At 47.2% G+C, this 1153433-nt stretch overlaps 4 protein-coding genes, 1 long non-coding RNA gene, 1 other non-coding gene and 1 pseudogene across 10 annotated transcripts; 5 read left to right on the top strand and 2 right to left on the bottom strand.

Annotated features, from left to right (window-relative positions):
* Positions 1-116558: 116558 nt before the first annotated feature.
* Positions 116559-133284, bottom strand: LOC129386682 (uncharacterized). Its single transcript, XR_008613982.1, has 2 exons — positions 133047-133284; positions 116559-119069 (listed from the first exon to the last, which is right to left on the bottom strand). It is a non-coding gene; the product is annotated as an uncharacterized lncRNA (long non-coding RNA).
* A 35018-nt stretch (positions 133285-168302) lies between these two features.
* Positions 168303-175635, top strand: LOC126538377 (uncharacterized; annotated as a pseudogene).
* A 109633-nt stretch (positions 175636-285268) lies between these two features.
* Positions 285269-965648, bottom strand: LOC126538330 (uncharacterized). Its single transcript, XM_072287698.1, has 9 exons — positions 965495-965648; positions 961136-961338; positions 827813-827941; positions 775128-775242; positions 516175-516324; positions 400230-400399; positions 327022-327095; positions 294250-294333; positions 285269-285396 (listed from the first exon to the last, which is right to left on the bottom strand). Exons 1-9 carry the CDS (start codon positions 965646-965648, stop codon positions 285294-285296), a joined length of 1182 nt encoding a protein of 393 aa, XP_072143799.1. The 3' UTR covers positions 285269-285293.
* TRNAS-UGA (transfer RNA serine (anticodon UGA)) lies at positions 316041-316113 on the top strand. The gene has a single exon. It is a non-coding gene; the product is annotated as a tRNA-Ser (tRNA).
* Positions 581049-654858, top strand: LOC126538494 (uncharacterized). Of its 2 annotated transcripts, none has more exons than XM_050185337.3 (3): positions 581049-581513; positions 646843-646992; positions 651743-654858. In XM_050185337.3, the coding sequence occupies exons 1-3, from the start codon at positions 581240-581242 to the stop codon at positions 652003-652005; spliced, it is 687 nt and encodes a 228-aa protein (XP_050041294.1). In that variant the 5' UTR covers positions 581049-581239; the 3' UTR covers positions 652006-654858. The 2 variants fall into 2 exon arrangements, with proteins under 2 accessions (XP_050041294.1, XP_050041295.1); XM_050185338.3 differs by lacking the exon at positions 581049-581513 and adding an exon at positions 644675-645222.
* Positions 687129-731113, top strand: pck (Claudin superfamily protein pickel). Of its 4 annotated transcripts, none has more exons than XM_050185334.2 (5): positions 687129-687247; positions 688873-689195; positions 699553-699702; positions 715227-715446; positions 721038-731113. In XM_050185334.2, the coding sequence occupies exons 2-5, from the start codon at positions 688904-688906 to the stop codon at positions 721102-721104; spliced, it is 729 nt and encodes a 242-aa protein (XP_050041291.1). In that variant the 5' UTR covers positions 687129-687247; positions 688873-688903; the 3' UTR covers positions 721105-731113. The 4 variants fall into 4 exon arrangements, with proteins under 4 accessions (XP_050041291.1, XP_054930778.1, XP_054930777.1 ...); XM_055074803.1 differs by having other exon boundaries at positions 688870-689195; positions 724211-731113; XM_055074802.1 differs by having other exon boundaries at positions 688870-689195.
* A 39449-nt stretch (positions 965649-1005097) lies between the features above and the next one.
* On the top strand, positions 1005098-1031029 carry LOC129386683 (neprilysin-1-like). Its single transcript, XM_055074800.2, has 2 exons — positions 1005098-1007454; positions 1030584-1031029. The coding sequence occupies exons 1-2, from the start codon at positions 1005287-1005289 to the stop codon at positions 1030912-1030914; spliced, it is 2499 nt and encodes an 832-aa protein (XP_054930775.1). The 5' UTR covers positions 1005098-1005286; the 3' UTR covers positions 1030915-1031029.
* Positions 1031030-1153433: the final 122404 nt, after the last annotated feature.

Here is a 1153433-nt window from a genome sequence, read left to right as displayed (position 1 = left end):
TGAAATGGATACATCACAAGTGAGCTATGCCTGGGCTTAAGCTGTGTGAAAATTAGTACATGCAAATATATGACATTGTTAAAGAATATGTGGTATCGAACATGCATGTAATGGCACGTTTAAATCGGGGAGTGTTGCATTCATATGCACAGTCTATAGGTGATACCATTATTAAGCTCATGCCGTTTCCTGTCTTTTCATTGTGAAATACACACACCATTCATCTTGTGGCTAATCAACACCCACTCTATTCTTGTACATAGAAAGAACAAACAGCACAATGACGTATATGCTGCATTAGTGTCTTTTTCATTTACATGGTCCAAGAGTGGCACAGGTTGTCTTACGTTTTTGCCCATTTTGAAGAGACACCAAGTGCATGTTACAAGTGTCCCAATATGCACAGCACAATGTTTACTGCAATAATTTTATTCATGCTCTTGAATAATAAACAAAATAATAAACTGAAAGCTCCTTTATAAGGTGTGTTCTGGGGGCTCGACTGGAGAGCAGTGAGGGCACTGATCCTACTGTTGCAGAGCAGCCCTCTGAACCTTGCCACACTCTCAAGAGCACGTGCCTGGCGCTCGCCTACTGCCACCAGGTGGTTGAGTGCCTCCAGCAGCAGAATGTTTTGCTGCAACAAAAGTGGATTGTTGGAATGAATCAACCGCATATAAACCAATATTTACAAATAAAAATGCTCATTGCACTATTGATATAAATGCCCTTAACTGTGGAAGCCTTTAGTGTATGCATAATAAAACAATTTGTCGGCACAACGTTGCTTTATTTTTCATAACGGGTTGTTTTTTTTCAGAGCCAATTGTAATGTTTACTAGTGTGCCAACAGCTGAGGTGTCCTCGCACCCTCACGAGTCTCTACTGTCAGCACCACAAACCTATTTTTTTTCACTGCAAAACCAATGCCGCTCCCTACAATCCCGTCTTATGCGAGCTGATTGCATCCTATGCCTAGAAACATCATATTTTTGTCCCATTACGCAATTTTCCACCATCCTCGGCTGCAGTTCTTGACATCCATTCTGTCACGCTTATGTAATCACCTGTTATAAATTGGCAACAAGTGATTGAAGACGTGCATGGCCTGCCCGCCGATTCCATTTTTTTTTCTTAATCTCAGCTAGCATATCAGTTGCCACGGTTTACTACGCCACTGTCTTCCTGCCTTAATGCTATCTCCAACAATTTTTGTTACTTCGCTTTCTGCACAGTCCTCGACTTCTCAAGTTTGTTAACCTCCAGGTTTATGTGCCATATTGCATAACCGGTAGAATGCAATGATTCTGAACATTTTTCAAGGATATCGGTAATGTGGCGATCACGATTCGGGAATGCCTCCCATGTGCTGTTCAAACCACGAGAGAAAGAGAGAATGAAGAGGAAAGGCAGGGAGGTTAACCAGATATGAGTCTCCGGTTTGCTACCCTACACTGGGGATGGGGGATAGGGGTTAGAAAGATGACAGAGGAAAACGCAAAAAAAAGAAAAAAAAACACGCACACATGGAGACACACACACACAAAAGGCGTTCCAATTAAAGTCGTTCACACAGGCCGGTAGATCGCAAAAAGCGCAATAGCGCTTGCACGGCCTTCTTCTGTGACAGTAGGTCCTTTCGATGTTGCAGAATTCTTTTTTCGGATAGCGCTTGGTCGTCCAGTTGGTCAAGTTCGTGGCGAAGGCGTGCCCTCTGTGTACTGTACTGCGGGCAGGCACACAAAATATGGCCAATTGATTCTTCATGGCCGCAGTGGTCACAGGTTGGGCTGTCGGTCATCCCTATGCGGAATGCATAGGCTTTAGTAAAGGCAACGCCCAACCAAAGTCGATATAAAAGCGTGGCGTCTCTACGGCGAAGCTGTGATGGCTCTCGAAGACTTAGTGTTGGATCAAGTGAGTACAGTCGCATGTTTCTTAAATGTGGCTCATTCCATTGCGACGCGGTGCACTGCCGAGCAAGTAGGCGGAGCTTCCGTGCTGCGTCAGTTCTAGAATGAGGAATTGGGACGTGGCGCTCCTCAGTATGGGCTGAGCGGGCAGCGTGATCCGCCCGTTCATTGCCGATAATCCCGCAGTGACTTGGAAGCCACTGAAAGGTTATCTCATGGCCTGCTTCACTTATATGTTGCAACGTCTCTGTAATATGGAATATTAGTTGTTCGTGTGGTCCGCGTCGTAAAGGTGACAGTAGAGACTGCAGTGCCGCCTTCGAATCGCAGAATATTGTCCATTTATGTGGTGGTTCATCACCAATGTGATGAAGGGCAGTAAAGAGCGCTGCGAGCTCTGCTGCCGTCGATGTTGTCGCGTGGGTCGTCTTAAATTTGATTGTTGTAGCTTTCGCTGGTATGACGATTGCCGCCGCGGAGCTACTTGGAAGGACAGATCCATCAGTGTAAATATGCGTAGAATCACGATAATTCTCGTACAAATGTAGTAGCGTGAGCTGTCTAAGGGCTGGCGATGATAGATCAGCTTTTTTCGAGATACCAGGTATTGTGAGGTTGATTTTCGGCTGAGCGAGGCACCATGGAGGAATCGAAGGTCTCGCAGCCGGGCTGAAACAAGCTGGCAATGATTCATCATGTGCGGTTATCATCCGGCTGAAAGATGTGTGTGGTCTGTCCGCTGTTAGGGAGGCCAAGTGGTGACGAGGAGTCCTGGTCAGATGCCTTATATGGGTCCTGAGTACTTCAATTTCAATGTGGGTCCTGACAAGATGATCTCCAGCGATTGCTATCGTAGCCACTGTTGAAGCACTCTGAGGCAGGCCTAGACAGATCCGGAGCACTTGACCCTGAAGACTTTGTATTGTGCGTAGATTTGTTTTACCTGTGTTGTTTATTGCTGGCAAGCTGTATCGCAGAAATCCTAGGAAAAGCACCCTGTACAATTGCAACATCGCACTTGGCGACATTCCCCAGGTCTTGCCAGCGAAAAACTTGAAGAGGTGACAGATGCCTGTCAACCGTTTTTTCACGTATGATACGTGTGGGCTCCATGACAAGTCCCTGTCGATTATGACACCTAGGAACTTGTACGATCGGACCCGTCGTATTATTTGGCCATTTATCATTACATTGTAGTTGGCCATGGGTTTGCGCGTAAATGGCACTAGTGCGCATTTCTCTGAGGAAATTTCCAGGCCTCGATTACGAAGGTAGAGAACAGTTTGTGTGGCGGCTCTCTGAATTCTCGCTCGCAACTGTAGGCGTGTTACTACAGACGTCCATATGCAAATGTCATCCGCGTACATTGATAGCCTGACTGTAGTTGGCACGTGCTCAAGGAGAGCAATTAGTGTTAGATTAAATAACACAGGGCTAAGTACACCGCCCTGGGGGACGCCGCGGTAGCTATAATGTAGACAAGTATGGCCTTCTTCGGTGCTTACAAAAAAGGATCGCATGGATAAATAACTCCGTATCCATTTAAACATCCGACCACCCACTCCTACCTCTGCGAGAGCAGAGAGGATGGCTTCATGCGTAACGTTGTCATACGCCCCTTTAACGTCGAGGAATAAGGAAGCGCAGAGACGCTTACGGCATTTCTCATGTTGAATGTAGGTGACCAGGTCGACGACGTTATCGATCGATGATCGACCACGTCGGAAGCCCGCCATGGCGTCTGGGTAGGTGTTGTGGTACTCCAAGTACCACTCCAGGCGTCCTAGGACCAACCTCTCCATTACTTTGCCCACACAGCTCGCCAACGCGATCGGGCGATATGATGAGAGTTCCAACGGCGACTTGCCAGGCTTCAGCAGTGGAACAAGGCGACTTGTCTTCCAGGTTGTTGGTAGTGTGCCATCTCTCCAAGATTCATTGTACACCTCAAGGAGAACTCCTCTCGCTCGCTCACCCAGGTGACACAGAGCTCGGTAGGAAATTCCGTCAGGTCCTGGCGCTGATGTGCGGCTACACAAAGGTAATGCTGCTTTAAGTTCGTGGATCGAGAATGGTAGATCCATCCGGTGATCACGTGGTGGCGGACAGTTATTCGAAGGCGATGGAATGTTGGTAGCTGTGAGTTGGCCGGATAATCTGGCGCAGAAATCCTCTGCCACGTCAATCTCCGATCTCTTTTGAGAGAGGGCAAGCGCCTTGAATGGGAATCGCTGTACGGGGAGTGTCCGGAGACCGCGCACCGTTCTCCATAGTTGCGATAAAGGCTTGCGCGGATCTAGCGACTCACAGAAGGCAGTCCAACGTTGCGATTCGAGCTTGTCTAACCGGCGCTGTATCTTCTCTTGCGTGCGCCTGGCGGTCCGTAAATCGTTCATTGTTTTCGTACGTCGGTATCTTCGTTCAGCACGTCGTCGGATTGCTCGAAGTCGTTCTAGTTCCACATCAAATTCGTTCAGTTTCGAAAAGCATGTGAGAGTGCGCATAGTGTCTTGCACCGCGCTCTTGATTGCCTCTTCCAAGTCGAAAGATGGATTGGCGTCGCAGTGTTCTTCCATAATAGACTGAAATTTAGGCCAGTCCACTCTTTGGATCGTGTCCCGTATTTTGGAAGGGGACAATCCTCTGATCTTGATGTACGTGGGGATATGGTCGCTTCCGTGCGTCTCTATGTCCGCAAACCACCCTGCACGTCTGACAAGGCTTCGTGAGACGAAAGCCAAGTCAAGACAGCTGCTGTAGGTGGAGCCACGTAAGAAGGTAGGACTTCCATCATTCAGCAGCCAAAGTTCATTACTGGAGGCGAAAGATACCAGAGCTCTGCCTCTTGCGTTGATCATCGGACTTCCCCAGAGTGTATGATGGGCGTTGAAATCTCCAGTGATGACCCAGGGATTGGAGGTTGAGGAAAGGATGTCTTGCAGTCTTTTGTAATCAAATCGACTTGACGGAGATAGGTAGGCGCCGACAAAAGTAAATGCCAAATTCCTTTTCCTTACGTTTAGGCATACATATTGATTATTGTCATTAGGTGGTACAGGCTGATGAGTGTAGGTGAGGTCACGGCGAATACACACCAAAACCTTACTGTTTTCATAAACAGTTGACGACATAAATAATTCATATCCAGAAAGCCTGATTGTGTTCGATAAGTTCGGCTCGCAAATGACGATAATGGGAAACATATTGGCGTACACGAAGCGACGGAAATCCGAAAGGCGCGCTCTGAGTCCGCGCGCATTCCACTGAAAAATAGCTGCTTGTCGGACGTCTTCCCTAAACGACCGTGGCTGTGGAGCCATGATCTACTCAAGGGTTGCAAGCACCGGACTCAGAGCGTCCAGTACATGAAGCGCACTTCTGGCAGACGGTGTATGCATGTTGCTTAGCAACACGCGAATGGCATTCATTAAAGGCCTAATAAGTGCTATCACTTGCTCATCTGTTTTCCGTGACTCCTCGGATACAGCACCTTGCTGTACTGGGGGCGGCTTCTTCTGCGGCTCTTCTGGCGGTCGTGTACGTGGAAGTGGCGGCCATTCCTTTGTGGAGAGAGATCTGGCAGTTTTCTCCCTTCCAACATCGGTGTTCGGAGGGCTGGAAACTTCCGCTGGTGATGCTGCTTGACGAGTTGACTGTTCCGGAAAACTTGATGTTTTCCGTCGTGAAGACCTTCGACGGTGACATCGTCTTCGCCGTACTTTCACAGCAGCCTCTTTGTGGGTGGAGTTGTCTCTCACCATTTGTTTAAGAATGGTGATCTCTTTCTTGATCTGGGGACAGTCTTTGGAAGAGGCGCAGTGATCACCCTGACAGTTAGGACACTTCAACTTGATTGCGCTGCAGTTGTCTTCTGAGTGGGGTTCGGCACATCGAGGGCACACGGCCGAATTTCTGCAGACACCCTTCACATGGCCAATCTTCTGACAATTGAAGCATTGCATTGGTCTTGGAATAAATGGTCGAACCTGGTGGCGAAAGTGGCCGACCTTCACGTAGGGTGGAAGGCCGTCGCCTTTGAACGTTAGTCTCACACAACGTGTGTTGCCGAGGCGGCAAACATGCACAATGACGTTGCGTTCACTTGCTGGTTTTATAAGAACTGGGAGGTCTGCATTAGGAATTTCATTGTCAATGTCATAGATGACTCCTGTTATTGTGGCACCATTCGTTGGCATGATGGATTGGACCTTGATGTTTCCCAGCTGCGTTACATGTTGTAGTATGGTCAGCGCGCTCGGGTTCATCACATCGATTGCCAGGATGTTTCGCCTAGTGTTTATCCTGACATCCTTGATCTCGTTTGGCACAGTGTTTTCGAGATACACGGAGAGTGCTTGCCTGTTGAGGACGCGCAGGTTGTCGGTAGCGTTCTGTGGCACAAACAGGATGGAGTGAGGCCATCGTTGAGGCGCTGTTTTCACAGTGTTCGAGCTGGACGCCGAAGATGAGTTGATCATTCTTCGTTTGGCCTTGCGGTACTGGACAAGTCGAAAGCCGTCTTCCGAGGACTCGTCACCTGATGCGGAGTACAGCTCTGTGTCCTCGCTACCACTCGATGTATTTCCTCGCTTCCTCGAACCGATGTCCACGGGTGAATGGGAACCGGGAGGATCCTCAGGGTGTTGCACATCCATCACCGCGATGGAGGGGGCGGTAGACCCCACAGGTGCAGTGAGAAGTCCAGAAAAGCACGGAGACGGGCGAGATGTGTTCCGCAAGAGAAGCACTTCGTCTTCTTCGCATCTCAAACCACGAAATTTTTGTATAAGTTTCCTGCTTTACATCAGTACCTGCTATTGATATTTCACCTGGATAAAGATACTATTCCATAGATTCTGCGGGCTGAATGTCACTGATGAATTTCTGGTATCTCACCAAGTTAGTGAAGGTTACCTTTATCTTTTCCATATTTTCGCGGGCCCACGTACATGTAAAAGCACGAACACTCATTGGTTCTCAATGCCTTTTTTAAACTGCTGGACATTCAGTTCGTTACTACGATAGTGACTTAATCCGTGCACTATTATTATGCTAAATATGAAACAGTAGAAATATACTTATCTGCAGTTTGTCGACGTCTCCTTCACTGTGTTGGTTGCGAGATCCATCATCGGCACCACCTCCTTGTCGCATCTTAGCTATGTCGGCTGTCTTCCTTTAGCACACGCTATGCAATATTCGTGACGCTCGCAGTCACGCAGAGGGGAGGAACTCAGCGCACTCACAGAAGCAGCACCGGATAAGTAAACTTGTTCAGGATTGTGCCGTGAACAGTAGGTGCGCGTTGCGATCTGTAAAATCGCCTAAGCTATTGGCAGTCTTTCGGGGTGCACGGAAATATTGCTCACGGAGGAACAGAACTATCCAAGAAACAGTGGTCATCGTCGAGCCTGATCACTACGACGCGCACTGCAAGCTCGTTGTACGAGTTTGTTTACACTGGGCTTCAATGTTTTGCCGCCATGCTCGCCCGATGAATGTATGTGATGACGCCACCACAGCGTTCCCTCGTGGTATAATGCGAAGCGTACTAAATAACAAATTAGTCGAATACACATTCAGTGTACATCTTGTAAGCTTTAAAATGCTTTTAAACCACGTTCAACTAACTAATAATATTGTACTAAATGCATTTGTTTTATAACTCGCTTGTACGTGTAATGCACTCAGTGGAACGACAAACAAGTGAAAGAAGGCACGACCATGCACCGACGGTATGATCACGTGAGCCCCTGTTTGTCGACCGCCCAGACGGCAACGCCCAAGGAATGATAGCCACCCAGAGTGAATCTAGATAAACCAATGAAACTGGAGGCTTGTGGAAAGATAAACTGTGTCTCGGTGCCATTTGTGCTTTCATCTTGGGGTGTCGCCAGAGCTCGTGAAGATACCGAGTTTCGCCAAACTCGGCGCATCCTGCATAGCACCCTAGGTTCAGTTTTCAAGCTCCCGTGACTGCGTGGACCCACCACCGATCCTCGCATCTCGTGGCGCTGCTGTCGCACTTTGCTCGGTCACCACGGCGCGGACGGGGCGACGAAGCACCGTCCGTTGTTTATCTGTTTTGACACGTTGTATACACATGGTATACACGCGTGTTTTGCTGCAGTCTCGGTGCATTTTTGCGACACTCTTGTGCGTTTTAAATGCCGTGCGCGTTTTGAAGAGTTTACGGGTCGTATCATCCAATTTTATTTGGTGACGCGAATGCATATTTATGCTCCGTTCCTGCAGCGATAACCTACTTTGAATGTGCAAGTCTGCTCGCAAGGGAGCAAAGCTCACGTAGGTTTCAACATTGCACTTGTGAATGCGGTGCTCTGATGAAAGAAATAGTGTTAGCTTCATTTTTTTTCATACCGAAATGAAGTGCCGAGAGTGCGTATATACCGTGTGTCCCAGCTAACTTCAGCCAGAGTTTTAAAATGTGCGAATGCCGCGTAGCTGGTCAAAACCAAGGTAATGTTGTTTGCCGTAGCTTGGAGATATTCAAATTATTTTAAATCCGCCTATTTAGGTAATGCGTAGTTAATTCATGATTAATATGTATATATGTATATATATATATATATATATATATATATATATATATATATATATATAACGAGAAGAAAGGGGGTTAACCGAGGGGCCCGATTATTATTAGTCATATCATGAGAAGCGAACAAACACTGACACCAAGGACAACATAAGGGAAATTACTTGTGCTTAATAAATGTAATGAAGAAACGATAAATTAATGGTAATTAAAGTGGATGAAAAAACAACTTGCCGCAGGTGGGAACCGAACCCACAACCTTCGCATTTCGTGAAGGTTGTGCGAGGTGCTAAGATGCGAGGTAGAGCATCGCACGCGAAATGCGAAGGTTGTGGGTTCGGTTCCCGCCTGCGGCAAGTTGTTTTTTCATCCACTTTAATTACCATTAATTTATCGTTTCTTCATTACATTTATTAAGCACAAGTAATTTCCCCTATGTGGTCCTTGGTGTCAGTGTTTGTTCGCTTCTCATGATATGACTATATATATATATATATATATATATATATATATATAATTATTCAGTTGAGTGTTAGTGAATTACCTAATTTAACCATCAATTGATGAATTCATTTAGTTAAGTCATTCATTGCCACCATCAAAGGTCGAGGCTTCAACTCTCACCAACGACCGCGGGTTCGAGTGTCTTAACTCTACCTTAATTTACTGTGCCTTAATTAACTTCGCCTAATTCACTCTGCCTTAACTGGCGTCGTGAACTGCCTCGATTGGTTCGCTTGGGCTCCCGTGACTTTTTTGGACCATCGTGTGGTCGCGCTATAACATCGCCTCATGAGTCATACCATGCGTTCGCAATAATAATTAATTAGTACTAAGCAGCAACAGCTGATTACAACTACTAATCAGTACTTACATCTACTCATCAGGAACAGCTGATTATTAGAGCGCAGTGGACGACCGGGGCTACTGCGGCCCTCGACTAAGGACTCCACAGCGCATTCTGGGGCAGCGCAGCAGCATTTTCACAGCTACGTAAAATTTTTTTTATCAATCTCCTAAACGAGAGACTATACAAACATTTAAAGAGGCATCGGTGAAAACACTTGCTGAGTACGTAAGTTGCGAAGTCGGAGGACCTGAACCTCTTCGCAAACGCAGAGCTGCGCCCGCGTAGAGCTACCTGCGGTGCTCTCGCCCTCTGGCGGCAAACCAAGAAACGGGGGCATCCGCGATGTACGGCACCTACGGAGAGTTTGACAACTGAACCTAGTCTAGTAACGTTGGGTTGAGGCAACGCGCAGGAGAGGCCCCGTAGCCACTAGCGCCACATTTCCCTCTAGGGTATTTATTTAGAAACTCTATAGTTCCTGTATATGCTCCTTCGGGGAACATGGTTGCGCAGAACTTTTCCACTGCCACTCGCACCGCTATTCGCCGAGTGTTATCGCATGGAGCAAAATGACGTCAAAGGTTTAATTGTGCTACTGCGAAGCTAACTTTACGGGCACAGCGCCGACTCATTTCCCTCAGTGCCATCGAAATCGCAATCAGCGGACCGTCGAGCGCGCGTTGCACAAATCGGCTCCGGGTTTCAGGCACGGTATTCGATTATATTCAAATAATGACTTTGGTGAAGTGATAAAAAACAAATCATTTTGATGCTTGTATTACAGTATGATGGCGTGCAGCGCACCAAACTGCACAAACCGCACGGAAGGTTTACGCGATGCCGTGAGGATGGCCGAGACCTGTCGGTTCCGAAAGGGACCAGGATATGCGAGGAGCGTTCGCCTTGTCTATAGAGGTGAGTTCAGCTTGTTTACACTAAAGCAGCATTTATCTCGAGTAACACTCCTGTACACGCTGAAATGTGTACGCCTGACATGAGATGTCGCTCGCTTGTGCAATTTTTGGCGTAATGTGCCGCGCGACACTAGCGCGGGACAAAAAATGGACGACACGTCCGTGTCGCACTGCACATATACGCCAAGTATATTCACTTACAAACTCGCTTAATTCGCTGTGGTGCTTGCGCGGTTGTTCTGACTATGCGGGTCTAGAACAGTGTGTTCAAAACAGTAAATACTAGCAGATTCAATTTGCGCCCTGCACCCTGCTTTTTCTCTACGGTTCTTTCCTTTTTAAATTTTTGTAGGTGTTCTGATTTTTCATGTAAGAACGATTGATGTGCTGGTGTTCATTGTTTTGTAGTAAGTGAAAACATCGTGCGCTCCCGCTGATGAGACAGCTGTGAGAGCTTCAGTATTTACCGCCCGCAATATGTTCCTTGTTCGATCAGCCTTAGTTGACGTGAGGAATGTAAAATTCTTTTTGTACGTTTAATAAGCGCTGCGTTATAGTAAATTACCCTGAGTAGTATGAAGACATAAAGAGAAATGTGTTGTCATATTACAGTTCGCAATGTATGAATAGTTACTTTGCAAGTTTGCCATCTTATGTGATTAGTGCAATAAAAATAAGCTGTTGTTAGTTTTAATAACTTGTTACCTTTCCAGTGGCTTTCAATTCTGCCCCTCTAGGTTCCAAGAACCAGCACTCATCCCCTGCTGCCACCGGCCATTGCTCATCCATTCCCTTGTACGAAAGAAATTTGATTTAGAAGCTCGTGCATCATGAATCTTTTTCCACTTGCATATTTGCTGCTACGAAGCAGCTGTTAAGTTTGTGGTATTAGGCGTAAAAGTAAGCTTTGCATAAAATGTGCGCATGCAAACATTTGAAATGCGTTTAAATCCACGTGTCCGCACCGCATGTATTGAAAACGTGCAGCTGCTGTGAACGACGGTTAGCGAAGAATGACGCTTTGTTTACTACTGCCATAACGGCAAGCGCAATAATTCACTTGGCGACGATCATTATTCGTCTGGTTTCGGCAGTCAAAATGAGGTCACATAATTGTCCACCAAACGTGTGTAATGTTTTGTTTAAACAACCGGCGTTCGTGTTGTCCACTTCTCTTGTGTCCGTGTCTTCACGCCTTACACTTTTTTGCATTATGAATCCTTCTCGCTCAGATTTCTGTCGTTCTACCCCTTAAAACATTTCTTGCCTTCCGGCCTCCGCGAGAAAACTTCATATGCATGCTGAGAAACGTTGCACCGCTTTCTGTTGCAAGGTAATGCGCGTTTGCACGCAAACTTCGAACTATTCGAGCCATGGGCGTAGTTGGGATTTTATTTCGAGGGATCGAGGGGGTCCTACTTCTATATGCACGTTCGTGCGTGTGTTTGTATATGTGCGTGAATATGCCTACATATAAACTAAAATTTCGGGGGGGTTGCCACCCCTCCGGCTAGGCCAATCCCTTATGAAAATGGTTATGGCCTTTATGTTTACAGTATGTTTCCCGCAGTTCACATGAGGAAATGTCCTTTATGTTTCCTCCATGTTGAAATTTGGCCACTGCTTTTATGTTTCCGTCATGTGTCCTCCCTTTATGTATCCCTTATGTTACCGTACTTTATGTTTCCTCCATGTTGAAATTTGGCCACTGCTTTTACGTTTCCTTCCTGTGTCCTCCCTTTATGTATCCCTTATGTTACCGTACTTTATGTTTCCTCCATGTTGAAATTTGGCCACTGCTTTTATGTTTCCGTCGTGTGTCCTACCTTTATGCATCCTTTATGTGGCCGCAGTGATGAAATCCTGTATTTTACGTAGACATGCATAGATGAAGAGTTCCGTGTGCACATTTTATTTTTATAAACATTTCCTGAGTTAAAAAGTTTTGCATTGGTTTTCATTGTAAGGTTACTGTTCCCTACATGATGCAGCGCACGGATTGGAACTCTGCTATGGCACAGAAATTCATGCCAATTTGTTCTAAAATTACAAAGTAATTAGACTTCATAGATTATTTCAGTATAACACTTGGATTGCCACTGTACGTTCCTCACTGCAGTGCTGCTGTTCTAGTTATGTCTTTGTTACTAATATAAAATGTAATGTTTGGATAGAAAGATCAGGTTGGATCAGTGCTCGCACTTTTAAAAGAAAGTTTTGACTATACTTTGCAAAGGTTTGTCTGAAACTACGAACAGTTTATTGGACTATCTGGATGTTACTGCAATTTGCCACGTCTGCTCACAGCAGACCTCTGAAATGTGGTGCTTGGGACCTGAAAAACAAAACAAAAGATAATCTTTTTCACCAATTCAAAAATATTCATACAAGCAAGAACAGCCTGGCCTGTATGCACATGCACAGCTAAGAAACGTGGAGCAGTCAAAAGCAGCTCATAAAAACATCAGGGCGACACAGAAGCTTTTAACTAATTGTTGTTTGAAACAGACTGAGCTGCCAGTCCACTCAGGTATTAAACTGCTCACAATTTTTTTTAAACATTTCTGCAGCAGCTGCTAAGTAGTACATGACCTTTAGATGTAGGCAACTGGCCAACAAATCTTTGAATGAATGAATGAATTATGGGGTTTTACGTGCCAAAACCACTTTCTGATTATGAGGCACGCCGTAGTGGAGGACTCCGGAAATTTCGACCACCTGGGGTTCTTTAACGTGCACCTAAATCTAAGTACACGGGTGTTTTCGCATTTCGCCCCCATCGAAATGCGGGACAAATCTTTGTGTTCCTGCTTGTACAGATGTCTCGTAGTTATATCTCAAGTGGTTACACCATTATATGGTAAAATTCAGGCGGGAATAAAACCAGCAGCAAACATCAGACTACCTGGGAAATTATCACCAAAACTTAAATATCTAGTAAATCAAACGAACAATCGATTACGAAGGGTCTAAAACCTAGGCCGCAATTTTGTAGCGATCCCTTTTCCGATGCTACTCCTTTTGCTCATTGATCTGACCGACATTCGGCTATCGTTATTAACTAGAACAGCCAGCCATGGAAGGTGGGTTATAAGAGTGGCACACATCGAGCGGAAAGCATCGCAAGAAAATCGCATCCCTTATTAGGCAGTGCTACAAGCCACTGCCTTTAAGAATCGCATGCACTGACATCCTGTTCTTCGGATTAAAATATTAATGAAAGCGAGCGTCTGATTGACATGCCTCGATTAAAAAGAAATTTCGCTGTTGTAATGTCGGTCTATATTTGCCCTACAATATAAAAGACAAATACGCGAGCACGTCGAACACAAACAATGCGTACAAGTTCTCGCGAAGCTGGACTTCAAACTGAACGCCATCAATAAAGTAATCTTCACACAAGCTAATATCTGTTCAAGTGTCACACATCGCAGTCGCGTGCCAACTCGCGATGCCCGTGACACATCGACATGCATTACACACGTAACTTGCGGAAATTCATATCTACGGAAGAATTTCTTGCCGGCAAACTACCGAGAAAACAGTAACTTTCAGCGTTTACGTAAATATTTGCCCATTAAGTCCCAACGATCAGTGGTGGTAGCACATCACTCCATAAAGCAAATAAGCGGTAAGAAATAATAAATTTCACGGAAACTACCCTCGTGAAACGCTTTGCTAAATGTGCACAGCAACATGGTCAACATACGCTCAGAACGTCTTCTGTTGTCGTTCCACAAAGCTTACTACATGAACCAAAAGCTGCGAGAATGCGCGCAAGCGTCAGACCTGCTTACCTTCAATGTGGTCAGCAAACGGCTCCTTCGTCTCGCAGGCAACACGCGACGACGCTCTTTCCGGCGCGAACACTGTCGAATTGCCGATGAACACCAGCGCACGAAAGCACAACTTTCAAAAAATTCTTCCACGCACCATAATTCGAAGCCACAGTACCAGGTATTCCACGAGCGAACGCGGACAGGCGAGAACAAAGGCAGCTCGGACGGGCGCTGTAGTACGCATAAGACACTGGCGTATCACAGGAAACATAAGGCGAACTAATGGCGTTATACGAGTCCAGAGGTTTCCTGATGGTTAATGCACACGGTACGGATCACAGTTTGTTTAGGCACTTCGAAAATATGATTCAATTAACGTGTAACTGCAACGAGTACTCTAACCGCGCACACCAACACAACGTGGCCCAGCTCAACCGTCACACAGCGGCAGCGCCGCACTGCGGTTAACAAGTGAATTTAGCCTCCGAGATCTACATTTTCTTTTAGGGCGGGCATTTTGTAAAAGCACGGCCTTCGAGATTTAAAAAAAGTTGTAGCTGGAAGAAAGGCTGGTATTTAAACACAAATTATTGAGTTTAAAGTGTCTTGGTACGTTGCTTTTTTTTTAAGGTATCTACAGAGATTTCAGACGAGCTATGCGCGAACTTTTGCCGACGGACACGAGCCAATCAGCGCGCATCATGTGCAACTCCGTGTGCTTGGGATGGCGGACGGTGGGCGGGCAGTCGCGATAGCTGTGAGACCCACCGATCAGAAATTCGGAATCACCACACATATACACGCTTCTTATGGCGCCCAGTGGCGTGTTTTTGAGAATGTCAGGCCTTATCTTGAATAGGTGGAACCATATTTCCTCGTAGCGTAAGGAATAAAGACGACAAAATGTGGCGATGGCTGGCTTGCAGCGGCAGCGGAACTTCGGCCAAAGTGAAGCAGGCGTACTGCTGGCATGCTCGCGTAATCAAATACGGCCATACCCCGCACACAACTTTCATACTCAGCCAACTCACAATTATAAATTATTCAGTTGTACGCCCAAGCAAGCATTTACGGGATCCGCGCTGCCTTTCTACGCGTGCTAATATCGACACAGCAGTTACTCGTGCTTGTGGTCAGCGCGAAAGCGACGAGAACAGCTACTTAAATGGTTGTATAATCATATACGCTCACTAGCAGAGCGGCAGATTGGCCGCGGAGGCGTCCGCCTCTTTTGCGGTTCATGTAGCGCAAGCCATCGAACACTGCGCGTCGTGCCACCGCGTCTCCAGCGGCCGCGCAATTGTGTTTTGTCGTGAGGGATTATTCGCTGCATGAGGCTTTCATGTACGTATGTACTGTTGATGGCGCGTGGTGATCAATACGGCCAAGATAGATAGGGAGGGGGAGGTAGGTGCACCCCCCCCATTTTTTTTTACTTTGATACGCCAGTAGTTAAAGTTAATACATCTTTCAGGTAGACAATCCATCTGTAGCATGTGTAAAAAGATAATCACTGAGCGCACTCTATGTTTCCTGGATGTGCACTCGAGGGAGTACACAGCCAGGTAACACAGAGTGCCCACACAGGTAACATAGTGCGCATATATATATATATATATATATATATATATATATATATATATATATATATATATATATATATAAAGTCAGATATATAAAGTAAGTAGATTATTTCCCAAACTGGAGGCGAAGCGGAGCATCTGAAAGGCGCCTGCTATGAGAACCGTCTTAAACACTCAATCAACTATATTTGATAGCCGAGCTGGCGCAAAACTTTCATGAAATTCTTGCATATTAGGTTAAATACTGCAGATTTCTGCATATGACTTGCTACTGGAGAATAGCAGGTTGAAAAATTAAGAAATACTTTATATGTTAAGAGAATGCATGGCATAAATCATTATATACACCATCCTATTTCATGGCATGCTCGATTTTCCGCACAATATAGCCACAATTAGTGCCGGTCGGCATGTCTAGTGCGAGGGGTGCAAGCAGTGCCTTTTCCTTGAATCTGCCAGTGACTAACATACAGCACAGATAGCTCTAACTGTACTATTCGCAAAAGATGCTTACTGTGCACATTCTGTTACCTACATGTGCACTCAAGTGCACATGGAGGTAACATATAAAGAGTGCATGCACCATATATAGATTAATGCTCTATGTTACCTACGTGTGCACTCAAGTGCACACCTAGGTAACATCCCGCCGTAAACACAAAGGGCACATACTACAATAATTATAATAAGGGTTGTTTTCTTGGGGCAAAGGAAAGGATAAGTAGAGATTTAGTACTTACAATGACTCTGCAGAGTGTATCAACGGCTGTCACAAAGTACAGATATATCTGCCTGTATTATATGTACAGACAGTTGTTATGTGCACTCTATGTCACCTACATGTGCACTCAAGTGTACACTCAGGTAACACATAGTACACACCCAGTTAACATCCTGCCGTAAACATAAAGGACACATCCTAGAGGCATAATAAAGGTCACTTCCTCGAGGTATACGTTAGGATGAGTAAACATGTGGTACACACAAAGTTGGCGTCCCGGAGGTCACACAAAGGACAAGGAATCATAAAGGTCACATAGGGCACAAGAAGGAAACATAAAGGAAACATAAAGGCAATGACCATTTTCATAGGGGATCGTTCGAGCTTAGTCTGCATTGAAAAGTGGCATCTCGCTCAGTGCTTGCGAACAACTACCTCATGTAGCTCGCGACGACCGGACAAAAAAAATGACGACGATTACGTAACTTCCTAGTGCGAAATTTAAGCGCAGCTCTTTAATTGCTTCGGCTTTTCGATATGTTGAGGCAAATAATTCGAGCCAGACATGCATGTACAGTTACAGACTTATTCTTCACACAATTCCTTCTTCAAGGAATACTCCACTCCCAGTTGTTGTTGTTATGAAGGAAGCTGCTTTGTGGTCGGAGAAATAAATGGATATATGCTCGACTTGCTGCATCTACGCCTGGTTCTGCATAGCGCACTTCTGAATTCTGGCGGCGACGGTGCTGGGCCTCTGGTCGGGCAGCTCTTTTAGCAGCAGCGGCAGACGAAGGACTTCCACCAGTTCCCTCGCTCATGGCTCAGAAAGGGCTGGCTTAGAATGCACTATCTATGTAGGCGCCGACGGATTATGTTATGATATCAACTTCTGTGAGCCTCGGACAATCCGTCTCGTGCGGAACACTTCGCACCAGTCGCTGCAAGCGAAGCGTAGCTTGGCGCAACTGCCTCGCTTATCGCGACGTCGGGGGAGGCAGCGTGCAGGCGCACAAGAACGTTTCGCGGCGAAGAGATGGCAGCGACTGACTGACGCTGCTGACGCTGCTAGCGAGTCAACTGAAGGTGGCTCTGCGTTGCGGCTTGGGAAGCGCGCACCGTGATCCGCTGTGCCGAATTGGCGCTTCGGCAACCGTAGGGTGCCTCGATGCGCGCGCTCCCCTCCGCCGCCGAGAGGTCGCCCGCATCGAGGCACCCTAGGCAACCTGAGCACACTGCGCCCTCTAGCGCAGTCGCCGCCACAGAGGAGGGGTACACGCAGTGGTGAACGGCGGCGGCTATGCGTTTAGTCTTGTGCAGCAGCACGTCATCGAGATCGGCTGCCACCGAGCTGGCGCTCTGATTGCCGTCCTGAAGGGGTGGCACTGGAGGAGGAGCGAAGAGAGCAAGGAGCACGCCGTGCGCGAGAGATGGCGCCAGGAGCGCGTGCAGCTAGAGCAGCGCGCTCTAAAGTTATCAAGGGGCTTTAGCGCGCTCGGCCCTGCTACGGAGCCGGTTACGGCGAGGGACAAAGGCGAGGCTCGACGGCGATGAGAACGCAAGAACGGGCGCCAAAGAGCTGCGCTCTAAAAAGCAAATGGAACACCGCGTGGAGTGGTGCATTGTATTGTATTTGAATTTGCCTCCTGCGCGAGGAGTGGATTTACCGCAGAGCTGGAACAGAAAGCGGATCTATGTGCAACTGTGTTCTCTATGGGAGCGTATATAGGGACACTACTGCCAGCCTCTCCGCGACCGTGCGGGCGGTCCAGTGACGTTTGCCCTCAATAGTACTAGACAATGGTCGAGTGGGTTGAATGGCGCTCTGCCGCTGAGGCGGCGTGTGAAAAAATAGTGCAAGGGCGCTGCGGCCGAACCTTCGCATTGGGCCGAAAACGCGCTTCGCGGCATATTAAACGTAATTTCGCTGCGGGCTCTGAGACCCTTTGCGCGCGTACGCTCTATAATGGCGATTTATTTCAAGTGGAAATTTATATTGACACCATTTGCTACGTATACTTATTTTAGGCATGGGTTACACAACATGATGTCTTTAATTTTGCTGTCGTTGTCGAGTGCGTTGTCTGCACACTTGACGAGCGCGCGCTCGTTGCGCGGACGTTGGCGAGCGCCCAGTTCTTCTCGCAGAAAGTATGTGCAGTGAAAATTTTTATCGTTTTACTTGCTTTGGCGCGCCCGCGACTCTTGTCGGCCGGTAGGAATTGTAGTTTTAGCCAGGTTAACTGCTATGTTTAGCATTTCTTTGTCTAAACAAACACGTACTTTTTGCTACAGAAGCCGCCTATCTGCCACATGAAGCTGCGCAAAATTTTTTTAAGTATTATGTCATCTTACGCGCGATTCTTATTGATAGAATATTGACCAGGGACACTAACCAAGGAGAACAATATTATAATGAGATAACCCAGCTTTCCTAACTGTGTGGAGCGAAGAGATGCAGATGGCCAATGTACTTCTAGGTAAATGTAAGGGCACATAGACATATATTCATGAAATATAAGAATTACCAAACATTCTAAATGCACTGATTGAGAAAGTGAAAGCTCCCGACTAGAATAAGCGTGTTTCTTTCAAAAGGCGCACCAGCCCCAGTGGAACCAATTGACTTCCCCAGAAAAGGAATCAAGGCAATTATTGGACGTTAACGTGAACAACAATGCTAGGGAAAAAATATTGCCTATGTACACAGACTGGTTTGGGCAGACCGGGAAGTCTTTAACAATATAATATCAATGGCTTGTCTGGCGATCTCCTTCAACATACCAGCAGGCGAAATGAAGTAGAAACATATAATGTAATTGAATGGTATTTGCTATTCAGGTGGTCGTATTCGACTTCAGAAAGTACTATTGACATTTATCTAATATATGTTTCTGTTGGAATACAATGCATAAGAGCACATTTGAAGTCTGGCAGAGTAGAGGCCGATGCGAATCAGGAAATTCCCAATGATTGTACTGCTGGAGAGCCGAGGCGCACCAGCTCCTGAGAGAATTAACCCATGGGTGCTAATCGGTCCTGCTGAGCAAGTTCGTAGCTGTCATTGAACATGAATGTCCCGCTTTGGGGCAGCCTGTAAATCTGTTAACTTGATTCAGGGAAGGAAAACATTGTTTTCAGTGAATCCGTACATTGCAGGTTCTGATGAAGAATGTGTCCGTGGGCAAGAACCCTGTAGGATGAAAAATATATATATATATATATTATAACCTTCTATGTGTCAAGAAAAAAAAAATTAATGTAAGGAAACAGAAAAACAAAAAGAAAAAAAGAAAAAATTTAAAAGCATTAGAAAAAGTAGAAATATAAACAAAATACAAAGCAAAAAACGAAGTTATATGTTTATGCCTTTATTCAACCAATATAGCATAATCACCATATGGAACTTAATATAGCTATTCAACAATACAACTTTGCTGGTCTTCCATCTTCACATAGTCGAAGGGCTCTGAATTTTTGAGCCTCACAATGTCTGCAATCCATTAAAAATGCTTACCCAAGGTGGTATCACACTTATCTTCTTCAAAGAACACGGCAGATTACAAATATCTCTACATGTTTGTGAGGCATGCCGTTCCTTTAATTGCTTCCTTATTTTCATTATCACAGTGCACCGTATAACTGAAAGCAAACGTTTATAGTACAGAAGCTGCTCATTTGAGCGGACATACAGTTGGGAACGGCATTATATTTAAGTACGAAATATAAGATAACCGTAACATGTTTTGCTAAGAAAGCAGACTCGAGAATAATTTCTCTCTTTACACTCCTAGAAAAAAGCCGAAGGACGCAGCTGCCTTCTTTTTTTTTTTTTCTTAAGGAAATTCTGGCATCTTACGTCTGGTGATATGCTTATGGGGCGCGCTGTTCGGGTTCTCACTAACTCGGGTTCTTTAACGTGAACCTAAACGGAAGTACACGAATGTTTTTCCATATCGTTCCCATCGAATTCCACGACCTGGTTTGAACCCGTGCGCTCGAGTTTAGCAGCGCAACGCCATATGCACTATGTACCCACTAATTAAGCTACCGCGCTGCTTTCTTTCCCGTTTCTGGTTAAAACATGGAGCGGACAAAACGTTTAGTACGGCTTACGGGCCAAAGGTTAACATATATACAGGCTACATGAAAGTGTTTTCGGCGCCAGAGGTCCGACTGCAATAAAAGAACCCGCACCAATTACTCCGCATTCTGTTATGCGAGGAAAACGGAAACATGAATACAATGCTGCACTTCACTTTCTATTTTCTTTTGCTATAAGAATACTTTCCGTAAATCTCACTACAGGGCGCGGAACGGGGAAGACATGTTTTATTTGTTTGAAGTGGCAAGCAGGAAGCTTACATATGTTTTTCCGGCTGCGTTTTGCAAGACCTACAGTTGCAAAACTATATGCGCAAGAATACACACGAGAGATACATGCTGCTTGAAGAACAAGAAAAATATTTGGTCTCCAAAGGGAACCGTACAGCAGCACAGTAGAATAAAGGCCAACTCTGCGGCCGGAATGCAGGCGCAATCACCGGGCGGAAGTGAACAAAAAATGAAATAAAGAAGAGAAAGAAAGGCATCTATTTGTAAGGCATAAATACATGTGTTATGCAATTATCAACACCGTCTGAGTGGTCGCAATGCATGTACCAGCGCCCGAACTAGTACGATTGCCCCTCTAAAGAAGTATTGCCAGCAGTTCCAACGACGCGTCTTTGATACGACCCAATCCACTTCGATCGCAGCGCCGCCACAGCATTTTTCGTCGTCGTGCGCCTCACTGCAAAGCACGCGCCGCGGAAGCAACTCGCCCCACTCACCGTATTCTAGCAAACTTCAGGGGCAGAGTTTTGGCAGTGTAGGTACGTCGGCGGCTCGTAGCTTTGTGCGTGCTGTGTGTTGTTGGCGCTCGCTTTTCGTTGAAGCGTCAGACAGCACGAATTTCACTTCGCTCGCTTCTGTTGCCGCATTTCCTCCCGCCAGCGTTTTCACAGCGAGTTTCCGCGGACGTCGAGTCAGGTGTGCTCACGTTTGGTTGTGCGCACGTGACACCATGCCTGTTAATTTAGTGTGCCTATGTCGATAACCTTATACGGCCTGGAAAACGACTATGCTTACTCCGTACAGCTGTCCACTGATTTGTTATCGCAATCGATGCTTCGCCTTTGAGGCTAAACTGCAACTTGTTTATAATTTGATTGATTATGCGTGGTAACATTAAATAAATGCAGTTGAAAACATAAATTACTAAAGCAAACATTCTTTTTCACATTTAGTTCCTACTTTTTAACCCACTGTAAGCTATTTTCATGCGATGGTTCCTCAAGAGGCATGTCAACATAAGCATTTGAGCCATGGCTGAAACCAGACGCACCTTGAAGGGCGCAGAAGTTTTTACTGTGTAAGCAATTCGGCTGTTTGCTAATGGGAAAGAAACATACTAAATACAGGGCTCAAAAGAACACCGAATGGGACAAGTACTGTCGGCCTAGCAAGAAGTGACCATAGTATTTTTTGAGCATAGTGCAAGTGGTCATAGTCAATATCTTCGACGTCGTTGTAGTTAAAGTGAAATGCGTTAATTCTTGTAGCCGACACTGCAATGGAATGTTAGCTATACACAGTGGTCGGAAGAAACAAAATGGAACGAAGGGTTCACCAGATCGCTGGCCGGGCAACATATATATGACAACTTTTATTATTTTAATAATTATATATTATCCTTAATCATTACATTAATTAGACATCGTGCCGAACGTGAGGTCACACTCGCATGCGCGCCATGAATGAGCCTGACCATTTATCCTATCACAAAAATGTCATACCACCCAAAAGGCGCATTGAGCCGCGTTTTATTGGTGGCCTCCAACGAAAGCTTCAATAGGAAAGCCAATAAGCTTACTTCCATACAGGGCTTTGATGATCAAGGAAATAAAGCAATCGAAAATTACGCCTCACTATCATTGGACGCAATAGTTGGCTGAAGCAGGGAGCGGTATAGCCTGCACTGAAAAAGAGTACCCGGCCATCACTACATTTCTAACTGCCTCAGCGGGATCATTAGTGGGCCTGCCTTTGCTCCTTCGGTGGTCCTGAATAGCGGCCCCATATCAAAGATCGTCTTTGCATTGTCCGCGCTGGCTATTACGACCGTTCATACAACGATCATCGAAACGTGTGCGCTACTTCTGAGCGCCTGTAGGACGTTGAAGAGGGTGCACAATATAGACCGACTCAATGGGATACGCATTTGAGCACGCAGTTTGAATGCATTCACGGTTCGACGGTTTTTCTGTGCGTTTCACTCGGCTTAGGAAAATGACCAAGCCGCCTTACTTAACTTACTAGAGCGCCAAATTGCATGATTAATCGCCTTGGATCCCAACAGAAGAGCGCGAAGTATGAATCGTGTGCCACCTGCTATGTATACCCCTCTTGAGGACTGAGCTTCAGATTCCGAAAGCAGTTGGAGAGGAAACAAAATTCTGCGAAACTCTACTCTCTGGAGCCGCAACTCATACTGCCGATAAGCATACCAGTACAGTGAATAGCTTGTGAAAACGAAACTCAAGTGAGCGTATTGCTGATTGAATTTCGTTTACTACGTTACCAGACGCACCCTAGAGATGTTACTTGAGTGGTAGCACATTTATCGGACTTTCTTTCCTTAGGGATATTCTTATACTTGAATCAAAGTGAATAGATCTGAGAAAAAGCATAGCGTGAGAGGTAAGACCAGTTTAGCATTTCACTGTCATTAAAAAGAAATGTAGAAATATGTAGCGCGGTGGCTATCAGGCCCCGCAGATGTAACTACTTTCTGTTGACCCACTGGAGCACGAATGGGCTGGCGCGCATGCAGCGATATGGAGTGATGCGTTATACAAGCTGCAGGAGTGGGAGCCGCAAACCCTGCACGAACAGATTTAAAGATTGAAAGATGAGAGCGGATTCTTGAGCGAGATTGTGTTGCATGTTGTATTTGTTAGTGCTAAAATGGGCAGGAAGTGAGAGAACACACATCGCTACACGGAAGTACTTCTCATCTAGCAACCGTGCTTATAGACGAGCTGCAATTATCTATATTTCAGATCAAATATCAGCTTCCTCTCTTTCAGCGGCATTCATAAAATTCTATTTGTTTTCGCCACAACAGAACTACGCCCAGACACATGCATTTAGTATTTTCACAAGGTATCAGTTTCGCTTACTTTTCTGCCGTCTGCGTTTGTCTTATTCGGATATGATGGCAGGATCGTGTCTAAAGTAGCATAGAACTACAAGCCCGACGGGGCGCTCACAGATTTTGACGTTTTTAACGCATCTCCATAGCAATATCAGTGTCACCGGCACTTTCACAATACGTAAATTACATAATATGACGTATGTTGCGGAATATGTATTTATATATAAAATATGAAAGAACTTGTATAACTCAACGCTAAGGAGCCTAACAATAATATGCGACGATATACACATAGGAAACACCCGATCGTGTGTTATAGATCTGTTTCCGTTAAAGGTTGACATCTCCCATAGAAAAATTCAACCTTACTTTCTTTAGAATTCTTTCTAACTTTCTATCAGCTTTATTAACATCCTATGTACTTTTACTTCCTATTAACGTATGTTACAAGAAATTTGGTAGGCTCCGTTTTTACTTTCGTTTGAAGAAAGTTTGTTAAAAGAAAGTTTTAAAAAGTTGGTAGGCTCTATTCTGACTTTAGTTTAAAGAAAGTTTGTTCAAAGAAAGTTTTACAAAAGTCTGTAGGCTCTCTTCTCACTTACGTTTGAAAAAAGTTGGTTTAAAGAAAGTTGATTGGCGGTGCTCTTTTGTTTGAAAGAAAATTATAACAGTTGTATTTAAATGATTCCTTTGCTCATTTAACACTGCGATAAAGAAGCATAACATGCTAAATAGGTAATACAATAATTAGTAAGAATACCACAGTATCCCTGTAATGATTCCTTCCTGCAGTTTAAAAGAAAGGAACGAGACAGAATAACTTCTTGCTTCGCATGCATATGTAATCAACAGAAGCTAAGATAAAATATATTTGCCTTATCTAGTTAAGTTGTCTGTTCATAATCTTTCTTCTACTCTAAAGAAGAAAGACTTTTACGCATTGGGAATCCCACCTTCTACATGTGAAGCACAGACGCTACCACTGCTCCATCTTAAACAGTTGCACTATTTTATGTTTTGACATATTGTAAGGCTGTTTATTTTTGTTCGCGAAGCTTTTTTTTTGGATCTCGGCTTGTTAAGAAACCTTTCTTATACTATTCTATGTATATTATACACGAAACGTGGTTGTCTCACAAATGCAGTACCTGCACTCACTGTTAGAAGTGCTTTTTCTTTTTCATAACTGCGGGTGATCGCTGTGTTGAGATTGTTGGTCGAAGAGAAGTGCGATAGCACGAATCCCGTAGAATTCTTGCTTGGGTGCACAACTTAATAATTTATGATTGTCTGGCTGAGCACTTTCATTGTTCAGTCAATCATGAAGTGAAGGATTCGTAGTGGTAGATCACTTGAATTTTAGCATTTGGTGATCTGAAAGACCTAAGTTTAATCAGCTTAGCAAAGTAGCTTCCTCTGAGTTAAATATAATCGGGGGGCTTGAGTAATTATGCATGATATACTCCATGCAGGCTCTATAATAATCTAGCCAAATTGTCTTTCTAAGAACCTCGTTCAGATGCATGAGGCGTTCAGACGCGTATATATTTTTTCTTTTCATGATGCAGTTTTATGAAGTAGACTTCTCATACTGTTGCCTGTGTGCCTATATTCTTCCCTCCAATCGGTCCCACTTATGTATTGCATACCACGCTTCATCTTCTAAAACATTTGCACAAAACAAGACACTTCGTTCCTTGTTAGGTAGCGGCTGAATACCTAGTCACAGTATGAGAGTTCACTTCCTCAAGCTTATAACAAATCATTAACCTTTTAATGTTTGAACCTCACTATGAATCCCTAGTGCAGGTTCGCTTCAGGCTGAAAGCCGGTCTCCTTTACACATTACAGAAATTTGAGTTGGCAGCGTGGTGAAAGAGACTGCTGAATCATGGCAATCAGTCAAATGCAGCAGTTGCAAGCCATACCATGACAGCACAGCTGAATGTTGAGCATTCACTTTTACACTGCCATATTTTTTTCTCCATTTCTTTGTCCTTTTTGAGTTGGCGTGGGTTGAAGCTTGTTCTTTGCAGTTACTTATCTTTAATGCGAAGAATTCATTTTATTTTCCCTCTGATTTATCAAGATGTCACAAGGATGCTTGCTTCAAGCGCAAGCTGCCCTGCACTTTATTTTGGAAATATTCACTTTTTAATACAGTGTAATTATGTGTTGCACTCTTAGCGAATTGAGGTTTCGAACTGTGAATAATAGAGCGCCTAGAAAAATGTGCCCGACGGCCTAAATACATGGTTTAGGCAAAAAGTTCTTTATTGCTTTCGCGCAAAAGTTCTATCATTGAGAGCTTGATGGAAGCTTGTCTGGTCGGGATCAAATACGACGAAGAGAGACATAGACTAACGAAATAAAACTTTATACGCTAGGCATATTGGTTTCACATGAAAGCCTTATTCACAGGGGGCAAAAGTAGTAGAAGTGCCTATTTATGTAGGTTTTAGCATGTGGCGCAAGCACTGAGCATAAGACGGGGAGAGGGTTCCTTCGTTTCGATAAGCGTGTGTCCTGTTGATTATATCTAGGGGCCCCACACGTACAGGTGTCACTTCCAGTTTTTTCCTGACCAATTATTCTTGAGTTCATCCAGTCACTGTTGTACTTAATCATTGCTGCGTGCTCTGTCAAAGCATTTGGAGCCACGAGTCACCATTTGCTTCAAGGAAAATGTTTTTCAGCTGCCTGTCTGCCATAGTTCAAGCTAGCCGACCAAAATACAAATTTGCATGCACATTGTACTTTCGCGTATAGGGCAAGTAATTGCGGAACATTACTGTAGAAGTACATATAGATTTAGTTCATGCTGCATTCTGTGAACTTAATTTTTTTCAGTCTACAAGCAAAAAGGTAAATAATTGAGCAAAAAATGATATTGAAATTTGTTCATAACTATATTCAATATGGAGCATTTCTTCTAAATACTTGTTCAGAAGTAATCTGTCAAATAGAATGTAGAACACTCTTTATAAGATACTATGGTTATGGATATTCTATAGCTGAGTAGTCCAGGCAGCTGCATTTATTACTGACGAGTTTACTGTTGCTAAATACAAGAAAATTGTAGCATAGTAATAAGGACTGTTTGAAGGATCTTTCAAGTTTGTAAAGTTGTATATTGCATAAGTGATTTCATCGCATTTATTGACAGTTAGGCACGTCTAGCTGAAGCCGTTCTAAGAAGTTTGAATATCCTTGCTACAACTGATTTATACTGTTGTGTGATTCCCGCATGTAACAGGTGCGTATTCTGTGAAGCCGTACTGCTTCTTTCGCTTTTTGGGCTGTGTTCCAATGCCCACAAGGACGTCGCCAAAAAAGAGGCCTTGGGCCCCAGATGTGTGAGTGCCATTCTAAGCCCGTGTGGTAAGGCAGTCAGTCAAAATATTCCCTTTCATTGTAGGTCATTTAAAGTTCTTGTGCATGACTGCTACATGCTGTTCCGCCCACACAGACTGACAGAATGCATCAGGCTATTGTAACTATTTTTTGCATTTTTCCTCCCTTAGGCTCACAACAAGGCATCTTAATTTCACCACGGAGGTATGAAGAATGAATCATCGTCGCTGCTTGCTTTTGGCTTTGAAGGACATATATGAAAGGGTTGCAAAATAAATGTCAGTGTTTGAAAATATTGTTGTTTTTTTGCCAACAGATGCATTTATATCCCGCTCATGTGCAAGGTTACATCAGAAGAGTACCAGAATACTTCGAAAATTCTGAATAAAGCCGGAAATATCAGCAGGGTGTTTCTGAAACGTACAACAAAGTTGCAAGGATATTTCTATGGTGAGAAACGGAAAGTTGGAAAAACGTTACTGGGAAGTTTCTAGGTGGAGAAATAAAAAGTTGGTAGAATTCTACATTAAAGTTTCTAAAATGTATGAAGATGTTTAGTAAATCATGCTTTTAATGTTTGAAGCATATTCATCCATCGTTTAAAGAAAGTTTGTAAATAAAATTTTTATTCAATATCGGTCGTCAATAGTCGACGGAATGTTGGTATAAAGTTTAAAAACGGTTTGAAAAGATTCAATAAACCGTTGGTAGGTTCTAGTAACATTTGTCTAAAAAAAATTTATTCAAAGTTATGCGAAATTTTTGTAAGGGCTTTCATGTACATAAATATATCATATTGATTCATTACGATGTTATTCACGAAATTGTATTGGGAAATCACCGATCAAGACTATTACACAATGTAATATACATCAAAACATTCATTATTTACACTTACGCAAGAACAGCAGAGGAGTCTAATGTTCAGTAGAAGTATATTTTATAAATACGTTAGGCTCATTAGAGCTAGAGAGGTTCACCTTGATAACTGATAGATTCTTATATTAAAAAATTTAGATACGCTACGTGCTTGAGTATGGGAACCGCATTCCTTTCTACGCTGCAGCAACGTATATACATTTGTGCAAAAGCTGAGACATAAACATTAATAGGCATAAACACCATTCTCGTCTTGTATACCAGTTACGTAAATGTGGTAACATTTATTTATAACATTAAGAGGTTTCATTCCAGAAGCGAAAAAACTTTGCTACGAGGGAAGTCGTGGCGAAATTTTGTGGGCTAGTTTTAGCCACCTGGCGCTTTTTGATACGTATTATCGAGCACTGGTTCAGTGGACGAGAACGAGCTCCTTCTATCATCTCTTTCAAAGACACGATAGCCCACAACCACCAGTGAAACAGGTAATAGAGTGCTGCTGCGCACGCCATTGACACGCCGGCTGACACACGGGCGTTGACACGTGATTGACAGACGGCCCTGTGCCTGGCCTTGTGCACAGCATTTCTTTATTCTCAATTCGACACGCTAACACACCTTTGCTCGTTGACGCACCCACCCGCCTTATGGCCCCTCTCCTTTAGAAGAACCCCACCTATATATATTGCGGCGAGGAAAGAATATGTCGCCTTGAGGAAGACAAGTCCACTTGTCGAAACGTTGGCTCCCGCTTTCACCTTGTTCTCGTTTTGATCACCACCTTTTTGGTATCTCATATTTTTTGATAAAAGAAGTGCTTTGGAGGATTTTCACTAATCCCATTATTGTTCGCGTCGACGTGCGTCCTAGAGCACAAGCGTACTGAACCTGTGTAACATTAGGTGCAGTCACACTTTCTTTGATTGCAGAACCGCCCGTGTAGATGTGAATACATTCCTCGTACTTGTCAAATAGATGGTGTCAATTCTTTCGCCGCTGTTGTGGAACCATCGCATTAAGACCTTCGATTCTTCAAGTCTTGGTAGGAGTGGCTCGGCCTCCCGGTTCCTGGCACACCATCAAGAAAGAACCGCAAAGCTCGCCTTCGTGCATAGCGTTCGCCGCCAGCGTTTCCCGGTAAACGTTACGGTTACGTAAGTTGCAGTTGCCGGGAAGCGTAAGAAGCGCTCAGGGATCTTTGAATGCTATCGCGTTCGCCTCTTAAAGACCAACTACAACAAAATTTTGTACCCCGTAAAAAGCGCAGTTTAAGATAATTTAGACATGCAGTAGCCTCTGCGCAAACTCTTATAACACAGGTCAATGCTGCACAAAGAGTTCGAAAAAATCGATGTTTTTTAAACCAAAGCTGAAAAAAATAACATCGCCATTATCGCTCGGCAAAGGTGACGTACAGTGAAGAATGTGGAGAACCAGCACCCGTGCTGTTTGCTTTCCCCAAGGCGTCCTCGAGAGCTGGCTATGATTTTCCTTACTTGTATTCCTTTCCGGTGTATCAGCAAATAAGTACCGCACGCCTGGAGCTACAGGGTTAGTATACTTTGTTAGGTGCTTCGTGCGCTCTGAAAACGCCGTTGTGCGCCCGTGATGTCTAATGCGAAGTATTGTCCGAATCCAGCCGGTTCACCCTGTCTGGTTGTCTACGTTAAACAGCAGGGCATCGACACGTTCTGCCTACGCTGGAGAGAGAGAGAGAGAGAGAAACTTCATTCTCATGTTCGGTGGCGTGGTCGAAAGGCCCTCAGTCCAGAGCCTCGCTGACGGCATTCTTCAGTGTAGCACTGATAAAAGCCGCAAGGTACCGTGGGTCGTCGGCGGTGGCTGCTTCTGTCAGCCACGCGGCATGGGTTTTAGGGGAAATATTTGTAGGGTCAGGCCGGGATGGTCCTCAGGACCGGAGGATATGGGATGTGCTCGGGTGTTCGCCACAGTATCGGCAGGGTGGGGGATCCTCAGGTAAGAGGCCGCGGAGTAGGTGCATTCGCGCTAGTGTAGGGAGTGTTTCAGTCTGGGCCTGACGATTCAGTACACCCTGCTCATGGGTGAACACTATGCTGAACTTGGGGAACTTGCGCCTTCCTTCTTGATATGGTCGCAGAAGCAGGGGAGCCAACATTTCCGTCTGGGCTTGTCGCGGAATGCAGGGTGCCTGGTTCAAAGTCTCGCAGGCGAGCAGATTAGCTCTATCATTTACCGGCAGCCCGTCATGACCAGGTATCCAGATGATTTCCAAAGGACCCTGAAGGTGCTCTTTAATAAATGTCGAAATGTGGGCCGGGAGCTCGTTGTGCAACAGTTTCCTGCAAGCCGCCATGGAGTCAGTAAATATGATTCTCGGGTAGGTTGAGTTACTAGGGCGCATGTGTTTGATCGCGATTGCGATAGCTGTCAGTTCCGCTAAGGTCGGATTTGTCTCTGGGAGTACCTCCGTATGTACAGTTTGGAGGCCGTTATTCACGACTGCTATAGCGGAGCCCCGTGGACCAACGCTAGCATCAGCGTAGAAGTATATGCCGTCAGGGTGTCTTGCCGTATACCTCTTGAAGTAGGCAACTCGCTGGCGTCGCCTCTCCTTGCCCCGTTCTGGATTCATGTGGCGTGGCAGTAGATCTATGGCTAGGAGTTGGCGTTGTTTCGGGGGTATGGGGCCCATGTACACAAGGGGCGCATCTTCTGGATTATGACCGATGCTGCGGAGGATGTGCGTGTCTTGACACGTGCGCTGCAAACGCAGTTCTTGACAACGACGATGAATACTGACTAGTTCCGCCACCGTGTTATGGCAACCGATGTCAAGGAGGAGCTTAGTGCTGGCACCAAACGGAATGCCCATGGCCAGCTTTGTCGCATTCCGGATGAGCGCATCAAGGCGATTGATATTTTGCTGACTGAGATTGGTATAGGGCAGGTGATAGCGCAGGCGCGACATAATTAATGCGCTTCTTAGTTGAAGCATACCCGCCTCTTTCACTCCAATTGGCTCTGTCGGAGACCCTACGCATCATGTGCAGCACCTGTTCTCCTTGCCTGAGTAGGTGCTGCACCGTCGCATCGGGACCTCCATCTTTCTGGATACGGAGACCGAGTATCTTAATACAGTTTGGTTGGGAAATCGGCGCGCCTTCATTTACAATTTATATGGTGGGCGGTCTCCATCTTTTGTGATGGACCAGTAGCAACTCATATTTTTCCAGCGCACATCTAAGACCAATAGGTTTAGCAGCCTCCTGCACCCTGTTCATAGCCTGTTGGAGAGTTTCTTGCATATGCCCTGGCGGACCCGTGTTGATCCCGATGGTGATATTTTCTGTGTAGGACGCATAGTTGATGTCGGGATGCCTTGTAGCACTCTATGGACTACGCAAATGACATGATTAAAGAGTTCGGGCGAGATCATTGAACCCTGCGGGATACCTCTCTGCGGATGGGGATACGGTTGTGAGGTGATGTCGCCTACTCGTAGCGTGCACGTGCGACTCCGTACAAAGTCTCTGATATAGTTATAAAGCTTGGTTCCGCAGCCAGTAGCTTCGAGCTCTTGCAGCATAGCATCATGGTATACATAGTCAAAAGCTTTCTTGAGGTCGATGGCAAGAGTAGCTTTAAGCTGAGCGCTGCTTGTTTCTTTCATGATTTCTTCGTGTGGCTGCAGCAGAACGTCTTGAGTAGATAAATGATGTCTGTATCTAATCAAATTATGGGGTAGGTGTTGGGATTTCTCAAGGTGACTAAGAAGTCTGTTAAGCACGATGCACTCCATTAGGTTACCGACGCATGATGTTAGCGATATTGGACGCAGATTCCCTATGGCTTGGGGCTTGCCAGGCTTCGGAATGAAAATGATGCTCGCTGTCTTCCACTCTTTTGGCAAGCTGCCCGTGTCCCACACATTGTTAATTTGCTGAAGTAAGAATGCATGATCAGCTTCTGTAAGGTTGCGGAGCTGTGTTGTCGTAATTTGGTCTGGTCCTGGCGCCTTATTCGGCTTTGCTCCTGCTAAGGCACGCTGTGGTTCCGCTTATGTGATGGGGCCGATGAGACCCTGAATTTCTGGTTCTGCATTTTTGTAGTCGGCATACTGTGGTTGTGGTGGATCCGCAATGTGTGTTGTTCTAAGTTCGTTGAATAGGTCGTCGGTATGCTCAAATGTTTCTGGCAGCTTTGGGAGCTTATGTGACGTTTCCGTTTTTGCCTGGGTTGGGTCAATGATTGATCTGATGAGATTACACGCGGAGCTCATGTTCAATGTGTCATTGAACTTGTTGCACGTATCGTACCACTGCTCCCGAGTGAGATGTTCAGTGTAGTGAACGATCTGCTCGTTGAGCTTGTTAATGCGTGAGCGCAGTTTTCGATTGAGCTTATTTCTTTTCCATCTCTCGATGAGGGCATGTCGTGCCTCCCAGAGATGAAGAAGAAGCTTGTCCGTACTTGGTTGCTCCCACTTCTCTATTATAGCCTTCGTGTGTGTCTGGATTCGTTGCCTGACAATCTCTACCCAATCTTTCAGGTGCATGTTTTGGAAATCTCCTACATTTGTCTTGCGGAACTCATTTCAATCCGTGAGGCGATGCTTGCGCTGGCGCTTTGAGAATCCTTTGATTTGCAGAAATATCTGTATGACAGTGTGGTCACTCGTTAAAGTATCGTGCGTGTTAACCCATTGCGCTGACAGTCGTCCTTTAATGAATGCCAGATTGGGCGTGGTATCTCTTTCAACGGAGCTTCCGTGCCGCGTCAGGGATTTGGTCTTGTTAAGGAGAGTTAGCTGGGCCTGTTGCATACGACGTAGTAGTGCGGATCCTTTGGAGGAGTTTTTTGTGTATCCCCATGAAGTGTGTGGCGCGCTGAAGTCGCCTGCTATTAGATGATCAAAATGCTTCGTTGGCCGCATACTCGCAACCTCCTCGAAGAAGTATTCTTTTTGTTTTGGTGGGCTATAAACATTCGTGACAAATAAGTGGGCCTGTGCCTTGCTCTTGACAATTTTAGTTGGAAGGATACGTACAGTGAGGGTCTGCTCCGTGCTGTGGACAGCATTTGCCGCTATATCTGTATGAATAAGAATGACCATTGCCGAATTATGGCTGTACTTTGTATAGCCTGCAAGGTGAGCTGTTTGGTTAGTTTTCTGGAGTAGGGGAATGTCTGGCCGATGATCTTGAGCGGGAATGTACTGCGTGAGAAGGCCCAGTTTTCGAGCAATCGCTCTACAGTTTCACTGCAACACCACCAGAATAGGCGTCATTGTTCTACAGATGATTTTGCGGAGCGCCCGCTGTAGGGTAAGGAGTGGGTCGCGTTACGCTGGTATATCGACGTCCTTTGTGTCGATCGCACTGTTCCTGGCGTCGTAACGCGGCCATCGCAGCCTCTACTTGTGTAGAGACCATCGCCTCTGCCTGGTTGCTGAGTAGCTCGTTGAACAGGGAGTGCATTTGCCTCTTTATTTGTTGAGTGTATGCTTTCAGCGCCGCGTCAACTTGAGCAGCAACCTGTTGTGCTATCATGGCCTCTAGACTGGTTTGCATTTCTTTCGTTTCGTCCCTTAGTTGCTGAAAATCAGCTTCAAGGTTTTGCAGGGCTGTGGTGTGGTATCGTTCCTTTTTCATTGCCGGTTGCAATGACGCTGGTTCTACTTGTACTAAGGCTTGCATTATATCACCTAATGGTATCACTTGAGGTGCCTGTGCCTCTGCTGGTATGTCCATGTCTTCGGCAGGCTCTAGTGATTGTGACGATAGTGTTGACATTTGATTAGGTCTGCGAGTTTGAAGTAGAGCGTTCTTATGATCCTTGGCTACTTTTTGAGCTCGTGTTTGAACTTTAGATGCATAGGTCACGGGGAGGAAAGGGGAAGTGCCGGGTGACATACTCACGTTTCGCTGGTTTGCTGGTTGCTCTTCGTGTTGGCCTCGGGAATGGTTGTGATCGGGAGACTGGCTGCCACCTCCGGGCCGGTTGCAATCCGCGGACTGGCCGCGGCTCCCGTACTGGCCACTGCTGCCGGACTGGCTTTGACTCCAGGCCTGGCTATTGTTCCCGGACTGGCTATGGCCCCCGAAGTGGCCCCGGCCTCTGGAATGGCTGCGGCCCCTAGATCAGCTGCGGCCCCTAGATCAGCTGCGGCCCCTGGATCGGCTCCTGCCTCTGGAGCGGCCGCGGCCCCTGGACAGTTGATGGCTTGTGGAGCTAGTTCTGTCTCTCGATGTGTTGTCGGAGTTGTGTTTTGGGCTTGGGCTTCGGCTTGCCAAGGTGACTGTTTTCGTTTGCGTGTCCTCCTTTCGTTGTTTCATACAATTCAGGTAGGCCGCCTCTCTGACCGCTTTATCAGCGGCTCGTCGAACTTCACAAGTTGGGTCATCGGCCTTGTGGTCCTTGCCACAATTAGGACAGCCTGGTTGGATGTCATGATCCTCTACAGGATCCCCGACAGACTTTCCACATGTTGTGCACCTTTGTTTTCCATAGTCGCGACAAACGTCTCATCGGTGTCCTATGGCAAAGCACGTTGAGCAAAACTGCGTCTTGAATCAGTGAGGGATGCAGTGGTATACATCTCCGCCGAAGATGACCTGGCGAGGTACATGCGAGCAATTGAAAGTTATCATTGCAGTGGCTGTTTTGGCCATCATACGAGCCGGAATAATTTCATAATTTGGGGCTTCGGTTGGGGTGTTCAATTCTTCGGTTGGGGTGTTCAGTTAAACGTTGTGAATCACACCTCTACGCGAGTTCTGGGGCGATGCGATATAGATGTGGACAGGGTAAGTTTCCCCGTTGAGTGTGGTTTCGTTAATGCGCTGGAGCTTTTCTCTCGCCGAGGGGTCATCAGTGGTTATTATAGCCAAGTTTTCTTTTTTGATGTATACTGTAGCGGCACGAGTCTCTGTAGTGCTCATGGCCGCTGAGACGCTTAGCGCGTCGTGAAGCGTTCGTGGGCTCCACTGAGGAAGGAAAAGGCCAGTTGGCGGACGCAAAATGCGCGTTGCAACGTGCTGCGTACCTTCGGAATGTTTTGATACTCGGGTGGTCCATTCCATCAGCGTCGGTGGCGAATTTCGGGGCCATTGCTGCTGCAGGAAGGCAGGCCTTTGGCGTACTTGATGGTAGGCCTACTAGCCTAGCCGATAGGGCTAGCTGAGCTCCCTGCCACGTCCGTGATAAAAGCCCAGAAACTCACAGTACGTTGGTCCGAACACAACAGAAGTTGGCCAGAATGCTCGGATGATGTTCTAGACGAGCCAAGCCGTGTCTGAGGACTGGTCCTTATTGAATAAGTTGGCATTCGGGTGCTTCGTCTGGAGCGATGCGAAGGCATGTATGCTCGGACAGCAGCGACGCCTTAAGAGAGCCCTACGCTGGAAGAAGAGCGAAGTGCAGCCTAACGTGGACGTGATCCACGCGTGGCATAGTAACGCTAAATCGCAGAAAATTGGATGCTCTACAGTCCAGCGTGGCTGGCGCGGGAATAGACCATGTCCTGTCGCACGACGCAGCAACTGGAACACAGTGTATCGCGCGCTAGCTTGGCTGACCAGCAGCATGCTGTTCGGGTTCTCTGAAGCAATCGTGTTGCGTTTGCGCCTTTTACAAACAAAGGGTTCGCTCGCCGCGCAGTTGTCCGTTTGCGCTGCGGCAACACCAGATCGCAGCGCTGTTGCGCGTCACGTTTGAAGCGCACGATAAAATTTTAGCGATATCAGCGTCTCCAGCACGGCGTATCCGTCTTCACCGGCATTTCTGGCACGCTGGAAGTGCCGGACTCCTCCACCGATCAAGACGGATCAGACAGCTACCGCCATAATAAGTAGCTAGGCCATCTATTGCTATCTATTATTATTATTATCAACTAGATTGGTTACGCTAGCTAGTAGATAATAAGCAGCTGAGGCTTGGCACGGCACCAAGCCTCTTGCTTGGTGCTAAGTGTGCGTTAACTCACAGCCAGACAGGCCGGCCTGTGGCCGTGATGAAGATTCGCTTATTTCACTCCAGCGGAATTGCATTCCTACATGGCTTGCCCCATCTACACCATGGCTGCCGCCTCGCGTTCTCCATTTCCTGACAAATGAAGCATGCGATTCCTGCTTGTTCCTGGCGCTGTGCCAGAATGGATTTCGTTCGTCTGTACTTCGACGCGTCCGATGTAGAGACGAACGAAATAATTTGATGATGTACTACCGGAAACATTCGCTCGATAATATCGCCCCTGAATGCAACTTGCCTTTGGTTTTCGTGCGCCATCGCGGCAAATGGTACTTATAGTCAACCCGAGAAAGCGTTTGCCAACCATATCTTGGTGGGTAAGTGACTGTGGTGTTGAAATGTAGCTTGTGCGGCTTCGTCAACTGCAAATTACATGCGCTGTGCTCGTTGGCTCGTCCGCGTCGCACTTGCCTGCTGCGCCATAGGTGCACGCTGTCACTGTGAAAGCTGAGTCAGGAAAGATGTGTACGGACTTCCTCTACTCAGCGTTGCTTACTGCGCAGCCATTGCTCGTATTCGAGTACGCATTCGAGCACCCGATGGCCACGCGACGCATCGGCATTCTTGCAACAGCTCAAATAACGAGCGCGACAGGGAGAACGCACGCCGAGAGAGACGCCCGTCAACTCGCAAATGATGAACGAGCAATGAACCTAGCTGCCTAGGCGCAATGTGGCGTAACTGAGAGGTTGACTTTTACGGCTTTGCAATATTCGCCATATCCGCCTCGCTACCGCTTTGCCGCCAGGTGCACACGTCGTCTGCATAGGCGCTATTTAATGGCTGCTAATACTAAAATTAGGCAATTACCAGGCCAGCGGCTTTGCCAAGATTACTTTGAGAGCATGCGCTCGGCATTGATTGTCAATTTAGCGCAAGTGCAATTTTGTTGCAGTTCGCTTTTAAAGGAGATGCTTAAGCATGCGTCGAATTGTCATGCATCACTGGAAGTCACGTCGCTTTCTTCGGGTATGAGCCACTGCACCACTTCAACGAGCAACTTAAGGTTTTCACCTTAAGGAACGTTTTTACAGCAACCTTGAAGAGCGTCACATACATGCGGCATTGCAGCACAGTCTTCTAATGCATCGGGTTGCTGTCCTTGAGGAACCCTTCTGCCATGGGATTGATTCGACTCAACATCTGATCAACTTTAGAGGAAGCTTTAGCTCAGGGGCTTGTATCTAAACACATGGGAAAGCAGAAACAGTCTTGGAGAAACCAATGGGAGAAAGCAGAAAGCACTGCACCAAATTTGATGAGGTCTGTGGCGTTTAAAGGAACGTTTAAAATATAGTTACTGTTCGTAGCGAATTTCTGATTGAGGCTGTGAATTTTTTTTTCTAAAAAACTGCTGAACATTTGAAATTTTCAACGTTTACACATCTGTAACTCAGCAATGCGAAACGATTCGCAAATGTGTGAATTGCATCTAATAGTACACCTAGAGGGGGCAAATTTGATGTAGTATACATGGTTTTTTAGTATTCCATTAATATGTGAGTAGGAGTTTGCGGAACCGTTTTAACCAACGGAACAAATTCGCGCAAGATATAAATTGATACACTAAATTTGTCCGCTTTGGGTGCTCTAACGGATGAAGTTTACACGACTGCGATATCGCTTTTCGGTGCAGAGCTAGGAATAGGTAAACCTCTTGCTTCTATTTTCTTGAACCCGGCAAATTTTCGAAAGTTATTGAAAAGAGATGCAAGCCCTAAACCAAAATCACACTTCCAAAAGTCATTACAATGTAACTTTTGCTCTCAAAAGAAAGAAATTACATTAATATCAGCCTAGTGGTTATCTCGGAAAAGCGTTTCAGTTTTCTACAATAGATACAGTTGAATAGGCGCCATCGGAGTTGGGCCCGAGCTAAAGCCTCCTTTTAAGCGATTGTTTTCGTCGTAGTGCAGCACATTCCCAGTGGCACATGTCTGGTTATGCAAGTTGGCGTCAAATGCGTTCATTGAAGAGTGACACACACCTACTTGCCGATAACCAGTGCCCCAAGTTGGCATCAAATAGGTTCAACGAAGACTATCATAGACCGAGGGGCCCATACCCAGTACTCATAAAGAGCACATACCCAGTGATATAAAGAGCTCCCGCGCACAGCGGCACCTACCCAGTCCCGCAACCGATGTCACTAGCGGGACTGGGCCACCCAAAATTAATACGCCAAAAATTGCCGGCAAACTTTCCGGAAGGGAGCAGTGAGAGACTTGGCTCGCCAGCGAGGATCGGGAGATGCAACTAGCGCTCCTCGACCAAGCACGGCGGACCGCTCAAGCCAGTGGGGCCCTGGACTAGGGGCTCCACCCACTCGCTTCTGCATTTTTTTTTTAAATAAACGTTTTGATATATATATATATATATATATATATATATATATATATATATATATATATATATATATATATATATATATATATATATATATATATATATATACCCAGTCCCGCGTCTACAGTGACCCATGCCGGCGTGAAAGAGGTTCGTTGAAGAGCCGTACATGTGTAAACATTGCCACATACTCAGTGACCCAAGTTGGTCCGATAGATTGTATCGAATCTGGCTACCTCAGCACAGCAGCCCGATGAGCTACCCATTTGACCACTTACTACCCAATGGCCCAGGACGGCGCAAAATGGGTAGATAACATACGTAGACATAAAAATGCAAACATTGGATGGATGGATGGATGGATGGATGGATGGATGGATGGATGGATGGATGGATGGATGGATGGATGGATGGATGCAAGAACGCCCGTAGGTTGGGTGCACGTTGAAGATCGCCAGGCCGTCAAAACTGATCTCAAGTCCTGCACTATAGCTGATAATCACAGAATTCAATCTTTGTTTTTAATGAGGTGCTACGCCGCACGTGGGGAGAGCCTGCCATAGAACATGTTCTACTGGTCATTTCGAAGCATGCCCAGTAATGGAGCCAAGATGTAGAAAAACAATAAATATCTGCTAGAGCGAACCTCTTTCTGCCTCTTCTTTCATTTCTGCTATACAGCGCTCGTGGCTAGTGTGGCTTCGCTCTGCTGGCATATTGGAGACCTGTGAGATTCCTTTACATTTCTGAAGGCAGCACAGAAACGCCTGCCCAATACCCTCGCGCTACAGATAAATATTGAAGTTATCGACGACTTCTTAAGAGCTTGCGTCGCTACAATGGCGTTGCATCTTTTGGCGAAATGAATCTCGTTTTATTTTTGCCGTTACCTTTTTTGCTGCTAGCAGTAGTAAGAGGCTGCGTGAACACAGAAACATTGTAAGCGGAAGCTTTGTAATCAGATCTGATTCACCTATTATCTGCTGCTGGCTATAAAGTATCTGCCTCTTTCAAACGGCAATCTTCCTTGCTTAAGCTATATATCTCGATAACTAGAACTGGCAAACTGAACTTATTTTGCTGGTGACATTATGATTACTTTTATTACAGTCCACATTTTGGGAAACCGCATAATATAAAGAAAAGAAGGGACGACCTCTATAATATATTTTAATCATCATCATCATTAGCAGCAGCCTACTTTATGTCCACTGCAGGACGAGGACTGCAACTTCTTCTAAATCTTGTTCTCCAACTTGCTCTCAATGTTCTCAAGTTGTAGCGGCGCCGCAGCAGCTGCGCCCTGGCCGGTAACAGGGGTGGCGCAGCGCTGGCACGCTAATGCACACCGCCACCGACTTGTCGCACCTAGATTGTGTACGAGAGGTTAACGACGGAAAACCTTCGACGTCTGTCAGGGTGTTAATCTTTTTAGCGCAAAGAACTGCTAGACACGAGAGAAGGCACACAGGACACAGCACTACTAACAGCGGATGCTTTATTGCACTTGGTCGCAGTATATATAGCACCGTACAAAAATAGACAGAAAGGGGGTGTAAAGTTACCACATCACCACAGATCGCCTAACAGCCTAACAATCCATCGCTACCGTGACAAGAACAGTATCTTCTTCCCTGACAACGCTACGGATGAGCAGCTCACGGAATCTTTATTTCAATTCATTTCAAACGCATCGACGACTTCCCTTGTCAGTTTATCAGAATTCCTGCCCATCACTGTAGTCTTTGTGAACAAAGGTTTGCAGCCACAGTGCTTGCACTGTGCAGCAAAAGGATCGGTTATTGCCAATTTATCAACGCTGTTTGAATGATCTCGTAAGCGAGTGTTCAGACGTCTGCCTGTTTGTCCCAAATATTCCTACCCGCATGACAGTGTAATGCGGTGAACTACACCTTCCACACATGGGCCGTCAAACGGTTCACGATGACTTGTAGCACAAGCATTGCATGTCTGCTTGGGATTATTAACCCTCACGCACAAGCTAGAAAGTTTAAGTGGGGCCGAAAAAACAACGTCCACTGCAATTCTTGCTGCAATCTTCCTGCGATTGTGGTCGACTTTATGTAGATATGGCACCACGCCCACATTTTTACTTCTGTGTGGTTGCAAGGTGGCACCAGGACTATTAGTTCTGCTTTTTCATGCGATGCTGCCAGCCACCGCAATCAGCAATTGCAAAGGGTAGCCAGCGCCGCAGAGTCGCGAAACCTGGGTATCGAAACTTTTTTGCACAACATGCTGGCAGGATTTCAGAAGTGAATATTTAAAACATAGGTTGGCGATGCCCCTCTTAACTAATTTCGAGTGTGCGTTTGGAAGAAGGTACTTCTTCCCTCTTCGGTCATAACACCAACATGTATGGGTGCTTAAAGTTTGAAGGGTGAGGTCTAAGAACCTTATGCGTCCGTCAACGGACTCTTCAATAGTTAACGTGAGAGGTTTTAGGCATTCGCAGAAAACGGGGCAGATTATCGATGTGGCGACTACGGTTACCAAAATTACCAAATAGTTGGCCACGTATCTAAATACTTTTGCAACCGCTGTTTTTTCCAAGTGAGAGCACAGAATTCTGTCATAGTGTGCAAGAAAAAAGTCACTTAAAGTTGGCGTGAGGCAGGACCCTAGGCAAACGCCTTCTTTCTTTATGAACGTTGAACCACCTCAAGCGGCAAATGTAGATTACAAATAAAACTTTAAAAGCTCCGAGAACTGATTAGCTCATAGACCGGTTTGATTCTGAAATCTCACCACACTGTGATTGTCAATGGCGTCCTCCACGCATTGAAACATCCCTTTATGTGGCCAATAGTAAAATAGATCCTTATTCTCAGTCGAAAAGGCACAGAATTTCTGATGAGTGTTGTCTTTCAAAAAACGGAGCACCTCGTCGGTACAACTAATCATAAAATGATCCTCAATAGTTAGACGAAAGCGGGCTTGTAAGAATTGGGTCGAGTGTTCCCGGATTCTGGACAGTATGACGGAGTGGCTCTGGCAGCATTGTTTCCTTAGGTGGCCTTCGCATATAATACCGCCGTGCGAGAAACCATGCGCTTTACACCGTTTCGTCTCCTTTACGGCCGCGAAGTTCAGACGATGCTGCACGCTTTGCTGCCGTAACAAGACGACGAGCGTCTAATTACTGAAGCCGAAGAATTTTCTCAGTGTGCTGAGGAAACTCGCCAGGTTGCGCTGCTGCACATCAGTCAGGAGCAGAACGCAGATGCACGGCGTTATAACATCCGCCACCGACAAGTATGCTACAACCCCGGCGACCAAGTCTGGGTGTGGACTCCCGTTCGCCGCCGGGGCCTTTGTGAAAAGTGCTGCGCCGCATTAGTGACGTTAACTACGAAGTCATTCCGGACAGTACGGCTCAAACACAGCGTAGACAAGACCCTAGCCTGGACGGACGTCGTTCAAGTTGTCTGCACAAAACCATATGTGGCGTCTTCGTGATTATAGCTTTCTTCATTTATTCACTACATATATATGTTGACCAGAGAAATTCTCCAAGCTCCTTTTCAAACGTAAAGAACTTGAGCCATGCGAAACAGTAATCAGACCAAGTATTTAATTTCAACAGTTTCGAACGGTGAACCGGTCTTCATCATGTTGAACCCTGATGAAGGTTTGGCCATCGGTCGACAATGTGGAAATGAAATACTTGTTCTGTTTACCTTGTAGCATCCCTCAAGCTCTCTCTCTCTCTCTCTATGTATGTATGTATATATATATATATATATATATATATATGTGTAGTAGGCAAAGAGGGATTCTTCAGGCTACCTTTCAAACGTAAAGACCTTGAGTGGTGCTACAAAGTAAACAGAACAAGTATTTAATTTCGACAGTTTCGATCGGTGGACCGATCTTCATCAGGGTTTACAAAAAAAATGGCAGTTCTGCCCTGATATATATATATATATATATATATATATATTGCTACGGTACAGCCGCCACAGTGAGGCTGCACTGAGGAGGAAGAAGATGACGTGGGCCCGCTTGATATAGCGTCGCCATTTTGGCCTTCCGTTAGCTTCCCTGTAAATAAATTGTATCTAGTATTGGGCTCCACCTACACGCATCATTAATTTCGTGGAGGTGGGCGTTCCTCGTACCCGTCATGGAGCTTCGCAGCGGTCGCAACGGCGACAGTGCAACTTCGGCTCCGGCTGGCGGCACATCATCTACGCAACCGTCTCCGCCTGCAGCCCCGACCTACGTCGCCGTCTCCCCCCCTCGGGATCCTGGTGTTATCAACGGAGTCGGCAGTCCTGATGTTGACGACTGGCTCCGCTTATACGAACGTGTGAGCACCAGTCACAGGTGGGATCCGACTATTATGCTTGCGAACGTTCTTTTCTACCTCGACGGAGCTCCACTTGCATGGTTCCAGACTCACGAAGAGGAGATCTCGAGCTGGGATCTCTTCAAAGAGAAGCTCCGCGACCTTTTTGGCAATCCGTTCGGTCGCCAAGTCAATGCCAAGAAAGACCTTGCCACACGTGTACAGACGTCGACCGAGTCCTACGTGTCGTACATTCTCGACGTCTTGGCCCTTTGTGCCAAGGCTGACCCGACCATGTCTGAGGACGATAAGGTTAATCACGTCCTGAAAGGCATTGCTGACGACACCTTCAATTTGCTGGTGTTTACGAACGTCACCAGCATCGATGCGATTCTCAAAGAGTGCCGCCGTCTCGAGCATGCTAAAAGCCGCCGGGTATCCCACCACATCACGCGGCTTCCCAACACAGCTGCTACGTCATCCTGCCGTCACGATGTGACAACTTGACCCGCATCATTCGTCGTGAGGTCGAAGCGGCACAACCCTTTCATTCCCGTCACCTGATCATTCTCCGGTGACAATCTCCTTGATCCAGGCCGTCGTCCGTCAAGAGTTGTCCAACGTCGGCCTGCAATCCGCTCGTTCCATACGCTCGGAACCTCTTTCTCCACGCACGTCCCCACCGCGTTCATCTTACTCCTCTTACGGACAGCGCAACCCCTCCGAGGGGCGAACCGTGGACGACAAGCCAATCTGTTTTAACTGCCGATGCATTGGACATGTCTCTCGCCACTGCCGCAGCCACTGGACTTCTCCGATATGCTATTCTCCTGATTACCACCCTTGCCCCTCTAGCACGTCCTTTTCCTTCGTCCCTCCTATGCCCGCGCCATTCTCCCGCTCCTCCCGCTCGCCTTCTCCCTCCCGTCGTCAATCCCGTTCGCCCCCGTCACGCCGTGCTCCTTCTCCGACCTACTCGCCGCACCCCCGACCGGAAAACTAGACAGTGCAGCTTCTGGAGGTGAAGCTGCAAAGACGACATTGGCTCAAAATCCTCGCTTCACCTTATCCACGAACAAGAATCGTTTGGACGTTCTCGTCGACAATGTTCCTGTGTGCACGTTGATTGACACCGGGGCGCATGTGTCTATTATGAGTGCTGCTCTTCGCCGTCGGCTCAAGAAAGTTCTGACGCCCGCCCCGAACCGATTTGTACAAGTCGCCGACGGAGGGACTGTCGCTATTGTTGGTATATGTTCTGCCCGACTCACCATTGCTGAGAGACACACCGTCGTTCTCTTCACCGTCATCGAGCATTTCCCTCACGAACTCATTCTCGGTCTGGATTTTCTTGCCAATCATTCGGCCCTCATTGACTGTTCGACCGGCTCACTTCGCCTTGACTTGCCTCTTCTTGCCGACCCTGTGGACCCGCCTCCAAGCCGTTTGAGCTGCATGGATTTTATTCGCCTACCGCCTCAATCTGTGACGCACGTCGACTTGTTGTCCTCACCAGCTGTACCTGACGGTAATTACGTCGTCGCACCAATTCTGGTAGTTATACTTACACATGGTGTTACCGTGCCGCACACTGTGCTGAAAATTATTGGCAACCGCACCTGCCTTCCCCTTGTCAGTTTCGCGCTAAGCGCGCTAGTTCTGCCTAAGGGGATTTCATTGGCTATAATTAGCGCTTTGCAGGATGATGAGATCGAGTCATTCACAGTGGAAGATCGTCACAGATCAGCCCATACCGTGACGTCATCGCACGGTACTGACGTCGACATTGAGAAGATGATTTCCTCTGACCTTACACCTGTTCAAGCTGAAGCCCTTTGCCGCGTTCTTGACGGCTATCGCGACATTTTGGACTTTGACAATCGACCCTTAGGTCAAACGCCCGTCGTGACCCATCGCATAAACACTGGCGATGCGAACCCTATTCACCGACGTCGATATCGTGTTTCTGCGTCCGAACGAGCTGTTATCCAACAGGAAGTCAAAAAGATGCTTGCAAAGGACAATATCGAGCCTTCCTGTAGTCCCTGGGCATCTCCCGTCGTACTTTTCAAAGAGAAGGATGGAACGTGGCGTTTTTGTGCAGATTATCGCCACCTGAACAAAATCACAAAAAAGGACGTCTACCCTTTGCCACGTATTGATGACGCTCTAGACTGCTTGTACGGTGCCACCTATTTTTCTTCTATCGACTTACGGTCCGGCTACTGGCAGATATCCGTCCATGACATGGACCGAGAAAAGACTGCATTTATTACCCCTCACGGCCTTTATCAGTTCAAGGTGATGCCCTTCGGTCTCTCTAACGCGCCCGCCACCTTCGAACGAATGATGGACTCTTTGCTTCAGGGGTTCAAGTGGTCCACCTGTTTGTGCTATCTGGACGACGTCATCGTTTATTCGCCCACATTTGACACTCATCTAGGCCGTCTTTCAGCGATTCTTAACGTGTTCCGCCGCGCCGGTCTCCAGTTGAATTCGTCAAAATGTCACTTCGCTCGCCGCCAAATCACCGTCCTTGGACACCTCGTTGACGCCAGAGACGTGCGACCTGATCCAGACAAAATTCGCGCCGTTACGAACTTTCCTGTTCCGAAGTCTACCACGGACGTTCGTAGTTTCATAGGGCTATGCCCTTACTTCCGACGCTTTGTGAAGGATTTTGCGACCATCGCACGTCCTCTTACCGACCTCTTGAAGAAAGACGCCCCATTTTCTTGGGGACCTGACCATGCCGCATCTTTTTCGCAGCTCACTACTCTCCTTACCACGCCTCCAATTCTGGCCCACTTTGACCCGTCTGCCTCTACGGAAGTTCGAACTGATGCCAGTGGTCACGGCATAGCAGCAGTGTTCGCACAACGCCAGCGAGGACGTGATCGCGTTATAGCCTATGCCAGTCGACTTCTATCACCCGCTGAGCGCAATTATTCAATCACAGAGCGCGAGTGCCTCGCTCTTGTGTGGGCTGTTGCGAACTTTCGTCCATACTTGTACGGACGCCCCTTCTGTGTCATCACTGATCACCACGCGCTCTGCTGGCTCTCCTCGTTCAAGGACCCCACGGGACGACTCGCTCGATGGACGTTACGCCTGCAAGAATATACCTTCTCCGTGGTATATAAGAGGGGACGCTTGCACCAGGATGCCGATTGTTTGCCTCGCTACCCCGTCGACGAACCGGCTGATGCGGACGCCATTGCTTGCGTTTTCTCTGTGTCCCAGTTGCTTGAAATCGGCAACGAGCAACGTCGCGATCCTTCATTACGAGCCCTCATCGACCATCTGGAGTCAACGCCTGGCGACGCCTCTCTCCTAATGTTTCTCCTTAAGGAGGGGACATTATACCACCGCAATCTCGATCCACATGGCCTTGACCTTCTGCTCGTAATTCCATCACACATGCGTTCGACTGTCCTCCAACAACTTCAGGACGCTCCCTTTGCTGGACACTTGGGCGTCTCGCGCACATACGACCGTGTACGCTGTCGATTCTTTTGGCCGGGTCTCGCCCGCTCCGTGCGGCGCTACGTTGCCGCTTGTGAGCCCTGTCAGCGCCGGAAGAAGCCCTCCACACCTCCAGCTGGATGTCTCCAGCCGATTGACATCCCACCGGAACCCTTTTTCCGTGTTGGTCTAGACCTTCTTGGACCGTTTCCTCTCTCGGGCTCCGGAAATAAATGGGTCGCCGCCGCTACTGATTACGCTACGCGGTACGCAATCACCAGAGCCCTTCCGACAAGTTGTGCTATTGACGTTGCTGACTTTCTGCTCTATGACATCATTTAGTGCACGGTGCTCCGCGCCAATTACTCACCGACCGTGGCTGCAGCTTTCTGTCGGCAGTCGTCGAGGACATCCTCCGCTCCTGCTCGACAAAGCACAAGTTCAGCACGACCTACCACCCACAGACCAAGGGCCTCACGGAGCGCCTCAACCGGACCATCACCGACATGCTTTCAAAGTACGTTGCGACCGACCACCACGACTGAGATCTTCACTTACCATATGTGACGTTTGCGTATAATTCATCGCGTCACGACACCGCCAGCTATTCACCATTCTATCTCCTATATGCCCGAGAACCCGCGTTGCCCTTGGACGCTTTGTTGCCCTCGGCCACTCGTTCAATCACTGAGTACGCCCGCGACGCGATCGCACACGCCGACCACGCGCGCCAGCTCGCCCACAACCGACTCGAGGCCTCACAGGAGCATCAGAGACGCCTCTATGATTGCCACCATCGCGACGGGCTCTTTATTCCGGGTTCTCTGGTCACCCATTCGACGTGTGGGCCTTTCCGAAAAGCTGCTGTCGCGCTACACTGGCCCATATCTGGTGGTGCGACAAGTGACCAATGTCACGTATGAAGTCATCCCGGCCGACTTGTCAGCGTCATCGTCGGCTGCAAATGACACCGTTCACGTGGCGAGACTAAAGCCATACCAGACACCTTTCACCGCGGATGTCTAGATTAAGCACCGGGGCGGTGCTTCTACTGCCGGGGGTGATGCTACGGAACTGCCACTCTGAATCGGCCTGAATTGTATCTTGCGTTTCGGCATAGCTTGTCAACAATGTTATTACGTTGACATAAAAATTGCACGAGAATAAAGCCGTCACCATTGTTGGGCTTAAGCGTAAATCATCAATGGGGCTGTTCCTTGCATGAGATAAAAGTAAACAAAATAGTACGCATCAGTGTTAGTGGTAAAGCATTTCATTAACTGCTTACTAAAGCTTTGCGCCACATAAATTTCAACATATGCGTTGTATGTTCGTGCTTTTTTAAACAATAGCTGCTGAAACAAGCTGCTTCCGCATGCAGGGCATGCCCGCATATTTCCCACAGATGGCCTGTTCATGAATCATACACTGACAAAGAGAAACGAAGAGCGAAAGGTAGTGAGCTTAACCAAGGGCGTGCCCGGTTGGCTACCCTACTCTTTGGGAGGGGGAATGTGGAAGAATATATAAGCAGAGAAAAGAAAAAATATTAGAGTCAGTGATTCATACAGTCAGTTGCCGAGGAGTCTCCGCTGTCACAAGCGTTCGTACAATCCAGTATCCTTCACGAAGTGCAGAAGGGCTCTTGTGGCCTTTTGCATGCAGAAACGCGTAGGCCACGGTCCAAGTATTTTGCGAGAGCGGTCTATAATGCAATAGGTTGAGTTTCTTCGGTAGGAAGACTTGTTCTTGGGCTAGGTGCTGTTTGCTTACCGACGTAATGTAGCGCTAGAATACAATTACACAGAAGAGACATAGCGACTGTAACGTGTTCTGTGTCTCTTCTGCGTAATTGAGTGTTCGCGCTACATTATGTCGGTAAGGTTGAGTTTAGCTTGGAGAGTACGTAATTGAGTGTCATAGGGTGGGCAGTGACAAAGAAGGTGTTCTAGAGCCTCATCGCACCCGCACAAATTGGTGGTCACACTCTTGGCCATTCTTATTAGGAATGAATCCAGGTGGCAGTCCAGGAGTGAGGCGAAGTTACAAGTTGGGGTCGAGAGAATGCAAGCTTACGTTAGGGAAACCCGGTGAATTGCATCATAAAAATGTGATGTGACGAGCAAGTGATTGAAGTTGCCGCTCAGCATCCATTCTTGAGAGTGGTATAGGAACCCGCTGATGTTTTAGAGCGAAAGCTCTACTACACCATGTCTCAAAAGGTCATTCATCGCGTCGTAATGACCTAGAGCCGCCGAAGCGCAAGTGTGGCTGGTGTGATTTCACGCCATATAACCCACTGTGGAGAGGCGTCGCAGCTATGCTCGCGCGGAGCATCGCCGCTGTGGTAGCACGTGAATAGGAGAGGGTATAAGGGCTAAATATAGTCTGACGTAGCGCAATCGCGCGTACACGTTACATCACGTTGGCGAGAACAGCGCCTATTGCTCAAGAAATGGTTCAAGGCACTGGCGCAGCCAACATGCGCTCTGAAGCGCCCGGCGTCAAACGACACTCGCCCGCGCACCCATAACGTCGGTATTAAATGTGCTTCTAACGGCGGCTTCGCCGGCGCTTCGTCGCTGCGTCCTGCCATGGCCGTCTGTGCGCGCGCTTCAGCGCAAGTGACAGGCTGAATCCAATCATCAGGTCGGTATACGCTCATCACACTGCCCAGGCAGCGCGTCCGAGCAGCGATCGTCATCGCCTCTTGCGGCACCTTCCGTCAAAACTAATACTGACGAACCACGCAACTCACGCTGCCCACGTGGATCTCCCAACGGGATCGCATGTTCATGCTTGTTTTGAAGCGAAGAAAAGGCGCAAGCTTTGCTGTTTTGTTTCAGATCAATCTGAAAATTAGACGGTCGGATACTCCCTGCCATTCTTCGTAAAGGGGAAAAGGTCTACGCTGCCGGGCACGTTCACAGCGTGAAAGAAGTCACCGGTGTGACTCTACTGGCGAAGTGTCTCTCCCAGCAAGGCAAAAATAAGCACAGCGTATCTCTGGCCTGAGTACACTCTACTATCATAATATGCTTTGATCAAGCAGCTCGATTGAGCGTGCAGGCATGGCTGAGCTTATTAAGCGTTAGGCGTAAGTGTGCTTATCCAACCATTTCAGTTACCGTAGACAAAACGTGTCCATCCTTTGTGCTGTTTGACACGCTTGAAAAGATTATCCACGGATGATAGGCGCCATCTCTTTTCGAATTACTAAAAGGCTCTTTTAAACAACTTGCACAAAAATTTTATTAGGCTGCTTGCTATGTTATGCCAAGCAACCGCAATACTTTGTTCACAACTGCCAAGCCACCGGCACGACCTTGAGCCGCTCCGGCCGCCAAGACTCGGGTGACCGTATCCAGCAACATGAACTCAAGCAAGCCGCACAGCGTGAAGTGCTCAGCGACTCATGCAAGCCAGAACACCTGCAGCCACCACGCAGTACGCTTCGTACCGCAAAATAAATAGCTTTAAAAGGTATAGAGAATTTACAAAATATGTAAATCGGCTGCCCGGCAAGACTCTTTCTCGACCAAAAACTTCAGTCTACTGACTACAATACTATCTAGTGCGATCCTCCAGGAAGGAAGCGCGAGAACAAAACCATGGCCGGCCAGGAAATCTGTAGAGTCGGATAGCAGGCAGCCCTGCGTGGCCGTTGCAGCCTTTGAGGCAGCAGTACCGCAGTCCCCACGCTTTTTTTCCTCGGCTGTTTTCGATCTCTTGCATATTTGCCATCTTAAAACAGCGGTATGAGAACGTGTACCTGCAGGACGGTGGCGCACGTGGTTCAGAAGTTTCGAATCACACGTGGTCATAACAGCAATACGTGCGTCGCTGGATTCTAAGCCGTCGACTGAAGTTGTATCAGTTCCACAGTAGCGCTTTCGACGCTATAGGTGGCGCGACCGTCGCCGGGACACTACACTCTCGTTAGGTATAGCTAGCTCCACCAGCGTTAGGTATAGCTAGACGGCAAGCTGCGAAATTTCAAGCAAAGGCAACCTTGTCTGCTGAAACGCCGGAGCTAAGGCAGGCCAGATTGGCACGTTTACAGAAGCTTACCAAGCGCGGAAGCGTGCCAAAATCCAAGCTGCTGCAACCGCCGCCGTCGTTCAGCAACACGAACAGCATGTAGAAGGAGACGAAGCCGTGGATACAAGCAACGGCACCCTCAACAAACGTTTGACGAACCACACTATTCGGCTGGCGGCAAGCTCGATTGCGACGGCCAGGTTTCACAGCGACTTCACGGACAACCCGTTCGGCAGCGTGTAACGTGTGTGAAATACGGTGGCCTAATTTTAACTGAACACTATGTGCCATAGTCTTTGAAAAGGAAAACCAAGCCAAACAGACCTTTCACTCGTGATAACTTGGTTTACGAGAGTTAAATAAACCTCAGGCAATTTTTGATCATCCGAACGCGCACCTTCACATGCGCTGTCGTTGCCGATAATACTGCAATGGCTCGGCAATCATTGAAATGCAATGTCGTGTCCTTTCTCGAGGGCGCGATGATAAGGATGCCATATTTCGTACACTAGCTGCTCATGTAACTAATGACGTCGGGCAAACTGCAGTTTGTAGAGCTGCTTTGGAATCGCAGTAAATGGCCCAGTGATTTGGTGGCAGCTTAGACACGTAATTGAGTGCCCCTTTGAGAGCTGCAAATTCTGGTGATGTGAACGTGGTATTGTGCAAATTTTTTAATTTCTAAGAGACGGCGCCCGCAGGAACAACTACGGCTCCGTTGGAATTGGCGGAACCGTCCGTGCAAAATGTGTAGGTGTTCAAAATAAGACTCGTTGAGGAAAATCAGCGACAACTGCTTCGGGGCTAGCGGTGACAAGTCTGCCTTCTTAGTAATCCCATCAACTGAGAGGCACTATTGAAGGGGCCGGAGACACCACAATGCCGATGTTGGGCGTTTCGCAGGCTTGAAGCCAGGTGGTATGGAGTAATGGTATCTAGTCACAATACCACAAAATGTGTCCTGTGGTCTTCTATGAGAATCCGCCAATTTCAGTATCTTTTATTATTTGTACTACCACTTATTTCTGTATTCCGGACATGTTTTTTTTTTTAAATTCTCTAAAGATATTCTGCCCTGTTAGCATACTATGCATGACAGAAGGAGCTTATATGAAACCGCTTCTCCTACGTAATTTTAGCCAAATTAAAAATATATATATACGAATGCCACGCAGCTCTGGACAGAACTAAGGCAACCTTGTTTGTCGAGATGCTCAGACTATTTTTTTGCTTTCCGCCTATTTACCAAATTAGTAGTAATTAGTTAATCAAATTCTGTAATATTATAGTTAGATGATAATTCTCAATGAGGAAATTGTACAGCAAAACGAAAAACACACGATCCAGCTTTTTGTTGTTTCATACGTGCTACATAAGAGGGTTTTTACAAGCTTGAAGAAACCCACGAATACACGAAAAATTGTCGCGCTGCTGGCAGCTCGCAGTACTTTGAGTGCATTCGAGCGCTTCTGTAAGCTTGGAAAAACACTTTTATCTACCACCTATTGAGAACTGCAAACCTGGGTCGACATCCGTACCCAGCCAGCCTCGCGTCTACATTGACCCATGTCGGCGTGAAAGGGGTTCGTTGAAAAGTCGAGCAGGCGCGGCTACTGCTAGCGGGAAACACGAGAGTCCGTGACAGCGCTCCGCTGAGCGCCAGCACTGGCACCTTCTGAAGTCTTGGCCAATGACTGACTATAGCAGACGACTCGCCGGACTTTTCGCCAATCGTTTTGATTGCGTCTGCGCGGCAAGACTTCATGAAACGGTGGTGGTGGGGCACTCGGGGAAGCGATTCTATAGGCTTCGGGTTCGCGCTAGTAATCGTGTACACATTAGCATATACTCAGTGACCCAAGTTGGTCCGATGGTTGGTTTCGAACCCTCTCTCAGCACAGCAGCCCGATGCGCTAACCATTCGAGCACGGACGCGCGAGCGACCCTGGCAGGCGGTATTGCTCATGCATAACTGACGACAGTCATCCCGATGGGTGCTGTCGCAATTTTTTGAATAATAAAACCAATAGGTTCGAATTCTGCTCATCACAGTTCGATAAAAAGTAATGATTACATACGATTTTTCATAAAATTACATAGCATTACATAGTCTTTTCACAGCATCTATGTTTCAATGCTGTTTTGGCCTCAATCCCGAGGCCTGACAGCAGCTTTTTTGTAGCATGTGTGACTTATACTTATCGATCGGCGAAAACAAATGAAGATTTTGGATGCTTTATTCATGTAGAAAGCCCTTATTCTTTCAAAATTCTTTCCATACTCGAACAGTGTCTTCATTCCTACCTTTCGGAATGTCGCATGACGCGCCGCAACGAAGTCGTGATGAGAGTATGACGAAGGTTCTGAAGCAAACGTTTGTTGTTGTTGTTTTTTTTTCGCCAATATGGTGAGCACTGTGGGACCTCTACAAAACTTGGTGATTCTCAAGTCAATCAGTCTCAAACTTCCTGCACAATAGCCCTTCATCAGTGCACTATTTATACATGTGTCGTACTTCTCTATCCACAAATATCTATCAGCATTTTCCCTTTTACTTGCATCATAAACCATCATCGTCGTCGTCGCTCACTTAGCCAACAGCTACAGGTGCCTAGGCTGTGCTGACGTTATCCGTTACTGCTTCTGCCTAGTTAACTGAAGCTAGCCTCTCTTCATTAAGGAAGCAGCATTGCGTTGGATCTCTTTTTTTTAATGTTATTTCACAACGACTCTTCTATCAAGAAATAAGAGTTGAAAAGCGTACATGGCCTGTGGCGCTCAGCAACAGCTTCTAAATTTGGAATGCCGTTTTGGAAGTTTCCACTCAAGTATTTCTTTTCGAACGCAATGTGTCGCTGCTATAACAGTAAAGTTTGCTTCTGCGTACCCTCGAGTGAAATGCTAGTGCACAGATTAAACGAGCAAAAGAAGGAAAGTAGAGAGGAATGAGCCGACCATAGTTGGCCGCTAGGAAGCGAGAGGTAGGTACCGAAACTTGTGGTTGGGCAGAGAAAAAAAAAACGAAGCTTGGTGCTGCTAAGGAAGGCTCACCATGAGATTTCGACGTGAACACAGTTTATCGCAACTACAAAACAGCAATAAGTCGGACGCAGATGGTCAAAATCGAAGATGCCAAACGCACCCATAAGCAGCCGATATAAACAGACCTATGCACAGTTGAGGAAAGCGGGCACTAGAGCCTACAAGAAGTCCAATTATGAAAGCTCCACTTGCGTTCTCCTTGACGCTGAGCGATATCTCATGGTCAGTTGGTCGGCACACTTTACGACGCTATGAGCTTCGACGAGTTTGTGTGCTGTACGAAAAGCGTGAGTTTCAGCGTCAGAGATTTCTTATCCGTTATACTGATTTTGACTTTTCCTTGCGGCAAGCGTTTTTTGTCGAACTAGGTTTTGTTTCCACTACTTCTCTTGTCTTCCCGCTCTGGAGATTGAAGGGCGCCGCAGGAAATGGGCTGGGGCGATCACTCTGAGCACTCAAAATCGCTTGAACGACGACGGTGTTCTTGGCGTCCACGCGAAGAGGATGGTAGGACTCGCTTCCGAGCACCCTAAGGGGGAAGGTGAAAAGAGCCTCTTACAAAATGATCAGGCGAAAAATAAGACAGCATAGTTTCCAAAACGCACAAACATGAAAACGTACTGCGTGAAGAAAGCAAACAGGAAGCTGAGCGAGCTTTCTTCATTTATTCTACTTTGTTCTTTGCCTCTACGGAAGAAGTGATGGGAGGATCACGGTAAAGTAGGAACGTTTCTTTACTTTTTTTTGCAGTTTACTTTGCATGCTTCTCTTTCTTTGCTCCGCATCGGTACCTTACGAATACAGGGCGACATATGTTTCTGAAGGCAACGTGAAAGGAATTCTATAGGGACGAAACTCAAGGTTTTATTTTGATTTGCTTTTGTTGCTCAGACGTTCATGAGTGCGTTATTCATAAAAAGCAGCAATACCCCCCCCCCCAAAAAAAAAAAAAGAAAAAGAACGATAGGTACTATGGCTCCGTGCAACTTATCAAAGCGATATACAAGCCTCGGTTAAACCAGCACTGTACGAGTAAGAGCAGGCTATAGGCTCAGTTTACGGTCACTTCGTGTATGCTAACAGCATGGTGCTAATCTGCCACGTCGAACGTTATTTTTGTGGTTGTGAATAAGCAGCAACATTTTCAGCTTTAGGCTGGATCAAATATTTGGGAAATTGTTGACATGAATTATAAATATGCCTTCCCTCGATTTTATGCATTTCCACTCATGCTTTCTGCATTCAGGCAAATTGCGTCAACAGTGCGAATGTAGATTTCTGTGAGCCCCTGAAGAGGAAAAAAAAAAAAACGTGAGAAGTTTCGCCCAAAATTACGGTTCTTGGTTTTGGCACCTAATACGGTGCGCTTTGTTCGCCAGGCGCATATCGCCATAGTTTGAATCGTGACGGTGAAAGATGACATGGTTGTTTTATTTTATCTGTTATCAAGCTGAATTTCACTTGCTTTCATCATTTTCATGTTTACATGTTATGAAGCGATCATTTCATTCACAGGTCATTTAGAGTCTGCGTGTGTTACTGCCAGCCATGTGGTGAAATTTAACGCTACTTTTTTGGGCTGTGACTTATAGGTTCTTCTTGAGTACAATTGGTGCATAATTGCGGCGTAATAATGTACAAATTAACGCTGGTCTGCTTGCTGGTGGTAGTATGAAGTTCGAAGTGGAAAGGAATAATTCACTTTCATATTTGCCGAAGTTTCACGGCCTCACTAACAGGGACAAAGGACAAGGTGGAGTCGTCCCTAAATGTTTTGGTATCATACATGAGCGTCTTTCGAAGTCCGGCCTCTTTAATAGGTTTAATAAAATGAAGCTTTCTTTGCCAACCCTCGCAGAATATCTCCTCATCAAGGCTGCTGAACGCTTCCCCTGTGTTTTCGAATAGGTCAAACGTAAAGAAAAACAAAGTAATTACGTGCCCGATGATCGATCGATCTCCTCAGACCCCCCGCACAGCAGTCCTACTCTAATCAGTAGGCCACAGTTGCACGTATGATTCTGTTAACGCGAACAAGCGCTTTCAAGTGGTCGCCGAGTGTTTCACGATGCGCAGCACGGGTGGGTGTGCGAAAGCGCATGCGCATTTGCTAATATCGTTTGCCCCAAATCGCAGAAACTACGTGGGCCAATTTGGGTCACATGATTACGCTCTTACATGATTACGTACAGGATTACGTGAAAGCTTCGCTTGACGTAGTATCATCATCATCATCATAATCATTTTTATCCCTTAAGGGCCCTGGATTGGGCATTACATAAGCGGGGGGGGGGGGGGGGGGGGGTTAACAAGAGAAGTATTCACATGGTCATATAATTATAAAGCGAAATAAGAAGGCAGACAGGCAAAGTAACGTTATACATTGTTATGAAACCGTGGTTGAAGGCAAAAACGAAAGAAAAAAGACGAAAATAACACCCATGCAGTTGATCTGCGCATATGTTTGCAATTGAATAAAAAGGTTACAATACAATTCAATATAAAATTCAATTCAATACAGCATCAATTCAATACAAAATAGAATTCAATACATATATATATATACACACAAGTCAAAGCAGAAAATGTGACATATATGTTATGTCCCATCTTAGGGAAGAGCCACAAAGTGATATGCGTTGGATCTGCATAATTTTTATGCAGTAAGTAGTCGCTTAACGTATCTTTTGTAACTGAGGTTTTTAGCGCACGAGAAGGGACGAGAGACAGAGGCAAAACGCGGACACAGCGCTACGTCTGTGTCCGCGCTGTGTCCGCGTCTTGCCTCTGTCTCTCGTCCCTCTTCGTGCGCTAAAAACCTCAGTTATGGAATACCAACACGCCCTAACCTACGCTCTTTCAAGTATCTTTTATGTCTATCACTCAGGCTAAGAGCCAAACAATGATATCTTCCTTACCTGAGTAAGGAAGCCTTCATTGTGGTGAGGCTACCTTATGTCACTCTGAAAGCTTCCTCACTGAGGGGCCCTCGGTGAAGGCTTCCTTGGTGCTTCCTCAGCATAAGGTAGCTCCAAAGCTACCTTCATGCGTCCTTACGCCGCTCCTGGCCCTGAGCGAGCGCTTCGCCTCACTGCTTAACCACGTGACGTTTGTTTGCGCATGCGCGCTGTCGCCCACCTGCGGAGAAGCGCGAGCACGGTACGTCTTGCCAGGCATGTTCGTTTCAGTCACGCGTGCGGCATGAAAGCGTTGCTAGGCGTTACTAGGCGTTGCACGACGCCGGCGTGCCAGCGTTGATGGATCACATCAAGTTTTGCACTGTAATGCGCAACCTTTTTGAACTGTAGTAAACGAAACTAGAAGAAAGCGTCCACGCTTCTCTATGTTATCTCTTCAATTTAAACATTGTGCGACGATACAACATTTTTTTATAGAATGATGGTGTTCGCGTAAAGATTTTAAGAAATGGTCTCGAACCCAGGCATGCGGCAACCGCTCCTTACGTGAGGACGGGTGAAGGGAGCTATCGGAGTACGCCTGCTTCCTCCATCGGTCTTTCGCTGTAAGGAAGCCTCACGTAAGGTTAGGAAGCGCTCGAAGGAAAGGAACGTTTCATTGTTTGGGCCTAACAGCCAATGTCAATGTAGCAGCGTAGTCATAGTGCAGCAGCAGTATATGTAGCAGTGTTTAACTATGCGAACAACGAAAAACTGCGCAAAAAAGAACAAGACAGAGAAAGAACCACACGACACAGGACACATGGCACGACACTGCGCCTGTGTCGTGTGGTTCCTTCTCTGTCTTGTCATTTTTGCGCAATTTTTAGTTGTTCGCATAATGTCATACCAACTAGCCCCTCACCGCACGCTTCTACTGTTTCACGTACCCGAATATTAGTCCTGGGACACTGCTGAATTTTCGATCCCACGTATGAATTGCGGTTACATGTGAAGTGGAAGCGACTTTAGAGCCCCTTATCAGTGCAGATTTCCGACCAAATTCAGCGTGCCTGCGACTCTTGATTGAAAAAACTGAGGAAAATAAAGGAAAGGTCGGCAAAAGAGGAACGAAAATAGTGCTAGCTACGATGGATTTAGCCTTGCGGAAGCATTTAGGTTTAGGACGCTACCACTCGACCATGTTCACCCCATATTCGATGACACTGCCAAGTCCATGAAATAATTGGCGGAGTTAATAATTACTTGCCAAACATTACCACTCCTACAATGGGCTTAAATAATATTTAAAGTTCAGGAGGAGGCGAAGCACCCCTCCCCTGAAAATCCATTAATCTTGCGGGAAGATTCAATTCCTTCGTGTTAGCACGCGGAGCCACTTTAAGTTTTCTCCGTAAACGATAGTTCTGCACTCTTCCACAAGTTCTGAGCATCCTAGCCAATATTATATTATATCATCATGAGGGTGGCAGAACAAAGCCGTCGGTGAGGGCGACATTCCTACCTTGTGTCGCCATGCGGGCATTCTTATTTATTTATTCAAAATGCTCACAGGCTCCAAATAGGAGTATTGTGTGAGGGGCGCATGTACAGGAAATGAAGGATACAAAAAAGCAGCTCATGCATCATTATACAATCGGTAACAGTTTCACAGGATACAAAGAACTAATGAGAAGTATAAAGTTACAAATATAAGGCCAGGAAAATATTGCACAGTATATGCAATCTATGAAGGAACATTGAAATGGCGGCTAAAAGGGTGACTAACGAAGTACAAGGCAGTGAATTAAACAGTTAGGAAAACCAGAGCAGTACTTGGTCTTTGAAGGCTGCAGTGTCATGTAATGCAACGATGCGATCAGGAAGATCATTCCAGTTGCTTATGGCACGTGGAAGCGCCGATGAATTAAAAGCCGTGGTTCGGCCAAATATGCGCCTAAAGCTGTGGCTATTACAAAGACGACGGGATGTAAGATGTGGTTCGGTAAGGGGAAGGGTAGTAGGATGCTGACTATGAATTATTTTGTGGAAGAGACAGAGCAAAGCTACCTTCCTTCGCAGCTCTAGTGTTGGGAGTGATAGCGAGAACTTCAGGTTAGTAACGCTAGTCTGTCGGTCATATATCCTGGTTATAAAACGTACCGCGCGGTTCTGAATTCGTTCAAGTGATTGTGTTAGATAGGCCTGATGCGGTGGCCATATGGGCGAGGCGAATTCTTGCTGGTAGCATACGAACCCGGTGCACTAAAGAGCATTGTTATGGGCCAATGTATTGGTCAAGCAGGATTGGTGAAGCGGAAACACCAAAGAGTGAAAGTGGCACACGCAAGTCGTCTTTCAAGGTGACTGGATGTTCTGATGATGGCGGTTGACCGAGAAGCTACTGCTTCAGCTTCAACGAAAATGTAGGGAAGCGCGGGTAAGCCAGTAACTGCTTAGAAACACAAAAAGTGTAAGCTGTTTAGTTAAATTCTTCAAACAAAATCGTCTGATCCACTGAAATCCTAACGAGCGATTGACGAACCAATTTTTGAAACCTTTATGACCTCAACCTCATATGTTCTTGGAATGGCCCAGCCTTAGGAATCGAATTTCACAATTAAGAATGGTATCTCCCAACGGCGGCAGCGGCCATCACAATGTCCTTATAATTGCTATGGAGACAAATAAATTATTGCGAAGATCATATAAAACTTAAGATGTTTGCAGTAGCATGGGTAGGTTTGACACTTGCAGGAAAGAAAAGAAGCTAGGACGAGAATGTCACGTGACAATCTCGAAGCCTACTGATAAAATATATAAAGGAGACATAGTCCGTGGCCCTGTGAGCGGAAAACCGTAACATCTAGTTGCCTGGATTTGGTTGCGCCTACTTCGGTATATTATATCACGTCGTCATTTCTACGCGCTAACATTTTTTATTATAGCACCCAGATGTGTTTTCACTTAGCGTCATGCTTTTGCGCAGTAGCAAGTCCGGCTAAACACCTTGAATCTGAGCGCGCGTGTTCGTCTACGAACACATGTGCCCTGTTTGGGGATTGAGGGCTGCGGCTATTTTTGTATGACCTAGAATTACGCGCCTGCCCAAATCGTACATAGTGACATGGACAATATGGCTTGTTGTGAGCTATAGCGTCTTCTCCACGTATCACGACGAAGAGATGCATTTTATTTACAGGAAAGAGTGTGCTCTTCCTAACTGAGCAAATAGGAAGGGGTGTGGAATTATGTCATAGATTGGTGATGACGAGAATGAAAGGGTCGAATGCATACGCCATTAAACAGCGGCTCTACTAAAGTCAATCGACCAGTCAGGTGGAAAGCAGGGCAGAACACACAGTAGAAAACGATAAAACTCACGCTCATTTGTCTTCACTTTCTTCTCTAAGCCAACTTACGAAACTACATTTACGTTATTTCTGTTCTAACTCTTTCGCTTACCCGGGCACCAGGCTTATGTGTGTTATATTTTATCGCCTTTATCTTTTCTCAGAATAGACAAGAGGTACAATAGTATTTTTTCAGCGTTCATAAAGGAGTAAAATCTTGCAGCACTTTGATAATGGCGTTTCATATTACGGTCGTTCAGAGCAATCTGAATATATCCTGCGTTAGAGTGAAAACGCTAAAACTGAAAGCACTTTTGCGTTCACTTGTCCAGAATTGACACATGACGGATGATCTCGATAGCGAGCACACTTTAGCGTCGGTATGACAGGATAAGTGCAGCTCTTCATGTGTCAAAATAAGTTCGCTCGTCCTGCTGAAACGAGTGTTACCAGGCGGGAAGGAAATCATTGACTCGGGAACTGCAAATAGTTCGGTGAAGGGACGTGAGCAACCTATGTGTAGGCTTCAAACTGGAAAAGCGCCATGTGACATATGCCGCAGCAAGAAAACGCCATGAAGAACAAGATAAATCGGTGCAACGTTGTTTTTCAGCGGACTTTTCTATGGCTGTAGGTGGACTTTTTGCGTAATGGTGCCTAGCCATGCAATCCAGTAGCACTTTCCCAGTTTAACAAAGGGAATATCTATTACCTCAGCAGTATTAATGCACACAGCGGTGCCTGAGTGGCTATGGCGTCTCGCTGCTGAACACAAGGCCGTGTGTTCGGTTCCCTGTCATTGTGGCCGCATTTGTCGGTGACTGAAATGAAAAGCAGTCTTATGACTATTAAAAAACTCAGCGTATGCATGTCATTTTCGGGATGTTAAAGCACAGAATAATTTAAAGAAGGTTTTTCTTAGTGAGATAACACCACTTTTCTGCATCGGATAAGTTTCTGGCCTCTTATCGAGGGGCATTCTCAGAAAAAGTGCAACCTCAAAATGTGGACCGCTATACGCGGCATGTGCCCCAGCGACAACTGGTGGCCAGCATGTTCCAAATATATATATATATTGACACGTGTGCTTATCTTTATCGGGCAACCACGTTTCGCCGCCTAACAAATGTAATCGCACAGCGTGGGACGCGCCTGCATGTATCCGAAGTTTCTGGAAAGTTATCGATGCTTCTATCCGCTGTCTGTTGTCGCCGAACCTTATGTTATCTGATTTCATCACTTGAAGCGAATCGTGTAGAACTTTGTGGCAGACACGCGGGTCCGAACGATTAGTCTGGAACATTCGACGACTGTTCTTTAAAAGCCGACACGCTTGACCCGCTGATCAGATTTTTCGACGATCGCCGACAGTGTTCGCCGCTTTCGTTGTGTATATATATATATATATATATATATATATATATATATTAAGCCTCCCCGACGGGAGTATTCGAATAGAAGACCCCTAGCATAGCAGCCGATGCTCTAACCATCAAACAACAAGCGCATGCCGGAGCAGACGGAATAGAACAACCTGAAAGGGCCCCTCACTAGGTATGGCCATTTCGAACTGACAAGCGCAGAGCATACTATGCGGGCCAACGATCGTGTTTGCAAAGAATTACATCGCTACCCGCCGTGGAAAGGCCTGAAATTTCAATCCGAATGCAGTTTCCCTCTTCCCTCGCGGTGAATCCGCCCGGAGAGGGACAGTGACGTAGTCGGGATACTGCGCCTACGTAATCGCGTCCGGAGTGTGACGTCGCTCGTGGTGACACGTGACTTCGAAAATTATTCAAGACAACATCTGTTATCTGTAAACATATCGGCTGGTCGTCCGCAGTTCTCCATTCAGCCGGGTTGCGATAATGCTGAGACAAGTGTCGGGGTGGAGTGAAAATAGTTGAAGGGCGTTCGTTAGCTCTGGGATTGGCGACAGCACTGACATAATGTAAGATAATGTTTTCAAGTTCCTGGTGAACGATGGCTTGTACGAGGGTAAATGAAAAAGTGGCAGCATCAGAGCTACGCGAACAGAAAGCTGCGGGCGCCATCGCATCCAGTTCACTTCGAACGATTCGCACCACGCCCTCTGATGGCAACGCATGCTACTGTGCGGGTTGATCTGTACACGTCGACGTTGCGGCAATACTGGGAAGTCTGGCGATTGGTTGAAAGACGCGTCGGCTTTTGTCCTGCTCGAATTGCCGTCACTCTTTAATGATAGCATCAACTGTAGAGCAGGTTTTGCACATGGGCAGATTAAACGTGTCAACAGCAATGCCCTTAAGCACGTGCCCGACCTTCTCAGCTTCTCTAATGTCATGATCGGCTTTACGACAAAGTGCCAGCAGGTCCTTAATGTACGAGACATAGGACTCCGTGGTGGATAGGGCACGGGAGGCCAGATCATGCTTTGCGGCAATTTTACGGCTGGCTGGTTTGCCAAACAACTCTGTCAACGTCTCTTCGCGTTGGTCCCAGCTGGTTAGCTCCTCTTCCTGGTTTTCGTACCACAACTTTGCCGTGCCTCTTAGGCAGAACAACAGATTAGCTAGAATAAGCGTAGGGTCCCATCCGTTGATACCACTTACGCGTTCGTACATGGCCGCCCACTCTTCAACGTCGGCGCCATCGGTCCCGCAGAAAGTTCCAGGATCCTTGGGTTACAAAACGACAACCGAATGTGACAGCGACATGGCTGGTGACGGTGACGTAGGAGGCGGCAACGACATTGATGCCGCAGGCTCACAGTCAATCATGGTGCGGACGGTGATGTGACGTCCACTGCGGAGCTCCGTTTCCAGCCGTGGTAGCCCGCACCTCTCACCAATATGTTACGGGGATGTTGAGAGTGTAGAAAGAGTGTACTTATAATATATATACAAAATGAGTCAGATTAGTTAAGATGGCTGGCCACGAACAACACGGAGCAGCCAGCGTCCCGCATTCTTCTTCTTCCTCTCTCTTCTTTCATCCTACGCAACAATATCAGTGCTAATGAAAGCAAAATCATGCGCATTTGAAGTCCATTAAAAATTCAAAAAATAAACCTGCCAATATTTTCACCCGATGAACATTGTATTGCATTCAAATGTACTGCTAAGAATATGGGGAAACATTCGAATGTCTGGATATAACGTATCACAGCGGCATGTCTTGGCAGCATCACATGACATTTTTATATCTACTTTTCAACATAAAGGGTTTAGTACCTCTGCCAGTCAAGAAAATGATAGTTCACGCACTAGCATATAGTGTGCTGAGGTATGGCATAATGATCGTCGCCTTTTGTTCAGAGCGCTGAAAAAATTTGATTGATAAATTACTAACCAGTATATTTTAAAATGTTGCTTATGGTACTACACTACATTCCAATAATATTTTTCATGAATTGGAATTTTGCACACTCGACGATCTATTTACTCGAACGGTTATTATGCGGCATAGTTGGAGCGCTGAATTCAAAGAGCGTACGTTGCGCCTCGACTGTTAAGAAACGAAAAAAAAAAAACGTTAGAACGTTTTAGAGTACCTCATTCTGCTACTAAGTTTCGAGAAGCGAGAACTGTATTCATTCTAAATATAGTTAATGATTTGGCTGAAGGATTCTTTTTGCAACTTGTAAAAGAAACAGTTGATGAACTTAATGAAGAAATGTAAATTTTAGTTCCCATTCTTAACTTTAGTTATTTATGCTTTCGTCTTTGTTTGCTATGTCATTGTGTGTTAACAGGTAACACTACCAAGTATTCTTCTGAAAGCTGGTAAAAAATGTGTTATGTACCACATCGCTGTACCGACTCTGCCGGGCCTAATCTCACAAGTCCTCGTTGACTTAGACAGGCCCGTTTCCTTGATTTGCTTTCGGATGTGTATAAGGTAACTATTATTATTATTATTATTATTATTATTATTATTACCAGTAGTCGTAGTAGTAGTAATAGTAATAGTACTAGTAGTAGTAGTAGTAGTAGTAATATGAGTGTGACTTCGGTCTTTAATTTCTCAAGCGGAGATTACAAGGGTCTTTACGACTATTATAATAATGCGGACTGATCTTCGGTAGTAGAACTAAGAGACGTTAAGGACCAAGTCACGGCAGTCATGAATGTTCTTCACGCTGGAATTAAGTCCTTTTTTCCACCAAAAAGTGCTAACCGTTCTAAATTTCCCCACTGGTTTCGTGTTGAGGTGGAAACAGCTTCAAAGCTTAAAGACCATGCTCACAGAAAGGCATAGCGTACAAATCAGTAACACTGGCACGTATATTTTAAAATGTACAGGGCACTGTCTAAACGTCTCTAGAAGCGTGATCATTTCATCTATGTAGCACATGTGGACGCTAGCGCTTCTAAAAATTAAAAATCTTTCGGGAGACACGTTCGTGAACAGCCATCCAACAATACGAAACAAGATATATTTCTATTTAGCGGCGATAGCCAGCCTGTTCTAGATGTCACGGACGCCTTCGCCTTACACTTCGGATCTGTCTACGGTGAAGGGTACGCTGATGAACTTAATGAGCTTTCCAATCATGCTACCCTGGAATCAAGTCTATCGGTCTCAGAGGAACTTGTTTTTAAGTGCATTAAAAGCTTAAAAGTTTTTTTCGTTTAGTCCTGATGACATTCCACGTGCTTTGATTAAGACGTAAGAGGCTTTGCTTGTTTCCCTACTTACTTGCATTTTTAATTCTGCTTTAAAGACTAACGCATTCCCAAAGTCTTCGAAAACAGCGCAGGTCGTTCTTGTCTTTAATTCAGGGGTAAAAATTATGGCGGCTAACTACAGGCGTAGTTCTCTCCTATGTGCAGCATCTCAAATATTAGAGCCGATGCTGCATTCAATAATGTTATCTATTAAAGAAACTATCATTCCTCAGCAGCATGGTTTCATGTCGGAGCGCTTCACGACTACCAACCTCGTTAGCTTCATGATGCATGCCTCTCAAGCAGTGTATAAGAAACGAAAGCTACGAAAGAAACGAAAGAAACGATAATATGCCGTGAATTGAGCTCCACGACACACAGGGTGCTCGCAGCTAGATTCATGGGCAAAATCCGTACATGCTTAGTGACGGTACAGGGCCCTCAATGTATCCCAGAACGGTTTTATTACTATGGTTGCATGTTGCGACCTAAACCCTACCTTCCTCGAGCAATATTCTGCTACCGCTGGTTTCAACGTGGACACATGCAGGCATTTTTCCCACAGCGTACTATTGATCCAGAAAAGCTCACACCAGAAGGCCAACCACGATAAGGATGTGGCTTATGTAAATCTGATGAGCACGATATGACAAGCGCAAATTGTCCGATTAAACAGAAGGCCACGATACGGATACGAAAGGCTATACCAAAAACGACTATAGTAACAACACACAATCGTTATGAGGTTCTTGCAGAAGAGCCAGAGATGCTCTTGGCAGAAGAAGAAAAAGCCCCAGAACGACAACTGTATTCTTCTGTTCTTAAACGTGGCAAGCAGTCGCAGACAAAGAAACAGAAATTACCGGAACCTCTGCATCAGTCGGATGATGACCATGATGACATTGACGCTCGGATAGACGCACTGGCCAGAGAGATTGAGCGACTACGCAAACATAAAGAATTGGTAATCCTGCGTCGTCAGAAAATAGGACGGACACGTGACGCATCAACCACTGCGAATGCCACCGTTACGCCTGGATCCCGTCCGGCACCACAGGTCAACCAAGCTGTTTGGACAGCAGTTTTAGATCAACTTGCTCAACTAATGTTGCTCATTCAGAATTGCCTGCATCATGGCTAATTCTCTGCAGCAGCTGTCACAGGATGGAATTCTACAGTGGAATGGTCGGGGCCTAAACTCCAAGTTAGGAGAAATTAAAACCAAGCTTCAATACAATAAGCTACATGTATGGGCACTGCTTATTCAAGAGCATAATAAGCTATGCTCCCTATCCAATTTTAATGGGCATCATAACCCATCCATTAAAGATAGACGTGCTACTACAATGGCTTCAGCTCCGGGAAAAGCTGCAGATTATATATCATCGCATATTGCTCACACAGTGATTGACATGGAGCCATGGTGTAGTGGTAATCAAGAAGTTGTCGGGGTCCTGACACGACCAGTGAAGACTCCTGTCATTCTAGTGTCATTCTACGCCAGACCGCAGCGCACACGTTTGAACTTGGGGTGGATAGCCCATCTCCGGTCTACGTACGCGGGAATTCCTATTCTCGTGGGTGGAGACTTCACTGCCCACATACAGAATGGGGGTACAAGTACAACTCCCGAAGGGGATACCAAGTTAAAAACATCATGAGCGATGCCACTTTTACACTGCTGAACCATCACGCTGTGGCTACCTGTGCTGTACCCACAGTATCTTGAACAAACGCTCCAGACCTCACGTGGTGGTTGGGTCCTGGAATGCCACTGTGGCGGGTGGAACCAGATACATGGGGCAGTGATCATATGCCAATAATGATTGGTTTGCACAGAACGTGCATAAAGAAAATTCGACGACGAGTAACAGCCACGCATTGGGATAAGTTTCGGGAATCATCGATTGATAAAGTACCCTCAGAGCCCTCAGAAATTCTTCCCGCTTTGCAAGAACTGCTACGGAGGAACACCACTGTAACCACAGTTGACGAGGAGCAACCTCAACCGGACCTCACCCTCTTGCAACCTTGGGCAAAGCGACGTCAGGCAGAATTGTATGCGTCGAGGAATCCCGATGCACCAGGTAGCCGTGCACGTGCTAACCATACAGCGGCGAAGGCGCGTCAGCACGAAAAGCAACTTTCTCGACGACGATGGTATGAGTGGTGCGAGAATCTTGGATCGGGCATTGGAAACAGAGCACTTTGGCGTACGTTCCGGTCAATGGAACGCGGTCATAAGCAACCTGACCCGGCAGCGAGCGTTAGGTTAGCGATGCAAAGTTCGCCACATCAATTTGCAGAACACGCTGCAAGAGCGTTTTTCCCGAAATACGATCAAGCGTCACCTATAAACTGCCCCGAAATTGATGAGTCTGACACAACCTCCAAATCCGAAATATCCAGCCCTTTCAGCATGGCCGAACTAATAGCGGCGATTGAAACTTCGAAGCAACGAACAACACCTGGTCCCGATGGAATTCCTTATGAGGTTTTCAAGAACATGGAAGGAGCAGCTCTCGACGCCTTTCTTCAGGCTATTAATAAGGTATGGGAGACTGTAAACGTTCCACCTGATTGGAAGCATTCAATTGTTGTCGCGATTTCGAAACCAGGAAAGTCTCCAAATAGCCTGCAGTCTTTACGCCCAATTTCACTAACCTCAACTGTCTGCAAACTCGCTGAAAAGATGCTGGCCACACGAGTGTCCTGGTGGCTTGAACGCCACGATAAATATCATCCTGCTGAAATTGGATTCCGTTCTTACTTGGGAACTGAAGACGGACTTTCTATGTTATCAGACGATGTTTTACAGGTTTCTCCAGACAGTGACGCTGCGCGCATGGTAGGAGCAACAGACATAACGAAAGCTTATGACAATATAGACCATGAAATCATTATATCCAACCTCATCGACCTGGGACTTCCACCGCGGGTGATAAGATTCACCTACTCATTCCTTCAGAATCGCACATTTGCGATTAGAGTAGATGGAAGGCAAGAAGGATACTTCACATCGAACAGAGGAGTCCCACAAGGTTCGGTTCTGGCTCCTCTTCTCTTCAACGTTGCTCTAATACCTCTAGCCTGCCAACTTCATCGGATTCCAGATGTGAGGTTCTTAATCTATGCGGATGACGTCACTTTGTGGTCCGTGCATAAAGATATATCTAGACAAACTCAACAGCTTCAAGAAGCCCTTGATGTGCTGAACAACTACGCTCGGAAAGCAGGGTTGGACATTTCCGCCCAAAAATCAAGCTATGTTGTCGTGGCCAACAAGAAAGGACGCACAAGAATCACGCAGCACCCATTTACATTTAGACTCGGTGCAGTGACAATCCTTGAGGCTTCTGAGGTCCGCATACTGGGTCTCAATATTCACCAATCCGGCAGTGGTGCACACTGGCTCCGTAAAACCAGACAGAGTTCGACAAAAACACTTCACCTTATTCGTCGCATTGCAGCAAAAGCAGCTGGAGCTCGTACTGACGTAGCTCGACGGTTGGTGCGTGCAGTCTTGCAGCCACAAATTTTATATCAAGCACAATTTCAACGGCTGACTTTGGCACAGCTGGCACAGTTGGAGACGATTAATCGCGATGCTATGCGCACAATCACAGCACTGCCCCGCATCACTCCGATACCAACCTTACAGGAACATGCCCAGCTCAACACAATTGCAGAGCTAATTTTGCAACGTGAAAAAGCACGTGAAATAAAAAAGCAACTTATTCCGGCTGTCGCTGCGTTGCATGCTCATTTTCACCGCGTCTCTCGGATTGACAATCAGCCCTATCCAATGCCTCCCTGGGAATTCACCAGCATCACAACTAATAAGCCAACGAAGTTACGACGCAGCGATACAACAGGTATTATTGACGAACACAACATCGTCGATGCATCATGCGTTAACACCTGCAAAGTCTATACGGATGCTGCCATTCTCCCAGACGGCGGAAGGACATCATTCCTGAGTACTACGCATAATTTCATCAGCGGCCACCAGCGCTATTTATCTACGGAAGCCAGCGCTCTAGTTATGGAACTTCAAGCCATCCACGAAGCTGTGCAAGATGCGACATCTAAGCTGCCTGCCATCAAGCAACTAGATATCTTCACTGATTCTTTAGCGGATATTCAGGAACTCAAGAAGGTTGATAAGGCGATGGAAATCTGCGAGACAATACACACTATGAATAGTAAGACAGCTACTTGCGTCAAGGTACACTGGTTTCAAGGCCATTCAGCGAACCCTCACAACAGTGCTGCTGACCAGCAGGAACACTGCCCTCCTAATCCTGATCCTCCACTTATTCCCCTCCCACCCCAACCCCGCAACTCGCTGCGAGCCCGTAAAAATGTTCTCCGGCAGGACACACGCGCTCTTATCCCACCGTGTGTCTGCTCCCTCCCCCTTCACTTTACTAGGGCGGAGGAAGTTGTGCTTAGGAGGCTTCGGGCCGGGGTGGCCCTTACACAGGCTGTTGTCTCAAGGTGGAACTGGTCTCATTTACCACTGGGTGCTACGTGTCCATACTGCTCCATTCCTGTGGTGGAATCAGATGCATACCACCTAATATGGACATGTACGGTTTTAAAATCGGAACGCTCGCGTCTCCTACTGCAAGCCGGCCTCCGCTACAGTGTGACAACCAGCTATGACCGCTGGATACAGGACAACAGATTCCACGAAACACGGCTTCAATTCATACACAACACAGGCCTCACAGCACACATATTATACCCATATACGCTCCAAGAATTATGCCTTAAGGGCAAGCCTTTATCGCAATTAAAAAAAAAAAAACTACAGGCGTAGTTCTCTCCTATGTGCAGCATCTCAAATATTAGAGCCAATGCTGCAGTCAATAATGTTATCTATTAAAAAAACTATCATTCCTCAGCAGTATGGTTTCATGTCGGAGCGCTCCACGACTACCAACCTCGTTAGCTTCATGATGCATGCCTCTCAAGCAGTGTATACGAAACGAAAGCTGGATGTCCTTTATTTTGACCTCAGTAAGGCATTTGACGTTGTATGCCAAAAAATACTTCTTGAAAAGTTGACACAATTTGATCTGCACCACTCTGTCACAGAGCTCATAGAACCTGCGCAACTGCTACTGCTACGTTAGGGTAAATGATCAGTCGTCAGAAATTTATGCCATTACAAGTGAAATTCCTCAAGGGTCTGTCCTGGGCCCTTTTCTTTTCTCGCTGCTTGTGAATGAGGTTTCGGCAGTCATTCAAAACACTTGATTCTTGTTATACACTGATGACTCGAAACATTGCAAAGTGGTAAAATATTGTTACATAGGAACACGCAGACGAAAAGCTATATACAAGTATATTTACAAGGAAATACGCCACGCTTGGCCAAGTGGCAACAGCCCACGCTACCCTTTAACCGTCGTCGTCATCTTCACCCTGCTCGCCTCTTTGTTATCCCACATACTGTTCCGTAGCACTACCACCGACTGCAAAAGCGCCGTCCCGGAGCGACTAAACGCCGGACTCGGAAGCAGTGTAGTAGGCCTTGAGCCTACTGACGTGTACAACATCACTAGATGCCAGAGTAGAGGACGAGGTTCAACGCACTGGAGAAATTTCGTACGTCACAGGCGTCACCTGGCTCAGCACGCGGTAGGGCCCTGTGTATCGCGAAAGCAGCTTCTCTGAAAGTCCGACGTGAGAAGAGAGCGACCTAAGGAGCCCGAGCGCACCAGGCGAAAACTGTACGTCACGGTGACGGGCGTTGTACTGACGCTGCTGAGTGGTTTGCGACACCGTCAGTCGAGTACGGGCAAGCTGGCGTGCATGATCGGCGAGGGCGATGGCGTCACGCGCATACTCGCTTGTTGAGATCGCAGCAGGAGGAAGTGCCGTGTCAAGGGGCCATGTCGGTTCGCGACCGTACAGTAGATAAAACGGAGAAGATCCGGCGGTGTCATGCCGGGAAAATTATATGCAAATGGAAGGAAGGGCAATGTCCCAGTCGTGGTGATCCTTGAAAACGTGCTTGGACAGCATATCGGTAAGTGTACAGTTTAAGCGCTCTGTCAGGCCATTGGTTTGAGGATGGTATGAGGTAGTCAGCTTGTGTTGAATGGAGCAGGAACGCACAATGTCGGCGACAACTTTTGAGAGGAAGTTACGACCATGGTCAGTAAGCAGCTGTCGCGGGGCGCCATGAAGCAACATAATGTCACGCAAGAGAAAGTCCGCGACGTCACTGGCGCAACTGGTAGGGAGAGCCCGCGTGATAGCGTATCGAGTGGCGTAATCAGTCGCGACGGCTACCCATTTGTTCCCAGAGTATGACGTGGGAAAGAGACCGAGGAGGTCTAATACAACACGACAGAACGGTTCCACAAGGACGGTGATCGGCTGGAGATGACTGGCAGGTAGCACATGAGGTGTTTTCCGACACTGGCAAGGACACAGGCAGCAACATAGCGTCGGACGGAGCGAGCGAGACCAGGCCAATAGAAGCGGCGGCGGACGCGGTCGTAGGTGCGGCTTACCCCAAGATGTCCTGAAGATGTCCTGCAGCGGGCGCGTCATGCATTTCAAAGAGCACAGTCTATCGTAGATGTTTTGGTACGACAAGAAGATCACATCCGTCAGGGACGAAGTTCCTTCGGTACAGAATGCCGCCCTGGAGGACATATCGGCGAACGGATGCGTCGGTAGGTGTAGAGCGTAGACGCTCGATGAGTGCTCGCAGCGATAGGTCTCGGTACTGCTCATCGGCGATGTTAACGAAGGCAGACACAGAGAAAATGCCGTTGGCAGCACTACTGTCGCGTCGTCAGGCTCGTCTACCGGGTAGCGAGACAGGCAGTCAGCGTCCTTGTGTAGTCGGACAGATTTGTAGGTGACAGTATATGAATATTCTTGGAGGCGTATGGCCCAGCGACCAAGTCTTCCTGTAGGATCTTTCAGTGAGCATAACCAGCAAAGCGCGTCATGGTCTGTGACAACGGAAAAGGGTCGGCCATATAAGTATGGCCGGAACTTCGCGACCGCCCAAACTAGGGCCAGACACTCACGCTCAATGAACGACTCGTTGCGCTCCGCGGGTGAGAGGAGCCTGCTGGCGTAAGCGATAACACGGTCGTGGCCGCGCTGGCGTTGTCCCAGTACTGCGCCAATTTCGTGACCGGTGGCATCAGTACGGACTTCGGTAGGCGCAAACGGATCGAAATGGGCCAGAACGGGAGGCGTTGTGACAAGGTCGATTAGATGCGAGCATGCAGAGGCCTCGTTATCGCCCCACTGGTAAGGGTCGTCTTTTCTCAAAACCTCGGTTAGTGGTCGTGCTATGGCCGTAAAATTTTTCACGAAACGGCGGAAGTACGAACAAAGGCCGATGAAACTGCGCACATCCTTGACGCACTTTGGAACAGGGAAGTACGTAACAGCATGTATCTTGCCTGGGTCCGGTTGCACTGTGTTCGCAGCAACGAAATGTCCAAGGACGGCAATCTGGGGACGGCCGAACTGGCACTTCGATGCTTTGAGTTGCAGACCGGCTCGATGAAAACCGTCCAGGACTGCTGAGAGGCGCTCGAGGTGCGTTGCGAACGTTGGGGAGGATACTATAACGTCACCAAGTAGCACAGGCACGTGGACCATTTGAAACCGTGAAGGAGGGAGTCCATCATGCGTTCAAAAGTGGCAGGAGCGTTACATATACCGAACGGCATCACTTTGAATTGATAACGACCGTCGGGTTTTACAAAAGTAGTTTTCTCGCGGTCGAGATTGTTCACGGCAATCTGCCAGTAGCAGGAGCGCAGGTCAATAGAGGAGAAATAGCGAGCACCGTGGAGGGAGTCAAGGGCGTCATCAATCCGAGTTAGGGAATACACGTCCTTTTTTGGTAACCCTGTTAGGATGCCAACAATCCATGCAAAACGCCATGAGCCATCTTTCTTTTTTACCAGTAAAACAGGTGGCGCCCATGGGCTACAGGACGGTTCAATAATGTTCTTAGCAAGCATTTTGTGAACTTTGTCGTGAATAACTTGACGGTCAGCCGGTGACACTCGATACGGGCGGCGATGAATAGGATGAGCATCGTCGGTATTAATGCGATGTTTAAGAGCTGTAGTTTGGGCCAAAGAACGATCGTTAAAGTAAAAAATATCGTGGTAGGAAAACAGAACGCAGTAGAGCTCACCAGCGTGTTCGGACGGCATGTCGGGCGCAATCATTTTCTGTAAGTCGGCGATGGTACAAGTTGCCGACTGCGATGGTAGAGGAGGATCGGCTGAATTGTCGTGTACTGTAATAGATGCTACTGAGTGATCCTCGAATGAGCGAAGCTGGGCCAGAGACATCCCGCGTGGCAGCACTTGTGTCGTCAAGTCAACATTGACCACTGGCAGGCAGACGCAATTCGCCGTAATGTATAAAACTGTATGAGGTAGTGTGATCCCGTGTGTAAGGAGGACGTCTTGCATAGGAGCCGTGATGTGGCCGTGGGGGAGTGGTGGGAATGATACGAAGTCAACGTTAGTCAGTGCCGAAGGTGGCAAGCGAACGAAGTCGACGGAACTGAGGCGATGGAGTGTGGTTCAGCGGGATCCAGAACAGGCAGGTCAAGGCGGAGAGTACGGGCGGAGCAATCCATGAGAGCAGAATGTGCGGAGAGGAAGTCTAAGCCGAGGATGATGTCGTGGGGACAGTGGGCGATGACTGTGAATAACACGATAGTGTAGCGATCGGCGAAGGAGACGCGGGCGGCACACATACCAATTACGGGGGCTGTTCCGCCTTCGGCGACACAGACAACAGGCGTCATGGCGGGCGTGATTATTTTCCTCAGCCGGTTACGAAGGTCAGCGCTCATTACCGACAAATGCGCCCCAGTGTCTATAAGAGCTGATACAGAAACACCGTCGACTTTACGTCAAGAAGGTTCAGATGAGTGGGCAACGTTAGTAGAGAATTTGGCGGCGTAGGGAGCAATGCAGCGTCACCTCGAGGCGCTGCATCGTCTAGTTTTCCGCCTGGGAGCGGCGTCCGAAGGGAGTCCACGAATAGGAGCGACGCGGCTGGGGGGAGTGAGGTTGTGGTGGTTGGGGCGAAGGCGAACGAGAATATGGGCCGTTCGGCGCTGTAGAGTCAGTGGCGGCATTATCGGAGCGGACGGAATAGAGACCGGAAGGGCCATCTGAGGACGAGAGTAGGCAGTATAAGTAGACCGGGTCGAGGAACTCCAGCGACTGCGACAGTGCCAAGAAATGTGCCCGATTCGATGGCAGTGAAAACAAATGGGCTTGTCGTTAGTAGTGCGCCATTCAGATGAGTTGCGGAATCATGGTGGGTAAGAAGATGCGGGACGGGGCGGAATCGAAGAATCCTGTTGGGTATCAGAGCGATGGGCCGAGCAGATCGTGTGAAGACCCATGTTTACGAACTCCTGGTGGACAACTGCCCGGATTAGGGAAACCGTGACTGCAGGTGCGTTGGAGGGGCTGGAGTCGAAGGCAGCCGGATAGGCGGCCTCGATCTCACGCAAGACGATCCTGGTAATATTGTCAGTGTTGTTGGGACGAGGAGCGTCGGCACAGGAAGATTTCGCTGGGGTGTTGGGCAGACGGGCAAATTGCTGGTCAATACGTCAGCTGTTAGCGAGTTCCAGGCGGCGGCACTCTTTTATAACTGCATCCGCTGTCGCCACGTTGTTGAAAACGAGCAAGTTGAAGGCATCATCGGCTATGCCTTTGCGGATGTGGGGAACCTTGTCTGACTCAGTCATGTGTGCGTCAACTTTGCGGCACAGAGCCAAGACGTCCTGAATGTACGTGACGCAGGGCTCTGTTGACGTCTGGACACGGCCGGAGAGCGCCTTCTGCGCGGCAAGTTGGTGACCGTAGGGTTTGCCGAACAAATCTTGGAGCTTTTGCTTATGCGAATCCCAACTGATGAGCTCATCTTCGTGCGTCCGAAACCAAACTCGGCTGACGCGTTCGTACAAGCTGATCCAGTCCTCGACGTCTTCCCCATCTTTGCCCGTGAATACGCCAGGATCACGGGGAGCGGGGAGAGTGATGCAGGTCGTCGAAGTCACAGCAGGTGTCGGAGACGGCGGAGTCAAGTTGTCGTCGCCGGGAGCCATGGAGGAAGACTCCACGTACCGTCCACTGCGGAGCTCCGTGACGTGGTAAAGGGAACGTCCACCTCTACCGGATATATTACGTAGGAAGATGCAGACGAAAAGCCATATACAAGTATATTTACAAGGAAATACGCCGCGCTTGGCCAAGAGACAACAGTCCGCGCTAGCCTCTAATCGTCGTCGTCGTCATCACCCTGCTCGCCTCTTTGTCATCGCAAATACTGTTCCGTAGCAATATGTTAATGACTGTACCACTCTTCAGAAGGACATTGCTAACTGTGCGTCATGGTGCCCTGCCAACAAGCTGGCCATAAACTCATCAAAAAGAAAAATAGTAAACTTCACGCGAAATAATACCAGGATGTTATTTCCTTATAGCGTAAAGGAATTTCTCCTGCCAAGACCTTATGGAACACTCCATGGTCACTGGGCCATTTGTAACTGAGCCATTTGTAATTTCATATAAGCGGCGCATGTCTTCCAGTTCTTCAGTACGCCTCCATTGCTTGGGGCGGCACTTGTAGGTCAAATAGTGAACTTTTCGGAAGTGTGCCAAAAGTTCACATCTATATTTAAATATCGATTCTGTCAAAAGCCTTCCGTATCCATAGACATGGAGACGCTAGGAATCGGATGTCTTTTTCTTCACAAATTAATACGTAAAAAAATATGCTGTTCGCACTTGCTTTCTGATGCCCGCTTTTACATTCTGCAGGAAAGCACAAAGAAACTGTGCGGCTTTCAGCCTTCCGATGTTCTTGCCCCTCAATTTGGCTGCAGGCGTCGTATAAGGCCCATTCACAGTTCCTGGATATCTTCATACCTAAGTTTAATATTTTCCTGAAAGGAGTCGCAGAGCAATTTCAGTAACTGAAGAAAAACTCTCATCTGTTGTGTATTCCGTTATTCCGTAATGCTTGTCTGTTTCTCCAGTTTCGCTTTCTATTCGCTTCGTGTACACATATTGTGCCCTGTTAAAATCTGTATTGGAGAAATTATTATTTGTGTGTGCTCGCGTGTGGGCGTGCACTGTTCCTTCTGTGCATTATTTTGCAGAGTGCACCAGCACGAAGACCGTAGAGGTTGTCCCTGGGCACTTGAATAAACGCCTCTGATTTATTTATTTATTTATTTATTTATTTATAATTATTAGCCAGCATGACACGTAATTGGAAATATTTCTGGACATACTAGCACTCTCACTCTTCTAAAAGAGCGCCGAATATTTATTTCTTGTTGACAAAAATGGTGATGTCGTCTCGACCACTGCTGATGCCTTTGCATGGTCAATCTCTTCAAGCGTGTATGACACGCTCGTCAGTACCATGCGTTCCGCTAGTTCGCAAGTGAAGAGTGTTAGTCACATAGGGTGCATGTATTCTAATCGATTAGATGGCTTGCCAGGTTTAGGTAGTGGCGTCATAATGGAGTCTGTCCACTTTTCTGGCTGGCTACCCGAAATCCAGGTTTCATTGACCGGGGCCACAAGTCTGTTTATCCTGCTCGTAAAAGTTTGGCAGTGCCATCTATGTTATTCCACTTACTCCTGGAGCGCTTCTGACGTTAATAGACTCAAGTGCGGCTTCAAATTAGTATGTTGTGAATGGCACATCCTCTGGTAACGTATATGTTTAGGTGTGTTGAGGTAATAAAACTTCACTATCATCGAGCTGCAATTCTCTAGGTGTCAGGTTTCTTGCGTACAAGTACAGTGAGCGTCACCCTTGTGTGGAACGCGCGAATGGCGGCCGCCGGGGCGCTCCGGAGCCAGCCAGCGATGTCTCACTGTAATGGCTGAGCCTGAGATTTCATGCGTCGGCCGGACGTGCCCACACCCTTATACCGAGCCCAGCAGCTACCATTAGACGTCACTGGCTACATCTGGACCACTCCGGCGTCTGTTCTTCCTCCGCTCTACACAGGGGTGACGCGTGCTGTACAGTGCCTAGTCCATTCCCCGTCTCGATAGTTCCAAACACTTTTTATCTCGTCCAGAGCTTGTGCGTACCGGTCGGTTTGTTGAAAGCGGCGAAGTGCTCGTGCCAGCGTTGGCGAGTTAGTCTCCTTGCTTGCGCTGTTCTGTTCCGTATTTGGTGCAAAAGATGCTTCTACGACAAGTAACTTTCCCTCTCAATGTGGTGTGGTTTGTACGCTATCACTCAATGCACACCTTATTTTCAAGTGTATATATGAAGAGCTGTAAACATTCCCTATCTTGTGGCGCTGAGGGTATGCTCGCCCGCCATCCTGCCCCGGACTGCTTACGACGTGCGGAATCACACTTACCCCTGGTCTAACAAGCATTTTCAACAGTTCGAATCCCTAAAGTACAGTAGGTTGTTTAGCGCTTGGAAGGAAGCATGGGCAGTGCCCGTACAGAAATCACGTGCTGGAAGTGCAGTTACTAACTACCCGCCTTTCTGTATCCTTTGCGATGCGCCAACGTGTTTAAATATCTACTGCGTTCCCTGATTTTTATTAGCACTAAGGACATTTTAATAGATGACATTTTATTAGAGACATTTTATTAGACTTTGCATGAGAGCGCTGCACAACAACAAAATTGGCAATACTTATTTGAATCCCCACGTTTCTGGAAGGTTGACGTTGTCTGCGGGTCTCCCTGAGCGAGTTTACTGGCACTCCATTACGATGTGGCGAGTCGTTTCTGGATTTTTGTTGCATCAGACACATGCCTCATCCTGTGACGCATATTTCATCTGGTATGTTCTTGTGCTCGGGTATGAAGCCCACTCCTCAAATAGCAGGGTAGTGCCCTTTGTGTTATACAGATTTTCCCTCCTGCTTTCACAGTTGCCGTTCTTCTAAATCTCCATGGATTTCTTGTTTCTGTGCTTTGCATCCAGTTTACCGTCTCTCTCTCTCACCTTTCTTATGACTCTTGGTTTTTTATTTGCACTTTGAAGAGCCGTGTTTGCTGAATGCGACAACTGGCGCATCGCATCGCAGCACATCAACTTTCTAGCGCGTCGCATCCATGTAAACGGGGCTAATACGTTAGGAAAGAACGTCGCAGTAATGCGCCAGACTGGGGTGGATTGAGGCGAGTAAGTCGACTTTCGGAGTGCATGCAAACGCAATCGCATCACGTTAGGAATTATGGGAAATGCAATTTTCTGCGGATCTGCGGCGCTCAGCGTGCTGCGGCGTGTAGCAGGAAGGTTTATTTCCTGGGACAAAGAATCGGCCGCTTGATTTCCCTGGATGCTGATGGGGCACTATGGCCACTGTACAGTCAGCTCCACGCCACCTGAAACAAGAACATAAATGTTGCCGCGAGCAGAGCGACGCCAAGGCCGGCGGCCTATGGTCATTGAAGGATTAAGTGTGCGGGTCGCGCCCACGAGGGATTAAAATGAACGCATTCGGTAGGTCTTGCGCCAGGTCTGCGGCCAGATGCCGGCCGAGCACAAATGCACCGGGATCACGCAGGAGGCCACAGCTGATCCCGTGTCCAGAATTATGGAACCGTCTGTCTAGACATGGATGTGTGCATCAAGCTGGTCTTGCGACAAAGAGGCTGATGCATGGTGCATTGCGCACGATGACGACCGACATTTTAAGAAGCTCTCCAGCGCAGTCGACACTTGCATCAGTGAAGAACGTGGCATAGCCAAAGCCGCAGTACCCGGCGCAGAGGAAAGACATCAGCCATGTTATGACCTCCATCAGAGAGGTAGCCACGTGAGGGCGTCTCGGCAGGCCAAAGGATATCTGGATGCTCCAAGCGGTCAAGGCGAGGCCGTTGTAGGGCCACTGTAGGTCGCTCGGAAAGAAGCCTACATTGAGCTTTAAACCTGGGTGTAGCCGCAGTGGCCTAAATGAGAAGACCCCACTTTGCCATGGAGCTAATGCCTCCGAACTACAGACGAGCAACCGCCTGCTGCAATATGAGTACGTGCGCCTTAGCCGTGGTTACCCATGAAAACCAATAAGGAGTGACATAAGACTCATCGTTTGCATTCTCCGGTAAATAAACCGGGCCAGGTCTGAACACAACTATGGGAAAACGCCGCTGGTCACCACGAAACGGTTTTTTATCGGACGCTCCGCCGGTTCACCACGTGCCGGTGTTTGCAAATCGTTGGCGCCTAGGGGGATATGCTCAACGCGACTGGTCTCAACTGAATTTTCGATGCTCGTGCTTGGCGCGTATTGGGATAGCGCAATAATTGCTGAATCGTAACACCGAGCGTAGAAGCTCAACTGGGCTAACAGGTATTAAGGGAATTATGGAATAGGACTTCTTTCGAACAAGCAAGCTGACAAAGGGCGCGAACGGCATGTTATAGGGCCGATCTTGGGGGAGCGGGAGGGGGGCGATGGCACCTACCGCCACGCTCTTGGATCCGCCACTGCATTGGAGGCGTGAGTCCCGCTGGCGCCAAGGTTAGTTGTTCTTCGATCGCTAACTATAGCCGGTATCGCGGACGAGCTTGTTAGGCAGCTTTGCGAACAATTTTTTTTTTTGCGTGTATGCCGTAAAGTCTGTGTCGGTTTGAGATCTGTCGTTAAAAACCGTTTTGCCAACATTTTTCGTACTGCGGCTTTTGTTGATAAGGGCTTTTCACGGGCCCATAAGGAACCCAAGTGGCTTCATCCGAAAATACTACGAACGGTATCACATCCTCGTTGCGACCCTGAAGCCATATAAGTCAAGAGCCTGTCTGCTTGAGAATGCTGCATTTCTTTCTGAAATTTTTTCGTTCAGCAGAGTGATTATCCACGACTAGACCTGTTTTTAGGTACAAAGGTTGCGACAGAAATGTATTGTAACTCTAATTCAGCCTAAGGCTTTCTTGTCTTCTCCCCACTTTGTGGCTGCAGGCAGCTGCCGACAGGCTGCTGCTCTGGCCACAGCATACACTATACATTTTACTACTTGAGTCACAGGAAATGCTCAATTGAGATTGTGTCAATAGATATGCTTCCGAATAGACAACTTGGGGAACTGGGTTTTCTGACAAAGCTTTCCTTGCCTAGTCGCCCCATTTTGGGGGTTTCTGGCTGCTGGCTGCTTGTACATTAGCCGGTACCTGGCATAGTCCGAACAAGCACCGGAGGTAGTGCAAATTGAGGCAGCACGGAGCAGCAGCTGCTTCACGTAAAATCGTGCTTGGGCTCCAACCCCAACACGCTGCCATCGTCAGTTCATCCCATCCGCGCAAATATCCATTCATGAAATTCATGCCAATTACTCTGTCGTCGTTACAGCCTTACAGACTTATATTATCGTCATCACGCTGCTGTCATCGTTATGTCATCGTTGTCATACGTGTCCTATCCGCGATGGTGGTTTCATAATTGTCATTCGGTAGCAGTGATTCTACCGTCACCTCACTGTCATCGTTCTTTTGTTGTCACGACGTCATGGTCATTCCGCTGTCGTCAGATTAAGGTCACACTGCTGTAATACTTCCAGCGTTGTGATCCTCATCGTCGTTATGCCACCATCGTCATATCGAAGCCATTACTGCTTCGTCGTCCACTTATCGTGACGCCACGGCCATACCGTCGCCCAAGTTTAGCATTGCCGTGCCGCTAACATAATACAATTCCTATCATTTTGGCATCATCATCCCATTGTCCTTATTATGTCCTCGTCATATCATCATCATCATTCCATCTTCATTAAACTAATTTGTTCACGCTGTCGTCGTCATACTACCATTCCAGCATCGTCAACCCGTAGACGTCATTGATTACCGTCGTCGCCGCCCCAATGCATTCACTCCAGCGTTGTCTTCCCATGATCATCATGAAATCATCGACAACATCGCCGTAATGATTGCATCCCGACTTGTCGTGCTCCCTTATTTACAAATGGTCACTCAACAAGAGCAGCAGGCTTCGCAACCCTGAATGAAAGCTTCGTTTATACGAATTTTGAGCTTGATTGGCGATGAACAATTTTTTTCTTGAATAGACAACTTGGACCGCTTGATATTTGAAACTGGGCTTGTACCACTAAACATGTTTCTGAATGCACAACATTCGTCACTGGGTACCTGCAGCTAGGAATGTGCCATTGAGTACTCTTCCGAACAGACAAGTAGAACAAGAGTCAAGAAGTGAAGTCGGCAACAAAAAGAAGATGTAGAGAAAGACACATCGATCACTGAGAAATTCATGGACGAATCGAAGAGCATTTCCCGAGACGCCGATGGCTCGGAGTCCGTTGATGATGCCTGTATGAAGCACAGAGTCGTATGCCTTGGCAACGTCCATAAAGATGGCGAGTGTGGAAAGGCCGTCTACGCGATGGTGCTCGATATGGCTTAGTAGATCCAAGACACTGTCCTGGGCACTCAACCGTGGACGAAATCCGGTCATACATGATGGCAGTCTATTTCCTTGCTCAAGATACCATGTTAACCTCGTACATATTAGTCTTTCCATCAACTTTGATACGCATGATGTTAGCGATACTGGCCGATATGAGGTGAGGTTTGCAGGATCCTTTCCGGACTTGAGCACTGGAGCCACCCATGCTGTCTTCCACGCTTCTGGGATCTCTCCTGTGCTCCAGACGTGATTAAATATGTCCAGAAGAGCTCGTTTTCGTTCATATGGCAGATTTGTCAGCATCTGATTGCTGATCGAATCGGGGCCCACAGCACAGCGTCTTCTTAATTTGCTAAGCGCCAAATCCAACTCACGAAAGGTGAACGGCGTATCCATGGTATAGAATGCTTCAGACAACAGAGGGTTCGATACTCCTGCTGATCTGCCAGATGTGTATACGTCTGCAAAATCTTCTGCAAGGGTTTGCAAATCTTTTCCTTGCTTTAAAGCAACTGCTTCGAATGGCCTGTGTAGGCGAATCTTTCCGGATAGGCTATTCATTACTCCCCATATCCTTGTCATGGGAGTAAACGCCGATAAACTCTCACAGAAAGCAGCCCATTGAACTCGTCTTAATCTTTTTGTGTGACGACGGATGACAGCGTTTATCCTGTTGTATTCAGTTTTCGCAGATGGATTTCCCGTTTTTCTCATTAGTTTTCGCTCCGCCCTCCTACGCGCTGCGCAGAGGTTCTTTAGTGTCAAATCAGGAGTAGGGAAATGATCTGGCAGTTTCAACATTGAGGTAGCCACTCTTTTGCTCCGCAGCATATCTGCGAACAGCTCACCAGGGGATTCGTCCAACGCTTCTCTGTATGTGTCCCAGTGGGTCACAGCACAGAATTGTCGCCCAGCAGTGTGAAATCCGGTGATGTTGGTGAAGATCGGAAAGTGGTCACTGCCCATCCTGTCTGGGGCCGTTGTTGACGATACGACAAGGTCTGTAGAATGGATCACGAGGTCTATGGCACTGCATGAATCTGGTGGTCTGAAGAAAGTCGGTTTGCCATCATTCGCGATACACAAGCCAGCAGCTTCCGCGGCTGTGACTAGTTCTTTGCCTCGGGAATCTGCAGTCTTATCTCCCCAAAGCGAATGATGTGCGTTAAAGTCCCCACAGATTATTATAGGAGAGGGGCAACGAATGCAAAGGTCCTTTATGAACGCCTCCATGGAGACCTTCCTGCGCGGACTTATATACACCGACACCACACTGAGTTTTCGTTTTCCTAGGCACACTTGCACAGCGGCGACTTCCAAGAAGGTAGAATAAAGGTCTTGCACTGGTAAGGTGACATGAGGTATTTCTCGCCTGATGTATATCATCGCACTTCCATTTGCAAATGATGGTATACTCGGATTTCCATGTCTGATGTACCCTGGGATCGTCCTTCCATTTGGGAGACCAGCCTCCGAGAGGGCTACAATTGGTATAGGTATGTCTCGAAGAAAAAGGCTGAGTTCAGAAAGACGCTGTAGAATACCGGCGCAGTTAAGCTGGGAAGTATAATGAGTGTCAAGCGACGCATTTCCCTCGGCGTCCCACAAGGAAGTGTCCTATCCCCCTTGCTTTTTAACGTTGCCATGGCGAGCCTTCCAGATGCCCTGAAAGTAGGTCGGACGGCAGTTAAAATGTCCATCTATGCAGATGACATCTGCATTTGGATCTCGGGGTACCAACACAAACGTTTGGCCCGGATAGCCCAGGCCGCAATCTCCACTATCGATCGCCACTTATCGACGCTTGGCCTATCCTTATCAGCAGAAAAATCTGCCTTCATGCTTTTCCCGGGAGTGAGACGCAAGTCAACACGTCTGACGCTGAATATCAGAGGGCATTCAATTCTTCGTGCAACTCATGTTCGATTCTTGGGCGTCACCATCGACAACAAGCTACTATAGACCTCAGACTCTGCCCAGGTGGCGCTGCGAAAAAACCCGTCACCAGCGCCCCCATCGGAGCCTTGGCGCGAACTGAGTAGTGCAAGGAGAGCTGTCCGCAAGCGAAGGTGCATAGACCACAATGGACCCTTCTCTTTCGTTTGTGTTGAGGCACGGTTTCCTAAAAATCAAGGACCTGGAAAGCTTCTTCCGCCCATCCACGCTTCGGAAAGGAAGCTCAGCAGGGCGAAGTACGTGTACAATATAAAATAAAGTCTCAAGTGTTATTTCGGCAAACTACGTGCCTTTTCTGCACGAGATGTCGTGGTGCTGACGGATTCCAAGTCAGCATTACAAAGATTAAATCGGGGCCTACCTCTAGAGAAATTTACAAGGCAGTCTCTGGCACTGATTGACGACCTAACGAGCAAAGGATTTAACATAAGGTTTCAGTGGATTCCATCACACGAAGGAATTGATGGAAACGAGGAAGCTGACGCCCTTGCACGCCTAGCGCTGACATGTGTCCCAAAAGTGAAAGCTCCAAAAGCTTTTCAAAACCCTAAGGATGCAATCCGCCTTCACTTTAGACAGATGCACGAGAATCCACACAAATCCTGTGGGACTCATGGATTTACACGCGAACAAGCGACGCTTTTATACCGCATTAGTACCGACTCCGCATACACCCCAGCTTGGTTATTCAAGACTGGGCTTCGCGCTTCCCCACTCTGTGTTTTCTGTAGTGACATTGGTGACATCGAACATTTCATTTGGCTATGCCCACAGTTTGACACAGAAAGAAAAGCGTTGGTCGACAACCTGCAAAAAAGCGGTCTCACGCACAGGACCTTTGAAAACGTTGTTTTCCCCGGAGGGCCCGCGGTATTCAGGAAGAGAGCGCAACGACTGCTGATAGCCTTCCTGCGAGACACGGGGCTCATCGACACCTGGTGACACACCCCTGATCTCAACTCGAAGGAGGATCAGGTGGAACAATTGCCGGCTATGTATGCCCGGCTAACCCCGCCTGCTTCAACATCACCACCACCACCACCTAGAGAAAGACATGAAAAGAACAAAATTCAGCCAAAGCGCACTTTCGTCGAAAAGCATTGAGCTATAGAGTCGTGAAGAAGAGGGAAAAAAATTGAACGCACTAAGAGAAGGGGAAATAAGTTGATAGGAGAACCAGCATATTTTCCAGGAAGAAGTTAAGGGAATAACATGGAATTTCTGCCATTATAAAACACATCGTCATCATCACTAAGACCTTCATTGAGCGAGAAGCGTTGAGGTACATAAAAAAGAAGTGGAATTACGACAGTTTCGCAAACTTTAGAGAAATATTCGCTCATCGCTAATTCCCCCGTATGCATCGGACTTCCCGATTCTTCAACGTGTTGCGTTGCAAGAGAAGTATTTTATTCTGCCTCATCTTGGAAAACTGAGTGCTAACGAACGCCACTGATATAAAGGAATGCAAAAGACAGACACGGCGCCGTGTTTGAATCACCAACTCCTCAAATTATAGACCTTGCATAACCTCTATGCGTGTTGCATACGAGAGCTGATATGCCCAAGCGCTCACTTTGCCCACGATTTCGCTTTTTTATCTGTCTTATATCCAGTTTCTGTTAAGAATAGCAACTCCAATGGAAAACCAAACAAGAATTTTCTTTGTAATCTTGTAGCCGCGGGTTTCGAATCACAGACCTTAGCCGTAAAGACACAAGAACCGGAATTGGCTTTTGTATTCATGCCGGCACCTCGTAAGGAAAAGACGAAGTTATCAACTAACTGTATATGAGGGTGAGGAATATAGAACGGTCCTTTATGACAGCTGTGCACGTCTATGACGAAACATCTTCTCGTACGTGGGCACGGATGGTTTTCTTGCATTATCAAATATCGGTCTTGCTAGCGGACATGTGGGCATAAAAGGAGATACATCTAAAATACGCTCTCTTGGTATGTTCTCCTAAAACAATTCTTAACCGCTGTTTCCGAGAAATTTCAGCACCCAGACACGTCTAAAAACGGCAGAACATCAAGTGTTTTCTGGTCTTCTGTTTCTACGAGAATCTGCCAAACAATCTTTCACAGCACCTTCTCGTGCCGCGTGTGCATTTGCAAATTTTGCTGCTCGGTGGTCTTTTCTCAAGAGATAAATAATGACGCATTTTAATTCAGCCCTGAACGCCCAACACACACTTGCATTTTAGATCATCGCAACTGTTTTATGTGTGCCTTCATCAAGCGCGATAATGTCGCTTGGGTTTACTTCCTTATTACCACGAAGCATGCAAAAATTTCCCTCCCGAAAGGAACAGCGAGGCAAGATAAGCCTTACTGGTACCAAGCGCACATATTTCATTTCGTCCTTACTTATCTTCCGCACCTCTTAATTTTACTTTAAGTGCCACTTCGTACGATTACATACGCCGCGGTAGATCGCCGCATGATGTTGCATACGGGAACAACAAGGCGCCTCTTTTGTTTCCGTATGGGTTCGCCTGGTAAACAAGACTACTATGACAGAGTGCCCAGGACAACCTGGTCCTGGGAACTTTTTTGCATTCAAGGCAGCAGAGGCACGGCTACAAACATAGCATAGCCCATTACGAAATTGAAACTGGCATGCCACCAGCATGCTTCTGGCGCTCATAAGTCACGAGGTGTCTTTAGTTTGTTGTACGCTGCGTCGACAGCAATACACTACGTTTTACCTCCCCGTGGCTTTATACTTAGCACACGCTAACGCTCTTGTGTCTCACTATATGCCAAGTTCTTCTTATATATGTATGACTGTATAACGTAATAAAAGCTTTTCAGCTCGAACCAGCAATGTGTGCCTCGACTTGCAAACCACCTTTAGTGTTTACAATTAGATTGTAAGGGTACGAACATTTTCCGGCCTTATCTTGCCGCAGGTAATGATTCATTGTTCATCTTACGCGCCATTGCAAAAGTTGAAGATACATCATATACCTGTTGAAAAAAATGACCGGCCTTTCAGAAAACACTAAAAGTCATCTCCCGAAGTATCCCTGCGAAAAAAAGATTTCTCCGGTGCCAACACATTCCAACCTTTACTATAAGCATCAAACTATGCTTGGTAAAAGATATTACTTTAAAGCCTTGTCTTCAGTTTAAAGGCCAGATATCTTGCTCGGGGGAATGGTTCCAGCATTTTCACCTAAAATAGCCTAATGAAATATAAGCCATTCGTCAATTGGACGACAACATTGCGTTTGATTTGCGTGTTTTCATACAACGAAGTCGCCAGCGCCCACTGCTTAGCGACGGATGAGAGTAATGGAGAGAAAACACATGAAAAAAATAGGGCAGATAAAGTTTAAAACTTTATCATGCTAAGGGGCATGATATACAATCTTGATTTCTTGGTTGGCGGTTGACTCGAATTTTGCTATAGCTTGCTATCGTCAGTTGACTGCTCGTATTTTCAATTGTCTATAATAACGTCCGAGGCAATGAATTAAATGTAAGGATACAATAAATAGGGGCTTTATGTTGCTTTGATAAAAAACACGTCATCGAAATGTGCCTTGTATGGTGCCCATTGGCCCTGATAATTAGTGTGCACGGCAAATCTGCAGGAGGCGGGACGATGACCAAGTACCCCGTTTTCTTCTTTCAGGCCGTGTTATTCCTGGTCACAGGCGTACCATCGCCACAACCATAACCCCGGAGCATCCACCGACGCATAAGGGGAATTTTTACGCAGATATTGAAGCAATTTCTAACTTTCCCGTGCGTTGCGTCATTTTTACAGGTGCAACGCCGTCAACGTGGACAGCTACAAAAGCGACAACAGCCAAAGACTTCATCATTGGGCTCAGCAAACCTACAGGAGACGGGCTGATGACCATGCGCCCCGTTTTCTTCTTTCGGTTTGTTACGCCTGTTCACGCAGAGATGATGATAGATTCATTCTTATTTTGCCGAGCCCACGTGCGTTCTTAGCTTTGGTATGCGACTGTCTTCACGTGTGTAAATTGTTGTGTGGTGACGTATAGTAAAACCCGTGTCCTAACACTTTTGAAATGCTGGATGCGCTACGAGGAGGTCAGCATATTATTCGAAAATATCTTGCAGAAATGAACAAGAAGCTTGCCCAGACTAGAAAAACCGACACCGATTTCGGGAACGAATGGAAAAGCTTGAACATGATCTGAACGATATGACGAAAAAAACTTGAATAATTGATGACGTGGGTGACCAAGCAGAAAGGCTTCAAGAATTATTTCGGCTGCAGCGCAGCCAAAATGATAAAGGGAAAACTTCCTTTATTATTTACTTCTCTCCACCTTGCGGCTTTCCGCAGAACTACTACGTCAAACACTTGCCTTTGCTTCGTGTTGTGGACAAATTCGACTTCGCCCTCCCATCTGCTAGCCACCCGGTTAGCTCAGATGGTACATCGGCTTCCCCAGGAAGGCGATGGTCCCGGGTTGGAGTCCCCGACAAGGACGAATTTTTCTTCAACTGTGAGGCTTTTCTTTCGAGGAACTCGTATGGGTTTCCTTTGTAGCAATTGCTACGAACGGGTGTATGTCTGGTTTTCCTTTTTTAACTACTAGAAATGCTATGCTTGACCCATAGCTCGAACGGGTGTCCACGTGAGATTCGCATGCTTTATTTGAATCCAAGAACCATTGTAAATAAAATTGATGCTCTTCGGTTCCTTTTACTTTGTTATGATCCTCGCATAGTTGTAATTACAGAAACTTGGCTTTTATCATGATGATGAAATTTATGACGGTAAGATTGTAACCTCTCATTAAAGAATTTTTAGACAAGATCAGTGTTCCCGTGGAGGGGGAGCAGTAGTGATTGCTAAACCTACAGTTGTTAAACTATTACGTAAAATGGAAGAGCATGAAAGCCTGTTGAACATTGAAATATGTGCATACTCATACTCATTCTTTGTATGGTTGACCGGGTACCTAATGCTGAGGAGTTGTTTCTTCTTCTGCTCTACGATCACTTGAAGGCTTTGAACACTACTAACGTGACAATAACGGGTGACATCAACCTGCCAATAGTTAATTGGATACAATTAGAGTGTGGATACAGTGAAAATTCTTGCATTATGCTTGATGTCAGACACACACTAAATGTTGAGCAAATTTTAAGTGACAGTAAGAGAGAGCGCTATCTTGGATTTTTTTTATTACTGAAGTATTTTTTCATGGTGGCCACTTCTGTTGAATTTGAGATCTCTGATCATAAAGTGTTGTTTTTTCTTTATTATCTAAATCATATACAAACAGGTTGAAATGTGAAGTGTTAACCGTAAAGAATTTTGACCACAGTGATGATCCATCAGTCATCGATTATTTAGAGAAAACATTTAATGTGGATATTACATGTCATAATGTTCACAGCTCATAGAAGAAGCTTAAGTATGTCATTGGTGCTTCTATTGAAAAATTTGTTCCGACAAGAAAAGTAGAACATCGTGAGACTCCGTGAATTAGTAGTCAAATTATGCATTAAGGTGAAGGTATCACTGTCGCCTTCTTGCGTGTAGTTCAGATTCTCCCACCAGGCGACGCTACACAGTCATGTTTTAAAAAAGGGGAAAAAATGTGCTCTTAGCGGTCGCAGCATGCTCTGGTCTGACATGGTTGCCACGCTACGACAGGTGATCTGCTGCAGTTGAGAAAAATGCTCCCGCCTCTCTTATTTTCAGGACGAGTTGTGCCAGGCACCATTCTCGTTTTGTTGTTTCGCGTGGTGGCCTTTTCACAGCTGATGCTTTCAACAGGGCACAGTTGATCCTTTCTATGTGTAAAATGGTAGGTGCCACTGATTGAAAGTGGCTATAGGCGTGGTAAGTGGTTCGTCACTGACGATTTTTGACGCGGCTGTCGTCTAAGTGCGGGCCGCTGCTCCGAAAACCGTCTCGGTAGATGGCCTGCTGAATGCCGTGCTCACTGCCTCGGCGGAACACTACACTAGCTGTAAAAATACAGATCGATTGAGACTGAAATGTACCGAACCTTAAGTAACATTGTTCGTCAAATAGTTTTGTTTCTTCTTCTTCAAGAGACTACTTTATTTCACTATTCTCTAAAGTACAGGCCCGCTAAACGAAGGTTTTAGGCTTCAAATGATAAATATAGCGTTCTGCCTCTGAACAGAGAGATAAATAAAAGAAAAAGAAGGCGCAAAAATTGCTACTGACCACAGTAGCTATATAGCGTCGTCTGCTAACACCTGAACAGCGTTGCGTTCAGCAGCGAGGGAGGGTTGGGGTAAAAAATTAGGGAGGAGGTTAGTATAGAGTAAAAAATAGCTATTTTTACAACAGAGCGACTCAGTAAAAAGAAAAAGAAAGAGAGTTTGTTTTTGCAGTGACTTCTATGAGAAAGTTTGTCACGGGCACTGTTAAGTCCCGTGGAACAGCCGGTTAGCGAGGACCTACTGCTAGACGAAGTCAGTGTGTTTGTAAGCTACCCCGGAACACGTGTACGTGCATTGAAATTAGAGTTGGTTGCACGCTGACACGAGTTTTCTTTCGACTGTAACGTAGCATGGAGGTCGCGCATGTGCCGCGTTACCTGATGCCCATTTCGCTGCTTTCAGAAGCCCCTGGAAGCTCCTTTCCATTACGCCGATGCTAACAATACGCACAGCCGTCTTGCGCGCCTTTCAGAGCGTTAAAGAGGGCGCATTTTAAATGCATGCGCGATGGAAAGCCTTCGCGTATTGCAAAATAAACACTATTAGCTCCATGCATTCCAAAAAAGATGTCGTTTATCTGGGAGCACTGCTTCCGCCCCCCCTTTTTTTACCGAGATGTTTGCAAACTGCGTAAACCTGAATGGGGATTAGGGTGACATCGGCCATGTTCTGGCGCAAGAGTGCCGGCTCCTGCAATCGCCAAAGCTAAGCAGCGTTTACCCCAGCGACTGCATGAGAGGGAGATCACTTCCAGGAACGCCGACTGATGAAAGCTGCGCCTCCCGCAGAGTAGTTTAAATATCCGCTTCGTGCGATACAACTACAGTAATGGCGGTGGGGGATGCCCCTTTCCCCCGCAATGACAATAATTCCTCATCCCCAAGAATGCACCAAAACTCAAGGAAGGCGAGCAGACGCTATACGCACAAAGGTCGGGATAACCGGACGACGCTGCCAAAAAGCCCTCCTATGCCCTCTGTCATGGGTCTGCTTCCCGTCTCGCGTGCGGGGGACGTTGCCTTCTCCCCTTTCGAAGCACTTGTGCTGAGTGGTTTTGGGCGCTCGTCGGCGTGTCGAAGCATGTGGTGAAAGCCGCTGCAACGTTTGCCATCAATATATGGAGTAATCGGGCACTACAATATAGATGTGATAAATAGCCGAGATTTTCTTTCTGTTCAACCTACCGACGAAGCGCAGACGGCAGCCCTCCAGGACATGAAGTCACGGGATGAAATCGGGATTGTGAAATCTTTCGTAACCGAAATACAAGCTGGTTGTAACAATTCATGACAGCACTACCTTCATGAAGGCGCTGCCCTCATGTATGAGGCTGCCTGTCACTTCGTGAGAGATGCAAGTGGGAAGAAATGTTTCCAACCACAGGCTATTGTTTTGACATTTGAGGCTCCGGCTACGTTCAATGATTTTTATTGTTCCTCAATGATGTGCATATTTATTGTTATTTTCCATTTCATTTGAAACACTTCAGAAAACATTGTTTTTCAGGCGTTCGCTGTGCCAGGTGTCTGAAAACCTTCGTACAGGCACCAGCTTCCGTCAGTAATTCGCGGAAAAGACAAGACAGCACCTTATCTCAAGAGAAGAATGAAATCGGAACGTAATCGGGGCACCTGGGTCTTATTCCAATGATGCCATTGGAATCAGACATATGCTGGCGGGGTGGCCCGCGACTCTCCCCAACCTCGTTGAAGAATGGACACAGTGGGAGAAAAGGATTCAAAGCCCATTGTTTCAGGACCAACTAAGGGCCGTCCAGAGGGCCCATGATGTCGCTGAAAGGCTTGGCCTGACAGTGCCAACGTGGGAGCGGCCCGCCTTGGCTTAAGAAGTCGAGCCTCCGGACCTCATTACAATAAATGTTTTCACACACTCACACACCTGGGACGTAGTACACAGTGGCTGCATGATCCTGTCCCAAGTGTCATCTCCTACCCATCTACCTAGTCACCCCGCCCTACCCCTTTTTCTGTCTGATGATGTGGTGCCGTCGCGGCCACAAGGAAGAAGATGACGGGTCGATTCTGCACTCAAGTCTAGCAGCACCTTCGTTGTGTCGCATGACATTCTCAGCGGTTTTACGGTAACTGCCACTTGTGCCGCATGTTGAGACGACCTGAAGAGTACAAGTCCCCGGGTAGTGCTCGCTCTATACTCCACTCGAGATACTGTTCGAGATACTAGTGCGGAGCGCTAAAGAGAATCTTACGCTATGGCGCAGATTCTTTTTTTTTTAGACCTTTGCGCTCGCCACCACTCGACACCTTACCCTGATTTTCGTCAGTAAATGCTGGTTGAAGTTCAAACTGTTCTTTGAGCACTATACCACACACACACACACACACACACACACACACACACACACACACACACACACACACACACATATATATATATATATATATATATATATATATATATATATATATATATATATATATATGAGACGTAACTTTAGCCAAGCTATAAATATGCAAATGCCACGTAGCTGGAAATAACCAAGGTAATGTTGTTTGCCATCGCTTGGACATACTTAGATTATTTTTTTCATTGTGCATAATTACATAATTAGTCCTAATTGAACTTGTTACATATTATAATGAGATAAAAAGCGTCATTAAGAAAACTGTAGAGAAACATGAAAAACTATTGATACGGCTTTCTGTTGCTCAGCACGTGCTACATAAGTCTTTTTTTGCAGCATGAAAGAAGCTCACGAATGCATGCAGACTGCCTCGAGCTGCATGTCGCCCGACAATTTTGCGTGTATTTACGGGCTCTTTCAAGCTCGCAAAAACTTTTATGTAGCGCGTATTGAGCAACAGAAAGCTCAACCAGGAGTTTTTAATGTTCTCTTAAATACAATATTTGAAAAGTTCATGAAATAGGCGGAATTAAAAAAATTTGAGTATCTCCAAGCCAGGGCAAACATTACCGTTCTTCTGCCCAGGTACGCGGCATTTGCATGCTTTCATATTTTGGCTAAGGTTACATGGGGCACCCTGTATATATATATTGTCACGTGGCAATGACGGTTGAAGACACAGCAACAAAACTGAATGGCGAAACTAACTTTATTCGGCGAACCTGTGCCCAGAAAAAACAGGTTAAACTCAGTGCTCACCGATAACGGCGAACGCAGTCGGCGATCGTCGGAAATCTGATCAGCGGGTCCAGCGCGTCGGCTTTTATACATCAGTCGTCGAACGTTCCAGAGTAATCACTGGGACCCGCGTGTCCGCCACAAACTTCTACACTATTGGCGTCGCGCATACATGCAATCAGATTACACACGGTTCGGTGACAGACAGCGAATGGAACCATCGATAGTACTCCAGAAATGTCCGATACATAGCAGGCGCGTCGCGATAACATTTGTTAGACGGTGAAGCGTGGTCGCCCGATAAAGATAAACAAGTACACGCGTCAGTACCCCACTCTTAAAAATCATCGACCCAATGCTGCAAAGAAACTAAAGTAATAAAGAAAAATACCCTAAGCAAAGAAACAGCAAAATACCGAAGTTCGTCAGCGTGTGTGAAAGGGTTTAAGACGCACCACGTGGACCACTTCAGATAGTGCGCGGCGCCGCTGTGAATGCGAAATGCCGTCTGGCGCGACCTCATAGTCCAGTGCGCCAATACCTCGGATGATCTTGTAAGGCCCGAAATAGCGACGCAATGGTTTTTCACTGAGTCCTTGTCGGCATATCGGGGTCCAAACCCAAACACGGTCTCCGGGATGGTACTCGGCGTAGCGTCGTCGGACGTTGCAGTGTCGGCTGTCGGTACGCAGCTCGTTCTTGGTCCGTCCTTTCTCTGGACTAGGACGGCACCGAGGCCTAGGCTACTGGCGTCAGTGCGGATTTGGGTATTCGCGGCCTCGTCAAAGTGCGCAAGTACTGCAAGCGACTGCATGCGTTGTTTGAGTTCTTGAAATGCTCCACCCTGCGGCCTTTCCCACTTGACCTCCACGTCACATTTAGTTAGATGTGTGAGCGGCTCAGCGATGCGTGAAAAGTCCTTAACAAAGCGCCTGTAGTAGGCACACATGCCAAGGAATCGAAGCACTACCTTCTTGTCGATAGGCTGTGGGAACATTGCGATGACAGCAGTCTTCTGCAGGTCGGGGCGGATTCCAGACTTGCTGATGACATGGCCTGGGAACAGAAGGTCATCGTAAGCGAATTGGCACTTTTCTGGCTTCAGAGTGAGTGCTGATAGGTAGCCTCTAGTACTGTCGCAAGCCGTCTGAGATGATCGTCGAAATTTCCGGCGAAGACAACGACGTGATCCAAGTAAACAAGACAGGTCTGTCACTTCAATCCTCCTAACACCATGTCCATGAGGCGCTGAAACGTTCCAGGTGCCGAGCACAGTCTGAATGGCATGACCTTGAACTCGTAGAGGCCGTCTGGCGCGATATCTCTCGTCGACTTCTATTTGCTAGTAGCCAGACTTGAGATCTATCGACGAGAAGTATTAAGCGTTGCAGAGTCGATCTAATGCGTCGTCTATCCGTGGTAGGGGTACACATCCCTCTTTGTGATCTTGTTCAGTGGACGATAAAAGACGCAGAAATGTAAGGTTCCATTTTTTTTCTTCACCAAGACAACAACAGATGCCCGCGGGCTTTTCGATGGCTGGATGACGTCGTCGCGCTGCATTTCGTCAACCTGTTGTCTTATAGCTTCACGTTCTCGCGTCGAAACTCGGCAAGGGTTCTGGCGGAGTTGTCGATCGTACTCTTCGGTGATTATGCAATGCTTTGCAATTGGTGTTTGTCGAATCCCCGATGACGTCGAAAAGCAGTCTTCTTCATCATCATCATCATCATCATGATCTTTATTTTCACCACTGGAGACACAAGGTGAAAAAGGGAGATCCGGAAAAAAAGCCGAAATTTCTTCGGCTTGACAAAGCTCCAGTCTCCCAGGCAGGCACGGTAGCGGCTGGTGTGTCGATACAATCATGCTTGAAGGCATGAAGTGTGGATATAAGAGTATTTGAAACACAAGTACATTACACATGAAGTGGTTATAATGCAGTTGTGTAAAATAACTCCCAGTATACAATTGCAATCTGTTATCTTGCATATTATTATTTGACACACACTCAATCGCATGTATCATAAAAATGCAAAAGCAATATATATATATATATATATATATATATATATATATATATATATATATAGTTACTATCAGGAAATGTTCTTCACTTAGAAATTATTTTACATACTTGCAAATATATATGTGCATATATGTTAAGAAAATAGAAAAAGAAAATCTGCATATAGGGTGCTGCTTTCGCGACAGACACCTCGGCAACGTAGCCCAGGCGTCATCACTTCCTCGAAGTTTACAAACGCGAAGACGTCCTTTGCAGCATCGAGTTCACAACGCAAACCCTGCCGCGCGGCCCGGGCACAATCACTGCAGCGGAAACTTGGTTTCTAGAAATCGCACTTGCAACTGTGAACGTATAAACACAGCGAGAGTACATAATAAATTCTGCGGAACTGTTAGGTCAGGTAACAATACACGTCTATAAGAACAAATCCGGTATTTTAGCTTTGTTTAGAGATAACACATCAACAATTTGTTGGTTGAAATTGTTAAGCAGGAAATATAGTGTATGTTTAAGGCGTTGACAGCCATAATTAGTACCTGAGGAAGGGATCTGCCATGGCGCCTGGCGACGGCATGAATATGTACTTCTTGAACGACAGAAAGCTGAGCTAGTTGGTAAGTATTCATTATGCAAAAATGCTGAGGCTTGCAGACAGGACATAACAGAAGAGAAATAGACAACACGAACGCACATGTTGTCCACTTCTCTTCTCTTGTGTTCTGTCTGCACGCCTCACCTTTTTTGCATAATGAATGTACTTCTATTTTCTTGTAAAGTTGCCAGGAGGTTAGGAATGAATCGAGTTTTCCCAGCAGAGCATTTCTATAGCTTAGTAATGTTTTCAATCTATGTATGTCACGAGCTCTGATTATTCTGTTTTGGTGGAAAAGCTTTTGAGTGTGTTCGAAAAAAGAAACGTTCGCTATCGCCCGAATCGCTTTCTTTTGAAGTATTTCCAGCATTTGAATATTTTGCCCTGTAGTGTTAACTCATATAAATGAACAGTAGCTGAGGTGTGAATGGAAAAGACATGATAAATGAGACGCTTAACTTTAAAAGGTAATACAATTCGATTCCGATTTACCACGCCAACAAATTTTCGTACCTTTGAGCAAATATGACTAACGTGCTCATTCCAGGACATCTGTGCTGTGAATATTACGCCTATGGTTTTTATGGATGAGATAATGTTTATTTTATACGGATCCATAACAATATTATCTGGTAATGTTGTAGAACTTCCCGGAGCATGAAAAAAACGTATTTTGTTTTGGTTTCATTAAGGATGAGGCCGTTTGTCTTAGACTATGCTCGAAGTCTATAACAAACGGAGCTTGTTATGGGCGTTATTTCTTCTAAATCTTTACCTGTAAAGAAAACAGCAGTCATCTCCATACGCGACCAATTTACACATATCACTTACTTGTACAATATCATTAATGTAATACAAGAAAAGTATCGGGCCAAGGATGCTACCTTGAGGCACACCCGCTGTCAAACGTTTTATCTGCGATCTGTTCTGATTAAATTCAACAGACTGATGTCGGCTTTCTAAGTAAGATCGGATAACTTCAAGTGTTATTTCTCGGAAGCCGTATTTTTCCAGCTTTAGCAGCAGCAATTTATAGTTGACTCTATCAAATGCTTTGCTGAAGTCTAAGGATAACCTTAAAGTCAGAAGTTTTATTTACAATGTTCTTTAGAATAAGGTGCTTCTGTATACTTAAAGCAGCTTCAGTAAACCGCTTTTTCTTAAACCCGTGTTGACAGTCGGTTAGCAAGCTATGTTTTTGCGAAAAATTGCCTATACGAAAGTTAAAATAGCACAGGAAGTATAGAAACTGGTCATCATCATCGTCATCATCATTTATTGGACCTTTAGGACCCTTTGCAGGGTATTAAATAAGGGGGCGGGTCATCATCATCATCATCAGCCTGGTTACACCGACTGCAGGGCAAAGGCCTCTCGCATACTTCTCCAAGTACCCCGGTAATGTACTTATTGTGGCCATGTTGTCCCTGCGAACTTCTTAATCTCATCCGCCCACCTAACTTTCTGCCGCCCCCTGCTATGCTTCCCTTCCCTTGGAATCCAGTCCATAAGCCTTAATGACCATCGGTTATCGTCCCTCCTCCCATTTCTTTTTCTTGATTTCAACTAAGATGTCATTACCTCGCGTTTGTTCCATCACCAATCTGCTCTTTTCTTATCCCTTAACGTTACACCTATCATTCTTCTTTCCGCATGATAGACATACACAAGTCAAAGATGTTACAACAAGAATGAATTGAAATAACGCAGGGTAAGTAATACAGCGAAATAAAATAGGAGTACAGGTGACTTCAAATGCAACAACACTTGGAATGAAAAAAGAAATCGTTCAATTCTAATTTCCAAAATGTGAAAGCAATGGCTCTTTAAATTCTTCAGGATCATGCTCCATGGGAATTGCATCTGGAAGTTTATTCCATTCCTGGATTGCTGTGGGTAAAAATGATTTATTAAAGGCAGAAGTTGATGTATACGGGCGCTGTAAAATGAGTGAATTGAACAGGCGTCGTGACGAACATGCTAGTGGTAGAAGAAGTGATTCGCGCAGATGTTGAAAAAGGTAGTACAACTTGTGGAATAAGCAGAGACGTGATATCTTGCGTCGATAGACTAAGGTGGGTAGATTTAGTACTACTGATACTAGTTTTGTAGTCACATTTTGAAGATATGAATCGAGCAGCGCAGTTCTGGACCGATTCTATAGCATTGATGAGATATGTTTGATGTGGACATGAAATCGCGGAAGCATATTAAAGTTTTCTTCGAACAAAAGTTTCGTATGCCGATAATTGCACATATTATTTTTGTCACCTCCTTTATGAGTAACTATTACTCTCGCTACCTGCATATTACGCCGTAAAACTCCAGTTCAGAGGGAAATATTTAAAAATGTGCATTACTGCAGGTGCAAGTAAGTCAATGACGTACATAAATTGCCTAATTTCTAAATCATCTGCGTCACGACTGTGGCGATTTTTCAAGGATGAAAATGTTGTAATCACCTGAGGGTTGCTAGTAAGCTTTAGAAATAAAGATTCTCTTAATGAAGCTGCATGCACTGTATCTTGAATGTCGTCATCTGCGTATCCTACTTTGACAAAGAAATTGTTAAAATGATTCGCAAGTTCAGTACCACCTAGAAAAGTGCCATCACTGTTCAGCGTGTCTGTCCGTGTATCGGCTGACTTTCGATTTAGTGTTTCGTTAATTTTTTTCCATACTTTATCACTTCTGCCCATATTATCATTGTTAAATATACATCTATAGTATTCATTTATAACCTTTTCTATTTCTTTCTTCAATTTATTCCTAAACTGTTTATATTCATTCCCCTTTGACAAGTCCTTCGACTTGATAAAAGATTGAGCAAGCTTATGTTTTGGTTCATTTGCCTAATGAGGTATTTCGAAATCCACGGAATGCGCGACTTTCTTTGACTGCGATAGTTTTCAAGCGGAAATGATTTGAAGTACAACGTTTTGAGTTTGCCCATAAACTTATCATATGACTCATTGGCATCTTCAATGGCAAAAATATCGCTCCAGTTTATTTCACGCACGGCTTCTCTGAATTTATCTAGCGTTTGAGCCAATATCTTGCGGTACGTTGTCTTTTCAGTGCGCAGGCTTTTAACGGTGCCTTTACGTTCTAGAAGAAGATATATAGGCATATAATCGCTGATATCATAGCAATTATAATGAAATTTGCTTGCTCAAAACTAAAAGATAAAATTCTGGCACTAAAATCTAATCTGAAATCCACCGGGGTATCTGTGGGCGAAGATTTTTGCCGAGCAACGCGCCAGTCTAAGAAAAAGCTGTTTGATTTTGCTAAGGCATCGGGCCAGACATACTCAATACGGCTAAATAAGTTATTTTTGAACAAGAAGTGCTACGTTTAGTGTTCTACCACTGACAATGTATGCGAAGTCAACATGCCACGTGCAGCACGCTCTTCTGTTCGGTCGCGTCAAGCTATCGAAGTAAATGGTTCGACATAGCTAGCACATGCGCAATTTAATAACACCATATCTGTTTTTTTCACTAACGTGCGAAGTCTACTAAATAAGCGGGCTGCGGTGTCCTCACAGATTGATTCGTGCGCTGCTGACATAGTATGTCTCACTGAAACATGGCTCTCTGCTCGGATAAAAAATAGCGAAATTTTTTATTGTCAGAAACTGTATTCATGTTATCGCTGCGATCGTGGTGTGCGATCAGGTGGAGGTGTCTTGATTGCAGTTACTGAAACGCTAACTTCGAGCTCAGTTTCCATAGAAACACCACTTGAACTTGTTTGCGGTGCGCGTTGTACTCGACAACAGAGATGCTATTTTTCGCACATGCTATCGCCCTCCAACTGCTTCGACATCATTTTGCGATGACCTTCACGACGCATTGAACAAATTAGTTGTCAGATACCCTAACGCGCCCCTTTTTCTTCTTGGTGACTTCAACTTTCCCGATATCATTTGGCGTAACTACTCGGCAACGTCCCAGTCTTCTGAGAGTACCCAGTTTATAAACACTTGTTTGGACGTCCACTTCACCCAGCTTGTACTGAAACCAACGGGCGTGTCTGCCTCTTCATCTAACATACTAGATCTGATTCTCACTACGAAGCCTGACACAGTTTCCCCAATTCTTTACATAAAAGGCTTAAGTGATCACCTTGCACTTACTTTTCATGTCAACACACGGGCTCCTGTTAAGAAAACTACGAAGGTGATCCGCGATTACAGCAAAGCCGACTTGGCTTCCATTACCGCTGAAATGGAATATTTCGCAGCTTCTTACATCGCTAATTGCGATCAGCGCTGTGTTGAAGAAAACTGGTGCATTTTCAAAAATAAATTGTTGTAACTAATCGAACGTTTCGTACCGCAAAGAACAGTCGCTTGCCAGCCACGGTCCTCCTGGTTCAACCCCTTTTTGAAGCGACTACGTTACAAAAAAAAAAGCGATTGTTTCGTCGCGCAAAAGCTTCATGCAGTGACGTTGCTTGGTCCGCTTACTACATCACTTAAGTGACTACAACGCAGCCGCCGCTAGTGCGAAACAGCATTTTTATTCTGTTACCCTTCCGTCCATCTTGCAAACTAATCCTTGTAAATTCTGGACCATAGTTAACGGTACTCCAAGCAAAATAATCCAAAATTAACATACCCAAATGATCAACCTGTTGCTCCTGAAGAATGCTGTAATGTATTTAATGATGTGTTCTCTTCCCATGTTAGCACAATGCCACGTAGATTACCGCTTGCATCCAATTCTGGTTTTTCGCCCATGGATTCAATCTCTATTGACTGGGTTGGTGTTAGCTGCCTAATTAACAATCAAAAAACGTCCTCCTCTGCCGGCCCAGACTGCCTGAACTCAAAACTTTTGAAGTGTACTAATGTATTTTCTGCTGTTATCTTGTCGCACATTTTCACTCAGTCAACACAGCAGTCTGTTCTTCCACACGACTGGTGCGTGGGAAAGGTGATTCCATTTCATAAATCAGGTAACACACACTTACCCAGAAATTACAGGCCTATCTCACTAACAAGCATTTCACGTAAAATTCTTGAGCATATAATATATTCACATTTGGCTGAGTTTTTAGAATCAAACTGCTTTTTCAACCTCTGTCAACATGGTTTCCGTAAGTTCTTTTCCTGTGAAACACAGCTCTTAACATTTACTAACGATCTCTTTGCAATTTCTGATCTGGGTAGCGACAGTGACTGCGTATTTCTTGATTTTGCCAAAGCCTTTGACTCTGTGACCCATGATTTACTCCTGCTTAAGCTGACTCAACTTAACTTGGACGCAAATGTACTCGAGTGGATAAAAAGCTTTCTTTCTAACAGGACGCAGTTTGTAAACACTAATAACTGAAATTCTCGGTTTTCTAACGTACCAGCAGGTGTTCCTCAAGGTTCAGTCCTGGGTCCACTTCTCTTTCTAATCTATATTAAGGATCTTCTGAACTGCGTTCTTTCCTCTTCCATAAAGCTTTTCGCGGATGACTGTGTTCTTTACCGTAAAATTACTAATCCTTCAGATTCCCAAGAGCTGCAGGACGACCTTAACCGCGTAATTGAGTGGTGTTCTAATTGGTGCATGCAACTCAATTCAAATAAATGCAAGGCCATGCGTATATCTCGTAACACTGCCAAGCATACGTACTTTATTAATGGTGCACCTGTGACGTCAGTTAGCTCTTACAAGTATCTCGGCCTTCACATATCAAATAACCTTTCTTGGCACTCGCATATTGATTATGTTACTAAAAACGCTAATCGCATGCTTGCTTACTTACGCCGTAATTTTAGCTCTGCCCCTTCTTCCCTGAAGCTAACTCTTTATAAAACTTTAGTTCGCTCCAAAGTGGAGTATGCTTCAGCCATTTGGGATCCGACTCAGCCTTCTTTAGTTTCTACTCTTGAAAGTATTCAAAACCGCGGTGCACGCTTTGTCTTATCTAATTATTCTCGCTATGCAAGTATTTCTTCAATGAAACGAACTCTTAACTTACCTGATCTTTCGTCACGCCGCAAATCCTCCTGTCTCTCCCTTTTTCACAAAGTTTTTCACTTGAACCCCCTTTTAAAAGAGACCCTTCTTGCCCCTCCGTCTTATATTTCGGCCCGCACTGACCACAGCCTTAAAATCGGGGTGCCATTGTGCCGTACTAACCGGTACAGTGCCTCATTCATCCCCAGGACAAGCATGTACTGAAATCGCCTTCCCGCCCCAATCGCACTCACCACCGACCCTACATACAAGACCGCCGTTCAGAATGCCCTTTCTTAATATTTTTGGTAATACTTTTTGTTTTCATTTTTTACTGCATTACTTCTTGTTTTGACTCCACTCATTTCAGTAACGCCTTCGGGCCTTGAAAGTACGTGAAATAAATAAATAAAACACCCAATGTCGTGCTATCGATAGTGGAGTTTATTATGAAAGTGCCTAGTAATGATTATGTAGTGACGGTTACATGCGTCGGTGATCTCATGATGCTGCAGAAGTCATTGCTCTAGGATAGATACAAACTGCGCAGTAGGTGCTGAATTAATCATCATATCAATGTGGAAATCCGCGCCCAGTTAAACACATAGCCGATTTCATTTACGTATGACAGAAGGTTATTTGAAACTAAAAAATAAACAGAGTGGATGGCATTAGGGGGTCTATACAAAACCGCAAATACTGTATTTTCTTTCTTTATGCATGAGACTTCATAATTTTCTGTAGCAGCGCTATATTCTCTCAGATTATCATACCCTGTTAGACAAGTTAGAATTGAAACGCCGCCATCTCTGCTTCCCTTGCGGTTCATGAAGAAATTCTCGTATCCTTGAAGTACATAATCTGAGCTGTTGCTGCTTAATCATGGGGAGACTTGGATTTATGTCGAAGTCTGGTTCGGGAACTATGGTCGTCGGCGTAGAGGTGGCTGAATCCTCGAGGACAAACACATGGCCGGTTTCATGAATTTCCTCGGTGTACACGATCGTCATGCCCTTGTCGACGTGCTTGAACTCCTGGCTGAAGTTTGTCAACAACACTTTCGTTTTTCCTCCGTGCACTCGAGTAGTCCCTCTTGCGACGCAAATTTCACGGTCTAGCAGTAGACGTTGGTCACCCTCGATGACGCCTTCTACGTCGGCAGGCGTTTTGTTGCCGACAGAAATGACAATGCTAGAGCAGGGCGGGATGCTGACTTGATCTTCTAGCACACTGAAGGCGTGGTGACTACGACAGCTCTCCGAGTATCGCTCGATCTGCCGGAGAGCGTTATAGACTTCTACTTCAGGTCGATGATTGCACCGTGTTGGCTCACGAAGTCCATGCCGAGAGTGACGGCTCGTGAACACTGTTGGAGGATAACGAAGGTGGCAGGGTGAGTCCGGTCATGAGTAGTAATTCTTGCCGTGCAGATTGCAGTTGGCGTGATGAGGTGTCCTCCAGCGGTCCATAATTTGAGGGCCTTCCCATGCAGTCTTAACTTTCTTCAACTGGGCAGCGATGGGTTTCTGTGTCGCTGGCTGTGTAAGCTGGTATAGGTCGTACCTTACCACTAGGCCCACTAGCATTATTCCTTTGGAGTTCTCTTTGCAATAGCCCCAATTAGAGTGCTGTGCATTAAAGTCTCCCAGAAATATAAGTTTGTCCTTTCCTTTTAGAAGGCCCAATGAGTACACCAGTATATTCTCGAAGTCGGCATGTTTCTCTCTGGAAGGGTTATAAACATCGATTATTGCCGTTTTATGTAGGCAGCGCTTTGGAGGCCAGACCGTGAATACGTGATGTTGGATAGGCTCGTTGCCTGTATAGCTTATACTCAGTGCCACGTCCTTCTTTGCGAAGGTGACTACTCCGGAGGTCTTGTAGCACACATAGCCCATCAGATTTACTGTGTGTTTGCCTACCTCCTGTGCGCATATAAGATCGAGAGGGACTGGAGATGATTCAATAAATTTTGTGAAATTTGCGAGCTTTTTCCGCAGTGAGCAGCACTTCCACTGCCAAGTTTCCAGTTGTTCGGTCTGTTTACTGTTACTCTGTCTAGCCATGATTGGTGTTCTCGTAACCCGGTCCTACTTCTTTAGGTTGTCTGGTAGGAGAACACGGGTTTTTACTATAGTTCTCTTGCGAGGGTTCTGCATCTGGTTTAGGTCGCTAATGCTGCATTCCATCTCTCCTAGTTTGGTAAAGACAAGCTGCATCTGCTGTACGAGGTACGCTAGAGACACTGTTTGCGGTTGCTGCTTTGTCATGGGCTGCACAACGGGTGCTTTCGCTGGGCCTGCCGTGTCGCTCGATTGTTTTAAAAGTAGTGCCTTGAGGCGTGCCATCCTAAACTTAACATCCTCTAATTCTGTTTTGAGTTATCTGTTCTCGTCTACTACGCTTCTGTATTCAGGTTGTTGCGTGATATGTGTTGTAACAGATGTATGTTTGGCAGTGGGAGATACGACTTGCGCCCAGCTTACCTGATTAGCCTGTGGCTTGCTTTGTGTCAGGGATGCCCCAGGTGACTTGCTTCTCGGATGGGCTTTCGCCGTCGTGTTCTCCTGTGTGGTTGGTCATGGCCTCGACGTGGACCTTCGATGCTGCTGCCCTGATTGTCGGAGCTCCGAGCGGTTGCTCGATGGCGTGCGCGTTCTTGAGCGGCTCCTGTTGGACGCACCTCTCCCACACGCCCATTCCGATTCTTCGTCCTCTGAGGAGAACCAGCGAGGTGCTGGATTGTGTGGTTTCTTGGGTGGTTTCGCTGCCTGGTTTCGTAGAGGCTTGAGGCGATTTGGGCAACTCCGGTCTCCAGTTAGATGGTCCCCAGAGGAAATTGCGCATGTCGGGGTACAGTTGTGAGTAACTTCTGGGTTGTGTACCCCGCAGGTACGGCACGGGGGTAAATCTGGTTGCGGGCACACGTCAGTGCGGTGGCCAACTTTCCCACACGCTCGTCTGAATTGGACCATGTTACGAAACGGAATACACTTCTTCTCATCTCCTCTATAGTAAATGTATCTCGGTAGGACGTCACCGAAGAAAGTAAAAAGAGCACTCTGAGAGTCTCCCAACATCCGGGCATCTACCAGCTCCACGCCCTGGGTACGAAAACGGATGCTCGCGTTGAGAGTCTCAGACGGAATGTACGGCTCTATACCGTGGATAACACCTCTCCTGGCTCCTTCGCCTGGCGTGACGTAGACATTGACTAGGTGCGGTTTTCAGTTGATCTTCAAAGACGTGACGCCGCTCATCGCCATTGCGACGGTCGCATCTGGGGTCGACGCTTGTGCTATGTTCGAGCCCGACCAGATGCGGAGAATGAACTAGTCCCACCTGATTTTTCCTTGACAGGCCTCCACTATTGCGTCCGAAAGCGCTTAGGTGGTTACATTCCTCAGTGGCAGTTCCTGGTGAGGTCTAACGGCCACTTTCAGGTCATCCTTAGGTCGTCCCTGCGTCTCGTGGGCCGATCCCGGCGTTTTGGCTGGTTGCCCGCTGTATACTTGCTGTCCGAGGACAAGTCCCCTCCTCGCCATAAATTCTGCTCCTTTGCCTGTTTTTTCCGTGCTCTGAGTGATTGGGATATCTGCTGGATATCTACCGGATAGATGCAGTTTATGGGTCCTCAGACCCTTCGTACATGCGATTTTTCGATGTTCGGAGTGCTACACTTCTTTCCGAAAAAGCTGATGCGGCAAGGACGGGCAACCAATCACAACGTAGATCGTAGACTCGTCACAGTGGCCTTCCTACCAAATTTTTGTTGTGATAAAGATATGTCCACTGCAGGCCTTCGTCCTGCAGTGGACATAGAATAGGATGATGATGATGATGATGATGATGATGATGATGATGATGAAAGTAGCGCGCTCAAAAACAAAAGAACTTTCACGAAAACGGTTTCTCAATTGCTTTATTATGTTCTTAGCGAAACAAGCTGACGCCAAGAATAATTCAGTCATCCGCTAGATGCTCGAAAATGCGAAAATGGCAGCTACCGCGCGGCGCGGATGTGAAATGGCAACCGAAGTTCGCATTTGGGGAAATCGTAGCTGCGAAAAACGCAGTGCAAGGTCGCATCATGTGGGCCGGGATTAAATCTGTTAACTTGATTCTGGCAAATAAACTTTTTTTACAGTGACACCGTGTCTGAAACACAGTAAAGTAGGGTGCCCAATGTGGCGTCCCATTTTATCTTCAACGAATGCAGGAGAGCCACAAATATGTCTACGTGTATGTGAGGCATGCCGTTCCTTTAATTGCTTCAGTATTGTCCTTATGTTAGTGCACCGGATAACTAAATTCCGCCGTTTACAATACAGAAGCTGTTTACTTGAGCGGACGTACATTTCGGAATGGCATTACACTTAGGTATGAAATTTAAGATAAGCGTAACATGTTCTTCTCAGGAATCGCACTCGACAATAATTTCTTCCGTTTACACGTCTAGAAGAAAGCTGAAGGACGCAAGTACCTTTTTTTCATTAAACAAATTTTGGCGTTTTGAGTCTAGCGATATCATTATGAGGCAGTTCTCATCACCTGGGGTTCTTTAACGTCCACCTAAACAGCAATACACGAGTGTTTTTCCGTTTTCTTGCCATCAAATTCCGCGACCTGGTTTAAACCATCGAGCTCGAGTTTAGCAGAGAAACGCCATATCAACTTTGTAGCGAGTGATTATGGTACCACGCCGCTTTCTTGTTCTTTGTTCTTGTTGAGTGTGGACTGGACAAACATTTCACACGGCTTACAGGCCAAAGATTAGCTTATTTAATGCCTTCCTAAAACTGTTTTCAGCGCCCGAGATCCGACCGCAATAAAAGGTCCCCTACCAATTACTCCACATTCTGTTGCGCTAAGAAGGCGGGAGCATGGATGGAATGTTGCACTGCAGTTGTTGTTTTATTTGTTTGAAATGGCAACCAGGAAGCTTACATACATTTTTTCGTCTCTGTTTCGCGAGACCTAATGATGGCAAACTATATGCGCAAAAATACGCACGAGAGATACATGCTGCTTGAACCAGAAAAATATTTGTTCTCCAGAGGGAACCGTTGAGCAACATAGTAGAATAAAACCAGATACTGCGGCCGGAATGCACGCGCAGTGACCGAGCTGCTATAACGAAAATAAGGTGAAATAAATAAAAGAAAGAAACGCATCTATTGCTAAGGTATAAATACGTCATATGCAATTACAAACACCGTTTGAGCAGTGCGAACGCATATAACAGCGCGCGAAATAGCACGAATGACCCTTCCGAGAAGTATCGCCAGCAGTTTACAGTGCTGCTGCTGTGATCAAAGCCACCTTGAAGGGAGAGGGCCCCCGCGCGACCTCCTTTCTTTGACGTCACGCTAGTGAGATGGCTGTGTCGAATGGAAGAGAGCCAAGCCGGGACGCGCACGCTGCGCCGTACACATGCTTATCCTCGTTGGCTTCGCTTAGCTAAGCGTGACTCCTACTGCGTCTACGGCGTTAAAAAAATATGGCAAGGTTGCGCATGGGAACAACTCCTTTTTGTTTGTCCTTCAGTGTTACACTGTTTTCATAATTAAAAATACAAATCCAAGCAAAAAACCCTTTAGTTGGAAATATCACAAGAACTCAGTGCTCTTCCGCTCTGTGAAGAAGTATGACCAGCGAAGCTGTGTATATGGGTCCCTTAATAGCGAACTGCACCTCCGCCGCGGGTCGGCCCGGCATTGCACTATCATCTGGACTTTTCTCTACAGGCGGACACGATAGTGTTCAAAGTACCTCTCAACAGCTTCGCTTGAATATAGATCAAAACATATATAGAGATGCAATCTTCATATCGAGTTCGCACGACAGTTTGGACGAATTTATGTCAGTTGCTGCCAACATTGATTTAGGCGTCCGCGTTCACGTTGAAGGAGACGCACATTTTTGACAACATGGATAAACATAGCGCTTCGTAAGTCGTGCTTACGAAATAGCTGCTGGCTGTTTCTGCGCGAGTCCTCATCGGTTCGTACGCAAGGATTCCTGAATGCTGCTGTGTGCCCGACTGCAAATCAAATTAGGACGGCGATTCAAGTGCCCGAGTGCACAGGTTTTCTACTGAGCCGACGACGCGGGCAGCATGGACCAGAGCTGTTCCCCGGAAAGTCTTCTTCTCAACGAAGTACGCAGTTGTAAGCATTTCTTTTCTATATTGTTTCTCTGTGTTCTCAGACAAAAAGCTTTCTTCGCGCGATATATCCGCTCACGGTTGCAAATGAATGATTTTGGTTACGTACGGCACCATCGTAACGCACGCGTGCCCACTAAATCAGCACATCAAAATATTATTGCCATGTTTTGCTCTCGCGCTGAAAAAGAAAAACGATTTTCTGGCAAAGGCTCGAAGGCCAGGGTGGATACCGGCAGTGGTTGTTTCACTGGAGTGAACGCGGGGGCCATCTTCACTAACGAACACCTTACACCTGACGACAAGACGTTGTTCGCTCAGGCCTTAGCGCTCAAGAAAGAAAAAGGATGGCACTTCCTCTGGACTAGGAATTGCCCTACAACGCACGCATTTGTGAAGACAGACTAGTTCACCGCATTAACTGTGAAGCGGACCTCTCTGTTATCTCTTAACCTGAATCACGTGCGTAATGTCAATCCATCCTCAACAGACCCCTTATGGCTTCATAGTTCACACCGTCCGAACTAGATTCTAAACCTCCTTGCCGATCCCTCGTACACTTTAATGCACGCAGCTTACGGAAACATTTTGATGACATTTATAATTTCTTATCATCGTGTCAACACCACTTCTCGATCATACGACAGGGCACGACAGGGGCACGACAGCGCACCGGCAATGGCACGCTCACGCTGGTTCTTGTTACAGGGCGCTATCACCTGGGCGGTCTGTTCTTGGCTTGTTCACCCAAGCCAGAACTTTGGTGTCAAGCTATCACCACCACTGTCTGCATCACAGCGCTGGAGGCCAGTTCTGGACGAAGCTTGCTACAGCGACTGGCAACCCGGGCGTGCGACGACTACCCTCGACACAGCGTGCCGAAGCCTTAAATGCCAGCCATCAACAGCGCACTTTGGGCACGACAGCGCACCGGGAATGGCACGCTCCCGCTGGTTCTTGTTACAGGTCAGTTACCTGAATAATGCGGCGTATGTTAGGAGCAGTAATTACTGTTTATGTGCGGTGTCGTGCCCTGTAGAGCTTCATGATTTGTTTAAGCAGTTTTTGCTGTGGTATTCCAACATTCACAATGCTTTTTCTGCCCTTCTGCTCATACTTTCTGGAGACGTTGAACCAAATCCTGGTCCAATGTCCAAAACTAATGCTGATGCATTTGCCCAGGCTCTAGAATCCATTCGAAAGCTTGAAAATGGTCACGCTGCTTTAATCGTTGAACTTAAGGAGACGAAAGAAAAGTAAGAGGCAGCAGAAAACGCAATCAAGCTGCTCAGTGCAAAAATCATAAAATTAGAATTCGCCACTTCTTCGCATTCCACAGCTGAAGCCGGGACAAATTCTGATGCTATAAGCAACGTTTCCAAGCAATTGGCAGCCATATCGTCAGGATGTAATGACACTGAAAATAGACTACCCCGCTCGAAGCTCTTGTTTTTTGGAATAGATGATGATCCCAAAGAAGATTGGGCTGCGTCCGAGCAAAAAATTACCAATTTTTGCTCAGAAAAACTTGGCGTTAGCACGACAGCTCAACAATTCGAGCGCGTGCGCCGTTTGGGCAAACATTCGCAAGAAAAACGCAGGCCGATCATACCAAAGGTCACTTTTTTCAAAGACAAAGAGCGTATCTTGGCTTCTGCGCCTAAACTTCAGGGATCGACGTTTTCAATCCGCGAGGATTTTTCTCCCGCAACGCGACAAGCGAGGCGGAAATTAATTAGCTTTGCTAAGAATAATAGCAAGGCATTTAAGTTGCATGTCAACCGGATGCGCATAGACTCTGACACGTACACCTACGATGTCTCAACCGATGCAGTTGTCATGGTCGACAGATAGCTCCGGCACAATACGCGTGTGCGCAATCACCATAAACCAAATCAAACATTTATTTCTTCATTCTTATCATTATTGTTTGCTAACATCCGTTGTATTATGTCAAAGCGCGATCTTGTTTCTTCTTTTCTCGACGATTGCAATTCGGATGCTCTTGCTTTTACCGAAACCTGGTTAAACCCTGGAATAACTGACAAAGAAATTTTCCCGGTAACACAACCTACAACATATACAGGCGCGACCGAGATAAGAAAAGAGGGGATAGTGTCATGATTAGAATTAAAAAGAATATCACATCTTTTGTTGTTCAAACCCATACTAAGCTTGAAATTGTTTGGGTAGCCTGCTCTGTATCAACCGTGACGGTACTGCTCGGTAACTGTTACCGTGCGCCAGATTCTGATTTTTTCTTCGTAACTGCATTATATGACAGTATTAATGAGGTAACTGGTCTGCATCAGGCAGATATGATGTACCTACTCGGAGATTTCAATCTTCCTTTAATCGACTGGGTTAATCTATCTTCTTCGTGTCATATGTGCACAAGCTTTATTTCCTTAACATTAGATTTTAATCTATTTCAAGTAGTTAATCAACCGACTCGTAAATCCAATCTTTTGGATCTCATTTTAACAACTCGAGAAACTGTCACACATATAACTTACTTAGATGGATTCAGTCATTACCAGCTACTCCAAGTGACCATTGATATGCCGTGCGCGTTCACCGGTTCCAGAACAAAGGAAATTAGAGACTGCAATAAAGGTAATTATGATATCATCAATTTAGAACTAGACCACTTTTTTATTGATGTATTGGAGCCATCCTTTTACAGCAGATCTGTCAACGAAAATTGGGTTCTGTTCAGAGATAAGTTGTCTGTATTGATTGAAAAGCAGGCTCCTCTTGTTACTATAACTAACGATAATTCCAACCCATGGTTTACTGAAACTCTTCACAGAATGAGAAACCAGAAAAAACGCCTATATGAAAATACAAAGCGCGTACAAACAACGTTGGCTTGGGATAAATACAAAACCTATCTAAAATAGTACTGCACAGCTTTATTGGTCACCAAGAATAAATATTTTTCAGAAGTCTTACCGGGAATTCTTAAAAGCAATCCAAGAAAATTCGGGAACATAGTTAACGCTACTAATAAGTGCAGTAATATTTCATTGCAGGATAAAACAACGCACCTATTCCTGACAGTGAATGTCCGACAGCATTCAACTCATTTTTCGCATCCGTCTTTACAAGAGACGTTGGAGTTCCTGGAGAAGTATGGGAGAGGCCTTTCCCCTGCAGTGGGCGTAACCAGGCTGATGATGATGATGATGATTACAAGAGAAGATAATTGTAACATACCTTTTGTTCCCGATTTTGATTTCCAGTACATGGCTCCCATCACTATCACTTTAAAAGGCCTAGTCGATCTTATAGATAACCTTAAAATGTCTTCATCCTCTGGCATAGATGGCATAAATTCTAAAATACTAAAAAACACAATACTAGTATCAATCAAAATTCTCCTACACCTATTTAACCAAACCTTTACGACCGGTATGCTTCCTCCAGACTGGAAGATAGCAAAAGTAGTTCCTGTCTTTAAGAAAGGTAACAAGAGTTCTAGTGATAATTAAAGTCCTATATCACTAACATACATTTGCTGCAAAATGTTGGAACACATTATCGCATCCCATATATATTCTCATCTTGAATGTACTAACTTTTTTTACCCGAAACAGCATGGTTTCCGAAAAGCATTTTCTCGCGAAACCCAACTACCAGAATTCACGTCAGACCTACACTTTGATATGAACAGTAATAAACAAATTGACTGCATATTTTTGGATTTCTCGAAAGCATTCGATCGTGTAGCCCATAGTCGCCTGATATCAAAGCTCTCAGCAATTAAACTCGACTCACTAACCCTATCATGGATTCGTAATTTTCTTACTAATCACGAACAGTTCACTGTTGTTGCTAACTTTTCCTCTGGCCTCTCTGACGTCACCTCTGGTGTACCGCAAGGCAGTGTACTTAGACCTCTTCTCTTTTTAATTTACATTAACGACTTACCGAACAATATATCATCTTCTGTATGATTACTTGCTGACGACTGCATTGTATACCGTTCGATTAACTGTCTCTCTGACCACGCGGCACTCCAAAATGATCTTGCACATATCTGTCATTGGTGTGCTACGTGTCTCATGTCCCTAAACGTGTCCAAGTGCAAAGTAGTTTCCTTTTCTCGAAAAACTCTTAACTCTCACTTTTCTTATCATCTGGATTCTTAACATAGTTGACCACACCACAGAATATATGTACTTAGGAGTGCTCCTTACACACAATCTTTCATGGACAAAACTTCCTTTGTTAGGAATATCGCTGAAGTTAATTGGAACCTGGTTATCTCGCAAGATAATGCAGAATCGCCTTCGAATTCTTTTGTAATCTAATTTCTAACGCTACTTCCGAATCAATCACCGTAACCACGAGTAAGAAAAGGTTCGCATTACCTCGTTGTCCGTGAATGACTGACAATCTTCTCAAATGCTTGCGCAGAAAAGATAATCTTTTTAAAAACAAAAAAAAAAATAAGCCATTTAATTTGACCCGGCTGACTCGTTACAAGTGCTACCCAAATATATTGAGTAGGATTTTTAAAAACGCTAATGAAGAGTATTATAAAAAGAAAATTGACCGTGCTGGCAACGATTCTAAAAAACACTGGAAAATTAACAATGCGTTTCTAAATATAACATCGCCAAACCCCGCCATAACTGCTATTCAAGTTGGTGAAGAAACCCTTAATAATCCTTCAGCCATTGACAACGCTTTTGTCGAGTCATTTTGCCCCGACCATCCACGTCTGTCAGTTCACATCGACAAGGCTTATCATCGTCTGCCACATGGTTTTTTCTCTGTCCAGTTTCGCCAGAAGTGCGCATGACCATTCTGAGCTTAAAAAACACGGCAGCTGGTTTAGATAACTTTACCTCCTCTCATGTAAAGCTTATAGCTGATCTTATCAATGACACACTCTCACACATAATAAATATAATTTTCAAAACTGGCGTCTTTCCTAGCTGCTCAAAGATCGCTAAAGCTATTCCTGTTTTCAAGAAGGGTAGCAAAAATACGTTAATAAACTACCGCACCATATCTGTTTTATCATTTTAAGCAATGAAATTGAAACATTATTCGTGGTACGCTTAACTGGCTATTTCACAAAGTTCAGTATTTTGTTATCTAATCAATTTCGCTTTCGATCTGGTTACTCAACTGAATTTGTGCTCATTAGTTTAACTGACCATCTTAAAACAGCCATTCACACAGGTAAATTGGCTTGTACCTTGTTTATTCATTTTTCTAGAGCTTTCGATTCATTAAATTATGACATACTTTTTGCTAAACTAAACGCTGTTGGCGTATGTAGTCCAACACTTTCCCTAATTCGCCGTTATTTACATCATCGAAAACATGTCTCCATTTCTGATACTCCTTCTCGTACCAAACTAACTAATACCCATGTCGTACGGGAAGATTTATTGTGATTCGAATCGAATGGCATTCGTATATAATCCCGCTAATCGGGATTTACACTGGAAAAGGTAATGTCATTCTAATGGAATGACATTTGCCATCGAATGAGTTAGGGGAACTCATTCGCATTCGATTTCGAACCGTACGTATACTCTTGACCCCCAGATAGACAACAGCGACTCACAACGCGAAAAAACAATGCGTGCATCAGCAAAGTCAGAAGATATTTTTTAGACTTATAATAATGAATATTTCGTTTTTCCGCGATGATATTTTCACCATTGGTTGTGCTCAAGGGCTATTATTCTTTGCATCAGGAGTCTCTTACGGTGGTCGGCCATATTGGATGTGTTGATCGAAGTGCTTTTAGTTGTGAATAAACGGCGTCAAAATGTTTTCGTCCGTTTTAAAAGTACTCGCAAAAGTTCTTAAATGCGTTTAATAGGCACAACACTTCTTTGAATTACACTAATTTTGTTCCAGATCGTCATTGCTATCAATTGCGAATGCCATCATATTTTACTGTGTAGCACCGCAAAAGACCGTGCGGCAATCGATGCATCGAATGCCATTCGATTCGAATGACATTAAATCTTCCCGTGCGGCAGGGGTATAACATAGGGGTCCCACAAGGCTCAATACTAGGACCAATCTTATTTCTCGTGAACATCAATGACGTTCTAGAATACATTACACATTCTAGTAGTGTTTTATATGCTGACGACACGACAATTTATACTTGTATGACGTGTATGGAATCGCTACTATCTTGCCTTAATGCTGACGCGGCTAAAATCGTTAATTGTTGCAGAGATTATATGCTCAGTATTAATGCTACTAAATCGAAATTTGTAATTTTTTTCATCCCCGCAAGAAGTGTACAGGAGAAGCCATGACATTGGACCGACTTCGCTTCAAGTTGTTGACCATGCAACATTTCTTGGAGTTGAACTCGACAATCATTTGAAATGTACAACTCACATATCTTTATTAACCCGTAAGCGCATTTACATTCGCTCGCCTGTGCAGCCGGTCGACTGCAGTGCCGCCCCCGCGGCACCAAAGGGAACTATGTATCTAGGTAACTTTTCGCCCTAGGGGAGCCTAGGTCCCTAGTTGTCGTGCAAAAAACGCGCCTAGCTCCTGAAACGCCCTAGTCCCCATGCGCGCGCGCGCGAGGCCCATAGAAGTATGCGCTAGCGCAGGGTTTTTAGTCTTTATTCTATGGCGACAGGGTGCACGCAAGCAGCACGACCACGAACGAAGCGATACAAGGTGGAACAGCGCGTTTTACGGCAATCGAAGCTGTGTGTGTGTGACGAAGGTGTATGCGCAAAATAGCACGACCACGAACGAAGGTGGAACATCGCGTTTTGGCGTTTAGTGTGCGCAGAGCAATCGAGTTGCGTGTGTGACGCGTTTGTTCGCGCAAACAGCACGACCACGAACGAAGCGATACAAGGTGGAACAGCGCGTGTTGCACAATCGAGTTGTGTGTGCGCGTGTGTGACGCGTTTGTTATGCGCAAAGAGCACGACGACGATCGTCTTCTAACTGCGCCAGAGCAAACCGATTGTTGAGTACTACATACGTATTGCGCGGGCGTTAAAACTAGAGAAACACGGGATTGCGACGCGACCAGCCGCAGTGTATAGGACTGTACGTACGTACGTTTTTTAATGTGGCCAATCTTAAAAGGACGATGGCATTTCTGCACCGGCGGAGAAGTGGGAAATCGTGATAAAATTTGGCCGATCATTGTCAAAAGCAAAGGCTTACCCTTAATTAGGGGTTATCCCCTACCTTCTACTGAAACTGCAGCCTCTAGTAGGCTTCATGCACTTTTGTAGTCATGACACCATACGACGATACCCTCTGACGTGGGGCCCAGACTACTGGAGAGCTGGTTGATCAAGCTTGCTCAATATACTTGACCTTTTGTTCTTTCATTATGCTACAGTGCTAGAGCGTGGTTTCTTGCTATTAGTAAACTGGCAAAACAACAAAGCATTGCTACTTTACTCCTCAGTGTTGTGGTTCTTCAGTCAATGACACTAGAGGGGAAAGGAATCGAGATCCAAGCCAAGTGGCAAATTGTGTTTAGTCAGTCTTAAACACCCTTAACTCAATGTTTTAGATGCCTGTGTGGTTGATACCTTGTCTAGTGGAACTTCTTGCCATCCCCAAAATGTGCATAGCACCAGAGGTATAGTTTGACAGCTGTAAGCAGTGCAATTAAGGGAGTGCAGTACCTGTATTGCAGCTTTACACCAGCTAAGATATTGAAGCTTAGGAGTATGTTCATATTTCTCATCTATAGTGTGGCAAGAACTTGTAATCCGCCCTCAAGTTCTGCTGGAGCACAAGCTACTGTTGCTCTTTTGTGCAGCTAGTGTCAGCAGACAAGCTTGCAGTATTGCTAGGTAGAAAAGCACTTAGGCTTCACGACCATCCAAGTCATAAATGAATAAGTGCATGGCTAGAAGTTGTAAATTGCAAGGAACAGTTCAAATGCCATTGAGCATAGTTGCGCTATTGCAATGTATCCTTCGGAGCATTGTACGAGCCATGGTGGTTCCCACATTGTGAAGTGCCACACCAGTGACATATGATAATGATGCCAGCGTAATCCAGTGTGGCTGTACTTTGTTCTATAAAAACTTTTCATGTGTTTTAGATTATATTTAGTGCAGTATCTGAAAGGTTATGCGCAGATGATAGTTGACCTTACAGCCATTTTTTCTATACAGTCCTTCACTTTCCATCAACTTCAGCAAATCATTGAAGCCCCAAAATAACACATTTAATATTGGTATTCAGATTGAACAGTTTCAGTTCTATGTGTATGTTTCAGAGAACTGGACCAAACATCAAGAATGAAAATTTAGCTACCTATTGATGCTGTAGCTTTAGGCTCTGCAGGAACCATTTATCTGCAGCACCCAACTTATCCCGTATTTGATGGATCGTGACAGATGTGTGAAGAAGCACGAGTGTTATGCAGAACAGTTTTCAAGAGGTAATGAACCTCTGCCATATACATAAATAACTGGAAGCCTTCTCCTAAGGAAATGTTCGTGCTCTGCACTGTAATATCGACAAGTCCCTCCCTAAGATAAGGTGATAAAGAGAGCTGGTTTTATGAATCTGTTTTATTTCCACAATTTTAACATGGTATAAGTGAGGCCCAAGGCATAAATGGGACTGTGTGCTGTTCTGTATGCATGCTGCGCTTATTGTACAGATCAATAGTAGCCAATCAATAGCCATTTTATTGAAGATGCAAACTGGATCATATCCTAGGGCCAACTCACTGTCAATGAAAACTGTTATACTGGCTTTCTGCACTGTTTATTGATCATGGACTTCTTTTTGAGGTGCGATTGAAGTCCCTCAAAATCTTACTTAAACTATGAATTGCAACTGGGAGAACGTGTCCGTTCATTAGGACCACACTTTTTGTATTTAGCTCTCATCATTGTAAACAGCTTCATAATGAGAGGAACCTCAGACGAAATGCTTATTTTTTCCTCGCATCCTTCTTCTGCCTTCTTTGTAAGCACAAACTATGGCCATGTAAACTAGGTAATCTTGCATTTATCCTGTCTACAAGTGCCTCTTTTGACATTCATGCCTGTATTGCCTTTTCAGTGCCTAAAAATTCCCTTTTTCCTTCTTTTCTCATGACTCCATTTTGTTAAACAAGAACCACTGAATAGTAATGAATCTGAACAGTAATGACGAAAGCATTGTGCGGAAATATGCAAGGTGATCAGGAAATGTAAAATGAGTCATACACCTGATTGTAGCAAACTGTTACAGAGAAAACCCATGCAGGTTTCTCGGAAATTCTTCACAAACCTACCACATGCTTCAGACTGCTCCTGTGATTCAGATATCTGCGATAATACGTAAAAGTAGGTTCTCACGGGCACATCTATTCTCTAGTTCATGAAGTCTTCATTCCAGAGAGCCTCACCATGCCATAACACTAACCCCCGTATTCAGAAATGCATCTTAACTTGAAGCCCATGCTTGACTCGATTTAAATGACGCCTGTCGTGAACACACCATAAGCAATGCAATGAGCATCTTGGGCACATTCACACCATACGTCATTTATATCAAGTCAAGCACGAGCTTCAAGATGTATTGCTGAATACGGCAGTAAGACTTAATAAAGGTTGCTATTATTTGTCCAATGTTTCAGTTTTCTCAAGAATATCTAGCTTTTTCTGAATGCTACCAATTCTTGCTTCATTCTCCTTTTCACCACATGTGCTTCATGGCAATCTCTTTCATCTTTCCATCCCTTCTCCTTTCCCATGCTGTTGGCCAATGTGCAGGTGTTGTCTATGCGCTAGACAGTTACGATGTGGTCAGCAGGCTTTGCATTTCTCTGTCAACCAATTTCTCTCTTTGCTTTTGTGATCAAGTCCGCCTGACCCTTAGCTTACTGTATACAATGAAAACAAAGCCTTTTTTTTTCATGAAATGGGCAAGCACTTGCATCTCTTGCAAAGGATCTTCTAGTAAAGTTTCTCGTTCCTGCAATCACACTGAACATGCACATCCATCATAATTTTTATGCATCTAAAACGCACCGCCAGAAAGAGTAACAAAAACCAGCTATATTTTCAGATAACACTTGTGGCTAAGAAAGCAAACCAACACCAATTATGGGTGGTCTCCATTTTTTTTTTTTTCAACATGCAAGGAGCATTGTGCACACATTTCTCAAGCATAAATGGAGCACGTATGAGCCATGATGCCTCAATGGCTCCCATGTTTGATCACCCAAAAGAAGGCAGGCCAAACATAAAATTTGTTTTTTGGAAATTCCGTTTATTATAGCTAAAACTATCTTGAAAACACAAAAAGTAGTCTTCATTTCAAGACCGTGCAACCTCTGGCTGTATTTTGCAGAGCATGAAAACATGAAAATATACTAAATTGAAATGGCAACAGCAAAGAAACACTGGCTTCCATCTTCTGCAATGCAGAAGAGAGTGACACTGTACACAGTAATCCAAAGTATGGACCCAACTTGGTCGTAGCATACATGCTCTGTGCTGATGTAACTTTAATTAGAACTGAAGTGTGGCATCCACTACTCGCTTGTGTCGTCAAAGGCCATTTCATGTTGCCACACATTCTTTATCCGCTACCTGAAACGATTACATTACACCATGAGGATGACAAAGCTCACATGCATTAGAGGAAAATTGGTTGGCTATCTTGTCTCCCATACAACTCCGCCAAATACCTGCAATTAGTGTAAGTATGCTAGTTCCTTGCACTGTTTCCCATAACATCTTTGTTGAAGGTACTGGGTAACAATATCTCAATCACTTCACAAACTGCGGATATTATTGTTAATTTTTAAAGCGAACAGCTTTATTTGCCTCTCGACAGCACATGGCATAATTTGTTTAATGTAAAAGGTTGAAGCAATTCATCGGCATGCGCTTCACAATGTGCCTTGCAAAGATTCCTCATTAGCAAATATACTGTTTCGAGAGTTTTCATTTCAGTTTGCTGACACAATGACAAGAGACAGGAGGGAAGCTATGAAGCTGCTTGTCTCTCCACACCAAAAGCCAGCACCTATAGACTCTGCTAAAGATGTACTTCTCAAAATCTGGCTACTCCTTGACCAATCTGTGCAAAAATGTTAAATATGTGAGTCAGAAGCTATGTCAATCAGGCTGCTGCCACTCAAAGGGCAAAGCTCCTTGAAACAGCAAAGCTCAAAAAAGAAGGAAAGAAAAGCACGTGTGAATGTTTCATGCTTCATCATGTAGAATAAAGGTTTCACCAACGCCAGGAATGCCACGCATCAGTGCCAGCGGGAACATCGTCTTGAGAATGGCTCCTTGATTTGGATTACATATTTCAACTAACCATTCTGCTGTATTGATTTATAGGTTGTATTTATGAAATCAGCAGCAATTCTGCTCGTACAGTTTGAGAAATATGCCAAAATTGATGCATGGTTCTTTCACATAAGAATTTGAAGGATAAATTCTAGGAAGCGTTACAAAGGCAGAAACAGTGTTCGAAGGTGTCAGAATGAGGGCCATGAAATGAGGTCCTTGACTAAACGAACAGTGCCGCTGCTGCAGACATTTTAAGCATGAAATGCTTTTAGCTCCTGTTGTCAGCCACCTTCAATGAACCGAAAGCCAGAGTCATTATCCTGTCGCTCAAACCAGCTCATCCGGGCAAACAGTCAAGACTGCAATACATATGCTAGTTACTTCCCAAACATGTTACAAAAAATATTGCTTCTGAGTTCTAAATATTTGCTCACAATATCACTCAAGCTGTAAAAATATTTGCTCACAATATCACTCAAGCTGTAACTTCTAGTACGCTGAAGTTTTATTGGTCACTTCTAATAGCGACGTTCAGAGGCAGATACAAGGCACTGTACACTTGATTGTCATTTTTTGGCACTGAGACACAGTTGCTTGTGCTCTTTTCAATGCCAGCAGTCCGCGAGGTCCACGGCGCATCTGGTGGACCGAGACGAGACTTGCAATGGGGTTCTGTCTTTGACAGGAAACTTGCTTCCATATGGACCAATGTACAGTTGCGTGGTGCAGTGGGGTGGGGTGTGCCGTTGGGAATGTACGCTACACCCATTTTAAGATTGTGGCTAGTATCATCTACAATCAATCTGCTTTGTTGGCAGCCATTTCGTGCTTACATCCACTCTCGATTACAGGAGAGCCAGTATTTTTTAGTGTCACCAGAACAGCCTGAAAATGCTCATACAAAATTCTCCAAAGAGCGCAAGCGCTTCCGAGCTTTTTTAGTCTGTACATTCCAGCTATCTGAAATGAATCCAAGAAAGTAGTGGATGTTAAGGATATGATCATAGAGCTATGGCATATTACTTCGAGGTAGATGAAGTAGTACACGAAGGTGTCTTGTGTATTCTATTTCAGTGATAACATCATAGTGAACTGTTGGATAGTGTTCAGGAGAGATGCCGCACTAGTGCAGCCAGCATCAAGTGCAATCAAAATGTGGCTTTGCTGTTGTTCAAAGCAGATATTACATTCGCCCTACAGCAGAAAGGAAACGAAGCAACACCTTTAAGAAGGCAGTCCCCAAACAGCAAAAAAAAAAAAAGGTTGGAGGACACTTAAGAGTGCCTTTAAGAGTGGAACACGATAGCATTAAAAGATCCCTGGCTGCTTCTCACGCTTCCGGGCAGCTGCAGCTTATGCTTCTGTAATGTTTTCCTGGAAATGCTGGTGGCAAACGCTATGCACGAAGGCGAGCTTTCTGGGGTGTGCCACTCCTAAGACAGACCTGAAATGGCAGCTGGAAAAGGGGTTTGTGTTTGAGTTTCTGCACAACAGAATTATGTTTTCTCGCATATTCAAATTACAATCCAACGCTATCATGTCTCGAGGTTGTGTGCAAGTCATACTTTATGAATTTTTCACACATTCTACTTTGAGAATTTTAATTCGTTCAGTAACGCCTATATGCCACGTGGAGGGCCTGCATGAATCGGGATGCATGGTTTGGGATTAATTTTCTCATGAAAAAGGTCACCAACACCACTGCTGGATTTTCAGCGACATGGGGCCCTGAACGCTACGGCTGTTAATATTGTGAATCAGTTCCGAGCCAACAGCACATGTGCCATGCACAAAAAAAATCAAAGTAGATGCACTTGCGCACTTCCCAAACATTTTTTTACAAGAAAGGCAGAGGAAAAACCTATGCTGCTAAGACATCAGATGAGTAATATGTAAAACATGCAATATAAAGTTTAATTGTACACCCGACAAGGACTATATGGTAACGTAGATTGGAGACGGAGTCTTGCAGAATATACACTTCTCTTTAATGGCGGGCCAGAACAAGAGCGTGCAGCTTACGCACTTCATCGTCTTTAGTGGCACCGACCTTTGCGCGCGCCGTCCTGCGGTGCAGGAGCCCCACATCTTTGTGTCAATTGCCTCCCATGAGAAAAGCGACCGTCTCGGTCGCGTCAAAAGTTATTTCAGTGACATAAGAAATGGAGCTCCTCAGGTGCATCTCGGCATTCACGTATGCGCATAGTATGGTTTCATGCACACTACGTGAACAACTTCAGCGGGAGGACGACGACAGAGTGAACTGGGGTCAGAACTGTAGGGGACCACTTCGTAGGTCATGTCACAGAGGCGGCGTGTAACCTTGTAAGGACCAAAATACCGGCGGATCAACTTTTTTGAAAGTCCACGGCGGCGGACAGGCATCCAGACCCACACGCAGCCGCCGGTATTGTAATGGATGTCGCGTCGACCCTAGTTGTATCGAAGGGTGTCAGGGCTATTATCAGCCAGTGGTAGCATGGCGTCAAGTGTTGACCTGACGTGGCGCCCGTATACAAGTTTGAATGGCGTAAACTGTGTAGTCTCCTGTACAGCAGTGTTATACACGAAAGTCACATAGGGTAAGATCGCGTCCCACGTCTTGTGCTCTATGTCGACATACACGGAGAACAAATCAGCCAGCGTTCTGTTCAGACGTTCCGTTAATCCATTGGTTTGAGGGTGATATGCAGTGCTCTTGTGGTGATAGCTATGCGTCAGCTGGAGAACATCCTGCATAAGTTCCACTGTAAATGCTGTACCGCGGTCAGTGATGAGAACAGACGGTGCACCATGTCGTAGGACGATGTCGCGTACAAAGAACTTGGCCACTTCATATGAATTTGCTTGAGGAATAGCTTCAGTTTCGGCGTACCGGGTTAAGTAGTCGGTAGCGACGACTATCCATCTGTTGCGCGAAGAGGTCACTGGGAACGGTCCAAGTAGATCCATTCTATTTGTTGGAACGGTGCTTGAGGAAGGTCCACAGGATGGAGAAAGCCAGTCGGTTTAACTGGTGCTTTCTTGCGGCGCTGACAGTCGCGGCAGGTCTTCATGTACAGTTGCACAGAGGAATAAAGCCGGGGCCAGTAATACTTCTGTCGTATCCTTGCCTAAAGTCTTGGCAAATCCCAGGTGTCCCGCACATGGCTCATCATGGCAGGCTCGCAAAATGTCGTGGCGTAGTGCCGAGGGCACGACAAGGAGGTACGTATTGGGGCCGCTTCCGCAGTTTTTCCTGTAAAGGACGTTGTTGTACAAGTAGTATGATGATAAGCCGCGCACGAGCGAGCGGGGTAAAACACCTTCAACTCCTTGGAGGTGTTCGATCCGCGGCAGCAGCTCAGCGTCAGCGCGCTGGTGCTCAGCCATCTTTATGGCGTCGATAACGCCGACAAATGGCAAGTCATGGTCCGATGAGGTCGTAGAGAGTGGTGCACGTGACAAACAGTCAGCGTCACTGTGCTTCCTGCCAGATCAGTAGACAACCGTAATATCATACTCTTGTAAGCGCAGGCTCCAATGGGCTAGTCTGCCTGAAGGATCTATTGAGGTTGGCAAGCCAGCACAGGGCGTGGTTGATCGCTGACAGCGTTAAAGGGTTTACCGTACAAGTAGGGTCAGAATTTGCCAATTGCCCACACAACCGCTAAGCATTCCTTTTCAGTAGTTGAGTAGTTTTTCTCAGCCTTGGTGAGACTGCGGCTTGCATAAGCAACGGTGCGTTCCGCACCAGCTTGCCACTGCACAAGTGCCGAGACTCGCATTGCTGGAGTCAGTATGGATTTCAGTGTCAGCGTCTTCGTCGAAATGAGCAAGTATCGGGGCCTCTTGCAAACGCACAATTCATTGAAAGACTGCTGCTGCTCATCCGCCCAAATGAAAGGCGCATCGTCGCATGTAAGCCCTGTCAGAGGCTCAGCAATTCTCGAGAAGCCCTTGACAAAGCGCCCATAATATGCGCACAAACTAAGGAAGCGTTGGACAGCCTTCTTGTCTGTGGGTGGTGAAAACTCAGCGACGGCAGCTAACTTGTCGGGGTCTGGTCGGACGCCTTGAGGACCAACGACATGGAGAAAAAATTTGAGCTCTTGGAACCTGAAGTACCATTTCTCAGGCTTGATGGTGAGGCCGGCAGTATGGATCGCAGTGAGGACACTCTCGAGTCATGTGAGATGTTCGTCAAACGTGCTCGAGAACACGACGACATCGTCCAAGTATACGAGGCAGGTTTGCCGTTTGAGTTCAGCAAGCACGGTATACTGGTGCTATTAAAGGTGGCAGGTGAGGAACAGAGACCGAAGGGGAGAACTCTGAACTCATAAAGCCCATCAGGTGTCACAAATGCTGTTTTTTCACGATCCTGTTCATCCACTTCGATTTGCCAATATCCTGATTTAAGATCCAACAAAGAAAAAAACTTGGCATGTTGTAGACGATCCATTGCGTCGTCGATGTGTGGCAATGAATAAACATCACGCTTAGTGACACGGTTCAACTTTCTGTAATCTACACATAAGCGTAGTGTGTTGTCTTTCTTTCTGACTAACACTGCAGGGGAGGCCCACGGGCTGGTGGATGGCTGGATCACGTCGTCTTGGAGCATCTCTTTCACCTGATGCTTGATCGCTTCCCTTTCCACTGGAGACCCTCTGTAAGGATGCTGACAGACAGGACGTGCAGACTCGTCCGTAATAATGTGGTGCTTTGTGATGGACGTGCGCCGCACTTTGGATGACGTTGAAAAACAGTCCACAAATTCATTCACAAGACTCAGTAGACGGTCTTTCTGATGGTCTGGCAGAGCGGCGTTAAAGTGAATCCGTTCTTTTAGGCTGGGTAACCCAGATTGCTGAGACGATGCGGTTTCCAATGTGGCAATGTCAGTAACGTTAGTGATTTCGCGAGGAAATGAGCTCAGTTCAGCCATTTCGTTCGTCGCGGTACATGCCGATACTTGTTGCTAAAGTTTGTTAGCAAAATGACTGAACATCTGTTTTGCACCCGAAGAAGCCCTCTGGGCTATACAAATGTGGCGCTCAAGAAGCAGGGGCATGTTTGCCTCAGTAATTCCTTCGGCGGCGTCCTCCATGTCGCATCGGACAAGGGTAAGCACGCTACTCTTGGGTGGCAACGTGATGTGATCGTCAGTTACGCAAAGCGCGATGTCACGGTCGTTGTCATTACTGTTCGCCATGGCTTGCGTAGTCGTGAAGCTGACTCTAGACTCTTGCAGGTCGATGATGGCACTGTTCGCCTCAAGGAAATCCATGCCGAGTATAAGGTCCTTTGAACATTCAGGAAGAATGACGAAGTCGCCGATGTACGTGAAGCCCTGCATGTTGACTCGTGCCGTGCACCGACCCATTGGAGTTATGAGATGCCCTCCTGCAGTACGAATCCGAGTTCCGGTCCATTGCGTCGAAACTTTGTTCAGCATACACGCGAGATTCTGGCTCATGACAGACGTGTCTGCACCCATGTCGATTAACGCCGTGACTTCGTGGTCATCTATGGTAACTCGTACGTCGCAGGATACCGACACGGAACTACACTGCTTTCTCTGCATCTCAATTACGTCATATCGCGGTCGTCGTAGTGGAGGATCTTCAGCGTTCGCAACGTCAGCAACCTCACCTGCGCAGGTCGCTGGACTTAGTTTTCCTGGGAGGCAGGGCTGGGTGAGTGACGCCTCGTTGCTCTCGATGTGAGGAGGGGGCTGGAAGACCAGTTTCGGGCGGGTGACGGTGACCGGGGTTTAAGGAATCGTGGAGCAAACAAGGTCCTGGCCTCTGCGAGGTATGCTTCAAACTCCAGGGGGCGTTCACCATTGCACGGGCACGGTGCATTCAGTGAAAATCCAAGGAGCCCAGCTCGACGGTAAGGACACGCCCTGTAGAGGTGATCAGCTTCATCGCAATAAAAATACAAGGGCCTCCGGTCTGCGGTGCGCCATACGTCGCTCTTGCGGGGTGGTCGTGTTTCAGCCATGAATGGCGTGCGGCGAGGCCTGAAGTCGCCAGTTGCTTGTTCAACGGCGTCCACACCATGAAAGTCCGGGACGTCGCTCAAATCGCGAAAAATACGAACTCCACGTTGCTTCCGCATACGACATGCAAGGTTGTGGCTGCCGTACCTCGTGCTGTGGTGTCTCGCTTCACTCTGGGACTTCGACTGACTGCCTGATTTCCTCCCGGACGACCTCAGCCAGATCGAGCCGCTGTACCGATGCTGGAGCCACCTGAAGATTTTGAAGCTACTCTCGAACGATAAACCTAATGAGCTCCTGCAAGGCGTCGGTATTGTCCAGGGGTATAGCGAGAGAGTCATGCGATAGGGTCGACACGTCGCGGTTCTGCCTTGTTCGCTGCTGCAGTGCCTTTTCCATTGATACGGCTTCCGCGAGAAACTCTGCAACAGTCTTTGGTGGGTTGCATATTAGGGCACCGAATAACTCTTGCTTGACACTGCGCATCAAGTTCCTGAGCTTCTTTTCTTCCGGCATGGATAGATCCGCGCGTCGGAAAAGTCGGCATATATCTTCGAGAAACATTGCGACGCTTTCATTCGGCCTCTGTACTCTCGCCTGAATTGCAGATTCAGCTCGCTCCTTGTGATCGAAGCTGGCGTATGTGCCGATTAGCTGTTGTCAGAATTCGTCCCATGTCGATAGGGCCCCGCTTCACGATTCTCAAACCATGTCCACACATAGTCCTTGAGGGCAAAGTAGCCGTTCGGTAGCTTGCGCTCTGGAGTCCAGCCGTTGAATTCTGCAACACGCTCAAAGTGATCGAGCCAGTCCTCTACATCCTCAAAGGTGTCCCCATGAAAGGACGTGGGGATTCGTGGCTGGTTGAGGACGACCTCGGTCGGCGCGGTCGAGGAAGATGGAACCGATGTATTCGTCCTTCTTACTTGACTGCGTAGAGGCTCATGTTCAGGCGGCAGTCTTTGAAGTCGGCAGCTTGTCCGTACTTGCACAGTAGTCAGCTTGACCGGACTTCGTACTGGGTTTGTAGGCGGTGTTCGATCTGGGAGTGGTAGCACGTACCCCGCACCTCCACCAGAAAAATGTAACGCAGATTGGAGACGGAGTCTTGCAAAATATACGCTTCTCTTTAATAGGGGGCCAGAACAAGAGTGTGTAGCTTACGCACTTCGTGTTTCATAGCGCCGACCTTTGCGCGCGCCGTTCTGCGGTGCGGGAGCCCCACATCTTTGTGTCAATATGCACCAATTGCACGCAGAATTGACGTCAACTCAGGGTGAAGGTCGCTTTCCAAGTTCTACCTGGTGTCGTCTACAGGCAACAAACGCACTGCTGAAGAAGCTTACACAAGCATTTTTCATTTTCCTTCACTGTCTTTAGTCTCTGTGTATTTTGTACATTCCCACCAAACCTAAATGTTTTCCCTGGGGTTTTTCATGTTTCATCCCTAACAGTTAATGCTCATTACAGTGTTGAAGATGTTTGCATGCTTTTTTCTTCTATGCACCACACTTAAAGAAGAGCCATCCTGTCAGCCACCTAGGTCTACTCCTTTTGCTCAACTACATTTTGGAGCCCAATGACGAGAAAGACTTCTCTAGCATACCTGAAGGTGATGAAGTAGAACAGGATTAGCGGCTGCGTGAGATATTTGAAGACATAATGATTTTTTTTCCAGACAAGATTTGAAACATGAGTTCCAAATTTATTAGCTTTCTTTTACCATTTTTTATAAGGCTATTGAGTAAAACCATCTTCATCTTCAATTACTGACTGAATTAATCTTTCATATTAGCAACATTCTTGTATCATTTAGCGTGTGTTGATGTTGGGCAGTGTTTTCGCAATAACAGCCTTTAGAGAGTTTTTATCTATGTGTAGCTGTTCGTCAGTCTCCTTCCCAGTAACACCTGCCATACATAGTGGCATGCAGATTGAAGTGTTCGGAACTAGGAATGCTACATTGAGGTTGATGTGGCTTCAGAAATTTACCACCAGACACTCGTGAGCCATGCAGGGGTTGTGGAAGCAAATAAATTACATAGGGTGGTGCCTAATGACATCGTGCCCAAAAAGCTTTACTATGTCACCTAGGGCTGCTTGGCTAAGGCCATAGTCGGATTTTGAGGGTTCTCACTCGTATCACCCCCTACCTCCCGGAGGAACTCAACCACTTGAATGGCACCTTGCCACGGGCATCAGTTATTTCTTTCTGTCAGAGATGATTATTAGACACGATTTCTTGTATCAACCTGAAAACAATGTGGTTCGTGACATTTCAAGAAGGTGGTGATCTCCAAGTGACTGTGGTCACTGTGTAAGGCGACTAGCACAACATCAAGTTCCATCTCGTGCATCAGGCAGAATGCTGCTATTTCCAAATAAATTTGCTATAGGTCACAGAGGTGATTGTGAAGGTGAAGTCGAGCGCTTACAGATTGAGAATGTTAATGGTTAACGGGATTCAAAGCCGCATCCTCAAATACTCTGCGCAGCTTGCATGACAATGTTGAAACTCAAGCCTGCGTCCTTTGGACTAATATTTCACTGTTTTGTATGGCTACTTTTATAGAAGACAAAAGCCAAACTTCTCCAGGTTTAAGATTGGTTTTACGACAGCTATGACAGAGCCAACTCCTTGGTGCACGCTTACGGTAGTGGTGACGAAGCCATCAGGAGCACTCTACACTTTTATGGATTATACAAAAACTGAATAAGCAAGTTCTATGAGCATCATATCCAATTCCTGCAGTAGAGCATACCCTTCAGATACTACGAGTCACAGCTTGGTGTATGAAAAATTGATGCCCAAATTCAGGGTTTTGGCAAATCCCTGAGAAATGACGGAAAGTTCTTGACCACCTTTACAGCACCATTCCATTGGTTTCACTTTAACTGCTCATGCGATTTGGTATCTGGCGTGCCCCAGATCAAATACAATGGTATATGAATGATATTCATCCAAAACACACATATGTTGCTTGTCATATGGTCGAGGTTATCAGTTGATGCTCAACTAAACAGCAACACAACAAACTCTGCAGTACATTTGAGGGCACCCACTGGGCAAGAGCTGCCATCAACAAAGAGAAATGTAAGTTTGGCATCACAATAATATCCTACTTGGGGCATATCATGAACGAAAACAAGCTCAAAGCTGTCACAGACATGCCAAGACCATCCTCCAGAACTACAGCTGCTAATGGGCATGACCACCTATCTAGGTTTATTCGCTCCTAACATGACAAACACTACACCCATTGCCCAGCATGCTGTTTTCAAAGCATGGTTTATCTGGAACCCACACAGGTTCAAGAATTCTCAAAATGGAAAGAAATACTTTCTTCAGATCCAGTGCTTGGCTGGCGCTCCTCAAAATGAGAAACCAGCTGCTAATCACAGCTGATGCTTTGTGCTGTGGTCTAGTTGCAGTGCTCAGCCAAAAGCAAGACGATGGGCAACATGTTACTAGATACGCCTCAAGATATTTTGCAGAGACGGAATGCCTGGCTATGCCTAGATATAGAAAGAAGTGCTTTCTTTCTTGCAAGCTTGAGATAAATTCTATAAATGGGGCAACAATCTGTTTCCCAAATCATAAAATGCACACATGATTGATACATTATGAGGCATAATGTACATCTTAGGCAAAGACTTTCCCGCAGCTGATACACTGTCAAGTTCTCATGTGAAGGAGAATAACAGGCACCAGAAGGGCCTACCAAGATTGAAGGCTATGCATGCTGCCTCTCCCCACCTTCTTTACAAGAACTGAAGAAAGAACAAGTACTAGATTAATGCTGCTGCCAACTTCGCATCTTCACTTGAAAGAGCTGGCCAAGGTGTTGCAAAGTCTGAAAGAATTCTGGCTTCACAAGGACGATGTAGTCCAAGACATGTTGACATTGTGGTAACAAAACCATCGCGCCCAAGAAGCTACAGGAGCTTACCCACCCAGCACTTCTCACTTGAAGGCCACTTTGGAATCAATAAATGCCTAGCAAGACGGCAAAGTACTGCATCATAAATACATACAAACAGCAAATGTCTTCAAGTCATGTCATGCATGCTAGCACCACAGGGCTAAGAGAAGGGTGACACTCCTGCAACTGGGATTCTGAGAAAAGCTGTTACAGAAGTTCACCATGGACATATTTTCTATTGGAGGGGTGCGGTGGCTCATCATAACAAAATACTAGTAAGGGTATCCTGAGCTAGTACTGGCTAGTTTGACAGGACCTGTGGTTGTGACTCAATGCCTCATTGTTTTCACAAGGCGTGCAATAGTGTAGTGGCCGTGAACCACAACAAACTGTAGCTTGGAAAAGGGCGCAGCTCGCTGTTCGCAGAATTCATAAGAATTCCAACAAATGGCATGCAGTCCACACTACCGACACCGCAGTGATCTCACAGAAGCCACTGTAAACTTATCCAAGAACTCCCTTGAGACGTCAGGTGATGCCTACAAGACACGATTATAGACTGAGCCTTCTGAAATATAGCTCCTCGTTAGTGCAAATGCTTACGAGCCGAAGGCTTAGGACTACACTTCAAGCTACTGCAGACAGCTTCTTTCCACAACTCCCGGACCGGAGGAAAATGAAAGTGCATGAGCAAAAGTGCTGGCAGAAACAGAAAACTTACTCTGATGTTGGGCATGGCATGCAAGATCTACCCAATTTGTATCCAGACATTAATGTCCGAGTAGTTGACCTGGAAAATGCAGGCACACTTCAGCAGCCAGGAGATAAGCCCAGGTCATAGTGGATAGAGACGGACAAAAGGACCATTCATCTCAAACAGGACACAACCAGTGCCACTGCCTCTGGCTACATAATCAAGGGTTCGACGAAAGTTCGTCTGATCAGGCATGGAAACGGGAAAAAAAAAAGAAAATGTGATCTAAGAAATAATAGTCACACGACTATTATTTGCCAAACATGCGCAGGAACATAGTCACAAGATTGACTGGGACAATGCCACTGTTGTTGCCAAAGAAAAGAACATGTCATCCCGGCGGCTGCTAGAATCGCTAATCATTCAATCAACGCCAGCTACGATGAACCAGACACCAGGGACTATGCCTGCCATTTACGCATGTTTGTTACGTCACGTGCTGGCTACATAAGTGACGACGATTTCCTGTCAAACTCAGTGAACAAGGAGCCCGTATGCAGTTCCAAAACGTCGGGTTATACATCAGACTTGGTCAGTGACCGTGAACCCCCCTTCACGTCTCTGGCTAAGGGAGAACACAAGCAGCCACAAGACTGTACCAAAGAGGTTCCGTTTTGTAGAGATCCTGGGCATCAACACCATAGAAATGGACAATGCATAACACCAACTAAGCAGTAAGCAACATGACCCTTTTTATACAGGGAAAGATGTGCTACAAAGATGCTCGTACTACTGTAAGGCTAATGTGCATGCTTGTAGAAAATGATCACAATAAAAAACTCACCTCTTGCTTTGTGCTCAATGTTGAGGCTACTATTCTGAATCACAATTACTTTATCCCACCTAGCTAACAGTTTGCCAAATCTCAAAGAGGTTTTAATAAGAATTTTGTCTCGACTACCCGAAACGCCAGTCTGTGTAGTAGTGTTACACAGTGTTGGGTTCAAATCTGCCATAATCATGAATCCGAATGAACTTGCCCACATTTCAGTTATTCTGCAAAAGTATTTGGCATCACTTCGTTGCTTCTATACGCACTGAGGCAATCACAGCTGTGAAACACATTTAGGTCGTACTAAAGATGTTTTCGGATTCCTGATTAATAAGAATACAGCTGGTAACGTAGAGGACTTCTATAGCATTAACGAGAGGGTGGCAGGTCTCGTTGCGACACTTAATAAGAGGTACAAATTGAAGGTCGTACAGGTCTACGCCCCTACATCCAGTCATGATGACCAGGAAGTCGAAAGCTTCTATGAAGACATGGAATCGGCGATGGGTAAAGGCAAAACAAAATACACTATACTGATGGGCGACTTCAATGCCAAGGTAGGCAAGAAGCAGGCTGGAGACAAGTCAGTGGGGGAATATGGCATAGACACTAAATATAGCAGGGGAGAGTTACTAGTAGACTTTGCAGAACAGAATAATATGCGGATAATTAATACCTTCTTCTGCAAGCAGGACAGCCGAAAGTGCACGTGGAGAAGCCAGAATGATGAGACTAGAAATTAAATAGACTTTATACTCTGCGCAAACCCAGGCATCATACAAGATGTGGACGTGCTCGGCAAGGTGCGCTGCAGTGACCATAGGATGGTAAGAACTCGAATTAGCCTAGACTTGAGGAGGAAATGGAAGAAGCTGGTACATAAGAAGCCGATCAATGAGTTAGCGATAAGAGGGAAAATCGAGGAATTCCGGATCAAGCTACAGAACAGGCATTCGGCTTTGACTCAGGAAGAGGACCTTAGTGTTGAAGCAATGAACGACAATCTTGTGGGCATCATTAAAAAGTGTGCAATAGAAGTCTGTGGTAACTCCGTTAGACAGGATACCAGTAAGCTATCGCAGGAGATGAAAGATCTGATCAAGACACGTCAATGTATGAAAGCCTCTCACCCTACAGCTAGAATAGAACTGGCAGAACTTTCGAAGTTAATCAACAAGCATAAGACAGCTGACATAAGGAAGTATAATATGGATAGGATTGAACATGCTCTCAGGAATGGAGGAAGCCTAAAAGCAGTGAAGAAACTAGGAACAGGCAAGAATCAGATGTATGCGTTAAGAGACAAAGCCAGTAATATTACTAATATGGATGAGATAGTTCAAGTGGCAGAGGAGTTCTATAGAGATTTATACAGTACTAGTGGCACCCACAACGATAATGGAAGAGAGAATAGTCTAGAGAAATTTGAAATCCCACAAGTAACGCCGGAAGAAGTAATGCTTTGGGAGCTATGCAAAGGGGGAAGGCAGCTGGGGTGGATTACGTAACAGCAGATTTGTTGAAGGATGGTGGGCAGATTGTTCTAGAAAAACTGGCCACCCTGTACACGCAACGCCTCATGACCTCGAGCGTACCGGAATCTTGGAAGAACGCTAACATAATCCTAACCCATAAGAAATGGGACGCCAAAGACTTTAAAAATTCTAGACCGATAAGCTTACTGTCCGTTGCCTACAAAGTATTTACTAAGGTAATCGCAAATAGAATCTGGAACACCTTAGACTTCTGTCAACCAAAGGACCAGGCAGGATTCCGTAAAGGCTACTCAACAATAGACCACATTCACACTATCAATCAGGTGATAGAGAAATGTGCGGAATATAACCAACCATTATATATAGCTTTCACTGATTACGAGAAAGCGTTTGATTCAATTGAAACCTAAGCAGTCATGGAGGCATTACGGAATCAGGGTGTACACGAGCCGTATGTAAAAATACTGAAAGATATAATGCTTCACATCAACCATGGTCCTCCATAAAGAAAGCAACAAAATCCCAGTAAAGAAAGGATTCAGGCAGGGAGATATGATCGCTCCAATGCTATTCACAGCGTGCTTACAGGAGGTACACAAAGACCTGGATTGGGAAGAATCGGGGATAAGAGTTAATGGAGAATACTTTAGTAACTTGCGATTCGCTGATGATATTGCCTTGCTTAGTAGCTCAGGGGACCAATTGCAATGCATGCTCACTGATCTGGAGAGGCAAAGCAGAAGGGTGGGTCTAAAAATTAATCTGCAGAAAACTGTTTAACAGTCTCGGTAGAGAACAGCAGTTTACAATAGGTTGCGAGGTACTGGAAGTGGTAAGGGAATACATCTACTTAGGGCAGGTAGTGATCGCGGATCCGGATCATGAGACTGAAATAATCAGAAGAATAAGAATGGGCTGGGGTGCGTTTGGCAGACATTCTCAGATCATGAACAGCAGTTTGCCATCATCCCTCAAGAGAAAAGTGTATAACAGCTGTGTCTTACCAGTACTGACGTAGGGGGCAGAAACCTGGAGGCTTACGAAAAGGGTTCTACTTAAATTGAGGACGACGCAACGAGCTATGGAAAGAAGAATGATGGGTATAACGTTAAGGGATAAGAAAAGAGCAGATTGGGTGAGGGAACAAATGCGAGTTAATGACATCTTAGTTGAAATCAAGAAAAAGAAATGGGCATGGGCAGGACATGTAATGAAAAGGGAAGATAACCGATGTTCATCAAGGGTTACGGACTGGATTCCAAGGGAAGGGAAGCGTAGCAGGGGGCGGCAGAAAGTTAGGTGGGCGGATGAGATTAAGAAGTTTGCAGGGACGGCATGGCCACAATTAGTACATGACCGGGGTTGTTGGAGAAGTATGGGAGAGGCCTTTGTCCTGCAGTGGGCGTAACCAGGCTGATGATGATGATGAAGATGTCAAAGGCCATGTAACATATGTGCTGAAAGGAGCAATGACAACTTACGACATTGACAGATGCCATTCAAATGAGCGTTGCTGTGCCAGTCGAAATTGCTGCTTTGACATTGGCTAAACTTGAGACAGAATAGCATGAGGCAAAGTGAAAAGAGAACAAAGGTGCCTTTTTGGAGCTACATCGCCTCATTGCTCCAATGCCCAAGCATTTGATAATTCATTCATACAATGCGACGGCCTACGCAAAGCCACGTTTGGATGAACCAATGTCTGCTTTCAAACAACACAAAATTCCACTTTTTCACGCACTAACCAAGAACTGGCAGGTTTGAGGATTTACGAGTGTCAAGAAATATTGAATCTGTCATTCATATGTGTACACTTTGTCGCATTATCTTCGTATTATCAAGTGTATGCTTGAAAGCGCAGACACTAGTGCTGGCTTGCTAGCTAAACGCACTTTCAAGTGGCAGCTGGTGAAAGAAATCTTCGAGCATTTGTCTATAAAAACGTTCGCGTAGATTTCGCTGTATGCTCATGCGCTTTCACTGCAACGCACTGCGTGACCTCTGCCTGTCAGGCCAAGCAGAAGAGCGCCAAGGGACGAAAATTGTTCATTTGGCACTGTAAATACGTATGTCTCTATTATAGTGTGCCTGTATATATACTTCGGCGACGGCAATGATGCCAGCGCTTGCAACAGTCGGCCAATTTAAAGAGCGTGTCACAGCGTTCGCTCTCCATGTGTACAATCTAACACGGCGAGTCTCTTTTTTCATGCGGAAGCAGCCTTCTGGATCTAAAAACACTGATATCGCGCGCGCAACAGAACAAAGGGGCGGTAGTGCGCATAAGGTTAAAATCGTAGTCCGCAAGATATGGGCTATAAATAACGGCTCAAACACGTTACAGATGGGTGTCAATTTAAGGCGTGCAGAGCATTTAAAGCGTACTTTTAGCGAGGACTTCAGGCGGCGTGAAAAATGATGCCTATTCATGCATAAATAACAAAAAAAAATTATGTGCGCCCCAGATGAGTTGAAAGTGGTCGCAAACAGCTACCTTACCTGTCTATGTGAATGACAGGTGCAGCCTCTGAGCTTCTATACGATCTCTATTCGGTATTCTATTGGGTACAAGAAAGAGTTATTACGCGGAAGGATAAGGAACAGCTTGGGATAACCAAGAAAGCTTAGATGTACCATCGAAGCTCCCATGTTACGCTCACGTCCACGCTCACATCCAATTGACAGGAAGCCGCCATGACACATTTTGACTACCGGAAACAGATGGCGCTTAGAGCCCTAGAATGTTAGAGTTACTTTAAAGACCGTTGAAACAGTTTTTTGTTTAAAACATTTTACGTATTGCTTACTTTAATTGCCAGTTTTCGTTCCCTGTCCAAAGAATTGCCAACAAAAAGTACGATTTACAAACGGTTTATTATCACGAATGGCAGCGAAAACCGAAACCGAAACCAGGGCGACGCACTCGTTGTGGGTACAGTTTTATTAACCTCGATCAATGCCTCGATGATAGTGCAACGAAGCCAGAACATATGTGTACAAGGGCGATGGGTGCTACATTCATAACAACAATATCTCGACATTGGACAATGCTGCATAACATGCTTGTAGCTGTAGTTTTCACACATTTTTTACACATGGTACGCTTCGGTTCTTTTCGGATTTACTCTCGGACACATTTTAAACTGCGCCACTACGCACATGCCAACATTTCGTCACAATTTCTTTAATGCGGCATTTAGTTCATCGAGTACACCGACAAAACTTGCGCGAAAATGCTTTCGAGCACCTGTCTCAGCAATCCCCGCCACCCTCCGCTTCCCCCCCCCCCCCCTTTCTTTTTCTATACCACCGCTAATTAATGCACGTGTGTTAACCTCCGCATACAAATCACTCGTGGTGTGTCCCTTATTCACTCCGAATTAAAAGTCGGTGCTGTAAACTTACGTACGTACAGTCCTATACACTGCGGCTGGTCGCGTCGCAATCCCGTGTTTCTCTAGTTTTAACGCCCGCGCAATACGTATGTAGTACTCAACAATCGGTTTGCTCTGGCGCAGTTAGAAGACGATCGTCGTCGTGCTCTTTGCGCATAACAAACGCGTCACACACACGCACACACACAACTCGATTGTGCAACACGCGCTGTTCCACCTTGTATCGCTTTGTTCGTGGTCGTGCTGTTTGCGCGAACAAACGCGTCACACACGCAACTCGATTGCTCTGCACACACCAAACGCCAAAACGCGATGTTCCACCTTCGTTCGTGGTCGTGCTATTTTGCGCATACACCTTCGTCACACACGCAACTAAATTGCTCTTTGCACACCAAGCGCGTCACACACACACAACTTCGATTGCCGTAAAACGCGCTGTTCCACCTTGTATCGCTTCGTTCGTGGTCGTGTTGCTTGCGTGCAAGCGCAATGAACCGCCCACCCTGTTGCTCCAGCGGGTTAAACCCTGCGCTATGGTATATTTCTATGGGCCCCACGCGCGCGCGCATAGGGACTAGGGCGTTTCAGGAGCTAGGCGCGTTTTTTACACGACAACTGGGGACCTATGCTCCCCTAGGGCGAAAAGTTACCTAGATATATAGTTCCCGTTGGTGCCGCGGGGGCGGCGCTGCAGTCGACCGGCTGCACAGGCGAGCGAATGTAAATGCGCAACCCGTAAAGCGGCCTATGGTATCAGAATAATAATCAATGTCCGCCCCTATTTTGCTGTACGTTATAATAATGTCACTCTATTACGCATTTCTTCACAGCCACATCACTTACTGCAGTTCTTCTTGGGGTAATACCTACGTAACTCATTTGGCGCCCCAGCAGCACACACAAAGCCAAGCTTTGAGAATAATCACTTACAGCCCTTTTTCATCTAGGGCCTTGCCATTACTGCGCACATATAATATTTTGTCAGTAGTGGATTTAAATAAATGTTTACTTGGTGTCTTGACGTATCAATTTTGTCGAGGAGAATTACCGATTTGGTTGATAACAAAAGACCAAACTCCACATTTCACTGGCACTCCATTTTCACACCATAATAACTACCTGCTACCGAAATCAAGAGGTTACTTCGGCAAATTTACTGCGAACTTTTTGGCAACATCAACATCAATATATCAACTCCTTCCATTCATTTATTTCAGAGGAAATTTCGTCACTACTTGTTGGGAAAGTCATTGTTTTTTTTAGTTTACGCTTCTGTATGTGGAATAATACTCCCGGGATCTGCCTTTTGTGTTTATACTTTATTGTTACTACCATGACGACTTCGTTTTCTTAATACTTTTTGTTTCATGGGACTGCTACTGCTGCTAACCGCATTAAGTGTACTTTTTCTATGTATTTATTGTTGGAGGTCCCACCTCAGTCTTTGACTATGGGACCTCCTAGAGTTACTTTTTCTGCAAAAAATTTCGATTGCATCAATAAACTGAAACTGATGATCTTTATTTCTTTCGCTGAGAAACAGGCTCCTTGAACTTGTCGGCACGCTTGTTATTGCCTTCATTTCTCCAGTTTCATGCTCATTTTATATTTTATTTCATGTCTGTGATAAGCATTTCTTACCAACGGATTACGTGAAAACTGCCTACACAGATGTCAAAAGCGGATATGTTGTCGATGTTTCCCTGAAAACCGTTCGCCTGTAACAATCTAGAGTTCCAAAGTTGTTTCTGAGGTGCCCTGTATATTTATCCTGACAACAAGCTACAGTTCCAGAAGCACCAGAAAAGGACGCACTTGGAAGCAGCTTCTTTGTAAGAGGTAATACTTCTTTCGCAGGCGGCTCAAGCTGAAACAGGATAATCGTTTCTTCGGCTTGCTCGACGCCTTACGAAGGCTTCAAAGGGCGGGCAGATTTTCTTGGATTCGGCACTCCATTCTGCTGCTGCAGTCGGTTTGTCGGATTGCATCGTCGGAACTTCGCGTAGAAGTGTTTTTTTGGTGAAAGCCATCTGAGAAAGTGTGGTTATATGCTTGTCCCTGATAGACGGTGTGACCTAAGAGATTTGAAAGCAGTGCTACAGATGATTGAAGAGCTTTAGAGGAGAACCTGCACTGAGCCTTTTCAGAAGATTCTTACTCTTCTGCAGTTGATATTAACGTTAGTGGATGAACTGAGTGATTAACATTTTGCATGCGAATTGCGAGAGCGGCATTTGAAGGTGCTACGCTTTTTGAAAAGGCAAGTTGATCTTGTTTTAAGCAATGCTAACCGATATTCCCAATTTTTTTTTTTTTGCCTGCCTGTTGCACACAATTTCACCTCATACGTACAAGGTTTTGAGAAGTTCTGTGAAACTTAGGTTAGCGCACCCCGACACAATCAGAAGGCTCTCTTCATCATATTGACACGTGTACTTATCTTTATCGGGCGACCACGTTTCGCCGCCTAACAAATATAATCGCACAGCGCGGGACGCGCCGGCATGTATCCGCACCCGCCGTGGTTGCTCAGTGGCTATGGTGTTGGGCTGCTGAGCACGAGGTCGCGGGATCGAATCCCGGCCACGGCGGCCGCATTTCGATGGGGACGAAATGCGAAAACACCCGTGTACTTAGATTTAGGTGCACGTTAAAGAACCTCAGGTGGTCGAAATTTCCGGAGTCTCCCACTACGGCGTGCCTCATAATCAGAAAGTGGTTTTGGCACGTAAAACCCCACAATTTAGTTTTTCTTTTTTGCATGTATCCCAAGTTTCTGGAAAGTTATCGATGCTTCTACCCGGCTGTCTGTTGTCGCCGAACCTTGTGTTATCTGACTTCATCGCGTGACGCGAATGGTGTAGAACTTTGTGGAAGGCACGCGGGTCCGAACGATTAGTCTGGAACATTCGACGACTGCTGTATAAAAGCCGACGCGCTTGACCCGCTGATCAGATTTCCGACGATCGCCGACCGTGTTCGCCGCTATCGTTGTGCTATAAGTGTAGCCTGTTTTTGTGGGCACAGGTTCGCCCAATAAAAGTTGGTTTTGTCTTTCACAGTATTTGCTACTGTGTTCTTCAACGTCACCACCACGTGACATCTGGTGGAGGTGCTTTTCGTTCATGTACCGGACGCCCCCGACAAGCCGTGATCCAAGCCCGAACCGCAAAGAGAACACCAACGTAGTCCCGGAGCATCGAGCAAGCCGCCGTCTTCAACAGCTGCCCCTGGAGCACGGAATTCTACCTGAGAAGACCAAGAAGATTGTGGCCAAGGCAACCCCAATGGCAGCTCCAGCGTCCCCCATCATGCTGCAGCAGCCCAGGGAACCTGCGACGTTCCGCGGATCAACATTCGAGGACCCGGAAACCTGGCTCGAGACGTATGAGAGGGTCGCTACGTTTAACAGTTGGGACAGCGACGACAAGCTGCGGCATGCCTATTTCGCACTGGAAGACGCCGCCAGGACCTGGTTCGAGAATCGAGAAGCTACCTTAACGACGTGGGACCTGTTCCGAAGCGGCTTCTTGCAAACGTTAACAAGCGTCGTGCGAAAAGAGCGAGCCCAAGCACTACTAGAAACCAGAGTGCAGCTGCCAAACGAGACGATCGCGATCTTCACGGAGGAGATGGCCCGTCTTTTCCGGCACGCCGACCCGGAAATGTCAGAGGAGAAAAAAGTCCGCTTCCTGATGCGGGGCGTCAAGCAAGAACTTTTCGCAGGACTTATTCGCAACCCGCCGAAGACCGTAGCTGAGTTTTCTGCAGAGGCATCGACGATCGCGAAAACTCTGGAGATGCGCACCTGGCAATATAACCGCCAGGACCTCACGCCGCAGTACGCCATCCAAGGACTGGATTCCGACGACCTTCAGGAGACCATCAGGGCCATTGTGCGCGAAGAACTGCGCTAGGTCCTGCCTTTGTCGCAGCCACAAGTGGCTTCAATCGCCGACATCGTGAAAGAAGAGGTGCACCGATCGCTTGGAGTTCCCGAGCTGCAACCACGATTACCGCAGCCCCAGCCAGAAGCGATGACATACGCCGCCGTCGCACGCCGTCAAGGTGGTCCGCGACCACGCCAGCGCCCTGCAACGAGGCAATTCCGTCGTCCGCCGCCCGCCGCCAGCATGCCCACCCGTCACCCAGCGCACCTACGCGAGGAAGACGGACATTTGGCGAGCCCCCGACCACCGCCCGCTCTGCTATCACTGCGGAGAAGCCGGCCATGTGTATCGCCGGTGCCCATACCGGGAGATGGGACTGCGAGGTTTCGCCGTCAACGCTCCGCGCCCTTAGCAAAGTGAACGCCCTCGCGATATCGCGGACTACCTCGCCGCTACTCAGTGGAGCTCTCGACAACCGTCGTGTTCGCCATCATCAGGCCGCTACCTCTCGCCGCAGCGCCGACCATACACTGGCCCAGCCCGGGGCCGATCAGCGAGCCCATATCCGGAAAACTAAAAGCAGCAACCGATGGAGGTGCGGTTGCTGTTCGTCGAACTGACGAAGATCCTCCGCCGCCGACGAAGACGCCGAAGAAACTACCTCGACGACATAACGACATGACGCCGTCCCGACGAAGTCTGGAAGCAAAGAATACGACAACCAAAGACGACCTGACGACGCGACGTTCCAGCTTCAGTTCAACACGACGCAGCCGTGATCCGACGCCGAGACCTAACTGCAACGCCAGACAAAGAACCACCGACCTCGACGTGCTTCTCGACGGCCACGCAGTTACCGCCTTAGTGGACGCAGGGGCCGATTACTCCGTAATGAGTGGCCACATCGCCGCCCAGTTGAAGAAGGTTAAGACTGCATGGGAGGGTCCCCAAATTCGAACCGCTGGAGGACACCTCATTACGCCGACAGGAATCTGCACGGCAAGAATAACCGTTCTTGACCGGACTTACCCTGCCAGCTTCGTTATCCTCCAACAGCGTTTACGAGACGTCATTCTCGGCGTGGACTTCCTGAACCAACACGGCGCAATCATAGACCTAATGTCAAAATCGATAACACTGTCGGAAGATCAAGCGATACCGCCGGAGAGCTATCATAGTCACCACGCCTTGAGTTTTCTCGAAGATCAAGTGAGCATCCCGCCTCGCTCGAGCATTGGTATTTCGGTCGGCACCGAAACACCCGCTGACGTAGAAGGCGTCATCGAAGGCGACCAACGTCTACTGCTAGACCGTGAAATTTGCGTCGCAAGAGGGATCGCTCGACTGCATGGAGGTAAAACTAAAGTGTTGCTGACAAACTTCAGCCAAGAGTTCAAGCACATCAACAAGGGCAATTCTGGAAACCAGTAATGCGTTTGTCGTCTGGGATTCCGCCGCATCTACCCCGACGACGATGGTTCCCGAACCAGACTACGACATTAATCCAAGTCTCCCCGTGATTAACCCACCAAAGACCAGCGTGACCATATGGTCACGGTAGTGTGCACAGTGGATTTCAATTAATTAAGATTACCAGAAAGGCACTAAAATCGCCTTTGATGTGCCGGTTGACAGATTAGAGTTCCCTTTATGGATACCAAGTGGCAGCAGCTGTCAGTCGTTTAGTGGGAGCCCCTCGCAAAGGCGGGAATAAGTGTTGCTCTGGGAGTAGCGTTTCCATGCATTGCTCCAAGGGGTAAGCGTGTATTTTTTTCACTACTTCTTTAAGAAATAGTCAGATATCCTTACCTCCGTATTGCTCTTGGAATATGTGACCTTCGATGAGCACTTGTGAAAGATTAATGTTTGATTTATCCATGAACGAGCGTGTTATCTTGCGCGTTGTCATATGGTCACGCTGGGCCTTTAGGCTACCCAACTTTTTATTTTTTTTAAACTGCATTCTCATCTCTTGCACGGCTGCTGGCGCGTTTTCGCAGTGGTTATTTCTTATTTTATTGTCTGAATAGGTTGGTGTTGGAAGAAATAACGAAGATAGTTGTAGAGGAAGATGACGACGTGTCAGTGATCTATATCGAGTCGCCACAGGCTAGCACCTATTCGGATGAATACTCGGCCGATGAAGACTCAGGTGGGCTCATTGACAATCTAAGCAGGAGGCAGCTATGAGCCGGCGCTGAAACTCTTTTCTCTGACGGACGCCGCATTGGTGGATGCGACTCGGACGATGACGACCCCGGCGAGCAAGGTGACGGAACAGGAGATGTTTCTTCTGTAGTTGATGTGGCCATTCCTGCAAAATTATCCACTGCTTCTGAGTGGACGAAGGATCATCTCCAGATAAGCCTTGGCATATTTCCCGACCCAAACTTTGCGGCTTACAAGGACTTTTTACCTGTTGAGTTGTCCGAACTTTTTGACAAAGCCGTCGTGGAGCTGCAAGTCGAACAAACAAGAACGTATGTGTTATTTTTGAATATGCCAAATCCGGAGGTTACGAAAGAAGAATTTAGTTTTCTTGGAGTGCTCGTTTTGTCCGGCTATAACCGCTTGCCAGGGAAAAAGTAATATTGGGATAGCGGCACGGATATGCGAAACACGATGGCCTACAATGCTGTGCGAAGAAATCGCTTCATTAGGATAATGCAATGCCTGCATTGTGCCAAATGCAAGCCTAGCACTTAGTGAGAAGTTGGCAAAGTTGCGTCCATTGATGGCACTGTTGAATGCAAGGTTTCTGGAGGATTTTCAACCTGTGCGTCACCTGAGTTATGACGAACGTATGATCGAGTATTATGGTCGTCATGGCTGTAAACAGTTTATACGCGGAAAGCCTATCCGCTTCGGGTATAAAGTATGGCGCCTAAATGCCAAGAACAGATGCCTTGTAAACTTCAAAGTGTATCAGGCAAGCAGGGGATCCCAGAACATCTGAAAAATATGAAAAGGACTTCGGAAAAGCAGCGCCGCCACTTCTTGAAATGGTGAAAGAACTCGCAGCAGAAACGCATGACTTTCCTTTCTTTTTCTGTTTTGATAATTTATTCACAAGCATGCAGTTACTCAGGCATCTCAAGGCACAAAGCTACGTAGGCACGGGCACAGTGAAGCAGAACCTTGTTCCCAAAAAGTGCCCTATCGCTTGACCAGAATTCGTCAAGCACCAACCTCGTGGGCACGAAGATTCCGTGCTGAGCGAAAATGGGATAATTGTTGTCCGCTGGATGGACAATTCTGTAGTAACGATCATAAGCACCATTCACGGCGTAGAGCCAGTGTCATCTGCAGACAGGTACTCTCGTGTTGAGAAGAAGCGAATAAAGGTGACCCATCCAAACACTGTTGCTCATCAGAAGTTTTATAGGAGGTACGGACCAGATGGATGCAAATGTAGGCGCCTATAGGATTGCAAACCATGGCGAAAAGTGGTGGTGGCCGATTTTCACTTGACTTTGTGATCTATCTATCAGCAACGCTTGGGTGCTAATTCGTAGCACAGGGTTCAACATCACGCAGGTGGAATTCCGCAGGCAAATTGCACAAAGCTACCTGATGCGATGGGACAATAAGCCTAGACGACCTGGTCAACACAGAATCCCAAAGACTGGTGATGTCTTGCCTGGTACACGGTATGACCAAGTGGCCCACTTTGTGGCACCAATACCTAATGGCAAGAGCTGGAGGTGTGCATGAGATAATTGCAACAGCGCAGTACACACACAATGCACAAATTATGACGACGACGGCATGTGTATTCCATGATTCAAACCATATCACACTAAATAAGTACTCGACTATTCACTATGTATGTTTTTGTGATGTTTCACGGCTTGAAATAAATGTTTTTAACTTCGCGAATTTTGTTGTAGCGTAAGGGCCCAGTGTGACCATATGGTCACGGGCTATATTTCAAAAACTAATTAGGCAAGAGTAATATTTTTTTGCATGTGAATTATTAGTATAAAGGTAAGTTAATATATAAGATTTATTTCAAGATAGCAAGAAAGAAAAGAAACAGGTCCCTAATAGGTTAATTAAGCAACAGCAGCTCAGAAGACTGCTCCAACGATACAAAGGCTGCTTTTCGACGTCATCGAGGATTCCCCAAACACCAGTCGCCAAGCATCGCATAATCACCGAGGAGTGCGCTCCACCACTCCGCCAGAGCCCATACCGAGTTTCGCTGCGAGAACGTGCAGCTATAAGAGAACAAGTCGACGAAATGCTGCGCAACGACATCATCCAGCCGTCGCAAAGCCAGTGGGCATCCCCTGTGGTCCTGGTAAAGAAAAAGGACGGAACCCTACGTTTCTGCGTCGATTATCGTCGTCTGAACAAGATTACGAAGAAGGACGTATACCCCCTCCCACGAATAGACGACGCATTGGATCGATTCTGCAGCGCTAAATACTTCTCGTCCATGGACCTCAAGTCTGGCTATTGGCAAACAGAAGTCGACGAAAGAGATCGCGAAAAGACGGCTTTCATCGCCCCAGACGGCCTCTACGAGTTCAAGGTTGTGCCATTCGGACTGTGCTCGGCGCCTGCAACCTTCCAGCGCGTCATGGACACGATGTTAGCAGGATTGAAGTGGCAGACCTGTCTCGTTTATTTGGATGACGTCGTCGTCTTCGCCGGAAATTTCGACGATCTCCTCAGGCAGCTTGCGACAGTACTAGAGGCCATCAAGTCGTCAGGGCTTACTCTGAAGCCGGAAAAATGCCGCTTCGCTTACGATGAGCTTCTGTTCCTAGGCCACGTAATCAGCAAATCTGGTGTCCGTCCAGACCCGCAAAAGACAGCTGCCATCGCAAAATTCCCGCAGCCAACCGACAAGAAGGCAGTGCGTAGATTCCTTGGCATGTGTGCCTACTACAGGCGCTTTGTCAAGGACTTTTCAAGCATCGCCGAGCCGTTGACACGTCTAACTAAATGTGACGTCGAGTTCAAGTGGGAAACGCCGCAGGGCGACGCATTTCAAGAACTCAAACGACGCATGCAGTCGCCGCCGGTACTTGCGCACTTCGACGAGTACGCCGATACAGAAATCCATACTGACGCCAGTAGCCTAGGCCTCGGTGCCATTCTAGTCCAGAGAAGAAACGGAGTCGAGCAGGTGATAGCTTACGCTAGCCGGTCGCTGTCAAAAGCGGAAGGCAACTATTCTACGACCGAAAAGGAATGCCTCGCCATCGTTTGGGCTACAGCAAAATATCGCCCTTATCTTTATGGCAGGCCATTCAAAGTCGTCAGTGACCACCACGCGTTGTGTTGGCTAGCGAATATAAAGGATCCTTCAGGACGACTGGCGCGGTGGAGCCTCAGGCTACAAGAATACGACATCACTGTAACCTACAAGTCCGGACGAAAACACTCCGATGTCGATTGCCTATCACGCGCACCCATTGACGCGCCGCCGCAAGATGACGAGAATGACGACGCGTTCCTTGGAATGAAAGGCGCGGAAGACTTCGCTGAACAGCAACAGGCAGACCCGGAGCTAAAAGGCCTCGTGGAATATTTGGAAGGGCACACCGACGTTGACCCCAGGGCATTTAAGCGCGGATTATCTTCCTTTACACTTCAAAACAATCTACTCGTGAAGAAGAACTTCTCACCAGTCCGCGCCAAGTACCTTCTTGTTGTCCCGTCAGGACTACGTCCAGAAGTGTTGCTCGCCCTACATGACGATCCGACCGCTGGACACCTCCGATTTTCCCGGACACTATCGAGGATACAAGAAAAGTATTATTGGCCGCGCCTGACCGCCGACGTCGCCCGTTATGTCAGAACATGCCGAGACTGTGAGCGACGCAAGACACCGCCGACAAGGCCAGCCGGATTACTACAGCCAATCGAGCCTCCTTGCCGACCATTCCAGCAGATCGGGATGGACTTGCTGGGACCCTTTCCGACGTCAATAACCGGAAATAAGTGCATCGTCGTGGCGACGGACTACCTTACCCGCTTCGCTGAAACAAAAGCACTGCCGAAAGGTAGCGCAGCCGAAGTGGCGAAATTCTTTGTCGAAAACATCCGGCTGCGACATGGCGCCCCAGAAGTCCTCATCACCGACAGAGGAACTTATCCACTGTGTTCTACAGCGGAGCTCAGCCAAGCCATTCTGAAATACAGTCAGACAAGGCACAGGAGGACAACGGCCTACCACCCACAGACGAATGGTCTTACGGAGCGGCTGAATAAGACCCTCGCCGACATGCTAGCGATGTACGTCGACGTCGAACACAAGACCTGGGATGATGTCCTGCCGTACGTAACATTCGCTTACAACACGGCGGTGCAAGAAACAACACAGATCACGCCGTTCAAACTGGTCTACGGCAGGAACCCGACGACGATGCTCGACGCCATGCTGCCGCACGCCACTGACGAGGAGAACCTTGACGTCGCTACCTACCTCCAGCGCGCCGAAGAAGCCCGACAGCTCCCCCGCCTACGGATCAAGAAGCAGCAGAGGACTGACAGCCGACACTACAACCACCGACGACGCTTCGTCGAGCACCAGCCCGGCGACCGAGTTTGGGTATGGAGCCCGATACGCCGACGAGGACTCAGTGAGAAACTACTGCGACGCTATTTCGGACCCTACAAGGTCATCCGACGTATTGGAGCACTGGACTATGAGCTCGTGCCAGACGGCATTTCGCATTCACAGCGGCGCCGCGCATTATCTGAAGTGGTCCACGTGGTGCGCCTTAAACCCTTTTACGGACGCTGACGAACTTCCTTATTTTTGTTTTCTTTGCTACGGGTGTTTTTCTTTATTACTTTCATTTCTATGCAGCATCGGGTCGATGCTTTTTTAAAAGGGGGGTATTGACACGTGTACTTATCTTTATCGGGCGACCACGTTTCGCCGCCTAACAAATGTAATCGGACAGCGCGGGACGCGCCTGCATGTATCCGAAGTTTCTGGAAAGTTATCGATGCTTCTACCCGGCTGTCTGTTGTCGCCGAACCTTGTGTTATCTGATTTCATCGCGTGACGCGAATGGTGTAGAACTTTGTGGAAGGCACGTGGGTCCGAACGATTAGTCTGGAACATTCGACGACTGCTGTATAAAAGCCGACGCGCTTGACCCGCTGATCAGATTTTCGACGATCGCCGACCGTGTTCGCCGCTATCGTTGTGCTATAAGTGTAGCCTGTTTTTGTGGGCACAGGTTCGCCCAATAAAAGTTAGTTTTGTCTTTCACATTATTTGCTACTGTGTTCTTCAACGTCACCACCACGTGACAATAATATGTAAATCCTGCCGCAGAGCAACAGTTATCTTTCTTATGCGAAGCGGGTTGTGAACACCTGCAAAGAACATGAACTGTAACTTTAATGATAGATGAAGTGCAGCTTCAATCATATTTTGATTACAAGGCTGGCTTCGTTACTGGTGGTGCTGCTAACTCACCAAACCCGGCAAAGGCAGCCCACGTCCTTATGATCCGGAGCCTGCTTTCTTCAAACAAAAATGTTGCGCACATCTTACCTATTGCACAAATTGATGCTAGGGTGCTGCATGAGTTTCTTCGGAGGCTTATTATTGATCTTCAGGCATCAGGTTTTAGAATCATAGCCGTGATATATGACAATAACTCCACAAACAAAAAGCGATCTCATTCTTTGCTAAGCCTGCAAGTATCAGCGTTGTGCGCCAGCATCCTGCCAATCTATCACACCCCCTGTGTTTTGCGGTGTACCCGGCTCACTTAAGTTCATTAGGAATAACTGGCTCAATGAGTGCACTATTTAGAAGTGCATGTGCTTTAGTACTCCAAAAGTACTGATGCCCAGCCAAAGATATTTACAGAATCATTGAAAGTTCTGTGTCAGCTGCGCGAAGCTGAGAAAAATGAGCTCTTAAAGCTCATTTTTACGGTAGCGCCAACGCTTAACGCTTACTGTCAAAGCACTGAAGCTTTTGAACATGGAACGCCAGAAGAGTAAACTTGCCCTGAAAATTTTCAACTTATCCACTGTTGCTTCTCTTAAAACAGTTTTGTTCGAGCGTGTACAGGAAGCATCCAAATACATTGACACCATTTGCACGTGGCGGAATGTAGTAAATGTAACAAAAAAAAATTTACCACGCTTCCGCCACTGTGAAGAGGGCTGCAAGTGAATATCGGCATCCGTGGCTCTTCATTGTCGTAATGCCTCGGCTTCGCGCCCCCTTACGGCGAGGTCGGCACGTCGAAGACGAGCCCTTTCTCGAGCCAGTTCTCGGCGACGTTCAGGAAACGTCGCCTGTTCTTCGGCCGAACGTACGACGCGCGGCCCGCTCCCGCAACAGTCCCTTCCACACAGCCTGCTCTTCGGAAGAACGAACCAAACGCGACCTCCTTGTCTGACTGCCGGGCCTGAACTGGCGTGAGGGCGGGTGCGAGGCGAGCGAACACGCGCTCACACGCTTTCCCTTCTACGGAGGGAGGGGACGCCTGTGACTGGCTCGCGCCTTGCGTTGCGCCTTCTTCTTTGTGCACATAAAACCTCGCTTTAAAGGGCGCGTATGATGAACTGACAGTGGCTGAATCAGCACGGTGTTCTCGCAACCCGGAGGTCGGTGGGTCGAATCCGCACCCCGACAAGCAATTCTTATTTTCGCGAGGCTTTAGAGTTTTCGTACGGCAATACCGACGCCGACACGAATGAGGTCATACAAGATTCGCTTGAAAAGGACAGCAGCTTTGAAATTAGGTTCAAGGCCCAATAACATCATCCTTATGTCCTGCGCTCGAACACCTGCGCAGTATTGTTCACTGGCTCAGCCACTGCGCAAGCCTCAATCCTGATGATGGCCGCCTGTCGCGTGAAGCACACTCTGTTTTGAGCCACACTACCCACGCCTTGCACGAACTTCCCATACAGTGTTTGGAAAAACTTCATTTCACTTATGTTCATTTGGGGAAATTTCACACCGATATCCTAGAGCATCGGTTTGGAAAATACCGGCAGTTGCCCGGGGCCAACGACCATGTGTATATTAGTCAAATATGAGTCAAAGGCAAAGTTGTGTTTGCAAAGAGCTACAAATTCCCCCAAGTTGGACATGCTGCAAGCATCTAGTGTGTCAAAGGTAGGCGTGCATTCATTGCAGCATCAATTTTGTGTCTCCGTGACAGATTCTGACATAGAGGCAAAAACTTTTAGGCTGGGAGCGGTAACCTATGCTGCTGGCTATTGCGCTCGTGCTGCTTTGAAGAAACTAACATGCACCTCGTGCATTGAAAGCCTTGTATTACAAGATGTAGACTTAAATAATGCAGAAAATATACACAGGCGGGCAGAAGTTCCTATGAGCCGCTGTTGTAAATGCTGTGCTTTTCACAGAAATGGTCCTGGACAGGCTCAGGGCTTCAGAACCTTCCACACAGTTTTTGAGCTTTCCTAGGCAGAAGGATGCGCTTGTGGGCCTTGTATTTTCAGCCCTTGGACACACTGAAGACCTAGATAAAGTGTGATTTTGGTCACACAGCAGGGCAGGTGATGGAGCTTGTCGTAAGTGCTGCAGCAAATATACTGTTGAATTTGTGCCACAGAAATGATAAATTGTCCCATGCCAAGAATTGACGAAAACAAAAAATTTTGAAGGCTTCAATTTTTTTTGTCATGGAGGGGTTTCTGTGGCTAGGCTTAATGTGGGCGGGCCTGCACTGCAGACTTGAGTTGTATTCGAGAACATCATTGTTTTTTTTTTCTGCACGTGTTAAGAAATTTGCTTTTGCTTATACTGCCTCTTTTTAGGTGTGTTCTAAAACCTGTTTCTTGTTGGGACCTTCTAACCTTCTGTACTTCATTAGTTCACCTCTTTTTAACATTCGTGTATCAAACAACATTTAGTTTGTGGATGTGTATCCTTCAATTTCTCAGTATTTTATGAAATCTCAGAACGCTTGCAAACAAAGCTCATGGAAATGTGGAAGCAGAAATTACTACTGTGAGGTTTTGTTTTGTGGCAACACTTTGTGCATTGCAACTGTGTTTGCTTTTAGCGTGTACACCAGGTTGATTATTTCGTTGCAAACCTTATCGTGCGTGATAGCACTCATATTCAAAGCGAGCCATGCCGACGTGCTGTGTTCAGGGCTGCGGAAGTGACTACAAAAACGATGAGGACCATTCCATGCGTCATTTCTCAAGCCCTCCCAGCTATCAGCATCTCCGTTCGGTGTGGAATAGAGCAATTCCTCGTGCAGATAAACAACTGTCATCAGAGTCCAAGGTAGGTGATCTGCATTTTTACGAGCCAGACCTTCTGAAGAGCTACGTACATGTTATCAATGAACAGACTGCACACATGAAGCGAGGCAAGTGGTCGCTTGCTGAAGGTGCAGTCTCCAATGTTTCTTCGAACCTTCTATCGTACTTGTCTAAACCTCTAGAAAAGAAGCGAGAAAGAAGAATGGATAATATCAAATTCTACAGATCGCACTGAAGTGCCACTTCGTTGAGAGGGTGGCGCGGATGCACGAAATGAGCGAGATACTGATTCTGTTCTTGAAGCTTCGCAAGAATTGAGTGACATGGACTGTGTACTGCTGCCTCCATCGTGGTACAAAGTTGCAGTTTAGGGCAGTGATGGCCCATTTATTGCATTTTTCAAACTTGAACTAGATGGAAGACGGCTGTAAATAAAAAAATGTGTGGCAGTAGGAAGCGAAAAAGCGGCTACGACAAGTTCTTTTGGCTGTGCAGCCACGGAATCCTCAAGCGCGGTCGTTGCCACCGTGGATTGCCTGACATCGCTTATAAGTGCTGTAGACAGGCTTCAACACCTTAAGGATTAAAAATGAAAGGAGAAAACGAAACTTCCATTAACTGCAAAATTCTATATACAGAGCCGACATGTCTGCCGTGCCACACTCAAAAGACAAAGCAGCTGGCATAAACCACTCACAGGTAATAAATGGGGCAAATCAAACAAAATAAATTCAAAGCCTTGCAAAAAAAACATCAGAGCTGCGGCTGCGAGGGCTACGTTTATGCCATTAAGCGCCTCAAGCAGCAACTCACAAACGAACAAGCCCTAGCACTCAGATAAGTAATAAGTGCCCTTCCACAGCTGCAACAGCTGGCATTTGGAACGTCTTTGCAGCAAGTGATAGTGAAAGGCCCTCAAGGCATCAGATACGGTAGTATTATGGGTTATGAATTGCCTGCTTCTTCGCATTGCCAGTCCAAAAACATACAATCTCCTGCGCCACATGAAGTTGCTTCCTCTCCCAACCTGCAGCCGTCTGAATAAAATTCTTGCTGATGTGTCCTGTGAGTAAAGGTACAATCAGATTGCTTTGGAGACAATAAATACCTTTTTTTAAGGATGTGCGTCACATTTAAAGATGTGGCAGACCTGTCCTTGACAAAATTAAGCGCAGGGAGTCAATTGAATTCGGCAAGTAGACATACAAATTCGATGCCTTTCTGGACTTTGGAAATATTCTAGGGCAATAGACACCTGTTGCCGCTGAGCACGCCCTCAATATATACGTTAGGCGTGCAGCCAATTGCCAATAGTTTTGCGACTAGAGGTCCTGCGCCAGGTTTTATGCTAGCAAAGACAGTCATCGAGTCTGTGTTGCAGCTTGAGAAGCATGAGGCGTCTGTTACTGTCGTGAGCGACGATGGAAGCGACTCATCTGGAAGGGTCGAGCCAGCTTTCCGAGCCCATCAACAAGATACGTGATCCATCACTTGAAGGGGGATGCTTTCTGCCCTTCCTGTGTATGTGTCGCGCTTATTTAAGTGCTTGTCGAAATATCTGTCACGCACAGATGGGAAGGTAATGTTCGTCTTCATTCAAGGTTATAAATGTTACTCCTATATAATATTGTGACGTTACTAAGCATTATTGTTTATCACGCTGGCTCTGACTGCATCAACTTTAAGCATTTCCAACTCCTTTACGAGGCCTAGAATGACAAACAGCTGAAAGTTGCGCTGAAGTTGACAGCTTCTCACTTGAATCCAGGAAATCTGGAAAAGATGAATGTGTAACTTGCAACACAGGTACAGAAGCAATATTGTGCTTGCTGTATTATATTGCGCGATCTTTTATAAATGAGAGGGTATCCTATACCAAGAAGGAATAACCAGTTTGGTTTATTTTTAGTTCGTAAAAGGAGTGAAATAATATCTTAACCTACATTTACTTTCTTTGCTTTCAGTTGTTCAGTACAAGTGTTGCCATTGTCTTGAATTTCTACAGAGAACAGCGCAAGGCTGGTTTTGAAGGCGCAGAAGGCACCGAAAGCTTCACTAATTTGATGAACAACCTGTTTGACGCATTAAATAGAAAATGTCCAGCCACCGGAATACGCAAGAACGCATCGCAAATTCAGGTACAAACTATACCCCTTTGTTAAAATACTGTGTATTTTAGCGTGTGTGCGTTAACGTACTAGTCATTTTACATTGTTGCAAATCATCAAAAGCTTCCTGGAAATGCTCAATGCAACAGAATGAAACAGTCTTAAAAACACATATTTGCATCATAAATGGCCACAGAATCCCTACGCCATACACTGATGTCCAATCTGGGTATTATCACTTTGCTCCACGAGAAGGATGTGAGATAGGTACTCACAGCAAAGCTGGACGTACTTGTTGTTTCTTTTTTTTTTTCATGTGATTTTACCTTAAGAGATAACATTTGTTTTTATTTTTTGCCAGGGCTTCTTTGGTGTGGTAAGATGTTTTGGTGGCGATTATGACCACCCTACTATTACGCACTTCAGTCAGACGTTCAAGCTCTTCAGCCTCTAGACTCCTCTGAAGATGGTGACGAAAGGGAGCTGTTCTGGTAATGCAGATCCAATTCTTGTAACCATGGAAGATAGCTTTGATAGGATGAGGTCACAGGCGCTTTCCAGGAAGCAAGCTCGGCAGGTGGAAGTTGTCACAATTGACGGTGGGAGCGATCTTCTCGAAGAGGTCATCGACGGCAAACTTCTGAGTTACACTCAACCTTCCGAGAAAGCTGCCATACTTCATTATCTTGTTGACTATATTGTAAACAAGTTCAAGAAAACAATTTTGGTGACTGCCAGCAGTTCCTAGAGGATACGCATGCTACACCACCAGAGGCCGTCCTTACTGAAGTCTTTTGTGCCTGGTGCATTAAAGAATCCGTCAAGTGCCTGAACTCTATGCTGTCAGGCATCGAGAGTGTAATGAAAAGAAAAACAATGTCGACTAGGGTGTTGGGAGACATGTTCTGCTCAGTAGTATATGAACTGTCTGAAAAGTCCCTCAGTCGCGTTGGGTGCGCAGTGCATTTTGAGGACTTAAGTGCACGCACAATTAAATTTTATCTGACAACACGAATGCATTTTTATCCGAAGTTCTTGCGCCAACACCGCAGTTCTAGCACCCATGTAAGTCGGCGACAAAGCGTGTAATGCTGCTGTAGTTCCCAGTAAGGTTCTTCTCTTGTGCAAAAAATTCCACCCTGCCATTCGTGCTGGTGATTCAGAAATAAAGTCCTGCCCAACCTAAATCAGTCCTGCTTTTATCATTGCAGTATAGAAGTCGTAAATATAATAATCTTTCTAACATTGTAGTGCACTTTCAGTGTCAATTGATATTGGCTGTTACTCTAGTTGTGTGGGGGAGTGGCTATACATATATATAATTACAATAGTACTAACTTTTATTGACAAAGGGAATAACTCAAGGCACTGGCTTACGCCACTATTCTGCCAACCATGTTGCTGTAGACCCTACTTGCTGCCGATAGCATCGTTGTATTCACGCATGCTGGAATGTAATATTCACGTACAGAAAAAAAAAAACGAACATAAAGCTCGGTCGACAAAACTGCTCATGTAGGGCGCAGATCGCGTAGTAACAGCTGTAGCGGAGGCTGCTCCGCAACCGTCCGAGTCTACAGTTGCGTACGATTTTCTTTCGCTTGACAGTACGCAGGTGAGTTCTAATCAAGCTTTTTAGAAAGCTATGTTGGAAAATAAAACGCAGAGCAGACGTAGCATGTCTTGAAGTGCTGGTAAAAAGGGGTGCCTGGCGCAAGCAGAGAATGGGGCGAAGCCGCGGCGAGTTAATTCCCTTAGCTGCGAGGAGCAGGTAGCACCACCTGGCGGCAATTCCAAAACTGGAGACGCCGGCGACAATGAAGAAGGCGGAGAGCATTGTTTGCTAGTAGCACTAAGACGTCCGCATACATCAGTGTGGGGAATTTCTGTTGCATCATTTCTCCAATTGTCAATTTTCCAGTTGTCTTTATATGCCGTTAACATAAAGCGTGAAGAACAGTGTAGTTCAAGAGCATCTTTGCTTCAGTCCTTGGTGAAATTTTACCACTCCAATACAATTTCGGCCTTCCCATGCAATTTTTATTCGGTTTTCTCTGTGTATCTCCCTCAGCAGCTCCACGAAGTCATTATCTTTGCCTTCGTGCTTGGAAATATCACCACTACAGCTCTCTGTCTACTTTATCGTAGGCTCTTTTAAAATCCAGATATGCTATCCATAAAGGTATATTCTAAGCTATTGAAATCTCTATGCACTGAGAAGAAAATATTATCTTCTAAGCGTCGGGCTGGTCAGAACCCATTCTGTAGTTGCCCCAGTACATCATTCGCTTCCGCCCAATTGGAAATTATAATCTTATGGCTTGCATTGCAATTCTATACAGCACCGACGTTACTGTAAGTGGCCTGCGCGAGCTCGGCCTATCCTTACCACCTTTGCATTTGTAGATGAGGCTCATCTTGCTTTCACGCCATCCAACTGGTATTTTCTTCATTTTCATCACTTTTTCGATGGTTTTAGTCAGCAGGGCCTTGCTCATTGAACCGATGTTCTTGATTAGCTGTATTGTTATTTCATCGAGTCCTGCGGCCGTGTTATTCGGGATATTTTCTTCCGCTTTCTTCCAGTAAATGTTTTCTATGGTAAATTTTGCTCTCTCAGGCCACTGTACTGATGCTGCATCTGTTTGGGTCTGAAATAGGCTTCCTATTGTGCCGAAGTTAGCCTTACCCATGTCTGTGATGTACCGCAGCGCATGGTCTCCTGCGAAGATGTTACCGTCTTCATCCCTTATAGCCGTTCGCAAATGTTTAGTTGGAGCTCCTAGTCTTCTCACATGGTTACAGAATTGATTGGTGCGGCTGTGTCTCTTTTGCAAAAGTTATGCACCCAACGTTCACATGTGTATTTAAGTTTCTCTTGCACGAGCTCACTCGCTGCCATTTTCTTTTCCTAGTATTTGTTCCATCTAAGCAGCGCCTCTTCGTGTAATCCTTACGTTTTGGCTTCTCGACGATCCCTAGACGCTTTTTACGTTCTTCTATAGTTTGGTTTATTTGCTTATTCCCCCACTTACGTAGTTTCCTCTCTCCAATGCAAAAGTTTTTATTTCTTGTCTATCTTATCTCCTTCTGCGTAACGTCTATATTGCGTAGGCAGTATCGCCATCTATGGGCAGTCGACATGCCGACTTGGCCAAGTGCTCCCTGCTGTATGCCAGTTATACATACGGTCCGTGGCAATTTCTGGGGGTGGTTGCCGCACTCGCGCTGCCTGTTTAGTATGACGTGGCGTTTTCCACATGAGAAGCAGTTCTGTAAGACGTACTAAACTGATTTAGGACAACATGGCCAGAGTTCCTGCGGCTTGGAGGCGGACAGAGCACCCACTGCGTGTTTGGGCCTACAATAAGCTTCGCAGATTAATGGTTTATTTCTGAAAAAATTGTTTCGCTAATGTTACCTTACAGCAACATTCTTAATGCTGCTCTAATCAATGGTTTGGCAGCAATGAGTAGTTGAGAAACATATGATGATCTTAGCATGGGTACAGTTCTGCTACAAAATACGTATGTTGCGCTCTTTACTTTGACAATATTTCAAATTGTTATGTGTAGATACATTGTGCGACTGCCTTGTTAGTTGGGCGAGGTTTTCGCCCACTAATTAAATTGGTTTGGGAAGTAATAACAGCACCCCATACAGTTTGAACCACACTTGCCTAGTGGCCGAGCGGCGGGCTGTGGACTGAGCGCGCGTCCGAAGTAGTAGTTGTCCAGTCAAAAAGCGCATGGTCGAAGCATGCGGTATAACCACAAGATCTTATCGCGGCGTTAGCTCAGATTTCCTTTGTGTGTGTGTGTGTGCGACAGGAAAAGGTGAAAACTAATTTTCTTTTGGACTTGTGCCAGGCCATCGTCTACGACGCTCTCACCCGTCTTCCGGAAAATATGTCCCCACAAACAGACGTTGCATTTTTTTATGCGATCCCCTTTCGATATTGTGGCATCAGATGGCAAAAGAAAGGGCAATGACGAAGCACAAAGCTCATATGCAGCATACTGGTTTACCAACCACAGTGAACGCTGTGTTAAAGGGAAGCTGAAGAGTCTGTCGAATTCAATAAGACCCTCATATACGGATGCGGAAACCTTATAAACCATGAAGGTAAAATTTTGGGGGGGATTTTTCACTTAGGAGCGACGCAATCGTCGGTTAAAATTGCGCTGTAGCTCCGCCCCCCGTCGAGCGCCGCGCGCTGCTGCTGACGCTGACGATGCGAGCGGAGACCGGAAACGGCGGCGTAGTGACGTCAACACTAGTGTTCCGCTCCTTCGCAGCCTCCGCGACCGTGCTTGACCGGGCTTATTTCTGCGTGCGTGCCGTACTAATCTGCTTCGCTCGACCCTACATTCCTTTATTTGTGTGTATATAGGAGTGGTAGTTGACGTGTGCAGCATCAATTGAACTTGTAGGCCGATCATGCCGGCGTTCTGTGCAGCCTACGCTTGCACGAACACCAGCGGCCGCGACGATGTTCCGATGTTCCATTAGTTCCTGCAAGACAAGAAGCTTTCAGCTAAGTGGGAGGCTGCTGTGAAGCAAAACAACTTCAAGCGCTCAAGAACAAGTGTTGTGCTCTAACCACTTCCGTGACGATTACTACCGGAGTTTATCAATAATGCGTGCTTTGGGTTCTCTTAAAAAAAATAGTTAGCACGCTGAAGGGAAGGTGCATGTTTATCGCCCACCCTTGACGCAAGTTTCATCGCCATGCGCCGCGAATTTTCTATTCGCACGTGTGTTGTGAAACAGCCTGTATGCAGCTACCATAATGCAGTGCAAGCGTAAAGTTTGCATGTGTTGGAAAGCCTGCTCACGCCAAGACGCTGCATTCCCCCTTCTCTGGCACACATAAGAAACCGACCATCTCACGTAGCCGACCGAATTCGCCGGTTACGAGTAGCGTGCGGATGGCGCGCTGATGAAGGTTCTATACTACACGTGCTACAACAGCCGGTAAACTTTTCCCGCGTTTAAACCGTCTGTGTAGATTGCCGACAGCTTTGGGGCAGCGCACAAATGCTGAAGATCGCATCACCGCTTACGTTCTACGAGGAGGCATGCAGGAACATAACACTACAGTTGTTTGCCCGGAAACGTACTCGCCCTAATGATCCTACCGTACGGGTGCTCATCAGCGGCGTTCACACAAACACTGCGGGAGAAGCATGTGGCTCTCATTTCGGCTTCCAGTGAAGTCGACCCACACGTTTTCTCTCCCACGTGCGCCGTGATCGTGCGCCCGCAATGACCTAAGAGCCATTATTTCACCGCGCCGTCCTATCCACAACGTGCGTGCAGATCACGGATGAAAAGCGAAACCAACTTTATACGCAAATCTAAGTAGGACGTGTTCAGTGGTCCGGGATTGACCTAGAAAGCATTCATCTAGCACGATGTCGCGCAGTAGTGCTTGTTCGCTGAGAGAAGATTTCAGATCCAGTGTAGGTCTGCTTCTGTGGTGGGCTATACGATAGAGCCATATGAGGATGCGGAAACTGTCTGATGTATACTGTTTTCTTATCACCATGATATTTCGGAATATACAGACTTATTTAGTTGTATATATGCGTAGCTAACATAGTGCTCTTGCACAGGAGTTCTAAGGCGAGGCGGGCATACTTTGCTGCTAAAAAGTTAGTGTCGGGATACCAACAAAACTTTTTGCTAATAAATTTTGGTTAGAACTATTGGGGGAAGTTCTTTATATGGCAAACTTGGAACCTGTCGCATTTTAATGCATCCCAGTATTAAACTTCTAGAGAATTACACCTACTTCGAGCTATTTCTCATCGAATTCCCATGCTCAATCCAAGCAACACTGAAACTAAATGCGCCGGGAGCGCAGAAAAGGCAGCCCTGTGATTACGTGCAATGTAAATACCCAGTGACGAAGTGCGTGACGAAGTTCAAATCATGTAACGGTGCGGCAAACAATGATACGACACATCGCGGCACATGTTTGCCCGGTGAAACGGCCCGCATCAACGTCTGCCAACACTGGGCGCGACGCTCGGTTTCAAACTTCACCGGACTTTTCGTCGAGGTGACTTCCCGTCTAATACAGGGCGCTGACCCTGCCAAGCCGTCATGGTTTTGTGTCAGTGCCCCCAGCATATGTATGTGCTTTCTTGTGTTAATCCCAAAACAAAATTGAATTGCGTGCCTCGTGCTTAGCAGCGTAGCGCTGCTAAACACGCTGCTAAGCACGAGGCCGTTGGATAAAATCCCGACCGTGGCGTCTGCAATTTGACAGGGCCGAAATGCAAGAATGGCCATGTGCCGTGCATTGGTTGCACGTTAAAGAGCCTCAGGGCGGTTGAAATTAATCGGATTCCCCCATTACGGCATGCCTCATAATCAGATCGTGGTTTTCACACCTGAAACCGCAAATTCAAATCAATAAAATATGTCTGCCAAAACGTTCTCATTCAAAAAATGGTACCAAGGTTCTGTGGAAAAGTTGTTTCACGATTGTATTTTAATTATTTACGTGAAACTTATGCAGTTCTCGGCAAAGTATGTCCTCTAGCCAATAGGAACTCCTCTGCGAAAATGCCACCTTCAAAACGCCACAGTACTTGTTCTTTGTTTTGATTTTACTGTTTTATACGCTGTATGAGAATATGCGATCTTTCCCCGTGTTAATGTGGACGACATTTTGAGCCACGTACTATGGGATTAGTGGACAGCATCGCAGCGTCTATAGGAGTCCAACAGTCGTTAAATCATGGTAGCACAATTCTAAAGCAACACGCGCATAAATATAGACATGGCAATTACCATTCCCAAGTGTGATTCCGCTAATATGCGACTAATTCAGTCAGTAATGCGCGTGGCACAGTGACACGACTCGCAAATCTACCGCATTTAGCTAGCTTGAACATGTGACGCGATCTTACCGTTGATTGCAGGCAAAACAGCAGCACCAAGAAACACTGATAGGCACGGATAAAATCGCTGGCCATTGTACTTTTCGCCCATTGAAACATACTTTGTTCAATGATATTTGATGGATTACTCTAGACGAATCAACGTTGCTTTTAAACCTTTGTGGCACTGTCATATACTTGTATCCTATTCGCTCACCTTCCTAAGGAACCTACTGGGGCAATCGCCATCAATAACAGCCTAATTCTGTTCACATTAAAACTTATGCCGCTCCTATAGTTTAATGACACGCTGGCGCTTAAGCTGGGACGAGTGCCAAGCTCGCTTCAGCCTCCAATGAAAAATGACTGTTGGCGTAGCGATCGAAATGCCAGACGCTAAATAAATTCAAACATTCGCATCAAGCAGCACAAGATCTTGAGGTCATCGTCATTTCCTGTTCTGACGTCACTTCTTTTTTATTATTTTTTGCTTGCTGTTAGTTTTCCCCCCTCCCCCTATACGTAGGTGGCGACAGTCGTAACGAGCCGCCATTTTCTTCACACGTGGGCTTCTTTGAAAGCTTCGCTACCATTTTACACCTACTTGCGGTTGTTTACCTAAGGGAATGCCAGAAACTGAAAGGGCAACATGAGCAGCCTAGCACCCTTCCTGTTATTTTGTCTATGTCGTCCTCATGATATAGCGTGTGGTTTTATTTTCCGTTTGCTGGCGTTCACTTCTGTAAACCTACGCAAACGTTCAAAGAAGAGCAGAGGCGCGAAAACGGCGTGAGCTGTCGTGGCCTTACCGAGCCGAGAGGTAATTATTGTCGGGGACCGACTTCGGAAAAGCACCGGGTAGGCATCAGAAACGCCGTCGCCCGTAGACGCCGACTAAGTACACCTCAGACACTTCCAGGTGCTACCATATTCACTACCGTTATAGGTGTCCGGGCTTCCGGTCTTGTTTTCTTTTGTACTACTCGTTGAAAAAAAACTAATGATGCCTAAATGTTCTCATTGCGCTAAATATACGTAATAAAGACAATACCTCAGTAAAGCAAACTTTTCTAACTTAATCCTGATATTTCTATTTTACTAAACATTATTCATAATCATCATCAGCAACAGCAGGTTGTTTTTATTTCCACTGCAGGAGAAAGGCCTCTCCCAATTGTATTCGCTTAAACCTGCCTAACGTTAAACGGATTCTAACTTGCGCCTGCAACTTTCCTTATTGGATCACCCCACCTAATTTTCTGCCATCCTTCACTGCGCTACACAGCGCTTCACACCCATTCTGTAACTCTAATGGCTGGTCCACGGGTTATGGCCCTACGCATTACGTGCCCTGCCCAGCTCCCGTTTATTTCTCCTAATCTCAACCGCACTACTGGCTATCGCCTGTTTTCTATCTTATTCACAGCATTCTCTTCCTATCTCTCAGCATTATATGCCTCACGTTTTTCGTTCCATTACTCTTTTCGCGGCCCTTAACTTGTGCTCGAGCCCCAGCGTTAACCTCTAAGTTCCTGCCCCACATGTTATCACTAGTAGAAGGCAATGACTGGTAACTTTTCAACGTCAGTGGTATAGCGCCGAGTTTGCAATCTGTCGGGTGGAGGGGAGGGGTGCAATTCGAACCCTCTCTTTCTTCGTTCGTTACCAGCCCCCCATGTACGCTCTTTGGCAAGAGATATACGCAGGAGGAGAGGAAACACATGTAAACAACAGTTTTATCTGTTCCTAAAGTCGAGCGAATATAGAGAGGTGCAGATGAAGAAATTGCGGTCACTGACCAACTCAAGGTGAAAATAATACAGACACGTTTTGGGACAGGTACGGGTTCCTTGATAACACTAAAAGCGGGCGAGAGCCGCAAGTTGTTTTTAGGCCAAAATGTGACGCAGAGAACGGGTGCAGTTGGCAGGCAGATTTCCATCAGTCCTGTTGATACTGTTATCCATAGTTTGAATAAATAAAGATTCTAACTATTGCAGAAGCGCGGGAACTGCATTTAACGGTGATTCGGAGCCTGGAAACATGCCGACATCTCTTCAGAATTTCTACTCGGCATTCTGCACACCCCCTTCTCTCTCTGATAGAGAACCGTCCGTGTGCACAGATACACGCCTTGTTTCAAGAGCATAAATCGCGATTCCCACGATCACTTTTTTGGCACTCCGACCTCTGATACCTACCATGGCTTCTGCAAGCGCCGAAGATAGAAACGTCAATTGAAGGCCTTCAAAATAAAAGCGACGTTTCTACATTACCAGCAAAACAATTAGCGTTACGTCACCTATTTGACAAATACCAGGAAAATATTCACGTCTACACGGACGGTTCTTTAGTGAAAGAAAGTGCGACTGCAGCTTATGTTATACCATCCTTAGAGGTAGAGTACGCTTGTCGACTAGGACACACGTCGTCACCAACGATAGCGGAATTAGTGGCAATTCTCCAAGCCACTCATTTTATCAAAAGATATGAGACACCAACAAAGTGGGTAATTTTTACGGACTCCTTATCGGCTTTAGCATGTCTTGAAAATATTGATGGCAGCCAACCACACGCACAAATAACATGCGCAATACTGAAGAGTTTAACTCAGGCTAATGAAAGGAAACATGAAGCGATATTACAGTGGGTCCCGGGCCATGCTGACATAGCAGGCAACGAACTAGCGGACTCATTGGCAAAATCAGACCGTAAAGATGCAGAAATTGAACTCATCCCTTTATCGCCAATGGACACAAAACAGATCTTGAGAGTAATAAAGAAAGATTTGTGTATGTCAACATGGTTTAATGAAAATACTAAGGAATCAATACTTTACGAAGTAGACCCTGACCTCGAATACCAGCTGGATGTACAACTTTCTAAAAGTACCGAGACACTGATTCATCGACTGCGCCTTGGGACAGCATACACCAAACATTTCCTGCATCGCATCAAACGGGCTCCTTCCACGGCTTGCTCCTGTGGCCACGACGAAGAAGATGTTCGCCAATATACTGCTCGAATGCCCCATATACGAGATACAAAAACAGCAGCTAGAACAAGAGCTACACTCCGTCGATTCTCCCCGGCCTTTCTCACTCGCAAAATTGCTGCGGCCATGACAAATCGAAAATAGCACAGCGAAAAGCATCGAACGCAATTGAACATTTTTATGAAGACACAGGCATCCGGAACAAATACTATGTATTGCATTGAATAATCACACGATGTCACTAAAACATTCTTCTATTATTTGTAATTATTAGGGCTTGTACATTACGTGTTATACATTTTTTGTTATTGTGCGTGAATTATTTTAACACTGTAATTCCTCATCTGTTTATATGGTCATCGAAGTCTACATCATGGCCGTTTGTGTGTATTTGTGACTGTTTACGAACTCATTGTGGTGCAACTTCCATTTGACTTTTACACTGTGATGTTTATAGGCGTATAGGACTGTGCTGTGGCTGTCTCACCCTGTGAAGCAATATTTTTTCATTTTCCAATATATTTTTTATATTGTTCTTTCTGCTATGAGAACAGGAGTAGCCGCCACCATTAAAAGGTGACTACGTGTCTTTCTTTTATTTTCATTTCAATAAAAAAAAAAGATTCTAACAAGAGTCGCGTCATCGGATTCTTTTCCTTAGCTATTATAGTAGCGTTTTCCCAATCAATACGGTGACTGCGATTATCGGCGTATCCGGCAAGGGCGTTCGAGGCTTTTTTCTTGTTGGAGAGGTCCCTTTGGTGCTCTTTTAATATCGTGAATTTGCCGGTTTCACCGATGTAACTGCAGCTGCAGTCTGCGCATGGTACCTTGTAGATGACACCGGGGTAATTCTTGCTTTCAAGCCGATCCTTTACGTTAACAAGCGGATTTCCCGGCTTGTTGGATGGCATGTGTGCTAGTCTAAGATCGTATCTTGAGAATACGCCGCTAAGAGCTTCGCTGACGCCAGGCACATATGGGACGTCAGCGCGTTTCGTGAACGACTTGCCTTGGGACGGCTTTGGAGGGAGGACACGAGCTTCCATTTTGTTAATAATCCTCTTGGGGTACCCGTTCCTGGATAATTTGTGACGAATTGTCTTTGGTTTGTTCTGCATTTCGTGGTCACTTGAGCAGATGCGTGTGGCCCGCGTCACGAGAGATGAGACAACGGATTGCTTGTGGCAATCCGGGTGACATGAATGAAAGTGTAAGCACTGGCCGGTGTGAGTCGCCTTCCTATGCACGGCAAATGAGAGTCTCGTTCCGCTTCGCCGCACGAGGAAGTCAAGGAAGGGGAGTCCATTGTCACACTCGTATTCTGTAGTAAATTGCATGCCTGCGTCTGCTGAGTTGAGAAGACGTAGGAGGCATAAAGCGTCCTGCCTTCGCGCGATGCAGAAGCAGTCGTCTACGTAGCGGATGAAAACCTTTGGCGAAGGAGCGAAGTCAGCGAGGGCCTTCTTTTCAATGACCTCCATGACCAAGTTGGTGGTAGTAACGGAAATGGAAGCACCCATGGCAGTTCCGTTGATCTGCCTGTAAAACGGTTTGTCGTAAGTGAAGTAGGTGTTGCTCAAACAAAAGTCTAAAAGCTCGCAAATGTCCCGTACTTCCAAAGGCGTGCGCTCAGCGAGCGTGTTGTCCGCCAGTAGGACATATCTGCACGTAGCTACGGCCAGGTCAACAGACACTGGAGTGAAGAACGACTTCTCGTCAAATGGCACCATAATGTCTTCTTCATCCAGAGAAATGTCCCGCACTCTCTCCACAAAGGCTGAAGAACTCGAAATATCCGTCGCTGTCTTGCCGGGGTGCGGGCCCAGCACTTGGTGTAGTCAACCTGATAACCGGCGGTAACCTTGTGAAGTCGACAATAGACCGTAGTGGCACACCTGGCTTGTGAACTTTCGGTAATACGTGTATCGCAGGTGCGGACCCGTTAGTACACAAGAGGTGATGGTAGAGTTGCTTTTGCGGCGGTGGTACAAATGTAAAAACCTTAGAGAGGAGCTTCTGGAGTTTTGCTTGCAGGTTTACCGTGGGGTCTTTTCAGATCGCGACGTAGGTTCTGAGAGCAACTCCTTCATTTTCTCGTTGTAGTCAATTCTGTTGAGCAACACAATGGCGTTACCCTTAGCTGCAGGAAGCATGGCAATGGAGGCATAGTTCCGGAGGCCCTCGATGGCTTGTTTCTCAGCAGGTGAAAATGGGACTTGCGGGTTGCGCATCCGCCACTTTGACAAAACACCAATCGCGCGGGTGCGAGCTTCTTCTCTTACTTTGGAAGCAAGTTGAGTGACGGCGCGTTCCACGGCACAGATTACTCTCGCCGGGTTGGGTGAAGCGGCAGTGCTGAAGTTCGAGTCCTTACGCAGAACGGCAGCTTCAGATTCAGTAGGCTTGTAGGAGGATGAGTTGAAGATGACAGCCTTGGTTTGGGTGGGTTCCTTCGCCCTAAGAGCGTCGAGCTTACTTTCTTGCAACTTCCTGCACTGGCGGTCTCTTAACGTCGCCATGAAATTTGCATGGAGCTGTACGTCCAGGAAGTCTTGAAGAATGGCGTGTTCTAGCTGGCGCTTTGCGAAGAACATTTCCGTTTCCAAATCCATAATTTTCTGTCGGCATTCTTTAACCCTTGCTGCCGATAATTTCCTCTCGGTTTGTCGAATAATCTTGTGGGCCCACTCTGATGCAACTGGTGTGTTCAAGTGCAGACTTTTTGGGACAGGCCTTATACTTTGTATGTCTGGTTGAAGGACATGTGGCACTTGAAGGCGGCTATTCTTCACGTAAATGCGACAAACCGGCACATTTTGGTTACGACGTCTTGCCCGTAGTTAGTTCTGTAGGAAATGTAGTCAAGAGTTCGACGAAAGTCCGTCTGTTCAGGTAACATGATGATGAAGAAATTGCGGTCGCTGACCAAGTCAAGCTGAATATAACAGAGACGTTTCAGCACCCGTACTTTCAGCAGTCGTTCCTATGCCAAAATCTGCCTGCCAACTACACCCGTTCTCTACGTCAAGTTTTTGCATAAAAATGACTTGCGCCTCTTGTCCGCTTTTAGTGTGATCAAGGAACCCGTACGCGTGCTGAAACGTCTCTGTGTTATTTTCACCTTGACTTGGTCAGCAACCGCCATTTCTTCATCATCATGTTAACTGACCAGACTAACTTTCATTGAACTCTTGACTAATATAGAGACGTGTACTTGTTTATGTTTTTTGGGTGAGACCGCTTTTCACAAATGTGATCGCTCAGCACGGGACGCGCTCGCATGCGCTGGAAGTTTCTCGAATGTTATCGATGGTTCTTTCCGCTCTCTGTTGTCACCGAAGATTGTGCAATCTGATTTCAAGTGCGACGCGAATTGTGTAGAACTTTCTGGAAGACACGCAGGCACCAGCAATTATTCTGGCATCTTCGATGACTGATGTATAAAAGTCGACGCGCTTGACCAGCATATGAGATTTCGACGATCACTGACTGTGTTCGCCGCTAGCCGTTCTTTAAGTGTAGCCTGTTTTTGTAGGCACAGGTTCTTCCAATAAAAGTTAGTTTCCTCATTTACAGTATTGCTAGTGTGTTCTATATCATCACTACTACGTGACAATAGGCTAGAAAGAATGACCACATGGTTTTAGGATACTAAATAAACAAAGCAAAATAGATGCATAAAATTATTTCATTTTTTGGCAGACATTCATAACGCCCTTAGTCAAAGTGAGCGACAACACTGTGCAACGCGACCGGTTCCTCAACAAGCTAACAATTAACAAGCTAACAAGCTAACACCAACATTTCCACAATAAGTTAAGAATTCAAACATTAAAGAGATATGTTAAGCTCTTCGCGTCTAAGTAACACTGGGCAGTTCAAAGACTTCCACAATAACCTAACGATATGAAATCTAAAGACAAACGATAAACTCTTTGTATTTCAAAAATGTAAACAAACTGCGAAACTCTATACAGAACAAAAAGACTCTCCTAACTCCGCTAAGACTCTCCCTGACGACCTTGTCCATTTTTTCTGCTTCATCAAGCCTCAGTACTGCTTTCTGCAACGCAGTACTTACTGTTTCTCATGGGGTAACACCGGTGCCAGGAGCTTGTGGTTTAAGTACGCGTCGAATTTTGACAGTGCTTAAAAAAATCCACTGGCTTTAGCTCGGCGTCGTTCCATTCTTCTGATAATACGCCATGAAGAAACGAAATCAGGCTTCATTATGGAATAACAGACTCCAGAGTGTGGCCCTTAGCGGTCACCTTGTGAGAAAAAACTTCTGCAAGTTCATGAAATGCCTGGAACATATCTAGGCGCTTTGCAGAGCACGTAACACAGTTTATCAATCCTAATATCATGCCCAAGAAAGCGTGACACACTTGCAGTTTCTGACTCATGTCCTGCAGCACCAGGTGAAGTATGTGCGCAAAACAGTGTACGTACTGTACTCGCGGTTCCTCCTGTTGTAAGAAGGCCTGCAGCCCACCGTGCTGACCGGCCATATTTGCAGTGCTATCATAGCACTGCCCACGACAGTTATCAACGCGAAGATTAAGGCCGGTATCTTGTAGCGATGCCTTTTGCGATTCTATGCTTTTTCAGGCTTTTCGCGCTTGGCCAGTGGTCAAAGCGACGGTCTGCCCACTTTACCAACGGGATCAGGCGGCCGTGTGTGGTAGATGATAAGAATAGCATAGAATAAGGCATAAGGCGTCGCTACAAAATAGCGTCCTAAGACGGGGGAGTACGTCCTTTAGAAGGACAAGATGACTGGCCGTTCTGGTGTCTGCAGTGTTTTAAAATCCACTGAACAGGTCACGTGTTTCGAAGTGCTTTTGGACAAAACGAAAGCAGATCGACACTTGCTTCTTTGCAGATATATCCGCTGTGTCATTGATGACTACGGCATAGTGCCCCGCCTCACGAACCTCCTTATGAGGGATCGGAGAACATCATGAGCCAAAATGTCTAACATTCCGTTTAAAATGTCGCGGAAGAGCCACCTGCACTTGCTTCGAGAAAGCCATGATTGCAGTTCTGGAATGTCATTGGCGCGAACGAAGTCCCTGAAGGTGTTTTAGATTACTTTCTGCATCATCATAACCGCGAACTGCGAGTGTAACAATCGCAGTGCTGGTAACATTCTACGCTGGGGCCTGCAGATAAGATTGCCCCGCTTGCCGCGATGTCGTTTCTTTTTGTTTTGCCACCGCCTGATTGGCTACTTAGCGCACAAAAAGCGCGTCGCTGAAGGAATAAAGGTAACTGTCTTCCTGGCGCTTCGCGGATCGTCTGTTCCTTGGGCCGGTCGTCCTGCCACCCTCGACGTGTAGCTACCGAATACGTAACAGCTGGTGGCAGCAGATGGAGCGCACGACAGCGGTGGCCGTGGCATCGGGTTTTGCTGATAGCACGGCTTACTTGATTTCATTTCATTTCATTTATTGTACCTTCAAGGCCCGAAGGCGTTACAGAAGGGGGCGACACGAAATACAGAGCATGTGCAGATAACAGGGTATAATTAAAAAAATTAGAAAGTGCGGATTAACAAAAGTATTCTTCAATAGTAGTTCTAAAAGCAGATGTACCGGTTATGTTAACAATTGAGGCCGGCAGATGATTCCATTCATTGGATGATTCATTTCATTGGGAGCATTACCGACATTTACTTGGGAGTGGAGACATTTTGACTTTGCAAAATATAAGTAGTACGTGTAAGAGTGGCACTTGCTATCAGCAGTCATGAACCTCACATCGCTAACGAAACCCAACCTAGTGTTGCCAGCTTAAAAGTTAGGTATCCCAGTACTGAAGTCGATGCGCGAGCCTACACTTGTTGAAGCAATATCCGAATGCGGAGCGAACGACAACGAAGTCGAGGAATGTTGGAAAGCAATTTCCCAACAGCTAAACCAACGAGAAGTATCCCTGAAGTGAAAAGAGATGCAGCTGCATAACCTTGACCGAACTGACAGTTTCGGCATTCGCGCATACATGCAACCTTTTACGGCTGATAGTGACATCACTTTGTGCCTTGTTAACTTTGAGAGGACGTGTACTATAGCATCACTTGCAGAAATAATATGGTCGCAACGCCTATTGACATTGCTTCCAAACGAAGCAGCGGACGCAATCGCGAGAATGCCAGATGAAGATGCACGTGACTACAATAAAGTAAAGCTTCAGCTGAGGCGAAGGTACAGCTGTCTACAGAAGCCTTAAAGATGAAGTTTCGTTAGGAGACGAAGTCAAGGGGAGTCATTCTAGGAATTCGCCTATAAATCCATGAGCTTGTTGGAAGAATGGCTTAAGGATGCCAACGCATACGAGAGCAAGCAATGTCTGATTGAAGTCTTTGCGCAAGAGAAATTCTATGCGTCTATTGGCGGATTCAGCACAAGTCAAACGTGGAGACCTTGCAAACGGCAGCTAGTTTAACTGACGAGTGCTGTTCCCGCAGAATGGGAAGTTCGGAAGAACTGCGACAGAAACAGTCGGGAGCATTCACCAAGTTTCAAAAAGAAGCGAGAGAAACGAACCAAGAGAAACCCGACAATGTTCCCGCCCAAGTGCATTCGATCAACTCGAATGAACCAAAAAGTTCCAAATTTGAAGAAAAACGACCGTTGGGCTGTTACAAATGCCAACAACATATCTCAGTAGGGTGCCCACAAGCAAATGTGTCCGTTAATTTGCTAACTGAAGAGAGCGATTTACTCTTGCCTTACACCTGTGACATGACGGTGAACTGCATCAGTTGCAAGGTTCTACGTTGACAGAGGAGCCACATTTGATATCGTCCCCCCGTCGTTTGTTAAGCCCGAGAAATTTACCCGATCGTGTGTATGAGTGCGTCAGGCACTAGAGCCCGACACGAAGTGCTTGCCGGTAGCCAAAGTTGAAATGACGGGCGCCTTCGGCAAACTTCAAACTGAAGCTGCTTTTTCAAGCAAGCTCTCTCAAAAGATTTCCCTATATTTTTTCTAACACATCAATGAGGGACTTGCAAATTGCAGGGATAGAGCTTCACATGAACCCTGTAGTGGCCTTAGCAAGGTACCGCACAACAGCGCAATCTACTAACGCTACTCGTGCCGCCAAAATTCCAGCGCAAATTGATCCGTCACAAGCTGCCGCAACGAGGGAAACCGTTTCAGCCACACCAGCCGTTGCTAACTTCCCGCTCAATTCCGCGCCCGGAAACAAAATAATCAGCCAAGTCAATGAAAATTGTCAACTTCTTGCAAAGGTAGACAAACGCGTTCCCAAAACGAATCAAGCGAACGATGAGTCACTGTAAACGTGCTGGGAAAGATCAAGACGGAACCAAAAGGGGCCAGTATCGTTCACTGTCAAAAACGGCCTCTTGTAGCGAACATTCAAAAAACAAGAAACGCTGCTCTTTCAAACAGCTTCTACTTTCCCAAAAGTATCGTGCTGCACTTCTCGATTTGGTTCACTAGAATAGCTGGGCTGGCCATTTAGGAACAGCCAGAACTAAGGGCAGACTATTCAACTACTACTGCTGGCCGACGCGCTTCAACGAATCTGAGCAATGGGTACGTTCCTACAACGTTTGCCAAAGGACCGGACGGCGAAACTAAAAATTCAAGGCACCTTTGGTCCGCGTGCCTTTGATTGGCGAACCTTTTCGCAGATTGGTACTCGTCAGTATTGGTCCATTACCAGTAACAGCGACGGGTGACAAATACTTGCTAACACTCATTTGCCCTGCAACGAAGTTCCCGGAAGCAGTTGCGTTACAGGAATTAAGCTCCACAGCAGTTGTAAACGCACTACTCGGCGTCTCTGCCAGAATCGGATTTCCCAGTGGAATCCAATGCGACCAAGGTTCTGTGTTAACAAGTACGTTTACCACAACATTCTTGCAGAAATGTGGCATATCCCTTCACCGCACCTCTGTGTACCACCCGGAAAGAAATTCAGTCAAACTAAACTCAGTAATGAAGCGGATTCTGCGCGCGCTCTGCTTCGAGAAGGGCACCGACTGGGATGCGGCAGTTCCCGCAATGCTCGTTGCTCTGCGCTCCGTTCCTCACGAAGCAACTAGATTCACCCCGGTGGAACTTGTTTACGGTCGAGCGCTTCGCTCCTCGCTAACCTTGCTAAAAGTGGGAAGACAAATTTATAGACAAATCAGTGGTCGAGTACGTGCTGACCTTGTTGAAACGCCTACCTGAATCGCAAGAACTGGCGCAGATCAACATGGCGGAAGCGCAGCAACGCACAAAAGTGTACTACGACAGATCTGCACGCACTCGAACATTCAAAAAAGGCGATAAAGTGATGATTGTGAAGTCATCGAAGGCAAGTAAACTGGAAGTAGCATGGGATGCGCCGGTCACGATTAAGCAAAAACATTCCGACACCAATTACTTGGTAACAATGCCCAGTAAACGCAACGACGTGATAAACCAAGAGGAAATATATACCGTTATATACACTAACATTCGTAGTTTTATTCCTAAGCGTGAAATTATTTCTAGCCTTGTTTCGTCATCAAGCAGCAACCTGCTTATACTAACTGAGACTTGGCTGAACAGTGACATGACAGACAACGAAATACTGACTGACCTACCAAACTTTCAAGTTTTTCGGAAAGACCGTAAAGATTCACGAGGAGGGGGCGTACTCATTGCCGTTAGCCAAGATTTATCATGTTCCCTAATACAAGATTCATCTGACCTCGAAATGTTGTGGCTAATTTTTCACGCAGCACCTAACACAGTTTTACTAGGCGTTTGTTATAGGCCGCCACATAGTAGCCAGGATTTTTCCCGTCAGCTTAATAACGTACTAAGTCAACTGTCCGCAAAGCATCCGAATTCACACATCTTCCTCTTCGGCGATTTTAACTTTCCGAATATTGACTGGCATACCCAGCCCGCACCTATAGCTAACAATGGAGAGACAAGGGAATTCCTAGATTTTTGCAATAACATCAACCTTACTCAGGTAATATTTGAACCTACCCGTGTAACACAGAACTGTGCAAATATTTTAGATCTCTTATTAACCAATCACCCAGACAGCGTTCAGCCCATTACATACCTACCTGAAATAAGCGACCACAAAGTAATTCACGCTAACCTTCTCCTTACGCCAAACCGGCGCCGCAAATACCATAAAACCATCCGTCTTTATAACAAAGGAAATTATAACGCCATAAATAATGAACTTAACGCGTTTTTTCAAGTCTTCTCGTCACGTTTTTATTCCCGCAGTGTTCAAGATAATTGGTTACTGTTCAAAGACAAACTCGAAAGTCTAACTAATAGATTCATCCCCCAAATTAGTTTTCACTCTAATTCACAAAAGCCATGGTTTACTAAAACACTGAAACGTTTGGAGAACAAAAAGAAGCGTCTTTACCGTTCAGCCAGGTCTCAGGGGACGCATAGCGCATGGGCGAAATATCACGAAGCTGAACGATCATATCTCGCCGCTATTTCTGATGCCAAGCATACCTTTTTTCACTCGGACTTGCCCAATATGCTAACTAGTAACCCCAGAAAGTTCTGGCAAGTCATCAATCCGCATCACGCACCAGAAATAACCCTCACAGATGAGTCAGGCACAGTCTTCACTGATGCTGAGTGCGCTACTATGTTTAACTCTGCCTTCTCATCCGTATTTACGAAAGAAACTGAAATACCGCCATCATTTTCAGCACCACCCTCAGTGATAAATTATGCTATGCCACCAGTTGTCTTTACGTCATCTGGCATTTCGTCCCTAATCGAAACCATGAAAGTTTCATCTTCATCCGGTATCGACAATATTAACCCAAAGCTTTTGAAGAATAACAAGGATATTTGTGCGCAATTTTTATGCTTACTTTTTTCACAGTCAATGTTAACAGGTCAACTACCACGCGAGTGGAAAAGCGGTAAGGTCGTTCCAGTCTTCAAATCGGGTAAAAAAAATTCACCCCTTAACTACCGTCCCATTTCCCTTACCAGCGTACCCTGCAAACTCATGGAACACGTCATCTACTCCAATGTCATGAGCTTTCTCGATTGTCACAACTTTTTTCATTCTGCGCAACACGGTTTTCGAAAAGGCTTCTCATGTGAAACACAGCTGGCCATTTTTATTCATGATTTGCAGGCTAATCTTGATTCTAACGTACAGACCGATGCTATCTTTCTAGACTATGCAAAAGCGTTTGACAAGGTTCCTCACAAACGCCTACTACTAAAACTTTCATATTTGAACCTTCCCTCTAATATCTTTAAATGGATTGAAGAATTCTTGACTAACCGTTCACAGTACGTCACCGTTAACAACCACAACTCCAATCCTATCCCAGTAACGTCAGGTGTCCCGCAAGGGTCTGTCCTCGGTCCGCTTCTGTTTCTAATTTATATTAACGATTTACCAACACATGTCTCTAGTAATATTCGCATGTTCGCCGATGATTGTGTAATTTATCGCAAGGTTAATAACGCTTCTGACCAAACATCTCTTCAAGACGACCTTAACCGCATTCAGGAATGGTGTGCCAATTGGTTAATGGAACTTAACCCTCAAAAATGCAATATCTTGTCCTTCACGCGTCGCCGTAACCCACTTCATTTCCCATACGTCATAGCTAACGTCCCTGTACAACCGGTTCTATCATACAAGTACTTAGGCATTACCTTGTGTGGCGACTTGTCCTGGAGTACACACGTTACGAACATCATTTCATCCGCTAATAGAACACTTGGATTTTTAAGACGTCATCTCCGCCAAGCCCCTAAACATGTGAAATTATTAGCATACAAATCCCTTGTCAGACCAAAATTAGAATATGCCTCACCCATTTGGAACCCGCACCAAGCTTACCTTATAAATGCACTCGAATCAGTCCAAAACAGAGCAGCCAGATTCATCCATTCATCATATTCTTACGACATCAGTGTGTCAGCTTTGAAAGCTGAATCCGACTTATTGCCCTTATCACTTCGTCGCCGCATTGCCAGCCTTTGCTTGTTTCATAAATTTTTCCATAGTTCACTAGGTCGCCCACCCTACATCGTCCCTCCAGCCCGCATATCTCATCGCACTCGTCATCCGCTTCAAGTTTCCCGACCTCGTGCCCGAACTACCACTTTTGCCGCATCATTTTTCTCCCGTACTGCAGCAGACTGGAACGACCTACCCAACGACATCGCAGCCATCACGTGCTCATCCAACTTTGCCGATAATGTTACCAATCATGTTTCATCGTGTTAACACTCGCTAACCAAAATATATGTACCCACCCCTTATGTAATACCCCTCGTGGGTCTTTAAGGTAATAAAATGAAATGAAATGAAATGAAATAAATGTACCAGTCCCTCAAGTACCAACCCTTTGCTCTTCCCCGTCACCAGAAGAAATACTGGAATCTGTCGCTAAATAAGCTTCTTTAACAATCAAGCAAAGAAATGGGTTAAAAGGGCTTGTACGCAACTTCAGCGATTTGCTAAGTCCCTATCCCGGTAGGACAAACCGTGTGCGACATGACAATAAGTTGACTCTGACCAACCCTTTCGTACGAGGACGCACAGATTTTCGCCACATCATGAGAAATTGTTGAGCGATTCCGTTCAGAACATGTTGACCTTGGGTCTAAGTGTGCCAGGGGAAAGCGGAAACGTAACACCAGTCCCTGGCATGCTAAATACGGCAAAGAAGCTAATGTCGCTATCAGACCTTTCCTTGCGTCTACCACTTCTTTTTGCTTTCTAATTACGCAAGCAGCTGCTACATTCGTCCACCTTTTCACAGTTTCGGTTCCGCTCATGCCCGCACAGTGCATATTCGAGGCCTCACGATTTTAAATCTGATAAGGTGATTCTTCCAGTTAGAAAACCCGTTTTCCACAAATGTCAAGCGAGACTCCTTGTCTCTGGAACTTGAAGTATATGGAGAAATAAATGCGCATCTCACAAGCGGCGCTACCGTTCCAACAAAATACCTTGTCCACTGACGCATCATACAGAAGCTATTTGTTTGATTGTTTCCAAGCTAGTTGGTAATGTCGCTCCTGTTATGGTTTAAAGTAACGAACTGAATCCTCGCCAACAACTTGCACACGTGCGGAGGCAGCGGTTACAATGGCATATGTCGAGCCTGTGCCGCTCAGGTGGACCTCAGTGGGTTTAAAAGTAGACGTCGAAGGTCCCATGACAAGTGGATTGCGTGCCTTTTCATCATCCTCACTGGGAGGTCTGTTCTTCTTGATGAGATATTTGTCATTGTTTTTCCCGGTTTTGTAAAATACAATATGTCATAACTGCAGTGTTCTTCTTATCCATTTCTCAGTTGGAAGTCTACAGCTACACGCGCCAATCTGGTTGCCTATCTTATGTTTTCTTACTTCATTCCCTTCCCCTCCTTCCTTAGCCTGTCTTTATATTCCGACGTGCACTACAAATAAGCGCCCATTCTTCAAGCTTGTCAGCGTGTGTCTGCCTCGCCTGCGTCAAGCGCAGTGTCCGACTTACGATGTAACAGTGGTGACGAGGGTGGTACCCCCAGGGTGGTACCACCCTCATATGGGGAGGTGTGGACGTATCAATGCTTATCGATACGGGTTCCCCGGTGTGCGTCGTGTCCCGACAGCTATTTGAGCAGCACAAAAACACTTGGTCTTCGCTACGGCCTTGACGCACGAAGTTATCATGCTACCTCGGAAAATTGCCAGTTTTTGGAGAGCTCCTCTTGCCGGTATCGTACGACAGTACAACCGTGGAATGCACATTGGTGGTGCTAGATTGCCCCGGTCCAAGCTTATGTGGTCGAGACCTAATTTCCCTCCTGAGCGACGCAGGCTCCCCCGTCCTCAGCCTCTCAGCCAAGCCGCTGACCGCGCAGCCGTCTACCACCGCGCAGGTCACTGCTGACATGTTTGCCGAGTTTCCAGATGTTTTCAGCTCGGCTCTGGGCCTCATCAAAGGACCCGCGGCACACCTACAGCTGAAGGAGGGAGCCACGCCCAAGTTCTGTAAGGCCCAATCTATTCCCTTCGCTCTACGCGACAAGGTATCTGAAGAGCTTGATAGGCTCGTGGCATTAGGCGTCTTGTCACCAGTGCCGCATTCCGAGTGGGCTACGCCCGTTGTACCCGTCCTTAAGAAGGACGGCACCGTTAGGATTTGTGGCGACTTAAAGTCACTTTAAATTCGGCATGTGGGCTGGAGCAGTACCCGTTGCCAGTAATCAATGACATGTTCGCGTCCTTAAGGGGTGGAAAACATTTCAGCACACTGGATTTACGCGACGCATACCAAGTCCCTCTCGATGAGAAATCGCGCCAGTTATGCGTGATTAACACGCATAAAGGTCTTTTATGCTACAACAGATTACCTTTGGCATTACCTCTGCGCCAGCCATTTTTCAACGCAGAATGGAAACAGTTCTACAAGGCTTATCAGGCGCGCAAGCTTCTCTGGACGATGTCTTGGTGTCCGAAAGAGCCGGAAGTGACGACGTGCTAAATGCCGTTCCGCAGCGTTTCCGCCAGAGTGGTGTTAAACTGCGCCTCGACAAATGCAAATTTCGGCAAGTGTCCGTTACATATCTCGGCCATCGAATCGATCAGCAAGAGTTGCACCCAATAGAAAAGAATGTCGAAGCTATCACAGAAGCCCCTAGCCCTGAAAATGTAGCTGAGCTTCGTTCTTTTCTTGGCATGATCACTTTCTACTCAAAATTGTTGCGTAACATATCGTCTCTGCTCGCTCCATTGTATCGGCTGCTGGAAAAGAACAGACATTGGCTCTGTGAACAAGAGCAATAAACGGCGTTCGATAAAGCAAAACCGTGTTTGCAGCAAGCAGGTGTGTTGGTTCACTTCGACCCTTCACAACCGCTGAAACTAGAGTGCGACGCATCGCAAAAAGGTATCGGCGCAGTGCTTTTTCACACGAAAGGGAACGTCAACAAGCCTATCGGATTTCGTTCAAGGACACTGTCGGAAGCAGAAAAAAACTATTCGCAACTTGAACCTGAAGCACTGGCCCTCGTATTTGGAGTAATGAAGTTTCGTGATTATCTTCTAGGCCGAGAATTCATACTGGTCACAGATCACCAGCCGCTCCTGGGCCTGCTGAGACCGGATCGGCCCACTCCGCCTCTGGCTGCTGCTCGCATACAGCGCTGGGCGCTGTATTTGGGAGAATTTCGCTACAAGTTACAGTAATCGCCAGGCAAGCAGCTCCTGAACTCGGACGCACTTGGTAGGTTGCCAGAAGAAACTTTGGAGCCAACCACGGAAGGGGAGCCACCTGACTACGTTCTGGCACTGGCATGTGTCCAGGAGGGGCCGGTCTCGGTAGAAGAACTGCAGGCGCTGACGGCGGGTGACGCAGTACTTTCAAAGGTCGTGCAGTACACAAGAGACGGGTGGCCTCCAAGCTCTAAAGCATTAGAACGAAGCTTACTCCCCTTTTACGACCGCAAACTGGAACTGTCATTGGCCCACCGTTTGCTGTATTGGGGCCGTAGAGTTGTCATTCCAGTTAACGCGCAACATAGAATGTTGCACATGTTGCACGAGACACATCTAGGATCATCGGCGATGAAATCAATCGCTTGGTCAGCTTTTTGGTGGTCAGGAATGGACCACGACATAGAACAACTGTCAGCGGGGTGCACAAGCTGCATCCAAAATCGACCAATGCCGGCATCTGCTCCGCCAGTTAACTGGCCGACCTGTCAGGAGAACTGGTCAAGAGTGCATCTAGATTTCGCGGGGCCAATCAAAGGAAACATGATCCTTGTTCTCGTAGATGCTCACAGCAAATGGATTGAGGCCGTACCAATGAAACAGGCGACCACGTCTTCGACTATTACTTGCCTGCGCAGCCTCTTTAGCAGGTTCGGCATCCCTCGCACCATTATTTCAGATAATGGGACGCAGTTCACTAGCCAAGAATTTACTGATTTTGCGAACAACAATAACATAACCCACCTGCGCACGGTTGCGTTTCATCCACAGTCGAATGGCCTAGCAGAGAGAGCTATCCGAACTGTTAAAGATGGGCTGAAGAAGATGAACCAGGGCAGGTTGGAAGATTGCCTTTGCAGACTACTTTTCAACTACCGGAGAGCACCCCTTGCATCGGGCAAGTCTCCTTCGGAACTTCTTCTTGGCTACGAAATCCGGTCTCGCCTCGACCCATGTCTTCGTCCTTTGGTTACCGGAAGATCGGGAACATCGGATGACCGGACTCTTGCACCAGAAACAAATGTTTACGTCCGTTGCTTTGGTAAAGGGGATAAATGGAAAACGGGCACGGCGAAGTCAGCAGACAGAGCTAGGATGGTGACAGTGGAAACGCCTAAGGGCCTCGTTCGGCGACACGTTGATCAAGTTCACACAAGGAAAGACCCAACGGCTACCCAAGGCCACAAGGAAAGTGAAAGCTCGTCCATCCCGAGAACTCCGGAAGAAACGTTCGGAGCAAAGGCAAAAGCCGAAACTCGTGAAACGTCACCACCACAGCGTTAGTCATCACCCCAACCTCTCGACGCACAAGAGAGAAACGGTGAACCTACAGTGGCCACGGAACTGCGACGCTCAACACTAGAGCGCAGACCTGTGCAGCGTCTTCAGTATTATTGATGGAGAAATGTTATAACTGCAGTGTTCTTCTTATCATTTCTCAGTTGGAAGTCTACAGCTACACGCGCCAATCTGGTTGCCTATCTTATGTTTCCTTACTTCGTTTCCCTTCCCCTCCTTCCTTAACCTGTCTTTATAATCCGACGTGCACTGCAAATAAACGCCTATTCTTCCAGCTTGTCAGCGTGTGTCTGCCTCGCCTGCGTCAAGCGCAGTGTCCGACTTACGATGTAACACAATACCAGGAAGGTAAGACCAGCAAAGAATGGAGTGCTAAAACTTTGTTCCGCTTCTGAAAGAAAGAAAAATGGTGGCCAATCACCTCTGTGAAGGAATAGTACCAGCGAAGCTGTCACTGTGCTCCAAAATACGAAACCCATGCACGGTGTGAACATTGTCGGACAGCAAAATCAAACGAGCACACGAAACAAAACTCGACTGGCCTGTGCGCAGTCCAGTACTAGAGTTTTATCCTAGCAGATAAACATGGAGCTATCGGTTTGCCTCCCATAGAAGCCCATCTATTGGCAGCAGACGGGAATTTCACAACTTTCAACTTCACCGGGAACTACTTAACTATAAAAATAAATGAAACTCATCGTAACCATAGACTCGTCTTAGCGGCCGATTGGCGTATAATTTTTTGCGATAGTTTTGATAAAAGAAGAGTTACAGTCGTTTTCTGTAGAGCATTCGCGGGCACCTGCCGTGGTTGCTAACTGGCTATGGTGTTGTGCTGCTGAGCACGAGGTCGCGGGATCGAATCCCGGCCACAGCGGCCGCATTTCGATGGGGGCGAAAACATCCGTGTACTTATATTTAGGTGCACGTTAAAGAACTGCAGGTCGTGGAAATTTTCGGAGTCTTCCACTACGGCATGCCTCATAATCATAAAGTTGTTTTGGCACGTGAAATCCCATAATTTCATTTTTAGAGCATTCGCAATGAATGTCGCTGCGTAACAAGGCGTCCTTATTAACTACGCAGAAGTTGGCCAGCCCAGATACCCCTCCCCTACGAGAGCACATGGAGGGTAGACAGCTTCGCTTTAAAAACATAAAAAAGTGCGCCAATCGTTTCTTCGTGCTAACAGTGTTGCAGTCTCTACGTACTAAGAACAAATAGATCGAGTAAAGTTTATGTTTCTTCTTTCTACCCTTCAGTACCTACTTCGAGTTGCAGACTGATTTGCCGTTGGAGGTGTCGCGGACAGACTTGCAGACGATTGCCGGACAGCACATAGAGAAACAGAAGAAGTTGATTATTTAGGACTTCCAAAACAGTGCACTAACACACACAGAGAAGCAACAAAAGCTTCGCACTCAGCTACTAAAGCTGACTAAACACTTGTTGCTCAGCCCATAAAGCTGGCACAAGGGTTAACACTTGAGCTCAACTGCTCACAATTCACGACTTCCCCTAAGCCGGGTTTGACTACTTGCCTGCTCGAAACCATGACTTAAAACCAAATATCAACATGCGGCACGCCAAACACGCTCTTGTATAACATTGTCCGAAAATTCTAGGAACAGGCGGTGGCGCTGGCAATAGGAGTAGGCGCCACGGGGCGCGCTACATTCCTTCTCTCTTCCCCTTGTCTCCTTCAAAGATCTCGGGCCTCTTCGAACTGTTTGTCCCCGCACGCGCTCTGTCACGGTCGCCGCAAAAAAGAGTGTCTCGGCCGTGCTCTGGAACGCACTCGCGGGACGCGAACCTTATAACTTTTTCGAGGAAATTCTCATCTTTCTCTTCTTTCTCGAGCGGCCACGCCGAAAATGTCCAGCGTTTCCCATAGCGGTCTTACAGGTGGCTTCTAGCGACAACGTTGTTCTAGGACAACTTACATGGTTCTAGCGACCTCTCAGTGAGCAGAGTAGGAGTGACGTCGATCATTCACTGAACATGTAGCCGCCGCTTGTCGAGTCTGCAGTTTTACTGGCCACGTTGATTCCAGATGTCGATGACACACTCGATTTTTTGTCCCGTGGTAATTGCTATGTCAACAGTTGGCGGCAAGTCTCAATTGAATAACCTGTCAAGCGAACGAGAATTCATGAGCGGTAGTCAGACTCTAGATTGTTTACAAGAGTAAGTTTATCTGAACCAGTGACTCACAGGGAACCCTTACCACGAAACGGAAATTTACAAGGGCTGGCATTGCAAAATTATGACTGGCAGTTCACCGCTGTAGTTGAAAAGAAAACTTAACAGTCATTGCATTTTTCGAGTACTATCATATGGGGCAGAAAATTGCAAGTTGACAGTCAAGCCTTAGAACAAATTAAGGACCGAACAAACAAGTGATGGAACGAAAAACGTTAGGCATAGCGCCAAGAGACCACAAGAGAGCGTGGTGGATGAGAGTGGAAACGGGGGTGCTGGTGGTTAAAATCAAGTGGGGAAATAGGAGCTGGTTAGGCGGTGTACTTCCACGGGCAGATCAATCGGTGGTCCATTAAAAATTCAGATTGGGTGTAGTGGGAAAGGAAACGCTGTCGAGGAGAGCAGGAAAGTAGGTGGAGTAATTAGATTAGGGAAATTTGCCCCCATAACTTGGAATCAGCTAGCGCAGGTACAAGCCAATTAGAAATCCGTATGAGAGGATTTCGTTCTGGAGGGAACATGAAAGTACGCTGTTGACGTTTTATAACATCCAAAATTCGTCGGAAATTTTAACGGGCTGTTACTTTTGAGCCGCAGTTCGCTCCGTATGACGAGCCCGCATTCGCATCTTTACAGAATGGCGTCGCGCGCCGCTTGAATATCGTCACCTCCACATTGGCAAGGTCGACGACTTGAACGGAGTCGATCCGATTTCAGCTAGAATATTGAAACGCTATGTGGTTCGTGTACAATGCTTTGCACTATTTGGACGGGCACTTGAGCGTGTGTTCTTATGAGGTTGATAAATTTATGGCGACGTTGGTGCGTAGCATCGTGGTGATTTTGACTGATTAGCCTTGACTTCCTTGAGGTGCCACATGGGATGTGACAGACAGCGTACTTAGGGACTCCAGGCCCTGACACCACTAACCTATGTTTTATTACCGGTTTTCAAAATTGATGTGGAGGCGCCTTTGTGCATTTCGCCTCTGTCGGACTGCTGTCACCTGAACCTGCAAAACAAACTCTTGGCCTGCGGGAAGCATCATCCTGTTTTATAAGCTGATGAGAGGCCAATTAGACGCGATGAACGCTGATACGAAGTCGAAGTAAGATGGGTAGAGAGACTTGCTGGTGTGGGTGCTATGTATTGAAGTTTTCTGGCATAATTTGTGAGTGTCAACAGGTACGGCTTCTTTCTTCATTTCATTTATATGGCTGCTTTCATAGCTCTCCATGCCCTCGACAGTGATTATATGCGAAGGGAACGCGCGTTCCATCGTCGGTTGGCGGTCAACGGCATCGTCGACCACAATCTGAGATGATACTGGCGGCCGAGGAAGCTGATATTCAGCCTATGCGCGGCAGTAGAACCACACCTCCAACCATGTGCAGTGCGGCCCCATACCATACCTATGAACGCACGTGTGCTGCCTTGATGTCATACCAACTGTGTTGTGTCATACCACGTGTGTTGCCTTGATGTCATACCAACTAGTATATGTTATGGAGCTATTCAGTGCATTTCCGTAATTTGTATCAAAATGAAGATATTTAGTCGCTTTGTAATGCGGTGGTGGTGGTGGTGGTGGTGATGTATACAGGCCGGGTTAGCCTGGCAGACCTGACCAGCTATTGCTCAAACTGAGCATCTCATAATGTGCCAAATATGTCACCATGTGATCATCAGTCCTGTCTCTCACAGAAATGTGAGAAGAATGCCTAACACTCCCACCGCAATTCTTTTGATGGTGGCGCGGTGAATGGGTGAGCACGGTTGCGCTTGTCGGTGCTGTAGCAGACACCCGGAAAAGGAAGCTGTCGAATAAAAATGTGCAGTGATTTGCCGTAAAAATGTAGCCTCAACTACGCCTGCATGTTACTTAAAAACAGTGCTCCCAACACACGACAAATATCGAGAATGGGGACGCACACGGCGCTGAACTTGCAATTACGTTTAAAGGAAAGATATGTTTGCACTTAAAGCCTGCGCGCTTCGTCATTGTCAATAGCAAGAAATTATTCCCAACCATTGTGTCGTGGTTGCGCGTATGATTATGTACGTGCTACGCCCCTATTTAACAAGTCCATCTCTTTCAAAGATAAGGCTACGGAAGGCCGACTAACACAGCCGAAAGCTTTCGCGGTTATATGAAACGCCTCTGTCACTCATGTTGTACTCATATGAGTGTGAACAAACATAATATGCACTCACACCTGAAACAGTGCTTTCCAAGGTTTGTAAACTTCTTTTCTAAAGAATTCTGGTGCTCCAAGAGTCTTGCATTGATCCATCAGATTGTCTGCCCTATGTAAGTACGGCCACAGGACAAAGCGATCTGGCAGGCAACAGCAAGCTTACAGGAAACAAACTTATTGCCATGTTTTATATTACAGTCTGTATTTTTTCCCATTCCTCCCCTCTGTCTATTCACAGCTGCTCGCATCTTCCAACTTTATTAGGCGCTGAAAACATAACTTGGAATTCATATATGTTCCCTACTTTGTTAAATCTGTGTGAAACAAAATGAACGTAGGGCATTGGCGCTACTTTTTTTACTTCTTTCAGTCACATGTTCAGCACCTTGTGTGTGATGAGGAGATCGCTGTAATAAAGCAATATGGAAAGCCCAATCTGCCATTCTTCTACATAAGCACGATGTGCGATCAAGCTATCAGTTGATCGCACTTATTTGACACTTTGCCGTTTGATCCGAGCTTTGCTTCCTCGTTGCTCTCATACGATGCCGTAGGTTAATGCTCTGACACATCGGTTGCACCCTTATCTCAGCGTAAGAACTTTTTGGTTATGACATTGTGTGCGAATAGCACAGCTTAATCAATTCAGCCTAAAATCTAGAGATACGCCTACCACCTAGTTTACCGCTCGCGAACCGATCATGTTACTCAGAATTGCATTTACTAAATCCTTCGGATGAGCTGAATGACAAACCAACCTGCGAACGTAACTGAGATGAGGTATTCACACATGTGTATGTTTTTCTACGCACCCTGTAATGTTGAGAGGCAAGTGACGTGCAGAATAATGGATACTCTGGACAATCGTCCAGTATGCTACCACAAAGTTCTACGCCAGTGCTCCCAGGGAACCTCTACCCAGAAGAGAGTATTTGCGCTGTTCAAGTTCCCGAAGTCTACGGGCTTACATGACAGACTTTAGAAGCGCCGCGTGCTGCTGCAGTATAGAGTATGCGTGCTGTACTTTGTTCGTGCTCTGCTCTCTTCATCTCCCATTGCGCTCCCTATCTTTGTGTACCCGTACCCCATTCCCCTCGCGCAAGGTAGCCAGCCCGAACTACCTCTGGTCACCCTTCGTGCCTTCGTAAACTGTACATCCTTTCTTTTTCATTATTGTAGTATTTGTGACCTTGCAGAACAAAGAATTTCGCCTCTTGGAGCCACGCTCCGAAAATTGAGTCCCAGACAGCCCACCTGCATAAGTATGAATATGAATCACTCCTCCTTTTTCCTCGCCACTGTAAGTTATAAATCCTATTATCGCCCCTTTTATGCGCCTGTATCTCCTCGTCTGCATTCAAGCTGTCGAACAGCAATGCAAGTAAGCACGTAGCCAAAAGCTGCGTTCCCGTATTCGAAGCGGCGGTACAGGTGTTGAAACAGCGAAGAAGAAAGGCTACGAGTTTCCTCGCGGAAGCAAGATTTTGTCAGACACTTTCAAACCGGAACCACGTCTGTATGCTGAGTTCACCGTTTTGCATATTAATATAAGGAAAATTCAGACTTTTGATGGCACACATACTTTTACGACACCAGGCGAATACCAATGGGCAAAGAACTGGACTGATCAAATTACTTGAATATCATGCACCTGCACACGAATGGCAGCTTAGAGTGCACAATATTTTCTATTTTGAGACAATATTGATAATATAGGCAGCCAAATGCAGCAGATAGTCCATATGCCACGCAATGTTCGCTGGGAACATTACAACTTCGTGCAGCGTGTTGAGCCTTTAGGCGGTGTAGCATATGCGGAAAGCTAAGAGATATAGCGATCTTAACCAAACTAGCCTGAATTATTATGCATAGAAATGACTTTAAGCGCGTAAAAGGGGACAGGTAAATGTTAAAAATAAGGTAATGTTAAAAAATATAAAGGTAAGCCTAAAATACTTTATCGAGAAGATATCTCGAAAATTTCGCACACTTCTTAGCGTCAGGCTTTATTCCACTATTGTAACCATACCCTGAATCACGCTTCGTCGTGTGTAATCTATACGCAAGCGATACAGGTAGTACGAAATCGTATTATGAACAAAAGCATTGCATAGCATCTGCTTGTATATACGGCAGTAAAGCATGTGTTCGAAAACGAAGGTGATTACTCAGAGCACTGAAAATTGTATTCGGTAACTGACAGCCGCAATGCTCCCGGAAGGCCATTCCAGTGAATGCTCTGTAAAAAAATTATGTTAAAAATGTAGTCGTGCGCACATTTCCACTGGCAACATGTAAGGGATGGCCAACAGGCTTATATGTGGTTGACGGGGCTCAAATACTTTTTTGTGTTTTTTGTGTAACCAAGCTTCTTCTGCAGCACTGCCTGGACAATGTGCTCGTGAACGTTTTTAATTTCAGAATTGTCTTATTATCAGCAGTACTATAATAGATGGCCTTTGAATATATTTCAAGTCACAATGATTTTGTCAACCATGCATTGGATTGCAAGCTGGGAAAAACAGTTTACTCGAATGCTCGTTTAATAGTGCAGCTTCGTTTCTTTGCTTAAAGATTCGAGCATACCAGCGATTTGTGCATCCAGATCCGGGTGAAAGAGCAGCTTTGACTTAATGAAATTAACGCAAGGAAATAACCCATCAATATGAACTCGCGCATAAGGCGCCAAAGGAACCTCTTCGTAAGAAGCAAATGAACGCCGTGCTCAATAGTTCCTGGGAGTATATGTCCCACAACCAAACCCGCCAGCCTCAAAGTAATTTTGCTTTTAATAACGCCTTTCTTCTTGTGTAGTGCGCATCGTATTAAGAAGAATAAAAGCACGCTGTTCAAGTGTTTCTCTCCGCTCTCACATAAATGGCTCCTCCAAGGAGCAGTAGACGAACATGCTCCGCCCCAAAAGTGTGACAGTGAACTCCCCGATTGGGTCCGCCGTCTCCAAAGAGGCTTAGCTCAGCGTCTGGACGCCGTTCAACGTCAAGCTCGCAAACAGCTTGCTTGGATCAGTGAGCGCAGCTCAGCGTGGCACTCGCTGCTTTTCCAACTTGCTCTATTGAACGAAGGGCTCTAGAGGGCAGACCAAAGTAAATAAAAACATAGACAAGCTGAAGTTTAAAAACAAAGATATACCGAAGAAGTGCAAATCCAACTTTCTTAAAATCTTATCAAGCGATATCTCATTTTGTTTATGTTAATTATTTTATTTTAGAATTACTGTCAGCCTTCGCAGAAGACCTTAGGCAGGAGTGGGACTTAGATCGCAAAATGGCTGAAATGCATCACAGAAAAAAGAAGACCAGCTTAACAAGACTTGAATCAAGCAAAATAGTACATAATACAAGAAAAAAGAACCAGCCTAACGATACGTGAATCAAGCAAATAAGAAAATCAGTCATGATCAGCCCGCTTGGAGAGTTGGCCTGTGGACAAAAAAGTTGGTCGAATGACCTGGACATCGGTACAGTGCTCGTACAGCAAATGTGATTACAGAAAAACAAAAGTTCCACTTATGTAATAAAGTGGAACAGGACGGAACTTTTAATACTATTATTGGGCCCGCACCTTTGCACGACACGGACGACTTCATAAAAAGCGAACGTTGCCGTGACTGCACAACGCTGTCGGGATGGATATTGTAGTCCACTTAATCCTCTTGACGCACGCTCTCATTGAGGCCCATGTAATACCGCAGCACCTCCTCAGACTGCCCGTGTCGTCGAGCTTGCGTCGAAACCTATGCTCCAGCTCCAAATCAACGTGCACAGCAGCGAAAGCTACAGGCCTGCTAAGCCACCACGTGCACCACATAGTCTGCAATGGGGTGTAGTTCTGTGCTTCGGACTCGATTATCTCACAGACAGATAGAAAGAAATACATAGATCCATAGAAGTAATACACATAGAAGAAATACATAAATGTTGGTATTGACACAATGATGTGGGGCACCCGCACCGCGGGACGGCGAGTGGAAAGGTCGGTGCCATGAAAGACGATGAAGCGCTTAAGCTACACGCTCTTCATCTGGCCCACCATTAAAGAGAAGTGTCTATTTTGCAAGACTCCGTCTTCAGTCTACGTTAGCATTTTCTGGTGGAGTTGCAGGGTACATGCTACCACTCCCAGATTAAACACCGCCTAGAAGCCTACCACGAAGTCCGGTCGAGCTGACTCCTGTTCACGTACGGACAAGCAGTTGATTTCAAGGACTGCCACGTGAGCACGAGCAGGCTCTACACAACCGAGTCAGAAGGATAAGTACATCGGTTCCATTTCCTTTTTCAACCGCACCGACCGAGGTCGTCCTTAACCAGCCGCGAATCCCTACGTCCTTCCATGGGGACACTTTCGAGGATGTTGGGCACTGGCTCGATCCCTTTGAGGGTGTTGCAGAATTGAATGGCTAGACTCCAGAGCGCAAGTTACGCAACGCCTACTTTGCTTTCGAGGACTATGCGCGGACATGGCTTGAGAACCTTGAGGAGGCCCTATCGACTTGGGATGAGTTCCGACGGCAGCTAATCAGCACACACGCCAGCCTCGATCGCAAGGAGCGAGCTGAATATGCAATTCAGGCGAGAGTACAGCGGCCGAACGAAAGCGTCGCTATGTTTATCGAAGATATGGGCCGTCCTTTCGGACGCGCGGATCCGTCCATACAACTAAAAAAGAGGCTCAGGAACTTGATGCATGGTGTTCAGCAAGAGTTATTCGGTTGCCCAATATGCAACCCACCAAAGACCGTTGCAGAGTTTCTCGCGGAAGCCATATCAATGGAAAAGGCACTGCAGCAGCGAAGAAGGCAGTACAACCGCGACCTGTCGACCCTATCGCGTGATCCTCTCGCTATACCCTTGGACAATACTGACGTCTTGCGGGAGGTCATTAGGCTTGTTGGTCGAGAAGAGCTCCAAAAACTTCGGGTGGTTCCGGCGTCGGTACCACGACTCGCTCTGGCTGACGTCGTCCGGGAGGAAATCAGGCACGCACTTCAAGTCCCAGAGCGAAGCGAGACAGCACAGCCGAGATACGGTAGCCACAGCCTCGCACGTCATATGCGGAAGCTTGTTTGTTGTCCCTGATTTTTGACAATATGAGCGACGTCCCGGACTTTCATGGTGTGCGCACCGTTGAACAAGCAACTGAGTTCCGGCCTAGCCGCACGCCATTCATGGCTGAAACACGACGACCCCGCAAGAGCGACGTATGGTGCACTGCAGACTGGAGGCCTTCGTGTTTTCATTGCGGTGAAGCCGATCACCTCTACAGGGCGTGTCCTTACAGCTGAGCTGGGCTCCGTGGATTTTCACTGAATGTGCCGTGCCCGCGCAATGGTGAACGCCCCCTGGAGATTGAAGCCTAGCACGCGGACCCCAGGACCTCGTTTTCCCCACGATTCCATGACCCCCGGTCACCGTCACCCGCCCGAAACAGGGCTTCCAGCCCCTTCTTCACGCTGAACGCAACAAAGCGTCGCTCACCCAGCCCTGCCTCCCGGGAAAACGGAGTCCAGCGACCTACGGAAGTGAGGTCGCTGACGTTGCGAACGCTGAAGAGCCTCTACTACGACGACCGCAATATGACGTAATTGAGACGCAGAGAAAGCAGTGTACTTTGGTGTCACTATCTTGCTACGTACGAGTTACCATAGATGACCACGAAGTCACGGCGTTAATCGACGCGGGTGCGGACATATCTGTTATGAGCCAGAATCTCGCGCGTATACTGAACAAAGTTTCGGCGCAATGAACCGAAACTCAGATTCGTACTCATTACTCCAATGAGCCGGTGCACGGCACGAGTCAACATTCGGGGCTTCACGTACATCGGTGATTTCGTCATTCTTCCTGAATGTACAAAGGACCTTATACTCGGCATGGGTTTCCTTCAGGCGAACGGTGCCATCATCGACCTGCAAGAGTCTGGAGTCAGCTTCGCTACTACGAAAGCCATAGCGAACAGCAATGACAACGACCGTGATATCACGCTTCGCGTAGCTGACGATCACGTCACGTTGCCACCCAAGAGCAGCGTCCGATTCGACATGGAGAACGTGGCCGAAGAATTTGCTCAAGCAAACATCTCCCTGCTTTTTGAGCGCCACATTTGCATAGCCAAAGGGCATCTTCATGTGCGAAACAAATGTTCAGTCATTTTGCTAACATACTTTAGCAACGAGTATCGGCATGTGCCGCGAGGAACGACAATCGCATTTCTTCGCGAAATCATTGATATTACTGACATTGCCACATTGGAAATTGCATCGACTCAGCAATCTGAGTTACCTAGCCTAAAAGAACGGATTCACGTCAGCGCTGCTCCTCCAGACCATCAGAAAGACCGTCTACTGAGTCTCGTGAATGAATTTGCGGACCGTTTTTCAACGTCATCCAAAGTACGGAGCACGTCCATCACAAAGCACCGCATTATTACAGACGAGTCCACACGTCCTGTTCGTCAGCATCCTTACAGAGTGTTTGCGGTGGAAAGGGAAGTGATCAAGCATCAGTTGAAAGAGATGCTCCAAGACGACGTGATCCTTCCCCGTCCACAAGCCCGTGGGCCTCCCCTGTAGTGTTAGTCAGAAAGGAAGGCAACCCACTACGCTTCTGTGTAGATACAGAAAGTTGAACCGTGTCACCAAGCGCGATGTTTATCCATTGCCACGCATGAAGGACGCATTGGATGGTCTACAACATGCCAAGTCTTTTTCTTCGTTGGATCTTAAATAAGGGTATTGGCAAATTGAAATTAATGCACAGGATCGTGAAAAAACAGTGCTTGTGACGCCGGACGGGCTGTATGAGTTCAATGTTCTCCACTTGGGTCTCTGTACCGTGCCTGCCATCTTTCAGCGGATGATGGATACCGTGCTTGCTAAACTCAACTGGCAAACCTGCCTCGTATACTTGGACGACATCGTCGTGTTCTCGAGCACGTTTTACGAAATCTCGCACGTCTGGAGAGTTTCTTCGCTGTGATCCGTACTGCCAGCCTTAACTTCAAGCCTGAAAAATGCTACTTCGGGTTCCTAGAGCTCAAATTTCTTCGCCATGTCGTTGGTCCAGCTGGCGTCCGACCAGACCCCGACAAGTTAGCTGTCGTCACCGAGTTTTCACTACCCACAGACAAGACGGCTGTGCAAAGCTTCTGCTAAGAGATTTATTAGAAACAGGCGCGGGAGAATGGGTACCAGTCACAACCGTTCTGGCAAGGACAGCAACGACGAGCTCATACCGGTAGTGATGGTGCTGAGGCGCAGGCAGGCTACTCTTCTTCGTTACAAACCCATTACGCGAACAAGAATTCCTGATCGGCAGTCAGCCTGTGGAGTCAGCCTATAGAGAACAAATAGAGAGCCCAGATCAATAGAAGGGAATTTGCGAACGAATGTGTAGCGGCAGCAGCATCGGCGTCGCATGAGAGTTACGTAGACGCTCGCGTCCACACGATGCACGAGCGGCTGGCACGCTCCGGCACGGGCTAGCGTTCCGAAAGGCTATTGAAAAGAATGCTTTGCTAAGAGATCGAGTGTCGGTTTTTCCTCTCCCGCGAGAGCCGGAGACTTTACCGATCCACGTGCTCGCTAGTCGCCACAGTTTGGTGACCGCGGACGTGATACTGCCATACGCTCCTGTGGTAGAAACGACCATGGACCAGACCTATGCTACGAGAGCTCAAGGCCAGAACCCTTCCGAAGAACGCGGTGAGCCCTCCTGTTCGGCCATCGCTGTCCGCCTCCCACAGTACTGGGACCAGCATCCTTTGGCGTGGTTTCTTCAGGCCGTATCGCAATTTCAAGTCGCTGATATCCGCTCTCAAGCCTCAAAGTTTCATTACGCCGTTGCAGCGCTCTCGTCCGCAGCCATTGAAGAAGTAGCAGATTTGTTGAACTCCCCATTGTCTGCCGCCGCCTATGACAATCTCAAGGCAGCCCTGCTACAGCGCACAGCATGTTCACAGCATTCTCGCATCCAGCAGCTTCTGTCCGCTGAAGAACTCGGCGACCGACACCATAGTCAACTTCGCTGTATGAGGCAGCTGCTCGGAAACAACACGAGATTCATTGACGACGCGCTGATGCGCGAATTTCTTTTGCAACGACTCCCGCGTTACGTGGAGATGGTCCTGGTGACAGCCTCTACCATGGACCTTACCGGACTTGCCGCTTTGGCTGACAAAGTCATGGAAGTAACCACTCCAACCATCTCATCCCCGGAATCGTCTCCAGGTGACAATACAACAGCCCTGCAAACACTTCCCTGCTCTTCCTCAGCACAATCTACGCTCGAATCCTTGCGTGAGCGCCTGGAACGCATCATCTGTGGAGCGGAACATTGCCGCACATCTCTTCGCCCACGCAGGCGTAGTTCCAGCAGATCAACACGCACGGGCATCCGCAATGAAACATCAACTACAACGTCTGGCGTTAGCTACTACAACCTCCGATTTGCAAACAACGCTCGTCACTGTCGGCATCCCTGTGCTTGGCAGGGAAACAGGCGGGCCGACTTCTAACGACGACGAGTGGTCCGGCCCAACACACAAGTCGCCTTTTCTACGTGACGGACAGAATTACGGGACAACGGTTCTTAGTCAACACAGGAGCTGACGTCAGCATTCTCCCAGCCCAGCACTCCGACCGACAAGCGACAGCTGTGTCGTTTTTTCAAGCCGTCAACAGCACCGGGATTCAAGTTTTCTCGTCACGTTCTGCTATGCTAAACCTTGGCCTTCGATGAGGGTTCCGCTGGATTTTCCTGGTTGCTGACGTCCATCGTGCAGTCATTGGAGCAGACTTCTTGCACCACTACGGACTCCTTGTCGACGTCCAACGACGCCATCTCACCGTGTCCGTGACCCAGCTATGCTTTCCAGGCGTCCCGTCATCAGGCACGTCCCATGATCAGGCACATCGCCGATTGCGCGCATTTCTGCGATGTTGTACAAACCTTTCGCCATGCTCCTACGCGAGTTTCCCACTTTGAGGCTCCTGCCGAACTGGACAAAACCGGTGCAACAAGACTTGGGCCATCACAGCGTCACCTCCAGCCCACCCGTCTATTTCCGACCCAGGCGTTTGTCCCGGGAGAAACTCAAGATCCCTCGCGCGGAGTTCGAACACATGCTGCAACTTGGCATCATCCGCCCTTCCTCCAGTAATTGGGCATCACCACTTCACATGGTGCCTAAGAAAACGGAAGACTGGCGCCCATGCGGCGATTACCGGGCACTAAACAACGTTACAGTTCCTGATCTCTACCTACTACCGAACATTCAGGACTTCACGGTAGCGTTGCACGTGCGACGATCTTTTCTAAGATCGATCTCGTTCGCGCCTATCATCAATTACCGGTCGCTGAAGAAGGCATTGCCAAGACCGCCATCACCACACCCTTCGGTCTTTTTTGAATTTCTCCTCATGCCTTTTGGCTTACGGAACGCGGACCAATCCTTTCAGCGTTTCATCGATTCCGTAACCTTAGGCTTTCGTAACCTTAGGATGACGTTGTCGGCGCAAGCTCTTCCGCAAACGTCTTCACCACTTGCAGTTGTTGTTCTCACGCCGTGCCAGTAAAATAATTGTCATCAACGCCGCCAAGAGCGAATTCGGCCTACTCGAACTCGAGTTACTCGGTCATATCGTCGACGCTAACGGCATTCGACCACTGCCGTCCAAGATTCGCGTCATCGAAAACCTTCCCCGACTGACCACACTCACCAAGCTTCGGCAATTTCTCGGATTGGTCAATATCTACCGCCGATTCATTCTCGATGATTATGACTTATGGCTCCGCTATACGCTCTGCTGGTAAACAAACGCAAACAAGTGCTTCAGTGGACTGAAGAGGCCACCGAAGCTTTCGCAAGAGTCAAGTCTTCCCTCGGCGACGCCACGCTGCTTAGCCACCCAAACCCAGACGTGCCCACTGCCATCATGACTGACGCATCAAACACCGCAGTTGGTGCCGTTCTGCAGCAATTCATCGACAATGCATGGCATCCACTCACCTTTTCCTCCAAGGAACTGAAGCCTGCGCAGTCCCGCTACAGTGTGCTCGGCCGTGAATTACTCGCCGTTTACCTGGCTATCAGACATTTTCGCCATTTCCTAGAAGGCCGTGCATTCACTGTCTTGACTAACCACAAGCCCCTTGTGCACGCAATGAATCGTTCAGCTTCCTGTTACTCGCCCCGCGAGATTCGACACCTTTCCTACATCTCCGAGTTTACAACAACGTTCCGCCACATTACGGGCACCGACAACGTTTTAGCTGACGTTCTGAGTCGCGTCAATGCCGTTTCCACGTTGACGACGGCACCTTTCATCACCGATGTCAGTTTACTCGCCAGTCAACTGTGTTACGACACCGAACTTCGTGCACTCCGGAATTCGTGAACGTCCCTGAAAGTGGAGGACGTCATTGCGACCGCGGATGGTACGTCCGTCGTCTGCGACACTCCTACCGACACACCTAGACCATGAAATCCAGCGTCCCTTCGCAGACATCTATTCGAAACCGTGCACAACCTGTCGCATCCTGACATACGTGCGACACAGAAGCTTCTTTCCAGTCGTTTCGTTTGGCCTCGGCTAAACGCGCAAGTTCACGATTGGGTTCGCTGCTGTTTGTCGTTTCAATGCTCAAAGATCCAGCGTCACCCTATTCCTCCTGCCAACTCCTTTTTTCCACCGGATGCTCGTTTTGACACCGTACACCTGGACCTCGTCAGCCCTCTCCGACCTTCGAAAGGTTACTGCTACATACTGATATGCAGCAACCGCTGTACACGGTGGCCAGAAGCTACACCTATATATGACATCTCAGCGCCCACTGTTGCAGCAGCTTTCGTGTCTACATCGATCGCAAGGTTCGGCTGCCCATCCAAAATAATCACCGATCGCGGTCAGCAGCTTGACTCAGCACTCTTTAACGAGCTACTCAAACTACTCGGAACGACACGTTTTCGCAGGACTTCAGTTGATAGTCGGCGTTCGTGTTGTCCACTTCTCTTCTCTTGTGTCCTGTCTGCGCGCCTCACTTTTTTTTGCATAATGAATCCTTACCAACTAGCTCAGCTTTCTGTCGTTCTAAGCTTCACTTCTAGTACTCTGAGCCCTTTTCCATGTTCCCCTACTTATCTGCACAATCCTGCTTCGTTAGCTTCCTTATTTTGTGATATGTATCATCCGCGCTAGAACGATGTCGTGGTTTCCTCGTAATCGTGTCGTCCCATTGGAAGTTCAAATGATGTGCGGCTTCCTTCAACCATCAACTGTACCTGCCAGGAGGATTGGAGCTATTCTTCCCGCTGAAGTATGGCGCCAAGTTAGGTTCTACCAGGAGTGTTTAAAGGTCCGTTGCGCGGCCCTGGGAGACGGTCGCCATTGGAACCGCCTTTACGCCGATTGGGACAGGTTAGCCGTGCAACAAGCGGACTTCCTGTCCAGGATGAAACTTCCTCAGCTTCAACAAAATAACAGGAAACACTTTTCTAATAATTCACCGTCAAATAACATACTGGTTCTTGGAGGCGCCATCGTAAGTGATACCCATAGAAAAACCCTTGCTTTAGGTCCCAAGCACTGTTTTAAGCCTAACATAAAACCCGTTGACGTTTTAAGCATACCACGCTGCATAACCAGGTTCGTCCCTGAAGAAGAACGCTCGCGCTGTATTTCAGAGGGCATTGCAAGCACTAAACAATCAAATTCTCATTTTAAGACGTCTGACCCTGTCCGACCCCTACTTAATTACCTTGCGGAGCACAAACTTAGACCAGTAATATCTGACAAAGAAGGTTATTTCGTAATTATGCCAGAAGACTTGTTTTCAGAAAAAGCGATTTAAGCCATAGAAAAGAATTTACAGTCAGTAAAACTCAACCCTTCGGCAGTTAAGCAACGTGCGGTTGACCTCTTGTCAATACATAATCTTGATAGGGTTGTCTCTAATGTCAAGAAAGGAAAATCCCTCACCTTAGAACTGTTTTTCTTGGCGAAGACCCATAAGCAAGAAATTCCTTTTCGTGCTATAGTGTCAGAGAAAGGGACTTGGCAGGTCTGTTTCGCTAGTTACCTACAGAACTGCTTAGCTTCACTAATTTTTTCAGACCCCATTTGCTTGCGTTATTCCCAGGCACTGGTTCAATATATGAGAGGGAAAAATCCTGGTGATTCTACAGCTTGTAGTGTGGATATCGAAGACCTGTATTACTTCTTGCCGCATGACGGATTGCTAACTTCCGTAAATGACTGCATTAAAGAACAAGTGCAAGAGTCGGCTTTTATAGAAGATGCGGTGTTTCCACGGGAGCTTTGCTAAAAATTCTTTCGATGTACTTAAAGTCGACGCTGATTGGGAGGAGAGATGGCGTATTTCTGCAGAAATCAGGCATTTTTATTGGCTCAAACGCTGCCTCTATGCTTAGCGATATTTACCTCAGTAAGGTTGACAGCTGCTTAGAGAAAGCCTTCGGTGATTGCGTTATCAAGATAGTTCGTTGCGTTGATGATTACCTGATTTTCTGCAATGGGGAAGAATTTGATTCCGCCGCTAGCTAAGTAAGTGAACAATTTAAACTTGATGGTGGAGGATTAAAGTTTACGAAGGAATTTCCCCAGCGACGCGCAATTCAGTTTCTGGACATTTCCTTGGTTTTCGAACAATATCATATTTGCCGGCAGTACTCCCCAAGACCTTTGAAGCTGTTCTTAAACTTTCAATCCAAGCATTCCAAAGTAGTAAAAAACGAAATTGCCATATCGTGCCTTAAGTCTTCCCTCACCAGATGCTCCTTGCACAATATGAGCGCCAGTTTTACTGAACAGGTCCGGCGCCTATTAGAACCAGGCTATCCTAGTGTAGCAGTGGCCACTGTGGCTGCACGCCTAAAGAAGTCGGTTTCGAGGGGGATGGACGTGATCACAGAAAGCAGTAATAGCAAAAAAAGAGTACTGGCTGTTCCGTACATTAATTCAGTATCGCATAGGCTTAAAAAAGTTGCAAGTAGATATGATGTTAATGTTCCTTTCGCTGCTCCCAATAAGCTAGGTAACATATGCGCTACCGGGCAGAGGAAAAAGGAGCAGGTAGAAGGCAAAAAACTGCAGATATTTGTCCAGTGGAGCACAATAAGAACAACAGTTTTACTGAATGTCATATGGGTGTGGTTTATAAAGTTCCCTTTAGCTGTGGCCACTTCTACGTAAGGCAAATGGTGCGGTGTATCAATCAGAGGCTAATGGAACATAAAAGGTCGTTAACCAGTGTGTTTACAGGAGATATTCAGAGACCTGGATTGGGAAGAATTGGGGATAAGAGTTAATGGAGAATACCTTAGTAACTTGCGATTCGCTGATGGTATTGCCTTGCTTAGTAACTGAGGGGACCAACTGCAATGCATGCTCACGGACCTGGAGAGGCAAAGCCGAAGGGTGGGTCTAAAAATTAATCTGCAGCAAACTAAAGTAATGTTTAACAGTCTCGGGATAGAACAGCAGTTTATGATAGGTAGCGAGGCACTGGAAGTGGTAAGGGAATACATCTACTTAGGACGGGTAGTGACTGCGGATCCGGATCAAGATACTGAAATAATCAGAAGAATGAGAATGGGCTGGGGTGTATTTGGCAGGCATTCTCAGATCATGAACAGCAGATTGCCGTTATCGCTCAAGTGAAAAGTATATAACAGCTGTGTCTTACCAGTACCCACGTACGGGGCAGAAACCTGGAGGCTTACGAAAAGGGTTCTACTGAAATTGAGAACTACGCAACGATCTATGGAAAGAAGAATGATAGGTGTAACGTTAAGGGATAAGAAAAGAGCAGATTGGTGAGAGAACAAACTCGAGGTAATGACATCTTAGTTGAAATCAAGAAAAAGAAATGGGCATGGGCAGGACATGTAATGAGGAGGGAAGATAACCGATGGTCATTAAGGGTCACGGACTGGATTCAAAGGAAAGGGAAGCGTAGCAGAGGGCGGCAGAAAGTTAGGTGGGCGGATGAGATCAAGAAGTTTACAGGGACAACATGGCGACAATTAGTACATGACCACGGTAGTTGGAGAAGTATGGAAGAGGCCTTTGCCCTGCAGTGGGCGTAACCAGGCTGATGATGTGATGATGATGATTATGAACCAGTGGATCGCCTTCAAATCTTTCCCTACATTGCCAAGATTGTAACTGCACGCCTAAGTTAGATGAATGCTCGATATTGTAAAGGCACAAGAATGAAGATACGCGTCTTATGGAAGAGGCATGGCATATCTATAATGGTGGAAGTGCGTGTGTGAGTCAGCCTTCGATTACTTTACATAAGGAAGATATTAAGTGCCTTAACAGTTATTTCTCGCCTGCACCGGCACATGTACCCGATTGGCACGTGGTGATACCATTACAGAGCTTGAGCAGATGAGTTTTGTGTCTTCTTTCTTCTTTATTTCGGCTCAATGCTACCTTCAGTTGATAGTCGGCGTTCGTGTTATCCACTTCTCTTCCCTTGTGTCCTGTCTGCACGCCTCACCTTTTGTTGCATAATGGATACCACCCGCAGTCCAATGGACTAGTTGAACATTTTCACCGGCATCCCAAGGCCTCCCTTATGGCGCATGAATCGCCAGAGAAGTGCCTTCTACATTTGCCTCTCGTCTTACTTGGCATCAGAGCCGCACGCAAGAGCAACCTATAGGTTGCTCCTTTGCGCACCTAGTCGACGGCACTCACCTACGCCTTCTGTGGGATTCTTTTGTCGCCACCACCAAAATGCCTATGCCATCACCTGCAGACTACGTTGCCGAACTGCAAACTTTCTTCAGCCAGATACACGTGCCTGCACGTTCACAAGAAGTACGGCCTCCGTATGTTTCTCCCGCACTCGCCTGTGCTACCCACGTTTTCGTGCGTGACAGTGCCGTGCGGAAGCCTTTGCAGCTACACTACTCCGGGTCATATTGTGTTCTCGAGCGTCGTCCGACGACTTTTGTCGTGAATATCAACGGCCGCTCAGACACAATTGTCCTGGAACGCCTCAAACCCGCCAACATTGAAGCGCCCGCGCCATCGGCCCCACCAAATTCAAGACCAACGGCAAGACACGCCGCGTTACGTGGACTTTCCGTCGTTCGTCGAATATTCATCGTCCCTAGGGGGGGGGGGGGGGGGAGCCCTCTGTAGCGGCAGCAACATCGGCGTCGCATGAGAGTTACGTAGACGCTCGCGTCCACACGAGGCCCGAGCGGCTGGCACGCTCCGGCACGGGCTAGCGTTCCGAAAGGGCATTAAAAAGAATGCTTCGCTAAGAGATCGAGTGTCGGTTTTTCCTCTCCCGCGAGAGCCCGAGACTTCGCCGTTCTACGTGGTCGCTCGTCGCCACAAATGAAAATGGGTCGGAGTACATATTCTTACGGTGAAGTGAAGGAAGAAGTTGAATTGGACTAGAGGAATACGAAGTCTGGCAGTTGCCTTAACGCCATATACACCATTTGTAAATATACGTTATTTTACACTCGTGGGCCGGCTTTCCTCCCGCAACATTTTGGTGGAAGGTGCGGGGTACAACCACGGAACTTCGCAGCGGACGTCATCTACCTGCCGCCACAATGGCAAATCAACCGACACAAGCGACAGCACCTCGGCAACCCTGCCAACGGTCATCCTCACTCATCCGCGGGACCCGGGGACATATTGTTGCACAGACAACGCTGACGTCGAGGACTGGCTTACGATGTACGAGCGAGTGCGTGACAACAACAGGTGGGATCCAACAATGATGCTAGCAAACTTGATATTTTATCTGAGAGGAACTGCGAAGCAATGGTACGACACACATGAAGCTGACCTAACGAGCTGGGATGTCTGCAAAGAAAAATGCGAGACTTGTTTGGCACACCTCTCGGTCATCAGCTGGCAGCAAAAAAAGAACTTGCGTGCCGCGCTCAGACGTCCACAGAATCCTATGTCGTGTACATACAGGATGTGCTGGCCCTCTGTCGCAAGGCTGATGACAACATGACCGAGGCAGACAAGATTGGTCATATATTGAAAGGTATTGCAGACGATGCCTTCAATCTCCTGATGTGTAAGGATTGTGCCACGGTGGATGCAATTATCAAAGAGTGCCGGAGCTTCGAACAAGCGAAGGGCCACCGCGTCGCTCCAACTTTCGATCGATTGCCCAATACCGCCGCGACATCTTCTTGCGAAGACCCCCCGCGGTTCGTTCAGCCCACAGGACTCGAAGAAATAACGCCCATCGTTCGCCGTGAGCGTGAGGCCATGGCCCCGGCTCCAGTTCGTTCAGACTGTCGGGAAAGCGTACCCGCTATCTCCCTTATACAAGCGGTCGTTCGGGAGGAAATAGCAAGTTTGGGCATTCCATCTCCCTGCTGGGTCCGCCATACAAACACCTACCAAAGTTCTCCGACCGCTTGCTCCCAGAAGCAAAGCTTTCCGCCACTCCATCGCAACCCAGCTGACTAGCGTACAGCGGATGATAAACCCATCGGTTTTAATTGTTCCGGCATTGGACACATCGCCCTTCATTGCCGCAACCACTGGTCGTCGCCTCCTCGGTGTTCGTCTCCGAGTCACTACCGCCAAGTACCAGACAATCGAACTTTCTCACCCTACACGCCGACTAGGAACATCAACGCTGACAGTGCTCCACCAAGATCTAGCCGCTCCCCGTCTCCGCAAGGTCGTATGTCCCGTTCGCCTCTCATTCGCCGCTCTTCGTCCCCTTCTGCAAGCGGTCGCTTCGCTTCGGGAAACTAGGCGGTGCAGCTCCCGGAGGTGAAGCTGCAACTCCTACCCGGTCCACAAATCCTCAGTTGACCTTGCCTACATGTGGAAACCTACTGGACATTGAAGTTGATGGCGTTCCTGTTAGATCTCTCGTTGATACAGGAGCGCAGCTTTCAGTTATGAGCGCTGCCCTCCACCGAAGGCTCAAAAAGTTTCTGACACCCGCCGTACCGTGCACTGTGCGAGTCGCCGATGGGAGTACGTCACCTGTCCTTGGAATGTGCACAGCACGTGTGACCATTGGGGCCATTATACCGTTGTTCTATTTGTTGTCCTTGAACACTGTACACACGACCTAATTCTCGGCCTCGACTTCCTTTCGAAACACTCTGCCCAAATTGACTCCTCCGCAGGTGTTACACAGTTGGATCTGCCGCTTTCACTTGTGCTTCACACTGGTTATGTTCTGCTGAATTTGCAAGGCTGCCTCCACAGGAAGCTACAAATGTCCTCCTGACGCCCTGTCCTCCCGTATCTGATGGCGAATACGGCGTGTCACCGCTTACTGACGTGGTTTTGTCGCATAATTTTGCCCTACCGAGCACCTTAATCCGGATCCGCAAAAACTGCGCTCACGTGTCCATCCTCAATTTTGGATTTGCGTCACATGTGCTGTCACATGTTATCGCCATAGTGCATATCACTCCTTTGGAAGAATTTCTTATTTCTTTTTTGACCTCTGAATCTTTCCTCAGTACGAACGGACCTCCTCCTTCGTACTCGACGCCTGCGGACAAGGTTTCTAAGATGATCGCCCCTGACCTTCCTTCCGAGCAAACATCAGCTCTTCGTCACTTCTAGTCATCTTATCGAGACATCTTTGATTTAGACGACCGTCCACTTGGCCAGACATCTGTTGTCACCCATCGCATCAACACCGGTGACGCCAGGCCCATGTATAGGTGGCCATATCGTGTCTCCTCAACAGAAAGCGCTATTATAGAGAAAGAGGTAGACAGGATGATGGAAAAGGACATCATTGAACCTTCCAATAGCCCGTGGGCATCACCGGTTGTCTTAGTGAAGAAAAAAGACAACTCGTGGCGCTTCTGCGTTGACTACCGTCACCTCAATCGGATAACAAAGAAGGATGTTTATCCCCTGCCTCGCATTGATGACGCTCTTGACTGCCTTCACGGATCCCAATACTTTTCATCAATTGATCTCCGCTCCGGCTATTGGCAGATTAGAGTCGATGAGATGGACCGCGAGAAAACCGCCTTCGTCACACCGGACGGTCTGTACCAATTTTAAAGTAATGCCGAGTCAAGCCGAGGTGCGGACGTCCCTCACATCGGCTCCGTCGTTTTTGAATCTTTGTGCAGCCATCTTTGCCACCATCATGGATTGAATTACATCACTGGACTTGTGAAGTCACCGCGAATTGGCGGACACCTTTCGTTAAGGTGGGACTTCCATTTTTGGACTTTTACTGGTCTTTCTTGATGCAAGACCCAAGTAGGCCTACTAGTAGGCCCCAATTGCCCGAGGAGCACAGCAAAATCATCATCCGCCCACGAGGAGGTCTCAACCTGAGCAAAATGAGCACCACAGCGATAGGCGCGGCGATTATTGTAGCATCGGGCCTGACTCCGCAACAAGCCCGAGAGGATGTCGTTTGCCCTAACTTCACGCAAAACATCGTGGTGGTTAGTACACCAGATCTCAGTCATGCTGCCAGGTATGTGCGAATCAGGTCAATCATTGTGTTGGAAACCGAATGTGAAGTTAACGCCTACGAGACAGCTCCGCATACCACGTGTAAAGGGGTGATTCGGAGAGTTGACCTCAGAGATAATCAGGCCACAATAACGAAGAACATTGTGCATGACTTTAACCCACTGGCATTGGCAGTCAAACGTATTAAATCTACGGGCTGGGTCATTGTTCTCTTTGATGGACTCAAGGTACCCAATTATGTCAGATACGGGTCGACCCTCGTAAGGTGCTACCTGTATAGGAAGCAGTTTAATGTCTGCTATGCTTGTGGAAAGATTGTACATCGATCAGATGTATGTCCAACACCGGACGTGGTGCAGTGCAGAAGATCTGAAACTCACAACCCGGAGGACAATCACATGTGTGTGCCTAACTGCAAAGTCTGTGGAGGGGACCACCCAACTGGGGACAAGACTTGCCGACAGCGGTACCAAATTCCATACGTGGTGCGAATTCGACGACGAGAACGCAACAGATCTGCATCGGCGGCAACATCAGCTCAGCTGCAATGGGATGCCCAAACGGACACCAGGGGGCGCACGCGCTCAAGGAGCCCCACACGGACAAGACGCCGCACGCCGTCGAAGGGCAGAAGCCACTCCAGATCACGTGAAGTGTAGGTGCGCTTCGAAGGAGGAGGGCAGGCGCCTGGCGACAAGACGACATCTGGAACAGCCTGGGCCGACAAAGTGAAAGGTACTGTGAGGGCTGCGGAGAGCGGTGCTGGGCGGCCGGTCGGAGATAATGATGCCAGGATAGAACAGCTTATTAAAGAAGTAACATATCTGAGAAAGGCAAATGAAGAACTTACTAAGCAGGATGTAGAACTTCGCAAGAACTCGCAGACTAGCTCAAAAGAAGTAGCAATAGCCAATCCGGTGAATAATGAAAAAATCAGGATGAAGAAAGCACACCAGCTGCAAAGAAGCGGGCAATAAGCCCAGTAGAAACAACAGTGTGCTCTGCTTTGAAAGAGATCAAGGAGGCGATTAAACAACTTAGAGAAGCCATGGATAAAACTAACTTCAAAGTTGATAAGTTATGGAAATCGAGACTGACGGCTCAAAAGAGGCTTACCAAAGTAGAAGCGCAAGGCGAGGAAGACGATTACCTACCCTCAGAAGCAGAAAGCATCAGATCGCTCCCTGGCGCGTCGGGGGGTTCTACGAAGCGTTCTCTAGCGGGTAGCAGTAAGGCGGGTTCTACAAGCAATGGCTAGCAGGGGGAGCTTTACCGTGTGGCAATAGAATTGCCACACGGTAAAGCAGCTCACAACAAAGCAGCTCTCATGCAGGTATTAAAAACCTCTGCAGACAAATCGAAAATAATTATGCTGCAGGAAACCTTGGCGGATGAGATCAGCCTATCCGGATACAAAGTGACATGCAGGGGCAAAGAGCCGGGTAGGGGGCTAGCCACGCTCGTAGAAAAGAAAATACCATACATAGAACATGATGTGCGCTTTGGACTAAACAAATTAGAATACTTACTTGTGGAAATAATTTTGAAAAGGAATAGAAGCAAACCGCGAAGCCTCTCTTGTCTCAATGTTTATAGCATCCCTAGCGACATGAAACAGAGTTTTAGGGCACTTCTTTAATAAAACTGTGGCTGTTACTAAGCACGCTCCACTCATTATTGGAGGGGATTTCAACGCACCACATCAAACCTGGGGATATCGCTGGAATACTAAGAAAGGGGATGGACTCTGGCACCTAGCTACAGATCTTAATCTCTCCCTCATTACAGACCCAGCTTATCCCACTAGGTGTGGTACATCTACATGCAGGGACTCCACCCCAGACCTTGCTTTTGTATCAAATTTAGCAAACGCTGGCTGGAATAACTCCAATAGTGACCTGGGTAGTGATCACTACGCATTACAAATACTATTGGAGACAGCCAGTAATGAGATAAAGCACTTTAGCTACATTGACTGGGATATTTTTCGGAAAGCAAGAAAAAGCAAAGCTGAGACAGAGACAGGACAAAAGAAAACACTCCAAACTTCGACCACTCAGGTCAGGGAAGATGTAAAGGCGGCAACGAAGGATATTACCACAGAGGAGGATATCGAAATCATGAACAGAACGCTGGCGCACTTGATTGAAGCCACACAATCTATGTTAAAGAGATGGAAAACGCAACGGCTGAACAGGAGACTCAGGAAGCGCATAGCATTCTTGAATAGGGAGATTGAAGAACACTCCAGAAATTTACACAAACAACGATGGGATGAGCTTTGTAATGCCATAGATGGTCGAAACAAACGTGGTGGAAATTGGAGCTTACTTAGACATTTGCTTCATGAGAACGACACGAAATCTAATAGGAGAACATCAGTAGCACGACTCGTCCATCGTGAGAGTCAGGACACAACGGAGGAGGACATTCTGGATCGGCTCCCAGCTAAGTATTTACCACTTAAGGATAGCAATGAGAGTACCGACCAGCCTGAATATACAGGAGAAGACTATGAGCCTATGGATCAAGACTTCACAGAAAGCGAAGTTCGCGCAGCCCTGTACGACCTTAACAGTAGATCCGCTGCCGGTCCAGATGGCGTTTCCAATAGGCTGTTGAAAAATCTGGACGATGATTCTATAAAATATTTAACAGAGTATTTCAACGAACTCTGGAAAAACGGTGATTACCCGAAGGAATGGAGAATTGCTAACACAATTCTTATTCCCAAACCAGGCAAGTAACCCAATCTAGGTAACCTAAGACCCATATTGTTAACATCATGTCTGGGCAAAACCATGGAGCATGTCATACTCAATAGATTGACTAAGTATGTAGAAAACAGAAATGTTCTTTCGCATAACCTAATTGGTTTCCGTCCTGGACTTTCGACTCAAGATACAATGCTTTTAATCAAACATCACCTTATTCTTGCTAGCCCGTTACATACGAGAGCTCTCCTAGGCCTAGATGTAGAAAAGGCCTTTGATCGCATCAAGCACAGGGCCATATTGGATATCCTTTCGGAGATGGGATTGGGTAAGCGATTGTACAATATAGTTAAAGCCTTTCTCGGGGGCCGTTCTGCTTGTCTCAGGCTAGGCGAACTCCAATCGACAACCCTGGAACTAGGGAATCGACGGACACCACAGGGGTCTGTCCTATCTCCCCTGCTATTTAATTTGGCAATGTCAAAAGTGGCTGGAGGTCTCGCGCAGATTGAGGGTATCCACTTTGTAATATATGCGGATGATGTAACAATCTTGAGTGCCGAAGGTAATATGGGACAAACACAGACCAAACTACAAGAAAGCATTTACGTCGTGGAAACAATACTGGAGGGTATGGGACCGAACTGCTCTGCTAAAAAATCAGAACTATTGGTACTACGGAGCAGTAAGCGTGGGCGCAAGCCGAACGGATATATCCCAGAGGAAGTACCCCGCATTGACCTATACGCCAAGAATGGTTAATCAATCAGGCAGGTGGAGACTATTAGAGTGCTGGGACTTCTTCTGCAAGTGAATGGATCTAATTGAAGGATGATACAACATATCTCTAACAAGTCAGAAGAAGTCATTAGGCTCCTGCGTAGAATTACCAACAAGCATAAGGGGCTAGGATAAGACAGTGCCATAAGATTGGTACATGCATTTGCCTTTTGCCACTTCTCGTACGTGGCAGGCATGCTACAATGGACACAGGCTGATAAGAACAAACTAAACGTTTTAATCAGACGACTTATAAAGACTGCACTAGGGCTTCCCACCAGCACGGCCAATGATAGCTTATTGCGCCTAGGGCTGCATAACACACTAGAATGGATAGCTGAGGCTCAGCAGGTGGCCCACCAGGAGAGACTAATGGGGACACGAGCTGGGAGGGCTCTACTTGAAGAAATTGGCGTAGAAATTAACAACCACACCAACGAAGAAGAATTATTAACAGAATTACAAGCGGGACTACGAGAAACAATAAAGACGACCCCGTTCCCTAGGAACATGCACCCGACACATAACCTCGAGTGACGGAAGGCAAGGGCGTAGGCACACCTTCAAGACATAGATCAACATAAGCAGCAGGCTGTGTTCGTTGACGCTGGCTGGATTAAAAATAAGGATGTTGTTGTAGACACTCAAGGTAACATACGGGATGCCATCACCGTCTATACCAAGGACCCAACAGTAGCAGAACAAGTATAAATCACCTTAGCCATCCGGGCTAATCGGTAGACACATATTTACAGCAACTCTAGAACAGCCATGCGCAACTTTACAAACGGATATGTCACACGGATAGCAACAAGATTACTAGAGAAGGTCAACAGTGAGAGGATTCAAATCCGCTGGTTTCCTACACATCTGGGGGTGGTGGATGGAGCTCGGAGATACCTTAATGAGGAGGCAAATGAAGCAGCACGAGGACTTTCTAGCCGTGCTCTTCAAGACCGAGCAACTTAAACTTCACGCGGGGAACACAGGGATCGATTATTAACATATACCGAAATAACAAAGCACTATTATTTAAGCAGAAGGGAATACCCATTGTCACACGGTAAGCTTTGCAGAGCCCAAGCGGTCACATTACGTTTGCAACAGACAAGAACATACCCAAATCCAGATTTTATTAACAGAATCTATCCGGAGAGGGAAACTCAAACCAACTGTAAAAAGTGCAATGGCATCATTACTCTTGACCACATGCTTTGGCACTGCCCCCGCGGTCTTCACAGACTGTGACAAGGAACAAGAATGGTGGCGGCAAATGCTACATAGTGAATCACTCTCTGACCAATTGCGGGCTGTCCAGAAGGCCCGCGATGTGGCTGAAGGGCTCGGCCTGACAGTCCCAACGTGGGAGCGGCCCGCGTCAACCTAGGGTTGAGCTTCAGCACCCAATAAAGTTATTCATACCATACCTTTGGATTATGCAATGCGCCAGCTACATTCGAGCACATGATGGACTCTCTCTTGCGCGTGTTGAAGTGGTCTACATGCCTGTGTTACCTCGACGATGTGATTGTGTTTTCGCCGAACTTTGAGAGCCACCTGCGGCGCCTCACAACCATACTCTCCGTGTTTCGCAGGGCTGGCCTTCAGCTAAACTCCCCCAAGTGCCATTTCGGTCGCCGTGAAATTAACATGCTTGGCCATCTCGTAAACGCCGCTGGAATCCAACCTGATCCACAGAAAGTTCATGCCATGCGAAATTTTCCTGTACCTTGTTCAACAAACGATGTCCGTAGTTTTCTGGGCTTATGCTCTTATTTCCGGCGATTTGTGAAAAAATTTGGCGAGATCGCTCACCCTCTCACTTACCTTCTTAAGAAAGACGCCTCTTTCTCTTGGGGACCACTACAGGAGAACGCCTTCTCTACCCTGATTGAGCGGATTACAACTTCCCCGATTCTCTCACACTTTGATCCTTCTGCGCCCACTGAAGTACGAACTGACGCGAGTGGTCACGGCATCGGCGCTGTCCTCGCTCAGCGTCAACAGGGCCAAGACCGTGTCATCGCTTACGCTAGCCGCCTTCTTCCCACGACCGAGCGAAATTACTCCATTACTGAGGGAGAATGTCTCGCGCTCGTATGGGCGGTCGTGAAATTTCGACCGTACCTTTTCGGTCGTCGGAGCTTCTGCGCCGTAACCGATCATCACGCCCTCTGCTGACTCTCCTCTTTGAAGGACCCAACTGGACGACTTGCGCGTTGGGCATTGCGTCTACAAGGATATACATTTTCTATTATGTATAAGTCAGGACGCCTGCATAAAGACGCTGACTGCCTGTCCGGCATTCCCGTGGATCAACCGGACGATACCGATGCAGACTCGGACATCAGTGTTCTATCCCTCTCCGACTTCCTTCATATTGGCGACGAGCAGTGCAAGGATCCTGTTTTTCGAACACTTATGGAACGCCTAAGCTCCTCGCCAAATGACCCGTTCCTTCGGATGTTCACCTTGCGCGATGGAACTTTATACCGTCGCAGCGTTCGTCCTGACGGCCCGGCGCTCCTCCTAGTCGTCCCCAAGCACCTTCGACTCGCCGTGCTCCAGCAACTTCACGACGCTCCTACTGCTGGACATATGGGCATCACTCGCACTTACGACCAGCTGCGGCGCCGCTTCTTCTGGCCCGGCTTTTATCGCTCTGTGCGCCGTTATGTCGCTTCTTGCGACCTGTGTCAGCGCCGGAAGACGCCTGCTATGCCTCCCGCTGGTTTGCTTCAACCAATTGATACACCTACAGAGCCCTTCTTCCGCGTGGGCCTCGACCTCCTTGCCCCTTTCCAATTTCCATCAAAGGAAACAAATGGATTGCTGTAGCAACCGAATATGCCACGAGATATGCCATCGCACGAGCGCTGCCAACCAGCTGCGCTACAGATGTCGCCGACTTCTTACTATACGACGTCATCCTGCACCACGGCGCCCCTCGCCAGTTGCTGACGGATCGCGGCCGCTACTTTCTATGGAAGGTCTTCGATGATCTGCTCCGCTCCTGTTCTACAGAACACCAGATTGCTACCGAGTACCGCCCTCAAACGAACGGCCTCACCGAGCGACTCAAGCGCACACTTACTGAAATGCTCGCCATGTACGCTTCCGACGATCACCGCGACTGGGACGTCGCTTTACCATACATCACTTTCGCATACAACTCGTCCCGTCACGACACTGCCGGATTTTCACCATTTTTCCTTTTGTATGGCCGCGACCACACCTTGCCCGTTGACACGTTGCTACCTTCCGCAGTACAGTCACCCAGCACTGGTTACGCTCGCGGTCCTATTGACTTAGCTGCCCAGACCCGAGATGTCGCCCGTCATCGCCTCAAAGTCTCGCAAGCTTCTCAAAAGCGACGCTACGACCTTCGGCACCGAGACCACCATTTTTCACTTGGTTCCCTTGTCCTTCTCTGGACGCCTTCCCGTCGCGTCGGCTTGTCGGAAAAACTACGTTCCCGTTATTCTGGTCTGTACCAGATCTTACGCCAACTGTCCGACGTGACATACGAGATCGCTCCAATCGGTCAGCCTTCAGTGCCTCCCAACGTAACCAGCAATGTTGTTCACGTCACCAGGCTCAAGCCCAATGTCCCTCCATTAAGTGAGGCTGTATAACGTGCACCGGGACGGAGCTACCCCGCCGGGAGGGTGATGTTACGGTGAAGTGAAGGTAGAAGTTGAATTGGACTAGAGGAAGACGAAGTCTGGCAGTTGCCTGGACGCCATATACACCATTTGTAAATGTACGTTATTTTACACTCATAGGCCTGCTTTCTTCCCACAACAATATGGCCGGCATTACTAAATCATGACTGCAAGCTCACTGCAGTAGTTGAAAAGGATAGCCTACAAGCATTCCATTCATTCACTACTATCATGTGCACCAGAAACTTGGAGGTTAACAATAAGTCTTGACAACAAGTTGAAGATCCCTCAAACAAGTGATCGAACGAAAAATGTTAGGGTTAACACTAAGAGGTAGGAAGAGAGCGGTGTGGATGAGAAAGGAAACGGTGGTAGTGGTAATTAAATTTAACAGAAGAAATAGGAGCTCGGCAGGCTGCGTAATTTCTACGGCAATTAATTGATGGGACCATGAGAAACACAGAGTGGGGGCTACCTGTGCTTTTTAAACAAATATGCGATAATACAACTAGCCCCACCTTAATTAAAATAAGCGCTGTCGAGGACTGCAGAAAATTAGTTGGAAAAGAAAGAAAAGAAATTAGTTGGAAAAGAAATTCGCTGACATAACCAGGCCCCCCACACTCTCAAGTTCAGCAAATGGCCACTCAGGGCGAAAAATCAATCGAGGCGCGCTTCAGCGTAAGCGCGCAAGTGTAGCTACTGTAATTTGGTCGCATACTTTAATTTGTGCTTTCTCTGCTAGGAGCGCTGAACATGCTGAATTTTTTTACTTTACACAAACCATTGACATAAACAATCGAGGTGTCTAAGTATGTTTTTTTTTGGTTTGTTGGTTAAATGGGGTTTAATGGCGCAAAAGCAGCTAAGGCTATGCTGCGCCAAACCAGTTTATGAAGGAGAAGACTGTATTAGTAATCTATATTTTATCTAAAAATCCCGTGTCGTCTAGAAATTTGCGGACGTTACATAATGGGACTAGCGGATCATCCCCTAAAATTAGAGCAGGGTGTAAAGGTATGTGTAGTTCATATAATTTGTGCAAAAGTGTTCTTCTGTGTGTTTCAGTCTGCGTACATGTGAGTAATATGTGCATAACTGTTAGTGGCTGTTGACATTTCTCGCCTGTTGGCGTGTCTTCTTTCCTAAGTAAGTAGTTGTGTGTGATGTGTGTGTGCCTAATGCGTAGTCGGCATAAAACTACTTCGATGAACCACTCCTGATGACAACATGACTTCCATTCGCCAACTATGGCTTTCGTGAGATGTAGCTTGTTGTCGGCACAACGGTCCCATTCGCGTTGCCATTTTGCCGTTAAGGCTTTTCTAATTGCACGGATGCTATCATTATATGGGAGTGTCGTGTTTGTAGTGTCTTTGTGCGCTGCCATCAATGCACATCTATCAGCTGCTTCGTTACCCGGTATCCCAACATGGCTTGGGACCCAGCAGAAACGAATTGACAACCCGTATTCGTTAAAAGCCACCATGTTTAAAATGTCTCCAATCAGGGGTTCACACTCAGATTTCAAATGTAGAGCCTTCAGTGTGCTTAAAGAATCTGTGTATATGACTGCATTTTTGTGTTTATCAGCGATAATCTTTTTAACAACACATGTAGCGAAAACTTCGGCCAGAAAAACAGAGGCGTGTTGTGGCAAGCGAATACCTTTTTCCCAATTTCCCGTTACGACCCCCACACCCACGTGTTCTTTCATTTTAGAGCCATCAGTGTAATATTGCATGTTATTTTGATATTTGTCCTGAAGTGCACGAAATTCTTGTGTAATGTGTTCGCGTGGAGTGTCTTTCTTCTTTAAATGTGTTAATGTCCAGTCACACAACGGTTGAAAGTCGTGCCACGGGGGCAAACGCTTTGGCTTTCTGGCAACCTGGAGGACTTCGCCAGGAATGTCATAATCCCGAACATATTCCTCATATCGCAGGACAAGCGGTTTAATCATATTCGGTTTATTTGTATAGTGTAGGCGTGAGTTGCATTGTGTGAGGATGTTGCAGCATATGTGTTGCGGTGATGACTGAATTCTTAGTACGTAGGAAAAAGTGAGTAATGCTCGGCGCTGCTGTAAGGAGGGTTCATTACACTCGACGTATAAACTTTGAATAGGTGAAGTTCCGTAGGCACCACTTGCCAGTCGCAATCGAAGGTTATGTACTGGATCAAGTCGTTGGATGTAGGACTGTCTGGCTGAGCCGTAAACCACGGAGCCGTAGTTTAAAAGGCTACGCACAAGAGACCGGTAAATAGGCAAGAGGCACGTTCGGTCGGAACCCCAGTGCTTATGAGATAAAACTTTCAGGATATTCAATGTTTTATTTCCTTTAATCTTTAGTGTTTTTATGTGTTAGGAAGTTAAGTTTGGTGTCAAAGGTTACTCCTAAAAACTTATGGTCTTGTTTCACCGGCAGTATGATGTTGTTCAATTTTAGGACTGGATCGCTGTGTAGCCCTCGTTTCCGAGAGAACAAAACAGTAACTGTTTTCTGTGTGGAGAAACGGAAACCATTTTCGTTAGCCCATTGTGTAAGTTTATTTATTGTCATTTGAAGTTGCCTTTCACAGGTTGGCAAATTTGAAGCGCGGCAAGCCACTTGGAGATCGTCTACGTAAACAGAGTGCATAAGAGACTACGGTATAATCTTATTAACTGAATTTATCTTTACTATAAACAGCGTCGTGCTGAGAACAGAGCCTTGCGGGACGCCATTTTCCTGTGTAAATGTGTTAGAATGAACTGTACCCAGACGTACCTGAAATGTTCTATTAGACATAAAATCAGTCAGGCAATTCAGCATTTTACCACGGATGCCGAGGTCTGCCCGGTCTCTTAAAATTCCATATCTCCATGTGGTATCATAAGCTTTTTCCAAATCGAAGAAAACTGCAAGACAGTGTTGTTTGTATAAAAATGCATGTCGAATTTCATGTTCTAGACGGACAAGATGGCCGGTAGTTGAACAACCCTTTTTATATCCACACTGGTGATGGTCTATGAGGTTTCTTGATTCTAAAATAAATGAGAGTCTTATATTTATAATGCTTTCATATGATTTTGCCAAACAGCTGGTGAGGGCAATGGGTCTGTAGCTGCTTGCGGATGTTGGGGATTTACCGGCTTTTAGAAAAAGAACTACTATTGCTTTTTTCCACTCTTCGGGCATTATACGTGATTCCCGGATTATGTTGAAAAATTTAAGGAGAGCTTCTACAGATGCCTCCGATAGATGAGCCAGCATGGCGTAGTGAATACGGTCGTGTCCTGGCGGTGTGTTTTTCCCTGCAGAAAGGACTCTGTTTATTTCTTGTTGTGTGAGGGGGGAATTGTATAGTTAATTTAAAGCGCCAGTAGTGGGCAGCTTCTGTTTTTCAGAAGACTGTTTGTACTGTAAAAATTCCTTTGTATAGTTCCCTGAACTGGATACATCACGGAAATGTTCGCCAAGTATATCTGCCTGTTCTTGTATTGTTGTTTGCGTGTCTGGACTTGTAAGTAACGGTATTGTATAAGATGAGTAATCTCCCCGAAACTTTCTAACCTGTTCCCACATGCGTTTAGATGTGACTGAACTGTTTATGGAAGATACGTATTTCTTCCACGATGATTTTTCTGCCGGCCTTCTCATAAATCGTGCCTTGGCTTTGGCCTGTTTAAAGCATAAAAGGTTGGTATAGGTGGGGTGTCTTCGTAACATACCCCAGGCCCTATTTTGAAGCTTCTTTTGTTTCTGTGCACTCAGGAGTCCACCAAGGGAAATGTCTTTTTCGCACAAGGCTGGATACTTGAGGTATTGATTTTTCTGCCGCTGAAATTAATACCGCAGTGAAGTTCTCATTATTGTCATTCACGCTGAGTTCATTTAAAAGGACTTATTCGAGTTTTGCATATTTCATAAAAAGCGGCCAGTTGGCAAGATGTGTTTTCCAGCGACGTGGCTTAGAGTTTATGGTAGGTAATGGGGATGTTAGCTTGATAAATGACGGCAAATGATCACTTCCATATGAAGTGTCCAGGACTTCCCACTTAAAATCGCTAAAAACAGACGGTGAGCAGAAGGCTAAATCTATACAGCTAAATTTGCGTGAGCTTGGTGAGAAATATGTTGGTGAACCCGAGTTTAAAAGACATGCTGTTAGACAAAATAAAATCTTCGATTACTTGCCCTCTTTGGTCTGTTCTATCGCTGCCCCAGAGGCTACAATGGGCATTAAAATTTCCTACAAGAATAAAAGGCTCCGGCAACTGGTGTATTAGATTTTCCAGTTGTCTAGTAGTAAAATGAGTATGGGGTGGGATGTAAAGTGAACAGATGGTGATGGTTTTATGCGATAGAATGGTGACGGCAACAGCCTCGAAAGAAGTATTCAGCTGAACATTTCGTGTAGGGGTGCTGCCCTGAACGACTATGGCGACTCCTCCTGACAACCGGCTAGAGTGTTCGCGGTCCCTTCGGACAACGGTGAAAGCTTTGAGAATGTTACTATTTTTTGGACCAAGATTCGTTTCTTATAGATACACTGCAACTGGCGAAAAAGTGTTGATAATGTCTTTGATGTCACCTATATTGTGCATAAGACTTCTGCAATTCCAGTGCACAATGAAAGCCATGGTTGTAAAATCAAAAATGTACTGATGTTGGCGAACTTCTTAAAAGTTAAAGGTGGCATGCGATATGGGACAGTACACGTTTAATGGGCGGTAACCGTTCAGGTTGCCTGTCCCTTTTTCTGTATAGTTATAAGGACCTTGTCCTTCTTAGAGCGCTCAGAAGAGCGCTGTTCTTTTGGCGTCATTGAAGCCGGGGTTTTGGTATCGACCTCCATCGCCTTCTCTGAGGCGCTGGATGATCGAGAGCCAGGCGCCGAGACACGCGCCTCGGGCCTTGGCGCTCTGTCTGCAGGGCCGTCTGCAGGGCCGTCTGCACGGCCCTGTCTGCGGGGCCGTCTTGGATGATGGTGGAGCAGCACTAGCTACTGCCACCGAGGGGGCGGATAGAGTTGCTACAGGACCACTGACTGTGACCTCTGTAGGCTCCTAAGACCAATGCGGCGCTGCCCCCTGCCGCGCCACACTAGCATAGCTTATTTGAGGTAAGAGTGAGTCTCTTCCTTGCTTCGAAAAATGAAATCTTCTCTTTTACTGTGAGAGCAATCACTTCTTTCTCCTTCTTCCAACAGGGACATGATCGTGAATACGCTGGATGATCCCCTTTGCAGTTCACACAGCGTGGGGGAGCGCTAAATTTTCAGATGGGTGATCGTTGGCGCTGCATTTCGCGCATGCTTCTTTGCCTCTACATGATTGTGGTGCGTGGCCGAATCTGGCACTTGAAACACCGCCTTGGGTTTGGTATGTATGGCCTGACATTTATCTTTAGGTATCCTGCGTCGAGAGAAGTGGGGAGAATGCTAGTACCAAATGTGACGATCACATGTTTGGTGGGTAGTTGTTCATTGTTCCTTCGGATTGCAATTCTTTGAACTTTAATGACATTTTGTTCTTGGAACCCCTCGAGGAGTTCCTCGTCACTCAAGCTGAGAAAATCTCCCTCAGAGATAACGCCCCTGCAAGTGTTTAATGAACGATGGGGAGAAATTGACACTTTGATTTCACCAATACTGGCGAGTTCGGAAAGCTTTTGCACTTGTTCTTTCTTCTTCAATTCAATTAACCGGTCTCCGCTGGTCATTTTCGAGGCTTTGTAGTCTTTTCCCATTTTTTCTATGAGGCATTTCGCCACCAAGAAAGGGGATAGCTTACGCATACTTTGTGTTCCTTCACTATGCCAGACGTGGTAACCTGGAAAGTTGTCTAGGTCGGTTCGGAGGGTAAATTGAAAAGGTGCATCGGTGCGGCCTATTTTCAGAGGCCGATCTGGAAGTCGCGGCAAAGCTTCTGCCATAATATGGTTTCAAAATTCGGCGGCGGTGGTAGCCACCCACCACCGAGCCCAACAAGGCGACGCTACAGGTTGTGAGCAACCTGCACACGCCAGCTATGCACCGCCACTATAACCTAATGCATACAACCAATACTGGATATACTACACACGGTTAACCCTTGCCGCCAGGAAATTTGGAAGTGAGAAGAAGTGAAAAGAAGACAGAAAAGATGAAAAGGCCAGAGAGAAAGACGAAGATTGACGAGGAGGACAGGAAAAGGCGACTGCCGATTTCCTCCAGGTGGGTCAGTCTGGAGGTGCCGTCTGCTTGAAGCAGAGGCCAAAGGGGTGTGTTGCCTCCGCCGGGGGGCCTTAAAGGTCCAAAATACCCGGCATCGGCTCAACCCCCAGGATCCCCTTTTCCACGGACACGGCTAAGCCGCGCATGGCTACGCGCGGGAGGGTGCAACCCTCGTGTGCTCGGGTACGTGGTGTCGCAACGCACCAAACGCCTGCTGACGCAGACGCCCCTGCGGGGAAGGATGTTTTTTTACCTCAGGCAAATAGGCAGTTGTTTTTTTTAAATTTGATTGTTGAAGCTTGCGGTAACCCATGAACATGACAAGCAAGCTATTTCCTTCAGTGCGCATGTGCGCACTTTTTCTGTCACACCTTCCCTCTCCCCTTATCTTTTCTTTATATTTCCGAGCGTGAAATAAACCCGGCCTTCTTCGGCTGGAACGACATTCTCGTTCACTACGGGAGGGGCCTTGCCTCAGCCCGTCAACCATCGCAACAGTGGCGACGAGAACCCCCACGGATACGCAACAGCGACCGGGCACCAGCCACGACACGAAGACGCCCATCAGCCCAGCCGCGACCAATGCCCTCAAGCTTCCGCATTTTATAGAGGACACAGATAAGTGGAACGCATATCTCGTAAAAGTCGACGCTTACTTTGAAGCAAACGAGGTTACAGACGACGCCAAGAAGAGAGCCTTGTTGGTTGCGGCGTTAGGATCTCGGACCGTGGAGATTCTTTGCGGTAGAGTAGCACCTAGAAAACCGAGCTCGCTAAGCTATGAAGAAGTCGTTTCAACCTTGAATGAGCACTATGATCCATCTCCTAACGAGATATCGGAAAGTTTCAAGTTCTTTCATCGAAGCCAACAAGAAGGAGAGTCTATGCAGGCGTTTATCGTAGAGATTCGTAGAATAGCCCATAACTGCAATTTCTCATCGATGTTGCAGCGAATGCTGAGGGATCGCATCGTTTGCGGAGTGCGGTCGAAAAACTTGCAGAAACAGCTACTAGCCAAGAAGGATTTGACTCTTGCGGAAGCCGAAGCACTTGCTCTAGCAGCAGAAAGCGCAGAGCTAGGTTGGCAACAGATAAGCAGTCAAGGTGACGCCATCGATGGGCTCAACTTTCAGGGGAAAGGGGAACCGGCAATATCAAGGAATGAACCGAGTATGTCAGTGCAACAATGTAGCTGCTGTGGCAGACAAGGGCATCAAGCCATTGCGTGCTCGCTGCGAAGGCGCTGGTGTTACAAATGCGGGCGACAAGGTCACTTGGCGCGAGTATGCTCGCGAACAGTTCCCGCCCATCGAACCTTGGCGATAAACGAATGTTCAGCTGACATTGAAGACAGCGGCAGCAATGCATTGCAAATATGGTCAGTAAAAAGTAATGAATGTCTGGTTCCGCCCATACAGAAACTTGTCACGTGGAATGGAATTCCGCTGAAAATGATAATCGACACCGGTTCGCCTGTCTGCGTGGTGCCTAAAGCAATATACGAAGCTCATCATCATAAGTGGCCACCGTTTTGTGAGGCTGCGCTAACCCTTTCATGTTACCTTGGAAAGCTACCAGTGCTGGGCGTTCTGCAAATGCAAGCTTCCTATAAGTCTGCGACAGTTGACTGCAATCTCGTAGTGTTGAACTCCGAAGGCCCTAGCCTTTGTGGCCGTGACTTACTGCAGAAACTCGAAATAAAAGGGGCGCCGCTTCTTCAGATCACGTCGCAGTCAACCGAAGTGAAGCTGGAGAACCTAGGAGCAGCACCTGGGATGGAGCAGTACGCTGACCTTTTCACGGAGGGCTTTGGACTCATCAAGGGGCCACCCGCACGGCTGCATATAAAGGACGGAGCAACACCAAGGTTCTGCAAGGACGAAGCGGACCAGGAGGATGAGGCCCAAATTGTACTGACCATGGACCAGTGGGATCAGCCTGCCATGCCGTTAAAGGAACTCAAGCACTCGCCGTCGCTGATGAGGTACTCTCACAGGTACGCAAGTACACACGGGAAGGTTGGCCGCGCAGTTCTGACATGGAAACGAAAGAGGTGGCAGAGTTCTACAAAAAGCCGCATGAGCTGTCTGTTACTGAAGACGTGCTCTACTGGGGTCATCGCCTTGTAGTGCCGACAAATGCGCGAGGGAAGCTGCTAAAGCTACTACATGCAGCCCACCAAGGCGTGTCCGCTATGAAGGCAAAAGCCAGGTCTTTATTTTGGTGGCCCGGCTTAGACCACGACATCGAGCGCATTGCAGCGACCTGCCACAACTGCGTGCAAACGTTACCGATGCCTCAGGCAAAAGAACCAGTAAGTTCGCGCTATACGCGCGAAAGGTGGTCGCGCTTGCATATCGACTATGCGGTACCAATCAAAGGGAAAATGTTTCTGGTAGTCGTCGATTCACACACAAAGTGGATTGAGGCGGTTCCCATGTCGCAGGCTAACGCTCACAGCACCATTAATGCCCTCAGGACAATATTTAGCCGTTTCGGTATACCGCGAACGGTCGTGTCAGACAACGGGACGCCATTCACAGCATGGGAGTTCGAGCAGTTTATGAAGCGAAATGGAATAGTACATATTCGGGCACCCTCCTATCACCCCCAGAGTAATGGCCTAGCCGAGCGAGCCGTGCGCACCGTCAAAGAAGGCTTGAAGAAGATAGGAGGCAGTTGCATCATAACGTCGTTGGCCCGGCTGTTGTGCAATTATCGAAACGCACCACACCAAGGAGGCCCTTCTCCTTAAGCGACCTGGCCACCACCGGGCTCCCCTGGGGTCGCCATATCGACGCCCAGCTTAACGCGGACACCCCATCGACATGGGCCAAACACGGGGCACAGTTCCCAGTCTCAACCATGGCCCTCAAGCTTCCGGATTTGCAAAGAAACCTGTCGTGCGTTTTGGTTACTGAGGGTGAACAAATGCGGTAACCCATGAACATGACAAGCAAGCTATTTCCTTCAGTGCGCATGTGCGCACTCTGTCACACCGTCAAAGAAGGCTTGAAGAAGATAGCAGGCAGTCGCATCATAACGTCGTTAGCCCGGCTGTTGTGCAATTATCGAAACGCACCACACCAAGGAGGCCCTTCTCCTTCAGAGATGCTATTAGGTTACCGGTTGCGCACAAGACTGGACATGTCTTTTCCTCCCAGAGCCTGCCCTGCTAAAGATGTGAATGACTCAAGCTGGAACTTTGCACCGGGAGACTATCTGTACGTGCGAAATTACGGCGTCGGCGGAAGCTACCTCTGGCGCTCGCCTCCTGGATGCTAAGACTGCGGACGGGTTTGTCCGCCGCCACTTGGATCAAGTTCGTAAGCGGACCACAGATGAGACCCCAGCAGCCGCCGACCTGTCCAGGCTTCCCACAACGGGTTCCCCGGTATTAAAGGAACCAATTACCTCTGAAACACCTGAGAGAATACCAGAAGCGCAACCTCAGGAGCTACGTCGCTCCACACGAACAAAGAAACCTGTCGTGCGTTTTGGTTACTAAGGGTGAAGAAATGCGGTAACCCATGAACATGACAAGCAAGCTATTTCCTTCAGTGCGCATGTGCGCACTCTTTCTGTCACACCTTCCCTCTCCCCTTATCTTTTCTTTATATTTCCGAGCGTGAAATAAACCCGGCGTTCTTCGGCTGGAACGACTGTCTCGTTCACTACGGGAGGGGCCTTGCCTCCGCCCGTCAACCATCGCAACAAAGCTGCTTTTTAGTCATAGCGTCAAGGTTTTTGTACTTGATTAACCACCGACAGCCGACAGCCTATTGGTATCGATCTGTTTCCTGACCGTTGGCATTCGAATACTACGGCGGTAAAACATTTTCGAAAAGCATGCTGGTTGCGTCTGCGAGTAATTACATAGACTTGCTATAAAGAGGTCTACTCTTGGCAAAAAATAGTGCCTCATTTTGTTTAGGCGTTGATTAACATAATGAATGCGACTGAGGTTGATGGAGTCCGCTTGCAGGTGCTTTTTTATGCCGTTGATCTTCATAACACCGTAAGTACGCAAACCGATGTCACAGAACACCCGATGCATCATTGTGTGTTCTTCGTCATCGCTTGTTTGCTGAACGCCTACTAATTCTTCATTTCTTCGTCGAGTGTTGTATCCTCCTTTTGTCCTTGTTCTCTTGTGCTTCACTTACAGCATGTCGTTCAGTCAACTGTAATGCGCAGTTGCAAAACCGATACATGTTTGATAAGACGCAGTGGTTATCATAATTTCACTACACATGTATTAGGCTGGCACATATGGTTCAGATACAGATACCTGTATGCGGACTTGCACGACGTTGATGCGGAGATTAGGATAATTATGACACCCGTAAAGAAGAGGCAGCTGACGGCCGTAAGCTGTTGCGTTCTTTCCGCCAAACTACCCGGCCTGGTAGTGCTGTAAAGATGCTGTATAATAGTGACACGCGGTGACAGGGAAATTATTATACTTAGCAGCCGAACGTACATTTTGTCGCTTAGGTCTTCTTTCTTGTGCGTTTGTGCTACCCTTATTAATGAGCCATTTCTTGACTATGTTCTTGACTATGTAACCGCGTTTGTGTGGATGCGTAGACGTGTGCTTTTTGTTGTACCTGTAAAATGCAAATAAAATATTTTCAGGCTTACTCAATCTTTGGTGTCGTGTGCGTTTATTCCAGTCGAGGCCATCGTGCCACCTGGAAACCGCATTCTGTCAGTAGCCCTACAGGAAATGCAACAGCTGGAGCGCGGCAGCACAACTCGGAGTAACGGCGGCGTAATAAACGAAAAACCACTCGGGATGTCCTCAAAAGTCAGTTCAGAGTGTGCCTTAACTCGATATGACTCAGCGCTACATATATTTATATATGTAGGCGCTACGTTTGCCACACAGCAACCAAACTGGTGGGAGCACGATCGAGGCGCAGCGGCCAGAAACCCAGTAAAACCACAGAACACCTGCGGCCATACTGTGCAAAACTCTGTTTCCGTTTCCTGTTGTACAGCGCCATCTCTGGTCCCATACTTTAGTTCACGACGTCACGGCTACGCTTATTTCCGTTGCACTGTGGAAGGTACAGTTTCCCTTGTCTAAGTTTGCATAGGTGTTCTGTGACATAACTTGGAATCAGCCGGCGCAGGTCAGAGTTAAGAGATCGCTTGGAGAGACCTTTGTCCTACAGTGAACATGCAAATAGGGTAGATGCCGTTTTACAAGATCCAAAACTTGCCCGGAATTTTAACACATTGTTGCTTTTGAGCGACGATTGGCTTCGTACTGGGAGTCTGAATTCGCATGCTTACAGAGCAGTAATTACAACGAAGGCGACAAACAAAACAACGGACGAAGGAAGGAGACACGAGACAACCACGAATTGTGGCATTGTAAGGCTCACAAGTGCATTCCCGATTTTGATAGAATCTGTGTTATGAAATGAGCTGTTGATCAACTGGCAAGGGTAGATATTGGAAGCGCTTGAGGTCAAGAAGCGTGCTGATGATTGTATCAGTGAAGCTACAGTTTCTCTATCGGCAAAGGAACCAGCGTATCTTGGGAGCGGCACTTAGAAGTTGTTTTGTATCGTGGTTTCGTTGTGCAATGCCGAAGACAGCCCTGTTTCTTCTTGCTGTTTTGATCCTTGACAGCAGCTATTTATTCCTGTGTCAAGAACTCAAACACTTAGTTGTTAGTGCGCCTACGTGGTTGTCTCGTGTCTCCTTCCTTCGTCCGTTGTTTCATTTGGCGCCTTCGTTGTAATCATGTATAATCAACTCGCGCGCCGGCACGTGCCCAGTGCACAGAACGGTGCCTGTCGCGCCGCTTGGATACCACCAACCCAAACTTGTCGCCGTACTATATGTACAGTGACTACTCCGAACGAAGTGGAAGAAAGACGACTTGAACACATCGAATCCGAAACCAGAAAGACTGGTACCGTTATCTGCGTCTTGTACATTGCTGTGCGGTAATCTGACGTGCACTTGAACGTATGTTCTTATGAGGCTGGTAAATTTATGACAGCGTGAGTGCAGATGATTGTGGTGGTGTTTACGCATTAGCCTTTCCTTTTACGAGGTGCCACTTGGGCTGTGACATACACAACGTAGGTAGGGGCTGTATGGCCTGACGTCATCAGACTATGGTTTAGTTTGCTGTCATAATTTGGGAGCGTCGGTAGCCACGGCTTCTTTCTGCATTTCTCTATTAGGGCTGCTTTCATAGCTCTCCGTGCCCTCGACACGGATCCTATGCGAAAGTAGGGCGCGTTTCGTTGTCAGTTGGCGCCCGATGGCCTCGTCGACCAGTCCCTTAGACGGTGCCGGCCGCCGAAGAAGCTGATATTGAGCTTATGCGCCGAATAATAATAATAATAATAATAATAATGATAACTCTTTTATTATTTCTATAAAATCTAATATATTCATCAGGCCTGCCAAAGCCACATTGGGCTTGATTAACCACGCCTGACACCGTGTGCAGCGCAATTACATTGCATACCAATGAACATACGAGCGCTGGTCACCTTGCCTTGAGGCCAGATGAAGTATATAATATGCAGCTTTCTATTTTTCTTTTTTTTCCGTAACTAGCATCAAAATAAAGGCATTTATTCGCAGAAATAGACTGAAAGACACAGAGGTTAACTAGTTTTCAGACCGGCTTGCTGCTCTGGACATTTAGTCGCTTAGTAATATGGTGCTGGTGGTAGTGGTGTTGTACAGATGAAGTTAGCCGTGGCGACAGCCTCAAACTAATTCATTTCCATGCCTCGTTTATCTTCACCTCTTCCGCCCCACACAATATCCCTCATACTGTCCCTATCGTGGAGCAAAGCCCACAGTATATCATTGCACCTGGGAGTTCCCACACCCTCCGGGCTACTCCCCTATCCCTTCACCTTCACTTTCCTCCTGGGAGACTGCGCTGACTAGCTCAGACCCGCAAGAGCAGCGTCGGCTGATCCGGCGGGCACGCGGAGTGGCGCGAGCCAATGGGGCCCTGAACCAAGGGCTCCACCCTGCGAGGAAGTTGCCCATCTCATGACAAATAAATGTTTTCTCTCTCTCTCTCTCTCTCTCTTGACTACTTGGCTGGGACTTGCTCCGCTGAGTGCCTTTTCCTGCAGCAAATGAGCAACCATGTGTACATCAGTTCTGCCTCTCGCAGAAATGTAAGAAGAATGTGTGACATTTCCGCTGCTATTCTTTCGAGGGCGGTAGAGTGAATGGGCGAGCATGGTTCCCCTTGTAGGCTTTGTAGCAGGCACCTGGAAAAAGAAGCTGTCCATTAGGCGTGGGTGGGGATTTGCCGTAAGAACATAGCCTCAACTACCGTTGCATCATGTGCGATCATGCTATCAGTTGACCGTGCTTCTTTTACTTTGTTGTCCTTTAATCCGGGTTTTTCTTTCTCTTCTCTCTCATACGACGCCGTAAGTTAAATGCGCTGTCACTTCGGATGCACGCTTATCTTAGCGTAACAACTTTTTGGCTAAGAAAATGCGTACGAACGGCGCAGCTTAGGGAATTTCGCCCCTTGTCCTTATCGCTCTGTTGAAGCCATAAACGTACATCAATATGCCCAATTCTGTGTCCGTCATAAAATAAAAGGTTGGCAGGTGTTACACTCTTGTACCACAAGAAAGCGAAAGCCTGCTTCACATTTGGTAGTACGTGAAGTTATACAATCGGGGCTAGACTTTATGCAATACGTAACGAGCCGCAAGGGGAAGTACACGTGTGACACTAAGGCGGCCTCCTCACTGAGGTGCAGCGGAACGTGCTTCTTCCGCAGTGGCTTACTTGCGCGGGCGTCCTCGCAAGCCGCATGTGTGTGCACTCTCCTCCATCGCTCGCCGGCGCCACTCCGACTGTGACGTCAATGGGCAGAGCACGCGCCTCCGCTTTTACGCGCAACCGCAAACGGCGTGACTGTAATCACGAAAGTTACAATTCGGTAGATACTTAAGACTGCTTACGCGTGGCAGTGCGAAAGCATTGTACCATTTGTAGACCTCGGAACGTCATCACCACGCTAACTTATTCACTCATGACGTGGCGCCACCTCCTCCGCACCGTCACGTGCGTCGCCCGATGACGCGCGCTTTAGTCAGCGAGATGGCTGCGACGTGACGTGTGCAATGAGGCACGCGCTAGCCACACCTTCAGTAAGCCAGAACCGTGGAGCAGCCTTGGCTTCATGGAAGCGTGCTCGTCTCGCACTCCTGAGGGCCGGGTTAGAACTTATTTTGTTTACAGGGACCTCCCTTGGAAGTGTGACGTAAATCCGAGAATTTTATGACGTGTTTTTTTTCTACTGTTTACGGCGACGGCCAATTTTGTACCATGGCGCAGTTTCGCCAAGGTTCCCACCAACGAGAGCTAGGCAGTATCGTGATACCTGAGTATCACAATATTATCTTGCAAATACTTTTGACTATCTGTATTTTTGTAGCGAGACACATTTCAAAAATGTATTTGTATCTCAGTAGTTAAATAATTTTACGATGTGACGATTATACAATACTGGTGCAGGACACGGGTATCTTGTCGCGTTTTTTTTTTTTTTTTTTTTTTGTCGGAAATGGGCTGGCAGGTTCGCAGCACGTGTCATCGCTTTTCTCCTTGACTACCAATTGCAACAGCCAAAGGCACGGCGACACAGCAGACAGAGACCAGGAAGGAGATGCAGATCTAGCTTCGCGTGCACTTGGTGAGCGCAGAGGAATTTTCAACATGCCGCCAAGAGGCCAGAAACCAAATATCAAGAAAAAGGAAGCGCGCACTGTTACCGGGCGACAATCCCCCAATCAGAGGTACAGGGGAGAAGGAAGCGTCTTCGTTCAAAACATAGCGAACATCCCCGAAATAAAAAAAAATGCATTCTAGTATTTGTATTCTTGCATCTGTATTGCTGTATCTGTATACCGGGATACTTATTTCGTCTTCTTGCAAAAGTATCTCCGAAATATCCCGTTACGCCAAAAACAAATATATCTAAGTATCTGTATTTTAGGCTTCCAGCACACGCATTTCGATATCTGTATTCCGGGATACTTTACTGGGTATCTATGCCCAGCCCTGCTACCAACATAAACAACTAAGGCCTTAATAACTGTGTGTAAAGGGATCCATTACTACAGTTCAAGGGGTAGCTTCAAGCGTAACCAAGAAATTAGGCAACGCAGAGCAGGGAACAGCTGGATGGCCTAGTGGCTCACATTCGTGCCAACCACTGGCGATCCGGCTGGCTCTGTGGTTTCACTGCAGGCATCGAATAGATCATCCCGCTGTCAGGGTGGTCTTCTTCATTACAATTATTTCCCGCTGCAAAAGCGGAGCTCTCCTGGCGACTTACGACGTGAAGATGAGCAGGTCATAGAATTGTTTCAGGCGGTAAACGTGAAGAATAACGCATTCACGGCGGCGCCTGTCGGATGTCGGTGTGACCGAGTCTATGACATCGATGACCGAAGAGATGCATTCCACGATGCGGAAGGATTCGTCATACTTCGAAAAAAGTTTTATCGAAAGTCCAGGTGCAGTACAAGGCACGGACAACAAGGCAAGTGTGCCGGGAGCAAATTTCGGGTTGGTAGTGTCGCCATAATGATTGCATGTTTTGGTTGTTGGTCGGCGGAGGTGAAATTTCGGGCTAACTAACGGCATTCCTCGGCATATATGGCAATGGCTAAAACATTCTCACGCGTCTGGTTGATATGGTGAACATTATCAATGGCATGGGAAGGATCGCGACCTTAGAAGATGGGGAAAATGCTGTAGTACTTTGTATAGCCGTATTATATACGTACGTGACAAATCGGAGAAGGTTGTCCCAGTTTGTACGATCCGATGAAACATAAATGGCGAGCATTTCAGCAAGGGTTCGAATGAAACATTCCGTAAGCGCATCAGTTTCAGGATGGTATGCCGTGATGGTTAGCTTAACAGTGCGGCATTCGTCAACCAGTGCTTCAACCACCTGGGACAAAAACACGCGGCCTCTAACGCTCAGCAGTTCCCGAGGTGAGCCATGACGAATAATGAATCGATGGAGCAGAAAAACTGCAACGTCACTGGCGGTGGTTTCGGCATACCGTGTAAGGTGATCAACTACGACAATAATCTATCGTTTTCCAGTAAGTGTTAGCGGTAGCAGCCCATAGAAGTCAATTCCCACACGGTGGAAGGCACGAGCAGGGCACGGAAGCAGCTGTAACAAGCCATGGGTGGCATGAGGCGGATATTTGCGGCGTTGGCATTGCGGGCACGAGCACACAATTTTTTTGAATAAAGCTAAAAACTTTTTACCAGTAGTAACGATGCCTCAGGCGCTCATACGTCATGAAGGTGCCTGCGTGTGCGCATTGTGGATCGGCTTGGAAAGACGCGAACCTATCGGATTGCAAAGTCTTTGGGATAACAAGGAGCAACTTGCGATGACGGGGCTTGTTTTTGCGTCGATATACGAGATCATCCTGCACGGCGAAATGGGTAGCTTGGCGTCACAGGCAACGGAAGATGGGGTATGCAGGCGAGCCAGAAAAGATATCCAAAAGAGAGGCCACCCGAAAGTGAAGGTGTCGAAGGTGCCGATGCGAAGGTGTCGATGTCGACCGACTACACCGCCTTGAAGGTGGAGAGGGAGATGGTGTCGGCTGGCACCGGATAGTCTGACAGAGCATCTGCGTCGGTGTGCTTGAGGCCTGAGCGAACTTGTAGTTTTTATTGCGAACAGCCTAGCGGGCAAGGCGAGAGAATAACCAAGAAAGGTCGTGGTGGTCAGTTATCACATCGATGGGTCGGTCGTATAAAAAAGGGCTAAATTTTCCGAGTGCCCAACGACGGCAAGCATTCTTTTTCTGTGAGGTTATGCCTGCATTCCGCTTTGGTCACTGGCGTAAGCAACGACGTACTGGAAATAGCGAGGCCTGTGCTGCGCAAGGACGGTATCAAGGCTAATACTTGTTGCACCGGGGTGCACTTTTGTTGGAGCGGTGGAGTCGTGGTGTCGCAGAGTGAGACGGCGGAGGCGTGAGGAGATAGCGTAAAGTCACCAACGCCGTGTCGCATGCAGGAGGCCAGGAGGACAGGTCGTTCGCACCATTTAGGAGTTGCGTTATATCATCGTAGCAATACTGCGAACAAAGCGTCTCAAGTAAGAAGACAGGCTGAGGTCGGCTCGGAGTTTTTTAATGTCTTAGGCTTTGGAAACTCTTCCACAGCCCCAAGTTTTGATGGGTCGGTACAGATTTCGTCTTGGGATATGAAGTGACGTAGAATTACGAGCTTGCGCGCTGTGAACTGGCCTTTTTAAGGTTATGTTACAGGCCTGCGTTGTTTAGGATGTCAACACTTGCCTAAGGCAGAGAAGGTGCGTGTTGAAATCGAGGGCGAACGCAACGATGTCGTCAACGTAGCGTAAACACGGGCTTCATTTGAGGTCATGCAAGGTCAACCATTTTAGGTCCATCATTCATTCAAACGTTGCAGGCGCATTGCCTAGTCCAAATGGCATCAGGTTAAATTCGTATAAACCGTCTGCAGTAATGAATGCAATTTTAGGGCGACCAACTGCTCACATCGAGACTTACGAGTAGCCCGAGCGTAAATCAAACAAAGTGAAGAATTCCGAGCCTTGCAAGGTGTCCCGAGCATCGTCAATGCGCTGTAGAGGGTATACGTCTTTTCGTGTTCTCTTATTAAGACGGTGATAATCAACGCAGAAATCAACGCACCATTTTTTTTTACATTTTTTTCGGACGAGAACCACCACTTTTTCCCACAAGCTATTGGAATGTCGAATGACAGCGCGCTGAAGCATGTCATCAACGTACTCAATAATGACCTCACTCTCCTTGACTGAGACACGGTATGGGCGCTGCCGCAATGGCGCGTTGGAGCCAGTATCGATGTGTTGACAGACCCTAGATGTGTGACCCAGAGTAGGCTGAGCGACGTCGAAAGAAGTACGATACTGGGCAAGTGAAGAATCGGGGAGCGTTGCTCGGAATTAAGGCTATCGGCAGTGAAAGGACTGAACACTTCAGGTGATGGCGCAACAGTAGTTGAAAGTGCAAATAATTCAGTGAACTCTGCATGCGAATAATCCCGAATGTCGATAATAATCATCCCAGTAAGTGGCTGAACGCGGCAAGCGGATTGCTACTACGTAGCTGAAACGGAATCAGTACAAAGCGTGGTGAAACGGAGGGGAATACCTTGGTGGGTTGTGAAGGGCTCCGAAGAAGTGAAGAGGACAGGACCTTTGAAGACAGCACCGCAAAAAACGGGAACGACGGTTGACGGGTGCAGCTGTATTGCGCTATCAATCCAATTCAACTCAATTTCAATTCAATTTATTTCACCTATTTCACAGACAGAGGAGCGGCGAATAAAAGCTACCATTCGGCAGCTTGATGAGCCCGCTGCTCCCATTACAATAGTTCACTGCAGCATAGGCATAATTATATATTACAAAACCATACAAAAAATCACATAAAAATTAACAGGTAATTAGAGATCGCGTAGTTAAAGTAAGAATATGGTAAATTTAATCAAAAAGCACAAAGTATCTCTAATAATAAATTTTGCTGTCATATTTACGACTTTCAAGCGCAACTGAGCGTGGAACCGGCGGCATGGCGCGAGCATTTGCCAGTTTTCTTCTGGTTACGCAGGTCGTCACATCGAGCGTATCGCTTGCGGGAGCTCCTTCAGTGCCCACTTCGGATGACGAGGCGTGCTTGATTAATGTGACCGAGGCGCCGCAATGTTCGTCAAGCGAGTATTTCTGGACGCGCCAAGTATCAACCGAATACGGACTTTTTATTATTTCAAGTGTGCAACACTGTGTACCTGACGGCAACGGCGGTGACCACGGCTACAAATTCATCGTAGCGGCACTTCGTCGGCTGGACGTGGAACCGGCGGCATGGTGGGGGCACTTACCAGTTTTCTTCTGGTTATGTAGGTCGTCCTGGATTCCTGGATCCCTGTATCTGGACAGGCCGCCATTGGAATATGAACCTGGCAACGTTTAACGCTAGAACGTTATCTAGTGAGGCGAGTCTAGCAGTGCTATTGGAGGAATTAGAGGGCAGTAAATGGGATATAATAGGGCTCACTGAAGTTAGGAGGACAAAAGACGCACATACAGTTCTAAAAATTGGGTACGTCCTGTGCTACCGGGGCTTAGCGGAGAGATGAGAACTACGAGTCAGATTTCTGATTAATAAGAATATAGCTGGTAACATAGAGGAATTCTATAGCATTAACGAGAAGGTGGCAGGTCTTGTTGTGAAACTTAATAAGAGGAACAAATTGAAGTTCGTACAGGTCTACAGCCCTACATCTAGTCATGATGACCACGAAGTCGAAAGCTTCTATGAAGACGTGGAATTGGCGATGCGCAAAATCAAAACAAACTACACTATACTGATGGATGACTTCAATGCCAAGGTAGGCAAGAAGCAGGCTGGAGACAAGTCAGTGGGGGAATACGGCATAGGCACTAGAAACAGTAGGGGAGAGTTATTAGTAGACTTTGCAGAACAGAATAATATGCGCATAATGAATACCTTCTTCCGCAAGCGGGATAGCCGAAAGCGGGCGTGGAGGAGCCCGAATGGCGAGACTAGAAATGAAATAGACTTTATACTCTGCGCTAACCCTGGCGCATACAAGATGTGGACGTGCTCGGCAAGGTGCGCTGCAGTGACAGTAAGATGGTAAGAGCACCAATTAGCCTAGACCTGAGGAGAGAACGAAAGAAACTGGCACATAGAAGCCGATCAATCAGTTAGCAGTAAGAGGAAAAATAGACGAATTCCCAATCAAGCTACAGAACAGGTATTCTGCTTTAACTCAGGAAGAGGACCGTAGTGTTGAAGCAATGAACGACAATTTTATGGGCATCATTAAGAAGTGTGCAATAGAAGTCGGTGGTAACTCCGTTAGACAGGATACCAGTAAGCTACAGTAACGCCGATGTATGAAAGCCTCTAACACAACAGCTAGAATAGAACTGGCAGAACTTTCAAAGTTAATCAACAAGCGTAAGACAGCTGGCTTAAGGAAGTATGATATGGATAGAATTTAACATGCTCTCAGGAACGGAGGAAGCCTAAAAGCAGTCAAGAGGAAACTAGTAATTGGCAAGAATCAGGTTTATGCGTTAAGAGACAAAGCCGGCAATATCATTACTATTATGGATGAGATAGTTCAAGTGGCCTAGGAATTCTATAGAGATTTAAACAGTACCAGTGGCACCCACGACGATAATGGAAGGGAGAATAGTCTAGAGGATTTTGAAATCGCACAAGTAACGCCGGAAGAAGTAAAGAAAGCCTTGGCAGCTATGCAAAGGGGGAAGGCGGCTGGGGAGGATAAGGTAACAGCACATTTGTTGAAGAATGGTGGGCACATTGTTCTAGAAAAACTGGCCACCCTGTGTACGCAATGCCTCATGACCTCGAGCGTACCGGAATCTTGGAAGAACGCTAACGTAATCCTAATCCAGAAGAAAGGGGACGCCATGGACTTTAAAAATTATAGACCAATCGGCTTACTGTCCGTTGCCTACAAAATATTTACTAAGGTAATCGCAAATAGAAGGAGAAACACCTTAGACTTGTGCGAAGCAAAGGTCCAGGCAGGATTCGGTAAGGGCTACTCAACAATATACTGTATTCACACTATCAATCAGGTGATAGAGAAATGTGCGGAATATAACCAACCCTTATATATAGCTTTCATTGATTACGAGAAAGCGTTTGATTCTGTCGAAACCTCAGCAGTCATGGAGGCATCATGGAATCAGGGTGTAGATGTGCCGTATTTAAAAATACTGAAAAATATCTATAGCGGCTCCACAGCCACCGTAGTCCTCCATAAAGAAAGCAACAAAATCCCAATAAAGAAAGGCGTCAGGCAGGGAGATAAGTTCTCTTCAATTCAATTCACAGCTTGTGTACAGGAAGTATTCAGAGACCTGGATTGGGAAGAATGGGGGATAAGAGTTAATGGAGAATACCTTAGTAACTCGCGCTTCGCTGATGATGTTGCCTTGCTTAGTAACTCAGGGGACCAATTGCAATGCATGCTCACTGACCTGGAAGGACAAAGCAGGAGAGTGGGTCTAAAAGTTAATCTGCAGAAAACTAAAGTAATGTTTATCAGTCTCGGAATAGAACAGCAGTTTACGATAGGTAGCGAGGCACTGGAAGCGGTAAGGGGATACATCACCTAAGGGCAGGTAGTGAACGCGGATCCGGATCATGAGACTGAAATAATCTGAAGAATAAGAATGGGCTGGGGTGCGTTTGGCAGGCATTCTGAGATCATGAACAGCAGGTTGCCATTATCCCTCAAGAGGAAAGTGTATACCAGCTGTGTCTTACCAGTACTCACGTACGAGGCAGAAACCTGGAGGCTTACGAATAGGGATCTACTTAAGTTGAGGACGACGCAACGAGCTATGGAAAGAATGATGATAGGTGTAACGTTAAGGGATCAGAAGAGAACAGATTGGGTGAGGGAACAAACTCCAGGTAATGACATCTTAGTTGAAATCACGAAAAAGAAATTGGCAAGGGCAGGGCATGTAATGAGGAGGGCAGATAACCGGTGTTCATCAAGGGTGACGGATTGGATTCCAAGGGACGGGAAGCGTAGCAGGGGGCGGCAGAAGGTTAGGTGGGCGGATGAGAATAAGAAGTTTGCAGGGACGACATGGCGACAATTAGTACATGACCGGGGAAGTTGGAGGAGTACGGGAGAGGCCTTTGCCCTGCCGTGGGCTTAACCACGCTGATGATGATGATGATGATGATGATGATGATGATGATGATGCAGGTCGTCACATCGAGCGTATCGTTGGCGGGAGCCCCTTCAGTGGCCACTTCGGATGACGAGGCGTGCTTGATAAATGTCACCGAGGCACCGCAATATTGAATTAATCCGGACTGCGGGGTTTCAGTCTATTGTAGTAAGTGTGGGGGTTTGCTCGATTTACAACACATGCCGTGGCGCTGCTTGGCGTTGGCCGGTGATGGCTCTCGAGGTGAACAGTGGTGGCAGCGCATGCTGCACAGTGAAGTGCTGGCGGACCAACTCAGGGCTGTCCAGAGGGCCCGTGTGATGGCAGAGGGGCTCGGCCTCTCTGTACCGACGTGGGAGCGGCCCGCATCAGTCCCAGACTGATCCCTCAGGACCAAAATAAAGTTTTTCATACCATACCATACCGCAATATTCGTCAAGCTAGGATTTCTGGACGTGCCAAGTATCAACCGAATACGGACTTTTTATTATTTTAAGTGTGCAACACTGTGTACCTGGCGGCAACGGCGGTGACTTAAGGCTACAAATTCATCGTAACGGCACTTCGTCAACGGGGCGTGGAACCGGCGGCATGGCGGCAGTGCTTACCAGTTTTCTTCTGGTTACGCAGGTTTGTCCTGTCACGAATTGTCTAAAACGGCAGTACCTTGTTTTGCCGGTTCCACCCCAACCTTTGTTTACCGTACTATGTCCTCCTCGATCCGAAACTGCCCGGACAAAAGCACAAATCACATGAAAAGTTGTTCTTGTTCGCAGCCCCGCCTTCTACCTGCTTCTTATTTAGTGGGTGGAGAGGATATATAATTAAATCCAGGGCCTACTGAGCAGCTGCTTGCGCAGTTGCTTGAAGGGAAAATGCTATCATGGCGAAAATAACCTCCATGGAAGAAAACAGATTAAGCTCACTCTTGATGTAGAATACTTGAAAGCTCGTTTTATTTCTTTGAAACAATAAAGTTGCGAAAATTGATGGCATGAGTACTGCTTTAACAGCTATTGAAGTTCAGCAGCGCCAGGATCACGAGGCACTGGCGACAGTTACCATAAAGATTGGTGACTTTGAAAATAGGGAACGACGCAACAATTTGATATCTTGTGGTTTTGCGGACGCTAGCCGAGACAGCTTTAAAATCTGAGGAACTTGCCGGAAATTTGTGTGCCTCAAAGCTTGAACTTGCTGATGTTAGCATTGAACATGCGCATCGAATAGGGCCGTATCGTGAAGGCATACCGCATCCAATAATTGTTAGATTTTCTTCTTTTCCGGCTCGTCAATCGGTGCTGTCAAGAGCACATAAGTTAAAGGGAACAGACTGTAGCATATCCGAAGATCTTTCGTGTTTCGTTCGTGACAAGAGAAAGAAATAATGGGAGTTTTTAAGGGAAAATAAGCAGCAAGGAAAGAAGGTTACCTTGAAGTTTGATACGCTGCACTTAGACGGCAAACCGTATCACGTAAATAGCGCCACAGGGGGCGTGTTTCAACAAATTACCACTTTGTACGCCTAGACTTGCGTAGCTGTTTACCGTTATGGTTATCAGCTGTCAGAGCATAAAGAACAAAATCGACGATTTTTTTTTTATGGTAGTTCGATCGATACGACCCTCAATCATTTTGGGCACAGAGTCGTGGGTTGATTCTGCAATTGTGGATTCTGAAGTTCTTCCTCCTGCGTATCAATGCTTCCGTCGCAACCGAAGTGCAAGAGGAGGAAGGGTGTTTATACTTGTAAGTTCCGATACACCTAGTATATTGTTAGATTGTTCTGCTGCAGACATTGAATGTGTTTTTGTAGAATTCGGCTGTAGAATGGGAAAGGTGTCGTAGTTGGTTCATATTATAGGCCTCCAAGCACAACGATTGAAGGGAGTCATATTTTGGTCGTGGTCACGTTAACCTTCCACATATTAATTGGTCATGCAGTGAACCAAGGTATAGTGGCGGAGGCCGACTATATGCGACTTTTTTTTATATTCTGGACCAGTACACATTTCAGCAGTACGTCCGTGAGGCATCTCGAAATGTCGGTACAGGTTCTTGACTTGGTTCTTTGTAATATGCCTAATATTTTATCCAATGTTCATCTTTTACCCGGTGTTAGCGACCACAATATAGTTGTGGCTGATGTATATGTTGAAAATATATCTGTTTCCTAAAAAGTTGTCAGAAAAGTATATGCGTATAGTAGAGAAATTTATGACGCAATGAATTCGGCATTTGAAACTTATTTCCCCACTTTTGATACACTAGCAGGCGAACTGAATACTGAGCAGTTATGGAACGTGTTTCAAGAAAAAGATATTTCGCCTGCGTGAAACTTTCGTTCCCATTCGAGTGTTGTGATCTAAACGCACCAGGGATAAACCATGGTTTAACACTCGGCTGCGTACTCTACTGCGACGTATAAGGCGAATGTACAGGAAATGTAAACAAAAATAATTATTTGGAATACAAGTGCGAGCGAACAAGATTGCAACCTAGTTTTCGAAGTCCAACAAACGTTCCTAAGAATTCTTACTTCTCGCGTCTTGGTAAGAGGTCCGTATAGGACTCGAAAAAGTTTTGGAGATACGTTCGTCTCAATCGTAAAAAAAATACATCTATTCGTCCTCTAAAATGTTCTCACGCAATCGTTGACAATTATGCGTCTCAGGCAGCCACCTTTTGCAATTATTTTTCGTCCGTGTTTAGTCAAAGTTGTTCGCGCGTTCTTAACACGGTTTTTTCAACTGAAGCAGAAGTGATGCCTGAGGTCACATTTATAGTACCTGGTATTTGAAAATTGTTAGAAAGTGCGAAACCAGCTAAAGCGTGTGGCTCAGATGATATTCCAGCAGCGATAATAAGGAACTGTTCGGCAACCTTAATTTTGTACTTTCACTGTTTATTTCGGAAGTGCTTAGTTGAGAAAGCCCTACCTCGTGATTGGAAATTAGCTAGTGTTACACCTGTTCCTAAGAATTGACCAAGAAATGACGTTGACAGCTACAGGCCTGTGTCTTTAACTAGATAACATGTAAAATATTGCAACATGTCATATATAGCTGTATTATGACACATTTGGTTAAACATAATCTTCTGCATCCTAGTCAACACGGATTTCGGCAAGGTTTTTCTTTCTCAAAGCAGCTTGTTGAGTTCACGCATGATTTGGCTTTAGCAATAGATAAGCGTAAAGTAGCTGACTGTATTTTCTTGGACTTCAAAAAAGCATTCGATGTTGTTCCTCATTACCTTCTTGTTAGCAAATTACGGGGCTATAAACTGAATGAATCTGTTATTGCATGTATAGCCGAGTATCTCTCTCTAAGACAACAGTCGGTCGTTCTCAACGGTTGTTCTTCCGGATATGTTCCCGTTACCTCAGGAGTTCCTCTGGGCTAGTTCTGGGCCATGTTTTGTTTCTGGTGTATATAAACGATATTACTATTGGCCACAAATCTTCGTTCTGATTCTTCGCAGATGACTGTGTAGTTTACAGGGCTATAGAGAACGAACGTGATTCCGAAAAACTGCAGCATGATTCGAATTTAATAGCGTCCTGGTGTGCCCATTCAGAAATGTCGTTGAATGTTAAAAAGTGTGTTCGCGTCACCTTTACAAGAGAATGTTCATGCCAGTTGAATACGTATACCGTAAATAACGCTGCTTTAAGCACCGCCAGGGAGTATAAATATGTAGGAGTTTATTTGACGAGTGATTTGAGGTGGACTAGGCACGCTCACCATATAAAAGTTAAGGCTGCACGTCTTTTGGGTTTTTTAAGACGAAATTTCAGCAATCTTTCATCTAACTTATAAGAACGGCTGTATTTCACTCATGTGCGCTCATTGTTACAGTACGCACGTGTTTGCTGGGATCCGTATACCAAGGTGTTGGCCGATACACTTGAAAAAAAAATACAGAATAGGGCAGTGCCATTCGTTTTAGGTAATTGGGACCGTCAACATAGTATGAGAGAAATCAAAAGTAAACTTAAATGGGAATATTTGAAAGATCGTAGACGAAACCTCAGGTTGAAATTTTTTCATAATATCTACCATTCGAAAATTGGAATCGATGAGGAGAAATACATCTAAGCGCCGTCCTACTTATCCCAAAGAAGGGACGACAGTCTCAAAGTAAATGAATTTTACTTTAAAGGTGACGTCTTGTGCTATTCATTTTTTGTTAGATCTATACGAGAGTGAAATGATCTTCTGCCTATGATTGTATCCATTGTCTCTAATGACAATTTTGCCGCGCTTTGTGTAATTAGTTCTTTTCTTATTGGTCTCAAATATGATGCTTATTTTTATGTATCCCTTGCTGTAATACCTGCAAAGGCGAAGCAGATATCAAATAAATAAATAAATAAGTAAATAAATAAATAAATAAATAAATAAATTGCTTGAAGCACAGGACAACAAATCGAGATTAATCAATTCGTCGTGATTCGGAATACCAGGCAACGTATAGCCCTACATTCCCGAGTTTAAGCAAGTGGTTGGTACCATACGAATTCTGCTTCTCCTTATCTCATAACCTTGTTTCCCAACGAAACTTATTCAACGAATTTTTCAACGAAATTTAATATCCTTATGTATATTACCTTCTCATAGGGTCTTGGACAAATTGCCAGGACAGATACGGGTCTATAATTTCCTCATTCATCCGCATCACCGTTTTCATACAACACTACCACTTTCGTAATCTGCATTTCAGTAGAGAAAACTGAAGTATCTAAACAGGAATTTTGCATGAGCAGGAGAATTGGTGCTAAAATATGAACGAGTTTCACTGGCCGTATTTGAATACCATCCACGTTACTACTACTGCTGTTAGTCAAGTTTCTCATTATTGGGAAAATCTTAGTTGATGTCATAGGACGAAAGAACAGAGACCGCTCAATTTGTTCTTATAAATAAACGGATAAATCAGGTTAGGTTGTGTCATCTGCTACAGTTATGAAAAAAACTGCTGAAAGCATTGGCCAATTGAGCACCGGAGAGCTGCTTATCATTATTATTCAGACTTAATGTGCTACTCCGTGTCTGACCTGGACTCGGCTAAGTATTTAATCTGTTCACAGCACCTCGCGTCATCCCGTTTTAATATCTAAAAACATTATAGTGTTCTTCTCTTACGGGCTGAAGCTTTTTACTTAACTTATTTCTGTATTGGTAACTACGAAGGGATATAAAACTCCAGTTTAATTGCTCCTTTTCGAAAATCTTGTTGTGTAGCTGAGGTGTTAATCATGGCTCATTTGTCTTATGCATTTTTTCCTACTTAGCTCGTCCGAAAGACGAGCTTAGCGGGAAAGGAAGTCGCGCCGGCCAGGTGCACATCACACAGAGGCGATAGTTCAACTTCAGCATGCGCAAAGTTGAAGTCGGGACTACTTCACGAGCGAAAGCCCCAACCAAGTATAACGTTGCGAGAGCAAGACGGAAGAGCCACAACCTCGACAATGTAGAGAACGCCCTGAATAACAAGTCTTCCTTTGCATGCTCCTGAAGGCTGAACTGGCTGGGCGCTTGCTTTGCGTAGACAAAACCCAGAAAGGGGTGTCGTAACGTTTCGCAGAGCGCGAGAGAGGTCTTTATTTAGTATCCGCACGGCTGCTGCCGTATCAATTAGCGCCATGGTAGGGACGCCGTAAACTGTACGACCGACAGCGTTCAAATGCGGCAATGGAGGCCTTGCACCGGCTGATGACGACGCAGTTGGTGCCTCCTGAACTGCGGCGCTTAGTTTCCCTCTTGAGTAGGCGACGGACGCCGAACCATGGCCGACGGCGAGCAGCGACGCGGGAAAGGGGGATGATGTGTAAGTGACTGGCGCTAGGCTTGTAGCTTGCTCGACTGCTGACTGAAATGAGGGTCGTGTAAAGGTTGCAGGTCGGCGTATGGAGGTGTCTGCATAAAACCATTAGAGTGCATCACGCGACAGCGGCAGAGTCGTCCAGCATGTCCGGGGATTCCGCAGGCATAACATACGGGCATGTTCTCCTGCTGGGGCCGAGGATTTACAAAGGCGGGAGCCTGTCCCTCAACGGGATCATAAACGGCTGGCAGTGGTCATGGATATATCGCAACGAGTGGTTGACGAGGAGCTTGCACGGCGACGGATGCGTAAGTTAGTGCAGCGGCGACAAGATGCTGCTGATACGTCATTGGAAGAGCCTCAGCAACTTGCTCTTCAATAAACCACCGGAGCGTCGGGGCAAGCTGTGTTGGAGGCGGTTGCGGCAGTGGCTGCTATTGGGGCAACTCAGCAGAGGGTATTAGAGAAATTTCACGTGCAACTTCCTCCCGCATGAATGCTTGGATTTCCGTGAGCAGGGGTGACTGATCAAAGAGGACGGCCCTGGCAAAGAGGGCCTCGTCAGCCACTTAGGGGCGCCTGGTCAAATCTCCCTGCCTCCTGAACTCGTCGTAGCTTTGGCACAAGTTTATGAGCTGTACTAAGGTGTGCAGGCTCTTCGCGATCAACACTAGAAAAAGTTCATCGAGAAGACCCCCTTCAACACGTGTTTCACATTGTCATTTTCGGCCGTAGAAGCACCACCTTTGCGCGGGTCCTCTTCAATATAACTGGTGAATGTTTCACCCGGTTGTTGCGCTCGCTTTCGCAACCGTTGCTCGGCGCGCAACTTGTGGACGGTAGAGCGACCGAATACTTAAGCGAAAGGGGTATTGAACGCTGGCGAGGACCATGAGTCGGCTTCGTGATTTTTATACCAAAAGTGAGCCTCGCCCGCAAAGTAGAAGATGACGTTATTTAACTTGGATGTATCGCCCCATCGAGTGTGAAAGCTCACCCGTTCGTATGAAGACCGCCAGTCGTCGGTGTCATGCTCATGCGTACCGCTGAACACCGCTGTGCCGAAAGCCAGCAGAGCAGGCCACGGATGGTGTCGGTGACACTGCTGGATCAAGTCAGGCATGACTTGTGGCAGAGTCCCAGACCGGAGTTCCAGGCTGGAGGTGTTGTTCAAGACCTAGCACCTCCACCATTTACAAGTCGGTGTATTTCACAGTTCAACTAGTAGCGTCAAGCATAACGGACAAGTCAGGCGACGCACCGCACGAACAGCTGGATGGCGGAGTGGTTCTCGTTCGTGCCAAGCACTGGCAATCTGACTGACTCAATGGTTGCACTGCAGGCATCGACCGGCTGGCCTTGTCAATGTGCTCTTCTTTTTCATTACATGTGTAACATATCATTCAAAATCGCGCAATATGCCTGTTACTGCCCATATATTGTCTCAATATAAGGACATGCACTCTCAAATGAGTCGTGACTTAATTCAAAGATAAAGTTCACTTTAAAACTAAAGTCCTGTACTCAATTGCTCTAAGGAAACGAGCAGGTAGGACGCAATGCACCCGAACCCCAACGAACACTAAATGAAGCCATCGCGTACGTTTTAAACAAAAATGCGTCAAATCGTAGAAAAAGCTTAGTGACTGCGTCGCCCCATATTGTGCCAGTAAACTTAGTATGAGACTCTGTGCTGGAATGCCCCAGGATTAAGCAATTTCCATAAATTGCTGCCTCACTACCAACTTTTCGCAGGTTCTGTGCGCCATCATATTTCTGCATAAAAAGTAATACATTTTCTCTAACATGATATCATCTTTTCCAATGATGCAAGTCGAAGACCTACGTCGGAACGTGGGAAGAGTAACAGTGAAATTGGTGCACAATTCAGCGAAAATTTACCGGCTGACTTGCACTACAGAGCCTTTGTTTGGTAATATTTAGCACAATATGCTAATTCAGCTATTTCTAACAAGGTTATATACACGCCGCCACACTTTTCTTATCCAATACAGTGCAATGCATTCATCTCGCGAATCTAAAGTTCGCTTTTTCGCGTCACATTGCGGGAAACTTTTTCCGCTATGCAACACAAATGCGACCACTATTTCTTCGCTCTAGTGTGTTTTTCATTCAATACACAAATCAGTTGATTCTGAAATACCTTTCCAGCGTCCAGTGTATATGAATAATCTCTCATAAGTCCAACCTCAGCCTGTGATTCAATGGAGGCTTGAATTAGATAAGGGCATTATCTCAGGTAGTAAAAAAAAAAAAGACTGGGGCGCCTTAACGTGAAGGTATTCCAAACTTTTCTTTGAATTTTGCAATCACCCTCCACGATTGGCCAAAAAATTTTCGGACCACCCCCACTTCCCCTGTCCGTCAAAAGACGCCAAGAAAACCACGATAGCTCTTTACCTGATATGACGTTTACACACTGATTATGCAGGATCAGAACAAACAAAAGAAAAATAGTTGTTTCTGGTTCGACGCCTTTTTGCCATTAACCCTCTGCTATTGGTAAAAAATTTTCGGGCTGCACCCACTTCAGCTGCCTTTCACACAGCGTCACAAAACCTTAGAAACACACCGCGTCAAGGAGCCGTGTACGCGTAAAAAATGCATTGATATGCCGAACAAAACTGCATTTCTTTCTGAATAGCCGCAGGCTGCCCCGTTCGGAAAGGAATAAAAGATCGCTGCCGCCGATCGCTCAGGCACTTGCTACTCACACAGGCCGGGAGCATGAGTTTATTTGCGTATAATAAAAGGTTTTGCGTGACCGTGTAATGTTTTCAAGCACTTTCGGCGCGTTTACAACGTCGCTCTGCCAACACTTTTATGCCGAGGATTCGTTATAGCGGCAATCTTTACCTTCCATTGCAAGCCACCGCGATTTTCGAGCAGTCACCAAAAATTAAGTAAGGGAAAGCGGGCCAATCGCAGACGCCGGCAGCACCCTATTCATACAGTTATATATGTTCAGCGCGCTGGCTCGGTCCCATTCAAACCCTCTCCCCTTGAGTGTGCTCCTGGACTCATGTCAACCAAATAGATAAGATAAACAAATGTAGGCAATACTGCAGGCAAAATAAATGTAGGCAAGAACAATGTAGGCAACACTATTCACTTTGGAAGCAAGAAAGTTACCCTCTTTAACAAGGAGTGCGTTTGAGTGGGCTTCGAAACACCGCTGCAGGTTACGTAAATATGACGTCAGGACATTGTAATAAAAACAAATTGGAATAGTTTTACCTTATAGGGCCCCTGGATACACAGCATGGCTGCCAGTGTGTCATCTTTGTATGTCGAAATATTTAAAGAGGAGCATGATTCCTATGAGGGCGATTTTGTGCGCGACAGCGATGAGCGATGGCTTCGAGCGACGAAACGGACCATCGCTTGAACAGATCGCTCGGTCTTGTCGCTCGATCGCTCGGTTCTGGAAATCTAGAATTTCTGGCTCGGTGCTCGGAAGTACTATGAACGACTAGCCAATAGCGCGAAGCCGGAACTGCATGCGCATGAGTCAAATACTACCGATTGTCACACGGAACGAGCAAACGGCTGAATTTTATACGTGCAAGAATAAGAGCCTAGTGAAAGACCTTCAGAAAAATTTATGCTGCTTTTTACAGTAAAACATACGTGAACCTAAATTAATAAAGCACGCTTAACGCTAGTTTGCTGCCCTGATACTGGCAACACGGGGGAGACGTCGCTCAAAATCGTCGCTCGCATGGGCTAAACTTGTAGGCGACAAGCGAACGCGACAGCCATCTCCATCGCATCGCTTGTCGCCGCCGCGCGCAAGATCGCTTGCATGGGGTTTATACTTAACGCGTAACACTTCACCAGCAGTGGCCAGGAGAGCCGCCGTCTTCATCGAGTCCTTGTGAAACGCACGCCGAGAGAGTTTACACGTACACTGCGTGCCTGTCGGGGTAGTTTAATTAATGCTGGCCCACGGAACAGCGTCTCGTCTGTAGTGTTTCATTATAGCTTGGTAGGAGCATTTCGTGTAGAAATTTGCACCTGCCACACTTCCAAGCGTTGAGCGTCCTGTTTAACGTGCCGAGGGGGAAATCCTAGAGCAGACTAAACAACGTGCTGCCCGTGCCAGCAAGCATCGCCCGGCACGACAAGCACCATCCCATGGATGTGTCGTGTTCGGGAAACTTGCTTGGCACGTGGAAATGCTGTCAACTGCTCGGTACGCGGAGTCAGCAATTCAACGAAGCCAGAAAATGGATTTTATATTACGCTGCTTGTTTCAAAACGAAAAAAAAAATCAAATCGATGTAAACTAGGTCAACCAAACACCCTTCAGAAATCCCTTTCAACTTAAGGAACAGCAATCAGAAGCTGCTGTAGAAGTCGTGCTGGAATAAAAATGAGAAAACGACGCAGTGATAGCAAAAGGCGCCGTAGGCAAGTAATATTCTGTCTGAGTGTGCTGAATTGCGCGGGTTCGTTCGTGATGAAGGGAATGAGATAACGCGAAGAACAGGAAGAAAACACCCACGACAGATAACACAGATAACCACACTTTATTGCATATTCAGTTGCAACATATAGGAATCCCCATGTGCAGAAAGGTACAAAAATGCATAAAGAGTCTCCCACGTAACTTTAATCAAGCTTTAAAAATATGGGAATGTCAAGTAGTTTCACAGACCAAAGGTAATGTTGTTTGCAGTCGCTCGGAGATACTCAATTAACTGGTTTCACTGTGCATAATTAGACAGTGAGTTTAATTCTTTAATCAGTTTCTAGAATATTTTATTTAGATGAAAAGTGTCAATGAGAAAATTGTAGAACGACAAGAGAAACTCCCGATACAGATAGACTTGAGCATATTTCTTCTATTCTGGGCCCTTTCTTTCAACAAAGGTTTCGCACCGATCGTGCCATTTTGTGCGTCAACCTTATCGCCGTTTCAGCTTGCCAGTCTCGAGTGGTGTCGTATTGCTTGAAGAAAAAAAACTAGTGCCTTTGGAAGTACAGTCTATCTTCGGCGTCTTGGAACCATCTTCTTGGCACGTCAGGAGCGTATGCAAAATACCCAAGTCCGAGTGGTGCCTGCCCTGTCGTTTGTATCTTTCTTCAGTCCTGGTCTCTTGCGCTTTGCCTTTACTCATTCAATGGGATATATAGGCTCCAATTCGTGTAAATGACATGACTTTTTGACATGCAGTTAGACATATTGGTTGCCATGAGTCTCTACCGCGTTAGCGACATACGCGAAGTCCATGCGCATGTAGATGATCACTTTGGGGCGCGCACCGCATGTGGATGAGACGAAAGATTCCTAGCCAGACCGTCTGAGTGGAGTTGATGCATTTGGGTCGCAAATGACCAGTATGGAGAAGCGATTTTAAAAACGAATTAAGGTAAAGTCTGCTATACGGGCATTGAGACCTCTGGCATTCCATCGAAATATCGACACACTTAAGTTCTGTGCCGAATGGAACTATTGGTCGAGCCATAGTGCTTAAACGACGCTAGCAAGCACTGGATTCAGTACAGTCATTATTTGCAGAGCATTTCCAGTTGCTGGTGTTTGCAGCCTTTTCAGTATCATGTGGATTGTATTAATTAGCGATTGCAGCATTACAGCCACCAGCCTGTCCTGGTCGCAGAGATCACCAACAGTAGGCACTGGGGATTGTCCACCAAAAGTTTGCTCCGATTCTGTTCGTGAAAGCTGTCATTTTGGTAGGGCGGGCCAAGATTCAGCCGATGGAGTCTTCCCAGTGGCCTTGTTCTTCGCGGTTCTTTCCACAGTGCTTGGCTTATAGGCGGCAGAGGAGGAGGTGGTGTTGTAGGAAGGGGCAAGCGCGTAGCAGACGCAACAGCTTTGCTTGAGGAGCGTCGGCGACGCGAACGTTGCTCCCTGATTTTATCGGCGGCCTCGCGATGAGATGAATGATCTCTCAGCATCTCTTTTAAAATGGCCATTTCCTTCGTAATATGGGGTCAATCCTTCAAAGAAGCTTCATGTGACCCGTCACAGTTCGAACACTTCGTCACAGTCGCGCCAAATTTATTTGCAGCGTGGGGCTCGGCGCAGCGGGGGCATGCTGCCCGATTTTCGCAGACACTGCTCACATGTCCCAGTTTCATGCATTTGTGGCATTCAAGAGGTTTCAGAATGAAACGCCGCACAGCATGTCTGAAGTGTCCGACCTGAACATGCGAGGGTATATATTTACCCTTGAATGCAATCTTCACGCAGAGTAAACTGCCTTGCCGAGTAACATGAACAATAATGACCTCATCACTTGCTGACTTGGTTAGAATCAGCAAGTCGTTATTAATAATGGCGACATCTACGTCGTAGAAAACGCCGGTGGCTACGTCAGATCCCAGAGGGATGTAAGAGTACACCTGAATGCCATCGATGTCCGTTACGCTTCGTGGAGTGGTTAGAGCGCCCGCATGCTGGGCGTCAACCGTCAGTATATTTTTTCAGTTGTTCACTCGACTGTCCGATATTTAGTTTGGCACCAGGACTTCCAGTGATATCGACACAGATTGCCTGTTAAGTAGCTTCATGTTGACGGTAGTAAGCACGGGCACAAATATGATGGTAATGGCGTCCGGTCTCTAGGTGTGTCTTACTGTTTGCGTACTTCACGATGAAAACGCCCTGGTGTTCCTTCTCTTCGCTCCGTGGCTCTGCACAAGCTGGAAGTCGTCATCGCAAGGGCCCTCGCTGCTGAGAGCGTAAACATGGCTGTCCTCGCTGTCGCTCTGTTGACCGATCCGCTTCCTGGAGGCGGCTGCCGCTAACGCTGCCGTCGCCGGCAGGCGTGTGGGGTGGTCCACTTCCATCACGACTGAGCAGGGAGCGAGGACCAGCGGATGCACTTGGATTTTCACAGGAATAAACCGGAGCTAAAAAGAACAGAACTGTATCAAAAACACTTCGTCGTCTTCTCCGAAAGATGTGAAGCTTTTCTAATACACGAAGATGGTGATTAATATGTAAACATGCCCTCTCTATCTTTACATTGCAGGCAAATGCGCTATTTATGAAATACATGATAAACTGCAAACAGTGCTATGTCACATACATTTTTGTACCTTTCTGCGTATAGAGATTGCTATAAATTGCAAATAAATATGCAATAAAGAGTGGTTGTCAGTCAACACTGTGTACGTCGTCTCCCCTTTCGTCCTGTCCTTCGCGCTGTTTGAACCCCCTTGAATATTGTTTGCTTCTTAGTTTATTCATTAATGCAACTATAGCGTCAAATTCAGCATTAGTGTAAGGCATTCGAAAATTTAATATACACAAATTGCGCCCTTAGATTACGTAATGTACACATAACGACGCAAATTAACACACACCTGAGGAATTTCGATACAGTAATGTATCGATCTAAAGTTAGGAAACAGGAAGGCAAGAACAATGCAATAAAAATGTTTTTGGTTCTTTCCTTTTCTTTTTTCGTGTGTGTGTGTGCGTGTGCGTGTGTTGTAACCTTCATTAGCTTCATTTTGGAAACCATTTACTGAACTGAAAATCAATGCTTGGCGCTCGATTAGTTTGCCTCTGAAAAAAAGAACCTAATTATCTTGACAGTTTTACTGCAAATAATTACTATGATCAACCCCCAGGCTTCTTCGTGTGCCGAATCGTATGGGGTGGCTTAAATCTAGCCGACAACGTAGTGCCAGCGGGCGCACACTCTTCTGCTTCATCAAGTAATAAAGCATTACATAAATCCTCTACTATTAAAGTCAGCTCGAAGGTATCGCTCTCGAGCACACATACCTCTTAGTGCAATGGAGCATTATTCAGGCGCTGATATGATTTTAATGATATTCTTATGCCTGGCCTATTTCATTAGCGGCACGGTGTCGAATCGAACCAAAAGTGAACCGGAGCAGAACCCTTAATTTTGGCTGAACCCGAACCTTTCTCCATCTTGAAGCCAAATTTCGATCACAGCATTTTTGGAAGGACAATTGTAAACTGTTTCGGCTATTGGGAACCCCCGCTACTTGAGCTGGCAACACCTCTGTCCAAATAAACAATGATGGCTATGATATTTAGGTTCACGGCGCCTCTTTCGCGTAGTGCTGTGGTTACATTTCTCTTTTGTGATGACGAATCGATGTGTTTCGTGGAAGCCGAAAATGTCCTTGCTGCCGATCACTTTATTTTAATCGGTCTCAACGATTTTGAACGACTAAACCATTAAAATAATTGCGCTGTGCCCAGCGCAACTATGATGCGGCTTGCCCAGTGAGCCGCATCAGATCTCTTTTTTAAGATAAAGATCTTTTCAAGCTACCCAGAGTTTGAAAACATGAAGTGCTAGTACTTAGCAGGCCTCGGAAAGGTGCAAGCACTTATTCGCGGAGTTCTTCCTCTGGTTTAGGTACGATACCTGACTGTTGTCGACCTTCATAGTCAACTCCACAGCGCGACTCGTGTTGCAGTATATCACATATAGCATCTCACAATACAGAGGCACTGAAGTCTACCGTACTCTCAGAAGCTATATACTGATATTCTGCCCTGATGGAATGAAGCAAAAAACTGTAAAGTTGGCTTGTCAGTGTATCCTGGTGAAGTCCGGAGGTACCTTTTTATAGCTAGGTTATACGTGTGATAGAGTCGTCTGCGTCCGATGACTGGCGCTTTTTCGTTCGCGCACTACAGAGTGTTCGAGGTAGGGCCCCGCCTTGGGAAAAGGGCGGAAACCTGCTAACCATAGAAATGTCAAACCAGAAGCCTGAAGCCTGTAGTTTTACGTTCCAAAAAGACTATCTGATTGTGTGGCACGCTGTAGTGAACGACTGCGCAATAATTTTGAACACCTGAGGACCTTTAGCGTGCCCAGAACGTATGGGACACGGGTGTTTGTTTCATTTCGCCCCCATCGAAATGGAGGCGCCGCGACCCGGATTGGATCCCGGGACCTCGTGCTTAGCAGCGCCACACCATAGCCGCTACGCCACCACAGCCGGCATTCCCAAACCTGGTGGAGCGTGAAAAGTGAATAACAACCAATCGGACCAAGTTGAGTTTCTTTAAGCAGGTTTCGAAAATTTAGCGAGAGTTTTGTTTTCGTAAGATCAGTTGTATTAGTGTAAATGCATGACACCGAAACCAACTTAAGCAGTTGTAATGGAATTAAGCTGTGTGCGCAATGTCGGAAGGCCAACTAGCGGTGCTTTGCGAAGGTCGAACGCTCCAAAGCTGGAACGAGTGCTGTTTGCAGTGCGTTGTAGATTTCTTGCGAAGAATTAAAACTGACAACTCGCCTCGTTGAATGAGAAAACAGCGTCTTCTGCTTGCACCGCTAAATTAAAGTATGTTATGAAAAAGATATGTCGCTTCGCGCCGTAATATATGCCATGAAGAACTTCAGACATTCCGAGGCAGTCATCATTCCTGCTACCCTGCCTGCAGAGAAAAGTACATTAACCAGAATATTCCTAACATTTAAAGCATTAGTAACACTAATGCTAGGAAGGAAAACTATAAACGAACAACAACCAAATGAAGATTAAGCATACATTACTATAAGTTATCAAAGTGCTGCCCGAACAAACTACGCTCCGCGATTTCAAACGCCAGCAAGATATCTAAAATAAACATTAAGAAAGCAGTGGTCTGCTCGCAGGGAATAAGCACAACCCGAGTGAAGTGTTTCGAACAAACCAGTATAGTATCAGTCACCTTTCCTAAAGTAGAAGTTTCTTATCCAAGTCGCTCTCCGATGCACGTCGTCTGCTTCTTTTTAGCAATGATGAAATAATATATTGCTCTATTTCCAATGCTATGACAAACATACACAAGAAAAGTATCTCGACATCCATCTTTTTTTTTCGTTTTCAGGCTTTTACATGGCGCAACCCGACAATTTGAAAACTGCGAGGCATTCAGCGCACGCCGTGATACGACATCCTCTTTTGTTTCGAACCTGAACCTGGATCGGCTGTTTCGCGGCGCGGCCACTGGGTAGCGAGCATTTACTTGGAGTCCCGAATAGGTTCAGCACAGGATTGTTGAAACTCTACCACCATGCATGCCGCAGCGTTGAGGAGAGTGGATAAGGCCCCGTTTGTCAAGTTTGTGCAGTGCGCTCAGTGTTCTGGTGAGGAACAATCACATGGCTCACCACAGTGATCCAATTGGCTCACTCATCAGCAGGAACTCTATGACTGTACGCAATATCAACTCTATAATGGCACGCATGGTTAGCTAAATAATACGTTATGACTGACGCGCTTTTTCTGGGCAGAGGGTCGCCGTGCACATAGAAAAAAAAAATAGGGGGTTTTACGTGCCAACCACTTTCTGATTATGAGGCACGCCATAGTGGAGGACTCCGGAAATTTCGACCCCCTAGGGTTCCTTAACGTGCACCTAAATCTATGTACGCGGGTTTTTTCACATTTCGGGTGTACAAAGAAGACTAGTGCTGCTCGTGTTAAGGAAATCTGTTTGTCAATGAGGGCCCTGATAGAGTCTCGTCTACGTGTTCTGCAGTTTTTTACGGTACCTTCAATGAATGCTGTAGATTCAGCAGCACCAAAGAGGCTTCATTGTAATTGTCCATGGTGTAGGGATGCGCGACTTCCACACGTCCCCTGATATGTTGTTTTCTCGCATAGCTCCCGTCTCCTGTGCCAGCGGCAGTCAGTCTGTTTGAAGCGCATTGCGAGAGATGGCGCGAGTGTTGCTCTGCTAATGCCACCTAACGGCGGGGTTACTTGGGAACAGAAAGGAGAAGGCACTTCCGCTTTGACTCGGTGTCGGAAAGCGGCGCGGACGTTCGGCGCATGTGCCGATCCATGCTTCTGCGAGACCGTCTCGCGACACCTTCCCCGGAATAGACGTACACGATCGTTCAAACGCGCCACCGTTCGCCTGACCGTACGCGCGAACGACCAGGCGTTGGTGTCTTGCATGGGGGCGAACATATTCGCTCGTTATCCAGTAACAGTGAGTCAGACTTCCGCGATTTGTCATTTTTTGACAGCCATATGTTATGGACCGATCACATCGACTTCCTTGGAGGCAAACTTGCGCAGGTCGGTGGGGCGCTCTTCAGTTTAGGACCGCTGCCACGCAAGGTCAAATTTATTTTGTACAACGCTCTCTTCCTGAGTCACGTGCACTACTGCTGTCGCGTGTGGAGTAAGACGTCTGGTACAAACATAAACCGGTTATTCTTGCTTCAAACAAAAGGTAATACGTAGCATCTGTAATACTCCAGTAGACGCTCACACTGGTGCCAAAAAACGTGCACTCGCCAAGAATGAAATAAAAATAAAGAGAAAGAACCGACGTTTTGGGCCCCGTACGGGTCCCTTGATCACAGTGAAGATGTAAGCATGGGCGCGCGGCTATTTATGGGTGAGGTGGCGCAGTGTTCGTGTGTATATCTCGGGAAGATTACCCCGCGTCCTGTTTATCGTGTGTCTAGTTGATTGGATGTGAAATGATTCTAAAAGCAAACGGGCAGATATGTGTTTTTCTTTTGCGATGATGGCTGCCGAGTCCCAGTCAATGATGTGTCCGGTTAGTTCGTGATGCTCCGCCAGGGCGTTCGCGGCTGTGTGGCCCTTGACGACGTCATTCATGTGTTATCTCAGGCGCCGTTTAAAATTTTTGCTCTCGCCGATATACGACACGTCACACTCCTTGCAGGGTATCTTGTAGATCACCCCCGGGTAGTCCGCGTGTTGCAAAGGGTCTTTTGCGCGTACCAGCTGTTGGCCAAGTTTTCGGGAAGGCACGTGGGCGATCTGAACACCGTAGCCCTTAAAAATTCGTGCCAGGGCTTCGCTTGTTCCCACTGTGTAGGGTACCGCTGCGCGCTTCCCTGTTTCTTTCGCCGTTTCATGGCGGGGCTTCGCTGCTTTGCGCTCCTGCGTTCTGAGCAGTTGTCGAGGGTAGCCATTGCTCAGCAGGTCCCTTTTTACAACCTGTAGCTCTTGACGACGTTTCGTGGGGCTAGAGCAGACGCGGAAGGCCCGGGAGAAAAGTGCTGCTGCGACGGATCGTTTTTGCCCAATTGGGTGCGCCGAGTCGTAGCTCAGGTACTTTCCGGTGTGCGTTGGCTTCCTGTAGACACTAGTCTTCAAGCCGCCTGAAGTTCTCTCTACGAGGACATCCAGGAAGGGAATTCGCCCATTGTTTTCCTCTTCAGCCGTGAACTGTATACTCGGCTTAAAGGAATTTAGGTGCTCGAGGAAATGTGCTGCGTGCCGGCGAGGGATAATGCAGAAGCAGTCGTCCACGTATCTTAGAAATAGCTTTGGCCGCGTTCCGAATGAAGATAAGGCGGCACTTTCCAGATCCTCTAGAGCAATGTTCGCGCAAACGACGGAAACAGAGGCTCCCATTGCTGTGCCGAATACTTGCTTGTAATACTGCTTGTTAAAGACGAAGTACGTATTCTCAAGGCAAAATTTTAGAAGGCGGCAAATGTCGTGGGATTCCAATGGCGTGCGTTCAGGCAAAGAAGAGTCAGCCTCGAGAAGTTTCCTGCAGCACTCGACCGCGTACTCAATAGGCACACATGTAAACATTGACTTTACGTCAAAGGAGATCATGACTTCGTCATCGTCAATGCAAGTGCTACTTATTAGCTCAATAAAGTGAGCGGAGTCTTTGACGAAAGTGGGCGTGAGTCCTGAAAGCGGCCTAAGAATACGGTGCAGGTAGCCGGACAGTTCATACAGCGGCGAGCGTGTGTAGTCCACAATCGGTCGTACCGGGACGTCCGGCTTGTGAATTTTAGGCAGTCCGTAGAGCGCGGGAGCCGATCCATTGTGGCAGAGCAACCTGCAGTAGAGATTCTTTCTTTCGGGGGGGACAAAGTTGAAAACTTCAGTAAGCAGCTTCTGGAGCTCCGATTCAACCTTCTTCGTTGGATCCTTAGCCAGTTTGGCATAGGTCGACGTGCCCATGAGCAGCCCATTTATCTTGTTGATGTAGTCCACACGGTCCAAAACCACAGTGGCATTTCCCTTGTCCGCAGGGAGGATGACTATGTTCTCGTTTTCTTGTAACCGTTTCAACGCGCTTGTTTCTGCTGCCGGCAGGGTCGTAGGATTTGTCCTCGCAACCTTCGAGACGACCCCAATTGCACGCGACCGAGCTTCGTCCCGTAGACTGGGCTCAACAAGTCGTACCGCTTGTTCCACGGCGCAAGTCAGCTGGCCGACATTTGGTCGTGTGCCGATGTTGTACTTAAGGCCGCGGCTGAGTAGAGCATGCTCTGCCGGGTCGAGCCTGTAAGAAGATAACTTCCGAACACCTAGTGCGCCTGAACTATCGGCATTTCTTCGTAAAAGGAGGGAGAACTTGGAATCTTGGCACGCTGACCTTTTTTCCCGCGTGGCGGCAGCAGTGCTATTGGCGTGAAGTAGAACATCGTGAAATTCGATGGGCAGCTGGTTTTCGAGCCGACGTTGGGCGAAGAAGATGTCGTTCTCCAGGCGTTTGATTGTTGCCTTTGTTTCGAGGATTCGGGCCTGCAGAAGGTGTCCCTCGGCTTTGGCAATAGTTCGCTTCCCCATGGCAGACTTGACAAGGACCGGGAGCCGCAGGGACCGCGGAATGAGTCCATGCGTCTTGCAGCGCGTGTTGAACTGTAGGTGGCATTGGAACGAGGCAAGTCTCGTTTTCAAATTGACGAACTGACGGATTTGCGTTATGGCCGTAAAAGGTTGTAAAAAGGGACCTGCTGAGCAATGGCTACCCTCGACAACTGCTCAGAACGCAGGAGCGCAAAGCAGCGAAGCCCCGCCGTGAAACGGCGAAAGAAACAGGGAAGCGCGCAGCGGTACCCTACACAGTGGGAACAAGCGAAGCCCTGGCACGAATTTTTAAGGGCTACGGTGTTCAGATCGCCCACGTGCCTTCCCGAAAACTTGGCCAACAGCTGGTACGCGCAAAAGACCCTTTGCAACACGCGGACTACCCGGGGGTGATCTACAAGATACCCTGCAAGGAGTGTGACGTGTCGTATATCGGCGAGAGCAAAAATTTTAAACGGCGCCTGAGACAACACATGAATGACGTCGTCAAGGGCCACACAGCCGCGAACGCCCTGGCGGAGCATCACGAACTAACCGGACACATCATTGACTGGGACTCGGCAGCCATCATCGCAAAAGAAAAACACATATCTGCCCGTTTGCTTTTAGAATCATTTCACATCCAATCAACTAGACACACGATAAACAGGACGCGGGGTAATCTTCCCGAGATATACACACGAACACTGCGCCACCTCACCCATAAATAGCCGCGCGCCCATGCTTACATCTTCACTGTGATCAAGGGACCCGTACGGGGCCCAAAACGTCGGTTCTTTCTTTTTATTTTTATTTCATTCTTGGCGAGTGCACGTTTTTTGGCACCATTATGTTTCCTCGCCAGACGAGTTTTCGTCGAACACTTGACTAAGACGCTCACACTGCACCTCTATTAAAACAGTTGAAATTACTCGCGCTGTATTCTCTGTTTGAGTTTAGGCTGTTACTAGCCTATCGTAAAAAAGTAAAACAAAGCCAGTCATACATCACGTTGTTAGCGCAATTAATTAGAAGCACAACAGAATACCGTACACGGTCACTTGAACACTGGTATGTGCCGCATTCTCGCAATAACCATGCTCTTAAAATGTTGCACCATCACTTACCACACCTGTTAAACACGCTTAAATGTAATAACATAGATGTCACTTCTTGCCTTATATCGCATTTATATGAGCATTTCAGTGGTTTTTGAACATAAATTAATTTGTTGTTTGTGACTGTTTCTGAGGTAGACTGTCGTTACACATCTTCGTTTGATATTAGCCTCTGTCAACGGCTTGATCATGTCTTATTCTTCCCTTACAATGACTACTTGGTTAATGATTCTATCACTGCTTTTCTTGCTCTAGTGTACGCTGTGGATTGCGTGGTTTTTGATGGTTTGTAATGGTTTTTTTTACATTACCTTTCTCTTCGCTGGCACAATGTCTAAGCCAACTTGTAATTTTCTTTGCTTAAGTATTCTTTTTGTCGGTCCTGAATCAGTGCCTGTACCTTCTGCTGCCGCCCTCAGACCGAATTTAAGGCGCGTCAAGTTGCTGCGAGCGACTTTTCCCTTAAATTCCCCATTAATTGTATGTTTATGGAAATAAAGGCATGTTATATATTTGTCGCACTCCCATCGGCATGTTTTGTGGATAGCAACTCGGCTAGCAGGCATTAGTCTATGAATGGTGAATTAAATGCCCTTGTGATTGTTTGCACCACTGTGTTGTCGTTCCTTTGTCCCAAGAGCACGGGTGCAAACCCCACAATGGCAAGCGCAGATGGCAACAATCAAAAAAGTTATGCAGATCTAAAGCACATGTCGGCCTCTGTGTCAAGTGAACCTTTTTTGAAGCAGTCAAATGAGTACTGTACAACTGAATGCGAAGCATATAATTGTGTTGGTGATCATCTTAGGCAACGTGTAATCGCATGTTACGTCTGTGATGAACTACACCGTTAGCAAGTGACAATGAAATCCAAGTGCCAAATCAGGCGAATACGCAATGTGAGACACAGATGGGACGATGTTTCGAAGACGTGGTGTAATGTGCTTGCTGGGAAAAGAATAGTGATAAGGGTTGTATGCACAGAGAAGTAGGACACGTATTTAAATGCATTTAATTAATACATTTAAACATTATGTACCCCCTTGTGCCCCAGTGTCGCATCCCGATTCTGGATAATCGACCAAGATCAGAGAAATGTCCAATCAACCACAGATGGGCACCAAAGTGTAAGTATATTTTTCGAAAATTAAGAAAGCACTAGAATATAATCAGGGTCATCTGTTGTTAGGTATTGTATTTGTTGAAATTCGAGGAGTGTAAATCGGGCGTAATTTTTTAAGAGAAAGAAGGCGGCAGGAATTGGTCGTTTGGTTATCTCGCAGGAAAAACGGAGCGAAAACTGATGCTAAGCTTTCTGGTAGTCCAAGGCTCGGGATATTTTTTGGGTAAGATTTTTAAATTTTTAACACAAGCAGTTGTTTTCTTGCGCACAAAAGCATTCTATATGGACAAGCCAAAAGGCGAAGAGACCTGCTTTCAACTCATGCGATGAACTCATCTGTACAAATCCTCTGATCAGGTAGTATTATTACAGCAAAAAAAAAAGCAAGTGATGACGGATTTGGCGATCATTTTTTCTATTTACTGCATGCGAGAAGATGTCTGTGCCTGTTATACGGCGCCATTTATTCTTCTTCTGTTCATTCTTAGATGAGCTCAAAAAAGACAACCAATAAAAAAACAGAAAATGCTATAGTTACAACAGTTCAAAAGTTCCCTTACACTTAACCACACGCAGAAGACCCACAGGAACACGATATGAGCGAATATGCGAGATATACACGTGCTATCTTGTTTACTTTGTCCTCGGTACATTTTTTTAAATAAAATTACGAAACGTTGTGCATATGAGCATGCTTCGCAGGAGGTGTTGTGCTTTCCCTTATCTTACAAGCTCTTGCTGACGTATCTTGTCATAAGCAGTGGAACCATCTTAGAGCACCGCTCTTAGCGCCCGTTCCTGCGGCGAGCGTCGGCGTCGTACTTCGTAACCGAACGAACAAGTTCAGCAAAAAAATGAGAGCGAACGCGGAGCGCAGCGGGCGATGAAAGACGGCGAAGGCGAAGACAGCTCGAGGAGGAAAGCGCAGGAGGAGGGCGCAGTGGAATCATGGGGCGGAAAGCGGAGGAGGAGGATATGGCGAAGGCGTGCGAAGAAAAGCGTAGTGCCGCGAAAGACGGACTATGGCGACGATAGCTACGAGATGGCGCCAGAGTAGCATGCATCATTAGGGTGCCTCGATGCACTCGTTCGCCTCCGCTCCATTCGGAGGTGCGCGCGCATGGAAGCGCTATTAAGGCACTATACGCGTCGTCTGCAAGACCGTGACATTCCCATAGGGCCAATGGGGCCGATTTTCACAGGCGACGTTAGCGGCACCTGAATTGTAACGGTAGTCGCAGTGATACCAGAAAAAAAAATTTTGTTACTGATAATAGACAATGTTTTGAATATTATTCCCTTACAATCTAAATTTTAAAATCACCGGTGACGTCTGAATAATTTCTAGTTGCTTAGAAAGTGACATGCTTATCGAAAGCGCAATGACGCTTGTGAGGAACACACACACACACATATATATATATATATATATATATATATATATATATATATATATATATATATATATATATATATATATATATATATGCTTATTTAGTACTTAGAATTAGCTTGTCCATTTACCTTTGAAGGTTGGCACTGCTGCATAGGCCGAGAGAAATCACGACGCTAATCACACTAACTTGCTCCCAATAAACCGCTTTATTATAACATCATCGATGGTTACATGAAATAAAAAGCACATGAATAGCGTTTCAAAGATATGCTGGTGCGTAACATGCATAGTTGTTTATGTCCAGAAATATACTACGTAGTCTCGCCACACATTTCTGGTGAACACAAGCTGTCTGCCGCTGAATGAAGAAACACATTCGACCACATAATACCGTCGCACGCTGGTATGTTGCTAAAGTTCCTTCACTTTTGTAGCTGAAGATGTCACGTCACTTCGTTCACAATATTCATAAACTGCAACTTGATTTGAGCCAGTGCTTCCTGTTTGAGCAGAAACACGGACCTTTTACAAGGGCGAATTCTGTCGCGACTGTTCGACTTCTGGTCCAGAATGCCTGCTCTCTCTCTTGCAGTTAACCATTCGAGAAGTCACGTTATACAAATTTTCAGCGTTTAAGCTGAATTCGCTTCGAAAAATTTATAATTTCAGATAGAAATATTTTTCTATACGTGCTGGTTTGATGCGTTGAAAATAAAGTTTACATAATAAAGGCTTAGCTCGTGTTTCGATTACCGCTGCCGGCTGTGCGCTGTCTTCGTTACGATGGTGGCGCCATGCCAAGGCTTGGACGCGAAACACGCCACATGCCACAGGCTTGTCGTCTGTTCACCAAAGCACTGCATGAGCTGAGCTTTTCTGCGGCTGCTGCTGTGAATTGCGCCCACGCGTCATTCACGTGCTGCCTCTCGCAATCTCGCGATTGCCGAGGCAATCGCGCCACACTTCGCTCCACTTGGAACGTGCCGCACGAGGGACATTGTCCCCGCGACTCACGCCCCTCACATCGTTCTACTCGTGATATAAACTGTGCACCCATACACTCATAATACAAAATATTGACACGCATACCATGTATAGAACTGCGCTCAAATTTTGCGTTATGGGGTATCGTAATCTTCGGTGAATTTTTGTGTCCGTGTTACACCTGTCGGGCCTTTTGTCCTTGTCTGTGGTCCTATTGTGGTCGTTCCCAATATACGCTCTTGCAACAAAATTATTTATATATCAATTAGAAAAATAAGCCACCCTTCTCGGAACGTAACGTAGCGTGGGAAACACCCTCTCAAAGTCACAGCTACTAACTGGCTTACATGCATGCGGCGTGCGGGAAAATACAGGCAACAAGCGTTCGTTCATTCCACTACGGTAGGCGCTGAGTATACAGGCTGTTTCACGCAACATAAGCCAAACATTAAAAATATGCAAATACCACGTACCTGGACCGAACCAAGGTAATGATGTTTGCTGTCGCTTGTAGACAGCCGATTATTTTTGGAAATCCGCCTAATTGTATAAATAGCCTTAATTGGTTAATCAACTTCTTAATTATAATTAGATCACAAGTGTCAATGAGAAAATCGTAGAACGACATGAGAAACTCAGGAAATAGCTTTCTGTTGCTCAATACGTGCTGCATAAAAGTGTTTCCCCGAGCATGACAGAAGCCCGCGAATAAGCTCAAAAGTGCCGCGTGTCTGGCCACTGGAGGCACTTTGCGTGTATTCGTGGGCTTCTTTCACGCTCGGAAAAACACTCTTATGTAGCCCGTATTGAGCAATAGAAAGCTGTGGCTTTCTTGTTGTCCTTCTCTGCCCGTAAGTCTTTATTCGCGTGCTGGAACGATGTTTCATAATGTCATTCACAACCAACTAGCCCAGCTGTCCATGTTTAGCTGCATCGGGCGCTATCAAATTGCTCAACAATTTTCTCATTTACACTTTTCATGTAATTGTAATAAATGTGAAATTAAGTAAATAATAAATCTAATTTATCTAGCAATGTATCTAATTAGGCAGAATGGAAAAAAAATAATCGCAGTATCTCTAAGCGACGGCAAACAACGTTACGTGGATTGTGTCCAGCTACCTAGGATATGCATGTTCTTAAAGTTTGCGTCAGTTGAGTGAATCAGCCTGTATTACAATATTATATATTGTCACGGCTCACTGGAGACAAGAGCGGATAGCGGTATTTAATCGAGAAAATTAGCACAAGCGTTCAGTTCGGCCTTCTTCTCTAGCACCTCGCTTGCACACAGGAGGTCGTCGTCTTCGTCGTCAGCGTGGTCGGGCACAGATGGCGTCGCGGCAATTGCCCCCCTCGAGAAGGAGCATGGTCCCGATGCTCGGCGGGTAGAATCCGGTGTCCAGCGAAACAGAGAGCGTCCATGTCATTGAGAAAAATAGGGTTTCATGCGCAGGACGTGCACAGTCTCAGGAAGGTCCTGACTGCGTCTCGAGCAGGATGGGTTGTCAGGAACGACTTCATAGTTGACGTCACTAAGGCGTCATAGAACATTGTACGGTCCGAAGTATCGGCACAGAGGTTTCCCCACGAGGCCTCGGCCGCGTACTGGAGCCCCAACCCAGATTCTTTGGTGGGGCTGGCAGACGACGTATTGATGGTGTTGATTGCAACGTCGGGCATCACGGTCTTGCCGGCTAGCTATCGAACGCGCGCGAGCTGCCTTGCTTCTTCGGCACGCTCTGTAAAATGTGCGGCGTCAGTCTTGAAATCGCTGGAATCATGAGGAAGCATAGCATCCAGCATTGTATTCACTTCTCGACCGTAGAGGAGACTGAATGGCGTCATTCTTTTTCTTTCTTGCCGACCCGTATTATAAGCAAACGTTACGTAGGGTAATCATTGGTCCCAGTTCTAGTGTTCCACATTGATATACATGCACAGCATGTCTGCGAGAGTCTTGTTGAGGCGCTCCGTAAGTCCACTGCTTTGGGGGGGGGGGGGGGGGGGGGGGGAGGCTGTCGTCCCTCTGTGTGCCATGCCACTGAGGGTGAGTACAGTTTGCAAAAGTTCAGTGAACGCGGTTCCCCTGTCGGTTACTATGACCGTTGGAGCACCGTGCCTCAGGACATTTTCGATGGAGAACTGTGCGGCCTTGGGTGCTGTGCTGCTCGGAAGTGACTTGGTTTCAGCATATCGCGTGAGGTAATCTGTCGCAACTATAATACACTTATTTCCGGCAGCAGAGATTGAGAATGGGCCCAAAAGGTCCATCCCGATTTCTGCAAAAGGCGTTTTCGGCACTGGAGCGGTATGTAATTGTCCGGCAGGTTTCGTAGGTGGCGCTTTTTCTCGCTGACAGTCAAGGCACGTTCGAACGTAGTGCTTCACCTGTGCTGCGAACCGTTGCCAGTAGTACTTGTTTTTGATCCGTGCTAATGTTCATGTGTAGCCTAGGTGACCTGAGGTAGCTTCATCGTGACAAACCTGTAAGATTTCATTGCGGAAAGTTTTAGGGACGATTAGTAAATATCTCTTCCCTGTTGAAGAGAAGTTCCTCCTAAAAATAACACTGTTGCGTATGCAGAATGATGGCAGCTGCCTTGAGAACAATCCGGGCTTGTTTGTGGTGCGGGCTTCTGAGAAATAAATTAGTGAAGCGAGCTCCTGGTCCTCTTGCTGTTGTCGAGAGATGGTGGCCGCATCAACAACTCCTAAAAAGCCTGCGGGTTCGTCATCATCTCCGCCTAACGACTCGATCAACGATCTGGAAAGACAGTGAGCGTCTAAGTGTTGCCTTCCCGATTTCTAGATTACTGTCATGTCGTACTTTTGAAGCCGTAGGCTCCAGCGTGCCCAACGTGCAGATGGATCTTTTATGTTTGTCAACCAACAGAGAGATTGGTGGTCACTTATGACTTAAAATGGGTGGCCGTATATGTATGGGCAGAACTTGCTAACTGCCCATACTAGTGCCAAGCATTCCTTCTCTGTGGTGGAGTAGTTCGACTCGGCACGTGACAGTGTTCTACTCGCGTAAGCAATGACTCACTCAGCGCAGTCTTGCCGTTGAACGAGGACGACGCCTTCCCTATGTTGTTGGCATCGGTGTGGATCATTGTCGGCGCATGCATGTCAAAGGGGGCAAGAGCAGACGGACTTTGTGGATGGTGCTGCAACTCATTAAATGCCGCCTCCTGCTCCTCGCCACAGAAACGTGACATCTTGTCTGGTTAAGCAGGTGAGGGGTGAGCCGATGCGTGCAAAACCCGCAATAAATCGCCGGTAATATGCACATAGGCCCAAGAAGCATCTGACTGCCTTCTTGACTGTAGGCCTTGAAACATTGTGACGGCTGCGATTTTCTCAGGATCAGGTTTGACACCTGTGTGACTCATAATGTGGCCCAAGAACTGTACTTCTTCATAGCCAAAGTTGCACTTTTCAGGTTTTAAGGTAAGCCCAGCGGACCGTATGGTTAGAAGAACCGACCGTCTGAGAGGTCCATCAAATGTGGCAGAATAAGCAATGACATCGTCTTGGTAGACTAAGCAAGTCTTCCACTTAAGGTCTGAGAGAACAGTGTCCATTGGCCCTTGGAACGTGGCTGGGGCGGAGCACAAACCAAAAGGGAGAACTTTGAATTCATAGAGCGCATCAGGCGTTACAAAAGCAGCCTTTTCGCGATCCCGCTCACCGACCTCTATTTGCCAGCATCCACTTTTTAAGTCCATCGATGTGAAGTGACGAGCATGCAGTAGCCTGTCGAGGGAATCGCCGATGCGTGGTAAGGGATACACATCTTTTTTTATAACCCGATTGAGCTTGCGATCATCGATACAAAACCGCAGGCGACCATCCTTCTTATTCACGATATATCATAAGAAGCCAACAAACACTGACACCAAGGACAACATAGGGGAAATTACTTGTGCTTAATAAATGAAACAAAGAAACGATAAATTAACGGAAAAAAAAGTGGATGAAAAAACAACTTGCCGTAGATGGGAACCGAACCCACAACCTTCGCATTTAGCGTGCGATGCTCTACCAAGTGAGCTACCGCGGCGCCGCTTTCCCATCCACTTTATTGGGTATTTATGTGTCCAAGTAGAACCCTGGGAGTGTTAGCCAGCGCCACCACTCACAGACCTTGGCGGCGGACGTGGAACGTGCTTTCTGCCGCAGGCGCGACGAGAACGTGATCTTTTTTGGGTGAAGGCAACCGGTCAATAAACCCACATATGCTACCTGAAGGCATCAATGTTGCCGGATTCAAGACCCTCGATATGTAATAAACGAGAAGAAACGGGGTTAACCGAGGGGCCCGATTTTTATTAGTCATATCATCAGAAGCCAAGAAACACTGACACCAAGGACAACATAGGGGAAATTACTTGTGCTTAATAAATGAAACAAAGAAACGATAAATTAATGGAAATTAAAGTGGATTAAAAAATAACTTTCCGCAGGTGGGAACCGAACCTACAACCTTCGCATTTCGCGAGTACCACAGGCGATGCCCAATGGCTTTTTGGCGGCTGGATGGCATCATCTAGCATTTTCTTGATTTGCTGCTGTATTGCATCACACTCTTTCTCAGCCACGCGATACGGATGCTGTCGGATGGATATTGCTGTTTCCTCCGTAATGATGCGGTGTTTCGTCAGTGGTGTTTGACGCACTCGGGACGTTGTAGACAAGCAGTTCTTAATATCGTCAAGCATTTCCCAGTGACTGTTTCTGTTGCGGCGCTAAACCTGGATCAACGTCGACGACGAGTGCCTGTGGCATCGTGTCGGTGGTCGATTCGTATTTTACAGCAGAGCAGTGTTGAACGTGGTCAATTTCATCAAAAATTGCCACAGCGCTGCCTTTACTGATGTGCCGGCGTTCATTGGTTAAATTTGTCAGAAGTTCCTATTGCAAAAATCAGCGTCTTCCAGTGTGAAACCAGCGCGTTTTTTGGCACTGGGTCGCATTGGGTACGCTGGCGCTCGCTGGGACTCACTGGGACACCAGTGAGAACGCTGGAGAAGAGCTGGGTCACACTGGAAGAGACGCTGGTTCTACTGCCATGACGCTGGGGCGCACTGGTTTGTGCTGTACAGGCGCTGGCTCTCGCTGCAGTTCGCTGGTTCGCGCTGGAAACTTCGCTGGTTGTCTCTGTGCCGCGCTGGTTCCAGTACGCAAGGACCAGCGCTGCTGAATATTAAATGCTTTATACTATTTCATCGCTTGATACTAGTCTCTTGTCCTAAATAACGCTATAGCTTGGGGTCATAAAACCCTATTTCGTGTCGCAGCTTGGAATAAAAGTGCGTGGGCTGCCCTGTTTATTCATGGACATCTGACACTGAAGATAACTTTCGTTTTTTTTTTTCATTTTCCCTTTTGACTGGGCGGATAGCTAAATTCTTCAACGAAACCACGCAAACGCGTAGGACGCCGTGTTTTGTGGTAGTTCGCACGTAACATATGACTGGCAGTTGTCGCAGTGTTGTGGAGTGGACATGAAATGCAGAAGTCGTTCAGACGCGCGCGAACGGACCCCGAGTTCGAAGCCTATCGCTGACTGACATTATCGCACTGATAACCAAGCTGAGGTCATTCCTGCGCTTCCACTTTCCCTATTGTACTAAAAAAAAAAGTTATGAGGCTCAAATACATACATTTTAGCTTTCGTCAGCTGCCCGCGTCGAGATCGGTCCCCACCGAAGCTTAGGCCTAGCGTATTCGCTGAGTCCGTCTTCACGCTATCGGCGCGTCTAGGCTCAAGAATCAAGAAGTCTAACAAGGATAAATCACTCTATATTTCAACTTTCGCATCGGCGTTCTTAAATAAACAATTTTTTCATGTCTACAGTGCCAGCACAAGAAGCGATGACCGCCGATTTGACGTGTCATAAACACAGGTATATGTGCTATCGCCGAAGGCTCCAAGCACTAGCGTGCGCTTCTCTGACTTAGATGTATGACTAGACAGACGTGTTGACTGAAAGGCGTCACTGAACTAAGAAAACGTTTCATATCCATCGTGTGAAGAACAAGAAACGGCTATTCAAATCGGCAGTAACAACCCATACAGCGTTCCGGGTCGACGGTTCATTTAGGACTTTTTTCTAAGTTAAAAGAGCGATCGCAGGTGAAAATCGATGTTGTGGCATTTCCGAGCATGCTACTGAATACGGACAGCAAATTTTTCTTTGTAGTACAGGCGTGAGTTTTAGTTGCTGGGCGATAGCGCATCTACCATGTCTGTGCGAGACGTAGCTCTGCGAAACTAACTGCTTCTCGATTTTGACATGGCAAATTATCCGTTTATGTACGTCTGCTGGCGTGGCATTCGTCAAAACTGCAGAACCCCACGTTGTGAAGCCTGCCGACGCTTTGGCCACACAGCTGAAGAATGTGTTGTGACATACGCCGACAAGATACGACACAGGGCAAGGCCTCCGGATGAAAGCTTGCAGGATCACATAATGGATATTACTGAAGTTCTCGACGCGACTGGAGACGTTCTCTCTTAGGCGAATACCAGCTGTGCCAGTAAGGCCTCACTACATGTTAAAGACAATGTCATTACAGAACTGCCCGTGAAAAAGGAAAGTAGAGAAGAGGAAGAAACACCCGTTACCACGCAGCCAGTTGCTGCCCAGCCATCGAATGAGGCAGCCGCTGAGGATTCACCTGCTACACCGAAGCATCTCAACACATGCGCTATGCTGGCAGAGGACCGAGCAAGTAGCGCGGATACGTCAATTCCGAAGCGCCGTGCGACTAACAGATCATAATCAAGCACGGACAGCGAGACGGCCAGTACCATAAGAAAAGCACGTCGCCGCAAATCACCGACACACTCAGGACAGTGCCGGCGATCACGGTCCAGGAGGCCTGGTGAGGGTCCGAGGGAGCCTCACCGTTACTCTCTAGGGCCGACCGCATAGAGAATTAAGTCTAAATAGTGGGTAGTCACCATGGCCCACTTCCAGCAACTTCTCTTCGCAACTTTGAATGTACGAGGCCTTAGGTCTTTGCAGAAACAGGCGCAGCTTCGCCGGCTTTTGTCTAGGAAGCGCCTCGACTTCGTCGCCGTGCAGGAGACGAAGATTGAGAGTGATGACAAGACAGAAAGGGCTTTGCCCTTTTCTGTATGAACATAATGTCTGCGTTTCAGACGCTCTTGGTTTATCCGCGGGCAGTTTCCTGTTTCTGAAAAAGAGCCTACATTGTTCAGCATTTAGTTACCGTGTAGACACTGAAGGTCGATATATATGTTGTGATATTGGGTTGCAGGATGTGCCATGGTGATTAGTCAACGCATTTAATGACGCTGCAAAACGAATTCTCTTATTTGATACTGTGCGTAGTCTAATGGACTGCGATCGTTGCATTGTGTTAATGGGAGATTTCAATTGTGTATGCGATCCGAGCGATCGAAGTGGCATTAACACTCATCGGGACAAGAGGGGTGAAGTTTCGTCTAACGTAATAGAAAATGCAGGGCTCATTGATATAGGAGTGTCGGGACCGGGAGCTCGCTCTTATACACGAATTCAAGGTCGCTCTTACGCCCGCCTTGATCGCATCTATGTTTCTTCATCACTCCTCTCCCGAGGACTGGCCTGTATTACTATCCCAGTTTCGTTCTCTGATCATGCATGGTTATCGCAAAGATTAATGAGAAATCTGTAACTCATTTCCGACCACAGTGAGCCCTCTAGAAGCATAGCTCTGAGCTCCTCAATGATCTGGAATTTATTAATCGCGTGCGCATGGCCCGAAAAATTCTCTTTCTACTGACTTGCCATTATTTGCAGCTTGGGAACTCTTTAAACAAGAGGTTCGTGCAAGAGGTGGCTATAGAAATTGTATCGCTGAAAGTATTCTATAGAAAGAATGAAGAAACAATACTTCTTAAGAGCCTACACAACCTTTATGAGATGGAATGCGAAATGCCAGGCACTTACATTGTTGACATAGAAAATCTTAAATGTGAGTTACAAAAGTATGATGCACTGCGTTACAGTGGTGCGCGAGTTCGATCTCGAAATAAGCGTGCGCTGCAGTCTGAGCAGCCAACACGTCAAGCTTTACTTGACGAACGACGTCACACTGTTTCCAAAGTAATTCCGGAAATATACTCCGAAGGTAGTCTTCTAACAAATACGAATGACATAATTTCTAAGTTCTAAACTTACTACAGTGTGTTGTTTAGTGCCCGGCCCGATGATCCCGATGCAAAAGTCATAGAGAGTTTTGTGTCTCTTGTAAAACCTTTACAGGATGATGACTGTGCATTCATTTTTCAATATTTACGAGGTCATTGATATAAAGATTGAACAAGAGCATTCTGGGTCCCCTCTTGTTCAATCTTTATATCAATGACCTCGTAAATATTGAAAAATCAGCAAAATTTATCATATATGCCGATGACAGTAGCATACTATTTTCTGGGCCAAACATAAATGATCTAGTCCTTCAATGTAATAACACACTTTCAAAGCTTTCCACATGGTCGCGTCTTAACGAAATAAAGATTAATCCTCTAAAAACCAAAATTATTATATTTCGTGCAAGGAGTAAAGTAGTTACACGGTTAAGCCCTATTGTATATGAAGGTCTGAACATAGCTGTAGTAAACGAACACAAGATACTCGGCGTTACGTTTTCCGCTCACCTTAGTTGGAACTCGCATGTGGAAGAACTATGTAGGAAACTGTCATCAACTACTGGAGCATTATCACGATGTCAACGCTTACTCCCCTCAAAGGTAAAACTTCAAGTGTATTACGCACTGTTCGCATCCTATATTAACTACTGTAGTCTAGTCTGGGCTACCACAACTAAACGGAACTTAAATAAAATCTTGCTTTTACAAAAAAAGATTCTTCGCCATGTTGCAAACATTTCCTACCTGGCTTCAACTGAAACGGTGTTTCAGGAATATGGCATCATACGGGTACAGCACTTATACAAATTTCGGATTTTGCGATCCTTCTTCTTTTCAAACACTTATAAAGAATTCCTTGTAACTATATCAAACCTAACACCTAACTACCCTAATAGGCTTACGCGACATACCTTAACATGGTCTGTTCCTCGTTACCGAACCACCTACAACTCACAGGCACTCCACTTCAATTTACCATCTATTCTAAACGAATTTCCTGAACTAACTACTGCTAGACAACGGCAGCTATGTCAGTTCTTCACATCAATGTCGTAAATAGAGGTCGCATAGTTATCTTTGGGATGGCGTGCATGTGTCTTGTTTGCGTGGCTTTTGCCCATCCTGTACTTATTGCATTTTTTTTTTTTTGTCCTGTCATTGTTGCGCGATGTCTGTTATCAGTGCTATTTTTACTCTTTATTGTTTGTGAAACCTGTTCAATAAACAGAATTTTATTTTTATTTACATCTTTTTTTTTTTTTTCCTTGTACGGTCAAAAGTCTTTAAACGATGATGTTTATTTTATGCTGTATAAAACAATTGATGTGAACCCTGCTGCAACTCTGTATGTTAACTTCAAGTGAGCCTTGCGTAAACTTGTTACAGTATTGCTCACATGTTATAATTATGATTTCATATGCATATATGTGCTGTGAACGTCGGATGCTGCCAATGTAAGGGTCTTCAGGGACTCAGTCAAGCTGCCCAGAGCAGCTTTTAGCCCTGAAGACTACCCAGAATTTTCTGGTGAAATAAACTTTTGATTGATTGATTGATTGATTAGTGATACCCTTACGATACTAGAAATTGAGCTAGCTATTGATCAGCTGGCTCTGTTGAAAACACCCGGCCCTGATCGACTTTCCTGCGAATTTTATAAAGCTTTCAAATCAATTATCAGTCCCATATTATTGAACATTTCTATTACAAGTTTAGAGGTAGATGCCCTTCCGCAATCTTTTTGCAAAACCCACACAGTTTTGATTCCCAAAAGTTCAGATAAGGAGGAACTGCATTCTGTTGAAAGCTACCGACCAATCACATTGTCAAACGCGGATTATAATATATTTGCAAAAGTTTTATCGAATAGTTTGCAATTTGCGATGTCAATTCTCATTGGTTCCCATCAGACGTGTGGAATTAGGGGCCGGTCCATTCAAACCAGCATACATATCGCCCGTACACTTCTTCAATACTGTTACGGCTCCACTGAGCAGCTTGCAATGCTCCAGGTAGACCTTGCTAAAGCTTTTGATCGTGTCAGTCACTCCTGTTTATTTTCTCTTCTGGAGCATGCCAATGTTGGCTCCGTTGTGCTTAAAGGCGTTAAGCTTTGCTATACGTGTTGTACTACTCTTTTAGTTATTAATGGCCAACTCCCTAAACCCGTTCCCATTTGCTCTTCAGTAAAACAAGGATGCCCGATGTCCCTATTACTACATTCCCTTTTATGGAACCGCTATGCTTAAGCGTAATTCGGTCGAGTTACATCCATGGCTCCAATATATTGGGTAATGAAGTAAAGTCTTAGCTTACGCAGATGATTTAGTGTTCTTCTGCACGGATAAGTCCAGTATTAAAAACGTAGTATCAACAACAGAGGATTTTGGCAGCGTATCAGGAGCACGAATGAACTACGCAAGAAACTTAGGCTTATGGTTTGGCTCATGGTGCTATACACCAGAACAGTTTGCAGGCGTTAAGTGGACCGATGTCCCGCCAAGGTATCTTGGCGTGCCTCTAGACGCATATGAATTAAGCGCACACTATAGGAAAGAACGGGTTTCGGCCCTGCAAAGTTACGCCCAGACATTCGTTCCACACCAATTTTCTATTTTTGGGAAAGCTGAGGCCTGCAATAAGTTCTTGACAACAAACATTTACTATGCATTGCAAGTTATTTACTGTTCCAGGCTCTACATCCACCGCTTTCACCGAATCTTTGCAACCTTCGTATGGTCTTCAACATTCTAACCAATGAGGCGAGACAATATTTTCAGGCCCGTTAGTCAAGGTGGGCCGGGTTTAGCACATCTTTATGTGCGGCAAATAGTGTCTCATTTCTTTTTTTTTTTTCGAGATACATCACATCCTGTAATTCGGTCATTCATGCAAGTCACACTTGTTAATGCGTTACCTGATTTTATTGTTTCTTCCAATATTTCTTCACGTTTATGCTTGTGGGGGTTCATGCAAGAAGTTTACTCGGCGGTTCGTTTCCTGACAGTTCGGTTTTCCACTGAATACTTGTATTCTGTGTCGCGTAAAACGTTATACAAAGATTTACTGCCTATGCTATTTCCGCCTCCATTTTACCGATCCCTGTACATTCAATGACCAGGTCACAACGTACTAAATCGAGTTCGTAAAATGTATATACCCCCTTGCTGCAAAGCATTCTTTTATAAACTGCATAGTGAAACCATACCGGTAAAAACATGGCTACAGAAAAAGGGTAGCTTTGTCTCTTCTGTTAACCGTCGCCTTTGTGACGTGCCAGAGACGGTTGAACATTGTTGTATTAGCTGCACCGACGCCATACTATTTTGTGATGTCCTCCAACGGACTTTAAAAAAGGACTTTGAGATTAACGCTCATACTGTGCGATACCTGCTGCCGACCTCTGATAATAGTGCACCTTTTGATATGTTTTTTTCTCATCGGAATGCACAGTTTGTGGAAAACGCGAATGATGGACCGAAACACCGAGACCGTTGTACCTACAAGGGTACATTTCATCCAAATAACACTCACCTAAAGCAGGTTTATGATGGACTCTATACACAGCCGGACTCGTACCCCATTTTCGTGAGGTGCCTATCCTTACCACCGTTCTAAAGTGACAACAACATTTGTACCCACAGTATGAGCGATGACATTCTCTGTGCGACTTTCATTGTGCTCTCCACTCTCTGACTATGCACAACTGGTGAATGTCGGGTTGTTGCTACTGTAATAAATACCATGAAAGAAAGAAAGAAAGAAAGAAAGAAAGAAAGAAAGAAAGAAAGAAAGAAAGAAAGAAAAAGCTGGCGTGGCGTAGCGGTAGAATGCCGGGATTGGGATCTGCAGGTGGGACGTTAGAATCCTGGTCGGAGCAGTTTTATTCTTACGTTTCTTTTTCTTTTTGTTTATTGCACTAAAACGCTCTTTGTTGCTTTTTGTATTGAAAAAAATATATGCGGTGTCCAGGTACCGTATATTTAACGCGCTATAGCTGTTCTTCTAACGAGTAGCCTGCGCCTACCCAGCGCCCCAGCATCCAGTGCGCGGCGCTGGGCCCATAATCCGGCGCACTGGGTCCCAGCGACACTGGATTTTGCAATAGGGGTACCTCTGTGCGACCACCGATTAGGCTGACGATACCCCGAGCGATGGCAGCACCCTGATGGAACAGAAGTGCAGTTAATTGTTCGGCTACACCGTCCTTGTTCAACTGTTCTCCGCAACTGACGGAGACAAGACTGCATGATAGTGGTGGTATGCAGACATCGTCGTCGGCGACACGTAACGATGTACGTTGGCGCTCTTCGTCGTGGCTCGGGTCTGTACTAGTTGACACGGTTATCTTGCCGTCCCGTATGTTAATCACGGCGCCGTACTCCCGCAATAAGTCCATTCCAAGGATGAGTTATCTGCAGCACTCTTTTAAAATCATAAAAGTTGCGACAAAAGCTGTATTTTCTACCAGGAATCGTGCAGTACATGTTCCTCTAGGTGTCATTATCTGGCCCCCGGCATTTTGAATATAAAGGCTCATCCACTGCATTTCGACTTTCTTAAGCCAGTCTGCCAACTGCTCACTCATTATGTAAAAGTCTGCGCCAGTATCAACTAATGCTTGCCAGATTTCTTGGCGGACAACTTCAGCGACCGAAGCAACAGTGAACTTCTTCGGTGTCACAGTTTGCTTCGCAATCTGCTCGCGCACAATGTCTCTTATAAGTTGACGCAGCGAGATCTTGTCTGTCACTGTCAGTACTGCGGCTCCTGAAGGCGCATCGTAAGTCAGGCGTTCGTATTGCCGGCAACGCTGCTGCAGCGCCCGCTCAATAGGTGTGGCTTCCTTAATGAATTCTTCCACTGTTGTAGGTGGGTTACGCACGACACCAGCAAATAGCTGTTCTTTGACGCCGCGCATGAGATAGCTCAGCTTCTTCGAATCAGGCATGTTGCTATCCGTGCGGCGAAAAAAATGAGACATGCCCTCGGCGAACATCGAAACACTTTCGTTGGGCTTCTGAATGCGCAACTCGAGAAGGCGCTGTGCATTATCCCGGCGATCGGTGCTTCCGAAGATATCAAGTAGCCGACGGCAAAATTCATCCGACGTTGTCAAGTGTGCCTCGCGGTTTTGGAACCACGTCCTTGCGCTACCTTCAAGAGCGAAGTAGACATTGGAAAGTTTCTGGTTCGGACGCCACTGATTGACCTTAGCTACGCGTTCGTAATGGTCCAGCCAGTGTTCGGCGTCTTCATACGTGTCACCATGGAAGTTTGTGGGGACTAGATTGTTTTTAACAGTCACCTGTGTTGGACTTGCAAGCGCCATTTTTTGAGGCGATGAGGTCGCGGACCAAGCTCCTTGCAAAAGGCGGAATTCCGGGTACAGACCTTGCAGGCGGCGGCTTGCGCGGTGCACAGATGTCTCGAAACGGGATGATGAGGGCTGGATGCAGGGCTACTCGCAGGAGTCGTCCCTATCACTAGGCGATGATGCCATACCCAGCACTTCCACCAGTGTCACGGCTCACTGGAGACAAGAGCGGAGAGTGGTATTTAATCGAGAGAATTAGAACAAGCGCTCAGTTCAGCCTTCGTCTTCTCTAGCGCCTCCCTTCCACACACGAGGTCGTCGTCTTCGTCGTCAGTGTGGTCGGGCACAGATGGCGTCGCGGCAATGTGCCGATTTCCATACGAGTGTTAGACTAAATCTAGGCACCACTAGGCACCAAATCTAGGCACCACCACTCTTTGCTTAGAAGCTATGGCGTTGGGCTGCTGAGCACGAAATCGCGGCATCGAATGCGATGCTGAACATGCAAAGCTGCTGTTGTAAATCGCACCGCTGGCACGAGTTGTTGGAATCTCAGTGCTGACGCCCGTTGTTGCAAATGGGTCGCAAGCCCCAAGGGTAGCGTTGGCCTGGCGGCCTGGGGCACAGCTGGAAGCATCCGAAGGTCCCGGCAAAGCATGAGTCGACTGGTAACAGAACAACTTGTTTATTCTAACATCGCAAAAGAGCGGGCGGTCAGGTCGACCGAAGTGGAGAGACGGGAGAGCACGTAACTCAACAGAAGAAATCGGAGCCTCTCTCTCGGCGTCCGGGGGCAGCTGCTCTTATACTCTCGGAGTTGAGGGCAAGAAGGAACGTCTCGGGATGAGACCACGTGACTCTGGGCCCGGACAGGCTGAGAGACATGTTGAGACGAGTGTAGTGACGCATCGCCGAGCCGGCGCCGATCAGACCTCCTCGCTTCACACTTGGGGAGCTCCTCTCCCCGGCTGCTGCGCTTTGACAAGCGTGGCACACACACACACACGCACACACGAACACACGTGGCACTAAAACACGCCTGGACGCGCTTGGCGGGGAGGCGTATCGGCGGCGCTGAACGGGCCAAAATGTCCGCCGCTTGAACGAAGTCCCGGCGTCCGTTGCATCCGCGCCGGCTATACCGCGCGTTGTAGGCGAAACGTAACACTGCGTAATGTTTTGTATTTTTTTGCACACTGCAAGTAATTAGAGACCAGAGTTTTTATAAATGTAGTGACTGACCGACACAGGCGTACGTTATTATTTTCAATAAAAAATTACAGGGTGTCTTAAGATCTCTCTTAGAGGCGAACGGCGAAAGCCTACTATTCCTCCTCTTATCATTCACATATTTCTCTTTGCCTCTTCTCTTTCTCTTCTTTCTACTCTTTCTTCATTACTAAGCATTATCAGTAAGTTGTAATGAATTGTAGTCGTTAGAAGTTGCCGTTAGACATATTGGCCATTTCGTAGTTATTATTAGTCAGTACAAGTCATTTCAGTCATTATTAGTCATTACTACTCACTACTAAGCATTTTTAGTCATCTTTAATCAATTGTGGTCATTACAAGCCGTCGTTAGGCATGTTGGTCATATTACAGTCATGATTAGTCATTACAAGTTATTTCAGTCGTTATTAGTCATTACTGCTCAGTAGTAAGCATTCTTAGTCATTTGTAATCAATTGTGGTCATTGAAAGCCATCGTAAGACATATTGGTCATTTAGTAGTCATTAGTAGTCATTATAAGTCATCAGTAGTCATTTTAATCATTACTACTCATTACTAGACATTTGTAGTCATTTATAATCAATTGTTGTCACTACAAGCCATGGTTACACATATTGGTTTTTTCGGAGTCAATAGTAGTTATTACAAGTCATTTCAGTCATTTTAATCATTACTACTCATTACTAGACATTTCTAGTAATTTCTAATCAATTGTGGTTATTACAAGCCGTCGTTAGACATATTGGTCATTTTGGAGTCAATAGTAGCCATTACTATTCATTATTAACCTCTACCAATCTCTTTATAACGTTGTGATTCACTAACGATCACTATCAATGATTTTTCATTCTTTAATCTGCCTTTAATCAGTCTTCATATGGCGTGATGACGCTTCGGTGGATACTCCGGCGGTCAGGTCTTCTCACACAAACTTCACCATGAGCCTAGAAAAGCTTTTGCCTTAATAAAGGGGTGTAAAGATTGACGAAACCTCGTGAACATGTATGCCTGTTTTCTATACGCAGCCGCTGAGCGGGCTCAAGCGCTGCATAATGCCGGGTCCCCACAGTCATTTTTCCCGCAATGCGCCACTGTAATGCGGTGAAGCATTCGCAAGGTATTGCGGAGAACATATCAATAGTAAAGGGGTCATTCTCATGGGATATAGTATGATACTCGCGGAGCTCGCTGTAACGTCTTAAGTCGCACTAAAGTCGCAGACACGACTAATAAATGTTCTGGCAGGCCTTCAGAAATACTTCTGACGTGGCTGTGGTGATTCCAGCGCTTGTTTCTCCCACCTAGCACGCCCCGTGCATTAGATCAATCGTGCCGGTAATTAGCTACGCGTTGCCTAATTATATACAAGCGCGCACGCGCTTCAGAAGGACAAAGGACTAGGAATATGCACCACGTAGTCGATCAGTGTTGCTGTACAGCCTTCAGAAGGGTCTATATACGGATATGAAGTATTGCTTGACGACGTTCATTTTTCTTACTTTAGCATACAGGATATACGAAAGGTATTTCGATTCATGGAAGCGTTTTCATAAGCATTGGCGCGGCGTAACGCTTTTCCAGTGTTGCTGTACAGCTGTCACAATGATCTACGGCGATTAAAAAGCACAGCGACGTTCAGCTTTGTTACCTTTGCATAAAGGGTACAAACAGCGCAAGTCATACACTGGTTCCGTTCCCAAGGATATCCTCAAGTGTTGCGGCATGCTCAATAACATATGCATCGTCACGATGTAATGCTTTTTCATAAAGTCATCCGAGAAGACACCTCAGTTCAAAACGTATGCCCCTGTAACCAACAGAATTTAACATGCACCTGTCGCAACAAAATTGCACACACTCACCTCGGACTCGGCCTCATGGTCACGCCAGCCACACTTCATTAGTCAAAAGACTAGCCCAAATAACAGGGACACAGACAGAGAAAACGACAGGACGAGCGCTAAACATCAATTGAGGTGTTACTGCGAGAGAAGGTACATATATACATTTCGGTGGTGCATGCGCACACAGGGTTAAAACTGTACAAGCACAATCTAATCAAAATGTGGCAAACTAATCTGTAAGTACACTTTTTCTTTCTTTTTTGGACAAGGCATGTGATGTCGTGCTGACACAGTTATCACCTTTCCTGTCAATGTGATATGCCCCACAAATCTCGCGCCCCAACCTTGTGCCTCCCCTACCAAGCACACACGTGGTATCAAACGCAGGCACGCACCCGGACCGCTTACAATGATTGGCCAAATGGCCGCCCCCCCCCCCCCCCCCCCCGCTAATGATTCTAGCAGCGTTCGGTGCTGTCGTAGCCGTCCATTTAGGCAGCGGCCAGACTGCCCCACGTAGCATCTACCGCAAGAGAGAGGTATGCGGTATACGACCCCAACAACGCAGAGTACAAGCTTGCATTCATGTTTTATGGCGCAGGCGCAGGCTATACATCAACTGAGTAAAACCTCAGTTGATGTTTAGCACTCGTCCTGTCGTTTTCTCTGTCTGTATGCCTGTTATTTGCGCTAGTCTTTTGATTAATGATGACACACCAACTAGCCCAGCTTTCTGCCTTGATCGCCAGCCGCACATTTTGTAGATTGATTCGATTCTGGGCTGTCAGGTTGGCTAGGGACGATCGGAGCAAGCAACGCTCTTACCCATAGTACCTTTACTCCGTTCTATACACGGCAGTCAATGCTGGGGAAGCTACGCAAGATGTTCAATCAGGAAAAATTACCACTGCGCACGTTCCGCCTATGCTGCGCTGCGCGTGCCGTCCAGACTTCAGTGCGCGCCAACAAGCGTCCGCTTGCGCGAGCATGCACGTGAGGCTTCTCGTGACGGGTTGAAAATAAAAAACACCAGAAGAACAACAACAATAAAAATGATCTAAAACAACACATAGCAGTCTTAAACCACACTGTCTGTTTGTTCCTAAGGATTAACACTTGTTTCATTCGATTACTGAGCATATATAAAAAAACTTTCGAGCACAATTGCGTTCAAAAAACATCTAACTATAGCAAAGTGCTAACCAAGCCACTGCAAGAAGTCTCTATAGCCTCCACAGCCTTGACTGTTATGTATGGAGCAGAGTACAGGCGAAGGCAAATATTCAGGACCGAAAGTCCCCACATGTCTCCGTCGCAACCACTGCTTCTCGTGCACGAGCCGACGAGCTGTTAAATTCAATTTCAATGTGCTCGTCAATTTGCTCTTTCTCTCCCCAGCTCCAGGGCAGACAGGCCGATGCTCTCTCCATGGTGTTGCCTTGGAGATCTGATCAACGGCGGCAGCGCTCGCCGAAGCAGTCCCGATGGTTGCAGCGTACATTTTCTTGAACAGGTGGACAAGCAGCGCAACAGGAGAAATAGACGAAGTAGGCGACGAGGGCTTTCGCTCAGTGCCAGGCTCATCACGCAGGGAACGGAAATCAACCCGTAGAGGACCTATAGCCCCCGCCTGCAACAATAATAATAATATTTGAAAGAAAGGGTTATTAAAATTGGGGGCCACTCCACTCTGTGAAGGTTGAATGTCACCGAGCCTGTCGTTGTGATGCCGAATTCGTCCCCAAGGAGTGGTGTGAACGCGGTTGGTCAACGAAGCCAAACGAGTGCACGAAACAAAACACGTTTGTTTCTAATTAGCGATTGAGCATCCTTCTTAGGTAATTAGGCTAATGAAACTTGCAAGCAGTACAGTTTTATGCTAGCAGATAAACACGGGGCCGTACGTTTCCCTCCCGTAGACGTGTCCAGCTTTTCTGGACACAAGGGTTTAGTTCGCGTGAGTGCCACCACGTGGCGTACTGACCATAAACTTTTCAAACTTCCCGCGGTGATGCGTGATGACGTCAACCAAACAAAAATAAAAACATTAAAAGCTATCCCTGCGCATTGAACTTCGCCACAATGCTTGTCCCGCCGGCGTTATCAGTGTTCTTGATAAAGCGTATTCGCTCGTCGCCTGCAAATTACTCGTCATCCTAAGGGCGTTTAGTCGCGACGAGCAATGGTTGATTCTGGGCTTTTAATGCGGTTCTTCTGTTTTCTTCTATTTCTTTTCTTTTCCTTTCCTTTTTCTTTTTTTTTAATTCTACGGAGTAAAGAAGCTAGCCTAACCGTCAGAAGCACTTCAGGGCAGCCTTTCTTCAGTTGGCACACATTGTTAACGTCCGAACAGCGCACAGCGTCTACTAGAGACGCCATAGTGGACGGATTTTGATTTTCCCGTATCGAGTTCGGTAAGTTGCACACAATGATTTCACTAGCGGCTTTGCAATGCGTACTCATGGGCTACCGCCGCAGCTGCAAATCTAGATGTGCTTAAGTATTAAGACATATACATGGATATGTTGGTGTTTCACCTTGACACAAAAGTCACGACACAAGAGTTGAGCAAACTGTCCCTGTGTCGTCACAGGGTGTGAGACCGGGCTAGTTGGTATTCCATGCTAAAGTGACCAGCGCATGAGTGGACACGGGAAATTAAAGAGGCGACAAGGATAAGCGCAAACTTTCAACTGGGAGCTTGTAGCCTTGTAGCATCTTTAGTGTCCCCTGTCCACTCTTGCTCTAGTCACTTCAGTCTGTGTCGTCGTCCGTTAGCATGCTATGGCCGAAGCTGCTCGCAATATTACGTTACATTTACTGGCCACCAGGCCAGGTACACCCTTGGGTACGACATATACAGTACTTGCAGTTAGTTTCCAAAGTAGTCTCCTATGGCAGTTATCCACGTGCGTGAAGCAAGAATGCTATTTAAAATTATTGTGCAGTAATATTTGCGGGATTTGTATGTTCTCCACATTCTCTACCATGTTGCCGTTCCGCCTTTATTATATAGCCGCAATGTAGACTAGCAGCTATCGAACGCCATAAAGGCTATCCGCATACTCAAGGACCTCGCGAACAACTCCTGACACCTAATTGTATTCAAGAGTTGTGCGACTGCCCAGGACGTCCTTAAGGAATGTTACATAACACATTATGAGGTTTTACTTGCCAAAACCACGATTTCATTATGAGGCACGCCGTAGTGGAGGATTCGGGAATAATTAGGCCACTTGGGATTTTTTAACGTGCGCCTAACCCTAAGTACGCGGGTTTTCGTATTTCACACCCATTGAAATACGGCTGCCGTGGTTGGGATTTGATCCCGAGAACTCGTGATTAGCAGCCAAACCCAATAAAAGCGAAGAAACTACGGAGGGGAAGAAATGTTGGCAGTAGTAGGAAGGTGACAGCCGGCACGTGAGACAATTTGTTCCCAGCCTCATTGCGCGAGAATCGGTACCGTCTGTCGAAGAATGACACCGTAGAATGCACTGTATTCAATGTGATGGAGTCCGCGTGCAATATTTCAGACCCGAATCATACTGTAACTACTGACGATACATCGACAGCATGTCAACTAGCGTGTAATTGATACTCCATTAAGGTCGTTGCGTGTTTGTGTTGCTTCTAGCAGGAGCGAGTAGTGTAAAAGATGACACTGGAGAGAAGGCGGTGAGCGAAGTCCGCGAAAGTAATTGAGGATAGCCATATTGAACGTCTACGCCATGTTGAATAAAGTCTGCAACTTCAGTCGCTCAGCCGCCAGAAAGGCTTCAGTGGTAGCATACCGCTGGGCGTATTTGGTAACCACAGCGATGTTAAGAATGGCCATCTGCGGTGCAAGATTGCCACCCACTTACGACTATAGGCGGCAACATCCCGGCGCTGCTAAGGACGGCGAGCTGCAGTACAAGATTGCCGCCCACTTACGACTATAGGCGGCAACATCCCGGCGCTGCTAAGGACGGCGAGTTGCAGTGTAAGACATGCCACAGCGTGACTAAATCGACTTGGTGACGGGACGAGTTCGGCGGGCCAACTATTGTTCCCAAACTCCCCAACGCGCTACTCGGAACGACTCCGAGTTCTACGGAGCCCTCTGACGTCGGTTCCGGACCTTCGAACTTGTGTGCTTTTGTGTGCGTAGACCGTCCTGCGGGAGGCGGCTGGTTTGTGATGACTAAACGAACGTTCGCCGCATTGTATCGCGGGAAGACCGAGTGTTTAAAAACTGCTGTTGTGCGGATGCTCGACACACTTCTCTTAAGCAGTCATGTTGTACTGACACTCTCTCTCAAGCAGTCATGTTAGACTAATATAAATATTGTAAATAAACCCATATTCCTCCTTCTCGATGAGAAGCAGTTCTTCCCTTCATCAACGTCCTCAGCGTGGATAAGTTGGACGACGGCATGGGCCAGCTACCTTCGAATTCATGCCGGACTCCAATCTTGACAACGTATCACGAGCGACGGGATTGAGCCCCCAATCCTGACAACTGGCTGACAGCGGTGAGATGGACTTTGCGACGTTGTGGTGTATCTGCGGTGAGTGTTTGGTTCTTGCTTTGACTCTCTAGGTTTCATTTTGTGGCTGTTCTGTTTAGAACAGTAGGGAAGCTAGATTGTTGAGTGTTAGCTAGGTTGTGCTTTCCTAGCTAGATTTAGAGAGCAGGATCAAGGCAGTAAAGCAGCAATCATGGAGTTAAGGACACTGCTGAGAGCCGAGTTGTTGATTGTTGGTGAGGAACTTGGCCTAGATGTACGCAAGGAAATGCTAAAATCGGAATTATTGGAGCTAATTTCCGATCAGGCCAGTGAGGAAGAAATTGAAATGGGATTGGAACTTCTCAAAAAGAGGGCGAAACGGGAAAGAGAAAGAGAAGAACGGGAAAGAGAAGAACGGGAGAGAGAGGAACGCGATAAAGATCGCGAGTTAAAAAAAATGCAACTGGAACTTGAAAGCAAACGTTTGGAGTTGTCTCAAGGAAGTGAAGGCGCTCTGGGACGATCAAGTGAGGCTGAATCGTACTGCATGGACAGGCTATTAAAGCCATTTGAGGTCGGGACCGACATAGGCTTGTTCCTAAGCGATTTCGAAAGGACTTGCGAGAAGATGAACTTCGGCCCGAGTACATGGCCACAGCGGTTGCTGTCTATGTTGCCGTGTGAGGCTGCGGAAGTAATCGCCAGACTGAGTGCACACGATGCATATGATTATGCAAAAGTTATGGCTAGTCTCTTGAAGAAGTACCGCCTTTCACCCAAAGCTTTTCGGCAAAGGTTTAGGAGCACAGGCAAGAAAGATAGCGAGGGATATCCGGAGTTTGCATATAGCTTAAAGGCCAACCTAGTCGAGTGGCTTAAAAGCTCGGAAGCGTACGACAGCAGAGACATGGTCATTGAATGCATGTGTCTAGAGCAGTTTTACAAAACCATCCCCCAAGCTGTTAAACTGTGGGTGCAAGACAGAGGGAATGTAAACACTGTGGAAAGGCCGGCCGAATTAGCCGAAGAGTACGCAACCCGTAGAAAGTTGAACGCCTAGGACGGAAACTTGGACGGTCGAAATGGACCGCGGAAGCCATTTCCGTTCAAAAGGGGTGCGCAGACTAGACGATCGCAGCCTGTAGACATGGCGGAAAAGCCCGCAGAAAAGAGCGAGGAGAAACTTAACGGAGAAACCGCACAAAAAGAACAGAAAAGAAAATTCGAATCTTTAAGACCAATTCGCTGTTACAAATGCCACAGACTGGGACATATAGCTGTAAACTGCGGGAATCCTAGCGTAGTTCTCTCCTACGTGGAGGAAAAAGACGAGAATATGGAACATTTAAGTTCATATCTTCACGACCTGCAAGTTAATGGCAAACCATGCCGAGTGCTAAGAGATAGTGCCGCCACGATGGACATTGTCCATCCGTCTTACGTGACGGTAGATGACTTCACCGGAGAAGTAGCATGGATAAAACAGGTTGTAGAACACAGCGTGTGTCTGCCCATGGCCAAAGTCAAAATCAGTGGACCATTCGGGGAGCTAGAGACTGAGGCTGCAGTTTCCAAATTTTTGTCACACCAGTACCCTTACATCTTTTCGAATCGTTCGAATCAGTTATTGCGTGACAAAGGGCTCAAACTGGGAGAGGGCATAGTACAGGCATTGACCCGAGGCCAAGCTCGTAAGATCGCGTCGCTTTCAGCTGAAAATGCACAAGCTCCTCCAGCGGAAGCAGAAAAGGGGATAACTTCAATACCCGAATCCGAGCTAGGCCCGAGGGACAAAAAAAAAACAGTTGAGCAGAGCCTGCCAGCTGACCAGCTCAATGAGAGCATAGCACTAGAGTGTCAAAGTTCTAGCCTGCAGGAAGAGCAAGCTGACGCACTCACAAGCGATACAGGGTCGTTATTATCACCGGCCTCAAAGAACTTTGATCAGCTCTTACGTGTGGATAGAGAGTCACTGGCAGCCGAGCAAAAGAATGATGAGAGCTTAGCTAAATTACATGACACAGCTAAAGAAGGCATTGCTAGGCGCAACGTGACGATACATGAGAGAGGAGGATTGTTGTATCGGCACTATGAGAGAGGAGGATTGTTGTATCGGCACTACAGAGATCGAAAGGGTAGGGTTTTAGGTCAGTTAGTAGTACATACTAAGTACAGGGAGGACCTTTTGAGTCTCTGTCATGGAAATGGGTGGTCCGGCCACCTAGGCATAAACAAATCAAAGGAAAGATTGCTTATGGAATACTACTGGCCTGGCTGTTTCAAAGACGTAGAAAACATTGTTAGATCACGCGACGCCTGCCAGCATTCTGGTAAACCAGGAGAGACATGGAAAGCTCTACTGAAGGTAGTGCCCTTAATAACAGAGCCTTTCCGACGACTTGTACTAGACACGGTAGGGCCTCTTCCAAAAACAAAATCGGGCTACAGGTACTTGTTTACCATGCTGTGTCCGGCTACCAAGTTTCCAGAAGCAACCCCTTTGATAGAGCTCAGCTCCACCGAAGTTGTAGATGCCCTTTTGACAGTGTTTGCACGAGTTGGGTTTCCAGCCGAAATTCAGGCGGATCAAGGGTCAGTATTCACGAGCGCACTGACTTCCTTGGTGCTGGCTGCAAAGGAAAAGTAAAGATGCTCAGCGCGTGCACGAGGCGCAAGCTCGGCGCGCGCAGTGTCGTTCTGGAAGCTCGCCACGTTGGTCGCCGCAGCTGCCGCTCCACTCGCGGCCTTCGCCCTTCTACAAAAATAAATGTTGGAACGACGGCACGGCTCATGAGCCGCCGTGAAAATTCCCTAGAAGCCTAATACTCCGAACAGAAAGTCTATCGATAAGCAAGCTAGCAAATCTGCAACAACATACGGCGGTAAGCGGCTCTGCAAGAAGTAGGAGTGAATACATTTGATATTCCAACACAAATTGAATTATATTTTATTGGCACCATCAAACATATACCGAGCTCCAACGAACAATCTATAAACAAAGATTACAAGGTAGATGATACAGGTGCGTAACCATCAGTAAACTTCTCCCATTCATCCATCGCGTCTGCCGAAAGACGAAGACTGCAGGTACCCAGACCCGAGTTCTCCCGAGCCCTCTGCGTAGACCCCTCGCCCTTCACCACTTCTCGTTTAGGTCACAAAGGCAAAGAAAATGGTCACTAACTAGACAAAAATAAAGAGTTCATAAAACGTGGAGGACGATTTGCACCGTAAGCGAATAACCGAGCACTTCTATAACCGTATTCACTTTATTAATAGTGTGGTGCGCTCGAAGGTGTACATTTGTCGCAGCGAGGATACTCAGGCAGAGTTTGTTGCTGCACTGTATAATTCCGTAGAGAACAGAGCCGTTCACCAGCATATCTGTAGTGGTGGCATAGGTGGCTGCGCATATAAGCTGATTCGACATATGTGTGTGGCGCGACCGCCGGCATGCAAGGCGACCTCCTCACCCGCAGCCGCCACAGGAAGCAGGCGCTAAGCGGACCCCAGGACTCGGTTCCGCAAGGGCACGTGCCCTTCGCACAATTATGGCGGTGAATTTTCGACCACCGCCGAAAACCACGCTAAAGAGCGTTTCGTTTTCTCAGCACATGTTGATCTCAAAATCAATCTCACGTTGCGTTGTATAGCTGGTGTTATATTGTTTTGCATTTCTAGTATTGCTATCGTAGTGTCTTGTGAAATTCATTGTGCTCAAGCTTTTTCAAACGCTGCTAACTCGCCTTGATGGAAATTATGCTTCAGTATTTCCGTGTGAAGGAGTACGTTTACCTAGGTCAATTAATCACAAGGAACCCTGATCACGAGAAGGACATTCACAGAATAAGAACGTGGTGGAGCGCATAGGACAGACATTGTCAGCTGCTGACTGGAAGCTTACCATTATCACTGAAAAGGAAGGTGTAAAATCTGTGCATTCTACCGGTGCTGACATATGGGGCAGAGACGTGCAGACTGACAAAGAAGCTTGAGAACAAGTTAAGGACCGCCCGAAGAGCATTGAAACGAAGAATGCTAGGAATAACGTTAAGAGACAGAAAGAGAGCGGTTTGGATCAGAGAGCAAACGGCTATAGCCGATATTTTAATTTACATTATGAGAAAAAAATTGAGCTGGGCAGGTCATGTACTGCGCAGGTTAGGTAACTGTTGGACCATTAGGGTTACACAATGGGTACCAAGAGAAAGGAAGCGCAGTCGAGGACGGCAGAAGACTAGGTGGGGCGATGAAATTAGGAAATTCGCGGGCGCTAGTCGGAATCGGTTAGCACAGGACAGGGGTTATTGGAGATCGAAGGGAGAGGCCTTCGTCCGGCAGGGGACATGAAATAGGCTAATGATGATGATGATGATGATGATGATGACGATGATGATGAAGGTTTTCGTTCACGAATACTATGACAATTATTGTATATGTACGCACTTTCCTGTCCCACACTGCCTTGTCTGGTCTTTTGGGTCACATATGTAGCTTGCAGCCCAAAATGACCATCCGTCATCTTAACTGCAGAATAAAATTGATTTGGTTAGGTTTGAAAACTATTTGCTTTAAAATGTCCCCTGTCTCTGCATGCTTGCGAGACGCGTGTGCTTGCAGAAAAGCGTAGTCGTGCTATTTCAGTGTACGGCGCAGACGCCAGTGTCTGTCTAATAGCAATGGGTAGTTCTATAGCTGATAAGGTCAAGATAGTTCCAGCAGGTGAAAAACGCGTGAACAAGTAAAATGAAGCAGACGGGACAAAGCTGGACAGGACAACTTTGTCCCGTCTCCTTCGTTTTACTTGTGCTCGCGTTTTCTTCATCGGCTGGAACCATTTGGACCCCATTGTGCACCAACCCACCCGCCAAACTAGTTTGAGCTTTAGCTTAGTTTTACTTAGTTTTACTTAGTTTTAAACTTAGTTTTAGCTGAGCATCGCTTAAAGCTCAACCAACATTCTTTTAACTCGCTCAGACACTGCAGAACAATGCGTTCCTTTCTTATTTTGCAACAAAGCTGTTAGGGAGACCAGAAGCGCTCGAAAACGTTTTATATCAGTTTTCACACTGTTCTCAAAGAACTAAGCCACTCACCGAATTTATATTGATATGGCAGGGGGAAAATTTCGAAGTGTGTGGATCAACGAGGCGCGAAGTTTCACATTGCGAAACCACCGATGGCTGCCTGTTCGGGGGCGTTATTGAGACGCTTACAATGTTTCGCCGCTGGCCTAGGGGTACCAAACGAGGCAGTACTTTCCTGTTTCAGTAAATGGGGCCATTTTATGGCTGACGTGCAGCGGCTTGGCCTGAAAAGGGCGGCGTGCCGGCACATGCCTTCCCCAACCCTAAAATTTCTGTTTCAGGGATATCATGCATGTAACGACGTGCGACAAAAATCACCTGCTCCAGTCGCCCCTGCCTCCCTCCCCTGGTCAATCGCGTGCCTTCCCTCAAAAAAGATTCCTGGCTATGTGACTGGCAACGTGTACCGAAAGTGTGATGTCTGTAGGGTAATTATGAGCTTTGAGGATAATTACTGAGTACTCGTTTTCTCACAATTTGAATGCATTTACTCGTGCCAGGTGTGTAGTTGAGTCTCCCGGTGTCTTTGGCGAAATATGCTGAACACTTTGTTTATGATTCGTTGAAAGTAAGGAAAATTGCACTCTTAAGGGTGTTTTCTCGTGTCCATAACTCACCCCTTACACACGTAAAGAAGGATGTTTAAGTGAATTATTGCGCCCATTTCAAAGGGCGAGTTTCTGGTATTGAACCCTTTCTCCCTTTTTGTGTTTTGCCGAAATACACGCTACGTTTTAATTTTACAGTAATACCTTCTATTCTGTCACTACCATAGTCTTTCGGACGTCCACCGAAAGAATCCCGAAATGTTTCCGAGACGTTTATAAAATAAATAAAGCAAAGAGAAAAGAAGCCATGTAACTGAATTCTAACTATGGGCCTGCAGATTACCAGTAGGAAGCGCAAACTCTGAACGCCTCTGCTTCATCTTCTTTGTTGCCAGGTTTCTGTAACCCAGAAAGTGAATAGCATATACAAACGTGTTTACAAGTAAACGAAACCTAACAGGCATCCCAGACAGGTACCGGCTAAAGCCCCCGTGACATCATCATCATCATCATCAGCCTGGTTACGCCCACTGCAGGGCAAAGGCCTCGCCCATACTTCTCCAACTACCCCGGTCATGTACTAATTGTGGCCATGTCGTGCCTGCAAACTTCTTAATCTCATCCGCCCACCTAACTTTCTGCCGCCCCTTGCTACGCTTCCCTTCCCTTGGAATCCAGTCCGTAAACCTTAATGACTACCGGTTATCTTCCCTCCTCGTTACATGTCTGGCCCATGCCCATTTCTTTTTGTTGATTTCAGCTAAGATGTCATTAACTCGCGTTTGTTCCCTCACCCAATCTGCTCTTTTCTTCTCTCTTAACGTTACACCCATCATTGTTCTTTACATAGCTCGTTGCGTCGTCCTCAATTTGAGTAGAACCCTTTTCGTAAGCCTCCAGGTTTCTGCCCCGTAGGTGAGTACTGGTAAGACACAGCTGTTGTACACTTTTCTCTTGAGGGATGATGACAACCTGCTGTTCATGATCTGAGAATGCCTGCCAAATGCACCCCAATCCATTCTTATTCTTCTGATTATTTCAGTCTCATGATCCGGATCCGCAGTCACTACCTGTCCTAAGTAGATGTATTCCCTTACCACTTCCAGTGCCTCACTACCTATTGTAAACTGCTCTTCCCTTCCGAGACCGTTAAACCTTACTTTAGTTTTCTGCAGATTCATTTTTAGACCCTACCCTTCGGCTTTGCCTCTCCAGATCAGTGAGCATGCATTGCAGTTGGTCCCCTGAGTTACTAAGCAAGACAATATCATCAGCGAATCGCAAGTTACTAAGGCATTCTCCATTAATTCTTATCCCCAATTCTTCCCCCTCCAGGTTTCTGAATACCTCCTATAAACACGCTGTGAATAGCATTGGAAAGATCGTATCTCCCTGCCTGACGCCTTTCTTTATTGGGATTTTGTTGCTTTCTTTATGGAGAACTACGGTGGCTGTGGAGCCGCTATAGATATTTTTCAGTATTTTTACATACGGCTCGTCTACACCCTGATTCCGTAATGCCTCCATGACTGCTGAGGTTTGCCCAGAATCAAACGCTTTCTCCTAATCAATGAAAGCTATATATAAGGGTTGGTTGTATTCCGCACATTTCTCTATCACCTGAATGATAGTGTGAATATGGTCTATTGTTGAGTAGCCTTTACGGAATCCTGCCTGGTCCTTCAGTTGACAGAAGTCTAAGGTGTTCCTGATTCAATTTGCGATTACCTTAGTAAATAGTTTGTAGGCAACTGACAGTAAGCTGATCGGTCTATAATTTTTCAAGTCTTTGGCGTCCCCTTTCTAATAGATTAGGAATATGTTAGCGTTCTTCCAAGATTCCGGTACGCTCGAGGTCATGAGGCATTGCGTATATAGGGTGGCCAGTTTCTCTAGAACAATCTGCCCACCATCCTTCAACAAATCTGCTGTTACCTGATCCTCCCCAGCTGCCTTCCCCCTTTGCGTAGCTCCCAAGGCTTTCTTTACTTCTTCCGGCGTTACCTGTGGGATTTCAAATTCCTCTAGACTATTCTCTCTTCCATTATCCTCGTGGGTGCCACTGGTACTGTATAAATATCTATAGAACTCCTCAGCCACTTGAACTATCTCATCCATATTAGTAATGATATTGCCGGCTGTGTCTCTGAACGCATACATCTGATTCTTGCCAATTCCTAGTCTCTTCTTCACTGCTTTTAGGCTTCCTCTGTTCCTGAGAGCATGTTCAATTCTTTCCATATTATACTTCCTTGTGTGACCTGTCTTACGCTTGTTGATTAACTTCGAAAGTTCTGCCAGTTCTATTCTAGCTGTAGGGTTAAAGGCTTTCATACATTGGCGTTTCTTGATCAGATCTTTCGTCTCCTGCGATAGCTTACTGGTATCCTGTCTAACGGAGTTACCACCGACTTCTATTGCAGACTCATTAATGAAGCCCACAAGATTGTTGTTCATTGCTTCAACACTAAGGTCCTCTTCCTGAGTTGAAGCCGAATATCTGCTCCGCAGCTTGATCTGGAATTCCTCTATTTTCTCGGCTACCACAAACTCATTGATCGGCTTCTTAAGTACCAGTTTCTTCCGTTCCCTCCTTAGGTCTAGGATAATTCGAGTTCTTACCATGATATGGTCACTGCAGCGCACCTTGCTGAGCACGTCCACATCTTGTATGATGCCAGGGTTAGCGCAGAGTATGACATCTATTTCATTTCTAGTCTTGCCGTTCGGGCTCTTCAACGTCCACTTTCGGCTATCCCGCTTGTGGAAGAACGTATTGATTATCCGCATATTATTCTGTTCCGCAAACTCTACTAATAACTCTCCCCTGCTATTCCTGGTGCCTATGCCATATTCCCCCACTGCCTCGTCTCCAGCGTGCTTCTTGCCTACCTTGGCATTGAAGTCGCCCATCAGTATAGTGTATCTTGTTTTTACTCTACCCATCGCCGATTCCACGTCTTCATAGAAGGTTTCGACTTCCTGGGCATCATGGCTGGATGTAGGGGCGTACACCTGTACAACCTTCATTTTGTAGCTCTTATTAAGTTTCGCAACAAGACCTGCCACCCTCTGGTTATTGCTATAGAATTCCTGTATGTTACCAGCTATATTCTTATTGCTCAGGAATCCGACTCCTAGTTCTCGTGTTTCCGCTAAGCCCCGGTAGCACAGGACGTGTCCGCTATTTAGCACTGTATATGCTTCTTTTGGCCTCCTAACTTCACTCAGCCCTATTATATCCCGTTTACTGCCCTCTAATTCCTCCAATAGCATTACTAGACTCGCCTCACTAGATAACGTTCTAGCGTTAAACGTTGCCAGGTTCATATTCCAATGGCGGCCTGTCCGGAGCCAGGGATTCTTAGCACCCTCTGCTGCGTCGCAGGTCTGACCGCCGCCGTGGTCAGTTGCTTCGCAGCTGCTGGGGGCTGAGGGCCGGGGTTTGATTTTTGTGTTCATATAGGAGGTTGTGGCCAAGTACTGCCCCAGGGTGGCCAATCCTGCTCTGGTGAGGCAGTGCGTTACCGGTTCTGGTCACCGGGATCAGGCCACACTGCAGGCCTGTTTATGCAATTTAATCAACACGCAGATTTTTTTTTTAATCCGGTGGAAAATTGCGTGGCACCGGGATTCGAACCACGGACGTCTTGCACGGGAGGCGGCTGTTCTACCTCTACGCCACCGCTGCACCTCTTGCGACTGGCATTGCTATTTAAAATTGTTTTATCGTTGCCAGGGACTCCATCATAACTGGCTGCTATTGCGATCCAGATAGAAGAAGAGCTTGTATGTCTTTCTGAGAGGACGTTAGTCGTTTTATAGATTAAATTAAAACGCAGGATTGTCCTCCGATATGGCCTCCCGACCACTCCGCCGACACTATAACAGGGAATAATACAGCATCTTAGCAGTGCCGTAGTAGCTCTAGCTGCTCTGACCGGCTGATGTCACGCTCTTCAGTGCTTCAATATATGTATAAAACAGCAACAAGATTAGCTAATTTTGGCAATGCTAGTACTAAGTTGGGAAATGAAGGAAGGATAGAAGACAAGTAGTGGTGTCTTTACAACTTACGTCCGGGTCAGACCACCTCCACCAATAACGCTGTGTTCTTACGGGTAGTAGTTTGTCCCCATGCATCTGCGATTGTTTATTCCAACCGATACTGTATGAAACAGTACAAGACTTGCTGCACAAAATATTGTGCTGGCCCCGATACTACACCAAAAAGAACATGCGCCTGAAGAACTCCGATCGGCTGACGCGCTATGTGTCGCTCACACTTGGCAGATGACCTATAAAACAGCACAGAACTCAAACAAGCTAAGTGAAGTGCTTGAGAGCGTTGTACGTGGGCAAGTTATCGAACGAGCTAGTGAGTCTGTGCTTTAATTACAGCCAGGTGAACTTTGTATTGCAAGTGCTCGAATGAAACTGCTTTGCAGGAAATTGAGTTGTGATTTTGCAAGGTTGCACAAGTTTGCTTTTATCTTTTTAGAAAGGCTCTATTTGATCCGTACGCACTACAACTAACATTCATATTTATCATAGACTTCCCGCCATCTTTGCTGAATTTGATCCTGGTGGTTTTTACAGTTGTAGGGCGGCGAGCTAAATTGTGCGTCGTTCGTTGGACACCTACAATACTCTGGACTGCTTGAATAGATAATTTCGGTGACTGGTCATGCCTGTGTTAATTTATCCAATGGAATTCAGAGTATTGGCATGATCCCGCAATGCACGTTTCTCGTCCTTGCCCAATATTAGCCAACATTTTATAGCAAGGCATTATCTCTTACTAATGTATTTCCTGCTTTGCAACTCCCACCTGCAATGCCTTGGGTCCTTTAAGGTACGAATAAATTAAAAAAGAAAAAAGAAGTTCGGTATGCGATTGGGTATGCTACTTTATGCCACCGTTTCTGCCTCTAATAGAAATTTCCTTCCCGTTGTTTCATATTCTTTTCTTTTATCTATCTCCTTCTCTCTGCCCTGTTTCTACACCCAGTTTTGCTCACGCCAGTACGGGTTAAAAACTGGAAACTATCAGCTAGTTAACCTCTCTGCCTTCCCTCGCTATCTTTCTATGTTCTTTATCTGGAAGAACACGTGCTTGGCTTAATGTAAAAATATCATTTGCTTGTGATCGAAATTTTTAATCGCGCCTACGAACGTGTTCCGGCTGCAGTAAGCCGGCATTTGTCTCACAACCGGCATGATTTTTCATTTCTATGCGGCCTAGGTACAAGCTTCCAGAAATGTGCTTACGCAAACATTCTTGGCAAAAATAGGCATGAGCCTAATGTCATGCGATGCGTCAGTTCTTTGAGAATTAGGAATTTTTGCAAGTTTGGTTATACTTTTCATAGCAATCCGAAGGTGATAGCCCGTAATACCCTGCATGGACTGCTAATTTTTAAAATAGCACGTGTGAGTTTTTCCTACTCATGCACTAGTATCGAATGACGCCTCTCAAACAGGTAAGGAATAAGCAGTTGGCACTTTCTCCGAAACACTTTCATCGAGCTTTGCTATCCGTCTTGCAGGCTACGTGTTCATATTCGTCCGCGAACTGCTGGCCACTTGTTTGGCCTTACACAAAATACCGTGCAATGTATCCCATAAAAATCAGCTTGCCCACTCTTTCTTTGTCATCGTATATTTGGAAGATCAAGGAAATACCTTTTTAGCCTGTCGCTCCACCTTTTCATGACTCGTTATGTTAAAAAATACTTTTCCTTCTGTGAATTCGTTACAATTGTGGTCGGCGTTCTATGAAACTGCACATTCATGGCCAAAAGCCAGTATTTGGAAGATCAATTCTAAAACCGGTACAGCGCAACATAGAAAGGAAGAAACAAGCCGAGCCGGCCAAATAAAGGAACAGAGCGCTACTCTTCAGATAAAGAAACAGCGCTCTGTTCTTTTATCTGGCCGGCTCGGCTTGTTTCTTTCTTTCTATGTTGTGCTGTACCAGTTTTATAATGCAATACCAACTCGCACAATCCTCAACCCCAATCGACGATCAATAATGTCCATCGTTCCTAAATTTGCCTTTCTCAACAATGCATCAAAAAAGGTTAATTGGTGCACTTCTGTGACTCTTGCGATGTAGCCCAGGGATGCAGGAAAAAAGATGTTTCACTTGTCTAGTCTTTCTTTTTGCTCGCGACCACCGCCTTGTGTCACGCTAAATTGGCAACGTGTTAAACCGCAAAACCTGGGTTCTTTTTATTCCATACTCAATGAAAATTGCTGCAACCTGCATTTTACAGGGCTTGGCGTAGCTATCAGCGCATTTTCAAAGAACAGAATCACTCTCCTGCTGGCAAGCGTGAAATACGAATTACAATTGTGGCACCACCGCTGAAGCCTTAGAATTATGACAAATAGCGCAGGAACAGAGTATCAAAAATCTCAAGAACTCTCACCAACAATTCCTACATCATATGTAAATGCGATGCTGTGCACCTTAATTGAGGGAGAATACAACAACGATGGTGATCACAACAGTGATTGGTAAAGACAGCATTAGGCTAAGAAATGCAGCGCTCTTCTAAGTAACGCAGTGTCCTACTGTAACAACAGTAGTATCAGCGCTATGTCCTCTTTTTTTAATTTTTCATTACCTGTATTTAAGGAGTCGCTGGTGCCTCTAAATGGCTTCCGTTACTCCTCTTCTCTGACATGATAGTTGTGCTGATAACGGTCATGACAGAAACAAAACTGAGCAAAACAAAACAAAGGACCCCACGTATAAAGTTCGCATAGACATAATTTAAATGTTCGCAAAATGGGAATTGTTTGTGGCGACAAAGGAACGTTTTTGCGGTTCGAGATAACTGTACAACTTGATGACTGCACAGTGGTACCTTCTGAATCATATTAAGAACGCAAATAATTTATTGCGCTATCCCCGGGTTGGTTCGAGATCTATTGGACGAGACGTGGAGACAGCGTCAAGGCAGTCCGGGCCCAGCGTGTTGGGAACTGTGTCCGATGACATCAGAGACCTGCGCCAGAGAAGAAAGTCCTCGTCAACATGGCCACCCTCGGACCCCACCAGTCGAGGCATAGCTTTGATTTACCTTGTCTGCTTCTTACCAAGTGCGCTGTTATATTTTCATTTCTGATAATTCATATTTTATAGTATATTAACTGTGGTTGCAATACTTTTATGGTTGCAATAGTTTAATAAGTCATCGCGTGACTCAGAGTCGGAGGTGCGGCTGAACTCCAATTCTTTAAACCGCGGAAAAATAAGGAATTCCTTCTGATAAGTCTGTTCTTGTCAGTACTGTTGAAAGGAATGGATTGTCTGTGATGCTAAGTCATGTTTTCTCTCGGTATGTTTTCCCCGTGCCTTTGCATACTCAACGGCCAAAAAAAGATTCCTGTAGGAAGGGATTGCTTCCATTGAAAATGTCACTTATTTTCTTTCGTCTCTGCGTTCCTGCTGTTATTTCTCTGTCCTGTGTCGTGCTGATAATTTTCACATTATTATTAACCCTACCTTGTTTAAAATTGTACCTGCAGCTCACGGCTTCTTGACTGTCCTTTGAATTTGGAGCAATATACTTAGCATGGTATGACTCGTGCGAGTCAATAAGTTCTAATTCAATGGCTAACGGCAACGTGCAAGACCCAAGCTACCTGTTAACGAGTTACTAAGCGACATCGAGCTAGATCTGCAGAATACGCATCCCTAATCTTCAATATGCTACTTTAATAAAAGCCGAAAATAACCAGGAAAGTGAGACAGGCGTAAGTGGTGCGGCACCGCGACCTCTATATTTGGGAACAAGGCAACCAACTCAATGACGGCGCTACTCCATAACAAATATTTTTTTCTAAAAGTTGATAATTGCTCTCTTTGACATCCAATCCGTCGATATAGCGGAAGACCCATAGCCAATCTGGATGCTCATTTACTAAACTCAACAACTTGACCCACTCGACGAATTGTTATTTTCTGTGGCGCAAGCTATGAAGGATAAGGATTGACGCCCAAATTTAGCCATTCTGCAATCCTTAACCGACAAACGCAGTACCACACGACGTGTTGTGTTTCAGCGATACACTTACGTGCTCACTGTGTCAGTCGGTGTCTTTGAAGTGAAAAGTGTACGCGCCATTCGCATCATTGCACAGTGCTGTGACGTTGTTGTGCTGCTAACGCGTTTCATTGTTCTGTTAGTTGGTGTGGAGTAGCACGTACGTGCAGCGTGAGCGTACGGAGGCCGCCTTCTCTGGTCTCCTTCTTAGTCTCCATGTGCTCGCGCTGTGCGTACTTCCGTAGCTGTGCTGATTGTGTCAGTGAGGACCTGCTATGACATGGTTCTACACTCACGATTCTTTCTCTATGTGTCATTTATCTTCTGGGACCTACAGGGGTCTAGTGACGAGGGATTCACTTAATGAGCTTGTTATTTTACCTGACTATGCATTTCCTAGTTGCACATCACTGAGAACATATACAGTGCTAAAAAGCGGGCACGTCCTGTGCAACCGCTGCATAGCGGAGAGACGAGAACTATGAGTCGGATTTCTGATTAATAACGATATAGCTGATAACATACAGGAATTCTATAGCATCAACGAGTGGGTGGCAGGTCTTGTTGTGAAACTTACTAAGAGGTACAAATTGAAGGTCGTACAGGTCTACGCCCCTACATCCAGTCATGATGACCAGCAAGTGGAAAGCTTATATGAAGACGTGGAATCGGCGATGGGTAAAGTAAAACAAAATACAATGTACTGATGGGCGAGTTCAATGTCAGGGTAGGCAAGAAGCAGGCTGGAGACAAGTCGGTGGAGGAATATGACATAGGGTCTAGGAATAGCAAGGCAGAGTTATTAGTAAAGTTTCCAGAACGGAATAATATGCGGATAATGAATACTTTCTTCCGCAAGCGGGATACCCGAAAGTGGACGTGTAGGAGCCCGAATGGCGAGACTATGAATGAAATAGACTTCATCCTCTGCACTAACCCTGGCATCATATAAGATGTGGACGTGCTCATAGCGTCCTCGATCACCTTGCCCCGGGATTGCCCCAAAACCAGAATGGTGCGCTTTGCACCGCCGTGGTGGCGCACTGCGGAGGGTCAACATCGAGGACAAAACTGCACCCCGTGCAGGGTGCTTGCATGCAGCGCTACTTTGCCCCTGGCGCGCAAGACGTGCGCGAACACGCGCGCGAACACGCGCGCGCACACGTTATTGTTTGCAGGTGCTGAGCGTCTGCGGCAAGCGCTCGAACCTTGTCAAACTGCGTGCTCCGACATACCTGGTTGCAAGCGAACATCAATGGATTTTATATTTAATCCTGACGACCCGTTCAACGAACCTGGCCACTTTCGGCCGCTCTTCACCACATCGTTTTTGGACGAGGTCGATCAGCATGCTGTCTTCACTGTCAGACGAACTTGAAAAAAGCTCATCGATTGCGGCAATTAGCAGTGCTTCCTTTCTCATTGTCGACATCTCCACTGGCTAACTCCGTCAACTCCGTTGCAACCGCAGCTATCGGGCCAGAGCATCCGCGGTTCTGCAGTCGGCAGCAGTCGTCAGTGCGCGCGCGCGTCCCGCAGTGCTTGCTGGGATTGCACCCCGGCGCACCGCCGATTTTCTCGGTGCGAGACGGGGCAATGGAAAACCGCTCCAACAGGGTGCGCTTCCGGTGATCGAGGATGGTCGGCGCGCACCAGTGCTTCGAGGACGCTATCAGCAAGGTGCGCTGCAGTAACCATAGGATGGTAAGAAGAAGAATTAGCCTAGACTTGAGGTGGGAACGGAAGAAACTGTTACATAAGAAGCCGATCAATGAGTTAGCGCTAAGAAGGAAAATAGAGGAATTCCGGATCAACCTACAGAACAGGTATTCGGCTTTAACTCAGGAAGAGGAGCTTAGTGTTCAAGCAATTAACGACAATCTTATGGAGATCATTAAGGAGCGTGCATTAGAAGTCGATGGTAACTTCGTTAGACAGGATACCAGTAAGCTATAGCAGGAGACGAAAGATCTGATTAAGAAACGTCAATGTATCAAAGCCTCTGACCCTACAGCTAGAACTGGCAGAACTTTCCAAGTTAATCAACAAGCGTAAGACACTTGACACAGGCAAGTATAATAAGGATAGAATTGAACATGCTCTCAGGAACGGAGGAAGCCTAAAAGCAGTGAAGAAGAAACAAAGAATAGGCAAGGCTCAGATGTATGCGTTAAGAGATAAAGCCTGCAATATCATTACTGATAAGGACGACATAGTTCAAGTGGCTGAGGAATTATATAGAAATTTATACAGTACCAGTGGCACCCAGGACGAGAATGGATAAGGGAATAGTCTAGATGAATTTGACATCCCACAAGTAACACTGGAAGAAGTAAAGAAAGCCTAGGGAGCTATGAAAAGGGGGAAGACAGCTGGGAAGGATGAGGTAACAGCCGATTTGTTGAAGGATGGTGGGCAGATTGTTCTAGAAAAACTGACCCTCCTGTATATGCCAATGCCTCGCGACTTCGAGCGTACCGGAATTTTGGAAAAACGCCAACATAATCTTAATCCATAAGAAAGTGGACGCCCAAGATTTGAAAAACTATAGACCGATCAGCTTACTGCCCCTTGCCTACAAAGTATTTACTAAGGTAATCGCCAATAGAATCAGGAACACCTTAGACTTCTGTCAACCAAAGGACCAGGAAAGATTTCCTAAAGGCTACTCAACAATAGACCATATTCACACTATCAATCAGGTGATAGAGAAATGTGCGGAATACAACCAACCCTTATATATAGCTCTCATTGATTACGAGAAACCGTTTGATTCATTCGAAACCTCAGCAGTCATGCAGGCATTACGGAATCAGGGTGCAGACAAGGCGTATGTAAAAATACTGAAAAATATCTATAGCGGCTTCTCAGCCACCATAGTCCTCCATAAAGAAAGCAACAAAATCCCAATAAAGACGGGCGTCAGGCAGGAAGATACGATCTCTCCAATGCGATTCACAGCGTGCTTACAGGAGGTATCCAGAGACCTGGATTGGGAGGAATTGGGGATGAGAGTTAATGGAGAATGCCTTAGTAACTTGCGATTCGCTGACGATATTGCCTTGCTTAGTAAGTCAAGGGACCAATTGCAATGCATGCTCACTGACCTGGAAAGGCAAAGCAGAAGGGTGGGTCTAAAAATTAATCTGCACAAAACTAAAGTAATGTTTAACAGTCTCCGAAGAGAACAGTAGTTTACGATAGGTAGCGAAGAACTGTAAGTGGTAAGGGTAGTGACCGCGGATCCGGATCATGAGATTGAACTAATCAGAACAAAAACAAAGGGCTGGGGCGCGTTTGGCAGGCATTCTCAGATCATGAGCAGCAGGTTGCCATTATCCCTCAAAAGAAAAGTGTATAACAGCTGTGTCTTACCAGTACTCACCTACGGGGCAGAAACCTGGAGGCTTACGAAAAGGGTTCTACTTAAATTGAGGACGACGCAAGGAGCTATGGAAAGAAGAATGATGGGTGCAACATTTAGGGATAAGAAAAGAGCAGATTTGGTAAGGGAAAAAACGCGAGTTAATTACAGCTTAGTTGAAATCAAGGAAATGATATGGGCATGGGCAGGGCATGTAATGAAGAGGGAAGATAACCGATGGTCATTAAGGGTTACAGACTGGATTCCAAGAGAAGGGTAGCGTAACAGGGGGTGGCAGAAAGTTAGGTGGGCGGATGAGATTAAGAAGTTTGCAGGGACAACATGGCCACAATTAGCACATGACCGGGATAGTTGGAGAAGTATAGGAGAGGTCCTTGCCCTGCAGTGGGAGTAGCCGGTCTGATGATGATGATGAAGAACATAGTAACCCAGTTACCAATTTTACTACTAGGTTGCCTAATGTTGGTGTGTGAGTTACAATGCTCCATTACGCAAACACAGATATTTCTTAACACGCGTGTGTGTGTGTGTGTCTGTTTGGGTGTGTATGAACGTATACGTCACATGCGAATGCAAAGCTGTATTGTTTAATCTCGCAGTTAAACACGTTGTGGGGCTAGTTGGTGCATAGCTTCCAAAAATAAAACGCCAGCAGCAACGGCACACTAAGAAGGAACAAAGACGGGACAAAGCGCTACTTGCAACTATTTATTGAAGTCACAGTAGGATATATTATCAGCCACCTTTGACTTCAATAAACAGTTGCAAGTAGCGCCCTCTCCTGTCTTTGCTCCTTCTTAGTGGGCCGTTACTGTTGGCGCTTCATTTATTGAAAAAATTGTTTCATGCTACCTAAAGATCTGTGGCATTTTCCCACCGAAGCGATCGTCTTAACAAAACTAAAAAAGCAATTTCGCTCAGTTAGCGGAAGTATTCTAGACTGTTATGCAATCTTTGGAGTGCGGTAATCAGTTATTTCTAATTAACTCTAATTATTCCAGACACTTCAGTAGTTCAACTTGCGACTAAACTTGTGCTCTTATATCATATCTATAATGAAACTCATGAATTGTGTACTGTATTAGTTTTTCTATCTTTTCTGATTTATTTTCAGTTTCCTCTCCGGTCGCCTCAGTGATTCCTAATTATTTGTAATTATTCTAGACACTACAGTATTTTAACTTGAAACTAAACTTATACTCTGCTATCATATCTGTAATGAATCAGGACAACATCCATTTGGGCTAGATGGTGCATACTTGAATTAGGAAGGAACAGCACCAACTACGACGATCACGAGAGGGAGAACGACACAGGACAAGCGCCAACTTAGGTGGGAGCTTGTCCATTACGCGTGCGATGCTCTACCAATTGAGCGATGCTCTAACAATTGGCAGACGATCGTACGCGTAATGCGAAAGTTGTGGGATCGTTCCCCACCGGTGGCAAGTTGTTCTTTTATCCACTTTCATTTCCGCTAATTTATGGTTTTTTATTTCAATTATTAAGCACAAGTAATTTCCCCTAGGTCATCCTTGGTGTCAGTGTTTGTTGGCTTCTTATGATACGACTAATAAATATCGGGCCTCTCAATTAACCACCTTTCTTCTCATTTTGTCTGAGAAGCGGTAACATAATAGATAAGCGCCGTCGGTGTTTCCTTTTTTTTTCATTACATTTGTGTGTGGGCTGCCGTTCTTAAAATTCCGAGGAATAACTTTGTAAAAAATGAGAGACAAGGTATGAGCAACATTGGTGGTAGGAGAGTGGTTGGGCATGCGTGGTTCGGGATTTAATTAGAAATTCGTCTTGGCAAAGCGACGTCCGACGCTGGACGCCAACACCGAATTTTCTGCGACACGGGATCTTTAACGCTATCGCGTTAAATGTGGTCGCTAGGCTTGGCATAGCGTTCGATGTCCTCGTACAGGCAGGCGACATGTTGGCTTCAGGCAGCAAGCGAGACAGCTCGTCCTGCGCAAAGCCCCGTGGCCGGAAACAAAACTGACAGGATGAGGCACGCTGGCAGCGGTATCGTAGGCGCCACACCGCGGTGGTGCACGAGATGAGAGCAACATAAAACTGCTAAGGTTTGTTAGCGCCCGAAGAAACAGGGAGCCCGTGTGCAGCGTTTACAGCTTATCCAATAAAATGAATAAGCCGAGCTAAGCGTGATGTTTACGATCCATTCTAGGGCGGTTTTCTATGGCGATCCCAGTCGGCGGTAGTTTCACTCTTGCAAGATTTTGCGAGTCGCATGCCCAAAAGAGCCAATGAGCTTCTCTCTCGTGTTCTTCCGAGACTTGCACGCATTTGTCGAGTGTCTACTCACAGGAAATCTCGCGAAATTATGTCCGAAAGTGATCGTCCCGGAATGCGCTCACACCAGTTGTGTGCTTACCACAATGTGGTAAGCACACAGGTGCAGCTCGAACGTCAGCCTGCGCGCTCAGCTCGCGCCAGCAGCAAAAGCCAGAACGTTGCCCTGGCACAACCGCTCGAGTTTTCGCGTCAAGCTGCGTTCACTTGGCATTTTACAGCCAAACGAGCTTCGCGTCTCTGGAAGCCCTCTGTGCCTCCACGCGGTGACAGTGCCTGGATTTACCGTTAAAATTCTATGATAAATATACTCAATGAGGTGCGACTTCCAAGGTTTTTAAAAAGTGAGGGTGCAATAATACACGACTGCCTTCAATTTGCCCAGTTAAATAAACATCTGCCCCCGAGGGATTAATAATAAAAGTTAATTAATGAATTTTTGTTAATCAGTATACTGAAGCTTATGCTGTTAGCGGCAAACTATGTCCACCTCGCCTAGGAACTCCTCTGCAAAAACGCTGCGTTCCCTGCGTTTATAGCCTGTTTCAAAAAGTTTCTGTATAGTCTAAGAAACATTCCTGTGGACGCTTCAGCTTCGCCTTTAAGAGTGGAACGCGACAGATTCCTGAGCTCCCAGACCGCTTGTCAAACTTCCCGGTGGCCGCAGCTTTCTTGCGGATGCGCGGAGCCGAGTGGACCGCGCCGCTCAAAGGCAGTGCGTGGTAAACTCGTTCCTCCTTGGAAACGCGTTCTGGGGTTCCGCAGCAAAGCCTACTAGGGCCACTACTGCTTATTGGTTACGTAAATGACATAACCAGGCTTAATAAACGAGCCAAGTACATCATGTATGCACATGACACTGCCCTATTTTTTCAGTCTACTAACGTTGACGAACTAACTTGCTGAACGAATATTCCACTAGAAGCATTATTACAATGAACTAACATAAGTTACTTAGCAATTATTGCCTCCAAAACTATAGCGCTTTTGTTTACACCTGTGCAAAACCTAATAAATCGTAACTTCAGTCTATACTTAGACTCAGCAAATGTAAAACTTGTTCAGGAGGTCAGGGCATTAGGCCTGATTTTTAATCATCACATGAACGGGACCATAAATGTCAATCATTTGGCAAAATGTTTGGCAATGGCCTGTGGTATACTATGTAAATTTCGGCAAGTATTTCCACCCAAGGTTAAATTGTTCTTTTATATTTCTATGTTTGCCCCTCATATGCAGGGTGTCCCATATAACTTGAGCCAAAAATTTAAAAATGAAAGGCGCGTCGGAAGCGAATTCAAGCGATTCAATTATTGGTTAATTATTGGCTGAGGACCCCAGGTATGATACGCAGATTTGTAGAGCAGCTTCAGAAACCACACATCGAGTTGTTTTCTTTGCCATATGGCTCACGTAGTCCTTCTTTTTCCGGGTTGAAAAGAAAGTCCGCGAAATAAGAAAAAAACCACGTGACGCAGCGTTTGCGCAGTGGCGTCGTGCTGATGTCAAGCGTGCGTTTGGCGAACAAAGTCGGCTGCATCATGACTGGCGACGAGCAAGCCGCAGGGCTCGGTCAGCAGCACGCATTTTCGCCGTCATCCGATGCGAGCCGACCTTGTACACCAAACGCACGCTTGAGAGCAGCACGATACCACAGCGCAAGCTCTCCGTCACGTGGCATTTTTTTATATTTCGCGGGCTTTCATTGCAACCCGGAAAAAAGGACTACGTGAGACATATGGTAAAGAAAACAACTCGATGTGTGGTTTCTGAAGGTGCTCTACAAATTTGCGTGTCATACTTGGGGTATCCAGCCAATAATTAAACTGTAGGGCAATTAAACTTAATTAGTGACTCATGGAGTAAACGAAAAATTGTCTGAGTTACTATAGGCTATAGCGAATAATATGCGTTCGATTCAATTCGCTTCCGACGGGCCTTTCATTTTTGAATTCTTGGCTCAATTTATGTGGGATACCCTGTACATGCCACGCATTGTCTCATTTCGCCTTGTAGTCCTGTCAAAAATTAAATAAAATGTCACTCGTGGGGCCCCCATTGGCTCAGCGAGTATTATTAAGAAACGAAAAGCAAGTCTTCGCCATTACCTGCGTGCAGCCGCCATGCCGATCCCCATGCACCGGTCCCAAGGAAGTCCAAGAAGCAGGCCGCACAAGAATCCTCCAGCAAGGCTGCACGTAACGGGACACACATTCAACGCCAGACTCCGTCGAGACGACTTGGACGCCGGAAGCTTCGTCGTACCGCGGAAACACCACAGTGTGCGTCACTGCAGGCACTTCGCTCAACGTCTCCCTGGCCAGGTCTCATGCACTACGATTAGCTCCGAGATAAGTCGTCCTGCTCGGCACACACCCAGCGCACATTCTGTATTTCTTCTGAATGAACTTTCTCTTGCTCTTCCATGACTTCTTTTGTTTCCCGTTTTACGCTCCTTTACGTAGCATCACGTTGGGAATCTACGCTACAATATCATGTTTTTGTATATTCCGAATAAACAAAATAAAACGCGGAGTCCGAAAGACCGGCAACCTCAATCAGCTACTCCACATGCATGAGCTACCGCAAAAACAGTCGTCGCAAATTAAATTATAAGAAGTGGTGGCGGAAATATAAAGTTTATAACGCAGATGCTGCTTTGTCCGTCAAACAGGTTGCAGAACATTTAAAAACTCTCACCTCTCGTTTCCAATCTTATAGTGGTGGTTTTCCGTAATGAAAAGTCTCATTAAAATAGTGAACAATTATCCTTCACTTCAGTGCGTGCGCATTAGAATCTAAGTTTGGGACAGTGCGAACTAACAAGCTAAGCCACAAAACCTGTTCCCTCCGACTGTTGTGTTCATAAGTTTAGTGCCATCCACAAAGGTCTCGCAATAAATGATGTATGCATGCATGTGGCATAATGTATTAAAGCAGAACATTCTGTATCGGCTCGGTGGCTGTGCCCTTACAAAAATGACTTTAGACTGTCTATAGAAAGTCTATAGACTTTTTATAGACGACCTTTCCTTTCTATAGATTTGGACTTTTGTTGATACAAAGTCTATAGACTGTCTATAGACGAAAGTCGATAAAGTTTCTATTTATTTTTGTCTATACGCAGTCTATAGACAGTCTATAGAAAAAAGTCGATAAGGTGTTTGTTTCTTTTTTGTCTGCTTCCCCTCTATGGACTACCTATAGACGAAAGTGGATACGGTCTCCATCTATTTTTGTCCATACTTTGTCTATAGACTTTCTATAGACGAAAGTCGATAAGGTTTCTATTTCTTTTTGTCTACTCGCAGTCTATAGACAGTCTATAGAAAAAAGTCGATAAGGTGTTTGTTTCTTTTTTGTATCCTTCCCCTCTATGGACTACCTATAGACGAAAGTGGATACGGTCTCTATCTATTTTTGTCCATACTTTGTCTATAGACTTTCTATAGACGAAAGTCGATAAGGTTTCTATTTCTTTTTGTCTACTCGCAGTCTATAGACAGTCTATAGAAAAAAGTCGATGAGGTGTTTGTTTCTTTTTTGTATCCTTCCCCTCTATGGACTACCTATAGACGAAAGTGGATACAGTCTCTATCTATTTTGTCCATACTTTGTCTATAGACTTTCTATAGACGAAAGTCGATAAGGTTTCTATTTCTTTTTGTCTACGCGCAGTCTATATAGACGGTCTAGAAAAAATTCCATTAGGTGTTTGTTTCTTTTTTGTCTACTTCCCCTCTGTATGGACTACCTGTAGACGAAAGCCGATACAGTTTCTATTTATTTTTGTCCATACTTTGTCTATATCTCTATATTAGACAATAATAATAGTCGGCTAATTAAGGTTTCTATTTCTTTTTCTCTACTCCTGGTGTATTTAATGTCTATATAAGAAAGTCGATAATATGTAATGCCGAGTTCCCATACTCCCCGTCCTCTGCGAAGGCGATGATATGGCACTGGTGCATGCACGACCGGCACCGCGTGCAACCCCGGCGCGGTGGACAAACCGTGCAGACTGCTAGTCTGCGTTCAGTGCAGCTGCACCAAACGAGGATCGCGGCGGAGCAGGCAACGTCCGAGTCGGTCTTCCAGGCACCCGAAGGCCCTAAACCTGGCTGCTTCCCGGACGTACACTTCGCGAAGACCAGGTGGTGAAGATCAGATGGTGAAGAGGTGGCAAAGGTGGTGAATTCACCACCTGGTCTGCCTCCGAGTTGTCGTGCACTTGCAGGAACCAAAAGGTCCTAAACTATTCCCGGAGGCACAACTGGCCCTGTCTTCCTCCTCGACCTCGATCGTTCTGACGAGTGCACGCAGCAGGTCGCGGGAAGTAGCAGCCGCCCGCCCGCGCGCGCGCGCTGACATTCTGCCGCACAGAGATAATTAACACGGCACTGCACCATGCACGCAGTTAACAGGAGGTGAAGATCGCAGATGATGATCGTCGCTAGAACGGTGCCGGCTCCACGTACTACCGTTAGCGACTGACCTCAAGCGCCTATGAGGTCCTCGTCGTAGCCGTCGTTGAACTCCTCTTCTTCAGAATAGTCGTCATCGTCGCCTTCGCTGCCGCTGCCACTGGCCGGCGCCGAGCAACCGCCGCCAGAGTCCGAGACTTCGCCCTCCTCGGGCTCAGACGATGGCAACGCGCTGCTCTTGTACTCGGCTTCGCTACCCGAAGAGCGGTTCTTCCGAGCCGCTTTCTTCGACAGCTCGCCTTTGCGTGCCTTGGCGGCTTCGTTACCGTCAACGATCCAGTCGTCGTCACATCTCCGACGTCTCCGAGTCGCTCCGAGCCACGCGTGGTCTCCGTGCTTCGACAAATTGTCGCGTTGATACGGTACTGCATTGCGTTGATGCAGTGACCGCGCCGGCAGGTCCCTTCTTCAACGGTGGCGCCGGCGAGCTTCAGCAGCATGTAGGAGACCGCTCCGCCCCTGTGTCCCATGCCAGACCAGATGACGATGATGGAGAAGACGGCGGAAACGCTGCTCAGCGAACGCCAGAGCTGCAGCTCGCACCGCGGAGATGTTCACGCAGCACGCCAGGCAGGCGTCGCTACTGGTCGTGGAACGGGCGCCGCCCGCCTTCCCCGCGATCATGGTCCGTCCCGGAACGCAGCCAGGGCCCCACGTTACGGGCGCCAATGTGCGAATGGCGCGGTCCTTCAGTACACACCAGCAGACCCCAGTCCTGGCCGGCTGCGCCCAACAGCGCTTGGTTGCTTGCTTGCTCCTTACTTGCGGCCCAACCGAGCCTCGAACCTCCGCTCGTGCTTATGAATCACTTTGTCCTACCCTTCTTCTACTTCTGGCTCCAATGCTGGACTTCCTCCAATACTATGCAATTGGAATTATTGGCCACGATTTCCTATATATCTCCCCTGATGAAGGCTATAGGATGGGATGTCACCAAAGGTTACCGATTGTGCTATAAGGTGTGCTATAAGGTAAAGGACAAGCGCATGCTGTAAAAGTGTTATTGTTTCAGGTTTACTTGCCATCTATAGACTGACTACGGACAAAAGCCGTTAATCTTGACCCAATCAAGGTACGCTGCAATCAAGTGCAGGTACTGGTGGATAATACGGAGCTTGGTTAGAAATAAGCCACTGACGTTATATACTGCTGAGATTGCTTTAAAGCCTTTTTGCAGACTTTAGTATATACACAGTATATACCTCTGCATTTGTTGACATATATAGCTCACCAACTGGCTGTATATATACAAACTTGAATGATGCTTGGTGGTTTTCTGTTACATTATCTTATATTTAAGAAGGGCTTAAATACTGCTCCTAATGTTTAATTTATTGTAACTAGTTCAGCACACATTGCAATGTGATCTTACAGCATGTTGTCTCATCAGTTACTTTTAGTGTATTTTTGCCTCCTGAAATTTGTGCTCAAGTTCGATTTTTGCTACTTAACATAATAATCTTGCTGCATTTCCACCCTAGGAAAATTCCCCATTAGAAGTGCAGTGTAGATAAATGAATAAGTGAATAAAATTTTTAAACAGCTGTGAAAAATTTTCACAAGAGATATTTGTTTATATCCACATTGCCATCGGTTATATATTGCTGGTTATCTCTATCACACTTTTGCATTTTCGAATTCTTGTTTGTTTTATAGCTCCTAAATGTTTCATTTTGTGAAAGCTTTGCAAAAACAGATCTGCACTTGAGCTTGACAGAAAGTGCCTACATGGGCAGACCAAGAACACAAGCAATGTCTTCAAACAACTTCACTTGATGCACTTGTCAAAAATCACACTTGTTTCAGCATACATTGCAAAAACTGCTGTGTATATATATGATACAATTCGTTATGGTAATAATGGGAACAATGCTAGAGAGAAAGCTTTTGAGGCTCCATGTCACACCAGGAGTGTTCTATATGTTGCTGAGCGCCATATCATAGAGGACATCAATTAAAGGCATGTGTAATGAACAGTTTTGCAAATTACATGGGAAGAAAAAATATGCTGGAGATTGCACTGCAGCCATGTTGTGGCCTTACTTCTCTGGGACGCAAAACATTTTTATATTTTTCTCAAAACCACATGTTCGGGGACAAAAGAAACATTTTCTTTGTAAGCACCAAACCTTAATTCAAAAAAAATATTTTTCTGTGGTCTCTAGCATCCGCGTTCTTGGTATGACCATAGAAGCCAACAGAGCTAACTTTACGGCTATCTTCAAGATCCTTCGACAGACCGCTAATACATCCAGACCGCTGAAAGCAAGAAAACCTTCCCCATCCCTCACCGCAAGTTAAACAGAGCACAGGCAACCACCCTTCGCCTGTTACAGACCAATACATACCCCTCCCTCACACGCTATCACACCATATACCCCGACATCTACCCGAGCCAGACGTGCAAGGTCTGTAAAACTCAATCAGCAACACTCCCCCACATGCTATGGGAGTGCAAACATCAATACCCAGACCTTAATCCTGTGACCCTCTCATCGAGATGGCACGCCGCCCTGTGCAGCTCCTATCTCGACGACCAACTCTGGGCGACCCAGCAGGCCTACGAAGCGGCGAAGAGGCAACACCTCGACGTCCCATCGTGGGAGGCCTAGGCCCAGCCGACTAAACTGCTGGTGCTCATTAAAGTTCACTCTCTCTCTCTGCGAGTCGTTCCCAAATATTTCTCACATCTACTGAGCCCAAAGGGAAATGTTTGTTTCAGAACTTTTCCATTTATTAATTAGTTAGTATAAAATAAAAATACTAGTCATAACAAGAGCTTCTATCATGAAAATTTTTCTGAAGGGATTATCATGGCCACAATTCTTGTTTTTGTTCAGACAAAAGCCCGGTGTAGCCAAAATAAGCTGAAAAAATTTCACCGGTGGACATTAAAAATGTTTTTTCGAATACGGTACATTTCTTAACCAAAGCAAGAAAGCCTTGTAATTGACAATATGACACACATTTCGATGTTTCTATGTAATTTTTAGCATTTTACTAGATAGTATAGTCATCAAAAACAGCATAGAAGATTTAAGCGCACATGCTTGAACTTCAGTGAAACTACAGGCAACCATATTTAACATTTTAGATGGCTGTTCACGTTAAAATGGGGACACTTAATTATTTATGAGCAAGGGGGGATTCAAGATGCACCTTTTCACAATATGGAGGATCATATTCAGTTTTTAACCCAACTCTATCATAAAGTTGACAAACCGCCCCGTTCTAAACCGCTATGTTCTAAAACCTTGTGAAAAAATAAATGAACCCACACGTGAACAACAAGTGACGCCAATAGTAACATCCAGCCAGGCGCAGTCAGTAGTAGCAAACCTTCCAGCTGTTGCTTCTGATGTAATATTTTGAAATATGATGGCATGCATAACTGTGCACACACCACCTAAAGGGGTAAATCTAATCAGTAGAGTTCCAAGAATTTCACTTACAAAGATGTGCAAAAATAGAGAAAATCTGCCTCTGAAACATGCAGTTACTGTACACATATTAAAAAGCAAACTATGAGAAATGGTGACAATGGCAGGAACTCATTCCTTAAAATGAAAACATTAAAAATTCAATAGGAAAAGAAAGCAATGAATGACAGATAAATTTACTCATAAATGAACCAAAACCAATCACTTAGTACTGCAATATTTGAAGTAGACATACTTCAGCAGTTAAAAAGACCAGAATGCAACACTGACAAAAACGTTCTATCATTTAAAAACAAGGCAATGCACTTCAACATTTTGTCTGGATTGACAGTGACAGTTTCATGTGTTCTGTCTACTGCAACAAACTTGTGTGGCAATAACTTCAGCACACTACCAGTCATTTGCATTTTCTCACATGCGACTACAATGTTCTTCGTACATGCCTGAGTATGTTGGTGACAATGGCATGTAAGAGCCATGCCCACAATGCGGCAAAACATTTCATCACAAAAAATGAAAGAGTTGACACGGCGAGATTTGTCTGCTGACGCAGCAGTGAACGTTAGACCCGAGTGTGACAGCTTTTTGAAATTCCCAATACTCGTGCTAGACACTTTCTGCATTCCATGAACAACCACGCGTGACTTCAGAGTTAGTGCACTTTTCCGTAGCTTGTAGCCTTTCAGCAAACCTGTGATAAAGTTAGCGACACCTTCTTTAGATAAGCCAGCAGAAAGAGATGACGTGCACAGCTTTGCCACAGCTTTTGTCAAGCAAAATTTTGTTGAAACCTGATTGTGTGCGTACCGTGTACCTTTTACGAGCTTAATCAACATACCATTCATTGCTTCGAATGGGAAAGCAGAGTAGCACCACAATGGTCCCCAATTTTTTACAGTGTCTGCCAGATGGATAAGGAGGTGCGTGTTGTACTTCATTTCTGTTATGCCATAGAGGCTCTGAAACTCTTTAAGAAAGTTAATCAACTTTTGGTGCACTTCGTGAAGCCTATCGAGAGGAATAGATTTAGCAAGCAGGAAATGCATAATGTCAACAAACTCTATCCAATTGGAGAAATATGGATTTGGCAAGAGACCATCTACAACAACAGGTGAATAGAATAGAAGCCAATAGAGCCATTCTGAAGCTTTCCAGTAGGCTCGCTCCTCAAGTGAGCGTGGTAGTCTTCCAATTTCATGCACAGGCTGGAGGGATATCAGCCGTTGGTTCAGCTCCTTAATGTGGATGTTCAAATTAAACTTCTCCTTTCTTTTGGAGCCTAGCCACAGGCAAGTCACAGAGCGCACAAACCCCAGGCAGACTGCATGCATGTAGTCTACTACAAAGTTAGTCGGAAAAACGAAGTGGTTGAGTGTAAAGAGTATATTGGCCCCTTTTATCCCTCGGTTTGGTGTTCCTTGCACATCAGCGTTTCTTGCATGCTTTCTGAAAGATACAGCAGTCCTTTCCTTTGGCTGTCTTTGGTGAAGGGGGTACACTCTGCTATGCCCAGAGCCTTTTGCAACCACAGTTCCTTCACTCTCACACCATGCGCAACCATAGGCACCATTAAACATTGTCATGTTCATGACAAGTGCCCTGGCAACTGTGTCCACTGTCACTGGTCCAGGAAACACCCTTGTGGTTCGTGAAACCTTGTATTCATCTGTCCATGCAAAGCCTGTGCTTGAAAGATGGTTAATTTCTTCCACAAAAGGCCTTAAAAAACAATTAATGTTTGGTTTCTCACGTCCAAACCAGATGGCACCAAGCAGCATATTATCCCATCGTTCATGCTCTGACAACTCATTTACAGCTAGCTCTAAGGGCCACATTGAGTATCCTGAAGATTTGTACATAGGGAAGCCATCTGTGTTAATAGTCAGAGTAACATCATAAGGAGACAGTGGCAGCCTACGATAACAAAGGCTTTGCTGAATGCTTGAAACATCGTAGCTAGTTGATTTGGTTGCTTCAGAGCCCAGTTGCACTTTGGAACACTGAGACTCCAAAATGTTGCGTAATTGCTCCTCAATACTCAGGGCAACAAAAAATGAAGACTTCTTTTGCAGCTCCTCCACTGAGTATGTGGAGTCACATTCCAAGCACTTCAGCCCATTAGCAATGTCTTTGCCAATGTACATTTTGCAGCAGGGACAGTAAAAATGCTGCGATGGCAACAAGAGAAAGCTGCGAAATTGCTTTAAGAGAACAAAGCTTGTTGTTGCTGTGGCTGTGTCACAAGGCAGGTGCAGCTCAACAAGGTGAAGTAAGTCTTCAGTGGCTTCTTTCGAAAGCTTGTGACGAAGGCTGAATGCTGTAATCATCAGGAGGCTTTCCTTTAGACTCAGTTGAGATCCAGGGTACAATGGGGTGCTCTGGAAATATGCACAAGGCAACATTATCTTTAATGAAAGACGAAAACAAACTGATGCTGACAAATGCTTGTCAAGACATGTCCATGCATAGTATAAAATCTTCTAAAGTTAATAGAAGTGTGCAGATATGCATCCCAAAAACATACGAATATATTGGCATGCTGAACACCAACATACTTATAAGTTAGTTGGTGTTAAGTATGCTGCTGTTCAACATATGATTTCCATACAACGCAGAACTTCTACTTGGTGGGATGTGCCTTAATTCAGCCCTAACTGTCCTCCATTCTGCAATTGTAGCACACTCCCTCAAGTAGGTTTGAAATTATTAGAACTTATTTTTTAATTATATGCCTTGCTCTCTCATTTGTTTTGCAAACAGTATCAAGCTATATGTCTGTCCATGCAAGTAAACATCTTAATAGGACACTAGTGAGTTCACCTGCATTAGTAAAGTACCTTCTACACAATAAAAAAAATACCACTCTTACCCCGAGAAGATGCTTTGTAAGCCAGAAAAAGTGCAAAAAGTGAAGCACTGCCTTCAAGTTCTTGCACTAGCTCATCGTGAGTTTATGGATATTGGCAGATTCTGCTAGGACCTGGTTATAGCTTATTTGTAAAAATGGAGCCAAAGCAGCCAAACAGCCAAGCAGCCAAAGCAGCCAAACATTGCATGTGGCAAGTTTCGGGAACTTTTACAGAATCAGCAAGGCCCAATTAAATATGAAAAATACATTGAAACCCGTCGTGTCTCAGCGACATATTGGCACTGAGGTGTTGGCGCGAAATTCTAAAAATTGATCTTTTACGATAGTTTATTTTTATAATCAACCTATTATAGGAAAAATCAATGAATGCATAGTTTCTAAAAGATACTTTATCACTCACAAATGACTTCAAGTTTCTCTTTATAGTGTCCCTTAACAGACGTAATTAGCTGTAGTCAAGTTTAAATAAAGATAAGGGCCAAACAATGAAAGCTTCCTTACCTCAGTAAGGAAGCGTTCATTGTGGTGAGGCTACCTTATGTCACTCAAAGATTCCTTACTGAGGGGCCCTCAGTGAAGGCTTCTTTGGTGCTTCCTCAGTGTAAGGTAGCTCTGAAGCTACCTTCATGCGTCCTTGCGCCACTTCTGGCCCTGAACAAGCGCTTCACCTCACTGTTTGGCCATATGACGTTTGCTGCGCACGTGTGCGACAGACATCTTGCCAGGCATGTTTGTTTCAGCTGCACGTTCAGCATGAATGGCATTGCTAGGCACTGCATGACGCCGGCAGGCCAGTGTTGCTGGAACACATCAAGTTTTGCGCTAGAATGTGGTACTTTTTCACATTTAGTGAACAAAACTAGAAGAAAGCATCAACACATCTCTAAATTAGCACTTCCATTTAAAGATTGTGCGATGGTACTTCTCTTTATTGAATAATGGTGTTCACGTAAACCTTTTAAGAGATGCTCTTCAACCCAGACGTGCGGCAAACGTTCCTTACTAAGCACGAGGTCGCGGGATTGAATCCCACCCACGATGGCTGCATTTCAATAGGGGCAAAATACAAAAACACCCGTGTTCTTAGATTTAGGTGCACATTAAAGAACCCCAGGTGGTCAAAATCTATGGAGTCCCCCACTACAGCGGGCCTCATAACCAGGTCGTGGTTTTGGCATGCAAAACTCCATAATATAATTTTAATTCAACCGTTCCTTACATATGAAGACAGGTGAAGGGAGCTTTCACAGTAGGCTTGCTTCCTTCATCGGCCCTGCACTGTAAGTTGGCCTCACATAAGGTTTCTTGTCGTCGCCATATGTAAGGTTAGGCAGCAGTCGAAGGAAAGGAGCATTTTATTGTTTAGGCCTAAGGGTAAGGATAAAAGACGAAAACACCAGTGCCCAATACTCTACAACTTCGATCACTGGTTTTAATATGTGTGCACTTTTTGGCAAGTACCCCAGCAAAACTAGTCCAGCATGCAAGAAGTGCAACGCCTTGTATCATCTGCACAAAAATATGTAATTTGCGAAGTTATGACGTTAATAGAAATTATGGGGTTTTACGTGCGAAAACCGCAATCTGATTATGAGGCACACTGTAGTGGGGGACTCTGGATTAATTTTGACCACCTACGGTTCTTTAATGTGCACGTAAATCTAAGTACACTTGTGTTTTTGCATTTCACCCCCATCAAGATGCTGCTGCCGTAGCCTGGATTTGATCACGCGATCTCATGCTTAGCAGTAGAACACCAAAACCACTAAGCAACCACAGTGCGTAAGTTATAACATTTAATCGTTATAACAGTAGATGTTTGCCAGCTTATAAGCGATAAGGAACAATCGAAAAAAAAATTAATCGGGTGTCGTATAGTAGGGGTTGGCCAACTAAAATTTATGGGTGGTTCAACCTGAAATTTGGGGATGGCCCAACTTGAACTTTGTGGGTGGGCCAATCTGAAATTTGTGGGTGGGCCAATCGAAATTTGTGGAGTTGGCCAACTTGAAATTTGGGAGTGGGCCAACTTGAAAGTTATAGGTGGGCCAGGTTGAAAGGTGGGGTTGAGCCAACCTGAAATTCGGGTGTGGGCCAGTTGAAATTTCGCCTTGTGCCAACTTGAAATTGTGGGGAGGGGGGGGTGACTTGAAATTTGGGGGCCTGCTTACGCATACTTAGACGACTCCAATGGATAATTTTTCCTTTTTTTCCCTAAAAATAATAAGCAATTACAAATTCCATTGTTTGCAGCATACGTCCGTGCATACAGATACAGATACAGAACATGCACATATCTTTTTACCTGTCTCTCGTCGCATTCCGGTTCGTCGGCATCGCTGTCGTCCGTGTCGCTTGAGGAGGAAAGGCCGCCGTCACTGGATTCTCCGGATGAAAGGCATTCGTTACCATGGTCATCTCCATCGCCACATTCTTCTGTGTCGCTGATGTCATCGCTTAGTGCCAAATCGACGGACGAGCCTTGTGCCGTCCGCGCTACGCCGGAGGTTTCGCCGCACGTTTCCAATACAGCTGACGTAGATGCTTCTGCTCCATCAGCAGAAGCGCTGGAACCTCGCTGTCCAACTGTAGCGCTCTCACGGGGCGGAAAATCAGCGGAGCGAAGTCGCAGCTCAGTACGCACCGGCACCGTTGCATCAACCTCGTACAGGTACTTGCGGCGGCGTTTCGGCATGTTTTTCCGAGTCAGGTGCGCTCATGCGTATCGGACGTAGGATCGGCGAAGGAATTAATATTGTGCGGCCGCGACGCTATATGTGTACGTATCCTTTAACGGATAAGTTGGCAGGCTTTGACTTCTCGTCGTTGCACAGGATAATTGCGTGGCGCACGAGATTCGGTCATGGGGGTGAAGAGAGAGAGAGAGACGTACAAAAAGAGAGAGAAAAACGCTAGGGGTTAGCATGACGTCCCTCAGCCGCAAAACCGATCCTTAACTCATCCGAGGTAGACGCGCCTTACAACCGTTACGAGAGACCCCACGAACAAACTTCGACCCGCCGTCCAAGGCGGCCGGAGGCCCCGATGCATCGCGCATCTGCACGGCAGCCTCGCGCCCCGGGAGTGCCTTTTCCCCAACGGTTCCGTGTTTTCCTGCCTTATACGACCTCAAATTTTGGTAGAAGGATGGCATAGAGTGGTGATTCGCGTCGGCACGCGGATCACCTGCGACCAAGTCTACCCCCGCATAATTCCATGGCTTTCAACACATGTGTGCGGCTTTACATATGTTGTAGTGTAGGTGCTATAACTAAGCAAGTTTCGCCGCATGCATCCTCATTCATCAACCTACGACTCTGCGTTCGGCTGAGACAATTGCTCTTGGATCCTCTCTAGTCTATTCTTTATGAACGGCGCACGAAAAAGTTATGTGCGCTTAAACGCTCCATCTCAAGAGAAAGCACAAACCAATTTGGTAATGCCGCAGAGTTCTGTCACTATGCCCATGAACAGAGATCTTGCGGTCCGTGCGTAGGAACGCGCGGCGTGTGTTTTCACTTAAAAATGCTCTCTGTCGTTCCTTCCGGACCATCCTGAAACCAATTCTGAGCCGTAGGCCAGGACTTTTATTCAGGCCGACCTCTCAGCTTTTCTATCATAATAAATCTGTATCCATTTCGCGATATATAATTCATATATGCTACAGCGGCTGTACGTACCGGTTATTTGGTCACATTTCTCATTTTGTGCAATTCCGCAAACTAAGCAAATTAGTGCAATATGTATTTCCGGACTGCGTGGGTTCATGTCGAAAGCACTTAATCGCTTGGGAAATTTGCAAGGACTTTGTTTCATAATAAATTTTTATAGTAATCATAATTCACATTCTCCGGGCCGAATCCCATCGTGCTCACGAGCGCCGGTAGACCATGCACGATGGCATCCCGAAAAGATACACCGACATCCTAAGCCACTAGACTGGGTTGGAGGACCTACCCATCCCCGCATCCAAAGCTGACCAAAGAGGCGGTGATAATCTGGGAACTATACAGACCGGCACATTCCCGCACGGCACCCTGCTGCTATGTGTCCTACGAACTACACTGACAAGTGCGCCTTCTGCTCTACGTCCATACCCTCTACCTCATGGTAACAAAATGTGGGCACAACTCGTCGATATCACGCATTTCCGGAAAAACCGTCGAGCCTGTGGGAGACCCAGCTGACAAGCCCGAGCCCTGAAGACCAGTATCGTCGGGTGAGCAGGGTCAAGCTATCGGGTCAGGCCCGTGGTGTCCTGGACTAGGAACGCCGGTCACCTTGTACGGTTCCACCGTCAGGTCATTTTTTTTATTTATATATAAATAAAGTTTATTCCTCCTCCTCGATCCTGATTTACTGACATGCTCAGATTTGGTCCCTTCTCGTTCATGATGACGAGGGCAAATATGTTTGCCTCAAATGTACATGTGCACTAATTTAAGGGAAACAGGCTAGCAAAATTTTAAAACTGTACAAGGAGAAAATGATGCGAACTTTGACCAATATCAGTTATGCAATGTTCCGATTTTACATTCCCCTCCCCTCTTCCCATATCATTGCGGTGGTGCTCCGCGATAATATAGTTGCACTGTTACTGACCTATGCAGTCATGTCACTAAATACTTTTACAGTGGCGGTCGTAATACTTTATTATCCCTATATAGAGCAGTTAACGAAAATGTGGATACGGCAAAATCCGCCACCCTCTCGTCCTTGTATGTCTTTGGCACAATATCTTTTCTCAAGCATTATACGAGCCAACTCATGCAACAAGTTTTATAGCTAGTGCTTTTAAGACAATTTGTTCTCGCAAGAACTAAGGTTGATTTTATTGCCCACAGTAGTAGCTCAGACCGCAAAGTATAATTTTTTTATTAAAACTTAAATTGTCACTGGACATTGCCTGAGCAAACTTATTATTACGCATTCTTTTTAACGGCAAAAAAAAGGCAGGCTATGCATACTGATATGGACGTAGATCCGTGCGATAACACAGGAACGCGCAAGCGCCGTACTGCACTGGGGCTTGCACTGCGCGAGCCACATCGGTTTCGGTTTCGCGTCTGCCTGCTGAGTTGCCAACAATTGCGTATATATAAATAAGGGACGTTACGATTCATAATTTACAACGTAAAATATTACATCATGATTTTACGCGAGGTTTTAATTGTGCTACTGGTTCTCGTTACGAACCATAGATTACTGAACGCGATATTCGAAACTTCAGTCATAGAATGCAGTTTAGCTACTTCGTTTGGCGGTTCTTTCAGGTCGTCGCCAAGCTGCATAGTCGCGGTATCGTCGCTTGCTGACCTGTCGCGTGTTTGTAAAGTTACTGCGAAATGACGCATATTCTCGTAAAGTGGGTAAGCATAGACGCGTGGGACGTCTACCCGATCAGAAGTCTTGTGGATGTCGAGGCCGGGCGTCGCCTGATCGAAAATCCCGCCATCGTCGACTGTATGGCGGGAAGAGTGTATCGAGTCCAGTGTGCGCCGGACGTCGAACCGGACGAGGCGTTCATTATCGGAATCGGTGAGTGCCGCAGGGTGCTGTACCTGCTGTTTCTGTTTTACGCCACGTTGTGGCATGATATTAAATAACACTTCCTGCGCTTCTCTGCGAAATATTTATTATTATTAGGATCGGAGAAGTCAATGGAGAAACGCCGCAACGGCATCCCAGCCAACGTCGGTGATATTGGCGGCCGGCTGTTACCCGCAGTAATGGTAAGTTGTAGCGGTGCAGGATGTACGAACTCTTGTCTAAAATGCTATTGTTGCATTTTTGATGATACCAGTTCGATTGATCCCAAGTGGCGGATATTGCGTAATTTTCACTGGGCGTCCGAGGGAAGAAAGCCTAATGAAATTTCTGAATTACTTAACCCCACAAAACCAAAACATATCATTTTTGCTACGCCGAGTTTGATACCATAAAATTATGTAAGCGCCGGAAACCTAACGCAAAGCCCCTAGTAGCGTTTTAGATACACGGCAGCGAGTTTTGAGTTGCATGTCACCAGCTGGTACGAAGAGGAAGATCAACAGAGGAGCTCGATCCTATCTTAATACACGAGTAAAGAGAAATGTTTTTTTTTTTTTCAGCAAACCCTGCAGCAAATTTGGTGTGTTCGTTGGATTTTAATGAAGTTAAATTCTAGTGGCTTTTGGTGGCCAATATTTAAGCCATAGATATTTATATAATTATTGAAAATCGCAAACTTTCATAATACCAAAGTATGAACTTTACTAGTACTCTTTAAAGAGCCCCTCACCGGGCCACATAAAAAAATTTTGGTTATGCGCCAGAAGTTGTTACATGCTCTATGGATCATTTTACCGCAAGAATATTTCAAATTGGTTCATGAATAGTCGAGATAGAGATATTTCAGTGCTGTGAACCGATGACTTCAGGAGGCAAGCGGTCTTCCATACCGGAGCTGGAGGAGGCCACGGATGCCTGCTTCTTTTTTCTCGAGTTTTTTGCTGTGTTTGAACCTATGAAACTATGAACTTCCACAACCAAGTTTTCTGACCCCCTATGGCGAACTCTGCTTTTGTACCACTACGTATTTTTGTCATTCTCCTACTTTTCTTCAACCAATCTTCCAATCGCCTCTTACTAATCTCTATTGCGGACATGTTTACTTTTCCCTTGCTCTCGCTAAACCCAAGAGCTTGAAGGAGGCCAGTGGTGCCTAAATTGACCGCTTGGCAGATGTCTTCACATTCTGATAAAAACATGCACCATCCTTTCCCATCAGTTTGCAGTTGTCAGAAAAAGCTCCAGAAGCATGAACAGGACTGAAGTCTTATTATGGAGTTGCTACGGTGAATATCAGGTGTACTGTGCCTCTGTGCATTTGCACCACTACAGGAAGCAAACATAACAGTAGCCTGGAAAACTGTTAAAGTGCCATTAGTCTGGAGGCACTAGTTGAACAAAGAGCAGTAAACCTTATGGCAAGAAATTTTTGTGTTTATTTTTGCACATGAAATGATAATCCTTCTGATTGTCTCAGAGTTGCTTTAGGAGCAGGTACAATTCTAACAAGTCTTTCTCATAGAAAACAATTATTACTACAAGAACCAGTTCATTCTAAGTGGGCTTAGCTGCATTTCACAATTCGTTCTACAATGAATGAATTGAAGCCGCTAATGTGATTACTAGGTCAACAGCTATCTATTAATGTAGTGAAACCAGAAGTTTGGTGAGAGTACCTTTTAAAATAAATAAACTGCTTTCTTGTTCTTTTCTTAAAAGGGTCCTGATGAGAGCCACCTCACAAAACAAGTGATGGACTTGGAAGCAAAAAACTTGCAACTTGAACTTACGCTTGGTGTGTACTCATCTTCTTACCTTACTAGACTTACCTTCTCCTCTAATCACAACACTGTTCTGTAAGTCATAGGAAACAGATTTACAGCACGTTTCTGTAGTGTCACACATATTTAGTCCACAATTTAATGAATTTCCTTCTTTTGGATTTAGGGCATGAGCGCTTGTTTGAATATAAAGATGCCTGAAGTAGTCATCCAGCTATTATCAGTTTATCATACTTTCTGAGAGTAGAGTGGCCGACAAAGAACTTGACTCTTGGTGCACACTCTTAACTCGAAATATCAATTCGAAATCTGTCCCTCTAGGCTCCTCCCATCGGCTATGAGTGCCAGTTTGGCGTGAATTGTGTGATATCAGGAAGCGTGAAGTCACTGCGGTGTAGACTCTTCAAAACAGTACAAGACCACACTGGGCGTCTTGCTCCATGCGATCTAGCACCTAATGGTGCAGCAAGGCCATTGCTGTTCAGTTCTCTTCAATTCTTTCACTTGCATGATAAGAGCAACAAAAATGAAAGAATTCTTGCAGAAAATATATTGAGCTTTGGCTGAGATGCACATGCGCAAACAAAGCAATGCATGGGGGCCATGACGTATTCATGATTACTGCAATTGCATCCGGCACTTAGAATGCACAAGAACACAGCCTTCAAAATCCGCTTCCATTACTTGGAGAGATCTGTAGCTGGGAATGCAATTCATTTTGTTGGCAGGTAATGTTGCCAGACAGCTGTGTGGTTCAACTAGGATACAAAAAACTAATATACAAATTTTCTGCCACACTGGATGCGCTCAAATTTTGCCTGCTTGCGGTGGGGCGCATACGATTTTACATGCAATGCATAATTCTGGCTCAGAAATTTGGTGTCATGGCCCCTTTATGATCCACATGGAGCATTTATGTGAATTCTTTTGGTGACTGTTTTGTTAATGAAATTAGTTACACTTAACCCCTTGCTGCATGATGTGTTGACACATATATGAGGTATGTGCTATAAGTATGTACGGTATGTTTTAAAAAAATTATATTGCAAACTTTCATGTACAACAATGTGGACACTTTGAAAATGTTCCCCATTAGACAATGCACTGCTTCTCCGTCTTCTTCCATTGTTGGAAGCTTCCTTCGAAGACTTCTGTTAGGCATTTCAGCAGCAACGGCGCTTACTTTTGAAGAGAGCGGTGCTGTTACACCCTTTTCCACTTTTTTGCTGACCCACAGCACAAACATTTGGGCGCAGACCTCGTATATGATACACAGAAAATTTTTTCTAGCATAAGAGAATTGAAAACAAAATTCTACGCATTCATCCGGAATCTATGTCCTCCCTAACAATATATGCACAGTGATTTTACCAATAAGAATAATAAAGATAATTTTTTTAATGTTTCGCAACAGTTTGCCACACAACATGCAAGAAGTTATAAATTAACATGTTGTTTTCACAGTTTCTACACTTGAAGTGAGTGCAAGAAAATATTCGGGTGTTTGTTTACTGTTTATTAGTGCACTGTGATGTGTGGCCAGCTGTGTTGCAAGAGTGATTAATAATGATACCAGCAATAAATAAATCTCGAAAGAAGAGAAAAGTGTTCTCTCAGAAAAAAGGGCAAGGTCTGTGAATGATCCGGCCTAAATATTTAAGCTATCTATTAGTCAATCAGGCATCATCTTGTAAAATTGATATTATAGTTATATTTAGCTGTAGCTGCACAAAGTGCAGGACACTTTTTAAGAGAGACCTTGAAACACTTTTTTAAACATCTAAAAATGCATCCAAGTTAACGTAGACTATTTCGGAAATACTTTGCCCCCAAAACTACTTCAAAAAGTTCACCAAAAATGGAGTTATTGGCATTCGAATATCACCTATGATGCCCTTTCGCACTCTTGCTGATTGTTCAATGCCTTGCACTGGGAAGGTTATGGCAGAGCGAGGCGTGCCTACAATGCTCTAACTACTGAACGTTACCTACTGAATGTCACGCAGTGCAAATTTGACTTTGGATGTTCATGGAGATGCCACTACTTCCAATTTTTGCGCTGACACGCGCCTGAAGCCACACTGCCCAGGGAGACCACTCGGAACACGCAGTTGTCCTCGGCGAGTGGGCTTGTTGCTGCACCCTGCGGCAGCCGCACTGTAGACGCTACACAGCACACACAGCTACATGCAACTGTAATGTGTTAGCTAGGAGTACGACAGCACTAGAGTGCACACTCGTGCTCATGTGCTCTAGTCTGGCCATGCTACATGGTGCAGTATGGCTTTGTCCTCCACCAGCTTGACCAACAGATAGTAGCCACATCTAAATTGTGCATTTAGAACTGCTGTTACATAAAGTGATGTATGTCAAGGCTTCTAGGCAGGAGTTGCCAGTGAGCGCGCACTGGCAAGCGTTGGTGTGGTCTGACCTTAAGTTTTGCATGGTTCGAGATTAGTTGAGTGCTCAGAACTAATTGAAGTTAATGCCACATGATGGCTATGACACATTCCTATGTGGACGGCTGCGGCCGAGCGTGAATAGGCGGTCTGCTTCTTCTGCAAGTACTTAAGTTTTACTGAAAGTCATCCCTTTTAGTAAACTGCATTAATAGATATAGTTGGGTTGCAATAATGCAGAAAGAAGCATCGGGGTGTAGCGAAAATAGTAGAAGGGTGTTCGTTGGCTCTGGGGTTGGGGACAGCACAGACAAAAATGTTTTCAAGTTCCTGGCGAATGGGGGCTTGTAGGAGGATAACTTAAAAAGGGGTAGCATCAGCGCTATGCGAACAGAAAGCTGCGGGTGCCATCGCACCCAGTTCACGTTGAATGATTCACACCACGTCCTCTGATGGCAACGCATTCTGCTGTGCGGGCTGATCTTCACATGTCAACGTTGCGGCAGTATTGGGAAGTCTGGCGAATGGTTGCAGTATGTGTCGGCTTTTGGCCTGCTCGAATTGTCGGCACTCTTTGCTGATAGCATAAACTGTAGAGCAGCTTTTGCACATGAGCAGATGAAAGGCGTTTTCAGCAATTCCCTTGAGCACATGCCCGACCTTCTCAGCTTCTGTCATGTCGCGATTGGCTTTTCGACAAAGCGCCAGCACGTCCTGGAGGTACGAGACATAGGACTCCGTGGCGGATTGGGCATGGGAGGCCAGTTCCTGCTTTGCGGCAATTTTACGGCCGGCTGGCTTGCCAAACAACTCTGTTAACTTGTCTTTGCATTGGTCCCAGCTGGTTAGTTCCTCTTCTTGGTTTTCGTACCACACCTTTGCCCTGCCTCAGGTAGAACAACAGGTTAGCTAGCATAAGCGTAGGGTCCCATCTGTTGATTCCATTCACGCGTTCATACATAGCCACCCACTTTTCAGCGTCGGTGCCATCGGTTCTGCAGAAAGTTCCAGGATCCTTGGGTTGCACAACCACAACCGAAAGGGACAGCGACGTAGCTGGTGACGGTGACATTGGAGGCGGCATTGATGTTGATCCCACATGCTCACCATCATTCATGGTGAGGACGGTAATGTGACGTCCACTGCGGAGCTCCATTTCCAGCCATGGTACCCCGCACCTCCACCAATACGTTACAGGGATGTTGGAAATATAGACAGACGGTATTTACAATATATATGCAAGCAGAGTCAGTGTGGTTAAGATGGCTGACTAGCAACAACATGCAGCAGCCAGCGTCTCGCGATTTTCTTCCTTTCTCTTTTATCCTTCTGTAACAATATCATAACTTTCGTTTTGCACTCATTATGGAACAGCAACCTATCTGCATTCAGAAAAGGTAGATTATCATATTTTGTGGAATTGGATAGCATAAGATACCACTAAACGAGGTAGGAAATACCACAAGGTGTATTAAAGCTCAACTTTATGCTGCTGTGGTAAGATTGTTGCTTGTTTCCTGGTGCCTTTATGTTCTTGATTATCAGCAATGTATGTAAATTATTTTTGCTTAGAAAAAGAAAACTTCATTGTGCCTTACATCTTTTTTATATCAGATGCTGCAAAAATGGTGAAAAGATTACAAAAAATAATCGACAAAGTTGAACGAACACCTACACCTCCAGAATCTCCTGAAGCTGCTGCCCAGGTCTGTTTGCCATACTTTCCTTTCTAGAAGTGAGACACCCTTATGTAACATGAGCATATTTTGTGCACTAGAGAATTCATTTCTGTGTATGAACAGTCTTTCATTTCTTGGTTGTATATTTATTTTAATTGGGGGGGGGGGGGGCTACAAATCATGTTATTTTTAAAGAAATAAATAGGAGTGTTGTTAAGCAGACAAATGTTCACGATTTTCCTTGTAGCTTTTTACAAATGATTAAGCGCTCTCATTTTGGACACAAACATTTTATTTAAACTCGTGAAATCAGTCATGAAACATATAATGGCAAAGGGAGCTGCTCACAAATCATGCAACACTGTACAGATCCTTGGTGGGACATTCAGGCATTACTAGTACATTTAAAAGAAACAACATTAACAAAAACAGCCAATACAGATGTGTTTAGTGATCCCTTGGTTAACTTGCACTTTTTTCTAACAGGAAAGCAGTACAAAAAGTTGTGCACAATGACGTGCTTCACAGGAGGCTTGATGCTTTTCCTCATCTTACAAGCCCTTGTTGGCCTACGTTATCATATGCATTGGGAGTATTTCTGTGTCCATGCTAGACCTGTAGGTTATTTCTTTTGTTTTTCTGGGTCATCTTGCCTTCTTGGCTCTCTATATGTGCTTTTGCAACAACAATAGAATGCCAACTTAATAAATCAGCCACCATTTTGTGAGAGTAATGCACATAAATACTGTAAAACTTAAGGGTCCAGCACCTGCCCATATGGGCTGGGCCCTAGTCATTCGTCCTACCTCGGAGGCCTAATGGTGGATTTAAACGAGAAGTGGGGTTAACAGAGGAGCCCGATTTTTATTAGTCAATCATAAGAAGCCAATAAACACTGACACCGAGGACAACAAAGGGAAATTACTTGTGCTTAATAAATTAAATAAACAAACGAAAAATGAATGAAAATGAAATTGGATGAAAAAACTTGCCGCAGGTAGGGAATGATCCCACAACCTTCACATTTCGCGTGTGATGCTCTACCACTTGAGCTAGTGCGGTGCCATTTCCCCATCTGCTTTCTTGGGTATTTATGTTTCCTAGTAGATCCCTGGTAGTGTTAGCCAGCGCTACCACTCACAAACCTTGGCGGCGGACGTGGAACATCCTTTCTGCTGCAGGCGTCACGAGAACGTGATCTTTTTGGGTGAAGGCAACTGGTCAATAAACCCACACATGCTACCTGAAGACATCGATTTTGCCGGATTCGAGACCCTCGTTATGTAATAAATGAGAAGAAAGGGGGTTAATTGAGGGGCCCAATTTCATTTCCATTCATTTATCGTTTCTTTATTTCATTTATTAAGCACAAGTAATTTCCCCTATGCTGTCCTTGGGGTCAGTGTTTGTCAGCTTCTTATGACATGACTAATAAAAATCGGGCCCCTCGATTAACCCCCTTTCTTCTCGTTTATTACATAACGAGGGTCTCGAATCCGGCAAAATCGATGCCTTCAGGTAGCATGCGTGGGTTTATTGACCAGTTGCCTTCACCCAAAAAGATCACGTTCTCGTGACACCTGCAGCAGAAAGGATGTTCCACGTCCGCCGCCAAGGTTCGTGAGCGGTGGCGCTGGCTAAAACTACCAGGGTTGTACAAGGAAACAAATACCCAAGGAAGTGGATGGGGAAATGGCGCCGCTGTAGCTCAATTGGTAGAGCATCGCACGTGAAATGTGAAGGTTGTGGGTTCGGTTCCCACCTGCGGCAAGTTATTTTTTCATCCACTTTAATTTCCATGAATTTATCGTTTCTTTATTTCATTTATTAAGCACAAGTAATTTCCCCTATGTTCCCCTTGGTGTCAGTGCTTGTTGGCTTCTTATGATATGACTAATGGTGGATTTGTACTATAAACGGATTGGAATAATTTTACCTTGTCCAGGCTGTAATTGGGTAAACATCTGCTGATGTCACAGCTACCTTTCACATTACAGAACAACGTAAGTGCTGTGGTAATTCAGTTGGTAGAGCATTACCACCATTTACATGTATGTGATGTGCGGGATATGGGGTGTTTTGTGCCATGGTTGTAGTCATGTAGATGTGGCTACTGAAAGAGCAACAAGCTTTCATTCCCTTAAGATGGTACTCGCTTGTGTGTTAAGCAGAAACAGGGCATATACAGGGTGTCCCAACTATGATACACCAAGATTTAAAAATATGCAAATGCCATGTAGCTGGGCAGAAGCAAGGCGATGTTTGCACTCGCTTGGAGATACTCTGATTATTTTTTGCATTCTGCCCTATTAGACATTTAGTCTAAATAATTTATTTATTACCTATTATAATTAGATCAGAAGTGTCTGAAAAAATTGTAAAGGAACATGAAAAGCTCCTGATACAGCTTTCTGTTGCGCAATACGTGCTACATAAAAGTGTTTCTCCGACCGTGAAAGAAGCCCACGAATAAATAGTGCCTCGAACAGCCAGTCGTGTGGCAATTCTGCATGTATTCGTGAGCTTCTTTCATGTTCGGAAGAACACTTTCATGTAGCACATATTGAGCAACGGAAAGTTGTATTGGGAGTTTTTCATGTTGCTCTACAATTTTTTCATTGACCGCTTTCATCGAATTATAATACTTGAGTTGATTCATCATCATCATCAGCCTGGTTACGCCCACTGCAGGGCAAAAGCCTCTCCCATACTTCTCCAACTACCCCGGTCATGTACTAATTGTGGCCATGTTGTCCCCGCAAACTTCTTAATCTCATCTGCCCACCTAACCTTCTGCCGCCCCCTGCTACGCTTCCCTTCCCTTGGAATCCAGTCCATAACCCTTAATGACCATCGGTTATCTTCCCTCCTCATTACATGTCCTGCCTATGGCCATTTATTTTTCTTGGTTTCAACTAAGATGTCATTAACTCACGCTTGTTCCCTCACCCAATCTGCTCTTTTCTTATCCCTTAACGTTACACCCATCATTCCTCTTTCCATAGCTCGTTGCGTCGTCCTCAATTTAAGCAGAACCCTTTTCGTAAGCCTCCAGGTTTCTGCCCCGTACGTGAGTACTGGTAAGACACAGCTATTATACACTGTTATTATATTAGTTGATTAATGAAGACTAATTATGTAATTAGGCAGAATAAAGAAATAACCTGAGTATCTCCAAACGAAGGCAAACATTACCTTGGTTCTGCCCAGCTATGTGTCATTTGTATATTTCTTAATCTTGATGCATGATGGTTGGGACACCCTGTATACCGTATCTATATAGTTAACGTGAATAATATCTTAATCTTGATCACTAGCATACAAATGCAAAAAGTGTGCATCATTTATTGTTATTGTAAGACCTGCATTTATTATTATCTATTACGAAAGGGTGAACTGCTGGGAGAAGCAGGGTGTAAACCGATTTTCAAAAATTTAGTTTGGCTTGCACAAAAGTAGGTCTTATCAGCTTTTAGCTAAATATGAAGAACCTTATGTATAAACAGCTTTTATTGCAAACTGCCGTAGCAGCTTAGTGTCTATGGTGTTAGGCTGCTAAGCACGAGGTCGCAGAATCGAATCCTGGCCACAGCGGCTGCATTTTGCTAGGGCCGAAATGCAAAAACACCCATGTACTTTGAGTTAGGTGCACGTTAAAGAAACCCAGGTGGTCTGAATTATTTGGAGCACCCTACTACAGCGTGCCTCATGATGAGATTGTGTTTTGGCAGGGTAAACCCCATCATTTATTTTTTTAGCTGTTATTGCTTACCTATTGTTAAGCCTACATTAAGCTGTATTGTGGGTTTGCTATGCATACATACATATTCATACCTCTTTCCTCCCATGAAGGCCTTTAAAGGATGTTTAATAAGACATCCATAATATTTCATGAGAGTAATTGTAATGCATATATCCGCTTTCTGACGTAGCTGCTTACGGCAAGAAATATGCGCACAAAGTGATAATACGACGACACCAGCAGCGTGGCTCTCTCGATGGGAGCAACCATTCATCAAATATGCCTGGCTATACTGGGTTGGCTCTGCTGCTGTTACTGAACTTTTGAGGACCACTTAATCCTTAATTTAGAACCTCTCTGGGTAAAATCTGATTATGACATTTATGCTTGTTGGTACTGTCAATATTTACTCAGTTATTGTGTAAGAATTATTGTGTAATGAAGTGTGAGGTGCACATAGAAGTTTAGTGTCTCCCCATTTTGATAGAGGAGTAGGAGCGCTGCTTGCTGTAGGTGGACCTATCCTTGCCAGATCTCCCATGTTCATAGTTTTCCCCTTGCTGCTGTCTTCTTGGTCATGGCGTCACTTGCTGCATAAATACATTCCTGGCCAGTACAAAGCCCATTTCTACTTTTGCCTCAGAAAAGAGCACATACCTGTAATCATTATGTTGCATGTTTAAGCTCTAATCCTCAAGTTGTCAATATGAGCTGCCCTGCAAGTTCTTGAAGTTGTAGCTGTGAAGTGCCAGTGCTACAAAAAATGCCAACTGCTCTCAGCAACTGCACTTTCTTTCTAAATTTAGGTGGACATAGGAAATGGCATAACAGTTCCAAGAATCATGCTGCAGAAGTGGAAAGCGATGTGCCCGACCGCACCGAGGTTTGCCAGGGCACTGTTGCGATGTGTCTTCAGTCAAGAGGAACTTAATGGGTCCTCTCTCTATGGACGTCAGTGCAACAACCGCCCTGATGCGATTCCAAAGCCAGCTCTTGATAAAACAAAGGTGGACACAATTATTGGTAAGTTCAAATAATGCCGACTTTACCACATATATATTTCATCTCCTGCTGGCTGATTTTATCTCAGAGGTAAATATTTCGCAGAGATCTGCATGGCTAGGAACATCTGATTTAATTAAAACAGCAAAAACATTAATCAAAATTTAATAAAACCCAACTTTCTGGTTTGGCCCAGCTCATTTTCCAGGGTGAGAGGTGCAGTGGTGCTTATATGCATTCCATACTTGTTCATGGAAGTTTGACAGACATGCTGCAACTTTGCACAGACCTTGGAAATATGTAATGGGAAAAGTTTTTAGTGTGAGACGGGTCGAGGGTACCTGCAAACATTCTGGGGGTAGCGAGAGTAGAAGACAGCAACAGGAGGAGCATTATAAGAAAACCAGGGCCCTTATTCACAAAAAAGTGCATATGCTATGACTGTGTAAGAGCAAAATCAAGTCATTCCTTCTGCTGAACATATTAGTGAATGCGGCCAGCCCATGGCAAAGAGTATTTATGAATGGAAAGCTTTGTGCATTCATCTTCAGGATCTTCTATGAGAAAGAAATGTTGAGAATGCTTTGTTTTAAGTGCTATCATTATGACTGCAGCGTGAAAGGGATGGCGGCACAGAGGACTACAGAGTCCAAGGACTGAAAAGCAACACGCAGTTTATTGCAAACTGCAAATGATAAATACGAAGAGCGTGACTGCATGCGCACCATCATACGACTAGCTTAGACCAAACCTTCCAAGACAGATTTTGCATTCGAGATGGCTGATAAAGTGAACATGAGATGCAAAATTCATGGTTTTTATTTATGTGGAAAGCTTCGATGGTTTCACATGCTTTGTGGTCCATATGGTTACTTATGACACATACCTTTAAAAAAGGGGGGGGGGGGGGGGGGTTACAACCACAGGACTGAATGCAATAACCAATGTGACGCAAGTGCGCCTTTTATGTTGCTGCAGTTGCTGGCGCAATCTCAGACTAAGTGCCAGTTTGACCGATTCACATTTCTCCACAGCTGAATAAAACTTGTTGCTGGGCTAGCTGGCTCATAATGCTAGGAAAAAAATACAATCAGTAGAGGTGTGCAAATAATTATTTTTGAGACCGAATCAAATATGAATTGAATAGTGCCAGGAGCGAATCGAATGAAATCGAATATAGAATGCTTGTCAAATAGGTTTCAAATAATAGCCGTTATCACAAGTAATACAAAACGATGTTCACATTCCAGTATTCTTAAGGTTAGCAAGTTTCTATAATTAAATATAGGATATGAAGCCATGTTCTTTTAAAAAAAGCACAAATGGACAATTAGGAGCAAACCAGTAGTGTAGTCACATGCGTAGGGCACTTCAGAGATGACGAATGATCTCTGTACATCCGTTGAAGTATGGCTACCTATGTGGCTTAGCCTTCTCCACTACACAAGTTGTCATTTCTCATGTCTACACTGTGGCGTGGGGCCGAAAATTTACCATGCTCTTGCTTCAATTTTCTGTTTATTTAGGCACAGTTGACGTTTATAGATATTCGAAAGCTATTCAAAAAATATTTGCATTTACGAATAGTGTGTATTTCATTCGAAGACCGAATTGAATAGGACACTATTTGATTTGTTATTAGAGAGTCCACATCAAATACCTTAGCTATCTTTTTTAAGCTGATATGAGAACCCTTGTACATGAATCACTGCTACTTTATTAGCCCTGTCGGTTTGGCGTTCACATAAACCATGCCGAGATATCGACTGCTTCTATCGTTTACCCAGTCCATCGGAAGCACATGATAAAGTGGAATCTGGCTAACCGGTGTTCTTTAGACGAGATATCTGCTCTTGAAAGCTGTGCCCCATTCTGTGGCAGCAAGACTTTGCTAGGGCAGCATTCTACAGCCAAGTCTGCATCCGAGCTGGGCGTCATTTAGGATGCCTGGCGCGGTTGTGGAAGTTGCATGATTCAATCCCTACCGTTGTGCACCCACCAGTTTATAATAGCAATACAAGCAGACTTCGGCCAGGTGCTCAGTTGTTTGTAGGGGTTGTCATCTTGCTACAGCAATAGTGAAATAGTCTAGCATCCGTGAATGCTGTGGGAGGCAGACGAAGCTGTCGCCAGGTGCATACAGATAAATTAGGTACAGGCGTACTCCTGGCCCAGCGCTCAGTTAACACAAAGGAACATACAGTTGGGAAGGACATCCACCTAGTGGGAAATTGGCGGTGTGATATATAGCAAACGTGGTTTGAGAGTTGCGTGGTGCTTTTTTTCCTTTTCCTGTGGTGCTTTTTTTGTTTTTGTACAACAAGCATAGTGGTCTGTGCAAATATTTCCCGTGCTATCCACCCCTGTAAAGCTGGACGCCTGGCCATGAGGCTGCTTGTAGCTGTCTTATTAGTCTATGCACGTCTGGTGGATGGTAATCGAACGACACACATCACCGCAGAAAAAGACCATAATTTTCAAATTGTGTAGCTTTGGTTTACCATCACTTCTGCCGTATCATATAACCCCTGCAAGCACCAAACTCCTGGATTTAGAGCTGACTTAATTAGCACCGTGTATCTCTTCGGTCATTGTCATGTGTCTGTGTCCTTGTCTTCCATGCTGTGCTCATCTTGCCATGAATTACAAACTTGCCCAAGCCATTGTCAGCTTTATCAAACAAGTAATTTAATTCAGTTAATTGCCATACAAGGTCTCTAGAGAATCTGTCTTAAACATATTTTTAAAGTATTTCACCTCACAAAGGAGATGACAAATTGGTGCCATTTTCAGAACAAAAAAAAAATGAAAGTCAAGCATACTGACATGACATTTCTTACGGAAATTTTCTTGTGTTAACTTAAAGTCGGGAAACTCAAAACCCTAGAAAAGATGTGTATGTTTGTGTAAACGAAAAGTAAAAAAGTTCCCTACCGCGGACTCAGCTAGCTAACCGCGCACTTGGTTAGAAAACTAGCTCTGGTCGACAGCGGCTCGCAAATGTGCCACTGTGGACTAGAAACATGCGATGCAATGTAAGGCACACGCGTACACTCGCCCCAAGCGGCTCCCACACAAGAAGGGCGCCTCGCGAACTTGGGGCAGCCAACAGACACACAACCTTTCTCTTTGAAACGCAACTTTACTCTCTCTGAATGACACAGCTACCGTACACCGCCAGGGTCGTAAGACGCGGGGCTCTAGGCGGAGGGAGATCGGTCAGCGAAGAGGGGTCCAACCGGGGGTGGCGGCGAGGCTGCAGGCATGCAGCCCGCCGCTTGCGGGATTGTCTCCTCAATGTGTTTGAGGCATCTCAGCTTCTGAGAAAAACAGGGCCTGATAGTGACAGCGCCGTGTTCATTGCTTACATTTGAGAGCACCTTAAATAATTTACTGTGATAGCATTCATTCAATTATAGTTTGTTTTGTTTCCCAGGAGGAGCATATGTGTCATGTGATGACACAGAAAGTGCTCACATTGTATTTCTGGTGCTCATGTGGTACACCTAACTTGCAACCATGTCAGCATGACCAAGAGATCTCGTGATCTCTAAGGAACTAAGAAGTGACCATGTATACGCAATCAGTCCATCTGCCTTCTACTGAAGTTATGGCAAATAATGTGTTCATTTAGGAGTATGAGAAAGATATTTAAATGTGTATTAAAGAAAATAAATTACAATCTTTGGCATGATACTATCATTAATCCAGTCACTCTTCTGTGCATATCATTCTACACGGGCATATTTAACTACCAGCCAAAAGAATGTACAGACAGTCCAACTGGGTAACGTTTCAGCAATAAATATAGAGATCATTTGGGATAAGTACGTTAATGCATCATATATGAACTTGTCATAAAAGGGAACATAGTGTTGCTGGCATGAGCAGCAGGTGTGACTGTTTAATTGTTCACCATATCAAAAAATAAAACATTGTATAATGGTACTGATTTGTATTGACAAGCAGCCATTAGTCATAGTTCAACTGCCTTAAGTATTGAGTTTAATGATTTGAGCAAATATATTAATCTGCTTAATGAACATGCAAAGAATACACACTTGTTATTTTTGCCTCATATTGTTGCATCTACTTATTTGCAGCATACACCTGCAGCACATTTGGTACCAGCGACACCAAGGTCAAGGCCAGCCTGGCGACCATGCTTGCGAAGGGGAAGTAAATATTTCATAAGACATTTATTTCATAGTATTTCATAAGACATTTATTTCATAGTATTTCATAAGACATGTATTTTAAGAAATTTTCCTAATATATATCGTGCAATAAAAACAGTTAATTAATTGCCGGTGCACTTGTTTTCTTTCTTGCACTGCATGATTCAGCACTCCAATTCTTTCTGTTTATGCAACATATATGAGAGTACAGCTGGTTCAGGAGCACTATTAATCTACCAACACTAATGCATAAGTGCAGACTATAAGCAACAGGTGCACATGCATAACACATTCAAAATTTTATTGCTACCATATGTAAACAAAAATGTAAACTAACTTGTACATAGCAGATAGCTATGGACTTATGGCATTATGCACTCTTCATAGGCTTGTTTTTCTTTTTTCTCGCGCAGCATATGGGATCGACTTCTTGCAGTAATTATTAAAGCTGTGTGCGTCATTGTCCCACAATTCGTGTTTACAACGCCAACGAACGGGCTCAGTTGGCTTAGTCCACGCGTACTTTAGATACGAAGAAGGAAAAAGACGAAGTGCCATCGCGTGACATTCTTGAAGTCCAGTCATAACAAATATAAAGGATAAGTTCGACGTAGTAGTTCTGCGGCAACCCGCAAGGTGGAGAGAAGTAATTAATATAGGGAAAATCAGATACCTACCCATTCGTAGCGATTGCTACAAAGGAAACCCATATGGGTTCCTCGAAAGAAAAGCCTCAGAGTTCAGCAGAACCTATGGGTTCAGAAAGAAAAGCCTCAGAGTAACTCTGAGGCTTTTCTTTCGAGGAACCCGTATGGGTTTCCTTTGTAGCAATCGCTACGAATGGGTGGATGTCTGATTTTCCCTTTATTAAAGGATAATTTCATGGGAAATACACCCTTACCACATGCTAGGCAAGTGGCATGGAAAGGTATGGTAACCATGTAGGTATACACTTGTCCATAGACATTCTGCAGACAATTGTCTACAAACATAAATTTTAATTAATCCATAGATACTCTATAGACAGTCTATAGACTCAGACTTTTTATAGACTAGTCTATAAAAAGTGTATGGCCATAAGTCTATAGACACTCAATAGACAGTCTATAGACTCAGACTTTTTATAGACTAGTCTATAAAAAGTGTATGACCATAAGTCTATAGATACTCTATAGACAGTCTATAGACTCAGACTTTTTATAGACTAGTCTATAAAAAGTGTATGGCCATAAGTCTATAGACACTCTATAGACATTCTATAGACTCAGACTTTTTATAGACTAGTCTATAAAAAGTGTATGGCCATAAGTCTATAGACTGTCTATAGACAGTGTATAGACAGTCTATAGACTCAGACTTTTTATAGACTAGTCTATAAAAAGTGTATGGCCATAATTCTATAGACTGTCTATAGACTAGTCTAAAGAAATGTCTATAGACAGTCTATAGACTTCATAGACAAATGTCTATAGACTGTCTATGGACTTTCTATAAAAATTTTTGTAAGGGTGGCGTCGACCTGCTTAGCTCGAGGTCGCAAGTTTTATTTGTAGATGCGACGGCCACATTTAGATGGGTAAAGAACGTAAGATTTAGTCAATTTCCGCGCGTTTCAGAAAACCTCAACGGAAGAAAATCCATATCGGAACGTGGAGAAGAGAGACCGTGAAACACGGAGCTGAACTCTCCACCAATCGTCATAGGAAGTTTACGTTGAGTATATGCTATACACTCCAGCTTATATTTACGCATGCGTAAAGGTTTGATGAAAAAGCAAACAGAAGATGACAATAAAGAGAAAGAAATTCAGAGCCTCCTGTTCAAGAAATCAACTTCACCGTCAACGAGCGCTAATATTTAGCGGCATGCTGATACATATATACTTCTTATATAAAGAAAGCCTCCGTCAGTTCGCTTTGACGTGCGACAAAGAGAGCACCAGCAATGATTGCGGCCCTTTGGCTGTTCACATCCAGCCCAACGCCTTAGCAATTGCTTGTGTGCCCCTGTAATTAGTGAGGTATCGATCCTAAAGCACTACACAAGTCAACCCACAGGAGATTTGACAAAGACTTTGTGTATAAGAAAAAAAAAGATATGTGTAACCGCATGCCATCCATCTCCCTCTTTGAATGTGAATTCCATTTCTGTAGCACAAGGTTCTGAATTCCTTTTTGTTATTTCTTTTTCACATTTGTTTCCGTGTTTTCAACATACCTTTACGCACGCGTAATTTTAACCTAGTGTATATTGTTCATCAGCTTCCGGTGCCTTCCACTACCTTTTTCGTGTAAAGGCTCTGAATCCTCTACGCGCAATATACTGCGGCTCTGTCAACTTAATGCTACAAGAAAATATTAATATTATTATCATTTGTTACGACAATATTATTAATAAAGGAGTAATTGATGAGGGGCTGTGCGCGAATGACACCAACTCTCTTGTTTATGCATGTCCTTTAGTTTTGTCAAAACCACTTCTCTATATTTGCAAGTAAATTATCGCGATGTATAACAAAAAATTAACTTCCTCAATCAGTAACTTATGGATTTTAACACTTACGAGGATGTCAAGAAACGACCAATGAAATGGTTTAAAGAATGCTCGTTTTGCACATAGTAATTTTTTAACCACTAAACTAAGCCGGCGCAAGCTATAATGTACTAGCACACGACATCAAATCCGCGCGCCAGAGATTGTAGTGGTTTCAGACGAACACCGACACAGTAAGTATGCTATTAATCAATATTCGCTCACAGACGCAATTTTCTGTTTATTGCCGAACAGCGGTTGTTACAACTCCTAGCAAACACTTCAATCGGGATAGTTGGTAGGAATCCACAGTTATGCATGAGCAGGGCAAGCCCTCGTTTGTCACTTCGTGGCAAATCGCACCTACATACGCACAGGCCCCGGCATTCACGCGCAGTTCTGCGCTGGTCTCACATTCTAGACCGTGTTTATTTGGAACAGCCGTTATGGTGTGAGGATTTTATGCAGGCTACAACAAAGGAACTCGCATCCGACATCCTCCGCACATTTTGATACTTTCTTAAGTATGCTATTCTGCATAAAGACGTCAATTTAGTGACGCTCACTTTTAAGTTATTTCTATTGTTTACTTTTCAAACCATCAATCATAGTTAACAGTTGCATCTAAATATAGTCTTAATTTCGCACCTCAACACCATCTTTCGCAATAACAACAAATATCTCAACATAGCTGAGATTACCCCCATTTCAATAACATCTTTACAAGCGCCTAAGTAGTCATCAGCTGCTTTAGAATGTCCGATGAGAGACTATGAGAGATTTTCACTTCTGGAAACTGCTTTTGATCGACATTCTTTTTGCCTGTTCCTATAGTTTGATGAACTTTTTTTCACCCACAACATTTTCCTTCCGTTCCCGCAATTGAACTATATATATAAAACAGCTCTGCGCGTTAATGACACTTCAACTTGCACCTTAAACATCTTATATCATGGAAAATTTCTGCTCTAGCAAGAGAAGAGGTGTTTCGGGCTCGCAATTATCGTAGAAGCAAAGGAACCACCTCCGATGTAAAAAGAGGCGGTGTCCAAATTCACGCAAGAATAGTGCTCAGAATCACTGGCTTTGAGACCCGCGTGTCTGAAAGCCAGTGATTCTGAGCACTAATGCGCCGGAAGTGATCGCGTAGTCGGAAACGCGTCTTGGCCGGCATGTTTTAGACACCATCTATTTATGCCCTTTGTTAGTGGCCGCAGCGCTCACCAATCTCCTGCTCCTGAGACACTCTGCACTGTCTCGATCTTCGAGGCTGGATAGTGAAGCACCTTGGCGGATCCCTGCAACATTAGATAAAACCATAAGAATCTCGAGTCATCCGAAACAGACTTGCTTAGAGACAGGAGTTCATTTCATCTTCCCAGGACCGCTATATTTGCCGGTGCACTGTCATGAGAATCTCGCAAACGTACATCTATACGTGTACGTAACAAAGTGGATGTAATAATTATTGTAATCAGTTAACTTCCTCGTAATTTTGTATTTGACCTATTACCTTTTTTTTTCTACTCAGTAAGGCTCACCATTATATCAATCACTTTTCTCCAGTGACCAATTAGATGTTACGGGATGATTTATTATAGAGGCAAGCTATAACAGGTGACACACCTTCGAACACTTGAATTTAGCGGGAAATACAGTAGGACGCCCTCGGTGGTGCCACACAGCAGCCTCCCGAATCCGCATGTTCAGATGGGCAAAGCCAGGTGCGTAGCATTTGTCTCCTCATCTCAACGTTCCGAGATGTCGGCGGGGAAATTGAACCGGCGCTAGTATGTCTCCATAGTGATGTCCACTTGGGACATTGACGCCGAGAAATCACAGGTCGACGGTTTTTTTTTTTTTTTCAGCTTCAGCATGGCCCTACCGGGAGCGCCTTCTCCGAGCTCCAACAACAGTGAAGTGCCGGGCACCATACATTAAGTAACCGGACCTGGGCATCGCAGTCTTGAGTAACCACAATCTCGTGCGCGAGGTGTTAGTACGATACAACAGCGCGCTTCTCTCCAGCACGCACATCGAGGAAGCTTTTAGCGACACTGCTGGGTGTATTCACAAGAGAACAAGGGCTGAATAAAATTTTGAAAAGCAATGGTTAGTGACGATAAACAATGAATGAAGGCTGAAGAGGACGCACTGGAAGAGCCTGGCCTGCTCGTTCTATTTACTGGATTTGTGCAATGTTAATGAATGTCGGGAGGAAACTAACGTAAATATAACTGCTTACTTTTCTGCTCAATTAATTTTGGGGGGTAGTCATACGTTTATCTTTTTTACCTGTATTGTTTGATTGGTTTACCTGTTAACCTTTTTAAAATACGTAATTGATATTGTCAACAGTTGCTTTTTGTTAAGTGTCTGTATGCGTACAACTCTACAATTTCGATGTTGACGATGATTATTATTATGACGACAATCATGTTTATTGGTGTCTTCTTCAAAACGGGGTGGCGGTGAATGGCCACGTAACCTGCTTGATATAATGAGGTGTATTACGTCTATAGTAGGTATTGTCACGCAGCAGTGATGGTGAAAAAACACAGCAGCAAAGCAGTCAGTAACCTAACTAAAGTTTTATTGGGCAAACCTGTGCCCCCAAAGCCTAGTTACACTCAAGGTACAACGCTAGCGACAAACACAGTACGCGATCGCCAAAATCTGATCTGCGGATCAAGCGCGTCGGCTTTTATACATGAGTCTGCAGTAATCGTTGGTGGCCGCGTGTCTTTCGGAAAGTGCCACACAATTCTCGGCACATAAATTCAGATTACACAAGCTTCGGCAACAACTGACACAACAGATATAACATCGATATAACAACTGACAACGGATATAACCATCGATAACGTTCGAGAAACTTCCGAGACGTGCAGGCAGGTCCTGCGCTGAGATATAGCGTTTAACATTTGTTAGTCGGTGAAAAGCGGTCATCGGAAAAATATGAACAAGCACACGCCTCAATATCATGATGTGCTGACAAAATCTCCGAATCTGAATTGCAAACTAGACTAGAGATTAATCCCAGAGTCATTGGAAGGCTAGCGTTAGGGGCACATGGGGAAACAACAAATGTAGCAGCGCATGAAGGGAAATATCGGCTGGAAGTCCTTTAATATGCGGCAGTTCCGAAGCAAAATTTCAGAAGACGACCGAGGCACATGAAGAAAAAGCGATGAGCCGCTAAGTGTTGTGCGTACTTATGTAGAAAAAACGTGGCATCGGTGTAGAAAAAGGAAACAAGTAAACTCGCCAGCAGGCATTCCTTAATGGTGAGGACAGTGACAATGAAAAGAGTGTTATAGGCATTGTTTGAGTGGAAGCAGCCGCATACTTGATAGCCGCGACGGAGAAGAAGCGAGTGATGGATATATATCAGACATCAAAGAATAAAATCAATACTGGAAATATGTGTGACAAACCACGCAATAGTGCGGTACGCTGCAATAATGGAGAAAGAGGAAAGACGAAGAATAAAGGCAGTGTTCGGGCGACCATGTTTGTCTCCGTCCACAACCTCCTGCTCGCGTCACACAAGTCGAGAGGATGAACACCTGGCAGCCACCTCATCGGCCTCACATCATCATGCAAGTACTCAACACCACGGCCTGAACCAAGAGCGCACAGCTCCACCACCGACACTGACCACCATCATGACCGCATCACCGCAAGCCTCGGACATACCCAAGTACACTGGATCAGCGGACGACGGGCCCGTGGAAGATTGGTTTCGCCTTTTCGAGTTCCACGCATCCGCTGCATCATGGTCGAAACAGAATATGGTCGCAAATTTCAACAATTACGTCACCGGTGAGGCATTTCGCTTCTACCTAACGCACATATTTAAAGTTTACGACCCCTGCATTATCCACGAGCTGCAGACACTACAACTGGGTCGCCGCTGTCACAAACAGTTTCCACGTAGCGATCATCACTATTCCGAAACAAAGCCCCATATTAGCAGATCCTCGGCGACTTTTCAATGCCATGATTTCCCCACGAAGAGGACGCGCAATCGAACGTTTAGCATGGACTTGACATCCCCAATAAAAGAAAAGCCACTGCGCACTGAACGATCCGCACGCCCAATAGTTCCTTCGAAATCCAACATGCAGCCAGCTTTGACCTCCACATATCAGTCAACAATATGTACATCTTCAGCAAGCTGCAGCGCTGATGTCGTCGTTGAAGCTTGCGACGGATTCCACCGCTCGCCTCGAATGCATGGGCCACTACGCACTTTCAAGTCACACGACTCTTCTATGAACATTAGTCCCCTGTGCGTGCTTTACACGATTGAGCACGGCGCCACCGCACTGCAAACAGACGACCTTTCTTTGAGAGAACATGACCGAGCCGCATCCGCTGCGACATCCTCCAGCACTCAATCACCAGGAATTCGAAACAGCATGGACACAAACTTCTGTATCAGCAACACGAATCGAGAAAATACCCCAACAGTCAGTAATTCTCGCTAAACGCAGCCAAATTGCTTACTGCCAAGACGAAACCAGAATCAAGTACCAGCACCGACGTATGTAACTTTCAAGGCGACGACAATATGGAGCAACGTACATATAAAGATCAAGGTGCTCCACCATTCTCAAGCCTTCTTCTGCATACTACACATCAACAAGCCGCTGACACTTCGGAAGCTTCGCACGCGCCGAGCAGCATCGCACATCGTCAAATGACAAAAGAGTGCATTCGGAATGATGTCGCAATGGGTCTCGAAAGAGTCTTTTGAGAAGCCTGGCACACTGCACTCGCCAGCAGACAAGTCTCACAAAAAGGAACTGTATGCAAGCTACATATTCATCTCCACGTCAATTTGCGCAAGCAGACAAAGGCATATTTCAATAGAGGCGCTGCATCAACAACTGTCGCAACAACATCACAAACATCAACATCAAGAACAGTTACAACGAGGAAAACGTCCGTGCGCAAGTCAACTAAACCCAAAGCCGACTAAACAAACACGACGTTTCGCAAGAAAGAGACATCGTCGAGTACTCCTTCAGAGTACACCTTCAGGTCTGCTCCCACCGCAAGGATACCTGCAACGACGCTGTGCACAAAGACAAAAACAACATGGGAACTTCCCGCGCATACCGGACAAACTAAGATTGCGCCCCCACTACTCATACCACCGAACGCTTGGGCGGGAGACGCCACGTGTCCACAGGACGCGACGAGTAGGCCGACGCCTATTACATTCGAGCACCCACAGCTTCAATGTGTCCAAACCTTCCTTCATCGGGGCATGCATATCGTCACGTGGAGTGAAGTATGAAGAACACAGTATCACTACTGTAAAAGACGAAACTGAGTTTTATTTGGCGAACCTGTGCCCACAAAAACAGGCTACACTTAAAGAACGGCGACAACGGCGAACACAGTCAGCGATCGTCAATATCTGATCAACGGGTAAAGCGCGTCGGCTTTTATACATCGATCGTCGAACGTTCCAGACTAATCGTTGGGACCCACGTGCCTTCCACAAAGTTCTACACCATTCGCGTCAGGTGATGAAATCAGATAACATAAGGTTCAGCGACAACAGACAGTGGATAGAAGCATCGATAACTTTCCAGAAACTTCGGATACACGCAGGCGCGTCCCGCGCTGTACGATAACATTTGTTGGCGGTGAAACGTGTCGCCAGATGAAGACAAGTACACGTGTCAATACCTCCCTCTTTAAAAGCATCGACCCGATGCTGCACAGAAACGAAAGCAATACAGAAGCACTTGTAGTAAGGAAAACAACAAAATAAGGAAAGTTCGTCAGCGTCTATAAAAGGGTTTAAGACGCACCACGTGGACCATTTCAGATAGTGCGCGCCGCCGCTGTGAATGCGAAATGCCGTCTGGCACGACCTCATAGTCCAGTGCGCCAATACGTCGGATGACCTTGTAGGATCCGAAATAGCGTCGCAGTAGTTTCTCACTGAGCCCTCGTCGGCGTGTCGGGGTCCAAACCTAAACACAGTCGCCGGGCTGGTACTCAACGAAGCGTCGTCGGAGGTTGTAGTATCGGCTGTCGGCCCTCTACTGGTTCTTGATCCTCAGGCGGGCGAGCTGTCGGGCTTCTTCGGGGCGCTGGAGATAGGTAGCGACGTCAAGATTTTCCTCGTCAGTGACGTGCGGCAGCATACCGTCGAGCGTCGTCGTCGGGTTCCTGCCGTAAACCAGCTTAAATGGCGTGATCTGAGTTGTTTCTTGCACCGCCGTGTTATACGCGAATGTTACGTACGGCGGGACCGCATCCCACGACTTGTGCTCGACGTCCACGTACATTGCTAGCTTGTCCGCGAGGGACTTGTTCAGGCGTTCCGTGAGACCATTCGTCTGTGGATGGTAGGCAGTTGTCCTCCTGTGACTTGTCTGGCTGTATTGCAGAATGGCTTGCGTGAGCTCTGCTGTAAAAGCCGTTCCTCTGTCGGTGATTAGGACTTCTGGAGCACCATGTCGCAGCAGGATGTTCTCGACAAAAATTTCGCCACTTCGGCTGCGCTGCCTTTCGGTAGAGCTATAGTTTCAGCAAAGCGGGGCCGGTTTTCGTCCGGACTTGTATGTTACAGTGATGTCGTATTATTGTAGAGATAGGCTCCACCATGCCAGCCGTCCTGAAGGGTCCTTTAAGTTAGCTAGCCAACACAACGCGTGATGATCGCTGACCACTTTGAATAGCCTGCCATATAGGTAAGGGCGAAATTTCACTGTAGCCCAAACGATGGCGAGGCATTCCGTTTCAGCTGTAGAATAATTGCCTTCCACTTTTGACAGCGACCGGCTAGCGTAAGCTATCACGTGTTCATGTCCATCTTTTCTCTGGACTAGGACGGTACCGAGGCCTAGGCTACTGGCGTCAGTGTGTATTTCAGTTTCGGCGTGCTCGTTCAAGTGCGCAAGTATGGGCAGCGACTGCATGAGTCGTTTGAGTTCTTGAAATGCGTCGGCCTGCAGCGTTCTGACTTGAACTCGACGTCACATTTAGTTAGCTGTGTCAGCGGCTCAGCGATGCGTGAAAAGTCCTTGACAAATCGCCTGTAGTAGGCACACATGCCAAGAAATCTATGCACTGCCTTCTTGTCGATGGGCGGCGGGTACTTTGCGATGGTAGCTGTATTCTGCGGGTCGGGGTGGACTCCAGACTTGCTGATGACCTGGCCTAGGAAGAGAAGCTCATCGTAAGCGAAGCGACACTGTTCTGGCTTCAGAGTGAGCTCTGATGACTTGATGGCTTCTAGCACTGTTGTAAGCCACCTAAGGTGATCGTCGAAATTTCCGACGAAAACAACGACGTCATCCAAGTAAACAAGACAGGTCTGCCGCTGCAATCCTGCTAAAACCGTGTCCATCACGCTCTGGAACGTTGCAGGCGCCGAGCACAGTCCAAATGGCATAACCTTGAACTTGTAGAGGCCGTCTGGGGTGATGAAGGTGGTCTTTTCGCGATCTCTTTCGTCGACTTCTATTTTCCAATAACCACACTTGAGGTCCATCGACGAGAAGTATTTAGCGTGGCAGAGCCGATCCAATGCTTCGTCTATCCGTGGGAGGGGGTATACGTCCTTCTTCGTGACGATAATCGACGCAGAAACGTAGGGTTCCGTCCTTTTTCTTCACCAGGACAACAGAGGATGCCCAAGGGCTTTTCGACGGCTGGCTCTTATAGCTTCACGTTCTCGCGGCGAAACTCGGTAAGGGCTCTGGCGGAGTGGTCGAGCATACTCCTCGGTGATTATGCGATGCTTGGCGACTGGTGTTTGTCGAATCCTGGATGAGGTCGAAAAGCAGCCTTTGTATCGTCGGAGCAGACTTCTGAGCTGATGTTGCTTAATCACGGGGAGACTTGGATTAATGTCGTAGTCTGGTTCGGGAACCATGGTCATCGGAGTAGATGCGGCGGATCCGAGACGACAAACACATTACTGACTTCCAGAATTTCCTCAATGTACGCGATCGTCGCGCCCATGTTGATGTGCTTGAACTCCTGGCTGAAGTTTGTCGGCAACACTCAGTTTTCCCTCCATGCAGTCGGGCGATCCCTCTTGCGACGCAAATTTCACGGTCTAGCAGTAGACGTTTGTCACCCTTGCTGGAGCCTTCTACGTCGGTAGGTGTTTTGGTGCCGACGGAAATGACAATGCTGAAGCGAGGCGAGATGCTGACTTGACTTTCGAGCACGCTTAAGGCATGCTGACTACTAGTGCTCTCCGGCGGTATCGCTTGATCTTCCGACAGCGTTATCGATTTTGACTTCAGGTCTATGATTGCGCCGTGTTGGTTCAGGAAGTCGTCCATGTCGAGAATGACGTCTCGTGAACACTGTTCGAGGATAGCGAAGGTGGCAGGGCAAGCCCGGTCATGAACGGTTATTTTTGCCGTGCAGATCCCAGTCGGCGTAATGAGGTGTCCTCCAGCGGTTCGAATTTGAGGGCCTTCCCACGCAGTTTTAACTTTCTTCAACTGGGCGGCGATGTGTCCACTCATTGCGGAATAATCGGCCCCTGTGTCCACTAAGGCGGTAACTGCGTGGCCGTCGAGAAGCACGTCGAGGTCGGTGGTTCTTTGTCTGGCGTTGCAGTTACGTCTTGGCGTCGGATCACGGCTGAGTCGTGTTGAACTGAAGCTGGAACGTGGCGTCGTCAGGTAGTCTTTCTTCGTCGTATTCTTTGCTTCCAGACTTCGTCGGGACGGCGGCATGTCGTTATGTCATCGAGTTAGTTTCTTCGGTGTCTTCGTCGGCGGCGGAGGATCTTCGTCAGTTCGACGAACAGCACCCGCACCTCCATCGGTTGCTGCTTTCAGTTTTCCGGATAAGGGCTCGCTGACCGGCCCCGGGCTGGGCCAGTGTATGGTCGGCGCTGCGGCGACAGGTAGCGGCCTGGTGACGGCGAACGGGACGGTCGTCGAGCGCTCCACTGAGTGGCGGCGAGGTAGTCGGCGATATCGCGAGGTCGTTCGCCAAGCTGTGGCCGCGGCGCGTTAACGGCGAACTCTCGCAGTCGCATTTGCCGGTATGGGCATCGGGGGTACACATGGCCGGCTTCCCCGGAGTGGTAGCAGAGCGGGCGGTGGTCAGGAGCGCGCCAAACATCTGTCTTCCTCGCGTAGCTGCGCTGGGCGACGGGTGGGCGTGCTGGTGGCGGCGGCGGTGGTCGATGGAATTGCGGCGCTACAGGGCCCTGGCGCAGTCGTGGAGGGGGACCTTGACGGCGGGCGGCGGCGGCGTAGTTCATGGCTTCTGGCTTGGCTTGCGATGATTGTGGTTGTACCTCGGGAACTCCGAGCGATCGCTGGACTTCCTTGACAATTTCGGCGATTGAGGACACTTGAGGTTGCGATGAGAAGATTCTTTGAAGCTCCTCTCGTACGACTGCCCCGATGGTCTCGCGCAGGTTGTCGGTGGCCATTGATTGAACTCCGGCGTAGCTTGTTGGCTTAGTGCGTCGGTCGAATTGCCGGTTCCGCAATTCCAGTGTCTTCTCGATGCTCGTCGCCTTACGAAGAAACTTGTCGACGGTCTTCGGTGGGCTTCTTACCATTCCGGCGAAAAGTTCCTCTTTCACACCACGCATCAGCAGGCGGACTTTCTTCTCCTCGGACATTTCCTGGTAGGCGTGGCGGAACAGACGGCTCATTTCCTCAATGAAGATCGCGATCGTCTCATTCGGCAGCTGCGCTCTGGTCTCCAGTAGAGCTTGGGCTCGCTCTTTTCGCACGACGCTTGTAAATGTTTGCAGAAATCCGCTTCGGAACACATGCACCCACGCACGCACGCACACACACACGCACACACACACACACACACACATACACACACACACGCACGCACACACACACGCACGCACACACACACACACACACAGACACACACAGACACACACATGTTGTAAGGGTGCATAGCATGAGGCAGTATCAACAGGATGACACTAGAGGTGGATGAGGGCTAACTTTCAACTAAGGTTCATTGTAAAAATGTGGCGAGTTATACAAATTACCAGAAAAAAGAAAGACATCTTTGAAGGCTAGGTAAAAATTGTTGTTTGATGCAGCGAAACATAAATAAAAATGCTACAGAAAGAAAATACAGAAAAATTCCTAGTGCAGGAAAAAAATCATTAAAATTGCCAATCCTGCATGCCCACACCTTTCAAGAAACATTATTCTTATCCCAATACACAGGCTGACAGCTTGCTTATGCAAGCACACTCTCCCAATTCCACGCCATTGGGAAAAAAAAACGAGTTTCTTGGAAGGTAGCCACATGCGCACTTGGGGATCACAATGTTTTTTTCCCTGCACTTGTATCTTCATATGTATTTTCTCCGTTTCCTGTTTTTATGTTTGGTTTCATCAAGCGCTAGTTTTTATCAGGTTTTATTGCTGTGATACGTTCTGGTAACCTTTATAAACCACTGCATTTTCACAATAAACCTCTTAATTAGAATTTAGCGTACCCTGTTCTTACTGCTTCACACTATACATTCTTGCTACATTGGCCAAATAAAAAAAATTTGTAAGGTACACGGAAGCATCATAAGGGCAATTAAAGTGACTTGTTGCAGTCTAAAAAAATAAAGAATAGCCTTGTTGCAAACTGCACCAGAGAACACACAGGATGAACAAGTAAACCGAGATGGTCTAACAAGCAAAAGTTTAATGTACATGCCGAGTAAATGCTGGCTGACAAGCAATAAACCGAACATATACAAAAAGGAGAAGCAAAAATTAATGTGTATTTCCAGGCAGGAAATGCATCCATTTCTAACGGAGGCCATGCTGACAAGATTCTCCCACCGTTTTTAGATCTACAGAATCCATAATTTGCCTAGGCAGCCGATCTGCGCAGAATCCTAGCTTCTTCCTGTACAATGCACGTTCTGATCTCGAGGATGCATTGTAGAGGAAGAAGCTAGCATTCTTTGTAGATTGGCTGCCTAGAGAAATTATGGAAGCTGTAGATGCAAAGACACTGGAAGAACCTTGTGTCAGCAAAGCTTCTGTTACACTTTCAAAGATGGATGCGTTTTTTGTTGGGATCTGTATGAACACACATCAGTTTTTGCTTCTGCTTCTTGTGTGACTTCAATTTATTGCTTGTCAACCAGCATTTACTCGGCATGTTCAATAAACCTTCATTTGTTAGTGCACCTCATGATCGTCTTGGTCTCTAGCAGAAAGGTGTCCATTCTTTTTACAGTGAAGCTGTATATGCATAGGCAAAACACTCATGGTCCGATCACCAAAAACCCTAGCGTGGGGGTATGAGCTATTGCTTAGGGGTGTGTGAGCCATTGCATTCGTCTTACATGACGGATGGAGAAATTTCTTGTTGGGTAGACATAGAAATGGTTATGCAGCTAAAACATATACAATCATCTACGGATTATTGCAGGGAAGCGACACAGAGGGGGACGGGGTTAAGACAAGATCATGATGTCCCAATACCGATACTATCGGCTATACCGGTAGTGATGTCGTTTCTCTTTCGCAGCAGAGCGCGCGTGCAGCAGTCCCTATCCGACTTCCGAATAGGTTCAAAAATATGTCCCTGTATTTAAATAAATGAAATGTGCAGTGCCGGTGTGTCACTTGGTAACTACAGTGCATAACCGCGTCATAAATACTATGATTAACGCATTACATAACACAAATGCATAACATAATTCAGAAAGACTGATGAACCCACTGAATTATTACAATGAACAATTCATTGCACCCTTCATGATGGTGGTTATGCTAAGCTCGATGTGTGGCATTACAAATAAACAATGTGATAAACCCAAGCCAAACATGTGCGTAACCTCATTAAGAAACACAGCCATAACCAATAATATAGAAAGACTTGAATGAACCGTCCGATTTAACCCAGTGATAAACACCGGGGCCGCACATTTCAGCTTCGCTGGTTTACCATCAATACAGGGTGCATGGGTAGTAACTTTTTCTGTTATTATTTGTTAAGTATTGTATAATGTTGTGCCAGTAAAACACGTTGGCTTAGTTGGGGCATTTTATTGGTGCTGCTTCTTTTGCTGGTTTTTTTCTTAATGTTGTGCCCTTCTTCCTTTCGTAACTACTTTTTCATTCCCCCTCACCTAATACTCCAACCTTGCAGCCTGCGAGGTACATAAATAAATAAGTACATAAGCACATGTCATTAATTCATTCATCTGCATACACCTCGCACCATTCCTTGCTCAACAAACGTCACTGTGTTGATGCGTCGCGGTGTGCATCTACATTAACTGCCGTTTGCATTTCGGTATTGTTTGTGAACAGTGTAGTGCATAAAGATTACATGACAATAAGGTTATTACCTATGCAGTGCATAAGCAAACCTTGCAAAAGATGACATGTTGGATTGTTGAAAATAAGACAAACTGTATATATCACAGTTAATTTAACAGCATTTAATTGACCACTTGACAAAAACTTCCCCTCGCATAGATTCCAACAAGTACACTGAATCGGCAGTTCTTTTTTATTAATGCCGTTACTGCATGACCACATTGTAGATTTGAAAGCAAAGTTCAATAAATTTGTTTGTTGGAATATAAAAACATGCGTAGAACACTGAGATTGCAACACCAGAACTTGATACAAACATGAACACTACAGGATGGAGACAAATGTTCACGACAAACTCCAGAATGTTTGCATCCTGATACTTATGAGAGTAAACAGTTTCATTACATGGCTGTCAATGAGAGGGAGAAAGAACTTAATTGTGTTTCTGGAACAAAAACGCACTGATAAGCTTAGAGATATAGTCATTGCTTAACACTTTCGAAATGAATAATTCTAGCTTGCTATCGAAATTAAAGCAGCCTTTTGACAGCAAGAAAAGGAATCAGCTTTTCCAGCTCTGAACATTGATTTGCAGGCAATGCAAGTTAGCATAAAATTCTGCCAATATAATGCGTTTAGGAATACCAAATTGGAGTAAACATTGAGACTTTCATTAGTACTTTCTCTGGCTCAGCAATCTAGTTTGAAATAACTCCCATAAGCATGTCATAGCAATGTTGATCTAATACAGGTTAAATGCATGACTAGCTTAAGAAATCTGGATGATTGCTATAAATTACAGTGAAGAAACTATAATACCTAATAACATTAATAATATAATAATATTTATTTCCACAAAACAGGCTAACCGTGAGCGGCATGCGAGGCTGAGCAGAAAGCTAAAAAACCCTACGGCAAGTGCGCCTGCCGAGGACCTACGATCTTGCATTATGGATAGCACGTATTGATATGGTCTTCTCGTTAGAAGTTCCGAGTATACTACCAGCGCGAGACACAGGACAACAAGGTGAACGAGAAGCGTGTTTTTTAGAATGCTAGGCACAACGTACAGGTTTCTACAAAAGTGACGGTAACTGCCCAAAACGACACGTCGGCTTTTGCGTCTTTAGAAATATTTATAGCGGACTCCCATATATACATTCACAGCACACGCAGGGCGATGCACGAACCAGGCTTGCGCTAAGGTTGACTTTAACAACACAATGTTAATTCCACGTCCAGTAATCACACAGATCATTTAATTAATTATGGGGTTTCACGTGCCAAAACCACTTTCTGATTATGAGGCACGCCGTAGTGGAGGGCTCCGGAAATTTCGACCACCTGTGGTTCCTTAACGTGCACCTAAATCTAAGTACACGGGTGTTTTCGCATTTCGCCCCCATCGAAATGCGGCCGCCGTGGCCGGGATTCCATCCCGCGACCTCGTGCTCAGCAGCCCAACACCATAGCCACTGAGCAACCACGGCGGGTCACAGAACATTTGCGTCTTCGTTCAGGGGCACACGCGGGCTTTCGGTTTGGTGCTTGTTGCGTTTGGCGCAAGAATATGGCTAGGAGCAGGCACCGCATATCGGCAGTCACGAGCAATATACACACATTTCTCCAGAAACTGACGCCGCGCGCGGGTAGCGAGAGGATCTTGTTGGGCTGACACGACCACTTCGTAGCAGCCGAATTCTGAATACTGCATATGCGGTGAGGGTAGCTATATGAACGCGTCGATAGGTCATCTTGTAGATTGTTGTAGCGCAGGCAGAACTAAACGGTCATAGAAGGCAGATGAGACAGCACACAGCGACAAAGCACTGAACCACCTGCGAACAGCTGTTTACGTGCGATATGTCGCACTGAACTTCAGAAACCGCCGTTGCGCACTCCAATACAAATCTTAACTAACACGTTTTTATATTACTAAACGTACATATTATTTGCTTCTAATCAAGAAAAGTCAATAATATTATAATGGAAACGCTTTATTCATTACAATAAAAGAATTATGTAGCGTGTGCCACGAAACCTGGCAATAAGCAACCCTGGGAGTAGCACCAGTCGCATTGTTGAAATCGCAATCATGTGAAATGGAACCCTCTAAAAATCGCATTGCGACGCGTGCGAGTGCACCGATTTTCGTCGTTCAGGTCTCAGCATGTGAAACAGGCTTAAGAGATGACACTGGAGAGAAAGCGCTGAGCGAAGTCCACGGAAAGTACTTGAGGATAGCCATAATAAACGTCAACGCCGTGTTGAAGAAAGCCTGCGACTTTAGTTGCTCCGGTCGCCAGAAAGGCTTGAATGGTATCGTACCGCTGGGCTTATTTGGTAACCACAGTGATAGACACACACTTTGCGGAAATAAACAAAGGAAATGGGCCCACTGAGTTGGACGGCCTTTTGGAGCTCTGGCATAGTTTGAAAAATGAATGTGGCGAAATATGAAGCACAAAATAGTATATGCCAACCCAAATGAATCAGCATGGTCATATTTGCGCGACACGGCAGGGTGGCCTGCCACCAGGCCATCATGAAGTTGCGGCAATGACAGTTGACATTGGCCACTTGAGAATAAAAACGAGCACATTAGAGAGTCCGAGAGACGTTTCTACGGTGCAAGAGCACACTCCCCCCCTCGCCCCCCCACCCCCCTAAATACAAAAATAAGCTTTCGAATAGGGACATAAAATCGAGCACTACAACGCTTGTTGGCCTTTTTCAGGATGACGTCAGCGTTTCATTCAGCCTTTATTTCAGAGAAAATTAGTTAAAGTTACGTTTATTTGCATCACAATGACGGGTGTAATTAGGCAAACTTGAAAGCATTTCATTAGAAGGTGCGTGAGTACTCTGTGGAGATAACGTCCGATAATAATAGCAAGAATACAACATTATTGCAGAATATAGTTCGAAAACAAGTTCGCTTATTAATGCAGTGTAGTAAAAAGAAAGTGCCTCCATCGTCTAGCTGTGGAGAGCGCAAATAATGAACAGGCTGAAAAACAGTCATGTAGGTCTGAAGTGAACTCGATACATCGTTGGCGCCTTGGAGGCAGGATAGGGTTGCTCCTGAACGCAGAAAGTCTAGTGGGCAATTAAGTCGGCCAGTGGGCTCTCGCCGCTTAGAAATTCCGCAAAGGACGCGATGATTCCACGATGACACGCCACTGTACGCCAACAAATGCAGACAACTGTTTTAAAGTGAAGCTTTCTTTGCTTGTTCGTTCGATTTTTCCACTGGTGCTGTTGCTGTCTTGCACGCCGTGTGGGAGGAAGGTTCAGAGCGTACACATACATGAAAAGAGCGTGGAAAAGAGAAAAGGCGGCGCAAGAAACTCGTTTGGACCTTTCCATCGCATCACATGTGCATAGTGCCAGGTGGAGTTACCTGGGCGACGTCACATTAGCCTCTTGACAGCTGTAATTATTCGGGACCCCCCGCAAAAAGCATTGCAGAAACTGCAGTTCCTACTCTTATCCTAACATGCAAGTCCTGAAGAGAGGTATATAGACTGGTAGAGACGGGGCAGGGAGAAGAGGCGGAGAATGGGTAGAACCGGGGTATCCGCGAAACGAGTGAATAACACCCTTGCCATTCTTCGTTCCCAGTTCTCATACAGGGGGGCAGGACGGGACAGGGAAAAGACGACGCGAGAAGCTAACGAAACTCTACTACTATAGACACGACAGCACTTGCTGGCAAAGTGAAGGCAAGGTACTGTACGTTTCTTTTTCATTTCTCAAAAATAAACACCATGCAAATTCGTCAAGTGGACAACTGACGCAGGGCGTAAAGATGCAAAGCCGCCATTAATTACGGTAGGGCATAGGTGACACTACTGAAATAATCGCACGTCAAATCAACGCTTATGTGCTCGCCGCTGTAGCTGGATGGCTATGGCATTGTTCGAGGTCGCTGGTTCGATCCCCACCGAGGGCGCCAGATTTCCGCGGGAGCGAAATGCAAAAACGGTCGTGCACTTCGATTTCGGAGCACGTTAAAAAACACCAGAGTATCAAAGTTAATCCGGAGTACGGCACTATGGCTTGCCTCATAATGCGACAGTGTTTATGCACTGTGCATAAATGCATTATGCGTTTATGCATAATGCTGCCAACACATTTGCCTCGATGCGATGTGCCATGTGAAGCACTGACAATGCTCAACCCTCTCAGAGGGTTAGAAACAATGGTGTACAACAACGCCTCAAGCAAACACGGCTCGTTGTATGTTGTGTACTACGCAGACAAAGAGCAGTATTGCACGCAATGTAACATTAGCCACCAACTCTCGTATAGCACTATACGCAGAAGAAATCATACCTTCGCAGTCAGCATTAACGCTAATTAACGTCAATCAAAACAAAAAACACAGAAAGATTCGCTTACATCAATTGGCACAGTGCGTAGGATGTAGATAATATTTAGACTATGAAATTATATGCTTAAGGATGGCATTCATTAATGCAATATTTTCATTCGCTGTGAGCAAAACCGGCTGTCGTGTCAACGGTAGAATTGATCTAAACGACTTTAATCTCATGGTCATTATATCATTACCAACTTCCGTAGGATCGTAGTCGTCAAAATAGGATACAAGTGACAGGGAAATCAGGAGGTTGATGAACGCCAAGAAGGCAGAAGCTTGCACAAGACCTCAGTAAAATAAAATTGCTTTTTGAGCAAATATGAATAGAGGCCGACAAAAACGTGGGCGTTTTGGGAAAGGTGGAATCACTGGAAATCTCAGGACAGCATTAGCCTAGATATAAAAGCTGACCTAAAAGTAAGAAACCATAATGTTGACAGGGTGGCCTAATTCTGGCACAAATAAATTCGCTGTTGAAGTATTTCGAACGACAGAAAGCTGAGCTAGTTGGTAAGGATTCATTATGCAAAAAAGGAAGTGAGGCGTGCAGAGAGGACACAGGAGTAGAGAAGTGGACAACACGAACGCCGACTATCAACTGAAGGGAGCACTGAGGCGAAAAGAGAAAGAAAACACAAAACTCATCTGCGCATGCTCAGGAATGGTAACACCACGTGTCAGTCGGGTACACGTGCCGGTCTACGTAAGAGATAACTGTTAAGGCATTTCATGTCTTCCTTATGTAAAGTAATCGAAGGCTGCCTCACGCACGCACTTCCACCATTATAGATATGCCATGCCTCTACCATAAGACGCGTATCTTGATTCTTATGCCTGTACAATATCGCGCATTCATTTAACTCTGGCGTGCAGTTACAATCTCGGCAATGTAGCAAAAGATTAGAAGGCCATCCACCGGTTAACGGCCTTTTATGTTCCTTTAACCTCTGATTGATACACCGTCCCGTTTGCCCTACGTAGAACTGGCCACAGCTAAGGTGAATTTTATAAACCACACCCATACGACAGTCAGTAAAACTGTTGTTCTTATTTTGCTTCACTGGACAAATATCTGTTCGTTTCTTGCCTTTTACCCGCTCCTTTTTTCTCTGTACGGCAGCGTATATCTTACCTGGCTTATTGTGAGCAGTGAAAGCAACATTAACATCATGTCTACTTGCATCTTTTTTAAGCCTGTGCGACACTGAATGAATATACGGAATAGCCACTACTGTTTTTTTGCTATTACTGCTTTCTGTAGTCACGTCCGTCCCTCTCGAAACCGACTTCTTTAGGCGCTCAGCCACAGTGGCCACTAATACACTATGATAACCTGCTTCTAATAGGCGCCGGACCCGCGCATTAAAACTGGCGCTCATTTTGTCCATGCAGGATCTAATGAGGGAAGACTTAAGGCACGACATGGCAATTCCGTTTTTTACTACATTGGAATGCCTGGATTGAAAGTTTGGCAACGGCTTCGAAGATCTTGGGGAGTACTGCCAACAAACATAATTTTGTTCGAAGACCAAGGAAGACCAAGGAAACTGAATTACGCGTCGCTGAGGAAATTCCTTGGTAAACTTTAATCCTCCTCCATAAAGTTTAAATTGATCACTTACTGAGGTAGCAGCGGAATCGAATTCTTTCCTATTACAGAAAATCAGGTAATCATCAACGTAACGAAATATCTTGATAACGCTATCACCTAAGGCTTTCTCTAAGCAGTTGTCATCCTTACTTAGGTAAATATTGCTAAGAATAGGGGCAACCTTTGAGCCAATACAAATGCCTGATTTCTGCAGAAAAACGCCGTCTATCCACCCAATCAGCGTCGACTTCAAGTACATTGAAACAATTTCTTCCACCCAATCAGCGTCGACTTCAAGTACATTGAAAGAAGTTCTTCCACCTAATCAGCGTCGACTGATTGGGTGGATTGGGTGGATTAAGCAGTTCGAGGACTATGCCTACGCAACGGGATTGCACCAAGCTACCGACGAACGCTTCTTTGTTGCATGGGTGTTCAAGCTCGACGCGTGCTGGCGTCTGTCAACTTGTCGGCCGAAGAAGTTCAGTCGTACAGCATTGTTAAAAGCAAGTTCACCTCGTATTTTGTGCACACGCTAAACGAAGTTCACGAGAGTTATCGTTTTCACAAGCGGACGCAGCAAGGAGACGAAAGCGTCGATGCTTTCTATTCCGCATTGCGAAACATTGTAAAAAGATGAAACTACGGCTCAGCGTTCATCGAGGACAGGCTCGTTCGAGACAGACTTATCGTTGGTTTGTTGGACAGCAGTTTATCGGAACAACTCTGCCGCACTTCCGGCTGGACGCTTGATAAATCGCTTCTGCATGCACGACTGCACGAAGGTGTCGAATATGAAAGGCCTAACGAGAAAGTCAGTGTCGCCATTGATGTAGCGAAACACTGGCCAACGAGATGGCAGACACGTAATCAAGCGTCGGGATGAAGAGAACGCTGTTTGCCGCGTGCACAGATCGTATTACTTCTGCGAACGAGAAGAGCATCAGCAGAAATTTTGCCCTGCCAACAAAGTTGTTTGCAAGTTTTGCAAAAACAAAGGACACTTCGAATCAGTTTGCTTAGCCAAACAACGCTCGCAAATCTGACAGTCACATGCCATCAAGAAGCATGCTGTCAAGAGCAATCATGAGGCAAATGCTAAGTTTGGTTGGGTCCACGTGAATGGAGTGCCACTAAAGTTCAAGGCGGACTCAGGAGCGGAATTTACCATCGTTCCAACCACTTTTTCAGGAGTACCGTCGTGACTCGAAAACCGGTGGGTCATCTCACCGGTCCAGGAAGTTGTCCTTTGAAAGTAACAGGCCAATTCATAGCCACGTTGAAGCGGAAGAGCCGCAGCTGTGTACTGTCAGTATGCGCATTGCCTTCGCAGTCTCACCTCTACTAGGCTACCCTGCTATCCTCGCATTGGGAGTCGCGAAGTTCATCGACGCCGCACAGAGAACTGAAAAGTAAGCTAGCTCTGCAAACGACGCAACCCCTGGCCAGGACATTTTCGAAGGGCTTGATACCGTAGGGGATGAGTACACTATTCGACTCAAGCCATATTCCAGGCCATTTGCTCTCTGTGTGCCTCGCAGAATTCTCTATTCCTCTGTACAAACAGGTAAAGCAGGAGCTGGGCCAGATGGAAAAACAACGTGTCATCACGCGCATTACGAAGTCGACGCCGCGGTGTGCCGGTCTGGTCGCAGTACCGAAAGCATCAGCCGGCATCCGAATATGTGTGGACTTAACGAAGCTCAACAAGAAAATTCTCTGTGAAAAGCATGTGCTTCCAACAGTACAATGGGTGCTCGGGCAACTGGGCGACGCCAAAGTGTTCTCGAAGCTGGCCGCGACAGCAGGATTTTCCCAAGTGCAATTGTCCCAAGAATTCCAAGAGTATACCACATTCATCACACCATTTGGACGCTGCTGCTACCGTCGTATACCTTTTAGCTTGACTTCAGTGCCGGAATACTTTTAGAGAGAAATGGCTTGAATTCTGGAGGGGCAACCGAACGTCGTCAACATGATAGACGACATCCTGATTTTTGGCAAAGATCGAGAAGAGCAGGACAAGTGACTTGCGGAAGTTCTTGAATGTCTGAACACAGCCGGAGTTAAACTCAACAAGTCAAAATGCTGCTTCGGTCGAGACAAAGTAGAGTTTCTTGGTGTGGTGATCGGCGCCAACGGTATCTCGCCGAGTCCCAGCACACTCGAAGCACTGCGCAACTTGGAGCCACCCAAGGACATTGGTAGAGCTACGCGATTCATCAGCATGGCTAATCATATTGGTCGTTTCCTGCCCAACCTTTCGCAGGCAGCCGCCCCTATTCGAGCCTTGCTAGGCAAGCAGAATGCATGACAATGGGGAGCGCTTCAAGAGACCACTTTTAATCGGGTAAAAGCGATGCTCACCTCGTACATGTGCGTCGCTAAGTATCTTCCGGCTAGTAATACCATTGTCTGATGCGACGCGAGCTCATTTGCATTGGGGACGGTTCTTCTGCAGGGACAATTATCGGGCGAGCGACACGCGCTAGCGTTCGCATCCAGGTCGCTTACTGAAGCACTACAGCCAAACAGAGAAAGAGGTGCTGGCGCTAGCACGGGCAGTGTACCGCTTTGAACAATACGTGCATGGCCTAAACTTCACGGTAGAAACCGATCACCAGCCACTAGTAACACTACTTGGAAACGCTGACTTGGACACGATGCCCTCACGTATTCAAAGATTTCGCATCAGACTTATGCGCTACTAAATTAGCGTGGTCTACATTCCGGGCAAACAGCTAACCACTGCGGATACTCTTTCAAGGGCTCCGGACGAGAAGCCGTTGATCAGTCCGGTGGATGTGGTAGAAAATTGTGTGGAATTTCAAGTTACTACGATCACAGACACGAAGCTGGTTACTGTAAATGATGCTCGCAGGCCACAAGAACTGGACTGGGAATGCAACCAGCTCGTCAAATACTGCACTCAAGGCTCGCCTCGTTGAGACAGGCTTCCGGAGCACATCAAGAAGTACTGGAGCCATCGATGTGATCTCTCTTTGTGCAACGGCGTCCTGCTAAAAGGTAATCACTTTGTCATCCCGGCTTTGCTGCAAAATGATGCACTCGAAATTAGGCATTAAGGCCACCAGGGAATTAACCGATGCCACGTAAGGGCCCAGGATTCCGTGTGGTGATACGGACTTTAGCAGAAAATACGGGACAGAGTCACTCGCTGCAGACACTGTGCAGTCACACGAGAGCAAAGAAGTGAACCATTGGTGATAACGAAGACTCGAGAACAACCGTGCCAAGAAGTAGGATTGCACTGGTTTAGTTACAAGGAACACAACTACCTACTAGTAGTTGATTATCGTTCTCGCTGCCCTGAAGTTATCTACATGTGAAGCACGAGCCCTGAGGCGGACATCAATGCAGTCAAAAGCATTTTTGCTTGTTTTGGCTTACCCGCAGTAGTACGCATTGATAATGAACCGCAATTTGCTTCACATGCCTTTGGACCTTTTGCGAAGCGCTATGGCTTCCAACACATCATCTCAAGTGCAAGCTACCCGCAGTCAAACGGGCAAGTTGAAAGGATGGTGCGTGCTATCAAAGAATTCTTTGCCAAAGCGGACGAGCCTTTCCTGGCTCTTCTGTCGAACGGAGACACTGCAGGCGTCACAGGCTTCAGCCCAGCGCAGCTACTGTTGGGTCGCAGTTTGCAAACCAGGCTTCCCAAGACAGTTGACCGCCTGAAACCAAAGTGGCCTGCGCCAGACGAGGTCACTTGCCAAGATGAAGAGGTGAGAACGCGGCAGAAGAGACTTCGATCGCCGTCATGCCGCAACCGTACTTCCTCTGCTGCAGCCGGGAGAAACGGTGTGGGTTCGAGACATCACGGATACGGCGTGTGTCCACAGCTCAGCCTCCAAGCCACGCTCGTACGTCGTGGAAACACCCAACGCGGTGCTTGTGCGTAATAGGATGCATCTAGTGCCCTATTCAGACCGGACGATGAGCCAGCTCAACGAGCCAGCTCGGAGTGAACACCGCGAGAAGTACGAAGAGCAGACCACGGTAACAGACGCCACGGCAACAGCAACACCACACGTCTCCAGTGATTGTGGAGTGACAGTCAGCAGGTTTGGGCGTCGAGTCAAGACTCCGAGAAGACTTGACTTGTGAAGTGTTTGGTGGTTCTTGTGTGCATATGTTGAGGGAGAGATGTAGAAGGCGCTACGCGCCATGCGTTCTACAAGTGTGTGCGTGTGTGTGTGTGTGCGCGCGCGCGCGTGTGCGTGCGTGCGTGCGTGCGTGTGTGTGTGCGTGCGTGCGTGCGTGCGTGTGCGTGCGTGTGTGTGTGTGTGTGTGTGTGTGTGTGTGTGTGTGTGTGTGTGTGTGTGTGCGTGCGTGCGTGCGTGCGTGCGTGCGTGCGTGCGTGCGTGCGTGCGTGCGTGCGTGCGTGCGTGCGTGTGTGTGTGTGTGTGTGTGTGTGTGTGTGTGTGTGTGTGTGTGTGGTGTGTGTGTTGTCCAACAAAGGTGTGCGCATTTGTTCGGTGCGGAGTGACTTGGATAAACGCGGCTAGCATCTGTCAGCACGATACATCGCACAGTGCCTGCCTCCTTCTGACGCGTTGCCCAGCCCAGAATCAGAAAATCAGCAGCAGACTAAATAGACAAGTTCACTAGGTGGACACTTAAATAATACCCCCTCCCCATCTCCCCCGCGCCTGGACAGCACGGCTTCCCACTCTAAGCCGGACATGTCCAGGACTTGGTGAATGTGAGGTGTGTTGGGCATCATGTGCAATAACGACGCGTGGTGGTGGTGAAAACTTTTAATTTCTGCAAGAGAGTTTGGGAGCCACAGAGTGGCTCCGCTACATGGTCGGCGTCCCTAGTCCGGGACATCGCATGACAATGCCCCGTCTCTCGCCCGTTTCACCAGAGCCCTTTGGGACTCAAGCGAGGAGCAGTTGAGGAGGGCAGTCTCCCATGCCTCTCTGGAAGGGGTAGGGGAAGGGGGGAGGTGGGGATTTTGAGTACATGCCCACACCATGTGGAAGATTTCACAGGTCTCCCCACAGTGCGGGCATCGCCCATCCGTGTTAGGATCGTAATGCTTTAAGATTGCAGGACAGAGCAGAGTACCTGTCTGCAGGCGCCTTAATGTTCGCTCCTCCGTCTTACTCAGCCCCTTGGCAGGGGCTGGGAAAAGGCGGTGGTTGTCGCTATAATGCGTTATTATTTCCCTGAATCGCAGCAGCGGCTGGTTAGTCTCCGAGCCAGAAGAGCTGGGATGAGGAGCCCGGTAAATAAGCGCTCGGGCAGCCGCGTCAGCGGCCTCATTACCTCGTACGCCCTGATGGCCAGGAGCCCAAATGATTCTTTTCGGAGTTGGATCAGTGGCAGTCCGTCTTAGAATGCAAGCAGCTAAGGGGGAGATCTCCCCAGCCAAGTAATGATCACATGCTTTTCGGGAGTCCGTAATGATGATTCTCGAATTGGCGTGGGCGGCAGCAAGTGCTATCGCTACTTCCTCGGCTCGCATTGAATTCGGGGCTCGAAAAGAGAGTCCATCGACGTGCATTTCCTGGTGAACAACAGCGGCCGTGTAAAATCCCGTGGGCGACGGCGCTGCTACGTCTACATAATATACACCGGGTCGGGAGCCGTGTTGTCTCTCAAGAGCCCGAGCCCGCGCTTGTCGTCTGTTTTCGTGCATGTCGGTGTCCATGCTACGGGGGAGTGGCGAGACCCAGAGCATATGGCGCCACAGTACTGGGATACGCTCCGTCTCCTCTGGAGTGCAGTCGTGTTGGATGTGTAAGCGGTTTAGCAGGCGGCGCCCAGGGGCCGTCTGCATGAGCCGCGTGTATTGATTCACGAGGTGGGCCTCCCGCAGCTCCTGGTAGGAGTTTAGCACCCCCAATGCCTTCAGTTTGGCATTAGAGGTAGCCACCGGGAGATCCAGGGCTCGCTTAGTTGCCTTGCGGATGATGGCGTCTATTCGCGCCTCGTCTTGCTTAGTAGTGCGGAGATATGGCACGGCGTAGAGGATCCGGCTAGTCACGAAGGCATAGACGAGCCGAAGTGCGTCCCTGCCCCGCAGACCGCCCCGCTTGTTGGAAACGCGGCGGATCATACGCCCTACCTGTTCGCCTACTCTCTTGAGTTTCACAATGGTGGAGTCCGATCTGAGTCTGTGGTGAATGAAAAGGCCCAGAATACGGAGCTCCTCCACCTCTCTAATAGGACCTCCTGACAGAGAGATGTGAATTGCTGTCCTATCCTTTGGGTTCGCTCTGACATGCAGAAGCTCTGATTTCGCTGGAGCACATTGGAGCCCACAGTCCATAGCATACGCATCGACTATGGAAGCGGCCTGCTGAAGGCGGGCCTCCATGTCCCCCAGGCTCCCCTCAGTGGTCCAAATTGTAATGTCATCTGCATATAACGCGTGTTGAATGCCTTCCACCCGGGCCAGTTGGCTTGGGAGGCGCATCATAGCTATGTTGAACAGGAGCGGTGATAACACCGCTCCCTGAGGGGTACCCCGTGTTCCCATCATGTAAGGGCCGTATTCCTCGCCCTCAGTCCGAAGGAAGGCCTGGCGATTAGTCAAGAAATCTCTTACATACGCGTAGGCCCTAGCCCCGCAATCGGTAGAACTCAAGTTGGGCAGGATGCTTCCGTGTTTGACATTGTCGAAAGCCCCTTTCAGATCAAGGGCGAGGATGGCTTTGTCATTGTGTTGCATAGTTGTGGGTCGTATTACATCCCTGTGCAGCTGGAGAAGGACATCCTGTGCAGACATGTGGGGGCGAAACCCGAACAGGGTGACTGCAAAGAAGCCCTTACTCTCCAGGTATGGAGAGAGGCGATCCCGAACCATCGTCTCCTTAAGCTTGCCCGCACATGAGGTCAGTGATATGGGCCTCAGGTTGTCCGTATTCACGGCCTTACCTGTTTTAGGGATAAACGTCACAAGTGACGTTTTCCACTCGGGAGGGAGTGGACGCCCGTCCCAGATCTGGTTGATGTATTCTAATAAATGGAGGTAGGCTGGGTCCGGTAGGTTCGCCAACAGGTTCACTGTTATGTGATCCCGTCCCGGAGCCGTACCCCGGCGCATTTTTGCTAAGGCCGCCTTAAGGTCGTGCAACTCAAAAGGGGCATCAAGTGTTTCATTAGGCCTGCCAGAGTATATGTACTCAGGCCCAGGCGGGTCCTCCGTACGACAGAGATATCTGTCGCACAGAGTGTCCGCAAGTTGCGCCGTCGTACCTTGATACCCTTGCAGAGCCCGCCGGAGCTGCTTTTGCGTCTCCCCTCTCGTTTGGGAGGGGTCGATTACACTGCGAAAGAGACGCCACGTCCCCTTCGAGCTCATCTGATGAGCTGCGGCGTCGCAGCGTGCTATCCAATTTGAATCTGAGAGTTCGGCAGCATACGCTGCAGCCTGCTCTGTGAGTTTGGCTATGCGGTCGCGTAATTTGCGATTAGTTTTCAGCTTTTTCCACCGTTTAGTTAAGCTCCGGCGCGCCTCCCACAAATGCAGGAGGTGGGTGTCCACTGCGGGGATCTCTTCGGTGGTTTGTAGTGTTGTGACGTGTTGTTTCTGAATGTTGTATATGTGGTTAGCCCACTCCTCGTATCCGCCGGAATATAGTACGGGAGGGATAGTGTGATTTCGGAATTTGTGCCAATCGGTCAGCTTGGCCTGACCCCATTTTTTGCGCGCTGCCTTTGCCATGAGTGTAATCCGGAGAAGGAGGTGATCGCTGCCTAGAGAATCTCCCAAGTTCTCCCAAGCAGCCGCTCTAGCATTTTTAACGAGAGAAAGGTCGGGACACGTGTCACGGGTTACCGAATTCCCCACTCGGGTGGGATACGCCGGGTCCGTGAGCAACGTGAGGCTGAGGGTCGAGATGAACTCCGCCAGCTTACGTCCTCTTGCCTGTTCGAAGTGGTAGCCCCAATGAAGGCTGGGAGCATTGAAGTCTCCAACGATCACTAGAGGCTCTTTGGCTGCCATTTTTATAGCGCGAAGGAAGATTTCATTAAAAGTTACGCGCGGCTTATGCGGAGGGCAGTATATGTTGAGGATATTGACACGTGTACTTATATTTATCGGGCGACCACGTTTCGCCGCCTAACAAATCTTATCGCACAGCGCGGGACGCGCTTGCATGTATCCGAAGTTTCTGGAAAGTTATCGATGCTTCTATCCGCAGTCTGTTGTCGCCGAACCTTGTGTTATCTGATTTATTCGCCTGACGCGAATGGTGCAGAACTTTGTGGAAGGCACGCGGGTCGCAACGATTAGTCTGGAACATTCGACGATCCTGTATAAAAGCCGACGCGCTTGACTCGCTGATCAGATTTTCGACGATCGCCGACTGTGTTCGCCGCTCTCGTTGTGCTTTCAGTGTAGCCTGTTTTGTGGGCACAGGTTCGCCCAATAAAAGCTAGTTTTGCCTTTCAGAGTATTGCTACTGTGTTCTTCAACGTCACCACCACGTGACATCTGGTGGAGGTGCTTTTCGTTCATGTACAGGACGCCCCCGACAAGCCGTGATCCAAGCCCGGACCGCAAAGAGATCACCAACGTAATCCCGTAGTATCGAGCAAGCCGCCGTCTTCAACAACTGCCCCCGGAGCACGGACGTCTACCTGAGAAGACCAAGAAGATTGTGGCCAAGGCAACCCCAATGGCAGCCCCAGCGTCCCCCATGGTGCTGCAGCAGCCCAGGGAACCTCCGACGTTCCGCGGATCAACATTCGAGGACCCGGAAACCTGGCTCGAGACGTTTGAGAGGGTGGCTACGTTTAATAGTTGGGACAGCGACGACAAGCTGCGGCATGTCTATTTCGCACTGGAAGACGCCGCCAGGACCTGGTTCGAGAATCGAGAAGCCACCTTAACGACGTGGGACCTGTTCCGAAGCGGCTTCTTGCAAACATTTACAAGCGTCGTGCGAAAAGAGCGAGCCGAAGCTCTACTGGAGACCAGAACGCAGCTGCCGAATGAGACGATCGCGATCTTCACTGAGGAAATGAGCCGTCTGTTCCGCCACGCCGACCCAGAAATGTCCAAGGAGAAGAAAGTACGCCTACTGATGCGTGGTGTAAAGGAGGAACTTTTCGCCGGAATGTTAAGAAGCCCACCGAAGACCGTCGACGAGTTTCTTCGTGAGGCGACGAGCATCGAGAAGACACTAGGATTGCGGAACTGGCAATTCGACCGACGCACCAAGCCGACAAGCTACGCCGGAATTCAATCACTGGCCACGGACGATCTGTGCGAGACCATCAGGGCCATTGTGCGCGAAGAACTGCGCAAGGTCTTGCCATCGTCGCAGCCTCAAGTGGCCTCGATCGCCGGCATCGTGAAACAAGAGGTGCACCGATCGCTTGGTGTTCCTGAGGTGCAACCACAAGTACCGCAGCCCTAGCCAGAAGCGATGACTTACGCCGCCGTCGCCCGCCGTCAGGGTCCCCCTCCACGACCGCGCCAGGGCCCCGTAACGCCGCGATTCCGTCGACCACCACCGCCGCCACCGCCAGCACGCCCACCCGTCGGCCAGCGCAGCTACCCGAGGAAGACAGACGTTTGGCGCGCTCCTGACCACCGCCCGCTCTGCTACCACTGCGGAGAAGCGGGTCACGTCTCCCGACGGTGCCCATACCGGGAGATGGGACTGCGAGGTTTCGCCGTGAACGCTCCGCGCCCAGAGCAAGGTGAACGCCCTCGCGATATCGCAGATTACCTCGCCGCTACTCAGTGGAGCCCTCGACGGCCGTCCCGTTCGCCGTCACCAGGCCGCTACCTGTCGCCGCAGCGCCGACCATACATTGGCCCAGCCCGGGGCCGGTCAGCGAGCCCGTATCCGGAAAACTAAAAGCAGCAACCGATGGAGGTGCGGTTGCTGTTCGTCGAACTGACGAAGATCCTCCGCCGCCGACGAAGTCGCCCGAAAAGACTACATCGACGACATAACAACGACGTCACACCGCCGTCCCGACGAAGTCTGGCAGGAAAGAACGCGCCGACGAAAGACCACCTGACGACGCCACGTACCAACCACAGGTCAACTCGACGCAGCCGTGATCCGACGCCGAGGCCTAACTGTAACGCAAGACAAAGAACCACCGACCTCGACGTGCTTCTCGACGGCCACGCAGTTACCGCCTTAGTAGACACAGGAGCCGATTACTCCGTCATGAGTGGACCCATCGCAGCCCAATTGAAGAAAATTAAGACTGCATGGGAAGGCCCGTTAATTCGGACCGCTGGAGGACACCTCATCACGCCTAGTGGAATATGCACGGCAAGAATTACCATTCATGACCGGACTTACCCTGCCACCTTCGTTATCCTGCAGCAGTGTTCACGAGACGTCATTCTCGGCATGGACTTCCTGAACCAACACGGCGCAATCATCGACCTGAAGTCAAAGTCAATAACGCTGTCGGAAGGTCAAGCGATACCGCCGGAGAGCCCTCGTAGTCACCACGCCTTGAGTGTGCTCGAAGATCAAGTGAGCATCCCGCCTCGCTCCAGCATTGTTATTTCGGCCGGCACCGAAACACCCGCTGACGTAGAAGGCGTCATCGAAGGCGAGCAACGTTTGCTGCTCGACCGTGAAATTTGCGTCGCAAGAGGGATCACTCGACTGCACGGAGGAAACACGAAAGTGTTGCTGACAAACTTCAGCCAGGACTTCAAGCATATCAACAAGGGCACGACGATCGCATACATCGAGGAAATTCAGGAAACCAGCGATGCCTTTGTCCTCTCGGATTCTGTTGCATCTACTCTGACGACCGTAGTTCCCGAGCCAGACTTCGACATAAATCCAAGTCTCCCCGTGATTAAGCAGCAACAGCTCAGAATTCTGCTTCGACGATACAAAGACTGCTTTTCGACGTCATCGAGGATTCGACAAACACCAGTCGCAAAGCATCGCATAATAACCGAAGAGTGCGCTCGACCACTACGCCGGAGCCCTTACCGAGTTTCGACGCGAGAACGCGAAGCTATGGGACAACAAGTCGACGAAATGCTGCGCGACGACATCATCCAGCCGTCGAAAAGCCCGTGGGCGTCTCCAGTTGTTTTAGTGAAGAAAAAGGACGGAACCCTACGTTTCTGCGTCGATTATCGTCGACTGAACAAAATCACGAAGAAAGACGTATACCCCCTCCCACGGATAGACGACGCATTGGATCGGCTCTGCAATGCTAAATATTTCTCATCGATGGACCTCAAGTCTGGCTACTGGCAAATAGAAGTCGACGAAAGGGATCGCGAAAAGACCGCCTTCATCACGCCAGACGGCCTCTATGAATTCAAGGTTATGCCATTTGGTCTGTGCTCGGCGCCTGCAACGTTTCAGCGCGTGATGGACACAGCTTTAGCAGGATTGAAGTGGCAGACCTGTCTTGTTTACTTGGATGACGTCGTCGTCTTCGCCGGAAATTTCGACGATCACCTTAAGCGGCTTGCGACAGTATTAGAGGCCATCAAGTCATCAGGGCTCACTCTGAAGCCGGAAAAGTGTCGCTTCGCTTACGATGAGCTTCTATTTCTAGGCCACGTAATCAGCAAATCTGGAGTACGCCCCGACCCGCAGAAGACAGCTGCCATCGCAAAGTTCCCGCAGCCAATCGACAAGAAGGCAGTGCGCAGATTCCTTGGCATGTGTGCCTACTATAGGCGCTTTGTCAAGGACTTTTCACGCATCGCGGAGCCGCTAACACATCTAACGAAATGTGATGTCGAGTTCAAGTGGGAAACGCCGCAGGCCGACGCATTTCAAGAACTCAAACGACGCATGCAGTCGCCGTCGGTACTTGCACACTTCGACGAGGACGCCGATACTGAAATCCACACTGACGCCAGTAGCATAGGCCTCGGTGCCGTCCTAGTCCAGAGGAAAGACGGACTTGAACGGGTGATATCTTATGCTAGCCGGTCGCTATCAAAAGCGGAAGGCAATTATTCTACGACTGAAAAGGAATGCCTCGCCATCATTTGGGCTACAGCAAAATTCCGCCCTTACCTCTATGGCAGGCCATTCAAAGTCGTCAGCGATCATCACGCGTTGTGTTGGCTAGCTAACTTAAAGGACCCTTCAGGACGGCTGGCCCGGTGGAGCCTCAGACTACAAGAATATGACGTCACGGTAATATACAAGTCCGGAAGAAAACACTCCGACGCCGACTGCTTATCACGTGCCCCCATCGATCCCCCGCCGCAAGACGACGAGGACGACGACGCCTTCCTTGGAATAATAAGCGCGGAAGACTTCAATAAACAGCAGCGAGCAGACCCGGAGTTAAAAGGCCTCGTCGAGTACTTGGAAGGGAACACCGACGTTGTCCCTAGGGCATTTGAGCGCGGGTTGTCTTCGTTCACGCTACAAAACAACCTGCTCGTGAAGAACTTCTCACCAGTCCGCGCCAGCTACCTTCTTGTTGTACCGTCAGCGCTGCGTCCAGAAGTACTGCACGCCCTACACGACGACCCAACCGCTGGGCACCTCGGGTTCTCCCGGACGCTGTCGAGGATACAGGAAAATTATTACTGGCCGCGTCTCACCGCCGACGTCGCCCGTTACGTCAAGACATGCCGAGACTGTCAGCGGCGCAAGACGCCACCGACAAGGCCAGCAGGATTACTACAGCCGATCGAACTTCCTCGTCGACCATTCCAGCAGATTGGGATGGATTTGTTGGGGCCGTTTCCGACGTCAACATCCGGGAATAAGTGGATCGTCGTAGCGACGGACTACCTCACCCGCTTCGCTGAAACTAAAGCTCTACCAAAAGGCAGCGCAGCCGAAGTGGCGAAATTTTTCGTCGAGCACATCCTGCTGCGACATGGTGCCCCAGAAGTCCTCATCACCGACAGAGGAACGGCTTTTACAGCAGAGCTCACCCAAGTCATTCTGCAATACAGCCAGACAAGTCACAGGAGGACAACTGCCTACCATCCGCAGACGAATGGTCTCACGGAGCGCCTGAACAAAACCCTCGCCGACATGCTAGCAATGTACGTCGATGTCGAACACAAGACCTGGGATGCCGTCCTGCCGTACGTAACATTCGCTTACAACACGGCGGTGCAAGAAACAACACAGATTACGCCGTTTAAGCTGGTTTACGGCAGGAATCCGACGACGACGCTCGACGCCATGCTGCCGCACGTCACTGACGAGGAAAATCTTGACGTCGCTAGCTATCTCCAGCGCGCCGAAGAAGCCCGACAGCTCGCCCGCCAGCGGATCAAGAACCAGCAGAGGACCGACAGCCGACACCACAACCTCCGACGACGCTTTGTCGAGTACCAGCCCGGTGACCGTGATTGGGTTTGGACCCCTATACGCCGACGAGGACTGAGCGAGAAGCTCTTGCGTCGCTATTTCGGACCGTACAAGATCATCCGACGTATTGGCGCACTGGACTATGAGGTCGTGCCAGACGGCATTTCGCTGTCACAGCGGCGCCGCTCACGACCTGAAATTGTCCACGTTGTGCGACTCAAGCCGTACCACCAGCGTTGACGAACTTTGGGACTTCGCGTAACTGACCTTTGGACTTGATTTCTTTTCGTTGTTTTGTTACTTATGTTTAATAAGTATCCTTTTGTGTTTCGTTCTTATATTTGTAGCATCGGGACGATGCTTTTTAGAGGGGGTATTGACACGTGTACTTATATTTATCGGGCGACCACGTTTCGCCGCCTAACAAATCTTATCGCACAGCGCGGGACGCGCTTGCATGTATCCGAAGTTTCTGGAAAGCTATCGATGCTTGTATCCGCAGTCTGTTGTCGCCGAACCTTGTGTTATCTGATTTATTCGCCTGACGCGAATGGTGCAGAACTTTGTGGAAGGCACGCGGGTCCCAACGATTAGTCTGGAACATTCGACGATCCTGTATAAAAGCCGACGCGCTTGACCCGCTGATCAGATTTTCGACGATCGCCGACTTTGTTCGCCGCTCTCGTTGTGCTTTAAGTGTAGCCTGTTTTGTGGGCACAGGTTCGCCCAATAAAAGCTAGTTTTGCCTTTCACAGTATTGCTACTGTGTTCTTCAACGTCACCACCACGTGACAATATGTATTGACGGGTCGCGGCGTCTGAGAGGCAGTACCCGGACCATTGTATATTCTTGCTCGGTACTCAAGTCTAAGTCGACCTGAACCAAGGTTTTTTCAAGGTTTTCAAGGTTTTTATCATTCCTATTAGATCTGCTAGCCATCTTGTTCTATTTATTTAGGGGCGAGTGGACTAGCTGTGGCCGGGAGCCAGCGCAACCCCAGCGAGGGGCCGCACCGACCCACCAGCTGCAGAGCCTGAACCATGTTCCTCCGCTGCCTGGCGGGAGGCTGTCTTACGTTTGAGGTGAGGGGATTCGCAGCTAGTGGCGTTCTTAATTTTGGTGCTGACCCAGGGCTGCACGGCTTTAAGGACCGAGTCAGTGACCTGGGCCATAAGGTCGGGAAGTGCTTGCGTTAAAGCTGCCTTGAACATGTCCTGGATGGACTCGCGGACTGCTGACATGATTTGATTCGGGAGGGCCGCCACCTGCTCCTCCAGTTGCTCGGTTTGGCGCTGCAGTGCCTCTAGGCCGGCGACACGACCAGCAGATCCAACTACCGTGCCCCCGCACTGCCGCGAGACGCTAGTGAGGCAAGATGCTACGGATGATCCGTCATCCTCGTCATCTGGCTCAGCTTCTTGCATTGGTTCGGATGACCCGGCCTGTTTGGCCTTTAATTCTTGAATTTTGCGCGCTAGAATTTGGTTTTGGCGCCTGAGCTCCTCTACGTGCTGCTGTAGGGCGGTTTCGGTAGGGGAGGGACGGGTAGGGGGCCCGGAGACTGCCCTACTCCAACTGCTCACCTGTGGTTGGACGGGTGCCAAGGGCGGGAAGTCCCTGGCGTTGAGGACCGGGGGCACCGCCTGGGTCACGGACCTGACAGGTTTCGATGTGCCGGGTTTGGCCTTGGTTTCCTGATCGGCTGGCGCTTTCTTGGCCTTGGGCGGAGGAGCCTGCTTGGGCCCCGTCTTTGTCTTCGGTTTGGATCCGGATGGGGAGCTCGGTTTGATGGCTTTCCGGAACCGCCCGGCACAGCCAGGAGCTCCGGTAGGGTGGCCGCCTCCGCAGATGAGGCAGCTCGGAACACAGTCATGTTCTGCCGGGCCGTCAGGAGTGGCATCAGGAACCTGGACTCCGCAGCGTTTGCAGCGTCCCGGCTGCGGTCGTGGTCACGCATCGGCCCGATGGCCCACTGTGCCACAGCGGTGGCATGCTGGCACTGTTTTCTTGTACAGGCGAACAGGGAGCCGTTCGTAGCTGTACAACACCGTCCGTGGCATCTTGGTCCCCGCGAAGGTGATCACCGCAACCGGGGTTCCCCCTAGCTTCCCCCTACCACATTTTGTTCCGCACTGAGTTTTCGTTTAACGCTTTCAGACGTTTCGTCTGGCGAAACAGTCACGACGCCTCGACAGAACGCTCCGGAGAGTTTAGGGTGTCCCCGGAACGGTAGCTCGCGTTCCCCTACCGGCAGCACAATATCCCGGAGTAGCTTCTCCGCGGCGTCGACAGATTTCAGTGCACATACAAGGACGTTTTGGTCCCAAACGGGCCACACCTCAAGTCCAGCATTTGCGTCGTCCCCGAGGATGCTGCGGACTGCAGCGCCGGCTCGTCCAGGACCAAAAGTTGCGTTGAGGTCGACCGTGTTTCTTGGTTTCAGCACCACGACGATGTCATCTTTTTCAATGCGCGGCGTGTTCTGCGGCCGCCACCGGAGTTGCTTGGAGCTCGTCGAGGCTGCGTTCAGCGCACTCCCGCCCTGCGTATGCGCAGAGCTAGCCGGCGCCTGTTGCTGGGTGGCACCATCACCAGCGTCCCTCGATGCCGCCGCCGCGTTCTTCTTTCCGCGCCAGACGCGGACCATATCTTGGAGGTAATCGTCCTCGGTTGGTAGAGGATCCTCGCCTTGAGTCGTATCCTCGGATTGATGGTTATCCATTGTTACGATCTGCAAGGACTGCGGGTCGTATCCGGTGACTTGATTTGGAGCCCCCAGAGCCGAGGGATCCCCGACCGGGGCCATCGCAGGCCCCGGCGCCGTTAGGCTTAGCACCACCGCGGCGTGACGAAAGCTTCAAATGACCGAAAAGTGGTCAAAAATTGGCCCCACCTTAACAAACGTGGTGTAGACGGGTGCCGCTGAGGTTCCTGGAGACGATGATACCAGGCTTGCAGGGGGAAAAGTTGGTGTATCGCAATTGATTGCGATCTGTCACGGAGCCGACGCGGTATGCGACCGCTCCTGTCACCGACCCGGCGTCTCTCCCACGACGCGTGCTCCCCGAACTGAGGGCAGCAACGGGAGTAAAGCGCGGGGTACATGAGGTGCACTTTACTGAGGTGCGGGTGCGTGTTCGTCTGGCGTCAAGCCACGGCGTCATCCTCTCACGTGAGCGCCGACTCTGTAGTATTGTATCGCTCTGTATCATAGCGATATCAGATCCTGGTTGGTTAGCGGTGCCCGGATCGTGGGCGCTCGGGCCACAGCGTGTGCGAGCCTATTACCATCATTTCATCATCATTTATTGATCCTTAAAGACCGCTGGAAGGGGCATTACATAAGGGGGGCGGAACATAGAACACAACACCGTAGGTCACTGTTAAACATTGTCACAATCAGTGATCAGCAGGATATATACAGAAGAAAAAGTCCAAAAACGCTTTAAATAAGCATTAACAAGTATAAAAATAGCAACAGTAAAGTAAACAGAGGAAAACAGAAGCAGCCAAGAATTTTCACATCATGTTTTCAAATAGGATGTCAGCAACTGCCAGAACTTATATGGATCGCGTTCTATTACAATATGGCCTGGTAAAGAATTCCATTCTTGAATTGCAACAGGCAGGAATAACTTGCTAAATGCGTTAGAGGAGCCGTGCAGACGTAGAATGCTCATGGAGTTGAAAAGACGGCGTGATGCTCGGAGAGGTGGAAGCAGAAGAGAGTCCCGAAGCGAAGGAAAAGAGAAGTATAGCTTATGAAATAATGACAAACGGGCGATTTTTCGTCTGTGCGTCAGAGGCTCGATGTCAAGCGATAATATTATATTGGTAACACTGGAGTGAGTGTCGTAGTCGGATGGAATATATCGGGCTGCACAGTTTTGAATGGCTTCTAGGCTATCGATTAGGTAAGCCTGATGTGGATTCCAAATTGGGGAGCCAAATTCTAGTTTGGTTCGGAAAAAAGTTTTGTAGGCTTGACTGCGAATATAGGGAGGGGAGAAGATGAGGAGCCGTCTGATGAAACCAAGTGATTTCGATGCATCAGCTGCAATCTCCGTGATGTGCTCGGACCAGGTGAGTTTGCTGGTGATGTGAATTTCAAGATAACGGTAAGATTCAACTTGGGAAAGGGTGGATTGAGTACAACGAATATGCGTAGCTGAGGTTAGTGTGCTTGCGTGTTACCTGCATGTATTTGCACTTTGATACATTCAGCTTCATTAGCCATGTCGAACACCAGTCTTCAATTCTAAGTCATTCTGAAGCAATAACTGATCATTGGATGTGGTTATGCGGCGGTACAAGACGCAGTCATCTGCGAAAAGACGAATGCACGATGAAATGCTGGAAGGAAGATCGTTTATGAAGATTAAAAAGGAAAGTGGGCCGAGCTCCGAGCCTGCGGGACACCAGAAAGAACTTCAGTTGTGGGCGAATGGTCATTATCGATAACAGTGAATTGACAACGACCGGACAGAAAACAACGAATCCATGTTAATATCAGCGGATGAAGACACAAGCATGAAAGTTTGGCTAAAAGGCGCTGATGGGGTACACGATCGAAAGCTTTTGAGAAGTCGCGATATGTGACGTTCGTCTGAAATGAGGAATCTAAATTTACTTGAAGATCGGTTGTGAAATGGAAAAGTTGGGTTTCGCATGAGTAACCGGGTCTGAAGCCATGCTGGTTGGGAAAAAAGAAGCTTTTAGAATCAAGGTGAGATGCAACTTGAGAATATACGCCGGAACTGACGTTTTTTCATCAAAATGTTCGATAACTTCCAAATAAAATAGACGGCTTGACCTTGCTAATCGACACTTTCGGAGTACCGTTTACAGCAATAACGTTAACTGAAACTTGGTTGACGCCCACATCGCACATGTTTCAGCCTCCTGGGTATCAATCGTTTTTCCGAAGTCGTCAGGTTAAGCGTGGGGGCGGTGTCGCGCTTTTACTCAGGGACGATATTGTGGCTAAGTCCGTAGATAAATTCACTGATATAACTTCCGACTACGAAGTGTTAACAATGCAGTCATAGCAATATGTTCTCCGTTGTGTACAGACCACCATCAGGTGACGTAACCCGATTTTTTGTGTTTCTTGATAAACTTTTCAGTTATACATTAGAAGAGAAGATCAATCTGATCTTAGGTGGTGATGTCAATATAAACATGCTTTCTTCTTCCCCGCTACAAAAAGATTTTCAATCTCTTATCACTACCTATGGTTTTTCAAACACAATGGGCGCTATAACGTAAAACTATTCTAAACTTTTCTATTCCTATTCTGCTATCAGCCCTCCACGATTGGTCAAAAACTTTTTTCGACCACCCCCACTTCACCTGTCTGTCACGCGACGTCACGAAAACCGCGATACCTCCCCATCTGATATGATGTGTACACACTGATTATGCATGATTTGACAGAAAAAAGGAAAACAGTTATTTCTGATTCGGCCCCTTTTCGCCATTAGCCCTCGGCTATTGGTAAAAAGTTTTCGGGCTGCACCCACTTCACCTGCCTTTCACGCGACGTCACAAAACCGCAAGAACTCACCGCGTCAAAGTGACGTGTACGCGATAAAGATGCATTAATATGCCGAACAAAACTGAATTTTCTTCGGAATAGCCGCAGGCTGCCCCGTCCAGAAAGGAATAGAAGATTGCTGCCGCCGATGGCTCAGATGCTGGCTACTCGCACCTGCCGGAGAGCATGGGTGTATTTGCGTATAATAAACCTTCTTCCGTGGCCGTGTAACGTTTTCGAGCACTTTCGGCACGTTTACCCCCTCATTCCGCCAACTCTTTTTTGCTGAAGGTCCGTTTTAGCGTCATTTTTGAGCTTCCGTTGCACACCGCCGCGATTTTCGGCCAGCCACCGCAAGCTAAGTAAGGGAAAGCCGACCAATCGTAGACGCCGGCACCACCCTCTTCATCCGGTTATCGACTTTCAGTGCAGTGGCTCGGCGCCATCGAATGCCTCTCCACTTGAGCGTTCTCCTCGCCTCTTGTCAGCCAATTAGATACGACAAGCCGCTCAGTGAAGGCAATGTTATTTGTTTTTCAAGCAAACAAAAGTGACCTCCTATGAACGAGGAGAGCGTTTGATTGGTCTGTTCAAACAACCCTGCGGGTGACCGCCCGGTGCTTGCGTTGGTGGTTACGCAAATTTGACGTCAGGAGATTGGAATAGAAACATATTGGAATAGTTTTACGTTATAGGGCCCAATATCTACTGCAACGCGCGTGGTTATTGAAGGTGCATCCCCATTAGATGTGTTCATTTCAAACATTAATATTGATTCATCAGAGGCCGAAGTTGTGTACACTAATATCAGTGATCATCTGGGTATTATATTACTTGTAAATAGAATTCACTGCATTGCTAGTAAAACTAAAAAACCAGTATTTATTCAATACATTACTTCATCAAATCTTGAATCATTTCGCCAAGCTATTACTCAAGAAGCTTGGAACAGCGTTTATCGAGCAGAAGGTAGTGACACGGCGTATACTGCTTTTATGAGCACTTTCAAAACTGTTTACCATGAACACTTCCCCATGAAAAAAATGGTACGGCCATCCAAAGCACGAAAACCTTGGCTAACACTTGAGCTTCTTGGTATGGTTAAACACAAACACGCCATGTATGCTCGATTTGTGAAATCTAGAAATCCTGCCCTGCACAGAGAGTTTAAGAAATACAGAAATAATCTGACAAATCAGCTTAGGGCTGCTAAGGATGCTTATTACGTGGGAATTTTTAGTGACCCAGCCAATCAAAAAAGTGATGTTCTCTGGCGCAAACTGAATTCTTTACTACAGCCCAATTCAATTTCAGCTATTCCAGATGTTTTGTGTCATAACTGGCAGAAACTTTCCGGAAATGCTATACCAAATGTGTTTAACGAAATCTTCACATTAAAACCACAGTTAAATGACGTTGATGGCCTCAACAACTATACTCAGTTCCTGCCCGTAAACGCGTTTAGTAACACTCTATTTCTTGCCCCAACTTGCCCCTCAGAAGTCTTCTCTTGCATCAGTGATATACGTAACAGCCGGTCCCTGGAAACCGATGGCATTCAGATTTGCCCCATAAAGTATGTGCTTGATATTATATGCTCTGTTCTTACCCATATCTATAACTTAAAAATAACTACAGGCATATTTCCAAAACAGACGCAGACTTCACGCGTTGTTGCAGTCTTCAAGCATGGTGATAAGGGGGCACTTAACAACTATCGACCCATTTCGATAATTCCAGTGCTTTCGAAAGCTATTGAGAAATTAATGCATAACAGATTGCTATCATTTTTTCATCGCCACAATTTGTTGAAAGACTTTCAACATGGGTTTAGGAAGCAACGCTCTACCGAAACAGCCCTCTTGACTCAAAAAGAAATAATTATAGATGCATTCAGTCGCAATCAAATGGCATTAGGCATATAGGTCGATTTTTCCAAGGCATTTGACTTAATTGATCATACCATCCTTCGTAAATTAGAAAACTATGGTGTTCGTGGAACAGCGCATGCGCTTTTAGAACCCTATCTTTCAAACAGGACACAATTCGTAGATACAAACAATAAAACATCTGCAAGGAAGCCGGTCGTTGTTGGTGTGCCACAGGGAAGCATTCTAGGGTCACTCTTATTTTTGATTTACATAAATGATATTGTACACTGCACAGACAACGCAACATTCGTCTCATATGCTGATGACACGACAGTTCTTATTTCAGGGAACTTCGAAACAGAGATAGAAGCGACGGCTAACAAAGCGCTGTCTAACCTAGATGCCTGGGCCACGGTGAATTCTTTAAAAATAAACCCTTCAAAAACACAAGTCATTTTGTACACGCCTAAAGGAAAAACGCTGACAAAGAAGTTTAATTTATTTTGGGGCTCTCAGCAGTTAGAGTTGGTGGATTCTGTTAAAACCCTTGGAATATATTTTTCAAAGCACCTTGCATGGAATGTACATGTCGAAAACCTCCATTCAAAGATGTCGTCTGCAATTGGTGTCCTTGCACGTACGCGATGTATTCTACCTACAAAGGTGAAGATTATGATCTACAATGCGTTAGTGTCCTCTATGTTGCAGTACTACAGCATAGTGTGGTGTACTACTGGCGTAACAAATTTGCGCAAGCTATATTTGCTGCTGAAAAGAGCCATACGACATATTGCTGCTGTACATTATGCTTCTTCTACAAAACTTCTTTTTACAAAGTATGAAATTCTTCCAGTGTTCTGTTCATATAACTATAGGCTGATGCTGTGTTATATAGCTTTTGTTAAGTATGGTACCAATACCATAATTATTCTTGCTAAGTTAAAAGCAAACACAAGTTTTCGTTCAACCAGGCACAAAGAAATGTGGACTGTACCCACCCCTAGAACTTCTTATGATGAACAATCTTTGTCCTATAAGCTACCTTTCCTTGTGAACCTATTAAATCATGGAGATTTTGATCCTTCGTGTAATCAAAATTCTCTTATTAAGCGTTTCGCCCAGTCCATTTATTTTATGGATAGTACATCCTTTCGAATTCTTTTCCCTCTACTTGTCGATCGCTGTTTTCATGTTCATGCCATTTCAAGCCTATGCGATTGGGTTGTATTGTTCTTGCGCTTTGTTAAAAAACTTTTTTGTTGCTGGATGTTATGTAATATTCGTTCATTTATTTGAACTATTTGTGCATGACTGACCGTCATCCTGGTGTTTTGCCAACTGTAAAGGGGTCGGGACCTCGTCAAGCTGCTCAAGCTTTTAGTCCCGTACTCCTCCTATTCCAAGGAAATAAAGCTGATTGATTTATTGATTGATTGATATTATGTGCTCCAGTAGTTTGCAAGCCATGCATGTTAGTGAAATCGGTCGGTAGTTAGGAGGATCAGAACGGTTACTTGCTTCAAAAACCGGTACTACCTTGCTCAGCTTCCAGTCGTGTGGAATGAGCCGGTAGCAATCGATTGCACGAATATTATTTCCAGAAACTGGCTTGATATGTCCTTGGCGCATTTCAGTATCTGAGACGATATATTATCCGGTCGAGGGGCGCTTGAAACTTTAAGCCTTTCAATAAGTTTTATGATACCATGTGTAGTGATGATAACTGGCGGCATCTGTGAGAACGGAAACTTAGATAGGGGAAGGATATCTAAGGTCGGTTCATTAGTAAAAACTGAGGAAAAGTAAGAATTCATTACATGACTGCGTTTGTCTGGTGGAACTTCAGAACCGTTATCGCTGACCAATGAGATATTATGTAATGGCTTAGTGGCGGGAGTTTCCAGAATTTTTTGCATTGGAGCGAACAATGTCCTGTAAATCCAGATGATAAAATTTTCTTTTTGAGCATCGCAAATGTTTTGTGTAATCGCGAAGACAAGAGAAATACCTTTCCCAACGCAAACCAACCGTTAGCCGAATGTTCTGCTGCCCGGAAGAATCGTTTCTTTTTATTTGAAAGTTTTCCGAGGGCATTAGAAAACCTGGGTCTGCTGGCATCGCCTCGAATGCAAACAAGGGGTACATACTATCGGTCAACGAGTGATAACAATTTTTGTTTGAAAAGCAGCCAATTTTCATTTACTGTTCTGGAAGTGGAGGACATGCGGAAGTAATGAAAGAACTTGTCCAGTTCGATGAAAATATTCTGAATGTCAGCCTTCTTATAGTCTCGGATATATTTGACAGATGGTTGACGAGTAGGGATGGGTACGGACGGTTTGAACAATAAGGAGCAATGATCGCTGAAACCGGAAATGCATGATAATGACTGAATGGATTCAGGGTTCGAAGCAAGAACAAGGTCAAGAGCATTGTTTTGGCGTATTGGCATGTCAACTATTTGTGTAAGATTGAAGGTTAGAACTAAATTGATAAACTCTTTCGAGTGGCCACTGTAAGCCGATAAGTCAAGCCAGTTAATGTCAGGTAAGTTGAAATCGCCACAAAGTAAGCACCTCGCGCGGGGATAGCGGGCCTGAAGATCCAGTAGGATTGAATACATTTGGTTAACAAATGAATTGTCGGCGTCCGGGGCACGATAGCATCCAATTAAAATGATTGTACTGGAAGGCAGTGTTAATTTCAGAGCAACAACCTCATGATTACTGATTGGTAAGACACAGAAAGAGGGCACACTCTACCTCACGAAAACAAGCACACCGCCACCCCTCCGCCCCACTCTGTCGCGCCTGTACACCGTGAAAGATCGCACATCGTATAGCAACTCATCATTCGAGATATCAGAAGTTAGCCAGGACTCAGTAAATATTGCTGTCTGTACTGCTATCATTTAGGAAGGCTTCAACAGCGTCTTTCTTCGGCAGATAGCTGCGAATATTGGCTAGAAGAACCGCCAAAGTATGATAAGTCGGTGCGAAGTATTTCACGCAGGGCGACTGCGGCCGGGGAAGTGGCGGCGACCCGCAAGCGGGTGGCGATTGCTATAATTGCACTTCCTCGACAGAATTTGTTTCGGAATTCTATATGAATTGTCTGCCATTGATGGTGAGCTTGTCGAATCTGATGTTAAAGTGAGTGCTCCTTTCTCGGGCGTAAGTGAAAAGCATTTTTCGGTCTGTTCGCACGCGTGTTGAATAATCATCACGAACTGCGTAAGACGTATCTTTAAGCTTGGGTCCCGCTGATGGAATGTTTGATTTACCTTCGAAACACCCGAATTTTACAACTAAAGGGGGCTTTTTGTCTGCCTGGAATCGCCCCAGCCGGTGCGCTCACTCAATGTCGTCAGGATTTACGGTAACGCCAAGTTTCTCTGAGCAAAAGGAAATAATCTGGGTCTCGGACTCTGCCCAGGTTTCGCCTTTATTGTATTTTATTCCGAAAAAAATAAAATTTGAGCGGCGAAGGCGATTCTCGGCGTCATCACATTTGTTGATAAGAGATTCGATTTCCGTGGAGAATTTCTCGATGCTTGTTTTCAAGGCGCAAGAAGACGAGTCGTTCGGTTGATTATTCTTGACAGCTTTTTCCAGTGCGTCGACACGCGAAGACAGGCAGCCGACCAGACCTTGGTAAGTTTGGGCAGTGTGGATTCGCGAATGTTCTGCGAAAATATTGCCGACGAACTCGTGTCCCGGAGTCTCGATCACGTCTACTGTGAGTGGGAGTTCTCACATGCGCGATACGCGTCTTTTCCTGCACGCCGTTAGTGAGTGGTAGATTACCATTACCTGTTAGACACCCAGCGCAGAGACTATGGCCAGGGCGATGGCTGTCTCCTCCACTTCGAGAGCGGGTCTGGTGCATACGGTCAGCGCCGAGCGCTCCTCGAGGCTTGAGTCGACCACGCTGATCGCAGCGGCGTTTCTTGCCGGGTAAGGGGAGGCGACCGTGCATAAGGCTGGTTCGTTGTGCTCCTATCGTCGCTGCAGTGCTTGTGCTTGTGCCTGCCGACGAGCTACATGGCATTCGGGGTGCACGTTGCGTGGTACGGAAACCACGTGTATGTGTTGGCGGAATGTGTTGGCAACGCGGGTGTCGTTTCTTTTCCCCGTATGGGGTATCCTAGGCGTGTCAGTATTGCTCTGCCGGCAGGAGTGAGCGCCAGTCTCTGTCGCTGACTGACGAAATGTGCTTCCACTATCTGCCGGCCGATGTTTCACACACCCAGTGCCATGAGGTTACCCGTCGATGTTCCAGGTGGGACTCCCGGAGCTTGCTTGTGCACTCATCGTAGGTGTACATAGTCTTTTCTAGCCTTGTCTCGTCAAGCGAAGGTATGGCGCCGAGGATGATACGCGGCTGATGCTGACGCCGATGGCTGATGCTGGATGGATGAATGTTATGAGTGTCCCCTTTGCAATGGGGTGGTGGGTTGCGCCACCAAGCTCTTGCTGATTGCCCTGCAACAGCGCCATCACATCCGTCTGATTGAGTCCGCGGTGTCGGGATGTAATGCATCCGATCATTCGCGAGGCTAGTGAGACCGTGTTCTGTATACTTTGAATGGCATGGGCTTCCGCACCATTTCTGTGGAGGTAGACCTTCAGTATACTTGCGGTCCTTGCCGAGAATATTCGCTCCGTTTAGGGGTCGATTGTTCGTCGGCTGCGGGTTTCGCGGTTCGAGCATGCGCAGAACCAAGAGCTATGACTTTTCCGGCGATCACTGCAGACCACAGTTTGACGTGTACTCACGGACGACATCTGCGGGCCTCTGGAGGGCGTCCTGCTCGTGGCCCAGCGACCCTCCAGTGATGAAAATTGGTATGTCGTCTGCGTATGTGTGTTGAATTCCCTCTACGTTACTGGGAGCCTTGCTGGAAGTTTCATCATGGATATGTTAAAAAGGGTCGGGTATAACAGTGCGCCCTGCGGCGCGCCCCTTTTGAACGTCAATAGGAAGTTCAGCCCGATGGTGCCTACGTTTATGGGAAACGTGCTGTCCATCAAGAAACCTTTGACGTATTTGCACGCTTTGCCGCCGCAGTTCGTGGCACTTCGGTTTTCCAGGATAGCTGAGTGCCGTAGGTTGTCTAAAGCATCCCTGATGTAGAGGGTGAGGATGGCTGTCAGTGCATCGGAAGTTGCGCGTTTCAGCACCTATTGCTTAATTTTAAATAGTGCGTCCTGAGCCGAGACGTGCGCCCTGAAGCCGATCATCATGTCTGGTAGCAGGCCCGACGTCCACAGGTGCACGCGGAGGCGGTGTTGCGCGACGTGCTCGATAAGCTTGCTCATGCACGACTTCAGGGGCATGGTTCTAAGATTTGTCAGGCTGGTGCTTGCCCGGTTTCAAAACGAGCGTTACCTTGATTGATGTGTGGTGTTTTATGGCACAAGGGCCAGGTTTGGCCAAAGAGCGCCATGGCAGGTGGTAATGTTGACGATGTATTGTGGATGACGTGCACAATGAACTCATTATGGTAGATGTGCTATGGCGGTAAAAGGGCCTAAAAGCTTCCGCTGTAAGTGGAGTAGAATATATAGGTGCTAAAATAATGACGGTGACTAGGATGTGATGTGGGCTATGACAATGGGATTTCGTTAAAACAAGATGCAATAAAACATAACACTGACACCACAGTTTCAAGAGAGCCCTTGAATGCAGGGCTGTTATTCGTGTGCTAAGAGTTGCCTGGCCAAATGATTTTCAGGGTGTCCATTTCGGCTAAATACTCTAAGACTGCTTGCAGATTAAAAAGCGGTTCATCGCTAAGAAAAAATGCAGGGTGAGGCGGTAAATTCTCGCGATATGCAGCAGGGAAATACTTTTTCCTCTCTGTTTCTATTGCAGGGCACTGAATAAGAACATGGAGGACTGTGAGACTATCGCCGCACTTAAAGGGAAGCTGAAACACTTTTCGAAAAAAATGAGTTCTCTGCGGCATTCTACAGTTTTGAGTCCCCTGAACACGAATATCTGGTTCAAAAAGGGCGGAAACAAACGCAAGCGGCTGTTTTTCCAAGAAAACGCGCACCAGCGCCTCAGGGCATCGCGCGAACGCCGCTGTTGCCCGTGATTGGTCGGGGCCGCTGTGACGTCGTTGGCGGTAGTCGCCGGTCGGCGCCGCCGCATGTCTCCGTTTCAGAGCGTAGCACCATGCCTTTCTCTCTGGTAGCACGCGGTTCTGCTGTTCTGGCTTCATAGCTGAGTTGCAAGATGGAACGTTCTCGCTGTCTCCGACAGCTTGTATTGTCCCCGTACATGTTTGAACCCACAGCCGATACGGAAAACGATGGCGGCAACAGAGTCAACGACGATATTGAGTGTGCCAACAGCGAGAGCGATGTGTGCACCTTCTCGCGCGCTGTAAATCTTAGCTGGTACGTATGTTTTTTTTTTTTTCATGTAGCTGCACGTTGCAATGACGGGAGAAAAAATGCGCTAAAGTGTCACTGGGAACATGCTGCTGGAAGAATGCCGAAGCACTAACTTCTCATTAGATTTACACGGGTGCAATTCCGCGATGTCAAGCACCTTGCCGCTGCTTGTCTAAAGTCCCGTGGTTTTTTCAGCGTTGATACACGATCGCGAACATAAGTGCCGCGTTTCAAAGCGCGCACATGCAGTGCTGTGAGGTACAGTCATGGAAGTTGCTTATCATACACATCCAGAGATGACCAGAGGTATTATATGTGCAATATTCATACTATGGTTCGACGACTTTGCGAGTGGCTCGATCAAGAATCGGTATGCGTGCTCCATGCTAGTGTTGACATAAAGATATTAGGCAGTTTTAGCACCGCCGTGTGGTAAACACGATAACTGAACCGTACGTCGAATGTCACTAGGCAAGCCTACACTCCATTTGATATCTCAGGTGCATCGCTGTGGAAGCTACGCTCGAAGTCCGGTCACCAAAATTTATTACTGCGCGCGTTTCCGTCTATGCTTCGCAGCGTGCCAGCGGCGTTTGCTCGCGCGAGCATGCACGTGAAGCTGCCGCGACGGGCTGCAATTAAAAAATACCGAAAAGAAATTTTCGGTATTCGGCACAGTTGATTTCGTCGGCACGAACTTATCTCTCCTCACCGCACGTACCCACTGCGCTGCAAGCTTCTTTTCCTTCGGGAATTTGTGAAACACCACATCGTCTCGCCCGCCTGTGTTCGCGCAGCCGAATGCTGCACAGAACGAGGGCATGTTGGGCGCCCTTGGCTGTAGGCACTCACGCAGCACAGAAGGAAAGAACAGTTTACGAAAATCGCAAAACAAACGTGAGCGGCGGCGGCGGCGGCGGCGGCGGCAGATCTCTCGTAGCGTCGTTCAGTAAAGCGCAGGACGGAAAGAGGCATGCCAGCACATGTCAGCGCGCCGGTCCGCAGCTCGGTTGGCTCGGTCTCCGCCCATGACGTCACTCTCGCCGGTTCTCTCCTCTGCCAACGTCCTCACCCGGCGCTCCGGGAAGCGATGGGGGCGTGTCCGCGCGGGTGATTTAGAAAGCGATTTCCGCCCGTTATATTAACAAAACGAAAAAAAAAATTTCGGAACCGTAAATTATTAGGTCTGTTCTTCCCAATCCCAGCAATTCATAGAAATTGAAAACCGTTTCAGCTTCCCTTTAACACAGGTTGGAGGATCGCCCCCAGTCAAGAGATGAGAGTGGGTACCGTATGTGTGGCGTATCCTCAATCGGCAAAGGAGATTGAGGATACCTTGCTATTGTACCTTGCTATTTGTACCTTGTACCTTGCTATTTTCCCATTTATCCCATTCCCCAGTTTTGGTTTTATTATTTGAAGCTTATTCATTGCTTGTGTATCCCACTCGCCTTGCCAATTATTCCTCAATTTACTGCGTAGAAAAGGCTTTAGGTCCGCGGCAGGGATGGGGATATTTGAATCTGCATCGCTAAAAGTTACTGACCTAGCGCTTTGGTCAGCAGCTTGTTGCCTTTTATACCTTTGTGACCAGGTACCCAGCATATGACAATCACTTGATTGCACACATATAGGGAGCACAACAGACTGTACAGCTCACTAAAAACTGAGTTTTTATATTTTCTTGGGCTAAGTAGGGCTCTGACTACACTTAATGAATCTGTAAACACAATAGCCCTAGCAAGTTTTGTGAGCCTTATGTTTTGAACAGCCGATAGTATACCATAGGCTTCAGCTGTAAATATACTTGTGTGTGGATTTAGTGCCCCGGATACTGAAAATGAAGGTCCCAGAGCTGCGTATGAAACTGCTTTAGAGGACTTGGAAGCGTCTGTACAGTATTCTGTACAGGAGTACTTCTCCTAAAGTTCAGGGAAATGGAATTGTATATGTGCTTCTGGCGCCCTCTTAGATATTTCTACGAAAGAGACGTCGCATTCAATGGTCTGCCATTCCCATGGTGGGAGCAGGCGAGTGGGTGCCATTAGGACATTCTCTGGGACTAAGACACCTGTTTCTTCTGCCAGTGTTGTCAAACGAAGGCTCAATGGAGCTCTAATAGCTGGACGGTTACGAAATAATCTGGCTGTAGACACCTGATGAATAGATGAGTGACATGGATGCTGCACGTCTGATTTAACCTTGAGAGCATAGGAAAAGGTTAAATATGCCCTTTGGAGATGTAATCACCATTCACTACACTCCACATACAAGCTTTCTATGGGACTTGTCCTAAAAGCGCCTGTAGCCAGGCGTATACCCAAGTAGTGAATGGGACCTAGCATCTTTAAAGCACTAGGCGCCGCAGAGCTATATACTATTGCTCCATAGTCGAGGCACGACCGTAGAAGGCTTTTGTAGATGTTCAAAAGACATCTCCTGTCACTTCCCCAAGATGTGCGGGACAAGAGCCTTAGTAAATTCATTGTCTTCAGACATCTCGCTCTCAGATACTTAAGGTGAGGGACAAATGTGAGTTTAGAGTCTAAGATGATTCCTAAAAATTTTTGTCCGTGGCTAACAGATAGCGGCTGTCCATTAAGTTCGACAACATGGTCAGGTAATATACCTCTCTTTTTAGAGAATAGAACGCATGTGCTTTTTTGGAGGTTTAACTTGAATCCATTCTCGTCAGCCCACTTATATATTTTGTTTAGGCCAAGCTGTATATGTCGCTCACAGATAGAAATATTTCATGATTTACATCCTATCTGTACGTCATCCACATACACTGAATAAAACATTGTTCGTGGTATGACGCTATAGAGGGAAATCACTTTTACGATGAAGAGCGTGCAGCTCAGTACACCACCTTGTGGCACACCTGTTTCTTGCGTAAATTGGCGAGATAGTACTTTACCAGCCCTCACACGGAACGTACGATTAGAGAGGTAGCTTTGCATCAGGTTCAAGAGATTGCCTCTGAGACCCATACAAGCCAGATCACGAAGAATTCCAAAACGCCAGGTTGTGTCGTATGCCTTTTTCATATCTAAAGATACGGCTAATGAAAACTGCTTGTGCACGAAGGCATCTCGGATGTCAGCCTCCACGCGAACAAGGTGATCTGTCGTACACCTAGGGTGCGATCTTGTACGCGTTCCAAAATAGAACGGAGGCGGTTCGTTCTTTACGTCACGAAATAGGCGGTATGTTCCGTTCCGTTCGTCCGATAGCAGACGACACGGAATGATTGACAGCAGATATCACGTCACAAGTGACGTCATGGCGTTCAGCACATTTCAAATTGACGAATCGTATTTGGCTCGGTGGAACGAACCGCCTCCGTTCTATTTTGGAACGCGTACAAGATCGCACCCCTAACCTCCCTAAAACCACACTGCAAGGGGTCTAGTACATTGTTGCTCTCAAGATAATGAATTAGGCGTCTGTTTACCATTTTCTCAAAGAGTTTGCATAGGCAGCTTGTCAGGGCTATAGGCCTGTAGCTGCAGACCGAAGTTGGATCCTTGCCCTCTTTGAGAATAGGAATTACGACTGCTTGCTTCCAGGCAGATGGAATGTAACTGGCAGAGAATATGGAATTAAAGAGTGATAGTAGTGTTTTGTGTGTTTCGGCGTGTAGGTGTTCAATCATCTCATAAACTATTCGATCGCCTCCAGGAGCTGATTTACTGCAACAGTTCAGTGCAGCCTGAAATTCCACCATGTTAAATGGCCGGTTGTAAGGGTCATTTTTATTTCCTTTCCGGTTCAGAGGCTGTCGTTCCGCTTGTCGCTAATATCTTAGAAATGTATCTGAGTAATGGGATGAACTCGAGATGTACTGGAAATGTGCCCCTAGCGAATCAGCTTGGTCCTCAATAGTGTCTCCTTGTGTGTTTACTAAAGGTAAAGGGTGAGTTTCGCGGCCTTTTATTTTGTTGACCCTATTCCAGGGTTTCCGTTCGTCTGTACATGAATTGATGCTACTGATGTATTTTTGCCAACTTTCCCGTTTGGCCCGGCGGCGTGTTCTTCTACCTAGTGACGTTATTTTCTTGAAATTGATAAGATTCTCGGCAGTTGGAGATTCGCGAAGGTGACTCCGAGCCTTATTTTGACTTTTACGAGCTTCTTTGCACTCCGCATTCCACCAGGGAACACGTCGCCTAGTGGGCGATCCATTTGATTCAGGGATACACAGTGACGCCGCATCAACAATAAATGCTGTCAAATATGCCACGGCGTCATCAATAGGAAATGTAGAGATGTCTTCCCAGGTCATGCGGGTGAGTTCTTTATAACGTTTCCAGTCGGCTGACTCGACTATCCAGTGGGGGACGCATGCGGGGCATTGATCATGTTTTGTTGATTTTATGACAATTGGAAAATGGTCACTCCCGTATGGGTTTTTAAGCACGTTCCACTCTATATACGGTACGAGTGTAACAGATGTAATGCTCAAATCGATCGATGAAAATGTTTGCCACGCTATAGAATGTAGGCTCTTTATTATTTAGTAAGCATGCACCTGTAGTGAAGAGGAGGCTTTCTACTAAGCGTCCCCTGGCAACACCACGACGATCTCCCCAAAGGGTGTTGTGTGCATTGAAATCTCCGACGACAATATAAGGCTCGAGCAGTTCATTAACAAAGCTTTGGAATTCTGTTTTTGAAAGATGGCAGTTCTGGGGGATGTATAGTGAGGAAATTGTTACTTGTTTATAAACAGTATCGCACGGACTACAACTGCCTCTAGGGGTGTTTTAAGCTGTAATTGCCGGCAAGCAACACCCTTATCTACAATTATTGCCACACCGCCAGACGAGGCAAGGGCGTCGTTGCGGTCTTTTCGGTATATGGCATACTGCCGGAGAAAGTTCGTGTGTGAAGAATTAAGATGTGTTTCTTGGACACACAGCACCTTTGGACTGTGCTTATGTAAGAGTTCCTTAATGTCGTCTAGGTTGTGGAATAAACCCCTGACATTCCATTGTATTATCTGTGTATCCATAATGTATGTGCTTTGTGCTGTGTGTCTAAGAAATACAGATTAGATTATCTCATGAGACCTTTCCAGGCCCCGTGAAACGAGATCTCTCTATCTTCCGGACGCGCTCGAGGGAGCTGCGTCGTTCCTTGGGCGTCTGAGACGCCAGGTTTGTGCTCGTATCCATCACCTCGTCTGAGGCGGTGGATACTGCCCGCGGAGCGGGCACTTTTGTGGGAGTGGTGGGCCGATCTGCACCGGCAGTGGCCCTGGGTTCAACAGGCCCGGAGGTCTGCTGGCCCTCATTTTCGGGAGACGGAACAGCGCTGGCTGTTCCAGTCACAGGGGCGGATGGCGTGACCGCCGTCACTCTCCGAGTGACTTGGGCGGCCGCCGAACGATGTGACGCTGCCCCCCGGCGCGCCAAATCGGTGTAAGAAGGGCGTGTCTGATTGTTGGAATAGAAACGCTTGCGTGCCTCTGGGAAAGTCAGATTTAGTTTCACCATGAGTTCTATTATTTGTTTTTCTTTTTTCCACGAAGGGCAGGATCGCGAATAAGCAGGGTGGTCTCCTTCACAGTTGGCACAGTGGGTTGCTGAACTGCAAACATCAGAAGTGTGTTCGATGGAGCTACACTTGGCACAAGTAGCACACCCTCTGCAAGTTTGGGACCCGTGCCCAAAACGTTGAAACTTAAAACATCGACGCGGGTTCGGAATGTGTGGCCTGACACGTAGTTTGCAGTAACCGGTCTCGATTGATTCAGGAAGAATGGTTCCAAAAGTTATGATTATATGCCTAGTTGGTATTTCTTTGTCATCTCGTCTTATTTTAACCCTTTGCACTTTGACGACGTTCTGTTCTTGCCATCCTTCAAGTAATTCACTTTCACTAAGTTCGAGAAGGCCATCTTCCGAGATGACCCCGCGCACTGTATTCATCGTCCTGTGTGGGCCTACTGAGACAGGAATGTCCCCAAACGCTACAAGTTTCGAGAGCCTGTCGCATTGTGGCTTGTCGCGAACTTCGAGAAGATCACTGCTTCCAATCTTTGTTACTTTGTAACCTGGGCCTATTGCTTCTGTGAGGGATTTGCCTACAAGAAAAAGTGATATCATTCGGACTGTCTTAGTTTCGTGTTGACTGTGAACAACGTGGTATTTCGGAAAGGACTCTTTTGGTTGCATAAAAAAGCTGAATGGTTGATCGGTGCGCCCCCTCTTCAGGGAGCGATCAGGCAGTGGGCGAAAAAGCGTTTGCCATACAAAGTTTGGAAATTCGGCAGCGATGGTGGCCACTCACCACCGAGCCCAACAAGGGGGCGCTACAAGGTCGGGAAAATACCTGCAGACGCCAGCCATGCATCGCTGCTATAACCTAATATAAAATACCCAAGTTTGGATAATTACACCAGGTTAACCCTTGCCGCCCAGAATACAGAAATGAGAAGAAGTGATAAGGAGACAGGAAAGAAGAAACAGCGAGAGAGAAGCAAAAGAATGTAGAGGGGAAGAGGAAAAGGCGACTGCCGATTTCCTCCAGGTGGGTCAGTCTGGAGGTGCCGTCTATGTGAAGCAGAAGCCAAAGAGGTGTGTTGCCTCCTCCTCCGCCTTGTGGGGATGCGCGAATCTCACGCATCCCCTGATATGCTGTTTTCCCGCACGGCTCGCGTGGCCTGGCGCCCGCGGCGCTCGGAGTGGTACAAGCGCGGTGCGAGAGATGGCGCGACCGTCGCGCCGCGGCGGGGTTACTCGGGCGCCGAGAGACAAGGCGCTGTCTCTTTTCCCGGCGGGCCGGCGAACAGCGTGGACATTCCGCGCGCGCTGCGACCATGCTTCTGCGAGACCGCCTCGCGTGGCCGCCTTCGAACGCACGACCGTTGGCGTGACCGAACACGCGAACGACCAGGCGTTGGGATCCAGCATGGGGCGAACATATTCGCTCGCAATGCGGTCGCGGTAAGTCGGACTTCTAGATTTGTCGCGCGCAAATCGGCATGTTTTGGGGATAGCAACTCGGCTAGCAGGCATTGATCTATGAAAGGTGCAATAAATGCCCTTGTGATTGTTTGCACTACTGTGTTGTCGTTCCTTTGTCCCAAGAGTACGGAGGAGAACCCCGTATCTCCCACATCTGGCTGCCCAACGTGGACCTCTTGGGGCATCGGACGATAGATTTAACAGTTTTGCTTCGTTCGAGACCTTTGTTTGAACTGAAGCGTAGGGCTAGCGTGGATTTTGATCGCTAGCGTTGGCGGCGTGCTTTCTTGAGCGAGGCGGCGGTAGCTGTAGTGTGTTTGAACACGTGAACATGCTAAGCCTTTTCGCAAGTGTTTTCTTTAATGACATTCGTCAGTACGAGAGCCACGTGGTCTTCATCCTGGGAGAGTGAGGCTGAGCGCCCGCGGAGCAGTGGCAAGCCTGAAGCGAGTGAGTACGGAAGCCTCGTGGGTGGTCCGAATTTCTTATGTATATAGCTTCTTCTATCTCTTTCACTCGGATGAAGTCGCGGCTCTGGGATCCGGGTGGCCGCGGGCCACGGGTGCCACGACGGGCTGACTGGTATTGCGGCCTGGCATCGGGCGCTCCGACACCGTCTGGCACGGTGGGCGCCGTCAACTCGGATGCTGTGTGCACCGAGCGGAGTAGGACCACCTCACAGAGCTAACGTCTCCTCGCGGCTGCCTGTTTTGCGCTCATTTTGAGTGTTGTTTTTGGATGCCGGTTGTTGTCAGAGTAGCGACGCTTTAGGCCTAAGGCTTTACGAAGCTGCCTGTCGCACGTGGAGGGACACAACCTGGTGGACCGTGGCGTTGAGGTGTTGCAAGTTGCTTCCCTCATTCTAGTTAGCCTCGCACGAATTGAAATTACTCGTTCGACTCAAGAAAGCGAGCTTCGTTCACGTGAACTTAGCATCTGAGTAGCTGCCCGATCTTTTGCTAGCCGAGTTGAACATCGTACCACGTGGGCGATGCGCATGCAGAATTCCTCTCCCTTGCACTACTTTAGTGTTTGCCGAGTGTTTTGAGTGTACGCAGCGTGATTGGAGTCACCCCTGGCTGGCTGTCACCTGCACATCGTCTGCGCGGCTGCCCCGGACTACGATCGAGTCACCCCGGGCGATGGTGATGCTGTGGCCAGTTCGGCGCAGCGACTTCGGCGGCCTCCTGCATCCAGCTCACAACCCTCGGCGGCGGACAAAGGAGCCAGCGGTCACCGACAGCTACGGCGGCTCCTGCCAGCTGGGCGCGTCGGCGCGAGCGACGCTTGCTCGTACCGACTACTGCGTCGTCGTCTCCGGTGTTCTGGCCTGGGATCGTGCCGTCGAGTCGCAAAGCTGCTGCGGTGACCGACGGACGCCAGCGGTGTACCCCAAGGACAGTCGGCTCGCATGTTATGGACAGCGTGTGACATTTCCCCGGCGCGGCCACTGTTGCATGTACCACATTGTTCGCGAAGCACGTGTTGATGTTAGACTGTGTGAAATGTTTCGCCGGAATATGTAGTGATTTAAGGTTGGGGGGATGTGGGGATGCGCGACTCTCACGCATCCCCTGATATGCTGTTTTCCCGCACGGCTCGCGTGGCCTGGCGCCCGCAGCGCTCGGAGTGGTACAAGCGCGGTGCGAGAGATGGCGCGACCGTCGCGCCGCGGCGGGGTTACTCGGGCGCCGAGGGACAAGGCGCTGTCTCTTTTCCCGGCGGGCCGGCGAACAGCGTGGATATTCCGCGCGCGCTGCGACCATGCTTCTGCGAGACCGCCTCGCGTGGCCGCCTTCGAACGCACGACCGTTGGCGTGACCGAACACGCGAACGACCAGGCGTTGGGATCCAGCATGGGGCGAACATATTCGCTCGCAATGCGGTCGCGGTAAGTCGGACTTCTAGATTTGTCGCGCGCCCATCGGCATGTTTTGGGGATAGCAACTCGGCTAGCAGGCATTGATCTATGAAAGGTGCAATAAATGCCCTTGTGATTGTTTGCACTACTGTGTTGTCGTTCCTTTGTCCCAAGAGTACGGAGGAGCACCCCGTATCTCCCACAGCCTTAAAGGTCCAAACACCCAGCATCGGCTCAACCTCCAGGATCCCCCTTTCGCCACACACGGCTAAGCCGCGCACGGCTACACGCGGGGGGGTCCAACCCTCGTGTGCTCGGGTACGTGGTGTCGCAACACACCAAACGCCTGCTGACGCAGACGCCCCTGCGGGGAACGAGCGTTACCTCCGCGTGTTGCCAATCGGCCGGCAGCGTGTTGCATTCCGAGTGGCGTTAAAGAAATTCGTGAGTGCCTCGATCGACTTGTCTAGATGTCTCAGCGTCATGTTTACGAGTGTGACCATTCCGGGTGTCGGGTTTCACGTGAGTGTTTGCAGTGCCATCTCGACTTCCCACTCCACTATAAGTCGGTCAAGCACCTCGTTCGGTTGGTCTACATAGGGAACTGGAGCCACTGTTTGAGGGTGGTTGGCCTGTGTACTTGTTCTTCAGACCATCTAGTATGCCGTCTTTTGTGCCCGGGAGGAAATGTATGATTCTTCGGAATAGTCTGTTTGCTGACGGTCTTGCTCTGCGTCAGGTCCAGGAGGTGCCGGAGTAGGTGCCAGGCCTTGGCTACTGTTAGCTTGCCCTGGAGTGCATTGCAGCTTTGGCCCCAGTGCTGTCGTGTCAGGGTGTTTGCGTATCGCTCCGCCTCAGCCTTGAGGGCGGCTATTCATTGTTTTAGTTTCCGGTTGTGCTTCTGTCGTTTTCATCTATTTTTGCGGCCTCTTCTGGTGTCCAACAGGTGAAGGTGGGGGGGGAGGTATTCTGCCAAATTTTGGTCCGTCAGAGCTACCATGTTTGATTGTTTGTCGACCGTGCCCTGCAGCTGTTTCGCCCACCTTTGGAAGTCCTCGATCTCTCGCGCGTCGGGCATGTCTGCTTTGAAGGAGTGTCACTTATACGTGTCTGCTTGACTGGCATCCGCTTGGCCAGCTTCGCCTACACCATCGCGGCGGTGGTGCAGTGGTCATATCCAAGCGTCTTCTGGGTGTTTGTCTACGCTGCGTGTCATGCATTTTGCGAGCGTCAAGTCCGGACACGTGTCTCTATTTACGATGTTGCCTATGCGTGTTGGCTTTGCCGGATCGGTAAGGATCGCGATCTTACGAAGGCCAGGAGTTTGGTGCCTCTGAGCGTGCTTTTCGCGCAGCCCCACACCGGGTGCAACGCGTTTCGGTCGCCCACTACGAGCAGGCTGTTTGGGCTATAGAGGCACTTCTCAAAGTGACATCACTCATGCTTCCTCGGACATTACCGACGTATTGTTTCAATGAAGTTGCTGAAAAAGTAACACCGAACGCCTTAACCCAACCCCTCCCGCACAGATTTTTTAGGCCTGCGTGCAAGTATTTGACGTCACAAGCCGTTGGCCGTCCGACCCGTCCGACTAGTTGACGAGTTCGATGACTTTGCATTCCATTTCCTTGTCACCTCACTGACCCTGACGGACACGCGCGTGTCGGCGTCGTTAATGAAGGCACGTTGCACGTGTTTTTGTATCTTTTTGCGCAATTTTATTAATTAGGAGCCGAAGACGACAGTATGAAAATGGCGAACAAGTGTTGCGTTCCGGTATGTTCCGGAAACTACGTCCGGAAGAAAAAGATCCACGTGTATTCATTCCCGAAGGATTAAAACATGCGGCAGAAGTGGATCCGCGCCATCCAAAGGAAAGATTTTCTACCGACGCATTGATGAACGTAGCGAGTTTTTTACGGCTCTTTCTATTTATTTCTCACTTTACGAAAGAGCTTTGCTTTCATAAACCAAAGGCAATGGTTAAAAAGAAAATTCATCGTACCACGTGTTTATTACTAACGTTCGCGTCGCGCGTGTGAACTGCCAGCATACTTTTTTTTTACGGTTACCGTGGGACTCGGGCATATATTTACGTGTGGGAAGGTCTGTGCAGACCATGTCCTCTCGTCCTGCTTGGAGCGAACGACGTCTTACACAGAACCAATAACTGGGAATCTGCCCCAACTGTCATCGCCAGGGCCGCGCCTGCGCCCAGATTCTGTAGCGACAGTATTTCCTAGGTGTACATCGTATTTCGCCAATCAGAGAAAATACACAAGAGAAGCTCCGGAAGCAAAGAGGACGAGAACGGAAGCTGAACAGCTCGCCAATGCGGTCAAGGAATTCGCGGCGCCGTACGAGGCAGAACAGAAAAGGCGCCGCTTCGCGACGCTTGCGGAACCAAATGTGTGCCTGGAAGCAGGCTCAGTGCCCGAGATTTGGGCAGTCCTGTACATAAAGTAGTATACGATCTTGCTTAACATTGTAAGGCAGCTTGAACCACAGCTGCAAGCCTCCGTGACGGTTTGCAAAGACGTGAAAATCAGTAGTTGTTTCCAAGAAGCTTGAAAGAAACTGTTGGGAGAAAGTGTCGTCTCGGACACTGCAAACGACATAGGTGTTTCGATCAAAGTGAGAGGTAGAGAGAAAGGCAGAGGAAAGACAGGGAGGTTAAGCAGAGATTATCTCCAGTTGACTACGCTGTATCGGGGGAGGGGCAAAGGGATGCGATAGGTAAGCGAAAGAAAAAAAATGAAGGAAAGAAGTGAAAAAAAGTGCAAGAAAACGACCACACACACACATACACAATACGGAACTGTTTCTGCAGGCACTGCCACGCCGTTTGATGAAAACTTTAAACGATATTACCCCGCTGCGAAAGCAGGAACAAAGCCGCTATCGCCTGTTGAGCACAATTATTTCTCTTCTCAATAAAGATTATGCTACAATAAGTGAAGCGAAAAAGGAAAGAGTAAATTTCCTTAATGAACAATCAGCTTTGCTACTGAAAGATAAGGCTCAACACAGCCCGCATTCGATTGCAATCGCATGTATACTGTACTCTGTGCAAGCGCGTGCTTACAAATTCTCAAGAAAAAGAAATGCAATCGTGCTGACTCATCTCCAAGCGAGCACAGATATTGAAATGCATCTCCCTCTGTGCAACTGTACCTGCTTTCTGAGCCAGCAGATGAACATTTTCTAAACTACGTTTCTGAAAGATTTCAAAGTTGGTAGACTCATGAGTGCATAGTGTGTTTCATGTTTCATAACAGTCGGGGGTCACTTATTGATACTAAGAGTATTCTGTATGACGTGCGTAGTGTTGCACCCTTTCTTTGTACCTTTAGCGCTTTTTCATTCGTTGCATTGTCTTGTTTGTCGATGCGTTGTATTGAATTGTTCCGCAACGGCAATATTAAATGTGCTACTTTGAGCTAATGTGTCATTAGAAGTTCCCGTACTCAATAAAAATTCCTTTTCGCCATGCATCAATTGCCTCTGTTGTGAGAAAATGTGAAAGCTGAAGAAATTCGTGGCTTCGATAAACGCAGATGTTATTTCACAATGCGCCAGTCTTCTTTGCATTATTAAAAAGAGTAACGTGTTTAGATGCTGCCGATTATCGTACCGCGAAAGACGACCAGCTTTCCAAAAGCTCGAGCCCGAGCTGCACGGCCGGCGAAGGGCGCCGAAATGCCGTTATCATTTCCAAGACGTAATGTCCGCGCTTTCTATCGGTGTCAGCGGTACTCCTCCAAAAAAAATCGTTCGTTGTCAAATTATCCAAACATTCTCCTCGCATTCCAGGAAGATACATGGCAAAGCTGCACGCTGGAATCCGCTTGTGGCGTCAACAAGCGCACACGCGCGCCTCAGTCTTTTGCCCATTGCGCAACTTGCGACAGAGCCTCTGAATTTTCTGGGCGAGTTTTCTGCCCTCTGTAAGCAACGAATAAAAGCGATGCAGTGATAAGCGTTGGACAAAGTCCAATATTATGCATGGTTCTGCCCGTGGCACTATATCATGACGAGGCAGTCTCATCAGGCACCCGTGCGACAGTGTATCCCAATAACGCACGCTATAAAAAGAACGCATACTTTTTTGCTGCGTCGGAGCGTGTGCAATGTCACCAGCAAGCTGTTGCCATCGTACGTCGACCAAAAAATATTTATACTTTCATTCCAGTTAGAAATTTTTTTTCCTGGAAACAAGGCACCACATACGTTTAGAGCCATGTCTCTCAGTTTGCTGGCGCTTGTGAAGTGCGCTTCGTTCTCTAGGCGCTGAGCAACGTAGCACGGAGCAGCGCAGCCTACTCCCCTTTTTTCACTGTTATCCAAGTTAAGAGTAATGCCTAGCGTGTGACGCAGGCATTAGCGGACGCAGTGTTATAATGCCCCCAATGAAACCCCTTGCGCAAGTTGAGCTTTACTGTGCTCGTTTATAATGAGAGTTACCACTCGCTTCAGTAAGGGCCGTGCCACGCATGTTTTGCGGGCGAGTCGTTCGTGTCTGACTGTGCAGGAACTGTGCTCGCTGTTGCGGCATTAAAATGATGCATGTATACGTATGCGGTGCACTCAGTCGTAGTCATTGCAATGATGGCCTTTGTGTGTAATGACGATTTGTATGGCTCAATTAGAATGGGGAGAAAGGTGGAATTGTGGAAGAAAGTGAAGCGCACACGGTGTTAGTGCGAAAACCACTAATAGAGAAGTCGGAACTTCTGTAGGCGTCGTCCCATCGCAATAATCAGAAAGCGACATAGACTGACATAATGACTGCAAGCACACACATCTTGCATTTGCCGATTCGTAATAATTTCTACTGCTTTCGCTTCGTTTACTTTCGCCATTAGTTGCGACTGTTTTCTTAATTCGCTGAATTATTAATTTGTTGATGCGTGTCACTTTCTTGCGCGACAACTTCAACATTTTTCGCAGACCGAATTATCGCTTTGAAACCGAGTTTTTACTACCAGCGCCCACATTTCTGCACCAAATTCATGAAGGACTGTGCGCCTGTATGTGCCGTGAAACGCTCTGAAGCTGGCGTAAATATATAAAAACAATCTAACAGCGCAAAGAACAGGCAGCAAATGGCACTCACGGACATTTGCACATGTCTCCACTTGTTCTCAACTGCATATTGTAGTGTTAGATCGCTTTCAGAAACAAAGCCATACAAACAGAATGCAACTAACCTGGAAGAATTAACAATCAAAGAAGGCGCGTTAACAGAACGGAACTTACATGCACCAAAGCGCCTCCCGCATTCATTTTCTGTTTCCAAGCACTCCTGGTGAGGTGGTATCAGTGATTAATAATTTAGAAATACCCAGTGCGCGTCTGGACAACATGCATCCTGGTGATGTTAATTTAGTTTCTAAATAAGTATCATTTGTTCTGTCTCAAATTCTTAAACTCATGTTTAAAATTGGCACTTTTCCTCGCGAGTTTAAACGTGGTAGGGTGAATCCAGGTTTTAAGAAGGGCGATCGTTCAGTATCATCTAACTATAGGCTAATCTGTGTTTAGCCTTCTTTAGCAAGCTCATGAAGAAGCGCGCGTGATGTCGTCGTCTTTCTTGTCTGTGTTCTTCTGGCGCAAAATCTTTTTAGTATGCAAGATCACCAACTAGCCCAGTAGTTACCACTCCTAAAGTATCATGAAGAAAATTATCGAAAAACAATTGACAGCATACCTAAACCAATTTGATATTCTTTCACCTGACCAATTTTGATTTCGATCCTGTTACTCTACTGATCTAGCACTTCTATGTCTTACTGACCAACTAAAGAAAGCCACTGATGAGGGTAAATATCGCAGGATCCTTATTTGTAGACTTTGCAAAGGCATTTCTGATAGCATTTACAACGACATTCTTAATCTTATACTAGATTCAATAACTATAACGGGTCTTCGTTTACAACTATTACGCAACTGCCTACGAGACAGTTATCAGGTTGTGTTTCCGATCCTTTTTCTAAACCTAAAATGACGAATTTAGGTCTGCCACAAAAGTCCATTCGGGGCCCGTACTCTTTTTTACTTTATATTAATGACCTACCTAACTGCCTCACATGTTCAAAGTGTGAACAATATGCAGATGACACAACGTGTTGCGCTGCTAAGCGCGAGTTCGTGAGATCGAATCCCGGCCGCAGTGGCGAAGGCACTTTTGTCTTTCTTGAAGGTGACTGGCCTATGTGAACGCCTCGCCTGGCCCTCCGCGTGCGTGCGCGAGCTCACCGCGGCTCTCCTCCTCCTCCCTCTCTATCTCATCTTTCTATTCTATCTTTCCTGACCCCAAGAGTAAGCAAGCAAACCACCCGCCGTGGCTGCTTAGAGGCTATGGTGTTGGGCTGCTAAGCACGAGATCGCGAGATCAAATCCCGGCCACGGCAGCCGCATTTCGATGACGTCGAAGTGCGAAAACACCAGTGTACTTATATTTAGGTGCACGTTAAAGAACCCCAGGTGGTTCAAATTTCCGGACTCCCCCACTACGTCGTGCCTCATAATCAGATCGCGGTTTTGGCACGTAAAATTCAATAATTAAATTTTTCAATGACGCAACGCTTACGTATTAATTCTGACAAATGTCTGTCAGGATAGTAGCGATGCTTGATAGTGATCTTCATAACTTGTTAGAATGGTGCAAAATGAGTAGACTTGCCATTGATCCCACTAAAACTAAATTTCACTTATTCTCATCCCAAAATACGTCATCACTATGCATCCCGCCCATTTCTATCCGTAATCATTTAATATGAGCAAGCGAAGAATGCACATACTTGGGTGTTATTATTGACTGTAACCTAAAATTTCAACTCCAGCTAATTCATATGAATAAAGTTCTCACATTCAATACGCATTCTCAATAGGGTACGTCGATTCTTCCCACGGCCTGTGTTGATGCCATTTTATTTCGCGTTTGTACACTCACACATTAATTAGTACATAACCTCCTGGTGTAACAAGTACACTATTCACCTAAAACCACCTCAAACTGTGCAGAACCAGGCAGATAGAATAATCACGTCGAGTCCACACACAGCCAATGCTGAGCAGTTACTAAAATCAAATAACATTTTGGAAGTGGCCGCCCATGTCAATGCAACGTTGCCACTTTTCTTTTCAAACTAGTAAGTGACGAAATATCATTGTCGCTGACTCCTATATACTCTCAAACTAACACTAACTCAACACGATTCGCGCTGCATAATAACTTCGTTCTGCCTAAAGTATGCACTAATAATGGCAAACAAACCGTTCACTTTGCACTCATATCATCCCGGAATATATTACTATTTGTCATAAAACTCCAGAACACTCATAGATATTGCCGTGAATTGAAATTTTTTTGTGTTTGACATAGTGCGCTGTATGATCCCATTTTCGTTTTAGACCTCCCGTTCTTACGTACTTCAGCATGTTTCTTAATAGGAAGCTTTAGCTCGGGTGCTCCTATTTAAATACATGTAAAAGGAGAATTCGTTTTTCTCGGCAACCACTGCACCAAACTTGACGAGGTTTGTTGCATATAAAAGAAAAATTTAATATCTAGTGACTGCTGGCTTCGAATGTTAGATTTAGTTTGTAAATTTTTTACTAAAAAATGGCAAATGTCGCAAATTTTCAGAAAACGAAAACATAACTTTTAGAACTCCGTAACTCAGCAAGGAAAAGGATATCACAATTCTGTGAATCGCATCTAATAAAACATCTAAAGCGGACAAAATTGATATGTTACTCATGAATCTCAAAAGATGTAGTAATATGAAAATACAGCTTTAGCCGAATCTTTGTACACAATGTAACAAATTTGCCTATCATAGAAAATGACATATTCAACTTGTCCGCTTTGAATGATCTAATGGATGCCGCTGACAGAACCGTGATATCTGTTCTTGATGCAGAACTATCAATCTATAACCTTCGTGGGTCTATTTTTTTTTTCAAACTTGCAAATAAATTCTTTTAACGAAATTCGGGCCCTAAATGGAAATTCCGCTACCCACAGTCACTAGAATTTAACGTTCTCTCTAAAATGCAAGAAATTTGAATAAAATCGGTCCGGGGCTCATCTCGGAAAAGCGTTTTTGCATTTTCCGTGTATTTCGATAAGCCGCATCGTAGTTGGGCCCGAGCTAAATCTTCCTCTTAAATTGTCTTTCAATTTCCTTCCTGTGTTACTTTTTTCTTTTCCTCCTCTACAATGTTTGTTTAACCTAGTTTCACTATATTACTTACTGCCGATAAATTGTTGCCTATTAATGTCTTAATTTACTTGCATCTGTATCTCTTTATTTAACTTATTTTGTAATTGTGCTGATTCAGCTGCTGGTATTTCTCCAGTAGCGTTTATGCTAATCATGAACAAGAGGTCCCAATTGAGATTTTACTATGGGACCTCCTTCTTTATACCTCTATCTGTATTCTGCGAAATAATAAAATTGATTGATTGATTGATTGATTGATTGATTGATTGATTGATTGATTGATTGATTGATTGATTGATTGATTGATTGATTGATTGATTGATTGATTGATTGATTGATTGATTGATTGATTGATTGATTTAGTGAGTGAGTGAGTGAGTGAGCGATGGAGTCAGTGACTGATATATACGCTTCAACATATTATATTCGAGAGCGGAGTAGGTTATGCTTGACGGACTTTGTTCTACGAGAGACAAAACTTCCAATGTATTGTTCTCACCATTACAAAGCTTTTCTTGGCAAAATGCCATTAAAGTCTATATAATTTTAAGCTCTTCCTTCTGGGTCGCCGCACACCCGACATCGAATTTCTCAGTGCCTTTGTCGCCACCCCGTAGAGCTGCTGGGCAGCGGGCCGAGGAAACAAAGCCCTAACACGGCTATGAAGTGCGTTCTGCTGCTCCCTATGTCGGCCTTATGTCCGTCGCTTCTGCAATGTCCTTATACGGTAGTCGGTTATCTGCAACCAGAACTTGCTTGTTTTTATGCTACGACTGTTCTTTTTTTTTTTTTTGCCGTTTCTTGGAACATCTATCTTGTCTCATAGTAAACCCTCGGCTGTGAGCGCTCGGTATGCATAGTCATGCCACAAAGTTTTACATATGCAACCTCTCCAAAGAAAAGAAATTACTCTTTTGCCAACTACGAGGAGTGCGCGGACCTCGAATTCCACGACCAAACCCTGGCTGTCCAAAGTGCCCGCGATTGGGCCGTCAAGCTCGGCTTGGCGGTCCCTACGTGTGACTAGCCGGGTGGCGCGGGGTCTCCCCTCCATCGTTCCTAGACTGAAATAAAGTACTTTCATTCACTCGCATAGCTCAGAAAAAGGTCAAACTGAACGAGTTGGTATGTATTCATGTTGTGACTTCAGAGCGAAACGTGGACAAGGACTGAAAGAAAACTGCATGACACGAGCGGTTTTCAACTGAACAACTATTTCGCAGAAGTGTTTTCAATTAAACCAAAATTAACTCAATCGAACGCACATGTGGGATTCTAAGCGAAGTGATGTTTAAGTGAAACGGTAAATACATTTTATGCAAAGAGATACAATGTGAACAACCGTTTCTTTTCATCCTATGCAAAGTGTATAATTTCATGAACCGTTTATCTTTATGAACCGCACACGGAGCAACTAAAACGTCATGGAGGTATTTTACAGCGAAGCTGTATACCTCTACCGTACAAGTAAATTTTCGTGTTGTTCGCGTGGTAAGCAAAAAAACTCCCCATAGTGGGCCGATCCCGGAGATGGTGCTATACCGGCCCGACCCGCGGCGGATTTGAAGCCCGCGTTAAATGGACCCTGAAACAATTTTGACGATTTTGTACAAACGTACCGAGTCGTTAGATTAGGTCCTTCTGATGATTAATTGATGTATCTAAGTGCTCCGCGTAAAGCGTGTAATTTATTATAAGGTTTTAATAACGTACATCGCTGCCAATCGCAGCACATCGCTCGGCTTAAATTTAAGCCGTCTCTACCAATTTGACGTCATTTACCCCAATGATGTTAGTGAGGCGAGCTATCCGATTGGCTGCCCAGGAAACGTCATCATCAATTTTTCCAAATTTATGGTGAAAAAAATGTTCGTAATAGTTGGAATGTTAGTTAATTTGTTTCTATAAAAGGAGAGTAACAGAAAGAGAATGCACGAGAACAATTTCTCACTACACTTAAGCACTTCCGGCACACAGCCAGCGTCATCTGCTTGTATTACAACGTGCTCCATTTTGACGAGAGCTCCGCGGTCAGAGTCGGTCCCAGTCTTTTCGCGAGCCCCATGATTCGACTTTGTTGCGTTGTGGGCTGCAACGTTAGCGATTGGCGATATGTCAAGCTGCAACATCATGTCCCTCTGCAAGGCAGCAGTCGAGCTGCTGTAGCGCATCTGAGTGCCGCTATCCGATCGGCGCCAGGATTTGCGTGTTTGCGGCCGTAACTTTACACCTGAGGATTACTACCGTAATAGCGTATTGCGAGCGCGGTATTCCGGCAAACGCAAGCGCGAAGGTAGAGGGCCTGGCCGTTTGACCGTGCCATTTCACGGGATGAGCAGAAGCGCAGATGTGAATGGTCTGCACGGTGCGGCCACCTGGTGGCACAAAGCTCTACCACACACAGTAGCAGTAACGAAATGTATTCTTCTTTGCTGCTGGTGTAAATATTTCACAAGAGTGTAATCGTTAGCACGTTGTTTTTGTAACTGTTTAAAATGTTTTACACTTGGTTAGAACAATATTAGCGCTTTGCTTGGCTGGTTAAGCTCTGCGCCAACAGGTGGCTGGACCGTGCAGACAGGCCAGTCAGGCCGATCACGTATGTCTACGCTATAGTTCCTTCGTCAGCTTGAATTTATGCCTCCAGCCATCCGTTGAAACGCCCAGCTCGCCTGTCGTTACCGTAATACCAGACACGTTCGGCGCTGCGACAGAATGCTCACAACGCACGCTGCTTCGGTATAGCTTGGGGTCGACTGTCAAGCAGCTGGCGGAGAGGTTGGAGAGGCTTCGCGCGCTCGCTCCTAGAGAACCGGAAGTCGACGGCACGACGTGCCATCATGAGGCAGAGCCAGTGAAGGCGGAGCTTAGCCACGATCACTCGGCGAACGAGTTTAGGATTCAATGCATGGCTATGAAGGACGGTAGTTTGTAATCTTCCGTAGCTCTCTTAATATGAGTCCCTTCACACAAATTGTGGTGCGAATCGTTAACTTTAGCTGTACCCTACGCGCCTACAAAATTTGTCCGAACCGTTTCAGCGGCCCTTCAAGCACTCCTCATACGTGGGCCGATCCCGAAGATGATGCTATACCGGCCCGACCCGCGGTGGACGTGAAGCAGGCGTTAAGCACTCCCCATGCATGGGCCGATCCCGAAGATAATGCAGTGCCGGGCCGAGCGGCGGCGGAGGTGAAGCAGGCGTTAAGCAATGCCCAGACGTGGGCCGATTCCGAACATATATCGGCCCGACCCGCGGCGGAGGTGAAGCAGGCGTTAAGCACTCCCCATACATGGGCCGACGCCGAAGATAGTGCAATACCGGCCCGACGCTGGTCATCCTGGTCATCCTTCTTCACAGAGTGGAAGGGCACTGAGATTTTTTATGCACTAAGTTGTTCCCGAGTTATGCGGAAACGTAAGCACCAAATGAGGCGGATGCACAGTGTGAGACGTCGACGCAGCGCTGTCACAAAGACGAAGGCCATGCATGATGCCTGTGGAATGAAGAATGGCGATGAAGAAGTGTGTTAGCCACAACATCTTCCAGTGGCACTCTCTTCCATGTGCCGTCATTGGGGGGACTGTGCTGTGAATCGGCACGTTAGTAAAACAGTGTCTACAAAATATTCTAAGACACTATTCCCTGTGAAATACAGCGCAGTCTCAATCGCCACCACGCTAGGGTGGGTTGCTCCTGGTGTTGTCTGCATCGTCAACAGTGTGTACACGTGTGTGGAGGGCGACGGTCTTTCGTCGTTGGAGTTCCGTTGTCGTGCCGCACTCACACTGATTTGTCGGCCCTTTCTCGACGACAAACGCAAGCATTTGACCTTCAGCTACTGTGTCTGCGTTGTAATACTGTGTTTGGCTGTGCAGCGCGGGTTGCGCGTTCGGTCACCTGCTCCAATGGCGTGTGACATTCCCACTTTTTTGCTGCCCATACCGTTAAGCATACCACGAAAGACGTTTGATGCCATTCTCAGGAAACTACGTGGTCACTGTTGCCACTAGAGCATGCATTGCTCTAGTGGCATTGCAGCAAACTGTGGTCTGGAACGTCTAATACAATTCTTTTTCTATCAGCCGTTAAGGGCGGATAAAGAAAGTCACAGTTTTGCTTAAAAGGTGAAGCATCGATTGCGATAGAAAATCAGCAGAGAGCTTTACGAAGTAAGGATAGTAGTTTTATCGGCTGTATAAACTGAGAAACATTTGCTTACTAACTGAATTATCATGGTGTCAGCGATCGCAAGCAAACATGAACACATCGCCCTCGATGTCGCTGTCAAGGCGCTGGTGTGAGCAAGCGTGGCAGCAGCAGCGAGTGAAGTGACCTCTGTGCGGTCTATCGCTTCAGCGCAAGAGCCGCGAGAACACAGCGCGCACTAAGGTATGAGCCGTCTGCAGATCCATTTCGAGATACGTCGCGCGACCACGCGTGGCCGTGCCAAGTACGCACGCGTTGGCGGAGCTGAAGCCGGCATCGCAGCCTCTCCGCTTTCCTCCATATACCGCGCGCGAGATAGATTCGCGATCGTCAGTTCCATTGCGTTCCACTCGCGAAATGCGCAGTTGCTGCCGTAGCACAACGCCACCCCCCCCCCCCTCCGTTCCTCTCCCGCCTCTCCACAGCTTTTCGCGCGACGGAATACGGTGCGTTTGCTCTCCGATTTCCACCATCGCGCGCTCTAGATTGAAGAGCAATCGCCTGCTTTTCTCGCGTGCTTGCACTCGCACATATAGCATACGACGAGCGGCGACAATGTTATCGCCTTTGAACTTTTCACGGAACAGCACGGCGAGGGCGACGGTAAAAATGTCTCTGGAGTGCCCATATAATTGCTATCGCAAGAATTTCTGGGGGAAAGCAAAGTTACATGTTCTAGTGCTGCATTTATATCTATGTTTTACATGCGTCACATGATAACCTTATTTAAACTTGGGCACTTTCACTGTGAACAGCTCGCCTCTGCATGTTAGTCGGCTCAGCGTAACCCCTTCGTTTCCATGCTGCTGCCATGGATAGCGAGCACATCGGACGAGGGAGGTTCATCCATCGATAAGAATTATTGCTATGGTGTAAAAAATACAAGCGGCAACCTTTGCTCAGACCACCGTATCCAAGTATTTGCTTCTGTAAACTCGCCATACGCATCTAGAACTGTAACAAGAAAATTAAGACGCTAGGTTTGCTGGTACTTCACCCAACAAGCAGCTGGAGCGCTAAACACATACCCTATTAATACACACCAAACAAAAACACAGAGACAATAAATTGTTTACAGGCTTTTCGGTGTTTTCTTTCTCTTAAAAACATAATATTTTTATAACGCTGTGAAAGTGATGCTTTCGGAGTCGTTGCCGGTAGCGTGAAAGCGTATCGAACAGAAATAGTCTTATTCTAACCTAAACAAACATTTCTTTTTTTTTTGCGCCAGAAACTCGTAATGCGATTTATTTGTAAGAAACTAGTGCAAGGCATGTCTGGCGATTGCAAAGCATGATAGACCATGGTGCACCTATTGATCTGAATAAATTGTTTTTCAGTAAAATATTATATTTTCCTTGTCAGAAAAAGTTTGAGGTTTTAAACACCAAGTGACTAGAATTATTTGCGAAAATCTAAAATTTGTATTCAGCGACCATGCCGCTTAACCGACGCGAATTTTATGAAAGAGCTCTGCGGTTTGGCTTCATTTCCAATTGTGCGTAGAGTCTCATTTACTCGCTCGGCGCAAAGTTTTGTGACTGAGTCACCAGCTTTATGACTCTCGGTGGCCCTCAAGGCTATGGTTAATTTTGGGTTAATTTTAACCAGCTTGGTGTCTTTAACATGTCATCATCGTCATCATCATCAGCCTGGTTGCGCCCACTGCAGGGCAAACGCCTCTCCCATACTTCTCCAACTACCCAGGTCATGTGCTAATTGTGGCCACGTTGTCCCTGAAAACTTCTTTTGAAGTATCTCATCCGCCCACCTAACCTTCTGCCGTCCCCTGCTACGCTTCCCTTCCCTTGAAATCAAGTCCCTAACCCTTAATGACCATCGGTTATCTTCCCTCCTCATTACATGTCCTGCCCATGCCCATTTCTTTTTCTTGGTTTCAACTAAGATGTCATTAACTAGCGTTTGTTCCCTCACCCAATCTGGTCTTTTCTTATCCCTTAACGTTACACCTATCATTATTCTTTCTATAGCTCGTTGCGTCGTCCTCAATTTAAGCAGAACCCTTTTCGTAAGCCTCCAGGTTTCTGCCCCGTACGTGAGTACTGGTAAGACACAGCTGTTATATACTTTTCTCTTGAAGTTTAATGGCAACCTGCTGTTCATGATCTGAGAATGCCTGCCAAACGCACCCCAGCCCATTCTTATTCTTCTGATTACTTCAGTCTCATGATCTGGATCCGCAGTCACTACCTGTCCTAAGTAGATGTATTCCCTTACCACTTCCAGTTCCTCGCTACCTGTCATAAACTGCTGTTCTCTTCCGAGACTGCTAAACATTACTTTAGTTTTCTGCAGATTAATTTTTAGACCCACCCTTCGGTTTTGCCTCTACAGGTCAGTGAGCATGCATTGCAGTTGGTCCCCTAAGTTACTATGCAAGGCCATATCATCAGCGAATCTCAAGTTACTAAGGTATTCTCCATGAACACTTATCCCCAATTCTTCCCAATCCAGGTCTCTGAATACTTCCTGTAAACATGCTGTGAATAGCACTGGAGAAATCGTATCTCCCTGCCTGACGCCTTTCTTTAACATGTATCTAAATCTAAATATATATCAGCGTTTTTGCATTTCGCCCCCTTTGAAATGCGGCCCTTGTCGCATAAGCGACCTCAAACTTGGGAGCGCAACGCCATAGCCACTGAGCTAACATATCTTGCGGTTGACGCCTGTCGTCCACCCAATGCTAACATTTATAAATCTAACGCTAGCAACAAATACAAATAGTAATAGGCGAGCGCCGTTCTAAGCGAGCACGCAGTCAGAACGCAAACGAACGCGTGAAAATGAAGCTATTTTAGCAGAAGCGTAGCAGAAGAGAAAGCCATGTTTTGAGGCAACAACAACAAGAACAAAGGCGAGTCCCCCTCTGACGTCACCGTAGCGCTGTTCGTTCGCAGCGCCGCCATCGGTCGCACACGAGGCTAATACGCAGATAAGTATCACACATCTCTAAATACGTACCCAATGACCCAAGAGGAGGGAAGCACACACAGGCTGTCCCAGCTATCATGCACTGAGCTTTTAAAAAAGAGGGATCATCCTACCCGAATAAGATAGGGCGTATGTTCGGAGTACCGCTCAGAATTTGCCGGCATTTTCTTCATTTCATGACATCCATATATTTGATGACAAGTAATGTGTCACTCTTTAGCTGTCACTGAAAATGTTGAGATGTCAAAAATAGAGTTATAGACCACCGTAACAGATGATAAAATGAGATGCTTCTAGCAATGTACAAATCGCACGTTTATTTTGCTTCGTCAGAGAGACAAATATGAAAAATTCCGTGTAACTTGTACTGCGTTAAATTAACATTATATCGCGCTTCTCCCTCGTTCAGGTTCACATTATATAAATTTCTTTTGGCAATTTTCATTGAATTTAATTCACTTATCGCTCACCCTGCTAGCTCACCCTGCTGCTGGCTCTGCGTGGGATGCGTTCAGCTCTCTCTCAAAGCGAAGCACAAATAATATCTGATCATTCATCACACCAATGAAACTCCGACACCTGATCTGCGGATAACATTCATGCGATAAGATTCAGACAGATCTTATTTGTTCATTGATTACATTTTACTTCGAGCACAGCACCAATATTACCTAAAAGGAAAATAATATCCATCCTGGCATCCTTTCAGCGAGCTTCCGTTATCAAGCACAGCAGTCTAACCACCATACTGCAGCCGCTTTCCTTTCGTGCTACTTGTAAAAGGAAGCAATTTGACATGCCCTGATAAGCACCTGGTAGGCGAACAAGGAGCACTATATATCATGCATACAACGACGCAATGACACAATCATTAGAACATGCGGGCTAGAGACATTCCCAATGGCGGGCATACCTGAACACAGCCAGTGGCCAGCACTAAAAATACTTCCGAGATAATTTAGTTTTTCGAAATGTATATTTCGCCCCCATTTTGTGCCAGGGTGCAAATAATATGTGCAGTGGCCACTGAGAAAGACCAACGGTTTTCGTTCATTGACTTATCGCAGCGTCCGGCCGTGTACACCGCTCAGCGATTGAAGCGCGATACTCGGACTGCATGGTGGCTGCATTTATTGCGCCACAGGTGATGATTCGATTAGGGGCCGAATGCGGCCGCAATGCATTACAAAGGCTATCGCTTTTATGTGACCCAGATATGTATCACCTCGGTGCCCCCAGCGCCCACCGCTGACTTGAAAAGTGCCAGAATTCACGTGCTCCGAGTATTGCGCTTCAATCACTGAGGCCCAAACAATGAAACGTTCCTTTCCTTCGAGCGCTTCCTAACCTTACGTGAGGCGTCCTTACAGCGTAGGACCGATGGAGGAAGCAAGCATACTCCGGAAAGCTCCCTTCGCCCGTCCTCACGTAAGGAGCGGTTGCCGCATGCCTGGGTTTGAGATTGTCTCTTGAAAGCTTTACGCGAACACCATTATTCAATAAAAAAAATGGTGTATCGTTACACAATTTTTAAATTGAAGAGCTAATATAGAGATGCGTGGGTATTATTTTCTAGTTTTGTTCACTAAACGTAAAAAAGTCCCATATTAAAGGGCAAAACTTGATGTGCTTCAGCAACGCTTGCACGCCGGCGTCGTGCGACGCCTAGCAACGCCTAGCAAGACTTTCATGCCGCACGCGTGACCGACACGAACATGCCTGGCAAAACGTACCGTGCTGGCGCTACTCCGCAGGTGGACAACAGCGCACATGCGCAAGGAAACATCACGTGGCTATGCGTTGAGGTGAAGCGCTCGATCAGGGCCAGGAGCGGCGTAAAGACGCATGAAGGTAGCTTCGGAGCTACCTTATGCTGAGGTAGCTTACGCTGAGCTACCTTACACTGACCAAGGAAGCCTTCACCGAGCGCCCCTAATTAAGGGAGCTTTCAGAGTGACATAAGGTGGCCTCACCGCAATGAAGGCTTCCTTACTGAGGTAAGGAAGATTTTATTGTTTGGCCCTGAGCAATATATAGCCGGTTGTTGTTTTATTCATCCATTTATTCAATTTTTCGACAATGCATGACCTTGCCCGCGAGCTAGGACAAAAGGAGGTGATTAACTTTCTGATGGGGTACTGCTCAACCTGCACGTAGGAGCAACAGCTTTCATTTTACAAAAATGCACAAGATTTCACAAATTAGAAAGACAATTCTGTTGCAGAACAATTTCAAACCAAATAATATATCCCAGTTACACAATAACAAAAAGTACTCATAGTAACATTCCGCACATTAGCAAGCACAGCTGACAGAGTGTACAGTCAAATATAAAATAAAGGGCAAAGGAAGCAGAAAACAAAATGCCGAAATGCATGAGAGACTGCAGTAGCTTTAGTTAACCGTAACCAAACTTGTGGCATATCACAGAAGTTGAGAAGCGAACGATCAATTAATTTCTCCAGCACAGGGCCAAATGAATCACTACGAAGAGGAGACACGCGAAAAACTACAACACGAGCACTGACTGACAACTTGTTTATTCCGGACATATTCATCGTGTAACCTGTGCCTTGCGCATGCGCCACACGAATTTCTCTCCCTTCTATGAGAGTGGTACGTCCACCACTCATACAGCGTATTGGCCAAGGATGGAACGCTACTCGGCAATGGCCACTTGGCGGAAGGCTCCTACATTGGTCGTGTGCCGCGAGCACATGCTAGGTACATGCTACGTACGTGATAGGTACTTGCTTCTTCACATTGCAGGAGAGCCTCTTAGCGTTGTCCAGAAGCTTGCCGAAATTCTTGCGTATAGCGCTAGAGTTTACGTAATGTTTACCTCTAGTGTCGGTGGTTCTACCCAGGACCATGTAGGATTCTATAAACAAATCTAGCGATGAGGGGTAAATACGCCGTAATTTATTTGGTAGCACCGAAACGTTAGTCGCTTCTAGCAACTTCTTTTATTTATTAAAGTGTTGTTTTTTTTCTTAGACCTTACCGCAGCTGCATGGCTGCTGTCTTGCCCAACGCGTGGGTCATACTAAATCACGTCATCACGCCATCGTGCTCACACGGTTGTCGTCCCTCCTGGCTGCAGGCCAGTCTTGCACGATTGGCCGGTACCAGACATAGTGCGAATCTAACACCGGACATAGTGAGAGTCGTGACATCTCTTGCTGTATGCGTGGGTAATACTCAAAGTAATGTCCCCATCACGCCATATTCGTCGTACCATAATTTTTTACACGACGGGGCCAATTGCAGATTCACTTAGAAGACGAGCGTTACATGGCCATATATCACTCCGCACAGAAGGGCGACGGAGACGATCTGCTAGCGGCGCGATTCCTTCTAGTTGAGACATGTCACGCTTGTCTACGGACTAAATCAGCGGTCTTTCCGCTCGTGTGAATCCAGCTTAGGGCACTTTCAAGGCTAGTAGTTGGTGTTCCATTAATTCGATTGCGAGGGCGTGCAGCGAGAAGCAGTAGGAAATCACAACAAAGAGAGAACTATATGTATATGGAGAGAGAGATAAAAGAGGTGAAAAATGCAGGCAGGTTAACATAGATATCCAGATTGCTACCCGGCAGTGAGGAATGGGTAAGGAGAGACAAAAAGGTTTTGAAGAAAAGGAAAAAAATGAAAACAAAAGAAAGAATGAAAAATTCACACACATGAGAAAAGCGGCAGGGCGTGAAAAAGAAAAGAAAGAAAAAGAAACAACAGCGAAGCACGAATGGCCCAACAGGTCAAGGATGGACAGAGAATTGCTGAAAATGCGAATGATAATGCATGCAATCATTAGCCTGTAAAATAATAAAAGGCATCACACCATTTGCAAAGCATGCCCATGCGCCCAAACATTTGTTGCTCATTTTCCTCTGTTGAAAAAGATGTGAGAATAACTAAGTAAACAGGCCATCGCAAAACACGTAACAATTCGTCTTTCTTGTTTTTGAGGTGTTCTCAATGTGGATATAAGGCCTGCTAGTCAGCGAGCACTTTTACAGGTAAGTTCGTCGCATGGCTTTCGAATGGGCTCTTCTTGTCGTTAAAGGTTCCTGTGAGTTATTTGGCTTGTTTGGATAACACGTTTGTGTTCAAAAGGGGCAAATTGCTTGGCTTACTAGTTCGAGGAAGTTACAGCAAAATCCAGGATTTTGGGCTGCCACAATAAGAACCCCCATTTACTCCCGGTTTCCGTTTAAAAATAACTCTAGATTTTTACACCGTGAACTTTAACAAACATAAAACCTGAAAACGAAATACCTGATATACGTGATTGCCTGTATGTGTTTCTAATGGACTTTTTTATCTTATTTTCTCGATATTGATCATATTAGGTTTTCGTACGTGTGCTTTTCTGGTCATTATTACAAATTTTTTATATCTTCGTATTATCATTGCCTTGCCTTGATAATAATCACAATATTATCACTATATCACGATCATAATTCAATACCTTAGATTTCTCTTACTCTTTTGATTGCATCTTCGATCTGTTCCATAGTGTCTTCGTTATTTTTTATTTTCATTCATTTTGGTTGATATGTTGGTGACAACGTGCGGGACCTGATTCTGTATACTCTCTATAGTAAAACTGTAATTTTAAGCTAATCAATCATAATTTCAATATGGTCTTACACCAAGAAACGACTTCTGTGGAGAAGCTGTCGATGGCCTGTCGAGGCAAAAAGGACTACACACAGTGGTTCATCTCTTTTTGCTTCCCTGATCGCTTCAAACGAGAAGTAGCGCCTGTGTATGAAGTCGCCAGCATTAATAACATAAAGATAAAGCGTGCGCGTTACCTGGTGACCAGCCGCTTCCTTAGTTGTCCCCGAAGGCATGCACTCGATGAGCAGGGCGCCGTGAACTCCCAAGGTGACGAGCACGACCGGAATGTGACGAGCAAGCCAGCTACCCAGCAAGGCACCTTCCATCACTGGGTCCACAGCCACCGTTGAGGCGGCAGGCCCATCTGCGTGGTATCGGAGGAGAGGGAGCGGACCGAGCTCGTTGGGCAAGTTAACGATTAATCAGCGATGTAGTTCACGAAAATAAATGACTGGTCGATCACTTGAGACAGTTGCGCGCTAAACCTTATAGGAGAAAATGTGGCGCAAGCGAAGAGGGCAACAACAAAGAAGAAAAAACACAGCGCACATTAAGCTCGCAGTTACGAAGAACACAAGGCCAGAAGCAAACCTTTTTTATTTGGCAAGCACATGAGGAAGTTATTATCTCATCCTGTACGGATTCGGTAGTCGGAGGCGCAATCTCTTTTGTTCTATGGATATCTGCACTGGCTCTGTGCGTCCCACAAAAATACACGCAGGATATGGTCACACAAATACGCAGGAATATGGAGGTTTAAAGCCTATAACAGGGGTCGGATGTCATTACTTGTCAGCCACGTCACTTGTTCCACCACTGTTGATGACGGACATACATGGGTGCGCATAAGACACAGCTTTGGGGCCATCTGGTTGATTGCGGCCTCCTGATATTCCTTAGCGTACACCTAAATCTCATTACATGGACGACGCGCTGCAGGCGCTGAATGACTACAGCAATTCGCTCTTGAGCATGAGGCCGCAAGTGCGATATATGACAGCGGTGGCGGCATTCCGGTGCAGGCCGAATAAAAAAGCGCTTGAGCACTTCGTTTAAAGCCACGTTCAATTATAAGGTATGCCGACTCCTTCACTTCAAATTCTCTCCTAGCCCCGCTGTTTCTTTGGGACATCAAATGTTATCAATCAACCAACGAACGGGCGTTTCGCGCATACTACCCTTGTCCGAATGCGGCCTCTGAGACGACTCATCAAAACCGAGACCTGTTGCTCTGCTTCAGAGCTTCCACCGAATTGCAGCTCGGATGTTTCCATATATACAGGTAGGCGATAATGTGGACTGTTGATTCAGCCTTACGCTGTACTACTTCATTATTACAAATGTAGAAGAGTGTTCGAAATAATAACCAGCGCAGATAAGGTGCTTAATCGCTTGCACTCACTAATCAAATGTGTGCTATTAAATTGAGCACAGTTTCGCGGGAGCGTATAAAGGAATGATGGGTGATACAGCAGTTGACGTTGTAGCACTGCTGTCATTCCTTTCGTACGGTTCACGTGTACGGCACCTATAAGAATAACAAGTAAGGATAAGTGAGCACAGCCCTACCAGGAGTCCTTTACCACGTGTCTTTCTACGATAGTAACTAGCCATAGTGCTCGTTTGTCACCTCGCCTGCATCTCGAAGGCGTGCTATACGTATAAGCTTCCAAACCACATTCAACTGTCCACCACACCGATTTACCGTGGAGATTAGCACCGCAATGGATCCGGCTTCTACTTCAAGTCAAACTTCATCATTTCAAATATTTAAAAATAAAACAACAGAGATAGCATGGTTATACTTGAGGCAACACACGAGAGAAGAAAAAGACAGGCGGGGTTCCTGAATTAGCGCTGCTTCACCCATGAAATTCGGTGAGATGTTATCTGGAAGAAAGCGGACAGCGGACATCTTTTCCTCCAAGAAAGGTCACGCCAATATTTCTTTATTACTGCACAGTGGACGCCATATGCTCTTCCGATGGACACTTTGTCTCACCTGCAACTTCAGGAGAGACAGTGATCGTTCCCGCGAAATACGAGAGTATTACATTCAATTGAAATATTGCTACGGAACAGTATTTCCATTGACGAAAAGGCGAGCAGTGAGAAGACGACGACGACGATTGGAGGCTAGCGCCGGCTGTTGCCTCTTGGCTAAGTGCCCTTGTAAATACACTTGTATATAGCTTTTCATCTGCGTCTTCCTACGTTACATATGTTACATTACTTACAGCGCGCACTAAAAACACTAAAATATCGCTCAGCTAGCTACCGTATTACGTTCAAAACACCTCAGCTGACCTCGTGGTCGCCTACAATGGTCACACGCTTCTGTGGTACTCTGGAAATTTTTTTCTGAAATATCAGTAACGTTTCTCATACAGGCTGCTGGTTGGATCCGATCTCGTTGGACACCGGATGCGCCAACGAGGTGTCCCAACACGGTAATCTGACTGCCCCCGAATTGACAGTTCGTGGAGTTCATTTGGAGGTCGGTTTTTCTCAAGTCCGCAAGAATGGCAGCGAGTCGGATAAGGTGGGTGCCGAACGTAGGAGAAAAAACAATAACGTCGTCAAGGTAACAAAGACAGGTGGCCCAATTGTAGCATCGCAGAAAAGAGTCCATCATACGTTCAAATGTCGCAGGAGCATTGCATAGGCCAAAGGGCATCACTTTGCACTGATATAAAACATCCGGCGTGATGAAGGCCGTCTTCTCGCTGTCCATTTCATCAACGGTGTCCTTCTCGCTGTCCATTTCAGTAGCCGGATCGAAGATCGATTGACCAGAAGTATTTAGCTCCGAGCACGCAGTCCAAGGCGTCATCGATGCGTGGCAGTGGATAGACATCTTTTCGCGTGATCTTGTTTAAGTGGCTATAATCGACGCAAAAACGCCAGGTGCCATCTTTCTTTTTCACAAGGATGACAGGCAAATTCCAAGCACTTGCTGATGCCTAGATGACCCATTTCCGGAACCCTTTCTTTTGCATTTTGTCTGATTCTGATTGGATGACTCGACGTACAGCATGTGATACACGATAGGGACGCCGACGAATAGCATTCATGTATCCAGTGTTTATACGGTGCTGAACAGCAGATGAATGGCCTTCGGGCCTGGCGCCGAAATCAAAGATGTCACTGTACGATTCAAGCAGTAGACGTATGTCCGTGGCCTATGCAGAGGTGAGGTCAGGTGCAATCATTTTTGCGAAGTCATCCGCTAAGGAACCAGAGCTGTGAGCTGCAATTGTCTCTAACAAAGCACTCTCTGCATTCAGAACCTCAATGTCAAATTCGGAACCACTATAAATACTGCCCAAGAACATGCCGGCCGGAATCACTTGAGGGCACAGGCTGAATTTCAGAAGCGGTAGAACGACGTCGTTATTAGTAACCGTGAGCGGCGTATGCGGAACAGCAACGTTCCGGTTCAAAAGCACGTCGATGATGGGGCGAAGCACATATTCACGGTCAGGAACCTGTGAGTGTGCGGTCAAAGCGACGAAAGTGACTGCCTCGGGTGACAGACGCACATCGTGAAGTGAGCAAAAGTGCGGTGGGGCAGTGCTGGGAGCATCGGCGAGTTGAGGCAGTTCTAACTGAAAAACGCCGGCTGCCCAGTAGATGAGAGCACAATGAATGGATAAAAAGTCCAATCCAAGGATAACGTCGTCAGCGCAGTTGTCGATCACAGCAAAGAGAACAGAAGTAGGGCGGCCGGCTATTGGCCTCGAGCTCCACCACTGGAAAAGCTGGCGCCACCGTCGGCGTGACGTGCTATTAGGGATCACGTGGACATAGCGTCCGCGTCGGCTGCTTCGGGAGCGCCGAAGCGAGCTGAAAACGAGTTTAAATTCCCTCGTATGCTACGGTTCTCATTTAGTGGCGAGATTTTCCCGCTTCGAGTGTCTCCTTTACAACGCTTGAAAGCATTACAACAGGTAGTGGCAGCCTTTGAAGGCGCGCAACATGGTAAGCTACTGCTCGGTGCCGCAGTGCCGGACGTACGCAACGGAGCCCGGTGTCAGCTTTATATTTACGCGTAGCCGCAGGACAAGAAGCTGCGCGAAGCTTGGCTTGCGAAACATAAAACCGGCAAACAGTCATCGGCTACAACTCGGGTATGCAGCATGCACAGACCCGAGGAAGATATCTGCTACGGCGCCGGGTCTGCGATGTTCGGAAAACGCGCACTGAGATGCTTGCCCGATCCGCTGCCCGACTAATGTCATGACGGTTTGGTCTATGAACTTGTCGATGCTATAGATACTGAAAAGTTTACTGGAGTGGAAAAGGAGCGGTAAGAAGCACATTAAAAAAGAAGCATGGCATATGGTCATGTTTGTGTTATGAATTATTGCACCGGATTACAAAAAAGAAGCAGCTGAAAATCGCACGCTGAGAACACCAATACACATACAGTGCGGCGCAACTCGAGAAATAATATTGAAACGTCCAAGAATTTAGAAGAAAAGATTGAATCGTCGCGACGGCACGTCACAGTCCCCGTTGGCGTCGAAGTCTCTACAATGAAATTATTTTTGAACAGCTCTGATAGCGCCCACGGAACAATGGTTGCTTGTATACTGTCAAATGCTCATATTCTGCGACCTAAAGCTCATGGCACGGTGCGAAAACGCGCACGCGGCGAAAGCCAAACAGTGCGCGGACAAGCATGCAGACGCGCAGTCGGTCGCTGCGAATCTGTGCGATCGCTGCATTGAGGCTTCATGCTATTACGCTCCATTTAGTTATACAAACACTATAAGAACATGTTTCACATAGTTTGCTCTCGGCGTTTACCTACCTTTCACGCAAGAAGCCGGTTCGGGAGACTCCATCGTGGCGACCGCGCGCAGTGGCGTTCACTGTACTTATTCGGTAAAGAGATAGCATCTGTAAACGATTCTGTGCTTTCAGTTTGCCCAAGATTATTATTTAGACAGTAAAAAAAACTTCTCTCGTTTCGAAAGTACTTACAGAAATGTCCGGGAGAGCTCGCGCGCGGTGTTTTCAGTGAGCGCTGACAGCAAAGCCTATGAGGAGCGCGCCGCGGGATCCCTCATACTACGCCAGCGAGGCGCTTCCGCTAGAGGGCGACTCCGTAACTCCTCGTCACCAATACTTAAACGCGCAGTACACATTGCAAGAACAACCAGCACGCCGCCGCCGGCCACACGAAGCACTAGGGCAGCTGCTGGGGTGAGGCGCTTTTTTAAACGTCTAAGTAGGCTAGTACTCATCACAGAACGTGGGCTCCAGTGTCGACGAATGCTTGGCAGGTACACCGTCTATTTTAACGTCAATTATACTTCTCCTTGTGGGCACAGACAGAGCATTTTCTGCAGTAGTCGGCAATGCCGCACCGCCTCCGAGGGCTGCATTTCCTAGTTTTCCGAAAGGGTGCGGACAAAATCCACAGGGGACGAAAGGCGACATGGCTGCGGTGAACGGGAAGATGGGCGACGTGCTTGCGGTGAACGAGACTGCTGTCCGTGCGGCGATGGTGAGCGGCTCTACCACGTGTTCCTAGCAGAGTTGTCGGCGCTGTTTAACTTGGCGGTGGGCTAAACATTGCGGGCATTTCCACCAAAACGGCTCAGGTTGGTCGATGTGCAAGTTGTTGAGGGCCACGAGTTGCGACAGTATCGGGCGACATGACCAATGCGGCAACAGGTGAAACATATTGGCTGGTCGTCTGCGGTTTTCCACTCAGTCGGGTTGCGATAACGCGGAGAGGAACGTCGGGGTGAAGCGAAAATAGTAGAAGGGCGTTCGTTAGCTCTGGGATTGGTGACAGCACACATAGAATGTAAACCAATGTTTTCAAGTTCCTGGTGAACGATCGCTTGTACGAGGAGAACTGCAAATTTTGTGACATCAGAGCTACGTGAACAAAAAGCTGCGGGCGCCATCGCATCCAGTTCGGGTCTAACGACTCGCACCACGTCCTCTGATGGCGACTCATGCTCCTGTGCGGGTTTATCTTCACACGTTGACGTTGCGAAAGTATTGGGAAGTCTGGCGAATGGTTGTCTGCTCGAATTGTCGGCACTCTTTAATGATTTCATCAACTGTAGAGCAGCTTTTGCACATGAGCAGATTAAATTCGTCGTCAGCAATGCCCTTAAGCACGTGCCCACCCTTCGCAGCTTCTGTCATGTCGTGATTGGCCTTATAACAAAGTGCCAGCACGTCCTGGATCTACGAGGCATAGAACTCCGTGGGAGATTGGGCACGGGAGACCATTTCCTGCTTTGGGGCAGTTTTACGGCCGGCTGGTTTGTCAAACAAGTCTCAATTTCCCTTTGCATTGGTGCCAGCTGGTTAGCCCCTCTTCGTGGTTTTCGTACCACACCTTTGCCGTACCTCTTAGGTAGAACAACAGGTTAGCTAGCATAAGCGTAGGGTCCCATCTGTTGATTCCACACCCGCGTTCGTACATGGCCACCCACTCTTCAACGTCGGCGCCATCGGTCCCGCAGAAAGTTCCAGGATTGTTGCGTTGCACAATGACAACCGAAGCTGACAGCGACGTAGCATGCCACCGTCATTCCTGGTGCGGACGGTGATGAGACGTCCACTGCGAAGCTCCGTTTCCAGCCGTGGTACCCCGCACCTCTGACCAATATGTTATGGGGATATTGGGAGTATAGGAGATAATATTTACAATATATATACAAAATGATTCTGAGTAGTTGGCTGACCACCAACAACCCGCAGCAGCCAGCCTGTCGCGAAATTCTTCTTCTCTTCGTTCATCCTCCCGCAACAATATGTACCGGCCTACATGCCATTATTTACAAGCGCGTCAAGCTTTCTCGGCAGCCAGGTGTCTAAAAAAATTCGGCACTGCGAAGTAGAATTTCGGCATTTCGGCACACCATATATAACGGATGCGCCTGTCCTGTCCTTCTCATTCGTACCTTTTAATCCGAATAGCTTTGCTTACTTCAGCCCTTTTAAGCGTATCTATCTATCTATCTATCTATCTATCTATCTATCTATCTATCTATCTATCTATCTATCTATCTATCTATCTATCTATCTATCTATCTATCTATCTCTATCTATCTATCTATCTATCTACCTATCTATCTATCTATCTATCTATCTATCTATCTATCTATCCATCTATACATCTATCTATCTATCCATCTATACATCTATCTGTCTATCTATCTATCTATCTATCTATCTATCCATATATCTATCTATCCATATATCTATCTATCTATCCATCTATATATCTATATATCCATCATCTGTCTATCTATCTATCTATCTATCTATCTATCTATCTATCTATCTATCTATCTATCTATCTATCTATCTATCTATCTGTTTACGCCGACCCAGTGACCCAAGTTGTCTACCTGCTTGCGCCACTATGTATGTGCTGCTTGTCGTAATAGCGTCGTGTTCGTTTCATTGTCTTCATACCAGCTTCTCGATATCTTACTCTCGCAAGCCGTTGCCGTCATGCCTTCTCTCTGGAGCCAAAGGTGGGGCCACTAGGTGTGGACTCGCGGTCGTTGCATCATCGTTATTCCATCTTTGTCCTCCGGCGCTCGTCCAATGCCTCCTTTATTAAATGCTTGCCGCGTGAGCCGAGAAGCAGGTACCTGCCCCTCTCCTCTTTCCTCCTCTCCACCCGGGTCGGTTGCGAGCGCTAGCTGCGGTGGCCACTGCAAACCTAAATCACGTGGCCCTGCCTCCAAGATTTTAGCGGCGTCTCTTGCGATCCCAGAGGCTGGACCCGCGGTCTCTCGTCAAGCCATTGGTTGAGCGCGTGCGAGCACAGCAATCGGCACTTCCTCCGCGACAGTAAGTAGGGTTGGCAGCGAGCGCCGTCTCTCCGCGACTACCCTGAACTACGGGAACCTCCGCTCCAATGGGAAAACTAGCGACGCGGCAGGCATCTAGTAAAGGAGGCATTGGCTCGTCATACCATCGTCGTCATCACATAGTCCATATATACGTCATCGTCTTCACGTTGCCATCGTTATTCCACTGTCGTGATTAAAGAATCGATATCTCATTGTCATCTTTCCGTCGTCGTTGTACGCCTTTGTCGTTCGATCAACATCATTCCTTCTTCGTCATTTCATCCTTACTACGTCGGCGTCATACAGTCGTCGTCATGCCTCTAAGCTGATGGGCGACCTTGGCAAGCGAGTGACATGGCAAAGTGGAACGATATTGAAGTATGCAGCATATAGCCGAACCAGTGAAAGTCGAAGAATTGCCGCTACAAATGTTTAATAAATGTGACCTCAGGCCTATGGTCCATCGCTACACTGCTCGATTGCTATTCTGATTGCCGTCGACAGCCATCCTGAGATGAGTTCTGCCGTATTCTCCTTGCTCTAATCTTGAGCTAAAATCATGAATCAACTGCCCACCAGCGAATGCTAGTCATCGAACGGAGCAGTCCCTGACATAGTACTTTTCTGCCTCTCTACTGATATTGTAATGCGTAAGTTGCCTTGTCTTCCCCCGGTGGCCGTTTTCACCGCATCATCCCTGTTACCAAGCTGTAAACTGTCAATTATATGTAAGCATCGTGGTGTGCGAAAGTTCGTATTATATTTTTTTTATTAAAAACATACGCAGCGTTGACATACGCAGGTGTAGTACCGTTAACTGCATGGCAAGGCAAACAACCTAAGATGCGAAAGGTCTAAACCTGCAAAATCTCTGTAGTTGTTCTCAGGCGCCGGTCCTCTCGTTTGTGTCCTTCTTCAGTCCTTGTCGTTTGCGCCTTGCCTTTACTCATTCGTTGTTCTTGTTGCTTAAATCTTGTGTGTGGCTTTACATGATGCTCGCGGAATTTTTCGCGCGCACGATGCGCACAACCTTGTTCTCCGCTTGTGTATTGCCTTCTGCGGCCTTCGCGATACAAGCTAGCACTGTGTGGAGCACAAGAAACTGCACAGTTTACCAGCGCGAATGTTGCGCGAAAGCGTTAGAGCGTTATAGCTCAGTGAGCCAGTGGGCCCAGTGTAGTAGGCCCACTGGGCCCACTACACAGTGGGCCCACTACGCAGTGGGCCCACTGCGCATGTGGTACCGCGTATGCGCACTGGCGTCTAGGCTGGCCCGCTCAGCTATAACTCTCTAATATCGCTAGCGCATCCCGCCTAAATCCCCACGTGCGCATTCTCGACAGGACTTGAGTTACCGCTGGGGCTGGTAGGCAAAAGTATAAGAGCATATTTGCATGCTCTCGTTACACCTCATAATGAAACTATTCAATGTCACGCGCTATTTTATTAGTGCAACTGCGTGCTTTAGATATACCTCTCAGCCGCCTATTTAAATTGCACAAAACTTCTATCGTGATTTATTAGATTATGCAGGAGAGAGATGCGCTCGCTGGCACTACATTGTGGGGCGAAATTGCGTGCTCTATAAGAGGGTATCGTCACTTTTTTTGGACTGTTTGCAGAGACAGTAAATTCAGTGGCTAATGCTCATAGTTGGGCTAGTTGGCGCGTTTTCCTAAGCTCACGTTTTCATCACCCTGTACGATGAGGGTGAAGCCGAGGATGAGGAGGCAGCTTGGCGACGAATGCACCTTGCCATCGTAATAGAAAGGATGGACGGAGAAAGCAAACCCAACTGACCGCTTTTTACTTCTGCCACAGTAATATTAACGCTAAGACCTCTTTCAAATTTAGATAGGAATATCAAATTTAGGAATATCAAATTTAGGAATATCAAACTTCGCCGTGCTGTCACGGATCGACAAAACCACGCTAACGGTTTTTATTTTTCCGTGCGAACGACAGTCACAAGAGCCGTACTGCTCTGGAACAGAAGCCTATGCCGAGCCTCCTTTCACAACGACCTGCGCTTCGGACATGAGCTAAGTCCCCTAAATACGGCTTATTCACTTTCGAATTTCCGGTTACGCTTCTAAACAGGCTTTGTATTGCAACACCATGGTCCAGGTTCGTTAAGTCTCCAAGAAAGCGCCTCGCACTGTGCGTCACAAAATCGAAGCTCTGGTGTACTAGCGCTGTTGGTCAAAATGATAATAAAGCTCCATGCGCGCAACTAATGAAGAGAGCGGCTGCTCTGTTCACGTTAGGTTCTCGATTCGAGCGTGCGAACCGGAAGTGAGCAAGACCACGCGTGTGCGACATCCCTCTGTCTTTCCAGCCCGCAAATGTGCCTTGCGCGTGTTTTCGCTCGCTCGCGTTGTTGGGCACTTCTCGAACTACTATTGCGGATCCAGCGTGAATCCGTGTTTACAGACACACTGGCTGAAAGCACAGCGTAATAACCTGAGCGACATTGCAAGCGCACTGCTAGCCGCCCTAGTGCGCCTCATCAACACCTTGGGCTGAACAATGAACGCCACAAATGCGAAAGGAAGGTAGAGGTGACGACCGCAAGAGCGATGCAACAAGCACTTTTCGTGGTGCAGCAGCAACAGCTTGGGAATACATGGTGTCGCGCGCGCAGGAATTGTTTGTCGCTAGAGTCGATGCGATGCCATCGGTAGGGGTCGTCGATAAGTGAACCGACGTCATATAGCCGATCTTCAATATTCACTTGATCAATATCGTATATCTTGTGATTTTTTTTATATTTGCTTCAACGAACTTCACTTAGCTGTGCCAACATTTCTGCATATATATTGCTATAACGAATGCTCAGTATGTGCGATTATGCCTGACGTGTCGGAGCGCATCTTGTGTTTCACTATCAAAAGAAGCGCGACTTCCGTAAATATAGCCCTGTCTTGTCACTAGCTTACTTTATCGGGTCTCGAAAAAAAGTAGACGCAAATGTGTGCCGCAACACGCCACGACATGTTTTGTTTCTTTATACCACTAGTAAAGCGCGATCTTTCTAAATCATAACAGCGCGACTTTTCGTCGAGGGCAACCGCGAAGAACTAGCAGGTTTGATCCTTTTCTGCTTTTCTGCTGTGTCTTAGTTCAAAATGCGCTGTTATACTAAGAATCATGCAGAATCAACTAGCCCAATATTTCACTTGATGAAGTTACATAATCTATTTATAGGAGACAACGGAAGTCCTTCACGCATTTCTTCAATAATAAGCACAGAAAGAAACTCCCGGCGTATTCTTGAAAAACTGCAGTGTTCCACGTTAAAAAGATGTTTGGCGCCATACGCTAACCGGACACATTTAAAACAATTTTTTCGGGTGGAAAATAGCGTTGCCCATCACCATTCGCTTAGATAAACAAGAAGTATTACGTGCCTTTACAAAAAATGAACTCGCAGATCATGTCCGCCTTACACTGACCTAATGCACAAATACTCTACACTACAGGTTTTGCAGGAGTTAGTTGCAGGCCATCAGGGAATAGAAGGCAATGAATGAGCTCGTGGCTTATCTCATCATCATCATCAGCAGCAGCAGCAGCAGCAGCAGCAGCAGCCTGGTTACGCCCACTGCAGGGCAAAGGCCTCTCCCATACTTTTCCAACTACCCCTGTCATGTGCTAATTGTGGCCATGTTGACCCTCCAAACTTCCTAATCTCATCTGCCCACCTAACTTACTGTCGCCCCCTGTTACGCTTCCCTTCCCTCGGAATCCAGTCCGTAACCCTTAATGACCATCGTTTATCTTCCCTCCTCATTACATGTCCTGCCCATGCCCTCGCGATCTCGCGATTCGATAAAGCCGGCTTATCTCGCGATTCAATAAAGCCGAGCCACCCAGTGAACTGGCCCGAGATCTGTTGTCCCAGTGGTAACAGAGCCGAACATCACCAACAACTTGCAATGAGCTCAAGACATATGTAAACAACATTTTTTTATCATTGGCGATGGGTGTGCACAGGTCAGAGGAAAACTGTGCTCACATTAAATATTGTCCTGTTGCAAGAAACAACGTTGATGGCTCCCGTGTTGCCTACTTTCTGTCAGCCCTCGTCTCACCGCGCTGTTTCGCACTTCGAAAGCATGAAATGCCAGCTAGCTCAACGTCGATCACTGCTACAAAAATAACAGTTTCCTGTTACCATCCCCTTCCCAAACACACACTGGAGAGCACGCTGTACGGATCTGAACAACGAAACAGCAGTGTAGCTGTGCCGTTCGGCGATCAGTTTAGTTTTACAACTGCCGTAGGTTTACAACGGCGCATGTCGCATTGTGCGATGTCGATAAATAGCGCTTCAGGTATATAGAACACGCCCTTTTCTCAGTTTGCATTTCTGTCACACAAACTTGGATTCACTTACCAGTGTTATCAAAAGCGATCGCGCGACTAAAAAGAGCGCAATCTTATTCTCAAATAAGGTAGGCCTGCCACAGCCTCCGAAAAATTTGACGGTGACCTATATAAACGCTCCAATGCAGGCAGCGCACAAGCGGAGGAGCACTGAGGAAGCGCTGATTAGAGTGAATCATTTCCAGTTTGCCCGCTTCACCATCCGTATACAAACGCTGCCGAGTGCATAACTCACACGCCTGCCTCACGGCGAGCAACGTTAAAATACCGGGACGGTGCCGCCACTTCTATAATGACAGTGCGCCCCCATTCATTTTCAAATGTGGTGGCAGAATTGATCCACCAGTGCAGGCACTGTATAGGCAAAACGCCCCGGAAATAGTAGCCTGCCTGAACCAAAAGATCAATTTTGAATAGTGTCTACGCTGTCGCAAATTATCGCAATGTCCATCGCGGTTCAGTTCCGATGAGCGCAAAAGCTGGATTTTGTTTTATTCTTTTTTTTGCTTTTCTGTGAGTACGGTTTGACACCCAGCAGTAAACCAAGCGGCTGTGACCCGATCGCTCAATTTCTGGCGCACGAACGTGAAGCGTGAAACTGTGCACTATTTCAGGACTTCTCTGCAGTATAACCAGAGCTACGAGGTCTACGATCCCGGATTTTTACGCAGTGAGATGTGCGCCATATTTCGGAACCAATTGCTTCCCCCAGCGGCCTTGATAGTAGTCTCGTCATAACATGTTAGCGTGGTCGCAACATCTTATTAGCATTGCTAATTCTGCTAATCGAGTCCCGGGCTATCTTCGTCAGAACCTCGCCTTGACACCAGTCACCACGAAACTAATGACGTATAATACACTTGTGAGACCATAAGGTGAGTATGCTAACGTCATTTTTGACCCTCATCAACCTAACGTTACAACTATGCTTGAATCCATCCAGAACAATGCCTCCAGATTCATTATCTCTAATTGCTCCAACAACAGTACTATAATTTCTTTAAAATCTCAGCTTGACCTTCCTTCTGTTACTTTTGGTCACAAAATTAAGCGTTTCTGTCTGTATCATAAATATTTCTATTCCTTGTCACCAGGCAATGCATTTGTAGCGGCGCGTCGCCTCCAAAGCAGGCGAGGAAGATGGGCTCACGTGCAGGTAGCGCGAGAATGGAACATGCGCTGGACCAGAGCGGCCGCGGGGTCAGCCCTTTCCAAGGTCCTGCGGCGCCACGGCTCACCGGCGCAAAGAAACCGTGACTGCGGCGGCTCGCGCCGCATCCCACTCCTTCGTCAGACCAACCCTTCGGGCGATGCCATCCTCACTCTGCGTCCCCCGAGCACACCCGGCCTTCCAGAAGTCTTTTTTTTTTTTTTTGTACAGACGGCACAAGACTGGAACGACCTTCCCACCCACGTCGCCATGTTAACTGATTGCGCCCAGTTTAAAGCAGCCATACAGAGTCGCTACTTGGCGTTGTAATTAGGAACAGCTGCATTTTCTTTTCCACCCTTGATGTAATATCTATCTGGCACCCATGAGGTAAGAATAAATGAAATGAATGGAAATAAAACAGTGCAACAGTTCTTCCAAATGTGTTTGGAAACGCTGCTTGAAGCCGTTTGGAGTTTATTTACGACGCTAAGCAAAAACGAGCCTTTTTATATTGTTAGGCATTCTATGTCACCATTACTCATAATGAGATCAAGTATTTGGAGTCAATAGTGGTGCTTACGGTACGTAAGTTATATATATACATCCGCATCTACCGGCACCGTCCCAGTGTATTTCAGAGTAATTTGGGACCTCAGGCGACATATCAGTATTACACAGCACTGTAAGCAATTATGCATCAAAGTCTGTAAGAAGAGAACTCAAGAATACTTCAGATGTCTCATGCTCCCTTCTATTATTTTCACGTAGTAAGCCAAAGCAGGAACAAACACAATCTTCACTGAATACTGCCACTGCCTTTTCCATTACCCACATGGTGGGTTCGGCGTGTAGTTAGTTGAAAAAATTTACTCGATGTCTAAGTCAACTATAGTTGTTATCCGAACTGCATCAGCCGTGCCTTTGCCCGCAATAGTGTTTCATCCACTGAAACGCACAAATTTTCATTTGGCAGATTCATTCTTTGCTAGGGCTCCACCAAGCAGCCGCTTGTTCCGTCGTGTCAGGTGCTCGTTTAGATGAATTGCACTTTCCTTGCCTTCGTAGCTGCGGTCGGTGAAAACAATCTTCCTTTCTTTTTAGATTTTGTGAGCAACGCATTTCGCTTTGTGCGTGACATAAATTGGACAACAGTGTTCAGTTAATTCTTTTTTGGCGTTAATTCTTTTTGGCGTATTGGGACTTTTTGACTGAACATAAACAAACTCGTAATGAGTTAAGCTCTGACATTAAAAAAGCCAGGAATAGTTATTACGAACATAACTTTACAGATATCTGCAACAACCTTAAACAAACAGTAAACAAGCAAATGACCAACAACAAAAGCGACGGCATCGTTGAACTCGTTATAAATGGTGTGCCTTACACAGGGGCGTCGCTTGTTAACAAACTTAATGAGCACTTTCTTATATCAAGGGCTGCAAGTAAACCTCCGGCAAGTAACTGTGATTTTACAACGTATATCACGTCCAACATCCAAAACTCAATCTTCATGTTTCCAACTACAGAATTAGAAACCTGCACAGTAATAAAAAAAACTAAAAAATAACAGTGTATGTGGTGCTGATCACATTAAAGTTCAACCTATAAAATCCATCAGTCACATGATTAGTTCAACAAGTTATAAACATCAGGCTACTAAACTTCTGCAAGCGAATTGATATTGTTACGTGTAGAAAGATACAGACGAAAGAGGCTATTTACAAGCTATTTACAATGGACTGAAGCCAGAGCGCCAGGCCGACATTTTCTCGCGCCCAGGGCACAGGCCCACGTCGTCGTCGTTCTCGCGGTGGCTCGTCTCTCGGGTATCTACCGATAATATCGTAATAATACCCCCCGGCAGCAAAAGCGCCGTCACGGTGCTTTTAAATATCCAAGGCACGTGGAGAGTTGTATGGCTTGAGTCGGGTGACGTGGACAATGTCAATGGTTGTCACACCGGAGGACGTAGTAGGCGTGGCTAGAACAATTTCATAGGTGACATCGGTCACTTGGCGGAGCACGCGATATGGGCCGGTATAACAGGAAAGCAGTATCTCACAAAGGCCAACTTTACGCGATGGTGACCAAAGCAACACGAGGGTGCCTGGCGCAAAATGGACATCACGGTGACGGAGGTCGTAGCGTCGCTTCTGTTTGTCTTGAGAGACTTGTAGACGAACGCGCGCAAGTTGACGAGCATGGACAGCACGGGCGATTGCATCACGGGCATAAGCGCTAGTTGAAACTGTGGTGGACGGAAGCACGGTGTCTAGTAGTAGCGTCGTTTCGCGGCTATACAAGAGGTAAAACGGGGAAAAGCTGGCAGTTTCGAGACGGGAAGAGTTGTATGCAAAGGTAATGTAGGGTAGAGCCAGGTCCCAGTCACGGTGGTCGTCTGAAACGTATTTGGATAGCATGCCTGTGAGGGTGCGGTTCAAACGCTCAGCGAGGCCGTTCGTTTGAGGGTGGTAGGAGGTAGTAAATTTATCCTGAATGGAGCAGGCCCACATGATATCGTCAATGGCTTTCGCCAAAAACATACGGCCACGGTCTGTTAGCAATTGACGCGGAGCACCATGCATCAAAATGATATCATGTAGAAGGAAGTCCGCAACGTCAGTTGCGCAACTGGTCGGAAGAGCGCTGGTTACGGCGTAGCGGGTCGCGTAGTCAGCCGCGACTGCATCCCACTTGTTTCCTGGTGTAGATTCCGGAAATGGGCCGAGAAGGTCTAAGCCAACACGATGGAAGGGCTCGGCAGGGATGTCGAGCGGCTGCATGTAACCAGCGGGGGGCTGGAAAAGCTTCTTGCGTCGTTGGAAAAGTTCACAAGCGGCGACGTAACGTCGTACGGAACGGGCAAGGCCCGGCCAGAAAAAAGGTGACGTACACGGTCATAGGTTCGAGATACGCCGAGGTGTCCTGCCGTTGGTGCGCCGTGGAGCTCTTCTAGAACGGTTGAGCGGAGGTGTTTAGGTATGACAAATAGGAACACAGAGCCGTCCGGATGAAGGTTACGACGGTACAGAGTACCGTCGCGGAGGACGAAGAGGCGTAGAGTGGCGTAGGCCGGAGAGTGTTCAAAACGGTCGATGAGTCCTCTGATGTTGGCGTCACGACGTTGCTCGTCGGCCGAAGGAAGCAGCTGCGACACAGAGAATACGCAAGCAGCCCTGGTAATATTGGAGGAGTCAGGGTCGTCAACAGGGTAACGCGACAGGCTGTCAGCGTCTTGGTGAAGGCGGCCAGACTTGTAGACCACAGAATACGAAAATTCTAGTAGTCTCAAACCCCATCGACCAAGCCGGCCTGTAGGATCTTTTAGGGATGAGAGCCAGCAGAGAGCATGATGGTCAGTGACTACGCAAAAAGGGCGACCCAGACTACAGCAAGGCATTCTCGTTCCGTAATGGAATAGTTGCGCTCCGATGGTGTGAGGAGGCGGCTTGCATAAGCAATAACGCGATACTGGCCACGCTGACGCTGGGCTAAGACGGCACCTACGCCATGACCGCTGGCATCTGTACGCAATTCTGTAGAGGAATCAGGGTCGAAGTGGGCGAGAATGGGTGGTGAGGAGAGAAGAGTGTCGAGACGAGAGGAGGCGGCGGCTTCTGCAGTACCCCATGAGAATTGTACGCCTTTTTTCAAAAGATTAGTGAGGGATCTAGCAATTGCCGCAAAATCTTGAACAAAACGACGAAAGTACGAGCATAGCACGACAAAACTTCGGACGTCTGCGGCTGTCTTCGGAACCGGAAAGTCTCGTACAGCGCGAGTTTTGTCGGGATCAGGCTGTACTCCGGAAGCATCAACGAGGTGGCCCAACAGTAATTTGGCGGTCGCCAAAACGACATTTCGACGAGTTAAGTTGCAGCTTCGCCTTTCGAAATACATCGAGTATAACTGTTAGACGCTCAAGGTGAGTGTCGAACGTGGGCGAGAAGAAGATGACGTCGCCGAGGTAGCAGAGGCATATGGACCATTTGAAACCACGGAGCAAGGAGTCCATCGTACGCTCAAAGGTGGCAGGGGTGTTGCATAATCCAACCAGCATTACTTTAAATTGGTATAGGCCATCAGGTGTGATGAACGCGGTTTTTGCTCTGTCCATATCGTCAACAGCAATCTGGCAGTATGCAGAACGAAGATCGATAGAAGAGAAATAGCTGGAACCGGGGAGGCAGTCAAGGGCGTCGTCTATACGTGGGAGCGGGTAGACGTCCTTCTTAGTAATGTTGTTCAGATGGCGGTAGTCTACACAGCAGCGCCGCGTGCCATCCTTCTTCTTAACCAACACTACAGGTGACGCCCAGGGACTCGAAGAAGGCTCAATGATGTTTTTGTCTAGCATTTGGTTGACTTCGCTTTGAATTGCTCGGCGTTCCGACGCAGAAACTCGATACGGTCGTCGGTGAATAGGAGTAGCATCGCCAGTAAGAATCCGATGCTTTACCGCGAGCGTCTGGCCTAAATGGCGATCGTCGAAGTCGGAAATATCTCTGTAGCACTATAATACTTGGTAAAGGTATTCAGTCGGCGCAGAAGACAGGTCCGTCGCAACCATTTTCTGTATCTTGGGATCGACGGCCGAGGCTGGCACGATGGGCCTGCTAAGCTCGCAAGAAGCATCGGTCGATAAAGCTGCCACGTGATGGTCGCCGAGACAATCAACGTTGGCAAGGCAAATAAATACCTTGCGGTAGAATTTGCTTTGCCAATCCAAAGTTAAAGATAGGTATGCGAGTGCGGTTCGCAGTAATAGTATAGTGTGAGGCACGGTAACGTCATACTGTAGTGGAATGTCGGGCAGAGGAGCGACGAGGTACTCGCCATCAAGGACTGGTGGGGAAGACAAGAGTTCAATATAGGCTATTCATTTTGGCGGCAGGCGAATAAAGCCGGTGGGGCGTAGGCGGCACTGGGGTGCGTCAGAAGGTTCTGCGAGAATCGGCAACTCAAGGCGAAGGGAACTAGCAGAGCAGTCAATAAGGGCAGAATGCGCGGAGAGAAAGTCGAGGCCGAGAATTAGGTGGTGGGGGCAATGAACAATCACAGTGAAGAGGACAGGGATGTGGCGGCCGGCAATGCTGACTCGTGCCGCACACATGCCGATAATAGGCACAGTACCACCATCCGCAACGCGGACGACGCGTGCCGACACTGGGGTGAGGAGCTTTTTGAGTCGTCGTCGGAAGGCAGCACTCATAATAGAAAGATGTGCGCCTGTATCGATGAGTGCAGTGACAGGATAGCCGTCAACGTCAACGTCAAGAAGGTTTTGGCTCGTTGATAACGTGAGCAGAGGATTTGAGGGCAGGGTCGACAACGCAGCTTCACCTCCAGAAACTGCAGTGCCTAGTTTTCCGGCTGGGTCCGGGAGGCCATAGGCGGCGAAGAGAAGCGGCGGGGTTAGGGCGAACGAGACTGATGGCGTCGAGGTGAGGGCAAGCGGCTGAAGGTTCGGAGCAGGGGCATCAGCAACAGTGGGTTCACGGTGGGTGGCATAGGGAACAGGAGGTCCAAAAGTGCGGGCATAAGTGGCCGCGTATGTCCGAGGAGGTGGTGGCCATCGGTTGCGGTAGTGACGAGCGACGTGGCCGATGCGACAGCAGTGGAAGCAGACCGGCCTGTCATCAGGGGTACGCCATTCGGACGGGTTGTGGCGAGATATGGCAGAAGAGGACTGTCGGGGAGGAGGGCCGGTAGAGAACTGGGGAACGTTGGGTTGAGACGTTGTACACACGGAGTTCAGACCCATGTTCTCAAATTCCTGTCTGACTACGGCCTGAATCGTCGCAATCGTGATTGCTGGCGGACTGGGAGGCGTCGCGGCGAAGGCTGGCGGACAGGCGGCCTCGAGCTCGAGGCGAACAATACGGGTGACGTCGTCACAGGTGGTGGTCTGACGTGGTCGGCCCTCACATGTCGACGTAGCAGCAGTGTTGGGTAGCCGCGTGATGTGGTGTGTGATACGGCGGCTCTTAGCCTATTCAAGGCGACGGCATTGTTTAATGATGGCGTCGATTGTCGAGGCGTTGCCGAAAACAAGCAAATTGAAAGCGTCGTCGGTGATGCCTTTTAGGCCTATCAGCTTCAGACATAGAGTCGTCAGCTTTTCGGCATAGAGCCAAGACGTCGAGGATGCATGAAACGTACGGTTCTGTAGATGTCTGAACACGAGACGCAAGAGCCTTTCTCGCGGCTACTTTGCGGCCAATGGGGTCGCCGAACAGTTCCCTGAGCTTTTCTTTGAAATTGTCCCAACTGGTTATCTCGTCGTCATGCGTCTGGTGCCACACGCGTGGGGTGCTGCCTAGATAAAAGATGACATTGGCGAGCATGATCGTTGGGTCGCACCTGTTATTAGCGCTGGTATGTTCAGATAGCTTGATCCATTCGTCAACGTCCTGCCCCTCCAGGCCACAGGATACACCAGGGTCGCGATGTTGGGCAACCGTGGCGACGGGAGCAGTCGGACAAGCCGAAGCCGTTGCAGAGGTGGTCTCGTCACCGGGAGGCATGGTGACAAGCTTGATGTACCGACCACTCCGGAGTTCCGTGGCGAGGGCGGGGATCGCTCACCTCCACCAGAATGCTACGTGTAGAAAGATACAGACAGAAGAGGCTATTTACAAGCTATTTAGACTGGACTGGAGCCAGAGCGCCAGGCCGACATTTTCTCACGCCCAGGGCACAGGCCCACTTCGTCGTCGTTCTCGCGGCACCTCGTCTCTCGGGTATCTCCCGATAATATCGTAATGATATCGTCGCCGAGCAGCAATATGCATTAGACAAAGAGAAATCTACTGAATTGGCGCTAATAAAAATTAAGGGCAAGATAATAGACAATTTGGAGCAGAAAATATATACAATAAGTGTTTTTCTAGACTTTAAAAAGGCATTCGACTCCATTAGGCACCCCATTTTACTCTACAAGGTATAGAAGTATGGCATTAGAGGAAGTATGGCATTATATGGCATTATAGAAGTATGGCATTAAATCGTCACCAGTACATGAATATTACGAATGCAAAGTCCCGCTTAGGTCAGATATATTATGGAGTTCCACAAGGACCAATCCTTGGGCCGCTGTTATTTCTGCTTTATATAAATGATATAATTAACGTGCTCTCTGCACCAGAAATAATACTGTACGCTGATGATACCAATGTATTATTCTACGGAGAAGATCTAGAAGGTCTCCAAGTAGAAACCAATGTATGGCTGGAAAATTTGTCCACGTGGATACACGGTAATGAACTAGAGTTAAAAATTTAATAAACTACGTACTTTATATTCCACGCTCGTAACAAGTGTATAAAACAAGAACTACTTATCCAATTTCGCGATGAATCTATCGAACGGGTAGCAACACATAAATTTCTTGGTGTCATATTTCACGAACATCTTAACTGGTCAGCTCGCATTTAAAAAGTTCGCACTGGTATCTCTAGGTTCTTTTGTATTATGTACAAAATAAGCAACCTCTTGCCTATCTGGCTAAAGAAACAACTATACTACACACTGGTACATCCGCGTTTCCACTATTGTTTTCTTCTCTGGGGAGCAGCACCTAAAACAAGCATAGAAAACATATATTTATTACACAAGAAATTTTAGCGCCTAATAGATAATGCACCATACTTCAGCCAGACTGCTCCATTGTTTAGAAAACATCAACTGCTTACACTGTGGAATGTTATAAACAAAAAGATGGAGTTAGCTAGTTACGTACAAATAGATTCCGATCCTACGGCTTTTTTGCATCAATGTCTAACGAAAACACACACCTACAATACCCGGCACATACGTTATCATAAGGAAAAAATACGTACGAACTACGGCACCCAGAAACTTAGCTACAGAATTTCTAGTTTTTTAAACGAACACAATCCTGCTGTAAACATTATCCAGATAAGAAAATCCTTCAAAGCTTTCAAAAACAGAATCACTGTGTATCTGTTGTCACTGCAGACATGACCACTCCTTTAGTTTTTTTTCTGTTGTTTGTTACAGTATTTTCCCAATTGTACATAAATGTTTAATATGAAATAACTCCAGTTTCAATGTTAACCAACCACTCTGTACTTCCATCTCGATTAGTGTTTATTTTATTCGCTGAATGTCTTGTGATCTCGAATAGGAGCAAGAAGGGCGCAGACTCCTTGTCAGGCATCCACTTGCCTTTTGGTCTGTGCCCTAGGCAACGTTGTCTGAACAAACTCTATGACTTCGACTTTGACACTCTGTGGGAGACATCAATGTCGACGTCAGCATTTATTTATACAACGCGTTCACATTTCTCTCTCTCTCTCTCCCTCTCTCTCTCTCTCTCTCTCTCTTTGACAACGGCAGTTTAGTCAGGTTCCACTGGCTCACCCTTTATTTCGAGATGATTACTCCTTTCGCATTGTTGATGTTCTTCAACTTTTCTTTCAAGCCGCTAGTTTCGGGCTTTCAGTCTCTCGTTCTGTAAAGCTACCGTATAGTTAATAATAATAATGTCTTTATTTGCGTGACACATAGGGTACACGACACTGGAGGCCGGCAGTAAAAGCTGTCATAAGTGACAGCTTGACAAAGCCGCAGGCCCTCATACACTTGCCAGCAGTACAGTGGCATTGCTTATATTAGAAAAAAGAAACAAGCACAATACGCAGTACAATACACAATACACCTTGGTGAATTAATTGCATTTTCCGGAAATGGATAGAAACATAAAATTATCGTGATACAAGCCGCAAAGCAATGACAAAACAAATTCCTTGAACCATAAAGAACGAAAATTCATACGAGTTGTAGCCTACTATGGTAAGAAAGAAAGTACAATTCAAATTACAATGCAAAATACAATACAATTGAAAAATACAAGTCACAAAAACAATTTACTCGTCAGGTGGAAGTAACATCCACACATATACAATAAAAATGAGTAATGCAAACATGGTCACTCGGAATAAGGAGAAAGGGCTTAATTGAAACAGAAGTAGGTTGAGAACAAAAAGTAAAGGAATAAGCAGCAGAAAAAGGAGTAGCGTAATTGAAGACTGTCAGTGGCAGTCAAAGACAATCATTCGGACATATAATATTTTCGGAGTTCTTTAAATGTATATATTTCCAGCTGTATGTTTTCTCTATTCAGTTTATTTAATAATCTCGGCAAATGATTTTCCATTGTCTGAAGACCATATGTTGTGCGACATGTTCTTTTTTTTTTACATTCCAGTATTCGCTGTAACAGGTGGCATTGCAACAAGTGACAGGGGCGTTGGTATGTATGTTCGCTAACTGCTTTAAGAATGTGCCGCCATTTCTTATTTCCTGTTTACAACACTTACTTATTCGGTAATCGTATATCATCACAATAGGCATAACGTTGTATTTTGAAAATATTTCATGTGTGCGAAAACGACTGTGTACATTTTCTACTGTACGAAGAAACCTTTTTTGCCGTATATGGAGCTTTTGTATATTTCCCGTCGTTGTAAACGCCCAACTAATTGACAGTAGTTTAACCTTGAGGAAAACGGTGTTATAGATGACCAGCGTAGCCTTCCGTGACAGAATACTACGGTTGCGATATGTGAGGCCTGTAACTTGAGTGAGTTTTGTTGCTAGATAGAACATATACCGACAAAATATAACCGGGATACCGACGAAAACAACCAGTCGTTTAGGCAACACCTAAAACGCCTACTTAATAAGAAAAAACACCATTATTGGAAAGCTAACTAATAACCGCGTAGCTTGGGATAGGTGCGAACTAAGTGCCAAAGATACATTACGGAATTGAAAGCTTCGAAAAACAATTTTTTTTTCAATTGACCTCTTATCAATCCTTCAGTCTAACCCTCGTCAATTCTTTCAGGTTATCTCCCCGCCTAAGCACCGAACTCAGCTCCAGCTATCAGACGACGACAACGTACTAATTGAAACTGAAAAATTTGCTACAGCCCTGAACAACTTCTTCACAACAGTATTTTCCCTGCTATAAACTTCACTTTTACCGAATTACCATACAACTCGCCGACGACAATGCCCGATATCCAGATTAACGCTGATGGACTAGCTGGGCTAATAGCAAATTACTTAAAAGCACCATTTCCCTCTCAAGCGCAATACTTAGGTTACTTTTCCAACAATCAATCAGTACTGGTGAAGTTCCCCACGATTGGAAAAAGGCTCAAGTCATTCCCGTCCATAAATCTGGTGATCGAACAAAAGCATGTAACTATCGTCCAATTTCTCTAGCCAGTATCCCGTCTAAACTGCTGGAATATATCATAGCAACTAATCTAATGAAATACCTTGAATCAATTACCTTCTTCTATTCATACCAGCATGATTTTAGAAAACTATTGTCCTTCGAAACTCAGCTCTCTGGATTCACCGATAAAATCTTGCAACACATGGATGATCACCTGCAAATTGGCGCCAACTTAGACTTTTCGAAGGCCTTCGACCACGTCCCCCACAATCACCTACTTGCCAAATTATCTACTCTTGGAATCCCCCATCACTGGTTACTTGGATCGAACATTTGTTAAAAGGACGCGTACAATACACATCCGCTAGCTCTCACGGCTCACACCTTTCTGATGTTACATCCACTCTCCTCCAGGGAGCAGGCTCATCCCCCCTGTTATTTTTAATCTATATCAATGAGCTGCCATGTAACACAAAAACCAGACTTCGGCTTTTTGCTCATGACTGCGTCATCTACAACGCCATCCATAACCCTGGTGATTCCATTGACCTACAAAAATACACAGACACTATCGTTTCATGGTGTGAAAAATGGCTCATGCCTCTTAACCTTAATAGGTGCCAATGTATGTCCTTTCCCCGTAAGCGCAGCATCAGAAATTACGTGTACCCTATAAGCGCAACTGAAATACCGCCAACAGACTGCTATAAGTATCTACGTGTTCACTTGACATCGTCATTATCACGGGCTACTCACATTGAAACAATATGCGCAAACGCCTCGCGCGCACTTGTTTTTTTTTTACGTTGCAATCTGAAATCTGCATCGCCCGCTGATAAAAACTGGCATATCATACATGCGTTCGGCTGAAACTGGAGTACGCATCATCTATCTGGCACCCCTCACAAGCATATCTCACCTACGAATTAGAAGCCATTGAGAATCGTGCTGCATGCTTTATGACGTCAAACTAATCAAGCAAAACCAGCATAACTGAACTAAAACGCACACTCGATCTTCCCAGTCTCCAATCACTTCGTATCATCTCGCGTACCGTCTCTCCGTACCGTATCATCTCGCGTACCGATTACCGTTTCTGCATGCTTCACCCTTTCTACCATCACCCAATAGCCAGACACCCTCGACTACAACCCCCGCCTAATATCTCGTCCCGCCTCAACCACAGCTATCCAATTCCGCACATTCAGTGCCGCACGTCTTCGATGAAGGGTTCCTTTTTTTTCCAAATGCAATAGCGCTGACGAACACTCTTCCCGACTGTATTGTTTCTTCCGCCGGCGACATGACTTTCCGTGACAAACTAACAATCCACCTCACCTAGAATGTTTTGTTAAAAACGCATTTGCTACTTCACCCCTGCTAAGTAATTAATTGTTAGTGATGCAGTCTCATGCATAGTATGTATCTAGCAGTATTTATGTAGTATGTATTTAGTTGTATATAGTAGTTTTTTTTTACACAGTGATTTCGATGATAGTGCCACTTGCTCGGTTCCTTCCTGAGCGTTATTTCCTTTTCTATTCTGCGTCTATCTTCCTCCTTTCCCTCCTTTGCGCGATGAAGAGTTCCTCACACTTTGTTTGCCCCCGCCTTAAGGCCGTTAAGGCTTCGATAAATGAAATGAAATATGATGATCCCAAGATAAAGTCTGATAAAAAATTACTCCTAAAGTTATAAACGTAGAAACAATTTCGATCAGAATGGAGTGTAAGGTTATATTTCTATTTACAATGACAGGGGAGAACTCCTCTCGGCAGCCTCGCTGAAGACCTCCTCGGTCGATGTGGCGGAACAGGCTGCTATAGCTCTCGCATTACTGGACTCAAAACGCACTACGGTGTACACGGACTCCCGAGCAGCCGTTAGAGCATTCGCATCGGGATTGATAGCCAAAGAAGCAGCCAGGATTCTAAACGGCGAACACCCCTCTAACATTGTTCACCACATAGTTTAGTTCCCAGCTCACATGGGAGCAGACGTATTACCAGGTCACCTGAACCCCAATCAGATAGCCCACGACCGTGCGCGAGGTTTCGTATGCCGCGACGGGATGGTGTCTCTGGTGAGTTCGGGAGAGCTCGTCGACAGTGATCCGCTAGTTACTTTTCATGAAATCACCTCTCATTACAGAGGGAATAGGCAGAGTTTTCCTTTCCCCCATCATAAGCTCAACAGGCCACAAGCTAGCACGCTCCGCATGCTCCAAACGGGGTCCTACCCCTCCATGGGCTTTCTGAACATGCTCCACTCGGAGATTGACCCACTGTGCCCAGATTATGGCACTGAATTTAGCTCATTAAATCACATGCTGTGGCAGTGCCCTGTGTTACAGGATTCTACCAAAGGAGAAGACTGGACGAAGGCCATCACAGACCCGAGACGGGACGTCCAGCTCCTGGCTGTCCAGAGGGCCCGTGAACGAGCGGAGAGGCATGGCCTCTCTGTTCCGACATGGGACTAGCCAACGGCTGGGTAGGGACCTGCAGGCCCCCGTTTAGCTCCTCGGGACCCCAATAAAGTACTTTACTACTACTACCTATTCCTGTTAGAAAATGCTCGTGTCGTTGGCGTATATAGTCAATTGTGCTCTGGGAGAAATGTTTGTTATATCAATTATATACATATTGAACAAGAATTGGCCTAAAATACTGTCCTGTGGTACGCCGCTAGAAACTCGTATTTGTTCGGAGACAGAGTCAGCTATTTTAACAATTTGTTTCTGATGTTCCAAGTAAGACTGTATTTAACTCAAGGATTTGCCACGAAAACCATACCGCTCAAATTTTCGAAATAATATTTCATGACTGATGAGGTCGACCACTTTGGAAAGCCCAGAAATAATCCAAGTACGAAATTACCTTTCTCGAAATGCGTTAGAATATGTTCCTTTAGTGTAAGAAGGGCAAATTCTGTATTTTGACCTCGCCGAAAGCCACACTCAGCATTAGTTATTACCTTGTGTTTCGCTTCAAATTTGCAAGAGCGGCTTAGTATAACTTTATCGAATGGCCTTAGATAAAATAGGTAAGATAGAAATACGTCTACAATCGTCCATGCCGTTTTTTTGTTTCCCTTTTTATAAACAACAGTCACCCGCGCAAGCTGCATCTTATGCGGAAAGACACCTTGAATAAGAGCAAGATTAAAAATATTGTGACGCAGCAGTTATCACGACATTTATTCCGCGTCAAAGATGCGGCGAACCGACCACGCCCAGAGCGCGGATCACACTCGAGAGCCAGCCCAACAAGCGATGATGAAGAAGAAACCCATATGAACCCTACATGATGATGATCATGTACAGATGACAAAGAATAGCTTATAAATTCCCACACTAATGTCCCCTCGCCGAGCGGCCATCCTGGCCGCAATTCAAAGGGGCGGCGAACGCCTCGTGAAAGGCTTCATACGGGAAACGTGGACAACCTCAGCGGCGCGGCAGCGGCGGTCATTTGGAACAATAACCGGTACCACGTGATAGCTAGCCGGAGAAGTCTACTCCAAAACTTTGCAGGGGCCGATGAACCGAAGCTGAAACTTGTCACACAAGCCAGGAGTACGAACGGATGTCCGGAGTAGCACTTCCTCGCCAGGGCGGAAGCACACGACGCGACGCTCGCGTCGTAATGCTGCTTGCGGTCCTCTTGCAGTGCTTCGGTGTTGATGCGGGCGAGCTGGCGACAACGCAGAATGCGGGACACATTCTTCACAGGAGGATGGACATTGATTGAGAGTTGGCGCGAGGAAAGAGACGTCAAGACAGGAAGAGGGCGAACAACCATAGACAAGGTAGAATGGCGAGTAACCGGTCGTGCGTTGAACGGCGGTATTATACGCAAAAATCACGAATGGCAAAATTGCGTCCCAGTTTCTGTGATCCGGTTCGATGTACATGGCTAGCATGTCTGACAGCGTACGATGAAATCGCTCTGTGAAGCCGTTGGTTGGCGGATGCTAACTGGAGGTAGTCTTGTGGGTGGTTCCGGAGGCTCTGAGTACTTCGTCTAGTAGTTGCGAGAGGAATGCTTTTCCACGGTCGCTCAGGAGGACGCGAGGAGCACTGTGACGCAGTATTAAGGATTGAAGCATGAATGCAGCAACTTCAGAGGCTGAGGCAGAACTCACGCAAGTCGTTTCGGCGTAGCGTGTCAAGTGATCAACGGCTGTCACAATCCATCACTTACCAGTGAGAGTCACAGGAAGAGGACCATACAGGTCAATGCCAATGACTTCAAATGGTTGCGACGGACAAGGAACCGGTTGCAGTCGTCCGCTTGGAGCTGATGTATACGGAGTTTTCGTCGCTGACATAGGGCGCAGGAAGCGACATACCTCGCTACACTGGCGGACAATCCAGGCCAGTAGAAGCGACCTTTGATACGGTCATAGGTTTTCTGGAAACCAAGGTGACCAGCAGTCATGTCGTCGTGAGAAGCCTGCAGGACATGAGCACGTAGAGAGCGTGGCAGGACAGGAACCCAGCGTTGACCGTCAGCGTGATAGACATCACGGTACAGGACGCGGTTGTCCATCTTAAATTGCGTCAGCTGTCGACGTAGACGGGCGTTAGGCGGGCGCGGAGCTCCTTGAAGGTGGTCTATGATGCGCCGACAGTAAGAATCGGCAAGTTGATGAGATTGGAAGAATTTGTTGTCGTGTGGAGGCATCTCGTCGATAGTGGCCAACAAGAAAGCATGTGAGGAGGGATCGTGCGAAAGCTTGTCATGGATGGTAGTTGGAAGCCCATTGCATGGTGTCGCAGGAAGCGGACAGCTAGAAAGCGCGTCTGCATCTTGATGTTTTTTTTCCGCACTTGTAGGTAATAGTAAAGTCGTATTCTTGCAGACGAAGAATCCACCGACCAAGTCGTCCAGACAAGTTCTTCAGCGTTCAAAGCCACCATAATGCATGATGGTCTCTAACAATCGTAACATGGCGGCCGTGAAGATAAGGTCGAAACTTCTGCTCAGACCAAATGATAGCTAGGCATTCCTGCTCCGTGATGGTGTCATTCTTTTCGGCGCTTGTTAGAACGCGACTTGCGTATGCGACGACCCTCTCACCTAAAGTGTCGTCTCGCTGTAGGAGAATGCCACCAATGCTGTGACCACTAGCATCCGTATGAAGGAGGGTAGGAGCAGCTTCATCAATATGTCGTAGTACTGGTTCAGATGTGAGAGAGCGCTTTAGATGGGCGAACGCAGATTCACATTCGGGAGACCACATAAAGGGAACATTAGAACCCAGTAATTTGTGAAGAGGTGACGCTATTGTGGCGAAGCCTCGTATGAATCGGCAAAAATAGGAAGCGATGCCTAGGAAACTACGCAAATCTTTGGTGTTTTCGGGACGAGCGAAGTGCCGAACTGCCAAAACCTTGTCAGGATCAGGACGAATGCCATCTTTGCTCACAATGTGACCTAGTAGCTTAATCGTCTTGCTCGCAAAATGGCATTTCTTGGTGTTTAGTTGAAGTCCAGCGTTGGCAAGGCACGTGACTTCATCCAGACGTTGCAGATGCTGAGAGAAGGTTCACGAGAAAACAACAATATCGTCCAGATAGCACAAGCAAGTCTCCCACTTCAGGCCGCGAAGAACGGTGTCAATCATGCGCTCGAACGTTGCGGGCGCATTGCAGAGGCCGAATGGCATGACATTAAACTCGTCGAGCCCATCTGGTGTTGAAAACGCTGTTTTCTCTTTATCGTCCTCATGCATAGGTATCTGCCAGTAGCCGGAACGCAGATCGATGCTCGAGAAGTACTCGGCACCCTGCAGGAAATCCAAGGCATCGTCTATTCGCGGCATAGGGTATACATCCTTGCGTGTTATCTTGTTAAGTGCTCGGTAGTCGACACAAAATCGAACAGAGCCGCCTTTTTTCCGAACCAGAAGAACGGGGGAAGACCAAGGGCTAGCAGAGGGGCGTACTATGTTTTGTTGGAGCATGTCGGTGACGTTCTCGTCAATGACCTTCCTCTCGGTTAGCGATACGCGATATGGTCTACGGCGCACGATGGATGTACCATCCGTCTCTATTCCATGCGTCGCAATCTAAATCTTTCCCAACGAAGCTGAATGCGCGTCAAACGAAGCTTCATGTTTTGGGACCAAACCACGCAATTGTTGTGACTGCGAAGGTGTCAGGTCGGAACTGATGGTAGCTGCAAGAGCTGAAGGAGATGCGGCCCGTCCGGTACAAGGAACTTGAGAGGAAGCTGGTTTAACGAGAATAACAAATATACACTCCGATTCAATGGCGCAAGCCAATGTAGTGCCTTTAGGGATGAGAATCTTTTCGGATGTCGGCATTGTAGCGTAGAGATGTGCAGAGCAATGATCAAACCGAACCAGCCCTGATGCAAAGGCTCTTGCGAGACAGCGCACAGATGGTAATACGAGCACGTCGCCGCAGTCAATGACGTCAGACGTGATGGTAAAGATGCTTTGATGGCGAGGAGGTTGCTCGGTATCTTCTGCAGCAAGCAAGTGAAGTGGTGCGTCATCTGTATGAAGTGAACAGGTTCTGTCGGTCATGTGGAGAACGCGTTGCCCGCAGCATACGGAGGCGGAGGCCGTAGAAAGAAAATCCAATCCCAATATGAGCTGCTGGGCACACGAACTTAGCACTGCAAATTGTACGTAATGCAGACGTCCATCGATGGAAATACCAGCAGTGCACATGGCGATAGGTCGAATAGCGGCCCCTTGAGCAGCGAGTAGCGTATGTCCATCATAGGGGGTCGTAACTCTCCGAAGTCGCAAACACAATTCACGGTGAATAACTGAAACACTAGCACCAGTGTCTATTAAAGCTTCTACTTGTACACCTTCTACTACAACCAATATCATATTGCACGGACGCGATGGAGGAATTTCTGTCCTGTCGTTCGATGCAGCTTTTCCTCCAAAAGCTGCATAATTCAGTTTTTCGGACGACGCTCGGTGAATTGAGAAGCAGGTCCCAGTGGCGACGTAGAGCGGCGAAGGGGTGATGGCGAGCGGCGTCTCGCAGGACGGTACGTCTGAGCCGTCTCGGATGCTACAGGAGGCGATGGGGAACATCCGCGTGGTGGACCATGAGGACGGCGTTGGTCGTGGAAGCTCCCTAGACGTTGGAAAGTAGCTCCGAGCGAAAAGTCAACCCTTTCGTATACGTCATATCCGCGACGCCAGTCTTGCTGGCGCCTGCGGCAAAAGCGTGCTATTTGGCCACGATAGCTGCAGTAGTAGCAGATGGGACAAGGAGGACGCCAATGCGAATAGCTGGTTTGGGTAGGTGCGCTGGTACTCATGGAAGCCATGTGGGCCGGTGTTGGTTTTGGAGGCATCGGTGGAACGATGACTGGAGGAACTGCAGCTACTTATGCGTACGTTGGTGGGGCCCTGGGGGTTAGAGGGTCCGTGTACGCTGCACCAGCCATGGACGCCGATTCCTCCTTGATAACGTCTCGCAGATTGGTAGCCGAGGCATGAGAAGGCTAAGCCAAGATACTGTAGCTCTTCTCGAATTATTGCGCGAATCATTGCTCGTAACGTAGGGTCGTCGGCGGTAGTGTTTGCAGTGGTGTCTGGCTGCAGCCGTACTGATTCGAGTTCGTCAAGGCGCTGGCAAGTAGCGACGACATCAGCGACGGTATAGCGGGGTTCTTGATGGCTAAAGCATTGAAAGCAATAGCTCCGATGCCTCTGAGGATGTGGCGAACCCTGTCTTATTCGGCCATGGCCGTGTTAACGCGTCGACAAAGAGCAAGCACATCCTCGATGTACGACGTATAAGATTCTTCGAGCTGTTGCTTGTGAGTGTCGAGCGTCTTTTTTTGCGAGGGCGGAACGAACAGCCGGTGTGCCGAAGATTTGGCGGAACTGCTGTTTGAAAGCGCCCCAGTTCGTGAGATCAACCTCATGGCTGAAAAACCAAGTATTCGCTAGTCCTGTCAGATAAACGGCGACGTGACGTAGCTTGGACGCATCGTCCCAACGGTTAGCCGAACTCACTCGGTCGTAGTCGTCTAGCCAATCCTCGACGTCTTCACCGCGAAGTCCAGCACACAGATGGGGATCACGCTGGTGCCCACTGACAACCCAATACGGTGAGGCTGGGGTAGCCGAGGCCGAGTTGGTGGAAGTAGAAGTGCCTGTTGGCTCGTCCTGCGACATGCTGGCGGACAGCTGGCACAATCGGCGACCCGATCAAAGCTCCAGGAGGTTGAGCGGGGAGTCAGAGGACGGAGGACCGAAGAGTCCACTCCACCACTTGTGACGCAGCAGTTATCACGACGTTTATTCCGCGTCAAAGATGCGGCGAACCGAGCACACCCACAGCACGGATCACACTCGGGAGCCAGCCCCACAAGCGATGATGAAGAAGAACCCCATATGAACCCCACATGATTATGATCATGTACAGATGACAAAGAATAGCTTATAAATTCCCACAATATGTGTTAAAAATTAAATTATGGGGTTTTACGTGCCAAAACCACTTTCTGATTATGAGGCACGCCGTAGTGGAGGACTCCGGAAATTTCGACCACCTGGGGTTCTTTACCGTGCACCTAAGTCTAAGCACACGGGTGTTTTCGCATTTCGCCCCCATCGAAATGCGGCCGCCGTGGCCGGGATTCGATCCCGCGACCTCCACAATATGTGTTATAACTGGTGCAAGGAGATCAGCAATATACGTACTTAAGAGTTTTAGTCTTAAAACCATCGATATCTTTGGCATTACAGTTATTTAGGCAAGCTATTGTTGTAAACACTTCAGCCTCACTTGTCGGGTCGAGAAAAATTGTCTCTTTATTCCATTAAAGGTTTTCCAGATTGCTGTGAACGGTATCTTTTACCTTAAGATTGACAAAATATTTATTAAACGCACCTGCAAGTGGTTTCCCAGTTAGTTCGGTACTATTTATAATCAATTTCTGAATCACAATCGCTGGGGCCTTATCATTCAGTAATAAAGCTAATCTCTTCCTTGTGACATCTGTGGATCCTGTTTTAAAATCTAGGAGATTTGCAAATTATTCAAGTTGCGCTTTTGCAAAGTCCTTGTTCAAACGATTTCGATAAACTTTCAAATTTTTATATTTATTCTGATCTTCAGTTTTGATAAAGAGATTGTAAAAGTAATTTTTATTATTCATTGTTAGACTCAGTTCAGCTGTGACCCAAGGTTTTTCTTTTGTTTAACACATACTTCAGGAAAACTGGTTGCATATATAGGCTGCAGTATTTCAAGAAACATATCATAAGCTACAATCACATCGTGACTTTCTAAGACGCTCTTCCAGGATACTTCTATTTTTTTTTTTTGCGAGATATCATAAGGTTGTGTTCTGTAATATGTTGGACTGCCAATGCCTGTCTTGAAAACTTACGGCGTACATATGCTTTAGTGCAAAAAAATATAGGGAAGTGGTCACTCGTGTCGAAAGAAAATACCCCCGACCTAAGTTTATCCTGGTATATATGTAAGAAACATGTCTATAAGGGATTGTGAATTCACAATTACTCTTGTCGAGAGATTAATTACATTTCTGAGGACGCTGGTATTTAACAGGACCTAAAAATGTGTTTTTGTGGTATCATTTTTCATCATATTAATATTGATGTCCCCACCGCAGATAAGCCTCGAGTTATTATTAGGGATACAGGTAAATAGTTTGTCTAAGTAGCTTAAAAAGCGCAACGTTGAACCCGTCGGTGGGCAGTAGCACACAACAAGTGCTCTGTTTTGTAGTTTAACTGTCAGGATTTCATAGTCAGTTGTTATTAACGAACATTCTGAAACTAATTCAAAGTCGTAGTCCTTTCTAACCAAAATACATATCCCGCCACCGCGATCAAAGGGACCATTTAAATAGAATGTTTCGTGTCTCGGAAGTTTGTAGGCATTTGTGTCATCAGGGCTCCACGTTTCGGTTAACATAATGACGTCAAAAGGTTGCCCTATTTGGTCAATAAACAAGCTTACGTCCGATTCTTTTCTGTTAATTGACATCGCCTTAAGGTGAAAGCATATAAAGGACTTGAGAAGCTATTTTCCTATGTAGTTCTCGAAGTATAATGGGAGTAGGTAGGTGACAGTATTGGAACTTGCCCACACTGTATGACTTTAACTGAGTTTCTCAAGATAACGAGGACTTGAGATGACAATTGCCACCGCTCCGCAATTTTTCCTGACTAGAATTCGACCATATGAGTGCCAAGCGTACTTAAAGTTGTTCAGTTTAGCCGGATTGTTTGTCTGAAAAGGTAAGTCGGGGCCTGTTTTGTCCTATTTTCCTGCACATAGACCTTATCGTAATCTTTCCGCAGTTCCTTTCTGCTCTGCCACCACTTGTCTCGGTCAGCTTGTTTTGCAAACCAGCACATTACACCTGGCGTTTTGTCTTTCTTCGCTGGCAGGCAATGAACAGCAACTACATTCTGGTCCGGTAACTGTGGCAGCTCAGTCCGCGCAGCCAGCTCATTTATCTTAGTCAACAGATTTTCGTCCTGCGTTACCGGAATTCCGTGGAACTCAAGGTTCAACTTTCGGCTTCGCCATTCAAGAACAGCAACATTGGCGTTTATCTTGGTTATCTCTGCATCATGTTTTTTTTTCACTTTCTCTAGCCTCTGTTTGACATCTTTTATGTCTTTTTCTTGTGCTGTAGGCGCTAAGAGAGCGTCGTATTTTTCACTCATGAACTGCAACGCCTCAATGCTGTGGATAGATTCCGCCAAGCGCAGAAACTTTAAGTTTGGTACTGATTTCTTGCATCCACAGGCGTACATCTCGTGATCTCGTGAGTCAGATTCTGTATTCAGTTGTTCGGTTGCTTCTACATGAGCTTTTGTGCATCGGCAAGCTGTGTAGCGTCACGCTGTGCGATAGACTTCACCCCTTGCTTTCAACGTGGTGTCTGAGATGCCCGCATTTTCGTGTGTGATATTTACCATCACACTCACAACAGCCAACGACACCAGTTCTGAGCGCCTTGATATCAGTTTCTACTTCTTCATCGCATGTGTCACCACAAAAGTTTAGGCCCTCTTTCAGTGACATTATCTCTGCAGGCACTTCCCGGCAAAGATCAGAAATCAAAGTCGAATAATATTTTACAGTGAAGCTGTTAGCCTCTAGTTTGCTCGGCATTTTTCTTGTCTGCGTCCGTCAGCAGAAATGTAGGCCGATCCCGGCAGCAGTGCAAGCACAGAAGCAGTGGCTCGAACTCCCGTAAGGAAGAGGCATGGCCGCGGATTTTTTTTTCAAAGAAGAGGTTTTATCCAGCAGCCGTAGCAGAGGCTTCAAGCAGTCGCCACAATGAAGCGAAAAGTGTATACACTCTTTGGAATCACGCATACAACGTACAGAATGGCACAGGCTTCAATTAAGTACAAGCATAAAACAATCATCCGTGCTAAGCACGAGGTGGCGGGATCGAATCCCGGCCACCGCGGCCGCATTTCGATGCGGTCGAAATGCGAAAACACCCGTGTACTTAGGTTTAAGTGCACGTTAATGACCCCAAAGTGGTCCAAATTTCCGGAGTTCCCCACTACGACTTTGCTTAAAATCAGATCAGTGGTGTTGGCACGTAAGACCCCATAATTTTTTTTTAACAATCATCCGAACCACATAAGTGACGAAGGCGCTCGTGATAGCAATGCGAACTACGTAGCGCTCCCAGCATACGTTTCCCGTTAAAGCTGTTGCAGCACTGCTATGCCCCCCCCCCCCCCCCCCTGGGCCCCTCCTTGGGTACCTGCCGGTTCGCTGGACAAGCACTTTCACAAGGCCGGGATGGCGAGTCATTTTTTTTTCTCACCCTTACTCATGATGAGCAGTTCGAGCAAATTCCTAGGTAAAGCAGATCGCTGCAAAGTGAACAGTCGAATGTAACAGCAGCAAGCACACATCTTCAGCCGTGCAGCGCGCCGAGTCCATACGGCGGCATGCTGGCGCCGTTGCCAGGACACCACTCCGTTGGTGCTTATAGGGACACTAAAGCGAAACAATAAATCAGTTTCGACTAATGAAGCATCGTTTGAGTACCCTGCAGGCAGTCATATAAAAAAATGGTTTGGTTATTAGATGAGAAAATGAAGGCCCAAGTATTAGTGTTTGAATTTCGCGCCGAAACCCCAGCGCCGGTACGTCAGCGTGACGTCAGGGATTCCAAAGTATGTTTTCGCATTTGGGCCGCGTTGGCTGAATGAAAGTTCCCAAAACTTGCCATGTTTACTATTTGGTCCTTTAGAACACAATGTAGTCAATCTGTACCCCTATATATAATTAGTAGGCCCTAGAAGATGCCATCAAAATCCAAGACGTCACAGCACCCAGGTGTGGGAACTTAAGTAGGCGTCGCCACCCGTATTTCGTTCTTGCGCTTTTTCTGGCTTACCAAACGTCTTATCGTTGTAAGAGTGGTGTTTTTGGTGTTGTAGAACGGTAATTTACTGATGCAGAAGAAATCATTTTTCACTTTAGTGTCCCTTTAAGTCGGTATAGAGAGCTTTAGATTCGGCTGCCCCGGCGTTGGGGGGCGCGAACCGCTAGGTCTACAAAAGAACGTGAAGTGAGCACAAAAGAGCATGAAGGGCCCACAATGGAGTTTGAATTCCCAAATGCTTGCGTGTCACTTGGGTACCCTATTCTGAAGTTCCCTAGTAAGCAAAGCTGTTGAAAATCACGACTGCAACTGCTGAGTGTTTTCCGACTCGAGGCCGGCTTTACACTGCATGCAGTCAGTTCTCCGATGTGGAGCTCACAAACAGCTAACATACGAAATAGTCGAACTTCACCTCGACGTCAGACAGAAAGTCGACGAAATTATTTTCCAGTGGCTACCTGGCCATTGCGGCATCAGTGGAAATGATCAATCAGACAACGCTGCCGGAGAGCCACATCTAGAACAACACAGCATTCTCATTCCTCTTTCCAGGACAGACACTGTAAGGCAGCTTCGTCACCTGGTACGCAAGCTCTCTTTACAGAGTAGAAACCCCCAAATATAAGCCGCACCAGGTTGTACGAACTGAACCTCCACCCTGGCTTCACAGACGTGAGGCATCGCTTCTATAGAGGCTGTGGTTCGGAGTGGCTTTTACGAAGGCGTACACTACTTCGATTGGAATGACCGATAATGTTGCATGCGACCTCTGCGGCGTCGAAGAGAACATCGAACATTTATTGTGCCATCGTCATCGAATTCAGTCGAAAAGACAAACATTATCTATCGCACTGCGACGAGTGGACGATCGGCCATTGTCTTTGCAGATGCTGCACTCTAAAAAAAGTTTACACCCTTTAGGGCTTATCTTGTCCCCAAACAATAATCTTCATCTACCGTGCTTGCGCTTCCTCTCTTGAAAACTAGGCGCTCGCCACTTTCCTGTCGAGAATGCTTTGTCAAGTTGATAACTAGGACTTGCTGGTGAATAGGAAGTACCGGGCTCGCAGCCTTAAAGAAAGGAAGTGCGGGCAAGGCAGATGAAGATTATTGTTTGGGGACAAAATACAACCCAAAGGGTCTAAACTTTTTTTAGAGTGTACTTGAAGACCAACCCCATGGTCCTTCACAAAGTGCCTTCACAGCCGGCCCGCAAAGCTGTGAAGGCACTTTTGTCGTTCTTTAGGGTGACTGGCATATGTGAACGCCTGTGACTCGTCTAGGCCCTCCGTGTGCGTGCGCCAGCTCCACCGCTCTCCTCCGGCTCCCCCCTCTCTCTCTATCTCATCTTTCTATTCCCTCTTCCCGATCCCCACAGTAGCGTAGCAAACCACCCGTCATGGTTGCTTAGTGGCTATGGTGTTGGGCTACTAAGCACAAGGTCGCGGGATCGAATCCCGGCCATGGCGGCCGCATTTGAATGGGGGCGAAATGCGAAAACATCCGTATATTTAGATTTAGGTGCACGTTAAAAAACCCGAGGTGGTCAAAATTTCCGGAGTTGCCCACTACGGCGTGCCTTATAATCGGAAAGTGGTTTTGGCACGCAAATCCCCCTAATTTAATTTTAAGGGTAGCCAACCAGACGCGCTTTCTGGTTAACATCCCTGCCTTGCCTCTTTATTTCCTCCTCCTCCTTAGTAAGCACGTCCTATTTTCAGCCTATTAGCTACCCTCCCCTCACTCACGCACAGCAGCTCACCAGGCAGGACGCATGTGCCGTCAGCTTCCCGACGGCATCTATTTCCACAGCCACGGTGGATGATCTACCAGAATGCCGCCTCTGGTTGGTTCTTTGTCTACTTTTCAGGGGTTTGGCGTCGGATTTCGGTTTTTCGCCTGGTAGGCACGCGAGCAACCGCCCTTGGCCGACAGTGTAGTGCGAGTAAGTGCACTTCTGCCCTGCGTAATCAACTAATAAGTCACGACATAAAAGAAATAGAGAGAGAAAAGAATTAGTAAACAGGCAGGGAAGTTAACCAGACGGGCGTCTGGTTTGCTACCCTACACAGGGGCTGTTGGTACTTTTTGACACACAAACTTTTTTATAGATTAGCGAGTGATTTCTAATGGCTTCTTTTGATGCCAAAGCATCAATTGGGCCAATCAGTGAAAAAGTCAGCTTCTGTAGCAGCGAAACGGCACCTAACTTCCCGCTGACTGTGACGCTACGTTACGAGCGCTCTTCGGCGGAGCAGAGCGGGGGAATCGGAACCCCTCTTGTCCGGCAGTGTGCCAGGTGTTGCGTGAGAGGAGTGGGCATCGCCACGACGCCACGTCACCAGCGCACGTCGACGGAGCACATACGGCGAAGCGACGCCGTGGTGCGAGGGGGAATGTTGATGGCGAGGCACTCGCGTGACGCGCACGTGCGGGTGCCGCCGCCTCGCTCGCGGAAGCCGGTGAGCGGCCCGTATCTCTCTCTCACCCCCACTGGGCTTAGGTGCTGCGCGCGTCTGCTGGCCGCTGCTGCTTCCTCGGTCTCTCGTTGCGCAGGGCGTCGCCGGCATGCGGCGTTAGCACTGTAGGCTGTTTGCTGGCTCGGGCAGCACGTACCGCTATGGTACATTACTCGCAGCGCAAAACTCCAAAGTGTTCAATTGGACATTAATCTTTTCACAATCATAACTGATAAGAAGTGCTTAGGTCTCCTCGGATATTTTTATTTTTCTTAACCCTTTGACGGTCAATGATGTAAATATACGGCGCCGCGAACAAGTCCGAAAATGGTCGATGCCGTATATTTACGGCACCGTCTGTACGTTTAAAAGCGCGTCAATTTTCTAACTTTTTCTTTTTTGTCATGTGCTGCCACTATGTGGGGATACAGGGAATTTTCGGCGTGCGCCTCCCTCTCTCGGTTTTCGTTGCATGGTTTGTTTTAGCGCTAGTTTGCTCCCGCGCGTCTCTGTACCACCGCTCGCGCAATGGCGTGCGCGCAGGCGGGCGGCCGTTTGGATTTCGGCACTGCCCGCGAACAGTGTAGTCAAAGTCAAAGTCAAGGAGTTTATTCAGACAACGTATGGTACAGTTGCCTAGGGCGCAGACCAAAAGGCAAGTGGATGCCTGACAAGGAGTCTGCGCCCTTCTTGCTCCCAATGGAAGCACAAGACATTCAGCGCATAAAAATAAAACACTAAACGAGATAGAAATACATAGTGGTTGGTTAACATTGAAACGGGAGTTATTTCATATTGAACATTTATGTACAATTAGGAAAATGTTGTAAGAAACAACAGAAAAAAAAACTAAAGGAGTGGTCTTGCCTGCATTGACAATAGATACATAGTGATGTTATTTTTGAAAGCTTTGAATGATTTACTTTCCCGGATAATGTTAACAGCCGGATGGTGATCGCTTAAAAAACTGGAAATTCTGTAGCTAAGTTTCTGGGTGCCGTAGTTCGTACGTATTCTTTCCTTATTGTAACATACGTGCCAGGTGTTGTAGGTGTGTGTTTTTGTTAGATACTGATGAAAAAAAGCCGTAGGATCGGAATGCATTTGTACGTAACTAGCTAATGTTATCTTTTTGTTTATAACATTCCACAGTGTAAGCAGTTGATGTTTTCTAAACAATGGAGCAGTCTGGCTAAGGTATGGCGCATTATCTATTAGGCGCAAAAATTTCTTCTGTACTTAATATATGTTTTCTATGCTTGTTTTAAGTGCTGTGCCCCAGACAGGAAGACAATAGTGGAAACGCAGATGTACCAGTGTGTAGGATAGTTGTTTCTTTAGTCATATAGGCAAAAGGTCCCTTATTTTATGCATGATACAATGGACCTAGATATAAAAGTGCGAACTTTTTCAATGTGAGCTGACCAGTCAAGATGCTCGTGAAATATTACACCTAGAAATTTATGTGTTGCTACACATTCGATAGATTCATCGCGAAATTGGATAAGTATTTCTTGTTTCATACACTTGTTACGAGCGCGGAATACAATGTACTTAGTTTTTTTAGTGTTTACCTATAGTTGATTACTGTGGAGCCACGTGGACAAATTTTCCAGCCATAGATTGGTTTTTGTTTGGAGGACTTCTAGGTCTTGTCCGCAGATGAATACATTGGTATCATCAGCGTACAGTATTATATCTGCTGTAGAGGTCACGTTAACTATATCTTTTATATAAAGCAGAAATAACAGCCGCCCAAGGATTGATCCTTGTGGAACTTCATAATACATCTGACCTAAGCTGCACTTTGCATTCGTAATATTCGTGTACTGGTGACGATTTAAGAGGTTATTCTTTAATGTGAGAGCCGTTCCTCTAATGCCATATTTCTATAACTTTTACAGTAAAATAGGGTGCTTAATGGAGTCGAATGCCTTTTTAAAGTCTAGAAAAACACTTATTGTATATATTTTCTGCTCCAAATTGTCTATTATCTTGTCCTTAATTTTTATTAGCGCCATTTCAGTACATTTCTCTTTCTGGAATCCGTATTGCTGCTCGGCGATAATATCGTTTCGCTTGCAGAATTTTAGTAGCCTGATGCTTATAACTTGTTCAACTACTTTCGAGAGAATTGGTAGCACTGAAATTGGCCTATAATTATTTATCTCATTTCTATCACCTTTCTTGAGTATGACAGAGATGTTTGCAATTTTTAATTTATCTGGAAATATTCCGGTACTCAAAATCAGGTTGCATATATGCGTAAGTGGCTGACTAATCATGTGACTGATGGATTTTATAGGTTTAACTTTAATGTCATCAGCACCACATACACTGTTATTTATTAGTTTTTTATTATTGTGCAGATTTCTAATTCTGTAGTTGGAAACATGAAGATTGAGTTTTGGATGTTGGACGTGATATACGTTGTAAAATCATAGTTACTTGCCTGAGATTTACTTGAAGCCCCTGATATAAGAAAGTGCTCATTAAGTTTGTCAGCAAGCGACGCCCCTGTGTAAGGCACTCCATTTAAAACGAGTTCAGCGATGCCGTTTCTTTTGTTGTTGGACATTAGCTTGTTTACTGTATACCATACTTGTTTAGGGTTGTAGCCAGTGGCGTAGCAACAGTGGGGGCCGGGGGGCCGTGGGCCCCGGGTGCACGAGGCCAGTGGAGGGGGGGGTGTCTTATACGTCTGAAGGCACCCCTCTTTCCACCGGCTACACCGGGGGGGGGGGGGGGGGGGGGGGGGGGGGATGACGGAAGACCTATGGGCCCCAGGTGCCAGACGACCTAGGTACGCCACTGGTTGTAGCAGATATCAGTAAACTTATGTTCGTAATAACTAGTACTGGCTTTCTTAATATCAGAGCTTAACTTATTACGAATTTGTTTGTATTCAGTCAAACAGTCCATACTTTTCGTTCTGATGAAACAGGCAAATAGTCTGTCACGTTCTCTAATTCTTTTCAGAAGGTCGGCATTTATGCATGGCTTTCTGGCTTTTTTACACTTTTTTTTAATTCTACGGTAGGGAAGGCTTGATTGTAGAGCTCAGTAATTGTTTTAATAAAGACGTCATATGCTGCGACGGGGTCAGATAGTTGAAGAACATATGCCCAGCTTGTTTCTGCTACTAAGTTTCTAAATATTGTGTCTTAGCTTCATTAATGATTCTGTATGTAATGGGTGCACCTGTTTTGGAATGACTCTATGGTGTACAGTAGGGTTTAAAGAACATAAAAATAGGTAAGTGGTCACTAATATTAGCTATTAGTATACCTGCTTGCACATCATCCTTTTTGTAACTTGTAAAACACACATCTAGTAAAGTATGGCACATGTCTGTCACTCTAGTTGGCATATGTATCACATTTTCACAACCAAACGAGAGGATAATATCAAGCATTCTTTGCTGATTAAAATCAAGTAATTAAAGATCGATGTTGAAATCACCACAAATAACTAGGTGAATGCAGGAGCCTTTAAAAACATTATGAATGTGTTGCGACCAGGTTAGGCGATTGTTGATGGTTACACCGAAGTATTTAAAGGAGTCTGTTTCAGAGACCGCGGATTGATTAATAGTGTATTGATATGCTAGAGGGTGTTTTTTGTTCCTAATGCGCATAAAAACCGTTTTTTCTTCATTAAGTTTCATTTCCCAGGTGTCGCACCAGTCAAAAATCGCAGTAAGACTTTTACTCAGGATCACTTGATCATTGGCATCTTTAATCTCTTTGTAAAGTAAGCAGTCGTCCGCGAACAATTTAATACTCACACTATCGTCTATGCATGCTGTTATGTCATTAATGTATACTAGGAAAAGTAGCGGTCCGAGCGCGCTTCCCTGCGGCACTCCCGAATTTACGGGGAGACATCCAGAATAATATCCCCCGACATCGACGAATTGTCTGCGCATGCTCAAATATGCACAGATCCAGTTTACAACGTTAGGTGCAAACCCATAGTTGCTTAGTTTTGTTATCAAACCAAAATGAGAGACCCTATCGAAGGCTTCGCTGAAATCGAGGAATATAACATCAATCTGGCCGGCTTTATCAAGAACGGAGGCAAAAGCGTAGACGCTGGAGAAAAGCTGAGTAGTGGTAGACAGCCCCTTACGAAAGCCGTGTTGGCACGGGGACAGAATACTACGTTTTTCAAGAAATTCCGTCATGCAATTTGATATAATATGTTCTAAAAGCTTGCAAGATGTAACCTTCAGTCATATACGGCGATAGTTCGATAGTAATATAGGGTCGCCTATCTTTCATACAGGCAAACACGAGCGACCCGCCAGTCTGATGGAACGATGCCACAAGATATGGACGAGCGGAAAATTACGAGAAGAAAATGTGAAAGTCACTCGGCATAGCGACGAAGAAAAGCATTAGAAATGCCATCAGGACCGCATGTCTTTTTTAGATTTAAGAGCATATAAAATATACCCTCGTATGATATAAAATCAAAATTTACGTTTTCCACATGTTCAGCAATCCCCGGAGAGCACTGATTAGACTCAGAGAAGATACAATGGAAGTAATGACTAAATTTCGATGCCTGGTCTTGCTTATCTTGAATTATCTGACCATCAATCTTTAGGTGGTCAAGAGCTTGCCTCTTCTTATAGTTCAAATGTCGACAAAACTTTTCAGGGCCAGTCTTAAGAAATTGGGTGAGCGTGTGGGAGCAATAAAACTGCCTACCTGCTCTATTTTTTTTAGTGAGTGCTTGTTTTAGCTCGTCGAATACTGGGCCAAATTTTTTTTTGCCTTCGGAATCTTTTTACTTTTCTAACGAGGTGGATTATATCTCGATTGATCCAAGGATTTTTTCGGTGCACCTTCTTCATTTTACTAGGGATGAAGTTATCAATACAGAAGTGGCAAATGAATTTCAGCTTTAGCCATAGGTAGTCAACATCGTCGCCAGAGAAGTCTTCCAGCGCTAGTTCAAGGTAATCGATAACGGACTCGTCATTTGCTTTATTATAATTTTTGACGGATTTGCATTCTTCAAGGGCGTTATTGTTTGAACTATCTGTTCGACATGTGAAACACACAAGCCGATGATCTGATATGCCTTCCTCAACGGTTATTTCAACGTCTCGAAGAGATCTGCTGTGAAAAACCAGATCAAGAATAGAAGAAGCAGATCCCTGCACCCGTGTTGGAACGTGAACTGCTTGGTGGAGATCGCAACGTAACATTGCATCGAAGATAATTTGGTCCGCTAGAGTAGGTGACGAAAGTTTCTTCCAATTTATGCTGCGAAGGTTAAAATCGCCAGCCACTATTATGGTCTTTCTGCAATATTTAACAATATGTTCATGAAGTTCGGTTAGGAAATCCGACGTGGTACACGGCGGACGGTACACTGCTACAAGGTTAAACAAGAACCCATACAAGCTGATCTGTAGGAACAAACTTTCATTATCAATTTGTTCTATTAACGATACAGACGTGTTCTTGCTCACAAGAACGGCCACACCCCGCCACGATGAAGAAGATTTGGATTTGGTCATGCATAGCACTGATTATTATTGACCTGTTCATGGGACACGCTGTAAGAATTATTGCCACATGGTTACAAGGAACCAATGTCGTAAGGGTCTTCCGTTACGTGAATGCTTCTCTTGGTTTTGTTGAGGCAAATCATGTAAGCTATGAGCAAGACAACAAGCACATTCTGAAAACGTTTGAAGACGAGCTCCGAGCATTGAGGTTACGCATGAGCTGCCTGAGACGACGTCATCAGCTTCCTTGATTTGAGACTGGTTCTTATGTGACCACATGCCTGCTGGCAGTGTAAGCTCAGAAGCTCTTGCTCCCGTTCTCGTTAGCGGACTCCAAGCTGGTTAACCGGGCGATCACGCACTTAGCATTGCAACATGTCGAACAGATAGTTCAAACAATAACACGCTTAAATATTGGAGATCCCTCAAAAACTATGCTAAAGCAAATGATGAGTCCGTTATCGATTACCTTGAACTAGCACTGGAAGACTTCTCTGGCGATGATGTTGACTACCTATGGCTAAAGCTGAAATTAATTTGCCACTTCTGTATTGATAACTTCATACCTAGTAAAATGAAGAAGGTGCACCGAACAAATCCTTGGATCAATCGAGATATAATCCACCTCGTCAGAAAAGTAAAATGATTCCGAAGGCAAAACAAATTGGGCCCAGTATTCGACGAGCTAAAACAAACGCTCACTAAAAAAATTAGAGAAGGTAGGCAGTTTTATTGCTCCCACACGCTGACCCAATTTCTTAAGACTGACCCTGAAAAATTTTGGCGACATTTGAACTATAAGAAGAGGCAAGCTCTTGATCACCTAAAGATTGATGGTAAGATAATTCAAGATAAGCAACACCAGGCATGCAAATTTAATCATTACTTCAATTCTATCTTCTCTGAGTCCAATCAGTGCTCTCCGGTCATTGCTGAAGTTGTGGAAAACGTAAATTCTGATTTTATAACATACGATGGTATATTTTCTATGCTCTTAAATCTAAACACAAAAAAGACATGCGGTCCTGACGGCATTTCTAATGCTTTTCTTCGTCGCTATGCCGAGTGGCTTTTACACACATTTTCTTCTCGTAATTTTCCGCTCGTCCATATCTTGTGGCATCGTTCCATCAGACTGGCGGGTCGCTCGTGTTGTGCCTGTGTTTAAGAAAGGTGACCCTACATTACTATCAAACTATCGCCCTATATCACTGACGGTTACATCTTGCAAGCTTTTAGAGCATATTATCTCAAATTACATGACGGAAGTTCTTGAAAAACGTGGTATTCTGTCCCCGTGCCAACACGGCTTTCGTAAGGGGTTGTCTACCACTACTCAGCTTTTCTCCAGCGTCTACGCTTTTGCCTCCGTTCTTGATAAAGCCGGCCAGGTTGATGTTATATTCCTCGATTTCAGCAAAGCCTTCGATAGGGTTTCTCATTTTGGTTTGATAACAAAACTAAGCAACTATGGGTTTACACCGAACATTGTAAACTGGATCTGTACATATTTGAGCATGCGCAGACAATTCGTCGATGTTGAGGGCCATTACTCTGTATGTCTCCCCGTAAATTCGGGAGTGCCGCAGGGAAGCGTGCTCGGACCGCTACTTTTCCTAGTATATATTAATGACATAACAGCATGCATAGACAATAGTGTGAGTATTAAATTGTTCGCGGACGACTGCTTACTTTACAAAGAGATTAAAGATGCCAATGATCAAGTGATCCTGAATAAAAGTCTTGCTGCGATTTCTGACTGGTGCGACACCTGGGAAAAGAAACTTAATGATGAAAAAACGGTTTTTATGCGCATTACCAACAAAAAACACCCTCTAACATATCAATACACTATTAATCAATCCGCGGTCTCTGAAACAGACTCCTTTAAATATTTGGGTGTAACCATCAACAATCGTCTAACCTGGTCGCAACACATTGATAATGTTTGTGCGTCTGCTCGACGTAAACTCGGCCTACTGAGACACAAGCTTAAACATTCTCCTCCATCCGTAAAACAATTGGCATTTAACACACTCGTAAGGTCGCGACTAGAATATGCTTGCGTCGTCTGGGACCCATTGACGAAAAAAGATATTAAAAAACTGGAAAACATAAACAGGCTTGCCGTCCGCTACATATATAATTGTTATGGACGTTATGACTCCCCCTCTCAATTGATTAATGAAAATAATATTGCCACCCTAGAATCCCGAAGGAAGGTAGCACGCCTAACATTGCTTTTCCGCCTTTGGAAAAGGGAACTACAACTTGGTCATTCACCCTGTCTCCAGCCGCTACCTGCTAGAGCTACCAGAAATTATCACCCCTACAAAATAACCCCTATTTTCGCGCGCACAAATTGCTTTAAATATTCCTTCTTTCCTAGCAACAATAAATGATTGGAACTCTCTGCCGACCGATGTATTCCTGTCCAATAACATATTACATGCCATTGAAAAACTGCATTTCAAATAAACGTGTGACCACATGAGTGCTTTCATGCGTGTTAGCATGAAAAAAAAAAACTGTGTAAACTGGTACTGTAAATATTTCTCTCCTTTCAATTCAATCCATTGCATTGTATGCTTGTGGAATGTGTTTTTTTTTATGTATTTATATCATCCTTCAATGTACCTCATATAATTCCATGTATTTCATATTTCATATGCACTTCTTTTCTTTGAACGTATTTAATCACATTACTGTATGAACGTATTCCCTCCTGCCTGGGTCACAAGTTGGCCTGCAGTATTCTGTAAATAAATAAATATAAAATAAAATTCACTGCGCCAGTCATGCAACCACAAGGTGGATGACGCGTTTTTTTGCTCAAGTGTTCCGCCTCAAGAATGATGGTTTTCCTGAAAACGTTATGTTGTCAGTTGAGGAGGCTTTGTTGAGGGACGCGAAGGACATTTCACGCAGGGAGCAGCACTCTGCCAAATGGAGGTCCGGGGTAAAATTAAGGTAGCAGTTTTACTTTACGTGTAAATTGTCTCTTATAGACTTGGAAGAGAGAATAAAAAGCTGGATGAGGTTGTGTTCTCTGCACCCGATGAGCTTTCACGGCTGTGCAGGGGAACTACCTTGCAGAACAAAGAGAAAGGCTGTAAGACGGATCACAGGAATCCATTTGTGCCCTGTGTGGGAAGAGTTGTGTACGCAATACCTTTATCCTAGGCCAGACGAAACAGCATCTGATTACCAGCCTTCAAAAAAGTTAGTGGTCAGACAAGTGCCTCCGGCCATCGTGCCATTCATGACCGGCGTTGCGGCTGTACGCCTGTCTTTGAAAACGGCATGGTTCTTTCATGAAGCCCCGACCATACAGTAAGGAAAACAACAGAGTCGGAGGAGATTGTGCGCTGTGGCCAGGCATTCCTGAGCATGCCCTACCTGCACCTATAACATAAATAAGTTTTATATCTGAAACGCTCAAGGTGTGCCTGGATAACGTCATCTGTTGACTTCTTCCTTACTCGTCTATTTGTTTTGCGCGCGTCACGGCTTCCAGTTTCGTATGTTTTCTTTCTCTGTTTCTTGTTTTCTGCATATATAAGCCTGCTGCTGTTGAATAAAATTTGCCTGGAAGATAACGTTGTGTCCTCGTTGCGTTAGTGCTTCTTCTCTCAGTTACTCGCTATTCGCCATGATGGCTTCACTTCACACGTAGCATATTCTATTATTTGCCTTAGATTTGCATAATGTTTCTTTTTCTTTGGTTTCTGTTTTCCTAGATTCCTTAGTCACTGGAGTTCAAGTTTGGTCATTGGGATTGCTGTCCCTTTTTTGACCTATTTTAACAGGATGTCATCATTAGGTAAATAACAATAACGACATGACTACGATGATAATAACGAAGGCGTGACCATTATATGTTTTCGTCCTTCTAAAGCAATTGTTTCAAAGCCTTTACAACACATTGGGCTAAGGTGACACAGCGCGCAGGCGTACTTCACCGCCAAATGCATGAAAGGATTGTGGTTAGATCGACGTCGTCTGTTGTACCAAAGACAGCCAAGGCAACCCACGTCATCGAAGGTGGTTAGGTACGCGAGAGCGCAAGAAAATGTCTATATCCGTTGTCGGGTAACGTAGTTTCTGCATAGATATCTTTCCATAGGAATATTTTGTTCACTTAATTTTTTCATTTCGCCTCCATGCTTGTATAACAGCCGTTCTGAGCTTTCCGAAATAAGTAGTTGTTCATCGGCACCTGTCGTACTTGATGCGCGGATCTTTGCAATTTAATAGCTAATCGAACGGCAGCGCTCGATTTTCAAGATTTCCCGTCCTCCTGGTTCACACTGCTGTAAAAAGAACCCGTGCCGTCGTCAAGCAATTACTATCGGAAACTATTAAAACAAGTTTAACAAAGCGTTTTTTTTTTTTTTTTTGCTATCGAAAAGTGGCCCAATCTAACGCACGCACGAACTTTGTAATCTGGGAACAGAGTGGCGCTTCACGTGCCCTTCCCTCGCTCCCATCTTGAACTTCGATTCGCCGAGTTCGCACTAGTGTTGCCGAGGCAACTCGCTATTTAGCAACTTCCTAAGCTGCGCCAGAGCTCATTAACTCATTTAAACACCTTCATTGGTAACGAGCTGCTGCATTCGGGCTACTCTCCCTCTTACCGTTTCATCGACCCTCATATTCTTCTGCGGCACACGTAAGGGAGCTTTGTTCCCTACCCTTTCCCTCACTGAACACACTCCCTATCTGCATTTTTTTTTCCTACAAAGAGGAACAAAAGCTTATATTTGCTTCTTGTCCGAAACGGCGTTATGTCTGAGTCTCGCTTCAGTCTTGTTTTTCGTTTAGTTACGGCACTTTGCAGACTAGAAAGCCCGTTCCCTTGGCAACCAGATCGCGCACAAAGCGAGGGTGTGGCCGCGAGGCTGCTCGCTGAGCGGCGCAACCCAATTTTCATTATTCAAAGCGTTCTTCTTAAAGGGACCGAGTTCGCGAGCCAAAAACTGCTGCCATTGCTCGGCTTCCTTTTTCTGGTTACTTTTGGTGTTCCCTTTGAAGTGCGCTCCTTCCAATTTGGAAAAAAAGAAACTTCCACCCACTCGAGGAATGCAATTGCCCTTCTCGAGCGAAAGCGGGGACAAGATAGTCTGAAGAACAGCATGCATGGCCCGTCTTAGGAATACCTTCCTTTCTTCTCCTAATGTAGACAACGGCGGCGAAAGCAAAAGTGCGCTGCATGCAGAAAGTGGGCGGAGTTTAGGCTGTTTTTTTTTAGTTGTTAAATAACTTAGAGCTGCGCTATCAGATGTACAAAACAGGCGCTACCGCGTGAAATAACGCAGGTGACAGGAACACGTGCCGCAACAGCTACCATACTGGCTATTTTTTTCCTTTTTTTTTTGCTCTTGTCCAGGTACATACATATCCTATAACTTAGAACAAACCCCTCACACTAAAAATAATAAGAAAGGCAAATTAACAACGAACACCACGAGTTAACTCGCGCTTTATGTAGTTTTTCTTTCTAGTCTTGTTAGAAATGCGCTAAACGAATAGAAAGTGTTCGTATAGGGAGCTCTGCAAAATAAAAATGGAGCAACTGCCGCATCTCGCTCTAGAATAATTTTTGCTTCGTGCTACCAGGGTGGTAGAACAGGAACACACAAACAGGAGACGCCACAAACGCTGCTACGTCTCCTCTTTTTGCCACTTGACATAATAAATGAGTGCCAAAAACAAACGAACCTTGAGTCCCTTTTTTAACGCGCTGGTAGCGCAAATCGAGAATCTCGCGGCCAACTAGCCCGTTTAACAGCACTACTCCAGAAGGAAAGCATTTCCTTTTTCAGCAGCCTTTTGCGACGGTTCAGTAAAAGATAACAGTTTATTGGCACAAGCACCCCACGGGTAAATTCACTCCTCCTCAAGAGCGTTAGCTCCGCGACCCTCTGTCCGAGTGTATATGTGTTTTTTCGCTGCAGTGAGGACATTCTAAAAGCGGCTGATAATGTTTGTTTGCCCTTGATTGAAGGAAAATGTTAATCTAGCAATCTTCATACAAGCCTTCTTGTCTCTCTCTCGCTCCCTTTTTCTCAAAGCTGGGCACCGCGGTGCCTACCAGGAACTCGAATGAGACACCATCCACCTCAACGTCTAATAAGGTTTCTCGTTAACAGAGGATTCCAGCTTACCACAGCGTAAAGTGGGGCGCGTTTGTCCGAGCGCATCGTTGAGTAAAAGGGCAGCAGAGACGAAAGAAGGAGAAGCTGACAGGACAGGCGCTAAGGATCCCTGCCTGAGCCGTCGGCGCGGTATCACCTCCTCCGGGGAATGCAGCTGCTACATTTAATGTACAGAACGACGAGGAAATGAAGCGGTGAACCTACACTGCATGAGATCGAGGGCATACAGTCGATGTAACGATGGGCTGGTCGAAATATGGCAGCTGCGATGTCTGTTTCTGCTCCTACGGCGTTGACGATAACCAGCGGCCTCGACAGTGACGAGTGATATTACTAGTGACGTTCGATGAAGTTGGCTGAATTGAAGACGACGATGCACATTTCCCTCGATATGCTGGCCTTTAATTTAGCCAGTACTTGCTAACAAGGACAGGGCGCCAATGGAATCTGAACCTGGCAACGTTTAACGCTAGAACGTTATCTAGTCAGGCGAGTCTAGCAGTGCTATTGGAGGAATTAGAGGGCAGTAAATGGGATATAATAGGGCTCAGTAAAGTTGGGAGTGCAAAAGAAACATATACAGCGCTAAAAAGCGGGCACGTCCTGTGCTACCGGGGCTTAGCGGAGAGACGAGAACTAGGAGTCGGATTCCTGATTAATAAGGATATAGCTGGTAACATACAGGAATTCTATAGCATTAACGAGAGGGTAGCAGGTCTTGTGAAACTTAATAGGAGGTACAAATTGAAGGTCGTACAGGTCTACGACCCTACATCCAGTCATGATGACCAGGAAGTCGAAAGCTTCTATGAAGACGTGGAATCGGCGATGGGTAAAGTCAAAACAAAATGCACTATACTGATGGGCGACTTCAATGCCAGGGTAGGCAAGAAGCAGGCTGCAGACAAGTCAGTGAGGGAATATGGCAGAGGCTCTAGGAATAGCAGGGGAGAGTTATTAGTAGAGTTTGCAGAACAGAATAATATGCGGAAAATGAATACCTTTTTCCGCAAGCTGGATAGCCGAAAGTGGACGTGGAGGAGTCCGAATGGCGAGTCTATAAATAAAATAGTCTTCATCTTCTGCACTAACCCTGGCATCATACAAGATGTGGATTTGCTCGGCAAGGTGCGCTGCAGTGACCATAGGATGGTAAGAACTCGAATTCGCCTAGACTTGAGGAGGGATCGGAAGAAACTGGTACATAAGAAGACTATCAACGAGTTAGCGGTAAGAGGGAAAATAGAGGAATGCCGGATCAAGCTACAGAACAGGTATTCGGCCTTAACTCAGAAGAGGACCTTAGTGTTGAAGATATGAACGACAATCTTATGGGCATAATTAAGAAATGTGCAATAGAAGTCCGACAGGATGCCAGTAAGCTATCGCAGGAGACAAAAGATCTGATCAAGAAACGCCAATGTATGAAAGCCTCTGACCCTACAGCTAGAATAGAACTTGCAGAACTTTCCAAGTTAATCAACAAGCGTAAGACAGCTGACATAAGGAAGTATATTATGGATAGAATTTAACATGCCCTCAGGAACAGAGGAAGCCTAAAAGCGGTGAAGTACACAATAGAAATAGGCAAGAATCAGATGTATGCGTTAAGAGACAAAGCCGGCTATATCATTAGTAATATGGATGAGATCATTCAAGTGGCTTAGGAGTTCTATAGAGATTTATACAGTACAGGTGGCACCCACGTCGATAATGCAAGAGAGAATAGTCTAGAGGGATTTTAAATCCCACAAGTTACGCCAGAAGAAGTAAAAGCCTTGGGAGCTATGCAAAGGGTGAAGACAGCTGGGGAGGATCAGGCAACTGCAGATTTGTTGAAGGATGGTGGGCAGATTGTTCTAGAAAAACTGGCCGCCCTGTATACGCAATGGCGCATGACTTAGAGCGTACTGCAATCTTGGAAGAACGCTAACATAATCCTAATCCATAAGAAAGGGGACGCCAAAGACTTCAAAAATTACAAACCGATCAGCTTACTGTCTATTGCCTACAAAGTATTTACTAAGGTAATCCCAAATAGAATCCGGAACACATTAGGCTTCTGTTAACAAAAGGATCAGGCAGGATTTCGTAAAGGCTACTCAATAATAGACCATATTCAAACTATCAATCAGGTGATAGAGAAATGTGTAGAATACAACCAATCCTTATATATAGCTATCATTGATTACGAGAAAGCGTTTGATTAAGTCGAAACTTTAACAGTCATGGAGGCATTACGGAATCAAGGTGTAGACGAGCCGTATGTAAAAATCCTGAAAGATATCAATAGCGGCTCCACAGCCACCGTAGTCCTCCATAAAGAAAGCAACAAAATCCCAATAAAGAAAGGCGACAGGCAGGGAGATATGATCTCTCCAATGCTATTCACAGCGTGTTTACAGGAGGTATCCAGAGACCTGGATTGGGAAGAATTGGGGATAAGAATTAATGGAGAATACCTTAGTAACTTCCGATTCGCTGATGATATTGCCTTGCTTAGTAACTCAGGGGACCAATTGCAATGCATGCTCACTGGCTTGGAGAGGCATTAATTAATCTGGAGAAAACTAAAGTAATGTTTAACAGTCTCACAAAAGAACAGCAGTTTACGATAGATAGCGAGGCACTCGAAGTGGTAATGAAATACATCTACTTAGGGCAGGTAGTGACCGCGGATCCGGATCACGAGACTGAAATAATCAGAAGAATAAGAATGGGCTGGGGTGCGTTTGGCAGGCATTCTCTGATCATGAACAGCATGTTGCCATTATCCCTCAAGAGAAAAGTGTACAGCAGCTGTGGCTTACCAGTACTCGTGTACGGGGCAGAAACCTGGAGGCTTACGAAAAGGGTTCTACTCAAATTCAGGACGACGCAACGAGCTATGTAAAGAACAATGATGGGTGGAACGTTAAGAGATAAGAAAAGAGCAGATAAGGTGAGGGAACAAACGCGAGTTAATGACATCTTAGCTGAAATCAACAAAAGGAAATGGGCATGGGCAGGACATGTAATGAGGATGGAAGATAACCGATGGTCATTAAGGGTGACGGACTGGATTCCTAGGGAAGGGAAGCGTAGCAGGGGGCGGCCGAAAGTTAGGTGGACGGATGAGATGAAGAAGTTTGCAGGGACAACATGGCCACAATTAGTACATGACCGGGGTAGTTGGAGAAGTATGGGAAAGGCCTTTGCCCTGCAGTGGGCGAAACCAGGCTGATGATGATGATGATGCTTCATCTCAGGTTTGTGCTTGATGATCTGAAAGCTTCGCTATCAGCTTCGCTCCTTTGACTAAGTTCCTTTGACGACGCCCTATCGGCCTGGTCGAAAGCCTTGCATTTGTTATCGATGACATGCGCTCTCAGCAGAGCAAACCCCCGTGAATTTCTCCGCTTTTGGAGTTCCTCACTGTTCCTGCAACTCTACCGGCATCTAGAGCTCTACGGCCGCGGGCGCATCAGTTTGTTATTCATGGCATACTCCTGCACCGTCGCAATTAGCTTTCTGGTGGTCGGCTATGGTTCCTGGCAATACCACGTCACGTTCGGCCTGATGTATGTGCTCATGTATCGTTTCACATTGATTCCTAATATGCCCACTGGGGGGCGCTAAAGCGCTGCACCCGCCTTCAGCTCCAGTGTACTACTGGCCGGGCATGTACAATTTTGTTCGTAAGTACGACCGCTGCTGTCTCGACGGCCAGCGCCGAAAGTTGGTCCCTAATTATACTGTCGCACCTTTACAGCCGCTTTCTTGTCCGGCCCGCCCCTTCGATGGAGTCGGAATCGACCTTTATGGTCCACTTCCTTTTACCGGTTCTGGCAGCCGCTAAATTATCGCTGCAGTGGAATATTTCACACGCTATGCAGAAACCCCTGCAATTCCATCTGTAACTTCTCAAAATGTGGCATCGTTCATACAGCAACATATTGTTGTTCGTCCCGGAGCCCATCAGGGACTCCATAGCTCTGGAAACCGCGCAATTCTAACCGACGTGGCGTCGCTTCTCAAGGAGTGCTACGCCACTAGCGCATACCATCCGCAGACGAACGGGCTGACGGAGTGTTTCAACCGTACCCTTGGCGACATGCTCGCCATGTACGTCGCGTCCAACCAATCCAACTGGGACGATGTGCTTCGGTTTATCCCGTTCACCTACTGCCACCTACTGCCACCTACTGTTCAATACTGCCACTCATGGCACCACTGGTTTCTCTCCGTTTTTCTTACTTCGAGGCCACGAACCTGTCTGCATGGTCGGTACAATGCTACCCTGACAGCCCTACTCATCGGAATGTGTTCCTTAATCTCAAGCTCCGCAGCATGCTGAAGAATACCGACAGCGTGTCCCTTGCCTTACGACCGCATACCAGACCCATGAAATACATTGTCTAGCTGGCCCTGACCCCCCAAACTTTCCTTCCGTCACTTTGCTTGGGCTCTGGGTTCCATCCGTAACTCCCGGCCTTTCCTCTAAGTTGCTCGTGAGACACCATGGCCCTTACCCTGTGATTGCGCCAACTTTCCTCGTGAACTATGTCTTAGAGCCTACGTCGCCATCTTCTGATCAGCACCGCCGCGCTCGTGAGACTGTTCACGTAGATTGGCTCAAGCAATTCTGCTATCTCTCTATGTTTTCATATGCTTAGATCGCCAGGATGGCGTCTTCTTCTCCAGGGGACAAATATAGCGAAGACCCACCGGTCAACCTTGAGCATCTCCAGCGTTCTAAATGCAACGAAGAAGTGGCGCCAGCCCGGCGCATCATCAGGATTTATGTATGGGGCTTGTGCTGTCTGCTATCGGGGTGAAACCTTCACACCAGTTTCTATATCTCCCTTCTTGCGTACCCTGTAAATAAACACTTTGACAGGTGTAGCAGATATATACCTTCAAATGCATAATTTCTTCATTAAATCGACGCTTTCTACGCCTTCTTTATCGTGTTTTGCTCCTGCCGCTTGGTCGATTTCATGGACATGTTGATGGTCGCTTTAAAATCGCTACGATATGGCGGCTGTCCAGCTGAGCACTGAGCGTGTTTTCCCTTCCGTGTGCTGGCTTACCTCATTCTCACGGCCTGTAGCGGTAACGCTACAACTTAACCACTTCACGAAAGCTCCGCTTCATATATATTTGAAGATGTGCGCTGGATCAGCATAAGTTTTTTATTGCCTCACATTTCTATCTTGCTTTTCTCATTTTACCGCAGGCTTTATTAGAGTTCTTTTAGCCTCTGTGCTTTTAATAGTTAAGCTGCAGAACGTGGCGTCAGCCAATTATGTAAGCTAGAAGCGCAACAACGCTGTCCACAAAGAGTATTTTTGATTTTGTAGCGTCGGCGGAGTGGTTGAGAAATAAACCCTCCGACTATACTACTCTTTGGGACCATGCTCGAATGCACTTGGGGCACTACGCCTTTCATTTAATTTTTTATAAGGTCGCGAGGCTCGTTAGGATTCTTACGACGGACGCCTGAAGACGCCGGTGCTGGCGTTGTTCATCAAAAACTAACGTACGGGATAGCGCAAACGAGCACGCAGCACAAGAGAGCAGGCGAAGACACAGCAACACGAATAAGGAAAACACGCCTCAGAAAATGAGCACATAGCAGTGAAGGAATAAAGACACGGAGGACAACGTGAACAAAGAAATCGGGCTGTAATTAGCCTTTAAAATACGGTATAAGTTCACCAGTAAAAGCACATCGAATATAAAAGAAAGCCCTGAATGGCTGAGCGAGCACCGCTGCGACTGCTCGCAAGAGTCAAAGCACCCAAAGATGGCAAACCAGGAGCGCTGATGGGAAATCGAAGACAACGAAGTCATCGTGGTCTTTCGGAGGTCATTTTTTGTAAATTAGGAAATATTCAGTAATAGAAGGAAAAAAAGGCTATGGTTTCATCTTGAACGCGAAGCACAACAAAGTGGGGACGGCGCCAGACATTTCTTGCCTAATTAAAATTTTAAAGCCGGCAGTTGCCCACACACCCTTTTCAAGGTTGAAGACTCCGCATTTGGCAGGCTGTTCACCAATCCTTAGCCTTATACCCTAGCCGACCAAGCGTATGAGTAGTTTTAAGGATTATTGTACAGAAAACGTTAAATAATGGTGGAAGGTTGACCCAATTGGTATTTCATGTTGAACGAGGACAGCGCAGAAGACGGGGATAAAGAAAGATACACACCGCGCTGACTTCGAACAACGCTCAGTGGTGATGCAGAGAATGTATAGAGGCAGGCATTCGCAGAAAGGAATGGAAAACAATATAAACTTATTATCAGACAAAAGGAAATAATTATGAATTCGAAGGCCACGTGTTAAAGTGCAACTCCGGCAATTTTTTGACCCTGTCAATGTAATACAATATTTAGGTTTCCGAGACCCCCCTGTCACGCGTCTGATAGTTGAATTGTTTCGCTAATTGTAAACTAAATTATCAAGCGGTCTGCTCCAGCAGAGTCATAGAAGACGAGGCAGAGGGAGAATAGGAGGAAGAAGAAGATACCAGGGCAGAAGAGATTAAAATGGGGGACGACACCCGTCTCTTTAAATATGTGTCTAAGTGAATCATTTTAGGATAGCTACATTTTGGCGCAGCCGTCGAAGCGAACATGTGGGGGACTTTCTTGGTTGACACAAAGTCACGACCGGACATATCCTTTAGCCGTTACCAAGTGCAAGGTGAGCCAGCGAAAGACCTAGCCTGGGATGTCGCAACGGCCAACCTCGCCGAAGTGGTGCTGGAAGGACTTTCTATGAGTCGCGAAGAACTTCTGCAGACGGAATCCGTTAAAGTGGACCTGCAGCTGCAGGAGCTTGTGGATCTGGACCTCGAACCTTCGCACCGACGCACCGTTAAGCAGGAAACATCGGCAGAGGTGAGCCTTATTTCGAATGTCATCGAGCAACAGCGACTAGAGATGACGCATCAGAGCGAACTTATGTCAACTCTGCTCAGGTTACATAACCTCGAACGGAACATTATGGAGCCGAATATATTCGAGGAAAGCTCCGCGAGTCCCAACTACTCGCTTTTGTGTTACGAATATGCATGTGAGAAGAATGGGTGGCTCTTTGACGATAAGATTCAGAATACGCGTCGCTACTTCGGTGCCATCGCTGGAAAGTGGTATGACATGCATTTTTTTTATAATCTACCAGTTTGCTGGAACAGTTGGCAAAGAAATTTCTTGGCGGCTTTCCATCAAAACCTTGTTGAAAATTGGGGCGCGGCTCTATGCTTTACATATGTTCACAGCTATAGTCACACATCTAACTAAACAGTACATTTCTCAACGCACCATTACAACTCACACAAGCTCTTCCTGGTACAATTATACATCAAGCGTTTATCCAATAAAAAGAAGCGCTTCTACCGCATCGCAAAGCTTTCCCCCACAATTGAACGCCGGGCATCGTATACTGCGGCGTCAAACGCATATGTGCAAGCGTTCAAAGACGCCAAAAAGCACTTCTATTCACATGTTATCCCTTCTAGGCTTACCACCAATGTTAAAAAATTTGGCGTGCAATTATTCCTTCGACTGACAACAGCCTTGTCTTAACCTACTCTTCCGGTGTTCCAATTCCTTCCGACCTTTCTGCCACTATACTAAAACATACATTTTCATACATTCTTGAAGTTCACAGCACTTTACCTATGTTACCATACCCTCCATAATTGTTGCTCGATCCGTTGTCAGTAAGCTTATTGATGGACTATGCATTCATTCTGCTCCCGGATACGATTGTATTAACGCAAAATTCTTAAAAAAACCTGCAGATTATTCTTCTATTATACTATCCATACTTTCCCAGCAATCCCTTGACCATTGTACGCTACCTAATGAGCGGAATATTGGCAAGGTGATTCCAGTGTATAAATCCGGCAGCAAACCATCCCCTAATAATTATCGTCCAATCTCTCTCACGAATACATGCTGTAAAATGCTCTAACATATTATTTTTGCCAACCTGGTTAATTTCCTTGAATTGAACTCATTTTGTTTTCTTCAGCACAACACGGTTTTCGGGAATCTTACTCCTATGAAACCCAATTAATATCGTTTACACATGCACTACACCATATCCTTGACCTAGAATCACTAGCTGATTGTACATTCTATTTGATTGTATTGGTTGTATATTTTTCTGAAGCACTCGACAAGGTGTGTCACAAACTATTGCTTCGCAAACTAAAACAACTTAACATTGACTGTAACCTTTGGAAATGTATTGAGTGTTTTCTTTTCAACCGCTCGCAATTTATTTGTGCTAACGGCATAAACTCCGGTTTTACAGAGGTTCGTTCAGGTGTTCCACAGGGTTCCGTCCTTGGACCCCTACTGTTTCTAATTTACATTAATGATCTTCCCTCGCTTATCAACTTCCATATATATCTCTTCGCTGATGATTGCGTCATTTTCAGAGAAATTTCCAATGCTAACGATATTGAATTACTTCAGTCGGACCTTACCACTATAGGGGACTGGTGCAATAAATGGTTATTGGAGCTAAGTATTAACATAATGCCAAGTCATGCGTGTGTCTAGGAAAACATCTACCATACCGTCGTACTACATTGACAACATGTCGTTAAAATCAGTTTCTTCATATAAAGATCTTGGTGTTTCAACACTTCTAACCGCTGTTGGTCTCCTCATGCTGAGAACATAATTAAAAACGCTAATAGCATGCTTGGCTGCCTATGTCGCAACTTTTTCAACGTACCTACTAATTTGAAGCTTTTCTTATACAAAACTTTAATTTGACCAAAACTCGAATACGCGACTCTGGCATGGGACCCTGCTCGTGAAAACCTAATCACTGACCTCGAGATTATTCAAAATAATTCTGTATGTTTTATTCTTGCTAACTGCAACCGCACAGCGAGTATAACTAACATGAAATCTAATATTTGCCTCCCATCGCTGGCATCTCGCAGGAACGTGTCTCGTAATGCCCTCTTCCTCAAGTTGTACCATCACCATACTCTACGAGATCACCTCATCCCCCATCCCGTTTATGTAACCCGTCGCATTTATCATCAGTACAAAGTCGGCATGTTGTCATGCAACGCTAAATTTTTCTCACAATCATTCCTGCCGTGAACCTCACGTGATTGGAACCATCTCCCCGCTGAAGTTGTAGGCCTTACTAATTATTAACAGTTCCGTGAAGCCTTAGTTAAGATTCTATATACAGGTGCCATTTAAACACTCATGCAACCAACTGTATTTGTCTTCTTCATTCTTTTGTATTTACCACTCCCCCTCTGTAATGCTCTTGGCCCTGAGGGGTATAATAAATTAAATGAAAATGAAATACCAAAGTGGTTCTTTACTAGAGTACTTCGTCGAAAAACGCCGTTTGTTGTGTGAAGCTGAACCTAAGCTCAGATCGCTGGCCGTTACAGCTTTAATTACACAAGGGCTACCTGTCGATGTACGAAACCAAGTTCAGATAAAAGCACCAGTGAGATTTGAAGACCTTCTACAGTGCATGCAATTCTTGTTACCAACAACGGAATCGGAGCAAGAACTAGAGGCTTGCAGAACAAGAGATAGTCCTAATTCAATTGAGCTGAACGCCAAAGATGGGTTCACCGTCTATCAACGCAGGGTTTCTCCACCCAGCCCAACACATAACCTAAAAGAAAGCTCGTATCCCCTTACCGATTGTATCGAGGGGAGTAGTCAGCATGTCACACTGAAGGTCGATGAAAAGCCTCAAATGTATGATACCTTGTACGTAGTGTCCACTTGCTTGCTTCACGTCCCTGTCAAGGTCGATGGCATTTAAATGAAAGTACTGGAAAGCGAAGCCTCTGTGTCCATAATAAATAAGAGTCTGGTGCACATCAGCCGCATGCACAGTGGCAGGGCCCTGCACGTCCAGGCATACGATGGGACTGTGAGCTCACGTAATGAGTGGGCGAGTGCAGTTCTGAATGTCAAGGTCACAGCATTCAGACAGACGTATTAGTGTTGCCGGATGTAAGTTATGACTAGCTGTTGCCCTGCCCTGATATGAAAAAGTTGAAGATAAACATCTACTCGGACGACAAAGTCTTGATTGAAGACAACTTAACAAGAAAGAACAAGCTAGAGGTACCTGGACACCTAAAATAAATTTGCTGTGAGGATGACATAAAAACGGCCGTACCGGAGCCTTTCTCCAAAGGGAACTACCCATCAGCGATAAAATCTCATGCGGTTCCATTCGACCTCGCCGACAAAGCAGGGGTTAGAAGAACTCCGTATAATGTGTCACGAGAAAAGAAGATATGGTTGAAAGCAGAGCTACACGCGATGGTGGACGCTGGCATCATTCGACCGTCAGTGTCACCATTTGCATCGCCTATGATTATTGCTCCGGAAGAAGACGGAACTTTCCGTCTTTGCACAGATTACCGAGCTCTTAATGAACAAACTGAGCTGATACCTAACCCAATGCCGAGTATTGATGACATAATTGACGAGACCGGTGGTTGTCGTTGGTTTCCAAGGTTAGTCCTTTGCAAGGGCTTCTGGCAAATTCCATTGACTGAAGAAACGAAAAAGTACACTGCGTTCATTACACCAGTTGACTTATATTGATATAATCGATTACCTTTCGGCTGGAAGAACTCCCAAGCGTGGTTTCAGAAAATTATCAATGAAACCCTGAAGCCATATCTGGGCACGTTCTGCATCGTTTACATTGATGGTATCATTGTTTTTTCAAAAACGAAGTAGGAACATCACAAACACCTCTCACAAGTTTTGAACGCTCTCACTCTTGTACATCTCAAAGCGAACTTTAAAAAAAGTGCCGTCCTCCAAGAAAAGATGGTGTTCCTTAGAAACGTTTTTGACGGGTCCACGAAAAGTGCAAAGGAGGAATCGGTTGAAAGAATTTCAAAATTGCTGAAGCCTTATGATATACACTCACTGCGAGTTTTCCTGGGTCTAGTCGAACATTTCAGATCCTTCATCAAAGACTATGCCATTAAGACGAGATGTCTCACACGTTTGACGCAGAAAGGTATAGATTATCAGTGGGATGACAAGTGTGAAACTGCGTACGGTGAACTTGTGAGAATTATATCGTCGGACCCTATCCTACGGATACCATACTTCTCCTTGTCGTTTGTGCTAAATACAGATGGGTCGTATTATGCGACCGGCGCCGTTCTCTACCGGAAATCATCAGAGTCTAACCAGCAAAAGCATTATGTAGTCGGGTACTACAGCTATGCACTGAAGCCAGCTGAAATAAACTACTCTACAACAGAAAAAGAAGCACTGGCTGTCTGGAAAGCTGTGCAGTATTTTCGAACTTGCCTACAAGGCTCAAAATTCACCCTTTTCACGGATCACTGCACTCACTCACTTTCTTGGCATGACACAGCCAAGAGAACGCATCGCTGAATGGGTAAATTATCTCCAACAGTTTGATTTCGCCATTTCCCATCGCCCCGGTCTTCTCCTCACCGATGCTGATGCACTGCCCAGGTTGCTGGTACCGAACACATTTGACTACCCTCAGGAAATTAATAAAATGAAGCTTTGGGAGGGGCCCGAAGAAATGAAGTTTATCGATGGCAAATATCATGTTCCAGCCACAATGGTTCCCAAAATACTGCATCTCTACCATGACACCCAAGAATCCAGTGGGCCTGGTGGCTTCTGGCGCACGTACAATAAGCTGTTCAAGAGATTTACGTGGCCAGGTATGGCACCAGAACCTACATTCGAACGTGCCATCTGTGCCAGACGAATAAAGTCAAGTTCAGGCAGCCCACAGATATAATGATAACCACAGAGCACTCAAGTACACCGTTGGAAGTCTTCATTTGGATTTCGCGGAGCTCAGAAAGAAAGGGGAAGGCGTCAGGAAAACACAAGCTTTCTTGTAGAAGGATGGTTATGGCCAGGGCAAGAAAGGAAGACGCCAACAGCGTCATTGCTCTTCTTAAGGCAAGGTGCGTTAGAGACACAAAGATCTTAGTGTGTGATAATGGACGTGCTTTTTGGAGCAAAAAGCTTGCAAAGTGGGCGGTAGATAAAGGAATGACAATCAAGTTTTGTTCACCCTATCACCCAGCTGCTAATCGCCTCGCCGAACGTGCTATACTAGACAGGAAACAGTACATAACAATGTACCCGAACTTTGCCGGTGGTTGGAAGTGCTGCCTGGAAGCTGCTGTGAGACATCACAACCGTTCTTGCACGAATGGTCTTGGATGCAGCCCTCTTTTCGCTGCTTCAGGGACTGTGCCCATATTTCCAACGGATCGCGAACTGGGCCTTCCTAATAACCAAAAACTTTCGGAGAGCAAGGAAAGCGCGAAACAACGGGCATATAAAGATCGAATGAAGAGAAATTTTGACAGAAGACGCAGCAGCGACGTACTAGACACAACACCCGGCGACCGCGTTCCAGTACGGAAAAGCAGTGGCACTTCCAATGAGAAGTTTTGTGAACCCTTTCAAGTAACCCAGACTACCTCGCAGCGCGGTATCCTGAAGACCATCTGGTACTTGGGAGACTCTGGGCAAACGGAGTACGCCTCCATCAGCATTGTCTTCAAATATTACACCAGGAGCTGTGAACAGTGAAGTCCGGCGGAGTGAATCGGTCTGCTCCAGCAGTCATAGAAGACGAGGAAGGGGGAGAAGAGGAGGAAGAAGAAGTTACTAGGGCAGAGGAGATTAAAGCGGAGGGCGACACCCGTCTCTTTACATACATGTCTAAGTGAATCACTTTAGGAACGTTACAATTTTAAATAAGCAAAAAACGCAAAAACGAAACCGAAATCTGACTAAGCAGCCGAGCGAACCTCTTTGCGTGACCACGCACCTTCAAAAACAGCGAGCGGGAAACTGTCCAAGAAAGACAGGAGGAATTTGAACAGAAAATTGGAGCCAGCATCAAACAGAACGAAATCAAATTTGAAACTGAACTACAACAACTGGAAGTGAGGCTTGAGGCAAAGACAGAGGCGCTAGGAAAGGCGATATTATAGCTAGTGCAAAAAATGATGGTTGACTTCGAAGCGAAACTAGTAATATGGGGACCGCAAGCAAGCAGGGGGTGGGGGGGGACCGGTTAAGACGGCCATCAAGCCGTACACTAGGCCCCCGGTGCCCGCCGAAGGATTGGAGAACCTGTAACGCCGCCATGGACAGATGAAATAGATACATGATTTGCCAATGGATTTGTAGAGGATGCGATCGAAAACGATACATTCTCCAACAACACCTTAATGACAAAGAAAACCAGGGTTTTATAATGATGCAGGAAACGCACGGGCTGGCAAAATTGTCGGCGTACAAATCATTTGGTACGGTCAAAGGGGAGACGAAGGCGCTAACGACATTGGTAAAGCGAAATCACTCGGTCGGGCAACACGACCTGAAGGTTACACCAATCGATCACATTCTTCTAGAACCCAAACCCATGCCGAAAACGAGGGAGAGTCTCTTTGTATTAAATATTTATAGCAGTCCAAAATGCAGACACCATAAAATTCGAACGCTCTTTAAAAAAAAACCTAGTCATAGCGGACAACCGAGTGGTAGTGATCGAAGGCGATTTTAACGCCCAACACGCGGCAGGGGGATACAAAATCGAAACTCAAGAAGGCAGGAACCTCTGGCTAGACGCGCAACAGGAAGACCTGACCCTCGTGACCGACCCATTGGTTCCCGCCAGAATGAGTACCAGCGTTTGCGCGCATACTAGGCCAGATTTAACATTCACCGAGAACATACGGGACAAGCAGTGGACAAATATTCAACACGACTTTGGGAGCGATCACAATTTACTAGAAGTAACGGTAAGGGCAGGACCGCGCAAGACAAAGGGTAGACAACTGAAGGTTGTCGACTGGGACAAATTCAGGAAAATAAGGGAGGAGGCCGACGACACGACACCAGGTACTGAGGAATGGACCGAAAAACTAAAGGAAGATGTGGCGGCAGCTGCAAAGACGGTCCCGCGGAAGGCGCATTTAGAGAAGGTAGACAATACACTTCTACACATGTGGGAAGCTAAGGCAGGGTTGCAACGGAGATGGAAAAAACAAGAACACAACCGGACGCTTCGTAGAAAGATAGCCAAATCGAACAGGGACATAGAACAGTACACCCAGCAGCTATGCAGACATTAGTGGGAGGAAAATGTGACGACATAGGCAGTCAGATAGGAATCGCAAAAACGTCGAACATCCTTCGATATCTGTTAGACCCGGACGGGACCAAGTCGGCACATAGTAAAAAAATAAATTGGCTAATACAAGCGCACCCAGGGACAGAGGAAGACTTCCTCAAGGAAATCGAGAAAATATACATCTCGCAAGCAATGCCCGTCATACACCCTGACTACGCAGGGCAGGTAACTGACGAATTAGACAACAAAATCGGCGAGTCAGAGGTCAGGGAAGCCCTACGGAAACTCAATACCAAGTCGGCACCCGGACTAGGCGGGGTAACGAATAAAACGCTAAGGAACTTGGACGATGAGTCCACAAATAAGTTAACGGAATATATTAACAAATGCTGGAAGGCAGGGCAGATTTCACAGCAATGGAAGACGGCACAAACCGAGTTAATACCTCAACCGGGCAAGCGACTGCAGATTGAGAACTTGAGACCCATATCTCTCCCTTCTTGCGTGGGGAAACTCAGAGCACGTGGTCCTAGCGAGGATAACCACCTACCTCGAGGACTGGGACGCGCTCCCACCCACGATGATAGGATTCAGGAGAAATCTCGCAGTGCAGGACGCACTGTTACAGCTAAATCATCAAATCATAGAAAATTCGGGCAGATCGTCAAAGGCAATTCTCGGGTTGGACCTAAAAAAGGTCTTCGATAACGTAACATATGCAACGTTACTAGATAGAGTAGCAGGAACGTACCCATGATTTTTTTTCAGGCGGGAAAGGGGGGGGGGGGGGGGCCTACCCAAAGTAACTTTTCGATGCAAATGAGGGGGAGTGTACTTTTACTAGTACAAATGTGAATAACGCCCACCATTCCCCATAAGAACGCGTAAACCCACAAGATAAAAATAAAATAAGGTGTATTTTACACGTACGCCTGTGCAATACACCTCTCCTTTACTTGGCAAACAAAGAACCACGTCAAATGGACTCGCGCAGGAGAGAAGCGCAGAAAGAACACTGCTAAGAACATGTAAAGTAGCAAAAGTGTAAAATAAACATTACTTTAATAAAATAGAACTTTAAAAAACAGCAGTTGGCAACAAAGGCACACGGACCGCGCGGAGTTAGGTTAAGGTTACTCCGCCAGCCAATCACAGAAGCAAACAAAATCGTCGTCATGCGGCCTTTTCAAAATGGCGTCACACTTGATAACTCCGGATCGTCCGCTGTTCTTGAAGAGTCTTTTCATCGGCAGAAGCAGTGAGGTGTGCAACAGACATGCACAAAATGTATGGAGTCTTCAAAAGTCTGCGGTGCAGTTCATTTCACTGCTGCACCCGCTTTAATCATGAAACTTCATACACGAGGTACTATGGCGTAAACTACAGACTCGCACTTTTCTATCTCCTGCCTTACGTCACAAAATTCACCCGGGCATATACCCTACTTCAGCCTGCAAGTTTTGTCCTGCTAGCAGAGCGGACCTTAACCACATTATGTGGCAATGCAAGAACCACTCCCCTCCCCCTAACCTTTGTAGAGCTTTAAGTAGTAGGGAGCTGTGGGAGGCTGCCATGCGCAGCTACAACCCCGAACTTCAGGAAGCTATCCTGAGGTGGGCTGAGGTGGTAGAGGAGGCCTACCGCGAGTAGGATAACCTCCCTCGCCTTCTTCCCGCACTTCCTTTCCCTTTAAGATGGGATAAATAAAGTTGTCTCTCTCTCTCTCTCTCACTGCCAACTGAAGTGAAACTTCACAACAAATACTTGTAGTGAAGCAAGCATGTTATTTCAGTTCAATAAAGAATTAGGAATTCGCCATTCCACTATAATAGGCGAGGGAAAAGGTATACAATTACGCGCTGATAATTTTATTCTTGTAGTCACCGCCTTATTTGGGTAACAGAAAATATTTGAAGTACGAATTATTTGCAGCCTCGCGGAGGAACAGTGGCTGGCGGTTATGAGGGCGTGGGCAGGGCTTCATTGCAGACTTAGGTTGTATCCGACTATAGTAGCGTTTTTTTAATTAGCTCTGCAAGAATTATACAGAAATATCTATTTACTGAACAATCACGGTTCTTTCCGATCCCTCGTTTACTGCTCTAACAAGTGCCACAACCGACTCGTATTGTTATTTGGGAAGTTACGTAATGATTCGTGGCCGCCAATCGCGTAGAACCACGTATAGTGCAGGAAGCTGCGATTCTAGACGTACTGCACCCACCGTCAAAAGTTAGAAAAACACCTACATAAGCACAGCAGAGAAGTGGCTACGTTAGGCGGCTCTAATAATAACTGTAGAAGCGTCATTCAGAACACACGGAATTGTCTTCCACTTCCGGCGGCGTTTTCTCTGTTTCCTTTTTAAATGAAGAGATGTTGATCAATAAATATTTTCATAAAGAATGGCTAAATTTGATAATTTTCGCTTTTCGTACCTGTCTGACGGTTGTCTCCGCCCTCTCCCTTAGTAGATCGCTTAATTTCTCAATTCCTTGAGACTCTTCTTTCCAGTTGCCAATTTTGCACGAAAATTGCTGTACAATGAGAGAAATACCAGACGAGTTAACGGGAGACAGTCATAGTGCGTATGATTTTAAGGGTTATTTGCAGGGTTTGATGATGGACGCTGTCTCGCATTATTTTATTTTCCACCTTATCTAAGTCATACCACGAGTATATGGTTCCGAGGATCCGTCAGCGCCGCGGTGAGCCGTCACTCGAGGAAGTAATGAAACAAAAAGAAAAGTTACACGCAATGGGCATTTCCTGTGGCCGCAACTCGTTCTGCGTGCATACAAACCAGCTGACCATGAACTGAATCTCTTTCCTGGTCCCTGGATCAGTCTAGACGAAGAGGGTTGATTTAATGAAGCAACAACGATACGCGTGACCGTTGAATAGACGGTGACAGCTGAATGCATCTCGAGTTAATCGCGCGGGCAACGAATTGATAAGGAAACTTGCATTCACATCCCAGGAGACGCCGATAGCTACCGCTTTCCAAAAGGAGTGAAAAAGGCAACAAAATGTTGACCGCTGAATAGTTCTGAAGCCTCAACATTGATTTGGCGGCGCTTTAGGAATCTGTGTGAGAAGTGGTGGCGTGCGCGGGGAGGGGGGGTGGTACGCGTCTTAATTTAGAGGTGAGGCCCGGGCCCCCTGGGTACGTGCCTGTAGAGTAGGGGAACTAGGACTGGGAAGACGGACGTACGATTACATACGCAATTTCCTAACGGACAGAAAGGCAAAGATCACGCTAGCGGACCTAGTTTCCGAGGAGATCGATATAAGTAGCGCAGATACGCCACAGGGCTCGGTCTTATCACCGTTGCTATTCAATCTGGTGCTAATTGGGTTGCCAGCCAAGCTACAAGAAATCGAGGTACTCAGTCATACCTTATAGGCTGACGATATCACCCTATGGGTGAGAAACGGAAGTGACGGGCAAATAGAACAAACGCTTCAAACAGCGGTCGAAACAATCGAACGATATCTAGAGGGGACAGGGCTAACCTGCTCGGCAGAAAAATCGGAGCTGTTGCTGTACAGACTTACTCGCAGAGGTCGCAAACCAGCCAACTACAGGGTAGATCTCGCCCATAGAGAGGAGATACAGTTAAAGACGGCCGATGGGAAACCCATACCCAAGGTCGACAGTATCAGGATATTAGGGCTCCTCATCGAAGCCAAGAGCAACAATGGAGATACCCTCAGAAGACTGGAGGGAACTGTAGCGCAAATCATGAGGCTAATCAGAAGGATAGCAAACAAACATAGCGGGATGAAGGAGGAAAACACGATCACGTTAATACAGGCCTTCGTAATAAGTAGAATAGTATGCGCAGCGCCGTACTTGAAATGGCAGGTCGCGTAAAAAGACCAAACTGGAATGCCTCATTCGGAAAATATACAAACTATAGCCATAGGGTTACCGATCAGCACCAGCACGGACAAGTTGCTACAATTAGGCCTACACAACACGATGGATGAGCTCATTGAAGCACGGCACAATATGAACTCCTCTCTAAGACTAGATCAGGCAGACACATTCTAGAGAGACTAGACATAGGTTACCACACACAGCACGGTGTCAAGGTGGACATCCAGAGAGAGACGAAGGAAACAATGGTAATACCCCCATACTGAAGCACATGCACCCAGAACACAATAAGGACAGACGAGAGAACAGAGCGAAGCAGATACAGAAGAAATTCGGCAGCGACAAGGGTGCAGTCTTCGTAGACGCGGCTCGATACAGTCGCAGACGGGCGTTTACGGCAGCCGTAATCGATAGCGAGAAACAGTGTAAGACATGCACGATGATACGTACCACAAGTAACGAGACAGTGGAGGAAGTAGCCATAGCGCTCGCAGTAGCTCAGACTAACGCAACGGTGATATACAGAGACTCTCAGAGGGCAATAAGAAACTTGCCAACGGCCGAGTCTCCCGGAGGCACTACGCATTCTTCTTGCAGGAGATCAAGATTCGAAAAGGAAGATGTACATCACATGGACACCCGCTCACACCCTCGCGGAGGACGGCAACAACGAGGCGGCACACGACGCGGCTCGAGCGCTTACGGACCGAGCTGTACTTGCAAGTGACGCCCCGACACCCTCCGGACTTATGGTGCGGTAAATGAGGGGGAGTGGGAGTACAGCATGACCACATATAATGACATCACGAAACACTATAGGTTAAAGAGGGGCATATTCCCGCGACCTCACCCAAAATTGACAAGAAAAGCAGTGTGTCGCATGGCGGCAGTTACAAACTACGACGTGTCCGAATCCTGCGCCCTCGCACATCATATATCCGGATATTGTCACGTGGTAGTGACGTTAAAGAACACAGTAGCAATACTGTGAAAGACAAAACTAAGTTTTATTGGGCGAACCTGTGCCCTCAAAACCAGGCTACAATCAAAGAACGACGATAGCGGCGAACACAATCGGCGATCGTCGAAAATATGATCTGCGGGTTAAGCGCGTCGGCTTTTATACGTCAGTCGTCGAATGTTCCAGAGTAATTGCTGGGACCGGCAGTCCTCCACAAAGTTCTACACTGTTTGCGTCGCGCGTACATGCAATCAGATTACAGAAGGTTCGGTAACAGACGGTGGATGTAACCATCGATAACATTCCAGAAACTTCCGATACATGCAGGCGCGTCCTGCGCTGTGCGATAACATTTGTTTGGCGACGAAACGTGGTCGCCCGATAAAAATAAACAGGTACACGTGTCAATATATATCAAACGGACAAGCGCAACACATGTGAATCCAGAGCCACTCTGGAGCATATATTATGGGAATGCCGAGGGATATGTAACAATAACGGGAACGCGGGCTCCAGCAACAGCCTTCCCACGCGCTGGGCAGCCACGCTGCTCAGCCCGGCCCTCGAGGATCGACTGTGGGCCATCCAGCGGGCCGAAAATGCCGCCAGGACCCACGAACTCCTGGCCGTCACCTAGGCGGGGCCTATGGCCCTCCCCACCAACTCGCAGGGCACGCAATAAAGTTATTTCCTCCTCCTCTTCTTCACAGAGCCAATTGAATGTCTTCCTCAGTCAAAGCATTATAGCAGGCTGAAAACAATAAACTGTTTTTTTTTTGTGTGATGACGAAGTGTATATATTGTGAAAATTACCTGTTTATATATATATTTCCTATATTATGCAAATGAGCTGCCCCTACACATTCGAATAAGCGCTTCAATAGTACGTCTCGGCATAGGGCAGCGAAAGACACCTATAAAACCCTCCGATTCTCAAGCTCGTATTATGTGTCGGTATGTCATTTCATTAAAGTCCAGAAAGACAAACTTGACATGTTGAAAGCAGTTACAATAGACCATGGCATTTACATTGTGAAAATCTTTTTCTAGCAATACACTCAATGTGAAGGCCTCCCAATGCAGTGTTGATACATCAAAACAACCTAGAATAATAAATGAGGTGCTCCATGGGCAAGATTTGACATAATCAAGAATCGGGAGACAAGCTACGAATTACGTAAATTTTAGCTATTATAGATGGTTTCTTTTGTGTGTGTGTGTGAGTGCTACAGGTGTCTGAATTCTTTTTGGCTGATTTTCTCCGAACTCACTTTATCACGTTTCTTTCATGCGCCAACAAGCATAATTATATTGCCACGGATACTTTATCTGTATTCGGTGACCGTATTTCATGGGATACAAAATGTTAAACGTTATCGCTCCGCACGCGATCTCTCGATTAGCGAGGCAGTCGCGTCCCACTTCGTTCCGTTAGCAATGTGCCGCGCGAGACAGGTTGTCCACGCCAGCTACTCTACTCACAGCGTTCTCTTCCAAATATAAACCCTGTACCTATATAATCATAATACATAATATTGGCACGCGAAATGAAAACACGTATAGAGCCACGCTCAAATTTTGGATAAGGGAGTATTGTAATCGTCAGTGAATTTTTATTCTATAGAGGATGCATTGCCAAGAGTCGGCAACACAGGCAGTTTTTGTGTAGCAGCGGTACGTGAGCTTGGTCACACAGATTCATTCTTTTTCTTAATATGCCAGTCACTATTTTTCTAGCCAACTGCTGCACATATCCTCCTCTACCGTTCGGCATTGGGCAACATGAATGGAACAGAGTGAGTTAGCGAACACCCAGTTGGATTTCTCACAGATAATCACTCAGTAGCGGGGCCGAAGCGGTAATGGTTTCTATTCATACGCTTTCGCCGAGGCAACATGCGATATGATGATGATTTATTGGCATCCCCTTTGAAACGGGGTGGGGACAAATCATTACCGAGCCTCCTGGAGCCTCAGGAGGATATCAGGTACGATATCAATGTTCTCACTTTAACATTCTTTTATACAGCTTCTTTTTTTCTATCTACCTTGTACAACTGCCTACGCCTGTAATGGATCCGGCCGTATCAGTCTCTTGCCAGTTTTTTTTTTTTTTTTCACCAATACTTTAAACGTCTCTTGCTTATCTCGAGTGCTGACTGGTTGATACTTCCGTCTACTTCAAATCCAAGCGCTTCTGGAACGTGTACGTTACGTGCTGATCTCGCTGGGTGAGTCCCTTCGCTTTCCATTAGGATGTGCTGAGTTTTCTCCGGATGCTTGCTGCAGCATACACATGCCTCATGTAACTGCGAATATTTGCTCCGGTATATTTTTGTCCTTAGGCAACCAGCTCGAGCCTCAAAGAGCAAGGCACTTCCCCTCGTGTTATCGTGCAGATTTTTCCTTCTGATTTCTTGTTTCTCATTCTTGTAAATGGTCATGGTTTGCATCCAATTCGCATCCATTCTTTGCATTCATTACGGCGGCACGCTGCCTAACGCGCCATATCATTCTTCTAGAGCAAACTGCTCCGCGCAAAGGTCTACAGATCGGGTTATCCTATATAGCGCATGGTCCAAGCATGCAACGTGACCATGCGAGATCTTATTGCGGCATTAGCCTGTTCCCCCTTTTTTTTTTTTCGGAAGAAGTCGGAACCAATTTTTTTTTTCGGTCTCCTTCCATCCTCTATACGAAGCACTCAACCGTCTTATGGTAATTAGCCAACGGATTCTTTTTAATGTGATAGCCGTCGGATATTACTGCTTTACCGGGCAAGAAAGGCAATACCGAAGTATAAAGCTTATATGTATCACGCTTATTTCTCAACCACAATGATCGATGCGTCGAGCAACGCCATCGACCTCATAGTAGACGCTAGCGTAGACATAGCATAATGATTTCATGTGTACTAGACTTGATATGCGTGGGAATTATGCTGATGTCTGACGCAAGTATGTTGCAACGATTGGCGCTTATAATATACAAGTCTAAGGGTCGCATTGGGTTGGGCGCACACGAGCAGGCAGCTGTGTTTCGGGTCCCACGCCACGCGACCACACACCGAGAAGATTTTCCCATTCACGCTGGTAATTCACAGACGCCGCTTCTCTTCGTCGGTTCTATTTGTGAAGTGAACACCGATACAGCGAAGATAGTTCACAACACATAAACATACCGCAGCTGCTGATGAACGTCGCATGTTTGCGCCGCCAAAAGAAATTTCCGCATACTGTAGTGACCGCTGCACCGAAAGGCTACACCGTTGCTCGCCGATGACCTTGTAACAACTGTCGTCAAGTAAATTTCTGGTATAACAACTAGAAACATCTCCAAATCGTTCCGCAGCACGTGACGGCTGCACATACAAGCAGTGCCGCGTCGGCTCGCACAAGCCAGCGAAAAGGAAAGGATCGCATAGCCTCGCAGGGCGAGTGTCAGCCACGCCGCTACTGGATGGATAGATGGATGGATGGAAGCTATGAGCGTCCCCTATGAAAGGGGGCGGTGAGTTAAGCCGCCAAGGTCTTATTATTTTGCCTGATGTCCTACGTATCTCTTTAAAAAAACTCAGTGCCCTTTTACTCTCAGTGCCCTTCTAGAAGGATAACCAGCGAAGCTGTGTATGCGGGCCACTTAGTGGCGAACTGCACCTCGGCCGCGGGTCGGCCCGGTATTGCACTATCTTCGGAATGGACCCACGTATGTTTTGTGTCTATATACGGACATGATACTGGGGGAACTAGCCCTTAACAGCTTCGCTGAAAAATACGTTACGTCATGTTCTATAATTAAATTATTTATTAAATAACTAATGACGACGACGAACGCGGGAGCACTTGCACGAGCGCGCTCACGCGGTAGCGTCGAGCGGCACCAACGAGCCAGCTGTGGAAGAAGACGACGATGATGGAGCCAATCCTGATGATGATAGTTTTGTGTTAACACACGCACACGATCCTGGCGAAAGTAGCCTTTAGCAGCTTTGCTATAAAAGGAATACCCGGCATGAAATTTTCGGAACAACAATTGGGAACATTTTTTCTTTACGCCTCCATTGTTTGATATCTCCCTACTTAACCGCCACCAAACTTCCAATAGCCTCTTGCTAATGTCTACTGCGGATATGTTTCCTTTCCCCGTACTATTCCTGAACCCAAAGGCTTCAAGGAGGCCGGAGGCGCCTAAACTGACCACTGTGCAGATATGTTCACATTTTAATAAAACATGCCCCACCGTTTCCGTAATTTTACCGCAGCAAGCATATGCTTCTTGTTCCTTGTTGCACCTCGCTTTATAAGTACGCGTTCTAAGGCATCCTGATCTCGCTTCGAAAATTAGGGTGCTTCCCTTTGAGTTATTAAACAACATTCCCTGATTTCGTGAGCACGAAAGCATTCGATACCGTCTCGCACCGCTTCGTACTGGAGTCTGTTGCAGGCCTCGGCCTCGGCCAGAGATATCAGGAGTACGTACGCTCCTTCCTGAAAGACAGAGAAGCCCGACTGCGAGTCTTAGAACTTAAGTCGGACCCTTACACGCTGGGCTCCGTCGGAACACCTCAAGGCTCAGTAATCTCTCCATTACTATTTAATATAGTGATGAAGGGACTCGCAAACAAACTGCGAGACATCCCGAACGTAAACTGCGCTTTATACGCAGATGACATCACCATTTGGAGCCCGGGAGGCTCCTTGGCAGACATGGAGCAGGCATTACAGTCTGCCCTAGATGCCACGGACGACTACCTACTAGACACAGGCATGAAACTATCCTCGAAGAAATCGGAACTCTTACTATTTCGCAAGTCTTGCCAAGGAGTCCGCTACCTAACACCTCTAGACGAACTTCCGATCGCACCACACAAGAGACGGACAACAGATTCCGCGAGTCGACCACATACGCATTCTTGGGCTCCTGATCGAAGCCACCGGATGCCACGGACACACTATCAAACATTTAACCGCCAAAACCGAAAACATGATCAGACTCATCCACAGAGTCTCGGGGCGCAGAAAGGGTCTCTGCGAAGATAACCTTTTGCGCGTATACCACGCATTCCTTATGAGCCACATCAATTACGTCGCCTCTGCCCACAACTGGACGAAAATAGAAAAGACGAAACTAAACACACTCATTCGCAAGAGCATCAAACAGGTCTTGGGCATTCCACAAAGAGCAAGTACATCAAAGGTTGACCAGCTAGGCATGCACAACAACATCGACAAAGTGATCGAGGCTCAGACTATGGCGCAAATACTACGCCTATCCTCGTCCAAAGGCGGTAGACTAATCCTAAACGAAGCTAATATCTCCCCATCTCCATATTTCGAGCATGCGATTACCCTACCGAGCGAAATTAGAGCCAACTACAAGGTCTCACCATTTCCTAGAAACGTCCACCCACAACACAACGTGGGCAGGCGCCGGGCCCGCGCCCGCGCGATTCTCGATCGCACCGACGCGGATCGCGAAGCAACCGCATTTGTGGACGCGGCCCAGTACGGCAACACATCCACTTTCGCGATAGCAGTCGTGGACGGTAACGGAACCTTACGATCACCCGCATCGGTTAAAACGACCACCAGCGCTAAAGCAGAACAGATAGCCGTAGCCATCGCCATGGCAGACCCCACATTTACTCATGTCCTCACGGACTCGCGTGCCGCAATTCGGGCCTACGAAAGCGGCAACGTATGTAAAGAAGTGGCGCACATACGACTAGCGAGCTCAAAGGAGAGCAAACGACGCCTCTCCTGGTTCCCCGCTCACATGGGGAAAGACATTCACCCGCGGAAACCAAACCTCAATGAGACGGCCCACGACCGTGCGCGAGAACTTGCCCGCCGCGACGGTCCCATGGCCTCCGAGGGGCTGGACATTCAGTTTAATGACCCGCAACTCACTTATCACGAAATCACCTCATACTATCGAAAAGGCAGAATGAAATATCCGCTCCCGCACTCCAAACTCGAACGCGCACAGGCGGCCGCGTTTCGAATGCTACAAACGGACTCGTATCCGTCACGAGGCCTACTGAGTCATTATAACTCAGACATCCCGGCAAATTGCCCAGACTGCCAAGAACTTTATTGCTCACTCTCGCACATGCTATGGCAATGTACCGCGTTACCAAAGGGCCCTCTCTCTAGTGAGCCCGAATGGGAAAAAGCCCTCAAAAGCCCGGACCTCAAACTCCAGCTCAAGGCCGTCCAGAGGGCCCAAGAACTGGCGGAGCGTCACCACGTTCCCGTCCCGACTTGGGCGTCGCCTACGGTTTCGGCCCGAGGAGCTCCCCGAATGGGATCTCTAACGGCTTAAAACTCCTCAGGACCTCACTGAAGTTCTTGACTGACTGACTGACTGATTTCGTTTTTCCTCCTAGGCAGTTACTCATTGCAGCTGTTGTTTTCCATTGCCACCACCCATGAGCCTCAGCCTCTCTGACATTGCGTTTGACGTTCTTTGTTGCCTTGTTACTTACTATACCAGGGGTATACTTGCTGGTAAGCTCCCTGTACTCCGTTTCGGACATCAGGTGCAACGCTGTGGAAGCTACGTAAGAAGTTGGGTGACGACAATGTGTCACTCCGCGCGCACCATCCTTTCTTCGCTGCGTGCCAACGGCGTTCTTTCGCGCGAGCGTGCACGTGAGGCTGGTGGGACGGGCTGCCAATAAAAATCCTAAAAGAAACGCAATGAAAAACAAGTTGATCTAAAACAACACATTAGATAGCCGTATACGACAGTTTCTTTGTTTCTAAGGTTAAACACTTTCCTTGTTTCAATTATGAGCCTGTATAAACAACAGTTGCGTACTATTACGACCAAGAACATCGAACTGGGCAAATGTGTGCAAGAAGTCTCTCTAGCTTCCACAGCGTTGCACCTGATGTCTGAAACGTAGTATAGTTCTTTTCCTCCGCGGTGAATCAATGTTTTTCCTGTACAAATATTTGAGCATTCTTGCAACCCATTTATTTTCTTCCACATATGTGAACATCTGTGACTATTAATGCAATTTCTATTAGACCACACGCGTCAGCGAACTCCCCCCCCCCCCTTTCTAAGTTACTTCTTTCCTTCCGTCCTCTTTCTCCTTCTCATCATTCAATCAATCAATCTTTATTTTCATTCTGTCAATGATACAGAAAGAAGGACTGTGACAAAAAGCTGTTTTTCAGAACAGCTTGAATAGGCCAGAACCCCTTTGTTTTCCCCTTTCCCATTCACCTGGTATAGGGTAGCCAACCGGATGTTATTCTGGTTAACCTCCCTGCCTTCTACTTTTTTCTATCCTCCCCCTCCACATTCGTCAGTCATTATTCAAAATCACTCTAAACTTCCCTCACTCCGGGAGGAAGAAGAAGACGCCGACTAGTGCGGACGTGGAAAGATCGGCTCCCGCTTTCGTAAATATTTTCGGTCTGCTTTTTGTGTCACCTACCGCGGAAATGCACGCCATTCGACACGGTTTCTTCTGAGGACTTCCTTCGGTGAGTGGCCTTTGCGCGGAAACCGTGGAACTTTTTGTGTAGACCACGCCGCGGCGACGCTAGGCGCGGGTAGGCTTAGGCCTAACCCGACGAAGAGGGGCATTATGCCCGAAGTAGAAATGGTGGTAGGAGAAGAAATCTCCTCCGAAGAAGCCAACAGCCCAGGCTGGACGACAGCGTTGGGCAAGAACAAGAAAGCCCGGCAAGAAACACCAGTTTCAACGAGCAAGAGAGCTCACGTGGGCTCGAAGGGTGGCTGCCGCACGGCTGCCCCGCAAGGCGTGTTGCAACGTCTCGCAGCCTCGTCAAGGCTCCCCAGACTACCTAGGGAGCACATACGAATTATTGTCCGCCCAAGGGGCGGGCTTGACGTCAAAAAGATAAGCCAAATCAAGCTGGCTCAAGCCTTGGCCATGGCGGCTGCACTAGCCCCCACAGAAACTGAGGGCGACGTAATCTGCCCTAATTTCACTCAAAACGTTCTCGTCGTATCCACCCCGGAGAAGAAGAACGCCGCCGCTTATGCAGGAATCCAGCAAATCCGCATAAGCGAAGGACTGTACAAAGTGGCCGCATACATAGCGGCCCCAGACAACACCTGCAAAGGGGTCATACGAGGGGTCGACGCAGACATCAGCGAGGCCCAACTCCAGCGCATGATCGTCAACCATCGTAACCCGAAGGCTCTGGAAGTCAAACGAATTAAGACCACCACCACAGTGGTTGTCCTCTTCGACGGCATGAAAGTGCCTAACTACGTCATGTGCGGCGTCAGCCTTCTGCGCTGCACGCTCTACAAACGCCAAACCGAGGTGTGCTACGCGTGTGGCGGCTTGGGACATCGCGCGGACGTCTGCCCCAACCCCACCAATGTGGATTGCCGGGGCTGCGGACTAAGCTCACCACCCGATGACCACCAGTGTTCGCCGAAGTGCGCCCTTTGCGGAGGCCCGCATCTTACGGCGGACAAAACGTGTAAGCAGCGCTTTCAAGTCCCATACGTCGTACGCAGACGCCGACGGCGCCGTAAGCGCGCCAACAACAAGCACCAGCAGCAACAGCTGGCCAAGGAGAACAGGCCACGTGGCTCCAGCGCGGCGGGAGCCCCCAGGAGGGAGCGCTCCGTCACGCCCTCTGGTCGACAACGCAGCCTCTCCAGAGGGCGCTCTCGTTCCCGAGGGCGCTCTAACTCCCGGGTTCGGATCCAGGAAACGCCAACCTGGGCCGATCGTGTCAAGTCGAAGCAGACGACGCCGGCTTCAAAGGTAACGCAGGTAGCATTGCCGGAGCATAAAGTTGATCCCAGAGTCGCTCAACTCATGCAAGAGAACGCTCGACTCAAAGCAGAAATGCAGCAGATGAGGGCCGACTTTGAGTCTTTCCGTAAGTCGTACCCCTCGCAAGTCGAGAAGCAACAGGTGCCCCCCTCAGGGGAGCCGCAGGCGCGCTCGGGTAAACGTAGGGCCGCACCCCCAGAGGGGGACGCTGACTCTATGGAGACCGAGTCCAATAACAAAGACTTAGAAAGCATGCAGCGGGCAATTCAGCAGCTCGCTGAAAGCGTGACTGTCCTCCTTAAAAGGATGGCGTCCCTGGAAAGTGCACAGGCCGCGTTAGCTACTGCTAGACAGCCTTCGAGGGAGCCCCGTCGGGCACCTTTACCCGCAAGCGCCGTCCCCGTCAACAAGACGGTGGAATGGCCAATCCAAAGCAATCACCATGGCGGTCAATCCCAATAAGTTGGTTGTGTGGCAGTGGAACTGTGCCAGTTTCCAACGGCGCAAAGCTCCGCTGCAGCAATTCGTTTCGGCACAGGCGGTCAAACCGCACGTAATTCTTTTACAAGAAACTCTCGATGACGCGCCCACCTTTCCGGGATACCGGGTTGTATCGATACGGGAGGAAGGAAAGCGGGGTTTAGCAACCTTGGTCGCACGGAAGTGCTCCTTTCAAGTACACAAATTACCAATTGGCAAAACTAGGGCGGAAATCATTATGGTCGAAATTATCCCTAACAATTGGCTTAAGAGCAGTGTCTTCCTTTTAAACATATACAGCTCGCCGTCGGATCAGCGGCAGGCATTCGCCACGATCATGACAAAGGCGGTGGCCCTGAGCAAGGGAGCCCCCATAGTGATAGCGGGTGACTTCAATGCCCCCCACAATGCCTGGGGATACCCCCGCCAATCCACCAAGGGCAATCTCCTTGTCCAGGCAGTTGCTGACTGCTCACTGGAATTGATTACGGATGCTCAATACCCGACGCGAACCGGCACGTCGGTAGTCCGAGACACCACTCCGGACCTGGCGTTCGTCAAGAACGCTCCCGGAGCAGGATGGCAAAATTTGCAAGAGAACCTGGGCAGCGACCACTTCATTGTGGAGATTACCCTAACAATTAGCACAGCCCCTACCAGGGAATTTAAAGTGACGGATTGGGATGCCTTCCGGAAAATACGGAAGGCGGACCAGACCGACTATGATAATCTCGATAGTCTGTTCACAAGACTACAGAAGGACGTACAAGCTGCGACCACGGTGGTTAAGACCGACCTAAAGATAGATCGTATGGACGCGCGCCTTGCGCACCTCCTAGAAGCCAAAAACTCCATCCTGCGCCGCTGGAGAACGCACAGACTCCACCGCCGGCTTCGTAAGAAAATTGCGGAGCTCAATCGTACAATTGAAACTCATTCCATCGAACTGTCCAAACAACAATGGAATGAAGTGTGCTCCTCGGTTGATGGGCAGATGAGAACGGGGGGCAAATGGAACCTGCTCAAACACTTACTCGACGATTCGCAAACCAAAAGCAATCAGAGACTAGCCATCGATCGCATAGTTCATAATCAAAAGGCGGCGGGCGTATTTGAACACGTCCTCTTGCAAGAGTTGGCCGAAAAGTATCTTCCGCTGGGCCACTCCGGTGACGGGGATTATCCTTGCTATCAGGGGGGAGCGGTGGGGGAGCTCGACGCCCCCTTCACGGAATCCGAAATCTGGGAGGTGCTGCAAACGCTCAACGGTCGCTCTGCACCGGGCCCGGATGGCATCTCCAATAAGCTCCTCCGGAACTTGGACGAACAATCAGTTGCGCTGCTCACCGGGGAGGTCAATAAAATTTGGGAAACGGGCCTAGTCCCCGACTCCTGGAAGACAGCCTCAGTGGTGCTCATCCCGAAACCAGGCAAACCTCTTGCGCCGGAGAACATGCGGCCCATCTCGCTCACGTCCTGCGTGGGTAAGGTGGCCGAACATGTCATTCACAACCGTATATCTAGGCATATAGAAAATAATGAGTTATTCCCTCACAACATGGTCGGCTTTCGGCCGGCACTCTCCACACAGGACGTCATGTTACTTATAAAGAGGCAAATCATTGATGTCGACACTACAGACACTCGGGGCATCCTTGCTCTAGACTTGTCCAAGGCTTTTGATAACATCTCGCACCGGTTCGTACTAGACGCCATCTCAGATCTGGGCCTGGGGCCACGATTCCATGCGTACGTTAGCTCCTTCCTCAGGGATCGCAAGGCCACTGTCAAAATAGGGCAAATCAAATCGAAGGAATTTACATTGGGAGCGAGAGGCACCCCGCAAGGTGCGGTCATCTCTCCCCTACTGTTTAACATCGCCATGAAGGGCCTCTCGGACAGACTGGCCACAGTAAGAGGAACGGGTCACGCCCTCTACGCGGATGATATTACCGTGTGGTGCATGGGAGGGTCTGACGCTGCAGTTGAGAGTGCGCTCCAAGAGGCGCTCGACATCACACAACACTTCCTACTAGACACGGGCCTGAGTCTGTCACCAACCAAGTCCGAACTTCTATTGTATAGGCCCACCCGACGGGGGGTTAGGTGCTCCACACCCTTAGATCAAGTTCCCATAGCCCTCTATACGAGGGACGGACAACAAATTCACAGAGTGGATACCATCAGGGTCCTCGGACTCTTGCTGGAATCTCGCGGGGGCAACTCACAGACTATAGCCCGCATTACTTCGAAGACGGAGAATATGCTTCGGCTTATCCTCAGGGTCTCGAACCGCAGAGGGGGTTTAAGCGAGAGCAATCTACTCAGACTCTACCACGCGTTTCTGATGAGCCACGTTAACTATGTAGCCTCCGCGTTGCGCTGGTCTAAACGGGATGAGGCCAAAATCGACGCCCTCATGCGCAAAAGCATCAAGCGCGTGCTGGGTTTACCACTCACTACCAGCACCGCGCGTCTCATGCAACTTGGCATGCACAACACCCTATCAGAGGTGATCGAGGCCCAACGAGTGGCTCAAATAATTCGACTATCATCATCGCGAGCGGGGAGACGCATCCTCGAATCCGTTGGATGCGGTCACCAGGAAATCGCGGAGCGCAACGTGACCCTATCACCCATGGTCCGAGATACGTTCAAGGTAGATCCCATGCCACGTAACGTCCACCCTCAATACAATGTAGGGCGCCGGGTAGCCAGGGCTCGTTCCCTGTTAAAAGCGGCTGCTGCCACTCCGAATCTGGCATGTTTCGTTGACGCCGCCCAGTACGAGTGCTCTGATCACTATGCCGTAGTTTCAGTTGACTCCAATGGCACTCTGATTAATTCAGCATCCGTGCGGAAGGTTTCTTCAACAGTAGCCGAGCAGGTTGCTATAGCTATAGCACTGAAGGACCCTCTACGTTCCAATATCTTTACAGACTCCAGATCGGCAGCCCGAGCTTTCGCCTCCGGCTCGATCTCAAAGGAGGCGGCGGCCATCCTCGGCAGCGAGGGAGCTGCTGGTTTTCATAGTATCAAATGGTTCCCGGCCCATATGGGAATCAATGTACACTCTGAGCTTGTTAACGCCAATGAGTTGGCCCATGACTGTGCGCGAGGTCTTACACACCGCGGCGGTTCAGGTGGACTCACGTGCGGCGACTTAGGGCTGTACAGGGATTCGCTTCTCACCTTCCATGAAATCTTGACACATTATCAACTTGCTCGGCGAGCCTTTCCGCTACCACACCCTAAACTTAATAGACCGCAATCGTCGGCGTTTCGCATGCTTCAAACGGGGTCATTTCCCTCCAGGGGCAGATTCAGTCACTTCGCGCCTAATGTAGAACCCCACTGTCCAGACTGTGGGGAGGCGTACTGCTCCTTGTCTCATATGCTCTGGCAATGCCCTGCGTTACGCAGCTCATCGCTAACCACTCTAACCGACTGGGAGGCAGCCCTTAAGAGCGGCGACCTCTCAGAGCAACTACGGGCTGTCCAGAGGGCCTGCGAGAGGGCGGAGGACCACGATCTTCCGACCCCGACGTGGGTGCGGCCCGCGACGGCTACGGGGACTCCCTGAAAAGGGAGGTACCCTATCGCCGGTTCCTCAGGACCATTAATAAAGTTCTTTGTCTGTCTGTCTGTCCCTCACTCCAAAACTAGTCCAGCCCATATCACCCTGCACAGCTTCATTTGTAGTCTTCCCGTGAGCGCCAAATGCGTGGCGTGCCACTGGCCTTTGGTTGCCATCGAGCCCTGATTGTACCCCTGCCTGCGAGCAAACAACCGCATCTACAAATATAAGTCATAGAACAATTACACCTTTCCACAGACCCTGGAGCACCTCATACCTATTGTATCCCCACAGCGCTTTGTGTTTGATTATGGCCGCATTTCTCTTCCCCTTTCATGTTGTTGTCTTTTCCAGTGTTTCCATATACCTCCTGCATTCGTTTATCCTTATACCAAGGTATATATATTATTTTACCCGAGGTAATTCCTGGCCCTGTATTGACACTGCCTGCAGTGGCGTAGCCAGAAATATCGCTCGGGGGGGGGGGGGGGGGGGGGGGCTCACGTTGGAGCTTGGCCTCCTCACAGAATTTGTCGAGGGATCAAACAGATGAATAATAACTGCCTTGCAATTGCCAAAGATACTGCAAACAAATTCTTGAACGCTACGCACTGTCAAGACAAGTAAAATATGTATTTTTTCACAAAAGAATATGTTCTTATTTCCTAATAATTGTGCCAAAAATAACTGATATCCGTGTTTCCATGTTGTTTGTCTATTTATTAAGAAAGAAAATATCACACGAACTTTAGAACTATATCAGTGCGAAACCAGCAAAGCAGTGCATGCCGCTGATATGATAAATGTAAAGGCCGTGAAATGAACAAGTTGAGGACAAATATCTTAATGATGCTTTGTCATTCGAAAGCCTTGTTTACATTTTTGTACATATGCAACGGCCAGGGAAGAATCTCAGTGATGCTGTCCTTCATTCTAATGTACTGCGCAGGAGCAGCTGTCACCGGTTGCTTATTGTAATTGCACCGAAATCGTAGTCGCAACAGAGATCACATACAAAAAGCAGCAGTTCTGCAAAATATACATTATAAATTCGAAGTACAATGGAATACACAAATGCCAAGGTAAAGATTATTAAAAGGCAAAAACAGTGTCCCTGGAAATTCACTGCATGTATCCACAAAACTCCCAACAAGATATTTAAATATACGTATAAGTAACCAATAAATCTACGTATCTAAGCAAAAGTTACTTTATACCGGGTGTTTCAGCTAATTTTAGCCAGAGTTTAAAAATATGCCGATACACTCTAAGACGACGCGCCCCAGTACATTTTGCGCAATTTTGTACGTAGTGTGTCACGCTATATTTTGTATTTTGCTTAATTAGATTTTTAGTCAAGATTAGTCAACCAACTTCTGATGTAACGAAGTTAGGAAAAGAATTCCATTTAGAAAATTGCAGAGCGCTTTGCAAAGCGTCCGAATAAACAGTTTCTGTCTTTCTATGTATGCATTAGGTATTAGTGTATTTCATGCCCGCGAACTACAAAACTAGCGATATGCCATTTGCGCGTCGTGATTACACTGCTCCCCAACGTTCATCGCACAAACAGCCATAGGCGCGCTACCACTTAAAAGGCGACAGGACAACCACGTACGCGTCGGCTGTGTCGTTTACGCCAGCGATGTGCTCCCCTCGCAAAAGTTCGTTATAGCGATGAGCAGACGCAGCGGTTATCGCTTGTGCTGTCGAAAGCAACAGGTCCGTCATTTCGCGATAGCTGTAAGCAAATTGAACATCCCTAAATAAAAAAAATCTGTTTGCAGAAGGCTGAAAATGGTGGAATAAGACTATCATTAATGACCAGACGCAGTCTTTCACTGAATTTGCGTTTATTTTTCATGCGCATTCACAACAAGCGCTCGAAGAGGTCACCTTCTGCAGCGATAAAACACTGGGACCTTCTGAGAATGCTTGCTGTCGCTGCCTTGAGCACCGTCGGTGGAATTCTGTGGCCGACTTCAATTATCTTCTGTAAGAGTTCTGGAGTCGTCGTTTCCGTCGTGTATACGTGATCCTTAATATAGCCCCAGAAGAAAAAGTCAAGAGGGTTGAGGTCGGATGACATTGCCGGCCACATCACAGGCCCGTTTCTCCCTATCCATTGCCCTGGGAAAGTAACATCACGGCTTGCTCGTGCTTGACTGTCACGATTGATTGGCCCCGTCGTGATGACACCACATTGCGTCAAGCTGGGCTAGTGGCATGTTGCAGCAGAAGTCTTTAACCTCCCCTTTGAGGAACTGACATACCTCTTGCCGGTCAGAGTGTTGTTAAAAACATTGGGCCAATGACTGTGCTGTCATATATTCCGCACCAAACGTTAAAAGACCACTGATATTGATGGCGGGATATTCCTAGCGAGTGGGGATTTCACTGTCTTCTATAGTGTACGTTGGGGATATTTACTTGGCAATTTCAGGAAAAATTCAGCTCGTCAGTCCGGATACCTTGGTGAGAAAGTCCGAATCCTGCTCCTCCTGAATCAATATCCAATTCGCAAAGTCGAGTCTCTCTTGAAGATCCCTTGACTGCAGGCATTGATGCAACTGCAGGTGATAAGGGTACAGGCCAGCTGTTTTCAATATCTTCCAGGCAGTTGAGTTGGACACACCCAGCTGTGGGCTCACGCTGCGCGTGCTAGCGTGTGGATTAGCTGCCATGGAACACAAAACGTTGAAGCGAACCTCATTATTTACAAATCAAGTTCTCTGCCTCTTTCTTGTGAATCTGCCGGTTTGCTTCAGCGACTCGTAGGTGTTGAATATTGTCATCGCGCTCAGTCTTGTGCCCGGGTGCCAGCTTCGAAATATTCTTGCAGACTGCCGTCTCTGTCTGCTTGCAGCTACTAGGGAAAGGACCATGTTTGCTTTTTCCTCGTTGCAAAAAGGCATCACGAAATTGCTCGGGCTTTAGCGGCCCATGCACGATAGTCTGTTTATTGCTCTCTGGAATTACCACCTACAACTACAACCACGTCCATCAGTCGCTTTACAGAGCACAGGAGATAGCGGTTGCTAGCTTAAATCGAACAGCCAACGCTTGCGTCGCTGCTCTGTCGCTCTTTAAGTGGCAGCTAGTGCACCTATGGCTGTTTGTGCGCGGAAAGCTTGGGAGCAGTGCAACCACGACACGCAAGCGGGCATATCACGTTGTGTTTTTTGTATTTCGCGGGAATCCGCTGTGAGCTGAAAAACATTAATACTTAATAGATAGAAAGAAACTGTTTATTCGGACGCTTTGCAAAGCGCTCTGAAACTTTCTAATTGGAATCTTTTTCCTAGCTTCGTTCGCTTCAGAAGTTAGTTAATCAATCTTGACTAATTATCTAATTAAAACAATTGAAAATAGCTACACAATGCATACAAAAGTGAGCAACATGCATTTGGTCGCGTCGTCTTAGAGTGCATCGGCATATTTTTAAACTCTGGCCAAAGTTAGCTAAACCACCCTGTATAATGCGTCAAACAAGGCAAATAAACATGTCGCGCAATCACAGGTTCACAGATCACAGAATCCTAAGGCCCCCACTCCCTCCACTCCCCCGATGCATCGCGCGCGACGCAAGGCGGCGCGCTTTCTTCCCGCTTTTCTCCGTTGCGCACACAAGATTGACCCACCATCATTGGCTCCCCCCTCTACCCGCCCCCCCCCACGCTTTCACTCGCACATACAGCATGCGGCGCGCGCTGACGATGTAATTGCCTCTGGACTTCCTGCAGAACATGACGCCGACGACAGGAATGCGCCTTGAGTGTCCACCTAATTGCTATCGCAATAATATAGCAAGAGTATCCGGCAAGTGAAGAGTCCCATGGCCCATTACTTTTCGCAAAAGTAGTGCCAAAATCGAACTTTCTGCAAGCGACAATTCGCTGCGCGGCAACAATGTCTTTTTGTGTATGTGTGTGTGTGTGTGGCGGGGGGGGGGGGGGATACCGAGATGAAGAAACGAAAAGGAAAGCATCTTGGCCACAATCGAGTGCCTACTTGGAGCACCTAATGTAGCTACCTAAGGAATATCCAAGAAAACGTGAGACGCTTGGTCCACAGAGAACCATATGCATGCTGCTCGTTATCCTACAGTGGCGAAATAAGACTTTCCGTAGACGTTGCGATAACATCGAAACGATCGTGATGCCCTCAAGCGAACGCGTTGCAATCTGTCGTGTACCCGCGATGGTGACGGCGAGCGGCCATTGCTTCTTTTTCTCGTCTGCTAGCCAGAAAGCGTCCAAAACTCTCCGAGGCCAAAATCCGCTCGGCCAGAGAAAAACGAGCGCGCACCGTAGTTCGCCGCACGGTTGTCAGGGCAACACATGAAAAACGCATGACCTCTGGCTGGCTCTGGTAGCACGCGGTTAGCGAGAACAAAAAATAGGAGAGGCTAAATGTGTCCTCGCGAATAAAATTCAAAGTAGAAAAAAAATAAGAACGCAGTTACCTTTGCTGGCTTTAGTGTCTTGACATGCATGGATGCTTTGGCGCAGGTGAAAAAGATGTTGATATTGTTTTCTGTGGCATGATGGCAAATATGAATCATCACAACGCTTCGTCTCATCGGAACTCGCTGCGTGTTTTGCCAACTTGTCTGATAGTGTATTGATTTGACTTGTTTCGTTGTATGGTCCGATGTACGAATTTAGAAAAGTAAATGCATCTTTGGCTTCAAATGTTAATAACAATAAACCTACAAAGATCCGGAAATGAAAATGTAAAGCACGACTTTGGAAATTTCAGTGCACCTCTCGCATCAAAACATTATGTGATCTTTATACCTCTAAAGTTTCTTAATTGAAATCCATGCGCTCCGTAGATTCTGCGGCCTATGCGAGATGCCGCGGTGGGCCCGGTCGCCATCAAAGGTTCTTGATACTTTGTGCTCGGATGGGGATCTTTGCGTTATGTGACTCCAGGTGCATGGGCGTCGCGAAAAAATCCAGCCCGAGTTCACAATCTTCGCGCAGAAATGTTTTTTCGGGAACGAAATATACATTCTAGAAAAAATCCAGAATGATTTCCGGCGCCAGGGGTTGTTTTGGTTGGCGGTGCATTACAGCACGAAAAAATTTCGGGGGGGGGGGGGGGGGCTGAAGCCCCATAAGCCCCCCTGGCTACGCCCCTGACTGCCTGTTCACTATTTTCATTAAATACCATAAAACCTGACTTTTCCCCGCTAAAGTTCCATCCTAAATTCTCACCTTTCTGTACACAGATATTAGCCAGACGTTGCTAATCAGTTTGGCTTGTTAGCTATCAACACAATGTCGGCCGCATAAAATAAGCCTGCAAGCTGCTGCACTACTACTGTGCCCATTTCTTTGTATGAGAGATTAAACCCGATATTACTGCCTTCTAGTGCCCTCTCCATCCTAACCATGTACATCACAGACAGCAGCTGGGATAAAGGGCAGTCCTTTCTCAGTCTCTTGTCCATCGCTCCTCGTACTTTCCCATGCAACGCAAACTGCATTTTTTAGGCAAATCTCTCTCAAAAGCTGCATAGAGTCGTTTCCTAAGCCTTCGCCTTCCAGAATATCCTACGAAATGCTGAGGTCTATGTTATCATGCGCCCCGGAAATGCATAAGAAAGCCATATATAACGATCTCCTTTCTTCTCTAGATAGTTTCTGTAGTTGTGAGGACTGCGAGAGACGGGAGAGAACGGCTGCACTGATGGCGCGTGTTCGCATGTTGTGTTTTTACACGTGTTGCTGCCGCATTTGCTGAGCTATTTCCTTTAGACGTGCTCTTACCGCATCGGGTGAGCGGGATGTAAGCAGGTTATTCGTCCCAGCGGCACTGCGCAGTCGTTGGCTGCACCAACAACTAGCAAGCGGAAGCTGCTCTTCTAAGAGCCCTGCGATCAACGCTCACACAGACACAGGCAGTCTGTGTCTGTGTGGAGCACATTCGGCTGGACAAGCTTCATGCGGCACCTGAAAAACGGCACTGTAGGATAGTGACTTTAAACAGAAAAGACTTCGTGTCCAGCAAGCATGCTCGGGTGGGTATTTGTTTTGTTGTAATCTACGCGATAGTGGGAGTCTTCCCTTCACACGCTTCTGGCATGTAACAACAGCATAACAGTGCCGTTTAAGACCTCTCGGTTTCGTTATTTTGGATCAGCTCCTTCAGCTTCCGGACGGAAAAGCCACGGAGGTCAACCCATACCGAAAACTTCATTTTGGGTACGAAATAAAGGCAAGGAAGCAGTGAAGGGTATTGACTTGGGCATGTTGGTACTTCATGTTAAAATAAGAACAGCGCGAGAGACAGGGACAAACGAAGAAAGACACACATAGCACGGTGTGTCTCTTTCTTTGTTTGCCCCTGTCTCTCGAAAGTCAATTTGAGAGTTTAGCAACTGGGGCCTTTGCGGCGGTTCACCACGCTTTTCTGCGCTGTCTTCTTCTGCAGCTGCAGTGGCGCCGAGGTCATTCAGCAGTGCATGCAGGGACCGTCAGAGAACTTACCTTGAAAGCCATGACGGCGTCCCCCGAGCCAGTGCGCAGATAGCTGACAAAGCACGCGAGGAAAGTGTGTTTCGTGGAAGTGAGTCGTGGCCGCAGGTAATTAATTTCGGGAGGAAGAAAAGCCACATCCAGCGGAATGCTGGATGTGGCTTTTCAGCCCATGTTGCTGCAGAGGACCATAACCGGTAACTGTTTTCTGCAGCGGGCATGACGTGTGGCAACCGGTAGCGAGTAACTGCAAACGTTTGCCAGGTTCGACGAAATGAGTGTTTCCCCTGCAGTCGCGGCTGAAAGCAGATGCAGTCAGTGAATGCATGCGTTTCTGTTGTGGTTCCTTGACCTAACAAGAACGAGCGCTTAAAGAATTGCTGAATCTCCCGCAATTGAGAGTAGATGTAAGCACGAACTGGCGACCGGCAAAGCAGATTGGTTGGAGGTGATCCTAGCTACAATCTGAAAATTGGTGTAGTGCATGTTCGTCACGGCACAACCCACCGCACCACACGGCCCAACCGGCACCACGGCATACTGTGCACTGGTGCATATGGACGCTGTTCAGTTAGAAGAATAAAACCGGCTGAAGGCGGCATGACAGGCAGCGAAAGATGCCATAGAGATAGAGCGCACTGCCCAGCTAGAAGAAGAAATCGTCTGATGGAGGCGCCACGCAGGTTGACGCCATCTCGAGGCTCCGCAACACCCGCGCAGCGGAACTCGCGCACCGCTGGCAATCAAAAGAGCACAGGGCAACCCTGTCTCAGCGCCAGAAGAGGACGATGAAGTGTATGGTGCCCTGTATCTGCCTTTTGAACGTCGGTATTGGAAATGACAACTAAAGCTTCAGCGTACTACAAGCTACAGCTTGAGGGATATTGTAAACAAACATTAGGAAGAACTCGAAACCAATATTTCTTGTAACTTGTTTGGGCAGTAACTGGAGTACGTAATGCAGTCCTGTACAAAGGGTTGATTGCCAGAGAGTGCATTTTCTTAAGTTTTGAATGGTTGCGCGGATGATCTCGTTTTGTTCTCCCATGCGCAAACTACGGGTGATAGTATGGGGTCATCTTGAAGAACAGTTGTTCTAACTCGGTGAAGCCGAGTTCCTTCGCCGCTGGGGTAGGCGGTACCTAACCGTCTACCGAGGCAAAGTCTTCCTACAGCTAAAATAATGGCCAAACTCTGTTTGCCTGAGTAGAAACTGCGTACTTTTATGTACCCTGGGTGTCATTCATCAATTCGAGGCTGACAATAATCCTTTTGAGTGGACGTTGTAATGATGCTTGTGTGTGTGTGTGTGTGTGTGTGTGTGTGTGTGTGTGTGTGTGTGTGTGTGTGTGTGTGTGTGCGTGCGTGCGTGCGTGCGTGCGTGGCAAAGCCAGTGTCAAGCATATACCATTTACTATTTCAATTGCTCATCTGTTTTGTTTATATCAATTCTGATGTATTACATGTGCTATACGTTATATTCTACTTTTCGTTCATACAGCACTTTACGCGAGCCCATGGGTGAATAAATTTTCTTGTCAACTTTCCCGCATGTGCTCGTTTGAGTGCTCGGTTAACTGCTCTGGCTTTTGGCTCAAGGTCACTTGAAGGTCGCCGACAGCGGTAGCTAAAAGCATTCCATGCTTAAAACGTGTGTAGTTACGCAGATCTCGTAGAAAAAACATTGACCAACTGCACTGTGTTGCAACTGCAGTGAAGCACATGACGCTGCAGCTTCGTTGAAGCAGACGGTGCCGCAGGGTGCTCTCGTTAAATTATCTGCGTGGCATATTTCTCTTATTTGAAACGTAATCGCAATAAAGAATACACACCGCAACTCAGAGACGACAAGACGGCTGCTGCGCTTTCGGAGCCAGCCGTCGCAGGCAACTCACAACCGCAAACGCGCTCTGACCAGCTGCAGCTCGCGCAGTTCGCGCAGTCCTAGTGCCATCATCATAACAAAAACATGGCGGCGCCCCACAGGCGCTGGAAATTCTGGTCTTCATCGGGTGTCGGATGCTCTTTATTGACACTTAAAGATAACTCGCAGTCTTCAAGAATAGACCGTACTATGAGGTTTCCAGTATTTAATGACCAAGCTCGGTGATCAGAGCGAAGCTCGTCCCAGTCCGTAACGGCAATTTCGCGGCGCAATTTTTATTGTTTAGTTGGTAATCCATAATGAATAGGGCAATGACCGCTTCGCCACGTGTTCGGCTCAGGTATACAATATGTACTTCCATGATTTCGCGCATCAGCAAGCTTTGTTTTGCCAATACATCAGAACGGTGAAAGAGGGGCACGCAGCCGCTGTAATTCCCAGGTGGCCTTTGACGGTATTGTGAGAAATAATGGGCTGCTCCTTTAAGCGCTCATGTAGGGACAAGGGTCTCCTACAATCGTCTCATATCGATCGCTTTTCTTTAGTCAGCTTAAACGCAATACAGAACTGTACTACAAGGAAATGTACGCCAATCATTGCGGTGAAGCACATCTGTCGAGCAGTGGCGGTGGCACGAGGTGGATGAGCAAGGCGGCGATCATCATCATCATGAGTCTGGTTACGCCCACTGCAGGGCAAAGGTCTCTCCCATACTTCTCGAACTACCCAGGTCATGTACTAACTGTGGCCATGTTGTCCCTGCAAACTTCTTTTGAAGTATCTCATCCGCCCACCTAACTTTCTGCCGTCCCCTGCTACGCTTCCCTTCCCTTGGAATCCAGTCCGTAACCCTTAATGACCATCGGCTATCTTCCTTCCTCATTACATGTCCTGCCCATGCCAATTTCTTTTTCTTAATTTCAACTAAGATATCATTAACTCGCGTTTGTTCTCTCACCCAATCTGCTCTTTTCTTATTCCTTAACGTTCCACCTATGATTCTTCTTTCCAGAGCTCGTTGCTTTCTCGCTCTCGTTGCGTCGTCCTCAATTTAAGTAGAACCCTTTTCGTAAGCCTCCAGGTTTCTGCCCCGTACGTGAGTACTGGTAAGACACAGCTGTTATACACTTTTCTCTTGAGGGATAATGGCAACCTGCTGTTCAGGGGGCGATACTAAGGATTAAATTGCCCGTCACGTCAGAAACAGCTCTGAAGGCCTGCCATCGATACACTTATTAGACGTCTCAGTTCCCGTACTGTGACCGCAGACGACGAGTGTATAATTGACAAACATGCACTGAGCCTGTAACAACGCCCCATTTTTAATCTCCACTGCACGGCAGAGACCCTTCACCCGGATACGTTGTGAATGTTCTGCCGCCTAATAATTCTGTATTGCTGTAAAGGTCACTAAAGAAAATCGATCGTTATCAAACGCATATGAGGCGCTTGTCCATTTAGACACGTAGCAGTTTGCCCAACATATTTCTTCACGCAAGTCAGAGGAAGGAAACACACCACACTGTTATATCCGTTGTTTCACAGAACGCCCTTCCAACAAGCTGCTGGAGCTTTCACGAGCTTGCAAAGCTTGGAAAGGTTTTCTGGTGTACAGAGAAAACTGTAACTTTCCGGTCGGTGGGATACATCGTGTAAATACGAGACTCCATTTGAAAGCAACTGGCTCACCGTGCTCTCGCAAGTGGTAAGAACGTCACCACATAACATTACTACCCTTAGGGCCCACCCATCTTCTTTTCATTATTTGCAAATATTTAAAGCGAAGCTTTCTTCACCTACCATCCCATGGTATGTCCTGTATCTATCGACGATTGCTTGCTCGCTGGTCGCGTTCTCGCCAAGTGGATTAAGCCTTGCTTAATAAAAAAACGCATCCGGTGCCGGAATTCGAACCTCGGCATGCCAGGGCAGCAGCTCGAAGGTCTAACTATTAGACCACAAAGGGTTATTTTTTGTTGTTTCACAATGTTTGTAACAAATGTAAAGTATACCTGCATAAGCTACATAAATAGCGGCCAAAGGAGCCATAACCGCATCTACAATCACAAAGCAAGCACGTCAAAATACAATTATTACTGTCAACGTTTTTTTAAAAGCGAAACAAAAGCGTACACTTCATCAATAATGGCTGCCAGTACGGTTACGAATCTTTGTTGGCACGAGAGAAGTGTGTGTGCGTTTGGCTCCTAATTCTAAGAACATTAGGCCACCAACGCACGCATACTTCTCCCGTGCCAACTCGAACTAGTCCTCCAGATGGTCGCCTCGTGTTGAATTTGATGCTGATTTCCATACTACGTGTGCATACCCACAACGGGGGATTGGCAAAGAAGCGGGCGGCACATATCGTGCAAGCCACTAGCTCTTTTATTATTTTTATTAGATATGTGTCCTCTTTGAAATGACCGCGCGCCGATGATGAGAATGGTTTCCATACTATGGCACATACTCACATAGGAGTAACTACAATGTTTCTTACTATATTACCTAGAGGGAAATCTGGCGCTGCTGCTCTGTGGTATGCATGCGAATGCCGGTATATTGCGACTCCGGCTTAGCATCGTTCTCGGAGAGCCAGGACACCTTGAAGATGAGCCTCGCAAGCCCCGTTCAGTCTGTCACAATTATTCATTTTCAACTAAAACAGAACGTAAAAAGCTGGTTTAGCTTTATCATAATGCAAAAACATGTTTTGTCTATTTATGAGAGCTTCTTATTGCACGTGCAATTATGTGATCTGGCACGAAGCGCATCTCCATGTTGATAATACTGATTATCATTTCCATACTATGGCACATACCCGCAACAAGGGATTGTGCACGAAGCGAATCCGCATGTTGATAATGATGATATTGTAGCGCTCCTAGTTAAAGGACATAATAGACGGAAAGTATTGCTATGGAGCTGGCGTCCATCTTGTCTACCATTTTATTCTCACTTCCTTCTTCTCTTCTCCTGAACCCAGACTCCTGCGCTTCTTCATCTTCTATTCCAAGGCTCATACCGCTTCACCCTTCCAGGTTTCTTTTGCTAACCCCTCCTGGGGTAATACTTGAAAACGTTTCCAATCGAAGCACATTCAACTGAGCCACGTTCGCCAATGTAACACACAGTCTTCAATATTCCTTTCTAAGTGGCTGTCTTTGTCACAGAGTAAGGACCATAAAATTTGGCACTGGATTCTCTTACTCCTTTCCTAACTAGAATGAGGTCGGTGACTTGAATGTCTGGGATATCTGAGCAATGTCTCCTGTCAAATTTTTTTTTTTCATTCGTTTACAGTACCTCTCCTCCTGCGATTTCTGTTTCCTCTCCTCGACGATCTTGAGATTTCCTAACAGCCACAGTTCACGGTACGCCTGAAGAATAGGGGTTTCTCCTGAAGAAGCGAACTGCGGGCTGCATCCCAAGCCACTGGTGTAGGAGCGATTGTGATGTCTTACAGCTGCTTCTAAAGAGCATTTCCAACCACCAGGGAAACTATCGTACATCGTGATGTATTGTTTCACATCTTGTATAGCACGCTCTGCAAGCCCATTCGCTGCGGGAATGTATAGCGCACCGAATTGGATTGATATATTGTGGTCTCTAGCACATCTTGCTAGCTTTTCACTTTTGAACGCTGGACCGTTGTCACATACAATCGTCCTGGTTGTCCTAAACATATCCCGTTCGAGAAGGGCGATGACACTATTCGCATCTTCTTTTCCTGCCCGTGCAGCGACCATCCTGGTGCACTCATCTATAGCCAGAAGAAAAGCTTGCGTTTTTCGGACTCCTTCTCGTTTCTTATTTAGCTCGGTGAAATCCAGGTGTATAACTTCAAAAGGCACGTTCGAGTGGCAAGGTATCATGGCGTCCGTAGGCTGTTTATATTTCACTTTGTTGACTTGACTAATGTGGCATGAACGAACGTATCGATTGACGTCTTCTTTCATGTGAGGCCACGTAAATCTCTTGACTAGCTTGTTGTAGGTGCGCCAAAATCCGTCATCTCCTCCAGATTCTGGACTATCGTGGTACAAATAAAGCACCCTGGAAACCAGCGTTGGCGGGACTTGATAGCGACCTTCCATAAAAATCAATTCAGTGCCTTCCCACAATTTAATTTAATTGATTTCTTCCGATTGTTCGTTGTAGGCCTGTATCATCAGTCTAGACAATGCATCTGCATCAGTCAAAAGGGGTCCAGGTCTGTGGGATATGGTGAAATCGAACTGCTGCAAATAGTTCACCCATCTGGCGATACGTCCCTTAGGCTGGGTCATATTCAAGAGATGAGTGAGGGCCTGGTGATCGGTGAACAAAGTAAACTTCGCACCTTCTAGGTACGTACGGAAGTACTGAATTGCTTTAAGGACTGCAAAAGCTTCCTTTTCAGTAGTGGTGTAGTTGACTTCAGGTGGCTTGAGGGTGTAGCTGTAGTAACCTACTACGTGTCGCTTTTCTCGGCCGGATGCTTCTGGACATTTCTGGTACAAGACTGCACCTATCCCATAGTGTGAGGCGTCGGTATTCAGTTCAAAGGGTAAAGTGAAATCTGGTATGCGTAGAATAGGGTCAGCAGAGATTCTGTGCACTAGATCACGGTAGACTCTCTCACATTCCTCATCCCACTCAAATGGAACTTCTTTCTGCGTTAGGTGCGTGAGGCATCTTCTTTTGATGGCAAAGTCTTTTATGAAGGGTCTGAAATTTCCTTCTAATCCCAAAAACACACGCAATGAGTTTACGTCATATGGTTTTACCATTGGGATATCCTCTCGACGGAGTCTTGTTTCGTGCTTTTGGTAGTCCCATCAAAGACTCTTCCAAGAAACACAACTTTTCTTTGAAAGAACGCACTTCTCTTAAAATTAACCTTGAGGTGTGCCAAGCTCAAGGCATCTAATACCTGGGACAGGTGTTCCTGATGCTCAGCCTCTGTTTTGGAGAAGACGATAATACCGTCTATGTACACGTTACAAAAGACACCTAGGAAAGGCTTCAGGACTTCGTTCATAATCTTCTGGAACCATGCTGGTGAGTTTTTCCAGCCGAAAGGAAGCCGGTTATACTCGTACAGGTCGAAGGGCTTGATGAAAGCAGTATACATTTTTGTTTCTTCGGTTAGCGGGATCTGCCAGAAACCTTTGCACAAGTCAATACGTGAAAAACTTCGGCAACCACCTGTCTCATCTATAATCGTGTCTATCTTCGGCATGGGAAATGATATAAGTTCTGTCTGTCGGTTGAGAACCCTGTAATCTGTGCACAGTCTGAAAGTTCCATCTTCTTTCGGCGCAATAATTATGGGAGAGGCGAAGCGTGACACCGAAGGCCGGATTATATTGGCGTCTAGCATCTCCTGCAATTCCTTCTTCAACCATATCTTGCGCTCTCTTGACATGTTATAAGGTGATTTTCAGATGACGGTCTTGTCGGTTAGTTCGAAAGGCACCTTGTGTGACGTCATCGCTGGTGGATAGCTTCTTATGCATACCAGTTCAGGATAGGTCGTTGCAATATCCTCCACGCACTTGACAACTCACAGGTTATCTTTTCTATCCGGCTGTGTCTCTTGCCTTGATAGTCCTTCCACTAAAACCTCATCGTCCCAGTATATGTTGATTTTTAGTTTCTTTATATCTGGTCTGGATAGCAGAAAGTCATACGTCACCCCCTCAATCACCAGTACTTCACTCTCTATTTCATGACCTTGGAACTCAATGTTTACTGAGGCCCATTGATTATGCATTGTCACTTTTCCATCGTAGCCTTGCACCCGTAGTACTCTTCCACTATGCAGGTGACTTGCATCTACCAGCTTGGCATTTATTATAGACACAGAAGCACCGCTGTCAACCAAAGCCATCATATGTCTGTTTCCCACTTTGACAGGTATGTGAAGTAGGCTAGAGCAAGTTAAATAAACAGTCTCAGTTGTGGTCATCGGGTCGGACTGATCACCCTTGTTTATCAGTTTTTTTGTCGTCGGAGCCTCTTCAGCGTCCGAAAGTAGGGGGACAGGGTCGCTGTCGACGTTATTCACCCAACGTCTGGGAGCGCGCCAACCCAAGTTCTCTGTGCCGCCTGCAAGGCGGCGCGGTTCTAGCTGATTACGGCTTGACCAATCCGCGCCGGACCGTGTGAAGTGACTGCTTGAGCTAGCGCTTATATTTTCTTCTGAAGTAAATGGTATGTCGTAAAGGGACTCCAGGAGCCCGTCTTATAGTTTTAGGTGACCGTATTTGCACTTGCTTCAGGACTTGCGCGTGCAGTCCGTGCATTATTAGTGCTACTACGGCAGAAGGAGGAAGCATAGGCTCGGCCAGCTTTAAAAGGCGGCGCTTGTCAAAGAAATGCTCGACGAGGGAGCCTTGCTTGAATTTGAAATTAAGCGCGGCGTCCCACCTTTGCACTGGGTTGCTTCGGAATGTCGTCAAGAATTTTTCTTTCCACTGATTCCAAGAGTTGCCAGCCTCTTCGTTAATGTGCAAATCATACCACTTCCGTGCAACACCGCTTAAGTAACTACGCATGTTAGTAATCTTGTCCTCATTAGAGTGCCAGTTGTTCTTCCCAGCGGCATATTCATAGAATTCAAGCCAACCTTCTGGACTTGAACACATGCCGTCGAACGCATCGGGTTCTACAAATTTAGTCACCGGCTTCTCAGCGTTTAAAGAGCTTTTAAGCGATGTCACCAGCTGGTTTTGTTGCGAAATCTGTTCTTGTTGTAGCCGAAGAGCTTTCAAAACGAGGCTCACCTCTTCCGTCGACGACTGTGATCCAGAGTCCTTTCGACGCATCGGTTGAAGAACTAATTCGTCGAAGATCGCCAGACGCAAGTTCACTTTCACAGCACCCTTCCGACGTAGTTCATCAGTGTCCATGGAAGCCTTCTCTAAAACCAGGTTCACGAGTTCTGCCGAGTTGAGTTCGTGAGGTAGTTCCACCGCTGGTTCATCTTCAGCTTGGTATCTCGAAAAGATGATCTTCTCTGCGGAGGTCTCCTCAAGGAAAAATGTCACCCACATGTTGGAGTTCGCTGTCAACTGCGCCAAAATAATGTAGCGTTCCTAGTTAAAGGACACAATAAACGGAAAGTATTGCTATGGAACTCGCGTCCATCTTGTCTTGTCTTGTCTTGTGTCCCAGACAGTGGCGCGTACCCACTATGGGGGATTGGCCAAGAAGCAGGCGGTTTTCCGTAAGGTTAGAAGTATAGAGAAACTAGATTTGAATAGTGGAGCGTGGGACGATAGAACTGTAATTTAGACTTGCAATGAAAGTATTGGTAAGAATTTTGCTAAAATAATTTAACGTAAAGGAATTAAGTAATAGAAACTATGGATAATTGTAGAAAATCAGCAAGGTACTCTTTTTGTCTCTCTAATAAAATTGTAAACAGCAAGAAAAGCATCCCTGTGGCTGGTTCCCAGTGAAGTTGCCCCAAAAGAAAGAATGTTTGTCGAGGTTAGTGATAGGCCAAGTTTGGTAAATGAGTATTCTAATATTCTTCTTTGTCTTAGAAAGCGGCGGCATGAGAGAAAATAATGTTCAATAGTTTCAGGTGCACTGCAATAAGAACATAGAGGGGACGTCGCGAGACCAGACCTGTGTAAGTAAAAATTTAGAGGAGGTATACGGCATCTCAATTTTGTAAAAGATACTTCCAATTGCCTTGAAGGACACCAATTAATATTCCATGGGAAGCCAAGATGGTGGAATTCAGAACACGGTGTTAGCATGGATATTGCAGAATTTTGAGATATAGCGAAATTTCTGTACCTTGCCGCGGTGACATAAGCTGATGTCGGCAAAACAGGTATGATAGGGCCGTTAAGGGATGCTCGTGCGAGTGAATCTGCCATTTCATTCAAGTGCAACCCACGATGTCCCGGTACCCAAAGCAAACCTACTTTTCGTAAGTACGGAGGTATGGAACGAAATGTTCTTTGAATTGCTGAATTTAATGATGCAGTTAGTGCGGTGCATACAGATAGCGAGTCGGTCATGATAACAGCTAATGGGTCTTTTTGGGGGAGTTTTCGTAATGCTAATATAATCGCTAATAGTTCTGCCTGAAATATAGGTGTGAAGTCGAGAAGGCGAAGGGAGTAGGACCATTGAAGAGATTCAGAGAAGATCCCCACTCCTGCCTTCTCATTGCAAACAGAAGCGTCAGTAGCTACTACGTTGTCAGTGGTTAGCTGGTGCAGGTGGCCGTGTAAGATATTAATTAAACATTGCCTTGGTAATAGTTTTGCCTGATTAGGAAATATGTCCTCGAACTCAATTTTGAGGTCTGTAAAGGCATCATTTGAATGGTAAACTTGGCGTATGGATACATCCAGTTTTTGTAACTGTGCTTGTACGAATACTATCTGAGGGCTGTGCAATCTCGACCACGATACTTGGAAAAACTCAGCAGGTTCAGTGATAAAGGCATATTGCGTACGTCTTTTTGAAAACTCATAAATTTTTAAAAATGTCTGAACCGTAAGCATGCGGAATCTGCAATCTAGGGTGGGTATATGAGCTTCCTGATATAAAACAGCATTGGCAACAAATCTAGGAAGCCCGAGGCATGACCGTAGTGCTTCTCTTTCCAAAAGTATGAGAGGTTTAATTTTGTAGGCGGGGCCACCGGAAAGTATCACGCAGCCGAATTCTAATATGGGCCGAACATACATTTTATAGATCATCAGTAAGGTATCCCTGCGTAGTCCAGAGCGACGGTGGCTGAGCCGGCGGAGCATAGCTACGGCTCGTTCTGCCTTTGTTTTAATATGTTCAATGTGACTGCGCCAGGTGAGTTTGCCATCGTAAATGACACCAAGGTACTTGACTTCTTGTCTACCATTTTATTCTCACTTCCTTCTTCTCTTCGCCTGAACACAGAATCCTGCGCTTCTTCATCTTCTATTCCAAGGCTCATACCGCTTCAATTATGATTTCCATACCGCGACTTATACCCGCAACAGGGGATCGTGCACGAAGCACATCCGCATGTTGATAATGATGATTATAATTTCAATGCTATGGCAGATACCCACAACAGGGGATTGGGCACGAAGCGCATCCGCATGTTTATAATGATCATTATGATTTCCATACTATCGCACATACGCGCCACAGGGGATCAGGCACGAAGCGCATCCGCATGTTGATAATGATGATTGTAATTTCCATAATATGGCACACGCCCGCAACAGGGGATCGGGCACGAATCAGATCCGCATGTTGATAATGGTGATTTGGTGATTATGGTTTTCATACTATCGCACATACCCGCAACAGGGGATCGGACACGAAGGCATCCACATGTTGATAATGATGATTATGATTTCCATACTATGGCACATACCCACAACAGGGGATCGGGCACGAAGCGCTTCCCCATGTTGATAATTATGATTATGATTTCCATACTATCGCAAATACACACAACAGGGGATCGGTCACAAAGCGCATCCCTAGGTGGATAATGATGATAATGATTTCCATACTATCGCACATACCCGCAATAGGGGATTGGGCACGAAGTGCGTCCGCATGTTGATAATGATGGCTATGATTTCCATACTATCGCACATACCCGCCACAAGGGATCGGGCACGAAGCGCATCCGCATGTTGATAATGATGATCGTGATTTCCATACTATGGCACATACACGCAACAGCGGATCAGGCACGAAGCGCATCCGCATGTTGATAATGATGATTACAATTTTCATGCTATGACACATACCCACAACAGGGGATCGGGCACGAATCGCATCCGCATGTTGATAATGCTGCTGATGATTTTTATACAATGGCACCTATACCCCCAATGGGCGATCGTCCAAGAAGCGGCCGGTACATTTAAAGCTACTAAGAAATGTGAAAATGTAAGCCGATATAATATTTGACACATTTTGTGGCACGGGTGACCGAGAGCTCATGCGCGCGCCAGCTTACGCCAAGCAGGAAGGAATGTAATGGGCATATTTTGTAGCATTTTATTAAACGCTTCATGAAAACCTCACTTCACTTAAATTACAACTCGTGCGTTTGATCTGCATAACCTGTTTTAAAAATTTAGAGTACCAAATTCTCCAAAAGATCCTCAAGTGCATTTGCAGTCGAATTCTCAAACTCGCACACTCCTGCTCTTGCTGCTGCTGCTCCTGCTGCTTCAGGGTTATTCTATGCCAAGTGTCCCAGACGAGTCGCTCGACCATCTCAGATTTTGAGTTAAATAATGATGGCTAATTACTACCTTCATCAGATTGATTTCCCTAGATATTTATTTATTTACAGTTACTGCAGGCCCTTACTCAGGGCTATAGTACGAGTCAAATACGAACATTTACAAATCAAATGTTTTGTACATAGAAAATTGTACATTGAAACACAAGAAGGGACGATAAAATAAGATTAATAACACCAAGAGGTAACAGCATTAACCGCTGAAGATAACATAGATACAAAGTAAAGTATATTACTTACAAACAAAGATATCTCCAATGTGTTTTGTGAAGAAATCAATTGATGAGGATGAAACGGCTTCTTCCGACAGGGAGTTCCATTCTTTGATAGCTCTTGGAGAAAAGCTATACTTGAAACAATCGGTATGAATAACAGGGGGACGAATAAACAATAAATGACGATGTCTAGTGGTTTCACTGGAAAGAATTTCAAGAAAGTCTGTATACCTAATATGAACATGATGATGAATTATTAGGTAAAGATATTTAAGTCTTTCATATTTAGTTCTAGCCTGTAATGTCGGTAGGTCTGCCTGTACACAAAGTTGGGACAAGTGACTGCCAGACGCTGTATACTTTCGATTTTTGATATATTTATAGCAGTGTAAGGGTCCCAGAGAACCTTTGCATATTCAATTATAGGTCTAATTAATGTTTTATAAGCTAGACGTTTTGTTTCTTGAGTTGCGAATGGTAAATTACGCCTCAGACACCAGAACGACTTGTTGGCCTTGGCACACACATAACCTACATGGTGGTTCCAGCGAAGATCAGTTGTCAAAATCATGCCCAGATACTTATGCTGCTCAACTCTTATAAGTCATGATTATTAATAAAATAAGAGTAGTTTAAGTAATTTACCTTTCTAGAGACTTTCATAACTACAGTTTTTAACAGATTTAGCACCATTTGCCATTCATCACACCATTTCTTTATCTTCTGTAAATTTGCGTGTAATTTATCCTTGTCTCCAACTGTAATAATTTTACTGTATATAATGCAGTCATCTGCAAAGAGCCTGATGGAAACGTCTATTTCATTCGGGAGGTCATTTATAAATAAGAGGAATACAAGGGGCCCAAAACACTTCCTTGGGGAACTCCAGGCTTAACACATGAAATCTGAGACCGCGTACGATTAATTTCGACATTTCGCTCGCGAGAAAGAAAATAGGAGAGAACCGTTGTGTAATAGAAGCATTTTTGAACATAATATCAATTTTTCCTAGTCGTTTACGGTGAGACACTTTATCAAATGCCTTCGCAAAGTCCATGAAGAGCATATCCGTCTGTCCTCGAGAGTTAATAGTTGCTGAAAGATCATGGGCTAATTCGATGAGCTGAGATGTGCATAGGCCTTGACGAAAGCCATGTTGGTGGATAGAAACAAGTTATATTCATTAATATAATTTAACAGATGTTTCGAGATAATATGTTCAAGCAACATTGAACAGGTACTGGTAATTGATAACGGGCGATAATTTGCTAAATTGTCAGCACTGCCGCTTCTGAGGATAGGAATCACTTTAGCTTGCTTCCATACTTTTGGTGAAAAACCGCTTTGAAGTGAAGACTGAAAGTTAATGCAAGATATTTAGAATTCCATTCGGCGTAGCGATAAAGAAACTCGTTCGCGATGCCATCAGGTCCAGGGCTTTTCTTTATGTTCAAATGAAGCAAAAGGTTGAGCACACCTTATTCGGAAATTTCAACGTCAGCAATAGGCGGCCTGTGAGATGGAGATGCAATACTCGGCATGATACCGTTATCATCTGTGAACACAGATGCAAAATAATAATTGAAACTCTCAGAAGAAGGATGCTCTAGATTGTGTCGTTGAGCGAGCATTCGATGATGGATTATTATACCTCCAAAATTTACCCGGTGCTTCTTTTACAAATTTTGTGATTGTGATGCCAAAGAAACTTTGTTTGGATGCTTTCACAAGTATCTTAAGATTCCTTCCAAGACGTCGAATAGTGGATTGAGTCTTAGTGCTAGGATTCTTTTTATAATTCTTACGTTTTCGTTTTAATTGTCTCTTTAAGTGTATTATTTCTCTAGTTATCCAAGGGCTTCTATTGCTAGTTTTCTTTATACGCTTAGGTGGGCACGGTGGACCAGGAACTGCCATGACATTGACGGGAGCCTTGTTCTTCGTTGTGCAGGGCTTTCTTGGATTCGCCGTGGTATCAACTTCTGTTCATCAACGTCTCGGCGAACATCCTTTCTGCGATGTGCGCATATGCACCATCGGCGGTGATATCGCACCTCAAATCTCGTCATCTCCAGACGCAACCCTGCTCCTAGCGGCCCCCTTTGAGCGCAGCGCTGTGACGTCATCGGTGGTCACCCGTATAAAAGAAGCGCCGCAGGAATTTTCCTTCTGTGGGCACGGTGGACCAGGAACTGCCATGACATTGACAGGAGCCTTGTTCTTCGTTGTGCAGGTTGGTTCCGATACAAGCTCCTTGAGTAGCGATTATCGTGGTGTTATGGTCCTGCCGTGCCCACGGCGATGCATTGCTATGGCTTATGAATGTCTAGTTGTGTGTAAATTGCTACTTTGCGGTGATGTTGAAGTAAATCCCGGCCCTACACAGACCGAGATGCTTAAGCAGTTATTAGAGGGGCAGGATACTCTTCGTAACGATATACAAGAACTGCAAACGCATTTCTTGAAAACTGAGAAGCTGGTTTTGGAACTTTACAGCATGCTTAACAAAATGCAGACGCAAATCATGCAAACAATTGATACCCCAGCAACAAACACCTATAGCTTACAGTCTATTGAGCACTTGATCAGCTTCCAGGCTAAAAAGCTTACAGATCGTGAGGATCGAAGCCGACGATCAAATCTGATAATTCATGGGATACCTGAAATTCCAAATGAGACAGAAAATGCACTCAAGGATAAAGTTGTTAAGGATGTATTTAAAGAAAAATTGAATGTACAGTGTGATTCTGTCGGTCGGATCCACAGTTTAGGAAAGCAAGGTGACAAGCGACCGGTAATTCTGTATTGTCAGAATTTTAATGAAAAGAAAGAAATACTGCAAAATTAAAAAAAAAACTGAAGGGAACTAGTATTTTCGTCCAGAACGACTACTCGCAATCTACCTTAAAGAAGCGCAAGCTTCAGTGGGAAAGTGCAAGAAACGATAAACTTCAAGGAAAGAAGGTGTCACTTATACACGACAAGCTCAAAGTAGACAGGCATGTTTTCTTTTGGGACGAATCGCAGAACAAACGGGTACAGGTTGCAGATAGTCGCTCTCGGCAAACGCAGTCGTGAAACAATGAACCTTCAAGGAATAAGCAACTGCGATTATTAAATATTAATGCTAGAAGTATTGTAAATAAAGCAGATTCCTTAGAAATACTGTTACTTCAACACGACCCTCACATTACTGTTATTACCGAAACTTGGCTTCGCGAAGAAATTAACGACCAAGACATCTTTCCTCCCTGCTATAGTGTTTATCGCATGGATAGGTCTTCTAGGGGAGGAGGTGTGGCGGTACTAATTAAAGATCCGATAGAGGCTGTCGTTCTGGACATAATACCTACGTTGGAATGCATATGCATAAAGGTATCTCTTTGGGGTTATACCCTCGTTATATTCGCAATCTACAGACCTCCTGACTCCCCTCCTGAATTTTTGCATGAATTACGGTCTTGTATGAATAACTATTTACACAGTAAGATTATCCTATTAGGCGATTTTAATTTGCCCGGTGGAGACTGGATGCGCCTTCAGCCTGGGCCACATCACAGTCAGAATATTAATGTACTCTTTGATATCATGTTAACACATGATCTCAGACAAGTTGTTCTTGAATCAACACGTGTGCAAGGTTCATCTTCAGTTTTGGACCTTGTTTTCCTAGCTCGGAAATTCGATGAATTCACGCAGGTGATCGAGCAGGGGCTATCCGACCACTGTCTTGTTTGTGTTGGCTTACAGCTTGCTTCCTGTGCTAAAACTAAAAAATCATCTGTCCATTTTGTCAAAGATTATTCTCGCGCGAACGACGCATGCGCGATTGATTACTTGGAAAATTGTCTAACTGATTTTGACGAAAATAATGTTAACTTACTTTGGACCCGCTTTAAGGACATGTGTCATTTTTGCCTTGATAAATTCATACCAAATAAGAAAAAACAAGTTCACAAGCAAACACCATGGATCAATCGCAACATCATTCATATGAAACGTAAAATTAAGAGATTAAAGAAGGCCCGTACGCAGCCAAACTTAATATCTGAACTACAAAACAAGCTTGCACTTGCCGTGCGTAAATCAAAGGATTATTATTTTAACTCATCTCTGCCTAATTTTATTACAAACGATCCAAGTAAATTTTGGAATTACATTGCCGAGAAGAAACCAATATCCCAAATGACAATAAATGGACAGATGGTTACGGAGAAGGTTGAACTTGCTCATCACTTTAATATGTTTTTTCACAGTGTCTTCTCAACTCCCAGTAATTGTTCACGTAACTGCCCAGCGTACCAACCATCTGATGTGAATTTTATATCGTATGCTGGTGTACTGTCTATGGTGCTGAACCTAAAACCGAAATGTTCAAGTGGGCCTGATAATATCCCTAATTTGTTTCTCCGTAGATATGTTGTAACCTTATCAAAGTTTCTTGTTATAATATTCCGTGCTTCATTATTGTCGTCTGAGTTACCAAATGACTGGAGAACAGCCCGAATAGCTCCAATTCATAAGAAGAGAGACCGTCTACTTGTAGATAATTACCGTCCTATTTCTTTAACGTCATCATGCTGCAAACTCATCGAACATATCACAGCAAAAAGCATAACCACATATCTAGAAAAACATTCAATTTTAACTAATTTCCAGCACGGGTTCAGAAGAGGGTATTCGACTGTCACACAGCTGGTCACTGTAGTTCATTCGTTTGCATCAACCCTTGACAAGAACGGACAAACAGACATAATTTTCCTTGACTTCCGTAAGGCATTCGATACGGTCCCTCATGATAAATTAATCCTAAAACTTCAAAATGCAGGAATCCCTCAGATGTTTATCTCTTGGATTTCAGCTTATTTGTCTAACCGGAAACAATTCGTTGAGATAAATGGCGAAAAATCGGGCTGCCTTCCGGTCACATCGGGTGTTCCCCAGGGCAGTGTGCTCGGTCCTCTTCTTTTTGTTCTATAGATTAATGATATTGTTACCACGGTTGAAGGTGGTGTGCAGATTCGATTATTTGCCGATGATTGCGTACTCTTTAAAGATATTGTTTCTCTCCATGATCAAACTAGTCTATGTTGTAGTTTAAATAACATTCTTGCACGGTGCGGGTGCTGGGGAATGACACTAAACACAGATAAAAGCGTACTACTGCGAATGACACATAAGAAATCACCCCTGCTTTACACATATAAGTTAGGTCCATCACCTCTTCGTGAAGTCACTAGCTATAAATACCTAGGAGTGACCCTTAACAATTCACTATCATGGAATGATCACATAACTAACACTTGCGCTTCAGCCTTCAGAAAACTATGCCTGCTGAGACACAAACTTAAGAAAGCGCCACCTAACGTTAAAATGCTATGCTACATCTCCCTAATTAGACCTAAGCTCGAATATGCTTGCATAGTTTGGGATCCATACACAAAAACTAATATCAATAGCCTTGAGAGAATTCAGAGAAAAGCGGTCAGATCTATATTTAACAAATTTTCCAGATGTGATTCCCCCACCGAACTTATGAAAATTAACAACCTTGAACCACTCGAACTTAGAAGAAAAAAACAGAGACGAATTCCTTAAACTACTTCACACTAACAATTTATCCCTTGACCCATTTGAACATGTATCGCAGTTATCGACCAGAACTACACGCCACCGCAGACATGATGCATTAACCCCTTACTTTGCAAGAACAAACACATATGTTTTCTTTTTTTCCTCGAACTGTAACCGAATGGAATTGTATAAATTGAATCTACTTCCTAATCTTGTCTTTCATTATTCTGTTTTTGTCAATCTGATTTTCTTTGTATGTACCATATGTCGCCCTCCCTGTTTGGACCACGTGTCCGCAGTATTCAATAAATAAAATAAAATATACAGCTTTATAGAAGACATGACCAAATTAGCAAAGTACTCCCATATTCGTGCTTAAAGAAAATCTTTCCTACCCCGTGAGGTGCTGTCAATGTTTGCTAAAACATGGTTCCGCATAAATATTTATATAAATGTTATTTTCGCGCCTAACGTTTCCCACAACGTCGTCTACTGAATATGAAAAGACTTATCTTGAGTATGCAAACGTGCTTATTGGCAGGTCATTCAGAAAATGACCCTTATGATCTCCGATTTCTTTCAAAAATCATCAAAAGTTACGAATTTTCTCTCACTAAGCTATTGTAATTTGTTTATTGCAATTAGGTTAGAGGACTGCCAGAGAGGTCTATACTACTCTAAAATTATTTAAGCGCCAATACGCTGTATTAAGTTTCTGTATATATGCCAAGCATACAAACATTTCACGTTAAGCCCACTTTCATTCACAATTTTCACATTGCGATAGGTCTCATAAAATTAGTACGCAAGGTTCATTACACGGGCCTGCTTATTGGGGCTCAATTTACGCCATTCTTCCAATTTTAGTTCTTGCTTTAGGCGAGATATGATTTTTTTTAATTTGTCCCCTGCTCCGCTTCCTTCCGGGCTACCACTTCACCGCAAAGCGCAATGGCTGTCTTGCTTCAGACGATCGGCGCGCGCAGTTTGGTAGTGTAGTGCGTGAAGATTCGACTGCGTTGCCCAGTGCCATTAAAATATTGCAATATTTCTCTTCGTGTTTTGTTTTGTTCGCTCCTCCCAGATTGCGCAAGAAGTCGAATGGTCGAGTAGAGTCGAGTCGAGTAGAGCTTTATAGAGTTGACTTATTTTTTTTTCTGACATTAGAAATTACACACCTCTCTGAGATGTTGGAAAAAACGCATGTGGGAGCGCATTAGCGAGAAAGTTTTGTACGAGTGTAACGTTCATTTCGAATTGGCGCCTACATGGTATGAAGATGTGCCTGGAGATCTTCAGCGCACGACTACGATCGCAAGGCGACGAAACGGTGCGTATCGGCAGTTAGGCGAATACCCGTGGGGGCGTTAAACTAACTGCAGAATCGTTGTCATCATCATCATTATTGTTTGCATGCGTTACGTGCACTGTAAGACGAAAGCCTCTCTCAATTTTTTTTTATTTTCTGCTGTCCTGTGCTCAACGAACACAACACTATCATCATCATCATCAGCCTGGTTATGCCCACTGCAGGGCAAAGGCCTCTCCCATACTTCTCCAACTACCCCGGTCATGTACTAATTGTGGCCGTGTTGTGCCTGCAAACTTCTTAATCTCATCCGCCCACCTAACTTTCTCCCGCCCTCTGCTACGCTTTCCTTCCCTTGGAATCCATTCCGTAACTCTTAATGACCATCGGTTATCTTCCCTCCTCATTACGTGTCCTGCCCAGGCCCATTTCTTTTTCTTGATTTCAACTAAGATATCATTAACTCGCGTTTGTTCCCTCTCCCAATTTGCTCTTTTCTTATCCCTTAACGTTACACCTATCATTCTTCTTTCCATAGCTCGTTGCGTCGTCCTCAATTTAAGTAGAACTCTTTTCGTAATCCTCCACGTTTCTGCCCCGTACGTGAGTACTGGTAAGACACGGCTGTTATAAACTTTTCTCTTGAGGTATAATGGCAACCTGCTGTTCATGATCTGAGAATGCCTGCCAAACGCACCCCAGCCCATTCTTATTCTTGTGATTATTTCAGTCTCATGATCCAGATCCGCAGTCACTACCTGTCCTAAGTAGATGTATTCCCTTACCACTTCCAGTGCCTCACTACCTATTGTAAACTGCTGTTCCCTTCCGAGACTGTTAAACATTACTTTAGTTTTCTGCAGATTAATGTTTAGACCCACCCTTCGGCTTTGCCTCTCCAGGTCAGTGAGTATGCATTGCAGTTGGTCCCCTGAGTTACAAGGCAAGGCAATATCATCAGCGAATCGCAAGTTACTAAGGTATTCTTCATTAACTCTTATCCCCAATTCTTCCCAATCCAGGTCTCCGAATACCTCCTGTAAACACGCTGTGAATAGCATCGGAGAGATCGTATCTCCCTGCCTGACGCCTTTCTTTATTGGGATTTTGTTGCTTTCTTTATGGAGGACTACGGTGGCTGTGGAGCCGCTATACATATCTCTCAGTATTTTTACATACGGCTCGTCTACACCCTGATTCCGCAATGCCTCCATGACTGCTGAGGTTTCAACTGAATCAAACGCTTTCTCTTAATCAATGAAAGCTATATATAAAGGTTGGTTATATTCCGCACAATTTTCTATCACCTGATTGATAGTGTGAATATGGTCTATTGTTGAGTAGCCTTTACGGAATCCTGCTTGCTCTTTTGGTGGACGGAAGTCTAAGGTGTTCCTGATTCTATTTGCAATCACCTTAGTAAATACTTTGTAGGCAACGGACAGTAAACTGATCGGTCTATAATTTTGCAAGTCTTTGGCGTCCCCTTTCCTATGGATTAGGATTATGTTAGCGTTTTTCCAAGACTCCGGTACGCTCGAAGTCAAGAGGCATTGCGTATACAGGGTGGCCAGTTTCTCTAGAACAATCTGCCCACCGTCCTTCAACAAATCTGCTGTTACCTGATCCTCCCCAGCTGCCTTCCCCCTTTGCATAGCTCCCAAGGCTTTTCTTACTTCTTCCGGTGTTACCTGTGGGATTTCGAATTCCTCTATACTATTCTCTCTTTCATTATCGTCGTGGGTGCCACTGGTACTGTATAAATCTCTATAGAACTCCTCAGCCACTTGAACTATCTCATCCATATTAGTAATGATATTGCCGGCTGTGTCTCTTAACGCATACATCTGATTCTTGCCAATTCCTAGGTTCTTCTTCACTGCTTTGAAGCTTCCTCCGTTGCTGAGAGCATGTTCAATTCTATCCATATTATTCTTCCTTATGTCAGCTGTCTTACGCTTGTTGATTAACTTCGAAAGTTCTGCCAGTTCTATTCTAGCTGTAGGGTTAGAGGCTTTCATACATTGGCGTTTCTTGATCAGATCTTTCGTCTCCTGTGATAGCTTACTGGTATCCTGTCTAACGGAGTTACCACCGACTTCTATTACACGCTCCTTAATGATGCCCACAAGATTGTCGTTCATTGCTTCAACACTAAGGTTTTCTTCCTGAGTTAAAGCCGAATACCTGTTCTGTAGCTTGATCTGGAATTCCTCTATTTTTCCTCTTGCCGCTAACTCATTGATCGACTTCTTATGTACCAGTTGCTTCCGTTCCCTCCTCAGGTCTAGGCTAATTCGAGTTCTTACCATCCTATGGTCACTGCAGCGCACCTTGCTGAGCACGTCCACATCTTGTATGATGCCAGGGTTAGCGCAGAGTAGCAGGTCTATTTCATTTCTAGTTTCGCCATTCGGGCTCCTCCACGTCCACTTTTGGCTATCTCGTTCGCGGAAGAAGGTATTCATTATCCGCATATTATTTTGTTCCGCAAACTCTACTAATAACTCTCCCCTGCTATTCCTAGTGCCTATGCCATATTCCCCCACTGCCTTGTCTCCAGCCTGCTTCTTGCCTACCTTGGCATTGAAGTCGCCCATCAGTATGCTGTATTTTGTTTTGACTTTACCCATAGCTGATTCCACGTCTTCATAGAAGCTTTCGACTTCCTGGTCATCATGACTGGATGTAGGAGCGTAGACCTGTACAACCTTCAATTTGTACCTCTTATTAAGTTTCACAACAAGACCTGCCACCCTCTCGTTAATGCTATAGAATTCCTGTATGTTACCAGCTATGTTCTTATTAATCACGAATCCGACTCCTAGTTCTCGTCTCTCCGCTAAGCCCCGGTAGCACAGGACGTGCCCGCTTTTTAGCACTGTATATGCTTCTTTTGGCCTCCTAACTTCACTGAGCCCTATTATATCCCATTTACTACCCTCTAATTCCTCCAATAGCACTGCTAGACTCGCCTCACTAGATAACGTTCTAGCGTTAAACGTTGCCAGGTTCATATTCCAATGGCGGCCTGTCCGGAGCCAGGGATTCCCCTGGCTCCGGACAGGCCGCCATTGGAATATGAACCTGGTCACAACACTATAGCGCCTCAAATTATATATTTTATTTGGCCAGTCAAATAAAATATATAACACTTGAAAATCGAAACTCCGCTTGCATTAAAAACGTTTAGCTCATGTAAGCTTTCCCGAAGCGACGTTTTTACTGTGACACCCTATATTCTTCTTTCCCCGTGTCATTTCCACCACTTGAGCCGAAGCCCTTGCCTGTGATTGCGCGTGAACATCTGCGCTACAGCGCCAACTCGGATTCGATTCTTCTTATTGGCCATAGATACACATTATGCTCAATACCAACCTTGATAGGCAGGCTAAGCCAGCCTGTTCCTACAACCCGCCGCCGCCACCACCATCCCCATGTGGTATTCAAGTGGCATATTGAACGAAGGAAAACATTTGGAGGATGCTTAAGCTTCGCCTTTAAGAGTGCAATGCCATAGCATTCAAAGATCCCTGACTCCTCCTCATGCTGCCCGGCAACTCCAGCTCATGTTACCGTAATGTTTATCCGGAAACGCTGGCAGCGAGCGCTATGCACGAAGGTGCGCTTTCTGGTAGAAACGCGGCCTCTTGAGTGCGCCGCGATGCGCCAGAGGCGAGCACCATATGCAGGTGTTGCGAGGAATCGAGCCTCCGAGATTTTTTCGCGCCGGCGCGCGCAAATCTCGGGTGCTGTGGCTGGTCTATGTATGGTAGAAACGCTGGATGGGCTTTGTGTTTGAGTTTCTGCGTAACAGAATTATGTTTTCTCGTATATTCAAATTACGATCCGACTCTATCATACCTGTAGGTTGTGTGTAAGTCGTATTTTACGATTTGTCTGAAGCATTTTACGTTGAGAAATTCAATTCGTTTAGTAACGTCTTTGCACTACACAGAGGGTCTGCGTGGTTGGGTATGCATAGTTGGGTTTGCCTGGTCCGATAGGAATATTTGTCGATACCACGGTCGACGTTGCACGTGGGACGCCGACGCCTGATTTTCTGCGACTCGGGGACCTTAACGCTATTGTGTTATAAACTATGAAAGTGCATTACGTCACGCAGCTGCCCTTGGCAAGCGAACTCTCCATGAAGGCCTTCCCTTCTCTTTTTCCCTAGCATTATTGGCTAAATACTCAGCGTATCGGCAGAGCACGTTTCGTTCCCCGTAGTTTTAATCAATACGCTCTTGCGCGGCTGCTGAGCCGCGGCTCTGCCTGCAGAGTGGAAGCACTAAAAACTTCCGCGGGCTCTGACGTGATGATCACGCGTTGGGCCGTTACGTACTGGTGATGCTATCTCCTAATTTTATTGCGATAGCAGTTATATTGCCACTCCATGTGAATTTCTGCCGCCGTCGTCGCCATGGCGTCACCGTGATGTTCTGTATAAAGTATAAGTCCGATAACACCGCGGCCGCGCCCTATGCTGTAGGTGATCCGCGAGGGTGAGGCAAGTATGGTGGCTTGATGCAGCGATGTCTTCTCGAGTTAGCAAAGGAAGAAGGCGGGGAGGGTGCCCGCCGTCTTCCCGAACGCGCAGGGTGGGGCAGGCGCATCTCCTTTCCTACTCAAGCCGCGGCGGCTGAGCCAATGGCTTAACGCAGCCGCGCATCCTACCTTGGAGGCAATGTGCGCTGGCTTAGTAGGCTAGCCGACCGCAGATAGCCGATGGCTTCGTGAGCGCTGTGTTCTCGCGCACCTAATTCGCGTCGAAGCGAGAGGCAGCACGAAGGGGAATCGGGTCCCCGCTGCGGCCGTTCTTCATCACGCCAGCGTTCTTACAGCGAGTGTCCGCGGTCATCGAGTCAGATGTGTTCGTGTTGGCCTGTGCACTCGTGACAACCTGCTTGTTAATTTAGTTTCTAAGCGAATGTTTACAGCAATTTAAGCAGTTAATAGAACCGCCAAACTTACTCTGTATAACTGTCTAGTAATATGCCATTGGCAACGATGCTTCGCTTGTCGAGCGAAACTGTGACATTTTTTTTTCCTTCCTCCAAGAGTTGCATCGACTATCACGCTTCACGTGGTCACCATCACAGAAGTGGCGCAGCCAAACACTCTTAAAGCGAAGCTTTCTGTGTCTCACTGATTCGTCCGTGAGAGCCGAAAATGCACTGCAGGAAAGCCAACTTACACATCTGCCTAGAACACTACTGTTTGCATTCGCAGTTGTACCGATAAGAGGACTAGGAATTTTGAATAGTAGAAAATAAAATGCCTATATGAAGACATAAGTTGCGGATATTTTACCTAAATATTATTTGATCATCGTTTCTATTTGCCCAGCAGCCTTAGGGAAACGAAGAGCAACTTATGTAGAGATTCCAGGGCACCCATAGAGTTCTTGTAACATAACAGGAGTGCGCATTTCATGACATTGCTTGCTCCATCGGCCGTGCCCGACGCATGCATCGATGGAATGCCACGTCTAGCTCACGTGAAAACATGAATGAAAGTTTACGAAACCAGGGATGTAATCGCTTTCCACAACATAAGTTTCAGTGCGCGGTTATTGACTTCACTGGTTTAGCAATGCTTCGTGCAAACGCGCTAGTGTCGTTGTAAGGGATCGTCCGAGAATACATGACCCGCCGTGGTTGCTCAGTGGCTATGGTGTTGGGCTGCTGAGCACAAGGTCGCGGGATCGAATCCCGGCCTCGGCGGCCGCATTTCCATGGGGGCGAAATGCGAAAACACCCGTGTGCTTAGATTTAGGTGCGCGTTAAAGAACCCCAGGTGGTCGAAATTTCAGGAGTCCTCCACTACGGCGTGCCTCATAATCAGAAAGTGGTTTTGGCACGTAAAACCCCATAATTAATTTTTTTAATTTAGAATACATGCCTATTACGTAAAGCCGGACACTTCTGCTTATATTAAGGCGAAGCTTATGTCCCACTGATTTGTCGGTCAGTGCGGAAAACGCACTGCAAGAAAGCCAACTTACACATCTGCGTAGAACACTACATTTTACATTCGCAGTTGTAGTGATAAGAACAATGTCATACTCTCTCCCAATGGGAAAGCGTCATGCTACCCAGACGAATTCTATATATCTACATTGCATTACACGCGTCACGCAATGCATTGCCGGCCGTCACCATGGGTAGGCCGCGGGTACAGCGCACGGCAGAAGAAGAGGCTGTCATACGCGAACGTAAGCGCGAGCGCGATCGTGCCCGTAAGGCCGATCCCGTGTATCGGCAACGGCGTGCCGAAGCCATGCGTATTCCTCGACAATCCGATCCGAGCGTGCGCATCAACGAGACGGAAGCCAGAAGTAGCCGCCGCGCTGATCCCGATCGGAATGTTCACGATCTGACCCTCGACGCCCTACTTACCGCGAGGGTGTGTCAGGCGCCGGATGCACATGAGCGGCAATCGAGACGCAACCAGTCGCTCTTCCATGGCGTTCAGCTTGGCTAGACCTTGGGGCATCGGAGGGCACACGTAACCGTTCGCAGTGCTGAAGGTAGATAGCTATATTCAGTTTGAATTGCAGTAAAGTTTCGTGCTCAACCATCTTTCCTTAAGGGGCTTTGATTTACGTTTTCTTTTTATTTTTTAGGGGCGCGGACACGCATTTCACCAGGATAGAGGCAGGTGAGTGTTACTGCACGCCATATTATGCAGCACCCCGGTGCACAGAAATTTCGGAGGAGGCCTGTAGCGTCCCCTCACCCTATCATGCTTATGCCCCTGCATCATAGCATTGAGCCGAAATATACGTCCATCGGCATACCGTCTGAAGTGTCGTTCTGGTCTAAGAGGAAAAGAAGACCACTTGTCGGTGAAACTGCGTAGATTCATTGTCTGTTTGGAACACCTCGATGCGGCCTACTGCAACAAACAGGTGCTGGCCTTCTTTTTGGCGCACCTTCTAATTTGCTTTTGATTAGCTGCGCGGTGGCCGGCGCCGCTTTCTACTGCCCCATTCGGAATGAACACCCCACGCCCACTAGTCTTCTGGCACACGCGCGCTCAGGTGTGTGTGTTGAAGTTTCGAAGGCTGGAGTGCGAAGAGCAATGTAGCAAAAAGACGGCATCATCATCACCAACCTATTCATGTCCACTGCAGGACGTAGGCCTCTCCCTGCGATCTCCAATTACCCCTGTCCAGCGCCAACCGATTCCAACTAGCACCCGCAAATTTCCTCATTTCGTCGCACCTACTAGTCTTCTTCCGTCCTCTCCTGCACTTCCCTTCTCTTGGTACCCATTCTGTCACCCTAATGGTCCAACGGTTATCTGGTCTGCGCGTTACATAACCTGCCCAGCGCCATTTCTTTCTCTTAATGTCTATTAGAACATCGTCTATACCCGTTGCTCTCCGATCCCAACCGCTCTCTTTCTGTCTCTTAAAGTTATGCCTAGCATTCTTCGTTCCATCGCTCTTTGCGCGGTCCTTAACTTGTTCTCAAACTTCTTTGTCAGCCTCCAAAGACGGCATAAAAGAAGTCAACTCTAAGAGCTCTCGCCCGATCTCTTGCCTCCTTGCGCACTCTGGGAAGAACGACAAGCACACACCACGGAGAGGAATTTTAATGGTAATTGGGACTCGGCAACGCAGTCCCTCGCGTGCTCAAGGTCGCGTACACTAACAAGCTGTGCGCGCCGATTGTCTGAAGCACGACAGTCACTGCGTTCTGCGGTGAAGAGGTAGCACGGAACTGTGGCGTGCGTTCGGCATTATAGATCGCTAAAAACAAAAATTGAAATTAAATAATGGCGGAACGCCAATAAACAGGCCTACCTAATGCACTCTGTGTCATAATTTTACGAGGAGCACCTAACTGACAAAATTGTGATTGAAACTGGAACAACAGCGAGAGTATTGCTTGTTTGGCAGATTACTTCAGAAAATTCTGAGTCTACTGGCGCCTAATTAATGTTTGTGCGATATAGATCTCTGGGGCAATTCAACAAAATAACTGCAAAAGTAAATCGATAGCAATTTAGCCAGCAAAAATGATCAATTCGGTGATTTTTTCTCACAATTCAGGTCGATCTTAAACGACATTCTCTCTTCGAAGTTACCAGTAAGAACCTTTACATATTGAAGATGACTTCTTGAACGTTCGGTAGGTGAAGTTGTGAAGGTTTAGGCGTTAAAATCAATTTTATATCAGTAAATATAAAAACATATAAAAGTTTCCTGTTACGTGACGCGCTTTGAAAGTTACAGGAAATGTTTTTCAACAAAGGTTTTCTGGGAAATCTCTGTGAGCAAGGTAGTAAATAAGCATGATTTTTAGGCAAAATCTCTCATGGTCGAATGACACGTCTGATACACTTCGCGTTTGCATGACCCATGATACCCAGCGCAACTCGAAGTGCAAGTGGCGCCAACACGCATGCACACGCTCACCTATGGTAGCACTGGTTCCCAATACTTTTCCCAGGGCGGCGTGCATGGCTCTCAGCTCTGCAAGGTTTGGTGATACGATAGACAGATGGCGCCAGGCATCTGACAGGAATGGCTTCACGGCCTTGCGAACATCGGTTGGCTCGAAAAACGCTGCATAGAGACAATATTCTCAGGAGGAGAATCTGAAATGTGGCATCTTCCAAGAAAAGAAGCTTTTTTTGTACCGCAACATATCCGTAACATCTTCGTTCGTCATCAATATTGAAATACCAAAGCTTCTTGATTCATAGCTGCCTTTATTTGTATTTCATTATTTTTCGGGCAGACTTTTAATTCATTTTATATTGTCGATCCTTCTCAGAACTGGCCCGGTTTCTTTATCGTTTTTTTTTTTCTGAAACCACTTCTATTATGTCTCAAGAACACTGGTACGCTATTTGAAAGGGACATGGAAAAACTCAACACTGTGACTTATTTCTTTTAAAAAGTGGGGTAGAAGTGTCACGCCACTTCTTCACATTGCGGTTCACGCATTCTGCAATTTTTTGTGTGTGGGTTGTGTGGGTGCGGGCAAAGGGTGTTTTTCTGCATAGTTAACTTCCTAAAATTGCCTGTGCCCAAGGGCGTAGCCAGGGGGGGTGGAGGGGAGGGGCGCCCTCCACCACCACCCGAATTTTTTTCGTGCTGTCATGCGCCGCCGACCAAACCGCCGGCGCCGGAATTCATGCTGGATTTTGCCTAAAATGTCCTTTTCATGCTCAAAAAAAAAAGAAAAGGCACCCGCCGTGGTTGCTCAGTGGCTATGGTGTTGGGCTGCTGAGCACGAGGTCGCGTGATCGAATCCCGGCCATGGGGGCCGCATTTCGATGGGGGCGGAATGCGAAAACACCCGTGTACTTAGATTTAGGTGCACGTTAAAGAACCCCAGGTGGTCGAAATTTCCGGAGTCCTCCACTACGGCGTGCCTCATAATCAGAAAGTGGTTTTGGCACGTAAAACCCCATAAAAAAAATGCTCAAAAATGCAATTCAGCGCGAACATTGCGAAATCGGGCTGGATTTCGCGGCAACGCCCATGCACCGGGAGCCACATATCGTAACGCAAGGAGCCCCGCGGGCATCCGAGCACAGTTTCAAGGGTGTTTTGATAGAATCACTGGAAAAAATTTCAGAGTACCGCATTCGTTTTCCCCGCGCCGCCGACGCGTTTATTGGCCCAACCGTACCACGTGACTTTGGGGGTGCCGTATACCTTCCAAGCGCCGGGCGGGCCAGCTGTGTTAGAGCGCAGGCAGCGCAGATTTTGAGCTTGTAAGCCGAGGACATGCAATGAACTGAAGTCAGCATACATATTATGTTTTATGTTGAAATGCTACGGTGCATACCCAAATAATGTTGTGCTTAATGCATAACAAGAAATACAAAACAACAGAACACTCAGTAGCATTAGTTTCACTCGGTCAGTGTGCATGTTACATAAACCGCTCTAAAAGCACAATAATTTTATACATCGCCTGTATAGCTTAGAAAAAAAAAGTGCTGCGTCACCAGCCGGCGTTCCTGCTTTTTTTTTACACAGGCAGCAAATCTTGACAGTCCAAGAAAACAGTCATAAATAAGTTGAGAAGAGCAGCCGCTCATAAACGCGCTAGATAGCCGCGTTCATAAATCGCAATGTAGCAAACTCTCGCTCATTATCAGTGTACAGAAGTACATATACGTTGCTGTAATCACGCAAATGGCTCGTATTGGCCTTCCACAAGATTTAGTGCGCAAAATGGTCATTGAAGTTGGCTTTTTACGCCTGGTGTTCACAGATCGTCGTACGATCACCCCCAAACACGGCAGTCGCAGTGTGTCGTGCGTATACGGCGGACGATGTCGCCTGGCAGAAACGAGAACGCGCGGTATCCGTTTACAAACTAAATTAAATGTATCCGATTTAGCTTGTGAAATTATACAATGAACGTACGTGCCTGTGACACTGTCAGGTGTTAGTTTCGTCCTGCTTGGAAACATTTAATAGAAGCCGATGGCGGTCCCCGATGTTCATGCCCAAAAGCACAAGCTTGCCTCATTCCGGCTCGAAGTGACGAAATGTTTCCTTCGTAGCTCGCTCCGCAGAAGGGGGGAAAAAACGCGTGCATAAGCTCCCGATAGCAGCGCTAAGCTGCTGCCCACAATCGTAGCACAGTTTCAGCAGTAAACGCGATCGGTGTGCAAAACAACCACCGGCTGCATTACTTCGCACAAAATAACATTTTATTTTCGTCCTTAGCAACCATTATCACCGGGCACAAAGTATTTGTACTTAAGTAAACACTCAACCCGACGTGTCACCGAATATCAAGCTCTTCCAACACGGCGGCCATCCCGCGACGCAGTCGGCTGGGAAGGTATATGGCGGTGGCCGCTCAGTGTTGCCAGTCAAATCCCGACCTTGCGGTACTCTGAAATTTTTTCCTGTGACTTTATGTTTTGATGGCTCGTCGCGGCATCTCGCGGAGCCCGCGGTATCTACGGAGCGCATGGATTTAAATTCTGAAACTTTATGGGCATAAAGTTATCATAAACTTTTGATACGAAATGTGCATTGGCAGTTCCAAAGTCGCGCTTTAGATTTTCAATTCCGCGACTTCGTGGGTTTAATGCTGTTATAAACATTTGACGCCAAAGGTGCATTGACTCTTCCATTTACCATAGAACGAGATAAGCCAAATAAACACACTGTCAGACAAGCTGACAAAGCACGCAGTGAGGTCCGATGAAACGAAGCGTTGTGGTGGTTCGTTTGTGCCGTCATGTCACAGAAAAGAATATCAACATTTTTTTTTCACCTGCGCCAAAGCATCCATGTCAAGACACTAAAGCCAGCAAAGGTAACTACGTACTTATTTATTTTTATACTTTGATCTTTATTCGCGAAGACACATTCAGCCTCTTCAATTTTCTTTGTCCTCGCTACCCGCGGGCTGCCGGAACCAGCCAGAGTGCACGCGTTTTTCTCCTGTTGCCCCGGCCATCACGCGGCGCACTTCGATGCGCTTTCGTTTTTCTCTGGCCGAGGGGATTTTCACCTGGCAGAGTTTTGGACGCTTTCTGGCTAGCAGACGAGAAAAAGAAACAATGCATTGTCGTTCGCCGCCGTAACTGCGGGGACTCGACGGATTGCAACACGGTCGCTTGAGTGCAGCCTTGCCGGAAAATTTTGTCTCGCCGGTGCATTTGTATGGTTCTCTGTGGACCAAACGTCTCAAGTTCTCTTCTATATTCCTTCGGTAGCCATATTAAACGGACGCTAAAGGGAAACAATAAATCACTTTAGACTGATAAAGCATTGTTTGAGAATCCTGCAGGTCGTCATTTCATAAAAATTGTTTGAATATTAGATGAGAAAATGAAGGTCCAAGTATCAGTATTTGAATTTCGCGACGAAACCCCAGCGCCGGTACGTCAGCGTGACGTCAGGGATTTCAAAGTATATTTCCGCATTTGGGCCGCGTTGGCTGAATAAAGCTTCCCGAAACTTGCCATGTTTAATACTTGGTTCCTTTAGAACACAATGTAGTCAATCTGTACCGCTGTATATAATTAGTAGGCCCTAGAAAATGCCATCAAAATCCAAGACGTCACAGCCCCCAGGTGCGGGAACTTAAGTAGGCGTTGCCACCCGTATTTCGTTCTTGCGCTTTTTCTGGCTTACCAAACGTCTTATCGTTGTAAGAGTGGTGTTTTTGGTGTTGTAGAACGGTAATTTACCGATGCAGAAGAAATCATTTTTCACTTTAGTGTCCCTTTAAGTGCCCACATTAGGCATTCCATTGTGGCCAACATGCTTTCCTTGCGTTTTATTCATTTCCGTGCCCCGCCCCGCAAAAGAAAAAGATATTGTTGGGGCGCAGCAAATTCTCGCATGGTGAAAGATCGATTTCGTTACCTCTTTTGCGGAAAGTAGTGCGCCACGGGACGCTGCAGTTGCCGGATACTCTTATTATATTATTGCGAGAGCAATTAAGTGGACACTCCAGGCGCATTCCTACCGTCGCCGTCATGTTCCGTATAAAGTCCAAGGGCAATAACATCGTGACCGCGCGCTGCATGTTCTATGTGCGGGAGAAAGCGTAGGGGGGGGGGGGGGGAGTGGCATGGGTGAGCATACGATGGTGGCTCAGTCTTATGTGCGCAAAGGAGAGAAGCGAGGAGAAAGCGCGCCACCTGTCGCGCGCGATACATCATGGGGAGTGATGGAAGGGGGTACTGTGATCTGTGAATCTGTGGTTGCGGAACACTTTTATTTGCGTTGCTTGACGCATTATACACAGTTAGCTTTTCTTAGATAAGCAGATTTCTTGGAGACTAATAAGTATATTTAAATATCTTGTTGCGAGGTTATGTGTATACGTGCAGCGAACTTTGCTTTAGTGACACTGTTTGCCCTTTATCAACCTGTGTCTTGGCATTTCTAATGTACGAGGGTGAGTAAAATGGAAGTGAGCCAACCCACCCCGCGCAGTAATGGTTCGGTTCATTATGTGCGAAGCATGCGCGTAGCACAGAGGCATCTCTCATTTACAAAAGTGATGCGCGGGTGTGAGGATAAAGGTTCTTTAATGCTCTCGTACACTGGGATGAACGTGGTTGCGTGACATATTGGTCATTCCAAAAGTAGAACAGCGTGCCGTTGGGAGGTTGTTGACAGCTGAAGGTGTTTTCCAGAAAGAAATTTGTCGCCGTATGGCTGCCGTGTACGTTGAACATTGCATTTCATTGGCCACTGTGAAGCGTTGGAGGAAAAAACGGTTCAAAGAAGGACGTGAAACTTGCAAAGATGATCCGAGACCCGGTCAAAGCCATGGTGCAATCAACCCAACAAGAAAAACAAATAACTGGTCATAGGAAAACGAAAAAAATAATAACAGGTATAGGTTTAAACTGAGTGCAATATTACGTAATCTTGCTAAGAAAAATTGCTTAATAACATCACTTGAATGCTGAAAGGGGTCAAACAATTCTTTGTTTAATTTATTTAATAATACTGGAAGAGTATATGAAAGTGACTGCTCGGTATAATATGCCCTAGGCGTCGGCACTAACCAACTTTTTTTATGTCTAGTCTGCAGGATATGCGTGTTTTTCTAAAGTTTTGCCAGATAACCAATATAATGTTCATCACTTTGTGAAGAGCGTTTATAGATAATTAAAACTCTATAATTCTATAAACTATAGATTGGCGGGATTTCATATTTTAAAAACAAGTCGTGTGGGGGAACAATAAGGAACACCAGCAATGCATCTTACAGCTATTTTTTGAAGAAGGTGAAGCTTGGGTAAATTTGTGACACCCGTAGTGCCCCAAACGGTACAACAATATTGCAAAAGAGAAAGAACTAATGAGTTGTATAGCAATAGCCTAACTTTGACAGGAAGAATACAGCGCAGGCACAACATAACACCGACAGCTGAAGACACTTTTGATCTGATATAGTCAACATGATCATTGCAAGTCAAATGCTTTGAAAATATAACGCCAAGGATTTTAACAGAATCTACAATTTCAACAGTATCAGAGCTTAAGAACACTTTCAACGGCCTAGAAATTATCTTTCCTTATGGAAAGTACTATATTATTTTTGTCTTTTTAAAATTCATCTTCAAACAATTTGATTCTACCCATGTATTTAATGCATTCAGTGTTTTGATTCCTTCTCTTCAATGTCACTTTCTGATCTCCCGGATATGAATACCGAAGTGTCATCAGCGTAGGATACAATCTTTCCATCAGTTACACATTGCACAATATCATTTATATAGATTAAAAATAAGAGCGGTCCCAAAATGCTTCCTTGGAGGACACCTGCATAAATATTTTGTATTGAAGACAACGAATTTTTAAGTTCTACATATTGTGTTCTGTTCGACAAATAAGCTTTCATAAGATCGAGAGCTTTTCCTCGGACACCATAGTTTGCCTGTATATGTAGTAAAATTCTTTCTAGTAATTCTAGTAATTCTAGTAATTAGGGTCATGTTGTGTAATTATCTATGTGAAGAGAAGCTTAGCATTTTGTCGAAGTACACACCAAGATCTTTCATTTCATCAACCCTAAGGAGTGGAGCATCCCGTAGCGTTCATATAAATTTCAGATGGTGTATTTTCCGCGTATAACTTAACGCCATAGTATTGGAAGCATTTAAGAGTACTTATTGTTTCTGCACCAATTTGAGAGTGAAAAAATGTCTTGTTGGAAGTCGATGCAGTGGTGAACACTGTTGACAGTCTCAGATAGCTTTAAGTTGTCGGCACACAAAGTCATGATGTTCATTTATTAAAATGCACTTAGCACTAACAGAAAGCAAGGAATCCAATACCGATTCAAACACTTTTGACGCACTGCAGAGGATAGATATAGGTCGGCAGTTAGTAACTGCACATCTATCACCTGATTTGTGCATGGGAAATGTCTGTGCTACCTTCCGAGTGCTAGAAAACGTACTAGACTTTAGGGAACTATTGAAGATGCTTGTGAGAAGAGGGAACAAGTATTATTCCATACGTCTTAACCATTTCAAATGCCACTTTATCGCATTGATTGAAAAGTTGATTTCACCCCACCTCTTGCATCTCAGAATCATAGAAAGTGTACAGCTGCAGAATAGATTAAGAATTATCAATTGTATAGCGAGTTTTGTCAAGTTTACAAAATTTGACTCCATGCGAAAAGTCACTAAAGGAACAAAAAATATGAGAACATATACTATTTCGTGTTTTGAAAAGCTTAAAAAGCACTTATCCAGCCACTTGAAAATTATGCCTGGTGCATGACATGTTGAAAAACGATGAAAGAAGTGAACCTACTACATACAACACACCGACACAGAGTAAAAACACCCAGCCGTCTACCTTCCCACTCATTTTGCTAAAACATTCTCCATGTTATTCAAAACTGCAGCACAGTTCCAATAATAAGTGTTTCAATATGTATGACACGCAGTTTAAATACCATTACTTTCATCAGTTCTTTTGCTGTTAATGCACTGCCCTGCTTTGCGCAATTGTGTAGACAGCGCCTCAAAGGGGTAAGCTCTGCAGAAGAAATACCATCAGCACCAGAAGAAAGGAAAGGTTTGAGGCACTTCATACACTTGAAAACAATATTTTCATTGACTGATAGCGTACACACAATGCTGGACTGAGAAGGAAGGTTACTTGAAGCATATTTCACACCATATAGCAAACAGAAATGTTCTGCAAAGGCACCAGCAGAGTTCGAGACACCACCATTTTCATCAAGAAGACGTACATCTTTGGCACTCTTTTTAGAAGAGTGAGAGCACACGAAGCTCCAGAAATATATTGAATTATGTGTCACGCTGGCTTCAACACAATCAACGTGGTCGTAGTGATGATTCTAATAATAATAATAATAATAATAATAATAATCTTAGTGGTAACTTGGCACTCTAGGCTAAAAAAAGGCTGATGCCTGTGTGTTAGAGCGTCTGATAGCCAGCCATGTAGAGCAGGAATTTGCCGGGTGCGGAAGACCCCTCCTTCCCCTCCACACACACACGCACACAGTCGACGGGTGCACAACACACAAGAGTGCCAATTCAGTCTGGTCGCAAAGAAGGAGAGTACGAATGGCCAGGGTGGTGGAGAGAAAACTCTGCATGCCAGATATAATCATGGAGTTGTGGTGTAGGGCAGTACAGGCGTGATGAGGGCTCATGCTGTGCTGACCACTTGTTCAGACGAACTGAAGAAGAAAGATTGGTGCTGTCCAAAGATCCGTCAAGCACCCTGCAGCATAGACTAGTGCAATGTTGCGCTAGTACTGCAGGGTGTGCTACTTGGGAGGTTTGAGGCAATCCTCGTAGGCTGACATCAGCAGCTTGCGACAACCGAAAAGACGGGAGTAGAGGGTGCGTGTTGTCCGGTGCTGAACAAGCTTAAGTTTGTTAGCGTCGAGAGTTTGGTACGGGGACTATACTGATGAGCAATACTCAAGTAGTGACAGATTTATAGAAGTGTAGAGTGTAGTATAGTGTCGCCCCCTGTCAGATCTCTGTGTCATTGTACATGTATGTTTTGTAGTTGTTTAGCTAGATGGCGCACCCCCCTTTCGTCATGTGACAAGCTTGGACCAATCGGGAGGTGTCATCTAGCGTGTGAAGCCTTTATAAGTAATAAACAGCCGCGGGTCGGCGAGTCTTCGTTCCGGTTTTCATCGGGAGCAGTTAGCTCCGTGTCTCCTTCACTGCGCCGGCGCTAGCCGCGCGTTCGCCCGTCGGGGCCCCCCGCTTGCCTGCCGCTGCCGACACAACATCTTTTGGCGACGAGGATGGCATTCCCGCAGCGGTTCCGACCGAAGCCCCGGGAAACTAACGAGCTTCGTAAGTGAAGCGACCCTTCCCGTGTCCGCACGGCAGGCAAACGCCGCCGACGCACTCGGCGTCGCGAGGCTTCCGAGCCTAGGCCTTCTCGCCCCCTTTGTTCTTCCTTGCACCATTCCTGCTGCGAGCTCCGGCTTGTTTTCTGCACTGTCTCCTGCACGCTACCGGGCATGGCGTCTTTCACGGTGAACCTTCCCGTTTTTCTGGAATTGCCCGGGCCACCGTTAATCCCTTGGTATCGCTGGAAAAAAATTTTTCAGGCCCACCTCGAAGCGGCCGGCGGTGGCGACTGGACGGACGCGCGACGAGCGTCCGCGCTCGTCAGCGCTCTCGGGCGTGAGGGACAACGGAAGTACTTTGCAGACGAGGAGCAGGAAGCAGCAAGGCAGTTAACCAGCGCAGCGTCAGCTTCAAGCGAAGCAGCAAGGCAGTCGACCGGCGCAGCGTCAACGTCAAGTGATGCGGTCCCGCCAGCGTCAGAGTTTCCGAGACTCTTGCAGCGGCTTGACCGGCTGTTCGCCGCGTCAACAAATGTCCTGGCGGAACGGCACGAATTCACCAGTCGAAAGCAGTTCGAGGGAGAAGGATTCCTGGAATTCGTGACCGCATTGAAGGAGAAGGCGGTACAGTGCAACTTCGGCACAACCTATGACGAGCGCGTCCGAGACCAAATCATACATGGGGTAGCGAACGTCAGCGTTCGCGATAAGTTGCTGGCTCATGGCGAAACCCTGTCCCTGGACAAGGCAGAAGAAATTGGACGCTCGTTAGAAGCCTTGCATCGAGCGAACCGCGCGTTCGGCTCCGAAAATGTTCGAAGAATTGAGGCATCTCAACTTGGCGTTCCGTCGACGGGCCAAGATGGCCGACTTCTTCCGGGGAGCCGCCAAGACGACGGACTTCTTCCGGGAGGCCGCCAAGACGACGGACTTCTTCCGAGAGGCCGCCGAGACGACGGACTTCTTCCGAGAGGCCGCCGAGACGACGGACTTCTTCCGAGAGGCCGCCGAGACGACGGACTTCTTCCGAGAGGCCGCCGAGACGACGGACTTCTTCCGAGAGGCCGCCGAGACGACGGACTTCTTCCGAGAGGCCGCCGAGACGACGGACTTCTTCCGAGAAGCCGCCGAGACGACAGACATTTCGCACATGGCTCCTCCGGGAACCGTGGTGCATGCGATCGCTGTGGCAGCACGAAACATATTGCAACGTACAGGAATTGTCCAGCAAGAAACTGGCGGTGCAACGCCTGCCACACGTTGGGCCATTTTGCATCAGTATGCCGAAAAACCCGTACTGTTCAACACGTCTCTTCCGCAGAGACGCTGTCTTCAACTTCCGCAGGGCAGTCGTCCGCGTCTGTCTTGACGGTAAGCGCTTTTGAAACTAAAAAAGATTTGGAAGTTCCAGTCGTAGTGAACGGCGTCTCCATGCGACTGCCGGTGGATACGGGAGCGTCTGTCTCATTGATGACGGCCGAAGATTTTGGAAAGCACTTTGGTCGACAGCACAGACTGTCACAAACAGTGGACTTGAGGAATTTCTCCAGGCAACGCATCGACATTCAAGGCCTGTTTCAAGCCACTGTCCAGTTTTTCCAAAGGTCATGCTCCGTCACGTTCCACGTAACGACTACAGGAACATCACTGCTGGGTTTAGACGCCATCCAACGCTTGGGCATACAGATCGACGGTACGTCGTTGACATGTCGTCTACCATCGCTTCCTTCAGTACAGAGCCCCACAGGTGTGCCTCCGGTTTTTGATCACCTTTCCAGTGACGAGTTGGGTCTCGTCAACAACTTTGTGCACCGAATTCATCGGCAGCAAGATGCGAAACCAGTATCTTCAAAGTTGCGCCGACTACCCCTGGCCCTCCGTGACCAGGTCACACATGAATTGCGACGTCTCGAGGACTGCGACGTCATCAAGCGCGTCGAGGCTACCGAGTGGGTGTCTCCACTCGTGGTGGTGCGCAAGAAAGATGGAACCATGCGGCTCTGTGTAGATCTACGGGAACAGGACAGTCTTGTGTCTCAAGTTCAAGAAAGGGTCTTGCAGAAACAGTGGCAGACTAAACAGTACGTAGACAAACGTAGAGGGGCTCGGGCAACTCGTATCAAGGTGGGAGACACCGTCAGAATAAGATTTAACAGGAAAGGATTTTTAAATACAGTAAACCTCGTAAAGTCAAGGCCCAGATAGGACCATCTATTTTCGTACTCAGTGATGGAAAGACGTGGCATGTGTCTAAGTTAACCGTAGTGATGAAGGATCCAGCAGGTAGTACATTGTGTACAAGTGATAGAAACTTTTTGTACTCATATTCAAACTTGGATAGTCATTCCGATGACTCGTCTGTAGTGACATCGTCCTTTCATAGGCATCAGTTAAGTAGTTCGTCTGGCTGTGTCACTTCCGAGTCTGCACAGTCAGCAGTCGTCTCTGATTCCGTGGGGGAATCGGTAGCCTCCCAGGACTTGTTGGGACGTCAAGAGGAGCTTCCTGGGCAACCCTCTCCAGCCATGAGCGATAACCACATTCAATTGTCCAACCAGGGGGAGGTAAATAATAGTGGGACGACTGGGTCTTTAAAGTCGACCGATACGCGTCGCAACCCCCAATGTTCTTCTGAGGTACGCACGCGTCCTCATCGTGACAGAAAACGGCCTCCGTGGCTCGATGATGTTGTTTCTGTAGTGTAGTGTATTTCCGTCTTCGAAATGCCACGGCTAAGGGCCTCGTTGTGACATTTAGCAGACAGTCCACATGTTCCATTTACACAGGTATAAAATGTGCTCCTTGTTGCGGTGCAGTGAGTTTTGTGCCGGTTCCTTGTCAGACCTTGTTTGAGTGACTGCCTGTGTTTTGGTGCCCAAGACTGGTGCGCGTGTATGTGAACTTGGGCGGGGATGGATTGAATTTGTTGTGGACTTAAGTGCGTGCTTTGTGTGCGACTGGTACGCGTGTGTGAACGTGGGGGGGGGGGGGGGGACGAACTGAAATTGCCTTTGGACTTAAGTGCGCGTCATGTGTGCGCGTTTCACTGTATGCTTACTTTGTTTCCAGGGGGGGATGATGTAGTATAGTGTCGCCCCCTGTCAGATCTCTGTGTCATTGTACATGTATGTTTTGTAGTTGTTTAGCTAGATGGCGCACCCCCCTTCTGTCATGTGACAAGCTTGGACCAATCGGGAGGTGTCATCTAGCGTGTGAAGCCTTTATAAGTAATAAACAGCCGCGGGTCGGCGAGTCTTCGTTCCGGTTTTCATCGGGAGCAGTTAGCTCCGTGTCTCCTTCACTGCGCCGGCGCTAGCCGCGCGTTCGCCCGTCGGGGCCCCCCGCTTGCCTGCCGCTGCCGACACAACATAGAGTGCTCGGAAAACCTTAGGTCATCAGGGAAGGGAGACACCGGACAGAAACCCAAGAATGGGCGATGCTTAGATACAGTGCTGGTGACATATGCTGAAAAGTTGAGAGAAGAGCTGAATGTTGCACCCAGAATGGGAAGGGCCCGAACAGTCTTTATAGAGGTGCCTCCGAGAAAGTAGGTTGGACACGCAGCAGATTTGTTGTGGCTGATACGCATGGCAGCACTTTTTGCAGGGCTCCTACAAAGTTTGTTATCGTAGGCCCAGTCGTTCACCTTTATGGAACGTATTTATTTCAAGCACATATGCTGTGCATCGGCGGAATGTTGTTGTGGAGAATGTTGTGGGTTAATCAAACACATTCTGCACAGATGCATTAGTAACTTGGTTTTCATTAGATCTTTGTCCTGACTACAATTTATAGTATCGCAGCAAGAAACATTTTAGTAGAAGCTGGAGGGATTCCAACACTTTTAAGCATACCGACTGCACAAAGCACTGATGACACCTTTTCCCCTTCCCCACAATGCACTCAAACCATCTACACTTTCCATAAACAAAAAGTGAGATAAAAAATCAATTACAGCTTCATTGACTCAGTACTTGCTGCTTCTGAAGCAAGCATCGGAGCAATTCTGGTATACGCTGCTACATGCATAGGTCTTGCGTGATGCAGGTCCTGCTATGCACTGCACACGGGGCACACGTTGCAAACAGATCATTTCTTTTTGCAGTGCTCAAGTATAACGACACACTAACTCAAACATGACTGCGGTGTCACGTATGCTTCAGTGCGTCGGTGTTCCTGAGTGCTACACGAGCGATGCTACACTAGCCCAAATATCGCATGCACTTGAAAGAAGTGAGTGAAGGAATACAGTGAACTTGTACTGAACTGGATTCACATGCTGAATAGAAGAGCGCACTGTCAGCTGAAATGGGCGGCATGGCTGATTATGTACGTACTTCCCATTGTTCGGCTACTAGTGTCTTTCGCTTTCGGAAGTTATCTTTGCCACTGGAAACAGCGCAGAGCTTGCCCGTTAAACTTGAGTCACCTGAGACCACATGAAACACGCCGCAGTTGACCACCCCAAGTTCCACACGGTTCATTCACCACATCACACATCGCACGAAGTCAGGAGTGCCATATTTTAAATCACTGCAGCACCAAACGGAACTGAAAATGCATTTTCTTCGACAGAGTTTCTCAGATGGGCTCGTTCACTCGCCAGTTACGAACTCGATGGACGCGCTAGGCCTATACGCGCAACGTAAACAACATCGGCGGTATGTGAGTGCTGATTATCCAGACTTCGGAGCTCGTAAACATGTTTCCTTTCGTTTTGAGCACGACTAAATACACATACAACAAGCACAGGCGTTGCGACAATCGCGATTCGGTTGACTGTTTTAGCAGACGATTGCGTGCGCTGAGCCTGGCAGAACCCCGTGGGTAGGTTGGATTAGTCGGCGTTGTTTGAAGTCACTTCGAGTCCACGTCGCACTTCCACAACCCACGGTCGTCGGTCGTGTCACTGTCGGCCTACTATTACAACACTGTCTTTCAGGAACACTGTCGCGCGCGTCGTGCGTCCCAAGAACTCGGACGATCGTTGGTGCCGGCGCCTTCGCATGGGCGGCCATCATAGGCATAGCAGCCGCAGGCTTCGCAGCCTCCGATTGGTTGACGCCTGCGACGCGTCGCAGCCTCTCATTGGTGCACGCCGGCGCAGCTTCACCTAGCGTCGGCAAACTTCTAGCATCGGCAGTAGACATGAATTATAATCGCTGCTCGTCGTCACGCGTTCCCGACCGACGCTTTTGACGCTTCGGCGTGTACCGAAGCTTTCGGACGCGTGCCTGTGGTTGGGGCATAAGGTCTTGCTGAACAGGGGCCCCAACCTACTCCTGTATTTTGGAGTGCTGTAGATGTTTAAGACAGAGAGGGTGCCGTCCTTCTTGCGTGTCGGTATTATTTATAAGAGGACGTGCTCTATGTTTGATACCGCGGTTTCATGCTGCATCACTGCCTAGTTTCTTTTGACTAGGGTTACGAGTGCTTTTCAGCAGAGGCTCCTTGGGACTTGTACCCCGATAATCTTGCCGGTCCCATTGTCTCCTGAACGGCTATAACATCTGGATCTTCTTTTCATAAGGGGAACTGCTGCGGGTTTCCCTTTTTGCGACTAAACCCTCGGCAGTTTTGTTGCCAGATCAGATATGCGGTGCTATGTTTATTCGGGGCCATCTTTGGCCACCCCCCAGTGGCCATACAGCTTTCCGCTACGGAGGGTTTCCGATATGGTTTCATATTCTTTATAGGTCCCACTAGCGCGAGCCGATTTTCTGACAGGGCGTTCTCTAATGCTGTAGTTCGAACTTCGAATATTTCCATTCTATTTTCGATTGCTTCCATGCGTTGGCCTAGGCTTTTCATTTTCGTATTGAACATTTCGAATTGTTCCTGCATTAGGTATGCTAGACTCGAGATTGGTTCGTCCTTAGTCAGTGGCTGCTCTTCCGCCTTGCGCATCTGCGGTGGGGCCGGCGCGGGAGCACTTACCTGCATTGCTGTGGGGTTGGGCGTGACTGCTCTATCGCTGGCGGATGGGGTGCGGCTTCGACCACGTGTCTTTACTGCTTCTTGCTGTGCTATTTTGGCTGTGAGACCTCTATTCTACTGCAGTACCTGAGCTAGCATCGCCTGAATTTGAGCTAATTGTTGCTTACGGCGGATCTGCCATTATCCAGTTGTTGGGCGGGCGGGAAAACCCTGTCTGCCTAGCTCAGCTTGCTTTGGTCTTGCTGCTGTGGTCTGCCGCTGCCGTGCTGTTGCCGCCGACGACCCGGACCGGTACTTGGACCGGGACATCGATCGCTTACCGCCGTAGCCTTGGTTGCCTCCGTGGTTGCTCTAGGCGCCGGCGTCTGTGGTATTGTGGTTCGCCCTCTCTATCGGGCGGCTCGTCCAGCCTTCAGCGCTGAGTCTCTGCTGTTGTTGCTGGGTTCTCTCCCATTCCTTAGTGGGCATGGAGTCGTGACGATCTCCGTGCATTTCTTGTTACCCGTGATGTGTGCTAGCCGCATAATTGGCAGTTCGGTGTACAACGGTGTTCTTACGCCGGATTGGGTTCGCCACATCCGCGGCATTTCTTGTTGGAATTGAGGCACACGTCCCCCCGGTGGCCGATACACCCGCACTGTGCGCACACTTCGTGTTTCTTCTTGTGCAGTAGGCAGCGGTGTCCAGCGCCTCGGTAGTACACGTAGTGGGGGATGTGTGCCCCTTCAAATACTGTAATGATCCATGCACTATGTATGCACTATCGATTTACTATGTATAACGATGTACTATAACGATCGAGTTTTTACGGCCCATTCATCTCGCATGGACTATAGCTGGCGGTGACCAGGCTCTTTTGGATGACTTCTTGGCTTTCACTCTCGAGTACTATGTGGGTAGCCCCTTTCGAAGAATCCTCCGGCGCCGTTATGTCGCTACTTCAATAGTAGCAAATTTCATTTAACCTTTCTCCACTGCTTCGGCGGAATCAAACCCACGTCATGTATATTCGCGCAAACTTGTCTGAATGCACAGCATTAACACAAGCGCCACGTGCCAACTTCGCGGGGGCGCCGTTGGATGACGCAGCGTATTCAGCAGGAAGTGCCACAAGTGACTCCGGCTGCATACGCACGGCTCTGCGGTGGCAATACGGTTGGTCGCTACACTGCTTCAGTGCCAATTGCATTATCGTCCACATGCATTGTGAGATGAGTTCTGCCAGAATTTCTTTGTGGCGCAAATAATGTACACCTGTTCGAGTAAACCGGATCAAGCAGCACATTTGTGCTGCATAAGCCACAGGTGATTTTTGAAAATCATGATAACGCTAAAAAATACCTACTGTGTTACAAAGGGTCGTAAATTACACTTATCTAGCAATATCGTTCTAGTTCATGTGATTTATTTGTGTGGTTTAGTGCCACTCGGTCTGTGCTGGTCTCCAATGAACCTCTTTAAGGCCAACTTGGGTCACTGAGTATCTGCGAAGGAGTGCGCAGGAAACTAGGGAACAATTATCAGCGTTCGCAAGCACCGGCCTGCCACGCTTCTCGTCTCGAAAGCCACGCGCGCAGTTCTTGGCAGTCCCACTAGATGGCGCAGCCTGTCCAAAAAGAAGCGCGAGCGAAGAGCCCGGTTGCGTCATGGCGTGTTTTTCAGCGTTCGCACGCACCGGTGCGCCATGTTTTTTGGAGGCCACACGCAGGCTTCGCGGCGGCGGCGCTAGATGGCGCCGAGTGTCATTAGGGAAGCGCGAAAAAGGAATCCCGCTGCAGTACTCGCCTCATACATAACCTGTTTCGACGGTGGCAATACGTTGTGTCACTATCTTGATTCAATGCTAACGCATTACCATTAAGAGTCATCGTGAGATGGGTTCTGCCGCAATTTTTTTAATATGATCATTTGTTATGAACATCCTGTCGACTGCGGCAGTTAGGGGTGGCAGTTCATGGTTTGTGGTGGTTGTAGATGGCACCCCTCGATGGCCTGAGTGCACGCTGGCAACGCGAAGGAAGTGCCAGGGTCACGTGGAGCACAGATTTTATTGCCGCAGAAAAACGCAGACAACCCTCTCGTCTCCTCCCGAGCGCCCGTTTTTAAGCGCTCGGTTTAGACATTGCAAAAGGCTACAACAAAGACGCATGCATTCCTTGACTGCATCTGCTTTCACTCGGCCCTTCGGGGGCAACACTCATTTCGTTGAACCCGGCAAGCGTTTCCAGTTACTCGTTGCCTGTTGCCACCTGTCATTACCGCTTGATCAAACAGTTACCGGTTTGTGGTCCTCTGCAGCAACATGGGTTCAAAAGCCATATCCAGCGGAATTTCCTTCCTCCCTAAATTAACAACCCGCCACCACGGTCACTTCCACGAAACACACTTTCCACGCATGCTTTATCATTTCTCTGCGCATTGGCTCGGGGGACGCCGTCACGGCTTTCCACTTAATTTCTTTGATGGCCCCCGTGTGCACTGCTGAATGACCTCGGCGCCATTGCACCTGCATCCAGTATGAAGAAGACTGCTCAGAAAAGCACTGCGAACCGCATCGAAGGCCCCAAATCCTAAACTCTCAAACCGACTGGCCCACACCAATCTTCCTCTAAATAGGGTAAAAAAGATGGATATTGAAAAGTTGCATTGCCATTTGTTGGGCGTGTTGGTAAATTGAAAGCATGTTTAGCGCCAGCAAACAAGGACGGAAGGGAGACGACAACACAATGCGCTAACTTCAACAACTTGATTTTTAGGAAGTACACCTATATAAACCATGCACAGTGGCGCCACCTCATCCAAATCTTATCCATCCAAAAAAGCCGTCTCCTTATCTAACAGGTCGATTGAAGGGGCACTAACACACGTGTCTCTATTCCGCCAGATAGCCTGCGCTTCAATGATCTCTCGCACGTCTTTATCTTTGTGCTTTGCAAGAACCCGACAGGATTCATAGACCGGCGCACAGCCGCATTCTTGACAGTGGGTTGACAGGTGACCGATTTGCTTATTTTTCAGAGTTTGGCAATGCTCCCGTAATCGGTCATTAAGACATCTCCCTGTCTGTCCGATGTATTTCTTCCCACAGGACAGCGGAAGCTCATATACAACACTTTCTGCGCATCCCAGGAAGGAAGGAAGGTAGCGGTAGTGCCCTACCTGCATAGAACGGCACATAAACTTAAGAAAATGGCTAGCCGGGTGGACACAAAAGTGGTCTTTTCCGCACCAGAAAAGCTGGCAAAAATATGTCGATTGACAGACCCGTACCGTAAGCCAGCTGCCGGGTGCTCTACGAATCATCGGAAAGCGCCAGTGGGATGCGCAGAAAGTGTTGTATATGAGCTTCCGCTGTCCTGTGGGAAGAAATACATCGGACAGACAGGGAGATGTCTTAATGACCGATTACGGGAGCATTGCCAAACTCTGAAAAATAAGCAAATCGGTCACCTGTCAACCCACTGTCAAGAATGCGGCTGTGCGCCGGTCTATGAATCCTGTCGGGTTCTTGCAAAGCACAAAGATAAAGACGTGCGAGAGATCATTGAAGCGCAGGCTATCTGGCGGAATAGAGACACGTGTGTTAGTACCCCTTCAATCGACCTGTTAGATAAGGAGACGGCTTTTTTGGATGGATAAGATTTGGATGAGGTGGCGCCACTGTGCATGGTTTATATAGGTGTACTTCCTAAAAATCAAGTTGTTGAAGTTAGCGCATTGTGTTGTCGTCTCCCTTCCGTCCTTGTTTGCTGGCGCTAAACATGCTTTCATTGAAAAGTTGCCTGGCCGCGATCGCAAAATGCATCTAGCGCGTTCAATAGATGGGCTAATAACAGCTTCTTTTTTGGAGCGCAGTTCCTACGTGCCCGTTCCTGCATTGAGTCTCGACGTGCCTCGGCATCGTTCCTCGGCGTATCCGAGCGAACGAGCACAGCGAAAGATGAAAGCGAACGCGGAGCGCAGTGGGATATGAAAGAAGAGAGCGCGAGGAGGAAAGTGGAGGAGGAGGCTACAGTAAAAGCATGAGGTGGCGAGTGGAAGAGGAGAATATGGCGAAAGGGTGAGGAGGAAAGCAGGTCTAGTGAAGAAAAAGAATACGAGATGGCGCTATAGTATTTATAGTCTGATTGTATGCGCGACGCGAATTGTGTAGTACTTTCTGGAAGCCACACGATTACAGTGGAACCTTCGACGAGCCCTGCATAAAAACCGACGCGCTTGACCCACAGATCAGATTTTCGACAATCGCAGACCCTGCTCGCCGCTGTCGTAGAGCTTCAGTGCTGCTTGTTTTGCAGCGTTTCGCTCCAACGTGCCGCATCGTGCCGCAACGGGCGGCGCCAGCCAATATATGGCGAAATGAAAAGACGTACCATATTTTCGCGATTCTAAGCACCCCCGATTCTAAGCACCCCCCTCTATTTTCGCGAAAAAATTCGGAAAAAAGTTTGCATGCGAATCTAAGCACCCCCCTATTTGTTAGGAGGAGCGCGCAGCCAAGGCTAACAAGCGCGCTTGCTCACTCTGTCATCGAGCCGGAGCCGTCGGATAGTCCGAGTTCCGAGGTGGCACGGCGTCCGCGGCGCGAGTACGCCGTACAACCGGACTGTACGGCTGTACGGCGAAAACTGCAGAAAGCGTCCCCATTAACCATCGCAAAGTGGATTTCGGATGCTTGGAAGCGGGTCCAAGTGGACGTTGTGGTCAAATCATTTAAGAAGTGCTCGATCACAAGTCACTTCGACGGAACGGAAGACGGCCTGCTGTGGGACACCGAGAGCGGCGGATCAAGCGGTGCGACGAACTCGAGTGGCAGTGATAGTAACTGAGCATCCGACACAAGCGGTGGGTTGGTTCACTGTCTACACCGATTTTTCTTTTGGATGTTTGCAAAATAAAATTTTATTTCTCGCACCCGTCTCGTCGTGATGTCGCAGCGAAAAGAGGGAGGGGGAGGGGTCGTTCTACATGTTTTTAATCTAAGCACCCCCCCTCACTTTGGGCATCGCGATCGTGAAAAAAGTGGGTGCTTAGAATCGAGTAAATACGGTATATAGCTGCGCTCAAATTTTGCATTAGGGAGTATCGTAATCGTCGGTGAATTTTTTATGTCCGTTTGTCTGCAAGGCCTTGAAGATGCACAGTACCATTAATTACACTCTATATTCACCCCGGTTTCAACTAATTAGCTACTTGAATGATTCAAGTGCGTTTGGTTTTCAATTTCCATGAATTGCTGGGGTTGGGAAGAACAGACCTATTCATTTACGGTTCTGAAATTTTTTTCTTTGTTTTGGTAATATTAGGGGCAGAAATAGCTTTCTAAATCCCCCCCCCCCCCGCGGACACGCCCCCGTCGCTTCCCGGAGCGCCGGGTGAGGGGGTTGCCAGAGGAGAGAACAGGCGAGAGTGACGTCACTCGCGGGGACCGTACTGCCGGACCGGCGTGCTGGCATGCGCTGGCATGTTTCTTCCCGTCCTGCGCTTTACTAAACGACGCTACAAGAGATATGCCGCCGCTGACGTTTGTTTTCTTTTGCGATTTTCGTGAACTGTGCTTCCTTTCTGTGCTGCGTGAGTGCCTACAGCCAAGGGCGCCTAACCTGCCCTCGTTCTGTGCACATTCGGCTGTGCGAACACAGGCGGCCGAGACGATGTGGTGTTTCACATGTTCCCGAAGGACAAGAAACTTGCAGCGCAGTGGGTCTGTGCGGTGAGGAGAGATAATTTCGTGCCGACGAAATCAACTGTGCTGTGGTCGGAGCATTTCCGCGACAGTGGTTATCATCGGAACTTGACAACGATGCGGGCAATCGGTATTCCAATTAAATCGGCGCGACTGAAGCCCGGCGTTGTTTCGTCTATATTCTCCCACATGACAAACACCTCGCCACCTTCAAGAGCGGCCTTCGCCAAGAGGAGAAAGGGTGAGGTAAGGGTTTTAATGTGCACACGGGCAATGTTTTAAACAGATGATCACCTGAGTGCCTTACAGCGGCCTTTGACGAAGCGAGGTGGAGGCACAGCCGGGAATATGCACATGCGTGCAAACAGCTTGCCGTTTTCATCCTGTTTTTCCCCTCCGCTGTGTTACGGAACACTGTACTACGGCTGTTTGTTCTGTGCTGTTTTAATACGGTGAAATAACTGACCGGGGGTACGCTTGTGCATTACGTGATATTTGCTATTCGTCCTACCGCGCGGTGCCCGCAGGTTTAGCTGTTCAGCATTCGTGTTCAAATCGCACGACATGAGGCGTTACGGTAATACCTTCATGCTCGCGATAGAGTAGTTGAACTCGGCGTGTAAAAACTTCGTTCCGTAGATTTCGCACTCACAGCTTGCTACCAGCAGCGAATTGCCGCAATAACAAGCGTCGGCACAGCCGCGCCCGTGGCAAGGCGAACGGGCTCAAATAATGAAGTAACGTTGTGAGGTATTGAACTTGTCAGCGTTCGACGTCGTCTAGCCCAATACAGGCATCGCTGCTGCACAAAAAATGTTTTCTTGCCTTTGTACCTAGAGAACTAGCTATGTATCAGGCATAACAAAATTATTATTTGAAAGTAAATATATTACATTACTCGTTACTTTCTTATTACAATCATCGATTTGAATTACATTACCGATTACCGCTTTCAAAAATGGTATTACTTTACGATTGCTTCCAAAAAGTATTTATGCATACAAGAAGCATAAAGAAAAGTTTAAAGGGACGCCAATCTTTCTTCGAGGTAACATACACTTGCCAACATTTCATGCCCTCCCCCCCCCATGTTCCTCCACGACACCTCACGGCACTACCAACGTTCTGGCACCGTACACAACTTACTGGTGCATATTTAACACAATTAATAAATTACTTCAGTCATGAAATTACAGACACCAAATAATTCACATTACTAAATCACTAGACAACTAATCCATCACATAAATTACTGGAAAAGTATTTCAATTACTGGAAGTAATCCAACTGTTGTCATGTTTGCTGATATCCGTGATATGCTGAAATTCATGACATCCATGCCTTGCACTCTTTCAAGTTCTAGCAGAGCACCTAGAGAACCGAGCCCCTGATGAACCTGTTCCACTACCATCACCAATCGAAGAGTTTGAAGCAGCCAGTGTGACACAGGCAGATAGTGTTGAAGAGTTTGAAGTAGCCAAACGCGGCACTTATGTTCGCGCTCGTGTATCAACACGCAAAAAACCACGGAACTTTAGACAAGCAGTGGCAAGGTGCTTGATATCGCGTAATTGCACCCATGTTTACGATATAATGAGAAGTTAGTGCTTCGGCATTCTTCCAGCAGCAAGTTCCCAGTGACACTTTAGCGCATTTTTTCTCCCGTCATTGAAACGTGCAGCTACACGAAAAAAAAAAACATACGTACCAGCTAACACTTCCAACGTGCGAGAAGGTGCACGCATCGCTCTCGCTGTTGGCGCACTCAACATCGTCGTTGCCGCCATCGTTTTCCGTATCGGCTGTCGGTTCGAACATGTACGGCGAAAACATAAGCTGTCCGAGACAGCGAGAACGTTCCATAATGCTCACAACTCAGCTATAAAGCCAGAACAGAACAGCGTGCTACGCTCTGAAACGGCGGCGCTTACCGGCGACTGCCGCGAATGACGTCACAGCGGCCCCGACCAATCACGGGCAACAGCGGCGTTCGCGCGATGTCCTGAGGCACTGGTGCGCGCTTTCTTGGAAAAACAGCCGCTTGCGTTTGTTTCCGCCCTTTTTGAACCAGATATTCGTGTTCAGGGGACTCAAAATTGTAGAATGCCGCAGAGAACTTATTTTTTTTTGAAAAGTGTTTCAGCTTCCCTTTAAGTCGTTTAGGCTCATAAAACTTGTGTGTGATGTAGTGAGCTTGGGTGTAATAAAGTTGAGGAGCACATTCGCGATCACGGCTCTTGTATACGTTTCTTTTTCTGCATGTCTTCTTTTTCCTTTTTTTTTTTGTGAATCTAGGAGACGGCACCCTTTTGTGTGGGACTTCCTGCGCTAATGTGATCCACTGGATATTAGAATCGACGCAATTCTCACTGTTTCGTTTGGATGGTACGCTTATCACGTGCGAGCTTTCATAAAACTGCGACTGGCTACCGCACCACATGGTTCTCGTCCACTTTACGCAGGACGCAGTGCCACAGGATAAAGGAACGCGGACGGAGAGACGAGCGTCAACGAAGCGAAGCACAGTCGCGCTCCAATGGCCGTGTCAACGAACGGGCGGATTGTCGGGCCGCCCTCCGTCGAGGCGGCGCGGCCCTCGCAGCTGATTTGGCAGGCAGGTTTCGCTGGGCGCTTGTGGCACGCAAGGGCTGTAACGCGTGCCCCTACCAGGGCGTGTTTGCACACGTGCCATACTTGGGCTCACCTCTGCAGGAAAAATTAGGTCTTACGCGCCATAACCACGATATGGTTATGACGAACGCCGTAGCAGGGGACACCGGAATAATTTTTATTACCTGGCGTTCTTTACCGTGCGCCTAACCTAAGTGCACGAAGGTTTTTGCAGTTCAACTCCATCAAAATGTGGCCGGGACCCGAGCTCAGCAGCGCAACGTCATAGACACTGGGCTACAACGCCTCCGCAGCAGTTGTGGTAAGATTGTGGCACGGAAACCAGCCTCGAAGCTCGATGTACTAATCCTTAATAAAGCTCTGTCAATACGAGCATTAATCGAGCAACAGGAAACAACGAAGCCATGGGTACGCAACTCGATGTTTGTCGCGCGTGACGACAATCGCATCACATGGGTCGTTACGGTAAGCGCCATCGTTTGCGCACGTCGTCATTTGTCGACTGGTGTCACCCATAGCTTATTGGTTAAGCGTAAGAACATCGGGAGCAGGGCCCCAAACTGCTACCTTAGACAAATGATAGCCCGAGTCTCGCTAGGAGAAGTAAGATTTGCTTCTTTTTCTTTTTTAGCTGGCGAATATTTGCTAGGCTAGTAGTGCTACAGCTAGGTTTTGGAGTCATCCAGCCATCGGCTGCAATGTGTCCATGTCGTGGTGTTATCGTCCTTTTAGGTACTAATGAATCCGAGGATGAATGTGGTTCTTTTTTTAGATGGACGCAAACACTGTAAATTTAAAGAATATACCAAATGTCTTTCTTATGGCATGTTCTTTTTTTTCGACTAAATTATATTTGAAATGTCGAGTTATAACATAGGCACAGATTATGGGATAACAGCTGCTGTTTGAAATTACCGGAAGAAGCGATGTCTGTTCGTTGCCAATGCCCTTTAAATGTTCGTCAGTCAGGTCAGGATAACAGCACGCCCTAATGATACCAAGGTAGGAAGTGCCGGAAGCGCCGGTGATTGAGCTGGCGTCCGGACCGGGTATTTTTTGCTCGACAATACTTAATTACATAATTGAACATCCATACGCTTTTGGAAAGGCCGCCATTGGAATGTGAACCTGGCAACGTTTAACGTTAGAACGTTATCTAGTGCGGCAAGTGTAGCAGTGTTATTGGAGGAATCAGAGGGTAGTAAATGGGATATAATAGGGCTCAGTGAGGTTAGGAGGACAAAAGAAGCATATGCAGTGCTAAAAAGCGGGCACGTCCTGTGCTACCGTGGCTTAGCGGAGGGACGAGAACTAGGAGTCGGATTCCTGATTAATAAGGATATAGCTGGTAACATCCATACTGAAATCCTCATGAACCCACACAGAAAGGGCCTCAGAAGAAACAGCCTCTTTATCCTCAACGTATACTGCAGCCCCAGCTACCGCAGGGCGAGGGCGAACTCTCTCCTCAAGAGGGCAGTCAGCCTAGCCGGTGGGCACCCCCTTGTCGCCGTCGGGGATTTCAACGCCCCACATACGGTGTGGGGGTACACCCATGACACGCCCAAGGCACGCGAGCTGTGGCAGACTGCGATGGAACTGGACTTGACCCATATCACCGATAAGGATTTCCCCACTAGGAGACGCAACTCCACATGCCTGGACACTACCCCAGACCTCTCTTTTGTCAAGAACGTAGGGGAGGTCAAGTGGGTCAACACGGCTCTAGACCTCGGAAGTGACCACTACGTCATCGAAGTCTCCCTCGCGATTGCCCGCTATAACGAGGAAATTCAAGTTGATCGACTGGGACGTTTTCCGCAAGATAAGAGCTTTAAGCTTGCCCTCGGCTTACCTGCTAGCACCCACACCGAAAACGTCGGGCCAGGGGTACAGCTCTACTCGAGCATGTCCGCAATAACCACATTGAGGCAAGCTCCGTGGATGCCGCGGCATATGTCCAACAAGAGGCATTCGCCGTCTCCATCGTCGACTGCAATTCAAGGCTCACTTGCTGCGCTACGGTGCGCACTTCGAGGCCCGTGGTAGCCGAACAGGTTGCAATCGCGCTGGCTGTGCTCGATGGTCGCAGAGAGACAATATATAGAGATTCCAAGGCGCCATTAAGGCCTACCAAACCGGCATGGTCTCCCCCCAGGCCGTCCGCATTCTCCAAAGCATCAAAAGTATCTCTCCGCATTCTCTCATTTGGTTTCCAGCTCACTTGGGGTCGATTGAGGGTTCTCCCTCTAACCCTAACGAGGGCGCACACGAGGCCGCGCGAGGACTCACTGACCGTGCCGCCTCAGCAGTCCCTCTGCCCCGCGGGGGACCCTTGCTCACGTTTAATGAAATCACCACACACTATCTGTCAACACGGGTATTCCCCCTCCCACACCCCGCCTTATGCAGGGCGCGGGCGGTTACCCTTCGACTTTTACAAGCCCGTGCACACCCTAACCTCGCGGTTCTTCATGCCATATACCATGAAAGATATCCCGGTGCTGCCTGCCCTGCCTGTGGACTAAGGGCAACATTGGACCATGTGTTGTGGGAGTGTGAAGCCATCGGATCCTCCTTCAGCGAGAATAGGTGGGCTGCGCTCTTGGGCATCCCCGAACTCAACGACCAAACCCTGGCCGTCCAGAGTGCCCGCGATCGGGCCGTCAAGGTCGGCTCGGCGGTCCCTACGTGGGACTAGCCGGGTGGCGCGGGGTCTCCCCTGCGTCTTCTCTGGACCGAAATAAAGTTACTCCACTCACTCACTCATCCAGGAATTCTATAGCATTAACGAGAGAGTGGCAGGTCTTGCTGTGAAACTTAATAAGAGGTACAAATAGAAGGTCGTACAGGTCTACGCCCCTACATCCAGTCATGATGACCAGGAAGTCGAAAGCTTTCTATGAGGACGTGAAATCGGCGATGGGTAAAGTAAAAACAAAATACACCATACTGATGGGATACTTCAATGCCAAGGTACGCAAGAAGCAAGCTGGAGACAAGTCAGTGGGGGCATATGGCATAGGCTCTAGGAATAGCAGGGGAGAATTATTAGTAGAGTTTACAGAACAGAATAATATGCGGATAATGAATACCTTCTTCTGCAAGCGGGATAGACGAAAGTGGACGTGGAGGAGCCCGAATGGCGAGACTAGAAATGAAATAGACTTCACACTCTGCGCTAACCCTCGCATCATACAAGATGTGGACGTGCACGGCAAGGTGCGCTGCAGTGACCATAGGATGGTAAGAACTCGAGTTAGACTAGACTTGAGGAGGGAACGGAAGAAACTGGTACATAAGAAGTCAATCAATGAGTTAGCTGTAAGAGGGAAAATACAGGAATTCCGGATCAAGCTACAGAACAGGTATTCGGCTTTAACTCAGGAAGAGGACCTTAGTGTGGAAGCAATGAACTACAATCCTATAGGCATCATTAAGGAGTGTGCAATAGAAGTTGGTGGTAACTCCGTTAGACAGGATACCAATAAGCTATCGCAGGAGACTAAAGATCTGATCAAGAAGCGCCAATGTATGAAAGCCTCTAACCCTACAGCTAGAATAGAACTGGCAGAACTTTCTCAGTTAATCAACTAGCGTAACACAGCTGACATAAGCAAGTATAATATGGATAGAATCGAACATGCTCTAAGGAACGGAGGAAGCCTAAAAGCAGTGAAGAAAAAACCAGGAATAGGCAAGAATCAGATGTATGCGTTAAGAGACAAAGCCGGCAATATCATTACTAATATGGATGAGATAGTTCAAGTGGCTGAGGAGTTCTATAGAGATTTATACAGTACCAGTGGCACCCACGACGATAATGGAAGAGAAAATAGTCTAGAGGAATTCGAAGTCCCAAAGGTAACGCCGGAAGAAGTAAAGAAAGCCTTGGGAGATATGCAAGGGGGGAAGGCAGCTGGGGAGGATCAGGTAACAGCAGATTTGTTGAAGGATGGTGGGCACATTGTTCTAGAAAAACTGGCCACCCTGTATACACAATGCCTAATGACCTCGAGTGCACCGGAATCTTGGAAGAACGCCAACATAATCCTAATCTATAAGAAAGGAGACGCCAAAGACCTGAAAAATTATAGACCGATCAGTTTACTGTCCGTTGCCTACAAAGTATTTACTAAGGTAATCGCAAATCACACCTAAGACTTCTGCCAACCAAAGGACCAGGCAGGATTCCGTTAATGCTGCTCAACAATAGACCATATTCACACTATCAATCAGGTGATAGAGAAATGTGCGGAATATAACCAACCCTTATATATAGCTTTCATTGATTACGAAAAAGCGTTTGATTCAGTCGAAACCTCAGCAGTCATGGAGGCATTACGAAATCAGGGGGTAGACGAGCCATATGTAAATATACTGAAATATCTGTAGTGGCTCCACAGCCACCGTAGTCCTCCATAAAGAAAGCAACAAATCCCAATAAAGAAAGGCGTCAGGCAGGGAGATACGATTTCTCCAATGCTATTCACAGCGTGTTTACAGGAGGTATTCAGAGACCTGGAGTGGGAAGAATTGGGGATAAGAATTAATGGAGAGAATACCTTAGTAACTTGCGATTCGCTGATGATATTGCCTTGCTTAGTAACTCGGGGGACCAATTGCAATGCATGCTCACTGACCTGGAGAGGCAAAGCCGAAGGATGGGTCTAAAAATTAATCTGCAGAAAACTACAGTAATGTTTAACAGTCTCACAAGAGAACAGCAGTTTACGATAGGTAGCGAGGCACTGGAAGTGGTAATGGAATACATCTACTTAGGGCAGGTAGTGATCGCGGATCCGGATCACGAGACTGAAATAATAAGAAGAATAAGAATGGGCTGGGGTGCATTTGGCAGACATTCTCAGATCATCAACAGCAGGTTGCCATTATCCCTCAAGAGAAAAGTGTATAACAACCGTGTCTTACCAGTACTCACGTACGCGGCAGAAACCTGGAGGCTTACGAAAAGGGTTCTACTCAAATTGAGGACGACGCAACGGGCTATGGAAAGAGGAATGATGGGTGTAACCTTAAGGGATAAGAAAAGAGAAGGTTGGGTGAGGGAACAAACGCGAGTAAGTGACATCATGGTTGAAATCAAGAAAAAGAAATGGGCATGGACAGGACATGTAATGAAGAGGGAAGATAACCGATGGTCATTGAGGGTTACGGAGTGGATTCCAAGGGAACGGACGCGTAGCAGGGGGCGGCAGAAAGTTAGGTGGGCGGATGAGATTAAGAAGTTTGCAGGGACAACATGGCCACAATTAGTACATGACAGGGGTAGTTGGAGAAGTATGGGAGAGGCCTTTTCCCTGCAGTGGGCGTAACCAGGCTGATGACAATGATGATGATGATGAAGCTTTTGGTCATTCGAAGATTTCTTAACTCACTATTAGTGCCATAACGGATATCAACACGTTTTCGTGACAAAAATAGGTGCTGTAGTTGCGGCGTTGTAGTCTTTCCTTATATAATAAAGGTTAGCTTTTCCAAACACTGTTTCCTTCTTCTAAACAAAGGCTTGCTTTATGTGCATAAGTTCACCCAGTAAAACTTACCCTCTTTCATTGATTCTTTCTTTCTGGCAGTGTTCCTGCTTTTCCAACGTCACTACACCGCGACAATATGCTATCTTTTCTCTTCGGTTTATGCAGTTCTCAGGCAGTGTTTTAAATGGCAGTGGCTACGTGAAGCATTAGCGCATATGCATTTATTGTAAATGTTATCTGTAACAACAAATATGTGGTGTTCACTTTAGGGAATGAATAACATATGGCATAATCTATAGGAAGAGAATTAATGGTACTAGTGTGGCTAGTTGCTCTATGAATACGCATGAATTGTGATCATTTGCACTCCGGTTAAAGGGCATGAACCATTTGTCGCTCCAAGCTGCAATGAAGTTTTTATATTTAGATTGTCCTGAAGGGCCATTGGAACCTTTAACCAATTAACGGCCCCCCGAAAAATATAGCCGTCAGATTTTGTTGACTCAGGGTAGAGCACAGGAGCATTATGGGGGTTTCGTGAGTTTTGGTTTATAAGATTCCTCTTTCATGCAAGCGTTCTTATATCAGTCAAACGGGGCGGTGCATCAATGACCGCATGCACGAATCTCAAACAAAGTTCAAAAACGAACCAAAGATAGTCAGCACTGCATTGCAATGAATGCGGCTGCAAGCCGCCTTTTAAAGATGTGACCTAGGGTGCTATGCAGGATGCGCCGAGTTTGGCGAAACTCGGGATCTTCACGAGCTCTCGCGACACCCCAAGATGAAAGCACGAATGGTACCGAGACACAGTTTATCTTTCGACAAGCCTCCAGTTTCATTGGTTTATCTAGATTCACTCTGGGTGGCTATCATTCCTTGGGCGTTGCCTTCTGGGCGGTCGACAAACTGGGGCTCACGTGATCATACCGTCGGTGCATGGTCGCGCCTTCTTTCACTTGTTTGTCGTTCCACCGAGTGCATTACACGCACAAGCGAGTTATAAAACAAATGCATTTGATACAATATTATTAGTTAGTTTAACGTGGTTTAAAAGCATTTTAAGGCTTACAAGATGTACACTGAATGTGTATTCGACTAATTTGTAATTTAGTACGCTTCGCATTATACCACGAGGGAACGCTGTGGTGGCGTCATCACATACATTCATCGGGCGAGCATGGCGGCTAAACATCGAAGAAGCCCGGTGTAAACAAGCTCGTACAACGAGCTTGCAGTGCGCGACGTAGTGATCAGGCTCGACGATGACCACTATTTCTTGGATAGTTCTGTTCCTCCGTGAACAATCTTTCCGTGCACCCCGAAAGACTGCGAATAGCTTCGGCGATTTTACAGATCGCAACGCGCACCTACTGTTCACTGCACAATCCTGAACAAACAACTTATCCGGTGCTGCTACTGTGAGTGCGCCGAGTTCCTCCACTCTGCGTGACTGCGAGTGTCACGAATATTGCATAGTGTGTGCAAAAGGAAGACAGCCGATATAGCTACGATGCGACAAGGAGGTGGTGCCGACGATGGATCTCGCAACCAACACAGTGACGGAGGCATCGACAAACTGCAGATAAGTATATTTCTACTGTTTCATATTTAGCGTAATAATAGTGCACGGATTAAGTCACTTTCGTAGTAACGAACTGAATGTCCAGCAGTTTAAGAAAGGCATTGAGAGCCAATGAGTGTTCGTGCTTTTACATGTACGTGGGCCCGCGAAAATATGAAAAAGATAAAGGTAACCTTCACTAACTTCGTGATAAAACAGAAATTCATCAGTGACATTCAGCCCGCAGAATCTATGGAAGAGATCTTTATCCAGGTGAAATATCAATAACAGGTACTGATATAAAGCAGGAAACTTATACAAAAATTTCATGGGTTGAACAGCAGATGGGAGGCATTCCCGAATCGTGATCGCCACGTTACCGACATCCTTGAAAAATGTTTAGAATCGTTGCATTCTACCGGTTATGCAATATGGGACATAAACCTGGAGGTTAACAAAGAAACTTGAGAAGTCGAGGACTGTGCAGAAAGCGAAGTAACAAAAATTGTTGGAGATAGCATTAAGGCAGGAAGACAGTGGCGTAGTAAACCGTGGCAACTGATATGCTAGTTGAGATTAAGAAAAAAAATGGAATCGGTGGGCAGGCCATGCACGTCTTCAATCACTTGTTGCCAATTTATAACAGGTGATTACATAAGCGTGACAGAATGGATGTCAAGGAGAGAGAACTGCAGCCGAGGATGGTAGAAATTGCGTAATGAGACAAAAATATGATGTTTGTAGGCATAGGATGCAATCAGCTCGCATAAGACGGGATCGTAGGGAGCGCCATAAATAGGTTTGTGTAGGGACAAAAATAGGTTTGTGGTGCTGACAGTAGAGACTCGTGAAGGTTTGAGGACACAGCTGTTGGCACACTAACAAACATTACAATTGGCTCTGAAAAAAACAACTCGTTATGAAAAATAAAGCAATGTTGTCCCGACAAATTGTTTTATTATGCATACACTAAAAGCTTCCACAGTTAAGGGCAGTTAGTGCCAATAGTGCAATGAGCATTTTTACTTGTAAATAATGGCTTATATGCGGTTGACTCATTCCAACAATCCACTTTTTTTGCAGCAAAACATTCTGCTGCTGAAGGCACTCAACCGCCTGGTGGCAGTAGGCGAGCGCCAGGCACATGCTCTTGAGAGTGTGGCAAGGTCCAGAGGGCTGCTCTGCAACAGTAGGATCAGTGCACTCACTGCTTTCCAGTCGAGCCCCCAGAACACACCTTATAAAGGAGCTTTCAGTTTATTATTTTGTTTATTATTCAAGAGCATTAATGAAATTATTGCAGTAAACATTGTGCTGTGCATATTGGGACACTTGTAACATGCATTTGATGTCTCTTCAAAATGGGCAAACACGTAAGACAACCTGGACCGTGTATATGGAAAAGACACTAATGCAGCATATACGTCATTGTGCTGTTTGTTCTTTCTATGTGCAAGAATACAGTGGGCGTTGATTAGCCACAAGATGAACGGTGTCTGTATTTCACAATGAAAAGACAGGAAACGGCATGACCTTAATAATGCTATCACCTGTAGACTGTGCACATGAATGCAACACTCCCCGATTTAAACGTGCCATTACATGCATGTTCGATACCACATATTCTTTAACAATGTGATATAGTTGCATGTACTAATTTTCACACAGCTTAAGCCCATGCATAGCTCACTTGTGATGTATCCATTTCATAGGCCAAATAATTGTACACTTTGTCCTTTTGTGTTGTATGAAAAGCGGCATCCGCTAGTCGGATACAACTTCAGAAGACAGGAGAGGCCCCGCCCAGATGACCAAAGCACAGCAGCCGATTGCTTCCACGTCTAAAGAAATAGTCCCTCTCCAATGAGCGGGTATTAGTGCGTCCAGCGGCACGACGTCAGTGTAGAGCGTGTGCCCATTGGTGCAGGCTTGTGTTCACCTGCCATTGAAATGCAGATTCTGCTGCCTCCTAAAGTTGTATCCGACTATAGAATCACGTAATGCCTTGCACTGGTTGCACAGACTTTAGCAACTTGAGAGCCCACAATGACTTCCATTATGAGGGGCTGTAAACAGTTCTCGCCAAATATTCCCATGACATCCTTGAAAAAGAGGTGGTGTTTGGCACTTTAGAATGAAAAACAGATTTCAGTGAATGTTGTGTACCACGTTAAAACAAACTGAGCTTGGTTATCTGCACAGCATGTAATGAAAGCTTGTGCTTCACATAGGAAACAAAGTACTCTGTCCAGTACAATTGTCGAGTTCGCTGTGGCACCTATTATGTTATCAGTGTCAACATACAAATTTTCAAAGGCCATTCATTTCACCATTATTTTTGTATGATGGTTGTTTCAATTAGTGCTTGTATTACATGAGCAGGTGGATTTGAAAGCAAAGCTTTGTTTGCAAACCTTCAGACTTCCATAATTGTGTGGCAAGGCACTGGCATGGTGTCGAATAGCTCACATTTCCTCGGTCCTGCACCAAAGAGGCCCAATGCTCTATTTGAAGTTGGATCGCGCAACAATTCGACGGCACACAAAGAAGAGTAACACACACAGCAGAGCGTTCTGCTGTGTGTATTTCTTTTCCTCGGTTCTGCACCAAAGAGGCCCAATGCTCTATTTGAAGTTGGATCGTGCATCAATTCAACGGCACACAAAGAAGACTAACACACATAGCAGAGCGTTCTGCTGTGTGTATTTCTCTTCTTTGTGTCCCGTTGAATTGTGGTGCAATTCAGCTTCAAGCTTCTATACAGATACGAGTCTTCAACCTCACCAATGATCTAGTTATTAAGCCACAATGGCACATATCTTTGAAATGTCCCAACACGAATTAGCTCTCCAACAAATAACCGCAAGCATAAAATTTTGCTGCACAGGTGTATGCACGTGCCATATTCTGTACCACTAAACTCGCAGGAATCAAAGGGGCAAGCATTAACAAGCCTTACTGCTGCCGTTACCATCATCGTGACACCAATAGAAAGACAGTGCTGCATTTCAGTAAAGGGAGTGCCGGAGGGAAAGGCGCGACAGCGAGGCTTGAGGCTTACAATAAAAATAGCATTTACAAGACATGTTCAATGCCAAAATATGGTGTATATCGCTCATCCTACTTTGGCATTGCGGCAAGCTTTTACACGTTTGAGCATGTCACAGTTCGTGTAATCATTGCTCTAAAGCTGTACAAAAGGTCTATTCACTGTGCAATCTTTATTTTTATCATGGTGGGTTAAAGACCCACTTTTCATGGGCATCTGCACCACATTTCTCCCGATATGTAATTTTGCCTTGGTGGTTCACGACATCTTCAAGCACACCGAGTTCTGCAGAGCATTGGATCTGCATTGTTCTACTGCTGAAGAATTAGAGCCCCATTATGAGACGAAAATATACGATTTGTCCATACAGAATAACGCTGCCCCCCCCAAAATACACTGAACCACTGGCACATGCACCAACAGTGAACACAGCAAACACTCTGAAGTATTTTCTTCATGCAAGCCAGCACACTAAGATCCGCAATGCATTTTCATTTTGCCATAAATGCATAGGCACAACCGGCTTGGCGCGACATCCGCATCTCGCACTGCAACGAATTGTGCAATGCCTTGCTGTTTCATAGTGTGGCCGATAGATGACGCATAACCAAAATTCAGCATTATGCATACTAAGTAACTTGTACTAAGTAATCTCATAAAAAAACCAAGTTCTTTATGAGATTAGCATTCACAGGGTACTTCACACAATTTGTGATATCCATTCATCTATTTATACTTAGTTAACCTCTTTCCCCAAAAAAGTGAGCCATTTGGAAGGCACCCTGATAGACAAGTAGAACAATCGGTAAAAAGTCAGCAACCAGCGAAAAAGTCAGTATCATAGGCTGCCGCGTGTGTGACGTCGGTAATGCAAAATTTAAGTCGGCTACACAGAAGTGACAACTTTGGCAATATGGTGCGTCTAGAAATTGCTTCAATGCTAATCACAGTAACGCTGACATTGAAGGCACCTTAATTCCTACGTACGTTCCGTCGACACACCCGACTACGTTCGTAATGTTTCCGCGAAGTAAGAAGCGTTCTTTTATAAATGCCCGCTCAGCCGCAGTCTTCGGGAAAGCCAGCCACCGCTTCCGCACTGCCGCATCAATAAGCGCATCAGACATCTCTGACACCAAGGCTCACGGTAGTTTGATGACGTCCAATGTAACGCTCGGCGCCGACGCTCCCCTGAAAACTCCCAGTCCCGTAGAAACGGAGGGCGCAGACGACTTGCTCTTCAACGGTGAGCGAATGAAGCCCGCCACGCTGTCTCCACAGACGAGAGTCTTCGCCTAGCTCGTCACACAGCCAGAGCACTGATGTCTTCGACAGGCCAAAATGACGCTGAAACTCCACGGCGGTCATGTACGCGAACGGGTCCAGACGGTCATACTGACGCTTGCTGCCGCTGGCTGCAATAACACAGGCTGTTGCTGCCGCCGCCATGTTCCCGAGTTGAACTCGGAGGGGGTTTCGCGATGTACGAGTTTAGCACGAGTTCGCCTGTCAATGAAAGCGAGAGGTCACGCCCCGCGCGAGGCATGTAACTCTTGTGCGCGCACCCACCATGGTTGGGACACGCCCAACTTATCTTTCGGCAACAGCGACGTGGTGCCGAGCTGAGAGGCATCAACAATGTTCACCACCGACATAAAACACGCACAAGACACTGTCATCGGTGATTTACTGTGCACTACTATCAAAAACAAAGCGTTGACTGTCGCTGGCTTATGCATATATCTTCTCGGGCTGAGATGGCCCCACAGCACGGTTTCATTGCCTGCATTGTGGCGACGTAGCGCACAGTAAATAATTATCGGCACGTCACTGTAGCTGCTTGAAAGGCGTCGATGCGCCGAGGGTGGCGAGGATGCTGAGGAGTGCGTATCGCAGTAGTCGTTTGAGATGGCTGCTCTGTCATCGGTGATGTATCGGAGCCACAACGTCGTAAACACGATCAGCGTCCGAGAATCGCTCGCTTTTCTAGACCCAGTGCAATGGCATTTCTTCATCACAAGCACTGCGCACTCAACAGTTCCAACACTTTCCTCAGTTCGAAGTCTCATTTCATAACGGCCCACAAGAGCCCTCACCTGCCAAAATGCGATTGCTGCGGTGTCGTTACGATATCCTTCTGCGATCGCTGCTGGCTCCAACATAAGTAATCCGCAAGCACCTTGGTGGGCACAAAACACTCATATACTGCGTACATGCGCTCAGAGGCACTTTCACTGGGCAAGCGATGACAAGCGATGAATTGTGTCTATGGGAAGCACGCACTTCTTCGCAATGCATCGCCGAGGCTTCGCGCACAAAGATAAACTGGTACATTTTCACTAAACTGCGTCACTATGGGCCACGGAGGAAGGAAACTAAGGAGAGGCCCTACCCCCTCCGCGCGCTAGGAGAAAAATGTGGCGCAAATGACGTAGTAGGTTCTCATTTTTTTGCTGCTTTTTTATTTATTTTTTTGTTGTATGGCCACGCCTTTTGGGCCACAATGGCGGCGTTGTTATGGTTTTGAGCGCTCACACGTTTTGCTCTGGTAGGTTTCGGGCCGTGGCAAAGGCGCTGAGTGGGCGGGTTTGCGTTAGTCACCGTGTCTTGTTGCGCTGTGTTACCTGCACCGTGCTCTGCCAGATGTTGCGCGCGCTCCGCGCGCGACACCACGCGCAGCGCGGCGTGGTTTCGCGAAAGATGTAAACAAGAGAGGAGGGTGGCCCAAAAGGCGGAGCATCGCCATGAGCAACGCCAAATTCCGGCTTCACTTTTGCTTCACAAAGAGTGACGTCAGGGCCTCTCCTTAGTTTCCTTCCTCCGTGCTACGGGCACTACGGACCGCCATTTTTCAGCGACAGCCGTTGCTCCTGGTTGCTCCCGTTCACTCCCGTATTTATGACTAGTGTGTCGTTTTTAGTTGGTAAAGCGGGGGCCTTAAGGCGTCTGCGATGAACAGCCGTACCACGGCGCTGCGTTTCTATTCTCCTAATACAGAAAGAGTGGTGAACACTGACATTATTGAGAATATTGAGAATAGCACTGTAGCGCCCCTAGGCGACTTCTCACCGTATGAACTGCCTCGTGCGTGCGACCCGCTTTAATGTATCCGCTTCTAAGCTTTCGCCTCACTGTCGCCACTCGCGGCAAGAAGTGCAAAATTTAATAATTTGCTCGATCTCCGTTTGTCATCAGAAATTTCTAGCATTCAAAACGAAAAACAGACACTTAAAAAAATAAAAATGTTCGTTATTTTATTTGTTGTATCATAACGTATTCGTTTGAGCGAAAGCGTAGGTGCAAGAATGCGCCGCATGTACCCTGTTCGCATTCGATGGAGGATAGAAAGATAGTTGCCGAAAGATGAGGCACGCCCTTGACGCGCCCGGGAAAGGCGTGGCAAGCGGCTCACGGCAAGTGTGCAGACAGACAGCGGGACAGTCACGGTATTGCTTAGTTGCGATAATCCATTGATAACAATACGCGGCGCTGGCGCGTTTCGTTGTGCAGCCGTCTGCGCTTGAAACGTGGAAGCAGCGTGCCGCGCAGGGTACGCTCATGTTGTCATACGCGGCTTTTTGTCTACATATTTTTTTGCCTGCAGCCTTTGTGCGTTTCACGCTATCTCCGTTCACTGACTGCCGTCGAGCAAACTCGGGTAAAACTCGGGTGAACGAGAAACTCGGCGCATCCTGCATAGCACCCCTACCTGTCAAAATACCGCAATGACCGTGCACGTCTTAGTTCCGAAGCTTTCCACATTCATGTTAGCGGCGAAGCATGTGTAAGCCTTCCCTCTATTTGTCTCCTTCCGAATGAGATTGCCTTCCTATCGCATTAATTGCATTTTTCTCCCCTGTGCATGCTTAATTCTGTTGATTCTGTGCTTTGAGATAGCGGCAGAGTATATATAAGCTGACTGAAAGAATAAAGACACTTGGTTGTTAGTCAGCGCTGGTGTCTGTGTCCTTCTTCTCGTCTTGTTGTTTAGCGCTGTTTCACTCCTCGTAATCATGAACCAACCAGCCCAAATGCGTACTCTTTTGCTTTAAACGTTACGTGCTGCACCTTACGAAGCGCGCTTCTTGGAACTTATTACCGATTCTTGGAACTTATTAAAACAATGATGCTTAACATGAAAGGTTCAATCACACTTCTCCCAGGCACACTTACTTTCCTGACGGCGAAACAGATACATAGGCGGCAAATTCTCTCTAATAAGTAGGTGTTCTTGTTCGAATGAGTGCGGTATTTAGGGTCGCTTACTGGCGATCGCAGCTTCGAGATGCTTTCCAGGTTCTTCAACATTAGCTCAGTGTCTTGCGTATTAATTCTCAAGCTTTGACATAAATTTGCTAGTTCAAATCCTCTATCGTATTCAGTAAGTCACATCGAGCGTTGCGGAACACGACAGTGTCATTTGGAAACCGCAGGGTTGCTGAGATATTCTCTGCTGGCTCTTTTACATAATTCTGACCAATCTAACAGCTCGAATACTACCTGCGAGCATGCACAGTTAACGTCGGATGTGTGTGTATCCTATACTGCCGCCCTGCTGCCACCCTTCTTAACTGGCGCTTTCCAACTTTTCTTGTGATCTGTTATAATAGCGGTGGAATGTTAGTAGATGTTTCCTAAGGTATTCGCGTATGCTTTCTCTACTGGCTGTAACATGCAATCAGGAGTGCTGGTGCGTCTACAGAAGCCTTTTCCTAGCTCGCACCGCCTTCCGCCACCGCTTTCCACCGGATCAGCCAAACGTTCCTTGCGAACTTCACCGGTTGGGCGCCCAAGAAAGACGCGAGCACCATCCTCAACTGAGGGTGTCGATGAGCCACAATTTGTGTGCAACAAAGTGCTTTCCTCTTTCCCATTACTTCAATAACAGCACGTGCTGAGGTTTTCGTTGTCACATCGGAATAAAACAGCGTCTTAGTGGTCTCACTTACTTCTTTCTTATTGATTGAAGCAGTATGACACACCTCTATCTTGTGAACGAAGTGTGTCACTACTTTTATCTTATTGGGAACCTGACGAACATCACTTCTTTCCGCCTCCTTTCCCCATTTCCCTTACCCCAGTATAAGGTAGCAAACCAGGCGCTCGACTGGCTGACCTCCCTGCCTTTCATCTCCTTGTTTCTTTCTTTCACCGACCGCGTGATGTGAGTACATTCTCATCTCGCAGACCACGTGATGCAAGTGGAACAGCTTATCACGTGATGGCCGGAAGCACGCTGCTTGCTCACGAGGAAATAATGACGGATCTGAGATTCCCGCGCGGCGAAGGCCATTGTGTGCAGACGACGATACGACATTTCGCTTTCAATGGTATCTTAATATCTTGGATAACGCGACAATTGGAAGATAACGATCACGACAGAAAATTGTACAAGTTTTCGGCAATTACATTTAGGGGATGCTCGACCTTGTCCTCGTCAGACATATTCGCGTTTAGATTGCCGCAAAGCTTCAACACAGGAAACCGCACAGGAAACGACACGGGAAACAGCACGGAAAAGCGTACGTAAACCGTACGTTCAGCCCGTTTCTATATTCGAATATATGTCACCAAAGCAACTTGGCGAAGCTCTTAAGAACAAGTTCTCCGAAGTGGCCAGTGCGCTCTCATGATTTTCAAACGAGAGAAGAGCTGTTCCAGTAAGAAAAAGAAAGACCCCTTCTACGTGCTACGCCGCCGTACTCCAATCGTTGCAATGGAGTACTCTTTCATAGGGCTTGACCCAATCGTCCACGTCCGTGTTTTGGCTGTGGTGTCCAGAAGCCTGGTTGCCTACTGGTGGTCCTGGTGGCGATCTAGCCAAGGGTCTCCTTTTTCTGAGGTTTTCTAGAGGGAGGTGGTCCAGAATGATCAATACTCCGTCCCTCCACCAAAGTCGTTAATGAATTTACTTACAGGACGAAGATTGAGGGTACAGAAAAATATATCTGATGTAGCTGTTGGCCAATGCTGTCCTCCATTTTCTTTCGTTCTTGTAATTGCGCTAGTCTGGCGGCGCGTCACAATGCGTTAATAAATGTCGAGTTAAACTTAACCTTAAAAATTTCAGCTCAACTTCTTGCTCGGAATCAGCACGATTAGGCGGCGACCTCCATATGTCGCCTTGGCCGAGAGACATTGAGGCGAGCTTGGATTCGCGAAACATGTTCCTCAAAAGTTATCTCATTCAGATACAGCTATCGTTCATTAAGTGATAAAAGTTGGCCAAGCAACAACGAATGTCACTGAATAAGGTAACAGGTTTTGGCATGTGGGCTATTTATCGTAACAGAGGAAACACAGCGCCATAAGGACAAAGGACAAGTGGAGACAAGACAAGCGCTGATTTTTAGCTAGGGTTTTATCGTGGATCCTGAGGATATATGTTCACCCATCTGAACCTGACAAAGGAAAGAGCAGAGAAGAAGAAGGAAAACTGCCATGTTCCATGTATGCCAAGAATTCAAACTCCTTATTTCATGAAGCCACCGACGCCCAACTGATGCACTGGTCTCCTGCCCGAGCTGCCTCTGTTGGCCTCCACAATTTCCCTGGTCAAGCTGTTGTGGTGGCGGTACGCGACAACAGTGTGGTGGAAAAGAGGATGACAAGGTGGCCGCGCGTCACATTTCTTACGTTGGGCAGCAATGTTGTCCACGTTATTGTTGCACCCTCGCAGGCGCACATTCAAGCACCTGCCGGTATGACCAATGTGGTGTCTTCCACAAGAGAATGGAATTTTGTTAACAACGTATCTTTTGAAGGGGACGTAGGCGTCTTCGTGCTTGCTAGTACAGTCTGCCTCTGGAATAGTACAGTCTGGAATAACAAACTAACAAACACTGAAACGTCAGGTGTCTGATCAAACCTCTCAAGACAGCTTGAATTTGCTTGTGCCATTTGGTTTCGTAATTATCAATATTCAGCCGATATGCTAGAGGCTACCCAAAACAGGGCCAGTTGATTTATTTCAAGCAATTACAGCTTTTAATCATACATAACACCACTTAAACTGGATCTCTCACTTCATCCATTAACAATCCATCGCGACACTGCCCCACTGTCCCTATTTCACAAAGTTCAAATTAATAGGTACCAGGCTGTCCTCGGTCCGTTTTAAACCTTCCGATCGGTCATCGCGCAGATTACGCAGTCACATCAGTCTCGTGCGTATTTAGGGAAATACTGATGCTTTTAACTAATCTACCCTACCAGAAGCCATGCGATTATGGAAGTTTAGACGGAGTCTGAGCACACTGCCTCGATTCCGATATCAAATATTTCTCAGCTAGAAATTTATTTCTAGGCGTACCTTTTTTTTTTTTTTTTTTTGTCATGGTACTAGCGGAACTTTCATATAATACAGGCTCACTTTTTTACTTTTGGCTGTTATCATCGATGAACTGTCTGCGTTCGTTTTCTTTTTTCCGGCTGTATGCGAGTGTTTTAGCAAACTTACTCTCTCATTGATGCTGTTGTACATCTTGCGCCAGGTGATTCTCTCTCTCTCTCATTTTTTTTTTTTTTTTCTATTAGCGCACGCATGAATGTCCCATCCGTGAAATCTGCGAGATCATTTGCGTTGCCGCGACGGAAGCGAGCGCCGGAGGTGGAGGAGAGAATCGCCCGCCGGTGAAAGAGGAACGCGCCAAGTCCGCGCGTAAGACTAGCGGCACTCGTGCTCGCGTGGCCTCTCCTTGTCTCCTCGCTGCTCGCGCTTTCCATCATCGCTCGCCCGCGCGTTCGCTCGTTCGCTCCGGGGCGCGCGGCTTTGCCCAGAGAGTTACGCGAGGTGAGACATTAAAAATTGTTGGATGTTTACGCATGGGTCTTTAGCCATTTTTGCCTATTTTAAGCTCGTTTATTGTGTGCTGTGCTAGGAGCGATGACGCAACGCTATGAAACCTGTAGAAGCAGATGATTTTTCTCGCTTTTTCGTCACAGTAACTGCGCACTTCTCTTGCCGCTTCGCGCTGGCTGCGTGCTTCCGGTTAGCACCCCTTTGATGCTAGTTTCGAGGACAAATTCCTTTTATTGTTAACTCCTAGCACAAAAGTCAGAGATCTTCGTCTCGCCGGTAATCTATACGTAAGGTACACGATGTTCATATACCTGCCAGAGATTTATTTAAGTGTTACCTCGTCCACATCCAGTGTACCTGCAAGCAAGAACACTGTCTCGGCTTGCATAGATCAAGCCGCTTCGCGAGTTAATTATATTGCATTGATCAGATTATTTATGTTGCTATCTAAAGACGCTTGCCCGGCGTAAAAGGGCTGCGATGAAGTCAAGGTTTCGATGGTACACGTGAAAGCCGATTCGTTTTACTGTGTGCTGCACTATGTTGCACTAACTAATTCACCAACCCGGATGTGTTTGCGCTGCTCGAAAGTTTGCACCTGTATATCTGCGTGTAGCCAATCGACTGCCTTGTGTCGAGCTTTTACAGCTTCATAATTTACTCATCTTAGTACCACGATGACGGAATATAAGGTGCGTGACATATTCGCCTGAATAAAATGTGCGCAATCAACGCGGAGCATGTCATCGTCGTTTCGTCCCGACGCTGTCATCTCTGCATGCAGTGAAAGTGGTCATACACTGCAGTGACAAATCGGTGCCGGTGGCTCTCAAGCGCTAACATCACAGTGGAACCTGCACTTAATTTGTAAACAAGGCGTTTGCAAAAACGAAAGCTGCACATAGAAATGGTTTCCATCAATGAGCACCTTACAGATGTCACCCTTGTGCGCTGAACACCGGGGTAAAAGAAGTTAATCAGTTCTCCCTCTTGCGATTGCGCCGCGTATTGCTGCCGCCGGATCCTTAAGGCAACTGTTCAGCGATCTGCCTCAAAACTGATGAACCCCACTTAGAGAGCATTTGCGTCATATTGCTTGACTTCCTGGAACTTGCGCAAAGAAAAAAAAGAAGCAGAAACGCAACTGGACAAACACTTGCGCAGACTATCAACAGGCATATATTTGGAAGACACACGAACATATGTACAAACACAGCGTGCAGAAACGCGAGAACTTCGCGTCGCAGTGAGACAACTATTGCAAAGCTGACCAACGCACTCATGCTCGAAACGTTCACTTTTTCATTTATTCGAACACATGCTACGCGTCTCAGCTGACGGTTTTTTTGCGATTCAAGAGTCAGGACATACATACATACATACATACATACATTTCGAACCACCCGTACCCAGGCTCTCCATGTGGCGCAAGGAAGCTATTGAAATAATTGAATTTCTCAACGTAAAATACGTAAACAAATTGTAAAGTACGACTTACAACCTACAGAGATGATAGCGCCTGACTGTAATTTGACTATATGAAAAAAACATAATTCTGCTACGCGAAAACTCAAAGAAACCCCTTTTCCAGCGTTTCTACGATACAGACCGGCCACGGAGTCCGCCATTTGCGCTCGCCGGCGCGTGCGTACCTCTGGGGCCACAGACTGGCGCGCCTGGTTCCTTGCAATACCTCCAGATGGCGCTCGCCCCCGCCGCATCGCGGCCCACGAAAGGGGCCCCGTTCATATCACAGAGAGAGAAAGAGAGAGTAATAAAGAGAGAATAAACGTTTGTTATAGATCTTTTCATCGGGCGAGGAGGAAAGCGCGCGCAGCGAGCCTTTCCTTCTCTCTGGCTTGTGCGATCCGGCGCCAGCGCTGCTTGAAAGTATTGCTGCCGCGTGTTGTGGAGCGATTTCGAGCTGTTTTAGATCGTACTTTGTGAAATTTACTCAACGTCCGTTCATATAAGCTCGTCAGGGAAGCCTTTCGGTGCATCGGTAACAACAGCACGCGGAAATATGTCTTGGGGGCGAAAACATGTGACGCGCATTATCAGCGGTGTGTGTGTGCGTTGTGAACTATTTTGCGTATATCGGTTTTAATTCAACGTAGAGAAACGGCGTCTCGGTATTACCAGCATGATATGTTAAATCCGCTCACTATCTGATCGCTTGGCGTAGGGACTAAAACATAAAACATAAGAGCACATGCTCGTGTACGGCTAACCTAAGGCAACCACGAAACATCTAAGCGGCAGGCGCTATCAAATATTGTGATACACCGCCATCCTTCTCACGCATTTCAAGTCAGTAGGCTCGAAATCACTATATGTCTACGCTAGCCTTCCCGCATGAGGCCGATGGCGCTGCTCAACACAGCGATCACTGCGGATGGTGAACCAGCATGATACATATGTAAGCTGTGTGTTTCGGCATTGCCTTTTTGCCCTGTAAAACCATAATATATGAGAGGGATTACATACAAAGAATGCGATAGCTATTTTTGAAGCCAAAATTTCCGTATACGTGTGAGTGTGTCGTAGAGAATGGAACGAACACAACCGAAAAAAAGAATTCGTTTATCATCCTCTTTCTCCAAAAAGAAAGAGAAAACGAGCATAGTCACGCCGCACGAAGCTTATAGATCTATAAAGGTTGCAGCCATATGCTTGGGCTATGCGCTATATAGAACAAAGATATCTGCAATCCAGCACCTACCACTGCTTAGGTCGTTCGCGCAGTTCGTAAACTGTCGCTCTATTGAAAGACGACGAAGTGTGGCGACGGGTCGGATGGGCCCCACATCTGCTCCGCACAGAAGCTACATTTTCGGCGAAACCACCTCGGCATCCAGGTTCTACGTAATCATCGTGTGCCTGAAGTCAGCCAGAGCACGTCATCACCGAACTTGAGGGTGTAAGTGCTATATTTTGCATTTTACGGCCACATCAAGTTTCCAAGCGGGCCCGCCCCGCTAAACCCACTTCGCTAGTGGCGAGGCATAGCAAAGGCTTCGGCCGCCGCACCGCTGCAGATGGCGAACGCGCTGCTCAATACAGACGCCGACAAAGCCCACCAATCGTCCACCGGGCCCCTGGAGGAAGAGGACATGGAAATTCGCGAATCCCAAGGACTTCTTCCGGCCCCTGAGGAAAACGAAGAAGACAATGAGCCTTGGATCAATGTTACCAGTCGTGCCCGTCGTCGTCGGCTGCAGACACGCTCGACCACGCCCCAACTTTCCCGGACGCCACCGAAGCCCGTTCTCCGACAAAGCCGACCGGCGATGCGCAAGCCCCGACAACCCCCCCTTCCTGCCGATAATTACAAGTTGGCGGTTCGTCCACGGAACGGCCTGCAGCTCAACAAGGTGAGCCCAGGGAAGTTAATAGACGCCATCACAAATGAGGCAAAGCTACAAATAGGCTCCACCGGATTCAAAATACGCATCGACGAAGACCAAAACATCCTTGTTCTGAGCACTGCCTCAGAAGCTACGGCCTCAGCACTAAGAAATCCAAGAAAAAACTGCGCAAAAAAAGGGACAAGACAAAGAAAGAACCACACGACACGGGCGCAGACTAACAACTGGTTTAATGCACCATCGCCTCTTTCCCACCAACAACAGAACGCATGCGCACCGGCCACAAAGACAAAAGCAGCTGTCAGGTGGTCAAGCCTAGAAACGCCAACTCCTTGACTTGACAACTCAGGCTTGACCACCTGACAGCTGCTTTTGTCTTTGTGGCCGGTGCGCATGCGTTCTGTTGTTGGTGGGAAAGAGGCGATGGTGCATTAAACCAGTTGTTAGTCTGCGCCCGTGTCGTGTGGTTCTTTCTTTGTCTTGTCCCTTTTTTTGCGCAGTTTTTTCTTGGATTTCGTAATGCTATACCAACTAGCCCCTCACCGTACGCTTCTAGACTCAGCACTAAGCAAGATGCAAAAATTTACAATTGATGCAACAACATATGATATTGTATCATACGGAATTTCCCCCGATAACTCTTGCAAAGGGATGATATACAAAGTCGATCACGACACCACGCCCGAAATGTTACTTAAACGCATTGAATCTCCCGGATACGAGGCGCTAACATGTAGAAGACTGGGAAACGCAACCACCATGGTAATCACAGTCCTGGGAAAAATAATATTATATTACATTGAATTTTCCGGCCTTCTTCTGCGGTGCTACCTCTACAAGATAACCGTGCCACATTGCCGAACCTGCAACGAGACAGGCCACAGAGAGGACGTCTGCCCGCGGCCATCCCGCCACACCCAAGTGCAGAGAGTGCGGCACTTCGCTAGCAACGGAGCAGCACGAGTGCCACCCTCGGTGCTCTCTGTGCGGCGGGAATCACCCGACGGCAGCCAAAGCCTGCCCCAACAGATTCCTGCCGCCCGTCAACCGCTGGAAACTGCAGCAGGCCCTGAGAGCAGGCTCCTCGTCTCCGAGGCCACGTGGCGAGCGCTCAGCATCCCGCAAGTCGCGGTCCCCGAAACGACGTGGAGCTGTCCAGGGGAGGAGCAGTTCCAGGCCGCTTTCCGCTTCCGGTTCCAGGCGCAGGACGTCATCGCGACGGCGGACGCCATCCCATGGCAGGACCTCGAGCCGTGGTCGTTCCGCAAGTGGCAAGAGGGGAAGCAAGGGAGCAGCGCAGGTCACGCAGCAGGTGAGCTGGGCACAGGTTGTTTCTCCCAAAGCTCGTCCCCCACCACCCCCTGTTGACACAGAGCTGGCACAGGCACACGCCCAGATTAGGCGTCTGACTAAAGAAAACGCAACACTCTAATCAGAAATCACTAGCGTACACCTTGAATTCGTAGCACCTAAAGATGAATTGCTTGGAAGAAATAGCACTACCCCTACACAAAACACTTCAACCCCACCCCCGGAGAAGCGGAAACGGGAAGAGTAGCCAGCTCCCACAGTCACTTCAAATCCGACACCGCAACGAGCAACCGCGCAGCCCACTGCACCGCAGGGAGACATACCCGTCCAATATGCCACTCTCCAAAAGGTAGAAGAGGTAGTAGCAAAGGCAATTCAGAGCCTTCAGACATCCCTACAAGCTACTATGCAGCAACAACTCACAGCTATACAACAGTCAGCGGCACAACAACAACAATTCGCAACTAAACAACACTCTAACACTCAGTTGGCGGAACGCATCATGAGACTAGAGAAACGCATACTAGCACTGGAAGCTCGTCAAAGCCGGCGCCCCAAGAAAACAGCTCATCAGACCCTACCAGAATTGCCAGATTCTCTGGGCTCCCCAGAACCCCATATTGTGCACGCATCACAACCCCTTCATAACCAAGATGGCTCCTCCTCAACATATATGCAGTAAGCGCGGGGGCTCCCCAGGCGAAACCACGCTGTGGCAGTTGAATTGCCGGGGCTACAAGAACAAGTATGGATCACTGATACAATACATCGCTACATCAACAAGACCACCTGAAATCATCGCACTGCAAGAAATGAACACACACGTACGCCTACCCGGATACGTCACGTATGGCACCGATACAGGCGACAGCCTTCACACCCTCGTCAGTAAGAAGCTAGTGGCCGTTCAACACCATCTCCAGCAATCCGAACCGCTTGCCATTCTGCTCGAAATTATCCCACAGGCAACAAAAAAGAAGAGTCCCATGTTTGTTCTAAACGTCTGCTGTCGGCCGAAAAGCGCGCCATCGGTCCTCAAACTGGTTTTGGAGCAAGCCACGCACGCAGCAGGCAACCATCCGCTTCTAATAGTGGGCGAATTTAATGCAGCCCACCCCCGCTGGGGTTATGCGTACACCAATCGCAGGGGAAACATGCTTCACAAAGTTATTGATGACATAGATCTCACACTCGTCAACGATCCAAGGAATAGCACGAGGCTCGGCACAAGTGTTTAAAGAGACACGAACCCCGACTTAACCCTCACCAGAAGTATCCCCCAAGCTTGCTGGACCAATCTGGAGGAGTACTTAGGCAGCGACCACGCGCTGCTAGCCAACACTCTCCATGGGCTCGAATACAAAGCCAGGATAGGCACCGCTCGCCTCACGGATTGGACAAAGCTGCGGGAGAGAAGAGAAGAAAGAGCTGCGAACGAACAGAGCCAACAGCTTCAGTCAATTTAGGACTGGATCACTCAGCTTCACCAGGATGTGAAGGCGCACACCAAAATGCTTGAAATATCCACCACCACTCCGAGCATCGACGCTCGCTTGCTCCACATGTGGGAAGCCCGGCGTAGCCTGCTGAAGCGTTGGAAAAGGCAAAGAATAAATCGCAAGCTCAAGAGGCGAATAGCACTACTCGCACAAGGGGTTGCGGAATACGCTACCACGCTATGCCGAGAGAATTGGCTATCCTTCTGCGACAGCTTGAGAGGAAGACTTAGTACTCCCAAGACGTGGAAGGTATTGAGGTATTTAATCAACCCGGCCAGCAGCAAAACGGAATCCCACCACAATATGGCCCGAGTAATTCACCAATTTCCTGGAAACGAGGCGGACTTCCTTTTGACTCTCAAAGCCCAGTACTTCCCCACACAGCTATCGGAGCCTCTGCCACCCTACACCGGCACCCTTAATGAGCTCCTAGATGAGGACATTCTTCTACATGAAGTAACAGCGGCGATAATGGGCTTGAGACGCCACACAGCCCCGGGAATGGACCAAATTACCGATAAGGCACTTGTAAATCATGACAGCCCCTCGCTACTAGAGCTTACCGCTCATCTTAACGAAGCATAGAGGGAAGGAAACCTTCCTGAGGACTGGAAAATGGCCGAGGTTCGTCTGATACCGAAGCCAGGCAAGCCACCACCCATTGAGAACCTACGACCGATCTCCCTCACTTCGTGTGTAGGAAAGCTCCTAGAGCACATCGTTCTCAACCGGCTACAACCATTCCTGGAGGACTCCGGGAAACTTTCAACAACGATGACAGGATTCCGTCCAAACCTCTCAGCTCAAGACATCCTACTTCAGCTGAAAGAGGAGGCGATTGTAGCAGCGACACGTAACTCCCCCACTGTTATCCTCGCTTTAGATCTTAAAGGGGCGTTGGATAACGTCAAGCACACAGCAATCTTACGGAGGCTAAACGCGCTGGGCTGTGGCGCCAGGACGTACTCCTATATCAGAAATTTCCTCTCAGACAGAAAAGCCATCCTAAAGGTCGGGGACAAAGCCACAAACCCCTTCCTACTGGGCGGGCGCGGCACACCACAGGACGCAGTGTTATCCCCTCTCTTTTTCAATATCGCCCTAATAGGCCTACCGCCGCTGCTCGATAACATCCCAGGGATCCGGCATGGCCTATATGCCGACGACATTACCATCTGGTCGTCCACAGGGTCCATCGGGGAAATGGAGAACCGCTTGCAGGAAGCTGCAAACGTGGTGAGCGACTATGCTAAGTCATGCGGCCTCAGCTGCGCCCCCCAAAAGTCGGAGCTACTCCTGGTCTCACCGCGAAAGAAGCACACATCCGACTCGCCCACTATCAACATACAACGGGACGGAGACACCATCGTTCCGTCTCAGGGCGTAAAGATATTGGGAATGGTTTTCCAGTCGGATCGCACCAATACAATATTATTTCAATAGCTTAAGAATACAACAGCCCAAGTTACCCACATGATCCGGCGAATAACAACCAAGACAAGAGGCATAGGGGAGGCGGACACGCTTCGGCTTGTCCAAGCCTTCGTCGTGCCTCGAATAACTTACGCTATTCCATACGCGCTTCCATATTTAACGCGCCCCACGGAGCCTGGGGTTATGCAAGGCCAATGCCTAAAGGAGAACGGCTATTGGAGGCAGTCACTATGTGCTCGCTAGAGCTGGTGACCGACCCCCGCTATCCAACTCGACTAGGCACGTCGGTGGCGCGGGACACGACGCCCGACCTGACCTTCGTCAAGAACGTGCGAGGGGCCGGGTGGCGCAACCTGCACGAGAACCTCGGCAGCGACCACTGCATACTGGCGGTGACGATCCCCGTCAAGGCGGCACCACCAAGAGAATTTAAGGTCACCGACTGGGACGCCTTCCGCAAAATAAGGAAGGAAGACAAAAGCGAATATGCGGACCTAGACAGCCTTTTTAGAAGGCTCAAAGAGGACGTTGGTACCGCGACGAGGGTTGTCCAAACTGAACTGAACGTGGAAAGGATGGACGCGAGATTGGCACACCTATTAGAGGCAAAGAATTCTATCACGGCCAGGTGGAAAACGCAAAGACTAAATCGCAGACTGCGAAAGAAAGTAGCGGCACTAAACCGGGAAATCGAAGCGCACTCGATCGAGCTTTCCAAGCAACAGTGGAACGAGGTGTGCGCGTCGGTAGACGGACAAATGAGAACCGGGCGCAAATGGAACCTCCTAAAGAAACTGTTAGACGACAAGCAATCCAAAGGCAATCAGAGATTGGCAATTGATAGGATTTTACACAAACAAAAGGAGCAGGGCAAAACGGAGAGCGAGTTCCTAAAGGAGCTGGCGGAGACGTATCTACCACTGGGCCCGTCAGGCGATGGCGACTATCCACAATACGCCGGCACAGAGGTCGAAGAACTCGACGCGCCCTTCACGGAATCGGAAATTTGGGATGCCTTACAAGGCCTCAACGGACGCTCCGCTACGGGCCCTGATGGGGTCTCGAATAAACTGTTAAGAAACCTAGACGGAAAGTCGGTCGACAAGCTCACCGAAGAAATCAACAGAGCGTGGGAAACGGGACAAGTACCAGAGGCCTGGAAAGAGGCTTCGGTCATATTAATACCGAAACCCGGTAAACCACTTGCGGCGGAGAACATGCGGCCAATATCGCTGACCTCGTGCGTAGGCAAGACGGCGGAACATGCCATACATAACCGAGTATCGCGGTACATAGAGAGAGAGGGCCTCTTCCCACATAACATGGTGGGCTTCAGACCGGGCCTCTCCACACAGGACGTAATGTTACAACTCAAAAGGCACATAATCGACCGCAGAACCAGAGACACCAGGGGCATACTGGCCCTGGACATAACGAAAGCGTTCGACACGGTGAAACACAGATTTCTAATGGAAACGATCTCGGTGATGGGGCTCGGCCGGAAATTCCACTCTTACATAGGCTCCTTCCTCAGAGACAGGAAAGCCACGATCAAAATAGGACAGGCCACGTCCGATTGTTACACGCTGGGCGCGAAGGGCACCCCACAAGGGGCGGTGCTCTCCCCGCTATTATTCAATCTAGCATTGAAAGGGCTCTCAGACCGGCTGACGAGAGTGACCAACGTCAATCACGCCCTGTACGCAGACGATATTACGGTGTGGTGCCCGGGAGGGTCCGACGCAGACGTCGAGCGGGCTCTTCAAGAGGCGCTGGACACAACGGAAGAGTACCTGAAGGAAACGGGACTCCGTCTGTCACCCAGCAAATCGGAACTGTTGCTCTACAGGCCCTCGAAACAAGGCATGAGGAATTTGACGCCGATCGATCAAATACCAATCAAATTACACACGAGTGACGGCCAGCCGATCCCCAGAGTGGACACTATAAGAATCCTGGGGCTGCTAATTGAGGCTAAATGCGGTAACACGCAAACGGTCTTGAGACTCACGTCCAAAACGGAGAACATGCTCCGGCTGATCCTCAGGGTGACCAACCGCAGGGGAGGGCTCAGCGAGAGCAATCTCATCAGACTTTACCACGCCTTCCTTATGAGTCACGTAAATTACGTAGCCTCGGCGCTAAAATGGACCAAGAGAGACGCGGCCAAGATAGACACACTGATGCGCAAAAGCATCAAGAGGGTTCTAGGTCTTCCGATCAGTACAAGCACGGAGCGGCTCGATCGGCTAGGGGTCCACAATACGCTAGCAGAAATCATCGAAGCACAGACCAAGGCACAGGTCGTGCGGCTGTCGACCACCAGGGCCGGCAGACGCATCCTAGAAGAAGCAGGTATAAATGCCGAGGCAGAGTGCAACGCACGCAGCGTCGCGCTCAGCGCGGCGGTCAGGCGCACTTTCAAGGTAGAACCGCTTCCGAGAAACGTCCACCCGCAATTCAACGAGGGGCGCCGAAAGGCAAGGGCCCGAGCACTGCTGAAATCGACCGCCAGCTGTCCGGGACTGGCGGCATTTGTAGACGCGGCCCAGTACGGGCGCAGCGACCGGTATGCGGCCGTCTCGATACGCTGGGATGGTACGATCATCAACGCAGCATCGGTCAAGGGGGTAACGTCCGAGGTGGCCGAACAGGTGGCAATAGCCATGGCAATGAGGGACCCCGAACGTCCATACATATACACAGATTCGCGATCGGCGGCCAGAGCATTCGCCTCGGGCTCGATATCGCGGAAAGCAGCGGCCGTCCTCGGCAGTGAGGGAGCCGCGGGTCATCACATCCTCAAATGGTTTCCAGCCCACATGGGAGCCGACGTGCACCCCGACTTTCCCAACGCCAACGAGCTGGCACACGGACGCGCGCGAGGACTCACGCACCGCGGCGATCGTGGCGAGCGAAGTGACGGGGAGGGAAGGGAGCACCGAGACCCGCTGCTCACCTTCAACGAAATAACAACACATTATCAGCTGTCGAGGAGGACCTTCCCGCTCCCCCACGCTAAACTTACTCGACCACAGTCATCTATATTCAGAATGCTGCAAACAAGGTCGTTCCCCTCGAGAGGCAGAATGAGCCTTTATTCACCGGACGTAGAGCCGCAATGTCCGGATTGCGGCGAATCGTACTGCTCGCTATCGCACATGCTTTGGCAATGCTCCGCGTTAAGCGGCACCGTGTTCAGCAAAGAAGAAGACTGGATGGACGCCCTGCGAAGCGACGACCACCAGACCCAGCTCCGGGCCGTCCAGAGGGCTCACGAAAGGGCGGAGGCTCACGGGCTTCCCGTCCCAACGTGGGTGCGGCCCGCGACCCCTGCCGACCACTAAACCAAGAGTGGGTGGGAAGGGGTTCCTCAGGACCCAATAAAGTTTTTTCCTCCTCCTCCTCCATTCCATACGCACTACTCAACACGACGGAACTCAAGAAAATCAACACAAATATCAGAAAGGCATATAAGCAGGCGATGGGCCTGCCGATCAGTACGTCCACAGAACGCCTACTACGACTAGGTGTGCACAACACGGCGGAGGAGCTGATCGAAGCACATTTATCCAGTCAGCGAACAAGGTTGGCGGTTACGGAAGCGGGGAAGTCCATTCTCTTACACCTGGGGCTCTCTGCCCCTCTGAGCCATCCGCCGCCTCAGACTGTAAGCTTACCCCATGCCATCCGGAGCAACATCACCGTACGTCCTTTACCTCGCAATATGCACCCAGTGCAGCACGCAGAGCGAAGGGAGGCCCGCGCCCTGGCCATACACAAGCGATACGGGACTTCACCCACTACAGCCTACACGGACGTGGCTTCTTACCCCAGACGCGCAGCCACAACAGCCACCGTAGTCGTCAACAAAGAACATCGGAGCAGCATTTCGCTCACACGAAACAATCCCTTCCAAGCCGAGGAAGCGGCCATAGCCCTCGCGCTTTCCCAAACAGAGATTGAAGTCATAGTGACCGACTCCCAACAGGCGTGCCGCAACTTTGCTAGCGGCAGAATTCATACGACTACGCTCTGGATCATCAATCAAAAGCCGCCAACGAGATCAGTCATGATCATCTGAGCGCCAGCTCATCAAGGCATTCCTGGCAACGGGGTCGCCAACCACGTGGCGAGAGATCTGACCCATTGAGCCGACGCCGAGGAATCTGAACCCGAGCGCATGCACCCTTTAATTTCGTACTAAGAAATCTCACAACACTACAAGCTAACCGGCAGAACATATGCACCCCCAGTGGGGGTGCATATGTGCTACCCTGGCATTGCCAGGGTAGTGTTGTGCCATACTACGAGCACCACGTGGGGAACACGAGGCGAAAGAAGCTGCCATACTACATGCACCACGTGGCTACCACGAGGGGACGAGAGCTCGCACCTCTCCGCGACGAATCAAGAATTCAATCAAAAGGACGTGGAGGAGCCCAAATGGCGCGACTAGAAATGAAATAGACTTCATACTCTGCGCTAACCCTGGCATCATACAAGATGTGGACGTGCTCGGCAAGGTGCTCTGCAGTGACCATACGATGGTAAGAACTCGAATTAGTCTAGATTTGAGGAGGGAACGGAAGAAACTGGTACATAAGAAGCCAATGAATGAGTTAGCGGTAAGAGGGAAACTAGAGGAATTCCGGATCAAGTTACAGAACAGGTATTCGGCTTTAACTCAGGAAGAGGACCTTAGTGTTGAAGCAATGAACGACAATCTTATCGGCATCATTAAGGAGTGTGCAATAGAAGTCGGTGGTAACTCCGTTAGACAGGGTATCAGTAAGCCATCACAGGAGACGAAAGATCTGATCAAGAAACGCCAATGTATGAAAGCCTCTAACCCTATAGCTAGAATAGAACTGGCAGAACTTTCTAAGTTAATCAACAAGCGTAAGACAGCTGATATAAGGAACTACAATATGGATAGAATTGAACATGCTCTCAGGAACGGAGGAAGCCTAAAAGCAGTGAAGAAGAAACTAGGAATAAGGAAGAATAAGATGTATGCGTTAAGAGATAAAGCCGGCAATATCGTTACTAATATGGATGAGATAGTTCATGTGGCTGATGAATTCTATAGAGATTTATACAGTACCAGTAGCACCCACGACGATAATGTGAGAGAGGATAGAGGAATTTGAAATCCCACAAGTAACGCCGGAAGAAGTAAAGAACGCTTTGGGAGCTATGCAAAGGGTGAAGGCAGCTGGGGAGGATCAGGTAACAGCAGATTTGTTGAAGGATGGTGGGAACATTGTTCTAGAAAGACTGGCCACCCTATATACACAATGCCTCATGACCTCGAGCGTACCGGAATCTTGGAAGAACGCTAACATAATCCTAATCCATAAGAAAGGGGACGCCAATGACTTGAAAAATTATAGACCGATCAGCTTACTGTCAGTTGCCTACAAACTATTTACTAAGGTAATCGCAAATTGAATCAGGAACACCTTAGACTTCTGTCAACCAAAGGACGAGGCAGGATTCCGTAAAGGCTACTTAACAATAGACCATATTCACACTATCAATCAGGTGATAGAGAAATGTGCGGAATATAACCAACCTTTATATACAGCTTTCATTGATTACGAAAAAGCGTTTGATTCAGTCGAAACCTCAGCACTCATGGAGACATTACGGAATCAGGGTGTAGATGAGCCATACGTAAAAATACTGAAAGATAGCTATAGCGGCTCCACAGCCACCGTAGTGCTCCATAAAGAAAGCAACAAAATCCCAATAAAGAAAGGCGTCAGACAGGGAGATACGATCTCTCCAATGCTATTCACAGCGTGTTTACAGGAGGTATTCAGAGACCTGGAGTGGGAAGAATTAGGGATAAAAGTTGATAGAGAATACCTTAGCAACTTGCGATTCGCTGATGATATTGCCTTGCTTAGTAACTCAGCAGACCAATTGCAATGCATGCTCACTGACCTGGAGAGGCAAAGCTGAAGGGTGGGTCTGAAAATTAATTTGCAGAAAACTAAAGTAATGTTTAACAGTCTCGGAAGAGAACAGCAGTTTACGATAGGTAGCGAGGCACTGGAAGTGGTAAGGGAATACATCTTCTTAGGGCAGGTAGTGACCACGGATTCGGATCATGAGACTGAAATAACCAGAAGAATACGAAAGGGCTGGGGTGCGTTTGGCAGGTATTCTCAAATCATGAACAGCAGGTTGCCACTATCCCCCAAGAGAAAAGTCTATAACAGCTGTGTCTTACCAGTACTCACGTATGGGGCAGAAACCTGGAGGCTTACGAAAAGGGTTCTGCTTAAATTGAGGACGACGCAACGAGCTATGGAAAGAAGAATGATGGGTGTAACGTTAAGGGATAAGAAAAGAGCAGACTGGGTGAGGGAACAAACACAGGTTAATGACATCTTAGTTGAAATCAAGAAAAAGAAGTGGGCATGGGCAGGACATGTAATGAGGAGGGAAGATAACCGATGGTCATTAAGGGTTACGGACTGGATTCCAAGGGAAGGGAAGCGTAGCAGGTGGCGGCAGAAAGTTAGGTGGGCGGATGACATTAAGAAGTTTGCAGGGACAACATGGCCACAATTAGTACATGACCGGGGTAGTTGGAGAAGTATGGGAGAGGCCTTTGCCCTCCAGTGGGCGTAACTAGGGTGATGATGATGATGATGATGAAACGTGAGTGGCCGCAGCGGTACAGCCACCTGATGACGTAGAGTTCAATCAGACAAACTCAGAGCTAAAATTGCAGTAACCCACTATATCCTACTTCGCTGCTGGTGCAAATTTTCGGCAGCGGCGTAATGGTGAACACAATTATGCTGCTGTCAAAAATTTACAACAGCAGCTAAGCAGAATGTAGTAATCGGCCTTGTGTTTGTGTGGTTGAGCTTTGCACGACCAGCTGGCGCCTCCAATCTGGCCGCTCACGTTTACGCCCCAGCTCAACCGGCAACCGTCCGTGCTTGTCGGATTACCACAGAGTCCACGTCTCGCGTGCTTTTTTTACCATGATAATACCAAGACAAGAGGTTACTTTAAGTCACCTTCTGCGGAGCGACGAAATGACAAGTAAACAGTGGCATAAAAAAAACCAGGTAGGTGGCGCCATCTAGTGATGCAGAGTTTACTTAGAGGGGACGCAGAGATTTTATTGCAGTAACTAACTATATTCTGCTTATCCGCTGGTGTAAAGTGTCAGCAGCGGTGCAAATTACAAGAAACAAACCCTTTTTTATGTATTGATTAGATAAGAACACTTATGTAACAAAATGTTTCACGTGTTGCAGGACGAAGTGTCACAAGATGTCGCTACCGGCGTTGTGACTGGCGTTTAAGTTTGGCGTAGCCGGGCATTTCTGTAAAAAATAATGCGCGTATGGACAAGCTAAAGCTTTCTAAAAGTATTCGTCAAAATGAATATTTCGCGATCAGCGCATAATTATTGCATTCTGCAAAGCCCCAATGTTAGCCGCTATCATCATTACCACATTACCGTACGCATCGAGCGGCACACGCAGCTAAAACGTCTTCGGTCATCGCGGTATGTTAGTACGGAACGGTAATACCGTACCGTATACCGCACTTACCGTATCGTAATACGGCACTGCTAAATCTCTCTATTATCTTATAGAGACTTTTAGCGTGTCCGCTATTCCGGCAAACTTGGGCGGTTTGGGGAATTACCGGATAGTCGGGGGCGTAAACGTGAGCGGCCGGAGCGGTGAAGCCGCCTGGTGGTGTAGAGCTCAACCGGACAAACACAGAGCTAAAATTGCAGCAACCTACTTTATTGTGCTTCGCTGCTGGTGCAAATTTCGGCAGTGGCGTAATTGTCTTCACAATTACGCCGCTGTCGAAAACTTACAGCCCAGCTAAGAAGAATATAGTAATTGGCTCTGTGTTTAGGTGGTTGAGTTTTGCGCCACCAGCTGGCGCTACCAATCTGGCCGCTCACGTTTACGCCCCCAACCATCCGGTAATCCGCCCAGACCGCCCCGGGTTGCCGGAATAGTGGACACGCTAAATGTCTCTAATGTTAGTGTGTACGGTTTTCGGCAAGCGCGGGCGGTTTGCCGGTTAAGCGGGGGCGTGAACGTGAGCGGCCAGATTAGTGGCGCCAGCTGGTGGTGCAAAGCTCAACACAAACACATAGACAATTACTATATTCTGCTTAGCTGCTGGTGTAAATTTTCGACAGCAGCGTAATCGTGTTTACAATTACGCCGCTGACGAAAAGTTGCACCAGCAGCGAAGCAGAATACAGTAGGTTACTGCAATTTTAGTTCTGTGTTTGTCTGGTTGAGCTCTATGCCACCAGGCGGCTGCACCACTCCAGCCGCTCATGTTTAAGCCCCCGCCCATCCGGCAATCCGCCCAAACCACCCCCCTTTTTCCGGAATAGCGGACACGCTAAAAGTCTTTGCTGTGAGGAGGCACCCTTACAAAGCGAGGGAGAGACCTTGGATCGCAACCCTCATAGCACTGGAGATGATCCAGCGCTAGGCTTGAGCCGTAGTGCAGGTCAGAAGTGTCTCCCAGTAAGACTCCACCACAGTAGGTGATTGAGGATGGGGGAAGGTGGGGCATGTGAGGAGAGTGTGTTGGAAGTCTCCTGGTTTGCCGCAAAGTTTGCATGATGAGCGGAATTGGCCTGAGTATCAGGAATGTAGTAATATGGGATATGGAGCAGTCCCACTTTGTAGTGGTCGCCAGTTTGTGGCCTACTCTATGGTGAGGAATGGCGCTGGGGGTGTGTGTTCCCTTCGTTTGTCCCAGTAGCACGAGAGAATATCACGGGAGAGAGCAGGCGCTTCCCGGCCTGTAGAGGAGGCTCGACATTTCCTGCCCGGAATGTGAGACCTAGCGCCGAGGAGCGAGCCTCCTCGTTGCCAGGGGGGTCAGCATGTGCTGGCGTCCAGATTAGGATCATGGGGCGCAGAGACTGCCAGAAGCTTAGTAAGTGCGCAGCGATGCGAGATATGTACCCATTGGCATGGCTGAGAATGGCAGATTTGGATTCAATGATAACTGTGGTTGCAGATGTAGATATGAGAGCCAGCGCGATGGCTGCCTCTTCTGCCTCTGAGGTGGAATTGGATGACTGTAGTTGGAGGTTAGAAGCTTAGCTTGATTGTCGCCTACCTCCAGGGCCATACGGGAGCCTTAATTATATACCGTTGCGTCCACGTTGACGTCCTCACGTTCCTTGCTATACTGTTTGTGGAGGCCCCGACCACTTGCTATTCTGGGGTTCCCGTCAGTGGCGTAGCCAGAAATATCGTTAGGGTGGGGGGGCTCACGTTGGAGCTTGGCCTCCTCACAGAATTTGTCGAGGGATCAAATAGATTAATAATAACTGCCTTGCAATTGCCAAAGATGCTGCAAACAAATTCTTGAACGCTACGCACTCTCAAGACAAGTAAAATATGTATTTTTTCATAAAAGAATATGTTCTTATGTCCTAATAATTGTGCCAAAAATAACTGATATCAATGCTTCCATGTTGTTCGTCTATTTATTAAGAAAGAAAATATCACACCAACTTTAGAACTATATCAGTGCGAAACCAGCAAAGCAGTGCATGCCGCTGATATGATAAATGTAAAGGCCGTGAAATGAACAAGTTGAGGACAAATATCTTAATGATACTTTATCATTCGAAAGCCTTGCTTACATTTTTGTACATATGCAACGGCCAGGAAAGAATATCAGTGACGCTGTCCTTCATTCCAATGTACTGCGCAGGAGCAGCTGTCACCGGTTGCGTATTGTTATTGCACCGAAATCGTAGTCGCAACAGAGATCACATATAAAAAGCAGCAGTTCTGCAAAATATACATTAGAAATTTGAAGTACAATGGAATACACGAATGCCAAGATAAAGATTATTAAAAGGCAAAAAAAGCGTCCCTGGAAACAAAATTCACTGCATGTATCCACAAAACCTCCCAACAAGATATTTAAATATACGTATAAGTAACCAATAAATCTACGTATCTAAGCAAAAGTTACTTTATACCGGGTGTTTCAGCTAATTTTAGCCATAGTTTAAAAATATGCCGATACACTCTAAGACGACGCGCCCCAGTGCATTTTGCCCACTTTTGTACGTAGTGTGTCAAGCTACATTTTGTATTTTGCTTTATAAGATTTTTAGTCAAGATTAATAAACCAAATTCTGAAGTAACGAAGTTAGGAAAAGAATTCCACTTAGAAAATTGCAAAGCGGTTTGCAAAGCGTCCGAACAAACAGTTTCTGTCTTTCTAAATATGTATTAGGTATTAGTGTATTTCATGCCCGCGAACTACAAAACTAGCGACATGCCGTTTGCGCGTCGTGATTGCACTGCTCCACAACGTTCATCGCACAAGCAGCCAGAGGCGCGCTACCACTTAAAAGGCGACAGGACAACCACGTACGCGTCGGCTGTGTCGTTTACGCCAGCGATGTGCTCCCCTCGCAAAAGTTCGTTATAGCGATAAGCAGACGCAGCGGTTATCGCTTGTGCTGCCGAAAGCAACAGGTCCGTCATTTCGCGATAGCTATAAGCAAATTTAACATCCCTAAAAAAAATATCAGTTTTCAGAAGGCTGAAAATGGTGGAATAAGAGTATCATTAATGACCAGACGCAGTCTTTCACTGAATTTACGCTTATTTTTCATGCGCTTTCATAACAAGCGCTCGAAGAGGTCACCTTCTGCAGCGATACAACACTGGGACCTTCTGAGAACGCTTGCTGTCGCTGCCTTGAGCACCGTCGGTGGAATTCTGTGGCAGACTTCAGTTATCTTCTATAAGAGTTCTGGAGTCGTCGTTTCCGTCGTGTATGCGTGATCCTTAATATAGCCCCAGAAGAAAAAGTCAGGAGGGTTGAGGTCGGATGACATTGCCGGCCACAGCACAGGCCCGTTTCTCCCTATCCATTGTCCTGGGAAAGCAACATCAAGGCTTGCTCCTGCTTGACTGTCGCGCTTGATTGGCCCCGTCGTGATGACACCACATTGCGTCAAGCTGGGCTAGTGGCATGTTGCAGCAGAAGTCTTTAACCTGCCCTTTGAGGAACTGACATACCTCTTGCCGGTAAGAGTGTTGTTAAAAACATTGGGCCAATGACTGTGCTGTCATGTATTCCGCACCAAACGTTTAAAAACCACTGATGTTGATGGCGGGATATTCCTAGCGAGTGGGGATTTCACTATCTTCTATAGTGTGCGTTGGGGATATTTACTTGGCAATTTCAGGAAAAGTTCAGCTCGTCAGTCCGGATACCTTGGTGAGAAAGTCAGAATCCTGCTCCTCCTGAATCAAAATCCAATTCGCAAAGTCGAGTCTCTTTTGAAGATCCCTTGACTGCAGGCATTGATGCAACTGCAGGTGATAAGTGTGCAGGTCAGCTGTTTTCAATATCATCCAGGCAGTTGAGTTGGACACACCGAGCTGTGCGCTCACGCTGCGCGTGCTAGCGTGTGGATTAGCTGCCATGAAACACAAAACGTTGGAGCGAACCTCATTATTTACAAATCAAGCTCTCTGCCTCTTTCTTGTGAATCTGCCGGTTTGCTTCAGCGACTCGTAGGTGTTGAATATTGTCATCGCGCTCAGTCTTGTGCCCGGGTGCCAGCTTCGAAATATTCTTGCAGACTGCCGTCTCTGTCTGCTTGCAGCTACTAGGGAAAGGACCATGTTTGCTTTTTCCTCGTTGCAAAAAGGCATCACGAAATTGCTCGGGCTTTAGCGGCCCATGCACGATAGTCTGTTTATTGCTCTCTGGAATTACCACCTACAACTACAACCACGTCCATCAGTCGCTTTACAGAGCACAGGACATAGTGGTTGCTAGCTTAAATCGAACAGCCAACGCTTGCGTCGCTGCTCTGTCGCTCTTTAAGTGGCAGCTAGTGCACCTATGGCTGTTTGTGCGCGGAAAGCTTGGGAGCAGTGCAATCACGACACGCAAGCGGGCATTTCACGTTGTCTTTTTTGTATTTCGCGGGAATCCGCTGTGAAACACTAATACTTAATAGATAAAAAGACAGAAACTGTTTATTCGGACGCTTTGCAAAGCGCTCTGAAACTTTCTATTTGGAATCTTTTTCCTAGCTTCGTTCGCTTCAGAAGTTAGTTAATCAATCTTGACTGATTATCTCATTAAAAAAATTGAAAATAGCTACACAATGCATACAAAAGTGAGCAACATGCATTTGGTCGCGTCGTCTTAGAGTGCATCGGCATATTTTTAAACTCTGGCTCAAGTTAGCTAAAACACCCTGTATAATGCGTCAAACAAGGCAAATAAACATGTTGCGCAATCACAGATTCACATATCACAGAATCCTAAGGGCCCCGCCCCCCCTCCTTCCGCTCCCCCGATGCATCGCGCGCGACGCAAGGCGGCGCGCTTCCTTCCCGCTTTTCTCCGTTGCGCACACAAGACTGACCCACCATCATCGGCTCCCCCCTCCACCCGCCCCCCCCCCCCGCTTTCACTCGCACATACAGCATGCGGCGCGCGCTGACGATGTTATCGCCCTTGGACTTCCTACGGAACATGACGCCGACGACAGGAATGCGCCTTGAGTGTCCACCTAATTGCTATCGCAATGATATAGTAAGAGTATCCGGCAAGTGAAGAGTCTCATGGCCCATTACTTTTCGCAAAAGTAGTAAAAAAATCGAACTTTCAGCATGCGACAATTCGCTGCGCGCCAATAATGTCTTTTTGTTTTTTGTGTATGTGTGTGTGGGGGGTAGGGGCGGGGTACCGAAATGAAGAAACGCAAAGGAAAGCATCTTGGCCACAATCGAGTGCCTACTTGGAGCACCTAATGTAGCTAGCTACCTAAGGAATATCCAAGAAAACGTGAGAAGCTTGGTCCACAGAGAACCATATGCATGCTGCTCGTTATCCTAAACTGGCGAGATAAGACTTTCCGTAGACGTTGCGATAACATCGAAACGATGGTGATGCCCTCAAGCGAACGCGTTGCAATCTGTCGTGTACCCGCGATGGTGACGGCGAGCGACCATTGCTTCTTTTTCTCGTCTGCTAGCCAAAAAGCGTCCAAAACTCTCCGAGGCCAAAATCCGCTTGGCCAGAGAAAAACGAACGCGCACCGTAGTTCGCCGCGCGGTTGTCAGGGCAACACATGAAAAACGCATGACCTCTGGCTGGCTCTGGTAGCACGCGGTTAGCGAGAACAAAAAATAGGAAAGGCTAAATGTGTCCTCGCGAATAAAATGCAAAGCAGAAAAAAAATAAGAACGCAGTTACCTTTGCTGGCTTTAGTGTCTTGACATGCATGCATGCTTTGGCGCAGGTGAAAAAGATGTTGATATTGTTTTCTGTGACATGATGGCAAATATGAACCATCACAACGCTTCGTCACATCGGAACTCGCTGCGTGTTTTACCAACTTGTCTCATAGTGTATTGATTTGGCTTGTTTCGTTGTGTGGTCCGGTGTACGACTTTGGAAAAGTAAATGCATCTTTGGCATCAAATGTTATTAACTATAAACCCACAAAGATCCGGAAATGAAAATGTAAAGGATGACTTTGGAAATTTCAATGCACCGTTCGCATCAAAACATTATGTGATCTTTATACCTCTAAAGTTTCTTTACTGAAATCCATGCGCTCCGTAGATTCTGCGGCCTGTGCGAGATGCCGCGGCGGGCCCGGTCGCCATCAAAGGTTCTTGAAACGTTTTGCTCCGATGGGGATCTTTGCGTTATGTGACTCCAGGTGCATGGGCGTCGCCGAGAAATCCAGCCCGAGTTCACAATCTTCGCGCAGAAATGTTGTTTTCGGGAACGAAATGTATACATTCTAGAGAAAATCCAGAATGATTTGCGGCGCCAGGGGTTGTTTTGGTTGGCGGTGCATCACAGCACGAACAAATTTCGGGGGGGGGGGGGCTGAAGACCCATAAGCCCCCCCCCCCCGCCTACGCCCCTGCCTGGCATCGAGGTCTCCAATCAGTATAGTGTATTTTGTTTTGACTTTACCCATTGCCGATTCCACGTCTTCATAGAAGATTTCGACTTGCTGGTCATCACGACTGGATGTAGGGGCGTAGACCTGTACTACCTTCAATTTGTACCTCTTATTAAGTTTCACAAGACCTTCCACCCTCTCGTTAATGCTATAGAATTCCTGTATGTTACCAGCTATATCCTTATTAATCAGGAATCCAACTCCTAGTTCTCGTCTCTCCGCTAAGCCCCGGTAGCACAGTACATGCCCGCTTTTTAGCACTGTAATGCTTCTTTTGTCCTCCTAACCTCACTGAGCCCTATTGTATCCCATTTACTACCTTCTAATTCCTCCAATAACACTGCTAGACTCGCCTCACTAGATAACGTTCTAACGTTAAACGTTGCCAGGTTCAGATTCCAATGGCGGCCTGTTTACGCCCCCGCAAATCCGCCCAAACCGCCCCCGTTTGCCGGAATAGCGGACAGGCTAAAAGTTTCTATTCTCTAGTAAGGGAGCAGTCAAGAGCCGTATAGGGGGCTTCGCCCCCGCCATTCTTGTTATTGGCAGTGAAAGTTTCTACCTCCGTCGCGCGCAAGGCTTTGAGGGGAGGGTAGGGAGGGAGGGGAGCGTGTTTTTCCGGGTGGCCCGAGCGGCCATGCCCTCCCTGCCGGGCTGCTATATCTCGAAAGCCATCTGCGACGGGTACAGAGTCCGCGCTTCGCTGTGTTAGTTCGCGTTGAGCGAGCGGCTGCACAAAGGTCGATTCGCTCGCTGCTGCTGCCGCGTTTCCTCGCTGGAGCGTTTTGACAGCGAGTTTTCGTGGTCATCCAGTGAGCTGTGTTCATGTTTGCCTGTGCGCGCATGACACCACGCTTGTTAATTTAGTTAGTATGCCTATGTTTACAAGCATAGAGAGAGAGAGATAAAGCAAGGACAGGAAAGGCAGGGAGGTCAACCAGAAGAGTATCCGGTTTGCTACCCTACACTGGGGGTGGGGAAAGGGGAATAGAAAAAGGAGAAAGGGAGAGAGTGAGCACTGAATACGTGTGGGCGGGACACTATGCACAGGGACACTATAAACGGTCTCTTAAACCGGTGTACCTCAAGTATTGCAGTAATGCACGATTCGCTTTTCGTGCCAGTGACGGGTGGGGCCACGGTCCGAGTATCTTTGACTCAGTGAAAGGTCGTAAGTCTAGTCGGTGCAAAGTTTCCCGCAGAGGGAGGCGTCGTGCATCGTAGCGGGGGCAGGTACACAATAGGTGCTCGATGGTCTCCTCGCACCCACAGGAATCGCACATCGGGCTCTCGGCCATTCCCAAACGAAAGGAAAATGAGTTTGTGAACGCTACTCCCAGCCACAAGCGGTACAGCAAGGTTGCTTCACCGCGGGAAAGGCTAGATGGCACTTGTAGCCGTAGCGTGGGGTCCAGTTTATATAATCGGCAGTTGAAGGCACCTGACCTCCAGAGATCTTGCGACTTTTTGCGTGCATGTAGGCGAAGTTCTCTGGCAGCGTCCGACCTCGCCAAAGGTATCGAGCGCGTCTGGGTATCTTCGTGGGCAGACCGGGCAGCCTTGTCTGCTAGGTTGTTGCCGACAATGCCACAGTGAGCAGGAACCCATTATATACGGCCGATAAAACTACTATCCTTACTTCCTATCACTAGCTGTTCACTAATTTGCTATCGCAATCGATGCTTCGCCTTTCGTGCGAAACTGCGACATTTTTAAAAAATGGTAAAATGAACATAAAACATAGAAAATAAAAATAAGCCTTGAAAAAGCCGCCAAACTTACACAAAATCAAAACATTTTTAAAACATTCTACGCGCAATGCAGAAAAAGGAAATGGCACCCATACAATTGCGCCTAACTCACGTTCACGACGTGAAATGTTAGTGTTACTTTTATTTCTTTATTTTTATTTTTGGTGACCCCAATAAAGTCGTTTGCTGCTGCTGCTGCTGGTGTCTATTTGTGTGTTTAGAATATACGCTTCTTTGCAGTGTTATGGTAGCTGGATTGTATGCTAACTGCATTTTTATTAGTTTATTTGCTGTTTTCATTTACATTAATTGGTGATACTGCGCTTACATTATTTACGTTTTTTACATCAGGTGTTTTCAGTCATGGTTGGCATGTATACATTTCATGCATCGCTCCCACGCTCCCCTTACTCATAGTATACCCCATTCGGGCGCTGTAAAGTATTTTTATAGTAATAGCGACCAACTGCTTACTCAACCGACGAAATAGATGATGTAACCGTATTGCCCATTCGGCCGGCTCAAGTACCACATCCTCGTAATATGTTCAGGTACCGGGCATCACGTGCCGCTTCTTCTGCAATAAAAGTTGAGGATTCATCACTGGCTTGTTTCCGCTCAGAAGGAGAAACCGGTCGCCAGTTGGCCTGCATGCGACGCCAAAAATAGTGGGGCAACAGAGGCGCAACCAGTGAAGCACTCGCGCCGCGTACGCTACTCGCCCGCTTCGAGTGCGAGCTGGGCATCCCGCTGGTGACAGCGCCGTTTGTGCGCGCTGAAGAAGGAACGTAGCGGGCGTACAACAACAAAGTGGACCCGTTCAAACTCGGTCAGGCGACGAGCGCCCGCAGCAAACGCGCTACGCCACAGCAAGTTTTGCCCGGAGGAGGAGGCGCGCTTGTGTTGGCTTGTTTCTTCGAGCTTCCCTTTCTCCGCAACCGGGCGGCAGCTGGAGATCAGCAGCCGCGCTCTCTCCCTCGCGCCAGCGGCATGCGACGAGTTTTCCCTCAACGGTCGCTTGACGGAGCGCGCAAAAAGCTGCGAAAGCTACGAGTGCGGCGGCTAGCTCGTTGCCGATCTGCGCGACTTCGTGGTGTCGTCCGTGTGACCGTCGTCAGCGCCTTGTGGGGTTCGTGCCGCGAGACAGCATGTCGCTGCGCGACGCTCGGTCCCAGTACACGCTCGCGGGCTGTGCGGCCGCGCTGGTGGCCGTGGTGTTTGTGACGGTGGCCTTCTGCACGCCCTACTGGCTCATCTCGGACGGCCTGAACCCAGGCATCCGCAAGTTCCGCCGGCTCGGCCTCTGGGAGGTGTGCTTCGACTACTTCTTCGAGCAGTACTACCGCTACGACTACGAGTTCCGAGGGTGCCGCTGGATATTCGACCGGGAGTACCGGATTTTGCGGCCCCTGCTCGAACCCCGTGAGTGCCGATTCCTGACGCGCACTTTGAATGTACGCGCGTTTGCAGCAGCCCAAGCGTTAGGTCCAGGCGCTCGAACACGCTCGTTGTCGCGCTGCCTGTTGCAGAAGGGATTGGACAGCGAAGGGGTGCCACGTGATTTGAGTTCCATGTTTTCGGACGATGTACAGCGGAGCAAGCGGCTGTGTGCGAATGGCAGGCGTTCAATCAGCCTGCCCGATGTACTGTGGTGGTTACTTGGTACGTCGTCCAGATAAAAGTTTAGTCCACCAATGTATAACGGGGAAGTATATCCCCGTGGTTATCTTGATCGTGTTTGTTCGGTGACCGTAGCGTTCGCGCTAAACCGCCTTCACTCTGATTTTTACAGCAATCTTTTATGGAAATCGTGTCGGTCGTTCTCGCAGTCTAGTGCGAATGGTATTGTTCAAATGAATGAAGCGTTCTGGAAAGATGAAACCAGCACGGGCAAGGTGCCAGTGTAGCTTAGAATATCTGTCACTAGCAGCATCTCACGTACCGCTTCCCTTTGTATCTTTTACTTCGAGCGCCAATATATGCAGCCATTAATTTGGTGGCGATATTTGTTGAAAGTCTACCGAAAATAGCGCCTGCGGATAGCAGTGTGCGAATGTGGCGCCACACTTCACACCACGCATCCAATTAGTGGAGGCTCTGTTGCGTATTGTAGCTCCAACGAGAATACAAAACTGCCCCATAAGCGAGTCGCCCTCGCAGATGCACATAACGCAATGCCTTTTGCAATTTAAGTGCGCCTAGAAAGTGTTGGTAAAGTTGGAATTCCGCAGGACCCGCGGCAGCATTGTAACCGCTGTGTAACCGCATTGTAGCGCTGCAACCGCTTCTCAAGCGTTGCACGAAACGATCGTGCTTGTCTGTCACGGAGCACGCTAACTGTGGCAACAACGTTCTGCGAACACATTAAAAATTAAATTTTGGTGTTTCACGTTTCAAAACCACGATGTTATTATGAGGCATGCCGCAGTGGGGGTCTCCGGATTAAATTTCGTAACTTGGTGTTCTTAAACGTGCACCCAATGCAAGGTACACGGGTGTTTTTGCATTTCGCCCGCAATGCGGCCCGGATCCGATCCCGCGACCTTGCGCAGTGAAACGCCAAAGCCACCACGGCGGGTTGCGAACATGTGTTCGCAACCCGCCGCAACCCGCTTAACCTAGCGATCCTAGGTTAAGCACAACGTGTCACGAGTATATTTCATCGCGATTCCATAATTGCTGTTGCGGCGGAGCACAAGATGGTCGCGGGCTGGATTGCTGGCGGCGGCTGCCGCATTCATGTGGGCACTGCGAGAACGCGCGTGCCTTATGTTCAACGACGCTCGAGGTTAAGCGGGATGTCTCCACTGCGGCGACTCCGATTATAATCCAGCACGGTTTAAAGAAGAAGAAAGGTAGGACAAAAAAATAACAACAGGTAACCTGATTGAACGAAAACGCACTCGGGATACGCTATGCCTGCAAACTTTCTGGGCTACGGCACTCGTTGAAAGGATGACTAAGCTCCGGGACACGCGCTTGCTCATATTAACGCGACGATAATAGTTATGTTACCTATATATGTACAGGCCAAATGCTTCGTTGCCACCCCTTAATCCACCTGCAGTGTTGATTTGCCCGAAAATCGTGATGTGTGGAAGCGTTCAGATTGGCGTGAGCAAGCCCAGCGGCTACGATGCGTGCGCCTTTCTGTAGTCTGTCTTTCTTGCTATTCGCCTGCCGCATTCTCAGTCTCGGCACAAAATGCGTTGCGATAAGTTTTGATTATTTAATTTCCAGCTATGGGCTTCCGAATGACCACCAATCGAACGTACATAGTGAGCGTACATAGTACATGTACTGCAGCGCCCGTAGCATTAGGACCCATTCTGATGGGTTTAGTAAATAACCGAAAAGAAAAGAAAAATTGTGAGCACACTGAGGAGCCTGTTTCCTTCGGTGGAATAACTCGAAGCATATGGGCTCCGTGATTGGTGACCACCACCGTCGCTTGATCGTGGTCAGAGACCAAACGCGCTGTACAACCTGTTGCGGCCCCCTGCTTGTACATTTCATTTATTTATTTAGTACCCACTGCAGTCCGAAGACCAAGCAGAAGGGGCAAAAGATCAACATAGTGAACGAAATGGAAGAAGTTATACGACAGAATGTGGTAAGCATTACTACTCAAAGGCAAATATAGACTAACTAACAACACTAAAAATTCGTTGCATACGAAAATTGCACGAATTTGTAAAATTACTTTTATGCGCACAAAGAATGCGGAAACACAAGTTAGTTCGTGAGTTGTCAAATGTAGACAAGAGTATGGGGTTATCAACAATGAAGTTTACATGAAATAGTACGTGTGTTTTTCGAAGTGTGGAAGGCCACATTCTGAAAAAAAGAAAACATTTGAAGGCAGTGCGTTTCATTCGCTAATGGTTCGCGGAGAAAACGAGTGTTGAAAAACTTTGTGCGAAGTATTGGGTCCGGTCGTGATTGTGACGTCTGGCCTGCCGGGAAAAATCGTGAGAAAGTTATTTACCAGGATTCATATTAAACTGCCGAGTGTGGAGCAAGAAAAGAAACTTGAGCCTAGCTCTGCGTTGTTCCAAAAGTGGGATGTTGTTACTAGCCGCCAGTTATGAAGGCGAATCAAGATTGTGATAGACGTTACGGATGAATCTTACTGCTCTTTTTTGTACCATCTTTAGGTTATAAACACCTTTTTAAGTACGGGTCCGAGGCCACGCATGAGTGCTCTAGACGGGGTGCAATAAAAGTATTGTATGCAAGAAGTTTGATCTGGGATGGCGTGTTGTTTAGATTGTGTCTAAGAAATCCCATTTTTCTGGAAACAGATGAACAAACATCGTCAATATGGTTACCCCGTGATAGTCGATTGGTAATCTTGACTTCCAAGTATTTAATATTGTCGACTTCTATCAAGGGATTATTATTTAACGTATATTTAGATGTAAATGGACTAATCTTATTTGGAATTCGCATAAAGACTGATTTTCTAATGTTTAATTTCATCGGCCAGGTGTTACACCAATCAGAGAGAGACTTTATGTTGTTCTGCAAGCACTCGTGGTCCTTTCCACTTTTAATTGGCTTGTAAAGAATGCAGTCATATGCAAAAAGTTTTTATTTTATGGCGGAAGTGTCTATTAATGAGACGGTGTCATTGATGAAGATAAGAAACAAGGCAGGGTTAAGGACTCTACCCTGGGCAACTCCCGAGGTTACAGGCAGAACTTCACAGGTGCAACTTCGACCTGGACAAACTCTTCCGGTTGGTGATATAGGAGCGGATTCAATTAATCAGAATGATGGGTAGACCAATGCTAGAAAGCTTCATGAGTAGTCTACCATGGCAGATGCAGTCGAAGGCTTTTCTAAAATCTAAGAAGATAGCATCTATCAGGCCGCCCTTACCAAATGCTATTGCGAAGTCATGAATAGCGGTGACAAGTTAAGTAGTAGTCGACAGGCCTTTCCTAAAACCTTGCTGGCAGAGAGTCAAAACATTGTTTTCTTCTAGAAAAGACATTATGTAATGCGTAATGATATGCTCTGAAAGTTTGCAGGGAGCGGAAGTTATCGATATATTCCGGTAGTTTTCAACATTCAGGTGACGACCTTTCTTCGGAACAGGAATTACGTGCGCCAGTCATCGGGAAGAATTGAATCATTTAACGAAAGACGACAAAGATGGGTGAAGGTGTATGCTTTAGGTTCAGCATACCGCTACAGAAATGCGTTGGGTATACCGTCTGGAGCGACATAAGATTTTGTCTTAAGATTCAGCAACAAAGAAAAGATACCTTCAACAGTTATGAAATCAACAGGTATGATAGGAAGAGAATTATTATTCCTGTCAGAATTATGTTCCTGACTGAAACTGAGTGGAAATGGTTCTTGAACTGGTTTCCTATTTTGTTTGCATCATTGACACTGTGGCCTTCCACTTATATCTCGGTCAGTTTTTTGTGCGTGTCGCTCAAGTACCGTCAGAATCTATCAGGGTTATTCTTCAAATAATAAATATAATTTGAATATAATAAATTTATTTTATAAAGTGCGTTCTCGAAAGCCATTTTCGAAGCAACTTAATCTTAACTTCCAAGTCACTCATATTTCGCCAACTGCTGCCACGCCGCTAAATATGTCGCCGGTCACTGAACAGAACAATCTGTCGTTAACTAAACTAATAAAGTCGCTAAGTCAATCAGCAATTCGCCTAAATGGCAGCACTGCCTGAAAGGGCAAGTATACGTTTTATTTTTCCTTCGTTTTTCCGCATTCGTGTCGTTCTTGTATGCCTTTAAAACAAAGACACACTCCGAGTCAGACGAGACCAGCGATTTCCTTATTCAGCACCACGAGCAACTAGAGAGAGAGGGGGGGAGTGGGAGCTCGCAACCGAGGTGCAAGAAAACCGCCGAGAAAGCGCCTGTGCGACCGCCGACGCGAATTTTTGCACGAAGTGGGCGTTCTCAGAGGCTGTCGAGTCTATTGCCTGAGGATAGCAGAGATTCGGTCTCGTAGCATAGTGCAAGGCAGAGCGAAAACAAAACAGCGACGGAACACGACACCATATTTTCCCTACTTCAACAAATTATTCTATTTAGGTGTGGAGGAATGTCTCATTTTTCGAATACAAGTCATATACGAATGGTAAGTATCGAGTATGGAATCTCATATTTAATGGTCGCAGACGTACATACGTAGATACAGCAGGGATATTTATTTCCGCTTGATTAGGTACCACGTATGTAATTATAGTAGTACTGATAGCTGTCAGGGACAAATAATCATTTTTAAGCACAAGATTACTAATTAACATTAACAATTGCGCAACTGGCTTCTCAACATATTTAGAGCCTCGTTGCAAACAGACTTTCCAAGAATAAGTGGCGGTGGTATGAACTGAACCTTTACAAAAACACTGTATTTGCTTGTAGAAAAAAAATGAGGTTGCGGAAAACAAGAGGCTGCTGCCGTAAATAAATATAGAAGGGTCCGTTGCAAAGAAAACATCACTTGTCCTAGCGGCAAAAAAAAAAAAAAGATAGGTTTACGTGACTAGTAGGCTGCCAGAAATCTTAAATGACAGACTACCAGCAAAACTCACAGCTTACCATGCAGACTTGCGCTGCAGAACCGAAAACAAGATTTGCATTATCTATTTTGTTTTTTGCGTCTATTCGAAGAAAAACATGGTTGTTTCATTTCTGATAATATGCGACACTTCGTATAGCAGGTGGCGAACAATATCAAGACTTTAACAGGAGTCGGTTCTTGCGACATATTTGGTTATATAGTTTCGAATATTCAAAAATGCCGAATAGATGTTTTTCGAATGCGAACACGAATAGTTAATGTTTAATATGAGATTCGTATTCAAAACTTGGAATATTCGCCCACGCGTAGTCTTATTCCAAACAGGGCGCACGTGTACTTAGATGGCGCTCACTATCCCATATATGGGATGAGCACGCTGATCTGCATTTAAAAACGACAACTCTTTTTTACTACTGTATAGTAATCTGGGTGAGGTTGCAAGAACGGCACAGCAAAACTTCACTGTATGATGCAGACAAGGTGTAGCGTACCAAATTTCTCTTCTCTGTGGCAAGTGTAATTTAGGGCAAATATCACTCTGTCTCGATAGCCTCGGGAGAACATAATAGCACTGTTAAAAGTCGTCGGAAGGAGAGATTTACTTTGCATTGCACTATATACGTTTGGTAGTCGACCGCCTCTTCAGAAAAGCTCCGTTCTGTCAAAAAAAAAAAGTCAGTCTTGATATGTCGATGAATAAAGATTAATACACTGGTTACTCACTGCGTGACAGTCCCTTCCCTATATTTATCGAAAAAAGGAAAGGTACCGTCTTTTAATGTGTATTACGTGCGCATGGCAACTATGCTTTTGAGAGTCGTGTATGTGTGTGTGTGTGTGTGTGTGTGTGTGTGTGTGTGTGTGTGTGTGTGTGTGTGTGTGTGTGTGTGTGTGTGTGTGTGTGTGTGTGTGTGTGTGTGTGTGTGTGTGTGTGTGTGTGTGTGCGTGTGTGTGTGTGTGTGTACATACACTTGCATTGCGACCCGTTTCGAGTAAAACTATTTGTTGAAATTGGCGCATGTGTCGTATCCTTCCCCTGTCCACATCTGATCTATGTTGTAACATCAAGTCCAAATGTACCATCTTTAATGTAGTGGAGGGGTCACTTGTCCTGTCGTTTTTCTTGCCTTTGTCACCCTCCCCCCCCCCCCCCCCCCCGCTTTCTTTTTCGTCGGGCTCGTTTTTTCCGCTTTATTGGCGTAATGGAGATCGCGGGTAGTCGCCTTCCTGCTGCAGAGCACATAAAATACCCTCCTGCTGCTGCTGCCGCCGCCGCTGCCGACGACGACGAGGTCGACGTCAGTGTGGCATAGATGCCGAGACAGCGAGAGGAGCATCCTGCTTGACGGAACCGGGCATTGGTGCCACGCGTATATGCACGCGATTCTCCTCGTCCTCAGCCACGCCCACGTGCTTGCCTCACTCCCTGCTCTCACCGGGCTCTCGCCAGCCGCTTCGATGACGAACTTGTTACGAGTGGCCCGAAATGCGCTCGTCCGAATTATTTTGGCCGAACGTAGGCTCGTTGTAGAATAGAGGCTCTCTCCGCCCTTTACGTTCGGCCTCGTCGTCTCGTGCCAGGGCGTCTGCGCGAAGACCCGTTCCCGCGGTGGCGCACGTGATCGAGGTCTTCGACCGCGTCGCTCTGTCTCCCGCGGCGGACTCCGCCGTTTGTTCGGGGCAGCCGCGGCGCGACGCCTTCCGCGCCCCCCTTGCGGCGGCGACCTGGTTTCGAGGGGCCGCGCCAGACACCGCGGCGCGTTATTTGTACCGGACGCGCGGGCCGGTGGGCGCCGTGGCACACGTCGCTGTCACCAGCACTGCTCTGCCGCTTCGACGGCGCAGTGACGCTCCGCCGTGCACCGAGGATTTCCTGGTCTCGCGTCACAGGACGAGCCGAACGTGCTCGTCGCAGCCGCGAAGACGAAAGGCGATTCCTCTGTCGATTCCGCAGGTGGTGCCTACGGAATGCTGCTCGACAAGGATCCAAAGAAAATAGGTGGCCGAAACACAAGGATATCTGTAGCCCAAAAGCGAGGGCACGGAATGGAGGAAGAGGCCAAGAAAAGTTGTCATCCAAGTACGGCGTAAATTAAACAGTAAATGTACAACCAGCAGTCATAAAAAAGAAAGTGAAAAAAAAATGGCGATGGTAAATTGGATGCATTGGATCGAGATAAAAAGGCCGTGTAGATTAAAAAATGCGGCAAGAAAGAAATTGCGAAGGAAAATATGAACGATAACCCAAAGGACAGTGCCACTTGAAGCCCGAGCTGGCTGCCCGAGGACAAAAAGCGTAGCGGAGTAAGTATTCGGCACAGGACGAGGCACGTGCCTGCTGCAGCAAAAGTGCGCAAAAGACTCGGCGCGCATCGTAATGGAGCACCAAAATATCCACCGGGAAAGACCCGTAGGAAACATTCACCTCCCATAAGCCCCGGGATTCAAAGCAGAGCAAAAGCATTAAGTGGTCAACAGTCGAGATAAACAAAATACGTTTACAGTAGTGAAGAAAAGAATACTTGTTGGCCACGTGCATAGCGAAGGCTCCACACCTGTACGCACCCGGCCGGTGTTTTCGAGGAGCCGAAAGGCCCGCGCGGTGTCGGACGTCCCGGTGCGCGCCAGGTTAAGCGCGCGGCGGAGAACGCGGTCTCGTGCGCAGCCATTCCGCCGACGGTCGTGATAGGCCCACGCGGACAGAGTGTTTTGCTGGCTAGAGACGCCGCCGAGGTTTAGAGTGACCTCGCAGTAAAGACCACGCGTCGCGTCGGCGGATCCACTCCCGGGCAACAACCACTTGGATATTGTTTTGAGTGCCGTGAAAAGCCCGCGTGGTGTCGGGTGACGACTTCAGGGTGTCTACCAACCGGGAAAACCGGGAATTCTCAAGGATTTTGCATAGTCTGGAAATACTCGGGGAAACTCGGGGAACTTGTGCTTCTATCGGGGAAAATTAGCTGTAATTTTATTGAAAGCGAACGAAAGTCGCGCTAATGCTGGCTCGAGTAACAGAGAGGAATCGTAACGAATCGTCTTTGACGCCCTGTCGTCGGCTGGATGCTTCAAGTGGTCCGTGGGGCGGACCCGCGGCGGAAGGAACACGAGAACAGAAAGCACCGACGCATTGAGGAATGAACGGGAAAGGAAGCGTGCCGCCGAGATGCAGGCATCAAACTTCGCCCGATCTGAAATGAACGCTTTATAGCAGCGAAACGCAACACTGAGGCTTTGTGCGCGGGCTGATAGTACGTCAGGACAGCTGACGTTGACTTTCCAGCTGCTGAGAGAGAATCTCACTTGTGCCAAAGTTGAGGCCTCATACCAATGAGCTTGCTATCAATTGGTAGAAATAGCTCATATCCGAAAATATTTGCTTCTGTATGCATTCTTATTATTCGTATTTGAAAATGTTCCACTTGATTCGGAATTGGCTTTACCATTTTTTCCGAATATATATTATTCGCTGTGCATTTTATTAACGCCTCCCTTGTGTTTTTTTTTTTTCTTGAATAAAATAAACACTAATCATCATTATTCAAACTATATCAAGACATTTTTAATTTTTAACACGCTTACTAGACTGACACCATCGGGCAACGTGGGATCAGCCCGTGTTGATGCAAATCAAACTTCTGCGCTACGCAGCGAATTTTGCGCAGGCACTCAGAGAAAACCTGAGAAACTCGGGGACTTCGAAAATGTCAGCTTAGTAGACACTCGCAGTGCGTGCCGTAGAGGCGCGGTACGCATTCAGAGAACGCCGTCTTGCAAACACCGAGTTCGGATGCCGCCGACGGTCATAATTTATCCACGTGGACAAACCTCGAGCGGTGCTGCAGTACACGGCGCTGGGGTTCCGGCTTCCGAGTCGTTTGCGGACGAGAGACGCTGTCGAGGTTTCAGATAGCCTAGCAATAAATTGTGCGCGCCTGGCGTGTTTTGCCGAGGCCGTCGCTGACTACGTAGAAATAGGAGAGGGGAACGGCGTTGCAGGAAGAAGGAAAACAATTTTGTTTTCCAAAACGTTTACCCTTAAGAGTAAGCCCATACCTTTGGGTTGTGGCTTAACGAACTGTTATCGCTCATTCGCAATTTAATCTCTGGGATGGGCCAACGTCCCTCGCCCTTTTTTTGTCTGTTTGAGCTGTATTAATCCAGACGATATCCTCGCCGTCAGTGTAGGCTGTAATCACTAAACTGGTACATCAGTAAGACTCCGTACGATGCAACGCTAGTCTGGGCAGTAACCACTTGGTAGTTCAACAGCGAGACTCGGTTAGTATACAATGTGAGGACAGTTGTCCTAGGCTCTAGCTTAGGAAAAAGTATAAGAGTAAGGCGCTATTGCTTGTGTGGTTTTCATCAGTGTTCTTCTGCAAACTGCATTTGACTGCGTAAATATTTTCGTTGCAATATATCTTGTACTTTTGTTACCTTCAACCTGCGTCCTGCTACATCAACGCCGATTACCACCTCGAAGAGATTTCATCAACTTCAACGAGAAAGACCTCTGGGCACACCTCACGTACGCGCAGTGCTCGTGCTGCATGGCTTGCAGCGGCAGCGCCTTCGCTGTCGCTGCTCACGTTGTTGCCGCACAAGCTCTGTTGGTAGGCAACGAGAACGGGGCACAGCTGTCTTTGAGCACAGGCGACACCTTCTCATCACGTTCTTTAGAATATTAATCGCTGCTGAGGCAAAAGATTATCGTGCATGAAGTAACGAAGGCGTTCCTGACAAAACCATAATCCATTCATTCGACAACATGCGCCACAATGAGAGCAGGCAGAAATTCTACACACTTAATCAACAGACTAGACACTCTAAAATCAAAAGACGAAACTCAGAATTGGCCTGTACAGTCTGCACTGGAGGGACTAGGGGAGCGACGCTGCAGCGAAGGAGGGTTCACACGGCGAGGCTTCACGTGCTCCAAGAAGACGCGCCGTAGCGCCCAGGCGAACGTCAGGACTGCAAGGATCTGGCTGCGACGAGTGCGCAGGCACCCAGACCACTTCCACATGGCGGGGCGGGTTTGCGGAGGGTGAGCTGAGAATGCGGAAGGCGGTCTCGTGGACTCGTCCTCGTGCAAAATTTAGGAGTGCGGTTTTTGAGTCGGTAAGGACGTACCGAGCGTCAGTGTGTGTGAGGGCAAGCGCGATCGCCGCTTCTTCCGAGGATTCCGGGGTGGATGCACCAGGAAGGTGGAGAGTTGCGATGGCTGGGAGTGTATTGCCAACGGCTACAGCTGCCGCGTCTTCGCCCGTGCAGGCCGCGGCCCACCCTTACTGCGTCAGCTTCGAAACCGTAGTGTTTGTGTAGAGCTTTTGCACGGGCTTTGCGGCGAGCCGAATGATAGGTGGCGTGGCTGTTCCGAGGGAGGGGTTTTACTATGAGCTGAGCGTGTATGGCGCGGGGAACTGATAGGAGTGTGGGGTCGGCTGCTGGTATGCGAATTCGGAGAGCGTCTAGTATGTAACGTCCTGTGATAGATTGAGCTAAACGAGTGTATTGTGCTTGTCTGTGGGCCTTTATGAGTTCGTGTGTGGTGTTGTGGAGCCCAAGCTGGAGAAGTTTGGTGGTTTGCGTGTTAGGGGGGAAGTGTAGGGCCACCTTGTAGGCCTTACGAAGCATAGCATCTAGGGTGGCGATTTCTTCTTGTCGAAGTCGAAGATATGGGATTGTGTAGAGGAAACGGCTAAGTATGAAGGTGTGAATGAGACGACACAAATCGCGCTCCTTCATGCCATAGTGTTTGCCGGAAACTCTGCAGATGAGGTGCGACAGCGCTTCCGTCACCCGCTTGAGTTTCCGCATAGTGAAAGTGTTCCGGCCGTTGCTCTCGATGTGAAGGCCCAGGATCCGGAGTGTGTCGACCTCCGTGATTGGGTGTCCGGCCAGAGTAACGGTGATGGGGCGGTGGGAAGAGTACGGGGTGAGGGACGCATGAGAAGTATCTGAGACTTTTCCGGGGAACAGGAGACCAATGCTTTGTGAGTGCTGTTGTGTGATGTTTGCGGCGATTGTAAAGTTTCCTCTATGTCACCATCACTACCATGAGTGGTCGACAGAGTGATGTCGTCTGCATAGAGGGTGTGGTGAAGGTGAGGAATATTGTGAAGAGCGTGGGCTAAGGGAATGAGTGTGGAATTGAAGAGAAAGGGGGAAAGGACAGAACCTTGCGGAGTGCCCACTCCGCTGAGCCCATATGAACCTCGGCCGTGCGTCCCGAGAGGAACGCTTGTATGTAGGCGTACATGCGGGTGCCTACATTGAGGGGGGAGAGAACCGCCATGATCGCTTGGTGTTCTACGCGATCAAAGGCCTTGGACAAGTCCAGGGCCAAGACGGCTGTAGTATGAGCGGGTATGAGAGGGTCAAAGATGTCGTGCGTCAATTGAAGCATGGCATCTTGGGCGGAGAGACCTGGGTGGAAGCCCAGCATGCTGTGCGGATATAGGTTGTGGTCGTGCATATACTGATTGAGTCTGTTTAAAGCAACGTGCTCGAGCAGTTTCCCGAGACATGATGTGAGTGACATGGGGCGGAGGTTTGATATGGTGGGGGGTTTGTTCTGTTTCGCGATGAAGATAATTTTGGCATGGCGCTAGGACTGTGGCAGGGTGCCCTCTCTCCAGAATTGATTAAGATATTCTGTAACCTGTGTGATAGATTGATCATCCAGGTTACGGATCATAGTTTGTTATTCTGTCCTTTCCCGATGCAGAGCTTGTGCGGATGTTTTGGAGGGCCAAGCGGACCTCTTGCTCCGAAATATCGGTGTCAAGGGCCTCATTCGCGGCTCCTGTGTAGGGTGATAGAGGGGGGGGACGTGCCTGGTGCCGTCTGTTCTGTCCGGAGTTGGTCCAGAAGGGTGTCTGGGGAGAGCGGGGAGTTGTGAATGAGGCGTGTAATGTGATGTTGTGATGCTGTGCGTGAGTGTGTGGGGTCAACAAGATGCCGTACGAGTTGCCATGTGTTCTTGGTAGAGAGGTTGCCATTTATACTGTTGCACACCTGACCCCAGTTGGAACGGCACAGCTCCTCGGCGTGTGCAGCGATTTGTGTCTGTAGCGTGGCCAGTCTTCGTTTCAACTATTTATTATGTTTTTGGCTTTTCCATCTCTCTAAGGATGGTGTGGTGTGCCTCCCAGAGGTGGGCTAGGCGCGTGTCCAGTGTTGCGGTGTCAGGTGACGTGGTACTGTGTTGTGTGTGTGCGGTTATGTCGTTTAGGAGAGATGCGACCCAGTCATCAATGTCTTGTATCGGGGTGTCTGGGTGTTCTCGTCGTGCGGACCGGATTGCGTCCAATTTAATAAGATTGTGGGTGAGGAGTCGACGGCTGTGTTGTGTGTGAGGTATTTGGATGGGGATAATGTAATGGTCGCTTCCGAGTGTGTGTTGCGTACCTGACCACGAGATACCTTTGAGGCAACGGCTAAGTGTAAGGTCCGGACTAGTATCCATGGTTACACTGTTGCCGATTCGGGTTGGTGCGGCAGTGGACGAGTCTGGAAGAGAGCTGCTTTGGTCGTGGACCGGCTGTCGGGGGAAAGATGCGCGGCGTCTGCAGTGTTTGAAAATGCTCCATTTCACCCTTGGCCTGCCGGCGCTCTTTACGGAAAGATGTCTGGTGGCATTTGAAGTTTACAATAGGGTCGTGATTTCCCCCTCGGCCAGCAGCTCGTCTTACTCGGATTGGTAGGCGGTGTCGATCGTAATCATTCGCCTATTCATGCTGTCATAATGGAATGAGCGCAGAAGTCGGAAGCTGCGGCATTTGACCCCCGAGCAGCGAAAGAAATGTGTTTGCGTGTGTGTACACTTGAGCTAACGTTACCAGTTCCTTTCTTTCGGTAACATGGTTTGTAGCTTTTCTTATACTTAATCGTGTAATTTCACACAGGCCCGCCGTTCACCCTTCCCTTCGTTTAAACGACAGAGACGAGAAGTAGATACAAGCTTCCGCTTCATTGAAGCTGCACTGGCGAAGTAGACAGTTCGTGACATCAAGCGAGTAGACCTCATACGAGCAGGGAGCATACAGCGAAGGGAAACGCGAAAGCTTGCGTCTATATCTGCCGTACGGTTAGACAAGTATTCCTCGCCACACATTGCGTATGGACTTCGAACTCGGACCACCTTGCGGTGACCTCCGCTTTAATACCCCAACACTTGTGGTGTTGTCTGACAATCTTTTGTTCTCATTGGTCTCTTCTGACACGCCTTTTGTCAGGTCTCTCGTTACTTCACTGCTTCAGTGCGATTACTGTGAGTGAGACAACGCTTGCGGCGGTACGTGCACCTACCCAATGCAACGCAAGAAGGTTTGTAAAAGTACGCGCGTTGCTATCGAGCCTTGCAACACCTTCGTCATCGAACGAAACGTCTTGACTCAGGCCTTTAGGTGTCCATGCTTTCCTCGAACAGGAGACGCTGCAGTTTCGGCCGCTCGCGTTATTCGCATTAGGAGCGCTGCCAGTCGCGGCGTTCTCGTCTATTGCCCGCTGCGCGGTTTCTTTCCGGCGTCTTTTTATAAAGTTGCACTGTCTCTAGGGGAAACAAATGTTTATGCGTCCAATATCTGTTCAATCGTAAACTGAACTTAGCGGGTTCTTTTTAGCCCTTTTTGGTGGACCAGAAGACAGAGAGAGAAAAGGAAGAAGACGCCGCTATGACACGTAGATGAAATTAAGCTGCATGTCATAGCCCACGTCGGAAACCTGAGGAGCGTGCAGGAAGGCGGCGCCAGCTCGCCGCTCCCTTGGCAGCCACGCCGTTCATGTCGAGAGACGCCGGCACGTTCCCTCTGGTCGCCGCGTCGTCGTCTTCGGTGCCGCCGTCATCATGCAGGCTTCTGCTGCTTCGGAAAACGAAGACACGCCTGTCCGTCCTTCCCACGCCGCTGCTCCGCAGTGCGTGCGTAAGGTGCGAGGTTCTTTCTCCAAGCGACGGCCGCCATTTCCCGTTTCCTTCTGTGGCAGCACGGAGGAATGAAACGAAACTTGGAGACAGCATTACGTCATGTAGCCTCGCTTCGCAAGAGAACTGTCCGCGAAGCCCTTCCCTTTCGCTTTATCTCCTACAAAAGAATCAGCCCACCACGTGACCTTGCGCTCAGCGGACTCGGCCCAGTGCGCTTGGTTCCCCGTAGTGTGTTTTATGCACGCGGATTTCTTCCGAGTGCTGCGTGAACCACCCTGTGCACACGTTCCCCCGCTACATGCTTGTGCAGCCTTGGTCGTTTATTGCAACGCACACATTTATCTTCTTCGCCGCAACTTGCGAGTGCGGCAGCAGCACGTTGCGGCCGCATTTCGTTGTCGTTTCCAAAGAGCGCGCGCTGAGCGCCGCTGTCCACTGGAAGACTCGCCGCGATCGCGTTCGGGATAGGCTTTTCAGGGCTTCAATTTTATTGCGCGATACTCGCTGCTATTTCTTTCTTTAGTCCATATTCATTACTTATTGTTTATTTATTTCACATGAAAATGCACATACGCACACACAGAGGGAGGGAAATAGGGAAGGAGCAGGCTGGCAGCTGCCACCGAGTGGGGCACAAAGCCTGCCTACAATTTAGGAAGGAGGGCACAGAAACGGAAGTTGAAGATGAGAAGGAAAGTGAAGAAGAAAGAAACAGCAAGATTGCAGGCCACCAAGACGAAAGTAAAGCAAGGCATAAAGTGAGCAGGTAGCAACAGAACATACTCGCAAGAACAGAAAAAAAAAACACGCAGGTTGTTCTAATTACAGAAGGATGTGAGAAATGTACTGCATACAGCTTTGTAGGCAGGGGCAACCTAATCTCAATGTTTGGCACCAAAATTCAATTCTTCCAATACAAGAAATAGTGATACGTGGTATGTTCCGTGGTTTCGTAATAAATATAGCCTACAGTCATTAAAACATAATCTACCACATATTTTAAATACATATAAAGGTACATATACTTCTTCATCCAAGGAACTGCGAATACATTTTGTAAACATGTGATGAGCGATTGTTTATCGTTCTTCAGAGAAAACTGTACGTGTTATGGATTTTGTAACCCAAACACATGTATTTCTATCTTCTGGTGTATCGAATGTTTCTTCATTCTTTTTAGTCTGTATTATCTAGTGTTACGTTTCGCCTACAACGCGCGGTAATGCCGGCGCGGATGCAACGGACGCCGGGGCTTCGCTCAAAGCGGCGGACATTTTGGCCCGTTCGACGCCGCCGCAACGCCTCCCCGCCAAGCGTGTCCAGGCGTGTTTCAGTGCCACGTGTCTTCGTGTGTGCGTGTGTGTGTGTGTGCCCACGCTTGTCAAAGCGCGGCAGCCGGGGAGCGGAGCTCCCCAAGTGAGGAGCCAGGAGGTCTGTCCGTCGGCGGGTTGGCGATGCGTCACTACACTCGTCTCAACATGTCTCTCGGCTCGACCGTGCTCCGCCGTCGCGTGGGCTCATGCTCCGCCGTCGCGTGGGCTCATGCTCCGCCGTCGCGTGGGCTCATGCTCCGCCGTCGCGTGGGCTCATCCCGTGACCTTACTTCTGGCCCGCGACGCCGAGAGTATAAGAGCAGCTGCCCCCGGACGCCAGGAGAGAGGCTCCGATTTCTTCTGTTGAGTTACGTGCTCTCCCGTCTCTCCACTTCGGTCGACCTGACCGGCCGCTCTTTTGCTATGTTAGAATAAACAAGTTGTTCTGTTACCAGTCTACTCTTGCTTTGCCGGGACCTTCGGATGCTTCCAGTGCCCCAGGCCGCCAGGCCAACGCTACCCTTGGGGGCTTGCGACCCATTGGCAATAACGGGCGTCAGCACCGAGACCCCAACAGCTGGTTGCCAGCGGTGAGATCGCGACAACGGAGGCCAGCAGCGAAGAGATGCGGTTGAATGTATGCTGGGCAGCACAACGACCATCCGGGAGCAGTGCAACGAGCCCTGTGTGATGACTGGTTGCCTGCAGCGGAACGACTGCGCTGAATTCTTGGCTGCGAGGTTTAGTGAGTGCGGGACTTTCTTCTTCTGAGTTTTGCCAGGCTTTTGTTAGTGTCAGAAACAGAGCTGGTAATTGTGGTTGTCGTTGCTGCCCGGTTAGTTTGCGGCAAGACAATAGTAGGCAGTAGAGAAAGCAGCATTCAGAGCAGCCATGGATTTGAAGTCGTTGCGCAAACCGAAATTGCTGGAGCTTGCAAGAGAGTTGGGTCTGGATGTCTCAGACAAACTCAGAAAACCAGAACTGCTAAGGGCTATTCTTGAGTTAGAAGCTGAGGATGACGAGCTGTCGGAATGCCTTGAGACCATTGAGGAGAGGGAGACGGCAAAAAGACAGGAGCGCGAACTTAAAGAACAGAAAGAGAGACAGGAGCGTGAACTTAAAGAACAAAAAGAGAAAGAAAAAGAAGAGCGCGACCGTCAACACGCTTTGAAAATGAAGCGTCTCGAGTTAGAGATGGAACGCGCTCGGAATGGAAGTCAGGCACACGGTGCAGGAGAACGAGTATTGTTCAAAATGACTGACCTGATGCGGCCGTTTAAGCTTGGAGAGGACATTGGTTTGTTCCTGGTTAACTTTGAGCGAACGTGCGAGAAGCAGGGGTTCTCTCGGGAAACGTGGCCACAGCGCTTGCTCACTTTGCTACCCGGCGAGGCGGCCGACGTAGTCGCTCGCTTGGAGAGAGAGGAGGCAGAGGATTTCGACAAAGTGAAATCGAGTCTGCTAAAAAAGTACAGGCTGTCAGCGGAGGCGTTCCGTCGGAAGTTTCGGGAAAACGAGAAAGGCAGAAGTGAGTCATATACAGAGTTTGCGTACAGGCTTATGTCAAACATGCAGGAGTGGCTCAAAGAAGAGAAAGCGTTTGGTGACCACGAGAAAGTTCTGCAGTGTTTCGGGCTAGAACAGTTTTATAGTCGGTTACCTGAGAACGTGCGGTACTGGGTCTTGGATAGGCCAGACGTTAGTACGGTGGCTAGAGCCGCTGAGCTAGCCGAGGAGTTTGTGACGCGTCGGGCTCGCGGAGCTAAGGACGGTCAAAAGGGTGAATTTGGCTCCAAGTTTGAGAGGCCGAAGTTTACACCCATGAGAGCAAAGGGGGACACACGTAGTTCGGATGCGAGTGAAAGCAGTCCGACCGAACGTAAGGAGACGGCGGCAACCGAAGCCGAACGCAGAAAGCGGTTCGAGACGAGGCAAGCGCGCGTTTGTTATACGTGCCAGAAGCCGGGTCACTTTTCGGCGCAGTGTCCAGAAACAAAAACAAAAGTCGTGTTTTTGTCTTTATGCAGCACTGACGAGAACATGAAGCTTCTCGAGCCTTACATGCGAGACCTCCTCGTGAACGGGAAAGAGTGCCGAGTGCTTCGCGATTCCGCAGCTACAATGGATGTAGTTCACCCCTCTTACGTAGAACCCGATATGTTCACGGGCGAGTGCGCATGGATCAAGCAAGCAGTGGAAGCTCATAGCGTGTGTCTGCCGGTAGCAAAAGTGCTTATTGAAGGACCTTTCGGAGCACTTGAGACGGAGGCCGCAGTGTCATCTATGCTGCCCCCCCAGTACCCGTACCTATTTTCGAACAGGTCCGATCACCTCCTGCGCGAGAAGGGGCTTTTGTTTGGTGAGGCTAGCGTTCAGGCCTTAACCAGATCGAAGGTTCGGGAGCTCGCTGCAAAGGCGGTAGTTGCGGGACCGACGTTGTCAAACAATGAAAAAGGGTCAGAGGTGCAGCAAGCTGGTATTCAGAGCACGCCCGAACTGAATAAAATTGAGCCTGTAGCGTTAAAGGCACCAGATACTGGAGAGGAAATTCCCGATGCGGGAAAGTTAGAAGAGCTTCCGCTCGAGCTTCCGGGACTAGGCTCAGTGACGAACAGGAAAGACACCGATCAAGTTATTAGTGACTTAATAAGTAAAGCATCGCTGTCGCCTGAGCAGAAAACCGAACTACACCAGCTCTTACAAGAGTTTCAAGGTCTGTTCTCTGAGAGGCCTGGTAGGACTTCTGTCCTTACTCATGACATAGAACTTACCTCCCCAGAGCCAGTACGATCCAAGGCGTACCGGGTGTCACCCCGCCAGAGCGATATTATGGAGGCTGAGGTAAAGAAAATGCTACAGCTCGGTGTTATTGAGGCGGGTGAGAGTGATTATACCTCCCCTTTGATTTTAGTTGAGGTACCGGGCAAGGAACCTCGTCCTTGCGTCGACTACCGCAGGCTTAATTCCATCACTAAGGATCAAATTTATCCGATCCCTAACATCGAGGAGCGCCTTGAGAGAGTGAGTAGCGCTCAGTTTATTTCCACCCTAGATCTTGTCAGGGGTTATTGGCAGGTTCCACTTACAGAAGATGCTAGTAGGTATGCGGCGTTCACTTCACCAATGGGGACATTCCGTCCTAAAGTTTTGAGTTTTGGTTTGAAGAACGCGCCATACTGCTTTTCAAGCCTCATGGATAAAGTGTTGCGGGGACAGCAAGAATTCGCTTTACCGTATCTAGACGACGTAGCGATATTCTCCGCGTCCTGGCCTGAGCATATGGCGCACTTGCGGGCAGTGCTAACCCGCCTGCGCGATGCGGGCTTGACAGTCAAGGCTCCCAAGTGCCAGTTAGCACAGGCCGAGGTTGTCTACCTCGGACACGTGATTGGTCGGGGTCGTCGCCGCCCCTCTGAAATAAAGGTGGCCGCTGTGCGAGACTTCCCGCAACCGCGCACGAAGACCGATATTCGGTCGCTCTTAGGTGTCGCCGGCTACTATCAGAGGTACATCCCCAGGTACTCTGATATCGCGGCTCCCTTGACAGATGCTCTAAGAAAGACAGAGCCGCAAACAGTCGTCTGGGATGAGACAAAGGAAAGAGCTTTTAGCGCCCTAAAGAGCGCCCTAACAAGCCAGCCTGTGCTACGATCGCCCGACTACACAAAAAGGTTCGTTGTTCAGTGTGATGCTAGTGAGCGAGGCATGGGCGTTGTACTGTGCCAACGGGAAAATGGAGAAGTAGAACACCCCGTCCTGTATGCTAGTCGTAAGCTGACGTGTCGTGAGCAGGCGTACAGCGCCACCGAGAAAGAGTGTGCGTGTATCGTGTGGGCCGTTCAGAAATTGTCATGTTACCTAGCTGGCTCGAGGTTTATCATTGAGACGGGTCACTGCCCTCTCCAACGGCTGCAGACCATCTCTCCCAAAAATGGCCGCCTCCTGCGCTGGAGCCTCGCTTTGCAACAATATTCCTTTGAGGTGCGTTACAAAAAGGGGAGTCTCAACGGTAACGCCGATGGCTTAAGTCGAAGCCCCTAACGTGGGAATCAGCCTCAAAATTGCTTGTTACTGATGTTTTTCTTCCTGAGGCAGGATTTTTAACCTATTGCTTTTGTGTAGTGTTTCAAAGTGATGATGTGCTTTCTAGTGCAATTTTCCGATTTGTGGACGCGTTCTGAGTGCTGCTAAACTACTGTAAGGAACTAGGCAGCAGTATAAAAGGGGAAAGAGCCTGGCAGGGCTTAGTGAGGGTTGTGCCGTGCTTGCTGACTGAGCGGTTGACTTTCGGCGTAGTTCTAACGCTTGCCGGAAACGAGAACAAAAATGTCAACTCTCCCGAAGTCACTTTGCAGTGTCCTGTGTGAACCTGAACGTGAAAACGAGGCCTTCTCTGTGCGCTGCGCTCAAGAAACGCCAAAGGACGCCCGACTTCGGTTATGAGCATCATCGAGCGACATCCCTCCGGACAGCGGATGCAGTCCCCTGACCATCGGGATCTCCTTCCCCCGGCGGGGCGGTCTGTTACGTTTCGCCTACAACGCGCGGTAATGCCGGCGCGGATGCAACGGACGCCGGGGCTTCGCTCAAAGCGGCGGACATTTTGGCCCGTTCGACGCCGCCGCAACGCCTCCCCGCCAAGCGTGTCCAGGCGTGTTTCAGTGCCACGTGTCTTCGTGTGTGCGTGTGTGTGTGTGTGCCCACGCTTGTCAAAGCGCGGCAGCCGGGGAGCGGAGCTCCCCAAGTGAGGAGCCAGGAGGTCTGTCCGTCGGCGGGTTGGCGATGCGTCACTACACTCGTCTCAACATGTCTCTCGGCTCGACCGTGCTCCGCCGTCGCGTGGGCTCATGCTCCGCCGTCGCGTGGGCTCATGCTCCGCCGTCGCGTGGGCTCATGCTCCGCCGTCGCGTGGGCTCATCCCGTGACCTTACTTCTGGCCCGCGACGCCAAGAGTATAAGAGCAGCTGCCCCCGGACGCCAGGAGAGAGGCTCCGATTTCTTCTGTTGAGTTACGTGCTCTCCCGTCTCTCCACTTCGGTCGACCTGACCGGCCGCTCTTTTGCTATGTTAGAATAAACAAGTTGTTCTGTTACCAGTCTACTCTTGCTTTGCCGGGACCTTCGGATGCTTCCAGTGCCCCAGGCCGCCAGGCCAACGCTACCCTTGGGGGCTTGCGACCCATTGGCAATAACGGGCGTCAGCACCGAGACCCCAACACTAGTCTCTGTATCAGAGCGAATTGTATTAGCTTTGTTACTAACCCTTACACACATACTTCCATTTTTCTGAAGTATAAAACATGTTTTTTTCTCTTAGTCTCTATATTATTTTCGGTTTTGTTATCGTGTATTTATTTTATCAATTTATTCTGAGTGTCTAACAATGTTACGATTTTGATGCAACCACCATGTATGCCTTGTAACGGACCATAGGCCTAGTCAAGCTGTTTTCCAAGAGTTTTTGCCTTTGGTATCATCCAGAACACTTGTAATTCTGGAAATAAATTGAATTAACTTGAATTGAACTTAATCCCGCACCGATTCTGTCGTCGACCGCTGTATCTCGTCGTCGAGCAAACCGCTGCGGCCCATCCGTCCCTTGTGCATCTATCGGTGAACCGAGATGGTTACTACCGATGGCATTATTGATTGTAGTGTGAAACACACGACCACGCGGGGAAGGCACAAAATAAACGACTGAGTGCGTCGTGAAGAGGTGTGCTGCGAACGCGCATTGTGCGCAGCGGCTCGTATACAAGCAGGTCTGCGCGGAAATCACTCCGCGTTGTGACCGGCGTCTCCCGCACGGCACGCTCAAAGCACCTCCATTTGACCCTTGTTCGGACTAGTCGGTACTAAGAGCGGACGTTGTCACTCACTTGGCGTGTTCAGTGGCGCTGTGTGTCATATTCCAATAAGTCACCCTTCGCGATGCATTCTTTGCTCGCGGTGTACTTAATTGGCGCAAGGAGTCCGGCTTCCTACTACGACATATTGGAATGTGATTGATAGGTGGTAACGTTCAGCGACGGGTTACACCGCATGCAGTTAACCGTGGCTTGAGTAAAACGCAAGGCTGGTCTTAGGGTTGTTACTGGACCTCGTGACCAGTCGCAGACGCTTACACGTTTACGTTCCTTTTTCGACGAGATGTGAAACGCGCCATTTTAGTGCGTCAGTGAAAAGGAAAAGCACGCGTCTTGCGCTCCGCGTTAAACGTGCGCGCATTGCTGGGACGTGAAAGTGCGCGCCGCAGCCGTATCCCGGTGGTGTCCGGCTGCGGGGAACAACGGCCTCGGTTTCCTCTTCCTTGGCGCGGCCCGTTGTCGCGAAACCTTGTACGTGAGCGTTGCTGGCGCCGTTCCGCAGCGTTCTCGTGGCCGCCGTGGAGGCAAATGGTTGCGGCCATTCTCCGTTTGCAAGCTTCAGCCGCTGATGATCGAGAGGGACCCCGGCGCACGAACGCGTGGCGTGACGCTGAAAGCGTGGAAGGCCGCGAAGGACGCTGTCGGTGCCCGCGCGCCTCGGCGTGATGGCGACTGTTCGCTTTCGTGCTGTTCGCAGTGCGTGTCGGTAGCCGAGCAGGCGTGCACACGCCGCCTTCTGGAAAATGTCGCGTCGTTCGGTTGAAGTCTCCGGTGAACTCTCGGGAGCAGGTCAAGGTGTTCTTGACCAAGTGATGAAAGCGCGAGGAGCGCTGAGGTGTACGCTACTTTAGCAATGCTAAATGCACTGTGGCATGAAGAAGGCAGAAAACAGGGAGGAAATTAAAAAATAATAATAATCAAAGTCCCTGCCTTAAAGAAAGATGGTTGAACGCGAAGCTTTCCCCCAATTCAAACTCAATGAAATTCTAAAGCCAACAACCGTGCATTGAACCCAAGGAATGCGGACCGATGCGATGTTATGTACGTGTGATTTGATAGCTTGTTTAAAATTCTGTATATAATGTATATATATATATATATATATATATATATATATATATATATAGTTCGTCTGGTTAGCGTGTTCGTCATACGCGCGTCTGCTTCATTATATATATATATATATATAGTTTGTCTGGGTAGCGTGGCGCTATTACATTGGCCAAGAGTATGACATTGTTCCCATTGTTCTTATCGGTACAACTGCGAATGTAAACTGTAGTGTTCTACGTAGATGAGTAAGTTGGCTTTCCTGCAGCGCGTTTCCAGCACTCACGCACGAATAAGTGCGACACAGAAAGCTTCCCTTTAATAATAAAAGGCGTAGCAACACTTGACACACTCGTGCATACGCATTGATGCCGCAACGTACATGTCCCGGTTATACGAGGCGATCTCCCGAAGCAGCTGCGTTTCCGAAGGTGCCAGTAATGTGCGGTTAGTTGCTCCCTCGCCGAACTCGTCGAGCGATGGCCTTTTGACAATTGCCCTACGGCCTGCCACCTTTGCCCCCCACACGGCCCCCGGTTGTGCTCTGCATGGCCGCGGGCGCCGTGCACGATGCGAGAAAGGGGCACGAGAAGAGCGTGCTGTACACGCAGTGGTCGCCTTCAGTTGCCAGCGACAAATGCAGTATTATTATTACCCGCAGGGATATCTTCCAGGGGGACCATCTCACGTTTCATTCCTTTTAGCGTATTGCTCATTCGGATCTAATTTGCAAGTACGTCCGCCTCTTCACTAGTGAAACTCAAGTAGCAAGATTGCGCTATGCTTTATATCTTTGTCTTGCTTATAGCCGTCTATTACTAGCTACGCTTTGGGGACAGCGGACTCTTCACTAGCCAGACTTTCTACGGGTATTGCCGTAGGTAATACGTGACAAAACTAAATTATTCAAAAGCTTTATAAAAGAATTCAGGTGGTAGCTGTGTTCAACGTGTCAAAATGTATGTGTTTCAAAGTCGTGTGGGCAAATAATTTTCGGTTTCTCTTTCTTTATTTATAAGCTCTTACCAGAGATAAAAATATATATACAGCCACCGTCACCTCGCGAAGGTGCGAAACTACACTACATAATGTTCGCATACTGGAGGTGTCGCTTTCGGCTGTATAGTTGATAACTCATGCACGGTAAGAGCGTTTTCTCTGTCCTTCTATGTCCGAACAGCTTAGCTTGTTACGTTGTTTTGTTGATTCATCTCATCGTTCATCAATTAGTGGTGAACAGAAGAGTGAGCAACCAAATCGCACGCTGCTGGATCGCAGCCGTCTCTGTTGCGCGGTGTGCACACGTTCCGCACAGGCGCCACCCTGACAAGACTGAATGACAAGAATGAGTTTCGACCGAAGGCTCGACATTCGCTTTGGGTGTTTCGCGAGAGCAATGAAGCTTGCGAACACATCGCTCGTCGTCAGCCGTCGCCCTCGAGCAGCCTATAGGGTGCATCCGGCGTCGACCGGTTTGAGCATTCACCGCTTTCGTCGCGCTGCGAGCAACGGCCGCTAGAGCGACGACCTGCTCGTGTCGCCACGCCAGCCGCGATCGAGTGTCGCCTGTCCGTGCGAATCACGGACAGGCGACACTTCAACCACATGCAAACCCCGGGGCGCTGTCGCGTCGCGGAGCAACCACCAGGACGCGACATCGCGAAGCAGCCAATGTCCGAATAAATGCACGCACGTAAAGAAATAGCAGGAGGACAATCTCTTAATCAAGATGCATTTTAGTCAATGCTGCCATCACCAGTGGGAAGGAAAAGGAAGGAAGGAAAAAGTGGAGAAGGAAGGCAGGGAGGTTAACCAGTTTTGCCTAACCGGTTTGCTACCCTACACAAGGGAGGGGGATGGGGGGGATGAAAGATGGGGAGAAGAGATAGAGGGCACATAACACGGCACACACATCGTTGGTTACAGTCTGTCACTCTTGTGTGGTACGTGACATCACTGTCACAGTCGCTTGTCCAAGCCCGTATCCTTCATAAACCGAAGTAGTCCCTTCGTCGCCTTCAGCTGCGATGTCTTCAGTCGGCGATATGTGAAAATGGTTGCAACTGACAATGGTCTACTGTCAAGGTGCGCTAGAACGGACGCCATGGACTGTCTCTGAACATTATATTCAGGACAGTCGCACAGAATGTGTTCCAGCGTCTCCTCGCAAAGACAGGCATTGCAGAGAGCGTTGTCGGCCATTCCAATGCGAAACGAGTAAGATTTCGTGAAGGCCACCCCTAGCCATAAGCGATAAAGCAGGGTGGCCTCACTTCGGCGGAGTCCGGTTGGCATACAGAGATGCATCAAGGAGGGCAGGTCGTGTTGATGATCGCTGCGGTTGGTCTGGCTGCTTGGTGTGCACCATAGAGAGAGCGTGATCTCCTGTGCAAGCACTTGAAGTCTGCTGGCTGCGTCGGAACGTGAAAGCGGTATGGCCTCTTCCTGTGTGTCTTCAAGAGCTCTCCGAGCGGCTTTATCGGCGTCTTCATTTCCGATGACGCCGCAGTGACTTGGCAGCCACTGAAACGTCACGTGATGTCCTTTCTCATGTGATGTATGAAGTAGGCATCTAATATCGAATACGAGCTGTTCAGATGGCCCGCGACGCAGAGCTGATAGTACAGATTGTAGGGCTGCCTTTGAGTCGCTGAAAATTGACCATTGTTGAGGTGGTTCCCGATTGACAAAACAAAGTGCAGCTCGAAGAGCAGCTAGTTCCGCAGATGTAGATGTCGTTGGGTGGTCAGTCCTAAAGCTGATGGTAATACCTCTTTCTGGGACGACTGCAGCACCGGACGAACACTGGATGTTTGTGGAACCGTCAGTGGGAATCCGTTCTATCCTTGTTAAGGTCCCTCTATAATTTTTAAGGTAGCGACATCTGTCGCGCGCGCCACCTAGGAAGTTCCTGCAGCAGACGGCGCCTACGCTGAACCGCGGCATTCGTGAGGTGAAAAAATATCTGCACACGCGCGGCAATAAAACCTACTGGTGCCTGACTGTGGAGAAAAACGAAACAAGGGCCCGAACTGCTAAATCTAGTCCTTTAATTTCAAATGAGCACTGAAAGAAAAACGCTCAAGAGAGCGGAATGAGGGCTTGATCGCCTCGATTCCGCATGTTTACCTTTCGTTCGTTTGCGTTCGTATTAAATTACATTACATGTTCACAGAATAAATTATCAGCATATAATTAAGAAGAGCGTGAAGTGTTGATTTACTTGCATTTCAAAAAATAGTCGAAGCACTTGACAGGTGAACAACACGGAGCCGAAGCCGAAGACAACGCGAGACGTGTTTCGTGCCTATCCGCGCGAGCCTTGGTGATTGCTTCCGCTTAATCCCGTCTGCTCTGTGAATTCTTTTGCTCGTAAGTGTGCTGCGTACACATAGCGGTTACTCTGAATGAAGAATTCGTGTAAGAAAGAAGGCTGACAGCCGCTTGTACCGAAAAATTTTCGACATAACGTCGCTGAAACGTGCGAACCTCACGGCAAATCAACAACATCCTGTGTGTGCCTGTGTGTGCGTGTGTGTGGAAACGAGTGCGCCAATAGTATTCTTGCCGCTGAGTGTGTCTGTCGTGTAGCGATTACACGACGACTGTTGTGTGTTGTGGTTCAGTGCTACGAGCCAGTGCAAATGTCGTGATATTCTGAAGCGGCGGTATATGGATCGTGTCAGCGAGTCTCCTCGATCTTCTTCGGGCTGCCAGCGCGATCTAATCTCGCGGCACACCAACATCGAGCGTAGTGTGTGCGCGTGTGTGAATGCGGTTGACTGTTCTCGTGAACCGTGCGGCGTCGCCACGTACACTTGAATCATGGCGCGCATTGTTGTGTTTAGGCCTTTTCGCCTCCGTGCACCGCTAAAGCCCCGTAAGAATTACAGGGCCCTTATACGAAACGCACGCGGATTGGCCTAGCTATTGCTGCACTGTGTTTTGCTGGCAATCCGTGTATCGCTTCTGGCGTTTTTCTTACGTTAATTTGCAGTTGTGCGTTTTTCATCAGTAAAATGGCATCGTCGATTACTGAAACATCTTCGAGTGTAAGGGAAACTTGGAAGGAACGAGCTCGCAGCTGTATGTATAATGTACTTTGATATGTTGTATTATACTTTATTATCTGATGGCCGGTAGCAGTGGCTATGCAGAGTAATGCAGGCACATAGGAATATATTTATTCACATATGCAATGCACAAAATACTATCACAGCTCGACGCACGCACGTGTATACTTTCTATCGCACCTTCGTATCGCTCTACGTTACTTTTCTCGCATAGTCGTGCAGTTACCGACGGTTCAGTCTTTCCGTCCAAACCTGTGCAACCACGTTTATCTTCTGGTTAGGTTTTGTTTGCCGCGCGGGATGCAAAATAACTTCTTGCCGTCCTCCATCTGATCTCGGCGCCCACCTGCACAGCAACAAGGCATTTCGGTGCTTCGCATCCTAGGACGTACTGAGCTATTCAGCGGGCTCATTACCAACTAAAATAAATAATCTCCACAAACTTCGGCCATCAACATTCATGTGCGCGAGTGAAATACTGTCACAGCTCGAAACACGCACGTGTAAACTTTCTTCGCACCTTTGTATCGTTCTATGTTACTTGCCTCGCATTAGTCGTGCAGTTACCGACGGTTCAAAGTCCTTCCGTCCCAATTCTGTGCAACCATACTTTTCTTCTCGTTAGGTTCTCGTTGCCGCGCGGGATACAAGATAACTTCTTGCCATCCTCCGTCCGGTTTCGGCACCAGACCGCACAGCAACAAGGCATTTCGGCCCTCCCGGAACGAAATTATCGCAGCAATGTGCATAGCACAACAGGCGATACGCGCGCTCTTCGCCCTGCGCGCAGGAACTTTCATGGCGGCAAAGGGGTGGAGCGATGTCACATGTCACCCATCGCTGGCGTCGTCGGCTGGATCAAAGCCTTCCCGTACTTTAAAATTATTGAGGGACTTTAATCCTTGTAAGGGTGTGGGGCCATCTGGTGAGCAAAACTCAAAACACTTTCGCTGCTCTCGGCTCAGGTCTAAAAGCGTCAAAACAAAACAACTGATCATAATAATAACGACAAGACAGCGCCGATACTTTCGCCTCAGCTTGAGATGAAGCGAAACGATGGCTGATTTTACTTTTTTTTTTTTTTTTTTTTTTTTTTTGCTGTCGTGGCATATGCAAGCTTCAAGGGCGAATTCAGATCGAAGCGAGGGGACCAGGGCAGACTGGTTGCTGGCATGTTGTTGCGCAATCACGGTGTTCCCGCTGGAAGTCACCGCGCGGACTTCCGAGTGACAAGCGAAATTTTCTGGCTGGCCAAAAACCGGCGACGCGACAAGCGACAGCGATGGTTCTGCTCCGTGACGGTAAAGCCTGTCGCTCGCTGCCGTCGCTCGAAAATCGCGTGCGTGTTATTGGGCTTCAGAAGAGTGAAATTTGGGCCAGTTGGGGATGCCTATGTGAGTACGGTGAAGCGCGAAAGACATGACTATGCGGGGCGAGACAGACAGGACAAGCGTCTCCTTTTTTTTTTTTTTTTTGTAGCAGGAAAATGCGTGCATGCGCCAATGACACCGCGAAACCAGCAGCAGAGCAGGCGCAAAAGCAAGGAGATACGGCAAAAGTAGCTAACAACGCGTGTACAATCTGTTCGCGAATTGTGAAAAATGAGAAGCGTGTGTACTCTGTCAACTGGGCGCCCAACTAGCACGCCAGGCACAACAGAGAAGAGGCATTAAAAAAGCAATAAGAAAACAAGGCCCATCTAAGCTATCGCTGGTCATGCATCGCCCATTGTTTAAATGTGCCACCGAAGCGAGGCGGCTCGTTCGGGCGACTGTCATATTTCTGTCTTTTACCGTCGCCGGCTTCAGTCAGCGAAGGCCTCGAACCATCGAAGACACAACGTGGTGCTCCGACACGGTGTCATCACGGTGTCATCGCTTTGCCCCGCGCAACAGTCATCGCCGATTGTCTCGAGATGATTAGCGCGCCGGAATCGAAGCTCTGCTTCGACCCTCGCTCTTGGTGTGTAGCCTGCCTTCGTCACAGCCTCCGCCCGGCGAGGGTGTGCTCCATCGCAATGCGATGAGCGACCGCGAGGCCGCTGGCATGCGTGGCCGGGAAGCGTGACTCACCGGTACGCGAACGACGCAGCTCGGACGCTCGAAAAACACGAGGCGGGGACACGGCGCGTGGCTGTTGTTGATATTGAAGTGGTTGTGTCACCGGCCTCCCGAGCAGGTGCCTTCCGCGGTGCTCTTTTAGCGCACCAAAACGGTCGCACTGCAGCTGCCACCCTCGGCCGCTGAATAGCGGTACGGGATAAGCGCGCAAAAGAAATACCTCCGTAAGCGAGCGATCTGTTGGTTGTGACGTGCTCGCCTTACTATGTTTCACTACTCGCCGCTCGAGCTGCGGCAGTTGTGCTCTATCGCTGTGTTTCTGTGCATCCCATCTCCTCCTGGACGTTACTTCGCTACGCTGTGTGCGGGGGCCCGCAGTTCCACTGCGTGTGGCGCGCACTGTGTTGTTCCCCGGTCGCGCTACACCGCGCCCCGTTCGCTCGCTCGTGGCCGGTCTGCCGAAGTTCGGGATGCAGTTTGCGATTATTGCCCGCACAAGATTGCTCCCGTGAGCGTTTGAAACAGTGCTTCGGATTAAAATTTGAAAAACGAAAGAAAAATTACGCGAAAGTAAAGCCGCCCAGAGGAGCTACATTGAATGTCCCCGTCTTCATGCCTGAATGCTCTGTCAATGTCCTGCTAGTGACATGTACAAAGTCGGCCGGCTGGCAAAACTTCTGTCCAAATGCGGCCAACTTTAGCATATTGCAGCCGGGGGATTACAAGGTAACAACGGGTTACCTCTTAGTCCAGGTGCATTTATGGTATACGTGTCGTTGCACCTGTTCAGTGCTACCGAGCATAGAAATAAACGAACGGAGGCCAGAAATCGTGGTTTTGCTTCATGGGGAGCGTCTAAAGATATTAAGGCGAAAGCCTTTCTAGGCTCGTGGTGAAGTTTGTGTCAGCAGACCTGACCGCCGGAGTGTCCGCCAAAGGGTCATCACGCGATATGAAGACCCATTAAGGAATGAAAAATGATCGATTGTGACAGTTAGTGAATGATAACGTTATAATAGAGATTGGTAGAGGTCAACAATGACTAGTAATGACTACTAATGACTTCTAATGACTACTAATGACTCCGAAATGACCAATATGTCTAACGACTGCTTGTAATGACCACAAGTGATTATAAATGACTAAAAATGCTTAGTAGTGAGCAGTAATGACTGATGATGACTGAAATGACTAGTAATGACTACTAATGACCAATATGTCTAACGACGAATTGTAACGTTTACAATTGATTACAAATGACTAAAAATACTTACTAATGAGGCGAATGATAATCGGAAGAAGAGTAGGCTTTAGCCGTTAATTGACCTCTTACAGAGATCTTAAGAGACCCTGTAATTTTTCTGAAAGCGCGTTGGCACGAAATAAGAATAGTAAAAAGAAAGAAAGAAAACGCCTGTCAGCCAAAAGAAGGCTTCTAAAGTACAATTTTGGGCCATTTTAGGCGACTCGTGTATGCGTTAATAAACTCTTCGCCACCGCGCTTGACGCGTCTTCGACGCCGTCGTGGGCTCCTGCAGAGCACCTTAGAAAGTCGATGCCATCTAACATACAGCTTATCTCCGGCACTGAATATTCGGCAGCGCTCGTACCGCTAACATGTTCACTCATCAAGTAGCGAATCGATACGAATGTGGAATGAATACCACCAGGGAATATGTTAAAATGGTAGGCCTGGACCGAAGCTGAATCCGTCTGTTTCTCCCTTTCTTTCTTTCTTTCTTTCTTTCTTTCTTTCTTTCTTTCTTTTAAAATTCCCTAGTATTACGAGTACCTCTAAGGGCATGCACCTATGCATCTTGTACAGCTGCTGCTATATGTCGGTCACCTGGGTCCCGTCAAGTCGTTTCCACGACATTTGGCCTGCGGACCTTCCAGCGTATTGTCTGGTGAATCAAATTTGAATTTAATGGTAGTTGGTTCGTTGGGTGAAAAAAAAAAGGAGGTAAAACCGGTCTCATGAGCTGAGTTGTACGTGAGCCTCTTTGACGCGTGATTTCCTCGCCTTCAGTTTTGCGTTCAGAGCCCGCCCTCCGCAGAGCTCGCGAGCGCCGTCCGATCGACGGTCGGTGCAGCACTGCAAGCAATGCCTGCCGCGGAGGCTTCGTTACGGCGTGAAAGTGCAGCTGCGACACTTGCAGTATTTTATTACTTGGAAACCGATCGAAGTGCGAGTGATACCGCTGAAGCGAATGCGGATCGAGAAGTGTGAAGACACCGAATCGATTAACACGAATCCAGCATGAGCATGCGTGAATGAAACTATAATATGTATTCCGCAAGAATGTGGTGCTACCGGGTACATTGTAAACGTTTCGGATATTGAAAATAGCACTGCTTACCATTTGTAGTTCTTGCTCACTTTTTCGTTAAGGCTAAACCCCATGAGCGCGATTTTGTGCGCGACAGCGACGAGCGACGGCTTCGAGCGACGGATCGGGCCGTCGCTTGAACAGATCGCTCGGTCTTGTCGCGCGACCGCTCGGTTAGCTCGGTTCTGCAAATCTAGAATTCGTCGCTCGTCGCCCGGAAGTGCTATGAGCGACTAGCCAATAGCGCGAAGTAGGAACTGGATGTACATCACTGAAGTACTACCGATTGTGGCACGGAACGAGCAAACGATTAGATTTGATATGCAAGGATAAGAACCTACTGCAAGACACTCAGAAATATTCTGTGCTGCTTTTTACAGTAAAACACATCAACTTAAGTTAATAAAGCATGCGTCACGCTAGTTTCGGCGCCTATATTGCTGCCCTCATACCGGCAACACTGGGGCGACGTCGCTCGAAGTCATCGCTCGCATGGGGTGCGACTCGTAGGCGACGAGCGAACGCGACAGCCATCTCCATCGCGTCGGTTGTCGCTGTCGCGCGCAAGATCGCTTGCATGGGATTTATACTTTAATAATTCGGCAGTGAACCGTCGCTTACTTGATTGAAATCAACTCGTGAACGTTACATCGTTCGTCGATGCCGAATTGTATAAGTACTTAAAGAAAGCCGAAATTTCCAATAGCAGCTAATAAAACTCAGCCGAATAGCTGGTAGCACGTTTGATTCGCTCTTCACGATTTTAAGAGTACGTTCGCACTTCCGCGAAACTGCAGCTGTACACTACGCGCGCGTGGGCTTAAAGAGGCCTGTCCAGCGTTGCGCCCTCTCCGCTTCTGAACGCACTGCGACTGTTTGCCTTGCGGTAATGTTACTTTAGTAGTTTCTGTTATAAGGCTTCGACTGCATGCTTTGAGGACAAGGAATGAACAAACATGAACATGATTCCCGTCGGTACAAAATTGTAAAAAAAAATTACCGTTCCCTCATATTTTATTATTTACGTCGCCATTATATACGCCGTTGAACTTTCCTGGAGGAAATGGAAGCCCTGAACGCGACTCCCAGCGCCACCTCATTATTGGCTTGTTCGAGTTAAAGTGATAAAATACAACAAACTGTACGCGACCGCATCGTCGGTCCAAAATGGCGACCATGTTTCGGCGTCTTCTTTGTGCGGGCACGAGGTTAGCACGCGCCAAGTACTTCTACGGCCGAGCTGAACTGCCTTGCAGACCGGAAATGGCGGCAGCGGAGGCTTCGCATGACCGCGATCCGCTTGGGTTTTCATTCCCACGATGACAGCGAGGTCGGCTTCGCGCTTGCTTCAAGGAGTGGCGTCGCACGCACGTGTAGGTTTTCGTACACAGCGCCAGAAACATTCGCGTGCACAGTCTCGCTGCCATGGCAACCGAGAGTGTGTTCCACTTGTTCGGAAAGAGAAGCATGTGGAGGAGTGTTACTTGTCCGCATATTGGAACAACACCTAGGGCCCTATAACCTAAAGCTAATACAGAATACAGGTATATCCCAATCCACCATCGTCAATTTCCTAACCTTCCTTTTTGTGGGTCCCGCATGTATTGTTGTGGCTATAATGAAATGGTCGCTGCCCAGATCGTCTTGCGTGTTCGGCCACTCGGGGTCCTGTGTGTTCTTTGTGAACGTGAGGTCGGGTATGGTGTCCACGCTCATGCTGTTACCCGTGGGTTGTTGATGATTCGTAATGATGTGAGCCCCTCCTGGGGCCGTATAACGTAAACCTATTCCAATATGTTTCTATTCCAATCTCCTGACGTCAAATTTGCGCGACCGCCGACGCAAGCATTGCGCGGTCACCCGCAGGGTTGTCTGAACAGACCAATCAAACGCTCTCCTCGTTCATAGGAGGTCATTTTTGTTTGCTTTAAAAACGAAGAACATTGCCTCCACTGAGCGGCTTGTCTTATCTAATGGCTGACAAGAAGCGAGGAGCATGCTCAGCGGGAGAGGGATTCGATGGGGCCGAGGCAGTGCATTGAAAATCGATAGACGAATGAAGGGTATAGTGCCGGCGTCTACGATTGGTCCGCTCTCCCTTACTTAGCTTGCGGTGGCTGGTCAAAAATTGCGGCGGCATGCAACGGAAGCTTAATAATGACGCTGAAATGCATCATCAGTAGAGAAGACTTGGCAGAGCGAGGTCGTACACGTGCCGAAAATGCTCGAAAATGCTGCATGGCCACGCAAAAGGTTTTCTTGTACGCAAATAAACCCATGCTCTCCGGCAGGTGCGAGTAGCCAGTGCCTTATCGATCTTTTATTCCTTTCGGAACGGGGCATCCTGCGGCAATTAAAAAAAAAGTTCAGTTTTGTTCGGCATATTAATGCGTCTTTAACGCGGAAACGTCACGTTGACGTGGTGAGTTTTTGACGCGGTGAGTGACGTCGCGTGGCAGGCTGCTGAAGTGGGTGCAGTCCGAAAACTTTTGACCAATAACCGAGGGCTAATGGCGAGAAGACGTTGAATCAGAAATAACTATTTTTCTTTTGTTCGGTATAATCATGCATAATCAGTGTGTACACGTCATATCAGATGGGGAGCTATCGCTGTTTTCGTGACGTCGCGTGACAAACAGGCGAAGTGGGGGTGGTCCAAAAAAAGCTTTCGACCAGTAGCCGAGGGCTGATTGCAGAATTGCAATAGAAAAGTTTGGAATAGTTTTACGTTACAGCGCCCCTGGTTTCAAACAGTTGACCATAGTAAAGCAAAAGCTGATCGCGAAAAAAATATTTTTTAGGAATTTAAAGCACACACATTTTTTTTTTCATTGCTTTTCATTTTAAGCTATGTAGCTCCATATGATGACTCATAATTCGCAGAGTGCGATGTGACGACAGGCGCACTTATCGGTTTTGGAAAACTACGATGTGCCCGCTTTCTCTGTTCAGCTATGTGACCTTTGTCTAAATTTACAGTATTCAGGCATAGGATGCATAAGATGTGGCCACCTTGAGAATGATGCTGCTTTGACAAACAGACCTCGTTTGTTTGAACTCCATAGCGCTGCTTTCCGTCGCACCAGTCGTCTTTGTCGTATCGTCGCTTGGATGGTAAAGTAGCCATCCTTGTTGCAATTTAGACGTCGTCTCGAAGCTCCTTTTCGTTTATTTCACGTGGCCACTATCCGTCAAGGGTGGCAAGCAATTGTCGGTGCCCGCCTAACTTTATTGCTCCTTACTACTCTCGTGGTAGAGGAGGCGTTATACAGAGAGAGTGGGTTGAGATATATAAAAACAAAATTGTTAACATTCTGTGGGAACAGTAGCCGGCCGTAAACTTTATTTTTGAATTATAGAGGATGCGTGATGCATTGAACGGAAGCGAGGGGAGACGGTTCCGCAGTCCGAGGCGCACTTTGGCGCAAATTAATTAATGCTCTGGTCATGCATTTGCGGAATAGGAACTGTTGTGTCGTGATCCCTGCCGCGAGATGAAAAATATGTTGGAGCATGCGTTAGTATTAATACATCTTGTGGAAAGCACATAAGCGAGAAGGGCGACGTCATTGGTGACCTCGTAGTCAGCCTAATGGTGAAGCTTTATATCGGTCTGACGACTAAACAGCAGGCCTCAGCCAAAGCGCGCTGTGTTTTAGGAGCTGAAGCCAATCCGGGACCGAATCCCCGACTTTCGTTAGTCTCAGTGAATAGCGGCCAACGAGGAAGGGCTTTGTGCTTGGCGCACGGAGTTTTCGGTGAATCTAGTGACGGAAGCGGCGACGCGATTCTTTGAAATCACATTATGTTTCAACGACGCCGATTTTTCCATCAGTTAGCAAGCAACAGAGACACTCTCACACTTAGATGTGTTTGCGCTGCTAGTGTCTGCGGACTGCATTTTGGTGGGGCACGCGATATTTCTTACTCGTTTCCCAAAGTGGAAGCGAGAAGGAAAACGCCGCCAGAGAATTTTCGCTCTTCTGTGGGACGTGCTTTCCTCGCCGTGCCGGAATGCGAGAGGAAGCGCTGCGTCGGCTGCAACTCAAGGTGAACTGCGCCGCCTCGGGGAGGAAGGACGCGTGCAGGTGGTACGAGCGAGGCGTCGCCGCCCTCTCCGCCTGCATCGTCGCACGTAGCCAGCGTTGCGGCTACGGTCACAGCGTGCCCCGACAGATATACACTTCGCGAGGACGTCTAAACAGCTCGGACGAGGCAGAGAGATCGCTTGGCACGACGTCTCCGCCCAAGGTCCGCTCGGCACGTCGGGCCCCCAACCAGGGTGCGACTCCTCGAGCCTGTCCTGCAGCGAACTCACAGGAACTGAAAGTTGGGCGCGTTCGCACGATTGGTCTGACGGCGCCAGACAAACAAAGAAAGGAGGCGTCGGGACAAGAAACTTATCCTGTCGTCTTAATTCTATGCTGTCCTTGCCTGCGCTGATCCTGATCTCGCAGATATCCCGCGCTCGCAAAACTGTTACAACGAGCACAACACCATCACATCAATGAAAGACGTGGAAGTAAATTGCAATTGACCTAGATTTGCTATTTTAACGCGAGAGCGTTAAGGAGCCCGTGTCTCAGAAGATCCGGCGTTACACGTCGCTTCGGCAAAAAAAGAATTTCGAACCAAAATTTCGAACCACGCATACCCAACAACTTCTCTACCACCAACGTTGCTCATACCTTGTCTTTGATTGTTTACAAAGTTATCCCTCGGAATTTTGCGAACAGCAGACCACAAACAAGTGTAACGGAAAAAAACACGAGCAGCGCATGTCCTTTATGTTAGTTCTTCTCAGCCTGAAGTGTTAAAATCGCGAAATAATAACGAGATCGACCCACGCAAGAGGCCGCAGTTCAACCAGAAAGCTCGCTTTCGTGCATAGCGTTGTGCTTGTGTGTGCAGCCAGCGTTTCCCGGTAAACGTAAGCATGAAAACCAGTAAGGGATCTTTGAACGGTATCGCGTTGCTCTCTTAAAGGCGAAGCTTAAGCGTCCTCCAAATTTTCGCTGTGTCGGATGGCGCAAATGATGTGGTTGAAAGCACCTTATAGGCTGAGAAAAGAAAGGGGCGAGGAGGATAACCGCGCAATTATATAAGGGATTGGGAATACCCTGGGGAAACAGCACAGTGGGAAGAGCCCAGGGCACAAAATTCACGCAGAATGCAGGCGCTGCGTCTGGATGTCACTCGTCTATAGCTACGAGAGGCGAGCAGACGCTTTGAGGGTCTTGCCTCTTTCGAAACGTCTTGTGTGCAGCAGCTTTCACTGGTGGACGCGTATGGCGTTCGCCGTAGAAGTTCAACGAGTTTCGAGAATGAGCGGATCTCGGTTGGTTATTGGCACGAGCTCCCTGTATACCACCACAGACCGCACCAGCAACTGAAGCCGACGAACAAGAAATAAGAAATGCTGCCTTTCCCGTAATCGAGAGTAGACCTAAGCATAAACTGGCTGCCGGCAACGCAGATTGGTTGCACACGATACTAGCCACAGTCTTAAACTGGTGTAACGCATGTTCGCAAAGGCACACCCCACCGCGCCATACTGAGTGGTCCACATGGTCGCAATAGGTCCCTGTTGCAGACAGAACCTCCTTGCAAGTATCGTCTTGGTCAAGCAGCCATCCCCGGCGCGTCTCACGGACCGCTGGGGTTGATATGAGCTCGTGCCTTTTGAACGTCGCTATTGGAAATGACAAATAATACTTCAGCGTGCTAGAAGTTACAGTTTAAGTGATATTGGGAACAAACATTTGGAAGAACTCGGAAGCAATTTTTTTAACTTGTTTGGGCAGTAACTAGCGTATGTAATGCGGTCCTGTACAAAGACTTGGGCACCAAAAACCGCATTTCTAAGTTTTTCATTGGTTACCCGGATGATCTTGTTTTGCTCTCGGAACGATGTCCGGACGTTCTCGTTCCATTCTCGTTTTGAGTGCCCGGATAATGGCTCAGGCATAGAGTTTTATACAATAATTACTAGAGGGAACTCTGGCGCTGCAGTCGTTGTACCACCGTCGGAATGATGGGAAATACATGGATTATTCTGATCTTCGTGCTTGTGGATTCAGGTGTTCTTGTGGCTTTGTATATTACGCTATATAAATCTTATTGTCTTAAATTTCAGCGCAATCTGTACTCTTCGAAGTGCAGAAGACGCCGCGAACACACCCAATGGCTACTGATTGCAACGATTGAGCTTGTCCAGGTGCCCAAATCGAAACGCGCCAAGCGTCTCAAGGCACTAGCATGCCCGCGATAAGAGCGTTTAAGGACGTTTCATTCGCATGTCGATACTGTTACGTTACAATACAATGTACATTGTTACAATACATGCCCCCGTGCTTAATGGTTTCAATATCAGGTTTCTGTTCCAGAGTTCCTATGTTCGAATCCTGCCGTCGGACAGTTTTAGTGATGTTTGTTTAATTATTTATTACGCTGCACATTGTTGAAAATGACGAGTTTACAAAGCCCTTTGAAGCCAAAAGGATGAAGTTAGTTTAGGCAAACCCATGTACTTCCCATAATTCCCATGCTGGTACAACCGCTCTCATTGCAGCTCCCGTAGAGGCTAGCGCCAGAGTTAGTAATTATTGTATGAAACTCTATGGGCTCCACATCTTGGTTCAAGGTCTCCCGAAGGTGCCGACAACGGGAACTAAAACCCTTTCATGCTTTACAAAAACAAAGAAGAAGACGCGAACGTTGGCGAACGCGTCGCACGTGTGTGCGCGTACACGGAGGCAGGATAGAAACGGAAATGGCGGCGCGAACAACGGAAGCGACCGCCTCCGTGCTCCCCATTGTCCGCGCAATCTTCTCCGCTTGCGTCGTGACGCCGGGGAGACCGGAAACACAGGCGGGCTGCCGTGTGTCGCACTGCCGGTGCAACTCGCGAAAAGCGCATTACGAAAGCTTCTGTCGCCGACGCTCATTTATTAACTGTTTTTTTTTCCTCCTTTTTTTGTCATTATTGCACTGCCTGGACACACGCCATCGCTACGGAATTGGGCATCGTGCGCATAGTGCGACTGTCCGATGACATTTCTCCACAGCTGATTCCCGAACACTTCTAGCCATCCCAGTCGATAAGCCATGAGCAACAATGGCGCGATACCGTATTACAGCACAGCTCTGCTAATAAAAGCATTAAACGTGCGAACGCTGAGCCAAGACGCGTCGTCGCCCTCAGTTCCGTGGCCGAGCTTCTTCATCACCACATTCATTGTGCATTCTTGTACTTTATTTCCACCATACAAGATAGGACAACGTTCGTCACCGCACTTTCAGAGGGAAAGGCGCAGCACACCGCCAGCGGCGGCAATTCAGCGACACACTAAAGTCGCGCGCACTCAAGTCTGTCGCATTCAGGTGCACTTGGCTTAGTGCATGTGAAAGTGCGATCGAGACTCGCGTCTTCTCTCTATTTTTGTTCGTCATCCCATCTCCATGTCTCCCCACGTGTAAGGTAGCAAACTGGACGAACTCTCCTTCCTGCCTCCTCTATCTTTCTGTCTCTCATCGACACATTGCGCGGCTTGCAGTGCGTTTGAGATTCTCGCTGAATCTTAATTGGAAGAGGAAGTTACGAGATACTTCGTTATGCGCACGTAGACAGCCGGTGACTTATGAGAGCAACAGGTTCGACACCAGAGCAGAACAAGTGCACGCGGTGATCATGGACGATAACATGGAATGAGGCGGCACATATTTCAGTGCACGCAATTTGATGCAGTAAGAAACTTGGCGGGACAAACGCTTTTCCGGTAAATTTTGTTTGTCCAAGTTTCTGTTGTAACTGACCTTCTGTACGGTGTCATCTCAATGGTTAGTTTAGTAAGCGCGCAGGCTTTTGGCATGCGTAGCGAAACGTGTGTAATTAATTGGAGAGCAGGGTGGCACGAGTTTGTCCAGATAGCTTGTCCAGAGTTTGGCAGCCTGATCGTGGAAACAATTATATGCTCCACACCTTGTTGATTCGCCCAATTCTGTGATGATTTCTTACATATTGTAAGAGTCTGCTGTGGCCGAGCTTTGATGTTCGTGGCATTCGACACGTCGCACACACTTAAGATGTTGTAGCCAAGTCCACACGCAGCTGCACAATTCCTGGGAAATATTTAGGAAACCTCTCGTTGATCTTAATCGCTCCAGGGGGCGGGATTCTCTCTATTGCCAACACCATGCATGGTGTAGCTCACTACCGTGAGTCCTATATTCTGTGTATCTGACTAGCAAACTTATGAGACATTCATCGATGACCACAGACTTCACTGAGTACTTTTACGTCATGGAGTTTCTGAAGTGCAACGCCGTTAGTCTATAGGAGTGGATAGGTGATACCCTTCGGTGTGAAGGGCATCAAAGTGAAGCTCGGCGCGGTTCATGTGCTCTATGGGATCACATTCACGGATGCTTCTCTGTCAACTGGGAATCTAAAGTTGTTTTTGGTTTGTCTGTTATGAAGAGTGACAAAGATTACACATTTTGCCCCATTAGTCAGGGCGAAAACAACCCGCCGTGGTTGCTTAGTAGCTATGGTGTTGGGATGATAAGCACGAGGTCGCGGGATCGAATCCCGACGACGGCGGCCGCATTTCGATGGAGGCGAAATGCGAAAACACCCGTGTACTTAGATTTAGGCGCACGTTAAAGAACCCCAGGTGGTCGAAATTTCCGGAGTGCCTCATAATCAGAAAGTGGTTTTGGCCCGTAAAACCCCATAATTTGATTTAATTTAAGGGCGAAGACATTTTCCTTAATAGAACTGCTTGTACGAATGTGGCTCTTTTTTTTTTTTCACTGACTGGGCAAAACCATTTTTCTGCGCTCTGGGCAAAAGTGTTAGAATTTCCATAACACCTACATTTTTCACTGGCGTTTTGCTTCCTGGGTCTCGTCATCTCCAGGACAAGCAGAGCGCCCGTGTACTTGCGTGCAGTATCAGTCTTGGTCAGGCTTCTGATTCAACTGTTTTGTCGATGTTTTGTGCACCGTCCAAGCTTTCAAAATGATTTATAGTATTAGATCCTTCAACTTCAGCAGATGCATCCGTGCTTCGTCATTTTTCATGCCTAAAATGGCCGCGTATCATTTTGTCTCGCTTGCCTTCAAAGTTGCAGTCTTTGGCTTTCACTATCCTGACGAAGCTATAAAAAAGGTGCCGCTTGCTAAGGATTTTTCGTGAGCCACTGCTGGGCACTCGGCTGGCCGTAATGCGTAGTGTTGTGTATGTCTAAAGCGCCAGATTACGAGATATTCAGTAGCATTGCAACTTCTTGGTCATTTGACTTGATCTTTTGAACCGGCGGTGAGTATAACTTGAACGGCTGCTTGAAGGACTTCCAATGTGCTAGAGGATACTCTGCAATGAAGCACATTCTTTCTGGTGGCTGGCAACATGTTGCGATTACTTATCAAAACAAAAAATGGTTGACCATTGTCGCAACGTTATCAGACTATGTATTTACGGACATCCACTCACCAGACAAAAAGCTTTTCTTTCACATCTGGGAAGACGGAAAGGCGGTCACAATGATGGACAAGGTCACACGGATACATTCAGATCAAAAATGCTCCTCCGCTGCCACACCACACGCAGAAACAAGGCCATGCGAGGGCACCAACTTGGAAGGATTGCATAGCCTATCGGTGTCAGAGATTCCATACTACATGCCTTATGTGGAGCTGAATCTGAGAAAAACGGTAAGTGAAACTTACCGACAGCTTTCGAAATCGCTATGATGGTTCAGAAATGCGCTGCCATGCTGAAACGCGCGTACATATTAACCGACGTAGTAAAATTACTCGACCTCCACAAGGAAGTCATGGCGGCGTGACTTTTAACTTTCTTACGAATGCCAATGGCTCTTAATCGGGGACAGTCCTAACACCACTCCAACTACTGCATCTCCACTTGCGCTGTGTATGGCACTGAGCACGCTGAATTCTCGCCCATCGCTCGAAGAGTGGACCTCCTAACCGATCAAGGCAAGAAACAGCAACGGGTCGATCACTTGAAACATATTCCACAGGGCACGGCTACCTGCCTCACCATGTCCTTTGGAAACCACATATCAGACAACGCCATTTATTTGAGGCATTTGTTCGCAGACGACTGCAGGGATGATGGCCATCGCAAAAAACATAACCACGCTTCATCAGACGACGGCATTTTTATTCACCGAGGTGGTCGGTGGAACATAATGACGAGGGATGTGTCCCAGTCCGTACACGAGATTTTCTACGAGCACTCCATAAAGCATCGATATCCAGATCACTGTCCAGTGGATACCTTGCCACCGTAGCATAGGAGTGAACGGACACACGTCCTCTTCCGAATCGGAATTGTGGGCTCTCCCTCGGAGTCTTCAGACTCATCCACGCCGAGAGGACTCCAACTACATAAGCGCTAACGACAACTAAAGCACCACGATTAATTGGCACAAACAACAACAGCTGTCTCCTCGAACACCTCTGCGAATCGCATGAAGGAGGGAGACAGACATATATATATATATATGCTGATTCAAACAGGACGGGCTATACAAATTACAACATATCTGTATTACAAACAAACAAACAGAAGAAAACATGACAGCATCCGAGGAAAGAACACGAAGTGATCATCTATTCATACAGTGCGTTATAAGGTTCTCCTAGGCTATTCCATTCAAATACAGAAAGCGCGAAAAAAGGGAAACTCGTAAATACTAGTTCTTGCAATGCAAGAGGTTAGAAAGTGTGTTTGGTAATGTCGAGTAGGTCTTGTAGACAATGGGGAAAGAAATTGCGTGATATCAATAGCCATTTTACCGTTAAGAAGTAAGCTCAAGAAGGTCAGACAAGATATTTTTGTTCTTGATTCAAGCAGTTCGGTGCTGTTAGCTTTCGCGAGTTCAGAAGGAGAATCTTTGCACTTAAATTTAGAACAGATAGACCTGGCTTAAATTTAAATAGCTAGACCTGACAGCTTTTCGCTGAATCCTTTATAACTTTTTAATGTTACGTTTAGAGTGAGCAACCCAAGCAATAGAACAGTTTTCAAGCTGAAGTCGTATGAACGTGAAATAGCCAAGAAGTGTGACCTTAGGAAGAGAATGTGGAAGTTTATGTTTGAAGTAACAAAGTTTCCGGAAAGCTGATGAGCAAATGTTGTCAATGTGCTGATTCCAAATGACCATTAGTGATTGCCACTCCTAGGTGCTTGTAACTGTTAACTTGTGTCAAAGGAAAACATGTCAGGTTATAAGTATATTTAGGTGGAGTTTTCTTAAGCCTAACGCAAAGGTAAACACGTTTATCGTTATTAATAGCCATGCGAAAATCTGCGCACCTCTTAGATACATTAGCAAGATTAGAATTCAACTCAGCCTGATCATGTACACCTCTGATTTCACAAAATAAAATATCATCCACAAATAATCTAATTTGATTTCCAGGTTTAATTACAGTGACAAAGTCACTTATATATAAAAGAAGCAGCAAGGGTCGCAGAACATTTCCTTGAGGCACAGGTGATGTGACAGGAAGACTGCAGGAAACCATCAATTGAAACAAACTGCGTACGGTTATGATCAGAAACGCAAGAGACTAAAATGTCAGGGACGCTAATATTCATGAGCTATTGAGAATTTTTTCATAACTGTCAAACGCTTAGCTGAAGTCTGTAAACATTGCGTCAGTTTATATTGCGCAAATGAATGAGCTGCCGTGACCAATTGTGTCGCTGTAGAAAAATGTCTTCTGCATCCGTGTTGAAAGATTGATAGTGTAGAGTTTTCTTCAAAAAATTTCATTATGCGTTTGGCTATATAATATTACAATAATTTGCAACATGTTAAGCATATTGGGCGATAATTTTCTAATAACGGTCGCCTTTTTTACAGACGGGCATAACTTTAGTAATGTTCCATTCATCAGGCAGCCTCGCAGTTATTAGTGAACGTCGTAACAAAATCACAAGAAATTTAACAACAGTTTCGGCTTAACGACAAAAAAAAAAGTATTGGGTCCACCGTCAGGACCCACAAGCCAATTTTGCTTTCAAATTTAACCGCATCTCGACTACACCGTGGTATGAAAGAAAATCAACTTCGGATGCTAAAAATGCCTCATCGCGCAGATTCACGCGTGTACTTGCTTTAGAAAGCACACTAGTAAAATAAGTATTAGAATACTGAGCAATAACCTGTTAATCTGTAACAGGGTTACCATCAACCGAAATCTGCGTCACGTGCTTCTTGGCATGTTATGGATGCGTGCATGTGTAACGGATACGTGCATTGCGTTAGGCCCAGAGCCATTTACTGCCTGCCGAACATTTCCTTCAGTACATCACTGGCAAAGAGGACACGCCTCAGTGCTATCACTATGGGGACTGACACAAACGCTGTAGATGACCTCGTTATGCGCACCAGTACTGACTCCAACGTTCAACACACCGAGCAAAAAAAAAAGAAATGAAATCCAGATATTGGAGGAATGGTTAACCGACCCCTGACCGGTAAACATGGTTTCATTATAACCAGGCTGTAGCCACAGCCCTCGACCTCACGAAAAACGACGACATAGCCCAGAACAACGAAGACAAGGCAGCAGAAGACGAGGCGGACGTCCAGTCCTATCACTCTTTCTCGTCTTGTACCTCGAGAAGAGCAGACAACAATGAGACTGTGGGCAAAGGTCTTGTGAAAATACTCTCTCACGAGTTTCTTTTTCTTTTTTTTTTTCTTTTCTTTAAATTAGGAGTGTTGCTCGGGGCTTGTAGGAAACTTTCTATTCTGCGGAGGGGAGCAGTCATCGGCTGCTGATGGCGCTTTGGCGTCCCAGCAGCGAGTTGTACGGGCCGGATGACGCGTTGTGCCAGAAAAAAGAAAAGAACAAAATAATACGCCATCGATGCGGAATTCGAATGCAGGGGGCGGATTAAGGCGGCGAACCGTAGCCGGCAGTCGCGCCTCGCTGCCGTCCGGGTATGCTGCCTTTTTTTCCGGACTTGCAGGCGCTTCGAGCCGAGCCCCGTGCAGTCTACCGCAGTCGCTTGGAAACGCAGCGGATGTGGCGCCACGGCGCGACGATGCGGTCGGCATAGCGCCACTGCAGGATTTCTCCTGTCGCCTGTTCGCCGCCCTCCGTCGTCGGTTGGACGTCCACGTCGAGTGACGCGTTATCGAAACTGCGGAGGAACCACGAAATAGGGGCAGGCTGGGTGGTGGGAAGCTGCCGCACCACGTTACGAGGTGCACCGCCTATAGTTTACACGCTGCCAATTTGAGCACTCCCTTGGCAGACTCCGAGTTCGTGGAGTTAATCTCTGCTGTCGCCCGTCTCTCAGCCAGATTGCACCGAGTTGGCCACAGTGAGATGCGTGCATGCAGCGTGATCTGCATCCGGCCTGCTGATTATCGTTCACAGCCATTGATCTTCCCTGATATTGACTAGCGCACAGCCTTTTTTACTCTCGAGTAAGGTTTATTTGCGGGGAAAAAGCCGTAATGATGCTGAGTTGGCAAATTCGGCGATCGCCCCGTAATTGTCTCATAAATGCCCGACTCTCTTTTTGAGCGGCCCGGCCGGTCACGAAGGAGCCACGCAGAAACGATGCGTAATCGTCGGGGTTCGCTTCAAGATCAGATGTTTATCTTACGGGAGGTGTAAGCGTGCAGCAAAGTGCACTTTTACAAAAGTCAAAATACAACCAAGAAAATGCGCAGGGCATGTCCTTCGCACCTCCGCGATACATCGGGGTTCGTCTATGTCGGACGGGCTGCAGTGGTCGGTCGTTCGCCCTGCCAACGGCAACAGGAAACTCCTCACAGCGGCATCACGTTGCGGGTACAGCGGTGGGGGTTAGCGGAGCCCCCTTTTGCAGCATTGCTAAGGACTGCGCAAAATAATACCAGGTTGTCTGCGTAAATCGAGAGTCTGTGTGTGGGACGTTACCGTATGTCTGTGTGACTACAGCAGCACGACAACGACTACGTAGAAAAGAATCGTACGGCGGCAACGGCGTTATTTCTACTGCGGCCGTTTGACGCGAATTTATACATGCCGATTGTTGGTTTCAAGAATCGGCCGAGTTCAACTCAACGGGCGTTGCCGATAGAAACGCGGAACACAATCGTGCGTATGCCTATGCCTATGTCATGAGGCGTAAGGTAAATCTACGATGGCATTGTGGCGGCAGAAATTAATAACTTTGGCGACCATGAAGTCGCTACAACATCGCACAGCTTCTGCGTAGCGTTAGCTGCTACGATACTGGCGAATGGGGGCCAGTCTTGGAGGCCGTTCAGTGTAACGCCACGGCCCCCAAGCGCGAGCTGTCACGAGGAAACTAGGAGCCACGGGACGTACGCGCCGATGGTCTAAAAGAGCGGGCTGTGCCGAGGTATGCGTGGCCGGCAGGAGGTCTGGACCCCGCTTCACGCAGAGTCAGAGACGAGTAGAGCTTTCTCGGCGAAGAATTCTTTATACAATGTTTACATGTTGTCGTGGTTATCAGGAGAGACCAACAGAGCAGCCGCAAGCTGCTTAAATAACACCCCTCAGTCCCCAGATTCCTTAGACAGACTCTAAGGACGAAACAAGGCCGAGAGAGAGAGGGTCCGGGACTCCTCCGTGGTCCTAACGCCGCTCTCAGTGGCCGGCGCTTCCTGGAACCGCGCTGCGTCGTCAGGCCCATCTGGCGGTCGGTCAGAATGATGCGCCGGGCAAGTTTTATGGCCTGGCATAGGACAAAAAGAACCAACTGCAAGGCACGGGGTCGAAACATAGCCTTCCTTTGGAAACCGCCCCAAACACTGCGGGAGTCGCCCGTGGTGCGGGCGCCGCCGGACAAAGGTGGCTGCATTGCTGCCGGCATTGCTGCCGGCTCACGGACTGCCGAATAGCAGTCCGTGAGCCGGCGGCCGCTTCCGTCGTGGACGCCGTGCCGCCGCGAGGAAACCCGAGCCGCGCACGTAGTCGTCGTGTGCCCGAAGCGAGCACCATGCGGGGACGAATGCTGCCTCCACGGTGGACACACCCTATAGCACTGGCCTCCCGTCAGGCAAATCCCAGGGCACAAACAGGGCACGGGAGCAGTGTGCTTGCCATCGCGGCCGAATGGCACCTGCAGCTATACAGTGCTCTTCGGCAGTGGCTTGTTTCCATCTTCTCGTTCGTATATACATTATTTTCTTTCCATTAAAGCGAGGCGAGACAGGAACCTACTTACCAACCGCAAAGTGCCAACAATGAAGCGAAGAATGTCTCGAATGAAAAATTTTCAACATGCACGCGCATTTGGCGGCTGGTGCCGCATGCTGTCATCCACAGTATACTATCTTATAAGGAGCGGTCTCTAATAACTTCTTTCCCGCAGTGGACATTACGGTCTGAACAAACGGAGCTTCCACTTTATCAGTTAAATAGATATAGGTTAAGAACTCGCGTGCTGCTTCCGTCTGCATGTATTCGTTCCTCGGTAGCTTTAGCCAATAAGGACAGTTTACCATACACTTCAATTTCAGTTTATTTCGTTCGTCATAGTGGAACACACCAGGGGCGTAGCCAGGAGGGGGGGGGGCTTATGGGGCTTCAGCCCCCCCCCCCCCCCCCCCCCCGAATTTCTTTCGTGCTGTCTATGCACCGCCCACCGAAGCAATCCCCGGTGCTGGAAATCATTCTGAATTTTGTCTAGAATGTCTTTTTCACGCTCGAAAAGACATTTCACCACGAACATTGCGAACTCGGGCTGGATTTCGCGGCAACGCCCATGCACCGGGAGTCACATAGCGCAAGCAGCCCCATCCGAGCACAAAGTTTCAAGGGCGTTTTGATGGCGAACGGGCTCGCCGCGGCATCTTGCAGAGGCCGCGGAATCTACGGAGCGCATGGATGTCAATTCCGAAATTTATGGGTATAAAGTTGTCATAAACTTTTGATGTGAAAGGTGCATTGACATTTCCAAAGTTGTGCTTTAGATCTTCAATCGCGGAACATTGTGGTTTAATGTTCGTAGGTGCATTGACTTTTCTAAAGCCTTACATCGGACCATACAACGAGACAAGCCAAATAAACACACTATCAGACAAGTTGACAAAGCCAGCAGCGAGGTCCGATGAGATGAATCGTTGTGGTGGTTCATTTGTGCCGTCCTGACACATAAAGAAATATATTTTTTTTCACCTACGCCAAAGCATCCATATCAAGAAACCAAAGCCAGCCAAGGTAACTACGTTCTTATTTATTTTTTCTACTTCGACTTTTATTCGCGAGGATACATTGAGCCTCTTAATTTTTTTTGTCCTCCCTCCCCTACTCGCGGGCTGTCAGAGCCAGCCAGAGCGCATGCGTTTTTCTCGTGTTGCTCTGACCACCGCGCGGTGCACTTCGGTGCGCATTCGCTTTTCCCTTGCTGAGTGGATCTTCGCCTGGCAGAGTTTTTGGGCGCTTTCTGGCTAGCATACGAGAAAAAGAAACTACCGTCGCTCGTCGCCATCACTCTGGGGACTTGACGAATTGCACCGCGTTCGCTTGAGCGCAACCTCGCCGGAAAGTCTTGTCTCGCCAGTGTAGGATACCGAGCACTATGCGTATGGTTCTCGGTGGACCAAGCGTCTCACGTTTTCTTCGATATTCCTTCGGTAGCCACATTAGGTGCCCAAAGTAGGCATTCGATTGTGGCCAACATACTTTGCGCTTTTCCATTGCGCTGCCCCGGCCACACAAAAGAAAAAAAGAAGACATTGTTGTGGCGCAGCGAATTGTCGCATGGTGAAAGTTCGATTTTGTTACTTCTTTTGCGGACAGTAATGGGCCACGGGACGCTTCAGTTACCGGATACTCTTATTATATAGTATTGCGACAGCAATTATATGGACACTCCAGGCCCATTTCTGCCGTCGCCGTCGCCCTCATGTTTCAGTCAAAGGGCGATAACATCGGGACCACGCGCCGCATGCTGTATGTGCGAGTGAAAGCGTAGGGAGGGGGTGGGGGAGCTGGAATGGGTGAGACGACGATGGTGGCTCAGTCTTGTGTGCGCAAAGGAGAAAAGCGGGGAGGAAGCGTGCCGCCTTCCATCGCGCGGGATACGTCGGGGGCAGTGGATGGAATGGGGGCGGGATCTAGGATTCTGTGGATCTCTGATTGCGCAACATGTCTATTTGCCTAGTTTGACGCATCATATACAGTGATTTTTTTAGATACGAAGATTTATTGGAGACTTATACGTATATTTAGATATCTGGTTGCGAGGTTTTGTGTATACGCGTGCAGTGAACTTTGTTTCCAGTGACACTTTTCTGCCTTTTATCAAGCTGTATCTTCGCATTTGTATATTCCATTGCGTCTTCGCATTTCTGATGTACGAAGGCGAGTAAAATGAAAGTGATCCAACCAGCCCCGCGCAATAATGGTTCGGTTCATTATCTTCGAGGCATGCGTGTAGCACACAGGCATCTCTCATTTACAAAAGTGACACGCAGGGGGTTGAGGATAAATTTTTTAATGCTCTCATACACTGGGTTGAACATGGTTGCGTGACGTAATGGATGCTCCAGAAGTTGAGCAGCGTGGTGTCCTGAGGTTTTTGACAGCTGAAGGTATTTCCCAAAAGAAATTAGTCGCCGTATGGCTGCCGTGTACGTTGAACATTGCATTTCATTGGCCACTGTGAAGCGTTCGAGCAAATGGTTCAAAGAAGGACGTGAAACTTGCAAAGACGATCCAAGGCCGGGCCAAAGCCATCGTGCAATCACCCCTAACAAAATTGCAAAGCTTGATGAGCTGATGAGGCAAGAACGGAGGATAAGCATCGATGAACTGGGAGAGCGTGTAAACATCAGTCACGGTTCGGTTCACGCCATAATTCATGAACATCTCGGTTATCGGCTCTTGTGTGCGCAATGGTTGCCCAAGATTTTTGAACTACCGCTAGAAGACAGAGAAGTTCAGTGCTGCCTTGACTCATCTGATCCGGTATCACAATAAGGGTGACGACTTCTTGTCTCCAACTGTGATCGGGGACGAGCCATGGTGCCACTTCTACGAGCCTAAAATACGACGGCAAAGCTTACAGCCGAAACATTCGAATTCACCACCCCTAAGAAAGGAAAGGCCGTCATTACCGCCGGGAAGGTGTTGTTGACTTTTCTTTCTCGATCGTCAGGGGCCATTATGGATAGAATTTGCTAAATCTTGAGAAGTTATCAATTCTTTTCGTTATTGTGAAACGCCAGATCGGCTGTGTGTCACAATCAAGAAGAAACTAGGTGGAAAATTGACAAATGGGGTCATCTTGCTCCACGACAATGCCGTACCCACGTCACTGATGTGGTTAATACAAAACTGGCAATGTTCAAGTGGGAAACGCTGCGACATCCGCCATACAGCTCAGACCTGTCGCCTTGCGACTTCCACATTTTTGGGCAACCGAAAAAAACAGCTCAAGGGAACCAGATTCGTGTCGGACGATGACGTGAAAGAGTCAGTTGCAGACTTTTTGAAGCAGCAACCAAAGGAGTTGAATGAGACTGGAATCACGCGACATCGTTAAACAACGGGACAAATGTCTAAATAATCATGGAGACGGCTTTTAAATAAAGTACCCCGTTTGTCATATATTAGCATTGGCTGACTTTCATTTGACTCGCCCTCGTATATTTTGCAGAACTTCGGCTTTTTATACGTGCTCTCTGTTGCGGCTATAATTTCAGTGCAATTACTCACGATACACGACCGGTGACAGCTGCTCCTGCGTAATACATTAAAACAAATGAAGGCGTCATTGAGATTTTTCACTGGCCGTTTCATATGTACAAGAATGTAAACAAGGATCTTGAACGACAGACAAAGTTTCATTAACATATTTGTCCTCAACTTGTTCATTTCATGGCCTTTACATTTTTCATATCAGCGGCATGCATTGCTTTGCTGGTTTCGAACTGATGTAGTTCTGAAGTTCGTGTGATATTTTCTTTACTTACTAAATAGACAAAAAACATGGAAGCATTGACATCATTTATGTTGGGCACAATTTTTGGCACATACGAGTATAATATTTTATGAAAAATACATATTTTACTTGTTTTGACAGTGCGTAGCGTTCAAGAATTCGTTTGCAGCATCTTTAGCAATGGCAATGAAGTTATTATTCATGTATTTGATCCCCGGACAAATGTTTAAGAGGTAACTTTAGCTCGCGCCCAACTCCAACGCGGCCTATTCAAATACATGTAAAACGCAGAAACGCTTTTCCAGGGTAACCCCAGGATTGCTTTTAATGAAATTTGTTGCATTTGAGAGAGAAAGTTAAATTCTAGTGTCTGTTGGAAGCGGAATTTCGGTTTAGGGAATTTCGATTTTGAAAAACTCGAAAGTAAAAAATAAATAATAGGAGCACGACGTTTACAAGCTAATAGCTCTGCAACAAGCATATATATCGCTGTTCAGTAAACGGCATTTATTATAACAGTGAAATCGGACAAACTTGCTGTGTCATTTCGTATCTTACGTGAATTGGTTACGTTGTGTACAAGGATTCTGCGAAAGCCATATTTCCATAATGCTACATTTCTTGAGATTCATGTGTAACATAGCAATTTTGTCCGCTGTAGATGCACTATTAGGTGCAATTCACCGAATTGTGATATCATTTTTCATTGCTGAGTTACAGAGTTTTAAAAACTTGATGGTTTCGCTATCTGAAAATTTGCGATTTTGGTCAATTTTTAATAAAGAATTGATTACCCAACTGAAAAATTCGAAACCAGCAGTCACTAGAATTTAAGTTTTTCTTTTAAATGCAATAAACCTCGTCAAATTTGGTGCATTGGTAGCCGAGAAAGACGTATTCTCCTTCTACATGTATTTAGGTACGAGCACTCGAGTTAAAGCTTCCTCTTAAGGAGGAAACCGAGCTGCAATGTGAGCCCCCCCCCCCCCCCCCCCCAAACGAAATTTCTGGCTACGCCACTGGAACACACGAATATGTTTTGTGACTTCTAGCTTAACTAGTTCTGCTGTTTTTGCCTTCTTCAACTTGCACTCGCGAATTCCGTCGTACGATAACCTTCCTCTGCGCGCACTCTTCAGGTGCGTTGTTTCTTCCGACGCGTCAGAGTTCTCTTGACGGATCGTGTCGTCGCCCTGTTGCTGTTAATGGCCATTGTAACAATAGAAGGCCACTTTTAGCGTCACCAACTCACCAAACTTCTTGGTGCGACGCACGACTGCAGAGGCGAAAGAAGGCGGACCGATAAACCTTACAGTAAAGGATGAAACGTATGCAAAGTACTAATTTTGCCAGCAAACAATCATACGAAAACGGTTGAACGCTATAGACTCGACCGCCAGTGCTAAAGTTGCCGATTGCGTGGAAACTAACAGCTCAGTGACACGACTGGCTTCCTTGTGGCTTAATTTCGCGCACTATTGTCATTCGATGGTGAGCCTTTAATGCGAAAGCATCACATGCCCCATTACTCGAAAATCCGGCGTTGTAGTCGGCGAAGTGACCGAATGATGGTACCAAAAATGGCCAATGGCAAAGAGTAAAACCACATAAAAAAGATACTCGAATTGACGTCAAATTTCTCGGGGAGGTTCCTGTAAGCCAATTAATGCCTCTCAAAGGAATAGTAGTTAAACTTCTGCATGGGTGGGAACCGAAACCTGGGGTGCCAGACGAGCACCCTTCCCCGACGCCACGGTCGTTCCACGGTTGTGGTTGGCTGAAGGTGTACCCAGTGCGTGTGTCATTGCGCACGTGACGTCGCAGCCATCTAGCTGACTAAACGTGTGACGTAGTACCCGTGCGTCTTTGGGATTGTGGTAGTAATCCTCCGGCATAAAATGATGGCCGCAAACGCGCAAATCCTCGCGCCGATCGGATACCGATAGTCCGATGCGCTGCAGCCACTCCGCTTGTCTGCTGCCTTGCAGAAGGACACGATGTCGCAACTTGTCATATTGCCAGTCGCTACGCTTGCAGCCCGCAACCCAACCAGAGCGAATCGTGGTGCTCGCGGAAATAAATATCGAGACCAGCACTGACTGCGGTGCTTTGATCAACACGGGGCACGTTGCAACACAAGCAGACGACACTTGCTGTGTGCCGGAAGTCTTTAGTGTGGTAATAAAATATCCTTGTGCATCCTCTTCCTGTTACTTTCTTTTTATAGAAACAAATTAACTTTCCAACTGTTACGAACAAGGTTTCTACGCCCTAAAGTGGGAAGAATTATAGATGACACATTCTGGGCAGCCAATGGGATAGCTCGCCCTACTGGCGTCATATGGTCACCTCGCGTGACCTGGGGAGGTATTTTGTAAGAGTCCACCTAGTGGGCATGTCCATTTCGTCTGCTGCTGAAGTGCTGATTGGCTGTGGTGCCTCGCTCCTGCGGAAGCGCAGCCCAACCCACCCAATCAGAACTTCCAACAGCAGACGAAATGGACATGTCCACTAGGTGGACTCTTACAAAATACCTCCCCTGGTCAGTGGTGACTGAAAAGTCAGCCGAGTGGCGTGCTGTGATCGGTAGCGATGTACTTATTTAAAACCTTATAATAAATTACACGCTTTACGCGGAGCACTTGGATGCGTCAATTAATGATTAGAAGGACTAATCCTAACGACTCAGTGCGGTTGCACAAAATCGTCAAAATCGTTTCAGGGTCCCTTTAATAATGCTTCGTTAATTTCCCTCTGGCACTAACCTGTTGTCTCCGTAAAAACCCAGACGCTTCTATTTAATAAAACAATTTCGGCACCACCATAAGTACGACGAAGCTCAATTGCATCTGTTGTTAAATGCACGTATCTCTTATGCGGCCTGTCGCGCGTTGTTTGCCGCGAATGTTTGCCATTGGATTCCGGGTTAACCGCGAAGGGTATGACCCCAGATGTACTGCGCATTTTTTCGAGAATTACCGGCAGCCTGCTTCATCTTTTTGATGAAAATACTGTAATTATGAAACATACAAGAAATAAAAATGATGTGCTCTTGACGTCAAATCGGACGTACGATATAACGCTTAAGCTGTAAGTGAAGCCACCGTTGCTCGATTTCCTCGAAATAAAAGTGCCTTCCTACTGCGCTTCATTCGCCGGCGCTGGTACATACATACTTTGCTCAAGCCTCATGAGAAACTTGATCTGCACATATAAGCGGCGCTCGCGTGAATGTGACACATCGCACTTCGATGGCCCATCGCATCCACGTAAGCGGCGGAGAGTGCGTCGTGTTCAGATGGGGGAAAGTTTGACGTCTGCCGGCCTTCTCCACTCGCCGGAAGCGCTGGCGTGTTTCTGAGCGCGTGTAAACACTGTCGCAGGTTACATTACCGTGATGCTGGAAAGGAAAAATGCCCTACAATGCACACTATTGTATTTATGCAAACGCGACAGCAGACGTGCATTCCGGGCTGCGCACTTGTTGGCCTTAGAAACCAGTGTTGACAAAAGCTGAACAGCAAAACATGCCAGAATGGCGCGGGCCGTTCCTGCAGGCACCGCAACTGCGTTCCCCGCGTCGTGGCTGCGGTCTTTCTTTCGTTCGCGCGAGTGCGCACGTTCGCTTTGCTGCTCGTCACTGACGCACGCTGGCTGTGAACGCGGGACAACGCGCGGAGCCAGAAACGGTTTGCGCTCGTGTTTTGACTCGGGCTTTTCTAAAGCGGCGCTCCCTTTGCGAACTCTTTCTGCTGAACTGCTTACACAGAGGACACAGCACCCGTAACGAGTCGGCTTAAATGTGTATACCCTCTAGACGGGCAGATATGCTCCTTGCCGTCGGCTTTGTCCTCCACGAAATTACGCAGTGAAACAAGAAATGGAAAGTAAATATCATCACCGCAACGCATGCCTTAACTTATCCTAAAGTATTCCTTTATGCAGCTTTATATGCCATCCTTCGCGGCATCCTGCTACGTTGGTTTCTCGCCGAATCATGCAGACCGATCCCGGAGTGAAGCGGCCCGACAGCGTCACAGCAAATCGGGCCGATCCTTTCGTGGCCGATCCTGAAGGCAGTGTAATACGCGGTCGCGTGGTGAGGATCTCTTGCCTGGCATGCGTGTAATCGCAATGCTGCAAAACGCTGTACAGAGGATGAACAGCACCTTGGAATTTAATTAATACTTCAGAAAAGCCTCGCTTCACGTAGATTCCAACGTGTTTATTGGATCCGCGTAGTTTTATAGGTGCGCGGCTCTGCGCGAAATTTGCATAAATTTGCATCGCACATGCTTAGCCCATTCTTCACGTACACCAGACTGCCCATATGTGAGCTGTGTAAGCAGCTTTACTGGTGCACACACCTTGTGAAGCAGTCTTGAACTATTCACGGCTCTTAAGAACACGACTTTGTTCGACATAGCAGCCTATGTAGATGTTCCAGCCGCAGTAGCACCAACACGACCTTCATGAATGCATTGAATATCATCAATGTAAAAGCGAAGAAAGCGCGCCAGCAATGGTTTCGTCTAAGCGACTTGATTAGTGATTACTGACGCGTACAATCTAGCTGTACAGCCCGTATAGCGTATACAGGCGCAATGACCGTCATATGTTGTGCTGAGAAGTTCACAAATCGTGAAGAGTGGAAAGCATTTGGCCGTGTCGAAGGCGTTTGCCGAGATGCATGACCCCCGTCCGCGAACTCCATGCGCGCATCGCTTGCAGTGCGTGCAGAGCGTGACTGCCTCTGCCGTTCCGCCGCGTTCGGTGGCGAGCGACTGCGCGCGTGTTCGGGGTCCCGGAGATGCGCTCGCCCGAGCGGTCGTCGACGCCGCGATTGTTCGCACGCGGAACTGGTCGCACGGCCAGGCTGCTCCGGTGGGTGCCCGCTCTCGCGCTTCCGGTGAAGACGGCAAGGAAGAAACTCCTCCGCGGGTGTGCAGCGCGAATACGTAAGAAAATGATGGTTTGTGTTCTGCAGTTCTCTACTGAATAACAGAGGAATTACACGCGGCTGCACGTACGTTTCACTCTCAACCGAGGATCAATCATGAACGCACTCGTGTAAGCACACTGGTAAGCGAAGAAGGCTTGACGCAGTGCGAGAAAAAGTGCATACGTCTACACGTAAAAAACACCTACACTATCTGAGGATAAAGCATTTTCACTGTTGTTACTAAAGGCGGCCCATGTCAGGCACCATGTAGTTTATGCAAGTTGACGCATGAAACAATTCCGCGCGTTCCTACGGTGGCCCTTTCTTCGGTTATATCGTTATCTAGTTGTGGTTTACGATTCGACTGCCCCAGACCATGGCTGCCCGCAAAATAGGGAACCGTAAAGTTGCAGCTCCGAGAGCCACCCGATCGAGAATCCCGAAACCTCCGTGCGGTACGCGTCGACGAAGCGTGTGTAACTTGTATTCGGCGTATTGGTGATGCGCCCCGCAATACCTTCACGAAAGGTGTCGTCGCTGTCGGGACAAGTTACTCGAGCATAGAAATTCAGCCACTGTAAATGAAATCAGTCCTCACTTGTAATGCTAACCATATTTCCAAATAGCTTCATCAGCTCATCATTCACAGTGAATTAACGAGTTTCGCAGTGCGATGATTCTGCCTTCTCGGAGGCGCTTTTGCCGCGGCGTTAGCGTCCGGTGTCAAATTCCCAGCTTTGCGGGCAAATGCAACGCTTGGACTTGGCTTCACGCACATATCGCGAGCGTTGCCTCCGCGTGCTTTCGCGTTGTGTGCTTTGCGCTGCACAGAAAAGCCTGGTAGTGATGGCGATAGATCGGACGTCCAACTTGCTCAGCAGCACAGCGGCTGTAAGCTGCACCGTGTAGTGGCTCCAGATCAGTGTTCCCTGTCTGGGTTTTCTGACGTAAACCCAAAGCACGGTCGGTACACGGCAGTTTCTGCTTCTCGCCCAGGTTAACTGAATCCACGCCGAAAGGAAACCGCCAGAGCGTTCTTGCAAGCAGCGTGCGCCGTTACGAAATGCGCGCCCAAGAAAGTAAGGGGAGTGCAGTGCAACCGCACAAAACAGGGCCCACTGTTTTACTATTCCTCAAGCCGGTGTCTTGCACGAAGTTAGTTTAACGTTAAGTTAGTTCCTTGCAGAAACTTCGTCGCAGGCAGCTGACTGGTCAACTCCGAGCACGAAAATCAGCTGTGGGCGTGTTGCAATCCTTGATTGCCTTGAAGCAATGCCTATTTCGACAACCAAAGCCAGCTTCGATCCAAATTATTCAAATGCCCCTCTCTGCGACATTAAAAAAAAATTCAAGTACGTTGTACTTATGGTGAAACAAAGTTTGACTATTTCCCCTATGTGCAAGGCTTGTGGCAAGCGAACTTATCCCCAAGCTTCCAGGCAGGCTGCTCGGCCGCCATCTGAATTGTTTGAACAGAGCGAAGTAGGCTGCAACATTTTTGAATTTGATGTTGCTCTCGCGAGGTTGTCTTCTTTGCCGGCTTCGTTAGAACAGGAACAAGACTGAAGCTCACCTAACAGGTGCTTATAGGCTTGTCGGTTATTTGTGACCTAGTTAAAGCAGCGTACCTGAAGAATGCGGACACACGTGTCCGTATAGTCACGAAGAGGTATTTACGCTAGAACTGTTCGTAAGAGCAGATTCCAGCCAAACGAGACGTTGGACATTTTGTTAGCGAAGGGTCAGTGGCAAAGACCATTCGTGAAATAAAAGCTTTGTGAATTCGGCCCTTTGGCACTGGAGTCGCTCGCAATATAACCTAATGTAGAGGTAAACGAAGGTGTCAACAAGGCTGCGTTCGCTATTGTGCACGTCACGACGCGGCGTTACGGCAGGTCGAATGCACTGAAACGCCACACGAGGGCTGCCCCGCGTCGACGTTCGTTGGTTCCAGCGTAAAAAAAGTGTCGAAAGCAACAAGCCTTTCCTCGTAGAAGCTGCAATTTCACATTCATTATTCGCACGTGGCGAGTATAGGATAAAAGGAGCGGGTGGATAGTGGCCGCTATCTACGGGCATTCCTGGCAGGTTCCGTGCAATGCAGCGAACGCTAACAGCCACTCGAGCCAACCAGGAGAAAATATAGCAGGCCGGAAGGGGCTTGTTGCTTGTCCGCTGCTAATTCATCGGATTGAACGGAAGGCTCACACATGCAATAGGGGTACGCAGTCGCTGAATGCTCGAACCTTTAGTATCTCTCCCATACGCGCCACCGCATATCGTTTTTCATTGGCTGACGACGCCACCGTGCCGTGCCGGTGGTGCGAAATCCCAAAGAAGCGGCGTGCGCGGCCGCCGGAGGGTGGGTGCATTTCGGCGACCACCGTCACGTGGCCCGCGATTGCTTCGTCGGGTCAACCGGCGGGAGCCAGTTGTTGCGCCGGTCTGCTCGCATGCCAGGCCGCTGTTCATGGGCTTGCTTTCTTGAGAGGGCGTTCGCGAACGTTTGAATTTCAAATGTCAATCGGATAACCTTTGCTATTCCATTCTAACTCGATCTGAGAGTTGACTGTTCAGATTCCTTTCTGTTCGAATATGATAGCAACACTTTATTATAGTCTGGAGAAATAAACATCCATGCAAGTAGGGATTGTTCCGAATGACTCTGGTGCAACTGCGGTTCATTCGCAGAGGCAGCAGCTCAACGAACGCGTGGAGCAGCTGACTTATCCATAGTCATTTCCAGCCTACCTCAGGGAGCCCACGAAGTTGACTCGATTTAGACAAAGCAGTCTGTTACTTGGTCAGCGCGCTCTACATGTTTCTGGTGACCTGGTTGTCCCGTGTTATATTAATATTGTTCTCCTGACGCACCAAATAACTGGAAGCCAGTTATCTTATATTTACAGGTTCCTCAGTTGTCCAGGGCATTACTTGCATGCATGTATCAGATAATGTAAATAAGTCGTGTCTCATCTCAAACTTTATATTTCACTTTGCTTACGGATACGAAGAGCTTTAAAGGATTCTGAGAAGCGCCGCCCCTTAGGGCGACGCCGCGGGCCGCTCCCACGTAGGGACAGTTAGGCCTAACCTAACCACCGCATTGCAGGCTCTCTGGACAGCCCAAAGCTGACGATGGTATGCCGAGCTCTTGATGGCCGAGTTCCACTTCTGTTCAGTGATGTCCTATACTCTCGTAACGAGGGACACCGCCAGAGCATCTGATATTGCATCCAGATCGACCAGTGAGAAACGCCATTAGAAGAAGTGGTCCCAGCCACCGAGGCTGCTGAAACAGCATGGCCTATGTGATCTATTGCCGCTATGGCACAGTTGAGTTCGGCGTTGTTCTTGCGGACGGCTGCATGCAAGGGTCGCGCGGGGTGGTCGAAAGAGACGCGTGGTTCGACACCAAGACGGCGGCGGAGAGTTATAGCCATCGGGGGTGGGGGACCCGCGGTTTACGAAGAGCGCGTAAGCGGGGTGGCTGTGAGTCAGGCTTCCGCCAGTTGGTTCGCGGACGCAGTGCCCTGGCTTTGAAGTCAACCCCTCGCCGTTGAACCGCACCATGCCAAGACATTCCGCAAACTGTCCAGATGCCCCAACGGGGCGTGGAAGTGCTTTCTTCGGGGAAGTGTGTCTTGCGATGTTGTGAGACAAAAGGGGACTCGTTGCACTGCAAATGATTTGTGGCAACGGCCTGGACGTATTGGAACTCCCGATAGTGTCACCCTGGAGCCCCGTTGTGTGCACACTGCGAGCACCGCAGCGTGATTGGACGGACGACGGGGGGAGGGGGTTGCTGGGGATGCATTTAGGTACGTGCTTGACCGCTGGACGGGGTTTCGGTGGAGATTCGGCCAAGAGAAAGAAGACCAAATTCTGACTTTTGACTCGTAGTTTGATGTCCGTGTAAATACTTTCCATTATATCGCTTGCCTATTCTATCTTAATAAACAGTTAACCCCTTTGCAATCAGCGTCACTGGCTTGCCTACTGTAATGTGACTTCGCGGCATCCGCAGCATCTTCAAGTTTCCCTCACTGACATCGAGGCGAACATCAACTGGCACTTTGCTTAGAAATGAGAAAATATTCGAAGTAAAAATCACAGCGCGAAAAAACGATGACAAAGACAGTCTACGCAACAGGCGAGGATTAGCGCCTGTCCTCTACACGTCTGGCCTGGTCTCTTCGCGCTACGATTTTTACTTCGTTAGAGACCAACTCGCCGAAGGAGACATTTTGCTAAGCGATATTAGAATGTCTTTTTTCTCCGTCTTCTATGTGATTCAGACATTTTTCTCTGTTCAAACATTCCTAGCATACTTTTTTTTTCATTTTCAAATGTACGAACTTGTCCTTTGCTTCCTACATCATCAGTGAATGAGCCTCCTCGCCCCCCCCCCCCCAAAAAAAAAAAATGAGAAGAAGAAGGAAAGAAAAAGAAGCCTTCAATGGTACACTCCAGAGGAATCTTCAATATGCATAGCCGGGTAAAAGAGAATAATTCGGAGCCAATCTAAGGCATTCTATAGACTGCTCGCACCTTCTCAGAGCGGCTTCGTACGAGGTGTCGTACGTAATATACTACCTACCGATTACCATGCACAGCTGCGAGTTTCCCGTTTTGCGACAGATATATATATATATATATATGTGTGTGTGTGTGTGTGTGTGATTATCTTGTACGTATATGCAGCATTTGGACGCCCCTTCTATATATATTTTTTTCACTTTTCACAAACAACGTCGCTCATCGCTCGGAATAAATCTTAATAGAACCTTGGATCTGTAAACGTCCCCACTGAACCACTTATATCATATCAACAACCAAGTATGATCCATTCGTCTACGTCTCGACATACCATCAAAGTGCGTCTTGTTGACATGTACTTTGCAAAATCAAGTAGCCGATGTCTTATTGACATCGATTCTATTTTATTATTAGACTCTTTACGGGCATTACGTACTGACGTCGCAGTGATGTACGCGCTACGTCATATCGACTGCCTGCACTATAGATTTCCTCAAAGATTTAATGAAAGGGCCCCTGAAACGGTTCGGACAAATTTTGTAGACGCGTAGGATACAGCTAAAGTTAATCATTCGGACCACAATTTGCGTAAAGGGACTCATATTAAGAGAGCTACGGACGATTACAAGTTACCCTCCTCCATAGCCATGCATTTTCTCCTCAACTCGTTCGCCGAGTGATCGGGGCGAAGCTCCGCCTTCACTGGCTCTGCGTCATGATGGCACGTCCCGTCGTCGACTTCCGTTTCTCTAGGAGCGAGCGCGCGAAGCCTCTCCAAGCTCTCCGCCATCTGCTTGGCCGTCGACCCCAAGCGAGAGCTATCGAAGCAGCGTGCGTTGCGAACATTCTGTCGCAGTGCCGAACGTGTCTGGTATTCCGGTAACCACAGGCGAGCTGGGCATTTCGAAGGATGGGTGGAGGCATAAACTCAAGCTGATGAAGGAATTTTAGCCTAGGCGTACGGTGAGCGACCTGATTGGTCTGCATGGTCCAACCACCCGTTGGCGCGGAGCTCAACCAGCCAAACAAAGAGCTAATATTGCTCTAACCAAGTGTAAAACATTTTAAACATTTACAAAAACAACGTATTGACGATTACGCTCCTGCGAAAAATTTACACCAGCCGCAAAGAATACACTTCGTTACTGCTACTGTGTTTCGCTGAGCTCTGTGCCACCAGGTGGCTGCAGCGTGCAGACCGTTCACGTTTCCGCTTCTACTCGTCCCGTGAATCGGCACGGTCAGACGGCCAGGCCTTGACCCCTTGCGATTGCGTTTATCTGAATACCGGACTCGCGAAACGCTGTTGTGGTAGTAATCTTCCGGTGTAAAGTGACGGGGGGGGGGGGGGGGGGGGCAAATCCTGGCGCCGATCGGATAGCGGCTGTGCGATGCGCTGCAGTCAGTCCGCTCGTCTGCTGCGTTGCAGAAGGACACGATGTCGCAGCTTGACATGTTGCCAGTCGCTACGTTTGCAGCCCACAACGCAACAAAATCGAATCATGGTGCTCGCGAAAAGACTGAGGCCGACTCTGACCGCCGAGCTCTCGTTGAAATGGAGCACGTTGTAACACAAGCAGACGACGCTTGCTGTGTGCCGGAAGTGCTTAAAGGGACCCTGAAACGATTTTGCACAAATGTACTGAGTCGTTAGAGTAGGTCCTTCTAATCATTAATTGACGCATCTAAGTGCTCCGCGTAAAGCATGTAACTTATTATAAGGTTTTTAAAATGTACATCGCTGCCTATCGCAGCACACTGCTCGGCGGAATTTTCAGCCCCCCCGCTACTCATATAACGCAGATCACCCAATTGACGTCAGTAGGGCGAGCTATCCGATTGGCGGTCCAGGGCGCGTCATCGATAATTTTTCCACCTTTATGGTGAACAAATGATGTTCGTAATAGTTGGAATGTTAGTTTATTTGTTTCTATAAAAAGAAAGTAACAGGAAGAGAATGCACAAGAACAATTTCTCACTACACTCCAGGTTTTTAAGGTGCCGTATCAGTTGGGGGGGGGGGGGGGTAATTGAAGCTTTGTAGTTAAAGTTTATGCAACGTGATCTTTGAAAACGTCAATTCCCCGAGCTTTATCGCGCATGAAATGTCATTCACATTGAATGTGGTACATAAATGTTGCACAAGTACAATGTACAACCCATGCTCAGGTTAGACAGTTAAGGCTCGTCGAAAACTCAGAGGATTTTTGTTATTTATGAGACGTGGCAGCTAGCTGGGCCGTGGCTACGGTGCTTTGCGCCGCTGATCGCACGACGTCTAATGTCTGCTGTCAAAATACATTTTCCGGACCGCACATGAACCGTGAGCTGACTCCTGCGCTTCTCGACGATGACGGCTGGTCGTTCGCCAATAAGACCGCCTTCATTTCGGTGATTGGCGATAGCAAAGGCCCCCTGCGTATGCAGGGTGGGTCACTGATATGCAGAGCCGGCCTGGCCGACTTGGTGGCGCATGCTCCACGGCGGGCGCTCTCGAACACCACAGGCGTAGTGCGGCGCCATCGGCCACATTTCATCGGACCGACTCATCTGCATCATTCTTTGTATGCAGCCAGAGCTGCGCATATATGTTCATCGTGAGAGTCAGAAGAAAAACGCTTCTCTGCTCGTCCTGGTCCCGCTTCCAGCCTCCCGGATTTATTTATATGTTTTTACGTCGTCCCTCCTACGGCGTCTGCTACTCTCCCTCGCCTCCCCGTTCTACATTCTCCGTGTAGATCGCAGCAGTTTCGTTCCGTGGGCGCCGCCGTATTGGGTTGTGATACGCGCATTTCTCGCTGTTGTGTTCGTCCCCGACTAGGTTGAGTATTACAAACCTGCTGTAACGCCGTGCATTGTTTGCTGGCGTCAGAAAATACGCGTGCGTACAACATTCCACGATGACGGCGCTTCCTCAGAATGATCTCCCAGTTAGCCCAGTTATGGTCGCTCATCGGTGCTTTCCTGTCCACCGACCGTCGCCTCCCGCGCGGCGACGTCGCGGTCGTTGCCGGCGAAGCGCGCACATTCTCCCTCGAACCGCTTGACATCACTGGCACCGCTCACGCCGTGGCCTTCGGCCGCGTCCAGTCACCGCCCGTTCAGCCTACCTCCTCACAGTTGGCCCTCGGAATGACTGCACGTAGCGTGTCGCCTTACGTGCAGCAATGACGTACCTGTCTTTCTTGTCCACACTGCTCAGAAGCGGTCGGAATTATCGTCTGAATGATGACGACGGATGTGCACTTGCATATGTATAATCGCGTCGGTTGAGTCACAACTACGTGCTTCGAACCTGAACTCTGCTTTTGTATCAGTGGAATGTTGAGTGTGGTCTTCGTGTCTGCTGGTTCTGCCGTACAGAACGTGAAGACGGCCAGGGCGATCGGTGTGCTGTTGAAACTCTCGCTTTTTCAACGGCTGATGCGTTATTTATACACGGCCGGTATAATGTGAGAGTTCCTTTCGCTGTATTCTCACAGAATCCTTTCTTATCATTTCAAGGACGGCGGGGCGGACCGCCGCTCGATTCACTGGAGAAGGGCGAAAAGGGATAACATTGGAATAGAATCGCATACTGGCCCGCTACAATGGATCACAACCTCCATTCCTCTGCGTGTTTTGCCGTCGTAGCAAGTAGAATTAAAGAACCGCAAAAAAGCACTTCTCTCTGAAATTTTGATGCGTACAATGGCATGGAAACTAATCAGAATCCATGCGCTACGACGCCAGTGAAAACGTATGCGTGTTTAATGATAATCGGTTCATTTAGGAACACCGTGAGAGCGCCATACGTCGTACTTCGAACAACGAAGTCCCCAAGCACGCGAGAGGTTTCTGCGCGAGGCGGCGATAATTCCGTACACGTGATTCATGCATCGCATACGCTACAACACTTGGCGGCGGCATAACCAGGGACCTGTCGCTTTTGCGCTTTATTAACTTGCCCTTCGAGACGCGCGCGCGTGCGGTGAGGAGGAATCGCGCAGGTGAGAGGTTCCGCTCTCTCTCTCTCTTGGCAACTGCGGCGAGGACTGGAATGCCCGCCCGGCACAACCAAGCGATCAGCGGCGCACCTGTGTGTGTTTCGGTTGCGGCGGCTACGCCCGTTCAGAGAGCGGCTCCCGGCGCCATGTTTGTCCGACGTCGGCGGCATCGGTGACGTTCGGCGCGCGTTTGCGGCCGATTTGAAAGAAGTGTGCGCTCGACGGTCTGGTGCCGGTGGTCACTATGGGCTGGTCGCAGCTGTCTCTGGGCCGCAAGGCGGGCTACCTATTCGCCGCCATCAGCCTAGTGCTCGTCTTCATCGCCTTCACGACGCCTTACTGGCTCGCCTCGGACCCACGCGTGTACAGCGCGCAGCTCCTGCAGCTCGGCCTCTGGGAGACGTGCTTCCGCAGCTTCGCCGACCCCAGGGACCTGAACATGGAGAAATACTATGTCGGTTGCCGCTGGATTTTCGCGTATGAGTACAACACGCTGCGGGACTTCATCGAGATCCGTGAGTTGTGGCACCCCGCGCCGTTGTGCTGTGTCGCGCGGTTCCTCGCAGCGTCTGCCGCGCTTGCCCCGCCTTCTTTAAAGGGGTCACGTGTCGCGTGAATAGCGGAAGGCGTTGCTTTCCCTCTAATGGGAAGAAAGGAATTCGCCAACTCAGCCGCACTTATGTCATATCAGTTGACGTTCTGCTGACGCACGTTGATTCCTTTCATACCGGCCGAACAAGTGCTCAAGTGCAACCAGCACGATGGCTACGTCCCGTATCCGTTAGTAGCCGTCTGTTGCCAAAGAGACCAACGAGTAAGGATTGCTTTTTTGGTTGAGTCTCAACTCGTGTAAAGTATAGGTGTAATTGCTACACGCTTTCTGTGGTGGAACGTCGGCGAATGGCAGCCAGTATGCCGGCACGCGCGATTACACGCTTGTATGTACAATTCAGTCGTATATCGTTCTGTCGGTAGTTTATGTGCTTGCCTTGCATCTTCCACATGCTACAACTATGCGCGAAATAAAAATGCGTACATAAGCCATGGAAAGACATCGCATCATTGCACTAGACCTGTTGCATACTGTGTATGTTTGTCCCCAGGAGTTTTCTTCAGAATAGAAACATGCAAGAGTCGTGCTAGTTCCGTGTCCAACTGTTTTGAATAGCTGGCATTAACAGTGGGCAAACTGCTCAGCATGTTACGTACGAGCATGTTTTGTGCATTACCCATTGAGTTCTGCTGTAGTTCTCACTAAATTTCTTACAGGTGCTTTAAGAACTTTTAGGAGATTTCTTAAGCTACTTTGTGTGTTACAGCTTGTCTCATGAATAAAGTAAATGGTTACATGTAATTGGCTACTGAAAAAAGGTAATTGCATTACAGTGAGCATTCGTGTAAAGTAATCAATCATTACAAATCGAAGATTATTTTATTGCAAGTATTTAATTACATGTAAGGGTGCTGCTAGCACTAGCAAGTGACTGGTGAAAACTGTAATGCTGTCAGGCTGTCAGGATTCAATGCATAGTCAGGACAAGACTTTGTGGAAAGCTCTGTAAAAGGGTCAGAGACACAATGATAGTAAAAGCATAGATGCAACAAGATACTTGTATTGAAGTGGTTTATTGCATTGTAGTAAAGGATACAAATGTAACTTGTCATAACTGATTATTGATGAATTTGGAGGTCTCGCAGAATGAACATGTCGTGCTGCCTCCGCAAGCCCTTTCTGCAGTTTTGCTGCACTCTTGTTACCGTCCAGTCATGCTTGGCTAAGCTTGTTTAAAACTCATCTGGACATTAGAGCATATGCAAACTGTAAGTACTGCACACTTCTCCCCACATCTTGTCTTGCCTAACAGAGACTGCGGATATTGGAGAAGAATTGGAAATGAGGCAATGAGTGCACACACTGGTGACACCATCCCTTCTGCCACCCTTTCCTTGCTTCACCCGAGCTTTTGACAGTGCCCCTAGTTAACTTGGTCAGGGCAACTTGATGTGCGGGAAAGCCTGCTTGTGGAATATTGTGTATCTTCCAATGTGCTATAATATTAAACACAATATGGTTAAAGCTGATTTTGTGAGGAAACATTTATGCTGAAGGTGTGCCCCTTTGTTGTTCTGTGCAGCATTCTTTGTGGCAGTTCAAGTGTTCTTCACCATCGGCTTCACGCTGCTGCTGCTCGCCTCTGTCCTGCTGCTGGCCATGCACATTTGCCTGCCTTCAGCGAGAACGCTGCAGTTGCTCAAGGTCGTCATTGCCTTGCTTCTGGCATCAGGTAACATTCTTGAGTGGCTAGAACCATGTGTTTGATATGGGTCAAACATCAAACCACATGCTGATTATCACGAAATTCATCTGTTCGGAGGTATAACATTGTTTATTATGGGTAACTAAACGAAACCAGGCATTTGGGTTGTACATGGCGAATGCAGCATTTCCCACGTTCCCAGTTGCTGCCATGCCTAAGAGAGCCCCAGCACCAATGAAAAACCGAGTGCCTTTCTCCTTGTATGTTTTCATTGATTATAGTAACAGCAATGTTTTATGTTTTAAATAATGGAATACAAAATACCCGTACTGTGACGCCATTAAAGTTAAATCTTTTGACACAGTGCATGAACAGCCAAGCAAATGATCGGAAAATTGATACGGCATATGGCATGCTGTTTTCCATGCAATACTGATGAGGAAAATTGGTGCAACTAGACTACAACAGACACAGAAAGAGAAGAAAAGTCAAGCACTTCCATGCATTAATTTGTGAAAAGCACGGTCATAACTTCAAGCAGAGTGTTAGCCAAGAGCTTGTATTAGCAACATATTGAACTGCAGGGCACATCGACATCGCTTTGTAGTTCTTAAGATCAGTGTGCATTTTCTATTAATTTCTTTTATTTCTTTTGCCGTTCGCCATTAGCTTGGATGCTGTCATTAGCTGGAATCATCCATATGGGATGATAGATGGTACGAAAAGAATGGGAAATGACAATTATTACAAATTATGACTTCAGTCATCACGCGCTTTTGGTGCTTTGAGAGAAAAGTGTCAAACTTGGCTTACTGCTCTGTGCCTTTGAGGTGATTAAACAGTGCAGAGCATAACATAGAAAGAATTAACAGTATTATGCTGGAAGACCGTTCTGTGTTCTTACCCAGTGCCTTTGTTCCTTACGTTGCACTAATTTTATGGTCGTGATTTCTGCAAGTGTTGGCCATTTACAAAAAAAAAAAGTGACAGGCACATACATTGTAGGATACATTAAAAAGTATTTCCCCTTTGCGAAATTGGATAAATGGAGAGATACCATATGATTTTGAGAGCCCAGTACTGCCCTGGAGAGTGAATTATTCAGGGCCTTGAAAGCTTTGGTGTTGTGTTCACCTCAGGTCTTCAGTATTTAATGTACATATTAATTTTAGCGACAGATACGAATAGGATCAAGCTGAGGGCATTATTACTACAGCATACAAGGTTGGTGCTCAGGGTGCTAGGTTGAGTTCGCATATTTTTTATGATCCATTTCATTTACCATTTTCTCGGCAAGAACAGTGCCTCCAAGTAAATGAATAAACGTGGAAATAATGGTGAATGAGATGAAATGGACAGTCACAAAATACAGCTCCTGGACTGTCCCACCACCTCCTGCTCCCGCCATTCCCATCAACAAAATCAACATTCCTTGCAGTATTACTGAAAAAAGTACTATAACAGACAGTATGTGCACACTGCTCCAGCACATTGGATGTGGTTCATACAACTTTCCAATGCTGATACAGTGGACTGGCTTGTACAAAGAATGCAGTTAGAATGTGCAATGCCAATATTCGCAATGCGATACCATCAACCAGTTTCTGCATCATGTGCAACGATAGGCCAATGACAAGTTAGACTGAATATAACAAATGTGCAATTCCCTGCAATGTTTCGAAGCCAAGCAACAAAGATACAGTTGACTCTGTGAGATTATCTTGGCCGCTTGATAAAAAAAAAAGGGTGCCACATGTGCATCAGTGAACGTGACAGCCGTAATTGCATTCTCGGCCACTTGGTGGGGCTGAATGGCGCTAGCTTTCCAAGCACATTCCCGACGCATTTTCTATGCCTATCTCAGACAACAGCCTCCGACTGGTGGTGCCTTGCTACCAGCCAACACTTGTGCATGGTGCGAAAGCGAGGAATACTAAGCGATAGACTGGTGATCCTGACATGCACAAATGAAAAAGCAACTGCATGACGACTTTAAAGTAACCGCGACAGATGTGCTATCAAGGATGTCCAAACCCAGCACAGTGTGCATGCAAGTGACTTCTCGATGCATGAAGCCCAGGACACAGGCAGAACCTGCCGCTATTATCACAGGCACTGAAATAGCAAGTGCAACAACAAGCTAGAACAAGGTTCGCAAATAATCAACAGCACACTGGTTTATCCTGCCACACAACGAGGGAAGACAAAAACAGTGTGTTCTGATTCCCAAATCACTTTCAAAGTCACTATGATGATGCACTCCATGGAGATGCCCTGCCAAAATCTGTCTAAACGATATATTGGCAGAATATAGACCCAGACATGGCAAAACATGCTAGGGATTGTCGGATGTATCAGCAGCAAAACCATCCGATGTGTGATCGACGTGTCAGGTGTGAGAGGCGTTTAGGCAGGCTTCCCCACGTCAACATGATTGCCGTCTTCTCCGAATCAATGACACGCTCTTCCCCGAGCTGACACAAAAGGATGCAAGACAAACCGAAATGCAAGAAGGTGCCCTCCCGCTCTCCACAAGCTGACACAAAAGGAGTGACGAAGCAAGACAAACTAGAAGGCAAGAAGGTGGCCCCCCCCTCCCCCGCTCTCTGCAAGCTGTCGCAGGCACCTGAAGACGATGGTGACGACAGGATCGCCAGTGGTTATTTAAGGCCGTGCTGGCCCACGTGTCAAAAGAGACCGCTTAAGACTCACATGAGAGCCACACCCATGTACCGATGAAGTGAATACAATCTTTTCTACATTTTTTTTTCATCCTCACTATGCCTGGCTTTGTCATCGTTTCCTGATTCCTGCGGGGAAGACCCACCTCACCAGGTCATGATTATATCACCGACCATAGTAGTGCAACCAGCAACACTGAACCCAAGGGAAGTGCTTCGAATGCCCTTTTAGACTGTCAACCACGTAAGACTAATCAAGAGTACTGATGAAAACAAATAAATTAACAGCATGAAAGTCGAAATTGGACACAAGAGAAAGATTAAATGATGATGCTGACTCCTGAATGGTTTATTCTTTTCGAAAAGGACACTTTTTACTATTCACAGTTGACTACTAGAAGAAAAATGGATAAAAAGTTTAAGCAAAGACTGCAACGTGTATGAACGATACCTGCTATGTGAAAGGCACCCAAAAAACAGCAAAACAAATGTATGCATTCTATTTTATGGAATGTTCGAAGTTTAAAAACTTCATTTTTTTTTCAGATAGAACAATTGAAGCCATGCTGATGGATTGGGGGTCACAATGTGCCATCTGAGTTGCTTAAATGATTTTCCTAGTTGTTCTGTTGTTGCTCTTGCCTGCACTTGATGAGAAGTACCTTATTACATTAGTAGATGCCGAAACACAATTCATTGTAACATGGACAGTTCCAAACAGGTCTGATTCAGACATCATTCAGTTCATCAAGGAAAAGATTATCTCAAAAGAGGGAAGTCCATGAGCAGTAACCAGTGACAATGGCAGTGTGTTCACATCAAAAGTAACAAACAACTTTAGGTGTCGTCATATAGAACATGCACTTATAGTGCCATAAGTAATACAGACAAGTGGACTTGTTAAGAGAGCCAAAAGTAGAATTCTTGTGCCTTTTCATAAGAATCGTATGGAGGCAGCACTCGCTGGAGTAAATACCTAGCAAAAGCAACATTTGAAGTCAATGCATCTACATACTGGACTCAAAACATCATTGGTAGAAGTCTTGATTAACCCTTTAACCTAAATTCCGAGTTGTGCTCGTCATGGGAGGTTGTACTAACATCGCCAATGATGAGGCACACTCATTCAGCCCAATATTGTGCTGCTCCCACTGCCAAAGACGAGGTACGGTTGGCATTGAGGGAAAGCTGCCCCCAAGAGCAGCTTCCCTTTTTTTTCATTTGTTTAGTGTGCTCATTCTAACCAGAAATGAATCAACATATTTCATGCCAATGAAATGAAAAATGTATAACTTCATAAAAAAAATTTGGGATATTTGGTACATTCTTCCAGAATTAACTTGGCAGTTAGAGGGTGAACTACACTACATGAAAAATAATGAGCAATTTGGCATGGACAGCCACAAAGAATGTCCACATGCCCAGCAACGAAACATTTGCTAACGTTGAGTGCCTCAAGTAAGCTACCTACTCTGTACAGAGTTGGCAGTCAAAGTAGGATACATGGCTACCATAAAGCGAGGAAATTCATACCATGCTATGATGAATCGTACAGAGAGAATAATATATGTAAATTATGGTTCTAGGATTGTTTAGAGAAGTTGGTAAGGGGAAAGGAAATCAGGCTAAGTATCACCACTTATGGAAGCCTCATATGTGAAGCTCCACATGGTCTGTAGTGAGGTAATATGATTACTCATAAGTAAACAGGAACCTTATCTGTATCAAAGAATAATGATACAGAGGCAGGACCTGCTATACCAATGCAAATAAAGCCCTGTGTCCTTTCCGTAGAATATATTTCTTGTGACATGTTAGTGAAATCTCATAAATCACATCTACATGAAAAGGCCTGGTCAGCTTCTTTTTGCAGGCAGTCAGCTTTTGCTCCCCTGAAACTACCAGGTGCACACATATACCAGGGAGCACCTGTCCTGCGTCCTTTCATCATCGCCATTAGTTTTTTGTCTATTCCTAGCACCCGAAAGCAATCATAGTGTACCTTAATATGCTGGAAAAAAGTATGTTCAGATATTCCACAATTAATTTCACTAGGAGCTTCTGAAAGCTAACCTCATGACCTGTTTCTATTACAGCGGTGTGCAACACAATAGCAGTCATAACATTCGGCGCCCGTGGTGATGGCCGGGACTGGATGCCAGACCCGGACCACAACTTCCTGTCGTGGTCGTTTGCCCTGGGTGTAATTGGGGCTTTCTGCACCTACGTTGCCGCAGTGCTGTTTGCAGTGGACAGTCGACGCATGGCACGCAAACTGGACGAACAAGAGCACCAACAACAAGCCTTTGGCATGAATCCAACACACACCATGGGTGTGCCACCCCAAACCCGTGCCTGAAGCCATCAGTGCATCCCATGACTTTGCTTACATACAATCATGTGAGTGGAAAGAAAAAGGGCCTGGCAACACAGTGTAGCTGCAACCTTTAGCTCTGTGCCGACATCCTTTGTGACACCTAACGAGGACATCTGATCGGTTGGCTTCAAGGCCTCTATGTTTTGCCTCTGTAGCTGAAGTAGTCGAGGCAATCTCCAACTGGATTCTCCGATTCTTCAATTCAATGCAGTCTTCTTGCACTCTGTGTTATTTCATTTACATAACACAACAGGCACATGTAGTAGGGGAGTTAGTTGGACCACACAACTTCATCTTGTCTCGTTCGCAGTAGTTGATGACACCGCCCAACTCGCACCATATGAAGGGCTAGGGATGTACCACAATTTTTTACTGTATTCAGTGGGAGCCTACTCTGAAATAATTCATTCTGAACAAGTCTTTCCTGAACCTAGCCTTTGGTTTAAGCAGCTAAACAAATGTGCATCTATCTCATAGGGAATAGGATATTCAATCTGTCATCATTAAAGCAATTATAGAACGCTTAAACTGACCAAACATACAAGACTGAGTAATATACAATTTTAGAGCCACTTGGATAGCTTGAGGTAGTTTGTGAAGCTGTTGAGCCTGTGAGAACCACAGTAAAGCATAGTCCCATGTAAACTTGCGCTCAAGCAAATTTGCAAAATCCACCTTTCAATTGTGTTGACTGGTACGAATTTGGGGCGGATGTTTAGTATGCTTATTTGTGGCACTTAAATCAAGCTAATGCCTCAGAAAACTTGGTGGTTCATCTCAGATGATTGCTATGAGTGGAGCATAGTTATCTGCTTTTAAGCTGATCAATTCTGTGAGTTATAGATTTGCAAGAAGCCTACAGAAGCCATTTTTAGACGATAGTTATATGGTTAACTGATTATTAGCGTAATTGGGTCAACCAATGCACCACTGTAACTATAGAAGTAATAATTAATGTGACAGGTTTTCAAGTTGGAAGGCTGCAGTAACCTAGCATCATTCCAAAAGGGAACACTCATCTTCAAGAATGGTGATGCAGGAGAGACCGCATCCTGTTTTGTGATTCAACTTTATGATACTACATAATACGTCAAAAGTGGTTTTTGTATGTCAGACATTTTACACAAATGATGTAACATTGTTTTGTCATATTTGTATGGTATGTCATGGAGAACTATACAAAGCATGTCTGAAGGGTACTCATTACATTCTTCCAGACTGCAATTCTTTCATCTAAGCACTTCTGACAAGGAGTACCGTGCCTGGTGCTTACTTGTAACAAATGTTTTTTTGTGAAACTAGGGAGCAGTTTGCCTCGTTGTACACCGACTTGCCAACTTCGAAGTTGAATTGTGTCTGGAAGCAACAGTGTTCAGGTTAATGAGCAAAGCCTTCAAAGAGAATACAATGCTAAGAGTTCTCACTTAATCATCTTCATAATTTGCCTGGAAAGAAATGACAATGGCCTAGTATTGTAGCACATGAAATAAATTAATTTCAGCGTTTGTGCTTTCCTTAACCTACGTCTGCAGGAATGTTCCACGTGAATGAATACTGCAATCTGACAGAAAAAAAAAGCAGATATGTGATTAGTTGTCTTTTTTTTTTTTTGTTGTATGATTGGAAATTTTTTCAAGATAGCATCCAATGCAAGCCGTGTGATTTTAACACTGCTTTGTTCCTGAGTAGTCTGAGAGCCTGTATAAATGTTTATTTAATATGCAGTTGTAATGGGCCTGCACAACTGAATTTCCTGGCCAGCATTCCATCCATCAAAGTATAATGATGCACAGATCTGATTTATTACAGAAGGATGCCTTTGTGTGCACCGGCAGAAAAATAGTGCCCTTCACTAACTTGGCTAGCATCATTACATTCTATTCTTTACATTCCAACTACAAGCTGTTTCAATGGGCATAACTTGTTCTCTATTCTGCAGCATAGCTACAAGTCTTGCACTTTGAACCTTGTAGACTAGATTCCAGTATGACATCTCATTTTCGATGTGAATCTCTAAGTAGTGTGCCATCTGATGCCTTGTCAGGATGCCCGCACACATTGCCACATCTTTAGTTTGCATTTCATCTTACTGGAATGAATTATTATGTGATTTTATCATTTGAATCTCACCCTGATTGTTCCACCCTTGTTCGTGACTAATATTTAATGTTTATGTCATTCCACCTTTGCCTTTTTGAAAACTTATCGCTGGTGTGTTGCCCATGTTTTCGTGAAGTTGTTAGAATATGCCTAATTCAAGAGGAAAAATGTAGTCTTCTTTTTATTGAGAAGGGTAGATTTTGTATTGTTTCACAGAAAGAAAATTGAACAAACAATTCCCACAGGACCTGTGCCTCATTCTCTCATCCGTCCATTGAACTTTGTGTGCCTTCGTATAATCGGAGGCTCTATTTTTTAAGGTGTTCAGAGTGTGTGTGTGTGCCAATGTGCTTTTTATGTAGAGGGTTCTGGCTGGTGCCATGATGATGGAGCTTTTTGTAGGAAAATTATTTACACAAGTCGTGCACCATTCTTGCACAGTGTTTTGTATTATCCCTGCTGTTTTGTTTCTGAGGGAACCATTTGTAAATAAAATAAATATTGCGCCGCTTGTTGTTTTTCTGTTGCAGCCATCTCATATATGTGAAATGCAAGCAGGAGTTAAGCATTGCTCAAAGCAAGAAAGAATGCCCTCATGTCCGCACTGGGTTGTGTCTTGAGATTGCACTTGTCATAAACTTGTATGGCTGTGGTGCTAGTCTCAAATCATTGTGCTGGCACGTGATGGATTTTTTTTCTCCCTGTTTCTGCAGAATAAAGATGTGATGACCAAAAGAGGTTCTTGTATCATCTTTAAGCAGCTATAATAAAAAGGTTAATCATACCTATTATCCAGTTCGTGCTCAAAGGCTCTGATGGTAGTTTGAATGTTCCAAGAACTGAATTAGTGCAGTATCATTTGCAAGCTCCTGAGCTTACTGGATGTTCATTTGTAAACCCACATGTGTCAAATAATGTAAATTGTTTTTATACCAGATGGACTCAAGGCAACCTTTATATTTCACATTGTTTAGAAAATATTTGCTATTTGAATGTAGCTTTTTATAACATTCATAATTCCGAAGTTTCACTATTCAAGCTATCAAAACAAAGCCAACATGATCTGCGAGCTGACAAAAAAAAAAATGCCGCCTGCAAAAGCATATTTACTACTGCAAAAATCCGCTACATCTAGTGGGAAAACTGATTGGTTGCCATCACTGCTTCAATACAATGCAACCAGTGATAACATGGACACCAAACGATACACTTCAAACACACACCTTGACCAGAGAAGACAGGATCACAAGATGATAGACATGATGAACACTGGTCCAAAAGGGGCGTATGTCACTGGAGTTGCCCTGACATAGGCCAATCCTTAACTGAAACGATCGCCTAGGCCAGAGAAGCACTATAGGGGAACTAATTGAGGGGCTCGATTTCTGTGCAAATAGCTTTCGGTCGTTCTCATCGATGGTGATTGGTGGTGGCCGGGCTTCCACCACCGATGCAAATGGTGAAGACGCTTGCTTGGCCGAACGCCAACAAAACCTTGTTGATTTGACCATCGTTAAATCGGATCATACAGACTCGTACTCTGGTCCTGACAGGCGTATACGTACATTATTGAGTGAAATCGAACTCGTTATGCAGAGTTATTTGGCCCAGCGCACGTGAACAGTCACAATTGCCAGCATGCCTTGCAAAGCTAGATCCGCCTACAGCCTACAACGTGCTCCTCCTGTTTTGGGACACTTACTGGAAAAATCCAGCAGGTCCGATTGGACCACTTGGTTGTTCGAACACAAGTGGACTCAACTGGTCTCTCAATTGGATTCGTTAGCTCCAAGATGAAAAACGAAGGAAAGGGAAAAAACCTAGATGGGTCTTAACCTTACTATGACGTGGATATACTTAGAACTCCTTTCGAGAAGCTAATTCACGAATGAACAATTTATGGCAATTCTCTTCAGTGACAACCCACCACTTCACTATGAGAGATGCATGTCAGGTGATGTATGTGCAAGCAAGATTTAGTTGACCACAAGTGGTGCCAGTGAGAAATTGATAACGTTTCCAGAGAGATCTTTAACTTTACAGAAAACTGCTCTCAATTTATCATGCCAAAATACAAATATATTTTTATTTGAAAACACATTATAATTGTGTTGTAGTTATTATGAACGATTTTGTTCACGAGATTACTCATCCAGTGACTTCCGATTGGGTCCACTTGGGATGAATTGGCATACCAAGCTCCAGTGATGTCCAATTGGAACTTGGGCCTCCTTTAACTAGGTTTGGCCGCGTGCCTTCAGAACTACATGGTTGCCATCCGTGATCACGCGGGCAGCGACCGCGGTTTCGTTCACAGCAGTCAACGGCGAAAGCTGTCGAGGATGAAGATTGGTCGACCGTGGGCCACGCGCTGGCATCAAACCCGCCTTCTACGCCTCGATGCTGTTGCTGACACTGGCGAAAAATGACATGCACGCGGTAGTGACACACATGCCTCGCCCTACGTGCGGCCGCACTGCGGAACGAGTCGCGAGGCCTTCGCCGCTGCGAGTGCTAGTCACTCAAGAGATGGCGAAAATTGCTGCTTCTCAACTGTTTCTGTGCAGAATAGTATTTAGTAAAGGGAAAATCAGACATCCACCCGTTCGTAGCGATTGCTACAAAGGAAACCCATACGGGTTCCTCGAAAGATAAGCCTCGCAGTTGAAGAAAAATTCGTCCTGGTCCGGGACTCTAACCCGGGACCAACGCCTTTCCGGGACAGCCGCTCTAACATCTGAGCTAGCCAGGCGGCTAGCAGATATGGCAGGGCGTAGTCGAATTCATCAACAACTCGAAGCAAAGTCAAATGGTAGAGCAGCTTTCCCGCAAAGGCGGTAGTCCCGGGTTCGACCCCCGGACCCAGGACGAATTTTTCTTCAACTGCGAGGCTTATATTTTGAGGAACCCATATGGGTTTTCTTTGTAGCAACTGCTACGAACGGGTGGATGTCTGATTTTTTCTTTATTAATTACTTCTCTCCACCTTGCGGGTTTCCGCCGAACTATTACGTTCTTATTACGTTACTGCTTACCTAAATACCCTGGAAAATATCTACAGAGATTCCACAGCGACCTTAATTCTACACCAGAAAAGTAGGAAGATACCTACAAAGAAAGGGATCAGACAAGGAGACACAATCTCTCCAATGCTATTCACTGCGTGCTTGGAAGAAGTATTCAAGCTATTAAACTGGGAAGGTTTAGGAGTAAGGATCGACGGCGAATACCTCAGCAACCTTCGGTTTGCCGATGACATATGGAGCAACACCGGGGACGAGTTCTAACAAATGATTGAGGACCTTAACAGGGAGAGTATAAGATAGGGGTTGAAGATTAATATGCAGAAGACAAAGATAATGATAAATAACCGGGCAAGGAAAAAGAGTTCAAGATTGCAAGTCAGCCTCTTGAGTCTGTGAAGGACTACGTTTACCTTGGTCAAGTAATCTCAGGGAACCCTGACCATGAGAAGGAAATTCAGAGAAGAATAAAAATGGGTTGGATCGCATGGCAAACATCGAGAGCTCCTGACTGGGAGCTTACCGTTATCATTGAAAAGGAAGGTATACAATCAGTGCATTTTACCGGTGCTGATATATGGAGCAGAGACTTGGAGACTGACAAAGAAGCTTGAGAACATGTTAAGGACTGCGCAAAGAGCGATGGAACGAAGAATGCCTAGCATAACTTTTAAGAGAGAGAAAGAGAGCGGTTTGGATCAGAGAGCAAACGTGTACAGACGATAGTCTAATAGACATTAAGAGAAAAAATGGCGCTGGGCAAGTGATGTAATGCGCAGATTAGATAACCGTTGGGCCATTAGGGTGACAGAATGGATACCAAGAGCAGGGAAGTGCAGTAGAGGACGATAGAAGACTAGGTGGTGCGACGAAATTAGAAAATTTGCGGGTGCTAGTTGGAATCAGTTGGCACAGGACAGGAGTAATTGTAGATCGCAAGGGGAGACCTTCGTCCTGCAGTGGACATAAAGTAGGCTGATGATGATTATGATGATGACGACGTGAAACTCTTTCCTTTGCTTCGAGTTACCGCGAAGGGAACGTGCGAACAGCACACGTCTCCGCGCTCAGGCTGAAAAACGCGCGCTATTTGATTGCTTCGGAACATTTAGCTGAGGCGCGTATGGCTATATCTGTCCACAAATGTGGACACTAGTAGCGAACACGAAGATTTGCGACATCGCTCGCAGGCACATGCCTTTTCTTTTTCTTTATCGGCCACCTCAGCCGAAATATGGCGTCCTCCTTTGGAAGCCGAGTAAACCATGGTCGGGCAGAAATTGTTGCGGGCCTAGTTGGTTCATTCTCGAGGACTGTTACTTACTGAACGAAGCGGGAAACAGGCGACACAAAGAGAAGGAACATGAAGGCTATGGTCCAGGCACGCGATTTCGATGCCTCGCAATTTTTCTATCAGTAGCACCTTTAGAAAAAGTGTCCACTGGATGCGATTCAACGGCGGTTGAAAGACCGTCGCGCATCACGTCACAGCAGGTCATACATAAAGCAGGCCTCAGATGCAGCCCATGTTTTTCTGCATTTGGCGCTAGCTCATGGCACCAGTGGACAACAAATTGTGGGAAAAAAATAATTTGAGGGAAAAGCCCAAGATTCCTCAGCAGCAATAATATAGAATTACAATTACAAATATTTTTTTTTTTTACTTCGGACAGAGCACAAGTGAACAACACGACCCCAGGGGTAGATCAGGTCACGAACGCAATGATTCGCAATCTAAGTGACGACACGCTAAAGAGCTTGACCAAATTCTTTAACGACACGGTCTGGACAGAGAACGGCGTCCTTCCAAAAGAATGGAAGGAAGCAAAAATTATTCTTATTCCAAAACCAGGTAAGCCTCGTAACATCAACAACCTTCGACCCATCTCCCTAACGTCGTGCGCGGGGAAACTCTTTGAAAAGGTTGTGCAGGTCCGGCTCTCGAACCACATAGAGCTAAACAACATGTTCCCCTCCAACATGTTCGGTTTCCGACCCCACGTGTCAGCGCAGGACATTTTTCTACTACTAAAGCACGAGGTCCTGCACCCCAACAGAGGGTCGGAAGATAAATTTGTACTGGCATTGGACATCAAAAAGGCCTTCGACAGCATCTCCCACCACGCTATTCTGGAGGAACTGGAAGCGGTGAACTGCGGATCGCGAATTTATAACTACGTGCGCTCGTTCCTCAGCCACCGCACGGCCACAATCGGATTAGGCTCCACGAGGTCCGACACCTTCAACTGTCCGGACAGAGGTACCCCTCAGGGAGCTATACTCTCTCCACTGCTATTCAATGTAGGGATGAGAAAGCTAGCCCTGGAGCTAGATAAACACCCGAATCTCGGTTGTGCGATATATGCCGATGATATCACGTTCTGGGCTCACCAGGGGTCCTACGGGGACAAACAAGAAACCCTTCAAAAGGCCATAGACGCAGTCGTGGAATACGCGAGGGCGGCGGACATGGCATGCGCACCCGAAAAATCGGAATTCATTCGGGTGCGTGCGAAGTACGCAAGAAAGAAGGACTGGGTGCCGCTCACTCTGACTCTCGATGGGGTGCCAATTCGTGAAGTGGAGACACTCAGAATATTGGGGATGTGGATACAGCAGAATGCTGGAACATCTCACACCCTACAAAAACTAAAGGCGGTCACAGGAAACGTGGCCAGAATGATAAGGAGAGTGGCAAGAAGCAGAGACGGCCTAACTGAGGGAGAGACCATCAGCCTGGTTCACGCATTCGTAATTAGCCGACTCACATACGCCCTTCCGTATCAGGCCTTGACAAACCAAGAGATTAAACAAGCAAACGCAATAATAAGAAAAGCCTTCAAAGCCGCCCTTGGTCTTCCCGAATGCACTAGCACAGAGAGATTCGAGGGACTGGGCCTGCACAATACTTTTGACGAGTACGCAGTCGCGACGTTATATGCCCAGAAAGAAAGACTCTGTTCTTCAACTCAGGGCAGGGAAGTATTGGCGAGGTTAGGCTTTCCCCTGAGACCCCAGTATTGCGGAGAGGAAACGGCACAGATAGACCGCAATGTTCGATCGCACATCGCGGTGGCCCCAATTCCCAAAAACATGCACCCCAAGTACCATCCCGGACGACGCAGAGCAAGGGCAAAGACCCTTCACAAACGTTTCGGCATGGGACCGGGGGTGTATTATACGGATGCCAGTCGAGCCAGCTCAGACACTTTCAGCATAGTCTCTACATGCAACAACAACATAAGAACGGCATCCTTCAAAACCTCCTCGGCATGCGTGGCAGAGGCTGCAGCCATCGCCTTGGCCATTCAGGACGCCGAGCGCCAAACCAATTCGGCTGTCATATTATCCGACTCACAAGCGGCTTGCCGCCTGTTTTTACAAGGAACGGCACCCAAATCAATAATCAAAATTTTAGGCACTCAACTAGAGGGGCACCACACTATCGTCTGGTGTCCGGCACACGAGCGACTGGCAGGAAACGCTAGGGCAGACCGTATTGCTCGAGGTTTGAACATCCGAGCAACGGCATGGCCTAGCGACGTCCTTCCACCGAATTCTCGTGACATCCTCCTACAGCAAAGGCAGGAGCGGAGACGTTTTGGACATCCTCACTCCGATTTAAACAGCGAACAGGAGAGGGACTGGCGTCGTATTCAGACGAATACATACCCCAACCTGCACCACCTACACAGAATACACCCCACGAGGTTCACTGACGAGTGCCCGTGGTGCACAGACACACCCACACTAAAACACATCACATGGGAGTGCCCCAGGAGGCCTCCGCACATAGACAGTCCCATATTACACCAACATCCACTAATGAGGAATAGGCAGTGGGAGGCATGGCTTGCGGACGAGGGTCGGGAGAGCCAATTGGCTCTTCTGGACTAAGCCCAGCGAGCCGCTCGTGCCAGTGGGGCCCTGGAATAGGGGCTCCAACCATCGTGCCTTATTTTATTTAGATTGCATAAAGTTTTACTCTCTCTCTCTCTCTCTACTGGCAGATTCGAGAATTCTGGTCCGAAAGGGACTTGACTTGAAAATGCCCTTTACATGACATTACTATGTTGTCAAGACAACCAAAGAGCAATAGGATTGCTGAGGACGATGCACTACCAAAGAACGATTGAAAAAGTTGGAAAGTCTTCAACTGGGAATATGCGGCCATAGCTTCCTCGGGCTCAGACAGCCGATTGGGACGGTGTGGCAATCCACATCGCCAGTGTGGTAACGAAGCGAGAGGAAAGACGACGACGGCGTTAGAAGCACGAACGTAGCAATAAATGGGCTCCACCCACCTATATAGGGTGCTCAAATTTAAACTTTGTGGTTTTCTTTAAGTTAGGCACTGGGAGGCACGCGAAGACCACCTGTGCGAATATGTGGCCAGGGGGACACAAAGTGAGATGATAATTATTGCTGTCAACAGCCCAATTAACTAAAGTAGAATAATTAACTTTTTGTTGACTGCTGTAACTGGGTATGTTCGTATTGAAAAGTCAGAGGCAGTTGTGTTTCTACACAGTTTCACTTCGAGGATTCTTCTAGCATGTCTGTACTAGGAGATATCCGACTCCAAATTTTAATTGTCGTTCGCATGATTACGCGCGCAAAAGAGTGAGGATCGGCGCAAGGTTCCTCCATGATGTGACGCGGCTGTTGCGTGCGGCGTTTAGTCTGACAACGGAGCGGATCGAGGCATTGGCAAATATGATAACTGTCCCCCTTCCCCTCTCGGTTGGCGAAATAAGAAATCAAAGAATCCGCAACCGCCGTCGTAACACGCGACCGTACAGCCTGTAACGATGGCGGCAGCTGCCATGCCGAGATAATGACGCGAGCGGAGAAGTCGGAGGGCAGTGCGCGTGCGCAATGGTGACTAGACGAGCGGGCATGGTCCTTGCCTGGGCTACGCAAATAATGCGACTGCTGATTTCCAAGTACTGTAAGTTTTATTGAAATCAATAACAACTGCACGGCACACCGCGTTGTCATATCTTGATTTCGCCAGCCGAGAGGGGAAGGAGAACAGTTATATTTGCCAATACTTCGCCCTGTTGTCAGACTAAACGCCGCACCCAACAGCCGCGTCACATCAGGGAGGAGCTTTGCGCCGATCCTCACTCTGTTGCATGCGTAATCATGCAAACGACAATTGAGATTTCGAATCGGATATCTCCTAGTACAGACATGCTTGAAGAATTCTTCCAAGTGAGACTGTGTAGAAACACGAGTGCCTCTAACTTTTCAATACAAACATACACACTTACTGCAGTCAATAAAAAAATTAGTTATTCAACTTTATTTAATTGGGCTGTTGACAGCGATAATTATCATCTCACTTTGTGTCCCCGTGGCCACATAACGTATTTGCGCAGGTGGTCTTCGCGTGCCTCCTAGTGCCTAAATTTAAGAAAACCATAAAGCTTAATTTCGAACACCCGGTATATAGTGAAACCACAGTGAAAACTTCGCAAGATCGACAGCGGCAACCACTTTCAGTTGAAGTCTCACCGTATGCACAGCTAGCATGTGAGGTATGTGTACGTATGAACACACGAATGCGGGACCCTGTATGTGTAGAAGAGGCAGCATTGTATGCAAACGCGTGGCTTCCGGCGCAATCCCACTAGTCAGGACAATGCAATGGTTTTGGGCAAATTATGCATGCGGCGGGGAGAGGTCTGGGAGAGAGCAGCACTGGACAAGTCTTCCATGTTGTTTGTCGCCGACGGTGAGTTGGCTGCGAACCCTTTTGTCCGATGTCGTCACTTCACACATGAACATAGGAGAGCAGGTGCATAGCCAATAAACCCTCGTATGCTATACCTACTCGCATCAAGGCTGCCAAATTCGGGACCCTTGCTATGAATGAAGAAAAAGACGGGAAACAGAGGGGCTTGTTTATCTTTATCATCATCATCATCATCATCATACTATATTTTATGTCCACTGCAGGACGAAGGCCTGCCCCGGCGATCTCAAATTATCCCTCTCTTGCGCTAGCTAATTTTAACTTGCAAATTTCCTAATCTCACCACCCCACCTAATTTTTTACCGACCTCGACTGCGCTCCTGCTCCCTTGGCACCCATTCTATCATTCGAATGGTCCACCGGTTATCTGCCCTACACATCACATGGTCTGCCCAGCTACATTTTTGTTTTCTCTTTATGTCAATTAGAATATCGGCTATCGCCGTTTGAGAAGAACTTCAGTTTGGCCTAGTTGGTGTTTACTGCATATCATATTGACCGCAAATAAAGACGGGGACAGGCGGAAGAGAACACATAAACAACACGGGCGGTACCGCCCGTGTTGTTTGTGTTCTCTACCGCCTGTCCCCGTCTTTATTTGCGGTCATATTACCACCGGTGTTGTTTATGTGTTCTCTTCCGCCTGTCCCCGTCTTTATTTGTGGTCAATATGATATATCGCCGTTTGCTCGCTGATCCACAGCGCTCTCTTCCTGTCTCTTAACGTCGCGCCTAACGTTCCATCGCTCTTTGCGCGGTCTTTAACTTGTTCTCGAGCTTCTTTGTTAACCTCGAAGTTTCTGCCCCATATGTTAGCACCGGTAGAATGCAATCATTGTACACTTTTCCTTTCAACGCCACTGGTAAGCTCCCAGTCAGGATTTGGTAATGCCTGTCATATGCACGTACTCCAACTAATTTTTATTGTTCTCTTAATTTTATTCTCATGATCAGTGACCCCTGAAGTAATTGACCTACATAAACGTAATCCTGTACAGACTAGCGGCTGATTGGCGATCCTGAACTCTTGTTCCCTTGCAAGACTTTTGAAGATTTTCGTTTTCTTCAGTATATTTACGTTCAACCCCACTCTTACTCTTACTCGGTTAAGACCCTCAATCGTTGAGATATTCGCCATTTATCGTCACTCCTATGCTTGCCAGTCTAATAGCTTGAATACGTCGTCTAAGCATGCAGTGAACAGCACTGGATGAATTGTGTCTCCTTGCCTGACCCCTTCCTTGATCGGTAATTTTCTACTTTTCTTGTGGAAAACCAATCAGGACCGTACAACGTCAACAGGCAGTGGAGCCAAGGAAAGCATAGGGGGGCATAGGGTTCAACCTGGGGTTGCAAACCGCCAGCCGCGTATCGCGGTGACGCGTGCGTAACCAGGTAAGTTGAAGCAATAATTTGAGGCAACTTATTACGGTATATAAGGCCCTTTTGAAACGTTTAATACGCGGGACTAGACAAAGATTGGTCTCCATGTCCAGGCTGCGAAGGCGGTGGAAGGCGAAGCTGTAAACTAAAACTAGAACGATTACCCATTCCTACGTAGCTTGAAATTATTCACGTGCAGTTTGCCTAAGTATTAGTCTACGACACTTCAACGGCCAGCGACTTGACTTGCGCCGCAACTTCGTGGACCAGAGAGAAGAGGTTACTTAACTATACACCCTAGCCGCGCCTCGTATGCGCACCGCTATTCAGGAGACCTAACTATACGTAGCGTTCCCATAGCACTGTCACAACACAAATCAATTACTAGGCGGATTATTCTTTTACATACGAAAGTGTACTTACGTCACTCCCTGCTTCGTATGCTACAGTTGGCGCTTCCCGACAAGTGCAGTTATGCAACCGTAATCTTTATCGGGAAAGGCTTGCGGCGAACGCTATGCACGAAGGCTAGCTTTCTGGTTCTTTCTTCTTCTCCCCCCGCACGGCCGACGCGGCCGCTGCCGCGGATGCTTACGGATGCGTAAAGCCCCCTTACGGGATTTAACGGTGATGATGATGACTATTTATTGGCATCCCTTTTCAAATGGGGCGGGGACAAATCGTCACCTAGCCTGCTTGAGTTACTCAGGTGTGCTATCAATGCATTTCCTTCTGGCATTATCGTGTACATCATTTTAATCTTGTCATCGACCTTGCACCGCTGCCTATGCCTGTAATGTATCCGGTCGTACCAGTCTCTTCCCTGCTGTTTTTCCACCAGTACACTAAACGTCTCTTGCTTATCTCGACTGCTGACAGGTTGATGCTTCCGTCTACTTTAAATGCAAGCGCTTCTGGAAGTTGTACGTTGCGTACTGGTCTCGCTGGGTCAATCCCTTCGCATTCAATTAGGATGTGCTGAGTGGTCTCCCGATTTTTGCTGCAGCATACGCATGCCTCATCTAATTGTGAATATTTGATACGGCATGTTTTTCTTCTTAGGCAATCAGCTAGAGCCGCAAATTGCAAGGCTCTTCCTTTCCTTTTATCGTAGAATTTTCCCTTCAAATTTATTTCTTCTCATTCTTGTAAATCTCCATGGTCTTTTTCTTTTCCATTCGTCGCATCCAATTCGTTGTCTCTGTTTCTCTCACTTTCCTTCTGTTTATTCCTGGTTGTCCATCTACACTTTCAATCACCCTGTACTTGGTTGCCAACTTTCTTGACCCCTTCCTCCATTCTGTGCCCACGCCTTTTAGGTACAGATACGTGTGCACTTTAGCCGTCCAGTTATTTTGATCCATGTTGCTGAGCCTTTCTTCAAACTAATTTTGCTCTGCGCTTCTCCGACTTCAAACGAGGCCCAACACATGTCCCCTTGCACTGCCTCATTTGTGGTTTTGCCGCGTGCTCCCAAAGCCAACCGGCTCACTGATCTTTGGTTAACTTCTAACCCCGACAATACATCCGATTTTAAGCATAGAATATCATTTGCTGGCACCATTACTCCTCTCCAGATTCCCCACACTACATCATATTTATTGTGGCCTCAAAGTACCCTGTGCTTCATTATTGTTGCATTCCGCTTCCTTTTTATTTTCAGATTATCTTGGTGGGTGCTTGAGTAAGTCTTTCCTTCATTTAAGTATATGCCGAGGTATTTATATTGTTTGACTATGGGTATGACTTGCTATTGAATCGACACCACTTAGACTCGTCCCTTCATTAAAGGTAATAATTACAGATTTCTCTGTGCTAAATTTAAGGCCTGGATTTGAAGTTGTGTTCCCACACATATTGGCCAGTGTCTGCAAGTGTCTTGCATTGTTTGCTAGTAGCACTATGTCGTCCAGATACATCAGTGCAGGGGACTTCTGTTGCAATATTTGTCCATTACACGTGTATAATAAATCAAATCCTAATTGACTGTTTTCCAGTTGTCTTTCTATGCCGTTAACATAAAGCGTAAACAACAGTAGTTCGAGGGCACTTTTGTTTCAGTCCTTAGTGAATTTTTACCACTCCAAGACAATTTCGGCCTTCTCATACAATTTTGACTCGGTTGTCTTTATGTATCTTCCTCAGCAGCTCCACGAAATCCTTATCTTTGCCTTCGTGCTTGGAAATATCCCATAACAGCTCTCTGTCTACGTTGTCGTAGGCTCTCTTAAAATCTAGAAATGTTCCATAAAGGTATATTCTGAGCTATTGAAATCTCTATGTGCTGAGAAAAAAAAATATATTCTAAGCGTCTGGCTGGTCAGAACCTATTCTGTAGTTATCCCAGTACATCATTTGCTTCCGCCCAATTCGGAAGTTATAATTTTATGGCTTGCATTGCAATTCTATACAGCACCGACTTTACTGTAACTGGCCTGTACACTCTAAGAAGAAAGGGAGGAAATGGGGTATTGAGGTTACTCCTTTAGTGAAGGAACTGATCTGCCACAACCATTCCTCCCTTTAGTGGGTAAATGCGAGGGGACGAACTGCTACTCCCCGTGCGGTTACTCCTTCGAGGACTAACAGTTGCCCTTTTCCGATGCTCTTCAAGGGAATAACGGTCATTCTTTCCGATGCTCCGCAAAGGTGGAACTAATGAAATTACGCACTTATACCCTGATAAAAAAGTTACTGAGCTGAAAAAAAAAGAAAAAGTGCCCAAAAGCAGGATTCGAACTCACGCTCACAGGTCAGGTGCTTTTACCACTTCACCACGGCGGGTCGGTTGGCAGGACAGGATATTGAGACAAGGTTAAGCTTTGGAACACCGGTGCTGCAATGCAAAAGCGACTCGGCATTTTGTGTATGCTGTGCGCGGAGAGTCTAACGTTGAGTTTGCTTGCAACCATAAGCGACTGCAAAAGGAAATGTGCCCGATTATTCTTAGGGTGATTTAAAGTGAGGCACGAAGCGCTGTATACATGCAGCGAGCTCAAACGGGCCGGGCACCCACGACGACAGAGAAGGCGTCGCTTAGCGTGTCCCGTTTGAGCTGCACGTCGCTTCAGTTAAGTTTGTAATCTCCTTGGAACGGAAGGAACGGTACTATTGACCAAGAAAATCTAGCAGTCTCTCAATGACTTGCGCCTTTAACGTGTATCGCTCATTTATGGTGCGCGCACGACGGGCATTGCCTAGGTATGACTCTTCACATTCCAGCTTTTTTTCACGCAGTTTTCTCCCGAAGAGGCAAAGTGCTGCTTTGCATGCAGTTCAACAGACAGTGCACGAGCTTCGAACTATTCACGATTTATAGACAATACCGTTTACGCCGCATCACTCCACGACACGCACGAAAACAGCGGTGTGCATGGGGAGTTACTGTTGTCGTTCGTCCTCCCGTTGCTCTCTTTGCGACCAGGGACTAAACACTTACTCTCTGAAATTTGTACACGGCACGCACATACATGCAGTTAGTCCCTTGAAAGACCAAAGCGCCCTTTTTAGGACTAACTGCCCAGTTACTCCTGTCTTCCCTGGGATTTTTCTTATAGAGTGTAGGAGCTCGTCATATCCTTATAACCTTTGCCTGTGTAGATGAGGCTCATCTTGCTTTCACGCCATCGAACTGGAATTTTCTTCGTTTTAATCACTTGTTCGATGGTTTTAGTCAGCAGGGCCTTGCTCATTGAACCGATGTTCTTGATTTGCTGTATTGTGATTTCATCGAGTCCTGCGGCGGTGTTATTCGGGACATTTTCTTCTGCTTTCTTCCAGTAAAAGTTTTCTATGTTAATTTTGCTCTCGCAGGCCTCTTTGTTGATGCTGCATCTGTTTGTGTCTGAACTAGGCTTTCTATTTTGCCGAAGTTAGCCTTAACCATGTCTGTGATGTACCGCAGCGCATCGTCTCCTGCGAAGATGTTACCTTCTTCATCCCTTATAGCGGTCTGCAAATGTTCAGTTGGAGCTCCTAGTGTTCTCACATGCTTACAGAATTGATTGATGCGACTCTGTCTCTTCTTCAAATGTTATGCACCCAACGTTCAGTGGTGTATTTAATTTTCTCTTGCACGAGCTCACTCGCCACCATTTCTTTTCCTAGTATTTGTTCCATCTAAGCAGCACTTCTTCGTGTAATCCTAATTTCTTGGCTTCTCGACAATCCCCAGACGCCTGCTCACGCTCTTCTATAGATTGCTTTATTTCCTTGTTCCACCACTTAAATGGTGGAACAAGGAAATAAGTGGTTTCCCCTTTCCAATCGAAAAAATTTTCCCCTTGTCTGTCTTATCTGATTCTGCATGACGTCTATCAGTTCCTTAAATTACCATACTGTTGTAGGAAATGCCACCATTTTCTTCTCAATGCCTTTTGCAATTTATTAGTTGATTTTCGTTAATATTTAGAAATTCTGATGCGTTGGTTCGTGTTTTGCTTTAGTATCTCTCCCAAATCATCGTTTGGTCTAGTCGTTCGTAAATACTTTCTGAGGCTAAGGCGTAATCGATACATGACTGCCTATTTCCGTACTGCCGCGTTACTTGTCCATGACACTTATTCTCCCTGTTAACTACTTTAAGGTTCGGTTCAACGCACAGATCCAGCCCTAGAGAACCGTTGTAATCAATATATCCGCATGCACATTCATGTCTCCTGTTAATACCACCTGGCCGGATTTCTTGAACTCATTAATACCTCTTACAACGCAATCAATAAATTCATTATTGTTATGTCTGCTATTGCTACCTGTCCATAGGCAAGCTACCCCCAGCCACGTCTTTTTGCTTTGCCATGTGTCGCTAATCCCTAAATGATCCTTACACATCTCTTTTACTATTTTCCACTTCAAGCCTCGCCTATAGTTACCATGCCTACGCCTCCGCCTTTCCTTGCACCCTTCCGGTATACAAAATTGTCCATACAGGCTGCTTCTCTTAATCTCGCAGATGCGTTTCAGTAAAGGCGTGCACGCTAATCGCTTCGTCATTCAGCTACGTCTGAATTTGCAGTGATTTTTCCTGCTTGTGACCACCCTGCATGTTTATGTAACAGGAAGGTGGCTGGACTAAAAACTGAAGTTTGTTCATGAAAACGACGTCCCCCACGTTCGTACTGAACATGAACAAGACACAAAATATCATATACACGATAATCACTAACTATACACGACGATATCGATCAAGAAATTCAAACTCTTTCTTAGTTAGCGACGCCGATGGCACGCTTACACACTTCTTGGGGCCAAGTTTATAGATGTGATGAGCTCGAACCAGATCTCGTTCTTGCTGAGCCTTCCCCATGGCTGATGCGTTGTCGAAGATGGGAGTGCGGCCGCACTGCTTACAGTGTAGCGGAAGATTACCTCCCGAGCCTGTGGGTACCAGGATATAATACTTACGTATCCGATCGGTTCCGCCAATCGGTTACGCGAAAGCTCACGCACGACGTTCCCCACCTTCGCAACTCGGTTGCCCGCCGAGCACGCGCCTTTTCCCTCGGTGTGCTTCCTCGCCTTACCTCCCGAAAATCCGACAGCCGGCGTATCACCGACCTACCACAAAAAACGGCCGAAACAGAAATTGGGACAGACCATTAGTGCAGGGACTGAATTCACAAAGCTTCTATTTCGTAAGTGCTCTTTGCCATGGGTTGGTCCCCCTTCGTTGAAGGGACTAACAATGGGCCAGAAAGTGTTGTGAGACGTTGATGGAAATGAAATGACCATGATATATAGCGATAGAACCCAGCATGCTGTTCGCGATTTAAGGAGGAATTTTAATTTTAAATTGTCGAAGAAAGTCTCGAAAACCAGTAAGCGGCGAGGCCTGGCAGTGAAACCTTGTTACTTCAGATGTAGTCTAAGCAGATGTAGTCATATGTAGTCTAAACAAACAAAAACCGACCAATCATTGTTAAATTTGCACATTTTAAGACTAAAGAGGAAGTTTTGTCACAGGCATATAAACTGAAGGGCACAGTATCGAATCTCGGAAGACTACTCCCCCAACATACTTAAAGCAAGAAAGCACCTTACTGTATTCGGCAAGGTAAAACAGCAATCTTTTAAACATCGACATGACAAACTCATCATTGGTAACAACCCGTATATTTACGACCACAACAATGAAAAGGTTGTTCCTCGCACTTGAAACGCTTAGGCCCCAGCAGTATTAATCCGAGAAGAAAATAATTTTCGTTTCTATATACGAACGTAAGAAGCATTCTTCCTAAGGCAAAGGCTCTAGAAAACCGAGGTAATACAACAGAATCAGATTTGTTTCCAATCACGGAAACATGGCTTAACCCTGCCATAACTGACTCTGAGATACTACAACTTTTTCCGGAATTCAATATTTTCCGACGTGACCGCACTAACAAACGTGGTGGTGGCGTATTAATACGCAGTCATAAAAGTCGTCAGTGTACCAAAATTAAGACACCCTCGTCTTTAGAAATTATATTTGTTCTCTGTAACGCTTCGTATCTCCGAACGATAATTAGTGTTTGTTATCGCCCTTCTGGTACTGACTCTCTTTTTGCACCCGAATACCATGAGACTCAATTCGCTCTCTAACCAAATCTTATCGACATCTTCCGACACTGCTGTTCGGCGACTTTAATTTTCCGGCAATATCCTGGACCAATTTAGCATGGGTAGCTTCCAAAAACAGGACCGAGAGCGATTTCATCAATTCATGCCTAACCTTTGGACTAACGCAACTCGTCAATGAACCTACGCGCTACAGCGATAATTCTAATATCCTAGATCTTTTTCTTGCCTCTGAGCCCGACAGGGTATCCAAAATTACTTTTTTGCCAGGGCTCAGTGACCATCCAGTAATCCGTGCATTCTACTCATGTCATCTCTCGCATACCACAAAGATAGCTAAAAAAATAACAATGTACAATTATCCTGCAATAAATTATGAGCTCGAAGAATTGACTACTTTTCTTCGAACTGACTTCTCAAAGCGTTCAGTCGAGTCTTACTGGTTACTCTTTAAAACAAAATACTAGATTTGTTTACTAAGCATGTGCCCAACATTATTGTAACCGAAAAGAAGTCCTTCACATGATTCAACGTCACATTGAAGCGGCTGAACAATAAAAAGAAAGGGCTTTTCGTTCCGCAATACGCTCTAATGACGCAGGTGCGTGGAGCAGATACCATGCTATAGAAAAAGAATTTGAAAGGCTTGCAAACAGAGAAAAACATTCCTTTTTTTTTCACAGACACCGCCCGCTATGTTAAAAAGAAATGGAAAACCATTAACCCTAATAACGCCCAACCATTAGCATTGTGCGACGAACAAAACCATTCGATTCCCGATCATGAGGCCGCCGAACAGCTTAACCACTTTCTTTTTCCATGTTTACCGCCGAACCTGCCGACAACTTACCTTCCTTTCCTTATCTCAACTACACCGTGATGCCCGACAACACATTTCGTCCGAACGGCATCGCAAAACTAATCGACTTGTTAAAACTCACATCTTCATGTGGCGTGGACGGTGTCAACGCGAAAATGCTCAAAAACACGAAATCGGCTACTAGGGGGATGCTATGCCACATTTTCCAGCAGTCACTATCAACAGGAGTGGCACCGGTAGACTGGAAAGTGGGAAAGATTGTTCCAGCACCCAAAAAAGGTCCTCCATCCTTGTGCAGCAGTTATCTTCCTATTTCACTTACTTGCATTTGTTCATGAACTAATGGAACTGTGATCTACTCAAACGTTGGCAATTTCTTAGACTGCAATAATTTATTTCATTCTATATAGTCAACACGCCTTTCACGCAGGACTCTCATGTGATACCCAGTTGGCTATATTTTATAACGATATAGTTCCAGCCTTGACTTTAACATACCCGTCGATGCTCTCTTCTTATAGGCTTTGAAAAAGCATTCGACAAAGTTCCGCATCAACGGCTACTCCTAAAGCTTCCTCGACCAAACATTAACACACCTGTATACAACTGGATTCGCAGTTTTCTCGCCAATCGACAACAATTTGTCTATGCTAACACTCATGGGTGTTAGCATTAGTGCACTAATCAAACCCATCCCCCGTAATCTCTCCTGTGCCACAAGGTACAGTACTTGGACCCCTACTTTTTCTTATTTATATTAATCACCTCTCAGCTAGTATCTGTTCTACCATTCGTCTATTCGCAGATGACTGCGTCGTATATCGTTCTATTAGAAATAGTGTAGATATTACTACTCTTCAAAACCGCCTCAACACCTTATTGAGTCATGGTGTAACGCATGGTTAATGTCTTTAAATATTGACACGTCTACCTGTTTATCTTTATCGGGCGACCACGTTTCGCCGCCTAACAAATGTTATCGCATAGCGCAGGACGCGCCTGCATGTATCGGAAGTTTCTGGAATGTTATCGATGGTTCCATGCGCTGTCTGGTGGCCGAACCTTGCGTAACCTGATTGCATGTGCGCGCGACGCGAATAATGTAGAACTTTGTGGAAGGCACGCGGGTCCCAGCGATTACTGTGGAACATTCGACGACTGATGTATAAAAGTCGACACGCCTTACCCGCTGATCAGATCGTTGTTCTTTGAGTATAGCCTGCTTTTGAGGGCACAAGTTCGCCCAATAAAGCTTTAGTTTCGCCATTTACAGTGTTGCTGCTGTGTTCATCCCAGTCACTACCACGTGACAATATAAAGAAAAGTTCGTTAATATATTTCCACCGCAGGACGCATTACCAGCCAGCACAATATATCATTTCCTGCTCCGCAATATCATCCGCTGAATCTTCTAAATATCTTGGCGTATAATTTTCAAGCAATCTCTCCTGGTCAACCCACGTAACAAACATGGCTAACTCCGCGAATCGCGCTTTGGGCTTTCTTCGTAGGCACTTAAGACTCGCTCCCCCATTAGTGAAACTAATAGCTTATCATGCATTTGTTCTCCCAAAGTTAGAATACGCATGTACTGTTTGGGACCCTCATCAATCTAGGCTATCTCGAATCAGTCCATAATAGTGCAGCTTGTTTTATTTACTCTGTTTATTCTTACCATTCTAGCGTTTCCGAGCTTAAATGGACCTAAAACAATTTTGACGCTTTTGTACAAACGTACCGAGTCGTTAGAGTAGGTCCTTCTGATGATTAATTGACGCATCTAAGTGCTCCACGTCAATCGTGTAATTTATTATAAGGTTTTAAAAATGTTCATCGCTGCCGATCGCAGCACATCGCTCGGCTGAATTCTAAACCGCCCCTACCCATTTGACGTCATTTACACCAATGACCTTAGTAGGGCGAGCTATCCGATTGCCTGCCCAGGGCGCCTCATCAGTAATTTTCCCAACATTATGGTGAACAGAGATTAGAGAATGGGGTTTTACGTGCCAGAACCACTTTCTGATTATGAGGCACGCCGTAGTGGTGGACTCCAGAAATTTGGACAACCTGGGGTTCCTTAACGTGTACCTAAATCTAAGTAAACGGGTGTTTTCGCATTTCGCCCCCATCAAAATGCGGCCGCCGTCGCCGGGATTCGATCTCGTGATGTCGTGCTCAGCAGCCCAACACCATAGCCACTGAGCAACCACGGCGAGTATTTATGGTGAACGTTGTTCGTAATAGTTGGAATGTTAGTTAATTTGTTTCTATAAAAGGAAAGTAACAGAAAGAGAATGCACAAGATCAATTTTTCACTACACTTACAGGGACCCTAAAACGATTTTGACGATCTTGTACAAACGTAGTGAATCGTTAGAGTAGGTCCTTCTGATCATTAACTGACGCATCCAAGTGCTCCGCCTAAAGCGTGTAATTTATTATAAGGTTTTAAACATGTTCATCGCTGCCAATCGCAGCAAACCGCTCGGCTGAATTTTGAGCCGTCGCTGCACATTTGACGTCACTTACCCCAATGACGTTAGGGCGAGCTATCCGATTGGCTGCCCAGGGCGCGTCATCAATAATGTTTCCACCTTTATGGTGAACAAATGATGTTCGTAATAGTTGGAATGTTAGTTAATTTGTTTCTGTAAAAAGAAAGTAACACAAAGAGAATGCACAAGAACAATTTCTCGCTACAATTAAGCACTTCCAGCACACAGCAAGCGTCGCTTGTTGTGTTACAACGTGCTCCATTTTGTCGAGAGCTCCGCGGTCAAAGTCGGTCTCAGTCTTTTCGCGAGCACCACGATTCGACTTTGTTGCGTTGTGGGCTGTAAACGTAGCGACTGGCAATATGTCAAGCTGCAACATCGTGTCCCTCTGCAAGGCAGCAGACGAGCGGATTAGCTGCAGCGCATCGGACTGCCGCTATCCGATCGGCGCAAGGATTTGCGCGTTTGCGGCCGTCACTCTACACCGGAGGTTTACTACCGCAATAGCGCTTCGCGAGCCCGGTATTCGGGTAAACGCAAGCGCAAGGGGACATGGGTTGGCCGTTTTTCCGCACGTGCCGTTTAACGGAATGAGCAGACGCGCAAGTCTGAATGGCCTGCACGGTGCAGCCACCTGGCGGCACAGAGCTCAAGCATACACAGTAGGAGTAACGAAATGTATTCTTCTTTGCTGCTGGTGCAAATTTTTCGCAAGAGTGTAATCGTTAGCATGCTGTTTTTGTAAATGGTTAAAATGTTTTACACTTGGTTAGAACAATATTAGCGCTTTGTTTGACTAGTTAAGCTCTGCGCCAACAGGTGGCCGCTCACGTACGTCATATCACCTTGAGTTTATGCCTCCAGCCATCCGTTGAAACGCCCAGCTCGCCTGTGGTTACCGGAATACCAGACTCGTTCGGCACTGCGACAGAATACTCGCTACGCACGCTGCTTCGATAGCTCTCGCTTGGCGTCGACTGCCAAGCAGCTGGCGGAGAGTTTGGAGAGGCTTCGCGCGCTCACTCCTAGAGAACCGGAAGTCGACGACGGGACGTGCCATCATGACGCAGAGCCAGTGAAGGCGGAGCTTCGCCCCGATGACTCGGCGAACGAGTTGAGGAGAAAATGCATGGCTATGGAGGAGGGTAACTTGTAATCGTCCGTAGCTCTCTTAATATGAGTCCCTTCACACAAATTGTGGTGCGAATGATTAACTTTACGCGTCTACAAAATTTGTTCGAGACATTTCAGGTGCCTTTTAAGGTCGCCTTACCAACCCTGAATTGAGACATCACATATCTAGGTTATGCCTTTACCACGAATTGTATAATGCTCCATTCGAAGTTCCAGCTCTCTTGTCAGTTCATCGCTTGTCCAGCCTGCACAAACCCTCCCAGGGTAGTTTACCCTCCCCCAGCGCAAACTACCCCTCATCTTCACTCCTCTTTTGTGGCGACCGCACGGGACTGGGACCATCTACTTGCGATTCCGATCCACACCAATTCAAGGCGGCACTGGAATCACACTTTCACTGGAATTAAACCCATATCGCTCATGTAATACGCCATCATGGGCACTTTGAGGTATAACAAATGAAATGAATTGAGATTACTGTACGTAAGTCGGTTTTAGAGCGCAGCTCTTTGGCGTCCGTTCCTGGGTTTCGCGTCGTCGTCGGCGTTGTCGTCGGCCTCGTAACCAGCTCCGCCCCCCTTTCATCCCCCCAGCGCTAGCAGCGACCGACTGATACCGCTGGATGCCGCTGACGCCGCTAGAGAGTCAAGATAACGTGACTGCATAGAACACCGTCGCCGCCATGCAGAAAGAGGAGGAAAGGGTCCCCCCCCCCTGTTCTTGTGTGGCGGATAGGGTGCTCTTCAGTTGCCGACGCGCCGGTTATTTCCCGTAGGCCCCGGCACGTCGACGAATACGTCACCACCTTCCCACGGCTAGACCTGGTTCTTAGCGCTGCGGAAGCGAGGGTATCATATTGTTTGTGTCGGCATCGGCGGCGTTGTCCCTGAAACCAACTCAGCAGCTGGGGTTGACTCACTATCGGCGTCAGCGGCATCAGTCAGTCGCTGCTATCTCTTCCCTCCTCCCTTTATCGTGTTGTCCGCTTGCTGCGCGCGCTTCTGCCCCCATCGTTTGCCGCTGGGTGTACACGCCGCCCCCCTCCCCCCTCTTCCTGCGAGTCTCCGGTTGTCAAAGCGCCGGCTCGAACTTAATTCCTTTCTTCGCTCCTCCTCCAATGCAACCCCTGTGCGGTGGCAATCAGAGAGCCAGATCGGTGGCGGCGGATCTGTATATGTGCACCGCCCGAGCCGAAATTGCCGCTGCCGTTCGCCCTGTGCGGTGGCAATCAGAGAGCCAGATCGGTGGCGGCGGATCTGTATATGTGCACCGCCCGAGCCGAAATTGCCGCTGCCGTTCGCCACTGCGAAATTATCTGCCAGTTCTTTCTGAGCCATGAGCGAGACGACCGATGGAAGTCCTCCGTCTGCTGCTGCTGCTGCTGCTGCTGCTGCTAAACGAGCTGCCAGAGCAGAGGCCCAGCGCCGTCGCCGTCAGAATCCAGAGGTGCGTGCCGCCGAAGCAGAAGCTTACCGTCGCCGCCGTCGAGATGATCCAGGAGTACTCACGAAAGACGTCGTGCACTTCCTGCAACTCGCATTAACCGTCCATCGATCCACACCGATGTTAGTAGTGGGGGACTTTAATGTTGACATAAAGACAAACAGCAATTTCCTAACACTTATGCGGGAGAACATCCCGTTCCTCTCGCTCGTAACGCGTCCCACGGCTGTGACAGCCTCGCGAGGCACTTGTATAGATCTCGTCTTTGAGAATCAAGCATTGGTGTACCAAGTCGAACATATATCAGTCTATTTCTCCGACCACAAAGCTTCCTTCATGACTGTCAAGAACTGTTAGTGGAGTCTTTGTTAAAGGAATACGTGTGAAAAATAAAAAAAAAATTCTGTGATAGCGCATACATGTGTTGCTCGATTTCTTTGCCTCAATCTATCGAAAAGGTGAAACAGCTTATTTGCTGCGCTCAAATTTCGCATTAGGAAGTAACGTAATCGTCGGTAATTTTTTTATTATAAGCACAACATAATTATTGCTTAAAATTGCAGTTGATATATTATAAGAAATTTGCGCTTTATTATATCCTTCGGAAATGAAAAGCGCACGCATGGCTAGGACAACACGCTGAACTGCTAATCACGTGTAAAAGCGTCGTTTCGTTTTCGATCCGATTAGTTTCCTTTTGACTGGTTAAATACCAAAGCAGTTGGACTGGAAAAGACGAAAAAACGTAGCTACTATTGCAGAAACACTTTAAGACTCCGGAAAATATGAATCGCAGGAACAATGGCTTGATAAGCGAAATAATATTTTCTCACAGTTACGGGCGCACTTGTCTACCTCTCACTAATACTGGCGTATAATCGCTATCGCACGCATCTATCACCGTTTCCAGCATGCCTCCAGTGAACGACTACATGCTGAAGTCAGATCGAAAAATTCTGATGAAAAATGTTCTACGGCGTTTTCCGCATTACCACTTCAGGATTAGACGCGCTAACCTTTCCAATACTATAATAAAATAGATACCCTGAAAATTGGTTGTAAGTCCCTTTAATAACGTGTGCGGCACCATGATTGACTGGCGTTTGGTCCCACAGTTCTAACGTTAGTGCCTTTTTGTGAATTTGGCCCTTGTCTACTCCCTGTGTGCGCAGGCTGGCGTTAGCGCACTTTGCTGGGGCGCTTGTATGTGGTAACCCAGCAGAGTCTCAGTTTTTATCGGCACTCGCTTCTTCTCACGTCCCGCATTTGTGCGCCATTTTGGCGACGTCCGTATGAGAAAAATCATCTCTAACCACGCATCCCGATCCACGCGCACCCTCCGTGTGGCGCATAGGCGTTACCGAACTAATTTCATTTCTCAAAGTAAAATGCGTCAGAATATTCGTAAAGTACGACTTACACACAACCTACAGACATGCTAGCGTCAGATCATAATTTGAATGTACGAGAAAACATAATTATGTTACGCGGAAACTCAAACACGAACTCCTTTTCCAGCTGCCGTTTGAGGTCTGTCTTAGTAGGAGCGTCGAGCCCCGCTCGGTTCCTTGCGACGCCATCGAGATGGCGCTCGGCTGCGCGCATCCGCGGCAGCGCCCGCCGGGCAGGAAACGTAGAACCAGAAATCGCGCCTTCGTGCAGGACGTGCGCCGCCAGCGTTTCGAGGAAAGCATTACGGCTAGATGAGCTGCAGTTGCCGGGAAGCGTCATTGGCAGTCAAGGATCTTTCAATGCTATCGCGTTCCACTTTAATAGGCGAAGTTTAACCGTCCTCCAAAATTTGCTGTTTAAGGACTGAAATAATTAATATGCCATGCTAACGTCCTGCGGCACCTTCTCCTCGAATGGAGACTCGTATGCAGTCCTTTTTATTTCGTTGGGCTTACTACGATTGATATCCTTCCAGTGCTTGAAAATTTGCAGAAGAATGCTTTCCTGATAGGTTTTCCACGTCCTCGGGGTCACACACGACAACCGGCCGCGCGGTGTGCGTCGCCAGCGCGCTGCTCGGAGGTGACAACGCGTGGCAGACCACGCGTCGATTATTTTGGGCGACGTGCACTCATGGCCCGCTGCGGTGCCGCACGCTGGCATCGCCCCGGCAGCGAGCTACAATTGTCGAGCTCTCAGCGTGAGGTTCGCCAAGTGCGAGGGTTTTATTTCGAAAGGAATGATGCGTACGGCTCAGCATGGACGCGAGTGAACGGAATTTATAGCGGCAAAGAGCGAAATGCCTACATGGTCCTAGGCGAGCCACTTTGTCCGCCTAATAAGACATATAATGAATTGTTTTGTTTTGAATGCGACGCATTCTTCGCCTCATGTCAGGCCCATTGTGGTAGGCAGAAAGATAGGTTACTGTCTCGCTTGTTCCAGCTAGGGCATCTTCAATATCTATATTTAAGATAATTCTATGTTGAATCGTACAGTTAGCATAAAGGCCACATAGTTCGATTTATACATAAAAAAATGTACTGTTCCAGTGCAACTAGAAATGGAGAAAGAAAGATTTTGGGAACATATGTCCACTGACCCAAAAAAAGAAAAAACGCGGTGGTACTCATCTCACGATGACTGTCGACGTTCATGCGTTGAGCATTGCGCATTGAATCGTTTTTTTTTTTTTTTTAATTTATTGTACCCTTAGGGACGAAGCGTTACAGAGGGGTGTTTTTTTTTTTTTTTTTTTTTTTTTAGTGGACGAAGCATTATAGGGCAGTGACAAAAAAACACTTCTGTGAAAAGGTAATTGCGGTCAGATTGCACCTAGTGCGCCATACGCTGCAGGTGCGAGGGAACGCGTGCGACGGTAAGCCGATCAGGAAGGTGGCTTGATGCGCGCCCTCTTCCCACGCGCCCAATGTCGGAGGTCACGTGATCAAGTGCGCGCAAAGGCGGGGAGGGCAGTTGAGCGCCTCGCAGCGAGATCAAGCGCGCGCGTTGAGGGAGACTGGTCGCATGTCCTGCTCGAGGCCGCCCTTCGCTGCGCACGGCTGCCCGCTTGCGCGCGCCCTATTTTGGAGGTAACTGCGGAGGGTGAAAAGTTTGGGCGAGTCGAGCTAGCTGGTCGCTTCATGTGTTCTAGCTGGTGTCTTCGCCAAGTGTTAGCGGTCCCGTAACCAGCAAGCGGAGGCACCAGGAGAGCACTTGAGATCATAATAAAGTGGGCCGCGCAGGATCTGCAGGGGACCAGTCGGGGCTCCAGCTTTGGTGTCCCCAATGCCCTTTTGGTGTCCTGGAGGCGCCACTAATATATGCTTAATAATGATATGCTAAGCGCAAAAAAAAAAAAATGTGTGCCAAAAATAAAAAGTCAACCAAGAAATATAAAGCAGCCCGGCAGTGCGGCACCGGCTCGCGCAGCCGCCAATTCGTCGCTAAGTGCAGCGTTAGCCATCGAAAACAATATAAAAATAAGCGTACCAATCGTAATGTGCAGTGAGGACGTAACAAAATGCACAACTTCTTCCGCAGCAATACGCTGATATATCATCATCAATGCTGACAGGTCAAAAACACGTAAAGATGCGTTTAAGCCACCAATTATTCTTACGTCCGCATGCTTTCACTTGAAACATCGTTGTGTAAAATCCACCGTCAACAATTTTTCGTAAGCTTTGACAGTGGCCTCACTTCCTCACTTGAAACTTGCATCCCGAGTCTGTTTTCCTCAAGTTTCGATCAGTGTCTTGTGTACTGTAAAAAAAGATTCGTTGCTTAATGTCGTTGCTCGTCCGCAGCGTTGCCGTCCATGCGTTTACCTTCAGTTCATTCGGTATGGAATCACAATGTATGGGTACACCGGGCACGCTGCCAAAACAGAGTAATTAAATTTCGAGCTATCTTTTGAACACCACTATCCACCATCTTCCGCTCATGAAGAACAACATTGTACTCAAAATACGCGTATTAGCACTACCAGACTACATAGCTTGGTTACTTAGAGCCATCGTTCTAAGAAATTTCGGTTACTGTCCTTATTTTGTGTATCTATTCTCGCTCCCTCGGACCGAAAAGGCTATTGCGTTCCTCGCCGATCGTCAAAACACGGCAAAAGATCGCGCCATTACTGCATCCCGCCTTTTTTAAACCGTCTACGTCTTATCTTTCACGCAACCGCCAAGCAATAACTTAAGAAGCATTCGAATTCGATACACTTGGCAGTGTTTGTTTATGCCCCGTAAAGGTCGAGGTGGTATGTCTGAAATGATAATGCATTCTGCCTTGACTAACGTCTTATCTATGATATTCTCATGCGCTTGCTTTTGTACCTATTGGGGGCGAGGACTTACGGAGTCTCCATCTGTCGGATGCGCCTCCCTTGCATAGTATGAGCGACGACGCGGCGTGCTCCTCATAGGTTTGGCGCTTAATAAAAACCACGCGGCAGCCCTCCTGGAGATTTCTGTAAGTACTCTCAAAACGAGGGAAGCTTTTTACTACCAAAATAATAATCTTAGGCAAACTGAAGGCAGAGAATCGTTTACAGACGATATCTTTTTACCGAATACGCATACAGTGAACGCCACTGCGAGGGGTCGCCACGATCGGCCCGAACCGGCTTCTTGCGTGAAAGGTATAGGCAAATGCTGAGAGTAAACTGTGTGTGAAAGATGTTCATATAGTCGACTCTCTGTATATAACCGAATGGAGAATAACAGAATGAAGTCTCAATGCAGCGATCGCACGGGTACGCAGCGACCGACTGCGCGTCTGCATGCATGTCCGCGCACAATGTTTTGCTTTCGCTGCGAGCGCGTTTTCGCACCGTGCCGCCAGATTTAGGGCGCAGAATATGAGCAGTTGACAGTACACAAGCAACCATTGTTGCGTGGACGCTATCAAAACTGTTCAAAAATAATTTCGTAATAGAGACTTCGACGCCTACGGTGACTGTGATGTGCCGTCGCGACGACTCAATCACTTTTCTTCTTCTTCGAAATTCTTGGACGTTTCAACACTATTTCTCAAGTTGCGTCACACTGTCTGTTTATCGGTCTTCCCAGCGTGCGATTTCCGGCTGCTTCTTTTTCGTAATCCAGTACATTAGTTCATAACACAAACATATGATCATGTGCCGTGCCTTCTTTTAATATGCTTCTTACCACTCCCTTTCCATTCCAGTGAACTTGCCAGAATCTAGCATCAATAAGTTCATGGACCAAAAAAAGCGTCATGACATTAGCCGGGCAGCGGGCGAGCGTCTCAGTGCGCGTTTTCTGCTACTCACCGAACATCGCAGTCCCGACGCCGTAGCAGAAATCTTCCTCGCGTCAGTGCTTGCTGCATACCCGAGTTGTAGCCGATGGCTGTTCACCGGTTATAAGTTTCGCGAGCCAAGCTTCACGCAGCTTCTTGTCTTGCGGCTACGTGTGAATAAGGCTGACACCAGGCTCCGTCAATTCCGTACGTCCGACACTGCGGCACCGCGTAGCCTACCATGCTGCCCGCCTCCAGAAGCAGCCACTACCTATTATAGTGCTTTCAAATGCTGTCGAGCTGATACCCCCCCCCCCCCCCCCCCAAGGCAGGAATAAGCGTACCCAAGGCAGGAAAACCTCGCCACTTAATCAGAACCGCAGCGCAGGTGGGACAAACTTCCGTTTCCAGCTCGCTTCGGCGCTTCCGAAGCAGCCGATGCGGCCGCCGCGTCCACGTGATCCCTCATGCCACGTCACGCCGACGGTGGCGCCAACTTTTGCAGCTTCCCGCTGCCTGCCAGTCTTAGCATTCAAGGTATAGACCGTTTTTTCGTAGGCGCCGCCATATTGTGAGCGCAGTGGCGCCGCCTATGAGCAGCGCCATACTGGCTTGGGTGAAAGCGGTGTTTTGCATGGCAGGTATACGCTTCGCGGTAGGTTTTGGCGTTTGTTCTCGTGGTCGTGCGGTCTGTTTAGTATGACGTGCGTCTTCTACGTGGTAAGCGGTTCTGTGAAACGTGCTGGAGTGGTTTAAGGCGTGATGGCCGGAATTTCTGCTGGCGTTGAGGTGGACGGAACACGCAGCGCAATGTGTGCGCGCATATTTGAGCCTACGATCAGCTTCGGAGATCAATTGTGTATTTCTGAATATTCCAATCACTAATGTTACCTTATTGCAGTATTATCCTGTATTTCTAAGCTGCGGTTTAGGAGCCATGAAACATACGCGACGATCGTTCTGTTACAATAGGAGCTGTGCTGTTATACTTTGACAAGCGTTCAAACTGTTCGCTGCAGGTCACATTGCGTAACTACTTGGTTGGATGGATGAGGTTTCCACCCATGAATAAAATAGTTTTGGCTAGTAATAGCAGCATACCTTACAGTCTGAATTAAGCTTGTCCAGCAAAGCAACCGTTTACGAACTGTGCGAGCGTCCTAAGCAGTAGTAGGTGCTGGATTACAGATATCTCTGTTCTATATAGCGCATGGTCCAAGCATACGGCATCAGCGGGTATATATTTATAAACGTTGTGCCGCGTTAGCCCGTTTTCTCTTGCTTTTTAGAGAAAGAGGATGATAACCGAATTTTTTTTTTTCGGTTGTGTTCGTTCATTTCTCTACCACGCACTGACACTTATTACGGAAATTTTGCGCTCAAAAATAGCCATCGCATTCTTTTTATGCGAGCCCTCTCATATATTATGGCTGTATACAGGCCAAAAAGGCAATGCCGAAGCACACAGCTTATATATGTATCGTGCTGGCTCACCAACCGCAGTGATCGCTATGTTGAGCAGCGCCACGGGCCTCATGCAGCAAGGCTAGCGTAGACATAATTTCAAGCATACTAGACTTGAAATGCGTGAGAACGATGCCAGTGTACCACAAATATTCGATAGCGCCTGCCGCTCAGCTGTTTCGTGGTTGCCTCAGGTTGGCCGTGCAGGAGCATGCGCTCTTATGTTTTATGTTTTACTCCCTACGCCAATCGATCAGACAGTGAGCTGATTTACCATTTAATGCTGGTAATACAGAGACGCCGGTTTTCTTTGTTGAATTAAAATCGATACAAGCAAAATAGTAAACAACACATACACGCACCGCGACTGATAATGCGCGTACACCGCGGCTGATTATGCGCGTCACATTTTTACGCCCCCAAGACATATTTCTGCCCACAGTAGTTACCGATGCACTGAAAGGCTTCCCTGACGACCTTATATGAACGAACATGGCGTAAATTTCACAAAGTACGATCTAAAACATTTCGAAATCGTTCCGCAGCACGCGACAGCAATACTTTCAAGCAGCGCCGCGCCGGATCGCCCAAGCCAGAGAGGAGGAAAGGCTCTCCACGCGCCCTATCCTCCTCGCCCGATGAAACGGTCTATAGTGTGCTTTAGAAAAAAGGGGCCGTTACTCCTCCGAGGCGGAGGCACACGAGCACCCACCAATGGGCGCGCACTCTGGACTAACGTCATCAGCCGGACGGCCGCTGAACACCGGCCGGTGAGCCGTGAGCAGACGGCCGGTGAGCCCGCCGACAGAGAAGATGGCCGCCCGCGCTTCGATCTGGGCGAGGTCGCGACAGCTGTGTGTTTCAGCCCCTCGTCAGAGTGAATTCCAGAACTGTTTGTGGTGGTCTATCATGCCGGAAATATTACTACGAGCTTACGATGCGGCATTTGTGCCGCGTGCGTTTATTCTGAGCCGTGATCCGACGAAGGAACATTGCAGCGAGCATCCCTGGTGCTGCGCTAGCTTTGCCTGAAAACAGGATCCCGCGGCGACCGCTACGAACACACATCTTGCGTGTTTGTTCCATGTTGTTTTATTTCGCTCCCGAGTGAAGTTACGAAGAGAAAAGTTTTCCAAAGACTGGTGCCAACTATTAGCGGCGGGTGTGTTCGTGTAGGGTATCGCTGCGTTTTTCGTCGGACGGGGTGAAGTGATGGAGCAAAACCCTTCTCAGGAGAAATCGGAAAAGTGTGCGCGCATGAAACAAACCTACGAGTGTCTCAACAGAAAATATTTGCAGAAGCCTTCAACGCAAAGATTTGTCGCCGTCAACTTAGCGTGAACGATCATTGTCAGCAGTGAGATAGCCGAGCGTCTAGCGACGGTGTTCGAGCGTTGTGTAGCATCGTCGATTGATTGCTGTCCACCAGTGCTCACTGCACGCGCGAGCTGTAGAATGCGTGCTGTGAAATTGTGAAAACACAAACAAAAAATATAAATTTTCTGCTATATAAAATCAATAGTATTTATTTAAAACGATGAACGAAGCATTTTTGTACCTTCCTGCCTCGACCGTATTCTCGCCCAAGGTTTGTAATGGTTGCGATAAATGCATTGTTTTATGTAAGTACTTTTTCAATAGTAACTGATTCATTTTAAGCTTGGAAAACGCGTAGTAGATACGCCGTGTACATGTGAACAAGCGCAAAAGCCATGCAGCGCTGCTCTTTCTACTTTTGTCACTTGCAATGAAGCTAAAGAGCAGACGACGGGCAGCGTTGCAGAAGGCACGGGGTTATTTTTCTGTCGCTATCCGGCATGCGCTGTAGCACATGAGAGCTCTACTAAACCAGTCATCAAAATACAAAAGTCTTTATTTATACCGAGGATTACGCGTTTCAGGAGCACGATTTTTTTAGTGGGACTATTTTAGTCGCGGAGGCAATCGGCTGTCGCGCTTCGGTCATCTGGGTGGTGCTTCCCCTTTTTTTCTAAAGTTGTATGATGTTATTCTAGTACACTATAATTCAAGGAGTCTAATGTGGCGTTGCCAGACCTGATTTTTTCTCCGTGCTGTGTCCCGTCTTTTTCTTTCGTCGTCCACGTGCTTCTGCGCCACTGTGTAAATAATCTACATCTTTAGTTTAAATCCGCCCAAAAAGTTATTACTGTTGTCGTTTTCACATGACTGCATGTATGTGCATAGGTGGGAAAATGGCTACAAGTAGCAAGAAGTGTACGGTAACATGTTGTGGGAGTGTATAAGCTAAAATGGCAGTAGCTCCGGACGCTCTTGCGTCGACGTGGGCCGGCGCTCTGCGCAGCTCCAACCTCAAGACGCAAGAGTGGGCAGTGCAGCAGACCCGAGAGGCGGCGACGAGGCAAGGCCTCGAAGTCCCCTTATGGGAGACCTGAGCCGTGGTCGTTAAACTTTGCCGCAATTAAAATAAAGTTGTGTAAAATAAAGACACAAGCATACAGAAGGCGGAATGAAGAAAATGCTATCTGTTTTTTTTTTTCATTTGAAAAGCTTCTGTCACTTCACCCGTAAGCCTGTTTGTGTGCCAAAAGACATTGACGTTTCATGGAATAGCAAGCTACGCTCGCACCACAATGATGCTGCAAAAGGAGTTGCAGATAAATCTTCGTAGGTCCTCCTATCGAAACGTTGGCCAGCCGTTCTGGGGCACCTTATCCCTGTTTACAAACTTTATACCACAGTGTGCTGTTCCATCTGTCAGCCCCTTCCTTGGTTTTTGCTCGCAGTTATGTCACTTAACAGGACATGCTCAATTTCACGGACGAGTACGCATCATCATGAGCCTATTTATATGTCCACTGCATGACAAAGGCCTCTCCCAGTGATCCCCAATTATTTCAGTCTTGAGCTAGTTGATTTCAACGTGCACGTGCAAATTTGCTAATTCCATCACCCCGCCTAATTTTCTGGCGTCGGCACAGTACTTCTTGTTTACTTGCCCAGCATGTATAACGGACGCTCGCTCAAGCGTTTAGCGCCTGCTATGGGAGTGCAGCGCGCATTCGCTGACCAGCGTTCCAAGCACCCCGGCTTAGCAGCCGAGCTCGAGGATTGGACCCGACTCCGAGCCACCGAACGCACGGGGAGCCTTCGAGGCGCGCTACGCACACACCAGCGAAACATGCGTCGTCCACCTCCTTAGAGGAGTTCTTGTTTAAAGCTGCTTGATCGACGCTCCCGCGGCTTTTGGTAGGCGGAAAACGTCATGGAGGTGCTTGCCCTGGCTGACAGCCTCGGCATCGGTCGTCGACTCTTCCTCTCTCCTTTGCTCCGATACCCACCTCTTCCCACTTAAGCCGGAGAGCCAGATTTGTATTAATAAATGCTACATTCTGTCACTTTTGTTTTTATTAGGAACTATGGGATGCTTTTGCTGATGCTTTTTCAGCGCTTTCCTACTTGAGACAAACGGAACTTGCAGATGCTTTATGAATTAGACCACTGTCACGAAATGCATTGAGTTCATTAGAAGATCCGTGATAGATGTTCTTGATGTATTAAAAGACAAAGCACTATGTGGTAAGTAATGTAATCGGAAAATTTAAGTACACCGACGCTCTTTGAAAAGCACGCAAAGCGGCGGTAGCAGACGACAATCAAACAAGTTTCTTTGTTGTCACGTGACAGCAACATCCGGTTCTCTCGCGCGCGTCATTTCCCACGCGCGGCAGCACGACAACCAACGGCGGCGGCAAGCGAAGGAGCGGAGCGCAAGCGGTGGCAGAAGCGGCGGCGCGGCGTCTCAGCTGTGCGTCGGTGGTTTGGCTCACAGCAGTTCCCTGTGGTAAGCTCATTTTGGCTTCTTGTTTGCATGCGCCTTCAGTTCGAGCACATTGGAAACCTCCGCTTCCTGTGCGCGCAGTCTGCCCCAGGTCTCGTTTCCCACCCGTGCAATGTGTGCTGCGGCAAGGAAGTGCTTTTGATGCGTCGTTCAAAAAACAGGTTTGTCCCGAAGCGTCTCCGCGTTGCTAGTGTTCAGGGCGGGGCGCGCGCGGTGCGAGCCATTTCGTTGAGTTGGGCGCGTGAAGTTAACAGCGAACTTCAGACGTTTCTGAAATGCATTGCTTCAAACTTTCCAATGGTCTCCCAGGCTGGGCGACGCGTACGTTACACGGCAACGTCTGGTCGTTGGCGCCGCCAGTCACCTTGTATGGAGTAGGCCATGCGTCTGTGATCGCCGCAGCACCTGGCGTCGTCCGGCGATCGCATTGGCCCGTGGCTAATTGCCTGCCGTGTATCGAGACGGGGGGCTCTGCATGCATTCTGAATGAGGTTACGCAGTGCACGCCGCGCGGTCGGAGGGCAGCGTCGCGATTCGGAGCGTCACCGGCTACTATCGCTGGCCCGTGTCTCCCGTGGTGGCCTCTCCTGTGGCTTTTACTCGCACAATGACCCGCAACTCTGTTACTTAAGTAAATGCGCAGATTGGCTTGAAAATGAACGGAAATTGGAATGAGCTCCTTTGCATGTACTGTACACGCTGTGGGTTGGCAGCTCGATTTCCTGGCGTCCGTATTCCCCAAGGTGCTTTTGCAAACTGTCACCGCCGATCTGCCGATACCGGTTAGGCACGTACGTGCGTGTATTGCGTGTTTGCATAGCCCGGGTGTGTGTTCGAATACATCTTAATATTTCTACTATTTCATTGCCTGTACATGGGTCCTCAGTTCTGTCCCAATTTTGATAATACACATAATTTCGGAGTACTATTACATGCCGAAAGTTGACCGTGTTTTCAAGGTGTCTTTCTTTCTTTCGACTGTAATGACTTGTCTGCAGGAGTGCAAGCAGTGAGGGGCCAGACACCGCATTGAAAAAAGAAAAAAAAAAAGGAAAGAAATCTTTGGCCTTTGAGTACATGAATATATTAAAGAAGAGATACAGACTCTACAGTCCCAGGTCAATTACTGTGCTAAGCAGCTTCAATGCTGTGCACTGCTTATTAAGACCTACCCACCGTGCTCATGTGCCTTGACAGACTCAATTAGATAACAGGTTTCATTGGCATGGAAGACTCTTTAACTACCACGAAACTCATTACAAGGTGTTTTTGATGCTTCAAAAAGGTGCCTCACGGCCCCTTTAAACCTTTGTTTCATGTAGATTCAATGTGCATTAGATCTACGTAACCTTTTCGTTCTTTTCGTTTGTGTTTTTGCTTTGCAAAGCCTCTACTTGCAGCAAGACTAACCTATTCACAGTTTCAGAACTGTAATAAGTCAGAGTAGCTGGACTTGGTATTTCCTTTTGGTGCCCTTTAAGTGCTTCTGCTGTCGCTTGTTTTTTCTCCTGGTATCTTTTAATGCTGTTTTCCATATCAGGTTTCATGTAATCCTGTGCTTCTCGCCTGTTGCACTTTCTCACTACAGAGAAGAGAATGTAGCTCTCGGTTGTGTTGAAACTCAGCAGGAGGAGGAGGGGCTGCTAGTGGCTGTCTGCCATGGAGAAGTCTTCGAGTGGCCAGGTGTACCGGTACCCACCAGCCTCGGGCCTTCTGCTGGGTGCGGGCCTGGTGGGCTACTGTGCCACGTTGCTTCTGCTGGTGAGCTTTGCAAGCCCTTACTGGCTTGAGAGCTACCAAGAGGCCAACATGGAGTTTGTCCGGCTGGGCCTGTGGGACGTCTGCTTCCACAACTACCGCCACCCGTCCTACCAGTATGATGAAACCTTCAATGGCTGCCACTGGATTCATTCGTACGCTTACCAGAACATCCGTGACTGGCTCCTGCCTGGTCAGTGACCCCTTGTCCTTCTCAGACCAAAATTAATTCTAGAACAGCATGAACTGACTAAGGTTTCTGATGTTGCCTCTGCACCTTTCTACACAAAAGTTGTCTATGTACAATTGAACTTCAATAAAAAGCACAAGTTATAATGAATTATCAGATAAAATGAAGTAAATCTAAAACCGTATTGCTGATGTCAGTGTGTAACAAGTAGATGCTTATAATGAGTATTGGATGTAACGAAGCTATTTTCCTGTTGGGTGCGACTTCGTTATGATGAGGCCTGACTGTAATTCATCATGCTCCAAACCATACCTAATTGGTTGCCTTTATTAATTTTACCCTCTCTTTCTGTTGGATGCACTACAGTTTCTCCGTATTACTGCATGCATGCATGCGTTTATGATTTATTATGCTGCATTTCTCAGGGCATCTACCAACTGGGAATTCTCAGGGATTTTGAATATTCTGGAAATACTCGGGGAATTTGTGCTTCTATCATTGAAAATGAGGAGTAATGTTGTTGAAAGGAAATGAAAGTCGTGGTAATGCTGGCTCGAGTAACAGAGAGGAATTGTAACGAATCCTCTTTGACACCGTGTCATCCACTAGAAGAATTCCCAAGTGTACCGTCAACGACCGGCTTTCCGTACGCCCAATAATTCAGACAGCACCACCACTTCCCCCATAGAGTCAATGTATCAGAACAAGAATGCTAGGCATAACGTTAAGAGACAGAAAGAGAGCGGTTTGGATCAGAGAGCAAATGGGTATAACCAATATTCTAATTGACATGAACAGAAAAAAATGGAGCTGGGCAGGTCATGTAATGCGCCGGTTAAATAACTGTTGTACCATTAGGGTTACAGAATGGATACCAAGAGAAGCGAAATGCAGTTGAGGACGGCAGAAGACTAGGCGGAGCGACAAAATTAATAAATTCGTGGGCACTAGTTGGAGTCGTTTGGCACAAGACAGGGGTAATTGGAGATCGCAGGGAGTGGCCTTCGGCCTGCAGTGGACATAAAACAGGCTGATGATGATGATGATGAAAGACAGCGTTACGAAAGGTTGAAATGTTCAACTTTCCAAACCCAATGTGGACTCCATGCCCAAACTCTGAAAACTAAGCTTTGATAGCAATATAGGCTATTCCTGAAGCTGCCCAGGTTGTTAATAATCTTATATGAGTATTGACTGCATGACATGTCAGCATCTCATATTAGCAAAATCAGAGATAGTATGAGCAAGTGGACGAAGTACTCTGCAGTATGAGCACCCCCCCTCCTACACTGTTCGCTTTAGGTGTGCACACGCCTTGCCTTTGCTACCCGACGCTTCATCAGGCACCACTACAAATAGCCAGTCCTGGTAGCTGCGAGTATTTACAACCATTGTTTTGTGTTTTTCATTTTTCAGTGATGATGCCTCACTCATGCTGATACATTTACAGTCTTCTATTTTATTGCGTAGCAATTATATGGACACTCCAGGTGCATATCTGCCGTCAGCGTTGCCATGAGGCTCCATATAAAGTCCAAGGGCAATAAAATTGTCACCGCACACTGTATGCTGTATGTGCTAGTGAAAGTGTGTGAGGGTGAGCTTGCGATCGTTGCTCAGTCTCACGCATGCAAGAGAGAAAAGCTCGAAGGAAGCGCGCCATCTTCCATTGCGCGCACAGCTCCGAGCCGGGGGAGGGTCGGGAGTGGGCGCGTGTTCTACTCCAGGTGGCCGCAAGTTGGGCCTCTGTATCTTGAAAGCCATCAGCTTCCAGGACAGAGCGCACTGTGTTTTTGCCACTTAGTTCGTGTTGATGTGAGACGCAGCCCGCAAGTCAATTCGCTCGCGGCTGCTGCCACACTTCCTCACCCTAGCGTTTTGACAGTGAGTTTCCGCGGTCATAGAGTGAGATGTGTTCATGTTTGCTTCTGCGTGCATGACACCGTACTTGTTAATTTAGTTAGTATGCCCATGTTCACAAGTTTATACAGCCAATAAAGCTACTATCTTTACTTTGTATAGCTGTCCACTAATTTGCTATCACAGTTGATGCTTCGGCTCTTAGACGAAACTGAAGATTTTTAAGATCTTAATTCCCTGGTGCATGCATGGGCTCCAGTAATACAAAGGAAAAATGGAATGTGCATTGCAGAAGACACTTTTGAGCTGTATACGTGTTCTCAGACCATTTTTCCGTAAGTGGTACTTCCCGATAACCCTAGCAGGGCATGTGTCCTCCAGAAGGGTACAGCGTAGCAGATGATGCTTGCACCAGAGTGACCTTTGTGCACTTGAGCATACTGCAGTAATACCCCACAATAATGAAATTGATGGGGAAAGAGAAAAAGTCCCTTTTCACGAGAATTTAGTTGTTGCAAAATGAGACAGCACAGACAGAGAATGCGCTGAAAATGAATGTTTACTCTCAAAATTTCATTAGCCCTCCTTGGCAAGCCTTACTTCAGGTTAATCAGAACCACCTTGCCAACAGCAGAAAGTGTGCCTTACAAGTTTTTCCGCAACAGCGGCACTGGCATGGAGCGGCTGTGTGGTTGATGCTTGTGCAATATTATTAAATACTTGGGAGGCTGTACTTATCTTGAAAGCAATCTGCAATGGGGACAGAGTGTGTCAAGTGCTGATGGCTTCGTATGCACTGTGTTCTCGCTGCTTAGTTTGCATTGAAGCGAGAGGCAGCACGAAGCTCAGTTCAGAAGGACAGTCTTGTGGGCTAGTTGGTCTAACATTGTAAACTCCCAAAACAGCGAAAAGAAATATATGTACACATAAAGAAGACAGGAAAATGTGGACAAGCACTTCTACCAACTGTTTATTCCAACTGACACACCCTCCGATTTTATAAAGCGAGCCAAGCACAAGTTTCATGCTGCTTTTTCCCATGCGAAGGTGATAAACATAAGTAAAAACTAAAGAAGGTGAACAAAACTGCTGCCTGCTTTAGATAGCAGAATTCAAGAAGTCCAGTTCAGCGCTGTGCAAAAGCAAAGATGCTTTGCTTACACAGATCGGGGAATCTTTGTGGATATGGAATGCTTCTAAAACCAATCGAGCCATGTGATTTGCAGACTTGCCTAAAATAATTGTCTCGGAAAAAAAGTGCCTCGCAACCACACGCGATGATATGGGCAACCATATATGCATATTTGTCAAAGAAGAACAGTTGGTAGTAGCGCTAGTTCGCATCTTTTTTATGTGTATGTGTATTCTTTTCGCTGTTCTTGGAATTTACAAAGGTCAGTTCGCTTGCTGCTTCTGCTGCTGCACTTTCTCACACCAGCATTTTGACAAGTGTGCAGGGTCATAGAGGGAGAGGTGTTCATGTTTTCTTATGCATTTGTGACACCATGTTTGTTAATTTAGTTAATAAGCGAATGTTTACAAGTTTATACGGCCAACAAAACTACTATCCTTACCTTGCATTGCTGTCTATTAATTCGCAGTCGCAATTGATGCTTCGCCTTTCCGGTGAAACTGCGACTTCTTGTTGTTTTCCTATTGCGTAGTGTTTTAGGACGGGAAACTAGAACGAAATCGAGCTGGTGGTCGGCACCGGATGCGCTCACATCGCGCTGCCAGCAGTAAGGAACTGCGGCGGGCTTGTGTGATTGCCGACTAAAAACATTCAGTACGCTTCCAACGGCACTACGCCCACGCGCTGTAAAACAGATAGATGAAGATGTCTATCGCAATAGGATTGACGACGATAACTGTGAATGCAGCATGTGACGACCCAGGAGGAGATCTTCTGCTCGGCGTTTTCATGCGAGACAGGCTGCTACTGTTCTCAATTGCGCGTTATTCGTGCCTTTTATTGTGTACATGAGATCTAGCGGCCGAAAAGCTTATCGTACGATCGCAATCTGCAGCATAGAACAGCGTGGCATTTGGGTTATTGCCTATTAAACGGCACTGTGCGCTGTGAAACAGTTAGGTGAAGATGCTTATCGCAATGTGGTTGGCGGCAATAGCTGTGAGTGCGGGTGTGCGACGACCCTGGAGAAAATTTGCTGGTACCAAAATAAGAAACTATAAGTGCGCGCCGGTGTAATCACATGAGACGGGTGGGCGAGTATTGCAGCGAAGGTGCCGCGGCGGGCGGCTACTGCTCTCGACCGCGTGTGTCTTGCGTATTTTCTTGTTTACATTGCATGTAGCGGCCGGAAAACTTATCATATGATCGCAGTTTGCTGACGTGCTGAACGTTGGTGCCGAAAGATCATGTATTGTGGGAACGTATAAACCAGTAAAAAATAATCATAACTGTATTGGGTCATTTTTTTGTTCTCAATAGCGAATGTTGCAAATCATACGTAACGGGATCGTATCAACGAGGTTCTGCTGTATTAGCATCTGTAATATGGCCATCGAGTTCGGCACACGTCACAGCTTTACGAAGTGGCAGCATTTCGCGACACCAAGTGGCAAGCATCTGCGTGCGCAAGTGGCTCATGCTCCAGGTTTTCCATGCCTGGAACACAAGAGACCGATGAAGATTATTTTCCCCCAATGCTAGACGCATCTGCTTGGCAAGCTCTGGTGTTTCGAACTGCCACAACCCAGGCACTAAATGCTAGACAAAAAGGAATCTGAGAATGCTTCACAAGTTGGGCACTATTTGTCGCAAGCACACAGAATGCCATTTGGAACAGAGCTTCGAAGAATGTACGTCCAAGGTGACAGCTAAGGCTGCAGAATTTGCTGAAGTGCATGGTCAAAGCCACTTTCACAGATTAGTGCAGAATACAAAAACAGCTCATATATGTTCCAGTGGAGCTGTAGAGGGTATGTGTAAAGTACACAGAGAATAGCAGACTTGAGATTCTCTGAAGGCATTTTTCTATGTTTTGCATTCTTTTTTTCAACACCGTTGATTCTGCAATACAGTAAATAAACCTAGCTTTAGAGAGAGATTTCTGGTGTTAAATTTTATGCAGAATGCTACTGTGGACTCATATTCTTAAGTCCTGCCTTCCTTATAGAAAAATAGATACAAGGTGAAAGTGCAATTAGTGGTGCCAGTTACATATAGTTTTTTTTCTATCAGAACTATTCAAATATGAAAAAGATGGCTCCATGTTAGCATAACTTGGGCCTTTCTAATATTATATAAGGCACCAAAATGCTAAACGTTCTTCTAATTTTGGAGCAGTAATTTTTGTGACTAACCACACTAAAAGGGACATGACGTTTTGACAAATTATTCTAAAACGATAAAATTTGTCACTCAGGTTTGTAGTATTATTCTAAAGAAGTCTTCCAATTCCAGCAACAGAAAATGGATAAAACCAGCAATAACACACGAGAAACTTCAAATAGAGAAAAGTGTGTTTTGTGCTGAGTGATAAATTGTAGCATAGATAGGATAGTAAAAAATGTTAACCGAAAATATAGACAATTTATGCATATGCACACACACACACACAAAAAAACGACTTCGATTTCTTCATCTTTGAGCCCTTTAACTCTGGCAGCACTTACTCTGCTGGCTCCTGCTAAAGCCACAAACTTTGTCCAAGCTGCTGTAGTTCTTTGCAAACCATGCACAATAATAATGATGGCAGCATGGTGATGATGACAACAGCGCAACAGTGACGATGGCAACAATGATGATGTTGACACGATGATGAACTGAGCATGATAACAACACTTTTTTGACTGACATCGAAGACAGCAAAGATGTGCCTTTGCCAGAGGAATATTGAGAATAACTGCTGTGACCATGAACAACTGCCACATTGTGCACCAGCTGTGCTGCGTGAATGTATTGCCTGCTGCTGCCTTCAAAGTGCGTGCATAGACACCCACCACTCTGATTCCATGTCACACATGCTGCAAACCCCACACAAAGTGACAAGTATGTGGGTTGCACCATAGCTCTGTGTTTAACTCTTTTGTTACAGCGAGAAGTGCGCAACATTTTTGTGCTTTTATGTTTTTTAACGTTTACTTCAAGGCCTAGTAGTTGCAACATAAACCACGGTACATAAAATTATAGCCTGATCAGTGGTGTTTTGAATGTATATAGAGCAGTAATAATTACTTGCACAGTTTTGAAAATTTTTATGCGAAACATCAAAAAAGCACCTCAAGGCATACAAATAAAAGTAATAATTTGTTAATTTTAGTATAAGTACTCAAAGTAAAAGAAACCTTAAATATACAATATTTGCACCTGGTTCTAACTTTTGTAAGTCAGGTCGCAAAAAAAAAATTATTATGAAGATTTGTTGGTGTCAGTACTAGCCATCAGTACTTGCCCATGTTTGGCAAGATGTTTTGTACAGGGAGCATTTGTTTTTACTCCATGCAGCAGGCACCTGGTTTGTTTTTTACTGCATTTTTTAGGCCTGCGAAGCAATGGTTGTGAGGTCTGAAAGCATGCAGAAGCCTCCCCATACTTGATTATTGCATTTTATCAGATTTTCAATGCAACCAATAATCCGTAATAACTTGCACATACGCTATCCAAATGCGGATGGGTAAAAGCAACCCACGGGGGTAAGAATAAAATCGCACTTGATAGTAGCCAAACACGATTATCGAAACAACACGCACTCGAGCATCTACCATTGTTTGAGACATCGTTAAAACAGCCTAGACGTTAGATTGGAAAATTAGGCATACCGTGAAAAGCTTGTGTCTTCACTGCTGCTGTCATTTAAGAATAATGTTGCTGAGTCGTTCAAAGCACAAATCTCGCATCATTTTATTTATGAAGTGTTAAGAGCACTGAAGGCTAGCTTTAACAATACTTCCAGTTGAAGTTAAATTTTTCCACACTCCCCAATCAGCCAAAAATAGTCAAATGTGGCTAATAGTTAAAGTTCAGTCTTTTCAGATGGTGCATGACATTGCTTGTAGAAGAATTCCAATAAAAATGTTTAACAGTGCATCAATTTCTGTAAGCACTGTAATGAAAGAGCGAATACATCGGTCTCATAACTGTACATTGCCGCAGTGGCACGAGTTCAATCCTTAGGGGGGGGGGGGGGGGTGCTGTGTGAAGATTTGTTTTTGTTTGCTATATGATGAAAGTGGCACTGAGGATGAGGGGATGGTGAGGAGTTTGCATAATGATGATCACGGCATGTGAACAACATAATGAGAACAACACGGCATAGTCAATGTTGGTTCCACTCTGCCATTTGTGCCATTTCGCTACAATTCGACTTGCCTGATCCTGGCTGCACCTATTTAAGTGCCATTTGCATCAACTGCGCAAAAGTGCAGCGTTATCGCATTTTCATGGCAATGCAGTGTTTTCATTAGGGTTAAGCAACTACAGCCAATGACCGATTTTTCGGACATGCCCGGTAATTTGGACGCCTTCGCGCGGCACCGCCACGGTACCCCATAGAGTCAAAGTATAGGAATGTCTAAAATTTTGGACGCAAATACCTTTCGCGTTCGATTTTCCGGACTTTTTGCCATGATTGCAGCTCCAGAACGCATTGATCGAAGCCACCACTGCTGACATTTTGATATCTCGCCGCCTCGAACAGGCGCTCTCGCACACAGATCTGCCGGCAGCCGTAGCCGCAACTGCAGCAGTGCTAGGCCTTGATACTTAAACGTTCGCTACCAAGATTCTTGCTGTTCAGTTCTTTTCATATAAACAATTCGCTGCTGTCAGCAATGGCACCAACTCCACCTTTGTAATCCTTGCCAATGGATGCGAAGCTCGGACAATGCTTGCATAATACTAGTTTCCGAAAGTCAGCTTCATCCTAATACAGCAGTGTTATGCAGTGAAGCACACCAAGACTAGGAAGAGGCAATTGTCGCGTGACTCGGTATGTATTTCTTAATTACACATGCGTGCACCCGCTGTCTCGTGTCACAGTACGAGCACCGATATGCCTAATAATTGTACTGGCCAGCCTTCAGAGCTATCTCGTATGTGCCTGTGGCAATTTGAGCCCTTGGGGGCAGTAAAAGGTAGTGCTTCGAAAGGTCGGTCAGGTATTGATGACAAAAGTTACGGTTTTATGGCGACTTGCCTTGTATCTATACGCAGAGGCTACACGGCACACGGGAAGCCAACAAACCAACTTGCAACAAAAGCCAGTGTACGGGATGGTACGAACGGTGTGCTCCATCGCCATCATCATCTTTAAAGATTGCGACGTACTGTACGGAGGCATCTCATCTTGGTGCCATTCATAGACGCATTCTAGCATTGTTATTGGGCGCAATGCACATTTTGACTAGTGCGGTAAAGCATATCAAAGCACATCTGTCATTTGGAATGCACATAAGACATTTGCCATCATTTTTTGTCTTGTGCCTGACGAGGCAAATTGTTCTATCTCATTTATAATTTTATGTCCGTCTTGCACCCAGGTGCATGTCCTTGCTCTCATTAGGCTCCAAAATTTTATTTCGTTGTTTACAAAATTAAGTTCCTTGTTTACCCAAATAAAAATGTTTGCAACATACCCTACATGGTATATTGTCTGTGGGAAGGCAAGCTTAATTGGTCCCTGTTAGCTTTGCATCTTGCTTCACTTATTGATCGCACAGTAATAACAAGCTTTGCTAAGTGGCTACAGATTGCTGCTGTACTACTCGCAAGTGTTCCAAAAAGACAAATTTTTCTGCTTCTAAACTGCTCCAGAACAACATTTTTCCTGCTCCAAATCCTAAACTGGCTGGACCACTACTGCATAGTGAGAGAGACTGATAGACGGGGCAAATCCAGTTTTGAGCCTTTAATGGTTGTTGCAGTGATAAAGTACTTGATGTTGATTCAATGTTATAATCGTATAATAGATATTGATTCTGTTCGGTGATCGCTCTGCAGTTTCTCTAAAGCTTGCTTTATTTTCTTTACAAAAATGTCCACGGAGTTCTGCAAACTACACGACCTTTAGAAGCGGGGTTCCCTCATAAGAGTCAGGGGCAACGTATCGAGCTCGAGTATTCCTTGTTTTTGATAGATTCAAGCCCATCACCTCTAATAGATTCAGTGTCATCACCCTCCGACATTATAATATCGGGATCAGTAAGCCACATGGCTTTTGAGAACAATGACAAAATTATTGCGGCTGCATTGAGCAAAATGCCACCTTGATGTAGCAGCTTCATGACATGTGTCAAAGTGAGTGCAGACATCAGCCGTAACATGCACAATCTGAGGGGCTATTGTGGCTATCCTGGGAACTTCAAAGAGCACTGGAGAAGTTGGAAATACCGTGTGGCTCGCACACCAATAAGCCATTTGTAGAAGAATACCAACCAGTGCTACTACAAGAGGACATGTTGGGCCAAATAGTGCCTGCTTAGCGACATCATGTAACGTAAAAAAAGAACAACGACAAAGAAATACATATACATGCCTCAGGCACTTGTGACATGTGTCTGTGTTTGTGCCTTTGTGCTACATGATGTTGCTAAGCAACTGGTGCTGGTCAGGGGTGAGAGCTAGTGCACTTGCAAGCTCTAAAATGGCAAAAAGGAAAAGAAAGCACAGCGCTGTTCTCGCAGAACAATGCCAAATTTAAAGAAGTCCACATGTATAGCTCAGGCATCATTCTCATTGAATGCTAATAAAATACAGATAGAGCTCGATATAACTGAGTCAGTGAAATCAGCAATTTGCTTCGTTATATCGATATTTTGTTATATTGAAATGGGACGTCCTATGCAAATACAGTCGCCGATGGATTTGTCTTCCACGGTAGGGACGTAAAATTTTCCAAAATTTCTAGCAAATGGAAAAAATCCATTTTGTTGAATTTGAGAGTCAGCGTCAAAACTTACGGTTTGCTTTCGTGTTGATGATATCTTCAGATCGGCGGCGCAAAGTCAAGACAGCCATACTGTTTAGGGGCCCGCAGTGGGTAGGACAACGCTATCATGAAAATCACCAGCAACTGGAAGCGAATGCTTCGTCTGCTTCTGTCTCTGACACTCATGATTATGCAACCCGCAGTACTAAATGTGCAGGGGGACAGCGTGCATTATGCCATGCCGTCGTGGCTTGCTCGATCTTTGCACACGTGGCAGATTACCTCTGAAACGGCACACATGTGATAGATTACCTCTGACACACCTGATAGGCATGCGAGTCAAGCTCCAGTGTCTATAGCACTGAATTTTGGCAAACAATGTAGTGCCAGTGAGTGCACTTGTGTTATGCATAATAAAATGATAAATCACACCGTGAAACCGGTACATGTATGGTTGGCTCTGTTAGGATTGGCCAGCGGGGCCAGCGACCTTTAGCGCGCCCCTTTAGCAGTGTTGGTGTGGCGTGGTTTGGCTCATTTTGGCTGAGGAGTTGTTCCATTGTCCAATGGTCTTCTTTGGTTAACCCCTGTGTCTCTTTCCTGTGCAGGATGGCTCATGTTTGTGCAGAGCATGATGACGTTGGCGCTGATGTTTGCCCTGGGTGCCCTGGTGTTGCTGAGTGTCGTGCTGATGCGTTACATGCTGCGCTTTGAGATCATCTTTCTGCTGGGTGCATTCATTCTCGAAGCTATTACAGGTGCCCACCTTTCTCACCTTTGTTTCGTCGTGGCAGCTTAGGGTTGCATTTGTGTAACAATCCTTTTCATGTTACAGTATTGGTGCACACGGATCCAAGCCGTTGGTATTGCTGGAATTGGCCACTCAGTAATACGGATGATAAGAAATTAATAGAATGAGAAAAAAAAGAATCATGTTTAGTGTGTCTACACGTCTCCTTTTGATGCGTGTGCAAATTGAGTCTAGTGTTGATTATGAATATGCACTGTAGATTAATTAATTTACGGATATATGAATGAATCGAATCCAATGCCAGTGTCACGTGAGCATTCCAGAGGCCTTTGAAACGATAGTATATCAACTCAACAGTGAAGTATATGCTGCCCTATGGGTGGTCTCATCGGCCGTCAGATCAGTAGTTTGTAGAGTCGACATTGTTGCACGGAACTCACTTGAAATCTCAAAGGCTTTTGAGCAGTGGATGCGGGCACCCTCGTTAACTGCGCATATAATTTGGCAAGCAATAAGCAATGTGTTTGACAAAAAAAGGATAGCAAAAAAACTGCCTTATCTGTAAAGATAATTTATTTTCTTGCAGCAACAACATGCGCCAGCCCCATGCAAGGACAAGAACACTGCAGCCAGCAGCTCCAATGTTTCCACAGTGCTCATATAAAAGCAACAAAAGTCGCTAGAAAACTCTCAAATTCGACCATTACGTAACTAAAGATAGTACAGTTAAACCCTGATATAACGAAGTTGGTAAAGTCGGCAATTTGCTTCGTTATAAAGAAATGTCATGGTGAAAGTCGACCTTTTATGCAAATAAGTACAGTCGCCGATCGATTATTCTTGCACGGAAAGGGGCCACAGAATTTTCCACGTTATCGGGCAATCGAAAAAAGCAAATTTGAATGAAAGAAAACTTGACTGGCCATCCTGACCCTGTGAAAGTGGATGGCCAGCAAAGCTGTTAGAAAGCTACTCAAATGCCAGTGATGGGGACATGAAATGTTTTATTGTTGTGCCTAGTCTTGGCACGACACTGTTGTTAAGCATTCTGATTTTGCACTCTTCGATGCTCATCATATTCACGCCGCTCTTCGGGAGTCTTAACTTTGTATGGTCTACCCGTAGTGGTCTTGCAATCAACTGAATGGGTTACTGGGCAGGTCTCCATTTTATATATGAAGTTTGGTGACGTCACTCACTGATCCGTGTGCTTCTGTTGCCTCTTTCACATCGGAGGAGCTTATGCAACTGTAATCTTTACTGGGAAACACGCGGGAAGAAGGAACGTACCTTGCATTGTTCACAGGTGTCTTATCATCCATCATGCAGTTTTGATGCTTGTTTTGCGCTTTTCTTTATTGAAATATATACGGAGCTGTGTGTTGTATGCCTTTTTACAAAGGAGATATGCACTTCTTTTGTTTCAGTATTTTTTTGCTGACAGACACGAAAAATCCTAACCAACTAGAGGCTAACAGCGTTGCTGTAAAATTCATTTTGATAAGTTTGGGAGTGGGCGACGAATGATACGGTTTCATGCCATGTACATCAAAGATATCTTCACATCAGTGGTGCGAATTAAGCGAAGCCAACCACGCTTTCGCATGCACTTCGCCCCTGCGGCTGACAGTGTCATCCGCACTAGGGCGACGCTATCTGGAAAAGCGCCGACAGTGGGGAGCGAGTGCTTTGTGCGCCTCTCGCTCTAACGGGTCAGCGAAACTCTAGATTACGCAACCTTCAATACTAAATGCCCGGGAAAACAGCATATACGATGCCATGCCGTTTGGGCACACCCATTCTTCGCACTGGAGACAAGACAGTGGGGGAATATGGCATAGGCACTAGGAATAGCAGGGGAGAGTTATTAGTAGAGTTTGCGGAACAGAATAATATGCATATAATGAATACCTTCTTCCGCAAGCGGGATAGCCGAAAGTGGATGTGGAGGAGCCAGAACGGCGAGACTAGAAATAAAATAGACTTCATACTCTGCGCTAACCCTGGCATCATACAAGATGTGGACGTGCTCGGCAAGGTGCGCTGCAGTGACCATAGGATGGTAAGAAGTCGAATTAGCCTAGACCTGAGGAGGGAACGGAAGAGACTGGTACATAAGAAGCCGGTCAATGAGTTAGCGGTAAGAGGGAAGATAGAGGAATTCCAGATCAAGCTACAGAACAGGTATTCGGCTTTAACTCAGGAACAGGACCTTAGTGTTGAAGCAATGAACGACAATCTTGTGGGCATCATTAAGGAGTGTGCAATAGAAGTCGGTGGTAACTCCGTTAGACAGGATACCAGTAAGCTATCGCAGGAGACGAAAGATCTGATCAAGAAACGCCAATGTATGAAAGCCTCTAACCCTACAGCTAGAATAGAACTGGCACAACTTTCGAAGTTAATCAAGAAACGTAAGACAGCTGACATAAGGAAGTATAATATGGATAGAATTGAACATGCTCTCAGGAACGGAGGAAGCCTAAAAGCAGTGAAGAAGAAACTAGGAATTTGCAAGAATCAGATGTAAGCGTTAAGAGACAAAGCCAGCAATATCATTACTAATATGGATGAGATAGTTCAAGTGGCTGACGAGTTCTATAGAGATTTATGCAGTACCAGTGGCACCCACGACGATAATGGAAGAGAGAATAGTCTAGAGGAATTCGAAATCCCACAAGTAACACCAGAAGAAGTAAAGAAAGCCTTGGGAGCTATGCAAAGGGGGAAGGCAGCTGGGGAGGATCAGATAATAGCAGATTTGTTGAAGGATGGTGGGCAGATTGTTCTAGAGAAACTGGCCACCCTGTATACGCAATGCCTCATGACCTCGAGCGTACCGGAATCTTGGAAGAACGTTAACATAATCCTAATCCATAAGAAAGGGGACGCCAAGGACTTGAAAAATTACAGACCGATCAGCTTACTTACTGTCAGTTGCATACAAACTATTTACTAAGGTAATCGCAAATAGAATCAAGAACACCTTAGACTTCTGTCAAGCAAAGAACCAGGCAAGATTCCGTAAAGGCTACTCAGCAATAGACCATATTCACACTATCAATCAGGTGATAGAGAAATGTGCGGAATATAACCAACCCTTATATATAGCTTCAATCAGGTGATAGAGAAATGTGCGGAATATAACCAACCCTTATATATATAGCTTTCATTGGTTACGAGAAAGCGTTTGATTCTGTCGAAACCTCAGCAGTCATGGAGGCATTACGGAATCAGGGTATACACGAGCCGAATGTAAAAATACTGAAAGATATCTATAGTGGCTCCACAGCCACCGTAGTCCTCCATAAAGAAAGCAACAAAATCCCAATAAAGAAAGGCGTCAGGCAGGGAGATACAATCTCTCCAATGCTATTCACAGTGTGTGTACAGGAGGTATTCAGAGACCTGGATTGGGAAGAATTGGGGATAAAAGTTAATGGAGAATATCTTAGTAATTTGCGATTCGCTGATGATGTTGCCTTGCTTAGTAACTCAGGGGACCAATTGCACTGCATGCTCACTGACCTGGAGAGGCAAAGCAGAAGAGTGGTTCTAAATATTAATCTGCAGAAAACTAAAGTAATGTTTAACAGTCTCGGAAGAGAACAGCAATTTACAATAGGTAGCTAGGCACTGGAAGTGGTAAGGGAATACATCTACTTAGGGCAGGTAGTGGCGGTGGATCCCAATCATGAGACGGAAATAATCAGAAGAATAAGAATGGGCTGGCGTGCGTTTGGCAGGCATTCTCAGATCATGAACAGCAGGTTGCCATTATCCCTCAAAAGGAAAGTGTATAACAGCTTTGTCTTACCAGTACTCACCTACGGGGCAGAAACCTGGAGGCTTATGAAAAGGGTTCTACTTAAATTGAGGACGGCGCAACGAGCTATGGAAAGAAGAATGATAGGTGTAATGTTAAGGGATAAGAAAAGAGCAGATTGGGTGAGGGAACAAACGTGTTTTAATGACATCTTATTTGAAATCAAGAAAAAGAAATGGGCATGGGCAGGACATGTAATGAGGAGGGAAGATAACCGGTGGTCATTAAGGGTTACGGACTGGATTCCAAGGGAAGGGAAGCGTAGCAGGGGTCGGCAGAAAGTTAGGTGGGCGGATGAGATTAAGAAGTTTGCAGGGACGACATGGCCATAATTAGTACATGACCGGGGTTGTTGGAGAAGTATGGGAGAGGCCTTTGCCCTGTAGTGGCCGTAACCAGGCTGATAAGGATGATGATGATTCTTCGCACACGTGGCAGAATATCTCTAAAGCTGTGTATGCGCTCAGCCAAGCTTACAGCCATGCCTTCACGGCCATGCACAGCCATGACTGAGCGTGTGTTAGAAATTGGGACACGCACCAACTTACTCTCGAGCCTGCTTGATCGTGTTACTGCGAGCTCGCTCCCCTCCCCCTCTTTACCTTTGCTTGCATGGGAAGGCATCACTCGTGAAGTCACCATCTTTCTTACCACCATGTTTCTTTCTTGTCTCATAGTTGCACACTTTCATCCGCACCTAAAGCACACAGAGCGCGGGGCGCAATAGGATCTCATCGCACTTGGACTTTATATGGAACATGATGTGGTTCCACTTCAGGGATCGCTCTTGTCGTGTGGTGTGCGATTTGAGAAGTGTGTTTGCAAGCAGCTGCTTGTAATTCAGTCATTTGACCATCTGCATCCATGGAAGTTTCCGTTTATTGTCTCGTCATTTCTTTGTGGTAGCAGTGAAATTTCATTATATTGAAATCTCATACAAACACTTTGTTATATTGAGGTACTAAATACATGGTTTTCTGTGGACAAGAGGTTATGAAATGTTAAATACTTCGTCATATTGAGAATTTCTTTATATTGAACTTTGTCATATCGAGGTCTAACTGTACATGATTTCAGTACATTATTTAAATGCCGTGGGGTGAAGGAAACACTCTTCAGCTATGCAGTAGCCGACAGATCATTTTGGGCTCCAAGAATTCGGACGTAATTGATATTTCAGACTTCACAAATGCACTGTTGGGGTTCCCACAGATCTCATGCATTTGTGCGACTGATTTTTCGGATGAATTTTAGCCCCAAAGTTTGATTTTACGGACTAAATTGCTGATCCTGAGCAACACTACCCGATCTTGTAGGCCTCAATGTTTGATTTTCCGCTGGCTTCGCTTTTGGTGGCCCGCTCTATAGCCTCCAAAATTGGGAGAGTGCATGCCATTCTCACGTCTTAGAGGCCATGCTTGCTCTTCCTTAGCTGACAAAATGCTCCAGGGGATGCCACTTATTGTTTTTCCTTTCGATTTTCAGTCAGCCCTATCTTCATAACCACTCAATACAGGATCAGTTTCCTTTATTTCTTTCCTAATTTTTTAAAGTCTCGTTTGCTATTTTGCACATGGTGTGTCCACAGAGCAGGTGTCTTGGAGACATTGTCGCACCTTTGTGAGTGTTTGTGCGGCTTCGCATTTGTGTGATCAGCACCACCTCCTGTGCCTCCTTCCTGGAGTGCTTGGCTTCACTCGGGCTTGGTGGTTACTACAACGGGCCTTAGCGGAGCAGGCACTCACCTTTTCTGGGCCTTAGTGCTGGCCTTAAATAAAGCTTTATTGCAATAGCAATTATATGGACACTCCAGGCGCATTTCTGCCGTTGCCGTGACGTTCTGCATAAAGCGCAAGGGCGATAAAATCGTTGCTATGCACCGTATGTGCGAGGGAAAGTGGGGAGGAAGCACGCTGTCTTCTGTTGAGCACAAGGCTCCGGGCGGGCAAAGGGGGGGGGGGGGTAGGGAGGGGGTTGCGTTCTACTCTGGGCATTTGTACCTCGAAAGCCATCTGTGACAGGGACAGAGTCAGCCTGTGCGCTGTGTTTGCGCAGCGTAGTTTGCGTTGATGCGAGATGCAGCACGAAGGTCAATTTGCTTGCTGCTGCTGCCATGCTTCCTCACTCGGGTGTTTTCACAGCGAGTTTCTGTGGTCATCGAGTGAGATGTGTTCATGTGCGCATGTAAGACCATGCTTGCTAATTTAGTTACTATGCCTATGTCTACAAGCTTATAGAGCCGCTAAAACCGCTACCCTTACTGATGCAACTGATGCTTCGGCTTTCGGGCGAAACTGCTACTTTTCTTGCTTCCTTCCTGTGCCTTTGCGAGAGGGAAGTGGTGTGAAGTAACGTGGCTTGTGTATTTGATCATGCTCTTGTCAACTGTATAAGGAGACGATGTCTCTCTTGTGAAAATTCAAGCAATTCTGATCGCCTCCAAGCGCAGTATGAGGCAGGGTGTTCTTAGATTTTTTTAAGCAACTTTCAGCCTAATATTGTATTTGCGCAATTCTAGTGCGCCCCGGGGGATTATAACACACAGTCACATTACTGCCCAAATATCCATAAATATTGTCACGTGGTGGTGATGTTGAATAACATAGTAGTAGCAATACTGTGAAAGGTAAAACTACCTTTTTATTGGGCGAACCTGTGCCCACAAAACAGGCTACACTTAAAGCACAACGATAGCAGCGAACACAGTCGGCGATCGTCGAAAATCTGATCAGCGGGTCGAGCGCGTCAGCTTTTATACAGCAGTCGTCGAATGTTCCAGACTAATCGCTTGGACCCACCTGTCTTCCACAAAGTTCTACGCCATTCGCGTCACGCAATGAAATCAGATAACATAAGGTTCGGCGACAACAGACAGCGTATAGAAGCATCGATAACTTTCCAGAAACTTCGGATACATGCAGGCGCGTCACGCGCTGCGCGATAACATTTTTAGGCGGTGAATTGTGTCGCCCACTAAAGTACACATGTCAATACCCCCCTCTTAAAAAGCATCGACCCAATGCTGCAAACAAATGAAAGTAATAAAGAAGCACTCGTAGCAAAGAAAACAACAACATAAAGAAAGTTCGTCAGCGTCCGAAAAAGGCTTTAAGACGCACCACGAGGACCACTTGAGATCGTGCGCGGCGCCGCTGTGAATGCGAAATGCCGTGTGGCACAACCTCATAGTCCAGTGCACCAATACGTCGAATAACCTTGTGGGGTCCGAAATAGTGTCGAAGTAGTTTCTCACTGAGTCCTTGTCGGCGTATCGGGATCCATACCCAAACACGGTCGCCGGGCTGGTACTCGACGAAGCGTCGTCGGAGGTTGTAGTGTCGGCTGTCGGTCCTCTGCTGGTTCTTCATCCGCAGGCGGGCGAGCTGTTGGGCTTCTTCGGCACGCTGGAGATAGGTAGCGACGTCAAGATTCTCTTCGTCAGTGACGTGCGGCAGCATGGCGTTGAGCGTCGTCCTGCCGTAGACCAGCTTAAATGGCGTGATCTGTGTTTTTTCTTGCACCGCCGTGTTGTAAGCGAATGTTACGTACGGCAGGACGGCATCCCAGGTCTTGTTTTCGACGTCGGCATACATCGCTAGCATGTCGGCGAGGGTCTTGTTCAGGTGCTCCGTGAGACGATTCGTCTGCGGGTGGTAGGCAGTTGTCCTCCTGTGCCTTGTCTGACCGTATTGCAGAATGGCTTGGGTGAGCTCTGCTGTAAAAGCCTATCCTCTGTCGGTGATGGGGACTTCTGGAGCACCATGTCGCAGCAGGATGTTCTCGACGAAAAATTTCGCCACTTCGGCTGCGCTGCCTTTTGGTAGAGCTTTAGTTTCAGTGAAGCGGGTGAGATAATCCGTCGCCACGACGATCCATTTATTTCCGGAAGCTGATGTCGGAAATGGTCCCAACAAGTCCATCCCGATCTGAAAAGGTCGGTAAGGAGGTTTGATCGGCTGTAGTAATCCCGCTGGCCTTGTCGGTGGTGTCTTGCGTCGCTGACAGTTGCGGCATGTCTTGACGTAACGGGCGACATCGGCCGTTAGGCGTGGCCAGTAATACCTTTCGTGTATCCTCGATAACGTCCGGCAGAAACCGAGGTGCCCAGCGGTCGGATCGTCATGTAGGGCGTGCAGTACTTCTGGACGCAGCGCTGACGGAACAACAAGAAGGTAGTTGGCGTGGACTGGTGAGTTCTTCACGAGTAGGTTGTTTTGAAGCATGAACGAAGACAGTCCGCGCTTAACCCTTTTGCTGTCGGACCTTTCTGGCCGTGACGCACCCCCAGTGTCGGCTTGGTTTCAGGGAACGAGCATAGCAGGGAATGAACATAGCAATTTATTTTTGATTATGATTGGTATACAAATAACATAGTCAATGCAATATGCACATTTCAGTGTTCTGCAGCTGTTGTTAGCAAACATCATCATCATCATCAGCCTGACTATAAAATCTGTTCAACATCCGAGTCTGACGATGCGGAACCCTCTTCCTCGCATGCGACTCTGTCCGAGTCCGAATCCGAACTCGGCTCGTATTCTGAATCGGAATTCAGCCACCGCTCCAATGAGCAGACGAAGGTCTCGCGCGCTGAGCCATCCGAAAGTAACCGCGCGCAGAGTGGATGCGCTTTCAGTCGCCCACACAACGGAGAGAAATGGGACGTTGCGTGATCAAGAACACAGAGGGAGATGGAAAAAGGCTAAACAAAGTTCGAAGGGGTTTACGTTTACTGCTGCAAGTCGGAAGCGAGGGTGCGGCGAGAGAGCGAAAGCAGCAATCGAGTCACCCTTTTTGGAGAGGCAACGGCACGTGCACCTGAACTTGACGCGCCATAGCAGGCAACAGAAGAAAAATAAAAACCTTCAAACCAGCGGAGATGGCAGAACAACCCTTGAAAGGTCGTCCTGAAAGGTCCTTTAAGTTAGCTAGCCAACACAACGCGTGATGGTCGCTGACGACTTTGAATGGCCTGCCATATATGTAAGGGCGGAATTTCGCTGTTGCCCAAATGATGGCGAGGCATTCCTTTTCAGTCGTAGAATAATTGCCTTCCGCTTTTGACAGCGACTGGCTAGCATAAGATATGACCCGTTTATGGCTGTCTTTCTTCTGGACTAGGACGGCACCAAGACCTAGGCTACTGGCGTCGGTGTGGATTTCGGTATCGGCGTCTTCGTCGAAATGTGCAAGTACCGGCGGCGACTGCATACATTGTTTTAGTTCTTCAAATGCGTCGGCCTGCGGCGTTTGCCACTTGAACTCGGCATCAGATTTGGTTAGATGCGTTAGCGGCTCAGCGATGCGTGAAAAGTCCTTGACAAAGCGCCTGTAGTAGGCACACATGCCATGGAATCTACGCACTGCCTTCTTGTCGGTGGGTTGCGAGAACTTTGCGATGGCAGCTGTTTTCTGCGGGTCGGGGCGTACTCCGGATTTGCTGATGACGTGGCATAGGAACAGAAGCTCATTGTAAGCGAAGCGGCACTTTTCCGGCTTCAGAGTGAGCCCTGATGATTTGATGGCCTCTAATACTGTCGCAAGCCGCCTAAAGTGGTCGTCGAAATTTTCGGCGAAGACAACGACTTCATCCAAGTAAACAAGACACGTCTGCCACTTCAATCCTGCTAACACCGTGTTCATGACGCGCTGAAACATTGCAGGCGCTGAGCACAGTCCGAATGGCATGACCTTGAACTCATAGAGGCCGTGTGGCGTGATGAAGACGGTTTTTTCGTGATCTCTCTCGTTGACTTCTATTGGCCAGTAGCCCGACTTGAGGTCCATCGACGAGAAATATTTAGCGTTGCAGAGCCGATCCAATGCGTCGTCTATCCATGGAAGGGGGTACACATCCTTCTTCGTGATCTTGTTCAGTCGACGATAATCGACGCAGAAGCGTAGGGTTCCGTCCTTTTTCTTTACCAGGACTACAGGAGAGGCCCACGGGCTTTTCGACGGCTGGATGATGTCGTTGCGCAGCATTTCGTCGACTTGTTGCCTAATAGCTTCACATTCTCGCGTCGAAACTCTGTAAGGGCTCTGGCGGAGTGGTCGAGCGCACTCTTCGGTTATGATGCTATGCTTTGCAACTGGTGTTTGTCGAATCCTCGATGACGTCGAAAAGCAGTCTTTGTATCGTCGGAGAACACTTCTGAGCTGTTGCTGCTTGCTCATGGGGAGCCTTGGATTTACGTCGAAGTCTGGTTCGGGGACGATGCTCGGCGGGGTAGATGTGGCAGAATCTGAGAGGACAAAGGCATTGCTCGTTTCCAGAATTTCCTCGATGTATGCGATTGTCGTGCCCTTGCTGATGTGCTTGAACTCTTGGCTGAAGTTGGTTAGCATCACTTCCGCTTTCCCTCCGTGGATTCGAGCGATCCCTCTTGCGACGCAAATTTCACGGTCAAGTAGTAGATGCTGGTCGCCCTCGATGACGCCCTCTATGTCAGCGAGTGTTTCAGTGGCGACAGAAATAACAATGCTGGAGCGCGGCGGTATGCTCACTTGATCTTCGAGCACACTCAAGGTGTTGTGACCACGAAAGCTCTCCGAAGGTATCGCTTGATCTTGCGAAAGCGTTATCGATTTCGACTTCAGGTCGATGATTGCGCCGTGTTGGTTCTAGAAGTCCATGCCAAGAATGACGTCTCGTGAACACTGTTGGAGGATAATGAAGGTGGCAGGGTAAGTCCGGTCATGAACGGTAATTCTTGCCGTACAGATTCCAGTCGGCGTAATTAGGTGTCCTCGAGCAGTCCGAATTTGGGGGCCCTCCCATGCAGTCTTAACCTTCTTCAACTGGGCGGCAATGTGTCCACTCATTACGGAGTAATCGGCCTCTGTGTCGACTAAGGTAGTGACTGCGTGGCCGTCGAGAAGCACATCGAGGTCGGTGGTTCTTTGTCTGCCGTTGCAGTTGGGTCTTGGCGTCCAATCACGGCTGCGTCGTGTTGAACTGAAGCTGGAACGTCGCGTCGTCAAGTCGTCTTTCGTCGGTGTAGTCTTGGCTTCCTGACTTCGTCGGGACGGCGGCATGTCGTCATTAGGTCGTCGAGAGGATTTCTTCGTCGTCTTCGTCGGCGGCGGAGGATCTTCGTCAGTTCAACGAACAGCAACCGCACCTCCATCGGTTGCTGCTTTTAGTTTTCCGGATGTGGGCTCGCAGAGCGGCCCCGGGCGGGGCCGGTGTATGGTCGGCGACAGGTAGCGGCCTGGTGACGGCGAACGGGATGGTCGTCGAGGGCTACATTAAGTAGCGGCGAGGTCGGCGATGTCACGTGGGCACTCTCCAAGCTGTGGACGCGGCACGTTGACGGCGAACCCTCTCAGTCCCAAGTCGCGGTATGGGCATCGGCGATACACATGGCCGGCTTCTCCGCAGTGATAGCAGAGCGGGTGGTGGTCAGGGGCTCGCCAAATGTCCGTCTTCCTCGCGTAGGTGCGCTGGGCGACGGGTGGGCGTGCTGGCGGCGGTGGCGGACGAGATTGCGGCGTTACAGGGCGCGGTCGTGGTGGGGGGCCTTGACGGCGTGCGACGGCGGCGTAGGTCATCGCTCCTGGCTGGGGCTGCGATAACTGAGGTTGCACCTCAGGAACTCATAAGCGATCGCTGAACCTCATCTTTCACGATGTCGGCGATCGAGGCCACTTGAGGCTGCGACAAAGGCAGGACTTTGCGCAGTTCTTCGCGCACAATGGCCCTGATGGTCTCTTGAAGATCGTCGGAACCCAGTCCTTGGATGACGTACTGCGGCGTGAGCCCCTGGCAGTTATATTGCTGGGTGCGCATCTCCAGAGTTTTCTCGATCGTCGATGCCTCTGCAGAAAACTCAGCTACGGTCTTAGGCGGGTTACGAATAAGTCCGGCGAAAAGTTCTTGCTTGACGCGCCGCATCAGGAAGCGGACTTTTTTCTCCTCTGACATTTCCGGGTTGGCGTGCCGGAAAAGACGGGCCATCTCCTCCATGAAGATCGCGATCGTCTCATTTGGCAGCTGCACTCTGGTTTCTAGTAGAGCTTGGGCTTGCTCTTTTCGCACGACGCTTGTAAACGATTGCAAGAAGCCGCTTCGGAACAGGCCCCACGTCATTAAGGTAGCTTCTCGATTCTTGAACCACGTCCTGGCGGCGTCCTGCAATGCGAAATAGACATGCCGCAGGTTCATCGCTGTCTCAACTGTTAAACGTAGCGACCCTCTCATACGTCTCGAGCCAGCTTTCCAGGTCCTCAAATGTGGAACCACGGAAAGTCGGTGGCTCCCTGGGCTGCTGCAGAACTATTGGGGCTGCTCCGGCTGCCATTGGGGCTGTCTTCTTGGTCGTCTCTGGACGAACTTCTCTGACGATCTTCTTGGTCATCTCTGGTAGAATTCTGTGTTCCGGGGGCAGCTGCTGTAGCCGGCGGCTTGCTCGATGTTCCGGGACGGCGCTGGTGTTGTCTTTGCGGTCCGGGCTTAGATTACGGCTTGTCGGGGGCGTCCGGTACATGAACGTAAAGCACCTCCACCAGATGTCACGTGGTGGTGACGTTGAATAACACAGTAGCAATACTGTGAAAGGCAAAACTAGCTTTTTATTGGGCGAACCTGTGCCCACAAAACTGACTACACTTAAAGCACAACGATAGCTGCGAACACAGTCGGCGATTGTCGAAAATCTGATCAGCGGGTCGAGCGCGTTGGCTTTTATACAGCAGTCGTCGAATGTTCCAGACTAATCGCTTGGACCCGCATGTCTTCCACAAAGTTATTGTGGAAGACACGCAGGCGCTCTTCCACAATATTGTATTTGCACAATTCTAGTGCGCCCCGGGGGATTGTAACACACAGTCACATTACTGCCCAAATATCCATAAATATAACTTGCCACCGATTTTGTCGTGCACATTAAGGGGGGACCCTGCGCCTGAAAACTTTTTTTTTTAATTCTTTGTCGATTTTGATGAAACTTGCTGAGTTTATATATTTCAATGTGCTAGTTTTCAATATACATCCAGTTTTCTTGCGGAGTAAATATCTTTCCAGAAATTGAAGAAATTTAGCTTTATTGGATAATTTGCTTGGAGGTAAGCTATCTACCAAACTATACAGGGCATTATAAATATCGATATGATAATGATGTGGAACTAACAAATAGTGCAAATAAGCAAGTATGATGTTCTAACCTAATTTTCGTATCAAATGAGAACATTGCAAACTTCAGTGAAAGAAATCCATCTAACTGTTAAAGAACAAACATTTTAAAGAAATTTTATAATACATACAACAATGTTATCTCGTTTATTTGCACTCTACACAGCTTTGCGTTTCTGGAAAAAAAAGGAATTAGAGGGATAGCACAAGTAGAAGCAGAGATAATGCACCTCCAATACGGCATCATCATCAAAATTGTGGTTTTGAGAAAACAACAAAAAACATTTCACAACTGATATATTGAAAGAAAGCTTGAAAAAACGGCACCAAAGGCCATCAGTAGGCACTGGGTATAATTCATGGCTGTTTGGCCTTGCTGGTCGACGACATAGCATGCACTGCGAGTACGTTCACTTCAAAAGGATTACGCGTTTTCGGGCCCTCAATTCCCCGTGAGCTACTTCCCGATGCAAATTCACTGCAGATCTTGAAAACCGCAGTCAGTTTAGTAGCGAGACTGTAATCCTGATCGTACCGCACCACCTACACAGAACCACCGCAAGTGCTACACGAGAAAACGAAATTGTTCCTGCTGCAAGTCCGACGACACCGTACGGAGTAGTGGGCTTCGCGACCGAGGCTGTTGGACTATCGGCGGTTGGATCTTCAACAAAACACCGAATCTTTCGCTCCGTGGCCGTCGTAGATGCAATCTTGTCGAGCGTAGCTTTCTCACGTGCTCTCATCCACTTCCTCTTCAGTTACGACAGCCATGTTCAATTCTTATACGTGTAACCAGTGTGTGGATATGTGTGATCCGGCAAAGCAGTGAGGCGTCAACGTTCGGTGGCAGTACGTCTTCAGCGGCGAGTTGCCAGGTATCATGTGCCGACTGCGACAACAGAATCGCTTTTGGAAGTTTATTGCGTCTCGTACGTTTCCACCCGTAACGATTCACGGAACGAAACTTTCTTGGACCTCCAGCATATCCAGTGTCGCAGTCGTGAGGCTAAGACAAAATGGCGGCTGTTTTCATCGTTTGAGTGCTCGTGGTCCTTGGAGCCAATCATGACTCGCCATCTTGTTCACATGCTCAAACTGGCCAATAATAGCGTGTGTCGCGAATTTCTTTTTCTGTTTTTTTCATGACCACAGTGCCGGTAACGCTGCCAACCGACGAATAAGAAAGCCAGAATCGTGAGCTTTTGAATCATACCAAAATGGCGCTGGCAGAGGGTGTAGTTATCGAGTTATGTGTGACGATAATTGGGCGCGATTTTTTCCCAATTTAAAGGGCAATGCTTACGGATTCGCACCATTAGATCACGATAACAGAAGAACGATGCAGTATTTTGTAACCAAATGTCTGGGATAGGTGTGCAAATGCATCAGGAACGTGGAAAATAAGAATTGAAAATTGAATTTTGGGCCGATTTTCGGTCCCAAAGACACAGGTAATCCCTTAAGTAACGAAACCTGAGTCGATGCATACTGTGTTGAAACGATGTTATGGAACAACAAAGGCACACAGACACGTACACAGGTGAATCTTGGCAGCTGGTGGTCATCGAGTTCCGACAACACCTTCTTTTCGCCGTGTGCTGGCCTCAGAAAGTCATTTTTAGTACCGTTTAGTGCATTATAAATGCCGAACTTCCGGAGGCTCGTGCAACCATCATCTGCGGGAGGGCATTGCACTCCCTAAGAATCCACGTTGCGATTCCTCCGAGCGTCCCTTTCTTCAGACGGCTTGTTCGATGGCAGTGTGGCTAGCTACGTTGCATTGAGCTTTTTTTTTTTTAGTAAGACTGGGTTTCATTTTTGATTTTGAGTAGGATTAGTTACTATGGTAATGCGCATGCAAATTTGAACACACCTTTTATTAAAAAGAAGTGTGTGTTAGAATTGTGCAAATACGGTGAATTCCATTTTTTTTTACGTGAACAAGTTTTTCAGACTGTTAGATTTTTCGGACTATTTTTCAGTCCCCGCTACATACGAAAAGTCGGTCGGCGACTGTATTTAGAATGATTGCTAAGGCCGATCACTTTTCGGAATGCAGAACCATCGCTCGCCACTTGGTGTCAGGTTGCTTTAAAAATTCGGCAGTTGTCGAGTTTGCTGTGTAGCAGCAATACAACTCCTTTGAGTGGGTAAGTGTAAGAATTTTAACGGCGATCGACTCGATAACCGTGTAAAAGTGCCCGTGTGACCTGGCTCACACGGGCATTGTGAAACAATGCAGGGGAATTGAATTGTGCTGTAGTGGAGTTTGACCACTTGGGGTTCTTTAACGTCCGCCTAAAGCATGGCACACAAGCGTTCTTGCTTTTGGCTCCCGTTGTACGGTGGCTGCCACAGTTCAGCATTTTTCCCCGCAAGTGACCTCGTTTGAGGCCTGCAGACGTGTGGTGCACAATACAACTACATCTGTATTTTTACAAGCTGTTCTACAATTTCTTGCCCATTTTTCGTCACTGTGAGCAACACATTTTGAACTAAGTTGAGTCAGGTATGTGACATAGTTTTTGTTATGATCTGAACACGTAGTGTGGCGCATGTCTATGTGCAGCGGTGCCCGTGTTCCTGTCGGTGGCGGTGTTTGGGGGCATGTGCTTCGACCGCTCCTGGCTACAGTACCCAAACTACAACCACCTGTCGTGGGCTTACGCACTCGCCGTGGTCGCCTTCTTCTTCCACACACTTGCCGCCGTGATGCTGTTGGCAGAGACCTTCAAGGCCCGCGAGCGTCGGCGACGGGCCAACAACCTCATCTACAACATGCAACCCAGGTCCTGAGCTGATGCTGCTACTACCGCACGCTCGTCATCACTGCCGCAGTTTTTTCTTTTGGGGTGGGTGGGGTACGTGGTGGCATCACCATCTGGACTGGGAGCACATTGGCACGTGCATGGGAGCAAGAATTTAACAGCCACCGGTGCTGAGTTTGCTATTAAAAGTGAACCAGTTTCTTTTGTGTAACAGTGCAAAACTATTATAGAAGAGACAAAAGAGGACACGTGCTGCCTTGGGAGTGGTGTGGTTTACCAGACGACGTTGCCTTGACATAAAAAACAAAAGAAATAGCACAGCACGTATGCCCACACTCTCCAAGAACATTGTTTGATGAATTAATGGATAGTTTGTGTATGCGTACACCATCTTGCAATGCCATCTGCACAGCCTCAGTGATTAGGGCTTTAACACTGCATTGTTACACAGAAACAATGCATTAGAACAAACTAGCCAAGTCATTTAGTTAATTTGTTACCAGAGTGTCTGTAACGGTGAGGTTATTGAAGCAAGGGATAAGCAGTCATTCAATGGCTGTCACTGTTGACCCATGCATGTGCCATGGCTGCATCCAACAGGCACAGGCCAAGGTGTCACTAGCACGGGCATATTACCCCTGCCTCGAAAGTGATGTTCACTTGCTAGCACCACTTTCGTGCAAATGTGGTCATTGTATTTGCAGCCATTGAATCAATTTTTAGCAGCATCTATTCTTCCTGTTTGTTGCAATTATTTTGCTGACAGTAACAGGAAGTGTCGTTCTTGGTGCAGGCTGGCTGCACTGCAGATGATCTAGTGGCCTTAGCTAGATTATAAATGATCAATCAGCACAGCAGGGAAGTGCAGGGCTTGTTTAGTTATTTGCATTCAAGAATGTCAAGACTTCTAATATTGATTTGTTGTCACCCGGTGATTTACTGGCACAGGCAACAGTGATTGCAGACACACCCTGCATTGCCGCTGACTGTTAGCAAGTGCCTGTTACAGACGATAGATGCACTGCCAGCCTTGTGACATTTTCACATGTACCCCGTGAAGGTCTGGCTCTATCTGTCATGTTGTCCTTATAATACGAGATGAGTTGTAATAGTCTTGAAGTTGCAATAATGTTGGCTTCTCCGTGAAACATTGAGAACAAAAGGCAGTAAGCAAGATCTGGTTCTTCATTCCAAGAGAACAACTGTGGCACTTAGTGACTATTCTGTTCTATGGTAACCATCATCAGCACTTCCTGATACAGCCGACTTCTATTAATTCAACACTGGTCAGTTTACCTCGTGTATCAATTAATACTGTGGCGGAACTTTTCCCGATCCGTAAATGCGTGCCATGACCCACCGGTAGGTCACCTGCCACATCTGTAGATGGGTCGTAATCCTTTGGCAAATTGTGCTCCTTTGCCAGTTGCTAAATTCAAAAGCGAGTTTTGCATTTGGTGTCTGACAGATGTATTTCAAACATATTCGACTGCTTGGCCTCCTTGCGCACTTGCACAGTCAACCACACTGAACTAATCCATCAGCTAATATTGACGATGCTACTATGAAGCTGTCCGAGCATTTATTGCGCGAAAACAGACATGAGGCTGAGCTCAATGCTTCAGATACGATGTCTTGAAGTTATTTTAAATTTCAGCCAGGATTGCTGTGGAATATTGAACATTTTGTAGAGAAGCATTCATACTTGACTCTGTCGGATAAACTGTGCGCGCATTCGTACTCGTGCAGGTCACACTTGTCAGTGCATGAAGTTGAGCACCTGCTTCCTAGTACAGGGTGCTGACCACTACCGCAGAATATTTGTAGCACATAAAATTCTATTTCACTGCAAATCTTGAACTCGCATTTAAATTGAAACAGGACATTTCAAAGTTCTTGCATGTCCCAGTAAGCTTTAAGTAATGGAAGTTGACTGTATTTAAACTGTGGTAAACATCTGTTCTTTTACACATGAAAGCCATTGAACAAGATAGCCTTATACTGAAGTCATAGGAGTATTTGCTACTGATGGACAGTGAGGCATAACTGCAAGGTATTTTTGTGGAAAGCACAACACAAAATAATATGACGCTTTGCTTTCTTTCCAATTTTACTAAGTGCCTTGAGCATAATTTTTAGTACTTTTAGCACCTTAAGCATTGCCATTGTAGCATAGCATTGCAATGAGGCATTAGGCCATCTCGTATATCTCTACCACATGTACACCTTAAGTAGCATTTAATAAATATCACTGCACTTAAATATATGTATAGCCAAGTTATATATGAGTTTACATACAAACTGTAGAGAAGGCAATGAAAGCCACTTTCACCTTTCAACTGCAATTTTCATCACTTGGGTTTCTTTCTAATATTTACCCAGTCGAACCTTGTTACTGTGTGGCTATAAAGGGACACTAAAGGGGAGAAAAACATTTTTAGCCTTTGCCCTTCTACAAAACCATAAAACCAGGAACGATGCAAGCAAGAAAAATAGGTGGTGACACTGCCTTGAAGCATTAGCTTGCCATGTGTTGTGACAGCATCTGAATATTTTAGCAGTAAAGATAGACTACATCATATTCTAAGAGAGCCAAAGACAGAAATCTGCAATCTTTGAAAACTCTTACTGAGCTACAACGGTGTGAATGTTAAAATGTATTTTAAGTTCCATGATGTCAGACTGACATAACCACTGCAATTTCAACATTTACCCATTGCATTCACCCGGTTGAACCTTGTAGTGAAGGGTTAAAATGAAGATACAAAAATGACTTTGTTATACCTGAAATTTGTTGTAGGCATACATGCTGGTACCGGCGAAAAAAGTTTGCTTATTTTAAATTTACTTTGTCAAAGGGACCCTGAAACACCAGTCGAACATAGTAGAAAAAAGGTTCTAAAAAAAGTATCTAAAACATTGTAAAATGATCTGTCATAGAGACTGCTTCAAACTAGTGAGCCAAATAGTATTGCACTGCATGCAGCATAGAATTTAGAATTTTGTGTCTATAACGGTGAAAAATCCCTCGCTCTCACCTGCACTGTGTCGTCGTAACAAGCAATGAAGCCCACCAACAGCTACCGGCCAATTTCATGCATGATCGCAAGAGCATCCTCAGTAATACGCAATTGCTAATTTTGAGTTAAATAGCTCAAAACATTAACATCTGTGCAATCTCAAAAGGACAGGAAAATAATTGCGTCTTTGCACTGCCACTCTGCGCATAACAATTGCACTTGGCTGCGTCTGCAGCTCGTGGCCTCCGAGACAATGCGCTGCGTAGCGCAGTCTGCCGCAGATGCGACCGGGTGCCGTGGCCTTTTGCTGTTGCAGCACTCGACTGTTGGGCGGGGCTTCTCCGCTGTTTAGCTTTCAGCTTGCTAGCGGAGAGAGAGACAAGGCCTGGTATCGGTGCGATAACTCCACTTATAGTAGAAGGATTTGAACACTTTTTGCGAAATCGGATTCGTGAGAGGTCCTTTAGTAGTTAGGCCATTTTATGAGTAGTTACAAATATGTTTCGGGGCCCTTGTAAATCTGACAATTCGTTATATCTATGTTGAATTATACCGAGGTTCGATTGTACGTGAGCACATTTTGCATTCCCCTCGCATCAAAATGCAGCAACTGCAGTTGGGAATCAGACCCATGACCTTGTGCTCCGCAGCAGACAGCCACAGCAATGGAAAAAGATAATTTTTGCTGCCAGTTTTCTGTGCTAATATTTGGGCTTTTTTTGCTGCAAGAGAACCTTGGAAATGATACTGAAACAGTCTAAGATTATGTGATGCTTCACTTTAGTGTTCCTCTAGCGAGTCTGCCTGATCAATATTGTGCCACAATTCAAGCCATGTGTGTGTGTCTGCTGCAAAGTGTGCCACAGCTGTTGCGAACTTTTGTGCAATAACAGCTCTTCACTGCCTTCGAACTCTGCCCAGTAAGAAGGGAGAACGGGCTTGAAAGTCATTGCGAGTTGGGTTATGGATACTTAGCACAGAGAGCATGTACAAAATGGCATTTGTCACCAAAAGTAAGTAGAATAAGGTTATGCAATGATAGTGTGTTGTCATGCTACCATCTGAAACTTAAGAGGCAAATAATGGATGCCTACTGACACATTAGTTGAGCAGTTGCAGTGAGCGCCGTGCAGCCAGACGCCACTGGTTGCGTGACTGTGCCATGGCTAAGACAACAGGCACAGTCGCAAAAAGATGGGCGTGGGAAATGTCTGACTGAAATTTTGATTGGGCATAGCACATTCTCACTGTACACTAAGCGAGCAGTAAAGTTGTGTTTAATAGAATCAAACAAAAGTGATGTTAAATGTCTCAGAAGGCAAGCAATAAGAAAAGTGACCAATTTTAGTTATGTAGTTGTTCTTATGTGTTTCAGTCCCCTTACCTAAGGAGTACAAAGGCGGTCTGTAATAGTATATGACTCGGCCATGGGAACAAGGCTTGTATAAGCATGCAGCTAGTATATACATTTTTTTGACGAAAGGCGACTTCTTTAATTATCACAGAATTTCATTGTCATTTCAGCATTGTCAATATTGTGCCCTCATTTTGTCCATTATTTCTGTTACTCGCGTAAATAAAAGCCATGTGTGACACTCAATGAGATTTGAGCCAACGCTCATGCTTCATGCAACAAACGATTGAAGTAGAAAATAAAGAAGGCATCAAACAGTTATTAAGCAATGGTATCTTTTCCATCCAACTTGTGCACTCCTGTCTGACTACAGAAAGCACTAGATTTTATGGATGAGTAGGTTTTCAATAAAATGCACATACTGCTCCCTCTTCATTCATATATATATATATATATATATATATATGTTTGAAGAAACAAAGGAGCACACTTGCGAAAATTGTATCTTTTCATGTTTTAACGTTTCCATCGTGGCGCGACCTGAGAAAGGCCGTGCCACGGCCTAAACGTTGAAACATTAAAAGATACAATTTTTGCAAGTGCCCTCCTTCGTTTCTTCCACTACCTATGCACCGGACCTACAGAACTTTTCCTTAAATAAATAAAAAAAAAATGTATATATATATATATATTCGTCTTGCCTTGTATGTGTTATGTTCTCATGTGAAATTGTCATGTTGATGCAGTATCATGTCCATGCCTAAACTTTTCCTTTCTTTGGTTGCTCCTGTGGGCTTGCCTCTGTGCTCTCCATTCTCGCTAAGCCAAAAATGCTTGGAGACTTCATGGTTCGTAGCAGTCTTTGAAAACACTTGAAAATCCAAGGTCTTGAAATTCATATGCCTCAGTTTTATTTAAGTGCTTAAATATCCTTGAACTTCATCTTTCATTAAGCTTACAAAATTTTGCTTGGATCAAGAGGATCCAATTAGCAGCTGTGCGCTGGTCGATGGTGGAATTAATGTGCAAGAAATTTTGCTTGTTGTTGATGGCACTGTATATTCTTTTGCCTTCGAGCTATATAACGCCTTCTTTGAATCATCAAAGATGCTTTGTCAGAGCTTTGTAATCCTTTGGAATTATTTTTTACTACAAAGACTGCCACGAACCCCAACTAACCCATTTCTGACTAACAGCTGCTCCCATCTCCTCCCTTCTGTGACCTGTCCCTAACACAGGCCTGGAACTTCCCTCTCTCTGCTTGAAGCCACACCTGTGGAAAAGCCATCCACTCCAGCTGAGTAGCCGTCCCAATACCATCGGAAACACAGAGGGGGATAGCCTATGGGTGGGATATCCCAAGCCTTCGTCACCTGGAAGTTTCCAAAGCAACAGCGCGGGTCGTCTGATGAGGTCTCAAAATTGTCAGCAAGCCGTGCTGGAGACACGTTCGTAGGAAGGCCATGTGAAATGACAGAATTGCTGCTTTTAATTGGCAAGCACTTTGTACATTTCTTATGGCTCCAACATGGTCATTGTGGGCCCCTAATGAGTCTCCAGTAAGTGGAATGCGGGAAAAAAAGGCTGTCAGGTGTAGGGAAGAAAACTGAAAATTTATGGCTGCTGTAATGTTGTGAAATTTGCTGAATTGCGAAAGTAGGCTTTTGATGTGCAGGCAGTGCAGACGAGGCCGCATTGAACAGTTCGGGGCACTTTGTTGCGATGAGCCAGGCCATGAATGGACACAGCTCCACTTCATGTTTTGTGGAAATATGTGCCTGTGCAGATAACAAATTACCTCAGTGAAATTCTTGTGAATTGTTGTTAAGTGTCCCAGCGGTCTCTCATAAACTCGCATAGATGGTGACGCCATAATTTTCTGTAGGCAGTATTCAAAGAAGCTCTGTGACTGTTGCTAAAACTTTATAATTCACTAAAGATTATGTGCAGCTCAGCAGCATTACATCTCGGTCTCGGTTATTTACAGAAACCTTCCTTATTCTCAGGCTGAATGAAGCATATGCTGCTGTAACTTGTTCTTGAACTGTAGCTTGTTTGCATAAAGTGCATAAAAAGCTTGCCATTGCAGTACTCTTGCCAAGATATTTCTGTTTGTGGCAGCAATGTCATAAGTCCATCAGGACAGGCTGTGTTGATCAGAAGTGTTGCCAACTTCCGGATCCAATTTGCTCCAAGGAAAAAAAAAATTCCCTTCATTTTTCAACCAACATGTGGACATCGAATTGGAAGCCGATTATTGCAGTGGTAAACGTATGTTGAGCTTTGTTTAATATGATGGCAAATTCTATATTTAATTTTTTCTAAACTCCTTTTAGGGCATTTGAATTGCGTAGTCATTGCTTTTAAATTCGGAGATGCTGTCATGCCAATTGTGCTTTCAAAAGTATTTATTTACGGAAAGATGAAGTGAAGCCAAAGTTAAATGGAAGGCATTTTCTGTGCTTTCAGTGTGTGGAAAAAGTTTTGTTCTGTAAGCGCTTTTTCTATATTGAGCAAAGGTGATGTGGTACAAAATATATTAACATGTATAACACAAAGAATATCAATGCCTTCAATAGTATTCGTTTCACAGTTAGTCGCTGATGCTGGGAAGTCTGGCATAAAATTAGCAATACCCCTTCGAGGATTGTAGCAGCAGTACTTATGGAACATGGACACAGAAAGAATGAATAGACGTGGACGCAACTGTTAAAAAATGCATAGAAAATCCTTTCTATGTTCTTTGTTCTGTTCTGTGTTCTTTCCAAGTTCCTTCTGTGTCCGTGTTCCATAAGTTCTTCTGCTACAATCCTCGAAGAATGGACCAGCTAGCTGAATCAAACACCTTTTTTAGCAATACTCAAAAGCCCTTGATTTAGGGAGAAGTTTCTAGAGTTGGCAGCACTTAGGTACTCGTATAACTTAACCTTCTCCTCATGAAAGCCTGCTTCAAGTGGTAACAGTCAAATCCACAAGTCTCATCCGTCTTGACTTTAGCATGTTTTAGAGCACAGCTGTTAGGCACCCGTTCCTGTGGCAAGGCTCGCTGTCCCTCATAAACCAGCGAATGAGCACAACGAAGGACAAAAGAGCAAACGCGGAGTGAAGCAGGGGATCAAACACTGCGATAGTAAAAAGAGCGTGAGGAGAAAAGCGGAGGAGGGGGTTGCGGCAGAACCGTGAGGTGCAAAACAGACTAGGAGGGTATGGCGAAAGCATGAGAAGAAAAGCGTAGTGCCATCCAAGACGGACTCTGTGGGGACAATAGCCATGAGATGGCGCCACAGTAGCACGTGTTGTCTGTTCACCACCGACGCCACTGATACCATATGTGGAAACAAAGTGCTGCCTGAGTAGAGGTCTGTCTGCAGCGGCTGCTGTGAATTGCGCCCATGCATCACCCATGCGCTGCCTCTCACGATCTCCTGGTTAGCGAGGCAGTCGCCCCACAGTCTTCTCCGTTAAAACGGACCGCACGAGACAGATTGTCTGCATGAGCCAATATATCGCGAAATGAAAGCACATATAGAGCTGCACTCAGATTTCTCATTAGGGAGCATCGTAATTGTCGGTGAATTTTCTTCGCGCTTAGTATCCACGTTGTGTGTATTGTAACGATGGACGTACAGTTGAAATTAGGTGCCTTTGTGTGCTCACTGAAGTCTTTGTTCTAGTTCATCGTGTCTTCTTCGTGATGCACTCTATTACTTTAACGTGTCTTAACCATGAGCTATCACCATTAAAGCCATTCTGAGATGTCTTACTGTTGTATGGGTGCTTGAGCTGCTGTCTGGATGCACTGGCATGGAATTAATAACCTTCCTCATAACACGCCTTTTCATGGCAGCTTTTTTTATCCCATGGCCTCACAGCACATTCATTACAGCTACTCACTGTAATTTATAATTCTAACGATCACGTTTGCTGCGCCGGCTTGCCGTTGTAAATTGTGCAGTTGGAAAATGTTTGATGATATGGCCACCACCAAAGTGTAGCGGGCACATTAAAGGCACTGGTACACAGTTCGAGTGGTTAACCAAAGTATTCTGTGGCAGAAAGCATGTTTGTGCTTTCTTTAATGCATAGCGCAGGAATAGTGGAGATGTAAAGCAGCATTATAAATGTCTAAAAAGATGTTCCAACGGATTCATTTTTATGCTCTGTAATCTATAGCAAAGTTTGTCCTTTCATTTGGCTTTTCTATGCCGAGTGCTCGCATAGTTTTCAATGCCAGAAAACTGTTGTAGGGACAGCATTCACGCTGGGCATAAGTAAGGCTCGTATCTAAGTGACTAGCTGGGGCTTCGTTGTGTGATGTAACAGACTGGATGCAGCAACGCCTTTTGAGAGATGATCCCCATTGGTGCACCCTGACTGTCGCTCTCTGTCCTCCTCTCTCTCCCTCGTTAAGGATGGCGCCGGCTGATCCGGCAACGCGCCTTTACCTTTTCCCTGCCGACGGCACCTCAGTCTGAGGAGAGAGCACCCATGGCTGACAGGCACAACCCCCTCTCCTCTGTCGCCTGACTAACTGCGACCTTGATGGGGCAGCAAACCGTGGCCCTCTTGTCTGCTGGTCAGGCCACTGGTGATAGCGTAGGTGCTGGGCCCAGCGTAAGCTGCAATCACACTCCCCATCCGCACTTCACGTGCTGCTTCCTTCATCACACCATTGCCTGAGAGAGGACGATAACAGCTGGTGAAAGTGGGTAAACAGGCTGCAGTAACGAGGCTTTGTAGTGGAAAAAAGAAAAGTGTAGCAAAAGAATGAGCCCTAACAGAACACATAAGAGCCCCTTCACGGCACGTGCATCCGTGATTGTCACTGGAGGCATCACTTTTTCGTGACTATTTTGATTCTGAGCAAGTGATTCCAAGAGGGAGAAGCCACTGGTACTCAGATGTTGCACACGAACAACGACTGCTAGAGGGGTAAATGATAGGGCTCGCGCCATGAATAGCTGCTGCCTGGTCATTGCTGTGTGTTTCTCAGTGATCGGTGAGCTCAGTGATGAACGTACGAGTTGCACGAAGCAATGAAATGTGATAAGACCAAGTAGTACTGACTTGCCCTCTTTGCATCATGTGCCCAGGAGCAATATAAGTATCATGTCTTGAACTAGGAGTGCCTCCAGTAGAGGGCTCTGATGTGCAGCCAAGCACACTGCCTGTGCTGACAAGAGAGTCGAGGGCTGCTCTAGATCTAGTATATGGCATGCATTGTGTATGCCACACAACCCAAATCTAGATAATAGTGAATAGCATCTCTGATAATAAAAATCACATTTTATTTTTTCTGCTCTCGTTTTCATGGTTGGGACATTAATTGGGTGTTCCAGCAGTGACTGTCTCCAATTAGTATACCCAGGGTCTGAGAAAATTATTTCGATCAAAATTTATAGCAGTAGTGGATGTCTATATTAGTGTTATAATTGCCAGTGCAGTCAGTAACTAATCTTGCTTTTTAACTTTTTATATATTTATGAGATAAGGAAAGCCAATATGGCAAGGTTGACCATTTGCTGGAAACTGGGCCTAGCAGTAGTTTAGAAAAAAGAATGGATGTAAAATTTGTGGGGAAATGCATAGCTGTCCCAGGTAATGTTCTCCCACATTGCACAAAAGTTATGTGGAGGAATTCGTAAACTGTACCACCGATATCCCAACACGGTGTGTTCTGAGCTTGCTTTTCTTGAGGCTAGTGCAAGGCAGCGTTCCTGCTAAGTACTTGTGGTTTGCATACTCCTGCAATTCTAATATGTCCCTGAAGTTGTTAATTAAAAGTTGGTAAAAATCAGTTACTTAAATATTCCATTGCTTATTATTAGACAAATTCTGGGGTCCTCCAACTCTCGGTTAGCAAAAAGAAAAAAGAAGCCCCCCGTCTTCATTCTGCCCTGTAAAAGTGGATGTACAGCGAAGCTGTTGCCGACATTAGGCGACGTTACGCAAGCACCACCACCACAAGCAACATACGTCGTGCACGTCTGCAGAAGTGCAGCATAGATCCTCGTTCTTCTAGGCCTACTATGTACAAGTGCATGGTTGAACTGAATGATTATTTAATGGTAAATTCCATCAGAAAATGTGTGAAGTACAACTTACACACAAGCTGCAGACATGGTAGCTTTGGATTGCTATTCGAATATACGGGACAACATAAATCGCGGGAACTCAAAGGCCCTTTCCCTGTTGCCATCTGTCTGAGTGGTGGAGGTATTGTTAGCATAGCATACATCCTCATTCTTGTAGGCCGTCTGCCTAGCACGATGGTTTTATAGAACTAATTGAACTTCTCAAAGTAAAATGCATTAGAAAGTACGACTTACACACAACCTGCAGACATGATAGCATCAGATTATAATTCCAATATATGAAGTTTGAGTTCATATATAAACTGAAACATGAAGCCTTCCAGCTGCCGTTTGTTTTTGGCCGAGCATGCCACGAGAAATCCCGACCAACTAGAGGCTAACAGCTTCGCTGTGAAACTTTTTCTCGAATCTCATATTTTATTAATGAGACATAATCGTAGCAGAAACGCATGGCATAGTGGCAGCCTATATGTTCATATTCTCATTTTTGTGCATATATGCCTATTTATCCCATAGTTTCTGACTGATGTTTTGCTAAGTAACAGGCCAGCCATTGGGCAGCCACAAATTCTGTGCAGTTCTTTTCCCTCCTCTTTGCCTGTCGTGCTTTTGTTGCAGTGACCTGCTGGCAATTGGTGTCTCTCACTATTCACACACAATTGCGTAGTGGTCGGAATGGCTGCGAAACCTGTGATGTGCATGACTGGTGTGCATGGCAACCTTGCATGCATCCTTTAAGCCTTTGTCTCGTGTCATTTCCTATTGCAGTGAGATAATTCAGAATATGTGAGCTTGCAGGCATATTTGCTGTACATATATTGTGCGAGTATGGTTTCAGCGCTTAAATGCTAATGCTTTGTGGGTCACCATGTTTATGCAATGCCTCGCATACAGTGATCCGCATTTTTACTCTGCAGTCACCTTGAGTTTTTTACTGTCAGTTTGCAGTCAGATTTTGCAACAAGATTGCATTCATTGGTCCACATTGTGACATTGAAAAGTCGGCATCGTTGCCTCCGTAATCCATCTGGACCTTTAATTGGCAACAGGCAGCAGAATCAGTCCACATGTTCTGAAACACACTTATGCAATGTTGATGGGGCTCGTGGCATGATGGATTTTCATTTTTTTCTGAATGAACCAGGGAACGAAGATAGTAAGCACATTATTGGACAATGTGTGGCAAAAGTTTAGCAATAGCAAAGTAGAAGTAGGTGGAAAATTCTTTTAGTACTGTTAGAATAAAGGTGCGACTCACTGTATGCTACCACTGAAAGTTGATCCACAGAGGAGTGTGCCTCTGTCGACGACAAGCTCTGTTATTGCGAGCAATAATAACCAGTGTTGTTTACTGGAGTTTGTCAGTGCACTAGTGTGCTGCGATGCGAGATAACCTTTTTCAGCACATTCATTGCTTGCAGTCTGTAGACCTACTTTGTTTGTGAGAATTTGTGAAAGATGCACTTGGACTAGCATAATTAATTTGCCAGCACTGCTATTCCTTCTCTATTGCAAACTAGCTTCAAGGAAATTGTGCATTTTTGTTGTTTCCATCACTCATTTCACTTTACAAGGTTGTGAAAAAAACATTTTAAAGAGTTTCGTGCAAATATAACAAACAGCACCAGCATTGCTAGGTTTGCCAAAGGTTGAAATAGAATTATCAATTTACCAACTTGCACATGCAACTGGGTCAACAAGGAGCCTGGCAAAATAAAGAATTTGTACATTGGCAATCCCAAAAATTTTTTACATATAATATGTGAGTGTGGACAAGTAACATTCTCTGTTAGAATGCAGCGTAGATATTTAGCTTAAATTGCTGCTGGGTATTCATAAGGCCATTTCATTTGTATGAATTCTTGGTACATGGTTGGTACAGCTAGTTCACTTCTTGTGTTTGCCGTGGATGGCGCTTTTGAAAGGTACATTGTGGCCAAAACTTTGCAGTCGTCTGGCCATGTATTCTCCTAGTGACCAACCATCCAGAAAGGTCACTTGTATCAAATTCTGTATAAATATTGAACTCCAGGCATGCATTAAGTTTCTGGGTAAACTGTGGGCTTGTTCACAGTTGAGTTGTGCAGAGGTGGCATAGCTCAATTCCTGCAGTAAAGGGACACTAAAAGCAAATATTAAGTCAAGCTAAAGTGATAGATTAGCACTTAAGAATTTCTAAGGCATCAATATTATCGCAAATAGAGCCTTAATAATCGAGAAATTGAGGTAAATGCACGACATGATTAGAGACTCCCCCGGGACATTCAAGTACTTGTCCGATGACGAAAGCACTCCTCAGTTAAATTCTGTGACTAGTACTAAACCACTCATTGCAAAAAACATCCTTGTATTGTATTATAAGACGAAATAAAATGCTACTTGTCCAGTTCTATTGCATTTTTAGAAAAAAGAACTCATTGAAATTACCCTTGACAATGACGCGGGCGGTCGGAAGGTTTCGTTTTCGCTCGACTCCGCGCCGCCCATGCTTTCGCATTTCAGTAGTTTCGTTATTGAGTACTGCTGCGCTGGTTCTGCTGGCTCACGAAACTCGGACAAACTGCGAGTAGCAGAGAATTCAACTTCCATGGGATGTCGCGGTATGCCCGAACGGTCTACATCACTTGACCAAAAAGCAGCTGCCGCGGCGAATCCACCACTCTGTTATGGCTCGGTACCGCCGTCTGTCGGGTGCCACTTTACTCACCGACGACAGCAAAGGGTGGTGATAGCACATGCAACGTCACCACTGCCCCAGTTGGGTGCCAGGAGATTTGAATTTCGAAAAAGTATTCGGACCTTTCAGATGCAATTTTCTTTTAAACTAACTCTTTTCTTGACACGAAACAAGCGTTGCGAGGTTTCTGGAATGGCGTTTGAACAGTCCACGTCGACTTAGCATTTGCCTTTATTGTCCCTTTAATACCATGCCTAGGCACATCACTTCCATGTTTGATACAGAATAAATCAAGTATCCATCACCTGCAGCAATTCCAGATGCAAAGATGCAATTGATCTTGCTGCAAGAAAGTGGTGGAGCCATCTGTCACTGACAGGCTCCGTCACCGTTCCTGAGATCTGCATGTCGTACATCTGATGCATCTGGTTAATTCAAGATGGAACAGGGAAGTAATGCCTGCAAACATGGTATTAAGTTGCATGCTTTGAGCAGTGCCACCTGTGCACAAGATTCAAGCACAAACAAGTCAACAGTTCAGCTAGAAGAACCATGTACACTCTGAACTATTATTTACACAGCATTCAGTGTATGGTCCATTGATATGGATCTGAGACTGCTTAATGTGATGCCAGATAGTACCAAATATGCCGTACAGTAATCACATGGAATGCATTTTCTACATGTTATTGCCATCCATTTCCTGACATCTGTGCATTCATGTTTAATAATTATACAATATGTTTTTACCATGACTGGATTGCTTTTCAGGGTGTTTGTCGGTAACCGTGCATTACATGCATATCTGCAGCGATTGCAATGTGGTGATTGCACTGCTTAAAATAAACTCGCTGATGTCAGGTGGCACCACGCTGAATATGCCAGAAATACATTCCATATGATTTTCACTTGGGGTGAGGCATCTGAAGAAATCATCAGACCTGCGATGAGATTAGGAAGTTTGCAGGTATAGGATGGAGTCGGTAATGCAAGGCAAGGTTAAATGAAGGTCACTGGCAGAGAAGTTCATCATGCTCTGGACATAATAGGATGATGACAATGACAGCCATAATAAAAGATTGTTGAAATAGAGCATGGCAATCCTCACTTTTATTTAATATGTTATTGAGCAATGTAGTCCCTACTTTATCAAGCTCAATAACAACCGTGTAGTGCTGCCCGTGGAAACTGCAATAATCTGGTGCTGTTTGAAAAGTTTCATAATTTGTGCAGTGTGACTGTGCTGCTTTCTTATTTCTTTGTGCACTGCACTATCCACATGTCCTGTCTACCACATGTGCATTGTATTTTACTGATGTCCATCTGTACTTCACGAGTGTAGTGTTGTAGTTCACAAAATATGATGCCCTTTTTTTCCTCAGTCCAATGCATGTCACTATTGCATAATTGATTGACCTGCTTGGTTGGCATATGACACTTGGGTTTGAGTGTGAGCAGCTTTGAATTTTGGCAGGGTATAAAGTGCACTGTCATACAGTGAGCCATTGCTTCCAAAGCCCACCAAAGTGCGTGGTCCTTAAAAGCCATTAAAAGCTTTTATGTGCTGCCTTTTACTTACTTCCCTGACTGTAACATTTTGATGGGCATTCTGAATGGTGCCAATCAACTCCATTTGGCAAGCAACAGTATTTTGTGATTTTTATCTGTAGCTGAAATGGCAGTTTTTTACTTTACTGGCTAGCTACAGTGACAGTGTGATTTAATGCCCAGTTTTGTCTGGTTATTGGCCCATTTTTACTGAATGCATTGATTTTTGTTTGTTACATGCGGTAGTTGTCACAGGTAACTTTTTTGTGCAAGTTACGTCACTTTGTGCTGAAACTAATTAGTAGTGTGGGCAAGTGGTTAAGAGAAACAAAATTTGGCCTTGTAGATTAGACTCACCTTTTGTATTCGTACTTTTCCTTTGTCTTTTGTATGGAATTTTTGGCTGCTGGCATGTTTAGTTTATGTGCTGAAATGTGACAGAATTTTTATCTTTGTTCCACTTTGTACAACATTATTGACTGTTGGCACGATTGGTTCAGCTGTTGGTATGTGAAACGAGATACACCAGGAGGATGCAGTAAACCTTAAAGCAGAATATAAATGCTACTGAAGTGTCCTTAACTGTGGTGCTAATTATAATGGACTGCCCAAAGTTTCCAGTGTACCACATTTTTGTATAAGACTGCATCTAGTCATGCTTATATTTTTTTTATATTACCCACATGGTCATGGCATCTCATAACCGACAACGGCCATGCTTTACACATACGAGGTGTGACATTTTTGTTTTGTTATGTCGCATGTAATCACTCTTGGTCTTTATTTTTGTGCTTCTGTTTCTTATACTTGTGGTTTTGCAGGGAAAAGTTGGCGCTTCCATGACAGCTAAAAGCACTGATTATTTTCTTTTTCACTTATATTGCTCGCTAAATTTTATGCCTTTGACTTTTTCAATACGAACAAGGTCCCTATGTGGACATTTTACCTTATGTCTGTATTCAAGGGAAATAAACCCATTTTTAACATTACTGTATTCAGGCTGTCCATTTTTGCTTTGTCTGACTGCCATGGTGCTCAAAGCCAGAACACTGTTTCACGGTCCTCCTGTGACAGGAGTGAAAAACTTTATGTTCGCAATGTGGAAATAGCACTTGGTGGTTAGCGTGTCAGGCACCTAGTCACACCTGGATCCTGTGGTGTGGTTTTAATTCGCACTGCTGCATATCGCCACAGTTTTCGATTGCACTGCCCTAGGGCTTTTGTGAATCGACAGTACAACCTTGTTAATTTGAATTTCATGGGACTGCAAGCAATGTCTGAATTAACTGAATGTCGAATTATTGAGGGTATCAAGAAAACAATAAGCAAATGCTTACTAAGTCAACATGCTCTTGTTTACTTAATCAGCAAATCCTGTTTCTAGTTTGCACAAGAACAGTTTGGAAGCTGCAGTTGTGGGAAGGTTTTATCCATTCCAAACCCCACTCAGCCCATTACCCTCACATAGCCATGAAGAATCCACCCTCTCCCACCTCAGCAACACAAGAATGATGACAGAATGCTCTCCACACAGCGAAACCCCCTTAGCCGAACACTTGGAAGACGCCGACCATTCGAACGAACCGAAATTTTTACAATTGAGATGAACCAACAAAGACGACCGTCTAAACCGCTCCCTGGAAACCTGCATTCAGATTATATTCAAGATAAGTACAGAACCATCCCTGACTGCGCCCGGCCTATCTCCCTGAAGTACCCAAGAAGGATTTAACGCCGCCTCCTGTTGTGCCTCGACATCTCCGTCGTCATCCCCCCCTGAGGAAAGAGTTGTTTCCTAAACGTCGGGGAATAAAGAACTTAGCTTTTGGTTGGAGCAACTTGAAAGTCATAACTATCCAGTTTTGCTAAATGTTTCTGTTGACCTTCCATAACTGGTGGAATTTTGCGGCTGCCATGGCTTCAATGACAAGATTGGAGCCAAGCTCACTTAACTGCAAAACCATATGCATTGTGGCTTCCCATGCAGGTCGTATTGCAGTATGCCTGTTGATCCATTAATCAGGCTATCGGGAACATCCACATTGAGAGTGAGCATGTATTGTTTGCCAATGCAAGGCATTAGCTGGCAAGTTTCCAAATTCGACTTTGGGTAGTGTTGTTACCTTGCCCAGTGCCTCTCTCTCTTGTGTAGACCCAATGATTGCACCCTGTGACATGCATGCTACAGCATTATCCTTGGCTCCTATGGCCATGCTTGTACTGTAGTAATCGGAGTCCTTGTTGGAATAGAACAAGCGGATGCCAGAGGGACAAGAAGCTTGTGCTTCCTGCTGCGTGACAAACCAACTCACGATCACTGCGATTTCCTTGGGGTCTAATTCGACACCCGTCTCCAATTTTCTTATGTATGGTGGAGAACCTGAGATCGTTTTGCTGTACGACCTTCGTGAGTGGAAAATATGAGATGGTGCCATGCAATTTTCATGTTAAATACAGGCTCGCTAGTCAGTTCTCTGAAGTATGTCAGCAGAGATTATACTAACTTCATTGATAATGCCACATTTAACATTCCTGAATACATAGTGGAAGGTGTTCAACTCGTCCCCGAGTCTGCGGTCCCTTTTGAGGCTAGGCATGAACAGTGCTGCATGTACAGCTGCGTGTACAGTTACTCTGCCGAGTGCCACAGCCGCATTTCCTCTTGCACAGGCCACATAGGCGTTCACATTGTCTTAGCCAGCAGGGTTACAGTGACTGTTGTAGACGTCCATGAAAAGGCGCAGTGCAAATGTCTTGCCAGATTCAGTTACTTCCGTGAAGAAGATTTGCAACAGTGGTGAGTCCGGGGTGGTTATTTGGTGCAAGACCTCACACTGCTCTTCATTTGTGTTCTGCATGGTGTCCAAGTACTGATCTCTGATCGTGACATTTTGGTGCCTGCACACAGCGGGGTATTGCTTAAACGGGGCAATGGAGTCGACTGCACCGATGGCTAGACGATCAGAGTCGTCATTTTCCACAGTTGGCAGATGCAGTCTCGCATCAGAAAGTTCAGTAGTTGTGCCCCATTTCTAGTTATTTTGTGGGAGTAGGGAATTGCAAACCACACGGAGTTTGTCAATGCTTGCATCACTCTGGCAGCGAAATTTATGCTCTCGAATGAAGTCTGTTTTTCTTATAGATTCGCTCGAAACAGTTTTGATCTAAGATGTCTGCCTTCTTACGGAACAAATGAGCAGGACATGTTCTCTCTTAAAGTTAACTGGATCGTTGATGGAGATATCGTGGCAGGTAAGTATCACTCACTGAATTCTCTTGCAAGTGTAGATGTAGTCTGTAGCAAACTTGGGCACAGTGACACAGTGAGTCAGGGGTGCGGTATTCTTATCACTTGATCACTGTTCTTTTCTAAACATCCATGCTAGATTTGTCAAAGCCTTCCTCGACCATTTGAGTATTAGTCTCCGGATGTGCGTCCTTTGCTCATGCTAGGCAGTGTTTTACAAAGACAATTTGGCAACTCATTTCCGACACGTCCTGCTTGAGCAAACACCAGACGGCTTCCTGTGCGGAGAGCTCTATTGCATTGAGCGTCTTCACACCCAGATGTATCAGTGCCCGTGTATAATCCACGTCGCTCTTCTCTTTGACAATTTCTTGCATTGCCCAGTTCAGATTGTACACACCTCGGTTGGCCTTATTTACATACTCCAGCACGTAAGCGGCACATGTGTAGGTGTCAAGCACACTCTAAAGATCCATGTTTGAATCTAGGATGGACACCTCCCATTGGTTAAAGTAATTCACCTACTTTTATTGCACGGTACATAGCATGAGGTTGGAACGAGGGCTACTCGTTCGGAGAATCTAAATGTACTCTGCCTTGTCCGTGATGCTTTGATGTTCCCAGAACTGCTTCACTGAATCATTGTTGATCGTTTCGAGGGCCTGGTGCATTGCTTGATTCTTGTTTCGGAGGTTCTCAATGTCTTCTGTGCCTCACGCTCCACGCTGTGCCTCACTCTCCTCACTCTCCACACTACGACCATGGGTTCATCAGTGGACATGAAGTTAAAGCGTCACTCGGGACTATTGTGCTTGTAGCAGGTGTGGGTGTGTTGGTGCACCTACGTTCACTCCCTCTTCAAGTACCCGGTGTCAGGGGAAAGCAGAGTGGCAGTACTTTCCAGAGTTTGTGGCATGTGGACAGCGAGCTCCTCGTTTAAGGCATTATCAAGCCAGAGAAGAATGTGCGCATGTGCCCACCTGCAGTGCTGAAATTCTATGTACTGAGAGTAGTCGACCACTACATAAGGCCTGAAGGCGGATATCCAGGTGTTGCAGAGGATGTTGAGAATGACGCACCAGTCGATCGAAGATGATGACACAGATTATGGGATCGTCATTCACCAGCTGAGCGTGATAAATGCTGTTCATTTCCTCCACGGCCACTCCAGTCTCACCAGAGTTTAGGCAGTGCGTTCAGGCACTGAAAGAACTGTAACAGGTCAGGCCAATGCATCTCTTGAGGCAGAGAGAGATGCAATAGGCTTACCCAACTGGTGGATCATAGCAAGGATGGCTTTCTCGCACTTCATCCAGTTCTGCACAGAGTTGGGTATGCATGCATGAAGGCCATGTTTTGCTCGACTGCCTCCTGCACAAAGTCCTTGTCGTTGAGCAACTGTTGCTTCATTAGCATATCCACTGTTTTGATGTAGTGGAAGACCACTGACATGTCGGTGGCTACTTGGTGCCAAAACACTTCCGTGGCCATGTACAGTATGTGTTGTGGGGTGGCACCTCAGCGGTCAGACCTGCGGATCTCGCTTATGGCATGTGTGAAGACGGTTGGTTTGGCACTTGCGTCCACTCTGCACGGGTCACAGAAATAAATCTGCGAAAACGAAAGCTCCTCTACATGTTCGTTGTAAAGGATGCTCAGCGACTTACTTTTCCTCACTCAACCGGGTGCAGTCACGAGAAACTTGTCCTAGTCCCATATCAGTGTGTGTTAAGCCAGCGTCTTGGCTTTGGCCACCTGGATTGAATCGTTCAAGTCCGTGCATTCTGGGAGCGACTCTATTTCATCCTGCTCATTCACTTCCACAATATCACCCAAACGGAAAGTTGCACTTGATGTTGTAGTGCTTTATAGGGCGCTATTACAGAGCACCTTGAGCCATGGCAGCAGATCACATTTTCTCACTGCCGCCGCCAAGTACTTAATCTTCGGTAGCACATGCCACTTCAGATGCACATTGAGGGTGCGGTCTTGTTCGATGGCACGAAGGAACAATGTTACCATTTCATCCACGTCAACGCAAACATTCACAATGGGGTAACGCCGTATTGGCCTCTGCCGTACATCAGTCACCACAGTTGCATGATGGGATTTGTGGAGATGTGAGTCTCTCAGTCACCGCATTGAGTTGTGGGAGGTGCGCTGGCTTTGGGGGATATATGTATCCGTTGGTTGTGCAAAGATGAGGAATGTCACCCATCTGCAAAAATTGCATTTTCATTTTCCTGTGCTGCCCTCTGTCGCAGGCCACTGGAAACATTTTGGAAGGGTGCAGGGGCTTTTGCCGGTTGATTTGTGTACCTGCACCCATGTGAGTGCATGTCGGTTGTGCATTTTGTGGATAGCAAATATTAATGGCTTCTCCGGTGTAGCGTGTCATTCCTGGAAGCCATGTAGCACTCACCGACTACTGAATGAGCAGGCCTGAGTGTGCTGTTGTGCCAGCAGTGTGGCCGATAAAGGCACGCTGAGTTCCATCTGGCGATGTGGCTGCCTTAGAGTTTCTTGTTGCCGATTTCTGCACTTGCACATCGTTTTTTGTATTCTTTTTACACATTCTTTAGACATTTCACATATTCGAGAAGTGTTTGAGCCCGGCCTTCTGCATCGGATTTCCCAAAGTGCTGCACTTGTTTGCATCGACATCTACAGCCACAGATCATTGTTAGCATCAAACATTAAGGAAAAGGTGCATCACTTATATGAAATAATGTTAAAACGTAGCAAAACATGCATATCTGCGTATATAAGCTGCCTTCTTCCACCCTAAGGTGAGTGAATATGAGCGGCCGCGTCACTTAACAATGGCAACTGTGATCCAGATACATATATTATGGACTGTTACTTCATTACCCAGGTAGCACACACAGTCTTAAAAACGTTGATTTCAGGGATGCATAGAACAAAATGGATTTATGACTATTTTTGATGTCTTAAAGATGCCACAGACTAGTCACATATTATATCTCATCATTAGATTGCTTACTGATCATTTCCAAAAATACTATTTCTATCATCTTCCTGAAACCCTATTAAAGCCATGTTCTTGGCAGGAAAGCTTGTTTTTCTTTTCTACTTTTCTATTTTTTCTTTTTCACGGCTGAGTCGTGCTTTCTCTGCAGCTGTTAATGGGTCGCGGTCGACAAGGCAGTTACAGCGCGGGAGGCCAAGCAGCGAGCTGCCCGAGTGCTGCCTGCCGTATTACAAATTGCGTCAAGCGGACAAAAGAACTTGGAATACTGCGTGGATTCTCCACTTACTGTGAACCTTTTGGCGGGTACATGGTGAATTCGTTGTTTCTAGTTGTTAGCATATATCTGAATTTGGGAGCAATTGCAGAAATAAGTCGGGAAGGCTGTTGCTAATTGTACCAGGTTGTCGGCAAGTTTTGGAAGTGGCGTCTACGTGCACGCTGCTGTACAATCGCTGACAGGCCCGAAGTTACTCTGATGTCTTCTCACATCTGTGGGAGACAGAACATGTCTTTTACTGCAAGGAGGGGAAACCGGCACAAAAAGCTTTCGCGAGGAGCTACTGAAGGGGAGTAGCGTGTATGTAACTGTCCATGGGCTTGCTTTTTATTTATCAGTTACAAATTAAGAATAGTGATAAATGCGCCTTATGAATTTGTTCACATACATTTGTTTCCTTCTGAGGCAAATAGCTCGCATTAAAAAGTGAGGAATCCCCTATTTACTTTGACTTTTTGTGTAACTATATCATGTAAAGTAAGCTTGTGTGCAAGTTCTTAATGTGAATAGCTTTCTTTGGCTCTTTGGCCGTTTTCGTGGTAAGTCGGTGGTACGATGGTAGGTGGGACTTGTGGAAGGGGCGAGGAAATGCATCAAGGTAAAGGGCGAGAGGGGAAAATGGAAGGGGGAGAAGAGGGTGTCGTGGGCGAGCTTTCGCGGCGAGGAGGGTGTTACGGTTCACTGTGTGTGGCGATGAATGGAATGGATGCCAAGTGCCTGAGACTCGACGTGCCTAATCGTCGCACTCGTCATAGACTGGTCTGTTGGGTGTGTGTGACGGTATTATGCACCAGTGCAAATCCTACTCTCCTTTGTTTTACGTTTGCCCCCTCTACGCCAGGGAGCGGTCTCTTTCCGAATTCCTCTGTGTGGGTTGACCAGTGTGCTGACCCGGCGGGACCTACGCTCACCACCTCTATGCCAGTGAGTGGTTTCTCTCTGAATTCCTCTGTGTGGGCCGACCAATATGCTAACAAGGCCATCTACCAGGGAGCAAGAGAGAATGAGGTTGCTCGGATAGTGGAGGGTAAAGAAAACGAGCGAGCCGCCATGTGGAGCAACATCTTCTGTGCCCTTGAGTGCAGGAGCACGCACGCTGAACGTTTCTGCACTTTTTCTCTTGGAGCGCACCGCTCATCCGTAATGATGTAATAAACTTCCGTAATTTGTTTTTGCATCATCTCGTCTTCCTTGTCAGACCCTCTCCAATGGTCAATCTGGTTCGAGCTCCAGGCAGACGCTGTTGAAGTTCGTCGGAACCTCGTCCCCATACAAACTGCTACCAGCCCATAATAAGGGGCACGAAGGAGGGAAGGTGGGAGCGCACGATTGCTCATTCAGGCTTTGCTCTTTCGCAGGTGAGTGGCGGGGAGGAACCGGAAGAGAAAGGTATGCCGTCACGGGCTCGTTCATCGCCCATCTCACTGGTCGTTTAGCGGTGACCTGCCGAGCGTGGATGACGGGGCTGACGAGAATCCATAGTGGATTCTAACCCACAAAAAATACACTGCAGGTGCAGGCAAGCGTTTCGTTGAACTCTGTTGCCGTTGACACTGACACACTATGTAGAGCAATAAGTGGACGCGTTTACTCTTCACGACTGTCACAAAGGAGCTACGGGAAGGCACCGAGGGAAAAGGCACGTAACGGAGTTGCGGTGATGGTGGAAAGGAGGAACGGGTGGGGGGGGGGGGTATTGTCGCTCGTTTCTCATTCTTTTGGACTACTCGCTTACATTGACAATCGTTGTCGGTGGTTTCTGCATAATATTTTTGAAGGTGTAGAACAACACGCGAGATGATGTGCCAACAACATATTTATTCGTGATGTTTCTTCGCTGAAATAGAACTCATTTGATAGTAGCACCCAGTCTGCGTTGTCAATTTTTTTTTGCAAGCGATAAGTTCGCATATGCCAAAAAGAGAAAGAAACCCAAATAACCAGGAGTGCTGCTAGTATGAATGCAGTTGCATGTTTGCTAATGCTGCTAAGGACTAAGTTTCCTTTCAGATTACTGTAAAGCAATAAAACTATGGCGTCTGCTGAAAGACTGTTGCATTGAGGTGTCTGTTGTGCCGCTAGTTTGGGTCTGCGGTTCATCATTCAGCTTTCTTGCACAGTCTTATGAGTACACATCAGGTTGCGCTTTTACTTGTTCAATGAAAAGGACGTGCGTGTCTCCCCAGAAAGATTCGGTCCCGTCCACTTGACCACTCATCCTATTACTGCACGAAGAAAGAGAAATGGGGACAAGGGGGGAAGTGCACAGACACGTAGACTTGCAACTGTTTCATTGTGAAAGTTGCTACAAATAAATAGTTGACCAAGGTAAATGTGTCATCATATCTAAGGTGGAGCGAACGGGCAAAGAAAATATTACTACACGTCACAAAACAATATTTTCCATGTATCGGCATTCAAGATATTGTGCTACAGAGACACGAAAACTCCTCATCTGTGAGGGCTATTGATGGTTGGCTCATAGATTCTTTGTAACTCTCTAATACAAAATGCTTCCGCTACCTTGCATTTCAATTGTTATCGTTTCCTTTGGAGGGTCCGTGCTCTTGAAAACGTTGGGGTGCATCCACAGGCTCGGAAAATGTACAGCCAGGTTGGACATAGCTGCGTTTTTCAGGGACAGTTGATGTTCTCGGAGGCGTGTGTTGACGCACCTTCTACTTTGCCACACATAATATTTTCGGTGTGACAGGGGTATCCGGTAAACTGTACCTGCATTACAAAGAACATAGGAGCAAGTATACTTCACTTGGAATACACCTTGATGTGCAGAAGAGGCAGTTTCACTCCTTTTTCACACTTGGATGCAGGCTTTTGAAAGCTTTCTGGGGCCGAGAATACAATTTGCACTCCGTACTGCAAGGCTTTATCCTGTAGCCCGTGTAGTAATAGGTGCACATGCGGAATGACGGCGAGCTTTTTCTTGTGTCTTTTGATGGTTCGCGCAAATTGACGGTTGCTGTTAGTCAGTTAAATGCGCTGATAATGAGATTGCTGGATACGTTTTCTGAGCAGATTATCAGGCTGGGGAAAAGCATGCAACTTTACAGAGGCGAATCCATTATCGCACGGCTTAAAGAATGTAGGCTAAGGGTACGAAGTGCAAACTGCACTCTCGGCCCTGGAAAACGTTCAAAAGCCTGCACCCAGGTAGGAAAAAAGGAGCAGAACTACCTCTTCTTCACGTCAGACTTATGCCAAGCGAAGCACATTTGTTCCTACGCTTCTGGTGATGTGTGGTGTTTTTTAGCGCAAGGACTAGGTATGGCCAAAGAGTGCCTGTTCCTACGTGTCTTGTAATGCAGATACCCTGGTAGTGTTGTTATCGTTACTGTATTTGGTATTGTGTGCCAGATACCCTTGTGGGGAAAATCTTGCCTAGGACTTGTCCCGGACTGTACAAGACTGTCCGATATATGTTTCACATGCAACGCTCATTCACTGAAGTCAAAGTTTCGGGCAGTCCGGAACGGTCATGGACGGATAATTTGACAAGCCCAAGCAGCTCCCTCTGTGTAACGGAAATTAACCAATCTTAAAGAAAATACCTTTGCGTCCTTCATACGACGGAAGCAATAGGTGGTGTCCTAATATTGCCGCGACAAACTTGGTGACATTAAAGTTGCGCGCTCTTTGTATTGGACAGTGTGCACGCCGTACCGTGGTATTGTTCAGCAACAACATGCAGCGATCTTCGTGGCACAGCCAGCCAGTTGGACCCGGCTCGCATGCGCCACGCGCACGAGTTGTCACGCGATGAGAAAGATGAAGACGGTTCGAGGCCAGTTTTGAGAACGCGACTGCCGGGGATTTCTTCACGACCGCAGTGACTTTTACTTGTGGGCACAAGTTCGCCCTTAATAAATATCGTTGTTTTATTAACATCGTTACATTTCTGGTGGAGGTGCAGGGTATGAGTCGAAGCCCCACGAACGAAAGTCAGCGTAGCCCCGACAACTAGCGAGTCCATCGCGTGGAACTGACACCTGTACACCAGCGGACCAGCCGCCGTCTTCGAGGTGACTCGCCCGAATTCGGCCCTCTTCTCTTCATGCCAAGGGAAACTCAGACAACGGACGCCGCCACAATGACTACCCAGGTAACACTGGCACAGCTAGTCGTAAGCCAACATCGCAAGTCGCCAACATTCCATGGTGACTCGTTCGAAGACGTGGAAGATTGGTTGGAACTGTTCGAGAGAGTGGCGAGCTTTAATGAATGGAATGAGAGACAGAAGCTCCGTAACGTATATTTCGCTTTGGAGGACTTCTCAAAAACGTGGTATGAAAACCACGAACCCTCTTTGTCCTCTTGGGAGGAATTTCGACGACAACTGCTAGCAACGTACGCTAGCACGGATCGTAAAGAAAACGCAGAAATTGCACTTCAAGCCAGGAACCAGCTCACAAACGAGAACGTGGCGATGTACATCGAGGACATGTCCCGCCTGTTCAAGCGTGCTGATCCCACCATGAGTGAAGATAAGAAGCTGCGCCATCTCATGCGTGGAGTAAAGCAGGAACTCTTCGCAGTTCTCGTCCACAACCCACCGCGCACGGTCGCCGAGTTCAGATGCGAAGCAACGACCATTGAAAAGACGCTGGAACAGCGGGCTCGGCAGTATAACCGTGAGGCAAGCTGCGCACCTGCCCATATCTTCCCTGGAGGCCTGCCAAACGACCTGGAAGCCCTGCGGGAGCTCGTCCGGTCAGTGATCAGGGAAGAGCTCAACAAGCTGCAGACACCTCAGGCTCCAAGTGCACTATTTATCGTCGACGTTGTCCGGGACGAACTGAGGAATGTCATACAGGATCCAGAGCGTGAGCCACAGACGACGCGGCGCACCCCAACGTACGCCGACGTACTCAGGCAACCCGCGGTACACAGTAGTGGAGCAGTTGCGACGACCGTTCCCTACCCGCCGACAGTACGCAGTGCTCCTCGTCTACTGGAACCACCGGCTGCCTAGCCGCCTTCAGCACGTAGTGCACCTCGTTTTGTGAAACAAAGGCCCAGGAAAAGCGACGTCTGGCGTGACCACGAGCGCAGGCCTAGTATTTTCACTGCGGAGAAGCGGGTCACCTGTATAGGTTCTGCCCGTACCGTCAAGCTGCATTAAGGGGTTTTCCGTTAAGTGCACCATGCCCCCGAAACGGTGAACGGCCAGCAGAGATCGAAGAATACTTGTCCACGCGCCAAAGCCCCACTGCTCCACGGTCACCGTCACCCATGCGCTACCGATCGCCTAGCCCACGCGCGTCTTCAAGATTGCTTAGGTGTCGTTCACCAAGCCCACACCAGGAAAACTGAAGCAAGCGACCTGTGGAGGTGAGGCCGCTGATAACCAGAGTTACGAAGATCCTCCAACGCGGTTCCAGTGCGATGACGAGAGGAACGAAACATTTACATCAGACTTGCGGTTGATAATAGATGGATGCGAGCTGAATGCCTTAGTCGACACCGGCGCTGATTATTCGGTAATAAGCTTCAAGGTGGCGAAACACCTGAAAAAGTTGTGACACAGTGGACTGGAGCACAGATGCGCACGGCAGGCGGTCATCTTATTAAGCCCCTTGGCCGATGCACCGCAAGACTTACGATAAAAGGCTTCACTTAGGTTTCTGACTTTACTGTACTGCCAGAATGTTCACGGGAACTTATATTCTACAAGCTAACGGCGCCATAATTAACCTACGTAGGTCCAGTGTGTCTTTCTCGACAGAACAAGCTATACCTGTGGAAGCATTGGAGGAGCGACGTCTTGCTGCACTGCGCGTCGTTGATGATGATGTAACTGTGCCGCCACGCTGCAGTGTAATGGTTCTTGTGGAGAATGAAACATTTTACGACCGCGAAGGCATAGCGGATGGAAACATAGAGCTCCTCTTCAACAAAGGTATTTGCGTGGCTCGGGGGCTTGTTCACTTAAGCGATGGCCGTGCAAATGTCGCACTTACGAATTTCGGAAATGAATTCCAACACATCGCAAAAGGAACAGCTATTGCCTATTTCCACGAGTTCTGTGTAGCGACCGAATTATGCAGCCTAACGACAACGTCAACTGCCCTGCCAGGGACCTGCATTGTCGACAGATCAATTATCGTCAACCCGAGACTCCTGGAAGCCCTAAAGAAACAGATATATGCCCTGATAAAGGATTTTTCCGACTGCTTCTCCACTTCCTCGAAGGTACGGCGCACGTCTGTTGCAAAGCACAGAATTATAACAGAGGACGCCACCAGACCGCTATGCCAGCACCCGTATCGAGTTTCACCAAAAGAAAGGGAGATAATCAAGAAGCAAGTAGATGAGATGCTTTCTGATGACGTTATTCAGCCTTCCAGCAGTCCATGAGCGTCTCCCGTAGTGCTCGTTAAGAAAAAAAAAAAAACACACACTTCGATTCTGCGTCGACTACCGTAAATTGAACAGCGTAACTAAGCGGGATGTGTACCCCCTTCCGCGTATCGACGATACGTTAGATCGGCTCCGATGTGCAAAGTTTCTCTCGTCCCTGGATCTCAAGAGTGGATATTGGCAAATAGAGGTGGATGAACCTGACCGTGAAAAGACAGCATTCGTAACTCCTGATGGCCTGTACGAATTTAAAGCACTTCCATTCGGCCTCTGTTCCGCGCCCGCAACGTTCCGGCGAATGATGGACTCTTGTGCTCGCAGGATTGAAATGGCAGTCATGCTTAGTGTATTTGGATGATGTGGTCGTATTTTACACCGAATATGACCAACATCTAGAGCGTCTGCGACTAGTATTAGAAGCTATTCGCGCAGCAGACTTGACAATTAAGCCGGAAAAATGTCAATTCGGCTTCGATGAACTTCGGTTTCTCGGACACGTCATCAGTGCTGAAGGCGTTCGGCCAGATCCCGAAATGACAGCAGCTATTGCGAGGTTCCCGACACCCACAGTCAAAAAGTCAGTGTGACGTTTCTTGGGTTTATGCGCATACTACAGAAGATTTGTGGAAAACTTTTCAAAGATTGCTGAGCCCCTTACAACATTGACAAGAGAAGATAAACCTTTCATGTGGAAAAGCGAACAACAAGACGCCTTTGACGAGTTAAGGAAACGCCTGCAAGCTTCTCCAATCGTTGCCCATTTTGATGAGACAGCCGACACTGAAGTTCATACCGATGCGAGTAACGTCGGCCTCGGCGCCATACTAGTGCAGTGGAATAACGGCCAGGAGAAAGTAATTGCTTATGCCAGCCGTAAGCTCTCGAAAGCAGAGGCAAACTACTCCACAACCGAGAAAGAGTGTCTTGCAGTCATTTGGGCAATATGTAAATTTCGGCCCTACGTCTATGGCAGACCATTCAGAGCAGTCAGTGATCACCATTCGATTTGCTGGCTGGCGAATCTCAAGGATCCACCCGGACGACTAGCAAGATGGAGCCTTAGGCTTCAAGAGTATGACATTACTGTCGTATACCGTTCCGGGAGGAAACACAGCGATGCAGACAGCTTGTCACGCGCACCCGTCGAGACAACCGTGTCAGAAGAAGAGGATTTCCCGTTCTTTGGTATTGTTGACTCGTGACAAGTTGCTCAACAACAACGAGATGACCCGGAATCGCTTCCACTTACACAGCGCCTGGAGGGACGTTCAACTCCCGCGTATTTTCTCTAGACGGCAATCCTCGTTCTGTCTGCGAGGAAGTGTCCTCTACAAGAGAAACTTCGAGAACAGCGAGACAAAGTTTTTGCTTGTCGCACCCACATCTATGCGAGAAGAAATTCTGCATGCATGTCACGATGAACCGACGTCTGGACACATGGGCGTGAGCCGTACAGTGGCCATGATTAGTCTGAAATACTACTGACCCAAGTTATTAGCATCAGTGCAGCACTATTTCAAGACTTGTCGCGAGTGTAAAAGGCGCAAGACTCCATCCGTAAAACCGGCAGGCCTCCTCCAGCCAATAGAGCCACTAAAAGCCCCATTCCAATAAGTCGGTATGGACCTCCTTGGACCCTTCCCAACATCATCTTTAGGCAAAAAGTGGATAGTTGTGGCCACGGACTATCTGACTCGTTACGCAGAAACTGATTCCCTGTACAGTGCAACGGCTGTCGAAGTTGCAAAATTCTTTGTCCACAATATCGTGCTCATGCATGGCGCTCCCGCAGTTGTTATTACCGAGCGGGGAACGGCCTTTACTGCGGACCTAATGAAACGCTTGTTGCAAATGACACATACTGATCATAGGAGAACTACGGCGTACCACCCTCAGACAAACATGCTTTCAATGTATGTCGACGTTGAACATAGGCTGTGGGACGAAATTTTGCCGTATATCATCTTCGCATATAATACGGCCGTTCAAGAAACAACACGAGTCGCCCCGTTTGAGCTTGTATACGGCCGAGCAGTAACCACAACTTTAGATGCTATGTTGCCGTTAGATGAAGAAAACAATCTAATCTGACCTAGACGATTTCTTGCAACGAGCCGAGTAGGCACGACAGATTGCAAGGTACCGAATACGCCGCCAACAACGCATCGACTCCAGCCAGTACAACCAGCGCCGTAGTGAAGCTCATTACCAGCCCGGTGACAAGGTGTGGGTATGGACTCCAGTGCGACGCTGTGGACTGTTTAACAAGCTTCTGTGCCGCTACTTCGTCCCTTACAAAATACTTCGTCGTATAAGCGACGTCACTTACGAAGTGAAATCCGCTGGACACGAGAGCCGAAGACGGCGCAACTCCACGGAAGTTGTGCATGCTGTCCGCATGAAACCCTACCAGGAGAGGTCATGAACAAAAAAAAAAAAAAGTGAGAGTCCGCAGGAACCCCTACTCCCTCTCACGCATCGGGCCTATGCGGTAAGGAGGGGGATAATGCCGCGACAAACTTGGTGTCATTCAAGTTGCGCGCTCTGTGTATTGGACACTGTGCACGCCGTACCGTGGTGTTGTTCAGCAACAACAGGCAGCGATCTTCGTCGCACGGGCAGCCAGTTGGACCCTGCTCGCATGCGCCACGCGCACGAGGTGTCACGCGAGGAGAAGAGGAAGACGGTTCGAGGCCAGTTTGGAGAACGCGACTGCCGGGGTTTTCTTCACGACCGCAGTGACTTTTACTTGTGGGCACAAGTTCGCCCTTAATAAATATCTGAGGTTTTTTAGCGCGTGAAAAGGGACGAGAGACAGTGGTAAGACGCGGACACAGACGCTGTCTTGCCACTGTCTGTCGTCCCTTTTCATGCGCTAAAAACCTCAGTTATGGAATACCAACATGCCCTAACCTACACTCTTTAATAAATATCGCTGTTTTATTAACATCGTTACAATATCATCCCCTGCGATGGTTACCTATATAAAGAACCTCGAAGGCCATGGTTGTTGGCGCTAGAAATGACTGCAAACGAAAATGCGTCATGGCAGCCATGACATTACAGGTGTCAATGTCTGTGTGACTATGTGGCTGCCTACCAGGGATTGATTGATTGATGGATTGAAAACTTTACTGTTCCACCGAGCTGGGGTGCCCGCCTCTTAACCTACACGTAGGTAGGGGGGGAGGACGAAACAGTCCCCGCGCGTTGAGGACAGTGAGTCTTCACGGCCTCAACGGGAGTGTGCTGGCTCCCCAGGGGCCAAGGAAAACACTGACAGTAGAGAAGCCTGGGAGGCCTACCAGGGAGAGGAGTGTGCGACGTCGCACAATTCGCACGGGAATGTATGAAGTGAAGTAATAGTGGTGCAAGGATGGCATGTAACGAGTTTATTGCACTGAAACTGGCGACACCGCTTCAGCTATGAAAAAGCACGCAAGTGGGCAGTGCAAATGATCAGAGAATGTCAGCTGTTCATTATGGTAAATTATGACACACTAATATGTGAAAACATTTGTTTTGTTCTGTTATCTTTACTATCAGTGAAGCAGGCAACTACAGGTATTTGTTGTTTTTTCTTCATTATTTTCGCGTCAAAAATTGGCAATTGTTGGTTTCTTGCACCGTGGCAACTTTTTTGGCTACTTTTCTGAACTTTTCGGCTACTTTTTCTTCTGAAGACGTGGCAGCCTTGGTGGAGCGGCTGTGTGCGACTTTTTCGTGCTGGGTTCCCGTGTTGGGGTTTCTGCACTGGCATGGATTGGTGCATTGGAACAACCTTGTTGTACAATATAGTGAAATATGGCATGTTGCAAAGGGTTACTTGTGCCGAATACTACACAAATAATAATGGTAGAAATGGGCCAAGCGAATTATTGATTGCATTTTGCTTGCTCCAATTTTGCACCTCAGCTGGAGAGATTGTTTGCTAAACATACTCAATGAATATATTGTGGCCATTTATAAGCTATTCTTTGTCATCTGTACACGATCATCATCATGTGGGGTTCATGTGCGGTTCTTCTCCATTATCGCTTGTGGGGCTGGCTCTCGAGTGTGATCCGCGCTGTGGGCGGGGTCGGTTCGCCGCATCTTCGACTTGGAATAAACGTCGTGGTAACTGCTGCGTCACAAGTGGGGGAGTGGGCTCTTCGGTCTTCCGTCCTCTGACTCCCCGCTCAACCTCCTGGAGCTTCGATCGGGTCGCCGATTGTGCCAGCTGTCCGCCAGCATGTCGCAGGACGAGCCAACAGGCACTTCTACTTCCACCATCTCGGCCTCGGCTACCCCAGCCTCTCTGTCTTGGTTTGTCAGTGGGCACCAGCGTGATCCCTATCTGTTTGCTGGACTTCGTGGTGAAGACGTCGAGGATTGGCTGGACGACTACGACCGAGTGAGTTCGGCTAACCGTCGGGACGATGCGTCCAAGCTACGTCACGTCGCCTTTTATTTGACAGGAGTAGCGAAGACTTGGTTTTTCAACCATGGGGTTGATTTCACGAACTGGGGCGCTTTCAAACAGCAGCTCCGCCAAATCTTCGGCACACCGGCTGTTCGTTCCGCCCTCGCAAAAAACACGCTCGACACTCGCAAGCAGCAACTCGGGGAATCTTATACGTCGTACATAGAGGATGAGCTTTCTCTTTGTCGACGCGTGAACACGGCCATGACCGAATCAGACAGGGTTCGCCACATCCTCAAAGGCATCGGAGCTATTGCTTTCAATGCTTTAGCCATCAAGAACCCCACTATACCGTCGCTGATATCGTCGCTACTTGCCAGCGCCTTGACGAACTCGAATCAGTACGGTTGCAGCCGGACACCACTGCAAACACTAGCGCCGACGACCCTACGTTACGAGCAATGATACGCGCAATAATTCGAGAAGAGCTACAGTATCTTGGCTTAGCCGCAGGGCCTATGCCTTCGCATGCCTCGGCTACCAATCTGCGAGACGTTATCAAGGAGGAATTGGCGTCCATGGCTGGTGCAGCGTACACGGACCCTCTAACCCCTAGGGCCCCACCAACGTACGCACAAGTAGCCACGGTTACTCCAGTCATCGTTCCACCGATGCCTCCAAAACCAACACCGGCCTACATCGCTTCCATGACTACCAGCGCACCTACCCAAACCAGCTATCTGCAGTGGCGTCCCCCTCGTCCCATCTGCTACTACTGCGGCTATCGTGGCCACATAGCACGTTTTTGCCGCAAGCGCCAGCAAGACGAGCGTCGCGGATATGACGTATACGAACTGGATGACTTTTCGCCCGGAGCTACTTTCCAACGTCTAGGGAGCTTCTATGAACAACGCCGTCCTTATGGTCCACCGCGCGGCCACTCCATCGCCTGCTGTAGCATCCGAGACGGCTCAGACGTACCGTCCTGCGAGACGCCGCTCGCCGTCACCCCTTCGCCGCTCTACGTTCCTACTGAGACCTGCTTCTCAATTCGCCGAGCGTCATCCGGAAAATTGAATTATGCAGCTTTTGGAGGAAAAGCTCCATCGAACGACAGGACAGAAATTCCTCCATCGCGTCCGTGCAATACGATATTGGTTGTAGTAGAAGGTGTACAAGTAGAAGCTTTGATAGACACTGGTGCTAGTGTTTCAGTTATTCACCGTGAATTGTGTTCGCGACTTCGGAAAGTTACGACCCCCTATGATGGACATACGCTACTCGCTGCTCAAGGCGCCGCCATTCGACCTATCGCCATGTGCACTGCTCGTATTTCCATCTATGGACTTCTGCATTACGTACAATTTGCAGTGCTAAGTTCGTGTGCCCAGCAGCTCATATTGGGATTGGATTTTCTTTCTACGGCCTCCGCCTCCATCTGCTGTGGGCAACGCGTTCTCCACATGTACGACACGGCCTATTCACTTCATGCAGATGACGCAGCACTTCACTTGCTTGCTGCAGAAGATACTGCGCTACCTCCTCGCCATCAAAGCATCGTTACCATCACGTCTGACGTCATTGACTGCGGCGACGTGCTCGTATTACACCTGCACGCTGTCTTGCAAGAGGGATAGCCTTTGCATCAGGGCTGGTTCGGTTTGATCATGGCTCTGCACTTCTCTACGCTACAAACCCGACATCCGAAAAGATTCTCATCCCTAAAGGCACTACATTGGCTTGCGCCGCTGAATCAGAGTATATATCTGTTGTTTCCGTTAAACCAGCTTCCTCTGAAGTTCCTTGTACCGGACAGGCCGCATCTCCTTCAGCTCTTGCAGCTGCCATCAGTTCCAACCTGACACCTTCGCAGTCACAATAATTGCTTGCTTTGCTCCAAAAACATGAAGCTTCGTTGGGAAAGACTTCGATTACGACGCATCGGGTAGAGACCGATGGTACATCCATCGTGCGCCGTAGACCATATCGCGTATCGTTAGCCGAGAGGAAATTCATTGACAAGAACGTCACTGACGTGCTCCAAAGGAACATAATACGCCCCTCTGCTAGCCCTTGGTCTTCGCCCGTTGTTTTGGTTCGAAAAAAAGACGGCTCTGTTCGATTTTGTGTCGACTACCTAGCACTTAACAAGATCACTCGCAAGGATGTATACCCTACGCCGCTGACAGACGATGCCTTGGATTCCCTGCTGGGTGCCGAGTACTTCTCCAGCATCGATCTGCGTTCCGGCTACTGGCAGATACCTATGCATGAGGACGATAAGGAGAAAACAGCGTTTTCAACACCAGATGGGCTCTACGAGTTTAATGTTATGCCATTCGGCCTTTGCAATGCGCCCGCCACGTTCGAGCGCACGATTGACACCGTTCTTCGTGGCCTGAAGTGGAAGACTTGCCTGTGCTATCTGGACGATATTGTTGTTTTCTCGTCAACCTTCTCTCAGCAGCTGCAACGTCTGGATGAAGTTCTCACGTGCCTTGCCAACGCTGGACTTCAGCTAAACATAAAGAAATGCCATTTTGCGAGCAAGACGATCAAGGTACAAGGTCACATTGTGAGCAAATATGGCATTCGTTCTGATCCTGACAAGGTTTCGGCAGTTCGGCACTTCCCTCGTCCCGAAAAGACCAAAGATTTGCGTAGTTTCCTAGGCCTCGCTTCCTTTTTTCGCCGATTCATACGAGGCTTTGCCTCAATAGCGTCACCTCTGCACAGATTACTGGGTTCTAATGTTCCCTTTGTGTGGTATCCCGAATGTGAATCTGCGTTCGCCTATCTGAAGCGCGCTCTCACATCTGAACAAGTACTACGACATTTTGATGAAGCTGCTCCTACCCTCCTGCATACGGAGGCTAGTGGTCACGGCATTGGTGGCATTCTCCTACAGCGAGACGACACTTTAGGTGAGAGGGTCGTCGCGTACGCAAGTCGCGTTCTGACAAACGCCGAAAAGAATTACACCATCACGGAGCAGGAATGCCTAGCAATCATTTCGTCTGTGCAGAAGTTTCGACCTTATTTTCACGGCCGCCATTTTACGATCGTTACAGAGCATCATGCATTATGCTGGCTTTCAACGCTGAAGAACTTGTCTGGACGACTTGGTCGGTGGCTTCTTCGTCTGCAAGAATACGACTTTACCATTACCTACAAGCGCGGGAAAAAAACACCAAGATGCAGACGCGCTTTCTCGCTGCAATGGACCTCGCTGCAATGGACACCGTGAAATGGACCTCCGACTACTATCCGTGACATGCTTTCGCACGATCCCTCTTGACATGCTTTTTTGTTGGCCACTGTCGACGAGATGCCTCCACACGACAACAAATTCTTCCAATCTCATCAACTTGCCGACTCTTACTGTCGGCGCATCACAGACCACCTTCAAGGAGCTTCGCGCCCGCCTAACGCCCGCCTTCGTCGACAGCTGGCGCAATTTAAGATTGACAACCGCGTCCTGTACCGTCATGTCTATCACCCTGACGGTCAACGCTGAGTTCCTGTCCTACCACGCTCTCTACGTGCTCATGTCCTGTAGGCTTCTCACGACGACATGACTGCTGGTCACCTTGGTTTCCAGAAAACCTATGACCGCATGAAAGGTCACTTCTACTGGCCTGGATTGTCCGCCAGTGTAGCGAAGTATGTCGCTTCCTGCGCCCTATGTCAGCGTCGAAAGCTCCCTACATCACCTACAAGCGGATAACTGCAACCGGTTCCTTGTCCGTCGCAGCCATTTGAAATCGTTGGCATTGACCTGTATGGTCCTCTTCCTGTGACTCACACTGGTAAACAATGGATTGTGACAGCCGTTGATCACTTGACACGCTACGCTGAAACAACTTGTGTGAGTTCTGCCTAAGCCTCTGAAGCTGCTGCATTCATGCTTCAATCCTTAATACTGCGCCACGGTGCTCCTCGCGTCCTTCTGAGCGACCGTGGAAAAGCACTCCTCTCGCAACTAGTAGACGAAGTACTCGGAGCCTCCGGAACCACCCACAAGACTACCTCCAGTTACCATCCGCAAACCAACGTCCTCATAGAGCAATTTCATCGTACGCTGTCAGATATGCTAGCCATGTACATCGAACCGGATCACAGAAACTGGGACGCAATTTTGCCATTCGTGACTTTTGCGTATAATACCGCCGTTCAACGCACGACCGGTTACTCGCCATTCTACCTTGTCTATGGTCGTTCGCACTCTTCCTGTCTTGACGTCTCTTTCTTCCCGCCAACTGTCAATGTCCATCCTCCTGTGAAGAATGTGTCCCGCATTCTGCATTGTCGCCAGCTCGCCCGCATCGACACCAAAGCACGGCAACAGGACCGCAAGCAGCATTACGACACCTCTCATCGCGTCGTGTGCTTCCGCCCTGGCGAGGAAGTGCTATTCCGGACACCAGTTCGTACTCCTGGCTTGTTTGACAAGTTCCAGCTCCGCTTCATCGGCCCCTGTAAAGTCTTGGAGCAGGCTTCTCCGGTTAACTATCGCGTGGTACCAGTTATTGTTCCAAATGACCGCCGCTTCCATTATCGCTTGTGGGGCTGGCTCTCGAGTGTGATCCGCGCTGTAGGCGGTGTTACGTTTCGCCTACGACGCGCGGTATAGCCGGCGCGGATGCAACGGACGCCGGGGCTTCGTTCAAAGCGGCGGACATTTTGGCCCGTTCAGCGCCGCCGATACGCCTCCCCGCCAAGCGCGTCCAGGCGTGTTTCAGTGCCACGTGTCTTCGTGTGTGCGTGTGTGTGTGTGTGCCACGCTTGTCAAAGCGCAGCAGCCGGGGAGAGGAGCTCCCCAAGTGTGAAGCGAGGAGGTCTGATCGGCGCCGGCTCGGCGATGCGTCACTACACTCGTCTCAACATGTCTCTCAGCCTGTCCGGGCCCAGAGTCACGTGGTCTCATCCCGAGACGTTCCTTCTTGCCCTCAACTCCGAGAGTATAAGAGCAGCTGCCCCCGGACGCCAAGAGAGAGGCTCCGATTTCTTCTGTTGAGCAACGTGCACTCCCGTCTCTCCACTTCGGTCGACCTGACCGGCCGCTCTTTTGCGATGTTAGAATAAACAAGTTGTTCTGTTACCAGTTGACTCATGCTTTGCCGGGACCTTCGGATGCTTCCAGTGCCCCAGGCCGCCAGGCCAACGCTACCCTTGGGGGCTTGCGACCCATTTGCAACAACGGGCGTCAGCACTGAGATTCCAACAACTCGTGCCAGCGGTGCGATTACAACAGCTGGTGGCAGCGGTGGGATCGCGACAACGGAGGCCAGCAGCGAAGATATGCGGTTGACTGTATGCTGAGCAGCACAACGACCATCCGGGAGCAGTGCAACGAGCCCTGTGTGATGACTGGTTGCCTGCAGCGGAACGACTGCGCTGAATTCTTGGCTGCGAGGTTTGGTGAGTGCGGGACTTTCTTCTTCTGAGTTTTGCCAGGCTTTTGTTAGTGTCAGAAACAGAGCTGGTAATTGTGGTTGTCGTTGCTGCCGGGTTAGTTTGCGGCAAGACAATAGTAGGCAGTAGAGAAAGCAGCGTTCAGAGCAGCCATGGATTTGAAGTCGTTGCGCAAACCGAAATTGCTGGAGCTTGCAAGAGAGTTGGGTCTGGATGTCTCAGACAAACTCAGAAAACCAGAACTGCTGAGGGCTATTCTTGAGTTAGAAGCTGAGGATGACGAGCTGTCGGAATGCCTTGAGACCATTGAGGAGCGGGCAAAAAGACAGGAGCGCGAACTTAAAGAACGGAAAGAGAAAGATGAGTGCGAACGAAAAGAACAGAAAGAAAAAGAAGAGCGTGAACGTAAAGAACAGATAGAGCGAGAGCAACAAGAAAAAAAAGAAGAGCGCGACCGTCAACACGCTTTGGAAATGAAGCGTCTCGAGGTAGAGATGGAACGCGCTCGTAATGGAAGTCAGGCACACGGTGCAGGAGAACGAGTATTGTTCAAAATGACTGACCTGATGCGGCCGTTTAAGCTTGGAGAGGACATTGGTTTGTTCCTGGTTAACTTTGAGCGAACGTGCGAGAAGCAGGGGTTCTCTCGGGAAACGTGGCCACAGCGCTTGCTCACTTTGCTACCCGGCGAGGCGGCCGACGTAGTCGCTCGCTTGGAGAGAGAGGAGGCAGAGGATTTCGACAAAGTGAAATCGAGTCTGCTAAAAAAGTACAGGCTGTCAGCGGAGGCGTTCCGTCGGAAGTTTCGGGAAAATGAGAAAGGTAAAAGTGAGTCATATACAGAGTTTGCCTACAGGCTTATGTCAAACATGCAGGAGTGGCTCAAAGAAGAGAAAGCGTTTGGTGACCACAAGAAAGTTCTGCAGTGTTTCGGGTTGGAACAGTTTTATAGTCGGTTACCTGAGAACGTGCGGTACTGGGTCTTGGATAGGCCAGACGGTAGTACGGTGGCTAGAGCCGCTGAGCTAGCCGAAGAGTTTGTGACGCGTCGGGCTCGCGGAGCTAAGGACGGTCAAAAGGGTGAATTTGGCTCCAGGTTTGAGAGGCCGAAGTTCACACCCATGAGAGCAAGGGGGAACACACGTAGTGCGGATGCGAGTGAAAGCAGTCCGACCGAACCTAAGGAGACGGCGGCAGTCGAAGCCGAACGCAGAAAGCGGTTCGAGACAAGGCAAGCGCGCCTGTGGTATACGTGCCAGAAGCCGGGTCACTTTTCGGCGCAGTGTCCGACCGAACGTAAGGAGACGGCGGCAGCCGAAGCCGAACGCAGAAAGCGGTTCGAGACGAGGCAAGTGCGCGTGTGTTATACGTGTCAGAAGCCGGGTCACTTTTCGGCGCAGTGTCCAGAAACAAAAACAAAAGTCGTGTTTTTGTCATTATGCAGCACTGACGAGAACATGAAGCTTCTCGAGCCTTACATGCGAGACCTCCTCGTGAACGGGAAAGAGTGCCGAGTGCTTCGCGATTCCGCAGCCACGATGGATGTAGTTCACCCCTCTTACGTAGAACCCGATATGTTCACGGGCGAGTGCGCATGGATCAAGCAAGCCGTGGAAGCTCATAGCGTGTGTCTGCCCGTAGCAAAAGTGCTTATTGAAGGACCTTTCGGAGCGCTTGAGACGGAGGCCGCAGTGTCATCTATGCTGCCCCCCCAGTACCCGTACCTATTTTCGAACAGGTCCGATCACCTCCTGCGCGAGAAGGGGCTTTGTTTGGTGAGGCTAGCGTTCAGGCCTTAACCAGATCGAAGGTTTGGGAGCTCGCTGCAAAGGCGGTAGTTGCGGGGCCGACGTTGTCGAACAATGAGAAAGGGTCAGAGGCGCAGCAAGCTGATATTCAGAGCACGCCCGAACTGAATAAAATTGAGCCTGTAGCGTTAAAGGCACCAGATACTGGAGAGGAAATTCCCGATGCGGGAAAGTTAGAAGAGCTATCTGCAGATTTGCTCATCGCGCCTACGTCAGACGGACTTAATAGGTTGCTAAAAGTCAGCCGGTCGGCTTTGATAGCCGAGCAAAAGAAGGATGGCAGCCTAGAAAACATACGCTGCATTGTCAAGGAAGGTATCGCCAAGAAAAATGCTCGCTTTGTGGAAAGAGGTGGGGTCCTGTACCGGAAGTATCTAGACCGCAGGGGAGTGGAGTTCGATCAGCTGATCGTGCCTCAATGCTATCGTCAGAATCTGTTGCGCTTGTCGCATGGGGGTTCGTGGTCCGGACACCTAGGAGTTAAGAAAACTAAGGATCGTCTCTTGCAAGAGTACTATTGGCCAGGGTGTTTTCGGGACGCAGACCACTTTGTGAAGACATGTGACACCTGTCAGCGGGTGGGCAAACCAGGGGACAAATCGAGGGCGCCGTTGAAGTTGGTACCTATCATTACGGAGCCTTTTAGACGGCTCGTTATTGATACAGTGGGACCTCTGCCGGTAACAGCCACGGGGTACAGACACATTTTGACTGTGATCTGCCCAGCGACAAAGTTCCCTGAAGCAGTGCCGCTTAAAGAATTAAGCTCAGTTGAGATAGTCAATGCACTACTGTCCATATTTGCGCGAGTTGGTTTTCCTGCGGAAATCCAATCAGATCAGGGCACAGAGTTTACTAGCGCTTTGACGACAGCCTTTCTCGAAAGGTGCGGGGTAAAGCTGTTACACTGCTCAGTGCACCACCCCCAGTCGAATTCCGTTGAGAAGCTCCACTCCGTCATGAAGCGCGTGTTGAGAGCATTGTGGTTTGAACAACAAACTGACTGGGAGCTGGGTCTGCCTGGGGTGACGTTGGCATTAAAGACCGCGCCGCATGCGGCTACGGGGTTTTCGCCAGCTGAGCTAGTGTACGGTCGCTCGCTGCGATCTCCGCTTCGCATGCTTCGAGACGGATCACTGCCCTCTCCAAAGGCTGCAGACTATCACTTCCACAAATGGCCGCCTCCTGCACTGGAGCCTCGCTTTGCACCAATATTCCTTTGAGGTGCGTTACAAAAAGGGGAGTCTCAACGGTAACGCCGATGGCTTAAGTCGAAGCCCCTAACGTGGGAATCAGCCTCAAAATTGTTTGTTACTGATGTTTTTCTTCCTGAGGCAGGATTTTTAACCTATTGCTTTTGTGTAGTGTTTCAAAGTGATGATGTGCTTTCTAGTGCAATTTTCCGATTTGTGGACGCGTTCTGAGTGCTGCTAAACTACTGTAAGGAACTAGGCAGTAGTATAAAAGGGGAAAGAGCCTGGCAGGGCTTAGTGAGGGTTGTGCCGTGCTTGCTGACTGAGCGGTTGACTTTTGGCGTAGTTCTAACGCTTGCCGGGAACGAGAACAAAAATGTCAACTCTCCCGAAGTCACTTTGCAGTGTCCTGTGTGAACCTGAACGAGAGAACGAGGCCTTCTCTGTGCGCTGCGCTCAGGAAACGCCGAAGGACGACCGACTTCGGTTATGAGCATCATCAAGCGACATCCCTCCGGACAGCGGATGCAGTCCCCTGACCATCGGGATCTCCTTCCCCCGGCGGGGCGGTCTGTTACGTTTCGCCTACGACGCGCGGTATAGCCGGCGCGGATGCAACGGACGCCGGGGCTTCGTTCAAAGCGGCGGACATTTTGGCCCGTTCAGCGCCGCCGATACGCCTCCCCGCCAAGCGCGTCCAGGCGTGTTTCAGTGCCACGTGTCTTCGTGTGTGCGTGTGTGTGTGTGTGCCACGCTTGTCAAAGCGCAGCAGCCGGGGAGAGGAGCTCCCCAAGTGTGAAGCGAGGAGGTCTGATCGGCGCCGGCTCGGCGATGCGTCACTACACTCGTCTCAACATGTCTCTCAGCCTGTCCGGGCCCAGAGTCACGTGGTCTCATCCCGAGACGTTCCTTCTTGCCCTCAACTCCGAGAGTATAAGAGCAGCTGCCCCCGGACGCCAAGAGAGAGGCTCCGATTTCTTCTGTTGAGCAACGTGCACTCCCGTCTCTCCACTTCGGTCGACCTGACCGGCCGCTCTTTTGCGATGTTAGAATAAACAAGTTGTTCTGTTACCAGTTGACTCATGCTTTGCCGGGACCTTCGGATGCTTCCAGTGCCCCAGGCCGCCAGGCCAACGCTACCCTTGGGGGCTTGCGACCCATTTGCAACAACGGGCGTCAGCACTGAGATTCCAACAACTCGTGCCAGCGGTGCGATTACAACAGCGGGGTCGGTTCGCCGCGTCTTCGACTCGGAATAAACGTCGTGATAACTGCTGCGTCACAATATATTCACTTGTGACAATGCTAATTAAGTTCTTTGGGTGCTTTCTAAGCAACGACACATCGCGCCGGCTGGTTTTATTATGATGAAATCATTGATACATCAGAGTTGCGATTGAGGTTGCTCCAAGAATTCACCCAACCATATTCGCACTTAGTAAACACGGCAAAGGGGCCTTTTAGGTTCCTACCATATTGTATCGCAAATTAAGGATTAAGAACTGGAGACTATTTACAAAGTATATTTACAAAGGATACCTGCAGCGCTGACCAGTTCAGCCGACAGCTCGAGAGCCAGAGAGTGTTCGTCGTCTTCGTCGGAGCGCCCGCGTGCATCATCCACAAGAAACACGTAATAGGGATGTATCATTATCCCCGGTGCGTCTAAATATCGCTGAGAAGAGGAGAGAAGTATGGTTTGAGGCGTGCGACATGCACAACGTCCGTGGAATGCAGGGCAGATGAGGCACTGGTACTGACTGGGGCGATTTCAGACGTTACTGGAGTCATGGTATGCAGCACTTGTTATGCACATGTGTATCGAGACAGGAGTTTTTCGGACAGGCCAACGTGACGAGTCAGGGACCACAGGAGTACGAGAGAACCAGGCAAAAAGTGGATGTCTTTGTTTTGGCGATCGTACGAATGCCGTTGCTTCTCTTAGGAGGTCAGGAGGCGAGCGCGGGCAATTTCGCATGCTTGGGCTGCCAGGGTGATGGCGTCAAGTGCATACTGGCTGGCCTCTGCTACGGCGGATGGAAGGAATGCGTCCAGTGGCAATGTGAGTTATTGGCCGAACTACAGAAAGAACGGGGAATAACTGGCAGTGTCGTGACGCGAAGAATTATATGTAAAAGTGACATAGGGTAGTGGAAGGTCCCAATCAGTATGGTCGGATGAGACATACTTTGCAAGCACGTCTGTTAGGGTGCAATTCAGACGCTGCATGTGACCATTAGTCTGTGAATGGTAAGGCGTCGTCAGCTTGTGCTTCGTTGAGCAGGACGGCACAATGTCGGCGATGACTTTAGAAAGAAATGTCCGACCACGGTCAGTGAGCCGTTGATGTGGAGCACCATGCTGCAGAATCACGTCGCGTAAAAAAAAGATCGGTGACATCTGTGGCGCAGCTTGTTGAAAGCGCTCTGGTGATGGTGTAGTGCGAGGCGTAATCTGTCACCACAGCGACCCACTAGTTGCCAGACGTGCATAGAGGGAAAGGGCCAAGTAAGTTCAAGCTAACGCAAAAGGATGGATTCAAAGGAATGTCGAGCGGTTGAAGGCACCGAGCAGAGAGCGTCGATGGTGTGTTTTGGCGCTGGCATTTCTCACATGCCGCAACGTATTTCCGGACGGAGCGGGCAACCCCTGGCCAAAAGAAGTGTTGACGAATCCGGTCATAGGTGCGGGTGATGCCAAGTTGACCTGCCGTTGGTAAATGGGGAAGTTCTTGGAGAACAGCTGACTAGAGGTGCTAAGGAATGACGAGTAGGGCAGGACCGCCGGGGCGTACATTGTGGTGGTATAACACATCATCCTGGAGAACAAACAGGTAAAGGGACGAATCAGAAGGCGAAGATTCCAAGCCATCAATGATAGCGTGCAAGGTGGTATCATGGCGTTGCTCGTTGGCAACGTGTAGCAGCTGAGAGACGGAGAAAACGCAAGCTTCGCTATCGGGGTGAGGGTCGGCGAGTGGTTCGTCCACTAGATAGCATGATAAACAGTCTGCGTCTTGATGTGATCGGCCTGACTTGTACACTACTGCATAGGAATATTCTTGCAGCCGCAGAGCCCAGCGACCAATCCGGCCGGTATGATCCTCATCAGAGCGCATGGTGGTCCGTGATTACATAGAAGTGTGTGCCATACAAGTACGGGCGGAATTTGAAAACTGCCCAGATGAAAGCCACGCATTCACGATCTGTAATCGAATAGTTGTGCTTCGGTGCTGTGAGGAGGCGGCTAGCGTAGGCGATTACACGATCTTGACCTTGTTGGCGCTGGGCTAAGATGGCTCCGATACCGTGAACACCGGCATTGGTACGCACCTCTGTAGGAGAGGACGGATCAAAGTGGGCCAGTATAGGGTGTGTGTGTGAATGTTGGTGAGGTGGGCAAATGCAGCAGTTTGAGCGTGGCCCCACATAAACGGCACATCCTTTTTCAGAAGATCAGGTCGGGAAATTGCTACAGAAGTAGGAGCAGAGTCCTACAAAACTTCGACGTCTTTGACAGACGGAAATACAGGAAAAGACGTGACAGCACGAATTTTCTCTGGGTTTGTTGAATACCGGAAGCGTCGACGAGGTGGCCCAGCACTGTAATATGCCGACGACCGAAGTGACACTTCGATGAATTTAGTTGGAGCCCAGCCTCCCGGAAGACTTGAAGAACAGCTGGTAAGCGCTCAAGGTGTGACTCAAATGTAGGCAAAAATACGGGAACGTCGTCTAGGCAGCAGAGACATGTTGACCATTTGAAGCCTTGAAGCAAAGAGTCCATCATACGTTTGAACGTTGCTGGGGCGTTGCATAGACCGAACGGCATAACTTTGAATTGATCTAGACAATCAGGGGTGATGAACGCGGTCTTCTCTTGGTCTTTTTCATCCACAGAAATTTGCCAATAACCAGACCAAAGGCCTATTTATTAAAGTAGTTGGCACCGAGGAGATGGAGACAATCGAGGGTGTCGTCAATGCGAGGCAAGGGATAGACGTCTATCTTGGTAATGTGGTCCGGACGTCCGGGCAGGCTGTCATCTTGCTGTTATGCCAACTTACAAGGGGTCGGGACCTCGTAAAGCTGTCCAAGCTTTTAGTCCTGTACTCCTCCTTTTTTAAGGAAATATAATGATTGATTGATTGAGATGACGATAACATACGCAGAAACGCCATGTGCCACCTTTCCTCGGCTCCAGAAACACCTGGGCTCGGGTATCTAGTAACGCTGTCAAAGGGACACCCGTCGACGTGAACATCAAGTAAGTTCTGGTTCGTTGGGAGCGTCAATGAAGGACTTCGACATGTCGAAGATAATGCAGTGCTACCCCAGGTGCTGCATGGACTAATTTTCCTTCCAGGAGGGTCCATAATTGGTCGGCGACGAATTGTGGCGTGTTTGAGGCGACGGGGACTGACGGCGCTGAGGAGACGGCGAGCGAGCAGAACGACTGTCATCGACGGATACGTGAGAGGTTGGAGGCATACGGTGAGGCGAGTAATGACGCGGGTTGGCATATGGGCGAGGAGACGGGGAAAAGGAGCTCGAATACGGTGACGTCCAGGAGGTGGGGCAGGGGCGAGCGACGTGGCCATTGCGAAGGCAACGGATGCACATGGGCTTGTCGTCCGGAGTTCTCCACCCGGCAGGGTTGCGGTGTCTGGGAGGGGAATACAGATCGCTGTGAGGCGTAGGTGTCGGCACCGGCCGGGCATCAGGTCGGGAGACGGAGCAGGCATCAAGAAAACCGAGGTTTGCAAATTCTTGCCGCACGACTGCCTGAATGAGAGAGATCGCTGGGGCTGGTTGGTCAATGGTGGAGTCAAGTTGGCGTGGATGGAACGGCGCAGGACTTGTAGTCTCGAGCGATTAATACGTGTGACGTGCTCATTTAAGGGCGGTGAAGCGGTAAGGTCGACGCAAGACGACGTCGCAGCCGTGTTAAGCCGAGACCACATGTACGCTTGCAGACGCGCGCAAGCTCGCGTCCGCGCGCCTTGCGCCTGCGCGCCTCGCGAGGAATGGCGGTTTGCATCCACGAAGACGCGCGACAGCGCGCCATAAGCGCGCGCTCACTGGGCTCACTCACAGACGCCTTGGCAGACGCCGATTCGTACTTTGTTATTGACTGTTTCAAAATGCTTCGATATCTATAAACATTATTGTTATATTTTTGTAGCTGTTAGATCAGCACAAAAAGGAAAGAATAAGCACTTTCTTGCATGATATAAATATGCTTCACTGAGAGTTGAACGTTCCGCGCCGTAGCTGCGTAGCTAGGCGCGCCGACGGGAAGCAACCCAAGCGCGCGAGAGGAGCTGTTCCCTGAGATCACACCGCGTTTCGACGCGTACGAGCCATACGCACCGTCTGCGCATGCGTGGGCGCGCGAACGCGAGCTTGCGCGCGCCCGCAAGCGTACATGTGGTCTGGGCTTTAGGGAGCCGTGAGAACTGTGGAATGACGCGGGGCCTTTTGGCGAGCTCAAAGTGGCGGCATTCCTTAATGATGTCGATGGTGGACACATTGTTGAAGACCAACAAGTTGAACGTGTAGTCCGCGATCCCTTTGAGTACGTGGCCGACTTTGTCAACCTCGGCCATTTTCTCGTCGACTTTCCGGCAAAGAGGCAGCACGTCTTGTATGTACGAGACATACGATTCAGTAGAAGACTGAACTCGGGTAGCAAGCTCTTTTCTAGCAGCCAGCTGCCGACCGGTGGGATTCCCAAAGAGGTCGCTTAGCTTCTTGAAAGCATCCCAGCTAGAGATCTCGTCTCCGTGTGTCCGGAACCGGACACGAGGAATCCCGCCCAAGTAGAAGAGGACATTCGCTAGCATAATGGTTGAGTCCCAGCGGTTGTTTCGGCTAACACGTTCATACCGGCTGAGCCAGTCCTCAACGTCTACATTATCTTGGCCGAAGAAAATTCCAGGATCGCGGGGATTGGTAACCGTAACGTACGTTGTCGTCGGGGTCGCAGGAGTAGAAGCAGACGAGGTGTCACCGGGAGCCATGGCGGAAAGCAGGACGGTGCGGCCGCTGCGGAGCTCCGTGGCGAGGACGATGAACGGCACCGGTTTTTGGCGATGCAAATTAACTCCACTTTGACTTTGACCCTCCACCAAAATGTTACGCGAACGAAGGATTAAGAACTGGAGACTAATTACAAATGATAACTGCAGCGCTGGCCAGTTCAGCCGACAGCTCGAGAGCCAGAGAGCGTTCGTCGTCTTCGTCGGGAAACCCGCGTGCATCGTCCACAAGAAACATTCTGTATGCATGTATCAATATAAACAAAAATAGTAATGATGCTTTTATTTTCTCGCCTCATGAACAAGCGAGAAGTGCCAGAGGGGCATTATTTTGTCATGAAATAAACTAAACCTCTGTCAAAAGTTGTCCCCAATCCGTGGATGCGCGAATCAAAGCAAACATCACCGAAAACACTTGCGGTGGCATATGTGTCGGCTTATCTGGTAATTTAAAATGTTATGTGCAACCAAATCGCGTGTAGCGAGCGAATGTGATGCGGTAGAACAACAAGGTACCTTTCTGCAGGACACATGCAGGGCCTCTGAAAATCGCTAATTGTATAATATTTGTTCAGTCGGTGATTACACTTTTGGCAAGAGTCGATTGTGTTGCGACTGACATTACTTTCCCCCGCGCTACTTCCGATATGTGGCTCTGCCGGCTCAATGAGTAACTTGCCCTCAGGCAAAATTTGCGACTGAGCAGCCGTACACGTTCTTATCAAGCGGATCAACCATGCGTGCACGTGGGCAACTTCTCCTGTGCTTTGCTGATGTGCAAATTGCGAACTTCCACTCCCTAAATACGTCTCCGTGGAGTCTCAGTCGAAGGTTACACAGAACTCTATAGGTTACAATACAGAGGTTACATGGTGGCAGCAAACTGAAATAAGTAATAAACAGCTCCCGTCACACTCAGTTTAGCCATTGTAACCCTTATCATGAGCAATATAATGGAAACATCAAAACGACGGACAATGTAACCATTATTTTATTCGTTACTCATATTTATAGGTAAATTTATAGGTTACCAAGATTAGAGTGTAGGTCAGCGACACAAGTTATTCTAAGTGCGTTCGAAGACTCAGTCGTTCTTTCAAATATTTTAGCATCTGTGGTCCACACAAACCGCCATTTATTCTCCTTCTTTTTCTCGGTGGTCATGGCAAACAACTTTTTGAGCTGTGGACAAAGATGTTCATTAATGTATACAGGAGATTTTCCAGAACAGCCAACATCAGCCATGGAAGGACGCAGCTTTCGTGTCTTGCGAAGAACAGAGTTGCGTTCTGACCCGTTTTTGAATTAAACAATGATTAGTGGGTAGCTATCCTTTGAATGAACACGGTGACACACATCAATGTCATTTTTTGATAAGCTTTTACATCGTAAATGTTCAATTGTTACGCTATTGATGCATTAATTGATATGTAGAGAACACAAGAGAGAGACAACGAGACGTTATTGCAGCATCGGAGCTCAAACTCAGCTGATATTGTAATTATTCGGTTCCCAGCCAATTAAGCTCCCGCGCTACTCGTGGCCTCGCTTGACCTCGTATCCTTTCCTAGGGCGATCGCGTTGATGTCGCTGGCGCTACAGATATGTTTCAAAGGAGGCGCAAGGAGCTTTCGAATGGCTAAGCAATTTAAGAGGAAGCTTGAGCTCGGGTGCTCCTATCTAAACACATGTAAAAGGAGAATTCGTTTTTCTCGGTAACCACTGTACCAAATTTGACGAGGTTTGTTGCATTTAAAAGAAAAACGTAATATCTGGTGACTGTTGGTTTCGAATTTTTGAGTTAGGTTGTCAATTTTTTCTTAAAAATTGGCAAGAACCGAAACCTTTCAAAAAACGATACTATCAAGTTTGCAACTCTGTAACTCAACAACGAAAAATGATAATACAATTCTGGGAGTTGTATTTAATAGTACATCTAAAGAGGACAAAATTGATATGTTACACATGAATAAAAAAGGAATATAATTATGGAAATACAGCTTTTGCAGAACCCTTGTGACCAACGTAACAAATTCACGTGAAATGTAAAAAGACATATTGAATTTGTCCGCTTTGAATGATCTAATGGATGCCGTTTACAGAACCGTGCTATATGTTCTTGATGCAGAGCTATGAATTTGTAAACTTCGTGCTGCTATTTTTTTCAAACTGTTGAATATCTGAACATTGTTTTAACAAAATTCAAGCCCGAAATAGAAATTCCGCTTTCAACAGTCACTAGAATTTAACTTTCTCTCTCAAATGCAACAAATTTCATTAAAATCCGTCCAGGAGTTATCTCAGAAAAACGTTTCTGCGTTTTACGTGTACTTGAATAGGCCGCGTCGGACGAAGATAGGGAGGTGATCGTTTTACTGAGCGGAAAGCACAGCAGACTGAAATGACTCCGGTGTCACATTGGTCACAAAGACATCAATTAATGCTGATGTATTGTAGTCTTGTTGGCTCCGAAATTAGATTTCTAAAACCATACCAGTCTAGTATTTGTTGAATTTGTTTCAGCTGGGAAGAAGGGGGCAAGAAATCAAAGCTGAGATCACCACCCAGAATTAGACTATATTCGTTAACTGTAAACCAAGAGAAAAACTCATCCATAAAATTGAGAAATTGCGACATTTTTCAATTAGGAGGGCGACAAACAACGAAAAAGACATTCTGGTTGCACTGCAGTCGTAATATTTCGTAATCACAGTTTGCTGCTGTAAAAAGTGAAATAGGCGTGGTTTGAAAGGATTCCTTTACTGCAATCAGCCCACAACCACCCATTTTATCGCATCGGTTTTGCGCATGCATATTGTAGCATAGTAATTCTGGTATTTCGGAATGATCCCGATACCACGTCTCAGTTATCATTAAGCCATCAAAAACATAATTCAGAATATGAGAAAATTTTTCAATTTCTTCTTGTTGATCGCATAACGACTGAGAGTTCAAATAAATAAAAGTTGACATGGCATTGCTGTTGTGCATGCGCAAATTGCTGTCGTCTGCAGTCGAAGCAAACATGGATGACATGTCGATACTATAGTGGTGTATTTATAATTGGGGGCCGAAGTGTGTAAATGATGTTATCTATGTCACCTGTGCAAGCCATCCGCAGCCCCTGCACAGACTCATTCTTACATGGAAAAGACTCAGTGCCATTCCACTCTGCAAAAAAGGATGACCAGCTTCGCTGGTCATCCTTCTGGCTTTTTAACCTCCGCCGTTGGTCGGCCCGGCATATCACTATCTTCAGGATCAGCCCACGTGGGGAGTTTTCTGTCTACGCACGGACACACAATTCGTTACGTCTTTGTGTTTCTTAATGAATCAAGTAACGAGGACAAGGAACGCTGAAGCACTGGCACGAGCGCGTTCGCACAGTAGCGCTGAGGGGCGCCAACGAGCCAGCTGTGGAAGAAGACGACGACGCTGGATCTAATTCTGTTGATGATCCTGGGGAAAGTAGCCCTAACAACTTCGCTGCAAAATGCGAGCATTCTTTGTCGCACGTCTGTAGATCATTTGCTTCCGCCCATTTTGACAGTTCTAATTTTATGGCTTGCATTGGCATTTTATATAGCACCAATGTTACCGTAACTGGTAACCGTAACAAGCTCATCCTATCCTTATCACCTTTGCCTTTGTAGACGAGGTGCATCTTGCTTTCACGCCATCTAACCGGAATTTTCTTCATTTTAATCACTAGATCGATGGCATTAGTCAGCACTGTATTGCCCTTTGGACCGAGGTTTTTGATTATCTGTATTGGGATTTCATCGGGCCCTATGGCGGTGTTATTAGGCACATTTTCTTCTGCTTGTTTCCAGTAAAATTTTCCCACGGTAAATTTTGATCTCTCAGGCTTATCTGTTGAAGCTGGATCTATGTGGGTCTTAACTATGCTCTCTCTTGCTCTGAAGTCTGCCCTAGCAGTGTCTGTGATGTATTGCAGTACATCGCCTTCTTCGAAGATGTTGCCACCTTCATCTCTTGTAGGCATCAGCGAATATTCAGTTGGAGTTACGAGTGCTCTTACATGGTTCCAGAATTTGTTTGCTGGGCCTTTGTGTCTTTTGCAAATGTTATGCACCCAACGTTCACTTGTGTGCTTAAATTTATTCAGCACGAGCTCACTCGCCACCCATTTCTCGTTATTTGTTCCTTCTAAGGAGCACGCCTTCTTCGTGTAATCCCAACTTTTTGATGTCTCGATGATCCCTATAGACACCTGCTCGCACTCTTCTATAGCTTGCTTTATTTCCTTACTGTAGCAGTTACGTGGTTTCTTCTCTCCAATCCAGCACTTTTACGCGCAAGCGTTAAAAGCCTGTTTCACATGCGAGCGAGGGCGCAGCGATGGTGGCGACTATTGAACGGCACCGCAGCGCGCAGACGCAGCTTCATTTCGCATGCTCCCTTTTGGCGCGACTCGTGCCGCAGTGGTGGACAGCGTTGCTTGCGGAAACTGCCCGTGTGCCGCTGGTTTCTGTGGTCCTCAAGAGCTGCGCCTTGCTCGACATTTCCATGTTTGACGCGCTTGAGCGGCGGGGTTTCATCAGCGTATTAAGTTGGTGCTGTACTTTCGCGCTTATATACCTTGCAGAAAATGAAAACACTGTGTGTTCGACTGCTACTAAAACTTTTTTATTCACATTTATGTCTTTTTTATGTCCTCATTACATGGGCAGGACATGTAATGAGGAGGGAAGATTACCGATGGTCATTAAGGGTCACGGACTGGATTCCAAGGGAAGGGAAGCGCAACAGGGGGTGGCAGAAAGTTAGGTGGGCGGATGAGATTAAGAAGTTTGCAGGGACAACATGGCGACAATTAGTACATGACAGGGGTAGTTGGAGAAGTATGGGAGAGGCCTTTGCCATGCAGTGGGCGTAACCAGGCTGATGATGATGATCATGATGATGATGTCTTTTTTAGCCCTATATAAGCGACAGCTTAAGTATTTTGCTAAATACACGCACTCAGAAGTAGCCATATGGAAGCAAAATGAAGGTATGGGCTGGTTCGTATTTCCGCGATTTGGGCTTCAAGCACGTGCACGTCTGCTAACAGCTCTGGTTTTCGAATGCTGCAAAGCGTTCGGGCGCCGCCTCGGCCGCACGTATTCAAGAGGCCTATGAACGCCTTTCAAAGAAGCTCACTTTTCGCCTCTACGCATCCGAGTAGAAAGGCTACGGCCCTTGTAGAGTTCGCCGTAGGCGACCTTTTGACTGAAGAAGCAAGACGAAACAAAGCTACGAACACGTTAGCTCGGAGTTGTAAAGAAGAAAAGACATCTGCATGCGCTGCGAACGAAAAGTATGGTTGCCATTTTGTCCCGTTCGTCCGGGCCCATGAATATGGGGTCACCATGGGTGGAGAAAAAGAAAGGGGGGGGGGGAGAAGAAACTGGCACGTTTGGACAATTTGGCTCCATAGAATTGAACTCGAAACAAGCGGCACTTCTGAGGCACCGACGGACCCGGCGGCTCCTAGCGATGCCGACTTTTACTTTATGGAAGTATGCGTCATTTTCGACGACGAGTACTTTCAGCTTTGGTCCGTAACTTCTTCCCAAAGAATGCTCCTGTTAACTTTGTTGGAAAAATCCTTCGTTTTAGCATCCCAAACAATTGTACTCTGCACAACTTGAGTGATGACCTGCTCGTTGACGACATCGCGAAACACTGCAAACTGGCAGCGGACGTCGTCCGCAACAAATGTCTAGAAGCGCCTGCTCGAGCGGGCGAGTTCCCCGCGACGCCCGCGGGATCCAATCCCGGCCACGGGGGCCGTGGTTGGATGGGGGCAAAATGAGACAACAGCCGTGTACTCAGATTTAGGTGCACGTTAAAGAACCATGGGTGGTCCAAATTTCCGGAGTCTCCCATTACAGCGTGCCTCATAATCAGATCGTGGATTTGGCACGGAAAACACCACAATTTAATTTTAAACGATATGTTGGAAATTTGGGCTCGCCGGTCATTCATAAAGGAGGTTCGTGAAATAAGGCACTATGCCGAATAATAATAATAATGATCATAGATGAGACAGCGAACATATCTGCCAAGGAGCAATTGTGTCGACCTGTTTTCGTATTGTACAAAAAAACCTCGAAACGCATGAGCTGTTCTGTGAATTTTATAACACTGCGGACAACAGAGCGGCCAGTCTTTTTGCCCTTGTAAAGGTCGTCCTGTGACCTTTCAATCTTACCATTGACAATTGCCGTGGGCAGTGCTATGATAGCGCTGCAAATATGAGGGGACCACACCAGGGGCGTAAACAGGGGGGGGGGCTTATTGAGCTTCAGCCCCCCCCCCCCGAAATTTTTTAGTGCTGTCATGCGCCGCTGACCAAAACAACTCCCGGCGCCGGAAATCAAGCTCGATTTTGTCTAGAATGTCCTTAATTCACGCTCGAAAAGGCATTTTAGCGCAGACTTTGCGAAATCGGGCTGGATTTCGCGGAAACGCCCATGCATTGGGAGTCACATATCGTAATGCAAGGAGCCCCACCGAGCACAAAATTTCAAGAGCGTTTTGATGGCAAGCGGGCTCATCTCGGCATCTCGCGGAGGCCGCGGAATCTATGGAGCGCTTGGATTTCAATTCTGAAACTTTGTGGGTATAAAGTTCTCATAACATTTTGATGCGAAAGGTGCATTGGCATTTCCAAAGTTGTGCTTTAGATTTTCAATTCCGGAACTTTGTGGGTTTAATGCTGTTGTAAACAGTTGAGGCCAAAGGTGCATCGACTTTTCTAAAGTCGTACATCGGGCCATACAACCAGACAAGCCAAATCAACATACTATCAGACAAGTTGACAAAGCACGCAGCGAAGTCCGATGAGACAAAGCGTTGTGGTGGTTCATTTGTGCCGTCAGGTCACAGAAAAGAATATGAAGATTTCTTTTTCACCTGCGCCAAAGCATCCATGTCAAGACAATAAAGCCACCATTGTAACTAAGTTCTTATGTATTTTTCTACCTAGAATTTTATTCGCCAGGATACATTGAGCCTATTTATTTATTTATTTATTTGTTCTCGCAACCCGCGGGCTGCCGGTCCAGCCAGAGCGCATGCGTTTTTCTCTGGCCGACTGCATTTTCGCCTGGTAGAGTTTTGGACGCTTTCTGGCTAGCAGACGAGAAAAAGAAACAATGCACAGTCGCTCGCCGCCAGCACTGCGGGGACTCGACGGATTGCAACGCGTTCGCTTGAGCGCAACCTCTCCGGAAAATTTTGTCTCGCCGGTGTAGGATACCGAGCAGTATGCGTATGGTTTTCTGTGGACCAAGCGTCACACGTTTTCTTCGATATTCCTTCGGTAGCCACACTAGGTGCCCAAAGTAGGCATTAGATTGTAGCCAACATGCTTTCCTTTGCGTTATCCTATTTCGCCTCCCCCGCCCCACAAAACAAAAAAAGAAGACATTGTTGCGGCGCAGCGAATCGTCGCATGGTGAAAGTTAGATTTTGTTACTTCTTTTGCGGAAAGTAATGGGCCACGGGACGCTTCAGTAGCCGGATACTATTATATTATTGCAATAGCAGCTATACGAAGACTCCAGGCACATTCCTGCCGTTGCCCTCATGTTCCGTATAAATAAAGGCCAAGGGCGATAACATCGTGACCGCGCGCCGCATGCTCTATGTGCGTGTGAAAGCGTGGGGTGGGGGGAGGGGGTGAGCCGACGATGGTGGCTCAGTCTTGTGTGCGCAAGGGAGAAAAGCGGGGACGAAGCGCGCCGCCTTCCGTCGCACGCGATACATTTTAGGATTGGAGGGAGGGGGGAGGGTGCTGTGATCTGTGAATCTGTGGTTGCGCAACCTGTTTATTTGCCTTGTTTGACGCATTATATATAGTGACTTTTTCTTAGGTACGTAGATTTATTGGAGACTTATACGTATATTTAAACATCTTGTGGCGAGGTTTGTGTATATGCGCAGTGCACTTTGTTTCCAGTGACAATTTTTTGCCCTGTATCAAGCTGTGTCTTCACATTTGTATATTCCTTTGTATCTTCGCATTTCTAATGTACGAAGGCGAGTCAAATGAAAGTGAGACAACCCGCCCCGCGCAATAATGGTTCGGTTCATTATTTTCGAGGCATGCGCGTAGCACATACGCATCTCATTTACAAGTGACATGCAGAGGTGAGGTTAAATGTTCTTTAATGCTCTCATACACTGGGTTGAACATGGTTGCGTGACATAATGGACACTCCAAAAGTTGAACAGCTTGGTGTCGTGAGGTTTTTGACAAATGAAGATGTTTCCCAAAAAGAAATTATATTCGCCGTATGGCGGCCGTATGCGTTTTACATTGCGTTTCATTGGCCACTGTGAAGCGTTGTAGCAAACTGTTCAAAGAAGGACATGAAAGTTACAAAGACGATCCATGGCCGGGCCAAAGCCACCGTGCAATCACCCCCAACACAATTGAAAAGGCCGTGGTTGCTCAGTGGCTATGGTGTTGGGCTGCTGAGCACGAGGTCGCGGGATCGAATGCCGGTCACGGCGGCTGCATTTCGATGGAGGCGAAATGCGAAAGCACCCGTGTACTTAGATTTAAGTGCACGTCAAAGAACCCCAGATGAGGGTGACGACTTTTTGTCTGCAATTGTGACCGGGGATGACTCATGGTGCCGCTACTAGTAGCCTGAAACACTACGGCAAAGCTTACAGTGGAAACATTTGAATTCACCACTCCCAAGGAAAACAAAGGCCGTCATTTCTGCCGGAAAAGTGTTGGCTTCTTTTTAGATCGTTAGGGGCCATTATTGATCGAATTTTCTAAACATGGAGAGACTCTAAATCGTTTCAGATATTGTGAAAGGTCGGATCGGCTGCGTGTCGCAATCAAGAACAAACGACGTGGAAAATTGAGCATTGGGAACATCTTGCTTCACGACATTGCCCGTTCCCACGTCGCTGATGTGGTTAATACAAAACTGGCAAAGTTCAAGTGGGAAACGCTGCAACATCCCTCATGCAGCCCAGACCTGTTGCCTTGCGTCTTCTACATTTGGTAAAATTTGAAAAAACTGCTCAAGGGAACCAGATTCGTGTCGGAAGATGACGTGTAGTCATTTACAGATTTTTGAGGCAGCAACCCAAGGAGTTTTATGAGACGGGAATTACGCGACTCTTTAGTAGGACAAGTGTCTAAATACTCATAGTGACTACATTTAAATAAAATACCCCGTTTGTCATATATTCGCATTGGCTCACTTTCATTTGACTCGCCCTCGTATATTGTGCAGAACTCCTGCTTTTTATACGTGCTCTCTGTTGCGACTATAATTTCGGAGCAATTACTCGCAGTACACGAACGGTGACAGCTGCTCCTGCGCAATACATTCTAACAAAGGACAGCGTCATTGAGATTTTCTCCGGGTCATTGCATATGTACGAAAATGTAAACAAGGTTGTTGAATCACAGATATATATATATATATATATATATATATATATATTGATCCTTCGACTAATTCTATAAGGAGGAGGCCGAGCTGCAAAGTGAGCCCCCCACGAACGAAATTTTTGGCTACGCCACTGAGTACTGGGAATGATAATCGAGGCGGGCGGGTCAAACATCCAAACGGTCCAGAAGCTGACGAGAAAGACGGACAACGCAATACGACTCGTACGCAGAGTGGCCAACCGTCACCACGGCCGCAAAGAAGACAATCTGCTGCGTCTCGTACACGCGTTCCTCCTATGTCACTTTACCTACGTCGCAGTAATGCGCAAGTGGAAACAATCAGAACGTGACAAGCTCAATACACTCATCCGAAAAGTAGTGAAGCGGGCCCTTAGGCTCCCGATCCCCACACCGACGTATCTACTCCTCGAGCTCGGGGTGCACAATACGCTGGAAGAGAGCCCTGAGGCTCAGGAGGGAGCGCAGAATATACGACTGACGATTACCAAGACGGGCCGTCACATCTTGCGTGAGCTCGGCTACTTCCTACCGAACACCGAGGATCCACCGGAGTTTTCGCCGGTTCCCCGCGAGCTTCGCCACCTGATGACGATCGCACCCATTCCGCGAAACGTACGTCCTGAACACAATGGAGGCAGGCGCCTAGCCCGGCGACCGCATTCCTCAAACGCATAAACAAGAAAGCGGACGACGTCGCTTTCGTGGACCCCGCTTCCTACCGATGCACCCGAGCCCTCGCCGCAGTTGTGGTCTCGTCCTCGCAAGGGACCCTAAGCGCCGCCACGGTACTCACACGCGACCCCGAGGTGGCGGAGCAAGTGGCCATAGCCCTGGCAATGATCGACAACAAGCAAGAGGTAATATTCAGCGACTCGAAACCGGCCATCAAAGCGTTCGAGAGAGGAGTCGTCTCCGACCAGGCGTTACGCGTCCGCCGCGGCGCTGATCTGAGCACCCTCAAGCACCACACTGTCATCTGGTTTCCCGCCCACCTGGGTCGCATCCCGGGCGCCCCGCCCAACCCCAATGAGACAGCCCACGACGCTGCGTGCGCGCTTACCGACCGCGCTTACCGACCCGGGCAACCGCGTCTCGATGAGTTGGAGGCGAACAGGGACGCCGCAGTTACGCACAACGAAACCACTAAACACTTTTGCATGGGACGACGCCACCCCGCACCCCAAACTAAACAGGCCGCAGGCGCTAATGCTACACTTGTTAAAAACACATACCTATCCCAGCCCCGCCACGTTACACATCATCTACCCGGACGTCTACCTCAACGATGCGTGCCCCTCGAGCGGGGTTAGGGCGACACTCGCATACGTGCTCTGGGAGTGTAGAAACGCTCCACCCGACTCTACCTCGGACAAGTAGGAGAAAACCCTACGAAGCCAGCTCCTACAAAACCAGCAATGGGCCGTCCAGCAGGCTCCCGCAGCGGCCGCTAGGTACTCCCTGTCGCTCCCTGCGTGGGAGACGCTTGCTGGGCGCTGACGTGCGTCCTGCAGGACCTTTATTAATGTTTGTCCGATCCAATCCTATGGCTTTCAATAGGTGAAGCGCCAACAGTGACAGCACATAAGAAGGAACACAGACTGGACAAGGCGCTTGGAAGAGGAAGCGCAAGGATGCGCCTTGTCGTGTCTGTATTCCCTCTTGTGTGCTGTCACTATTGGCGCTTCACGTATTGAAAGCTTTGCACCAACTAGCCCCACAACGTGTTTTACTGGAAGCCTATGACAACATAGCCCGCAAAATGTTTTGGGATATTCTGGAAGGCGAAGGTATAGGCAACGACTGTATACAGCTTTTGAGGGCAATTTGCCCAGAAAATACCGTTTGCGTTGAATGGGAAGGTATGAGGAGCGACGAGGAAGTTGATATCAAGGGACTGAGACAGGCGTGCCCTCTATCCTCGTCACTGTTTATGATGTACATTGTAAGGATGGAAAGGCTGCTAGAGGGAAGCAATATCAGGTTTAATCTCTCATACGAATAGGCGGGCGCCATAGTAGAGCAGCAGCTTCCAGGTTTGTTTTATAGGGACGACCGGCATCGTGTTGCTAACTAACAAGCAAAGTTATAGTCAACGTCTAGCTGATATCTGTGGGCAGGAAGGCGGTAAATTAGGTCTGAAATTTAGACTTAAAAATATACTATTCAATGAAAACAGTGAAACACAGTGTTAATACAGGACTAGGAAATATCTCGGCTAAAAGTATACAATGACCTTAGTGTATGGATAAACGAAGGCGATAGATATATAGAAATACAGGAAAAAAAACGGTAGCAAAAGGGAACAGAAATGCGACCATAATGAAAGAAAGATGACTGAGAATTCGATACGTACGAAATGCTCCAAGGTATGTGGAAAGGTGTAATGGTTCCAGGACTTACATTTGGAAATGCGGTTGCTTGCTGGAAGTCAAGGGTGCAGTCAGGACTCGATGGCAGCCAGAGGTTAGTGGGACACCTCGCACTGGGCGCTCACGGGAAGACTACAAATGAAGCGGTGCAGGGCGATATGGGCTGGACTAGTTTTGAAGTGACAGAAGCTGAGAGTAAAATTGATTTTGAAAAACGACTGAGGAATACGGAAGAAAGTAAATGGGTTGTCAGAATGCTCAGATATTTCTACAGGAAGAACATTGATTCACAGAGTAGCAAAATAACTAGGAAGCTTACTAGCAAGTATGCTACCAGTGTAGTAAGTAACCTGGTAACAAAGAATGTCAAACGCAAAGTCAGAGAGGCTGAAACAATCTCATGGGTGGCGGCAATGGGAAAGAAAGCTGCTATGAGTAACTGCCTCAAAGGAAAAAACGAAATGAGGAATAACACAATATATGATAACTAAAAGGAAAGCTCTTTACTTTTCGAAGCGAGACCAGGATGCCTTAGAACACGCACTTATAAGCGAGATATAAGGAGGAAGAAGAAACGTGCTTGCTGCAGTAAAGCTAGGGAAACGACAGAACATGTTTTACTAGAATGGGAAGATATCTACCCAGCTGCCGGTTTATGCTCATCTGGCCTTATTGAAGCCTTTGGGTTCAGGGATGGCACGGGGAATGTAAACATATCCGCAATATAGACTAGTAAGAGGCGATTGGAGGTTTGGTGGCAGGGAGACCGCATTCAACAGAGGCGTACAAGAACAGAGTTCCAAGTAAGGACCCAAAAAGTTTAATGCTGGGAATTCTTTGTGTTTGTGTGTTTTCTAAGAATATAGGTAGGGCATTAGGCAAAATAGGAACGAGAGCTTGGTGGTGCAACTCACCACCCCGTTCCAAAGGGGACGCTCAGAGCATCCATATATATATATATATATATATATATATATATATATATATATATTCGACTTATTATATTTTTATATTATTTAAAGCACGGCTGCACGATGTTCGGTTCTTCATAAATGCACACAAGTTCACGATTACGTTTCTGTATATGTTAACGCATCACTCGCTTACGCGTTTGAATTTACGGTTTCAACCGCTCCGAGTGTCAATATCAGCTTTGCAGCAAATATGATTCTGTAACGAGAGCTGTGTTGGAGGCACATATTGTCCAGTAGTGTCGCAGTGTTTATTTAGCATAAGACTAAGCTTAGACGACACTGTAACAGATTAGTGCTAAGAATTATACCGTCATAAATTCGGAATCGCGCATGACATGCCTTCAGGAACAGAGTACCGATTTTATAAGGTTCGGGAGAGCGGAAGCAGTAGGTATCCGCCTTCTGCATTGCAAGGGACATTCAACGCCGGTTCACTTCAAAAGCAGCATCACTCACCCGGTACCTGCCGCTGGCCGCACAGTTGGAGGACGTAGCTGATGGTTTCGTCGGGCAGATTGCCGTCGATGACGACCACAGGAGCGCATGCGATGTGCTCTTCGTTTTGCCCGATCTGCACGGACGATGAACCCATCGGTGAGAACGCAGGAAAGCAGTCGCCGCGTGACATGCGATAGGTGCCTCACGTGCCTGGATGTTTATCAACTCTCCGCTTTCGTTTCGCAATCACACGAAAAATGCCAACAACATTAATGTCTGCACATAATATATTGGGAGTTGAGTAACTTCTGGGTGGAGCTGATCGAAATAATTAGCAGAATTGGTCTCCGGCTACCACTTCACAAAGCAGGTATTAGGGGAACGGTGCGTCGTCATGAAGAGAGGCAAGTGTCCGGGAACAATGAACGGCAACGTTACCAGTAGTCAATTGAGTGATCAAAATCAAGTTTCAATAAAGTCGAGCTTATTAGACTCACAGCAAAAGTGGACGAACAAATAAACATACAGGACGTCCGAGGAAGGAGACAGCTTATTGAAGATTACCAACAGTGTTTAAAGCAGCATCAAAACGTTGATTTAATTTGTTGTGTGCAAAAAATAACGCTATAGTAAGCCACAATACGAAAACTTTAATCGGCGAAAATATTCGAAAGAAACAAATATGGAACCTAATTGGTAGGTATATAGGAAAACATTCCCCATCTATTTGTACCATTTGATTAACAAATTAAGAATTAAATTATGGGGTTTCACGTGCCAAAACCACCATCTGATTATGAGGCACGGCGTAGTGGAGGATACCGGATTACTTTTGACCACCTGGGGTTCTTGAACGTGCACTCAATGCTCGGCATACACGGGCGTTTCTTCGGCCTCATCGAAATGCGGCCACCATTTGACGCCGCGACGTCGTGCTTAGTAGCGCAGCGCCAAAGCCACTAAGCAACCATGGCGGGAGAAGTGAATGACAGTCATGAATGTACGGTGGTAGAGCGTTCGAAACAGATAAAGTGAAAAAATATTGCCTTCGGCGGCCGTGACTAGGTCATACTAGTGCGAACATTTTTATTTGAGAAAAATTTACAGTAGGATTAGTATTAGGATAGAACACTGCAACATAGAATATTCATGGTGTAAGATGATTCACCGACATGAACAGGATAGTGGCAAGATAATATCTCACTAACTGAGAAATCGACAGCACGTTTCAACTGTAAAGCAACAAAGACGCACTGCTTCGACATGAACCGAACTCTTAAATTCTAATGTGTTTCTTTTTATGCGCTGTATCCTATTATTTATTTATTTATTTATTTATTTATTTATTTATGTGTTTATTTATTTATTGTGTCCTCAAAGTTTTACTGTAGAGGAGAGGGGCACAGAACGAACACTTACAAATTTCATAAGGAGCACCTTACATAAAACAAAATGAGAAAAACAGCAGAAAAGCAATGAATGAAAGATAATGGCATGTTGACATAAGGTACATGAAATAACATGGTGACACATAGGTCATGCCGCTTTGTATGCATATACGCGCCAAAGGAAGAAAGATATGTAAAATCAAAAAGAAAAATGCATCAATAGGACCTGTTAAGTTCCTCGCCGAATCTTTCTGGGTTGCTAGTACTGACGGTTGACGCTGGCGGGTGGTTCCAGTAACGGCTAGTTTTGGGCAGAAATGAAGTCGAATACGTTACCGTGATTACTCGACGAATATGAACTTTGAAATGGTGATCAAAACGTGAAGATATGAAAGGAGCTGGCTGTATCCAGGGTGATATAAGTACGTGATTGTGATAATAAGTCTTTTGAAAAAGGCAGATGTGAGATAAGTTTCTGCGCATTACAAGGCTAGGGAGATTAAGGCTATTTTTTATGGCAGTTACACTGGATGGTATTCGAAAGTATGAAACGTGCTGAGCGATTCTGAACTGCTTCGAGCTTGTTGATAACTGTTACCTGGTCAGGGCACCATACAGATGATGCCTATTCTAGTGCAGGACGGACGTAAGTGATATATAGGTGTTTATTTAATGATGATGGTGCAAGGGAAAAAATTGCGTTTTATGCAACCGAGCATATGATTGGATTTGGATATTACATAATGAATGTCATCAGCCCATGATAAAGAGTTTGTGATGTGTATACCAAGACATTTATTAGTTCGAACAAATTCAAGTGGGATTACGTTTAAAGAATACGAGCAGTTAGGAAAAGGTGCGTGGTTGCGGGAACCTCTAATTGTTTTATATTTAGAAATGCTAAGTCCCATTTTCCAGAGCTCACAACAATGCGTAATATTATTAAGGTCTGTTTGAAGGGGTTCGATGTCAGCATCATTAGTAACTTTGCGGTTTGTAACACAATCGTCAGCAAGAAGACAAATGAATGAATTTATATGATTAGGTAAATCGTTTATACAAGTAACAAAAAAAAAACTAGCAGGCCTAGAACGGAACCCAGGGGAGTGCCTGAACGCGCAGGTATAATCGGTATCATTGGTGGAAACAAACTGTGCGCGGTTAGAAAGAAATAATTCTATCGAGTGGAGCAATAGCGGGTCATTACGTAAGCGGTGTAGTTTCATTAAAATCAGCTGATGATTAACCTTATCGAATAATTTCGCAAAGTCTAGGAAGATGCAGTCACTTGCCACACCTGTGTGAAGGGCAACATGCAAATCATTAGTGAATATGAGTAGTTGCCTTTGGCATGAAAAGAACTTCCGAAAGCAATGTTGGGACTTGTGGAAGAAGTTGAGTCCAAGAAAGTAACAAGATGGGTGAAGATAATATGCTCCATTAGTTTACAGGGAACGGACGTGAGAGAAATAGGGCGATAATTGAGGGGGTTATGCTTGTCGCCAGACTTATGAAGAGGAATTTGCTGTTTTCCAGTCTTTCGGCAGATAGCTATACTAAATAAATTTTCCTGAATACAGCCTAATATGACAGTAATATGTTCTTTGGTATTCTGAAGGAATTTATAGTTAATTGTGTAAATACCACACGAGGACCACCGTTTCAATTTATTAATGATAGCCACTATACCGGCATTTTGAAACGTAATGGGATCCAGAGGAAAATAGATAAAATCGCATGTACACGGATAATGAATAATGTTAGAATCCGAGAAAGAGTGAGCGATAGTTTCGTTGAGTAATGAAGCACAGAGAAGTTTTGGAACTGGATCACCAGATTGATTAACGAGGCATATGGCTGTTTCACTTTTTGACTTTACTGTGATTCAAAGCTGCCTTCGATTCGTTGTTAACAAAGATGGAAGTGAAATAAATTGAATTTAGCAGCGTTGAAAGCGTTAGCATACGATGCTATTTTAGAGCCAGACCAGCGCTCCGCGATTTCCTCGCAGCGCGAAGCAGCCTTGCTTCTTTGTTAGATAATCTCTTTCGGTATCTAGAATACCAGGGTGCGTTAGCATAACTGCATACGCTTCTTAAAGGGACGCACAGGTTAATTAGTTCAGTAACGTTTGCTTTAAACAACTGCCACAGTGCTTCAGCGGGTTTATTCTATTAATTTAAAAGGAATTCGTCGAGGAAGGAGCAAAGACTGACGTCGATGACCTCAAAATTGACTTTGCTATAGTCCCTTATCATTTTCCCAATCTTACGTGTACTAGGTGCGGGAAGGAAAATTGCGAACTGAAGTAAATCATGATCGCTCAATCCGGCTGCGTGTGTTACAGATGCAGTGATATCTGGAGCTGGCGTTAGTACTACATCCAGTAGTGATGCTGTGGTGGGTGTCCCACCTGCCGGCTGAGAAACGAGTTGAGACAGATGGAAATCTAAACAAAGGTCAAGGAAACTGATGCCTTCTGCAGACGATTGGTCAGGAAAGGGGTAAGGCTCTGACCATTGTATGTGTACAAAATTAAAATCACCAACAAGAAAAATAGGCACATCGGGAAACCGCGCAGTAACTGCATTGAAAGAATCATGTAGCACCTCAGAAAAACCGCTAGCACAGCTAGGTGAACAATAGCAAGCGCGAAGGAAATTTCTGATTGAAATTAATGGTTAAGCAACACCAAATTATTTCCTTACTAATTGTTGGAATAAAAAATAAACATGTGAAATTCTCATTGACTGCGATCAAAACTTCAGCGCCCATTTTATTGCCATGGTCACATCAGTACATAACAAGCCGTTTGTTACACTGAAGCAATTCGGTATTTTTTATTTTAATCGACAGCCAGGTTTCTGTTAGTATTACAATATCCTCTTCTGAATAATTTCACAATACAAGTTTATTTAGACAAAGGAAATATAGTTGTCATAGTAATTGACGAATAGGCAAATTAATGCCTGAAAATGCGTCAAGAACCCTTCCCACAAGGTGACACACCACACAGCGGGGCGTTATTTTTTCTGCCGGTAGTCATAACGGTGTTCCCTATGGAGATAGCCAGATAGAAACGAATACTGTTCAGTCTTCTATTTGTTATAGATAACTAGATTATGTTATAAATAAATAGAGCGTTGAGGCTGTCTTTCTCCATGTAAAGGCTACGGATGTTAGTGTAGCCGCTTGCAGAGAGCAAACGGCCGCCACCCCTCGCGTTGTCCTACCTAGGTGACAGAGGGACATTATCCCAAGCAAGAGAAGATGACGCAACCTCACATGCACTGTCTGTAAGTATAGAGAGATAGCCACAGTAACGTTAGGAGAGTAAGATAAGTATGGTCCAATATGGTGATACGGTATAAATATTATGGCTGTGCATAAATGCGTAGTAACTAGTAAGGTAGAAATGCTAAAATAACAACAAGCTCTGTTACACTCCGAGGTCATTAGATAATTTTTTAATAAATGTGTAGCAAATTTAGTGCACTTGAAAGTGGCGTCACAAATAACCCAAGAAGGAGCATTCTTAATGACAACAATAAGATGAACCTTATAATTTGAATGAAATATCATGAATTTAGATTTTGAAGTGCTTCCATCGGCACGACTTAAAAAATTATATAGGCCCGTGTTTAATTTTAGAGTTAAATAGGTAATACAACAGCCCTGCTTATCGTGCAGTTATGACTCACAGTTTTACAGTAATGAAGCAGCAGAAAATATCCATTAAGGATATTTTCTGCTGCTTCTTTTCCTCAGTGTACTTCGCTAGTGGTCTTACGGAGGCCACCTCTGTATATTCAACCCTAGTCAGTTAATAGGCATAATGTTCCCAACACTCTCATAAAAATTACACCTTCGAGGGCAGAAGGTGTAATTTTTCAGAGCTGGCAGACCAGCTCTGGGCTGTCCGGCACGCCAAAGATGCCGCTCGAGTCCAAGAACTTCGAGCCGTCACCTGAGGCCACCACATCAAGAACTGCCGGACTATTCTTTACTAAAGTTTCTTCTTCTTCTTCTTCGAGGGCAGAACACCATGACGTCATTCCCCTGTCTACGTGCGTCACGCCTACTGCCCCACCACGTCAACATGTGACCTAGACGGACTCCCCTTTAAATAGCCTACCGCAAGCGTTTGACTTCAGTGGGCACGGCGGACCATGGAGAGGCATGTGGATTCACGCACCTTTCTTCTGTCTGACTTAGGTTTTCCTGCTTGGCAACGCCGGAGCGGACTATCAGCACAACTTTCACCAAGAACCCCATGACGTCACTCCCCTGTCTACGTGCGTCACGCCTACAGCGCCGCCGCATCAACATGTGACCTCAACGGAGTCCCCTTTCAATAGCCGACCGCAAGCGTTTTACTTCAGTGGGCACGGCGCACCAGGCAGAGTTCATGTGGCTTCACGCACCGTTCTTCTGTCTGAACCAGGTTGGCGCCTACTAGTGTACATATACAAATGACTGCCGTACCATCCTGGTTCTGCCTTGCCCCCAACGGTGTATCCGTATTGCTTGTGATATGTACCTAGTATGCCAGTTGCTGCTGTATGGAGACATCGAGTTGAATCCCGGCCCTGACCCTGACTAGGACAGTGTGAGCACGCGGGAATTGCTGCAGCAGTTACTTGCTGGACAGCGAAAATTGACAGATGAGATGGCAGCATAAGGACGCAAAACGCAAAGGTGAAAAAGATTTTGTGTGAATACACACAACACCTTGAACTTTTAAAAACCAGACAAACCGCGTTGGATGGATGAATGAATAACTTTATTAAGGCGTAAGCATTTAGTGGCTCATGAGTGTCCGGGCGCAGTCCGTGGTGGACGCAGGAAAGCGGGGATCACTGGCGAGGGGAGCGAGGAGAGGAGGCGCCATGCTCAAGGAGATTCTTACGTTGGAAAAGTGAAAGAAATGGGGTAAAGTGCAGCGCAGTAACTGTCTCTCAGTAAAGGACACCTCAACCATGCCAGTGGCGCTGTGCGAGTGGGCACGTGGGAGAGCGTGGACATGCGCATGGGGGTGCGCGCACATCGGCGACAAACCTTGCAGCCATATGGCTGTAATTGCATCCCATGCTCGCGGCCACGGCGGCGTCCGTTTGCAGAACAATTCAGACAACAGCAACAGAGGCAGTCATAGATAGGCTTTCGCCTATTGCAGTTTAGCTCAGCAAAGTGCCCATAGATTTTTGAGGACCTTCGGTGCGCTCGATTAGCGCGCAGCGGGCCGCTCTCACGTCGTGACAGAGAGGCCATGCCCCTCCGCCGAGTCGCGGGCCCGATGGACAGCCCAGAGCTGTGCTTCAAGGTCCGAGCTGCGTAGAGCTCGGTCTCACTCTTCCTTTGTGGTCCTGGCCCCTGGCGCCAGGGGGGCAAACCCAGAGCATGTGAGCAAGGCTAGCTATATTTTTACAAAAGCGACACGCATTGTGAGGGTGCGCGTCCGGAAAAAGTTTGTGCAGGAAGGCTGGGCATGGATAGATGCCCCTCTGAAGCCACCAGTACGTGACTTTTTGTGCTTTATTGAGTGCTTTCTGCGGTAGCGGCATGGTTCTCTTGACTAACTTATAGTGCTTGGTGAGACCGTTCTAAGTGACGAGGGGGTCGCGCTCGCTCTCCCACCCTGCCGAGAGGGAGTCCGGGCTCGCACGGTGATTAGGTCTCGTGTGGCCTCGTGTGCCGTCTCGTTGTGGTTAGGGAGCGGCCCCTTCAATGGTCCCGACATCTGTGCCGAGTATTCTGCCGATTGTCGGGGATATGCCCCATGTTCTGAAGGATAGAATTTCCCTCTTGCAGTCGCTGTATAACAAGCTTTTACCGTTTTATAGGAGTGCAAGGCTGATGGCCACCTTCTCGGCCATCTCAGGACTATCAGTACGGACCGTGCAGGCGTTGATGACTGTGCCATCTTTGTTGACCACCGCTGTTACACAGACTCGTCTTCCAGGATATGCGGCTGCGTCCGTAAAGCAGCATGCTTTCTCGGAGGCAGTTGCCTTTTGGAGGAGTGCTTTCGCTCGAGCAAGTCTTCTGTAGATGTTGTGCTCGGGATTCATATTCCTGAGCAGGGGGGCTGTACTGATCTTTTTTCTCTGGTCGGATGTTAGCTCGTGGGTGTTACACTCGATCTCCCGAGGCGGGACGCTGATTTCTTGTAGGATCCATCTGTCGGCAGGTGTGCCGGACAGCCTGGTGATATGTGCCCGTTCCTGTGCGTCCGCAATCTAGCTCAGCGTGTTGTACATGTCTAATGCATCCAGTGCCTTCGTGCTCGTGTGCATGGGTATACCCATGGCTTTCTTGGCGACATCACGCAGGAGCGTTTCAAGGTTGTCTCTCTTCACTTTGGACAAATTGTGCATGGCTGCGGTGAACAAGAAGTGACTTATTACGAAGGCCTGTGCCTGTCAAAGCAGGTTCCTCCTTGATCCCGTGATGCCGGTTGGCCACTCGTCTCAGTAGGCGTGTGGCGTTCTCGGCCTTTGTGGTGAGCTTAGCGACTGCGATGGTGTTCGAGCAATTCACCTCTATTGTCATGCCCAACATCTTGATGTGACCGACCACCGGAATCGTGTTGCCTTCAGAGGTGTACAGGCGGACGCATGGGTCGGCGCCTGAGTCCCATCGCTTCGGTTTGGGCCCTCGTCTCTTGGGTCTACATAGAAGCAGATCAGACTTGCTCGGCGGGCACCGCAGGCCTGTTGGTTTGAGGTATTCCTCAGTGGCTCGGATCGAATTTTGTAAAGTGTGCTCGATTTGTCCCTCGCTCCCCTTTGCCACTCACATGGTCACGTCAGCTGCGTAGATGGTATGTCGGAGGTTCTCGATTCGAGTCAGTTGCCTGGACAGTCCTCTCATGGCCAGGTTGAAGAGCGTAGGGCATATCACCGAGCCCTGCGGGGTACCGCTGTCACCCAGTACGACTCGCTCCGACTGCAGAGAGCCGACTAGCAGCGAGGTCTGCCTTCCCCTCAGGAAGTCACCGATGTAGTCATGGAGACGTTGACGAAGTCGGAGTGTTGAGATTTGTTGTAGAATGAAGGAATGCCGTATGTTATCAAAGGTATTTTCTAGGTCTAGGCCTTGGATGGCCTTGACGCCTCTTGTTGTGCTGTCTAGTATCTGACTTTTGACCAGTTTCATAGCATCCTGCGTCGCCAGCACCCGACGAAAGCCAATGATGTTGTGAGGACATATCTCGATGCTTTCTAGGTAAGGCTTCTTACGGTGAAGCACCGCACGCACGCTCCATGTTCTTACCCACCACGACGCAAGCGAGGTTGGACGCAATTTGCCGGATTTCGGTATTAAGACCATTTTGACCATCTTCCATTCAATGGGAATTTTGCCTGAACGCCACGTCTTATTAACTATCGCAGTGAGCTGTTCCGCACCGCTCTCGTCCAGATTGGGGAGGGCCTTGTTCGTGATGTTATCCGGTCCCGGTGCGGATCGGCTGTTGAGACCTCTGAGCGCTTCTACGATCTCTTCCGTGGTGTAGTCGGCATCAAGCTCCACGTTAGGTCAATCCGAGTGTTGGGAGGTGGCGTCCTCGGGAGCTGCCGCATCCGTCACGGGGAGGTACTTGACCGTCAGTCTTGCTATGAGCTCGTCCGGTGTTTCGGTCTTGCATGCCTCGTATAGCAGCTTGCTCATCGCGTCCCTTCGCGAGGTATTGGTGTTCGCGCCGTCCAAGGGGTGTTTCAGAAGGTTCCAAGAGCCGCCTCTGCATACCTGCCTGTCAGTCATTCGCAGATCTCGTCCCATTGCTGCTTAGCTAGTGTGGAGCAGTGCTGTTCGACGCTCCGGTTTAGCTCCGTAATCTTTTTCCGCCGCCGATGGTTCAGGCGTTGTGCTTTCCATCTTTGCAGTAACGATTGCTTGGCTTCTAGCATGTGGACGAGACTACTGTCCGTCTTCTCAGTTTCCAGGTAGGTGGTGACCGTTCGCGTTAATTGCTGGCTCGAGATCCGTCTAGAGTTGCGTCATCCACCCGTGTAGGGATGCGTCCGCGTCCTCCACGGACCTACCGCTCCTCAGCTCTTTGAACTTGTCCCAGTCCACAAGCTTGAATATCTTTTTCTCTGTTCTGTATGTGCCTACCGTCATCGCTGTGATGTAGCGGTCGCTGCCCAGATCCACCCCTGTGTTTGACCACGACGCTTGAGTAATGTTCTTGGTGAAGGCGAGGTTGGGCGGGGTGTCCCTACTGGTGGAACTTCGCCGTCTTGTTGGTTGTGTCGGGGCGGTTATGAGCTCGAGGCCTGCCTCGATGCTCTCTTCCCACAGATATTTGCCCTTAGGTGTACTCTTTACGTATCCCCACGTCGGATGCGGGGCATCAAAGTGTCCCGAAACGAGTAGGGGGTCACTGCCTGCCAGATGCTTCGCCTTGGTTAGGAAAGCCCGAAACCTCTGCCTGTGCTGTTTCGGACTGTTGTATGGGTTTTATACAGTGATAAAAAGCGGGCACATACTGTGCTACAGGGGCTTAGCGGAGACACGAGAACTAGGAGTCGGATTCCTGATTAATAAGGATATAGCTGGTAACAGGCACGTACCCAAAGGGGGGCCCGGAAGGCCCCCGCCCCTAAAATTAAGCGGCATACCCCCTCCCCTCCCCACCCACGCCACCACTCCTCACAAATATTCCTAAAGCGCCGACAACTCAATCTATTCAGCGGTCAACACTTTGGTTCCTTTCACAGCCAAAGCTGTATATGACCATGTATATATAACCTTCTGTAGTTTTGTGGGCGTCCGTCAACAGAAAAAATCGTCATGTGGGCCGATCCTTGTGATAGTGCAGCAAGGGTCCAAGCTCAAAGGCACACATCTCTGTGGGCTCGGGAACTTGTGACGCGCCCTTCGAAATCTTCGGAATGGCCTCACGTATGGTGAGTGCTTAAGCCTGCTTCACCTCCGCCGCGGGTCGGCCTGGCATTGCCCTACCTTCGGGATGGATCCACATATGTGGAGCGCTAAACGCCTGCTTCACCTCCGCCGTGGGTGGGCCCGGTATTGCACTATCTTCGGGATAGGTCCACGTATGGGGAGTGTCTAATACCTGCTTCACCTCCGCCGAAGGTCGGCCCGGCATTGAAATAGCGTCGGGATTGGCCCACGTATGGGGAACGCTTAACGCCTGCTTCACCTTTGCCGTGGGTCGGCCCGGCATTGCACTACCTTCGGGCTGACCCACGGCGGAGGTGAAGCACTTTGCTTTTCGTTTGAGAGATTTGACTGCCGTCAGCTCTCGCTGCTATGCCATCTTCACAGAGTGGAATGGTTGTCGATTGTTTTCACTCTTTTTGGACGGCGGTAGTTATCGGCATCTCCTGGGGTGTGAAGGCCAGTTTTCTTATCGATTCGCTAAGATCTTCGGAATCTTCGGAATGGCCTCACGTATGGTGAGTGCTTAAGCCTGCTTCACCTCCGCCGCGGGTCGGCCTGGCATTGCCCTACCTTCGGGATGGATCCACATATGTGGAGCGCTAAACGCCTGCTTCACCTCCGCCGTGGGTGGGCCCGGTATTGCACTATCTTCGGGATAGGTCCACGTATGGGGAGTGCCTAATACCTGCTTCAGTGACGGGTGTGACCGTGGCCACACCCGTCACTAGCTCGAAAAGCGATTCGTGCACTAGTGCGGTACTTGAAGTGCACGGGCTTAACAGACCGTTTATAGTGTCCTTGTGTATGGTGTCGCTCCCACACGTACTCAGTGCTTCCTCTCTCCCTTTCTTCCTCTTTCTATTCCCCTTTCCCCCACCCCCAGTGTAGGGTAGCAAACCGGATGCTGTTCTGGTTGACCTCGCTGCCTTTCCTACCCTTGTTTTCTCTCTCTCTCGCTAAGATGCAAAACAGCGCCCGTCATCAGACCCTGCAATAACCATTAAACCCATAAGCAATATGACTGTCACCCGTTACCTCGTCTGGCCTTCCGCTAATTGTGTAGCACTTTTTGGGCAAAATTGGCAACTGGAAACAATAGTCGCAAGGAGTTGAGAAATTAAACGATCTACTAAGGGAAGGAGCCAAGGCAACAGCCTAACAGGTAGGAAAAGCTAAAATTAACAAGTTTAACCGTTGTTTGTGAAAATATTTAAAGATCAGCATCTCTTTATTTAAAGAAGGAAGCAGAGAAAATGCGGTTGGAAGTGGAGAATTCCGTGTGTTTTGAATGACGCTTCTACTGTTATCAGTCGAGCCGCCTGACGTAGCCACTTCCCTGCTGTGCTATGTGGGTGTTTTTGTAACCTTCCGCGGTGGGCGCAGTACGTGTAGAACCGTAGCGTCCTGCGCTCTACGCAGTTGTACGGGACTGGTGACCACGCATTGTTACGCAACTTCTCGAATAACAACACGAGTAGGTTTTGGCAACTAAATTGGTAGAGCAGTAAACGAGGGATCCAAAAGAACTATGATTGTTTTGCAAACATATATATATATATATATATATATATATATATATATATATATATATTTCTCTATAGTTTTTCCAGAACTAATTCAAAAAACGCTACTACATATCTTTATTTTACACTTGCGCTTGTTCACTTGTTCTTGGCAGTGTTCTTCCTGCGCTTCTGTCATGCTCGAGTCCATTTGATGTGGTTCCAATTGTTTGCCAAGTAAAGGAGAGGTATATCTCATAGGCGTACCTGTGAGGTACACCTTATTTCAATTCTCTTTTGTAGGTTTACGCGTCTTTATGGTGAATAGTGGGCATTTTTCACATTTGTACTAGTAAAGGTACCTCCCCCCCTCATTTGCATAGAAAAGTTACCTTGGGTTGCCCCCCCCCCCCCCCCCTCCGAAAAAAAATCCTGGTTACGTGCCTGGCTGGTAGCATGCAGGAATTCTATAGCATTAACGAAAGGGTGGCAGGTGTTGTTGTGAAGCTTAAGAGGTAAGAATTGAAGGTCGTACAGGTCTACGCGTCTACATTCTGTCGTGATGATCAGCAAGTCCAAAGCTTCTATGAAGACATGGAATCGGCAATGAGTAAAGTCAAAACAAAATACACTATACTGATGGGCGACTTCAATGCCAGGGTAGGCAAGAAGCAGGCTGGAGACAAGTCAGTGGGGGAATATGGCATAGGCTCTAGGAATAGCAGGGAAGAGTTATTAGTAGACTTTGCAGAACAGAATATTATGCGGATAATGAATACCTTTTTCCGCAAACGGGATAGCCGAAAGTGGACATGGAGGAGCCCGAATGCCGGGACTAGAAATAAAATAGACTTTATACTCTGCACTAACCCTGGGCATAATACAAGATGTGGACGTCCTCGGCAAGGTGCGCTGCAGTGACCATAGGATGGTAAGAACTCGAATTAGCCTAGACTTGAGGAGGGAATGGAAGAAACTGGTACATAAGAAGCCGATCAATGAGTTAGCAGTAAGAGGGAAAATAGTGGAATTCCGGATCAAGCTACAGAACAGGTATTCGGTTTTAACTCAGGAAGAGGACCTTAGTGTTGAAGCCGTGAACGAAAATCTTATGGGCATCATTAAGGAGTGCGCAATAGAAGTACGTGGTAACTTCGTTAGACAGGATACCGGTAAGCTATCGCAGGAGAGGAAAGATATGATTAAAAAACGCCAATGTATGAAAGCCTCTAACCCTACAGCAGAATCGAACTGGCAGCACTTTCGAAGGTAAAATCAAACTTTCCAAGGTAATAAACAAGCGTAATATAGCTGACATAAGGAAGTATAGTATGGATAGAATTGAGCATGCTCTAAAGAACGGAAGAATCCTAAAAGCAGCGAGGAATAAACTAGGAATAGGCAAGAATCAGATGTATGTGTTAAGAGACAAAGCCAGTCATATCAGTACTAATATTGTCACGTGGTAGTGACTGTGAAGAAAGCAGCCAAACTGAGAAAGACGAAACTAGCGTTTTATTGGGCAAGCTTGTGCCCTCAAAAACAGGCTACACTCAAAGAACGGCGACAGCTACGAACACAGTCGGTGATCGTCGAAAATTTGATCAACTGGTCAAGCGCGTCGGCTTTTATACATCAATCGTCGAATGTTCCATACTAATTGCTGGGACCCGCGCGCCTTCCACAAAGTTCTATATTATTCGCTTCGTGCACACATGCAATGAGATTACACAAGGTTCGGTCACAAACAGTAGATGGAACCATCGAAAATATTCCACAACCTTCCCACACATGCAAGCGCTTCCTGCGCTGTGCGATAACATTTGTTAGGTGGTGAAACGTGTCGCCAGACGAAGACAAGTGCACGTGTCAATACCCCCCTCTTAATAAAGCATCGACCCGATGCTGCAAGCAAGCGAAAGTAATAAAGAAAAGCACTCGTAGTAACGAAAACAACAAAATAAGGAAGTTCGTCAGCGTCCGTAAAAGGGTTTAAGACGCACCACGTGGACCACTTCAGATCGTGCGCGGCGCCGCTGTGAATGCGAAATGCCGTCTGGCACGACCTCATAGTCCAGTGCGCCAATACGTCGGATGACCTTGTAGGGTTCGAAATAGCGTCGCAGTAGTTTCTCACTGAGTCCTCGTCGGCGTATCGGGGTCCATACCCAAAGACGGTCGCCGGGCTGGTACTCGACGAAGCGTCGTCGGAGGTTGTAGTGTCGGCTGTCGTTCCTCTGCTTGTTCTTCATCCGCAGGAGGTTAGCTGTCGGGCTTCTTCGCCGCGCTGGAGATAGGTAGCGACGTCAAGATTCTCCTTTCAGTGACATGCGCTAGCATGGCGTCGAGCGTCGTCATCGGGTTCCTGCCGTAAACCAGCTTGAACGGCGGGATCTGTGTTGTTTCTTGCACCGCCGTGTTGTAAGCGAATGCTACGTACGGCAGGACGGTATCCAAGGTCTTGTGTTCGACGTTGACGTACATTGCTAACACGTCGGCGAGGGTCTTATTCAGCGGCTCCGTAAGACCGTACGTCTGTGGGTGGTAGGCCGGTGTCCTCCTGTGCCTTGTCTGACTGTATTGCAGAATGGCTTGGGTGAGCTCCGCTGTAAAGGCCGTTCCTCTGTCGGTGATGAGGACTTCCGGGGCGCCATGTCGCAGCAGGACGTTTTCGATAAAGAATTTCGCCACTTCGGCTGCGCTACCTTTTGGCAGTGTTTTAGTTACAGCGAAGCGGGTGAGGTAGTCCGTCGCCACGACGATCCACTTATTTCCGGTTGTTGACGTCGGAAAGGGTCCCAACAAGTCCATTCCGATCTGCTGGAATGGTCGGCAAGGAGGCTCGATTGGCTGAAGTAATCCGGCTGGCCTTGTCGGTGGTGTCTTGCGTCGCTGAAAGTCTCGGCATGTTCTGACATAACGGGCGACATCTGCGGTCAGGCGCGGCCAAGAATACCTTTCCTGTATCCTCGATAAAGTCCGGGAAAATCCGAGGTGTCCAGCTGTTGGATCGTCATGTAGGGCGTGCAATACTTCTGGACGCAGTCCTGACGGGACAACAAATAGGTAGTTGGCGCGCACTGGTGAGAAGTTCTTCCTTACGAGTAGGTTGTTTTGAAGCGAGAACGAAGACAATCCACGCCAAAATGCCCTAGGGACAACGTCGGTGTGCCCTTCCAAACACTCGACGAGGTTTTTCAACTCCGGGTCTGCTCGCTGCTGTTCAGCAATGTCTTCCGCGCTTAAAATGCCAAGGAAGGCGTCGTCGTCTTCGTCATCTTGCGGCGGCTAGTCAATGGGGGCGCGTGACAGCAAACCGCGGCATCAGAGTGTTTTCGTCCGGATTTATAGGTTACAGTGATATCATATTCTTGCAGTCTTAGGCTCCACCGCGCCAGCCGTCCTGAAGGATCCTTTAAATTCGCTAGCCAACACAAGGCGTGATGGTCGCTGACGACTTTGAGTGGCCTGCCATATAGGTAAGGGCGAAATTTGGCTGCAGCCCAAACGATGGCGAGGTATTCCTTTTCGGTTGTACAATAATTGCCTTCCGCTTTTGACAACGACCGGCTAACGTAAGCTATCACGTGTTCATGTCCATCGTTTATCTGGACTAGGACGGCACCGAGGCCTAGGCTACTGGCGTCAGTGTGGATTTCGGTATCGGCGTGCTCGTCGAAGTGCACAGGTACGGGCGGTGACTGCATGCGTCGTTTGAGTTTTTGAAATGTGTCGGCCTGCGGCGTTTCCCACTTGAACTCGACGTCACATTTAGTTAGCTGTGTCAGCAGCTCAGCGATGCATGAAAAGTTTTTGACAAATTGCCTGTAGTAGGCACACATGCCAAGAAATCTACGCACTGCCTTCTTGTTGACGGGCTGCGTGAACTTTGCGATGGCAGCTGTCTTCTGCGGGTCGGGGCGGACTGTAGACTTGCTGATGACGTGGCCAAGGAACAGAAGCTCATCGTAAGCGAAGCGGCACTTTTCTGGATTCAGAGTGGGCCCTGATGACTTGATGGCCTCTAGTACTGTCGCAAGCGACCCAAGGTGATCGTCTAAATTTCCGGCGAAGACGACGACGTCATCCAAGTAAGCAAGAGAGGTCTGCCACTTCAATCCTGCTAACACTGTGTCCATGACACGCTGGAACGTTGCAGGCGCTGAGCACAGTCCGAATGGCATGGCCTTGAACTCTTAGAGGCCGTCTATCGTGATGAAGGCGGTTTTTTCGCGATCTCTCTCGTCGACTTCTATTTGCCAGTAGCCAGACTTGAGGTCCATCGACGAGAAATATTTAGCGTTGCAGAACCGATCCAATGCGTCGTCTATCCGCGGAAGGGGGTATACGTCCTTCTTCGTGATCTTCTTCAGTCGACGATAATCAACGCAGAAACGTAGGGTTCCGTCCTTTTTCTTCACCAAGACAACAGGGGATGCCCACGGGCTTTTCGACAGCTGGATGATGTCGTCGCGCAGCATTTCGTTGACTTGTTCTCTTATAGCTTCATGTTCTCGCGGCGAAACTCGGTAAGGGCTTTGGCGGAGTGGTCGAGCGCACTCCTCGGTGATTATGCGATGCTTGGCGACTGGTGTTTGTCGAATCCTCAATGACGTCGAAAAGCAGCCTTTGTATCGTCGGAGCAGACTTCTGAGCTACTGTTGCTTAATCACGGGGAGACTTGGATTAATGTCGTAGTCTGGTTCGGGAACCATGGTTGTCGGGTTAGATGCGGCAAATCCGAGAGGACAAACGCATTACTGGTTTCCAGAATTTCCTCGATGTACGCGATCGTCGCGCCCTAGTTGATGTGCTTGAACCCCTGGATGAAATTTGTCAGCAACACTTCAGCTTTCCCTCCATGCAGTCGAGCGATCCCTCTTGCGACGGAAATTTCATGGTCTAGCAGTAGACGTTGGTCACCCTCGATAGCGCAGTCTACGTCGGCAGGTGTTTTGGTGCCGACAGAAATGACAATGCAGGAGGGAGGCGGGATGCTGACTTGACTTTCGAGCACGCTTAAGGCATGGTGACTACGAGAGCTCTCCGGTGGTATCGCTCGATCTTCCGACAGAGTTATCGACATCGACTTCAGGTCGATGATTGCGCCGTGTTTGTTCAGGAAGTCCATTACGAGAATAACCTCTCGTGAACACTGTTGAAGGCTAACGAAAGTGGCAGGGTAACTCCGGTCATGAACGGTAAATCTTGCCATGCAGATTCCAGTCGGCGTGATGAGGTGTCCTCCAGCGGTCCGAATTCAAGGGTCTTCCCATGCAGTTTTAACTTTCTTCAACTCGGCGGCGATGTGTCCACTCATTACGGAGTAATCAGCCCCTGTGTCCACTAAGGCGGTAACTGCGTGGCCACCGAGAAGCACGTCGAGGTCGGTGGTTCTTTGTCTGGCATTGCAGTTAGGTCCTGGCGTCGGATCACGGCTACGTGGTGTTGAACTGAAGCTGGGACGTCGCGTCGTCAAGTCGTCTTTCGTCGGTTTAGTCTTGGTTTCCTGACTTCGTCGGGACGGCGGCGTGTCGTTTTATGTCGTCGAGATGGTCTCTTTGGCGTCTTCGTCGGCGGCGGAGGATCTTCGTCAGTTCGACGAACAGCAACCGCACCTCCATCGGTTGCTGCTTTTAGTTTTCCAGATATGGGCTCGCAGACCGGCCCCGGGCTGGGCCAGTGTATGGTCGGCGTTGCGGTGACAGGTAGCGGCCTGGTGACGGCAAACGGGACGGTCGTCGAGCGCTCCACTGAGTGACGGCGAGGTAGTCGGCGATATCGCGAGGTCGTTCGCCAAGCTGTGTTCGCGGCGCGTTAACGGCGAACCCTCGCAGTCCCATTTGCCGGTATGGGCATCGGCGGTAGACGTGACCCGCTTCTCCGCAGTGGTCAGGAGCGCGCCAAATGTCCGTCTTCCTCGCGTAGCGGCGCTGGGCAACGGGGGGGGGGGGGTGCTGACGGCGGCGGTGGATGACGGAATTGTGGCGTTAAAGGTCCCTGGCGCGGTCATGCAGTGGGGCCTTGGCGGCGGGCGACTGCGGAGTAGGTCATCGCTTCCGGCTGGGGCTGTGGTGATTCTGGTTGCACCTCAGGAACTCCAAGGGATCGCTCAAACTCATCTTTGAAGATTTCGGCGATTGAGGCTACTTGAGTCTGCGACCTAGGGTACAACTTCTGCAGCCCTTCCCGTAAGACCGCTCTGATAGTCTCGCGCAGATCGTCGGTGGCCAGCGACTGAATTCCTTTGTAGTTGGTAGAGTTCGTGCGGCGGTTGAACTGCCGGTTCCGCATTTCGAGTGTCTTTTCGATGCTCGTGGCCTCGCGAAGAAACTCTTCTACGGTCTTCGGTGGGCTTCGTATCATTGCGCCAAAAAGTCCTTCCTTCACACCACGCATGAGAAGGCGGACTTTCTTTCCTCGGGCATATCCGGGTCGGCGTGGCGGAACAGACAGTTCATTTCTTCCGTGAATATGGCAACGTTCTCATTAGGTAGCTGCATTCGGGCGTCCAGCATGGCTTCCGCCTTTTCCTTGCGCACGACGCTTGTAAAGGTGCGCAGGAAGCCGCTACGGAACAGGTCCCATGTTGTCATGGTCGACTCCCGGTTCTCAAACCACGTTCTGGCGGCGTCTTCTAAGGCGAAGTATACATGCCGCAGCTTGTCATCGGAGTCCCAGTTGTTGAAAGCCGCGATTCGTTCGTAGGTCTCCAGCCAGGATTCCGGGTCTTCAATAGCTGCTCCGTGGAAGGTCGGTGGGTCCCGAGGTTGTTGCAGGATAACGGGGGACGCTGGGGCAGCCATTGGGGTTGTTTTGGCCACGATCTTTGTCGTCTAAGGTAGAAGTCCGTGCTCTGGGGGCAGTCCTTGCAGTCGGCGGCTAGCACGCTGGTCTTGGGCGATGTCGGTTTTGTCCTCGTGCTTCGGGCTTGGATCGCGGCTTTGCGGGGGCGCTCTGTACATGAACGCACAAGCAGCTCCACCAGATGTCACGTGGTAGTGACTGTGAAGAAAGCAACGAAACTGAGAAAGACAAAACTAGCATTTTATTGGGCGAACTTGTGCCCTCAAAAACAGGCTACACTCAAAGAACGGCGACAGCGGCGAACACAGTCGGCGATCGTCGAAAATCTGATCAACGGGTCAAACGCATGGGTTTTTATACATCAATCGTTCAATGTTCCAGACTAATCACTGGGACCCGTGCGCCTTCCGCAAACTTCTACATTATTCGCATCACGCACACATGCAATCAGATTACTCAAGGTTCGGTCACAAACAGTGGATAAAACCATCGATAACATTCCAGAAACTTCCCACACATGCAAGTGCGTCCTGCGCTGTGCGATAACATTTGTTATGCGGTGAAACATGTCGCCCGATGAAGACAAGTGCACGTGTCAATATGGATAAGATAGTATAATAGGATAAGATAGATAGCGGATGACGATAATGGAAGAGAAAATAGTCTAGAGGAATTCGAAATCCCACAAGTAACACCAGAAGAAGTAAAGATAGCCTTGGGAGTTATGAAAGGGGGAAGGCAGCTGGGGAGGATCAGGTCACATCAATGGAACGACACAGCCGGTATGATAACAATGGCGTGATGCCACTGAGATGATCATCCTTAAGTAATGACTATGATATAAACTTCACAGCATGGCGGCGCCTACGAGTCTATGACGACGATGGCGTGACGACAACAGTATGACGATGACCAGATGACAAAGCTGGAATGACAACGGTGCGAAGAAGATGGCATGGCGACGAAGATATGACAACGGATGCATGGTAACGGCTGTGTCATAAATGGTGATAGACAATGGTATGGGGCCATGGACGGAGCAGAGCATAGAATAGGAACGTCAGGCCCAAACGAAAACGATTGTTTATGACTGCGTCACCAGGTGCCCGGAGCACCGACGAACCCCAGTGCGAGCTTGCGGGTCTCTTCCACAGCGACGATGCCACTGCCTTGACCGAGATGCAGTCGCTACAGTGGTCGCCTGCTCTAGAAAGGAGGCAGTACCAACGGGTCATGGAGCCCACGAGACACGTCGCGGTGCAATAAGTAGATGTAATCTGGCGTGCGCCGCTCCTATATACAGGCTTGTCGGTCGGGTTGGTGGGGTCCTAGCTGGGACAGGGTGGCTGTACTGACGAGTCGTCATATAGGCTCGCTTGAGGCGCACAAGCGCAAAGATGTCCGGTCGTCCATTAACGGAAACAACAAAGGTGTTTGTGGTGTTCGAGCACGCAGTAAGGACCCAGGTGTGCGAGTGGATGGCCTTACGATTCGCAGGCTGTCGTACAAAAACATGTATTGGTAGCCGAAGGTCCGAATAAACGTAGGACATTCGAAATACAGGTGCTCTGGTAGAAACTGGGCGGATGGTTAGAAACATGGTGCACAAACGCGTAAAATAATCCGTGGTTGAGCGCAGTGTAGTTGTAGCTTCGATGAAGTCGCAGAGAAGACGAAGGGTGGTGCCAAAAGAGCTCGTCACTTAAGCAGTCTAAGTCAGCTTTCAACGTCGTACGTATGCCATGAATGGTTCGGGAAATGTACTGAAGAAACTCCGAAGTGAAGGCTTGAGCCATGGGCGCAGGCTTCGTATGTCGGTGAAAACGCTCGACAAGGCTATTGAATTGTGGGTGGTAGGCTCTCGTACGTAGTATCGTAGTGCCAAGACGACGCAGTTCAATGAAGAGACTGGCCTCAAATTGTCGACCTCGGTCTGTTATTATGGAATATAGGCAACCGAAGCGCGAAACCCAAGCGGACAAGAAAGCTGCGCGGTTGTGGTTGCCGAGATGTCTGAGATCGGCGTAGCTTTCGGCAGTCGTGTGTACCTGTCGATGTAGGTAAAGAGGTCGTTCGTTGGCATGGTAGGGTCAGATCATTGGCATGGTATGCGGGAACACACCTAATCCCGCATTTGAGCGTTAAGTTGAGGTCAAACAAAGCGGCTAGAAAAGTGTTTCTGCGTTGCCGTAATGCTGAGATGAGATAGGCTGTGAACAGCTTCGAAAAGGCGACGGCGCATGTGAAGATGCACGAATGGCTGGGGTGAGCAGGTTGAAGTGTCGTGAACGATGGTGAAACCGCCGTGAAAAGCGACGTCCTCAAGTTGCAGCGATGCGGACGACCGACGAATTAGAGCGATTTCCGTGTCGTAGCACCGCTGACGAGCTAGAACTTCCGCGTCCAAATGAGGTGGTGTACAGGCGACGTAAGACAGCTGAAATAAGGAAGCATAATATGGATAGAATTGAACATGCTCTCAGGAACGGAGGAAGCCTAAAAGCAATGAAGAAGAAAATAGGAATAGGCAAGAATCAGACGTATGCGTTAAGAGACAAAGCCGGCAATATCATTACTAAGATGGATGAGATCGTTCAAGTGGCTGAGGAGTTCTATAGAGATTTATACAGTACCATTGGCACCCACGTCGATAATGGAAGAGAGAATAGTCTAGAGGAATTTGAAATCCCCCAAGTAACGCCGGAAGAAGTAAAGAAAGCCTTGGGATATATGCAAAGCGGGGAGGCAGCTGGGGAGGATCAGGTAACAGCAGATTTGTTGAAGTATGGTGGGCAGATTGTTATAGAAAAACTGGCCACCCTGTATACGCAGTGCCTCATGACCTCGAGCCTACCTGAATCTTGGAAGAACGCCAACATAATCTTAATCCATAAGAAAGGGGACGCCAAAGACTTGACAAGTTATAGACAAATCAGCGTACTGTCCGTTGCCTACAAAGTATTTACTAAGGTAATCGCAAACAGAATCAAGAATACCTTAGACTTCTGTCAACCAAAGGACCAGGCAGGATTTCATAAAGGCTACTCAACAATAGACCATATTGACACTATCAATCAGGTGATAGAGAAATGTGTGGATTATAACCAACCCTTATATAGGTTTAATTGATTACGAGAAAGCGTTTGACTCAGTCGAAACCTCAGCAGCCATGCAGGCATTGCGTAATCAGGGTGTAGACGAGCCGTATGTAAAAATACTGAAAGATATCTGTAGTGGCTCCATAGCCACCGTAGTCCTACATAAAAAAAGGAACAAAATCCGAATAAAGAAAGCCGTCAGGCAGGGAGATACGATCTCTCGAATGCTAGCGTATTTACAGGAGGTATTCAGAGAGCTGGATTGGGGAGAATCGGGGATAACAGTTAATGGAGAATACCTTAGTAACTTGCGATTCGCTGATGATATTGCCTTGCTTAGTAAATCATGGGACCAATTGCAATGCATGCCCACTGACCTGGAGAGGCAAAGTAGAAGGATGGGTCTAAAAATTATTCTGTAGAAAATTAAGGAATGTTTTACAATCTCGGAAGAGAACAGCAGTTTACGAGGCAGCGAGGCACTAGAAGTCGTAAGGGAATACATCTACTTAGGGCAGGTAGTCACCGCCGATCCGGATCGTGAGACTTAAATAATAAGAAGAATAAGAATGGGCTGGGGTGCGTTTGGAAGCCATTCTCAAATCATGAACAGCAGGTTGCCATTATCCCTCAAGAGAAAAGTGTATAACAGCTGCGTCTTACCAGTACTCACGTACGGGGCAGAAACCTGGAGGCTTCAGGAAAGGGTTCTACTTAAAATGAGGACGACGCAACGAGCTATGGAAAGAAGAATGATGGGTGTAACGTTAAGGGATAAGAAAAGAGCAGATTGGGTGAGGGAACAAACGCGAGTTAATGACATCTTCGCTGAAATCAAGAAAAAGAAATGGACATGGGCAGGATATGTAGTGAGGACGGAAGATAACGGATGGTCATTAAGGGTTACGGACTTTATTCCAAGAGAAGGGGAACGTAGCAGGGGACGACAAAATGTTAGGTGGGCGGATGAGATTAAGAAGTTTGCAGGGGCAACATGGCCACAATTATCATATAACCGGGGTTGTTGGAGAAGTATGGCAGAGGCCGTTGCCCTGCAGTGGGCGTAGGTAGGCTGATGATGTTGATGATGCGTTGAGGATGAACGTTGTCTTGCTACGTTTCCCCGTGCGTGCTATTTCTACCATCACATATTGGCTGTGATTAGACGGCATGCGGATGTCGTGCTGTACGAAACTGAGCTTCTTCCTTACCAGGATAGCGACCCCCCTACCGTCGGAATGCTTGGCCAGGGTATGATAATCCTTGAATTTTAATGTGCCCGGTGAGCGTCTTTTGCAGCAGGATCACGCTCGGTTTCATTTCGTGTGTCCTGAGGTACTGCTGTAGCGTTTGTGCCTTGCCTCCGAGTCGTCGACAGCTCTACTGCCATACCATGAAGTCTCTAGTGGGTACTGCCGTCATGACGAGTGCTATGCATGCTGACGTGACTACCTGGCATTACTCGGCCCGTTGGATATTTGGTTGCGCCCGTAAAGCAGCATGCTTTCCCGGAGGCGGCTGCCTGTCGGAGGAGTGCTTTGGCTCGAGCAAGCCTTCTGTCAATGTTGTGCGCGGGGTTCATACTGACACGTGTACTTATCTTTATCGGGCAACCACGTTTCGCCGCCTAACAAATGTAATCGCACAGCGTGGGACGCGCCTGCATGTATCCGAAGTTTCTGGAAAGTTATCGATGCTTCTATCCGCTGTCTGTTGTCGCCAAACCTTATGTCATCTGATTTCATCACCTGACGCGAATGGTGTAGAAGTTTGTGGAAGGCACGCGGGTCCGAACGATTAGTCTGGAACATTCGACGACTGTTCTTTAAAAGCCGACGCGCTTGACCCGCTGATCAGATTTCCGACGATCGCCGACCGTGTTCGCCGCTATCGTTGTGCTATAAGTGTAGCCTGTTTTTGTGGGCACAGGTTCGCCCAATAAAAGCTAGTTTTGTATTCCACCGTATTGCTGCTTTCTTCACCGTCACTACCACGTGACAATATACCTGGGCAGGGTATATGAAGCCCGTGGTTCAGGCTTCCCTGATCAGGAAAATTATAGAAATAGAAATTATCCCTGATAGAAATTATCAGGCTTCCCTGATAATTTTCCTCTTGTCGGGTGTTAGCCCGTGGTTGTTTTCAACCGCGTTTAAAACCTCGAAAAAACTGTCACCTTCTCTCGCGCAAAAATTACTGATTTACAGGACAGAAGTAGGCGTTCTAATCTGGTTGTTTGGAATATCAGAAGAAGCCGAGGAAACTGTATCCGTAGTTAGAAAGTTATCTCTGAAGTTTTTCTTGGTAAGCCAGGTGTCACGTACAATTCAGTCGAAAGAATCCACCGCCTCGGTAGGAATGGAAAAAACCAACCTGTCATACTGTTCTTTCAGGATGTTAATGAAAAACTTGAGGTTATGGGGATTGTCCGGAAGCTGAAAGGAACCGATCATTCTGTACATAATGATTATTAACATGACATCCTTATAGTATGGAAGCTGTTATGAAACAGCACTAAAAGCGATAGGGATCAATGCAAGAAACCGATTCTGCTGCACGATAAACTAAATATCGATGGGCAGATTTTTGCGTGGGATGAGGCCAACGGTTGCCGTGTCAAAATAGGTAATAAACAGAATAAAGAGTGACTCGGATCCCCAATCAACAAAGAACTCAAGCTTCTGAACATAAAAGCACGCAGCGTCGTGAATAGGAGTGATCGTCTCGAAGCCACAATTCTGAGGTATCAGCCACATGTCGTTGTAGTCACTGAGACTTGGTTGTGTGATGAGGACGTTTCGCCCAACCAAATTGACGATGAGGATGTTGTCGCCCCTCTGTATCGGGTTTACCATCGCGATACATCTTCCAGAGGAGGTGGGGCTGCCGTATTAATAAAACAAGGCATCGAGGCGTTCTTGCTTCCAGAAATTAAAAACCTCGAAATCCTCAGAATCAAGCTTTCCTGCTGAGGACGGCCCTTCCTATTAATCGCAGTTTACAGAGCACCTGATTCCCCTCCGCAGTTCATCCATGAGCTATAAGGTTTCATGCAGAGCTGTCATCAAGACAGAATTTTATTTATCGGAGATTTTAATCCACCGTTAACTGGGACAGAGCTTTTCCCAGTCCCGATCATGCTATCCATGAAGAGCACGTTTTTACTCTTGTGAGGAGGCATGACTTACAGCAAATAGTGAAAGAGCCTACACGAGTACATAGTACTTCTTCTATACTTCACCTTGTTCTTGTAAGCCGGTCAATTACAAACTTCCATGTTTCAGTTAAGCAAGGAATATCTGATCATAATATGGTGTATTGTTCCTTCCATACTAATTCTGTTTGTAAGGAGTCTTTGGCCAATGTCAGCATTTTAAAGGACTTCTCGCGTGCAAAAAGAAATGAGAGCGTGCTGGATTATTTAGATTTTTGCCTTAGCAGCTTGCAACGGAATAATGCTAATGAGTTGTGGAGTAAATTTAGATCTATGTGCCTTCACTGCCTTGATCATTTTGGACCCACCATGGTTGCTCAGTGGCTATGGTGTTGGGCTGCTGAGCTCGAGGTCGCGGGATCGAATCCCGGCCACGGCGGCCGCATTTGGATGGAGGCGAAACGCGAAAAGCCCGTGTACTTAGATTTAGGTGCACGTTAAAGAACCCCAGGTGGTCGAAATTTCCGGAGTCCTCCATTACGGCGTGCCTTATAATAAGAAAGTGGTTTTGGCACGTGACGCCCCATAATTTTTTGATAATTTTGTCCCTATTACAATATCACGCAAAGCCTTTTCCTGGATCACTCGTTAAGTCCTGCAGTTAAAGAGAAACCTAAAGCGCTTGAAATGAGGAGGTGGCAGTCGTTATATTATTCAGTTTCTCCAGCGATCCTTTAATGTAGCTGTTAGCTCCACTAAACGCCATTATTTTGAGTACACTCTGCCTAACTTCATTCGAACGTCACCGCAAAAATTTTGCGACCATTTATGCCAGAAGGAAAAGCCGATTGACAGAATAATGCACGACGGCACGCCCCTCACAGATTAACACGATATTGCCACTCAATTCAACCATTATTTCCACAGTGTCTTTGCTAATACAAATGTTATACCTTGTCACTTTGAAACGCTATGTTCTACGTGCCCTGTTATGATATCAAGATCTGTCGTTATCGAACTGCTCTTAAAGTTGAAAATGAAAGCATCGTCAGGTCCTGATAAAATTCCAGATGCTTTCTTGCGCAGGTATGCCGAAAAGCTTTCTGAGTTTCTTGTCGTTCTTTTTCGCATCACTTCCTTCAGCTGTTATTCCTTCAGATTGGAAAATTGCACGTGTTGTTCCTGTTTTTCAGAAAGGGGATGCCTCAGTGATATCGAATTATCGCCCCATATCACTCACTTCTACCTGTTGCAAGCTACTAAAACGCATCACCACTAAATATATCATTGTTTTTTTTAATGACAACTTAATCCTTTCTGATGTACAACATGGGTTTAGGAAGGGCTATTCTACAATAATACAGCTAACATCGGTTGTTCATAGCTTCGCATCTGTCCTTGATAAATCTGGCCAGGTTGACATTATTTTTAGGGATTTCAGTAAAGCATTTGATCTCATTTCTCATTCTAATCTAATTCACAAGCTTCAACAAATCTGTCGTCGTAACTGCATAGCTAAATGGGTTTCAGATTACTTACCTAACAGAGTACAATTTGTTAGTATTGATGATCATTATTCAAATAAGCTTCCTGTCTCTTCTGGTATCCCCCAAGGAAGCGTCCTTGGCCCTCTCCTGTTTTTAATATATGTGAACGACATTGTTAACGTAATCACTAATCCCGTTCAAATCAGGCTATTTGCAGATGACTGTGTTTTGTTTAACGTTATAGCTTGTCGTGAAGACCAGGTATTACTCAACTACTGCCTAAAACATTTCCGATTGGTGTAATCAATGAGACATGAAACTTAACGCACAAAAACTCTATTTATGAGACTACCCAACAGAAAGAACAGTCAGTTGTACTCTTACGCTCTTCTATCATTTCCGCTTTCTGAGGTAATCGAATATCAATATCTTTGCCAGACGTTAACAATCTATACTGCAATAACTATATAAGGAACGTATGCGCATCAGGCTTACGTAAGCTTTGGGTCCTAGAACATTAACTCAGGAATGCTCCTACAGACCTAAAATATTTAGCCTCTTCATCAGTAATGAGACCCAAGTTAGAATATGCATGCATTGTCTGGGACGTATTTACTACAACTAACATTCAAACACTTGAAATGATCCAGCGCAAGGCCATCTGATTTATCCTTTCGAAATACCGTTCAACAGACTCACCTCCTGCAATAATTCTGGAACACGGGATTCCATTCTTACAACTAAGATGAAAAATCCTCGGATCAAAATTTGTTTGTCTTCGCAAACATAAGAAACTGTCGATGAGTGCAGATCCTTATATTAAACCATTTTCCGCAATGCGGTCAACGAGACATCGTCACTGTGATTCAATAATTCCATTTGCCGCCAAAACTATGGTGTTTAAACATACCTTCTTTTCTCGCACGATTACTGACTGGAATTCCTTAGCCATTGCAGCACTAACAGACATAAACACCATTGAAAGAATAGAACATTAACGCTCATAAAATTGTCAATTTCGTGCTTTCTGTATTGTTTTGTATTGCTTTGCCCCTCCTGCAAGGGCCCAGAAGGGCCTGCAGTATTTTGTAAATAAATAAAAATAAAATAAATAAATAGATTGGATGTTCAAACACCCTTCTTGCACCCTTAGATTCTCTGAAAATTTGGCAAATGAATGTATTCGTTAGCAGAACAACCTTGTGCACCTTTTAAATAGGTTCAGGGTGCTAAAAGGGTGTTTTGTGCAAAACACACCCCGCAGAATTTCAGGTTGCTCGGTTACTTCAAGAATTCAGCAACTCAAACACCGTAAGTGTATATGTGGATTGGATTGCGCCAAGTCGTTGGGGCACGTCATATGTTCAGAGCAGGCTTTGAATGTTAACCAGCTACTTCATGCACAGTCGACCAATGCGTTTACAGTACCACACGAGCAGCCATTGGCAGGCGGGTCGGCGCCTTCTAACCGCACGAAACGACGAGATCAGCAAGAGTAGCGCATGCGCACCAAGTTCACTGGAAGCCGTTATGTCCCATGAGCCGGTGTGCTTGCACCGATTTAATCGCCCCAGGGGCTGTGTCGTGCTGGTGGAAAGAGCCTACCAGACGAAACTTGCGCTTCAACTTAACTTGGTGCGCATGCACGGCTCTTGCTGATCTCGTCGCTTCGCGCCGTTAAGGCCAGAATACATGGAGCGAATATGCGACGAATAGTCGGCGTTCGACGCCCGGGGGCGTACGCGCGACGCGCGGCGGCGGCGAAAACGTCGTTCGCCGCCGATCCAGCTGGCGCAGAAAAGTTCGTCGGGCGGCGACGACACCGGAAGCGGCAAACGAGCGGCGCCCCAAAGCGAGCCAATCAGGTCTCACTATCCGCCCGACTTCCGGCTAGGCTTCCCCGCTTGTCCGTGTATCCCGATCCCGCTCTATCGTTCACGCGGGTCTCCCGCTTTTCGTATTCATGGCATCCAAAGCGGCGCGGCTGGAATTTAACAAGTTAATAACAGCCATGGTTAGACAAGCTCACGTGCGCTACTTTCGGGTCTGCTTGCTTCGGCCGCGCGCGCGTTGAGCCACAGAACAGAGCCGCGAAGTTGCAGGAGCCGAAAGTTGTTTACCCGCCCAGTGTTGCCACAACCCATAGCATCGCCGCTTTCTTTAAACTACATCGGTACATGAATGTCTCAAACACATAAAAAAGACTAGAAATCATTTCTAAACAAAATTTTACGCGTTTTTAGAGTGTTCCGTAATTCAAAAACGATAATAATTGTCGTTAAAGTTTTTTTTTTTTGTCATGTGTTTCACGACAGCGCATTTGCCTCGTCTAGCCACACTGATAATAACGCAGCGACTCGCCGGCGGCGGCCGGCCTGTCTTCGCTCCATGTAGCGCAGCCCGACGAACATACGGCGTCGCGCCGCGGCAGATTTTCTGCCGCCCGAACTTCGTCGTGAAAGTTCGCTCCATGTATTCTGGCCTTTACAAGGCACTGACCAGCCGGCCAGTCGACGCTCGTGCGGTGCTGTTAAATAATCGGCCGACTGTACATGGCGTCTCCTGCGGTGATGTGGAAAGACAGCTTTTTTACGTGTAAGCGCACGTGCTCCGTCTGTGTAATCGGCCTGATTAAATCAGAGGCAGCCGAGCTGGGAGAGGGAACGGCATGCCAGAGGAGGAGGAGGGCGCCTGGAGGTGGAGAGGACAGCGCGCGCCAGGGAAGGTACGGAGGAGCGCGCGGCGGAGGAGAGAACAAAGAAGGCATAGCATCGGCGGGAGAGGAGAACATGCAGAGGTGCGCTGGGTTCTCCTTCTCTGGAAGTAGCTAGGGATTCTGTGTGCGCTATGGATACAGCGGGTTCGTCTTGCAATCGAGAGGCCGAGCGAGAAGGATGGAGCAGCAATGCAAGTGGCCGCAGGCCGAGCGTAAATCGACCGACCCCGACGTCGTTGGCAAGCGCCGCTGAACGAGACAAGTAAAAGACGCGGGCTAGGAGTGCCCAGGAGACTCGCGAAAGACGTGCTAGGTGGCTTGCGACAAGGCGTGTTTGTCAGGCAAGACAGCACAGCTAAGAAACTCTGATTCTTTACAGCGCAAAATGCGTTTGCTACCTCTTCCTTGCGCGGGATCGCCTTGGGTATCCCGCGGTCGGACAAATCAAAGAGAGCGCACAACCCCTTAGAATATTCAGGAGCATGGTCGCGGTAATAGTTAACAAGGCCGAACACACTTCTCGGATTCCTCTGTTTCCGTGGCTTGAAACCCTAACGTTGCGCTCCTAAGCCTTCGCTTCGTTTTTTTCTCTGACAAGTGTCCCCCACTCGGTCTGTCGTGCGTGAGTTTTAAATATCCTTTCCTTTTGGATTCGGGCAACCCCAATTGCTTCTGCATTTGGACATAATTTTTTTTCATGAAAAAGCAATTTGTCCTGCACATTCCTTCTGTGCGTGCCTTCAACTGCTTGCCTACTAAATTCACGCAGCGAATGTCATGTTTCTGTTATGCCCAGAAGCTATCAACACGCGGTACATCGTCTGAACCCACAGCTTCATTTCCAGCTAGGCCCACTAAAGCAGCTATCGCACGCATTAGAGCGACTTAACTTTTTGCCATTTCTAGCATGAGTCTGAGCTTCTCAAGCTCAAACACTTCTTTTGTGAGCAACCACTCACGCGTTCCAATGGGAACATATTCCCCTTCCTGACCAGTCTCTGCGGCAGCCATGTTGCTCTCAGCCATCGCAAGACGTCCTAAGAACTTCCCTTTAACTCTAGAAAATAAATAAGGTGGTAGCCAGACGGGGTGGACCAAGAGACAACAGATAAGTGCCCTAACTTGGCCACTCTTGTTTCCACCGCCTGGATTGTCTCCCCGGGGCGTTATGGGCCTCCCGTGGTGCTCCTGGCAACTCACTGTCACAGCAACCACTCAATTGTCCAGTACGAAACTAAACCCGCCCCCTTCCAGTTAGTCTTCCAGGCTGCTCGCTTATCTCGAGCTCCACGTTACTACCGTCAGTATGCCACCCTCGGTGTTACCTGCGCTCCTGCGATTCACCCCGTCAGACTTGCCGACTCGAATTTCGCGTCGCTGTGTTGCTATGGCACCTGTGACGTCTCCGGCGTTATTATAGTGCGTGTCTTCGAGATTCCTGCAGCTCTGATTACCGACAATCAGCCTGCTGCTGGCTGTCCAACTCGCAGCCTTGCTTATAGCTTCCTGGGTCATCCTTCCAACGCCGATGCCATTTCCTTTCTAGGGGGCTCCAAATGCTCCACCGCCTGCTTGCTCTCCGCCCAAGAAAACAGAACGTTACTTGCCTTCAGTAGAACTCACGATTCTGTCAGCTGCGATAGTTGATATTCACCTGGATGTCAGCGAGGGAAAATTGAAGGTGTTGTGGATGTCGCGAAGTCACATTACAGTAGGCAAAGCTGCGACGCAGATTGTAAGGGGTTAACTGTTAATTAGGATGGCATAGGAAAACGATGGGATGGAAACTATTTACACAGACGCTAAAGGACTACGAGTCAAATGTTACAATGATGTTACAATTTTGGTAATCTTTCTCTTAGTCGAATCTCCCCCGAATCACTGTCGCCCCATCGTTTGTCCAATCACACGGCGGTGCGCGCACTGCGCAAGCAACTGGGCTCCAGTGTGACACGATGCGGAGTTCCAATATGTCAAGGCCGCTGCCACAAATCCTCTGCAGCGCGACGGGTCTCTTGTCTCACAATCTCGCAAGACACACTCTCCCCGATAGAACACTTGCACGCTCGCTGAGGCATCTGAACCACCTCACCGCTGGTCCAGCGGCGAGGGGGTTGACTTCAAAGCCGCGGCACTGTTTCCGCGAACCTAAGATGAAGGCCCCGACTCGGAGAGTCAGATTGAGGCTATGGAGTTGCTGTTGTTGTGTTGCCCAGTCTATGCGAATAGAGCAAAGCGCAGGACAATTTCACATGCTGCTGTATATGCCAATAACCGGAAACAAATGACGTGGGTTGGTTCCGCGAAGAGGGAAGGAGGGCGACGCCCACGCGTGGAAATAATAATAATAATATTACTTTATTCCACAAAGTTAGAAAGAAAGCAGCGTACATATCAGGCCTGCAAAATCCACATAGGGCTTGAGCGGCGGTGCCTGGCAGGCAGCGGAACCAAACAGTTGTTAAATTGACACACTTTTCACAAAAAAGAAAGAAACGAGTAATTCCCTGAAGCAACTAGTTGTCAATTTGCCTCAGTGCCCTTTTTAACTTGTATTTGGGTTGAGCGCGCAAGACGGTTTGAGACAATTTGTTAAAATATACAGAAACATAGTAGTCTCGTATTCTCTTGCCATATTTTGTACAACGCTTGGGTACGAGGTAAAGATTCTTAGGCCGCAAAAAACGTGCGGGAACGTACTTGACCTTCAAATTACTCTCCCAGAAATGCTTTAGCACAACAGTTTCCAGCAGTAGTTGATTAATGTCCGGCATAAATACGGTTTTGAAAACGTTACTTTTGTCATTAGGATTTAAATCATAGCTGATGTTCTTTAGACTAGAACGGAGAACTTTGCCTAGTTGACCCTAGTTTGCCAACGAATTGCGCAATGACCATAAATTGTTATGCTGTACCTTAATACACTATAACACAACGCATGTACAACAACTTTTCGAACAGAGAGGGGGATATAATATCTCAATCTATATAACGCACGAGATACCGCACGAAGTCGTTTGCATACATAATCTGAGTGGGAAGTCCAGGAAAGATCACTGTCGAAGTACAAACCGAGGTATTTTACAGAAGTCACATAATCTAAAGGTTTAGATAGACATGGAGAACACTTTGAATTGTGTAGCACAAACGGGTAATCGATGTGTAGTTTTTTTTTTTTCAGAGGATTGTGAAAACAAATAAGTTTTGTCTTTGATGTATTAATATTGATTAAGTTAGCAGAAAACCAGTCCACAGCCTTAGTCGCAATGCTTGTACGGAAGTAATAGCATGCATAAAGTTTGTTGATTGAGCTATGATGACAGTATCATCTGCATACTGATACAGTCCAACCGGTACCACATCAGCAAGGTCATTCAAATAAATGTTTTATAACAGTGGACTGAGTACAGACCCCTGGGGGACACCAGATGTTATTACAGGGAAATCGCTCTTAGCCTACCCTAGTGAAACCTGCCGGCGCCTGTGATGCAGAAAGATTTCCAGGAGCGTCAGGAATGTGCCACGAAATCCTAATATTGAAAGCTTGGTTAATAGAATACCGTGTCTCACACTATCGGAAACTTTGTTGACATCAAGGGGGACGGCACATATGATCTGATTACGTTCGAAAGACAAGTTCAACGCGTCAGAAAAATCTTCAAGAAGCGATTGGGCACCTTTTCCGGGAATGAAACCATACTGGGAAGAGGATAAAATTCCGTGTTTATCCAAGAAACTTGTCATTAAAAGGAGATCAACTCACAGTTGAACCCGCTCACGCGCTCTCTGTGATCCGCGGTTCCTGCCCCACCCTGACAGCAATTACTATCCGCCTTCGTTTTGGTGTCGAACCGCGCGTCTCTTTTGACCACATCGCATGGGCCTTGCGTGTAGCCGCCCGCACAAGCAACGCTGAACTCCGCTCTCCTTCGGTGATAGAAATCCCGGGTGCGCGAATTCGTTGCCTTGGCTGATTCATTGCTTGCTTGACTTCATTGCCTGCTGCCCTTATACGGTCTATATTAAGAATTAGGACGCTCATGATGACTACATTTTGTGCACTATTGATAAGTTCATAAGTATAGCTTCTTTAAAATTTACTTTGCTAATATTAGCTGATATCGTATATCTCCAAAGCTAATTATCTTTTGCGCATTTATATTTGTTGTTTTTGCTTTCACCACCAGCTAAAATTTCAAAGCAAGAAACATTTTTAAAAATAATTTTGCTTATTATATTTTGTCTGTTAAGCCTGCTCGATTAGCTCATCTGCGCATAGCCTTCGTGTTCTGAGGATATAAATGAATGAATGAATAAAGACTTGAGCGGGGGTTGAGAAAGTCAAGATGAGGATGGGGATAGCATATACGACCGAGGATGTGTTTGTTAGCATTAAGTAATAATGATTCGTCCATTCCTATACCCCAATGGATTCGCAGTATTCTTTTTTAATCCCTTGCCTTAGATATTCTAATAATTTTTCGCAGAATGCTAATGTTCTCGACATTATCTAGTAAGACGATATCGTCGCACTCGAACCGAACATTGTCGAACCGGATTTTGAGTATATGGGTTCTGGGAGCTACGCGAACCATCCTTTGACCTTCCAAGGCTCGATGAGATCAAGGCTGGCTTTGATAAATATCGCCTATGACATCAATCTGGCTGCCTTCACTTTTTATCCCCCTATCACTGTCACCATTGGCATGACATCTTGAGCCTTGTGGCTCGCCTTCTACATCTTTTCGCTTTCACCAGCAGCGTAGCATCTTGATGACGGGGCTGCATTAGGTCAGCGCCACCATTCTGCTTCCGTAATTATGTTTCTCAAATACATCAACATCATCAGCCTGGTTACGCCCACTGCAGGGCAAAGGCCTCTCCCATACTTCTCCAACTACCCCGGTCATGTACTAATTGTGGCCATGTCCCTGCAAACTTCTTAATCTCATTCGCCCACCTAACTTTCTGCTGCCCCCTGGTACGCTTCCCTTCCCTTGGAATCCTGTCCGTAACCCTTAATGACCATCGGTTATCTTCCCTCCTCATTACATGTTCTTCGCATGCCCATTTAGTTTTCTTGATTTCAACTAAGATGTCATTAAATCGCGCTTGTTCCCTCGCCCAATGTGCTCTTTTCTTATCCCTTAACGTTACACCCATCATTCTTCTTTCCATAGCTCGTTGCGTCGTCCTCAATTCAAGTAGGACCCTATTCGTAAGCCTCCAGGTTTCTGCCCCGTACGTGAGTACTGGTAAGGTACAGCTGTTATACACTTTTCTCTTGAGGGATAATGGCAACCTGATGTTCACGATCTGAGACTGCCGGCCAAGCGCACCCTAGCCCATTCTGATTCTTCTGAATATTTTAGTCTCTTGATCCGGATCCGCGATCACTACCTGCCCTAAGAAGATATATTCCCTTACCACTTCCAATGCCTCGCTACCTATAGTAAACTGCTGTTTTCTTCCGAGACTGTTAAACATTACTTTAGTTTTCTGCAGAATAATTTTTACACACACCCTCCTGCTTTGCCTCTCCAGGTCAGTGAGCATGCATTGCAATTGGTCCCTTCAGTTACTAAGCAAGGCAATATCATCAACGAATCGCAAGTTACTAAGGTATTCTCCATTAACTCTTATCCCCAATTCTTCCCAATCCAGGTCTCTGAATACCTGCTGTAAACACGCTGTGAATAGCATTGGAGAGATCGTATCTCCCTGCCTGACGCGTTTCTTTATTTTGGATTTTGTTGCTTTCATCATGGAGGACTACGGTGGCTGTGGAGCCACTATAGATATTTTTCAGTATTTTTACATACAGCTCGTCTACAGCCTGATTCCCTCATGCCTCTATGACTGCTGATGTTTCGACTTAATCAAACGCTTTATCGTAATCAATGAACGCTATATATAAGGGTTGGTTGTATTCCGCACATTTCTCTATCACCTGATTGATAGTGTGAATATGGTCTATTGTTGAGTAGCTTTTATCGAATCCTGCCTGGTCCTTTGGTTGACAGAAGTCTAAGGTGTTGCTGATTCTATTTGCGATTACCTTAATAAATACTTTGTAGGCAACGGACAGTAAGCTGATCGGTCCATAATTTTTCAAGTCATTGGCGTCCCCTTTCTTATGGATTAGGATTATGTTCGCGCTCTTCCAAGATTCCGGTACGCTCGAGGTCATGAGGCATTGCGAATACAGGGTGGCCAGTCTTTCTAGAACAATTTACCCACCATCGTTCAACAAATATGCTGTTACCTGATCCTCCCGAGCTGCCTTCCCTTTTTGCATAGCTCCCAAGGCTTTCTTTACTTCTTCCGGCGTTACTTGTGGGATTTCAAGTTCCTCTAGACTATTCTCTCTTCCATTATCGTCGTGGATGCCACTGGTACTGTATAAATCTCTATAGAACTCCTCAGCCACTTGAACTATCATATCCATATTAGTAATGATATTGCCGGTTTTGTCTGTTAGCGCATACATCTGATTCTTGCCAATTCCTAGTTTCTTCTTCACTGCTTTTAGGCTTCTTCCGTTCCTGAGAGCATGTTTAATTCTATCCATATTATACTTCCTTATGTCAGCTGTCTTACACTTGTTGGTTAACTTCGAAAGTTCTGCCAGTTCTATTCTAGCTGTAGGGTTAGAGGCTTTCATACATTGGTGTTTTTTGATCAGATATTTCGTCTCCTGCAATAGCTTACTGGTATCCTGTCTAACGGAGTTACCACCGACTTCTATTGCACACTGCTTAATGATGCCCATAAAATTGTCGTTCATTGTTTCAGCACTAAGGTCCTCTTCCTGAGTTAAAGCCGAATACCTGTTCTTAGCTTGATCTGGAATTCGCCTATTTTCCCTCTTACTGCTAACTCATTGATCGGCTTCTTATGTACGAGTTTCTTCCGTTGCCTCCTCAAGTCAAGGCTAATTCGCGTTCTTACCATCCAGTGGTCACTGCAGCGCACCTTGCCGAGGACCTCCACATCTTGTATTGTGCCAGAATTAGCGCAGAGTATAAAGTCTATTTCATTTCTAGTTTTGCCATTCGGGCTCCTCTATGTCCTCCTTCGATTATTCCGCTTGCGGAAGAAGGTATTCTTTATCCGCATATTGCCACGTGCGTTTATTTCGGCTTGTAGCTACGCGAGCTACGCAGCTCGCGTCGCTGCGACGCGACCGGCGTCGCTTGACCCGTTTCAATCATGGACGCGAAACGTATAAATACGGGAGTACAGCTTGCGTTCACTCAGTCCGACGAACGCCCCAGACGCGCTTGCTGCTTTCGCAGTCACCGCGTTTCTCACTTGATTTAGGGCACAAGTTCTCCCAGTAAACTTTCTCTAAGTCTACAGCCGACGCAGTGTCCCTTTCTGTCTGCCTGCGTGCCAGGTAGCTCACCGTCACCTACGTGACATATTGGTGGAGGTGCTTATGCTTCGGACACCCCCTAACAGCCGTGACACCAGCCCAAGTGCATCTGGAGCTGGCGACGCGGAAGACAGCTCCACAGAAGACAAGAAAGAAGAAACCCGGAGTAGCCGCCGACTACAAGGACTGCCGGCTGAATTGGGACCACTATACCACTATCTGCCCCTGGTCGCCGTGTGAACCACCGCTCGAAGTCCCCAATGCAAGCTGCTACCACACCTACGCCGATCGTCGTCCAGCAGCCGCGAGTACCTCGGCTTTTTAGCGGCTCCACTTGCGAAGATGTACAAGATTGGCTGGAACGTTACGAACGAGTTGCAACCTTCAACAAGTGGTCTGACGAAGACAAACTTTGGAACATCTTCTTCTCTCTCGAAGACTCTGCTCGAACCTGGTGCGAGAACCAGGAGCTGTCCCTGAGAACGTTGGATGCTTTCAAGAGCACTTATCTGCAGCATTCGCAAGTATTCTGCGCAAAGAATGAGCTGAGGCCTTGCTTCAAACTCGCCAGCAGCATCCAAACGAGTCCGTAACCGCTTTGCGGAAGAAATGCAAAAGCTCACGCGGATGCCAACATGACTGAAGACAAGAAGCTTCAGTACCTTATAAGGGCCGTCAAGGAGCAACTTTTCGTCGCTCTCATTCGCAACCCGCCGAGGACCGTCGCCGAATGGATTAGCGAAGCGGCCAGTATCGAGAAGACGCTCGATCTTCGCGCAAAGCAATACGACCGCAACTGACGCGCTCCTCCGTCAGACTGTGACGACTCCCGAAGTGCCTCCTCAGTGACCCTTCGAGATAGCATCCGTGCTATGGTGTGCGACGAGCTGCGCAAGTTGCTACCTGGTGCGCAACCACAAATACCCTCGCTCGCCGACGTCGTAAGGGATGAGGTACAGCAAGCATTGGGCACACTGGATCCTGCCGAAACGGCACCGACCCTATCGCCACCTTGCGAGGAGCCACACGTTTCAACTTACGCCGCCGCTCTGCAAAGCCAAGCGATGCTAACCAGCTGGTGACGGGAAACGTACACGCCACCTCAACGCAGCCAAGCCTACACGCCATCGACGCGCCCGCAGCAGGCCGTCCCCTCAAACAAGTTCCTGCCACCCACCACGAGGAAGACTGACATCTGGAGAACGCCAGATCGATGACCGCTTTGTTTTCACTGTGGGGAAGCCGGCCACCTCCTACGAGAGTGCCCCTACTGTCAGATGGGGCTTCGCGGGTACAACATCGACGCCCCACGACCCCTTCCTGGCCAACGGCCTCGATAAATTGAAGCCTATCTTCGAACGACCGAAGATGCCGCCCCACGTTGCTTCAGGTCCCCGTCATCTTACCCACGCCGTTCGTCTTCGCCGTACCAAGGGTACGCGAGGGAGAGATCACCGAGCCCTCGTAGGGGAAACTAAAGCCAGCGACGTCGGGAGATGACGCCGCTCTCGAGCGAAGACCGAAAAACCCTCCTACAAACACGACGCATTCCGCCGCCTCGACGCATTGCGACCCCTCGTTGCATTCCGACAACACGACGTGAACCGACGCAGCGACGCCACAAAACACGAAGCCGCGACCCGACACCACAAATTCGATGGCCCGGCTGAAAGCCACAACAGCACCTTGTCACGAAGCTTCCACCCGATGCAGCCGCGACCGTGCGAAGCGACAGACCGCACAGTCGGTGACCGACCTACATCGAACCCGAACACCAAGGGCCGACTTACAAGTTAGCCTAGATGGCCCTCTAGTGGTTGCACTCATTGACACCGGGGCCGACTACTCCGTCGTTAGTGGACGTTTTTTGTCACAACTCAAGAAAGTCAAAACCGCATGGGAAGGTCCTTAGATACGCACAGCAGGAGGCCACCTCATAACCCCGACGGGACGGTGCACTGCGCGAGTGGCTGTTCACGGTCACACTTCATCATCCTACAGCACTGCTCTCGCGACGGAAACCTCAGAATGGACTTCCTGAACGAAAACGGTGCGGTGATCGACCTGCAGACGAAAACCATAACACTGACGACAAAACGGTCAGAAAGAATGCAAAGCAATCATTATCATCGCGCCGCGTTCAGCATCCTCGACGATCAAGTGAGTCTCCCGCCAAATGCTACTAGCGTCATGGCACTCGTCGAAACAGACGCGTTCTCAAGCGGCGATGCGATTGTCGAAGCGAACTTGCAGCTGCTTTTGGATCGCCAAATTTGCGTCGCACGCGGTGTCGTCCATCTGCGTGAAGGCAGAACGGCTGTGCTAATAACCAATTTCAGCACAGAACACAAGCACCTCAACAAGGGTACGACGGTCGCTTGTTTGGAAGAGGTCGCCGAAATAAGCAACGCATTAGCGCTCTCCGAGTCGTCCCATGAGGCATCGTCTACGGTGACTGATGAGGTGAACTTCGACACTAACCCCGCCCTGCCTCAACAAAAGCAAGAAAAGTTACGTCGCCTTCTTCTGCGATATTCCGAACATTTTTAAATGTCGTCGAGGATCCAGCAAACGCACATAGCAAAGCATCGCATTATAACCGGTGAATCGGCTCGTCCCGACCGCCGAAGTCCCTACCACGTTTTAGCGCGAGAACGTGAAACAATCAAGACACAAGTTGAAGAAATGCTTCGCGACGACGTCATTCAGCCGTCCAAGAGCCCGTGGTCTTCACCCGTGGTGCTTGTAAAGAAAGACGGTACCCTACGATTTTGCGTTGATTATAGGCGTCACGAAAAAAGACGTCTACCCGCTTCCGAGAATCGACGACACGTTAGATCGACTGTGCGGTGCCAAGTATTTTTCGTCGATGGACCTCCAGAGCGGCTACTGGCAGAGTGAGATCGACGAGAGGGAGCGTGAGAAAACTGCCTTCATCACGCCGGACGGTCTTTACGAATTTAAAGTCATGCCATTCGGACTACGCTCAGCGCCGGCGACATTTCAGCGTGTCATGGACACCTTGTTGTCTGGGCAGAAATGGCAGATATGCCTCGTATATCTCGACGACGTAGTCGTTTTCGCATCCACCTTCGACGAGCACCTTAACAGGCTGGAGACCGTGCTAGAGGCAATTAGGGTGTCGGGACTCACTCTGATACCAGAGAAATGTCGTTTCGCCTATGAAGAGCTCCTGTTCCCCGGCCACGTAGTTAATCGTGAAGGCGTGCTTCCGGACCCCAAAAAGACGGCAGCAATCGATAGTTTCCCGATGCCCACTGAAAAGAAAGCTGTCCGTAGATTGTTGGGGCTCTGTGCGTATTACAGGCGTTTTGTCCGAGATTTCTCTCGAATCGCAGAGCCTCTCACTCGCCTTACGAAAGCCGACGCGCAGTTCACATGGAAGAAGCCCCAAGAAGACGCTTTTCGCGAACTTCAAAGACGCTTGCAGTCACCGCCAGTACTCGGCCATATCGACGAGAGTGCTGGCACCAAGAGAGAGAGAGAGAGATGCAAATGAGAGAAAGGCAGGGAGGTTAACCTGACTTAAAACCTCCGGTTTGCTACCCTGCACTAGGAGAAGGGAAAGGGGAAGTAAAGGCGGAAAGAAGAGCGCGACAAAAATAAAAGTGCGAGAAAAAAAATATGAGAAGGGACGAAATGGGGTCATTATAGTCTTTCTAATAGGCCACTGTCACGTAGAAAAGTCAACAAAGCCTTGACCGACTTTTGCTGCAACGACAGTTCACGTCGGCATTCCAAAACTGACTGTTCTGAAAGTGGCCTGTCGTCAAGGCGTGCCAATGCGGTCGCTAGTGACAGCCGGTGCGCGCTGTATTGAGGACAGTGGCAAAGCACGTGTTCGATAGTCTCCTCGCCGCCGCAGTGTCTGCAAGTCGCGCTGTCGTCCATACCGACTCGGAAGGCGAAGGATATTGTGTAGGCGACACCAAGCCACAGTCGGCAAAGTACTGCTGTTTCGAGTCGGGAGAGTCCAGATGGGGGTCGAAGTCAAAGGGATGGGTCCAGTCGGTGTAGACATGTATGCTTTAAGCTTGGTGTGTTCCATAAAATTTTGATGGCTTCATTTGCAAGCACACGAATTTGCGGTGCAGCGTCTGTTCTTGAGAATGGGATGGAGTCTTGCAAGCCCTCCTCATGTGCAGATCGTGCTGCTGCGTCGGCATGTTCATTGCCCATTATGCCACAGTGGCTTGGAATCCACTGCAACGTGATGTCATGTCCTTGCTCGACGAGGTGGTAAAGCAGCAGTCTGGTTTCTAGAACTAGTTGTTCGAGGGGTCCTCGGCGTAAGGCAGAAACCAAAGAATGAAGAGCAGCCTTGGAGTCAGTAAACACGCTCCATTTCTTGGGTAGTTCTTCAGAAATTACACGAAGTGCACAACGAATAGCTGTAAGCTCCGCGGCAGTCGATGTAGTCTGGTCAGATAGTGCAGTTGAAACATCAGTATATAGATGATGATGCTCGTTGTACGTCTCGTACAGCAAGAGCAGTGAAAGCTGCTTGAGTGCTGGAGACGAGAGTTGGGCTTTTGTTCGTATTCCTGGTACTATTAGTCGAACCTTTCCTTTAGCCATGCACCATGGTGGAAACGGAACTTTCGCTGGAGCTGTATAACCAGATGGAAGGTATGCACGGTAAGGCAGGACTGTTTCACAAAAGGAAGCACGTGGTCGATCCTCTGGCAATGAGGCTAGATGATGGGCAGGGGCTCGAGCAAGGTGTCTTACGTGTGCTCTGAGCGCTTCCATGACTATATGGGTCTTGGCTGGGAAATCGTGTGCGATGGCAATTGTCTCAGCCGTTGACGAACACCGCGGCAATCTAAGACACACTCTAAGTGCCTGGGCCTGGACGCTTTCGAGTGTGCGGGTATTACTTCTGCAGGTGTTGGTCAGCACAGGCAAGCTGTATCGCAAAGACCCAAGAAAGAGCGTCCTGTACAGTTGCATCATTGCATGTACTGAAGTACCCCAGACATTTCCTCCAAGCAACTTAAACACATTAGAGATATCCGTCAGGCGCTTCTTTAGGTAGGCCACATGAGGACTCCAGCCGAGGTCACGATCAATGATTACGCCTAAGAATCGGTGCGTCCTGACATAAGGAATGCTTTGACCGTCAATAGAGACATCGTATGATCTCATTGGCTTTCGGCTAAACGGCTGACACCAAGATCCACACAGATGCAAGCGGCATAAGGCTCGGCGCTGTGTTGATTCAAAAGAAGAACGGCCTGGAGCGAGCCATCGCCTACGCAAGGAGATCCCTGTCGAAAGCCGAATTGAACTATTCGACGACCGAAAAGGAATGCCTCGCTGTCGTTTGGGCGGTCACAAAATTTCGGCCGTGTCTTTACGAGAAGCACTTCAAGGTCGTCAGTGACCACCACGCTCTGTGCTGGCTCACTAACCTGAAAGTTCCCGTCAGGTCACCTCGCTCGTTGGAGCCTGCTACTACAGGAGTTTGACGTCACCGTCGTGTATAAGTCAGGCCTAAAGCGCACAGACGCCGACTCCCTTTCGAGAGCCCCTGTTGAATCCGCCCCGCCCTGCGACGATGACGACGATGCCTTCCTTGGGCCCATAAGCTCTAACACCTTCGCACAAGATCAACGTGCCGATCCTGATATACGCTGTGTCGTTCAATATCTTGAAGGGAAGACCAATTCAGTGCCAACGACATTCAGACGCGCGCTTTCATCGCTGTGCCTGCGCGACAACGTGCTTGTGAAAAAAGAACTTCACGCCGTACAAAGCGGCATATCTATTTAGCTCTTGCCTTGCCTTAGCTACTGGTACTCGTTTTGCCAGTCAAGCTAAGGCAAGAGATTTTAGAAGCGTCTCACAATGAGCCTACAGCAGGGCATTTGGGATTCACTCGAACTTTCAGAAGAATTCAAGAAAGGTACTACTGGCCGGGCCTGAACGCAGACGTTGCACACTACGTGAAAACCTGCAGAGATTTCCAGCGTCGGAAAACGCCGCTTACAAGGTCAGCCGGCCTCCTGCAACCAATCGAGCCACCATGGAAACCATTCCAGCAGGCAGGCATGGATCTGCTTGGCCCCTTCCCGATGTCTACTTGCGGGAACAGGTGGATAGTGGTAGCAACGGACTATCTTACGCGCTATGCCGAGACGACGGCGTTAGCATCGGGAAATACAATCGAGAGAGAGAGAGAGTAAACTTTAATGAACACCAGCAGTTCTGTCGGCTGGGCCTAGGCCTCCCACGATGGGACGTCGAGGTCTTGCCTCTTCGCCGCTTCGTAGGCCTGCTGGGTCGCCCAGAGTTGGTCGTCGAGATGGGAGCTGCGCAGGGCGGCGTGCCATCTCGACGAGAGGGTCACGGGATTAAGCTCTTGGTATTGATCTTTGCACTCCCATAGCATGTGGGGGAGTGTTGCCGATTCAGTTTTACAGACCTTGCACGTCTGGCTCGGGTAGATGTCGGGGTATATAGTGTGATAGCATGTGAGGGAGGGGTATGTATTCGTCTGTAGCAGGCGAAGGGTGGTTGCCTGTGCCCTGTTTAACTTGCGGTGAGGGGTGGGGAAGGTTCTTCTTGCGAGGTAAAATGGCTTTACAAGGTCGTTGTATCTTGTAAGGCGGTCGCGCTCTGCGGGTGCACCTGCACCGTCTCCGGCACGGTTGACTAGTCCTCGTGCTACGGAGTGTGTAACCTCGTTGAGGTTGGTGAGGTGCGGGTGGACAACGCCGGCGTGTGCTGGGATGCAGACGAGGGTGATTTGATTTTCAGACGAATGCGGGGCTTGTCGTAAGATACGGAGTGATTGATGAGAAATACGACCTTTGATGTAGTTGTTGACTGCTGCGCGAGAATCGCTCAGTATGGTGTGACAGGATGGGTCAAGAGTGGCCAGGGCAATGGCCACTTCCTCGGCCGTCTCGGCATTTTTTGTAATGATGCTGGCAGCATGTCGGAGCAAGCCGCCTGCTGTGGTAACCGCCGCAAAGCGCCGTCCATCTTGGTACTCAGCTGCGTCGACGAAGGTGACGCCCGCTGTGTTGGCGTAAGCTTTGATGAGTGAAGTAGCTCGTGCCTTCCTGCGTTCTTTGTTGTAGTCTGGGTGCATGTTTTTCGGAATAGGGTTGGCGTGTATCCATTGCTGAATTTCGCGTGGTATTGGGTGTTTGTCTCCATGTTGACGGTGGTAGGTGATATTAAGCTTGTGTAGAATGCTGCGGCCCGTTTCCGTGAGAGTAAGCCGCTCTAGTTGAGATCGACGTTGGGCCTCGATTAACTCGTCTAGCGTGTTGTGGATACCTAATTGTAGTAGAAGATCCGTGCTGGTGTGGTTGGGTAGTCCTAAGGCCTGCTTATAGGCTCCTCTAATGATGATGTCCAGTTTAGTCTTTTCAGCTTTGTACCAGTTGAGAAAGGGCGCAACATAAGTAATGTGACAGACGATAAAAGATTGGACAAGGCGGATGAGGCTGTCTTCCTTCATACCCCTTCGCCGGTTGGTCACTCGTTTCAGCAGTCTGGATGTATTGGCGGTCTGTCGAAGGATCTTTGAGATAGCCGTAGAGTTAGCTCCATTGGCTTCTATGGTCATACCAAGAACGCGGATGCAAGGGACCACGGGTATAGGTCTGCCGTCCCTCAGGTTGAGCTCTATTTCCTCGTATTGGTGTTTAGTCGTGGAGCCCCGCGGGGGCGTCCACGGAGTGTGGGGCGGTATAGGAGAAGCTCCGACTTTTCAGGGGAACAGCGGAGTCCCGTGCCTTCAAGATAATTTTCTACGACGTCAATGGCGTCTTGTAGGGCAGTTTCGATTTGGCCGTCACTGCCCTTTGCAGCCCAGATTGTAATATCATCGGCGTATATGGTGTGTTCAATGCCGTCGAGTTTTTGTAGTTCTTGTGCTAATCCGAGCATAACCAGATTAAACAGTATTGGGGAAATGACAGAGCCTTGCGGTGTGCCCGTGCTACCGAGGGAGAGTTCCTCTGATCGAATGTCTCCGACCGACAGGAAGGCCTTCCGATTGGATAGAAAGTCCCTTACATAGTTATAAGTGCGTTCTCCAAGGTTGAGCAAGGAGATGCGCTCGAGGATGGTGGAGTGCCTTATATTATCGAAGGCGCGCTCGAGGTCGAGGCCCAAGATCGCCTTCGTGTGACGGGATTTGCCATCTAGGATTTGATGCTGAAGTTGGAGCATAGCGTCTTGGGTGGAAAGATGCTGTCTAAAGCCAATTATCGAGTGGGGGTAAGCACATGTGTCTTCGAGGTGAGTGTTTACACGGGTTAGGAGTGCGTGCTCCATGACCTTGCCTACACATGAAGTTAGCGATATGGGCCGGAGATTGGCGAGGCTAGATGGCTTACCGGGTTTCGGGATGAGAATTACTTTGGCCGTTTTCCATGTCGGGGGAATTGATCCCTGGCGCCAGCAGTTGTTGATGTATTCGGTGAGTTGTTGCACCGAGGGGTCATCTAGATTTCTTAGTGTTTTATTCGTAACCCCATCTGGGCCTGGCGCCGAACGGCTGTTCAGCTTATGTAGAGCAGCATGAATCTCTGCCACGCTGAAATCTTCATCAAGGGCAGGGTTGGAGGTCCCTGTGTATGGGCCGTGAGGTTGAGTGGGCCCAGATGGGATGTACTTTTCACATAAGCTATTCTTAACGTGGTCCTGGCCATGCGTCTTGCTTTCTGTGAATAAAAGCTTGGTGAGGCGATCTTGTTGATATGAGCGGGTGGTGGTGCTATCAATCAAATGTTTGAGGATTTTCCACGAGCGGGGATGGTGGAGTTGCCCGTCTAGAGAGTGACAGAGTGACAGAGTGACAGAGAGTGACAGAGAGTGACAGAGAGTGACATGGACAGTAGACTCGCCCACCTTATCGAGGCCAAATCATCCATCCTCTAGATGGAAGGGACAACGGCTCAATAGAAGACTCAGATGGAAGGTCGCACTTCTCAACAAGGAAATTGAAGCACACTGCCGCGTTCTAAGTCAACAAAAATGGACAGAGCTCTGTCACTCTCTAGACGGAAACACAATCGAGGTCACCAGATTTTTCATAAAGAACATCGTTCTCCATCATGGTGCACCCGAGGTACTTATTACGGACAGAGGTACGGCATTCACAGCAGAACTTACGCAACAGATTCTACACTTGAGCCACACGAGCCATCGGCGCACTACAGCGTACCACCCGCAGACAAACGGCCTTACGGAGCGTTTAAATAAAACCCTCGCCGACATGCTCGCCATGTATGTCGACGTCAGGCACAAGACGTGGGACGAAGTCCTTCCGTACGTGACTTTCGCCTACAACACCGCGCCACAGGAGACAACGCAGATGACGCCATTCGAGCTTGTCTTCGGTCGCCAAGTCGCCACGATGCTTGATGCGATGTTGCCTCACGTTTAAGACGACAACATCCATGCAGACGTTGCCTGCTTCCTTCAAAGCGCCGAGGAAGCTCGCCAGCTCGCCCGAATGCGTGTTAAAGAGCAGCAAAACGTCGACGCCCGACTCTACAACCTACGACGACGAGACCAAGAGTACGCACTTGGTGAGCGCGTTATGGTGTGGACACCGATTCGTCGCCGCGGGCTAAGTGAGAAGCTCCTGGGCCGTTACTTCGGGCCCTACAAGATAACTCGATGACTTGGACCGCTGTTCTACGAGGTTGTGCCCGATGGAGTGACAGAGTCACAGCGACGTCGCGCGCGACCTGAGATGGTGCACGTCGCGCGCCTCAAAAAGTTTTTTGAGCGTTAGCGGACTCACAGACATGCTTTTTTTTCGTTTTCCATGGTTAATTGCATGCTTACAAGTTTCTTGCTTTGTTTAGCATCGGGGCGATGCTTTTTCACGGGGGGGGGGGGGGGTAATGCCCACGTGTGTTTATTTCGGCTTGTAGCAACGCGAGCTACGCAGCTCGCGTCGCTGCGACGCGACCGGCGTCTCTGCGACGCAAGCGGCGTCGCTTGACGCGTTTCGATCATGGACACGAAACGTATAAATACGGGACCACCGCTTGCGGTGGCTCAGTCCCACGAACTCCCCAGACGCGCTTGCTGCTTTCGCCGTCACCGCGTTGTTCGATTGATTTAGGGTGGAAGTTCGCCCATTAAACTCTCTTTAAGTCTACCGCCTACGAAGTGTCCCTGTCTGTCTGCCTGCGTGCCAGGTATCTCATCGTCACCTACGTGACAATATTATTCTGTTCTGCAAAGTCTACTAATACCTCTCCCCTGCTATTCCTAGTGCTTATGCCATATTCCCCCACTGGCTTGTCTCCAGCCTGGTTTTGCCTACCTTGGCATTGAAGTCGCACGTCAGTATAGTGTATTTTGTTTTGACTTTGCTCATCGCCGATTCCACGTCTTCATAGAAGCTTTCGACTTCCTGGTCATCATGACTGGATGTAGGGGCGTAGACTTGTACGACCTTCAGTTTGTACCTCTTATTAAGTTTCACAGCAAGACCTGCCACCCTCTCGTTAATGCTATATAATTCCTGTATGTTACCAGCTATATTCCTATTAATCAGGAATCCGACTCTTAGTTCTCGTCTCTCAGCTAAGCCGCGGTAGCATAAGCCGTGCCTGCTTTTTAGCACTGTATATGCTTCATTTGTGCTCCTAACTTCACTCAGCCCTAGTATATCCCATTTACTGCCGTCTGATTCCTCCAATAGCACTGCTCGACTTGCCTCACTAGATAACGTTCTAGCGTTAAACGTTGCCAGGTTCAGATTATCATCATCATCAGCCTGGTTACGCCCACTGCAGGACAAAGACCTCTCTCATACTTCTCCAAGAACTACGGTCATGTACTAATTGTGGCCATGTCGTCCCTGCAAACTTCTTAATCTCATCCGCCCACCTAACTTTCTGCCGCCCCCTGCTACGCTTCCCTTCCCTTGGAATCCAGTCCGTCACCCTTAATGACCATCGGTTATCTTCCATCCTCATTACATGTCCTGCCCATGCCCATTTCTTTTTCTTGATTTCAACTAAGATGTCATTAACTCGCGTTTGTTCCCTCACCCAATCTGCTCTTTTCTTATCCCTTAACGTTACACCTATCATTCTTCTTTCCATAGCTCGTTGCGTCGTCCTCAATTTAAGTAAAACCCTTTTCGTAAGCCTCCAGGTTTCCGCCCCGTAGGTGAGTACTGGTAACACACAGCTATTATACACTATATACAGATTCTAATGGCGGCCTGTCTGGATCCAGGGATTCTTAGCACCCTTTGAGGCATCAAAGGTCTGACCGCCGCCGTGGTCAGTTGCTTCGCAGCTGCTGGAGACTGAGGGCCGGGGTTTGATTGCTGTATTCATATAAGAGGTTGTGGCCAAGTACTGTTCTGCTGCACTGGCTCTGGCTCAACTTTGCGGTTTCAATTTGTGTATGCCTTCTGTGGGGAGGGAGAGAGAGACAAGGCTAGGAGAGCAAACACAGGGAGTTAGCCGGAAGAGCATTGGGTTTGTTAACCTAGACTATGTGTAAGGGAAAGGGGAATGGAGACAGGAAGAGAGTGAGCACTCAGTGCAAGTTTGAGGATGCACAGGATGCACTGTAACCGGCGCACTTCAAGTGCGGTACTACTGCACAAATTGATTTTTGTGCCATCGACAAGTGTGGCCATGACCACAATATCGTTGACTCAGAGAACGGTCTCGAGTCCAGTCTTTTTAATGTGGTCCGGAGAGAGAGGCATAGGACGTCGTAGCGAGGACGGACACACAATAAGAGTCCGATGGTTCCCTCACATTTAGAGTAGTCGCACGTCAGGCTAACGGCCATTCCCATACGATAGGGGTAAGCGTTCGTGAGCGCCACTCCCAGCCACAAGCGGCGCAGCAAGGTTGCTTCGCCGCGGGAAAGGCCATAGCTAGTCAACAAATGGTGAAACACTGCAAAAGGCTTTTTTGAGTTTTCGCGTAACATAATTATGTTTTCTCGTATATTCAAATTACAATCTGACGGTATTATGCCTGGAGGTTGTGTGTAAGCCGCACTTTACGATTTTTCTGACGCACTTTACTTTGAGGAATTGAATCAGGGTAGTAACTCCTTGGCACTACATGGAGGCTTTATGTCTTTGGGTATGCGCGGTTGGGTATGCATGGTTCGCAATGGTTATTCCCCAAACGATGGCTGACGCGGGACGCCGATGCCAGATTGCGTTAAAAAGTGTATGTGCAGTGTGAGAAACCGCCCACGTGGTAAAAGTATATATACTACGCGCATACACCCCCCCCCCCCCCCCACATATATATGTATATATATATATAGATATAATAGCGAAGAAGAGCCGGTATATTGGGCCATCCTCTCCAGAGCTTTTGCTCGGGCAACGCCGCGAGTGCTGGGAGTCTGTGCGCTGCTCTAATGGTCGGTCCCAAACGCTGATGACTATATATATATATATATATATATATATATATATATATATATATATATATATACACATATTATCATGAGAAGCCAACCAACAACTACACCACTACTTGTACTTACTAATTGAATTAAAGAAATGATAAATTAATGGCAATGAAAGTGGATGAAAAACAACTTGTTGCAGGTGGGGAATCATTTCACGTGTTCACATTGGCTTCTCCTGATGCAATTAATAAGAGGCAGCGGTGGCGTAGAGGCATAGTATCCGCGTCGCGTGCAAGAGGACCGTGGTTCGAATCCCGGTGCCGCGCAATTTCCCACCGGATTAAAAAAAAAAAGCACAAAAAATCCGCGTTTTGGTAAAATTCCATAAACAGGCCTGGAGTGTGGCCTGATCTCGGTGACCAGAACCGGTAATGCACTCCCTCACCAGAGCAGTATTGGCCACCCTGGTGCAGTACTTGGCCAAAACCTCCTATATGAACGCAACAATCAAACCCCGACTCTCAGTCCTCAGCAGCTGCGAAGCAACTGACCACGGTGGTGGTCAGACCTGTGACGCAGCAGAGAGTGCTAAGAATACCTGGGTCCGAACAGGCCGTCATTGGAATCTGAATCTGAAAAAACGAAGCATATACAGTGCTAAAACGCGGGCACGTCCTGTGCTACCGGGGCTTAGCGGAGAGACGGGAACTAGGAATTGGATTCTTGATTAATAAAGATATAGCTGGCAACATATAAGAATTATATAGCATTAACGAGAGGGTGCCAGGTCTTGTTGTGAAACCTAATAAAAGGTACAAATTGAAGGTCGTACAGGTCTATGGCCCTACATCTACTCATGGTGACTAGGAAGTCGATAGTTTTTATGAAGACGTGGAATCGGCGATGGGTAAGGTCAAAATAAGATGCACTATACTGATGGGCGACTTCAATGCCAGAGTAGGCAAGAAGCAGGCTGGAGGCAATTCAGTGGGGCAATATGGCATAGGCTCTAGGAATAGCAGGCGAGAGTTATTAGTAGAGTTTGCAGAACAGAATAATATGCGGATAATGAATACCTTCTTCCGCAAGCGAGATAGCCGATAGTAGACGTGAAGGAGCCCGAATGGTGAGACTAGAAATGAAGTAGACCTTATACTCTGCGCTAACCCTGGCATCATACAAGATCTGGACATGCTCGGCAAGGTGCGCTGCAGTGACCATAGGATGGTAAGAACTCGAATTAGTCTAGAAGAATTAGCCTTGAAGAGGGAACGGAAGAAAGTGGTACATAAGAAGCCGATCAGTGAGTTAGCGGTAAGAGGGAAAATAGAGGAATTTTGGATCAAGCTTCAGAACTGGTATACGGCTTTAACTCAGGAAGAAGACCTCAGTGTTGAAGCAATGAGCGACAATCTTATGGGCATCATTAAGGAGTGTGCAATAGAAGTACGTGGTAATTTTGTTACACAGGATACCAGTAAGCTATCGCAGCAGACGGAAAATCCGATCAAGAAACGCGAATGTATGAAAGCCTTTAACCCTACAACTAGAATAGAAGTGGCAGAACTTTCGAAATTAATCAACAAGCGTAAGACAGCTGACATACGAAAGTATATTATGGATAGAATTGAAGATTTTCTCAGGAACGAAGGAAGCCTTAAAGCAGTGAAGAAGAAACTAGGAATTGGCAAGAATCAGATGTGTGCGTTAAGAGACAATACCGGCAATATCATTAATAATACCGATGAGACAGCTCAAGTGGCTGAGGAGATCTATAGAGATTGATAGAGTACCAGTGGCACCCACGACGATAATGGAAGAGAGAATAGTCTAGACGAATTTGAAATCCCCCAGGTAACACCGGAATAAGTAAAGAAAGCCTTGGGAGCTATGCAAAGGGGGAAGGCTGCTGGGGAGGATCAGGTAACGGCAGATTTGTTGAAGGATGGTGGGAAGATTGTTCTAGAAAACTGGCCACCCGTATACGCAATGCCTCATGACCTCGAGCGTACCGGAATCTTCGAAGAACCCGAACATAATCCTAATCCATAAGAAAGGGGACGCCAAGGACTTGAAAAATTATAGACCGATCTGTTTACTGTCCGTTGCCTACAAAGTACTTACTAAGGTAATTGCAAATAGGATCAGGAACACTTTACACTTCTGTCAACCAAAGGACCAGGCAGGATTCCGTAAAGGCTACTAAACAAAAGACCATATTCACACTATCAATCAATTGACAGAGAAATGTGCGGAATATAACCAACCCTTATATATACCTTTCATTCATTACGCGAAAGCGTTTGATTCAGTCGAAACCTCAGCAGACATGGAGGCATTACGGAATCAGTGTATAGACGAGCCGTATGTAAAAATACTGAAAGATATCTACAGCGGCTGCATACCCACCGTAGTCCTCCATAATGAAAGCAACAAAATGCCAATAAAGAAAGGCGTCAGGCAGGGAGATAGAATCTATCCAATGCTATTCAATGCGTGTTTACAGGAGGTATTCAGAGACCTGGATTGGGCAGAATTGGGGATAGGAGTTAAGGGAGAATACCTTAGTAACTTGCGATTCGCTGATGATATTGCCTTGCGTAGTAACTGAGGGGACCAATTACAATGCACGCTCGCTGACGCGGAGAGGGAAAGCAGAAGGGTGGGTGTAAGAATTTATCTGCAGAAAACTAAAGTAATGTTAAACAGTCTCGGAAGAAAACAGCAGTTTAGGATAGGTAGTGAGGCATTGGAAGTGGTAAGGGAATACATCTACTTAGGACAGGTAGTGACTGCGGATCCGGATCATGAGACTGAAATAATCAGAAGAATAAGAATGGGCTGGGGTGCGTTTGGAAGGCATTCTCAGATCATGAGCAGCAGGTTGCCATTACCCCTCAAGAGAAAAGTGTATAACAGCTGTGTCTTACCAGTACTCACTTACCGGGCAGAAGCCTGGAGGCTTACGAAAAGGGTTCTGCTTAAATTGAGGACGACGCAACGAGCTATGGAAAGATGAATGATGGGTGTAACGTTAAGGGATAAGAAAAGAGCAGATTGAGTGAGGGAACAAACGCGAGTTGATGACATCTTAGTTTAAATCAAGAAAAGGAATGGGCATGGACAGGACATGTAATGAGGAGGGAAGATAACCGAGGGTCATTGAGGGTTACGGACTAGATTCGAAGTGAAAGGAAACGTACCAGGGGGCGGCAGAAAGTTAGGTTGGCGGTTTAGATTAAGAAGTTTGCAGGGACAACATGGCGACAATTAGTACATGACCGGGGTAGTTGGAGAAATATGGGAGAGGCCTTTGCCCTGCAGTGGCCGTAAGCAAGCTGCTGCTGATGATGATACGATTAATAGGAATCGGGCCCCTTTCTTAACGCCTTTCTTCTCGTTGTCGCTCTCCCTCTCTCTTGCTATATATATACATATATATATATATATGCCAACCCTCGTAGCACTTCCTCCTCAAAGATTTGGGATGTGTCCCGAGTGAGGTCCTAAACACTGAGATGTGGTTAACGTGATTTATGGATCTGGGATATCATAGAGGTGCGGCATAATGCCAATGCGATTTTCTTGTATTTACCGCTAAGTCGCCACCGATGTCTATATTTATTGCACTCTTCAGCAACGTAAGCAATAGTAAACATCACCGCCATCATGATGGATCACACTTTACAAGTGTTTCAAATGCAGAAGACCATCCGAGGCAGGCAACCAATCGTGCGGTTCCTCGTGCGTCCTAAAAACGTCCCTTGTATACCCGAAACTATCAATGAAATTCTAGCTCGTTTTCTCGTCATTATTATTTGCGTGTGGCACAGCCGTTCTAGTATTTGCAGAGACTGTACGCACCAGTTCCGGGGATATGTGGCGGTGAGCGTCCATGTCGCCGACGCCAAACAGGCAGTCTCCCCTGTCGTCCAACACCGTGCAGTACGAGGCCGTCCGGGCACCCTCCACACGAACCACGCCACTGGTGTCCTGCAAGAGGGACGTCGTGCACGCTGTTGTCCTCGCGCCGATACTACGCTGATGCATTCCTTCAGCTGTTTTACTCACCTCGTATAAATTGTTGAACATTTTATAAAGAAAGTGTACGGGGTTGGTCGTGCTCGCCTCTTTTCCTCTCTATCCCCCCTTCCACTCTCTTTCTCTTTTTATCCCCCTTAACCCTTCCCCCCGTGCAGGGTAACCAACCGGAACTACCTCTGGTTAACCTTCCTGCCTTTCTATGCATCCTTCTCTCTTTCTTGTAAAGAAAGAGTACAAATGAAACAAAAGAGAGAACTTAGCAAGATAAAGGAAAACAACAGAATTGCCGACAAAGCACCGTTTGCGTTATTCTTTTTGTTCCCTTTTTGTTCGTATTTCATATACCTGCCTTTTCAAAATCGTGAATCCTTACCAACCCACTGAATTTCTCGTCAGTCTTAGCATCAACAACTGTGAAACCGAGATGACAAGCTGGCAATGGACAAGCGACTGGGTCACTCAGTCGATGGATCAGTAAAATCGTCCGCAGTCGGCGTGACGTCCAGTAGGAAGTAGTTTTTCTGCTCTATGCTTTTGTAGTGCTGAGAAAATTATAGCAACGCTGTGAGGTTACTTATATGATTGCGTGGTGCTTTTCTAATCCTTCGAAAAAGAAAACCCACTTAAAATTTTTGCAGAATATGGCTATTTCCCTATTAGAACATAAGCGTCTGTGCTCATCAGTTCCTTCACACCACACTTGATTTCGTATAGTGTTTATAATCATGTCTCCGTACCCCGTCTCAACCAGTTGTCTGTTCTTGCGGAAGGATGTGAGTCTGGGTGCCAGATCCCAACTTTAACTGTATTTCCACCAGTAGCGATTGGCCAGATCTCAAAAGCTCATTCAATAGTAAACTGGTATATGTGTGCTTACAAGAATTGACTGAACATGCTAAATATAACTGCATTAGCACAATACAACATGGCTCCCGACTCAGCACGCTTACCTGAATGCTTGGAAAGTGCATAAACATTGTGAATGTAAATTTAAAGAAAATTATGACTGACGTAGAGAAAGTGGTAGGCAGCCCGAATTTCTCTCTTGTTACTTTCTTTCAAACATCACTTACAGCGCATACATAGAGAAGGGACCAAAAGAACGACGAAGACAAGCGCTGACTTCCAACTGATTTTTATTTTGAGTAACGCGCATATATACTGAGACACCAAGACAACAGCACCCCCCACAAAGCATCTAACCCACGTGAGTTCATACTCATGTCGGTACGATTCTTTGTGGGGGGTGCTGTTCTTTTGGTGTCTCAGTATATATGCGTGTTACTCAAAACAAAAATCAGTTGGAAGTCAGCGCTTGTCTTCGTCGTTCTTTTGGTCCCTTGTTTATGTATGCGCTGTAAGTGATGTTTGAAACAATGGAATACCAACTAGCCCGTACCCAAACCTTGCTTCTCTTGTTACGTCAGCTTGTTAGTCGCGTTGACATAATTACCTAAGTGCGGTAAAGACACCGTCATTCTGGCTGGCACTTAGAGAAGCGCTATGTAATGTTTTGAAACGTCTGAAATTTTAGATGAAGAATACTGGGGGGGGGTGCAAGCTCAGCAGTGGTTGTATCGGTAGCGCGATTGTGAGTGGTTTTCGGCAAGCGTTATCCTCACATTCTTCGGTGTTCCGGCAAATAAAAAAACAACAACTAAAGAACATACAGAACACAAACAAATAAATAAAACAGCTTCGACAATTACTTAGAGTAGTTTCAGAAAAGAAGCTCATGCATAAGAGATTGCATTGTGTACGTGGAGCCGCGTGTAATAAAAAGTATCTTGAGAGTGTGGCTATACTAACAGCGTATAACACACGACGAAGAAAGCGGGACGCGAACGCACCGCTATGTACGCCCGTTTCCCTGTTTTCATTGTTACTTGCAATGTTAGTATATGAAATACATTAGGATGCACGCAATAATTGTAAGTAACCCGCTGTGGTTGCTCAGTGGCTATGGTGTTGGGCTGCTGAGCACGAGGTCGCAGGATCGAATCCCGGCCACGGCGGCCGCATTTCGATGGGGGCGAAATGCGAAAACACCCGTGTACTTAGATTTAGGTGCACGTTAAAGAACCCCAGGTGGTCGAAATTTCCGGAGTCCTCCACTACGGCGTGCCTCATAATCAGAAAGTGGTTTTGGCACGTAAAACCCCATAATTTGAATAATTGTAAGCATGGATATCTGATTTGGCGCATATGGTAATTAATCTAGAATATTATGCAGTGAGACCCACCTGTGAACCTTACCGTCCCGCGGAATTCGTTAGTTGCATTCAATATTTACAGCGTGAATAATTCTCAAGATAAAGTAAAAAAAAAGAAACGTGGAAGAGATTGTACCAGAAGAATATGCAATGATCATCCGGAGATCACTAACTTGATTCTTCAGAGACGACAATCAAGTATTGATTCATAACTTCAGAACTGCTCATCGTCGGTGAGCGCGAAACACTGAAAACGGACAACTTTTCACACCTAGACCCATTCTAACATTTCCCTCGGCGTTGTCGTTGTCGAGAGTGACGAAAGACGAAGCGTATGTAGAATGTAGTGCACCGTGGTGGCGCAACAAACTTCAACCAATGAACTGGAAGAAACGCACCTGCTGATGACGGAACTCAGGTGAACCAGCAACTACTAAGGCCGCGGCTGCACCATGTTTGCGAAGTGACTGACTCTGAGCTGGTGGTTGCGGAAAGTAGGACGGTGCACGTGTGGCTCTAAAGCTTGCCCAATGTACGGTACGCCGCGCCCTCGCCCTGTGGGTGAGTGGAGTCCGGGGGCACGAAATGGGCGCATGGTATCGTTCTACTTTTCTTTGCGAGCTTAAAAAAGTACACGTGCAAGAGAAAAAAGAAAATTCTAACAGGACGGTTACGAGTGTGTAATGCGAGTGCTAAGTGCTAGCTATGGTGCGGGCTAAGCGTTTTCGTTCGCTATGTCGAGCTCACCGAATCACTAGAGAGAGAGAGAGAGAGAGAGAGAGAGAGAGAGAAGGATAAATGAAAGGCGGGTAAGTTAACCAGGACTGAGCCCACTTGGATACCCTGCATTGGGGGGGGGGGAAGGGGAGGGTATTAAGAGAAAAATAGCAAGTTTGCTGTGGATATCGCCGACGTATAGTAACAGTTTTCTGCTGTATATCACAGACGGTCACTCAACTCGGTAGCTTTATAAAATCGCAGCAGCGCTTTTGTGGCTTTTTTGTAGCTGCGATATGCGAGAGCATTGTCTCAAGATCTTGTTCAAGGTGAATGGTTTTCTATCCAACTGATTTAGAGCTGTGCAGAGGTCGTCTCTCTCATTTTCAAAAGATAGGCAATGGCACAGTAGGTGTTCTACCAGATCACTTGGGGGCCTGAAGAACCTGCGTCCTCTATGAAATTTAAGCGCGAAGGGTGTTTTATAGCGTTCTCGTTCATGCTTCGTCGCTCTTCTACTATGCTTGAGAGCTCGCTGGTTTTTTAAGCACCCTGGCCCAGCCGAATGTGGTATGGCGACGATGTGATGACAGCAATGGGATGACAATTCTAAAACGATGACGATAGTATAATCCGCATAACGACTACACTGTGACGATTACGTCATAATATGACGACGAGTGCTTGACGATCATGACTTGACAATGACGGTACGATGAGAATCGAACGACGAAGCTGAAACAAGCATGAAACGACTACGATGGCATACCGACGATAGTATGACAACAAATTCACGACGACGAAGGCGCAATGACGATTCTGAAATGATCATGACACTATAACAATGATATCATGGTGATTAAGATATGAGGACAAGGAGATGACGATGAGCGCATCACAACGGGCGTATGACGATGATGGCACGACGACGAGGGCGTGACAAACCGGCACGACGACGATGGTGAGAGAGCGTGACGACAACTGTATGACGACGATAGCGTGACGATGACGGCATGACAGAAATCGGATGACGAAGTTGAAGTGACGGTAATGCAACGACCGCGACGGTTTCACAACGATGGCATGACAACGGCATCATGATCACTAGTGAATGGAACGACGACGGGCGTCATCGGATGGTTTCGCCGCCCATGATGCGCGGAAGGCAACGCCAACCGGTTGTGTTGCAGAAAATGCAGCTTTGTCATGTCCCCGAACACTCCACCCCCCCCCCCCCCCCCCTCATTGATAGAATCGCATGATTCGCCGCTTGCGCTTCCACCAATGGAAAAAACCCCTTCTGGCACCGCTCTCACTGCGGACGGTGCTGAAGGCACGAAATGTAGCAAGAACCTCAGCAAAAATAACGTTTTAAAACAGATTGGCCAGCCTATTGGCAACTCCAGAATCCTTTACTTGTCCTGGCAACATTGTCCAAGTAAACAAAGACGGCTACGACATCCGGGTTCACGCCAGCTCCTTCGCTTGGGGCTGCGCTCACGGGTTTCTCGTTCGTGGCGTCAAATCGAGGTGTTTCGTTGAAGCTGAAAGGGTCCTTGCTGCCACTTAGCTTATTTTGATCGGCCTAAAGGATTTCAGATATGAAACCGCGTAAATCGGTGCGCTGTGCGTGCCAACGTCTGGCCTGCCCACAGAGCCGCAACAGATTTCTTTAAAGGCTAAAGGTCTTTTAATGGAGCCGGAGATTATAAAGAGGAGGTGTATGTGCGTAGTGGGCCTCCAAAAGGTGCAAGAACTTGTTCGCGGCGTTGCTCCACTGGTACAAGTATGATACTCGACTGTTTTCGACCTTCATAAACAACTCCGCACTGCGACTCGTGTTGTAGTATATCAGACATAGCATCTCACATTATATATACAGTAACGTCTGTCTTGCTCTTAGAAGCTATATACGGATATTCTGCACTAAGGCTAAAAACTGTAAATCCGTTCAGTGTGCCTTGGGATCAAAAGAAGCAAGATTTCCGTCCGTGAGTCAGGGCCGACTCACGAACTGATGACTGGTGCTTGTTCATGCTTGCAGTACGCAGTGTTCGAGGTAGGGTGCGGGCTTGCGAATACAGCAGAGACCCGCCACCCATAAAAATTCTGAAACACTAGTGAAACGGGAGAAGTAAATAAGAACCAGTTGGACCAAATTGAGTTTCTTCAAAAAAAGATTTCAAAAATTTTGCGGGTGTTTGCGTTTGGACAAAGTCACGTGTATTAGTGTAAATGCTTGACTTGGAAACGAACCGAACCAGTTGCAAAGAAATTTAGGCGTGTGCACAGTGTCCGAAAGTACACAAGCGGCGCTGTGCGCTGGTTGAACGTTCCATAGCTGGAACAAGGGCTGTTTTCTGTTGCTTCTCAATTTCGTGCGAGGAAATAACCTGACAACTGAATGCATTGAATAATAAAAGATTGTCTTCTTGCACCGCTAAACTAAAGCATGCTATCAAAACAATATGCTGCCACGTGGCATAACATGCGTCATGATCAAATTCAGACTTTCTGAGGCAGGCATAATTGCTGCTACCGTGCCTGTAGACAAAAAGTACATTAGCGAGAATTTTCCTGCTGCATTAGTAATACTAATGCAAATGCAGGAAGCTATAAACGAACAAAACCAAATAAAGCTCAACAGTACATCACCATAATTTATTAAAGCGCCTGCCTAAACAAAGCCCACTCCGCGATTTGAAACGCCAGCACGATATTGAAAGCAATGCTCTGCTCGCCGGGAAGAAAGAAGTTCCTAGTGAAGTGTTTCCAACAAACTGGTATAGTGTCAATCGTCACATTTTCCCAAAGCAATGTTCCTTATCCAAGTCGCTATCAGAAGCATGTCTGCATTTTTCGCAAAAAGATGAAACCATACATTGCTGTATTTCATCCGCAATGAAACGCATAATGGTGTACATGTCTTTCGACATCCGTGTTTTTTGATTTTCGGACTTGTTCGTGCCGGCATCACGACGATTTGAGAACTACGAGGCCTTCGCGCATGCTGTGATTGGAGGCCCTCTACCGCTTCAAGCTTGTACCTGGATCGGCTGTTTCTTGGAGCGGCCGCCAGGGGGTGAGCATTTAGTTGGAGTCGCCAATACTTTCCCAATGACGTCCATCTAGCAACTGGCGGCTATCTTAACAAGAACGCTAATGCAATTTCAGTTGATTTTGGGGACGGATATAGCGACTGTGGTGCTGGTGCTATTGTATTAAAGCCAAGCTTTCTTTACCTCTTTCCCACGCCTTGAGAGCGCAGCGCTAGTCGACAATTACTGCGGTGAGCGTCGGAATAACCGAGCGAACTAGTGCAGCGAACGATGAAAGAACGAACGCGGAGCGCAGTGGGGGATGAAACATGCGAAGAGGAATGCGGAGCAGACTGGTGCAGCGGAACCATGAGGCGGAAAGCGGAGGAGGAGGGTAAGGTGAAAGTGCGAGAAGAAAAGCGTTGCGTGGAGACGATGGCTACGAGATGGCGCCAAAGCAGCGCGCGTCGTTCAGTTTTCAGTTTCAAAAGCTTCTTGCTTAGATTTTTGCTTAGGTCATTGCGGAAGTAGGGTTAGTTTGCACTGCGCTTTCTTAGTAGAAGATTATGTTCGTACTTGGAGGAACACACGCATGCGTTGTTCTGAGTGCGAGCGCTTTTACGCGCTGAAACAAACGCGGTTTCAGTGAGTACGCGAAGCGAACGGAGCAGCTTTTATCTGTAGTATGTGTGTGCTAGGCTAGACTGTCTAGAGCACGAGAACAATGCGCAAGCTAGGTGGCCTGGAAAGCTAGAAAAGGAACTCAAGAGCAAACAGGTGGTAGAAGAAAAGATAAGCAACGTAGAAATGAAGCTAAGGGGCGCCATTCCGTAAAGCAATGGTGAACGTTTCGATGCGAGCACGGCGAATGGGGCTGGCAGCGAACCGAAAGCAGGTAAGGAAGCCGGAACCCCCACGCAGGAAGGCAGTGGCGGAAACGGCAGTGATGGTTACGAAGGTGCTATCCCTGACGTGCTGGGCACGGAAAGCAATGAAGAGAAGGGTGAGGATGAGACAGAGGGGGACGTGATAGCTAAAGGGGAGGTGATACCGACTAAGGAACTGATATCGAAAGCAAGGAATGAATGTGGGGCACAGTGAAGGAGAGGCACCTTGTGGTGATATGGGCGGAGTGATTGACGTACTGCAAAGACGAAAGGCAGCGATCGCGAAGCCAATAGCCAAAGGGGTCAGCGACCTACGCAATGTTTCCGAGGAAGTGCATATCGGAATGTGCGTGGTGCATGAGGTTGAAAGGCAGGGGTATACAAGTCAAAGCGCAGTGCTTACAGTAAACAGGGAAATATGGACGCTAGCTGGGATGTTAGGCAGGAATGTAATGTTAACCAATCAAGAGTCTGTTTGGCTACCCTACGCTGGGGGAAGGGAGAAGGGGAAGAGAGATAAGGGAGAGGGAAGGTGTAGAGACGTGCACAGAAAGTCATTGAGTCAAAGCCACTCGTGCAAACCAGACGTTCTCAGAAAGCACAAAAGTGCCTTCAGTGCCTTCTGAGCCAATCATCGGTGGGGACGGTGCTCTAGTACTGTCTGTTCACTCACAGGACGATCATCTAATTTCCTCAATGAGTTGGACAAAGATTGTCTTTGTGCTTGAAATTGAGGTCAGTGGCACAATAAGTGGTCAATGTTCTCCTCGCATCCGCAAACATCCCATGCAGGGCTGTCATACATTCCAATTAGTGCTGAGTAAGCTTTCCTGAAGGCAACTCCGAGCCACAACCGACACAGAAGAGACGCTTCGCGTCGGTGCGGTCCGGCCGGAGGTCTGAGTGGCAGTGAAGGGTTTAGTCTGTGCAGTCTTGTGCGTATTGTGTGGGTGGTATTCCACTCTGGTAAGGAAAGTGTGCGTGCTGGAATGCGAAGTTGTCTCACAGCGTCGGTCTTTGAGAGAGGAATGGGGACGCAGCGATCTTTGTTTGACGTCCGAGCTGCCTTATCTGCGTCACCATTTCCAATGATACCGCAATGACCTTATATCCAGTGAAAGGAGGTGGAGAAAGGAGACTTGTCCATCACTCTCAAGTGATGGAGAAGTTCCACGATTTCGCACGTGAGCTGATCGTGAGTTCGATGTCGGAGAAACCACTGCACACATTGCAAGGCCGGCCTTTAATCGAAGAAGACTGCCCATTTTCTAGGACTTTCAGCATTTATCACACGAAGCGCTTCGCGGAGAGCCACAAGCTCTGCAGCTGTAGACGTAGCAATATGGCAAGACTTGAACCGCTGGGTTATTCCTATTGTTGGCATAACTACAGCGGCACCAGAATTGGTTGATGCAGTTAATCCAGCAGTATAGACTTGTGTGCAGTCACTGTATTTCGCGTACAAGAGAAGTAAAGTAAGTTGCTTGAGTGTTGTTGACGGCAAGTCCGACTTTTTCTGATGACCTGGGATTGTAAGGTTTACTTGAGTACGGCTCACACACAATGGAGGAATCGAAGGTCTTGTAGCAGGTGCGTAACCTGACCTGAGAGAGGCATGGTGTGCGAAGACAGTTGTACTGAATGTCGTGTGGGGCTTTTCTACAGGAAGACTTGCGAGGTGGTGGGTAGGGGTTCAGCGAAGTGTCTTAAGTGAACACGGATTGTTTCAATGCAATGTGCGTTCTAATAGAGCAATCTTGACCCACTGCAATAACTTTCGACTTTGATGCACTCCGCGGTAGACCAAGGCATATCTTGAGTGCTCGGGCTTGGAAGCTTTGGATTGTATTCAGGTAAGTTCTGCAGATGTTGGAGATAATCGGTAGACTGTACCACAGGAACCCTGTAAAAGGAATTTGTACAGTCGCATCATAGATTGCATTGTCACTCCCAAGGTCTTTCCTGCTAGGAACCTAAACATATGACAAATTCCTGTCAGGCGTTTTCTCACATTATTCACATGAGGGTTCCAGGAGAGATTTCTGTCAATGACCACCCCCAGAAACCTGTGACTTGTGCTGTATGATATCAGCTGTCCGTCGACGGGTGTCACGTAAGGAGGCATTGGTTTCCTGGTAAATGCCACCACAGCACACTTTTCATATGATAACTGAAGTCCTTGCTCTCGAATTCAAACGTCGTCGGCATATGTTGACAACCTAACGGTGCATGGAAGGATGTCGACGAGTCCAATGTGTGTTAGATTGAAGAGCGTTGGGCTCAGTGTTCCGCCCTGAAGCACCCCACCGTTACCCTAATGCTGGGAGGTTGGGCCATCCTCTGTATGAAAAAAGATCTCTTATGTAGATAGCTACTAATCCAGAAATAGACCTTGCCGCCAAGTCCTACTGCCTCTAACGCGTTGAAATCCTCTTCCGTGCGTTACGCTATCATATGCTCCTTTAACATCCCGGAACAGGGCAGCAGATAATATTTTGCAGTACTTCTGGTGTTCGGCGTACATCACCAAGTCGATAACGTTTTACATGGAAGAACAGCCACGCCTTAAACCAGCCATTGCCTTTTGATATACCTGGTAATGTTCGAGGTACCTTTCCAGCCGAGCTAGAACCATCCTCTCCGTTAGTTTTCCGATACAACTGACAAGCGCATTTGGTCGGTATTACCCGCCGTGGTTGCTCAGTGGCTATGGTGTTAGGCTGCTGAGCACGAGGTCGCGGGATCGAATCCCGGCCACGGCGGCCACATTTCGATGGGGGCGAAATGCAAAAACACCCGTGTACTTAGATTTAGGTGCACGTTAAAGAACCCCAGGTGGTCGAAATTTCCGGAGCCCTCCACTACGGCGTGCCTCATAATCAGAGTGGTTTTGGCACGTAAAACCCCATAATTTTTTTTTTGGGTCGGTATCACGCATTGTCTACAGGCGACTTGCCAGGCTTGAGCAGTGGAATTAGGCAACTGGTCTGTCATCCCTAGGGAACCGTGCCTGTCTACGAGAGGCTGTTGAACAAGAGCTGGAGAACTTTACGAGCCTGTTCGCCAAGATTACATAGGGCTCGGTAGGTTATACCATTGGGTCCTGGTGATGATGAACGCTTGCACAAGGAAAGTGGTTTCCAGTTCGTTTATGGTGAAAGAACTGTCCATGCGGTGGTCGCGTGAAATCGGTGAGCGGTCGAGCGTCGATATTCCGGCAATCCTCCTGCACAAATTGTCATCGACGTCAATCTCTCTGCATTGTTGGTGAGGGGCCAAAGACTTGAAAGGGTGGCGCTCCTGAGGGGTTCCGTGGATACCACGAACAGTTCATATGTGAGACAAAGGTTTTCATGTAAACAAAAACTCGCAGAATGACATCCATCTTTGCGATGCAAGTTTGTCCATGCGAATCTCAATTTTCTTTTGAGTTCTTCTGGCCAATCTCAAGTCATGTACAAATCTAGCACACCTGCATCTTCGCTCTACACGGCGACGAATTGGACGAAGCTTCTCTAGCTCAATGTCATATTGGGTGCGTGTAGACGTTCTCGGAAGCGAATGTGTGGCAGTCTCTAGGGCACCCTTTATGATGTCCTCTAGGGTAGAGGACCAGTCATCACGACAGCCATCTTAGACAATTGATTTGAACATCGGTCAGCCGATACATTGAGTGACGCCTGCTAACATGGAGCCTGTCAACCCTTCAATTCTAAGACAAGAGGGTAGGCGGTCACTTCCCCGCTTTTCAATATCCGGAAACCACCTGTCCTTTCTAGTGAAGGAGCGTGAAGCAAAGGTGAGGACCAGGCAGCTACAGTAGACAGTTCGACTATGAAAGCTGGGGCTTCCATCATTTAAAAAGCACAGTTCTTGTTCTTGTTCGGAGGCGAAAGACACTAGTCTTCTGCCCTTCTAGTTCCTCTTAGAACTTCCCCAGAGATAGTGGTGGGCATTAAAATATCCAGCCGTCACCAAAGGCTGCGGAGTCGTTATCGTGATTCGCTGTAACCGCTCGAAGTTCAGCCGACTTGAGGGCGATATGTAAAATTATATTATGAGGTTTTACGTGCCAAAACCAGTTTCTGATTGTGAGGCACGCCATAGTGGAGCACTCCGGAAATTTCGACCACCTGAAGTTCTTCAACGTGCACCTAACTCTAAGTACCTCGGGAGCACGAGCACCGAAAAATTCATGGCGCTGGGAGTCCACAACACGCTGGACGAAATAGCCGAAGCACAGAGAACGGCGCAACTCGAGCGTCTCTCTGAAACGAGAACCGGAAGAAAGATACTGCGGAACCTTGGCCTCGAGCCGAGGGAAGGCGAGCAGCAGAAAGACGTAACTATACCGGATAGCATCAACAGAAAGCTCAGGGTCTGCCCGATCCCGAGAAACGTGAACCCCGAGCACAACAAGGAGCGGAGGTTGGCAAGGGCCAGGGCTCTCGTGGACCTTCACGCTAGAGAAGAAGGCGCCATCTACGTGGACGCGGCGGAGTATCGAGGGAGCAGCGACGCATACGCGGTGGTGGCTGTCGGGGCACCGACGGGTGCAACGAAGACCGCGGCGAGCGTTCGGACTCGAGAGGCGCACCGGGCGGAATAGGTGGCCATCGCCTTGGCCGTCTCCGACCCCGGATGCACTACAGTGTTGTGTGACTCTAGAACGGCAGTGAAGAACTACGCCAAGGGTAGGGTATGTAGTGAGGCTGCGCGCATTCTGCGCAAGGCCGAAGACATCGGACGCAAAAGCACTGTGGTGATCAAGTGGTTTCCGGCCCACATGGGCAGTGACGTGTCGGAACGCGGGAACGTGAACCACAACGAGACGGCCAACTCGGCCGCGCGAGGACTAACCAACCGCGCAGCTGCAAGCACGGCCGACTCGGAGTGTTGGTCGCGGTGCAGTGCCAAGGACAAGGTGACCACCTTCAACGAAATAGTGAAGTGGTACAGACTTAACAGACGGACTATGCCGCCACCTCACCCGGGGCTTACCCGGAAGGAGGCAGTGTTATACAGACAATTACAGACGGAGTCCCTGCTCACCCCGGTGCTAGCTACGCACATGTGTCCGAGCGTTTACGCGAGTGACGTGTGCAGACTGTGCGGTAAGGAGAGAGCCACCGCAGCTCACATCCTTTGAGACTGTAGTATAAATCCACGAGAAGCCAGCGAGAAGACGACGATCCCGCCGCAGCTAGAGGCTGCAACGAGGAGCTATGACCAAGATACACAACTCAAGGCCGTCCAGCAGGTCTCGGCAGCTCTAGAGAGGCAGCGACCTCGCGAAACTGAGGAGAAGGGGGGCAGCACCCCGAGGAAGGAGGCGGCGGCCCTCTCGGATCCGCGGAAGTAGAGAGGAACCAAGACCTCGAGGAGCACGATGCACGAGACTGACGTAGTGGCCGCGTCGCGGTAAAAGCTTGTCCTCCCTGCGTGGAGGGAGCCTAACCGACTCTGCAGGCATTTTCACTAAAGTTGTTCTCTCTCTCTCTCTCTCTAAGTACACGGGTGTTTCCGCATTCCATCCCCATCGGAATGCGGCCGCCGTGACCGGGATTCGATCCTGCGACCTCGTGCTCAGCAGCCCAACACCATAGCCACTGAGCAACCACGGCGATGGCGATATGTAGGCTCCAACTACTGCGAGAGTGAGCTTGCCCTTCTTCACTGTCAGACATAGGTAATGGTTGTCTTGGTCAGGTGGCACTGTATGATGGACATACGTAAGGTCACGTCGTATGAAAACGCTGATCTTAGTGCATTGTCCGTGGGTGGCCCGGACAGTCGGATGTTAGCTGACAGAGGCTCGCAGATGACGATGATGGTGAAATTATTCATGAACACAAACGGCTGAAAGTCCGACATGCATGAATTAAGTCCTGTGGCGTTCCACTGAAATATCTACGCGTTCCGGACTTCATCACGAAACTACGGCTTCTGGGGAGCCATGATTTCAACGAAGAGCTGCAAGTACGGGACTGAAAGTGTCCAGCACCTGTAGCGCGCTTTGCTCAGACGAAGATGTGATGTTAACTATAACGCGAATGGCATTCATGAGCGACCGCAGAATGTTGATGACCTTGAGATCATCAGCCAGCGTCGCTTCAACAGTTGCCGAAGCCGTCGAGGTCGGTGCGTTTTGAGGTCTCTTAGCAGGGCGTTGTGCCCTTGGTAGCTCAGGCCGTTATTCAGGACGGGCGAGGCTTTCCGCTTTGTTTGCTTTCCTTGCATCTGCATTGGTGGTACTATGCGTTGATGTGGCAATCCTTCTGACGGAAGATGGCGTGTCCCTATCTGCAGATGCGGTATTTCGTGAAAGTTTTCGGTGTCGATGCTGACGTCGCCGAAGAGCGCCAGCAGCCTCTCGATGCGTTGAATTATTTCGCATCATTCATTTCAGGATCGCGAATTCCTTCCGTACCCGCGGGAAATCCTTTGATGAGGCCTTGTGAGCACCACTACAGTTAGGGCACCTTAGAACATCTGTGCTGCAGGCGTACTCTGAATGGGACTCACAGAACCATGGGCACACGACGTTGTTCACGCAGACACCCTTTACGTTTCCAATCTTGCAACACTTGAAACGCTGAAAGCGCTACGGTACGAATGGTCGTACTGGATGGCGCACATGTGCTACTTTGACGAAAGAAGGAAGGCTGTCTCCTTCAAACAATATCTTCACACAGCGTGTTTCCGAGTCTGGAAATTCTCGTAATGAAAGTTCCTTCTGTCGTTGGTTTGACCAGTATTCGCAGGTTGTCATTCGGGATGGCAACGTCGACGTCCTAAATGACGCCCGCAGTACCATCACCACCTGTAGGGATCATTGATGTCACCTTTACATTGTCGATCACCGTTCATTATGTAGGCCTGGTATGGCGTTGCGATGTAACACATCGCAACGCCATATGTGAGTTTATTGCCATGCGCGAGTTTATTCTCACGTCTTTAATCTCATTTGATGCGGTTCTCTCGAGCAACGGAGAGAGGACCTGCTTGTTTAGGAGCCGCAAATTTGTCACCGAGTCCACGGGCATGAAGAGCACAGTGTGCGGCCAGCGCTGTGGTGCGCTCTTCATGGTAGGAACACTTAGCGACGAAGATGCTTGCAGTAGTCTTTTTTGCTGATCTACTCATCATGACCTTGAAGTCATCGTCCGACGAGTCGTAGCTGTCCGAGCATAACTCAGTGGCCTGGCTGTCTGTATCGCTTGACGCACTTCCACGTTTCCTGGACGTTATCCGAACTGACGGCTGCGCACCAGGAAGGTCCTCGGAGATCTCTTCATCCACTGTCGCAAGGAGGGAGCAGAATCTCCAAGAAATGCAGGTAAACAAAGCGAAAAGGCAGAGACAAAAGTACAAGCGTTCTATCAAAGAAGCACTTCGTCTTCTTCCCCTGATTTATCATACACGCCTAATAGACAAATAGTGGAACAGAAGGTTCCCGCACTGATGTATGCGGACGACATAGTGACACTAGCAAACAATGCAAGAGATTTATAAACACTGGCCCATGTGTGTGGCAACGCAACGACAAATCTTGGCTTTAAATTCAGCACAGAGAAATCGGGAATTATTATCTTTAATGAAGAGACGCATCCACGTGGTGTCGATTCAACTGCAAGTCATAGCCATAATCAAGCAATATAAATGTAGCACGGCTGAATCTGCAGTCATCACGGCACACCCGTAATCTCGTGATCTGTTACGTCACGTTGGCTTCTCTATATATGTAACTTGCGCAGCCGCAATAAACTCGTTGGTGGTCGCGGAACCCAGCCGATATGTCGATGAGGTCCGCGCTACTACCACCACCGAAGCCTATGGATGCATCGTACGACCCTTGGATTGCTTGGAAAACTTGGAAAAGTGCGTTTCTGCTGTTTTCCACTGCTACGCAATTGAACAAGCAGCCAAAAGACGTTCAAGCAGCCACATTGCTAGTTACCATAGGCGAAAAGGCTCGGAAGTCGTACAGTACCTTCAAGCTCGAGGAAGCGGATGACAGAAATGACGTTGAAGTTTTGATTAAGAAATGTGAGGAGCATTACAAGCCCGCAACGATCTTAACATTCCAAGAATTTCGTTTCGGTTCAAGGAACCAAAAAGAAGGCGAGATGTTTAACGAGTGGCTAACAGAACTGCGTGTGTTAGCGAAGAACTGTGAATTTGGGGACCTTGAAGACCACATGTTGCGTAGCCGAATCATTTTGGGCACTCAGGATAAGAGCCGATCGCGGAAAACCCTACGTACCAAAACACGGTCGACATTTGCCACGCGCAACAACAAGGCAAAGAGCACTTTCGTGAGATAAGTGAAGCTGCGGGCGCAGCGAAGGCGCCATAGTAAACGCGGTAGCAACAAGAAAAAACGTTTGTTAAAAATGTGGGGGTCAAATGCACCGTAGTGACACGTGCCCAGCAAAAGAAAAAACGTGCCGGAAGTGCGAAATGCTGAACCATTTCGCTCGAACATGCATGTCGTCCAAGTTTTCGCACAGTGCCAACCAACAAATGCGAGAGTTACGAGCCGAAGACAACGAATTTTTTCGCAAGCATTGACTATCGGTGCGATAACCACTGATCACTGGAGCGCAACGGTCTACATTGAGGGCCATCCCATCATGTGCAAGCTAGACACAGGCGCCAATTGTTGTGTCATTTCAAGAAGCGAAGTTGCAAAGCTGCCAGAAAAGCCTCAACAAGTCTGCAACGTCAAGCTCAGAGCATTTTTTGGCCACATAAGAGCCGCGTGTGCGAAAGTCCAAGTGATACTTTCAGCAAATGACAGAACCAAGGAACAAACGTTTTTTTATTGCCGAACAAGACGTTCCTGCCACTTTGAGTGGTGCAGCAGCTGAAAGTCTCGGATTCATATACCATATGCAAAACAGATATAGTATGAACTGTACCCGGCAGCGCAGCCTTTTGCGGACGTCTTCGAGGGACTCGGGCCGCTAACAGACATCGAGTACGACATGAAGCTCAAGCCAGACTCAGTGGGCGTTGTCGCTTCAACAAGAAGAGTTCCTGTGGCTCTTCAGGACAAGGTCACGGCTGAGCTACAGCGTATGGAAGCACGAGGCGTCATAACAAAGGTAACCGAGCCTATGGAGTAGTCTAGCCATATGGTTACAGTTGTTAAGAAGGACAAGGTTATAATTTAACTGGACCCTCCAGCGCTTAATTAAGTGCTGCTGCGCGAACATTGCCCAATGCCGACCCTAGAAGACGCAGCCTCGCAGCTGTCCGGTGCTAAGTACTTCTCAACGCTCGACGCGGTGTCAGGATTTTGGCAAATCAAACTCTCTGAATCAAGCTCTAAACTATGTACCATGAGCACGCCGTATGGGCAATATCGATTTCTTCGAATGCCCTTCGGCATTCCGTCAGCTCCAGAAATCTTCCAGGCAGCTATGCATAGCTTGCTGGAAGGCTTACCGTGCGTAGCCGTGGTATTGGATGACATACTACTTTGGGGCCGCACGAAGGAGGAGCATGACCACCACCTGTCGTTTTGTTGGCAAGCTGTCTCGAAAAAAACCTCAAGCTTAACCTCAAGAAATGCACCTTTTTGCAGCCCGAAGTCCTCTACTTAGGGCACATCCTTAGCACAGAAGGCCTCCGCCTGGACCCTGGTCTAGTGAACGACATACTGGAAATGAAAGAGCCAAAGAGCAGTAAGGAACTCCAAGTCTTTCTAGGCACGATGAATTATGTGCAACGTTTCATCCCTAACATGTCCGTCGTGACTGTCCCACTGAGAACTTTGCTGCGCAAAGACATTGCATGGGTTTGGACCGAGGCTCAGCAACGAAGTTATGAAATGTTGCGTCAGAGCTTAGTGAATGCACTAATCCTTTCCTTTTTCGATGCAACTAAGCCCGTTATCCTATCGGTCGACACGAGCCAAATGGGAGTAGGTGCAGTGCTTATTCAAGACGGCCGCCCCGTCGCTTTCTCCTCACGCTTACTAACAGAGGCGTAGCAACGCTTAGCACAAATTGAGAAAGAAACATTGGCAATTGGGCATGGCTGCATGAAGTTTCACCATTACATCTTTGGTCAGGAAAGTGTAACTGTCGAAACTGATCACCGCCCCTTGGTGCCGATATTCAGCAAACCACTATTTCGGTGTCCACTTCGCCTGCAGCGCATGCGTTCGACTTTGCAGCGATATCCTATTAAGATGATCTACAAGCCAGGGAAAGAGCTGTTTTTGGCTGAGGCCTTATCTAGATTCCCTAGCAAGCAACTCATGCAAGAAGAAACTGGGCAATTTCAAGTAAATGTGCTTGAATACATTATAGCTTCGCAACAGCGCCTGAGGGATCTTCTTGCGGCCACCAATGAATATCCTGCTCTCGTCAAGCTTCGAGGTTACGCCGAAACAAGCTGGCCAGAAAAAAGCGAGGTACCCGAAAATGTGCGTCAGTACTGGTCATACAAAGAAGAGCTGCACACGCAAGAAGGTCTTGTTTTTCGCAGCAACAAGGTAGTCATACCATCTTAAACAAAGCGAGAAATCATGCTGCTGCTTCACGCTGCGCACCCGGGAGCGGAAAAGATGAAGGCACGGGCAAGCGACGTCATGTACTGGCCAAGTATGTCACATGAGATTGAGCAGTTTTGCAAAAATTGTGCTGCCTGCCAGAAATACCAACCGCAAAACGCGAAAATGCCTATTGTTACGTTTCGCCTACGACGCGCGGTATAGCCGGGGCGGATGCAACGGATGCCGGGGCTTCGTTCAAAGCGGCGGACATTTTGGCCCGTTCAGCGCTGCCGCAACGCCTCCTGCCATGCGTGTCCAGACATGTTTCAATGCCACGTGTCTTCGTGTGTGCGTGTGTGTGTGTGTGCATGTTGGTGCCCACGCTTGTCAAAGCGCGGCAGCCGGGGAGAGGAGCTCCCCAACTGTGAATCGAGGAGGTCTGACCGGCGCCGGCCCGGCGGATGCGTCACTTCTAGTCTCAACGTGTCCGTGCGGCGCCGTCACGTGCGCCTCATCGCGAGCCGTTCCTTCTTGCCCTCGACTCCGAGAGTATAAAAGCAGCAGCCCACGGACGCCGAGAGAGGCTCCGATTTCTTCCGTCGAGTAACGTGGTCTCCCGTCTCTCCACTTCGGTCGACCTGACCGGCCGTTCTGTTGCGATGCTATAATAAACAAGTTGTTCTGTTAGCAGTCGACTCATCCTTTGCCAGGACCTTCGGATGCTTCCAGCTGTGCCCCAGGCCGCCAGGCCAACGCTACCCTTGGGGCTTGCGACCCAGATGCAACACTATTTACTGCCACGACATCACAAAGCTGCCCTGGGAATTAGTTGGCATGGACGTGTTCTTCCATGAGGGTCGTGAATTTGCCGTAATTGTGGACTTTTCTTTTTTCTGTTTCGAGATCCGCGAACTCCGTCACAGAGCTGGTAGCGCTTTGACGTCATGGCGCGCAGAGCTGTTCTCCACACATGGCTCACCGTTTAAGCTCTGCAGTGATAACGGCCCACCATTCAGCAGCCAGCTTTTCAAAGATTTCCTGCAGCAGCTAGGCGTTGCCCATGTTACGTCAAGTCCATATAATCCCCGCTTTATTGGTATGACGGAAAGAGCAGTACAAGAGGCCAAAAAGCTTCTAAAGAAATGTTCACGTAACCGAGTTGACTTTCATATGGCGTTGCTCGAATGGCGCAACACCCCCAGAGATGATATTCTAAAGTCACTTGTGCAGAGACTCATGGGACGGCAAAACAGGACCTTGCTGCCGGTGCCCACCAGCCACCTAGTACCAGAGGCAGTATCAAGCAAAGCCGTTCACAGCCGGCACCAGGAGATCCGTCAAAGCCAGAAGGTCTACTATAACCACAGAACGAGACACCTACCACCCCTCTCTCCAGGTCAGCCAGTCACTACATACGACGCCCTCCAGCGAACCTGGTCGCCTGCTATTCTTTTGAGACCAGCCAACACGCCCCGTTCAGCGATCCTGAGAACGGAAGATTCACCCGTTCCCTCACCCCTAATTAAAAGGGGCAGGGTCAAGACCTTGGGAGGAGCCGGTATACAATTGTGTGAACTTGATTGGATCGTCACCAATATCTGCCGTTTCCCAAGACAGGGGACTAGGCAAAGGAGAAGTTATTTAAACGCAGGTTTTTGACGGTGCTAAGCAATCTAGAAGTTAGCCTACAATCTACTGAGAAGCGTCAGGGAGCTAGTACCGTCCAGTATCGCCTGGGCCGCCTAGCCACGTCTGAACTGAGAGTTACTAGTTGGCGTAAGAGACGACAAATCAGCGTCTGCAACGAAGCTCATGGTAGTTCCCCGCAAGTTAGCTAAACCTGCTCGAGGGAAAACGTCAGACCTAGACTTCTGGGAAACCCAGCCCAGCAATCGTATCTGCCGCCACGAGATCGGCTTGCCAGTGTTCTACGGGAAAGCTCTGCCATCGACTCCACGCTTTATGGACTTGCTGGTGCTGCCCGGCCATGCGTATGCCATTATTTGTTTTTTTTAACTCTGTTATTTGACCACCGTTAAGTGTGTTTTGTGTAGTGTTAATTTCTATATATACAGTTAACTGTTCGTTGTATTTCTTTTGTATTCATCATTGATCTAGATTAAGTGCAAGTGTGTTGGTTTTCTTGTGTTCTTGTGTTTCGTTTAAGTTGTGTGCCGTTGTCAGTCTATAAATGTATTTTTTCTCTCTTTCTCCGGACTCTGACTCCTTCGCTGCGTTCGCTTGAGTACGGAACGACCAACCGGCTTCTATACCGCGTTGACGACTTCGCGCCGACGGCGAACAGGTGACAAGTCGGGAGAATCATACATCGAAGTTGTCCGCTTGAGATGTCAGTTGTCGGCTGTTAGTTGCAATTTACAAAATTGCGATATCTTTTTTACAATTCTGACGTAGAGTTGTAACCTTGATAGATTCGTTTGCTAAAAATTTGCCATTTTTAGAATTTTCATTAAAAAGTTTCCAACAGTGAACTTTTTGATTTTTTTCAAGTTTCTTTTTTATTTTTAATGCAAAAAAGCCTTATCAAATTTGGCGCAGTGGTTGCCGAGAAAAATGATTTCTGCTTCCCCATGTATATACATAGGAGCCCTCCAGCTATAGCTTCCTTTTAAGTCGACTATGAGAACTTAACTGGGGTGTACCAAAAGGCAGTATCCTTGGACCGACGCTTTTTATTACTTGTATTATTGATCTGATCCCTGTTGATAGTAATGCTCGCTTCATAATATATGCGGACGATACCTTTGTATTCTTTTAAAGTGATACCTTGAATAACTTGACAGCACAGGCGAGTAATTTTGTAAAAAAATGGAAGCATAGTGTGAGGCAAATGTGTTGAATATTAAAGTTAACAAATTTATGGCACTCTCTTTTCGCGCGTGCGCGCGCGCACACACACACACACACACACACACACACACACACAGAAGAATGCGACCTCAGGGATAACTTCTGTAAAGGGACAAATTATAGAAACTGTAGTCTTTTAAATCACTGGGAGTGTATTTTGCAGAACATACGCTGAGGGGACAGACCAATAAACAATATCGCCATGAAGGCTTCCAAAGTCAGGTTTTGTAACACGGCACAGGTTTGCCCCAGATTGTTGTGTTCATATAGGAGGGTGTGGCCAAGTACTGCACCAGGGTGGCCAATCCTGCTTTGGTGAGGGAGTGCGTTACCGGTTCTGGTCACCGGGATCAGGCCACACTCCAGGCCTGTTTATGCAATTTTACCAACAGGCGGATTTCTTTTTTAATCCGGTGGAAAATTGCGTGGCACCGGGATTCGAACCACGGACCTCTTGCACGCGAGGCGGGTGTTCTATCTCTATGCCACCGCTACGCCATATGGATAGAATTGAACATGCTCTCAGGAACGGAGGAAGCCTAAAAGCAGTGAAGAAGAAACTAGGAATTGGCAAGAATCAGATGTATGCGTTAAAAGACAAAGCCGGCAATATCATTACTAATATGGAGGAGATAGTTCAAGTGGCTGAGGAGTTCTATAGAGATTTATACAGTACCAGCGGCATCCACGACGATAATGGAAGAGAGAATAGACTAGAGGAATTCGAAATCCCACAGGTAACACCGGAAGAAGTAAAGAAAGCCTTGGGAGCTATGCAAAGGGGGAAGGCAGCTGGGGAGGATCAGTTAACAGCAGATTTGTTGAAGGATGGTGGGCAGATTGTTCTAGAGAAACTGGCCACCCTGTATACGCAATGCCTCATGACTTCGAGCGTACCAGAATCTTGGAAAAACGCTAACATAATCCTAATCCATAAGAAAGGGGACGCCAAAGACTTGAAAAATTATAGACCGATCAGTTTACTGTCCGTTGCCTACAAGTATTTAGTAAGGTAATTGCAAATAGAATCAGGAACACCTTAGACTTCCGTCAACCAAAGGACCAGGCAGGATTCCGTAAGGGCTACTCAACAATAGACCATATTCACACTATCGATCAGGTGATAGAAAAATGTGCGGAATATAACCAACCTTTACATATAGCTTTCATTGATTACGAGAAAGCGTTTGATTCAGTCGAAACCTCAGCAGTCATGGAGGCATTGCGGAATCAGGGTGTAGACGAGCCGTATGTAAAAATACTGAAAGATATCTATACCGGCTCCACAGCCGCCGTACCCTCCATAAAGAAAGTAACAAAATCCCAATAAAGAAAGGCGTCAGGCAGGGAGATACGATCTCTCCAATGCTATTCACAGCGTGTTTGCAGGAGGTATTCAGAGACCTGGATTGGGAAGAATTGGGGATAAGAGTTAATGGAGAATACCTTAGTAACTTGCGATTCGCTGATGATATTGCCTTGCTTAGTAACTCAGGGGACCAATTGCAATGCATGCTCACTGACCTGGAGAGGCAAAACAGAAGGGTAGGTCTAAAAATTATTCTGCAGAAAACTAAAGTAATGTTTAACAGTCTCGGAAGAGAACAGCAGTTTACGATAGGTAGCGAGGCACTCGAAGTGGTAAGGGAATACATCTACTTGGGACAGGTAGTGACCGCGGATCCGGATCATGAGACTGAAATAATCCGAAGAATAAGAATGGGCTGGGATGCGTTTGGCAGGCATTCTCAGATGATGAACAGCCGGTTGCCATTATCCCTCAAGAGAAATGTGTATAACAGCTGTGTCTTACCAGTACTCACCTACGGGGCAGAAACCTGGAGGCTTAGGAAAAGGGTTCTACTTAAATTGAGGACGACGCAACGAGCTATGGAAAGAAGAATGATGGGTGTAACGTTAAGTGATAAGAAAACAGCAAATTGGGTAAGGGAACAAACGCGAGTTAATGACACCTTAGTTGAAATCAAGAAAATGAAATGGGCATGGGCAGGACATGTAATGAGGCGGGAAGATAACCGATGGTCATTAAGGGTTACTCACTGAATTACAGGGAAGGGAAGCGTAGCAGGAGGCGGCAGAAAGTTAGGTCGGCGGATGAGATTAAGAAGTTTGCAGGGACAAGATGGCCACAATTGGTATATGTCCGGGGTAGCTGGAGAAATATGGGAGAAGCCTTTGCCCTGCAGTCGGCGTAACCGGGCTGATTATTATTATTATTATTATTATTATTATTATTATTATTATTATTATTATTATCACCCTACTTTTATGTTCACCCCAGGCCTAAGGCCTCCGCCAGCGATCTCCTGCTGTATGCTGGTGTTAAAGAAAACGACTACAACGGCATACCATTCATACCATTTATATCATGAGATACATGACAGAAGCACACACACACACATACACACATACATCATATATATATATATATATATATATATATATATATATATATATATATATATATATATATATATATATATATATATATGTATTCATATACAGTTGAAAAAACGACCCCGACAGCATCACAACGTAGGAGGCTAGATAGATAGATAGATAGATAGATAGATAGATAGATAGATAGATAGACTCAAAGCGCCCGAAGTTCAGAAGAATGCTTCGTATAAAAAAGAGAAAGAACAAAGTAAAAGGTAAATATGTTGGCAGGGATAACGCCATATACGGGTGCTTTCCCGCAAGATATTTTCTGGCACGAAATGTAACTCATTTACGCGTCCATGGTATCACCTGTGTATGGGTAAAGATTCTACTTGCTCGCGAAGGTCGAATTTTTCAGAATGTAAACAATATTGAATTTTCCGTCCACCAGAGCCTCAGCGTGTTCAGGGGCGCCACGATGGACTAACGTGCATTGTGACGGTGGTAAACAGGGCTGGAACCTGACGCTTCTCCAGCGTAATTTGAACGCGAGCTCTTAGCTGATCACTGGGAAGAACTTGACACCGTGTTCCGGCGTGTCTCGCTCGTGGATGAGCGCAAAGACGAAGCTCGCCTGCTCTCGGATCGCTGGCGCCGCGAGTCGGCATTCGTCGGCTGCGATATGCGCAGTAGAGCGTCCTGTTTACAAACACACGCACGCGACGTGTGAGTTTGCAGAGCGCTACAGATCGCAAGCGACTAGGAAACGTGAAAGTGTGCGCGTGGACGGCGCATGCAATGCGCTTCTTCGCCGTGAGTAAACACCGAGTTGCTGCTGTTGTCGCTGCCGGAGCGTTTCCATGGGTGAAGAAGACATCCGCGGCATTCACTACGCCTCGTGCTGATCTCACCGCTACGCACCTCCTACCCTCGCAACGCTTGGAAATCAGGAAACGTAATACCAAACTACAGGGCTTCGTGATGCCTTTTTCGCTGACTGTACAGATAAGGCAAGAAAGAAAAAAAGTAATAAATTTTGCGATCCCACGCACTGTGGGAATCAAGGTTATGCGAAGCACTTTGCAGGCTTCATTGGTTGGGGTTCCGCAAAGCGTTACCAGGTTGACCAGTGTGCGTGCTACGTGAGCACAGTGAACTACAATTAACGTGAGAGTGTGCGTATGTAACGACAGCAGCAAGACGGCGACGATGGTGACGAAGATTGTAAACGATCGAATTGTAAATGAGCGCCATTTAGGTGCGAGTAGGTTAAGACACGCAGAAGCTAAATGCTCACGGATGCCAGCACGTAGAATCACTTGGAGGACACAAACGGGTGACTTGAAGGCAATACTGTAGGCCGTATCGCTTTCATAGACATTCGGACGAGTGGCGTGCTGCAGCTGCTCCCCTTGGCCGAGCCGTGATGGTGCTGCCATGCAACTTTGTCGTACTCGGACACTATGTGCACCGGGAAAGAGCGCCCCTCGATGTTTGTTTAAGCGGCCTTGTAACGACGAGAAGGGTCGTGAAAGTCCGGTACGAGCTTTGCGAGAAACGAGGAGGCTGCTTACAGCGCTCTGAAATCAATCCTCATGGGAAACTTGCTTTTCTATCACTGTTTGACGGATGCAACCACCTCCCGATGTTGTGCTGCCGGGATGACCGACGGATGGATGGCTGGATGTTATGAACATCCCCTTTGGAACGGGGTGGGTTGCCCCACCAAGCTCTTGCTATTATACTGCCTAATGCCCTACTTAGGTTAAAAAGGAAAGAGAAAAAAAAAGATAAATGAGAACACTTTAAGAACAGTTTACACCCTTTGGAGTGCCCCTTCTGCCACACAACAATAATCGTCATCTGCCTTGATGCGGTTCCTTTCTTTAACGCTGCGAGCCCAGCTACTTTCCAGTAACGAACGGCATGCGCGTTATCAGCATGCCAGCATTTCCTGTCGGCAATGCTATCACGCTGATAACGCGCGCGCCGTTCGTTACTGGAAAGTACCAGGCTCGCAGCATTAAAGAAAAGAAATGCATCAAGGCAGATGACGATTATTGTTGCGTGGCAGAAGGGGCACTCCAAAGGGTGTAAACTGTTCTTAGAGTGAAGAAACCCACGATAAGTTCCCTATTGAACCCCCTATTGTGAACTTAATTTTTGTACGCCTCCGTTTCTTGTCGTTTCCCTACTTTTCTTGCACCAGTCTTCCAATCGCCTTTTACTAAAATCTACTGCGGACATGTTTACTTTCCCCTTGCTCTCGCTGAACCCAAGGGCTTCAAGCAGGCCAGTGGTGCCTAAATCAACCGCTGTACATATATCGTATCATTCCAATAAAACATGCTCCATCGTTTCCCTAGCTTTACCGCAGCAAGCACATGCTTGTTCTTCCGTCTTATATCTCGCTTTATAGGTGCGTGTTCTATGACATCCGGATCTCGCCTCAAAAAGTAATAAGATTCCCTTTGAGTTATCACAAATTGTCTCTTTCCTAATTTCGTTCTTTTCCTCTCAAGTAGTTACTCATGACAGGTTGCCTTTCCATTGCCGCCACCCATGAGATTATTTCAGCCTCTCTGACTTTTCGCTTGAAGTTCTTTGTTGCTGTGTTACTCACCCTACAGGCCTCATACTTGCTGGTAAGCTTCCGAGTTCTTTTCCTCCACTGTGAATTAATGTTTTTCCTGTACAAATACCTCAACACTTTCCCAGCCCATTTACTTTCTTCCATATTTCTCAGTCGTTCTTCATAATCAATTTTACTGTGAGCTTCCCTCAAGTCAAAACTAGTCCAGCCCATATCACCCTGCACAGCTTCATTTGTAGTCTTCCCGTGAGCGCCCAGTGCGAGGCGTCCCACTTAGCTTTGGTTCCCATCGAGTTCTACTAGTACCTCTGATTCCAAGCAAAAAACCGCATTTCCAAAAGTTAATCCTGGAACCATTACTCCTTTCCTCCTACCCCGGAGCACCTCGTACCTATTGTATCCCCTTAGTGCTCTGTGCTTCATTATGGCTGCATTTCTCTCCCCCTTTACTGTTATTGTTTTTTCCTGTGTTTCCATATATCTATTGCCTTCATTTAACCATATGCCAAGGTATTCTTCTTACGGGCGCCACCTGGCTCGAGCGCCGATCACACGCGCGAATCACACGCGAGAATCGGATTACGAAGCTGGAATCATGATGCAGTGACCATCACGGTATCACGAGCAAGAGCTTACCATATGTGATAGGGCCTAGTTAGTAGGGAATTTGGTCTACTGGGGCGGCATCAGTTCCTTCATGATAATGTCAAACCGGGCATGCATACATGTCTGTCATGAATTTCTCAATTTTACAGCGAAGCTGTTTATGTCTAGGCTCTGGCGGATCTCGTCTCCGGGGACATGGACAAACAATTTTTCATATGTGGGCCGATCCCGAAGATAATGAAAGGCCGGGCCGACCCACTGCAGAGGTGAAACTGGCTCTAAGCACTCCCCATACATGACCCGATCCAGAAGATAGTTTAATACCGGGCCGACACACGGGGGAGGTGCAGTTTGCCGTTAAGGGGCCCACATTCGCAGCTTCGCTGGTCATCCTTCTTCACAGAGTGGAAGAGCATGGAATTATTTTCTCATGTATGTTATGTTATTCATGGGAATCACGTCATGGCTGGGAATGAATCACGTCATTCATGCCAATCATTTTGTGACATTGTCCCAGCTTGTCACCCGTTCGCCGTCGGCGCGAAGGCGTCGACGGGGTATACAAGCCGGTTGGTCGTTCCGTACATAATCGAACACAGCGAATGAGTCATAGTCGTGAGAAAGACAGAAAAAAAAATATTGGCCGGCTGACAAAAGCACACAAGTTAAACGAAACACACACACACACACACACACACACACACACACACACACACACAGGTGCATGGCCCGGAGCCGACGTCAGAGGGGTTTCGTAGAAATCGGAGCCGATCCAGGTAGCGCGCCCGGGTAGCACATTAGAGAGTTTTAGCCCAGCGGGTTTACGGCCAGCGGAGCGGAGCGGGCGAGCGGAGACGCGACTGCGCATGCGCACTACGCTGAGGAGGCCAGCGGTTTTACGGAGCAGCGTTTACGCCCGCTGGAAAGCACTCCCCAGCGGAGGGTATACGCAGCGTGCGAGCGTGCGTAAGCGCGCGCGGGCGTGTATGGGAAATGGAAGATGTCAGCCGCGAACATGAACGCCGCAGTTCTGCATAGACATGTGCATCGACGACGGCGACTGCGGCACTGACCCGCACATTAGTACTCAGTACATTATTAACAAATAATGTACTGAGAACATGTAATATATTTTTATTCAACATTTCTTGCATTATAAAAGCAAACGTAATTCAAATTCATTTCTCAGTAACTCCTATTCGGACCACTAGGTGGGGCAGCAGAGCGCCCGCTCTTTACCCCGCTCGAGCGGGTGAGTGATCCGCCGGGCTAAAATTCTTTTTTCGCGAGCCGCTCCGCTGGCGCAACGGTGCAGACCGCGAGCGGAGCGAAACGTAAACCCGCTGAGCTAAAGGTCTCTATTGTCTCGCGTGTTGGTCGGCGCGTGGGAAGGAGCCTACGACGACGTTCCCGCGGCAACTCCCCCACCCGTAGCAGATCAGGTTCGCGTTGGGGAGTTCGGTAACAATAGTTGGCCCACCGAACTCATTCCGTCACAACGGCGACGAGGCTAGAGCGTAACGGTGGCGTAAAGCCTGCTTCGTCAAACGCATCCTAGCTGAAGCGACGGAGAGTGGAGGACGTGCTTATTGTTCCCGACACAAAGTCGACTTAGTCACGCCGTGGCTAGAGGTTGGCGGCGGCGTTCCAAGATGAGGTTGCCACCGCTGGCGTAAATGGCTGGCCAACTTGCACTGCAGCTGGCCGTTCTTAACAGCGTGCGCATTCGACTTGGAAGAAGAGGAGAGATACTACCGATACAGAGAGCTGTGCTTATGGCTGTACATAAATCGCAAGACAATGTGCCCAACAACGATGAATAAAGAAGTTTAATAATCCTGCATTACTTATGGTATATATCATTGATAAGCAATTTGCATAACTACACAAGGCACACGTATATCATAACCATAAGCTAACCAAAGCATATCCATAAGTGAAACCGTAAGCATAACCATAGGCTAAATCATAAAGCATAATCGTAAGCATTGTATCGACAGCCTTTATTTATTGGTTATTCTACATCTTCCTTTGTCTTCTTTTTTCTCCTTTCTTAGGCATTTCAAATTTTTTGTCGCATAGTCTATATAACATTTGTACTTTGCGTATTGTAAGCATATATTTATTTCTAATTATCTGTTACATTAACCCCGTGTTCTTTGACATGTGTCATTCCTATGTTCCATAACGTGTCAAATACTACATATTTATTTATTCATACGCTGTATCGGTTTCATTTGCTTGTTTTGAACTTCAATTATTGTAAGCAACTTTTTGTATTTGTTTATTTTTTCATTAACTTCGCGTTTCCTGATGTCTGTCGCTGCTATGTTGCCAAAATGTATTAATTCATGCAAGGTTAAAATACTAATAGGAGGTCCCCCTGACAGTTCTTGTAACTCCGGGACCTCCTTCTGTACTAATGATGAGTGACGAAATAAATAAATAAATAAATAAATAAATAAATAACCATAAGCTGAACCGTAAGCATATCCATAACTTAAACCATAAACGTATCCATAATTTAAACCGTAAGCATATCCAAGGCTAAATCAAAGTATAACCATAGGCTAAACCGTAAGCATAACCATAACCATAACCAAACCGTAACCATAACCATGTCAAATGATAATTCGAAGGATGATTCAAATTTTATAACCTGGGGTTATAAAAGCGTGAAGGATGGATTCTTTTCTAGAATTTCACGCAGGGTATTGACCACATCTCGGTCAAACTTTTTTGACGAGCCACCACATTTCTTGGCTGTTTCGCGATCTGTTGCGGTGATTGAGCGCACAGTCTTTATATTTATTCCCAGTGTTTGGGCCAATTGCTTCAAGTCACCACCTCGTCGGTACGCATAGATGATGCGAGAACGATCCACAGCAGAAACGTGAGCGTACTTCGTCTTTTCTTCATCAGGCATCTTTCTTGGTCGTCCAGCAGCTCGCACCTTGCCTGCTCCCATGGCACAAATTTTCAATATATTCACTTTACATTAAAGCTGAGGCCCGCCTCTCACGATGATCGCACAATGATTGACGCTGGCCTGTCGTCTGCATGAAAGTGCTGCACCCCTGATAGAATCAGCCGCATGTCGTCTGCTTTAGTTAGAATGGTAGTCTTTCCTCTCGAACATTATTAGTTCAAGAATTTATGTTTTGAACAAAGCTGGCATAATTCTAAGACGCAAGCTCTTACGGTCTTTATTACCCGATATAATGAAATGCCTCATTTACAATATCCAGACAATCGTGGTAACACCCCACAGACCACTGCAATTTCATTGATCGTCTGCTCGCGCCCTGCAAGAAATGGCTTTCACTATCTTGAACCTTCTGCGAAATTTGAGCGGGACACATTCGACAAATATCAGGCAAGCTTCGTTTCGCCTACTTGCGTTCACTGGTGTAACTTGAAGCGTTAACATAAATTATTAGGCTGATGAATAAAAATTACTTTGAACTTTTTCTGTACGACATCAAAGCACTTTGATGCTCGGAAGTCTAGCTTTTCCAAAACCCACCTAGCTTCTTGCGAGCCCATAGTATATAGGGATGGTCTTACTTTTGCCTAGCCAGTAGCATATGGCAAAGACCGGAAGCGAAACTGTGATACTCAAACGGGAAAATTCATTGTGGCCATTCGAAGGGCTTCTTAAAGTCGAAACACGAAAGTGGCAGGCTCATGGCGGTCGCGAGAGTAAGCTTTCCCGCAGTTCAAGATTTGCCACTTTTGTCAGCCATTGATGAAGCTCAGGAACGCCTGGCCTTTGTTTCACAAGCGCGCATCCAGCGGACGCACACAGTGAACAGAATTATACAGGAATATTGACAAGAGAGCATCCCATACGATGGACCGGACTAATGTCCACAAGCAATGACTGAGAGAGATGACAATAAGCAAGGCCATATATACAAATTAAGCTCTCCCTGATAGGAATAATGTACGCAGAAACGCGTAAAAGCAAAACAAATGCAACCGTTCTCGGCATTTATCACTTACCCTGTTATTAGTACGTCCTCTTTAAGTGAAGGAAAACAAAACACAATTTGTAGTGCACGCAGGTGTTCTTCCTTCTCAAGAGGCGTGATGCTTTTATTTTTTTAAATAATTGTAAAGCCGTTCTTGCCGATGGCATCTTGAGCAATTATGTGTCCATTCCAGTCCTTTTGGGCGTTTCGTCGTTTGTCGCCGCCCTTTTTACTTATTCACATCATTCGCCTTTTCAAGAAGTTTGTTAGAACAGCAAACCGTCAAATGGGCCGCCTTTCTCTGAACGTATCAGACCTGCGAAAACGTTCTGTACGCATCACAGCTACCATATGCATTGTAAAGCACCGTGAACGTCCTGTTCACTTCATAGCGTATTACCGCAGTTTACATATGTGCGACGTACGGGAAATGTGATGTGATGTGCCATCTCCAGGGACCAAACCATATGAGATCCTACACAGCATAATCTAATTACGCTGCTAACGACTTTTCATGAGATGCCCTTACAGTGAAGAATTGTATATACCCGGCAAACAGAACTGTGCAAAATCACTATTTATTCCTAATGACTCGCTAATATTCTTTACATTCTTCAAATTATTGCTGGTTTATTGAAACTTTACTCAATTGCAGCGCGTACAAGTAGACGCTGTAATGGTAAAGATTATTGATATTTACTACTAGCCCAAACTTCTCATTTCATAATTGTCCTAACTTAATCACCTTTTGAGCAACTTTTCATTTTATGTCCATGAAGCTGTGATTTGTGAGTAGTCGAGAAAATTAAAGTGAACGTAGTCACCATTGACCACGAGTAATTCGATCACATCAGCAATCTCAGAGGAAAGTAATTAGGGAAACGCATTCAATACCTGTGGCAAAATGAACAAATGGTGGCTACCGCAGTCATAACAAACAAAGTGATTCGTGATTACCAGTGACTAATTCTTATCACCTCCAGGTTATTAATCTTGAATCATCGTTTGAATTACTTACCATTTGACATGCATGACGCTATGCAGCATAAGCGTGCAAGAACACCGAACAGAGCTTATCGCTAGTGATCATTAATGGCTCTGCGATGTCAATTAGCAATGTTGACTGATTAAAACTCTCATTTATTGACACTTTCATTTATACCATTCACGGCGTGCATGAATAACGGCTCTGATCATCAAACTACACAAAGTGATTCTTCATCACTAGAGTGAATCAATCTTAGTATTTCCTATAGCTATCAAATTATAGTTAGTGAATAGCCGTCTGAAGTACATTTCATGTCATATCTATGACGCTATTCTGCATGAAAATTCGAGAACATCGCAGTGAGCACATCACTAGTGATGACTAAAAACTCGGCGGTATCAGTTGGCAGTGGTAACGCAAAAGTACTCATCGTGCTACAGCTTCATTGATACTACTGACGGCCCTCACGAGGGAAAGCTGCCTTTATTATCAGCTGCCTGATAGTAAATATAGGTGAATAACATTCAGCAGTGACTTAAGTATACGAGTTTACAGTAGGCATAGTGAGTCGCTCGTTTCATCGTATTTCATTGGATGTATATGATGTCATGTTGGGCAAAACACCAAGAACCCCGAACTGCGCATTGTATTTCACTTGTGATCACTAGTGACTCGACCATATCAGTTATGCAATTAAATGGTATTCATGACTGTTTTAGTGGTACCGATGACAAGGTCTTTGATTGGAGGCTGCGGGTATCGCTGTAGAATAGTGAATCGTATTCGCTAGCGACCGAAGCCTCCCGGCGAGAGCCTAGTGATTATCATCGAATCAACCTTTATCATTTCGTTTGATAGACATGACCAAATTGCATGTGTACCATTAACTCCACGTACTTATGCTGACGTTTCCTCTCAATTAATTTGGCGAATGCTCATCTTCTGTGTCGCTCTCATAACGAAGTAGAAAATAAAAAAAAAATGGCTGGGGCTTAGCTAAGGTTAAGCCTTGATATCTCGAAGCGAAAAGGTTCGGTGATGCTTATGGTTATGCTTTATGATTTAGCCTATGGTTATGCTTACGGCTTCACTTATGGATATGCTTTGGTTAGCTTATGGTTATGCTATACGTGTGCCTTGTGTAGTTATGCAAATTGCTTATCAATGATATATACCATAAGTAAAGCAGGATTATTAAACTTCTTTATTCATCGTTGTTGGGCACATTGTCTTGCGATTTATGTACAGCCATAAACACAGCTCTCTGTATCGGTAGTATATCTCTTCTCCTTCCATGTCGAATGCGCACGCCTATACTCGGGCAAGCGGTTATATAGTCGGCCTCCGCGATAAACACGCGCTTGCGGCCAACGTCAAACGATGACGCATAGCGCGCGGCAGTGGCCACCTGCGCCAACTCCGAACACGCTTATGGAGCCAATTCGACTCCGAACACACTCACGGAGCCAATTCCGACATACGCCGGCTCGCGCGATGCGCGGTGTTGACTACAGCGTAGTGAAGCTTTTCGCTTCAAAACCTCCAAAAGTGGTCGTTAGTCCCGTGGCAGGATAGCTACTGGTCTACCACCTCGCTCTTTCATTTTCAAGGTGTTAACTCATAATATGTTCACAATTTTTCAGAAGTCTTGAAATCCAAAGGTTCTTGAATTCCGTTGTGTCTGGATTAAATTCACTGGCGCCAATTGGATTATTTCGGCTGGCGTTTGGATTAAATTGAGTGGCGCTCGGATTAAAATCACTGGCACTTGGATTAAATTGACTGGCGCTTAGATTAAATTGACTGGCGCTCGGATTAAATTAACTGGCGCTCGGATTAAATTGACTGGCACTTGGATTAAATTGAGTGGGAAAACCTGTAGTAACTCGCAGTTCAGACGCGGCTAGGCAGCCAGGGCGATACCGGAGAGCACTAGCTCCTTGACGCTTCTGAGCAGATTGTAGGCTCAGATTCTAGGCTGCCTAGCTCGGTCTAAACCTGCGTTTAAGTAACTTCTCCTCTCCCTAGTTCCCTGTGGTGGGGAACGGCAGCTATTGGTGAATCGAGTTCACCCAATTTTATACCGGCTCCTCCCAAGGTCTTAGCCGAGCCCCTTTTAATTAGGTGCGAGTGAGTGGTGATCCCTCCCTGCCGTTAGAGGTCGCGCACTCATATCGCACCACACGCGCACACCCTTGGGTCCGTGGCGGGCCTCTATTGTTTCTTCACAAACACAGGATAAACTGTGGGAGCCAGCCATACGGCATAATCGGCTCACATACACTGGCAGCAATTAATGGAAACGGGATTGCACAGAGGCACCACATCACTGTCAGCACCTCGTGAACACAGGATAGCACAGACACATCATACTTTGGAGTATTCGCACACCCGCCTTATTAGTAAGCTTCTGAATGGACGCACGGGGCAGAGAATACACAGGGGTTTCTACAAAAAGCTGTCGGAGCGTCATGGTGGCGCCGACGACAAAAAGCCAATAATCTCTAAACCTGTCTTCGACTTCTTTCGGCCGCTTGCCCGTGTGGCCTGCAATACTCGTGTTGCTCGTTGGTTCGTATCATTATGACTCTTTTGGCGCCCGTTGATCGGTGCTTCGCCGAATGGAATAATGCCGCGCCATGACAGACATACATGGCATGACACGTCAGTATCACGCGGACATGTCATTACACGCATATCTAGAATGCATCCAGTTAAAGAAATGCGTGTTATGTCATCCAAATTCATTAAAATAATTTCGTTTATGTCATTCATGGCATTGCATGAATGTCATTTATGTAAGTTCCCTTTTCCCATGCGTCACCATCGGGATATCCATGACATCTGCGACTTCAAGTGTACCTCAGATCTGGAAGAATTCTAACATAATACTAATCCCTAAGAATAGAGTCGCTAAGCAATTGAAGAATTATGGGGAAATTAGCTTGCTTTGAGTTTTCTATAAAATATTCAGAAAGATAATTTCCAATAGAATCAGAGCAACAGTTCAATCAACCAAGGCAACAGGTTGGCTTTAGGAAGGGATAATCTACAATGAATAACATTCATGCCATCAATCGGGTAATTGAGGAATTTGCGAAGTACAGTACACCTCTGTATATGGCTTTGGATAGATTATGAAAATGCACCTGATTCAGTAGTGATAGAAGCAACCATAGAGGCCTTGCGTAATCAAGGAATACAGTAGGCATTCGTTAATATCTTCGGAAATACCTTAAACGATTGCATAGATACCTTGCTTCTCCACAAGAAGTGCGAAAAAAAAAAAACTATCAAGGAAGGGGTCACACATGGGGACAAAATCTCTCCAATGCTATTGACTGCGTGCTTAGAATAAGTATTCAAGCTGTTAGACTGGAAAGCGTTGGGAGTGAGAATCAATGGCGAATATTTCACCATCCTTCGGTTTGCAGATGACACTGTCCTATTCAGCAACACTGGATACGAATTAGAACAATTAATATAGGATCTTAACCCAGAAAGTATAAGAGTGTAGTTGAAGATTAATATGCAGAAGCCGAAGGTAATGCTCCATAGCCTGACAAGGAAGCACAAATTCATGATCGCCAGTCAGGCTCTATTCTGTGCAGGAGTATGTTTATATAAGCCAATTACTCACAGGAGACCCTGATCACGAGAAAGCAATTTACAGATGAAGAAAAATGGGTTGGAGTGTATACGGCAGGCGTTACGAAATACTGCGTGGCAGCTTTCCACTGTCGTTCAAAAGTGTAGAATCATTGCATTCTACCATTGCTAACACGGGGGGCAGAAACTTGAAGGTTAACAAAGAAGCTTGGGAACAAGTTAAACACGCAAAGAACGTCGCAACGAAAAATGTTAAGCGTAACGTTGAGAGACAGGACGAAAGTTGTGTGGATCAGAGTGCAAACTGGTATAGCCGATGTTTAGTTGACATTAGGAGAAAGAAATGGAGCTGGGCAGGCCATGTAATGCATAGGGTATATAATAGGTGGGCCATTAGAGTTACAGAATGCGTGCCAAGGGAAGGAATGCGCTGTCGAGGACGGTAGAAAATCAGGCGGGTGAATGGAATTAGGAAACTTGCGGGCGCAGGGGTAATTGGAGATTGCAGGGAGAGGCCTTCGCCCTGTAGTGAACATACAGATAGGCCAATAATGATGATGATGCTCTATCACATGACCCGCACCAAATGAATGACATGCCTGTCATGACGCGACTGTCATAAATGACACTTGGTGATGGCGTTGTTGTCATTTCTTACTGGATATGTATCGGGATATGTGTGTCGCGTCATGCGTGCACGACCTCACAAAAATGCCATAGAATGACATGCGCTTGCTTGTCTTGTCAATAGTGTCATGTCATACAAAGTATGTCATTCATGTCATGACACGCATGTCATTCATCTGGCCACATTTCTGTCATGTCATTCATGTCACGTCATGCACGCATGTCATGTCCTTCCCATCCAGATATATATCGACTAAAGAAATGATCACAGCAGCACCGTGTCATTCATGATATTTGTCATGGCGTGCATGCCTTGATAAGCATGTGATATCGTCCCTTGACATGTCATGAAATCCATGCCGTTCATGGCATGACATTTACGTCATGTCATCCATGTCAGGTCAGTATGCATTTAAGTCTGATCTGGATATCATCATCATCATCATCATCATCATCATCATCATCATCATCATCATCATAATCATAATCATCATCATCATAATCATCATCACCATCATCATCATCATCAGCCTGGTTACGCCCACTGCAGGGCAAAGGCCTCTCCCATACTTCTCCAATTGCCCCGGTCACGTACTAATTGTGGCCATGTTGTCCCTGCAAACTTCTTAATCTCATCCGCCCACCTAACTTTCTGCCGCCATCTGCTACGCTTCCCTTCCCTTGGAGTCCAGTCTGTAACCTTTAATGACCATCGGTTATCTTCCCTCCTCATTACATCTCCTGCCCATGCCCATTTCTTTTTCTTGATTTCAACTAAGATATCCTTAACTCGCGTTTGTTCACTCACCCAATCTGCTCTTTTCTTATCCCTTAACGTTACACCTATCATTCTTCTTTCCATAGCTCGTGGCGTCGTTCTCAATTTCACTAGAACCCTCTTCGTAAGCCTCCAGGTTTCTGCCTCGTACGTGAGTACTGGTAAGACAGAGCTGTTATATACTTTTCTCTTGAGGGATAATGGCAACCTGCTGTTCATGATCTGAGAATGCCTGCCAAACGCACCCCAGCCAATTCTTATTCTTCTGATTATATCAGTCTCATGATCCGGATCCGCAGTCACAACCTGTCCAAAGTAGTTGTATTCCCTTACCACTTCCAGTGCCTCGCGAGCTATCGTAAACTGCTGTTCTCTTCCGAGACTGTTAAATATTACTTTAGTTTTCTACACATTAATTTTTAGACCCACCCTTCTGTTTTGCCTCTACAGAACAGTGAGCATGCATTGCATCTGGTCCCCTGAGTTACTAAGCAAGGCAATATCATCAGCGAATCGCAAGTTACTAAGGTATTCTCCATTAACTCTTATCCCCCATTCTTCCCAATCCAGGTCTCTGAATACCTCCTGTAAACACGCTGTGAATGGCATTGGAGAGATCTTATCTCCCTGTCTGACGCCTTTCTTTTTGGGGATTTTGTTGCTTGCTTTATGGAGTACTACGGTGGCTGTGGAGCCGCTATAGATATCTTTCAGTATATTTACATACGGCTCGTCTACACCCTGATTACGCAATGCCTCCATGACTACTGAGGTTTCGACTGAATCAAACGCTTTCTCGTAATCAATAAAAGCTATATATAAGGGTTGGTTTAATTCCGCACATTTGTCTATCACCTGATCGATAGTGTGAATATGGTCTATTGTTGAGTAGCCTTTACGGAATCCTGCCTGGTCCTTTGGTTGACGGAAGTCTAAGGTGTTCCTGATTCTATTTGCAATTACCTTTGTAAATTCTTTGTAGGCAACGGACAGTAAGCTGATCGGTCTATAATTTTTCAAGTCTTTGGCGTCCGCTTTCATATGGATTAGGATTATGTTAGCGTTCTTCCATGATTCCGGTGCTCTCGAGGTCATGAGGCATTGCATATACAGAGTGGCCAGTTTTTCTAGAACAATCTGCCCACCATCCTTCAACAAATATGCTGTTACCTGATCCTCCCCAGCTGCCTTCCCCATTTGCAACGCTCCCAAAGCTTTCTTTACTTTTTCCGGCGTTACTTGTGGGATTTCACATTCCTCTAGACTATGCTCTCTTCCATTATCGTCGTGGGTGCCACTGGTACTGTATAAATCTCTATAGAACGCCTCAGCCACTTGAACGACCTCATCCATACTAGTAATAACATTGCCGGCTTTCACTCTTAACGCATACATCTGATTCTTGCCTATTCCTAGTTTCTTTTTCACTGCTTTTAGGCTTCCTCCGTTCCTGAGAGCAAGTTCGATTCTTTCTATATTATACTTCTTTATGTCAGCTGTCTTACGCTTTTTTATTAACTTCGAAAGTTCTGCCCGTTCTATTCTAGCTGTAGGGTCAGAGGCTTTCCTACATTGGCGTTTCCTCATCAGCTCTTTCGTCTCCTGCGATAGCTTACTGGTATCCTGTCTAACGGAGTTGCCATCGACCTCTATTGCAGAGTCCTTAATGATGCCCATAATATTGTCGTTCATTGCTTAAACACTAAGGTCCTTTTCCGGTGTTAAAGCCGAATACCTGTTCTGTAGCTTGATCCGGAATTCCTCTATTTTCCCTCTTACCGCTAACTCATTGATCGGCTTCTTATGTGCCACTTTCTTCCGTTCCCTCCTTAAGTCTAGTCTAATTCGTGTTCCTACCATCCTATGGTCACTGCAGCGCATTTTGCCGAGCCCGTCCACATCTTGTATGATGCCAGGGTTATCGCAGAGTGCAAAGTCTATTTCATTTCTAGTCTGGTCATTCGGGCTCCTCCACGTCCACTTTCGGCTATCCCGCTTGCGGAAGAAGGTATTCATCATCCGCATATTATTCTGTTCTGCAAAGTCTACTAATAACTCTCCCCTGCTATTCCTAGTGCCTATGCCATATTCCCCCACTGCCTTGTCTCCAGCCTGCTTCTTGCCTACCTTGGCATTGAAGTAGCCCACCAGTAGAGTGTATTTTGTTTTGACCTTACCCACCGTCGATTCCACGTCTTCATAGAAACTTTCGACTTCTCTATGTAGGGTCGTACACCTGTACGACCGTCAATTTGTACCTCTTATTAAGGTTCACAACAAGGCCTGCCACCCTCTCGTTAATGCTTTAGAATTCCTGTACGTTACCAGCTATATTCTTATTATTCAGGAATTCGACTCCTAGTTCTCGCCTCTCCGCTAAGCCCCGGTAGCACAGGACGTGCCCGCTTTTTAGCACTGTATATGCTTTATTTGTCCTCCTAACTTCACTGAGCCCCATTATATTCCAATTACTGCGCTCTAATTCCTCCAATAGCACTGCTAGACTCGCCTCACTAGATAACGTTTTAGGGTTAAACGTTGCCAAGTTCAGATTCCCATGGCGGCCTGTCCGGATCCAGGGATTCTGAGCACCCTCTGCTGCATGGCAGGTCTGACCGCCGCCGTGGTCAGACCGGATATATATGGAGGTAAGCAACCAAGACGGCACGATGTCATTGATATTATTTATGGCATGACATACATGCGGTAACATATATGTCATGTCATTGATGTCATGACATGTCATTCATCTCATGTATGCGTGCATATTATGCCGCCCCATGCCTATACTGATATATATTGACACGTGCACTTCTTCATCCTTTTCCGGTGACCGCTTTTCACCATAAATGTTATCGCTTAGCGCAGGATGCACCCGCGTCTATCGGAAGTTTCTCTAATGCTTTCGATGGTTCTATCTGCTGTCTGTTGTCACCGAAGCTTGTGTAATCTGAATGCATGTGCCACGCGAATTGTGCAGAACTTTCTGAAACACATTCGGGCACCAGCGATTAGTCTGGAACCTTCAATGACTCATGTATAGAAGGCCAGGCGCTTGACTGATAGATCAGATTTCGACGATCACCGATCGTGTTCGCCGCGAATTATTGTGCTTTAGAGGGCAACTTGCTTTTGTGGGCACAAGTTTGCCAAGTAAAAAAGTTAGTTTCGTGATTCACCGTTTTACCGCTGCATTATTTCCCCTCACTACTACGTGACAATAGAGAGGTTTAGCTTGTCCGGTATTCCGGTAAAACGCAGGTGAACGGGACGTCGGGGCGCTAGGGTGGAGGCGTGTTTCGCATCAAAACAATTATTGCTTCTTGCTAAAGTGCGCATTTTCTGGATTTCGGTTGTACTCTAGAGATGAGCACTTTGTGCATAGAAAGAAACTTCCCAGGAAAACTGCGTCACGTATTGAAGGGCGAATTGTTTGGGGATATTGAGATTGGCTACGCGTGTTTTTTTTATTCATGTTCCCACATAGTCGCCACTGTGGCATTCCACTGTTGAGCACGATATCAAGAGTTTGGGCAATGTAACCCAGAGCCCTTCGTCATTACTAATGATTACATCACATAAAGGCGCATATCAGGTTTTGTATTTGTTATTAATACTTGTGAATAGAATTTCAGTCTTCAGCACTGCTACCTGCCCTGATTGTGTCCACCGTCGTTTTGAGTTGTAGTCTAAACCAACTAGCCCAACTGTCGACCTTCTCGACCTCCATTGATAGCTGCAATGTTGAGTTCGTACATTAAAGTCAATCAATGAATGAATGCATCCAATAAATACTGTACAATTATTATATTTATGAACCATTTACATAATAATTAATTGATAATTACTATATATATATATATATATATATATATATATATATATATATATATATATATATATATATATTGCCACGACAAACTTCGTGGCACGGCCAGCCAGTTGGACCCGGCTCGCATGCGCCACGCGCACGAGGTGTCACGCGAGGAGAAGAGGAAGACGGTTCGAGCCCAGTTTGAGAACGCGACTGCCGCGGATTTCTGCACGACCGCAGTGACTGTTGCTTGTGGGCACAAGTTCGCCTTGAATAAATATCGTTGTTTTACTAACATCGTTACATTTCTGGTGGAGGTGCGGGGTATGAGTCGAAGCCCCACGAACGAAAGTCAGCGTAGCCCCGACAACCCGCGAGTCCATCCCGTGGAACTGACACCTGTACACCAGCAGACCAGCCGCCGTCTTCGAGGTGACTCGCCCGAATTCGGCCCTCTTCTTTTCTTGCCAAGAGAAGCTCCCACAACGGACGCCGCCACAATGACTACCCAGGTAACACCGGCACAGCTAGTCGTAAGCCAACCTCGCAAGCCGCCAACATTCCATGGTGACTCGTTCGAAGACGTGGAAGATTGGTAGGAACTGTTCGAGAGAGTGGCGAGCTTTAATGAATGGAATGAAAGACAGAAGCTCCGTAACGTATATTTCGCGTTGGAAGACTTCGCAAAAACGTGGTATGAAAACCACGAACCCTCTTTGACCTCTTGGGAGGAATTTCGACGACAACTGCTAGCAACGTACGCCAGCACGGATCGTAAAGAAAAGGCGGAAGTCGCACTTCAAGCCAGGAACCAGCTCACAAACGAGAACGTGGCGATGTACATCGAGGACATGTCCCGCCTGTTCAAGCGTGCTGATCCCACCATGAGTGAAGATAAAAAGCTGCGCCATCTCATGCGTGGAGTAAAGCAGGAACTCTTCGCAGTTCTCGTCCGCAACCCACCGCGCACGGTCGCCGAGTTCAGATGTGAAGCAACGACCATCGAAAAGACGCTGGAACAGCGGGCTCGGCAATACAACCGTGAGGCAAGCTGCGCACCTGTCCATGTCTTCCCTGGAGGCCTGCCAAACGACCTGGAAGCTCTGCGGGAGCTTGTCCGGTCAGTGATCAGGGAAGAGCTCAACAAGTTGCAGATACCTCAGGCTCCAGCTGCACTATCGATCGTCGACGTTGTCCGGGACGAACTCAGGAACGTCATACCGGATCCAGAGCGTGAGCCACAGCCGACGCGGCGCACCCCAACGTACGCCGACGTACTCAGGCAACCCGCGGTACATAGTAGTGGAGCAGTTGCGACGACCGTTCCTTACCCGTCGACAGTACGCAGTGCACCTCGTCTACTGGAGCCACCGGCTGCCTATCAGCCTTTAGCACGTAGTGCACCTCATTTTGTGGAACAAAGGCCCCGGGAAAGTGACGTCTGGCGTGACCACGAGCGCAGGCCTCTGTGTTTCCACTGCGGAGAAGCGGGTAACCTGTATAGGTTCTGCCCGTACCGTCAAGTTGGGTTAAGGGGTTTTCCCTTAAGCGCACCATGCCCCCGAAACGGTGAACGGCCAGCAGAGATCGAACAATACTTGTCGACGCGCCAAAGCCCCGTTACTCCTCGCCAACGTCAACCACGGGCACCGTCGCCCATGCGTTACCGATCGCCTAGCCCACGCGCGTCTCCAAGGTTGCCTAGGCGTCGTTCACCAAGCCCACACCAGGAAAACTGAAGCAAGCGACCTGTGGAGGTGAGGCCGCTGATAACGAGAGTTACGAAGATCCTCCGACGCGATTCCAGTGCGGTGACGAGATAATTCCAGTCTACAGGTGCATGAACGAACCGATTACGTCAGATTTGCGGCTGATAATAGATGGATGCGAGCTGAATGCCTTAGTGGAGACCGGCGCTGATTATTCGGTAGTAAGCTTCAAGATGGCGAAGCACCTTAAAAAAGTTGTGACGAAGTGGACTGGTCCGCAGATACGCACGGCAGGCGGCCATCTTATTACGCCCCTTGGCCGATGCACCGCAAGACTTACGATAAAAGGCTTCACTTACGTTTCTGACTTTATTGTACTGCCAGAATGTTCACGGGAACTTATATTGGGAATGGATTTTCTACAAGCTAACGGCGCCATAATTAACCTGCGTAGGTCCGGTGTATCTTTCTCGACAAAACAAGCTATACATGTGGAAGAATTGGAGGAGCGACGTCTCGCTGCACTGCGCGTCGTTGACGATGACGTAACTGTGCCGCCACGCTGCAGTATAATGGTTCTTGTGGAGAATGAAAGATTTTCCGACCGCGAAGGCATAGCGGATGGAAACATAGAGCTCCTTTTCAACAAAGGTATTTGCGTGGCTCGGGGCCTTGTTCATTTAAGCGATGGCCGTGCAAATGTCGCAATTACAAATTTCGGTAATGAATTCCAACACATCGCACAAGGAACAGCTATTGCCTATTTCCACGAGTTTTGTGAAGCGACCGAATTATGCAGCCTAACTACGTCAACTGCCCAGCCAGGAACCTGCAGTGTCGACAGATCAATTACCGTCAACCCGAGACTCCCTGAAGCCCAAAAGAAACAGATATATGCCCTGATAAAGGATTTTTCTGACTGCTTCTCCACTTCCTCGAAGGTACAGCGCACGTCTGTTGCGAAGCGCAGAATCATAACAGAGGACGCCACAAGACCGGTATGCCAGCACCTGTATCGAGTGTCACCAAAAGAAAGGGAGATCATCAAGAAGCAAGTAGAGGAGATGCTTTCAGATGACGTTATTCAGCCTTCCAGCAGTCCATGGGCGTCTCCAGTAGTGCTGGTTAAAAAAAAAGATAACACACTTCGATTCTGCCTCGACTACCGTAAACTGAACAGCGTAACCAAGCGGGATGTGTACCCCCTTCCGCGTATCGACGATATGTTAGATCGGCTCCGATGTGCAAAGCTTTTCTCCTCCCTGGATCTCAAGGGTGGATATTGGCAAATAGAGGTGGATGAACGGGACCGTGAAAAGACAGCATTCGTAACCTCTGATGGCCTCTACGAATTTAAAGCACTTCCATTCGGCCTCTGTTCCGCACCCGCAACGTTCCAGCGAATGATGGACTCTGTGCTTGCAGGATTGAAATGGCAGTCATGCTTAGTGTATTTGGATGATGTGGTCGTATTTTCCACCACATTTGACCAACATCTAGAGCGCCTGCGACTAGTATTAGAAGCTATTCGCGCAGCAGACTTGACAATTAAGCCGGAAAAATGTCAATTCGGCTTCGATGAACTTCGGTTTCTCGGACGCGTCATCAGTGCTTAAGGCGTTCGGCCAGATCCCGAAAAGACAGCACCTATTGCGAGGTTCCCGACACCCACAGTCAAAAAGTCAGTGCGACGTTTCTTGGGTTTATGCGCATACTACAGAAGATTTGTGGAAAACTTTTCAAAGATTGCTGAGCCCCTTACAACATTGACAAGAGAAGATCAACCTTTCATGTGGAAAAGCGAACAACAAGACGCCTTTGACGAGTTAAGGAAACGCCTGCAAGCTTCTCCAGTCCTTGCCCATTTTGATGAGACAGCCGACACTGAAGTTCATACCGATGCGAGTAACGTCGGCCTCGGTGCCATAATAGTGCAGTGGAATAACGACCAGGAGAAAGTAATTGCTTATGCCAGCCGTAAGCTCTCGAAAGCAGAGGCAAACTACTCCGCAACCGAGAAAGAGTGCCTTGCAGTCATTTGGGCAATATGTAAATTTCGGCCCTACCTCTATGGTAGACCATTCAGAGCAGTCAGTGATCAGCATTCGCTTTGCTGGCTGGCGAATCTCAAGGATCCACCCGGACGACTAGCAAGATGGAGCCTTAGGCTTCAAGAGTATGACATTACTGTCGTATACCGTTCCGGGAGGAAACACAGCGATGCAGACAGCTTGTCACGCGCACCCGTCGAGACAACTGTGTCAGAAGAAGAGGATTTCCCGTTCCTTGGTATTGTTGACTCGTGACAAGTTGCTCAACAACAACGAGATGACCCGGAATCGCTTCCACTTACACAGCGCCTGGAGGGACTCGACGTTCAACTCCCGCGTATTTTCTCTAGACGGCAATCCTCGTTCTGTCTGCGAGGAAGTGTCCTCTACAAGAGAAACTTCGAGAACAGCGAGACAAAGTTTTTACTTGTCGTACCCACATCTATGCGAGAAGAAATTTTGCATGCATGTCACGATGAGCCGACGTCTGGACACATGGGCGTGAGCCGTACAGTCGCCAGGATTCGTCTGAAATACTACTGGCCCAAGTTGTTAGCATCAGTGCAGCACTACGTCAAGACTTGTCGCGAGTGTCAAAGGCGCAAGACTCCATCCGTAAAACCGGCCGGCCTCCTCCAGCCAATAGAGCCACCAAAAGCCCCATTCCAACAAGTCGGTATGGACCTGCTTGGACCCTTCCCAACATCATCTTTAGGCAAAAAGTGGATAGTTGTGGCCACGGACTATCTGACCCATTACGCAGAAACTGATTCCCTGTACAATGCAACGGCTGTCGAAGTTGCCAAATTCTTTGTCCACAATATCGTGCTCAGGCATGGCGCTCCCACAGTTGTTATTACCGATCGTGGAACGGCCTTTACTGCGGACCTAATGAAATGCTTGTTGCAAATGACACATACTGATCATAGGAAAACTACGGCGTACCACCCTGAGACAAACGGGTTAACTGAACGCCTTAACAGAACACTGACCGACATGCTTTCGATGTATGTCGACGTTGAACATAGGCTGTGGGACGAAATTTTGCCATACATCACCTTCGCATATAATACGGCCGTTCAGGAAACAACACGATTCACCCCGTTTGAACTTGTATTCGGCCGAGCAGTATCCACAACATTGGATGCTATGTTGCCGTTAGATGAAGAAAACCATAATTCATCTGACCTAGATGATTTCTTGCAACGAGCCGAGGAGGCACGACAGATGGCAAGGTACCGAATACGCCGCCAACAACGCATCGACTCCAGCCGGTACAACCAGCGCCGTAGTGAAGCTCATTACCAGCCCGGTGACAAGGTGTGAGTATGGACCCCAGTGCGACGCCGTGGACTGTCTGAAAAGCTTCTGTGCCGATACTTCGGCCCTTACGTAATACTTCGTCGTATAAGCGACGTCACTTACGAAGTGAAATCCGCTGGACACGCGAGCCCAAGACGGCGCAACTCCACGGAAGTTGTGCATGTTGTCCGCATGAAACCCTACCAGGAGAGGTCATGAACAACAACAACAACAAAAAAAAAGTGAGCGCCCACAGGAACCCTTACTTCCTCTCACGCATCGGGCCGATGCGGTAAGGAGGGGGATAATGCCACGACAAACTTCGTGACAGTGAAGTTGCGCGCCCTTTGCATTGGGCACTGTGCACGCCGTACAGTGGTGTTGTTCAGCAACAACAGGCAGCGATCTTCGTGGCACGGGCAGCCAGGTGGACCCGGCTCGCACGCGCCACGCGCACGAGATGTCACGCGAGGAGAAGAGGAAGACGGTTCGAGCCCAGTTTGAGAACGCGACTGCCACGGATTTCTGCACGACCGCAGTGACTTTTACTTGTGGGCACAAGTTCGCCTTTAATAAATATCCTTGTTTTACTAACATTGTTACAATATATATATATGTATGCGTTAAGAAGTAGCGTCAGCTCGGCGTTGCCTGCCTGAACACATGGAAAAGGAGCAATTGTTTTTGTCGGCAACAACTGCTCTAACTTTGATGACATTTGTTGCAATTAAAGGAAACGTTGAAATCTAGTGACCCTTGCTAGCGCCTTTTTGAGTTATGCGGTCAATTTCCAATAAGAATTTGTAGAAGTCACAAATTTTCAGGAAACGAGAATATTAAGTTTACGACTCCACAGCTTAGCCACGAAAAATTTGACAGTCACTTTTGCATACGCCAAAGAGGTTGAAGGCGAAAGCCTGCGCGCTCAAGAAACAATGATTAAATTGCTTGAAATTTTCATACGAATGCGCTCTTACTTCTTATTACTTGTTTCCTCCTGCCAAAGGTGGTTGTTTCGAGTGCCTCAATTGACCCTAACTAAATTAACTGGGCTTCAATTAATAGCGAAAGACGTGAGTGCGACACCCACCGAAGGTCGTAGGCTCAAGTATCTTAATTAACTCTATATTAATTAATTGTGCCTTTGATATAACCCCAATGTCGTGGATATGACTTCCACCTAAGTTTGAGGGTTCGACTCCCACCGATGGTCATGAGTTCGAGTGCATGGGTTAACTCTATCGAATGAACTTTGCCTTTATTGGCATGATGAGTGGCATCCGAGTCATCTGTGGAAAAAGACGACGACGAACGCGATAGCAATGACAGAAGCGCGAGGGGCGGTATGGGAATGGCTGGCATGATGAGTGGCATCGGAGACAGCTGTGGAAGAAGTCGAAGACGGACGCGTGAGCACGAACGCGTGTCTGCGTGAGGTGAGCTCATAACTTTCTTTACCACACGCCGCTTTTTTCAGACCATCGGGGGTATGAGCCTCTTTAGGCTTTGGATGCCGCAATTTTAATAAGCACAACCTGAAGTGGCTCGCTGCAATGGCTCATACCCCCTTAAGGCGACGCCTAGTCGAGTGGTAGAATTATCATCATCAGAAATGGTTCATACCGCCGTAAGCAAGCAGAAATGCAATGGCTCGTACATTTATTGAAATTGCCCATATAACCCACAGAACAGCATACGTTTCAATAAAGAACAAACTCAGAACAAGCATCCGAACCATCAACAAAGTTTTGCATACCCCCATAAGCAGTTAGCTACGGCCGAGAATGCTCGTCAAGCGAGAAGCGAGGAGCTGCGTGGGAAGTGGGGGGAGCAAGGCGTTCGACCGCGAGGGCTGCTTTCCCCCTGCTGAGAGGATGCGACATGAAGTCGGAACAGAAACGTCGTCGGCACGAATCTGACCTTGCTATACGAGCGCGCGAAGTCACAGCTAAGCGTCGAACAGGAGCCCAAGCAGCTTAACTGTAAGAGCAGCAACGCGACGGTGAGAGACGGCAACGTAGGGAGGAGGCCATGCTCGCAGACAACGGCTTGCCATACGTTTACTGCACACTGCGGCTCCTTATGTCTTGCAAGAAGTCTGACCACTCCGATCGTACAACTTAATCTACTAAAACACGTGCAGCAGGCTTTCGCCTTCACGTGTTACAGGAGTGTAACATGCTGCCGAACTTTTGTCAATTCAGTCGAATAAAACGTCTAAAGCCGACAAATTTGAAGGATAATAGATGGATCTCAAGTGCATCGCTATCCCGGCCACGGCGGCGGCATTTCGATGGGGGCGAAAACACCCGTGTACTTAGATTTAGGTGCACGTTACAAAACCTCATGTGGTCCAAATTTCCTTGAGTCCCCCACTATGGCGCGCATCGTGCAAAATCACATCGTGCTTTTGGCATGTAAAACCCCATAATTTTATTTTGAATAAAAGCACCGCTGATGTGTGAGTAACACTTATGCAAAACCTCCGTAGACATAGTAACAAACTCACGTAAAATATAAATTAACATATCAAATTTGTCCGCCCTGATGTTCTGACAGATTAAATTTACATAAATGCAATATCTGTTTTTGGTGCAGAGCTGCGAATTTGGAAACGCTGTGCTTCTCTCTCTTTTTCAAGGTTAGCAAGTTTCGCGAATGCTTAAAAAAAGATACAAGGCCATAAATCAAGATTCGCCTTCCATCAGTTACTAGCACTTACCTTTTTCTCTCAATCAAACAATAGTCATTAGCATCGGCTTAGTGGTGATATCAGAAAGGCATTTTTTATTTTACATGTATTTGAATAGGCGGCATTGGAGTTGGGCCTCAGCTAAAGCTTCCCATTGACAGAGAGTGTTAAAACGATTGATACTGTTGAGTTATACTACAACTGTGGGGTTTCTTGTTGTCTGCTGAGTTACCATTGTTGGCCCGAGTTAATGATGCTAACAGTTTTTAAAATACGAAACAATTCTTGGCAAACATTTGCAACTTTGACAATATCAATCTATCTAACCGCCTACGTCGTGGGGCTCTCATGGTCGTTTCGTTACCTTCGTCTGCACCAAAATTGGCATAATGTAGCAGCGCGGCTATCGCCTCCAAAGCAGGCGAGGAAAAGGATGGGCTCACGTGCAGGTAGCGCAAGAATAAAACACGCGAGCGCGCTCTACCAGAGCGGCCGCGGTGTCGGCCGCTCCCGAGATTCCGCTGCGCCAAGGCTTGCCGGTCTAAATAAACCACGGTTACGGCGGCTACCCCTTCGCTCCACCTCAGACAAATTGGCGACGCGGACGAGTGAGCACGGCTATGTCAACGTCATCGCATCGACTCTACCAAGGCGAGTGACGTGGCCTCACGCAGTCCGGCAGACTTGCCGTGGTCGTAGGGTGTCTGGGAATTGTACATCGACATGCCGGACATCTGGTTCATCCAGATGGACAGCCACTTCCTTCTCAACAAGGTTCTAGGCTCCGGTTGCCACCCCCGGCCCCGATGTTTACGCAGACTTGCGGGCAGCCGTCCTTGCACCCTACATCACCTCGAATGCTCACACTCTTGCAGCTGGCGCTCCATCTCAACAGCACCATCTTCACCACCAGGTCATTCCGCGTCTTGTCGTCCCACATCGCCTGCGTCCACCCATGGCGTTCGTCAGCACGCGCGGGGCCCCTGCTTCGAACCTGTAATTGGTCTGTGAGCCTCCTCCCCTTCTTAAATGCAGCTGCGCAACGACTCTTTCTAAGGTATTCACTGGACCCAAATGCCAGAGCTTGCCGGTACCCTACGACCCGTCGATCTGCTTCCTTGGACGTTCCCGCAAGTTATCTGCTTTTCATTCGGAGGCACCTCTCTCATCACTGATTCAGAGGCTCCCACCGGCTTAAGTAGGCACAAGTTCCACTCTCGCAGGCACCGCAACGCCACAAGCACGACCTTCCCTATGCTTTAAGCGACCACCGCAACCCTCATGCCATCGGCATTCGAGATTTCATCGCAAGCAGGAGCGACAGGTGATCCTTCCGATGCTGTGTGCTCACGCGTTCCGCGGATGCATGGACTCCCGAAGTTTTGTAGGAGCAGCTCTGCCATCGGGTTTCTTCAGCTTGAGGATCACTTCTACATGAACAGCAGGAGTGAGCAGTACTTGCGCTATCTCCCCGCAAGTCCCGAGCTGCGAGATGGTCTACTTTTCGAGCTCCCACTTCTAAAGGCCTGGGCATCTACGAGAACCTGTGGTAGGTCTCGATTTCGCACTAGGGTATCACTGTGGCTGCACCTAGATCACAACCTACGCTGCCGGTGCTGCGTGGTACAAGTCTCTCGGATTGCGTGAACCCGACACCACCAACGACGACACCATCTGACGCTTTGCCTGGACTTTACGATTGGACTTTATTTCAATCGCGCTTCGCACTAGGAGGAAGGTCCGGTAGCGTCGCGGCTATCACCTCCGTATCAGGCGAAGTAGAAGATGGGCTCATGTGCAGGTAGCGCGAGAATCGAACACGCTAGCGCTCGCGGTGTCGGCCGCTCCCAACATCCCGCTGCACCATGGCTAGCCGGCCTAAATAAACCATAGCTACGGCGGCCACCTCTTCGCGCCGCTTCCCACAATAATACGACAAGAGTGTATGAGAAACATAAGTGATCGGCCATGACATGAATATCAGGACATGTGTGTCATGTAAGTCATGAAACAGCCGCCTACGTCTTGGTGCGCTCATGGTCGTTTCGCTAACCTAGCATATAGGACAGTTGGCATATCAGAACAAGAGTGTACGACGAACATAAATGATTGGCCATGACATGAATGCCGTGAAATGCGTGTCATGTAGATCATGAAACAGCCGCCTTTGTTTTGGTGCTCTCATGGTTGTTGCGCTAACTTGGTAGGCTCCCCGCACACTGCTTCGTTCAACATCGATTCCCATAGGGCGTGGGATCTGCCGGCTTTTTTATTGACCATTGTCTATGTTTATTGTATATTTATGTTTGATTTATGCCTAGTGTGTTTACCTATATCTACGTTGCCTGTGTTCACAGCTAAGGTGTTTTTTTATCTGTTGAATTTCCTGTCCTGCTGGAGCCTATCGAATCCTGCAGCTTTCTGTAACTAAAACAAAATCTGTCAATCAATTTCGCTGCGCCTATATAGATTATTTAGAAAGAAAATTTGTTGTTATAAATTGTCCACTCGCAACGTCTATGGTAGGCCGCTGACTCTGGTGAGATTGTAGCATGGAAATGGGTAAACAGTGGCCAACAAAGGATGTCTGTGGAGCCAGCATTTCAACACAGTGTCTTCATCAAGTCCCGACAAGGACAAGTACCCGTGTTGAAGCATTAACTCTAGAGACATCGCTGGTTAGACCATTTGTTGATTACTCCAAGTCTCCATCTTCCTCTGAACCCCTGTCTGTTTTAAAATTGACGTCGCTGTATATCTGATGCTTGATGAATAGCCAGCAGTTGTCTTTAATAATTTGAGTGTATATTTACTGAAAATATGCTGTCATGTCGTTAGTGCTTAATGTGTCATCACGGGTAAAGATAAGAATGCGAGTTTTACAATTTATGCAGAAGGTGTTTTTATAGAACGTGTGCTTCCTCCCATAGCTCGTGAAAGCAACTTCTGCTGCAGGATTAATGATGTGGTCCCATGGTTAAGTTCCGGTAAAATGCCCTTATTCTCTGGTTCATTCCATTTTAGCAGTCTAACCAGCTGCGTTTTTAAGTTGATGGAACATTGATATTAGACTGCAGTGGCGGAGAGACTAAAAAAGTGTTTACCAGGTGAAAAGTCAAGGGGCTTGCTTTAGAAAACTTAAATGTACGGTGAACTGCATGTTTAACTTGGTAACGTTTGCTGACGATGAGATGAGCTAAGGAGAAGACGTTGCTGTTGTGCTGTTTATTGATGTTAAGAACGCCTTTCACTAGGTTAGATGACTACTTTCAGGATAAGATGTGAACGCTCGGGGTGTACGTTTCTCAAATTATCTTTTTGAAACACAGGAAGATATTGTTACGTAGTGTTACGTAGTAGTGACGGTGAAGAAGGCAGCGAAACTGTGATGAACGAAACAAGTGTTTTATTGGGCGCACTTGTCCCCTCAAAAGCAGGCTACACTCAAAGAGCAACGATAGCGGCGAACACACTCGGCGATCGTCGAAAATTTGATCACCGGGTCAAGCGCGTCGGCTTTTATACATCAGTCGTCGAATGGTCCAGAGTAATCGCTCAGACCCGCGTGTCTTCCAGAACATTCTACTTCATTCGCGTCGCGCGATGAAATCAGATTGCACAAGGTTAGGTGACAACAGACAGCGGATAGGACGATCGATAACTTTCGAGAAACTTCCGGTGCATGCAAGCGCGTCCTGCGCTGTGCGAGAACATTTGTTAGGCGATGAAACGCGGTCACCCAATACAGATAAACAAGCACACGTGTCAATATAGCTGAATACAAATGTCGCATAAATAGATGCATATTCCTTAAACAAAGGAGTTCTGCGAGGAAGTATATCAAGTTCGCTTCTCTCCAATGCAGCAAGGTCACCAGCAGTATTACCGGTAGACAAACCAATGTATGCAGATAACATTTGCATATGGCCGTCGCACACGTTTTTAGATTGAGGTTGCCAGGCATCGGCTGCACGAAGCCATAACTGGTTATCCAGCGGAACATGGCATGCAGATAACTATTGCTCAATCGGCGGTCTTTCCCTTCAAAAGAAAAAAAAAGCTAATAAATTTCGGCATTTCTAGAAATAGTCACCGCATCTACTGGCATGGCAACACCGTGTATTTGGCCACGCGATTTTAGACTGCCAGCTGCGGTGCACTAAGCGTTTATTGACACTGAAGATCCAATTAATTGCATCATTATTATATTTTGCACAATTGCGGGTACTAAGTATGTAGGTGCGGGGCGTACGTAAAGGAGGAGGTGTTGTGAGGAGGAGGAGCACAGTGGCATCCATGCTCCCTGTTCACTCAGCTCTCGTCCGCGAATGATTTGTGGCCAGTCCTGTCCTGTGGCAGGACTGGCCACAAGAAATATGGGCTCTTGCTGTGAGCATGTGTCTAACTGGTGAAGCTTTAACTGTGATTGGTCGGATGACTGCCGCCAATTCATTAGACTACCTGAAGGTAAAGAAAGCTTTACTACAGAGCTTCCAATTCACGGGTCAAGGCTACCAAGAGAAGTTTCGGAAAGCACGAGCGGTAGAGGGTGAAACTGGAAAACAGTTATCAGCAAGAATTTCAGCCTATTTTGATAATTGGATTGAGATGGCTAACGTGCCTAAAACGTATGAAGGTCTACGAGATCACATAATTTCCGAACAGTTTCTGCGCTGTTGTGAACCAGAGCTAGTCATTTTCCTCAGGGAGCGAGAGTGCAAATCCCTTGACGAACTTGCTAGCTTGACGGATCGCTTTCTTGAAGCACAGAACTTGACAAACGTAGGAAAAGGTCCCGATAACACAAAGGATTTCAGTGGCAACAACATTGAAGCTCCCAGGAAATCGCAACTTATGTGAATCCTCTGACACCGGTTTGGACATTTGGCTCCTGACTGCCGTACCCCACTAAGCATATGCTAAAGTGTAAGTTGTGTGACAGAACGGGACATACAGCGGAAAATTGCCGAAATCAGTATGGGTACAACATACTGAGTTCTTCGTGTGTACTCACCGAATCTCAACCAGGTAGGACTCATCCAGTGAAAGCATCAAGGCGTCCAGGAAAGAAGACTTGCCGATCAAGTGACAGCGACGACGAAAACCCTGGGAATGCTGTAACTTTCCTCATCGACGGGATGTCAGTGGTTGCAGGCCGACTGCTAGGAAGAAATGTTCGTGCATTACGAGACACCGGTTGTAATACCGCAATTGTTAGATAACTCGTTCCGGAGGAGTATATGACGGGAAAAACCAGCAACGTTGTTCTTCTGGACGGCTCAACAAGCTACCTGCCAGGGTAAATGCCTGAGGGCATACAGGGGTATGGTATGGGGGCGAATAAGGATAATTAAATGAATGAAAGAAGATTTGCTGATCTAATGAAGTCCAAGAGGGATCGATAATGAGGTCCCTGCGTCAAAGCAGTGTAATCGCTCGGATTATGCGGCGAAAGTTCCGCTGCTACGAGGTGCCGGAGCCTCGTCGGTTTCAGTGCAGGGCAAACCCACAGCAGTTAGTGAATGTCGGCTTCAGTATTTCGTGACTTGCAAAGTTGACAACCAGGGCGAGGGTATAACGGGCGAAAGCGCGGCCATTTCCAAGTCACGGCAGGAGTCAGGGCAACCCCGACCAGGATCCTCCGAAGCACAACGTCCTCTGCACGGGTAAGACCCCGGGGAGGTTTACCACACACGGAGGTATGAGAGCACGTGTGCGCCGCCGGCGGTGCTCCTTTGTTGTTAAAAGGAGGGTGGCATCATCTAGGTGAAACAGCTCAGGCAGTGACGATGGCGAGGTCGCTACACGGGTCACAGAATCCGCACGGCTTTGGAAACTTAGAAGGTCGCGTGGGATGCACTCGATATATATTGGCTACGGGATGCGTGACGCCAGAAGATGGATCTGTTGATGTATTTCAGGGCTGCGACTGACGCGTAGCAGAAGCCGTGTTGCCTGGTGGGCATCAGTGCGGATGACGATGCGGGCCGTGGGGACCATGGGAAAGGCGGCCACAGAGCACAACGCTTCTCGAACAGCAAGGAGCTCAGCACAAAAGGAGGAAGGGGGCTCTTGGATTTAAAACCGGGTCCTCCTATAGAGGGCAGGTGCGCAAGGGCAATAAATTGCAGTGGTCGTTTCACAGTCCTGAATGCTTGCATCAACGTAAAGCACGATGGAGCCAAGCGGCCGGTGGGCATCTTGAGCTATAATTCGGTCACGAAGCGACGCCGCCGCGTGAGTTGATATCGGGCGACGTAAATCAGTTGGCTTGTTATCGCTCAGCTGTACAAAACTCCAGGGCGGAAGAACTGGCGATGGTGGTAGTAGATGGAGTACCAGAAATCGTAAGCCCTGAGAGCACATGTTGCGTGCGAAAGTCTTGCCTTAAGCCTGTGAATATCACGTCGCTGCTGCACCAGCTCATCTAGTGTGTCCAGCTGTGCATTTTCTTGGAGATCCACGATCGGGGTAATGCGGGGAAGGCAAGTGATGACCCTCATTGCCGCGCGGTTAACAGCCTCAAGGCGGTCCCATTGTGCCCTCGTCAAATGTTGACATTGGGCTTGATAAACAAGGCGTGGCTGCACTACCGCCTTCACCAACTGTCGCGCCACATATGAGCGGGCACCGCCCGTTTTAGAAGCAATGCGCCTAAGCAGACTCAACGTCTGAATCGCCTCCTTTTTAGCGCTGGAGAGCCATGCAGTTCCGGTTCCCGACTCGTGGGCCGTCAGACCCAGAATTTTTAAGGTTGAACATCGTTTAAGTGGGGGTTCCGGATAGATGAAGACGAATGGGAGTTGCAGAGAGTTTACGCCTGCCGCAGCGATCGACGACTGACATGTAAGCCGATTTGCTGACGGAAAGCCTAAGGCCGACCGAAGAAACGTAAGTTGACGTCATATCTAAAGCTGATTGAAGGGCAGCGACTTGAGTCTGCAGGTCATGATGAGTGCTCCAATCCGTGATGTCATCAGCGTACAACAAGAACTTTATGTCGGTTACATCGTGTAAGCGCCATGCAAGCGGGGTGAAAGCAATATTGCATAATGTGGGTGACAATACCAATCCATGGGGTACGCCGCGAAGCGGGGCAAATGAGCCGACGGCGTCACCACTGAGACGAATTGCAAAATGTCGGTGTTCAAGCAAAGATTTGACAAAATTTCGTACTCTTGGGGGAATATGCAGCATGTCAATTGAAAACAAGATGGCAGCATGGCTGATGTTATCATACGCCTTTTCGACGTCCATAGCGAGCACAGTACGGATACTGTGGCTACGAGTTGACGATAAAACTGAGGATGCCAAGACAGCAAGCCCATCTCACAAGTGAACACGCCGTACTTTACAGGCATGTTAACAGTGGCATGTATGGAAGAGCCCCTCCACGACCTTGTTCTGGGAAATCTTCCAGGCGTCAGAGCACCATACGATCCGGAGACTCTGACTGGAAGCACTCCGCTGCTCCCAACGAGGAGTCGTCGTCGATAAAAATCAAGAGAGAGAGAGAATGAAGAGGAAAGGCAGGGAGGTTAACCAGATATGAGTCTCCGGTTTGCTACCCTACACTGGGGATGGGGGATAGGGGTTAGAAAGATGACAGAGAGGAAAACGCTAAAGAAAGGGAAAAAAATACGCACACATGGAGACACACACAGAAAAGGCGTTCCAGTAAAGTCATTCACACAGGCTGGTAGATCGCAAAAAGCGCAATAGCGCTTGCACAGCCTTCTTCTGTGACGTTAGGTCCTTTCGATGTTGTAGAATTCTTTTTTCGGATAGCGGTTGGTCGTCCAGTTGGTCAAATTCGTGGCGAAGGCATGCCCTCTGTGGACTGTACTGCGGGCAGGTGCACAAAATGGATTCTTCATGGCCGCAGTGGTCACAGGTTGGGCTGTCGGTCATCCCTATGCGGAATGCATAGGCTTTGGTAAAGGCAACGTCCAACCAAAGTCGATATAAAAGCGTGGCGTCTCTACGGCGAAGCTGTGATGGCGCTCGAAGACTTAGTGAGGGGTCAAGTGAGTACAGTCGCGTATTTCTTAAATGTGGCTCATTCCATTGCGACGCGGTGCACTGCCGAGCAAGTAGGCGGAGCTTCCGTGCTGCGTCAGTTCTAGAAAGAGGAATTTGGACGTGGCGCTCCTCAGTATGGGCTGAGCGCGCAGCGTGATCCGCCCGTTCATTGCCGAAAATCCCGCAGTGACTTGGAAGCCACTGAAAGGTTATTTCATGGCCTACATCACTTATATGTTGTAACGTCTCTATAATATGAAATATTAGTTGCTCGTGCGGTCCGCGTCGTAAAGGAGACAGTAGAGACTGCAGTGCCGCCTTCGAATCGCAGAATATTGTCCACTTGTGTGGTGGTACATCACCAGTGTGATGAAGGGCAGTAAAGAGCGCTGCGAGCTCTGCTGCCGTCGATGTTGTCGCGTGGGTCGTCTTAAATTTGATTGTTGTAGCTTTCCCTGGTATGACGATTGCCGCCGCGGAGCTGCTTGGAAGGGCAGATCCATCAGTGTAAATCTGCGTAGAGTCACGGTAGTTCTCGTACAAATATAGTAGCGTGAGCTGTCTAAGGTTGGCGATGATAGATCAGCTTTTTTCGAGATTGTGAGGTTGATTTTTGGCTGAGCGAGGCACCATGGAGGAATCGAAGGTCTCGCAGCCGGAGTGAAACAAGCTATAATGTAGACAAGTATGGCCTTCCTCGGTGCTTACAAAAAAGGATCACATGGATAGATAGCTCCGTATCCATTAATACATATGACCACCTACTCCTACCTCTGCGAGAGCAGAGAGGATGGCTCCATGCGTAACGTTGTCATACGCCCTTTTAACGTCGATGAATAAAAAGCGCAGAGACGCTTACGGCATTTCTCATGTTTAATGTAGGTGACCAGGTCGACGACGTTATCGATCGATGATCGACCGCGTCGAAAGCCCGCCATGGCATCTGGGTAGGTGTTGCGGTACTCCTAGTACCACTCCAGGCGTCCTAGGACCATCCTCTCCATTACTTTGCCCACAAGGCTCGCCAACGCGATCGGGCGATATGATGAGAGTTCCAACGGCGACTTGCCAGGCTTCAGCAGTGGAACAAGGCGACTTGTCTTCCAGGTTGTTGGTAGTGTGCCATCTCTCCAAGATTCATGGCCCACCTCAAGGAGAACTCTCGCTCGCTCCCCCAGGTGACACAGAGCTCGGTAGGAAATTCCGTCAGGTCCTCGCGCTTATGTGCGGCTACACAAAGCTAATGCTGCCTTAAGTTCGTGGATTGAGAATGGTAGATCCATCCGGTGATCACGTGGTGTCGGACAGCTACTCGAAGGCGATGGAATGTTGGTAGCTGTGAGTTGGCCGGATAATCTGGTGCAGAAATCTTCTGCCACGTCAATCTCCGATCTCTTTTGAGAGAGAGCAAGCGCCTTGAATGGGAATCGCTGTGCGGGGAGTGTCCGGAGACCGCGCACCGTTCTCCATAGTTGCGATAAAGGCTTGCGTGGATCTAGCGACTCACAGAAGGCAGTCCAACGTTGCGATTCGAGCTTGTTTAACCGGCGCTGTATCTTCTTTTACGTGCGCCTGGCGGTCTGTAAAGCGTCCATTGTCTTCGTACGTCGGTATCTTCGTTCAGCACGTCGTCAGATTGCTCGAAGTCGTTCTAGTTCCACATCAAATTCATTCAGTTTCGAAGAGCATGTGAGAGTACGCATAGTGTCTTGCACCGCGCTCTTGATTGCCTCTTCCAAGTCGTAAGATGGATTGGCGTCGCAATGTCATTCCATAATAGACTGAAATTTAGGCCAGTCCACTCTTTGGATCGTATCCCGTATTTTGGAAGGGCAGAGTCCTCTGATCTTGATGTACGTGGGGATATGGTCGCTTCAATGCATCTTTATGTCGGCAAACCAACCTGCACGTCTCACAAGGCTTCGTGAGACGAAAGCCAAGTCAAGACAGCTGCTGTACGTGGAGCCACGTAAGAAGGTAGGACTTCCATCATTCGGCAGCCAAAGTTTATTACTGGAGGCGAAAGATACCAGAGCTCTGCCTCTTGCATTGATCATCGGACTTCCGCAAAGTGTATGACGGGCGTTGAAATCTCCAATGATGACCCAGGGATCGGAAGTTGAGGAAAGGATGTCTTGTAGTCTTTTGTAATTAAATCGACTTGATGGAGATAGGTAGGCGCCCACAAAAGTAAAGGCCAAGTTCTTTTTCTTTACGTTTAGGCATATATATTGATTATTGTCATTAGGTGGTACAGGCTGATGAGCGTAGGTGCGGTCACGGCGAATAAACACCAGAACCTTACTGTTTTCGTAAACAGTTGACGAAGCTATCCAGAAAGCCTGATTGTGTTCGATAAGTTCGGCTCGCAAATGACGATAATGGGAAACATACTGGCCTACATGAAGCGACGGAAATCCGAAAGGCGCGCTCTGAGTCCGCGAGCATTCCACTGAAAGATAGCTGCTTGTCGCACCTCTTCCTTAAAAGACCGTGGCTGTGGAGCCATGATCTATTCAAGGGTTGCAAACACCGGACTCAGAGCGTCCAGTACTTGAAGTGCACTTCTGGCAGACGGTGTGTGCATGTTGCTTAGCAACACGCGAATGGCATTCATTAAAGGCCTAATAAGTGCTATCACTTGCTCATCTGTTTTTCGCGACTCCTCGGATACATCACCTTGCTGTACTGGGGGCGGCTTCTTCTGCGGCTCTTCTGGCGGTCGTGTACGCGGAAGTGGCGGCCATTCCTTTGTGGAGAGAGATCTGGCAGTTTTCTCCCTTCCAACATCGGTGTTCGGAGTGCTGGAAACGTCCGCTGATGATGCTGCTTGAGGAGTTGACTTTTCCTGAAAGCTTGATGTTTTCGTGAAGACTTTCGACGGTGACGTCGTCTTCGCCGTACTTTCACAGCGGCCTCTTTGTGGGTAGAGTTGTCTCTCACCATTTGTTTAAGAATGGTGATCTCTTTCTTAATCTGGGTACAGTCTTTGGAAGAGGCGCAGTGATCACCCTGACAGTTAGGACACTTCAACGTGGTTGCGCTGCAGTTGTCTTCTGAGTGGGGTTCGGCACATCGAGGGCACACGGCCGAATTTCTGCAGACACCCTTCACATGGCCAATCTTCTGACAATTGAAGCATTGCATTGGTCAATAAATGGTCGAACCTGGTGGCGAAAGTGGCCGACCTTCACGTAGGGTGGAAGGCAGTCGCCTTTGAACGTTAGCCTCGCACAACATCTGTTGCCGAGGCGACGAACATGCACAATGACGTTGTGTGCACTTCCTGGTTTTATGAGAACTGGGAGGCCTGCATTAGGAATTTCATTGTGAATGTCATAGATGACTCCTGTTATTGTGGCACCATTCGTTGGCACGATGGATCGGACCTTGATGTTTCCCAGCTGCGTTACATGTTGTAGTATGGTTAGCGCGCTCGGGTTCATCCCATCGATTGCCAGGATGTTTCGCCTAGTGTTTATTCTGACATCCTTGATCTCGTTTGGCACGGCGTTTTCTAGATACACGGAGAGTGCTTGCCTGTTGAGGACGCGCAGGTTGTCGGTAGCGTTCTGTGGCACAAACAGGATGGAGTGAGGCCATCGTTGAGGCGCTGTTTTCACAGTGTTCGAGCTGGACGCCGAGGATGTTGATAATTCTTCGTTTGGCCTTGCGGTACTGGACAAGTCGAAAGCTGTCTTCCGAGGACTCGTCACCTGATGCGGAGTACAGCTCTGTGTCCTCGCCACCACTCGACGTATTTCCTCGGTTCCTCGAACCGATGTCCGCGGTTAAACGGGAACCGGGAGGATCCTCGGGGTGTTGTGCATCCATCACCGCGATAAAGGGGGCGGTAGAAATGAAGCTGACTAAGGCACCTAGGAGGTCTCAACATGTATCGAGCATGGCTAAAGCCAAAACTGAAGACCAAGAACAAGGCGAGATTCGTCCCTTGTGCGTTCCGACCATTGTTTTTCGTGACCTAACTAAAGGACAACTCATTGAAGAACAGCGGAAAGACCCGACGCTGAAACATATTTTTGCCAAAGTGAGCAAGTTTAAGTCTGGAAACTGTCACAGCTACGAATTCGTCAAAGAAAAGGCATCGTTGTATCGCCTTTACCGCCTGGCTACTGGCAGAACATTGCAGCAGGTGATTATACCAAAAGGATTTAGACATGGCACATTCGAAGTGGCCCATGAAAGCATCATGGCAGAACACCAAGGTATGAGGAGAACAACCGATCGTGTTCTACAAGAATTTTTTGCTACATGTACACGGAGACGTAAAACGCTTCATGAAGTCGTGCGACAAGTGCAAAGGACAACCACTCAAGGGAAAATAGGAGTCGCTTTACTCTGTAACGTGCTTCCGATCCATACACCTTTTGAAAGGGTGGCTGTTGATTTAATCGCGCGATTTCTACGAAAGTCGTTGACAGCACTAAAGAGGAAGCTCAGTGAGTCTCTCATCCTCCCTGCTTGCCACCTTTCGAAAGAGTTCGTGCTGCTCACGGAGGCCTCCAACACAAGCCTGGGTGCAGTATTGCTCCAGATGAAAAAAGGCTAGGTGCTGCACCCTGTTGCTTACGCTAGTCGCAACTTATTACCGCGAGAAACCCGGTATTCGACAAACGAACGGGAATGTTTAGCACTCATTTGGGCTGTACAAAAATTTCACATTTACCTATATAGCAAGCCTTTTGTTGTTGAGTCAGATTACCAACACTTACAGGACTAAAATTCCGCCAAGCACGTCAACAACAGAGTGTTGCGTTGGAGTCTCCTTTTGCAGGAGTATTCTTTTACTGTTCACCACATAAAAGGTTGTGACAATGTCGGAGCTGACTACTTGAGTCGCGCGTAATTAAATGTTCACATACCAGAAAGCGATTGGACAATGTGACCACTCAAGTGCTTAGTCTTGAAAGCGAACAGACTTGGTCGTTCGTACTTTAACTGGGCGCAATGCCCTGTGAACAACGTGTGTCTTGTGCTCATATGAACAATCGGACAAACGTACATGACAATTTTCCTTTTTATTTTTTTCACCCCACGTCCTTGTGTTAGAATAGTTGCAAACAACTTTCTCGAAAAGGGGGGTATTGTCATGATATATGGTACGCGTGTGTAGGAAAAATAAAGATATGAAGGCAGTGCGAAATGCGGTTGCGAAAAGGACACCGACTCCTGGCAAATACCCGTGAGTGGGTAGCTGTGAAAGGACCCTCATCATCATCATCAACACTGATTTGTGAGCGTCGACGGTGGCGCCTCGAAAAGCGTGACGCGAGAGAGTGTGGCACGTGGCGTGAGCAGTGCGCTAGGTTCGGCGTTCGAGGGCAAAGCGCTTCCTCGCTGGGCGTACGGCCCCTAGGAGCTATCGCCGCCTACGTCACTACGTCTGCACGCGAATCAACGCTGTCACCTGCTGAGAGGCTACCTCGCCCAGTTCTTCCACTGGGCAACTGGTCCAGGAGGGCTGGCGGTCCTAAGCCTGGCTGAACGAGCGTTCGGGTGAGCGGCCACACGGCTACCCCGCCAGCTGTGGACGTGACCCGGTGGCTGCTGCTGTGCGCTCCCAAGCGCAAACCCCGCCGGTGGGTAACCGGGCATGCGGAGGCTCCGGTACATCGACTGTGGCGCAGGGCCGCCTGAGTCCCGCGAGGCGGTCCGACCCTGCTGTCCGACACCGGTTCCACGACGTATCCGACATGGCGACACGTGCTTCCGCCTGATCTGTAGGCAGATTACATTTGATCAATCCATATATATATATAGCTGCATGTCTTCTAGAATGCATTTCGGGGAACTGTCTCGTGCGTGTGCCGTTTCAGTGTGTCAAGTACATGCAATACAAGTCTGATGAGTGTTTGTGCTTCTGCGTACTGCTTCTGTCTCTTTCTGGAGTGATCCTGTACCCAATAACATCACAATGGCGAAGGTGCTGCCATGACCTGTGGTCGCCGCGCTCCCGAGAAGTGAATTTATAGGTAGCTCCAGCAGGGGTGACTATTTGTTGCAGGATGCCGAGATCCGAGCGTGTTGACGATTGTTGATAGCGTTGATTGTCGGAGACGATCCATGCGACCTTTGGCACGTGGCTGTTCACTGCATTTTGTCCTCACTGATAGGGGACACCAGATGGCTTCCCGGTAGTGCCAGTGACCGACCTATGTGGTATACCAAGTAGAAACTACACAAGAGGAGGCTTGGTGAGGGAACTGCATGATGAAGGTGCTGCCGTACCCTATGTATTTATAGGTATGCCTTTGTGTCCTCTCAGAGGACGTATGTGCGGCACTCGTTTAAGCGCGCAACGTAAACGTAGGTTATATTTATTAGAAATAGTTGAAAGAGAGAGCAATGGAAAACAGGAAATACAGGGATGTTAACCAGGCGCGCGTCTTATTTGCTACGCAGCATTTGGCGAATGATAGAGACGTACACACAGACACACAGACACACAGACACACAGACACACAGACACACAGACACACGCACACACACAAACACACACACACATCTATACATATATAGGTAGTTGAAGAAGGAGGAAACTTACGAAAATTGCATTTTAAATTAACGCTTCGGCCGTGGCACGGCCTTCGCCGCGACTGAAACGTTAAAACATAAAAAATGCAGTTCTCGTACGTGTGCTCCTTCGTCTCTTCAACTATCTATGCCCTGGACCTGCAGACCGTTTCTTTGTAGTTTTCCTTGAATTATATATATATATATATATATATATATATATATATATATATATATATATATATATATAATATTCCTACAATTACCCCTAGCCCTCAGCCCCCAGCAGCTGCGGTGCACTTGACCAGGGCGGCAGTCAGACTGGAACGCAGCAGAGGGTGCTAATAATCTCTGGACCCGGACAGGCCGCCAATGGAAACTGGCCTTGGCAACCTTTAACAACCGAACTCTGTCGAATGAGGCTAGCTTAGCAGGACTCTTTGATGAACTATCAGACATTGTTTGGGATATCATTAGCCTTAGTGAGATTAGAAGAACTCGTGAGGCGTATACTGTGCTAAGGGCCATGTCATCTGCCATAGCAGTCTCCCAGATAAGAAGCAATACGGGGTAGGATTCCTAATTTATTAGGACATAGCGGGCAACATAGACGAATTGTACAGCAGTAATGAGAGGGTAGCAGTAGTCGTAATGAAACTTAATAAGAGGTATAGATTAAAGGTAGTACAAGTCTACGCTCCAACATCCAGCCATGATGATGATGAAGTAGACATGCAGTTTTATGAAGATGTTGAATTAGCGATGAGAAAAGTGCAAACTCAGTATACTGTAATATTTGGCGACTTCATTGCAAAAGTGGAGAAAAAGCAGGCTGGTGAACAAGCAATTGGCAACTACGGCGTCGATTCTAGGAATGCCAAAGGAGAGATGCTGGAAGAATTCGCAGAAAGGAATAATCTGCGAATAATGAACACCTTTATCAGGAAGCGTAGGAACAGAAAGTGGACCTGGAAAAGCCCTAATGGCGAAAGAAGTGAAATTTATTTCATACTTTTTGCCGATCCCAGCATAGTGCAGGTTGTAGAAGTGTTAGTTATGGTAAAGTGCAGTGATTATAGGTTAGTGAGTGCTAGGATTCATCTCAATTTGAAGAGAGAAAGAGTAAAGTTGATCAAGATGAAACAGGCCAAACTAGATGCAATAAGGATAAAAGCAGGCAAATTAAGGGTGGCACTAGCAAACAGATATGCAGCCTTAGAACACAGAGATGAAGATGACATAGATGCAATGAATGAAACCGTAACAATAGGCTGGCTTCAGAGGAAGCAATTGAAGTGGGAGGCAAGGCACCAAGGCAACCAGTAGGCAAGCTCTCCCAAGTAACAAAGAACCTATTAAAAAAACGACAAAGAGTGAAAGCGTCCAACTCACGAGATAAGATAGAATTCGCGGAACTGTCAAAACTGATTGACAAGGTGAAAATAAGGCATATTCGAAATTGCAACGGGAGAAGGACTAAAGAAGCCGTGAAAAGTAGACGCAGGCTCAAATCCTTGACACCAGCCTCATGGTGTGAAGGAAACTTGGCATAGGACCAACCAAGATTTATGCACTGAAAGATAAGCAGGGTAATATCATCACCGATCTCGAATGTACAGTAACAGCGGCGGAAGAATTCTATACGGACCTGTACAGTACCCAAAGGAGTCAGCGTGCCTCCATTCGAAGCAGTAATGAACAGGGTACAGAAACTCCTCCTATAACTAGCGAAGACTTCAGAAGGGCCTTGCAAGTCTTGATACGGGCAAGAGTGGGAGGACAAGATGGAATAACACTCGATTTAATCAACGATGGAGGAGACCTAATGCTTTGAAAACTGGCGGCTATCTATAGAAAGTGTATATTGACTGCAAAGGTCCCTGAAAACTGGAAGAATGCAAACATTATGCTAATCCACAGAAAGGACGACGTTACAGGATTGAAAAATCAGATGCCCATTAGCTTACTTCCTTTATTATATAAAATATTCGCCAATATAATCTGCAATAGAATAAGAGTAATCATCGACTTTAGCCAACCAGGGGAACAAGCTGGCGTCAGGAAAGGATACTGTAGAATGGATCACATCCACGTTATAAATCAGGTAATCGAGAAATACGCACAGTACAATCAGCCTCTCTATATGGTTTTCATAGATTACGAAAGGACATTTGATTCAGTAGAGATGCCAGCAGTCAAGAGGCATTACGTTATCAATGAGTACAGACCGCTTACATACATATCTTGGAAAATGTCTACAGAGATTCCACAGTTACCTTATTTCTGCGCAAGCAAAGTAGGAAGATGGTTATAAAGGAAGGGCTCAGACAAGGAGACGCAATCTGTCCAATACTATTCACTGCTTGCTTGGAAGAAGTATTCAACAGGGAAGGCTTAGGAGTAAGGATCGATGGCGAATATCTCAGCAACCTTCGGTTCGCCGACGACATTGTGCTATTCAGCAATACTGCAGACGAGTTACAAGAAATAATTGAGGACCTTAACAGAGAGAATGCAAGAGTGGTGTTCAAGATTAATATGCAAAAGACCAAGATAATGATGAATAAGCGGGCAAGGAAACAAGAGTTCAGGATTACCACTAAGCCTCTAGAGTCTGTGAAGGAGTACGTTTACCTAGGTCAATTAATCACAGGGAGCCCTGGTGATGAGAAGGAAATTCATATAAGACAAAAATGGGTTCGTTCGCATACGGCAGACATTGTCAGCTGCTGACTGGAAGCTTACCACTATCATTGAAAAGGAAGGTGCTCAAGCAGTGCATTTTACTACTGCTGACATATGGGGCAGAGACTTGGAGATTGACAAGAAAGCTTGAGAACAAGGTAAGGACCGCGCAAAGAGCAATGGAATGAAGATTGCTAGGCATAACGTCAAGAGCGGTTTGGATCAGAGAGAAAACCGGTATAGCCGATATTCTATTTGACATTAAGAGAAAAAAATGCAGCTGGGCAGGTTATGTAATGCGCAGGTTAGATAAGCGTTGGACCATCAGGGTTACAGAATGGGTACCAAGAGGGGACTGTGCTCGGTGCATCCTAGAAATGGCTGTCGTTACGAACCTCAATAAATCTCGTAAGTGGTGAAGCCGTGCGGGGTAACGTTTCATCCTGGAACTCCGTTCTGGGACACTGCACTCTGCCATGCCGGACGCCGACCAGCAGACTCTTCCATCGCCACCTGTCCCTTGCGCTGGCACTGTTGGCCAACGGGAGCCTCCCATCTTCAGCGGAACCAACCACAACGACGTTGAAGAGTGGCCGTCGTCCTACGAACGGGTGGGCATTCACAACTGGAATGACCCGGACAAGCTGGCTTACGTATCATTCTGCCTCGCGGGCGTGGCCAGACTCTGGTTCAGAAATCATGAGAGGGATAACCGAACGTGGTCGGCGTTCAAGACGTCGATTACAGAAGTATTTGACCGACCCGCCGTCAGGAAACTCCGAGCCGAGAAGCGTTTGCGCACACGCGCACAGGACACGGGTGAGACATTAATCAGCTATATAGAAGAAGTTCTCGATTTGTGCAGGAGCGTGCACGCTGGCATGACGGTAGCGGACACGATCAAGCACGTCATGAAGGGAATCGATGATGACGCGTTCCAGATGCTTCTGACCAAGGACCCGCGCACTGTTGGCGACGTTATCAGCTTGTGCCAGAGCTATGATGAATTACGTAAGCAGCGAGCTTTGACAAGGCGACATCCCACACCAAATGCGGCATCACTCTGCAGCTTGACCAGCGGCCCCGAACAAGCCTCCCTGATAACCCAAATCAAGAATTTCGTCTGCGAAGATGTCGCACGGCAGCTATCTCTTGTGTCCGTCACTCAGGAGTATGCCAGCACTTTGCCGTCTCATCTCTGTAACCTGATGCTGAAGCGCTGCCGGCTCTTCACCAGCAGGATGCCGTGGCAACACCGGTCACTTATGCTACGGTTTCTGCAATAGCGCCTCGCAGTGTGCCCGTACGTCGCTTCCAGCAGCCTGTGCACCACCCTCCTCCTCCCCTACCCTGGGCCACCACTGCCGTCGCTAACCCGTGGCGTACGCCGGACAATCGCCCTACATGCTTTGAATGTAGGTATCCTGGTCATGTCGCAAAGTTCTGCCGCCGCCGATCGCAGGCGTTCGATGACGATCGACGCCCTATGTGCCGCCTGATCCAAATCGCCTTACGGTCCATTCGACCCATCATCAGCTCGCTTCCAGACTGATCGCCTTCCTCGCTTCGAACTCTTCCCTGTCACCCTCCCGACGTCGCCGATCGCTTTCCCCTATGCGTCGACGACCCGTCTCTAACGAACAGGGAAACTAGACGACGTAGTTCCCGAAGCGAGAACTGCGCAAGTGTCGACATGCCGAAGACCTCCTCCTTTACCTGCCAATGTCTTTGATGTTGATACCGGTGCCCTCGTTGATACCGGTGCCGCTATTTCAGTTATGGATGCCAGGTTTTGCCGCGCGCTTCGTAAAGTGACGACGTCGTTGTCTCGATTGTCGCTTGGAACAGCGAGTGCTCAACTCATTCGTCCTACCGCTGTTTGTAGAGCCCGTGTGACCATACAGGACGTTTTATACACGATTGAGTTCATAGTTCTTACATCGTGCTCGCACGCAGTTAGTCTAGGATGGGATTTTTTTTTTCACGCCACAATGCCATCATCAATGGTGCTCGGGCTGAGATTGAACTTTCCCACCTTGGTAACCTGGCCTCGTAGATGCTCATCCTGTCACTAAAATTCCCGTGAAAGAAGACACCTGTATTCCCCCGTGCTCTTCAGCATTCGTACCAGTCTTGTGTAGTACTATATCCGACCGGACGGTCTTCTTCATGCCTTCTCACCACTTTGATACCCGAAAAGCTTTTCCTTTGCCCTTTGCAGCTCTTGACTTGGCCACTGGTATCAGCACGATGCCCATTTACAATGATCTATCAATCAATCAATCTTACAATCATCTGCTCTGCCGCGAATGCCTTGGTTACGTCGAGTCGGTCGATTCAACACGAATTGTCTCCGTCCTCGACGAAGTGCCTTCTTCTACTGTCCATGAACTGAGTGCCCTTTCCGTCCCCCACTCAAGATGAACTGATGTGTTCAGCCCATTCACCGCCGAAGATCTGACACATTCGCAGCAATCTCAACTTCTCGCAATCCTTCAGCACTTCCGCCGTTCTTTCGACGTTGCGCAAACACTTCTTGGCCGTGCATCGACAGTCAAGCATCACATCGACACTGTCTCTCACTCACCGCTTCGACAAAGACCATATCAAGTTTCCACTACGGAACGTCGTGCCATTGCAGACCAGGTCGATGACATGCTCCGTCGAGGCGTCATTCAACCTTCACAGAGCCCATGGGCCTTTCCCGTGGTACTCGTCACAAAGACGGTTCTATCCGCTTCTGTGTTGACGTTTGTCGGTTGAACAAGATCGCGCTGAAGGACGTCTACCCATTACCACGTATCGATGATGCTCTGGAGTGTTTGCAGGGAGCCGAGTTTTTTTCTTCGCAGGATTTGCGGTCAGGCTACTGGTAGGTTCCAATGGCAGAGGCCGATCGCCCGAAAACTGCCTTTGCCACACATGACGGCTTGTATGAATTCACCGTCATGCCTTTCGGACTTTGCAATGCACCTGCTAGGTTCGAAAGAATGATTGATACTCTTCTGCGGGGCCTCAACTGGAATATCTGCTTTTGCTATCTTGACGACATTGTTGTAATCGCCCCTGATTTCGCAATGCACTTGCTCCGCCTCCAGCACATACTCACTTGCTTGACCAATGCCGGGTTGTAACTTAACCTGAAGTGTCCATTTGCTGTTCGTCAGCCCACAATTGTAGGCCATGTCGTGTAAAAGGAAGGCATTCGCCCGGATCCCGAGAAGCTACGTGCGCTTACTGCGTTCCCAAAACCTACCACTATGAAAGAGCTACGCAGTTTCATCGGCCTCTGCTCTGACTTCTGGCGATTCGTTCGGAACTTTGAGTCAATTATATCACCCCTCACGCAGCTCCTTGGTGGCCCTAGAGATCTTTCATCGTGGTCTCCAGAGTGTGACGCCGCTTTCGCAACCTTGCGCCGTTTTATCACGACGCCACCCATTCTTCGCCATTTTAACCCTCAACCGCCAACCGAAATGCATACCGATGCAAGCGTTGTAGGCCTTGGTGCTGTGTTGGCACAGCGTCAACCTGGCCACACAGAATACGCCGTCGCATACGCGAATCGCACATTAACCAAAGCAGAGACCAATTACAGCGTAACACAAGAGCAGTGTTTGGCCATTGTGTGGGCGCCTGGCAAGTTTCGCCCATATATATACGGCCGATTTTTTGGCGTAGTGACCGGCGACCAGGTACTATGTTGGCTGTCTACGCTAAAAGACCCTTCGGGCCGCTTTGCCCACTGGGCATTGCGAATTCAAGAATATGACATCCGCGTCGTTTATCGTTCCGGGCGAAAGCACTCCGACGCTGACGCGGTATCCCGATCGCCGCTTCCCCCGAAGGCCAGTCACGACTCCTCCTGCGAGCGCACATTGCCCACTCTGGACTTTGACACTATCGCTGCTGCACGGCGGAATGATCCCTGGACTGCACCTCTGTTCGACCTTCTCTCGGATACGTCGAAAGTTCCAGCGTCATGAACGCTTCGACGCCAAGTTCCTCATTTTGCGATTCGAGACCAGCTACTGTATCGACCCTACTATGCCCCAGAGGGACGCACCTGGTTACTCGTCATTCTGAGAATCTTGTGATCAGAGCTCTGCTCCTCGTTCCACGTCGACCCTCAGTGTGGCCGCGTGGGAGTCTGCAAGACCTACGAAAGACTTCGACACCGCTATTACTGGCGGGGAATGTACAATTTCGTTCGAAAGATCGTCTGCTCTTATCATCAGCGCCAACACCACAAAGTGTCACCGCACAACTCCGCCGGTGAACTGCAGCCTTCGCAATGCCCATCCCGACCCTTTGATCGCGTGGGCATAGATCTCTACGGGCCACTTCCGTTGACTCCTACCGGCAACAAGTGGATAATCGTTGCGGTAGACCACTTAACACGTTATGCGGAAACTGATGCTCTACTAAATGCTACAGCGCAGGAGGTCGTCAATTTCATACTAAGCCATTTTCTCCTTCGCCATGGAGGTCCACATGAACTTTTAAGCGACAGAGGCCGCGCCTTCTTATCTAAGGTCATCGAACAAATGCTTGCTGAATGCGCTATTCTTAATCGTAAATGCACTGCTTATCACCCACAGACTAATGGTACCGCGGAACGCTTTAATCGAACTGTTGGTGACATGCTCGCCATGTATGTCCCGCCTGATCACTCTAATTGGGGCCTAGTTCTTCCGTTTGTCACCTAAGCCTACAACACCACGACTCAGGCCGCTATGGGATTCTCACGCTCTTACCTTCTTTACGGCCGTCATCCCTTGCATACCATCGACACCATTCTGCCTTACCGGCCTGACCCATATTAGGGCAGAGGGGGAGGATCAGGAACAACGAGCGTGCGGCATTGCGCGCCGGAAAAAGTATATCGACTGCAAAAAAGGAGTGTTGTATGCAATTGCCGTCTCATGCGGTGCGCGTCAGATTGGCCAGACGGGAAGATGCGTCAGTGTACGCCTTAGGGAACATATGGCTTCCTTGACGGGACAGCAGTCTTCGAATCTTACCTCGCACTGCAAGAAATGCGGGTGCGGCTACGCTCCAGTGCCTTCAAAAACCAAAGTACTACCGAACTGCGGAAAAAAATCAGTCCGGGAGATGGTGCAAGTTTACTTCATTGAGAAGGTAGGGGACACACGTGTGTTGTGCGTCCATCTGTATCGCTCCATGAGTCAAAGATAGACTACACTGACAAATTTCTTAAGGATTTGTTGACACTGTCCTTTCATGCCAAGTGCGCCTTAGCTGTGCCATTTTTGGTGGTTGCCACGTGCATGATCGCTTATTTCTAGGCATGCTCGCAATAAAGTCGTCTTTTGATAGTTAGCGCGCTTGTCCGTGTAACTTTCATGTGTAGTTCGTGCCGTTTCGCACTGTCAATAGCTTCAATATGGAATACCAAAGTGCCCAACGTAGCGTCCTTTTAAGTAAGCCTTTGCAAAAGGCACTGCAGCTATGGCATCTCAACTAAGGCACGCAGCTCAGGCGCGCAAAATATTGGTTTCTGCAGTCTTTTCTTCAGAGGGACGACTGTTTTCTCTGGTGGAATCACCAACACTCGTCCATCTTCGCCGTCATTGTGCGCGCTCGAGTAGCAGCGTCACAGGTGATGTTCCTCCAAAATCCCGCGTGAGAGCTGCAAGCCTCTGATTTCGTCGCCTTAGGCAAGCCGGTGCTTTATAAAAAACATAGAAAAGCATTTTCTACTCGCCCAGCGACAGGCGCTGCACTGAATGGGAGGTAACCATTGACATGCGAATAAGCGGTACATGCGGTAACCCACGACATGCAGAATAAGGAAGCACTGATGAGCCGAGTGATAGTCGAGGATTACCAGCGAAGTTGTTTAGCACACGACATAGAGGTGACACAGAAGTCAGATGAAAGGTATGAGCAAATTTTATTTCTCTTGAGCGGTGACGGCGGTCATCCTGACGAAATACACAGGCACACACACTTTTATCGGCGGCCTTGATCAGCGGCACATGAACACACACATATTTCCTGACCAGAGGCACACTTAGACACACAAACATTTATTCGATAGGCGGGTTCTGAACGGCTACACACACACACACACACACACACACACACACACGCACACGCACACGCACACGCACACGCACGCACGCACACGCACACGCACGCACACGCACGCACGCGCACGCACGCACGCGCAGGCACACGCACGCACGCGCACGCACACGCACGCACGCACACGCACGCACACGCACGCACGCACGCACGCGCACGCACGCACACGCACACGCACGTACACGCACACGCACACGCACACACGCACGCACTCTAGATTGGCAGCACACGAACGCTCACACACATTTCCTTGAACGCTGTGCCTTAGTCGGTGGTTTTACCAACATCTTCGTATCAGTCGCTTCATTCTATGCAAAAGCTTATACGTCTTATCACGTGCATATGATTTTATTGTCCTGATTGATGATGATCGTTGCACTAGGCACGCACACACATTCTCGTATCACCTCTGTTTTAAATGCGTAAGCATTTCTGTGCCTACCCAACGAGAAATTTGTCCGTCACATAAGAGAATGAATAGCTCATACCCCTGTAAGCAAGCAAAAAAAAAATTATATACCTAGGAGGCCACTGATCCTCAAAATGGTGCCTATTGATAACGAGTCTACTGAAAATTCATATCCAAGTGATGAGACGTATAAGCGTTTGCATAGAATGAAGCAATTTTGTATCAAATCTGGGAGCTGAGTTTTTGCACATGTAGATTTGTTGACGGACACAAAAAACCACGGAACCCTAGCTATAAGCAGCTTCGCTGCAATCAAAAAGAAAGAAAGAAAGAAAAAGAATTATGCAGATCCCACGCACTGTGGTAATCGATGGAAGCGAATCTTTTCGTGCTGTATGCTTTGATTGAGGATAATTAGTGGTGACGTTGACAGCTAAATCTTAATTTCTTCAACGTTTAGGCTAACACGAGACTGGGGAGTTGATGGTAAACATTACCTTGCGTGCACCACTGCTGTTTGTCTGCATAGTACGCAGAACACACAGGGATAGGTGTTTGCTTGAGGCGTGGTTGTGCGCCATACTTTATAACCTCAGAGAAGGTTGAGGGTTGTCATTGCCTCACATGGCACATCGCATTGTGGCAGAAGTGTTAAACTTGAATTGGATTATGGGGCTGTACATGCCAAAGCCAGACTTGGATTATAAGGCACGCCGTAGCGGCGGACTCCGGGTTAGTTTTGACACCGTGATGTCCTTTACCGTGTCCCAAAATCTAAGTGCATGTGCGTTTTCTATTTCGCCCCCGTCTAAATACGGCTGTCGCGATTGGGATAAAATGTACGACTTCTAGCAATGCCATAGCCGCAAAGATGACGCGTCGGGCCCGGAAGTGTCGATTTGACGGCCGACCGCTTCCATAGTGTCTTCTGGACCCTGGGGTGCGCTTTTATTAATGCGGCTCTGCTGCTGCGCGCCCTGCATAAGTTGCCCGCGTGACATATTTGTATGGCGTTTATTTTTCAAGAATGACAGCAACGTACTGTACCGTACCTTGAACTTAAATTTATCCTGTGTCTCCGCAACCGCTGTCGTATAGCAGTGGGGTTTCCTCAACGCCACCTAGACTGGCTCAAGGCTGGGGGGCTCCCTCCATGACGTAAGCCGGATGGGGCCGGCTCCGGCGGAAGCGTAGGAACGCTTCAGCACAAGTCCGCCTAATAGTTGTGCGCTTGGCTGTCTTCTTTTATCGGCTACGTATGTAGTACTCTGAATAAAATTAGGCAGAAATAGAAAAAAGAGAGACAGGTGTTCTGTACGCGCACGGGCGTTCTATTCATTTATTCGTTAGTTTGAAGCTTCCGCTTGTTAACCTTGTTGTCCAGGTCAGACACATTGTCATTAAATCGCCGGCAGAAATTTTTTAAGAGAATGTTTGTGTTGCACCACAACACATATCTCAGCACAACCTCACTCATGTGTCCCTTTTCACAGACGTCAAAGTATGAAGGCTCCTCATCGCTGAGAATTTGGAGGGTCAGTTCCTTGGGCACCTGGCGCTGGTTTTCCACACCTTGAAAAGTTTTCCGCACCTTGAAATTCCGCACACTTGAAAAGCTCTTCCACGACAACGTAATTTTGAGCCACAGCATTCACAGCTGGCATTGCTGGCTAAACCAGCCCTCCCCTGTCTATTTATTTGACACGACTGTACATGTGATTTAAGGGCGAAACTGCGACAGCCTGGTCAATTGTCAAGAGCTCTTTGCATTTGTCGCATTTCAACCTATTCAGAGCGATGTGCACCGAGTAACCAGCAACACATGCAATGGTTGGAACAGCAGCCTTCAGTTTTGACAGCGCCTGTTTGGTTACAACAACGATCACAACAGAGTAGCGGCATCGTTCTTTGTTTGTTTACACCAATTGCACTTGCTCGGTGAGCAGTTGAATGACCGGGAAGTTATCGCCTCGTTGTGTTGCACATATTTTGCTCAGAAGATAAATGACAGTCTCGCAGATGTCCATATCTGAGTTTCAGAACTTGAACTTACGGCATTGTAGAACCCCTCGACTCCCTCAAGCAACTGGCCGTCGTTTGCTGTCGACCGCCGACGGAACTAGCAATTTGGAGCCGAGCCGCTTCACTGGTGCTTTTGCGACATTTACTGTTAGAGTTTGGTCTGCTTTCATAACAACACAGTATTTAATCCAAGGAGCCTCATTGCTACAGATGTCAGCCAAATGATGCGTTCATTGCATTCGATGATATGCCAAAATGTCAGCTGTTTGCCTCGAGCGAAGTTTCCCAATTCTTTCGAATCACAAAGCTTCTCTGCTTAGTCCTCATTCTGAGCAGTGGTAATTGACTCCGCAAGCACTTTCTCAAGGGCAGCGGAGTCTCTGTGCATTCGCTTGCTCTCTGGATCCTCTCGCGTAGTCCCTTCTCTGCACAGGTAGCTTGGGCAATCGGGAAATACCGTCGGTACGGCATCGCGTCCAAGCCGTAAACGTGAGAGCAACGCTGTCTGTGTGCGGCCGATGGCTTCATCAATATAGCTTGATTCTCAACCGACGTCTTCGAGTTTAAAGTGACGCTCGCACACCTAAACAAAAGAAATATATCGTAGCATAAGTGTGGTTACAGGACATCGCGGGCTACGTGTGACGCATTTAGCCTTTACGTGCCACAAAGAGTTGTAAGCAAGGTTTACAAACCAAAGGTAGAAGCAGCCTGCTCAGAAAATAATGAACATTCAAAATTTCTTACCCTGGAGTTAGCTGACACTACCAGGTTTTCAGGTGGAATGGCACGTATCCACGCTTTTCTTACTTCGTCGGTTTTAGGGAACGAGAAGATGTGCGCCTTGGGGCCTGTCTTGTAATTGCCATTGCACCGCGGTACACAACACTTCCCAGGCATTTCGCCGCCTTTTCTGATTCTGCAAAACCCTGTTGGGCACACACACCACGCGATAGACGGGAGTGTTCGCATAAAAATTGGCTGTCCGCTCTCGCGGACAGCCTATCTTATGCACCCCTGGCACGCGCAGGCCTCGGTGAGCCCCAATCTACCATAGAGTTAATATAACCCACTCTAGAGATAAAGCTGGCCCGAAAAAGTGGGAACCGCTAGGGCGCCGCCCTGTTACTGCTAATAACTGTGGCCAGCGCAGTTACTATTGAAAGCTGAAAACAAGTACAGGTCCCCTTATGCTTTGTCATTCCAAAACGCATACCTGATGGCTTTATGAAGATGATGCGTTAATATTAAGTTAACAGAAGGCGCTTGATAAGTGCGTAATTTGCGTAAATCACGATTTACGCATTCATTCAATAAAGCATGGCGCGAATTGGGGTTTCGAATCTCTGTTTTTGGATGCGCAGTAGTTTCCTACAGTTTAGGTTTGACATGTGATCGCACGACGACATCAGACGCTAAGGCACCTTCGTGCCTTTTGTGCCACACCCAAGCCCCGAAAGGCTCTGTCATATACCTTCGCATGTAAGTAAACGAATATATCTGTTTGTTCAGAAGATCACGCGAGTACACATCTCTTGTGATGCATCGCAATCATTTGAGAAGCTTCACAGTTGAGAATTCTTTTGAAATGCTCAGCGGTGTTTTTATTTGCAGGGTTCCATTCAGCAACAGGGAATTGCTGGACAGATAGACCAGCGCAACCGGAATTGTACTGGCGAATCTGCAAGCAAGTCACAGAAGCTGTTTAATTGTTGCCCTTTGAACAATCATGCTTCTACAAAGGCCACAGCGGAAAAACAGCCTGACGGTGTGCTGAGTATTTCTGCGCCCGGAAGCAATAAAGAGGCGAGTGCCTAATACGGACGAAATCGAGTGCATGAAGCGTCCGCATTTTATTAACTTTGCTATATTGTCAACACTTCCTTGTATGCAATTTCATTTTACATATCTTTTCTGGTGACATATGTATGCAGCGAATCTATTTGCATGATCGACTCCGGGCCTGTGGGACCGTTCACTTGCACTTGATGCCGAGTCTTTTACATGTATCCATAAACTGCAGATATGCATATCAGAGCCCTGCGAGCATTTAAAAAATTCAGTTATTTTAGACAACACGTACATATGCACTACTGACATTATCCTATATACGAATAAGCAGCTGGGACACAAATTTTTGTTGAGTATACTCGCAGGTAAAATAACTAGATGGTGTGACAAGCACCAGCTCCCTTTACTTAAATCAGTTTCTCAAGGGGTATGCAAAAATGACCTTTTTCTCGTGCACCGATTATCTTGCTGAATAAGCAAGAGAACCCCTCACATTAGTGCAACATATGCTGTATCATGTACTTTAATTTACCAAGTGAGGTGAAATATTTTTGTCGCTCATTCAGTCAAATCACACTGCAAGCTGCAGTCATCAATCTTCTGATGGATTTTGCAAATGTTCAATGAAACACGTTTCCTTGTTATGCAGATGCAATGACAAGCCCTTCTGTGTTCCAAAGGTAAAATTTAAGCTTTAAAGTAAGGAAGACGTTTCTAGTCAGAAACAACAAGCAAAAATTATGAATGCATAATATCAGAAGCCCAAAGTACAGAAATTATGAGAAATGTCGAATGATTTTTTTAATGAAAGAATGGTATTTGAAAATGCAAGTCTCTTTAGTGGAGGTCAAGCAAGTCAAAATGGGTAGAATGCTCTGCAAAATTATGCGAGTAATGGGATAGCAAACAATGGGTCAGGAAATGTGTTGTTTTTCTGCAAACCAAAAGCTGATGACTGTCATTACAGGAGTCAATTTAGCATCATTGCTCATAATTTGGCATCATTGCTCATCAAACTGTACCGCTTCCCTTCAAAACCGGGGGAAGCAACCGGGCAGCTGAAGCGCATTGTCGCGGCTCGTGTCGGTGTTGCGAATTTCTGTTAAACGAACCAAAACGTAAATACAAAAACAAGAAAAAAAAGAACCAGCAGCGGTATCCATAAAAACACACAATCAAGTGTCAGCTGCATAAAAACTAGTGAACTGATTCCCGCTGTTGTAAATCGGTTTTGATAGTTGTTTAGCTCATTTTGCTCCAAAACAAACGCTCAATGGTTGTTAGATGTCAAATCTAGTTTCGTAGGCGCTCCGTACTGAAGCTTTGCACGCACTGTGCTTCTTCCTACGCCAAGATCAAGACGCGAATGCTGGAACCGTGCTCATTCATGCCGATGTTTTCTCGCGCTTAGAACAACAGAACTAAGGTTGGATACACTGCAGCACACGTCGAGTATTCGAAAATTAGCATTTCCCTCGATTACGGAAGCGCAAATCTGTTCAGTCTTCACGCTGTTTAGTCTCAGCTGATTGCTCTATGATGCTTCAGCGGTAATGCCCTCTCACATTCGAGCCCGAACGGCAATACCAGAATATGCTCAAGGCACTTTGTCAACGGAGAAAAAAGCACTTACCTGCCAATTCGACAAAACCTCTGCAACTGTGAGGTGCAAGGCACGCTCCAAGTAATGAAGCGACAAATGACAGTTCAAAGAAAGACGTCCACGGCCGTATTTGCTCACCTAAGTGGCATAAAATAATGATTTGCTAACTCAATTTGAGTTAGACGTCGTAAGCATGCTTGCTTTGTTGTGACAAATACTTCACGACCTGCGGTGGTTGCTCAGTGGCTATGGTGTTGGGCTGCTAAGCACGAGGTCGCGGGATGCAATCCCGGCCACGGCGGCTGAATTTCGATGGGGTCGGAATACCAAAACGCCCGTGTAGTTAGGTCCGCGTTAAAGAACCCCCGTAAGTCTAAATTATTCCGGAGTTTCCCACCACGGCGTGCCTCCTCATGAGATCGTGGTTTTGGCACCTAAAACAGCACAATTTAATTTAAGCTCCTCGCTGTGATGTCCGTGCTGTTTACTTCTTTGACACGATATACATGGTTGCAGTCGTAAATTTGACGTCCTTTCTCAAGCGTCGGTGGCCGAAAATGGGTCTCGATGTTTTCAATTGCCTTAAAACCGCAATTTATATTGTCCGACAGGTTTCAAACGAGTGCCGGAAAAGCATGCCTCGGAAGCAGTGGCTGCCTCGGTGTTTCGCGCAACTGACATGGTGGCGCTGCGGGCTGAGCCGATCGCTGCGCCGCCTGACCATTGCAGAGAGCCCTTATCTCTCAGGTGGTTCGGCCGCAATGAGACTGCATTACAGTTTTCTCGGACTCCCAAGCAGCATGCCACAACCACGCCAGCGGCAATATTTCTAACAAATCTACGACGCACTGTACTCACTACAAACACCAACCCCCTCTATCATTCTCTATGGACTCGGTGTGACGAGTATCTACGCTGCGTTAAACAGGCGCCTGCGCCCGAGCGCATGCCATCCGGTTACCTCAAATAGCTACCCTGGCTGAAACCTATTTGGAGCCTTTATCATTTACCTACACTGATCGCCTACAACCCTATCGCATAACTCGCCGTACCCTACTACCTCCACACAAACAATTAAATCTCGAAAAGGTTGTGGCCTGGGGAATATTTTAGACTAATACCCCATCTTAACCCATATAACACCATCCATCCCACTCTGTACTCATATACTGTGGTGAATACCCCTCCTTATATCATACAATGTGGGCATGCGCACATACACCCAACCTTCCGCCCGTTTTCAGCCTCACCCCGGACCAGTGAGAAACAGCGAGCGGAGAAGCTCGACCATGCTTCAACGTTCTTTCTGCTTTCAATAAATCCTTTCTACTGCTACTACTACAACCACCTCACACCGCACCTTGTCAGCCTCGCCGGCTCCAGTATCCCCGACACTCCTGCCCTCTGGTGCACAAAGGGTGAACGAGGGGGGTCGAGCGTAAACAAACTCGACCCCACTGCGCAATGCCGGCACGACTAGGGACAGAGGCCTACAACACGCGCTAACAAACCTCCTCCGTAATGCCTAGGCAGAGTCATATATTCAAGGAGCAAACGCCTCCAGATTTTTCTCTTTCGAAACCGCTCTTACTTGCCCCTGCACACAAACGGCTGGCGATCCCTCAAATCAACCTCTCGTGCAGCGGACCAGCGTTCTTGCGAAACAAGCATGGCGACCACCCGCACGAACACCGCGTGGCATGTCTTCAAACGCGGCGCTGGCTCACCTGTAGGCGAAAAAGTTTCGGAGGCGTTTCACCACTAAAAGTACCTGTGCATCCTGCAAGAGGTTTCAGCAACGCAGCCGTTTGGCGACAATTTGAAGTGAATGACCGCCATCGAAAAGCTGAACCGAGCGCTTAGCCGCGAGCTGCCGCTTCGTCACAATAACTACAATCTTCTTCGACAGGTGGTGGAGCAAAGTGAGGCGCTCTGGTCATGGGCTCTACTGTTCCTGTGTATGCTCTCTGTGGGAGCATATACAGTAAGACTAATCCGCTCTAAAGTCATCCGCTCGATGAGCGAGGTATCATTGGGCTAACACAGTGCGCTTCACTAACGTCTCCGCTCGCCCGCTCATACCGCCTTGCCCGTAAACCCGCTCAGCTATAACTCTCTACCAAAGCTGGTGCAATGGGAACCTCCTCCGTTTCCGTGACTGATGTAGGCCGTACCGTGTCTGTAACAATTTATTTTCCCCCTTCATCATATTACGCTGACGGCGTGAGCTGAGAGTGGAGAACTCGTAACGACATTCACGTAGCGGGTGTTGTGGCGGGCTCCGTATTTGCGAGTCAGAGCTTGCGCCCTAGCTTGTCTTCGACCAGCATTATGCGTGGGGTGCATGTTTCTAGCATAAGTGGGATATGCTTTTTGCTGCAGAAATGAGGTGCAATCTTGAAAGAGGGTTGAGAAGTGTCTAGGGGGTATCCTAGTGGTTCAAGAATGTGCCATTCTGTGGTGGATCGCTGTAGTCTTTCTTTCGTATTAACAAGGTGGGCATCGGTAAGCTTTTGGGCAGCATTATGAACTCCAAAAACGAAATGTTGTCTTTCTGGCTGTAAGTACAAGTGCCTGCTTGTAGGTTGTTCGCAATAGTATGTCGAGGGCGTCGAGATCTACTCTTCTCAGTGGAAGACGGGATGGAATATACAAGTGCCCAGAATACCATATAGAGCAGCGCACATCTGACCGCAGTTCTGTTGTGTGACATGATCGACGTGTTTCTCAGCGGCTGCGGTGCGGGCTGTGAGGCGGAGTTTCACACGTCGGTTTTATTTCTGTCCGCGCCATCTTTCTGTGAGACAATCTCGACATTTACAAAGGTTCAGGAGGTGTGAATCAAATGCCGGGTTGTCGGTGGTCAGTATTAATTGTTTAAAGTGTTTATTAATGTCAGACAATGCATTATTTATTTATTTATTTATTTACGTACGTCAAAATACCCATGTTGCGGTGTTTTACATGAGGAATGATTAAGCGTACATAGAAACAAAATTAACAGGCAATAAATTATTGTGCAGTGCTTTCATGCAGCGTCACATCCTGCCTTAGCAAATTTACTACTGCTCTTGTGGGTGATATTGAGCAGAACCCCTGCCTTGCGATGTTTGCAAATCTGGCACGCTTATAGAATCGTCTGAAATGCCTACTTTTATGCAGGCAATAGCTACGAACGAGGCAGGGCAAGCAGAAATTATAAATGACTTAGCTGATATCCGCAGCAAAGTTCCACAAGGTGCCCGAATTAAAAGCTTGTTTGAAAGATTGAAAATATTAGAACAAGTTGGAAAAAGCGGTGCTGCAACCTGTGATGTGGCTGAAGTCGGGCCAGTTGAAATCGCCGCGCTAAGGCTTAACGCGTACGATACCGAAAACAGGCTAAGAAGAAACAATTTACTATTCTTTGCCTTTCAAGATCAGGCAGCTGAGACTTGGAGCCAAACGGAACAGGCTGTCATTGCGCTTTGTTCTTCCACCCTTGGAATTTCAGTTGACCCTGCAAACATTGGCCGCGAACGTAGGCTTGGCACATTCAAACCGAAGACCTGTTATAGTCAGATTTGTGCGTTTTAAAGAAATAGAAGCAGTTTTGGTGGCTTGGTAAAAGTTGCGAGGAACAAACTTTTCTGTTAGAGAAGATTTTTCGCACATGGTCCGTTAAGATTGAAAAATGCTGCTAGAGTTCGGTAAGGAACAATCGGTGCAATTTAGGCTTTCTAGGCGCAATTGTTTCTTCTGATTGAAGACTTACCTTCGCTACGTTGCTTACACATTCAGAGTCATAAAAAGTGTGCAGCCGCTGAATTGATTAAGAGTTCTGAATTCTTTAGTGAGTTCTGTCAAGTTTACTGAATGTGGACTCCATGCGAAAACTCACTGCAAAAACATCAGGTATAAGTACACGAACAATTTCATGTCTAGCAGGCTTTGCAAACACCTATCTAGCCATTTAAAAATTATGGTTGATACAGCCAGTTGAAAAAAAAACAATGAAAGAATTGAAGCCTCTACATACAATGACCTACCCACACCGAGCAAAAATACGGATCATTTACCTAGCCACTCGTTGTACTTAAAGATTTCGCGTATGTAATTCAAACTTGGAGCGCAGTTTCAATCATAAGTGTTTCAAGATGTATGCGACATATTTGTAAAGTGTAAAATTTAAGTGTAAACTTTTGTTCCTTACTGATTTCATATATATACAATCTAAAATGATCTCACGTAAGGCAAGGGAAAACAAGCCATGGTTTACAAAAGAAATTTAAGCGCTGTAATAAGGTGCCGACGCCACCGCAGCTTTTGATCCCTGACAATTTAAGCAACGATATCAAAGCTAAAATTGTCGCTGCAAAGGCCGTTTTCTTTGAATCCTTGGGATCAAAACTCAATAATAATCCCAAGGAGTTCTGGAAGACGGTCAAATGAAGTGGCAAAGCTAACGACAATATACCGCCTCTTACATGCAACAACAATCCGATTACGAATGATACAGACAAAGCTCATTGCTTTAATGAGTATTTCCAGTCAGTATTCCTCTCTTTCGCAACTAATGAGCTTCCGGTTTTTACAAACCACATTAACAGTTCCATGACTGGTATATCTGATGACTGGGGTGCTTAACTTGCTTCAAAGAGCAAACATAACACAGCACCCGCACATGGCGGCATTTTCAATTTTCCCCTGAAATCATGCGCTGGCATAACCCTGCTTACTTGTTAGTAATGTTCAATAAGTCACTTACTACTCATGAGCCTCCTGACGATTCGAAAACTGCAAAAATTGTTCCCGTTGCAGAACACCCACAAACAAAACAACAACATGCAGGCAAACTACGATAGAATGATAGAGGAAAACAAGGCGCTAAAGCGAGAGCTAGAGCTGAGCCGTGAGGAGACGCGCCAGCTTAAGAAAAGAATTGACGACCTAATAAGGGAGATGCAATGGCAAAGGCAGGCAGGGTGTTCGCCCGTCAGGTTGCCGCCGCCGCCGGCTGAGCAGCCCGCACAACAGCAACAATCAGAAGAGCAGAGCTTCGAAGATGAAGTGCGCAATTTCATGGTAGCTATGCAGAACCAAGTTAAACAAATACAGCAGAAGGTAGCGCTGCAAGATCAGAGCTTCCGTAATTACGTGAAGAGTCAAAACACCCAGAAAACCGTTAACGATGCCAGAGATAGGCTATAAAACTTAGCTATCCTCCGCAAGGCAGAACACCTCAGACACACCGCAACCCACAAACTAATCTGGATTCCGGCACACACGGGGATAGAAGGAAATGAAAGGGCAGACAGCTTGGCTCGCGAGATCACGTACCGAGTCGAGCGGCCACCCGCCCTGGGACAGCATTTCACCGTGGATATCGGCTATTCAGAGTTACTGAACTACCACCGAGGCACGAGAATTAGATACTCCCCGCCACACAAAGCCTTAACACAGCAAGAAGCAGCTAGTTGGCGGAGGCTGCAAACGGGAACATTGTCTAACTTACATATACTAAGCAAGATGTAGCCTACACAATTTAGGAACACGTGCCCGTGGTGCGGGGCAACCCCCACGCTTTACCATATAACCTGGGAGTGTAAACGTAACTACACATTCCACCAACACAAAACCCCGTGTGCGGAGCAGTGGGACAGCCGGCTCACCAGCTGCGAGCTCGCCGCCCAAAGGGCAATGGCGTAGCACGCAAGCGAAGCAGCGCGGCTCAGTGGAGCCCTGGACTAGGGGCCCAACCCTGCTAAGAAGGTCAAGCGTCTGCAGCGATGAAGACGAAGACCGAACGCTAAACCCTTAATGGACCAAATAAAGTTTCTCTCTCTCTCTCTCTCTCCCCCGTTGCAGCACAGAAGAGGGACGCTATAGTGGGCCATCCTCTCCAGCGCTTCTGCTCGGGGAATGCCGCTCGTGCTGGTAGTCCGAGCCCTGCTCGAAGGGTCGGTTCCAAACGCCGGTGACTAATGAACGCTTTTATACGGTTCACAAAAACGGGTCTTGCGATAGGATGACTAGTGAAAGGCCCAAACTTTAGGTGGCGCCTGTTGCAAGGTCTTTGAACACACAATTTACACAAGCATACACAAGGGTTGGATCGCATACGGCAGACATTGCCAGCTCCTGACTGGAAGCTTACCATTATCATTGAAAAGGAAGGTGTACAATCAGTGCATTTTACCGGTGCTGACACATGAGGCAGAAACTTAAAGACTGACAAAGAAGCTTGAGAACAAGTTAAGGACCGCGCAAAGAGCGATGGAACGAAGATTGCTAGGCATAACGTTAAGGGACAGAAAGAGAGCGGTTTGGATCCGAGAGCACACGGGTATAGACGATATTCTAATTGACATCAAGAGGAAAAAAATGGAGCTGGGCAGGTCTTGTAATGCGCCGGTTAGGTAGCCGTTGGACCATTAGGGTTACAGAATGGGCACCGAGAGAAGGGAAACCTAATCGAGGAGAACAAAAGACTAGGTGGAGTGACGAAATTAGGAAATTCACGGGCGCTAGATGGAGTCGGTTGCCGCCGGACAGGGGTAATTGGAGATCGTAGGGAGAGGCTTTCGTCCTGCAGTGGACATAAAAAAGGCTGCTGCTGATGACGATGATTCAAAAACTTAAAAAAACAATACATTTTTTATTGAATACCAACACAGGTTTCGATCAGGACGTTCATGCGTCACGCCACGATTAGAGTTCTCCCACAATATATTTTGCTCATTCGATGAACGCTTCGACACCGACTGCATGTAACTTGATTTTCAGAAGGCGTTTGATCAGGTCTCCCATCCTCTTAATTTGCACAAGCTGTCTTTCCATGGTTTGCCTACCAATGTTCTTTCATGGCTGTATAATTATTAAACAGGCCCTTTTCAAAAAGTAGTTCTTAACGGTGATCAACCTGCTCACGTTTGAGTATACTCAGGTGATCCACAGGGATCCTTTTGGGTCCACTTTTATTTGTAATTTACATTAATGACATTAATGACGTAATTAGCTTCTAAAATCGGGCTTTGCACAGACGATTGCCTATTACGAAGAGAAGTTACGGACGAATCAAAGAGGGTAGGGCTACAAACAGATTTAAATTCCATGTATTCCTGGTGTCAAAAGTGACTTATCTCGCTGAATGCCTCAAAATGTAAGTACGTTCGTTTTTCGCAAACACCGAAACCAGTAAGCTTCACCTACTATATAAACAAAGAGTATTTTGGAAGTCATCATCATCATCAGCCTAGTTACGCCCACTGCTGGGCAAAGGCCTCTCCCATACTTCTCCAACTACCCCGGTCATGTACTAATTGTGGCCATGTTGTCCCTGCAAACGTCTTAATGTCATCCGCCCACCTAACTTTCTGCCGCCCCCTACTACGCTTCCCTTCCCTTGGAATCCAGTCCGTAACCCTTAATGACCATCGGTTATCTTCCCTCCTCATTACATGTCCGGCCCATGCCCATTTCTTTTTCTTGATTTCAACAAAGATGTCATTTACCCGCGTTTGTTCCCTCACCCAATCTGCTCTTTTCTTATCCCTTAACGTTACACCTATCATTCTTCTTTCCATAGCTCGTTGCGTCGTCCTCAATTTCAGCATAACCCTTTTCGTAAGCCTCCAGGTTTCTGCCCCGTAGGTGAGTACTGGTAAGACATAGCTGTTATACACTTTCCTCTTGAGGGATTGTGGCAACCTGCTGTTCATGATTTGAGAATGCCTGCCAAACGCACCCCAGCCCATTCTTATTATTCTGGTTATTTCAGTCTCATGATCCGGATCCGTGGTCACTACCTGCCCTAAGTAGATGTATTCCCTTACCACTTCCAGTGGCTCGCTACCTATCGTAAACTGCTGTTCCCTTCCGAGACTGTTAAACATTACTTTAGTTTTCTGTAGATTAATTTTCAGACCCACCCTTCTGCTTTGCCTCTCCAGGTCAGTGAGCATGCATTGCAATTGGTCTCCTGAGTTACTAAGCAAGGCAATATCATCAGCGAATCGCAAGTTGCTAAGGTATTCTCCATCAACTTTTATCCCCAATTCTTTCCACTCCAGGTCTCTGAATACCTCCTGTAAACATGCTGTGAATAGCATTGGAGATAATGTATCTCGCTGTCTGACGCCTTTCTTTATTGGGATTTTGTTGCTTTCTTTGTGGAGGACTACGGTGGCTGTGGAACCGCTATAGATATCTTCCAGTATCTTTACATATGGCTCATCTACACCCTGATTCCGTAGTGCCTTCATGACTGCTGAGGTTTCGACTGAATCAAATGGTTGGTTATATTCCGCACATTTCTCTATAACCTGAATGATAGTGTGAATATGGTCTATTGTTGAGCAGCCTTTACGGATTCCTGCCTGGTCCTTTGGTTGACAGAAGTCTAAGGTATTCCTGATTCTATTTGCGATTACCTTAGTAAATACTTTGTAGGCAACGGACAGTAAGCTGATCGGTCTATAATTTTTCAAGTCTTTGGCGTCCCCTTTCTTATGGATTAGGATTATGTTAGCGTTCTTCCAAGATTCCGGTACGTTCGAGGTCATGAGGCATTGTGTATATAGGGCGGCCAATCTTTCTAGGACAGTGTTCCCACCATCCTTCAACAAATCTGCTGTTACCTGATCCTCCCCAGCTGCCTCCCCCTTTGCATAGCTCCCAAGGCGTCCTTTACCTCTTCCGGTGTTACTTGTGGGATTTCAAGTTCCTCTAGACTATTCTCTTTCACCTTATCGTCGTGGGTGTTACTGGTACTGTATAAATCTCTATAAAACTCTTCAGCCACTTGAACTATCTAATCCATATTAGTAACGATATTGCCGGCTTTGTCTCTTAACGCACACATCTTATTCTTGTCTATTCCTAGTTTCTTCTTCACTGCATTTAGGCTTCCTCCGTTCCTGAGAGCCTGCTCAATTCTATCCCTATTATAGTTCCTTATGCCCGCTGTCTTATGCTTGTTGATTAGCTTAGAAAGTTCTGCCAGTTCTGTTCTAGCTGTAGGGTTAGAGGCTTTCATACTAACACGTGTACTTATATTTATCGGGCGAGCACGTTTCGCCGCCTAACAAATGTTATCGCACAGCGCGGGACGCGCCTGCATGTATCCGAAGTTTCTGGAAAATTATCGATGCTTCTATCCGCTCTCTGTTGTCGCCGAACTTTACGTTATCTGATTTCATCGCCTGACGCGAATGGTGTAGAACTTTCTGGAAGGCACGCGGGTCCGAACGATTAGTCTTGAACATTCGACGACTGCTCTATAAAAGCCGACGCTCTTGACCCGCTGATCAGATTTCCGACGATCGCCGACTGTGTTCGCTGCTTTCGTTGTGCTATAAGTGTAGCCTGTTTTGTGGGCACAGGTTCGCCCAATAAAATCTAGTTTTGCCTTTCACAGTATTGCTACTGTGTTCTTAACGTCACCACCACGTGACATCTGGTGGAGGTGCTAGTGCGTTCATGTACCGAACGCCCCCGCAAAGCCGCGATCCAAGCCCGAAGCCCGAGGACAAAACCAACATCGCCCAAGACCAGCGTGCTAGCCGCAGACTTCAAGGACTGCCCCGAGAGCACGGACTTCTACCTGAGTCGACAAAGAAGATCGTGCTCGAAACAACCCCAATGGCTGCCCCAGCGTCCCACGTTATCCTACAACAACCTCGGGACCCACCAACCTTCCATGGAGCAGCGACTGAAGACCCGGAATCATGGCTGGAGACCTACGAACCCATCGCGACGTTCAACAACTGGGACTCCGACGACAAGCTGCGGCATGTCTACTTCGCCTTAGAAGACACCGCCAGAACTTGGTTTGAGAACAGGGAATCGACCTTGACAACGTGGGACCTGTTCCGTAGCGGCTTCCTGCGCACCTTTACAAGCGTCGTGCGCAAGGAAAGGGCTGAAGCTATGCTGGACGCCCGAGTGCAGCTACCAAACGAGAACGTTGCCATCTTTACGGAAGAAATGAGCCGCCTATCCCGCCACGCCGACCCGGAAATGTCCGAGGAAAAGAAAGTCCGGCTACTGATGCGTGGTGTAAAGGAGGAACTTTTCGCCGGTATGGTACGAAGCCCACCGAAGACCGTCGATGAGTTTCTTCGCGAGGCCACTAGCATCGAGAAGACACTCGAGATACGAAACCGGCAATTCGACCGCCGCACCAAGTCCACAAACTATGCCGGCGTTCAATCGCTGGCCTCCGACGACCTGCGCGAGGCTATCAGGGCAGTCGTACGAGAGGAGCTCCAGAAGATCTTCCCGTCGTCGCAGCCTCAAGTGGCCTAGATCGCTGACATCGTCGAAGATGAGGTTCAGCGGTCGCTTGGGGTTCCGGAGGTGCAACCTCAATTACCGCAACCCCAGCCAGAAGCGATGACCTAAGCCGCCGTCGCACGCCGTCAAGGTCCTCCTCACCGACCGCGACAGCGCCCTGTAACGCCGCAATTCCGTCGACCACCCCCGCCGCCAACACACCACCCGTCGCCCAGCGCAGCTACCCGAGGAAGACAGACGTATGGCGCGCTCCTGACCACCGCCCGCTGTGCTACCACTGCGGAGAACCGGGTCACGTCTACCGACGATGTCCATACCGGGAGATGGGACTGCGAGGTTTCGCCGTCAACGCTCCGCGCCCGCAGCAAGGTGAACGCCCTCGCGATAACGCTGACTACCTCGCGGCTACTCAGTGGAGCTCTCGATGACCGTCGCGTTCGCCATCACCAGGCCGCTACCTGTCGCCGCAGCGCCGACCATTCACTGGCCCAGCCCGGGGCCGGTCAGCGAGCCCATATCCGGAAAACGAAAAGCAGCAACCGATGGAGGTGCGGTTGCTGTCCGTCAAACTGACGAAGACCCTCCACCGCCGACGAAGACGCCGAAGAAACTACCTCGACAACATAACGACACGCCGCCGTCCCGACGAAGTCTGGGAAGAAAGAATGCGACGACGAAAGACGACCTGACGACGTCACATACCAGCCACAGGTCAACGCGACGCAGCCGCGATCCGACGCCAAGACCTAACTGCAACGCCAGACAAAGAACCACCGACCTCGAGGTGCTTCTGGACGGCCACGCAGTTACCGCCTTAATCGACACAGGGGCTGATTACTCCGTAATGAGTGGACACATCGCCGCCCAGTTGAAGAAATTTAAGACCGCATGGGAAGGCCCTCAAATTCGGACCGCTGGAGGACACCTAATCACGCCGACAGGAATGTGCACGGCAAGAATTACCATCCACGACCGGACTTACCCTGTCCCCTTCGTTATCCTCCAACAGTGTTCACGAGACGTCATTCTCGGCATGGACTTCCTCAACCAACACGGCGCAGTCATCGACCTGAAGTCGAAGTCAATAACGCTGTCGGAAGATCATGCGATACCGCCGGAGAGCCCTCGTAGTCACCACGCCTTGAGTGTGCTCGAACATCAAGTGAGCATCCCGCCGCGCTCCAGCATTTTTATTTCGGTCGGCACCGAAACACCCGCTGACGTAGAAGGCGTCATCGAAGGCGACCAACGTCTACTGCTAGACCGTGAAATTTGCGTCGCAAGAGGGATCGCTCGACTGCACGGAGGACACACGAAAGTGTTCCTGACAAACTTCAGCCAGGATTTCAAGCACATCAACAAGGGCACGACGATCGCATACATCGAGGAAATTCTGGAAAACAGCAATGCGTTTGTCCTCTCGGATTCTGCCGCATCTACCCCGACGACCGTAGTTCCCGAGCCAGACTTCGACATAAATCCAAGTCTCCCCACGATTAAGCAACAACGGCTCAGAAGTCTACTTCGACGATACAAAGAGTGCTTTTCGACGTCATCAAGGATTCGACGAACCCCAGTCGCAAAGCATCACATAATAACCGAAGAGGGCGCTCGACCTCTCCGCCGGAGCCCATACCGAGTTTCGACGCGAGAACGTGAAGCTATAAGGCACCAAGTCGACGAAATGCTGCGCGACGACATCATCCAGCCGTCCAAAAGCCCGTGGGCATCTCCTGTAGTCTTGGTGAAAAAAAAGGACGGAACCCTGCGTTTCTGCGTCGATTATCGTCGTCTGAACAAGATCACGAAGAAGGACGTATACCCTCTCCCACGGATAGACGACGCACTGGATCGGCTCTGCAACGCTAAATACTTCTCGTCAATGGACCTCAAGTCTGGCTATTGGCAAATAGAAGTCCACCAAAGAGATCGCGAAAAGACGGCCTTCGTCACCCCAGACGGCCTCTACGAGTTCAAGGTTATGCCATTCGGACTGTGCTCGGCGCCTGCAACGTTCCAGCGCGTGATAGACACAGTTTTAGCAGGATTGAAGTGGCAGACCTGTCTCGTTTACTTGGATGACGTCGTCGTCTTCGCCGGAAATTTCGACGATCACCTGAGGCGGCTTGCGACAGTACTAGAGGCCATCAAGTCATCAGGGCTCACTCTGAAGCCGGAAAAGTGTCGATTCGCTTACGATGAGCTTTTGTTCCTAGGCCACATCATCAGAAAATCCGGAGTACGCCCCGACCCACAGAAGACAGCTGCCATCGCAAAGTTCCCGCAGCCAACCGACAAGAAGGCAGTGCGCAGATTCCTTGGCATGTGTGCCTACTATAGGCGCTTTGTCAAGGACTTTTCGCGCATCGTGGAGCCGCTAACACATCTAACCAAATGTGATGTCGAGTTCAAGTGGGAAACGCTGCAGGCCAAGGCATTTCAAGAACTCAAACGACGCATGCAGTCGCCGCCGGTACTTGCACACTTCGACGAGGACGCCGATACCGGAATCCACACTGACGCCAGTAGCCTAGGCCTCGGTGCCGTCCTAGTCCAGAGGAAAGAAGGACTTGAAGGGGTGATATCGTATGCTAGCCGGTCGCTGTCAAAAGCGGAAAGAAATTATTCTACGACTGAAAAGGAATGCCTCGCCATCATTTGGGCTACAGCTAAATTCCGCCCTTACCTCTATGGCAGGCCATTCAAAATCGTCAGCGACCACCACGCGTTGTGTTGGCTAGCTAACTTAAAGGATCCTTCAGGACGGCTGGCGCGGTGGAGCCTCAGATTACAAGAATATGACGTCACGGTAATATACAAGTCCGGAAGAAAACACTCCGACGCCGACTGCTTATCACGCGCCCCCATCGATCCCCCGCCGCAAGACGACGAGGACGACGACGCCTTCCTTGGGATAATAAGCGCGGAAGACTTCACTAAACAGCAACGAGCAGACCCGGAGCTAAAAGGCCTCGTCGAGTATTTGGAAGGGAACACCGACGTGGTCCCTAGGGCATTTAAGCGCGGGTTGTCTTCGTTCACGCTACAAAACAACCTGCTCGTGAAGAAGAACTTCTCACCAGTCCGCGCCAGCTACCTTCTTGTTGTACCGTCAGCGCTGCGTCCAGAAATACTGCACGCCCTACACGACGATCCAACCGCTGGGCACCTCGGGTTCTCCCGGACGCTGTCGCGAATACAGGAAAGGTATTACTGGCCGCGTCTGACCGCCGACGTCGCCCGTTACGTCAAGACATGCCGAGACTGTCAACGACACAAGACACCACCGACAAGGCCAGCAGGATTACTACAGCCGATCGAACCTCCTCGCCGACCATTCCAGCAGATTGGGATGGATTTGTTGGGGCCGTTTCCGATGTCAGCATGCGGGAATAAGTGGATCGTCGTGGCGACGGACTACCTCACCCGCTTTGCTGAAACTAAAGCTCTACCAAAAGGCAGCGCAGCCGAAGTGGCGAAATTTTTCGTCGAGAACATCCTGCTGCGACATGGTGCTCCAGAAGTCCTCATCACCGACAGAGCAACGGCTTTTACAGCAGAGCTCACCCAGGCCATTCTGCAGTACAGCCAGACAAGCCACAGGAGGACAACTGCCTGCCATCAGCAGACGAATGGTCTCACGGAGCGCCTGAACAAGACCCTCGCCGACATGCTAGCAATGTACGTCGACGTCGAGCACAAGACGTGGGACGCGGTCCTGCCGTATGTAACCTTCGCTTACAACACGGCGGTGCAAGAAACAACACAGATCACGCCGTTTAAGCTGGTTTACGGGAGGAACCCGACGACGACGCTCGACGCCATGCTGCCCCACGTCACTGACGAAGAGAATGTTGACGTCGCTAGCTATTTCCAGTGCGCCGAAGAAGCCCGACAACTCGCCAGCCTACGGATCAAGACACAGCAGCGTACCGACAGTCGACACTACAACCTCCGACGACGCTTCGTCGAGTACCAGCCCGGCGACCGTGTTTGGGTATGGACCCCGATACGCCGACGAGGACTCAGTGAGAAACTACTGCGACGCTATTTCGGACCCTACAAAGTCATCCGACGTGTTGGCGCACTGGACTGTGAGGTCGTGCCAGACGGCATTTCGCATTCACTGCGGCGCCGCGCACGATCTGAAGTGGTCCACGTGGTGCGTCTTAAACCCTTTTACGGACGCCGACGAACGTCTTTATTTTGTTGTTTTCTTTGCTACGAGTGCTTTTCTATATTTCGTTTGTTTGCAGCATCGGGTCGATGCTTTTTAAGAGGGGGGTATTGACACGTGTACTTATATTTATCGGGCGAGCACGTTTCGCCGCCTAACAAATGTTATCGCACAGCGCGGGGCGCGCCTGCATGTATCCGAAGTTTCTGGAAAATTATCGATGCTTCTATCCGCTCTCATCACCTGAAGCGAATGGTGTAGAACTTTGTGGAAGGCACGCGGGTCCGAACGATTAGTCTTGAACATTCGACGACTGCTCTATAAAAGCCGACGCTCTTGACCCGCTGATCAGATTTCCGACGATCGCCGACTGTGTTCGCTGCTTTCGTTGTGCTATAAGTGTAGCCTGTTTGGTGGGCACAGGTTCGCCCAATAAAATCTAGTTTTGCCTTTCACAGTATTGCTACTGTGTTCTTAACGTCACCACCACGTGACAATACATTGACGTTTCTTGATCAGATCTTTCGTCTCCTGCGGTAGCTTACTGGTTTCCTGTTTAACGGCGTTACCGCCGACTTCTATTGCGCACTCCTTAATGACACCCATAAGACTGTCGTTCATTGCTTCAACACTATGGTCCTCTTCCTGGGTTAAAGCCGAATACCTGTTCTGTAGGTTGATCCGGAATTCCTCTAGTTTCCATCTTACCGCTAACTCATTGATTGGCTTCTTATGTAGCAGTTTCTTCCGTTCCCTCCTCAAGTCAAGGCTAATTCGAGTTCTTACCATCCTATGGTCACTGCAGCGCACCTTGCCGAGCACGTCTACATCTTGTATGATGCCAGGGTTCACGCAGAGTATGAAGTCGATTTCATTTCTAGTCTCACCATTCGGGCTCCTCCACGTCCACTTTCGGCTAACCCGCTTGCGGAAAAAGGTATTCATTATCCGCATATTATTCTGTTCTGCAAACTCTACTAATAACTCTCCTCTGCTATTCCTAGAGCCTATGCCATATTACCCCACTGACTTGTCTCCGGCCTGCTTCTTGCTTACCCTGGCATTGAAATCGCCCATCAGTATACTGTATTTTGTTTTGACTTTACCCATTGCCGATTCCACGTCTTCATAGAAGCTTTCTGCTTCCTGGTCATCATGACTAGATGTAGAGGCGTAGACCTGTACAACCTTCATTTTGTACCTCTTATTAAGTTTCACAACAAGACATGCCCCCTCTCGTTAATGCTATAGAATTCCTGTAGGTTACCAGCTATGTTCTTATTAATGAGGAATCCGACTCCTAGTTCTCGTCTCTCTGCTAAGCCCCGGTAGCAAAGGACGTGCCCGCTTTTTAGCACTGTATATGCTTCTTTTGGCCTCCTAACTTCACTGAGCCCTATTATATCCCATTTACTGTCCTCTAATTCCTCCAGTAGCACTGCTAAACTCGCCTCACTAGATAACGTTCTAGCGTTAAGCGTTGCCAGGTACCTAATTATACAGATATAAATATTCTAGCTCCATATATAAGCATCTGTGTTTGGCTGTTCGATACTAACATTTCGTATTATATTTGTATTCCAAACAAATTAATATTCGCCTACCTCTTCTTTACACTTTCAATTACTCGGTACTTGGTTGCCATGTTTCTTTACCTCTTCCTTCAATCTGTGTCCATGCTTATAAAATACAGACATTAGTGCACTTTAGCCACCTATGTATTTTCATCAACGTTCCGCAGTCTCTCTTGAAAGCTACATTTGCTCTGCACTTCTCTGATTTCAGAAGAAGTCCAACGCATGCACACTCCAATGCCAGATTTGAAGCTTTACCGCGGATCCCAATACCGTTCGGCTCACCGACATTTTCTCAGCTTCCAATCCCAACAAGATCCATGATTTTAATCTGACAACGTCATTTGCAAGCGCTAGCGCTGGCACCACTACCTTTTTACAGATTCTTTGCAATTATCATTTACTTAGCATCAAAGAAGTCTAAGGTTCACTGTCGCAGCCGATTTTCTTCGCGCTTGTTCAGCAGTCTTCACTTCGTTTATGATTACACACTCATACATACATTCCTTGACTGTGTGTATCCCTTGTTGATTTCATCCCACGTAATTACTCGTCTCTTCATTAAAAATCATAATTGCCAAAAGTTGGCGCTGTCACCTTGTGGAGATGAGCTAATATAGAGCGTGCGAGACTAAATTTGCAACGATGTTCTACTTAGGTGCTGGTGAAGGTATCCCGGCTGCAACAATCATGTGCATATAATAACTGTATTTTTTTGTTCAGACGAGGACATCTATGTAATGCAGAACCGTTCATAACACGTTTTCATTGAAAATAGCTTTGTGAGACGTCGGTAGCACCACTGCAGTGATCCGGTTTTTCGGTATTTCTGAAATGAACATGGTATAGAGAACGTTCTTTAAACAGGCGTGTATGTAAGCCTATGAGGCACTTAGTACACTTTCATATTACGAGGCCCCTTCAATAGCATGCACATTCTTGAGACCAGAGCTTGTCAGTTCCGTAGAAACCGAACTGAGAAAGAACGCTTAAAAGCTCTTCGATTGTGGCTAGATGGTATGGCATCACTAAAGGTAAAGTGAACCGCTGCAGAGGTGAGCACACGCGGACACTGACAAACAACAACAACAACAACAACAACAAACAAACGAAAAAAGCACGATGCTTGCACAACTTCCATGTTCCTTTTTTTTTTCTTTTTTCGTCAGTGTCCGTGTGTGTTGACGCCTGCAGCGCTTCGATTCGCCTTCAGTCGAACTGAGAAGCGCTCACTTTCAAGTTGTAAGCACCATATAGTCTTAGCGATGCGGCAGATTTTCCCGTTTCCCAAGGAGAGAGGAGCAAAATAGAGCAGAATGGCAGATGCCAACTTTCTCCGTGCCTCTTGAAATATTACGTTCCCGTAGCAATATATTGTGTACGCCCTGTTTAACAGGATTCCTCTCAAACGGGAAGCGAATGAGGCACACTTCAAATAAACCCACAGATAGGGACTACAGCAGCCAACAATTAACACCGTCGTAAACCTCACGAAGCGATCCCCGTCATGCTGCCGCTGTAAAACAGGAATGGAAAGAAAAGCTAAATCCCTGTGAAGAACGAAGGAAGCTGATGTTAAGAAGGCGGACGATCTGGACGAGTCATCGGCGGAGTGGACGCACAGGCCTGTGCCCAGGACGCACACCTCTCACTGCGAGAAAGTAGTTTCGCGCGTCAGGCTCCACATACCTGTGTCGCTGAGTTCAGACCTGTGGGGGTATTGTGTAAGTGTCCACGAATGTGAGATGTCCATTTATTCTGCTGCTCAAGTTCTGACCGGCTAGACTGAGGTCAGAAGGCGACAGGCGCCCCCCGACAGTGAGCCCTTTAGCTGCAAACAAAATGGTCATTCCACAAGGTGGACACTTACGGAATAGCCTCACTATTGTTGGCATTTACACGAATACCTAGAATTTGTAGCGGTACAAAGGAGACCTGCCAGGTACAAACGTGCAGCTTTTTGTCCCGGCGTCTGGTTTTGTCCTGGTCAGAAAGCCAAAAGATGACGGAGCATAATAACGACAGCTGCGCGGGTACTGCTATACAGTTCTACTAACGCAACACCTCTCGGTCACGTGCGCACAGAATCGTGACGTTGTAGACGTGCGGGCGCGGTGCTTCGCCAGGGGAACGGCGACCTTCGCGCAGCCGGCACGTTCGTCGGACGTGCCTTTGGCAGTGCGGGTGCACATGTGCGCGGTGTAGCTAAATCCGTGCAGTATTGCGAGCTATACATAAGGAAAGGCGAAATACGCGACACATGCGGCGGAGACGGAAAAAAGAACAAGCACACGGACACGTATGTACTGCGCGCTCAGCTAAAATAAATTTATTCAAGACATCAGCTTATACACAAAGGAGCTTCCTGTTTACTAAAGATTACTTCATTGTCCATGTCTTGTTTTCAGCTAAGGTACAGTGATCACTAACTCATCTGTGCTATCGTACATATAGTTGGTCGCTACAGAAAAGCCTTGTCGTCAGTTATATCGCTCATAAATTGACATGCATTTTTGTTTCTATAATTTGCTCCTATCTAAAAGCGGCCACCGTGCTCTGGAATCACATTTTAAACCTTGTGCAAAGTGATTAAACAGCATGGCCCCAAAGGAACGGCAGAATGAACTTTGCGGGCAGTGTTGCAAGTATTCCATCAATATTTCATCATTCCTTAGCAAAGAAAGTACATTTAGTAGCAATTTTAGGTGTATTTCGAGGGAACGTTTTCCTTGCAGGATTTAGGGAAATCCATGAAAATAATTTGGCAGTATTTTGTCGCGAAACAATAACAACATCCAATAGCGATGCTTGTCATTAAAAAATTCGAAGACACCTAAGCGCTTCTCATGACTTTTGATGCTTTGAATTATTGAAAATGTTTCGAAACGATATTTATATTACCAAAAAAGCTGTCCTTCATTTATGTCCTTCATTTATGTCTATAAGCTGCTGCGTTGAATAAATTACATTTAGCTTGGAGTGTGGCATAGTATCTGCGCCTTTGCTCGTCCTTTCTTTGATCCCCTTTGCATCGAGTCTCATATATTGAATCACGAATGCATAGTAAATAACCCACACTTTCATGGTTCTTCATTGAATACGTGAGAACAGCAATCTGACAGAGCCAGAAAGCTTACGTGATGTGAGAGCAGAATACAGACGCACGGGATAAGCGGGTAAAAAGGCAGTGGCTCGCAATAACGTCCGTTCTTTTTTTTTTTTTCAACAAACACCATGCTTACAGAATCGCTATATAGGTAAACTTTGTAGTGGGACTCTTGCCGGACAACTGCGATTCCAACAAATCCTAAAGCATCCCTGCATGCAAAGCACGTATGTTTGGTCTATGACTGGCTGAGAGCTGTAGCTTTACCAAGCTTTAAGCGATTTAAGATACAAATGCATACTAGGATACGCCACTGAGATGAGGCATAAGGTCAGTTTCGATGAATGCGGGTTTATATTGCACAAGCGCTACCGCTACCGAATGAACGCTATTCAGAAAGTACAAGAGCGCAGCCACAGCAACTGGGGTTCGAAGGTGTGACATTTTCTTTGGAAGTATAATACGATAGCCGCAAGCCAACGGGGCCACGTGCATTGGCAAGGCTGCACGGCTTTCGCAGGGAAAAGTGCACCGGTCGGCGGCGGTAATCACGCTTATGGATGCGGCGACGACGACCGTCGCCGGCCCACACATGCGGTGGGGAGCCATCCATTGCAGCCGCCGGGTTGCAGCGCTGTTCCTGCTATGCGAGTGCGGACTGCCGGTCACGTAGCTTCTGACAGGGGCGTGGCTTTGTGCAGCGTCGCGCGTTGCTTCTTTATCAATTTGACGAGCCAACCGCCCCACCTGGACATCAGGCGCGGTGACCGCAAGCCATTCGGTTTCCCCATAACGGCGCAGTGGAAGAATTGGGGGCCGAGGGACGCCTCCGAGGCACGCATTCAATTTGAGGCGTCCCTCTGTCTCGCGCGCTATAACGAAGAGGGGCGGGGCACTCGTGGCGCTGCAGGTAGTACACGTACACGGCTGCACTCGTGCGGGCCTGTGGCGCCGGGCACTTCGGATGGCAGAGTGAACGGTGCCAAGGTCTGCACGGCGGTGACTCTGACCTGCCCGTGACCCGAGTCGCCCGCCCGGCGTGCTACTGGCGGCGCGATGTCGACCGGACACAGGTCGGCGCTTGGAGCCGGTGCGAAGGAGCGCGACAGCAAATGCAAATAAAACGGAGCGCTTGTTGTGCACTTCCTCGCAGGAAACCCGCTTATGAGTCGGAAAGTGAGGGACATATTGAGAAACAGAGGCGAGCTGTGGCTCAAACGGAGAATCCTTTATTGTTTCTGAGGGACGAGCAGCCGGCCTCAGTCCAGGCCTTCTCTTTCATGATGCACGCTGGATGGCATTCTTAGCGAGCCACTCACCGTGGAGGGCGAGCTACAGGGAAGTGGAAGTGTGAATGAAATAGAGATAAGATAACCATGTCCTCAAAGCTGCTTAGTAAAGTCGCAGAAGTAAATGTAAACAGGGGAGTATGCCTTGAAGAGCCCTTTCGGAAGGTAGATAGGTGGGCATGGGAGCGGGGAGGCATTTGGGATATTGTGAACGGTGGCACAGGTTTTCAGTGATGTCTGCATGTTGGAAAGGGAATGTCTGTATGGCTCGATGGAACGCAAGGCTGAGGATTTTATTGGATAATACCTGAGGATGCGGGGAGCCCGAAAATGAGTCGCCCTGCAAATAGGCTTCTTCTTTTATTGCCCAACGTTCACTTTCAAAAGGTAACTATAGGTTTTGTTGCATTTGCTTTGCGAAATGTCCAGGGGGAGTCAGGTATGCATCAGATGTCGAGGAGTGGCGTTAGTGTCAGTGAATATGATAGGCCCCGAGCGGAAGAATTCGGGGGAACACGTGTGACAGCTGCTGTAATGGCGTCTACTTCCGCCATGGAAAGAACAGTGTTCGTGGGACCAGTATTAATCGCAATGCCCGAGGCCTACGGGCGTGGCCCGAGGTAAACAAATATGTCTACCCGAAAGAGGATCGTGAACGAGGAGGAGGCCTAAGTAACGTGTTGTGACAAATATGCGACATCATGCTGGTTCATACATAGACATTTTGGGCATCGCCCATTCGGCATTATGTGAAACATTACGGCAATGCACAAGCGTAGCTGAATGGGCAGAATTGTTAGGAAACCTTATTTCAAAATATCAGGCGAGTTTCCCAAAGTTTCAACAAATAGCGCCAAGAAGGTACTCTCTTCTAGCATATGCAGTTGCGGCACTAAGTCGTAACATTCATGCTGCCTTAAAGCAGTGTTTCGGTCAGGCATGAGCAGTGAAGTCGCACGACCGGAGCAAATTGGTTTGCGATCTCCCGGCAGAGGGTACACTGACAGGGAAAAGGGTCAAACTTAAACGGTAAAGCGATTTATTACAGCTGGCGTTGGAGCGGTAATGACAGAACGAGTAACAATTGGTTAGCAAGCGCATATTTCTTAGACACAGCATGAAATGAGACAGTGTGCACATCTTGAGCGTGCATGCTAGTGTGTGCGCGTGTTTGCATGCTTGAACATGCATGCGTCTGAACACGTGAGTGCGTGTCTGTGTGTGCATGCGTATCTGTGCGTACGTGTGTTCTCCGTGTGTCCATGCGCGCGGGCGCGCATGGGCACACGGAGAACACACGTACGCACAGAACATAAAACATAAAAGGTCGTTAACCGGTGGATTGCCTTCTAATCATTACCTTCATTGCCAAGATTGTAACTGCACGCAAGAGTTAGATGAATGCTCGATATTGTCCAGGCACCAGAATGAAGATACGCCTCTTATTGCAGAAGCATGGCATATCTATAATGGTGGAAGTGCGTGCGTGAGTCAACCTTCAAAAACATTAAATAAGGAAGAGATTAAGTGCCTTAACAACTATCTCTCACGTAGACCGGCACATGTACCCGACTGACACGTGGTGATACCGTTCCAGAGCTTGCGCAGATGAGTTTTGTGTCTTCATTCTTTTTTTCGTCTCAGTGCTCCCTTCAGTTGGTAGTCGGCGTTCATGTTATCCACTTCTCTTGTGTCCTTGTCTGCACGCCTCACCTTTCTTGCATAATGAATTATTACCAGCTAGCTCAGCTTTCTGTCGTTATCGAAAACGTTACACGGCCGCGCAAGAGGTTTTATTATACGCAAATAAACCCATGCTCTCCAGCAGGTGCGAGCAGCCAGTGCCTGAGCTATCGGCGGCAGCCATCTTTTATTTCTATTAGAACGGGCCAACCTGTGGCTATTCAAAAGGAAATTTAGTTTTGTTCGGCATATTAATACATCTCTAACGCGTACACGTCACTCTGACGCGGTGAGTTTTTGCGGTTTTGTGCCATTGTGCGACAAGCAGGTGAAGTGGGTGCAGCACGAAAACTCTTGACCTATAGCCGAGGGCTAATGGCAAAGGCGTCGAATCAGAAATAACTATTTTTCTTTTATTCGGTAAATCATGCATAATCAATGTGTACACGTCATATAAGATGGGGAGCTATCGCGGTTTGCATGACGTCAGGTGAAGTGGGGGTGGTCCAAAAATTTTTTTGACCAGTCGCGGATGGCTCATTGCAAAATTCGAATGGAAAAGCTTGGAATAGTTTTACGTTATAGCGCGCTGTATTTTAACTTCTATATAAACCCACGAGACAACAACATATGACACCGCATTTATTGCATTATTTCGTTCTGAAAGTGAAACTGAAGCGAAAAGAAAGCGCCGGTGTCGTCAATATTGCCGCCCTGCATTTCGTTACGGTGGCACCGTCACCATAGACACGGTCCCGCCAGGTGCAGCCTGTCTGTTCACCTTCGTTAACTTCTTTTCTTTGGCGGTAACGCAATTTCTTGACGTCGGCGACGCGTTAAACCTGCACAGTCATTGCGTCATGCAACCATTCTGAGACGAAGCAAGCTTTTGATGACAGAAGTTCACTGCTATATAGATATTAATCATTAAACTGCTTGCATACCGAATAAAAAAAGAAAGCGGCGGGCTGCCTGAAACAAACCTGCTCACAGAGCCGTGCCATTGATGGCAATGGAAAATCCAAAAAGGTGTGGGCGTGGTCAAGCCGACGTAGCCGACGTTCTTATTGCGCTTATTTTATGCTTTCTGAGAGCGTTTAAATGCAAAATATTCGTTCGCAAAGCTCGCACAGGAGCTTGCTCAAAAATATGTCTTCGCTCAGGCAGATAGAGTCGAGGACGCGCTTAAAACTGCTTATTTGATTTCTCCACGGAAGATAAGTTATTATGAAATTAGTTAACCAATCTTGGTTAATTACACACCGCTTTATGGCCTCCGGGCTTTGCGCGTGGTCGCGCGCCAATCTCGGAGGCTATAAAGCGGTGCGCCCGGTTCCTTGCAACACCTCTAGAGGGCGCGAAAATCTAGGAGGTCATGGCCTCTCTTTGGTTAGTAGAAATGCTCAAAATGAGGTTTGTGCATTGAGTTTCCGTGTATCAGAATTATGTATTCTAATATATTCAATTATAATCCGACGCTACCCTCTTTGTAAGTTGCTTGTAAGTTGCATTTATGATTTTTCTGACGTCTTTTACCTTGACAAATTCAATCGTCTCAGTAACTTCACTGCGCTACACGGAAGGCCTGTATGGTTGGTTATGGGTGGTTCGAAATTACTTTTGCCGAAACGACGGTTGCCGCTGGACGGAGGACACCGTATTTTCTTTGACGCGGGGCCCTTAACGCGTTCAAAAGTGAGCGTCGCCCGATTCCGGAGCTAGTGCAATACCGGGCCGAGCCGTAGCGGCGATGGAGCAGACTTCAAGCACCCCATCCCTAGTAGTAGTAGTAGTAGTAGTAGTAGTAGTAGTAGTAGTAGTAATAATAATAATAATAATATTAATAATAGTAATAATAATAATATTCAATTGAAATAAACAAATCAAGATGCATCGTTTCAAGTCGATCGGTATACTGGCATCGTTTGTGAAAAACACATGGACTCATGAGCAGGTGGCGTTGCCATATACGCAAACGACAAAATGTATGTACCAGCATACACCCTTGACTCCCAAGAGGACAATGCCACCGACTGCGGAGTTGTCTGTACCGTACGAACGAAAGACGAATCGTGATATTCTCCGTGGATATATCTCCAGGCGCACCCAAATGTCGTATCAAGAAGTTCATAACCAAACACTTTGCGTTGGTTTGCCGCGATGACACTAGCCCGGTGATCCTCATTGAAGGCTTCAATGCGAAGGTTCCGAAATCAGAAAAGAAATGGTTCGCTCAGTTTGTGCTAGAAGAGTTTGGCTTGAAGTGCCACACCAGTCTATGTCGCTCGACTACAGTCTTGCATAGATCTAACTTTTGCCGAGAATCTGAGGTTGTACCCAATCAGTGTATATCAAAGTATTCCCAAAGTTATCGTCACTACCATTACCAAATGTTAAATATAAGTACATATACCCTTGTCTAACCTAAACAGCTTTGCTAAAGCTAAAGAGCTTCGATGGTATTTCCCCTTTAAATTAAGAAACTAAAATAGGGGGTTTTGCGTGCCAAAACCACTTTCTGATTATTAGGCACGCCGTAGTTGGGAACTCCAGAAATTTGGACTAACTGGGGTTCTTTAACGTGCGCCTAAATCTAAGTACCCGGGTGTTTGCGCATTTCGCCCCCATCGAATTGCGGCCGCCATGGCCGGTATTCGATCCTGCGACCTCGTGCTTAGCAGCCCAACACCATAGCCACTAAGCAGCCACGACGGGTAGGTACTTCACCTTCACAGCGTTGGAACGGCGCGTGGTTTTTATTGCGAAGCAATACTACTTTAGGTCGCACTTCAGCCCGTTCCGTGGCGAGGCGGTGGTAGGCACCATTGACCTTTAGCGTGCCCTCGCTGCGTGACGTCACACCACGTGACCTAGAGTGACGTCACACCAGCTGTGTAAAAACGGGGCCCGATCTCACGCCGTCGCGAGGCTAGGCGGTAGCCACCAATGGCGGCCTAACTCCCGCTCCTCTCACCAGGGGCGCTACGGTCAGAGTGGGCATATCTTACGACGCGGAGAAAATGGAGTGTTACCGCACCGTCGGCCAATCGATACTGGAAGATTTTGTAATGGGCACGCTGGTGAGGGAAATGTTTGTCCGCATACACGGATTCGACGGATGACTTCCTCTTAGATGATTCACTGTAAGCCGTAACACTAGCATAACCCAAGACTACCACCAGCCATACTACCAGCTGATCCGAGAATAACACACTATTGCTTCGCAATCACCAGGCTTAACCAAGCTAAGCCACGGCCGTTTTTCATCCACTGTGAGTTCCATTTATTTATCATTTCTTTAATTCAATTAGAAACTGCAGAGTATGTATGTATGTATGTATGTATGTATGTATGTATGTATGTATGTATGTATGTATGTATGTATGTATGTATGTATGTATGTATGTATGTATGTATGTATGTATGTATGTATGTATGTATGTATTGTTGCGGCTAGGGTGGCGTTCAAATCATGTAATCCACCAAGCCCATCGACTACGACGTCAACTTGCAGAAAATGAAGGAGAAAATGGTCTATTTAGGTTAGTTACAGGGCTCTAGCACGGAAGCCCACTCCATGCAGGTGCAAGTTCTCAGTTCCCATCAGTACCCTCTGTCCTAACTCTCGAAAAGTATCTGCTTTTAATCCCGACGTCGACTCGCCTAGGGAATCTGAAAACTGTCCAACAGCAAATCACCATCGTCGACTCCGTTGCGATACCACGCCCATGCTATCCATAACCCGCAGTAACTCCGCCTTGATGAAACTGGTTTGGAATTTGTGGAAGAAATCATTCGACGACACCTCATTTGTTTTTGGTAGCGCACCCCGTTCTTCGCTGAGTCTGCAAGGTGAAAGGTGCGCTGAAGGCCTTTCGCGGGAGAAGAAGAAGAGCACGGAGCAGACACGTCTCTCACATCGGCTCCGTCTTTTTCGATGTTCCGCTGGTCAATTTCTCGACGTACGACGATTTCAAGCACATCATCAGATTCGTGAAGTTGCCCAGACTCGACTGATACGAAGTTTCGAGGTGGGAACCAATTTTTGACAATTTTCTTGGACTTTCTCTGTTCATCCCACTACGTGCGGAGCTAACCCTAGCGAGGAGCAGGGCCCATTAGGCCTTGCCGGCCTACGTGCCAGGGGGACATGGCAGAATCCCGTATGAAAGAGGAAGAGGACAACAACGAGGAAGATTTCGGTTGGCAAGTGGCTACCGGACGACGATCCCGTGCTGGAAAGAAGAGCAGCAACGCGGCGAACGCGACGCCAACTACTTCGCAAGCGTCCGGCGGAGACGCCGCTACCGGCAACAGCAAGGGACCCGCCACCAACACCGGCTCGATCAAGTATCGTATAGTCAAGGCCTCAAGGATGCCCCAACTGCCCGAGGAGCATCGGAAAATTATAATCAGGGCACGAGGAGGACTAAATTCGAGCAAAGTAAGTACCACCGCTTTTGGAACTGCAGTGATCGAAGCTTCAGGCCTAACGGCAGAGCAAGCAAGTGAAGACATGGTGTGCCCCAACTTCACACAAAATATCGTGGTGGTGAGCACGCCTGAACCAGACCATGCGGCAAGGTACGTGAGAATCAAGTCCTTCAAAATCGTGGAAACGGAGTACGAAGTCAATGCGTACGAGACGGCCCCGCACGCCACGTGCAAAGGGGTGATTAGACAAGTCGACATCAGGGACTCCCAGTCTACTATCACAAGGAATATCGTGCATGAGCGCAACCCGCTCGCTTTGGCCGCCAAGCGCATCAAGACGTCGGGCTCAGTCATCGTCCTCTTCGATGGACTGAGAGTGCCAAACTTTGTGCGCTACGGGCCGACCTTGTTGAGATGTTATCTCTACAGGAAACAATTTGATGTGTGGTTTACTTGTGGTAGGGTAGGACACCGCTCGGACGTGTGCCCCACGCCGGACTCTGTTCAGTGTAGAGGGTGTGGAGCCCCCAACCCACGAGCGGACCACGTTTGCAAGCCCAAGTGCAAGTTCTGTGGAGGAGACCATCCCACCGGAGACAAGGCGTGCAAGCAGAGATTTCAAACACCCTATGTGGTATGAGCTCGCCGAACGGAACGCGCCCGGTCACGATCGGCCACGAGGGAGAGAAGCCGCTCCAAGTCGGGAGGAGCGCAGGTGCAAAGGGAACGCGCCCGGTCGCGATCGGCCGCGAGGGAGAGAAGCCGCTCCAAGTCGGTAGGAGCGCAGGCGCGCTTAGAAGATGGAACACCTGGTGCCAAGCCGACAGTTGGGACCGCCCGGGCGGATAAAGTTAAAGGTACAGTGAGAATCGTTGGTGGCGCCACTACGCCGGCGGTGACTGAAAGCAATGATGCCAGAATAGAACAGTTGATTAGGGAGGTAAACTCTTTGCGTAAAGCTAATGAAGAGCTGACCAAACAGGTAGCAGAACTGAAAAAGAAGGCACAGCCGAGCCCTGCCAGCGTAGCAGTAGCCAGACCAGTAGGTCAAAGCAACGAACCAAGCGAGGGAGATAACTCCCCCGCCCCGAAAAAAAGAGCCGTAAGCCCCGAAACTGACTCGGTTTTCTCAGTCCTCAGCGAGCTGATAGAGGTAATCAAAGAAATTAGAGACACGACGGAAAGGACTAACTTTAAAGTGGATAAACTATGGAAATGGAGGTTAACGGCCGAACAACGATTCAAGAAACTCGAAACGAAATGCGACGACGACGAATTCTTGCCGTCAGCATCGGAAAGCGTCAAATCGCTCTCCGGAACGTCAGGGGGCGCTCCAAAGAGATCGATCGCGGGTAACAGCAAAATTAACCAATTCAATAGTCATGGATAGCGCCCACAGTTTTAGTGTGTGGCAGTGGAATTGTCGCGGATCCCACAACAAAAAGGCATCGCTGCGCCAATTAATTAGATCGATGGGGGTCGAACCAAAAGTAATTATGCTGCAGGAAACTTTAGCGGACGAAGTAAAGCTAACCGGGTACAAATCGGTATGTAGAGAAAAAGATTCCGGGAGGGGATTGGCCACCCTCGTTGACAAAAAGCTACCCTTTATCGAACACGATATCCATCTCGGATTGAGTAAAATCGAGTATGTCCTGGTAGAAGTCGTACTCAAAAGGCGCAAAGGCAGGGCGCAGAGTATCTTCTGCCTAAACATTTATAGCAGTCCCACCTACAAGAAACAAAGCTTTAGGGCACTTTTGAACAAGGCACTCGCAGTCGCAAAGAGCTCCCCGCTCATCATCGGAGGGGACTTTAATGCCCCCTACCAAGCGTGGGGATACGCTTGGAATACAAAGAAAGGTGAGGGGTTATGGAACCTTGCCACGGACCTGGGACTGTGCCTGATCACCGATCCGGCTTTCCCAACCCGCTGTGGCACGTCCACGTGCAGGGACTCTACGCCCGACCTAACTTTTGTCAACAACTCGAAACAAGCTAGTTGGGAAAACTCGGGCACCGATCTAGGCAGCGACCACTATATCATACACATAGGTATAGGTATGCCGAAACAAGAGACTAGAACCTTTCGGTGCACGGACTGGGACCTTTTTAGGAAAGTTAGAGCGAAGAGACTAGAATCGGAACCGATAGAAGCGGGCAGACAGTCCTTCCAGACCTGGATCAACCAGCTCGAAGAGGACCTCAGGGAGGCCACTAAAGAAATTAAGACCGAAGAAAACATAGAGAGCATAGACAGTAGGCTCGCGCATCTGATCGAGGCCAAACAATCCATTCTGCAAAGATGGAAAACGCAAAGACTGAACCGAAAGCTCAGGAAAAAGATAGCGTTGCTAAACAGACAGATCGAGGAGCATTCGAGAACGCTCGTGAAACAGCAGTGGGACGAAGTTTGCCACTTGGAAGACGGCAGAATTAAACATGGAGGCAGTTGGAACATCCTCAAACATCTATTGAACGAGAGCGACACTAAGTCAAACAAGAGAACGGCAATTACAAAACTGGTACATCAAGTCAGCCAGTAAACGACTCAGGAGGTAGTCATGAGACAGCTCGCGGACAAATATCTCCCGCTCAAACAACCGGGCGATGGCGACGAACGCATGGAGTACATGGGAGGACCGTGCGAGGAAATGGACCGCGATTTCCCTGAGGGTGAGGTACGGGCCGCCCTCCATGGTCTCTCTAGTAGATCGGCAGCCGGACCCGTTGGTATTACCAACAAACTTTTAATGAATCTAGACGATGAGTCGATCACTTTCCTGACGGATTATTTCACCGAGTTGTGTAGAAAGGGAGACTATCCGGAGGAATGGAAGATAGCTAACACCATCCTCATACCAAAACCGGGCAAACCACTCCATCTGGATAACCTACGTCCAATCTCGCTTACATCGTGCATAGGTAAAGCTATGGAACACGTTATTCTTAACAGACTCACTAGATACGTCGAGCAAAATGACATACTCCCGTATAACGTCATCGGTTTCCGCCCCGGACTATCGACTCAGGACGCCATGTTCCTGATCAAACACCAGCTCATACACGTTAGCCCGGTGCACGCGAGAGCGATTCTGTGACTAGACGTCGAAAAAGCTTTTGATCGCATAGAGCACAAGGCCATCCTCGAGGTCCTGTCAGAGCTGGGGTTGGGCGAGAGGCTATACAGTGTAGTCAAGGCGTTTCTGGGCGGTAGGCAAGCGAGCCACACGCTAGGAGAACTAAAATCGAAGGCGATGAACCTGGGAAACAGGGGCACCCCGCAAGGGGCCGTACTTTCGCCCATGCTATTTAATCTAGCAATGACCAGAGTCGCGAGGAAACTGGAGAGTATAAAAGGTATACACTTTACAATATACGCCGATGACATAACCATATGGAGCGCCAACGGTAACGTAGGCCAAACGGAGACCAGACTGCAGGAGAGCATACACGCCGTGGAAAGCACACTAGGCGAGATGGGACTCAACTGTTGGGCGGCAAAGTCGGAGCTTTTGGTCCTAAAACATCGGCGCAGGGGTCGAAGACCCAGGGGCTACGTCCCCGGGGAGGAACCCAAGATTATCTTACGCTGTCACGACGGATCCGCGATCAAGCAGGTGGAAAAGATTCAAGTTTTAGGCTTCCACATAGCAGCGGGAGGTACCAACCTCAATGCCATTCAACACATTTCAAAAGGACGGACCAAGTCATCAAGTTACTAAGGAGAGTCAGCTAGAGACACAGAGGCCTGGGTGAGGACAGCGCTCTAAGGCTAGTGCATGCCTTCGCTCTCTGTCACTTCACCTACGTGGCAGGTCTATTTAAATGGCCGCAGGCCGAGCTGAACAAGCTAAACACTATGATCAGAAAGTTAGTGAAGGCTACCCTAGGTATACCCATCAGCACCTCGAACGTGAAGCTCATGAACCTAGGCGTGCACAATACGATAGAAGAGATGGCGGAAGCGCAACAGATGGCGCAGCAAGAAAGACTGACGAAAACGCGAGCGGGCAGGCTTATACTCAAAGCGATAGGGACAGACCCAAATAGATCGATGAACCCGAAGGAATCCGAGGTAGAATTGAGCGCGAAACTTAGAGACGCGATCAGAACCACCCCTCTTCCGAGAAATATGCACCCGGAACACAACGTTAGCAGGAGAAAAGCGAGAGCGAAAGCTTTGTTGAAAGAAATTGAACAGCTAGGACAACAGGCGGCCCTTGTAGACGCTGCTTGGGTCAAAGGCAAAGAGGCCTACACCACTGTGGTGGTCGACAGCCGGGGCGAGGTACGGGACGCCGTCACCATCTTCACTAAGGATTCCACGGTGGCGGAGCAAGCCGCAATTGCTCTAGCCATCAGGAACCGTAAATAGTCTTTCATCTATAGCGATTCCAAAGCAGCAATTAAGAGCTTTGACAAAGGCTATGTAGCTGGGACTGCGGCTAAAATTATCAACAAGGTCGAAACTATCAAAACTGAAATCCGATGGCTTCCTGCACATATGGGACAAGTGGACGAGACTCGGCCCAACCTCAACGAGGTTACGAACGACCTGGCACGAGGACTTGCTTGCCGTGCCGGTCAGAGCCGAACCGACGCCCACTACCATTCCGGGGAGCATAAAGATCACTTACTAACTTACAACGACATCACTAAATATTACTACTTGGGCCGTAGGCAATTCCCTCTGCCACACGTAAAATTGAACAAGGCTCAGGCAGTCACGCTACGTTTACTGCAAACCGGGACGTACCCCACTCCATATTTCATAAATAAAATTCACCCCGAAAGAGAAATTAGGAAAGAATGTAACGTGTGCGATGGCATCATTGACATCAGACACATGCTGGCGGGCTGTCCCGCGACTCTCGCCGACCCCGAAGAAAAATGGCTTTACTGGTACAAGTTGTTAACAACCTCTTCATATAAAGATCAGCTACGGGCTGTCCAAAGGGTCCACGATGACGCCATAAGGCTCGGCCTGGCGGTGCCGACGTGGACGCGGCCCGCCTCGGTCTGAAAAGACCGGGCTTCAGGACATTAATAAAGTTTTGTGAATGAACGAATGAAAGGCCTTTCGCGTAATCCTACAACAGCCGGTTTACACGCTGTGTTTCTTCTTTGCTCAGTCTGCCAGGGAAAGGGCGGCTGAGGTCTTTTCGCGGAACATTGCAACAGCCGGTTTACACGCTATCTTGACGGCGGCTGGATAGTGCCGAGGGATGAGTGGTGATTTGACTCGTCTAATTAACTACGCCTGTCCATTCGTTGTCGTGGTTCCCACCTGTTAATCCTTTTCTCAGGTTTCCAGATAATGGTGGGATGAGCGCTTTTAGTCGTTGTACACGCCGCGCTGACGCCTGGTTAGGAAGTGCGGTGGTTTGACACGTAGCAAACTTTCAATTAACACCTTTGGTGGTGGTGTTGAGACGTAACAAACACCTCCGCCGCCAAGAGGTCCGACCTAAGGGTGACCAGATGTCAGAATCGCTCGAAGCGTCGATGTCTGGTCGCGACCTCGGGGATCGTTCTGGTTGTGATAGCTGATGTCACATGGCAGCCCCAGGGCCCAGCCCTCGCTTCGTTGTGCCCACCTTCTTGGGAAATCACAGGCACGGACACACAGTCGTCAGCGTACCCGAACGACACGCCTGCCGGACGCTATGATCCTCGTATCGCTTGACAATGTTTTACCCCTCTCTCTGTCTTCCTCCTTTCTAGTCAGGGTCAACTCTCAACCAGACAGAAATAAGTTGCTTAACTTAATAACATCACGAGTGATACGTACAAAACGCGTTCCTAAAGAAAACTCTGAGCTCGTGTCCTCGGCCCAGCTCGTCTGCATTCCGATTCCGTCCAAATGCGACCATCTCATTCGTCTCCCGTTTCTTTCCGATGTTTGCTTGAGCCATGCAAGAGGGCCATGGTCGATCTCGACCAAGAATTGAGCGCCTTGAATATCGTGTCCTAGCTTTGGAATTGCCCTTACCATGCAGAAACACCCTCCGAGGTGCTAAAAGCATTTTTTCGCGTTTCAGTTTTCAACTGAGGTACAGCGCTGGTTGCGCTTCACCGCTTTCGTTAATTTGGACAACGACGACACCTCTGCAGAAGTCTGCCGAGACAAGTGAAAGCTGTGAAGACAAACCTTCCTTATCGAGCAATGCACATTTCCCGAATAAGCTTCGCTAATATTCAACTTTCGTGCAACTCACGCACTAGCGCTGCCATTCTCCTGTCCACAAAGGACTCGCACTAATGCAAAAATTAAACAATGTTGCGCAACCTAAGCACTGGAAATTTCACGAAGATTTCATCTTAGTTGTAACTTCTACTAGACACGCCCTAAGCGACACTAAAACGCTGCTGTCTGATGAATACACGTGCGAGACACGCACCAACGCTTCGCTTCTTTGTGTCCGAGCATGACACACTTCGAAGGACACTACTAATACTTTCTACCTCGGTTGGTGAACAACGGCTCCGTTAAATAACGCATCTTTCTTCCAAAGAAAAAAATCTCACGAACATGTATGAAAAATTCATTGCTACTCAAGCGGGCCCTACAGGTTTGACATAACCTAACCTGGACTTGACGATACAAGCAAATCAACAAAAAACAATAAAAAGAAGAATCTTATCTGCTTGACGTAATAGTTATGCGGAAACCCGCAAGGGAGAGAGAAGTAAATAATAAAGGGAAAATCCAACATCCACCAGTTCGTAGCAATTGCTAGAAAGGAAATCCATACTGGTTCTTCGAAAGTAAAGCCTCACAGTTGAAGAAAAATTGGTCCTGTTCCGGGGTACCCACCCGGGAACCCCACCTTTCTGGGGCAGCCGCTCTACCATCTGAGCTAACCAGGTGCCTAGCAGATGGCAAGGCGAAGCCGAATTTTTCAACAACTCGAAGCAAAGAAAAGAGTTTGACTTAATAGTTCTACGGAAATCCGCACAGTGGAGAGCAATAATTATTAAAGGCAAAATCAGACATGCACCTATTCGTAGGAATTGCTACAAAGGAAACCCATACTGGTTCGTCAAAAGAAAAGCCTCGCAGTTCAAGAAAAATTCGTCCTGGCCTGGGACCAGGACGCATTCTTCAGTTTCCTGGTCCTCCTGGCTGCCGTAAAACATTTTCGCCACTATGTCGAGTGCCGACACTTTCTGATCCTCACTGACCACGAACCCCTCGTCTATGAGGTCAACCGGTTGGCAAATGACCTACACTCCAAGAGAAATATCGCGATTTTCTTTCATCTCATAATTTAGAGCCAATTTCCGACATGTCAAGGGCAAGGAAAACATTCATGCCGATGTACTGATTCGCGTGGACGCTGTTAGCAATGTCGCCTGACATCATCATCATCATAATCATCGCCATCACCATCATCATCATCATCATCATCTTCTTCTTCTTCTCTTCTTCTTCTTCTTCTTCATGCTCATAAGCATCATCATCATGAGCCAGGTTACGCCCACTGCAGGGCAAAGGCCTCTCCCATACTTCTCCAACAACCCCGGTCATGTAGTAATTGTAGCCATGTCGTCCCTGCAAACTTCTTAATCTCATCCGCCCACCTAACTTTCTGCCGCCCCCTGCTACGCTTCCCTTCCTTTCGAATCCAGTCCGTAACCCTTAATGACCATCGGTTATCTTCCCTCCTCATTACATGTCCTGTCCATGCCAATTTCTTTTGCTTGATTTCAACTAAGATGTCATTAAAACGCGTTTGTTCCCTCACCCAATCTGCTCGTTTGTTATCCGTTAACGTTACACCTATCATTTTTTTTTCCATAGCTCGTTCCGTCGTCCTCAATTTAACTAGAACCCTTTTCGTAAGCCTCCAGGTTTCTGCTCCGTACGTGAGTACTGGTAAGACACAGCTGTTATACACTTTTCTCTTGAGGGATAATGACAACCTGCTGTTCATGATCTGAGAATGCTGCCAAACGCACCCCAGTCCATTCGTATTCTTCGGATTATTTCAGTCTCATGATCCGGATCCGCGGTCACTACCTGTCCCAAGTAGATGTATTCCCTTACCACTTCGAGTGCCTCGCTAGTTATAATAATAATAATAATAATAATAATAATAATAATAATAATAATATAATCAGCCTGCTTACGCCGACTGCAGGGCAAAGGCTTCTCCCATATTTCTCCAGCTACCCCGGACCTGTACCAATTGTGGCCATCTTGTCCCTGCAAACTTCTTAATCTCATCCGCCGACTTAACTTTCTGCCGCCCCCTGCTACGCTTCCCTTCCCTGGAATCCAGTCAGTAACTCTTAATGACCATCGGTTATCTTCCCGCCTCATTACATGTCCTGCGCATGCCCATTTCGTTTTCTTGATTTCAACTAAGATGTCATTAACTCGCGTTTGTTCCCTTACCCAATTTGCTGTTTTCTTATCCCTTAACGTTACACCCATCATTCTTCTTGCCATAGCTCGTTGCGTCGTCCTCAATTTAAGTAGAACCCTTTTCTTAAGCCTCCAGGTTTCTGCCCCGTGGGTGAGTACTGGTAAGACACAGCTGTTATACACTTTTCTCTTGAGGGATAATGGCAACCTGCTGTTCATCATCTGGGAATGCCTGCCAAACGCACCCCAGCCCATTCGTATTCTTCGGATTATTTCTGGCTCATGATACGGATCCGCGGTCACTACCTGTCCTAAGTAGATGTATTCCATTACCACTTCCAGTGCCTCGCGACCTATTGTAAACTGCTATTCTCTTCCGAGACTGTTAAACATTACTTTAGTTTTCTAAAGATGAATTTTTAGACCGATCCTTCTGCTTGGCCTCTCCAGGACAGTGACCATGCCTTGCAGTTGCTCCCCTGAGTTACTAAGCAAGGCAATATCATCAGCGAATCGCAAGTTGCTAAGGTATTCTCTTATCCCCAATTCTTCCCAATCCATGTCTCTGAATACCTCCTGTATACACGATGTGAAAAGCATTGGAGAGATCGTATCTCCCTGCCTGACGCCTTTCTTTATTGGGATTTTGTTTAACTGCAAGTCGGCCTAGTTGGAACAGATTCATCTTGAAACATTTTGTGCGCAAACAAACAGGGACGAAGAATAGGAGCAACACAAGGACGAGCGCTTTCTAACAATTGGTATTATTTTTGAAGAACCACCTGCTCAAGTAACCACAGATCTGCAGCGATCTAGTCAACAGAGCACGCCTATACCGCATATAATACCCACAGATCTCCGCGATCAAGTCAAGAGAGCACATCTATAGTAATATGATTTTGTTGCTTTCATTATGGAGGACTACGGCAGCTGTGGAGCCACTGTAGATATCTTTCAGTATTTTTACATACGGTTCGTCTACACCCTGATTCCGTAATGCCTCCACGACTGCTGAGGTTTCGACTGAATCAAACGCTTTCTCGTAATCAATGAAAGCTATGTATAAGGGTTGGTTATATTTCGCGCATTTCTCTATCATCTGATTGATAGTGTGAATATGTTCTGCTGTTGAGTAGCCTTTACGGAATCCTGCCTGGCCATTTGGTTGACGGAAGTCTAAGGTGTTCCTGATTCTATTTGCGATTACCTTAGTAAATACTTTGTAGGCAACAGACAGTAAGCTGATCGGTCTATAATTTTTCAAGTGTTTGGCGTCCCCTTCCTTATGGATTAGGATTATATTAGCGTTCTTTCAAGATTCCGGTACGCTCGAAGTAATGAGGCATTGCGTATACAGGGTGGCCAGTTTTTTTAGAACAATCTGCCCACAATCCTTCAACAATTCGGCTGTTACCTGATCCTCCCCAGCTGCCTCGCCGCTTTGCTTAGCTCCCAAGGCTTTCTTTACTTCTTCCGGCGTTACTTGTGAGGTTTCAAATTCCTCTAGACTATTCTCTCTTCCATTATCGACGTGGATGCCACTGGTACTGTATAAATCTCTATAGAACTCCTCAGCCACTTGAACGATCTCATCCATCTTAGTAATGATATTGCCGGCTTTGTCTCTTAACGCATACGTCTGATTCTTGCCTATTCCTATTTTCTTCTTCATTGCTTTTAGGCTTCCTCCGTTCCTGAGAGCATGTTCAATTCTATCCATATTATGCTTCCTTACTTCAGCTGTCTTACGTCGCCTGTACACCACCTCATTTGGACGCGGAAGTTCTAGCTCGTCAGCGGTGCTACGACACGGAAATCACTGTAATTCGTCGGTCGTTCGCATCGCTGCAACTTGAGGACGTCGCTTTTCACGGCGGTTTCACCATCGTTCACAACACTTCAACCTGCTCATCTCAGCCATTCGTGCATCTTCACATGCGCCGTCGCCTTTTCGAAGCTGTTCACAACCTATCTCATCTCAGCATTACGGCAACGCAGAAACACTTTTCTAGCCGCTTTGTTTGGCCTCACCTTAACGCTCAAATGCGGGATTAGGTGCGTTCCCACATGCCATGCCAATGATCTGAGCCTACCATGCCAACGAACGACCTCTTTACCTACATCGACAGGTACACACGACTGCCGAATGCTACGCCGATCTCAGACATCTCGGCAACCACAACCGCGCAGCTTTCTTGTCCGCTTGTGTTTCGCGCTTCGGTTGCCTATATTCCATAATAACAGACCGAGGTCGACAATTTGAGGCCAGCCTCTTCAGTGAACTTCGTCGTCTTGGCACCACGATACTACGTACGACAGCCTACCACCCACAATTCAATAGCCTTGTCGAGCGTTTTCACCGACATATGAAGCCTGTGCCCATTGCTCAAGCCTTCACTTCGGAGTTTCTTCAATACTTTTCCCGAACCATTCATGGCATACGTACGACGTTGAAAGCTGACTTAGGCTGCTTAAGTGACGAGGTTTTTTGGCACCACCCTTCGTCTTCTCGGCGACTTCATCGAAGCTACAACTACTCTGCGCTCAACCACGGATTATTTTACGCGTTTGTGTACCATGTTTCTAACCATCCACCCAGTTCCTACCAGAGCACCTGTATTTCGAGTGTCCTACGTTTATCCGGACCTTCGGCTACCAATACATGTGTTTGTACGACAGCCTGCGAATGGTAAGGCCATCCACTCGCACACCTGGGTCCTTACTGCGTGCTCGAACACCACAAACACCTTTGTTGTTTCCGTTAATGGACGACAGGACATCTTTGCGCTTGTGCGCCTCAAGCCAGCCTATATGACGATTCGTCAGTACAGCCACCCTGTCGCAGCTAGGACCCCACCAACCCGACCGACAAGCCTGTAGGAGCGGCGCACGCCAGATTACATCTACTTATTGCACCGCAACGTGTCTCGTGGGCTCCATGACCCGTTGGTACTGCCTCCTCCCTAGAGCAGGCGACCACTGTAGCGACTGCATCTCGGTTAGGGCTGTGGCATCGTCGCAGTGGAAGAGAACCGCAAGCTCGCACTGGGGTTCGTCGGTGCTCCGGGCACCTGGTAACGCAGTCATAAACAATCGTTTTCGTTTGGGCCTGACGTTCCTATTCTATGCTCTGCTCCGTCCATGGCCCCATGCCATTGTCTATCACCATTTATGAGACAGCCGTTACCATGCATCCGTTGTCATATCTTCGTCGCCATGCCATCTTCGTCGTACCGTTGTCATTCCAGCTTTGTCATCTGGTCATCGTCATACTGTTGTCGTCACGCCATCGTCGTCATAGACTCGTAGGCGCCGCCATGCTGTGAAGTTTATATCATAGTCATTACTTAAGGATGATCATCTCAGTGGCATCACACCATTGTTATCATACCGCCGGTGTCGTTCCATTGACGTCAATTCTTCGTAATTCCATAGTCGTCAGGGCGTCGACAACGCACAGTCGTTGTTATGCCACCTTGTTCAAACTTTACTATGACAAGCGAGTGCCATAGCAACATGGAAGCATACCGGATTATGCCGTATTATAACAAAACAACCCAAGTTTTAGACTGGCAGGTGCAAATGTTAAGCGGTCTTCAGAAATACAGCGTGTCGCTGCATTACTCCAATGCTAATCGCATTAGCATTGAGAGTCATCGTGACATGAGTTCTGCCGTAACTGTTTTCTTGAAAAAAAAAAAAAAAACTATGCCTCAGGAGACGAAAAACTGTACGGCCTCGCTATCCCTCCCCCCTTCCATAGTTAACGTCTATGTAATGCAGGTTAGGCGTGCTGATGTCCATACAAACGAAGACCGAGGTATTTCAGCACTCTCTTTCCGTAAACGATTCAAGACTGGAATGGGCTACCTCATATTATAACTGAATTTCAATCCTCATAACATATAACACATAACATACTCATGTGGGTTCCATAAGCAGTCACACAATATGTCAAAATACGAGGGTTATTTAAGAAGTAAGGCCCGTTAGTCCTAAAAAGAGATATTCGCTAATAAAATTTTTATAGACGGGTGTAATTATGTACAAACCTACTTCACTTTTCTACATAATCAGTGTTAACTTCTGAGCAGTGTTGGTACCGCTTTACCAGAATATTTAGCTCCTCTGCCTAGAAGTTCGCCGCCTGGGAATTGAACCAGTCGACAAAAGTTGTCTTGAGTTTCTCGTTGTCTTCAAACCGTTGTCCTCCGAACCACTCTTTCAACTGCAAGAAGCGAAAATAGCCACTTGGTGCAAGGTCGGGACTGCAGGGTGGGTGAGCAAAAAGTTCCCAATCAAAATCTTAGATCTTCTCCTTGCTTCGGGCAGTGGTGTGAGGACGCGCGCTGTCATGGAGGAGGACAATCCCAGACGACAGTTTCCCGGGCCGTCAATTTTTGATCGCACATCTCAGTTTGGTGAGCGTTTCGCAGTGTACGTCGCTGTAACTGTGGTCGCACGTTCCATGAAATCAACTAAAAGGCCCTTTTCGGCCCAGAAAACGGTAGCAATCATTTTCGGACTCGACTAAAGAGACTGCTTGAGTTTTTTCGGTGTTGGTGAAGAGGAGTGGTGCCACTGCATTGATCGTTGCTTTCTTTCTGCAGTGGCGTAGGATATCCAAGAGTCGTCGCCTGTAACAATGTGCGAAAACAACTCATCTCCGTCTGGTTTATAGCGGTCCAAAAACACTCGTCCACTTGACATTGTTTGTTGTTTGAGTTTGCCGGTAAGCATTCTGTGTACCCACCTTGCACACACATTGTGATGTCCAAGCTTTTCAGTAACAAGCGTGTAAATTGTAGGGCGTCCAACAAGAGGAAATTTATCAGCCATACAATGAACTGTCAGTGATCGATCTAATCGCAATTCGCGGTCCACTTGTTAAACAGTTTCATTGATCTGGATGCTGGGTCTGCCACTCGTCTCTTCATTGTAGACATTTGTGCGGCCTTTTTTGAAGTCTCGACACTATTTTCTACCTTTTCCTTCACTCATCACTGTAGGTCCATAAGCTAGGCACAACTTCCCATGAATTTGAGTAGCTCATGATCTATTTGCATGCAAAAATCGAATTATAGCTCGCACTTTACAACAGGCGAGAGCAATGATTTTCGTGGACATTTTCATCTGTATTCTCCGGCAAGCAAACGACTACAGGGCCAAATCAATAACTTCCTTACCTTCTCCAACAGTTAACAGATGGCGCTGCCCATATAAAACTTTATTCTGACTTGTAAATATTTAAATATAAGCAGATGGCTCTTAGTTATTTAATAACCCTCGTACTTCGGCCTGGTGCTATGTTGGAGTAGACGTGTGCGATATAGAAATGTGATTGGGAATATGCTGCACACGTATCTGTGAATAAGCGTAGCTTTCAAAAATGTTGTGTGTTACACCTTAAGTAATGCTTAATGTGAGAAGTTCCAGTGTATGCAGGCGCCATGAGCATTCCCACAATGTTTCAACATACTTCTGCCTGGTGCTATGTCGGAGTAGAAATGTGCGATGGGGAAATGTGATGGGAAATGTACTGTAATATTATGTGTGAGCATGCATAACAGTCAAGAATGTCGTTTGGAGTCGGTCGTTTGGTTATCGCGTTTTTAGATCGTCTTGCCTTCGTAGATGTTCATGTGCCAAGGTTCCTTTGTAAAGTCAAACGCCTCTACCATGAAATTACCTGTATAATGAAGGAATAATCATATCTCGGTTCTATTGTGAGTGGTGCGATGCGCTGCCTTTACAACCAAGTGACCCGTGTAGTTGATGATTACGTAGGCGCCAAGCACTTCGTTGTAATCTTGTTCGACTGTGTAAACAGGTGTGTGCCTTATGATTTTTTATTTTTGTCGCGCTCGGGCATCTATAAACATATTTGACATCATTCCTACAAATGTCCCACCCTGTATCGGCCTTTACGTTAAAAGTACAAATAAATAAATGAATGAATAAATAAATAAATAAATAAATAAATAAATAAATAAATAAATAAATAAATAATTAAGAATTTCATTATGCACTCAGTACTTGACCTTTTTATAGAAAGTGTTGCGCAGTAAAGCCAGGTGTACTGGGCGCTGCCTAAAGCACCTGCTTTGATTACAGTGCTTGAGGACTTGTTTGTACTGAAGAAACATTAATGATATTGTGTCAGTCAACTACAGGCTGACTCACTTTAACTGTTATGCTTGATTTTGTTTTGAGAAAAGCGGCAATGAAGCTGAAAATGTAATCTTGGCCTAGTGGTTAGATCATTGGGTTCCTGGGTTCCAAGGCAAGGTTCCATTGCGTTGTCGGTTATGCATTTATTTTTATTATACTGATTGATGGGTTTTAATAGCGGAAAGAACAGTTCTTTCGAAACAGTGCCAAACGAATGGTGTAATAAATTAGCAATGGTAACAAAGGAAGTAACGTGGCTGTAGAGGGGAATTGACGGATTGCCGATACCCTGAGTACTTCATTGTCTCAATAGGGGGCCAGTTGGCTCACGCAACACCCACACAACAAGGACCCGACAAAGAAGGGGCTTCGATACCGTACGTCCCCGGAATAAGCGAGACCCTTGCAGGCCTTCCGTGGTCATATGACGTGCAGGCAGGCCACGTCCCCTGCCGGAAACTTATGGCATTTTTCACTGGTTGATTCAGAGCAGGATTTCTTGCTCCCCGGCAACGAATCCGAATTTCAGTGGTCAATCTGAAGCGGGTTCGCGCGTTCCACTGGGCGTTTAAGATCAACTCGCTCCGCGCCGGATCGCTCTCACTTGCTCCGCCGCCGATGCGCGGAAATAGCCCGCGTCACTTCCGTCTTCAAGCGAAATCGGTACCCGGTTGGTACGCACAAAATTGTGTTGCTTCGCAAAATGGCTGCGTTCGGTACTGCTGCAGAGCTCGCGTTTAGGGATGAGAGCTGCTCGGACGACAGTGATTACGAGGTGACGCAGGTGCTGTACGAAGCCTTCTATGCACGTTGTCCATGCACAATCCTTGCGGGTGCGACATGGAAATGACGGACTCTGCGACTGCCGCGATCAAACTACGCACGGGGGACGGCGAGTTTGGTTGCCGTGGAAACGTACAGAGCGGAAGTGGGGCATGGTTTCCGGAAGCGGTTTGTGCGAAGTGTACGCAGAATTTTGTGTGCGACCCCCGCGGAGTGTGTTTGCGCTCCGCTTGCCGATTCGGATTGGTGAAACCCGAGCGCATGCTCGAGGATTTCGGCGGCCGCTCCAGGACGACCAGTGAAAAACTCCATTAGACACGAGCTCGTGCATGTGAAAGACCCTTTGGAAAGAGACAAGTTCCAAGGCGTGGTATACGTCATTCCGAGTGCGGTCTGTCGGTATGCCTGTATCGGAGAAACCGGCAACTTCAAAACAAGACCTAAACAGCACAGAAGTGACGTCCAGAAACGACATGTTGCGTCGAATGCGTAGCTGAACACTGCGCAACGACGTAACATGCGATTAACTGGGAGAAATCTCGCATGACTGTCATGTAACTAAATCATTCTAGGCGTCTTTATCATGAGTCACTAATCATCCAAACCACGGCGCACACTCTTAATCGCAAGGAAGGCAATCTGCCATGCGTTTTACCAAGCCCTTTCTCAGTGTGTTCCCGGTGGCGTTCATTAAACGAAGCCTGATCTTCGGACGGACGCACGACGCGCGGCCAGCTCCCGCTGCCGTTGCTTCAACGCAGCCTGCTTTTCGGCAGAACGAACCAAACGCGGCCTCCCAATCTGACTGCCGGGCCTGAACTGGTGAAAAACGGCGGGCGCGAGGCGACCAAACACGCGATCACCCCCTTTCAATCCTACAGAGGGAGGGGACGCCTGTGATTGGCTCGCGCCTTGCGCTGCGTCTATTTCTGCATTCATATGTAACCCCGCTCTAAATGTCGCGTATAATGAGCCGACTATAGCTGAATCGGTTAGCGTGGTGTTTCGAATATGCAGCTCGACAAGAAATTTTTGTTTTCGCGCCGCTTGGGTTTTTTCGTACGGCAACACCAACACCGGCACCGACACGAGTAAAGCAAAACAAGCTTCGCTTGGAAAGGGCGCCAGCTGTGCCGCTTGTTTCATTGTGAACAAGGCTCCAGTAGGAGAGCCGAAACGTAAACATATTTTTCAACGATCTGGGTGAGTGTCTGGACCTCTCCCTTTTAAGCATATGCTACATGGAACCGAGCCATCGTGGATCCAAATACGATATAACTAAAACAGGTTAGCCACAGAACTTCAACTCTTGCCATCAAGAAAAAAATAGGAAGTAAATGGAAGATAAAAGAAGACAGGACAGTTATGAAACAAAAGTGTAAAAAAAAAAACAGCGCGGAGATGAGGGTAAGAAAAGATGACTGCCAATTTTCCCCGGTTGGGTCAGTAAGAGGGTGCCGTCTACATGAAGCAGAGACCAAAGACGTGTGTTGCCTTCGCCGAGATTCCTTAAAGGTCCAAGCAGCACGCATCGGCTTAACCCTCATAATCCTCTTTTGCCCAGACACAACTAAGCCGCGCAACCGCTACGTGCGAGTCTGTGCTCGGGTCCGTGGTATCGCAACACAGCAAAGGCTTGCTGCCGCATACGCCACTGCCGGGTACATTAAAGGCGAAAGCCTTAAGTGCCTCATGGGTTTAAAAATCCGCTGTCCGGCACTATTGCAAAATTGACCGTCCGGCATTATGGCACCAAAATTCAATGGCGCCAAAATTGATGGTGCCACGCACGACCGTTAATGGGCTCGAACCCACGACCTTTGATGGGAGTCCAACCGATGCCATATGGTGTTAATTAGCGTGTCGTTACCTTGGGCACTCGAAATCGCAACGTTTGGTGGGAGTCGATCCCTAGACCTGTGCTAGGGCTAAAATTCAATGGTACCAAATTGATGGTGCCACCGTTGATGGTCGAACCCACGACCTTTGGCATTAATTAACGCGAAGTTAACTAATATAGATTTAATTAGGACAATCATACCCACCATCTTTGGTTGGAGTCGAACCCACCACCTTTGGTATTAAAGTGAAGTTAATTAAGACACGCGAACCGACGACGTTTAGCGGGAGCAAAATTCCATGACACCAAAATGGATGGTACCACTATTGGTGGGAGTTGAACCGACGACTTCTGGTATTAATTAAGGCAAAGTTAATTAAGGGAAGCTTAATTAGGGCACTCATACCCACAACTTTTGCTGGGAGTCAAACCCACGACCTTTGGTGGGACCAAATTCAATGGCACCATAAATGGATGGTGCCACCATTGATGGTTAAACCCACGACTACTGGTGGAGGCCAAACTGACGAGGCATGGTGCTCAATAATATGAGGATAATTAATGCACGGTTAATTATGGTAGAGTTAGTTAAGACACTCGAATCCACTTCCTTTGGTGTGACAAAACAATAGGAAGTAACAACGTATTCCAATGAGAATGTCAAGTAATTTGATGAACGTCTCGGACCGCGCAGGCTTTCGTATTAATCCTTTTTAGCGTACGCTAAAGTGACTGCCAGCTCTAATTAGAAAGTTCCGAAATGTGGTGAGGCAGGAATCTACCTGCCTACCGCAAAGTGTCGGGAATGAGGCAAAAAGGGCTGTGCGTTAAAGATAGAGCGAATAAACGAGACAGCTGAGGGGGTGGCCGCAGCCTCCGGTGTTTGACGTGTGCACTTCCTATCTAGGTGATAATGGCGGTTCGGGTGCAGCTCTCAAAGCTGCTACCACGTGTGACGTGAATTTGCTGTTAATTTCTCTTGTTCTTATTTTATGTGCAAAGATATTTAAGAAACAAATGCGGGCTGATGCCCATTTCTGTATCTACTGGAAAACTTAAGTTCGAGAAAGATCCCTGGAAGTATTATGTCCGGTATTCGCGAAAGATGCATTGTCGTCCTACAGTTCACATTTAGTGCCTAAGGCACGCATACGGAAACGCTCCTTAGATGAAAAATGCCCGGAGGAACCAACCTTGGTTTGATGTCTTTTGTAATGCACAAGCTATCGCTTACAGAGACGCGCTGCCAGTTTCAGGGACATACGCGTCCCTGAGGTTAACGGCTTAGGCATTAACCCTGAGTCATTCCCTGAGTCCACGTTTCTCAAATGTATTAGTGGCTGTAGTTCTTGTACGCTGTCATGTGTTGGCCTCTTCTCCCTCTGACCTTCTAAAAATGGCACGATATATTGACGGAAATAGTTGCATATTGGGCTGACCTAAATATGGCATGGTGGGTACCGCACCTTCGGTTCCAGTAAGACGATAACCCAAAACCAACCCGCCGTGGTTGCTTAGTGGCTATGGTGTTAGGCTGCTGAGCACGAGGTCGTGGGATCGAATCGCGGCCACGGCGGCCGCATTTCGATGGGGGCGAAATGCGAAAACACCCGTGTACTTAGATTTAGGTGCACGTTAAAGAACCCCAGGTGGTCGAAATTTCCGGAGTCCTCCACTACGGCGTGCCTCATAATCAGAAAATGGTTTTGGCACGTAAAACACCATATTTTAGTTAATAGCCCAAAACCCACCGACATCCAAGCTGGAATCTAGCAAAACGACGATAAAGAGAAAAAGTGCTTTCATGAAAATCGCGCTAAACACGAGTTCGAACTTGTAGAGCGACCACCAGCTTCGCTGTTTTGGCAGCTTTCACTGCGTGGAACTGGCTCTACTTTTTGTGAAGTGCGCCTAGCTTTGTTGATCACATTGGTACCCTTGATTTTAGCAGGTTCTTTTCAAGGTCCTTGTGATAAAGCGAAAAGATTGCTTCCCTGACGCTTGGGTGCAACGTTAGTTTGTTTCACTGGATTGTACAATCAGCTAAATATGGGCATTGCGACATAAGAGAATTTGTTTTAACCTTTCGGTGTAAATTTCAATTTCTAAGTTTTGGAAAACTTCTTGCAACAGGAAAGACCTCCTTCTCTGACGAACATCATTTTTTGTAGATATTAACATAAAAAAATGCTCCAAAATTTGAAGCATCAACATTACTTCATAGATTGTAAATCGAAGCTTGGTTGCAAGTTTGTAAGTGACGCGTATAAAAAGTTATATGCCTATTCGTGTGTGTATGTCAAGCTTGCTTCAAATTAAAGAATATAGGAAACAGGAGGCTCTGAGGCCTTGGATAGCGAACGAATGTGTTGGAGTGACACAAACACCAAACAAAAACAAATGCCAAGGTTTTGGGAAGAACACAAGTGGATAATTTAGCCAAGTAGAAAAGGTTATGAAGCGTTCTTGCAGGCTTCCTCGATAATGCAAAACGAGAATATTTGAATTTCATGTTTGCTTGTGCATAGAGCACATGAGTACACAAACATTGCTGCGAAAATAAAAAGAGCACGAAACAACGGCAGAACTGATCTCACGACTACTGTAGATGGTAACGCAAATAGCAATCGAGCAATGTAGCTGCAGATCATATTCATGAAGGAATGTTTCTTTAACACGTGCAGCGGTAATTACGAGTTCTTTGCTTTGGCTAATTGCCAGATGCTCCGATATCGTTACACTTTGCTATGGCACTGACTTTCCTAGTTGGTTCATGAGCATGGAAGCATGACGACGAATGTATGACGCCAATGCAGTGACGATGGAATCGCGAAGAAGAAATGATGTTTTGATCGAACGACAAATGCGCATAACTACGATGGCATGACGACAATGAGATGTCACTATTTAAAGTATGACGATGGCATAGCGACGACAACGTGGCGATCTAGAACATAGGGACATTAAGACGACAACCGGATGAAGAATGAATGACAACAATGACATGACGAATACGGCATGCCAACGGCATGTCAGCGAATAGATTAGAGCGTCTGTGTGATGAAGAGGCAATGAATATGATGACGTAACAATGGCGGAGTAATCCCGATTGGATGACAGTATCATTACGACAGGATGACAAACAAGGAATGACGTCGATGATCGACGAAAGTGGTATGGCATCCATCCGTGAAAAACAGCGCGGAATAAATAAGGACAAGGGAGGAACACATGAGAAGAACCCCCTTGTTTTCTCTTCTCCGTGTTAATTTCGCGCTGTTTTTTCACCGATGAATTTGTACCAACTAGCTTGCATCCATACCATTTTAAGAGATATTACGATGGACGATGACGACATGTCGACTATGGAATGACGATACCGAAGTGACTAAAATGGTGAAACGACAACGTGACGACGATGGCATGACGAGAGTCGGATGTCGAAGTTACAGTGATGACGATGAAACTATTGCGACGGCATACCGACGACAGTATGACAACGAATGCACGACAACGAATGTACGATGACGATACAGTGATGAAGAATGGCATGACAAAGGCACGAAGACAATGGAATGACGACGAGCGTATGATGGCAATGTTGCGACGGCGACGGCATGACGAGGGCCGGATGAAGAACTTGCAATGGCAATGATGACACGGTCACGGTGGAAATACGACGACAGTGTGACAATGGATGTAGGATAGCCGCTGCCCGACGAGGAAGGCATGACAAGGGCGGCATAATTATGATTTAATGATGACAGTATTATTACAATTAAATGACGAAGAATGATTGAGGTCGATAGAATGAGGAAGGCGGCACGACGATGACTGCTAAAAGATAATGGGATGAGGTTACTGAAGCGATGACAACGATAAAACGACAGCTTGACGATGACGGCATGATTACGAGTGTGTGACGGCCATGATGTGCTGATGACGCCATTATAAGGGTCGAATGACAAAGCTATAATGACGATGACGCAACGACCACGACCGCATCATGACCCCGAACACATACCTAGTGGCCCAAGCTATTGCACAACTTGAACAACTAGGTCAGAGTAGGAGGAGTGATGACGGCAGCATGACACGAGTGAGATCACGGAGCTGAAATTACGGCAATTAAAGGACTAGGACGGCTAAACTATGCAGGTGCAACAACAAATGCATGAAGTCTGTATGACGGCGATAGTGTGGCGAGGATGGCATGAGGAGTGTGGGATGACAAATCTGGAACGACTGCGATGAAGCGACTACGAAGGCATCTCAGCCACGAATCCATACCTAGTGTTCCACGCTATTAGAAAACCTGGGCCACTTGATCGCGGTAGATGACGTGACCACGAGCATGATGAGAGTAACATATCAGGAAGCGGGCGTGACGGCAACGGAACGACCACGGTGCATCACGCCCAGGAGCACACGCCCCCTAGCAGGTAGACAAATTGGGCCACCGGGGGGGGCCTATAAGAAATGACAATAAATAGATAGGCTCAAAAGGACTGAAGCAGGCAAAGAATGCTATTCGCATTAATATACTGGTAAATCCCTCATAATCATGTAGTTTAAATTTAGAGATCCGCTCTGACGACACTGTGATTACAGGTATGTACGTCGCCAGAGGACGCCTTTAAAGTGCAACTAAAGACACACACAGAGCCAGATTAGATTGTTAAAATATTCTTAAAGGCTATATTTGTTAATTTCGCAGTTACAGGTTATTTATTAGAAGATACAATGAATATAACTTCGCTGGCATGTCAGTGTGACGACAGTGATTTCAAACTATGTTTTTGGTACCTAGGCCGTTCTGATGAAGTAAAAGTTGTCGAAACCGGGTGCTGGAACTTCAAGGTGCCTTGCCTAGTCTCCTCTCACGGCAGGAATGGCTTTGGTCGGCTCAAGCTCGGCTCAACATTATTTCTTCTTTCGTATCCCTTCAACCTATATTACGTTAATCTAGTAGAATATGAACAACATGAATGTGTTTTAATAGATTTACTGTCCCGCAACAAAGCCAGTGAGTTTATTCGACTGCACAACGTGATCTTCGACCGGCGACTTTAGAAGAAAAATGTGGTTACCTAAAGATATCGATAGTCTGTTTTATAGATATAGAAACCTGTTTTAGCGGATTAAAATCAAGGTAACCGTTGTAGAAGTAAAATATATCCAGCGTCTGGGACATACTTGCTGCACCGCGGCAGGTATGGTATCATAACTGGATTCTTATATGCTATCTTCTTGTGGTTGTCGATCCGCGCATGAAAAACCCGCAACGGGCTGGTCTGCGCTTCTTCGCCTGGCACTTTGCCTTTGACGACTGTATTGTTGCCTAAAAAATAAGCTCTGAATAAATGTTCGCGAAGACGTCGTAAAAATATACTTGAGACGACCGCTATAAGTATACAAGCAGAGGGAACGAGGGCGAACAAACACCGCAGAAGGCGCCCGGACATCGCCCGAACTGCAACAGACGACAGGGACGAGTCCGTGCCCCGACGTCAAGCGAGCGGCGCTCGCAGCGCCCCTGTGTTTCGTTCTCGGGGCTAATAAGCACGGACGACTTTGCCGAGCACCAACGAGCGGGCCAAAGCTAAGAAGCCTTCCTGAGTACTTGGAAGACAAGACCGACTTTGTCCTGGGGGTATTTAGACGCGGATTAATTGTATTTGTTTTTCTTGCGAAACGACGACCTGCTGAAGAACGTTTCGCCGGCCTGCGCAAACTACATTCTCATTGTGCTGGCAGCACTCCGGCCAGACGTTCTGCATGTCCTGCACGATGATAAGATAACCGGGCACCCTGAATTTTTCCGTACACTCGCAAGAATACAGGAGAAGTACTATTGGCCGCACCTGACGGCCGACGTCGCACGTTACGTCCAAACATGCCGAGACTACCAGTGATCCAAGTCACCACTGACAAGGCCACCGTAATTTCTACAGCCGAAAAAATTATGGAGTTTTGCGTGCCAAATCCACGATTTGATTATGCGGGACGCTGTAGTGGGGGACTCTGGACTAATTTGTAGCACCCGGGGTTCTTTCAAGTGCACATAAGTCAAAGTACACGGGTGTTTTCGCATTTAGCCTCTATAGACATGCGGCCGCCGTAGCCGTGATTTGATCTTGCGACGTCCTGCTTAGCAGCCCAACACCATGGCAACTACGTAACCACGGCGGGTATTGCTACTGCCAATCGAGCCTCCTTGTCCAACGTTTCAGCAGATCGGGATGGATTTGTTGGGACTTTTTCGACGTCATCATCCGGAAACAAGTGGATTTTAGTGGCCACCGGCTACCTTAGCCGCTACGCCGAAGCGGAAGCTCTGCCCGAAGGTAGTGGGCGGAAGCAGTCAAATCCTCCGTCGAGAACATCCTGTTGCGACATGGTGCACCCGAAGTCTCTATTATTGACATAGGAAGGGCTTTTTTAGCTGCGCCTACTTAAGCCATTCTGTAGTATGGCCAGAGAAGTTACCGGAGGACAACCGCCTGCCACCCGCAGATGAATGGCCTGAACATGTACATCGACGTCGAACACAAGAAAAATTAAGTTATTGGGTTTTACGTGCCAAAACCCCGACCTGATTATGAGGTACACCGTAGTGGGGGACTCGGAAATCTGGACCGCCTGAGGTGTTTTAACGTGCACCTAAATGTAAGTACACGCGCGTTTTTTTTCATTTCACCCCCACCTAAATGCGGCCGCTCTGGCCGGGATTCGATCCCGCGACCTCGTGCTTAACAGCCCAGCACCATAGCCACTAAGCCATCACATCGGGTTTGAACACGAGACGTGGGATGTCATCCTTCTGTATGTAACCTTCGCTTGCAACACGGCTAAGCAAGAGACAACGCAGATCATGCCGTTCAGGCTGGTTTACGGAAGGAACCAGCCGAAGACTCTCGACGCCATGCTGCCGCATGTCACCGAAGAGGAGAATGTCGACACCGCCGCCAATCTCCAGCACGCCGAACAAGCCCGACAGCTTGCTCGCCTTGACATCAAGAACCAGCAGTGGACCGACAGCCGACACTACGATCTTGGACGACGCGAGTACCAGCCCGCCGAATCTGATTTAGTTTGGACTCCCATACGCCGGCGAGGACTTTGGGAGAAGCTTTTGCGACGCTATTTCGAACCCTGCAAGATCATCCGACACCTTGGCCCACTGAACTACGAGGTCATGCCAGACGGCATTACTCAATCACAGCGGCGCCGCTCCCGACCTGCAGTAGTCTATGTTGTGCGCCTTAAGCCCTTCTACCAGCTCTAACGAGCTCTGGAACTTTCTTTGTTTGAAGATCATTTTTCTTTAGTGCCTCTACTTTAGTCTTTTTTTTGCTCTCGTGTTTGTAGCTTCGGGAGCGCGCTTCTAAGAGGCGGGGGGCTGACACGGGTACTTATTTATCCTCTTCACATGGACTGTGCAAGACGCGCCTGCACAATTTAGAACTTACGCGAATGTTATCGTTGATTCTATCTAGTGTGTATGTCCTCGCCTAACCCTGCATTATCATATCGCATGCGCGACATGAATTGTGAACTAGTTTCTGGAAACCACGTGTGCACCAGCGATTGCACTGGAACCTTCGACGAGTGGTGTGAATTAGACGATCGCCTACGGTGTTCTCCACTATTTGTGTGCTTGGAGTGTCACTTACGTGGGCACAAATTCACCCAATAACAGTTAATTTCTTCATTCGCAGTTTTGCTACTGTGTTCTTGACAATCACTATAATGTGACAATGTATGTGGTGAAGAAATGACACGCTATGGTCGTTCACTCTCCGTAAAGCAGGCTTTCAGCTCCTTACAGGCTACTAATTTTGCACGTCGAAATGCTTTCTAGATAAGATGATGCAACGCTGTGTTGTGTGATAACTGCTCGACATTGTTACGTCGGAACACGCAGACGAAAAGCTATACACAAGTATATTTACAAGGAAATACGCCGTACTTGGTCAAGAGGCAACAGCCCACGCTAGCCTTTAATCGTTGTCGTCGTCTTCACACTGCTCGCCTCTACGTCATCGTAAATACCGTTCCGTAGCACTACCCCTGGCGGCAAAAGCGCCATCCCGGACCGAGTAAAGGCCGGACTGAGAAGCAGTGTAGTAGGTCTTGAGCCTACTGACGTGCGCGACATCACTAGAAGCCACAGTAGAGGACGAGGCTGAACTCACAGAAGCAATTTCGTATGTCACAGGCATCACCTGGCGCCGCACGCGGTAGGGCCCTGTGCATCGCGAAAGGAGCTTCTCTGAAAGTCTGACGTGACGAGAGGGCGACCACAGGAGCACGAGCGCACCAGGCGAAAACTGTACGTAACAGTGGCGGGCGTTGTACTGACGCTGCTATGAGTGGCGTAAGCGATAACACGGTCGTTGCCGCGCTGGCGTTTTGCCAGTATTGCGTCAATTCCGAGACCGCTGGCACCAGTACGGACTTCGATAGGCGCAGAAGGATCGAAATGGGCCAGGACGGGAGGCGTTGTGAGAAGGTCGATTAGATATGCGCGAATGCAGAGGCCTCGTTATCACCCCAAATATAAAGGGGCGTCTTTTTTCAAAAGCTCGGTTAGTGGTCGTGCTATAGCCGCGAAATTTTTCACTAAAGGCCGAAAGTACGAACAAAGGCCGATGAAGCTGCGCACGTCCTTGACACACATGGGAACAGGGAAGTGCGTAACAGCATGGATCTTGCCTGGGTCCGGTTCCACTCCGTTCGCGTCAACGAGATGTCCAAGGACGGTAATCTGGCGACGGCCGAATTGGCACTTCGATGCGTTGAGTTGCAGACCGGCTCGACGAAAAACGTCCAGGACTGCTGAGAGGCACTCGAGGTGCGTAGCGAACGTTGGGGAGAATACTATAACGTCGTCCAAGTATCATAGGCACGTGGACCATTCGAAACCGTGAAGAAGGGAGTCCATCATGCGTTCAAAAGTGGCAGGAGCGTTACATAGACCGAACAGCATCACTTTGAATTGATAAAGACCGTCGGGTGTTACAAAAGCAGTCTTCTCGCGGTCGAGATCGTCCGCGGCAATCAGCCAGTAGCCGGAGTGAGGGTCAATAGAGGAGAAAGAGCGAGCACCGTGGAAGCAGGCAATGGCGTCATCAATCCGAGGAAGGGGATACACGTCCTTTTTGGTAACCCTGTCAAGGTGCCGATAATCCACGCAAAAGCGCCATGAGCCATCCTTCTTTTTTAGCAGTATAACAGGTGACGCCCATGGGTTACATGACGGTTCAATAATGTTCTTGGCAAGCATTTTGCGAACTTCGGCGTGAATAACTTGACGCTCAGCCGGTGACACTCAATACGGGCGGCGATGAATATGAGGGGCATCGCCGGTATTAATGCGATGTTTAACAGCTGTAGTTTGGGCCAAAGGACGATAGTTAAAGTAAAAAAATATCGTGCAAGGAAAATAGAACGCGGTAGAGCTCACGAGCGTGCGCGGACAGCATGTCGGGCGCCATAATTTTCTGTAAGTCGGCGATGGTACCAGTTGCTGACTACGATGGTAGAGGAGGATCGGCTGAATTGTTGTCTACTGCAATAGATGCTACTGAGTGATCCTCGAATGAGCAAAGCTTTGCCAGAGACATCCCGCGTGGCAGCACTTGTGTCGTAACGCCAAAATTGACCACTGGCAGGCAGACGGAATTCGCCGTAATAGATAAAACTGTATGAGGTACTGTGATACCGTGTGTAAGGAGGACGTCTTCCATAGGAGCCGCGATGTAGGGACCATCGGGGAGTGGTGGGGATGGGGACACTAAGTCAACGTGCCAGTCGAGGTGTGCCACCAAGGTAAAAGACGACGTTGGCGAGCATGATAGTAGGGTCGCACCGGTTATTACGGCTGACGTGTTCGGACAGGCAGATCCAGTCATCGTCGTCATCCCCATCTTTGCCCGAGAATGCGCCAGAATCACGGGGAGCAGAAAGAGCGATGTAGGTCGTCGAAGTGGCAGCAGGTGTCGGAGGCGGCTGAGTCGAGTTGTCGTCGCCGGGAGCCATGAAGGAAGGCTCGACGTACCGTCCACTGCGAAGCTCCGTAACGAGGTACAGGGAACGTCCACCTCCACCAGATATGTTACGTAGGAAGATGCAGACGAAAAGCTATATACAAGTATATTTAAAAGGAAACACGCCGCACTTGGCCAAGAGGCAACAGCCCGCGCTAGCTTCTAATCGTCGTCGTCGTCTTCACATTGCTCGCCTCTTCGTCATCGCAAATACTGTTCCGTAGCAATATGAATACTCAATAAAGAATCCTCAATAAACTGAAACTGAAATACATATTGTTGCGCGGAATTGTCAAAGCTTCAAAGACTGCGGGAGAGGATTCCGGGGAAGGGGGGCGAGGCAGATATTGCCATATTGTGACGGTGTGCTTTCTAAGTACGAATGCTTTTAATCCATGGAATCATTCGTTTTGTTTGGTCATGTATATTCGATGCATAATTCTAGGCGAATAAAACTGGAGTTACCTTGGAAAACTCTCTGGCAATCTCGATCAATCGCAACCGCTTTCGTGACGTTCTGAAGGAACGTACACAAGCCATAGACTTCTGCCTGCTTTCAAACAGCGTGGCTTTACTGCGACTGCCTCTTCCATCTGGTACACCTTCCAAGTGAGGGCTGGTTGGTAAAATACGTTCATGCGAACTGCTTTCTCTGCATAACGGCGTTGCGTGTAGGTCAACTGTCGCGATCGTCATTCCGGCATTTTGTTATTTTTTGAGGCGACAGCATCTACGAACTGTGCTTCGAAAGTATAATCCTCCCAGTTTTAACGGCACAACAGCTTAGCGTTGTTGCCGAGTGCGTGGTTCTCTGATGTCAGCGCCTAGTGAATTCCTAAATGTAATTGCTCTTCTTAAGGGAACATTTTATCACAGAAGATGCAAATTTTCACAGTGGCGAAATGACACTTCGCTTAAATGACTCCTGTTGCAACAAAAATGTCTGTTGCATTGGTATGAAGGTACTAATTTGCGCCTCGCCTACACTGTACTGCTAAACGACGTGCGAGATTACCTACCTCTACAACTATCAGCCACACCCTTTACCGCAGCTCGATTGAGCCGTACCCAGTCGCGGCGCATAAATTCAGATAAGTAAGAAATGCAAAACTTGTTACCGGGTGGTACGGCATGGTAACAAACTCCAGCTGGTCAGAGTTAATCTGGAGCCTTTCCTTACAGTGTACCCCATAAGCTACTGAGCAGTTTAGGGATGTTAAACACCATAATTTAAATTATTAGTCGCGGTAATGTGAATATACGAAGCAAAGGCGTACATAAGTACATAATCCGTTGCGCGGTAGCTTCCCCGTTCCTGATTACTCCAAGGTGTCCGCTGCCAGCTTTTTCTGCTCTCAACTTTATAAGTCCCAACCTTTGCATGTTTGTGCGCATCATCACAGCATAAAGGGCATGCCCTAAGGGTAAGTATAACAATAAACAAAAAAGGAAGCTCAATTTTACTTAAGACAGATGAGATCTGCGTTAAAAGGCGATAATTTCAGTGGCTTGTCTTCTGTGCATTCCCGGTGGTGAAATGTACACACGGAGCTTCGGCAGTGGTGAAAACATGCTAGGAGCTGTTTCTGTCAATAGATTACGCTAAAACGAAGCATATTTTTTTTCCGCACCCAGTGTAGACGGTGCCGATATACATGGCGCTCACTAATCATCGCGTCTCATTCTTTCTCGCCTGTTCAAAACTTACGGGTCCAGAAGCTCTATGGGAGCCTGATCACTACGACTGGCTTTATTGCACGCACCAAACGGCCACCGTCTGGAACGCGAGATATATTGCTATATATAGCGCTCTGTGGTGTGTGTCTCTTCTGTGTGTCTCGTAAAAATGTTGCGCAATCCAACCTCTAATATATTGCTAATCGCGCCGCGCGCGATTAACAGCACACACACACACACACACACACACACACACACACACACACACACACACACACACACACACACACACACACACACACACACACACACACACACACACACACACACACACACACACGCACACGCACACGCACACACACACGCACACGCACACGCACACGCACACGCGCACGCACACGCGCACACACACACACACAAACACACACACACACACACACGCACACACACACACGCGCACACGCACACACACACACGCACGCACTATGGTCAATTTTCTTACACGAAGATGAGCCCTTATCGTCGCTGTATTTCGCCAACAACAAACGTGGCACACTTCCACGAAAAGCCGATATTATTCATCCCACAATCCACTACGTGGTTCACCTTCGCAAGTAAAAAAAGGTCAGCGTTTGCCAGATTCTCATCACACAGTTTACCACCCACCGATGTTCTTCGAGACAGAGTGCAGCTAATCCGGTCTGGCTAACAAAAGAACTACCCGCCGTGGTTGCTCAGTGGCTATGGTGTTGGGCTGCTGAGCACGAGGTCGCGGGATGGCCATGGCGGCCGCATTTCGATGGAAGCAAAATGCGAAAACTCCCGCGTACTTAGATTTAGGTGCACGTTAAAGATCCCCAGGTGGTCTAAATTTCCAGAGTCCTCCACTACGGCGTGCCTCATAATCAGAAAGTGGTTTTGGCACGTAAACCCCCTTAATTTATTATTTAACAAAAGAGCTGGGGAGGTTCACGCGTCATACCTTTTTTTAAAAGAATGTTTTAAAAGAAGTGCAACACGCCGACACTTTCTAAGTTTGGGGGCTCATACGGAAGCTTCGCTACCAGTTTACTTACCTTGTAAGTCGCTCTGCAATGCCGGTAGCTATGACTGACTGATTGACGACAAGGGAAGAGCGCGGGTCGTTCTTACCAGTAGCCGGTTGTGCTGAAGGAGCGCCTCTCCGTGCCGGTCGACGCCCACGGCGGACACCAGGCGCACCGTGCCTCCTAGAAGGCGGGTGAGGCAGTCGGCCACGTTGCGACCCACGCCGCCCCAACTCGTGCGGATGCGGCCCGCATGTGTCGTACCGTTCAGCTGCGCAAGCAACAAGGTCACTCGCTCAATACTGCCGTCTTGAAAGACCAAATGATGCAAGCAGAAATTATGCGGAAAGGCTACCTATGCAACCACCATATATTATAAACGAGCGCCATTTCCTGCAATTCACTTGCCAGTATCTCCTTTTCTAGTGCCTTTCAAACGGCGAAGGTTTTCAGAGATTCCAAAAATGTCGCAGTTTCGCTGGAAAGGCGAAGCATCGATTGCGATAGCAAATTAGGGAACAGGTATAACAAGTAAGGATAGTAGCTTTATAGGCCGTATGAGGTTGTAAACATAGGCATGCCAACTAAATTAGCAAGCGTAGTGTCGCGCGCGCACATGCAAACGGGAACACACCTAACTCATGACAGCGGAAAATCGCTGTCAAAACGCTCGAGTGAGCAAGCGAATGGTCCTTCGGGCTGCCTCTCGCATCAATGCGAACTAAGCCGCGAAACACAGCCCACGGCTTAGCCGGTCCCCGCCGCAGATGGCTTTCAAGATAGAGTGGCTCGGGCCAGCGCGCGCGGCCGCCTGGACCACGGAGCCTTGCGTGCGATGGCAGACAGCGCGCTCCCTCCCCGCTTTCCTATATAACCTGCAGGAGATTGAGCCGCGATCACAGGCTCAACCTCGCATGCTTTCACTCGCAGATACAGCGTACGCCGCGCCGACGATTTTATCGGGCTTGGATTTTATTCGGAACCTCACGGCGATTCCGACGCCAATGGCGGCAGAAATGCACCTAAAAAATACCGGCAGCGGACACATGTTCCTCATTCTGAGATCTGCTGGTGGTCTGGTAACAAGACCCGCTGAAAAAATGTTGACTAGTTCTAATCGCAGTAATTACTAGAGAAATTTACTCGTACTAGAGAAATTTACAGTGCGGACAACAGGCATGGATGAAGGCAGGTGAAGCACTAAAGGCCAAACCAGACGCGGCTAAGCGAACGCTCCCGGCTACGCATCACGCGTTTGCGAGGCCGTGAGCGCTTGTCCTGCGCGTCTAGAGATGCGAGACGCGCAGGCTGCGCGCCCATCAGGCAGTGTTTGATTTTGAACGTCTATTTTAGCGTACGTGATGGAAGTGAAAGTCTGAGTGCCATCGTCACATGGCCGGCCTATATACTTCTGGCGCGGTTTTAACGCGACAGCGTTAAAGAGCTCGTGTCGCAGAAAAGCCGGTGTCGGTGTTGGCGGCGTTGGCCGTGAGCGATAAATCCCGGGAGGCACTTTATGAATAAAAAACAACTTGCAAGATAGGCTTGGTAGGAATCGAACCAGGGTCTCCGGAGTGTGAGACGGAGACGCTACCACTCAGAAACGAGTTCGATGCTTCAAAGCGGTACGAAAGCGCCTCTAGTGAATGCGATGTTGCTTTAGAAACGAGCAGTAGAAAGTTATACTGCGGTGTATATCGGTAATTATGACCGTGTAACTTACAGCAGTCGCAGTTACACGAGTTGCGAAGTGCGTTTACGCTACATTTCTTCTGCGCTTTCCGCACACGCAGAGCCATCTTGCGGCAAACACAGAAGACCCCCTCCTCTCAATGTACGGCGCTGCCCCGACAGGTGGCGCACCACGCACGCATTGGGGCTGAGCGGGGACCGGTGCGAGGCGCATCGCGACCCGGACTCCCTCTCCCCTGAAGACGCTTCGCCGTGCTACTTCACGGGTTGCAGAATCAAGCGTCCTTCCTTTCTTTAGATCACTATCTGTCTATCTCTCTGCCCGTGCCGATCACGACGTTTGGCTGGCGTACATCGTTTCCCCCTCGTAGGCACCGAGTTCTTTGGTTCGTTCCGCTTGCTTAGGCGCACGTTTCGTTGCCGCGCCGAACGCTGCGTTGCTCGACGCTCCCCGCGTGATTGGTGGGTGAAAAGTCCGATGCGGGGCGTCTCGTAAGTGATCGCTGCGCCGTAGCGCCATGGTAGCGCATTGTCTTACACCCCTTGGCGGGTCGACGGGAATGCTGTCGCGTTCCACTCTTGAAGGCGAAGCTCAAGCGTCCTCCAATTTTTGGAAGCAGGTTATGGTTGTTTCGGAATGGTGCTGACAAGCCGAGAGTAGCCACTGGTTCTATGTCGCCCAAAGATGATGGAGGCTCGCACTTTGGCAGACAAAGCACAAACACCATAAGAATAAGCACGTGGTGAGGTACTTGTGAGCTGATGTGGCGATAAATGTGATGCCCAACGCTCTTGTAACAGGCCACTGATCAAAATTTTATAGGAGTGTCATACACGAGGCAGTTTCAATTGCGATCGAGTCCTTTCAGCATCAGGTTTCTCATTCGCGATTGCCTTTTCTGCGCAATATAAGACTAAGCTTTCCGCAAACTCAAGCGTTTTCCCCGAAGGTGTTGTACCATCACTGTGGTACGCTCAAAACGTACACCGGCACGCGTAGCCTGTGGCTGCTCACTCTCGCCTTCGTCGCACGCGTACGGACCCGGAGACGCGTACGCTTACGTATACGCTTCGCGAGACGCGTATCCAGTGCTACTTGTGGTCGGGCCTTAATACTTAACAGACAAGTGTTCTCCTGAAAAAAAAAATATCCCCATATTAGCTACAAACTGAAAATATGCACAGACAGGAAGCGAAAATATACAAATAAACACTACCGATTTTGACGTTTCCAAGTTAAAGCTGACCAACACATGCTAATGGGATTTTGCGGGATAAGCTAGGGAACACAACGTAAATTACAGAGGCCTTTGCAGACAGCTCCACGATACCTTTATTTAATTTTGGTTCTTTACCAGACACTAGAATGTCAACATGCCGCGTGTTTTTTGCTATTAGACCCCACTGCGTTGGGGAAGCCGCGGCCTGAAGTCGAACTTTCTGCACTAAGGTCGATAGAGCAGGAGTAATGTCACCGAGCCACGGTCTGGTGCTAACGTTTCCAGTCGTTATTCTTCAAGGAAATTAAGTATCTTTCAATCTAACCGCATCACGTTTCTGTCTCTGCAATTTGAGATATTCTTGTTAATGTCTGCTGGGAGACACCATTTCCTGCGGGGATGGAAGACGGACCTATGGAATATGGCCTTGAAGTACCGACATCTGCAGTGGCCATTCCAGGAGGTAGTGCCCTGGGACTCAAGCCGACCTCGATGACGCGGAGCTGTAGTTGCCATCAAGCGACCGCCACTTCGGACTAGGAAGGTTTCCAAGCTATTCACATGCCCAAATCAATGTGGCGGAACGGCAGCGGGCGGATCGCGTCAAGTAAGTCGACTGTGACAGTCGACTGGCCCACATAATTTTGTTCGTTTCCGGTACGCGTACGGATAATCTCAAATGTCTCCATAAGTACCCCAGCTTTGGCTCGTAAAACGCCCATAATTTAATTAATTTCAACACACTTCAGTTCGGTATATCTCGAGGATTTGGCGCCCTGCCGGGTAAGCAAAAATACCTAAACAATGTTTAGAAGAAACACAATGGCAATGTCCGTTTGCAAACAATGCTCCTTGGATCTTTGGATAAATGGTTGCAGAGTTGCGTACGCTACGACTTCATGCAGTAATGACAACGACCTGCCCATTTTGAGCAGGACGTCGTACAACGTTTTAATATTGCAAGCGCATCCCGACGGCAATTTAGGCTGTGTAAAACTTCTCTGCAAAGGTGGCTCCCTACTATCGCGCGTGAATGGCGGCTACTTTCGCCACGCTGTACGACCTATCGCCCCCAAGTCCCTTCAATGTCAGAAATGTCAAGAAGGTATACGCATGTGTGCTGTCTGCCAAAGCCCAGCAATATGTCTGAGTCGCACAGGGGCACTCGCCAAGCAACGCACATCATGTGAGTCAACTGCAAGGATGCTCGTGATGTGCCCTCGAAAGATTGCCAATATTGAAAAAATGAAAAGCAGATGAGGTTGAGGAAAGTCTCCTAAGACCATCTAAGAGCCACCGCTATACATTCACTGTATTGAGTCCGTGAAATACCTACACTGGTGGTGTTAAGCAGGTGTACAGGCCTGCAAAGAGTAATCTTCAACTATTGACGTGATGCATGGTCTGGAGTGTCGAGAGCAGCGCGCCTACCAGGATTGCTTCAAGAGGAATGTGGTCAGCTCTACACACGTCAACACGCTGGGCCACAAACACGGTTCGTCCAGCAACTATGGATTACGCAGCAGCAGTCCGTACACAAGAACACGACTTACAGGAGCTCTCCTCGAAGTCACTCACGAACGTCGTGCAGACATTACTGACGAGCGTCGATACTCTGGATACTTGCAGCTCGCCGCAGATGCTGAACGTGATGAGCCCGGTCGTTGCAAGTTTCGAATAGTGCCTTGGCTCCTTCACTACGGTCATTCCGCAGGGAAGTGAAAGAAGCATCACATGAAAGTGAAATGCTTGAGGACTGAAATAAAAAAAAAATTTGGGTATTCGACATTTAACCTTTGCAAACGTAATTTCAGTTATCTCCATCCATGGTCGTAACCTTCAAAGTACCATCCCACTTATCGGGCGATGAAGTGCTCTCATCCCTTATGTGTGTTGGCTGGTCACCGCAAGGTTGCTGCTTTTGTTTTATGTAAGCTCGCTAACGTCCTACATCCAGCTTCACTGCCCCAATACGACCAATACATTGGTTTAACTGCAAAAGCAAAGCAACCTACGTTCATTCTTCTCGCTCCGGTTTGACACTGAACGACCAAGTACCTTGTTATTAGCAACGCCTGGCCTCTGGAGTTTTAAGGAACTTTCAACGCCCATCGCACGCAAATGAAAGAGATTGAAGATGGACACAAAGGAAAGGGGTTTTGTGTCAATGCTTTCAAAACAACATATTTACGGTGACTCACCTACGGAAGTTGTTCGGGTTTAACTTTTCTTTCTTGGTGTTTTCGAAACAGCATGCAGTGCTTCTATGGCATTAAGGCTCATGGAAGTGATCACGTATGTACTTATGTTGAAGATAGTGTTGAAGCTTTTTCTGCTGCCGCCGCCAAAAAAATGTCTGCACGACCTTCAGGCAATTTATGAAGAATTTATATCGAACAGCCATCAGTCAGATCTGGAGAACTAGATTCCAAATGTGCTACTAGAAGCTATAGTCTCTTTTAGGTCTTCCCTGAAAAATCAAAAATGAGAAGGAGAATTAGAAAAGTTTCGAGCGATTCTTCGAGAAGAAATCAAATACAGGCACACCAAAATATCCAGGATTCGAAGCTGAAGCGGCAGATCTAAAAGGAAATCAAACGAGGCATTCACACATCGCAAAATTGGCACTGGAAGTCCTTCTGCAAGTACTTAGACCCTCGGAAGTCGTGAATATGGAGAACTGTGCGTGGCACCCAATCGGCTCCACAAAAAGCCATCCTTTGAGATCGATTGCTCTCCATCAAGGACGACGTAAGATTGACGTTGCTGAGTATTTTTGCTCTGAGTATATATCCTCTTGCGTAATGTTGAGCGGTAGGAGTTCTGTGGAATAGTAATTAAATTTTTAAGAAGTTATCTCAATAATCGTGGAGAACATGCACGAACAGCAGAAACGAAATCTGACATTTCACATGTGACAGCCGGATTGGATTGGAAAATAATAGAAGTCCTGCAGGACGCACGTCAGCGCGCAGTGGGCGTCTCCCACGCAGGGACCGACACGGAGTACCTGGCGGCCGCTGCGCGAGCCTGCTGGACGGCCCATTGCTGATCTTGTAGGAGCGGGCTTCGTATCGTCTTCTCCCACTTGTCGGAGGTAGAGTCGGGCGGAGCGTTTCTGCACTCCCAGAGCACGTGTGGGAGTGTCGCCGTGACCCCGCACGAGGGGCACGGATCGTCTGGGTAGACGTCCGGGTAGATGATGTGTAAGGTGGCGGGGTTCGGATAGGTATCTGTCTGTAATAAGCGTAGCGTTAGCGCCTGTTGTAACAGCGCCTGTTGTGGCCTGTTTAGTTTGGGGTGCGGGGGCGGAAAGAGACGTCGTCCCAAGTAAAAGTGTTTGGTTATTTCATTGTAGGTTACTGGGGCGTCCCTGTTCGCCTCCCACTCATCGAGACGTGGTTGCCCGGGGGTGACGGCGCGGTCGGTAAGCGCGCGCGCAGCGTCGTGGGCTGTCTCGTTGAGGTTGGGCGGGGCGCCTGGGATCCGACCCAGGTGGGCGGGAAACCAGACGACGGTGTGGTGTTTGAGGGTGCTTGGATCAGCGCCGCGGAGAATGCGTAACGCCTTGACGGAGACGACTCCTCTCTCGAACGCTTTGATGGCCGGTCTCGAGTCGCTGAATATTGTCGTTCGCTTATCGTCGAGCATTGCCAGGCCTATGGCCACTTGCTCCGCCACCTCGGGATCACGTGTGCGTACCGTTGCGGCGTTTAAAGTCCGTTGCGAGGACGAGACGGCTACCGCGGCGAAGGCTCGGTCGCATCGGTAGGCGGCGGCGTCCACGAAAGCGACGTCGTCCGCTTTCTCGTTTATTCGTTTGAGGAACGCGGTGGCCCGGGCTAGGCGCCTGCCTCGCTTGTGTTCCGGATGGACGTTTCGCGGAATGGGTGCGATTGTGATCAGGTCGCGGAGCTCGCGGAGAATCGGCGTAAGCTCCGGTGGATCCTGGGTGTTCGGTGGAAAGTACTCCAGCTCGCGCAAGATGTGACGGCCAGTCTTCGTCATCGTCAGACGTATCATCTGCGCTCTCTCCTGAGCCTCAGTGATCTCTTCGAGGGTATTGTGCCCCCCGAGCTCGAGGAGTCGAAACGTCGGCGTCGTGATCGGGAGCCCAAGGGCCCGCTTCACTGCCTTTCGTATGAGTGCATTGAGCTGGTCACGCTCCGATTGTTTCCACTTATGCATTGCTGCGACGTAGGTGAAGTGGCATAGGACGAACGCGTGTACGAGACGCAGCATATTGTCTTCTTTGAGGCCGTGGTGACGATTGGCCACCCTGCGTACAAGTCGTATTGCGTTGTCCGTCTTTGTCGTCAGCTTGTGGACCGTTTGGATGTTTGATCCGCCCGCCTCGATAATCATTCCCAGTACTCGGATGGAATCGACCCTGGGGATTGGGCGACCGTATCTGGTGCGGACAGTGATGTTGCGCTCGGTCGGTGGTTTCCATCCCTTAGGCCTTTTGCCTTGTCGTTTTGGGCTGTACAACAACAGCTCCGATTTGGCGGAGGAGCACTTGAGGCCCGTGTGGTCGAGGTAGGACTCGGCAGTTTCGATTGCTTCCTGCAGAGCGGATTCGATGAAGCCGTCCGACCCCGCGGTGCACCAGATGGTGATGTCATCCGCGTATACCGTATGGTTGAGGCCTTGTATCTTCGACAGGCGTTCGGAGAGCCCAATCATCACCAGGTTGAACAGCGTCGGCGAAAGGACGGAGCCCTGGGGGGTGCCACGCTGTCCGAGCTCGACTTCTTCCGACGTGAGGTCTCCGGCACGGAGCACGGCCTTGCGACGGGTTAGGAAGGAGCGGACGAACTCGCAGAACCGGCGCCCGAGCCCTAAGGGCGTGGTCGCCTTTAGTATTGCCGAGTGCTGGATGTTATCGAAAGCCTTCTCCAGGTCAAGGCCGAGTATGGCGCGGGTGCCCCAAGTAGCCCCGGCGTCTATGATCTGGTGTTTCAGGAGAAGCATCGTATCCTGAGTAGAGAGCCCGGGTCGGAAGCCGATCATGTCGGTCGCGATCATTACCGCTTGTATCCAATTCTGGTTTTTCGCTCATGGATCCAATCTCTATTGACTGGGTTGGTGTTAGCTGCCTAATTAACAATCACAAAACGTCCTCCTCTGCCGGCCCAGACTGCCTGAACTCAAAAATTTTGAAGTGTACTAATGTATTTTCTGCTGTTATTTTGTCGCACATTTTCACTCAGTCATTACAGCAGTCTGTTCTTCCACACGACTGGTGCGTGGGAAAGGTGATTCCAGTTCATAAATCAGGTAACACACACTTACCAAGCAATTACAGGCCTATCTCACTAACAAGCATTTCATGTAAAATTCTTGAGCATATAATATATTCACATTTGGCTGAGTTTTTAGAATCAAACTCCTTTTTCAACCCCTGTCAACATGGTTTCCGTAAGTTCTTTTCCTGTGAAACACAGCTCTTAACATTTACTAACGATCTCTTTGCAATTTCTGATCTAGGTACCGACATTGACTGCGTATTTCTTGATTTTGCCAAAGCCTTTGACTCTGTGACCCATGATTTACTTCTGCTTAAGCTGTCTCAACTTAACTTGGACGCTAATGTACTCGAATGGATAAAAAACTTTCTTTCTAACAGGACGCAGTTTGTAAACACTAATAACTGTAATTCTCGGTTTTCTAACGTACCAGCAGGTGTTCCTCAAGGGTCAGTCCTGGGTCCACTTCTCTTTCTAATCTATATTAACGATCTTCCGAACTGCGTTCTTTACTCTTCCATAAAGCTTTTCGCGGATGACTGTGTTCTTTACCGTAAAATTACTAATCCTTCAGATTCGCAAGAGCTGCAGGACGACCTTAACCGCGTAATTGAGTGGTGTTCTAATTGGTGCATGCAACTAAATTCAAATAAATGCAAGGCCATGCGTATATCTCGTAACGCTGCCACATACACCTACTTTATTAATGGTGCACCTGTGACGTCAGTTAGCTCTTACAAGTATCTCGGCCTTCACATATCAAATAACCTTTCTTGGCACTCGCATATTGACTATGTTACTAAAAACGCTAATAGCATGCTTGGTTACTTACGCCGTAATTTTAGCTCTGCCCCTTCTTCCCTGAAGCTAACTCTTTATAAAACTTTAGTTCGCTCCAAATTGGAGTATGCTTCAGCCATTTGGGATCCGACTCAGTCTTCATTAGTTTCTACTCTTGAAAGTATTCAAAATCGAAGTGCACGCTTTGTATTATCTAATTATTCTCGCTATGCAAGTATTTCTTCAATGAAACGAACTCTTAACTTACCTGATCTTTCGTCACGCCGCAAATCTTCCCGTCTCTCCCTTTTTCACAAAGTTTTTCACTTGAACCCCCTGTTAAAAGAGACCCTTCTTGCCCCTCCGTCTTATATTTCTGCCCGCACTGACCACAGCCTTAAAATCGGGGTGCCATTGTGCCGTACTAACCGGTACAGTGACTCATTCATCCCCAGGACGAGCACGGACTGGAATCGCCTTCCCGCCTCAATCGCACTCATCACCGACCCTACTAACTTCAAGACCGCCATTCAAAATGCCTTTTGTTAGTATTTTTGTTAATACTTTTTTGTTTGTATTTTTTACTGCATTACTTCTTGTTTTGACTCCACTCCTTTCTGTAACGCCTTCGGGCCTTGAAAGTACGTGAAATAAATGAAATAAATAAATAAATAAATGTGGTGTGTGTAACAGTCCTGGTCTTCGAGATACCGGCCGACTCTGTTGAGTACGACATGCTCGGCCACCTCACCCACGCACGACGTGAGTGAGATGGGGCGAAGGTTATCGAGGCCAGGCGCCTTGCCCGGTTTCGGAATGAGGATCGTCTGGGCGAGTTTCCAGGCATCAGGTAACTCGCCCCGCCTCCACACGTCATTGATGGCGCCCGTGAGGTACACGACCGAGGGGTCGTCTAAGTTCCGCAGGAGCTTGTTGGTTATGCCATCGGGGCCCGGGGCGGAGCGGCCGTTTAGTTCGTGGAGAGCCCGGCGTATCTCTTCCACGGAAAATTCGGCGTCTAGGAGGCTGTTGTCGGTACCTGTGTAATCAGGATGTAGGGTCGGCGGGCCTGTGGGTATCGGCAGGTACTTATGCACAAGCGTCTTGACGATGTCATCCGGCGAAGCGGTTCCTTTGGCCTGTTGAAGGACTTTGGTGAGCGAGTGGCGCTGGTTCGTGCGGGTGTTGGTGTCGTCGAGCAGGTGTTTTAGGAGGTTCCACGTCTTCCCGTTGCGGACCTGTCCGTCGACGGAGTTACACACCTCGTCCCATTGCTGTTTGGATAGGGTGCTGCAGTGTTCCATTATGGTCTGGTTCAGTTCTGCAATGCGTTTGCGGAGCTTGCGGTTGAGACGCTGGCTCTTCCATCGTGTCAGTAGAGACTGTTTGGCTTCGAGCAAGTGGGCGAGGCGGCTGTCCATCTCGGTTGGCATATCCGTGCTAAATGTTTTCGTGGCCTTAACGACGTCGGCATTGAGCTGAGCCGTCCACGTCTCGAGGTTCGGGGCCGTGTCTGGAGGGAGTCGTGAGGCGCGAGTCTTGCGAAAGAGGTCCCAGTCGACCCACGTGTACGACTTGGGCTTCCTGACGATGCTGGGTAAGTGCACGGCTAGTATGAGATGGTCGCTGCCAAGATCCTCCGCAAGATTGGACCAGCGGGCATCGGCTGTGTTCTTCACGAAGCAGAGATCTGGAGTGGTGTCTCTGTGCGTAGATGTGCCGATACGAGTAGGGAACGTCTTGTCTGTCACTAGGGTGAGATCGAGCTCGTTCGCATGCTGCCACAGCGCGGTGCCCTGGGGGGTGTCATATACGTGACCCCAGGTGCGATGCACAGCGTTGAAGTCGCCAGTTATCACGAGCGGGTTTGTGACAGCCGGAGTCCCACAAGGCTCTGTACTCGGACCTCTTATCTTTATCTTGTTCGTTAATTATTATCCTTCGTATCTTGCGCATTTAAAGGCTGTAATCTATGCGGATGACACTGCCATTCTGATAACAGACTGCTCAATAGAAGCAGCAGTTCTCCCAAACGATGACATGCATAGCACAATGAAGTGGTTCGCCAGCAATAAATTAGGAATAAATGCAAACGAAACAAAATTGATTGTTTTCGCCTCAAATCGCAAACTTGTCTCAAATAACTGCACACCCTGCATTAGTGGAGTAGCTATATAGAACGTTTCGATACAAATAAATATTTAGGAGTGACAATCGGCTTTTCATTGGGTATCCCAGACCGACCACCTATGTCAAAAGTTGACCGTAGGTTGTTTGACATTAATTAAGGCTCGAGGGCATTTTAATATGGAAGTACTGTGACTAATATATTTTAGCATTATCCACTGCAATATGACCTATTGCAAGAATGATGGGGTCACAATTACTCGTCGCATTGCGCAGCTATAAACACTCTGCAGAAGAGAACGATAATAATGTTAGCCTTTTTACATACAAACGCTCCATCTGCTCCGTAATTTAAAGATTTGAACATTGTGCCATTCATTCAGGTTCGTAATTATAAAACAGCAGCTGTAATTCACAGTATTGCATGCACTAGCATTCCTTTTCCGTCACCGTACTTAGAGTGACGCCAGTGCAACACAAGGCAGGCGAAGTGCATGAATTAAGGGCCCTATAACGTAAAACTATTCCAATATGTTTCCATTCCAATCTCCTGACGTCAAATTTGCGTACCACCAACGCAAGCACCAGGCGGTCACCCGCAGGGTTGTCTGAACAGACCAATCAAACACTCTCCTCGTTTATAGGAGGTCACTTTCGTTTGCTTGAAAAACGAATAACATTGCCTACACTGAGCAACTTGTCGTATCTAATTGGCTGACAAGAGGCGAGGAGAACGCTCAAGGGGAGAGGGATTCGATGGGGCCGAGCCACTGCACTGAAAGTCGATAACCGGATGAAGAGGGTGGTGCCAGCGTCTGCGATTGGTCGGCTTTCCCTTACTTAGCTTGCGGTGGCTGGTCGAAAATCGCGGCGGCTTGCAACGGAAGCTCAAGAATAACGCTAAAACGGACCCTCAGCGAAGAAGAGTTGGCAGAATGAGGGGGTAAACGTGCCGAAAGTGCTCGAAAACGTTACACGGCCACGCAAAAAGGTTTATTATACACAAATAAACCCATGTTCTCCGACAAGTGCAAGTAGAGCCAGTGCCTGAGCGATCGGCGGCAGCCATCTTTTATTCCTTTCAGAATGGGGCAGCCTGCGACTATTCCGAAGAAAATTCAGTTTTGTTCGGCATATTAATACATCTTTATCGCCTACACGTCACTTTGACGCGGTGAGTTCTTGCGGTTTTGTGACGTCGCGTGACAGGCAGGTGAAGTGGGTGCAGCCCGAAAACTTTGGCCAGTAGCCGAGAGCTAATGGCGAAAAGGGGTCGAATCAGAAATAACTCTTTTTCTTTTTTCTGTCAAATCATGCGTAATCAGTGTGTACACATCATATCAGATGGGGAGGTATCGCGGTTTTCGTCACGTCGCGTGACAGACAGGGGAAGTGGGGGTGGTCGAAAAACGGTTTTGACCAATCGTGGCGGGCTGATAGCTGAATTGGAATAGAAAAGGTTGGAATAGTTTTACGTTATAGCACCCTAAGATTCGTCAAGAGCGAATAAATAATGTGTACTGCCGTCGTGCGATGTCCTTTGCTGGCCCAGAAATCTGGAATCAGCTATCCCTTTGGACTAAGCATACCCAGAATTTTACAGCCATTATAAAGAAACACATAATGCGACAAAATTCATTGTCTTACTGTATTCGACGTCAATGTGTACCGCATGCGACCTATCCGTAACCTTGATTAAAGATTGCATATTATTGGGAATATCTATTATATGTTCTGTATTCACTATCTATGTAAACACTTTTTATGAAATATTTTTGTGGTGTGTGTGCATTTGAGCTTGCCTTTGGTTTTTGTCTGTTTTAGAATATTTTTATTTAATGGATTCATCACTAGCCTGAATTGGCCAATGATCTCGATGCGTGATCACAATATTGTTGTACCATTTATCTTTGCCAATAAAGGTTTTTCGTTTAATTTCATTTCATTTCACTCTTTCAGGTATATTGCTCTCCATCAAGAATGACGTATGATGGATGTTGCTGAAGACGTTTGCTCAAGAACTGCCGGCCTGAACTACCCGCGATTTCCCTCCATTCCGGGACTCTTACTGTTTTCTATAGAGAAGATGAATGTTGCATCGGCGACCGGTAAGAGGGCATCATCACGTGAGCCAGATGACGTCCCACACAGGGCACTTGGTAACTGTGCTCGTTAAGTTCACAGTGTACTCTTGCAGCGATACCATGAACCTAAGCGCTAAGAACTAGTTTTTTTCTGACCGGGAACACAGCCGCCTCGTTTGTCCCAATGCCAAAGTCTCAAAAAAAAAAAGAAATGGTGTTCTTCAGGCCTCTCAAGATTTCCAGAAATTTTACATGTCTCTCGGGCACTTGTAGAAGTTTAGACCCACAGGAGATGTTTATTTGATTTTCAGCCTGTTTTAGTTGAGTGTCCGCATTTCTTCTTTCGCACCCAAGTAATGGTAAATCGGCATCGCGAAAAACAATTACCGTGTGAACGTATGAGTAGAGCTGCCTTGATAATTAGGAAGCAACACGAACTAGATCAACCGATCAAACGATACACTGCTACTCTTGCGAGCGTTAAAGCTGGTTCGCAGGCTACAAAAACAACTCATTCACTAGTTACATGATCACTTACTGTTGCTTCTATGCGCTCTTTGTGAGTGAGGGTTTATCAGTGGGAGAGGAACTAGTAGTGCACCGAAGCGTATTCCAACTATCGAGAAAGTAGACGCTCAGAAGAGGCACATGAGCGACATGTTGCAAATGCAAACGTATACTTCAGCGCAAACGAGGGCAGCGAGCCATCTTTGGAAGTAAACAGCAAGAGTCACGTCACGCCGGGAGACGTGAAGCGTAAGGGGACAGGCTTGTAAGCGAACAACACCAAGAACGCCTCGCCGAGAGAAATGTGTTTTCCTTCATCTACACATCACTACACACTGCATCTACACTGCATCTGCATCACTGGATCTACACATCACTTCATCAGTGAGAAACAACGGAAATAGACAACTTGCGTCCTGCTTTCAGAAACGTGTGCCAACTCAAGTGCGAAAATTGATAAACTTTTGCACGAACATTGTACAACGCTCGGCTTCACATGAACTCCAACATGTGCATTGGATCTGCGTAATTGAGAGTTCAGAAGCTGCGTATGCTGCGATCGTCCGTCATTGCCCTTACGTTACCGTCGACGTGTCGGCGCTGTCGTGCCGTCGTCGTGGAACACGCTCAGTTCCACTCTCACCATATGGTGGTGCTGTGCGCAGAGGTAGAAGGAGTAAACATGGAGAGTTAATCGTCTGTAAAAAAATAAGAATTCAGAAATGACCCCTTAAATCAAGAAGTTTGCCGCAACTGGGATAACGACGTCCAAAGTACGACGCAGGCATCGACGCGACGCAGCTGAGAGGAGTAGGATAGCGGGCTAATCACAGCAGCTTGTGGCACGCGCGGTCGCTCCAGGCGCAGTACTCTCTACTGTAGCATCGGTGAAGTGGCCGAGATAAATTTTTTTACACTGGCAATTTACGGGTCCGGAGTTGGAATCCGCATGGATGCAAGGTTGATTTCTCTGCAAGCCTCTCGGAAACCATCCTTTGAGATTTGTGCTCTGTCACCGACGGACATTGAAAAAAGGAGCGGTAGAGCCTCAAATGTAAAACGAAGTTTTGCTCATTATCGCTTGTGTGATCGAAATCATGCTATGCGGCAATGTGCAGTTACACACGCTTTAACTACTCAGTTGTCCCGTAATTTTCTAGCTTGGTAATATCTGCGCCATTTCGCACGCCACGTTGATTCGTAGAATGCTGGTGTCGGCACAGGCACAGCTTCTTATATTTTGTATGACCGCGGACTGGACAAGAGACCTTGAAAAGTCTTGATGCATGCAAGATTTTCACCATCATCTTCATCCTCATAAGCATCATGATCATCAGCCAGGTTACCCCCACTGCAGGGCAAAGGCCTCTCCCATACTTCTCCAACAACCCCGGTAATGTACTAATTGTAACCATGTCGTCCCTGCAAACTTCTTAATCTCATCCGCCCACCTAACTTTCTGCCGCCCCCTGCTACGCTTCCCTTCCCTTGGAATCCAGTCCGTAACCCTTAATGACCATCGGTTATCTTCCCTCCTCATTACATGTCCTGCCCATGCCCATTTCTTTTTCTTGATTTCAACTAAGATGTCATTAACTCGCGTTTGTTCCCTCACCCAATCTGCTATTTTCTTATCCCTTAACGTTACACCCATCATTCTTCTTTCCATAGCTCGTTGCGTCGTCCTCAATTTAAGTAGAACCCTTTTCGTAAGCCTCCAGGTTTCTGCCCCGTAGGTGAGTACTGGTAAGACACAGCTGTTATACACTTTTCTCTTGAGGGATAATGGCAACCTGCTGTTCATGATCTGAGAATGCCTGCCAAACGCACCCCAGCCCATTCTTATTCTTCTGATTATTTCCGTCTCATGATCCACATCCGCCGTCACTACCTGCCCTAAGTAGATGTATTCCCTTACCACTTCCAGTACCTCGCTACCTATTGTAAATTGCTGTTCTCTTCCGAGACTGTTAAACATTACTTTAGTTTTCTGCAGATTAATTTTTAGACCCACTCTTCTGCTCTGCCTCTCTAGGTCAGTGAGCATGCATTGCAATTGGTCCCCTGAGTTACAATGCAAGGCAATATCATCAGCGAATCGGAAGTTACTAACGTATTCCCCATTAACTTTTATCCCCAATTCTTCCCAATCCAGGTCTCCGAATACCTCCTGTAAACACGCTGTGAGTAGCATTGGAGAGATCGTATCTCCCTGCCTGACGCCTTTCTTTATGGAGGACTACGGGGACTACGCCTTTCTTTATGACGCCTTTCTTAATGGAGGACTACGGTTGCTGTGGAGCCGCTATAGATATCTTTCAGTATTTTTACATATGGCTCGTCTACACCCTGATTCCCTAATGCCTCCATGACATGATTAGTTCGCAACTGCCAATTGGCGCAGAGGTATGAACTCGATGAAAAGCAGCGTTACTGGGCAAAGAACGGGTTTCTTCACCCTATGTTAAGAGTGAAACTGAAGTGGAAGGGCCGGTGTGAGGACGCGATAATGGCGACGGTGAGCAACGGAAAGGTGGACGGGCAAACACAAGAAGCTGTTTTCAGCTCCTAACTGCCTGTACAGCTAAACATTCTCAGTAGACTCAGGTTTACCATAGAAATGAGGTAATGAGGTATAAGAGGTTGAATCAGGACAGACCAGGGGCGTAACCAGGGGGGGGGGGGGGGGCTTATGGGCCTTCAGCTCCCCCCCCCCCCGAAATTTTTTCGTGCTGTGATGCACCGCCAACAAAAACAACCCCTGGCGCCGGAAATCATTCTGGATTTTCTCTAGAATGTATATTCCGTTCCCGAAAAAACATTTCTGCGCGAAGATTGTGAACACGGGCAGGATTTTTTCGCGACGCCCATGCACCTGGAGTCACATAACGCAAAGATCCCCATCCGAGCACAAAGTATCAAGAACCTTTGATGGCGACCGGGCCCGCCGCGGCATGTCGCATAGGCCGCAGAATCTACGGAGCGCATGGATTACAATTAAGAAACTTTAGAGGTATAAAGATCACATAATGTTTTGATGCGAGAGGTGCATTGAAATTTCCGAAGTCGTGCTTTACATTTTCATTTCCGGATCTTTGTGGGTTTATTGTTATTAACATTTGATGCCAAAGATGCATTTACTTTTCTGAAGTCGTACATCGGACCGTACAACGAAACAAGCCAAATCAATACACTATCAGACAAGTTGGTAAAACACGCAGTGAGTTACGATGAGACGAAGCGTTGTGATGATTCATATTTGCCACCATGTCACAGAAAACAATATCAACATCCTTTTCACCTGCGCCAAAGCATCCATGCATGTCAAGACACTAAAGCCAGCAAGGATAACTGCGTTCTTATTTTTTTTCTACTTTTATTTTATTCGCGAGGACACATTTAGCCCCTCCTATTTTTTGTTCTCGCTAACCGCGTGCTACCAGAGCCAGCCAGAAGTCATGCGTTTTTCAAGTGTTGCCCTGACAACCGCGCGGCGAGCTACGGTGCGCGTTCGTTTTTCTCTGGCCGAGAGGATTTTGGTGTCGGAGAATTTTGGACGCTTTCTGACTAGCAGACGAGAAAAAGAAGCAATGGTCGCTCACCGTCACCATCGCGGGTACATGACAGATTGCAACACGTTCGCTTGAGGGCATCACCATCGTTTCGGTGTTATCGCAACGTCTACAGAAAGTCTTATCTCACCAGTGTAGGATAACGAGCAGCATGCATATGGTTCTCTGTGGACCAAGCGTCTCACGTTTTCTTTGAGATTCCTTAGGTAGCTATATTAGGTGCCCCAAGTAGCCACTCGATTGTGGCCAAAACTTTGCGTTTCTTCATATCGGTACCCCCCCCCCCCCCCCCACACACACACACACATACACGAAAAGACATTGTTGCCGCGCAGTGACTTGTCGCATGCTGAAAGTTCGGTTTGGTTACTACTCTTGCGAAAAGTAATGGGCCATGGGACTCTTCACTTGCCGGATAGTATTACTATATTATTGCGATAGCAATTAGGTGGACACTCAAGGCGCATTCCTGTCGTCGGCGTCATGTTCCGTAGGAAGTCCAAGGGCGATAACATCGTCAGCGCGCGCCGCATGCTGTATGTGCAAGTGAAAGCGTGGGGGGGGGCGGGTGGAGGGGGGAGCCGATGATGGTGGGTCAGTCTTGTCTGCGCAACGGAGAAAAGCGGGAAGGAAGCGCGCCGCCTTGCGTCGCGCGCGATGCATTGGGGGAGTGGAGGGAGGGGGGGGTGGGGGCCTTAGGATTCTGTGATCTGTGAATCTGTGATTGTGCAACATGTTTATTTGCCTTGTTTGACGCATTATACAGGGTGTTTTAGCTTACTTTAGCCATAGTTTAATAATATGCCAATGCACTCAAAGACGACGTGACCAAATGCATGTTGCTCACTTTTGTATGCATTGTGTAGCTATATTTTATTTTGTTTAGTTAGATAATTAGTCAAGATTGATTACCTACTTCTGAAGCGACGAAGCTAGGAAAAAAATCCAATTAGAAAGTTTCAGAGCGCTTTGCAAAGCGTCCAAATAAACAGTTTCTGGCTTTCTATATATTAAGTATTAGTGTTTCTCAGCTCACAGCGGATTCCCGCGAAATACAAAAAACACAACGTGAAATGCCCGCTTGCGTGTCGTGATTGCACTGCTCCCAAGCTTTCCGCGCACAAACAGCCATAGGTGCACTAGCTGCCACTTAAAGAGCTACAGAGCAGCGACGCAAGCGTTGTCTGTTCGATTTAAGCTAGCAACCGCTATCTCCTGTGCTCTGTAAAGCGACTGATGGACGTGGTTGTAGTGGTAGGTGGTAATTCCAGAGAGCAATAAACAGACTATCGTGCATCGGCCGCTAAAGCGCGAGCAATTTCGTGATGCCTTTTTCCAACGAGGAAAAAGCAAACATGGTCCTTTCCCTAGTAGCTGCAAGCAGACAGAGACGGCAGTCTGCAAGAATATATCGAATCTGGCACCCGGCCACAAGAATGAGCGCGATGACAATATTCAACACCTACGAGTCTATGAAGCAAACCGGCAGATTCACAAGAAAGAGGCAGAGAACTTGATTTGTAAATAATAAGGTTCGCTCCAACGTTTTGTGTTTCATGGCAGCTAATCCACACGCTAGCACGCGCAGCGTGAGCGCACAGCTCGGTGTGTCCAACTCAACTGCCTGGATGATCTTGAAAACGGCTGGCCTGCACCCTTACACCTGCAGCTGCGTCAATGCATGCAGTCAAGGGATCTTCAAAAGAGACTCGACTTTGGGAATTGGATTTTGATTCAGGAGGAGCCGGATTCTGACTTTCTCACCAAGGTATCCGGGCTGACGAGCTGAACTTTTCCTGAAATTGCCAAGTAAATATCCCCAACGCAAACCATAGAAGTGAGTGAAATCCCCACTCGCTAGGAATATCCCGCCATCAACATCAGTGGTCTTTTAACGTTTGGTGCGGAATACATGACAGCACAGTCATTGGCCCAATGTTTTTAACAACACTCTTACCGGCAAGAGGTATGTCAGTTCCTCAAAGGGCAGGTTAAAGACTTCTGCTGCAACATGCCACTAGCCCAGCTTAACGCAATGTGGTGTCATCACGACGGGGCCAATCAAGCGCGACAGTCAAGCAGGAGCAAGCCTTGATGTTGCTTTCCCAGGACAATGGATAGGGAGAAACGGGCCTGTGCTGTGGCCGGCAATGTCATCCAACCTCAACCCTCTTGACTTTTTCTTCTGGGGCTATATTAAGGATCACGTATACACGACGGAAACGGCGACTCCAGAACTCTTACAGGAGAAGATAATTGAAGCCTGCCACAGAATTCCACTGACGGTGCTCAAGGCAGCGACAACAAGCGTTCTCAGAAGGTCCCAGTGTTTTATCGCTGCAGAAGGTGACCTCTTCGAGCGCTTGTTGTGAATGCGCATGAAAAATAAACGTAAATTCAGTGAAAGACTGCGTCTGGTTATTAATGATAGTCTTATTCCACCATTTTCAGCCTTCTGCAAACAGATTTTTTTTTATTTAGGGATGTTCAATTTGCTTACAGCTATCGCGAAATGACGGACCTGTTGCTTTCGGCAGCACAAGCGATAACCGCTGCGTCTGCTTATCGCTATAACGAACTTTTGCGAGGGGAGCACATCGCTGGCGTAAACGACACAGCCGACGCGTACGTGGTTGTCCTGTCGCCTTTTAAGTGGTAGCGCGCCTCTGGCTGTTTGTGCGATGAACGTTGGGGAGCAGTGCGATCACGACGCGCAAACGGCATGTCACTAGTTTTGTAGTTCGCGGGCATGAAATACACTAATACCTAATACATACATAGAAAGACAGAAACTGTTTATTCGGACGCTTTGCAAACCGCTATGCAATTTTCTAAATGGAATTCTTTTCCTAACTTTGTTACTTCAGAAGCTGGTTTATTAATCTTGACTAAAACCTAATTAAGCAAAATACAAAATTTAGCGTGACACACTACGTACAAAATTGCGCAAAATGTACTGGGGCGCGTCGTCTTAGAGTGTATCGGCATATTTTTAAACTCTGGCTAAAATTAGCTGAAACACCCGGTATAATGTAACTTTTGCTTAGATGCGTAGATTTATTGGTTACTTATACATATATTTAAATATCTTGCTGCGAGGTATTGTGGATACATGCAGTGAATTTTGTTTACAGGGATACTTTTTTTGCCTTTTATTAATCTTTATCTTGGCATTTGTGTATTCCATTGTACTTCGAATTTCTAATGTGTATTGTCACGTGGTAGTGACGTTAAAGAACACAGTAGCAGTACTGTGAAGGACAAAACTAGCTTTTATTGGGCGAACCTGTGCCCACAAAACAGGCTACACTTAAAGCACAACGATAGCGGCGAACACAGTCGGCGATCGTCGAAAATCTGATCAGCGGGTCAAGCGCGTCGGCTTTTATAGAGCAGTCGTCGAATGTTCCAGACTAATCGTTAGCACCCGCGTGCCTTCCACAAAGTTCTACACCATTCGTGTCACGCGATGAAATCAGATAACACAAGGTTCGGCGACAACAGACAGCCGAGTAGAAGTATCGATAACTTTCCAGAAACTTCGGATACATGCAGGCGCGTCCCGCGCAGTGCGATTACATTTGTTAGGGGGCGAAACGTGGTCGCCCGATAAAGATGAGTACACGTGTCAGTATTTTGCAGAACTGCTGCTTTTTATATGTGATCTCTGTTGCGACTACCATTTTGGTGCAATTACAATACGCAGCCGGTGACAGCTGCTCCTGCGCAGTACATTGGAATGAAGGACAGCATCACTAAGATTCTTCCCTGGCCGTTGCATATGTACGAAAATGTAAACAAGGCTTTCGAATGACGAAGTATCATTAAGATATTTGTCCTCAACTTGTTCATTTCACGGCCTTTACATTTATCATATCAGCGGCACGCACTGCATTGCTGGTTTCGCACTGATATAGTTCTAAAGTTAGTGTGATGTGTTCTTTCTTGATAAATAGACAAACAACATGGAAGCATTGATATCAGTTATTTTTGGCACAATTATTAGGACATAAGAACATATGCTTTTACGAAAAAATACACATTGTACTTGTCTTGACAGTGCGTAGCGTTCAAGAATTTGTTTGCAGTATCTTTGGCAATTGCAATGCAGTTATTATTCATGTATTTGATCCCTCGACAAATTCTGTTAGGAGGCCTAGCTCCAACGTGAGCCCCCCCCCCCCCCTCCGAACGATACTTCTGGCTACGCCACAGGGACAGACGTGCATGAATAACAATATAAAGTGGAATACGGCAGCGCAGTTTTCTGAGGGAAAGATGAAATTTGCTGTGGCGTGCCAATTGCAATTTCAGCAGAAAAACAGATGAAAAAATTCAAAGCGAGACGATGCATGTAGTCGACCTTGGATGCTCATGATGGATGGATGGATAAATAACTTTATTGAGGTCCCTCGTCACGCGCGATTTGCACGCAGCGGGCCGCTCCCACATCGGGACAAGAGGCCATGCCCCTCCGCCGCGTCGCGGGCCCGATGGACAGCCCAGAGCTCTGCATCAAGGCCCGAGCTGCGTAGAGCTCGGTCCCACTCTTCCTTGGCTGTCCTGGCCCCGGCGCCAGGGGGCAACCCCAGAGCATGTGAGCAAGGCTAGCTATATCTTTTCAAAAGCGACGCGCATCGTGAGGGTGTGCGTCCGGAAAGATCTTGTGCGGGAAGGCCGGGCATGGGCAGGTGCCCGGTTGAAGACGCCTGAGCGTGACTTCTTGTGCTTTATTGAGTGCTTTGTGCGGTAGCGGCATGGTTCTCTTGACTAACTTATCGTGCTGGGTGAGATCATTGTAAGTGACGTGGGGGTCGCGTTCGCTCCCCCCTCCTGCCGAGAGGGAGTCCGGACTCGCACGGTGAGTTAGGTGTCGTGCGGCCTCATGTCCTGTCTCGTTGATGTTAGGGAACCGCGCCTCTAATCTCATAAGGAAGATAGAAAATTCTTTATCTAGCAATTGTACGTGATGAAAATCAAAGTTACCCGAATGGATATAAAAACTCCATCTTGTGAAGCGGGCATGAGGGAGTGTTCATCTTCGGCGAAGATCAGCGCGGTCAAGATTGCTTCTCGGCCTTTCGGATCAAGATCGAAATTTCCGACTCCCACGGTTAGCTTCGTTGTGATATTTATTTTTTTTTGCACTTTTATTCTGTACAAAGCAACGTGGCTTAGCCAGGTTACAGCTGTTGCTTTCACTCCGTGTGCACTTCTCCGTGCGAAACTTTCTTCGCTCAGCCAGCACCTGCCCTAGCTAAGGGATCGCCCTACCCTCTTGCGCGAGCGGTCATGGCTGGCTGACTGCCTGCCTTAACTATTGTTGCAGCTGTCACTTTTCGGCTTCTTGGTGAAGATAAAGTGTGAGCACGCCCCCTAGAGTGCAAAAACCGTTGTATCTTCTGTAGAGGTGACGGTTGCACACAAGTGTGCCTCATTGCAGTGTCTTATTTTCATGTCATGTGTAGATATTCATTAAGCTAAGTTAATTGGACAAGGCCACTGCTATTAGCAGAATTCAGTTCGATTTGTTGAGTGTCCTTGCTAGGATACTTGTATTGTCTTTATTGCTTTATTGCGTTTTATTGTTTTCATTTCCACCTTTTATAGAAACATGTTTTTTGTGGAGTGGCACCATTTTGTTTAAGACTGCTAAGCGAGGACCTGCTCAATGATTCCTGCTACCGGGTTGGGTGCAACTTTGGTAAGAAATATCTCCTTTTTACTCTATTCCTTTTTGATCTTTAGCTACCAGTCACCTTACTCGTTATAGGGGAGGGTGGCAGAGGGAGCTTATTCCGGCCTCGTGCCTGCATTCTGCTAGCCTAAAAGCTGCTTTTTCCCGTTTCTTTCTCTCTTCTTCATTTTTTCCTCTCTCTTTCTCTCTCTCTCTCTCTTGTATTCCATGAAAGTCTCAATATATCCAGCATGCTGAACTCCCCAACTTCGTGTTAACTGTATTTTTCCATTTTCCACACTCTCCCCATACCTACCCGACATGCATCACTATGCGACCAGCATGTAATTCAACCACCTGTGCTTTTCTCCTCAACTCGCGTTCTCTTGTTTCTTTTTTTTGTATAAGTATCCTGCGTGAAAACCTCATCTAACTACATCCTTCTTTCCACTTCAGCATGTACCTAAACTACTGTTTTCACCCCAAGCAGGTGATACTAACCGCAGGAGATGGAGAACCCCAGTACCATCTCCAAACAAGAGCTCCACTGTAAATATCTCAACATAGAGTCCCGGCAGCTAGCTAAGCCTTCGAGGGACAAACACTAAAGGTGCCGATCACGTCCCAAACGGTTTCCAATGCACTATTGATGGCCGCTCTACAAGATACAGTGGTACCACGTGAACGAGTAGGCGCCAATGTTTGATCTGCCGTCTGACTGATGAGCACAGAGTGCGAGTCACAACGACTAACTTCTGCAATATCTGTAGGGAGGAGTTAGCTGACCGGCGAATTGCACGCCGTTGCCTAACATACGAAAAACATAAGCTGCAATCCTGCGAAACATTTGGGCACAAGTGTTCACAGTCAGTATACCTCGTCTTTCCCTATCAAAAAGGGACTGTACAACCACCTGATATGGCATCGGAAAAACGCTGCACCGCAGCAGAAAACCAGCTAGCAGCCTAGCATCAGGTGAGCATCCACCGACAGTAATTCTGCTCCCCTTCCAGTCACTTCCACAACTTCTTCCACTGGGCGTATAGAAGAGATGTGTGGAGCGGCATTAACAGGATTTTGTTCGCCTTCCTTCCTAGCAGATATAAGTCGTGTGCTGGTTACACCAGAAACACGCGCTGCATCAACACCGGACGCTTCCCTCCTTACAGCCACAGGAAGCAGAATTCGAATCACAAAACTTGACATCAAGGAGAACCTGTAGTAGCGCAGGGTCGCCTACGCTGCCACAACTCTCTACTGAGGTCAGCCACATGAGTGGAGTAGGGGGCGAAGGCAACGCCGATGCTTCATAGTATGAGCCCACCAACCATGTCTCCATTTCAGGGTACGTCGACGACACATGAGTGCTGGCTGAGCACACAAGAAAACTATAGAACCTGCTTTGGGAACCTGTTTCTGCTTAGGCTTTGAGCACTTTTCTGTTCATTCTGGATGAAGACACTTGGGAAGTCGCCAAATAGGCTAAAATTCCAACGGCACCCGCCGCTGGCAAATCCAGGCGCCCGATCAACCCGGGCAACGCTCAGCAGAACCAGAGCATGTACTGTCGCAACTGGAGCCATGCAGTTCGCCTCATTGTGCAAGCCGAGTTCCAACAGTGCTCGATCTCACTTGACAAACTGCAAGAACACTGCTCTGCATTGTGCGTGCCCGGTGAAGCAGACACCAGTCTGCTCCTAAACAAACTGCGTTGCAGTAACCTGACAATACCTTGCCTTGCAATGTACTTGCCTTGCATCCCGTACTGATGAACCGCATGTACCCTGCGGAATACGATATGCTCTGTCGTTTTTGTAGAAGAGAAAACGGCACCCTGCCGCACGTCTTGACAGAGTGCGCAGAACTCAAGACGCCCCATCCTCCCCTTCCCACCAACACCCTCAATCCCCAACCCCTTGAGCGAAAGGAGACCCTGTTATCCAGCCCCGCCCTACCGATTCAGCTCGCACTGACGGACAGGGGCCAGGAGCTGCTGGGGGCATATGGGTCCCGTAACTACGGAACCACCCCGTCTGGTGCCTGCGCGCACCACCGATTTATTTCGGACCCAGCAAATGTTGCTTCATCATGCAATGTTCACTCACGGAGAGGTGACTTCGCGTCTTCGCATAAGCGAGAACACAGCCGCCGGCGGTTATCGAATAACGTACCAGCATTGGCGCAAAATTGACCTTGATGCTTCTTTTTCTTACTGCGGCATTCAGAGTCTGCCTCAGCTACCATCGCGTGCCCCCTGCCTGCAAAGAGACGAGGACGATCTACAAAAATGTGACCATCACAAGCACTCCTTAAAGCACTATCTTCAAGCTGCAGGCGCAGTGCCTTGCATCTCGCCCGCAGCAGTGGTTGTTTGACCATGAAATTCTGTCGTTGTGTGAATAGTTCTATGGCTGTGTGTTCTATTGGAGCGTGTTCGAACACAACTTCGCGCTACAGCAACGTCTGGGCGCAGCACATACCGGTGGTGGGGACCTGTGCACGGCGTTTGAGGGCTCTGCCAAAGCCAACACCTTTGGGTGTGTCCCAGAGAACGCTCCCATTGATGCACTCTGTGGAACAGATGCCGGAGAGCACTTCTGTGCCATTGTTGCAGATCTCTACCGGGACAACCAGACCTGCATCGTAGCTGAGGTCGGGACGACCACACTGGTCGACACCTCAGCAGGGATTCGACTGGGGTGCCCAATGAGCGGCTCGTTACTTAATCCGGTGCTCGCCCGCGTCCTACACGTGGTTCAGGAATGTTACAAGCAGCGCAAGGAAGGAAGGAAGGAAAAAGTGGAGAAGGAAGGCAGGGAGCTTGCCTACGCCAATGATCTGACACCGCGAGCGGACGAGCCCGGGATAGTTCAGAGCCGCAGTAATGTGGCTTCCAACTGGGAGTGTCATCTCGGCCTACCGGCGGGGACTTCAGCTGAACGCTGCGAAGTACAAAAGTCCGCATTTCGCTGCAAAACCCACGTAGGCACCCGGTGGACGAAATTCACGATGAACTGTGAGAAAATTCCCTTTGTAGGGGACTGTCAAGGGTAGACACTTCTAGGGCGTCCTGTCTACTTCTATCTGCTGACAGACAGTGCTATGGTCAACGAGGCGATCAATATCGGACGCATCCATGATCACCACTTGGCGGAGCATTCATCCGGTTAAGACCTTCGCCTTTTCTAAGCTCACCTTCGACACGGGGTGCAAGAAGCTTCTGGGGAAAGCACGGTGGGCACGCCTCGATGATGCTCCCAGACCACTGATCAAAAGGACGCTGTTCATACCGGCAAGCGCAGCAAATGAGTATCTCTGCATCAGCTCTGCAGCGGGATTAGTCGGCATCGCCCTGGCTGCAGAGGCCGGCGACACCTGCCGAGTGGATAACAACTTTAAGCTGTTCACCTCAGTTGACTTCGAGGTCTGGGAGCTGGTTCTGCAAACCTTAACTAATCTCACTTCCAAATATATTTGCAGACCAGCAACTCCGGGAGATCTCGCAAGATATCTGAGGGTAGAGGCAAAGGGTGACTTCCAGGTTCGAGCGAGGTAGCTGCAGTCTGTATAGACCGAAGCCCAGAAAGCCTCCCACTGTCTGGGTGTTTCCTGGCAAATTCAGGAACATGGAACGTGGTGTCGTCGTCACCTGTGGCAAGAACAACTTGACCCCAAGGCATCGCACCAAAGTGATGAGAACGCTCCGCTAGCATGGCACCCACACGCGTCCACCGCCTCATCGGGAAACCTAACCAAGGGAAGGAGATGAAGTGTGCCGCCGCAGGCCCCAGCAGCTTCTATTTCATGCACTCTGGCCGCTTCACCCGGTTATTCGACTCACGCTTCGTGCACAGGGCTCGCCTCAACCTGCTGCCCCTAAACGCAGCTAGGCGCTTGCCACGCGCTTCGCACCTTCGGTGCAGGATATGCGGGTATGATCAAGAGACGCTGCAACATGACCCGTGCCACTGCATGAGCCACAGCTCTAGGTACACCATGCAGCACAACAAAGTTGTTGGCCGGGTGAACACGGCCGCTGCAAAGAAGTAAACGGTGATGCACGAGAACAGGTACGTCAGTGACGCCAACTACCACATCTACCTGGTGCTGGCCAGATAAATGGAGGCGGTCATCATCGACTTGACCTGTCCATTCGAGAACCGACTCGAGGCTCTGGAGGCAGCCCAACAAGCAAATGTCTAGAAGTACAAACCCGTCGAGGAGTACCTCTGGCGCCTCTACCATCGAGTCAGTACCGATGCAGTCGTCGTTGGTGCGCTCGGATCCTGGGACCGAGGAAACGACAAAGTCATCAAGTGACTCCCCAAAAGGAGTCACTTCCGGCTTTTCAAGAAGCTCGCAATAAGCGAAACAATTTTAGTTTCACGCCATGTCTACGGTACACGCATGGCATCCAGGTGAGGGGAACACATTTCCCAGTCGTTTTCACCTGCCCCGACTAGATAAGACTTCTATAAACAAAATGAAGACAACACAGAAGCAAGCACACACCGGCTTCCATAGAAAAAATGGGTTATAAATGAGAAACGGAGTCAGTTTTGTCAAGTTCAATATGTAAACTACTTTTTCGAAAATGCTTGTTCTTATCAGATCGCCTAATATACCGTGTATGTGTGTGTTTTAGTTTGAGCAAGCACATTCCATAAAAATCGCACGTAACGCATGCAGTGAGTTCTGCTTTTTTTAGGTAGACTACCTGAAAAGCTGGACATTACATTGTCGACAAATCGCAATCTCCAGGTAGCTAACTAACAAGATTGGAGGTATCGAGGAAAACTTGCATACACATGTGAAGGCACACACACACACACACACACACACACACACACACACACACACACACACACACACACACACACACACACACACACACACACACACACACACACACACACACACACACACACACACACAAACACACACGCACAAACACACACAAACACACACACACACACACACACGCACACACACACACACACGCACGCACACACGCACGCACACACACACACACACACACACACGCACGCGCGCACGCACGCACGCACGCACGCACGCACACACGCACACACACACACACACACACACATCCGATTATGCTTAGTCATATCATAGGAAGCCAACAAAGACACCAAGGACAACATAGGGGCAATTGCTTGTACGTATTCATTGAAATAAATAGATGATAAATTAATAACAACATGAAAGTCGATGAGAAAACAACAGGCCGCAGGTGGGATGCCAACCCACGTCTTCGAATTACGCGTGCTTACCAATTGATCTACCACGGCGCCGTTTCCATTGACTTTCGGGGGTATTACTTTTTATCTACTATAACTTGCCCTGTGAGTGTTAGCCAGCGGCACCACTCGCAAGCCTTGGCGGCGGATGTGAAACATTTTTTCAGCTGAAGGCATCACGAGTACGCGAACGTTTTGAGTGAAGGCAATTGGACTTAATGCAAAGTAGGGGTAATGCGGGCAGACACGGACACAAGAGAAGTGGGCAACACGAACACCGACTATGATGAGTTTCGTGTCTTCTTTCTTTTTTCCGCCTCAGTGCTTCCTTCAGTCGGCGTTCGCATTGTCCACTTCTCTTCTCGTGTGTCCATGTCTGCACGCCTTACCCCTTTCTTGCACTGTGAATCCTTACAAATCAGCTCTGCTTTCTGTTGTTCTAAGCAATTGGTCAATAAATCCACGCATGCTTCCTGAAGGCACAAATGCTGCCGGATGAAAAAGAAGAAAGGAAACCGATGGGCCCGATTTTTATTAGCCATATCATAAAAGCCAACACAGACACCAAGCACAGCGTCGAGAAATTACTTGTACTTAATATATTGAATTGAAAAATGATAATGTAATGAAAATATAAAAGTGGATCGAAGAGCAACTGGCCGCAGGTGGGATGTTTCGGTTATACTATCATTTTTTAAATTAAACCATTGAGTACAAGTAATTTTCCTTATGCTGTCCTTGGTGTCCTTCTTTGTTGGCGTTTTATCATATATATATATATATATATATATATATATATATATATATATATATATATATATCCTTTTTTTGCCTCTCGAAAGAAGGCCGTCGAGTTCTCGATGAATCGCCGCACGATCCACGCAGTCGAAATCTCTCCGATGGCGGTGTTGTGTGCTACAACTGCTAAAATCCTTTAGTACGACTTTTTTCAGTCTAGAAGAGCTGCTCCACTAGTGGATCCTCCCGGTGCAAAGCTTGGCTAGTTGTTCATGATGCTCCGGCAGGCGTGCCTTCGAGATCTTTCAGCTCTTTGAGATCTTTCAGATCTTTAGGTCTAAGACAAGCCTTAGAGATACCGCAATGTGGTGAAATTGTGTACACGCACTTCTTTCTATTCATCACTCATCACTCCATCCCTATTGTAGAGTAAAATAGACCCTACCAAGATAGGTCATGCCAACCTTTCTGCGTTTCTAAAAATAACAGCTTCCTTCTACTCTTGTCGGGCTCTTTATGTCCACTAAACCCTGCAGAAGTACAATTCGTCTGGGAGTACCTAATACCTTATTGTGCATCTGGTTTATTGGAGCTTAAAGTATTGCTTTGGACACAAGACATATAGAATTAACGATGCAGAGCAGCTGAAACACAGTCACACCGACATAGGCTTTTCCAGCCATCCTGTGTTTTGCTCACGGCAAACCACACAAGGAAATGATGGGCTACCAGCCATCATGTTTGCCATTTGCACTGATGCGGATATCCGGTGGCGTAAAAATTAAAACTGACTTATACGCCGCGGTTTTGTCGTCCCTTTCCTGGTCTAAAGCGCTGTGCTAGGATTGCTTCTTTTCTTCTGAAGTGAAGCAGAGTGCCACTTTTCGAACATGGAGTCTCCGCCGGCTGTAAGCTCGCCGGAGACACGCTCTCCGGATTCGGGATGATAGCGCAGCACGTATACGTCTCGTGTGACCGGCGGAGTGAGGCTAAAAGCATCCGCACGACTCGGTGAAAGCCGGAGTTCCTCTCTTATCGAATGGGAGCCAGAGGAGCGGAACGTGAAACCAGCAGCATGTCAGGCAGAAGGACTCGGAAGATCACATAAAGGACAGGCCACCGGGTCTCTAATTCTTGTTCGAAGACGAAGAAGAGAGAAAGAAAAATAAAGGCAAAGAGAGTCAGGGGTGCACCAAGCGAGGAAATGAAAGCGATCGATTTCTTTTCAGAGCCCTTTGACTTCGGGTTCTGAGAAGGTGAAAGCGGTGGCACTCGCTCGTATCTCCTGGAACTCCACTGTGAAAGCGAAGACCATACTTATTGTCAAACACTTAAGGCGGGGTACTGCGTTCGAAACTTCTATTCACGCCTCTGTAATGGGTTCTTTTCCCACCGCACCTTTTACAGTATTGTTTGCGAACCGGACTTCTTCCGCCAGCCAATCTCTCCGAAATGTTTTTTTTTTTTTTGTCACCGTTGCGCCGGCTAGATTCTATTACGGCTTGAGCACTTCGCGATTATCGAATCGCAGAGGTGTACACGACGAAATGATAAGGACAGATGGAGCTTTCAGCACACAAGTTTTACGTTAAAACGCTTAAGCTGAAAGTGAAACCGGTTTATGGTTGAAATTGACAGTAGCAGGAAAGAAGACGAGGGGTTTGGTATACCCACGTATCTTGAGAAAGAACAGGCCAAGTGAGACGCCGATGGACCATCTCATGCCCTTCAAACTGCGCAGATGTAAAAAGATTAACGTGCTTTGATGTCGCATCAGCCGCTATTCATTGCAGAGTTTCAATGGAAGAGAAATAAACGCTAGCAAACATTCTACGAGGTACTAAGTGACGCACTGTGAAACGCTCAATTGGATAAGGAGCAACAGCCACGGCTTTGAACTACGAAGTGTTATTTTAGTGTCGTTTCGAAGAAAGAGAGAGAGACGCACGTTTCAAAGACATTTGGTGCATGAACTGCCTGCTCAACATTAACGACGTGAGTTTTACGCGCAGCGGAGAACGCAGAAAGAGGAATAATTTTAGGGACACACATGTAATACATGACACGCTTGCCAGAATAATAGAAAGAATCGAAAGACTGATTTATTACTTTTATCAATCCAGTTTACGCCAACTGCGATCGACACATTTAGTGCTTGTTCTATTTTTCTTTTAAATGCGCAAGCATTTCTGTGGTTCCCCAACGAGAAAACTGTCCGTCCGCCCTTCTTTAGCGCAAGACGACCGCTTTCAAGGTAAAGCCAGCCAGCTGTGGAAGATGACGATGAACGCGCGAGCAGTGGCATGGAAATTTGGGGGTGGGCCAACTCGAAATTTGGGAATGGGCCAAGTTGAAATCTGGGAGTGTGTGAACTAAAATTTTAGGGTGGGCCATTTAAACTTTGGTGGGGCCCTACTTGAAATTTTGGGGTAGCCCAGTGCTCAAGTGAGCGCTGCTAAGCGTCCTTCGAACACCTCGTGGGAAAGCGAGCGCGTTGCGATGATTGGCGCATTTTCATTGGGTCTCACCGAGGTGCCGTGAGAACGCAAGGGAGAGATTCCGTGCACAAGGAACGCGCGCATAACCCAGGCTTTCGAGAGCGACAGTGAGGGTGACATGCAAACGCGGCGTTGCACTCTCCCCTCACGCAACGCCTCACGCGCTACTGCGGCAGCTGCTGTTGGCTTTCGACCGCTCTACTCCGCCGAGGCACTCTGGGGCCTGGCGTTCCGGCTCAATTTGTACAATTGCATTGAAGGGGTTGAATGCGGAGAGAAAATCTGTCAACTGCCTACTAAAGCCTAAGCATTCTTTGCCATCGTAAAGGTCATGAGTAGGCGTGGCTAAGCTAGGAAAGGCAAGTGAGCAACACTAAGCAAAAACGAAATCACTGCCGAGCCAAACAATGCCTACGCTTAAGTAGACAATTTTCACAATTTCGGTAGTTTTTTTAGAACGCAGCTTTTTGCGTCCGTTCCAGCGTTTCGCGTCGCTGTAGGCCTCGCCGTTGTGCCTCGCCGTAACCAGCTCCGCAGCCATTGCCAGCGCACTGCTCTAGTCGCGCGCGCTCCTGGCATCATCTCTCGCGCACGGCGCGAGCCTTCCTCTCCCCTTGTGCTCCAATGCCGCATCACGTGTTCTCGCCTATCCTCTCCCCCATTCCTCCGCGCATCGCCGTTGCGGTGAATCTCGCCGCTACCGTCCACTCCGCAGTCGCCGTCCCTTCTCCCGTTGCCGTGGCGCTGCTGCGGTGCCGACGGCGGCCGCTCATTGCCACCTCGCGCGTGATTCACGGCTCTCCACTTTTCCGTTTCCCGCTCGGGTGGCCGTACGGCTCTCAGCTGCCTCTCGCTTCCCCGTTTGCGAGGTGCGTTCGTCACTGGCATTTATCGCCTCTGGCCGTGCTTGCGCCTGGCTGTCCTTCTGCCGCCTCAACTCTGCCCCTATACCTCCCCATACCTGGCGCAGTGCCGTTGCGGTGACTCGAAAAATAGTTATAGCGTTTTGTCCCCTTACTTCTACTTCCCACCCCAACCTCATGCGGCCACATTGAAACCTGTCTGTGAGTGAATGAGTGTGAGACCTCTACTGAATACCTCCAGCCGTTTCCTCATCCCACCTAGGAAGAAACATTAAATAATAATAGCTAATATCCTCCCTCTCCCACTCTCCGCGGTGGTGACCCACTATAGAATGGCGCGTCGCCGGAGCGCCGACTCCATAGCGGGGGATCGCGGTGTGTGCTGCCCAATCCGAAACGCAGAACCGACTCCGTTCGGCACGGCGTGTTCTGTGTGCGGCGTCTGTTGTTGAAATAAGGCAGCAGCTGCGCTCAAAGACCGCATTACCAAAAAGCGTAACTGTCGGCCATTTTTGTTCCCTTTGTTCACTGTGGTTTCACGATTTTTACTGAACTTTCGCACCAACTAGCCCCATGCTGCAAGTCACAGTTGCATGAATGTAACACTAGCGCATAGAATTCGTCGGAAATGGAGATGATGGGCAATGAAGACGCCTGCGCTTTTATACAGAAGGCGGGGGGAGGGGAGGCTAAGTCGGTGAAGTAACCATTGATTGATGCATAAGGGGCTGTTGCATCGCATCAAGTGGGAAAGAGCGAAAGCGAGATGTCTGGCGTCTTCTCAACTCCATTCATCGGCGAAGCGTGACAGCTGGAAACAGGCGGGAATTCATATCGGACATCGCCTAACGAGTGTTTATGCGCTACCTATAAGAGCAGTGGCATTTCATGATGTTGTCGCACTACGAAATGCGATGCACTATAGTGTCATGTCTATGTAAGCGTCTCTGATTTTAACCAAAAATCGTCTGATGAACAAGCTCAAAATTTATACGCCCGAGTTCTAGCACTGCATGTGCAAGTTTTATTCGCGGCACCCTATGTTCCGAAAGCCGTTATATATCAAACAACTGTCTGTAACAGTGAAATGAACACTACGGGGATAGAGTTTCTGCACGTATGTTACTACGCGAAGAAGTGCGGCAGCGTTGGAGTGCGTTTTGGTCTCTGGGAACAGACCGTACCAGCGTAGTTTCCATGTGCGACGGTCTTGCGTTTGCCCACACGCTGTAGAGAAAAGCAGAAAAATGTCAAATTTAACATTTAATGGTGTTTTTTGTTATCTTGTATTTCATAAATAAGATGCTAGCATTTTCTCTCCCCAAGCTTAAGTTAACGGGGAAGAACACCTGGGACTTCTTTCAGAAGCCTATGGCGTTGAACTTCTGAGCACAAGGTCGCCGGATCGAATCCCGGCCACGGCGGCCACGTTTACATGGGCGAAATGCGAAAACCTCCGTGTACTTAGATTTAGGCGCACATTAAAGAACACCAGGTGGTCAAATCACTCCGAAGTCTTCTACTACGGTGCGCCAAATAATCACGTGGTGATCTTGGCACGTAAGCACCCATAGTTTAATTTCTTTTGCTTTCAGAAGTGCTATTGTTTGTGCGCGCATTGCCTCCGAAGCTTTTTCTAACTTGTCACACAAAGTTGCCCCGAATATAGCCTTTTGTGGAGCCAACCCCCAAGTAGAGGCGCACAAGCTTACTCACTGAAGCAACGAGATGTGCGGAACAATTTGTTCTTTGAAAATGTTCTTCTAGTTCTGGCCTGCCACCAGATACAGAGGCCATAAATATGCCTCATTTCTGCTGCCATGAGCCGCCACCTTCGGTGCTCGTGATACAAGCGCACCCGGGCAACCAAGACCGTCTCACGAGATTGGCATCCGTCTCCCGATAAAGGATGCGGCAGCGATCGAGCGACCAGAGAGACGAGGGCGGCATGCTATTGCCCCACTGGCAGCGGCGGCTCATGGCGCTGCTATGGGTGCGCAAACATGCTGTGGCACGCCTTCACTCTCGTGGACGCCACCGACCGAGACGCACGCCGCTCGATCAAGTCATTCGGGTGGGCCTCAGAATGAGAGCCTCCGGGCTGTGATGTCACCACTTGATGAGGAATGGCGATTCATGAGGCGTGACTTTCCGCTTCTGCGCGGGGATGCACGCAATGCGACAGCTATGTTCAAACACAGGAGACAGAAGTCGACTCCTAAGTGTTTGCTAATGCGAAGACTGCACAACACGCCTGTAATACGTCACGGGTAATGCACACTTGTCAATGGTCTAAGAGCGCGTCCTTCGTTTCCAGTGTGGTTTGTAATATATTGCAGCAATGAAACTTCTCGGGGCAGCGCCGTTCGCCTAGCCACTTTGTACTCTGTCCGGTGGCAATGCTGTACCAACACATTGTGAAGGGCATGCCGATTAAATTATTCATATCTTAAAACTCTTGAATCATGCAAGTACTAAAGGAATGTGTGGTGTTGACTGTCTAGGGGTGGCGTATGTAACGTTCCTTCTAGGCACTGACTGCTGGCGCTCATCAGACATTGCTTCCTGAAAACGCGCTGACCGCATACTTTTCATTGTATGCAAAAAATAGATTGGAAAAGAGACAGAGAAAAAAAAAAGAGCAAACAAACAGGAACAACTAATACAAAAAGAAAACAGCGGTGTTTTCTTCTGCCAATGTTGTCTCCGACTTGGCGATGGCATGTAGTCAAACATTTCGCAACGGGAAGGTGGTGACACGGAGTCCAGAATCAACGTAAAAAAACAATATCGAGAAAACAAGAAGTTGGAGACAAGTATCGGCGAAGAATATTTATTTACAGCTCTCCATAATTATTGTCGTTTTTTGTTGACCATGGGCCCTATAACCTAAAGCTATTCCAATATGTTTCTATTCCAATCTCCTGACGTCACATTTTGCGTAATTACCGATGCAAGCACCGGGCGGTCACCCGCAGGGTTGTCTCAACACACCAATAAAACGCTCTCCTCGTTCATAGGAGGTCACTTTTGTTTGCTTGAAAAACGAATAACATTGCCTACACTGAGCAGCTTATCGTATCTAATTGGCTGACAAGAGGCAAGGAGAACGCTCAAGTGGAGAGGGATTCGATGGGGCAGAGCCAGTGCACTGAAAATTGATAACCAGATAAAGAGGGTGGTGCCGCCGTCTGCGATTGGTTGGCTTTCCCTTACTTAGCTTGCGGTGGCTGGTCGAAAATCGAGGCGGCATGCAACGGAAGCTTTAAGAATGACGCTAAAAGGGACAGTCAGCAAAGAAGAGTCGGCAGAATGAGGTGGTAAACGTGCCGAAAGTGCTCGAAAACGTTACACAGTCACGCAAGAAGTTTTATTATGCGCAAATACACCCATGCTCTCGGGCAGGTGCGAGTAGCCAGCGCCTGAGCGATCGGCGGCAGCCATCTTTTATTCCTTTCGGAACGGGGCAGCCTGCGGCTATTCAGAAGAAAATTCAGTTTTGTTCGGCATATTAATGCATCTTTAATGCGTACACGTCACTTTGACGTGGTGAGTTTTCGCGGTTTTGTGACGTCGTGTGACAGCCAGGTTAAGTGGGTGGAGCCCTAAAACTTTTGACCAATAGCCGGAGGCTAATGGCAAAAAGGCGTCGAATCAAAAATAACTGTTTTTTTTTTCTGTCAAATCATGCATAATAAGTGCGTACACATCATATCAGGTGGGGAGGTATCGCGGTTTTCTTGACATCGCGTGACAGACAGGTGAAGAGGGGGTGGTCGAAAAAAGTTTTTGACGAATCGTGGAGGGCTGATAGCAGAATTGGAATAGAAAAGTTTGGAATAGCGTTACGTTATAGCGCCCCATAATTGTGGCACAGCACAATACAGAGATGACGAAACCAATATAGATCAGGCGCACACTTCTAATTCATTTCCAAAAGCAAACAGACTATATCTAAAGGTGTATAGCACAAGCGCATAGGCATATATATTCTGCGTTATTCTGGTAATTGTGGATTCGCCTGGTCCATATTAGTTTTGTCCTGTCTATCTTTAGTGGCGCCAGGGGCGCTATAACGTAAAACTATTCCAAACTTTTCTATTCAATGGTTCAATGGTTCAAATGGTTTACAATTAACATTAGCAATAATGCAAAGTCCTTGGTCCGGCGAGGTGGTGCCCTCTTGTGTAGTGCACTGTTTGGGCTTTCTTAATGTCGGGCGACCCGTCATGGCAGTACAATCGAGTTGCGGATAACCATCCTTACATTTCTGTGATCGCTACCTGCTGTTTAAGAGGTGCATTGCTCGGCGCAATATCACAGATTACAGATATGCATGGGTCGCCTTCATCGTTAAAACAGTGTTTCTGCACGGAAATAAAATAACGAACTTGGCACATGACTTATCGGTAAAGAACAATAATATGCGACAATTTATCTAATTCTTGTCATTTTTTGTCATTCATTGGTTTGAACGCCGCCGGGCCAGGCCCCGCTGTTCGAAGTGCGAGAGGCAATTAGGCGCGTCGATTAATATTGGAATAAAAATAAGTTTATTATGCACACCAAGATCTAATAGGCCGGTCTAAATGTCGCTTAAAAAATAAGAACGAAAGAATAAGAAATCGATGGATAATGACGCTCTGTATTTGGCCTAAACAGGATGTTGCTAGTCAAAGTGATACATAACCGTCTTATCCTCGTCAGTGGCCGGTGACATGCCGCTTGCTGCCGTTATTTAGAAACCCAAGCGTAATGTCAGTGCCTACAGTTGACAGAAGAGCATTCCCCTTCCCACTTGTTTCCGACAGTGCCAGTAGCCTATCACTCCAAGGTGGGTGAGATGTTTTCTGCCACTCAGCTTTGTGTTACCGCTGATATTGGTCACAATAACACCTTCTGAAACCCTTAGTCTTGCTACGTTCCTCGATACGTATGGCCAACATCAATAACTTCGAGGTGGGCGTTCCCATCCTGCGGAAGCTTACACAGTTCTGCCACCTCTGTGTGCTTCCTGGTGTCTTTGTATGCTTAGCAACGCCAAAAAACTATTCAAATGTGTGTATTTACTCAGGAAGCTTCTGTTTAGAGGATAAAGCAAACATAATTTCAGGTGCAGTGTATTGCGTACTTATTGTTCCCCAAGTACGCAGACATCAAAGAAAAGACGCTATATTGCAATTATAAAGGTTAATCCAAATTGGGCATATTGTTCACCGGGTTACGGATACATGATGTGATCAACAAACAAGAGAAGCCTCATGCGGAAGCCTACGTTTCAAAGAGAGGCCTATTGCCCTGACCAAGACTAGTGTCTTGGTCACGGCAAGAACCCGTACGCGGACGTCTCCTTGATATCTCCCTGACGTCCCTGACGTTGTTGTCCTGGCGAGGACCCTTGTCGATAAGTTGTCTCCAGCCTGAGGCTTCTGTTGTTTGCCCACGGTTGATCACTGCAAGAGTGAAAATCAATGCTCTTGAGTGCCTTCGATTGTACATTGCAGTAGTTTGTATGAACAGGTTGCCAGCATGTGTGATGGTGAACGAAATCTCAGTGGGTCATCCACTACTCACGAACGGTTTTTAGAAGCTAGGGAGTTAGAAAATATGGCTGTATTGACTGCAGCACTTCCATTCCTGGCCCTCGACGGTATCGCAGTGAACGGTTAGGAAAACAAATGTGGCATCGCGACGCAGTGCCTCGTTTTCGAGGACATCATCTGCGACGCATCCTCAGCGCCACCTCGGGACCAAGTGACGTCATCATGCCTGACTATAAAGGAACAACTACAGCTCTGCGAGTTCAGTGGGCATGGCAGACCGAGCTTCGGCATGATGTCTAAGCCTTTCTTCTGTATCGCGCAGGTTAGTTCATATTTTACTACGCTTAGAAGTGATTGCCGCAGTATATTGGTCGTGCCATGCCCCCAACAGTGCATTATCATAGCGTACAATGTGTATTCTGTGTGTCGGCTTCTTCTTTGCGGGGATGTAGAATTGAACCCTGGTCCACAGGCAGCAGAACTTCTGAAAGAACTGTTAGAAGGGCAACACAAACTTACCGCTGAAGTGGCGGCACTTAGGACTCAGCAAAGCACGATGGAAAAGGTAATGTCAGATATGGCGTTACGTTTCGACGAAATCAATAAACAAGGTGCTCGCGTTGCATCCCTTGAACAATCGGTGAATCTTCTGCATAAAAAAATCATTGACCTAGAGGACCGGAGCAGGCGGTGAAATTTGATTGTTTTCGGGGTACAAGAAGGCAGTGACGAAACTGTTACTGATTTGAAGCAAAAAGTCTTGAGGGACATCTTTTTAGAGAAACTTAATGTTACCTGCAACTCGGTAGGGAGAATTCATCGGTTGGGCAAACCTAGCAAAAATAGGCCAGTTATAATATATTTTCAAGATTATAACGAGAAACAAGAAGTATTGAAAAACGCATACAAGCTTAAAGGATCGAGAACGTCAGTTCAAAGCGATTTTTCTCCGGACACGCGCAGAAAGCGGAAACTTTTGTGGGAGAGTGCAAAAAGCGAGAAAGAACTGGGCAAGAAAGTAAAACTTATCAATGATAAGCTACGAGTGGATGGAAAATTGTTTATGTGGGACGAAAACACTAACTCCAGAATAGAATTAAATACTCGTCAAAGCTCGTCCGCCCCCCAATGAATTAGTTCGACTACTAAGAATCTACGGGTTTTAAACATAAACGCGCGCAGCGTAGTGAACAAAAGTGCCCTGCTTGAGGCTACCCTTTTAAATTACGATCCACATGTTGTTGTGATTACTGAGACTTGGCTGAGCGACGACATTGATAGCACAAGCGTTTTTCCACCTTCTTATCAAGTATTTCGACGTGACAGGCCTTCCAGAGGAGGCGGTGTGGCTGTACTAGTCAAACATAGCATACCTGCTTTTCTACTTCGGCAGATTGAAAATCACGAAAGTATCAGCCTAAACTTTCGCTGTTGGGGACGATCCTTTTTATTATTCGCGGTTTATCGCGCACCTCAGTCACCTACGCAGTTCCTAAATGACCTTTATGCGCATATGTCGACTTTTTCTCAGGATAAAATACTTCTCGTTGGTGACTTCAATCTGCCTGGCGTTAACTGGGATTATTCTGCTTACAGTTACGATCAGAATGTCGATTACTTGATTGATATTATGCTAACTAATAACTTGCAACAAATTGTGACACAGCCGACGCGCTTACAAGAAGATAGTGAAACTATGCTTGATCTCATTTTTATTAGTCGCTCTATTGAAAATTTTGTCACCTCTGTAGAAAAAGGTATTTCGGATCATGAACTTGTATACTTTTCGTGTCCCATGGACCGTTGCGATATTGCCCTTGATAAAACAGTGATAGTAAAGGATTTTTCCCGTGCCAGAGATGAAAGTGTTTTGGACTACTTAGATCACAGGCTGAGTGAATTTGATGGGAATGACGTCGTGGTGCTCTGGAATAAGTTCAAAGAAATGTGCCATTTCTGTCTCGATAACTTTATTCCAAACAAAGTTAAAAAGAAGTCCAAACGAAATCCGTGGATTACACGAAAAGTACTGCAACTTAAACGAAAACTAAAAAGGCTAAGGCAACGGCATGCACTTTGCACTGAGATCCAGAACATTCAAGAGGCCTTGAATCAGGCTGTATTCAAGGCTAAGCAACGGTATTTTCAATATACCCTGCCTAGCTTTATGCGCAGTGCACCAGGAAAATTCTGGAACCATCTGGCTAGCACAAAGAAACCCATTGACTGCATTGTACACAATGGTGTAACGGTTACTGAGAAGCGATGTATAGCAGAAGATTATAATCAATTTTTTCACAGCGTATTTTCAAGTGCCCCGAACCATGTACCCTTCAGCCGTACCCCTTGTTATGTTGATCCTGCTGTTATATCGACGAGCGGTGTGGTTTCTATGCTGTTAAATTTAAAAACGAAATCATCACCAGGACCGGATAACATCCCAAATGCCTTTTTGTGCCGCTATGCAGAAATGGTTGCACGTTTTCTAGTGCGCATTTTTGGTGTATCTTTATCTTCAGCCGCCCTTCCCAAAGATTGGCGATCGGCTCGGGTTGTACCGGTGCTTAAGAAAGGCGAAGCGACATTAAAACGAACTATCGACCGATCTCCCTTACTTCATCTTGCTGCAAACTATTGGATCATATTATAGCTAACCAGATAAAAGAATTCTTAAGTGACAACAGCATCCTCACACCGGTACAGCATGGCTTTAGGAAGGGGTTTTCCACCGTCACTCAGTTAGCTTCAGTCATCCACAGCTTTGCTAGCATTCTTGATAAACCTGGTCAGATTGATGTTGTATTTCTGGATTACAGAAAAGCATTTGATCTTGTTTGTCACCATAAGCTAATTGAGAAGCTCGAAATAATAAAACTGCCGCCATACTTAATTAGCTGGGTTTCTGCATACTTAACTAAGCGCACACAATTCGTCAGCATAAGCGACTGCTCTTCAGATGAAGTGCCAGTTACTTCCGGTGTTCCTCAAGGAAGCGTGCTTGGCCCTTTGTTATTTTTAATATATATTAATGATATTGTAGAAGTAATCGCTCAACCCGTTCAATTAAGATTGTTTGCTGATGATTGTGTTTTATTTAATGAAATTAAATGCCACGAAGACCAAGTCCTCTTAAATTCTACCCTTCAGAGCATTAATTCCTGGTGCCAGCAGTGGAACATGGAGCTCAACATTAATTAAACAGTTTCTATGAGAATTACTAAAAAAAAGTACCCTTTACTGTTTACTTACGATCTTGCATCTCAACCCTTATCCGAAGTCGAGGAATATAGGTACCTGGGGGTTATCATAACGCACGATCTTTCATGGAATAAACATATCTCTACTACATGTGCTTCAGCTTTAAGAAAACTTGGTCTGCTCAGGCATAAATTAAAAATGGCACCTCCAGAAACCAAGCTGTTGGCTTACAACACCATTATAAGGCCTACACTAGAATATGCGGCAATTGTTTGGGACCCGCACACGAAACGCAACATCGATGCATTAGAAAAAATTCAGCGAAAAGCTGTGCGCTTTATATTTTCTAAATACCGTCCAACAGACTCTCCCTCAAACTTAATGAAAATGAATAATATACAAACACTAAAATTGCGGAGGAAGATTGAAAGGATTAAGTTCCTCTATCTGCTTCAGAATAATCGGCTATCTCTTAATCCGCAGCAATACATACAACCACTAACAGGGCGATTAACAAGGCACCGGCACGCCAAGTCATTAACTCCGTATTTTGCCAGGACCAACACCTTTAAATATTCCTTGTTTCCTCGCACAATAACCGAATGGAATAACTTGCCCATATCGCTTCTTATTGACACAGACAGCATTGAATGCGTTGAAAGCTGAACATGTGACAGTTGAAAAGTGTTGTTTGCTCCTTTTTATCTTGTTTTGTTGCAGTGTTTCTGAAATTGTTTAAATTTTTTTTTTTTACTGTTACTGTTTTTTTTTTTTTACTCTTACTGTTTTGCTACTCATGTATTCTTGCATTTCCTTGTTGTTGTCTTTTTCTGTATTTCTGCCCCTCCTGCAAGGGCCACTACAAGGCCTGCAGTATTTTCTAAATAAATAAAATAAATAAATAAAATTCCTGGCCCTCGACGGTATCGCAGTGAACGGTTAGGAAAACAAATGTGGCATCGCTCGCGTTGCTTATGCATCTACGTTTTTTTTTCACGAAGTATAAAGTTGGCGTTGATTATATTCGTTTTAGCAGATTTTTCAAATGGCGTTGCACAGGGTTAATGATTCATTTCTTACTTCAATAAGCACAGGCTCTTGTGACAGTACGCTCAGGCACCGACACCAGCAGTATAAACATTTCGAAGAGTTCGATACATTCACAAAAATAACGTTTATAAACAACCAAGTAGCACTGGCGCTTCATTAATTAATTCATTCATTAATTGAAAGAATGTCCTGTGGTCTTTGCTTGCGGTGCTTGACTTTGGTTCCCATTAATGATGATGATGATCCACATTTATGGCGAGTAGCCACTAAGGGTGACAAGCCAAGAATCGGGTGACAGGAAGTATCAAAAAGAGAAAGAAAAACAACAAAAGGAAAGCTCGAAAAATTCTGAGGACACTTAAACACTTTTTATTAGTTGTGAATGCGACAGTATTAAGGTCCAACTGCATACCGCTTAGCAGTGCTTCGAGTTGTGAACTGCTCGCGGGCAAGTGAGGACGCAGACACTTGGCCAACGCCTACTGCGTAGCGCAAGGCCTGTGCACTTTGATCTACGACGTCATGCTACCTTGTCCGACTGCCATAGAATCTAATGGGGACGCTCCCGACTAAGCCGCGGGGATTTTCACGTCACCGCTTTCGTTACGCCCGGCTTGGCAATAGAAATGACGTCATAAAGCAGAGTGCACAGGCCTGCTACCTAGGAGGCGCTAGTTTAGTTCATTGTGTAAGACACTCGGCTTCTGAGCGTGGGGTCGTATGTTCGGAGCAACTACCACCAACGTTTTCTTTTGCTTGCGAATTTATTCTGTTTTTTTTTTACACATTCATTTCTTCATAGCGATTACCGAAGCGTAGTGAGAACGCAGGTGAAATCGTGTGCGGTAAGGAACGCGTGGTTAACGCATGCGTGCGAGAGCGAGGCTGGCGTGGCGTCGCGGCGATGCCCTCTACTCTCAGGCAACACCTGGCGCGCTCGCTCTGCATGCAGGTCTTTCTCCCTTACGCCCGGTCTGCTCTGTCGAGGCGCGTTCGTGACCTGGCGTCGCAGCCAATGGGAACTTGGATGCCATTTTCAGACGACAGACGCGGGCGTTTTCGCTCAATGGGCCATTTGATGCTTTCGGATGAAAAAAGAAGAAACAAGAATAGTATGCCAGAAGCAGTCAGACTAAACTGAAACGAAATGAGAAAAGAGGTAATAATGAAGCGAAGAATAAAGACCTTATGATAGGGTAGAATTCGCAGTATAAGTTTTACTGAAATCATTAGTGCAGAGAGGCGAGATTAAAGTTACACAAAGTGAGAATGGTAGTGATCCCGTATCGCTAAAGAAGGACACAGCGCAACAAAAATTAATGTGACTATAGCACAGTGTCGAGGCTTTAAATGATAGTATTGTCAGAGTATTTAACAACATTACAATCCTGTAAATTGGAGCTTCGAGTGACCTCCTTCTTTTGTTATAATGTCATCGGCAAGATCAGTAGGAAGAAAAGCAGTAGGAAAGGAGTTTGAAGGTGTATAATAGACAGAAGTGGAGTGATTGTGATGCCATATATCGTGACTGATTGGTTGACTGTGGAAAGGGTGTAGTGTATCACATTTCCCTGTCCTACGGGAAGTGATAGATTGCAGATACTGGGGGTATTTAAATAACGGATTAAATCAATACAGACCTTCCTTGAAATGGCGACCGTCATCTAATCTGTGCATACATTACACAGAATGTAAGTACAAACCGTTACTAAAAGAAACCAAGGTGCGTTCAACATAGAAACATAACATAGCGAGGGAGATTGCTGAAGCAGTTCTCATTGATAATCCCGGAAATATGTGCGTGGCGAGGCGAGCGGTGAGTCTGCATGAACTAGAAATTGATTATTGAACGACTAATCATTCTCATTCTCATTTTGTGCAACTTTAATCTACGTCTCTCTACACTAATCATTTCAATGAAATTTATACTGCGAATTCTCCATTAATGAGGTCTTTTCTTTGCCGCGTTAATACCTCTTTTCTAATTTTGTTTTAATTTCTTATGGCTGCTCTTAGCACACATTCTTTCTTTAAATGCGAAAGCATCAAATGACCCATTAAGCTGCTACATGTGCTTATGACAGGGTATATATTTTGCATGTTGTTCAAAATAAGCCATTGTTGCTAGTCTGCGTTCGTACGTGTTTTCTATTTCGACCTTGTTCGTTTGCGCCATTCTTCCTTGAGTATCAATTACCAACATGCCCAACGGTCAATACTTCCAGAAAGTTATTGCACCCTTTCTTTCCTACTTTTTTTCATTCTTCCTTTGTTTCTTCATTTTTTTTTATTTGGTACTGCGCAGCAATGTTGCGTCGACGTCCCGAGGCAGCGAGCACTGGTCACGAGCAAAGAAGAAGAAGAGCGAGAGGATGCTGTCCGCCTCGGAGGAGTCGCTGTTCCGCTCCATCGAGAAGCGGGCCAAAGACCCTCCAGGCCACGTGTACCGCTACCACCCGGTCGACCTGGTCATCCTGCTCGCATTCGTCATCTCCGTGCTGCTTGTCTTCGTCGGCTTCTATTACTTCGAGATACGCTTCCCGCTAGGCGGCATCTTCTGGCACGGCGTCACCGAGGAAGCCGGCAACGCCACCGACAGCGCCAACGAGACCACCACCGCGGAGCCCCCGACCAACGCCACCGAGGAGACCACGGCAGCCCAGCCAAAGATGCTTCGCCAGCTGGGTGACCGGATGTCGCCTCGCGTGGAGCGTAGCGTCGAGCGACCGGTCTGCGACGACCGCAGCTGCAAGGCACTGGCGCGGTATGTGCGCGAGTCGCTCAAGCCGTCGGCCGACCCGTGCGGCAACTTCTACGAGTTCGTGTGCGGCCAGTGGTCGCTGCGAGACTCGCTGCGCCCGGGTGAGGCAATCGTCACCGAGGACACTCTCCGGGCAAAGGCCATCGAAGAACTGCTGGTGGCGAAGCTGAAAGAACGAACCGCGCGCCTTCGGACGGACGGCACTGGAGATGACGACTCCGTGCTCGAGGAGCTCCAAGACGAGTCGCAACGGTGGATGCTCAAGGCGTTCGCAAACTGCCGTTCCGGCGTAAAGACTTCCCGAAAAGCCTTCCGCAACATTTTAGAACACCAGGGCCTGGGAGGATTTCCGTTCCATCGAGACCCATCAAAGACTGCCGAAATAGCTGGCCGCGTGGCCAGAGCGTCTGCAGTGTCGCCGTTCGTGAGGGTGTCTCTCGACCAGGACATCAGAGAGGGTCGGCACGTCGTGAGGCTGTCGCCATCCGAGCAGCTGTTGTTTAAGGACTTTTGGACTGTGAGCAACAGCCACGAGAAGTGGTACAGTTCTGCTGTTGCCAAGGCAGCCTCGGGCGTGCCACTACCGACGCTGTTCAACGTCGAGAAAAAGCTGAGTGAGCTCGCTGCAGGCTCTACCGGTGAGCCTCTGCTGCTCAAATTGTCAGATTTGAACAGCTTCCACAAGTGGAACTGGAAGGAGTTTCTGAGGGCTCTCTTTGACGGAGTGGCCAATGTGACCCGGACAACGTACGTCCGCATGGAAACCGAGACGTTCGCGAAAGGCCTGGCGTCACTCCTGCGGGCTTTTCGAACAAAGGACATCGCTAACTTCCTTGGATACAAAGTGTACCTCAAGCACGCACCTTTGCTAGAGAAGATGCGCCAGCTAGCCACCATCTCTACTGCGACGCATCCAGGTTGGAATGAGTCACTCACCAGGGAGGTGACATGCCTGCGCATGCTTACAAACATCGAGCCTTTCATACTCATGTTCCTGCACTGGGACGTCTTCAAAGCCTCTATGGAGCCGTCAGTCGTCGAAAACATAGTGCAGAACGCCAAGAACACCATCCTCAACTTTGTCGAAGGTCTGTCGTGGCTCCAGCCTGCGTTCAAGAACGCCTACGAGGACAGGCTCCAGAACACGACGTGCAAGTACCTGGTGCCCTTCTGGCTTACCAACGAGGACAAGAGGCTGCGCTATGCGCGCACTGTGGCGGACCACGTTCACTACTCGGGCATCAACACCTTCGAACCGGTCATCCAGGCGGTGGAGAGGAACCGGCTCAAGTCCATCGACGACTCCGGCTTTGATGTCTCGTGGGAGAGCCGGCCCACGGAGACGGATCCCGTGTGGGCGAGTGAGGACACGCTCGAGTTCCCCATGGGCCTGTTCAGTCGCGCCTACGAGGGTGACGCATTTTGGCTCTATCATCTGCCGCGCGCCGGCGTAAAGGTGGTGGCTGCACTGCTGGCAGCGCTCATTGAAACAGCCAAGGTGTCCGACCGGGCCGTCTACAGGCGGCTGCTACGCGCCAAGGAGTGCCTCGATGACCACTACATGCGCATGCCCGAGAGGCAGACTCCCGAGCAGCTATCGTCGACGAGGTGAGCGACGCCTCGCCCCAGCCTTCTGGTCCGTAGTCTGAAGCAGTAGAAGCCCACGTAATGCCTAGAGCTCAGCTTGGCGTATATAAAGGGTCTTCGCCGGTAAACTAACAGCAGCTTTTGCAAAAAAATTGATGAACAGGCGGTTAACGCACTTTGGCGGACGCAATTTTCGCAAAACAATTACAGTAATCAAAGGCATAATCAGCAAAAAACTGTTTGTTGTCACGATTACCGCATAAGGTTATATTTGTAACGACAAGAAATCAAGGCTATAAAATGTGTAGAAAATTGTGTCCGCCAACGCGCTTATACCACATATGCAAGCAGATTTTGCGCATCTAGCATATTGTTTTGATAAAATTACTGTTGGCTTAACTTTTAAGATCCTGAATAATGACGTATGCCATGGCTACATCGAGTAGGTACGATGCATTCGCAAAGCAGGCGTCGGGGCAATAACGACACAGTTATTGTCGCTGAAAATGGTACAAACATACGCAAGTGACCTCGTTGGAGGCGCCTCAATATTTACGCGTCACGCCAAGAACATGTCTGATGTATATCGAATGGGCCTACCGCTTTAATGAAGGAGAAAGTTGAAATGCTTATCGGAACTGCAGGTGAGAATATGAATAACGAAGTAAGCACATACACTGCACAAAGAACTGAATGGTTTTATGAGTGAGAAAAAAGGGATCCGAGGGACTCGATTTTCTATTACGATTTAGCACTGCTTTGCGTTTTGCATGCGCGTTTTCATGTTTTGCTAAACAAGTTGATCATTTTGTCAGACGTTGGCCTCATGCACTGATCACAGCAACATTGATCGCTAATGGACCATTTGAATAGCAACGTGAAGAGGTGACCTCTCGCTCCCTTTCTTTTTTGTATTTCCCGTGGAGACTCAAAAATTTCACCACGAATCGCAACACTTAGCAGGCGCTTCACTACGCCGCAAAGGCTGCTGGTAGGAACCTCAATAGCCGCTTATACCAGAGTGCCTCGCAACCACGTCTTATGTTTCCTGTCGCCTAGATCGCGTAGCCGATGTCACAGACTTGAAGCTTCACTTGAGAAACACATAATCATTGTAGACCACTAAAGTGTTCTTTCTAAATCCTACTTTCGATAGTTTAGCGGTACGAAGTTGACGCAGGAAAAAGGGAAATGAGGAATGGAAAACCCACACACACACAAATATCTGTCTGTCTGTGCTCTTACGCCGACCAAAGGACACAAGTCGTCTACCAGCTTGGGCCACTTGGTATGTCCTCGCGGTGGTGATGCCGTCATGGATGTTGAGTCGTCGTTATTCCAGCTTCATAAATTGCTTCTCGTCATGTCGTTGTCCTGAACCATCGAGGTGGTTCGAACGTCGTGATTTTAACTTCATCACCCGACTCTTGTTATGCTGTCGTCACCATGCGATGTTACCTCCGTCATACAGCCTTCACCGTTCCATGGACGTCAATCCTTCGTAACCATTGTGGTGTAATTATGATGTCATTCAGTCGTGATTACGCTGCCGTATTGAGCCATCGTCGTTATCGTGTCGTCTTCAAACAACCGCCATGACATATCCGCAGTCATACCGTCTTCATCACGCCATCTTGGTCGTGCAATCGTCGTCATCTTTCGACCCTCCCCATGACGTCGTCGCCACGGCATCGTCGTCATAGCGACTTCGTGATACAGTCGTCGTTACGCCGTGGTCGTCATGCACTCGTCTTCATTCTATTCTCTTCCTACCGTTGTCATGCCTTCGTAGTCATTGCGTCATGATGCAGCCGCAGTCCTGCATTGTTGTCATACAACCATCGGGATGCCGTCGTGTTCGTCCCGTCATCGTTATTCTAGCTTCAACATCCGACTCGCGTCATATACTGGTCGTCGCGTTGTAGCGAAGTGACGCAGCCGTTCGATATCTGACGCATCAGCTCACCAGGGAGACGAAAATGAAGGGGGACGAGCTCTGGCAAGGCAAGTCCAAATCCGCAGGTACGACGACGAGAGGTAGCATTCCACTAGGTTTATTCACTTGGTATTTACCTTAAGTTTACACTGCACAAACTTATCTACAAACAGAACGATGTCATACCCGTCGTCGTCGGCCTACCTGACCGGCCTGGTCTCTCGTGGCGAAGTTGCGCCGTCCGCTGCTGTCTCCTTGCTCTCCCCAAAACTGCCCAAACTATTCCTTAAATAAGTTTCCGCAGCATCTAAGCGACCTGCGGACTGGCGGGAGGCGCAGGCTTCTCCACCAATGCATTATGCCGTTACTCCGACCAATCAGGCAGGCCGACAGCATCCAATAAGCGCCGGAATTTAAGGGGCCAAAAAATGGTCGCGCCAACACTCCGTATACAAAAGCACTTTGACCATAACTAATCAGCTTCTGACGCCCCAGATGGCCGAGCGTGGGAACAGGGCGCGACACGTGCATGCAGTGACGTCAGGTGCGGCGGCGGCGGGGGCCGGGCCGCAGCACATGACCACGGTGCCGTCGCTGTTATTTCTGTGCAAAGGCTTCCGCCGCGTCGAGGACTCGCGGAAAGAAAGCAAAGGGGCTCGCAGTATATTCTTTTCGTGACAGCGTCATCGTTGTTACGCCATTGTGCTGTTGTCATTACGCAGTCGTTTTACCATCGTCATACCTTCAGTCGCGTCACCTTATTGCCGTCATTCCGTCTTTGTCGTGCCGTCTTCTTCGGCATATGACGTCATTTCTTATTCGTCATTGTGTCGTAATTGTGCTGCCATCATTCAATCGCGAATATGTATTGCTGCTGTCGTGTCATCGTCTTCATTAAGGCATCGTCAGGCAGTCGCTATCTAGCATCAGTTGTCATATCGTTGTCGCCGTGCCATCCTCATTCACGCTTTGTCATACGGTCGTCGTCATACCGTTGTCGTCACATCATTGTCTTCATATACTCGTCGTCACCTAATTGTCCTCACGTCGTTGTCGTCATGCTATCGAGATCGTATCAGCCTCATTATCAAAGAATGGTCATCTCAATGCCATAACGCCGTTGTTGTCATACCGGCTTTGTCGTTCCAATGACGCCATTCCTTCTTCCTAATTCTAGAATTGACAGTGGGTCGGTGTCATGCCGTCGTCGGCATGCCGCCATGCTCATGGGCCACCTTGGAAATTGAGTGCCATGGCAACATTCGACGATGCCGGGTTATGTCACCTGTAGCCACATTAACAGAAGGCCCACGATGAGAACTACAGATAGTAAATAAACCTGACTTCTGAAATATGTTGCGTCGCTATACTGCTCGAATGCTAATCGCATTGCCATCAACACTCTTCCTCGTGAGATGACTTCTGCCGTAACAATTTTACCAAAGTTACCTATGCTTGTTAAGTTGCTAGGCCACATCTCTTCGATGCCTTTTTCCACTAATACGCTTACTTTCTACTACAATAAACTTATTTTGCCACTGAGTAGTTAAGGCTCCCATCAGTGTAAAAACCTTGCACTTCTCAAAAATTTCTTTACGATCCTGGATTTTTGAACATCTTGACATTCCATTACAACGTGCTCGTCATTTGCGGAGTTTTTCGCCTCACCGTGTTTACGTATTTACTCCGGTATATTTCAATGCCAAAGCATTACATGCCCCATTACACGAAAATGCAGCGTTTTTGTCGGAGGCGTGTCTGAAAGATGGTACGAAAAATGGCCGACGGTGCGGAGAGTAAAAACACGTCGAAAGATGCTCGGATTCACGTCAAATTAGTGAGCCAGGTTTCTGTAAACAATGTAAATTGATGGCTTCGTAAAGAAAACTAGGGAAATGTAGGTCCTAATGTGAATCAAACCCGGGCCTCCGGGGTTCGAGACGAGCACGCTTCCTCGACGCCACGGCGGCTCCATGGTTGAGGTGGAGTTGAGCCTGGTGCGCGCGCCATTGCACACGTCACGTCGCTGCCTGCGGCGCGCCACTTGCTCTTGGGATCTCGTGGGTGCTGTGTCTTCTGCGATGCACTCGGAAGCGTCTACCTCAGCGGCAGCTGTGAAGCGTGGTCGCTCACGGAAGCACGCCGGAGAAGACGAAGGAAGGCGACATAATCACGACATGCCTACCATTAGCCACAAAATAAAATTCCCGGTTCTGCAGCAGAATGGTACGATTGTTTGCAGCCTGTGGCCGACGTATACGCGAACGCAAACACCGATTCAGCAGAAAAAGCTTTAATGCATGTCGAACACAGCAACCGAAAATATTTCAGCTAAGCGATTGTAATGCTTTCGCATTCCCACACGTGGGCAGTCTTAAGTGTCTCTGATGATTTTTTTTTTTGTTCTCATGCAAACAGCTCAGTCTTCAAACAGTAAGCTGCTTCCTCTAGTGTTTTCGTACATATGTTCTCTTTCAATTTCTTGCTTGCCGTCTTCATAAATCTCGGGGCACATTTTGGTTTCCGTGCTATACGTCCAATTTACCGTGTTTGTTCTCGTGCCTTTCTTTTTGATGACTCCGGGTTGTCTACTTGTACCTCTAATTACGCTATATGTTTGTGCCACACTGTTTCACCTCCTTGCATGCTATGTGTCCATGCTTATTAAATTGAGATGTTTGTAAACTTTAGCCTGCCATTTCCTTTCATCTATCTGCCTGAATCCTTCCTCTAAACTACTCAGGCTCTGCGTCATACGCGCGCATTCTGCGCCAATTGCCACAAAAATAATCCGACACTCGTCGGACCAGTGCGGCCCCAGAAACGTCAATTAATACGTTCGCTCCGCTAGCACTCGGGTGAATGCTCATATAGTTTAGATCGTGTACTACCCTCGCCTGACAAGCGTCTGTCGACCGGGCATGGTTCAGCAAGCACGAGCATCTTTGCGCCCCAACCTCATTAAAGCGCTGCTGGGAATCAAACCGGCCACTCGGCAGCAGACCGCCGCGCCCACAAAGCCACCGCCGTGGCTGCGGGCTCTGTTATCATTAATACACGCCGGCCTCAATTTACGGGTGCACAACCGGTGAGGTGACATTCACGGCGAGCGACCTTGGACTCTATCGAGGAGATCCTCATCCATAGAGAAAGAAGCCACCGTCGCAATACTTCAATCATATGCGTACGCGCTGGTTGCGCGTAGTTTGCGCACTAGTACACATTCCCTAAGACATTTCCTTGACATATTTAAATATAAACTCCTTTTTGTTCAGCGTTTGAGTCCTAGCGCAAGCTGCATATGCACACTTATTAAATCGCACAGCTCTTATCCCCTTCAGTCACGGTGTCCGCATTTGTAAATGCGACTTTTTTCCATTTCTGTGCAGTGGTAACAAAGAATAGAGCACAGACATTAAGCTTAGGTTAAATTTAACACTTCCCCAACCGAAATTACTGCCATGTAACTTCTGAGTGTTATGTATCGTTACAGAGTACCGCTTTGGTGAAGGCACTACCGTGTCTTACGTGACGTTTTTACGTGAACCTCGAAATATTTGTTTTTTATTTTTCGAAATGCTTGCCGCCAATAAATAACTTGTGCATGTAATTGAATGAAACGTAGCATGACTGACCTTACAAAATTCAAATATATAGTTACTCTTTAATTATGATGCACCATAATAAAATGCGCGAAGAGTCATTCTGCGACCTTGATTTGTTTTCAGTGGAGTCTCAAGCATGCTGGCATAAAATTATCTGTGTTTCACACATGTTCGGGACTGAAGGGGTTAATAACCGGACGTATTATTGGAAGTAAGCAGCTGGTGCGCCATCGCGGAGTCACGACTAGAGCTGTGCGCCGTGTCGGTTTCGACCGGCGGCGGCGTGGAAACCAAAACCACAAATTTTAATGTTTCGCTACATGCCTCTTTGCTAAACTTGTTGAAATTCTGGCCTTTTCATACTAAAGGCTATGAGGACCCAATGCAGACGTGTTGAAAGTGAGATAAATAAATAAATAAAAAAAAACGTTTTGTCAGTCTTTTGCCCTTCAGCCGACATATTTAAAAAATATGGGTACATATCTAACAGCGTCTATGTTGAGTGTGTTTGTACATTCCTTTCTCCACGAATATGCAGAGCCTTGCTGTTGCGTCGTGGTAGCAGTTGTTTTCTTCTTGGCTATGTATCGGTTTATAGGAGACATTTTTCCATTGAGCAAAGAGTCAGTGAATTCGTCTAGAATTGCTGAGCCAGCATGGACGCACGTGACACTCTCTAGATACGTTAACCTTGCTTCCGCTTGTTCTGGATGAGATTGTCTTCATACAATATCCTTTACGTAAAAAACAAAAACAAAAAAAAGACAGACCTCTCCAACACCAAAGTTTGCTTGGTTCAGCCCTTAAGCTCTCAACCAATCGGCAGGTGATATGACGCACATTCCCGACTGGACAATACCTGACCTGACTTGTTCTGAATAATAATCACCCTTTGCTTATGTAACTTTCCTTACGACGTCCTTTTTCCCAGAAGAAAAAAGAATCGAAATACCTTCTTTTTTTCTGAAGCAGGTTAAAATTTTTCGCAAAAATGTTATGATGCGGTAGAAAACAAATTTGCTCAATTTGTTAACTAATGATTAGCACGTTGAATGAAGGAAATCTGCATTAGTAAAAAGGTAGGAATTGCTCGGATGCACAATTGTTTTCGAAAAAGATAAGAGTTCCTTTTTAACCTGCACGTCGAAACTGTTTCACAGTTCGATGCAGCTATCGGTATCAACTGAATTCAATTTTGTATATGAATGCTACAAAGGAACAGCCCTATGCAGTATATTTTATGTATAGAAATGTAGAAAAACTTCTTCGAATTAAACGGCTGGAATAATGCGAAAGCTCCCAACCACCATCGGGGCAAGAAATTTATGTCTTGCTACTTGTTACATCTCTCGCGTTGATGGCGCTATCAGAGATATCGCCGATTCTACCCGCAACTACAGTGCCCAAGACAACCAGGCCGTGATTCAGACGGTCAGAGGCTGCTGTTTCTCCTCGTTGCCCCATATTGCGCTTTTGAAGGAGAAATTTCGGAATGCCACGTTACGCTCGCTTGTGACGACACGCATGCGCAGACACGTGGAGAGCAGCGTTACTTTTGTTTCTATCGTGTTGTTCATTGTTCCTGTGCCAGATATGATTCTGTCCTTGAGGCAGGCAAATGAATTAAGCAACACAACGCAATATCTCAAACGAAGCGGGGCTGATTAAAAAAAAAATAAGTGTCTATTCCTATTTCAATGGCGTGCCGATCTCGCCGACAGGAAGCATCGGCGGCGGCGAGCCGACGGATCGACCCACACCCCTATTTATGATGTCGAAAAGAGAAGGACGTTGCTGCCGAGACAATCCAAAGCTGTTGGCCATCTAAGCGCATTGGTCCGCCGCATTGTGCCGGCCTGTTGCCGTGTGCTAACTTAGGACGTAGCGGTATTCAGGTTATGTGCTGTATTATGGAGTAACCACTATAATCGCCCTTCACGTTTTCGCACATACGGCTGTCTGAAAGGGGAACAAGAAAGCGCCAAAGGCTGAGACCTCTAGGTTACGATCGCCGAAACAGATAAATAGTGAGAGCATTTCGCGCTCACGCTGCGCTTCAGACGCATGCGCAGTAGCGAGTGTGCCATCGTTAAAAATTAAATTATGGGGTTTTACGTGCCAAAACCACTTGCTGATTATGAGGCACGCCGTAGTGGAGGACTCCGGAAATTTCGACCACCTGGGGTTCTTTAACGTGCACCTAAATCTAAGTACACGGGTGTTGTCGCATTTCGCCCCCATGTTGTCGCATTTCGCCCCGCCGTGGCCGGGATTCGATCCCGCGACTTCGTGCTCAGCAGCACAACACCATAGCCACTGAGCAACCATGGCGGGTTGTGCCATCGTTTAGTGCGTACGCTACAACGTAGCGTATGTCTTCGTTCGCTTTATACGGGCAGGGTGATGCAGCTTATAGCACGGAAATACCGTCCCTCACGAGCGTCCTAGGTAAACAAACAATGAAGCGCACCAAGCTGAACAAACAAACAAATATAGACAGCCAAGGAAACTAACTAAAATGAGACTAAATCCCGTATTCAGAAATGCATCCTTACTTGAAGCCCATGCTTGACTTGATTTAAATGACGCCTGTCGTGAGCGCACCAAAAGAAATGCAATGACCGTCTTGGAGGCGTTCGCATCAGGCGTCATCTGTATCAAGTCAAGCATGATCTTCAAGACAAGATGCATTTCTGAATACGGGGGTTAGGGTCTCGCGCTGATCGTTCGTCGCCAACGACAGTGAAATAGTTACTGCCGAGCATATAATGGGCAGACCAAAAAGGCACCAAACACCTGAAGAAGTCGCACGGGAGCACGCGACATATGTTAACATCTGGAGCGCCTATTTTGACTGGCATTGAGACAAATAAAAGAGAACGCGTAAAAGAAGTGTAAAGATTATGGAGAAGCTGATGACTCATGCCATTTCCTTGGTCTTTTCTCCCCCGTGTATTCTCGCGCTGGCAGTCATAACGATAGTAAGTACCAAATGCTCAAACTTACATTCTGAATGGCGATGCTTCAGTAAAAAGAGTGCTTAAAGCAACGCCTGGTTGTATTTTCTATTACTTCGTTATCTGCAGATCGCAACTATTGTGGACATTAGAGTACGGGGAAGACCTGGGTAGAAGAAGAATGTACCAACACCATACGCAGTCTACTGAAGTAAATTGCACAGTAAATACATGATACAGATACTGATACATATCTCCATCTCTCCACGCGGCACACTTCCAATATGACATGAGTGGACGTGGGGCAAAATGTTGCTTTGTGTAGCTTGAAAACCGCGCTGTGCCCCAGACGTCAGATCCGATGTCAGATGCCAGATCAGACGTCATCAGGACATGGGTAAGTATTATGCACAAATTACACTGTAAGAACACCAACAAGCATTAAAAGACGGTGATTTAAGTTTGGTGAATGAAACTCGCGTTCATCGATGAAAAACAAACAGAATAGAAAAAATTATGGCACCACCTCGAGCGGCCAGTCGCGAGGCATTATTGCGTGTATTTGCGAGCTTCTTTTACGCTCGGATAAACACTTTTATGTAACACGTATTGAGCAACAGAAAGCTGCAGCGGGGGTTTTCACGTTGTTCTACAATTTTCCCATTGACACATTTTATCTAATTATAATATTTGAGAAGTTCATTAATTAGGACTAATTATGTAAATAGGCGGAATGAAAAAAAAAATACTCCGAGTATCTCCAAGCGACGCAAAAAACATTACCTTGGTTCACGTAATAAGTACGCATTGAGACAAGGTTCCTTCAAATAGCGCGCGCCAGCCGTCTCCGGCGCCCGTTCGCGGCTACATGCGTAAGAGAGCAGCAGTGAAGCGGGCAACACGTGATCGCAAGGCACGTGCGAAAGGAGCGACGTGTCATCAGCGCGGGACACTAGGGAAGAAGAAGAGAAAGTGTGTGGATGTCTTGCTAAAAAACTGTGTTCGTCGGAGCGAGACTCTCAGCTGCTTGACGGGTTCATGTTCGGCCAACGTACACTAATAAAAAAACTACAGAAATTCTGAGGAATGTCTACTAAAGCTTAAGCATTGTTTGGTTCGGCTGCGACTTCGTTTTTGCTTAGTGTTGCTTACTTGCCTTTCCTAGCTCATGCACGTCTACCCAAGGCCATTCCAGTCGCAAAGAATGCTTAGAATTGAGTAGACAGCTGACCGGTTTCCTCGCCGCATCCAACCCTTTCCATGCAATTGTACCAATTGAGCCGGAAGCTAGGCACGAGCGCGCCTCGACGGAGCAGAGCGGTCGAAAGCGAACAGCAGCTACCGCCGCAGCGTGGGAGGCGTTGCGGGAGGGGAGAGTGGATCGCCGCGTTGCCATGGCACCCTCGCTGTCGCTCTCGAAAGCTGTTGGTTGGCCCACTCCGAAATTTGGCCGACTAAGTTGGCCCACTCCCAAATTTAAGTTGGCCCATCTCCAAATTTAAAGTTGGCCACCCACTAATTGAAGTGGTCCTACCACGAAATGCTACTTGGCCTACTCCCAGATTTAAAGTTGTTCCACCCCCAAATTTTCGTGCCACTGCTTACGCGTTCGCCGCCGTCTTCAACAGCTGGCTGGTTCTATCTTGAAAGCGATCGTCTTACGCGAAAAAGGAAGGGTGGACAGTTTTCTCGTTGCGTCGCTGTTCAAGAAGGTCTAGTAATCTCATCGCGCGGCATCGCCCAGAAGTCTTTCCTGTCGTCAGAATGAAACCATACTACGACAGAAAATAACTGCTTCCGCCTGCACGCATTGCGAATGACAGCCTGGAAACCACCACCTTCTTTATGAGCATCGGGACGATGCACTCTTGGAAGGGGGACAATGACGCCCTTCAAATCAAGCGCGCGAGCGCTCTCCTGCGCCCATTCACGGCTACGTGCGTAAGAGAGCAGCAGTGAAGCGGGCAACAAGTGATCGCAAGGCACGTGCGATCGGAGCAACGTGTGATCAGCGCGGCGCACGAGGAGAGGAGGCGGGTGGAACGAGAAGAATGTGTACGTTGGAGTGGGGACACTCACTTGGCTGTTCGTCGGGCACAAGTTGGCCCAACGTAAACAAATAAAATGTCTTTATACTCAACTGTGTGTTACAATATATACAGCGCTAAAGATGTTTAGATGAAATCTCTGCGCAAGACAGACAGTGGGGCACAAGGGAAGAAGGCGGATGGCATCGCGCCGCATGTTCGACGCCTCCACGTCTCCCCTCTGCAACATTAGTCGCGGAGCTGAAGCAAATACTCGGAAACTGTGGCTGCACCTCACTTGGTTGTCGCTGATTGATAATGTCGTCCCCTGAAGCAAAGGTCGAACGAAGGACGCCGCTGCGGTGGCACTAATAAAGGATCTGTTGGGTATCCGTGTGAGTTTCCGTTATATGTTTGTTTCAGATGATAAAACCACCGACGTTAAGTATAATCAAAAATACCATTCATTACTTGCACGGACATAACAGTCGTATGTAACGAAACATAATATTATGACCTTCTGCGACATCTGATCACCCGAATATGCTGGAAATCACTCGTGATCTATGAAAGAGTTTCTGAATGCACGAATGTGAACTATATACGTATAGTTGTGAAAACAGTGCTTTCATTTGAAGAAGGGTAAAAATAAGGACACCGACCACTGAATGAATACAAGAAAAGACGTTTCCTGGTATCGTCTACGGGATTCCATGTGAAGACTGCGACTGCGTATATATCGGCGAGACAGGCAATTTCGAACAGCGGTTGAAGCAGCATGTCAACGATGTCAAAAAAAAAAAAGTCGCCTCAAACGCCTTGGCAGAGCATGCTGATCTAATCCAAATGACAGATAGCACCCTCAACCGGAATGACGGAACCCTCCCCCCCATCTACACGCGCTGCTTACGTCATATTTTACAGCCATATTAACATTGTATCGCACGTCCTTGATTTCATTGTGAACAAGTCTCCCGTCAGAGGAGCCGAAACGTCTTTTCTTGTATTCATGCAGTGGTCGGTGTCCTTATTTTTACCCTTGTTCATGATGGCTCCCGACCAGACGGGCTTCCGTCAAAACCTCGATTTCAGTGCTTTAATTTACGAGAGAAAAAATCTGGGGTGGAATTCACTAAGCTGGGCTCTTCTTACGCATTCTCTTAGCGAAAACGTTCTTACGCTAAGAGTGCCACCGAAGTGGCAGCGCAGGTAACTTACGACAACGTATGAGAGCGAGGAGGAAGCAAAGCTCGGATTGAACGACAAGGAATGAAAGAAGCGTGGTTACCCGATATCGTGATATCACATCGTGTGCCTGACGTTGAGGCTATGCTCTTACGACAAACCACTGCGCGCCTGACATCGCGAACTTGTGTTTCCGGGCGTCTGCTGCATTCCCGACAGGCGCGACCGTGCTCGCCCGTTCACCTTGCGGCCAAAGCAATGGTCGTGCCCCTAGTAAAAACTGCACTAAACGTGTTTCTTCTGATGCTAGCGCCGCAAAAGGAAACAAAAGGGAAAACTGCCAATAAATAGTACACAACGAGGACATATAGGTGCACGCCGCGTCTGAAAAGGCTTTAGTATCAACAGTAGGTACACAACTTCCCATGTTTCTACAACTAAAAAAAAAAAACTACGCGCATTCTAGTTCCTTCTTGTCACAAAGATCACAGGAAGCCACATTCAGACACCTTGTGCACGCCCTCTTCAAAACCGCATGTATTGCCTTTCCTGTGGAGCGCTAAAGATGGCCAGTATAATTTTGTTATCACGCCTGCTAATTATAGGCATCGATCACTAGTTTCTTTTAGCTAAACAAGTGGTGACGAAAGCAACGAATTTTATTTTCGGCTCTACTGCCTTAAAGTTGAAATGTGTCAAAGTTGAAATAGTCTGAGACACGGCTTGCCCTGTGACCTGTGACCAGAAATTTGGTTTACCTAGCAGGGAAAAGTACGAACGCTATAATGGCTATCATGTGCCAGCTAATCGAGGTATAAACCCGTGAAGTGCTTCAACAAAACTCGTTTCGTTTCGCACCTACAGAAGCAATGAATACTGATAGATTTTTAAGGAGAAGGAGGTGAAAAATTTGGCGCGGAGACAGTGCATGGAAAACGACGCACGATTGTCTTATGTCGCGTGGCACTGCAAAGTCAATGGAAACGATGCATAAGCACCAATAAACGGCGGGTATTTTTTCTGCTCTTGACGATTATTCAGAAAGCATTTCGGAGTAGCTATAGGCGTGCGAGCATGGCGGCAACATCGCCCGAAAAGCTGTCGAGGTGGCCGCATTCCGACAAAGGCGAAGTGCTCAAAAGTGCACACTGAAATTTCGGAGCACAGTCACAAATCATACGTTGGTGACGTCGAGGCTTGGAGCGAGATGCCTTGAACTACGGTGGTTCATCATAGACCAAGTGGTAGCTATAGTTATTAGCAGCCATACTGATAAGTCAGTGTCACGAAAACAGGAAGAGCACTTCTATGAATTTACCAGCTTCATGAGAACACATATTCAAGAGCACCAGAACAGTGCACACCAATGCGCGCAAAGCACAAGGCCATTCTAAATTCAAAATGCTTTCAGATGCAACAGGCCCAAGACGTCGATACTGTTCCACCGACGCATTTTATTACTCCATAGCCGTCAATGCAAATATAGTACGGGGCCAAGGTGTAGGTAGGGGTATCGAAGTGGTAATAAACGCTATTCTGTAATCACTCAAATGCGGCATCGCAGTACGACGTGAAACTCGGTCCAAAATTAACACAGCCTGATGATCACGGAAGGATTTTGGATGTTATAAAACATGCGAAGCCGAAGCTATCACAGAAGGAGAGTAGAAGTGCTGGCGACTTGGCGATACATGTGCTGTAGCAGAACGTATACATGGCATTTCCGCATAAATGAAACAATCCTTGAGTTGTCTGCCGAACGCTAAAACCACCACAGCTTTGGTGTGAAGATCATTTAGGCTTTCAGTACCAGCGATACAATGTGCACGTACAACCTTAAATACGCACAAATGTCGCAGCTTCATCCAAACGCATGGAACCAAGTGATCGAACTGTACGCTACCCGTACAGAACACGCTGAGACAGCACAATGACAGCGACACAAATGCTTCCATCTTGCTGACGGAGTCTGTTTTGGTGGCTGTGATCAGCGTCCCGTACGCTTCACATTGTGAGAGTACGCCTGAAAGCGTTTGCAACTCCGTCAGTCCAGGTCGACATCGCCGTCGTTAACATTTCCACGCGGCCACGTCGACTGAAATACTGCGCAGCAGGCACGGAGCACCGTAAGACGATCGCCATATGGAACGACGCATTCACAAATGCCTTTGAAGGCTTTCTTAGGTGAGAGGAGGAAAAGATGTAGTGAACATCACACGGTGCAGCTAAAAGACTGGAGTGACGTCATTTTACTAAGGACTGATCTTGGTGTGGGTTATAGAATCAGCATTTTGAGCCAATCATAAGGCGACGTTGGCTGTCGTGTGCTCTCACTTCTGTCGTCTTCTCTTCCTGTGGACTGCCGCAAGTTTTGCGCTTGCAAAACAAAAATGTAGCGGTGCCTTTAGCGGCGCTCTATGTACACAACGAAAGCAAATGTGCGAATGATTCCGTGGAATGCGCTAATACTTAGCGAAAAGAACGTGCCTCCGATGGTACGCGTCACTGTCATTATTTATATACGCGAATGAACGAGAAAAAGGGGGCCCGAAGGTCCCGTGCCGCCATCGTGTGATGGTCACATGCAATGAAGGATAGCTGAGCGTAAGGAAATTTTTGTTGGTCTAATTCAAGCGTAGAAATTATGAGGAAAACGGAAGTGAACGAAAATACAACTTACCCACTGTGTAAGCCGATGAAGAATGCGCGTGCGTGCGTACTTTCGCTCAATCCGCTCAAGATCTGAAAGCTCACTATATTCGTAGGACTCGCCTGTGTACGCTTAAACAACCGTATATGCGCATTTCCAGCACGTCCCCAAATAAATAAGGTGTAGAAAGAGGTGGATATTATATGTCTCTGGCAAACGCGTGTAAGTGCGCCGATATGAAGTGATACCCTATTGAGTGTATTTTCTTTTTTTACACCGAACGGCACGTTTGGACCAATGAATGGCTGGCGTCATGTCTAATTCAATGTATTGGATTGCAAGCCGCTTTCCTACGTAACCCTACTTACCTAATACACGTTGCTTCATGGCGACATTAATCTTTGTAGCGCAATGGGATCGAGTGACCTAAACCAATCCTACAGGTGCTGTCCACTCGAAAATTGTTATCCATACAGAGAAGTGCTTTTACGCTTTCCTTTAGTACGACTGAGTGCAAGAGAACTCATGCGACGGTGATTCGTCCCTTTCATGAGCTGTATTTTATTTCACAGCAAAACACTTATTCTAACAGTCCACGTGATTTTCATATCACTGGTAGTACGAAATTTTATTCGCCACTAAATTTTTTCGTATGTCATCGCAGTGACGTCCCGTTTCGAATCATAGGCAGGATTGCCGTGCGTCCTATGGGTACCTTCCCTCGCTCAATAAGGTGAAGCTTGAGCGGAACCGTGGGCACAGACACTACAGTGACGAATTAGCGCTGAATTGAAACAATCAGCAAGCTAATAGAAACTGGGCTAACAGCACGCATATCGGTAGCAAGCTGTCCACCAGCTACAACGTTTGACAATTAACGACACCTAGGTGCTTTGTCATTATTTCATCTCACAGAGAAAAGCGTAGCCTCCCCCCTCCCCCCCTCAAATGCGCGTGAAAAAATAATCATCCGCAGCCCTATCAGTGTGGGCAAGCTTTAACTCGTATAAAACATTGCAGGCGCGCCCAAAATAGATAAATGGGAAATTTGATGGTTGTCGTCGGCGGCCACTCCACTTCTACTTGGTGCCACCCAATAGAGTGTCATGAACGTATGAAACAGCCGGCTATTGTGCGCATACAGAAATACAGCCTATCAGGCATTCGGCAGAAGCACGCATCACAGCAATAACTTTACTGCCTTTCACAGCAGTGACCGCCCAATACCATTATATGCTGTTAAGAACGGCCCAGCTGAGGTGCAAGTTTTACCAGCTGGTTGCGACAGCGGCGTCCACTTTCTAGGGACGCCATCGTTACGCTCTAGCCTCGTCGCCGTTGTGACTGAATGCGTTCGGCGGGCCAACTATTCTTACGGAACCCACCAACGTCGACCTGTTCTGCTATGAGCGGGGGAGTTGCCGCGGGAACGTCTACGAAGGCCCCTTCCCACGCGCCCTCCAAGACGTAAGACAATGGGCACCCGGCCGCGCGGCGGGGGTCAGCTCGGGGAATAAAAGGCACCTTTTCTGACACAAGCCCCGAGTTCTACGAAGTCCGTCTGACGTCGGCTCTGGGCCGTGAACCTCGCGCAAGGAAGTGTGTGTGTGTGTGTGTTTGTGTAAACCGTCCCGCAGAGAGGCGGCTTGTTTACAATGCCTGGACGAACGTTTCCGTCACCTTGGGATCGAGGGGGGACCGAATGTTTATAAACCGCTGGTGTGCGGCTGCTCAGTTCACTTTCTGAAGCAGTCATGTTAGACTGATGTACTTTCTCTCGCAGTAATGCTAGACTGATGAACTGCATGTAGATACTGTAAATAAACCCATATTCCTCGTTCTCGATGAGAAGCAGTCCTTCCCTTCATCAACGTCCTCAGCGTGGATAAGTTGGACGACGGCATGGGCTAGCTACCTTCTAATTCATGCCCGACTCCAATGTTGACAACGGGTTACGAGCGATGGGATTGAGCCCCCAATCGTAACAACGCTAAAACTGCTCATACATTTGGGCGGACAAGTCAGAGCGCGGCACAAAAACTATAAGCACTCGCCATTCTCGGCTGTCAGTTGTGGCCTCTGGCCAATCGGCCAGCAAGCTCCTACGCTTACCCACGTTAGCTCGAGCAGCGCAGGTAGACATACTTAGGTTCGTAAGACTGCTATCCACCTTTCGTAGAAATTTCTTCTTAAGTCGCCAGTCACGACGGCTTTTTAGGTTTTTCGAGTCGACTTACGCTTACTATTGGCGCAAGTTCTGAATTTCGCACCTGCACTACCATTACATACATGCCTTTTTTTTAGACTACTCCGTTCGCCTTTGCAGCATTGCAAGCTTGCTGACCTTGCGAACAGTTTTCGCCTTGTGATACGTCTTTTTTTCGCAAGATATTTCTCACGCCGAAATTTATTCGTAAGTTCTTTAGTGAATTCCGCCTCTGGTTCTTGTCCGCTGGTATAGAAATTTGTTCACAAAAGCGAAAATGATGGTTTCAGCTTCGGATAAGAGCACAGTGGGCATTTAAAATTACAAATAAGTAGCGCAATTTCGTCATCATGCCTGTTATGAAATCCTCCCTCTTATTCGGTGCCTCTTCTGACGCTCATAGAACCGAAATGTTTGCTACGCTGAATTTTGTTGTTTCTGAAACACTTGTACGAGTTCATCGCGCACGTTAAAAGAAGCCAGATGGTCGAAATTCATCCGTAGTTGCCCATTACGGCATGCCTCATAATCAGATCGAGAATGTGGCACGTGCTACGGAATATTAATTTTTAGTTCAATGTCATGATGAAGTGCCAATACGATAGGAAATAAATAAATATTTTCATAAGTTGTGCAACCTTTTTAGTAAACCGTTGGAAAGTTGATTAACTTTACAAAGCGAGAGCAAATGCATTTATCGCGCTAGAACCACGGATTAAATACGCAGACTGGAGCCCTGCATGCCTTCTGATCCAAGCCATTCATATCGGGAAAATGCTAGCTTGCAATCTTTTTCTAGAAACAAGTTTTAAAAAATACCTAATCGAGAACACTAATTGATTAAGCGCCATTATCAACTCAGAAGTTACAGTCGCTAATTGTTGCCAGCTATTATATTAATGTTAATATTTACACACTGTGGGAACGTTGAATAACGAGGCAGTGTAAAAAATCACCGCCCCTTCCAGTCCGTGGAGATGGTCGAACAGCGAAGCTGTGTTAGCTACACCGAGCGTTGCACCAGGCATGTGAGACTTCGCAAGCAGTTGATATTGTAGATGGTTTGTTTCACCATTCTTTCCCCTCATTTTCACTTTTGCGAGCTTGCGTGGTGAGCATGCTTTAGGAGCGCTTTTTTTTCGGTTCTCTTAGTGTGTGCGTGCGTGCGTGCGTGCGTGCGTGCGTGTGTGTGTGTGTGTGTGTGTGTGTGTGTGTGTGTGTGTGTGTGTGTGTTTGTGTGTGTTGCGTGTTTCACTGCGAACTCGCGCTGACGATCGCGGTAGGCAGCTTCTTCCTCAGGAGTACGCATTACTCGCGGTCTTCCCACACCTGTAGCTGGGATTGAATGTGCGGAAACACTAATCCAAAAGCGCCGTATATCGGCGCTGCAACCGTTTTGACGATTGGTTAAATTGGTTTGACTATCGACGTGGCTGACGCAAGAAGTGCCGCCAGCCACGCGCTTCAAGTATCGCATTTCAAGCGCTGGGCGCTGTTCTTTGGCCGCAGAACGCCAGAATTTGTTTCTTTCGCGGCGAGGTGGAATCAATCGTAGATAAATTCGATGCCGATATGGCTCGATCGCCGAAAACGCACCGTGTGACAACCGCATAAGATTCGCGTAAAAGATAGCATTCTCACGGGGGAAAGGGTCACTCCAGCCCTTTCCCCCTATGGAGCTCTTCTTTTCCTCAGCCGCTAGGTCAGACCCTGTTTAGCAAATTCCGACAACGACGGCAAATAGTCCGCGTAAACAGCTGCTTTGTAAAACTGTAAATCACGAGTGTAACTCTGGCCGGACTCGAGCGGCATTCAAAGCACAATGGTAGCGGCGGGCACAGTGTTCGGTCATCGAAATCTGACCTCCTGGGTCAAGTACGTCGCCTACTTATAGATGACACATCGTGCATTCGAGCGTGATCATTGCTACTCACATACCCTCCAGTATGTACACCACTGTTCCCATTGAGCACGCAATCTGGGCCAGTATTTTGGGACGATCACGTTCGGCGATACTATCATTTTCGCGTGAAGTAGTACGCAGCGCGTTGGATGATACGAGCGGTTTTGCTCAACCAGCCAATCAGCTCAACCGGTTTTCGTCAGGCAGCTAATCAGCGTGCACTGGAAAAGCGATCGCCCGAGATAGCGTCTTCTAATTAGACAAAATTATTTCGCTACCCGCTGTGGTGCTGCGTTCGAGGTCGCGAGATTGATTGTGGTCGCGGCGACGGCAGTCCGATTGGAGCGCGAAGCAAAACCGCTCGTGTACTGCGCATGGGGTGGACGTTAAAGAAACCCAAGGGCTCGAAATTAATCCAGAGTCCCAAACTACGACGTGCCTCATATGAAATCCTGGGTGTTGTATTCTTCTTTATTGTTTCAGTTTCGTTTCTTTCAGTGTACATATCGTCATCGTCATTTTTTTCATTCATTTCATTTATTGATACTGTCAACCCAACTTTGGGCTATTACAGGAGTGGTAGGTCACAATACAAGCAAAAATATATTTACACGATAAAGAAAAAGTACATTTTGGGGAATGCACTGATAGTAGCACCATGGCAAATACAACATGTAATACAATACCCAGGTGTACAGTATAACCATTAGGCCGAGTTATGGTACGCGTACACATGTGCTTTTGATATATTCAAGAAAATTACGTAAATATGACGTCCTTACTATTGAGTCTGATAATAGATTCCATTGTTGTATTGCTCTCGGAAAGAAGCTGTATTTAAAACAATCATTGCGAGTAATTGGAGGAGGGATATACATACTGTGGCGATGACGAAAATAGTTACTAGAAGAGAAGTGAAAATAGTCATCTTTATCAATTTTAAGATGGCCACGAATAATAGGCAAAAGAAACTTCAGGCGGTCATACTCAGTTCTAGACTCTAGAGAAGGAAGTTCAGCAAGTTCACATAACTGGGTAGGAGAGTGGGAACGACGATATTTGTTAAATATAAACCAGGCAGCAAGCCGCTGAATTTTATCCAGCTTAGACTGATTAGATGAAGTGTATGGGTCCCACACAATTTTTGCATACTCCATAACTGGTCGAATCAAAGTTTTATATGCCAGGCATTTTACTTCAGGGGTAGCATTGTACAGATTTCTTCTAAGCGACCACAAGGCTTTCTGGGCCTTGGTAGATACGTAATCAACGTGTTCATTCCAACGCAAATCCGAGGTAAGCTTTAAACCCAAGTATTTAAATGTTGGCACTCTTTTTGACGCGACACCTTCAATGGAATAATCGTAATCAATAATACTTTGTTTTCTAGTGATAGACATGTAAACCGTTTTGTCAGAGTTCAGAACCATTTGCCAGCTGTCACACCAGTTCTTTTACCTTTTGCAAATTTGAATTTAAATCCGTCTGATCGGCAGGTGGTTCCATACAGTTATATAATACGCAATCATCTGCGAAGAGTCTGATGGGAACTGTAATGTCGTGCGGCATGTCATTGATAAATGTTAAAAAAATAAATAATAAAAATAATAGGGGGCCTAATACACTTCCTTAGGGTACTCCAGACTCTACAGGCGAAAAAGAAGACCGGTATCCCTCACATGCCACAAATTAGTCTCTATGGCTTAGGTAGGACGAAAATGATTCAGATAAGCGAGGGTTTTTGAATATAGTTCAAATTTTTAATAGCAACTTTGGGTGCGACACCTTATCGAAAGCCTTGGCCAGATCTAAGAATAATATGTCTGTTTGGCCTCGGTTATTTATTGTACATGTGAGGTCGTGAACAGTCTCTATTAGTTGAGCCACTGTATAGAGAGTCCCTGACGGAACCCGTGTTGGCATTTGTTTAGGATATGGTAGTTGTCAAGGTAGACCAACAGTTGCTTAGATATGATATCTTGAAGTAGTTTCGAACAAGTGCTAGTAAGGGGGATGGGCCTATAATTTTTAACGTCTGATTTGCTGCCACTTTTATGAATTGGGATAACTTTAGCACGCTTCCATGCGCTGGGAAAGGAACACTGGTTAATAGATGCCTGAACAATTACAGTTAGAAACTTAGAAACCCACTCTGCGTACCTTTGTAAAAATTTATTAGAAATTCCGTCAGGCCCCGTACTTTTTTTAGTGTTCGTGTGGAGTAAGAGGTTAAGTACACCCTGTTCGTCAATTTTTATATCTTGTAAAGGCGGCCTTTAAGATTCATCTGTAAAATCGGGCAGGAAGCCGTTATCGCGTGTGAAAACTGACGAGAAGAAAGAGTTGAAATCCTGTGCCTTCTTTAGAGCGCTATCTCCAGTTTCATGCGAACGAGAAGCAGCTGGGGGGTTAATATATCGCCAAAACTTTCCTGGGGCATTTTTCATGAAAGATTGTAATGTGGCATTATAGAATCTATTTTTAGATGCTTTGATTAGCCCTTTTAATTCGTGACTCATACTAGAAATGCAGCTTTCGTGAATTGGCTGGTAATTCTTTGAAGCCTTTCGCTTCCGTTTTAGCTTTCTTTTTGCATGAATTATCTCTCTGGTTATCCAGAGATTTTTTCGCTTAGTTGTTTTTAAACGCTTTGGGACAAAGCTTTCCACGCAGTGCTCGACCATGTTTGAGAAGAAATTCCATAGCTCATCCACGCTTGCGCCAGAGTGGACAAGACCTAGGAACTTATCTAACGAGACTTCGAGGTAATCTAAAATAGGTACATCATCGGCCAATGCAAAATTCAAGAACGGTATTTTTGATGCACGGAAGAGTTTGCGCACAGACAAATTTAAAGACGTCACTACCATTTTATGGTCCGAAATACCGTCCTCGATGTCACAGCTCATAATAAAAGAACATAGGCGATTTGAAACGAAAACAAGATCTAAAATCGTTCAAGTTTCCGCGCCCACTCTTGTGAAGCCAGACACAATTTGAGTCAGGTTATAATTAAATGCAATATTTAATAACTGATCTGAACTCCGTACTTTGGTTGCTCCTGAAGAATTCGATTCCCAATCAATTCCAACCAAATTAGGATCTCCCGCAAGGCATATGTTGTCATCTGGATGCATGTGCAAGTTCAGAAAGGCTTCCAAGTTTTCTAGTACTTCTATAGGGGAGTTGGGAGGCCGGTACACACCACCGATTAGCAAATTACGGTCATTCGAGGTAGTTTTAATCCACACTGTTTCGAGATTGCTTGGATAATTAAGTACCGTAAAAGGAATGTCGCTTTTCAGAATTATAGCTGCCCCACCCCCTCTAGTGCGCCGATCCTTTCTTATTATGGAATATCCGAGCGGCGTTACTTCGACATCAGTCACATCCGGGTTCAGCTATATTTCTGTTATTACCATTACATCTGGACCGTGCTCTATTACAATGCTTTCTAGGCTATCTTGTTTGTTAAGTACACTCTTTGCATTCAGGTTAATGATCTTAAAACTTGCAGATTGATTTTGGTCGAGTCAGTCGGCACCCGAAGCCGAACGAAGCGCGGCCGCAGGGGCCTGGTGCTCGTATCGGCAGCTGTTAACCTCATCCCAGGCGTAGAGTACATTGTCAACCTTTATCTTGTCAAAAGCCCATGTCACCTTGGCTCCGGTTTTCCTCGCCTCAGTTGTCGACCTCCACAAGCTTTTCCGAGCAGTAGCAACTCTTTTAGCACGCTGAACGGGAAGTCCTTTAATTTTGAGCAGCTATTAAATATTTTAGATTTTTCCCTGAAGTCCCCTACTCGTAGTATCACTGGTCGACATGTTCCTGGGACCTTCTTGCCCAACCGATGAATTCTTTCGATAGAGTTAAGTTTTTGTTTTAAAATGTTTCCAAACACATCGTCATTAACCTTTCGCAGGAGTATTATGTTTCATATTCACACCATATTCAAACATATTCTATATGTTTTGCTATATAAGTGGCTTTACTGTGACGAATAAAAGGAAATGTACATACTGCGCATGCGTGGTCCAGTGTCATGCGTCTGGTCTGAGACAGACACCACAGTGGGTTTGCTATGTAAACTACCAGCATTTTATTAATTTACGCGTGTATCCTTGCGGCTGTACAATCGGCAACATTCTTGAAGTTTCGATAGATGTAGGCGCGTCTTGGCACCGAATGATAACGTTGTAAGTGTGCTTAGCCGGTGAAAAACCCTTGCAGCAGTGTTTAGCACATGCAAAGCGGTGCATGTGCTGCATGCACATGGTGCATGCAAAGTACATGCACGTGGTGCATGCAAAGTGCAAAGAAAAATAAAAACAATGTGCGCACGTCAATGCCCCCTTTCTAAAAGGCGCTAACCTGATGCTGCAAACAGAAAATTAAAGGGGAAAAATGTGCACGCAGCAACTTTGCGTGACCGTCCAAGCTGCGTGATTTGGTGCGGGTGGCGTATATACGAAGCACGAAAAGAGACGCATTCGTTGTTTTTAGTAAGCTACCAATGCACCAAATCCAATGTGGAGTAGAAGCTGTCCAGTTGAGTGCCGACATCGATGGGAAATCATAAATAAATGCGTGATCAATAAGAGGTGCCGCTGTTTAGGTGTGTGCTCGCTTAAATGTGCAGTTTGGCGCGGGACCTCTTCAACTTGTCGCAAATGTTGTGCAGGGCGCTGGGGAACGAGGCCCTGGAGAACATGGCGCTACCGCTGGCCCTCTCCCTCTACCGGTCGTACGTGGATCCTCAGAGCGGTGTGGCGCTCGAAGGGCTGCGAGCCTACAGCCCGGATCAGCTGTTCTTCATCAACTACGCCCTGGGCCGCTGCGAGGCGGTCGACTCGCGCTACGCCTGGCAGCGGCTGCGCTACGGCACGTCGCCGCCGGCCGCGTATAGGGTGAACGGGCCGCTCCGCAACTTCGCCGGCTTCGCCCAGGCGTTCGGTTGCCCGCTTGGCTCGTACATGAACCCGAAGAGAAAGTGCGACGTCTGGAAGGGCTAGTGCTTGACGTAGCGCTCGTCCTAGGTGGCTGTGCCGCGGTACCGCAGCTTGTTGACTCGCCGTGTGCTGCTTTTTTTTTATGTCATGTGCAAACAAGCGTTCCTTCCTGTTGAGTGTCCTCGCTGTGGTTATTTCGAAGCTTCTGGAGCTTCATGAAGAATAACGTGCTAGAACAACTAGGAAAGTTACATTCTGCCACTTAACCTGCCAATTAGTTTTAAAGTTAGAGAACAGCAAACGTTGGGGTCGGTATCGTTGGATCGACTCCAATATCTGGAAAAGCTATGGTCTCACGGTGGACGTCTCACGGCGTCCGCTTCCGCACTGTCCACCGTGATTGCGTCGCTTTGAACGGCCAGGCAGCCTACTTAAATCCGAATTCGACCTCGCTACTTGTAATTCTTCGTGATAGCGATGACACATGGTAAAACTAAGCCGTCGCTTAGTTTAATCTCAAGCTGATGTTGAAGTATTGGTGATAAGTTGACGTTATTATTGAGATCAGCTTTCGGTTTTAAGCAATTAAGCATAAGGAGATTATACCGAACCTCCAAAGTGTCTTCACTTCTAACTTAGGGGGGGCGTCACAGCATTCTGCTGCGGTCCTGCGCTGGCGATGTGGAGTGCTCTGAAACCGCGATTCTTTCCTGCATTATTAACTTATTTTTGCGCTCGAACGCAGCACGGACTGACAGTGTACTAAAGCTTCGGTCTCCGGCCGAGTATGTAACAGTTCGACAGAGAGGCAGTACGTATTAACGCAGGCAATCTCACAGAACTGAGAAAAGCGCAGTACTTCTTGTCCGTTTTCGTCAGTCTTGCGAGCAGTCCGCCACTACATGTAAACCTTCAGACGCCCCAAAGCAGTCGCGCTCCAGCAGGTGCCGGCAGGCCCGCGTATTCGCTCACACGCCAACTCTATTGCGCTTAACAGACGAGCTGAGAGAGTCGGCACACCTGCAGCGGAACTGCCTTCGTGTCGTCGTTTATCGCATATTTTTACAACCTCCCCAACATCCGTAGATGTTCAATGAAATTTGACGAAGTAGTTACTTTACCGTTGCAAATGCCATACACCGGCCGTTTCTGCGAAGTCGGCGAAGCATTTTTTGACGTCACCTGTATTAGGTAGCGCAATTTTAGTCCTTGAGCTGAATTACTTAAAAACGCGGATTTTATTTCTCCGAGAAATCAAAATGCACAATTGAATAATTACTAAAATTCAATAAGTAACTACTTACCTTAGCACCCATTGCAATTGACAGATTATAGCTGGTGTGACTGCAAGGCATATTCAGTCGGAAATATGTCTGTGGATGACACCGTTTTCGAGATATGCGCCATCCATCATCATCATCATTAGGATCTGCCTGGTTACGTCCATTGCAGGCCAAAGGCCTCTCCCATGCTTCTCCATCTGCCCCGGTCATGCGAATAATTGTGCCCACGTTGTCCCTGCAAACTTCTTAATCTCATCCGCCCACCAAACTTTCTGCCGCCCCCTGTTTCGCTTCCCTTCACTTGGAATCCAGTGCGCAACCATTAATGACCATCGGTTATCTTCCCTCCTCATTACATGTCCGGCCCATGCCCATTTATTTTTCTTGATTTCCACTAAGATGTCATTAGCTAGCATTTGTTCCCACACCCAATCTGCTCTTTTCTTATCCCTTAACGTTACACCCATCATTCTTCTTTCCATAGCCCGTTGCGTCGTCCTGAATTTAGGTAGAGGCCTTTTCGTAAGCCTCTAGGTTTCTGCCCCGTACGTTAGTACAGGTAAGACACAGCTGTTATACACTTTCGTCTTGAGGGATAATGGCAACCTGCTGTTCATGATGTGACAGTGCCTGCTAAACGCACCCCAGCCCATTCTCACTACCTGCCCTTAGTAGATGTATTCCCTTACCACTTCCAGTGCCTCGCTACCTATCGCAAACTGCTATTCTCTTCCGAGACTGTTAAACATTACTTTAGTTTTCTGCAGATTAATTTTTAGACCCACCCTTCTGCTTTGCCTCTCCAGGTAGGTGAGCATGCATTCCAATTTGTCCCCTGAGTTACTAAGCAAGACAATATCATGAGCGGATCGCAAGTTACTAAGGTATTCTCCATTAACTCTTAACCCCAATTCTTCCCTATCCAGGATTCTGAATAACTCCTGTAAACATGCTGTGAATAGCATTGGAGAGATCGTATATCCCTGCCTGACGCCCTTCTTTATTGGGATTTTGTTGCTTTCTTTATGTAGGACTACTGTGGCTCTGGAGCCGCTATAGATACCTTTCAGTATGTTAAAATACGGCTCGTCTACACCCTGATTCCGTAATGGCTCCATGACTGCTGAGGTTTAGACAGAATCAAACGCTTTCTCATAATCAAAGACAGCTATATACAAGGGATGGTTATATTCCGCACGTTTCTCTATCACTTGATTGATAGTGTGAATGTGGTCTATTGTTGAGTAGCCTTTACGAAATCCTGCCTGGTCCTTTGGTTGACAGAAGTCTAAGGTGTTCCTGATTATATTTGCGATTACCTTAGTAAATACTTTGTAGGCAATGGACAGTAAGCTGATCGGTCTATAATTTTTCAAGTCTTTGGCGTCCCCTTTCTTACGGATTAGGATTATGTTGGCGTTCTTCCAGGACTCCGGTACGCTCGAAGTCCTGAGGCATTGCGTATACAGGGTGGCCAGTTTCTCTAGAACAATCTGCCCACCATCCTTCAACAAAACTGCTGTTACCTGATCCTCCCCAGCTGCCTTCGCGCTTCGCATAGCTCCCAAGGCTTTCTGTACTTCTTCCGGCGGGGTGCGGGATGTCGAATTCCTCTAGACTATTCTCTCTTCCGTTATCGTCGTGGGTGCCACTGCAGTGTATTGTATAAATTTCTATATAACTCCTCAGCCACTTGAACTATCTCATCCATTTTAGTAACGATATTGCCGGCTTTGTCGCTTAACGCGTACATCTGATTTTTGCCTATTTCTAGTTTCTTCTTCACTGATTTTACGCTTCCTCCATTTTTGAGAGCATGTTTAATTCTATCCTACTATACTTCCTTATGTCAGCTGTCTTACGCTTGTGGATTAGGTTGGAAAGTTCTGCCAGTTCTATTCTAGCTATAGCGTTAGAGGCTTTCATGCATTGGCGTTTCTTAATCAGATCTTTCGTCTCCTGCGATAGCTTACTGGTATCCTGTCTAACGAAGGTGCCACCGACTTCTATTGCACACTCCTTCGTGATGCCTATAAGACTGTCTTTCATTGTTTCAGCACTAAGGCCCTCTTCCTGAGTTAAAGGCGAATACCTGTTCTGTAGCTTGATCCGGAATTCCTCTATTTTCCCTCTTACCGCTAACTCATTGATCGGCTTCTTATGTGCCAGTTTCTTCCGTTCCCTCCTCAAGTCTAGGCTAACTCGAGTTCTTACCAACCTATGGTCACTGCAGCGCTCCTTGCCGGGAAGGTCCACATCTTGCATCATGGCAGGGTTAGCGCAGAGTATAAGGTCTATTTCATTTCTAGTCTCGCCATTTGGGCTCCTCCACGTCCACTTTCGGCTATCCCGTTTGCGCAAGAAGGTATTAATTATCCGCATATTATTCTGTTCTGCAAAGTCTACTAATAACTCTCCCCAAGCTGCCATTCCTAGAGCATGTGCCATATTCCCCCACTGACTTGTGTCCAGCCTGCTTCTTGCCTACCTTCGCATTGAAGTCGCCCGTCAGTATAGTGAATTTTGTTTTGACTTTACCCATCGCTGTTTCCACGTCTTCATAGAAGCTTTTAACTTCCTAGCCATCATGACTGGATGTAGGGGCGTACGCCTGTACGACCTTCAATTTGTACCTCTTATTAAGTTTCACAAGAGCTGCCACCCTCGCGTTAATGCTATAGAGTTCCTGTATGTTACCAGCTATATCATTATTAATCAGGAATCAGACCCCTAGTTCTCGTCTCTTCGCTAAGCCCCGGCAGCACATGACGTGCCCGCTTTTTAGCACTGTATATGCTTCTTTTGTCGTCCTAATCTCACTGAGCCCTATTACATCGCATATCGTCCGGCGCGACACCGCCGGACGCGCTATGTGCTCACCCTTTCTTGTAACACAGGTTGCTCTCGCTGTCTGGCTCGGCCCGCTTGGACAGCTCGTCAAAGGTGCGCCGGGAACAAGCGCATCGGATGAAGTAGCATCGACACATGGGCCTTCCATCCAGCCGGGCGTTCTTCAAACCGAAATCGTCTCCCCGCCAAAACTGGAGCGCCTCGGATTCCTCGTCTGGCAACCCGGAACCACAGCAACAGTATTTAACCGCCCACCTACGTCGCATTCACCGGGGCGCGACACCGCCGGACGGACTATGTGCTCACCCCTTCTTGTAACATAGGTTCCTCTCGCTGTCTGGCTCGGCCCGCTTGGAAAGCTCGTCAACGGAGCGCATGTTAGCTTTGGGAGTGCACAATACTTTCGACGAACTGAGGCAAGCCACCCTGATGCGAAAGAGGGAGCGCCTCCGCTTCACAAAAACTGGTAGGGCAATATTGGCTAGACTCAATATCCCAGCATACCCCATTTATCTCACAAAGCAGGCCGTACCTCTCCCTCCTTCGATAAGATCCAAAATTACAGTAGCCCCAATTCCAAAGAATATGCATCCCGAGTACAACAAAGAAAGGCGCAAAGCGCGCGCACAACACATTCAATCAGCGTACTCTAATAACCATAGGTACAACACGTACTGCACGGACGCAGCTCTTTATGCAGAGGCGACCGGGCAGCGCTACCAAAGGAGGTACGCCCTGGCAGTTAAAAAAAAATTAAATTATGGGGTTTTACGTGCCAAAACCACTTTCTGATTATGAGGCACGCCGTAGTGGAGGACTCCGGAAATTTCGGCCACCTGGGGTTCTTTAACGTGCACCTAAATCTAAGTACACGGGTGTTTTCGCATTTCGCCCCCATCGAAATGCGGCCGCCGTGGCCGCGATGCCCTGGCAGTCGTGAACGCTATCAGCCAACAGCAAATTACCGCGTCGGCCACGGCGGGATCCCCCACCTCGGCTGAAATAGCAGTGGCGATCGCACTCGCTCACGCGGAGCGTTCGCAAAGGGACTCGGTCGTGGTCACAGACTCCCAGGAGACATGTCGCATGTTTCTCAAGGGGCACGTGACTGCGGCTAGCCTCGCGATAATCCCCAAATCCTTCAACCACCATCATCGCCTACTCTGATGCCCGGGCCACGCGGGGGTACCGGGGAACGGAAAGGCTAACGCGTTAGCTCGAGGGTTCACTAACCGAGCGACGGCGTCCTCTTCTAACCCCAACCACCCGCACTATCCCTCACAAAATTCCACCAATTTAAATGCCAAAGACATCCTTGCTCATCACCGTGGAGTCCGCAGAAAATAGCCGCCGCCTCACCCACAACTTAACGGGAAAGAGGCCGCCGATTGGCGCAAAATACAGACCGGGGTGTTCCCCCATTCAAAATTGCTAAACGCCATGTATCCCACTCGTTATAGGGCCAACTGTCCTTGGTGCGGTGGCATACCTACCCTAATACACATCACCTGGGAGTGCACTAAGCACCCTCATAGGCCAAATACCAGTAGGACAATGGAGCAGTGGCAGGCACAGCTCGCCCGCTCCGACCTGGCAGGACAAAGGTCCTTAATTAGCCAGGTCAGGCAAGCGGCAGAGGCCAGTGGGGCCCTGGACTGAGAGGCTCCGACCACCCCTCCTTCAAATCTTTACAATTGCAATAATGTTTCTCTCTCTCTCGTCAAAGGTGCTCCGGGAACAAGCGCATCGGATGAAGCAGCATCGACGCACGGGTGTTCCATCCAGCCGGGCGTTCTTCAAGCCGAAATCGTCTCCTTGCCAAAACTGGAGCGCCTCGGATTCCTCGTTTGGCAACTCGGAACCACAGCAACAGTATTTAACCGCCCACCTACGCCGCATTCACCGGGGTGCGACACCGCCGGACGCACTATGTGCTCAGTCCTTCCTGTAACACAGGTTGGTTACATGAGCCATTGCGGATGCATGCGAATTTCAACCCCATTTTTATTTGAGGTGTCGCGCCCCAGTGACACCAAGGACTGGCTATTTTGGTTTGTTAACCATTGTACGTCCGCGGTGTGCCATGTTGCGTTGTCACAATTGCTGTTAGCTTTGTCCGGCGACGTGGAGTCGAACCCAGACCCTGATAGCGTTCAGGAATCTAGTACGCAGACCGACGCAGGGGATATCTCTGCTGTCTTGCAGATGCTTACCAAGCTTCAGTCAGGTCAAGAAAAAATTTTGTCGGATTTAGCGGACATACGGACTAAACAATATGCCACTGACGAAAAAGTGAAGAACTTGACGGAATGTGTCGACCTTCTAGAGCAAGGTCGCTTGCAGTCCAGTAACTGTTCGGCCGCTTCGAAAGCCCCGTCTGTAGAAATAGCTGCTTTGAAAGCTTCCACGGATGATTCCGAAAATAGGCTACGAAGGAACAACCGTCTCTTTATTGGTTTTGAGGATAACCAGTTGGAAACCTGGAAGCAAACCGAAGAAAGTGTTGTTGCCTTCTGCTCTACTAAGCTAGGTGTATCGCTTGACCCACTAAATATTGATCGAGCACATAGACTGGGCACTTACAGTGAAGATAAAAACCGCCCCATAATTCTTCGCTTTGTTAGATTCAAAGATAAAGATGCGCTATTGGTGGCGGGTCCGAAGTTGAAGACAAGCGACATTTCCATCAGGGAAGACTTCTCTCGTTCAGTACGCTTAGCCCGCAGGAAACTTTCCGAATTTGCAAAGGCTCGGTCCTCCTCGTACAAACTAAGGCACGATAAGCTTCATATAGACGGACAAAACTTCATTTACACCGCTGATAGTGATAATATCGTGCTGCAAAAAAAGTGAACTTGAAACGGCGTCGAGCAATGCCTGTTACTGAAGTTAACGGTTCCGTCAGTGTTCCCCGATGCCGCTCCGTTGAGCATGTGCCGTGCCGTCCTTCATTGGTAAACGTTATGCTTATCAATTGCCGAAGCGTCAAGAACAAAACCGACGAGTTAACAGGGCTCGTATCATATTTTGGCCCTGACATTGTTTCGTGTCTGAATCTTGGTTGGATCAATCGATTTCTAGCTCTGAAATATTTCCTGCGGAATACGTGGCCTATCGCAAAGACCGCAATACGCACGGTGGGGGCGCTTTTGTTCTGGTCAAGCACAGCTTGCCAAGTTTCGTAGTTGACTTGGGGGATAACATCTGTGAATCTGTTTGGTGCAAGAGAGAGAGAGTGAATGAAGAGGAAAGGCAGGGAGGTTAACCAGATATGAGATATGAGTTTGGTGCAAAGTTGTTCTAGAACATAGCAAACAGCTTACAGTTGCAGCATTTTTTCGTCCGCCTAATGACAACAGCAGTCATACCTTTAATACCCTTTCTCATTTATTACTTACGGTCTCAACTGAATAATTTCTCGTCGGTGGTGACTTTAAAGTACCAGATGCGCAGTGGATTAATAAGCTGCCAGTACTTCCTTCGTGCTCATCCCTGTCGTCGGCTTTTTACGGTCTTTTCGCAACGTATGGTCTTTATCAATCTGTGGAGGGACCAACATGGCACCATGGGAATGCCGCTTCCACCTTAGATCTTCTGATTTCAAACTCTCTTTTGTTGCTGCAATCTGTTTCCATAGTTCCCGAAATAAGCGACCATGATGCAGTGGTTGCCCGTCTCGTTGCTCCCAAGCCGTACATACCGCCACCGAAACCCAGAAAAATTTATTTATTTGATAGCGAAAATTACTTCCGTATTTCTGAAACGCTTGAGTCAAACTTCGATACTTTCTCTGAACAAAGCAGCACTGTATCTGTCTCCGAGTTATGGCTGCTGTTCAAGGAACAACTTTTACAGCTCATTGACTTGCACATTCCATCTAAGCTTCTTTCTGTGAAACACCGAAAAAATAAACCTTGGTTTGATAAACCCATAAAGGTGCTACTTAATAAGATGAATCGTATGTTTAAACGGCATAGAGAAAAGCCCGATCCACTGCAATTTTCTAAGCTTCGACAACTTGGCTCTGAAATCCAGATGAAAATCGCAGAAGGAAAAAAGAGGTATTTTGACTCTCTTGGTTCTAGAATAAAAGAAAATTCAAAGGAACTTTGGAAACTACTGAAATCAAACAGTAAAGACGATGTTGGTATCCCTCCATTAATCCACAATAGTGCAGCTGTTACTAATGATAGAGATAAATCAAGCTGTTTTAATGATTACTTTGTTTCTGTGTATTCCACGCTAATACCTCAACATCTTCCAGTCTTCTTGAGCAACGCGCTTGATGATATGCCGGATATTGATATTCACTACTTCGGAATAGTCAGCCTTCTCCAAAAATTAAAACCAGACTCGGCACCAGGTTCAGATAGGATGCCCAATTTTGTTTTGAAATCCTGCGCACATATCATATCAAGGTATCTAGAAGTACTGTATCACAAATCTCTTGAAACCTCAGAATTGGCTGAAGACTGGAAGATGGGTGACATTGTTCCGATTCATAAAAGCGGGCCCCGTGACAGTGTCATGAATTATAAACCTATATCTTTAACATCTCTGTGTTGCAAAACCAACCCTAGAGCACATAATTTACACTAACATCTTTACCCACCTTCAAAACAACAGTTTCTTTGTTCCTTACCAATATGGGTTTAGAGCTGGTCACTCATGCGTAACTCAGTGGAATTTACCCATGACATATTCACATCATGTGACAAAGGTTTACAAACAGACTGCATACTATTAGATTTCCAGAAAGCGTTTGACAAAGTGTCCCATGTTCTCTTACTTCATAAGCTTTCACTTCTTTGTTTACCAGAAAAAATCCTTTATTGGCTCAAAAACTACTTGACAGATCGTTTACAAAGAGTGATAATTAATGGCACAGAATCAGAATATGCATGCGTATCTTCTGACGTTCCGCAGGGTTCTGTCTTAAGTCCTCTTTTGTTTCTTATATATATAAATGACATTGGAACAGGAATCACCTCGAAAATTTATTTATTTTATTTATTTAATTTATACATACTGCAGCCTCGGTGAGGCTATTGCAGGAGTGGGTAGTGAAAAAAAAGAAAAGCAAGAAAACGAGATACAGGCACAAAAAAATATCAATATCAAGTATATGTCCGGCTGTACGCAGACGATTGCGTCCTTTACAGATGAATTAATGATTCCGACCGAGTAGTATTACAGACAGACCTAAATAAAATTTCTTCATGGTGTGGCAGGTGGCTTATGTCCCTCAACATCTCAAAATGTAGTCATATTTGTTTCACCCGCAAGCGGCAACCAATCAGTATACAGTATTACTTCAATGGCTCCCTTTCATCAGAAACAAATGAAGCTAAATACTTAGGTGTCACATTTTCCGCCGATCTGACATGAAATCGTCACATTCAAAGTATCACTTTAAAAGCAGGGGGAGTACTTAATTTTATTAAACGGAACTTTAGGCACGCGCCACTAGATGTCAAGAGAACACTTTACCTAAGCAACGTTCGCTCGATTGTCGAATACGCGTCTGTTGTGTGGGACCCGCATACACAAATTCTTGTCAGTAGCTTAGAAGCGATACAGAAACGTGCGGCCCCTTTCATAACCGGCATTTACTCATTTCGAAGCAGTATCACAGAAATAAAACGGCACATATGTTTGGAAGATATTTCACTACGCCGTGTTGTTTCCCGCCTCTTTCCTTCGAGATACCGTCTTCAATCGCACACCACTAAACAAAGACTTATCTACAACCACCAACATACATATCCGGGCGGCGCGACCACTTACTTAAGATAAAAGAAATATGCGCGTGCACAACAACATACCAAAACTCCTTTTTTTCCCCGCACAATACACGAATGGAACCTGCTGCCTCCTGAACTAATCGAAGTTGCTTCTGATGTCACATTCCCCACTTCTCTCCAAGCATATGTTTTCAGATAAATATGCACTCGCCATTTGAAACTTTCTTTGATGTTTATGTTTTGCAATGTTAGCCAGCGTGCTGTGTCAATGAGTGTATCTTGTTACCTGGGCGAAACTTGTTCTTAGTGCTGTCTCATGCGCTCCCTCAGAATGTAACACATGCATGATTAGTATTGTACCCATGGTCTGAAGTGTTTAACCTTTTTAAGAGTGTGCATTCTCGTACTATATATTGATTATCTGTCCTCCCTACTGTAATTCCCAGTGGGTGAAGTAGGTACGTAAATAAATTTACTGCCCACTAATTTCTCCAATAGCAGTTCTAGACTCGCATCACTAGATAACGTTCTAGCGTTAAACGTTGCCAGGTTCAGAATCCATCTCCCAGATTCAGATGCGCCATCCAGCTTGCGGTAAGCATGCACTGGGGGTGTCAACTTGAGCTTGTTGCTGTGGCTTCATTATGGGGAAACAGCGCGAAAAGACGAGACAAGAGAGACCGACAGGGACAGGCGCTGACTACTAACAATATTTTTATTTTTGCTAGCATAAATATATCCGCATTCCAGGAAAGAGGGTGAAACGCGCGCATGCGTCCTACCCTATCAAGAACAGGGAATTACTGAGCTGCGGGGATGGTTAATCTCTGTGTCGGTTAATGCAACTTATGGAATGCATGACAAACGCTTCAAAGATTTCCCGAGCGCAGGAATCCCGGTAGTGGCAGGCGATACGTGTCTGGTGGAAGTCAGTGCTCCATCCGTACCATAGAGAAAAATACTGATAAAGAACGGACACTCCCGCAGGGCGCTGCGGCCGAGCTACTGCAATGCCCCCGAGCGGCTGGTCAGAGCGCTAGTTTTGTCTTTCGAGATTTCAGGCGCGCGGTTTAGCTCTGTTTTGGTTTCTGTTTCGATAGCAGTACTTTCGAGTCTGATTTGCCATTGGCTGCAAGACTGTTCAACAACGTCATCTCTAACGAAGCGCAACCGCTTTAACATTTCCCTTTTAAGCATGCCGTCCAAATAGACATACTTTCGCATCGCAACCTTTTTAGAGGAAAAGCCGCCAAGCTTCTCGAACAACCGGCAAGGCTGAATCAGCTCATGCAGATTGGAAAAATACTTTGATCAGAGCTCTCTTTATTGCAATTCTTTTGCTGTTTTCGAGCCATTTTTCTTGGTTGCACACAGTGGTTCCACACAAGATTAGTTTTGTTGTTTACATAGGGAATTGGAAAGAAAGAATACCGGATCACACACTTGATAAAGACAGACACGAACAAGACGAAGAATGTTTTAGCCGTGACAAGCTGCGCGTCAAGTAAAAGTAGCACTTGCGATCCGGGCCAGGTGCATACAGCGTGCATTTGCAGCTAGGTAAACATCCTCCACAAAACGATTCCACATGTGCATTACACTGCTCGAGCCACGCCAAATAAAACGTTTGCATGATGGTACGGGTGACGCACAGATAACAAATTCTGTGTGTTAAACCAAAGGTCTTGCAAGTGAATTTTGTAAAATTACGCGTTGGAAGTAGTGAAGCTGGACGAAGAGCGCTTGTCTTTTGTGTGGCTCAATGTCGGCGCCGCAACCATTCTCCCCTTGTCATCAATTAATCTTTAACCAAACGCACCCCATCGTAACAGTTTCGGTGGAGGTGCAACGATGCCTCCGATAACGACGACAAACCGACGGCCCAGGCGATATCCGTGGAGCTTTGCCGAAGTCGCTGAATTACCCAGTCTGTCACCAGACATGGCCTCCAATGGCGACAACCCGCCACCTTGTTTCAGCGTCCCATGGCATCTCTGCATCGAGCCACGAACCTTCCCCGGCAAAGCAGGGGGAGGACGTGGGCGGATGCCTCAGCTTCTACCAACTAGCAAGTCTGTTAAATGGCTGGAATGCCACCACACAGCTTAACAACGTTGCTTTCTTCCTCAACAGAACCGCGTCTGTGTGACTTGGAAATCAGGAAAAAAGCTTGACAGCGTGGGAGAAGTTCGTAGACGAAATCAAGAAGTGCTTCGAAGATCCGACAGCTACAGAGAAGCGCGCAGAGGAAACGCTAATGCAGCGAGCTCATGTGCCTGGTGAAACCGGCGCAACGTACGTACATACATCGAGAAAGTGCTCAAGTTTTCCAAGGCCCTGGATACTAACATGGCTGAAGAGGACAAGGTTATGTTCTAAAAAGGGATGGCCGAGGACGTGTACCAGTTCCTCATCAGAAAAGACAATGTGGAGTCCGTCAGTGACGTTGTTCAGCGCTGCCGCACATATGAACCGTTGAGAGCTCGGCGTATCACACCGAAGTTCGGCCGCCTGGCCAACGTAAATAGCGTCGCCAGTGTTGACGTGGTCCCAGCTGCATCCGACCTCGCTTCGGTGATTCGAAAAGTGGCGCGCGCGAAGGACTTGACCGAGGTGAGGCGATTTCCCTCTTGACTCGGCCTGTTCGAGAGTCTTTTTCTTCCGGCGACTTCGGTGAGGAGTCCATCCCCGCCACTACCGTAGATACCTCGAATATCGCGCCTCGGCCAAGAGTGCCAAAGCCTACCGTGAACGCGTGTACCAGTTACCAGTTCCACGACAGTTACTCAGGCCGACCGCCTTCAGTTTCTCAAGAGTGGGACGGCCGCGCCAGTTATCCGTCTGCTGAGAATTTCGGTGCGTCCCGTCTACTTACAAGGCGGCATTCGCGGCCACGTCACCCGATTTTGTCCTCATCACCCTCGCACGTCACCACCGTCCATTGAGCGACTCCGTACTTTTTATCGGCGTAGCAATCGGCACGGTAACGGGACACACTGTCAGTACGGGCCACCAGGCGCATTACCGTAACGAGTCACCAGCTTCTAGGCGGAACTTGACGCCGTCTTCACGCCAGCGCAGGGTTCCGTCTCCACGACGACGTCTCACGCCACCGCCGCCGGGAATCTAGATGGCGCGACCAATGGAGGTGAGGTCGCTACTCATCTTCAGCTACGCGCCCTTATACCACCGTCAGTCACCATGTGTCGTAACAAGATTCAGTTGATAGTGTTACTACTTCGGCCTCAGTGAACACAGGAACGAGTGCCTCCCTTATCAGCCTGGATTTCAAAACCCGACTAGGCCATAAAATGATGTTTCGCTGGGATAACCCTAACACATTTCGTACTTTGAGCGGAGAGTTGCTCCGACCTGTTGGTGTCTGCACCGCGAACGTTTATTTCTCCGGTAGCGTGCATCAAGCCAAATGTTCAGTGCTCGTTATATCCACTCATAACGTAATTATTGACCTCAAATTGACCTGCGGTGCCGGCGAGCTTTTCCTCCAGCCTCTTTTTCTATATTTGCTGTGGCTTTAGCGTAACAGTCTAGTGTTACGCTAAAGCGACAGTAAGGACGGAAGAAGAGGGGCACGAAGTGCGCTTGTCTTTGGTGTCGCTCGGTGTCGGCGCGGCAACCCTTCTCCCTTTTTCATCAATTAATCTTTAAATAAACGCACCCCATCGTAACAATATGAAAGGCCAGTGACTTTACCCCACACGTCGCAAGCTGCCGTACCCACGGCAGCTTGCGCAACAGCAATCTTTACCGGGAAACGTATGCGGCGAGCGCTAGCTGCTTCGCATTAGTAGAAGCGCCTTATGAATTATGTGGTTTGGATGCTTGTTTCGTGCTTGTGACTGACTGAAACGAACGCGGTGTTGTATGTTGTGTGCGTGATACCAAAGAATTCATGCATTTTTCGCTTCAAACGTTGAAGTTCGTGTGTTTTTCCGTGAGGCCAACGCCACGAAAAATCGCAACCAACTAGAGACTAACAGCTTCGCTTTAGAATGCATAAAATCATCAGAGAACGGCGCATTTCTAAAGGCACAGGGAAAATGTGTTTAATTTTAGTGATGATGGATTGATGGTCGTAGTTGTGATTTGTGCACCGAATTGCACGGTTTCGCACTGCTTCTACAGTGTGTTTCAGCGAACATTTTCAATTTTTTTAAAGGTTGCCTGTGGCAGATAGCTTAATTCTAGTTTATGAGCCGGTCTACTCGAAGCGGCGGACACTCCTCGCAAAAAAAAAAAAGAAAAAAATTGAAATGCAAAATCGACTATTTAACAAGAATTCACCAAGTACTGTTCTAGCGAATTATCTTCTGACCCATATTGCAATTTACAAATTCTAGCATTGGACTTCACAAGGCGGATCTACTTGGAGCGAAGTCTCAGGATGACACCAGTTTCGAGATCTACATTCCCGAACTTTTTATTTATTTATTTACTTATTTATTTATTTTAGTACCCTCAAGGTCCGCAAGGGTGTTAGAGAGGGAGTGGGTACAATGCAAAAATAGAAACAGATACAGAAGTACAGAGTGCAGATTTATAAACAAAGATATTGGTGCTATTAGAAAAAACAAAACCAAATACAAAAGTACAGAGTGCAAGTTTTTAAACAAATGTAGTGGTGCTATTACACCAGGTAGTCAGTAAGTGCTGATTTGAAAGATGGCACGTCCACAACTAAGACAATGGAGAGGGGAAGGCGGTTCCACTCGTTGCAAGTTCTTGGCAGAAACGAGTCGAAGAAAACATTGGTGAGACAATAGGGGATGGCGACCTTAAACTGGTGGTCAGTGCGAGATGATACGTAGGAAGGTTGAAAAAGAAGTTCGCTTTTTCATCATCATCATCATCAGCCTGGTTACGCCCACTGCAGGGCAAAGGCCTCTCCCATACTTCTCCAACAACCCCGGTCATGTACTAATTGTGGCCATGTTGTCCCTGCAAACTTCTTAATCTCATCCGCCCATCTAACTTTCTGCCGCCCTCTGCTACGCTTTCCTTCCCTTGGAATCCATTCCGTAACTCTTAATGACCATCGGTTATCTTCCCGCCTCATTACGTGTCCTGCCCATGCCCATTTCTTTTTCTTGATTTCAACTAAGATATCATTAACTCGCGTTTGTTCCCTCACCCAATCTGCTCTTTTCTTATCCCTTAATGTTACACCTATCATTCTTCTTTCCATAGCTCGTTGCGTCGTCCTCAATTTAAGTAGAGCCCTTTTCGTAAGCCTCCAGGTTTCTGCCCCGTACGTGAGTACTGGTAAGACACAGCTGTTATAAACTTTCCTCTTGAGGGATAATGGCAACCTGCTGTTCATGATGTGAGAATGCCTGCCAAACGCACCCCAGCCCATTCTTATTCTTCTGATTATTTCAGTCTCATGATCCGGATCCGCAGTCACTACCTGTCCTAAGTAGATGTATTCCCTTACCACTTCCAGTGCCTCACTACCTATTGTAAACTGCTGTTCCCTTCCGAGACTGTTAAACATTACTTTAGTTTTCTGCAGATTAATTTTTAGACCCACCCTTCGGCTTTGCTTCTCCAGGTCAGTGAGCATGCATTGCAGTTGGTCCCCTGAGTTACTAAGCAAGGCAATATCATCAGCGAATCGCAAGTTACTAAGGTATTCCCCATTAACTCTTATCCCCAATTCTTCCCAATCCAGGTCTCTGAATACCCCCTGTAAACACGCTGTGAATAGCATCGGAGAGATCGTATCTCCCTGCCTGACGCCTTTCTTTATTGGGATTTTGTTGCTTTCTTTATGGAGGACTACGGTGGCTGTGGAGCCGCTATAGATATCTTTCAGTATTTTTACATACGGCTCGTCTACACCCTGATTCCGCAATGCCTCCATGACTGCTGAGGTTTCGACTGAATCAAACGCTTTCTCGTAATCAATGAAAGCTATATATAAAGGTTGGTTATATTCCGCACATTTTTCTATCACCTGATTGATAGTGTGAATATGGTCTATTGTTGAGTAGCCTTTACGGAATCCTGCCTGGTCCTTTGGTTGACGGAAGTCTAAGGTGTTCCTGATTCTATTTGCAATTACCTTAGTAAATACTTTGTAGGCAACGGACAGTAAACTGATCGGTCTATAATTTTTCAAGTCTTTGGCGTCCCCTTTCTTATGGATTAGGATTATGTTAGCGTTTTTCCAAGATTCCGGTACGCTCGAAGTCCTGAGGCATTGCGTATACAGGGTGGCCAGTTTCTCTAGAACAATCTGCCCACCATCCTTCAACAAATCTGCTGTTACCTGATCCTCCCCAGCTGCCTTCCCCCTTTGCATAGCTCCCAAGGCTTTCTTTACTTCTTCCGGTGTTACCTGTGGGATTTTGAATTCCTCTAGACTATTCTCTCTTCCATTATCGTCGTGGGTGCCACTGGTACTGTATAAATCTCTATAGAACTCCTCAGCCACTTGAACTATCTCATCCATATTAGTGATATTAGCGATGGGCAAAAAAAGATATTATGAAACAAGGCCAGGCGAAAAATGTTTGGCTGAAGAAGTAGATCTGGGAATTTAAGATTCGATTTTATTATGGAAACGCTAACTGTACGATTATAGTTGGACGTAATGAAACGAGGGGAACGGTTTTGTACGGATTCTATGAGGTCCATTAAGGTGTTTTGAGCTGGCTCCCATATTGCCGACGCGTATTCAAATTTGGGCCTGAATAGAGTTTGGTAAAGTAACAGTTTTAGATGTAAAGGGGCTTGAGTGAAATTGCGACGCAAGTATCCGAGAGTACGATTTGCGTTGGCGGTGATGAAGTCAATGTTTCCTTGAGAGATTACTGGTTATACGAACACCAAGGTATGAAGAAACTTGATCAAGCTGATCTTGGTTATTAATGTAACCAAAACAAACAAGAGTGTTAGAATGGCGCGAGGTTCTCATGCTTTTACATTTGTTAGTATTTAAAGTCATTAGCCATTTATCACACCAATTAGAAATAGCGTTAAGGTCAGATTGAAGAATACAAGAATCGTTTGAACTTCTTATTACACGATACAAAACATAATCATCAGCAAATAAGTTATTAAGAAAGCTAATGATATCGGGAAGGTCATTAATGTATATAAGAAAAAATAAGGGACCCAAAAGAGCCTTTCCGAACGCCGGATATTACCCTACAAGGAGGTGAGGTGCAGTCGTTGGCAGGCACAAACTGAGAATGCTTAGCAAGCAAGCATTCGATCCACACCTAAGGAGCTGGGATCTACATTTATTGTGCTAATTTTAAGGTGAAGCAGTTGATGGGCAACCTTGTCGAAGGCTTTAGCGAAATCTAAGAAAATGCAGTCAATAACAGATGCGCTTTCTAAGGCTGAAGTAATGCAATGGGTAAAGGGCAATAGTCACGTTTCGCAAGAGAAGAATTTGCGAAAACCATGCTGGGAGGGACTAAAGAAAAAATTGGTTTCAAGAAAAGACACAAGACTTGAATATATGACACGTTCTACTATTTTACAAGGAACAGACGTTAAGGATATTGGTCTGTAGTTAATAGGAGATTGGGGGTTATCTGATTTAAAGATCGGGACCACGTTCCCCATTTTCCAATCTAACCGGCAGTCTAGAATACTGAATAGACTGGGTGATAATGTGGGACAGAAAAATATGACTAGGCTTCTGTGCTTTTTTTTTTGACACTTTGAGTTAATTTCATCAACACCGCAGCATGAAGAGAATTTCAGTTTCCTAATTAAGCTCATTACTCCCACGGTATCAATCGCAATCGAATCCATTGGAAAAAAAATTGCGGTTACATACATATGGCAAAAGTGGACGTGGAGGAGCCCGAATGGCGAGACTAGAAATGAAATAGACTTTATACTCTGCGCTAACCCTAGCGTCATACGAGATATGGACGTGCTCGGCAAGGTGCGCTGCAGTTACCATAGAATGGTAAGAACTCGAATTAGCCTAGACTTGAGGAGCGAACTGAAGAAACTGGTACATAAGAAGCCGATCGATGAGCTAGCGGTAAGAGTGAACATAGGGGAATTCCAGATCAAGCTACAGAACAGGTATTCGGCTTTAACTCAGGAAGAGGACCGTAGTGTTGAAGCAATGAACGACAATCTTATGGGCATCATTAAGGAGTGTGGAATGGAAGTCGGTGGTAACTCCGTTAGACTGGATACCAGTAAGCTATCGTAGGAGACAAAAGATCTGATCAAGAAACGCCAATGTATGAAAGCCTCTAAACCTACAGGTAGAATAGAACTGGTAGAACTTTCCAACTTAATCAACAAGCGTAAGACAGCTGACATAAGGAAGTATAATATGAATAGAATTCAACATGATCTCAGCAACGGAGGAAGCCTAAAAGCAGTGAAAAAGAAACTACGAATAGGCAAGAATCAGATGTATGCCTAAGAGACGAAGCCGGCAATATCATTATATGGATGAGATAGTTCAAGTGGCTGAGGAGTTCTATAGAGATTTATAGAGTACCAGTGGCATCCACGACGATAATGGAAGATAATAGTCTAGAGGAATTTGAAATCCACAAGTAATGCCAGAAGAAGTAAAGAAAGCCTTGGGAGCTATGCAAAGGGGGAAGGCAGCTGGGGAGGTAACAGCAGATTTATTGAAGAATGGCGGACAGATTGTTCTAGAAAAACTGGCCACCCGGTATACGCAATGCCTTATGACCTCGAACGTACCGGAATCTTGGAAGAACGCTAAGATAATCCTAATCCATAAGAAAGGGGACGCCAAAGATTTGAAAAATTATAGACCGATCAGCTTACTGCCCATTGTCTACAAAGTATTTACTAAGGTAATCGCAAATAGAATCAGGAACACCTTAAACTTCTGTGAACGAAAGGACCAGGCAGGGTTCCGTAAAGGCAACTCAACAATAGACCATATTCACACCATCAGTCAGGTGATAGAGAAATGTGCGGAATATAACCAACCCTTATATATATAGCTTTCATTGATTACGAGAAAGCGTTCGATTCAGTCGAAACCTCAGCAGTCATGGATGCATTACGGAATCAGGGTGTAGACGAGCCGTATGTAAATATACTGAAAGATATATATAGCGGCTCCACAGCCACCGTAGTCCTCCATAAAGAAAGCAACAAAATCACAATAAAGAAAGGTGTCAGGGAGGGAGATATGATCTCTCCAATGCTATTCATGGCGAGTTTACAGGCGGTATTCAGAGACCTGGATTGGGATGAATTGGGGATAAGAATTAATGGAGAATACCTTGGTAACTTGCGATTCGCTGATGATATTGCCTTGCTTACTAACTCTGGGGACCAATTGCAATGCATGCTCACTGACCTGGAGAGGCAAAGCAGAAGGGTGGGTCTACAATTTAATCTGCAGAAAACTAAAATAATGTTTAACAGTTTCGGAAGAGAACAGCAGTTTATGATAAGTAGCGAGGCACAGGAAATGGTAAGGGAATACATCTGCTCAGGGTATGTAGTGGCCGCGGATCTGGATCATGAGACTGAAGTAATCAGAACAATAAGAATGGGCTGTGGTGCGTATGGCAGGCATTCTCAGATCATTAACAGCAGGTTGCTACTATCCCTCAAGAGAAAAGTGTATAACAGCTGTGTCTTACCAGTACTGACGTTCGGGACAGAAACGTGGACGCTTACGAAAAGGGTACTACTTAAATTGAGGACAACGCAACGAGCTATGGAAAAAAGAATGATGGGTGTAACGTTAAGGGTTAAGAAAAGAGCAGATTGAGTGAGGGAACAAACGCGAGTTAATTATATCTTAGTTGAAATCAAGAAAAACATATGGGCATAGGCAGGACATGTAATGAGGAGGGAAGATAACCGTTGCTCATTATTGGTTACGCAATGGATTCCAAATGAGGGGAAGCGTAGCTGGGGGCGGCAGAAAGTTGGTGGGCGGATGAGATTAAGAAGTTTACAGGGACAACACGGTCACAATTAGTACATGACGGGGTAGTTGGAGAACTGTGGGAGGCCTTTGCCTTGCAGTGGGCGTAACCAGACTGATGATGATGATGACGACATACGGCAGCCGACATGAAGGTGGATGCAAAAAATATGAAACAAATGCATTATTTAACAAAGTACAACTTTCTTCAGGACCCAAGACTTCATCATATGGACCCTTTAAGGATGTATGGTCGCTTTTTGTCGGCTTGGTGATCTTCCAAAACATTGTCGGCTTACTGGAGAGAAGTCACGGTAGCGTATTATTCAAGAATGCGTTCTTGGCGTCCCTAAAAGCAGTGCGATAAGAGGACAACTTGTCTCGATACGCGCACCAAGGATGAGGTATGTTGGTGCGTTTGGCGGAGTGAAAGAGCCGCTTTTTCTTATTGAGGCGCCTATTAAGGGTAAGTGTAAGCAATGGAGAGCATTGTTTGGCTGAAATTACCTGTAGTGATATATATTTTTGGCTAGATTGGAAACCTTGTTTTTGAACAGATTCCAGTTTTCTTCCACAGAGCGCTAAAAGAAGGCGTGCACGAAAGCATCAACGAATGCTTCAAGTTATTTATCTATTGTAGAATAATCGCCCTTTCTGCAGTTCCTGATTCTCTTAGGCGCTGAACCTAGACGTCTCACGCTGCCTTGAACGCTGAAGTGTAAAAAACTCAGTGATCACTTAAACCAGAGAAATGGGTTAATAAATATACAAGGGAAAGTGTTGTGCCAAGAATGAGATCTAACGTGTTGGCTGAGGAAAGTCCGATTGTGGTAGGTTTAGTAATAAGCTGTTTAAAATTATAATCTATACATAAATTAATGAGAGCTGAGCTGTCACCCGACGCGTCACTGAGAACAGGAGTGGATCTTGACCAGTTTATCTTTGTGAAATCGAAATCGCCGAGCCGAAAGAATAGATATGACAGGTGCCTATGACTACGCTGTTCAATGCGTCATGCAGCTGGTTACAAAATGTAGACGTTTTATTTGGTGGGTGGTAACATGCACACAACAATATTGATTGGTGTCCTAGCTTAATACAGACAGAAAGAAGTTCTAAAGGATAGGTTACAGGAATATTGCTTGACACAATATTACTGGCTGCAACGATAAGGACACCACCACCCGACTTTATGTCACGATCACAACGATATTGACACGTGTACTTATCTTTATCGGGCAACTACGTTTCGCCGCTTAACTGTAATCACACAGCGAGGGACGCGCCTGCATGTATCCGACGTTTCTGGAAAGTTATCGACGCTTCTATCCGCGTGTCTGTTGTCGCCGAACCTTGTGTTATCAGATTTCATCGCGTGACACGAATGGTGTCGAACTTTGTGGAAGACACGCGGGTCCCATCAGTTAATCTGGAACATTCGACGACTGATCTATAAAAGCCGACGCGCTTGACCCGCTAATCAGATTTCCGACGATCGCCGACTGTGTTCGCCGCTTTCGTTGTGCTAGAAGTGTAGCCTGTTTTGTGGGCACAAGTTCGCCCAATAAAAGTTAGTTTTCTCGTTCAAAGTATTGCTACTGTGTTCTTCTACGTCACCACCACGTGACATCTGGTGGAGGTGCTGGTTCGCCGTCACCAGGCCGCTACCTGTCGCCGCAGCACCGACCATACACCGGCCCAGCCCGGGGCCGCTCTGCGAGCCCATATGCGGAAAACTAAAAACAGCAACCGATGGAGGTGCGGTTGCTGTTCGTCGAACTGACGAAGATCCTCCGCCGCCGACGAAGACGACGAAGAAACCATCTCGACGACCTAATGACGACACGCCGCCGTCCCGACGAAGTCAGGAAGCCAAGACTACACCGGCGAAAGACGACTTGACGAAGCGACGTTCCAGCTTCAGTTCAACACGACGCAGCCGTGATCCGACGCCACGACCTAACTGCAACGCCAGACAAAGAACCACCGACCTTGACGTGCTTCTCGACGGCCACGCAGTCACTGCCTTAGTCGACACAGGGGCCGATTACTCCGTAATGAGTGGACACATTGCCGCCCAGTTGAAGAAGGTTAAGACTGTATGGGAGGGCCCCCAAATTCGGACCGCTGGAGGGCACCTCATTACGCCGACTGGAATCTGCACGGCAAGAATTACCGTTCATGACCGGACTTACCCTGCCACCTTCGTTATCCTGCAACGGTGTTCACGAGACGTCATTCTCGGCATGGACTTCCTGAACCAACACGGCGCAATCATCGACCTGAAGTCGCAGTCAATAACGCTGTCGGAAGATCAAGCGATACCATCGGAGAGCCCTTGTAGTCAGCACGCCTTGAGTGTGCTCGAAGATCAAGTGAGCATCCCGCCTCGCTCCAGCATCGTTATTTCGGTCGGCACCGAAGCACCCGCTGACGTAGAAGGCGTTATCGAAGGCGACCAACGTCTACTACTCGACCGTGAAATTTGCGTCGCAAGAGGGATCGCTCGACTGCATGGAGGAAACACGAGAGTGTTGCTGACAAACTTCAGCCAGGAGTTCAAGCACATCAACAAGGGCACGACGATCGCATTCATCGAGGAAATTCAGGAAACCAGCGATGCCTTTGTCCTCTCGGATTCTGTTGCATCTACCCCGACGACCGCAGTTCCCGAGCCAGACTTCAACATAAATCCAAGTCTCCCCGTGATTAAGCAGCAACAGCTCAGAAGTCTGCTTCGACGATACAAAGACTGCTTTTCGACGTCATCAAGGATTCGACAAACACCAGTCGCAAAGCATCGCATAATCACCGAAGAGAGCGCTCGACCACTACGCCAGAGCCCTTACCGAGTTTCGACGCGAGAACGCGAAGCTATAAGACAACAAGTCGACGAAATGCTGCGCGACGACATCATCCAGCCGTCGAAAAGCCCGTGGGCGTCTCCAGTTGTTTTAGTGAAGAAAAAGGACGGAACCCTACGTTTCTGCGTCGATTATCGTCGACTGAACAAAATCACGAAGAAAGACGTATACCCCCTCCCACGGATAGACGACGCATTAGATCGGCTCTGCAATGCTAAATACTTCTCATCGATGGACCTCAAGTCTGGCTACTGGCAAATAGAAGTCGACGAAAGGGATCGCGAAAAGACCGCCTTCATCACGCCAGACGGCCTCTATGAATTCAAGGTTATGCCATTTGGACTGTGCTCGGCGCCTGCAACGTTCCAGCGCGTGATGGACACTGTTTTAGCAGGATTGAAGTGGCAGACCTGTCTTGTTTACTTGGATGACGTCGTCGTCTTCGCCGGAAATTTCGACGATCACCTTAAGCGGCTTGCGACAGTATTAGAGGCCATCAAGTCATCAGGGCTCACCCTAAAGCCGGAAAAGTGTCGCTTCGCTTACGATGAGCTTCTATTCCTAGGCCATGTCATCAGCAAATCTGGAGTGCGCCCCGACCCGCAAAAGACAGCTGCCATCGCAAAGTTCCCGCAGCCAATCGACAAGAAGGCAGTGCGCAGATTCCTTGGCATGTGTGCCTACTATAGGCGCTTTGTCAAGGACTTTTCGCGCATCGCGGAGCCGCTAACACATCTAACGAAATCTGATGTCGAGTTCAATTGGGAAACGCCGCAGGCCGAGGCATTTCAAGAACTCAAACGACGCATGCAGTCGCCGCCGGTACTTGCACACTTCGACGAGGACGCCGATACTGAAATCCACACTGACGCCAGTAGCCTAGGCCTCGGTGCCGTCCTAGTCCAGAGGAAAGAAGGACTTGAACGGGTGATATCGTATGCTAGCCGGTCGCTGTCAAAAGCGGAAAGCAATTATTCTACGACTGAAAAGGAATGCCTCGCCATCATTTGGGCTACAGCTAAATTCCGCCCTTACCTCTATGGCAGGCCATTCAAAGTCGTCAGCGACCACCACGCGTTGTGTTGGCTAGCTAACTTAAAGGACCCTTCAGGACGGCTGGCGCGGTGGAGCCTCAGACTACAAGAATATGACGTAACGGTAATATACAAGTCCGGAAGAAAACACTCCGACGCCGACTGCTTATCACGCGCCCCAATCGATCCCCCGCCGCAAGACGACGTGGACGACGACGCCTTCCTTGGGATAATAAGCGCGGAAGACTTCACTAAACAGCAACGAGCAGACCCGGAGCTAAAAGGCCTCGTCGAGTATTTGAAAGGGAACACCGACGTTGTCCCTAGGGCATTTAAGCGCGTGTTGTCTTCGTTCTCGCTACGAAACAACCTGCTCGTGAAGAAGAACTTCTCACCAGTCCACGCTAGCTACCTTCTTGTGGTGCCGTCAGCGCTCCGTCCAGAAATACTGCACGCCCTACACGACGATCCAACCGCTGGGCACCTCGGATTCTCCCGGACGCTGTCGAGGATACAGGAAAAGTATTACTGGCCGCGTCTGACCGCCGACGTCGCCCGTTACGTCAAGACATGCAGAGACTGTCAACGACGCAAGACACCACCGACAAGGCCAGCAGGATTACTACAGCCGATCGAACCTCCTCGTCGACCATTCCAGCAGATTGGGATGGATTTGTTGGGGCCGTTTCCGATGTCGACATCCAGGAATAAGTGGATCATCGTGGCGACGGACTATCTCACCCGCTTTGCTGAAACCAAAGCTCTACCAAAAGGCAGCGCAGCCGAAGTGGCGAAATTTTTCGTCGAGAACATCCTGCTGCGACATGGTGCCCCAGAAGTCCTCATCACCGACAGAGGAACTGCTTTTACAGCAGAGCTCACCCAAGCCATTCTGCAGTACAGCCAGACGAGCCACAGGAGGACAACTGCCTACCATCCGCAAACGAATGGTCTCACGGAGCGCCTGAACAAGACCCTCGCCGACATGCTAGCAATGTACGTCGACGTCGAGCACAAGACTTGGGACGCGGTCCTGCCGTATGTCACCTTCGCCTACAACACGGCGGTGCAAGAAACAACACAGATCACGCCATTCAAGTTGGTTTACGGCAGGAACCCGACGACGACGCTCGACGCCATGCTGCCGCACGTCACTGACGAGGAGAATCTTGACGTCGCTACCTATCTCCAGCGCGCCGAAGAAGCCCGACAGCTCGCCCGCCTACGGATCAAGACCCAGCAGCGTACCGACAGCCGACACTACAACCTCCGACGACGCTTCGTCGAGTACCAGCCCGGCGACCGTGTTTGGGTATGGACCCCGATACGCCGGCGAGGACTCAGTGAGAAGCTGCTGCGACGCTATTTCGGACCCTACAAGGTCATCCGACGTATTGGCGCACTAGACTATGAGGTCGTGCCAGACGGCATTTCGCACTCGCAGCGGCGCCGCGCACGATCTGAAGTGGTCCACGTGGTGCGCCTTAAGCCATTTTACGGACGCTGATGAACTTCCTTAGTTTGTTGTTTTCTTTGCTACGAGTGCTTTTCTTTGTTACTTTCGTTTGTTAGCAGCATCGGGTCGATGCTTTTTAAGAGGGGGGTAATGACACGTGTACTTATCTTTATCGGGCAACTACGTTTCGCCGCTTAACTGTAATCACACAGCGAGGGACGCGCCTGCATGTATCCGACGTTTCTGGAAAGTTATCGACGCTTCTATCCGCGTGTCTGTTGTCGCCGAACCTTGTGTTATCAGATTTCATCGCGTGACACGAATGGTGTCGAACTTTGTGGAAGACACGCGGGTCCCATCAGTTAATCTGGAACATTCGACGACTGATCTATAAAAGCCGACGCGCTTGACCCGCTAATCAGATTTCCGACGATCGCCGACTGTGTTCGCCGCTTTCGTTGTGCTAGAAGTGTAGCCTGTTTTGTGGGCACAAGTTCGCCCAATAAAAGTTAGTTTTCTCGTTCACAGTATTGCTACTGTGTTCTTCTACGTCACCACCACGTGACAATATATATTGTAGTTCTTGTCGCAGTCAAACAACTCGGAATCTGCAAGCTTTGCTGACAGCCAGGTTTCTGTTAGAATTACAACATCAGCCACACAGTCATCGCAGACACAGGACATAGCGTCGCCCTTGTTGAGGATGCTTCTCACATGTGGAAATCAAAACAATAAGCCACCATGACTTAAATTTCTAGGAGCGCTAATGTTAGTATAAAGGCGTGTCAGCGATAGTGAGTGCAGAATGGCTAGAGTGATCAGCTGCGTCTGGAAAAGCGTCTAATTCAAGTGCGCATACGCGGTCGGTATCTGGGGAGTAGACGTAACATTTCTTATTCATCCATAGCTTGTTGTAACGCACCGTAAACTGTTCCCCACTGGGGCGCCCAAACGTTGCGGAGAAATGCATTGGCGTTCCAGTTACTTGTGCGCTTCAGTGCATGAAATGACGTTTTGTTATGAAATGAACTGGAACTCCAATCCATTTCTCCGCAAAATTCGGGAATTTACATCTCGAAACTGGTTTCACCTTGAAAATTCGTTCGAAGTGAATCCGCCTTGCGAACTCCACGGCTAGAATTTGTGAATTGCACTATGGACCATATTGTAATTAGTTAAAAACTTAATTAGTGGTTTTTTATTGATTAGTAGATTTTGGATCTCAATTTTTTTGTGCAAGTATTGTCCGCCGCTTCGAGAAGACCACCAGCTCATGAACTAGAATTGCGATATCGGCCACAGGCAACTTTTAAAGCTTTTTGAAATTGTTCGCTGAAACACCCTGTATAACCCGTGATTAAATATTTTTTATGCGGCAACCAAATTTACGAGGCATAATCAAGCAGCGGGCTAGCAAAAAAAAAAAATAATCCAGTATTCGAACGCCAAATAGGCAGCTGCGTAAGTTGCTCCGAAGAAGTCCTAGAGTTTTGGTAGTTTTCGCAGTAATTCGGTTCAAAATGGGCAGACCGTGATAGGTTAAAAGTAAGAGGATGGCCAAGGTAATGATACGTAGAGTCATGAGGAACTGGAGTGATATTCATGGCAAAGGAGAAATCAGAAGTTATTTTCTCTCTGCTAATGGTAGTAACTTCACATCTGGATGTGTAAAGCGCCAATTCCTTTTAACGCGCGACTGATGGACATGAACAAAATTATGTTGCAAAGCAAGGTGATCGTCGCAAGTATTGATGGCTCGTTAAATTACGCAATCTTGAGCAAATAGTCGCACGGATAAGGAAGTGCAGATAAAGAAATTGAGTGGACCATGGACACCCCCCCCCCCCCCCCCCCTGTGGGACACCATATAAGCTACTTCTGGAAGGGGACAGGTGAAGCTGATGTAGCTTATTCTCATTTATTATGGGTACTGAAGCATTTACAGCCTGCGGTCACCTGTTCCCACACCCGGTCTTTGCGAAAAACTATCTCAGCGTTATCTTGGTCAATTAACTGTTGTACTGGCGTCCACGTCGCGAGTTTGCGGACCAGCTAGAACTCTCCAGTTTATCCGCGAAAGTACTAAACTTCACGTGATAACAGATTAGTGGAGACGCGAAGTGCAACAACGCTGGAAGCGGCATCTTGTGAAGCACGTCACAGTTTTCAGAGCTGCGCCTTGCGCGGCAAGTGCAAAGAATGCAAGCCGCCGCCTTGAAAAATGACATCATGGTATCGAATGGGACGGTCAGGGCGAGTGAAATAGTTGTGTGATAAGGTTGCGCTCACCGGAGCTGCATGGAGACGAATGACATGGAGCGACTGTCGAACGAGATGAATGGCGTGCATTGTTCGGCGTAGTCTGTTCGGGACGAACGCCACGGTTTGGGCTTGTGGTGAATTCGGTAGCCAAGGTGACAGGAGTGACAAATTAGTAGTTCGTGGTATATTTTCTTTCCAGAACACTGTGGCGACCAAAAATTAAAAAAAATTTTGTTGTGGGGTTTCACGTGCCAAAAACACGATGTGATTATGAGGCACGCTGTAGTGGGTGATTTCGGATTAATTTTGACCACCTGGGCCTCTTCTACATGCAAACGTGCACGGGTATTTTTTTCATTTCGGCCCCATCGAAACACGGCCGCCGTGGCGAAGATTTAGTGTCGCGACGAAGATAACGCCGCAAGCATACCATTCGCAGACAGCCGATGCTTCAGTTGCCATATTGAAAGGGAGCAAGGAACTGTGTATACCAGAATACTACAAGCCATTTAAGTGTTCGGCTACCTCGCGCGACGTGCTGCATCATGAACCCAGTTCAATTAGATGTACTCAACCGGCTTGCTTTCCTCAGACGAAGAGACGTGATAACTTGTTCTGTGATGCGATTTTTCCCAACAAAACATCCTGAAATGGTATATGTGACCTCGCCTACAGGCCACCGTCGTCGTCAGAGTGCATTTATCCACATTTCGTACTTTGAGCCTTACACTTGTCGTTCTGATGCTTTGTAACTTCCAGTCACGCTGGCTGCGTTCTTGCGAGGAGGAGTTGGTGTGAACGCTGTATGAAATCGTACCAGCCAACGTGCAAGGCAGGCTTTAGACGCAAACCGGCTGGATGAGGCAAAAAATTTTTTGCGTTAAAACTGAATGCAACGAGCAAAATGATTTCAACGGATAAATACTACTACCTAAAGCACTGAAAACGAAGAAGCGTTTACTCATAAAGTTTCCTCATTGGACTTTAGTAACAGTCCAATACTGCGGTGGCGTTCACTCGCTGACATCTGGATAAGGTGGGTCGCGAGAACAAATGGGACAGCCTAGCATGCGACACACGCAAGGCTCAGTGCACAAACCACAGCGGAGACGCTCGATCACATATTTGCTCGCTTTCACGAAGGCCCGCTTTGAGGCCAAAGAATTGCATAAGCCTGGAGAAGAGCCGCAACTACTCGGGAAAGAACGAGAGCACTCCTGATAATTTAGTGCAAGAGTGAGCGCAATATTCCTGAATGCAGTACCACTTTCTACATCGTGACGAGCGAAAGGGCGTGGATAACGCACACGGGTGCATAGGCAGGATGTGTACACAGCAAGCACACGTAACTTGCTCGACTTAACCGCCTTTATTTTCTTCGTACTTCCTGTCCGTTTTCTCTGCACACGTAGCAGCGTGTTGCGTTCCAGGCCCCTGCGGCCCATTGTTGGCCTTTTCTTCATTACGTGTATATTTTATTTTCCCGCACGTATTTTCCCGCATCGTTTTTGCCACCGTTCGTCATTTGCCGGTCACATTCGCTCATAATATGTACAGTATCAGGATCGACTGGCGTTTACTCGTGTTTTAATGAATGGCTTATTTGTGTCGTACCTGGATTTCCGATTTTTATGCGTACCTCAAGGGCGCGTATAACCTCTTGGCGCAGAAAACAATTTTGCTTAGAAATAGCAAGCAGCACCCGAACAAATTAATGCTGTTGAAGTATGTGAGTTCTTTTTTTGCTTCCAATAATGGTAGATCCCTCCATGCCCGGACTAACCAAAATATCTGAGGCGCGAGAATAAGATTAACTGCTTCCACAGATGTGGTGGTCGGAGAACAGCGAGTCACTTGGAAAATTTGTAATGTACAAATCAGTGGCTGTAAAAAAAACACCAAAAGGAAAAGAATGTGATGGCATACAGGTGTCACTGCAAACATGTAGACGTCCATATGACAACTCCGTCTCTATGGCAAACTACATACATTCATAAAGTTAGCAGTACAAGTGAAATCAAAGATATTTTAAGATATGTGACTCGTTCTTTAAACACCATTGCTTTCATTATAACTTCTATTCTGGATACATTATCTTGCCACCGTAGCAATTGTGAAAACTCCCGTGCGTATCCAACGGACGTTATAAAAGAACATCATAAAAGAGACAAATGACATCCACCTGCCTTGTAGCATGAAGAAACCCGTAGGCATCTCTATAGATTCGTTCTACAAGACAGGTGGATGTCGTGGAATGGGATGGATAGATGCTATGAGCGTCCACTTTGGAACAGCGCGGTTGAATACGCCACCAAGCTTTTGTTATTATATTGCCTCATGTCCTCCCCGCGTTATAAAAAAAAAAAAAAAAAGAAGCGTGGTTGAGAGCTCTGCAATAGAATAGTGCATGAGCACACTCACGTGGTTGTATTTCATATTTTGCGGGATTTATTTTTAAACGCCAAAAAATATCGCCACGAAGCATCTACGTCGCCACAAAAAATTAGATCGGTCGTTTTCGAATGCCCTCTACAACGTAAACAAACGCACTTTGTACTAAAGTGAATATTAAGAAATGTACGCAATATACATTAGTTAATTAACTTTTTAAGCGCAATATAAGGATATCCCAAGGAGAGCCACATGACAGCAAACCATTTGTCGTTGGTTTCATTCAGTTGCGGTGCAGCACTTTTTTTTATTTCCTTGGCTCACGTTACGTGAAACACCCTGTAGAAAACGGATGCCTGAATCAGCGTCGCATTCAAGCGTTTAGCGATGTCTGGTCAGTTCGGAAGTGCTTTTCGTGGCAGCGCCGTGTGAAAGAAGTGCATCGTCGAGTCTGGTATATATGCAACAAACACCACGTAATTCTGCCGCGCAATGATAACCAAGTGTTCCTAGAAATTTGCCTGTTTTGTCCGTAATGTGGCTCATTGTTTGGAGAGAGGGTCTAGCGGTAAAATGGTTATCCGATATCCTTTTCGAATATCTATAACGCAGATGTAGCATGGAGATCCCCAATATTTTGCTTGTGTATTTACTTAAGTACCACCCAGCCCCCCCCGCCCCCTTTTTTTTTTTCCTTGTTCCTGTCTAATCATTGACGGACACTCTCCAAAGCAGAGTGGGAAAGCCCGCCACTGCTTTTTGCCTCAGCTGAAAGGGCCCCTCACCAGGTCTGGCCATTTTGAGCTGACAAGCGCAGAGCATACAATGCGTGCCGATGATCGTGTTTGCAATGAACTACATCGCTACGCGCCACGGCAAGGTCTGAAATTTTTATCCGAACGCCACCTTCCCATCGCCTCGCGGTCGCTGCCCTCCAAGGCGGACGGTGACGTACTCGCGTCCCAGCGCTTAGGTACTTCGGTTCACAGTGTGACGTGACTCGGGGTGACACGTGACTTCGAGAATTATTTAGGGCACCATCTGTTATTTGCGTGATCTGTTGCTTGAATAGACGAATTCAAGTTCAGAGAAATAATAAAACACACAAACGGAATGTCTACGTGTTTTTGGTTTGTTTTACTTCGCACTGAAGCACTGATGTACTTCCGCTTCGTCTGCTTGTTCCTACGGTCGTGCAGTCACGTGCGCAGGTACCAAAACTATGCCATCTTCTACTGTGTTCCAACGCGCGATCACGCTCTGCGATCCGCTTGTTCTGTCTCAGTACTCGTCCAGCACTGAATTATACCGCTAGTCATGTGTCCCTGTGCACAGTGCCCAAAATCGTGCGCTGCGCGAAACGATAGGATGGATGGATGGTAGGTAGGAGTGTCCCCTTTGAAATGTGGTAATGGCAGTTGCCACCATGCTCAGCATTTTATTTTTGTTTAACTGTGTTGCAACTTATTAAAATTCGCCATTTTCTTTGAATACTTCTTCCTACACTTTTAACCTTATATCACCTCTCTTCTTTTGATCCACCAGTCTTACAATGGCTTTTTGCTAATTTCTACCGCATATTTATTTACATAATTTATTTACAGATAACAGCTCGCCCGCAACGCTGCGAGCGGATAAACCTTCGGAAGTGCGCACCGCCGAAAAAAGAAAAAGCGAGGAGAAAAAAAAAAGTGAAGGTGGGGCCAGTGACGTATGCGTGACGCGTTCCTCGTGGTCCGGTATGGGAGAACGCAGGGAAGGAATTTCGCTTGCGGAGGCAAAACGGGGCGAATGGAGAGAGCGTCTTGCTTGGCAGTGGAGCCCGCCTGCTGAAATCATGGGTTAGTGGCACTGAAATATTTCTATCTCGGCTATTAATGAGCCAATTTGAAAACTTTTTGCGGCAGAACGCTCCCTAGAGGATAGGTAACAACTTGCAACGTGGGCTTGGTGAGGGGCCCTTTAAGAGGAAGCTGTATCTCGGGCCAACGTAAGCCCGCTTCAGATTCGGCTCCACCTCGTATCCTTACAGCGAGGTGGTGCTTGCATCGCGTAGGGATGGAGCCGACGGCTTTCGGCTGGCGCGTTCAGTGCTTTTCTTGGCGTTTGCCTGCTCTGTCTGTTGCCGACAGCGTAGTAAACACTAGTTAAGTAAACACGCTTGGTGCGGCCTGCCTAGACATAAAGGAACACAGAGAACTCGATGACCGCAATAAGCCTCGGGGAGAACAGTATCGTGATGATGCAAGCATGAAGCTTGTTTGTTCAAACACATGTGCTGTTCATGTTGCTGCTTTATCCACTATTACAAGTGTGCAGTATTGCAGAAAATAGCGTGAAACTAACTTGTTGATATTTTACTTTCTTACGCGCTACTAATGAATGTTACATACTCGTTTACCTTTAAGTTGGTCCAAGCATTCCTTCGACTTGTACATGTGACCGAGCACAATGACTTCAGAGAAGGAGCTGTCATGTTTGCCTCACAAGTGATCATGGAGTCCCTCCGAGTGGAAATCGCGTCTGTCTAGGATCTGATCAGAGCGCTTCATTCCAGAGGAGCACACTATGTCCTGACAGAAAAACTCAACCAGGATTCCTTGGAGGTAAGAAATCAGGAAACTTTTCGAGAGGTTACATATGACATCTATCCGTCGGTACAGGGACGCAGGTGCTTCGATATGTTTCAGGAAGCAGACATCATTGCACTTTTCTTTCTTTAGGAGATTTTCGGAGTCACTAGATGCTTTGGAGGGGATGAGCTCCACCCGAATATCATCAGCTGCTGACACATACACAGGCTTTTAAGTCTGTACACACCTTTAAAGACGGATCACTGGCAATGTCGTGGCAGAGCCAACTTTCGTGCTTGCTGATGTTCAAGAAACCATGAAGGGAGAAACGAAAGAACAGCTGGGAACACATGAATAGCTCCAAGCTGCGGTCAAGTTAAAGCTGTTGAAGCTATGCACTTCTCTAAAGAGTGATCCGGCAAAGGGAAACACTGCATCAGATCATGAATACAGCATGCCAGCAGCACAAGAATACGCTGTGTACTATTTGCGGGGCTGTCTAGTACGCACTATTTTGAAACTGCAGAAGTGTACTGCATGCATGAGTGAAATCCAGTCATTAAGTACAGAGTGCCCAGAAGCTTTTCTAACAAAAGAAAGATAGTTCAAGGAAGGATGCCTTAAGCATCCGTCGCGGGATTTATTCGACATGTTTAGAAGCGTCGAAACTAAACTCTCCAATCAACTGCAAGAAACCAGACTCTGCCTGCACGCCTTCTGGGACATCCGGGATTCACTCCAAAGCTGCGGTATACGAGTTGGATGCAGTACTCCCAAAAACACTCTGACTGCAGAACTGTTGCAGTCCTACATTGTCTTGCGAATGCATTTTGTTGCAAAGAATACATGTGAGAAAGAAGGGGAAGTTGATGTAAAGTGTGAATTGACTCCATTGGTGAATAAACGCATCATTGGCACATGAAGCATTTCTAAATAATGCTTATTAGAAGTATAATACGGTTGGTATGCCGTGTATTAGACTATGCTCTAATTTTTGTTGATTACTTCCTCCTTCACTCTACATACCTCTTTCGTAGCTGGCGCGAAAATTTTAATGAAAAGCCAGTAGGAGTACGTACGTGAGGCATCCTAAAAAAAAAAAAATGTGCCGTTAATGTCGGGTATCTCAGCAGTGAGGTGTGCTTACTGACGTGAAGTACCGCACCATCGTGGCGCTCAGTCGTACAAGACTATCAGTGCGACCTTCGTATTCCCATTATAATGCTCAAGTGGTAGGATGGTTTGTAAATATATTCTCAAGCTTAATTTATACGATGGACTAAACATGCATATAGCTATAGCTATAGGCTCTTGTGCTAGAATAGCGCAGTCGCGCCTCGGAATCGACCCAAGAAACAGGCACGGATGAGCCCTACTGAATGCATCAAGTCATCCAATATTGCGTAGGGACCGTCGCGGCTTTTATTTATGAGTAAGTGGTATTCAATTAGCCCTCCTCTAGCAGTTTTAGCCAAATTTCATTCAAGCGAAATTGCTTGCCTCCGCTGGTCAACATGAAGAAGCAGACGACTCCCTTTCGCCGACGCTAACGCGATCGCAGCGCCGCCTCTGCGCCGGAGACGGGAGGGGCCGGCCCCGTCGCTGTGGCGACCGCGCACGCTCACGCGACTGGCCTAATCAAAAAACGTTGTCTCGGGCCCAACTACGACGCGGCCGATTCAAATACATGTAAAACGCAAAAACGCTTTTGTGAGATAACCCCTGGACCAATTTTAATGAAGTTTGTTGCATTTGAGAGAGAAAGTTAAATTCTAGTGAATGCCGGAAGCGGAATTTCGACTTAGGGTTTGAATTTTCGTAAAAGAATTTTCAGAAATTCAGAAAAATAAAGAACCACGACGTTTACACATTAGTAGCTCTGCATCAAGAATAGATATCGCAGTTCTGTAAGCGGCATCCATTAGATCATTCAAAGCGAACAAATGCGATATGTCAATTTATGTCTTACATGAATTTGTTGCATTATGAGAACCCAACAAAGACACCAAGGAAAACATAGGATATATTACTTGTACTTACTAATTGAATTAAATAAATGATAAACTAATGGCGAAGAAAGTGGATGAAGAAACAACTTGCCGCAGGTGAGCAACGATCTCACGTCTTCGCATTACGCGTACGATGTTCTAACCAACTGAGCTACCACGGCGCCTTGGTCCATCCTCATTCTTGGGTGTTTATGTGTCACTACTAGAACTAATCTTGGCAGTGTTAGCCAGCGCCACCACTCACAAACCTTGGCGGCGGAACATCTTTTCTGCCGCAGGCGTCACGAGTACGTGACCTTTCTGCGTGAAGGCAACTGGTCCAAGTTGTTACGTGTGTACAGAGGTTCTGCGAAAGCTGTATTTCCATATTACTAAATTTTTTGAGATTCATGTGGGACATACCAATTTTGTCCGCTTTAGATGCACTATTATATGCAAATAATAGAATGGTGATATCATTTTTCATTGCTGAGTTACGGAGTTGTAAACTTAAAAGTCTTGTTTTCAGAAAATTTGTGTTTTGCCAATTTTTAATAAACAATTGACAGCCTAATTCCTAAATTCGAAACCTAGAGTTACTAGATTTTAGGTTTTGCTTTTATATGCTACAAAGCTTGTCAAATTTGGTGCAGTGGTTGCCAAGAAAAACGAATTCTCCGTTTACAAGTATTTAGATAGGAGTACTCTAGCTAACGCTTCCTCTTAAGTGATGCTGCCCAAGTATGTGCAAGTGTTCCACAGGTAAGCATGCTTCAAAGGAGAAGACGCACATAATTTTAAGTTTCTGTTCAGGTGTCTAACTCTGGTTGGGCCTTCTATATAGGGTTCTTTGAGTTATAGCGGCGAGTGTTGGAAGGGGATCCGGCACTGAAGAGAGATAGAGTAGAGATCAATAAAAAGTACCTAGCGTCTAGGAATACTCTTACTAGTGCAACTTAAAGCAAAGGAAAAAAATTCAGTGAATCCTTTGATGGCTTACGTGGTTTTTGTTTCAAGTTGTACCACACCCATGATAGTTTTGATGCGGAATATTTGATAGCTGAGTAAGTGACTACAACATTTGGAACATTATATTTAGAAACACATGACTTTAGATATTGTGACACTGTGAAAACAATAAATAAATAAATAAACAAATAAATAAGTAAATAAAAAGGTAAATAAGTAAATAAATAAGTAAATAAGTAAGTAAGTAAATAAGTAAATAAATAAATAAAGTCTTTTATTTTCTCTAATGTAGAGAAAGAAACAGGACTAAAGGGTCGCAAGCTTGACAGAGGTCCTGCCCCCTTTTTCAAATTGGTAGAACAGCCGACCAACAACAAAATATAACTGTTTACACGAACGAACATTCGAGGGGTAAAAGAATAGGAAACAGTAAGAAAGAAAGCATTACAGCACAAAAGAAAATAGCAACCCGCTATACCAAAGAAAGAAACAATGAAACTATAAAATGCATGCGGTATCATCACATAACCGTGTTCAGAAAAAAAGTTTATGAACAATATTTGAATGCTCAAAAGGGTGAAACAAATGTTGGTTTTTAAAACTTATTTATTAACACTGAGTGAGTATAATATATATATTGTTTAGCGTAACATGCTCGAGGTGTCGAAACTAACCCGATTTCTTTATGTCTAGTCTGTGGAAAATGGGTGCTTTTTCCAAGCTCTGCGAGATGACAAATATAATTTTCATCACTTCGGTAAGATTTTAAACTCATTAAAAGTCTGTAATTGTGTAAAGCAGAGAGTGGTAAGATTTCGTATTTTAAAAAAATGTTCACATGTTGGGAAACAGTATGGTACACCCGCAATGGATGTCACAGCTCTTCTTTGAAGAAAAGTGTAACTTGGACAAATTAGTGCTACGCGTAGTACCCCACATGGGTACTGCAATATTGCAAGAGAGAGAGAGAATTAGAGTTATAAACCAGCAGCCTAACTTTAACAGGAAGAATAGCGCGCAGGCGGGACATAACATCGACTGCTGAAGATATTTTTGATCTGACATAATCAACATGATCATTCCAGCTGAAGTGCTTAGAAAATATGGTGCCAAGGATTTTGACAGAATCTACTATCTCTACAAGATCATGGCTTGAGAATACATTGAGCGGCCTAGATATCACCTTCCCTTTTGCAAAGTATAATATTTCTGTCATTTTAGAATGAGTCTCCAGACTATTCCTTTTTGCCTGAATATTCAAGGAATCTACTGTTCGACAAGCGTTCTCTACATTATCACTTTCTGATTCCGGATATGAACACTGAAGTGTCATCAGCGTAAGGCACAAATTTACTGTCAGTCGCACAATGCACAATATCATTTCGATAAATTAAAAACAAAAGCGACCCCAAAATGCTTCTTTGAGAGATTCCTGCACTAATGTTTTGTATTGAAGACAGTGAATATTTAAAATCTACATATTGTGTTCGCTGTGAGAGGTTGGAATTCATAAGGTTTCGGGCTTTACCGTGTACACCATAGGATTCTAGTTTATGTAGCAGAATTGTGGGGTTTATTAACTCAAAAGCATAAGTAAAATATGTATATTCCTGCAACTGTCGCCTTATTTTGAATCATTTCTGCTATTATTTCTTTTTGAGTCAGTCGTACTGTTTCTGTGGATAGATTTTTTGGAAAAGCCAGTTGCAAATCAAAAAAGCTATCCTACTATGCAATAATTTATCTATACCTTCTGAGAAGGCGGCAGCGCAAAAAGACGCGGACGGAGACAACGCGACAAGGACGAGCGGCGAACTTCCAACAACATGATTCTGACTGGCTCACGAATACGTACGTGCTGTTCGCGCCAGGGGTTATCATCTGCGTATGCGTAAATATGCCAGTTCTTTGTCTACAAGCGTGATGGAGGCCATGCTGACACATCCCTCCCCAAGGATAGAGATCCGCTCAGATTCTGCGATTTCCCGTGTGCCACGCGTTTTACTCCTCTTGATAACGGAAGTGTTTTCAAGGTTGGGCGAACAGTCCTTGCAAGTCAAACAAGTAAACCTTCGAACTCCTTTCCTTCACGCCAATTTTCTAGCTTCTTTGTGTGCTACCTTAAGCTATCATTCATACATCTCGCAGTTTGGCCAACGTGAACTTTGTCGCACCTTAAAGGAATTTGATCTACTACACCTCCTGCGCATTCAAGAAACGACCGCATGCGCTTTGTGCCGCACTCACGCTGCTGGGTTGCCGCCGGGTCGGTCAACCTGCAAAGCCTTTACAGCGTGCGGGGGGGCGGGGGCAAAGAACACGGCTTTCACGTCGTAACGCCGGACCACCTTTTTCGATTGTGCGATAGGGTGCGTATGAGTGACAGCATCTGAGTGGACGGAGGCGTAGAATATGCAGATGGCCTGATAAAGACTATAAATGAGTGCTGCAAAAAAAAGTTCTAAAGAGAAGTTTTAACGTTGTGAAAAGCAGCCTTTCTGTTGACTACAAGTTCTTGAATGACGTGGGAGGATTCTACTGAAAGAATGTCTACTTGTCTGAGAAAGAGAAAAAAATAAAGCATTTCAAACGCGAATATGCGGCTGGCACCTTCGGCGCTGATCACCTCTGTCCACGCAAGGTGTGGCCGTGTGCATGAACGCTGACTAAGCATGGGCGAGACTGAGCCCTCAACAACGTGAAGCAGTCGCTGAGGCTCAGCTTACTTTTTCTCTTCTTTGGAGTCTCAGAGATAATCGACTTCCTCTGACACTCCACCCGACTCTTATGGAAGGGCAGGGTTCGAGCGAGTCTATACATCTGCGAGCTCGCAGTACGGCGAAAATTAAAAGGGGCCCTGACTACAGGGGAAAAAAAAAACATCGTTCGACTGCAGTGCGCAGAAAAGGCGAAAGACAGAGGCAGATTTATATATTTTTCTTTATCAGTATGTCTGTTTTAAGACAGAAATAAACTAACATGCGATATCTTTGAAGTCTTTCATATCATAAAGTGCCCAGGTACGGGCGCTGTTTTGCCATCTCTCGCAATGCTTGAAAAAGAATGTTTTCCCAAACGCCACGGGACCTGCTTAAATTTCTTATTTGTTAGTGTTTTTAACTATTGCTGAATAATAGAGCGTCATTCTGAACGTGCTCTTTTTAGCCAGCTCGTGCGCATTTGCACCATTTTTCCCAAAATAAACTGAGTTGCAAGTGCAGCGCTTGTTTGCTTACGCTCCCTGTGTACGTCAAATGTCTGAGCTGCAGTTCAACAATGAATAATTGAAACTCTGCCATCTGTCAATTTTACTGCAGATAGCTGAAGGAAAGGCCCAACACAAAACGAGAAGTGACCAGCAAACCAGTGACCAGCGTCTGTCCGTGTCTCACGCCTATATACATATATATATATATATATATAGTGTGTGTGTGTGTGTGTTTGTGTGAGTGTCGCCACCCAAGCTCTCCGTACATACGGTTAACCGGCGAAGCTGGAACGTGTGGCACCAATGTTGATCACCGAGATAATCCCCGCGGTTCTTTAACAGACGGCTTAGTAAGCTGCCAGATTTTCGGTATGCATTTGCTGCTTGCGCTCGCTGCACGAGCGTGTTCTTCTGCCCGGGCTGCAGCATCGGCGCGGCGTAGATGAGCTCCTTCCAGGTTTTGCTCACGGCGTTTCTGATCGAAAGCTGCCTGCTCCTAAGGAGTACGTACGACGCGTGGCCTACACATTGCGGAGCCGGAGGGAAACTGCTGCGCGCGCGCTCGGCTATAACGGCGAGCAACGACGTCACAACTGGCGCAGCTAATCCAACACCATTTAGATAGCACAATACCTTTTCACTCCGATCCATGACGTTAGGTTATCTGGCCAGACTGCCACAGAATCTAATGTGGATGCACCCGAGTATGCAATAGTGATTTTGCCGTCACTGCTTTCATCACGCCAACCTTGTCAATAAAAATGTCGGGCCAGGTAATGTGACGTCATGGGTCGGAGTGAACCGGCCTTGTGCTATCTAGGTGGTGTTGGCCCATCGCGCGCTTCTCTTTCCCTTTCTTTTTTTTTCCGCGCATACACATGGGGTTGCGCCGGAGGAGTTTTCGGCGTACAGGCGGCCGACAGGCGGACGGGCGGATGGACGTATCGGCTAGTCATGTACAGCTTCACTGTAAAGAAATAGTTGAGCGCGAGCTAGTGTATCGAGGTGCGCGACATTCCAGCATTGCAGACGCAGGCTATCCTTCTGACTGACTGCCCATGTATTATTTTAACGGAGGGAAATAGGGAGTGAATAGTAGATGTGGAAGACTGCTAAGGTGTTGATAGTCAATCTCGAAAAGTATTTATTTATTTATTTAAAATACCTTACAGGCCCTATGAGGGCATTGCGTAAGAGAGGTTACAAAATCAAGACAAAAAAAAAAGAGTAAGCAGCCTTCTGAAGTCTAATACAAAAGATACGCCTCAATACAGGGCTCATCAACATTACTACCATGATCAAAACATGAAAAAGAAAAAACTGAAGTAATGAAAGGCCACAAAGGTACACTTAACGAAATAACACGAGTAAAACTTAACGTAAGGCACCAATACTAGAAAGTAAAATACAGAAAAAATTTGCAGATCAGGGAGTCCAATTCTTGAAGGAATGTTTCGGGAAAAAGACGCAAGAAAGCAATAATATATACAGGGCATACAAGTGAACACGTGACGCCGCATAATATAGCAATTCATACGAGCGAGAAGCAATGCATCAATAAAAATAAATACAACGCAAGAAGTTCGAAGTACATTGCCAAGTGTAAGAAACAAGATAAAGTGATTTGCAAGTGCTATTATGAAAAATGGTCGTGCAGGAGATGACGAAATTTTTCTTGACCTGACTCGGAAGCAATGTGATCAGGCAGATTGTTCCACAAGCGAATGGCCGTAGGGAGTGCAGAAAAGTTAAGAGCATGTGTTGTACCGTACATGCGCGCAAAACTTAAGTGGCTATTTAATCGGCGAGAAGTGTTCGAGGCGATCTGGATATGCAGTGTGGATTGTGTGGCATTATAAACATATTTGTAAAACAAGGATAACAGAGCGATATTTCGGCGAAGAACTAAAGACTGGATTGAATGATCGAGTTTCATTTGCGTTACGCTGGAGTGGTGGCTATAATTACCTGAAATGAAAAGGGCAGCTCGGTTCTGGACTGATTCAAGCATGTCGATTAAGTAGGTAGGATGTGGGGACCAAATGGATGATGCATACTCGAGCTCTGGACGAACAAATGTCTGATAGGCCAATTTGCGGATGTTGGAAGATGAATTACCCAGATTACCACGTAGGTAGCGTAATGGCCTTGAAGCTTTTGGGCAAACGGCTGCAATGTGGTCTGTCCAGGAGAGCTTTTCGGTTAGGTGAACACCCAAATATTTATATGATACTGTATGTAACAATTCTTTATTATTGACGTTGTATAAAAAAATGTGAAAGAAAATTATGGGGCTTTACGAGCCAAAACCACTTTCTCATAATAAGGCGCGCCGTAGTGGGGTACTCCGGAAATTTCGACCACCTGGGGTTCTTTAACGTACACCTAAATCTTGTGGTCATCAGTTATGCTGGCAATTGTGGAGGGAAAGGGGTTCCATGCGACACTTGTTCTAGGAACAAAAGAGTCATTACACAATCTTGTGCCACAAGAAGGTAGACCCACCTTGAAGCGATGATCGGTCCTTGTATATAATGAGGTGGATGAAACAGAACGTCCTTCAGCTCGTTGTTTAATAATAGATTTTATAAAACAAGGTCAAGGCGAGATGACTTTCGATGCAACAAAAGGTCAGGCAAGTATAGGGTTTTCTCAAAGATGTGGCCCTGGAATGACGTGAATAATTCAATAAGATGAAACGTGCTCCGCGCTTCTGAATGGCTTCAAAAGTTTGAGGGAGTGTAGTTTGAGTAGGATCCCATATGGCGCATGCGTACGCTAATTTAGAACGTACCAAGGTTTTTTAAGGTGTTAACTTCAGGGACGATGGGTCTTCAAAAAATTTTCGACGCAGATAACCAAGCATGTGATTGGCGTTGTTCGTTACATATTCGACATGCGTATTCCACGAAAGATAAGAAGAAATGTGAACACCAAGAGAGAGAGAAATTTATTTACAGAAAGGGAGAGAGGCCTGAGCTACAACTTGCTCTAGCCTGCTACTCTACACTGGGGAAAAGGGACGGGGAAGGAAAAGGCTGATGAATGATGATGGTATAAAGAAGAGATGCGTACATACAAATTCACAGAGTTGTGGCATCTCTAAAGCCGTGCGTCCAGCCCAGTGGCTTGGAGAAAAGCTATAGCGGCACTTGTTACCAGGGCTGCGCTATTCGCACTAGGCCAAGGACCTAAAAGAAACTCGTCCGATGGCGGTCTCTCATGGATCGCTCCTATGGAAGAGACAAGTTGCTGTCGTTCTTGCGCGTACGCGGGACACACGCAAAATATATGTTCGAGTGTTTCTGGCACCTCACAGTATTCACCGTTTGGGCTGGTATCACTGGCACCTATCGTATGTCTATGACGGTTGGTGAATGCGACACCAAGGCGAATCCGGTGCACCATGCTCGTGTGGCTTCTTTTGAACTTGTGAGGCATACGAAATTTCATTTCTTGGTCCCATTTGTGTAATCGCATGTGTCGTCGATCTGGTTGGGTCCAGTGTTCCAACGTATGGTTGCGTATTAGGCGACGAAGTAGGGCGTTTGTGTCTGTTCGTGAGAACGGAATGCGTACTTCACAAGAATTATCTAAAGCAGTTTTCGCTTCAACGTCTGTCTGTTCGTTCCCGATCACGCCACAGTGTGAGGGTATCCATTGAAAGGTGACATTGTGGCCATTTCTAGTTGCGTGTTCGAGACACTCTGTAATTTCTATAGCCATGGAATAATACGGGTCCCGTCTGAGGACACAGTCAATTGTTGAAGAGCTGGCCTCCAATCGCAGAATATCATCCATGCGTCAGAGAGAAATCGAGGTGCAGCCCGGATAGCAACAAGTTCTGCGGCAGTTGACGTTGAGCTATGGTCTAGTTTAAACCGCCGAGCGATGATCATATGTGGAATGGCGAAGGCTGCAGTGGAGGCATATGGTGTGACAGAGCCATCGGCATACACGTGTACAGTGTCTCCGTACTCTGCAAAAATGTGCAACAGGGTGAGCTGCCTGAGGCCAATAGGTGCAACGGATGACTTTTTAGTGATTCCCAGGATCTGCAATGTAACGACATGTTTAGGCAGAACCCATGGGGGTATTCTCGGAATACAGGCGGGAGAAAAACCTGACGGCACAGCACTCTGATGGCACGATATAGTCCTTGAAAAGCTGGAACCTGGGTGGGTGGCAGGGAGCGATGATAGAGTATGGTGCATGTGTCGGGTCAACACGCGAAGGTACATCCGAAGAGGCTCGCAGAGCAAGTATACCGAAATAGGACAAGCACGAGCTTCCGCTATTGTTCCATTGGTTGACGTGCATCGTGGGAGACCCAAACATGTGCGCAATGCTTGAGCTTGAATGCTCTCCAGCGCGCGCACACAGCTAAGTCCCATGTTTGAGAGCGCCGGCATGCTGTACCGTATATACCCTACGAATAGTGCTTGGTACAATTGGAGTAATGACGACTCCGAGTGGCCCCATCTTGTTCCTGCAACGACGCGAAGGACGTGAACAACACTCTTCAGCTTTGACTTCAGTGCGGCGACGTGTCTTGACCAACATAATCCCCGGTCTGTGACTAAGCCAAGGAATCTGTGGTGTCTAACCGTAGGTATCGCTACTACGTTAATGATTATCAGATACCTGGTCATTTGTTTTCGCGTGAATGTAATCACGGAACATTTTTCTGTTGAGCGTTGGAGGCCTTGACGCCGCAGATACTTAGTTGTGATTCTCACTGCACGTTGAAGCCTAGCACGCATTTGGCGATGGGTGGCTCCAGATGCCCATATGCATATGCAGTCCGCATATGTGCTAATTTTCACCGTGCTAGGAAGTTCAGATGCAAGGCCAATCAATGCAACATCGAAAAGAATTGGACTGAGAACTCCCCCTTGTGGAACACTTCGATGTATATGGTACTGTCTGGTGTCGCCATCACTTGTCGACATATACACCATGCGGCCATGAGGTAGCTAACAATCCACGCATATAGCCTACCACCTACGTCTAAATCTTCCAGTGCATCAAGGATTGCATAATGGGGTACATTGTCGTATGCACCCTTAATATCCAGAAAAACAGTTCGAACTAACCGACGGCGACTTCTTTCCTGTTCAACAGTGGATACCAAGTCGATAACACCATCAATGGAAGAACGGTCTCTTCTAAATCCGTGCATTAAATCAGGAAAGCAATTATTTTTCTCTAGAAACCATTCCAGCCTTGACAGACCATTCTTTCCATTACTTTGCTGACGCAACTGGCTAAGGCGGTCAGTCTGTAGGAGGAAAGCTCGTTAGGGCACTTCCCCAATTTAAGCAGCACTACAATGCGACTGCATTTCCAACTATCTGGAACATTTCCTGTCTCCCACGTCGTATTATAAAAATATAGAAGAAGATGTCGTGATTGTGTGCCAAGATGGCCGAGTGCAGCGAATGTGATTCCGTCTGGTCCTGGTGCCGATGAGCGTCGAGAAACCGAAATCGCAGCGTCAAGCTCTTGCATCGTAAACGGTACTTCGAGTCGTTCATCAGGTGATGGGGGCGCGATGGTAACAAGGGATGAAGTCACCGCATTAGATGCGTCCACAATGAGTTTAAAGTAGTCCTCTGCTACCTCCCATTCGGTCCGGCGTTGATGTAGAGCCACCGCACGGAATGGGTGTCTTTGTTGTGGAGTTGCCTGGAGACTTCGTATGACTCGTCAGATCTTAGATACAGGCTGTCTTGGATCTAGGGATCCACAGAATGTCCTCCAACGCTGTATGTCAAGCTTCTCCAGGTGTCGAAGAACATGTAGTTGAGCTCGGCGACTGCTCGAAAGATCTGACGGTGACTTTGTTCTTCTGTATCGCCGTTCCGCGCGGCGACGGATTGCACGAAGGGCCTCATATTGTATGTCGACCGTTGAGGTGTGCCTCGGTATGCTGACTTCTCTGGTTATGTCCCGCAGGGTAGAGGCAATGATGTCCTCTATTTCGGATGGAGGTGTCATGCTCTGACAGGCGGGGTCGACAGAAGTCTTAAATAAAATACAGTCTGTTTGACGAATGCAACGTGAGGCTGAACGGTGAAACCAGCTGAAGTGAACGTAAGTGGGGAGGTAGTCACTACCACCAGTCTCTAGATCCGTCGACCAGCATGCTCAAGACAGAAGGCTCCTTGATACAAACGTTAGGTCAAGACAACTGCTGTAAGACGTGCCAAGAATAAATGTAGGAGACCCGTCATTGAGCACATTTAGTCTCTGACTACACATGAAGTCGGCCAAATATTTGCCACGGGAATTCATCGAAGTGCTACCCCACAGGGGATGGTGCGCGTTAAAGTCACCAATCACAATATGAGGACCTTGCGATGCTTGCAGCAAAGACATCAGGGTCGAGCAATCGATCCTCGCTCTTGGGTGGATGTATCCTCCAGTCACTGTAACCGTGCGACATCTGTGTTTTGTGGTAAGGCATACGTAATCATTAGTGGTATGCTATGGGACGTCATGCCTGAAATACACCACATCGTGACGTATACAAACTAACACTTTGTTTGAGGCTTGGTTGTTACGAGACCACATCTGGACATATCCAGAAATATGGAAAGAAGAACCCATATTAGGTTCACAGATAACAATAACTGGAAATTGGTACTGAAATACCGGCTGTCGGAAATCCGACAAACGACCACGTAGACCACGAGCATTCCATTGCATAACAAACGATTGACGCATCCATTCTTCAAACATCATCGCCATGCTTGCTTAGTGAAGAACCACTAGCAGTTGTTCCAACACTTTAGGTAGCTGCACGGTAGCCTTGGCAGCCGGGTTATTTAGGCCAGAAAGAATCCTGCGCATGGAGCCCATCAAATTTTTCAACATTGTCGCGACGTCAATGTCATCCACCTTTTCATTTTCTTCAGTGCGTGTAGGAGCGGTGCATAAGGGCGTAACCGCAGGCCTTGATGGTAACGAGGGCCACTGAGTCTCCGATGCGTTTGGCGCCCGATGATGAGTCGTCTTGTACTTTCGTTGCATACAAAGGCTTTGAGGCACGTGCCTCTTCATTCCTGTAACGAGGAGGGGGTGGATGCTGCACTTGAGCTGTCGTTCCTTCTACGCGAGGAAGGCTGCGGTCTCGTTGATGTCGATGTCGTGAAGGGCGTCTGCGGTGGCGGATAGCCCTTGCCGCTTCCCTGTGCGTGGAATGATCTCTACCCATCTTCTTCACTTCGCAGCAACGTTGCAATTGCTGTCTCCGTGAGGTCCACCACATCGTTTGCACGTTACTACACCCTTGCAAACTGCACTGACATGCCCAAGTTTCATATACTTGTGGCATTGTAAAAGCCTCGGCACGTAAGGACGTACCGGATGCCTCACATATTCAACCTTGACGTGTGTTTGCAAAGTTTCCTACTGGAACACTAATTTCATACATCGGTATCGTCCAAAACGGTGAAAGCTGAGCGCAGGATCCGATGACGATAGTAGTTTCGCCAGCTAAGTGCCTGTAATATCAATGTCCACGCCGTAGATGACGCCTGTCGTCGCTTCCATGCCGTTTGGGGGGAATGCGCGAAGAGGGATGCTGCCCAACTGATTGACATTTTCCAGTGTCTCCAGTATTGTCGGTGTATTGACTTCCCTCGAGAGAATGTTCTTCCGAACGTTTATACGTATTTCTTCTATTTGACCATGGGCAGTTCGTTTGAAATATTCCGACAGGCTCTGCCTGTTCAGTGAGTTGAGGTTGTATGTTGTCGTTGTTGGTACGTATGAAATAGTGTGTGACTGCTTGTCACTTGCCTTTCTCGTCGCCTGGCGACTGGTCGGTGATGTTCTTAGTATCTTTCTCTTCAGATATAGGCTTGACACCACGGTAAAATCGCTGTCAAAGCCCATATCATCAGTAGAAGAGCCATCAGATGACTCAAGCGGGACTATGCTGGGGTCGAAGTGGTCACTCACGTCACCGGCATAACGAACTGGCCGTTCAGGATCCAATTACTGGGTGGGGCTTGGGTCCCCCCTTGCAGAGTACGACGTCCCCCAGTTTTCTTGTCATTGATTGCAGAGATCACAGAAAATAAAATAGAAAATGCAGAGAGCTCGAAGCTGAAGCTGCTCGCTACGATCACTTCTTCTTCCTCCAAGGTATTTAGAGTTGTCAATAGGGGGGTAATGGAATATAATTGAGACAGTAAGTACGCGGACAATGATTAGTGCTGTGGCGAGAAAGTTGCATGCTTTCACATTTAGTTCTATTAAGCGTCATGAGTAATTGACTGCACCATTCAAATACTCTGTCTAGATCACGTTGCAGGTTGAGATAATCGGCATGGTTAGTTGTTTTCTGGTAGACCACGCAGTCATCTGCAAGCAGTCGTACAGTTGAGGAAGAAAGGCAAGTAGGAAGATCATTAATATAAATCAAGAAGAGCAGAGGGCCCAAAACGGACCCTTGCGGTACATCAGATGCTATGGCAGAATTAGGTAGAGAAGTGGTTAGCCGTCACATACTGTCCCCGTTTAGAGAGAAATTCCTTAATCCATGCAAGTACATTTGGGTCTATGTTAAATTGATTAAGTTTGAAGATAATTAGATCGTGTGAGACAGAGTCAAATGCTTTAGCAACATATAAATATACAGAATCAGTATCAAAGTCATGATCCGCGTTTATAAACAAGTAGTTAGTAAAACATAGCAGTTGCGTTTCGCACGAAACTGCTTGTGGGAATCCATGCTGATAAATGCTGAATAAGGAATTGGACTCAAGGAATTAAATGAGGTGCGAGTATATTATATGCTTTGGGATTTTTACTGGAATGAATGTTAACGATATGGGGCTGTAATTATTGGGGGAATGTACATCGCCAGATTTAGGCCCAGGGACCACCTTCCCTATCTTCCAATCAGATGGCAATGTAGACATCTGTATTGACTGTTGAAAAAGCTTTGGCAATATCAGTGAAGAATAAACTTGTGTACACTTCAGCATTTTTGATGAGATACAATCTGGACCGGCCGACGAAGACACTTGTAAGTTGACAATCAGCCTTTCGACACCAAATGCATCAATAGCGATAGAACGCATTGATAAGAAGTTGGTTTTTGGTATACGCAGAAATACTGTGGGGGTGCTCTTGTAAAATGAGTAACAAACACATTGTTCAGAACATTGCAGCATTCGCTTTGAACTACTGGAACATTAGATTGGATTAACTGAATGTGTGTCCTTTTAGTAACGTTAATAATGCTCCAAAACTTACGGGGATTAGACCGAAGTAGCAAAGGAAGAGTTTTATCACAGAATTCCTTTTTGGCTTTTGAAAGCGCAGTACGGAATTCTTTGTTAAATTTTTGATAGCAAGGCCAGTGGTGTATTCTCGCTGTGAATTTTGCGCGTCGATATATCCGCTTCTTTTTGTTGCGCATGCGCTTTTAACCTGTTATTAAACGATGGTGAGTGATTACTTAATGAAACTTTCCTCTTATGTACAAAACGATCAATAAGAGAGAAGAGTTTGTTTATATAAAGCAACCAGTTGTCCTCAACCGATCGCTGCTCAAAACCGGCGAAAAACCGATCAGCAGAGACTTGAAATTCCCTATTCTTTCCAGTTACGTTTGCATTACCATAGTCTTGGATGACCCTAGTTCTTTTCTTGTTGGAAATCTTTTAACGTAGAGTGAAGTAAATTATAAAGTGATCACTAATTCCTGGTGAATAAGTTAAGCCGGAAGCTAGGTCTGGTGTTGTGGGAAGTATTAAGTCTAGAATATTCGCGGAAGTGGGAGTTATGCGAGTGGCAAGGTGAACGTGCTGCGTTAAGTTGAATTCATGACAAAAAGTTAAAAATTCTTTGCTTTTTGCTGACTTGCGTTTTAAGGAAACCGAGTCTCGTTCCCAACAGATGTCAGTAAAATTGAAGTCGCCAAGTAAGAACAGGGGCGATTTTGGATATCTGACAAACAGCTGATTGAAAACATTGTGCAGTTCATTACAGAAGGACAACTATGCAGTTGGTGGCCGATAACAGACACAAAAATTATTTCGCGAGAATCGATGAGCATGCGCACACACACAAGCTCAAGCGGGGATACAATTGGAATTACACGCGAAGCAACACTATCGGCAACCGCCAGCAGAACACCACCACCAGACCGGTAATCACGATCACATCGGTAAAATTGGTAGCACTTTTTACAGTCCAAAATTTCTTCATTTTTAACTTTTGCAGAAAACCAAGTCGCCGTCAGACCAACAATATCAACAGAGCAGGAATCAATAGCGGAAGACAATTCCACGCGTTTATTCAGAATACTCCGTACATTGGAAAGAAAAATAGAGGCGTCTTTTTTGCAGGATCTGGGCGGGCATAGCTATGATGCACTGGAAGCACGTGAAGTTACAGTGCCAACGCTATCATGCGCATCTACTGATCGTGCTGAAGCAATTTCGCGTACGCTCTCACTTATTGAGCAGTAAACGTACTTTTTCTTATCCATGATCAGTTTATTCATCCGAAGAGCTTCCCGGCTACCTTTGCAAATTATGTCAGTTTCCTCCTTGAGTTTCACGTAGTTCTACAATAATCCTCGCTAGCTAATACACCAGTCCCCTTGAGCTCATATTTCTGCGCCCTAACTGCACCCCGGAATTCAGACGACAAAAACTTGATGATAATTTGTCGAGTATTTTTATCGGTGTAGGACCCTAACCTGTGCACTCGAGGAACTTCCGAGTCGCAAATTTGTATTTAAGGCGACGAGACAAAGCATCTTGAACAAGGCCTTCTGACTGAGCCCATGTCTTAGTCGGACAGTCCGGTATGCGAAAGAACAGTAGGTTATCTCGTCTCGACCTGTCTTCAAGATCGTCCAGTCGAGAATTAAGTGCCTGGCCTTCCATTCTGACAGAGTTAAAGGAGGAGCCAGCATTTCCCAAACGTGAGATTTTACTCGGCAGCTCAGTAAATGCCACCCGTCTCGTATAACAGCGCCTGAAACTCCGGCGGCAGTGTTCTGGTGATCTTCCTTGCAGAGTTCAATTTATTATTCGCATCTGGTCATTAAGTCCTGGCTCTTATCGTTACAAGCAAGCGCCTAAATATGACCATAAGTGGAACGATGACGTCGAATATTCATACGATATCGACCATAGCGCCAAATCGCCGGCGTATTGGTGACGCGCTCTCCCAACCATCCGCGCAAGTTCCAAGTCACGACAGCAGTGCCGCCGCTAGTGGCATGACCTTCTGCTTTTATACTCTACGCTGCTACCAACAAGTGCAATTTATTCCATTGAAAGTGTATTTGGTTCGTTTAGTGCAGTTCTGGTTGCAAATACAATGAAATCGCGGAAACCTTTAGGTGGACACTTGTTCGATGCAAGGAGCTTCAATGTCAAATAACACCTGCCATGGTGGCTTAGCGGCAATGGCTTTGCGCTGCTAAGCACGAGGTCACGGGATTGAACACCTGCCATGGTGGCTTAGCGGCAATGGCTTTGCGCTGCTAAGCACGAGGTCACGGGATTGAATCCCAGCGGCGGCGGCCACATTTCAATGGGGGCGTGATGCGAAAACGCCCATGCAGTGTGCATTGGGTGCACTTTAAAGAACAGATAGGTCAAAATTGGCCCACAGTGCCCCACTACGGCTTGCCTCGTAATGAAATTGTCGTTTTGGCATGTAAAACTCCACAATTAATTTTTTTTTAAATGAGACATAGAAGTGAACGTGCACGATTTCGCGTACCGGACGGGACGATCACATGTTGATAGCCGCCGATTCAATTGGCTGTAACAGGGTATCGTAACACTATTGGCTACGGTCATCTTCAAACTTACAGAAAGCGTTTCTAGTGAGTGCCTTTCTAACACTGATACCCATTTGAACCTTACACTGACTCCATTCTCCAATAAGCAGGATCAATTGCTAAAGAATTAGCTAGCGAACTTTGTATGTATGAATATTTCACCCCATTTTATATGCATGTTTTATTGAAGTGTGGCACTGCGAAGTCATACAACGGATCATTTAGAATGGACTTTTGTGTTCGCACTGCTTATGAAAAAGGAACGCACAAAAGTAATTTATTGAACTTGAGTCACACCCTGAAATTTGTAGTGTACTAGAAATTACAATTACGTTTAATTGTAGAAGCTTAAATTGTGGAGGCACCGATGTGCCGGCGTGCCAATGACGACGAAATGCACCAAAACAGCGAGAGCGGAGGAGCACGTGAAGAGAGGAAATAAAGTAGTTGGTTCTTGCATTTCAATGTGGCAGCATGTTTTTCCTGTAGCGTCGCAAAATAAAACGTTGCGACGAGGCTGAAAGTGATAAAAAGACAAACAGGAAAAAATTAAAGTGTATCTGCGCAAATGAAGCGCAGCCAGTTGCGCTTGTGAACTCTGGCAACTTAAAAGCTATCGAAGCTGGGGATGCAATATTGTTCTTGGAGCCAGCATGCTGCATTATTCCACATACAGAACCGCATCAGACGATGGTTCCCAAGGCGACCGGCTGGGAGATACAGCGCAAAGCATTAATGTGCGGCGCCGAGGCCGTGCACCGATCCAGCCTAATAGGCTAGAAGCGAGGGCGCTTCATATACAACGCCGGGCGTACGCTGTGAGCGAGTTTTTGCCTCCTGGGTCAGTGCGCCCTTGTTTACCGATGCTACAGCGTCCGCTTTGGCCCGAGGGACGCCCACGGTCAAGGTGGCCTATACTGGGTGCTGTAATCCGAATAGGGGAGGGCGAGATAACGGGTCCGCCTGCCATTGCCTGCATAATTCAGCGCCACGGCGTGAAATAGCGGCCGCTGGCGTTGGAAGCTCGTCGCAACGTGCCCGCGTTTGCAACGCGCCCCGCCAATGCAGTCGAAGCGACGAAATAGCAGAAATATGCCACAAAAGCCACGTGGAAGTGAGCAAAATAGAAATGCGCACGGACGGTAGTGGAGAGACCATCAAGCACCGACGCTGAAAGAGGCACCCATACCGTTTACCAACGTGTTCGGTGGTGCCCCCGTGAAAAGGAAACACGCCCCTCCCTGTCCTGACCGTCGAGAGAGTCCACTGTAATTGCCGACCGACTCTGCTCTTTTTATAGCGAGTGTTGGCCGACGATGCTCAGAACAAACGGCTATCGGTGTAGGTCGCTCAGCACGCGGATCACGAGCGCGGCCCAGTTGCCGCTGTTTGGACCATGATACCCTTGACGTGAGAGGTGCTCTCTGTTTTGCTCTGGCCTTGACCTGGGCTAAGGCGCGATTACGTCGCCAAACTAAGTACCTCTTGATGAAGTGTCCGTGTCATTTGCGCTTACCTGCATATGCTATCTGCTTGTGACTGACATATATTGTTACCTTTAAAGCGAAGCTTTCTTTGCCTCTTCCTTTGACTTTCCAACTGCTGCTGCCGCCGCCGCCGCCCACAGGGTTGGTGGGTGGTGGTTCAGAGCGTGTGTATACATGACAGGAGCGAATCAGAGAGGAAAGGCGACGCTAGAAATTGGTTTTCACCCCGCCGCGTCGAATGTGCACAATGCCCTCTGGAGCTCTCTGGCCGTCGCCGCATTTGCCTCTTGACAGTTGTAATTATCCGTGACTCCCCTCAGAAGCATTGCAGAAACTGCAGCGCTTCCCTTTCCACTAACCTGCTAGTGCACAGGCAGTGTAGACAGAACTATCTACGTCTACAGAACTGTCAGCGAGAAGGGAGGAGAAGAGGCAGTTTCCATACAAGGGTGGGTGGGGGGAGGTCACGTGAGAAGGCAAGAAACCCTACTACTATTCGACGGCGGTTGCGGGGAACCTGGCTAAGCTGAAGTTCAAGGTACCGCACAATACGCTGCTGCTATTTCTGAAAAGTAAGCACCATGCAAATATGTCAAGCGAAATAACTACGCAGAGCCTGCCGAAGCAGAGCCGCATTAATTAAAGCTCACCGCAAGGTCCAGGCGAGAGTACGGAAGCCTGGACTTGGTCCCAGCTGTGGCAGCGTCATTTAGATGGGGGCGAAAACAGAAACGCACGTGCACTTAGATTTCGGGACACCTTGAACAACATCACGGTGTCAAAATTAATCTGGAGTCCACCACTACAGCGTACCTCATAATCCAATTGTGGTTTTGGCACGTACAGCGTCATAGTCCCATTCAAGTTTAATACTTCTGCCACAATGTATTGTGCCATGTGAGGCAAGAACTATGGTCAGCCATCTCCAAGATTATGAAATATGGCGCACAACGACGCCTCAAGCAAACACCTTGCCCTGCGTGTTCTGTGTACTACGCAGATAAACAGCAGTGGCGCCCGCAAGAAAACGGTTAAAATCAGCTCAACACTCTCGTGTTAGGCTAAACGTTGAAGAAATTAAGCTGTAGCCGCCAACGTCACCACTAATTATCGTCAATGAAAGCAGAAAGCATCCCGCACAGAAAGCTTCAGTTATATCCATTCCCACAGTGCGTGCGATCTGCATAATTTTTACAGCGATGTCTGTTTCGAACTCTTGTGATTCCCGATTTGTCAGCCGTACTACATGCCAGATAGCTATCATCAACGGACGCCGCACTAAAAGAATACAGCTGAATGAAGTAGTGACAGCCATTGACACGCACCTTCTCCAGCTCTGGGAAGCCAGAAGAGCTCTCCTCAACAAATGGAAGAGACAGAAGTTAAATAACAAATTACAGAAGCGAATTGCCCTCCTGAGCGAGCACGCACAGCCATAGGCGGAGGAATTAGGAAGACAGAACTGGCATGTAATGTGCGACAAACTCCAGGGAACCCTGAGCACAAAGACGACGTGCCATCTCCTGCGTGCCCTTCTCGACAACGGCCCTACGAAGATGCAGCAGTGACAGCACCTCTGTAGACTCGCGAACAACCATGCCTGATCGGAAGAGAAGCTCCTTCGAGAAGTTCAGAATTTGGGCACTGACCCACCCGTTAATATGGTGGCACACGACAAATTCTACGGTGGGAAATCAAACCCCGAGCTTGATCAACCCTTTACGAATGCTCAACTCACTGCAGCACTATCGAATCTCACCAGAAATACCAGCCCGGGCAGAGATTGGATCACCAACAAGCATCTCCTGAACCTTCCGCAGCAGACTACCGCAGCCCTACTCGAGTACTTCCATGCATGCTGGGAGAAAGGAGAGATAAGCTCTGCCTGGAAGAACTCGGAGGTCCCAATGGTCCCGAAAACAAACACCTCAGCATCGAGAACTTCCGCCCAATTGGCCGTACCTCATGCATATGGAAACTTTTAGAGCATGTGATAAACAACTGACTAACGTCATACTTCGAAGATATATTGCGAAAACTATGTTCGAATTTAGGCAGAAACTGTCCACGCAAGATGTCCTCCTTCTACTCAAGGAAGACCTCATTGACCACCTGAGCACCAGAAGCAAATCCTCGGTCTTAGTCATCGAATTATAGGGAGCTTTTGACGAAGTGAGACACGAAGCTATCCTCTGCAACCTCGAAGACCTGGGCTGCGGGTCTCGGACATACGACTATGTCAGAAATTCCCTCATGGACCGCACGGCCACAGTTGAAATATACAACTTGCGCAGCGACAGCGCTCCACTACCGAGAAAAGGCACCCCACAGGGTTCGACCCTATCGTCGGTGCTCTTCAACGTCACCATTATCTAACTACCCAGCCTCCTCGACGCCATACCAGATCCACGCTTTTATGCACGCTTTTTATGCAGGCAATACCACGTTATGGATAAGGGCCTCAAACACCGAAACGAAAGAAACACGCCTACAGGAAGCAGTAGATACCATCCATAGCTACAGTCTTAGCCCTGCACAGCGTCCTCCATATAAGCGGTAGTTTCTCGGTTCATCCCGGATCACGGCACATAAGCATTCTTTCAAGCGAGCTCATGCGTGACAAAACGAGGCCGACCCGCTGCTAACGGCTGTATGCGGCCAATGAGCAAACGCAACGTTTGTAAGCAGCCCTGCAAGTTTGGCGCCCAAAAAGCACGAAGAAGCGTTGAGAGAGCGTTACAAAGCCAAATGTGCCAAAAGTGACGAGGGAGAAGCTGTGAGGGAGACGGAGAAGCGAAAGGCAAAAGGAGCAAACGAATAGATTAAGAAAGAAGTCGTTGCCTCTGTGCGTAGCATTGATGGCGGAAGAGAAGACTGCCACGCCCGGGAAGAAGGAAGAACAGGGCGTGAGCCGCCCGTCGAGGCGATTCTTTTCGGTGGCAATTATCGTCATTTCTTTGTACCAGCGACGTTATGTGACTGTTTTCGCGTTGTGAAGGCATCTGGCTCGTCGATGAACGGCCTCGGTGGTCTGAGTTATGTTCAACTCCGCCGATGTTACCGGAAATTGTAACATGCCAGTGCAACTTCGATAACACGTGCGAGTGCGACCACATGACGACAACCAGCAGCGGTGAGCCTCGATGTGCGCTCGATCGTCGGAACCTGGAGTGTGTGCTGTATAGCTGCGAACCAGTGTGGATAATGGTAGGTTTATTATTGCTTACCATACTACTAAATGCTTAATTTCTGCCATTTCGTTATTATGCGCCAGCAGATAACGAATCTCGGTGACTAAACCTGTGAACGTGTAGTACTAACGCGTGTGTGAACTAACTCAAACTACAGGCGTAGTTCCGTTTCAGTTTCCTCAAATTGCATTATCGCTGGTAATATTTTTTGCTCACGTAGCCAGGCGCGCTATAACGAAAAACTATTCCAAACTTTTCCAATTCTGCAAGCAGCCCGCTGCGATTGGTCAAAAACTTTTTTCGACTCGCCTCCCCCCCCCCTCACTTCACCTGTCTGTCACGCGACGTCACGAAAAGCGCGATAGCTTCCCATCTCATATCACGTGTACACAATGATTATACATAATTTGACAAAAAAAAATACTTATTTCTGATTCGACGCCTTCTTGCCATTAGCCCTCGGCTATTGGTCAAGAATTTTCGGGCTGCGCCCACTTCAACTGTCTCTCACGCGACGTCACAAAACAGCAAAAATTTACCGCGTCAAAGTGACGCGTACGCGTTCATCATCATCATCATCATCATCATCCTGGTTACGCCAACTGCAGGGCAACGGCCTCTTCCATACTTCTCCAACTACACCGGTCATGTACTAATTGTGGCCATGTTGTCCCTTCAAACTTCTTAATCTCATCCGCCCACCTAACTTTTCGCCGTCCCCTGCTACGTTTCCCTTCCCTCGGAATTCAGTCTGTAACCCTTAAAGGCCATCGGTTATCTTCCGTCCTCATTACATGTCCTGCCCATGCCAATTTCTTTTTCTTGATTTCAACTAAAATGTCATTAACTCGCGTTTCATCCCTCACCCAATCTGCTCTTTTCTTATCCCTTAACGTCACACCTATCATTCTTCTTTCCATAGCTCGTTGCGTCGTCCTCAATTTAAGTAGAAAGCTTTTCGTAAGCCCCCAAGTTTCTGCCCCGTACGTGAGTACTGGCAAGACATAGCTGTTGTACACTTTTCTCTTGAGGTATAATCCAACCTGCTGTTCATGATCTGAGAATGCTTGCCAAACGCACCCAAGCCAGTTCTTATTCTTCTGATTATTTCAGTCTCATGAACCGGATCTGCGGTCACTACCTGTCCTAAGTAGATGTATTCCCTTACCACTTCTAGTGCCTCGTTACCTATGGTAAACTCCTGTCTCTTCCGAGACTGTTAAACATTACTTTAGCTTTCTGGAGATTAATTTTTAGACCTACCTTTCTGCTTTGCCTCTCCAGGTCAGTGAGCATGCATTGCAATTGGTCTCCTGAGTTACTAAGCAAGGCAATATCATCAGCGAATCGCAACTTGCTAAGGTATTCTTCATCAACTTTTATCCCCAATTCTTCCCACTCCAGGTCTCTGAATACCTCCTGTAAACATGCTGTGAATAGCATTGGAGATATCGTATCTCCCTGTTTGACGCCTTTCTTTATTGGGATTTGTTGCATTTTTTGTGGAGGATTACGGTGGCTGTGGAACCGCTATAGATATCTTCCAGTATCTTTACATATGGCTCATCTACACCCTGATTCCGTAGTGCCTTCATGACTGCTGAGGTTTCGACTGAATCAAATGCTTTTTCGTAATCAAGGAAGGCTATATATGAGGGTTGGTTATATTCCGCACATTTCTCTATCACCTGATTGACAGTGTGAATATGGTCTATTGTTGAGTAGCCTTTGCGGAATCCTGCCTGTTCCTTTGGTTGACAGAAGTCTAAGGTGTTCCTGATTCTATTTCCGATTCCCTTATTAAATACTTTGTAGGCAACGGACAGTATAAGCTGATCGGACTATAATTTTTCGTCTTTGGCGTCCCCTTTCCTATGGATTAGGATTATGTTAGAGTTCTTCCAAGATTACGGAACGCTCGAAGTCATCTGCCCACCATCCCTCGACAAATCTGTTGTTACCTCCTCTCCAGCTGCCTTCCCCCTTTGCATAGCTCCCAAGGCTTTCTTTACTTCTTCGGGCGTTACTTGTGGGATTTCAAATTCCTGTAGACTATTCTCTCTTCCATTATCGTCGTGGGTGCCACTGGTACGGTACAAATCTGTATAGAACTCCTCAGCCACTTGAACTATCTAGTCCGTATTAGTAATGATATTGCCGGCTTTGTCTCTTAACCCATATATCTGATTCTTGCCGATTCCTAGTTTTTTCTTCACTGCTTTTAGGCTTCCTCCGTTCCTTAGAGCATGTTGAATTCTATATATATTATACTGCTTTATGTCATCTGTGTTACGCTTGTTGATTAACTTGGAAAGTTCTGCCAGTTCTATTCCAGCTGTATGGTTAGAGGCTTTCATACATTGGCGCTTTTTGAACATATCTTTCGTCTCCTGCGATAGCTTACTGGCATCCTATCTAACGGAGTTACCACCGACTGCTATTGCACGCTCCTTAATGATGCCCAGAAGATTGTCGTTCATATCTTCACCACTAAGGTCCTCTTCCTGAGTTAAAGCCGATTACCTGTTCTGTAGCTTGATCTGGAATTCCCCTACTTTCCCTCGTACCGCTAACTCATTGATCGGCTTCTTATGTACCAGTTTCTTCGAGTTCGAGTTCTTACCATCCTCTGGTCACTGCAGCGCACTTTGCCGTGCACGTCCACATCATGTATGATAACGCGTACGCGTTAAAGGTGCATTAATATGCCGAATAAAACTGAATTTTCATCTGAATAGTCGCAGGCTGCCCGGTTCCGAAAGGGATAAAAGATGGTTACCACTGGTCGCTCCGGCACTGGCTACTCACCCGTGCCGAAGAGCATGGTTTTATTTGCGTGTAATAAAACTATTTGCGTGGCCGTGTAACGTTTTCGAGAAATTTGAGCACATTTACGACCTCGTTCTGCCAACTGTTCTTTGCTGAGGATCCATTTTAGCGTCGTTCTTAAGCTTCCGTTGCATGTCGCCGAGATTGTCGACGAGCCACCGCAAGCCGTCGGCCTACGTCAGGTTCAGGTAGAGTGGCCTTCGCTGTAGTTCGCGCTTCCATGAAGGGCGGCGGCTGTTGTCGCCTCGAAGTGAGGCTCCTTTGTTTGTGCGTCACTGTCTATGCCTGGGTCCGTCGATGTCTGGGCGCGCGCTAATGAAACAACTCCCTTGTGGCGAGCATCTAAGGAATGCTCATCGCTGTTTTGACATGTAGCACAACGCAGTACACTTGCTTTAATCAAAGTGATCACGCGTTCAAGGCGTCAGAAATACAGTATAGGGATGATGAAATAAATAATTTCCTTCTTCACCGAGTCACCAAAACAATATATTCCACTAAAGATACATTTGGTAAACAACTTAAAGGCGTCTGCGAGAAGAGCTCAGTCGAATGACACGATAGTGTCATCCAGTTTCGGTACTCACGCAGCTCCGTGGTTAAGGCTGTCCACGCCGTCGCCAACTGGAAAGAACTTCGAAGTGCTGCAAAAGGGAGAACGCTCCGGGTCGCTGTTGGCAATTGCGAGTTTATAATTGCGATAATTTGCCTCTCAGACACACTGCTGCACAGGCTCCCAGTCAGTAACCTTTACCAAAAGGACTGCGTCGATCTACCCACAGCAAAGAACACGTTGACAGACACCGTAGTTGCTCTAACCGCTCAGAGAACAAACCGCGAAGAGGTATTCACGCCTCTGTACGAACAAGCCGACACACTGGCGCATAAGCTTGAAACAGAGATGCGGCTTGTTCGAATAGCGAAGAGATACCCACAGGACTAACACCCCAGCGCTTGAACCAGAGAGCTTCTACAGGATATCGGTATACATCCCACTACTGAATAACGTGATGGCAGAACTCAAATTAAAGTTTAACGGTGAGACGTTTGGAGTGTGCGGGCTCTTCGTCGTTATGTCTTCTCAGCTGTATACCATACCAATAGAAGACGAGGAAAAATACTAACGGAGATCGCCTAGCGGCATTGCTCACTCATTGGCATGCATGATCCGATTACTTCAAATGGAATGGAAACCGAACAATGGCGGCTAAAATGGAAGCGCTAAAGCGAAGAAGGAGCAGACATCCCTTCGACTGCTATTGAAGCGTGCTACGTGAGCGACGGTGACAGGTACCTTTCCATCAAGACACTCTTGAAAATGCCGGCCACTCTCCCTGTCAGCATTGCCAGCGTCTAAGGGTGTTGCTCCACACTCTATCGCATAAAAACATTGGTTGCGATCGCGGATGAGTGAAACCCGCCTGACCCGCCTGGCCTTGCTGCATACGCAGAGATATCCCTGCTGACTGTGAAAAAGTTATGAATCGCTTCGCCAGCGGAAATAGTGGTTGACGGAGGTTGGAATTTGTGGTTTAATGCTAGCTTGTTATTCGCCAATTACAACGGACTTTTTAATATAGCGGCGCAAATCTGTCGAGCAGACACTCCAGTTCTCTGGTCACAACTTTTGTTTCACATTCATTCTGCACAGTGTGGAACATGAACTGGCACTTTATGTTTTTATTTGCAATAAAGCTTCGCTGTCTAAATATTTTCGCATGCCCTCTTTGATTGTCAATTTTTAGGAAGGACATGAATATATATATATATATAGCTCCGCGACCTGATCACGATCGCACCCATTCCGCGAAACGTCCATCCGGAACACAATCGAGGCAGGCGCCAAGCCCGGGCCACCGCGTTCCTCAAATGAGTAAACAAGAAAGCGGACGACGTCGCTTTCGTGGACGCCGCCGCCTACCGATGCAACCGAGCCTTCGCCGCGGTAGCGGTCTCGTCCTCGCAACGGAGTTTAAACGCCGCCACGGTACGCACACGTGATCCCGAGGTGGCGGAGCAAGTGGCCATAGCCCTGGCAATGCTCGACGATAAGCGAACGACAATATTCAGCGACTCGAGACCAGCCATCAAAGCGTTCGAGAGAGGATTCGTCTCCGTCAAGGCGTTACGCATCCTCCGCGGCGCTGATCCAAGCACCCTCAAACACCACACCGTCATCTGGTTTCCCGCCCACCTGGGTCGGATTCCGGGCGCCCCGCCCAACCTCAACGAGACAGCCCACGACGCTGCGCGCGCGCTTACCGACCGCGCCGTCACCCCCGGGCAACTACGTCTCGATGAGTTGGAGGCGAACAGGGATGCCCCAATAACCTACAATGAAATAACCAAACACTTTTACTTGGGACGACGTCTCTTTCCGCCCCCGCACCCCAAACTAAACAGGCCGCAGGCGCTAACGCTACGCTTATTACAGACAGATACCTATCCAAACCCGGCCACATTACACATAACCTACCCGGACGTCTACCGAGACGATGCGTGCCCCTCGCGCGGGGTCACGGCGACACTCGCACACGTGCTCTGGGAGTGCAGAAACGCTCCGCCCGACTCTACCTCCGACAAGCGGGAGAAGACCCTAAGAAGCCCGCTCCTACAAGACCAGCAATGGGCCGTCCAGCAGGCTCCCGCAGCGGCCGCTAGGTACTCCCTGTCGGTCCCTGCGTGGGAGACGCCCACTGCGCGCTGACGTGCGTCCTGCAGGACTATTATTAAAGTTTTCCAATCCAATATATATATATATATATATTTGTGCGTACGTCAGTGATGATTTTCATTGTTCTCGTGGTCTTCGTTTACTGTTTAAATTTCAATCAAAATCAATATACATATAGAATTGCTGCTGGAGGGGCGGGGGGTGGCGTAGCTATATTTACAGGTCCGTTTCGCTTTGTCCGAGCTGTGGGTAGCTACTCTACAATCACTGTTTTCATTATATTGGGGGAATTTGGGAGAATTTTCTATTTGCACTGCATCACGTTGATTCTGTAGCGTGTATAACAATTAGTAGAGTGGCAGGAGTATTCTATAAATAGGTTACTTCTACATCCTGCACTTCGGAGTTGGAATTTTGAACTGATCTTGCGTTTGTGACATTTTTCGCATAAAAATGTTAGCATAGTTTTATTGACTGCACTTGTCTTCGTTTGACGGCCATGATTTAGTTAATGTGATTTTGTCACTGGATAATTCAACAGCGGTAGCGATGTTGCCGTGCTTCAGGTTTTAGACTAATATTTTCCTATATACGGCTAACTTATCACGTTAGTATTATGTCTTACAGTTAATGTAGAATAATGAATATTTGAATAAAATTGCACGAACTTCAGTTATTGTGCAAAAATGAGCAACCTTCATAACTACAACATTCTACGTCTGTTATGTAAAAATGCCGCGCTCCACACAGCGCCATTATCAGTTTAAAATCGCTTCAATTAGGGCACCAAGGTAAGTACTCACTGATTCTATCAATGACGTTGTGTTGGTCTTCCCCGAAATACGCCGAGTATCAACTTCGTGATTTAGAGACTTACCGCAGTAAATTATGGAGATATGGAGATATTATGGAATTATGGAGAATTATGGAGATATCCGTAAACATTTAATTCCCAGAATTCTGTATCAACAGGCACACTGAATAGAAAAAAGAAATGAGTGGCACGAGTGCTTACCTAACATAGCAGTATTTATATTATGGCTGGAGTCTTGTGATAACAGCTACATCATGAAACAAAAAAGAAGAGGCGAAATCCCCCCCTCCTCTTGGTTTCACATTGACTAACGATTCCGCCCCCCCCCCCCCCCCCAATGAGATGAGTGGTTGGATTTGCCACTGGTGTTTGCAGATGTGCCCAGCAAGCGGACGATTCCGACAGCGCTGCCGAGCATGTGCAAAGAGAACACTCTGTTGCTTCGGCAAAACGCAGGAAAATACCTTTACGCATTGTAACAATATACCAGATTGTGGTGCGCTTTCCCTTTATTGCCCATGACTTGGGGCTCGAAATGTTCTTTTTTAATTTTTTCCAACACAGATTGAAGGGATCGGTTGTTCCCCCGGATGGCACCCATAGTTCAAATGATCATCGTTCTTTTTTTTTTTTTTGCGCAAATAACAGCAGTAACTTTTCCTTCGAAGACTAGTACTGTACTCCGTATTGCAACGCTGGACAAATTATTTCGCCCTTCATGTATGCGCTAAAAAACTCAACACATCACAGGAAAAGCGCGCGCGAAACTACAATGTGGTCTCATTTTCCTTATACCTGAACGTAGTGCTGCCAACCTCTGAAGTCAGTTTTCCCCAAAATTGTATAAACAAACTCCCTAGATCTTCCTACATTTTTCAAACACACTTGCTCAGTTTGTCAATACGGTTTTTGTGAAGCTATACTTTTTTATGCTAGTAGACTGAAAATTTAGTTTGAATTTATTTGCCAAGTAGTTTCATAAATTTAATTAATGAAGTCACTGCACTCAAGCTCAAGTGTTCCTGCAGTGCAAGTCATACTGGCCAGCATTCTTCCAGATAAAAACGCAGAGCCCTGCTTCAATATACATGCACAGAACAAGATGCCAGCTATTTACACTCGCTTCACATGCGAAACAAATTTGGACAGCAAAATGCCAAGATTCACGCGATACCTTAACTGTTGGAATTGTACGGATGCTGGCACGGGATTACCAGGGATTACAGAACATCGCGAAGTACAAATCGATGTGTGTCCCTTCACGACACTAATACAAAGAATGCGCAATCATTTTTTCTTACATGCAATGATCAAGTCATTCAGCAGCACCATGTTTGCATGCTTACAAGTAATTTGCAGCGAAGCACACCGATACGTGTCTGATTGTTTTGTCTTTCCTCTACGCCAAAATGCACCCATACACATGGCCCCTGGGACTCTACAACGCGAGCCTGATCCATAATCGGCTACGCAGCGCCCCGACCGCCTAGTCTTGCTTAGCGCTAGTTATATGTGTTCACTTAGGTCGAGATTTGCAGGTGCTACTTCGTTTGGCCTTGCGGCATACGCATGTTTAGCCGGTTACAGGTAAATATTTTATTTAAGGACGGACATCTACACCTTCTCGCGGGAGTACATGGATAGAAGAGAAGAACAATTTGCATGCAAGCGCGTGTGTGTGCCTCCGCCCTGAACCATCTGCACCTTGTCGTTTACTTGACGAGGGACGTTCACTGGAGTGATGTATGACCCCATCTCATGCTTCGCATGGTAACGGGAAGTTATTTTGGGCTGGCTGAAATTAAAACATGCCGTCACCTCAGCAGTTCTCCGTATCGATAATTGGTGCGTCGCAGCAGTGGTTTCTAAAGTCTTCGAGTTTTTCTCTTTCCTCCATGACATAGCACAAGTTCTCCCTAGATTTGGAAACATTTTCCTTAGCAAGCAGTAGAATCTCTAGATCCAGAGAAATTTTCCTAGTGTTGACAGCACTGCTTACTGCAGCTCTCTTCCGCTGAGCGCTCTGTCGACGCAGCAGATGCTCTCAGGCCCGCAACAAGTTGGCTACATGGCGCCTCTGCTCCCGCCACAGTTCTCGTTCGTGCCACGGTTGCACCACTGTCCAGTCAATCCTGGCTCAGCGGGCACGCCTACTCTATCGGTTTTGCGGTGAGCCTAGCCTGTAAGCGCTTGTGACAAATGGCTCTGCACACGTACTTGGGTTCCGCCAAGACGCTAAAAACAGCTGTCTGAGAAATCGCGACGTCCTGCTAATAGGGAAGATTCCCTATTAGACTTTTACTAATTCACTTGAGGAGACTTGGCGCTCTGGCTAAGGTAAAGCCGAGAAGCATGACGTCATTTATGCTAAGCAGGTATCCGAACACTGACACTCGGAATATCCGTCCCTAAAGTTTGCTAAAAGCTCCTTTGCGTACCAGCTAATATCGTCCAGAAATGCTAGAGATGGCCTTTTAGGAAACATTTCACTGCAACGCTAATGTAGGTCACAACGTATCTTAGGACAAATATGGGAAAACTTGTGCTTGTAAGTTTTCATTTCCATACTGCGCGACACCTTCGCGATTTCAACCTGCGCCCTAAATTGTATAATTAAGAAGTTAAGTAGTAAATATTTTTCATTAGATGAAGCGTTTTAGAACATATTCTTTTTGAGCTGGATTAGTCAAAGCGACGGGAATTACTCGCGCTAGAAATCAGAATTAGGCTATCTGCCACGAGCCATTTTTAAAAAATTCTTAAGGTCTAAAAAAATTCACCGACGATTACGATACTCCCCAATAGGAACTTTTGAGCACATCCGCATACGCATTTTGATCTCGCGATATATAAGCTGGCGCGGACAATCAGTCTCGTGCGACATGTTACAAACGGAGCTAAGGGTGGTGCGACTGCCTCGCTAACCTGAAGGTTGCGAGAGCCAACGCGTGGGTGACGCGTGGGCGCGACTCACAGAACGCGCCGCCGACAAACCTCAGGTAAAGGAGACCTACTTCATGTAGTTCCTTCCCCCACCCTGTATTCCATTGCCGCCTTCCCTTTGAAGAGGAATAAATAAAGTTTTTCATCATCATCATCATACCACACGACGCGCACTACTCTGGCGCCATCTCCTAGCCATCGTCGCCTCATCGCGCTGTTATTCTCACCCTTTCGCCATGCCCTCATCCTCCGCTTTCCTCCTCGCGTCTTTTATCCCCAGCTGGGTATCGCGTTCGCTCTTTCATTTCTGGCTGTGCTCGTTCGCCAGATTACGCCACCGCTGACGCTCGCCGCAGGAACTTGCGCCTAGGAGCTGAGCTCTAAAAACACCCGTTATTCTAGAAAGCATTGAAAACAACATATAATCAGGTGTCTTTCTGGATCTCACCAACGTTTCTGAAAGCATTCACCAGCAGGTATAGCTTAAAAACTTCTATTCTGCAGCATATCAGGTGTGGCCCTCAGGTTGATGTCATATTTTCAAGACAATATGTTGACCTTAATTAGTGGCTCGGCTTCTGTGGTGAAGCCTGTTGGTCTGAGAGTTCCATAGGGTAGCATCCTTGGCCTGTCTTTCTTCATAGTTGAGACAATGCTATTGTTATTTTATTGTTTTTCTAGATGAATGAATGGATTGATGGAAAACTTTATTGAGAGTCCTTCGCCACTCTCTTCTCGACGTCGTAAATCACGTCAGCAGAGTTTAGTGTGGTTGAACGCTGGCCATCGTAAAGCAACCTGATGCTGAAAGCCAGTACAGCCAACAAAGTAGTATTTGATTCACTTTGCGAACAAGACAACAAGCCGGCACTTGCTCTCAGTGATCATCAGTTAAAAACGTGCAATCATTGAAGGCACTAGGGGCCGTATAACATAAAACATATACAATTTTGTTTTTAATTCATTCTCCTGACGTCAAATATACGTAACCGCCTACGCAAGCAACGGTTGGTGACCCACGCCGTTGTTTAAACAGCCCAATCAAACGCTCTATACTTTAATACAATTGGTTCAGGAGAGGTGAGAAGCGTGCAGAAAAGTGTAAGTCTGAGCTGGCGAAATGAAAGTACATAACTGGATGATGGGGGTGGTACCTGTGTCTGCGATCGCTCTGCTTCCCCTTGCTTAGCTTGCCGGGGATGGTTGAAAATTGCAGCGGCGTGTAACTAGTAGATTTAAAAATATTCATAAAACGGATCTTCAGTGAAGAAGAATTAGCACAACAATGTCATGCGTTCAGAAAGCACTCGACAACGTTATACTGCCCTCCCCCACTCTAAAATAATTTGTTTTGTTTTACGCAGAGAAATTCATTCTGCCCGGCAGCTTCGAGTAGCCAGCGCCAGAGTGATCGGTTCCCAGCGATCTTTTATTTGTTTCTGAACGGGTCAGTCCCCGGGTATTCCGAAAGAACAATTCACTTTCTGTCGGCATTAAGCCCTATTGATTGGAATGATGAGAAGTGTACACATTAGCGTTGCCTCGACATCTTGAGATCTCTTGAAAAGGCCATCTCTAGCGTCTCGACATCTCTGAGGGGATCTCTCTGATTCAGTAGGCCACGCGTATAGAAGCATGAAGATCTCACGAATTGCAAAAGAGAAGACGAGGTTCACGCGTAATTGTTTCAGTTTACCTAGTTAAACTGACCTGCCCTGTTTTCCCAGTTCCTGCTGATTGTGCATGGCGACAGTACACATTTAGTGCGCACAGGTCACTTTAACATGGTGAAATTTCGCGACTGCGCAACGGCGCTGTGACAGACAGGCGAAGTGGGCACAGCTCCACAAATGTCGACCAGTAGCGCAGTGCTAATGGCGAGAAAGGTGTACAATCCTAAAGAATTTTAAAGCCCTAGCATGCTTTGGGTTCTTCACACACTGTTCGGGGGCTATATATTGTTACGAGCTCTCGGAAGACATTTACTTAGGCCTTGAAGTCGGCTACAAACTGCAGTATCGACCGCTACACAGTCATCGTTCTCCTCTTCTTTCTGATCTCCACGTCGCTCTTTTAGCACTTGGACGCAATATACCTCTCCTCGCAAACAAAGCCCACCAGGCGGGTAAAGTGGCTCGTCGTGGCGTGTATGATTTTAACCTGGCGACATACGCTACTTGTGCCCTAGCAGAGCGTGTACCAATGTTCTTCAGGCGCGTGAGAGTATAGTTCACCTTGCAGACCTTGTCGTAGGCAACATACGGTCCATCGTGGTCTACCAGCAGCTTTTGGCAAAAATCGCGACTCCATGTAGGACTACAAACCAAGCGAGATCAACAGCGTGATACGTAACAGGCCGATGCCATGCGTTGTTGCGTGCTTTGGAGTTTCCTTGTTACGCCTAAGTCCTCAGACGTGCAGGTCACCGTGCCTCTTCAGCGATGCGTAATGTAATGGCGCCTGTAGGGCCGGGTAAAAAGTGACTCGCCATCTCAGCCCTGCGAAAGTGGATTGTCATACATGTTGCCATCTAGTAAAAGCGGGGAGACATAGTTCCCCGTGAGTGCGCGTGGTCGGTGATCTGGCAGCGCGTCCTCTTCTTCTTGAGATAGAAGACGTCTGAGAGACCTCTAAACAAGTGTGTATGTGACTCCTCGTCTGGCCGTCTCACTCTTCCTTCCTGACTGCAACATGGTGTCAGAAAAACAGGTTCTACCAGCGGACATCGGCTCCTAGTCCTCCTCCGTGCAAAGGACGATGGCAGTAACGAAACGCCGGTGAGCTGCTCCCTATACGCACACCTCGGTACTCAAGCAACGCGACCCCTTAACGTTCGAGGCCATGGTGTCATTCGTAATTCAAATGCTGGATGCCTTCAACCTTTCGTCGCCGAACGATTGGCCGAATTGGGAACAAGTATTTGAATGTTTCCGAACCTCTTCAGGGTTGTGCGTTAAGCCCGAGAAGTATCAAGTAGACGCGCTACTCTGCATCATGGGCGAGCGAGCCGAGGAAATCTACGCCACTTTTGCTCTTTCTGAAGAGAACTCCAGCAAATTCGACTCAGTCGTGGAGCTGTTCGACGAATACTTTATCCCGCGACCCAACGTAATAATTGAACGAGCCAGATTCAACACCAGAGTGCAACAAGACGATGAGTCGGCCGAAGATTTCGTTACTGCGTTTCACACACTTTTGAAAGACTGTGAGTTCGGCGCTTTTCGCCTCGTAGTTGGGATAAAAGATAAGCAGCTATCCGCCAGGCCACAGCTCGACGCAGACCTCACTCTTCAGAAGGCTCCTGAATCCATCCGCCACATCGAGAGTGCCCGTCAGCAACAAGTCGAGCTCCGCCAGGAAGTACCATGTGTGAACAAAGTTGCGTCCACTCACCAATCCACTTGGGGTACTTCGAAACAGGACGAAAGCGGCAGCTCTTGACGTGGGGTTAACAAGCCATCTTCATCCTCCGGCAAAAACAGCAGAAACCATGCCGTTGGTGCGGTCAAGTGCGTCACCCTCATAACCTGCACACAGCACGCTAGGAAGTCTGCAGGGATTGCCGGAAAAAGGGTCGTTACGCCTCCATATGCGTGTCGCGGCGTCTCGATTGTGTCGAAACGCAACAAGTCAATTTAGAAGCAGGATTCCTCAGAGTAATCAAAACGTCGGATGCTGGAACGTGGGAGGCAACAGTCTTGGTTCAAGGTAAGCCAGTAGATTTCAATATCGACACTGACGCCGACGAAACAGTCCTCCCGAAGAAAGTATTCCAGATGCTCAAGGTCAGACCTTTTCTCTCAGCTCCTCCTCGCCAGCTAGATAGTCCAGACGGAAAGCTTCTTCCAGCCGCAGGAGTGGCACAACTCGAGCTCATCTACCACGATCGTACGACTACTTAGGATGTCTACGTCTTAGATGAGGTCCGCACTCCGTTGATAGGCAAGCCAGCGATCAAAGAACTCCGAATCGTGACATTAGTAAACGCCATTGCTGAGAAAGTGAATCCGAAAGAGTTGGTTAACTCGAGTTTAATGACGCAAAAGCGACTAAGGCTGCGCGGCGCCGAAAAAATAATTTCTGGCGTTGTTCCAGGGACTCGGCAAGCTGCACAAGGAACACCAAATTCAGCTGCAAGCAGGACCGCAACCTTTCGCGCTCAGCTATGGGAGCCGCATCCCAATGCTTTTATACGAAAGGACAAAGTTGGAACTACAAAGAATGCAGAAACTGGGTGTCATATCACCTGTTGACGAGCCGACTGAGTGGTGTGCAGGAATGGTAGCCGTCCCAAAGCCCCCCGGAGACGTGAGAATCTGCGTGGACTTCAACGAACTGAACCGCCACATTCTCAGAGAATGGAACCTTATCCCTTCCTTGGAGCACACTGTCGGACTTCTTCATGGAGCTAAAGTGTTCTCCAACCTGGGCACTAACTCTGGATTTTTGGCAAATTCCTCTTTGCAAAGGTTCTAAAAAGCTCACCACGGTCACCTCACCTTTTGGATGCTTCTATTACAACCGGTTACCGTTTGCAATTGCATCTGCCCCTGACCACTTCCAGAAACACACGTCATGCATATTACAAGGTATCAGTAGGGTTTTCCGTCACATGAACGACATCCTTATCTAGGATTCGAATGAGCATGAGCACAATGAGACACTCAGACATGTGTTGCAGCAACTCGTCAAGGCTAGAGTGACATTGAATGAAACCAAATGCTTGTTTAATGTCCAGCGCCTCACTTTCCTTAGACACTGGCTAGACCAACATGGAATACGACCCGATGAAAAGAAAGTTGAAGCCATTATGAAAATGGACAAACCAAGAAACAGGACCGAGCTGCATAGAATTCTCGGGATGACAACACACCTCGCCAGATCGGTTCCCAATCTCTCCGAAGTCCTGCAACCACTTAATTATTTGCGGTCAAAGAAGCAAAAGTTTGCTTGGGATGCTCCACAACAGCAGGCGTTCAACAGGTGGAAGTCGGTGCTCTCGTCTCGCCCTGTCCTTGGAGTTTACGATCTATCGAGAGAAACGATCGTCACTGCAGATGCATCGTCCTTCGTACTTGGTGCATTAATCCGGCACAAGCAAACGAATGGCAAGTTTTCTATCATCGCTTATGCTTCACGATTACTCTCAGATACCGAGAAGAGTTACGCTCAAATCGAGATATAGGCTCTTGCTCCAATCTGGGCATGTGACAAGTTCGGCAATTATCTTGTCAGAAATCTGTTCAAACTGGAGACGGACCATAAGCCGCTGGTTCCTATTTTCCCTTCGATGAGCCTTGACGACCTAGCACCCAGATTACAGAGGCTAAAGATGACAATGATGCGATACCAGCATGGTAATGCATACGTTCCAGGCAAAGACCTTCTAGCCACAGACACTATTTCGAGAGCACCTCTCCAAAATATAGAAGACGCAGAGCTCGAAGAAAACGTGGAAGCTTTCGTATGCTCTTTGGGAAACCTATTTTCCAATAAAGGAGCACTGCCTTCAATGGTTAAAGGCATCCCAACAAACAGGCCGTTTGTGCATAACTTCGCCGGTGGAGCAAGAAAAAAGAGTGGCCCTCCAGGCGAGATTTGCGAGTGGCCCTAAAATCCTGCTACGAGCATCGCCACCAGCTCATTATAGAAAATATTTTACTACTCTACGCTGCTCGAGTTGTCGTCCCTGCCTCTTGCCAAAACGAAGTCCTACGACTCTCACATGAAGGACACTTCGGCATAACAAAGACATTTTCTCGAGGCAGAGATTATGTCTGGTGGCCCACTATAGAAGCTAATATCACCTTCCTAGTGAAGCAATGTCAACAATGCGTCGAAACAACAAGTAACAGGAAAATGTCACTAAAATGTGCCGAATAATTTCCAGAAAGACCCTGGCAACATATTGCAACGAACTTGTTTCACTATAAGAACCAGTGGTGGTTGACAGCAACAGATCATTATTCAAGATACCCTGAACTGGCTCGGCTCGAGAAGCTTACGTCCGCAGCTGCAGTCAACCAGTGCAAGGGATATTTTGCACGCCAAGGGATTCCTTAGGAAGTAGTTTCCGACAACGGCCCGCAGGTTTCGTCGACTGAGTTCTCACTCTTCGCTCAGGACTACGCTTTCAGGCACATTACGTCTAGCCCTCACTATCCTAATAGCAATGGACTTGCTGAGGCTGTGCTAAAAATCATCAAGACGTCCATGAGAAAGACGATAGACCATTACTTGACGCTTCTAGCTTACGTGTCGACTGCTTTGAAGAATGGGTATAGCCCTGCGGTACTACTGATGGGTGATCGGCTAAGAACCAAGCTTCTTCTTAGTTCCACCAAGCTGACACCCCAACTGCTGGATAAAGAGAGCCTTGGGAAATTCGAGGAAGAGTACCGGAAACGTCGGAGGAAAGACTTCGACAGACGTCACGGTGTCTGCGACCTGCCGGAGCTATTCTATGGAGACGGCGTGTAGCTGACAGACCTCAAGTGCAAAACGACCGGACATGCCCCAGCCGATGAGCCTCGGTCCTACTGGGTTAACACCGACAGTGGTGCTGTACGCAGGAACAGGCCCGGGCTTGAGGCCGCGGGTCCGGGCCGGACTCGGGCCCGCTCATTAAAAGGCCAAGTCGGGCCTTCGAGCACACGCGAACATTATGTATTGCATGGTCTAAGGTATTTTGTGCGAAGCTGAAGTGACACGTGCAAAGAGCTGGCTCTTAGTATACCTTAGTAAAGAAAAGCGAAACACTGATGAAGTTCTATTTTTTTTCTTTTCCCCAAAAACGCACATTGCTTCCGAGTCAGGAAAAGTGAATTATATAAAAAACCGCTCTTCAAACAATTTCCACGTTACCGCTTCTGCGATTACACGGTTACTGCTCTCGATACTATTACATTATTTTAGCGCTACTGTGAGGGGTATCTATTGCTACTGGTGCGTTTATATTATGCAGTACGCTCATGAATCTCCTTCAAAGCGTCATATTATTTTTCGCTTGGGCAGTGAGGGAATTAAAGAGACATTCCTTGTCACAGAAATTGTAAGTTCGGAACTGTCTTGCTCGAGGCGCTCACCTGAACCATCCCAAGGCGCACGCGCGTGTAATTCGCACCATCCAGAAAATGAAGGCCTTGCCGTCTTGCAGCGACCCCTGCAAGATTTTGTTAACTGCTCACACGTGATCAGAAATAAGAGGCGCACGAAGGAAGAAGCGCCTAAGAGACGGCCTTCGTTGCTAGGCGACAGCCGGCTAGGCGGAGCATGCGCAAAGCGCGGCCCACCCATAAGGAACCTCCTTTGAGGAACTGCTTTGTGCGTAACGTGGGAGAATGTACTGAAAATGAGAGGAAAAATAGAAGGCTTTGGCTGTTCTGTCGTAGCTCATCAGAGCGCGCTATGCTTTTAATGTGTTGGTTACCGTCGTTATATAGTTCGTAATTTGTCTCCTGTACACGTGGCAGCATGAATGCAGGTGTATAAAGAGATAATCTCACTACCAGAGAGCTAAAGCTCGTCTCCAAGCAAGTTAAGAAAATCCAGGTTTGGAAACATTTCCTGGAAGTTGTTGACGTGCACACCCTATCACCAGTAGGACATGTGCAGCGCAAAAGCTGCAAAGCTTTCTTCGCATATGATAGTGGAAAGACAGGAACGTTGCACCTGAAGCGCCACAAGAGCAAGGCTGCAGATGACACCGCTGCCATTACTTCATTCTTCACCGATAAGCAACCCCAGGTTTCATCTACCGTTAAGGGAAATCTAACGACTGCTTGGGTCAAGTGGTGCGCAATTGATATGCGGCCATTTGACGTTGTTTGCGACGATGGATTCCTAAAAGTTGCCGACGAACTGATTGCTATCGGTGCCAAGTACGGGAGCATATCCGCGAAGACGTGATTCCGCATCCTACGACGGTGTCTCGCAGGGTGCCCGAAGTTGCAAACGAACTTCGAGAAGCGGTGATGCCTGAGATCCAGTCAGCGTTGAAGGAAGGTCGCTGCTCGATGACCCTTGACATGTGTACCGACGACTACAAGAAACTAGCCTACATCACTGCAACGGCGCATTACGTGAGTGTTCAGTGGGAACTGAGAAGCCTTGTTTTGTTAACGAGCGACTTTCCCCCCGAGAAACAAATGCGAGAGAACATCCGTAAAGATGTTGTACGAATGAACGCGAAGTAGGGGATTGATGAAGGCATGTTAATGTGGTGTTCGTGACAGACCAGGGTGCCAACATAATTGGCGCGCTGCGTCCGTATGCCAGAATGAACTGCAGTGCTCACGTCTTGAACACCGTTCTTCGGAATGCGTTTGATGACAGGTACCTCGCTCAGGAACTACCCGACCTTTTGAAACAACTGCAAAAAGTGAAGGCTGTCGTGACTTTTTTAAAACATAGCGGACTGACGAGCCAGCTACCACACGGTGTGTGCCAGGACATATGCACGCGGTGGAATTCGAAGCTCGCCATGATCAAGTGAGCGCTAACTCAGTTCGATGTGATAAAGAACCTCCTGGATTCAAAGGGTCATCTACTCTTGGAAGACGTCAATAAGGCCTTGTTGACGGAGGTCGTCGAATTCTCGGAGCCCTTGCAGGAGGCCAGCGAAAAGCTTCAGCAAGACAAAGTTGTAACACTGCCCCTTGTATTGATGTACTACACAAAACTGGAGAAGCACCTTACTGCTGCTTCGACAGACTCACCAGAAGTGTGCAAGCTCAAGTTGAGCACGCTAGAATTTCTTCAAATAAAAATGCCCATAGGAGAGCTTTACAAAATCGCAACGTTCTTGTGGCCGTCTTTCCACCATCTCCACGTGCTTGATCAGCAGAAGAGAAAAACTGTTCACGACAGTGTACGCCAATTGTTGATTGATGTACATATGCGTTTTCCACAAGGGGAAATGAGCACAAACCAGCTGGATAATGGACCCCCAGCGATGCTTACGTTCGTTGATGAATTTAAGGAGTGGCATGATGCTGCGGAAACTCAGCCAGCCGACAGTGAGTTTGAGAGTTACCTTCGGTACATGACTCGTGTAAGGACATTGAGAAACTGCTTGAATGGTAGAAGGCCCAGTGTAGGAATTACCGAGGGCTTTCATTTCTCGCAAAAAAAGTCCTTGCATCCCATCCACGAGCGCCAGTAGCGAACGCAATTTTAGTGCAGCTGGATACATACTCCAAGAGAAGAGAACCTGCTTGAAGCTGGAGAACCTGGACGACATGCCCTTTTGCACAAAAGCATGTAAATTTTTGCCTTTTGCTGGCCTTTTCAGACTCCTATTCCTGTGGCATCGTTCCCAGGTGCGGTCATTTTGTGTCCCTGGGTGTTATTTTAAGCGTATTTTATATCTTTATTTCATGAAAAAGGGAGAGACCATTTATCTGGAATAGCACCAAGTGTGGTGCGGGAGGCGTCGATTATGTAATTAAAATTTACGTGGCGATTACGGTTTCCTGTCGATGTTAGAATATGAACGGTTTATAGTTCATCTGCTTATGCTGATGAAATATAAAGAAAATATATGAAAAAGCTTTTTTATCTTGCTGCAGCAAATTATTATTCAAGGGCCTCTTTTAAAAATTGTATAAATAATGTTTCCAACACGAACGAAGAAAAGAGCATAAAGAAAATGCCCGGGGTTTGCTTCTATCCGGTTTTCCAATTTAGTTGTACACTCCTTTTGAATAAATTTTGTTGCTATGATTTATTGTCCCTATACTTTTATTGTAATGACTTGTCATGTACCACACGTACATTTACCACATTTCATTTATATTGCTTGGTATTACGTGCCAAAACCACAATATGATTACAAGGCACGCCATAGTGGGGACCGGATTAATTTCGACCCCCTGGAGTTCTTTGACGTGCACCTAAATATAAGTACACGGGAGTTCTTGCATTTCGCCCGTACCGAAATGCGGCTGCCGTGGCCGCGGGAATCACACCTGCGTCCTAGGGCTTAACAGCGCAACAGCTTAACCGCTGAGCTACCACCGCGGGTAAAGCAACATTTCCATGCATGTACACACCGGATTTTCCATCTGATCGCCCGGTACAACGCGCAAGGCATCAATAATAATAATTATCAACAACAAATATCGTCTAGCGGGCCCGGGCCAGGCCTCGTCATGAACACGCGCGCCGTGGCTAAGTTTAGTAATGAACGCCCGGGCGCGGGCCGGGTCCGGGCTTGGAACCATGGGCCCTGGCGGGGCCCGGGGTCGGCTCGGTCATGTACAATCAGGCCCGGGCCGGACCCGGGCTTGGTATCACGGGCCTGTGCTGGGCTCGGGCTTCATAAAGCGGGCCGGTGCAGTGCTCTAGATGTTGTACATGCTCCCATCTAGTGAAAGCGGGGAGGCATAGTTCCCCGTGACTGCGCGTGGTCAGTGATCTGGCAGCGCGCGGTATTGTTCTTCTTGAGATAGAACACGTCTGAGAGATCATTAAACGTGTGCGTATGTGACTCGTCGTCTGGCCGTCTCGTTCTTCCTTTTTAGCTACAACAGATTACAAGCGAAGCCGTCGAAAACCACCACTGCAACTACTGAGGAAGGTATACGGTACTTTATTGCTTTATAGTAATGGTAGTAATGGTAACCTAAAGTAATTATTCGTAGTAATGGGAGCGTCCCGGCTTGTCACCCGTTCGCCGTTGGAGCGAAGTCGTCGATGGGGTATACAAGCCGGCAGGTCATTCCGCACTCAAGCCCACACAGTGAAGGAGTCAGAGTCGGTAGAAGGAGAAAACAAAATATTTGTCGACTGACAACGGTACACAAATTAAAACAACACTCCCCCCCCCCCCCCCCCACAAGAACGCTAACCCACATCCACTTAATATACATCAATGATGACGACAAAAGAAATAAAACGAGGAATTAAGAGTGGACATAAAAACTAACACTACGCAAGAATGCACTGAACGGTGGTCCAATAAAACAGAGTTCAAAAGAAAACTAAGTATAACGTATGCATGGTCGGGCAGCAGCAGCAAGTCCATAGACCCTGGAGTCGACTGCAGAGCCGATCTCGTTGCGGTGGATGCGATGCTGTGCTAGGTTTACCGGGAGTCTAGGTCGGGCGACTTCCCTCGAGCAGGTTGAGGTAACTCGATGGGAACTACCGTGAGCTTCGTTGCAGACATTGGTTTCTCAGCTCTTACAGGAACAAGTCAATCGGAGTTAAGACGTGGCAACGCCATCATCACACGTGACCATGCTTATTTGAATGAAATATAGCATGCGCTTATTCTAGGCTACCAGAGGTTAACAGAACCAATAAGACCAAAGGACAATGACAACAAAGAAGACATAGCAGGAATTGCTCGTTTATTGCACTTGAAATGTTGAAATGATAAATAAAGGAAAACGAAAGTGGACGAAAGAAATTGTGAGGATGCCGCCTACTGTGGGCATCGTTGTAAGCGAAGATTTTTGTGCTGTTTGCGCCAATTGACGAGAATTTGCTGTGGTGTTTACGACAAATGTTTAGGTTTTAATGCGAGAGTAGTGAGTTGTGAAACGTTACCTTCCGTGCGCCATTTTTGTTTGTCTATGTTGTGCACATAACACACAGCGGAACGAGTTTGCTTGAGGCGTTGTTGCGTGCAATTGTTCATAGCCTGCAAGGAGACTAGCACTGTCATTGCCTCACACTGCACATCGCATCATGGCAGAAGTGCTAGACCTAAATTAAATTATATGGCATCGCGTGTCAAAACTGCAATCTGATTAGAATGCAACCCAGTCCTCCACGTTGTACTGGGGGACTCCGTATTAATTTTAGACTATCTGGAATTCTTTAACATGCACCTAAACCAGAGTACCCGATCACTTTTTTTCATTTCGCCCTGCCGCGATTGAAACCGCAAGCTCTAGGAACGCCATAGCCACAAAGCTAATGCGGCGAGTGTTGATTTGAGGGGCGGCCGCTTGCATGATGTCTATAGGCCTCAGTGCTTTAATGCGGCTTTGCGTTGGCCCAGCGGCTTCGCCCTGAGTTAGTTGTCCTCTTCCCAAATTTGCACGGTGTTTATTTTTCAGAAAGAGCCATGCCGTACCTTGTATTTAATTTTATCTAGTTTGGCTCCCCTCCTGGTGGGTCCAGTAGAAGCATTTCCTTGCTTTTTGATGCAGCCTTTCATCATGCATGCAAACTGCGACAAATGAAGTGACAAGGCTATTATTGAATCGTTTCGTGACTGCGTCAATTCTACCGGTTCTATCCTTTCTAGTGTTTCTCTCTCTACCTTGTCCTACCATTCTATGCACTCTCTCTCTGGGCTGCTGTGCGTTCGTACAAAGGTAAGCGCTGCAGCTTCAGCAATGCTTATTTTTGCTTATGTTTATTCTATTGAAACACACATTTCAATTAAATAAGCAAGAACTCTCTCCTGTGCTTCCCTTCTGTTGGCTATAGGTGGTTGTGACTTACAAAAAAGAGACCACTCTGTTCTCCTTCTCGAGGTTAAGAGGCAAATTCCTTTTTAACAAACGTACTTTGACTACACAAAAACCAAATGGAGTATTTCTCATGCACATCGCAACAATCTTCATGAAACATATCTACTTCTTTGCTTGTAATTCCCAATACTTGCTAACAACAAGTCTTTATTTGTAAATTTCATTTTTCACTGAGAATCGAACGAATTCCGACAAGGCAGCTTGGAATGGGTAAAGGAGTGGATGAAATCAGAGTCACGGAGTGGCACCTCCAGTGTAGGAATGAAGAGCTCGGAATGAAATAGGAATGCAATGATGGCAGGAGTCAGACAGATGGCATGGCAATAAAATAGGAGTTCAAAGTTCTGGAATTTAGTTGGAACGGAATGGGCACTTATTGCTGGAGCTATCTCATTTTAACGCGCGCTTACAAAACTACAAAACCAGCAAGTTTGTCGGATTCGCTAAACTCGATTTGATGAATATATTGTATATCTTCTACCGGTTCTTTCGGTATCCAGTTATGGGTGACTATATTTTCCTCCGTAAATATAAACACGTTTTTCTGCGTGTATACTACACTTCTGAATACCCGGAAATCTTCCTGCCTTACAATGCTGAACTGCGTTTAAAACGAGAAACTTCTAGTTCTCAAGAATTATTCTGTTCAGCAAGAGCACGAGCGACCGCACAAGAATGCAGGCCAAGAACTACGTTGAAAATGGTTCTATTGTCGTTTTTAGCGCTGTTTTATAAACAATATGTCCCTGTCATCCGAATTTTCGCGCAATGCTTCGTTTCAGGACTCGTTATTGTTTGCACAGCATATATATACATATATACATATATATATACCTCTGTCAAAATCAAAATTGGCAAAGGTTTCTTTCTAAACAGTAGACATTACAGATATTACTGGCAACAACGTTCTGTAGAAATAATAGCCATGTTTCTTGTACGAAAAAAGAAAATACGTGACATTGTGTGTAACATATCTAAAACTTCAAAAATATGTTTTAGTTCACAGGCAAGCTAACGCATGTAGTGACAAAATACAGAGATAGCGTTCATTTGCTGGAATTAACGGAAAGGAGCGGATCAGCTCAGGCATTCAAAGGGTAGGAGTGGCCCAACTCTCACCCTTTCTGGGAGTTCAAATAAGTGGAATCACGGGGATCTCCACTCCCCGGAATGGAGTGGGATTGGAATGGAGCGCACCACTCTGCAACTCTGAACGAAACTGGCTTAACAAGATTGGTTAAATATAGAATAAACAGTATATGAAGCTGTAGCGTACAGCGAGACACAAGTGAGAGATAGCAAAGGTGCGTGCTGCGATTTCATAATCAATAGCGACTAACTCGGCCAATTTTCAGTACTTTTGCAGTGTTTTGGAGCTACTGCTTTTATGGGTGTCTAGCAATCTTCTGATTGTCCGTTTTTACCTTTGTTTCCGTGCTTATGCAGTTCTGCATTCATTGCGAGTATTTTTTTCTACGAGCTCTATGAAATTATTACCAGAGATCTTACTGAATATTGCTCTTCATCCTTGTTTATGTTTGCTTTATTCCTAAGTCTTTCGGTGCTTCGCCGACAGTTCAGTCACGCAGTGGTCACGGCTAGTGGCCTTAAGAAGGGGCGGCCTAAGTTATTTTCACTTTGTCCTCACCTTTTTTTAAGCACGAGCGTAATTGAAAAGTAATCGAAATGAAAAAAAAATTTTCAAAGCTGGTGCAATTCTTGTGCCGGTATCATTCATGGCCACAGCCATGTTGTTATTTTCTGGCAGCCTGAATTTCAACGAAATTCTTTCTACACGGCTGTCAGAGCCGCGCTCATGATCTCTTGCAGGATCTCCGTAGGCTTTCTGGAGGCGCATACGGCTTGTGCGTGACTTCACACCTGACGTTCTTGGGGTGGCCTCCACTGCGCTTGCTACTTGTTCTTGTTTTAACTCGGAGAATGAGAGTCTGTTGGATTTGCCAGAGGCGCCGTTCCGTTTGCAATGTGTTCGTGCAGCTTAAGAAGGCGCAAGAGGAGCAAAGCGATATGCTGCGATCAAGGCGGTCTTTAGCAGCGCGCGCCGCTGTGACGCTAGTTTCACGTGCTCCCCCGTCGGACCAATCGACTGTCGGCCCGCTTGCGCCATCTGGCGCGCATTCGACGAACCCGGGGCCCACGACGGTCGCCTGCCGCGACGGCCTCCGCCAGTGCGTGGCATTGGGTGAACGGCGGCGGCGAAGCCATTGCGCGTTTGTCCCGGCACGTTTTCCGATTTTGTTTTATCCCGTTGTCCTGTCGACTGCGCCAGCCCGAGGATCGCGCGCTTCTATTTCCATCGCCTCTCTCGACGAGCAGTGCGGAGAAGCGGCCCCCGCGGTATGTTCGCATCGGGGCTGCTGCGCCTGAAGCCGGCGTGCGGATGAGTGTCACCGGCTGAGTTCGGTGGTGTGGCAAGTGCGACGGTGAATTTGGAAAGTGTGCACTGTTTGGTGACGCCGGATCTGTGTGTTTCACGAAAGAGATACCGGTGTGCTTACGACAACGTCTCTGCTAGCCGCTGATGCGCCATGAAGCGGTAAGTCCATGGCACCTTTCTTTGTAAGATTTGTCTACTACTGCGAGTAATGTGTTGTGTGCGGTTTTCAGGACATCACCAGTGTTTTGAAGTACCAGGTTTTCTTGCACTCAAGCTAGATATATGAAGTACAAAATGAAATTATGCTTCTGGTGCAGCTTCGATAAATGTCAGGACACTGAACAACGTGACAACGTGTACTTGGACTGGTAACTAAGGAGAAGAGAACCTCAACACGCGTGACTTCGTGCCGCTGATGTCGGGGCTTGCGCTTTGCCCGTTCCCGTTCTCATCGAAATTGATCAAGAAAGCAGGCAGGATTACTTGGAGTGAGTAATTTTTCGGGAACGGTTTTCGAACATCTATACTGCAACGTGTTCCGAAATGAGCAAATATCTGAAAATCCTCTGTTATACAAAACATTTTGGTACTCACTAGACGCCAACAATATGAACAAACATAAACAAACTGACTCATGGCAAACACATTCGCAGCGACAATTTCCTTTTCAATATGATCAATCTAAGGTTTCAGTGTTCTCAGTGACCCACCAAGAGTGTCGTAGTACGTCGCGTAGTATGCGCATACTTCATTCGCTTGGATCATGGCAAAAAAGACGTGAAGTTCATGGCACTTATTATGAGGCTCATAATTCTTTTAAGCGCTCTGTGGAAGTAGGAACCACCATCTCACAGATGTGATGCGTCACTGAAAGTATCGACAGTCTCGACTGCCCAACACGTCATGAGCGCAAATGCGCCCTTGGAAGCCCTGCCAAATGTGTTCTGACTGTTGCATTGTTTCCCTTCCTGGTAGGACCTTCTGTATACAAGCAAAAAAGTTAGACCAAATCGCATACCTTTAGGAAAAGTAAAAAAAAATCATGACACCGGGATGGCAAAGGTGCCGAATGAAGTACACACGTCTTCTTCTACGACGTTTATGAATTCAAATAGTTCTCTCGCCACTGAGCATCAAGTAAAATTTTTATTCACGTAACATTTGTTGTTCATACGAATGTATTATATATGTAGCGAAGCTTCACATTTCGCAGTGTCTGTCAAGTTCATGAAAAGAGTACAATAATTTGCTCTTCAATAAAATATAATCTTTCTTTTCTGGGTGAGGACGCGTCATGGAGGAAAACATTCTCTGTGAGAATGCTTAAAAATTAACAATAATATTTGTTGAAGTCTCGTGCCTGCGCATCGTTTGTTAATGCTAACTTTTGCTGTTAGCTTCCACGTTTAACAAGAAGTGTAATTGAAGGGACAACCAGCAAAGCACGGAAGCGTGCAGTGAATTGAGATATTCTTTACATTTGTTGGGAGCCTTGGAGCAGCATAAACTAAGAAACAAATTCAATGTAAAAATAATCGAAGTATAAGTTTTCCACAATGTATCTGCGTGTTCACGATTTTTCTTTAACTTTTCGTGGCATCTTGGTCCTACAAGGCACCATACCGTTGGACAGGTTACCACAGAAATTTAACAGTGCAGTTGGTGACCTTCAGCCTACATTTACAGAGCATTTATACACAGAGCTTGTGTCTACAGAGGTAATTTGTACAAAGAAGGGAGATTGCTTTCATTTCATGTCCATTCCCGTTATTTGTCGAGTTGTGCTTGAGTTCAGTTTAATGCACTCGTTGGCGTCAGTAACACTGGTTTTAACCCTATGCTTCAATTGATTGTCCCACCACATGTATGTTTAACTGGAAAATAACGAAAACGCACCGCAGCCTCTTTGGCAGTGGCGGCCAAATTGTCCACGGCACGTTAACCGATGTTCTCGCGGAGTATGGGATCAATGACTTCTCGTAGTAGCAGCTTATCATGCCGTCGAAACCAAACAAGTTGAAAGAAGTCCAGGACATTTCCGCGAGCTTTCGATCGAAAAATAATACCGAATTGAACATCACGAACAGAGGACGCGGACGCGGACGGATGAGACAAATTGAAGCGCTGACTACCAAGATTTTATTGAAACAACGTGGGAATAAACAGGGTGTCTTAACTATCGTGCATCTGCCGTGGTTGATTAGTGGCTATGCTGTTGGGCTGCTAAGCACGAGGTTGCGGGATTAAATCCCGGCCACGGCGGCCATATTTCGATGGGGGTGAAATGCGAAAATACCCATGTTAGCGTGCACTCAGCTGCACGCTAACGAACCCCGGTTGGTTCAAATTTTAGGAGCCCCCAAATACGGTGTGCCTCATAATCAGAAAGTGGTTTTGGCACGTAAAACACCATAATTTTTAACTATCGCGTACCAAGATTTGAAAATATTCAAATACCATGTAGCTGGACAGAACCAAGGTAATTTTAATTGCCGTTGCTTGGAGATACTCAGGTTGTTTTCTTGCATTCAGCCTAATTATAAGATTAGTCTTAATTCATAAATCATCTTCTCAAATATTGTAATTGAAATAAAAGTGTCAATGAGAAAATTGTAGAGGAACATTATAATCGTAAACACGAAGAAATCAAGTTCTACAGTGGGCCCTAGTTGATTAAACATATTGGCGCTTTTGAGCAACATTAATGAAGGCAATGGTGGAAGCGAGTGCATACAAGCAGGACGCCGAGCACGAATTAAAGCAGATCAGTAGTCGTGTGAGCCCGCACAGTTTTCCGGAAATGTTCATGAACGTTGACAAAAGGGAAAAACTGTCATCCATTCCCCAGGCCCCCAGTTCCCTTTCTTTTCTCGTTTATTTATTGCGAGGGTCTTGATTCTGGCAGCCTTGATGCTATTAGCTAGCACACGAGGGTTTATTAGGCACGTGCCTGCTCTCCTAAGAGGATGGCTACGTGACGCCATTGGGCAAGAAACGATCCGCCCACCCTGGCTCTGAGTGGCGCTGCCTAACACTCCTAGGGGTAGATATAGTAAACATAAATACCCAAGTTATGGACTAAATGATAGCCGTCAGCGAAGCGCAACTGGTTGTGCAACGCACGCGGAATGCGGAGGTTGTGGGTTCTGCTCCCACCGGCAGCAAGTTATCTTTTCGTCCACTTTCATTTCGCGTTCTGTAATATTTTCTACATGTCAATTTCTTGCACAGCTAATTTTCCCGATGCTTTCCTCGGCTTCATTGTTTGTTGTCTTTATATGCTGCTGTTGTTGTTCTCCTGAGTAGCCGTGGCGCATACCCACAGTGGGGGATTGGCCATGATTCGGGTGGTTCAATTAGGTGTACAACAACAAGGGAGTTAACAATTCAAACGTGGGAGATTAAAAAGTGAAATTTTTGTCGGTGATAAAAAAAGCAATCAGAAGAAAACCATGCAAAAAGTTTAATAATAAATAAAGAATCAAAAGAAAGCTATGGTTGGGAGGGAGGACGATCAGTCTAACGTGGCAATCGATTGGTTTCAATTACGTAATTTTAGATTGCAAAGCAGACAATTCTGTGACTGAAGCCTATAATGGGGGCTCCAAAAGAAAGGATCACAGGCACCGATGAATTTAAATCAATATAGCGAAGCGGTATTGCCCCCCCCCCCCCCCAGTACTCGTTTTCTTACAACAGAAAAACACCCGCAAGGTTCATGATTAAGAAATTGGAACCCCTCGCTTCCCCTTCTTCTGTCGTTTATCCATTCTACTGTAGGAGAAAGCTACGAAAAAAAAATACCCACGCGGGTTTCTCAGAACGAAAGTGTCGCAGTTGAGAAAAACTCGTGCTGGTACAGGGATCGAACTGGGAACCAACGCGTTTCCGAGGTGGTCGCTCTACTATCTGACCTAAGTAGGGGGCCAGAAGAACGCAGAGCGAGTACAAGTTAGTCAGTCGCTCGAAGCACCGATACACTTAATGCGGACTTCCGACTTTCATCGGAGTTTTCTGACGAAGCCTGAAGCCTGGCCGAAACACCAGAAGAAAAATAGACGTTTTCACGCATTATTCTGTGTTTATATATAGATATTGGTGCTAAAAAAATCGCGAATTTATATTCACAAAGTTTTTTTACTGGGGTTTCTTAATACGAAGTCCCATAAACTTGTGCGTACTTTTACGCTCTAAAATGCATGTGATGATTTGCAGATATATTGTTACTGAGAACATTACCTCAAATTACAGTTAAGGTGGTTTTGTAATTTAGGCAGCACGAGAGACCGCCAGCTATATAATTCGCCTAAGGATAGAGCAGTCGTTGAAGAAGGGACCATGCAGTCTTGCGCACTAACCTCGACTGACTTAAAAATGGCCCTTAATTTCACTGAATTCTCGTCCAAATCGCAACTACTTTCTAACCAGGGGGTGTCGATCCTTAAAACATTTCAATTTTCATTTTTCCAAAGTGCGGAAGTTCTGGTGCAACAACAGCTCGCGGCAGCTCGACAATATTCCAGGAAACCTATTTACGCAGCAGAGCACACATGAACGGACTAACAAGCAAGAAATAAAAAAAAGATAGAAGAGAGCACACCACACTGTAGTACTCGGCAAATGCCGAATAAACCAAAAGTATATCAAGTACAGCTGGTACATTAGTTAGGGCACAGCAGGGAACAGCGAAACAAACACCGACACGCACACGAAAGCTACTACGGCGTGTTGCCACTGTACCTGCACTCAAGTTCACAATTAGAGCAGCTATTGACTCTCGGTACAGTTCACGCAGTGTTTAAATTTTTTTCAAAATACAAATAAGAATACCCATTCCTGCTCGCTGTTTTTGGTGCCAATAAACTCGATGTTAGTTATCTCTGAACGGAAATGCCCCTAGGTTTGTTTTATCCGAGTTTCATACAACGCTTTCAAGCCGAAGTTTTTTTGGTTATTACTCTGTTCTAGAAGGCATCTTAGGCGAGCAATTTTTTCAGTTATCTCGGTCGAAACCAAAGAAACACAACACAGCTTACATATTGGCTCCAAATTGGCAACAGCGCGGCAAAGTTATTCTCAGTATACGTCAGTTAACTGAGCTGGGTGCTAGTGGCTACTGGTGCGCAGACCATTGCTTTCTGCGTGCTGCTAGCTTTCATTCCTGTAATTGGTGATAACCACATTATTCGCTTTTATCATGAGCCTTAAGTTATGTTTGAGGGTGTGCGGAGGGATTGGACAATGGCAGGTAATAACAAATACATTTCTCGCAAATTATGTTAGCGAGGAAGCAATAACACAGGACGTTCGAATTTCAGCTTTAAATTCATAATTGACAAACGCGTGCTAATTTGACAACAGTTTGGTTTGCTAGCTTTTTTTCGTTGTGCAGCTGTACCGTGCGCGCCGTTTCGTCGAAGGTGTTCTGCCCAGTTTTACAGTTGCTGAGCTTCGTAACACGGTTATAACTAAGAAAATATTGAGTTCCTCGGTTCCTCCCATTTTTCCGCTCATTGAACATTTAAAGGTGACATAATTGGATACGCATGGCCTTACACCAATGAGCTCCTTACGTGCCAGCTGAAGGGTCCATTGCTGGAAATTCTTACTCAGGCAGGCATAAGCAATACAATAGGACTCCAGCCATCCGTCTACATTAAAACGCGCAGTCTAGGTACCTACCGCACAGATGTTTTCACATCTATACCATATAGCAAAATCAAAATAAGCAAGGAATAGAGCACTGTTGGATATTCTTCAATTCATATTAATTTCTCAAGCATCTACCGGAAAAAATGACGCCTCGATGGCAGTTCATTCTGGGCATAGTTCAACATGCTATTAATAGCAGACTCAGAGGTTAAAGACATCTCTAGAGGGACACTTCAGGAAGTCGGCATCGTCACTTGCGAATTTTTTTTTTTGTTCCGGTATAGTCCAAATAAGCCCTGGTGAAATCACGTGAATGAATTTGTGGTGGTTAGCATATGCGATTCTGAAACAGTGCTATAGAGTAACCTGATAAACGTTATCTTAAGCATTGGTTTATTTCCTTTGTCACTACTTGAGCTTGTAAACCAACGGAGAAGCAATACATGGGCAGGATAAGTGTGCAGAGCTACGATACAAGGCAACGCAGAGATCGTTTAACTCACTCTCAATTTTTCACGAACAATAAACAAACCACATTTCACCGATAAAGCACTTCTGCGTCTTCATACGAATGTATATATGTACAGAGATGCTGCAATCCTAACAAGACAGTTTAGCAGGGTGAAAACTAAAATCAATAAAAGTATAGCACTGGGCGAAAAACCTAAAGTCACTGCTTGGAGTGAAACTGTATGACCAGCAGCCGTATTAGCGTGCGAAGAAATCTACAACGAGAAAATGAATGTAAAAAAGAATGAAAAGGGCACTGTTCAGAAATCTTGCAGAATCACAACCAAATATCAAACACAGTTCTCAATTTGATTATCCTCTCCAGACCCTCGTTCCCCCTCGACGTTCGTTGAAGAGCTCGCTATCTCGCGGAAGCACATCCACAACCACATGCTCAGCTGAAGCGCAGCCGGTGCTTAATTATTCGGTAATGCTAACATTGAACGTAAGCCCTTTTAAAAGTAGACGTTTCCAAACTCTGAAAGAAACTCTGAAAGAAACGTGTCCTGCATGTTAACGTAAGTGAGTAAAAAATCTGGGCACGTATCGACAAGAAAGTTCTTAAGCTAGAATTGTTTCTAAGAGTGTACGCCAGTGAACCGTCGAGTTGAGCATGACATGCATATAGGCGGCTGGCCAGTCAGACCTTGAAAAAGAAAAGCTCGTAAGTTTGGGCTGGTTGGTTTTCAATATTAGCAGACTAGCGCGCAAAAACACGATGACAGTGCAGTAGATCTAGACGAAGATGTTTTTCTGTGTGGGTATTTTTCCTGTGCTATTCGGCTAAAAAAAAAGCATTAAAATTTGGCCCCTATGCCATTAGTGTGCAATGTTTCCGTTCGTAATCTGTACACAGTGCCTTACGACAACAGCATGAACTTTTCTACGTCCACTGCATATTGTCGTGTTACCGCGACTGTCACGACTTCCAGATCTACTTATCATGTTTATTGAAGCTCATACACGGTCCATGCGATTTGGCAACAACATACACCGTGTAGCTTCCATTAAGCAATTGCTTTGATCTCCCGCAAGCCATGAGTGTTTTTTTTCTTTACATTAGTGCCTGGTTCCCTCATCCTCCAGAGTACTTTCAAATATGAACAACACGTTCTTGTAGGTCCGTGCTGTAGGCGTACAAGCATTACCCCACGCAACCAGACTCGCGGCGCTTATATACGGCACCTGCCAGCGTAGCTTATACAGTGGATGTGGCTTTGCGCTGCTGAGCTCCAGGCCGACCGTTCAATCAGGGCCGCAGCGGTCACACTCCGATGGAGGTGCCATGCGTGCACGTGCGTTTAGCTGCACGTCAAGGAACCGCCCAGTGCTCGCAATCAGTCCACCAGTACGGCGTGCCTCGTCATCCAATCGTGGTTTTGTCGCAAAACACCCAAGGGCGTTTTTTTTTTTTCTGTGCATTCTAAATCGGCCAATGCACCGAAACTAGTTCACGTTCCCCCCCCCCCCCCCCCCCAGCGCCTCGTGCCTCCAGGCGTCACAGTGATTATTTACTCGGTTTTCTAAATTTGCAAAACGCTGCGATGTGTTGTTACAATTCCTTTCTTCATTCTTCTGGCGAATTAGCTCTCACGCGTCTTCTTATCGGTCTACGTTCATGAGTGGTCCGCGGCACAAAATAACATCGCAGTAAACAAGGGCAAAAAGAAATAAAAAATAGTAATGGTAGGAAGAAGGAATATTTAAAGACTCGCATAAATTAGACACGAGGTCAACACTTCCAAAAACCGATGTCGGACATCACTGATAAGTTCTCTTAAGCCCTTAACTACAGCTACACATGGCGTGTGCAAGTAAATTACTGGGCTGCGACAGTGTGCTTGGCTGTGCAAAGAGCAGACCAACCCGAAGACTATGAATGATGGATCATGGGCAACACATTCCATAATGCTCTTTTTCTGTATCTGTACAAAACTGGCTTTCATGCCTAATTGCATTTATGTTCATCCTGAAGTTATTCCATGCGGCAACCCAAGCAACAAAAAAAGAAAGAAAACGTCACTGGGGTGATGATTTGGACACCACCTGATGTTCTCTCTTCCGCGCTCCGTCCTTCATGTTTGCGCTGCAGTAAACCATGGAGTCCTACTGATTCGCCCACTTTGACACCACTCTATAGCAGTAAAGACTTTAAAATATTGAACGCTATGGAATGCTTCTTGGCGCAATTTACAATCACCCCTCATATTCGCACAATTTTTTAAATTTTGGTTGTGTGCAAAGGCACATATGGCACGTTCGTGAAGAGCACTGAATTACTCGCACTAAGCATATACGCCAGTTAGTTGTTACGTTTAGACACCAGAAAGTAAAAAAAGAGGAACAGTATTTCTCCAGGGGTCATGAAAATCAGCAAATCCAACTTTCTACGTAGGTGTGATCTCAGCAAAGTTGTCTGGTGCGACTAGATTCATTTAGCCGCAGTTTAATGAACATGTTTTCCCATTTTGCAGCAAGAATAAATGATTTTGTTATAATCGTTCACTGAAGCACTCGACATCATGCCTTGCTTGCCTTTGCTCGTTTTGTTATTTTTTTAAATATATGAATACCGCCCACTGTAGGAAGTAGTGGACCTCAAGATTCATTGATGCAGATTTTTTTGTTTATGGTATGTGTGTTTATGACACGTGATGTTCCGTTAAAGAAGATAGTATAATACGTTATGCAGAAGTTACGTTTGCGCCAGGCATACGATGAAACTGCTTTTTCAATGGAATACACGGAAATGAAGTTTACGCATTTGAATTATTCACCCTACCCCCCATTTAAAGATATCCATGCCTGCGACGACTTCCATCACACGATCGATATGCCGAGACGATGCTGGTCTACGCGTGTATGCGCTGATCGGTACAAAACCTATCGCTTTCTCTTTGGCGCGTCTGTACCTCTTGCAAAAAGATTAGCAATAGCACCTCCCAATCGAGACGTTGGTAAATGTTTTAAGGTAGCCCTGAGCTGTACGAACACTACTTGCGACGTATACGCCAAGGCTACTAGACAAGAGCTTCCTCTCCAAACTACTCTGCGCTATCGTCAAAGCTGTTCTTCGTGCTGTGCTTCTGCTGAGCTATGCGAGAGACCCTCTGCTAGGCCTATTGGGCGAGACGCGCCGATGTCCGAGCCGGAGAAAGAGGCTATGTCAGGTCCACACGCTGCAGCTTTAACGAGTTGTTAGGATCGACCCGCCTTTGGTTGCACTGACAAATGAAAGTACAGTGAATGCAAGAAAGAAATCCCTTTAAAGCAGACGTAGAACTATCATTTTCGACACATGTTTCGACGGTAAGACTCTTCATAAAGTTCTACACATGCCAGAGATAGGCATGAACTGTATTAGCAGTGGATATGTAACAATTAATACTTGCCAAATTACACAACAGTTAGGCACAATATTAACAAGGCGAGTTTGGCGGATGATTTAAGTTCTGCGGTATGATGAAACACGACATTCATGTGTGCGGTATATCCCGTAGTTCAGGGTACCGAGCGTACCGAGCATTGCACGTGTAAGGATTCTGCTTTAGCTACCTAAAATATTTTAGTAACGCTAATGCAATTCCTTGCATTGACCCACTGTGATGACTCAGTGGCTGTGGCGTTACGCTGCTAAGCACGAGGCAGCGGCATCAAATCCCGGCCGCGGTGGCTGCAGTTCAATGAGAGCGAGATGCAAAACAGCCGTGTACCACGCATTGGGGGCGCGGTAAAGAACAGCCGGTGGGCACAATTAATCCGCAGTCGTGCACTACGGTGTGCCTCATATGCATGTCGCAAAACCACATAATCTACTTATTATTTCTTAGCCTAGGCCCTGGGAGACCAGGTTTGTCTCCACCTATCTAGCTATCTATGCCACCGAAAACGTGCGCCTATCCAGGCCCACGTTTTTCTTTGTGACACGCAGGGAAAAACTCGCACTTTCTTGCACTTCCCTGTGACACGCACGCAGTCTGCCACTGCGTACGTGTCTCAAAGAAGTGCGAGAAAGGGCTGCTGCAGCAGCACACGCCTCATAAATGACTCGGTATTTTTGCTATTCGCATATTTTGATAGTCATCGAGTGCTGAACGCATTTTCCTCGAGGGTATTAAGGATAATGTTTCACAAGAGTGGTATTGTAAAAGTCTTAAATGGTTCGGAGAAGAGAGGAGCGGAATGACTGTCCTAGTGGACATTGCAAATTGGAGCGATTGTCTTATATCTTTGTATTTTTGTAGTTCGTAAATATTTGTAAAAAACTCCATGCCACAGTTGAAATTTTAATAAGTTTCTCAAAAGAAAAACACATTCCTAAATGAGAACATCATAATTCTGTGGTAATACAAATAGCACTATAGACAGTACCACACAGACGTTGGCTGTAGTAGAAGGTAACACCTTTACATGCCTGTCCCATTAAATATATTTATAAGGCGCAATTTATGACATGTTAAAATATAACTATGTTCACTAACATTGGCGTGCCGCAGGATTCAATGCTGAGTCCGCTGATATTTCAATACCTAACTGCCTTTCTTATTCGAAATGTATACTTTATGCAGACGATACTACCATCATAAGATGTGATAAATGTCCTACAACATTTATATCTAAACTTAACGATGATTCGTACAGCCTGCTGGAGTTGTGCCTTACTAACCAGCTAGAGAGAAACCCGCCGAAAACAAAATTTGTTTGTATTCCCTTCCCCACCAACCAGCACTTCACTCCATTCCTCCTATTTTTCTTCAGGCCAGTCCTATCACTGCGAGCTTTTGCTGTAATTATCTTCGTGGAGAACTTGACAGAAATCTATATTTATTTTACAAATATCAGAAGTGAAACAGAAGATTACTCGCGGAATTATGGTGCTGCTAGAAACACAAAACCTATTTAACCATACACCATCACTATCCTGTTACTTTTCATTTATTCATTTACACATTAATTACTGTGTTACTTGTTGGCGAAACTCTCACTTAACTCACGACAAATGACTGCAAGACAGGCGGAAGGCGAACGCTACCCCAGTTCTGACACCATATCGTGTCTAGGGCACGCCGCGACTGAGACACGGTGGTTGACAGATGCAGGGAAATTATTACTGCATTGCTTATATACAGGCAGCTCCGGTTAAGACACGTACATGTGCTGCGTTACCACAGTTGCGCAGAACCGTGTGCGCATAAGTTTGAAGTTTATTTTCTTTCTTCATTACAGAAAGAGGAAACAAGAGCTAAAGGCCATTTGGCCTGACAGGGGCTCTTGCTCCCACGCGCGTTCGGCTTACATGATGATCCAATGTACGAAAAAGCAAATATAACAAAAAACAAGCAAGTACGATGTAGAAAATACAAATAAACAAGGTCATGTGTACATTATAGAATGACTATGTGAAAAAGACATTTATGCTTCAATTTTTGTTTGTGCGCAGCGCAGATTAAGGAATACACATATAGTGCATAAAAAATTTTAGTGCGATAGCATTTTATGTATAAATAATTTGATTGTGTATGAGAAGGTTTTTTATACATTGCTTAAAATTAGGCGCACAGAAATCAATTTTTTTGCTCAACGATGTTTAGTAGCCTTGGTATTTGAAAGTTTATATCCTGACGTCCGTAGTTAGTACGCGTGAATGGTATTTTCTTGATTTGATAACGTAATGGGTATCGAGATGTGGGTATGCTGACAACATGGTGCCTGTGTTTTTTTTATATGTAAGAGTAATGTATAATAAAATATTTGATTTGCTCGGATTAGTAAATGTTTGCCGAAGAGATTGTCTGTGGATAAGTCACGCGGCCTACCATGGTAGTTTTCAAAAATTCGGACTACTCGTTTTTGCAAGCTTAATAACTTATCAGTTTTTTGCTGTAGTTGTACCCCAATTTAAGACGCAACAAGTTAGCTTCGAGTAAAAAAGGCCGTAGTATATTGCTTTCTTTAGCCATAAAGGTATTAGATCACCTATTTTATACATGCAGCCTACTACTTTGCTGAGGTCATTGCTAAGCTTATTGACATGACTGTCCCAGGAGAGGTTCTCTTGGAACCATACCCCCAAAAGCTTTTGCGTTGTTACTTGTTATAGCCTCTTTGCTTGAAATAGAACAGCTATATTAACAGCCAATGGCTTGTTTATAGGTTTAAATATTATATATTTGGTTTTGTTGACATTCAATTGTAGTTTTTTGGTGTACAGCCATTGAGATAATAAATTCAAATAATCACTTATTTCTTTTTGTAAGCATTGCAAGGAAGAATTTGCAAAGGTAAGATTAGTATCGTCTGCGTACATGATGATATTAGCTGAGGAAGAAATGTTAGGTAGGTCATTGATATAAAGATTAAATAATATAGGATCACGTATGGATGGATCCCTGTGGTACGCCAGTCTGTATTTTGAGAAGTGAGGAAGTGGCCTGATTATATGAAACAAACCGGTAACGATCCGTTAAGTAAATTCTCATTAAATCTGATGCTGTACCACGTATACCGTAGTCATAAAGTTTGCACAGAAGTATAACATGATTTACACTGTCAAAAGCCTTACGCAGGTCCAGAAATAAGCGTACCGTGTATAAACGGTTTTCCATATTTTGCAGTATTTGATGTTTTATATTTAGGAGCGCATTCTCACATAATTTATTTTTTTTGCATCCATACTGCGCCGTACTAATAATAGCATATTTCCTTAAGAAACCCTCTAGTCGAGCTTTTAGAACAGTTTCAAAAAGTTTTGAAAAAAGCGGTAGTATTGATATAGGTCGGAAGTTGTTTACACTATGGTCAGCACCACTTTTATGAACCGGGCAGACTCTGACTATTTTAAGTTTGCTAGGAAAAATTCCGGACTCAAACATTTTCTTAATAATATGAGCTCACACATTAGAGATGATGTCAGACACATATTTTATAGGAGATGCCATGATACCGTCGAAACCTGCAGAACTGTTTGACTGTTTGATCACGCTTTCTACTTCGCTTGGTGTCGCCGGAAATAACATTAAAGAATTTTGCAGAGACGCTTTCACAACAGTATGCCCTATCTCTTCTGGATCTGCTGCAGAAATGTTGCTGCAGCATTGAACAAAGTGTGTGTTTAAGATAGAGACGGCTTCTTCACCTGCAAGAGTGCCGTTAACCGAAGCTATTTGTAGGTCTTTAGGGCTAGCCTTTCCTTCAGATATTTTCTTAATTTCCAGCCAAACTTTTCTTGGATTCGTATATATGCGCGAGAACACCTTATCATATTATTTTTCTTTTGCCTGTTTTAATTCTGCATTTACTTGGCTACGGTACTCCTTAAATTTGGCTAATTCATTCATGTCTCTTGTTCGAAGGAATGTATGGTACATTTTATTTTGATTTTTGATTTTTGTAAAAAGCACTACATCTATCCATAAACAAGCAAGGGGCTGACAGATGGAATAGCACACAGTGGCATAAAGTTTGTAAACAGGGATAAGGTGCCTCAGAAAGGCTGGCCAACGTTTCGATAGGATGACCTATCTTCGTCAAAGGCGGCCTCGTCATCCTCGGCGTGTTACTTTGGCTTTCTAATTTTTTGGGTCGTCTTGTAGGACTATGTTGTGGGAAGGCTATGTCGTAGCAAGTGATTAGTTTATCGAAAAATGAATTGTATGCCTTATTTATGCCTTAAGAGTGACACCACAGCACTAGACCAATGGCATTCGATGATGTGTGCAGCCGCCATCTGCGGTGGAACTCCTTGGCCCCCAGGCTCAGTGGGCCCCACGCGTACCACAGAGTTTCAGTGTGGACAGTCCCCGAGCACACCGAAGCGCGAGTGCTGTCAGTTCTCGAAGAGCGCTCACAACGCACGGCGCGAGACAACCGAGCGCGCGTCTCGTGCTTGTCGCTAATTCGCTCGCCTCTCATCAACGACACCATCCAACGCTATGCCAGTAGTTGCATAGATGCAGAATAAGTCATGCCTTGCTGCCTCGCGTGACCTATTGCACGCTGCAATTGTTGCTTGGATGGTGATGATACCAGAGGATGATATAAATTGCGGTGGAGGCACATTCCACAAAAGCATGGTCTTTCTGCAGTTCCGCTGTGTCTTGCTCTTGAAATTCTTCTAGACACTAACCTGAATATATGAAAATAGGAATTTGGCTTCATAACGTATTTCATGTTGTAGAAAGGGCGCAACGACTAACTATTTTTGCTACATAAATGCTGGGTAAATACATAAGTACGCAGCACAAATACTGGATGAAGGATCAAGGTCACAACCACTATAAAAATATAGCGGAAAGATCACTCAATCTCCTTCACCTGACAGCCCGCCCACTTCTACGGCCACTTCATCATCGTTGTGCGAAAATCTTTTCTCCGACGGGACACACGGGCTGTGTCCGCTCCCTTCGTCGAAAAGAAGAGGAACAGATGGGTCCGAGTTTTGTAAGACACACCCATATGAAGCCAGCAGGTAATGGAGTAAAGGAAGGCTTAGGGGAAGCTATTCGCAGTGTTTCATTGAAGTGTATAAATGATAGTCTAAACTGAAATGAAAATACACGGAAAAACAAGTTGCCATACATGAAAACCGAACCCACAACTTGAGAACTACGCATGCGTTGCACTATCGATCCTGGTACAGCGGAAGCTTTGTAAATTCCCCATTCTTGAGTAATTACGTGTGTCTATAATATGTAACCCGGGGAGTTTTAGCCACTGTCACTCATTGCCATGGCGGATGATACGGAACATCCTTTTGTATAGTACGTGAAGCTTAGGGCCAGTACTACTACCTTTCTCGTAATATAACGCGGGTGAATATAACACCACTCTGGGGTGGCCCTTACGCCTTCCAGCACCATTATCGATGGCGCAGCGTCTGAGAAGCGTGCATAGCGCTCAAAGTGATCGGCCCTCACGCTTGAAGAGGGTTGCTCGCCATTTGCTGTGACGGCATCCAGGCACAAAGGCCGCTAGAGGGAAGGTTCTTAAAGGGGCCGAAATACGACACGGACGAGACCACGAAATGCGAATGGTTAACTACGAGAAAAAAGAACTACATAGAGCACTTTCGTTAAATACAGACGGTCGGCTCAAACCACAACAACAACGACAAAAAGAAAAATTATGTGAGCAATTTTATTACGAAGAAGGCCTGCGCGCATAACTGTACTACCTGCAAGCATAACTGTATAACTGTAATATGGCGCATGGCAACCCCTGCGATAAAAAGAAAGCATAAATGCAGGCTGCCGCACATAGATCCTGCCGCTTCACACTTTTATTCCCCGCAAGAACGCTTTATTTGACAATTCTAATGTACAATGGACCGCGGTCATTAAGTGAATGTCGTAGGCTTGCACGACACTCCAGGTCACCACTCTAACTCGATGCAGCAGAGCTAATTCTCGAATAACGACATGATCTCTTGTAACATATAACATAAACGCTTATTCTATGCTGTGAAACTTACTGCAGTGCAGTGCGATTACCTTATGCTTGCCAGGGACTACATTTTACAACGAGTCTACTCGCATTCCATCCTCGTTTGCCGTGATCACTGGCTCAATGATTGGCATGTCGGCCAGACAAATTATGAAGGCTCGTCTACGCACGGACGTTACGACACCCGCGGTCGAAGAATATGAAAGGCTGCCCAACGTTTGTTGACAGGTTGCAAGTTTCCAACCTCGGTGGTGGCCTGTGGTATTGCACATGTCTGAATGGCCGACGTGGTCAGCTCGGAGATAGAATACGCTCTATCATTCCGCGAGGTAGGGCAGTACTCGCGAGCGATCACTATCGCAGTTGTCAGCTGCGCCTAAGCGCCTGTGTGTACACTGCGGGATCATCGCCGATAACAAAAGTTTCTTATGATGACGGTATGGGGAGCCAGCGCTGGCAAAGAATGCCATTGCGGACATTGAGGAATTTCGCAAATGGAACAATTTTGAGCCAACCAGAAGGCGATCCAATCAGAGCTGACACAATGGCGGATTTGACAAGATAGTGGAATTTCACAACGTCTGGAAGAGCACCTCAGGAGGCGCTACGGAAATTTGAGGGTGGAACTGAGACGGGCTGCATCCTTCCGGTAGAAGCCGCGAAAATGGCAAGACATGTCAAACCCCGAGAGGCGCGCGCGTGTATAAGCGCTTGCGTCTGCCCAATGTGTCCAGACAAGCTCTATTCATGGCCATGCACGTTTCGATAAGGGCATGTGCTCTTGCGTTCCATCACGCTGGCGCCCAGCCGGGTCAGAAGCTGGACACACGAGCCTCAAGATGAGCGGTGAACTTGTTGGCCCACAATTGGGCAGCATACGTTGCTGAAAAACATTCACTCCGCTTGCTGTAGGACGTGCGCCAGGCCCTGGAGTTGGCACGCCAAGTGTCAGCGCTGGTTGCCCATAGCTTATCTACGACATCGGCGGAAGACGCACTGAACGGAGGAGGATAAATGAAGCCATAAATATAGCCTGAAAAAGCGAATCGTTAAAATATAAGGCTTCACATGAAAAATCGGAAGGACGCTTAAGCTTCGCCTTTAACAGTGGAACGCGATAGCATACAAAGATCCCTGACTGATTGCCACGCTTCCCGGAAACCGCAGCGCTCTTGCGGAAGCGCGGGGGCGAGCGCCATCTGGATGGTGTTGCTAGGAGCCAAGAGGGCTGCGCTGCTTTATGAATTGTAGAAACGCTGGAAAAGGCGTTTGTGTTCGAGCTTCCGCGTAACAAAAATATGTTTTCCGATATATTCAAGTTAACCTCTGACGCTATCATGTCTGTAGGTTGTGTTTACGTCGTACTTTACAATTTCTCTGACGCACTTTGAGGAATTCAATTATTTCACTAACGAATCTGCGCCACGGGGAGGGCTTGTGCGGTTGTGGATTGGAATGATTTTTCTCAAAACAGCGTCCGAAGTCAAAAAAAGTATTCTTTGTTGCGACACGGGACCGTTAACGTGATCGCGTTAATATTATCAGTTCACGCCCGTCATGGCGCCTTAAAGGGCTCCTCAGCAGGCCCTATCGGAAATTTCTACCCTGAAATTTGGGAAGTGCCCTTTATGGAACATATCAACATATTGTTTTCTCAAATTGGTTCATTTTAAGAGGAGAAAATAGAAATTTAAATGTCTCGTCATTATGCTCGTGTGCCAAGCCGTTGCCTGCGTTCTCGATTTCCTCGTGAACATTTATTCGCCACTTGAGCGGCCAAATTTGTTCCCTCCAGTAGTACCAGAGAAGGGCCGGTATAAGCTAAAGCTATTCCAATCTGTTTTACAACGAAGCTGTTTACCTGACGCACCTATATGAATGAGCCGCATGCGTGGTCTCGTAGGCGGGGTATCTAAGCTGGATGACGTTCGCAAAGTGAACAAAAACGATAACGAGTGATAGTACGGGGCAGAAGAATGAAAGGGCACGTGACTTGAGCGCGCGCCGCACCCGTGCAGTGGGGGGAGTGAACGCGCGCTGGCCGCCGCTGCTGCCGGCTGCGTCTGCTCTCCTCTGCCCTCGAATCAAGGACGCGCGGCGTGGTAGCCGCTGCGGTGAGAAGCGGATTGTGCACTGCAGAGGTAGACCAGTGCAACCGCTGAAACTGTAACAAAAATGGGGCAAATGGGAAGAGCACACATCGTGCGCACGGCTGAAGAAAAAGCCGTGATCACGATCGTTTCCAAATAAGATAAATAAAAATTATATATGGATGTAAACGTGCGTGTGAATGTGTGATTTATAATGGGAAACATAATCACCTAAACAGCTTGGTTGGCTAATCCTGCACCATATGGATGATTGAGCCCGAATTGTTTTTTTTTTTTATTACAAATCCGCCAGTAACCCATGTGGACACGTGGCCCGCCTATTTAGGCTGCACTCGAGCAATTTTGACCTATCGTGGAGGGCTAATGGTAGACTTGAAATAAGAATTGATTGGAATAGCTTTACGTAATACCGGCCCAGCTTCCACTTCTTGGAACGGGCTCCACAAACTCCAACCGCTCACTTGGTGAGTGGGAAGTTTCTTAGCCGTGCCTATTACAGGTGACTTGCAGCAGCATGCTGCGGCAATGGCTGCAAACAGTGCAAACCAAAGTACAGCGACAAACAAACGAAAGCATAAAACGTATAACAGACGTCCATCCCACGCGCTGTGACACTCGCCGCGTGTGCTGCTGTTCTCTGTGACGTCAGGTCGGTGGGCTCCGCAAAACACTGGCGCCGACACATAGCGCGCGCGCAAATGAAGACGAAGCGACGGGAAACGTCGTTCCGCCAAATACGTCCGTTTGCTGCCGGCTCTCGGACGCAGCCAATTTCGATTCGCCCCTTGGGCCTCCGGGCGTAAAAGGGATTGGGGCGAGGGGGGGGACGAGCAGCCGCATTCCACGCCATGCGCCCGATTTTGTTTTCGACGCTCCAATGCCGCGGCTCCGAGTGAATTTATTCCGCACCCAAAGGGGATCGAACGGATCATAAAACGACGCCGCCGCATCTAAGCGGTAACGGCTGCTCGTCCAATAACGTTTCTGACGTGAAACACTGCTGGTGATTTTAGCCTCGCACAGCCTCCGCTGAAACGACGATTTCGGTCTGTCAGTGGGTATGGACAATTTGTTTATTTTAGAGTTATCTCGTCCTTTGTTAAGGGTGTTAAATGAAAGCACATGTCCAAGTGCAGACTGTAATTTTTATTATAGAGACTAACAAGAAAACGTCCATTTGGCAGTCGTTAACAATAAATGGAAGTACATTCTTCTGTGAAAAGAAACAAAGAGCGAAGCAAGTGGTTTACACTACATAATTTTAACTTTGTTATATGTCCAGCCTCATGCAACCGATAGCCGCAATTAGGCTCAGTGGGCCCCACTTTGGGCAAGAACGTTGTGACGATAGTTGTCACACTACATTGTCAGGAAAGGTTCGCTCCTACCTGATCTCTTGTTCAGTGTGCTATACCAAGAGATTGAGAAGTTAAAGGGGAAAGTAGGTCTGGTTGTGAACACGACGTCAGTAAGTATTTCTAGCGCTTTTCTAAATAAGAATAACAAGAGTGCGAAAGGAAAGAGCAGATGCGTGTTCGATTGGTTTTAAAGTACGTGACGACCGGAAAAAGCACCACCAGGGCACCACGCCCCTACATCCTTTTTCCGTTCGCTTCCTAGCTTCGTGATCAGTCGCAGGAAATGCTTAATAATGACTAGTTACAAACAAAACGTTTTGTTTCCCTAGTACCAAGGGCCTGCAATGCGTAAACCTGACGTATAACGCCAGCTAAGCGCTGCTATTATAGTGACAACTTAGCACTGATAAGCACTGATGATTGTGCGGGTGGTGATGTCTCCACAGCTGCGCTTGCCTGCTTCGCGGGCTACCTTGCACGCTATAATCGATAAAGCGGCAGTTCCATCAGAGTTCTCGAGCTGGGCCTTGCATTTCATTCCCACTCCATTCCGGAGAAATGAGATTTTTGTTAATTCAACTCCTTTTAATTCCTCGAGCTAATAATTGACTGGGCATCCCCGCTTCTTGAGCGACTGAGCCTATTGAGTTAATTCCTCCAATTCCAGCAAATGAAACGCATTTTTCACAAATATTTACCACTTGCACTTGCGCGTTTCGTAACAGAAACGTATTTTTCAATCTCTAACAACATTACAAATAATCTTACTATTTTTTCGCACTCATATAGTTGTTCTCTCATATGAAAAAGCGAAACGCATTGTTCTGTTTTGCGGGACGATTTTATTTGATTCATAAATATTTAATTGCACATGTTAACCGGCGTCATTTTTAAGCAAGAAATGCTTTTAGCTCCCGTTGTCGGTGACTTTCAAGTGACCTTGAGCCAAAAGCCAGAGCCATTATCCGGGCACTCGAATGAGAATATCCGAGCAAGTTGCGAGAAGAAAACGGGATCATCTGGGCGACCAGTCATAACTTGATAAAATGCGGTCTCGCATTTGTACTGTACCCTTTGTACTGGAGAGCATTACATACGCCCAAATAAATAACAAGAAATGCTGCTTCTGCGTTCTACCTAATGTTTGTTCACAACATCACTCAGGCTGTAACTTCTATCACGCTGATAGCTGGGCAGCGCCTATATGGACCAGTGCGCAGTATAGTGGGCTGCGGTATGGTGCGGTGTGGTGTGCTGAGGTGTGCCGTTGCGAAGATGCACAACAATCATATTAAGATTGTGCATAGAATCATCTCAAACCAATATGCTTTGCCGGTTACCATTTCATGCTTACGTCTACTCTCGATTACGGGAGAGCCAGCAATTTTTTTCAAGCACACGTCTGTGACCGCCTGTTACCGCGCCTTCAAGATACTATGCAATGTTAGAAAAAAAATAAGGAGCTTGTTTCACATCACTATAGACTGGCGCAGGGTGCAATTGTTTGCGAGATAGTTTATGGCTCCCTGCCTTGTCTCGTAGACCATGCATGGTCTTGCTGAATTGAATTATTCTTGTCAACTAAACGTTGCTGTCCTTGCGTAGGAGAGGTTGCGCCACTCGAAGTGCGTCCACTAATCGGAGGGGCGGCTCTAGGGCTGCGTACGGCGCCACGGCAGCGTTTTGCCGTTCAAATATTCGTGCCGGTACACAAGGCGACCTATCTTGCGTGCATGTGCCATTTGTTTTCTGTTTATAGAAGCTTTCACTATTTCTCCTTCGTCTTTCGTTATCACGGTGCGCCTCCTTTTCAGCCAGACTCCTTTCATCAGTCCGGTATCTCAAGGATGGTTCTTCCCTCTGTCGTATCTATTTCATCTGTTGCATACTTTGCTTTGTCTGGTCGAGTTATGAAAGAAAAAGCTCCTTCCTTGAGCGTGGCTGCGTGATCGCCTTGAAATGGCTGCTCGTGCGAAACCTTTAACTCTTTAATGGAGCGGTGGCTGTTCCAAATTCGAGCTAAGCTCGAGCGTACAATATGACACCTTGTTGTAAGATAAAAAAATCAACTTCAACGCGTCGGAGTCTGTCCCTAACATCGTGCAATAGTTTTGCTAACGATAGTGTTTTTGAGTCTGCTGCCTGTTTTCTTCTCTTTGTCAAATACGGATGGGATGACTATACCAAGAGAGCATTAGCCATTATCCGTGCGATATGTTTTCCTTCTGCGTAAACAAAGTGAACTGCTGTGTTCGTTTTTGATATATATATATATATATATATATATATATATATATATATATATTGTTACGGGAAGAAAGCAGGCCCACGAGAGTAAAATAAGGTATATTTGCAAATGGTGTATATGGCGTTCTGCCAGACTTCGTCTTCCTCTAGTCCAATTGAACTTCTTCCTTCACTTCACCGTAACATCACCCTCCCGGCGGGGTAGCTTCGTCCCGGTGCAAGTTATACAGCCTCACTTAATGGGGGGACATAGGGGCTTGAGCCTGGCGACGTGAACGACATTGCTGGTTGCGTTGGGAGGCACTGAAGGCTGACCGACTGGGGCGATCTCGTATGTCACGTCAGACAGTTGGCGTAAGATCTGGTACGGACCAGAATAACGGGAAAGTAGTTTTTCCGACAAGCCGACGCGACGTGAAGGCGTCCAGAGGAGGAGAAGGGAACCTGGTGAAAAATGGTGGTCTCGGTGCCGAAGGTCATAGCGTCGCTTTTGAGAAGCTTGCGAGACTGTGAGGCGATGACGGGCGACTTCCCGGGCCTGGGCGGCTCAGTCCATAGCATCGCGAGCGTAACCAGTGCTGGGTGATTGTACTGCGGAAGGTAGCAACGTGTCAAAGAGCAAGATGGGCTCGCGGCCATACAAAAGGTAAAATGGTGAAAATCCGGCAGTGTCGTGACGGGACGAGTTGTATGCGAAAGTGATGTATGGCAGAGCGACGTCCCAGTCGCGGTGATCGTCGGAAACGTACATGGCGAGCATTTCAGTGAGTGTGCGGTTGAGTCGCCCGGGGAGGCCGTTCGTTTGGGGGTGGTACGCGGTAGCAATCTGGTGTTCTGTAGAACAGGAGTGGAGCAGATCATCGACGACCTTCGATAGAAAGTAGCGGCCGCGATCCGTCAGCAACTGGCGAGGGGCGCTGTGGTGCAGGATGACGTCTTTTATTAAGAAGTCGGCGACACCTGTAGCGCAGCTGGTTGGCAGCGCTCGTGCGATGGCATATCTCGTGGCATAATCGGTTGCTACAGCAATCCATTTGTTTTCTTTGATGGAAATTGGAAAGGGGCCAAGGAGGTCGAGGCCCACACGGTAGAAGGGCTCTGTAGGTATATCAATTGGTTGAAGCAAACCAGCGGGAGGCATAGCAGGCGCCTTCCGGCGTTGACGCAGGTCGCAAGAAGCGACATAACCGCGCACAGAGCGATAAATGCCGGGCCAGAAGAAGCGTCGCCGCAGGTGGTCGTAAGTACAAGTGATGCCCAGATGTCCAGCAGTAGGAGCGTCGTGAAGTTGCTGGAGCACAGCGAGTCGAAGGTGCTTGGGGACGACTAGGAGGAGCTCCGGGCCGTCAGGACGAACGCTGCGACGGTATAATGTTCCATCGCGCAAGGTGAACATACGAAGGGACGGGTTATTGGGCAAGGAGCTTAGGCGTTCGATAAGTGTTCGAAGAACAGGATCCTTGCGCTGCACGTCGCCAATATGGAGGAAGCTGGAGAGGGATAGAACACTGATGTCCGACTGCATCAGTATCGTCCGGTTGATCCACGGTATTGGGGGACAGGCATTCAGCGTCTTCATGCAGGCGCCCTGACTTATACATAATAGAAAATGTATATTCTTGTAGACGCAATGCCAAACGTGCAAGTCGTCCAGTTGGGTCCTTCAAAGAAGAGAGCCAGCAGAGGGCGTGATGATCCGTTACGACGCAGCAGCTCCGACCGAAAAGGTACGGTCGAAATTTCGCAACCGCCCATACGAGCGCTAGACATTCTCTCTCAGTAATGGAGTAATTTCGCTCGGGCGTGGAAAGAAGGCGGCTAGCGTAAGCGATGACACGGTCTTGGCCCTGTTGACGCTGAGCCAGAACAGCGCCGATGCCTCGCGTCAGTTCGTACTTCAGTGGGCGCAGAAGGGTTAAAGTGTGAGAGAATCGGGGAAGTTGTAAGCCGCTCAATCAGGGTAGAGAAGGCTTTCTCCTGCAGTGGTCCCCAAGAGAAAGAGACGTTATTCTTAAGAAGGTCAGTGAGAGGGTGAGTGATGTCGGCAAAATTTTTCACTAATCGGTGGAAATAAGAGCATAAGCCCAGAAAACTACGGACATCGTTTGTTGAACAAGGTACAGGAAAATTTCGCACGGCGTGAACTTTCTGTGGATCAGGTTGGATTCCGGCGGCGTTTACGAGATGGCCGAGCATGTTAATTTCACGGCGACCGAAATGGCACTTCGAGGAGTTTAGCTGAAGGCCAGCCTTGCGAAACACGGAGAGTATGGTTGTGAGGCGCCGCAGGTGGCTCTCAAAGTTCGGCGACAACAGAATCACAACGTCGAGGTGTCAGAGGCATGTAGACCACTTCAAGCCGCGCAAGAGAGAGTCCATCATGCGCTCGAATGTAGCTGGCGCATTGCATAATCCAAAGGGCATGACTTAAAATTGGTACAGGCCCTCCGGTGTGACGAAGGCGGTTTTCTCGCGGTCCATCTTATCGACGCTAATCTGCCAATAGCCGGAGCGGAGGTGAATTGATGAAAAGTGTTGGGATCCGTGAAGGCAGTCAAGAGCGTCATTAATACGAGGCCGAGGATAAACATCCTTCTTTGGTGACGGTAGTCAACTCAGAAGCGCCACGAGTTGTCTTTTTTCTTTACTAAGAGAGCCGGTGATGCCCACGGGCTACTGGAAGGTTCAATGATGTCCTTGTCCATCATCCTGTCTACTTCTTTCTGTATAATGGCCTTTTCTGTTGCGGAAACCCGATATAGCCGCCTATGAATGGAGCTGGCGTCACCGGTGTTGATGCGATGCGTGACAACAGTTGTCTGGCCAAGTGGACGGTCGTCCAAATCAACGATATCCCGATAAGATGACAGGAGGTGACGAAGAGCTGTTGTTTGCTCGGAAGGAAGGTCAGGGGCGATCATCTTAGAAACATCGTCCGGAGGTGTCGAGTACGAAGGAGTGGGTGACAAAGGTCCGCTGGTACTGAAGAAGGCTTCACAGGTCAAAGAAGAAATTTGAAATTCTTCCAAAGGAGTAATATGCGCTATGGCGATACCGTGTGGCAGCACATGTGACGAAAATCCAAAATTGAGGATGGACACACGAGCGCAGTTTTCGCGGATCCGGATTAAGGTGCTCGGTAGGGCAATATTACGCTACAAGACCACGTCAGTAAGCGGCGACACGCCGTACTCGCCATCAGGTACGGGAGGACAGGGCGTCAGGAGGACATTTGTAGCTGCCTGTGGAGGCAGCCTTGCAAATTCAGCAGAACATAACCAGTGTGAAGCACAAGTGCAAGCGGCTGATCCAACTGTGTAACACCTGCGAAGCAGTCAATTTGGGCAGAGTGTTTAGAAAGGAAGTCGAGGCCGAGAATTAGGTCGTGTGGACAGTGTTCAAGGACGATAAATAGAACAATGGTATAATGGCCTCCAATGGTCACACGTTTAGTGCACATTCCAAGGACAGGTGAAGTACTCCCATCGGCGACTCGCACAGTGCACGGTACGGCGGGTGTCAGAACCTTTTTGAGCCTTTGGCGGAGAGCAGCGCTCATAGCTGAAAGCTGCGCTCCTGTATCAACGAGAAATCTAACAGGAACGCCATAAACTTCAATGTCCAGTAGGTTTCCACATGTAGGCAGGGTCAACAGAGGATTTGTGGGCCGGGTCGGAGTTGCAGCTTCACCTCCGGGAGCTGCACCGCCTATTTTCCCGAAGCGAAGCGACCGGTTGCAGAAGGGGACGAAGAGCGGTCAACGAGAGGCGATAGGGACCTACGACCTTGCGGAGAAGGGGAGCGGCTGGATCTTGGCGGAGCATTTGTCGGCGTTGATGTTTCTAGTCGGCGTGTAGGGCGAGAAAGTACAAATGTCTCGTACTTGGCGGTAGTGACTCGGAGACGACCACCGAGGAGGCGACGACCAGTGGTTGCGGCAATGACGGGCGACGTGTCCAATACCGGATCAATTAAAACAGATGGATTTATCATCCCCTGTGCGCCAGTCAGCTGGGTTGTGACGGAGTGGCGGAAAGCTTTGCGTATGGGAGCGAGCGGCAGGAGAAATCTGGTAGGTGTTTGTATGGCGGACCGAGCAGAGAGATGGAATGCCCAAACTTGCTATTTCCTCCCGAAAGACCGCTTGTATAAGGGAGATAGCGGGTACGCTTTCCCGACAGTCTGAACGAACTGGAGCCGGGGCCATGGCCTCAAGCTCACGGCGAACAATGCGCGTTATTTCTTCCGGTCCTGTGGGCTGAACGAACCGCGGCGGGTCTTCGCAAGATGTCGCAGCGGTATTGGGCAATCGGTCGAAAGTTTGAGCGACGCGGCGGCCCTTTGCTTGTTCGAAGCACCGGCACTCTTTATAATTGAATCCACAGTGGCACAATCCTTACACATCAAGAGATTGAAAGTATCGTCTGCAATACCTTTCAATATATGACCAATCTTGTCTGCCTCGGTCATGTTGTCATCAGCCTTGCGACAGAGGGCCAGCACATCCTGTATGTACACGACATAGGATTCTGTGGACGTCTGAGCACGGCACGCAAGTTCTTTTTTTGCTGCCAGCTGACGACCGACAGGTCCGCCAAACAGGTCTCGCGTTTTTTCTTTGCAAACATCCCAGCTCGTTAGGTTAGCTTCATGTGTGTCGTACCATTGATTCACAGTTCCCCTCAGATAAAATATCAAGTTTGCTAGCATCATTGTTGGATCCCACCTGTTGTTGTCGCACACTCGCTCGTGCATCGTAAGCCAGTCCTCGATGTCGGCGTTGTCCGTGGCACAAAATGTCCCCGGGTCCCACGGATGAGTGAGGATGACCGTTGGCACGGGCTGCCGAGGCGTTGTCGGTTGTGTCGGTTGATTTGCCATTGTAGCGGAAGGACGTCCGCTGCAAAGTTCCGTGATTGTACCCCGCACCTTCCACCAAAATTTTGCGGGAAGAAAGCAGGCTCACGAGAGTAAAATGGCGTATATTTACAAATGGTGTATATGGCGTTGAGGCAACTGCCAGACTTCGTCTTCCTCTAGTCCAACTGAACTTCTTCCTTCACTTCACCGTAACAATATATATATATATATATATATATATATATATATATATATATATATATATATGTTCTAACAAGCACGGTGAAAAGGGGTTTATTTAGGCGTGCGAGAGCAGGAACAGCAGGCTACGAACATCAGGAATGGCCGCTGCACAGTCTTCGTTCTCCTCTTCCCTTCTCTTCTGGATCCCCGGGTCCCTTTTACGCGCTTGGATGCCACATACATCTCCTCGCAGACAAAGCCCACTGGGTGAATCAACTAGCTTGTCGTGGCGTGCATGATTTCAACCTTGCGACATGCGCGACTTGTGTCCCATCAGAACGTCTACCAGTGTTCGTGAGGTGCGCGAGAGTATAGTTCACTTCGGTGACTTCGTCGATGACAACATGCGGTCCATCAAAGTTTGCCAGCAGCTTTTGGCACAAACCGCGCTTCCGTATGGGAGTCCAAAGCCAAACCAGATCACCAGGGTGATATGTAACAGGCCGATGTCGTGCGTCGTAGCGGGTTTTGGAGTTTTCTTGCGATGTCAAAGTGTGCAGACACGCAAGTCTCCGAGCCTCTTCAGTGAGGCATAGCGTATCGGCGACCGTTGGATTGTCGCCGTGGTAAAAAGGGAGGACAGTGTCGAGCGTATACCGGGCTGGCCGAGCATATAGAAGGAAGAAGGGGCTGTAGCCGGTTGTCTCGTGTTTGGCTGTGTTGTAGCCGTAAGCATTAAACGGTAGAACTTCATCCCAATTCTTATGATCGGACGCAACATACATAGAAAGCATATTGGTGATTGTTCGTCTAGTGCGCTCAGTGAGGCCGTTCGCTTGGGGATGATACGGCATCGAGTGCGTGAGGTGCGAGTTACATAAACGCACAATCTCTTCCACGATATCCGCCGTGAATTGACGTCCCCGGTCGCTTATAATAACACAAGGCGGTCCATGTCGCAGAACAATAACGTGAAGTAAGAAGAGCGACACTTGAGTGGCAGTGGCTGATGGTATAGCCGCCGTCTCGCAATAGCGTGAGAAATAGTTGGCGCAGACAATTATCCAGCGGTTCCCCTTAGATGACTTTGGAAAAGGGCCTAACAGATCAATTACAACTTGCCGAAAGGGTGAGCTGGGAGGCGGCACAGGTTGAAGGAGACCAGATGGGGCAGTGGTTGGGCGTTTCCGACGTTGGCACTGTATGTAGCTGGCGACATACAACTGAACCGAATGTCGCATCCGAGGCCAGTAAAAGCGTTCTTGGATGCGATAAAGGGTGCGCACAGTCCCTTAGTGACCGGAGGTGGGGTCATTGTGCAGAGCCTGAATGATTGCTGGCCGGAGACACTCTGGCACCCCTAGAAGGAAGCGTGCACCCATGCTTGAGTAGTCCCTTCTGTACTGAAGCCCGTCATGTACACAGTAGCTGCTTGTTGCACTTGAATGGGCAGAAGTGAAGTGTGGCTCCAATTTGGTGTCTGTTCGTTGTTCTGCTTTGAACGCATCGATATCTGGAAAAGCGGATTTCACAAAAGCGACGAGATCAAAATCGTCTGCGTCGCAGTCCTTCGTGGTAAGCGGCATACGGGAAAGGCAGTGTGCGTTCGCATGTTTTCGGCCACTCTTGTAGGAAATAGTGAAGTCATATTCCCGCAGCCTCAAAGCCCAGCGCACAAGGTGTCCACAGGGGTCGCGAAGGTTCACGAGCTAGCAAAGGGGATGGTGGTCTGTGACGACTAGGAGAGGGCGTCCGTACAAGTACGAGCGAAATCACTGAACTGCAAAGATTACAGCCAGGCATTCTTGCTCTGCCACCGTGTAATTGCATTAAGGTTTGCTTAATAAGCGGCTTGCATAAGCAATCACGTGCTGAAGGTCGTCATAGCGTCGCACCAAGAAGGCACCCAGACCAACGCCACTAGCATCTGTGTGGATTTCTGTCGTCGCCGTAGGATTTAAGTGGCGAAGGATAGGTCGGGGGGTCAGCAGGAACCATAACTGACGAAATCCAGAATCGCACTTGGGTGCCCACTCACACCGTGCGTCTTTATGTAGCAGATTTGTCAGAGGATAAGCGACGTCAGCAAAACCAGGTATAAATAGGCGAAAGTAAGAGCAAAGACCTAGAAAACTACGAAGTTGTTTCACTGACTGCGGTGCACTGAATGCCTCAACAGCTGCCGTCTTGAGGGGATCAGGCCGGATACCGTCTTTGTCAACAAGATGACCCAGCACAAGGGTTTGACGGTCACCAAAGTTACATTTCCTGGAGTTCAGAACCAGGCCAGCGTTTTGATGCAGTCGAGGACAATATCCAGGCGCGTATTGTGCTCATTGAATGTGCGCCCGAATATAACAACGTCGTCAACATAGCACATACAGATGTTCCACTTTAACCCACGCAGAATGGTGTCCATGAACCTTTCAAAGGTTGCTGGAGCGTTGCACAACCCAAATGGCATCACATTGAATTCGAATAATCCATCCAGGGTTATGAAGGTTGTTTTCTCCTTGTCTGCCGGGTGTATAGGGATGCGCCAATATCCTGAGCGTAGGTCCACTGAAGAAAATAAGAGGCCGAGTGAAGGCAATTAATTGCATCATCAATATGGCGCAGCGGATCGACATCCTTCTTAGTCACAGCGTTTCATCTTCGATAATCGACGCAAAATCTACAGTTACCGTCTTTCTTTCTGACGAGTATAACCGGAGCTGCCCAAGGACTCGAGGACTCTTGTATTATCCCATTTTTGTCATGTCACTCGCTTGTTCCTCGATTATCTTGCTCGTTAGGCGACACGCGATAAGGCTTTTGCCTGATCGGGAGCGCAGATCCCATATAGATAGTATGGGGTGTTCGCGACTCGGGAATCGAGAACGCTTTGCCCGGCTGCGCAAACTCAAACACTGACAGATGCTTAGAAAGCGTATCCACCAAGGTATGGCACTCCCTTGTGCTGAGCGACTTGTTTATCACAGACAGAAGCTTTTTGTCTGAAACGTGGTGAAGGTCAGCAGGTTCACACGGCGGTTCTGTTAGTACGGCTACGGACGAAGACGTGTATTCAGTAAAGTAGGCCAGTTTCAGCCGTCTGTAAGCAGGACGGGTTCTGCCGAGCAGTTGGCCGTCCACAAGCCAGCACGCCCGTTGCCAATGGATACCACACAATGAGGGATAAAAAAGTTCTTCACAAAATTTAGATACATTGGCTCTACGGAGGCATTGAAACTGTCTGGAACTTCACCGCGACATACAGCCGGCACGCACACAAAGGTGTACACAGGCACAACGGTATCTACAGATACACAAAGTTCACCTTGACTGCAAGTCTCCTCTAAGAGCCCGTACGAAACATGGCCATCGACGCAAACGTCCCCCGTGCAACAATCCACGGTCGCACCACACTGTCGCAAAAAGCCGATGTCCAAAATCACTCCATTCGTCGATCGGGGAGTAACTACAAATTCTGTCGCCAAAGTTCCCCCAGCCAAGGATACTTCAGCAGTGCACACACAGACAGGTCGCAATCACTCGCCGCTCACTCCACAAAACGTTGCAGCCTGGTCTCACCGAAATACAACTTTGCGCCCCAACCGACCTTTAAAACCGAGACTCATTACGGATACAGTTGTTCCGGTGTCCATTTAAGCCATTGCAGAAACACCATCAGCAAGTACATGCACTTTGTTCTTAATCATAGCAACTGCAAGGGGCATTTTTGTCGATAGCACGTGTCGAGCGACCTCACCCCCATCGGCTGCGCTAGCTAGTTTTCCTGTTGCGAAGGCGAAGCGGAGCGGCGCACTGGCGATGGAGATTGACGTAAATTTGGTGCACGAGAAGATGGCGGTGGCGTCAAATTCCTGTCAGATGCCGGCGAGCGGTTCCGAAAGCTTGTCTGCCAGTAATCGTTGGCAGGAGGGATGCCAGCTGACCAAGAGGTGGTGTACGGCTGTTGAGTTGTCCTCATAGGAAGTGTGGCCCTTGTTGAATACCCGGATCGACCATTCCACGTTGTTGGACGACGATTGCAAAACCGTGCTATGTGGCCCGCGACACCGCATTGGAAACACACCGGCAGATGCCGCAAATTTCGATGTTCCTCAATGTAGTCACGCATGTTGCTGTCGACTGAATAGCGAGCTGGCGGGTCACATTCATCATGGCTAGGCATCGGCCGCCGGGAGGCGTGCGTGTGGCGGTGGCGTTGGTCGCAGTCATGATCTTGACAGCTCATGGTCCCCCTAGTTTATGTGGTAGACCTATACTCGACGGTCGCTGAGTGAACGGTGGGTTGCCATGCGGTCGAAACGGCCGTGTTTCCCATCTCCTGTGGTGAGTACGTACCAGTGATGCCAGGTGGGCAACGGTACATCTTTTCTCGATGGAAAAACTCTTCGCGTACAGTCTGCCGTATTACTGATTGAAGGTCAACACACGAGCTCTTGTCTACAGTTCCCACCGTTGTGACATTAAGCAGGCGACCAAACTTCGGTATTATCCGTCGCACCTTCAGTGTCTCAAAGGTCCTGCAGTGGCGAATTACGTCAGACACGGAATCCAAGCTTTCCTTGCCGATCAAAAATAGTAGACTTCTTTGGCTACTCCTTTCAACAAATGTCCAACTTTGTAATCTTCAGGCTTTTGAGAGTTGACTATTTTACATAGTTTCAGCATTTCTTCATTATAAGTCGTACAGGTCTCGCCGGGAATCTGAGCTTTTTGTGAAAGCGACTGTTCAGCGCGTTTCTTTTTTGCACTAGTCTCCAAAACACGCTCTGAGCTCCTCGACGAAAAGCTCCCAAGAAGTGAGCGTGACTTCGTTATTCTCATACCAGACGAGCGCTGTGTCGGTAAGGGAAAACACAACATTGGACAACTGTGCGATCGAGTTCCAACCGTTAGACCGGCTCACCCTTCGGTAGTTCGTGAGTTATAGGTCGACATCTTATCCGGCTTTTCCTCCGATAGTGACTGGCACCCGGTAGTATTGCCACGGAACACCAGGTACTGGGCTTGAAGCCGCGTCAGACCCGTCGGGAATCTGGTAGGCGTAGCAGGGGCATGTCAGGTGAGGCTGGTGGAAGTCCGGCAAGTCGACGGCTTCGGCGAAGTTGTAGCAGCGTAGGCTCCGTGGTTACGAGGTGTACGCCGCACTTCCACCAATTTGTTACAAGCACGGAGAAAAGGGGTTTATTTAGGCGTGCGAGAGCAGGGGCGCAATAACGTAAAACTATCCAAACATTTCTATCCCAATTCTGTAATCAGCCCAACGTGATTGGTCAAAACCTTTTTTGGACCACCCCCACTTCACCTGTGTATGACGGGACGTCATGAAAAACCCCGATAAAAACCGCGATAGCTCCCCATGTCGTATCACGTGTACACACTGATTATGCATAATTTGACCGAACAAAACAAAGATTGTTATTTCTGATTCCACGCCTTTTTGCCATTAGCCCTCGGCTATTGGTCAAACGTTTTCGGGCTGCACCCACTTGACCTGCCTCTCACGCGACGTCACAAAACCACAAAAACTTACGGCGTCAAAGGGCCCTATAACGTAAAACTATTCCAATATGTTTCTATTCCAATCTCCTGACGTCAAATTTGCGTAACCAACAACGTAAGTACCGGGTGGTCACCCGCAGGGTTGTCTGAACAGGCCAATAAAACGCTCTCCTCGTTCATAGGAGGTCACTTTTGTTTTCTTGAAAAACGAATAACATTACCTACAATGATGGGCTTGTAGTATCTAATTGGCTGATAAGAGGCGAGGAGAACGCTCAAGTGGAGAGGGATTCGATGGGGCTGAGCCACTGCACTGAAAGTCGATAACCGGATGAAGAGGGTGGTGCCGGCGTCTACGGTTGGTCGGCTTTCCCTTACTTAGCTTGCGGTGGCTGGTTGAAAATCGCGGCGGCATGCAACGGGAGCTCAAGAATGACGCTAAAATGGACCCTCAGCAAAGAAGAGTTGGCAGAATGAGGGGGTAAACGTGCCGAAAGTGCTCGAAAACGTTACACGGCCACGCAAGAAGCTTTATTATACGCAAATACACCCAAGCTCTCCGGCAGGTGCGAGTAGCCAGCGTCTGAGCGATCGACGGCAGACATCTTTTATTCCTTTCGGAACGGGACAGCCTGTGGCTATTCCGGAGAAAATTCATTTTGTTCGGCATATTAATGTATCTCTATCGCGTTCACGTCACTTTGACGCGGTGAGTTCTTGCAGTTTTGTGACGTCGCGTGACAGGCAGGTGATGTGGGTGCAGCCCGAAAACCTTTCACCAATAGCCGAGGGCTAATGGCGAAAGGGATCGAATCAGAAATACCTGTTTTTCTTTTTTCTGTCAGATCATGCATAGTCAGTGTGTACACATCATATCAGATGGGGAGGTATCGCGGTTTTCGTGACGTCGCGGGACAGACAGGTTAAGTGGGGGTGGTCGAAAAAGTTTTTGACCAATCGTGGAGGGCTGATAGCAGAATTGGAATAGAAAAGTTTGGAATAGATTTACGTTATAGCGCCCAAAGTGACGCGTACGCGTTAAAGATGCATTAATTTGCCGAACAAAACTAAATTTTCTTCTGTATAGCCGCAGGCTGCTTTGTTCCGAAAGGAATAAAAGATGGCTGCCGCCGATCGCTCCAGCACTGGCTACTCGCCCCTGCCGGAGAGCATGGTTTTATTTGCGTGTAATAAAACTTTTTGCGTGGCCATGTAACGTTTTCCAGAATTTTCGGCATGTTTACGACCTCGTTCTGCCAACTCTTCTTTCCTGAGGGTCCGTTTTAGCGTCATTATTAAGCTTCCATTGCATGCCACCGCGATTGTCTATGAGCCACCGCAAGCTGAGTAAGAGAAAGCGGACCAATCGTAGACGCCGGCACGACTGTCTTCATCCCGTTATGGATATTTAGTGCAGTGGCTCGGCCCCATCGAATGCCTCTCCACTTGAGGATGCTCCTCGCCTCTTGTGAGTCAATTAGATAAGACAAGCCGCTCAGTGCAGGCAATGTTATTCGTTTTTCAAGCAAACAATGAACGAGGGGGAACATTTGATTGGTTTATTCAGACAACCCTGCGGGTGACCGCCCGATGATTGCGTCGGCGGTTACGCAAATTTGACGTCAGGAGATTGGAATGGTAAGATATTGAAATAGTTTCACGTTATACGGCCCCAGGAACAGCAGGCTACGAACAGCGGGAATGGCCGCTGCACAATCTTCGTTCTCCTCTTCCCTTCTCTTCTTTATCCCCGCGTCCCTTTTACGCGCTTGGACGCAACAAGACACACGCGCACGCACGCGCACACGCGCGCACACACACGCACGCACACACGCACATTTATTTATTTATTTTATTTATTTACAATACTGCTACTCTCATTTGAGAGCGTGGGAGTTGGGCGATACAGTATACATGTATATGCATACGCATTTAGGCAGAACAGTTAATTGACAAAAGCAAGAAAAAAGAAAACAATTTCCCAAGGATGGTAATATAAGAAAGAAGCTGAGTTTAGAAAGAAAAATGCAAGTTTTTTCATGACAGTTAATTAACATGATACTAGCGGTTAGGAACACGTAAGTAACTAGTAATACATGAAATAGGAGCGAACTGAAAGATAACACTTAACGCGTCAAGAAATTTTAAAGTTGTGGGAAGGGATACGCTTAAAACATACACTTTGAGAGCGAGAAGACACGAATAAAAAAAAAAACAATATAGGCAAGCAATCAGCAGGAAATGGCAGTTACTACAATTATCTTAGGACTAGAAGTAGTACAGTAATGAACATTTATTTTGGGAACACAGTGTACCGTATGTCCATATAACGACAAACAAACAAAAATGGAAAAAGAAAAGTGGGAAGTCGAAAGCAACACAATGCAAAATTTGTGACGATGGTACGTGCGATGATACATTGTTTTATTTATGCACTGCAGCTTCTACTTGTGAAGTAAATTCGGACAACGATTCGATGGCGGTTATAGCAGGATCCAGTCGGTTCCATTCAGCAATTGTAAGGGGGAAGAATGAATACTTAAACGTGTCATTGTTGCAGTGGTATTCTGTTAAAGTGTGCGCATGTTTGTTTCGTGTTTTTTGAGCCTCAGAAAATGAAATGTACCTGGACACATCAATCTTATAGTTATTTTTTAGAAGCTGAAACAAGAACTTCAGGCGAGCGTATTTTGCCCTGGTAGATAGCGTTTGCAATCCGGACTGCGTTAGAGGATTAGACGGTGAGTCAGTGCGTTTATATTTGTTGTGAATGAACCGTATAGCCTTTCTTTGTACTGCCTCTAATTTTGTTATGTTAGTTGTTGTATGAGGAAACCAGACTGTGTTTGCATATTCGGGAACCGGCCTAACGAACGTTGTGTAGGCCAGTAGCTTCGTTGATGTCGTAGAGAGCGCAAGGCTTCTCTTGAGGAAGAATAGCTGGCGTAATGCTCCTGCTGTGATATCCGAAATATGTTTATCCCACCTGAGGTCTGAGGTTAATGTAACTCCCAGGTATTTATGTTGTTCAACTTTAGTTGGTGGTATGCCGCTAATCTGATATGTAAAGTTAGATGGTCTTGTTTTCCTTGTAACGGTCATGACCACAGACTCTTTCACGTTAATTGATATCTGCCAATTGGAGCACCAAATGGCTAGAGTGTTGAGGGATGTATTAAGTGCGATGTTGTCGTTATAATTAATGATTTCCCTATAAATAACGCAGTCGTCGGTGAACAGTTTTATATTACAACCAATGTTAGCTGTGATGTCATTAACGTAGACTAGGAAGAGTAATGGCCCAAGAACTGAGCCTTGGGGATCTCCGGAAGTAACGATGACAGCGTTAGATAGCATTTTTTCGTAGGTTACAAATTGTGAACGATTGGCTAGGATTTTTTTTATCCAAGCTGAAAGGAGCTCTTTCCCAACAACACTTTCAACTTTAGCGATTAATTTGTTATGGCATACACAATCAAATGCTTTAGATAGAACAAGTAAAATCATGTCTGTCTGGCCGTGGTGATTGATAGTATATACAAGATCGTGGACTAGTTCTGTTAGTTGGGTTACTCTTGATAAACTACTGCGAAAACCATGTTGGTAGGGAGACAAGAAGCCAATGCTCTCTAGAAAAACCGTTATGTGCTTTAAGACTATGTGCTCTAGAAGCTTAGAGGATGTACTAGTTAATGAAATGGGTATAAAATCTGAAATTTCTGCTGTGTCGCCTGATTTATGGATATCTATTATCTTTGCAATTTTCCAGTCGTTCGGTAGTTGTGAAGTCGTGAGTGATTTACGAAAAATTATGCCGAGATATCTACTGCGCCATTCCGCATACCTTTTCAGAAAGTCGTTAGGTATGTTGTCAGGACCGCTGCCTTTTTTAGGGTCGAAATTAAGCAGAAGATTAAGTATGCCAGCGTTCGTAATGTCTGATTCGCCAACGCTTACACCCTGTCTCGTTAGAATGGGGGGAATAATGTTATTGTCTGCGTTGGCTTTCGCAGTTTCTTCCTCTGGGCTTAAGTGGGACGCTTCTCTATCATTGGTGCGAAAGTGCCTCCAGAACCTTCCGGGATTATTAGTAAGAAAGCTCGGTAACGTTACATTAAAATAATATTATTTTGCTCTTTTGGCTGCGAGCTTGAATTCCGCGATGCCATTAGGAAGTTTCGTCACCCTGAATTTGTCTCCTCCTTTTATTTTTATTGTTCTACGCAATCTTTTCAGTCGGCGCTGTGCCTGAATTGCTTCTCGGGTTATCCAGGGATTACTTTTTTGGCGGCCGCTTGGTTTTAGTAGGCACGTAGTTCGTGACGCAGTAGAGGACGATAGATTTGAACATAAGCCAAAGGGAATTTACGTCAACAGAGGCATTGGAACCCATTTGGGAAAAAGGCTGGAAATCGTGGTCAATGTATCTAAGTATACTATTGTCATCAGCGTTTTGAAAGCCGGTTACTATGGACACAGGAAAGTGGGTGGTAATACCAACGAGTGGTAACACGCATACTGGTACGTCATGATCTGATATTCCACGAATTACGTCTGTTCGTACATGGTTAATATCGAAGTGATGGCTGATAAATATTAGGTCAAGAATGCTTTGAGTAGTTCCTACCGAACGCGTTGGACGGGAAACGACCTGATGAATATTGATGGTTAACATGAGATCAAATAGTGCATCCGAGGCTGCTGACGAGTAGTGCATGTCATTCCAATTAATGTCAGAAAGATTAAAATCACCCATAAGGGCGATGCGTGAACTATGGGCGTGACGTTGCATGTAGTCGTGAATGGCACTGATACACTCGTCACCCGAGTTCGGGCTCCGATAAACACACCGTCAAACAACGTTTCTACCTTCGCGAAGCAATTTACAAAATACCGCCTCAGCGTCTTTTACCTAAGGCAGAATGGAAAAAGCAAGACATTTTTTTATTATTAACGCCACTCCACCACCACGTGTGGGACGGTCTTTTCGGATAACGGAATAATTTGGTGGCGCGAACTCTTGATCAAGAATGTCGGACGTGAGCCACGTTTCTGGTATACCTGCTACATCAGGCTCATAATCAATTATGTTTTAAGTGCCTGAGGTTTGTTGACGACGCTTCTAGCATTTACAGTGAAAAGTGTTATATCGCCGATTTTGCGCCTCGGCGAGTTACAACTCCGCTTTTGTCTTTGCCGGTGATGTTCGCTGCTTTGCCGGCACGGCGATTTTCTGACCCTCTTTCTGAATCGTTTTTTTTTTCAAGCGGCACTTTGTCATCCTGCTCGTTGCTCCAAACATACGGGCGATTGTTAATGTATAATTTGTCGAAAACAAGCGAAACCTTTTCATTCTTTTGCCGGTTTACCTTCACGCTGTTCCAAAGTTTTCTTCTGATATCCTGCACCCGTTTTGAAAAGTGTTCTGCAATAGAGAATTGAGTGTCCTTAAGTTTGTACCCCCTTTTCGGTATTGTATACTTATCTCTTGAATCTAGTAATTTGAAGATTACAGGCCGAATCTTGTTAGCTTCTGCTCTCCCTATCCTATGTACGCGTTCGATTGCTACTGCTTTTAATTCTAGAGGGCCTTCAATAACGTCTTTATTCACTGTGCGTTCCAGTGTCAACGGTGTCTCTCCAGTGGCTTCTGGTAGTCCGTATATTATCAAATTAGAGCGCCTGCTACGATTCTATAGATCATTGATTTTATTTTGCAGTGATATTATTACCGAATTCATGCTTGCTATTTGCTCTTGACAAGAATCGACTTCTTGTTCCAAGCTTGTCAACATGTTCAATTTCTTATCGATTTCAGCTAGATGATTTTCCTTAATGTCTTCAATATCTGTGGCTATTTCCTTTAATTGTTGACTTATTTCGGGGCCGGGATTTGTTTCGACATCTCCGCCAAGTAATAGAACCTTTAGCATAAGCACAACATGTTCAAACACGATACTACACAGCCTTGGACACGGCAGCACTAACAAGAATGGGTCACTAGAGTGGATACATTTTCTGTATCGCTTTCTCACCTGAATAGTGAAGACAAACGGATTATTAGGTGGCTGCATTCCTTGAGTGCTGTCGTGCCCAATGAGCTCTGCTTCCGTGTGATCGGATTCTATAGGCGGGCTGTGGGGTGGCGCGGAGCACTGATTGTGCGCCCGAGCGATCTGTGCAGGTTGCCGACGAACGGTGCAGCACAGAATCCCATGACTTTATCAGCGTGACATCCGGCACGTGGCAGCTGGTCAAATTGAAGATCTTTGTTCTCCCGGTCATTCCTGATGGTTCAAGGCCCGGACTGGCGTGAAGCAGCAGTCCGAGAAAAAGCTGAAGAATGAAGACAAACGGGTTATTAGGTGGCTGCATTCCTTGAGTGCTGTCGTGCCCAATGAGCTCGGCTTCCGTGTGATGGGCTTTTATAGGCGGGCTGTGGGGTGGCGCGGAGCACTGATTGTGCGCCCAGCGATCTGCGAGGGTTGCCGACGAACGGTGCAGCACAGAATCCCATGACTTTATCAGCGTGACATAAGGCGCGTGGCAGCTGGTCAAATTGAAGATCTTTGTTCTCGCGGTCATTCCTGGTGGTTCAAGGCCCGGACTGGCATGAAGCAGCAGTCCGAGAAAAAGCTGAAGAATGAAGACAAACGGTTTATTAGATGGCTGCATTCCTTGAGTGCTGTCGTGCCCAATGAGCTCTGCTTCCATGTGATCGGCTTCTATAGGCGGGCTGTGGGGTGGCGCGGAGCACTGATTGTGCGCCCGAGCGATCTGTGCAGGTTGCCGACGAACGGTGCAGCACAGAATCCCATGACTTTATCAGCGTGACATTCGGCACGTGGCAGCTGGTCACACTGAAGATCTTTGTTCTCCCGGTCATTCCTGATGGTTCAAGGCCCGGACTGGCGTGAAGCAGCAGTCCGAGAAAAAGCTGAAGAATGAAGACAAACGGATTATTAGGTGGCTGCATTCCTTGAGTCCTGTCGTGACCAATCGGCTTTATATATATATATATATATATATATATATATATAATATAAGATATAAGATATTATAAGATAGACATAATATATATATATAACAGAAAAAAATTCACGCACGAACTACTCTGGGAACCGTCTAAGTATGCCTAAGCATTATACCGCTTGGTCTTCTCCACGCAGCCCGGTGTCATCATCAATGTTATCAAACTTTATCCGACCAGGGGCGCGATCGGAGATATTTTGTTCGATACGCGTTCTGTTCAGTTGCTGCAACGTCACAAAGTTGCAGTATGCAAAATTTGTGACAGCGGGGCGGAGAGAGCAGCCAATCAGGAAGCGGTGACCTCCCCGGAAGTTTACTTGCGTCGTTTGTCGTCTGCTTGCAAACAGTATACTACAAAACCAAATGTTTCTTGTCTTCCAAGTGAATTAAATTTTTATCTAAAAAAATGTATTTTTTCTTCTCAAGGCCAAACACGTTTTCAAGTAGTAGTACGTGTAACTACTGCAATTTATAACTATTGGGTTCATTGCGTCGTCCCTAAGTGGTGTCGCGCACAGCGAGAAGAAAAAAGAAAAAAGAACGACGGGAGAGTGGCGCACTTTCAAGAGGTAGCGACTACATTCCAGTGGCTCGCTGGCACCGATGATGTTGTCCATTTCTCTGTACAAGCGACGAATTATTTGTTTCGAGCAACAAAAACGACGCCGGCATTCACTTTCTGCTATTTCTTCAAACGCGTTTCGCACCGCCACCCGCTCTCCTTTTTCCTCTAGAAACGCCACCGCAACAACCTAAGTTCCCAACGGAAGCGCCATTTTTGTGAATTAAACTATGGATTGGATTCAAGCGTGCCATTCCGCAGCCGTAAAGGCCGCCTGTTTGATCCAATCCAATCCACCAGACGCGCCATGCGAAGCCTTATGATCGCTCCAAACTTCCCAGCTCCCGTCGGGTTCGGCGCCTAGCAGACGAAATGCTCGGTGGGAGAATGATTGACAGGAGCGTTTGGTCATTTTGACGTCACCAAAAACGTGGCCGCGCCCCGCGGCTGGCGACGTCGGCGCGGAGTAAGCCAATCGCGCGCGCCGGTAACCGAACGAACGCGCCGAACAACCATCTCCGATCGCACCCCAGAACAACCGACAGCGCTGCGGCGACACGAACTGTTACGGACGGTTGCGTAAGGCGAATCGACGACAGAAGCGAACTGCGGCAAGTGGCGGTGCCAGGTGCCAGGTGCACTGATTACGTTCTGGTCATTATAAGATGTTATCACTCTTTAGCACCTTATCTATCAGCGCCGAACTATTATGAACCGTAACTAGCCGTGCTCAGGCGACGCCTGCATATAGTGCGGCCGCGCGGGCCCCACCTTGAAGGCGATGTGTGATGGGGACAGAGTGCGGCGAGCGCTAATAGTTTCGTGTGCGCTATGTTCTCGCCGCTTAGTTCGCGTTGAAGGGAGAGGCGGCACGAAGGTGAAAGCGATCGTGTAACTTAATGGACGGACGGAGGGACGAACGGCTTTCCTCGCTGGGTAAGCATGTAAGTGCTTACGCATTTAAAACTCAACCCTGGGGGTGCGTCACCTCCGATACAACCCCCCATTGAAATAACTAAAACTCTAAGCTTGTGGCTCAGCTGGAAATCGACAGTTGTATCACTCCGTTTTAACACGTTCACTGCGTAGCCCCTTATCATAGTTTTGATCTCTGTGCGTCGCGGCCTACCGGTGGGTCACCCGATGCTTTCCGCGCGTGCGGCGTGACACACCGGTGGGGCACACTTCTGAGGCGGTCTTTTCGGCCTGCTGAAAGATGGCTCTACTGGAATTTTCGGTCGCAGCTTGCGCGGGCTACTTCAATCATGTATGCTAGCGCAGAAAATCATCACGTGGTTCACATGGCCCGCGCATTTCCTGGAAGTTGTTTCGCCTTGTGCCGCATTTTATAAGAATCCACTGTCCATTTTCCGCTCCATTTCGCGTGACGTAAGCCTGACGGAATCATCAGACGAAAGCAGCAGTCGACCAGTCACAGAAATAAAAAGCAGCAGATACCCGCGTTGACGATAGCCTTCGCCATTCGTTGCGCGCTGTGGTTCAACATGGGCTGCAAGGTGCATCCTATTGTGAGGTCCGGTCGCCAAGGAGCCAATAGTCAGGTCGCTTCCCATGGACGTTTGAATGGCATGGCTACGTCATCGAACAATAATGACCTGACGTAAAGGACCAAATGTATCATTAAAACAATATGGATAATGGATTCTTGTAGCATACGGCATCTGGAGAATTTATCAAGTCATTTATTACCGCGACTCTGCTCACTTCATCCCCAGTGAACGCGACTGAAGCGCGTTCTCAAGGGTGTCCTTGAAAAACGGCGCCCTTTCTGTCTACAATATTTCTGCTTTATGTAGCAAAAGTGCGGCCAGGAGTTTCGGTCGTTCTGGTCCGAACAAGTGCCAGAGGTGCTTGTTGCTCTGGCACCCTCGATTCTTCTTTCTTTTCCTGGGCATGCAGAAGTTTCCACAATAAGCAGTTTGTGTTTTGAAGCCGTTGCCTGCTACGTTTACTACCCACCGATCGGCTCCCCTTTGTGGGGCAACGCCACGTGACCCTGCGTTTCAGCATTCACTAAGCACCAAGACTCAAGAACAAGACCTCAAACTCGACATTTTATTGAAGTACTTCCAGAATAATTTTCGGAAGAAAAAAAAAAGCAGTTCCAATCACAGCATTTGCAACTAAACGTCTTACGTGCCACCAGCTCACGGTGTCTAAAACGTAGTCTATGTTCAGGAGTTCTAGTCGTCCAAAAGATTGAAACATGGCAAACACATAAATGGCCTTCCCGTGCAATTTGCGCAAAATGTAACAACTTTCTTCGCCATTACCATTGCCTGCTCTGGACTTCAGCGAGCACTCAGCGATGCGTAGCATCCAGTACATCTCTTTCGGACAAACCATGCAGGTCCATCGGCTTTTTCCGGCGTATGGAGGCTCGTTCTTCCGCCTGTCCTTTCGGTCTCAATCTGAGCTGTGGCGAAGAATGCGCGTGCCAACTCCTCGCGGAATGCGAAGATTGGCGACGTTTTGCCGTCCACCATTGAACGGACAACCCATGCGCTCACAACTGCAGTTTCAACGATGAGCTGTACCGCAGCTTTCCTATTCCACTTGAGCGCATTCCGTAGGCAGGAGTAGTAGGACGTCATTTGGTCACTGTAGTCTACGCCCTTTTTCGCCACGTTGTAGTCGAGGAATGTGCGCGGTTTCATGATCGGCTCACCCTTTCTCGTTTTTTTTTTCCGAGATCAACAAGGCTGGCGTCATGCTCAGCAACCGTTGTCATCATGGGAACTGGGCGTTTATCCAACCACTTCACCACCTGTACGCCGTTGTGGGATTCAAGACCAACGACTTCACCTTTTTTTACTGTAGCATGTGTAACTTCTTTCGGAAGCCCCTTTCGGTTCGATTGGAAAGTGCCACATAAAAAATGTATAATCTTTCAACAGACGCGGCGTAAGCAGCATGCTCGCGTAGAAGTTGTCGACGAAAAGTGTGCGACCGTGGCCGGTGAAGCCAGCCATCAAATTTACTACTACTTCTTCGGCATGCCCCATGCCCACTATGGCGCCAGATTTTCTTGCACATATTTGCGCTTTCAATGTATAGCCCTCCTTCGTGCAGGCCTCGTATAGTTTGACTCCTTACTTGTGGGCTTTACCAGGGATGTATTGCCTAAAGGCGAGGCACCCACGCCACGGAATCATCGTTTCGTCAACGACAATCTCTTGGCCTGGCTCGAACACTGAGCAGAAGTTGCAATTCACTTTTTCCATCAAGGGTCGAATACGATAGAGACGATCCTGCTGTGCGCTCGGTTCCTCGTTATCTGCGAAATGCCAGAACCTTAGTAGCAGCAGAAACCGGTCGCAGGCCATGTTCTGGCGAATGCAGTTTACGCCGCACAGATCGCTTCTTGCCCAGTAGTGCTGCCGATTAGAAAGCCTTGCTAGACCCATGCTGATCAGTACACCAACGAACACTTTCATTTATTGCACGTTTGTCTCAGTCCATTTCTTCATGCGCGATTTCTCTTGTACGACGTTCGAGTCTATGTACTGCTTCCCATACCTGTTTGTCTCATGAACCATCATGTCCCAAATGTCATCAGTCAAAAAAAGAGGAAACAAGCTGAGAGCATCGTTGCTAGTCGGGAGGCTGATTAACACAGGAGGGCTCGAATACGACATCGCTCTAACTCTAATCGTTATCGCATTCCAGCTTTCGGCAGGTAATGCAGCCTGAACATCACCATTTTCCGAATCCTCAGATACCGCTTCACCGCAAACGCTTGACTCACCATCCCACAGTTCAGAAGAACTTTCTAATAACTCTTCGAGGCTGTCATCGTCGCTGCTTCAACACTCAACGTTCGCTGGAGCAGAAGTTGTGCCGCACGAAGTGAATGGCAACGTATTTGGGATGACGTGTGTCCCGGTGGATCCGCTTCC

Source organism: Dermacentor andersoni, chromosome 4 (genome assembly GCF_023375885.2).
Source record: "Dermacentor andersoni chromosome 4, qqDerAnde1_hic_scaffold, whole genome shotgun sequence".
Classification (NCBI taxonomy): domain Eukaryota; kingdom Metazoa; phylum Arthropoda; class Arachnida; order Ixodida; family Ixodidae; genus Dermacentor; species Dermacentor andersoni.
The sequence above is the reverse complement of the archived record's forward strand: the minus strand, read 5'-3'. Positions and strand labels throughout refer to the sequence as shown.

Excerpts from the sequence above, each read along its gene's own strand:
- LOC126538494 (XM_050185337.3), top strand. The coding sequence starts at position 581,240 with ATGTCGCTGCGCGACGCTCGGTCCCAGTACACGCTCGCGGGCTGTGCG. Across the intron at positions 581,514-646,842 it reads GCGGCCCCTGCTCGAACCCC|CATTCTTTGTGGCAGTTCAA; the intron begins GTGAGTGCCGAT and ends TGTTCTGTGCAG. Across the intron at positions 646,993-651,742 it reads TGCCTTGCTTCTGGCATCAG|CGGTGTGCAACACAATAGCA; the intron begins GTAACATTCTTG and ends TTTCTATTACAG.
- pck (XM_050185334.2), top strand. The coding sequence starts at position 688,904 with ATGGAGAAGTCTTCGAGTGGCCAGGTGTACCGGTACCCACCAGCCTCG. Across the intron at positions 689,196-699,552 it reads CCGTGACTGGCTCCTGCCTG|GATGGCTCATGTTTGTGCAG; the intron begins GTCAGTGACCCC and ends TTTCCTGTGCAG. Across the intron at positions 715,447-721,037 it reads ATCTACAACATGCAACCCAG|GCCTGGAACTTCCCTCTCTC; the intron begins GTCCTGAGCTGA and ends TCCCTAACACAG.
- LOC126538330 (XM_072287698.1), bottom strand. The coding sequence starts at position 965,648 with ATGACCGTAGTGAAGGAGCCAAGGCACTATTCGAAACTTGCAACGACC. Across the intron at positions 327,096-400,229 it reads AGGAAGCGGCTGGTCACCAG|GGATCCGCCAAGGTGCTTCA; the intron begins GTAACGCGCACG and ends CTAATGTTGCAG. Across the intron at positions 294,334-327,021 it reads GTCTCAGGAGCAGGAGATTG|CCTTGCTGGAGGATTCTTGT; the intron begins GTGAGCGCTGCG and ends CGTTACGTGCAG.
- LOC129386683 (XM_055074800.2), top strand. The coding sequence starts at position 1,005,287 with ATGCCCAACGGTCAATACTTCCAGAAAGTTATTGCACCCTTTCTTTCC. Across the intron at positions 1,007,455-1,030,583 it reads GAGCAGCTATCGTCGACGAG|GGCGCTGGGGAACGAGGCCC; the intron begins GTGAGCGACGCC and ends AATGTTGTGCAG.